Here is a 1,153,433-nt window from a genome sequence, read left to right as displayed (position 1 = left end):
CCCCCAGGTTCACAAACGTGTAATTGAAAGCTAATATTTAATACAAATTCTGTGTATCTGTTCTTTTTGGTTTTATTTAGCTCTCTGATTGCAGCGTCAGCATTAGCATCCCATTTCGAGCTCACCATACTCCGTAGCAGTAACGTGTAAAGCAAAGTGAAGAGTAATTTGCACGTTCTTTTGCTTGAGTTATCATTGTTTGAGGTCCATGTTTATCAATAACTGTAACTGGGGCCAAAATTGATGGTTAAAATGATAAACTGTAATAAGATTGGTTACTGAGACATATTTCTGTTGTCTTTTTTTCAAACAGCTACATCTTGACTTTCTGGGATTGTCATGGATTCCAGTTACCAACTGACGGTTTTTTTAACCGTCAGCTACAGATATATGTCAGTGGTTAGATTACAGCGATGCTTTTTGGGGATGATCGACACAGGCCCATATGCCTGCACGCCATACCAGCGATAAGGAGCAACTTCATATCTTTTGTAGTGGCCTAGCGGAAGTTCATGGCAAAGTCTTCACAGTGCGTCCAATCCGTTTTTAAATCCAAAAGGAATATGCGTAACTCACGATGAACTTATGTGGATCGAGAAAGAAGAAAATAATTACCTATTTGCTTGCATGTGTAAGTCTCCGGATGTTCTCGGAGCTTTTATTGTGAAATAAAAGTACTTTACAAAGGATCTATGTGATCACTGCACTGCCCATAACTGCGACGGCTGACATTCTGACGCCAGTTACGGCACGGTGCAGTGATCATATAGATCACTGTGCCCGCTTCCCCGCCTGCGTTTTCCTTCCTACCCCTCACCCCCAACCCCCAACGTACCTTTCACGGTGGCACACTTATGGGTGTGCCGCCTGGACCCTTCTATCCCTGCGGCATCAGCTCCTCCCACTAACGTGGGTTAGAGCTAACGCTGCAGGGTGCTTTTCTTTTTTTTTTCTTTTGTGTCCCCCGGTTACCAAAATTGTAAGTGGGGGACACCCCCACAACACCCGACTCCCGCTATGGCACCCAAGCATAGCAGGGGACACCCCCACAACCCCTGCTGTGCTTGGCCGCAGTAAATGTCGCCCTCATTTTGTGTGCTCCCAAAGTGGCAGTAACTGCGGGGGCGCACAAATGAGGGCGACATTTTTGTACGATTCCCTTTACAAATTGTATGATTTTGTATTTCCTTTAAAAGTATGGTTTATATTCAAAATTGGGACGTGCTGTGTTGTGAGATGATGTGTGTTGATATTCCGGGTTCTGCATCAAGTAACGTTATCACGTAGGTGATGATTGGGTGCGTTTTACTACGCTGTATAGTAATGTTCTGGAGATAGGTGGAGCATATCATTAGGTTTAGTGATGTTACATTCAGGGGCGGGGCATATGCATTATTGCCGCCAGGACAGTCCACCTTGGGCGATGCCGAAACGGATAAGATTATCACAAGATGGCCACGCCCTGCTGCCTGATTTCGCATGTGTAAAAAAGAGTAAAATTACGGTAAGGTGCATAGGAAATGTTTGTAAGATCGATCAATGTATGCTTAGAAGTACATGCCGAACACTTGGGAAAATAATATTTCTGAGTGTACTATTATTTTAATAGATCCATTTTTTGCTGCATTCGCTGCAGATGATTTTCTAAGGTCTGTTTCTGTATTATTTTTAATGTCTGTATGGTGTGTTTAAAACATTATTTTTGGGAAAGTACACATAAACTAATGGCTAATAATTTGTTTATATAGAGAAGTGTGGTGTCTTCCATTAGGAGGGCCTGTCTTACACCTGAGTGTACCACAGGGAGGAAGCATCATTGGCGCCCTTCACCGCAACAAAAAATGTCAACAACATAAGTTGGGTGCAGATGAGCACAGACCTCTTTATATAGTATTTTGGGGGCGTGATTCAGGGTGGGCTATGATTAGAATTAATAAACTAATTACACCTGCATGATCTTCTCTGCAGAATATTGCCATCTTACAATGCATTATTTACCAACATAAATATGTTATCCATTCTCTTGAAAACTGGTTGTAAAAAGAGGCATGTCAGTATGACTTCAATTGTACAGTTCACTGTACAAATGTGGATCTTGCACCAACTAACAGGCCGATTCATGGAATTAATATGCGCTGAAATTTTCGGCGCAAGCGTGCGAAAACGTGTGAAAACGTGCGAATCGCAGTGCCAGTGCGAAAATCGCAGCGAAACACGCGCACAGCGATTCATGGAAGTCCGTGCGCATGGAAATCCATGGATGTGCGCCAAAGTTCTGCTTGGCGCATGCTGACGCACACGTCTCCAAACAGCGTGCGCTAGACGCACAGCGAAATCGCACATAGCGCGGCACACACAACAAAAGTAGGAGGAACAGGGGGCGTGACACGCGGAATGGGGAACAACGCGTGAAAATTTGGGCGTCACGGGGAAAGTACAGGAAGCAAATGGGCGGAACGCCCACACGCACGTTCAAAACACGTATTCATGGAATCGAACGGGGCTAACGCATGCGCCAAAAAAAACCATGCTAATCCAGAAACACGTACGCCAGCAGGAAGCAGGCGTATGTGGACCCGCGCAGCATAAAAGTACGCACAAACAACAAACAAGCCCAGACGCCAGGATGAATATACCGTTCCTAGCAGCAGTGGTCGTGGGATACCGCAGGAGGAGGAGGAGGATAGTCAGGCCCAGAATTTTCACACCCAGAACCAGCCTTTTTGGGATGCCTGATGACCAGGTGTATGGGAGGTACAGGTTTCCACCTCACATAATACTCGACCTGGTGAGTGAGTGGGAGGATGACCTCACATCACCCACCCTGTGCTCCCAAGCACTCAGCCCCCTGGAGAAGGTCCTCAATGTACTGCACTTCTTGGCCACTGGATCATTTCAGCGGACTAGTGCTATAGTGGGGGGGGGTGTCACAGGCCACGCAGTCACGCTGCCTACACCAGGTCTTGGCCATCATGACTGCACGCCCATCAGTCCGCAGGCACATATACCTGCCCAGAACACCTGCAGAAAGGCAGGCTGCCGTCCAGGATTTCTACGGGCTGGCACAATTACCCAAAGTCCTGGGTGCCATTGATTGCACCCATGTGGCTCTACGTCCCCCCAGGGCATCAGAGCACATCTATAGAAACTGCAAGCACTGGCATTCCATCAATGTGCAGGTAGTATGTGATGCCAAGGGAATCATCACCTCAGTATATGCCAACTATCCAGGGTCCACCCACAACAGTTTTATTTACAGAATGTCAACCCTAAACTGGGACCTAGAAGCTGGGCGGCATGGCGATACATGGCTGCTCGGTGAGTATAAATGCCACAGCACATGCATGCATGTCACATACTGAGTAATGTCACAACCCCACTAATGATACCCATCACCACCTCCCCAGGGGACAGTGCCTACCCTCTGAGCACCCACATGATGACGCCAATTCGGAACCCCACAACGCCACCCGAGGTAAGATACAACACAGCCCACATTGCAACCCAGGGCATAGTGGAGCGCACATTCGGAGTGCTCAAGTCACGCTTTCGCTCCCTTGACCGTTCTGGCGGGCAGCTGTTATACGCTCCCCCAGTAGTGTGCAGGATCTTAGTGGCAGCATGTGTCCTGCACAATGTTGCAACACGCCGGGACCTGCCGGTGGACATGGTGGTGCCCCCATATCCCCAACCACATACACGCCCGCTGCGCATGGGAGGGGAAGGGCACGGGGTGAGGCAGCCTGTACGCAGCTGGTGGCTAATTACTTCACCTAAAATCACACCCCTGTGGAGTGCACACAGCCCTGGCACATACCAGCTGACAATCAATGATGATGATATAAGAGACAGTCAACTGTCACAACCATACCAGCCTGAGAGTGGTCACCTGGAAGTGTTACATTGTGTGCATCCCTACCTACACAAACACCACCAATGCTGTGTCATCAAAAGACACACTTCTATGCTGTTAAAATCATTAGCCCCTTGCAAAATACAACATGACAACAGTGCCATGTCACCCAACACCACCCCAGCACTGCCACCCAACACACCATGGCATGTCATGCTATGTGAGAGCAAACAAAGCAATCCCCAAAACCTGACACAAGTGTCACAGAGTACAGTGTCCCTAATGGAAACTGGCCACACACAATATGCTCCCAGTAATGTAGAACTAACAACACACATGACCAAATGTAATAATATAAATGTAAATGTAAATGTAAAATAAAAAAAAAATGTAAATAAATACTTACCTACAATACAATACAGCTACACAACCTCAAACATAGCAAAACCATGACAGTACTAAGTTAAAGTAGTGGTAGTTTTTCAGCCTGAATATGCCAGCACATTGACCCCTTCCAACTGTACAGTGTTGCTACCACGCAAATGTGTAAGTGCACTGCTTACAACATGAACTCCATCTCCAAAGTAGACGGCCTTGTGAAGACATGAGGAATGAACCTTCAAATTAGGAGGAAGACATGGATGCACAAGCACATATCAATACACCATGCAGTGTACAATACAACAAAAATATCCACTAGGAATGTATACACAGTATTGACTACAGACTGCCCACACAGCTCATGGGAGTCCAACGTCACTGTGTAATTCACTGTCACTTGGGCACACACTTTGCAAGCCCGTGGAAACGGGAAGCAGGAGGGGTGTGTGTCTCACGAACCCAAGCATCTAACCCAAACTCAGGACAAGCCTGCATGTGCCCAGCCGGAATACAGTGGATGCCCACGGGAGCCACACAAGGCAACACACTGTAAAAAATAATCAAAAATCAAAAATGGCCATGTGGGGGCCGGGGGAGGGGAGGCACCCAGGAGGTCCGAGGAGCCGGTGCACACCAACAGCCACCTGTGTGGATGTTGGGAAAAAAAAAACACCTCCATAGGCTCATGGCCTGCACGGCTATGCCATTGTTGGAGAACTGCTGCTGTCGCTCTCATCACCCTCTGCTGCTGCATCAGGAGGTGGTGGTGCTATGGGAGGCAGCCCACGCAAAGCCCTGGTATGGTCCTCCATGGCAGCAAGCATGCGGGTGTGGAAGGTCTCGTTCTGGAGGATTATAGTGCGGAGATCCCCATGCAGCACCTCACGTGATGCCCAGATCTCCTCCCGAGTTGCCTGCATCTCAGCTGAGAGCGAACGTGTGAGCTTCTCCAGCTGCTGTTCTGTCCTCAAGTTAGTGGAAGCCTCAAGGTCAACAAGAGTCTTCCTGAGGTGATGGAGTTGTACCCTCAGGGCTTCCCTGTGGCCCTGGGACTCTATTGACATCGATTGGCGTAGAGTCTCCAGTGCCGCCCGTCGGTCCCTGTTGGGCGCCAACATGTCTTCCCTGTGTGATTGGCAAATGGAGTCTGTTGCTTGCTGTAGTTGCTCCATCTGCCTTTCAGGGGGGACAATGGAAGTGGCCAACCTCTCCATTGCTTGAGCCATCATCTCAACTGATGCTGCCTGTTGGGTTGCCATACCGTACATGGATTGTTCCCATACGGTATTGCCTGGTGGCGTACGGCCACCGCGTCGGCAGGCACCACACCTGTTTGGGGCAAGGCGATCTGCGCCTTGCTATGCCGGAACTGCCTGAGGCTGCAGGACTGCATTCCCCCTCTGATCTGCTGGCCCAGGAACAGGATCAGATGTTGTGGAGTGTGACCCTGCATCCGTAACCGCCAAAGGCAGACTTACTAACACTGACATCCCCATAGAGGGTTCTACCCCCGGTGCAGGTGGGTTGGACAGAACAGAATCCCTGCCAGAAACACTTACCTGCGACGGCACATAGGTCTCATCATCCGAATCAGCACCTGAATAGAGTTCTGGGGAGGTGCACCCAGAGACACCCCTGGACAGAATGGTCTGCAGCAAGATTGGGTTCTCACCCACCACCACACCACATCCCCCACTGGTGCCCGGTCGTGCCTGAGATTCCTCCTGGATCTGCACCATCTCCTCAACCTCAACGGCATCAAGTGCGTCATCCCCTGCAAAAACATGAAAGACAAAAAATGGAAACAGGCATTTGCACCATAGCACACAAATAGGCCTGACAAGCTATAGAACCAGTACATGATTTACACATGTCCCACATGACTATAACCCTCCCATGCATGCACTGTCACTGAGTTGGAAGGGGAGGCAAAAGGCAGACACTGATGATACCAAGATGGAAGAGCAACACATTTGCGGCATGCTGGGTAGCACTGCCATCACACAATGGCCTGTGAGTGGCATGTCCAATACACATACATGACACATGCCATCACACAGATGGCATGTACCATAGCCATGGTACATTCCACAAGTACATCCAGATGTCAGTGAATGAGTACTGTCAGCCATCCATGTGAGATGGACATGATGAGATGAAAAATGCTACATAGTGTGACAAAATACGCATGTGCCACACACTGCAACACATCCAGTGTACACAAATACAGTGATTGTAGGCCGATGTACACATCAATGGTTGTGCACTTCAATATGACAGGAAACAACTATCATGTTCCACATTCAAAAAGTCCCCAAAAATGTATGTGATCAGGCCAATACTCAATCAGCCTGAATGGTCAAATCATTCACCTAACAAGGTAACACATGTGGGCCAATGTGGGGTTCATCAATGACAGAAGCATCTAACAAATGTGACAATACGGCTGAGGAATGCGTAGCAAAAGTGGGAGAATTGAAACAATCAGCCTGAATGAACACTGAAAAATACAAACAATGTTGTTGCAAGATGCCACTTCAAGGGCAACTGCCTTAATGTTATGCTAAATCACTACTGTGGGCAGAAGGGATACTGTCACGCCCAAATCCAAGGCCGCTGAATGTTTTGGATGAAGCACATGGGTGACCCATACCACTCAGGCACACACACCCTCACCTGGCACTCAATCAGAACCTGTCACCCAAACAATATACACATGCATTACACACACATGCATGGGCACTCACCGGACAATGCATCATAATCAGGTAGTGCTCCCACACCTTGGATCTGTTCCTCTGTGATGAAGGCCTCAGCAACAGACTCATGTTCAGTGAGTTTGTTGTCCTCTTGTGGAGACCCACTGCCAGTCACCAGAGTAGTGGCATGATTTGAGGCCAGCTTGTTCTTTGCTCTGCGTTTCAGGTCATTCCACCGCTTGTAGCAATCATCAGCTGTGCGCCTCACAAATCCAAGGACACTTATGCGGTCGGCGATAATCTGCCAGTGTGCCTTACGTTGACCAGTTGTGGTCTTGGACCCTGCAGTCACCAGCATTTCATGGCTATGTGCCGACACATAGGACACAAGTGCATCAAGTTCAGCGTCATTAAAGCAAGGCTGCCTTGACGTGCTGGAGTGTGTAGCCGTGTCTGGGGTCTCAGCCTGTCGTGCCAGAGCACCCTTCTTCCTCTTCTTTAAAGGTGGAGCACAGCCTGAGTGGCTTACACCGCTCTGGTCAGTAGGGGCAGAACCGCAGGTGGACTGGGTACTAGAAGCATGTAAAGGCAAAATGACCATAGGTCTTGATGCAGGCATTGGTTGCAGGGTAATGTTGGCAGGGGGAATGTCAGTGTGATGGACCTGGACTGACACTGTCCTGGCTGGGAGAGTCAGAGCTGGGGCAGATGGAGCTGCAGCTGCCCCTGCAGCCTCCCACCCTGCATACTTGGGGCAGCAGATGACATAGCTGCCCCAGATCCACGTGGCTTGGTGACAACAACTTGCACCGCCACACATGGCCTAGACTTGCTGACCTGGAAGTCAGCCTGGGAGTCATCCTGTGCCAGGTCAGGTGCCACAATGGGCTGGTTCAACAGGGGCTGAGCTGGGATGGTGTCAGCCACGTTTCCCTCAACCATGGGGGGGGCATGGGTGTCCCTGATTGTTCCTCCACACATGGGGTATAGGGGCACCCTGCAAATCCCAGCCACGTCCCCGACCGCGCCCACCATGCCCACCTTTTGAAGGTCGGCCACCTTTGCCTCCCTTACCGCTTGGTCCCCTCCCAACCATGGCACTGATGTTGTTGTGCGTATGGGAGTTGCAGTAAAATATTGTCTTGGGCAATTGGGGGTCAAAGGGGTAGGATACTAGATGTAATTCGTACCCTACTGCTCTAACAAGGCTGTCTGTGACCCCTGGGGGAAGATGACGGGTCAGGCAATGCACAGGCAGCCTAAAATCAAAAATTAACGTGCACGCAACCCCTCGTTGACCACGTGCGTGAAAAAATGAACCCGCACTACGCTGTGGCACCCAGAAACACAAAACTAAGCGTACACGTAATACACGCAGCCTACAATGACCTCTGAAGGGGAACGCGACACACGGGGCAAGCACAGTTGCTAAGTACGTGCGGAACTCACCGTCTGCCTGGAAAAAGAATGTGAAAAATACACACGTGTGCGCGTTGGCAACACCCCCGCCAAAAGAAGAATTATACGCTGTCTGAGGAGACAGGACAAAAGGAGAAGTGAACTCTGTTTGAGGAAACATGCCCAACAAAAACTCAGAAAAGAGCTGTCAGAGGTAACAGGGAGTACGAACTAGAAATGCTGTGAAGTAATCGCGTGTGAACCGACAAGAAGTACAGATTTCACCCCCTCGCGCTCCACGAAAAGCACGTACAAGGAAATGGTGTCGTACACGTAGCTTTTAAACCAGCCCACACGTACACATCAGATACGCGTGTATGCGGGCCCTTTCCTCCAATTACACGCGATGACACTCGGACGTGCAGTTTTTCCATGTGTGCTCTGTCATCACGTGCTATGAGGGAAACGGCTGCGTGCGTAATATAACTTACGCGCTTACGCGCTAAGGGCCTTTGGTCCAATGAAATCGCATACGTGTGCTGACGCGCTTACGCGCTAAGGGCCTTTCCTTGAATTACACGCTGACGTGCAATTTTTTCACATGCCAAATCACTCCGTATCAAGCTGGCCACGCGTACACACACGGAAGACCACGCTCCTGCCCTGAAGGCCATTTTCCTGCCCCCCAGAGCCCTGAGCACGCTCCCACCTGCCATCTGCTGCTGCCTGACTGTCTGCTGCCCACGTGCCCTGCTATTTGGTGCCTGCACATCAGCCATCTGCAGGGGTCCAGTTGCTGTGACCACCCCTGCTGGAACAGAAGACTCCCGACTCCACAGCCCAGCCCCAGGACCCAGTTTCCCACCCACTCCTGCTTCTGGGGTTGCCATGTCGGGCACATCTCCATCTGGCACCACTGGCAACCCCCAGCCAGAGAGGCAGAGGGCCACCAGCTTCACTGCCACCGAAGTTGGTGTCCTGGTGGAGCATTTCCTGGGGCATTATGATGCTCTCTTTGGAACATCACGCGCCAACAAGGAAGGACGGGAGAGGATCTGGGACGACGTAGTGGTTGCCATCAACGCGGAGGGGGTGGCAACCCGCGACATCAACCACGTCAAGAAGCGCTGGGAGGACTTCAGGTCCAGGACCCTCCACAAGGCCCGGCGCCTCGCGGAGGGGGGCCGGGCACGCATGAGTAACATCCAGATGAGGGTCCTGGAACGCATAGGCCCAACGCTCCACGCCCAGATCCTTCAGAGGCAGACCCGTCTGGAGTTGAGCGGTAAGTGGCTGTGTGAGACAGGGCATGTTGCAGTGTGCTGGTAGTCTGATGCTTGCCTGTATGTGTGACATAGGCCATGTATGGATGTGTGTGTGCAGGGACATCATGGTCATGCATGTGAGACCAGTTATGTGTGAACCACATGGTTGGTGCATGTGTTTTAATGCAACATGGGGAGCTCTATGCGGAATGCACACATGAAAGCATGGCTGTCTCTGTTCCTGGACATGGAGGGGGGGTAAGGAATGGGTGCTGATGTCATGTACATGTATGGTGCACATGTGTGTGTGTTTGCCTGAGAAGTGTGTGTGTGACTTTGAAACGCCATGGATGCATGTGACTTTGAAGGCAACATCTTGGTTTACAGGGGCGCTTCTACATGGATGTTGATGTTGATTGCAGGTGCCGGGACTGTTTCTGCATGTGTGTTGTGTGCATTCACCCATGTGTTGTGGAATGACAGGATGGAAGTCACATTTGACAGTGCCACTCATGTGTTATTGCTTCCTGTCTAGGGTATTTTGTACTGTACCCTGCTGCTTGTGTTCTATGTCTCCCTCTACGCAGCGTCAAGTGAAGAAGAGGGCGGAGACGGTGCTGTAGAGCCAAGCGGCGGGGATGCCTCCACTGGGCGGCGACGCAAGGCCCAGCCACCCTGCCAGGAATTACCATCATCCGGGAGCGAGGGGGCTGGTGCTGCGTCTGCCACAACGGCTGTGCAGAAGGGCCGGGTGAGCCCCCTTCCAATGGCGGAAGACGGTGTGGAGACATCTAGGTTGGTGATCTCCACAGAGGAGGAGGAGCCCACTACTGAGCCGCACATGGGGCCTGGTGGGGGTAGTACCACTGGTGCAAGTGGTGCAGTCCAGGGCCAGGAGGCAGCACAGGTCACCGCGGAGGGGCCTGTGCATGTCGCTGTCCCTGACCCTGTGACTGCACCACCATGCACCAGCAGGGAGGCCCCGTCCCAGGCCGGTCCGCAGGTAGGGGAGAGTGCCATGTCATCTGCCTCTCCACTACCTGCGGACGAGGGGTCCCACGAACGTATGGGCTCCGTCCTGGTTGGTGTCGTGTTGCGCACGCATGTCATTCGTGATGTTGTGTGTTCTTCCTGGGTGGAGAATGCATGCCATCATGGAGAGCAGCGTCGTGACGTGGGACTGCTGGGAGGGGCCCTGGTTGGTGGGTTCCTACATGTGTTACGCACTCTGGTGGACCTCTCCTCCTGTGGAGACTATGCGCCAGTCGTTCTCCACACCGTCTTCCGGCCCAGATTCCAACAGGGCCCCCTGTGGACCTGTCCTGACCAACACAGCCAGCTTGGTGGAGGTCACATCCCTGCCAAAGTCGGGAGTCGGCGGCCCAGCAGGGGTGGACACCACAACTGGAGACCAGCTGATGGAGGATGTGCAGGCACCATCAGGCACGGCACATGGACAGCAGGAGCAGGCTCTAGGTTGGAGCAATGATGGCTCGGGGCCATCAACATCAGAGGGGCAGACATCGTCCAGAGGGCAGGAGGACCCAGGAATGGGAGTGTCTTCCGTGTGGCACTGGTTGGGCCAGCAGATAGGTGCAGAGCGGCGGCGGGCGGCAGAGGCGCTGCTCACCATGGTCAGGGTGGAGTTCCCAATGCGTCGGGCTTTGAGGCGGGCAGAGTGCCTCGAGGCAACTCGCATGGAGTTGGAACAGGCCATGAGTGCCTCCCTGCGAGGCCTTGGGGCCAGGACAGTGGCCCGCCTCTGGCAAATAGACATGGAGTTCGATGATGCCCTGGCCCGGGACACCACAGAGTGAGCCGCTGGACTTGCCCGCCGCCATTGTATATAGATAGATAGTGTTAGGTTTCCTTTAGTTTTTTCTTTATTTTGGTTGCGCTTGGACAATGCACCACGTTTTTGTATATAGGTTTTTATTAGGTAGTATTTTTGATAGGTTTCATTTCATCAGTTGGGCTCATGGACCCTGGATTGTTCATCTGTACATAGTTCATCATTGGATTATTCTCTTTTTTTTATTTTCACCATGGAGCAATGGTTTTCACTTTCTTGTTTCCCTTGGATTTGCTTTGTTGGACTGTGACTTTGGACACCATTTCTTTTGGATTTCTTTGGATTATGATTTCTTGTTTTTTATTCTTTTACGGACATGCAGCTTTTCTTTTATTATTCCCATTGTTGTGTGTTGGATTTTAATTACATTCATGTTGTGTTTAATACATTTTTTTCTTCATACTTCGATGTGTGGTATTATCTCATTGGTTTCCTGCATGTCATGATATGGGTTTTCACATTCACTTGCACCCATTGTGTGTGTGTGACGGACATGTGTTCATTTACATACTTGCCATTGGGGTTGTATCATGTAATTGCCTTTTCTATGTGGGTGGATGCAATACTTGGTTGGGTCTTTTGGCTGGGGAGGCTGGCCATAAGGGCCATGATTGAGGATCGTCATGACCTGGGGGCAGGGGACATGAGTGGGGGCCTGCTGGCAGGTGCCCTGCACTGCTGGGGGGTGGGGGTGCAAGGGAACATTAGTGGGGGCCTGCTGGCAGGTGCCCTGCACTGCTGGGGGGTGGGGGTGCAGGGGGACATGAGTGGGACATGCATGGGGGCCTGCTGGCAGGTGCCCCACACTGCTGAGGGGTGGGGGTGCAGGGGGACATGAGTGGGACATGAGTGGGGCCTGCTGGCAGGTGCCCTGCACTGCTGGGGGGTGGGGCTGCAAGGGGACATGAGTGGGGGCCTGCTGGCAGGTGCCCTGCACTGCTGGGGGTGGGAGTGCAGGGGGACATGAGTTGGGGCCTGCTGGCAGGTGCCTTGCACTGCTGGGGGGTGAGGGTGCAGGGGGACATGAGTGGGACATGAATGGGGGCCTGCTGGCAGGTGCCCTGCACTGCTGGGGGGTGGGGGTGCAGGGGGACATGAGTGGGGGCCTGCTGGCAGGTGCCCTGAACTGCTGGGGGTGGGGGTGCAAGGGGACATGAGTGGGGGCCTGCTGGCAGGTGCCCTGCACTGCTGGGGGGTGGGGGTGCAGGGGGACATGAGTGGGGGGCTGCTGGCAGGTGCCCTGCACTGCTGGAGGGTGGGGGTGCAGGGGGACATGAGTGGGACATGAGTGGGGGCCTGCTGGCAGGTGCCCTGCACTGCTGGGGGTGGGGGTGCAAGTGGACATGAGTGGGGGCCTGCTGGCAGGTGCCCTGCACTACTGGGGGGTGGGAGTACAGGGGGACATGAGTGGGATATTAATGGGGGCCTGCTGGCAGGTGCCCTGCACTGCTGGATGGTGGGGATGCAGGTTGACATGAGTGGGACATGAGTGGGGGCCTGCTGGCAGGTGCCCTGCACTGCTGGGGGGTGGGGGTGCAAGGGAACATTAGTGATGGCCTGCTGGCAGGTGCCCTGCACTGCTGGGGGGTGAGGGTGCAGGGGGACCTGAGTGGGACATGAGTGGGGGTCTGCTGTCAGGTGCCCTGCACTGCTGGGGGGTGGGGGTGCAAGGGGACATGAGTGGGGGTCTGCTGGCAGGTGCCCTGCACTGCTGGGGCATGGGGGTGCAGGGGGACATGAGTGGGGGCCTGCTGGCAGGTGCCCTGCACTGCTGGGGGTGGGGGTGCAGGGGGACATGAGTGGGACATGAGTGGGGGCCTGCTGGCAGGTGCCCTGCACTGCTGGGGGTGGGGGTGCAGGGAGACATGAGTGGGACATGAGTGGGGGCCTGCTGGCATGTGCCCTGCACTGCTGGGGGTGGGTGTGCAGGGGGGCATGAGTGGGACATGAGTGGGGGCCTGCTGGCAGGTGCCCTGCACTGCTGGGGGGTGGGAGTGCAAGGGGACATGAGTGGGGGCCTGCTGGGAGGTGCCCTGCACTGCTGGGGGTTGGGGGTGCAGGGGGACATGAGTTGGTGATCAGTAGTGCAAGCTGACATGTGACTTGGCTGGGGGGCATGCCCATGGTGGATGGGCTGCCTGCGGGACATGACCAGGGGTGCAGGGTAGTCCCCTGTGGTGTGGGCTGCCTGTAGGGGCCATGGAGGGTGTAGAGGGAACACCTGGGAGGACCCACACTGCCAATTCACGTGTAGGATTCCCTGCGCACCCCCGAAATACACGTACCCTGCTGAAATCGCATGTGAGACTTCCCGCGAACCCCACTAATACACGTATCCCGCTCGCACAGGGCCTATCACGTGTGAAACTTCCTGCGAACCCCAGTAATACACGTACCCCACTTGCAGAGGGCCTATCGCGTGTGAAACTTCCCGCGAATCCCAGTAATACACATACCCCACTCGCACAGGGCCTATCGCGTGTGAAACTTCCCGTCAACCCCAGTAATACACGTACCCCACTCGCACAGGCCCTTTCGCGTGTGAAACTTCCCACGCACCCCCGAAATACACGTACCCTGCTGAAATCGCGTGTGAAACTTCCCGTGAACCCCAGTAATACATGTACCCCGCTTGCACAAGGACTATCGCATGTGAAACTTCCCGCAAACCCCATTAATACACGTACCCCACTCGCACTGGGCCTATCGCGTGTGAAACTTCCCGCGAACCCCAGTAATACACGTACCCCACTCGCACAGGTCCTTTTGCGTGTGAAACTTCCCGCGAACCCCAGTAATACACGTACCCCACTCCCACAGGCCCTTTTGCGTGTGAAACTTCCTGCGCACCCCCGAAATACACGTACCCTGCTGAAATCGCGTGTGAAACTTCCTGCGAACCCCAGTAATACACGTACCCCGCTCGCACAGGGCCTATCGCGTGTGAAACTTCCCGCGCACCCCCGAAATACACATACCCTGCTAAAATCACGTGTGAAACTTCCCGCGAACCCCAGTAATACACGTACCCCATTCGCACAAGGCCTATTGCGTGTGAAACTTCTCACGCACCCCCGAAATACACGTACTCTGCTGAAATCATGTGTGAAACTTCCCATGAACCCCAGTAATACACGTTCCCCGCTTGTCGTGCTAGTACAGGGTTAGCGCAGCCCTTTGCGCTGGATTGGGGATTATGATGGCTTTTCCCTGCGTGAGGGGCGTTCTTGGGGGCATAACTGGCGCTGCTGCAGGGTCGCTATGCCACTGTGCGCCACGGCTGGTTTTGGTAGCTAAAATCCATGAATACGCTGTGCGCGGAAATTGATTTTAGCGCACGCGGCTGGCGCAGAGATTCGCACGCACACCCCCGAAATACACATACCCTGCTAAAACCGCGTGTGAAACTTCCCGCGAACCCCAGTAATACACGTACCCCACTCGCACAAGGCCTATCGCGTGTGAAACTTCCTGCGCACCCCTGAAATACACGTACCCCACTCGCACAGGGCCTATCGCATGTGAAACTTCCCGCGAACCCCAGTAATACACGTACCCCACTCGCACAGCGTTCAACTTAACCATAACGTCCTTTTAAGAACGTTTTTTTTTTCACTGTATATATACATGTAGTTATGGTTAGGTTGGTGTTTCCATAGGAAGAGCACTTTTTGGGCGGCTTATAACTTCCCTCCCCCTGGACGAATCCTCACCAAACTCTGCTGATGGAGGATGTGCAGGCACCATCAGGGACCCAAAACTTTTTTTTCCCTCATAGACTGAATGGGAAAAAACTTTGCGCACGGCTACAGCTCGAACCGCTGGACGGATTTACACCAAATTTGCGGCAGGAGCGGCGGCCTGGTCCCAAAAGCGTGCTTTTGCAAATTTGGTGTAAATCGGTCCAGTAGTTTTTTAAAAATGACCAAAATGTAAGGCAAAAAATGTGTGATATCTGTGTTCGCTTCGCGGATGGACTTCCCTGTTCGCTCCGCGGACAGCACCCCGATTGGCCCAGCGGCTTGCGTCATGTCCGCGGACATGTGACGTGTTCGCTGATTGGACGGCGAGGGGCATGGAGCGCGTCAGATTTTCTGTGGCGCCCACCATCTTGTATTCGCCGTCGACCGCGTGCAGTGCTGTGAAACGTGGATAAAAAATTGTATTTAGTGCCCTGTGTTGGTGTGTAAGAGTGTTTGGGGAGGGCGGGGGAGTATGAGATAGGTTCAATGTTTTGTTTGTTTATGTGCTAGATGTTTTTGTTGCGTTCGATTTGTCCGCGGAGAACACGGCTGTTCTGACATTTTGTAAATAAATTAAATGGTGGGGTGTTTAGAGGACGGAGTATGTGTCATTTTTGTTCGCAAGGAAGGTAAAAATGAGCTATGAACACTCGCGGTGTTCTTAATTGTTCGTAAATACACAAACTGGGGGTGTACTCAGGACGCTGTCCGTATAGTAATCTGTCTAGTTGAATGTGTTCTAAGAACACTCGTGGTGTTCCGAAATGGTTGCAATTACACAAAATGGGGGTGTTCTGAGAATGTTATTTGTATTGTTCGTTGTCAGGGTGAAAGTGTTTTAAGACCACTCCTTTTGTCCGCTAATAGTACAATTTCCTATGGGCGTCAACCGACTTTTTGTCCACTAAAGAAACGATAAATCCGGCTGGTGTGTGCCGACATTATGTGATAATCTTATGACTGGCGCTATTGACCTGGCTGACTTGCTTTTGCGACACTAAATCATATCTCCCGCCCCTAAGCCTGATATTATCAAAGCATTCATATTCCCCACCTCTCTCCGTGACATTACAGGGTGCGTCATCAAACGCGCCCAGTCCTCTCCAGTCCTAAGTGACTTTACACAGAACCCGGAAGACAACACATATTATGTCACAACACAGCCGCCACAATTCGGAATATGAAACAGTGAAAAGCAAACAGCAAGATTGTACATTTTGTAAAGTACATTTATTTGACATCAAATGTTTAGAGAATATTCAGCAATTTGCATTTGTCTTTGTTGTCGATCCGCAAAAGTTCATGTTGAGGCACGCGATGTTCCTTTGCGGTACAGAAGGTGTTAGATCAGCTTACAACTCAGTGCGCCACAATTCGGAATATGAAACTGTGGTTTAAAAGTAAACAGCAGGATTGTACATTTGATAAAGTACATTTATTTCACATGAAATATTTAGTGAATATTCAGCGATTTGCCATTGTCTCTGCTGTCGATCAGCAAAAGTTTATTTGGAGCCACACGTTGTTCCTTTGCAGTAGATAGGCTGTTGGTTTATGATAAAAGCAGTAAATGGTCGCTCTGATAATCGGAAGGTTGCTCCAAAAACGAGCCATTAGACCACCCTATTGGTTGGTATGTTGTTTGTAGCCGCTAGTACTGCGTAAGGGCATATTGGTCCTTGGCGATTGTCCCATAAAATGGTGAGGGTCATGAAGTTGCATATATTGACCTGCACCTGGCAGTTGAAGACCCCATCCGCTGGAGTCTGTAAATAGTGACATAGGAAAAATGGGGCCACATACCTGTTTTAAAAAACATAAATTAGTCTCACCAGCCGATCTCCATTAAAAATCATCATTTTATTTATTAGGGCATGAAACTATTTGCTATCGAAGATAGTGCAACGGAGTATGTTAACAATAAAATAATAATATTTTCCCATTCATATAGCGCTAAGAACCGTGAGGTATCTAAGCGGTGCTTATTATTGACCAAGGTGTGTGGTGCTCGTTTATCGACCACGGAAGGATGAAAGGCTGAGTTTGGCCTTGCCGGGATTCGAACTTGCGTTAGCAAGCTGTGCACGGATGTCAAAGCGAGGGTTGTACTTGCTGTGCCATTTGACAGGCTACAGTGAAGTGGCACAGCGAGTAGAGCGCTTGACCGCCTAAAGACCGGTTAAATTATTTGTATTAACCCACCCTGTGTCGTCTGCCTTTTTCAGAGCCCTCTAAACAACAGGGGATCAATTTGGCGGTGATAGTGCGCGGTAGAAAACATTATGCCACTTTCAATGAACAAGTTCAACTTGAGCGGTCTTTAATGCTACGCTATTGTAATTATATTTGGTATAAAATAATCTAAAGTGTTACTTACAGTACAATTGCAATTTCCATTGTCTACGAGTGGTGCAGTCCCAAAATACGACTCCGCGTGTGCAACGATCTTTCGCATAGTGATATAATATATAAAAGTGGTTTTGTTTCATAAATTTCATCCTTATCTTCTCTTACGTTTTAGCAACACTCCTTCAAGAGAAGTCTTTCATCACAATCTCTGTCTGTCAAGGTCAAAACACAATACAACCTTATAGTCCGCTTCGTGAGCCTCTCCGGGGCCCGAGAAAAAAATGGAAGCAGCTGACCTTCACTGTGAAGGATCATAAATTCTTACTTTGCAACATTCTGTGTAAAGCCATATGTAGAAGTTGTTTTTTGCACACCATGTTTGTATATTTTTTGCGTGATATTAAAAAAAGTTTGTTTAAAGGACATTATGGTTTTAAGTACAGCTGAAAGACCCCTGAAAATCGCAGGTTATGGTAAGCTATGAAAAATAACTCGCGCCACCACCGTGCACTGTTAAGACTAACACCCAGGACATCAAAGATGACATTGCAAATGTCATTGATGAAATCACTGATGACATCACATGTGTATGTACTTTTCATGGAATTTGTGTACTAGGGATTTTTATTATAATGTTGCGAAAAAATTGTCAAGGATATTGCAATAAATATCATACCGTTATTAGTGCTTTGAACGATGCATTGATATAAATAGCATTGAATTATGGGATTCTATCTAGTATACTGAGCTACTAATGGAGAAACATAGCATTGTGTGCAGAGTACAAGATGAAAGTATAATATTTGTAATGTTAATATGTTGAATAATGAAATTGTCCTGAAATGTTCGAAAATTCACAAAATGGGGGTGTTCTGAGGACGTTATTCATATTGTGTGATTGCTTAGCTGTATGCAATGAGGGAATGGCACAGAGTGTAAAGTGGACGCCGTCCGCGGACACCGCGGCTGTTCGTGGACAGGGCGTGCTACATCCGGGTTTTTCCAGGAAATCGAACATGGAAAGAAGACTGTACGGATCAGCCAATCAGATGTCGAGGTTGTGGATTTGTGTTGAAAGAGACTGTGTGTGGTGAAGATGGTAGAAGTGGAGAAAGTCAGGGTGTTGGTGCTTGGAGATATGTTTGTGCATGGTTTACAGCAGTACGCTGAATGCAGGCATGTTGCAACGAACTTTGATGTGAAAGGAGTGGAGGTGGTGTGGAGCACTGTGCCTGATTGCAATGTACGGGGAATTGTACAAGTTTGTGAGGATATGGCCACGATGAACAGTCCGCATGTAGTAGTTTTGCACTATGGTGCTTTCCATTTGGGCAACGTCAGTGCCCCTACTTTGTTGGCTGATTTGGAACGCTTCGTTCAAGCCGTAATGAAGATCCTTCCAAATGCGAAAATAATTTTTTCTGGATTACTACCTAGGGCAATATGGGACAATAGTTCAGTTTTTTGTCCATAGCAAAACTTTGCTAGGTGTGTCATCAACCGAGGCATGTGTGCCTTCATGCTTAGAGCTGGTATGTTCTTCTGTAACAATGAGAATATTGATGCCAGTAATGCTGTTAATTTTAAAGAAGATGGCATTTCTTTATCTTTTACGGGAAATGCCTTTCTATTTTGGAATGTAAAGGTTGCTTTGGAGAAGGTTATGTAAAGATTTTAGTAAAGCAAGAAAAAAAACAAGAAAAAAAATACAAAATAACAGGTGTCTGTCAAGCATCTGTAAAAAAAAAAAAACAACGGCTCTTTTCAGAGCCAACTTCAAAGGGGAAATGGGGCACAATATTTAAATTTACATTCACCACGCTCAGATTTTCGATGTGTCCGTGGACATGGTGGTAGTCCGCGGACATGAAAATCACTACGAGGGGGTTAGTATGTTCTATGCTACATGTATATGAAGTCAGGGATATTATGGTTAAGTTGTGCTACTAAAAACCTATGAAATTCAGTGAAAAAACTTTGTTAAAGGGACGTTATGGTTAAGTTGCACTACTAAAAAGCTATGAAATTCAGTAAAAAAGCTTTGTTAAAGGGACGTTATGGTTAAGCTGCGCTACTAAAAACCTATGAAATTCAGTGAAAAAACTTTGTTAAAGGGACGTTATGGTTCAAAGTAAAACCGAAAAACCCCTGAAATTCGGCAGTTATGGTAAGATAAGCAACCATAACTCGCGCCGCCACCGTGCACTGCTTACACTAATACCCAGGACATCAAAGATGACATCACAAATGTCATTGATGACATCACTGATGACATCACATGTGTATTTACCTTTCATGAAAAGTCTGTACAAGGGATTCTTAGTGTAATATTAATAAAAAAAAAGTGTCAAAGATTATTGGAATAAATATCAAGTGCTAATCAGTGCATTAAGCTATGCATTGATATAAATAGCATTCTATTATTAACTTCAATCCAGTATACTAAGGTACTCATGTAGAAACATAGGCATTCTGTGCAGCATACATGATGGAGGTGCAATATTCATAAGCTTGCCATGTTGAATATTGAAATGATAACTGTTTTCATATTAGAGTTTTTCGTACAGTGAAACTTGTGATAAGTAGGTAATAAAACCCACTTACTACATAATTGCATTATTATACACAAATCACAAAGAGACAACACCACATACAAATATGAATATGTACAAGGGAATTGAAGTAGGAAAAAGAAACAGCAATAGTAGCAGAAAGTGTTCATAACCTAACTGATTACCTTTATGGAGAGAAATGATTGCTCTGTTTCAAAGCTGTTAATTACCCTATCTATATATATCACATGATGTGTCTGGACCCTAAGGAAAATAGTGTGAGTACAACATATAAAAATATGAGCATATACAGGGAAAGTACAGTAATAAAAAACATCAAAAGTATCAGAAAGTGCTGATAAATCTACTGATAATTTTAATGCACAAAAAGGATTGCTGTCTTTCAAGGTTGTGACTTCTCCTATGTATATGTTTCATATGATATGACTGGACCATAAGGGAATTATTCTAAGAACATACTTGAAGGATAAGTCTACGAATATAGTAATTTACAATTTTTAGTTCCTGACTGTTACTGAATAAAATCATGTGGCCTAGATATGTCAGGAAAGGAAAAAAAGGGAGAGCCAGCCACGTGATGTCATCAGTGATGTCATCAATGACATTTGTGATGTCATCTTTGATGTCCTGGGTGTTAGTGTTAGCAGTGCACGGTGGCAGCGCGAGTTATGGTTGCTTATCTTACCATAACTGCCGAATTTCAGGGGTTTTTCGGTTTTACTTTGAACCATAACGTCCCTTTAACAATTTTTTTTCACTGAATATATATATATACAAGTATATATCTTTTTCTGGTTAAATTCCAAATCACATAATGCAATGTTAATGGTTTGTTGTATCCTATTTTGTTTGCTATGTTGTCGTGATTAATTTGTACGTAATGTTGACATATCTAATTCAGCCTTGAAAACAACCAGAGGGGTTGAAACAGGTGTTGGCTGATCAGAAACTAAAGAATAAGTACATCTATAAACATCTGAATTGATGCAGTGATATATTCTTGATATGAGTGGACTTCTTACAAATTTAGGGGGTCTTAGAGCGCGATATACCCTCCCAACCCAGTAACTTTAGTTCTGTGATGGCAATTGAATTTTGCAAAATTCGGTATAGTATTAGCGAGAACAACCACCTTTTAAATCTTCATGAATTATAAAAAGTTGCTTTCCTGGGCTTCTGGATTGGAAATAGTGCTGTGCTATTACATGAAATGTGTGCTTTAACTGTTAAACAATCACATTTAAAGCTTTACAAACAGCAGCAAGGATTGTGTTGTTAATTCACAACGCATCTGTTGCTGTGGAAACAAAATGGTGGCACGCAAAAAGACGCCGGGAGGTCCTTTACTCTAGCCTTGGAGTGCGTTGCCGCTTTTCTTTACTCGCAGGTACAATGTGGAGGAGGGGGGAGGAGATGATGCTGAATCGGTTAAGGATAGGTCATGTGGGGCTGAATGTCTGTCTATTTCGAATAGGGAAGCGTGAATCAAGGGACTGTGCGGTGTGTGGGGTGCCTGAAACGGTGGGACATTTTTTGATTAGGTGTGAGAGACATGTTGCAGAGAGAGAATTGATGAGGGTTCGGTTGACTGCGTTGGGTGTGGCTGAGCTGAGCGGGAGGGCTTTGCTGGGAGGTGATGGGGAGAGAGGCAGGAGGAGGAGTAGTGTGATGTTGGATTTTGTGAGGCAGACGGGGAGGTGGGAGGAGTTGTGAGTTTAAATAGAGCTAAATAATAATTAGTGGGTACGGTGCACATCATCCAATAGGATGGGGAAGCGCCTGCGTGGGTCCGCCCACGCCTCCGATAATTAAGAAGAAAGATGCACGTTCTCGCGCCACTGGGCCAGCGGTATTGCCTTGCGCAGTTAGATAAATGTACGGCTGCATGCTGCAGTTGCGTTGGGGCCCAAATTTAATGTTTCGCAATGTTTTTGGAGGGCTGAGAAAGTAAAATTAAGTTTGGAAGAGGCACTTTGCATAGATTTACTTCACAATCCAGCGCCGGAGATTACGCTTGCTACAAAGTTCAGAGTGCTCTGAGCCGCAATTGCCAACCAATCAAGCAAATCCATTCACTTTCTCTGTATTAATCCAGCCCTTGTTACTTCGCAGTTTCCATCTGCTTGTATTCACTCGATAATACTTCTTCGGAAACGTCTGGAGTTGAAGGATTTCTCTTAGATATGGTTGAGGTTTGTTGCTTGAATGAACGTCTACTCGGTGGGCTGCCGTTCAGTGTAATTCCATCCGATGCTCGTTGCCACTGAAGAATCTCCACAAAAATGTAATTGAAGTAGACGATTTTATTGAGATCAAGGTTTAGCCTACTTCCGCAGCACTATTATAACTGTTTTTTCTCTCTGCATCTTTCCCTTAGCATTCCATGTTCTCTGTTCCATATTCCACACAGGGCTGGTGGAGGTATGAACAAAGAACAGAGAATTCTACAAAGTGCCGATGCACACTGTCCTAGTTTCCTGTCTTCTGAATGCAGGTATGCAAAGCAGGGCATTTCCTTGCTGTGGTGCCTGGTTAGAGCAGTGAGATTAGAGGGTAAATTGGTGTAAAGTACCTGTATGCATGCCGTGGATTCGGTTAGCGTTTTTAAGTTTAATTGCAGTGGTGAAAGGTGTCTGCATGTGTATGCTGGTAGCAGCCAGGCAGAGGAGCATAACTGAAACTGCTATGATGGCAGGTCTGCATATGTGCATTGCTTGGTGCCAGGTGTGCATTAGTATTTAACTAAACCACTATGGGTGAGTGCATCCATTGACTCATTCAATGTTATTTATTTGTTCTGTGTTTTGCTGTTTATCACTTATGTTCTTTTGATGAGATGTGGTTAAAGTGTTGGTATTGTATCTAACTTCTCCCCGTGAGACACCACCCTCGTAGTTTGCGCATTAATATTTGTGCATCAGTCCTGGTCATTAGGTTTCGAGGCTGCAGCCAGGCATGACCATAGACTGATTATTTTCACTGGGATAGCGTTTGCGGTTTTACTCCATGTCAATCTTCACTCATTCCCTCATTCCCTCAAGCCATGCGATGTTCAATCTGTGTAATCACCAGCACTTGGTGGGTGAGTGGAGGAGGTTGGTGTGTGTTAGGTGTTTATTTATCTGTACTGCTGTGTGTTCCACATAGGTTTGTGCATGAGCCCTGTATGTGTGTGGACTGTGTTGTTCCTAGTTATGTGGCTCCTGTTTCCATGGCATCTAGTCTGCATTGCATGCGGTGGCAGTCTGCACCTGTGTGTGGTTGTCTAGTTGTATTCATCGTCCGCTGGGGGAGGCCTTGATCTCGTGAACTGCAATGGTGCTCTGGTCTCTAGGTGGTTGTAGTGTCCCCTGTGGCCACTCTAATCCCGGGTTCCTCAGTGACACATATGCAGGTTCGCTCTGGCAGTGTTAGGGTTTCACCTATGCTGCTATATGGACCAGTTGCTGGGATAGGCGCTTGTCTGTGTATTTGCCAATGCAGGTTGATGTGTAGCCTTTTGTTTCTTCTGTCCTCCTCCATGCCTGTCTGAGTGTTAGTGTGTGTGTGGGTTTGTGTGTGTGGTTGCTGATGTCAAAGGTGTTTGATGTCTCTGGATTATTCCCTCTAGTAAGGTTCCACTTTTGGCAGTTGAAGTCAACCCATCTGGGCAGGGGCTGGGGGGAGGGTCCACAGCCCACATAACATTTGCACAACAAGTAATTAATAAAAAGAGTAACCTAAAAACGTTATTGATAGCTTCAGCGAATGTCTGTTGTAAGCATCTTATTTCATGTTTGTAAATGGCTGTCCCAAAGACAGCCCTTTACAAACATGAAATAATCTGTCCCCCAAGTCTTGTCACAAAGACTGCACGTACACCGTCTGTATTTTGAATTATTTTAGGTCCAGGAATAGTAAATAAATGTTGCTTAGCAGTTTGATTTTCTCTTGATATGAAAATTGCACACGCTGCCTTTTCCCTGTTATGACGTCGAAATCCATTCCGTTTTTACTAGTAACAATATGATGCACTTAAGAGAAAAGAAAATAATATCGTATTGAAAACACAACTATTGCTTATAATATAAATACTGGACAGCAAATATTGTTCCTTTTTAGTATTAATGAGGGTATTTCACTAGATACGCGGGTGGGCATGCAGACACATTCCATGTGCATGTAAAGAGAATGTAAGTATAAATGTTAGAATACAGGACATGCAACATAGCACACGTGTTCAGCTATGCGCCTCTGTGTGATGGGCATCGGCTGAAGGACTTTGGGCCTCATGTCCGCATCATCTCAGCATACGATTTTCAGTTGGTCCAATAATAGTTATCAAAACGTGTCTTTTAAAAACAAAAAAAAACCTGGACGCATGTGCATTGTAACCTTTCTTTGCAGAACTGTGCGTCAGGAATAAAATATACAAATTAAAAATAGGAGGCAAAGACAGAAAATCTGCAGGGACCTGTACACACAAGATACCACAAACATGGTGACAAAGGAAGAAGGGGAACAGTATTTTAAAATGTTTGTGCAGCTCTAGATAGCAGTGTTTGCATACATTGACGACAGTTGAGCTCTTCGGCGTGAGCACAGAACACACCCGCGCGTGACTGGGGCAGCGTTCCAGACAATGGCGTGGCATGCGTACATTGTGCAGTGCGGGTTTTGTATCTTGGTCCGCGACTCCGTCGTGTGTAACAAGTTTTTTTGTCCGGCATGTATTTAACAGTGGGTGTAAGAGTTGCGCCCACCACGCAGTGACTCTTTTTGGTGGTTGCCCACTGTGGAAAGGGTAGGGGATCAGCTGTCCCCACCCCCTGAACTATTCATCATCGCTAATTGAGAAGGGGAGGCCCGGAATGCTAGGAATGTGGCCTGTGCCGGCCACTCCCCCATTCTCCTCACCAGAGCAGCCGCAGCATCTGTTGTTGACTCTGAGTTGATATGCCCCTAATCCGGAAAAGACCACATGTATGTGGGTCACCTCTTACTCTCTGACCCTCTTCTTGCCTCCAAGGTAGACAAGGGACGTTTTCAAAAAACTTAAGGAAGTGGAAGTGGAAGTGAAAGGTCTTTATTTTCTCCTTTTGCACATTTTCCAATAATATGCCCATACCGGACGTCATTTTCAAAATGTTTCTCTTTTTGCAGTAAGGGAATTAATTCGCCTGCGTCGTGTCATAAATTCCATTTCAAAACCAAGACCCAGACACATATATTCCCACAACCCAATTGCGAGCCTAATCCCGCCGCGCCCCGCATGGGCATGCTGCCGGAAACTAAAGCGATCATATGATTGCGCGGGCATGCTGCCGGAAACTAAAGCGATCATCAGATTACATGGGAATGCTGCCGGAAACTGAAGTGATTATCCGATTGCATGGGCATGCTGCCGTAGTGGTCATCAGATTACATGGGCATACTGCCGCACACTAAAGCACTAATCCGATTGCATGGGCATGCTGCCGGAAACTAAATAAATCTTCCAATTGCATGGGCATGCTGCCGGAAACTGAAGTGATCATCCGATTGCATGGGCATGCTGCCGTAGTGATCATCAGATTACATGGGCATGCTGCCAGACACTGAAGTGATCATCCAATTGCATGGGCATGCTGCCGTAGTGATCACATTACATGGGCATGCTGCCGCGCACTAAACCACTAATCTGATTGCATGGGCATGCTGCCGGAAACTAAATCAATCTTCCGCTTACGTGGGCACGCTGCTGGAAACAAAAGCGATCATCCGATTGCAAGGGCATGCTGCGGCACCCTAAAGCGATCATCAGATTGCATGGGCATGATGCCACGCACTAAAGGAATCATCAGATTGCATGGCATGGTGTTAGGACAGATTTCTTAATTGTGGGTAATTTTCCTTCCATGTGGCAACCCCTAAACTTTTTTGCTGTTGTTTTCACCAGGATCTAGACTTTGCCAGAGAAGTGCAGCCTTCTGATCGCTACCCTGATTGGTCTGGCTTGTCCAGAGGTTACCCTGTTCCAAGAAATTGGGCTGGCCTTCTGAACCTCTGCCCCTCCCGGACAGAGTTCAGAAATCCGTCTTAACAAATTGGTGTACAGCGGTGGGATACGACTGAAGGTATCCAGTGTTGCGCACGAGCGAAGGCATTTCAAGTTATTCCTACCAGGACACGTAGTGAATTGTCGTAGTATAACTTTAAAAAGGCCATAGTCCTATCTAACAGTATGGAAACAAATACCTTGTTGACTTTAAATGCTTCTAAATCTGAAACATTGAAAAAGATGTGTGCGGATAGAGGTGTTTCCTCTCAAGGCACCAAATTGGATATGATCCAAAGAATCGTGGCGTGGCAAGAAGCACAGCTTGACGCTATAACTTCTGAGGACAGTGCGGAAGGAGGTGGGGCTGCTCTCACTGGTAGAACCGACGGTTCTGCCGCTGCACTGGTCCACCGCGACCACGAGGACAGGGAGGATGAAATGTCTAATGTTTCCTCTGCCAGTGTTGATGGGGAGGCCATTCTTGAATTCAAGAAGCAAGAGCTGCTGTTTAGGCAGAAAGAGCTTGATTTCAACATGGCCAAACTAAAAATCGAACAGGCCGAAAAACAGAAAGACAGGGATCACCAGTTGGAACTGGCCAAGCTTCAGGTTGCAAATGGGTCCAAGGGTCCCGGACATGGGTATGGGGCCTCCTCTCATCCACGGTTTCCGAAAGATCTGCTCAGTGTGTATGAGGAAAGGAATGACATTATGGACTGGCTGAATGCGTTTGAGTATGCAGGTGAAGTTCAACAAGTTGACAATGCTGATAAGATTGCCTGGTTACTCAGCAGACTGTCCCATTCTGGCTGTAGTGCCATTATGGAAATGTCGAAGGCTGAGCGAGCTGATTTCGCAATGTTAAAGCAAACTCTCATTTTAAAATTTGGAAAGACTCCTGCCCAATATTTAAAATGATTCAGAGAGTACAAGATAAAAAAGAAGGTTGTGCTTGGGTATCTTATGTAACCGAATCCTTAAAAAACTTGACTGGCTGGGTCGAAGGTTATAAGGTTTCTACCTTTTAAGGCATGATAAATCTTGTCATGCTGGAACACATTTTTGCATCTTCTTCCCCGGAGCTTAAGCAGCATTTGGCTGATTCGAAGGAGATAGATCCTCAGAAGCTGGCCATTGCAGCAGACTTGTGGGTGTCACATCGAGTGTCCCATAAGGACAAAACTCATCCTGGTAAGCAGGAGGAAGGGAAAAAGACCAAAGATAAGGAGGCTGGAGAATCTGATAAATCTTCTTCTCAAAAGGGCAACAAAAAGAAAAATAAGGGTAAGACACAAGAGAACTCACAGGGTAGTGGAGGTCAGCCTCCGAACAGAACTCTGGTTACAATAAGCCTCCCTATGTAAACAGACCCAATGGATCTTGTTTTGCTTGTGGAGCAACTGACCACATGAAGGGGGATCCCCGGTGTAAGGTTAAACCTTTGGCGGTCTACTCCGCTGGCCTTCTCCTCCTACGAGGAAGAAGAGATTACAAGAGCATCCTTCTCCTCCGACTCCTTCCCCAGCAGGATAGAAGCTGAGGTAGTTTTAGTTTCCCTGGGTTCCTGGGAGCCTAAAGTCGTAGAGGCTTATGCTTGGATTCCAGATAATACCAAGCACTACTTTAAAGACAGTGTGCTGGTCAATGGAGTAGATACTCCAGCTCTTAGGGATAGTGGGTGCAGTCGAACTGTAGTGGATTCTACCTTGGTAGACTCAGAGGAAGTTGCCAGAGCTACTCTGATGCCCACTAAATTGGCTGACGGCCCACCTCGCATGTTTCCAGTAATACCTGTAAATCTTACTTTGAATGGTACAGCAGTCAGGATTCCAGTGAGCATTCAGAGAAACGTCCCAGGAAAGGTCTCGTTAGGCAATGATCTCAGAGCTTAGGGCTCGTAGGAGACACTGCCGACAGACCCTGCACACTGTCTCAAACACAGGCAGCATTGGCCAAGACAAATATGCCGCCCCAGCCGAAGGGGAAACCCAAGGCGAAAGGAGTAAGAAAGTCAAGACGAGGGAAAGAGAACATTCCCCCGAGCTCGACTACCACTGCGGTGGAGGAAGTTGGTCAATCGTCCGGGCCTGACGAGGAGGCGGCGATGCCTGAAGTATTTGACCTCAACGACCATCCGGAACTAAAAGACTTGTTAGTAGAAGGTGGTCCTGACAGGGAAGAATTCAGTAAAGGCCAACGTGAGTGCCCATCTCTGGAAGGCCTAAGGAGACAGGCCTGCTCCCAGCTTGAAGGTGAACCTCCTGGGATGCATCGGATTTATTGGGAAGGTGGACTCCTGTATAGTGAGCCCACAGAGTCTACAGAAGGAGACCATAGGAGGTTGGTGGTTCCCCTTGCTGTAAGACCCTTCCTCCTGCAGCTGGCGCATGAAGTGCCCCTTGCTGGTCACCTTGGTATTAAGAGGACCAAGCAAAGATTATCCATGCACTTCTACTGGCCCAAGATGGGAGTGCAAGTAGAAAGTCACTGCAGGAGTTGTGCCTCCTGCCAGTTATCTGGTAAGGTTGGCTCGACAATCCAAGCTCCATTGGTACCACTCCCAGTTGTGGGAGTACCATTCGAAAGGGTAGGGATCGACATTGTTGGTCCCCTTGACCCGCAAACATCCTCAGGCAATAGGTTTATCCTGGTGCTGGTCGACCATGCAACCAGATATCCTGAGGCCATCCCATTGAAAACTGTAACTGCCAAGTCAGTTGCAAAAGCGTTACTTGGCATATTTACTAGGGTTGGCTTCCCTAAAGAAGTTGTGTCGGATCATGGCAGCAACTTTATGTCGAAGTATATGCAGGCTATTTGGAAAGAATGTGGGGTCACCTACAAGTTCTCTTCTGCCTAACACCCCCAGACCAATGGTCTGGTGGAACGTTTCAACAGAACGTTAAAAAGCATGATTGGGGCTCTGGAAGAACCTCAGAGAAGGAAAAGGGATCTTCTTTTACCATGCTTAGTGTTTGCCTACCGAGAGGTACCACAGGAGGGTGTTGGCTTCAGCCCCTTCGAACTTCTGTTCGGTCATCCTGTATGGGGACCCTTAGCCATAGTCAAAGAGGGCTGGGAGATGCCTACTCCCCCTGTTACTACCAACGTAGTAGATTATGTGCTGGGGCTAAGAAAACGGATGGTACTTCTGATGGGCTTGGCTAGTGATAAATTGAAGGCAGGACAAGCGCTGGTGAAACATTGGTACGACCAGAAAGCTTCCCTCATCAATTTTACACCTGGTCAGCAAGTCCTGATCATGATTCCCATAAGGCCTCGAGCTTTACAGGACAAATGGTCAGGCCCTTACACAGTGGTGGAGCCCCTGGGTGAGGTTAACTATTTAGTGGACCTTGGAAGGCCTGGACAGGCTCCAAAAGTGTTCCACGTAAATAGGCTGAAGGCTTTCGTCCCAAGAGTCGAAATTGCAGCACTGCTACTGGCTTCAGATGTTGAGGAAGAGGAGTCTGAACCTCTCCCCGACCTGTTCCAAAGCGGTCCTTCAGATAGCTCCATTGAGGGTGTCCTAGTGGCCCCTCACCTGACTTCTAATCAGCAGGCTGAGGTGAAAAGTTTTCTTAGGCAGTTTTCCCCCCTGTTTTCACAGTCGCCTGGTTTGACACCTTGGTGCAAACATAACATAGACACAGGAGACAGTATACCTACCAAAAGTAGGGGATACAGGATGTCAGACAAAGTACGGTCTTACATTAAGACCGAGGACAACAAGATGTTAGACCTTGGGGTGATTGAACCCTCTAGTAATCCTTGGTCCAGCCCTGTGGTTTTGGTTCCAAAGGCAGGCACTTCTGAATTGAGGTTCTGCATGGATTACAGGGCTCTGAATGCTGTCACCAAGACAGATGCACACCCCTTGCCTCGAACAGATGAGCTGGTGGATACTTTGGGTGCCTCCAAGTACCTCAGCACGTTTGACCTCACTGCTGGCTATTGGCAAATAGCTTTAGCAGAACATGCCAAGGAGAAGACAGCGTTTTCTACTCCAGACGGCCTTTACCAATTCAGGGTAATGCCGGTCGGGTTAAAAAATGCACCTGCCACTTTCCAGAGGCTTGTGAATCATGTGTTGAATGGGTTGGACGAATTCTGTCTTGCATATCTGGACGATATAGCAGTCTTCAGTGCCACCTGGGAAGACCATGTGAAACACTGCGGGATTGTGCTCCAGGCTCTTCAGAAAGCACACTTGACCATAAAGGCTAGTAAATGCCAGATTGGACAAGGCTCAGTGGTTTACCTTGGACATGAAGTAGGTGGAGGGAGGATACAGCTTCTTCCCAGTAAAGTACAAGCAGTACAAGACTGGCCTACCCCCACTACACAGACCCAAGTGAGAGCCTTCTTAGGACTCACGGGGTATTACTGCAACTTTGTGGCAGACTATGGCACCATAGCTGCCCCTCTGACTGCCCTCACCACTCCGAAGAAACCCAAGAAGGTAACTTGGACCGACGAGTGGGAGAAGGCATTCAACGGCTTAAAAGAATCCTTGTGCCAGGCCCCTGTCCTCAGGGCCCCTGATTATCAAAGACCTTTTATTGTGCAGACGGACGCCTCTGACACTGGGATAGGAGCTGTACTATCACAAGTAGATGAGAAGGGTAAGGAACACCCTATTGGTTTTATTAGTCGCCAGCTTAAGGACAGAGAGCTCAGATGGTCCACAGTGGAGAAAGAATGTTTCTCTGTTGTGTGGGCCCTACGGAAGCTGAGGCCCTACCTCTATGGGACCCACTTCACTGTGCAAACTGACCATAAGCCCTTAAAGTGGCTAATGAACATGAAGGGAGAGAATCCAAAGTTGCTTAGGTGGTCCATAAGTCTACAAGGCTTCGACTTCACTATTGAGCATAGGCCAGGTGTCCAACATAGCAATGCTGATGGGTTGTCCAGAATGTTTAACCGACCTGAACAAGAGACTCATCCAGGGGTGGATTAGTTCCCCCTGTCCATAGTCTGGGAGGGGCGAGTGTTAGGAAAGATTTCTTAATTGTGGGTAATTTTCCTTCCATGTGGCAACCCCTAAACATTTTTTGATGTTGTTTTCACCAGGATCTAGACTTTGCCAGAGAAGTGCAGCCTTCTGCCGCACTCCTCTGGGCTTTCGCTCCATTCTTACGGGGAAACTGACATGCCCTTAAGACAGTCAGTACCGGGAAACGTTGTTTTCCGTAGTTTCTTTATCATGTTGCAGCTTTCGTGCAACATGACACAAGAGGGCACTGTAAGCTAGGTTACTGCTCTCTTGGGTCTCTAGTCTTCTACAGGCCCTAGATACTCTTTTTGGATTGTAAATGATCGGTGCAAGTGAATCACGGATGGGACTGGTGGCAGCAATCGTTTCTTGTGTTTTTGAGATCCTTTTGGCGTTTTAAGCGCATTTCTCGCGCTTAGCCCAAAATGGTGGCCTGGCTCCCAAAATGGCCAGACCACGAGGCTCTTTGTCCTGTCCGCTGACCATCTTGCCCCCTTCACCTTCCCCAGGTCGAGCCGACCCAGGGCCTTCCTTATTTGGGCATGTACTTTCCCACGAAACACAGATGCTTTCGCGGGCTTCTACAGGCCTTGTGTGTGCCTCCAGGATGTGGGCTGGGATGTCTGGTCCCAATACACATCCTGGGTGCCAGAGAGTCTAGTGTGGTATGAATTCCTGGGACCACCATGGTCCGTGATAGGTCCACGTATGGTGTGAGTGTTTTGTGAGCAGATCTCCCATTGGGTCCTCTCCGTTCTGGCGCAAAGGGAACCGTGGATAAGAGGAGGCTGGAAACACCACTACCATGTCGATCTCCTGAGTTCCTACGAACAAAGGAATACAGGAGCCAAGTATCCTGCAACCACGAGGCTGAACCGAGGAATCGCTGGTGACCCGCTGAAGGACTGCTCCTCTGCACTGCTGTCGCTTTGTGAAACCCTTTCTACCTCGGATCGAACGAGAAGGCCTGTACTGGTACTTCGACCCTTGGAATAGTGGGAACAACTATTCTCGGCATCTTCACCATCTCCTGCACGTAAGCCTTCGGAAGTGTCTCTGGACCATCCCACAGACTGACCAGCCTACCCAGGAGTCTTGCTCCGTAACCGCCGTCAGGTTGTGTTGTATTACGAGTCCTTGTCACTCTCACACGATTCGTACACTTGGCATTCCCAGGTCTGAAATGAGGAGTGTACATTTGGCTGGAATAAACACGGCCGCTCCGTTGCCCTGCTGTGGTAACAAACTGTGTGGGTTCACTGCGTTTGGGACGTCCCCAACTCAACTTCTGCTGCTGCGGAATCTACACGATGACGAGACGTCCCCTGCTCCTATCTGAACCTGCCAGTACTGAAACGGACGCGGAGAAGCCTGGGTCTTCTTGCATCGGGGCCGGTGAGTAGCATCGCTAGGAACTGGTCGCCCTCCTGCAGGAGCCCATAGCTTTTCCCCGCTGTGTCTAACAGCACGCCTTTCCATACTCACGCTCTGCTTCTGCCCACAGGAGAGGCTGCACTTGAGTCACGGAGCTCTGTTCATCTTCATTTGTTCACCGAACTAAACTGCCTGATTCCCTCGAAGAGACTCCCCTTTTTGCCCGTTGACACCAGCGTGTGCAGGTACTTTTGAGCACAAGGCTCCACTCTTCGTAGGGCTTGGACTTCCTTTTAGTTAGGTGCCTCTGAAGGCGGACTGGGTCTAATTATTATTCGCACTGCCTGTTTTCCTCCCCATCTAGGTGGTCTACACATTTCGTGCGTCTAACTCGTTAGACTCGTTTTTATTTGTATATATATTGTATTGGTTTGGTATGTGTTGGTTTACTGGAGTTTTATTGTGATTTCTCGCTACGGTCAATGTTCTTGTAATAAATGTGTATATATTTTTAATATAACACCTGTTTGGAGTAATTTGTAAGCGTCCTTGCTGTGTGTGCTCATTGCGGGCTTTCAGTCACCCTCACCCCCCTTGAGACCTAGTCTTGACCGCCGCGATCGCTACCCTGATTGGTCTGGCTTGTCCAGAGGTTACCCTGTTCCAAGAAATTGGGCTGGCCTTCTGAACCTCTGCCCCTCCCGGACAGAGTTCAGAAATCCGCCTTAACACATGGGCATACTGCAAGAAGGCTAAACAGCAAAAATACGTACATTCAAAGATTGACATGTAGTCTCCTACAACGCAAAAATACACGTCTTATAAAATATCCAAATCTCAAAGTAGGAGATTTCAGAACTAATTTTACATTAAATGTAAATTGCATGCAGAAGACCACCAATGTTAGCACTTACTTGCTGTCCCCTGCATACAATTTTACACATTCACATGGTAGGGGGGGAAGCAGAGAGTAAAAGTCTGTTTCATTAAAAAGTAAATGCTCCCTGGAACTACGCTTTGCAGCACGCATTTATTTTCTAATGGATTCCTATAGAATGTGCATGGTATTGACCAGGTGCAAAACGGAGGCAGAATCCATTTGTTGCACACCTGCATAAAATCTCATACAGGCGTTTAACAAAGCACCAGTTGGGGTGGACAGGCCAACGGGAACGGCAGGCTCCTGCACCATTCAGAGAATGGGCTCTGGGGGGGCCCCCCTTAGTGCCGACACCCCTCATTGGGTCACGGCGGGTGTAGGGGGAGCATGGCTCCGCCCCGGGAAGGGTTGGTGACCTCATCACTGGGCGCAGGCGACAGCCGGGGAGCCTATAAAAGAGGCCATCGCACATGGGTTTGGTCCTTTGCGTCCTGCCTCCTGTTTTGCTGCAGTCGTTGCTGTGGTTCCAGTGGAGGAGTTCGAGGTCGGTGTTCCGGGTTTTCCAGCGCCAGCAGAATTCGGTTCCAGTCGGAAAAAAGCAAAGGTACATGTTACAATCGTCCGTCCTGCTCCCTCCTGCAATCGCCCTGCTTCACTGCACACTCAGGAACACTCCGAAATGAACACACGGAAGACCAGAGGTAGAAGGGTATTTTTTGAATATAATGAAAGCATGCATCCAAACCGCCTGGGTGGACTGCTCTGCTCCCCCAGGCCGGCAACATCCTTATATACAGTATGGTGGCTATTCCATTCCTAAACAACATCACTCATGTCAAAGGGGATGCCTGCGGCATGCATCCGGGCCCATGTATGGAGTGTAGCAATCAGAACGCAAGTGATAAAAGTGTTTAAATTCTTATAATGGCCTGTTTTCCTGAGCACAGGGCAATGTGGCCTTGGGTTCTGGTTACAGCTTGTTAGGTCCTGTGCTGTCTGTGTACATTCTAATAATATTATTATCATTATTATTATTCTCTCAGCAATGGTTTTCCATCCCTGGAGGCATGACGGTCACGCATTCCACAGTCACAGTCACCTTGCCGGTGCCAGATCCCATCTCATTCTACACAGGGGCCTCTGAGAAAATAGAAAAAACACATAATTAGATCATGTAACATACGCCCACTTTTCTTTTTCATCTCTTTCATTTTTACAAGTGTTGCCTAATATTTTGCATTTCTACATTTTCCATACCCTTCCTAGCTATACATTTTATAATAGCAATGGTGCAATATATACACAGTAATAGTATTACAAAGATCATGATGCCTGCTGCAATTTTGTGTCCAAGTTCTCCCATAGGCCCCGTTAGCCATGCCCACCAATCAATTGATCCACTGCCATTCAAAGCTATCTGTTTGTATATCTTTGCCTGTTGTTTTATTATTGCAATGTCTTTTGTTATGATGCCATCTTCTTCCAAATATACACAGCAAGAATTGTTAAAAGTAGCGCATACGCCTCCTTTGTGTGCTAAAAGTAAATCTAAAGCCATCCTATTTTGCATAGCAGTTGCCCCTATGCTATGTATCTCTTTTTGTATGTGCCCTAATGCATCTGCTGTAGCATTGGCAAACAGTTCTTATGAGGCAGATATGTTCACTATCGCCCTTTCTAGTTCAGATATTCCCAGTGATGGGATCAATATTCTTACAAATTGGTGGAACCATGTGTTACGTACCACCAGTGGGTTCTCCCTCTTGTCCCTTTTTGTCCTGTGTACCCCTTTTTTAAATACCAAAATGGTCACATTTGGTCGCAAATGCCCTATGGTGCAGACCCCCTCCCATTGTCTTGGCAATGTTTTTTATAGGCCCGCCCTCCGCATAGCCAATACACCCCTGGTGTGTATAGGTGCATTTGGTAGCTATTTCCATTATATAGTAACCCGTTGTATATTGCCAGGCCCACAAAGTAGCTTGTTTCATTTCTACCCCCTGTGTCCTTACACCTACAATCATTTTGTCTTATGATGCGTCCCCTTGTATCCACTATATTCCCGTGTATGTCATATATGGTTACATTTTGCTCTCTGCGCCCATCCTCATCATAACACGTGCATATTACTCATTTAAATCCATATTTGTAACTTTCTCTTGTGTCTATCGTGATTGTCATGGCACAGTGTCGTATCTTCCTACCGCATAGTCCTGTGGTTTTGCTCCTCCCCCACCCCCTGATTTAATGCAAAATGGTGCAAACAGTGATTCTTGGAACGTAAATGAAGGTACAGCCCGCCCTGTTTCATCCTTTCTAGTCCCTGCCCTTACATCCCCCACCCATTTTCCCATAGTAAATGGTTCTGCCACCAGCGGTGTCCCTTGTTGTGCATGCGTAGGGAACTGTGAACATAACCAGCAATTGGATATGGTGAAAGTATCCCCCACCGCCTGGGTGATGTTGATGAAGCCATTCATATCCCATTTTGCAGTGGTGATCAACAGTAGTGAGAGCATGAGCCATATGCACAGGCGCATCTGGAAGACAAAAATAGACATATATTTATCCCGATACCTCTGTAGTACCTTTTTTGGTATGTACTTTCTGTACTTTTCTCACACCCTCCTTTCTGCCCCTGTCGTGCACATTTCTTTCCATGTGTTCCCTTCCTTTTTCACTCTTTTCAGTTGACTGAGGTGTCTCATAACTAGACTTTCACCATCCCATTGGTCAATACAGTATACAACGTTACTTATCCTGTCTGTTACAGTGTATGGTCCTTTCCATTTAGGTTGACTTTTTGCAATTCTACCCTCATTACGTAACATCACAGTGTCCCCTATGTGTAGTATCATCCCCTTTCTTGTTTTGTTGTGTTTTCTTGCTGTTGCAATGTCTGTTTGTGCCCGTGTTTCTATTGTCATTTTGTGGATGGCCTGTAATCTATTTACCAAAGCTGATTTGTAATCTGCATCTAAAACTTCATAATCTTTGGGTGCCCCCGTTGTCAGTGGCAGCAATAACTTCTCTGTGCTAGGCATGCTTCTTCCGAACAGTATTTCATAGGGCGAGTACCCGGTAGCTGAGTGTTGTCTTGATCGTATTCCGTGTAGTACGAATGGAAGCAGTAAGTCCCACTGTGATCCTTCTTCATCCATTATTTTGAACAGTTCCTTTTTCATTTCCATATTAAGTCTCTCCACCATTCCCGCACTCTCCGGCCGATAAGGAATGTGACATTTTTGTTCTATTCGTAGTTTGGCACACTATGTTCTTGTTAGTTCAGCAGAGAAGTGCCTGCCATTGTCTGATGTCATTTTTGATGGGATGCCAAACCTTGCTATTATGTCCTGCAGTAGGATGTCTACCGTTGTTTTTGCAGAGCAGTTTCTTGTTGGGAATGCCTCTGGCCATCTACTCAATGTGTCAATGATCACCAGTATGTATCTGTGTCCTCTTGCTGTTCTTGGTAGTGGACCCACGTAGTCTAGATGGATATGTTGCCATGCTTCTGTACTTCGGTGCTCGTGTTGGAGTAGTCCCATCTTCTCTTTTCCTCTTCTGTCTCTTTTCCAGCAGGTCACGCAGTTTGACACATTCGTTCACCAATCTTCCCTTATCGTTGGCCACCAGGCCATTGCTGTCAATCTCCGTAACCCATTCTCCCCTCTCTCGTGTGTCCAGTAGCGGTGGTCCCATTGCAAGACATCTTTCCTCAGGATGGTGGGCAGTATTATTACCCATTGTCCATGCTGTTTGTACCACCACGTGCTGTCCTTTCTTCGTACAAAATCTGATTCTTTATTTGCATTGATGAATTCCATGAGTGCATCCTCTTCCTCCTGTAAGTCTGACAGATGTTTCTCCCTTCCTTGCTGTTCCTTTGTCTTTCCCCTGCGTAGTGTTATTTTCAGTGGTCCCTCCCCCGCTTCTGCATACCAATCCTCCTCCTCTGTCTGTGGTTCTGGGGGTGGTGGCATCGGCCATTCTTCTTCCAATCCTTCTCCTTGCTTTGTTCTTTGGGCCCGTTCCTGTTCTTGCAGGGGAGCCATAGGGGGGTACCGGTGTACGAGAGTATTCTTTTATTGCCAATTTTGCTGTTGTGTCTGCCCTGTTGTTTCCTTCAGCCCATCATCCTTTTGTCTTGTGAGCTTTTGTTTTGATGATCCATATTCTATTGTACTGTCCCGATAATTCATCAATGTCTTCCCATTCCTGCTCGAATTTTATAGCTGAACCATCGGTCCCTCGATAATGTTGGTCTCTCCACCATTGCAAGTATATGGTGAGCCCTTTAAACATGTCCACCACCACTGTTGTGGCAACTTCCTGTGGTATTTTCTGCATTGCCCTAAGTGCCAGTACTACCGCTTGGAGCTCGCCGTACTGTGCGCTTTCTCCTTCAAACACCATTGAGTTGTGCTGCCACTGATCATTTTGCTTGTACACTACCACTGCTGCAGCATGTAGCTTGTTATTTACATATGTAGAGCTCCCATCACAATAGAATGTGGGACCATCAATATCTTTATCTGCTGCACATGCCCTGAATATGTTGTGTAACATGTTCACCGTTTCTGCCCTGCATTCATGTGGCTCGTCTACCTGTATACCATCTACTAGTATGTACTTCTCTCCTCCTTCCTCAAAGTGTAGTGTGATTGTAGTTAATAATGCAATCCATTTACCTATCCTCTGTGTACTGACATTCCCTTGATACATTTTGGAGGATGATAACATCTGTAGAGGTTTGTGGTTTGTTTTAATGATGCATGTAGCCCCTCCCGTTATGTATCTAAATTTGTTGATTGCCCAGTATAGTGTGCATAGCTGTCTCTCGCATCTGGAGTATTTCAATTCTGTTATTTTGTAGTTCAATGAATTACATGCCACCAGTTGATGCGTATCCCCATATCTTTGTGTCAATATGGCGGCCTGTGTACTTTCTGATATGATTGGCCATATGTAAAAGGGCATGTCTGGATTTGGGCTTACTAACGATGGTGCCCCGTTCCATAAATTCTTCAATTTGTGAAAGGCCTCAGTGTGTTCTTCAGTCCAATCAAACCTATCGGATCGTAATAGGTCGTATAGTATTTTAGTGTGTTCTGCAAATAGGGGGGTAAAGTTCCTTGAGAATCCCAAGATCCCTATTGCTCGGTGTAGTGCAGTGTGATCCGTTGGGAAGGGCAATGAGTTAATCAGTTGCAGTCTGTCCCTGCATATGCTTTTTCCTTTTCCTGATATTGTTACCCCTAGAAATTGTACCTCTGTTTGGCACATTTGTGCTTTGCCACCATTCAGTTTGAGTCCCCCTTTTTGTAGTGCCACTAGCACCACCCCTAGATGTGTCCTATGTAGTTCTTCTGTCTTGCTACACACCAATACGTCATCTACATATTGGATGACATTTTTCATGCATGTTAAGCCCTGCATTATTCGTTTCATGGCAGCATGGAATATTGTGGGGCTGTCTCTGAGTCCTTGTGCTAACACATTCCAAACATACACCACCCCTTCAACCGTGAATGCTGTTAGTTCCTGTGAATCCTCATGTAATGGGAGAGAGTAGAATCCGTTAGAGATATCTAAGACACTGAAGACCCTCAAGCCTGGCTGTATTTTTGGCATCATTTCCGGAAATGAGGCAACTAACTGTGGTCTGGACTGTAGATGTTTGTTGATTATGCGGTAGTGAATTGTTAAATGGAATGAGTCATCAGGTTTCTTCACTGCCCATACCGGTGATACAAATGGTACCCACCCTGTATGTTCTGTAATGGCCCCCCTCTCCTGTAGGGCCCTTAGCATATCATGTATTTGTTCTGTCGCCTCAGGGGGAATTCCATAGGGTTTTACATATCGTGGGATGCTTGTTAGTTTTAATACTACATTATCCTGCGTCATCCCAAACTCTAGTCTGTGTTTTGCCCATAGGTCTGGAAACATCTCCTCCCACTCTGTTAGGATGCCATTTGTGTGTGTGAGGATATGTGTGTCACCCTTCGTTATTGCTGTGACAACCGCCATTGGTATCACTTGTACTGTGCCTGTTGTACCTTGAAGGCAGAGGCATAGATTTGCTAAGTCCATCACCGCCCACCTTTTCAAAAATGTGTCAATTCCCAAAATATCCTCCCCCCCCCTGTGGCGCGTGGCTGCTTGTCCATATCCACCCCGTTTAAGCAGATCTTTAGTTCCTTTACCGGGGAAGTAATTATAGTGTCGCCCAGTCCCTGCATTTCTGTCAATTTCAAACATTTGGTGTCTATAAATTCACCCTTACTCAGAGTTAGTGCCGCCCCACTATCTACCAATATGGTCGCACTGTGTGTGACTCCACCAGCGGAGAAAGAATCTTCTACTGTTATGCGGCTCCATCTATCTTGGCTTAGGGGTATCACTGCGGCCTCCAACTCTGCTGGTTTGTCTCTGTCCTAGTTCCCGCTGGGGTTTGTCACAGCAGCCACTGGCATTGCCCTTCTACTTGTCACTTGCTCTCTCAATGTCTGCGCTTTCTCCTTTATGTCATTTATCTCCTGTTGTTGCTCCAGATATGTGACCCCGGGTTGTATTACCCCTTCTGCATTTTGGTACAATTTAGCCCCTGTCTTTCTATCGTACAACACCTTGCCCGCTGTACCTCTCCTGCGTCCTCTGCCTCCTCTACCCCTGCCCTGAAAGAATGTGGAATCCTTGCTATATCTTTCAGCATCATAAGTAATATTACTCACTGGTGTCAGTGTTTCCCACTCCTGCTCCTCCATGTACTTGCCCTCTGCCCACTCTTTACATTCTCTTACAGGAATAATTTTTCGTACCGCTAGCCATGTATCATCTGCTGCATTCAACACATATTCCCATCCTTGACATGTTTTGAGCCTTTCTTCAACATCCAATTTCCCTCCCACCACCCTTGTAATCTCATCTGGCAGCAATTGCCAAATGGTCATCTTTTCTTCCGCCCCAAGTCCCTCATTAATGTCTGTGTTAACATATCCGCAAAGTCGGACGGGCTCTGGTCCCTTCCAATCTTTACTACCTGCATTAGCTTTGGGAGCGCCAGTATCCTGTGGTGTTTTTTCATTAGTGCCATAATGGGTTCTATGCGCACCCTCCATCTTGTGCCTGCCCCTTTATCCAAATCTTCTAGTAAATTCCTATCATCCATATCAGAAAATCCCGGAATTATTAATCGAGATGGGTTGCATACTGCCTTTAGTATCATAATTACTTTTCCCCTAGCCAATCTGTGTGCATCCAAAGTTTTGTATGTGGAATGAAGTGCGCTAAATAGTTCCATCGGGCCAGCCCCTCCATACCGTGGTATTTCTTTTAGGAGTGCTAACAATTTCATAATGTTCCGTTGTCCTGCCTTGGTGGAGTTCCTGTGACTCCCGTGTACCCTCAGCTCTTTTCAGGTCCTGTTCGATTCGTATCCCCATTTCCGTGTCATTGCGCGCAATTTTGTGCACAACATCCCATTTACCTATAGCCTCTTTCACCCTATCCCACACTACTTTCGTCATATTATTGTAGTTTATATTATCCAAATCTAAGTCAACCCGTAATTCGTCCACCGTTGGTGTATCATCCACTTCTGTTTTTGTGAAATTTCCCCCAGTTGGCAGTGATATTGGGGCCATTTGAACTGTTTTATTATATGCGGGGGGACTTACATTTTCCTCCGGTTGCGTAGTTTTTACAGGCAACACCGGATAGGTCCAATCATCTTTGTCTGGGTGCTGTTGTTTGTATACCTCAAATGCATTATGTGCATCTCTAGCTCCTCTTGGCAATCAGTAAGCTGCTGTCTAATATCTTCACACTCTTGTGCCTTTAGCACAATAGTAGACGACATCTGCATACAGTGAGTATTTGCCATTTGCCGTGCGTACGTGAGGTCATCTCTCATGTTGCACAGCAGTACATATTGTCGTGTAACCTCTTCATTTTCCCCTTTAGTAATGCGATACATCTTCCAGAGACATGTCACAATGACATGTGTCTTATTTTTGCAATAATATTTCTTGCCTGTGGTGTACAGTAACTCATCAATTAAATCCTCCACTGTTTTTGGAGGCCTGTCAATATTCGACCACATGCATATCCCCTTCTTTTTTCTTAAAAAGTCCTCAATAACCTCTTGAGCCTCCTCTTCCCGCCTGGTCAGTGGACTGGCGTCCGCCATCTGGCTTATTTTTCTGTCCCTATTTCACCCTACCACAGCAAGCTTCCGACCCTGCACAGTGCTTGATGTCAATACAGCTTTGACACTGCACCTGTAGCGTGCTCTGACTGTACCACAAGCCCTACTTTAACATGCTCTGACTAAAACTGTGGCTCTGTTGCTGCCCTTTGACCCTGTACCAACAAAAAAATTGTACTCTGAGGCAACTGACCCTACCAGACAGACAGTAGGCGGTACCTCTACGTATGTCTCAGAGAGCCCAGGCCTCCGAAGTCAGTCTCCCTTGCAACAATAATTAATCAATTTGTAGTGCTACTTTGCACAAAAAAAAAAAATGACAAATACATTGGTACAGCGAAAAACACTCTTTTTACTTACCGTATTTGATGTTGCCTCCGCGACTGTGCCAGTGATAGGTGAGAAAGAGAGCTCCCGGGTTTCGGCACCAAATGTTACACTCGTCCCTCCTGCTTCCTCCTGCAATCGCCCTGCTTCACTGCACACTTAGCAACACTCCGAAATGAACACACGGGAGACCAGAGGTAGAAGGGTATTTGCATATAATGAAAGTATGTATCCAAACCGCCTGGGTGGACTGCTCTGCTCCCCCATGCCGGCAACATCCTTATATACAGTTCAGGTGGCTATTCCATTCCTAAGCAACATTACTCATGTCAAAGGGGATGCCTGCGGCCTGCATCTGGGCCCATGTATGGAGTGTAGCAATCAGAACACAAGCGATAAAAGTGTTCAAGTTCTTATAATGGCCTGTTTTCCTGAGCACAGGGCAATGTGGCCTTGGGTTCTGGTTACAGCTTGTTAGGTCCTGTGCGGTCTGTGTACATTCTCTCAGCAATGGTTTTCCATCCCTGGAGGCATGACGGTCACGCATTCCACAGTCACAGTGACCTTGCCGGTGCCAGATCCCATCTCCTTCTACGCAGGGGCATCCGAGAAAATAGGAAAAACACATAATTAGATCATGTAACAGTACAGGGTTGTGAGGGTCGAGCATACAGTAAAACGGGGCTGCGGATCTGTTAGTGAGAGCGTCTGGGAACATGTGGTGGTGGGCAATGGCTCTCGTCGGAAATGCGGCGTCAGCTCGAGTTGTTACATTAAGGGCCTCCGCGCCAACCTGGAATGTTTATGGAGGGTAAGGTATGCTTTCTGCGGACGCACCACCGTAGTTTGTGCTAGAAACAGCAAGCTCCAAAATGCAACGGAAAGTACTGGGGCCGGGTGAAGAACAATGTGTTTATTGGCTGGGTGGTTGGGGGCTGCTGGGCAGAGTTGCTGTAAGGCCCTGAGTGGGGGGCATGGGGTATCGGGGGGACAACTTAATTTAAATAGCTGGCTTTGTGCAATCAAAGGTTGGAGTCAAGTGCTTGCCATGTTATGAAAGTGGCGGTAGTCAGGGTAGCGCAATGAGTGCAATACCTGTTGGTCGGGGAACACTTGACGCTAAAGGGCAGGGAGGGCAATAAAGTGGCAGCCGGGCTGGAGGAGGGCTGGTGGCTTGACGATTTGCATGCACATTACAGGATGTGTCGGATACAAAGCGCGCTTTGAAGGCACAAATCATGGTGCAGTGTGCGAGGGTACTTTGATAGGGCGCACAGTGGTCGTAGCGAAATTGGATTACAGGGAAGGGTAGTAATTGAGGGATAGCGTGGGTGGATTTGGGTTAATTGTAGGAGTCCGGCCGTCATTGGGTTGTCGGGACCTGCATGGAACAGGCTCGGTAGTGAAATAATCTGAAAACAGTGTCTCCTTGCAAGTTTATAATTGGTTTGTAGGGGTCTGGATGGACACATTAATGTTAGGCCGCATACAAGTAGGCACATTAGTTAGTATACGGTATACATGCATGCTCAGGGACATGGGTAGCCTGCTGTTGGTGCGAGTGGAACGAAGAGTGTAAGGTGCGGCGGAGCGCGGTAAATGGGGAAGGGCACTGTTTAGGATGTAATGCACTCTGGAATTGTAGTCAGCCGGGGTAACTAGCAGTTCGGGTGCTTGCTTGGCGCAGCATGCGGCAAGCAGGAGATAGGCGCCAACGGGCACAGACTGGTGTAATACAGTGATTTTAAGAATGCCCTGCATGTTTCAGTTTACTCCAGTGGGGCAGCACTGCTATTACAGTTATATTTTAGGGATATGATGGGTTTGGATTGAGGGGGGGCATAGGTTTTATGGCATGTGCATTATTCTGGGGCCGTGCATGTTTGGAAGATTTCCCATTGCGCAATAAGCGGTAAGGGTTCTAATGAGTGGGTCTGTAGGGATTTTGGCTTTAAAATGTATTTAACATCGTGTCAAGGCGTAGAGTTGAAATAACATGGCATTGAGTGGAATGCATGAGGTTTTGTATTGAATGTCCTTAATCGAGTGGCGAGGCATAGAGTCGCACCAAGAATAAGGGGTTTTGACCGGCAGCACAGTTGATTTTTGGTGGGAAGGGGGCGGTGTGTAAAACTGGTGCATTCACCTTGTGGGACGCGTAATTGGGCATGTACTGGTGGGGGGGTGGAAAAGATGCAGTTTGTTTCCTTGAGAGGTTTTACGCGCAATTGGGCATGTACTGGTGGGGGTGCCGAAATGATGGCGGTTGTTGCCTTGAGAGGGTTTACGCGCAATCGGGCAGGTGCTGGTGGGGGGGGGCTGAAAAGATGGCGTTGTTGCCTTGAAAGGGTTACGTTACACACAAAATGTTAATTTGGCGGGGAGGAGCAGGCAAACTCCGATACCTGAATTACGACCATAACCATTATTCTAGAATGGAAAGGTTAAGCGGTGCGTTCATGGCATCCGAGGGACTCTATGCATTAAAAAGGCCAAGTGCGTAGGGGCAAAGATTGCAAGATTTTGAGGCCCACATGGCAGGTTTTGGAACAAAGGGATACTGAAGCACATTATGAATGCGGGGTCTAATTACACGTAGAAGGGGTTTCAAATTAAATCGGACAGAATAAGATGTTTTGTTTCAGGGGGAGCAGGATGAGACTCAGATGAGTTTGGATTGCTCAGGTCATCTGGGGCTGCCACTGGGGCACATATAGGAGATGTTTGGGACTCAGGGTTCCACCGCGCGTGGTTATGGATGGGATGAATTATGGAAGGTGTGTAAGGAAGCCTACAGTTGCGTTGCTGTGGGCGCGCGTTTCAATTCAGTGCTTCAGGCATGGGTGCTGGCAGCACTACATTGGCCCTTTGTCTTGTTTTGGGGGGGGGTTGCGTGGCTGGAAGGTGGATGGGTGAAGGCACTAGAGCGGGGCTTGCTTTCTGTGGGGGCTTGCGTGCAGGAAATGTGGATGGGTACGAAGGCACTAACACAGGGCTGGCCACAATTTCTCTGGCGTTGGGTTTGTCCGATCAATTACATTTAAGCTATTGGGCTGTTGGCCCGTGAATTTGTGAGGTTTCATTGTATTTACGGCACGTGCTGCAAACAGTATTTGTTTATGTATCTGAAAGGGGTATTTCATAAAAGCATCTTGTTGGGGTTTGTACGATCATCAATACTTTGCGGTTGCGGCGGTAGGGGACCCGTGCAATGTGGTGGCTGGCGTACGGGCTAATGTTGCAAGAAGGCTAACTAGGCCAGTGCAGCCTGAATGGGGGGTGGGGAGGTGGCCGGGGAACCAATGGAGCAGGGCAGGTATGGTGTTGGCTTTGAGGCACAGTTTTGGGGCGGGTGCAGGTGAGCTAATTGTTAAGGTTTGTTTGTTTGTTTTATTTATTTATAAAGCGCACCAAACCCAGGGGCAACAGGGCGCAAGATATAAGGATACGTTCAGCTTAGTTACATAGTACAAAGATACATAGGAAAAGATACAGATACAGTGTAAATAACAGAATCAGCTAAATACTAGTACTAGTACTAGATCACGGTACAGCACAGAGAAAGTGTTCAATGTGGACTAACACATAGAAAGCAAATCAATATACAGTGGAATATGCAATGAAGAGGAATATATACAGTTAAGTGGCTGGTTATCAGGATAATTACTTGTCGTTTTCTTTCAGCCAGTCGGTCATGTTCTGTCTAAATTTGGAGAATGATTGGTATTCTCTAAGGCCAGGAGGCAGGGAATTCCACAGTTGGGCGGCCTTGGCTGGGAAGCTATGTCCACCAATGGTGGAGAGTTTGAAGTGCGGTACTAGGAGGCAATTGGAGTTGGCTGATCTAGTCAGTCAAAGAGTAGTTTTTCTACTAATCCTGTCAGTGAGGTATGGCGGTGCTCTGTTATTAAGGCAATTGTAGGTAAGGGATGCACTCAAGATGTGTTCATTTCTATTAATCTTGAGTGCTGCTCTCAGGGCATTATTCTGAAGTACCTGTAATTTTTGGATAATCTGTTCGCACCAATGTAGAGCGTATTACAATAATCCAATTTGGAGAGTATGAGGGCTCTTGCAAGAATTAGGGAGCTATGAGTGGAGAGGAATTGTTTGCTTGCTCTAATTAATTTGCACGTATATGCTGTGGCAGAGGCTAGGGAGGTGACTTGTTTAGTGAAGTTCAAGGTGGCGTCTATGTAGAAACCTAAGGTCTTCACTTCCTTAGCTACTTTTATGTCATTACCATCAATGGTGAATTTGGCATAATCTGGGCTTAATTTAGATAGGTGAGCCGTTGTGCCTAAAATGATGAGCTCAGTTTTGTCATCGTTCAGGCATAGTCCATGGGTAGCCATCCATGCCTGAATGATGCCATAAATTCTATTCACCAAAGCCAGATCTGCGACGTAATCTCCGGTAGGAGGATTTGGGTATTGTCTGCATAATTTGTGTAGGCGATACCCAAATGGTCCATTTTGTCGAAGAGGGGCTTGGCAAATACATTGTAGAGTGTTGGTGACACACAGGAACCCTGGGGTACACCACAGGCTATAGGGATGGGGTCTGCTGATGCCGCAGGTGAGAAGACTCTCATAGTCCTGTTGCTCAAGAATGACTCAATCCATGTTATAGCCTCCTTAGAGAAGTGTGCTGCAGAGTCTAGGTGGCTACATAGGACTTTATGGTCAACCAAGTCAAATGCAGCGCAGAAGTCTAGTAGGAGGAGGAGGGCTAATTGTCCCTTATCTCTGAGTTCATCTATTTGGGCCTTAAGATCAATCAGGGCTGTCTCCGTCCCATGTTGGGGGCGGAGACTGGATTGGCAAGAACCTAGTAGGAGGTTAGATTCCAAGAAGGTCTGTATTTGAATGTAGGCCACTTTATCTAGAATTTTTAAGAGAAATGGCACAGTTGTGATGGGTCTGTAGTTTGTGGGTATGGTAGGGTCAAGGGTTTGCTTTTTGAGTAGTGGGAGTACCCAAGATTCTTTCAGATTATTTGGGACAGTACCAGTTGTGAATGAGGAATTAATAAGTCTGGTTATGAAAGGCGCAAGATCTCTCACTGCATCCTTAATAAGTTGTGCAGGGTATTGGTCACCTTTGCAGTTGGATGGTTTTAGTCCCAATATGACCTTCTCCACCTCAATGATAGAGACTTTTGTGAAACTGAAGTGTACTTCTTGTATGCCCTGCGGAAGTGGTACTATACTGGGAGTAGTTCGAGGTGCAAGTGAGGCTTTCTTGTGGGCAATTTTGGTTTGTAGGTTAGAAACTTTGTTAGTTAATGCGTGCTGGATGGTGGAGCACCACGTTTTATCTTTGGTACAATTTTCTTGTGGTACGATAGGTGTTTCCAGTTTTTTTAGAATAGTGAACACTAGATCGTATAGTAATGCTAGATTTGGATTGTGATATTCTGTTGTTATACGTCTCCTGTTTGGCTAGGAGAATATCTTTCTTATATTGGGTTGAGATATTCGTAAGGTTTAGTTTATTTTCTGCTGAAGGTGAGAGTCTGCATGAAGTTTCAAGTTTTCTTTTTAGTAGTCTGAGGTTTTTTAAGTGAGGGGTGAACCAGGTGTTGAGATGTTTTTTTCGGTTTACTCTTCCTTAGTTTGAGAGGTGCAATATTATCAAGGGCCGTGTTCATGACTTTGTTGTAATGTTCAACTAGAGAGTTAGAGTCCAAGTTGTCCGGTAGGGAGTTAATATTGGGTAATATTGTGGCAATTTGTCAACTGTCATGTTTTTTTTGTTCCTCGTGAGGGTGGGTGGGGCAGGCGGGGAGGTCTGAGCTTTGTCTAGTTTAGTTGCCAATGTGAATGCTAGAAGATAATGGTCAGTCCAGATCTGGGGAGCAATGGACGTGATAGTAACAATTGCGCTCTGCAATCCAGTCGAGGGTTCGACCTTTGTCATGTGTGGGTAGGTTCACTTTCTGAGTGAAACCAAATTCTTTCAAAGTGGTGGCGATGGCGATAGAATATGTATCCTTGACATTGTTATAACCTAAGTTAAAACCACCTAGCACTAGGGTTTGGGAAGTGTTTTTCAGGTTATTGGATAGGGCCGTAAATATGTCTTCTGGGAAGGTTCCGAAAGGACCTGGTGGTCTATAGATGTTAAAGATATTCAGAGTTTGGGAGTTGGCAATGGGTACTTTGACCGTGAGGCACTTGCAAGATTTCATAGTAGGTGTTGTAACTATTCTCATATATAGGTTAGTTTTGGCAATAATAGCTATTCCTCCACCTCGAGAGATGTCTATCTGCTCGCAGGATGGTGTAATTATTAGGGACTGCCAGAGAAAGGGCGGGGCCTGCAGCATCATGTAACCAAGATTCTGAGATGGCCTGGAAATCAAGGTTATTTGATAGGATAGTGTAAGATATTTCAGTTGCATGTTCGACTGAAGACCTTGCATTTATAATAGCTCCTTTAAGATCCGGTGGGTGGCTTTCTGATGTATGTGGAGAGATGGCACTAGGAATGTCTATAGTCGTCCGCCTAGGAGGGTTAGGTTTGGGCCTTTTGTGATTGGTGCAGTTTGTAGTAGGCTCTGTAGCTACTTTGTGAGTTAGGCACTTTTTTAGATATTTTAGTTACTCTACTTTTTTTGCTGGTGGTTCATTCAATTTAGATACATTTGTGCGCAGTCTTAGATTTCTATCAGCGGTGCTGCATGGAACCTGTATGATAGAATGTTCTTGTTGCAGGCTAGTTTTGTGTGCAGTAGTGTCTATCATTTTGGGGCAGGTATGAGTGTTAAGGGACGTTGTACAAATGGACATAATAATGTGAGTGTTAGTGAGCAGGCTACTGACCTGTGATGCTAAGATGATGGAGAGGGCAATGTGAATCGTTAACCACACTGTCTTGGATAAGGCACCTGTTAGGAGTTTAAAGGGACAGTGAGGGTGCATAATGACAAAGGATGTGAATAGTCCTGGATAGGCACGAAGGCTGAACGTGGGCAGATTCAGAGGCGGGCGCAGTGGAGGGCAGAATAAAGCATGCAGGTACAAGTGTACACAGTCCGTAGAGCTAATTATCGTCACTAAGGGCACAGTTAGTGAGGTTAGCGTAGGTCTAGGCTAGTGCAACAAGGCACAACAACTAATATGAGGCTAGACTAATAAAGTGGGGCACATCAGAGAGTGTGAGGGCAGGCAGATACAGTAGGGTCCAACAGTTCACATAGGCTAGGCTGTTACAATGTGGCACCAACCGAGCTAATACAGTAGGTTATAGCCAATAACATGGGGCCAGGCTATTACATTAAAGGCATATCAACACCCAGGGAGCAGGTTATTCTCGTGGGGCACAGCGACTAACCTAGGTAGGGCTAGTGCAGTAGGACTAGTATGAAGCAGGGCTAATACCCTAGCAGCAACAGTAGTAGGGCATAGCAACTAACATGAGGCAGGGCTAGTGTAGTACCAGCAACAGTAATGAGGCTCAGCGACTTGCAACAGGCAAGACACAGCAACTGGTATGAGGCAAGGCTAATATAATAGCAACAGCAGAAGTAGGGCATAGCAGCAAGCATGAGGCAGGGCTAGTATAGTAGTAACAACAGCATTGAGGCAAAACGACTAGCAACAGTTATGGCACAGCGATTAGCCGGATTGAAGGCTGGTGCAGTGGGAGTAGTGTGAGGCAGGGCTAATACAATAATAACAACAGTAGTGCGGCACAGCTGCAGCATGAGGCAGGGCTAGTACAGTATGTCACAGCGGCTAACATAGGGCTAGATAGGTACATAGGGGCCGTTGTAATCATGGCTGAGGCAATATGCGCATACATACAGTAGGCAGTATTAAGGGTTCGCAGTCTCAAATGTTGTTAGTGGATGTGCTTACCGAGTCCCCACGTTGATGTTGAGAGTGGCAGCAGCAAGCGGATGTTGCGCTACATGAGTGGTAGTCCTTTAGGGTAACGGGCTGCCGGATGGGCAAGGGCAAGGTGTAGGACTCATGGCCCTAGTCACGTAAGGCACTAGACAGGCGCACGACAGGCTATGTGCCTTAGCAGGAGTGCCTTCGCTGGTGGGCCGGCGTTCGCCTGCCAGCTGCGGAAAGGCTCCTTAGAAGGGTAGATTACCCAATCACGTTGCTTGGCTAAACAAAGGAGGAAGTTAGGCAGCAGATTGGAGTGTAAGACACGGAACAGTAATTTTGAAATACCATAACCTCATGGTAGGCGATGGCGGTGCACACCAAAATGCAAATTAAATTGCGACATCTTCGTTTTGGGCCAAAGTGGAATCTCGTAAGGGCTACGAGCGCACATAAGGATAATTGTGCAGTCGGATTACAGATTGCGCAGTGTCCGTTGAAAAGAGCTGTAATTCTGAAATGAGCAGCTGATTAAGCTCCAAGGCCTACCCTTGGGCTGGATGTTGCCCCCAGGACTTCTCCGAGGCATCGGAGACTGCTCCTGCAGTGTAGGAGGGCTCCTGCACCTACAAAGGCATCCGATCTATGGTCTTGCCTTGCCCCTATCTAGGTGTAGGGGCAAGGCAAGGGGGTGCGTATTTTATTGTTGGACCATGTGTTGGGGGTTAATTTTCGAGGGAGTATGGGACGATGGAGGGCAAGGGCCTAAATTGGGGCAATACTCGATCCGTTCACATGTTGTAGGGAAGGGGGGGTAGGGGATGTGGTGGTGAAGGAATCCTTTCTTGACGTATTTTTCACAAGTCTACCAGGTCGAGTAAAGTGATGCTGCATGCTCATCACCACGTTTTCACAAAACAGGGGACCTTACGTGGGGCGGTCCCAGGTTGCCCCGTTGGTAGGGATTGGTGTGCTGGGTGGGCGATTGGGAGGGGAGGGGTGATTAACATGGCGGTAATACGCTACATACACGGCTTCCAGGAACTATAATGGAACTGGCAGGCGTGCCTTCCGGTGTCATTTCTGGAGTGGAGGTTAGGATCGTGAATCCCAACTATTGCATGGAAGTGCATATTAATGTAAGACTGACTGGTATCGGTAGGTGTGCGGCTTTGCAGGACTGTAAACAGTGGAAGGGATTAGGGTCAGGTAACATGCACAGGGGCGACCCCCCTCCCACTGCAGCACTTCCAACATGCACAAGTATGAACCGAAGTGTGGTCGGTTCAACATCAGTCAGGAGAAGATTTGAATGGATGCACCTTGGTACTAATGAAGCGATTGGCCGTTTTATGCTAATGCGTATGCGGGCATGCACGGATGCTTTTAAGGCTTAAGAAACAATTGTGACATGTCGTGGATACTTAGTTGTCCCCGTTTTGCTTTAGAGTGGAAGGACACATCGTGGCATCGCACATTGAGGGTTGTTGCTAGGGTTTATGGAGCTAACACTACACTTACATGCAAGTATCCTCGAATCCCATGGTTCATCAGGCACAATCACATTCAGGTTTTAGCATTTACACTTGGGGACTCCCCTTTTCAAATCATTGGAAGGTGCGTGGTGGACTGATGCAATGAATCCCAGCCTGGAGTCGGAATATGGTGGGACGAGGGGTTAGGTCGGGGTCAGGGGCATGTGGAGGCATGCCTCACCGCACAGTTGATTTGAAAAGTCTTTGGCGTCGGGCTGACATAGTGCACTTGTCTGCGGTTGGGGCGGGGTAAGGTTAGCAGGTTTAAAGGAGGCGCTGGAGGGAGTGGGTTGAAAATAGATGGGTTTGAGGGTCAGAACAGGGGGGAGAGGGAGTGCAGGAAGGAAGAAATATCATGGGCAACGCAGTCCAATCTTGGATATGGTGGGAACACATAGAGGTTTGAGTGTTGAGCCCAGCATTACACGACACACCTAAATACGGCTGAATAACTGTCAACCTGCAATACCCAGCATGCCCCCTCAGACCGTACACCTCCTCGCCCCGGAACCCTGCAAGACTCACCCATACCCCTTATAAATGTGGCTGACCCGGCCCAGGAGCATTGCGGCAAGGCAAGCACCCAAGGCTAAACATTTCTTACATTTTAGACCTCTCCATGCCCCTTCCTTTTGTGACATCGAAAACCCCAAAGCGTCAAGTCTCACTTTGCAAACCGCAGGTGTAAAATTGTTTGAACAAAAACCCACGCCCATGGGTATTACAACAACTATAGTGCATGCATCTTCTTTGATTGCCCCGCCAAATCCACCCCCCACCATGCCCCAAACAGTATCTGATTTGCCGATCGGTGAAAGTTTTCCCCCATTCCGCATAGTGGACGAACCAACCTGGCCTCGAATCACAGGCAATGTGCACTAACTGAGTATTAACAGCTCAACCTTTAAGGGCACCCATCCCTTTACTTTCCCTCGCTACTATATCATATTACAATACTAAGTGAGCCATAGGAATTATTTTCAGAGGAAGTTATCATTCCATCTATCATTATCATCGCTTCTATTGTACTCTTTGAAATGCCTCTATGAGAGTTGGAAAGGTGTCAAATGGCACCAGTGAGGTTTCCGGTATGCTTAGCATCAAATCACAGAGCATTTCGGGAGTATGAGTTCAAGGGAAACATGCCCGCCTTGGAAGCAAAACGACATGGAGCAACACAGGCGCAATCCACGGGTCTGACTTTAGAAACTACTGGGTACTAGTGGGTCATTAGCGCACTGAAACAGATACGGCAGCAATCAGGCAACGCCTAAACGGAATGGGGCTGGGCATGCTATGGTTAAGGTAGGGTGCGCAGGCTGGATCCCCCTCTCCCTCTTACAGGGGAGGGGTGCTCCGGCTGGCGTAACAAGGTGGGGCAAAGGGGGAGTTCAAGGAAGAGGCTGGAATCAGCACAGAGATGCAGTGGGCTGGAAAGGGCAGGGGTCGAGGGGACCAGTTAGGTTCCTGTATGCTTAGCTTTAAATCACAAAGCATTTCATGACTACGTGTTCAGGGGCAACACATCTGCCTTGGAAGCAAAACAACACGGGGCAACACAGGCGCGACCCGCGGGTCTAGGTTTTCGAAACTTCTGGGTACTAGTGCAGCATTAGCGCATTAAAACCAACTGCCAAAACATCATAAAGCCAGGTCACAGAGCAGTGGGGGAGTGGGATGGTCTTTGAGGAACTAAGTGCTGGCAGGGAGGCGGAACGCAAGCAAAAGGTAAGGTATTTTACCAGCAAAATGTAATCAGAGGTAAGGGTAGAGCTATTTTGAAAAATAGGGGGGGAAAAACGAGAACAGATGACTTCACTGGAAGGTGCGTCCTTCAGACTTGTTATTATAGCGGTTCACAAACAGTTATGTCAAACGGAATTGGGCTGGGCAAGCTATGTCTGAGGTAGGGTGCGCAGGCTGGTTCCCCCTCCCCCTCTGGCAGGGGAGGGGTGCTCTGGCTGGTGTAACAAGGAGGGGCAAATATGGGGTTCAAGGAAGAAGCTGGAACACATGGGGAGGAATACAGAAGGAAGCGTTGGGTTCCCGGTAAGATATTGAAAAGGGGAAGAGGTTCAATACGTGTAAAGGGATGTAAAAATGGAGAGCAAAGTAAAATAAATTTAAATGGAAGGGAACTAAGTTTACTTTGGTTAGAAATTACACCCAGTTGACGGGGCCGGGGGACTTGGGGCTCATGGGGAGGTAGTAGTGCGTGGGGGGGGAAAACTGATGGAATAATGGAAAAGGAAATAGGTTTAACTAAAATAAAAGAAATTACACAATTGCTTAACAAGCAAGGGCCCACCTGGAAGGGATCACAATGGCTGGGCAAGGCCCAACACGCCCCCCCATCAGAGGGGGGGGGCTCCTACAAAAGGAGCCACACGGTCAAGGTAAGACCTCACTCCAGCATGCCACTGTCTGGACAGTTGGCCCTCCTGTCAGGGAGCACAGACACGATGGAGCAGAGTCGACAAGGAAAGCTGTCATGCAAGGGTGACGGTCAGGGACAGGGATCCCCAGCACAAACCATCACGCCACCAGTGGAGTCAGGAGGGCAAGCTTGTCTGTTGCAAACGGAATGAATGGGGGCAGAAGAACAGTGTTTGGAGTATAGCAGGGTTTCTATACAGCACAAGGCGACCAGGTGCCTGAGGGGGAACTCACTGCCGCCAGTTGCCCGCAGTGAGTCTTGGCGGAGGCACTGGTCGCAGTGATGGGTTTCGGTCAGAAACACCCAGCGGATGTTACACGATGTTCCTGTTAGAAAGTACTGGCGGATACCACAATAGAACTGCACAACCATCAGTTTATTATGAACGGTGCCCAGGAGTATTAGACTCAGGGGAGGCCAATGTTAAAGGGGAGGGTTAGGGGGCTTGCAATATCTTCCAACTCCAACGTGGGTGGGGGGAAAATGAGAAGTGCATTGATGGAAAAGAAAAAGGAGAGTAACAACGAATACAATGAGGGGAGGGGAAGGAACAAAATGATTTAGAGTAAACGGGGCTCTGGCAAATAGGGGGTAAAAGTGGGGGGGTGGCAACCTAGGACGAGGGGTTGGCTAGTGGGAGGCAGGAAGAGAACTGGGTCATTTTCAAGTGGCAAGCTTAGGGAGAACGCAGGGTAATGCCTGGGAGGGGGGTCCATGGCATATGGTGGGAAGAGGCCTAAGAGGAACAAGGGGGGGAGCTGGGGACGACCTTTTTAGGATATGGGAAGTAGGATGGGGAAGGAATGCTTGGGCTCTGGGGAAGGTAGCTTTAGATGGGGCTCGTGAGAACCGGAGGGCGTAAAGGGGAAGGAGGGGCCTCTGGGGGATGGGACAGCTAAGGCGGTGGGAGCTAGGCAGCCCAGGGTCTCGACGGAAGGGGGGGAATCCATGGCATGACAGGCTAAGGGAAGATCATTGGGGGGAGGTAAAGTTGGCAAGGAATAGAGAGTCCTCCAAAGAGAAGAAAGGGGAAGGGGGGAAGAAGGGGAATTCAGGGAAAAAGGGAAGCATGACGGGGGAAAAGATAAGTGGACGCATCCTAAGAAAGGAGCCAATGCAAACAAGTGACAATGAAATGGAAAGAAATCGAGACGCATCCTAAAAAAGGAGCCAAAGCGGAAGGTCACAAGGAAAAGGAAATGGAAAGAAATGCACTTAAATAGAAATGGGAAAAGAAAATGAAAAGAATGAAAAAGGAAAAAAGGAAAAAAAATAAAATGGCCAAAGGGTAGAGAGGGATGGCTAAGGAGGGACAGGGCCCTCGATGGGTCCTCAAGGACCGGAAGCGGCAGGGGGTGGGGGCTAGGTTGCTACTGCTCAGTGCAGAATCCTGAGGGAGCAGCGAAACGGAACACCTGTAACATAACTCCTAACTTTATGTATGTTAATAAAGTTTGCTGTGGCAATTTTTCTCCCACTCAGTCAACTGGCCATGCCTCTCATTGGTTGCAGGGGGGGTGGCTCAAAGGGAGGAGGGTAGCGGGTAAGGAATAAGGATAAGGGGGGGTGTGCAAGATGCTTATGTAGATGTGCCCCGACTGAGACTGTCGGCGCTACGGCAGGCTCCTGCGCCATTTGGAGAATGGGCTTCGGCGGCGGCCCCCCTTAGTGCCGACACCCCTCATTGGGGCACAGCGGGTGTGGGGTGGTGGGGCCACGGCCAAGCATGGCTCCGCCCAGGGGAGGCGGTGGGTGATCTTATCATGGGGGGCAAGCGACAGCCGGGGAGCCTATAAAAGAGGCCCTCACACGTGGGTTTGGTCCCTTGCTTCCTGCCTCCTGTTTTGTTGCCCTCCCACCGACCCTTTCATTTGTGTTTTAGTTTCTCTTTCAGACACGCCCAGCGGATGTTACATGGTGTTCCCGTTAGAAAGTACTGGCGGATACCACCAGGGAACTGCACAGCCATCAGTTTATTATGAACGGTGCCCAGGAGTATTAGTCTCAGGGGAGGCCCATGTTAAAGGGGAGGGTTAGGGGGCTTGGAAGAGCTTCCAACTCCAACATGGGTGGGGGAAAATGGGAAGTGCATTGATGGAAAAGGAAAAGGAGAGTAACAACGAATACAACAAGGGGAGGGGAAGGAACAAAATGATTTAGAGTAAATGGGGCTCTGGCAAATAGGAGGGAAAAGTGGGGGGAAGGGGAACCTGGGACGAGGGGTCAGCTAGCGGGAGGCAGGAAGAGAACTGGGGCATTTACAAGTGACAAGCTTAGGGAGAACGCAGGGTAATGCCTGGGAGGGGGGTCCATGGCATACGGTGGGAAGAGGCCTAAGAGGAACAAGGGGGGGGAGCTGGGGAGGACCTTTTTAGGGTATGGGGAGTAGGATGGGGAAGGAATGCTTGGGGTCTGAGCAAGGTAGCTTTAGATGGGGCTCGTGAGAACCGAGGGAGTGAAGGGGAAGGAGGGGCCTCTGGGGGATGGGACAGCTAAGGCGGTGGGAGCTAGGGCAGCCCGGGGTCTCGACAGAAGAGGGTGAAGGAATGCATGGCATGACAGGCTAAGGGAAGATCATTGGGGGGAGGTGAAGTTGGCAAGGAATAGAGAGTCCCCCAAAGGGAAGAAATGGGGAGGGGGGAAGAAGGGGAATTCAGGGGAAACGGGAAGCATGACGGGGGAAAAGATAAGTGGACGCATCCTAAGAAAGGAGCCAATGCGAGCAAGTGACAATGAAATGGAAAGAAATCGAGACACATCCTAAAAAAGGAGCCAAAGCGGAAAGTCACAAGGAAACGGAAATGGAAAGAAATACACTTAAATAGAAATGGGAAAAGAAAATGAAAAGAATGAAAAATGAAAAAAGGAAATAAAATAAAATGGCCAAAGGGTAGAGAAGGACAGCTAAGGAGGGACGGGGCCCTCGACGGGTCCTCAAGGACCGGAAGGGGCGGGGGTGTTGGGTGCTAGGCTGCTACTGCTCAACGCAGAATCCTGAGGGAGCAGAGAAATGGAACACCTGTAAGATAACTCCTGACTTTATGTATGTTAATAAAGTTTGCTGTGGCAATTTTTCTCCCACTCAGTCAACTCGTCATGCCTCTCATTGGTTGCAGAGGGTGTGGGGGGGGGTGGCTCCAAGTGAGGAGGGTAGCGGATAAGGAATAAGGATAAGGGGGGGTGTGTGAGCTGCTTATGTAGACGTGCCCCGACTGAGACTGTCGGCGCTAAGCCTGGAGATTTCCTGGGGCGCCTCTGCACCATGGACCTTTTTCTGAGAGCATGCAGAATTTGTTTAATTGCTTTATGCTGCACACACAATTAAGTTGGCTATTTTTGTTTTCACGTTGTCATATGTTGCCACTTTGAAAGAAGGTCCTCTTTTGGTTATCTACTCCCACTAAACAAACGGACGAGATCAACACGGAAGACCCTTATCTCCGCTTGGGCCCCTCTTCTGACCTGTCACTGCTGCCAAAGGGGTCACTTTGTTGAATGGAGGCGGGAAAGCATTGCACGTCGCTTTTCCTCCTCCATTTCACATGCCGACCCATTGCAAATGTGGCCGAAAAGGTGTTTATGTGCCGGAATAAGACCCAGATTGGGACATCACCAAATTGGCAAAATTCGCAAAAGGGTGCAGTGTGGCCTGCATGCCAAACCCCCAAAGGTCAGTGAGTGAGGGGACCAGTAGACTTAAAATGTAAGAGCTACGGGTTAAATTGCACATATTTTAGTGTCGTGTGAACAGCAGGTGCACGTGCAAAATGAACTTTCACCTGCTTTGGCCCTCTCTTGCACATGGGTGTAATTTTAGGGGGGGACAGGGGTGTATGTCCTCCCTAACTTTCATGGCACACCATTTTGTCCCCATTCATTTGGCTGGGGCACCTTTTCTTCAGATGTCATGTCCCCCCCAACATTTTCGGCAAAGTTACTCTACTGCTCTTGCATGCCACATTACGCAATACAGTGGCACTCATATAAATACACTACGCTGATGTATGCAGCACACTTGGTGCATTAAAAAGTGCCACACCTTCTATGTAATCGTCTAGTTAAAATTCCCACTACTCTACATCAACATATTTCAAAACGCAATTCATATTGAACATTTTACCTTTGTAATAGTTTCATCATTGTTTATTTACATCTGATATACTCAAGTTAAATTGTTTTCCTATGCCTACAATGTTGAGACAACAAATCCCAATGGTGCTAATTCCCTAGTCAAGATTTGTTTATCTTAACAGTGTGATTTTTTTTAAGAATCATGGTCAGGTTTGTAACACACTTGAGCCCAGCCGACCCACTAAGAATTCAGGATTTGGTATGATTTATAACAGGCAAAAGTTGCGCATTCACCCAGATACGAAAGACACTTGAAAATGATGTTCACAACGAAATGGGCATAGTTTACTACAGCAGGGGACTCTGTTTAAGTTTCAAATCAATCACCATAAGCAGGCGACCAGGCCTGGGTTGTTTAAATTCCCACATCTGATATGGGGTGTGTGGGCATATATGAAGTTTGAATAGTGGCATGTACCATTCAGCCTTTCATCCTTCTGAGGTGGATTCATTAAGTATCATCCGTTTAGTAATGATACAACCACTGGTAAAGCACTTAAAAGTGGAAGGAGTCTGGCATGAAGCATTATGTTGAAACTTTATGACAGTGGCGGTACAGTGATAATGGTGCCGGTAGTGATGCGGGCCCCGTTATGAGTCCTGCTCGCGGGGGCTGCTCTGCACGCCTGATCAGACCAGGCGTGCAGAGTGGCACCCGTGGGCAGAACTGGATGGTAGCAACGGTACTGTTATGAACGTTATTGCTGCTACTATCCTCCCCATTCCCATGGAGCCCTATGGGGGCTCAAATGGGAATGCGGACATACCGGCTCCGGGTCCCACGCAAGGGGAATTACTTGGCCCGCCAAGGTTGGAATGGCCCAGTAATTCCCCTTTCGCTGGACCCGGGGCCGGACCCGAGTTTGGGGGTAGCCATGCTCTTGTTAAGGGCATGGCTACCTCCAAACTTGTAATGAGGCCCATTGTCTCACTCTGTATTTGTTACCACCACATATCCGTTCTTACACATCAAATGCTGCACATTTACATAAATATTTATTCACTTTCAAACCTGATATCCTACACGTATATCCCGGTGCTACTTAGTTGTGTTCGCCAATCTTTTTAAGACAACTGAAGTTTTGTAAATACGTGTAAAGTTACGTTTTTCTGGGCATGCACCATTTCCCCATTCAGGCTGCACCTTGACACATCCACACCTTTTACAAGCACCATGGAATATCAGCTTTTGTTGGCTATCCTTGGAGTAAGTTAAAAGGTAGCCTATTTTCCCTCTAACCCTCTTCCTGTTTTCCCTGCTCATGCCCCCCTGCCCACCCTGACCCCTTATTAGGCCATGGTCCTGGGTTGAGAACCTCTCGGTGTAGTCTCTGTTTTCATGCCCGGCGCGGCATTCCTTCAGGCTGCGGAGCATATCAGTAACGGCTGGCAGTGTTGTGAGTATTCGCTCGTAGGCACTCACAGTGCTTTCATTGAATTTAATATCTTGCCGCCTTGCGGCCTATGTGCAGAGTATCCTGTTTAATATTTTTTAATATCTTGCTGTGTACTTGATTGCATATTGCTACCTCACGGCCTATGTGCAGAGTATCCTGTTTAATATCTTGCTATGTACTTGATTACATCTTGCCACCTCACGTCCTGAGTGCAGAGTATTCTGTTCAGTATCTTGCTGTGTACTTGATTACTTCTTGCCATCTCACAGCCTGTGTGCAGAGTAGCCTTGTTAATATCCTGCTGTGTACTTAGATTACCATATTGCTGCCTTGGCTTTGCAGACTTGCCCTTTGCAGTTACATCTGCACTGTACTTCCTGATTTTAATCTTCCTTGTGGTGCATGCACAGTTTAGCCTCTTGCATTCATCCTGCATTGTTCATCTTGAATTAACACATAGCTTCCTCGTGGCATGCTGCTGGTAGCCTTTTTCCCTCTAACCCTCTTCTTGTTTTCCCCGCTCCTCCCCCATACCCATCCGACCCCTGATTGGGCCCTAGGCCTTATTTAACCATACCACATAGGGCCGCCCATGCAGCCCCCTCCAGTGAAGGTCCCCGAGGCAAAGTACAGCTCCCTCAGTAGCAGTTCCAGACAATGTTTGCCGGTGTTTGCTGTGTAAGCATGCAGCGCAGCTGTCAACCAGCATTAGACTGACAAGGCATTAAAGGTGCCGACAGGTGAACAGCCATTACTGCACCCAATTTAACTGTTCCTTCTCTCTTATTACTCCAATTAGCTGTTATTGCAGTCTGCTGCATGTTGCCGTTATATGTTATCCATATCGGGCATTAGGTGAAGTGTCGCAGTTACACATTTATGCATTTTCTCTCTTCTAGAAAAATCAAATCTGTGTGTTTTAGTATTTGCTGCTGTGGGTGAAAATTAGGCTTTTTTTCCCCTCTTCTAGAAAAGTCAAATCTGTGTGTTTTTGCACATGCTGCTATGTTTGAAAATTAGGTTTTTTTCCCTCTTCTGGAAAAGTCGAAACTGTGTGTTCTTGCATTTGCTGCTGTGTTTGAAAATTAGGATTTTTTCCTTGTTCTAGAAAAGTTGAATCTGTGTTTTTGCATATGCTGCTGTGTTTGAAAATTAGGCTTTTCCCTCTATCCCCTTTCTAGAATCTTTTCCCTCTATCCAGAAATCTCTCTTCTAGGGGTTTTGCTTTCTGCTGAATGCTGAAGCCTACTCCTTTCCCCTCTATTTTGGTCACTTGATTCTAGATTTCTGCATTGCTGAGTGTTGTAGTTTGGTGTCATGAACTACAGTTTCTCCCTCTCTCCCTCTCCCCCCTCCTTTCTCTCCACACTCTCCCTTCATGGTGCTTTCAATCTCCCCTATCTTCTCTAACTGCTATTCTATCACCTATCCTATCTCTCCCTCGAAGTCTGAAAGGAAAAAGTTAAAGAAGGATGTCCTTGTCTCTATTTCAGGCCTGCCCATCTCTGGCACCTATGCCAATGCTTCTACAAGTCAGACTGTCACAGACATCCTCTTTGTTGTTCCCTCTCCAGACCTTTGGATTTCCCACATCTCCGTTCTCTTCCCTTTCTCTTCGTCTCTCATTAACAGCGGCACCCATTGGGAAGTACTCTTGGCACATTTCCTTTCCTCTAGGGCCATCGTTAATGTTTACCAGAATGGCACTGCCATGGTCCAAGAATCTCAGCCCAGCCTCCTCCTTCTTGACAGATGTCTTCCTTCTCTCATCAACTTCCTCCCTTCTTCTGCCACTCCTCTGCCACCCCTCTACCACCATCGACGGGTGTACCACATTCCTCAGAAGACCTTCAAAAGAGGCAACCAGCTTTACTTAACTACCCTCAACTCTCACTCTGTTATCAAACACTCCTCTGGTATCTGTCACCTCCTTGAAGACCACGACCTCGACGTCCTTGACCTCACTGAGGCGTGGTTCAATGCCAGCTCTGTTATGAAGTTTGACACGCTCTTCACTGAGGGCGACAAGATCCTCTCTAAGCTCAGGCCTAACTGGTCCAGGAGCGAAGTGGCCCTGATCTTCCCTGAATGGGTCCCTGCTTCTATCATACCCACTCAGTCCTACTCCTCCTTTGAATGCCTTGTCTGCAGGCTTGCTGTCTCTACTATCCTCTCGCTGACTCTGGCCACCATCTACAGACCCCCTGGCCCGGTGTCCGTCTTCATCTCAGAGTGGTCTGACCTCACCTCTTCTCTCCCGGCCTCCACCTCCAAGCTTCTCCTCCTCAGAAACTTCAATATTCCCCTCAATTCTCCTGATATGGCTTCTGGATGCTTTCGTAACCTCTGTCACTCTTTTTCCCTCTCCATTCTTCCCTCTGGTACGACGCACTCAGCTGCACACACTTTGGATTCTCTCATCTTTGCAGAAACCCCCATCTCCAACCCTCTCACTTCTCCCTCACCTGATCGGATCATGCTCTCCTGTCCTCTCACCTGGACCTCCTGGGTCCCTCGGCTAAGCCCTCCGGCACTGTCAGTATCCTTTTCAGTTCTTTGACTTAGGAAGCAGTGTCAGCTGCTGCTTTTGACACCACCTTCATTCCCCCTCCAACTCCTGCCACTGACTCTCACTCTAACACAGCCCTTATTAAGCTTCATCTCCCCATCTCCAACACTCTGGACACCATTGCCCCTGTCATAAGGATTCGAATGAAGCCTGCCACCAAGTGCAGGGGGAAGTGGAGGGCTTTGGGCTCATCCTCTGACAAAATTGACTGTCACCTGCACCAAAGGCAATACAGACTTTCTGTCCTCTCCAAGAAGAGGGTCCATATCCAAGTCTGTGTCTCTGCGGCCTCTAAAAACATGATCAGACTCTTTAACATCTGCAAGGAGCAGGCCAATCCTAGTGCAGTCTGCACCTCTCCTGTTCCCTCCCAGGAACTTTGCACAGCTCTGGCCTCTCATTTCACCACTAAAATTCAGGATACCCTGTCCTCACTTTCCTCTTGGTCTTCCCCTACCTTTCTCAGGCTCCCTTTGGCCGACTTGTCCTCTCCTCTTCCTTTTTCCTCCTTCTCTCTGACATCACCTGACGATGTCTCTAGACAAGTCCGATCTATGAAAGTGTCATCCAAACAGGTGCTCCCCTGCTCCTCCAGAAACATCAAGCACTACATTGCCACCCTTGCTCCATCCTTGACTGATTTCTGCAGTCACTCTTTTGCCACTTGAGCTTTCCCTTCTCTCCTCATGCACTCCCTTGTGCACCCCCTCCTAAAAAAGCCTTCTGCTTACCCTACATTCCCGGCAACTGTCACCCGATTTCTATCACTCCTTCCATGGTCAAACTCCTGGAAAAGCTTGTCATCTCCCAGTTTACCCTCCACACTGAATCTGTTGGCTGCCTCCATGACCATCAGTTTGGCTTCAGAGCCACCCACATATGGAAACCACTCTCATGAACACCCCTGAAGATCTTCTCGCTAACCTAGATTCCAGCTCTCACTCTGTATGCATCCTCCTTGACCTTTCCTCTGCTTTTGACATGGTAAATCACGCCTCCCTGATCAACCGACTCCGTGTGAACCTGGGCATCAGGTCCTGGTATCACTGACCTCCTTCCCCCTGGACCGTCCTTCCCAGGTCCAACTTGGGTCCTTTCCCTCCACCACCTTTCTCTTCACATGCTCAATCCTCTCACCCTGGCTCTTCAATGTCTATCGGGCTCCTTTGCCACACTTGATCTCCACCTTCTCTTCTAACATTCAGTGTTATGCAGATGAAACTCAGCTCTCTTTCAAACTTCCCTCATCCTCCTCTCCTCCCTTGCTCATTCCTGACGGTCTATCCGTGATTCAGGATTGGTGCACCTTCAAAGATCTTTGTCTTAATGCCAGTAAAACAGAGATCCTACCTATTGGGACCCCTGCTCCCACTTTCCCTCTCTTACTCTGGCCGCCCTCCATGGGTCCTCTACACTCGCCTTCCTGTGAGGCATAAAACCTTGGTATCATCTTCGACTCCACTCTCTTCTTCTCTCCTCACATCGTGGACCTTGCCAAATAGGCCCACTTCCAACTGCACCTCCTTAGAAGTATTCTACTTTTTCTCACTTTCCCCCAGAAGCTCACTGTCTCCAAAGCCCTGGTTCTCTCCAGGCTTGACTACTACAACATCCTTTTTCTCAATCTGCCTACCTCTACCCTTCGCCCCCTGAAATTAATCCAGAACAGGACTGTGAGACTTATCCTAGGCCTCAAGTCCAGGGACTGCAGCTCTCCAGCCCTAAGATCTATCCACTGGCTCCTGGTTGCTACAAGGATAAAGTGCAAGCCACTCTGAATCATTCACATGGCTCTCTTGGGCCTGGGACCCCGTTACATACAACTTTCTCTCCTTAAATCCCGCCATGCTAGAGCCCTTCGCTATTCTAATTTCTGCACTCTGCAGATCAGACACTTTTCCAAGCAGAGAGTGGGGGGTAGTTCTCAATACTCTGGAGGTGCCTCCCTCTGGAATGGCCTCCGTGCCCCTCTCAGACTTGAGCCGGATCTCCTTAAATTCTGGAAACTTCTCCAGACCCTCATTTTTCTTCCTCCTTCACTCTCCCACTCCCCTGCTAATGTCCCCTTCTGCCTCTTGACTGGCAGCTTGGTTCCTTCAGAGTCTTATAGGGCACCAGACCCCTCTCGTTCAGTCTACCCTTGCACTTGGTTTCCCTCAACACCCCCACCTAAACTTGCTTTCAAGCCCCATCCCCCTGCACTAGCTTGACTGGACCTGCACCCTTGAGCCCTTCCAGCCCCTCTCCTCACACTTAGCTCATGGACCTCCTTTCCCCTGCACTCTCTGCATTTCCCTGGCTCTGTCCACCTTGCCTCCCCTGACACCCGCCTACCCACAGGCCCTTCCCCCCTGTGTAGCACTTCCCTCCTCCCCCCTGCATTTCTCATTACTGCACTTGCACAATCTGAATGCCATGAGGCCTAGTAGGATTGCTTTTGTCTTGTTATCCCTGCCCCCCCCTTTGCCTTGTGTATAGGCGCAATATACATACCCAAAAAATATATTTAAAAAAATGCAATATACTCAACTGTGCATAAATAGCTTACCCATAAAATGTGCCTATAGGAAAGTTGTAAATCCTTTGTGACTCACTTGTACTTCCTTTTTTCAAATGGGAGGAGTTACACCATGTAAGTCACTACTTGAATGTGAATTGTCTGCATATAGAACAAAATTCAAGGGTTACATTATTTTATATCAGTAGGATTTGTAGTGTGAACCGCGGCCATTTAAATGCTCGCCATACATGTGATATAATACACTCTCATCTGCCTGTGCTTTATCGAAGGAACATATTTTTTACCCCCACCTACACATAGTTGCCCGCCGTGTTTTGAGTCATAAGCAGTTGTGTGAGTCTAATTAAGAGAGTGTCCTTCAATCTCGATCAGTGATAGCAAGGCCGAAAGAGAGTTCTGGTTGAATAAGTCAAATATTATTTGGGGATCCATATAACTTCTGTACTCTGACAGCTTTCGCAATTGGTTAAATGGACGAGTTAACATTTCCCAGTACATTTCTAAAACCACATTGCACAACTGTCAGTACTGTGTCTGAGGTCTCCCAATCTTGAAGACTTGCAAGAAGAAATGTTCCCATAATATTAGCAGGTACACACAGCGTGCAGGTTTATCTCAATAAATGCAAATACTCTTACTTGCTCCAGGTGTTACTGCTTCCAGGTCCATCTTAACAGTTCTGGGGCCTGAGGTGCATACAGCCCTGCCCCCTGCATCCCTGAAGCCTATGACCTCCTCCCAGACCCCCTAAAACCCATGTCACCCCCCTTCGAAATTCATATCGACTCCCAATCTGTAAAGTGAAGGGATTACATACCTCGAGTTAAATTCAACTGCAACCTGTCTAGGCTTTAAATGGATTATCTAGTTGTTAATAAAATATAAACATTACACATCCCTGTGACCTTTTTCCGCAGGAGGATTCTATATTGAAGACATGTATTAAATAAATGATAACCTAACAGTTCAACCTGATCATTTGTTTCTGTATGAACGTGTCCAAAGTAAATGCCCTTGGAAAAACATGACATGACTAGGCAGCGGAGAAAGCAGAAAGGCATGTTACACACATCAACATTCACTTTGCATTTCAGGACATGCCCACACAGCAGACATACAAATTCAAATAATCATACAAATAATAAAATGAGTATCACCCAGTGAGTATTTGCGTTCTACTGCTCAAGGCTGATGTCTCTGACACTATGCCAAGATTAAACTATTCTTTTCATATATGCAAAATCATTAATTATATCCAACAATTCTAACTATTGAACCATTCCAGACATAATGCTTAACAGAGCCACATCATTCAATCTGGCTTCAATCATAAAGGTAAAACAAGGCCAGATAAGAAATATATAACACCTTTGCCATTTGTGGTAACGTGGAATGAGGGAAGGCTATGCCCTTAAGAGGGGTGTGAAGGTGAACCAGTAGTGACCCAAACAACACAGGATCACAGTTTAAAACAAAGGTAATGTCAAATGAAGGGTGTATACAAACATATAAACGTTAAACACTGCACCTTCACTAGAATCAATAGAAAATACTGTATACAAACCCACTCCCAAAGGAAGAACAGAGGAGATGTAAGAAAGAAACCAGCGCTCTGAGTATGGTTCCAGGGGTTGTAGGTGAATTACTAGCCACAAAAAGGATATGTCGAAGTTGAAAAAAGGTGTAATCATGACCTAACCAGTCTCTAGAACCCAAGTGGGCCGAGGGGCAGTTCAGGGTCAATAGTACCAGGAATCCGTTCTTGGAGGGAGCCGAGTAGGCTGATAATGCGGTTGCTATGTGCGGCAGAAGGGGTGCTCGAATGTTACAGGTCAGGGCGGTCGCAGGATTGCTTCATAGTTGAACCAGGCCGAGTCAGGTTTTAGCCACTGGGAGGGGTCGATCAGTGACGGTCCAGCGGTTCAAGTCGGCGGTATATGCTCAAAGTTGTGACTTTGGGGGCGTTGATGCACAGGTCGATGAGGTGGCTGTTTGAGGGCTAGATGGGAATAACCATGGTTGTAACCCCAGGTCAGAGTCGGCATGTGACACAGAAGTGATTCAGATCCGGTCCTGGCATGGAGCATTTGGTTGGAGGACAGGATGGCTCCATTAGGCGTCTGCTCTCCCAACTTCAGGAGATTCTGGTGCAGAGATGGAAGGTTGTGGTCCACCGCAAAGGTTCCTGATGTGCTCTGGGAGTGGGTAGGGAGCAGATATTCACTCCACCAAGGACACTTCTTCTTAACCTCAGGAGAGCTTTGGAAAGCACAACCTTCCCAAAGGAAGTCCAGTACGTGTTTCTCAGGTGAATGTTCGTGTCTTCAGTATATCCGAGTGGATCTCAGAGAATCTAAAGAAGGAGTGGAAGAGCCCCTATTTTAAAGGCAAAAGTCCCCAGGTGATTGGGCTAAAGCTAGCTTTATTTAGTGGTCCAATCCCAGTTCTTGAATAGAGTGGACTTTGCCTATCTGATATCACACACAAAGTGCTTTACTCGAGAGGAAGTGGAGGGTACAGGAAAGAGAAAGCAAGACAAAGGGAAACAAGATGGTGGGACTCTCCTTCCATTGACCAGGGCCTCTTGCCTACTCCAATCCCGCCACCTTCCCTTCCTACTAACAACAAAGGCTTTTAGCGATGCAGCACCTGGTGAGAGGCTACTCCATTTGAATGGGTGTGCTCCTTTGATGCCCATGCCCAGAACAGCTGCCTCTGGCAGAGGATGTTACCTGTCCTCCCAAAGAGATAAAAGAAGAGACCCGTATCCCCAGGTCCCTTTCCTGCTATTTTGCAGTCTCCACCCAGCTGTCCAGAATGCACATCACCTTCCAGCGCAGACCTAACTCACAGGAGCGGACACATGTGCAATATTAATCGGGATGTGGCAGCTATCATCATAAGTAGTACCATGAACCATGCCCAAACTCATCCATAGATTTATTTAGAGTTTACTCTGCCACCAGTATGGGTTACTCATGATCATTGTAGATTTGGAAAGGGGGGCATATCTTAAATGATGCCCCTGTGCAGAAAAAAACCTGGCTATCTTTGCGGCTCTCGAGTGGGCATCTTGTGACCTTTGACTCTGCTCTACACCATGAGCAGAGCAGGTGTTGCGGTCACGCTACTGATACAGCAGGGCACAAGTACACTCTGCTTTTGGCACATGGAGTTGAAAAGGGGAATCTGTTTGGCAGATCCCCTTTTGAAGATGGAATTATGTATTATTAAAAATCAAAAAAGCAAGGGCTTTTCACCCTTGCCAGGTGGCAACTCTTAACACTGTGTACATTATAAAATGTGACATACATCCTGCTCAGGAATTGATAAGAAAAACAGTACATGCATCTAAAGGGGAACCATAATATGAAAAATAAGTCTCTGAGAAAGCATGAAGCAAAGTAAAGAAGAAATAAAGTGCGCAATTATAAGGGGGCTTTGAGAAATGCTAACATTACTTTCCATTGCGCATTTTGCATCAACCAGTAGATCGGTGACACTTAGAAATGTAGCAGTTATAGTTTATCTTGCAGTGCTGCTCTTGCTATAAAAAAATATTGGTGTGAGGAAAAGCACACACCACCACTAACTAGACCTGCACCATAATGATGCTTTTTTAGTTTACATAACTAGTTATTTGTATTGCAGGTATGTTGTTTAGTAGCACAGTAAGTGCTCCTATCAATACCACGTATACACACAAATATGAACTCCACCACACAAACAGAGATTTCTGCAACAAATGCTTGACTCACTCAGCTATCTTCTTCACCATGGTGGAACTCAAACGTACCAATATTCATTTCAACTTTGATTATTGCATTTTATTAAAATATTTGATATAATTGCAAAAACTGGGCATTTAGAGGTTCTGTTGATCCAATCTGGACTTGGTTGCAATACCTCATCAGCACATTATGCATTATAATGATGTGCTTAAGTCTTTAAAAAAAGTGTATCAACTCCTTTGCCAGGTAGACAGGTGGGGGCCACGCCCACAGATCAACATCTCAGTGCACGCCGAGAAATATATCACACTTGTCATGCCTGTAAACACTCTCATTTTGTTGACAGCCATCACCTTAGCTATGAGCTGATTGAGATTTAGGAGGTGCCAATGGCTCTAGAGTGTAGATGCTAGCCCTGCACCAAAGATGATCTGTAAAAGGTGTGCTGCAAAGCGCACACTCACAGAGAAGTAAGCATGTCAGTGTTTTTTGTTTTTCAAATTGATTGGGGGTTATTCCCAGGTTGGAGGTAATGGAAAAACGATGCCGGTAAAGCATTACCTTCGGCCTATTCTGACCTGGTACACTGCTATTAGCGGTACCGTAACTAACGGTACCTCTAATAGCGGCATGGGCGCGGGCACGTGGCCTATCATACCGGCAATACTGGCATGTCGTAAATCTGAGGAAATGAAAAGGTAGGCGGCCAAGCAAATACCGGCATCATGAAGGCGCTAATAGGCGACACCGGCATTCCGGTAATACCGGCATCGCGAACCAACCGTAACATGCTATGTGCAGTGTTCCCAACTGCCACAGGTGCACACAGTCAGCACATGTGGAGGTAATGGAGTCTGGCCCAGTACAAAAGGAGCACACCCACACACCACATCCCCTCCCACACCAAGATGATTCCAATAGTTGTAGCAATACTGGAGCTGGAGGACATTCTTGCATTGCCACACCAGCAACAACAACAACAGCCGGCACCACAGACGAGACGCAGCAGGAGAAGGAGGGTGAGACAGGCCCAGCATGCCCCACCAGTGCAGCCAGCGTTACCACATAGGCAGCCCCCAATCCCTTGCATCAGAGCCAGTCCTTTCAACCTAATCCTTGAGCAGATCCACACCCTGTACCATCTGGATCGGGTCACCATCACCACCATCGTGGACATGATACACAATGACATTGTCAGCCTCATTGAAATACGTACCACCATCCCCCCTCTACTGAAGGCAGTGTCTGTGCTCCACTTCCTTGCCACAGGCACCTACCAGCACACAGTGGGGCACGTGCATGGCATATCACAACCCTTATTTTCTTGCGTTCTGAACCAAGTGCTGGATGCCCTCCTCAAGCACACAAAGGACTACATGTCCCTACCACGGACTCACCAGGAGATTTTTGATACAAAAGTTGGCTTCCATGCACTGGCAGGCATGCCAAATTGTGTAGGTGCCCTCGACTGCACCCACATGGAGTTGGTGGTCCCGCATGCCATGGAGGTGGTGTACCGCAACCGCAAGCAATACCACTCCATCAATGTGCAGATGGTATGCAACGCCAGCAAGATCATCACACATTGTTGTGCCCGATATCCTGGATCAACTCATGACTCTATGGTCCTGCGGAACTCCACGCTACCACGCTTCATGGAGCGACATGCTGGATGACTTGCCTGGCTGCTTGGTACGTTTCATGACTGGCACGTGGAATTGAAATGGGGGGAGAGATGCACACATCACCATGCTGTCAATGTTGATGTGACTGCACGATGTGCTCATCACCGAACACTGTTCCCCAAAGCATTACAAATGGTACATGACACCCAAATCCCATAGGAATGAAGTAAGGTTGACACCTATCACTACATGACTATCAGTAAACCACCCCACATCCCACAACACGTGCACCACTCATCAGCGGACCTCACCCTCCGTAACGCCATCCAGCAACATGCAGTGCATATGCACTATGTTGCTATCTCCAGCAAATCACCACACAGGACAAGCATCCCTGGGAGTGCATTGAACTGAACCAACAAGGGAATCCACTGTCTGTCACAGGGCTGCCACACCCACAGGAATGCTGCATGTCACTATGTGAAAAATCAGCGCTGAATGCCTAATATTGCACAGACTACTGCTAACGCTCCCTGTAAGTAAATCTCACAGAACACAACACATCACAAATTTGACACAAACACAGCTGTATGCGTACACGATGCATGTTCAACAAGACGGCAGAGCACACCATGTATCATCTTGAAGATGATGCAACCCACACCATTAGTCCATGGCACAGGACACATTGAGGGCCTGAAAATGGCGTGCATACAATCAGGGACATGTGCATACGACCAACGATAATCTGCAGGCATGTGTGACTAGTACAGCTGTCCATCATGATTTGACTGACATGTACTTTTTGTTGCATCCCATGCAGGTGACAGTGGCTATCCCTTGAAGCTGTGGCTCCTCACCCTCTGTCCCAAACCCACAGAACAGGACTACAATTATTCCCACACCCGTACCCCTGTGGTCATTGAGCAGATCTTTGGCCTGTTGAAGGCACGATTTTGCTGCCTTTGCCTTTGCCGGTTGGGTGGGGCACTCCTCTACAGGCATGAGAAGGTGGCCAAGATCATCATGGCATGTGTCATGCTGCACAATATGTGTATCCGCCGGAACGTGCCCCCGCCCCCTAACATTGAACTGCTACCACCTGGTGATGATGAAGGGGATGAAGAAGATGTGGCTGGACATCATCGCAATGCTGATGCACAGGAGGGACGTGCTGTGCGTCGGTCAGTGATTGCACAATATTTCTGGGTGTGGGGGTACATGTACACTATGCACTGTATATGAATAACTGACACATGCGCAATGATGAATACCCACTCAAGTATTTCTTTGAACACAACGGGTGTATTGAATTTTACAATGATAACTAAAGTGCACTAACCCACCACCACCCTCACCCGCCTCACACTCCCCACACAACTCCCCCACACACCCTCAACCCCCTGCCCCTCCCCCACAACTCCCCCACACACCCTCACCCCCCTCCCCCCACAACTCCCCCACACACCCTCACCCCCCTCCCCCCACAACTCCCCCACACATGTCCCAACAAGTGTCTAATGCCTTCATCAGGCTGGCCAGTCTACTTTTTTGCACTCCCTGGACCTAGTGGCGGCATGTCCGGCCGGCGCAGGGTACACAATGACCTGCGGAGTGGGCTGGTCTGGGTTGAGCTTGATGAGGATGGTGTGGCCGCCTGCTCAAACTGGGTTTCCGGACATTCTGCCTCATTGGCATCGGCAATCCGGCTAAGGACCTGCCGCAGGGCGGATACCTCCTCGCACAGTCGGATAGTATTGTCTGCAATAATCTTGCCCAGGGAGGCGGTGTTGTCAGTAATTGTATTGCCCAGAGAGGTGATGATTTCTCGCCACTTCTGCCTTGCCTGGGCATTGTCTTCCACAAACTGATGCACATGGTCAGTCAGCTCCTCATGGCGCTGCGGCCCTGCCGGTACACCTGTGGAGATGGAGGGTGCTTGTGTGTCATGGTGGACCTGGATGGGACCACTACGGGACTCATTGATCCTTGGGATAACTCCCCCCCAGACTGCTCCGGGGTGGTTGCGTGGTCTGACTCCAGAAATGTGATCAGGGGGGATGGTGCAGGACTTGGTGTGCAGGGATGTTCCGAGGTTCGTCCTCCACAGGCACCCACACCTCTTCCTGTTACGCCTCCTCAGCCAGGGGTGCTGTGGTTGCCACCTCCCCAACCGAATTGGACTCTGCCAATTGTGGAGCCTCAGCTGTCTCGTGTCTCAGCTGTCTCGTGTGGCAGTGCGACAGGTGTTGGCGCTTCACTCTCAACGGCACTTGGCAGCACCGGTGCCCTGGCAACTTGAGGTAGTTTGATTGGTGGTGCACGGCGGGCCTTTGGTCGGCCCTTTGAGGAGGAAGGCCTGTTGGCCTCATCCCGGGCCCTCTTGCGGGGTGTGGTTTGCTGTGGGGGTGAGTCCTGCACATCGCTGTCATGGTCTGAGCCTGTGGGGGTCGAAGAGAGGGACGGCATGAGTGATGGTTTGATAGGCAGCATGCATACATTTGTACAATTGATCATCTACACAATCGAGGGTAATAGGCATTTGAGTTTGGATGATCACATTGCTTGCTACATGGATGGGTGATGCAGGCATATGTCGGGGTCCCTCATGTTGGGGCAGACGTATGGTATGTGACAAACATATTTGTTGGGACCTGCATGCAGTGTGACTTATGCCATTTGCATCTTTGTGTGGTATGTGTCAAGTACGGCATTGACTTCCTGCAGGCAACTGCTTGTATCAGTGCTGCGTCCGACAAATTTGCTGGGGATGTGTGTGTTGGGCCATGGCTTGCCTTTTAGGACAGACATATTGGTGGACTTTCATCAGACTCTGCATTACATTTTTTTTATTAGGACACTCACCTCCATCCGCCGATGTTGTGGCGCCACTCTCCATGTCTCCGACACCTTCTATGCCCTCCATGCCAATCAGGCTAGCACAGATGTCCTCCCATCGGGCCAGCTCTATGGGGGAGCAAGCTCCTCCATCAGTTGCAGTTGCCTGGCTCCTGTTGGCAGAGAGTATGTTGCGTACTCGCAGCCACAACTCGTCCCACTGCTTCCTGCAGTCTTTTATTGTGCGTGGGGTGTTCCCGACTGCGCTTACTTTCTGCGCCACAAGTGCCCAGATCTCTTTCTTGTGGATAATGGCCTCCCTCTTCATGCTCTGGGAAAACACGATGTCAGCATGTTCCTGCAGGGTCTCAGCTAGCATGGCCAGCTCATCTTCATTGAAGCGCTCCCTGCGCTGGTGGGAGGCGCCTTTATTAACAGCCTTTGACATTGTTGTATGGTAGAGTATGATATTTCACCAACAGCAGTATCATACAGGTCTTGGCTGCTGAGTATGGCAATGGATTGTGTTTTTAAAGATGGCCGCTGTGCTCCTTCCCGTTCCTGTGCAATGACGCTACTTACGGTTCCGCTTATTTACGGTGACTGTTATTAGCGATCACCGCTAATACCGATGACAGCTATTAGTGGTGGCCGCTAATGCCGCATTGGTTAATGCCGGTAGTGCAATCTGCGCTATACATGATGCTGTTAAGGGCCTTTTTGGGGCCTTTTGCGGCATTGGCGGTAATGCCCTTACCGGCATGGCGCAAAGCACGTGCCCGCGATGTCGTAATATCCCTCTGTTAGCGTACTCCTGACTACACGGACACGCTATTTGCGCCATGCCGGTAAGGACAGTTACTTACCTCCAACCTCGGAATGACCCCCATAGGCTCGAGGGAAGTTACTCCAGCCAATAATTAATGCGAATCAAATGTGCCATGGCTTAGAACAAGCCCGGTATCTGATTGAGATAGCATTTTCACAGCCTGTGTGCAGTACAAGGCACTATACAAACAATAAGAAAACAAAGACATGGTTCAAATCTTAAAGCATGTTGTGAGGAACCTATACTAGACCCTTATACTCAAAAAACAGTTGCTTAACTATTGGCTCGAGGATTGATTATTGCAATGTCCTCTTTGCAGGCACCTTCACCAAAAACATCCATAATTGTAATTGTAATTGTTTATTTGTACAGAGCTTACACACAAGTGGAGTGCTTCAAAGCACTTCAAGGCGTGAAGGGAACAAGGGAATACAGTAATAATACTTGGGCCTTGAAATTTCTGAATGATCTAAACAGAAAAACTAGCATACTAGGCTTGGCGGCATTTCTACTAGTGCAAGTGCATGAATTGTAAAGTTTCGACCAAGCTCGGGAGGGGGGACAGAAAAAAATGAGGGGGGGCAGGACAGGCAAACTTACTTGTCCTAGTACATTTAGGTCATGCATGCATAAAGACAGAGATGCACGGAAGAGGGAGTGTGGGGGAACAACAAACGCGTTCAGTCCGACAGAGAATTGACCCCAAGTGATTCAAAACAATGCCTTGAATATCCCTAAAAGAGAACACATCTCTATAGCGAGAAGAGAGGCCCATTGGCTGTTCATCAAAAACAACCTCACCTTCAAGACCTTATCCATCACCACCAAATGCTTATCCAACAGAGGGCCTCCTTACCTCTCTCAGAAACTAGCCAAAGCTCACTCAAAGAGACCCACCAGGACACCATACACTGACTGCTTACTCCTTCCCAAAGTGAAACGATCAAAAGCCGGCGGTTCCAGCTTCCCCTACCTAGCAGCCAAACAATGGAATTCCCAGCAGAAAAACATACTGGGTATTTCAAAGAGCGCTAAAAATGCAGCTGTTCTCCTAATCTGTAACATTTCCTGGGCTTTGCTGTTGTGACCCTAAAGTATTGTATGTGAAAGGCAACACAAATAACATGCACCTGTAACAGTGCCTCAATGCCTCTGGACTGTTTGCGCTCTTTATAAATGAAATACATAAATAAATAAATACTCAGTTGCTTTCAGAATTGTTGCCCTCTTGGGATATACAGTCCTGCTTTCATACACCATACACTTATTTACGGATCCTGTGGATAGAGGAGCCCCCTCACTATGTGCCCCGCAGAATCAAGGGCTCAGGGGGAACTTCCGTGCCAGAAATACTTCCACTAAAGTGGGGACTTGCCAATGCCCTCCTCAGGCTCCCTCCCCCAATGTGACAGCATTTCTTCCTCAGACAAACATTTAAAGAAAAAATCTATGAGTCATGTTATTTCGGCACTTTAAACTAACCTGGAGCTTATGTAATCAGGGGTTTCAATGCTCAGCTAAACAGTATTTAATGTATCTGCCTCTGAAAGGATGAAAGGCTGTGTCTGCCCTGATGGGGTTTAGAAACTGTGCCCTGCAGGTTATAGAGCTCAGCACCCCATTACATTTTTCTTTAACTTTGTGTATATTTTCTGTACACTGAGCAGGTTATTACAAATCCAACATACTGTAAAAGGTGAACTGTTACTGCCCGCCTCCCATATCCTGCTGGATAAAAGCTGATATTTGAGATAGATGGTGGTAGGGCTCATTCAAACATGCGCCTCCGCAGGCATAACAATCTGGCTCTGGAGCTAAAAAGGCCAAATTAGAGAATCCTAGAAGTGATGGGATGATATTAGTACATTGCAGCACAGCAACAGATGACTACTGTTTCACATCACATTCCACACAATTGTACTTTTAGACACAGGAGATGCAGAGATTGGTTCAGGATAACACTGTGCTAATCAGGTATTTAAGTTATGATTTAAATTGAGGTGCCTGCGTACTAAGCTCAGTAATGTGGACACTAGGCCACACATGCCAATTTCCCAGCACTGGGGCATGGCCACAGAAGCTAGAAGGGCTATGGAAATAATAACCTAAAATAGATCACATGAGGACCTCCCACCCTGCCAGGCTACCCTGCCTTGCGAGGCTGGGACATTTATTCCCCTCTGACTGGCACCACTATTGTGATGGCCCTGCATGGTCGATGAATTCCCCATTTGATGACCATTCATCTCCCTTGCTTCAAGTCTCGAGGAGGGGTGACTCGAGGAACAGCTCCTCAGGCTCCTGGCTGGTGGTCCTTCTGTGGCAGGCAGCTGTAGGCAGCAAAGTGACAGTGGTGATTGTGGAGGGCAGAAAAACGGTAACAGTGACTTGCTACACCATGCACAGTGGGAGTGCAGGGGCAGAGCAGCTGCCTCAGGCAAGCTGCTGCAGTGTGCCACCCATACAGGAGGAGGGGAAGCATCTGTTAAAAGGCCGGCAGGAATCAGGATAGAAGCCAGGACCTGCTGCCTTTCAAAGCGTGGGCCCTCAAGCTGCTTGGCTCTGTGGCTCACACAGTTGCACTCTCTCACCTTTGCATCCATCACCACACCCAGCAGTCAAGGAAGGCATAGAGAACAGTGACAAATGATTGACTCACTGCAAGGCGGGGCAACACAATCACCTCCATGTCAATCATCATTACTGTTTTTTAGTTTGGTCTATAAGGTGATACTTTAGCGCCACCTATAAGCCAAACTATTGCAGTAGAGTACAGATAGGTAGAAATGGCAGATGCAAAGGTTGTAGGTGTTGTTTGGTTATTTGCTCACCCATTGACAGGCCATGGCCATGTCAATCCCTATGGACATTACACCCAATTCCTGCCCCCCCAGCCAACACACCTCCTCCTGTGAACTCTTCCAGCTCTCTTGAATCAAGCCTTACCATCACACTTTGCACTCGAAACACCTGTAAGTGTTTTCTTTAAGCAGTCTTCTGAGAGTTTATGACTTATTTGGATTTGTAAAAACACTACTGGTGTATCAAAACTGTCAAGCAGGTCTGCCTTCATCCACTCGATTTATAAGCACTATGCATACCCTTCACTGAAACCCTGTTAAGAAAAGGCATTGGCAAAGCAAATAGCTTTGGCTTGTGTATCAGTATTAGGCATTTGTTAGGCACTGCTATTATATGCCCAGGTACTCACACCATGTTGCACCTGCTACCATCAGTGGCCAGTAATACCACTACGCAGTGTCTGGCAAGTGCCTTTCCCATGCCTACAAAAAGCCCAATCTGTTGGCATTGCCAATGCTTGTTTATTGTGTGTTAAATGTGCTTGAGAGCCTGCACACACCCAAAGCATATGTTCTTTTCAGTGTCTAAATGATGTCAATGAGAGAAAGAAATAAAGAATGCCAAAGGTTTTTCGGCCTTGTGACTTGGCTACACACTATGAAGTGCCACCCCGCCCCAAGAAGTGCCGCGCCCCAATGTTAGGCAGCAGGTCAGCCCCCCAGGGATTGGGGGCCAGAGCATGTGACCCATTTGTCCACTCCCAAAAACGCCTTTGACGGTTACCTCCCATATGTGGTAACCTTTAAGTGAAGAGAACTGCTTTTATTACATTACCCATTAATGGTCCCCAGAGTTCGGGGTTGGGCATTGAATGCTAAGACGATCATCCTTGGAGTTATCTTTGTCTAGGCTATTAGTCAACAGATCCCTAGTAGCATATAGTCACCCAACAAGTGTAATCCACTCTGCTGGTGAAACAGACACTTTGGTCTCATCAAGTGCATGGCTTTTCACACTTCTTGCAATCGGACCAGAAGAACCTAATGTAATTTTTCTGCTACCTCGAGTAGAAATTCACATGCATGCTGCTTAACATGTTCCTTGTGATATCTAATGGATGATTTGTAGGCCTCATGTTCCCGTTGTTTTAATTCCTGAGGACATTTAGAATTGTTTGCCATGTATTCAATAGTTTTTTCTTTTTCTCTTTAAAAGGCTCAACAACCTACCTCTAACTGCCATGTGGTCTACTTTATTGCAGACTAGTAGTTTTGATTCAGGTTTGTAGCATTTTGGGAAGAATGCTGAACAAAATAAAATAATAATACAGTTTTTACTTTTTACATTCCGAGGATGGAGTTAAGGGATTACCGGCGCCTGTAAGGGCACCGATGGCGGTAATCCCTTACCTCCGTATTCCGAGTTCCCTTTGCGGGTCCCTCTTTACCTCCTGCTTTTAGCAGGAGTAAATTACGGGACCCGCAAAGTGACCTTGGAGTAAATTACGGCACCGTAATTTACGGTGCCGTAATTACCTCCTTCCCCATTCCCATTGAGCCCTATGGGGGCAGAAATGGGGATGGGGAAGGGCTATGGTGAATGGGGAATTACCGGTCCATCCAACCTTGGAATGGACCGGTAATTACTCCATTCACCATGCCGGTATTCCATGGAGTAAATAGCTCCATGGTTGCCAACCATGGAGCTATTTACTCCATGGTGTAGTCCTAACTCGGAATGAGGGCCATTGTCTACACCATGGGCCTCATTAGGACCCAGGCGGTAAGGGGTTTACGGCGGCGTAAACAGCGCCGACCCTTACCGCCTGATTCCGAGGTCCCTTAGCGCCATGGAGGTTTTAACACCTGCTTTTAGCAGGTGTTAAAATCCATGGCGCTAAGGGACCATGTTGTTAATTATGCCACCGTAATTTACGGTGGCGTAATTAACGCCTTCCCCACTCCCATTATGCCCTATGGGGCAAAAATGGGAATGGGGAAGGGTAAATGGGTTAATGGGGACTTACCGCCCCGCCAACCTCGGAATGGGGCGGTAAGTCCGCCAACCACCATGGTGTAAACGTAGTTTACGCCATGGCGTAAAGGTACGGCCCAGGCGGTAACTTACCGCCTGGGTCGTAATGAGGCCCCATGTATGGAACCTACCCACATGCCAAATTTCAGCTTTGTAGAATGTTGGGAAGTATGCATGAACATTTTGAACAGAGACACACACATATCCAAGCATTGCAGGCCACTTAAAAAAATAAGCTTAAAAAACAAAATTTGAAAAATGTATATTTTATACTTTTTACATTGTTTACTCCATGGAACCTACCCACATGCCAAGTTTCAGGTTTGTAGCATGTTGGGAAGTATTCTGAACATTTTGAACAGACACACACACACATATCCAAGCATTGTAGACCTCTTTAAAAAGAACTAACAGACAAATCTATATTTTATATTTTTTTACATTGTCTACACCAGGGGTGCACGACTGATTTTGACAGAGGGCCGAAAGTACCTTACATGATGGCTATAGTGGGCCGAAAAGTAGATGTGGTTGGGGCGGTAGGTGCAGCGGGAGTGGCGTGGCGGGAGGCTTTTTCAACCCCCAATTTTTATTAAACACATGGAAAAAGAATACCTTTTTGAGATGTAACGATTTTTATTTGTATTTCAAACTTACATTTTGTACTACACATTTTCCATTGTTATCATTTATTTCTATTTAGCTGTTGCATATCATCTGTTTAATTAAATATATTTTATTGACACTTGATTGGAAATTCTGTTATTTTGGACTGCTATACTTTGCTGTTTGGGTTGCCCAAGAGGAGTATGGCCTTCATTGTGTCAGGTTTCCACAAAAAGTAAAGGATGTACATCTCTTAACTGCCTGTTTTAGCTTTATTATTGGATTCACCCTTGGAGTGCGACAATATGCCCCATGGCCCCACCCCTCAACTAAACACTATGCCCCATGGCGCCGACCCCTCAACCAAACGCCATGCCCCATGGTGCCCACCCCTCAACCAAACACTATGCCCCATGACACCCACCCCTCAAGCAAACACTATGCCCCTTGGCGCCCACCCCTCAACCAAACACTATGCCCCATGGTGCCCACCCCTCAACCAAACACCATGGTCCCCACTCCCCAACCAAACACTATGCCCCATGGCTCCCACCCCTCAACCAAACACTATGCCCCATGGTGCCCACCCCTCAACCAAACACTATGGCCCATGGTGTCCATCCCTCAACCAAACACTATGCCCCATGGCCCCCACTCCCCAACCAAGCACTATGCCCAATGATCCCCACCCCACCCCAACCAAACACTATGCCCCATGACCCCCACCCCAACCAAACACTATGCCCCATGACACCCACCCCTCAAGCAATCACTATGCCCCAGGACCCACAACCCCCAACCAAACACTATGCCCCATGGCCCCCACCCCTCAACCAAACACTATGACCCATGGCTCCCACCCCTCAACCAAACCCTATGCCCCATGGCCCATGACACCCATACCCCAACCAAACACTATGCTCCATGGCCCCCACCTCCCAACAAACACTATGCCCATGCCAAGCATGCATCATGCATACATACTCATACAGACCCCAACCCCCCGACCCCTGCATACAGACCAACCAGCATAATCATGTACCCATACAGACCCAAATCCCCCACCCTCAACTCAGCATAGACACTTGCAAGCATACACCATGCACCCATACAAACCTGAGCACCCCAACCCCCAACTCAGCACACAAATTCACACGCATACACCATGCACCGATACAGACGCGAGCCCCAACCCCCAACTCAGCACACGAACTCACAAGCATACATCGATACACTATGCACCCATACAGACCCCAACTCCCCCACCCCCACCCCTGCATACAGACTAACAAGCATACACCATGCACCCATACAGACCCCACCCCCCAACTCACCATACAAACTCTCAAGCATACACCATGCACCCATACAAGCCCAAGCCCCCAACCCCCAACTCAGCACACAAACTCACAAGCAAACACCACGCACCCATACAGATCCGAACCCCCCACCCCCAACTCAGCACACAAACTCATAAGTATACACCAATACACTATGCATCTATACAGACCTCAACCTCCCCACCCCCACCCCTCCATACATACTAACAAGCATACACCATGCACCCATACAGACCCCCTCCCCCCAACCCCAACTCACCAAACAAACTCACAAGCATGCACCCATACAGACATGGACCCCCCACCCCCAACTCAACATACAAACTCACAAGCATGCACCCATACAGACCTGAACCCCCCCACCCCCGCATCTAACGCATACACTGAACGTGCACACAACAACAAACATTCAGGCAGACCCGGCACCCCTCTCCCCCCAGCATCTCAACATACACTGCACTTGCACACAAACACATTCAGGCAGACCCGATACCCCCCTCCGCATCTCGACATACACTGCACTTGTACACAAACACATTCAGGCAGACCCGACACACACCCCACCCCCGCATCTCAACATACACTGAATGTGCAAACAACAACAAACATTCAGGCAGACCCGACACTCACCCCACCCCTGCATCTCAATATACACTGAACTTGCCCACAAAAACAAACATTCAGGCAGACCGACGCACACCCCACACCCGCATCTCAACATACACTGAACGTGCACACAACAGCAAACATTCAGGCAGACCCGACACCCCTACCTCTCCCCCAGCATCTCAACATACACTGCACTTGCACACAAACACATTCAGGCAGACCCGACACACACCCCCATTAGCAACTCAACATACACTGCACTTGCACACAAACACATTCAGGCAGACCCGACACATACCCCACACCAGCATCTCAACATACAAGCAGGACAAAGACCTGACACACACACACACACATCCCCCCCAAAAAATCTGTACTTACCGGACGTGCTGGATGGCAGGCTAGCTGGAATGCTGGCGAGGTCTGGTACTACGGCTGGCGTGGCAAGGCAGAAATGCCTTCCTGCATCAAGCCTTATTGACCGCGCCAGCCGTAGTGCAGCACACACGCACTACGTGGCTCGTAGGAGCTACGTGGTGCGTGTGCCCTGAGCCAATGAGGGCCAGTGTTTTGTCCTGCCTGGAAGACAACAAAGACTTTTCCTAAAGGAGGGCGGCCGATGCTGCTTGCGGGCCGCCCTCCATTAGGAAAGTCTTTGTTGCTGGCGCGCGGACAAAACAGCATGGCAGGCCGCAACTGGCCCGCGGGCCATAGCTTGTGCACCCATGGTCTACACCATGGAACCTACCTACATGCCAAATTTCAGGATTGTAGCATGTTGGGAAGTATGCTGAATATTTCGTACAAACACACATGTCCACAAATGTCTGTTTTATTACAGGGTTTACAGTAGCGGCCCTGTAGTTATGATTAAGTTGTGCAACCCACAGGAAGACCACATTTTGGCTGGCTTATAACTTCGCTCCTTCTTGATGAACCCTCACAAAACTTTGCGATAAAAGTATATGGGCCCATCAGATTGATCCTGTGACGTTTGGTGAGGTTTCCTGCTGGGCGGGGGGGGGCAATGTTATATGGGGTATCCCAAAACGTTTGGTTTTTCCCATACAAGCAATGCACAAAAAAGAATCCTCACACCTGCAGCCCAAACCGCTGGACGTATTTCCGTCAAATTTATGGCGTGTGTGGTGGCTTGATCCGAAAGTGTGATTTTGTAAATTTGGTGTAAATCTATCCAGTGTTTTTTTAAAATGACCAAAAAGAAGTAAAAAAATTATGCTATCTGGGCTCGGTCCGCATACCCACTTCCCTATTCGGTCAGCGGACAGGCCTCTGATTGGCCAAGAGGGCAGGATGATGTCCGCAACATCGGATGCGACCACTGATTGGATAGTGAAGAGCGTGAGGTGTGTCCGATTTTTGGAAATGCACGCCATGCTGGATCCGTGGACAGTTGCAGCGACCGCAGACAGCGTGATGGGGATAAGGTCTGTAAAACACATTTTGGATTATTTGGTGGTGTAAAGAGGTGCTGGGAAGTGTGGAGGAGTGGAAAAAGATGATATGGGGCTATTTCTGTAGGTTGAAACATGTTGGGCTGGTGTGGTATGGACAGCGCAGTAGTTCGCAGACAGCGCCATGGACGCGCATCTTGGAATAGACATTTGGAGTTATTTGATGGCTGAAATAGGGCCTAGAAATGGCAGGGAAGTGAAATGCAGGCACTGTGGAGCTGTTTTTATAGGTACAAAAAGGCTTTGAAAATACGGTCGAGCCCGTGGTCAATTTCATTGTCCACAGACATCATTTTGATTGCAGGGGACAAGGGTGAGTTTTATGAGTTGACGGTGGATGGTACATACTTGTCATATAGTTAATTGTATTGTGGTGGTGGAGGGCAGTGGCCAGATTCTGGGGGGCATGGCTGCATGCCATGGCCCCAAGAATATGTGCACTGGGCACAACCACCACAGTCTTAATATGTGTATAGTAATTAATCGGTAATGTAGTAGGAGTATGGCCAGCATCACCATAGTAGTAATTTGTGTATAGTAATTATAGGTAATGTAGAGGGAGTACAACGTGTTGGTAATATGGAGGAATGATGTAATTGAACTCTATATGTTACTTATGATTGTAGTACAATTGAGGATAGTGCTCATAGAATATGGATTTGATTATAATTGCTGTGGTTACTTAGTTTTGTATCATTGTGAAGCTGGAATCTCTGGTTTATTTTCTGTGGAAGAAAACAGTACATTTGGTCAAGCAGGATAGTTGAAAAGCTGTAGTTGTATACAATTTTACATATACTTTTATTTTTTAGACCCTCATAAACGGTACATTGTAAGTACTATGTTTGGTACAACATTAGTGTATGACACACTGCTGTTGTTTTGACATTAAATAATCATTGGGTCATTGGGAAAAAACAATTACATTTATGTGATTTTAAGGGTGATAGTATGTTTGTTTGAAGTATGTTGTGGTTAAGGGAACATATGAAGTAGTTAGATGCCTGTTGGCGTATTCTAACTACATTAGAGATCAGAAGATGTTTTGTCGTATAAGAATTGAGATGGCACATTTGACGTGTTTTGGAATGAAGGGTGTTTTTCAAGTAGATACCTGCTGGCGTATTCTAACTAGATTGACTTTCAAAAGTACTATTGTAGTACTATGGATGTAGTTATATGCCCGCTGGCGTATTTTAACTATTAATTCTTCTATTGTTTAGTGAGTAAATTTAGATTGAAGGAATAGTAATTAGGCATTTGTTAAATGTGCTGATAATCTATGTTTTGGAGTAGCAGAGGTATTGTTACATTCAAACCAACCACTGCTTTTTTGACATATGCAGTGTAGTGCCCTGAAGTGGTTGTGTCACCAGTGTGGTATACTATACCTACTGTTATGAAGGTTTTCTTTACAAGAGATACGTGGCCTTTTGTGAAGCCTGTAAGCTTACAGTTATGTTTAGTTCCATCTGCATTGAACCTTAGAAGCGTTGGTATGACGTTGGCTATGTGGGTTTATTTGTATGGTGGAACAATTGCAAAAAGGACATAATATGCCATGAATTGCATTCTGCAGAAGGTGGTGAAATGGACTGGATTCAGCATTTGGTATGGATACATATACAAATCGTTCATTAAGGATGTGGTCTTGTGAAACATGGTTGCAGAGAGTGCATGTATGTTTCCTTGTGTATGAAATCTGGAAAATGTCATTTATAGGGATGTTTTTGGTTGCCTGTATTTGTAGTAGGCACATTAAGAATTCTTGTGGATCTTCCTGTGTGTTTATGGTACATTTCTACCATTCCTGCACAGTAGTCAAATTCCTGCCTTGTACCTGAGATACTGTAAGTGTTGTCAGGATTATTTGTGGCCTTTCTGTGAAGGACGAGTATTTGCAAACACAACTGGTCCGAGCCATTTAAGTAAATGCTGTGAACAATTGGTGGCAATTGAAAGAACATTCATTGTCATATTAGCATAACAATTCACTTCAGTTGTGTTCCTGAATTTAAACGGACCAGAGTGTTCTGTTTGTGGGTCATTTGATGGGCCTACAGATCTTTCTGGATAAGTGAGATGTGTGTCTTTCCTTTCTGATGGACATGCAGTTGACTTTGTACTAGACAGTTTTGTGATTGTATTGTTTGTTGTAGAAGGAATTGGTCATTATTTTTTAGCAGTATTTTTTTGGAGATCTGCTATAGCTTCTGTTTGTATTACTTGTCTTTTAATGGGTTCTTTTTTTGAGGTACAGGGCACATATCTAGATGGGGGGTTTATAGTGCCATAGCCTGTTGTATTCCAGGAGGCAAGAAATGTCAGCATTGACTTTGTTAGCTTCAAATTTAACTAGGAATAGACCATTGAGTGTACGCAGATGTGAACGTGCTACGTAACTCATATCTTCTTTAAAGACTGTGCTGCAATGTCAATCAATGTTTAATCTAGAGTTAGACCTTGTGATTTGTGAATAGTGACAACATATGCAAGAGATAGAGAAAATTGCTCTCTGTGTACGTACATGTCTTTGAAAAGAAGGAAACATGCTATTGTGCAGCCAATCTTGTTAACTTCTGCAAGTTTGTCAAAGTGGATATTGACAAACTGAATATTGTTGTCATGTGGATATGTTTAGAAGCCAACAACTGTACCAATTTCTCCATTGGCTAAACCTTGTTCTACGTCAATGTTACGTTTTAGAATTACTGTGCAGTTCAGACACAAAGTCAATATTTTCTACAATCCAACTGTGATACATTTTTCTAAGTTATTTAGTCGTGCTGTTACTTGTTAACACATAGGAAGTGTCATGCTGGGAACATCCAGTTTGTCCATGGAGCTGATATGCAGTATTGGTTGCATTTCTTTTTTCAACATTGTCATGTTGAATTGACAACAGCTTGCAAGGGTTGGCATTAAGGACATACATTTAAGATTGTTTTCAGGTATTTGTGCCATGACATCAGGAGCAGATGTGTTTCATCCATATAACTCACAGATTAGTCTACTATTTAAGATGGATTTTGCATCTTTAGTAAGCACATCAGTTCTAATGCTTTTTTAAATGTTGGCATGTGTGAGATCTGCAGACTGACACATCTTTTGAGTTAGTTCTCTGTAGTGAAATTGTTGCCAGAGATTTACATTTCCAATGCTGCTGAGGGAATTGTGGCATTGTTTGTGTCCTAATGTTTTGAAAATAGGTTGACCTTTCACTGGTGTTAACTGTTGGAGGTCTCAGAAAACAATAACATGTTTTCCTCCAAACAGTTCTTCGTAGTTGGTTTTAATGACTTCTTGCATTATGAGATTAATTAAACCCAACATGAGGTTGAAAACCATGCTTACTTCATCTATCAGGAGCACTTTCATTTGTTTTAGAATTCTGCGTACTTCAGTAGCGTTTTCTGCTGATAATTTGTAGTATTCTAATTTGTTTTGGTGTTCTACAGGGAGAAGTAGTAGTCTGTGTAAAGTTACACCTCCCATGTTGTAGGCAGCTAAACCTGTGGGGGCTGTTACTGCAGGTGAAAGGTTTTTGTTTGATAAGTTTTGAAGAAATGTGCTGATTATTTTAATTAAGAATGTTTTACCAGGACCAGCTTCACCACTTGCATACAGGAGCAGATGTTTATAATTTTTACAGCTACAGGCTTTAGTATCATGTTTAAAAACATGTTCAATTTCTTGAATGACTTCTAGATAAATGGTGAGTAGCTCATCATTTAGCTCTGTTTCCAGCACTGACAAGTCTGCCTCAGATTGTTTATATCGATACATGGGACTTCATTATGAGTTTGGAGGTACCCCCAAACCAGGTACCGGGTCCGAGTCCCTCAAAAGGAGACTTACCGGGCCATTCTGACCTTGGAGGGCCCGGTAATTCCCTTTTGCAGGACCCGGACCCGGTACATCCCCATTGCCATTTGAGACCCCATAGGGCTCAATGTGAATGGGGTGGATGCTAACAACAGGCCCATTAATGACAGGCTCGTTGTTAGCATCCTGGTCTGCTAGCAGGTCCCGCTAAGGACTCCTGGTCTGACCAGATGTCCTTAGCGAGACCGGCTGCAGACCTTGTAATAGGGCAGCCCAGAATGAATGGTGACGGTCCCTTACCGGCACCGTTCATCCGTGGCTGCCTCCCTCGTAATGAGGACCATGATATTTTCTACCTCAGTCATGGCTATTTCTGGGTGGTTCTCGAAGTGGTTCTTGGCTTCATGTAAGGGAAGGTTGACTGCCCTCAAGAGTGTCTTTGTTCAGCTGAGCTTCAATTTCGTCTTCTTCTTGGCGTTCATTGTCCAACATTTGTTTGTATTGTTTGAAATTGTATTTGTTTTACTGCTTTGATTTGCTTTGAATGCAGCTTAAATGAATCATAATCATCTTACAATTCCTTTCCTTTTCTCTAAGATTTAAGAAATTGGAGTTCGGTCATGTAATACAGTTCTCTATGTTGTGGAGATTTAAATGACAACTTTATATGATTAATTAGACTTGGTTTGGTGAGTTTCACTAGGCTTCCTTCACAAGTGGAGACTGACTATTTTCCAGCTGTCTCATTTGGTGTGACATTGTTTTTGTAGGTGTAGTTTTGGGCAATGTTGAATAGACACATGTTTTCCAAAGTAGTACTTCTGTTTGGGCAGTATGTGTCAATTGAATTGTTTTCTAAAATGTCCTAGCTGTTGGGATCATTTGTGGCTATGTTTTCTCTCTCTTGGTACGATTGTAGTACTCCTTTTGGGGATGAAGCTGGTCCAAGGTTCATCCAGACAATGGGCCTCATTACGAGGTATGCCGGTAGCCATGCCGCTATTGGCGGCATGGCTGCCAGCAAAACCGCATCCGTGTCCGTGTCCTCGGAATGAGGACATACCGGACCATTCTGAGTTCGGATGGCCCGGTAATTCCTCACTCGAGGACACGGACACGGTTCATCCCCATTCCCATTTCAGCCCTTATAGGGCTGAATGGGAATGGGAGAGGGATTAAACAACAGGCCATTACGAAATGGCCCGTTGTTTGCTCCCTCTTCCCCTCGCGGGACCCGTTATGCATGCCTGGTATTCCCAGGCGTGCTTTACCTGTCCCGCGAGGGGACCTCGTAATGTGGCGGAACGGGTTGAACGGCGCCGCAGCCTTTTACGGCGCCGTTTAACCCATTCCGCCAGGGTCGTAATGAGGCCCAATGTGTTCAGATTTGCCATACAAGGTAGTACCTGTAATATGGTCTGCAGCTTCCTAGCACCCACATTATCTATGTGAGAGCATTTTTATTCTGAAGCTGAACAATTTCTGTGATAGTGTTTTGTCAGATGATATGTCATCCCAGAGGTCTTTTAGCTTTGATTTCTCAGCTTTGGTGACTGGCTGTGACATACCTTGTCACTGCAGTGGAATTGTCTACAATGTATTGTATGTCTATGTTTGCATTCCACAAATGGGCAATGATTGCATTGTAATCATTGATGTGTTGGAAGCTTTGTTTCTTTTAATGCTGCATGTGTTTTTGAGGGATTTGCCTTTTATGCTGTGTCTAACAGAAGACATCAAGCTATATACTTGCCCTTTTTTGCAAACTGGTCTATGGAAGCCAAAGCAACATTTGGTATTGCATTTGGCTTTGTTTTTATATCTGCATCGGCAGTATTTGCCACATTTATGTTTTTGGATTCATAACACTTGTATAATGTAGGTCACTATCGGCAGTTTCTGAAGGGATGTCACAGGTAATGTGTTTTTCAATAAACCGTAAAACAGTGGCGTCACCATCCTGGCCAAATTCTGGAACATCTTTTATCCACAAAAGCATATGGATGTGTGGTTGTCCTATGGATTGATATTCTTTTCTCCAAATGAAGTGTTGCACTTCTCCAAGCAGGAGAGTAGTTGTATTGCAGATAAAATGCAGCATGGCAATGAAGCAATGGTGAAAGTACCTTGATACAAGACAAGAGAACACAGTTATCCTGGTGTTTCTATATCTGCTCCATCTTTATTTTGGTTTGCAGTACATAAGAAGTCGTGCAATCATCCCCTGCATACTCTGCACAACTTAAAGTAACAAACCATGTGGGTGAGCTCAGGTTCCTTAGCATACAGCGTACATCATCATGATGTCAGAACTAGCATTCTTTTGTACCATGCTTGTTTGACAAGAGATTAGTGATACTTGACTACAAAACTTTAGCTTTGTCTTTTATTTTTTTAAGCAGTTGGGCAGCAGATATGTTTAAAAAGTTAGAGCCTGTTTTTAAAATGTGTGCAATTCCATATCATAGAGTTGCTAGTTCACTTTCAAAGAGGAGGTGGAAAATGTATTCAGCATTTTGTCTGAATCTGGGGCCTCAGAATACATTCTTAACAAGCGATATTCTGATGGACTGATTTGCGTGGACCTTTCATCATATCTTCCTCCTTTTGCTGTAGGAGTAGAGGAAAAGAACGTGCTTCTACACTTTTTTTCCCATATGCTCATGGGGATCCTTTGGCTTGATGCATTTGATATTATTCTTATGCAACATCAATTCTGTCTTTCAAGTGTAGTGGCTGAACTGTATTCTGGGATAGAATTATGGCTGCAGTAACAGGATCTACACATTCAAATTGACCAGTTGCTGGTGATTCTTGAATAACTTGGCTGATTTATCTTAAGTTTTCTTTCCTCTATGTTTATATCTTTGTAGTATTCATTGTTTTCATTTACATATTGTAGGGTTTGTCTAACTTTGTTTAAGTTGACTAGTTGTTGCCACATTTTTTTGTCTTTTGTTGGCACAGCATTAAGTGGTACAATCAAGGGTTGATCAATTGGCAATTGTACTCCTAGAACATTTTCTTTTAGGTCTAATGGTAAATATACTACTTTGCCACAGATGCCCTTTAGTAACTCAAACAGAGGTAATTTGGCTGATTTCAGTTGAAGGCGTATTCTAGCTTGAAATGGGTGCACTGTTTGTATTATAATGATCTAGTAAAAGTTAAGCTGTTGGAGAGTTTTCGGAAGTGGGAATATTTCTAAGTTATTAGTGATACCCTGTATTGGCATTTGCTTATTGTCAAGCTTTGTGTTGCAGTACCTGAAAACTGTTGACGGGTTATTTATTTTGAATTCAATTTCTGCTGTTAGATATAAAGCCAATTGGAGCCATTGGGATTCTTCATTGTCTTCGGTTTTGTAGTCTAGATCTACTATTTTTGTGCTTTTTTTATAAAACTTTCTGCGACAACAGACACATATTTGGTCTGGTATTTCAGCAGATGTGTTTTGAAACTTAGCTACTTTTTTTAATGTATTAATTAGGACGTGTTTATGAGGTTTTTGGTAATGTATTCTAAATGTACTGAGTTTTCTAAGTCACTTTCAGTTCCAAAGTACTTACGTTGGATGTGCTATATTTTGCGAAGCAGATCTTTGGCAGTTCCATGTAGGAGAATGTTATTTAAATTGTGCAGTTGTAGGGCAGGACATTTTGCTTAGTATAGTCGATGCACAAGATTCTGTATAATAAAATGGTGTGTCGCTAAAATTCTTATATGGCGGGAAGTGCTTTTGAAAATAGTTCCTAAACTGCAGGCTGATGAATGTCTTAACAGACCAGTTTGTCAGCGCACTGAACACAAGTCAATGGTTTGGAAAGTTTTCATTTTACTTTTGTCTTTTAGTTCACACATTGAGTTGCATGTTCATTTGTACACTGGACTGTTTGTTTGGGTGAAAGGAGCATTTGGTTCAAAGTTTGTTGGGGACTTTTTTTCTATAAGGGTTTCTTTTTCCATAATGGTGTGTTTCACCATTTCACACCCTCGACCATTATTGTCTATGGCAATTGTTGATGTTGTTCTTGTTTATAAGCTTCGTCATTGAAGTATGGTTCTGTGCTTCCTGTGTGAATCCATTCACCAACACAGAAGTTTGAAATGGTCTCTATATTGACAGTGCGCGTGTTTAGAAGTACTTTTTGTAATTTATTGATTCATTTAGTTAGTGGTTTCATTTTGTTTAAAATCAATATAAACAATTTTCTCTTCATTAGAAAAGTGCTGTCAATTAGAGCTTGCAGGATTAGTCTGCTGCAGTAGTTTTAAAGGGTAGATTGTGACTTTTCAGCTGTTTTTATAAGATTGTGAAGAACACTACGGTAGAACATTTTCTGTAACATCATTATTTTGGATTGTTTTACCGTGACTTTGTTAACAATGGTCGATAGAGAGTTAGATTAATTAGTAGGTCTGCTTTTCTTTGTACATCATATTTTAATTTTTGTTTTAACAAGATGGGTCGTACCTTCTTTAGTGATGGCTGGTTTAGTTTTGTTGATTGAGGTTACTAGCTCTTTTAATGTTTTCTATACATTGCTTTAGAGGTGGATGAGTATATGGTGTAGTTTTAGTGTTATCTGCTCTATGTTTTCTTTCTTTTCTACTGAGTTGCTGTTCAGTAGGCATTTTGTTGTGCCTGTTGGCAGAAGAGAAGGTGTGCGAGCAGTGTGTCTGGTGGAGAACTGGTGGGCAGACCGCTGTGCTCTTGCTCCTTTTGCTTCGTGAGGACTGTGTTTCCAGTCCGCTTTCTACAGCAACGGAAAAATGTCCAGCTTCTATCTACAAAAACACCACGCATGCGCGGAGCGCTGCGCGGTGTTCGAGCAGTGTGTCTGGTGTCCGTAGACGGGAGTAGCGTTAAGCGGGTCATACCCCCTTTTGGCTTCTCCCCTTGTGCAGTGAATTTACAACAGTACTGTCCAAATCACTTAACTCAAACACGCCCGAGTATAGCCTGCCCAGGTCATCTACAAAAATAAACACAGCGTCCCACAGCCTCGTACTTCGGGCTTAGCTTCTCTCTAATTTTCCGGACTTGCCACTTCCAATATGGCGCTGCCTACTCCATCCGAGGCAACCCTTGAGAAACGGTGGCTTCGTAGCGACACTCTCTCAAATTAACTTGGGGGTGAAAGTCTCTTGTTGGCTGTACCCCTGATTGCTTTGGCTAATGACTCGGAAATGAGCCCGACTGTGGCGAATCCACCTAAGATGACGGCGGCTCAAAAATCCTCATTGACAACAAAACGCCATCAAACAACTACATCATTCTGTACTCAATCAGGTGGCGAAGATAAAATGGGACAAGCATCGGGGTGTGGAGTGGATATATCGGTCCAGGGGGGAATTCCGCCCCACGCGGATGCCTGGCAGGCGGATGGTGAGGGCGACGGTAAGAGCAAAAGTCAAAACCAAATGGCCGTCACGGAAGAAGAGTGAGTGATCGATCAAATAGATCCACAGACCCCCATATGTTCCACCGTATTGACGAGTGGTCTCTTGCCCGAGGCGGTCGGAGGATGGCCTCGTCAGGAACCTCAACGGCAGGGGTCTGAAAACATGTCTCTCGCTTCAGAAGACTCCCGGTTACATCGACCTCAAAACCCCCTGACTGTGGAAAACGGGGTGGAAAATAAAATTGGAGATACCGAGAATCAGGTACCTCCATGAATAAATGCCCAAACGACTGTACTCATTCACAGAAGCACCAATCCACATAGTGGAAACCAAATACTACTTTCTCCATCAAACCGGCCTCTAAGATTCGCCTGTAGCATCTCTTTGGCCTCGGACCAAGAAGATTTATCTATCATTTACGATCTTAGGATCTCGGATGAGGAAGCGTTCGAAGCTTGTTCGTCAAAAAAAGAAAGACCCCTGGACCAACCTCCAGCTCCCCTGCGGATGGTGAATCAGACCCAGAAACCTGAAGACTTGGCGAATGTGACCACCCCTAAAGATAAAAACCCAATCTTGGCAATGGCTTCCCTAAAGGCTCAGGGAAACTGTAAACAAGTTGAAAACAAGCCCGCCGTCCCTGCAACAATGGAGCCAAACACAAAAGGACCAACAAAAATATAGTCGACTCCAAATAAAATATACACGAAAAAACAAAGAAAATTGGGACCCAAAAACCAAGGGAGTGCAAAGTGACTTTCAACTCCCCTAATATCGTCCTTCCTTAAAGAATACTTTTTGAACCAACACAAAAGGAAGCCGCATCATGATTCGGAACTTTCTGACGCGGAGATCTTGGAGGCGGTACAAGACCCCTTGCCTGCAAGCAAAGCCAGAACGACCAATCAAAGTTTTTCAAGGCCGGACCCAAAACCAAAGGCCTAGACCAAAAGGAAATGATTGTTGAAAAATTGACAAGCACAACCTTTGTGCAGAGCTGCCTCCTCAGCTGCCAGCTCCTTCAAGCCCTCATAGCAGCAGTGAGAGGCCTCCTAGGTTAGAAGCAAAGGAAACATTAGCGGCTCCCCGGACTCATGGGGTAGCTAGTCTTCCTTTGCCAAACACTCCATTAGAAGTACGGTGTTCGCCAAAACAGGCAGCGGGACAAATGGAAGATAGACACGCATGGACTAAAGCCCATATACCAGAACCCCCGCAAGGCCGTAAAGCAGAGGAAGATCTTTGTGCACAAGATCTATTACTGTCCACAGATAGAAGAAGTACGGACAGAGTCTCTGTCCATACTGGTGACAAGGGTTTCCACACGCCGGTCTCTAGTCGAAAACTTAGTGAAATATCAGCGCCGGCTCAGAAGGACTCCCCCAGCAAAAAAATAGATCTGCTGCAAATAATGTCATCATTTACAATCGCCTTAAACCCCTTTGCTAAGCTCTACGAATCCATCAACGAAACTCTCAAAGATAACACCTCCATGTCATTGGCAATGCTGGCTAAATTGACCTTCATTGAAGGCTTTATAACAGCTCTGGACAGAAAAAGCACGTTATTCCAGGCGACTATGGAGAAAACAATTGCCAAATTGGAAGCCCAACTTTATGGAAAAGCATAACTCTGCTCAAATTCCATTACCTTCAATCTCTATTGGCTCACAGACTGGTGAAGGGCCTATCCATAAGGACTTGGCACCCATTTTTGGAATGAAACCATCATGGAACCCATCTGTAATATCTGAATCGAGGACCAAAAAAGAGCGAACATAGCAGGTGTTGCAAAAAACGAAACCAACTCAAACTCAACAAGCTAAAAACGCATTGATACTTGAACCAAAGAAAATTGAAGAAAAGTCATCCCACCCACTGCTGCTTTTAGGTTCCGGAACAAAAGGAAAGAAGCATGAAGAGATTAAAGTAAGGAAAACTGAACACTCTCAAATTATTCCATCTGCTAAACCAGATCATCAGCTTCTGCCTACATCTCCAAAAACGATTGAGGAATTTCAAGAAAATAGTGACCTAATGAACCTCTCCCAGCACCACGATAATTTAGAAGATTCTCAAATCATGGCTATATCACCCCAACCAGAAGCCAAATCTGCTCTAGCAGCTGTAGCAAAAACTACTTATCGAATGACTCTGAAGAAGTGGAGGATGATAAAGAAGCTCCCATACAAAGGCGCCAAAGAACCGAGGCTGTTGAGGACCAAACGGAACCCAAAACTAATCACAAAGTGAGCCTTAGAGATCAAAGACAAAATAAGGCGATGATCTCAGAAAAACAAACTGAACAACGTGAGATCGCCCGAAGGTCCACGAAGCATGCAGAAAACTCATGGGCATCAAAAGGATCCAAGGAACTTGATGAAAAACTCGCAGGAACTACAGTTTATAAAATTGAACAAACGTCATCTAAAGAAGAGTACATGGTCCTAAATAGAAAAATGGTTCTCAAAACCGCAGCAAAATTAAGAATTTACAACATCTGACAACAAATGATGTCAAGTTGGTGGAACCTTATCACCGGGACCATAGAGCAAAAGCATTCATTCATATAAAAAACGAAGCCCTTGCAGAAATCACCACAGAAGTTTCCAAAGATTTACATAAATTAGGATTTAACTTGTTCTCAGTATCCAAACAGGCAAGAAAGCAACCAGAAAAAGAAATTCGGAAGAGGGCTTCTCCGGCAAGGGCCCATTACATTTCAAGAACTGAAGCATTGTATAATCAAAATCGCAGGCAAGACTCCTCGAGGAGCAAAATTATCAAGCATCAGTTGCCAAGCAATGGCCACGAACACACCGATTGGAGAAAAGAAGACAATAGGTTTGAATCCTCATCAAAATGGGAAAACACCAGTCAGACCCCGCATCACCGAAACAACTACAAAACCATGCAGACTCCAACAGACAGAAACAACCCTATAGACAAATGGTAAGACTCCATGAAAAATCAAATGTGTCAGCAAAAGCGAAAAGTCTTAGAGGTGCTATGGAAGTGGTTGGCGGACACGTTTGGTCGATCCCACAAGAAATAGCAATGAACAAGAAGTCCTTTAGAGCTTCCGACGTCTACAGTGAAATTGACCCTTAAATCGCCCAATAAAGAACTAGTTATGGCATCGTGGAACACTAGAGGCTTCAATCATCTGACTCACCCGAGCGACATAAACTTAGGGAGTTTCGATATCCTGTGTTTACAGGAAACCTGGCTAACAGACCCCCCGACATTAGATGAATTTACAATAGAAATTTCTCCAGCCTGTAGATCACTATTGGGAAAACCATCTTTGGGCCTTTTAACGGCTATTCGCACAGGCTCAGGGATTACGCCGAAAACTAAAATCGTTGAAGCATATGGTATGCTCGGAACCCTGACTTCATGGCAGCGTTATGACCCTGGGCAAGCTGCATGGATCACTTCAGACCGTGCGATAATAAACCTATACTGGAATGCGGAGAGAACATCATCAAACATGTTTTGTAGCACAGTGGCTGAAGCCATCGACACCATCACCGCAGACTTTGACATTGATAATCTCATAGTTTGCGGTGACTTAAATGCTAAATGCAAAACTCCTGTAATATCTGAAAAACCACTATCGACCCACTCTCTGGCAGACAAAAGAGGTTCTGCATGGTCTAAGTTGATGAAATCAAGAAACCTTTTCAATGCAGCCACGTTAAAAGACTACGAACCCCAGATCCCTACGTGGGAAAGAGATAAATCCTCTGCTACTTGGACTATATCTTTGTAACTGAAGGTCTGATTCCCTTTGTTTCATCTTTCAAAGTTGTGAAAACTCTGGAAAGCGATCATAATCTGCTACAATTAGCTTGGGGAGCACATGTACCGGAAAGGCCCATATACGCTTCGGAAGTAGAGCCAAATAAACAACAATCCTGATTGCGCCTCACGGCTGAGAACATCAGAGCCATAAATGACAGGTTGAGTATGGATCCTCAGTTCAGAACAACTAGCCCAGTTGCTAAAAGACTAGATTACACACCCCTACTGTCGCCCCACAGGGTTGTCTTCCCAGGAACAAAGGGTAAGAAACCCGCACATAACGTGAAGTAAGAAATTTGAAAAACTTCGCAATAAGGCACCAAACAGCAAAGGCATGGTCCGAATACCAAAAGGGTCCAATCCACTATAAATCGCGGATAAAACATCACGCAGCAAGTTTGTATCAGAAGGACGCAGAAGCCATGCAGAAGTCCCTCACCTCAAAAAATACAAGAGACTTTTGGAATTTATTAAAAACTACCAACGGGCAAAGAGCACCCTCTATCGCAAATGCAGTCTCGGAACAAAACTGGACGTTGTACTTCAGCGCCCCTTTTCAGCCACCACCTACATCCGCAGATAGGAAAATCCAGCAGTCAGATGATCATTGGATCCCGCTGACCGACGTGGAAGATATCTTGAGAGTAATAACACAACTAAAAACCTCAAGAGCCCCGGGACCTGTTGGTCTGTCCAACATTGACATAAAAAAAACATCCGGAAGAATAGGCCGCAGTCATAAGGGAAATCTTTATTTACTGCCACAAAACCAAACAGATCCCGGCATCCTGGACGGAGGCAGTACTGGTCCCAATTTTTAAAAAAGGATCTAGGGAAAATGCGTCCAACTATAGACCTATTGCACTGTTGGATATTTTGGGGAAAATATTTGCGACTTTGCTACTCATGCATTTTCAGAAGTGGGCAAGAGCCTCTCCTGCAACTGATATTTTCCAGACGGGTTTCCAGAAGGGTACAGGAACGACGATAAACATCTTTATTCTAAACATCATCAAAGCAAGGGTGAAATCAGGTGCCCCTAAAGTTCATTTGGCCCTGGCCGGTTTATCAAAGGCTTTTGATATGGTGGATCGCGAGAAACTCTGGGAAAAATGGAGAACCTGGAACTGCCCGACCCCTATTTTGGATCCAATTATGGCCTTACACACTCAAACTTCCATGCGGCTTCACCTGAGCCAGCAAGGCCACCTGTCAAACAAAATTCACACCAACCGTGGGGTTAAGCAAGGTTGCCCCCTGGCCCCGGCTCTGTTCATTGCCTTTATAGGCGACTTCTCCAGTACACCGAAGAAAAAATACGCTCATTTCTGCCAAAAGTGGGATTGTGAAAAGTACCCAGGCTATTGTACGCAGACGACCTGATCCTGATGGACCAGACAAAAATAGGTCTACAGCGGCAATTATCAAATCTCTCTGCCTATATGAAAGAAAATAACTTCAACACTCAGAAAACAAAAATTTTGCTTTTTACCAAATCGATAGTCGACCCCATCGGCCTGGTTTCTGGAAAACAACAAGTTGGAAGTGGTCAATGAATATAAATATCTTGGGGTGTGGATAGACAATTCCCTGAGAGAAAACACCACTACGGAGGCTTTGCGGGATAAAACAAGAAACCTGACAGCCCAATTAAAAGCTGTTGATAGAAAATTTGGAAAGTTCTCATGGACACCAGCTTTGAATTTTTATAAGTCAAAAATAGTCCCTGCTCTAGCTTATGGAATGTGCGCAAATCTAAACCTTCCAGAAGAACTATTGCAAAAATTGGAAGGTTTTGTGTGGAAGACGGTATTGGGCCTCCCTAACTCAGCCCCCATGGCGGCGATCCGACGGGACCTTGGTCTTACATCCCTTGCCTCAACAGTGGAGCAAGGGGCACTTCAACTCTTTAGAAAAATTGTTTCGCCAGACGCCCTCCCCATCTTTCAGGTGGTAGCAGAAGAAATCCAAAGAGGAGGGTGTAAACCTCTAACTGTTTGGGTCAAGAAACGGAAAGATAAACTGGAAGAGATAGCCTGCACGGAAGAGCTTCTAATCTCAAATCCTGGCAAAGTGAAAGAAAAAATAGTACAGCAAGACTGGATCTTGACAAATGAAAAAATTCTGTCACATAAACTATTGAAAGATCTCCCGTCTGGACACAATAAACCAAAAACCCCACTGAAATATTGCGAAAAATTCCCTGAAAAAGCTTTGAGAAAAATGTTCATGTGAGCTCGGTTAAATACCATACATACAAGGGAAATTTTGTCTATTAGATCAAAATCTACAATAGCCTCATGTCGACTATGTGAGAATCCTGCCCAACTTGAAAACTGTGAGACACCTTCTGCCGTCCTGCCCTGCGCTGTCTTCAGAAAGAGATGCGTACTTGGCACCGCTAGTATCCCATCCATCTGTATTAAGTGAAGAGACGGGCTGGTGTCGGCTTATTTCTGGCGACTCTGCTAGATGGTCTAGGGCCGCAGCCAAACTTTTGGACATTGCTTTAAAAAAAGCAATCCTGGGAAGCCTCAAATGTCAAATGGTCATAGATCAGTCTGATGACGATAGCGGAGAAACTGACTTTTGACTTTTGAATGAGAGAAACCGAGAGTGGTGTCCCAAGTAGCCTCATCAGAACCTTTCAGTAAGAACGCTAAAAGTCTTTTGTAAAAATCTTTTATTGATTAAATGCAAATAAAAAAAATAAAAAAAGAGAAGGTTTGCATTGGAAAGTTGTGCAATGTATATCCATGTATGGTGCATGGGTGTGTGGGTGTGAATGTAGAGGTGAATAAAGTGCTGTTTGATTGTGGGTGTGATGGTGTTGGGTTAGTGAGTAAGGCAGGGGTGGTGTGATGGAATCTGTAGCGTGATTGTGCTGTTTTAAGCAACAGAGTGGGTGTTGCAATGGTGGTGTGCAGATGGGAATGGTAAGAGTGCGAATGGTGGAATATAGTGAGCTAGAGTGAAAAAAATGTTGGTTTGAAAGGAGTAGTCTGGGGTAATATATAGTAGAACTGTGCTGCTGTAATTACATACATATGCATAGGACATTAATGTACTTACTTTGTTGGATGCAAAGGGTATTTGTTTTTCGGTTTTTGATTTCAGTGATGTGATTCTTTTCCTGTAATTGTAAAAGAAAGTTAGTGGGGATTTGTGGGAATGGCTAAGTAAGCAAGGTTCATATTTACAAAGGAAGAAGGCGTGCTGGGGAAAAACAGGTAATACAATTGGTGGATGGTGAGAAAGTGGTTGCTTTTAGGAGCAGTTTCATGGAAATTAAGAAATGCGTATGTGCATTTATAGAAGCTCTATAATGTTTTGTAAAAGAGAAGACAAGTTGATGGATTTGATTTGTAGTACACTTTTAAATGGCAGTTGGTGTGTGGAAGTTTAATATGTTTGGAGTATTTGCATATTTGCCAACATGATGCATTAAAATCTGTAGGTGTTTATGTAGTCCTAGATTTTTGTTTGTGTTCTGGGACTTTTAGTTTCACTTTTCCCATTGTGAAAGTTGGCGTACAAGTCACAGAATGGCATGGACAGGGGACTGTGGGGATTAGCCAATCAGGTTTGCTGTGTGTGGTGTGCAGGAAGCAAGGGTAGTAGGAGTTTTGTTTGCAGGAGTTGTGAGAGCTATGAGAATGGCTATGGCTATGTGTTTGAGAAGACAGACTGTGTGGATTCTGGCGGACTCTTCAATTCATTCATAATGAAGCTGTTTCCTGTTGCTCCGATTATTTCTTTGGAAATGAATCAGAGGCGAACATGGAGGTGTCCAACAACATTTTTCAGTCCACAAATTGAAGAATCAAGGCAGCTTGTCTACAAAGCCATATATGCTGCCGGAATGCCATCTTTTGAGAATTATAATATAAATTCTGATGGTGCAAATTATCTTTTTCAATAAGGATTTTACTTCACAAATGTCAGAAATGCAATTTTTCTTTACAATTTTATGAATGCATTATAAAAGCAAAACAAGGGAAAAAAGGTGTGTGTTAACAACCTTTAAAAAAGGTTCTTTTCAGAGCCACCACTAAAGATTAAATAATTAAAATTTTGTCTAACCCCCCCCCCCCGCGCCACCCCGCCTGGATTGCGAGGACACAAGAGTTTCCGTCATGATCTCTGCTTCCAAAAGGTCAGGGTTTTCCCAACTCCCTGGGAAGCAGATCCATAACCCAGGTTCCGAGTGCCAACCAGTCCCAATTGGGACCTTTTGGACCCAGTCCTGGCGCCAGTGGCACCAGGCTCATAAATATGCCCAGTCCCAGCGCTGGAAGCGCCGGGCTCATAATGCTTGGGTGGACTTTCCTGCAGCAGACCATGCTGCTTACTTGCCTGCCAGTTGAGCCTCTGATCCTCTTCTGTTTGGAACTACTTTTCCTGTTGGGTGGGGCAGGAGCCACTCCCTAGATTCAGAACACTGGAACTCTTCTGGAAAGCAGGAACTCTTTTCTTACCTAGGCGTGGCTGTGGAAGGAGACACATAAGCACTACAGGAGGCTATTTAAACCACACCCGATGGATGAATCTTGCTTTGCGTTATTCTGCATCCTCTGCAGCAGAACGCTCATCGTGTCTTCTGCATCTGATCCTGGGCCTAAGGAAAAAGGCTTACCATCCTGAATCCAGTCTTCAGCAACACCTATAAAGACAAGAAAGAACAGGTTAGCATTACGGTCTTCAGTGACAGCTCTTCACTTACCTGGTCCATCGGCTGTCACCAACGCCTCGCGCTGCATTCCGGCATCTGAAAGACAAAGGCTTACCTACTCTTCGTGCGCTCCGGAGGTCTTCACACTGCATTCCGGCATCTGAAAGACAAAAGCTTACCAACTCTTCGCACGCTCCGGAGGCCTTCGGCGCTGCATCCCGCATCTGAAAGACAAAACAAGGTGCGTTTAAAGAAATTGGGGAACTTTAATACTCACGTGCCATTACTCCTTTCCACATCTAACCCAGTGGGTATTCCGGCACCCTGCAGCCGCTCCGAACTTGTACCTGCAAAATAAAAAGACAGTTAGAGCGCATCGTGAAGCAGGCAACAAGCGCTTACTTACGTGCTTCCAGGCGCTTCTATTCATCACACGGGCTCCATCTTCAACTCACTTCAGTCCGTCATCCGCCATCGCCGGAACCCTGCAAAACAAGAGACATCATTACTAAAGACTTTAAAGACATAAGAATTACTCGAAACTTACCGTTCGTGCAGTAAACGACGGACAGCAGTCCTCTGAAGTCAAGGCATGCTCCCCTTATCCAGTGAAGAAACTGGTTACAGCACCCTGCCCCGAGGCAGATGGAGAGCACAGCGTTCACTTACCTAAGGTGAGAGCGTTAACCTTTGGGGTTCTACAGGAGAAGAGAAAGGGAAGAAGAGAGAGACATTCAATAACCCAGTTCCTTAATCCCATATTTTCTATCTGCAGACATCTTACCCTTCGAGTCAGACATACAGTGCACAGAGGTCCAGCCCAAAGAGCCAGCCGTGTGTTACACATCACCTTTGAAGATACGGTATACGCCCAGTCAAGACCGGCGCCTCTATGGGAATCAGGTGAGCGTTACAGTTTCCATCTGATTGTAAAACAATCAGTCCTCACTTAACCAGTGAGTGACTGGCAGCCAGGTGAAAGAACCACAGCATGGTTGCAGGCCATGGGACATGTCTGGCGGTGGTATTTTGGATCTTTGAGATTTGATCATATCCCAAATGATTGAATCCCCTTTTAATGCATTTTGTACCCGTGCATCATCCCCCACATTCTTCCCTTTTTTATATGCATAACCCCAACCCGCCATCTCAATGTTTGTGGTAAAAAATTGTTAACAGAATTCAGGTAAAATAGGATTTGATCAGTTGGGTTGAGACCGAAGTGGCTGGTTGTGGCATTTTAGGAGTTGCAGCGTGTAGCAGGTTAACGGGATGTCTTCTAGCAGTCCTCATGTCAGCTCCACATATTGAGAAGTGCACCTCCATTTCTAGTGTATGTGTGTCTGGTGAATGGGTGCATGAAGGGCTGCATGCTATATATGTGCATGTTGGTTATATGTGCATTTAGCAACACTGTGTCTGGTGATATGGGTGAATAGTATGGTGTCTGTGATAGGGGTATTTGTGGTAAGTGCACAGAGACACTTGTGTGTTTGTGTGTGCCATGTGTGCATGAAGTTCTGTTTGAATGTTGACTTTGCATGTCTTGGCTGGGACACTATCCTTAGTGTTAGACTATCATGAGTACCCGGGTAGGTTGTATTTTGTTGGTGGCATGTGGGGTATATATTGATGGTTGTGTCTGCCCTTGTTTGGTTTCCTCAATGGATAGTTGAAGGCTGTCCTACATGAACACTCCTTGCATCACACTGGAGGCTGTGCGACACCATTCAGGGTTTTTTAGTGTAGTTTGGACATAGGCTGTCTATGCCGGCATGCCTGGGATCTGTACCTCCCCGACAGGTGCACCCTAGTACAGTTGATGGGTGACCTGTGGTTCCATGCTTGTCGCAATGCTGTGGCTTGGAGTTTACATCTGTATTGTTTGATTTCATGTGTGTAGGATCTGTGTCCCATGCTTGTTGATGTGTATGGCTGAGCTGATGCTTGTGTGGTGTGATGTTGATATGATTTTGTGTGATTTGCAAGAAAGAGATTTGTAGTGTCTGGATGAATGTTGTACTTCCACCTGGCCATTTATGAATGCTGATAAAGTGCTGAGTGAGTTACAGCTCAGGGCAATGTTGATGAATGTTTGAAGTGTGAGTGTTCTTAATATGTCAGTTGGGGGTGTAAACTGGGGTGCGTCTCGATAGCTGATGGGTGGCATATCTAGTATTTGGCTTAGATATTACAGGGCCTGCGGAAGAGGGCCTGTCATTATGGTTAAGTTGCTCAACCCATAGGAAGAACACTTTTTGGGTGGTTTATAACTTTGCCCCTGGACGAATCCTCGTGTTACTTTGCAGAATAAGTGTATCGCTCCACCAGAATGATCCTGTGAAGTTTGGTGAGGTTTCATCAAGGGGGGCAAAGTTATGGGGGGTCCCAAAATGTGTGGTGTTTCCCATAGACACAATGGAAAATAAATGTTGCTCTTGCCTACAGCCCAAACTGCTGGACAGATTTTCACCAGATTTGTGGCAGAAGTGTTGGCTTTGTCCCGAAAGCGTGTTTTTGTACACGTGGTGTAAATCAGTCTCCAGTTGTTTTTTTTTAAAAAATGACCACAAAGCAGGTAAAAACGAATTCATGATATCTGGGTTCGATCCATAGACTCACTTCCCTGTTCGGTCTGCGGATGGTTCTCCGATTGGCCGGCAGGGTGCCGTGAGGTCCACGGATGTTGGACGCACCTGCTGATTGGATGGTGAAAAGTGCGAGGTCCGTCAGATTTTTGGAAATGCCCCCCATGTTGGATTTGAGGACTGCGCCTATTGTCTGCGGACATCATGGTGAGGGCAAAGTCTGGAAAACACATTTGGGGTTATTTGGTGGTGGAAAGAGAGGGTGGGAAGGGTGGGGGAGTAGTAAAAAGATGATATGTGGCTATTTTTGTAGGTTGAAAAAGGTTGGGCAGGTGTCATAACGTCCGCGGACACCGCAGTAGTTTGTGGTCAGCGCTGTGAACAGACAGCCTGGAAAAGACATTTGAGGTTATTTGATGGCTGAAAGAGGGTACAGAAATGGTAGGAAAGTGGAATGAAGGTAATGTGGAGCTGTTTTATAGGTGAAAAAAGGGTTCTCAAAATTTCAGCGAATCCACAGCCATTATTTTGATTGCAGGGGTTCAGGGTGAGTTTTATTATTTGACGGTGTATGGTACGTACTTGTCATACAGTTAATTGTATTCTGGTGGTTGAGGCTAGTGACCAGATTCTGGGAGGCATGGCCGCAGGCCATGGCCCCAAGAATATGTGCACTGGGCACAACCATCACAGTATTGATATGAGTATAGCAATTATAGGTAATGTAGTAGGATTATGGCCAGATTCACCATCGTAGTAATATGTGTATAGTAATTATAGGTAATGCATTCGGAGTAATGTTTGTAATATGGAGGAATAATGCAATCGAACTGTATATAGTACTTATGATTGTAGTACAACTGAGAATAGTGCTCATAGAATATGTATTTGATAATAATTGCTGTGGTTACTTAGTCTTGTAGCGCTATGAAGGTGTGGAAAAAACAGTACAATCTGTTAAGCAGGATAGTTTAAAAGCAGTATTTGTATACAATTTTACATATGCATTTTTTAGACCCTCATAAACAGTACAATTTTAAGTACTTTGTTTGGTACAACATTAACATTAAATAATCATTGGGTCATTGGGGGAAATAAATCTGTACTGGTTTTAAAAGAAACAGATGCGAATAACAAGGGGGAGGTCCTGGGAGACTCTCTGCCAGACATGAGTCCTGGTTACACAAGCCTTACCCAGAGTCTTTCGCTCACTATCTTTCCCAGAGAAGAAATATCCCAAACATATCAGTCTTTGTGCTGCCGTGGGGCAGTCCAGCACCGAAATGCTAGGCAATTCTCCTCTGAACAAGAGTACCAACAGCAACCCAAGGCACGTGTTTCAGTCTGGTTGAACCTCATCAATAGGCTGTAGCTGTGCCTCTCTAAGAATAGTGAGCAAGGGGTCGACGTCTGGATTCCCCTAGTAACTAAGGGTGAGACCCAAAGTTACTTGAAATATGCAAATAACAAGGACAATGAAAATGAAAAGAAAAAACAGTTAGGTGAGTGTAAGGGTGATAGTATGCTTTTTTGAAGAATGTTGTGATTAAGGGAATGCTTGAAGTACTTAGATACCTATTGGCGTATTCTAACTACATTAGAGGTTAGAAGATTTTTTGTCATATAAGAATTGAGATGGCATATTTCAAGAGTTTTGGAACAAATGGTATTTTTCAGGTAGTTAGATACCTGTTGGTGTATTCTAACTAGATTTCAAAAGTATTCTTGTAGTGTTATGGTTGCAGTTAAATCCCTGCGGCGTATTATAAATGTTATTTGAGCTATAGTTTAGTGACTACATTTGGGTGGAAGGAATATTAAGTAAGCATTTGTTAAGTTTGCTGGTAACCTATGTTTTGGAGTAACGGAGGCATCATTACATTTAAACAAACCACTTTTTTTTTACATGCAGTGCCCTGAAGTGGTTGTGGCACCATTGTGGTATACTATACCTACTGTTGTGAAAGTTTTCTTTCCAAAAGATACTTTGTTGTGTGTGAAGCCTGTAAGCTTACCGTTATTTTTGGTACCATCTGCGTTGTACCTCAGAAGCCTTAGTATGACATATTGGCTATGTGAGTTTATTTGTATGATAGAACAATTGTCTGAATTGCAAAAAGGGCCTAATATGCCATTATTTGGATTTTTCAGAAGCTGGTGAAATGCAATGGATTCAGAATTTGGTAAGATACATATACACATCGTTCATTAGGGATGGGGTCTTGTGAAACATGGTTGCAGAGAGTGCATGTATGTTTCTACATGTATGAAATTTGGAATATTTCATTTTTAGGGATGTTTTTGGTTTCCAGTACTTGCAGTAAGTACATTAGGAATTCTTGTGGATCTTCTTGTGTGTTTATGGTAAACGTTACCATTCCTGCACAATATTCCAATTGTTGCTTTATACCTGAGATACTGTAGTGTTGTCGGGTTTGTTTGTGACATTTCTATGAAGGACGAGCATTTGCAAACACAAGTGGTCTGAGTCGTTTAAATAAACGTTGTGAACAATTGAAAGAGAAGATTCATTGTTACGTTAGCATAACAGTTTGCTCAATTTGTGTTACTGAATTTAAATTGACCAGAGTGTTTTGTTTGTGGATCTCAAAACACAGGTACTGTCCATACGTGGTACTTTATAAATGAAAACACTGCTGTACATTTTACAAGGTAGTTCAAATAAAAAAATAAAAATGATTGCCTTCATTCCAGTAATTTATGTTTGTATTTGTTACACAGGTGGTGCAGGTTTGTGGCATATCCCGCGTTTACATGGTGGATTCATGGAAGACTGGGATTTTGCATCCGAAGAGTAATATATGCTTGTGTGGTTCGAGCCATTATTGATGAATTCTCCAGTGGCAGTGGACAATACCGTTGATTGATGCAGCCAGTATCTCAACTGCAGAAGTATAATTTGCAGTGTCATTGATATCCACTGTAACAAACTAAATACAATTATTAATAATAATTCAAACTAAACAGGTTTGAGAAAGTTTTGTAAGTGCACTACACATTCAAACATATAAGAGTATTGTTACATATTGGTGTGTAATAACACGTGCATTGGCCTATGGCGCTCACCTCATCTTCATATACCCCCCTCCAGTATCAATGGGAGTTAGCACCTGTGATTGTGCGCTCGCAAGGGGGCCGGGTGGATGGGGCCGATCAAGGTTCCAGTACACCATCTGCATCTCAAAGACATCTTACGCACTGTGACTATTGTCCAAATGGCCACTGCAGTCCCGGTGTATCCAGGCTCCTCTTTGAAGACAATGTTCCTGCATGACCATGTGTCCCTTGAACATTGCCCCGGGCCTATCGTGCTTGCCCCATCATCATCCCCCCTGTCTTCTTTTTTACCTAGAAGCTCAATGTCTGTAGAGCTCTGGTACTTATTGCAACAGCCTCTTCCTTAATCTACCCACTTTCACTCTAGGCCCCCTCTAGCTAATTCGAAATGAGGCTGTAAGACTTATCATTGGCCTCAAGAACAGGGACCACATATCTCACCGTGGCTCTTCAACCTTTACATGGCACCTTTAGTGCACCTAATCTCGACATTCTTTTCTAACGTTCAGTGTTATGCGGATGACAGTCAGCTCTCCTTCAAGCTGTGTGCTGCATTCTCTCCTCTCTCGCTTATTCCTGACAGTGTATCTGCAATTCAGGAATGATGTGCCTCCAACAATGTCTGCCTCAATGCCAGCAATACGTAGATCATTCTTATTGGATCCTGCCACTGCTTTCACTGTTTCCCTCCGCCTGTCCTTTTTGGGTCTTGTACCTGTGCCTTGCGGTGAGGAAAAAAACCCTGGTGTCATCTTTGACTCCACGCTCTTCTTCTGTCCTCACATTACGAATACTTTAAGAAGTCCCTCTACCAGCTGCACCTACTGAGAGGTATTGTTGCTTTTGTCACTTCCCCCAAAGCTCAGTGTCTCAAGAGCCCTCGTTCTCTCTAGGCTGGCCTATTGTAACAGCCTCTTTCTAAATCTTCCTGCCTTTACTCTTCAACCTTCGCAACCTATCCAGAACAGGACTGCAAGACTGATCCTTGGCCTTAAGCCAAGAGATCATATATCTCCAGTCCTGAAATCTCTACACTGGCTCCAATTGGTAGCTGCAAGGATCAAGTTCAAGACCCTCTGCATTGTTCACAATGTTTTCTGGGGCCAGGGCTAGACTACATGCAACTTTATCTTCCTACGTATTTTCTTCTTTAGCCCTTCGCTCATCCACCTCCAACTCTCTAAGGGTAAGATGTGTCTCTAGGTAGAGAGTGTGGGGGGTTAGATTTCTCTCCTCGGCTGGTGACTCCCTCTGGAACAGCTTCCCTGCCTCTCTCAAACTTGAGCCGGAACACCTTGGGTTCTGGAAGCAATTGAAGACTTTCATTTATGCTTCTGCTTTCTCTCTCTTCCCTGCTGATGTTCTCGTTCTGCTGCACTAACTGGTTACCTGGCCACCCTCTAAACCTTATGTGGACCAGGTTCCCTCATGACCAGTAGCCCCATGCACTGCCTCTGCGCCCACCACGTACTATGGACGGTAGCTGCAACCCCATTGTAGCATGCTTATTTGCACTTAGTTAGAGCCGGCCACCCCTGCGTTACTTACTGGAGGTTCCTTATTGCACTCTTCTTTTCTATTGACCTGGTACTTCGCCTCTCATTTACCCTTGCACTTGCATGGTATGAATGACATAAGGCCTAGTAAGATCATTTGTTCTGTTTCCTTTGTTTTTCCCTTCCGTATCTTGTCATGCCTAGAAACACTGGTGTACAGGCGCGTTATAAATTACTTATCATATCTTATGATTGTTGTTTTGTTCTCTGGCCCCCCCCCACCCTTTTTGGTCTTGTGGCGGCATACACATTTTGTTTTGGGTGTAGGCGCTTTACAAATAGCCAAGAAATAAATAAATAAAGTAAATGAAGTCTGGAAACGCTTGAAAGTAGTTACCATGATAAGTGGCTGCTGATTGCAATAGACCAACTTGTGGGATATATTGACCCACTCAGCGGTGCTTTACCACATTACTTGCATTTGTGCAAGCCACAGCAAAATGTCTTTGCTGGCTCCTGTGCGCACCAGTATCTCAAAACTACGTTTTTAACAACCAAAAGGATTTCTGCATCATCCTGCAACCCACATTTTAGGCAGGGTGAAACAGGGGACACACTGCAGGAGCGTGCAAGTGTGTTCTGAGACTTACATATGGAATCTAGTGAAGGCAGCACTGCATTGCTGCAAAAGTCAGACATTCCCCTTCAAAAGGAAACCTTTTTCACCCTTTCAAAATGCTGTGTTATGCTATTTCCATCCATTCCTCATGAAACTAATATGATTGAAAAGGCCCTGCAATGCCCAGTAGAAGTCCTTGTGCCCCTGTAAAAGAGGGCATAATTCCTGAATTAAAGGCCGAATCAAAGTAGCTTGGAAAGAAATCAACACAGATCTTTATTTTTACTAACACATCAATGCACGTTTATTTTCTTTACAATGTAGCAAACATCAGCTGTCTTCAAAAGAACTTAAGCTATCGGAGCCTGGTCAGTTTCATATACAAGTGTTCAGAAAAAACTCATTAATTCAAAGAAAAATTACTTTAGCTGCAAGGACATTGTGGAAATCTGAGTGAGCTGTCCAAAACCGAATTTAGGAAAGAAATGTCAGCTTACACCACGTGTGAAAATAGGCTGCTTGCAAAAAAAGGAAAACCGAATGCGTGTGTTTTAAAACAGTACACTGGTAAATAAAAGTTTTACTTGTCTTTAGAAATATAAAGGGGTTTGTTTCTGGGGAGAATATATCACATGTGTTATTTGATGTAACAGGCTTATTTAATTCTGGATTTAAGATCAAAAGGGAAAGATGTTGAACCCAGGGTGGCTTGAGTTACCAAGTTGAAAAACAGGTTTTCTGCCAAAAGGGCTAGCTCTCCCAGCAGATCCTGTCAACCCACTGATAATTATAGGGTGGAGCAGACTTTTCGTGTTGGAAACCTAGGACAATGCAGTTCTCAGGGAAGGAAGCCAGAGGTGTGAAAGACACTAAAACTTCAATCAGGCTGAAGGAACCCCCCATCCTGCTTGAAAGGAAATGCCAGTTGGTGTCAGCTGGAAAGAAAAAAAAATGACAGTGACTCTCATTTGTTCTAAAGACTATTCCATAAGGAAACTTTAAAGACTTTTAACTCAGCAACCAACATTGGTAACAATGTAGAATTTTCCCAGTGTAAAAGTAAATTTGTGGCCTTTCGTTTAAAACCTGGTAGAATGTAATGACACCAAGGGGACAGAAATGGTGATATATGTGGAATTAGAAGAAAAGCATCCATGTTGCAAATGTAAAATGTTGTACATATCTTCCTTATGACAATCCCCACTCATGTGTAAAGTTATAGAATTTGGCAAAATGTTAAACCCAGTGAAAAGTGCGAAAAACTGGTAGAGGAACGAAACTAGGCTTCACATCTTTAATAATTTTGTCTTGTAAAATCCTATGTCTCAATCTGGTAGCCTTGCCTGAATGCCCTAGTGTAGAGTAAAATTGTACTTGTCAAAAATGATTGCTTTGCCTTTTTCGCGCCTTCATTTTCTCAAAAACGCACCTCAATGGATCTTGCATAGCTCACTCAAATTACCAGCTAGAGACCTCATTTTACTTCCATATTGTACTTATGAACCGCATCACGATTTACAATATTTCACCCATTTGTATTAAAAACGGTTTTGGTAAATTTAGGCAAGAATGGCAAAAGTTTGCTAATTTTACAACGTGTCATTTTGATTATAAACTGTTTTCAATCTTCCATTCCATTTCGAATTGCATGCTTTTGCTCAATCCATTGCTTGTGATTACTAGTATCTTTCCAGTGTCGCTCCAGTAAAGAATTGTTTTTGTTTCAAGAGTTTTATACACATTCATGCATTTATTCATCCATTTCCGAGTGTCATTTTAGCATTGCCAGGGTTTCAGATCCGTTTTACTTGTAACCGTAACGCCCCTCTATCCTCTTTTGATTATTACAGTGTACTCACACTAAGAAAAGCTTTTTTTCATATCTCTGCCTCAAATTAGGGCAGCTCCAGAACGAAACTGCATATTTTGGTGGGATTCAGGACCTGTAAGTGGCTCACACATATGTGGAGGTAACCCACACATTATGGAGCGGGGACCAGAGAATATTCATAAGTCACCTTTCATACAGTTCGATCAGGACTGCATGACACCAGCTCCCCTCTGCCATGGCAGTGGTGAAGCTTGCCATGACAGTCCAACAATAGCATTATCAGGAGCACGTTCATCCCTCAGAAAATAGTATTTGCTTTAATGCTGTATATGCATCACCACCAACTCAATCCCAGCTTGCTTGACTTGCTTTATTAGACTGTGCATGTATGCATTTGGCATAGCTACTCGCATGCCAAGTTGCCACCATATGGTAACGATCATTTATCGGCCATTGATATTTTGGTTGTGCCATTGATTATAATTTGTAATCAGTTACCAGACAGGTAACTAGCAACTGCATGCATCAGGTTTGCCAAATTAACTGTGTATTTCAGAAGAACAATTAGAACACATTGGTCGTCATATTAAAGCGAATTGAGCGATTGCAAAGGGGGCAAACTACATCCTATCGCTGCTACTTGCACCATCTTTTTCTAGACTAACCGAAGGCAGAAGGCCCTCGCCATATACCGTTTTTTTTTGTAAAAAAAGGAATGGCTTTCCACCTACTTCAAGTTTACTATATGCAATGCGCCCTATTCAACAAGCATTTTCTATGAGCAGCTCTGACGTAAATCAGGAGTAAGAACTTATTCAGGAATGAATAAGCCCCCCGAGGTGTTCCTCAAGGGTAAATCAGAGGTTGCTTACGAATCATTCACACAGGTTGGTAGGGGACTGTATCTGTGTGAGGCAGTACATGGAGAGGTACTAATCAGTACTTTGCATGTTATGCTTGCTGGAATTAGGGCATGTTATCTTTCCCCTTAGCGGACTCAAAATCACTTCGCACAGTAACTTTTGCGTTAATGTCAATGGTTAAATGAAGTGCTAATTTATGTAGAAACGCGTCGTCGATACTGTGGAAGCTAACTTTACACGTAGATAAAAAATGTGCAAGCAGGATTTGGCAATGAGAAAAGATACATTTAAGCTTTTTTGTTGTTGTTGAGTATACATCTTCACACCGAAAAGGCAGTGCGTTGGAATGCGTTGGCGTGTAGCCAGCAACTGCATTCCTTGGTTCTGTTCGCAGTGCCTTCCTCTTCGCATCGTGCAGTCATGAAACTGTTGTTTGTAATATCCTTTCATTGACTTCCTGTTAGTTCTACAGCACAGTCACAATGCTAGCACGTTAAGCAGTTCTATTTAAAGAAACTACTCCCAACTGACCTCTGGTGGTCAGAGGAGGGGACACACTCTCATGTGTGCAAATGAAACGAGTGAGCTGCATGTTAAGACAGTTGTAATCACTTAACAAAATATTCAATTGCATGTAATTGTATTTAAAAATCGGGTTGTCTGTAATAGGATGTGGCATATTTTGTATTTTTAAGTGTGCAATCAAAATCAGAAATTAATCTCACAGCTAAATAGATATTTGAGAGATTTATTTCTAGGAATCAGGTATTTTAATGTGCAGTTGGGCAGGAATAAGCAGCAGCAATATATATTTCGAGCATCTCTCCCAGTCGATAATAAGTGAACTTTGGGAAAGTAATTGTGCCTCTTAAGTTCCATGGCTCAGGCGTGTACAGCACAATCTGTTCTAAATCAATATATCGACTTCTCACGCGGACTCTCTGTAAATATTTGATCAAATGATATAGGTCTGACCTGTTGCGGTCCTATCTAAAGGATAGCTGCTGAGAGGAGCAAACCTTTGAACAGATTCCATGAAGCAATGTCCTGCTTTCAGGGCCCTCTGTCTTACCTCTTTTGGTCCCCATATGCTGAACATTGGATGGTAGTCGCACAACGTAGGTTCAACTGTGGGCCTGAACTCTACCACTCCCAAGTGGAATCTTAAAAGACCTCATCAACAGACTAATTGCTGCAGTTTCCTAAAGGGAGTTGCGTCTTTGACACACTTTCTTTTCTTTTTTCCTGTATGCGTGGCTTAGTAAACCGTTTTTAATTACTGTTTTTCAAGCAATTGGTATTGGAGAATGTTGCCCATCCGTGAGGTTCATCCTTACCTCTAGTGACCAACAGTGTTCCCCGCCATTAGTGAAATACCCAGAAAGCTTTAGCCACATCATATGAATTAGTCCCGTCTTTTCAAGCCTCTATCTAATTTTATTTTTGGGACTTTTGAAATGTGACACAGAGCATATTACATGTTTTCTTGAGATAACGCGTTTTATTATTTTTTGTGTGATTGTTGGTGTTCACGTTTTATGATGGAAGCACACTATTAGATGCATGCACCCTCTTATCCTGATTTTTCAGTGGCATGCGGATAGACGCTCTCTCCCCTTTATTGACTGAAGGATAGTCAAATGAGTAAGGTTATCTGATATGTTTAGTTTATCATTAAATTACTTGATTCCAAGGGGACGATATCACCACGATTAGCTATTGGGTGTTATGTCACATATAAGAAAGACAACACTGGTAGTGACTTGAATAAAAGAACACTTACGATTAGTGTGAATGTGTCAACCTTGCAAGCTTTAGAAATGTGTTTCTCTAGGGGTAGCTTCTCATAACTAGCGCAGTTTAACACTAGGCTCTTGTGCGGCAAAGTCGAACGTCAAAGCAGGTTCGTTGTGCGGCAACGTTCAATGAATAAGTAGGTTCGGCGTGTCCATCCTGCCCAGATCACTAGCTGATTCATCGCGGTCCCCGGCCTCATAGACGTGATACGCCCAGGTGCCATCGTGATTGAATCACCGGGACCTACAAGTTCCTTTCAGAGGAAAGTGACTACTCCATTCTGCACTTCCCCTACACTTGGATCACTTGGATTGAAGTTTCAAGTTTAGCAACCCATCACGCAGGAAATTCCCTATCTGGACGCTGGCAACTTATATGACGGCGGCTCCAGTTAACTATATGAGAAACAACGACGGGTCTCTTACTGTTTGTGTTAAGAAAGCTATTTTGTTATCTCCTGATGAAGACGTTACAAAAACAACAGTAAGACGTCGAAATCGGTAGAGAAAACTAGGGATGAGGCCGCTTTTGAAGAACTCTGGGGCCCACCCCGATTGCTGACCACTTATAGAACTCTCTGTGGCCATGTATTTTGTTTTGCACAAACATTTTTGAATTGTTGATGAATTCTTTGGTATAATACAGACAAATAGGTTTTTGTCTTGTATTTTTTATTTTGTACCTATTGATGTTTGGTATGAGTGGATTGATGTTTGAAGAATGTATGTGGATGAATGTTCGAATGATGTCATAGTATGAATTGTATGAAATTATTGTGATTTAAAAAAAAACTTTTTTCCTGCTATGTACAATTATTGTCTGAGCTCCGATTCAATCATGATTTAATTCACATAATAAAAAAGATATCAAGTATAATAAAATTCTTGATACTGTATTTTTGAAATTGTAGCCTCTAGATTTTCTTTCCGAGATCAATTGCTATACTAATACCCTAACCTAGAGTGTGGGGTTCCCTGTGTCTTTCAGAAACACATGTAAGAAAAATAACTAGTCACTTGAATAAAAGAACACTTACGATTAGTGTGCATGTGTCAGCCTTGCAAGCTTTAGAAATGTGTCTCTCTAGGGGTAGCTTCTCATAACTAGCGCAGTTTAACACTAGCACCTAAAAAAGGTGCAGCCGATCCACAAACTGCATCCGAATGTGAGCATCTTAGATGCCTTTTTTCAAACCCTTTGTGCAAATCAGATAATTTCAGCACAATTTTAAGCACCTTCCAAATTCACAAATGGGATGAACTTTAAAATGCTCAAAAAACTAAGACATCCACCTGTGCCTTTTTGAAACAGCCGGGGGGGGGGGGGCATATTGAATAATAGAGTCTATCCTGAGGCTGTCATACTTTCTTTTAAGTGTGACTGCAGTGGTTTAAACCGCTGCTGTCTCACTTGCATATCTATCCCTCGAACAGGGATAGAAATGTTTTTTCTTTTTCTTGCATTTCACATTGACAGTCCTTTTTAAAGGTCTGTTTCCACGAAATGCGCTTCCATCAACCAAGTGGTTGCTAGATTACAGTTATACATTACACTAATGTAAGCAAAGGGGCTGTCCCGTGTATCTTTTGAACTGCTTTCCAGCCCCATTGAAGTGCGCAGATCACCTTTGAGAATAGATGACCTGCACATTTCTGAAATTAATGCAAATAAAAAAGAGCATCCTCTGTGCTTTTTTTTAAATTTGCATTCATTTTTGAGATTGTGTCCACATGCAAATAAAGGGCAGTAATAATTCTTTCCACCGTTATGTGCCCCTGGAAATGTGCTCATGTTATCCTGTGTCCACCTCAATGAACTGTTCTAACGTCTAGACCAGTCAGGATTAGGGGTGAAATTCAATGTAAGAATTGGTAAATTCTGGGCACATTTCACCCAGTTATTTGGATTATGTACTCCTCTTTTTCCCTAAAGCATTTTTTGAAAGTGAGTAAAATATCTTCCTCTACATAGCTATAGGATAACCCAGTGCCCATCACAGGGGGTCTGGACACCCCTGACTCTCAGTGGAAGGACATTGCAGGTGCAGGGCTTTCTCGACCATCATCTCTCGATTACCTCATCTCCTTCATATTTATTTATTCATTGATTTGTATTACACCGGTAGCTCGCAAGCTTCGGGCTCAGAGACATGTACACGCTAAGACAACATGAGAACATGAATGGCACACTACAATGGACGACTACTGAGTGGAGAGGGGGGTCACTAGTTGACTTTAGTTGAAAATATTGGTTTTCAGTGATTTGTGAAAATGCAAATAGTTTGTTTGCATCCCTATGTGTGCAGGGAGATTGTTCCATAGGCCAGCGACTATGACAGGGAAAGATTTTTCCGCTCCATTTTTGCGCTTGTGGTTGGCTACCGCGATCATGCCTTGATCAGCAGATCTTAAGCTTTCTGTTGAGCACATGTAGGAATAGTTTGGATTTTAGGTAAGCCGGTGCCTTTCCAAAGATGCATCTATCCACCAACATCAGAGCCTTGAATTAGACCATTTCTTCATAGATTACACTTTGAGGGCAACAGCTGAACCGTGTTAGGCCTCAGAGTTCCTTTAGATGATGGAGGCTCCACCGTCTCAAAGGGGAAAGGTACCTATGTTGCCTGCTTTACTGGAACTCTTTACCAACCCACTCCAGTCTCAACATTAGCTTTTCCATCTCACCAAATAAAAAAAATACACATCCCTATTAGGTCCCTTTTACTTAACAGACCTTTTTATGGCAGATTCATTGGTGCTGGCAGCGATGAAGAAAGGTCACGAGTCCCATCAAGTTCTTTATTTTCAGTGCACCACAGAGTGACAGTAAGAAGATGGACTACCTATGAGAGAAGGTCATCCAGCAGTAGAGCTCTCCTGACCAGATACAAGAGGCCAGCATAGGACATGGTAGAGGGCTTCAAGCAATATATTCCATCAAAAAGGAAGCAAAACCACTAGATTTGATGGCACTGGGGCAGGTGGCTTCATACCATATAATCTGAGCTGCAGCAGAGCCTGAGAACCCCGTGTTGAGAGACACCTGCCATGCAATATTGATGAGGCATGATAAATAAATTCGATTGTTTTGAGTCAGTGCACGCAACAAAACAATATTAGGCTTACCCTTCTCACTTCTCTATGCGATCACAGGCAGGTGAAAAACCTCAAATGATGTGGACTGCAATGGAGACATCGGAGGCCGCAGGACTGGAGAAATTGACCTTAAAAAACTTCCCCAGCAGGTTCAGACCATACAGAAAAAGTAGCGGGACTAACCACTGGCTTTAAACCTTGGAACCATATCACATCAGCTCTTCCCTTCTGACATTAGCTCCCAGTCAAAACAAGCATCTGTTTCAAAGTCCTCCACCTTATGCAGGGAGCCCATCGTACTAAGGGCCCAGGTTATCTTAGGCGCAAGACCAACACATAGCTACAATTTCCGGAAGAAAAGGTTAGGTGGCAAGACTCTGGATACATCAGGAGCTTTCTTCTGAAAGGAGCTTCCTGTTGTCCTCACATAGTCTGAGAACCACCATAAGTTACATAAAATAAACTCAACCATTTTCTTTTCATTTTGCCTTGATCCCTAAACTCTATTCACTTGGATTATTATCCTTTTCCATTCTGAATTGAGCTGATTTCTTTAATGGCACTGTAGTTGTATTCACCTTTTCTGTGCCCCTTGGACTGTATGCCTGTACATTGCCTTTCTATTGGTTGGCATGTACTCCCTCTACACTTGCCCCCACCCTTATTGCTCTTATTCTTCTCCCGTTCCCTGACACTTAACTAATCTGAATGTGTACACCTCCCATGAAAGATCAGCTTTCCCTCTTTAACTTCCCTTTGCTTTGGAGGCGATAGAAAGTGACTGTTCTAGAGGTTGGCACCTCATAAAACTCAAAAACATAAAATGAAGGAATAAGTGAATCCCACTCAGGATACCTAATGTGTGATTTCAAAAGACAGGCATTAAGATCTGCAGTGTACAATATGCTATTTTAATAATTAAACAGCCTGTTAAAACATACACTGCAACATCCCAGACACTCAACCTAACTACAGATACAGCTAATATGTACATACAACTCACAAGCTAAGAAACTGACTCTCAGTACTTGATACATTGCAATACACACACTAAAACAGATGTTAACAGATACAGCTAATATGTACGTACAACTCACAAGCTAAGAAACTGACTCTCAGTACTTGATACATTGCAATACACACACTAAAACAGATGTTAACAGATACAGCTAATATGTACATACAACTCACAAGCTAAGAAACTGACTCTCAGTACTTGATACATTGCAATACACACACTAAAACAGATGTTAACAAAGCAACCACTATGATAAAAGAAAAGTACCATCACTCTAAATCAATTCTGGTGAGTTACAATGGAACATACTATTAGTATTTCAAAAGGTACACACAAAACATGGTAAATATTGACAAGCAGACTCTGCCAATTAAAATGTGCAAACAACTCCTCCCAGTCAATGTTAAACCAATACGTGTCTCAAATCTTTAAGGACTATGATACATTTAGGTTTAACTCAAATTCTACGGTATTCTTCATTCCACTTATCAAAAGAAGCTTTAAAGGAAAGGATCTCATTTCAAAAGTAAAAATAAAATTCACACACATGAAATACATACAATGTAACTTACCTTCTCAGAAGCATACAATCAATTAAAATAATAGTTTTTGCTACACACAGAGTTCGTCCTTGGACTAAAAAAGATACACAAATAAAAAAGGAAAGTAGTCTGCACAAACGTAAAACACACTGCAACCCAACAAATTGTAATGTCATAATACCAAAACCAGCTAAATCAATATAGTTACACTTAAAACAGAAAGCAAGTTACCATTAAAAGGCATTCTCCCTATTTCTATCGAAACAGTCAATTCGTATTCACTGCTGCTAAATAATGCCTTACACCCACTTTCATTTTCTGTTCACGTATGTCTACAAAAATCCACACTCAAAAACACAATATCATCAAAACAGAAAACATCAAGTGCCTTAATTTCATAAAGCAGTGACAAATACCGTAGTGCTCATTTTTAACAAGAGCGGAAATTGCCCAGAGGGGGCCACTTATGTTTGCACTTACGTGCAAACAGGTCCCCTATGGGCAGTTGTCGTCATTTGCGCTGTGCATTGCAAAAGAGAAGTGTAAAGTGACGTTGGATACATCTTTAAACCTTGCTTTTGCACTGCGCAGGGCAAAATGAGTAAACGCTGCCTGCCATTTACACATGGTAGGCAAGGTTTGCTATGATTTTCTATGTAAAATGCCTGCTTTTTGCTGGTGTACATAGGAAATCCTTGATTTTATGCCAGCATGAAAATGATAAACTGGCCTGAAACCAAGTTGTTTTTGAAAGCAGAAGGGAGGCAGAAACGTAAGGCCTGTTCCATCCCAGACCTCAGCTTTCAAAAACAACTAAAATGCCACAGAGTGGGCATTCAGACAGGCTTAACAACTTTACGCCTGTCTTTTGTACCTTGACTTACACTCCGGGAACTTCCAAAATGAGCCTCATTACTACAAATCACCAAACGTCCGACCCACTCCACGGCATGTTGTATAAACTACATATACTTACCTCATTTGTAAAATAACACACACACACATACATACCAACAAACCAATACACAATCAATGAGAAATATGATATGCATGTAGGTATAACCTTGGGGCTCCAAGCAAATGTCTTTACATAAATCACAGACAAAGTATAATGTAGTCATTAAGCAATGTTACAATCAGTAAATATTGTAAATGCCAATACAATAAACATAACATAAAGGAAACTATTGTTTCACCGTAACTCATCCTCACAATTGATGAGAAAAAAACATAACATAACATAATATCAATATATCCTTACAATTTTTTTATTTTTTATTTATTTATAGTGTAATTGGTTGGTAAAAACCTTAAACACCTATACAAATTCATTACAAATACATTAGATTTTATATCATATAACATATATAAAATACAATACAATATGGATCAATCTAAAACAATTTAATACAAGTCTTATGCAAATTCATCCTATAGATCAATCCCATACAAATAAACCAACCCTAAAACATTAAAAGCATTAAAGACATTCAAACACAAAGCGAAGCAATGATGCATATAAGCCTCTTGCCTAGCTAATGGTCTGAAAATGTGCCAATTGTATTTGTCAATATAAACATAATTGATTAAGCCTCCATGATCTTTGCAAAATTAAAATTAAAGAATGTTTGCTCAAGCTGAGAAAGTAAAAATAGAGTAAATGAGATATGAGGTAAAATTACACCCTAATATACTATATGAGACATGGAATACGATATCTATTTAAAAGTAAAGGGAGCCAACAACATGTTTACTCTGGAGTAGCTGTTACTACCTCCCATTTCTTGATAATCTCCTTGCATATAAAGTAGGCCGCACCGACATACATATGAGAAGAAGCCATTTAAATACTAGACCAAAACTGACCTCTTACTACCATCCTTGTATCGCATATCAGATCCTTATAACCTCTATAATATAACTCTGATAATTTATCACAGTTCGTCTGCAAGTGTCTAGTAGTTTCCACCTTGTCTTGGCATAACCTGCAGACTCTTTTCTCTCTTGGTATGCCTGTCCAGCCTCCCACATACTCAAGACATGACAGAAGATTGAATCTAAATAACATGATGAACCTAGACAATTGCACATTTGCAACTTTAAGTAGATAGCTTCAGGGTTTGGAGGCTTCTAATCCTTATAAGCTATATTCTATAAATGGTTTCTTATTTCCCAGAGAATCCAGGTTTTTGCACATATCCCACTGTGTTGCTTTTCTTTTCAAAATTTTAAAAAGATGGGCTGTTTCAACAATTTCTCTAGGAAGATTGAAATTAATATCTTTTAGGAATCTTATTGAAGTGTTTAATAGATCTTTCATAAAGCTGTTATTATTATTCATCTTAGTCATACAGCTTCCAACCAATTTCAACAAACTATCTTCCTTTAGTGATACCATTCTTAATTGATTGATTGATATTTTATTTCTATCGCGCTCGTACACAAGTGCTTCAGAGTGCGACAAGGCAAGAGAGGGGAACAGGGGAGAACAACACAGCGATCTTAATAGGCCCAGTGACATTGAGAACGTGCAAGTGCATGAGAGAGGGGGGGAGGGGAAAAGTGCATGGAAGGTGGAGAGGTGGAAAGTGCGAAGCAGAGGAGAAACAGATAAATAACAATAAATAAATAATAAAGGCAACAAACAGTGGTAATGCAGCCAGCAATTTGCAAGTGCTAGGTTTAAGGCAGCAGACAGGGTAGGTCTGATAAGTGCAGGAAGAAAAAAAGGGGGGCTGTATGGGTACAGATACAGACCCCAGTGCAAGGGGTGGCCCGGAGGCAGTGCGGGAGGGTGGCAGGGTGAGCAGATACCTGGGCCCAAAAGACAGAGGGTGGCCAGGTGCACGGTGCCAAGAGAGAACAGATCATCAGGGGAGAGGGGGTGCGAAGGCAGAAGAAAACAGGAAGGTCTTGAGGTGCTTCGGGAACCGGAGATGGTTCGCCTCAAGTTTTAGAGTGGCAGGGAGGCTGTTCCAGAGGGAGGCCCCAGCCGAAGACAGAGATCTACCCCCAGCTCGTTTCTTAGAAAAACGACTGACCCTGAGTGAGTTGGAGGTAGAGGAGCGAAGAGCTCGAGAGGGGAGGTATTTGCGGAGGGATAGCTGAAGGTATTTTGGACCCAGGCCTCAGAAAGCCTTGTGGACAATGCAGAGGGTTTTGAATTTAATCCTTGCATCCACTGGGAGCCAGTGGAGAGATTTCAGAGCTGGAGAGATACAATCCCAGGGCTTGAGGCCAAGGAAAAGTCTCGCAGTCCTGTTCTGGATTAGTTGCAGAGGGCGGAGAGTAGAGGCAGGTAGATTTAGAAAGAGGCTGTTACAATAGTCCAAGCTAGAGAGAACCAGAGTTTGAGATACCATGAGCTTCTGGGGGAAGGAGAGGAAAGGCAGAGTACCTCTGAGGAGGTGCAGTCGGAAATTTGACTTTTTAGAGACCTCAGAGATGTGGGCGGAGAAGGAAAGGGTGGAGTCAAAGATGACCCCGAGGTTCTTAGCCTCGCAGGTGGTGGTAGGAGGAGGGCCAAGGTAGGCCGGCCAGAGAGTGAGGGGAAAGGATGGTGAAGGTGTGCCGATGAGGAGGATCTCTGTCTTGCTGGCATTCAGACAAAGATCATTGGCGGCACACCAATCTTGGATAGCAGTTGAGGCAGCTTGAAAATGAGTTGAGTGTCGTCAGCGTAGCACTGGCAATTTGAGCAGAAAATGGCAATGCAGTGGGCGAGAATTGCCAGGTATTGGTTAAAAAGCCAGGGCGTGAGGTTAGACCCCTACACCACAGGTAGAGAGGAAGATAGATGAAAGGAAGGACCCAAGTTGGACCTGGGAGGGCCAATCTGAGAGGAAAGAGGTCAGCCATGCCAGAGCCTGATCAGTGATACCCAGGTTTTCACAGAGACGGTTGAGCAGGATGGTATGGTTGACCGTGTCGAAGGCAGAAGAGAGATCGAGGAGGATGAGGACAGATGGAATGTTAGAGTCAAGGTTGGTGAGCAGATCTTCACGGATGTTTGGGAGAGCAGTTTCCATGCTTCTGGCAGCTCTGAAGCCAGATTGGTGGTCATGGAGACAGCCAACAGAATTGGAATGAAGGTTAGCTGAGAGATCGCCAACTTTTCCAGGGGTTTGCCAAGAAAGGGAGTAATGGAAATTGGGCGATAGTTAGCTGGACAAGAAGGATTAGCTGTGGGTTTCTTGAGAAGAGGATGCACAAAGGAGTGCTTATTCTTATATTCTTATATAAAGCTTGCAACAATTAATCTTCCATAATGTAGTAAGGGAAGTAAGGCCCAATTCACATCTAATAGCGGCGATAGGGGTCGATCTGGGTAATCTCAGTGCAGGTCTCCACAATTTCCCTTCAATTCTGTCCAGATCCACCAGAAATCTAGATGTTAGAGATTCCAGGGCATACAGAGCTCCCAGAACAATGCAGCTCTTATAAATGTCCAGTAAGCCTTCAACTGAATCTCCTCTCTTAGTTGCAATATACGCTCTGATCACGTTCCATTTCTTAGAGACTTTATTTACGATCATCTCATGATAATATTTGAGGGTAGGTTTTTCACAAATTGGCATGCCCAGATATGGGTATACCTCTACTATTTCAATGACTTGTGTATCAATTTTCCATTGGTATTTCAGCTTCTTACACCTCCCATTACTTCCCCCAAAGATCATTATTTTAGTTTTCTCTGCATTTATTTTTAAGTTGTTTTCTACAGAGTACTGTGGAAGTTCGTCTAGTGACCTCTGTTGACCAACCAGAGTCCTGTCCATCAACACAGTATCGTCTGCATAAAACAACCAACTAATGTGACACCCCTCAATCCTTGGAGAGTTATTATCAAATCTTTCCCCCATATCTGCTACATGTAAGTTATACAGCATAGGAGAGTCGGCACATCCTTGTTTTAAACCCAGATTAGTTGATATAGGTAAGGATCTAGTGATGCCTTTGTTCAGGTAGATAGTAACTGATGTCTCTCTCTACATTTCCCTCAAGAGGTGCAATAGCAGTGGATTCATTTTCTAGGCAACTAACTTACTCCATAGCCTATTCCTAATAACACAATCAAAAGCTCTGGAGAAATCTATAAAGCAAACAAAGGGCCTTAAATCTTTATTTTTTCTTGTTTCTCCAATTATACAATTCAGAGCTATCATGTTATCTAGGGTACTCAAACCTGCTCTGAAACTTGTTTGGTAGGGTGATAAGAGGTTATTGTCTTTGATCCATCTATTAATGATAATGAGTAAAAGTGAACAGAAGATCTTACAGCTGGAGTCAGCCATCACAAGTAATCGATAGTTGTTAGGGCAATTTCAATTTCCTTTTTTAAAAATGGGAATGAATAAAGCTTCTCGCCAGCTAGCAGGAACTTTTCCACTTTTCCAAATTTGGGTGAACAAATGTAACAATATCTCAGCCCATTTCAAGGGATTTCTCTTAATAACTATGTTAGCTAGTTTATCCGGGCCAGGGGCCCTTGATGCTTTCATCTTGATAATAATTACCAAGATGTCATGCAAATTGAACGGAAAGATTCTGTCCTCTCCTGACAAACCCATTTCTTGCCTAACAACCAGCAAAATTTCTACAAAATACAGATAAAAATATACTTAATCCATATATCCAATGCTATGGTGCTAACATTGGAATCAATTTCCTCCGTAAGATATTGCCTATAGAGATACCAAAACGTTTTCGAGTCATGTGTGCGACATAAGGACAGAATCATTTTCCAATTTACATTTTGTATATAACTCTTATGCGCCCTGCTCCAATTTTTATGTTTGGTGCGCAAGTTTCTAATAGCCAACATTTTTTCTGTCTTATGGATATCCAAATCTTTTTTAAGTTTATTTATATCCTTCTTCAGTAACATTTTCTTTTCCTGGATCAAACAGTCATAAAGATTCTCGTGTCCCTTTGATTTATTTCCCTTTAATTTCGAAAGTGTAATTCTACTATTTGTCTTCATCACCACGGTTAGCAGATCTCCAATCACCTTAAGGCCATTTAGAGTTAACCCCTGTCCAGCTATAGGTAAGTAATCAAACAGCTCATCAAATTTATTGAGATTCTTTTCCGTCCAGCATATCAGATTAGCAGCCCCATTGATTTGAATATTCAAACCTTCGCCTGCATAACCCTCTCTTACCATATGTCCTTTAAAAAGACATTTTAGCACACTACGATCACTTAAGAGAGTAGGGACAAGCTCAAACCTTTTCATTCTACTTTCCAACCCCTGTTCTATGAACATGTAGTCAAGTCTGTAGCTCACAGATCCATTACTCCATGTATTATGTTTGACAACACTCTCAGTTGGCTCTACAAAATTTAAATCCCAATTCTGAAGTAAATTCAGCCAAATTCAGCCAAGCCAAGCAATGCCCTAATTCATTTCTGGTGATGATTTAATGCCCACACCCGTATTGCCAATCGCTGTAGGAGGGATAATCTCATAATGTCCAAATATTCAGCCCAATCCTCCATTTTTTCCCAGGCCACATCGCAATACCAATTTAGATCTCCCACTAACATTAGATGCCCATTGGGAGATTCTTCACTCCAGCCATTAATAATGTCTCTAAGGATCTTTTCTATTGCCTCAAAATCTCCCCCTCCTGGCCTAGAATACGCATTAATCAGTAGGAGGTCTTTGCCTGACAATATTTTTTTTTATAATAGCACACAATACCCAATTAGAGGAATCAGATTTGTCATATTTTCTGATATTAAAGAGGGATTTCACCCCAATACAGAGGCCCCCCATAGGTCTCCCCTGTCCCCAGCTATTGCCGGTTTCAACAAAATATTATTACCATCCATTAACATGGTTCCCAGGACCCATGTTTCTTGGAGTGCAAATATTTTGCTGCTTTTTAATAGTAACATACTTTCTTCATGTAAAATAGAGCGTGAGCCTCTGCTATTCCATGAGATTACCGTAATTGTAGATTGCTCTTCTCAATTTTCCAGTCTATAGTTTTTATCAGGAGTCCATATTATTGATTTAGTTGGTTTTCCTAGGCCTGAAATTAATTGGGTCTTATAATCCATCAAGCGTTGTCTATTATTACTAGGTATTTCTAATTTGTTACACAAGACAATTTCATAGTCATTGTTCCAAATCTCTCCTGAATATTCTCTGAGCAGTTCAACAATTACAGCTGTGCCAAATTGAACAATTGTCCAATTTTTCCAACTCCCCAACTTGGGTAAAATGACTCTTTCTATATCTGAGGATTTTATACTATACAGGTGTGGTATTTTTCCTAAACATTCCAACAGCCATTGTCTATTAAGATAAGGGCTATCTTCTGTAGGATTTTTTTCAATAATTTTTATGCTTTTGCCTCTGTTTCTTACCAATGACTGTCTGTCCCTGCTCACTTCCGCGATAGACAGCTCATTGCTCCTACTATTTTTACTCTTGGCTACACTTTCCGTTTCCATATTATAAATATCCCTATCTGTATGTTTAAGGCTGACCCTTTCCGGGTTCACTGGGATATCTAAAAATCTCACTGTCGATTCTATTTTTTCTACCAAGGGGTTATTATCAGGTGGAACACTATTTTATTTTTTATTGTCCAAAATGTTATCCTTTAATTGAGCATCTATAATCTCAATAATGGATATTTCATTATTACCTTTCGGCTAGTTTTTCAGAACTTTTTCTTTCAGTGTATTTCTATTTACGATACTATCTCTCACCACACTCTTTTAATTGAATTCAAACCTATTTGCAATTTCTATACATTCTATATCATTGAGTGTGGTTTCTGCTAAAGCTAGGCTATTATTTCTGATATCATCTTTCTTTTTGGCTTTGCCTGATTTACAATAGTTGTTTTTAGGACCTTTCCTATAATTTCTTTTGCGATGCAGTCTGCGTCTGTGGCCTTGAGACTGTCCTATCGGTGTCTCATTAATTATTTCTTCCACATTCCCACTTGCTTAAACAAACTCTTTATCAATATTATCTGGGTTAGCTGCAGTGGTTTGGCTCAATTCAACTATTTCCTCATTTACCAGCCTGGTGCAGACACCTAACAGTATGTCTACTGTAACAATAAGTGAATCAATTTTCCCCCTCATTTTAATAATATTGTCCTCTGCTATCTCCGACTCATTCCAGGCGTCACTTATAACATCTTCAGTCAAAGAAACAGTATCCTCCTGTGCTAGTTTTTCTAGATCAGGTGTCATGGATAGATTAGTGGCAATAATATTATTAATACTACTGGTTACTTCAGTGCTTTTCACTAACTGTGAGGGTAAAGAGCCTACTTGGAGGCCCATAGAGTGACAGTGGAAATCATGGCAAAGATTAAGTAAAGAGTTATTGTCAATCATTGAACTATTCCCAGGCATAGGAATAATATTTCCTGGAAAAATCATTCACCAAATCTACTTTTGTCAAAAAATATGACATTTTTGGCTGCTCGGAGGCAGTATATTCCTTATTACACTTAACTTTCTGTCAAGGCCAAAATGTGAGCTTTAGAAACAAGAGACTTAGAATTATCTATAGCACCCTTCTTCTTTACATTTTTGTTCGACCTCAATTTAGCGGCCATCTTCTAGTAGAAAGATGGCTAGATTTAATATGTTAATATAACAAGGATGCTGATTTCACAAAATCAAAATTAGAGAAAAAAAGGCAAGTAATATTTGGTATATTAAAACATCTATTAAGAAGACAGTATTCAACAAGATTGCGTCAATTAAAAAGGAGGTGTCTAATATCATACAATAAGAAACACAATCAAGGTTTAAATCTCTACAATAAAATAAGGTCACTTGTTAGGATCACGGGTAAGTCAAAAGGTCGAGAGAAAACTTGGCAGCCCCCGCTGTAACCACAGACTATTTAAAATAAATGAAATTGTCAGATGACAGATGCATAAGTAAGTTAGATGCTAAATGTAGCTTTTAACCACATAGGCAAAAAATGTTCACAGGGCGAGGAACGCCCGAAAGCTAAAGGAGCTGCCAGAGTCTGTCTCCCCTTCCCTGCACAATGTCAATAACTATGTGAGAGGATGATTTACCATTGTGAAACTCCTTCTATCATCCACGTCGTTATAATGAGTGGGATCTCAGCCACTTTCATGTATTTGCCGCATGTAATGGTAATTCTGCTGTCCAAAGGGAGGGGCGATATCAGACACCAGGCAGAAGTGTAGAAACGCTAATGCCCCCACACCCAACAGCACAACAGCTAGATCGTGCCCTTTACACCTCATGGGCGTAACGCCACAAGGCTGTTGTTGTCCTTCTCTTATGCCGCACTTCCTGGGTGGGCGTGTCCTCGCGGCAAGGACTGTGAAGCTTCACTCAATTCACCAGTTAATTTCAGCAATGTTCTGTATCAGCTACAAGCAATAGAACCCGCTTGGCTTTAAACACCCAGGGGTGTCGCGTCCTTCTCTTATGCTGCAATTCCTGGGTGGGCGTGTCCTTGTGGCGAAGACCGAGAAGCTTCTCTCAATTCACCAGTTAATTTCAGCAATGCTCTGTATCAGCTGCGAGCAATAGAACACGCTTGGCTTTAATCCCCCAGGGGTGTTTGCGTCTTTCTCTTATGCCGCACTTCCTGGGTGGGCATGGCGGCAAAGACCGTAAAGCTTCTCTCAATTCACCAGTTAATTTCAGCAATGCTCTGTATCAGCTGCGAGCAATAGAACATGCTTGCCTTTAATCACGCAGGGGTGTAGCCGTCCTTCTCTTATGCCACACTTCATGGGTGGGCGTGTCCTTGCAGCAACGACTGTGAAGCTTCTCTCAATTCACCAGTTAATTTCAGCAATGCTCCGTATCAGCCTCTCTTTACAATGGCCACTAACAACATACATTACAAACAGAAACTGCATTCTAAAAACACACAGCATTACTATTTAAATAAATAAGAAAAATGTACGTGTTATATTAAATAACTTCACCACAAAAGCCACACCTCTGACTAAAACCTTCACTTCACAGCAAACAACTAACATTAACATTGCACGTACAAACACGCCCATATATAACATCATTACACAAACGGAACAGGAAATATTATTAACACATCAACACATTCACATTTTAATAACGATAAAAAAAATGGGAGAGGTATGGTTCCTGCAATTCTGATTTTATGTAATGTAAGTAATGTATTGTAAATGGTCATTAGTGGGACAGTGGGAGAGGCAGATGTGTGATGGGTGCAGGTTGGAAATACCCAATTCTGTGTGCCAATCTGCTTTCTAAGGGTATGCCAGATAAATCTGAGAGTATGTTATTCACAGGGAAGAACCCAAGATCTGATGGACTATAGCACTTAGGATCCAGTTAGCCGTTGATGTGGGAGAGTGTGATAAGGCTAACAAGGAAAGCTTAGTTGTGGTTTGGATTAGTGATGATGTGCCAAAGGGGGGGTTAGTGTGTGTACTGTGATGTGCTAGTAGATCTTGGCGATAAGTTGGTTAGTTGTGAGGAAAGCCTTACAAGGCAAAACAACCTACAACCCGCTACTCCTACCCCTGCTATTTGTAGACAGGTCCCATTTCTTTACCTCACAATTTCATCTGTCAATCTCCTTTTCGCTCTAACAGTCTCTGTCTCAATTAGATAATTGTATCACAGGAGGAGCAAAAACAAGCATCTGTGAGTTGGCAGATGAGGGAAAGGAGCATTCTGGAAACTCTGGGCATTACCACAAGCTACCTGCTAAAAGTTATGGGAGGCAGGAACGATTGGATCAGAGGAAGGGCTGCTTGAAATTGAGGGCCGCACGCAGCCATTTTACCTTCCTTAGTAAGCTGGTTGGCAGGTTAAGAGATGACCCAATTCTCGCTCTAACATGTTCAAACGCTGTGCTTGGTACACTGCTGGGACTTTTGCTCATCTAGGGAGGGGCCTGTCAAGGGCAGCAAAGGCGTTTGGCAGGCTTTTGCCAGGGATTGATTTGGGCAGTGGGTAGAATCCTTGCTAGTTTCTCCCTGCTAGCCTACAACTCTTTTCGCACATACTCAAATGAATATTTCCCCCACTCTAAATGAACACAACTCACCAGGATTTGACGTGGCCCCAGGACTTTGAATGTGATACCTACTATTATCATTACTGTTATTATTATTTGCATATGCTATTATGCCAAGTTTAGTGTTAATGTAGGATTTATTTCATGCCATGTTTAGTGTTTAATCATGAATTCAATCTTAATGGTGGCATTCCCATCTTTACAGACTTCAACACTTTATAGATAATACCTTAAACCTTTTTTTTTTACAAAGCAAACAATCCCTGCTGATAAGAATACAGGTGCAATAGCTACTCACTTGTTTTGCTAGCATGAGGATAACGACACATATGCTCAAAATGCCTGTGGGAAAAAGGTGTAGCAAATTAAAATCTGGGGTAACATTTTTATATATTCATGCATTATAATCTATTCTTACCACATCGGAGTAAGACACATTTAGGAGTGGGGAGCTCCTGATTTTCACATACCTGCATTTCTATAGAAATTAAATATTCATTGCTTTCTGGTTCATGCACTAGAACATATCAGTCACGTGCTGCCCGCAAGCTTCAGGGCATCTTTGCATGCCCTGACTCATCTAGATAATGCCAAATAAGAAAAATGAGATAAAAGCATTAATTCAAATATAAATACCTGTGTATGTTCTAAGATAACTACTTTCAAGAATGCTAGTTTTCTCTGATACAGCAAAGCCAAAGACACATTGGTATTTAATTATCTTGATCTAAATATGTTTACTCTGTTAAAATATACATTTGGAAACTAAGCCTGGGTTAATATATTTGAAACAAATTCGAAATGTCCTGAATAGTGTGTGTTTCAGTAGAACTGAGCACTCCCAAACTTTAACTCCCAAACTTTAACCGGGCATTCACGCAAAGAGTTTGAGTGTGTTCAGGCTGAAGTGCCATAAATAGGGCATGCCCAGTTCAGGCAGATGGTGTAGTCAATTAACAGAATTTCTTTGAGGCCCACAATTAAACAAGGCTCCAGTAGAGGGCGAGGTATGTAAAATACGTGATGTTTCTCTGTTTTAAAATTATGTAATGTAATGTAATTATGTATATATCTTCTAGGCGTACAATTAATTGTTTAGAAGTGATTGGTTTACTCAACATGTTTTCACATCTTATGATTACTCCTGCATACTCTGTTTATTATAAACAAAAGGATTGTTTCACATCAATTGACAGGTAGACACTATTTTACCAACATAAGAAAGGAGGAAGGATAGAAGAGATATGAGTGGATTACCCTGAACGGTGCGGATGCGACTATTATGGGCAAGCCAGCATGATGAGTGTTGTTATGTGGGCATATTGCCTACAGTGATGAATCCTGTATAGACATGTTTTCTACAGTGGCATGGCTATATCTAAGGGCATTATGGGCAAGCCAACATGATGAGTTTTCTTTTATAGTGACCTACTAGCCTATATTAGTGCAGCTACTATGGACACATTTCCTTACACCCGTATGGGAATTTTTGCTGCAGTTTCACGCAACTGCAACAGTCTTTATGTGGACTACATTGTTGTAGTTAGTGTGGACATGTTTCCATAAAGTGGCAATTCATATACTACTTTGGCCACTAATGGCATGATTACTGTTATATGGTCATACTGTCCTACATTTGTGCAGCCAATATGGCCATGTTTCTGTATACTGGCATGTTTTTTTTATTTGAATTATGGGAAAATCAAACAGGAGTAGGTTCTGATGTAGAGATACTGGCATATATTGGCACAGCCACTATGGACATGTTTATTTACAGTTTCATTACTGCCATAAAGGGCAAACCAAACATGGGCATGCTCTTACTTGGGAAAACTGGGACATATTGGTGCAGCTAGCCTCGACATGTTTGGGCAAAGTCAGCATGAACATGTTTTCTCACACTTGTAGAGATCTGGCATATTTGGTGGTGAAAAGCAATGGAAATTGCTCCTGTGCACTGTTGGTGACTGGACATCTATTTAATTTATTCATGTGTTATGCTGCCTGTGAATTCCCTCCCTCTTTCTTTTCAATCTCTGACCTCACTCTCTCTTTTTAAAACTTGTTTAAAAAAGCCTTTGCTTGCTAATTGATTCATTAACATATCTTAGTGTTGTGCCATTTTACCTTTGTTAAGCACTTAGATGTGAAGCGGCTGTATAAATAAACACAAATACAAATAAATACCCTACAAAAGTGATTGTTAGCTATTGGGCTTTTAACACAGTTTTCACAGGACGTGTGCTGTAAAATGAATGTATCATTTTAACCCAATATTTTGAAAATGTTCTCAGTGAGAGAACACTGATTTAACCTCTTGTTTTGTGGGGGTGCCCTTGCTTCACTCAAGTGTACATGCAGATGTATGGGATATGTATACGGCACTCAAATAAAAATAAATCACCAGCCGCCACCAGTTAAATTGTTGCATTGTCACAAATACCATCCGACAAAAACGTACCAAAATGTACCAATGAAATGATTTCAATGTACAAACACATTTTCTTGAATTTAGCATAAAAAAAAATTGGCTACAGAAGCCACCATCAATCACTATATGCCAAAGACTGCCAAAGACTTCCATGCATGCCATTTGTGAAGTTTTATATAAATTAATATAAAAATACAGTTTTTGGTGTGTTGGATTGTCTCTATCTTTAATATGTAAACATCTTTAATAGGACATAGGTTACACTTTATTTTCAGTGGTTGCTGTTAAAGGTACTTTAAAAATGGGTACAACCAAATAATTTAGAACACAACAGCATGTAAGGAGGTAGATGGCTACTGTACTGGAAAACTAGGGGATTATCCCATAGGCAAGTGCATTTGTAATAATAACCCATTGCATCCAGTGTTGTCCCATAGACAGATGCAACTATAATAATACTAATAGCTTGCTGTACCCTTTGTATCAAATGCTGATCTAGGTCTCCCTCTCTCTCATTCTGTCATTTGTTCTCTGTCATTCTCTCTCTCTACACCCTCTTTCCCTCTCTGTCTCTCCCTGTCTCATTCTATGTCTCGATCTCTCTTTCTGTGTGAGAGATGTGCATTGTCAGGCATGTGTTTGCTAGTGCCACATGGCGAAAATAAATAACACAGAAACTCAGATATCTTGAAAGGGGCGTGCTTTGATTTTTATGGTTAAAAGTAGAAACAGAGCAGGGGCAGCAGATGAATACACTGAGCTGGAGACCAGACTGATATTTGGACATGGGTGGTCTCATTGGGATGTGCCTATTGGGATGTGCCGTGATTCTGACAGAGCTTTAAGGGGCCAGAAGAATAAGCTGGGGGACCTAAAACTATTTGAATTTTCAATTTTTTGTTAAGCATTAGTGATTGTGCATACTGCAAGAAATGTAATCCAGCAGCACTACCAAAACAACAGTGGTCTGCAAGCAAAAGTAAAGATTGCTTTGATGCTCACATAAGAAACAGATCATTGGTTTTAATCTGATCATGACCCTTTCAAAGAAGGATCAACATTTTGGCGACAAAATGTTGTATCTTCTCTCAAAGCAAATCTATTTGTTAAGGAAATGTTTTAATTGAACTAACATTCTAAATCAGCTCCTTTTAATATTGTACTGTTTTTATTTGAAATGGTCACTACGAGGATGTGTAGTATTCTTGCCTTACTGAGCACAGCACATTATCAGAAGCTAGACTAACCAAAAAGAAATACATTCTGATAAATGTCTATCATTCCAAGATGAACACTCCACTACAATCCTTTTGTACTCTTTCAAAATACTCCCAAGAGTATGGGGACGGGGACAAATAGCACCAATGAGGGCTTATTGTTGCATTGCATGAAATTAAAGAGAATGTTGCGAATGTAAGAAAGACCAGGGGTCTGAATATTTGACAACTCTGTCTAAGACTGTTAGGGAGATTTATCATGTTTATGCTTCATTCCCTCTCCTAGTGAGACCCTTTGAACTTTTTGCTGGATTTCTGGACCCTTTTCTTTCTATCCTGAATGAGGTGAGCCTTTTTCCCCTCATTCATCCTTATATGCTCTGGCCTTTGGAACTATCTTCTCTGTGTTGTACCTCTACTTTGGAGTCTGCTTTCCTCCAAATGTCTGTAAAGGCATCTGTGTTTACCTTTTGCAGCGCACAGCACCCTATGTGCAGTGTGACTGGGAACCCTTTGGGTTCTCCTTTGAGATTCTTTCTTTATCCTTAAGAACTACTGTTCTGAAGGAGAGAGGGATACTTTGTATCTCTCCTAAAACTGTATCCTATGATATATTAGCACACACCACCTTATCTGGAGTCCTAGGGGTATACATAGTATCCCCCGTCTCACTGCTCCTTTGAGTTTTTAGTCACAGTGACAAACCTATCGTTATGGCTGATGTCAGTTGACGTTTTCTACCACTATTGTGCTATTTTATACAGCAGATCGTATTCACAGTCTCGGTTGTGCACACTAGGGTTACCTATGTTCTAACATGGCGGCTCCTTACCTTTTTGGCCATTTCTCGTGTGGTTTTCCTTTGTTAGCCCTTCTTCTACCATTCTGGGAGGGGGAGGTCTGTGTATGTGTTTGCCTTTGGTGGGAACCCTTGGTTGCCCCAGCCTAGGCTCCAGTGTGTCTGAGCAGGCAGGAAGTGGGTGAGGGGTTATTCATTCCTCTGCCCTTTGTCTGCCAGAGTGCCTGAATGGAACCCGTTCCCACAGGGGGGCTGGCTGTCCTGATTGGACAGCCACCTGCCCTTTCTTTCTGTAAAATTCTGCGAGAGTTTGCAGAGGAGTATGTGGGAAAACAGAATAAGAGGTGAGGTTCCAGAGGTGAAAGGTAAGTCAACCACTGGAACAGAAGAAACAAAGCTGAAGATGATCAGAGACACCTGTAGACCCTTCCAATCACTGTGAAGTGACCACTGTTGTCCTGACTCCATTTGCTAATCAACTGAGGAGCTCCGAAGACGACGACTCCTTCTCTTTGGCTGGTGTAAATTGAGCCATCTCCCGAGGTGCTCTGCCTTTCCAGAGCTGCAGACCGCGAATACCAGGAGAACGCTGACCCATTTGCAGTGCAATGTCTTTGCAAAGCCAAATCTGTCCAACACTTTGGTGAGCTCTAGTTGGACCTCCAGAGGCATGCTCCCACTCATCTAAGTCCCCTCACCAGAGTGGAGGACTTCAGAATCAAAGAAGATCTTCTGGGCAAATATTGTCCTTTGTTGGTGCAGAGAAAAAGGTGCCAAAACTGCAGACTGACCAAGGAGACTGAAGACATTCATACCAAGGGTCCTCTTTTGAGACTGCTGCTGAGACATCAAATTCAGAGTCCTTCCTTTCTTCACCAGACCGAGGACTCAGGAGACCGGGTCTGTCGCTGCTGCACAGAGGAGAATCCAGCTACATGTATTTCTTCTAACCAAAAGTACTGTGGGGTGAAAGGTATAACTTACCTTGAACCAAAGAAGTTGCACCAGAGTGACTGCAGTGCTTGAAGAGGTGTCCAGGATGTGCACTCTACCTCTGATCCAAGCATACCAGCTTGTGTCCCTTTAGTGAGTATTGCTAACTTGTGTTATATCTTTAAATTATATCTTTAAGTAATCCTATCCTAAAGACTGCATGGTAGTACCAATAATACAGTAGAACTGTCATTAGTGTCAAACTCTGTAACTAATGTAATCGCAAGCAACTACTAAGTAATCACCTTTGAAAAGTATTATTAAGAATTCTTATGTGTTTTGGTTAGTGAAATAAGTATGAATCTACCTCCATTGTGTAAATAATAATAAATGTATATTTTTATATAACATTTACCGTGTAAGAGTTTTTTTGGACTATTGTACTTACTGGGTTCAGTGTACTTACCTACAGCTCACATCTTCCTCTTATGATAAGCCTGACTGCTCTGCCATTCTTCCAAGATCCTTTGAGTAGTACAGACTTATACAAAGAGTTGGGGACCTGTATGCCAAGGGATAGTTTTATGAACTCTTACCTCACATGGACTTTAGGAAAACTCCCCTAACACAGACAAAAGGGCTGCAGGCTTGAATCACTAAGTATAATATGCAAACTGGGCTCGCTGCTCATTTCATTTTTCACAATACTCACCTTTACATAAAGTATTTGTAGCCATTAATCATATATACTCAGTAGAAAGCCTTAGGATTTACATGTGGGAAGGGCCGTCCTTCGTCACGTTTCTGAGATGCAGAGGGGCACAATTGAGTATGCTTTTAGAACAATGGGGGAGAGGAGATCTAGTGATCAGTGTGTATGCCCCATCCTCAATGCACATAAATACTTACAGAATTATATACACATAGTATCAGGTTTTTATAACTCGCTTTATGTCAGATATCACCTGCTTCTAAGCAATGTAATAATAACTGTTATTGTTATCCAAAAGCATTTTTCTTATGGGCGTGGAAACCTTTGTGGAACAGTGACCACTACCATGGTGTCAGCCCCTTGCAGGGAATTTCAATGATTCATGGTGAGGCCTGGTGTTAGGTGTAGGAACCCCAATCTACCCAGGAATTCCTCACCTAGCACGAATAATCCAGTGAACCCAATTTTATTTTTGGAGTGCTTGTTTGCAGGCATAGCGTAGATATAGTTTGAATGCTGTCATGAAAAAATCTTGTGACTTTCATTACAGTGGATTCCTGTGGACATTTACACAATGGAGAATAAAATGTGAGAGTAAAGATGGTTTTGCCTATTTCATTTACCAGGGCTCACAAAAGCACAGATGTTCTGACGATGTTGGTCCCCTGAATGTAAATTGCACTTTTTGCAAAATGACCTCTGTGACAAAATGATTTCTGCCCTGTAGGAGTACCACGATGAGTAGTGACTAAACTGCACACTCAGCTCTCACACGTCTACAAAACAAGAGTCATCCCAATCCTAAAGGTAAAACAGACACAGTTAAGACATATACCTCTTTCGCCTTTTGTAGTAACTTGGGCTGAGGGCAGGTAATATTCTCAAGAGGGTTGAGAATGTGATTCAGTAGCAGCCCAAACGACAAAGTATAACAGTGCAAAGTAAAGGTAATTTCCAATCAAGGTTCTATAAATATATATATACTTTAAATTCAATGAAAAAACTTTGTTAAAGGGACGTTATGGTTAAGTTGCAATAATAAAAACCTATGAAATTCAATGAAAAAACTTTGTTAAAGGGACCTTATGGTTACAAGTAAAACCGAAAAAACCTCAGAAATTCACGAGTTATGGTAAGCTAAGCAACCATAACTCGCGCCACCACTGTGCACTGCTAAAACCTGATGTCTCCGGGTTTAAGCATGTTATAAATAAATAAATAAATAACGAGGACTCCGGACCATTATCTTTCATTGCAGCCCCTGCAATGGGGGATAAAGGCCTGTAGCAACCCTGGTTCCCAAAGTGGGAAGCCGGGGTGCTAAAAAATAGATTTCTCTTCATACAGTAGGAAGGAAGGACAATCCTTTTCCAAGATGGCCACCATGGAAAGAGAAGGCAGGGCGGGGCTCCATACAGAGCCCCTCTTCCCTTTCTATGGCAGCCTGCAGCCTGTAGATCCCTATTACCATATTACCACAAGCACATTTTTTTCCCTGGACATGGCCACTTTAACACCATTTTACGTCCCTCGCGGTCTTGGCCAGTAGCCAGATTGTGCGCGTCACAACCTTATACCCATGGCCACAGGCTATACCTCAGTCACCAAAGGTATATGACTATTTTTTGTACTTCCATTATGACACTTGTCAAAAAATAAAACACGGGTACATTTGCAAAACTATGCTTTAATGTCCTTGCCAATGCTCCTCACGAGTTTGCTCGAAATTCGCCCATGTTTTAGTTTTTCAAAAGTGTCAAAATGTATGTACATACAATAGTCAAATAACTTATCCCCCACTTGACAAAATCCATTCAGTCTTTACACAATGATTGAAGGTTGGGTCTATAATCTTTCTCAAACGTTTTGTCCACATTCGTCAAATAGCAACAAATTCATAAGCCATCTAAAAATGTTGAGACCCCCCTCTAATTTCACCCCCTCTCGAGAAAACTCGAGAAAACCCACCAAACTTTAGAAAACCATTTACAGCTAGATCCAAAATAATTTTGCCAAATGTTTTGCAGATTCGTCAAATGACACCACATTTATATGCATTTACAATATTTTGGGACCCCCCTCTAATTTTGCCCCCTCTTGACAGAATCCCACAAAACCTTGCAAAACCATTCAGGATTAGGTCTAGAATAGAACTGAGAAATTACATGCAGTTTCATTGAGTGACGCTAAAGTTATAAGCCATCCAAAAATTGCTTTTCCCCAACCCTGTCATGCAGAAATAGGTACAGGACATCTTAGGTGTCTGCGGACATCACATGACTGCCCCAGGACATCTGGAGTGCTTGCTGACTGTCAGGGTGAAATAACCCGTTTTTGGCTTCTTATGGCCATATCTCATCCCATCCTCACCCCCGCCTCCTCCCCAGAGTTTGTTTGTTGAGTTTGACAAGTGCCATGTTGCTTTTTTTTAAAAACTTTGTTGAGTTGTCCGTGGACCCCAAAAAGTCTGTGAATGAAACATGGCGGGCATTTCACTGAAACTTCATTTAAGAGGTAGCGGGGGACACCCCGCAACCCACGATGGCATTATAGTAAACAAGGGTGCGCTGGACACCCCTGCGGCCCTTGTTCACGATAATGACACCAAACAGGGATTTATTCAAAATGTTTGGATGTAGCCATTTTCATACAGCTGATTTTTGAATAATCTCCCATACTTTTTTTTATTCGAACAAATATACGGATTCCGAAAAAAAGGATCAAAGTTGGCCTCCCTTGTGCCCAAGATGGACCTAGGCAGCAGTTATCAATGAATCAATAATACCTTTTTACTGGGCTTGGAGGTTCCATGAAACTGTTTGGGTGGTTCAAAGCAGTCTCTAATGTTTCAGTCTCTTTGTTCTTGACAGGGAGCAGATGTCGATCTGGGGTGGAACTGAAGCTTGTTGCAGTCTGAAGCAACTTGGAGTGTGGATTGTCAGGGCAACAAGGGACAGTTGGACAGCTGGTTCGATGGTGAAGATGCAGGTGACTGGATGTATAGTTCGAGTTGGGTGGCTCAGTGTGGCGTTTGATGAGGCCAGAAGGCTGGTTCAACTGTTGATGAAGACTGGCAACTAAGATGCTGGTGGTTTGAAAATCAGCTCAAATGTGGCAGTTGCGAAGATGGGCTTCATGTTCAAGCTGAGGTATTGACGCACTGAGCTAGCATGGTATGGAGGCGCACTAGTTCATGTGCACAAGACAGCAGCTCGAAAGACTGGTCGAGTGCCAAAGGCTGCAGGGTACTGTCAGTTCAAACAGAGTTGAACACTCTTTCTCACTGCTCACAGTGGTTTGATGGTGATACCACAGGGATCCTGGCTGTCCTGGCTCTCAGGTGCTGTGGGCCACACTTCAGGGTGTCAGGGTCTAGTGTAGTACTTTTTCTTCTGCTCCCATACAAGGAAATCTGGTACACACTTTCAGGTCTCGCCACAATGAGGTCCTGGGCAGCAGTGTGATTGGCAGAGATGCAGGTCTTGCTCTCACCCCCAATGTTCCCTGGAGATGGGTAGGGAGCAGAGCTTGCCTCTCCTTTGGATGCTCAGTCTTCACCTCACTAGCTTAGGGATTTGTAAAGTTTACTCTCCCAACAGAAGTTCAAAGAATTATTCCTAAGGTGTTTATTCAAGAGTGAATCAATGAAGGAGTGGGAGACTACCGCTTTTATAGGCAAAAACCCACAGTTGATTGGAAAAAAACAATCCTGCTTTAAGAGGTCGAATCCCTGTCCTTGAGACATGTGGTCTTTGCCCTCTGACATCATATACAAAGTGCTTTGTGCTAAAGGAAGAGAAGGGAACAGGAAGGAGAGAGAGAGATATGGAGAGAAACAAGATGGTGGAATCCATCCTCCAATATACTGAGCTCCCTCTGTCAACACTAACTCTGCCCTCTTCCCTTGTCAATAACATCAAAGGCCCTTTTGGTACGAAGCACCCTGATGCCTGTTTCCCAAGACTGCTCTGGCTGGGAGACTGTCCTGCTAGAGAGAGGTGTTACCGGACCTCACAAACGATCAACTGAGAGGCCCAACCATTCAGTCTGTTGTCTGCACGTGTCATGGAACAGGCTGTCTGAACAGACTTCACACAATCCTTCCACAGCTCACAGTGGTGACACATGTATGATATCAATCTAATGTGGCTTCTTATAGTAACGTGAATTACTAGCCACCATTTCCAAACTCAGGTATGGTTTTATGTTTAAAGACTGAACTGCCACCATAATAGGAATTCCTCATGACTATGTTTTTGGAACACAAGTGTAGACAATAAATGCAGCTTTTGTGATAAAATGAGTTGGCTATCACAGCAGCTGGCAAAAGGGCACCAGTGACCCCTGGACATGCTCTGTGCCACTGGAGAGCAGGCCCTGCAGATCAGGATACTGCTTTAGCAGGACGCAGGTGGACATGCTGCTTTTGTGATGGAGCTTACTAAAGGGGGATCTGGTTAGCAGATCATCATTTCTCAGATGTATTTAATGAATTCATATGAATCAATTATTCAAGGCCTTCTCGACCCTTGCCAGATGGCAATCCTTCACAACCCCTTATATGCTTTACTTCTTATATCTGCCAAAAATTAGAAACGTTCACAAATGAGCTACAATCTGGTGTTAAATCCTATATTTATAAATGGCCGTTCTTGTTCAAATCACTTTTGGAGTTTAAGAAAACAGTCTACAATACTTTACAGTGTCAACAGTGGGCCTTCAAGTACAGCATGCGTTTAGGGGTTGGAATTCAATTTAAACTCCCTGATAGAGGTAGGGCTTCTGTGAGATTCAAATGCCCAAGGCTTCTAGCATATGTTGTCACTATAATTTAAATCATATGCACGGCATTAAAAACTACAGCCACAGTATCTGCGATTGATGGATGGGTGCCCGACAAACAATATTTGGCAATTAATTCCAATTCATCTGAACCATTAGATTGACAGAACATAAGAATACAAAGGGGTGATCGGATCATGTATTCAGTCCGTTTTATTTACCCAAGTACTTCATATAAATGACACTCTTCTGCCCAAGTTTATAGTCTTTTAAAGAATGTATCATTCCCAACTAGCCTCAATTGCCCACCCTTTCTTAAAAATGCATTCTGAAACAAACCTGGACTTCTGTTTGTACTTGCAGACATCAACATGTGTTACTTGATTTTTATTGGGAAAGGACATTAATTCATCTGGGCATAGCCATTTCATTCATATTCAGCCCTAGGTTAAAATACATCTTTCATGGGCATTGCCAGATCTTGGGCCAACCATCCTACAGACATGGATCGGGTGGGGCTCTCTAACCCGAATAAAGGTTTTCTCTACATAATCTAAATCCTTAATCATCAACAAGGTGCGAAAGATTCCATCGCTTTGTCGCCGTCTGTTTGTTTTCAGTTTTGACGTTCTCTCTATGTGCTCCTTTCAAAACGGACCCTTTGAGTGCTTTAAAGAGGGAAACACGTGTTCTAAAAAAAGGTGCCATTATGTTGGCCATATGACACAATTCTGGGGTGGAGGCAGAGATCTATCTGCCAAACCCCTGAAAGTCACGAGGACCCCATGCTACCATTGTGTCCTTTCACAACGAATCACCAGTGAAGATAAGCACTGGCAAATCAGTTTGGGCTTTTTTGTAGGTGTGGGATGAGCATTTGCTAGGTACTGTAGAGGTACTAGTAGCTACATACAGCTGCAATTAAGTCATTAACTAGCCATAGACTGCTAAGAAAAACACTGACACACTAAAGTTTGATGTTAATACTTGATAGAGTGAGCTCAAAGGGATAAAGAGTGGGTGGGAATGGCCACAGGGATAAGCATGGCCATGGACAGTCAATGGGTGGGTAAAAAACCAAACAAAGCCCACAATCTGTGTCCCTCCTCACATGTCATATCTCCCCCCTACCTGTACTGTGCTTTTATTTTAATTGTTTATTTATAATGCGCTTAATACTTGAGCTCTGTTTCTAAGCGCAGATTCGGCATTCAAACATCTGTTGCTCTGCATGGTCTTGCTTGCCAGACCAGCACGTTGCCCCAGTGCTATCCTCCGTTGCAAAAGTTGCGACCTACAGGCAAATTAATGGGTGTTTTTTTATTGTGACATACACTTCACATATTAGCAGACAGCAGCTGCTGCCGTAATCCACCACCAGTCTCATTGTATTTTTGTTTAATTCCATATTCTGCTTTGATCTTGCATCTCGCATTTATGCACACTCACACAGCGCATGCTAAACAAGGACTGCAGGTCTGTTTTCGACCAGGACTCCACATTTCAAAGGTCACCCAGGCCTGCCATCCAGACGGGAATGCCAGGAAAACAGACCTCTTAAAACCTGCACCGGAGAAATGACACACATCCTCTGCCGCACGTGCGACTAATCTAGCCACACGCTGCTACTCTGACATGTGGGCCAGCCGAGATTATCATGCATCTATTGCGCAGGGTAATTGTAGATGTCAGCTCTTAACAACACCCAGGAACATTTGTTCCCTTTTGTGCTTGACGTAAGAAGCAGGTTTCTGCTAAATTATTTATATCTGGCGAGGGCAGCCTGGAGTGTGCAGTAGCTGAGTTTTGCTCGAGAGAATGCGCGCGGTTTTGTGAAATCTGATCGCTCTTCTCTGCTGGGCCGTGGCAGGGCCTTTTGTTTGAGCAACACCCACAGCAGCAGGAGTTAATGCAAATGGAGGCAGACACTTAAGTGATTCATTCAAAAGATCGGTGGTTTTGGAGCACACAAAAAGGAATGATTGCTGGGCTCGAGGCCCTTTCTGACAGGGACTGAAAGATGGATTTAAATATTTGGTGCTGAACTCTTAATCAGAACAAGAAGGTATTGAAGCACAGAGCCAGTCCGTGGGCGCCGGAGGGAGGGGGCATGGAGAATATCTCTGCCGTTTAATTGGGATTATGCAACAGCCTGGGTTTACATCTAGACAACATCTCTTCATCAGGGGGTCAATATTTTACCGTATTTCCTCGAAATTTCTAGAAGCAATCCAAAAATGCATTGTATAAATGTGCTTGCCTCAAATTCACGGACATAACTGAAAGTCTATCAGTATACTATGTACGTACATACGTAAATAAAGTACCACAGATATTCTCAGGTACCTTCAAAGGACCTCCGGTGCAGTTGGCACCAATGTGATAGAAAGAATGGTGGACGAAGATATCCAAACTAGGTGAGGGGCCCACTGCTCCTATGAATACAGAATATACATTTTAATGAAATTAGAAATGACATCCAAGTTCCATGTATATTTAGGTGGGAAACAGGGAGATCAGGGAACTAGCTGCCTCACCTATCCTCCTCCTGGCTTTCCTTGATGTACTATAAAGGGAGAGATAAGAATGGGGCCTCTTATTGTGGTATTGTGCAGGTAATCAATGGACGGACGACATGCACAAAATGTGGCGCCAAAGTTATAAACCATCCAAAAACTGCTTTTCACTGACCCTGTATGAGATTTATGAGATATTCGCGAACATCACTGGAAGGTCCCTGAACATCTGACATGTTTGCGGACATCAGAGAAGAAAAACACCACATTTTTGGCTTTGTATGGCCATATTCCATTGCATCCTCATCACCCCTAAACTCCACAGACATTTGTTTGACAAGTGCAATGTTGTGTTTTTTAATATGTTTTTACTGTGATGTCTGCAGACTACTGGTGCTGTTCCCGAATACAACATGGCGGCCGTTTCAAAGGATTTGACGCACCTCACGTTTTTAACTGACCAATCAGCAGGCGCGTACAATGTCCACGGATGTCACACAGCTCTCTGATTGGTCCAGAGGCTTCAGCGGACCCCGAATCAGGAAGTGAGTCCGGGGACCGGACCCAGATATCACTAATCTTTTTGGCAAGTTTAAAAAAAAAAACGACTGGACGGATTTACAACAAAAGCACGCTTTCGGGACCAGGCCACCACTCCTGGCGCAAATTTGGTGAAAATATGCGTTATCACCACATCACTAACTACATTACAACAGTAACCAGCATTAAGGGTGGCCTTCAGCCGAGGTCAGTGTGCATGGCCAAATTTATTTTAACACATTAATGGTTACTAATCACAGCCTTCAGTCATGTCAAAGGCCAAAGGCTTCACCCATGTGCACTGTATATTTTTAAAAACACTAACAGGCCACCAACCATAGACTTCGGCCTTCGCCAGTGGCTACAGCTTTCAGCTGTGTCTACTGTATATTATATACAGTAATCAGCCACCAGCCATGGGCTTTAGCACAATACTGGACAGTGTCCACAATCTCTTGCTGTGCCCATTACATATTCGAATATATAAATGGGCCACTAGCCATGGCCTTTGACCATGAGCAGTCTGTAGATCTTTTAGCCATGTCCACTGTATATTTTAAAATACTAACATGCCATAACCGATGGACCTCGGACGTGCCCACTGTGTATTATAAAACGCTAACTAGCCACTAGCCATGTCCTTCAACACAATACTAGCCAGTGGCCACGGGCTGTGGCCTAGCCAACTGCATATTCTAACATATAAATGGGTACTAGCTTTGGCTTTTAGCTATGGCCAGTGACTACCGCTTTCAATGTTGCCCACTGTATATTTTTTTTATTTTAAAACTGTGACAGGCCAGTAGGCATGGCTTTTAACCGTGAACATTGGTATTTTGCAAAACTGACATAAATATATTGCCAGAAAAAAAGTAACTGGGTTAAATCGGGGTTTTTTCATGTATTTTGTGGAGATCCGGACTCCAGAGGCTGCAGCACCGGGGTTATTATGCACTATACTGGAGAGCCATAATTATGGTTTTTCCCACCCCCCCTATCAAGGGTAAGATGTGTGTTTTCGGAGGGGAGCTGTAGGGATTTGGTATTATCCTGCATCCTAATGGAACCTTTGGTCAGTGTATTGATTGACAATGGAGTGTTAAGGGTTAGAATGTTTATGTGTGACTGGGGTTCTATGTGGTCAGTTGGGAGATGTAAGCCTACCTGGGAGGATGCAGGTGTATGTTGCCCTGAACCCAGATGTACCTGACATTATATGACCATCATAATGTACTGGAACTAAATAAAGAAGTTACTGGAACTTCACCTGAGGTCATGGTCATCTGTGGGGAACAAGGAGTTCTACATTGGCGAGACGAGGATGCTGGCTGTGCTGGGGGGACAGCATTGAAGATGGCACATACACCTCCCCCCAACCCAAGAAGAAGACCTCCCAGGTAGGGCGAGCGCTTGAAACTGTTGGCGCAGAAGGGCCCAGCGCATGGAGCTCAGGGGCAGAAAGTAAGGGGCTGCGCCAGAGCCAGGGGCCAGCTGGCCTGTCACTAGAAGGACAGGTCAGGGAAAGAGGAAAGCAAGAGACTGAGGAGGGGCTGAGGGCCCAGAGACTGATTGCTTAAGGGGTCTGGGACCACTAGCTGCAGCATGGAGGGCTTGGTGCCCATGGCAGTAGCAATTTGAAGAGGCCTGGGGTCTAGTTACGCCTGGAAATTATGAGGAAGCCATGCTGGGCAGCTGAGGGATATAGCCAAGGCAGTAGCAACAGGAGAGGCTTGGTGCCTAAACTGCGCCGGGAAAAGAAACAATGAGGAGTGATGTTGTACAGCTTGAGGCCTGGAGTTGGGGCAGCAGCAATAGAAGAGGTTGGGAACCTAAGCTGCGCCTATATGTTAAATAGAAGATTGGTGGCGAATGTGAAAAGCGCCTGGAGCAGAGGAGGGTCCTGGGGGGCCATTCCAGCATTTGAGGGGGCTTGGAGCCCATACCTGCACCTAAGAGACTTGTAGCCCTTGGCTGCACCTTAGGGGCTTAGAGCCCATGTGCAGAGATGAAAGAATATTGCCCAAGACAACATGTGTAGTGCCTGGAGGGGCAAGGGCCCATTTGCAGCAGAACAAAGGGGGGGTCTGGGAATCTCTCTACCAGCACGAACACAGCCCAATGACCTGTTCTTGGGTGAATAACCCCTGGGAGAGACTCGACCAAGTCTTTAGCTCACTGTCCCTTTCACAGAGAAGAAATTTCCCCGCATATCAGCCTTTGTCCTGCCCAGGGGCAGTCCAGCGCCGAAATGCTAGGCAATTCTCCTCTGAACAAGAGTACCATCAGTAACCCCATACACGTGTTTCAGCCTTGTTGGGCATCATCAGTGAGGTGAAACTGGTGCCTCTCTAAGAACAGTGAGCAAGGGGTCCACGTCTGGATCGCCCTGTTAACTTAGGGTGAAACCCAAAGTTAATTAATGCAAAACAAAGGGGGGGTCTGGGAATCTCTCTACCAGCACGAACACAGCCCAATGACCTGTTCTTGGGTGAATAACCCCTGGGAGAGACTCGACCAAGTCTTTAGCTCACTGTCCCTTTCACAGAGAAGAAATTTCCCCGCATATCACCCTTTGTCCTGCCCAGGGGCAGTCCAGCGCCGAAATGCTAGGCAATTCTCCTCTGAACAAGAGTACCATCAGTAACCCCATACACGTGTTTCAGCCTTGTTGGGCATCATCAGTGAGGTGAAACTGGTGCCTCTCTAAGAACAGTGAGCAAGGGGTCCACGTCTGGATCGCCCTGTTAATTTAGGGTGAAACCCAAAGTTAATTAATGCAAAACAAAGGGGCGGTCTGGGAATCTCTCTACCAGCACGAACACAGCCCAATGACCTGTTCTTGGGTGAATAACCCCTGGGAGAGACTCGACCAAGTCTTTAGCTCACTGTCCCTTTCACAGAGAAGAAATTTCCCCGCATATCAGCCTTTGTCCTGCCCAGGGGCAGTCCAGCGCCGAAATGCTAGGCAATTCTCCTCTAAACAAGAGTACCATCAGTAACCCCATACACGTGTTTCAGCCTTGTTGGGCATCATCAGTGAGGTGAAACTGGTGCCTCTCTAAGAACAGTGAGCAAGGGGTCCACGTCTGGATCGCCCTGTTAACTTAGGGTGAAACCCAAAGTTAATTAATGCAAAACAAAGGGGGGGTCTGGGAATCTCTCTACCAGCACGAACACAGCCCAATGACCTGTTCTTGGGTGAATAACCCCTGGGAGAGACTCGACCAAGTCTTTAGCTCACTGTCCCTTTCACAGAGAAGAAATTTTCACCCATTTGCAGCAGCGCTAAGGAGGTGCCTGTAGGAGCTATCACTTATATGAGGTGATGAGGATCTTTGAGGGCATGTTGTCAGTAGTTCCTGAGGGGCTTGGAGCCTACTTAAGAACTGAGAGATGCGGTAGGAGGCAAAGGGAGTACAATTTTTATAGCAGGCGGCTGGCAGAAATGAAAAGCAGCATTATGAACATACCAGGAAAGGAACGCTTCGGGAGGTGATATTTACAAAAGGAAGTGTGGCAGATGGATTGGTAAATCCATTTCTGTTGCGGGCGGCTGCATTTCCGCCCGTTGGAATTTTTTTTTCAAAAAGCTTAAGTTGTGAATGATCTTAATTGCCGGAATGAATAACAGAGGTACTTTTAAGTTAAGAGATGATGCTTTCACAAGCATAAGTAAAGGAGGCAATTTGGTCTTGCCTTCATTGAATTGGTTAAGTAGTTATAATTAGTTATTAATTCAGAATCTGTTGTCATGTGAGACCTGAATGGCATTTGGACAGCGTGAGTGCATGAGAGCGTGAACCTGTATGTTGTCAGGTGTAGTTTCTTGTGGGATAGGTTGTCCTGTAATAGGGGTACTTCATGGAAGTTGTTGAAGCTTAAGAGCAGAGAACAAAGTTTATAGTTTTTAGATTGGATTTAGGTCTCAAGGGTGTTTGTAATTAGTCAACCAAGGGATTAAGTGATCCAAATGTGAGGTTTTATTAAGTAGGTTAAAATTGCATATTAGTAGGAAGAGATTGAGATATGCGTAGTTATAGTGTTTTCTGAAATGCTATTTGGTATTTATGTTGTAGGAACATTGGTATGAGAGGTATCTTGCAAGTGGTAGTTAGCATGTTTGATAGGTGTGCACGGATGGTGTGTAAAAGTCGTGGCCTCTGTTACCTCTGTCAACAAATACTTGGTAATGTTATGATGCAAAGGCAAAAAATTGTGGTACGGTCATGTTTAACTAACACGCTTTTCCTTCCACAGATGGACATTTAATGAAATATAGGTTGCATTGACAACATTGCTAGAATTTGGTATGTGGAATCTGAAGTATAGTTATGTGCACTAATGTTTTATTTCCACATGTGGGACTTTTGTAATGCAGATGTATTAAGACCTTTAATGCTAAAGTTTAGAGTGCTAAGTGTCAAACAAAGTTTTTGTTTGGTTGTTTGGTTTAGAAACCATTCAGAGTTTCATGATGATACAGCAAAGACTATAGTAGAGGCATGGATGTTAGTTTGATGCTGGTTATGAATGAAGTGTGGTTTTCCCTAATAGGAGCTGTATTGTATTTAGGAATACTTTCAACATGGGCAATTTAGGGGTAATGGTGTCACAAGAAGTGAAGTAGTTACCCGGGTATCTGGGATACTCAGTCTAGTTGGAGGTGGTGTGTATTTAGGTACATACCGGTTTGCATTGTTGGGTGTGAGGGAGATGTGTGTGTGTTCTTTTGTGGGACGATGAAGTCAAGTTTAGGAAGAGAGGTGTGGGTGCCTCTATTTGTAAAAGTTTTAGTAAGGATGTTTGAGCAGTTGGGTGCCTTTTCCTCACTTGGTAGAAAGAGGAAAGGGGCATTGATTGTAATTGTGTCCCACGGCTGTGTGGACTATTTTGGAATATGTAATGAGACTAGCAGAATGTTCTCAGTTAGGAGTGATGAGGCAAGTGCATTGAACGTGGGGTTGTTTGTGTGCGTGTTGTTATTAGCCATTATGGTTAAGTTATATACTTGTGTTTTTATGTCCCTAAGGAAGGGAGATATGTAGGGATTTGGTATTATCCTGCATCCTAATGGAACCTTTGGTCAGTGTATTGATTGACAATGGAGTGTTAAGGGTTAGAATGTTTATGTGTGACTGGGGTTCTATGTGGTCAGTTGGGAGATGTAAGCCTACCTGGGAGGATGCAGGTGTATGTTGCCCTGAACCCAGATGTACCTGACATTATATGACCATCATAATGTACTGGAACTAAATAAAGAAGTTACTGGAACTTCACCTGAGGTCATGGTCATCTGTGGGGAACAAGGAGTTCTACAGGAGCCTTTTCCTGGTCATCTGAATTGTTCAAATGGTTTCACTACAGCTACCACAATTCCTAGAGACTGCAACAGCAATTATATTGGATTCACCTGAACAGAAAGGCAACTCAGCCTCCCTGAAGAGTATTGGCGACACAAAAGCACTAGGAGGAGAACAGCAGTGCAAGAAGGGATTTAACCCTGTGAACATTTTGGCAGCAATTGGGATTTTACCCTGTGAATGTACTGGACACTTTGGGATTTACCCAGTAACTTTTTTTCAGGTAATATATTGGCTAGGAACTGGAGTGCCCGCCTCGCCCCTTCTTGTTTTTTCTTTTATTGATGTAATCTGTTATATACAATGTAATTAGTGTTGTCACCAGTGATGTCATCAATGATGTCATTTGTAATGTTATCAATGTTCTCCTACAGGATGTAATTAGTGACGTCATCAGTGATGTGATCTGTGATATCATCATTGTGGTCTTAGGGTGCGCAAAAGGGGGCGAGAAGTTAACGTGGCTTTAGCTGAATTTCAGGGGTTTTGTTGCGTTAACTTCTCACCTTAACGTCCCTTTAAAGTGTTTTCCTTGAATTGCAAAGGTTTTGTTATTCCATAATATTTCAAGAATGCTTCCAGACCACTAGCATGGTCTTCGGCCATGGCCGGTGGGCATGGACACTCTATATTTTAAAACACTTGTAAACCATCATTCAAAGACATTCATCAATCACAATCTGATTTGTCCTGTCTTGGCAGTTGCACTGTTATGTATAAAAGGATTTTGAGAGCTGTCTTTAAACAATGCGCAGTGAGATTACATTATTTGCTATTGACCACACACTTTGGTTAATCAGCGTGCTCCAAGCCCCTTGTTTTATGGCCAGTCTCTTGGTGACTCTTGTGATACATCGCACAACCCCAACTAACCACATTTAAGCAGCATGGAAACGGGAAAGAAATGATGGGCTGCAAGAATAACATAAGCCCAGGTACTTTCTGCTCCCATAGTGAAAATAAAAAGCTGGCACCCATGAATATACGCAGAGTAAGTGAACATATATCTTAAAGTGAAATATACAAATGTATTTCATTTGACCTTCCCCTTAGAAGAACGTGCCCAAAACAAAATAGCATTGGACTTTTAACAAAAGTAATGAACACCAGAAAAATAACCCGAGAGAGGAAATGTTCCAATAAATATGCCAGCAAAGTATAAAAGGTGGTCACCTTTTAATCCCAGTAATCTGCCTGAAATATTCCCTGATAAACAAAATCCCAATATGAAACAAGTGCTTGTCTTGTGGTTAAGTGTCTGCACTGGGAACGTGACAACCTCAGTGAAATCCTGCTAGCCAAATACTTAAGCAAGCTTGCCAACCTCAAAAAAAACAGGTGTTGCATCCACCCTATGAAAAAAAAACGTTCCTCTCTTCACCCACATGTGTTCTTTACTTGTGCCTTGAAAAGCAGCCACAATCAGTGGAGAATAACTGCACCAGCATCCAGGATTACAAACTCTCTTGTCACATCATGGGCAAATACTCATGCCCTCTCATCATTCCACCTCCTCACACTCATGTCTGGCTTTCAACAATACTCTGCTTTATAAAGATAACTTGAAAAGTACACATTCCATAGTGTCACTCAAATATATAAATCCTTGCTGTAGTATGTTAGGCAAAAAATTCCCCCTCCCCTCTTGACTGGCAGACTACAAATCCCATAATGCAAGTCAGCAAAAGGCAACACAATTGACTCTGAATGCAATACTTTCAAGGACTAACAGTAGTACAGTTACAAAAAAAGAAAAACGGATGCCCTGTGTTTTCCTAGTGTGCTATGAGATATTTAAAACAAAGAAAGCACACAGTACCATACTGTGGACTGTCTCCCATCCATGTTGTAACCGGGACCAACACTGCTTAGCCTAAAAGTGAGGAAGGTACTGGCCCCCCAGGCCATGTTGTTCTAAGTGGTCTTGTAAAGTGAGCTCACTTGTTAGGCAACACGGCCTGAGGGGGCTGTACTTTCCTCATTTTGAAGCTAAGCAGGAATTGTCCATGTTACTGCATAGATGGGAGACCTGGATGGCAATCGTGCCACTGATTTTTCACCCCCGACGTCACGATAGCTGTACAAATATCTATTTTTTTCTAAACTGTAACCACAGGTACTGAACTACACATACCCTCGGCTATACGTAGTCCTTTATAGATGTGAATATCTGAAAAATGGCTAAAACAATGCTTTCTTGCCCCCCCAGGCCCTCACTAAGTGCCCCTCTCATCTGTGCCAGCTCACCGCACCACCAGATGGTCTCCGCACCTCCCTTGCCCTCTCCCTTACATCCGCAGCACATGCTGTTTCTGTGACACAGTTTGCATTGAGATGTCGGCTATTCGTGGCTATAGCCGAGGCTACAGAAAGCTTTGTGTTACAAACTCAATCTCTAGACCCCCTCCAACTCCCACATGTTCTGCAGTTTTATCCTTTTGATTTCAGAAGTTTCACTGTGCACATGAGAGAAGTGTGGCTAATGTGAAAGTAAGTGTTAATAAATATTAATAGATTTAAAGGTTTATTTGATATGATATGATATAGCATTTGTAATGCAGCTATACGCAAGTGTTTTAAGGCGCGACGAAGCAAGGAAGGGGGAACAGAGAGAGGACACAGCCAACGATCTTACTAGGCAAAGTGCCATTGAGATCGCGCAAGTGCAGGGGAGGTGGAGGGGAAAAGTGACAGGGGAAAGTGGATGGGGCAGTGCTCTACATCGGATCAAAACAATAACAAGAAGTGCAGCCAGCAGGTGGAAGAGGCAAGGGTAAGTGCAGACAGCAGGTGTCCAAAAGTGCAGTAAGGGGGACTGTAGGGTTACAGATACAGACCCAAGTGCAAGGGTTGCCGGGAGGCAGTGCAGGTGTGCAACTGGGCGGGTAGGGACCTGGGCCCGAAATCATAGGATAGCCAGGTGACCAATGCAGTATCAGACAGGAAATTAGTAGGGGAGAGGAAGAGAGAAGGCAGAAGCAAAGAGGAAGGTCTTGAGGTGCTTCCGAAACCAGAGATGGTTCTCCTCGAGTTTCAGAGAGGCAGGGAGGCTGTTCCAGAGAGAGGCCCCAGCCAAAGAAAGAGATCTACCACCAACTCGTTGCTCTGAGAAGCGACTGACCTTGAGGGAGTTGGAGGTGGAGGAGCAAAGAGCTCGAGTAGGAAGGTATTTATGAAGAGAGAGTTTGAGATATTGAGGACCCAGGCCCCAGTATGCGTTGCGGACAATGTAGAGGGTATTGAACTCAATCCTTGCAGCCACTGGGAACCAATGCAGAGATTTCAGTGCTGGATAGATATGATCCTTGGGTTTGAGGCCAAGGACAAGTCTCCCAGTCCTGTTCTGGAAGAGTTGCAGAGGGCAGAGAGTAGAAGCAGGCAGATTTAGAAAGAAGCTGTTGAAGTAGTCCAGTCTAGAGAGAACCAGAGCTCTAGAGACAGTGAGCTTCTGGGGGTATGAGAGGGAAGCAAGAATACCTCTGAAGAGGTGCAGTTGGTAGTTTTACTTCTTAGAGACATCAGAGATGTGAGGATAAAAGGACAGTGTGGAGTCGAAGATGACCCAGATGTTCTTAACCTCACAGGTGGGGGCAGGAAGAGGTCCAAGGGAGGCTGGCCAGAGAGTGACAGGAAAGGAGGGTGCAGGTGTGCCGATGAGGAGAATCTCTCTCTTACTGGCATTAAGGCAGAGATCATTGGTGACACACCACTACTGGATAGCAGACAGACAGTCAGAGATGAGAGAAGGAGAAGAGGTGGCTGAGGGGAGTCTGAAAACGAGCTTAGTGTCATCCGCATAGCACTGAAAGTTGGAGCAGAGAGCAGCCATGCGGTGGGTGAGAAGTGCCAGGTATTGGCGAGGGGAGAGGTCAGACCCCTGGGGAACACGACAGGTAGAGGGTGAGATAGAGGAAAGGAAGGACCCAAGTTAGACCGAGAGGACCGAGAGGAACGAGGTCAGTCAGGCCAGGGCCTGATCAGTGATACCCACGTCATGACAGTTATGATGGAGCAGGATGGCATAGTTGACCATGTCAAAAGCAGAAGAGAGATCGAATATATGGATCCACAAAGGGTACCTGGTATAGGTCTATGGTCCTCCAGGTGAATATACACAATAGTAATCAAAAATTGACCAATAGACAATGATGACAGGATTCCATATGTATATAGTCAAACGTTTCTACCAAAACAAAATTCATTTCATTATAATAGTTCATCAGCTTGATCACAGACCCAACTCATACTTTTTTCCTATTCAGCTTGCTTTCATAACTCATACATACCATACTCATACCCAAAAATGATATATTGGCATAGATATCTAATATAACCTAAACCAACATCTATAACACATTTCCTAATTTTCAACCATATATTTCACAGATGTATCCCACTATACACATGTAGGGGATGATTGTTTGTCGACACGTGTTTTGATTGTATTTTGTGGTTGCAGGGTGTCTTGCCCTAGTCGTTCAGCCAACCTTCCTTGGGATGGAGGATAACAGATGAGTGTCATTTTCCTCTATGATAAATGCGGTGAGCCCTGTGATCTAGGACAAAAGTTCCAGTGGTAACGCCATTCAGATGGATGTGATCTCCACCCAATTCTATCTCATGTACACAGTACACGGCACCCTTGCTGTAGTGTCGAATGGTGTGGTCGTGTGGGTACCAAACCAGCAATTCACTTGCTAAAGGTTCGCATAGTGTCTGGACTTCGTGTTGGAGAAGAGATTAAATAATCTTCTCACTGGCATGCGCCGGCGTCCTTTTAGTTCGTATGGACACGTTGTTTATCATATCCCATTCCTTTCTTTTACATACATCTAGAATGAATCCAACTTCGTCTCCAGTACCGGCACCATTGAATCTCCTCTGACAATCTGATGAACTATTATAATGAAATGAAATGAATATTTTGTATTGGTATAAACTTTTGACTATGTACATATGGAATCCTGTCATCAATGTGTATTGGTCAATTTTTGATTACTATAGAAAAGAGATCGAGTAAGATGAGGACAGAGGGGAGATTAGAATCAAGGGTAGAGAGCAGGTCTTCACAAATGTTTAGGAGAGCAGTTTCTGTGCTTCTGGCTGCTCTGAAGGAGGACTGATGGTCATAGAGACAACCAACAGATTCAGTGTGAAGATTAAACTGGGAGATGGCCAGCTTTTCCAGGAGGTTGCCCAGGAACAGAGGGATGGAGATCTGATGATAGTTAGCTGGGCAGGAGGGGTCAGCTGGGGGTTTCTTGAGAAGAGGGTTCACAAGAGAGTGCTTTAGGGAGGAAGGGAATGCTCCAGTGGTGAAGAAGTAGTTGCAGAAGTCAGTCAGGGCAGGAGCGAGGGTGTCAATGTGGTCCTTGATGGTTTTGGAAAAACAGGGAAGATCCTGTTTTGACGAGACTTTCATAGATCAGACTTGTCAGGGGAGAACAGAGGAAAGGAAGAGAAAGAGGGAGGAGAGGTGGCAACAGGGGGGCTGGATGTAGAGGAGAGAGTAGAGGGAGGAGGAGGAGAGGGCGAAAGGGTGGACAGGATGTCCTGTGTTTTAGAGATGAAATGAGAAGCCAGGGCCATGTAGAGGGAGTGGGAGGGGACAGGAAAGGTATAGGCTGCAGCAGACTTGGGCAGGTCCTTGCAGATTTTAAAGAGTTCGATGAGATGTTAGATGCCGCAGAGACACAGGCTTGGATGTGGGCTCTCTTCTTAGTACAGACAGAGAGCCGGTATTGCCTTTGGAGCCATTTATATTGTTGTGTGTGTTAGTCATATTAACCACTGCTATTAGGTGGTCATTATGATTTTGTTCATCTCTTCTGATTGTGTGGCAATTATTGAATGTATTTTTTAAGTTTTACAAATATGGACTTATACAATAATATTTGTCAATCGATGGCATTTATATGCAGGCATTTTGTTTTTGTATTCATATTAGTGAGATTGAAGGTTTATCACATCATATTTCTTGTAAGTTTAATGCAATTCCAGGTATGCTGTACTTTTCAGTCTTTTGCGTGTTTTGTGAGGTAATTGAATTGACGGCGGTTTGCAAGTTCATTTTAGTAATTTTTGCATTTTGGTATTTTATTGTTGCTGTATTGTTCGTATCATCCCAGTGGACTTTCACTAGATGTTATACAGTTAACTACTGTGAAAGGTCAACCCATATTCAAAACATGTGGTACTGTTGGAGATGGAGCAGCATATTTGTTGACTGTTCATGAAAAGCCTCCTTTGTGACCTTTCTAGCATTTCTGATTATTCTTTGAATGAAGTGTTAAAGTGCTGCAGGTGTTTTAAGACTCTGGCTGTTGGTGGCAGCATGTTCTATGTGTGGGCGTCGGTTTTGTACAACCACCCTTCACAGCTGCAGTAAAGAGGGAGGACGACATGTACGTCAACAAAGGCTGCAGTCAAGTATGGGGCAGACCATCTCGAAAAATTTGAAGGCCCACGTCTTAGTGTCTTTTTGGACATGGTGCATTGGACTTTCTCCATTTCTTTTTTGCAACAAATGATGTAAAAACATTTTTTAAAGTACTAATGTTTCTACCTGTTTAATTGTTTTCTATTGCATGTTCTCCAAGTTTAATTTTCTCACCCTATTCTTTCTTGTTCGCCAGGTCTACTTTATCTATGCCATCCTTTCTTTTTCTGTATGTTTACTTAAAGTACCCCATTCTCTTTTGTTTTCAAAGTTTATTTAACCTACCCCATTCACTCTATTGTAATTCCTTAGCATGATGTCCCTTGTTTGTTCTTACCCTGTTTAAATATGTCTGTTCATTGATTGTAGTAGTAGTTTTTATATTTGTTTGTGTCTCTTTTGTATTAGTAATGGCAATGTACATTATGTATTGAGAGAGTCATTTCTCAATGGGCTAGTGTGGCATGTCCTGGGAGAAGCAATTGTGGCATAGCCAACACATTACTCTCACAACTGAAACATTGGGAGCAGAAACGTTGGAACAGGTGGAATTGACAATGCCGCAGATGTTGAGGGTTAATTCACTGTTGGTGGCCTTCCATTGAAACTGGATGTTTCCAATCTTTGAAATTGAACATTTGAAGATCCACTTCTTATTGTCTTTTTGCAGAAGGTGCATAGGAGTTTCTCCATTTTTTTAGACAGTGTTTTATTATCTTTAAATATATCCAACAAGTTCTCAAACTGTTTGACGGTTTGTTTGAAGGACCCCTCTGTAAAAACTTTCCACAGAATTGGTCCTTCACCCGGTAATATTGTCAACTGTTAGTAATAATGTTTTGTGTACCTTGCATTTTTAATTTACTTACCCTACCTCATCTGTTCTATTGCAATTACCTAGTACAATTTCCCCTGTTTATTCTTACTCAGTTTATATATTGCTATTCTATTCCTTGTTCTCCAAGTTTACTTATCCCATCATATTCTGTCTTGTTCTCTAATATTACATAACCTTCTTCATCATCTGTCCTGCAACCACCCAGTATAATGTTGTTTGTTGATTCTCACTCAGTTTATATGTATCTGTTTGTTTATTGTAGTGGTATTTTCTTATACGTTTATATATTATTGTATGGGTTTTTGTAATCCAAGTTGGATATTTTTTTCCCTATGACCCAATGATTAGTATGTGCAAAGAGATAGTGTATGTGATGCACTGCATACAAGATGTAACAACTTGTGTTTTAAATTGTGTTTCTTTTTATTCAGATAGAAGTATATTATTATTTTTTTATACAAAGATCTATAACCGTGGCTATGGTGTAGCCCAACGGGTTGCTGAATATTGGAGGCGCGGTTAACCACAGCAACAACTGAGGAGGGTCATAGCAGTCGGTACGTTGGACCATACCTGTGGCTGTAGGCCCCAATGTGCAACAAGTGTGCTGTGTGTACCAGTAAGAGTCATTTCTAAGAATGATCTATTATGCATATATTTGTAAAAAATCTATGTGACTTACCCCCCAAAGTTTCATATTGTACCTGCGGTTAGAAAAAAAGTCAATAAACTCTAGCCTTGGCTATGAGTGATGAGTTATTATGTACTTCACATAACTCTTTTTATGTACTATTCTTCCTGACTCTTTTGTTATTCATATTCTATTCTCAGTTTTTTTAAACAAAACACAATCCTATAGCCGTAGCTAAAATAAATAGGATGCCATTGGTATATTCATGATCGCATCTAGGAATATCAACAACTGCGGGTGTTTGTCCATGGCTATCCCAAACTCCATGTGCTGGGTGGTTAACCCCTGTGAAGCCGCGGCTGTGGAAAGGTTTTGAAAAAGACTTTTCATGTGGGCGGTATTGAGTGTAGTGTTTGTAAACAGTTATGTAACATTTGAAATACTTTGTATTCATTAATGATACACATAAGAGTACACATACTTGAAAAAAAAATAAACATGGAAACAAAATTTGTTGAAAACGGATTTATTTGGGGAGATGTGGTTGTGGGTTTTCTTTTTCTTTTAGTTGGAACACATGATACATCTACATTTGACCAATTATGTGGATTTTTATTGTACATGATTTGTCTTAAATCACTGTCCTTTTTCATTGATTGTACTTCTTTTTAAATATTAATTAATGGTTGTTTTAATTCTGTTAATTAATCCATTATTAGCTTTGTGGGTATTGTTTTGTGCTGCTTCTTGCTTGATTCTTCTTGATACCTGAATTACTTGTTCATCTGTTTGAAAATATTTGAAATATTTTGAAACAATTGAAGATATAATAAACTTTAAAAATATTTGTCGTGGTTGCTTAGACATTTGATAGTAGGTAGATAAATCATATCTGTTTGGTGACTGATATTTGTTCCTTAAAATATTATTGAAAGTCTCATTTTACATAAATATAAAGAATGGACTTACAAAATTGTGAATGTGGTGTTCTTTCTTCTGGTTCATTTTCTTCAGCGTCTTCTTTTTTAATTTCTTCCTCTGTAGGATAATTGTCCTCCGGAAATGTAGTTTTTCATTATAGTGTGTTAGACAGAAATACTGGTTGTCACTTCAGATATTAGAATTAGCAATGAAGGAAGAATAAATGAGAGAGAATGTGGAATGTTTGTTTTTATTTTCTGATTGGTTGTTCATTGTCTGCATCATGGGTTGCTGTCAAAGAGATGTCAATTGCCTCAGATGCTGTTGAATTGTTGAACCTATCAGAGAATGTATTCTATTGAGTGGTGTTTATATATGCCAATGCAACTGTACATTATATTGTATCATTGTATTAAGAACTTTTCTACATAGTACATTGTTATTGCTTGTTAGTGAGGTGTAGTTTTATGAGATTGTGCTGTTTTGGTGTATATTGATTGTTTGATTGAATATTTTAAACATGCAGTCAGTTTCAGAAGGAGAGGATTTTCTTTGTTCAGAATACTGTGGAGAATTTGAGAATTTTGACAATGGGGTTCATAGTGATGTTGATAACATAGGTGATGTGTTTTCTAAGCATTGGCTGACAAAGTGTTTTTGGTTCTATAACATTATTTTAGAAGGAGTGTTTGAAATTAGAGGTTTATGCTAAAATTGTGGAGAAATATTTTTGACAGGGAGCACAGGTAACAATGAAACAGTGCTCCATGTCAAAAATATTGATAATTTCTCTTCAGGAAAATTAATTAATCATCTAAAGAAAGAGCACAAGAGGTGAAGGTCATTTCTCTGATTGAAAATATATCTTTTTGTTATATATTGGTAAAATAACCAAAAGTCTCTTTTAAGAGCCACCCAGAGAACTTTTAAAGTATTTTGAAAGGAAAATACATTTGATGCCTTTTTAAAAAAATAGCTGCGGTTGGGACAGCAGCCAATGAAATGTCGTGCCCTGTCAGATGGATTATAGCCGCGGGCACCATTAAGCTAATGGGACGTTGTGCATTTTTGGCTGGTGTAGCTGCATCTACGACTATCACCTTAGCCGCGGTTTGGCGATTCCAATTTCTGTGCATTGATCATGTTGTTTCATTCATTTTACACTACACAATTTTACATGTGTTCCTGATTCTATGCCCTCATATGTACCTTTATGTTGTTTGAATTGTTACACCTTGTCAATATGGATTTTTGAATGTGTACAAATGTTACGGGTAGCCAAGGCTACTGGTGGTTAATTCGATCCGTGGCTATGAACACTCCAATCGTACATTGTTAGTTTTTGGCAGGCTTTGTTAGAGCGGGCATGAACCTGCTCATTGTACACGCAGTTATAGCTGTATGTATTTTGGTGCAGTGATCATATTATTTCATTTATGTTTTAGGAAAGATTTTTACATGTGTTTCTGTTTGAATGTTCGCACATCAAGGCATGTGTGATTTAAATTTGAAACCTTTGCTATATGTGTTTTCCTGCCGAATTTATAAAACGTACGTGTACCCGTGTCTATTGGAGGGTCTTTGCCTTGTAACCAGGGTTATAGCTGAGGTTATGTAATTAGTCAAATTAAGAAAAAAATCATTTTATTTAATTGTGTTTGTTCATGTTCTACAAAGTATTCTTTGAAAAATTGTGTTGGGATTATTGATTGGTATAGGTTGTAATAGAAAATGTGTTGGGAATTTTACTTGTTTGCTTTGTACCATCCTCTTTTTGTGCTATTGATTTCTGAAAACTATAAAAGTGACCTTTTTGTGAACTTTTGAAATTCTAATTACACATATTCTCTGTTTGGCTATTGTGAAGATACATACATTATTTGGAGCAGCTGAAGGTGAGTGATTGTGTGTTTTTCTATATTTTATTAATTGTTTTATTTCTAAGATAAATTAAGTGTGTTTCGGTGTCTGATTTGGCCAAGTTTATAAGTATTTTTTGGCAAGTAGGGCTTTCCATATGTTAGTTCAGTGTTTTAGGAGAGTGAAGCAGTTTCACATTTTATACTATGGTTATGTGTGACAAAAATATATTTGCAATTAAAGGTTGTTTCTCACTGACACTGGGAGTTGTGATGTGAATGCGGGTACATAATAAACCCTAATCTCAACCAAACAGCATAACTCTACCATTGACAAATATTTCAGCTGTGTATACACTTTGTAGTTGGATATTAAGGTGTTTTCTGTGACGCTATATTGGTGATTTTGTACTGTGTTAGAATTGTGGAAGTGTTTGAATGTGCCTTTAAATATGAGTTGTTTTATGAGGCAGTGCACCTGACAAATGCTAACTTGGTTACAATTTTTGACAATGTTATTTTGCTTATTTGTGGAGCTTTGTGGATTCTGCTAGCTCACTGGGAAATGTAATTTGAACTGGTAATTTTGGAGTGAACATTTCTTCTCTTGAGAAGTGGTTTGGGAATTGTACTGTGAAGTTATTGCTAGAGTATGCCAGGTATCATTAAAGTATTTTGGCATTTCAGGCAAAATACACCAGGTAAATAGTTGCTGAGAAATTTTGAAGCAAAGCTAAGAAGGTGAATTCATAGTGGCTAAGTGGGTAGGGTCTTATAGTTCAGCTTTTATACAGTTATGTATCAAATGTGTTTGACTCTTTCTATATAGGTATGAGCTTGCAAATGACATGGTTTATGCATATATTTCTCTTAATATGTGCATGCTTTATCATGAATCGTTAGGTTATGGAAGAAATGCGTACTGTGGCATATCAGATTAGCTGGTTTTTCATTTAGACTTATCATTCAAAAAATGTACTGTGCCAACCACAGATATATCACAACCCAACAAATGTAATGCCTACCTGGTGAAATTCGACTTTTCTCATCTTATTTACCCTATGTGAGCTGCTGAATAGCATCCCAAATTACTCAAGCACTTACAGGAGACGTCTACATGGGGCATTCTTTCATACTGCAGTATTTTCATTCACATCTAATTGTTGGTAGTAATTTAGCAATAATAATCAACAACCATATTTGGCAGTTTCACAATTTGCTTGGAAATGGTGTCCTTTGGGGGGCAGGAACCTATTTGGGTGTCATGCTATGTAATCTCATATGTTGTTACACAGTGCACTGACATAGGGAGATGTAAAATTAATAGGGGTGCATAGTAATGTATATAATTGAACAAGCAGCATACCTCTACCCTTGAAAATATTGCTGCTGTGTTTGTGCTTTGAAGTTGGATTGCAAGCTCTTTACTATGATCCCATACTTGTAACTACTTTTGTGTTGAATTTGTGGATGATTTTGAATGTGGCCTTAAATATGACAAGTCCTATGATGAGTGCAGATAATAAATGCTAACTTTGTTTTTATGTTGGCAAATGTTCTTTTTTTTATTTGTGTTAATTCCTGGATTCTGCCATGTTACAGAGAATGTTAATTTCAAAAGTTTCCAGTGAATATTTCTTCTCTTTAGAAGTGTTTTGGGAATTGTACTCTGAAGTTATGGTTGCAGTATGTAGGGTATTACTGAAGAAATGTTCAGTGAACATGTTCATGGAGCAAGGGTATTATTGATGAGGTTCACTTGGGTAGCTATCTGGAGCTGCCCAGGGCATTTGGCCATTCAAACCACAGTGAGAGTGGGGATGAGCAGCGGAAAGAGGACATACATGCTGGTATCTATTGTAGACTACCAATAGTAATTATTATTTTGTAGGTGAAAAGCAGGATAGCGGGTCAAGCGATTGGCCGTATGATGCTTGAATAGGTGGAAACAGGTGAGGTGCTTGACTTTGCATGTTCTTTGATGAGGACACCTAAGGAAGACTGATTAAATGGTTGGTGGGAGAAGCAAGGGTGTGGCAGGACCCAGTTATGTGATCATCAGTATACTCAATGCTGTGTTCCTGGAGATGGCCTACAGTTCTTAAGTAGAGGATTGTAAGGCGTAAGAACTGCAGTTGGGTGGAGCAACTAAGTGGCAGTGTATTATTTTGCAGCTCTCTTCTCTTATCACCTTCCTCATGAATTGAGGACACACCAGAGATGCATGAATGGTAGGTTGGTACATCAAAGCAAATATGTGTAACAGATTATCGTGGCACACCTTTATGAAAGTGAATTAAGAACTTATTAAATGTTATGGCATGTTTATTGTGCTCAGGTATAAAATGGCCACTTTGCACCTGTATTTTATACTGATCCATTAATGTAGAGAGAGATCAAATGCTCTACTTTCACATTTCTGGTGAAGGAATGTCTTTTGTCTAGTAGGCTGTGTGAGAAACCTGAAACTGTCTCCCTAGCTAGTCTGCAGGGATCTGTCATCCAGTTGGCCAGGACATGGCCATTGCTATTGGATCCAGTTCCTGGGGGTGGACCAGTGAGCGAGGATCATCTGGATGGGGATCAAGTTTCTGATCATGCATCTAACCTCGGAGTGTCTCCTATACCAATATTCCTTGGTTCCTCTCATTGTAGCAAGAATAATGGTGAGTTTTCCTTTTAAAACTTCATTTATTTTCTCTCACCTGTTGCAGCATCTCACATGCAGAAAGATTTTGAAATCTAGTTCCGGTCTGAAGTGTTTGAGCAACAGCATAACATAATGTTGAAAATTCACTTTCATACAATATATGAAAAATATATTCAACATTGGTGCAGAATCGGGAATCTTCAGAATACATTATTGTGCAATGAAATTCGGAAGAAGAGATTCAAACCTCCTGATCATTTAATCTGCCTCCTGTACTGGTTGGAAAAAACATATGGAAAAAACAAACTTCTAATGTCTTTTCCCAGACACTTATTGGTGAGCCTTTCATTGTTTTCATTTGATACAATTCTAAACTGTCACCCATGACTTCAGGTGAGTGTAGAGGATGAATAATGTGATGGTCATACACATTATTCCCTTCTGCATCAGACAGACGTTGGAACTGACCTGCACTGCTTTTGTTTATTGACTCAACATCAAGCATAGACAAGTCTGCTACAGTCAGACTGCTTTTATATAAATCATTGTGCTGCAATAGAAACACCAATGCATGTTTCACCTTTCCAATATACCTTGTACCACCCTCAAGTTTTTACAAATCTTTGGAGAAGTATGAAACCAACATCTAGATATGTGGTTAAGTGTTTTTTGCAAAAGAAAAAATAGAATAATTTAAAAAAGTTTTTACTATGAAAAGAAAATTGTTCATTTTCGTGTTGAATAAACTTATGAAATTACTTAAGGTGACTACACCATTCTATACAAATATAGAAAGAGTTCCTGTAGTTACACATGAAAACATTTGTGACATGTTTGGTGGAGAGTGGAATATAAAATTAATGAAGAGCAAAAAGAAGTTTATTATAAAGTTAAAGATAGGTTCTTGCATTGTTTACAGCATGACAAGCATGAATGTTCTTGTGTGGAATGCAAACATGCATTGTTGTATGTTAGTGGACAAGCAGGAAGAGGTAAATCTTTTTAATTCATGCAATAAGAGCTATGATCCATAATGTAACTGATTGCCCTTTGTCATATATTGTAACTGCTCCAACAGGTTTAGCAGCATTTAATGTAGGAGGTGTTACTTTATATCGACTGTTGATGCTACCAATGGAGCATGACAACCAAACTAGAGTATGGAAAACTTGTATCAAGTGCAGCACAAGAAGTAGGAAAAATTCCTAGAAAATTAAATATTAGATTGTAGATGAAGTAAGTATGGTGTCTAACTTGATGCTAGCTTTCATTCACTTGCAAATACAAGATCTTTTGAAAACTGACTACAACATTTTGGGGGTAATTTATAGAATTCAGCGCACAAGTGGCGCACGCGGCTGGTGCACAGTGTGCGCGTGCGACAATCTGCACCAGCCGCGTGCGCCAAAATCCATTTCTGCGCACAGCGTATTCATGGATTTTAACATCCATTACCAGCTGTGGCGCAGAGTGGTGCAGCGACCCTGCAGCAGCGCCAGTTACGCCCCCAAACCCTCTCCATGCGCCATGTACAGCGCACAAATTCCGTACATGGCGCACAGGCCAGTGGACCAGCATACAGGCCCCCAACCACGAAAACACCTGTAAAACTCCCCGCGCACCCCTCCGAATACACGTACCCCACTGCACGGGGAGAATCACACGCGATTGGCCCTGTGCGAGTGGGGTACGTGTATTACTGGGGGTCGCGGGAAGTTTCACACGCGATTGGCCCTGTGTGAGCGGGCTACATGTATTACTGGGGTTCGTGGGAAGTTTCACACGCGAATGGCCCTGTGCGAGCGGGGTACGTGTATTACTGGGGTTCACAGGGAGTTTCACATGCGATTGGCCCTGTGCAAGTGGGGTACGTGTATTACTGGGGTTCATGGGGAGTTTCACATGCGATTGGCCCTGTGCGAGCGGGGTACGTGTATTACTGGGGTTCATGGGGAGTTTCACATGCGATTTCGCTGTCAGAGCGGGGTACGTGTATCCAGTGGGGTGCGCGGGGAGTCCCACACATGAATTGGCAGTGTGGGTCCTCCCAGGTGTGCCCTCTACACCCTCCACGGCCCCTGCAGGCAGCCCACACCACAGGGGACTACCCAGCACACCTGGCCATGTCCTGCATCCAGTCATTCCACCATGGGCATGCCCCCCAACCAGCCCACATGTCACCTTGCACTAGTGATCACCAACTCATGTCCCCCAGCACCCCCACCCCCCAGCAGTAAGGGGCACTTGCCAGCAGGCCCCGACACATGTCCCCCAGAATCCCAACCCCCCAGCAGTGAGGCTCAGGCCCCGACTCATGTCCCCAGCACCCCCACCCACCCAGCATTGACGGGCACCTGCAAGCATGCCCTTACTCATGTCCCCCAGCACCCCCACCCACCCAGCAGTGAGGGGCACCTGCAAGCAGGCCCCGACTCATGTCCCCCAGAACCCCCACCCCCCCAGCAGTGAGGCTCAGGCCCCAACTCATGTCCCCCCAACATGTCATCATGAGCCACATTCATGGGCCTCATGGCCTCCCAAATCCCACCGCACGCCACCCCTGTGCAAAGACCCAACCAAGTATCCCATCTCCCCCACATTGAAATGCCCATTACATGATACAACCCAAATGGCAAGAATGTACATCAACACATGTCTGTCACACACGCACAATGGGTGCTGGTGATTGTGAAAACTTACACCGTGACATGCATGAACCCAATGAGAGAATACTACACATCAAAGTAATAAAGCAAAATGTATTGAACACAAAAAGAATGTAATCAAATGAAAACATGAAAATGTTTGAAAAAAAGATGAAATGCATCATGTCCAAAACAAAAAGAAAAACACGAAGTGTGAATCCAAATAAATCGAAATGAAAATGTGTCCAAAGTCTCCGGCCACCAAATCAAATCCAAAGGAAACGGAAACAGGAATATCCATTGCTCCATGGTGAGAAAAATAATAATAGATAAATCCACTGTTCAACTATATACAAAGAAGTAATCCAGGACCATGAGCCCAACAAATGAAATGAAACCTAGCAAAAAAAACTACCTAATAAAGAACTATATACAAAAAGGCGGGGCATAGTCCAAGCGCCCCAAATGAATGAAAAAGATAAAGGAAACCTAAAACTACAAACTATATACAATGGCGGCGGGCTAGTCCGACAGCTCACTTCCCGATTTCCTGGGCCAGGGCATCATCGAACTCCTGCTCGATGTCCTGGAGGCGGTCCTCTTCCATGGCCCCAAGGGTTCGCAGGGACGATGCCATGTTGGACTCCAACTCCCTGCGAATGGCCTCGAGGCACTCGGCACGCCTCAGTGCCCTCCGCATGGAGTTCTCTGACCTGACAATCGTGAGCCGTGCATCTTCTGCCCGCCGCCGTTCCGCATCTATACACCGGCCCAACCGCAGCCACACAGAAGACACACCCATTCCAGGGTTCTCCTACCTCTGGCCGATGCCTGCCCCTCTGATGTCGGTGGCCCCGAGCCATCATTGCTCCCACCTACAGCCTGCTGCTGCTGCTGCTGTCCATGTGCCCTGTCCGATGATGTCTGCACATCCTCCATCAGCTGGTCTCCAGTTGTTGTGGTGTCCACCCCTGCTGGACCACCGACTCCCGACTGTGGCAGGGATGGGATCTCCATCAAGCTGGCTGTGTTGGTCAGGCCAGGTCCCAGGGGGCCCTGGTGGAATCTGGGCCGGAAGACGGCAGGGAGAATGACTGCCGCATAGTCTCCACAGAGGAGGAGAGGTCCGCCAGAGTGCGCGACACATGTAGGAACCCACCGACCAGGGCCCCTCCCAACAGTGCCACGTCATGACGCTGCTGTTCGTGATGGCGTGCGTGCTCCGCTCAGGAAGCCACACACAACATCACGAATGTCATGCGTGCGCAACGTGACACCAACCAGGACGGAGCGCATACGGTCGTGGGACCCATCTTCCGCAGGTAGTGGAGAGGCAGATGATGTGGCACTCTCCCCTACCTGCAGACGGGCCTGGGATGGGGCATCCCTGCTGGTGCATGGTGGTGCAGTCACATGGTCAAGGACAGCGACATGCACAGGCCCCTCCACGGTGACCTGTGCTGCCTCCTGACCCTGGCCCTGGACTCCACCACTTGCACTGGTGGTACTACCCCCACCAGGCCCCATGTGCGGCTCAGTAGCGGGCTCCTCCTCCTCTGTGAAGACCACCAACCTGGATGTCTCCACACTGTCTTCCGCCATTGTAAGCCCCTGTGGGGGCTCACCCGGCCCTTCCACTACAGCCGTAGTGGCAGACGCGGCACCAGTCCGATCGCTCCCAGATGATGGCAATTCCTAGGAGGGTGGCTGGGCCTTGCTTGCCGCCCGGTGGAGGCATCCCCGCCGCTTGGCTCCACAGCGCCGTCTCCGCCCTCTTCTTCACTGCATAGAGGGAGACATAGAACACAAGCATCAGGGTACAGTACAATATTCCCCTAGACAGGAAGCAATAACACATGAGTGGCTCTGTCAAATGCCACTTCCATCCTGTCCCCCCACAACACATGGGTGAATGCACGCAACACACATGCAGAAACAGGCGCAGCGCCTGCAATCAACATCAGCATCCATGTACAATGGCCTCTTTTAACCAAAATGTTGCCTTCAAACTCACATGCATCATGGCTCACACTGATCCCATGCCCACACATCACCGGAGGGTCATGCATCATGGCTTGTACACTACAGACACAGTGGATAGACACAGTGGATACAACGGTGACCGCACTGCATGAGTGAATCTACACATCATCACGGACATGTGTCATGCATCCATGGCGTTTCAAAGTCACACACACACTTCTCAGACACACACACACATGTGCACCATACATGTAAATGAGAGCAGCACCCATCCCTCACCCCCCCTCCATGTCCAAGAACAGAGACTGTCATGCATTCATGTGTGCATTCCCCATACAGCTCCCCATGTTGCACTGGAACACATGCACCATCCATGTGGTTCACACATTACTGGTCTCACATGCATGACCATGATGTCCCTGCACACACACATCCATACATGGCCTATGGCACACATACAGGCAAGTATCAGACTACCAGCACACTGCAACATGCCCTGTCTCACACAGCAATGCTTGGCCACTTACCGCTCAACTCCAGACGGTTCTGCCTCAAAAGGATCTGGGAGTGGAGCGCTGGGCCTACGCGTTCCAGGACCCTCTTTTGGATGTTGCTCATGCTGACCCGGCCCCCCTCCGTGAGGCGCCGGGCCTTGTAGAGGGTCCTGGACCTGAATTCCTCCCAGCGCTTCCGGACGTGCTTGATGTCATGGGTGCCAACCCCTCCGCGTTAATGGCAACCACTGCGTCCTCCCAGATCCTCTCCCGTCCTTCCTTGTTGGCGCGTGATGTTCCGAAGAGGGCATCATAATGCCCCAGGACATGCTCCACCAGGACACCAACTTCCTTCTCACTGAAGCTAGTGGCCCTCTGCCTCTCTGGCTGGGGGTCGCCAGTGGCTCTCAGATGGTGTTTGCCCCGACATGGCGACCCCCGAGGCAGGCGTGGGTGGGCAACTGGGTCCTGGGGCTGGGCTGTGGAGCGATGGTATCCCAGTTGGGAGTCTTCTGTTCCAGCAGGGGTGGGCACAGCAACTGGACCACTGCAGATGGCTGATGAGGCACCAAATAGCAGGGCACGTGGGCAGCAGGCAGACAGCAGCAGATGGCTGGTGGAAGCGTGCTCGGGGCTCTTGGGGGCAGGAAAATGGACTTTTGGGCAGGAGCGTGGTCTTCCGTGTGTTTTCGCGTGGCCAGCGTGATACGGAGTGATTTGGCACTTGAAAAAAGTGCACGTCAGCGTGAAATCTGAGGAAAGGCGATTACTTCACAACGTTTCCAGTTCATACTCCCTGTTTCCTCAGACTGCGTTCTTTTCTTCTTTTGGTGGGGGTGTTGCCAACGCGCACACGCGCGTCTTTTTCACGTTCTTTTTCCAGGCAGACGGTTGAGACGCGCACATATTTTCCAACTGTGGTTGCCCCTAATTTTAATAATTTTAAAAACTTTGTGGAAGATCATTTTAAACAAAAGACCACATACCTGTCCCCCCTCACCATATCCCAGTCAATTATCCCCAAACCCTCTCCATGAACCAGAACGTTTTGATGAGAATTCCATCCCTTGTTCACCTCATACAAATCCTGTTGAAACCCCTAATTCTCCTATTTTTGTTTCAGTTTCTGCCTCACCTTCTCTGTCATAAATTAATCATACACGTTAAATAAAGTTACATTTTTATATTGTGTTCCAATTCATTTCATGTTTTTTTTTTAAAAAAAAGCAATTTAGGTGTCCGCGGACAGCGCGGGTGTCTGGAATGTTCGTGAAGAAACGAAAATGGAGGTGTCCTGAAGAACACTATACCTGTCAGTACTGTTCGCTAGCAAGTTGAAACTGTTCTAAGAACACTCGCGGTGTCCACAAATGTTCATAAATAAACAAAATGGGGGTGTCCTGAGAACGGTATGACTGTCCGTTTTGTTCGTAGGCAGGTTGAAACTGTTCTAAGAACACATCATATGCCCTATAATGTTCGTAAATAAACGACATAGGGGTGTCCTTAGAACACTAAACCTCTCCGCAATGTTTGCATGAAAGTTGATACTGTTCTAAGAACACACGCGGTGTCCTGAAATGTTCATAAATAAACAAAATAGGGGTATCCTGAGAATGGTATGCCTGTCCGTTTTGTTCGGAGGCAGATTGAAACTGTTCTAAGAACACATCATGTGCCCTATAATGTTCGTAAATAAATGACATAGGGGTGACCTTAGAACACTAAACCTCTCCGCAATGTTTGCATGCCCATCCGTATTGTTCGCAACCAAGTTGAAACTGTTCTAAGAACACATGTGGTGTCCTCAAATGTGCGTAAATACACAAAATTGAGGTGTCCTGAGAATGCTATGTCTGTCCGTATTGTTCGCAAGCAAGTTGAAACTGTTCTAAGAACAAACGCCTGTCCATAACTGTTTGTTCGACGTGTGACACACTTTTAATTACTTCAGGACCCAAACAGTGTCCGTAGAACATCAATGCACATGCGCAACCCAATGTCCGTGCCTTTGGTGTCCTGCGGACACGCTGATCGTGTGTTCTGAATGCGGACACTGTTCGTGTCCCCGAGCAATTTAAAAGTACATTTTCAAGTAATCCACAATATTTTTCAATAAAAACTCACCATAGCAAAATTCCCACATACTAATCTTGAGTTTCTACGTACTTTTTAAAACTTTTTGAACCTTTTGTTTGTGTTCGATCTGTCCACGGACAGCGCGCATGTCCGTGAGCCGCGTAAAGGCACCCCTATAAAAGACCACGCCCTAGAGCTTATTCTCATTGTGTTTCTGGCTATTCTACAGAGCACAGCAAATTTTACTGCCACCTGCAGATTTCCATCTTGAACCTGATGGCATCCACTGCTGCCACCTGGTGCTGCATCTGCCTCAGCATCACCCCCACCCCCTCCACCACCACCACCACCACCTCCCCAAGGGCCTGAAGAGGTTCAACAGGAGTGAGGATGAAGAGGAGAAAGAAGAGGATGACGAGGATGAGGTAGATGAACTCCCTACTACCCGCACTCGGCTTGAGTCTTGGATGTGGCGGTTATTTACCATTCGTGGGAATGGTCCAAAGGCTCGTGCAAACCAAGTCTCCTGCAACGAGTGCGAAATGGTACTCAGTCGCGGGAGGCTTGGTTCGTACAGTTTTGGGACCACTACCATGAAGCAACATCTAAGGTCATTTCACACTGGGGCCATTTGCAGGGTTGTACCTTGCGAGGAGCATAGCAGGTTGACTTTCTCTACTTCATCCTCCGTTTCTGATCCTGTCACCACAATGAACACTCCTGTGGGACAGCGTATTCCTCAAGCTGCCTCACAGGCCATACACAATGCTGATGACATTTACCTTTCGAGGGTCACAGCCGTGTGTATGTACTGCGACGCAGTATTCTGCAGGGGGGAGCGACTTTGCAGCGCTTTTGAGGCTATCGTCTCAGAGCACGAGAAGATCTGCTCACTACCCAAATAAAACCCACTCCAAATCTTCCTCTCTCAGCGCGCCCTTTCTTATCCCCGTGGTTGGTGTCCCCCCTCTACCCTTGTTTCCCCTCCTCTACTAGTGTATCTTGTATAAAAAAACAAAAAAAAATAAAACAACAAAAATCAAAAAAAATAAGGCTCTTTTCAGAGCCGCATTCCACAGTTAAAAAAATAGAAGTGAAAATAAATGAAGCAGGTCCCTTTGGATTTTTTAGATGTCCGCGGACAGTCCGCGAACATCTAAAATTTTGGGGTGCTACCCTATCATAACCATAGACATTTTCTCTGGGAGGAAGTGGTGGCTCTGAAAAGAGCCTTTTGGTGGTGTTTGAAAAATTATAAATACTCAACACCTACTACAAAATGGATGCTGTAATTCTAAAAAAGGTCGCAATGCATTTTGTATATTTCTCAGAAAAATCTGATTGCCATCATAAGTTAGATGGACTCCATCTCTGCGAAAAATATATGTACTACGAAACATAATATTTTCATTGTGAAAAGAGGACATGCCAAAATCTCTTAGAAAGGCACAAACAGCCTTATTGACATTACGCCTTGCTTTCTCCATTTGTGGACCAAATGAAGAAGAACAAAGCCATATTTGTCTCTGTGCAATCCGTGAAAAAATTACTTGGGAATTTGGAAACATGTCCATGACCTTCCCAAGTCCTTCTATCATTGCAAATTGCAAAGAAATTCCAGACACATGTCCTAAACTGTTCCCTCCACAATGAATTATAATTATATCTGGATGTTGCTCTGTCTCCAAAGTAGAAGAGAGAGGTAGCAAGTCCAACCACTTCATTCCACGTACTCCATGCCAGTGTATTTCCACATGTGGAAATCCAAGATCTACAGCTACTTCACAGCAGCTTTCTGCATGCACCTTCAACCAATGTATCCACGAATCTCCCAAAATCCAAACAATCTGTTTTCTGAAAAACACAGCCATAGCTATCTGTTCTTCTCTCAGCAAAAAGAGTATCTGAGAAACTCTCTACTGGCACAACACACCCACTAAACTTTCCTGACCAATCCCTTTCTATGCTCATTCTAATTTGTATGGCTTCCCAACCCAACAATTCCCGGATGTAACACCTGATGTTCGCGAACTACCGCCATGTCTACGGACATATCGTAACATGGACAGCCCTTCTACCATTTCCACTTCAGTCTCTGTGCCATTCCTTCATTGGATGTAGCTAAGAAGCCATATGACCATCTACCAATCACATAGAAGACCTCTACGTCTAACTGCATCATCATAGATCAGCAGTGCAAATGTACTGTGAATCTCTCTTGAGTACAAGTGTCATTTCATTGGAAAGCACCTTCTACAAGAAATACTGTACAAGTCTCCAAGATTTCTACTTGTAGCTCCATGCCTATCCATATGCATGAACACAAACTACAGGTATGCATATTTTCTGTAAAGTACATGTACAATTCTTCTAGTTTCATATAACCAGATTAACTGACTATTACCTTGTATAATCTGTAAAATGAACTTACTGTCTTTTTTTCCATCTCCTAAAAACAACTGTCACTTACAAACCTTTATACTATTTAATTTCTTTTTACACACACATATTCAAATCATGTTGTAGTAGCATTTTTTAAATAAAATATATAGACTGCATATAATCAAACAAAATTGCATGCACACACTATGTTCAAATCTCAAACAACAATATTTGTACAATAACACAAACATTTATTTATTTATTTATGTATTTATTTATTTATTTATTTACTTACTTATATTTATATAGGGCAAGCAGTCCATGACATAGAGGCACTATTACTTGTAAGAGCTTAGTTACAGAAATAGTGGTATTCACTGGTACATTATGAATTTCACAAGACATAGTAAAGATATTTTGTGTGCTACAGTTAGTCATTGCAATACAGTTTATTCATTAAGAACATAGGATATGTATTCAACTGGTGGGATGTGTCTTATGTGAATAAGATAGTTTTAAAGGTTTTGAGGAAGGTGCTGAGGATGTCAATTAAAAAAATCAATGTCTAAATTAAAAACAGTGCTATATACAAACAAAATTATTAATTTGTTTCTTTTACAATTGCAGTGAAGACCATTCTCCTGAAAAGAAGCAGCCGAATTTGATGTACAAAGAACAACTAAGAAGTAACCTGCTCATTTTAGAAAGAAAGTAAGTTGCATACCAGCATAATATTTGTATTATTACTCAAACACACTATAAGGTTAATTCATGCTATTTCTGTGCCTAAAAATCGAGATTGTGCATCATTCTGTCCAAAAATCCCAATTTCTTAAACAGCGATTTACAGTCAGAATGGCCCACGAATTCCTATTTTTCGACACACAAATTACCCAACTCAGCCGATAGAATTTTGATGTTATAGAACAAACAACTATTTTAATTGTATAGCATTAGATTTACTATTTGTACTTCTCCACACCCTTAGCTTACTTTTTTCTGTCATGTGAACCCTAGTTTAGTAACACATTAATTCAAGAATACCCACCCCTACTAGTTGTAGTTGCCCAATGAACAATCACACACCATTACATACATCTTTATCATCTTACTCAAACACTCGTGCACACAGCACACATACATTGCAGAACACCCCAACCCATACCTTCTATATTTTTTTCAACAGACCCTAAAAAATGCCTACCAAAAATCAAGTCCGTAGAAAGCAACGCAGAAGCAGAGCAAATGAAAATAAAAGTGTCCAACATAAGCATCCATCTCTAGCAGAACTTGTAAAAAAAGTTGAAACAAAACAGCTAATACAGTCATTTAGTGAAACAAAAGAAGTTTCAAGTATAGAAACGTTGCCTCCTCTATCAAAATGTAAAACAAACCAGAAAACAATTAACAAAAAATCAGCTATCACTACAGATAAAACTGCTTCTATAAATCTTGATATAGAAAGTAAGCATACAAAGAAAAGTATTTTAGCCAAAATGTTCCGTCACAGAGTCCTTCAAAATCTTATAGAAACAGGTGAGAAGCCAGGTTCAACCCTTAAAACCTATCGTAGGAAATTAATTTTAGAAGCGTTGATAGTGCAATTCTTCTCAAAAGAAAGTTATTTATTTTAGTGTTAAACAAAATGAAACCACTGACAAAACTAATGACTAAATTACAAAAAAGACTTCTCAATAAACGAAATGTCAACAGAAAGAACTTTTTAAGCATCTGCGGAGGTGAATGGAGTCACACTACAAGCACAGAACCATACTTTAATGAAGAAGCATGCAAACAAAAGCAAACAAATACAATTGCCATACATAGCAGTGGTCGAGTTTATGAAAAAGTTAATAATACCATAATGGAACAAGAAGTACTGCTTACAAAAATATGCCCTGAAAACTTAGAATTACCTCTCAATTCAACTGAATCAGAACGTCTAGTGTACAAATGGCCATGCACGTCAACGTGTACCATTCACAAAAAAATGTTCAAGTCTTTACGCCAATACCTCAATCAATATGTGAAAGGCAAAGACAAAATCAAAATTAAACTACTGCAAAATATGGATACCTGTCCAGTGCGCAAGAACACAGGACTACAAGGACATTCATTGGCCTGCATTACAGGACCTATTTGCAAAACCACCTTCCATGATATTAAAAGGATATCAACACATCATTCAACTATAAGAAATTTAGTCTATAAACTGTACTATGCTAAAGGTCCTGCTTTAGCACTAGCCAATTTAAATAACATTATTCTACATGGTACAGCAAAAGACCTACTTGAAGAAATCGACTATATCCAGAAAAAATATTTTGGAAGTGAGAGCCACTTACAAAATGGAATAGCTTTAAACCAAATTAGCAACAATTCTACGCATGGCAACCTTTTACTAAACACATACAAAAAAGAAATACTAAAATTTAAAAGTACATCAGCTGAAGTACCAAATCATGTGTGTGTATGTTGCCGCATAACTTTTTATAAAAGTAACACAAAAACTGTAGACCTATCGTACAAAATAGAAGACAATGAAGATTCTAAATGGTTTGAATTAGCTCTCTACCTTATAGCAGAAAACAAATACGAAATAACTGACCACTTAATACTTTGCAGTTACTGCACTACAAAACGTGACAACAACCAAATTCCTTCACGTGCTATCACAAATAATTTGGAATTATATCCACTACCAAAACCCCTACAACAACTTAATTTATATGAGAGCATCATAATTCAAACAGTACACCCATTTCAAGCAATAATACGCCTTCAACCAAAAACAGCAAAATTACCTCCCTCTGAATTATTGAAAGGTATTCGTGGAAAAGTAGTGTATTTACCATTAGATCTAAAAGAAAATGTGCACACTCTAGGAGTGCAACGTCCAATGCAGCAATCTTTAATTATCTTGGTAAATGGAGTACCTACAAAAGACAAAAAAATATGGCAACAGCCGTTAGATTTATATAAAATTAGACAAGCCTTGCAATATCTTAAAGACAATAATGAATACTACAAAGAAATTAATATTGAAGAAAACTTGAAGGATACATCTGAAATAATTCAGGAGACACAAGAAGCTGGTCATTTTGAGCTCCTAGATCCTCCTACAATATCAAATACTTTAGAGCATTATACAATTCATCCATTGCACTCTAATGACACCATAGAAGATGCACTAGAAACATACCAAATGCGTCAAACAAAAGGATCACCAATCAGCATATGGGAAAAAAGTATAGAAGCACGTGCTTTTCCTCTACTCTTTCCTACTGGCAAAGGAGGAAGGTACGATGATAGACCTATTCAAATATCAGAATCAGAATACTGCTCAGTACGAATGTGTTCTGAAGATCCCAGATTTAGACAAAATGTGGAATACATATTCCACCTACTCTTTGAAAGTGAACTACCAACTTTATGTTACAGAGTTGAACACACATTAAAATCAGGATCCCACTTTCAAAATATGTCAGCTACACAATTATTACAAAAAGTGCAACAAAAAGATGAGGTTTTACAATCAAATATTACAAATCTATTAGCAAATATGCGTGGTACTAAAGAGTACTGGTTTCAACGTCATGGAGATGTACGTTGTATGATCAGAAACCTTGGCCCACCCACTTGGTTTGTTACATTACGTTGTGCAGAATATGCATGGGAAGATTTACATGATTTCCTACGCATATCAAACAAAAACAAAACAAACATAGATATACTAACACCTGGAGAACTTTGTTCTCTGGATCCTGTTAATGTTTCAAGATATTTTCACCATCGCTTCATTGCTATGCTACACTTTATTTGTAATAAAACTGTTCCTCCCCTTGGAAAAGTGCAACACTTCTTTTGGAGAAAAGAATACCAAGCCAGAGGAGCACCACATATCCACATGCTTTTATGGATTAAAGATGCTCCTAAATTTGGTCAAGACAGTGATGCCACTGTTTTACAGTTTATTGAAAAATATGACACTTGTGAAATTCCATCAGAATCCACAAATAGTGATCTTCATGCACAAATTTTACAATTTCAAAGACACAAATGTGGCCAATATTCTCCTCGCAAATACAAAAACAAAGGGAAATACTACACCAAATGCCACTTTGGTTTCCCTAGACCGGTTACAAATACAGGGCAAGTGAACAACCTCATGTCTTCAGTTAGACATAGGGCCTCATTACGACCCCGGCGCTAAACCATGGTGCTTTTCGCACCATGGTCCATGCCGGGGTCTGCCATGGTGAATGGCGGAATTACCGCCCCATTCCAAGGTTGGCGGGGCGGTAATTCCCCATTCACCATGGGCCCTTCCCCATTCCCATTTTTGCCCCATAGGGCTCAATGGGAATGGGGAAGGAGCTAAGTACGGTGCCGCAAATTGCGGCACCGTACTTAGCACCAAGGTCCCTTTGCGGCACCCTACTTTAATGCCTGCTAAAAGCAGGCGTTAAGGTCGGGTCCCGCAAAGGGAACTCGTAATGAGGCGTTAAGGGTTTAACGGCGCCAACGCCTTTTACGGCGCCATTAAACCCTTAACGCCAGGGTCGTAATGAGGCCCATAGTGTTAAAGGTAAGTCACCTAAAAATACATATTACATAAAAATAACAGAAGAAGAAAAATATATCAATGATTACAATGCAATCATTGCCCACTTATGGAATGCAAACATAGATGTGTAGTACATTGCAGACAATTCCACTGCAGTTACACGATATGTTACAGCATACTTAACCAAAGCAGAAAAAACAGAGCTCCCAGACCTCTGGAATGACCTGTCATCAGACAAAACAGTGTCTCAGAAATTATACAGCTTGGGCATCAAAATGCTCTCCCATAGAGAATGTGGCTCCTATGAAGCAGCTGATCGTTTAACTGGTACTGCATTGTATGGTAAATCTGAAAATATAGTATGGCTAAGTCTTGGTCCTGCTAAATCTAGAAAAAGAGTTATAAAATCATACGAAGATATAGAAACAATAGCCAAACATGATCCCAACAGCCAAGACATTTTAAAAAACAATTTATTGGACACATAATACCCAAGCAGAAGTAATACTTTGGAAACCATGTGTCTATACCACATGGCCCAAAACTTCACATACAAAAATAATATTAAACCTGATGAAAAAAAGGTAAATACAGAGTGACAAACTGTGAAGGCAGCTTAGTAAAACTCACCAAACCAAATTTAATTAATCATATCAAATTGTCATTAAAGACTCCTCAACATAAAGAACTATATTACATGTCCCTGCTACAACTCTTTAAACCATGGAGAAAAGAAGAAGAAATACTAAATAACTATGACTCATAAGAAGACGCTTTCAAAGCAAATGAAAGCACTTTAACTGATGTAAACTTTACACAGTACAAAACAATGTTGCACAATGAACAGCAACACAAAGAAGAACTGCAGGCCCACCTAGATAAGGATACTCCTGACAGTAGTCAACCTTCTGTAACTGGAAGCCAAGAACCACTGGGAGAACCACTAATAACAAATGAGGCAGAATTAGCTATGACAGAAGTAGAAAACACCATGTGTCAGTATGAAGATAAGGAAGACTTAACTATACTACAATCAAAACTAAACAATGAGCAATGTAGCATTTTCAAGAAGTAATAAAAGAAATTGCACATGGTGTACAACATGAAAACAAAGAATGCACCTGCCAAAATTACAAACCTATACTACTATACGTCAGTGGTGAAGCTGGTTCAGGTAAAACATTCCTAATCAAAATCATCAGTAAGTTCCTTCAACAAATGACAAACAACAAACTGTCAGCTGTTGTCACTGCCCCCACAGGTTTAGCTGCCTACAACATATGCGTTGTCACTTTACACCGATTACTACTCCTGCCAGTAGAACACCAAAACAAATTAGACTATTACAAACTTTCTACAGAAGCTGCAATGGAACTACATGGAGTATTAAAACAAATGAAAATGCAACTAAGAGATGAAGTGAGCATGGTGTCCAACCTAAGGTTGGCTTTGATTCACCTCAGATTGCAAGAAGTACTCAAAACAAACTACAAAGAGCTCTTTGAAGGAAAACAAATTATTGTTTTCAGAGATCTTCTTCAATTGACACCAGTAAAAGGTGAGCCTATTTTTAAAACATTAGGACACAAACTCTGCCGTAAAACTGTTGGCAGCATTGGAAATGTCAACCTTTGGCAACATTTCCAATACAGAGAATTAACAGAAAACATGCATCAATCTGCAGATCTCACTTATGCCAACATCTTAAAAAGTATTAGAGTTGGTATACTATCTAAAGAAGCACAAGCAATATTGAAAACCTGGCACATTAATGCACTTTATGGCGATAATGCATGTGCAACAGATGTTATGGAACAATTAGCCCCTAAAAATGTCAATTGTATGGCCTTAATGCCAACTCTTGCAAGCTGTTTCAAATTCAATGAAATAATGTTAAATAAAGAAATGCAACCAATAATGGAAATTAGCGCCACAGACAAACTAGATGTACATGGTATGACACTACCCATGTGTGAGCAAGCCACAACAAGACAAAATAGTTTAGAAAATTCAATCTCCAACACAGCTTGGTTGAAAAAGATATTAAAATTATCCTTAAATTGCAGAGTAATGCTAAAACGTAACATTGACGTGGACCAAGGACTAGTTAATGGAGCACTGGGTACAGTTGTTGGATTTCAAACATGCCCACGTGACAACAAAATTCAGTTTGTCAATATTCTCTTTGACAAACTTTCAGAAGGAAAAAGGATAGGATGCTCAACAGCTCGATTCCTTCTCTTCAAAGACATGTATGTACGCAGAGAACAATTTTCTCTAACTCTTGCATACGCATTCACCATTCATAAATCACAAGGTCTTACCCTAGACAAAGCAATGATAGACATTGGTAACACAGTCTTTAAAGAAGACATGAGCTACGTAGCACTATCACGCTTACATACACTTGACGGTCTATTTCTAATCAACTTTGATGCAAGTAGAGTAAACGCTGATAATCCTTGCATTTTAGAATACAATGGACTTCCCTCACTATACACCCCCCATCTAAACACATATTCTGTTCCACAAAAAGTAACACATTATAAAAGAAAAATAAATCAAACAGAAAAGCAACAGGATGTCACTGCAAATCCTCCAAAGAGAGTAAAAGAAAGTAATACTTCATCAAGTGCCACAAGCAAAAAAGAATCAATTAGGGAAAGTAAACCAGGTACTTCTTCAAAGAAGGAAGACACACTCCAAAAAAAGCAGTCAGATACAGAACTCAGACATGAGTTGGACATGAGTGGGGGCCTGGTGGAGGCTGCCCCTGCACTGCTGGGGGGTGGGGGTGATGGTAGACATGAGTGGGGGCCTGGTGGAGGCTGCCCCTGGATGCTGGGGGGTGGGGGTGGTGGGAGACATGAGTGGGGGCCTGGTGGAGGCTGCCCCTGCACTGCTGGGGGGTGGGGGTGATGGTAGACATGAGTGGGGGCCTGGTGGAGGGTGCTCATGGATGCTGGAGGGTGGGGGTGCAGGGGGACATGAGTGGGGGCCTGGTGGAGGCTGCCCCTGCACTGCTGGGGGGTGGGGGTGATGGTAGACATGAGTGGGGGCCTGGTGGAGGGTGCCCCTGGATGCTGGGGGGTGGGGGTGGTGGTAGACATGAGTGGGGGCCTGGTGGAGGGTGCCCCTGGTGTCTGGGGGGTGGGGGTGGTGGTAGACATGAGTGGGGGCCTGGTGGAGTCTGCCCCTGCACTGCTGGGCGGTGGGGTTGATGGTAGACATGAGTGAGGGCCTGGTGGAGGGTGCCCCTGGATGCTGGGGGGTGGGGGTGGTGGTAGACATGAGTGGGGGCCTGGTGGAGGGTGCCCCTGGATGCTGGGGGGTGGGGGTGGTGGGAGACATGAGTGGGGGCCTGGTGGAGGCTGCCCCTGCACTGCTGGGGGGTGGGGTGATGGTAGACATGAGTGGGGGCCTGGTGGAGGGTGCCCCTGACTGCTGGGGGGTGGGGGTGGTGGGGGACATGGGTGGGGGCCTGGTGGATGCTGCCCCTGCACTGCTGGGGGGTGGGGGTGATGGTAGACATGAGTGGGGGCCTGGTGGAGGGTGCCCCTGGATGCTGGGGGGTGGGGGTGGTGGTAGACATGAGTGGGGGCATGGTGGAGGCTGCCCCTGCACTGCTGGGGGGTGGGGGTGGTGAGAGACATGAGTGGAGCCTGGTGGAGGGTGCCCCTGGTGGCTGGGGGGTGGGAGTGGTGGTAGACATGAGAGGGGGCCTGGTGGAGGCTGCCCCTGCACTGCTGGGGGGTGGGGGTGATGGTAGACATGAGTGGGGGCCTGGTGGAGGGTGCCCCGGATGCTGGGCGGTGGGGGTGGTGGTAGACATGTGTGGGGGCCTGGTGGAGGGTGCCCCTGGATGCTGGGGGGTGGGGGTGCAGGGGGACATGAGTGGGGGCCTGGTGGAGGCTGCCCCTGCACTGCTGGGGGGTGGTGGTGGTGGGAGACATGAGTGGGGGCCTGGTGGAGGCTGCCCCTGCACTGCTGGGGGGTGGGGGTGATGGTAGACATGAGTGGGGGCCTGGTGGAGGGTGCCCCTGGATGCTGGGGGGTGGGCGTGGTGGGAGACATGAGTGGGGGCCTGGTGGAGGGTGCCCCTGCACTGCTGGGGGGTGGGGGTGCAGGGGGACATGAGTGGGGGCCTGGTGGAGGCTGCCCCTGGATGCTGGGGGGTGGGGGTGCAGGAAAACATGAGTGGGGGCCTGGTGGAGGCTGCCCCTGCACTGCTGGGGGGTGGGGGTGCAGGGAGACATGAGTTGGACATGAGTGGGGGCCTGGTGGAGGCTAACCCTGCACTGCTGGGGGGTGGGGGTGGTGGTAGACATGAGTGGGGGCCTGGTGGAGGGTGCCCCTGGATGCTGGGGGGTGGGGGTGCAGGGGGACATGAGGTGGACATGAGTGGGGGCCTGGTGGAGGGTGCCCCTGGATGCTGGTGGGTGGGGATGGTGGGAGACATGAGTGGGGGCCTGGTGGAGACTGCCCCTGCACTGCTGGGGGGTGGGGGTGCAGGTGGACATGAGTGGGGGCCCGGTGGAGGTTGCCCCTGGATGCTGGGGGGTGGGGGTGCAGGAAAACATGAGTGGGGGCCTGGTGGAGGCTGCCCCTGCACTGCTGGGGGGTGGGGGTGCAGGGAGACATGTGTTGGACATGAGTGGGGGCCTGGTGGAGGCTAACCCTGCACTGCTGGGGGGTGGGGGTGGTGGTAGACATGAGTGGGGGCCTGGTGGAGGGTGCCCCTGGATGCTGGGGGGTCGGGGTGGTGGTAGACATGAGTGGGGGCCTGGTGGAAGCTGCCCCTGCACTGCTGGGGGGTGGGGATGGTGGGAGACATGTGAGGGGGCCTGGTGGAGGGTGCCCTGCCCTGCTGGGGGGTGGGGGTGGTGGTAGACATGAGTGGGGGCCTGGTGGAGGGTGCCCCTGGATGCTGGGGGGTGGGTGTGGTGGGAGACATGAGTGGGGGCCTGGTGGAGGGTGCCCCTGCACTGCTGGGGGGTGGGGGTGCAGGAGGACATGAGGGGGGCCTGGTGGAGGCTGCCCCTGGATGCTGGGGGGTGGGGGTGCAAGAAAACATGAGTGGGGGCCTGGTGGAGGCTGCCCCTGCACTGCTGGGGGGTGGGGGTGCAGGGAGACATGAGTTGGACATGAGTGGGGGCCTGGTGGAGGCTAGCCCTGCACTGCTGGGGGGTGGGGATGGTGGTAGACATGAGTGGGGGCCTGGTGGAGGGTGCCCCTGGATGCTGGGGGGTGGGGGTGCAGGGGGACATCAGGTGGACATGAGTGGGGGCCTGGTGGAGGGTGCCCCTGGATGCTGGTGGGTGGGGGTGGTGGGAGACATGAGTGGGGGCCTGGTGGAGACTGCCCCTGCACTGCTGGGGGGTGGGGGTGCAGGTGGACATGAGTGGGGGCCCGGTGGAGGCTGCCCCTGGATGCTGGGGGGTGGGGGTGCAAGAAAACATGAGTGGGGGCCTGGTGGAGGCTGCCCCTGCACTGCTGGGCGGTGGGGGTGCAGGGAGACATGAGTTGGACATGAGTGGGTGCCTGGTGGAGGCTAACCCTGCACTGCTGGGGGGTGGGGGTGGTGGTAGACATGAGTGGGGGCCTGGTGGAGGGTGCCCCTGGATGCTGGGGGGTCGGGGTGGTGGTAGACATGAGTGGGGGCCTGGTGGAAGCTGCCCCTGCACTGCTGGGTGGTGGGGGTGGCTGGAGACATGTGAGGGGGCCTGGTGGAGGGTGCCCTGCCCTGCTGGGGGGTGGGGGTGGTGGTAGACATGAGTGGGGGCCTGGTGGAGGGTGCCCTGCACTGCTGGGGGGTGGGGGTGGTGGGAGACATGTGTGGGGGCCTGGTGGAGGGTGTCCTGCACTGCTGGGGGGTGGGGGTGGTGGGAGACATGTGTGGGGGCCTGGTGGAGGGTGGCCCTGCACTGCTGGGGGTGGCGGTGGTGGTAGACATGAGTGGGGGCCTGGTGGAGGGTGCCCTGCACTGCTGGGGGGTGGGGATGGTGGGAGACATGTGATGTGTGGGGGCCTGGTGGAGGGTGCCCTGCACTGCTGGGGGGTAGGGGTGGTGGGAGACATGTGTGGGGGCCTGGTGAAGGGTGCCCCTGCACTGCTGGGTGGTGGGGGTGGTGGTAGACATGAGTGGGGGCCTGGTGGAGGGTGCCCTGCACTGCTGGGTGGTGGGGGTGGTGGGAGACATGTGTGTGGGCCTGGTGGAGGGTGCCCCTGGATGCTGGGGGGTGGGGGTGCTGGGAGACATGTGTTGGTGATCAGTAGTGCAAGGTGACATGTGGGTTGGCTGGTGGGCATGGCCATGGTGGATGGGTTGCCTGTGGGACATGAGCAGGGGTGCAGGGTAGTCCCCTGTGGTGTGGGCTGCCTGCAGGGGCCGTGGAGGGTGTAGAGGGAAAACCTGGGAGGACCCACACGGCCAAATCACGTGTAGCATTCCCCGGCACCACCGAAATACACTTACCCTGCTGAAATCGCATGTGAATCTTCCCGCGCACCTCGGAATACACGTACCCAGGCCAATCGCGTGTGGAACTTCCCGCGCACCCGAAGTACACGTACCCAGGACAATCGCGTGTGGAACTTCCCGCGCATCCCGAAGTACACATACCCAGGCCAATCGCGTGTGGAACTTCCCACGCACCCCGAAGTACATGTACCCAGGCCAATCGCGTGTGGAACTTCCCGCGCACCAGAAACACACGTACCCAGGCTAATCGCGTGTGGAACTTCCCGCGCACCCCGTAGTACACGTACCCAGGCTAATCGTGTGTGGAACTTCCGGCGCACCCCGAAGTACACGTACCCAGGCCAATCGCGTGTGGAACTTCCCACGCACCCCGAAGTACACGTACCCAGGCCAATCGCATGTGGAACTTCCCGCGCACCCCGAAACACACGTACCCAGGCTAATCGCGTGTGGTACTTCCCGTGCACCCCGTAGTACACGTACCCAGGCTAATCGCGTGTGGAACTTCCCGCGCACCCCGAAGTACACGTACCCAGGCCAATCGCGTGTGGAACTTCCCGCGTACCCAGGAACACACGCACACGCTATTTTTCACACAGCGGGTGTCCGTGTTTGTCGGTACCCCTTTGCACCTCATTTGTCCTAGAGGGCCACTGTATGGACCATTCATCATGGCTGTACATGGGTGCTTTTTGTTAGCGCACATTTTGACGCACATTTTGTTCAGGCGCAGGGGCGCTACCACCTGCTTTCTTGTGGCGTACTTGTTTGGCCCTGTGCGCGTCTTTGACCGTGCGCTGGTTTGCCCTATTCGATTCCATGAATACGGGTTGTAGGCGAGTGTGTGGGCGTTCCGCCCACTTGCCTCCTGTACTTCCCCCATGACGCCCATATTTTCACGCGTTGTTCCCCATTCCGAGTGTTACGCCCCGTGTTACGCCTACTTTTGTGATGTACGCCGCTCTATGTGCGATTTCGCAGTGGCCGTGGCGCACGCTGTTGGATGACCTGTGCGCCGGCGGCGTGGCGCACATTTTCAGCGCACATCCAATGTTTTTCTCGCGCACGGACTTCCATGAATCGGTGTGCGCTGGTTTCCCTGCGATTTTCGCACTTGCACTGCGATTTTTGCACTTTTACTGCAAATCGCACGTTTTGGCACCTCTGCGCGGGAATTTTCGCCGCACATTAATTCCATGAAACGACCCCCATGTGTTTTCCTGCAAAGAGCTCTTCATAGTTTGTTTTGAGTACTTCTTGTAATCTGAGGTGAATCAAAGCCAACATTAGGTTGGACACCATGCTCACTTCATCTATTAGTAGCATTTTCATTTGTTTCAATACTCTGCGTAGTTCCATTGCAGCTTCTGCAGAAAGTTTGCAATAATCTAATTTGTTTTGGTGTTCTACTGGCAGGAGTAGTAATCGGTGTAAAGTGACACCACCTAGGTTGTCGGCAGCTAAACCTGTGGGGGCAGTGACAACAGCTGACAGTTTGTTGTTTGTCAATTGTTGAAGGAACTTACTGATGATTTTGATTAGGAATATTTTGCCAGAACCAGCTTCACCACTGACATACAATAGTATAGGTTTGTAATTTTGACAGGTGCATTCTTTGTTTTCATGTTGTACACCACGTGCAATTTCTTTTGTTACTTCTTGAAAAATGCTACGTTGCTCATTGTTTAGCTTTGATTATAGTATAGTTAAGTCTTCTTTTTCTTCATACTGACTCTTGGTGTTTTCTACTTCTATCATAGCTATTTCTGCCTCATTGTTTATTAGTGGGTCTCCCAGTGGTTCTTGGCTTCCTGTGATAGAAGGTTGACTACTGTCAGGAGTGTCCTTATCTAGTTGGGCCTGGAGTTCTTCTTCGTGTTGCTGTTCATTGTGCAATATTGTTTTGTACTGTGCAAAGTTTACATCAGTTATACTGTTTTCATTTGCTTTGAAAGCGTCTTCATATGAGTCATAGTTATCTAGTATTTCTTCTTCTTTTCTCCATGGTTTAAAGAGGTGTAGCAGGGACATGTAATATACTTCTTTATGTTGAGGAGTCTTTAATGAGAATTTGATATGATTAATTCAATTTGGTTTGGTGAGTTTTACTAAGCTGCCTTCACAGTTTGTCACTTTGTATTTACGGTTTTGTTCATCAGGTTTTATATTATTTTTGTATGTGTAGTTTTGGGCTATGTGGTATAGGCTCATGGTTTCCAAAGTGGTACTCCTGTTTGGGTAGTATGTGTCCAATAAATTGTTTTTTAAAATGTCTTGGCTGTTGGGATGTTGTTTGGCTATTGTTTCTATATCTTCGTATGATTTTAGAACTCTTTTTCTAGATTTAGCTGGACCAAGTCTTAGCCATACTATATTTGCAGATTTACCATACAATGCAGTACCAGTTAATCGATCAGCTGCTTCATAGGATCCACATTCTCTATGGGACAGCATTTTTATGCCCAAGCTGTATAATTTCTGAGACACTGTTTTGTCTGATGACAGGTCATTCCAGAGGTCTTGGAGCTCTGTCTTTTCTGATTTGGTTAAGTATGCTGTGACATATCGTGCAACTGCAGTAGAATTGTCTGCAATGTACTGCACGTCTATGTTTGCATTCCATAAGTGGGCAATGATTGCATTGTAATCATTGATATATTTTTCTTCTTCTTTTCTTTTTATGCAATATGTATTTGTAGGTGACTTACCTTTAACACTATGTCCAACTGATACATGAGGTTGTTCACTTGACCTGTATTTGTAACTGGTCTATGGAAACCAAATCGGCATTTGGTGTAGTATTTCCCTTTGTTTTTGTATTTGCGACGACAATATTTGCCACATTTGTGTCTTTGGAATTGTAAAACTTTTGCATGAAGATCACTATTTGCGGATTCTGATGGAATTTCACAAGTGACATATTTTTTAATAAACTATAAAACAGTGGCATCACTGTCTTGACCAAATTTAGGAGCATCTTTAATCCATAAAAGCATGTGGACATGTGGTGCTCCTCTGGCTTGGTATTCTTTTCTCCAAAAAAAGTGTTGCACTTCTCCAAGGGGAGGAACAGTTTTGTTACAAATAAAATGTAGCATAGCAATGAAGCGATGGTGAAAATATCTTGAAACATTAACAGGATCCTGTGAACAAAGTTCTCCAGGTGTTAGTATATCTATGTTTGTTTTGTTTTCGTTTGATATGTGTAGGAAAGCATGTAAATCTTCCCATGCATATTCTGCACAACTGAATGTAACAAACCAAGTGGGTGGGCCAAGGTTTCTGATCATACAACATACATCTCCATGACGTCGAAACCAGTACTCTTTAGTACCACGCATATTTGCTAATAGATTTGTAAGATTTTCTTGTAAAACCTCATCTTTTTGTTGAACTTTTTGTAATAATTGTGTAGCTGTCATATTTTGAAAGTGTGATCCTGATTTTAATATGTGTGCAACTCTGTAACATAAAGTTGCTAGTTCACTTTCAAAGAGTAGGTGGAATATGTATTCCACATTTTGTCGAAATCTGGGATCTTCAGAATACATTCGTAATGAGCGATATTCGTATGCTGATATTTGAATAGGTCTATCATCGTATCTTCCTCCTTTGCCAGTAGGAAAGAGTGGAGGAAAAGCATGTGCTTCTATACTTTTTTCCAATATGCTGATTGGTGATCCTTTTGTTTGACACATTTGGTACGTTTCCAGTGCATCTTCTATGGTGTCATTAGAGTGCAATGGATGAATTGTATAATGGTCTAAAGTGTTTGATATTGTTGCAGGATCTAGGAGCTCAAATTGACCAGCTTCTTGTGTCTCTTGAATTATTTCAGTTGTATCTTTCAAGTTTTCTTCAATATTAATTTCTTTGTAATATTCATTATTCTCTTTAAGATATTGCAGGGATGCTCTAACTTTATGTAAATTTACCAGTTGTTGCCAAATTTTTTTGTCTTTTGTAGGTACTCCATTTACCAAGATAATTAAAGATTGCTGCATTGGACGTTGCACTCCTAGAGTGTGCACATTTTCTTTTAGATCTAATGGTAAATACACTACTTTTCCACGAATACCTTTTACTAATTCAGATGGAGGTAATTTTGCAGTTTTTGGTTGAAGGCATATTATTGCTTGAAATGGGTGCACTGTTTGAATTATGATGCTCTCATATAAATTAAGTTGTTGAAGGGGTTTTGGTAGTGGATATAATTCCAAGTTATTTGTGATAGCACGTGAAGGAGTTTGGTTGCTGTCAAGTTTTGTAGTGCAGTAACTGCAAAGTATTATGGGGTCAGTTATTTCGTATTTGTTTTCTGCTATAAGGCAGAGAGCTAATTCAAACCATTTAGAATCTTCATTGTCTTCTATTTTGTATGATAGGTCTACAGTTTTTGTGTTACTTTTATAAAAAGTTCTGCGGCAACATACACACATGTGGTTTGGTACTTCAGCTGAAGTACTTTCAAATTTTAGTATTTCTTTTTTGTATGTGTGTAGTGAAAGGTTGCCATGTGCAGATTTGTTTCGAAGTTGGTTTACAGCTAATTCATCTTGTAAGCGGGTTTCACTTCCAAAATATTTTGTCTGGATATAGTCGATTTCTTCTAGTAGGTCTTTTGCTGTACCATGTAGAAGAATGTCACTTAAATTGGCTAGTGCTAAAGCAGGACTTTTAGCATAGTACAGTTTATAAACTAGATTTCTTATACTTGCATGATGTGTTGATATCCTTTTGATATCATGGAAGGGTGTTTTGCAAGTAGGTCCTGTAATGCAGGCCAATGAATGTCCTTGTAGTCCTGTGTACTTGCGTACTGGACAAGCATCCATATTTTGCAGTGGTTTAATTTTGATTTTGTCTTTGCTTTTCACATATTGATTGAGGAATTGGCGTAAAGACTTGAACATTTTTTGGGAATGTTACACATTGACGTGCATGGCCATTTGTACACTAGATGTTCTGATTTAGTTGAATGGAGGAGTAAATCTACGCTTTCAGGGCATATTTCTGTAAGGAGTACATCTTGTTCCATTATGGTATTATTAACTTTTTCATAACCTCGACCACTACTATGTATGGCAATTGTATTTGTTTGCTTTTGTTTGTAGGCTTCTTCATTAAAGTATGGTTCTGTGCTTGTAGTGTGACTCCATTCACCTCCACAGATATTTAAGAAGTTATTTCTGTTGACATTTCGTTTATTGAGAAGTCTTTTTTGTAATTTAGTTATTAGTTTTGTTAGTGGTTTCATTCTGTTTAACACTAAAATAAATAACTTTCTTTTGAGAAGAAGTGCACAGTCTATCAACGCTTCTAAGATTACTTTCCTACGATAGGTTTGAAGTGTTGAACCCGGTTTCTCTCCTGTTTTTATAAGATTTTGAAGGACTTTGTGACGGAACATTTTGGCTAAAATACTTTTCTTGGTATGCTTACTTTGTACTATATCAAGATTTATAGAAGAAGTTTTATTTGTAGTGATAGTTGATTTTCTGTTAATTGTTTTAGGGTTGTTTTACTTTTTGATAGAGGAGGCAAAGTTTTTGTACTACTAACTTCTTCTGTTTCACTACATGACTGTATTAGCTGTTGTGGTTCAACTTTTTTTTACAAATTCTGCTGTAGATGGATGTTTATGTTAGAGACTTTTCTTTTCATTTGCTCTACTTCTGCGTTCCTTTCTACAGAGTTGCTTTTTGGTAGGCATGCTTTAGGGTCTGTTGAAAAAAATACAGAAGGTATGGGTTGGGGTGTTCTGCAATGCATGTGTGTTGTGTTCATGAGTGTTTGAGTGAGATTATAAAGATGTATGTAATGGTGTGTGATTGTGCATTGGGAAGTACAACTACTAGGGTTGGGTATTCTTGAATTAATGTGTTAATAAACTGGGATTCAGATGACAGAAAAAAGTAAGCCAGTGGTGTGGAGAAGTATAAATAGTATATCTAAAGCTATACAATTAAAACAGTTGTTTCTTCTACAACATCTAAATTCTACTGGCTGAGTTGGGTAATTTGTGTGGTGAAAAGTAGGAATTTGTGGGCCATTCTGCCAGTAAATCACTGTTTAAGACGGGAGGATTTTTGGTCAGAATGTTGCAGAATCTCTATTTTTAGGCACAGAAGTAGCATGAATTAACATTAGAGTGTGTTTGAGTAATAATTCAAATATTATGGTAACAATCTACTTACTTTTTTTCTAAAATGAGCAGTTTGCTTCTTAGTTGTTCTTTGTAATTCAAATTAGGCTGCTTATTTTCAGGAGAATGGTCTTCACTGCAATTGTAAAAGAAAGAAATTAGTAATTCGGTTTGTATATAGCACTGTTTTTAATTTAGACATAGATTTTTTAAATTGAAATGCTCAGCGCCTTCCTCAAAACCATTAAAACTATCTTATGACTAACTGTAGGAAAGAAAATATCTTTACTATGGCTTGTCAAAATCATAATGTACCACTGTATACCACTATTCCTGTAACTAAGCTTTTCCACATAATAGTGAGTCCATGTGATAGCCTGCTTTTCCACGTAACAGGGAGTCAATGTCATAGCCTGCTTGTCCTATATAAATGTAAGTAATTATATAAACTAAAAAAATTAAAACCAAGTATGTGTTTGTACAAATATTATTCTTTGAGATTTGATGATAGAGTGTGCATGTAATTTTGTTTGATCATATGTAGTCTATATATTTTATTTCAAAAATGTTAGTTTAACATTATTTGCGTGTGTGTATGTGTACGAAGAAATTAAACGGTATAAAGGTTTGTAAGTCACAGTTCATTTTAGGAGAATGAAAAAATGATCGTAGATTCTTTTTACAGATTATACAAGGTAAAAGTCGGTTAGAAAATGTGTTCATGTACTGTATAGAAAATATACATACCTGTAGTTTGTGTTCATGCATATGGATATGGACGAAGCTGCAAGTAGAAATCTTGGAGACTTGTCTAGTATTTCTCGTAGATCGTGCTTGCCAATGGTATGAGACTTGTAGTCCGAGAGATTCACCGTACATTTGCAGTGCTGATCTATGATGATGCAGTTACATGTAGAGGTCTTGGATTTGATTGGTGGATGGTCATGTGATTTTTTAGCTACATCCAATGAGGGAATGGCACAGAGAGGGAAGTGGAAATGGTAGAAGAGCTGTCCATGTTACGATATGTCTGCGGACATGGCGGTAGTTCTAGGACACCGCGTATTACATCCAGGGAATTTGGGGTGGGGAGGCATGCAATTGAGATTGAATGTAGCAAGGGATTGGTCAGTAAAGTTTAGGGAGTGTGTTGTGCTGGGAGAGGTTTTCTCAGATATTCTTTTTGCTGAGAGAAGAACAGATAGCTATGGCTGAGTGTTTTAAAAAACAGATTGTCTGGATTTTGGGAGACTCGTGGATACATTGGTTGAAGGTGCATGCAGAAAGCTGTGGAGTATCTATAGATCTTGGATTCCCACATGTGGAAGTGCACTGGCATGGAGTCCGTGGAATGAAGTGGCTGGACTTGCTACCTCTCTGTGCAACTTTGAAGATAGAGGAACATCCAGACATAATTGTAATTCATTGTGGAGGGAACAGTTTAGGACATGTGTCTGGAATTTCTTTGCAATTTGCAATGAAAGAAGGACTTCAGAAGATCGTGGACATGTTTCCAAACTCCAAAGTAATTTTTTCACGGATTGCGCAGAGACAAATGTGGCTTTGTTCTTTCTCATGTGGTCCACAAATGGAGAAAGCAAGGCTTAATGTCAATAAGGCTGTTTGTGCCTTCCTAAGAGATTTTGGCATGTCCTCTTTTCACAATGAAAATATTATGATTCGTAGTACATACATTTTTCGCAGAGATGGTGTCCATCTTACCTATGCTGGCAATCAGATTTTTCTGAGAAATGTACAAAATGCATTGCAACCTTTTTTTAGAAATGCAGCATGCATTTCGAAGTAGGTGTTAAGTATTTATAATTTTTGACATACAAACACCTCCCAAAGGCTCTTTTCAGAGTCACCTCTTCCTCCCAGAGAAAAATGCAATGGTTACAATAGGGTAGCATACCAATTTTTTTTATGTTTGCGAACTGTCCGCAGACTTTCAAGAAATAGAAAGGGTCCTGCGTTATTTATCTTTACTTCTGTTTTTTATCTCTGAAAAGAGCCTTATTTTTTTTTTATTTTTGTTATTTTGTATTTTTTGGGTTTCTTACACACAACACACTAGGAGAGGAGGGGAAAGGAGGGTAAAGGGGGGGACACCAACCACAAGGATAAGAAAGGGCGAGCTGAGAGAGGAAAATGTAGAGTGGGTTTTATTTGGGTAGTGAGCAGGTCTTCTCGTGCTCTGAGACAATAGTCTCAAAAGTACTGCGAAGTCGCTCCCCCCTGCAGAGTATTGTGTCACAGTACATACATACAACTGTGACCCTCGAAAGGTAAGGGTCATCAGAATTCTGTATGGCCTGTGAGGACGCTGTCCCAGAGAGGTGTTCCTTGTGGTGACAGGATCAGAAACGGAGGATGAAGTAGAGGCAATCAACCTACTACGCTATTGGCAAGGTACAACCTGGCGAATGGCCCCAGTGTGGAATGAGTTCAGGTGTCGCTTCATGGTCGTAGTCCCAAAGCTATACGAACCATGCCTCCCGCGACTGAGTACCATTTTGCACTCATTGCAGGTGACACGGTTCGCACAAGCCTTAGGACCATTCCCATGAACGGTAAACAACTGCCACACCCAAGAATCACGTCGAGGGCGGGTAGTAGGGTTTTCCTCTACCTCATTCTCGTCATCCTCTTCTTCCTCCTCTGTATCCTCACTCCTGTTCCCCTCTTCAGGCCCTTGGGAAGGTGGTAGTGGTGCAGGGGGTGGGGGTGGTGCTGAGGCAGATACAGCACCAGGTGGCAGCAGTGGAGCCACAGAATCCATCAGGTTGAAGATGGAAATCTGCAGGTTGCAGCAAAAATCTCTGTGCTCTGTAGAATAGCCAGAAACACAATGAGAATGAGCTCTAGGGCGTGGTCTTTTATAGGGGTGCTTGTGTGCGGTTCGCGGACATGCGCCCCATCCGCAAGACAGATCGAACACCAAAAAAGGTTCAAAAAGTCACAAAAACTATGTGGAAATTTAGGATTAGTATGTGGGATTTGCGGTATGTTGAGTTTTTAATGAGAAATATTGTGGATTACTTGGAAATGTAGTTTTAAAGTGTGCAGGGACACGAACAGTGTCCGCATTCAGAACATGCGATCAGCGTGGGCGCAGTCACATGATTGTTTCATGAGCATGTTCGCTAAGGTAGCAGCCGTCCACAGGACACCCAATGTACGGACATTTTTTTGCGCATGCGTGTTGATGTTCTACGGATAGTGTTCGGGTCCTGAACTAATTAAAAGTGAGTCACACGTAAAACGAACAGTTACGGACAGCCGTTTGTTCTTAGCACAGTTTAATTTACTTGTGCACAATACGGACAGACATAGCATCTCAAGCACACCTCCATTTCCGTTTATTTACGAACAATTCAGGACACCACGAGTGTTCTTAGAACAGTTTCAACTTGCTAGCGAACACTACGAACAGGCATAGTGTTCTTAAGGACACCTCCATTTTCGTTTATTTACGAACATTTCAGGACACTACGAGTGTTCTTAGAACATTTTCAACTTGCATGAGAACATTACGGACAGATTTTGGGGCCGATTCATGGAACAAACGTGTGCCGAAAATCCATGCGCAAGCAGGCGCAAGGTAGCGCAAGCGCGAGAAACGCAGCGCACGCGCACGTGTGCGATTCAAGGAAGACGCTGCGCATGTTTCCCGCTGTCCGTGCGCCCAATCCAGCCATGGCGCACGCAGGCATACACGGCATGCGCTACACGCACAGCAAAAGCACACATAGCGCGGCGCACACAACCAGAGTGGGCGGAACAGTGGGCGTAACACGCGAAATGGGGAATAACGCGTGAAAAAGAAGGCGTAACTGGGGAAGTACTGCAGGGAACTACACGGAACGCCCACACTCACGCGAACAACCCGTATTCATGGATCCGAATACGGGAAACCCGCGCACGGCAAAAGACGCACACAGGCGTCAAGCGTCCGCCACACGAAGGCAGGCGGAAGCGTCCCCGCGCACAGTATAAAAGTGCGCGCAAACAACAAACACGTATATACAGCTACGATGAATGCCCCATTTGTCGCAGCACTGATCGTGGGACACCGCAGGAGGAGGAGAATAGCCAGGGCACGCATTTTCGCACCACGGACAAGCCTTTTTCGGATGCCTGACGACCAGGTCTATGGCAGGTATAGGTTTCCACCCCACATCATCCTAGACCTGGTCAGGGAGTGGGAAGATGACCTTACATCCCCCACCCTTTGCTCCCAAGCATTGAGCCCCTTGGAGAAGCAGCTCAAAGTCCTGCATTTTTTGGCCACTGGGTCATTTCAGCGGACTACTGCCATAGTGGGGGGGTCTCACAGGCCACGCAGTCATGCTGCCTACACCAGGTACTGGCAATCATGACAGCGCGCCCCTCAGTCCGCAGGCACATATACATGCTCAGAACACCCACAGAAAGGCAGGCCGTTGTCCTGGATTTTTTCAGGGTGGCACACTTCCCCAAAGTGCTCGGTGCCATAGATTGCACCCATGTGGCCCTACATCCACCTAGGGCCACTGAGCACATCTACCAAAACCGCAAGCACTGGCATTCCATCAATGTACAGGTGGTATGTGATGCAAAGGGAATCATCACTTCTGTCTATGCAAACTACCCTGGCTCCACCCATGACAGTTTCATATACAGAATGTCCGCCCTGAGCCGGGCCCTGGAAGCTGGGCAGCATGGCGACACATGGCTCCTAGGTGAGTACAAATGCCCTTGCACATGCATGCATGTCACACACACACACACAAATAAACGAACCCCAATAATCACAACCATTTACACCTCCCCAGGGGACAGTGCCTACCCTCTGAGCAACCACATGATGACGCCAATCCGGAACCCCACCACACCACCCCAGGTAAGATACAACGCCGCCCATATTGCAACCAGGGCCATAGTGGAGCGCAGATTCGGAGTGCTCAAGTCACGTTTCCGCTCCCTTGACCACTCTGGCGGGCAGCTACTCTATGCACCACCAGTAGTGTGCAGGATCATTGTGGCAGCATGTGTCCTGCACAATGTTGCAACACGGCAGGGCGTCCCGGTGGACATGGTGGTGCCCCCACATCCCCAACCACAGGCACAGGCGCTGCCCATGGGAGGGGACAGGGCACGTGGCGAGGAAGCCCGGACCCAGCTTGTGGTCACATTTTTCACCTAAACTCCCACCCCTGCGGAGTGCACACAGGCCTGGCACATACCAGGTGACAATCGATGATGACAAAGAGACAGTCAACTGTCACAACCCTACCACCCTGAGATAGTTGCCATGGAAGTGCCACATTGTCTGCATCCCTAGCTACTTAAACACAAGCTATCCTGTGTGACCAAAAGGCACACACATGACATGACATGATATGGCCTATACACAAGTATTTCAAGGTGCGATGAGGCAGGGAGGGGGGAACAAGGGAAGACAGACAACGGTACTACTAGGCCAGGTGTCATTTAGATTGTGCAAGTGCAGGGGTAGGGGGAAGGGAAAAGTGCAAGGGGAAGTGGAGGGGGGGAGTGCAGTACAGGGTAAGTAGACCAAAAAACAAATACATAGGCCAGCTGGTGGCAACTGCAAAGGTAAGTGCAGACAAGTGCTGGGAAGGGGGGCTGTAGGGATAGAGAGACAATACCGCAGTGCAGGGGTTGCCAGGGAGGCAGTGCAAGTGGAGAGTGGCTGGGCCAGGGACCGAGGTCGGTGAGAGTGGCCCAGTTGAAGATCCAGTGCAGTTCCAGTGAAGAATTTTGCAAGGGAGAGGCAGAGAGAAAGCAGAAGCAAAGAGGAAGGTCTTGAGGTGCTTCCCGAACCGGAGATGGTTCTCCTCAAGTTCCAGTGAGGCAGGAAGGCTGTTCCAGAGGGAGGGCCCTGCCGCGGAGAGAGATCTACCCCCAGCTAGTTGCTTTGAGAAGCGGATGATCCTGACATGCAAGGTGTGAATCACACACACCTGCAAAACAGGCCATGGCCATCACTGTTATGTCACTCAAACCCTCCCAAACCACAACATGACATGGCAAGCAATACCCATACACCAACACAGTAACAATAAGGTACACATTGCCATGTCCAAAATGTACAGTGGCATCAGACAATGATGCCTGACCTGGAATCAGAAGAAATGACTGACCAACAACCTCCCACCCAAAATAAGTCATTTCCAAATGCATTACAAGAGTTGTAGACGTAACATAACAATGAATGCCTGTCTACATACACATTGTGCATTGCAAAATCAACACTGCAGCTTCTGTGTGCTGTGTCCTACTCCTGCAACACACTGCTCAGCGCACAGCACAGTGAACAGCCATTGTGTGTGATGCACACCCTGAGCATCATATCTAAGCGACAGACCACATCAAAAAGCAAATTAGGCACGTACAGGATCCATAATTGGTCACAGAACATGTGCTGCAGGGACACAGTGGGCACCAGAAGGCAAACAGTGTACACGTGGATATGCAAGGGTGGTAGTACATGTAGTGCATCAGAGTGCAAGTATGTGGGTCAGCAAGGACATGCACTCAACATATGCATGTGCAATCAAGTGACCATCCGTGTTCTCTACACATCACATGTGAACATTCACCATGTGTACACACCAGCATGTCAAACCACAACTATCCCCTCGCACCTGAAAGGTAAACACAACACATGAACAGGCATTGATCAGCAGAACACAACATGTACATAGGATACCACCATTACAATGTCAGGGTTCCCATCACACTGCAGGGCAAGGCAACTATCAACAACAACCCCCCCCTCCCTCACAAATGACCATGACCCACTGAACAACTGCACCTGTGTCATGGAGCCTTCAACCCTCAATTCCACCTGGCCACAGGATCACCTTTACCCTTCGTCACCATCTCCCACCTTGTGTGTAAAAAGGTGCCTGCAGCCTCAGAATCCACACTCATTTCCAAAATCACAAAATCCAAGGCATAAAAACGAACCCGAACACCCTCCAGTAGATGACTTGACGTAGCAGTACCTCACAAAGGCCAAGTACTACCACAATGATGCAACAACCAAGGTAGCACAGTAAAACAATGTCACAACAGGATGTGAACCATGTGTGTTACATAACATAGAATGATGCACCATGAACGGATGTGTACCGTCACAGGTCCCGTGTACAGGCGCGGGAGTGTCACGAAACAACCACCCCACCGTGTCCCGGGTGCCTGGAAGGTCAAACTCACACAGGCCCCTGAGACCCTGGTGGGGAAGGAGGTTCAGGGATATGCAGTCGGGACAGGTGTTGGCACACTGGATAACTGGAATGAGTGGCAGGAGAGGGGAGGAGGAATGACACATGAAAGTAGGGAATGCACGAAAATGTACTACCTGCATGAACACATACACAATCCAAACAAACTTGGACATCAGTGTCATGGCCTTCTGTAGTCCAGGCTTAGGAGTGGCACGAATCAACCACTCCCTTCAGGGTTTTGGCGCCTGCAAGTTTGGGGCTTCCACAGGCATCCGCAACCCCAGCGGGGAAAGAGGGTTAGGGAACATTGCTTGGATAGGTACGGGAAGTAGGAACACCGGGTAGAGGGTACAGGGTTCAAAATTGCATAGGATTCCGGGTGATTAGGGGGAAGAAAACATACAAAATTGAATTACACATACATCCATGCATTAGTGCACCCCCAGCAAGCCTATGCAGAGCAGTTTGAAAGAAAAACAAGACACTTAGCTCTGGTTTTGAGTGCTGGCCTCCTGCCTGCGCACTCACAGGTCCGGTTACAGGCGCACTGCAATGCTGCAAAGAGAGCCACAGTCAACAACCTGTACGTGCCAATCACACAAAAACACACCACCAAACATGTCCCATAGCAAAAAACTACTCTACAATGAGACAATCTGGTGTAGCTGCTACGTACCCATATATAACATTACCCCTGTGATGGGTCATACACAGTTAATGCAGTAAGTCAGCCGCCAGTGGGTGCGTGGCAAATGGAACACCAATGTGTCACAATTCACACAACATGTAATGTTCCCTGGGTAAGCAGACATACCCATATAGCAAGCCATGACTTCAGAGCAAGTTGTGTACCACCATGACCGAAACAAAGTTGGCAGTGCATTTATCATAATGTACATGGAAATGAAATGCACTGCACCCGAGTATGTCCCTTGCTGTATGTCCCTGTGAGCTGCCCCTTTCCATGTCTCGGAAGGTTACATGGTTGATACAAGTGCCTTGATGGATCTTGGTGTACCGGAGGGTATGTGCCACTGCCCCTGCAGGTGTCCCAGACAACCTTACAATCAACAGCCATCAGTCCACTAACACATCTGAGCTGCACTGTGTGCTTCAACACCAATATTTGTCCAAGCTCACCCTCAGTGCTGTGACTAAGCCTGCATGTTCAACTCGCCTGGTGCAAGCTTTGCTGTGTTGTGGCCCCCCTGTGCTGCTCACCTTGCCTGGAGTTCCTTGGAACACATCAGCAGTTCTAGGATGTAGGTCTGCAATCCCTGTGCCTCTGCTTGTGCACACAAGTGCATGTGGGCACCAACAAACGTGTCCAGAATTCCGTCGTCCAATGGGCCATGTCTGCTGGCAAAGGTGCTCTGGAGGCTCATCCCCCTGCAGGAAGGGCATGAAACACATGATTAATGCTTCAAAGTCATCTGTGTGCGTCTCTTCAGGCATCTCATTACTTGACCATGTCAGAGAGTCACATCATAAATCACACCATCAGTCCGTCTTTCACATCCAAAGTGTGGAACACTATCTACAGCATGAATTGCAACAAGCACGTGTACAGTAAAGATAAGAAACATACTACACAATGCATAGCATTGAATGTACACATTAATCATGAAACACCCCATCTAAAAAAAGCTGAACAGTGGACAATAACACCAAAATCATCCCCACTAGGGGTGTAAACACAAGTCACACAGCACCAGACATGCCACAGATATGACAGTCCAAAGCCCTTGTGTAAAAGTTTGTGACACCGAACCATCTTTGCGAGCCCATGGATAAGGGAGGCAGGAGTGGCATATATGAGTCAAGGACCCCAAGCAGCAAACACATACACAAGACAAGCCTGAAGGGCCCAGCTGGAACAGACAGTGGATGCCTTCAAAAGCCACAAAGCACCGCACCGTCACATGAAAGCACAATAGACAAGCAATTTTAAACTATATTAACTAATTACACTAACTATGGAAAACCTACATTACATAAATAAACTATCAAACAGAAACTTAACTAACTAAACTAAAAGAAAAATCAAAAATGGCCACATACGACCCGGGGGGGAGGGGAGGCACCCAGGAGGATGGAGGTACAGGGTGCTGCTCAACATCCACATGCGATGATGCTGAGCCAAAAAAAAACCCTCCATGGGCTCAACGCCTGCACAGCCCGACCTATGTGGGAGATAGATGGTCGTCCGAGTCTGGCTCATCCTGTAAAGGAGGATGTGGCACAGTAGCCTGGCCACGCCTAGCCACAGCTTGCCCCTCGTCGGCAGCAAGTCTGCCGGACGGGTGAGCCTGGTTCTGTGTGGCGATGTGACGTAGGTCTGCATGCAGAACCTCACATGATACACGTGCTTCCTCTTGCAAGGTAGCACGTGTAACACGGAGTTCCTCCTGCAAGGCCTGGCTGGACAACCGCTGCACCTCCCGGCAAGCCTGTAGCTTAGCCGAGATGGTACGCTCAAGCTGTGCAAACCTCTCCTCTGCCTGCTGCCTCTGGGACATCATAAGGACACCCAGAGTGGATCTGAGGGAAGCATACTCCTCCCTCAGGGCATCCATGTGCGCCTCTGTGTGAGCAGCAATTGCTTGACGCAGAGACGACATTTCGACCTGGCGTGCCCTGTCTGAGGCCGCCATGCCCAGCCTGAGCGAGGGGGCCCTGGACCGTGCCGCCTGCTGCTGGAGAAGCACCTGCCTAGCAGGGGGGAGCACAGATCGGGCCACACGCTCCATGCTCTCAGCGATGTTCTCCATTGCTGCCCCCTGCCGTTCTGAATTGGCAATCATGTCTTGCTCCCACTCTGTATACTGTGGTTGCGCGCGGCGACCGCGTTGCCGGGCTTGACCCCTGCGGGACCCAAGGACCGGGGGTCCTCACTGTGTTGGCACTGCCCGCGGCTGCACGACTACATGCCCCCGTCGACGTGATGTCCCAGGCACATCAGTGACTGGTGTGGAGGGTGACCCTGCGTCCCGATCCACCACGGGCCGAGGAACCAAGACTGTCTGATCCCTCAGTGCAGGTGTCGCAGACAGAGGAGTGTCCACATCAGAATCACTCACCCCTGACACATGGACTTGATGCTCATCCAACTCAACATGGACGTCAGAGTCGTCATCAAGGCTGGACTCATAGGCAGCCAGAGACAAGATGGACTGTAGCACTTGGGGATTTTCGTGGCCTACCACCCCACAACCCCCACTAGTGCCGGGTTGATGTAGTGGTAACAACCCTGTGTCTGGCATGACAACACCATCCTCCGCCTCCATTGCGTCATCACCTGAAAAATAGAGAGAAAAAAGGTCACTACACATGTCAGAAGCACACAACACACACACACACCGACAGCAAACGCATCAGGCAGACATGTGACACACAACATATAACCTGGCATGCATGCTGGGTCAACTTTGAATTACAAGGACTCCATGGTGTGTGCCAGGAAATGTGAAGGCAGTGCAATGTCAAATTCAGACATCACGTGCATTGTGCATTCAATGTGTACCATATCTAGAAGCCAAGCACCCCTCCACCCCAGTACCAAAGCAGGGATGCCTAGCATGGTATCAAAAGGCTGCCCATACACCTGTGTATTGAAAGGCAGTGTTGACTGGCATCAACAGCTTAATGTGATTCAAGTGACAACACTGCAAATGATGCTGGGACAGTAAGCAGGACACATGATGAAAACTCTGGATTCCGCCCATGTGTGAAGAAGACACAACAACAGTTGGACTGAGTCATTGGCCATTGAACAGGCTGAGGCCTGTTAGCCACACAGATTGTCAGACCCTAAACATGTGTGAAACGCAGGACTGAGCCACAGTTGACATGGGAAGGCTGATGAGATGGCAGGCAATGTATGTAACCAAGGACTTGTATTACAGTGATCACCCAGTCAAGGACACATAGGGGCATGTGTGCGATGCACATGGAGCATGAATGGGCACTCATGTCCGTGCGGGACTTCAGACCTATGCACAGTACAAGTGAGATACCCTGCATCAAGTACTAAGGCTGTACCACACGGCATATGTCTGGCAGATTCCACGCTGGAAGTTAGCATCTACACAGGACGCATGAACAAGAAAGTACACATTGGCAAGATTGAAGAACACCAGTGCAAAGGTGGAACTGGGGTGCAGAGTGGCGGAGGAGGGGCAAGGGAGCATGCCTACATGGAGTCCCCGAATGCAGGCAGAGGAGACATGCATGACGGAAGCATTGCATTACTTACACATCAGAACCATGTACACGTCACATGTACTGGCAATCATGCACAACACATCCCACAAGTGAAACACACACGTCCTCAACAAACACGCATCAACACTCACTGGACTGGGCATCAAAGTCCAGCATCTCTCCCACTCCTTCGACCAATTCAGGTGGTATGAACTCCGCAACGAGTGCCTCATGCGGAGTGAGCTCTTCCTCCTCTGATGCAGGCCCACCGCCAGTCACCAGAGTCAAGTTGTAATTAGAGGCACGCTTAGCCTTACTGCTGCGTTTGATGTCATTCCAACGCTTTTTGCACTCTTGCGCCGTGCGCACCTCATGGCCGAATGAACTGACATGTTCCGCAACATGCTTCCAGTGGGTGTCACGTTGGGCAGCCGTAGTCTGACTATTGGCACCCACTAGCATGTCACGGCTGTGGCCCCGCAAGTAGTCCACGAGGAAGTCCAGTTCCTGCTTGCAGAAAGGCTTCTTCCTCGACGTGCAGGAGTTCGTGGATGTGTGTGGGGTCCCAGCCTGTGCTGCAGGTGCAACCTTCCTCCTCTTGGACTGTGGCGCAGACCCTGGCTGGCTAATGCCGCCCTGACCAATATGGCCAGTGGGTTCGGTGGATTGAGCCAAGGGAGTGGCAGGTGGAGGGATGACCAAAGGCCTGACTTGTGTCAGTGGCAGCTGGGTGCCCACTAATGGACCCTGCGCAGCAACATCAGCTGTGGCAGGGCCATTGACCGCAACGGTCCTGGTTGGCAGACTCACAACCGGGGTGCTGTTGGGTGCATCTGCCCCTGCACTTGCCAACACCCGGCTGTTCGGGGCAGCAGATGACATGACTGCCCAGGGACACGTGTCTTGGTCTGAGCAGCCTGGCCTGCCCCTATGGTTTCCCTCCTGGTCTGTTGGAGATCTACAAAGGGCTCCTCAAGTGCCAACGCAGCCTGCGCTGGCAGACCTTGAGCCTGGGTGGCGGTGTCCACAGCTGCACCTGCAGCTACCACTACCCTTGGGCTCGTGGCAGTCGATGGAACGGACTGCCGGGTCACACGGGTGCCAGTGCCAGATGCAGAAGCTGCATCCCCTGGAACCACAGGGGGTGGTGGCATGACTGCACCGACACATGGCACAACATTGTGCTCAAGTGGCGCACCCCTGCCTCTTCCCCCTCTGTGGCCGCCCTGGACACCCTGGAGTCCCCCTACTCCCTGGTCACCATGGCCACGTCCCCGACCACGCCCGCCACGAGGAGGACGCCCAGCTGAGGCGCCCCTCACCTTTGGTGGCCTCCCAACCATGGCACAGATGTAGTAGTGCCGGCACAGATGGAGTGGTGCCAATGGGAGGTGTACACCACAATTGACCTGGGCAATTGGGGTGAAGAGTGTGGGAAGCAAGATGTTAACAGCCCCCCTGCACCTGCAAGGCTGTATGTGACCCCGGTGATGTAGTGACGGGTCACGCAATGCTCAGGCACCCCAAAACTGCAGTAAAACCGTGCACGCAACCCTGCAGCCTACGTGCGTGGATTCAACCTCCCGCAGTATGCGGTGGCACCCAGTAACATGAATAACGCGTACGCGTGGGACGCGCAGGCTACTATGACATCGAAAATGGGTGCGATACACAGGGGCACCTGCAGTGGGAAAAAGAGCATGTGCGAATCACCGTCTGACAAGTGCGATGCAGAAAAACACGCGTAGCCAATACCCCCGCCAAAAGAAGAGATACGTCCTTGATAGCTGTGAAGTTGTGATGGCGTGCGAAACAACAGGAAGTAGCAACACACGTCGGTCTCCACGAAAGGCACGTACAGCGAACTGCTGGGCCCGCTCACCTTTAACCCGTGCTGAGGGAAACTCCTGCACGCGTCACGTCACTTACGCGCATGGGCCCTTTCCTCGGATTACACGCGGACGTGCAGTTTTTGACGTGCGCTGAAATGCCCATGCACGCCTGTGCGCGTCACGTCACAGGGGCGCTTGCGCTTGAGGGGCCTTCTGTCCAATGAAATTGCGTATGCGTGCAGACGCGCTTACGCGCTAAGAGCCTTTCCTCGAATTACACGCTGACGTGCAGAATTTTCACGTGCCAAATCACTCCGTATTAAGCTGGCCACGCGTAAGCACACGGAAGACCACGCTCCTGCCCAGAAGGCTGAATAACTGCCCCCCAGAGCCCCGAGCACGCTCCCACCTGCCATCTGCTGCTGCCTGACTGCCTGCTGCCCACGTGCCCTGCCATTTGCTGCCTGCATATCAGCCATGGGTGCTGTTGCTGTGACCACCCCTGCTGGAACCGAAGACTCCCGACTGGGATTCCATCGCTCCACAGCCCAGCCCCAGGACCCAGTTGCCCACCCACTCCTGCCTCTGGGGTTGTCATGTCGGGCACTGCAACATCTGGCACGACTGACAACCCCCGGCCAGAGAGGCAGAGGGGCACCAGCTTCAGTGCCAGGGAAGTTGGTGTCCTGGTGGAGCAAGTCCTGGGGCAGTATGATGCCCTCTTCGGAAGTTCCCGCACCGACAAGGAAGGACGGACTCGGATCTGGACTGACATCGTGACTGCCATCAACGCGGAGGGGGTGGCAGTCCGCGACTTACAACATGTCAAGAAGCGCTGGGAGGACTTCAGGTCCAGGACCCTGAACAAGGCCCGGCGCCTCTTGAATGCAGCGGATGCTAAGGGGCACCGGGGCCACTTGTCGGAAGATCAGATGAGGGTCCTGGAACGCATATCCCCAGCGCTCCACGTCCAGGTCCTTGAGAGGCAGACCCGTCTGGAGTCGAGCGGTAAGTGTACATGCATCATGATTGTGAGCTGTGCGTGTGGTGATGTTTCAGTAGTATGCAGGTTGCACATCTGTTTGCATGGGGTCCAGTATGGGTGGGGGTGTACAGGGCCGTGAGGCTAACACATGCGAGGACTGTAATGTGTGAGACATGGATGGTGCTTGTGTGTGTAGGCTTGCATGCCAAATGCAGTTGTGTGGGCAAACATGTTTGGATGTATGTGTATGTAAGTAGACATGTTTGTGATGTCACGCATGTATGTTGTTTTCAGCTGCATGTATCAGCACTGTGTACATGTGCATTTGTGTGTATTTGACTAGGGTGCAACAGTGATGCAACATGGATGCACTCGACAGCGGGATGTGGAAGCCTGATTGGCAGATGTGACATGGATGCCCATCTGAACACTGCGACACTTGGCAGAGGTGTACACATGCATGCAAGTGTGGTGGTGTGTGTACATGTGTAGTGCACTTCCTGTGTTGTTGATGTCTGGCTCAGCTTTGCCTGCTCATGCTGTTGTATGTGTATGGATGGTGCTGCTTGTTGCGAAATGGCTGTGGTATGGCTCATTTGTGCGAGTTGAAATGACATGTGTGTTGGGGATTGTGATGGCATGTCTGAGGTTTGCCAATGCCACTCATGTACAACTGTCATGTGTGTATGTGCCCATTGTACAGTGCCATGATGCGATGCCTGTGTTTTATTTCTCCCTGTATGCAGCGTCAACTGATGAAGAGGGCGGAGAAGGTGCTGTGGAGCACAGCGGCGGGGATCCCACCGCCAGCCGGAGACACAAGGCCCGGCTCCCCTCCCATGTTGTGATCTCGTCGGGGAGTGAGGAGTCCGGTGCCGCGTCCCAGGCCGCAGCTGCCGGGGGGAGGTCCAAGAGGCGGAGGTTGGAGTTGGACTACTCGGCAGCAGAAGGGGCAGCTGGGACCCCACAGGGCCCAACGGGGGAAGATGGCACAGAGTCATCCAGGTTGGTGGGGGGTTTGGTGGTGGAGGAGGCCGTGCAAGCACCAGAGACGGGGTCTGGAGGTGGGGATCCCACTGGTGCTAGTGGTGCAGTGCAGGACCAGGGACAGGAGGCAGCACAGGCCGCCGCGGAGGTGCCTGTGTGCAATCCTGTCCCTGATCCTGTCCCTGCCTCATCTTGCACCAGCAGGGATGCCTACGTCCAGACCCGTTTTCAGGCAGGGGATGAGCTCACGTCAACTGGCCTTCCTCTGCCTGCGGACATGGCTATCCGGGTCCGGGTTGAGCCTGTCCTGTCTGGTGTGGCGTTGCGTCAACGGGCCATGCGAGGTGACCTGCAGTCTTTTCATGAGGAGACTGCACGCCATCTCGAATGGCTCGTTGACCGCGTCGGCCTGCTGGGACAGGTCACCCGGGCCGGATTCCTCCGTCTGATGGGGCTTGCTACGACCCCCTCCTCAACTGGACCCCCTACGCGCCAGTCGTCCTCCATGCCATCTTCCCACCCATCAGTCACCTGGGTGCCCTGTGGAGCTGCCTCTGACGGTGCGGCCAGGCTGGTGGAGGAGGCATCCCTGCCACAGTCGGGAGTCGGACGTCCAGCAGGGGTGTCCACATCTACGACTGCACCCCAGCCGGCGGAGGATGTGCAGGCAGCAGGAGGCAGTGCACGGGCAGAGGCACAGCAGCAGCAGCAACATGGTGGGAGCCATGAAGGCTCGGGGCCTTCAACATCGGAGGGGTAGGCATCGGCCGGAGGGCAGGAGGACCCAGGACAGAGAGTGTCTTCCGTGTGGCAGCGGTTGGGCCACGCCATAGATGCGGAGCGGCAGCGGGCGGAAGAGGCACGGCTCACAATGGTCAGGGCGGAGAACTCCATGCGGAGGGCCCTGAGGCGGGCCGAGTGCCTCGAGGCAATCCGCAGGGGTTTGGAGGTGGATACGTCGACGGCCCTGCAGACCCTCGGGGCCATGGAGGAGGACTGCCTCCGGGACATTGAGGAGGAGTTCGATGATGCCCCGGCCCGGGAAATCCACAAGTGAGCCGTGAAACTAGCCCGCTGCCCTTGTACATAGTTATGTAGGTAGTGTTAGGTTTCATTTTTGTTTTGATTTTATTTGGACCTTTCGGACATTGGCCACATTTTTGTATATAGTTTATTTTATTAGTTAGTGTAGTTAGATAGGTTTCCTTTCTTTTGTTGGGATAATGGACCCTGGCTTGTTCCCATGTACATAGTTCACTGTTGGATTGTATTTTTTTTTCACATTTTAACCATGGAGCAATGGCTTTCTTTTTTATTTCCTATTGGATTTTGTTTTGTGGACATTGGGCCTCATTAGGACCCAGGCGGTAAGGGGTTTACGGTAAGGGGTTTACGGCGGCGTAAACAGCGCCGACCCTTACCGCCTGATTCCGAGGTCCCTTAGCGCCATGGAGGATTTAACACCTGCTTTTAGCAGGTGTTAAAATCCATGGCGCTAAGGGACCTTGTTGTTAATTACGCCACCGTAAATTAAGGCCTTCCCCACTCCCATTATGCCCAATGGGGCAAAAATGGGAATTGGGAAGGGTAAATGGGGAATGGGGACTTACCGCCCCGCCAACCTCGGAATGGGGCGGTATGTCCGCCAACCACCATGGCGTAAACGTAGTTTACGTCATGGTGGTAAAGGTACGACCCAGGCGGTAACTTACCGCCTGGGTCGTAATGAGGCCCATTGACTTTGGACATAATTACTTTGGAATTTTATTTTTGGTGCTTCTTTTAATTTTTGTACATTCACATTTCTGTTTCTTCATTTTTGATTCTATTTATGTTTCCTTTAATACATATTTTTTTTGGTGAACTTCAATGGTTGGTATCTCATTGGTTTCATGCATTTCATGATATGTGTTTTGAGATTCACTGACACCCATTGGGTGTATGTGAGGAAAATGTGTTTGTTTCGGAACTTGCAATTGGTGTTCTGTGATATAATTGCAAATTATGAGTGGGTGGATGCAATACTCGGGTGGGTGTTTTGCATTTGGAGGCTGACCATAGGGACCAGGGATCTAGATTGTGATGACATGTTGGCTGGGGAACATGAGTTGCACATGGGGGGGGGGGGCTGCTGGCAGGTGCCCCACAGTGCTGGGGGGCGGGGGTGGTGGGGAACATGAGTTGGACATGGGTGGGGGCCTGCTGGCAGGTGCCCCACAGTGCTGGGGGGTGGTGGGAGACATGGGTGGGGGCCTGGTGGAGGCTGCCCCTGGTGGCTGGGGGTGGGGGTGCTGGGAGACATGGGTGGGGGCCGGGTGGTGGGTGCCCCTGCACTGCTGGGGGGTGGGGGTGCTGGGAGACATGGGTGGGGGCCTGGTGGAGGCTGCCCCTGGTGGCTGGGGGGTGGAGGTGCTGGGAGACATGGGTGGGGGCCTGGTGAATGCTGCCCCTGGGGGGTGGAGGGTGGGGGTGCTGAGAGACATGGGTGGGGGCCTGGTGGTGGGTGCCCCTGGTGGCTGGGGGGTGGGGGTGCTGGGAGACATGGGTGGGGGCCTGGTGGTGGGTGCCCCTGGTGGCTGGGGGGTGGGGGTGCTGGGAGACATGGGTGGGGGCCTGGTGGTGGGTGCCCCTGCACTGCTGGGGGGTGGGGGTGCTGGGAGACATGGGTGGGGGCCTGGTGGAGGCTGCCCCTGGTGGCTGGGGGGTGGGGGTGCTGGGAGACATGGGTGGGGGCCTGGTGGAGGCTGCCCCTGGGGCGTGGGGGGTGGGGGTGCTGGAAGACATGGGTAGGGGCCTGGTGGTGGGTGCCCCTGGTGGCTGGGGGGTGGGGGTGCTGGGAGACATGGGTGGGGGCCTGGTGGTGGGTGCCCCTGCACTGCTGGGGGGTGGTAGGTAGGGAGACATGGGTGGGGGCCTGGTGGAGGCTGCCCCTGGTGGCTGGGGGGTGGGGGTGCTGGGAGACATGGGTGGGGGCCTGGTGGTGGGTGCCCCTGCACTGCTGGGGGGTGGGGGTGCTGGGAGACATGGGTGGGGGCCTGGTGGAGGCTGCCCCTGGTGGCTGGGGGGTGGGGGTGCTGGGAGACATGGGTGGGGGCCTGGTGAATGCTGCCCCTGGGGGGTGGGGGGTGGGGGTGCTGGGAGACATGGGTGGGGGCCTGGTGGTGGGTGCCCCTGGTGGCTGGGGGGTGGGGGTGCAGGGAGACGTGGGTGGGGGCCTGGTGGTGGGTGCCCCTGGTGGCTGGGGGGTGGGGGTGCTGGGAGATATGGGTGGGGGCCTGGTGGTGGGTGCCCCTGCACTGCTGGGGGGTGGGGGTGCTGGGAGACATGGGTGGGGGCCTGGTGGAGTCTGCCCCTGGTGGCTGGGGGGTGGGGGTGCTGGGAGACATGGGTGGGGGCCTGGTGGAGGCTGCCCCTGGGGGGTGGGGGGTGGGGGTGCTGGGAGACGTGGGTGGGGGCCTGGTGAATGCTGCCCCTGGGGGGTGGGGGGTGGGGGTGCTGGGAGACATGGGTGGGGGCCTGGTGGTGGGTGCCCCTGGTGGCTGGGGGGTGGGGGTGCAGGGAGACGTGGGTGGGGGCCTGGTGGTGGGTGCCCCTGGTGGCTGGGGGGTGGGGGTGCTGGGAGATATGGGTGGGGGCCTGGTGGTGGGTGCCCCTGCACTGCTGGGGGGTGGGGGTGCTGGGAGACATGGGTGGGGGCCTGGTGGAGTCTGCCCCTGGTGGCTGGGGGGTGGGGGTGCTGGGAGACATGGGTGGGGGCCTGGTGGAGGCTGCCCCTGGGGGGTGGGGGATGGGGGTGCTGGGAAACATGGGTGGGGGCCTGGTGGTGGGTGCCCCTGGTGGCTGGGGGGTGGGGGTGCTGGGAGACATGGGTGGGGGCCTGGAGATGGGTGCCCCTGCACTGCTGGGGGGTGGGAGGTAGGGAGACATGGGTGGGGGCCTGGTGGAGGCTGCCCCTGGTGGCTGGGGGGTGGGGGTGCTGGGAGACATGGGTGGGGGCCTGGTGGAGGCTGCCCCTGCACTGCTGGGGGGTGGGGGTGCTGGGAGACATGGGTGGGGGCCTGGTGGAGTCTTCCCCTGGGGGGTGGGGGGTGGGGGTGCTGGGAGACATGGGTGGGGGCCTGGTGGTGGGTGCCCCTGGTGGCTGGGGGGTGGGGGTGCTGGGAGACATGGGTGGGGGCCTGGTGATGGGTGCCCCTGCACTGCTGCGGGGTGGGGGGGAGACATGGGTGGGGGACTGGTGGAGGTTGCCCCTGGTGGCTGGGGGGTGGGGGTACTGGGAGACATGGGTGGGGGCCTGGTGGAGGCTGCCCCGGCACTGCTGGGGGGTGGGGGTGGTGGGAGACATGGGTGGGGGCCTGGTGGAGGCTGCCCCTGGTGCCTGGGGGGTTGGGGTGCTGGAAGACATGGGTGGGGGCCTGCTGGCAGGTGCCCCACAGTGCTGGGGGTGGGGGTGGTGGGGAACATGAGTTGGACATGGGTGGGGGCCTGCTGGCAGGTGCCCCACAGTGCTGGGGGGTGGGGGTGGTGGGGAACATGAGTTGGACATGGGTGGGGGCCTGCTGGCAGGTGCCCCACAGTGCTGGGGGGTGGGGGTGGTGAGGAACATGAGTTGGACATGTGTGGGGGCCTGCTGGCAGGTGCCCCACAGTGCTGGGGGGTGGGGGTGGTGGGGAACATGAGCTGGACATGGGGGGGGCCTGCTGGCAGGTGCCCCACAGTGCTGGGGGGTGGGGGTGGTGGGGAACATGAGTTGGACATGGGTGGGGGCCTGCTGGCAGGTGCCCCACAGTGCTGGGGGTGGGGGTGGTGGGAGACATGGGTGGGGGCCTGGTGGAGGCTGCCCCTGGTGACTGGGGGGTGGGGGTGGTGGGAGACATGGGTGGGGGCCTGGTGGAGGCTGCCCCTGGTGGCTGGGGGGTGGGGCTGCTGGGAGACATGGGTGGGGGCCTGCTGGCAGGTGCCCCACAGTGCTGGGGGGTGGGGGTGGTGGGAGACATGGGTGGGGGCCTGGTGGAGGCTGCCCCTGCACTACTGGGGGGTGGGGGTGGTGGGAGACATGGGTGGGGGCCTGGTGGTGGGTGCCCCTGCACTGCTGGGGGGTGGGGGTGCTGGGAGACATGGGTGGGGGCCTGGTGGAGGCTGCCCCTGCACTGCTGGGGGTGGGGGTGGTGGGAGACATGGGTGGGGGCCTGGTGGAGGCTGCCCCTGGTGGCTGGGGGGTGGGGGTGGTGGGGAACATGAGTTGGACATGGGTGGGGGCCTGCTGGCAGGTGCCCCACAGTGCTGGGGGGTGGGGGTGGTGGGAGACATGGGTGGGGGCCTGGTGGAGGCTGCCCCTGGTGACTGGGGGGTGGGGGTGGTGGGAGACATGGGTGGGGGCCTGGTGGAGGCTGCCCCTAGTGGCTGGGGGGTGGGGGTGCTGGGAGACATGGGTGGGGGCCTGGTGGAGGCTGCCCCTGCACTGCTGGGGGGTGGGGGTGGTGGGAGACATGGGTGGGGGCCTGGTGGTGGGTGCCCCTGGTGGCTGGGGGGTGGGGGTGCTGGGAGACATGGGTGGGGGCCTGGTGGAGGCTGCTCCTGCACTGCTGGGAGGTGGGGGTGGTGGGAGACATGGGTGGGGGCCTGGTGGAGGCTGCCCCTGGTGGCTGGGGGGTGGGGGTGGTGGGAGACATGGGTGGGGGCCTGGTGGAGGCTGCGCCTGGTGGCTGGGGGGTGGGTGTGCTGGGAGACATGGGTGGGGGCCTGGTGGAGGCTGCCCCTGCACTGCTGGGGGGTGGGGTGGTGGGAGACATGGGTGGGGGCCTGGTGGAGGCTGCCCCTGGTGGCTGGGGGGTGGGGGTGCTGGGAGACATGGGTGGGGGCCTGATGGAGGCTGCCCCTGCACTGCTGGGGGGTGGGGGTGGTGGGAGACATGGGTGGGGGCCTGGTGGAGGCTGCCCCTGGTGGCTGGGGGGTGGGGGTGCTGGGAGACATGGGTGGGGGCCTGGTGGTGGTTGCCCCTGGTGGCTGGGGGTTGGGGGTGCTGGGAGACATGGGTGGGGGCCTGGTGGTGGGTGCCCCTGCACTGCTGGGGGGTGGGGCTGGTGGGAGACATGGGTGGGGGCCTGGTGGAGGCTGCCCCTGGTGGCTGGGGGGTGGGGGTGCTGGGAGACATGGGTGGGGGCCTGCTGGCAGGTGCCGCACAGTGCTGGGGGGTGGGGGTGGTGGGGAACATGAGTTGGACATGGGTGGGGGCCTGCTGGCAGGTGCCCCACAGTGCTGGGGGGTGGGGGTGGTGGGGAACATGAGTTGGACATGGGTGGGGGCCTGCTGGCAGGTGCCCCACAGTGCTGGGGGGTGGGGGTGGTGGGGAACATGAGTTGGACATGGGTGGGGGCCTGCTGGCAGGTGCCCCACAGTGCTGGGGGGCGGGGGTGGTGGTGAACATGAGTTGGACATGGGTGGGGGCCAGCTGGCAGGTGCCCCACAGTGCTGGGGGATGGGGGTGGTGGGGAACATGAGTTGGACATGGGTGGGGGCCTGCTGGCAGGTGCCCCACAGTGCTGGGGGGTGGGGGTGGTGGGGAACATGAGTTGGACATGGGTGGGGGCCTGCTGGCAGGTGCCCCACAGTGCTGGGGGGTGGGGGTGGTGGGAGACATGGGTGGGGGCCTGGTGGAGGCTGCCCCTGGTGACTGGGGAGTGGGGGTGGTGGGAGACATGGGTGGGGGCCTGGTGGAGGCTGCCCCTGGTGGCTGGGGGGTGGGGGTGCTGGGAGACATGGGTGGGGGCCTGCTGGCAGGTGCCCCACAGTGCTGGGGGGTGGGGGTGGTGGGAGACATGGGTGGGGGCCTGGTGGAGGCTGCCCCTGCACTGCTGGGGGCTGGGGGTGGTGGGAGACATGGGTGGGGGCCTGGTGGTGGGTGCCCCTGCACTGCTGGGGGTTGGGGGTGCTGGGAGACATGGGTGGGGGCCTGGTGGAGGCTGCCCCTGGTGACTGGGGGGTGGGGGTGGTGGGAGACATGGGTGGGGGCCTGGTGGAGGCTGCCCCTGGTGGCTTGGGGGTGGGGGTGCTGGGAGACATGGGAGGGGGCCTGGTGGAGGCTGCCCCTGCACTGCTGGGGGGTGGGGGTGGTGGGAGACATGGGTGGGGGCCTGGTGGTGGGTACCCCTGGTGGCTGGGGGGTGGGGGTGCTGGGAGACATGGGTGGGGGCCTGGTGGAGGCTGCTCCTGCACTGCTGGGGGGTGGGGGTGGTGGGAGACATGGGTGGGGGCCTGGTGGAGGCTGCCCCTGGTGGCTGGGGGCTGGGGGTGGTGGGAGACATGGGTGGGGGCTTGGTGGAGGCTGCTCCTGGTGGCTGGGGGGTGGGGGTGCTGGGAGACATGGGTGGGGGCCTGCTGGCAGGTGCCCCACAGTGCTGGGGGTGGGGGTGGTGGGGAACATGAGTTGGACATGGGTGGGGGCCTGCTGGCAGGTGCCCCACAGTGCTGGGGGGTGGGGGTGGTGGGGAACATGAGTTGGACATGGGTGGGGGCCTGCTGGCAGGTGCCCCACAGTGCTGGGGGGTGGGGGTGGTGGGGAGCATGAGTTGGACATGGGTGGGGGCCTGCTGGCAGGTGCCCCACAGTGCTGGGGGGTGGGGGTGGTGGGGAACATGAGCTGGACATGGGGGGGCCTGCTGGCAGGTGCCCCACAGTGCTGGGGGGTGGGGGTGGTGGGGAACATGAGTTGGACATGGGTGGGGGCCTGCTGGCAGGTGCCCCACAGTGCTGGGGGGTGGGGGTAGTGGGAGACATGGGTGGGGGCCTGGTGGAGGCTGCCCCTGGTGACTGGGGGGTGGGGGTGGTGGGAGACATGGATGGGGGCCTGGTGGAGGCTGCCCCTGGTGGCTGGGGGGTGGGGGTGCTGAGAGACATGGGTGGGGGCCTGCTGGCAGGTGCCCCACAGTGCTGGGGGGTGGGGGTGGTGGGAGACATGGGTGGGGGCCTGGTGGAGGCTGCCCCTGCACTACTGGGGGTGGGGGTGGTGGGAGATATGGGTGGGGGCCTGGTGGTGGGTGCCCCTGCACTGCTGGGGGGTGGGGGTGGTGGGAGACATGGGTGGGGGCCTGATGGAGGCTGCCCCTGGTGGCTGGGGGGTGGGGGTAGTGGGGAACATGAGTTGGACATTGGTGGGGGCCTGCTGGCAGGTGCCCCACAGTGCTGGGGGGTGGGGGTGGTGGTAGACATGGGTGGGGGCCTGGTGGAGGCTGCCCCTGGTGACTGGGGGGTGGGGGTGGTGGGAGACATGGGTGGGGGCCTGGTGGAGGCTGCCCCTGGTGGCTGGGGGGTGGGGGTGCTGGGAGACATGGGTGGGGGCCTGGTGGAGGCTGCCTCTGCACTGCTGGGGGGTGGGGGTGGTGGGAGACATGGGTGGGGGCCTGGTGGTGGGTGCCCCTGGTGGCTGGGGGGTGGGGGTGCTGGGAGACATGGGTGGGGGCCTGGTGGAGGCTGCTCCTGCACTGCTGGGAGGTGGGGGTGGTGGGAGACATGGGTGGGGGCCTGGTGGAGGCTGCCCCTGGTGGCTGGGGGGTGGGGGTGCTGGGAGACATGGGTGGGGGCCTGATGGAGGCTGCCCCTGCACTGCTGGGGGGTGGGGGTGGAGGGAGACATGGGTGGGGGCCTGGTGGAGGCTGCCCCTGGTGGCTGGGGGGTGGGGGTGCTGGGAGACATGGGTGGGGGCCTGGCGGTGGTTGCCCCTGGTGGCTGGGGGGTGGGGGTGCTGGGAGACATGGGTGGGGGCCTGGTGGTGGGTGCCCCTGCACTGCTGGGGGGTGGGGGTGGTGGGAGACATGGGTGGGGGCCTGGTGGAGGCTGCCCCTGGTGGCTGGGGGATGGGGGTGCTGGGAGACATGGGTGGGGGCCTGCTGGCAGGTGCCGCACAGTGCTGGGGGGTGGGGGTGGTGGGGAACATGAGTTGGACATGGGTGGAGGCCTGCTGGCAGGTGCCCCACAGCGCTGGGGGGTGGGGGTGGTGGGGAACATGAGTTGGACATGGGTGGGGGCCTGCTGGCAGGTGCCCCACAGTGCTGGGGGTTGGGGGTGGTGGGGAACATGAGTTGGACATGGGTGGGGGCCTGCTGGCAGGTGCCCCACAGTGCTGGGGGTGGGGGTGGTGGGAAACATGAGTTGGACATGGGTGGGGGCCTGCTGGCAGGTGCCCCACAGTGCTGGGGGGTGGGGGTGGTGGGGAACATGAGTTGGACATGGGTGGGGGCCTGCTGGCAGGTGCCCCACAGTGCTGGGGGGTGGGGGTGGTGGGGAACATGAGTTGGACACGGGTGGGGGCCTGCTGGCAGGTGCCCCACAGTGCTGGGGGGTGGGGGTGGTGGGAGACATGGGTGGGGGCCTGGTGGAGGCTGCCCCTGGTGACTGGGGGGTGGGGGTGGTGGGAGACATGGGTGGGGGCCTGGTGGAGGCTGCCCCTGGTGGCTGGGGGGTGGGGGTGCTGGGAGACATGGGTGGGGGCCTGGTGGAGGCTGCCCCTGCACTGCTGGGGGGTGGGGGTGGTGGGAGACATGGGTGGGGGCCTGGTGGTGGGTGCCCCTGCACTTCTGGGGGGTGGGGGTGCTGGGAGACATGGGTGGGGGCCTGGTGGAGGCTGCCCCTGCACTGATGGGGGGTGGGGGTGGTGGGAGACAATGGTGGGGGCCTGGTGGAGGCTGCCCCTGGTGGCTGGGGGGTGGGGGTGCTGGGAGACATGGGTGGGGGCCTGGTGGAGGCTGCCCCTGCACTGCTGGGGGGTGGGGGTGGTGGGAGACATGGGTGGGGGCCTGGTGGTGGGTGCCCCTGGTGGCTGGGGGGTGGGGGTGCTGGGAGACATGGGTGGGGGCCTGGTGGAGGCTGCTCCTGCACTGCTGGGGGTGGGGGTGGTGGGAGATATGGGTGGGGGCCTGGTGGAGGCTGCCCCTGGTGGCTGTGGGTGCAGGGGGACATGCATTGGTGGGCAGTAGTGCAAGTTGACATGTGGGTTGGCTGGTGGGCATGGCCATGGTGGATGGGGTGCCTGCAGGACATGTGTTGGGTAGGCCCCTGTGGTGTGAGCCACCTGCAGGGGCCGTGGAGGGTGTAGAGGGAACACCTGGGAGTACCCACACGTGCAATTCACGTGTGCTGCTCCCCGCGCACCCCTGTAATACACGTACCCTGATGAAATCGCGTGTGAAACTTTCTGCGCACCCCTGTAATACACGTACCCTGATGGAATTGCGTGTGGAACTTCCCGCGCATCCCTGGAATACACGTACCCTGCTGATGTTGCGTGGGATACTTCCCCCGCACCCCGAAATACACGTACCCTGATGAGATCGCGTGTGTGACTTCCCGCAAACCCCCGAAATACACGTACCCCGCTCAATCGCGTGTGTAACTTCCCGCGCACCCCCGAAATACACGTACCCCGCTCAATCGCGTGTGTAACTTCCCGCGCACCCCCGAAATACACGTACCCCGCTCAATCGCGTGTGTAACTTCCCGCGCACCCCCGAAATACACGTACCCCGCTCAATCGCGTGTGTAACTTCCCGCGCACCCCCGAAATACACGTACCTCGCTCAATCGCGTGTGTAACTTCCCGCGCACCCCCGAAATACATGTACCCCACTCAATTGCGTATTTAACTTCCCGCGCACCCCCGAAATACACGTACCCCGCTCAATCGCGTGTGTAACTTCCCGCGCACCCCCGAAATACACGTACCCCGCTCAATCGCATGTGTAACTTCCTGCGTGCCCCCGAAATACACGTACCCCGCTCGATCGCGTGTGTTGCTTCCCGCGCAGCCCCGCAATACACGTGCCCCGCTCGCACAGGCCCAATTGCTGTATGTTGCCACTTTTGTGATGCGCTGGGACTCTTCCGCCTGCCTTCGTGTGGCGGACATGTTTCAGCTTGTGCGTGTCTTTGGCTGTTCGTGGCTTTGCCCTATTCGATTCCATGAATACGTGTGGTTCGAGTGCGTGTGGGCGTTCCGTCTGCTTCCCTGCAGTACATCCCCAGTTACGCCCTTATTTTCGCGCGTTGTTCCCCATTCCGCGCGTTATGCCCCGTGTCCCGCCCACTTTCTGGTGTATGCGCCGAGGTTGTGCGCTTTCACTGTGCGCGTCGCGAACGCCTTTCGGGATGTTGCAGTGACTTGTGCGCCATGCATGGGTTTGGCGCACATCCCGAGGTGAACACGCGCAGGGACTTCCATGAATCGCACGCGTGCGCGTGCGCCTGTTTCTTTCCGCTTGCGCCTGCTTGCGCCTGCTTGCGCCTGCTTGCGCGAAGATTTTCGGCGCACGTTTGTTCCATGAATCGGCCCCCTTGAATCTTCATTGTCTTCTATTTTGTATGTTAGGTCTACAGTTTTTGTGTTACTTTTATAAAAGGTTCTGCAGCAACATACACACACATGGTTTGGTACTTCCGCAGGTGTACTTTTAAATTTCAGCATTTCTTTTTTGTATGTGTGTAGTAGAAGGTTGCCTGCATAGAATTGTTGCTAATTTGTTTTAAAGCTATTTCATTCTGTAAGTGGCTTTCACTTCCAAAATATTTTTTCCGGATTTAGTCGATTTCTTCAAGTAGGTCTTTTGCTGTACCATGTAGAAGAATGTTATTTAAATTGGCTAGTACTAAAGCAGGACTATTAGCATAGTACAGTTTATAGACTAGATTTCTTATAGTTGAATGATGTGTTGATATCATTTTGATATGATGGAAGGTGGTTTTGCAAGTAGGTCCTGAAATGCAGGCCAATGAATGTCCTTGTAGTCCTGTGTTCTTGCGAACTGGACAGGTATCCATATTTTGCAGTAGTTTAATTTTGATTTTGTCTTTGCCTTTCACATACTGATTGAGGAATTGGCGTAAAGACTTGAAAGATTTTTTGGGTTGTTACACATTGACGTGCATGGCCATTTGTATACTACACATTCTGATTCAGTTGAATGGAGAGGCAGTTCTAAGTTTTCTGGGGATATTTTTGTAAGCAGTATTTCTTGTTCCATTATGGTATTATTAACTTTTTCATAACCTCGTCCACTGCTATGTATGGCAATTGTATTTGTTTGGTTTTGTTTGTATGGTTCTTCATTAAAATATGGTTCTGTGCTTGTAGTGTGACTCCTCTCATCACAGATATATAAGAAGTTATTTCTGTTGACATTTCGTTTATTGAGAAGTCTTTTTAGTAATTTAGTCATTAGTTTTGTTAGTGGTTTCATTTTGTTTAACACTAAAATAAATAACTTTCTTTTGAGAAGGATTGCACTGTCTATCAAATCTTCTAAGATTAATTTCCTACGGTAGGTTTTAAGGGTTGTGCCTGATTTCGCTCCTGTTTTTATAAGATCTTGAAGGATTCTGTGGTGGAACATTTTTGCTAAAATCCTTTTTTTGGAATGCTTACTTGGCACTATATCAAGATTTATAGGAGCAGTTTTATCAGTAGTGGTAGCTGAATTCTTGTTAATTGTTTTCTGTTTCGTTTTACATTTTGATAGAAGAGTCAAAGTTTCTGTACTTGTAGCTTGTTTTGTTTCGCTAAATGACTGTATTAGCTGTTTTGTTTGAACTTTTTTTACAAATTCTGCTAGAGATGGATGTTTATTTTGGACACTTCTATTTTCATTTGCTCTACTTCTGCGTTGCTTTTTACAGACTTGATTTTTGGTAGGCTGTGTGCATGAGTGTCTAAGTATGATAATAAAGATGTATGTGATGGTGTGTGATTGTGCATTGGGCAACTACAACTAGTTGGGATGGGTATTCTTGAATTTATGTGCTACTAAACTTGGGTTCAGATGACAGTAGAAAGTAAGCTAGTGGTGTGGAGAATTAAAAATAGTAAATCTAATGGTATACAATTAAAACAGTTGTTTGTTCTATAATATCACAATTCTAGGGGCTGAGTTGTGTCATTTGTGCGCCGAAAAATGGGAATTTGTGTGCCATTCTGCCTGTAAATCTCTGTTTAACAAATGGGGATTTGTGGACAGAATGGTGCACAATCTCTGTTTTAGGCGCAGAAATATCATGAATTAACCTTTCAGTATGTTTGAATAATAGTACAAATATTATGGTAGTATTTAACTTAATTTTATTGTGGAATAAGTAGGTTTCTTCTTAGTTGTTGTTTGTACTTCAAATTCTGCTGCTGCTTTTCAGGAGAGTGGTCTTCACTGCAATTGTAAAGGAAACAAATTAGGAATTTTGTTTGTATATAGCACTGATGTTAATTTAGACATTGATTTGTTTTTGTACAAGTGTGTGTGCATGCAATTTTGTTTGACTATGTGAACTCTTTATATTCTACTTTAAATATGTTAGTTCAACATGCTTTGCACATGTGTGTGCAAAATGAAATTAAATAGCATATAGGTTTGGAAGTGACAGTTGATTATAGGAGATGGGAAAAATGACAGTAAGTTCATTTTATAGGTTATACAAGCCAAAAGTCAGTTAATCTGTTTATATGAATGTATAAGAATTGTACAGTTACTATACAGAAAATATGCATATGGATATGCATGCAGCTGCAAGTAAAAATCTTGGGGACTTGTACAGTATTTCTTGTAAAAGGTGCTTTCCAATGATATGACACTTGTACTCAAAGTGATTAACAGTACATTTCAAGTGCTGATCTATGATGATGCAGTTAGATGTAGAGGTCTTGAATGTGATTGGCGGATGGTCGTGTGACTGCTTAGCTATATCCAATGAGAGAATGGAACAGAAAGTGAAATGGAAATGATAGAAGGACTGTCCATGTTACGATATGTCCACGGACATGCCGGTAGTCAGCGGACATCGCATGTTACATCCGGGGATTTTGGGGTGGGGAGGCATGTAAATGAGAATGAGCAGAGCAAGGGATTGGTTAGTAAAGTTAAGTGGGTGTGTTGTGCAGGAGAGAGTTTGTCTGATACTCTTTTTCCTGAGAGAAGAACAGATAGCTATAGCTGTGTGTTTCAGAAAACAGATTGTTTGGGTTTTGGGAGACTTGTGGATACATTGGTTGAAGGTGCATGCAGAACGCTGTGGAGTAGCTGTAGATCTTGGATTCCCAAATGTGGAAGTGCACTGGCATGGAGTACGTGGAATGAAGTGGTTGGACTTGCTACCTCTCTGTGCTACTTTGGAGACAGAGCATCATCCAGACACAATTGTAATTCATTGTGGAGGGAACAGTTTAGGACATGTGTCTGGAATTTCTTTGCAATTTGCAATGAAAGAAGGACTTGGGAAGGTCATGGACATGTTTCCAAATTCTCAAGTAATTTTTTCACGGATTGCGCAGAGACAAATGTGGCTGCGTTCTTCTTCATTTGGTCCACAAATGGAGAAAGCAAGGCGCAACGTCAATAAGGCTGTTTGTGCTTTTCTAAGAGATGTTGGCATGTCCTCTTTTCACAATGAAAATATTATGTTTCATAGCACATACATTTTTCGCAGAGATGGAGTCCATCTTAATTATGCTGGCAATCAGATTTTTCTGAGAAATGTACAAAATGCATTGCAACCTTTTTTGGAATGACAGCATCCATTTTGAAGTAGGTGTTCAGCATTTCAAGTTTTTTAAACACAAACAAACACCACCAAAAGGCTCATTTCAGAGCCACCACTTCCTCCCAGACAGAACTGCAATGGTTATGATAGGGCAGCACCCCAAAATTTTAGATGTTCGCGGACTGTCCGCAGACTTCTAAAAAATACACAAGGCCCTGCTTAATTTATTTTCACTTCTATTTTTAAACTGTGAAAGGTGGGTCTGAAAAGAGCCTTTTTTTATTTTTGTTTTTTTATATTTTTTGTTTTTTTTTTACACACGACACACTAGGAGAGGAGGGAAAAGGAGGATAAGGGGGGGACACCAACCACGGGGATAAGAAAGGGCGGGTGGAGAGAGGAACATGTAGAGTGGGCCTTACTTACGTAGTGAGCAGGTCTTCTCGTGCTCTGAGACCAGAGTCTCAAAAGCACTTCGAAGTATCTCCCCCCTGCAGAGTACTGCATCACAGTACATACACACAACTGTGACCCTCAAAAGGTAAGGGTCATCAGCATTGTGAATGGCCTGTGAGGCAGCTGGAGAAATACGCTGTCCCACAGGATTGTTCCTTGTGGTGACCGGATCGGAAACAGAGGATGTAGTAGAGGAAGTCAACCTACTACGCTCCTCGCAAGGTACAACGGCCCCCGCGTGGAATGACTTTAGGTGTCGCTTCATAGTAGTCGTACCAAAGCTGTACAAACCAGGCCTCCCGCGACTCAGTACCATTTTGCACTGGTTGCAGGTGACTTGGTTCTCATGCGCCTTAGGTACGTTACCATGAATGGTAAAAATACGCCACACCCAAGACTCACTGCGAGTGCTGGTAGTAGGGACTTCCACTACCTCATTCTCGTCATCCTCTTCATCCTCCTCTGCATCCTCACTCCTGTTCCCCTCTTCAGGCCCTTGGGGAGGTGGTGGTGATGGAGGGGGTGGGGGTGGTGCTGAGGCAAAAGTAGCACCAGGTGGCAGTAGTGCAGCCATGGATGCCATCAGGTTTCAGATGAAAATCTGGAAAGTTGGCAGCAAAATGCACTGTGTTCTGTAAGCCAGAAACACAATGAGGATGAGCTCTAGGGTGTGGCCTTTTATAGGGGTGCTTGTGCGCAGTTCGCAGATACCCGCGCTGTCCGCGGACAGATCGAACACCAAATAAAGGTTCAAAAAGTCCCAAAAAGTATGTAGAAACTCAGGATTACTGTCTGGGACTTGTGCTATGGTGATTTATTATTGAAATATATTGTGGATGAAAAGGTAGTTTTAAATTGTTCGGGGACACGAACAGTGTCCGCAGTCAGAACACACGCTCAGCGTGGGTGCGGTCACATGATAGCTTCGCGAACATGTCCGCGATGGGAACCGGTGTCCGCAGGACACCAAATGCACGTGAACTGTTTTGCGCATGCGCGTTGGTGTTCTACGGACACTGTTCGGGTCCTGAAACTAATTAAAAGTGCGACACAAGCGAAACGAACAGTTACGAACAGGCGTTTGTTCTTAGAATAGTTTCAATCCGCTTGCGAACAATACGGACAGGCATAGCGTCCTCAGGACACCCCCATTTTGTTTATTTACGAACATGTCAGGACACCGCGTGTGTTCTTAGAATAGTTTCAACTCGCTTGCGAACAATACGGACAGCGTCCTCAGGACACCCCATTTTGATTATTTACAAACATTTCAGGATATTGCTTGTGTTCTTAGAACAGTTTCAACTCGCCTGTGAACAATACGGACAGCGTCCTCAGCTCACCCCCATTTTGTTTATTTATGAACATTTCAGGATATTGCCTGTGTTCGTAGAACAGTTTCAACTCGCATGCGAACAATACGGACAGCGTCCTCAGGACACCCCCATTTTGTTTATTTACAAACATTCCGGAACACTTGATGTGTTCTTAGAACAGTTTCAATCTGCCTACGAACAGCACGGACAGGTCTAGTGTCCTCAGGACACCCCTATTTTGTGTATTTATGAACTTTTCAGGACACTGCTTGTGTTACTTTGATTACGGACATCTCGGACACCGAATGTGTTCTTAGAACAGATTGGACTTGTTTGCGAACATTACAGACAGGCATAATGTTCTTAGAACATCTCCATTTTGGTTAATTGTGGACATCCCTGACATCTCGTGTGTTCTTAGAACAGTTTCAACTTGCTAGCGAACAGTACGGACAGGTATAATGTTCTTACGACACCTCCATTTTCGTTACTTCATGGACATTCCGAGCACCCGCGCTGTCCGCGGACATCTGAACTGCTTTTTTATAAAAAAAACAAGAAATGAATTAGGACACAATATAATAATTTTACTTTATTATATATGGATGTTACATTTATGACAGAGAAGGTGAAGCAGAAACTGAGACAAACACATGAGAATTGGGGGTGTCAAGAGGATTCATATGAGGTGAAGAAGGGATGGAAGTCTCATCAAAATGTTTTGGTTCATGGAGAGGGTTTGGGGATAATTGACTGGGATATGGTGAGGGGGGACAGGTACATGTGGGACAATGGTATCTAGTTTATTGTTTCAAGTGATCCTCCACAAACCTTTTAAATTGTTGAAATGTGCCATGAGTAGGTCCATTTTTTCTTCCATGTGCTGGAGAGTCTTATCCAATATTTCTTTTTGTTTACTATTTTCAATGTTTGTATGGTCTGTCCAAAAAAATGTATATGTTAAATGTATATACAATAATATTTATTAATTGGTTTATAAAGTAAAGTGTCTACCATTAGGTTCACTATCTTCAGACATTTTCTCACATGGGAAATGCTCCTCCAGCCACTCCAGATTACTAGACATTTATGTGAGAAAAAAATATAATATCACTTTTTTTGTATCTAATACAGAAAGTTTAGAAATATATGAGTAAAATGCAGTACACTTACTAGCTTCTGGTAAGGTGTGTTCTTACTGGTCTGTAGATCTGTTGTTGCTCTTAGTTGTGGAGTTTCTGTGAGGTAATCATGTTGGAAGCCTATCTTTCTTCTTTTGGTATATTCAATTTTAGAACATATTGTATTTAAATGAATGGTTAATGTGTTATATATATGGGTTACACTTCTTATGTATTACTACATATAATGTGTATATGTGCTGGTTTGTACAATGTTCATATGTTATAATATAACAATTAAACATTTGAATTTGTACAATGTTCATATGTTATAATATAACAATTAAACATACCCCCCAGACTTTTTGGGTAGTGTTGCTGTTGTCCACATATATCCGCGGACATTAGAAGAGTTCACGGACATCAAATTCAGTAGAGGGGGTTCAGTATGTTCCATGTTACATGTACATAAAGTCAGAGATATTATTGTTAAATTGTGCTACTAAAAACCTATGAAATTCAGTAAAAAGAACTTTGTTAAAGGTACGTTATGGTTAAGTTGCGCTACTAAATACCTATGAAATTCAGTAAAAAAATGTTGTTAATTGTTAACTGTGCATTTAGTTTTTCATGCAGAGCCTCCACAAGGGATTGTCATCATAATATTGGCAGAAAAGTATCAGAGATCATTGAAGAATTATCACATGCCAAATAGTTAATTAAGCAATGCATTGTTAAAAAATTCCATTGCATTACTGAGATCTTTCAGTACATGAACGCACTCATGAAGAAATGTAGGCATTGCCTGCCGCATGCGCTATCGAGGTGCAATATTCAAAATCTTCCCATGTTGGATACTAAATTGATAAATGCTTCCATTACAGAATTTTTCATACTGTGAAGCATAAGTATCTACGAATTCTTCCCTTATTGCATAATTGTACTATTACACACAAAACATAAAGAGACCACAATGCATACAAATAGAAGCATATACAGGGAAAGTAAAGTAAGCAAAACAAACTGCAGTATTACCAGAAAGTGTTCATAACCGAACTAACTAACTTCATGCACAGAAAAGATTCTTGTGTTTCAAGATTCCTTCTTCTCCTATGTATATGTATCATATGATGTAAGTGTACCCTAAGGAAAGTATTGTAAGAACATATGAGAAGGGTAAGGACTACAAATATAGCACTTTTTACTTCTTTCATTCCTGACTGACAGTGAAGAAAGCCACCTGGTTTAGATATGTCAGTGAACAAAAAAAGAGGGGGCTAGACATGTGATGTCACAACACAACAAATACAATTTACCAGAAAGTAAGTAAACTTCATTTTTTTAATATATTACTCTACTTTTTGGGTGAGGTACAGTATAACTAATATATTTTTATTTTTCACACAGAAATGTGCAGTACTTTTGAGTGGCTGGTAGAACATTTTCTACATGAGGAAATGTCTGAAGATAGTGATAATAATGGTAGACACTTGTCTATACAAGGAAATTAATACTCATTACATAATGTGTACTTAACATATATATGTTTATTTTTTACAGACCATACAAAGATTGAAAATGTGACTCCATAAGACACAATTGAAAAGACTCCCGAACGCATTGAAAATAAAGTAGACATTCTGAAGGAAAATTTCAATAGTTTGAAACTGTTAGTAGACGACCACATCAAAGAAAAAATTAAGTACCATTGCCCCACCTGTACCTGTGCCCCCTCTCCATGTCTCAGTGAACTATCCCCAAACCGTGAACAACAAAATAAACGTTTTAATTAGATTTCCATCCCTTCATCCCTCCCATCCATCCTCTCCAAACCCCTAATTCCCATGTTTTTGTACCAGTTTCTGCTTCCCCCTCTCTTTCATAATTTGTGTATATGTATATAAATAAAAAAATGTTATGTTTCTTGTAATGAAATTCTTTATATTATTTTTTTTAAAAAGCAGTTAAAATGTCAGCAGACAGCTCGCCTGTCTGGCCTGTCCGTAATTAACAAAATGTGGAAGTCCTAAGGACACTACACCTCTCCGTACCATTCGCAACCAAGATGGAACTGTTCTTAGAACACAACAGCTGTCCGGGGAGTCTGTAAATAAACAAAATGGAGGTGTCCTAAGGACACTATACTTGTCTGTACCGTTCGCAACCAAGATGGGACTGTCCGTAGAACATGCGCGGGGTCCGGGATGTCCGTAGTCAAACAAAATGGAGGTGTCCTAAGGACACTATACCTGGCCGTACAGTCTGCAGAACATCTATGCACATGCGCACCATACCCATAAGTCCTGCGAACATCGCGCCTCTCCATAACTGTCTATCTCACTTGTGTCACACTTTTAATTAGTTTCAGGAACCGAACATTGTCCGTAGAAATCCTGCGCACATGCGAACGACTGCTCCTGCGCATTTGCTGTCCTGCAGACACCCGTTCCCTTCGCGGACGTGTTCCCGACATTATCATGTGACCGCACCCACGCTGAGCGTGTGTAACATTTTAAAATAACTTATTCAGACAATCCAAATTATTTTACAGTAAAAGATCACCATTTCACATGTCCCAGAAAATGGCCCTGGCTTTCCACATATTTTTTCTAACTTTTTGAACGCTGCTGGGGGGGTGGGGGTGGTGGGTGACATGGGTGGGGGCCTGGTGGAGGCTGCCCCTGGTGGCTGGGGGGTGGGGGTGGTGGGAGGCATGGGTGGGGGCCTGGTGGTGGGTGCCCCTGCACTGCTGGGGGGTGGAGGGGGTGGGAGACATGGGTGGGGGCCTGGTGGAGGCTGCCCCTGGTGGCTGGGGGGTGGGGGTGGTGGGGAACATGAGTTGGACATGGGTGGGGGCCTGGTGGAGGCTGCCCCTGCACTGCTGAGGGGGTGGGGGTGGGGGGAGACATGGGTGGGGGCCTGGTGGAGGCTGCCCCTGGTGGCTGGGGGGTGGGAGTGCTGGGAGACATGGGTGGGGGCCTGGTGGAGGCTGCCCCTGCACTGCTGAGGGGGTGGGGTGGGGGGAGACATGGGTGGGGGCCTGGTGGATGCTGCCCCTGGTGGCTGGGGGGTGGGGGTGCTGGGAGACATGGGTGGGGGCCTGGTGGAGGCTGCCCCTGCACTGCTGGGGGGTGGGGGTGCTGGGAGACATGGGTGGGGGCCTGGTGGTGGGTGCCCCACAGTGCTGGGGGGTGGGGGTGGTGGGGAACATGAGTTGGACATGGGTGGGGGCCTGCTGGCAGGTGCCCCACAGTGCTGGGGGGTGGGGGTGGTGGGAGACATGGGTGGGGGCCTGCTGGCAGGTGCCCCACAGTGCTGGGGGGTGGGGGTGGTGGGGAACATGAGTTGGACATGGGTGGGGGCCTGCTGGCAAGTGCCCCACAGTGCTGGGGGGTGGGGGTGGTGGGAGACATGGGTGGGGGCCTGCTGGCAGGTGCCCCACAGTGCTGGGGGGTGGGGGTGGTGGGGAACATGAGTTGGACATGGGTGGGGGCCTGCTGGCAGGTGCCCCACAGTGCTGGGGGGTGGGGGTGGTGGGGAACATGAGTTGGACATTGGTGGGGGCCTGCTGGCAGGTGCCCCACAGTGCTGGGGGGTGGGGGCGGTGGGAGACATGGGTGGGGGCCTGCTGGCAGGTGCCCCACAGTGCTGGGGGGTGGGGGTGGTGGGGAACATGAGTTGGACATGGGTGGGGGCCTGCTGGCAGGTGCCCCACAGTGCTGGGGGGTGGGGGTGGTGGGGAACATGAGTTGCACATGGGTGGGGGCCTGCTGGCAGGTGCCCCACAGTGCTGGGGGGTGGGGGTGGTGGGAGACATGGGTGGGGGCCTGGTGGAGGCTGCCCCTGGTGGCTGGGGGGTGGGGGAGGTGGGGAACATGAGTTGGACATGGGTGGGGGCCTGCTGGCAGGTGCCCCACAGTACTGGGGGTGGGGGTGGTGAGAGACATAGGTGGGGTCCTGGTGGAGGCTGCCCCTAGTGGCTGGGGGGTGGGGGTGCTGGGAGACATGGGTGGGGGCCTGGTGGAGGCTGCCCCTGCACTGCTGGGGGGGTGGGGGTGGTGGGAGACATGGGTGGGGGCCTGGTGGAGACTGCCCCTGGTGGCTGGGGGTGGGGGTGGTGGGAGACATGGGTGGGGGCCTGGTGGTGGGTGCCCCTGCACTGCTGGGGGGTGGGGGGTGGGAGACATGGGGGGGCTGGTGGAGGCTGCCTCTGGTGGCTGGGGGGTGGGGGCGCTGGGGAACATGAGTTGGACATGGGTGGGGGCCTGCTGGCAGGTACCCCACAGTGCTGGGGGGTGGGGGTGGTGGGAGACATGGGTGGGGGCCTGGTGGAGGCTGCCCCTGGTGGCTGGGGGGTGGGGGTGCTGGGAGACATGGGTAGGGGCCTGGTGGAGGCTGCCCCTGCACTGCTGGGGGGGTGGGGGTGGTGGGAGACATGTGTGGGGGCCTGGTGGAGGCTGCCCCTGGTGGCTGGGGGGTGGGGGTGGTGGGAGACATGGGTGGGGGCCTGGTGGTGGGTGCCCCTGCACTGCTGGGGGGTGGGGGGTGGGAGACATGGGTGGGGGCCTGGTGGAGGCTGCCCCTGGAGGCTGGGGGGTGGGGGTGGTGGGGAACATGAGTTGGACATGGGTGGGGGCCTGCTGGCAGGTGCCCCACAGTGCTGGGGGGTGGGGGTGGTGGGAGACATGTATGGGGGCCTGGTGGAGGCTGCCCCTGGTGGCTGGGGGGTGGGGGTGGTGGGGAACATGAGTTGGACATGGGTGGGGGCCTGCTGGCAGGTGCCCCACAGTGCTGGGGGGTGGGGTGGTGGGAGACATGGGTGGGGGCCTGGTGGAGGCTGCCCCTGGTGGCTGGGGGATGGGGGTGCTGGGAGACATGGGTGGGGGCCTGGTGGAGGCTGCCCCTGCACTGCGGGGGGGGGGGGTGGGGGTGGTGGGAGACATGGGTGGGGGCCTGGTGGAGGCTGCCCCTGGTGGCTGGGGGGTGGGGGTGGGGGTGGTGGGAGACATGGGTGGGGGCCTGGTGGTGGGTGCCCCTGCACTGCTGGGGGGCGGGGGGGTGGTCGACATGGGTGGGGGCCTGGTGGAGGCTGCCCCTGGTGGCTGGGGGTGGTGGGGAACATGAGTTGGACATGGGTGGGGGCCTGCTGGCAGGTGCCCCACAGTGCTGGGGGGTGGGGGTGGTGGGAGACATGGGTGGGGGCCTGGTGGAGGCTGCCCCTGGTGGCTGGGGCGTGGGGGTGCTGGGAGACATGGGTGGGGGCCTGGTGGAGGCTGCCCCTGCACTGCTGGGGGGGTGGGGGTGGTGGGAGACATGGGTGGGGGCCTGGTGGAGGCTGCCCCTGGTGGCTGGGGGGTGGGGGTGCTGGGAGACAAGGGTGGGGGCCTGGTGGAGGCTGCCCCTGCACTGCTGGGGGGTGGGGGTGCTGGGAGACATGGGTGGGGGCCTGGTGGAGGCTGCCCCACAGTGCAGGGGGGGTGGGGGTGGTGGGAGACATGGGTGGGGGCCTGGTGGAGGCTGCCCCTGGTGGCTGGGGGGTGGGGGTGGTGGGAGACATGGGTGGGGGCCTGGTGGAGGCTGCCCCTGGTGGCTGGGGGGTGGGGGTGCTGGGAGACATGGGTGGGGGCCTGGTAGAGGCTGCCCCTGGTGGCTGGGGGGTGGGGGTGCTGGGAGACATGGGTGGGGGCCTGGTGGAGGCTGCCCCTGCACTGCTGGGGGGTGGGGGTGCTGGGAGACATGGGTGGGGGCCTGGTGGAGGGTGCCCCTGGTGGCTGGGGGTGCAGGGGGACATGCGTTGGTGGGCAGTAGTGCAAGTTGACATGTGGGTTGGCTGGAGGTCATAGCCATGGTGGATGGTGTGCCTGCAGGACATGTGCAGGGTAGGCCCCTGTGGTGTGAGACACCTGCAGGGGCCGTGGAGGGTGTAGAGGGAACACCTGGGAGGACCCACACGTGCAATTCACGTGTGGTGCTCCCCGTGCACCCCTGTAATACACGTACCCTGATGGAATCGCGTGTGGAACTTCCCGCGCACCCCTGAAATGTGCGTACCCTGCTCGCACGGGCCCAATCGCGTGTGGAACTTCCCGCGCACCCCTGGAATACACGTACCCTGATGGAATCGCGTGTGGAACTTCCCGCGCACCCCTGGAATACACGTACCCTGCTGATGTCGCGTGTGAAACTTCCCCCGCACCACGAAATACACGTACCCTGATGAGATCGCGTGTGGAACTTCCTGCGCACCCCTGAAATACACGTGCCCTGCTGATGTCGCGTGTGAAACTTCCCCCGCACCCCAAAATACACGTACCATGATGAAATCCCGTGTGGAATTTCCCGCGCACCCCTGAAATACACGTACCCTGCTGAAATCGTATGTGGCACTTCCCGCGCTCCCCTGAGATACGCGTACCCCCAATCGCGTGTGGAAATTCCCACGCACCCCTGAAATACACGTACCCTACTGAAATCGTGTGTGGCACTTCCCGCGCACCCCTGAGATACGCGTAACCTGCTCGCACGGGCCCAATCGCGTGTGGAAATTCCCGCGCACCCCTGAAATACACGTACCCTGCTGAAATCGCGTGTGGCACTTCCCACGCACCCCTGAGATACGCGTACCCTTCGGAAATCGCGTGTGGAACTTCCCGCGCACCCCTGAAATACGCGTACCCTGCTCGCACGGGGCCAATCGCGTGAGGTACTTCCCGCGCACCCCAGTGATACACGTAGCCCGCTTGCCGTGCTGGTACAGGGTTAGCGCAGCCCTTTGCGCTGGATTGGGTATATTGATGGCTTTTCCCTGCGCAAGAGGCGTTCTTGGGGGCGTAACTGGCACTGCTGCAGGGTCGCTGCGCCACTGTGCGCCACGGCTGGTTTTGGTGGCTGGAATCCATGAATACGCTGTGCGCGGAAATGGATTTTAGCGCACGCAGCTGGCGCAGGGATTCGCACGCGCACACTGTGCGCCAGCCGCGTGCGCCACTTGTGGGCTGAATTCTATGAATTACCCCCTAGATGGTTTGAATTAGCTCTATACCTTATAGCAGAAAACAAATACAAAATAACTGACCCCTTAATACTTTGCAGTTACTGCACTACAAAACTTGACAAAAACCAAACTCCTTCACATGCTATCACAAATAATTTGGAATTTTTCCACTACCAAAACCCCTATAACAACTCAATTTATATGAGAGCATCATAATTCAAACAGTGCACTCCTTTCAAGCAATAATACGCCTTCAACCAAAAACAGCAACATTACCTCCCTCTGAATTAGTGAAAGGCATTTGTGGAAAAGTAGTGTATTTACCATTAGATCTAAAACAAAATGTGCACACTCTGACAGTGCAACGTCCAATGGAGCAATCTTTAATTATCTTAGTAAATGGTATACCTACAAAAGACAAAAAAAATTGGCACCAACTGGTAGATTTACAGAAAGTTAGACAAGCCTTGCAATATCTAAAAGACAATAATGAATACTACAAAGAAATTAATATTGCAGAAAACTGGAAAGAAACCACTGAAATAATTCAAGAGTCACCAGAAGCTGGTTAATTTGAGCTTCTAGATCCTGCTACAGTATCCAATACTTTAGACCATTATACAATTCATCCATTGCACTCTAATGACACCGTAGAAGATGCACTAGAAACGTACCAAATGCGACAAACAAAAGGATAACCAATCAGCATACGGGAAAAAAGTATAGAAGCACATGCTTTTCCTCTACTCTTTCCTACTGGCAAAGGAGGATGGTACAATGATAGACCTATTCAAATAACAGCATCAGAATACCGCTTGTTACGGATGTATTCTGAAGATCCCAGATTTAGACAAAATGTGGAATACTTATTCCACCTACTCTTTAAAAGTAAACTAGCAACTCTGTTGCACACACATTAAAATCAGGAACCCACTTTCAAAATATGTCAGCTACACAATTATTACAAAAAATGCCACAAAAAGATGAGGTTTTACAATCAAGTATTACAAATCTATTAGCAAACGTGTGGTACTAAAGAGTACTGGTTCCGACGTCATGGAGATGTACGTTGTATGATAAGAAACTTTGGCCCACCTACTTGGTTTGTTACTTTAAGTTGTGCAGAATATGCATGGGAAGATTTACATGATTTCCTACGCATATCAAACAAAAACAAAACAAACATAGATATACTAACACCTGGAGAACTTTGTTCTCTAGATCCTGTTAATGTTTCGAGATATTTTCACCATCGCTTCATTGCTATGCTACACTTTATTTGTAATAAAACTGTTCCTCCCCTCAGAGAAGTGCAACACTTCTTTTGGAGAAAAGAATACCAAGCCAGAGGAGCACCACATATCCACATGCTTTTATGAATTAAAGATGCTCCTAAATTTGGTCAAGACAATGATGCCACTGTGTTACAGTTTATTTAAAAATATGTCACTTGTGAAATTCCATCGGAAGCAACAAATAGTGATCTGCATGCACAAATTTTACAATTTCGAAGACAAAAAAGTGGCAAATATTGTCGTCGCAAATACAAAAACAAAGGGAAATACTACACCAAATGCCGCTTTGGTTTCCCTAGACCAGTTACAAAAACAGGTCAAGTAAACAACTTCATGTCTTCAGTTAGACATAGTGTTAAAGGTAAATCACCTAAAAATACATATTACATAAAAAGAACAGATGAAGAAAAATATATCAATGATCACAATGCAATCATTGCCCACTTATGGAATGCAAACATAGATGTGCAGTATTGCAGACAATTCCACTGCAGTTGCACGAAATGTTACAGCATACTTAACCAAAGCAGAAAAAACAGAGCTCCAAGACCTCTGGAATGACTTGTCATCAGACAAAACACTGTCTCAGAAATGATACAGCTTGGGCCTAAAAATGCTCTCCCATGGAGAATGTGGCTCCTATGAAGCAGCAGATCATTTAACCGGTACTGCTTTGTATGGAAAAGCTGAAAATATAGTATGGCTAAGTCTTGGTCCTGCAAAATCTAGAAAAAGAGTACTGAAATCATACGGTGATATAGAAACAATAGCCAAACATGATCCCAACAGCCAAGACATTATAAAAAACAATTTTCTGGACACATACTACCCAAACAGAAGTACCACTTTAGAAACCATGTGTCTATACCACATAGCCCAAAACTTCACATACAAAAATAATATAAAACCTGATGAAAAAATAGGTAGATACAGAGTATCAAATTGTGAAGGCAGCTTAGTAAAACTCACCAAACCAAATTTAATTAATCATATCAAATTGTCACTAAAAACTCCTCAACAGAAAGAACTATATTACATGTCCCTGCTACAACTCTTTAAACCATGGAGAAAAGAAGAAGAAATACTAGATAACTATGACTCCTACGAAGACGCTTTCAAAGCAAATGAAAGCACTATAACTGATGTAAACGTTACACAGTACAAAACAATGTTGCACAATGAACAGCAACATGAAGAAGAACTCCAGGCCCAACTAGATAAGGACACTCCTGACAGTAGTCAACCTTCTGTAACAGGAAGCCAAGAACCACTGGGAGAGCCACTAATCACAAATGAGGCAGAATTAGCTATGAACGAAGTAGAAAATACCATGTGTCAGTATGAAGATAAAGAAGACTGATCTATACTACAATCAAAACTAAACAATGAGCAACGTAGCATTTTTCAAGAAGTAACAAAAGAAATTGCACATGGTGTACAGCATGAAAACAAAGAATGCACCTGCCAAAATTACAAACCTATACTACTGTACGTCAGTGGTGAAGCTGGTTCTGTCAAAACATTCTTAATCAAAATCATCAGTCAATTCCTTCAACGATTGACAAACAACAAACTGTCAGCTTTTGTCACTGCCCCCACAGGTTTAGCTGCCTACAACATAGGCGGTGTCACTTTACACCGATTACTACTCCTGCCAGTAGAACACCAAAACAAATTAGACTATTACAAACTTTCTACAGAAGCTGCAATGGAACTACACAGAGTATTAACACAAATGAAAATGCTACTAATAGATGAAGTGAGCATGGTCTCCAACCTAATGTTGGCTTTGATTCACCTCAGATGACAAGAAGTACTCAAAAGAAACTACGAAGAGCTCTTTGGAGGAAAACACATTATTGTTGTCGGAGATCTTCTTCAATTGACACCAGTGAAAGGTGAGCCTGTTTTTAAAACCTTAGGACACAAACTCTGCCGTAAAACTGTTGGCAGCATAGGAAATGTCAACCTTTGGCAACATTTCCAATACAGAGAATTAACAGAAAACATGCGGCAATCTGCAGATCTCACTTATGCCAACATCTTAAAAAGTATTAGAGGTGGTATACTATCTCAAGAAGCACAAGCAATATTGAAACCCGGCACATTAATGCACTTTATGGCGATAATGCATGTGCTACGGATGTTATGGAACAATTAGCTCACAAAAATGTCAATTGTATGGCCTTATTGCCAACTCTTGCAAGCTGTTTCAAATTCAATGAAACAATGTTAAAAAAAGAAATGCAACCAATAATTAAAATGAATGCCACAGACAAACTAGACATATATGGTATGACACTACCCATTTGTGAACAAGCCACAACCAGACTAAATAGTTTAGAGAATTCAATCTCCAACACAGCTGGATTGGAAAAAATATTAAAATTATCCTTAAATTGCAGAGTAATGCTTAAACGTAACCTTGACGTGGATCAAGGACTAGTTAATGGAGCACTGGGTGCAGTTGTTGGCTTTCAAACATACCCACGTGACAACAACATTGAGTTTGTCAATATTCTCTTTGACAAACTTTCAGAAGTGAAAAGGATAGGACGCTCAACAGCTCGATTCCTACTCTTCAAAGACATTTATGTACGCAGAGTACAATTTTCTCTAACTCTTGCATACGCAGTCACCATTCATAAATCACAAGGTCTTATCCTAGACAAAGCATTGATAAACATTGGTAACTGTCATGATTCCTGCCCCTCATGTCCCCAGCCCTCCAAGATGTCAGGCTGGAGCCAAGCCACAATCACCTACTTGGCCCTCAAGGGCCTCTCCATCCCTCCAAAGACCCACTTGGAGTCAGACTTGGCGCTTGTGGCAACAGACTCACTCACTTCCATAGGATAACATTGGGGATTGGATTTGTAGTGCATTGATGGGGACAAGATGAATGCCCCCACATATTTCGGTTCCCAGAACTGCATGTGCAGTCTAGTCTTTTGGGTGTGGTTCAGCCCAGAAACACCTGGGATACCCAGAGACTATTTAACCCACGCCCAGGCTGAGAAACATGCTTTGTGTTTTCTTCACCTGCAGCGTGACACTCACCGTGTTCGGATCAGTCTCCAATAGGCCTGCACCTTTCTTCTGCGCTCAGCTCCTGCAAGAACAAGAACACCGTTAGGAACAGCCTTACCTTGCGGCGCTTCTGCCCATAATTCATCGCTTCTTCTGTTCTGCGGGCATCTTCGGCGGTGTCATTCCATCCCGGCACGTCGCTTCCTAAGGAAGAGGGAAAAGAACAGAAAAAAGGCATTAGTAAGCATTCAGCAAATCTTCGCTTATTTTTAAAGACTGTACGAGCTTCAAACGCTTACCTGAATCCCAGCCGCTCTGGGGGAACTCTGTCTCCGGAACTTCTCATCCATCTGCAAGAGGGAAAAGACACTCCAAGTTAACGTGGAAACATCTAGAGATGCCGCATACCGCGCTTACTCACCACATTTCTTCTTCATAACCGGCATCCACGCTGAAAACGTCACGGCACCTAAAAGACACAGAAAAAGAACTCAGTTCAATACAAATACGAAAGGGTTGCATCGCGCATCACGCTCTCACTCACCATCAGCGCTACTCATCTCAGCAGCACATCGCCATCCCCGGACGCCGGCCATCATCTAAGGAAGGAAAGGAACGAAGTTAGAGAACTGTTCAAAAGACTCATTATACTTACCTGTCGGACTCTTGCCAGTGAAGTAACTAGGCAGCAACGAGCCCACATCAATCAACACGCCCCTGTGCTGAAAGCAGGACGGAGAGCACACTTTCCAAGAAAACAAGTTGAGCTGTGGATCAAAGGTAAGGGTTGTACCCCGGGAAGAAGGGGTTCAAGCACACAGAGACAATTGGGAGTTAAACTCTACCAATCCTGTGTTTCAGGCCCAGACTCCAGTCTAGTAGACTCCAGGGAAGGGTTTGAGGACGCAAGAGGTCAGACAGGCTGAGTGACGTCCCCGTGGATACCAGGTGAGCGTTACAGTAACACAGTCTTTAAAGAAGGTATGAGCTATGTAGCACTATCACGCTTACGCACACTTAACGGTCTATTTCTAATCAAATTTGATGCAAGTAAAGTAATCGCTAATATTCCTTGCATTTTAGAATACAATAGACTTCGTTCACTATACACTCCCCATCTAAAAACATATCCTGTTCCACAAAAAGTAAAATGTTCTAAAAGAAAACGAAATCAAACAAAAATGCAAAAGGATGTAACTGCAAATCCTCCAAAGAGAGTAAAAAAAAACCGAATACTTCATCAAATACCACAAACAAAAAAGAAACTATTAGGGAAAGTAAACCAGGTACTTCTTCAAAAAAGGAAGACAAACTCAAAAAAAAGCACTCAGATACAGAACCACCTGGTCCATTTATCAAATGTAATTGGTGTAAGTTGCTACGCAAATGTAGCAATACATATTCTATTTCAATTACCACCAATTGTTGACAACATTTACTTACACAGTACAGCCCAATTGTGTTTGCAAATGTTAGTACTTCATAGAAACGCAACAAACAATCTTGACAACACGCATAGTGTTTATGGAATAAGACAACAATTGGACTACTGTGCTGGAATGGTGAAATTCACTATAAACTCACAGGAAGATCCACAAGAATTTCTAATGTACTTACTACAAGTACTGGAAAACAAAAACATACCTATAAATGAAATCTACCAGATTTTATACATGTGGAAACATACATGCACTCTCTGCAACAATGTGACACAAGAACAAATCCCCAATGAGCGCTTTGTGTATATATCAATACCTAATTGTGAATCCGTTCCATTTCAGCAACTTGTACAAAATGCAAACCACGGTAGATTATGTTCCACCTGCAATTCAGATAATCGCTCCACGTTAGTAATACAAACACATAGTAAATACGTAATACTAATGCTTCTACGTTACAATGCAGATGGTACCAAAAACAACTGCAAGCTGACTGGATTCACACATGGTCAAATATCACTTGGTAGGAAAACCTTCACAACAATAGGTATCATCTACCACGCAGGAGCCACAACCAACTCAGGAGACTACACTGCATATATAAAAAAGAAATGTGGATGGTTTGAATGTAATGATAGTACAATTACTCTAAAGCAGAGATTACCAGCAAATCTTACAAACGCTTATTTAATGTTCTTAAAACCAGAATTTGATAACTAAACTGTACTTAAACCTTAAGTACACTTGTAGTAAAAAAATATAAACTGTCACAATATTCCAAAAGCTACCTAACTGCCCAAAGATGCTACAACAACTAAACAGATAAATTAGGACTACTCAAATAAATCATAAAATAGACAGTTAGAATACGCCAATTGGTATCTAACTGTCCCAAAATTTAGAAATATTCAAACAGATAAATCAATACCACGAAATTGTATCAAAAAATAAACAGTTAGAATACGCCTACTGGTATCTAACTTCTCAAAAACTGTACAATATCCAAACAAATACCTAATATCTTACTGCTCCCAAAAACTGGAACAATCCAATGTATAAAGCATTAGCCAGAAACAACAAGTAAACACTGAAAACAAACAAACAAATAAACTGTAGCATAACAGAAAAAGTTTTTTTTTTAATCCAACATGGATTTTTTTTCTCCCACAGACCCAATGATTTTAGCAACAAACACAGAAACTGAGCAAATTGCACAGTACTATCGTTTGTCATCGACTAAATATGAGGGTAAAAAAAAAAAGAAAAAATGTTGATTGTACAATGTAATAACTCTTTATAAAATACTAATACTAACATGCTATTTTCTTTTATCACAGAAATGAACAAGAAAAACATGGACTCCCGTTACTAAACCAAATAGTAAGTATAACATCATAAATACAACCATCGCAGCATATCACACCCATACTGGCTTAAAACATTGTTCCTTATAAATTTGTTTTTGACCCAAAGTTATAAGCCACTCTCAGTGTGATATGCTGCGGTGCTTCTGGCCAGGGCATACACTCTTGGGTGCATGGCATATGACTGTGATATGCTGCAGAGCTTCTGGCCAGGGCATAGATTCTTGGGTGCATGGCATATGACTATGTCACACCCATAGATTCAAGCATTGCAACCATTTTAATGTCCACGGACACAAGGAAGGTCCTAGAACACATTCAACTTGCCAGAGGACAATACGGACAGCGTCCTCAGGACACCCCCATTTTCTTTGTGTACGAACATTTCTGGACACCACCGACTGTTCTTAGAACACTTTCAGCTTCCCAACGAACAATACAGACAAAGTCTCCAGGACACCCCCTGGGAACATTCCAACACCCCACAAGTGTTCTTAGCCACTATGAGTGTGATATGCTGCTATACTTGTGGCCAGGGCATAGACTCTTGGGTGCATGACATATGACTGTGATATGCTATGATACTTCTAGCCAGGGAATAGACTCTTGGGTGCATGGCATATGACTGTGATATGCAGCCGCGGTTGTGGCCAGGCCATAGAGTGTTGGGTACATGGCCAAATGCCATGCACCTAACATTCTATACCCTGGCAACAACCACCGCAGCATATCACACCCATAGATTCAAGCATTGCAACCATTTTAATGTCCTCGGACACAAGGAAGGTCCTAGAACACATTCAACTTGACAGAGGACAATACGGACAGCGTCCTCAAGACACCCCCATTTTCTTTGTGTACGTAAACACTGCGAGTGTTCTTAGAACACTTTCAGCTTGCCAACGAACAATACACACAACGTCTCCAGGACACCCCCTGCTAACATTCTAAGACCCCACAAGTGTTCTTAGAACACTTTCAACTTGACACCGAATCCATTCTGTTTATTTACGAACATTCCAGAACAGCCGTGTTGTCCGCAGACAAATCGAACACAACAAAGGCGTCTAGCACATAAAAAAAATACAACATTGAACCTATCTCATACTCCCCCACCTTCCCCAAACACTCTTACACACCAACACACGCCACTAAATACAATTTTTAATTCAAGTTTCACCGCACTGTCCGAGGTCGGCAGCGAATGCAAGATGGCGCGCGCGACAGAAAATCTGATGCGCATCACACCGCCCAATCAGCTAACACATCGCATGTCCGCGGACATGATGCAAGCCCATGGGCCAATCGGGGTGCTGTCCGCGGAGCGAACAGGGAAGTCCGTCCGCGAAGCGAACACAGATATCACTAATTTTTTTGCCTTACATTTTGGTCATTTTTAAAAAAAACTACTGGACGGATTTACACCAAATTTGCAAAAGCACGCATTCTGGACCAGGCCGCCGCTCCAGCCGCAAATTTGGTGTAAATCCGTCCAGTGGTTCGGGCTGTAGCCGTGCGCAAAGTTTTTTCCCATTATGTCTATAGGAAAAAACAAACGTTTTGGGACCCCCCCTATAACTTTGCCCCCCCGGACCAAACCTCTCCAAACTTTGCAAAAAAATTCAGAGTGGGCCATATACTTTTTTTGCAAAGTTTGGTGAGGATTCGTCCAGAGGGAGCGAAGTTATAAGCCACCCAAAAAGTGCTCTTCCTATGGAAACACCAACTTAACCATAACTACCGCGTCCATGTAATATATATATTATATATATAAGTTGGTGTTTCCATATATATATATATATATATATATATATATATATATATATATATATATATATATATATATAAAGAAAAACAAGGAAAATAAACTGCACTCTGTGCGACAAAATAATCTCCACTGTGAAGAGTTAAAAAAGATGAAAAACTCTGACTCCACTCGTAATAAAGTACGCGGTTTTTATTATTAAAAAAACCATATTGTCAAGCAATAGGTCAGTCCCAAAAAAATCAACAGAGGCAGGGCGCAATGGAACAAATCCTGCTAGACACAGCGCTTTTCGCGCACCGCTCAGCACTTGTTCACATGTGAGGCATCAAAGCAGACATCAGTAATAAAAGGAACAACAGTTGTCCTACTGCCATGTCCACTATTGTCAACAACATTAAGGAGGTGCAGAAAAACCAGCAGACATCTTGGAATGTGGAACAACAGAACAGATACAATACCAATAAAACTTACAATGTAGAGTTTACATGCAGGCATTTAAGAGCTCTATTTCAAAAATATTCAATATAATGTGAAGATAATTATGTTATTAGCACTTCATTCACCAGCTAAAAGGCCACATATATATGGTTCCATTTGCCCCACTTTAAAACCGTAAATATTCATAAAACGGAATTTGAGTTGATATAGATTTTCCAAAGACGTCAAAAACATTTGGTTAAATTCGAAGAAAAGTAGTTCCAAAAAATGAAGTGCATGTAAACCACATCATCTTTAAATTGGCAACATAGGTAATAAAAATAAGGCATAATGTATCAGTGCAAGCCAGAATGCGATCTTTCAAAATAAGATACATATGTGTTCCCACAATTGTTTGGGTGGGCTTAGAGCAAACATAGTAATGTGAAATGTAGTGCAAATATTGTTCTTGACAAGCATAACACAAAATTTTATACTTGAGACCAAAGCAATAAAGTGCATAATGTAAACGTACTAGCAGCATATATGGTAATGTGTAACAATTATAAAGCATGAGTGCAAGCATTGCTGTCAACAGAACACCTAATGTTATTTAGAACTCGAGAGCAAAGTAATAAAGTGCATAGAGCAAGGCCAATGTTGTTCCAAACGTGAGAACAACACAATAACGTGCATAGTGCAGATTTGCTAGCAGCATGCATAGTAGTATAACAAGAAGCATCAGTGCAAGATTAATATTATTCCATGTAGAGCTTTCTTGCACAATGTGCATAGTACATCCTCCGTCTTTTTTTTTAAACAGTTTTCTTTCACCTTGAAGTATTGCCAACTGTCTGCGTCGGTCTTCATTCCAGTTGCTTTCTTCCTGGGTGGCGATGGATTGGGGACCCAAGTGACAATCGGGGTCATTACGAGTTTGGAGGTAGCCATGGCGCTATTAGCGCCATGGCTGCCTCCAAACCCGGGTCCGGTTCCGGTCTGGCTGAATGGGAATTTACCGGGTCATTCTGAGTTTGGAGGACCCAGTAAGTCCCCATTCAGTAAACCATTCCCCATTCCCATTTGAGCCCCCATAGGGCTCAATGTGAATGGGGAAGGCGCTAATAACAGGCCTGCAAATTGCGGGCCTGTTATTAGCTCCAAGGTCCCTTAACGGGACCCGCAGAGAACGGCTGGTCAGACCAGCCATTCCTGCTGGGACCTGCTAAGGGACCTCGGAATAGGGCGGTAAGGGTTTACTGGCACCGGCATCCTTACCGGTGCCCGTAAATCCTTACCGCCCAACTCGGAATGACCCCCATCGTCATCACTACTGCTACTATCATGGATGGACATGTTGGAATGTCCAACGATGGAGGAATATGTAAAACAATAAAAATGACAACACTAAAAAGTCAAGACCTCAAAAAATGAAAAAGTAAAAAAAAGAAAAAAACAAACAAAAAATAGACAATCTGAACAAATCACAAGACAAGGAAAAAGAAGATTAGGTGAGAAGTCGGTAAAAAGGAAGAAGGATTAAATGGTTAAAGTGCCAAAAGTTCTTACAGCTACATGGATAACATTTCATTAACAATCACTGATAGCAATGATCAATATAAATTTATTTGTTTGTGTGTGGGGTGATTATTCGTAGCTACACCCCACCCACATGTGCTGATTGGACACTACCTCATACGGCGGAGGTGTAGCCACAGCAATACATCACAACCTGTGACTGGACCTTTCATTGATGCTGATAGGAGTCACGTGTAGGCGTGGAGCTGCAGCGTGTGATATGATAGGCTGGTGCATCAGGCACGCAGATGCAAAACTGCGTTGAAGGTGCTTGACGTTCTATTGGGTCATTTCGCACATGCGGATTTCATCAAATGGCATGGATGTAGCCAAGTAAATAAATTGCAACATGTGATCAAATCGTTAACACGGAAGTCATGTAGATGCACGGAGATGCAGTGCATGATATGATGGGGTAATTTCATAGGCGCAGATGGCATGGGTGTAGTCGTGTGAATATATTGCAATGTACCATTGGCACATTCGCTGACATGGCTAGAAGGGTACTGCAGCCCATAATGTGAATGGCTGTTAAAAACAGGTGTGTACTCAGCTAGGAACCTAGAATGGACTAATCTTTCCCTCACATTCCCTCACATTCCTTCACTTCTTCAATCCAAAGATTGGCTGTCTCTTAACACATCCCATGGCCATGACCTACTTTTTAACCAGTTTCTTGATTTTGTTGGTATGCTTGTCAAACGTGGTGACACAGACCACAGTCAGTCTTGATCACTCCTTTCTGTTTGAACATTCAGCAAAGCTTCTCAATTTGTATACCTCGCTCTCTTAGCCGCCCACTATTTTACGTGGGCAGCCTCTATCAAAGATTCTGTTTGCTAAATCATTAGCCGGATTCTCAAAGTCTACCTTAAAAGTGCAATTGCACCTAAGGCGCAAAAACTGTCCATAGGGCAAATTAGCACTAAGTGCCTTTGGATGTTGGCTTGAGTAAAGAAGCAGCGAGTTGGGGTCTCTGCTCTTTTGAAACAAGTTAGCATACATCCCCCACCCCCATTGTGATGAGCAATTAGGAGAGCTAGAAACGGGGGCAACTCTCTATCTGAATGACAAGTGAATATTACATTTGAGCTGAGTTGATTTAACCAGCTACACATACTTGTAATACACCATTTGTACTGGTCCAGATGAAAAATATATCGTCTATGTAACACATCCAATAAGTCACCATGGACGTATATGGATTATTTTTTATATATATTTCAATCCTCAAAATGGGATATATAAATGTTCTCAAGGCTAGGAGTGAAGGCCACCCCCCATGGTGGTCCCTTTCTTTTGTAGGTACAGGTCATTACCGAATGCAAAGAAATTATTGCACAGAGTGACTTGTAGTAGCAACACAATAAAATAAGTTGGTACTGAATGGGGAGATGGTCTAGCATCCAACAGGTGCCCACCAGCCATGAGTGATAACAACATCAAAGATGACTCCAGGAAGACAGAAAGACACAACCAAACTTATAAGAAGGGCAAGGAGGGGAAGCCAATGAGCTGAAAATGGTCCTGTCAAGCAAACAATGGTTGGGATGACCTAGGACAGCCCAGACAAACATCATAGGTCAGGTAGTAGTGTCCCACCATCCTTCTGGATAAGATCAGCTTCATTCGCCAAGGAAATACTCAGTGGGCCTATAATACCATCTGTTGGGTTCTATTCATTACAGCCTATCAAAGCCTTTTCTATTCAAAGTGTCTCATTCATTCCATTCATGCCGTTCCTGAAAATGTCCCCGGAGGAGCTGTTGCACCATCAAGTGGAAGAAAGGTCAGAGGTCACACCTATCTGCCTTCAATAACACCAAAATGTGCCAGGATGATCATAACCTGAAGATCCCACGTAAATGACCCTGGCATTCTATGGACTAGTAACCCAGCACCCAATAATGGTACTGCAAGGTACTGTGAGGTTGTCAACCCCACAGCTAATTTTCCAGTGACCACAGCACCTCCATTTTCTGATTGACACCCATTGACAGATGTACCCATTGAAGCTTCACCCACAGAAACGCCACCCTATCTACTTGGTATCCACACCCCTATAAACCCTTTTCCTGCTTGCCCGCATGTCATGGTTGTTCCCGATGATAGCACCAATTCTGGGCCTCTCCCAACGCTTCTTAGAAAGAGGAGCACTGGTAGTCCATTGACTGACAATCCATTCCATGCCATAACCCTGGAGAATGATCAGGTCACCCTTGGTATTTGCTGGCATTCCTCTGGTTAAATGGTATGGTTGGCGTTATTTTAATAGTACCAAGAATGGTATTAGAAAGTCGACTATGATAGCTCAGATAAAACGGCACCTCTGACTTTTACTCTGAGGTTCACTATACTGACCTTTGTGCTATACTGACCATGCACACTTCAAAGGTGATTTCACCCAGCACTTAAAGGACAAGAATAAAGAATTATTGAAATTGCTATGCCAAAATCCCTATGAGTGTTTACATCCCCATACTTCTACTCCACCCGCTAGTCAGGTAAGGGCTGCTTACATCCATCTTGGCCTAACAAACGAAAACCGTTGCAAACACATGATATGCACACGCCATGTAGACCTCCCTTGGAGGAATCTAGACTCACTTCAGAATGTATAGCATGCCTTTATTTACTCTATATTTTCATTTATTTATCTGCAAATAATAAAACACAAAAATCAAATTCTTCATTTCAGTCTATTCATGGCATTAATCTGCATGACAATAAACTGCGGTGGGGTAGATGTGCAGGGAAATTAACATCTGTTTTATCAATTGGCAATATGAAACTGGGTTTAAGAATGGGTAAGTGCCAGAAAATCATATTGATAAGAGTACAGTATTCCTATTCAAGCAAAAGGCTTTGATACACAAATAATAACCTGCTTTAAGGCGACATGCATACCTTGCTATTATTCAAGCTACTATACTCTAGGGCTCACAAACAACTCTTCAATACTGGTAGACCAACATGACTGTCAAGATGTTATCCGTTGTGGACCCACCATTGGCACAGACAACACATGTCTTCTTTACTTAGTCTTTATTGATGGATTAAGAACATGTAATAATCTGCTATCATTGATTGAGGGGCCAGTAAGCTTAATTTCCACACAAGGAGAAACCGTAGTAAAGTGGTTCGTTCTGTCATCTTCAAGTGGGGAGGTTGGGTTTGGAGTGCACTATACCCAGGCTTCCTTCACTTCTCCCATTCTTTCTGGGGACTTGGCCCACTCTCCTCATTACCACGCCTCAAGGTAATTCTTTCACTCATTTTGGGCTCTGCCTCATCCGATTGGGACCTACTGCTGCCCCCATGCGTTATTTTTTCTCTCCCTTCTGGTCTGGAGTTTGCTCCGGTACTGCCCTCTGTCATTCTACTCGTAAGTCCTCTGCTGATATCCCAACCTCAACTTCCTCTTACCCCTAACCGTCATCAGCACTCTGCCTTGCCAGCAACACCCTATGACTGCCTTCCAAACTCCTTATTCCTCTCACCTGATAACCCCTCCAACTATGTCCCACCCGCCACTTCTGAGGTTCTCCCAACCTCATCCTTCCTCTCACTTCGTATGTCGACTAACTTCCCCCCTCTAGCTCCACACCCCTCTTCCTCCTCCTCCACCACACTCCACTCTTCCAGTTTACTTCTTCAACTTTTGCTGTCTTTTCAGCAGTCAAACTCCTGCTCTATTCACTTGCTGTCCTTCCTTTGCATTAACAGGCTCTGCCAAAGTTGTGAGCAATTTTACAATCCCTGAACCGCTGCTGGGTGGACTGTTCTCAACTGTACCTGTGCTGGCAAGATAGAGTAGGTATGGTCTAAGGACTTGGTTGCATGTTTTTCAGTATTTTTCAGTGTGTCTTAGGTCCATGGAATTGACCGCCAGGGGCTCTTCTCCTTTCTTCACTCCCTGCATGCGTATTCTGGCCACAAAATACTTTTTTGAAAAGGCCCGTTTCCACGTTTCTCCTGGGTTGCGGTTGCTTATCGTCTAGTTTTCAATATCATGTGGCAGAGTGTTACCATGTTTGCGCATAATCAACCTTAGAGTCTGGATCATGTGACAAGCTGTGGGAGTACAGTGGGATACCACAAGGGAACTCCTGTACGTCTTCTCTGAGGTCACAATCCAGACACGTAAGGTGGTCCCGACCCCTTAGGCCACCGTGGGTTTGGACATTTATGCCAAGTGAGTCACCGTTTTCACAATGCACACTTAAACTCTGCAACTCCATATATCTGTAAGACACAAAGAGGTAAAAGGCTAGACCTTTGCAGAAGGCTAAGGGTAGATTCCCCACACTATCAGTCGAGTATCCCAAGTCTACATTAACAAATAGACCATATGGTGACCCATCACGCACAACAAGAAGCCAGACAGTGGCAGAGGGAATTAAAAACTGTTTGTAGAGAGGGATTGGCCAAGCTTCTGAGTTGTTTCATGTCAGCTGAACCCAGCCCAAAATTTAAAAAAGACATTTCAAGAAAAAAGAATATGCAGAGTTCTTCAAACTAACCAAGCCTTGGCACACCAAGTGAATCACTCATATTATAATGCACTAAGCAAGGTATCTTGACCTGTTTGTGGAGCAGCATAGGTATGGCCCTGGGTTTCAGTTGATCTAATTGTTGGTAATTATATTACTGTTTATTAGTATTTTGTAGAAAAACAAAATCGTCATTATATGTCAAAGATTGCAGACCTCTATTTGATAGTTAGCAGTACTGGCCACTTGATAGATGTAAATAATACCTCCAGGTCCCAAGTCAAGGAACCGAACTGCTGGGCCAACCATGCTGCAGGACTCCATGAATGGGGATTTACATCATCACTCTGGCACCCATAATCGGACCGGGTGCTGGAAACGGTACCTACATTTGCTGGTATCCTCGCTGCTCTACTGCCAGGATACCGACAAGGTCAGCCTGAGGCCCTTTGTCTGGTTTTGGTTTTGTTGTTTGCCGGCATACAAATAAAAGCAACACATGCTACACATAAGAGATTTGGATTAAAAAGTGCAGCTTTTTGGAGTAGTGAACTAAAATATACATTGAATATGACGGGCACAAATTCATAGGGCCTCATTACGACATTGGAGGTAGCCATGCCGCTATTTGCAGCATGGCTACCCCCATTCCGGGTACCGAGTCCGGCTTCCTTGAATGGGGAGATACCAGGCCATTCCGACCTTGGAGGGCGTGGTATTTCCCCATTCAGGCAACCCAGACCCGGTACATACCCATTCCCATTCGAGCCCCATAGGGCTCAATGGGAATGGGGAGGATGCAAACAATGGGCCCGTTAATAATGGGCCTGTTGTTTGCATCCTGGTCTGTTCGCGGGACCCGCCAGGGGCAGCAGGTTTTACCAGGCGTCCTTACTGGGTCCCATGAGCAAACCTCGTAATGAGGCGGTAGGGGGTTAACGGGGCCAGCAGCTCTACCGGCCCTGTTAACCCCCTACCGCCAGGGTCATAATGAGGCCCATAGAGTTTTAATCACCGAAGAGATTAACCCTGTCACAAAACAGAATCTCACTGCCCACCAAGCCGTGAGTCCACATTGCCTACGGTATTTTTTTTCATTCTTCAATAAGTAAACAAAAGAAAGAATATAAAATAAGAAACGGAAGGACAACTCAAAAATATGCTGGAGGAGTTAGTATTCAAACTCAGCTCTCGCACCTTCTTGTAGGCCATTGCTCGTATCACTTCACAACCAATCCTTGACGTCACCATGTGCCCTCCAATACAAAGACTGGCTCATATTGGATGGCATGGTCGCTGCTTTGGGTGACTTGGGCAGAGAAATTATACATGGTAAACTGGCACACTTGATAAGTATCTGTAAGGCTACACAAAGCAGTGCAACAAACATCCCCTTCTGGGCACTTTCTGCCATTGCTTTCCTCTTTGTTTATATTCATCCCTTCACCCAACACATAACTTTTTGGTTCCTTTTCCGAAATGGTCAGGGCAGAGATAACCCAAAGCGGAAGGAGCATTATTGTGTGTGCTCCAGCATCCTGCAAGTCTTGATGTGGCTATGTATCTTTGGAGCCTCACTCAGGAAACCATATACTGCAACACCCTGGGGAGAACACATCCACAGTATTGGAAAATAAAGTACATGAAAGAAGGAGCATGTACTGAGTCAGTGAGGCGAAATAGTCTCTAATGTTTCAGAGCAAGACAGAGCCTGTTTCAGTTTTGTATACATATTGGGCCTCATTATAAGTATGCCGGTCTCGAAACAACGGTGCACTGTTGTTACCGGACCGGCATACTCTGAGTTCTATGAGTGGGTGCCTTTCAGCCCACCAGGTCTGACCTGGCGGGCGGAACGGCACCCGGTCGCAGACCTTGACGTATGCACCGGCACCATTCATGAATGGTGCTGGTACATCCATCCTCCCCATTCCCATTGAGTCCAATGGGACTCGAAAGGGGAGTCATTTTTTCTGGCGCCCGGCAATGGAGAATTACCGGGACTGCCGGGGCTGTAATGCCTCAGTAAGTCCCCATTGCAGGCGCCAGAAAAAAATAACTCTGACGGCCGGGCGGCTACCGCCGGAGTCATAATGAGGCCCATTGTATCTGAGTTTCTTCTCGTGTGCTGTAGCGAATAAGCATTTTACTCGTTCCTAATCATTGATTTAATGATTCCACCCAGAGTATCAGCCCAGCCCAGAGCAGTTGTTACAGTTGCATTTCCCTTTATTTGTGCTTAACTTGGATGTCGGCATAAGATAATAGATGCCCTGCTCCAAAAGGGTGGTGAGAGGACGTGTGGCAGCTAAAGTCCATCCTGTTGTGAGATCACAGGAATAGGTTAGCAATGGTGTCATCTTCCATGCTCAACTGGCTGTGTGATGGAACTTGAGGACAGGCAGGTCAGTGACTGGGCTTTTCTGAAGATCTTTTTCTCTCTGTAGATGGTGTGTGCAGAATCACTTTCAAGATAATACCATGCAATCTGTCTAACCGTTCTGCCTCCTTAGTCTTGTCTTTCCCCTCTGCATTAGGTGTGATTGGTAACCAGGACAGTGTTCCTTTTTGAAAATTACAACAACGCCTTATTCTGACTCCTGAAGCTCATTTCTCCCAACTGAGCTTTATGGTTCAGTGGTAACCAGGACACTGTCCATTTCTGCTACTATAACCATGCATTATTGTGACATTGCAGGCTATGCTCTATCATCTGAGAAGTCAATAAAAGAAACTGGGCGCCCATGTGAAGCTGTGGATGTAGAAGAGGGGGACTTTTAGGATGTCCTAGTAATGGACACAAGACTACTGTTGCACTAAAACAGTTTAACAGAATGGTCTTTGGCAGGAAATGTCCTCCCTGCACCTTAACCACAATGATGCTGCCACCTCACTCCTCTAAGAAATCTGGACTGCCTTGACTTTGCCTCCTCCAGAACTATGGGTTAGTTCCCTCCTTATGGACTCACTCCTGCCGCCTTTGACTATCACTGTTCTTTCTGCTTGTTACTCCCATGTTGTCATCCTGATGCATAGTGCTTCCTAAAACCCTTTACTAACATCTGATTCCAAGACTGAAAAGTCAAATATTGCTGTTTTTACTTTGTTCTAAAAAGTCAAATCTTGCTGTTTTTGTTTTGTGCTAAAAAGACAAATCTTGCTGTTTTTGCTTTGTGCTAAAAAGTCAAATCTTGCTGTTTTTGCTTTGCTCTAAAAAGTCATATCTTGCTGTTTTTGCTTTGTTCTAAAATGTCAAATCTTGCTGCTCCTTGCAAAATTCTCTGCATTTTGCTTGTATACTGTTTCTTCTCTGTAACTAGCCAGCCCAGTGACCTCACCACTCTCTTTTGTCCCACACCTACCTGCCTTAGGCCCCCCAGTATCTCCATCCTCTTGTCGCTTCCACCCCAATGGCGCTTTCTGTTTCTCCTATCTTTTCCAACTGCTTCTCCATTGACTATCCTTCCCTTCTCACTAAGTCTGGTAGGAAGAAGTTCAAAAAGGATATCTTGGCCTCTAACCCTAGTCTTCCTATCGCCGTCACCTACTCCGATGCTTCCGCCAGACAGACCCTCACCGACATCCTCTTTGTCGTTCCTTCGCCAGATCTATGGACTCCTCATTTTTTTTTTTAAATGTATTTTATTGGCATTTGTACAAATACATATGCTTGGGTAGTCAACAAATAATAACATAACAAACAATCAAACAGTTAACCAACACAGTCTTCGTAGTGTGATATATTGTTCTTGACAATGTAGGTGAGGAGGGGGGCCGGTATCCAGCATTTCAAAAGTCACAAAGGGTTGAGTTTCAGGGGTTGTCATTCCTGGGATAATTCACAGTCAAATCGCTGATAGGGGTGTGTTCTCAGGGGGGTTTATGGTCCACGGCGTACTGTATGTCGTGCAGCAGGGCCTTCCGTGATTCTAGGGTGTTGTTGGCATTATTGCTGCCTGAGTTGGTTCCATCTTGCCAGGCTCTGATCTCAGCTTCTGTCCATCTTTCCAGGTCTTTAAGCCATCATTCATGTCTCGGGTCCCCTGGTGATTTCCATGCCATCGCTATGGATCTTTTTGCAAGAATACAGGCTAAGTCCATTAGTTTGACAAGGTGCTTGTATGTGCTCAGTCTGGGATGAGCTCCCAATAAGCATTCCTTTGGGCGCCATTCATATCTTGTTATCCCTGTATTTGTGCAGGTGCTTTTCACCATGGACCAGAATTTCGCCGTTTTGATGCAAGTCCAGAACATGTGGATCATGTCAGCATTGTCATTTCCGCACCAGGGGCACTCCGGAGATGCTTGTTTATTGAGGTGGCAACTCTTAGTGCGGTCATGTACGTTCTATATAAATCATTTAGTTGGACTTGTTTGAATCTAGTGTTACTTGACACCACTTTGGGGTTTAGCAGTATTAGCTCCCATTCACTATCGGATAGTGTGATTTCCAATTCGGTTTCCCATTTTTGCCTCAGCGAGGCGCTTTTCAGATTGGATCTGTCGCTCAGTTTGTTGTATAAGCAGGAGACCGGTTTCCAGCCGTCTGCTAGGTCATACATTTCTTGGAGGAGGGGATCTGGAGCGTGTCCTTCTGGCCAGACAGTCCATTGTGTTCTGGCCGTCTTCTTAAGGCGGTGGTACCACAGAAATTGGCCACTCGTGATTCCTTCATTAGCTTCTAGCGATTCAAGTTCTCTGAATATGCCTTCTTCGAACATGTCCCCCATGTGTAAATTCTGTCTCTTTCCCATTTTTTGGCTGTCACAAAGTCAGTCTGGGTTTTGCAGGCGTCCACCAGGATGGGAGTATTGGGATTGTAGGGGTGTTTCAGTTGTCGGATGAAGCCAGTTCTAGCCCATATCTGCCTGCCCAGGGTAACAATCATGGGGAATTTGGCTGATTGCTTCATCGGATTCCAAAGTATTTCTTTGGGGAATAGCTTGGAGGTTGCTTGTTGCAGTAGTCCAGCTTTGGCAGACAGGTCGAGTTGTGTAGCTAGATAGTACCTTTGGAGGTCTGGTAGTTGTATCCCTCCTTCCTTGTACGGGAGCGTAAGCGTGGGTAAGGAGAGCCTGTGTCTGAATGACCCCCATATGAAGTCCTTGATTAAAGATTCCAGTTTTCTGAAGAAAGGAGGTCTGATGTAATAGCAGACGTTCACGAAGTAGTATAAAAATCGGGGGAGAACTATCATTTTGACTATTGCTGCTCTGCCCATCACTGCGAGCGGTAGCTTTGACCAAAGGTTCATGGATTTGCAAAGGCCTCTTACTGCTTTTTCTGTGTTATATTCATGCTTGAGTGCAGGGGTGTGACTCACATGGACTCCTAGGTACCTGAACCTCTCCAGTTGCCATTGTATCCCGACGTCTGGTAAATCAGACTTGTCCAAGTTCCTGAGTCTAGCCAGTGGGAACGCACAAGATTTTAGCTTGCTGAATGTTATACCGGAGTATCGAGCGTAATTATCTAGGATGTCTAATGCAACTTGTGCATTAAGCGGAGGGTCTTTCAGGTACAGGAGAACGTCGTCCACGTACAAGGATATTATGAAGTGATCACTGCCCAACCTGATGCCCGCGTTGAAGTGCTGTTTCCTGAAGTAGGCGGCTACTGGTTCCAGGCCTAGAATGTATAACATCGAGGACAGCGGGCATCCCTGCCTAGTGCCCCACTGTATCGCCCAAGCTTTGGACACCGTTCCTCCGGTCTTCACTCTCGCTACCGGTGACTTGTACAACACCTCGACCCATCTCACAAAGCCCTCGCCAAAGCCGAACTCCCTTAACACCTCGAACAGCCATTCCCAGTAGATGGAATCAAAGGCTTTTATGGCATCTAGCGATAGCACCGCTAGATCTTCGTCTCTATCATAGGTCTCTGCCATGATGTGCTGGACTCTCCTCAGGTTTGCCGTGGTATTGCGTCCTGGAACAAAACCGTTCTGGTCCTCATGAATCAGGGTTCCCACCACCCTCGCCAGCCTCTTGGCCAGGATCGTGGTCAGGATCTTGCAGTCGTAGTTTAGCATTGCAATTGGGTGGTATGAGTCACAGTTGTTACTAGGTTTGTTGGGCTTAAATATAGGGATGATAATTGTTTCTTTCATGGAGTTTGGTAGGATTCCATTTTCGTATACCTCCATATACACCTCATGTAGTATCGGGGTGAGGGTCACTTCATATGCTTTATAAAAGTCTGGCGGAAGCCGTCACTCCCGGGGCCTTGCATGTAGCTAGTGATCTGATCGCCTCCGTCACGTCTTCTGCAGTGATTTCCGCGTCCAATAGCTCTCTTTTGTCTTCCGTCAATCTTGGGAGCTCAATCTCCTCCAGGGTAGCTCTTATGTCCTCCACCTGTGTTTTAGTGTCATGTGCGTACTGTTTAGAGTAGAAATCCGCAAATGCGCAGTTGATATCCTGTTGCGTCCTGTGGGTTGTCCCCCTTTCATCTGTTATCTCAGTTGGGAGGTGTCTTGGGAACTCGCGTTTACATAGCCAGGCCAACATTCTACCAGGCTTGTCTGTGTCTTTGGGCCTCATTCCGAGTACGGCGCTAACCAATGGCGCTATTAACGCCTTGGTTGACGCCGTACCCGGACCGGCAGCGCCTTGGTGGATGGCGGAATTACCGCCCCATTCCAAGGTTGGCGGGGCGGTAATTCCCCAATCCCCATTTACCCTTCCCCATTCCCATTCTTGCCCCATAGGGCATAATGGGAGTGGGGAAGGCGTCAATTACGCCACCGTAAATTACGGTGGCGTAATTTACATCAAGGTCCCTTAGCGCCATGGTTTTTAACACCTGCTAAAAGCAGGTGTTAAAACCACCATGGCGCAAAGGGAACTCGGAGTATGGCGGTAAGGGATTACCGCCACCGCTCTCGTTAGCGGTGGCCGCTATCCCTTACCGCCATGCTCGGAATGAGGCCCTTTGTGTGCCTTAGCTATGTAAGTCGTGTAGTCGAATTTAGACAGTCTATTCCAGGCAGAAAGACATTTCTCCCGGGTTCTTTTTAGTTCTGTCTCAGTGTCCGGTGTGGCGTCGATTTCGGACTCCAGGTGTGTAATCTTGTTTTCCAGATCCTCCAGTTCTGATTTCAGATGTCTATGGATGCCACCTGCTCCGCATATGACCTCTCCCCGTGTCACTACTTTCATGGCTTCCCATAGCGTGCTCCAACTTGTCACTGAGCCTTTGTTGATGTCTAGGTAGTCTCCCAGCTTGGTACCAAGTTCCTCCTTAAATGCATGGTCAGTGAGTGCTGCTGGTGACATTCTCCACAACGGGATCGGTGGTCTGGGTCCTCTGAGTGTGCATTGCATAACCAGCGGAGAGTGGTCTGATATAGTTCTGCCTAGATACATTGTGGATTCCACCTGTTGAGCCAGTTCACGGTCTATGAGCAAATAGTCAATCCTCGTGTGGACCTTGTGTGGGGCCGAGTAATAGGAATAGCTCCTCTCGGTGCGGTGTTGTTCCCTCCAGATGTCCACTATGTCACGTTGTTCTATTGTGGTGTTTAGCACATTGGTTGCGGTGTTATTTAGGTGGCGGAGGGGTCCGATCTGTCCATAACTCAGTTACTGATACAATTGAAATCGCCTCCCCATATAAATGCTCCCTCTCTACAGAGAATCATTTTGGTACTTAACATTTTGAGGTGTGAAGGTATTCTGTGTTGTGGTAAGTATGAGTTTACCAGGCATACTGTAGTGCTTTCGATAGTTCCCCACATTATTAGGTATCTGCCCTCTTTATCGGCTTCGTAGTCCAGTAGCTGGAAGGGCACGGTCGAGTTTACCCACGTGAATACTCCTCTGGGAAGTTGGAGTAAGGTGCCCCTCTTCCGGTCCCTCCCCATCTCTCGGATAGTTTAGCTGTGGATTCTTACCGTGAAATGGGTCTCTTGAAGCATTGCTATCGAGACCCTTTTCCTGTGCAGGTAAGAGTGGATCCAATTCCTTCTCAGATATGTGCCCATTCCCCTCACATTCCACGTCAACACCCTGAGTTGGAATGCCATTGCATTGGTACTTTTGTCTTTTCATTCTGGTCACCCCAGATTTCATGGGGTGGCCACTGCCTCAGGTGGTAAGGTTCTTTGCCTGGGTTCCGGCGTTCTCTCATCTCCGGTTCCCGAGGCCTTCTGGTCCCGTGCCACTCTCTCCTTGGTGTTTTAAAGACTGTGGCCCTCATTACGACCCTGGCGGAAATCGCGGTGCTAAAAGCACCGCGGAGCACGGCGGAAAGCTGCCGATAGCGCCATGGAGGTTGGCGGATTTTCCGCCCCATGCCGACCTTGGCGGGGCGGTAAATCCCCAATCCCCATTTTACCCTTCCCCATTCCCATTTTTGCCCCATAGGGTATAATGGGAGTGGGGAAGGCGTTAATTGCGCCACCGCAAAATACGGTGGCGTAATTAACATCAAGGTCCCGTAGCGCCATGGATTTCTCCGCCCGGAAAAACCAGGCGGAAAACGTTCCATGGCGCTACGGGAAATCGTAGTAGGGCGGACGGGTCCGCCGCGATTAACGCTGGCGTAAACCCACTCCGCCAGGGTCGTAATGAGGGCCTGTGTAATTAACAGAATGGTTAACAAAACTTAAACTGGTGCGCCCAGCAACTACATGTTCCTTCTGGTGCTCAGGCACTCTCGTACCGTCTGGACCCATCCGGGTGTCAGGCACGAGTGAGGTCGGTCAGGCAACTGGCCTGTCCTGAACTGTTCATGGGGGTAGGACTCTGTGCCTGGCGTGGGCCAAGCGAGGGCCGCATCTATGTAGCTAACTGTTGTGTGGTTTACCTTCTCGGTCTTTATTTGCCTTATGCCTGCGTTGGCTTTGTGAGTCATGGATCCTTCCATGTCTCAAGCACCGACAAAGGTGATTCTTCAGCTTTTCGTGGGTTTGGTGTCTTTGCCTTCCGCTAGGTTGTTGTCTTCCAGCCACATGTTGGCGGTTGCTGGGGATTCCAAAAAAAATCGCCCTGCCCTTGTAGATCACCTTCAGTCTGGAGGGGTATAACAGCATATATTTCAGATTCAGTTGCCTGAGCCGAGCTTTAATCGGCACAAATGAGTTCCTCTCTCGCTGGACCTTCTGGGTGTAATCGGGGTAGATGGCTATTTTGGAGTTCCCACGTTCAATGGGTCCCTCTTCTTTAGAGTGCAGCAGGATGGTTTCTCTGTCCTGGAAATGGAGTATTTTAGCGATTATAGGGTGAGGATGTGAGCCTGGTGAGGGTCATTTTTGTAGGGATCTATGCGCCCTCTCGACCGAGAATCCTTGTGTTAGCCTTTCAGCACCAACCTCTTGCTGTTTCAAGGACTCTATGTAGGCGGTCGGGTTCGAGCCTTCGCTTCCTTCCGGGACCCCAAGTATTCTGACGTTGCTACGTCTGGCCCGGCTCTCGGCCTCCCCGGCTTTGGCCTCAAGTACGGCCACCTTTCTTTCCAGATCCACCACCTTAGCTTTCAATTCCGTTGCGTCGTCTGACATTTCTTTTATGGTTGTCTTGGCAGTCGTCACTCTTTCGGTTAAGTTGTGGGCATCCTGGTGCATGAGTTGAATTTTGGATTTAAACTCCCCGATTCTGGATCCCTCTTCCCTCTCAGATCGACCCTCCCAGGTCCAACTTGGGTCCTTCCTTTCATTTATCTTCCTCTCTACCTGTGGTGTTCCCCGGGGGTCTAACCTCTCGCCCTGGCTTTTCAACCAATACCTGGCAACTCTCGCCCACTGCATTGCCACTTTCTGCTAAAATTTCCAGTGCTACGCTGATGACACTCTCATTTTCAGGCTGCCCTCTGCCACCTCCTCTCCCTCTCTCATCTCTGATTGCCTAACTGCCATTCAAGATTGGTATGCCGCCAATGATCTTTGTCTGAATGCCAGCAAGACGGAGATCCTCCTCAGTGGCACACCTTCACCATCCTTTCCCCTCACTCTCTGGCCGGCCTCCCTTGGCCCTCCTCAAACCCCCACCTGCAAGGCTAAGAACCTTGGGGTCATCTTTGACTCCACCCTTTCCTTCTCCGTCCACATCTCCGAGATCTCTAAAAACTCAAATTTCCTACTGCGCCTCCTCAGAGGTACTCTGCCTTTCCTCTCCTTCCCCTACAAGCTCATGGTACCCCAAGCTCTGGTTCTCTCTAGCTTGAACTATTGTAACAGCCTCTTTCTAAATCTACCTGCTTCTACTCTCTGCCCTCTGCAACTAATCCAGAACAGGACTGCAAGGCTTGTCCTTGGCCTCAAGCCCTGGGATTGTATCTCTCCAGCTCTGAAATCTCTCCATTGGCTCCCAGTGGATGCAAGGATTACATTCAAAATCCTCTGCATTGTCCACAAGGCTTTCTGGGGCCTGGGTCCAAAATACCTTCAGCTATCCCTCTGTAAATACCTTCCCTCTCGAGCTCTTTGCTCCTGCAACTCCAACTCCCTCAGGGTCAGTCGTTTTTCAAAGAAACGAGCTGGGGTAGATCTCTGTCTTCGGCTGGGTCCTCCCTCTGGAACAGCCTCCCTGCCACTCTAAAACTTCAGGAGAACCATCTCCGGTTCCGGAAGCACCTCAAGACCTTCTTCTTTTCTTCTGCCTTCGCTCCCCTTCTCCCCTGCTGATCTGTTCTCTCTTGGCACCGTGCACCTGGCCACCCTCTGTCCACTGGGTCCAGATACCTGCTCACCCTGCCACCCTCCTGCACTGCCTCCGGGCCACCCCTTGCACTGGGGTCTGTATCTGTACCCATACAGCCCCCCCTTTTTATTCCTGCACTTATCAGACCTACCCTGTCTGCTGCTTTAAACCTAGCACTTGCAAATTGCTGGCTGCACTGCCACTGTTTGTTGCCTTTATTATTTATTTATTGTTATTTATCTGTTTCTCCTCTGCTTCGCACTTTCCACTTCTCCCCCCTTCCATGCACTTTTCCCCTCCCCCTCTCCCATGCACTTGCGCGTTCTCAATGTCACTGGGCCTAGTAAGATCGCTGTTTTGTTCTCCCCTGTTCCCCTCCCTTGCGGCGCTCTGAAACACTTGTGTACGAGCGCGATAGAAATAAATATCAATATCAATATCTTTCAAGATAAACCTGCCCTTAAGCATCCAGTCAACGTACACATCTGGGGCAGCATCACAAAAAAGGACCTAGGATCCCCGATGTATTTTAACAGTATATTGGACAGATGTTTCCTTATAGAGAACATAATAATGCATGGGATGATGCTGTTGTTGTGGCAGCATTACCGGAGGCCACCTGACAATTCCGAAATGTACAGAACAATTATTCAACTGCAGCAGCCTACTGGAGGATCAGGGGATCATTTGTATCCAAACTCTTCCAGATACTCTGGACCTAAATCCGATAAAATTAATCTGACCATCACCAGCATGCAATATAATGCTTTACACCAAGAGTCACATCCACATCTGCTGAGGATCTAAAGTTACAAGTCAGAAGGTCAATTACATACATGACTGCAAGATAACTAGAATGGGCATGCTACTATTTGCTAGGCTGAGCTTGGAAGGAAAAAGAGGCAATACAGGAAGTGGGTGAGGAGCTTCAACATACTTTTTAGGGAGCATGATGGGTGAAAGAAAGAGTTTAGCGACTGGATAGTAAAGTATGTACCATATGAAATGCCATGTTGCATGATGCTATCAAGAGCTCCCAGATTTCTCTGAGCTTCCTTCTCTAGTCCGAGGCTGTCGAAGTGTTGGGCCTCTGTAAAGAAAAATATACATAAACTCAAAAATCATTGGATTAAGTTAAATAATAACTAGGGATAGATTAGTGGCTGTAAAGTACCGTAGTTACCAAGTACAGTGACACACATGCTTTTATTCTATGCCAATTTCATGGCCTTAGAAGGCCTTTCTAAAGGCTGCTGTGTTATCGAGCTCCTGTTCTGGAAATGACCATACAAGTTGTGGGGGATGAAATCTGAGTTTCTATGATAGGGTGTAAGTCTTGTTGAATGTCCTTTCTTACATGCCGGGCAAATAGTAAAGGTCCGCAAACTGCTGAATGGCAGAATATTGTATAGGCTTTTATGTTCTTCAAGAAACAATTGTAGGCTAACTTTGGCAATCTTCTAACATTACGCACTCTCTTGATACCCCACGGATGTGAAGTGCGAAGTGAGCTGCAAAAATGTGGGGATTGGGGTGGGAATGAAGCGCAGCATGCACCCAGAGTGTGCAAAGGAGTGTGCATAGTCCCGTTCATAATCACTTACTAGTTTACAAAAATGGATACTTCCTGAGAAGGGACTAAGGTCCTCACCACTAGTTTCCCCATTACACGCTGGTCTCGGGAGGATAGCTCAGCGGCAACGTGCTCGCCTTGGAAGCAAGATGACACGGAGCAACACAGTTTCGATCCCTGGGTCCGCGCTTCGAAACATCTGGGTATTAAGCGCGTTATAAATAACCTATGATATCATATTGCTGGTGGGTTACCAGATAACTCGCCTTCTGTGTTGCGCTGCCTTGTCATGCTTTCAAGACAAACGCGCTGCCCCTGAGCTATCCACCCTAGCCCTGCCATTACCGGCGCCCGATATCCTGGTGTTACCGGGATATTAAGGGTGTCGGCAACTGTGGTAAATTCCCATTCCATGGAGTCATAAGACTCCATGGCATGGGAACTACTGAATCACCAGCATCATTTTTAACAGTGCTGGTGATTCATTCATTTTTCTGCCAGTAGCGGCCTGAACTCCTGGCAGGTCAGGCCTGCCGGTAGTTCAGTGCCTCTACCAGCAAACTCAAAGTGAGCCAGTCTGGTAAAAATGCTGGTTTGCCCCTGATGAGGGCCTAGGTGTTGATAAACAGAAAGGTCAGATGTTGACAGTGGATGTTTATTGCGATATATAAAGTTCTGCATTCGATTAATTTATATACCTATATAGTAAAACAATGCATAACTTTATATCCCTGCATACGTTGGTCCTTCTCGAACATTTTAGGACCTTTTTCAGGGTCGAAGGACATGTGTCAGTGGCACAAGCCAATGGGCCTCATTACGAGTATGGCTACCCCCATACCGGGTACCGGGTCCGGGTTCCAGGAATAGGGAATTACCGGGCCATGTCCACTTTGGCGGGCCCGGTAATTCCCATTCTCAGGCCCCGGGCCCGGTACATCTCCATTCCCATTTGAGCCCCCATAGGTCTCAATGAGAATGGGGAGGATGCTAATAACGGGCCTGTTAATGACGGGCTCATTGTTAGCATCCTGGTCTGCTTGCAGGAACCGCTTAGGATGCCTGGTTTTACCAGACGTCCTTAGTGGCACCCGCCAGCAGACCTCGTAATGGGGCGGTAGAGGGATAACTAGGCCGGCAGCTCTATCGGTGCCGTTATCCCTCTACTGCATTCCTCGTAATGAGGTCCAATGTGTTTTAATCTATAAAACAATCGGAGGACACATTAAGGTAAGAATTATTCATAGGGGTATTAATAATGATATAAGTCAAGTGAAAAAAGAAAGGGCGAGAATGAGACTCACCAGTGTCTCCACTCTTACCTTTTAATTTGGTCAGATGAACAAGCATTGGACTTATTTTAAGTGCTTTCTTTATACAAGGGACAGACCTATGAAAACAGCTAAACGGTAGCTAATGACCTTCATTACTGGAATGTCAAGCTCATTCTAAAAGATATAGGGCCTCATTACACGGTAAGCGGTAGGGGGCTAACGGGGCCGGTAGAGCTGCCGGCCCTGTTAATCCCCTACCACCTCATCACGAGATCTCCTCGTGGGACGCGATAAGGACGCCTGGTAAAACCAGGCATCCTTAGCGGGTCCCGCGAGCAGACCAGGATGCAAACAACGGGCCTGTCATTAATGGGCCCGTTGTTTGCATCCTCCCCATTCCCATTCAGCCCTGTGGGGGCTCAAATGGGAATGGGGATGTACCGGGTCTGGGTTCCCTGAATGGGGAAATACCAGGCCCGCCAAGGTCGGAATGGCCCGGTATTTCCCCATTCAGGGAACCCAGACCCGGTACCCGGTATGGGGGTAGCCATGCCGCAAATAACGGCATGGCTACCTCCATTGTCGTAAGGAGGCGCATAGACACAATGGAAGACTGCACTGACATCATATTTTAAGATGCTGGCAGTTCCTCATTACATGGTGTGGAGACTTAAAGCATAGAACTATTTTCACAGGAGGGGAACATTATGAGGTTTACCGAATGGAAAAATCGCCATTTTCACACTTATTTGTTACCATTGTGTAAAAACATGAATAAAACAGTATATCAAATGCTTAAAAAAATTGCAAATGAAAAATGGAAATACGAATACACTCATCATTATCGTTGTTTTTTATTCTTTGATGAGCTAACTTGTAAAGTGAAATAGCCAGTGAAAGTTCTGTAGTAAAAAAATCCAAAGCTAAGCAGAAATAAAACAGCTGCAGAAAGAAAGAGTGACAAAAGCCTGATCTTGGAAATGTGTGATATACATATAGTCCGATCTGTGTCTGCATGCTGCACTCCTATAAAGCATAGGTGAATGGAACAGCATCTCCATTAAGAATAAACAGTGTGTGGGATTTACAATATAAATAAAGAAAAGTCAAGTGTCTTTGTGCGGGAAGAGAACACGCCATTTTGCATGCAGGTCAGGCCTGGAGGACGTGCATCCGTCCAGTAAGCCCTACGTTGATTTCTATTTGTCAGCAAGGGGTTGCCATAGTGAAGGGCATATTTTTTTTTAACTGGTCTAAATGCTAGCATGTGTGCAAAAGAGACACAAACAGATTAAATGAACATCAGATAATGTTGACAAAAGTCAGAACTAGATATAATTTCACAAAGGACATTTATAATGATGTGTCCAGAGCCTTTCATCCTGAAGTCACAATTTCAAAAATAATGATACATGACACATTGGGGACAACACATCGAAGGATGAAGACTAACCACATCACATGTGACAACTTTTAGAATAAATACATTAGGTTAATGTAAGACAGTAACATTGCAAAACACAAAGTATATTCCCTATCAGTGATCATGTCTCAGAATCAAATTGATAAAGTAAATATGCCTGCAAATATACATGTGCATTCAAAGGTGTCACACATTTAAGAAAGACTGGAGACATATTTTAACACACGTAGAAGGTACATGTAATATGCTGTGTTTTTATTGCTTAAGCATTTGCAAGCAATACACAACTACTGTATGTCCTCATTTAATCCAGTAATGTGGCTATTAGTTTTAAACTGTAGTCAATTCTAAACACTGCAATCTGTCCTTAACCCCATATCAACTATCTAAAGCAGCGAGAATAGACCAACGTAGTTGATCTTCATTAGGTTTGTCCCTTAATGTTCTTTGTCAATGGCACAACTAAGTTATGTGTTCAGATACAAGTGTGATGTTCATTGATTTGTGTCTTATGCTGTTGGTCTTCCCAATGTAGAATGTATTGCTGGGACAAAAACTATGTATATTGCATGTGCTGTATTACATTTGGTATACTTTATGTAGTTTCCACGTATTGGTTGAGTTCCAAATCAAGCTTTGTGTTGGCTGTGGTACATTTACAGAGTGTACAATTACCACATAGATGGAGTGTCATGTTGAAATGATGGTTTTGTGTTTTTAAACTGTAGCAAGGGAAGTATCAGAATGTACCAACTGATCACTTAGGTGTCTATCTATTTTGAAGACAATTTAAGGTTTTTCCAATTTTGCAGGTCCCTTTCCCATGCTATTCCAATATTTTAGAATATTGTTCTCAATCTTTTAGGACATCTTTGTAAAGGCATTCACACAGACAAGGCCATTGTGCGTGGATTGATGCTGCTGGTGTTCTAACATAATTTATCTATTGTTATCCCATGCTTCATTGTCAGACTTTTTGATTAAGGTTAAAGGATACACTTTCCATCTCACTTTGTATTATATAATGTTTGCTTCTTACAGATAATCATTCAACTTAGCTTTCTTTCTATGTAGCCTCAAACATTGTCCATAGTCTAAATTCTCTTTAAGAGAAGACACTAACATTACCATTATTCCTCTCCTTTCCCCTTTACAGTGTAGACCTACCTAGGGAGAGGGGAAGACTTTCACTGAAGATCCAGGTCACTACTGTTTGAGGGAACAACTTTAATGATAAAACAGACTCCAAACAACATGAATCCCTCTTACTTTGATGGATTGCTCCATTCGCCTACATTGGATACACTTGGATATCCCCCGGGGTATAAGTTTTTCCAGCGTGGAAGATGGCCTATATAAACCTGCAGAAAGGGATAATCATAATGTTGGACTTTCTACGAGGCACTGTGAAGGCCTCTGATGCACTAAATGTTGGATCTTCAGGCAGGTATCATGGTTACGAGCTGTACAGCATGGGCTAGGCTGCTGAGAAGGAGATTCTCAGAGTGTGAAGGTAGGTATGGCAGGTAGGCGGTGAAAGGAAGAGACAAGAGTGGCGGAGCATGGTAGAGCAAGGGGACTGGAAGTGGTCTGAATCCTGAATAATCAAGGGAAGAAGGTTCTAAGAAGCCCTAAAAAGACCAGATACCATGAATATCATGGGCAAGCATGGCTATGCTATTGTTTTATTTATTTATTTCGTTATATTGCACCATTGCCCGTAGGCATCAGGCGCAACTGCCTGCACATGATTATAAGAGGGCCGCCCAAACATAAGAAGCACTTCCAACTTCCTGTGACTAATTTTAACCACTGGCTACCATCTTGGAATGTTGTAACACTCCAAAGGTTCCTGAAGGAAACTGTCATTCAAAAACACAGTAATAACTAGTAAATTGATCTCTGTGGCACTTATGATGCCAGAGAATATTAATTGAGGATCCAAGGTCTTAAGCCACTGCACACGTGATTCACCTATTCCATGTGCCTTCCCAGCACAAACCATAGACTTAGGCACTACAGCAATACTATGTTCCTAATGGTACATCAAACCAAAATGGCAAGGGAACCCCTAATGTTAGACTATGCTTTCTTGCTTTCAGGCATGCCCTGCTAGTCTGCCAGTGCTGTCACCAAATAACCCCGAAGGGTGGTATGTTCCAATATGCAGCTGCTCTAAGTCTGCCAATCAGCCTGACCATGGTCATCCTGTCTTTTAACGCAAAAATCATGTATGTCCACTAGCACTATTGTAGTCTCTTATTGATAAACTGTCAATTCATTGATTTTCTGATGAAATATGCCTTTTGCTTCAGCTCCCCCCCCCCAAACCACTGCGGTGAAATCCACAAAACATCCATTAGGGAGGTGATTGACAACCACAAAGTGATTGGGTTAGGGCTGGAGCAATGTGATGATTGCTTTCATTGGGCACCAAATGGAAGGTGCTGGCCATATGTGTGGACATTCATAATAACAGTCAGCATCAGAGATGTAGGGGTAAAGTCTCTGATGCCTGGACCCACAAGATGCATAACGCTTTCTAGATAACCAAATACTAAGCGCTCATTACTTTAGAGCTATTACTAAATTCGATGCCAGAGGTGGATTAAAGACTACAGAGAAAGTGCTGCTTTGCTATATACACAGTCAGAGGTGATAGAATGAATGGGTGGGGTACATGGATGGCAGGGAAATGTGGGGGATTGGGCCAGGATAACAAGATGTAAAAAGTGTGTGCCACCTCCTAAGTGACGCTCCACGGAAGTAATAATGCACAAACATGGTATGTGAATGAATGTTTTAGCAGTTGCAGTATGTGGTAGGGTGCATTGTAACATGCCAAGGGCACAAAAGTCTGATGCACAGCTTTTCTGTAAGAGCAGTCAGTGATAAGAGAATTAAAACACAGGGTGCATGGGTGTTGGAGGGATGTTCGGCATGGGATAGGATAACCAGAGTCACAAAGTGGGTTGTCCTCTCAGTCACTATTTAATTATGTAATGAAGTGTGAGGATGGTGCTAATTTTGTTAGAGACAGGGTATGCAGGGTCTATAGCATAATACGACTAGTGCAAAATAAAGTGTGAATGTACTGGTTTATTGTAAGGGCATTAAAAGGTTAGAACATTAAAGTGCAGGGTGCATGGGTGGCCGGTGGTTGTGGGGTAATATACAGAATAAGAGTAGTGAATGTGCTGATGGGGGTGGGGTGTCGGGGGTAGGCCAGGATTGCAAAAGACAAAAAGTTGCTGTGGTCACCTACGCCATGCTAAAACTAATATGCAGAAGAGCAGTGCTGAATGTGCTGGTTAGGGTGGGGTGTAGTGGGTGTAACATGACAAGGGCAAAACAAGTGCAGGGTGACCAGGGTGCTGGAAAGATGCCCCACGACCACCAGCCTTAGCACAAGTGACACATCTGTTCAAAGTACTGTAATGAAGCTGATACAAACACCCACAAAGTATTGTCCCCAAATATATCTTTTTTCTCTGCACTTGCCAACCTTTTCGACCACCACTTCCATTGCTCTACACATGATGGGAGTTGAAGTTTCAATCGTATTGTGACCTTCTGGTAGAAACCTCAAACACTGCGTTCCTGGCACCACAGGCACACAGTATATACATGCAGAATGTACAGTTTGTGTTCTAATGTGTACTAAAGGAATGTATGTGTAGTACACACCAATCTGCCTCATGCACTTTGGGATGTGTATTGCTCCATCGGTAAAAAGAGAAATACATCTGTGAGAATCTATATGTCATAGAAATATGTGTATCAGGTAATATTATCCCCACCCATAATATCGCCATATGTATGGTCGTGGTGTAAAGCCATAGGCGATATTATTAGTGGGGATAATTTATGGGGTTATTGGGACCGGGGGGGGGGGGGGAGGTGTCCCCCTTTCCATTAAAAACATTACAGGGGTTTTTGGGGGTGCCCCCCACAGGTTCCATGGTTTAATATCTCTGCAGAAATATGCCAATATTCTTGTATGGTGACATTTTGCGGGGATATTAACACATGGAACCGAAATATGAAAGAATAAACACACTAAAACCACTAATAGTAATATTTACCAAAAAGCTGCCTGGGATATATAAAAGTTAAAAAAAATAATAAACAATTAAAATTAGGGGATAAACTAAAACAAATAGGTAGTAAATAAATAACATATGTGTTAAATGTAATGTTTTAATGAACATATTTAAAATAAAAATCATGGAGAATAGCAAAACCTGTTGATTTAGGGATCACCCAGATGATGACATGCACACCAGTTTTGAACGGTAGTCTCCAATCTATCACGCGCACCAGTTGGGCATTAAGCCCCCACTGACCTCAGTTACAGAGGATGAGCAAATGTTTGAACACCTATGAGCTTGAAATGATGCCTACATCACACTCTATTTCTTGCCACTTGTTTGTCACCCGGGCCATGGCATGAAGAGGCTGGTGCTTCTGCCCCTTTTGAATGGCATGGAGCCATCTAGTGATGAAATTATAAACAGTGTCTTGGAAGGCTGTGTCTGGTATGTAATACAATTAAATTGTAACCAAAATAGTGCTGATATGTGTGTGTGAGATGGATGATTCAGCCGATAGAAAATTTCGCTCTCAAGTAATGTAGCTGACTTTGGACTCTTGTGACAAGCCAATTGGTCCTTCTAATATGTCATGGGGGGCTTTGTCAAATTTAGCCCACTCTTTCATTTGGGAAACAGATGTAAAAATAAAAATCCGCAAAATATCACATTCACAAGGTTTCCAGGCAGCCAGCAGATGGAAGGTTGGATCCTCACAAAAATATTTTTAAGGGTAAGCAGTATCAGAACAAAATAAGACTTGCCAACGTTTACTTGTATAAGTTAACAACACATAGAAACATAAGGGTGAGGTCTTATAATGCGTTTTTGATGTGTCCTGGTCACCACCCTTGTTAGCAACTGATTGCAGTCTACAATCACTGGTTGTATCAATATCGTGGTCCAATACACCTATGTGGACCAACTAAGAGATAAAAAGCCTAAGTATGGCTTGGTATGCTCTTGGAAACAGGGATGGTATGTGACTGGGTAGACAGTGCTTATAAAGTTAAAGCTGACCAATGGGGAAAATAATTTCCCTCATTCGTATATTATTTGCAAGCATGGAACAAATGCACAAAACAATAACAAGTGGACTAAAACATTAGCAATAGCAATATTTTAAAAGGTATGCAGATGGTGTGATTAAATGACTATTGCTCTGCCAGAGTACAGGGATGAGTAGTGGTGGAAATGCCTACTCAGCCCCACATTACTACCAAACCAGCAGTGATCACAATCACAAACGTCAAACAGGCACAGCCCGAAAGGTATACCTTCTTTGCCTCTTTTCGTAAGGTGGGCTGAGCGAAGGCTAACTCCAGGAGTGATGCGAGCTGATAACAATAGCGACCCAAACAGCAAGAGTGCAAAGACTCCAAAATGAAAGAATGTCCAATCAAGATTCTAGAAAAACGAGTGGCTTTTAATTAAACAATAAAAATGCAATCAAATAGCTAGAAAACACTAGACAATTCTACTCCTGTAAAAGAAAATGCTCATCTTGTGTAAGGGTGATGTGGGTAGATGAGCAGAGGTGTTCAGGCATTCAGATTGAGCAACAACACCAATGTTCAATGTTTTTGAAGAAAAAGGTACAGAAGGGAGGCTTAAAAGTCAATTTAGCCCCAAAAAGTGGTCTGGGTAAACGGCCTCTTCCCAGGAACTGATTTCTTAGTGTGTGTGATTGACAACATTGTGTTAATATAGCGGTGAATTAGCTTTGAGATGCTGCACTTTGTGAATTGAGTCGTTGCGTGAGATGATGCATGACAGTGGGCCCCAATAGTTGAAGTAAGTAGTCAAGTCAAGTCAAAATGATGCTTCCACTGAGTTGATGCAAAGTACAAAACACTTGCTTCTAATGTGGTGAGTTGGCAGTCGAACTGGGTTGTGGTGATGCTGATAATGCTGTTAGTCGGATGCTTCTGCAGTGGCTAGACGGCACTTGATTCACAGCAGCAGGGCTCTCCACTGGTGTATGACGGCTCGAAGAAGCAGGAAAGCAGCTGGATGTTTGTGGAGTGCCAAAAACAACACTGCAATCCTGTTTTGGTTCGAAGTTCATTGACCAAAGATATCTCAAGGTGGTGAAGCAGAATTTCACCTGCTCTTGCCCCGAACCAGATGCTCCAGTGCAAGGTGTGTCCTTCTGTTGTGCACTCCCACTCAAGGGAGGGGTCTGGCATCTACTGTGCGCCCTTCATATCCAGGGAACAGGATCTTGGCGCCATTGCAGATAGAGGGATTCCTTGGTCCGGCAGAAGACACACCCACTGTTCCCTGGGGATGGTTTGAGGATAGAGCTCTACTCTGCTTTGAATGTCTTCTGTCTTCACCTATTTGGCACATAACCTTGAAGTAGTGTGGAGGGTCAGAAGAGGGAGACAGACTAGATTTTTCCATTTTATGCTGGAATTTATTCAAATAAGAAAATGCCTCACCTTCCGTAATCTATGGATTTCCCTACCTAACACAACTAACTAGGGTGCTTGTCTGTCAGTAATGAAGTTTGAAAGTAGTAGTCTGTTCTCTGTCCACATCTTTGTTATTCTAAACCTAGCACTAATATCAAACAACTAAATTCCAGGAGAATGACGCCCTTCTCCTTGGGCTGCTTTCTCTGGAGGCGTTCTTCAATATAGAATCTTGAGATATTTCCTGGCTATCATTTGAATAAGTTCCTTTAGTACCATTCAGGGTTTTCACTCCTCTTGCCTCTCTTCTCTTGAATATTCATAGTCCAGTTTAAATGTGTTGTGTTTCCTTGAGATATTTCCTCTTTGGGATTCTCACATAGCCTTGATAATCTCTTTTTGATCAACAACCAACTTGTATCTTGAATATTATAAGTATGTGTACTCTTCTCGGCATTATTACTCCTCTTATTACCTAACATATCACTGGGGCAAGTGTGATGAACACAGTAATGGTCCTCACTCTTCTGGTTAAACTGTTTCTCAATGGGATGAGTATGATGGACCCAGTAATGTTTCTCGCTCTTCTGGTTACTTGTTTTTTCACTGGGACGAGTATGATTGTCCTTGTAGTGATTCTTGCTCTTCTGGTTACTTGGAATTTCACTGGGACGAGTATGATTGAGCCAGTAGTGATTCTTGCTCTTCTGGTTACTTTGGTTTTCATTGGGATGAGTATGATTAACCCAGTGATGATCCCCGCTCTTCAGGTTACTTAGGATTTTACTGAGACGGGTATGAGTGTAGTGTTTATTATACTCGCTACCCTCCCTGGTTCTCCCGGTCCTGCCGTTACCTTTGTGGTGTTGTGACTATGCCATTGGGTCAGTAGGTCCCCTCTTTGGGTCTTCTCTGTCGGTCAGGACAGCCACTTCTGTTGTTGCTTTCTCTCTCTCTGACACTGTGCGGTGTTGGTTTGCCACTTCACGGTTGGGAAACTGTTTCCCTGTTTCTTCTCGTCTCTTTCCAGGTCTGGATATTTCTTTCCAGAGAGCAGTACTTGCTTGCTTTACTCTCTCGAGTGGTTTGGTTTCCCGGTGCAACTCGGGCACCCCTGCGTCCAGGTTTCCTCTGTGGATAGGAAAACACACCTTCTCACTTCTCTTCTCTCTCTACTGCCAGCGCGGCTTTGAACTTCCCGTATTTCTCTTCTCCTGGCGTCTCCACCTCCAATACTTATGACGCTCTGCTGGGGCTTCCACTGCATGACACTGTAGTGCTTCTTTTGTGTTGGACTGATATTCATTATTATTCCATTGGTTTTCTTTGTCACAGTAGCACATATACCTTGGGTTGCTGAGGTATTTGGGCAGGAAGTTCCTCATCCGAACGGGAGTCCTTGTCACCGGGGGGAATCTCTCCCGGTAACGTCCTGCTTGCCCATAGACTAGAGTGTAGTGTTCTCACCTGCCTAGCCTCACAGAGAAAGGCTCCCCATGGGGAGAAGTGACAGAATCCCGTGATTTGTCACAGTAGCCAGTACTTTAAATAGAGATCCAGTGAATCCTGCATCTCCTTGTAGAAGTCCAAAGATGAATCAAATAATATGGGAGGGCCCTCTCCTTTTAAAGCAAAATGTCACAGGGGACTGGTCCAAAGCAAGCCTGCTCTAGAGGGTCCAATCCTTTTTGTTGTAAAAAGTGCCGTTTACCATATGACATTACACACAGGGTTCCTTACCTGCAGGAAATGACAGGGACAGGAAAATGGAAGAGAGCTCTATAAGAAACCAAGATAGTGGGTTCCTTCTCTCAGCTCACCTCCCCTTTCTGTCTACTCTATCTCTACCTCCCCCCCAGCCTGCTGCTGACTTCAATGGGGCTCCAGTGGTCAGCGACCTAGTGTGAAAGTGGCTTTGGTATGTCAGTGCTGCCTTTGAGCTTCCGGTTCCCAGGAGACTTTCTGGGGGAAGTTCATATGCCATGTGCGAAGGTGTTATCCTTGTTTGCAGAAGACTCGAAGAGGCAGCATCCTGGCCATTGGTCCACATGGCTGCAGCGGAAACAGTGTGACCAGACACTAATCCACATCAGCCTTGTCATACCTTCACCCTTCTCACAACGCTGACACTAAAGGGTCGATTCATGGAGCAAACGTGCGCCGAAAATCCCAGCGCAAGCAGGCGCAAGGTGGCGAAAGCGTGAGAAACCCAGTGCACGCGCACGCGTGTGATTCAAGGAAGATGCTGTGCGTGTTTACCGCTGTCCGTGCACCAAATCCTGCCATGGCGCACGCGGGCACACACAGCGTGCGCTACGTGCACAGCAAAAGCGCACATAGCGCGGCGCACACAACCAAAGTGGGCGGAAGAGTGGGCATAACACGCGGAATGGGGAATAACGCGTGAAAAAGAAGGCGTAACTGGGGAAGTACTGCAGGGAACTACACGGAACGCCCACACGCACGCGAACAACCCATATTCATGGATTCGAATACGGGAAACCCGCGCACGGCAAAAGACGCACACAGGCGTCAACGCGTCCGCCACACGAAGGCAGGCGGAAGCGTCCCCGTGCACAGTATAAAAGTGCGCGCAAACAACAAACACGTATATACAGCTACGATGAATGCCTCATTTGTCACAGCACTGATCGTGGGACACCGCAGGAGGAGGAGAATAGCCAGGGCACGCATTTTCGCACCACGGACAAGCCTTTTTGGGATGCCTGATGACCAGGTCTACGGCAGGTATAGGTTTCCACCCCATATCATCCTAGACCTGGTCAGGGAGTGGGAAGATGACCTTACATCCCCCACCCTTTCCTCCCAAGCATTGAGCCCCTTGGAGAAGGTACTCAATGTTCTGCATTTCTTGGCCACTGGGTCATTCCAGCGGACTACTGCCATAGTGGGGGGGTCTCACAGGCCACGCAGTCACGCTGCCTACACCAAGTACTGGCAATCATGACAACGCACCCCTCAGTCCGCAGGCACATATACATGCCCAGAACACCCGCAGAAAGGCAGGCCGTTGTCCTGGATTTTTACAGGGTGGCACACTTCCTCAAAGTGCTTGGTGCCATAGATTGCACCCATGTGGCCCTACGTCCACCTAGGGCCACTGAGCACATCTACCGAAACCGCAAGCACTGGCATTCCATCCATGTACAGGTGGTATGCGATGCAAAGGGAATCATCACCTCTGTCTATGCAAACTACCCTGGCTCCACCCATGACAGTTTCATATACAGAATGTCCGCCCTGAGCCGGGCCCTGGAAGCTGGGCAGCATGGCGAAACATGGCTCCTAGGTGAGTACAAAGGCCCTTGCACATGCATGCATGTCACACACACACACACACAAATACACAAACCCCAATAATCACGACCATTTACACCTCCCCAGGGGACAGTGCCTACCCTCTGAGCAACCACATGATGACGCCAATCCGGAACCCCACCACACCACCCCAGTTAAGATACAACGCCGCCCATATTGCAACCAGGGCCATAGCGGAGCTCACATTCGGAGTGCTCAAGTCACGTTTCCGCTCCCTTGACCGCTCTTGCGGGCAGCTACTCTATGCACCCCCAGTAGTGTGCAGGATCATTGTGGCAGCATGTGTCCGGCACAATGTTGCAACACGGCAGGGCATACCGGTGGACATGGTGGTGCCCCCACATCCCCAACCACAGGCACAGGCGCTGCCCATGGGAGGGGACAGGGCACGTGGCGAGGAAGCCCGGACCCAGCTTGTGGCCACATTTTTCACCTAAACTCCCACCCCTGCGGAGTGCACACAGGCCTGGCACATACCAGGTGACAATCGATGATGACAAAGAGACAGTCAACTGTCACAACCCTACCACCCTGAGATAGTTGCCATGGAAGTGCCACATTGTCTGCATCCCTAGCTACTTAAACACAAGCTATCCTGTGTGACCAAAAGGCACACATATGACATGACATGATATGGCATTTGTAAGGTGCCTATACACAAGTATTTCAAGGTGCGACGAGGCAGGAAGGGGGGAACAAGGGAAGACAGACAACGATACTGCTAGGCCAGGTGTCATTTAGATTGTGCAAGTGCAGGGGTAGGGGGAAGGGAAAAGCGCAAGGGGAAGGGGAGGGGGGGAGTGCAGTACAGGGTAAGTAGACTAAAAAACAAATAAATAGGCCAGCTGGTGGCAACTGCAAAGGTAAGTGCAGACAATTGCTGGGAAGGGGGGGCTGTAGGGATAGAGAGACAGTCCCGCAGTGCAAGGCTTGCCAGGGAGGCAGTGCAAGTGGAGAGTGGCTGGGCCAGGGACCGAGGTCAGTGAGAGTGGCCCAGTTGCAGACCCAGTGCAGTTCCAGTGAAGAATTTTGAAAGGGAGAGAGAAAGCAGAAGCAAAGAGGAAGATCTTGAGGTGCTTCCGGAACCGGAGATGGTTCTCCTCAAGTTCCAGTGAGGCAGGAAGGCTGTTCCAGAGGGAGGCCCCTGCCGCGGAGAGAGAGCTAGTTGCTTTGAGAAGCGGATGACCCTGACATGCAAGGTGTGAATCACACACACCTGCAAAACAGGCCATGACCATCACTGTTATGTCACTCAAACCCTCCCAAACCACAACATGACATGGCAAGCAATACCCATACACCAACACAGTACCAATAAGGTACACATTGCCATGTCAAAAATGTACAGTGGCATCAGACAATGAAGCCTGACATGGAATAGATGAAATGACTGACCAACAACCTCCCACCCAAAATAAGTAATTCCCAAATGCATTACAAAAGTTGTAGACGTAACATAACAATGAATGCCTGTCTACATGCACATTGTGCATTGCAAAATCAACACTGCAGCTTCTGTGTGCTGTGTCCAACTCCTGCAACACACTGCTCAGTGCACAGCACAGTGAACAGCCATTGCGTGTGATGCACAACCTGAGCATCACATCTAAGCGACAGACCACATCAAAAAGCAAATTAGGCATGTACAGGATCCATAATTGGTCACAGAACATGTGCTGCAGGGACACAGTGGGCACCAGAAGGCAAACAGAGTGTACACGTTGATATGCAAGGGTGGTTGTACATGTAGTGCATCATAGTGCAAGTGTGTGGGTCAGTAAGGACATGCACTCAACATATGCATGTGTAATCAAGTGACCATCAGTGTCCTCTACACATCACATGTGAACATTCACCATGTGTACATCCCAGCATGTCAAACCACAACTATCCCCTCACACCTGAAAGGTAAAGACAACACATGAACAGGCATTGATCAGCAGAACACAACATGTACATAGGATACCACAATTACAATGTCAGGGTTCCCATAACACTGCAGGGCAAGGCAACTATCAACAACAAACCACCCCCCCCTTCCTCACAAATGACCATGACCCACTGAACAACTGCACCTAGGTCATGGAGCCTTCAACCCTCAATTTCACCTGGCCACAGGATCACCCTTCCCCTTCGTCACCATCTCCCACCTTGTGTGTAAAAAGGTGCCTGCACCCTCAGAGTCCACCCTCATTTGCAAAATCACAAAATCCAAGCCAGAAAAACGAACCAGAACACCCTTCAGTAGATGACTTGACGTAGCAGTACCTCACAAAGGCCAAGTACTACCACAATGATGTAACAACCAAGGTAGCAAAGTAAAACAATGTCACAACAGGATGTGAACCATGTGTGGTGCATAACATAGAATGATGCACCATGAACGGATGTGTACTGTCACAGGTCCCGTGTACAGGCGCAGGAGTGGCAGGAAACAACCACCCCCACCGTGTCCCGGGTGCCTGCAAGGTCAAACTCACACAGGCCTCTGAGACCCTGGTGGGGAAGGAGGGTCAGGGATATGCAGTCGGGACAGGTGTTGGCACACTGGATAACTGGAATGAGTGGCAGGAGAGGGGAGGAGGAATGACACATGAAAGTAGCGAATGCACAAAAATGTACTACCTGCATGAACACATACACAATCCAAACAAACTTGGACATCATTGTCATGGCCTTCTGTAGTCCAGGCTTAGGAGTGGCACGAACCAACCACCTCCTCTAGGGTTTTGGCGCCTGCAAGTTTGGGGCTTACACAGGCATCCACAACCCCAGCGGGGAAAGAGGGTTAGGGAACGTTGCTTGGATAGGTACGGGAAGCAGGAACACCGGGTAGAGGGTACAGGTTTTAAAATTGGATAGGACTCCGGGTGATTAGGGGAAAACAAACATACCAAATTGAATTACACATTCATCCATGCTTTAGTGCACCCCCCAGCAAGCCTATGCAGAGCAGTTTGAAAGAAAAACAACAAGACACTTAGCTCTGGTTTTGAGTGCTGGCCTCCTGCCTGCGCACTCTCAGGTCTGGTTACAGGAGCACTGCAATGCTGGAAAGAGAGCCACAGTTAATAATCTGTCCGTGCCAATTACACAAAAACACACCACCAAACATGCCCCATAGCAACAAACTACTCTACAAACAGACAATCTGGTGTAGATGCTTCGTACCCATATATAACATGACCCCTGTGATGGGTCATACACAGTCAATGCAATAAGTCAGCCGCCGGTGGGTGCGTGGCAAATGGAACACCAATGTGTCACAATTCACACAACATGCAATGTTCCCTGGGTAAGCAGACAGGCCCATATATCAAGGCATGACTTCAGAACAAGTTGTGTTCCACCATGACCGAAACAAAGTAGGCAGTGCATGTATCAAAATGTACATGGAAATGAAATGCACTGCACCCGAGTATGTCCCTTGCTGTATGTCCCTGTGAGCAGCCCCTTTCCATGTCTCGGAAGGCTACATGGTTGATACAAGTGCCTCAATGTACCTTGGTGTACCGGAGGGTATGTGCCACTGCCCCTGCAGGTGTCCCAGACAACCTTACAATCAACAGCCATCAGTCCACCAACACATCTGAGCTGCATTGTGTGCTTCAACACCAATATTCGTCCAAGCTCACCCTCAGTGCTGTAACTAAGCCTGCATGTGCAACTCGCCTGGTGCAAGCTTTGCTGTGTTGTGGCCCCCCTGTGCTGCTCACCTTGCCTGGAGTTCCTTGGAACACGTCAGCAGTTCTAGGATGTAGGTCTGCAATCCCTGTGCCTCTGCTTGTGCACACATGTGCATGTGGACACCAACAAACGTGTCCAGAATTCAGATGTCCAGTGGGCCATGTCTGCTGGCAAAGGTGCTCTGGAGGCTCATCCCCCTGCAGAAAGGGCATGATACACATGATTAATGCTTTAAAGTCATCTGTGTGTGTCTCTTCAGGCATCTCATTACTGGACCATGTCAGAGACTTACATCAGAAATCACACCATCAGTCCGTCTTTCACATCCAAAGTATGGAACACACTATCTACGGCATGAATTACAAAAAGCACGTGTACAGTAAAGATAAGAAACATACTACACAATGTATAGCAATGAATGTACACATTAATCATGAAAAACCCCATCTAGCAAAAGCTGAACAGTGGACAATAACACCGCAATCATCCCCACTAGGGGTGTCAACGCAAGTCACACAGCACCAGACATGCCACAGATATGACAGTCCAAAGCCCTTGTGTAATAGGATGTCACACCGAACCATCCTTGCGAGCCCATGGATAAGGGAGGCAGGAGTGGCACATGTGAGTCAAGGACCCCAGGCAGCAAACACATACACAAGACAAGCCTGAAGGGCCCAGCTGGAACAGACAGTGGATGCCTTCAAAAGCCACAAAGCACCGCACCGTCACATGAAAAAAAAATAGACAACCAATTTTAAACTATATTAACTAATTACACTAACTATGAAAAACCTACATTACCTAATTAAACTAACTATCAAACAGAAACTAAACTAACTAAACTAAAAGAAAAATCAAAAATGGCCACAACAGACCTGGGGGAGGGGAGGCACCCAGGAGGGGGAGGTACAGGGTGCTGCTCAACACCCACATGTGATGATGCTGAGCCAAAAAAAAACCTCCATGGGCTCAACGCCTGAACAGCCCGACCTATGTGGGAGATAGATGGTCGTCCGAGTCTGGCTCATCCTGCAAAGGAGGACGTGGCACAGTAGCCTGGCCACGCCTAGCCGCACCTTGTCCCTCGTCGGCAGCAAGTCTGCCGGATGGGTAAGCCTGGTTCTGTGTGGCGATGTGACGTAGGTCTGCATGCAGAACCTCACATGATACACGTGCTTCCGCTTGCAAGGTAGCACGTGTAACACGGAGTTCCTCCTGCAAGGCCTGGTTGGACAACCACTGCACCTCCCGGCAAGCCTGTAGCTCAGCCGAGATGGTAAGCTCAAGCTGTGCAAACCTCTCCTCTGCCCGCTGCCTCTGGGACATCATAAGGACACCCAGAGTGGATTTGAGGGAAGCATATTCCTCCCTCAGGGCATCCATGTGCGCCTCTGCGTGAGCAGCAATTGCTTGACGCAGAGATGACATTTCAGCCTGGCGTGCCCTGTCTGAGGCCGCCATGCCCAGCCTGAGCGAGCCGGCCGTGGACCGTGCCGCCTGCTGCTGGAGAAGCACCTGCCTAGCAGGGGGGAGCACAGATCGGGCCACACGCTCCATGCTCTCAGCGATGTTCTCCATTGCTGCCACCTGCCGTTCTGAATTGGCAGTCATGTCTTGCTCCCACTCAGTATACTGCGGTTGCGCGCGGCCACCGCGTTGCCGGGCTTGACCCCTGCGGGACCCAAGGACTGGGGGTCCTCGCTGTGTTGGCACCGCCCGCGGCTGCATGACTACATGCCCCCGTAGACGTGATGTCCCAGGCACATCAGTGACTGGTGTGGAGGGTGACCCTGCGTCCCGATCCACCACGGGCGGAGGGACCAAGACTGTCTGATCCCTCAGTGCAGGTGTCGCGGACAGAGGAGTGTCCACATCAGGATCACTCACCCGTGACACATGGACTTGATGCTCATCCAACTCAACATGGACGTCAGAGTCGTCATCAAGGCTGGACTCATAGGCATCCAGAGACAAGATGGACTGTAGCACTTGGGGGTTTTCGTGGCCTACCACCCCACGACCCCCACTTGTGCCGGGTTGATGTAGTGGTAACAACCCTGTGTCAGGCATGACAACACCATCCTCCGCCTCCATTGCGTCATCACCTGAAAAATAGAGAGAAAAAAGGTCACTACACATGTCAGAAGCACACAACACACACACACACCGACAAAAAACACATCAGGCAGACATGTGACACACAACATATAACCTGGCATGCATGCTGGGTCAACTTTGAATTGCTTCTGTGATCAGACCTGTTGAAAGGTGGCAGTTTCCATGGAAGTGGGTCTATGCAGTGCAGAAAATGTGTACGCCAATCACTACCTACATGTACAAGTACTTCATGGTGTGTGTCAGGAAATGTGAAGGCAGTGCAAGGTCAAATTCAGGCATCACGTGCATTGTGCATTCAATGTGTACCATATCTAGAAGCCAAGCACCCCTCCACCCCAGTACAAAAGCAGGGATGCCTCGCATGGTAACAAAAGGCTGACCATACACCTGTGTATTGACAGGCAGTGTTGACTGGCATCAACAGCTTAATGTGATTCAAGTGACAACACTGCAAATGATGATGGGACAGTAAGCAGGACACATGATGAAAACTCTGGAGGCCGCCCACGTGTGAAGAAGACACAACAACAGTTGGACAGAGTCATTGGCCATTGAACAGGCTGAGGCCCGTGAGCCACACAGATTGTCAGACCCTAAACATGTGTGTAACGCAGTACTGAGCCACAGTTGACATGGGAAGGCTGATGAGATGCCATGCAATGTATGTCACCCAGGACTTGTATTACAGTGATCATCCAGTCAAGGACACACAGGGGCATGAGTGCAATGCACATGGAGCATGAATGGGCACACATGTCACTGTGGGACATCTGACCTATGCACAATACAAGTGAGATACCCTGCATCAAGTACCAAGGCTGTACCACATGGCATATGTCTGGCAGATTGTACGCTGGAAGTTAGCATCTACACAGGACGCATGAACAGGAAAGTACACATTGGCAAGATTGAAGCAGACCAGTGCAAAGGTGGAACTGGGGTGCAGAGTGGCGGAGGAGGGGCAAGATAGCATGCCTACATGGAGTCCCCGCATGCAGGCAGAGGAGACATGCACGTCAGTCATGCAATAACATTGTGCCTGGGCTGAGAGGAAGGTCACTCCACGCCACATGCAGAAGGGCCAGTGAGCTGGAACATGGACCGGAGGGGCATACTTGTAACCAGCATGTCAGTAGGGTGCAATAGTGGTGATGCGGACAGTCCCATTCTGCTCCACATGTCCACCATCCAGCAGAGCAGACATGAATCACGGAAGCATTGCATTACTTACACATCAGAACCATGTACACGTCACATGTAGTGGCAATCATGCACAACACATCCCACAAGTGAAACACACACGTCCTCAACAAACATGCATCAACACTCACTGGACTGGGCATCAAAGTCCAGCATCTCTCCCACTCCTTCGACCAATTCAGGTGGTATGAACTCCGCAAAGAGTGCCTCATGCGGAGTGAGCTCTTTCTCCTCTGGTGCAGGCCCACCGCCAGTCACCGGAGTCAAGTTGTAATTAGAGGCACACTTACCCTTAGTGCTGTGTTTGATGTCATTCCAACACTTTTTGCACTCTTGCGCCGTGCGCACCTCATGGCCGAATGAACTGACATGTTCCGCAACATGCTTCCAGTGGGTGTCACGTTGGGCAGCCATAGTCTGACTATTGGCACCCACTAGCATGTCACGGCTGTGGCCCCGCACGTAGCCCACGAGGAAGTCCAGTTCCTGCTTGCAGAAAGGCTTCTTCCTCGACGTGCAGGAGGTCGTGGCTGTGTGTGGGGTCCCAGCCTGTGCTGCAGGTGCAACCTTCCTCCTCTTGGACTGTGGCGCAGACCCTGGCTGGCTAATGCCACCCTGACCAATATGGCCAGTGGGTTCAGTGGATTGAGCCAAGGGAGTGGCAGGTGGAGGGATGACCAAAGGCCTGACTTGTGTCAGTGGCATCTGGGTGCCCTCTAATGGACCCTGCGCAGCAACATCAGCTGTGGCAGGGTCATTAACCGCAACGGTCCTGTTTGGCAGACTCACAACCGGGGTGTTGTTGGGTGTATCTGCCCCTGCACTTGCCAACACCCGGCTGTTCGGGGCAGCAGATGACATAACTGCCCAAGAGACACGTGTCTTGGTCTGAGCAGCCCTGCCTGCCCCTATGGTTTCCCTCCTGGCCTGTTGGAAATCTACCAAGGGCTCCTCAAGTGCCAACGCAGCCTGCGCTGGCAGACCCTGAGCCTGGGTGGCGGTGTCCACAGCTGCACCTGCAGCTACCACTACCCTTGGGCCCGTGGCAGTCGATGGAATGAACTGCCGGGTCACACGGGCGCCAGTGCCAGATGCAGAAGCTGCATCCCCCGGAACCACAGGTGGTGGTGGCATGACTGCACCGACACATGGCACAACATTGTGCTCAAGTGGCGCACCCCTACCTCTTCCCCCTCTGTGGCCGCCCTGGACACCCTGGAGTCCCCCTACTCCCTGGTCACCACGGTCACATCCCCGACCACGCCCGACACGAGGAGTACGCCCAGCTGAGGCGCCCCTCACCTTTGGTGTCCTCCCAACCATGGCACATATGTGGTAGTGCCGGCACAGATGGAGTAGTGCCAATGTGTAACGCTCCCCTGATTCCCACGGAGGCGCCGACCCGCTCTGGACTGCTACAACTTCTTCCACGGTAAAGTGTAGTGCTTGGAAGATGGACTTGACTGGACACCCAAACCTCGTCTGTCTGGCCCGTAGAATAATCCTTCTTAATTGCTGTATGGACGAGCTCTCCATCCTGCTTCTGATGCAGGGGTGCGTAGATTTCCAGTTACTTCACTGGATCTCGGATTTGGCGAGGGTTCGATGTCTGCTTGCCTTTACCAAAATGCTGCCGTAAGTATATAGTTCAAAAGATCAAGTCTTATTTGTCCCTTGGCCTTTGTTTAATTTTCAGGGACTAGGTGAGGAATCCGTGTGGAGGAATGGATTCGCCGAGGTAAGCTCAGGTGAGTATTTTTAATGAAGGTGTGCCGTAGTGGTTTGGTCCGACACCTTAATGAGTGTGTCTTATTTCCCCATAGGGGCCGGGGTACGGAAAAGCCAGAAATGCCACTCCGAAAAGGGAACTGAGGTCCCAACAAAATTCAGGTAAGACTTAAGGTGAGTAATCTGTCCTTTTGCAATTAGTTCGTTGCTCACCTCGTTTTGTCCTTTTTCTCCTTAGGTCTTGAATGCGACCGATGTCGCCTATGGGCGCTGAAAAGATTGCCGGCGCCACGTGAAGGTAAGTGGAAGCGGCGCGGCAGTGTGAGAAGCGGAGCGCTTCTAACTATTGTCTTTCTTTTCCGTAGGTGCTGGGATGCAGCCGATGTCGCCTATGACCGCTGAAGAGCTAGACAGCGCCACGTGAAGGTAAGTGGAAGCGGCGCTGCAGCGAGCGATGAGATGCATTTCTAACCCTTGACTTTCTTTTGCAGGATCGACGGAGTGAAGAATCCGGATGCTGGATGAAGGTAGGTAATGTCCTAATGCTTGCCTTTCTCTCCTTGCAGGTGTTCCAGGTGCTGGTGGGCGTGGCAGGAGCCAGGATGCAGGAGCCGACTCGGTGAGCGTCCTGCTGCCGATGCAGAATAACGCGAAGCACGTGTGGCCATCCGGGCGTGGTTTAAATAGCCTTGGAAGAGCTTCAGGTGAGTGTTCTTCCACTGGCCCCACCCGAGTAAGAAAAGAGTTCCTGAAAGAAAATAGTTCCTCCCCAGCCTTAGTTGGCTTGGAGCTTCAGACACCATGGTCTGCCTCGGGTGAGTATGCAGCATGGTCTGCCTCAGGTTGTGGAAACAGAAAAATCGATATGAGGCCGGGAAGCCCAAAGGAAACACACCAACACAGGTTACAAAGAACATACAAAGCGCTTTATTCAAAAGATACAACAATTACCAAAAGTCAATTGACAAACGGATAGCTATTCGGCCCTCAGAGTAACAGAACGAACTATCAACGGTAGTTCGCCGTGTTAGTGTGAGAGACCGTACATTGGGATACTCAGGTTTTTATACTTTTTATCCAGCTCTGGCCAACCCCCTCGAGGGTTAACTATTCTTAGAACCAGGCCTAGAGTTCGTTGCCAGGTCAATCCCATAATGTATGCATTTCGATCGGTTTCGCTGATACAGTTGTTCATTTACACATAGGTCAGGGATAGGACAAGGTCTCAGTTCGCGACCCCAACAAGTGGCCTGCAGGCATATTACTTATTCATGTGTGTGGAGGTCACAACGGCCAGAATCCCACTCGAAATGTCATTCGGCCTCCATTTTGTTGTTCAGGGTGACTTCCACACTACAAGAGAACCTAAAATGGCGGCTAAATCCAAGATTGCGATTTACACAATACATTAAGGTCAAGACCTTGCCGCGGAATCTATTTACACGATGTTTTTAGACAACTTGGCGTAGGCCAACATAAATTCAAACAATGCGATAGGAGGTATAATATTATTTCGATTTCGACAGACCCTCCTTTTGGCCTATGCCAAGTGCTAAACATCATTCCTAATACTTTTGAAAATAACTCCATGTGTTATCATCCATAGATTCCGCATCATTGTCTGTAATGTCTATAGCCATAAGGTCGTTCATAAAAACCTCTTGTAACATGAATTCTTTAGATGCTGTATCTGGGGTATATATTTTATGCTCTATTGCGCTCACTGCTTGAGCACAACACCCCCCCTATCATTCCACACATTCTTGGGAGGCATTGAAAACAGCAACAAAGGAATAACAGAATCCCTAAAATAACCATAATAACGGAAAGCACCTTCCAACCCCAAGATCGCAAAGAATCCCAGAACCAAGTACTAAGGTTCCAGTCTCCTACAGGGATATGGACTTCAGAACTGAGAGTATGCAAGTTCTGAATTGCTTTAAAAATTGTTGGCGAGGAGTCTGGTACGAAAACACAACAAGCGGACCCAAATAATTTGCATACTCCACCTCGTTCTGACAAAATGACATCTAATGCCATCCGATTTTGAAGTGCTACCAATCTTATTGCCTTTTGCTCTAAGGTCATATTGTAGAGTATGTCTGTGGTCCGGTTGATCGTTCTCTCCAGTACCCTTGCTAATCCCCTAATGTTCTCTGAGTTTGTTATTTGTCCCCAAAAGGGCACAACTGATTTAGCTATGTCCCCCAATACTTGGCCAGGGGTATCTCCGTTGTCGTCTCGCCGCGGGCGAGCCTTAGAAATCTCTAATGTACTTGCTACAAATACCCCGGGTAACAATATTCCTAAATAACAGGTTCCCTGCCAAACCTTGGGCAACCAGGGAAATGCTAAATTACCACAAACAAAATAAACAGGCCCCCCTACATACAGAGGCCTGTTTTCCCCAGTCAAATATACAATGTTTTTACAAGCTTCAAAATCTCCCATTGGCCTAGTGCCATTTCTCTGTACACAGAAGGGAACTCAGTCAGCACTATGATTTATAGAATAAGAAGGAGGTACAGCGTCCTTATTGCCTATCGGAGCCATTTTAAAGGAAATCAGAGTTTGAAAAGGAAGAGATAGTTTGTCAGACGGCCTAATAGAAGCGACGTTAGGTTTACTTCTATTTGCGAAAAGCGAGCATCCCAGGGGAGTCAATTCACGTTTCTCGAAATCATTTAAATTAGTTCCATCAAAGTTCCCTGAGATGCTATCATTCCATCGGCCAAAGAATAGTGCTCTAAGAGAGGCATAGCAAGCAGTCGTTAAAGGTAGAGGATGTATATACCATCCCTGTCCCTTGTTCCCATGTTGCGGTAAATGAGTACAAATCCAACAATTACTCTTATTAAAAATGGCATGAGTAGCATTCATTACTATCATCAGAGTGTTATTATGATACTTCTGTCTATGTTGGGAGTTTCTAGGGGACAAAGTGTGAAGGTGTACAGAGGGAGTCAAAACAGTTGGTACAATCTTGGTCGGTAATAAAGGTTTCAGAGGATAGATTTCTTCGAAATACCAAAGTCCTACAGCAGCAGTTGCAAAAATAACAATAATCATTATCAAAACACAACAGTACGTTTTCGGGGCCCAGGCACATTGTTCATTGTTCGATTTGGTCACCCCCTTATTTACAAGTCCAGTGCGGGGAGCAGCGGTGAAGGTGGCAGGCATCGTAGTTTCTCAATCGACGGCCCCAATGTTCGTTGCTGGCGACACAACGGTTGCGTGATTTCTTAGTCCTTCCCAACCCTAGCCAGCAGAATCCCTTTTTTGTTCAACAAACAAACTTTCTCATAACAAGACAATTTTCCAATCACTTCCTTTTTCCAGATGCACGAAACTCGTGCCGTAGTTCTATTTCCTTGGTCGAAGGTTGTACCTGATGGTACCCAAAATTGTCTGGTCCGGAAACAAAGTATCGTCACTTCCTGAGGGAAGCGACGTGTCGGTGGCGACGGAAGTCGCAGAGCTCGAAACAGTGTTTTCCGGAAGTGATTTTTCAAGAGAGTGCGGAGACGAAATGGACTGTTCCCCAAGCTCCTCAGGCTCAGAGAACTTCTCCGACGTACTCACAGCGCTGTTTGCTACTCCAAGATCAGAGACTGTAGCATCAGCGAGGGGTTCAGCTTCTTCTGTAACCTGTGGCGTCGGGTGAGGAAGTTTCTTGACGTGCGTCGCGTGAATCCAGTTCTTCTTTCCAGCCACCCGCACTGCTGTCCTGGTGACCAACAACACCTGATGGGGTCCCCGCCAGCGAGGCGCGAGACAGGAAGACCTCTCGTAGGCCTTCACGAGGACCCAACTTCCAGGCTGTATATCGTGTCCTGGGCCCGTGAACCGTACAGGTAAAGCAGAATACACCTGGTGATAAATGAAATACAGGTTTTTAGTTAACTGGTTACAGTAGTCTACAAGCAATACATTTTCCACCTCCCTCAGGGCTTTTGGTTTCGGGAGACCCCAAATGTTAGCAGGTCTCCCCATTACTACTTCGAATGGAGAAAGCCCAGTTCTAGTCTGAGGTGTGGTACGCATAGCTAATAACACAATAGGCAAAGCATCTGGCCATTTTAGTTTGGTATCAGCACATGTTTTTGCAAGTTTATTCTTTAAAATACCGTTGTGTCTTTCCACCAACCCAGCACTTTGAGGATGCCTAGCTGAATGAAATCGTTTCTCAATACATAGGGCTGCACATATTTGCAAAATTACTGCTGCGATAAAGTGAGGACCATTATCCAGCCAAATTATCCTCGGGAGCCCAAATCGAGGAAAGAATTCTTTTACCATAATCTTTGCAGTGGTCATGGCGGTAGCATCTTTGACGGGGAAAGCCTCGACCCATTTACTGAAGGCACAAATAATTACAAGAACATATTTTAGATTATTACATCGTTCCATCTCAATAAAATCAAAGTGGATGACCTCAAAGGGGACAGAAGGGGGCCCAAAGCTTCCCCTTGGAGTCACTGTCCCCTTACCCACATTGTGTGTAGGCAGATCATACAGTTCTGGACGTGCCTCTTTGCAGTTTCCAGAATCTTGTCATTTACCCAAACCTGTTCTAACATTTTCGTGATCTGCTGGGCACACACATGCGTAGGACCGTGTGCCATCGTAACCATTGCCAATACATAAGAATCAGGAAGCAACCATTTGCCTTCGGATGTATCCACCCAACACCCTTCGTCATCCAGTTTCCCCATTCCTTCAGCCCACTTTTTAGATTCCTCTATCGTGGCATCAGTTTGAATATCTCGCACAGACCCAATACCTTCATCCATTATGCAAGCATCTCTCATTTCCCTCGAGGCATACATGTCCGTGCTAAGGTCTGTGGCCATTTGTCTGGCTATCAAATCCACAAAAGCATTCCCTTTGCCCACATCATCTATGACCTTGCGATGTGCTGCACATTTCATGATCGCTAACTGTTTAGGGAGTGAGAGTGCCGGAAGTAATTGCACTATCAAGGGGCCATGCTGGATCTTGGTCCCATGTGAGGTCAGGAACCCTCTTTCTGACCAAAGCTTTCCAAAGTTGTGAGCCACCCCAAATGCGTACTGACTATCAGTATATATATTTACTCTTCGCCCTTGGGAAAGTTCACAAGCACGGGTCAACGCTATAATCTCTGTGGCCTGCGCGACAACTTTGCTCAATGTAGTAACTGCATAAGCAGCTGTAGATGTACCATTCGAAAGTTTGAAGCAGGAGCCATCACAAAACAGCTCCCCTTCTGCATTGTCCAAAGGAGTATCTATGAGATCTATCCTGCCCTTCGTTTCTTGTTCAGTGGTATACAGGCAGTCGTGTAATTCTTCGTCACCGCAAACAGTGTTTTGCGGGAAAGGTAAGAGTTCAGCCGGATTAAGAACACAGCACCTCTTAATTTGAATATGAGGGGCAAACAGAATTAGTTCATACCTTGTTAACCGTGCAGAGGTGAGGTGTTGCGTTTGGGTTTTGTTCAATAGAATATCAACAGAGTGAGGTACCATCAAAATCAAATCATGGCCTAGGACCATTCCCTCACTCTGTTTTACAGACGCGGTAGCAGCAAAGACAGCGCGCAAACATCTTGGCAAAGCGCATGCGACAGGATCAAGGGCGGAGGAGTAGTAGCCGCAAGGCCTATTCTTCCCTCCGTGTTCCTGTGTTAACACAGCCAAAGCACATCCATCACGTTCATGCACAAACAACACAAAGGCCTTGTCATAATTTGGATACCCAGAACCGGTGCCGAACATAGCGCGGTTTTGAGAAGCTCAAATGATCGTTGATGTTCCGATTCCCATGGCAGTGGCAGAGAAATGCCCTTCTTCGTCAAAGCCAACATCGGTTTTATCACTAGTGCGAAATTCGGGATCCACAACCTACAGTAAGAAGCCATACCTATCAGGGCTCTGACTTCCTTCTGTGTATTTGGAACAGACATGCCAGAAATGTGTTTTATTCTTTCAGGTGTCAGTCTTCTCCCCTCCTTTGACAGGAGGTAGCCTAGATAGGCAACCTCCTGACAACAATATTGACATTTTTTAAGCGAAGCTTTGTGACCATTTTTAGCTAAATGAACAAGCAACAGTACAGTGCCTTCTTTACAGGCATTCTCAGAGTCTGCAGCCAAAAGCAAATCGTCAACATATTGAAGCAGCGTGCAAGTAGGTGGCAATTCAAGGGTGTCAAGCTGCTCTTTCAAAGCTCTACTATAAATACTGGGACTTTCAGTATACCCTTGAGGTGCCCTTGTAAATGTAAATGAGCGTCCCCCCAAGGTGAACGCAAACAGATATCTGCTTTCTTTATGTATAGGGATACTAAAGAAAGCGTTTTTTAAATCCACAACGCTGAAGTGCGTAGCCGTAGCAGGGATAATTGTTAATATCGTCGTCACATCAGGCACAATTGGAAATTGTGGGGCGACCAGTTGGTTAATAGCACGAAGATCAATTATAAACCGGTATGGAATTGCATTGTCGCCTTTCTTATATACGGGTAAGATCGGACTGTTACACAAACTACCTGTAATCTCCTCGATCACCCCACGATGTACAAAATCGGAGACAATGCATTTCAAAGCACGTTCGCCTTCGACTGATATTTTATACTGCGGGATGCGTGGCAGTTTCACCCCATGTTTCAGAACTATTTTAATAGGCTCAATCTGTAACACTCCCACATCATTGTCGTCCACCGCCCACAAACATTCCGGGACAATGCTGAACTCGGGAGGTAAAGGTCGAATCAAGAACTGAGAATTAGGAAGTTGCTGTGGTGAAACCGTTAGCCGTACTCCATCCGAAGAACAATGAATTACTGCGTTCAATTTCTTTAACATATTCAACCCCAGCAAATTCTCTCCACAGTTCGAAGTGAGAAGAAAAGGACAATGGTCCGTGAAGGGACCCAAAGAAACGGATACCGGTGCAGAAACCGGACAGACAGTTGGTACACCAGAAAACCCTACGGAAACATTTGTTTGCCCTGACAGTGGGATGTTTGGAACCCGAGAATGATCAATGGAGCACTTCTGTGCTCCAGTGTCAATCAAAAACTGGTGTTTCCTATTCCCTACTAATAATTCAACGTAGGGGCCTTTCTGATTAACAGGAATAGGTAAAGGTTCCAAACCCTGCTTCGGGCAATCCTAATGAAATAGAGCCTCATCAGAAGGAAGCTCTTCAGAAAGGTAGGCAGCAGAAGGGTGATCAAATATGTTCCTCGAGTCCATACTCGAGGTCTGATTTTCCCATGAAAAAGGTTGCTGTGGATCTTGTAAGAGCTGACCTCTATCAGGCCCCCTGCTCCAGGGCGGCCCCTAGGTCGTCTACCCATACCCCCAAACGCACTGCTTGACCTCTGGCGAAGGACAGGGCACTGTGCTCGCCAATGACCTTCCTGGCGGCAATAAGCACATTGATTAATATTCACAGGACTGAAAGGAGCATTTCCTTTTGGGACGTACTGACCTCTAGTCTGCATCGTACCTCCTCTGGGGTTTCTAACAATTTGCTGTAATAATACTTTGGTTTTCAAATCTCCCTTTCTCTTTTCAATTTTTTCCTTCTCATTATTAACACGGTTCTCATAATACTGAGCCATGTGCAAAACCTCAGATTGAGACTTTGCCTGCCAAGCGCTCTCAGAGGACATAATCTGTGACTGGATGTCAGGTAACAATCCACGTACAAATTTGTCCACGAACAACCTTTTCCCCGATTCTGTACCTAAATCCTGTCCACTGAAGTCAGAAAATACCTGCTCGAATCTATTAAAAAATTCGGTGGCGCCTTCAGTTTTCCCTTGGACACAGGCCGTAAGCTTGTCCCAAATAATCCTTTTCTCTTGAGTTATAGTTTTTAGTTTAGCAACAATTCTATCAGGTAAAGTAAGTATTACCTGTGGTGGTTTCTCACCAGCTGGTCTTTCTCCATCAATTCTAATCATATTAGCCCACGTATCTCCCAACCCCGGCACATCGTCTATTGTCCGAACCTGTTTCCATACATCAACGGGTAGGAGTACAGGAAATAACAAGTCAATGTCACTCAAGGTGAACACAGAGGACTGTAAAACGGACTCTATTTCTTGGTAAAACCCTGTTGGGTTTTTCCTAATATCGGGAACTGATTGTCTAATTGTGTTCACTTCCTGTCGTGAAAACGGGACGTGAACAAATTGCGATACATAACGTGCAGGGATATCCACAGCGGGGGCACCAGTCCCAGGGTTGGCGGGGATCTCAACTTTTGAGACAAAGGTCGGAAGGACCTCTCTCATAGGCAACTGAGATATAGGTACCTCCGGCCGCTTACTAAGCAATATAGCCAGGTCGAGCGCTAAGGCAGCTGTAGAAGTGTCGGGCAAAAAAGCCCTTTTACAAATCCCCAATAATTCTATGGGGCAACTAACCCTCTTCCTTACACATTCCTCTTGCAGGTGCTGTACCATCACCTGAATTACCTTTTTTGCATTTCTACTGTATACTGACTATACGTGTCATACACTTCGTCTGGCGGTATCGATGAATCCGAGATCCATCGAACCGCATCTTTGGTACAAATTCGTACTTCTGTACATATATTCTATCATCTTCGTCATCCTCATCTCGCGATTTTTCAAAATCTTTCCTAAACTCAAACAATTTTTCAACATGTCCATATACCTTCTGCTCTGTGTCCCTTGAAAGTGCCAAAGCATTCATATCTCTCACTCCTTGTGGAAGATCCGAATTTTGTAATCTACCCCACATCACACACAAATGAGTCCCCAAACCTTCGATAAAAACATTTTTCTTGGGAAAACTATTCAAATTAGATAATGTGGAAAAAACATTAACTTGATCACCTTTCTCCATGCAATGCTTAGCCCATGCAAACAATTCCTGTTTCTTATCTGTAGAAACAGTACTACGAGTCACAATCTTTGATCCTGCACCTGGATCGACTTCAGTCAGTACGGGGCCACTCGGGAGCAGAGGTATAGGTAAATTTAATAATGGTGCAACTATCGGTGCAGAGGGAAGGGGCGGTGCGACAGGCGGAGGAACAACAACCAAAGGACTAGGAACAATAGGTTGTATAGGGGGAACAGGAATAACAACAGGAGCAACAGCAGGAATGGGCAGAGCGCCCAAAATAGGAGCATACGGAGGTGGCGCTGAAGCATCAGGCCTGCGTTCATTTAATAACTTCTCAATAAATTCCTCAGAAACATGGAAATCTTTAGAGGGGTACATTTTCTGGATCCCGAGTGAAAAGGCTCTATCCATATTTTTAACTGATTCTGACCGCTTTTCTTTATCATATAATAATGCTTTTTCAGCGTTTGTTTTATGACGACGTGCATGTTTATCCCTACTTTTAAGCTGCTGTAATGCTTCTTTCTTCCAATTCTGTAACACATCAAAGGCTGCTGGTCTAGCCTTTTTCTTTAACAAGATCGATTCTAAGTATTCAATACGGGGGATCTCAAAACTACCGTTGATTGGCCACTGAAATTCGGAGGCATGTCTGGTCTGTCTGTGCCAAATATCATTAAATACTATACTTCCAATACCATACTTACAGTACATAGTACACGCTGGCGACCCCTCCTGTGGTGCCGGGCTGCTAAATTCCAAGGATTGTCGATCGCTGCGGAACAGAGCCCTAAAGCAGCTAGACAATTTCCCAGGCATTTCACAAAAAATTGGTGTTACCTGGTTCAATATTTGTGTCTGCAGATACAATACGCCAAATTCAAATTGTCAGGGTTAAATTAAGAGCCGGGTCACGACTGCACCTGACCAAACCTAAGGAGGACCGTACGGTTTACCAAAGAACTTACCTAACGAATTTTACCTTGTGTTTGGTGGTTTCGGCAAATCTGCCCGCCTCAAAATTGGACCCTCGTCAAGATGCCGTGTCAGACCACACGACTATCGTCCAAGGATCGGATCGTGCAGCGCTGCCGAGGTATCGCGTCTCGATCGGTCAGGCCCACAGAATCACACCGTCCGATCCCGGTTCGATAGTCTGCGTCAACCTTCAATGATCCGGCATCAATCTTGAGGGTCCCTATTCGGGCGCCAACTGTGGAAACAGAAAAATTGATATGAGGCCGGGAAGCCCAAAGGAAACACACCAACACAGGTTACAAAGAACATACAAAGCGCTTTATTCAAAAGATACAACAATTACCAAAAGTCAATTGACAAACGGATAGCTATTCGGCCCTCAGCGGTATCAACGGTAGTTCGCCGTGTTAGTGTGAGAGACCGTACATTGGGATACTCAGGTTTTTATACTTTTTATCCAGCTCTGGCCAACCCCCTCGCGGGTTAAACATTCTTAGAACGAGGCCTAGAGTTCGTTGCCAGGTCAATCCCATAATGTATGCATTTCGATCAGTTTCGCTGATACAGTTGTTCATTTACACATAGGTCAGGGATAGGACAAGGTCTCAGTTCGCGACCCCAACAAGTGGCCTGCAGGCATATTACTTATTCATGTGTGCGGAGGTCACAACAGCCAGAATCCCACTCGAAATGTCATTCAGCCTCCATTTTGTTGTTCAGGGTGACTTCCACACTACAAGAGAACCTAAAATGGCGGCTAAATCCAAGATGGCGATTTACACAATACATTAAGGTCAAGACCTTGCCGCGGAATCTATTTACACGATGTTTTTAGACAACTTGGCGTAGGCCAACATACATTCAAACAATGCGATAGGAGGTATAATATTATTTCGATTTCGACAAGGTGAGTTCACCCAAGCATTACCATATGTTCTGCCATGATGAGCCTGGCGCCTATGGTGCCAGGACAGATGCCTTTTATGAGCCTGGCACCAGGACAAGGTCCAAAGAGCCCCTATAGCGGTTTGCTGGATCCTATTTGGTGAGTATGAAGTCTGCTTCCGGGGACGCTGGGCCTGACCTGGCTCCTCGGGAGCAGGCATCATGACACAATGGGAGGTGTACACCACAATTGACCTGGGCAATTGGGGTGAAGGGGGTGGGAAGCAAGATGTTAACAGCCCCCCTGCACCTGCAAGGCTGTATGTGACCCCGGTGATGTAGTGACGGGTCACGCAACGCTCAGGCACCCCAAAACTGCAGTAAAACCGTGCACGCAACCCTGCAGCCTACGTGCGTGGAATCAAACTCCCGCAGTACGCGGTGGCACCCAGTAACACGAATAACGTGTACGCGTGGGACACGCAGGCTACTATGACATTGAAAATGGGTGCGATACAAAGGGGCACCCGCAGTGGGAAAAATAGCGTGTGCGACTCACCGTCTGACTAGCGCGATGCAGAAAAACACGCGTAGCCAATAACCTCGCCAAAAGAAGAGATACGTCTTTGATAGCTGTGAAGTTGTGATGGCGCACGAAACAACAGGAAGCAGCAACACACGTCGGTCTCCACGAAAGGAACGTACAGCGAACTGCTGGCCCCGCTCACCTTTAACCCATGCTGAGGGAAAGGCCCACGCGCGTCACGTCACTTACGCGCATGGGCCCTTTCCTCGGATTTCACGCGGACGTGCAGTTTTTCACACGCGCCTAAACGCCCATGCACGCCTGCGCGCGTCACGTCACAGAGGCGCTTGCGCTTGAAGGGCCTTCTGTCCAATGAAATTGCGTATGCGTGCAGACGCGCTTACGCGCTAAGGGCCTTTCCTCGAACTACACGCCGACGTGCAGAATTTTCACGTGCCAAATCACTCCGTATCAAGCTGGCCACGCGTAAGCACACGGAAGACCACGCTCCTGCCCAGTAGGCCGAATTACTGCCCCCCAGAGCCCCGAGCACGCTCCCACCTGCCATCTGCTGCTGCCTGACTGCCTGCTGCCCACGTGCCCTGCCATTTGCTGCCTGCACATCAGCCAGGGGTGCTGTTGCTGTGACCACCCCTGCTGGAACTGAAGACTCCCGACTGGGATTCCATCGCTCCACAGCTCAGCCCCAGGACCCAGTTGCCCACCCACTCCTGCCTCTGGGGTTGTCATGTCAGGCACTGCAACATCTGGCATCACTGACAACCCCCGGCCAGAGAGGCAGAGGGGCACCAGCTTCACTGCCACCGAAGTTGGTGTCCTGGTGGAGCAAGTCCTGGGGCAGTATGATGCCCTCTTCGGAAGTTCCCGCGCCAACAAGGAAGGACGGACTCGGATCTGGACGGACATCGTGCCTGCCATCAATGCGGAGGGGGTGGCAGTCCGCGACTTCCAACATGTCAAGAAGCGCTGGGAGGACTTCAGGTCCAGGACCCTCAACAAGGCCCGGCGCCTCTTGAAGGCAGCGGATGCTAAGGGGCGCCGGGACCACTTGTCGGAAGATCAGATGAGGGTCCTGGAACGCATATCCCCAGCGCTCCACGTCCAGGTCCTTAAGAGGCAGACCCGTCTGGAGTCGAGCGGTAAGTGTACATGCATCCTGAGTGTAAGCTGTGCGTGTGGTGATGTGCCAGTAGTGTGCAGGTTGCACATCTCTTTGTATGGGGCCGAGTATGGGTGGGGGTGTACAGGGCCGTGAGGCTAACACATGCGAGGGCTGTCATGTGTGAGACATGGATGGTGCTTGTGTGTGTAGGCTTGCATGCCAAATGCAGTTGTGTGGGCACACATGTTTGGATGAATGTGTATGTAAGTAGGCATGTTCGTGATATCACACATGTTTGTTGTTTTCAGCTGCATGTATCAGCACTGTGTACATGTGCATGTGTGTGTATTTGACAAGGGTGCAACAGTGATGCAACATGGATGCATGTGACAGCGGGATGTGGAAGCCTGGTTGGCAGATGTGACATGGATGCTCATCTGAACACTGCGACAGTTGGCAGAGGTGTACACATGCATGCAAGTGTGGTGGTGTGCGTGCATGTGTAGTGCACTCCCTGTGTTGCATGTGATGTCTGGCTCACCTTTGCCTGCTCATGCTGTTGTATGTGTATGGATGGTGCTGGCAGTTGTGATATGGCTGTGGTATGGCTCATGTGTGCAAGTTGACTGAGGTTTGCCAATGCCACCCATGTACAACTGTCATGTGTGTATGTGTCCATTGTACAGTGCCCTGATGCCTGTGTTTTATTTCTCCCTGTCTGCAGCGTCAACTGATGAAGAGGGCGGAGAATATGCTGTGGAGCACAGCGGCGGGGATCGCACCACCAGCCAGAGACGCAAGGCCCGGCTCCCCTCCCAGGTTGTGATCTCGTCGGGGAGTGAGGAGTCCGGTGCCGCGTCCCAGGCCGCAGCTGCCGGGGGGAGGTCCAAGAGGCGGAGGTTGGAGTTGGACTCCTCGGCAGCAGAAGGGGCAGCTGGGACCCCACAGGGCCTAACGGGGGAAGATGGCACGGAGTCATCCAGGTGGGTGGAGGGTTTGGTGGAGGAGGAGGCCGTGCAAGCAACAGAGACGGGGTCTGGAGGTGGGGATTCCACTGGTGCTAGTGATGCAGTGCAGGACCAGGGACAGGAGGCAGCACAGGCCGCCGCGGAGGTGCCTGTGTGCAATCCTGTCCCTGATCCTGTCACTGCATCATCTTGCACCAGCAGGGATGCCTACGTCCAGACCCGTTTTCAGGCAGGGGATGAGCTCACAACAACTGGCCTTCCTCTACCTGCGGACGTGGCTATCCGGGTCCGGGTTGAGCCTGTCCTGACTGGTGTGGCGTTGCGTCAACGGGCCATGCGAGGTGACCTGCAGTCTTTTCATGAGGAGACTGCACGTCATCTCGAATGGCTCGTTGACTGCGTCGGCCTACTGGGACAGGTCACCCATGCCCGATTCCTCCATTTGATGGGGCTTGCTACGACCCCCTCCTCAACTGAACCCCCTATGCGCCAGTCGTCCTCCATGCCATCTTCCCACCCATTAGTCACCTGGGTGCCCTGTGGAGCTGCTTCTGACGGTGCGGCCAGGCTGGTGGAGGAGGCATCCCTGCCACAGTCGGGAGTCGGACGTCCAGCAGGGGTGGCCACATCAACGACTGCACCCCAGCCAGCGGAGGATGTGCAGGCAGCAGGAGGCAGTGCACGGGCAGAGGCACAGCAGCAGCAGCTACCTGGTGGGAGCCATGATGGCTCGGGGCCTTCGACATCGGAGGGGCAGGCATCGGCCGGAGGGCAGGAGGACCCAGGATGTGAAGTGTCTTCCATGTGGCAGCGGTTGGGCCACGCCATAGATGCGGAGCGGCAGCGGGCGGAAGAGGCACGGCTCACTATGGTCCGGGCGGAGAACTCCATGCGGAGGGCCCTGAGGCGGGCCGAGTGCCTCAAGGCAATGCGCAGGGGGTTGGAGGTGGACATGTCGACGGCCCTGCGGACCCTCAGGGCCATGGAGGAGGACCGCCTCCGGGACATTGAGCAGGAGTTCGATGATGCCCTGGCCCGGGACATCCAAAAGTGAGCCGTCGGACTAGCCCGCTGCCCTTGTAAATAGTTCTGTAGTTAGTGTTAGGTTTCCTTTGGTTTTGCAAGGTGACATGTGGCTTGGCTGGGGGGCATGCCCATGGTGGATGGGCTGCCTGCGGGACATGAGCAGGGGTGCAGGGTAGTCCCCCGTGGTGTGGGCTGCCTGCAGGGGCCGTGGAGGTTGTAGAGCGAACACCTGGGAGGACCCCCACGGCCAATTCACGTGTAGTACTCCACGGAGCCCCTGAAATACACGTACCCTGCTGAAATCGCGTGTGAAACTTCCCACGCACCCCGAAATACACGTACACAGGACATTTGCGTGTGGAACTTCCCGCGCACCCCTGGAATACACGTACCCTGCTGAAATCGCGTGTGAAAATTCCCGCGCACCCCTGAAATACACGTACCCTGCTGAAATCGCGTGTGTAACTTACCGCGCACCCCGAAATACACGTACCCAGGACATCTGCGTGTGGAACTTCCCGCGCACCCCTGAAATACACGTACACTGCTGAAATTGCGTGTGAAACTTCCCGCGCACCCCGAAATACACTTACACAGGACATTCGCGTGTGGAACTTCCCGCGCATCCCTGATATACACGTACCCTGATGGAATCGCGTGTGGAACTTTCCGCGCACCCCTGAAATACACGTACCCTGCTGAATTCACGTGTGTAACTTCCCGCGCACCCCGAAATACACATACCCAGGACATTCGCGTGTGGAACTTCCCGCGCACCCCTGGAATACACGTACCCAGCTGAAATCGCGTGTGAAACTTCCCGCGCACCCCTGATATACACGTACCTTGATGGAATCGCGTGTGGAACTTCCCGCGCACCCCTGAAATACACGTACCCTGATGGAATCGCGTGTGAAACTTCCCGCGCACCCCTGAAATACGCGTACCCTGCTGAATTTGCGTGTGAAACTTCCCGCGCACCCCAGTAATACACGTACCCTGCTCGCACAGGGCCAATCGTGTGTGAAACTTCCCGCGAACCCCAGTAATACACGTACCCAGCTGAAATCACGTGAGAAACTTCCCGCGCACCCCAGTGATACACGTACCCCGCTTGCCGTGCTGGTACAGGGTTAGCGCAGCCCTTTGCGCTGGATTGGGGATTTTGATGGCTTTTCCCTGCGCAAGGGGCGTTCTTGGGGGCGTAACTGGCGCTGCTGCAGGCTCGCTGCGCCACTGTGCGCCACGGCTGGTTTTGGTGGCTGGAATCCATGAATACGCTGTGCGCGGAAATGTATTTTAGCACACGCGGCTGGCGCAGGGATTCGCACGCGCACACTGTGCGCCAGCCGCGTGTACCACTTGTGCGCTGAATTCAATGAATTACCCCCTAATTGTTACCAAATTCCTGTGGCTTTATAATTGCGTGATTCTAGCAGCGGTGTGCAGTCATAAAGTCGAATCAATCAAGTCGAATGACAAAAATGTCGAAAATAAAATGTCGAATAAAATAATTTCGAATTTCGTTTTTTTTAATTTATATGTCTTTTTTGGGTCCTGCGAGTAAAAAAAAAAAGGGTAAAACAAACAAAAAAAACATTTCATTTCGAATAAAAAATTTAGTAAAAAAGAAATTCAAAATTATTTTTTTTCGACATTTTATTTTCGACTTTATGACTTTATGACTTTCGACTTTTTTACATTCAACTTTATGACTATAAACCACTAGCAGCTACTATGGAAACCTAGGCATGGTTTATTTTACAGATTAACTGAAACCAGACTGAGTAGATTACATGATTATTATAATTAAATTCAGTGGTGTAGATAATTAAAAGCCACCTCTGCATACAGGAATTTTATGTCATAGCAGCTGTCAGGACTGCATATGTGACCTTGAACTTGCTCCATGTCACTCCAGAGCTGGTTCTGTAGATGTCAGGAAGTTGGTTACAACAAGGGCACGTGTGTTCATTATAATTTTCGCATGGAGCTTTATTAAAGGAGAATCTGTTTAGCAGACCTTCCTTTCAGAAACATAATTATCGGCATCATTTTACTATTGAAAATCAAATAAGCTTGGGCTATTTTGCCCTCATCAGATGGCATTCTGTCACAGATAATCAATGCTATAGAGGTATTTCCTGTCTTTAGAGCGATATATTTTAGTCTGTGAACCATAGATCATTCTAGGTTTTCAGCATTTTATGAATGACACTTCACAGCCTACAATATCGTACTCCAGTTTATAATAATCCATTTAGATTATATTTTGAAATGATGTGATGGACATGCATCAGTATGAATAGTAGCTCCCTTGAGACGATAGGTCAAGGTAAGTGTGGTATTCAAGTGAGAGAAAGGGAAGAATTAACATTTCAGAAATTGAAAACCACTTACTGCTGAAAACTGGTAGCACAAGTGTCAAATATAATCAAAAAGGTTTCTCTTGGAAACAGATGTTTCTAATGTTGCACTAGGGGTAGAATTGTCTCAGATAAGATCTGATGGCCTAATGCTTTTAGTTGTTCATTATTATACATTTTTAAATCCGGCTGAGTACATTTTATTTGACCAATATAAATTTGAAATTAGAAGCTTGTTATCACTGGAGACAATATAAAGAGAAACCTTAATTGTCATTGACAGTCATACTGCTTACTTCAATCGAGTGTATTTTAAGACAATGAATCATGTAAGAATATTTACCCCAAACTGAAGCCTTGCCAAAGACAGTGGGGCTCATTATGAGTTTCCCCTTTATCCCGCTGGTAATTCTGGTGGGATAACGGGGAACTACCATACCGTCTCCACCACCCGATATCCCAGTATTACCGGGATATTACGGGTGCCGGAGATGCCGGTAGATCACAGCCCCTACCAGCAGACTTGTAGTTTGCTGGTCCGGAAAGTTGCCGTTGTATGTTATTGCCGGCACCTTATTTCCAGACCAGCAAACATGTAATGAGCTCCGGTGTCCCTTTACTGAATTCTGATAGCACTATGGGTTCAAGCTCATGCCATCATGGAAATTAATTGCATGGAAAAGACACATGAAGCTGTTAATTTATTATGGAAGGGGAAAAGTACCTGATGATTATGCATATCCTTTTAGAGCTCTGCTTAAGACACGGCTACCACAATGAAATCCTTGCATTTTCATACCACAATCACTTCTACAACAAATTAACTCACAATTACAAAGATTAACAGATTAACTGGTATCCCTCAAAATGCTATTCACAAATTGGTAACAGAGACAGTTATCTAAAATCAAAACAAAAAAAAAATGTTTGTGGTGAGGGCATCAAATATATTAGGAAAACAACTTGCCTTTTAGTGTTTTACAGGTTTCAACCTGCAATTATGTTCAGCTTTCTTTAGGACTGACATGCGCGGACCAACCTTACTATTCTCAGTTTATGACGTATCTGTGTGAAGTGTGGTCTTTCCTTCACCTCAGCTGTTTTGTTTTCGCCACACCATGCTAGAAAAGTGGAACAGACAATGTATTGCTCCTTGCGTTTTATATGTACCCAATTGTACAGTAGTTCCAAAATAGTAATCACGTGATTCACTGCAGATGGGCCATATGGTGCTCATTTCAATAATGCACCAGACTACTGGCCGTCCTAATGTGGTGTCCCCATTCTCACATCAAGTCAGGGCAAATTTCATGCTACGGATGGGGGACAGAGACAAAAAGAAGAGAACAATTACTGGGTTTAGAGATAATATTGACAGGATGTAAAAAACGGCGGGGAGATAAACCCACAATTGTTATTATTTCCCTACAGAATGGAGCAGCACATCTTCTCCCACAATACCAATTAAAAGCTGGCACATGTGTAATAAATGCCATTTGTTAGTGATGCAATGGCTGGGCATCATCTGCAGGTGCATATGTTGTGATGTGGGTGACCGTATCGCAATGCCCATCCGCTATCTTGAATGTAACCCAGAAGAAGATTGTTCCCAAAGAATTTGTTTAGTCTCTAGCCCCAAGTAGGATGATTCATGAAGAACAGGAGGAACTGAAACTATACATGAATACTCAGTATAAATAAAGGCATCTTCATATTTCCTACAGTGATCTATCGGTGCCCAGGTAATCTAGACCAGGGATTATGTGTAGATCTAATATAACATCTCCTTTTTGACTCAATCTCTTTGCATACCAAAAACACAACCAGCACATAACTGTGGCACTAAGCACTGTATCGTGGCACTATGTGTCAACAAGACACAGCTCTACCTTTACCATTTAATTCCAGCACAAGGTTTGGTTTCCTTAAGTAATACAGTTAATGGAAACTGTTAATCCAATTCTGCCAGGTGGTGTAGCAGGCCTTTTAAAGTAAAGAGTAGCCAGTGACCATATAGCTCAAAAGTTAAGAGTTGACAAACCCCATCTAGAGTATGGAGGCCCACTCGATTTATCTTGCCTTTTTAGGGCAGATGATAACACCCCCATAAGGGCTATTGCCAGAAGTCAAACTCAGTTCTATAACATGCCACTTGTGCTGTTTGTCTGAAGGCATGTCATTGCTCATACATGCCAATCCTTGCCACTGCTGGTGGTTTCAAATGCAAACCTTGCTTGTGGCAGTGGATTGGACCATACGTTCAGCATATGGAATTTCTGTCTGATGGATATCTTGATCTTATTATCCAGCCAGAAATGTGTAAGCAGAATGTTTAATGTGTTTCCACTTTCCTTGGTATGTGTTTGTAGGGTAATCTCTAAAGGGATGTTCTGAATACGTTTTCATGCCCTCTTCACCAATATGTCAATCTCATACTGGTGTAGCCTGCTGTCTAGATCTCTTTAAGTCGAGCCTCAAGCCCTACATGTTAATTAGTGAAGGGCTCTAAGCTGCTACTCTACCCCCTAACTACCCTGCTCACCCTACTGTATTGCTAAACAACTGCTTTTACAGTTCCTTAAAAAAATATAGCTAACAAATACACTAAATCTATTCAAATACATATATGTCACATGTATTCATGCAAATACTGGCTCATGACTTATATGGACACTATATTTATGTATGTCTCCTCACAAAATGTCCCCTTTTAGATGGACCATTAATCCTGCACCATGTGGCTTCCCTGCACCAAAATAAATATTGAAGCGTTGGAAAGGCACCCGGAAAGGTGCCTGCCTCTGCCGTGTGTATTCTTGCTCTGTGATCAGCACTTCTAGTAGAAGTGTTTCACCTACCAACTATATAAATACAAAATAAAAATACAACTATAGTAAGTACACTTTGGATCACTATGCAAACACGGTCTAAAAGTACCATTTTAATTTTACCACACATTTGAACACTTTGCTTACCATTATTTGTTTTTGTGTCATATTAATATACGTAATGTAAACTCTATTCATTTTGGGCAATAGTTAATCTTTTGTACATTTTGTGTTGTTTCCTTAATCTTTACTCAACCTTAAAGATGCTGACAAAGTGAATGCTCGAGTGGTAATAAGCCTATGGTTAACATATACTGTGTAATCACTAGCAAAGACTTTAACATGCAACAGTAAAACCCAAATAAAAGATATACAATCATTATCAACAGATTAAAGTGGTCCTCCAACTAAACCTTCAGCAAGTCCATCCATAGTCAGCTATCTGCTTGAGACAACAATCCTCTTCAAGGCCCTCTGCATTATCCACAAAGGCCTCCGTGATCATGTAGTGGCAGCCATCAAAAGCAAAATCTTACTTAACAACTAGAGATCTCATATCCAGAAATGACATGATAACATACATTTGGAGATTCTGCAGAGAATGACAAGGAGGATCTACTATGGTGGCTATACTTCTGGAAACCACTCAGAAGGGCAATCCAGACATTATAGAACTACTTGAAATTCAGGAAAAATCTAAAAGACTGCCTTTTCAATGCATATCTGTGGTGAAATTACATCCACACAGGAGTATATTGATGAATGGTGGCTAAACCACCGACTCAGCCCTCACACTACAAAATGTGAGTGATCCCAATCATATAGGTGAGACAAATATCAGGTAAGAGATTTTTGTGGTAATATGTGCAGAGGGTAGGTAATATTCTTAAGCAGGGTGTGGAAGTGAACTAGCAGCAACCCAAACAGCAAAGTACAAAAGTGCAAAATAAAGGAGTGTCCAACCAAGGTTCCAGAAATATATATATTGTAATTAAACACACCCTATGCAACAATAACTAAATAGATAAACACAACACAAACCAACCCCGGTGGAAAGAATAGGAAAAAGAAAGAGAAATACAGTACACTGGCAATGAGACCAGGACAAAAGGCAATCAAATGCCACAATCTTCATAAAAACACAATTAATGTGCACAAAAGAGATTACAAGGTGACCTAACCAATCTCTAGTGTTCACAGTTGGACCAGGACGGCAATTAGAACTCAATAATACCTTCTCTGTGTTCTTGGCAGCTCAACAGCATCGGACCAGGTTTCTTGGTGCTGTGCAAGCAGTTGAAGAATCAGAGAGTGTCAAAGGCAGCACCAAAGGGTCCTGTTTGCTCAAATTTACCGAACAGGCTTGAAATCTTTCTCAAAGTTGTTTTATGACAGAGGACAGGGGTCCAGACTGCTCTGACTTCCTGGTTGCTGTGAGCCCATAACCAAGGGCTCAGGGACAATATAGTTCCCTGTTATCGTGCTTCCAAGCATGAGGAAGACTGGCGAATAACTGCAAGCTCCTTTCACCTCAAATGATGGACTGGATAGCGATGTAGTTGGCAGAGAGGCATGTCTTCATCCAGTAGCAGGTCACCCCAATGTGCTCTGGGGATGTTAGGGAGCAGATCTTGCCTCTTCCTTGGATCACCTGACTTCCTTCACCTAACAACTGGGGGACGTTGGAAAGGATTGCTCTCCCAGCAGGGTCCAACAAATTCTTCTAGAAGGGTGACATCCAGAGATGAATTAAAGAAGGACTGGGAGTTCTCCTCGTTTATAGGCAAATGTAGGCAGGTGATTCAACAAAAGCAAGACTGTTGTGGTCTTTGCCTTCTGATATCCTATCCAGGGTGCTTTGTGCTAAAGGAAGTGGAAGAGACAGGAAGGAAAGAGAGAAACAAAATGCTGTAGCCCTCTTCTAACTGTGCGGAGCTCCCTCTCTCTGCATTAACCCCGCCAACTAATCAGCCCCATAGCAACAAAAACCCTTTTGTATGTAACACCTTGTATATGATGTGGCATCTGATGCTGGTTCCCCCTCACAACTCCAGCTGAGGGGCTGTCTCCCTGTAGAGAGGTATTACCTGACCTCACAAAGGATCAACAAGAGAAAAGTCTAGCCATTCAGTGTCTTACCCTGCTAGTAGAACGACTGAAGTGACTTGGCTATCACAGGAGCTGTCAAAGGGGAAACAGTGACATCTGAACCTACTCTCCAGCACTGCAGAGCAGGTGCTGCAGATCAGGAGACTAGTGCAGCAGGACACAGGTGTATGTTACACTTTTGGCATAGAACTTATGTTACAGGGGCCTAGCAAGCCACGCTGTCTAAGATGCATCATTTTATTGGTGAATTAAACACTTTAAAAAAAACAGGGCTTCCACAGCCTTGCCCGATGGCAATTCCTGCCAGCCTATAGTGGACATCAATGATATACCATTCTATCCATGTACCTACCTGCATGAATTATCCCACATGACCTGAATAAATAATGCTTTGCACTGAACCAATGTTTCGTACAACAATAGCGCAGTACAATATAATTGGGGCACATCTTTGATCTTACAGATTACACCAGGCACTATCTTTCCACGTAGATCAATAGACAACTGTAAAGGTTTCTAGTTGGAATAGCTCAACACACCAAAAACTGCATAGCACCCTTGGAGCATGTCAAATTCAATCCATGAGAAGAGAGCTCACGATGAATCCAGGCATATAAAACCCAGATGCCTTTCTCCATCCCATTCCAAGCTTGGCAGCATCTCTCCATTACCCATCACTGGACGCCCTCTAATGGTGAGTTTGGTCCCTCTATGGTGTCGAACTTCTTTGCCTCAAGAGAGACTACTGTGCCACGCCAACTTTATCATCCGTCAACTGGATACCCCTTCACAAATATGTTGCCTTCTAATCCCTCTGTGTCTCATATCATTCCTTTCATCATGCTTGCATCTAGACTTTTGAACCATCTTCCCCTTCAGATAAAGAACACCAGAGATCACCTATCCTTCCATTAATTCTTGAGGATCCCAATCTTCTGGCAAAATTGGCCCCACTGGGCTCTGCTCTCATCATTTGCAAACATCACCTCAGCAGTACATTTTACTGCATACACATTTTTCCAAGATAATGAACACATTATTTTATACTTTCTAATGTTTTCAAAGAACGCACTATGTCTGAATAAAAGCAACAATATGACCATTTAATGCCACAAGCACCCATGAAATATGTGGGACACAGGAGTCAAAGGATTTCCAAATGTACCCTTTTCAATGTTTAATGCACTTTGTAATGTATGCAAAATCACAATGCGGGGATACGGTTCAGAACAAAAGTAGCTACATAGAGCAATAGTGATGAAGACTAACAGCATGTAGCAGTTTGTATAATCACTGAATTATAAATTCAGATAATCTTTCAGAAATATGTGTTTTAGACAATGCCATCTATACAATCTACATACAACAAATATAACATTAAAATAACAAAATAAAATACATTTGATTTCATTTCATCTCCAAATATACTGATACAAACATATGCACTCAAAACCAGACAATAAAATCAACAGATACAGTTTTGGAATACCTAAATACACTTCCAAATAATAACCCAACTCAAAACATGACAAATCAAAGCCATCAATACAATTTACAGCATTGACCATGGTTTTGTAATATTCAATTTCATAGTTCTCCATCGTATTATCTTTCTGTAACTTTTCATCCTCTTTCATGCCCAATAAGGATACTTCATTATTGCACATTTTAATTGCCTGGATAAAGTAGGAAGACATCATTTTAAAACATCAGAAAGAATGTTTATTTTTAAGACTGAGACCAACAAGGTCCTGTATATGTATTGGTACAAGCGGCATTGAATATGAAATGATGCAATATTTCATCTGTATCATGCTCACATATGTACATTGGAGAAAACAGATTAGATTTTTTACAAATACCATCCATTTGTCACCGGTGAACTATGTTTCAGGCATTAGGTGGTAATTGATTTGTCCAGTCTAAGTATGTCATTTAGTGGGATTTGATAAAACACTGTTTTCGGATTACTCCATGCACATACGTGCACATACGTGGAAAATTAAGGGCATAGGTCTAGCTATTTTCCTATTCTATATATTCCCAATACCCATCTTGAATTCTGGATAGGAAAGGCCATTAGTAGTCTCAACAGATAGATTTTTAGAATTTAGCTTCCAATCGAAACCTTTTTGCTACAATCATAATCATAGTTAAAAGATAAGAAAAAGAAAGAAAGAAAGAAAGAAAGAAAGAAAGAAAGAAAGAAAGAAAGAAAGAAAGAAAGAAAGAAAGAAAGAAAGAAAGAAAAGAAAAAACCAAAGGAGCTTCCAACTCCAAACTTTCTTATATAATTCTAGAATAAAACAGACTTCAATTCATCCTCAGAGTCCGTCCAATCATGACTGAAATATTTCCTTTAGGAAGGCGAACAAGGCCAGAGTTAGGGAGATTCTTTTCCCCTGTTTCAGAGTATTCCACCACTCACTAGCTGTTGTCGTGCGTGAATCAGTTATGAACATTTTAATCAATCTAATTCTAACAGGCATTAGAAATGGACATTGTCAAGATTAAATGGTACAGAGAATCAAAATGCTGATTACAAAATCTACATGTAAAATATCGATCCTTCGGTGGCTTCCTAAGTTCTGTTACTTCCTTCGTAGGAAACAGGTTAAATCAGAATCACATGAACTCAGTCCATAGATGTGGAGAAGAAAATTCACATACGATGGAAACGAGCCTCGCCTCCTATGGTCCCAGAATCTCCTTCCGCAAGTCTTAAATTTGTTAATCTGGTCCTGGGTAATGATCCAATATTGATCGTATAGCTTTTGTTTCACGTAGGTTGGATTATCTATTAAAGTCACTTCTGATAGAGCGATACTGTCAAGGATCGCAATCCATGTATTTTTCCATTCTATTAGAGTTCTCTCACGACCTTCTCCCATGGCTGTTTGGGGAATTACAAAGCCTCCTTCACTCAGCGGAATCAGACACTTACAGTAGAAGGATAGAGCCTTTCAAAGAGTTACTGCGTACAATGATGTTAAACCCAACTCCTTCCGGATCAAGTCAATGGGGAGTGATTTAGGCAGGCAAAGAACTTTCCTCTAGAAGAGACCATCACATTTTGGCCACACTGACCATGTCAAAGAAAGTGATGTTTCGGAACCGTAAGTTAATATAAGCATGACCTTCAATTTGTAAAACTCAATTACGGAAATTAGCGAAAATCTGCAGTGACGCTGTTTGATCAGGTTCGCCTTTGCTCTGCAAGGTAAGGTCTTTGTAGGAGGCATTTATACTGTCATTTAAGCACAGGCCTGGGTACAGCATAGATGTTATCTACGGTATTCTTTCTCCCTTTAGGTACCAGGCCCTTAAGCGCGATCTGCTTCCTCTGTTCTTTCCCAAAATCAAGAATATTGATTTGTTTGCATTTATCTTGAGCGCGTTAGCCTCCACGATGGTCCCCAGGGCGTAAAGTTGGTGCTGTAGACCTATTTTGTCCAACAGCAGCAAATCGTCCTTGTATAGAAGCCTGCTCAGTGCCACTCTGGCTAGACAGGGGGGAAAGCACCTTGCATCAACAAATACTTTTTCAGTGTCCGATATGTATAAGTTAAAGATGGCTGGCGCCAATCTATAGACTTGTTTAAGGCCCTTAGCTGTTGGGATTTCCTTAGCTGTTGGGATTTCCTCTGTCAATGAACCCCGATTGTCTCGTCTTACTCTAAACAAGGTTGCAGAGTGTAGTGCTTCCAGTGCTTCTCTTAAGTCTTGTGGGCATCCCCAAGCCTTCAACTTTAACCATATAATTGTTCTGTCTACAGAGCCGAAGGCCTGTGCCAGGTCTTTTGAAGCTATAAAAACTGAAGTATTCTTTTTAAGTTTAACCCTGCACTTGAGAAGATTCACAAGAAAGAGTTTTAGGGCAGTACCTATCCCTCTCACGAAGCCTGCCTGCCAGATGTCAAAGTGGTTGGTAGCTGTTCTCCATTTGTTCAGATCTTCTAGTAGTAGTGCAGCTAAGATCTTTCCCACAATGTCCTGAAGGGCAATAGGTCTGTAATTGGCAGAGTTGGACCTATCACCCTTCTTAAAAATTGGCACAACAATGGATCGTGTCCAAGATGGCGGAATGGTCTCAGTGGTCCTAATTGTCTCAAAGAGGTCCTTCATAATGGAAGCCCACTGCTCTGGATCTTTTTTGAGCATAACGTTCGTAAGACCATCGGGCCCTGCAGCTCTTGAATTATTTGACTTTGCAATCAGGTCAATGATGTCGCTCTTCACAAATTGGAAATACCAGGTGGTATGTTGTGCCTCCATTGACCTCTCCACCAAATTGTAGTTGTTTGCAAATAGTGAGCTGTAATAGTTCTCCCATACTCTTGCTGAGAGTGAATTGGATAACATTGATTGTTGTGGAGCTGTCAGACCATTGAATATTTTCCACATGTCGGCCGTGCTTTTGGTGGCTACTAGGTTCAACATTGACTCACCATCAATTGGAAGAAGCAGATATTTATGGTGCTTGAGCCAATTTTTGTAACATTGTTTGCCTTCTCTTGCGGCTTCCGTAGAGTGCCCTACGTCAAGTATGTATTTAATTTTCTTTTCCTGGTTGCCACTTCCAGTTCAGTGTCGGGCTGTGAATACTTTGTTCATACCCATTGGACATTTGTCACTAAAGGCCATTAGAACCAAAAGATAGTGGAGAATTGATAGTTTTCTCAAATCAACTTCTTTATTTACAAAGCCTCTAAATGCATTAGATAAGGCCATAACTACTACTTATTCTTGGTGGGTTTCCTCCTGGTGCCATTAGGGTCTTCTACCTGGGCCTCTGGAACCACAGTCCAAGACCTTCCACTGAGCTTCAAGATGTTATGGTCACTGAATTTAGTCTCGATCACCTCTAAGTTTTCCAATTTTTCATGGAGTTGGTCCGATACAAATATATAGTCAATGATTTTTGAGCTTTTGCCTCATTTCCATGTTGTCGAAGGGGGAATATCTCCCATTTTGTGACCATTAATGGGGTGATGTTTCTCCTGTTAATTCCTCCCTCCACCAGAGTCCTCTTTCTATACTTGGAGTCACATCCCGGGGCGGGTCTTTTATTAGCTCTGTGTCCTTGTTAAAGCAATCAATATTAAAATCTCCACAAATCATGACATCAAGGTTACACCAGGTTGTCCTTGCTTCGTCTATCTGATTCATGACAGATGAAATTAACTTTTTTGACATCACCGATAAAGGATTCCAATATAAATTGTATATCAGCAGGGTCCAACCTCATGGGTCCCTACAGCTTTCCTCCTTGACATTATAAACTGGGTTAAGGTGGTCATGTTTACTGATGAAACGACCATATAGCTGCTGGTTCTCTTGATTGCAGTTAACAGCCCAGCTGTCGGTTTCCCTGAGACTCCTTATGTGCAGGGTTAATATGTATTTGGAAGCCTTCGAGAGAGGTGCGAAAAACCCCTGGTGTTCCAGCAACAAAAGTCGTTCCCTTACAGTCCTTCTCCTTCAAGTGCTTTGAACATTATGAGCTTGAGGCCAAGCATTTGGTAGCCAGCTCCAATCTTCATCTTCTAATTGGTTGGTTACTTGCACCAATGGGATCGGGTGTTCCCTTTTTCCACCTACATTCTCAATCACAATGCAAAGTGTGAGTGATTCTTTTGGCCCCGGGTGTCCTACATAAATAGATTTCTCAGGCAAATCTTTTTTTGTCCTGTTTCTGGGCCTATTTCGCCCATGTGTCATCAACTGTCATTGCCTGTTCTTTTCAGGCTCAGGAGCATGTGGTGACAACTTTTCTTCCAACTGTACTTCCTTCAACACAAACCCCATCGGGTGTAGTTTATGCCCTTCATTCAGTAGGAGGCGCTTTACCTCTTTTGACGAGAAGTAAATCCCCACCCTGTTGTACCGTTGCTCCTCCGGGAACTCAATTGGGTGGAGATCCTTTGAGCAAATTGCTCTTAAAGCTGGGATGCTGTTTATGAGGCGCATAACGTTTCCTTGATTCAAAATGAGTTTATCATTGATCATTAGTACCCTCTCCAGTGACATTCTGAACGTTTTGCCAGATCCTGTTGTTTCCATTGACTTTGGCGTTTTCAGCAGCTGTTTCTTCTTCTTTGCCTCTAATGTAGACTGTAGAACCTCAGTACTTTGTGGTCCTGTTAGCTATTTTCTGCGTTGCTCTAGTGTCTTATATTCAACCCTTGAAATATCCTGTCTTTTCTCCTACATTTTGTCTGAATAAACTTCTCAATGAATTTTCTTTTGTTTGACCCACATTTTACCATAATTCAATTGTTCCATTAATCCTGGTCAGACAAAGGTTTTTTCTACTAAGCTTTCGCCATCAAGTTCTTCCTCAGGACTGGTGGCCACTTCATCCTCATCCGAGATCTCCCCATTGAGAAATCTTCCTCCGAAGAGCTATCTGGTTCCTGAGGCCCCTGACCCTCTCTGTTGCCATACGCGTTTGTTGGATGAAATAACCCCATATCGCCATCTTCGGAATAGGTTGTTTTGAGGGGCATTCCTGTGCTTTGATGGGTGCTTCAGTTTATGTTGGAGATATGATTACTGATGCCATCACATTCTGATTAGTTTGCGTTTGAACTTTAAGCCATGCTGTCCTTCTTTTCTCTTTTTCAACAATTATCGGGTCTATTATGCGCCTCAGAATATTGGCAATTTTCTCTGTGTTTTTATCTAAATTACCCTGCAGTGCAGTAATGAACCCCTCTACGAACAACATCTTTGTGTGTAACATCGCTATCATGGTAGTTTGGTCTTTAAGTTGGTTGCTTTGATTTTCAATTAACTTCATAAAGGGGGCCATTGTAAGGGCAAAGGTTGCAATCATTCCTGCATCAATTGTCAGTTTGGGGGTTGCCTGGACTTCCTCCTAGGAAGCTGCCAGATCCACTAACAAGTCCCCGTCTGACAAGACTTGCTCTGTGGATTTTTTTGTATCTTCAATCCCGGAGTATAGTCGAGGGCGCTTATTACTTTTCTCTATCCAATTCGAATCAGAGGCCTTATTTACTTCTACATATTTGCTTGCAGGCCATGCAACCAGCAGGTGTCTTTTTCGCTTCACATATGTATGGCAGTGCTGTTTAATGGCTGCCATGGAGGGATACTATCCTCTGATGATTCCAGCCCACTAACCCTGGCCAAAGCCAAGGAGAGTTACCTGACTTGATTTAATCTTGAGCCTCCCTCCTTCATTAGCTCATCTCCATCTAGTCCAGCTGGATTAAGGCTCTGGGTCATCTTACTGGACCCTGGGACGTTATTTACAATTTGGCCTTGCACGTCTGAGTCATCCTTTGGGGTGACGTTGCTTCTCTCTGCACTTGCACTAACTTCTGCGTTAGCGCTCTTCCTGGTATAGAAGAAACTCTGCGTACCCTTTAGGGGCGAGGGGCTAATACCCTTGGGCTTCCATAGTGCCATATCCTTTTTTCTGCAGGTTCTTATTAGTATCCCCTCTATTGGGTTGATTTCCAAATGTATATATCTCTGGTGCTTCTTCTGTTCTATCTCTGCACCCGGATGTAACAGGAATTTCGATAACTTTCTAAATATAATCTCAGACACTGCTATCGTGGTTTGGTGTAAGTATTGAAGACTCTGAACACTTCTTCCTAGATCCTAGTTCAGGGGCCGGTAGGCCAGTAGTGTGTCCTTTACACTGCCTCCAGTAGCCGGTCTTGGTTAGAAGGTGTTGTTAATACCTCAATTTGTTCCTCTCCAGATTCCATAATATTACATGAGGAGCTAGCTTTTGCACCAATTTCTACTATCGGAAAGAGCGGACATCCGCTAAATGGGGCTGGGAGATGTGAGGTAATAGTGATCGTATCCGACAAATCGGCCTTGGTACATACAATTTCCAAAGCCATAATGTCTTTCTGTGAGTATCCCATTATCAAGATTTGCCCGGAGAGTAATTTAGTGATGTGGATCAAAGGGACGATTCCCCGCAATCTCCACAGCTTTTTCACTCACTTGCTAAACCTTCCGATATTGCCTTAAGATCTATCCCTTCCAAGCAGAAGTTATTCCAATATAATTTTGTTTGTCCCCTCCCGTCCTGTGGCACTGCTAACAGTCCCGCATGTCTCACAGGCGGTTCCAATATAAAGTAGACAGCTAGAATGGGCTGCAAATATATCCAATAGAAAGGAGCTAATAATTCCCTGCTCCCCTGCGGTCTGCCGTGGACTGCAGTGGACGGCATCAATTATGCCCCACTTTGCGTGCGCTTCACAGAGCGCACAAGGTTTTGATGTTTTGGACCAGCAGGGGGGTGGAGCATGTCTAGCTCAACAGAGCATCCCCTTAAAGATGCTGGCACAGGCATAATCCGGTGTTAAATTTCTGTACCTTGCCTTGCAAACAGAGTGGATTTCTCTCAAAATATGTTATCTCCAGTCATGCTGCTTTCAAAGAATTATTTATTATTTTTACACGAGTTTGCTGCAAATCCACCATGTTTTATTTTTTGAAAAGTGGCAAAATGTACGTGCATAAAATAGTTGTATAACTTAGCCCCCACTTGACAGAATCTGTTCAGACTTTGCCCAAACATTCAAGGTTGGGTCTATAATCTTTCCGAAAACCTTTGTCCACATTTGTCACACGGCAACAAAGTTTTAAGCCATCTAAAAAAGTTGAGACACCCCTCTAATTTTGCCCCCTCTTGACAAAATCCCACCAAGCTTTGCCAAACATTCATATCTAGGTCTAAAAGTTTGCAGACGTTTGGGCAGATTGGTCAAATGGCACCACATTTATAAGTCTTTAAAATATTTGGTTTTTAACGGAAGAAGCGCAATCATGCAGAAAATGTGGTTCCGTTTCACGAATCTTCACAAACATTTGCTAAAAGCTTTTAGATCCAGATTTTAATGACTAATTAGTTGTTGCAGAGCCGACAGTCTTAGTAGCACTACAGAGCTATATATTGATGTTTTATCAGCTCCCAAATAAGTATGCAGTTCTGCTTTCAAACGTTATACGGTTTGATGTCTCAAAATGTTCTAAGCATTTTATTAATATATTATGAATCACTTTCAAAGCAATGTGCATAATGCAGAGAGCAGCATGCGGCCAGGAATCAGAATTTATTTAAAAGAAACTCTCCATCTACAAACTCGCCAGAACCCAAAGATCCTGTAGAGACATCTGACTAGAACTCAAACAATACACAAAGAAAAAAACGGGTGGATCAGCATTCTCATGCGTAGATGAAATTCTATGGAACTCCCTTCCCAAGGAAATCCGCAACATGGAGGACCAAACAAAATTCAGAAAACTTCTTAAAACCTGGCTCTTCAGAGCCAAACAAAATGACATCAACTGAACAGTGCCTGCACACCTCTTAACAGACCTACTACTGGAAAAAGAAGCAGCCCAAAATAATAAAGGGATAGGTATAGGGATAGGAGGGATAGGACTGGATAAAAAGAGACCTAAGCAGATGCTCTCCCTAGCCCCCAAAGAGGAACTACCAAGGAACAGGAGAAGCTGGGAGGCCTGTTACGATTAGAGCATGGAAGAAAGCTCAAGGGAAAATGGGGGAGGGACATTTCAGGAAAGAGGGACTCCCAGCCTACTCAAACCCAACTAAGAACCACCAAATGAACAGGATTAATGAACCTGACTCTCCCCAATGGATAATAGACAACGACCAAAGGATATCGAGGAAGACGATTAAACATTCCCTGCTGATCCAGCTCAGGCCAATGAATGCACCACCCAGCCAGAATTAGGGTTGGTACTATGATATGAGACAGCCTAACGAACCCTGGAGATGCTTAGGAACCACAAGCGATGAGCCAAGTCCAGAAAACATAACTAGGGGGAGACAAAGATCACACATACCACAGGTGACATAGAGAGATTAATCTTATAGGGAGGAAAGTTTATGCACTTAGATGGATTTCCAGGGTGGGAACCGCGATGCATTGGGAAGGATATCAGGGTTAGTGAATCCTGCACATTTAGGCAGATTTCAGACGTAGGAACTGTGATACACTGAGATGGCACTCAAGACAGGGGGAAGTGAGAAGCACTCAAATGGATTCCCAGGGTGGAAGGTGTGATGCACCTGGATGGACCTCAGCAATACGAAATGAACTTGAGGATGCAGGATGCAACACATTTGGATGGAGTTCCAAGAGCGTGGGGGGTATGCGAAACAAATTGGATTGATAGCCAGGGTGGGGGGAGTCATCCACTGGGGTGAACTCTTGGGGTGAGGGGTGGTGTACCAGGATGAGTGCTGAGGATGGAAGATGTGGAGAATTTAGGTAGACTTAAGGGGTGGGAGTTGTTGATCGCTTGAATGGATTTCAAGGAATTTTGTCAACAATTGTTACTAACAAACTCACTCGTCTGCATAAACCTCACAAACTCTGAACTTGACACAACCAGACCTCTACAGTATCACAAGCCACACCTACTTTACAACAGCAAATGATGGCCAACCCCCGAAAATCGCCCCTATGCTGAGTGAACGGTGTCTCTGAACCGAAGCTGCCAACAGCACATCACAGCTCTCTCGCTCTTTTTCTGCTCAGTCATACTAAACACCCATCTAGCATTACAGATCTGCGTGAGTGCCTGGAGACTATGCAAGTGGCATCGGTGCGTGATATAAAAACCTTTAAAATTAATATTAACATATATGCATAATGCTTTTCTAAATGTGATGTACTTTTTCCATTCTATGGACATCACTCATCTTCTCTCTCCTTAAGACATGATAGAAGATGGCGTTTCTTTGTTGATTATTTGAATAACACAAATGCTGAATTCTCTTGACTGATACATTGTTAATCCTGTTTATGGATATATTACTGTTCTGCTTTGTTCAAACGTTTTTTTTTCTTTCATTATTCCCCCTTTATCTTTCATTATTACCTCTTTTTTTATTATTTCTTATACTCAACTAGTCCGATGATTTATACTAATGTGATTCCTAGTTAATATGTTATAAATCTCGTATAGTTAATGAATTTCACCTTATAGCCATGTCTTACTCATTATTGTGAAAATGTATCAATATGAGCTTTTATGCTTTGTTCCACTTTGGATGTTTCACATGTTTCATGTATACTCAGACTGTAAAAACTTATTCTGTATTAAATAAAACCTTTAAACTAAAGAAAAATGTGATGTACTTTTAAGGTTTCTGCTGAAAAAAGTGCTATGATGATGATTACAAACAAATCCTATTAACAAATAATCTATAGTGGTGCCCATCAAAAAGTGTGCAAGTGTCATAGAATTCAAGATATTTATTTCTTGCTCAATTCAGAACAATATCATTGGAAGTCAAATACCTCAAAACTAAACAAATCAAGTATCAGGAAAACCAACTCTGCCTGCCTACATATGGTTCACTCAGTGAATAACTCTTTCTGCAGTGTATTACCCACTGTGAGCTACTTCAGTGCTTATTTTAAATACCTTGTCCAAACCCAAACTCAAAACTAACAAATGAACAAGAAAATAGATGAAAAAGAAAAAAAAAGACAGTAAGTGAATCACTATTACTACCAGTGTATATGTTTCTTCTTCAATGTAAGATACATTTGGTAAACATTTATAGTGGATAGCAACACCACATTCTCAGACTAAATCCATCAATTTCTATTAATTGAATGAATGTATCTGAATAAAGCCACATTTCAAATCAATCCTACCTGTGAGTTTCTCATTCTTCTTTGGAAAGGTTGATTATGGCTTTCACGCTGCGGTGGGGGTCGGGGGGAAGGCACGGTCTTGGCTCGGGCTTTGCGCCGAAACCGGTTATGTCCACTCCCTCCCACCGAGGCATGAACACCCTGGGGTTCATACCAGGTGCGAATGGCTTACTTTTATCCCCTAGGGAGATTTGTGCTGCTTGCATAGCCAATCTCCCTAGGGGAAAAGAAAATTATTTTTTTTTTAAAGATAGCTGCCACCATAGGGAAAAGGCACTAAGTTCCTTTTCCATTTCTCCGGCGACGGCGGGAGCGGGAGGTGCGGGGGACCAGAACTCAAAGCTCCGATGCCACAGGTAAGTGTGGAGGGAGGGAGTGTTTTTGCTTGGTTTGGTGGGGTTGGAGAGGCAACAGGGAGATGCTCCCTGTTGCCTTCCCACATAAAAAAAAGAAAAATGACATCACCCAGGGACGGTACTTGGGTGGCTGAAACAGCAGGCAAGAAAGGATATTTTCGCCCTCTGTTCCAGCCACCTCATTAGCCAATGGCCCTTCCCGGGATGCAAATGTAATATCTTCAATGTTAATATTATTTAATGAGTAATCTTCCTTTTCAATGTATCCATCAATCCTTCCTTCTGTTAATTCCAATTGTATTTTATTGAAAGTATAAACAGTGTATTGATTGTAATACAGTTATCATTATTAGTTTTTATCCCCCTAGGTTTACACAAAATAGAATTACAATGGGCCTCATTATAAGTCTGGCGGTAAGGTAACAACGGTGCCGGTAGCGCTTCCGGCACCACCGTTGCTACCGTATTGCCATATTACGAGCTGTGCTCGCTGCTGTCTCACTGCCTGCCAGGTCAGAACTGGCGGGCTGACAGGCACCCGCGAGCACAGCAAGTCGGATGCACCGGCACCGTTGTAAACGGTGCCGGTGCATCCGACATCCGCATTCCCATTGAGCCATATGGGGCTCAAATGGGAATGGGGATGTACTGGACACAGCACCCGCGAAAGGGCAATTAACGGGTCCGGCTGGGCCGGAATAGGACGGTAATTGCCCATTCGTGGGTGCCGGACCCGGATGCGAGTTTGGAGGTAGCCTTGCCGGTTTTACAGTCAATGCTACCTCCAACCTCGTAAAGAGGCCCATTGTCTTACTTTCCTTGAGTTAGTACTTAATTCTAGGACATGAATTAAACAGTACAATGGCAACACTTTGGGAGTGATGATGTGAACGATGCCCTGCCCAAGCGTATAATCCCTATGCCCAGCATATCATCCCACTAACTGGGCAAATGATAATACCTGATATGTGATATCTCTCATTCTCAATTCCATCATGTGGTGTATTGCATCATCATTCGCTGTTTGTCACCACACCACTCCCTTTTTCTCCCTCTCTGACCCTCAATCTTAAAAAATCTTTAAAAAAATAAACCAACAGTGTCCTATCTGTAGATTCTACGGTTTAATCCTGACTTCCCCCACCCCAAATATCCCTTACCACTTCTTCTCTGTCCCATCATTTAGACTGTTTTGGGGAGAAAATGTTGGGATTCACATTGTACTTTAAGGATTGGGTGGAAAGTACTTTAGAAAGGATCAACAGCCGGAATGCTTGAGAGTTAGCATTGTCCAAATAAACCACAACATTCCCATGCCTCATAAGGGTCCAGGTAACATATACCTTTCTTCACTATTTTGTGAGGGGATGCAAGGATGGGGGCTGACTGCATATATGGATTAATAAGGCACAGCAGTAGCCATTAAGACATCTATCCCTAGGGATTAACAATGGACATGGGGATATGGATGTATTGATAAAACAATGCTATACACCCCCCCTCCCCCTTTAATTGATTAATTTAATGGAACATAGAGATTAGGAGAAAGTGTTTGCTGCCTGGGGATTAGAATAATTGTTATGCATTCCTCCTAGCTGTCATAACATTTGTTCTCCTCCTTTGCACACCTGTTTCCAAACCTGCTTTTCCTGTTGGTATGTGAGTTGCTCGAAGGTGTCAGAAACCTGAGGCGGGAGAGTGGTGTAATTCCTATTTACCATGAAATATCATTAAAGTTGATTTGTGCTTTTTAGTGGCTGGATTTGATGGGTTGCCACCAGATTAATCAATCATGTTGACAATTGGTACAATTTCCTGAGAACTTAAACACTGCTGAAAACTGATTAAATGTTCCAAAATAATGGTATTTTTTTGCACTTATCTCGGATCTCAATCATTTCGAAGCATCTGTCCATGTACCTTGTACCTGAGTGAGTAAATGGGTGTGCCTCAGATACGTCCAATTGTTTAGGGATTTTAAAATGATATATTGCATGTCAACATTATAAGCGCAGAACATATTCATTGCTAGGCCCTTGAGTTCATAATTCAGGACTAATTATAACTTTCCTTGTATGATTCATAATTGCTAGGAAGGTGTGGCTGCCAGGAAAATAAATAAGCACTGAAAACAATGGCTTAATATTTCAAACATGTCCAAATACCTGCAAACTGCACTGCCCTCATTAGAATATAAAACTTGATTAATGTGTTGGATGTCCTGAATCATTGATTTCTCTTTTGCAGATTCATCACAGCAGAATTCTCTTGCCTCCCATTTTAGGAATGCTAATCATCTAGGTGTTGGGCATTGTTAACAAATACTTTATTCCCTAAATATCTTACCCTCCTACTATGATATCTGTTTTTTTTCAGAACCACTATTTGTGTAGGCCTCTGGGAAGAATCCAATCCGAGTGGACCTGCAATGGTTAACAATTCAGAATTCAACACTCTCTTGGTAACAGTGACAAGCAATTAGACGGAGACTAAATACAATATGTATTTATGAGCACATATGCATTGTTACATATACCAGTAGGTAGGTTCAAGCTATATATACACATATGCATTCACAGGTTAATGTCCAGAAGGGGATACATGCCACACTAATAATCAAAATGGGGACTTCCTGGCGGATAGGATGGCTGACACCGAAACCATCCAGGAACCTGAGGTCTCCAATGTTGTGGTCGTGGGACCTGATCTTGAAGATGCAGATCTGCTTTGTACAGTGGAAATGGTCGAGGTGACCCAGGCAGCATCCATGCGTAGGATTATGAGAGTGTGCCCTCAGAAAACTATTGGAGCTGCTGGAACCGTAGAGGGATTGAAAAAAACTGTGAAAATCACCAGTTTCCTTCCATCATGTGAGGTTTCTAACTTGAAGGCGGACGCCTTAAATTCTGAAATGGTTTTAGAACTGATGGCCTCTTTGCGTTGTCATGGCTCCAAAACAATTGGAACTATAGTGACGCTTTGCAATCACCACCGCGTAGTTGTGACTTTTTGTTTGAGACCAGACTTTCTATACTTCACCTACCCACTAGGGGTAGCCAAGAGGGGCTTGAGCCTCCTTTGGTTCTCATGGGGGATTGTTTCCGGGTGGTCAACCTCCTCATACGTTTACAGTAAATGTAAGGGATATTCATGAGACTTCTATGTCTTTTTCTATAATTACCTCCACTCCTGTGCTCAATGATGTTAACATGATTGATTCTATGGAGCCTGTTGAAGGAGGAACGAATTAGTTCCCCAATGGTAGCAATATCAGATTAGCAATTATGCGCCCAGATGCCTTTGGGCCAGGCGCGCTATACAAATAAAGAAATAAGAATATAAATATCAGCTGCTTCTCAGCTGAAATGTTTAGTATCCTTGAAAAATGTCTTACAGTATTGGTAGAAAAGTGTGGTGACATGGAGGATAAGCTGCTTGGGCAATATTGATATCAAAACTGATGCCTGCACACAGCCTATGGAAATATATCTGGCGCATACAGACACCCTTGCTGATTTAACTAACAAGCATGTGCTGCTGGTACAGGGGACTAAGGACGACACTGTAGGTAATGTTGTTATTCTAGAAAATGTCCCTGTTGCCTTAAACACCACTGGTGGATCTGTTCTAACAAATGTTAGGCATAAGAGGAAGCCAAAAAGGTAACTAGACAGGCAGTTATGTAAGTGAATAACAAAAGAGCAAACAATAGAATTGCCACTGTGAAATGACTAATGTATTGGACCGGCACACAGTAGAGCCTTCAATGGGGGTAGTCAGCACAGCTGTTGATGATGGTGGCAGGGTTGTCATCCCTATGAATTCTACTAGGGCTAAGAATAAAAGGGTCAACAAGATAAGACAATTGTGGTATTGAACCCATTAAAAACTGCATGGCTAATACATCATTTGATATAGAGGAGGGAAGACGGTGAGTACATAGTTTTATCCCCAATTAAGAGAAGAAACACAAATAATGCAGGCACTAAAATTGACGCCTCAAGAAGCAAAGTTAACCCTCGACTTGTTGTAGAGGGGAATTGTAAGCGATTTGGAAGGCAAAAAAATAAGGAGTTGGGAGATAGGGTTTGCAGTGCTGAAGCTAGATGTGCTGGAGGTTTATCGACTGTGTTAACCTTTAGGTAAATGCCAATAAAAGTAGCTTAGGTGCACAAAAAACAAGAAGGTATGTAGCTTCTTTTTTACTGGTGACACATTGTAATTGATCTAGGTTATTGGACTTGCTACACAGTATTATTCCACTTGGTTGTCTTAGGAGTGGTGATATACTTACAGATCAGACAAGACACCAATTATGCCACTTCTTTTATCTACTTTAGGGTGCAAAACATCATAGAATACATTTTATAGTATGTGGTTCCTTTGATTAAACTTGCCTACGATTTCTCCGTGATAGAGTTGGAGTCCCGTAATACATACCTGGCCAAGACCCCTTTATTTGTTTAAATGACGATAATTCGGCAGTGCTGCATATTCTGACACGACATCGTGGAAGAGAGAATAGGCAAAACCATGTTACCCTACTGGTACGACCATTTAATCTGTCTTAACGGTGCCTGCAGTGTGCCTAATTTTGCAGGATGGCGTAGGTAAGCATTGGGGAACTGGTGTAGCAAGTAAACAGAAGATGACACGGGGAGTGGCTTCTTAACCTGATTCAGCAGAAACTGTCACCTTGTTCCTGGTTCACCATTCCTGTTTTTATCTTGGAATACTAGGGGGCATAAGCATCCAACTGAACAGGATGGGTTATTGAAAGCGATATAGGTTTACAATTATTGCTCTCCAGGAGACCTGGCTTACCTCACCACTCACGATCGATGGTTGGCATACCATTTCTAAACAGGCTACACAAGGATCCAAGGGTAGGCCTAAAGGTGGATTAACATTTGGGGTCAAGAATCCTTTCCACAAATCACAACTGAGATGTAATTGTAACTATATCTTGGCCGGCGAACTAACTATACCCAACGTAGGTGACACAGGGTTGGGGAGAGTTTGAACTCATCATTATTAATGTGTATGGCCCTCCTTACCATGTTTTACATCTAGAAATACTTAGGGAATTACAAGTACTGCTTTGTAATCTTGGAGATCGGGCATTGATCATTTTGTGCAGGGACTTCAATGGTAGAGTGCCTAGAGATCACTCTCATCAAGGATACGATCTTGATCAATGCTCAACTCCATGTACTCCTAGCAGGTTGAATCGTACCTGTAGTCGTGTAATGGGCTGGGCTAACTTGATCTATTCTTCAGGACTGACTATGGGCAATAGTTACTGCCCTATCTGATAATCCAGCCCAGTATACTTGGATCTCTAACAAAAGTGCCAGCATTATTGACCACATTTCTGTTACCAAGCATGCCCCATTGATTGAGGATATGTGTATTGCATCTCGGCATGAAAGTGATAATTTCCCCCTCATAGTTAACCATGCTTTGAATGGTTCTGCCATTAGACAGGAGTCCCAAGGGACATTAGGTATAAACACTCTGTTGAATTGTGTCACTTGGAATTCTAATAACATACAACTTGCTAATGAGGTTGTAGATGGTCTCTTTAAAAGCTGTTTTGCTGAGTGTGAGAGTGTTGATGAATTGGGGCAGAACAAGGAATTGCTACTCTGGGTATTCAGAAATTTGAGGCCCACATCGAGAGGATTCGATCTTGTATTTTGACCAATGCTAGAAGTTGTTCTTGGAATCGGGTGGGTTTGCCCAATACTACACATCGACATCCGTTCTATATAGTTCTTAGGACAAAAAAAGGCTATTGAGGGCTGCTGTGCATAAGACGGCTGTACTTAATCTGGAGTCAGTCCAGCATGCCATAATTATTAAGACATTGAGGGTAGACCATCACCTTTGGCTAAATAGGCATCAGACAACTGTGGAATGTACTAAGTGGATGGAGTTTGGTGTTTATTGCTATTACTAATAATCATAGGTCTTCTGGAAGATTGTCTATGGTGCTGCGAACCGCAGTAGAGATGTCTGCAGTGTATCTAATGTGATTGGAAAAAGCATATGGAAACCACATTTGGAGGTCCACTTGGACTATATGATTTGGCTGAGACATCACCACCCTCCCATTGGGCCTCATTACAAGGTGGGCAGTAAGGGATTACCGGCACCAGTAAGGGCAGCGGTGCCAGTAATCCCTTACCACCCTACTACGAGTTCCCTTTGCGGGTCCTCCCTTAACGCCTGGATTTTCCAGGCGTTAAGGACGGACCCGCAAAAGGACTCTGGAGCTAATAACGGTACCGCAATTTGAGGTACTGTTATTAACGCCTTCCCCATTCCCATTGAGCCCTATGGGGGCTCAAATGGGAATGGGGAAGTGCCCTGGTGAATGGGCAATTACCGGTCTCACCAACCTTGGAATGGACCGGTAATTGCTCCATTCACCAGGGCGGAGTCGGAACGAGTTTGGAGGCAGCCATGGCGCTAATAGCACCATGGCTACCTCCAACCTCGTAATGAGGCCCATTCTGTTTATATGGAGGGCTACTCTGACATTCTGAAAATTGTTTGCTTCTAGAGCACCAGTTCCAGCCAACATTTGCAACATCTTGATTGAGGCAGACACAACTGCATGGGCTGGTGCACTACATTGCTTATTCAGGTGGATCAGTATTACCCAGCATCTAAAGTCTTCTTGGATGGACACTCATATTGTCCCCGTTACAAGAAAGGCTGCCGAAAAGATCCTTGTAGTTTTCGTCTATTAGCCATGCTGGATGCCTCGGCTAAAATCTTTGCAAGGGTCCTGCTCGATGAGCTAAACGTATGGATGAAGGAGAAAAATAACAGGGTGCTATAATAAGATGGTCTAACACACACTTAAGCAAGGATGCATTCTTGCACCCACACTCTTTGACCTTTACTTGGCGGTCCTGGGAGACGGTTTAAATAAATCCTGATGTAATATCGCCTAAATTGGGTGACGACAGCAATCAGTGGCTAGCTTATGCCGACGACCTAGCTTTACTAGATCTTACTCCTTCGTCCCTGCAGCTCTCTCTAAACCTTGTGCACTCTTATGCCCAATTGAATTCACTCACGAAGGCAAGTCAGAAGCTAAGTAAGTGGGAAACAGTTTGGCAGTTCGCCTGTCGGTGAAGGGGAGTAAAGGAAGGCGTGAGGAGTAAGTGGCATCTCGAATTTTTCTTCCCGTTATTATTTATTCTTTGCATAGTCTGGCTTAGCATACAGAAACAATGAATGCTTGAAATGGCCACGAATTTGCTGTTACCGGCTTCTTTGGGTGAAAGTGAAGGAGCTGTCTGTTCATTTGATTCCCAGCAGGTTGGGGGAAATAACCCAACTCGTTCCTCTGACTTCAGTTTAAACCCTCAAGCCCCGTCCATCGGGCAAAATGGCGGGTTATGAACACTTTTGAAACTCATGAGGAAATGGCTGGTTTACTAGATCACCAGGTGGATAATCCAGTTATGACTGACGTATATGGTGTACAATCACCTCCACTATATACTGATTTGGAGGGGGATAGTGTTGACACAGTCATATCTGTTACATCACACGCTTCCACACCCGAGTCAAAACAACTTAACCATCTTTTAACATCTCTGTCACACACCAATGTTGTAAACAGCCTGAGTGCAGAGAAACCGCGTATTGCCTTACATTACATTCTTTTATCGTTTGTTTCCATATACGAAGGAATAAAACTGGAGGTGCAAATGCACATAATTGCACTATGAACAATACAGAGGAAACTCGACTTTGCAAAAAATGCAGCTGAACTAAAAGCATATTTCTTGCACAAACACCAGCAGCAGTATTCTTGCATATCATATCTTTCGCAAGCCATTCATATGTTACAAAATACTGCAGATTTGTCCCAAAAGCAAGGCAAAGCAGTCCATCATCCATCAAACTCACCGGCAATACCGACCCCACCCCTGGTAGTGGTTGCTATTCCAGCCCCGGGGGCCTTTGCATTAAAAGGCAACACAAAAGCGTAATAACATTGAAAATCCCATGATATTATATAGTATGATATATGGCATTTATAACGCGCCTAAACACAAGTGTTTCAAGGCGCAATGAGGCAAGGGAGGGGGACAAAGGGAAGACAGAGCCAACGATCTTACTAGGCCAAGTGACATTGAGATTGCGCAAGTGTAGGAGAGAGGGGTGGGGAAAAGTGCAAGGGGAAAGGGTAGGGGGCAGTGCAGTACATGGGATCAAACAATACCAAGAAGTGCGGCAAGTGCAAGGTTAAGTGCAGAGAGCAGGTGTCCAAAGTGCAGGTAGGGGGACTGTAAGGTTATAGATACAGACCCAAGAGCAAGGGCTCCTGGGGGGGCAGTGCAGGTGTCCACCTGGGGCGGAAGGGGACCTGGGCCCAAGATCAAAGGGTAGCCAGGAGACCAGTACAGTTTCAGCCAGGAATTCAGCAGTGGAGAGGAAGAGAGAAGGCAGAAGCAAAGAGGAAAGTCTTAAGGTGCTTCCGGAACTGGAGATGGTTCTCCTCAAGTTTCAGAGAGGCAGGGAGGCTGTTCCTGAGGGAGGCCCCAGCAGAAGAAAGAGAACTGTAAACTCCTGAATAACAACAAAAGGTTGTCTAGAAAATGTTTGCAAAGTGTTACGATCCAGGATTCAATCGCAAAATGAAACCGAACCCCCCAAAAGTATCAGTTGATGTGTAAAAATCTCCTGTTAAGGTGATAATTGATAGCTTTTTGGAGGGTGAGGACGGCACAGAAAACGATGACCTGAATGGATGTCAGAGAGTAATAACACCACAAAAAGGGGCGAAAGTGTATGCAGTAATGACAACTACTGCCATCCAATGCAAACCATCTTCACGTGGTTGTTATGAAAAGTGAAGCGGGTATTGCAGCTCACAGAATATGTGCATTAGTGCAAACTGATGCAGTGGCCCCGGTTGCAGCAAGCGCCTACATCATCTCTGATACACGGACTGATACACTGACTTTTCCTATACACTCGAATGGTATCCAACACATTAAAGAGGCTAACTTGTATGCTAATAGGGCAGATCACTCTCCCTCAGTGCCTGGTATGGAGACAGGGAGTTTGGTGAAGAAATACAGCGTGGCGGTCATGGTAGGCTCGAACGTTAAGTGCTCACTGGCTCTGCCTCACCCAGAAGTAAATCTAGATCATGACTCCAACAAATATTTTTTAAACGCCTTGCTGCACGCTTTACCTGTGACTCAGGTGTTGGAGCAAAAAGACACTTGGTTATTGAATAAATCTAACGTGTTTAGCATTCTTAGGAGTGCTTCTGGCTTTAATAATAACGAGGTGGGCGTGTTCAACTCAAGTTTGACCAGCCGTATTGGCCCTACGTTTGGGAAGTTGGACAGGCATCCTTGTGCATCAGCTTCATCTTCCTGCACGTTAATCATGGAAAGCACTTTTATGGATGATGCATGTTTAGTCCTCAATGGAACTGCCACACTCACTGTGTTTTCGGAGATTCCGAATTTGTATGCAATTAATTCCAAGGACATTGAGCGAGTTGAGTTCAGCCATCCAGTTTGAAGAAACATTGTTACTAGTCATGTTGATTTGAATATGGTGGCTGAGGCTATAAAGCGCGAGATACCGCTCTTGAGACCATTAGGATTCACAGTGACAGAGTTCATACCACCTATTGTACAGAAGGGCTGTGAACTAGATGGACAGTGGTGCCCGGCTAGGGGAAATTAAACCTTGGTAACCTTTTCTAATAAGGCAACAAATGAAAGGGTGATACATTTCACCCCAGTATGAATGGTTATTTTACGTGCTTTTAGGTGGCTCAGAAGGGCGGAGTTGGGCCCCTAATGTTAGGGCTCAGGACTTTAATTAATTCTGGATCTTCAATCACAGAGGTGAATGAGCTAGAATCTCAGATTGGGGCATTGGCAGTGGAGTATGAAATAACGGTTGTTGGGGGGATTTTACAGAATTTTATTAATCAGCATTTACTGGCATTAGGGTTTCCAGGCAATAGACACGTTTTTGGCAAAACTAAGATCTTGCGTTGAAGGTTGGTTGAACAGGAGGGATTTTGGTCACATGTTCATAGTGGGAGATTTGAACTCTTACTGTACAGTGTCTGAATATGACAGCATTGAGACATCTATTGTTTTGTTTGATGATCATTCCACGAAGAAGACTCGTAATGGGGTCAAATGGCTTACTTGTATGAATTCCCTGGGTTTGCTTAAAGTAAATGGGGCCGTTAAAGGGGACGTCTCCGAAGATTACACCTGGTTCAGGGGGTAAGTGAAGTCCACCATGGATTACATTGTTTGGGATGAGGAGGTGTTCACTAAATGTTGTGAGCTAAGGGTGGAGTCTACTTTGTGGGGTTACTATTTGTTGTTGCCTTGCTCACTGGATCTGCAGGTTGAGGACTCAGAAAGAGTGTATGCTCATAAAGTTGCCATGAACTTTGGTGGTAACAGAATTGTTTGGAACACCGGTTCAATTAATAGATTTAATGACAGGATGAAATATGTTTTAGATTCTTCAAACTTTCAACATAAAATAGGTCTGTTTACTGTCAACAACAATGACCAAGTGTTGACCTCAAACTTGGCTGAGGTAGTAGGTGCAACCTGCATGAAGCAAAGTGCTGGCCGAATGGATACACTCAATACTCATGCTCATGACCTGGGTATTGTGGAGAAGAAGAAAGAAATGAGAGCAGCAATTAGGTTTGTTGGAAAGCTTGGCACCACTAGTATAGTAGAAAAGAAGGACATTGCAAGGATCACTTTAAAATCCAGGAGTTGGTTTAAGGGACAAAGATCCAGAGTTCATCAGCAGGAAGTAGAACTGATGCTTGATAGTCTTAAGACCAAAATTGTAGTTACATTTTGAAATTTGGTTAACACCTTGAAGCATTTATTTAAGGGTGTGCAGGTGAATGCGGTCCCAGCGTCTGTATGGGTTTCTAATTATGAATCCCTATATTCAAATGATAAAACAGACTTCACTCTGCAGACGATCTTTGATAATATCTATGGGGCTAGTCAACCAAGGGCACCCGGTCCTAATAACTTATCTAACAAATGTTTTAAGGGAAACCCTCTCGGTTGGCAACCATTTTATCTCTCCTCCTTTTAGATATAGAAAAAAGGCTGCTACCCCTCTTCATGGAGAATTTCCCATATAATACCTATGTACAAGCGTGGCCCTCGCTCAGACACCAACAATTACTGACCTATATCCATCCCTGATACAGACATTAAAATATTCACAACAGTTCTTTTAAAACATCTTGAGCTGTGGGCGGTGAAGACGGGTTGTCTGAGCAAATGGCAAACCGGGTTTAGAAAATCTCACAGGACCACTCTCAATGGCTTCGTATTCAAGTATTGTCAAGAACTTGTTAACTTCGGATACTTTGAATCCATTCACGTGGCAATGATTAACTTCAGCTCTGCATTTTACTTAGTTAGGAGAAACCTTTTATGGTTGAAGTTATATAACTGGGGAATACTGATTGAGCCTTTATAGCTCATCATACGGTTATTTGTCTCAACGGTTGCAGTTCAGGTTAAACAAGGGGCTTTGTCTAAACAGATTCCTTTTAAGAATGGATTAAGAAAGGGGTGCATGCTAACCCCCTGTCTATTTAATCGGTATGTTTCAGATGTGGGCGAAGCAATTGGGAATGCCACTTTTATTTTGCCTAAAATCAGTAATTTAAGGCCAACTTGGTTGGCTTATGCCAATGACTTCTTGTCGTTGGAATGTACGGCAGTTAGATTGCAGTGCCTGCTCACTGCTTTTGAAGGTTATGCTAACTGCTCATTTCTTAAAAATTAATGTTTCTAAAAAGAAATACTGACCTTCACAGCAAAGAGAACGACAGTTAGAGGAACTTGGGCAATGGGAGGATTCCCCTTGGAGAAAGTTCCAGTCCTGATATATCTGGGCTTTTACATTTCAGGTGCCCCGAACAAGGTTAACACGTTTAGCTATTTTAGACATCGGACTGAACCATTAGGTTCCCCGGTGACTTACATTAAAAATAGATTTTGTAAGTATTCCCTTTTCCCACTTATTAAGTATTATGTTAGTCCTGTTCTTCCAAAATTAACCTATGGGATTGAAATGTATCCAGCATGAGTCTTTCAAATTTTGGAAAGAATGGAAAGCAGTGCTGTGCCTATGGCTGCAATTTTATTAGAGATTGATCTGAGTAGTATTATCTCTTTATGTAGGTGGAAAGCCTTGTTGTTTTTCTATAAACTGTTTGTGCCTTGCTCAAACTTGCTTTATGCAGAATTGAATCAAATTATGAAGGATATTGGAGTTTCTTGTGATTACATCCTGAAGGAAATTGGTCTCTCGAGAGTGGAAAGAAAGACATTTTGCAATTTGACTGGTGTTCTATAACAGATAGGTTTCATAATCAGAAGAGTATACAACATCTGTCACATGAACATAAATGTTTAGTGTCTCTCGCTCCGTAGAGTTTGTTTCCTTGTTCTAGGATTAGACGGGACTTCCCAAGATTCCACTAGAATCAAATTACAACTCAGTGGTCCCGAGAAGACACAAGGAAATCAATTCCAACCTAATCAGCTGTCACTTCTGTGGAGTTGAAGGGGTCAATAGAATCGTTGGGGCATGTAATTATGCATTGTTAGACTCTAAGCTCTAAACGCATGGTTTATTTTGCAAAATTCTGTGAAAAGAGATGTACAGCCGATAATGAGTCATTTTGGAAAAGTTGCTTGAGCACACTTGCAATAGCCATTGTGGGCTTTGTACATTCCCTGGGTTTGTACAACGAAGATAGTGGCCAAACAGTAAACTTTGATCCGTGTTGAGAATTAATTTTGATAATAACTGTGTTCGTTTTATGGTTTTTAATGTTTGTATGGGATTGTATTGTAATTTTGTATGTTGTAATATTGTTAAGATTGAACAATGTTTTAGCCAATAAACAATGGGAAAAAAGTAATCACTTACAATTAACATTAATAAAACCAAAATAATGTTGTTTTGTGCAAAACACAAGAAGGTACCTCATTGGAAGTTGATATTGAATCAAGAAGGCATAGAATTGGTACAATCCTATAATTAGCAAGGAATCCACTCTTGATTCTAAATTGGATGGGTCAAGCTGCATCTGGATCAGATGCAGCTCAAAACAGCAAAGGTTGCGGGAGCTATTACATCTTTTTCATGTAATGGTGCTGGGTATTCGGGTTGGGTTGTTTATCAGATTGTATCTCTTTAAGATGCTTCCCATAATCCTGTATAGTGTGGAAATGTGGGCCCCATAGAGAATCCCTTCTCTCGTCAAGTTAGAGCAGAGCACTGTGCGAAGGCTGATGAGATTACCTCACAGTACTCTTGCTGAGTTTATTCTTTTAGAATGTAGTGTCAGGGGCATTCTTGTTAAAGTATACTTGAGTTTTTTCACTACCTACTAGAAACTTATGAATGCCACTGAGGGTACATTGCTATAGCTCTTTGGAGATGCTCTTGAGATTTGGAAAAACTTAATGCGCACCGTCGTTTATCTAAAATACAGGACATTACTGAGTTTTGGGTTAAACAAGTTTATCATTTATATGCAATGTTCCTTTTGTTTTGCTGCTTTATAGAAATGACTAGCAAAATGTGTCCGTACTATGTACGGGTTCTGTAGACAGGCACAATAACACTCTCATCAATTGTTGAAAACCAACGATTTTGTAGGTTGCTGTTCGGAGTCGCTTATCGCTTGACATGATTTGCACTTTGAAGTAAACTGCACTGAGAATGGGCTTGTGTGGCTGGCTGACATACCCAGGAGCAGACGTGGAGTGGAGGTGAGAATTGGCATGCTGCAGCACACTAGGACCTTCTCTGCGCTCTCCCCCACCTGTCGCCTAAACCTGCCACGATGCAGTGCATTGTGGTGCATTTTGGTGCACAAATCTCAGAAATGGTGCATACTTGTGCCTTGAAACATGGTTTTCAGGGTCCCATAGGGACCTTTGAGTTTTGTTCCTCACGTTGAGATGCTTAAAATGAGCTTTGTCCGGTCCTTCTACGACTGCATTGATGTTGCGTCGATTTCAGGCAACTGTCACATATGTGAAGGGGCTGAAATCTGGTCAAAGGGGTAGGGTGACCAAATGTGATGTAGCCAGTAATGTTTGGAGGGTCATAACAGGTAACTATGCAAAATTTGGTGCTTATTGGTGAGCCGAATGGAATTGTATAAGGAAAAAGCCAATAGATGTTCTACTTTATCTATAGAGAGATAGAGATAGATATTCCATCAAGAATTACCCAAAAAGACTGTCTAAAAAATCTTGTATGGTAAATATGTTCGAATTTCAGCTGTACGAAAATCATCCACAGCCGAAAAATACAAACATATTTAACATACGCTGCAAATGTAACGAACAAGAGAAGCAAGGGTTGCGGGGGTGTCCCCCACACGGCTATTCACTACAATGGCATCAGAGTTTCCGGGGGTGTCCCCTGCTTACCGATGAATAAAGTAAAAAAGAAAAAAAGGACCCTGTGGCTCTGCTTCCCGTCCACGTCAGTGGAAGGAATAAGTGTTGCAGGAGAGAAGACGATTTGCGGTTGAACAAGGATACCCTTGTTCAACGTCCAACAGGAGACGGAGGGCAGCTTGCACGAGTGCTGCGCATTAAACAGTGTATGTGGGTGAAGGGATAGGTGGGCAACAGGGTTTGTAGAGGTGTCCCCAAGATATGAATATGGGGATAGGGGGCATACAGGCAATATATATGTTTGCGGCAGAAATTACCGTATTAAAATGCATATTTTCGGTCAAAACGGTTACAGTAATTTCTGCCGTGAATATATTCGCCACGGTTAATCAACCCAAATTCATTCCATCATACAGTCAAACATAACTTTTTGCAACACTGCCTTCATTCAATTATTCGTACTTCACTAATGAACCGAACAACCCCAACACATTTCACTCTCAAGACAGCCTCTTCAGGTGGATTGATATTGACATCAGAACTCTTAATACTGATCACACAAACATATTTCACTGTAGAGTGTGCGGCATCAAATTATCAGAAAATAAAGCTGCATTCAATGGGCTTTAAACTAAATATGAAGGATCAAACCCATAATTACTTGAAACAATTTCCATGGTAAAAGGCTGACGAGAAACCGTAATGGCCTGCTGGTTTGTGCTAATGTGGATGCCTAGTCGTGCAATGTTAGAGTGTTCGTGTCTAGAATACATACATAGTATTGGCATAGGAAAGAATAACATTTTTTAAAAAACAAAAAAAAAAAATGTGGGGGTTGCAGGGGTGTCCCCCGCATGTTTCATGCAATAATGTCGCCACAAAAAACAGCAATTTTTCGGCGATATTTTTGCATGGCGAGATTTTTGTGGCAACATTATTACATGGAACCTGAAAGACAGAGTATGATTGGTGGGATCCTCTCCTACAGAAGTGAGCGATTGCGGCTACTAGCTAAGCTGATTGACCTTTATAGAAGAAACAACCTCGAACCGGATCGCAAGGGTCCCAACGTGCCTGGAAGCAGATATTAGCTATGAGCCAATAGGCAGATGCTTAAATAGACCGCACTTGGTATGAATTGTATGAACAAGAACTGATGAAAACATGGCAGAAACGCATGAACTGTCATACACAAGAAACACGCCGCCACAGGACAAAGACTGGAAAATGGGCCGATCCTTGCAACAATTGGTTAACATAATCCAGGAGGAGCGATGCAGAGGCATATGCTTGACAACATTGATACATCATTGATTATCCCATGGCTAGGAATCAGGAATCTTCTACCCATTACCCAACAGTAAACCATATTTGTGACACTAGGCACAGCAGATGTTACGTGCTGCCACCCTAAAGATCAAAGATGGACAACAGTAAGGGTGGTGACCAAATTCCTGCAGGATGCACTAATGAAAAAAGAAAAAAAAGTTTGAGTACACCCCACCAGAGTTTTACTGGCTGATACCACCCTTGAATGATGCATTCAGCAATCACCAAATGCAACAAAAATGAATACTGAGTCACAGGAATAGATGCACCCCAGCTGGCTGGAACCGAAAAGACTGCCAGTGAAATCCGGGGCAAGGACCTAGAGATGGTAACAAAAAGCCTGATTCCAACTGGCTTTGCCATTAGTAAGCTCCTAAGGAGACAGTGGCGGAGAGACAAATACCTTCATTAACATTCGAACAGCATGTGCGGAACAATATCCCTCAAAAACTGACAAAGGACAATGCTAATCCTTGCATCCCCCTCTCCAGTCCTACTTATGTTGCAGGTTCATCGTTTCTATTTACTTACTTAAGGTCCCAGTGGCCGAACATATTTTAATAAACTAAAGTAAAATACACAACTCAAACACTCACAAATCAGGAAAGCGCAATATACTCTAGTCCGATTTCTTCCAATCTATGAGGCAGATTAAAGGGAGCGAACCAAAGCTTCCTCAATATGACACTTAGTTCCACTTCCAGGTCGGCAGAGGTGACAATTCGTTCTCGTTCTTCCTGCTCCAGGATTTTTCAAACTGTGATATGGCTCGGAAATAGAAGTTTAGATAAAACCAAAAGAGAGCTGTGAGGTGTGCCAGGCAAATCGCTGAACCTGCAACAACGGTGCGATTAATGCTGTCTCTGGCTTGAGGTGGCAGGAATCGGGCAAACGTTCAGGCTGTGGTAGCTGCATGCTAGTTTATAGAAGACCTAAAATTAAAAAAATATATAATTCACTAACAGTTACTTGCTGTGCTCGCATTGGTACATGAAGGCAGACTCCCCCATGGGAGACAGTGAAATGGAGGAATTTGGTTTTGCTATTTATCTCCTGCCGTAGGGGAGGAGTAAAACACAATTTGCCACACGTGTCTTTCCTAGTGAGGGTGACCCCCATTGTTTAGGACTGGGAGGAGGAAGAGAATGTGATAAGGCTAGCCCAAGAGACTCCCAGATCGGTTCCCATCCCAAGCCGAGTCTCACACACGAACAGCCCACTCTTTGGAACACTCAAACCTACACGAATGCAGAAACAGCCGCAGTCCTACAGCGTGTTCAGAAGCTGAACAAAATGGTAAATATGTCTTGCAATTTAAACACATGTTCTTGTTATAGTGAGTATTATGACCAATAGAAAGAGAATAGTGCAAATTACAATACTCAAGTATTGTGTGTGTGTGTGTGTGTGTGTGCGTATGTGCGTGTGTGCGTGTGTGTGTATATATATAAATGGTAACATCGGAATGGTTTACACTCGTGGAATCAGAGGCAACCATGTTGGCCAAATGGTGGAGGCTGGGGAATCAAATTGCCAATATATTAAAAATTAGTGATTTGCTTTGTAATCAAAGGGCGGATAATTGAAAAAAAAAAACACCCTGCTCGTAGTCTCAGTAAGTTGAGCTGAAATAGTTTCTTGCCGAGTCTCTAGCTGTTTAATGATAAGAGGTCAGAATATTGCTATATGAAAAAGATAATCTGGCACAATAGTGAATGAATAGAAATGGAACAATCCCAAAATGTGAATTATGGGGCAAGTATGGTATTATAATTCAAATACATAGAATTTATGATTATGAACAGGGACAAGCCTGGGCTTGAAATGTTTGCAATACGAACAAAATCTGACAAATAATAGTCATAGGGCCTCATTCTGAGTTGTGCGGTAAGGGATACCGGGCACCGGTAAGGAGACCGGTGCCGGTAAACCCTTACCGCCCAATTCCGAGGTCCCTTAGCGGGAACCGCAAAGGACGTGTGGTCTGACCACATGTCCTTAGCGGGTCCCGCTAAGGGACCAGGGCGCTAATTACGGGCCCGCTATTTGCGGGCCCGTAATCAGTGCCTTCCCCATTCCCATTGAGCCCTATGGGGGCTCAAATGGGAATGGGGAATAGTTGGTTGAATGGGGACTTACCGGGTCCTCCAGGGTCGGAATGACCCGGTAAATCCTCATTCAACCAGACCGGACCCGGACCCAGTATTGGAGCTAATAGCGCCATGGATGCCTCCAATCTCGGAATGAGGCCCATAGAATCAGTCTGGCAATTGCGATCAAGGATGAATGAATTTCTAACGAAAATGCTGCCAGTTGACCATCCATAGTCCAACTCACAAAGTGGCCAAGCAAGTTCTTCCCGTGTTGAGTAGTGTTTCCAACTTTCAGTTGGAATGACTGTTCGCAATACTGCCCAAAATACCTCTGTCCACGCTACTCCATCTTCTTACACTGCTTTTCCAATACATAGACCACATGCAAAATTCTCTCTGCATCTCTGATTTGTGCATAATACAAACACAAGGTATATTTAAAAGCCAGCCGTATATGGGTAATTTGATTCAATATTGTATGCAATAAAATAGTTATTTTCATTTCCCTTTGTCTTTATTTTGACTGCATGAACACATTTCCACCACTTGGTGTGGCTCTCGTGCCTGTGTGCCTTTGCCATTGCAAGTGGCGGATCTCACATAATGATGTTGGGCCTCAATATGAGTCCGGCGGTAACCCTGCCGCTGCACCCGGCCGGGTCAGACCTGTTGGGTACAGTGGCTCTGGCAGGCAGACTTGTAATTTACCGGTCTGGAAACAACGGTGCCGGTAGGCTTAACTGCACCATTATTTCTGTACAGGCAAACATATAATGAGGCTCTTTACCTTTGTTTCAATCCAAAACAAGCCAGTTCCCCGTCTCCTTTCTAGGTAGGGCTGGCACATCGTGCTTATTGGTTAAGGTAGGATAACATTTATTATGAGGTTGACATTGAGGGTTGAACTTGGTATTTTCAAATACCAAGTTTTTAACACTTGCCTGATTATGGGGCACACTGAGCCTTTTAAACAAAATACCTTATGCAGTAAGTAACACAGCATGATGAGGGTAAATCCCTTTTTAAAATGTCTCCAGTTGTGTGTGAAGAAACACCATCCGCCTCGGCGTGTAACCCTAAACCTTTTAGATTTTTGCTACTGAAAATTAGGATAGTTTTTCTCTCGACAAAGTGACCTCTGCTAATCAGCACTCAATTGCTAAATACTCCATGACGTAAAAGTATAGCAAATGTGTTTTCCGAGCAGGCCCCTGTGTACCGACATGCCTCAAACTGCCATGTGGCTTGGCAACATGGCAGCCCCAGAGTAACATGTACATTTCTGAAACAGCTTCCTGGAATCCAAACTATTCCAACATCCGTGGGCTGCCTTTAACAGTGGGCACCCATGGTTGAAATCATATATAACTGTTTATCGCTGGAGCCTGGGCAGCTTGGTTAAATATGAATATACAGCTATATCCATCTGCCATAGTAGAATATGAGGGAATACAGTGACCTATGAATTGAACACTTGTTAAAGCTTTTGTGTATCATTGTCAGGTGCTGAGGTTCACACACATGTATTTGCTGGGACCAAAACTGAGGTTTTCCTTTGATCTCTGCTGGGAAAATGTGACACTTTCCTAGAGGAACAAAACATACCCTCAGAGAGTAGGGTGGGAGTCAGTGCTTCAAACGCTCTGCCAGCACAATGGGGAAGTAGCACAAGGGGGCTGCAGCCTTTTTGATCTGACAGACATGAGAGGGGGGTAGTAGTTGTTAGTTGTAATGCTTAAGTGAGGATCTGTCCCAAGGGCAGGGGTACTTCCATCTTGGAAAGGTTCAGGTACCACTCCTTCCTGTGACCCCCCCAAATTCATTCAGTCAAGGCACTCTGTGAGCTGACACCAGAAGGCAAAGACTCTTGATACAGCAGCTGAGATTGGCCACTTACAAAAGGCTTGACATGGACCAATCTGCTGTGGCAAAATAACAATGTAAGGTGGTGAGACCCTAACCCCTTCCTGAATCATATTTGAACTCAAGAACAAGAAGTGTTTCACTGGAACCTTATTGGGGTATCTGCCCAACTTCCCCTGCAATTTGGATTAAGATAAGGCTTTGCAAGGCAGGAACAATACCTCCTGTATAGCCACTTCAGGGAAACATTTGGGATGACCTGCATCTGAAAAACCCTCCCTTTTGGTACCCAGGATAACACTCGTCACTGAAAGTAGCTCATGTGCAAGTGTACTCTGGCAATTTACTGAGTTGGAAGGGCAGAGGAAGCACTTTTCTTTCCTCTGAGAGTCTGGGTAAGGGCCCACAGCTATCCAAAATCAGAAGAAGCAGTATCGGGGTCTGTTCACACTTTGAACCACTTCTGAGATGACCCATCCACCCAGCGTCCCCAACTCAGCACTTTACTTTACTTACTTTATTTATATAGCACAGACCTTGGACCCTAAGGCATGAGGGTGCTGAGAAACAAAAAAAGCTCACAGGTTAGAAATTAATTCAGAACGAATGTGGATGTGGAGAACTAAAGAAAGGAGCGAAATCATGCAAACAACCATGGTTTAAATTTTTGCTTAAATGGTTCAAGCTTATTCTGAGGTCAAGTGGGAAATCGTTCCATGCCTTGGGGGCAGTGATAGAGAAAGCTCCTTTTCCTGTCTTCCTGGTTCTACATCTCGGGATTGTTAATCATTTTTGATTATTAGATTTGAGATACCTACTCACAACCTTATCCTCAATGAGAACCTGTAAGCAACTCGGCATAATGCCAAGAGTGCATTTGAAAGTAAGCACTAGGAGGCGATATCGTATTCGAGCCTCCACCGGGAGTCAATGCAAAGCTCTTCTAGCCTCTGAAACATGGTAACGTCTAGCGAGGCCCATGATCACCCTCACGGCACCATTTTGAATTACTTGTAATCTGTTTGTATCTGCTTTACTAAGAGCAGCTAAGAGACTAGAACAATAATCCAGTTTGGCACCAATTATCGCTCTTGCTATAGTCTGTGAATTGGCCTGTGTAATCAGAGATCAGAGGTAAGCAAAAACTTTGATGTAATATGCTGCCCCTGAGACTAAGCGCCCTACGTGGGCCTTCATAGTAAAACACTGGTCGAATGTAACACCCAATGTTTTACTTTATTAAGAGGGGTATCGCGATGTCCCCTAGTTGGAAGACATCATAGATGGGACCTAGTTTGGAAAGCATAGGTTGTGAGCCAACGATTAATAGTTCCGTTTTAAACCTATTCAGAGCCAGGTCATTCCATAACATAATGAATGCATAGACCATGTTCAATTCCTCTTCGTCCGATTCATGGGAACCCACCAAGGGGACAACACACGGTGTATCGTCAGCGTAACTGCTAAATAAAATCCCTTCCTGATCCAACAATGCGAAGAATGGAGCCACAAAGATGTTGGACAGGCATGGCGATATTCAGGCCCCTGAGGGATCCTGTATTCCACTGGCACTGAGATAGCCTCGGCCACATCAGAACATACTCGGCTTTCTCTATTATTAAGAAAGAATGAGACCCAGCATGTAGCAGCTGGGGAGAAGTTGGCCTCTTCTTCTAACCTGGCGACCAATGTTACATGGTCTACCAGGTCGAACACGGCCGATAAGTACAAAAGCATGAGCATGGATGGAAGACCTTTGTCCATTCCGTCTAGCAGCCTAGATTTCAATTCCAGTAAGGCAGTCTTGGTGCCATATCCTACTCTAAATCCGGATTGTAGACTGTTCAATACGGGGTATGCATTTAAGTGTTGGGCGATTCGCCCATGCGTCACTCGGTCAAGAATTTTAAGAAGGAAAGGCGTATTTGTAATAGGCATATAGTTTAATGTCTCATCCATAGGTAAACCCATTTTTTTTAAAGAATTGGAGTAACCCAGGGTAGTTTGATATCAGCTGGAACGTGATCCTCAAATAGCGAGGCAATTACGAATCTACAAATTGATGCAAGTAAGGTCGAGGGCAGGTTTTTATGATCACGGCCGAACAAGGGTCGCTTTTGCATCTGGTAGTTTTAAGATGCGTCACCACCTCCAACAATTCATCCACAGTAATAGGGGAAAAGTTGAACTGTTGGATGGAGGCGCATCTTTTATAGCGCTCGGTGCAATGCTTGCTCTCATCTAACGAGCAGGCCATTTTATTTCTCGCAAGATATCATCCTTGATGCCCTTCAATTTATTAACCAAGGCATCTTGTATACTCTGGCACCAAGCCCTATCCTTCACAACAGATCCAGCATCAGGAGGGGCGGTGGATTCCTTCTCTTTCAGTAATTTAAACAGTTCTTTTACCTCAGATTTGGCATTTACAATCCTATCATTAAAGCATTATTTTTGCGTCCAAAATAGCCAGTTTCAACACTGAGCAACACTCTTGCTGAGCCTTTATAGCCCGGCAGAGACCCAGGCACAGGATTCGTTTTCCATTCATAGAAGAGTTTCCTCATTTTAGATGTTTGCTTTTGCAAGCCAGGGGAATACCAAGGTTTACTTTTTACCTCCAGCCGAATTCTTTTGTGTTTCACCGGGGCTAATTTATTAGCGATGTCGTGAAAATTGGAGATCAAGGTTTTAGACATCCCTTCTACTGGATTCTCAGGTCAAAAATGTATATTAGGACTCAACAGAGGTTCAATTCTGGTTGCATAATTAGTCTAGAGCTTCTACCAGTAATATTTGGGGTAATCAGCCTGGATAACAAAGTGTACAAATGAATGGTCAGACAAGGGACAGAGAGAAACCTGGAGACTTTTCGTAATAACGGCAGAGATCCAATCGACCGCATGACCCAAGATGTGTGTAGGTAGCCAGTTTCTCTGTTCCAAGCCTATGTTAGCCAAGGCCATCTCCAACTCAACGCCCTTGGAATTTTCCTTGTTGCCTAACCAAAAATTAAAATCACCCAACAATAGGAAACTAGAATGGGGTTTGAGGAAAGGCAATAGATGGTTGTCCAAAGCCGACGTAAAGTCTTCAAACAGGGAGGAGGTCTACAAATAAGAAGAAAATTTAAGGTAGCTTTTGCGTTAAGACCTATTTTTACCTGTAAGGATTCAATACCGTTCATTATAGTTCCCATTTTTCCCCACACAACTAAATCAGTGACTCACACCCTAAAATGTGCCTGAAATAAACATTTATTAAGTCTAGCAATTATTGTATAGAATTACAGAAAGACAAATTATTTGTTATCCTATTCTTTCTTATTTATGGTCACTGCTGTAAGTGTTACACTTGTGGAACCCCCTCTTTTTTTAAGAGGCCTGAGCAAGAAAGCTATCCACTCCAGAAACAAAGATCCACACGACACTGGCCACAGCCCAGGAGCTTACATATAAAAAAAAGAAAAAAAGAAAATGACGTCCCTGACTGCTCTTCAATCCAACATCAGCCTAGTCCTGAAAGCATCCTGACTGCCGGTTCAATGCCATAAAGCTGTGTAAATCCAAAGCTGCCTATACCAATGTTTGCCAACAAAAAATCTACATCAATAGGTAATCTTGTTAGCAGTCGCAAGTTAAAAACGGAAGAATCCCAAACAGAAAACATCACTGCACTCTGGGGAATGGACCCTATCAAGGAACACTACCCATGCGGAAGCTATGGAGTGTGCAAAATGACTACAAAAACAAAGAAGTAGACATAGGCATCAGCAAAAATTGGTTGTAAAAGAATTTTTCTAACTGGAATACAGACCACGTAGTGTATATGATCAAATGTCCCTGTGGACTTATATACATAGGAAAAACCAACAGAAAGATCAAAATGTGTATAATAGAGCACAGGAGTTGTTTAAAGAATAAAGTACTCCAGGCACGATGGTTAAGCACTTCATGGAAAGAAATCATGGCCATGAAGAATTAAGCTGGACAGTACTATTAGCGGTCAAAGGAAAACATCAAATTGCAAGAAACAACAAGCTTTTTGAAAAAGAAGTATTTATATACAAGACAAAAAGCGGCACTAAAGGGCTGAACGAGGCCATAGAAGAGCACAATATAAAAGCTGACTGAAGGGATCCTGGGAGTAACTACTCCACCCTTACCTTTCTCTTACAGGTAGAGATTTAGGAATAAGTGTACCACAATCAATATATCATTCAGGATAATTTTACATCGAAAGATGGCTATTTACAAACAGATCTAGTACCAGAGAAGTAGATATATAATCAATTCCAGCAATTGATTTTTCATCTGAATACTAATTAATTAGAAGTTACATTATTTAGACGCAAATACAGAGTGAAATTCCTAGAGACCTATACTAATATGTAAACATGGAGGTGTCCATTTATACAGTACAATCATCGTACTAAGCTGAGTCTCAGGCACATACAATCGTGAATTCAGCATTTGATCCTACATCTGACCAATAGACGTGAAAATAGCGTATAGGTTGTATATGGGAATAGAAATCACAATAATGAATTAATATGGACTATTTAATTCTAGGCCTTAGACTTCTATTTTAGGTGCAACATAACTAGAAGGAGAGGTATAGAATTATGTAGATCATACCTACAAAAACTGAAATGATAATTAAACCGGGAGTCATACTGAACGTAACTCTTAGGGGTAAAATGCTGTACACTTATTATCAGAGGTCTGAAACAAATAACATCTGATGCTGATTAAAGATTTCATTTGTTACAGCGAGATACATGATCTGCATAATTAGAGATGCATCATTCTAAAATGGAGGACCTATTCAGCAAATAACTCACTTTACCCGCGTTCACGGACATGAAAGGTGTCCGTTACAAATACCATAGAGTTCAACCAGTCCTATACGAACACTACCAATTACTCCTGCTCGTGATAGCTACACACTGGTCAAAGTACTAACTTTTCTGCGTATCAAGACCCTGAAATTGATCGAGATCCTCGAGGAAATCAGATAAAAGACAACCTGAAGGTAAACAAGTGCTTTGAAATACATGAGCCATATACAACTAGTCAACGTATGTTTTGTAGATAATAGCAAATAAGCTTTATTTTTAACAATCAGAGGGACTATGATGTTTAAAACAGTTGGTTATAAGCTAACTGTAATCAATATGAATGTGAGGCATCTAATATAATTCATCACTATGTCACCAGCCTGCTATAAAAGTAGCAGCGTCACTGCACAAAGAGTGACATATTTACAGTATAGAATTTTTAATGACCCCTACAGATACGACGGGAACAGCGAGAACACTAATTTCCCTCCACAGAAATCAAAGCTACCTATTCCCTCTGAAGGACACAAACCATAATAAGAGTGACACAATGCACCATTTATGGACTTTTAAAAACCATAGAAAGGTAAGTGACCTACTGCACTAAAGGGTATTACTGGAAAGAGGGACTAAAAAAGTTGGGTCATAATGGGCGACCGGTCTGAATACAGAATTATCGTATCTGTTTAAGATGTTACTGTTGGATCGAACTAATTGAAAGTCATCCAGCAAAGTTATCATATAATTATCTGGATTCCTTCTTTATGACTGTACCCACCTGCTATATCAGGTAATAATATATCTGATATTAGCTTATAGTCAACCAAGACTTACAATAGTAAATAGAGCAGTTTTAGCTCACACTATTATGTGTTTCCTTTTATCAACAGTTCAAAGGAACCAATGCTTAAATATCACCTGAAAGGGAAGAGAAAACAGGATGTTTGCTATAGTCATTGTGACCACAAAACTTTCTCCTGATGAATGTTCCTTAGTCTTATAGTGAACAGAAACATGTTGAGCCTTACCCTGTATAATTAATTGCACAGGAAATTGAAGAAATGTGTTCTTAATACTCGTTACTTCTGTTGAGAATTAGAGTTCTCTTTTCTTTTTTTCATCTATTTTTCTATTAAATTTTATATTTCCCTAAATTCTGTCAATAAGAAGAAAAATAAGTCACAGACTATTTGTATAGTTGTTATATGTGTTCATATATGAATTTTTCATGACTGTTGTTTTTAGACATTTTTTATAATAAAATTGAAGAATTTTTTGGAATTAGAGCATGATTTTTGTTGAACTGTTGATCAATCTATCTACCTTTACAATTGTTTAATATTATCAATACCCGAAAAAAGGTAGGGATATCACTATTTATATAGTGAGAATCGGGCTTCTCCCTACAATTTAGAGCGATAAAGCCCCCCTTCTCAACCTGCTTCTTTAAAGACACATCCTTTCAACATTGCCACTGTGCCAATCTTGTGCCTAAACACCTCTGCTCATCTACACAGAGTGCCCTTTCACAAATGTTTGTATTCTTTATGTTCTTTTCACAGGTGTGGGTTTCCTTAGTGTTTGTTAGTGTTTTTTGATTAGGTGTTTGCATTTTATAGTTTGATTAAAAGTCTATATTTTTAAAGAACCATTTCTGGACCTTTGTACTTAGGTTGTTTGGCTTCATACTAGTATCAACTCACACCCCTCCTGTATAGCCTTGCTGTGCATGAACTACCACAAAAGGCAAAGGAGATATGCCTGTCGGGTTGTGTCTGTTTCACCTTTATGACTGGGGTCACTTTTGCTTTGATAGTAGCATAAGTCATTTTGTCATTTGTACTCCCGCAGAACAGAACACAATCCTTTTGTCACATTGTATTTGCCAGGAGTCATGTTGAATCATTGTTTTCCTGCTGTGCCTTTCACGTTGCAGTTTTTGACTGCTATTTTTATTTATTATACTGCATTTGTGTCCTTAAGCTTAAACGAGTGCCTTCAGGGCAAGTCACCTAGTCCCTCCTGTTATTCACTTTTCGTACTGACTTCTCTGTTCTGCTTCTGGAAAAATCAACATAATTTATATTTTTTTAAAAAATGCCTCACATGTCCACCTCAATCCAAGATGAGGTAAAAATTGCAAAAACATCCCAGAATAAAAATAAAAATGCTGTAGTTAACGGGTGCACAAGCGCATCCCTTCAGGATCGGCAAAATACATGCTTCATAGGAAATACCAACGGGGATTAAAATGTGGACATCTCCGTTGCCCGCATCCTCACTGCTTTTCATGGTATTGAAAAGAAGGGTCATCTATTGCAGTTTTCTGCATTATTAAAAACTGTGCACTATGATCCACCAAGGTACACAATACATTTCATTCTCAAATCAATGCATGCAAACCTGCATCTCTTATTGATAAATTATTGAATTCATAATAATGACACAGATTCCCAGTTTCATCGCGTATGGTAACGTTAATTACCACATACAGCAATTCTTTAAAATACGTTCAGAGAAGGGTGTTGCTAGGTTCAAACAGGGGTGTTGCTAGGTCTGGAAAAGATACGTGGCTACGCTAGTGTCGGGTGACCGGGGCTAGCTAGCATTTTGGTTGTAGACCCTGAGCTTTTATCTGAGGCAACAACCAAAAGACCGAGGGCAATATCCCCCTAGGCCCCCCTAGCAATGCCTCTGCCTTTAGACCTCATCACTCATGCATCCACTACTTCTCATTTGCATGTGTCTCCTTTCTATTAATATATGGTGCAGCTCAAAAAGGATCTCAATTAATAACGACAATATGTTACTTGACCTCTGCCACAGGAAGTTCAACAATATACAGAGTCTTCATAGCTGCCAAGCAGCCCTGTTTCACCTTCAGAGAATCCTTCATATCCCCTTTGCATTCTGGGACTTGACTGGTGTTTCTCGATTTACAAATTATGGCCGAGAGTCCCAATGTGCAAACTTAAAACCAGGACTAGTTAATGTGTAATCTTTGACATTGGGCTACTTTCCAGCCACGTGGGTTGGTGTTGTTGAGGCTTGTGAAAGCCGGAGGCCAAGGTTCTAAAAAAATAAATCTTGAAAATAGGACTAGTCTCCATGACGATAGTTGCTAAGGAATAGACTAGCTTTAAAAGTGATGATCTTTCATCCCAGTGAAAAGAAACACCCCTCCAAAGAGAACCTTCAAAAGAAAAGAAAACTGTTTTTTATTCATTTATTTCCATAATCTTTATTTCGACAAACAAGTCATAAAAGCCCACATAACGTTGCACATCATAAAATGCATAAAATAACATAAGATACATAAAACACATATTCCAATATATTAAAATGAAGTGCACACTCAAGTTTCAATATTGGTTGTTATCACAGTCCTTGCTGTTGCCTCATGCGTATCCTCCAAACCCAGTTCAGGTATTAGGTGGTGGCACACTCTGCCGGAATATCAGCTGCATTTAGGCAAACTGCCATCGGCCATTCCATGGATCTGCTCCCACGCCCGCGGAAGAGCGGTTTAAAAAGTACCTCCTCAGGGGCAATGTCTCAGGGCACAGCATCACCAAGTGCCTCAAGTCCTCCATACCATTCCTACAGAGCATACAGGTAGATGAGGCATCACTGTCCCAGCTATGCATCAACTCGGCAGTAGGCAAAGTCCCAATATAAAATTTCACATACAGAGACCTTTCAAATCTGAGTTTAATATAATCCAGGTAAGGCTCATACCCCTCCTCAGTCTAAATTGCAAGGTAGCATGCTAAGGATTCAGAGGATGTAGCTTTAGCCGAAGTATCCCGCTTTGTTTAAGCTAATCCAGTGGCTTTGACTCTGGTTTTACAGTGTGTAGTAATAGCATGCAGGTCACTACAATAGTCTCCAATACCCAGATCCGTCAAACACCTCTTTACATGGGCTGCCCACTTCAAATTCATGGCCCCTTGCTGGGATAACACATCCTGCAGTGCTTCTCTATATTTAAGAAGGTTTTTATTGGACCACAACCAAACCCAGTAAAGAACCAGGCGCAATTGACGAACAGACTATTCCCTGCATGCCCGTCTCGGGCCGCAGATTGGCAATCCCAATAAATTCTTCACATTTATTTATTGAGCATTTGTTAGGTGTTTCCAGGTGCCACAAGGCAAAGTGGGGAGACAACAAGGGGAATACAAAACAGTGGCACAACAGTAAATGTACAATCATGGTCTTACTAGGCATTGTGGCATTCAGACATGCAAGTGCAGAGAAGAGGAGTGCAGGAGATAGGGATGGGTGGAGGGGGGGCAGGGACAAATGCTGGCGGGGCCCAGGATGGTAGTCCCAAGTGCAGCCAAGGGTGGGGAAGGACTTCAGGCTAAGTGCTAGGGTGGGCAAGACCCATGGGTGGGATGCACAGCCACCAGGCAGGGCGCCCACAGGGAGCAGTGCAGTGGGGCGGTGCTGGTGTCGACTGGCATGAGGATCAGGCCACCAGTCTCAGCTGTGATTAGCAAGGAAGGGGAAAGAGGTAGAGAAAAGCAGAGTTTTTATACTTTTCCGGAACTTAAGGGAGGTGGTGTCACAGGGAGGCACCAGACAAAGAGAGAGACCTGACCCCCACACTCTGCTTGGAGAAGCGTTTGACAATCGGAGAGTTAGAGTTAGAGGAGCGAACAGCTCTAGCAGGAGAGTATTTAGAGAGGTAAAGCTGAAGATAGTGTGGTCATAGGCCCCAGGAAGCCTTGTGGATGATGCAGAGGTTCTTGAATTTGATCCTCATAGACAGTGGGAGCCAGTGGAGAGATTTTAGGGATGGAGAGATAAGTTCCCTGGGCTTGAGGCCAAGGATAGATCTTGCAGCCCTATTCTGGATTAACTGAAGGGGGTGTAGGGAGGAAAGGGGGTGATTGAGGAGGGAGCTGTTGCAGTAGTCCAGCTTAGAGAGGACCAGATCTCTGGAGACATTGAGCTTCTGGGGAACGTGAGGAAAGGGACACTGTCTCTGAGGAGGTGAATCTGGAAGTGGGACATACATTGATGAGACATACATTGACATAGAAGAAGACACATAATACATATTTTGAAGGAGCCTGAACTGCTATGTATGCCTGTAGCACTGGATGGAAAGTGGATCTTGAGTTCAGTGTGGAAATCCATCAATAGAAAATGTAATTCTTATTTAATAAGGGGTTCAATTACACAGGTGAAGGTTGCAATTTTGGGTTTAAAATAAGCTATAACCATTTATACTAAGGTGTACGAAGATAGATCCTCACTGCACATGCAATAGGGTTCAAGGCACGCTCCCACTTCTAATTTCTGTTAATTATGGACAAAGCAATAGGGAGCCTTTCATGCCCCATGGCCATTTTATCAGCCTGCATCACTGGGAGTGGCCTTGCATCAGTGTTTCACTGGTCTGTGGTCATAGGTATCAGCATTGGCAAAGTTGCCGTGCAGGTATGATATATCATTCTGAGGGATAGTGTCTTTGAGTGTGCAGTTGTGGCTGGCATGTGCTTTGTTGGCTCACAGCTGGATCTGTTTTACGGTTCTAAGATTTCTGATCTGTTTTTACAACATTGTCTACTCTAAAGGTAGATAGTGGTGTTGGAGATATAAAAAAGGGATCCTGTCAGGTAGAAATTTGCAACCCAATTCTTCCAGTTATTCTTCATCTTGGTTGTTGCATTTCTATACTATTCATGTCACTGATAAACTGGTCCTATGTTGTTGAGGGTTTTGCATCATGGATTTATTTAGGTGTCTCATAGCTCAATGCAAGCAATTGGATAAGCGCTACAAATCATCAGAACAATGGAAAGGCAAATGGGAAGAAAGAAAGGAGTTCCAGGGAAGTATATAAGGAGGAGGGCAGTTGGACACTAAAATGCATGCGATGAAAGAAGAGTCTCGAGGGATAGACAGAAGAGACAGTAATTGTCTTGCCTCCTGATTTTATCTCTAGGTAATTGGCTCACCTCAGGCCACTTACCTCAGCATTTGGCACAGAGGCAGCACAGTGGCACAGCATCCTCACTCAGTTGCTGTGCACCAAGCAGGTCAGGCGACCAAGCAGGCTCCTCGATTCTGATAGGGTCTAACTGTTAAATAACAAATCATTTAGAAATTGATCATGTTAACTTAAAACACTCTGAGATTTAATTATTCAGAGTTTTGCAGAATGGGATTTATTATTCATGGGGCTGTACAATGCGTGCACCATTTCTATAAAAAGATAATGTCTGTGCATTGTGCTAAATTTGTTTTAGTCTGGTGGTATTAAATCATTTATTTATTTATTTATTTATTGAACATTTATATGGTGCTTATACATCAAAAAGTGTTTCCAGGTGCCACAAGATGAAAAAAGAGGGGAGGGGAGGGGTTGACAGAGGAATAAATAACAGTAAGCGATGCTACTAGGACATGTGACATTTGGAGGGTGCAAGTACAATATTAGGAATTGCAGGAAGAGGGGGCGAGGGAGAAGTGCCGGAGAGAGAGGGGGCCAGTGGGATGGGCCATTCCAAGGAAGTCCAAGGAAGGACCAGACTCGAGTGATCATTGACACAGTACTGCTTCATTTGTCTCCATCTTTTGGTTTGGTCAGTAATTTAGAGGTCTGGATTGAGGGCATCTCAAAGAAGCTCTGGCCCTCAGACCGTAATACGTATTGGGAACATATGGTAATGAGGATGAAGGTTAATCAGCTAAATGGGGAGGATGCTAATAATAGTTTGGATGTGATGTCTTGCTGTCTAGTCTTATCTTGATTTCTACTGTGTCACTCTTACCATGTTCGACAAGTTACCCCTGTCCTTGCTGATGCTCCTCGCGCAGGTTTGTCATCATTCAGAACAGCATTTTAGGCTGTAGCCGCAAGCAGAATATTTCTTCCCATTTCTTTCCATTCAAACGTAGGGATCGCTTTCCCCAATAATCAAATCAGAGTACACGATTATCAAGTAATTGCAGGGCGGAAGCATAGGTAGATTACTGCGCTTCATCTAGTAGTTTAAACAGATTACCCTGCTGCTGGTGATGGGGTTCTTTTTTGAAGGTGCCCTTCCTTCTTCAAGTGCTAGGTTTCGAATAGGATAGTGAGCCCTGTTCACCTCAGCACTGGGTTATTCAATAAGTAACTGTTGTCGTAATGAAGCAGTCTTCAAAACTATTTTGGATGGTATATTTATTGTTAGAAGTCAGCCGACACGTAATTTGACTCTCTAGAATCTTTCTCAAAGCATGTGGATTGTGGAAATGAGCCTGACATCCAATCCCAATATCTTTATTTTTATTTATTTATTTATTTTATATGCTCATAGAGCACCAACAGCCCACAAGTATCAGGGCGCTTAAACATGGAGCATGAAACAGGGACACGACTCGGACAGCTTAGTGGTCAGGCTCAAAAACGTTCAAGGAGGTTTTATTTGAACAAATGCGTTTTGAGGTGCTTCCTAAAGGTTCTATGATTTGATTCCGAACGCAAGGAGTCCGGCAGCCTATTACAATGCTAGGCCGCCATAATTGGGAAGGCTCTGCCAGCACCACAAGGGCACCTAAATCCTTCCTGCCCTGAGCTTCTGACCTCAAATGCTGATTGGGTGTGTATCTTACAAACTTTTTCTTAAGGTAAGCCAGGGCCGAATCATACAAGCATCTATGCACTAACGTCAGCGATTTGAAGAGAATCCTCCCTTCCACCCTGAGCCAGTGCAGGGCTCTCCTTCCACCCAAAACGTGATCTCTCTTTTTAATTACTTGAATGATGTGTACCCTGTTATTCTGCATGATCTGGCATCTCCCTAATCCCTTCTTGGAGGCCCAGAGCAGAAATGAGTTGCTGTAGTCTAAACGGGATAAAATAATGTCCCTCGCAATGATGGCGGAATTGTTCTCACTTAGAAGTGGGCGGATGGCTCTCAGAAGCCGTAGGTAGTAAGAATTATTTTTATGTCAATAATTCACCTGAGCCTCATCCCCCAGGGACGCCTCCATCATCATCTCTAGGGTTTTAATCGGAGCTTTAATGCATGTGTCTTTGATGTAGAACGACTCATATTCTACTCCTATCTTAGATCATGCTTAGCAAGAGCCGAAAGTCATCAGCTCTGTCTTTTTACTATTCAGGCACATCCAATTGCCATCCATCAATTTTTCTATGATGCCATATACCTCCGAGATCTTTGCATTGTCTGCTAGGTAATTTCCCTCCAGCTCCAGCACCAGCTGGGTATCGTCAGTGTAATTGGTTAAAAATATGCAGACGCTTTGTAGTATCTCGCACAGACATTTCATGTAAAGATTAAAAAGTAGAGGGGACAGACTGGCACCGAGTGGGACCCCAGAACTTATATGTGCGGCCTTGGAAAACTTATCCCCCAATAAACATTTGCTTTGTGGTCTCCCAGGAATGATGTCAACCTGCCTCTTTGTCCACTGTAATAATTGGTGGTCAACCAAATCAAAGGCTGCATGTCCAAAAGCATTAAAAGGCCTGTTTTGCCCTTGTCAAGAATGGTTACAATTCTGCAAATCTAACTTAGCCGTCTCCGTGCTGTGTGCTGCACGGAAACCTGACTGCTGCTCATGGAGAATGTCATTAGCTTCAACGTGTGCTTGAAGTTGGTTAGTTGCTATCTTGTCCATTTTAAGGATAAAGTTCGAGTTACTAATTAGACGCAAGTTACCCGGGTTCTTAGCCAGGGATGTGATGGTAATTTCCTTAATGCATTGGGGTATTTTACCATCTTGAAATGAGGCGTTGACTATTTTTGTCAGAACTGGGACAAACAGTTCCTTGTTATCTAAGATTACTTTAGGTGGGATTATATTTTCAGAGCATGAGGAGGGTCTCATATTTGCCAGTATTTTAACCAACTCATCTTCTGAGATCGGGTGAAAGTTAAAACTTGCCTGTTCACTCTGTCTCGATTCTGCAACTATGGTGGGTGAAACCTTGTTAGATGCTTCTCTGGTCTTGATGATGACATCCCTGGCTTTCTGGATTTCATCCATGAAAGCCCTTTGCACTAGTTCGCAATCCTCCTCCTATGGAACAAAAAAGGGGGAGGCACAGCCTTTGGTTTTTCTACAGAGTTAAGGATGCTGAAGAGTTTACTCATGGAGTTAGGAGCAGCTTCTATATGTTCATTGTAGTAATTAGATTTTGCTTCTCTAATGCTCCTTCTGTATTTCGCATTAATACAGCTCCAGAGTTCTTTATTGGCAGCCGACAGATCTTTTTACCACTTCCTTTTCAGGCTTCTTTTTTCAATCTTCAGTTTACGAAGCTCACTATGAAATCATTTATTTTGATTATTTTGATTATTGTTTTTCCTGACCAGTTTAGTTTTGAAGGGTAAATACTGATCCACCAGGTCTAGGATTTGGTCAGAATATTGCTTAAGCATTCTTTCTTAGGAATCACCACTTTAAAGATTTTTGACAATCTTTTTTAGGCACGGTTCCAGCTGGGCAGGCCCTAAGTTTGACCCACTATAGTCGCAAATAAGGGTGGTTAATGATTTGAAGGGGTGTCCCGGTGACCACGTGGGCACCTGGTTCAGCGTTCTTGGTAATTATCTGCTGATTAACATTGTCTCAGAGTCTATTCAGCGATAGTCACAGCGATCTGTTGATGCAATCCTGTGCAGCATTTCGGGCTGTAGCCACGGACAGAATTTTAACCACAGGCAGAATTTATTTTCCCATTGAAACCTATCCCCATTTTACATACTGATGTCCTACATCCAAGAACTATCTCTATCCCTGCTGCATTCCTATCTGTCAATTTTCTTTAAACTAACTAGTATAGCAAGTCGACTGTACGCCCTTGCATTTTCGTAATCAGCACTGCCTGTATATTCCTTCCTGTCTGTTTATTCTTAAGGTGCGTAGAACATTCCCTCCTTGGGTGTTTCCAAGTTGGGTTTCATTTTTGCATACATGTAATGACAGCAATTAACTGCATACCTGCATCAGGGAATGTCTGGATAATGCTTGGCACACCAACTAGCCATAAATCTGATGGTGTCACTCTTCTGCTGTCCAAACATTTTGGGTTTTTGTTCTTTCTGTTGTGGACATCTTTTTCTCTTGATTGCACTTGGGGGGACTAATACCACTGTTTACAATGGATGACCTCACACCACAGCAGAGGTACAAGGGAAAAAGCACCACCAACTGTACTTAACACATGCATAATAAAGAGCAGCCTGCAATATCCGTATAGAAGTCTGCTAAACGTGTTCTTATCACAGGCTAGTTGTGACATCACAACTGACCTCTACTAAGAAAAGGGCATCACAACTGTTCTGTTATTACCCATTATGCCTCATTTGTGATGTTAGAACACTTGCTGCTTGAACCAGCAGATAGCAAAATTTAGGCTGTCACTGCAGCGCGTAATTAAAGCTGTGACAAACTTTTTCCATTTCTTGCATGTGAAATAGTTTTCTGTGTCACTTTATAGCCATTAATGGACAAGGATATATTTATGGTAGAATGTTTCATTTGTGCACACATTAAACACGTTTTTGGATGCATTTTATTAGCATTGCTAAATCTGTTTTTCAGCAACACAGCTGCACAGGTGCTTTTTAAAAATCCTACATTGATTGTATGGATCAGCAAATGGAATATCTCTTACATTAGATCAAGCAAAATTCCACGAATTGAAGGGGATGACAGTGTGTGGACATCTATTAAAACAAAGAAATACCCCCCTTCCATACGTGAAAAGGATGTTGCAAGTCACCTCAGCGTTCTGGCACTTTATAAAGGAACTTAGCCTTTACCCTTGTTGCTCCATTTGGTCAAGGAACGCCCCAGTGACTTGCAATAGCCTTACAACTTAGGGTAGGCGTTAATGAATCCCATATAATACAGGTAGCAGAGGAGTTGTTTGTTACATATAGCACAACCTGCTTCTCAGAGTGGTCAGTGGAAGGTGGGACAGCAAGGGCTGCAGCTGACTCTCATGAGGGTTAGTTTCTGTCAGAACCTTTTCAGAGGAATCGTAGAGAATTGGTTAACTGTGAGGTCACAACTAGAGGAATATAATATAATCAGTCAGTTGTAATCGTTTTCCAAGTTGTGATATCACAAACAGAGGATTCCAACTATATTCTAGTCTATAAAATATGTATTATGTTTGTCTGGGTAGTGTATTGGAGTTTTTGGAAGTTAGGAAATGTTGCAACCGCATCATCAGAATTCTGGGCACCGGACCTGTGGTGGCTATCACTTGAAACAAACACCACTTTTAAATATGTAATCACAGTTTCCTTTATGGTCAAAACTGGCCCCAAAACCACCAGCTTTGGAAATTAGTTAGAAATACATGTTTTCTCACGAAGCACATTGTCAACATCATACAACAGATGTAGAAATATGGTACCTCAGGTAGTGCCGGTGACACGCAGTAGCATTGATACGCCCCATGCAACCTATGACTCAGCCACTAATAACAATTAAGAACACCAAAGTACACCTACCATATCAAATATAGCGGACCACACCTACGTACCCCACAATGTATAGCACCAGCACCATTTTTGGGGTATTTATCGATTTTGGAGTTAAATACAGAAAATTGCATCAACACAGTCAGTAAATAAGAGCACAAGGATGTGCACCCACAGCATGCAATGATAACCCATTTAGCCAACTTTGTATCTTGACATTATGCAACAACATCCACGTCACCATCAGAATTGAGGTGCAAAACTAACATCCTGCCGTATCCCGTATCAAGTCGACAGGAGTTTTTCGGCAGGTACTGCCTGATATCACACGCCGCAGGTGTTTTTTCTTCCCACACACAACTTGTTGTCAAGTATTTCGTCTGGTTTAAGGTGATGTGGTTTGGTGGAGGGGCAGGGACAGGCAGTGCTTAATTTGTAAAAAAATAAGTGCCAGTGCCTAAAAAATATTGGCCCCATAATGCCGGGCACGGCGCCGTCCTCAGCGCAAGCTCGCCGGCCGCGCCATTTCAGTTCTAGACCTACCTAGATCGGCCCACCACCAGCCCATCACACTGCTGCTGCTCCATGTTACATGTTTGGCGCTGCAGCAATTGTTGGCACAGGCTAGTAGTAAATACGCAACTAAGACATGCTCCTCCTGTAACTGCGCCTCGATGCCCCCGGGCTGTGTGAGCACTTTAAAAATGCAAATAAATAAAAAAGCATTCTGGTTCAGTCACTGTTGCACTGTATTTGTCTGTACCCCACCTGCCCCATCTGACAGTCTGTTAAAGTACACCATGGGCCTCATTACACGGAAGGCGGTAGAGGATTACCGGCACCGGTAAGGGCACCGGTGCCGGTAATCCCCACCACCCTACTACGAGGTCCCTCAGCGGGTCCTGTCCTTAACGTGTGGTCAGACCACACGTTAAGGACAGGACCTGCTGAGGGACTTCAGTGCAAATAACGGTACCGCAAATTGCGGTACCGTTATTTGCTCCTTCCCCATTGAGCCCTATGGGGGCTCAAATAGGAATGGGGAATGGTTCATGGAATGGGGTCTTACCGGTCCCGCAAAGGTCGAGTAGGCCGTTAAGTCCCTATTCCGGGAACCCGGCCTCCGACGGCGGTAAGGGGGTAGCCATGGCGCTAATAGCACCATGGCTACCGCCTTCCGTGTAATGAGGCCCCAAGTACTGTTAATCAGTTACCTCCAGGAAGAGCACCCTCCCCTCAGCCCGTTCTTCCGTCACCTCATCCAGGTGTTTTGTGTAATCAATTTACTCTCAAGCTCTTATCAGTCATCACATCTCATAAATGCATCCCCCTTCACCCTTTCTTCAAGCATGAGCATGGTGTTGTATAAATTGGAAAAAATAAGTTCAGCAAGACATTGTTGTGAAATCAATGGCCTGTGCTACTTCTGCTTTAGGGCCTCTTTCCACTTTAACACATATTAAAAAAACTAAATATGTTTTGTCACCCAATATTCAGGAGCCAGAGGAGAATGCATATTCGGATATCTCCTTCCCAATGACATGTTCTTGACATACTTCACTAAACTGCGGGGTGTAACAGACACCAACCTCCCTATCTGAGGATTCCTATCTGAGGATTGCATGTTCTCTCATTCGGAGCACATGCTCGGAGCTCGGAGCGTATTGTACCCAGATTAAGGGGCCACATCTGGTGTATAAACCGCACATCAGGATAGAAAACCTGCGCTGGAATTATGTAAAAAAATGACAGCAAAAGACGGTTGAGAATTATACACGAATACTCAACTAGTGCTTTTATTTATGACAACAGATTAGTGGGCACGTGCACCATGTTTATCCCCATCTAGTTTCCATGTGTGTATCTTTAAGCCTGAAATGGCATTTTCAGAAGTTCATCTTTGCATGGGCTTTTCTCGCGAAGTGCAGCCGGTTCGGTTTCGGCCCAATACGTGCACCGTTCCGGGTCCTCTCGCTGAAGCTCGTTTGTGAACTAATGAGGCTGATAACATTAACAGGAAGAATGGAAACACACAGGCAAAAATTCACAGTTCATGTTTCGCTTAGATGAATGCTATCTAGGGTTGGACTGGGGCATACAATTGTTTCGAGTCGGGCTTGGCACCAATGAAAAAGTGGCCAAAGTTGAAAACGACAATTCATTCCTTTTGTGACAGACACTAGTGGGACCACGCTGCTGACCGTGCCCCGCCCGGTCCTGGGCTTTGCCCTGCCTTGCCTCAATCACTTAGGCTACCTTCCGTGGGGCCACCACCGCCACGCTGAGCCTGATGATGACAAAAATAGGTGCATGTCGCAGCGGCCCCACAGAAGGTAAGATTTTAAAAGAAAAAAACATATATTTGGGTGGCTGGGGCCCATCACTTTCGAAAGTGATGGGTCACATAGCTGCTACTCAAAATAAGTTATTTCTTTTAAAACCTACCTTCCGTGGGGCGGGGCCCCAGCCACCGGCCCCACGGACGATCAGGTTTTCAAAGAAAAGTGTAAAAAACACTTTTGGGCACAATCCACGGGCCCAGCCGCCCGCGGCATAGTCATCCGACTCTGTCTGTGGCAGCCGGCAGCCCCTGGTCACAGAAATTGGCCTGGGTCTGGCACCGACTGCAGTCAGCAGCACACTGCACACAAGTCACACAGACAGAAGCCCGGGCGCGGATGGGCCCCTACTGGGGTCCTGACTCCTGGGCAGTCAGGACATCACCAGGGGACTGTGCGACCGCCTGTGCCCCGACCTGGGCCTTCCTTGTCTGATCACTTGACTGTGACAGGCTCAGGCTTCACCGCACGCAACAACAAGTGATTTACCTGCTTTGCCGGCTGGGACTTGGTCTCCTGTCATGGCCTCAGGGTGGGGGGGGGGCCGGGGGCGCACACCAGCACCCGCACAAATAAAAAAGCAGGCAGAGGGGGCCCCAGGAAACAACTAGGCCGCACCACGCAGTGCAGCAGGGCAGGCTCTCTCTCTCTCTCACAAGTCAGGACCGAACACGCCACGCCTCGACACCTTCACTTCACAGTAACTTGTGAAATGAAGGTGGCGCCGCGCTGCCTCCTGTGGCAACAACAACACGTCACCATGTAATTTCACTGGCTCAGAAGAACAGCCAATGAAAACTGCACATTCTGTGTTACTATACAGAATGTATCAAACACTGCATAGTAACAACAGAATGGTAGTTTTCATTGGCTGTTGTTTGTAACAGTTTGTTGTTCATTGCTATTGCTCGCCCCCACCAGACCCAGCCAGCCATGGCCTGCAACCTGAAAGCACGAGAGAGATCGAGATCAGAATGACAAATCCCAATGATTTATAATCGAAGCAAAGCGAAGTGGAAGAAGAAACAAAGCAATTGCACGTGCGCTGGCCCTGCATGAGTTCCGGTGCCCAAAAAAGAGTGCCAGTGTTGGGCACCGGCAACCACCCCCACAAATTAAGCACTAGGGACAGGCCTGGAGGGGTGGTATGCTTCATTACAGCAGATTGTCTCTTACGTTATTCTCCGACATATCTTTCAGGAGGCAGGTGTGGGCTGCTGCTGCTATGGGCCGGCACAATATTTCATGTACCTTGGTGAATGCAAAGCTGATTATTACGCCGACACCAGGCCCTGTCCTGATATTATAACTGCACTTTAATGTTCTTATTGTGATTAGATTCTGAGACAATGCAGATACATAGGACCCATACAATATAACAACTCTATTACCTGTCAACAGCACTGCCTCAGCTACCGTATTTCTATGCCTGTTATATTATCTTGTAAATGTGATCGTAATATCATGAGACTATAGACCGTTCCAACACTTTTCGGAATCTGGAAGAGGTCCTGATAGTTTCCAGGACATAAAGGAAACCGTCATCATAAAGCCAAACGCGCTGTTTGTTTCAATTCAAAGGTTATCCTCAACATCCGTGATCTGCTGAAAAATGTCTCAAAAGGAAACAAACCCTATCAATACACAGGCATACAGAGCCTGTCAATTGCTGTTCAAGTTGGTGTATAGTTTTCAAAGTGGCATATCAAAACACAGAGGCCCTCATTACGACCCTGGCGGAAATTGAAAAACGATGGCGGAAATGCAATACCGCCATCGAATAGCGCTCGGTGCGACTATGACCCGTCACCGCAAAGTACGAAGCCATTAGCGACACCGTAGTGAACGCCAACGCTAACTGCACCAAGCACGCGCGCGCGCGCCATGCCAAACCGCAAACACCACCATGGTGCAACGGTACGCCAATTCCGACCCTAGCGGACATGCACCTAACGCCATCAGGCATGGCGTAATGTACCATTCCGCCATGGCGAGAAGTACGGCATCGCGAATCAACCGTAAACGGCCCCACTGAGTGCCTGTACACCGCTCCCTGCCCACAAAGTACAACTCCCCGTAGGTGCAATGAAGCCACAATGCAACCATTGAAATGTACAAGTCACCCATGCATGCCAACGAACAAAAGAAACACAACAGGGGCCAATGGGAGCTGCAGGGCACAGATGGCACGAATACAGAAGCCATCCCAATGGACATGACCACAGTCCCCCACCAAGAAACGCACGCAAACACAGGCACCTGTGACCAGCAATATTCCGAAAATCACATCATTCCACCAGTCCACCTGGCTGACCGGCATCTGTCACACAAAACCCAATCCCCCGCCCCTGAGCATGACAACATTCAAACTGTCATATTGGCAGCCCCCATCCCTGACCTCACTGGGCTTCGTAGGCAAACGCGGCCAGTACAGTACCACGCAACTAAACCCCGAAGCCGGAACCCGATGCAGATTTCCTCACAATACATCGCCCCCCAAATTGGCATATGCCACATCACTTGCAAAGAAAAACGCTACACGGGCCAAATCCGAATAGAAATTTAATGCACATCAAAATCACCAAGCCCATACAGCCATCAGGCCATGAACTCCAAAACACCAATCACCATTGTGGGCTGCTTCCGCAAGAAATGACCAGCCACTACCTGTGTGTCGCCCTGTTCCCCCATGGTACACAGAGCCACAATCACGTACGAAAAGGCAACATGGAAGCGCACAGAACCGCAGGCCCGTCCCAATGGGGAGGCACTAGTCCAGCTGAAAGGCCGAAATGTTGCTCCGAGCCACCAGTACTGCGTAAGGGCATGTGGCCCATTGGCGATCGTCCCATAAGATCATAATGCTGCTCCACTGATTAACACGAAGCAGCAGGTGTCGGGAGTAAAATCCATCTGCAGGAGTGGCATACAGATGGCAGTGGCAAAAGGGGAGGAGATACCTGTCAACCAAAAGAAAAGAAAAAGAACAGAATGGCCATCAGAACTACATTCCAACTACTCACTTCAATGATCACACGAAATCCACAGCCATATGCATGCTAGCCCAACCAAAAGGATCATCACCACCCCAAAACCACTTGCGACTCATAACCATCTATATCGAGGTGCAAACACCATCACAAACGAGTGTACCTGTGCATGCGTCTGTCAAAACAGATTCCATCAGATGGGAATGTTAACGTGCATGGACACAAGTGTCTGAGGGCGCCTCGAGACAGGGAGGGCTCAACAAGGCCAGATGGACGATGGTCCCACAATGGCAGCCCTGCATCACATAGCGTAGGGGAGGCGGATAGATCCCAAGAAGCCCTGTACATGGCAAACTCTGTATCAAATCACCTGCCCATGCATCCATCCATCATTCCCTCATCCGGGATCAAAATGCCTGAATAATTACTCACATAACATTAGAAACATCCATTGAGTCCGTGCGTTATGCAGCCTGCTAAATCCACAGTGCCCCAGCCCGTAATTCCAGTGTTGTGAAGTAACATGTTCTTGGGAACGGACGGCCTCATCGCCCACGTAGCTATTGCGCATCCCAAACTATTCATATCAATCATTGCTCCCTCGCCATGGGCCCTGTCTCAAGGACATAGAACAATAGAACGTTACATTTGCAGTCAGACCTGTGGGCATCTCCTCGCCGCTAGCTGGAAACCGAAAGCGCCGCCCCTCGAATTCCTCATTTGCAACATCACGTCGAAAAGGCATCTGTGGCCGTTTGAAATCACTAATTATTCCATCGAGTGCGGCTGTGTGTGAAAATGGCAACTGCCTTCACCCACGAATGGGACGCCCCGCCCGTCGTTGAACCTCGGTGCAGTGATGCATGAGGGTCCACCGTTACTCGAGTACTACGTTCCACTGACCCCTCACAAGTCAGTTCGCGACTGCACAGATAGTATGTGAAACAATGGGACCACAGCAGAATGAACATATCAACCAATCTTACACGGCCATCGGGTACAAATACATGATTGCAATAGCAAGATACAATTCCCCGAATTGCAGCGTTGTGCGCGGGACGTGCTCGGCCAAAGGGGAGAGCAGTTTGCACAGGTGGAATCAATCACCACAGGTGGAGGCCATACAGCCTGAAAACACATAAATTGCACATCCAGTCTCCTCCCACAACCACACCGAAATGCTACCGGCAGGACTCGCGATGTTGGCCCTGGGGGACCTGATAGCACTGCAAGCGCTCCGACTCCAAGAAGAAGACGAACACCAACTACAACCAGCCGCACAGAGGAGACGCAGGAGGAGGAGGAGGCCAAGGCAGGGCCAGCAAGGGCTGCCAGCACAGCCACTACCACCACGCAGGCAGCCCGCAATCCCACGCCTCCGAGCACATCCGTTCAACCTCACTGATGAGCAGATCCACACCCTCTACCGTCTGGACCGGGACACCATAACCGCCATTGTGGACATGACACAGGCTGACCTTGTCAGCATGATAGATAGCCCAACCGCCATCCCACCCCTACTGAAGGTGGTGTCTGTACTCCACTTCCTGGCCACAGGCACCTACCAGCACACAGTCGGACAGTTGCATGGCATTTCTCAGCCACTGTTCTCACGGACACTATTGCAAGTGCTCGATGCCCTCCTGAAGCACGCAGACGACTACATCTCTCTACCACGCTCGGAGCAGGAAATAACCAACACAAAAGTGGGATTCCATGCACTTGCCGGCATACCGGGTTGCATTGGTGCCATCGACTGCACCCATGTTGAATTGGTCGTCCCACATGCCATGGAGGCCCAGTACCGCAACCGAAAACAATTTCATTCCCTGAATGTACAGATGGTGTGTGACTCCAACAGGATCATTACACATTGTTGTGCCCGATTCCCTGGATCAACCCATGATTCGATGGTCTTGAGGAACTCTACAATACCACGCTACATGGAGCGACACGCAGGGAACAGATCCTGGCTACTCGGTGAGTCTCATGACATGCATGATGATGTGGGGTATGTGAATTGGCATTGACCTGCCAGGAAGGGGGGTGGGGGGTGTGCGTACGTATCAATGGCATTCCACATCATACGTTTCTCGTCCACATACAGGTGATGCTGGATATCCACTGAAGAGATGGCTCCTCACACCAGTCCGGAACCCACGGGACCAGCATGAGGAGGACTACAACCATGCCCACTCACGTACCCGTGTAGTCATTGAACAGGCATTCGGCCTACTGAAGACCCGTTTCCGCTGCCTCAGCAGGTCTGGCGGGGCACTCCTGTACCGCCATGAGAAGGTTGCAAAGATGGTGATGGCATGTGTCATGCTCCACAACATGTGCGTACATAGAAATGTGCCCATGCCCCCTGACGCAGAACTGCAAGCACCTGATGATGGTCATGATGAGGGTGGGGATGTGGCAGCACCTCATGGAGTCTGCGAGGCACCGGAGGCCCGTGACATTCGTCAGCATCTCATTGATGTATGCTTCTAGCACTCACGCCTGGTGGCTGATACATGGACACGGGACTCGTGGCGCTGCGTGTGTCTGGGACATGCACAATATGGACTGTACGCCTATGATGGCCTAGTACACAAAGATCAATGTCCACACTTCTCATTGGTTGATCGTGCACTTTTTATGGCATATGTGATATCATGTTGAACACCCTATCGACCCGCCACCCAAGTGAGCCCAACACACCCCCTCCACCCTCCTACCTCCCCCCCGAACACCAGTGTCCAAAGATGCTCATTGTAAGTGGGCTGTCGCTATTGCATGCCCCCTCTGCGGGTATCAGGGGCACCCCTGCCTGTGGAGCGCAGGTTCCTCCCAGATCTACGTTGGGGGCTGCCCTGGACGGAACTTGCAACGGATGATGTGTCTGCCTGCTCACGTCCATGCATGTCCCTAAGGGTTTGCGAGAGCTCAGTGAGCACACGGCGCACTGCGGCAAGTTCGGCACATACGTCTTTGGACGTCGCATGCAGTTCCCCCCTCAGGCTCTCGGTGCTTCTCTCAATTTGTGCCCTTAGCGTCTCTGTACCTCTCTCCATTTCTGCCCTAAGTGTCTCAGTTGATGTTTCTATGTCTGCCTTAGTGCCCCCACATTCATCGGCATGGTCCTTGAGGAGTGTGGCCAGTTGCTGCTGTTGTTCGATCAACTGGTCGAGGGACTGTTGCCTCTGCTGGGCCATGGCCATTTGCGGGGGTGTCACAGAGGGGCTGTTGTCCTCATGTTGCCTTGCCACAGGGCTTGTGGGGGATGGCCAGTCGTCGTCTGGTGGGTGCCCCTGCGTGGTATCCTCATGTTGTACGGGATGGAACAGACAGGGGGATTGGGACTGGTCATGGATGGATCTGACTTCGGCATCCCCGTTTTCTGTGTCCGAGCATGCTGCCATCAATGGGGTGTCACCTATGGTGCTGCTGCCACCAGAGGCAGTGCCTTCTGTGGCATCCATTGGGGGGACCTGTGGTGGTGGTGGTGTGGGCATGCTGGCTGCTGGGGTGCCTGTTGATGTTCCCTCCTCTGTGCTGCCACCTGATTTGTGCTGCTGCCGTGTCTTGATGCGTGCAGCTGAGGTGGAGGGTCTCTGGCCGTTGGTCTTGGCCCTCTTTGCAGGTGTGCTGGTAGGGGTGTCCTGTAGCTCGTCGTTTGGATCGGACCCTGTGGTGGAGTAAAGGAGGGCGAGGGTTATTGATGGGTCTGTGGGAATTGGAATGGCATTGTATCACATGCATTGGGGTGGTACCTGAGGGTGATTTGGGTCGGGGCCTTGGAGGTGCTTTGATTTGTGTGTGGAGTGAGGGTGCAGTTGTCTGGCAGCCTGCAGTTAGGGTGTGCCTGCTGCACGTGTAGTGCGTGTATTAGGGGTTTTTAATTATTTATGTATTTATTGTGGGTTTTAACGTGCGCTTGCAGGCCGATGTGTGTGGACGTTCTCCTGGACATGTGTTTCTGTTGCACTATGTGGACGCATGGTACTTCACATGGATGGACTGTGTGGATTTGGCATTGTTTTATCTGGCCCACCTACCTGAATCTTCGGATGTCTGCACTCCTTTCTCCATCCCTCCGACTCCCTCTATACTCTCCATTCCGATGGTGGAGGCACAGATTTCTTCCCAGGGGGTCAACTTGATGGGTGATTCAGGACCTCCCCCGGTGGCTGTGGCAATGTTGCGGTTGGCAGAGAGTATGCTGCGGACGCGTATCCGCAGGTCGTCCCATCGCTTGCGGCATTGCTGTGGGGTGCGGGGTGCGGTCCCCACCGCACTTACCTGCTGTGCCACCAGAGCCCATATGGCCTTCTTGTTTGCAAGTGCCGTTCTGGTCATTTGCGTGGAGAAGACGACGGCAGCATTCTCCTGGAGGGTCTCTGTTAGCACGGTGAGTTCCTCACGGGAGAAGTGGACCTGCCGCTTGCGGTCGCACGCTTTCTTCGCTACTTTTCCCATTTTTCTTGGTTTCGCTAGGGTGGTTGACGGGTTGGGGTGTGTTTCAGGGTAGTGATTTTAGTGGTTGTGTGGTTTTAGTGTATTTATAGGTGTACGCCGGGATGTTTCCCGTTCCGGGCCCATGTTTTAACTTCGGTTTCCGTATATTTCCGGCCACCGTACTTTCCGGTAGGCGCACACTGCGGTGACCGCTAAGAGGGGTGGCGGTATTGCACCTAGGGCGCCGTACGGCGGCGGTGTGGGCCGTTTTGGGGTCATTTCCGCCATCACGGACTTTGCACTTCCGCCATGCCGTGGTGCTCGTGCCCGATGGGTCGGAATGGGCCGCACTTTGCTCCTTCGTGCAATGGCGGAAACGCTATTTACGCTGTGGCGCTCCGGTCAGTCGCTTTCCGCCAGGGTCGTAATGAGGGCCAGAGAGACAAATGGACAGAAAACATTCTAACTCCCTCACTCTCATACAAGATGTCCTTATTATTTGCTGGTGCGCCTCCTGTCTATTAGTGGAAAGATTAAAAAAGACCAACAATTTATTGTCTTGTAATTTCTAAGGTCAAGAATACATGATTTTACAATTTTCACAGTGATGCTTTCTTATGATGAAAACAGCCAAATCATTAAGCCTTATAATGCTTAAACAAAAACGATAGCGATAGAACACCCAGTAAGTATTTACGGCAATGGGCAACTTTATTATCCTATACTCTAAATGTATATGCCTGGTTTAAAAAGAACAGGCTAAAATTAATTAGGTTACTGTGAAGAGGAAGCCAGAGGGATGACCAGTATATTAATTATGCCTCCCTACTGGTGTTACATGGTCTGTGGCAGGAGTGTCCCAGCCATCACTATGTATATGTCTACCGGTTTAATAATGATACCACCTTATTCAGGACTTTCTTCATTAAAAAGTGAGGCTTCTACACATACAATGGTGTTTCTTATTTAGACAAAGCTCTTCTATATCAATATAAAGTTTGAAAAATCTCAGCTTCAATTGTTTTGGTAAGAAATGTTTTTGAACCCTAGAATCAAAAATCAAAAGAAATTGTATCACTTCTCTTTCTTAACGAATAACGCCCAATTTTGTTTTCATCCAAATACATTTACACTAAAGTTCATATACATTTTGATATATTACTCACAGGTGCGGATCTTCGTGGTACCCAATTGTTTGTTGCGAGAATGGTGAAGTTTATTTCAACAGATTTCCTCAAATGTGAACAACCTGAAATAACAGCCACAACATTTAGCAGTATATCTCGTGTACTGTCATCACAGGCTTATGAAGGCCCATACTGGCTGTACAAAATCACTGAGTGCTTATCTCTATATTCGATACTAGGGACTAGCACCCTGTTGGTTCATGGCTGCTGCCCAGTCTAGTGAATTAGCTCGAGAGTGAATCTATATTACGTGAGTTAGTGTTGGCATAAAGGGACAGTTCTTTCTATTAATGAATAAACCAACAAACTTTGCAGCATGTTGCTACGAGCAGCCTTTTACCTGGCTCTGGAGATACACACGCATCTCACAGCTTATGTCAAGTTGTGCTCATTTGCTAACCAATGTATTTAGCGATGGCTCTGAGGAGTTTCACTCGCATGCGTTCAAAATTCGTAAAACATTTTTATTTGAGGACTCACACACTGTGCATAAATCAAGCGCCAGTGTGCCGCGGCTCTCATCTTGTTGTTTTCGTGGTCTGATTTAGGCATCCATCCACTCTTTATAATGTGATGCATTCAAAACAATTCACCTGTTTATGTCTCAGTGAGTGTTCAGAGCCTCACTTGCTTCCATAATGAAATCGGAAAGCTTAAGCTAACAATAACATGGATTTGTACAATATTTATTTATTTTATTTTTTTGTAAATGGCTGGGACGAAGCCCGTAGGCATTGAAGCACTTGGACAAAAAACAAACACAAAACAATAAGGATTAGATACCAGACGGCTGACATTCCTTAGTGAAAGAAGATGGTCTTCAGTCTATGCTTGAAAGCTGATAGGGATGAGCAGGATCGAAGGTCTGGTGGTAAGGCGTTCCACAGACAAGGTCCTGCTGTGGAGAAGCATCATGTTAAGACTAGAGACAGTTTGGTCTTTGGAGTCTGCAAAAGGCATGGTTTTTGGACCTCGGAGTACACCTAAAGGGAATCCAGGAGAGCCTATCAGAGAGGTAAGCTGGGTTATTGCTGTAAAGGCAGGAATGAGTGATACATAATGTCCTGAATGTGATCTGCTTACCAATAGGTATTCAATGTAGGTATCTCCTTGGCACCATAACAGGAGTCCCTCGACCTCTCAAACTGCATTGTTTAGCACCACTTGTAGATCTAGTTCACCTTTCCCTCTACCCTGGAGTACCAGTAGTCCAGCCAACCTCCTATAATGGCACGGGCTAAGGTGGCACAGGTGCATGTGTCAAGAAAGGGTCTAATATGCGCCAAGAGCTTGATGCAATAGAATGTGCTTGACACAAGGCTACTGAGGTGATCTTTCATAGTAAGTTCTTGGTCCAGAAACACTCCAAGAGTATAAACCTTGTGAATAGTAGCCATTGAGCATTCTGCAGTTTGGACAAAACAATAGGCATCATCCAATTTACGAAGTTTGGGTGCAGTGCTGACAACCATAATCTATGTGTTTCCATTAGTAAGTGCCAACCCATTGCACTTTATCCATGAGTGTATGTAATCATAGGTGGTATTGATGGTCAGTGTGTCTTTAGTATGGTTGCCATAGAGTGGAATAAGACACTGAGTATCATCTGCTGGTTGGCATATATTGTGCCTTTAGCATCGAGCAGCTCAAAGAGAGGTAGAATGAAGAGATTGAAAAAAGTAGGTTAAATACAAGACCCCTGTGGCCCCCCACATGAAAGCACATATCATTCTGCCATAGCATCTTCATGAAAGACTATGGAAGTCCTGTTTGTCAGGACGGAATGAATCCATGAAGATGCGTTGCATGAAAATGAGACAGAGTCCTGAAGATTTGCTGCTAAAGTGCTATGATCTACCAAATCAAAAGATGCAGTTAGATCCAAGAGCATCAGGAGCGAGATGTCTGCTTTATCACAGTTTTGCAGGTTGTTCGTTTTCAGGTCCAAAAGGGTGCACTCCATACTGTGAGTGCTTCTGTAGCCTGACTGTTTAGGACCTAAGATGATATATAGGGCTACAAAAACTCTTGGATTTGGCAGTTAGCAGTTTTGTCGAATATCTTTAAAAGAAATAGCGAATTTGTAATAGGGTGATGGTTGGCCGGGAGGTCAGGATCCCACGAATTCTTCTTCAAGAGTGGAGAAATCCATGCCTGTTTTATATCATAGGGAACGTAGTTCTCTTGAAAAGAGGCATTTACACATTTGGCTTAAGAGGAACAAGGAATGTAGCACAGTATTTAACAATAATCACCGGGCAGACATCACCCCTACAGTTGTTAGGTATTGTTTTCTCAATAGTATGCAGCATCTCTGCTTCTTTCACCTCTCTGAATTAAAATTGTGTTATTGAGATTATGAGACTGACACTTTTACTTTTGGGAGGAGGTTTGTCAATTTTTTGTACCATCGCATTCTGGATTGAGGTGCATCAATTTACATATTTAGCCACTGTGGTATCAATAGGGTGAGGGTCTTCCAGTTCTCTGAAGATTTTAAATAGTTCCCTTCAGTCAGATGTTGCCTCCTTGGTTCTTTTGTCATATGAAGATTTTTTGGCTGCACAAACATCGGTTTTATATTCCTTAGCAGCAATTCCGTAGCTTGTTTTGTCCTCCAAGAATAAGGACTTTTTCGTATACCTATAGTGCTTTGTTTTTCTGATGTTTAAGTTTCAAAATTTATTTCGAGAAACACACTTTTGAAGGTAGTGATCCCATCAACCTACTTTTCTATGGCGCTACATTACTTACTGCTGAGGACATTGTGCCATGGAAGATGGCGGCTAGCTCAGTGGCTAAGTTGTAGTATCTCAGATTGTACAAAATGGGGGTAAAGAATGGCAACATACAGGCAGGGGTAGATTTCCACAAATTGCAGCATGTTATTTTTGATGGCGGACATCTGGGTTTCTTTAGGGGTCCTTTCCAGGGTAGCTGGAATTAAACTATGTTTACACCATGGTGGATGGCGGATTTACCGCCCCATTCCAAGGTGAGTGGGGCGGTAAATCCCCATTTCCCATTTTCCCTTCCCCATTCCCATTTTTGCCCCATAGGGCATAATGGGAGTGGGGAAGGCGCTAATTACGCCACCGTAAATTACGGTGGCATAATTAGCATCATGGCAGGTTAGCGCCATGGATTTTAACGGCTGCTAAAAGCAGCCGTTAAAATCAGAATCAGGCGTTAAGGGTTAACGACGGCGTTAACCCTTAACGCCTGTATCGTAATGAGGCCCCTAGTGTTGAGAAGGCAGAATTTTAGAATATCTTCGAGTGTGTGGCTAACGCGATCTTGGAGCAGTAAATGACTTCTTAAAGTGTACCATTTATGTATGAAATGAAATCATTAAATTATAGTATGTAAAATGTGTTCCCATCAGTCCTAAATGAATGATCTAAATAGAAGTGTAATGAACTAAATCTGATTATTGGGCACAGTTGTTATTGCTCATATTTACAGTAGTGCAATAGTACATTAGTACAGACATAGTGTTCAGTGCTTGGGATAGGCAAACATACTTGCACAGTAGCTCCAAAGAGATACCAGGACACTGGTATGTCTTCTGTCTCAGCACCTGTTGGACTTACCAAGATCCTGTGTCGCATCAGGATGCCATATTAGGATATGATATTGGAACCATTTCCAGAGCCCGCAGTTAACTGGGTTCCAAAGGATGGCTATCCGATTATAAAGCAGTTAATGTTTGCCACATTATCGACTCATTCAGCCATTTTTGGTCTGTCTTAAGCTGGAAAATCCAAATTTATAGGGGAGTCACAAAATCTGTGGTTTTTCCCATAAATGCAATGGAAATAAATGTTGCTCACGCCTACAGCCCAAACCGATGGACTGCTTTTCACCAAATTTGTGGCAGGAGCAGCAGCTTGGTCTCGAACGCGTGCTTTTGTAAATTTGGTGTAAATTGATCCAGCAGTTTTTTTGAAAAACAAAAATAACCAAAAAGTTGGTAAAAAATATTTGTAATATCTGGGTTCGGTCCGCGGACTCATTTCCCTGTTTGGTCCGTGGACGGACCTGAAATTGGTCATGGGGCTGATGTGAGGTCTGTGGACATAAGACGCACCCACTGATTGGATGGTGAAGAGCGTGAGGTACATCATATTTTTGCAAACGCCCGCAATGTTGCGTCTGTGGACAGTCAGCAGTGTCTGCTGACAGCGCCATGGGAGAAAGTCTGGACAACACATTTTGGTTTATTTAGTGGTGGTAAGATGGGCTGAGAAGGGTGGGGGAGTGGAAAAAAGATTATATGCAGCTATTTTTGTAGGTGGAGCAGGGCATGCAGGTGGCGAAGCTGTTCACGGATACTGTGGTAGTTTGCAAACTGTGCCGTAAATGGACAGCCTGGAAAATACATTTGGGGGCTGGAAGAGGGCATAGAAATGATAGGGAAGTGGAAGGAAGGTAATGTGGAGCTGTTTTTATAGGCAATAAAGCGTTTGGAAATGCTGCTGAGTCCGCAGTCAATTTTGGTGGCCGAGGACATCATTTCAATTGCAGCGGGTCAGGGTGAGTTTTATTAGTTGCCAGTTTATGGTAAGTACTTGTTATATAATTCATTGTATTGTGGTGGCTGAGGCAAGTGGCCATATTCTGGGCGCCATGGCTGCAGCAAAGAATATGGGCACTGGGCACAACCACCACAGTAGTAATATGTGTACAGTAAATATAGGTAATGTAGTAGGAGTATGGGCAGAATCACCATAGTATTAATATATGTATAATAATTATAGGCAATGTAGTGGGGGTACAAAGTCTTTGTAATATGGAATAATTATATGATTGAACTGTATATGGTACTTATGATTGTAGTACAATTGAGGATAGTGCTCATAGCATATATATTTGCTTATAATTGCTTTGATTACTTAGTTTTATAGCATTATGCAGCTGGAATTTCTGGTTTATTTTCTGTGGAAAAAAACAGTACAATTTGTTAAGCAGGATAGTTCAAAAGATGTCATTGGATACAATTTTACTTATACATTTTGTTTTAGACCCTCGTAAACAGTACATTCTAAGTGCTATGTTTGGTACAAAATTAGTGTATGACACACTGATGCTGTTTTGACATTAAATAATCATTGAGGCATTGGGAAAAATATCTGTACTGGATTAAAAAAACGATTACAGTTTGAATTCTGCAGAAGCTGGTGAAATAGAATGGATTCATAATTTGGTATGGATACATATACAAATCATCCACTAGTAATGTGGTCTTGTGAAACATGGTTGCAGAGAGTGCATTAATGTTTCCACATGTATGAAATCTGGAATATTTAATTTATAGGGATGTTTTTGGTTTCCAGAACTTGCAGTAAGTACATTCAAAATTCTTGTGGATCTTTCTCCGTGTTTATGATAAATGTTACCATTCCTGCATAGTAGTCCAATTCTTGCCTTATACCTGAGACACTGTAAGTGTTGTCAGGATAATTTTTGAAATTTTTGTGAAGGACGATCATTTGCAAACACAACTGAGCTGAGCCGTTTAAGTCAATGTTGTGAACAATTGGTGGCAATTGAAAGAGAAGAATCATTGTCACATTAGCATAACAATTTACTACAGTTGTGTTGCTGAATTTAAATGGACCAGAGTGTTCTTTTTGTGGATTGTTGGATGGGCCTGCAGATCTTTCTGGAAGAGACATTAGTGTCTGTTTTTTCTGATGGATGTACAGTTGACTTCTTACTAGAAATTATTGTGGTTGTATTCTTTGATGCATAAGGAGTTGGTTGTTGTTATTTGAACTGTATTGTTGGGAGATCTGCATTAGCTTCTGTTAGTATTACTTGTCTTTTGAAAGGTTTATTTTTCTGGGGTACGGGGTATATATCTAGATGGTGGGTGTATAGTGCCCATAGCCTGTTGTATTCCAGGATGCAAGGAATGTCAGCATTGACTTTGTTTACATGAAAGTTAACTAGGAATAGTCCATTGTGTGTATGCAGATGTGAAAGTGCTACGAAACTCATACCTTCTTTAAAGACTGTTCCCCCAATGCCAATCAATGCTTGATCTAGGGTTAGACCTTGTGAGGGATAGAGAAAGATTGTCAACGTGGAGGTTGATAAAATGAATGTTGTTGTCATGTGGATATGTTTGGAAGCCAACAACTGTACCAATTGCTTCATTGACTAAACCTTGTTCTACGTCAAGGTTCTGTTTTAGAATTACTCTGCAGTTTAGACACAACGTCAATATTTTCTCCACTCCAGCTGTGTTGAAGATACATTTTTTTAAGCTATTTAGTCATGCTGTGCTTGTTGACACATAGGAAGTATCATGCCGTGCACTTCTAGTTTGCCTGTGGAGCTGATATGCAGTATTGGTCGCATTTCTCAGCATTGTCTCATTGAATTGACGACAGCTTGCAAGGGTTGGTAATAAGGACATACATTTTAGATTTTGTTGAGTTAATTATTCCATGACATCAGAAGCAGATGTGTTCCTCTATATAGCTCAATGATTTGCATCTTTAGTAAGCAGAACAGTTCTAATGCTTTTTAAAATGATAGCATATGTGAGGTCTGCATACTGGTGCATGTTTTGAGCTAGTTCTCTGTAGTGGAAATGTTGCCAGATATTTATATTTCTAATGCTGCCGAGGGTATTGCAGCATTGTTTGTGTCTGAATGTTTTGAACATAGGTTGACCTTTCACTGGTGTTAACTGTAGGAGGTCTCTGAAAACAATAACATGTGTTCCTCCAAATAGTAGGTTTTTCGGAATTCTTGCATTCTGTATTGAATTAAAGCCAACATGAGGTTGGATACCATGTTTAATGCATTTATCAGGAACACTTTCATTTATTTTAGAATTCTGCGTACTTCAGTAGCAGCTTCTGCTGATAATGTGTGGTATTCTAATTTGTTTTGATGTTCTACGGGAGGAGTAGTAGTCAGTGTAAAGTTAAACCTCCTATGTTGCAGGCAGTGAACCTGTGGCGTGTGTTACTACAGCTGAAATGTTGTTAGGTAAGTTTTGTAGAAAATTGCTGATTATTTTTTATTAAGAATGTTTTACCAGAACCAGCTCACAACTTACATACAGGAGGACAGGTTTTAGTTTCATGTTTAAAACCATGTTCAATTTCTTTAGTGACTTCTAGATAAATGAGTTGTTCAACATTTAGCTGTGATTCTAGCACTGACAAGTCTTTCTCGGATTGTTTATATAGATACATGGTATTTTCTACCTCAGTCATGGTTATTTCAGCTTCAATTAGAATGAATGGTTCTCCAAGTGGTTCTTGGCTTCCTGTAAGGGAAGGGTAACTGCCTTCAGGAGTGTCTTTGTCTAGTTAAGCCTCAATTTCTTCCTCTTGGTGGCGTTTATTGTCCAAAATGTGTTTGTATTGTTTGAAATTGTGATTTGTTATATTGCTTTCATTTGCTTTGAATGCAGCTTCAAATTAGTCATAGTCACCTAATAATTATTTTACTTTCATAGCAGTGACCTGGATTTCTCCCAACAGGGACTCGATCTCAAGGAGATCCCCCTGGATGGCTCTGGTTTTGGCCAGCTGATTGGCTAGGTCATTTCCAGTTTTGGCTGGTCCCTCTATTTTGGAATGATCCTTGATCTTCTTCCAATAGATGGTCATCCCAGTAGAAGTGAACAGATGATCAATATCTTGGATAAGCATGCCTCTGGTTTTCCAATAAACCAGGTGCTCCACGAACCCGTTCCGGACATAATCTGGATCAGTGATTATGACCAGTTTGTGGAGTTGATGTTGGACGGCAGTGAAGATGGCCTGATGAACTGCCACCAACTCTGCCACTTGACTACTATGGGGACCGATTTTGTACCCAGCGGAGGGTTCCGGGGCATCATTCACCCAGGCATTCCCAACGCCGGCCACCAGTTCCTTTTCCCCATTGTTGTCAACATGGTAGGAGCACCGTCCACATATACTGTGGCCATTCCCTCACACTTGTCTTCTTCATAGACTTTGTGGGGAATTCAGTTACGCCTCCATGTTGTCCTGGGTTTTAAGACTTTCTTCCTCGAGACAGTTTTCTCTGGAACAATCATGCAAGTCAGCCAGACCTTGCGCGAGGGGACTCTTCTTGTTTTTGCCATATCTGACCTCCACAGGAAAGCCTTGCATTGACAGAATCCAGGAAGTAATTCTGGAAATACTCACATTTCCGACACGGATTCTGTCACTTTGGAGGTATTGCAAAGGCTAGAATGGAGTCTTCACTATGATGTGTTCCCCCTGGATGAACGGGTGGTAATTTTTTCAATGCCCACACCGTTGGCAGGAGTGCCTTCTTACAATCGTTAAAATGTTCCTCCACAGAGGATAAAGTCTTGCTTGTATAGGAGATGACTTTATTGAACTTGTCATGCTTTTGATATAATACTGCTGTAAAGCATGTGTTCGAGAGCCATGTCTCCAAGAAGAATTCCTTGTTTTTGACAGGGTAAGCTAGACAAGGTGCTTGTGAGAGGCTTCTTTTGAGTTGCTTTACTGCCTCTGCTTGTTCTGGACCCCACTCCCACTTGACCCCCCCATTCAATAGATGGATCAGGGGTCTTGTGATCCCTGCGTAATCCTCAATGAACTTCCTACTGTAATTAGTCAGTCCAAGGAGGCTTCTTAGCTCACGCAGAGCTGCAGGGTCTTTCAGTTTTAGGAGTGCTTCCACTTTCTTCTCCTGGAGACAGAGACCCTCAGGAGTTATCTCATGCCCCAAGAAGTTGACACGGGTTCTGCACCACTGTGCCTTTTGGAAGGATACTTTTGCTCTGGCAACCCTCAACTGTGTCAGAACATAACGGATTTCCGCTATGTGTTGCTCCACAGTTGAGATTTTTATCAGGACATCATCCACACAGGCCAGGTTACAACTTTCACCCAAGCCGGGCATGGTCTTATGTAGGAAGATGTTGAATTAGTTGCCGGAGTTGAAGTATCTGAAGGGAGTCTGGGTCCAGGTGTAATGCTGCCCCCCGAAGGTAAAGGCCAGCTTTCATTGGTCTCCCTACTGACAGGCATGGTCCAGTACCCATTGGTCAGGTCAATGGCAGTGTATACCTTTGACCACTGGATCTGGGCCAGCTGCTGGTCAATGTAGGGGAGAGGCCATCGGGACATGTGGACCAATTTATTCAGCTCCCTCAGGTCAGCACACAGTCTCCACTGGCCATTCGGTTTTAAAATCCCCAGCACCGGATTATTAAAGGTGCTGTGGACTGGACAAATTATCCCACAGGACTCAAGGTTTTTGATGATTTCTGTCAGGAACGACATGGATGCGAGAGGCAAGCGGTATTGCTTCACCAACACTGGAGTCATTCCAGGGTCCGTGGAAATTGTTGTATGGATTTTGGTGCGACCACATACGAGTCCACCGCAAAGAGATTTTGAAAATCTAAGAAAACCTGTTTCAACTTTTTCTTTTTCTCTAGAGTCTCACAGGCATCAGCTAGGTTGACCCGTTCTTCAACCATCTGCCTGAAGCCTGGAAAGACTTCCGGTTTTGCTATCTCAGCAGCCTCCTCCATCTGGGTGGAGAGATCCCTGGTTAGAGTCTTGACCTGGACAGAGGGTTTCAGGTAGGAGAGACAGTCATTGTGGACCTGGACGATCACCTCCTCCTGCCTGATGTCACAGGTTAGCTCTTCCTCACCGTAAGGGCAGGAAGAGTACACCAGGAAATTCCCCCCTTGCCGGGTGAAGGTCCTGTCTGGTTGTATGTCATTGTCACTATCACTGTCAAAACAGTAATTGGGGATTGGTCCTGTCAGTTCATTACCTAGATCCATGGAAAAATGTTGGCCATCAACCGCCATTCCAATAATGGTGCCTGCGCCCAGAGTGATGCTCCTAAGGTCGCTGTTATCCATCAATGTTTAATGGTGTTAGGTTAAATCCTAACCCCTGCTGTTGGAGATGGGCATTGAGCTGTACATATGCGTCTGGATTTTTCAGTTTCTGTCCTCTTTTAATTTTTAATTCAAGTGGGAATAATCGTGTCCGTCCTGGGATGGTGACCTCCTCTCCAATTTGAACTTCAACTGCATACGGCAGCAATTGTGCTGACCGAAATGCTTTTTCAGAATCATCAAAGTCCATGGGATTGCCCCCTAATCGGCACCAGGCTTTGTAATTGATCAGATCCAAATTAATGTCAAAACGATTGAGAATGTCATTGCCTAAATAAAATGCACCAGGGACATCTCGCACAGTTATGTACTTTGCTTTTGTTTCCTATAGAAATTATGAGCATACACCTGCTAGACAGGAGATGTTTGGAATTGGGAGTTTCCAGGCCCATTTCCCACTTATCGATCAATTTAAATGTGCGAATGGCTGGATCTTTTGGAGCTTTCGGAACATGGCTTTGCTGATGAAGCTCTTACCGTTGTTCACGCACACTCAGGCGAGAACAGATTCCTTCCCCTCATTTAACTGAATAGGGATGAACAACTGTTCTTTAATTTTCTCAAATTTTCTGAATGTCATCTAAACTTTGAGCTGGTTTCTCATCGCTTTTGACTATAGAATTGGGATTTTCAGATAGTGAATTAGTATAGAATTTCAAAGAATTGATTTTCAGGAATGGAGAGGAGTTCCCATCACCAGTTTGTTGTCCTACAGCAATTACTGTCACGTATTTGATTGTCTGGAAATGAAACTCAAAATGATCAGGTTTTTGTTCAACCATGTGGCTTGTGTCATTAAAACTATCATGGTTGACACTCTGTTCAATATTGTTGGCCTGTTAGTTTGAGTCCAGAGGACCTTGTTGACACAGTTTAATTGGGGGGATAACCTGCGCAGGATGTCATTCCTTAGTAGAAAGGGTGTGGCCTCTGGAGTCACGACTATGACCGGGTGTTTCAATTTGTGTCACCCAATTTTTATTTCCAAATCCGCAGTCCCCTGGACAGGAATTTCATTCCCATCAAAGTTCTGGAGTTGTCCAGAAAGAGAGGTGAGAGGGATCTGGTATCTTTCCCCCTTTCCTGAATTGAGCTGCTCAAAGGACCTTTTTAACAGAAGAGTGGCTTGGGGTCCAGTGTCCACCAGTGCTGAAAATGTACATTGCCATTGTACTTGGACCGGGGCATAATATCTACCCTCTTTCTCCTCCAAAGGTAATGTGCATTTTGGGCAAGCTGGGTGGTCGATTTTGTTATTTTTTTACTCTGACACAGGTATAGTTTTGGCATAATTCTGTGTCGCATATTTTGGGAGTTTTGAGATCCCCCTTTTTCTGATTCTGAGCTGCCCCTTCCTTTTTGGAGGCAGTCATCAGAATTGGTTGGGGAGGTTTGGGGCCCTTCTGTTACTATTGAGTTTCCTCAGTGCTCATTCTGGGGTCCAAGGATGGGCGATTCTGACTCTGCACATCCACCCAGTCTTCATTTGAATCCCTTGGCACCCATTTTTCTTTGGGAGGAGTCCCCCCGTCCCTGAAGGAGATTATCTTTTTCCCAGAATCCTCTAAAGATTCTTCCACTTCAAATTGGAAGACACTAACTTCCTCCACAAAATGGGCCTTTTTGAGTTCTTTATTTCTCCTACCCACCCTCTGTTCCTTGGGTTTCTGATTTTCGGGGGCAGTAGATTTTTGTTCCTGTTCCTGGGTGTCCAGGGGCTTTTCACGAGTGAGGAAGGAAGCTTCCTCTAGGGCTTTACACCCACCCCGTGCCTCCTCCTCTGGAACCGGTGAGTTGTCAGCGTTCTCCCCCGTCATTGTTCTGGGGTGCCAAACCCTTGGTTTGTGGGGTTCTGAGCCACCATGTTCATCTGAGGGTTCTATTGAGCCCTCAACATGCGACCTAGATCCTGGGTTAGGTTCTGGACCTGGAGCTCCAGTTGGGACACCCGTTCCGGCTGGTCCGGGGTTTGCTGTTCCAATCTAGGTGGATCACGGGAAGGGTAACTATCCCTTCTCCCGTAATACCCTGGATATTGTGAGTTTTGGTAACCCTCCTCACCTCTCTCGGATTGGGCTGTCTGGTTTCCTGAAAGTGGGGAATGAACAGAGGGTTGTCCTGCAGGTTGGGGTTTTGTGGGTACCGGGGAACGAAACTTAACCCAGCATTTGGGGGATTACTGCCCTCCTTGGGGAAGTTAAGAGGGAAGTTTCCCAGGGCGGTACTTACCTGATTGGATCCCCCCTGCGGCTGGGGGAAACCATACATACCCCAAGATTGGTCGGTTGCCCTTGTATCTGGGACTGATATAATCAGAGAGTTAGGGATCCCATTAGTGGGATTACCTCCCTGACTGCCACCTGTTTGTGATTGGCCTGAAGGCCTTCTGGATCTCTGATTTTGCTGATTTTGTGTAGTTGCATTTTTAGGCCCCCCCGACTCTAGGTCTAAAATGCAGGCAACCTTCACCGATGCTGCTTTAGCAGCAGCAGGGACGTTGGCTGGTTTGGGGATTTTGTTCAGATTTTTATTTTCTGCAGGTTTTTGGACCTCATAAATGCGTGTCTCCTGCTCTATGACCCTCATGGGGCCTGATCTTCCCTGCAGTGCAGATTGTAGGTCGCTTTGCGAGCCTCTTGGGGTTTCTGTGGGCGGAAAAGTGTTTCAAGATGGCCACCCTGTAGGTGGACCATCTTGAATGGTTCTGGTCCTGCGGTCCCACAAAGAAGCTGGAGTACTCAGGGGAGAAGGTCCATTTTACATACTCTACGCAGTTCTGCTTGTCTTTCATATGAAAAGTGTCCATCATCTGCTCGCAGAGTTCCAAGTGTTCCCAAACAGAATATTTTGTGTTTTTGTGGTATGGGGATGTGAAACTTCTAATGGCCTTGATATGCTCATGGGGTCTTTTTTCATAACTCTCTTGAGTCTATTTGCCTTCTTTGGCTTAGTCACCCGAGTCCACTCACCCTCCGACTCAGAGGCGCTATTACTTGAGGTCCCCATATGATCATCTAGGCACTCCCTGATTCTGTAAGCTTGAGAGGGGCTTGCAGAATGGAGGGGCCTAGATTCTCTATTCCTGTGGTGCTTAGGAGAGTAGTCTGCTGACTCTTCCCTGCTCCCAGTGTTGGCAGAGTATCCCCCCCACTGCCCTAATTGGGTATAGGTCTTCAGGATGCTCTCTTCGTTCCTCATTTCATTTGGTTTTCCATCAAATTGAACCAACTGGTTCCTTGGAAAGTAGTATTTCTGTGGATCTAATTCCCTGACACTCCCCTCATAGGAGACATCCTTGTTAGAGACATAAGCCTTAATGTTTGAATATCTATACAGGGACGCCCGTCCATCAATTTCTTGGGGGCACTGATCTCTCAGTTCAATCATTCTAGGTCTATTAAATTCTGATGGCCTCATGGTTTCCGGCTCATGTGAACCAGCGGCCATGAAGTCAGCAGTACACAAAGTGTTAAATGGGTTTGAGTCCCTTAGTACAGAGGTCCTTATGCTATGATCAGGGGTTGCCCTGTCCCTCTCTACCTGTTCAGGGTTCCTGCAGTTAGGATTAAATCTAGCACCATCTTTCTCCAACCCTGTTACTTTCTAATTCTCAGGCCCTACTTCTTGATAGCAACCAAAGATCTAATCCTTTTGCTCAGCTATCAAGGCTTTACTGGCCTCCATGACCCGCTCTTGTGCTGCCACTTGTTTGTGGAGCCCATCATTCTTTTCACTGAGGACCTCTTTGTCTCTCTGCTCTTCCTGTATGGTTTGAGAATAATGAGACAATTTCTTTTGCAGGAGACTCACCTCCTGAGTTTGTGCATGTTTGGTCTGGGTGTTCTCTTCCAGAGCACCTTTTACCTGTCTGGTGTGCTCCAGTAGATTCCCATACTCTTGTTTTGAGTTCATTTAGTTTCTGGAGGGTTAACTCACTTCCCTGTAACTCTATTTTCAATTTGCTTACTTCCTGGCATAGGGCGTCTTTCTCCTGATTTAGGGTGCCTCTCTTTTTCAGCCAGGTCATCCCTTTGTTGCTTGATGGTATTTAATTTTTGGCACTCTTGATCAAATTCTGCTTGAGAGTGGCGGTCTCTCATAATTAATTTATTATTTTCCTCTTTCAACCCTTCTACCTGGCCTTGCAACATGGTTATTTGTCCTGAGCAGATCCTGTTATAGGTTAATTGTTGAGTGAGCTTCCAGGGAGTCAACCTTTTCCTGACACTCTAGTCTAACTGCTTCTAATTGTGCCTCTTGGTCTACATTATTCGGTTGTTGGAGGACAAAGTCCTCTTTTAATTTTATGATGTAATTTCCAAATTCTACTTCCAACTCTTGGCTCGTTTGTAATTTTTGTTCGGCTAATTTTAGTTCAGCCTTGATTTGATTTAATAGTTCATATTGATTCTGCGCTAGAGTTTCATTTTCCTCATGCCTTTCCCGCATCACCCCCATGTGGAGACACATGTAGGCCGTGATTCTGGCAATTTGAATTTGTTCCTCTTTAATTTTTGGGGTCATATATAATTCACACAAAGCTTGGTGTAATAACCACCGTCCTGCCATGTATCCAGGTTCATGGCGGTGACCTGTTGTGCTGTTTACTGTAGCCAGACTTTTTCATCCTGTTCTGGCCATTCACCTCTGACCAACAGCTTGTGCAGAAGGTGTTCCCTAGCCATATTGATCTCTACTACGGTCATTTTGGACATGTTCTCTCTCCTCCAATGGGCAAAGTTAATGTGCATTTTGGGCAAGCTGGGGGGTCATTATTTTATTTTTTGACTCCGACACAGGGGTAGTTTATGCATAATTCTGTGTTGGAGATTGGGGATCTGAAAGAAAAATGTTACATTCGGATATTTTGGGAGTTCTGAGATCCCCTTTTTCTGATTCTGAGCTGCCCCTTCCTTTTTGGAGGCAGTCATCAGAATTGGTTGGTGAGGTTTGGGGCCCTTCTGTTACTATTGAGTTTCCTCAATGCTCATTCTGGGGTCCAAGGATGGGCGATTCTGACTCCCAACATCCACCCAGTCTTCATTTGAATCCTTTGGCACCCATTTTTCTTTGGGAGGAGTCCCCCCGTCCCTGAAGGAGATCTTTTTCCCAGAATCCTCTAAGGATTCTTCCCCTTCAAATTGGAGGACACTAACTTCCTCCACAAAATGGGCCTTTTTGAGTTCTTTATTTCTCCTACCCACCCTCTGTTCCTTGGGTTGCAGATTTTCAGGGGCAGGAGATTTTTGTTCTGGTTCCTGGGTGTCCAGGGGCTTTTCACGAGTGAGGAAGGAAGCTTCCTCTAGGGCTTTAAACTTCCCCCGTGCCTCCTCCTCTGAAACCGGTGAGTTGTCAGGGTTCTCCCCGCCATTGTTCTGGGGTGCCAGACACTTGGTTTGTGGGGTTCTGAGCTCCCATGTTCATCTGAGGGTTATGTTGAGCCCTCAACATGCGACCCAGATCCTGGGTTAGGTTCTGCACTTGGCGCTCCAGTTGGGAAACCCGTTCTGGCTGGTACGGGGGTCTCTGTTCCAATCTAGGTAGATCACGGGAAGGGTAACTATCCCTTCTCCCATAGTATCCTGGATATTGTGAGTTTTGGTAACCCTCCAGCCTTGGCCTCCCCTCTCCCGGATTGGGTTGTCTGGTTTCCTGAAAGCGGGGAGTGAACAGAGGGTTGTCCTGCAGGTTGGGGTTTTGTGGGTACCAGGGAAAGAAATTTAACCCAGCATTTGGGGGATTACTGCTCTTGTGGGGCAAGTTAGGAGGGAAGTTTCCCGTGGTGGTAACTACTTGATTGGATCCCCCCCAGGGGCTGGGGGAAACCATACATACCCCAAGATTGGTTGGTTGCCCTTGTATCTGGGACTGATACAATCGGGGAGTTAGGGATCCCATTTGCGGGATTACCCCCTTGACTGCCACCTGTTTGTGATTGGCCTGAAGGCCTTCTGGGTCTCTGATTTTGCTGTTTTTGTGTAGGTACATTTTTAGCCCCCCCCCCATCTCTAGGTCTAAAATGGTGGCAACCTTCACCTCCGCCACCTTAGCAGCAGCAGGGACGTTGGCTGGTTTGGGGATTTTGTTCAGATTTTATTTTCTGCAGGTTTATGGACCTCATAAATGCGTGTCGCCTGCTCTATGACCCAGTCCAGAGATCTGTTGTCATGGAAATCCCTCACCAGCTGGGTCATGATATACTTGGGGAGTGCATGAAAGAATGTGGTTATAAACTCTCTGATATCTGTGCGCACCCGCAAACGGCGGCCATGAAATCAGCAGTGCACAAAGTGTTAAATGGGTTTGAGTCCCATATTACAGAGGTCCTTATGCTATGATCAGGGGTTGCCCTGTCCCTCTCTACCTGTCCAGAGTTCCTGCAGTTAGGATTAAATCTAGCACCCTCTTTCTCCAACCATGCTAGTTTCTCCTTCTCAGGCCCTACTTCTTGATAGTAAGCAAAGATTGTAGCCTTTTGCTCAGCTATCAAGGCTTTACTGGCCTCTATGACCCGCTCTTGCACTGCCACTTATTTGTGGAGCCCATTATTCTTTTCATTGAGGGCCTCATTGTCTCTCTGCACTTCCTGTATGGTTTGAGAATAATGAGACAATTTCTGTTGCAGGAGACTCCCCTCCTGAGTTTGTGTATCTTTGGTCTGGGTGTTCTCTTCCAGAGCACCTTTTACCAGTCTGGTGTGCTCCAGTAGATCCCCATACTCTGTTTTGAGTTCATTTAGTTTCTGGAGGGCTAACTCCCTTCCCTGTAACTCTATTTTCAATGTGCTTACTTCCTGGCATAAGGCGTCCTGATTTAGGGTGCCTCTCTGTTCAGCCAGGTCATCCCTTGGTTGATGGTATTTAATGTTTGGCACGCTTGATCGAATTCTACTTGAGAGTGGAGGTATTTCATAATTAATTTATTATTTTCCTCTTTCAACCCTTCAACCTGGTCTTGCAACATGGTTATTTGTCCTGAGCAGACCCTGTTATAGGTTAATTGTTGAGTCAGCTTCAGTTGACTCTCTTCCAGGGAGCCAACCTTTTCCCGACACTCTAGTCTTACTGCGTCTAATTGGGCCTCTTGGTATACTAAGTTATCTTTTAATTTTATGATGTAATTTCCGGATTCTACTTCCAGCTCTTGGCTCTTTTCTAATTTTAGCCTGGATTTGATTTAATAGTTGAGATTGATTCTGCACTAGAGTTTCATTTTCCTCATGCCTTTCTGGCAAGTTTAATTTTCTCCTCTTTAATTTTTGGGGTCATAAATAATTCACTCAAAGCTTGGTATAATGGGCCCCCGTCCTGCCATGCATCCAGGTTCATGGCGGTGACCTGTTGTGTTATTTCTTGTAGCCAGACCTTCTCATCCTGTTCTGGCCATTCACCTCTGATAAACAGCTTGTGCAGAAGCTGCTCCCTAGCCATATTGATCTCTACTACGGTCATTTTGGACATGTTCTTTCTTTATCAATTTATTTATTTATGTAAGGGTAACCTGTATTTGATTGCTTTCTGTCTATTGTGGGGTTGATTTAGCTTTCATTTTTAGACACAGGCCTGGTACCTAGAGTATTTGTTTTTGGGGGGCGCTTGTATCGTGTAACCCAGTATTCCAACCACACAAAGTAGCACTACCCTGCAGGTTAATCTGCTGTGTTAGATTGCACGGATGGTAACCAAACTCACTCCCTGACTCCAGCCCCCAAATTTGTTAAGGATTTCAATCAGGCGACCCACATCTTGGTCTCGGCCTAGTATGCAGCGCACAACTGAAATGCCTATCTCTTTATATTATATAGATTCAATATTTAGATGGTACACCACTCATATCACACACCCTTTTCAAATACCATGGGTCACAATGGACCATGAACCAGGCTGGTTGGTACAATACAATATTTAAATACAATATTTATTTATTTATTTTAAAATTCAAAAGAAATCATACACTTTTTAATAAGGGGGAAGGAATAACCAATGGGGTGATAATTACAATGAGAATGTGAGCAATGCCCTGGGTTTAACCTTCTAGTGGAACAGATACACAGCACAGCAGAATAGGAACACTTTTTGCTTTAGGAATGATTGCACCCAAGTTAGGATTTCTCCCTGCAATGTTCCCTCAACCCACAAATAATCAATTCTGAGTGGACAAACAGAAGCAGCAGGTAATCAGGAATAGGAAACAGGAAACATAATTCAAATCTGACCTTCCCTCTCCAAATAAGAGAGAAAACTGATTTTAAACCCCTTGCAATGAAACGACACTTGGAAATGGACAATTAAATAATCAATGTGTGTTAAAAACCTTAAAGCAAATATAATTCCTCACTAAAGCAACAATGCAAAGACACTAATAATCATAAAGAATGGACTTCCAAGAGCATACATTTCGAAACTGAGTGAAAGATTTAAAACCGGTTGCAGTCAAATGACACGTGTAAAAGTTGCATTTTTCAATGCCCGCCTGAAATTACCCAAACAGATTTTTAATAAAAACAGGTGAAATACACTGATTTGGATTGGGGTATAGAGGTATATCCCAGGGATATTCTTGAAGTGAAAATAGGTCTCTAGCTATGAAACTGAGTGAGTTATGCAAGATATAAAAAGGTGCGTTTTGAGTAAAATGAATCCGTGAAATAGGAAAGGAAATCAGTTGTGACAAGAACAGTTTTACTTTAAACTAGAGTATTCAGGCTAGCTCATCAAAGAGGGACACAGTAAGATCCAGGGTTGATTTGCGATTTCAACCCTGTCACCCCAGCGCCCAACCCTGGCGGAAACCAGTCTGATCACTCGAAATAGGACTAAAGGTTTAGGATTACACAAGACAGAATTAGTAAAGAGATGGCGCTAGCACTAGAAATCAAGGGTGGGGTTGCACAGATAATTCTCACAGTTTTAACAAGTTATCAGGGTAAGGATAGGATGACTTAGAGAGTGCAATATGGACCATGGCAAGACAAGGTATACTATGGATTTCAATGGGGTGGTCATTTATACTCACAGTCGACCTTTTAGTTTTGGGATTTTTGGACTGTCAATAGGTTCTGGTCACCACACAGCGGCGTGCCTGGCAAACATCTGGGAAGTTCTGGTCATCGGATGGCACTAAACTGGAATGGCAATTCTGCTCACTGGATACTAAAGATCAGCTGGATGGCAGGATGGAAGCGGGCATGCAGTTAGTGGGCAGCAAGCCAGGCTGGTTCAAGATGAAAAAGGTACCACTGCTTTCCCCTTTTTAATGGGAGATTAGTAGATTTTCAGATTTGAGGCCCTGCTCGGAATAGGATCAGCACTGCTCGGGTTTTGCAGAGGGCCCTGGAGTAGGGTCACCAATGCTTTGGCCATTTAGTTGGAATCTGGAATCTGGATGATGAATGGAACAGGAACGCAGCACAGAAACATCAGGAAGAGTGTGTATAGAGTCTTGTCAGGGACTCTTATTTATAATGCACAGTGACATAATGTAATGTTCACTACAAACCGTTTCCGGCAATTCATCAGTCTTCAGGCATTGCAACATAGAAAGCGTAGAGTCTCCTACCTGGTAATAGATGAATGACCAAATCGTAGCTCCAAAGGAGTTCCAGGTTTCACAAGAAAGGATGGAAAGATATATCCCAGTAGAACATAGGAATCCCCCTGGCATCTCCTTCGGAGCCCAGTTAAGTACTTGGCGACCGTGGGAAAACCAGGGAAACCCTCATGGGGGAGAAAACCCTATGAAGAGCTGCTGGGGAGCGTTGGTAAAGGTGAGGCAGACAGGAGGAAACTGAAGGACCTCGGGTTCCGATTATAACGTTATGTGTTGGTTAAATGCTGGAGAGGTATAAGGGTGAAAACACAAGGTTCAATTCAAAGATGAGAAAACAACACAATAAGGAATGATGGTGAGATTAGGAAAACAGAATTACCATTCAAACATCTAGACAGGGAGTTTAGTAGTTGAGGAACCCTGAGAACCGAGTCCGTTCAAGAACTATTCCTTTGTATGAAACGGGAAGTTCTGGAAGCAACATATAAAGAATTTAAGAATCAAAGAAGGTCGGATGGCAAGGGTCGGAGTGTATGAGTGTATGAGAAAGAAATCTACCTTCAAGGGGAGCACGAAATAAAGTCGATATTAGCCGCGTACTGTGGGGGCGTGGCTTAATGGTTACCAATACGATACCCTCGATCCGATCGTATTCCGGATTCTAAGAATGAACAGATGCATCAATAGGAAGAAAACATGGTACGGATAGAAGAAAGGAGGAAACAATGAGATGTAAAGACTGAACTAGCTATACTCACTGAGCGTCCGTATACTCCTATGAGAGTAGCAACGCACCGGTATCCAGGACTTCCCGGCTGATATGCCGAAGAGAGATCGACTTCCGCATCCTGCGTGGCTCGAGGCAGGGAAACAACTAGACCGTCGCTAGGGCTGCCGCGGCCATTAACCGGTGTGGCCATCTTGGAATAGGTAGAAGAGGAATGATTCGTCCTCACGAACATTACACATAATCAAATTATATGGCTGGGGCAGGCTTAACTAAACACACCTCTAATAACTAGATTGGACAAGGGTGATAGTCTCTGCCTCGCTCTCAGCTGGTTGGATTTCCAGAAAATGTTGTAAGATTTATGATGTGAGTTTAACAATGTCCAAAACCTCCCACAATTACTTTACTTAAAATCAATGTTTGCCCTAAATGGCACCTTCATACAGTGGAAACATCTAAACACTTACATAAGCAGGTTATATATTTTATGCAGCACGTGGCAGTCCAATCCTCCAGTTTGTGAGACCTTGTTTCACCCTTCTACCAGTTTGTTGCGCTTTTCAATGGGATTTATATCACCCAAAATTCTAAAACATTATACATGGGTGTGGATTACCATAAGGGATGTACGTATACAAATTCACATTTGCAGCATGGATGCTTTTCTTGTAATCTGCAATACTTTGCCATTTCTGTCCCCAAAGTGTCAGTGAATTCTACCATGTCTTCAATGAAAGCCCATAAAATCATATTTAAACTATAACATTTTTTTTGATGTGTAAAGTTTAATTTACTTAAACTAAATCACATTAAATAAATTAAAGATAACATTTTCACATTTTTACAAAGTCTTGCTGCAGAGATAAACGTCTTTAAAGTTTATTTATGAAATGGTCTCTGGAAGCAAATGGCAATCCTTTGTCACTGGACCATTTTTTTTCTCTCTTTTCTCTCTTCAGTGGCCACCAACTGTCACTTCCTCCAGAGCAAGGTGGGGGTTACAGCTGGATTGAAGGTTTATTGCCCCCTTCCCCTCTACACACTTCCTGGCCCTGGGAGTGCCATTGTAAGTGGGTTCAGTCCAGCATAAATTCTTTCCAACCTAGTAATTATCAGTGGTGTGTTAGTCTCTGCTGAGAGTTTATGGTGTGGCTCGTTCCTAGGGGGAAGCTTTAACTCTGCCAACCGTTGACAGCTTGCAAATCCAGCCAAGGTGGTTTGAAACCTTTATTTTCTGATATTTGGTTCTGAATTAAAACAAGCCTGCAGAATAAAATACCCCATGTATGTATTTTCACCAGCCACAAATTCCTACACATTGCTCGGTAATGGCAGGCTCTCATTCAACAGTTTACTTTTAAACGGGCATTTTTCTCCTTTAGTTTTGCAAAACCCATTTTTTACACCTGGTGCACAGCTGGCATTTCCTTTTACATTCGTTTTTGCATCTCCATCAGATTCCCACTCTGTCCTACAGCCATGGTTATTTTCCTGAGTGCAGGGGTTTTGTCTGAAGTACAGATGCGTTGAATCTGACATGGCTCACATAGCTGGAGTCTCTTTTGAAGCACTGAGCTTTGATATATTTGTAAAGAAATTAACGCGTTTTCCCGTGAGGGTAAAGTGAAGCTCCTTGTTGATTTTTCTCAAAGTTGGTTTGACGGGGCTTGTCATTCAGAATTCATACCTGGTTGTGCTGAGGCACAATGAGATATACTGGGCATGGCAGGGCCTTATTGATCACAGTGGTTTAAGAAAGAACAGATGAAATTAGCGGCAAAGCAGCATTTTTTAAAGGCGAAAAAGTTCCCTTTCCAATGGGGATTTTGGGGTTTTCTGCAAATCAGTGCTGCCTTTTCACTTTCTTCCTTTTGTATATGTCAGACCACACTGGCACACTCTTTCAGTGTGTCCCCTTGTTCCATCCTGCCCAATGTATGCTTTTTGTTGCTGCAAAACGCAATTTTGAGGCTGTGGCGCTCACAGGAGCCAGCGCAGCCATTTTGCTGTTCCTGTGCAAATGCACCTTGGTGATGTGGGGAACTACTGTTGAGTGGGTCAATATATCCCACAGCCACCACCGGACCAGGAGAATCTGGGTGCGGAGAGGATCTTGTAGCCATCAGGGTAGAGAGTGTCAAAGCTCATGATGGAGCTAACCGTGAACCATGTCTCAGTAAGACCAAGGACATCAAGGTCTAGTTCTTCAAAGAGGTGGCAGATGTCAGAGCAGTGTTTGACAGCAGAGCAAGAGTTGATTGAGAGTGGCAATATGAAGAAGGTTGCCAGCCTTAAAGACCTTTCGGGGAGGGGTACAGCTCAGAGTACGCCTTGCGGAGGAGAAAGAGCCTTAGGAGGGACAGAGGAGGAGGAGAGAGAGGGCAAGGTAGCTAAGGGGGAGAGGAGGGGACAGCAGGAGATGAGAGGAAATTGATGAGGCGAGGGAAGCGCCTGTCAAAGAGGAGGATATTGGCCTGAGGGCTTTGGACCATGACAGTTCCATTAAGGTAGACATTAACGATGACTTTAGAGGAGTCGAATTTAGCCATGGGCAGCAAGCTATGGCAGTGAAATATGGAGTCATACCAAATGCACGATCCAACACATTGTTTTGAGAAAGGTTCTTGGTCTGGTGCCCAGTATGCTGGGTGGGCATTGCAGCATGAGTTCTGAGTAAGTAGCATTAAGGTTTTAGTATGACACAAACTTTAGAATTCTTTTTAATAATATTTACTCTTAGTTCTGATAATCCAAATGTCACTAATGCAATACGTGAAATATAGCCTCTATTACCATATGTTAAATAGCCATGGTACCAAAAGAGTGTTGCTCTGGTAATTAATTTGGGCTTAGACTTTATGCAGCTCTGTAACCATGCAATAACTAAGATGGACCTGAAAAAAAGCTAAAGTGTTATACTACAATTACTCCCATGGGGTGCCGTGATGAATAAGCCTCGGCCTCGCACATAGGCGTGAGTAGGGGTAAAATGGCCCACTCAGCCCTCATACTTCTGCAAACCAAACACAACACAATCATAAAGGTAAAACGGAGATAATCAAGAGATACCTCCTTTGCCATTTGTGGTAACCCGTACCGAGGGAAGGCTATTCTCTTAAGGGGGGTGTGAAGGTGAAACAGTAGTGACCCAAACAACACAATATCACAGTCAGAAATAAAGGTACTGTCCAATCAAGACTCTAAAATAATATAAACACTTAAATAAAATGTATCATCTGCAAGTAGCATGAAAAGATATTACTATACAAAAACCCAACCCAAAGGAAAGAACAGAAAAGATGCAACCGACTAGAGAAAGTAGCACTCTGAGTGTAATTCCTGGAGTGCTAGGTACAGTACTACCATAAAAAGGACATTTGGTTGAATACAGCAGCAATCATGACCTAACCAGTCTCTATGGTCCCAGTGGACCTTGGAGGGTGTTCAGTGTCACAGTACCTGGATTTTGTTCTTGGTGGGTGGACGCAACAGACTTGGCTGAATGATGATGTGAGCTGATCAGGCTCAATTCAGGCACACATGACAGTGGAGACCCGGGCAGCAACCAGGCATTGAGTTGAGTCGAATGCAGGTGCTCTGCGTGGTTGAAGGGTGGTGGTTCAATGATGCAGATCGAGGCAGTCCCAAGAAAGGTTCACATTTGGCCAAGTCTGGCTTTGGCTGCTGGAAGAGGTCGATGAGTGATGCTCCAGCGGTTTGAGTCAGCAGGCGACAGTCGTTGAAGTGGTGATTGAGGATGCATCAATGAGGCGGCAGTTCTCAGGCTAGCTGGGCCGAGCCATGATTGTAACCCCTAGGTACAGTCGGTGAGTGAACCTTCAGAGATACGGTTTGGGTTCTGGCATTGAGAAGATGCTTCAGGCCTAGCAAGTGACGTGCTTCTCAAGGGCATGATGCAGTGTCAAGCTAGTTTATATGCAATGTAATATTTCGGCTGGTTGGAGGAACGCAAACAACATCACCTTCCCTATTGTTCAGGATGCTGGGAACACGGAGTGACCAGTTTGGTGCGGTCAAACAGGGAGCTACATCTGGTCTGGCTCTACGGTTGCTGTGAGGTCTTCCAAAAGGACTCAAGAACAGAATACTACAGTCCAGGGTTTACTCTTCTGCCACAGAAGATCTGTTGCAGAATGTTTGGTCCTGGTCGACAGCACATTTTACTCCTGATCTTCCTTGGTACTGGTTAGGGAACAGATCTTTCTTCTGTCTTGGAAGGCTCCTTCTTCCCCTCGGCTGAAGACTTTGGACAGTGCAACTATCCCAAAGGAAGTCCAGGGGAGAAAAATTCAGAACGTCTCTTCGGCTTTAAAACATCCTTGGGGAACCGAGGGAATTCTGTTGAAGCAGTGCAAGACTTCTTCTTTTAAGGGTACACGTCCTCAGGTGATTGTTGTAAAACTAGCCGGATCCAGGAGACCAATCTCTGCTCCTGGAAGGAGTGGACTTTTCCCTGTTGATCTTGCACCCAAAGTGCTTTGCTCCAGTTGAAGTGGAGGAGAAAGGAAAGGGAAAGAGAGACAATGAGAAACAAGATGGAAGGCTTCTTCCAATGTCCCTAGCACACTTGCCTATCCCACTACTGCCCCTTCCCTCCTACTGGCAACAAAGACCTTTGGATTAGTAGGACCCTGGTTTGAGGCTAAACCTCCTGAATGAGTGTGCTCCATTGACACCTGGGCCCATGTCAGCTGCTGACTATTCAGGGGGGCAGGGGGTTACTAGCCCTCACAAATAGAATCTAAGAGAGGCTGGTTCCTCAGAGTTTCTTCATTACTGTGTGGCAGTATCGGCCTGTCTGACCGGAATACACATTCCCTTCCACAGCAGAGCTGACTTGCAGTAACTGACACATGTGCAATATTAACTGGGACGTGGTGGCCATGATCATAGGTATAGCCATGCACTATGCCTGAGCTCATTCTTAGAGATTACCACCAGCAGCATACTCAAGATCATCATAGTTTGGGTACAAGGAACATATCTTAAATGTTGCCCCTGTTCTGGAGTGATTTTGCCGCTGATGCAGTGGTCAAGTGGACATCTTGTGACCTTTGAACCTACTCTGCGCCACAAGCAGAGCGGCTGCTATGGATCAGGCTACTGATGCAGCAGAGCACAAGTGCACTATGAGTTTGACTTGGAGTTGTAACCAAAGGGGATCTGGTTTGCAGATTATCCCTTTGGAGAAGGAATTCCCTGCATTGTTATGTACTAAAAAATAAAAAAAGCCAGGGCTTTGCTCCCTTGCCAGACGGCAATTCCTCACAGTTATATTTTAATTTGAGCACACTAAGATTTATTGTAGAATCATGCTGTACTGCTATTGTAGAAAGTGACATAAACACAGGAGGATCATTTTAATGATAAGAATGCATGTCTTACCGTTGAAAGGTCATTTGAGTTGGCTTGGAAATATTAGGTTGTGTACCTGTGGATCAGGAGCCAATGGAAACCTATTGCATTTTATGTTGATTTTTACCCTTTTCATGCAACTCAGGAGACGGCGGCTGAGGAGCTATTTTATTTGTTACAACGGGAGGACCAAAACGGAGGCAATGTCTTTCCTAATGAATTGCAACTATATCGACTTTATAGTAGATATATGTAACTATTTTAATGCAGCCTTAACAGATATGGAAGACAGTTTTAACCATTTTCTGGAAATGTCTATTTTAATTGTGATGTATTATACTATATGTTTTTGTTAATGGTGAACGCTGAATAAAATTGAATTGTCTGTCGAAATAAAATTACCTCCGTTTAAACAATTCCAGAGTGACCTCTTTGCATTTTTTATTCAATGGAAAATATCTATTGATGAACAGATCAGCCCGACATTGCTTATGAGTTTGGAAGCGCCACTATTTCAGGTTTCATCTAAATTCAATGCATCAGTGACAACTGCGCGCTTTCTTAATTGACATTGCTAAATGAAGACTTGAAGACATTTCTGACACTTGAGCTATCAGCTAAAAGCTATATTCGAAACCAAAAAGTCCGGTACAGTTCATACCAGAATCGAGAACACCACCACTGGACCCTGAAAAAGAAAGGATTTTTTTTCTACCAGAGTTGTTTGCCTCATGTATTCTGGGAATCAACATGCCCATCCTTTGCTTTAGTTTAATCATGACTTTTGTCGGTTAATTGAATTAATCATTTATGGCACCTCTTTCCTCTAAATTGGCAGATTGTAATGTAAATACACCTACGGATTTCCTGTCTGTTGTCGTGATTCCTAGTGCACAAGTAGCAGTATACAGATTACAAGTCACAGGTACCTGAGGATAGGGGCGGGTGTTATCCTGTGGGATACCTACATTACAAGCCACAAGTAAGCACCTTGTGCAACTACCATTGAGCACATGGGTTTAATGGGGAATCGGATAGAGGTTATTTGTGCATGACTTAAAGTCGCCCACATATCACTCATCCTTTCGCAGAACAAGTGCTTTTGTTTTTTCAACAGTTGGGAGCTACTTCCTGACATACTGGCAGGACTATTGGTACTCTTTATCAAGCATGGTAGTTCGATTCGAGGTAAGTGAGGCATGGGGTGCAGGCTTAAGATGGCAGCTCTGTACCCAAGCAGATGGTGGGACATGTGATGGCAGTCTGATGACATATACCCCTCCACACTGTATAGTCCTGGCTTTTCTGACAGAATAGCCGAAGGCACCAGACCAGTTGAGCACAGGTGGACAGATGAGCAGCAACATGTTTATTATTCCCCCATGGAAAACTGAGCAGCCATATCAAACATAAGATATCGGGAACATGTGCCTCTCTGCCAGTGGTCCTGGAAAATGGCCATTCCACGTTGTGAGCAGGAAGGTGCACGTGTTGGTCAAGGGAAGCCTTTGTAGAGACCACAAGTTTAATTGAGTTGCCCTGGAGATAAGCAAACAATGCTTGACGGACTTAAGAAGCACAGGATTACCTGAGTGTGGCTCCATGTTCAGCGGTCTCCGACAGGGTGCCTGGCCAGCCCACTGTCAACGTCGAAGTTAAAGAGGTCAACCAGGACTGCTTGCTGAGAGTCCCAGCGTGGCACCAAGGGGGTAAGCGGTAAGTGCCAGGCACTGGTGGAAAGTCATAATTATGAAGTTGGACCTTCCTAGAGGCCAAAGAGTGATAAAAAGTAGGTAGATGAATACTAGAGCGAAGCAGAGAGCTGCTGCACTCAGACGGCCCTTCCCTCTCCAGATACACGTTAGCATAGGAGTCAATCCCATCAAAAATCAGGAAAAATCATAATGCGTGAAGCAAGCATACCCAAATACTCTTTAAGATAGTGAATGACTTAGTGACACCCTAATAGTGTTACATGATTGTGTGGCTAGAGTTGAAGATGGCACATACAAGTCCTGAAAGTGAAGCCATTAGTTCTCCAATTCCAGGTAGACATCAAAAGACCACTTTGACTAATGATCCTAGCGAGCTGGGTAGGATAGTTCACCCCCACCCTTGTGACCCTCATAAATGACAGACTATTATGACAAATCACAAAAATCAGTTGGTAAGCACTATGTTAGAAATGTGGAAATACAGACTTAGGCAATAGGGGACTGTTTGGTGATAGTGGAGTGAAGCGACCTGTCGTGGAGAATGATGAGTTATAGGCAGTGGCAGAGTAGAATCAGCAGTGCACGGCCCTGCAACAAAGCAAGCAAGGAATCACGCAAGTTATGCAACAACCATTACCCATCTGAACTGCACAATCCAAATATTAGTTAGAATTCAGACCAGATTGGGGAATTGCACTGACAAAACCAAGGAGGTGCAAGGAAGGTTTCATGAATGAAGTTGATTGACTGAATACATTGGTACAGAAGGTGGGACTGGAATCAGTGACATCAGTGATGTCATCAATATATATATATATATTCAAACGAAAAAAGAGGAAAGAATAAACCGTACTCTCTGCGGTCAATCAAGAGACCAAGGTCAAATAACAGACAAAAATAGTACAGCTCGGAAAAAGGATAAAGGTCTAACATATTTTTAATTTAACAAAAATGACCAAAATGGACACAAAAATACAAAGAAAACACACATTATGGCTGGGAGCAGGGACAAAAACAGAGACAGGACGCCTGTACACGCGACCCTAACACAACGCGTTTCACACTCAACTGAGTGCTTGTTCACGTGAAAAGAAGAAGGACTGGAGCAGTTTTATACTTTGGCAAAAGAATTCCTTTCATTATTTCCCTGGAACAGCATGGGTACCTACATAAACAGGGAAGGCGGCGGCCATATTGGAATGGAATGGCTAGAAATAAGCAAAGTAGGGCCGTAGGTCGCCTCAGGTGAGGAAGCACAAAATGCAACAATAGTACGAAAGGCCAAAATGACCAAAAATTGTGGCTGAGGCGCGCCTTCCATGAAATGCATGGCCATGGTTCCAGGGTACCACTAAATAAAAGTAAAACAATAGTACATGCATTACATCAATGATACAAAAACACAGTCAAAAAGGTAAAAACCACAACCCTAATGAATAAAACCATTATCTAAAGTGAAAAATGGAAGTAAACATACAATCTGACAACCACACTGAAGGGATGATGGCATTAGTCTGAAGCATCATGAAACCTGGGTATACATATCCAATGCTGATGAATCAAGCATGATGTTAAAATCAATGTTAGCAGCCAATTTGTGTGCAAAAATGCAATGCAAAGTTGACAATAGCAACATGCATAAACAAGATAAATAGCAGCATTCGGGCAGATTGAATAAAGTGCAAGTGCATATAATAATAGCAGCATAATTATACAGCGCGAGTGCGCTGGCATGAGGTAGTAATGTGCAAGTCTAAAACAATGCAAAAGACAGCAAAATGGCCCTGTTAAAAAAAGTAATAAAGTGCAAGTGCAAGCATACTATAGTGCAAATATGCCGGGTCATTATTGCAAAGTCAAAAATCGCAACAGTTGCAAAGTATCTACATCATTAAAAAGAGCAATCACGGCCTCAGGAGATGTAAAATGCAAAAGCCGGAATGAATGCAAGGAACACATATCAAGTCACACAATGTATTGGCTGTCCAGAAAAGAAAAAGGTGATGTAAAAGATGCCCAGAACCATAAACCCAACATGGGTGGTGGAAAGAAGAGAATAGCTAATATTAACCACAATATGTTAATACAGGAATATAATGGAGGGAGGGGAACGACTGTGAGACTGCATCAAGAAAAAGGTGGAACCACAAGAAATATATATACAGGAATATATCCTCTATACAGGAAATATAATACAGATTAATGTCCTTAATGCTAAAAAGATGCACGCTCGGACTCATCTAGATTCCGCAACCAATTCATACTTGCAGTATCATGCTCGCATCACCCCATCATGGTACGGTTGGACATAAAGCTAACACATGAATATTCACTGCAAATACTTTGCAACCAGCAAACCTTCTTCTAACTAGAACCCTTCCTAAAATGGTTTCTTGGTATGTAAATAAATGTAGAATGGTAAAGGAGTGTTTCTTGCTTAATGCACCTTTGATTTGCCCTGCATCAAAGACTCCTCATTGAATCTTGTAAAGACCTGGCAATTCAGGCTAGATGGCCACCTGTAGCCTGGCATTTCCGGTGAACTGAACTCAAAAGAGGTCAGCTGGTCCTACCATCTGCTTATCTCATGTCTTTTGCTGGTTCAACTTACATCTTCCAAAAATCGGGTTTGTCCATCATTGATATTTCTGTATTTTGTGGTTATATGTTTTTGAATGTACCTTCCCAACTGAAAGAACTTAAATGCATTGAGAAACATACAAGAACGTCTAATGTTTGTTTCAGTCTAAGAATTGCAATATTAAGCTGTCCTTATATGCATTTGCACATCTTCACATGGGAAGTCAAGGATTCTGTATTTAATACATTAATAAATATAGTGTAATATATAGGTATCATGTCACTTCCAACATAAACTAAATGTGTATTAGTATTTGGGTTTTATACAGCAGAAACATAGATAGGGAGCAACAGAGCTCAATAGACGTCTTTGAGCATAACATATGAGGTAAGTAGGTTCGCTATGTGACATGCAATATACCATCCTAAATCTCCCAGAATAATACGCTGACTCCAACTAAGAGTATTTTCAAAGATGTCACCCGGATGTTACAGCATAGTAGATGCTAAACAACGCGTGGGCCATTGCAGACATTTGAAACACAATGAAAAGATCTTGCGTGACTTTTAATAGAACATGTCAGGCCTACTCCAAGAGGTGTTGATATTGATCAAGCCCTGATAAAACTTAATCAAAGATGGATTTATTGTTTAGACAGTGTCGAAAAGGGTCTCAATATATTTATAGATAAGATACTGTACCATCAGTGATCATTTGTAAATTACCTTTGGATGTTGCTGGGAACTAAGTATATCAGATATGTAGTAACATTTTATACCCATAATGCATGTGCAGGGATTACTGTTTGTGGAAGTGCTCAATATACACATGAAAGGGAATAGTTTAAACATCACATAACATAACATCACAAAATTGTGAACACGGTGAGCCTCATTACGAGTATGGCTGTGTGGTAAAAAACAGTGCTAATGCGGTGCTAACAGATTTACCACTGCATTACCAACATTACCACTGCATTACTGCCAGGTTAACACACCGCCAAATGACAAGTTTGGAGGTAAGGTAGAGGAAACCCCTCAAAGTTGAATGCTGGAGGTAATTCCTCCACCTTACTGCCCATAAACAGGCAAATTGGTGGTATTTTAGCAGGTCGTAATACCGCAGAAATCCCAAAGGAGTCCTATGGACTACAATTAATGTGGACTAACTCGACCTACTACTACGTGTGATCCTGTGGTAATACCACCAGTGCTAATACTGCCGGACCAAGTGGTGGCAACAGTAATAACATTTGGAGGTATCTCAGTGATATTACTGCAGAAATACTATCAAACTCGTAATCAGGCTGTATCATTGTTGAAAAACTAACTGTACTTTGTATCTCTTTGTATCTCACACACATAAAACATGTTGAGCAACATGTTGAGCAAACTCATATATAACAGTTCATTCTAAAAACCTTTCCAGTATGTGGGGTTAATACTCAGTTACTTTGAGAACTATCTATTGCGCTGCTTCTGACAAATAGGTTCAGCCTGCTTGTTACAAAGATTTTTATCAAGGGGAAAAACAGAAAAAAGCCAATCCCCATCTATCCGTAACAGAAATAAAGTGACATACAAATGGACTGGTCACACAAATGAAGAGAGCAGTAAATGTGGAACGAGAACTTTGTTGTTACAATGTCCACTTGGAAAAATGGGGGGGGACTAGGGACAGATGTATGCGCTAGTCTATTTGTTGACACATGTTTCGACCTTTTAAATGAGATACACTTTTTCCTTGCGATCTCACACAGCTGATGCAAAGGCCTTCTTCAGGATGGTACCTTTTTTTCAAAAAAGGAGCTCAATCTTGGGAACCCCAACAGTTGACAGCAACTCTTAATGTTAGTGCCCAGTGTGTCTAGGGATTATGTTTCAAAGCTGCTCTCTATTCAGCAGTAGATTTGAGGAGACAGATTCCTCTAGATGCTTGGGGCTTGACTCCCCATCTCCTTCTGGTGCGTCACTTTAGATGTGCATGTTTGTTTCAAGGATTTACTCCTCCGATGTTTTCAGCCTTTCAGAAACGTTATTGAGAGGTTTTGTGGTATCAAATGCTCTACCATTTCAATGAATTATCTTGTAACATATTAAATTATATGATTGGAACATAAAAATGAATACCTTGTCACTGGATCAGTGCAGATGATTAATATTGATGTCCCACAGTAATGTGGTACAAAGATAATATATTAATCATTTTTACATAAAAAATCATTGCAGTGTAATGCTAGTACTTTAATGTAATTGTATGTATATTGTATGGCGTTGATGTCATTTTGACCTATGCACTGCCTTTCATAATGCTTGTTTGCTTTTTTTGTGATGTATTGTTGCATATGCATAATGGTAAGGCAATTCCATTCAAAGATGGCACTGGCCATACACAATTAAGCATTTTTTTATCTTTAATGGTATTCAGGTTTATCACAGCGTAGTGTACCAGCATACTCTACAATCGTCGTCCGGTGCACAAGTTGATATTAGATATGAAGGAGGTCCTTCAGTGGCTGTTCTTTCTCAATCCTGATAATCTGCGCAAACTCAAAGTACCGCAGCCGGCAGTTTGTTACGCTTCGTGGGTGGGTGTCCTGCTAAGCAAGATTTTGTTTGGTGAGTGTCTTCTTGATAAAATAGTAACCTAACGCACGAGCGCAGCCATGGTGACACACAATGAGATACAATTGCGGCTACACTCACTGACTAAATTAAATTCAGATCTAGTTTCAGTTCACTTTAAGGATGTATACATGATGGGAGCCTAACTGGATGATATCCTTATGTCCATGGTTATGGTTAGTTGTTGCTGTTTCCAAAATATGCACCCCCATATCAACTAGGCTGATTTAAGGGGGGCTTTAAAACATGTAAATGTAAGAAATAAGCAATAATAATAAGCACACTTCATACCTTTCTTTAGGCAATGATGGAGTCTTGGGTGGATGCATTTTGGAAGTAATATGACAGTGAGTTCTCATTGAGGCAATTAAGTTTTAATCTTGGGAGTTCTGAGCCTATACCACCATTGATGTTGACATTATATTGTTCTTTGACAGTGAGATGTTTTCTACATGGGAATTAATTGACTGGTATTGAACACTCCTGGCCGAACAACCGGATAGCATTGCACAAATAAGTTTGCACAGGGTTGAAACACAGTGGGCCTCATTATGAGTATGCCTGTCCAGTAACAATGGTGCTGGTAAAGTACTGGCAGCGTTGTTACCGCACCAGGATACTCCGAGTTCTGCGGGCGGGGGCCTGACCTGGTCTGACCTGGTGGCCGGAACGGCACCCGCTTGCAGAGTTTGCCTGAAGCACCGGAACCATTATCAACTTCCGTCCTCCCCCTTCCCATTGACTCCTATGGGACTCGAATGGGAATGGGGAGAAATTTTTACCAGCGCCTGGCTTTAGGGAATTACCATGACCGCCGGGGCTGTAATGTCCCAGTTATTCCCCAAAGCCAGGCGCCGGTAAAAACACCACTCCGGCGGCAGCCGTGTCATTTTTACCGGCACGGCTACCGCCGGGGTTGTAATGAGGCACAGTTTGGTAACAATTTTTCTGAAGAAACAAGACGTGCAATGTCTCTTTGTTCAGCAAAATTAAGAATCGGTTGAAAAACAATTTGTGCGATCTGAGTAATATCATTGTTTTACTGAAGCCTGATGATGTGTCATGCTGCTATCCCCTGTAATGATTTGTTTTGTTGCATTTAGAGTTTTTCATAAATGTATGTGAATAAAAATAGCTTTAATTAATTTTTTGGGGTTGTGCAGACTTCAATGATTGCGACATAGAACATTGTGATTGACCTTGTGGTATGCATGGCTAGTAGTCTTGACAATATTGTTTATTACATATTAGGAACTTGGTGGTCAGACATAACTACCAGCCACCTCAGTTGTGTACATTAAAGCTGTTTTGTCCAATGTTAATGATTGATTTGCTTCATTTCTTTATGGCACTGTACATTTTACCTGCAATGAAAAATGTACCTGCTGGAAAATGCCCAAGCCTGTATTTTCCATAACTAAGAATTTCGGCCCAGCTCCCTCCCAACTTCAACACTGGTGGTACATTTTATTCTGATACCATGTGTGGTGCACAGTGCATAGAAAAATCAACATATGCTAAACATTTTCACCCATCTATACCACTTAGCTTCTCACCTCACTCAAAATGGAAAAATCATACTGATACGCTCTCTGACCAGAAACATTGATCTCATCACGTGCCCTATTCTGCTCATTAATATTATCACATGTTGGCCACTTCTCACATTCACTAACACAGAACTATATTTTATCGCTTCTTAAGAAACTCTCATGAATTCTGTCCCTGCAAACTGCCTAATTAAACCTCATCTTTCAAATTCCTTGAATGCTTTCCATATGACCATCTCTTGGCATTTGAACATGCTGAAGAGGATCGAAGGTGATGTATGGCACCTAATTAAATTCTGGCATCAAATTATAAAAAAAGGAATGCCTACTAAAAAAAGAAAATCAAAATGCTTCGCCCTTCCAAGTGTATTCAAACAAGATTTATTTGGTAAAAAATCCCAATGCCTCAACTGGACACTCTAAATCCTCCACTTCTTGACACTGTTGACCACCTGTTTGGGAGACTCTCGCTCCTGTCACTATCATCTCTGGAATCTCTTTTTTATTCTGAAATTGCTCTTGTTCTGTCTCCTGGCATCATCTCCAGTACTCATATTTTCCCTTTAACATTGCACAATTGTCCATAGGCCTTGTCATAATCCTGAGATGTGACATCCCTATGTCTGCTGTCAGATGTTTCCTAAAGTTTCATTTGTCCCTTATTGGCCCTATCCTAGACTCTGCCTATCATTCCTATTAGGGGAGTGTACCAAACATTAATTTGCAATCTTTTTTCTGTGAATTTCTGAAAGGGTCTGAGTTAGTCTCGGCATCTGTTTGGATTGAAGAGTTCAGAGGTTGTTGATTCAAGATGATATATGCAAGCCATCGGGATTGCCATTGGATTTGGAGGGGCCTGGTGTGAAAGTGAAGCAAATGGGAGCCGTGGCTTCCTGAACGTGAAGGGCCTCAACTCCCACACTAAAACCTCTCTACTGGGCAGGGAGCTGAAAAATGGCAACCTTGATCCACTCCTAGTGCATGGCAACCTTGATCCACTCCTAGTGCAGGAGACCCGCACAGTCCTGGGTGAAGAAAGACGAATCTCGGGGGCCTATATCTGACAGACAATTTGGGCCTTGGGGCCAGCTAAGAAGGGGGGAGTGGGGATTATATTGAGCTGGAGGCTCAGACTCACAGATACAGTGGCCTGGGGTCGGACCGACGGGAGGGTACTAGTGGTCTCTGGGACTCTAGACAACACAAAAATAACCCTGGCCTCGGTATATAGCCATGATACAGGCCAAATGCAGTTCCTGGGGGAAGCCATGAAGGAGATTATGGACAGAGCGGAAGGCCTCCTCATCATAGGGGGGACTTCAACATGTGGGCGGACAGGATGATGGATCACAGTGGTGGGCATACCCCAGGGGCAGTAGAGGGGAGAGTGCAAGTAACGGCTTCGCTGACCACATGTGGAACCAGGGGTTAGTAGATGTCTGGATTGACACCAACCCAACAGAGAAGGGTTACACTTTTTATTCCCCGGTTCATGGCTCCAGACCGAGGATCGATTACTTCTTTCTAGAACAGAGACACTTCGGTAGGGTGTACTCTTGCATACACGTCCCAATCAGCTGGTCAGAACACAATCTGGTGGAGCTAAAGATGACCATCTCGGGGTTGAAAGCCAAAGAGTCGCTCTGGTGATGCAATGATCTCTCCTCAAGGAAACTGTCTTTGTGGAGGAAATGAAGGAGGCCATTGAGGAATTCTTCCAAATTAATGATACGGGGGAGGTTGAAAGAGGAATGGTCTGGGGTGCTGCAAAGGCAACCTGAAGGGGCCTACTCATTAGGGAAGGGACTGAAGAGAAGACGATTATGTCCTTGCTGGTGGCAAATCTTAGGAGAAAAATCTACCTTTTAGAAAGGGCAGAGGGCAAACAGGCAGGGCAGAGAGAGGAAGACCTCGGAGTGGCTAGAGGTAAGCACCAGGAACTAAATGACATAGAGATGGGGAGGTTCCTTGACAGCCTTCAGTACCTGAAGCAAAGGTGCTACAAAAAGGGGGACAAGGCAGACGCCATGCTGGCTGTTAAACTCAGAGGCCAGAGAGCTGAGAGCTGGGTGGCTGGGATTCAAGGGGAGGGCGGGCAAAGCTCACGCATGCATGTGAGACAATGTGGATTTTGCAGCATAATACGAAAAACTCTATAGGAAGGAGGGAACCTTAGTCAAGGCTCAGCTTGGAAAATATCTGGCAATAGTCCCACTCCCAAAACTCAGGGAGGGGGAGAGTTTGATCCTAGACAGACCAATTACACATGAGGAAGTCCTTAGCACGATATCAGGACTAAAGTTGGGGAAGGCACCCGGTGAAGATGGATACACGGCTGGGTTTTACAAGGCATTTGCTGGACTACTCGCACGACACTTAGCAGCCCTATTCACCGGCATTATGACCACAGGGAGGGCTCCCCCGTCATTTGGGAGGGTGCTGATCACCGTCATCCTTAAGGATGGCAAAGACCACACAGACTGTAAATCGTACCGGCCAATCTCCCTGGTCAATGTTGACGCAAAACTATTCACAATGATATTGGCCATGAGAATGGAGGGCCTTATGCCAAAACGTATTCAATCTGACCAGGTGAGGTTCATCCGAGGGAGGAAGGTGTACCTCATAGGACACCATGCAACAGTCTATACAGACCACAAGCAGCTCGTCCCAATATTCAAAGGCTCGGCACCACATCCACTGGCAAGGCTAGATCAGTGGATGCTCCAATTACAACCATTTGCCATTGAGGTGGTCTACTAAGCAGGTGGACCCAATCCAGCTGACTACCTCTCACAACAACCGCAGACAGCTACCCAAGCAGAACAAGAGGTGGCCCAGGAGACAGATGAACATGTTTGTCATGTGGTCACATGCACCTGCCTGAAACGCCTGAAGTTGAAAGAAATTCAGAGTGAAACAGAACAAGACCTGTGCCTACACCGAGCGGTGGAGTCAATCAGATCGAGAGACTGGAAGAACTTCCTAGCAGCAGCAGCCCACCGGATACCGACTGCCCAGGAATTGTTACATAACCTATTCAGAGTGCGGAATGAGCTATCCACCTCCCCAGTAGGGAATGTCTTCAAAAGACCCTGCATCATTCTGCCAGCATCCCTGAAAGAAGGTGCGCTCCAACTAGCTCACGAAGGCCACCAAGGCATTTCCAAAACACAAGCTTTCCTTACGTCGCGTGTGTCTATACATGTAGCAAAAGGTGATGACCCACATGGGGTTTTGGTTACATGTGTTAATATCCCCGCTAAAATATCGCGATACAAAAATATTGCCATAATTTTGCAGCAATATTGGGGCATGGACCCTGTGAGGGACACCCCCGCAACCCCAGCATTATTTTTAAATGTGCGGGGGACACCCCTGCTCCCACAAATCATCCCCCCAAAAATATTGCCTATGGCATTCTAGACAACCATTTACAGCAATATTTTTGGTGGGGATAATATGTAGGTATACCGGGGTCTTCTCCTATGTGCCAGCCATCTCAACGGCAAAGCCCGCCAGAACCCCGCACACAGTCAGATGAGGTGGTAACGTAATTAGGGTAACTTCTGTTCAATAGCAAATGAGGCGTTCTACACATGTGTGGTGGAGCTGTAGTGCTCCCTCCTCGATGCCCCAATCTGTCTGAATGAGCAGGAAGGTCCAGGAGCGAACCCTACTCACATTTAGACCTGCAGTTATTCCAGCCTGACTCCCCAATGTCCCACACAAGGCTGAGGAAGTAAAGCTTTGCCGGCATGACTCATTGGGCATACTCACGGGAGAACAGAAACTGTAAAAGGGAATCACAGCCAGCAGTGGATGAGTAATCTGTTTTTTCAATGGGCTTGCTTGGCTGGTTCACAATGGGTGGTGGGTCGAGAACTGTGAGATAACCATACTTTAATCCCTTAAGTGATTAATGACCTGCTTGCATGTACAATATGTCAAATCCCTGTTTGAAGTTTCTCATGTAAATAGGGGAGGGGTATGGTATTGGGGAAAGGTGGTAGAGGCGTGATGACGAGGAACGTCATCATGCAGAGTGGAGAGTAAAGAGTCGGGAAGCCTGGAAAATGGGATTGCCGAGTGACCCTCGAAACCTGGTGTATGTGTGTTTTATTTCACTAGCTGAGCCGCATGACCTTACCGTGCACCCAGTAGGCATATCATGTTCTCCTGGGTGAATCATGTATGTGATCTACCTAATCACCGCCACCACCCTTCCATGTAGGTGGACATTGCCAACTGATGTGAAGTAAGGGGGCTACCTACACACATGCCTGGCAAACAGAAACCTCAATTTATTTGACCAAAGCCACAGAGCCTGCTAGGGACTGAATACCAATGGTAACACATTTGATATGCTTAGTGTGGCTTTGCACGCTGTAGGCTACAATGCTCCGCACACTTCATCATTCCCTTCTACCACAAATCCTCCTGCCAGACATTTACACCAACTTGAATTTTCAGACGTGCTGATGTGATGAGCAATCGATGCAAGGCTAAAATCGGGTTCGTAGTATTTCATGTCACAAATATCAGCCTTTGTAATGTTGTAAGTGCTTTGGTTCCTTTTTCCCGTAAGTTTAAATTTAGTAACCAATGACTAATCTTCCGGTAATGCTGCATGCAATCTCAAGAACGTGACATTTCTCCTGGGAGTACAAATGATTTGACTGAACAATTGAAAGACCAAACTCACCGTCCCTTTCCTACATCTTTCACATTTCTTAGTCGTGTGTGCAGGTGAGAAATTGTGATTTCAAATCCTTCCTTTTCCTGACCACACTGTAGCACTGAATGAGGTGTCTTCTGTGGCTGGATCATGCTACACGCTTCTCCTTTATAATTGTCATATAAGTGCAGCAAGTGCCACCATCACCACACTCTCTACAAGGTACCTTTTATAGTGACCCTATCTAACACTGCTCTTTACTCAGGGAAACCACTGTGGTGCACTGCACAGGGCACTAGCATAATGCTTAAAGGATACCACCACTTTTCCATCAGTTGCATTTCTGTGGCATTATGATGGTAGCAAAAGTGCAGCACTTACATGACACCACCAGTTTTGCCCTAAGATTCATTTGTGTTGCACGCTGTAGGCAACACTAGTGTCCACTTAAATACCACCACCACTTCCCCTTTCACGCACCCTTTGTGGCACTATGCAGATGTCAGCACCCAAATAACTAGGATGGTGCGTGAACGTCAGATAATTATTGTGGAGCTGATTGGCTCACCCTTCAATTACCCATGCACAAACAAAAGGAAATTAAATGAACTCTTCAAAACCCTACAACCTTAGGTGACAATGTCATGTATTGATCGGGTTAATTTGGGGGCTTTTTGAAAACCTGCACCAAGTAAGTAGCTTACCTACTACGTTCTCTCACTTAAAATCATGGGAGCCTTCTAAGCCTGTAGCTACACTCTTAACAATACAGGACAGTACTACAGTCAGGCTGTCAGTCACTCCTTGCAGATGCCACTGGTCGCCAGGATCTACATTGGCGCTTATCTCAAGGTTCTCTCCCTCTTGAAGGTCTAACCTGTGACCAAAATGCCATACACATGCAGAAAATACAAACTGATCTATTTTTTGCCTGGATGAGGCTCAGTCCTCAAATATGGAAAGGGAACTCCAGGGGTTTTGCAAGGGAAACACCTAAGTCTGGGATATAATGATTGCTTTTTACCAGAGCCACTGTACACATCAAGATACTGTCACTAACTCCTTCTCTGGGCTTCCCTCATATCCCCAACATTCAAAGGTCTCTGAAACGCTTCCTTACTATTAGCTCACATAGGCACCACTCCTTGTTGCATCATTAATTGTAGTACCCCTGGCTCCTGCTGTGAAGAATGGGACACTGCAGTAAACATCAGCTGGCCAATGTGACACTGATGTCCCTACTCAAGAAAGGAAAGACAATTCATCATCTGATCTCCAGAAGCAGCTCCCAGGCGAAATCGCATGCATACACAAACAAAGGCTGCTACTAACCACAATTTTAGCATGGGGTTAGAATAGTGTTCCCCACTTTATCAGGCTCAAGGAATTAAGTTCCCCGTCCCCAGGCATATCACTTGCTCCCTCAGGGGAGAGAGGTAGTTTCCCTGTGTAAGGCCTTGTTTCTCTTGACACGCCATCTCTGAAAATAATTCACTCTAGAATGACTGCTTTGTGATCTGAACATGTGCTTGTGCAAAATAAGACACTGTAAACCGCAATGCTCAAATGGTGTGAATTCGGGAGTAGAAATCATGAACAGGAGACTATCGGGAATATTGTTTAGATGAAAGATGAGCCTCTTTGCATGCATTCCATGAGCCAGCATCATGAAACACCTGCATCATTTGTTCAGAAGCATGGTTCATGCGCCACCTCAAGAATCATGCCAAAGATCATATAGAAATCTCCTGTCAGTACGGTGGCACCTTCAGAGAATGACAGACATGTGACTAGCAATGTGCACATGTTTGCATTCATATGGGACATCTATTGTTGCCAGTATCAAGGGTAGATCAAAAAAGTGTCCCTGTAAGGAGAAGATATTTGCCTAAGATCCTACACAATGCCCAGAAAGACATGTTCCTACTCAATGTAATGAGAAAGAATTGAGAATTGATTGGATCATAACTTAGAAAACCATTCCAAGAAGATGGGTTCCTTGAATGCCGGCAAGGTCTAGGCGTTCATCCTGTAGCATGCACAGCATGTTTTGGGTTTTAAGGCCCTGAGCACCAAACGTGGCCACCTAACCATTAGTTAAAATAGACGGCCTAGGGGTATGTTTGGATGAGGATTGTTGTGTTATTGGTTTTTGTGCAGTGCACAGCTTCTAGTTTCATGGTCTTTAGTACTTGCAAGAAAAAGAGTTTGGAAGAGAGGTAGACGTGCATGACTGGTTTGCCGTTGTGTGGATGCATGCAGAACAGAAGGAACTGGCTCTGTGCGTTAAGTACACCTTTTGGTGTTTTGGAATGTGGGCCATTGGGATATGTCTTGAATCTACTATAACTTGGGTGTGCATATTTTGAATTTTGATGATGTCAGCTGTGATATGTTTGAGCATCATAGGTGAAAATGTATATCATACACGTACCAGGCCGGGATGATAGCTAGGGGGCAGCACATTTGTCTTGAATGCAAGACAGTGCATAGCAACACAGGTTCGAAATTCGGGCTTGCGCTTAGGAACTGGTCCCTGGTAGTTATAAAAGAACAATTATAATTACCTGTCAAATGTCCCAATTCATCATGTGTTGAACCTATCTTCACTCTTTTCCCATCCCCATCAGATTGGTAAGCATAGTTTGCCTTTCATCGAAGACTGCGAGACTACCAATGTAGTAAAAAAGGCATGGGCAATAACATATGCACCACAGAGTCCCTCCCCCAGAAAACAGCATTGCACAAGCAGAGACAAAGCTAGAGTTTTTCCACTGGGACCACACCCACGTTCCCCTATAAATGAGAACAAATGAATAGCTTCCCAACATATTGGCTGTCTACATACCGTGTGGAACAAGTAAAATAAACAAGGCAATATAACAAGATGGCGGAGTACAACTATTGAGGTTGTGAAAGAAGACTCCTCAACTGTTGTCAACTGGTCCCTTCTACAAGAAAACTCACAGATATGCTTAAAGCTTGCATGCACTAGCCATGAAACCTAAACACTTTAGTTGTGCTCCTGTGTTTAGCCCTTTTCATCCGCTGGCAGGCATTCTTTGGACGTGTCTTTCACCCAGATTGCGTACAATACAGAATCTGCACAGGGACCTCAAAACGTGTGAACATGTGCATTTTATACCCCCATGTACAATGCAGTATAAAGTGAAATGTCCACCAGAATTGCTTGTCTTTGCTGCAAAGTTGTTTAGTGAACTTGCAGAAGGACTATTGTGTATGGAGCATTGCCATAGTCAAGTACTCAAACAGATGCACAATCTGTAGAAGATAATAGAGCCAAGGTTGCATGCAATTTTCAAGTAAGTTTCTTTGGTCGAGTAGGGGTGGCACTTCAATGTGAAATCCTGCAAGGCAAGTCCTTACTCGTATGGGGGCTCACCCTGTTTACACAGTTCCCAATATTCCCATCAGAAGGAACCAAATTGTATGATGGTGATACAGTACTTCCATGCCCCCAATAAGGCTTTTAAGTCTATGGCTGCTGCACCAGAGTTGTTTTTCCAGTCTTCCAATTATTCTGCCGCTCCAGCAAAGGGCTCTCTGGTGGCCTGTAGAGATTGTTTGTCTTTAGTGCCTATGATTAGGCGTGACCAGAGGCCTCTTACCTTCATCTGGATTGAGGCTGTGAAAACAGACCTCTGGTCATCAGTCACTCACGTCAAAACTCACCCTAGGCTGTGTCTCAGCACTAAAAGACAGGCATGCCTAGGTTTATGTGCTCATCAACATGACTAAACATATAAAGTCAGGAATTGTATAGTTGTTAGATTCAGAGAGCTATCACTCTGACACATCGCTCTGAATTATACACTTGACACAGGAGTTATCATGTTAATGCATTTAATATGACCCCCTATCTTCTGGGGTTTCTTATTCTCATTAAACAATCTAAAGCCAATGCAGATATAACATAACATAACATAACATAACATAACACTTATGAACAAGATTGCCATGTGGGTAAAGAGCATGTTTGAATGTGCAAATAATAGAACAAGTGGTGTTTTTGGTTTAAACACATGGGTAACCTATACCCCTCATTAAGCAACGCTACACTATACCATATGCCATCAGTCTCAATACACCCAGCAAGCACCCACCTGTCACTAACGTTTAGATCGGAGTGTGCTTCAAATGAAACAGCTCCTTCTGGGGTTGATGAGTTCTGCTTAGCGGGGACTGGCTGTATTGCCCGTATGCTGCTGCTTCTGCTCTGGCTTGACATGGACTGGCAAGTCTGCTGGGCTCCCTTCTCTTCATCATCCTTGTGTTCGGCATATAACTACCAAGTAACATGGCAGCCCTGAACATGTGGGTTCGTCATATCCGCTGTTTGGAACAGTGAGGGAGATAGAGTATCACTTTGTTCGTTTGAGGTAGAACTCCTATGTGAAACTACATTAGATGGGTTTTTGCAACCCAAAGTGAGATCTCTGTACACATTTAGTAAATGCCTTTACTGTACTCTATGACATTTGTGAAGTTCAGCAACATTGCAGCATTGTAAGGCTATCTTAGTCGACTGTCTGTTATCAAGGGACATCTTTCTTACTTGTTACTTATTTTTTTCCTGTGTTCCCTATGGACTTTGACTTTGCAAATTTGAAAGATGCTTCTTTTGACATTTGTCAATTTCCTGTTCTTGAATCCTTATCAGATAACACTTAACCGTGTGAGGTTAAAATGCTGCTATAATGGTGTAAAGTGAAACAGGCTGCTAGCTGACATTTGTTGTTGGTCAATCTGCCAGTGCAGGAAACGCACCATTTCCTGGACGTTGGCTGATCTTGCAGCGCTTATGAACACTTGTTCCTCAAGTGTCGCACAAGTGTCGCACACAGTATATGCATCATTAAATTCTATGTAAAAAGTGTGGTTTATGTTTAAAGAACCCCTTTCATGACTACAGGCCATATGAGATATGAAAATCTGTCTTAAAATAGTATTTAAATTAGTTCATATCAGCTTTATTTACATCTATTCCTTCTCATTGCCCTGAACTGCATGTTCCAATTTGTCTACCGGTTTGCCCAGTGCCTTTATGTCCCACTTAATTGCATATATCGATGTATTCACTTGTGGAAGCCTGTATCCCATGGGTAATCTTCTGCATCAGCTCTGATCTTAGTTCATCCAAGCAGCTCAGCAAGACAAAGTAGGTGAATGGTGGCAGGTACATTGTCATTATTTGTACCTGGCTGGAGCTCAATGAGAGGTGAATCAGTAGCCTTGTTTATTTAGTTATTGTTCATTTATAACATGCTTAATACCGACGAGTGGTTTCTAAGCACGGGATCGGGATTTGAACCTGTGTTGTGCCATGTTCTCTTGCTTCCAAGACAAATGCATTGCACCTGAGCTATCCTGCCTTTTTTTTGGCATTGAATGGATGGAGAGAAGGCCGCTGGGTGTAGACACATGCCGATATACCAAGTCACACAAAGAATGGGCATGTTTCGATGGCTCACCATACTCATTGCCTGTGCCCCTCCCATCAAATTAGGAGTGAAGCTATAAAGGTCTTTGTAAAGTAGATGTATTAGAAGGAGGATAGTGCCATAATCCAGGGAGGATAAAGGCTGTGCAAAGTGGGGACCTCCCCTTACTTGCCAGGTAGTGGGAAACAGCAGAATACACATAATCCACGAGAGAAACATGGATGTGCCAACCAGGCTTATGCGGACCTCTAATGGGCAACTCCAGCAACCCCCAAAGTAATACCAACTTCTCTGATGCCCCACCGGATTCCACAGCCCCCACAATAGTGCCGTAACTAGGCAGAGCAAGATGAAAGAGAGTCACCTTTGCCACAAAGATTTTACTCATTTTGTCATTTCCTGCTGCGTCAGCCCATTCCTGTAACTGCTTCTTATTCTGAACCAGTAGGAAATCAAAAGCCTGACAGTAGGCCTTTGCACGGAACCATGGCCCTTGTTCACATGAACACAGTATCACTGGAGCACCCAGGAGTAGAGAACAGGGGATGACCCCAAGAACCTCAGCCTCTTAGTTCTTCCCCATCAACACTTTCTTGTTGGGCATGCAAGGAAGCAGAGGGGGCTCATCAGAGACAACATGTGCTGATTTGGGACATAGATCTGCATATGTAATGTGGGAGATTCCCCTACTTCGCCTCCTGCACTTTCAATGTATTTGGGTGATTATGAGTGCCAGGGGACAATTAAGTGGTCTCAAGCAAATAGGAGATTCCAGTTTAGGCAACCGTCTTGGAATGTGGCTGGCCAGGCCTTCCATTTTTCTATTTCAAAAAGAAATCAGCTTAAATTGAGCATGTTTCATATTTCTGGTGCATTCATTAAAAGGTGCTATAATTCAGAGGAGGGTCACCAAACTTCTAAATCATGGAAATGCTTTGTAAAGTGTGCTGAGATTACAGAAGCCCATATCTACTTTTTAGAGCACCAATTAATTAGAGGTTGGGGTACATTATGTAGTATTATAGGCAATATATAAACTCAAATAGGCAATACATAAACTAAAATGTATATAGCGCTTTGGATTAAGGCGCTATATAAATTACACATCATTATCATTATCATTATCATAAACTATCCCTTGGGTATTCTTTAACATTATATTGCTTCTCCAATCTCATTCTGCCAAACTCCTATCATGTTGTGTACACTTGTGTACAGACGCGTTATAAAACACTTATCATATCATAACACGTTCCCACTTTATTTGCGTACACATTTCTTTCCCACCTTCTCAAACTAAATAATGAATTATTTCAATGTAATCAATGTAATTAAATATATGAAGGACTTCAACTAAATAACCCTGCACCTTTTGCATTTTCATTTACTCTACGCCCTCCAGTTACTGTTCAACAAATTGTTGTCCTCCCATGTGAGCAACACCTTTGGGCTAAATGGGATCTCCCTACACCCGTGAAATTCTGGGCCATGCCTGAAGAGAAAAGCAGTCGATGTACGGAGTTTGTATCTGCTTAATGACTTTCCATTTGCTATCAGCAGTGCTATTCTTAGGCGTGAATTGTCAGGCCGTTAGCACCACAAAGGGGCATTTGCAACTGAAAGCAGAGGTGTACTGGCCTATAGGGAACTCTGGAGATTTCCTGATAGGTCCTTGAACTATGCATGGGTCACTTTTGTGCAGGTACCCTGATATTCTGCTCCTCTTACCTTCTCCCCATCCACATCATCCCCTACCTTCCATCTCTCATCCTCTCCCACATGAATTTGAAGTAAAAAATGTGTTATGAAGCTTCCAGCGTGTTATTACTCACAATAAACAAAACTTTATATGTTCGTTTTTCTGCTAATTCTAACTACTTTTTAAGATTTATATAGGGGGAAATATGCATCAGAATTCAACATTTGGATTGCACTTGTCGAAATGTTTTTGGTGTGAGGAGACCCTTCAAACTCTACCTAAAGGGGATAGTCTTTCCTTGCTACATTGCTGGCATAGTGTAAAATGGGCCACAATAAAAAGCATTTACAGGACCAATTTTGGTTCAAAGTGCACCCTTGAGTGAGAGACGCCTGTGGTGCTCCAGTTGCCGTCTGCTTCTCAGGCAATTGAAGTTTGTACAATAAATAAATATCACTAATAAAGATTAGTTCATACCCATGGCAAACACTACCTTGACATATACAAAAAATAGTTTTTAATCTGGATATTAAATGTTCTTAAGAACATGTATTACAGAACAGCAAGCTCAATGTTTGTGACTAAGCATCTCTATATCAGGTGTCATTTTAAAACAATTTCTTTTTATAGTGGGAATTTTGTTTATTTCGAGATAGCATAAAAAGAATATGCATAATGTATACATAAATCTTTTAAGTATTCTTATTCTGCCGCGCCATATTTTCATTAATTTGAATGGCAGAAAGGGCCATGGAATAGAGTTACATTTCCCACCACCCCCATACTCTGTCATACAATGGCACAAGTATTTAAGCAAGCATAACATTTTCATGCTGGCACACATTCTTTGATTTACTATGGAATGTGCCTTCTTTTTAAACCAGCTAAGAATGTGTGGATTAGAAAGGGATCCCTTGCAAACATTGCCTGCTATACATAAATGGAAAGTGTCATTTACTCAATTTGCACTACAAAGTTAAAAAAAACAAAGTGGTACAGGCGATCATGCCTGTATTTACATCTTTGATTTGCACTTCATAATGTAAATGACTAAAATTGCATACCTCTTTGCTTATAAGGGCACATGTAACAGGTCCCCTGCATGCAATTCACACTTATAAGTAAAATGATCCTGTGTATTTCTTAAATGTCTGAAAGCATAATAGATTTTTCCAGCTAACGTTTTGCACTCTAGGACTTGTAGTTTTACATTCAGGATGTGAGAAATAAAAGTACAATGATACTGTTTTGGCTTAACATATTTCTATACGAATTTACATATTGTCAGTTTGCTTTACGATTGGATTTGAGTGTTTTTCAAGCAAACTCTATAAGACTGTATTGCAGTAGTGCTTGCAAGTTAGAACTTAAATAGTTGTACCTAGTGAGGCTCAGAATTTATGTGGTGAAATACCTAATTTGTAGATGGGGTTGAAATCCTTGAACCCCATCTGCTTTAACAAAGTGTGCACTCTCACTGTGTCTTAACAGCAGAACGTCTGGTGCTTAGAAGTGAATAAGCTCACACTATTTGAAAAAAAAGACTGCCTTACAATCGGGTAGATTTTAGGGAAAAATTGCGTCTTCTTGTGTTTCTCCATTAGTGGACCCCGGATCCGCCACTTGAAATTGTGCTATTGTTGCTCTGACCCTACCTCACTTCCCATATCCCTTGATTTGACAGTCAGAAAAATAGTCTGACCAGTCAGTCACTGCACAAGAGATTGTACCGCAGCAGACTGACATTAATTTCCTGCTCTGTTGCTGCCAGTCACTGAAGTTGCCTGTGCTTTTCAGAGCTCTGCCTCAAATGAGCATGAATGAAAACCTTTGCTATGCCCAGTTATGCTATGTTATTGAGTTTTTCATAGCACACTTTTTCCCTTTATTCACACTTTTGTGGAGATTCAGTGTAAGCAGTGGGCTAGGGCAGTAACACTGGTAAGGTGAAGGATGCTTTGTAGGAATTTTGATGTGTGTAGCTATGAAAAGGTAAAGCTGTCTGTAGCAAGTTTGCTTTAGCTCTTTTATGACTTGTCTAGAATGGTGGTTTAATTTGTACTCCAGGTTGTTAATGTAAATTGTTTCTATGGTTGACGGTGGTATCTGTCAGAACTGTATGTAAGGAGTGTGGTGAGCTGTGTTGATGCAATTGTGCTGGATTAGCATGCTCTTTATGGAAATATAGTGTAGACATTTCTCTTCAGGTGGTGTACGTTCCATTGTGTAACCTATGTTGCTTTGCTGGTGGGGTCGTGTGTCGAGAAGTGTTGCTGGGCTAGGGGATGCAACTCAGTAGACACTATGCCATGACACAAATTCAGGGACCATATTATCTAGTCAGTAACCAGGGAAATCCCTTCTGTCTATCCACTGACACCTCAAAGACACTGCAACTATAGCATCAGTCCATCCTACATGGGATAAATGTGCAATAGAGCTCGAAATGCAAGGCACACATTGACTTATGTCCTGCAGGAGTATAAGGCTGAGTAGATGCTAAAGCGCCTACTGAGCTCTCGCACTTCTACAAACCAAGAGATAACACAATCATAAAGGTAAAATAGGCAGTTAAGAGATAAAACTCCTTCACCTTTTGTGGCAACGTAGGACGAGGGAAGACCATACTCTCAAGAGGAATGTGAATGAGAAATAGTAGCAACTCAAACAGCAAAGCATCATGCTCCAAAATAAAGGAATTTCCAACCAAGGGCTTATAAAAATGTATATACTTTCATTAGACACACCATATGCAACAATAACTAAATAGAAACACTACAGAAAACCCACCCCTGTAGAAAGAACTCAAAATATGCAAGATAGCAAAGATGCAGCACTCTGGGTAATGACATCCTGGCTGGGGGAATACCCATAACTCTTCCACAGCTGAAATGGGCTCACAGGGCTGAGATATCATTTTGATGTGGCATGGATAGTTATGAGAGATGCTTGCCACCATACCTTAAACTCAGGTATGGCTTAAATGTACAGTTTAACAAGGCACCAGGATCGCAGTCTCATAAATATGTAGTTTTTTCGGAACAGGGGTGCATGTCTTAAAGGCAGCTCCTGCACTGCAGAGACTTTATCTGTCACTGCACCTGTCAAGAGGGCTCCCCTGTCCCCTGAACCTGCTCTGTGCCACTGGAAAGCAGGCACTGCAGATCATGGTGCTGGCCCAGCAAGGAACCGGTGAACACTATGCTTTCAGCATGAAACTTGGGAAAGGAGGATGTAATTCGCAGATTACCCTTCCTGAGATGGAATACCATTTTATGAATGAATAAAAATCAAAAAAGCAAGGACTTCTGCACCCTTGTCAGATGGCAATTCCTCACAATGCACCATGAACTACCGACTGATAATCCAACCCGGCATCAAACCACAACCACAGCAATAGCATGCTGGCAGGTACCATCAAAATGTGCATTTTGCATTTAAACACATCATGTTTTTGGACATTGTCAATTGACACAATTGACATAAGGGGCCTGATTCATGGAAGTGTTTTATAATAGCGCAATCCTATAGGAAACATTCCATGAATCAGGCCCTAAATTGCACCATTGGCTGTAATTTGATGCTAGTTCCCAAATACATTCCTTTGGGACAACTGGAATGGGGCACCATACAAGTAAGTTTGCCGACCACACATTCTTTGAAGGTAGCCCATGCCCTGCCATTTGACGGGTTAGCCCCTGTCTCCCAAAGTTTTGGTCTAGTGAGCATTATTAGGCAGTTATAAAACATGGCAGTCTGCAATACAAGTATAAAAGCCTGCATATTTGTTATTACAGTTTAGTTGTAACATTACTATGTGGGATTTATTGACCCACTCTGCAATACTATGCGGCCTCACTCTGCTATCTATGGTGCGAGAAACAGTAAAATGGCGGTAAAACCCTTGTTCGTGCCAAAACCTCCAAAATCACGTTTTAAACACACATAAAGATGACTGCACAACCTGCCACCCATGGTGCATGTGTGGTGGAACAGAGCACATGATGCAGGAAAAAGTGCCAGTGGGCTCCATGAGCAGCGGGAGCAGCAGTGCTTTACAAGTGGAACTCCAGAATTTGCCTGTAAATGACATTTATTTTGCTGCTGAAACTTCAAAATGCCTGTACAAAACACTTTCCAACACTCAGACTCTTGCTTGGTACTAAAATACATTTAATCTAATGAAGCACTGTGAATTTACAAGGTCCTGAAATGTTAAGAGCAAAGCATTCTCTCAGCAAAACTGGATTGCCTGTGAATGGCAATTCCTGTCAAAAATCTTTGTGCAGCCACACTGGGCTACCTGTGTGTGACAGCCCCTGTCAAATGGGCTCTCCTGATTAAACTTTAAAGTTGTCTAAAACTAAAGATCTGCCAGATTAGCAAATATAAAAGGATTGTTGCTGAAAGGAAGACGGATCTCAGTTGTTTTGATCCCACAGGTTTAAATCTAAGAATGTAATTTATCTATGTCATCTGATGCAACAAGTTTGTTTTAGGCTGACTGGGCCTGCAAGAGGTTGAAAAACAGGTTTCCAACCAAGGGCAGGGCATTCCTCTCAGCCTCAGCAGATGCTCACTGACACATGATAATTGTGGGGTAGGCCAGACTTTTGTCTGCAGCAAAGGACTGAACAATGGCAGATTCTCCAGGCCAGGAAATGGACGTGTGAAAAGGTTGTAAACTAGGCTTGCAGAAGGAAATCCCAAAGCGGGGGGCTGCTCCTTGCCTCCAGAGACAGACAAAAGGCGGACCATTTGCTGCCAAGAATATGTAATGAACATTTTTAGAGACTTATGACTCGCTATCAGAAGTGGTGAAAATTATAAAAAGGGCAGAGTTGTTAATTTAATTTTTGGCTCTACATTTCAAAACGTGGTGGAACTGTGTAGCATATTCTGAACAGGAATGCAATCTATGTGGTTTTATTGGAACTGTATTTATGCTAGAATTGTTAAACTTTGCACACACATTCCTATGGAAATTTGGAGAAAGTTTGGAAAATGTTTTCAGGGGGAAATGGACAAAATGCTGCAGAAAGGCGAAACAAAGTCCCACAGCTGTGGGATTTTGATGAAGAAATACTCCATAAAATATGTAATCTTTGTATATGATTTTCATAGAGGTTACAAATGTATAAATATGTATTTAGGACAAAATTCGATTGTGATACTAGTGGCTAGGGGAGGTTTCTAAGGATTTTAAAAACCAAACCATAAACTTGACATCATATTACTTTTGATCTATTCACTCGGATGCAGGGAGGAGATGAGGCTCTGATCCAATCCCATTTCACAGGGGCAAGTTTAGTTAAGCCGGCCCATACACCCATTTTTGTGATGTCATTTGAAAGGATAAATAGACACATTTGACAACACATAGACACTCGATACTTCTGATTCCAGAAGTGCACTTTGATCCAGCATTCAACATCCAGCCTTCAGCATCCTTCCAGATCCAGATCCCAATGACCACGTCAAGCAATAGCTTAACCATTTTCAGCTAGGCCACAATCCTCAACTAATCCTTACAACCCAGTGAATCGCTATGGTGTAGGGAAGCATCCTGAAACTATCTGGCTTGCTGCCATAATGCTTGCCTGATGAACTCGCTATCCCGCTGATCTGAAATATCCAGAAACAAGAAGGGCAGATCCCGTGCAGTTCCGGTGACCGGCCTAGCTGATCCTAGCTGATGTGTTGTCTTTCCTTGATAGACCCGATCCATTGACCAGAATCTTGACGGATGGTATTTCATTCAGAATATTGAATTTATAGACAAAAATAAATAAGGGTTTCATTGGCGCACTACATGTTGGGCAAGACTTGGGTGTGTGCCTTATTGAAATCCCTTTACAGCTACTAATTTATAAAAAGTTGCTTGTGATGTCACAATATGTGCTGCTTGAGCCAGCAGTGAGCAGAATTCAAGCTGTCACTGTGGCACTTAATTGAAGATGTAGATAACATTTCAGATTCCCATCTTCTGAAGTAGCTTTCTGAGACACATTACAGCTATTAATTGGTAACAAACTGTTTATGGTAGTATGTTTATTCTGAGTACCATTTTAGATTAATGCAGGTGAAATTAAGAATCCATCAAAATGTTATTATTTATTTTAAACCACAAAATGGAAATATTTATTTCTGACTGATAGGATTGGACCATTATTTTTAAATGGGTTAGTCTCCTTTCCACAGACCCTTTGCCAGCGTCATAATGAAAGGCCTCATCTCCAATAAGTTCAGCCTCCAAAGTGGTACTAGATAAGGCTGCCCTTTGTTGCTCTTATTATTTATTGTAGTAATGGAGCCCCTGGCTATTATGTTGAGGAAAAATGAAGAAATTCAAAGAATTGGATATGGGGAAGATTCTGGAAAAATGTGGCTATATGAAGATTATCTTTTGGCAGTACTGCAAACCCCTGAAGAATGCATGGATTCTCTAATGAATGTGATTGAAACAGTCTTGAAAATCTGAAAATCTCTGGATATTAAATTTAGTTGAGCAAATCTGAGATAATGCCAGTTTCGCCATTCTGTATGAGATACTTGTTTGAAGAATGGGAACTCACTTGGTGTCCTTGCAGGAGGAACTATTTTGGGATCTGGTCACTGATAGGATGTGGATAAATTTCAAGATACTGTTGCTGAGGATTAAATTAGATGTCGAGAGGTGGGCTAGCTTGAAATTCTTTTTATGGGGCAAGGTCGACAGCATAAAAATGAATATGGCTCCTGGTTCAACAACGTCATTTCCATGCTCCCTCTTCAGCCATCAAAAGGTCTCTTTAAGAATATTGATACTATGATACAGAGATTCCGATGGGATGGCAAACCACAGAGGATAGCACTCTGGAAGCTACAACTACCAATTTACCTACGGTGGTTGAATGTCCCCAATTACTCAAACTACTATTTGGAATTCTCTGTGTGACACATATATAGACTGAGAAGGCCAGACATTGATATATGGACACAGGTTGGATAGAATCAAACATCACATTTGGAGCCCAGTGCCTTCTTAATCTGCAAGTCCAGGATTAGGTTTAAGATGAACCCTATGATAGAATTCCTACAAAGAGGCTGGAAGTCTATATCCCGTGCATGTGGTGCTGACCCTTATGTTTCATTGAAAGAATTGTTTGCAAGAACCCCTGGATTCAAAACTCAAGGGAAACATATATTTTGCATTATTAGCATCTTGGCAGGCTTTGCTAAGCTAAGGACCTACTTGAAGATGGGAATTGGATTCCTTATGACTAACAATGTAAACAAGATGACCAGCGAGGCTGCACCTATACAGAATATTAATGGAAAGCATTGGGGGTGCATCTTATCTACCCCTGGACTCATGTGGAAACCTTTATGGCTGGTGCGCATCCAGCAGCTCCACTCTATAGATTCTATAGACTCTATAGACTTTTGGAGGTAACAAATGTGAAGAGTGTGTGAATGCTGTCATTGTGTGCCCAGGAAATTGGAAAAGATCTGAGACCTCAAGGTTTGATATGGTGCAGTCGCAATATCCGATTGACATTCCTGGACTGGAACCTTAGGGGCAGTCAAATAAAAAGTCTGCAATAAAATGATTGGGCACCTGACAGGTACAGGAGAGCCACAGGGACGCTGAGTCACTTTATCTGGTCGTGTCAAAAAAACAAAAGATTTTGGAAAGAAGCATCTGAAAGAATAAATAAACCTTGTTCTATGAAGTGAAATACCTATGGAGGCCTACCTATTCATCCTGGGCTATGATAAATGTAAACATGACTTGTCCAAAGCGAGCAGGGCATGGATGTTCAGAAGAGGCAGGTTAGCAAGGAAAATCATACCACTTGCCTGAAAATCCCCCAGTATCTGAATATTGATGACTGGATCCATTCGATGCTGACTTGTCAACAGTTGGGAGGGTCATTATCAAGAGGGGGGGGATAACTCAGATGTGTTTCAAGAGATTTGGGGGCCATTCACTCCATTAGATCAGTACACTTAATTGTGGACCCTGCATACTCCATGCTACGACATAACTCGCAATCACTTAAAAAGCAATCTTATTTTAATTTTCTTGAATAGTGTTGAAGGAGAGGTGATCTTTTCCACCCCCTTACCATTCCCACACTGGATAAATCCCACGTATGCTAAAGGGGGGAGACGCCCCCCACTCTCCTGTGCGTATTATGTACTAATCACCTTCTAACAACTAACAATGACTAACACGTAACCAAGCCTTATTGAAGCCCAAAGACTCCATTTTGTGACACACCAGATGCAATCTTTTACTAGGCCTGAAAATTATCTCTAGAAACCTGTCTCTTCCCTGCCCAGTGCATTGCATAAACAGCCCAGGCCACGCCCACCTCCTGCCAGCTCCGCACAAGCCCTGTTACACAGAAGTCCAGCCATTCATTGTTGCTACAGTTAGTAACGCCCAGGGAGAAGATGAGCTCACTGCACTGTGTGAGACCGGAGCAGGCCCAGCCCAATAACACATCAATCTCCACTAATCAGCCTATGCTCCCTCGGCCCCCTGCCCTGCCAGGCCACTGTCCACTGGGCCCATGCCTTACTGCTTCTCTTGATATAGATACACATCTGACCCCTCACAGTGACCAGATGAGGACAACCGCCATAGCCCTAATCCCATGCACCAATATATCCTCTACAAAAAACAACACGTCTATCCATATCATGAGGCAACAGGTAGATCAAAACCCCCAACACAGGCACCTGGGTCTGGGGCACGATGTTTATTGGTGCCTGGGTCCAGTGGGTAGAATGCCCATATAACCTGTCAGTGAACTCTGAAAGCACCCCCATTCATGTCAAACTTTTATGCTTGCCATTTGTCTCATGCCCTCAGATCCTGTTATTGTAGATTAGACAGTTAGGAATGTAGCACTTTGCCGACACAACCTTCACCCCACGGAGATGAGCCCAGCTGACCCACATGCTGCGGGATCGACAACCAAGCAACAGCCAATCCAACGTGGACACCCCGTATGGATACAAAATCTACCATTGTTTCTCACCAATTGTATTGCAGAGTTGTGTACCTATAGTGTGGCGTCAGTAGTGACGCGATTCTGACTTATAATGTGCTGCCCACGTAATGTTTGGCAGAACGCTCTCCGGGCAGCTGAATTCTCTGTGTGCACAATTTATCTTGTATAAACCTGTTTCACTTGCAGTCTATCTCCTGGTCTCATTCCCTAGTGGGTGCATCCTTTATTTGGTCCTTTTTGTATGACGTGTTAGAGAGTGGCTGCCTTCAATAGCCAGATGATTTTTGCACACCACAGACCTGGCGCTCCTGTCAGCCCCTCCCTTGTCTTTACTCTGGGGACTACCACTACTAGTTATGTTATAAACCTTTTGTTGTTGTGTGCTTTTAGAGTCTGATTCCATGCAAATATTTTCACTTTGTACGTTTATGCCATGTGCCACTGCTTGTAACTGTTTACTGACAATTTTAATGTATTCTATGATGAAATAACAAACTTTTCAATGTAAAAAAAGGTTTTATGAACCATTTTATTAAACTGCTTCAATTGCTTTTCTGAAACCCATTACAAGATGCTAAATTGATCATATGAACTCATAACTGGAAGATCTCTTATGTTAGATTACTCAAGAGGCCATGTATTAAATGGTTGACCATGTGTGGCCATCTATTATAAGGAATAAAATATGCCTGACTGTACGTAAAAAGGATATTCAAAATCACCTTGGAGTTTTGTGACCTTACGAAGGAACTCGGCCTTCGGCCTCATTCCCCTATTTGTGCACAGAACTCATCAGTGACTTGTAATATCTTTTAAACGTACAATAGGCAATTACCAGGTCCGCCCGCGTTGTAATACCCTGGTAATTTTCCATTCCAGGGCGCTGGTAAAAAAAACGACTCCAGCGGCAGCCGTGCCTGTAATACAGGCACGGCTACCGCCAGGGTCGTAATGAGGCCCATTATGGTAGTAAGCCTATTTAGTGCCGTGCTGGAGCTAAATGCATGAGAGTTGCCAATAACTGTCATGTTACCACATGTTTGAAACTACACACATTTTAACTATAGGTATTTTAACAAATGCGTTCATGTATTTTGAACATATTACAAACTGTGTTTTGGTGAGTTTTTTCCCCGTCCAAAATTGATTCTACATTTATTCAAGGGGTGTTGCTAGGTCTGGAGAAGATCCAGGGCTACACTAATGTCGGGATTGTCGTGACTCGGGGCTGGCTAGCCTTTTGGTTGTAGACCCTGAGTTTCTATCCGGGGCTAAAACCAAAAGACCCAGGGCTATATCCCCCTCTGCCCAACCCCTTGCAATACCCCTGATTATTCTATGTACATGTGGATCTTGCATGAACGCGAGCATAAGACCAAGTAACGTATGGGGATGCTAGTGTGACCATGTTTTGCAATTCTGAATAAATGGCCCTCACTGGGGGTCACCTTGGAGTTTGGTGACCGTATAAAGGCACACAGCCTCCAGCCATGCTCCTCTATTTGGTCACAGAAGTCCTTAGTTTATCATGATAATGTATTGTATCTCTTATATAATTTGTACTTACCTGCAGCTGCTTAAGATGAATATAGAGGCTTCTTTTATACACATCTGGAGAATTGCCCGGTTTCTGTAGCTAACTGCTATACAGCTACTTCTGATAACACTGAGGACATGATTTACAAAAATGTTTTAACATGGGAAAGTCACAATGAAAACATTTTTCTAAATCAGGCCCTTCATGTTATTTGGTGCCAGATCCCTGACTGCTCTCAAGTAAACAGCCCACCTTTTAGCCTCACTAGGATGTTGCGTTAACTTCAAGTGGGAGCATTAGCAGATGATATTTAAAAAAATATATGATTGTCCTGTTGGATTGATCGCTTGCCACTAATATAAAATGGCGACCCTGTGGGAATCGCTCCACACTGTGCTTTGGCACGCAGAGAAGTTACGCAGGCAGTACATGATGCTACATTTATTAGGGGGCTGAGGCTTGACAGAGGGTCCCGCATCCTGAGAGGGGTGAAAATCAGCGGTGCGGTTGATCAGCCTATCAAACGAACACAAAGTAACACTCTAAACTCCGTCTTATCACACACTAAGGCAAGAACTAGGAGGAGTGACTTAGCTGTGGCATCAGCAGCAAAGAAAGAGTAGTTGGTGTTAGAGAAAGGGACATTTATGGAACTGGCTCTATGCCCATTGGCTACAATGGGGGCATGACCTGTCCTCCATTTTGGATTGGGATGTTTTATATTGAATTGGTGGAACTGTGATGAGTTATTTGTTCAAAAAAGTGTTTACAAAGTTTTTTCTTCTTTGCTGCTGTGATGTCAGAGTAAAGATTGTTATGCATAATATTCGCCTCCTTGTCTTTAACAGAATCTAAATCCCCATCTCACGCTAGTGTGGGGGATTTTGTATTGTTCACCAATCAGTCAAAAGCAGTTTTGGACAGACATGTGGGCAATTAACACGTAGTCTTTAGAATTTGCAACTAACAATTGTACTCCTTTTTTAATATACATCTTCACAAATGTGTTGAAATAAATGTATTAAAAACATTCTTATGGAATGATACTCAACATTAGAAAACATTCCAATCTTTTTCTCTCATAAAATTCAGTTAGAAAATCACATTTTCTGGTAACTGAAACAAAAATAACAAAGTGTTGTCACAATGCCTTAAAGACATATGACAGTGTGCGTCACGCAGAGTATTATTTTAAGATGGAAGAATATGGAACCCCCAGTATTCTCTTGCAACTGCATTTTCCTTGCTATGCCCTTTTAAATTTAGGTGCATTTTAAATGGTGTGTTCTTTGAAATCTAGGTGCATTCTCCCTGTTGTGTTCTTTCAAATCTAGGTGCATTCTCCTTGCTGCGTTCTTTCAAATCTAGGTGCATTTTCCGTGCTGTGCTCTTTGAAATGTAGGTGTGGCCTTTGAGATCTAGATGCTTTTTCCCTGCTGTGTTCTTTAAATCTAGGTTCATTTTCCCTACTGTGTTCTTGTAAATCTAGGTGCATTCTCCCTGCTGTGTTCTTTTAAATCTTGGTATGCGTTTTAACTTCTAGGAGCATCTTCCCCTGCTGTGTTCCTTTAAATCTAGGTATGTGCTTTAAATTCTAGGTGCATCTTCCCCTTCTGTGTTCCTTTAGATATAAGTGTCTTTACTCTTAGTGTGCTCCTTAAAACCCTATGTACTTTTTCCAAATATGGTGAGTTTGATTCTATTGTGCTATTTTAATATAGGTGTGGTCATAAGGTGCGTTTATCTTCACTTGCTGTGTTCTTTTGAATCCAGGTGCATTTCACCTGAAGTGACCTTTAATTTCTAGGTACTCTTTCCAAATACTCTGCTTTCCCCTACAATATTCTTTAAACGTAGGTACATCTTTCCCCTAGTGCGTTGTTTAAATCTTGGTGCATTTCCCCTGCTCTGTTTTTTAAATCTAGCTATATTCCCTCTTCCTTAGAGTCCTCCAGCTCTTTTGCTATATTTTGGGGCTTTGAACTATTCATTTTCAATGTGTTTTACTTTTATGTTCTTTGGTTATGGAGTTTTAATACAACTCCATAGGCATCATCTTTTTCTATGTGTCACACAGCACCTTCAGTGCAGTGGCACAGGGTTGTCTTTCAGACTTACCAAGGTTTAAATACCTTTTCTGGGACTGACTACCGTCTTCCAGAGTCTGTAAAGTTAAATTGACTTTGCTAGCATCTTTAAATTTACTGACCCAGCACACCCTTTCTTTCTATAGAGTGCTGGAGGGGTTGCCTAAGAGAGTCAAAGCACTCATGTAACAGTAAAATATTACCCTTTCCTAGTTTAAATGGCTGGTGGCAGTGGTTTAGATCAAACTACCATGATTTTTCCCAACTGCTAAAAACGGGTCAGTCATGTTTTTCAATATGGCGCCCCAGACCTATCTGTAAAAACAGACTCTGGTCATCTTTTTTCGCCATTTCTTTTAGGAAAGGTCCTTCTTGTGTTTGTCTCTGCGCGCCAGACCAGGTTTGGTCCCTTTGTTGGCCTTTGGTGGGCTTCAGTGCTGAAGCCCTCCTCTGGCGCCAGCGTATCTGGGGTGGACAGGATGTGAAGGAGGTGCCCTGAAACTCCATGTGCTTGGTCTCCTCGGAGACCAATCACTCTGGCGTGATTGTCCGACTGGCTCTCTGGCAAGGACAGCCACCCTGCTGTGTGAGTGACAGCCAGGCTGGAATGAATGGGGGAAAACAGTTTAAAAGCAGGTCTCTGGGACTTGGAAAGCAGAGTTGAGCACTGGAACGAAAGAACCGAAGAGGAGAGGAAGGAAGAAGACTGCTGCAACTCCTGGACGACTGTTGAAGCCCTGCTGCAGGTCCGAATTGCCTGAAACTCCGACGACAGAGAAGCCCTTCAAGGTTTACTTCTTCCCTTGAGCTTGGTGGGAACAACCAACTTGCAAGTCACCTGGACACCGTCCTATTCTGGTCGAATTTTCATCAGAGTGCTGTTGAAAACCGGATAGCCAGAGGGAAGGAAACCAGCTCGTGGACTTTAAGGCACACGGTCTGGAAATCTTTTCGGCCATCGAGAAAGTGCATGAAACTTTCCTCAACTGCGAAGGCTTGTCCTTCCCTTAAAATTCGTCAAACTTTTCACCTAGCCCAATCTTTTTAAAATCAGTGGCAAAGACTTAACCATTATATACCAGAACTGTGCTATCCTATACAAGAGACTCTGAACCATTGACTTTGGCCCAGGCCTATTGAGAAGAATTGCTGGTTGTATTTAACTGAAACCCTTTGCCCTGCCCATGAATGTATTTGGGCTGTCTATTCTTATAACCTTGTCTTTACCCTCCTTTTTTAAGTATATGAAGTGCCATTTTGCTCCCACTTCATTTTGGAGCTAAACTTGTTCATTTACTTACCGGTTGGATTTTTGTGGTGTATTAGTGTGTGATATTGAGCTGCTTATGCTTGAGTAATGTTTTCTAACTGAGTAAATAAATGTATATTCTTTTACCAAGAGACCTTGAGTAAGTTTATATTTGAATCACTGTATTTGTTGGTACTTTGTGTAACTTGTTCTACTGCTCATTTAAACTCTTGAGATACGTCTGACTACTCACCCATTGCTACCACTTTACTGTGCAGTACAGGCTTGTACCAAAGGTGAAATTGTGCTTACACTTGTAGTTCTAATTGCCTGTAGTGGTCCCTAAGGGTACTGCAGGTGATTCTGCCTAACATCCCCCCTGCTCCTTCGTTATTTCAGGTGCATCTTCTGACCTGCGTGAGCTTTCAATCGGGGTGCATCTTACCCAGAAGACAAACAGCATGCCTCACACAGCCAAAATGAGGGCAGCGCGCTGCCACTCCAGAAAGCCTATAGATACCCAACCCAGCCAAACCTCACCCTCTCCCTTGTCTAGCTCAACCCCCATCCTTACAGGCAGCCCTTTCCGCTCTCTCCTACACCCCTAATTAAACGCTCCATCACCCCCCATTTCCAACTGCCCCTTTCTCCCACCCAACCTCAACGCAGATCTTGCTCCTCCCAAGACAGAGCAGCACGCCGGTGTGCTAGAGTTGAAAACATCATCCCCTCCAGGCTTTCCCCCACCTCACCTGCCCAGCTCCTCCAACCCATCCACTCCCACTCCCCTACCAATTAGCCACAGTTCCCTCATCCCACATCTCCCGTATGTCCTCCCCCTCACCCATCCAGCTCACAATTCCCATCGCTAAGTGCAGCAAGGGTCGCCCTGGCCAACACTCTGATCTCAACAGCCCCCCCCCACTTGCTCCCACACCATGTGGGCCACACAAAAGACACAAAAGATCCATGCACTCAGCCGACTCAGGCCCCATCTCACATCACCCATGCTCCAACCCAGATTTCAATCCTTGCCCCCTCTTTACAGCTCCCAAATCTCCCCTCCCACCCCAACCCTGTCCTAGTTATATTCCCCTCCTTCCTTTACCCAAGATGTCCACCTACCCCGCCATACCCTCCACTGGCTACTCCATCCTTTCCCCGACTTCCACCACTCTCTCCAACCCTCCTTCGCCTACAACAATACACCCTGCGACATTTGGAAGATCAGGCCTTCCAGCTCAATTTTCATCTCCAGCAACACACACCCGACACCCACTGCTGCCAGGAACACCTCCGCTCCCCCAAAATCAAACCCGCTCTCTTGCATTCTCATCAATGACAGGTCGGTCTCTAAAAACAAATTTAACATCTTTGACTTTATCTAAGATGAAAACCCAGACATCCTCTTCCTCACAGAGACCTCGTTTGCAGACGACGTTGAACCTATTGCACACAAGGCATTCCTCCTTGGATATAACCTGATTGTCAAGTATAGACCCAGAAGAGGTATGGGGATAGCCAACCTACATAAACACCAGATTGCAGTCCTACTAAAGGACACCTTAGCGTGCAGCACAAATTATGAATCCCTACCTTTAAAATTCCAACTCTCTCCCGCTTCCTCCCACAGCTTTCTAATCATATACAGACCCCCTGGCTACAACAGGAACTTTGCAGACTCTTTCAGTGATGCTCTATCAACTACATTCAACCAACAACCCATGATCCCCATACTACGATATTTCAACATGTGGGTTGACTCCCCCGCAAACCCTATGACCCGCTCCCTTATAGATAACCTACAAGCTATCCATCTGACACAACTCATTTTACTCCCCATTCATACTGCAGGCCACATCCTCGATGTGGTTTTCAGCACCACAAACATCATATCCAATCTCCCTCCTTGCCCCCTAATCTGGACAGATCACTCAGCAATCTTATTCTCCCTGCCAGCCTCACCCCTGCCCCTTCCCAGGTTCATGTCTCGCCTTCGCCAACCTCTGTCCCCTTAACCCCACTCTGGAATAAAGTCATCATCACCCCAGATCTAGCCAATTCCCTCCTCAACTCACTCCCAGTACTCTCTCCAGGAAGTTCCTCCCTCCATTAAATTCTTTGATCACTGGCTCTCCAGCGCCCCCACACATCAACTCCGTATCCAGAACATGCTTCTTCCCCCTATACATCCTCAGGCAAATCTTCCAATAACTCACCTACCTGCACTGAATGTCTGCCATCCTCACTGTCATCCTCTGCCACTTCGATTATGCAAACAGCCTTTATCTAGGCTCACCAGCTTTCCAACTTAGGATACTACAAAGAATCCAAAATGCTGCTGCCCGTTTCCCCATTGGCCTCCCACCTAGAGAACTCCTCAGCCCTGCATTCAGACTCCTACACTGGCTTCTGATTGGTCAACTGACTACCTATAAAAACATTGTGCTCACTGTGCCATACACAACACTGACCCCGAATTTCTCCAGGATAAACTGACCAGGACCATCAGATCCGGCGCAGAAACTTCTTCTTGTTATCCCCCATTGTAACTCCACCAGATTGGAAGGATCCTCCTTCTCCATCCAAGCTCCCACTATCTGGAACTCTCTCCCTCTCCACATTTGCTGCATTGACAATCACCTCACAGTCAGAAAGGCCCTGAAAATATGGCTATTCCCTTCCTCTTCCTGAATCCCCTCCCTCTGCATCAACCTTGACTGTCCTCGCACACAAGCACCACCCAGACTCACCAGAACACCAGCAATTGACTCTGTACATAAAGATAAACTCTTATGGATCCACCAACCTTTACTATTTGGTGGCTAATAATGGCGACTTCCAAAATGGAACGGCCTAAAAACAAAATGATGAGCTCATTAGATAGCTTGTCATTGATGTGGGTGTGTCTAAAGATACGTGCTTAAAATGCATCACTTTCTATATGTTTTGAATGGCACTCAAAAAGATTCATCTTCCAGAACTACCATCTCACATCCCAGCCTGTAAGAGAACCACAATACGGTTCTTAAAATGTAATAGCTTATCATTGGTGTCAGCTTGTTGGGCAGGGCCCAAGTAACTAAGAATAGCCCAAAAGTATAGTGTGCATGTAGGCAATTACTGTGAGGGGAGACTGGGATGCGTCTACTCGTACTTTTAAATGCTCCTATTGGGCCCGCACATGATTAGCCCTCTGGCTCCAGCAAGGCACTGCAACACAATGCACTGCTGACTGCTGACGTGCTACTGAATACAAACATTTCGGATGTTAAAGCCATGCTTTCTACCTGTGGTACTGAGTACCACAGGTACCTTTTCATTAATAGATAGTATTTTTCTTTCTTTTTCGGGTCACTATCTATGTTTGTGGTGTTTTGGGACCTGGTAAGAGACAAAAATAAATAGGAAATGCTGAGTCCTCCATGGCTCTCGGCCGACTCTATAGGGAAGAGACAGTACTAATTTTCAGATCTTTAATTGGCATGTGCATTTTTATTTTATTTGTTTCACTCAGATATAAACAGGGAAGAGAATACGCAATCTCGAAAGGCGAATTAGCTGCAAGAGTATACTGGGAATTCCATCTTCTTCCATCTTAAAGGAATACACTTACATGACGTACACAGTCATATGTCTCTAAGCCAGTGTGGCGACATATTTTTATTTTCGTTTCAGTTACCAGAAAATGTGATTGTCTAAGTGCACTTAATCATTATACACATATACTTTTTGTGAACTCAGGAGGAAAAGATTGTGATACTAGGAATGTTTTCTAACGTTGAGTAGTATTCCATGAGATTTTTCTTAAAGGATAGTTCCGGGACTTTTTTTTTATTGTTCCTATGGTTCGGCCATGTGTTTTTAAGCATAAATCGGTAGATCGTAGAAAACTTTCCTATGGACCTTACCCGACTTTTCGTCCATTAACGCACTCGAAAACATCCGCCATTTTATGATAATCCTCTCACTTGCTGCATCGCCCTGGCTCACCTGCTTTTTCGGCACTAAATCAAATCCCCCGCCCCTGAGCCTGACATCAGCAGACGCGTACCGCCCATTTCCCGTTTCGTGTCAACAATCGCTGCGCCTCAGCTAATGAAGTGTCGCCATGGAAATGGCAGGACGCCTCTTTCCTCAATAAGTATAAACAGACCGTTTCACAACACACAGCAGCAGATTTTCGAATCCATTCCTCTCTCTGTGTTACTTTGAGTATTCTGTGACTCGTTTCTGTGCTCTGGTCAGCTACCTTCGTTGATTGTAGCCCGTGTGAACAGATACCAGTACCACCGCTATAAATTATTTTACTTTCTTTACCACATAATGGCTACAATAATGCCGTATATGTACGAGCCCGAGTACACCGAGGAAGAACTACTGGAAAGGCAAGCACGCGAAAACGATGGGGATTCGGACGGCAGTTGGGAGGACCAGTCAACGGATGAAGAGCCTGGACCATGTCGCATGGACGGCGTCTCCACCTGGTGCACGTGCAATCGGTGCGAGCTAATGCCAACTGAGGAGGAGAACTGCTGCTGCCGAGAAAACTCGGGATGCCTGGCCTACATTTCGGAAGGCGAGCAAAGTCTGCAGGAAGGCGAGCAAAGTCCGCAATGCATCACCGAGCTGCCAGAGTTCAGGGAAGCCTGCCTCTCACGGACCGTGTTGAGGATGATGATGGTGCTTATGCACGAACTTCGCGGCACTGTTCGTCCGCGTAATCCGAGTAACGAGTAAGTATACTCTGGTTGTGATGTCAGTGATGCCACTACTATGTCATGGTCGTCTCCCACATATAAAATTACATCTACATATCATTCGAATGCATGTAAATTGGTTCCATATTGTGCATTTTCTAGATAGAATTTTTTTCAAAGCAGAATGACATTTTTTACCTGAATCGATAGTGATAAAGTTTTGTCATTTTAATACAGTTTGCATCTTTCATTTTCACAGGTGGTACAGGCTGGTGGCCTATCGTTGCTTCACTTGGTGGCTTCACGGGAGGCTCGGACACCGCGTTCGGAGAGTAATACCTGCCTGTGCGGTACTTGCCATTAGACAACATTTCCCCAGCGACAGTTTACAATACCGCGGATTTTCCCTGGATGTGCTGCAACCGCAAATTTACAATGTGTAATGTTTATTATTTATGTTCAATTGAAATTAAGATCCAAAATAAAACCCAATATATATTTTAACAATGGTTGTTTTGATTTGTCCAAGCGTTGGCAATAAAAGGAAGGCTGTTGTATTTTATTGATACAAAACATGGTTATAGGTAAATATGGTTGATCATAATAAATCATCCTTTTGGTCACCGGGTACAGAGATGACCCCCTCTGGCCCGTGCCGCCTTGCCACCACAGGCCAGCCTGCTGCTGACTAACTGCCTAGGCATCCAGGGTCTCCAGGGTGAACTGCACCCATATATTCTCCTGGGAGGGTGAGGTATTTATAAACTCACCCCCCTGCCTTCCATGTACTAGATCCTGCAGCCAGCCTCTTACATGCAGTTAGATGGCCTCTCCTTGGTGAGGCCCTGCGGCAAACGAGTCTTGTCTGCACGACCACCGCCCCAATCCACCCCCCGCCCTATCAAAGGCAGTTCGCACCGGGGTACTTGTGCAGGCAACTGGAGCAGTCAGGGAGCGATAAAGGCCAAGAGGTGCCAAAGACCATGTACACTTCAAAGTGGTCTATAGAGCATGGGTTGTTGTTCCCATGTCTACCTCCAGACCCCGTGTCTCCTGCCAAGCATCCCCCCTCACGCTGGACGGCCCCCTGCAATCCACATAAGTGTGTCTCCATTCACGAGTCTTCCTGTGTCTTGTCTGCACGACCACCGCCCCAATCCACCCCCCGCCCTATCAAAGGCAGTTCGCACCGGGGTACTTGTGCAGGCAACTGGAGCAGTCAGGGAGCGATAAAGGCCAAGAGGTGCCAAAGACCATGTACACTTCAAAGTGGTCTATAGAGCATGGGTTGTTGTTCCCATGTCTACCTCCAGACCCCGTGTCTCCTGCCAAGCATCCCCCCTCACGCTGGACGGCCCCCTGCAATCCACATAATGCCACGATATATACACGTCATTCATTCACAAACACACCCCTGTTTCGAATTCTTTATAACCCACTTCATATTTCTAATGAGCACTTCTTTGCGCTTTGCTAGTCAACCCGTGAAGGTGCTGGTTATCTGCTCTTCGTCTCTGTGAACTTCCGTGACCACTTCGAGGAAACTCGTCAGATTGCAACCTGTGAACTGCTCCATGTTCTACGACAAGAAACTACTCTGATCCCTGCATCTAACTGTTTGTTCGTCAAGGTAAGGCCATGTACCATAATCATTTTGCGTCCAATTTCTTTTCGTTCAAGACAGTACATGCAAGGAACTAGTCACATGTTCTGAGTTTACATTGGTATTCATAGAGAATTGTTGATCTTTTCTTTTCAGAACTTTCCACAATGCCTGCCTGTTCCATTGGCGGTTTTCCTTCGAAGACCCATAATAAATCAGAAGGTACTATAATGCATGTTTTCCCTAAGACAATAGATCAGATAAGAGAATGGGTCCGATATTGCGGATATCCACCGCCTGAGCTTGAAAGTAGAGTCCTAGAGGTCTTTGCGGACAAGAGGGGTGATCGATACCGCATCTGCAGCAGGCACTTTACCTCTGACATGTACTCCACATCATTGCTAATAAAGAAGAACACACCGCGAGCGAGGCGAAAATTGCTCTCAACCGCTATTCCCACTCTATTCGTCCACATCCCTACACTGGTGAGTCAAGTTTACGTATTTATCTCTTGGCCTTGCGGTAGTGTGTAGCATTAGCTAACAATAATTTCCCCATTTATGTATCCACTCAATATGTAGGCGGAAGATTCTCCATCCGTGTCATTATTGCAGTCATCAGCCACTTCAAGCGCCTATCGGGTAATCTTACTTGGCTATTCTGCCACTGACTTGTTTTAGGCATGTAAATCAAGAGTTTTAATTTATCGTGTAATTATGTTACCTAATGGTACACCCTTGTACTCGTCCTCTAGTCTTTGTTTTCAGTTATAATTATTGTTATCCATAATAACGCAAGTACTGTCTTTCAGGGAGATGCTGAGGAGTCCAACGTATTGACGACTACCGTTGATGTCACTCAGATGCTCGAGGTACGTTTCAGGACAGTTCTGTCGCCCTCCTATGTGTCTTCTTTTTTCAATTTTGTGTTCATTACTAATGAAAGTCCTATGTTTCAGGGAGTCGATGGAGCATTAGTCCAAGAAGAAGGGGGAGCATGCAGTTACGGGTCGGCGCAACAGCTTGCAGAAGTGTGCACCGCAGTTACATCGTCCCTTGATGTTCTTATGCATTTCGAGGTATGGATACTGACAGTTCGATCAAGCGAAATCATATGACGTGATTACATCCGCTATACTTCCTTCTTTATTAACGCTAGTACTATGTTTCAGGGAGATGACGGAGCTTCTTCTACAAGAACATCACCCCTAGTAGTTGATGCAGATCTCTGGGTGGTGACACTTCCAACGATCAAGCAAATCGAATCATATTTACATATCCATTATTTATTTTAGACAACTGATCATTTGTGCAGGTCTATTTAGATGAGCCGTTCACGCCTGCACAAAGTTTCTGTTCTTTTTATCAAAATAGAAAACCATACTAATGCAATTACTGTGTTTCAGGGAGTCACTGAAGCATCATCTTCAATAATATCATCAATGGAAGTCTATGAGGAGCCCGAGGTATGGATCTTGACAGTTCCATCTAACTAGATCAACAATGCGTGAATAATTGTCGTTTGAATGTTCTACACAAAGCGTTCATTCGTGTTTTGCTATTGAGATGTACGTGGGTATTGGTCCCCAAGTACATTTTGTGTTTTCAATATTATTATACATACTAATGAAAGTTCTATGTTTCAGGGAGTCGATGGAGCGTCAGTGCGTGATGGATGTGCTTATCATGAAAATGTAGTCGTTGCAGCGCAAGAGGAAGTGGAGACATGCACACACGAGTCGGAGCAACAGCGTCCTGATGTTGAAGTTCGAGGCAAGAAAGTTTCAAAGAAAAGAAAGCAAAAGAAGGTTAGTGTCCTGGTCACTATATTATGTTGTTTTTCACTGTTAATAGTTCAATACTGTAAGTTGTGTTTAAACTGAACATCCCTTTTCCAATCTGTCCTCTAGTTGCGAGTGGGTGTACGAACTAGATCTACACAGACAGTGAAGCGAACGAGAGATGTTGCTTGTCAAACCTTTTGGCAGGGACTTGAGACTGGAGATGCATCGTGCCAATGGGAAGAATATGAAGTGATTGACAACGGAGCTATACCACCACCAGCCATTGATAGTGAATGTCCTCCTGGTAGTTCGGATGCAGTTGTAGATAAATTCACAGAATCCACACCCGCAAAAACTAAGACCGCGAGAAAGTTGAAGAAATTGTCCTATTCACCCATTGCCGGAGAAGGAACAGATGTTGCAATGGAAGAGAATGAAGTGGACTACAATGAAACACCTTCAATATCACTGAACATAGCGGAAGACGATATCAGAGATTCTACATTTCATGTGAGTGACATGTCCTCAACGTTACAGGCCGAACCAGCTGGGATGCAGAGTGACACTATAAGGAAAGAGGCCAAATTCATTGTATTCGATAGTTGTTTGATTGATATTATTATTCGGTTGAAATGTGGGCATTCGGTAGGTGGGGAAGTATGTGGGGAGCCATTGATTAATGTGACTCGTGCAATTCGAGGCACTAACCTTAAAATACATGCCACCTGTACAAAATATCATCCTTTCTCATGGTCTGCACAACCCATGCTGGGACAACTGCCAGCAGGCAATCTACTTTGTGCAGCGGCTGCACTTTTTAGTGGTTCAAGTTTTAAAAAATTAGAGTCTTTCTTTCAGTTTGTGGGAATCCGTTTCATTGCGAAAACTCAGTTCTACAAATACCAAACCGATTATCTATTTCCAGCCATTAGCGAAGCTTGGAGAATGGAAAAAATGTCTATTGATAGTACATTCGCGGGCAAACGGTTCAGGCTAGCCGGTGATGGACAGTGCGACAGCCCAGGATTTTCAGCCAAGCACTGCACCTACCACTTTCAGGACATGGAAAGTAAGAAAATTGTGAGTTCGGTGGTTGTGCAGGTGTCACAAAGTACATCCTCAGTGGCCATGGAGAAAGTTGGCTTTGTAACATCATTGCAAGAACTACAATCGCGGGGAATGGTGATCGACCTGATAGCCACGGACAGACACGTTTCAATTGCCAAGACAATGAGAGAAGAGTACAAAAATATAAATCACCAATTTGACGTTTGGCATCTTGCAAAAACAATCAATAAAAAAATGTCTGCTGCAGGTAAAAAAAAAAAAACGCAAGGTATTTCACAGTGGTCCAAGTCAATCAGCAACCATCTTTGGTGGAGCTCAAAAACATGTGGAGGGTCGTTGGAAATTCTACTGGAAAAATGGCGGTCAGTAATGCCACACTGCACAAACGTTCACCGTTGGAACACAAACCAACATTTCCACAATTGTGAACATGGCCATTTGTCCACAGAGGAGGCACGGAAGAAGAAGTGGTTGATTCCTTCATCACCCACTCACAAAGCCATTGAAAAGATTGTATTTGATAAAACTATAACAAGAGATTTGAGGGGACTCACGGAATTCTGCCACACAGGAGATTTGGAGGTGTTCCACAATATGTGCCTAAAGTACAGGCCAAAACGATTGCATTTTGGCATGGAGGGCATGATAAATCGGACTCTTCTAGCGGTCTTGGCACATAACCATAACGTTGGACGTCAACAAAGTAGGACGACCGGAACTTTAGGGACGCTTCGCTACAATAAGGCCTTCACTAAAAGAAGTAAACAATGGGTGATCAAACCAGTGTTTGAGGATATGCAATATGAGTTTATTGAGAGACTTATTGTTGACGTCCTAGATAGGCACATAAATGGAGTTGTGAACGAACCTGTGCAGGTGACAACTGCATTGCCACCCAACATTGCCTCTGTTCCATGTCCACCTAAAGAAGAGCTCATTGAGAAATACACATCACGGTTTAAATGATTGTAATTTGATTGTCTGTTCTCTCGAGTCTCCTCATGTCGCAGGCCCATTGAATATGTTTATATATCCAACCTTGTTCATTTGCGCATTAAATTAAACCAAACAGTAATATAAATTATTTTTCCAAAAATATAGAATGTCTCCGTATTTATGGTTCTGTGGGGCAGCAAAGCAAGCAGACAAAATGCAAAGATGGAGTGTAAATTTCAAGTCCTGTAAAACGGCCTTACACTGAATGTAGCTAACTAGGAATGTGTGTTCGTTCAAAGTGAAGGTCAGCTGCTTTGATTTTTTCTCGAGTGCCAGAATGGCCCACGACTCAGTATAAGGTTCTATTGTTATTTGACCTTGACAGGCCGGGACCACGTAAGAAACGATAATGAATATAATTTCAGAAACGAAAGCCATTTCATGTTCGTTCATTAGAAGAAATAAAACGTCGGCATAGAAGGAGTGGTATTTCGGGGCTGCCCTACGCACAGACACAATGGAAAATGCAAATATAATGTAAGTAACTCTTTAGATGAGTTTATACCGCAATTTAATTACTATACAGTAGCTTTAAATACGGGTTAAGTTGTACTTGTTCATTCTATGTGGCATATTGTTTTGTACCGCGCACTATCTTGGGGAGAACCGTCTCCTTTTACGGAAGCACCTCCAAACCTTCCTCTTTGCTTCTGCTTTCTCTCTCCCTCTCCCCTGCTACAACTTGTCCACTGTCTGCGACCTCGGTCCTGGGCCCTTCCACTCTCCACCTGCACTCCCTGTCAACCCCTGCACTGGGGGACTGTCTCAGTATCCTACAGCCCCCCTTGACGTATAAAACCCAGTTGCACTGTCCTAGCTATGAAATAATTTCCAGACCTAATATATAAAATGAATAATTTTAATAAAGATCTGATGGTGAGACTAATTTCCTTTTTTTATGTTTTTCAAATAGATACATCGTCCATTATTGTCTGTGTCACGAGTACCAGACACCGGCGGATGGCTTTTTCAACCGCCAGCTGCTTCTCCGCGTGAACAACGTTAGCACCCTGACCATTTTGTGGGACGATCGCCAAGTACAAGTATGCCCTTACGCGGTACTAGCGGCTAGATGCAACATACAGACCGTTGTGGTGCCCTAGTGCCTCGTTGTTGGAATAGCCATGCGATTATCAGTGCGACCGAAGAGCTTATTTTATCGTAAACCAACACCCTGTCTACTGCACACGAACATTGCTTGCCTCAAGACGAAATATTTTGGATCGAGAGCAAATAAAAATGCAAATCGCTGAATATTCTCAAAACATTTGATGTCAAATAAATGTACTTTGCCAAATGTACAATCTTGCCATTTGCTTTTAAACCACTGTTTCATATTCCGAATTGTGGCGCTGTATTGTGAGATGATCTAAGACCCTGTGTACAGCAAAGGAACATCGTGTGCCTCGAAACGAACTTTTTGGAACGTGAGCAAATAAAAATGCTAATCGCTGAATATTCTCAAAACATTTGATGTCAAATAAATGTACTTTGCCAAATGTACAATCTTGCCGTTTGCTTTTAAACCACTGTTTCATATTCCGAATTGTGGCGCTGTATTGTGAGATGATCTAAGACCCTGTGTACAGCAAAGGAACATCGTGTGCCTCGAAACGAACTTTTTGGAACGTGAGCAAATAAAAATGCTAATCGCTGAATATTCTCAAAACATTTGATGTCAAATAAATGTACTTTACCAAATTTACAATCTTGCGGTTTAATTTAAAAGCACAGTTTCATATTCCCAATTGTGGCGCGCTGTGTTGTTTGAGCTCATCTGTGTTGATTTCCTGGTTCTGTGTGGAGTCGCGTAGAAGACGCCTGGGCGCGTTTGCCTACGCAGCTCAGTCACGTCACGGATAGAGGCGGGGAATATGAATGTTTTGATCAAGTCTGTTTCAGGGGCGGGGGATTTGATTTAGTGCCGCAAAAGCAGGTGAGCCAGGGCGATGCGGCAAGTGAGAGGATTATCATAAAATGGCGGTTGTTTTCGAGTGCGTTAATGGACGAAAAGTCGGGTAAGGTCCATAGGAAAGTTTTCTACGATCTACCGATTTATGCTTAAAAACACATGGCCGAACCATAGGAACAATAAAAAAAAAGTCCCGGAACTATCCTTTAATACATGTTTTTCAATAAAGTTATGAAGATTGATATAAAGGAGAGTAAAACTGTATGTTGCAAATTCCAGAATTTTACTTTGGGAGGGTTGGTCTCTATAAGAGTGCCCGTACATTTATTTGCAGTTTGAAGAACTCTTTGGCAGTTGTATTATTGTCCCTGTTGCCATGGGCTTGTCCGGAGCACCTGAAATTAGCATTCAGTTTAAACTACTTTACTTATAATTCAAAACAATATTGATAAACTAATAACTCCTGTAGTGCGTCCCCACAATTTGTTCTTTCTATATCCGAGCAATCGGGCAATGCCATAATGGCCGGCCTAAGATGCTAATTTTGTGACCCGTTTTGCTATAAACATATACTTTCAAATGCTAAATTTGCAACACATTTTACCAAAAATCTCCTCCTCGGGTTGCGATACTGGAAAGAATTGCAATTTGCAACTGCTGGAAACATTCTGTTGGTTCCGGAGCCAATCTCATAGCCAATTCCCGACCTTAGTCAAAGGAGAGTCCCTTTGCTGAAAACAAACTAGGAACCGAGTTTCACCCCACAGCAATTGTGAATTTGAGGAGTTTTTTGATTTCTAGGAACATATTCTCAAATCATTGGATGCAAATCACCACATAACACAACACAACATTTAACATATCAAACGATATAACACTGCATGATATAATATACACTAACAGCACAAAACATAAGAATGCATAAAATAACATAACATAACAGAAACAACCCAACATCACGAAACATGAAGTAGTATAACACAACATAACCAAACGTTACATAACACAAATACATTGCACAATGTAACAGAATATAAAAGTATACCACATAGCTCAAAAACATTTTATAACAAAACACAGCGCAACTTAATAAAATTCAGTCTTACATCGCATTCCACAACTTAGTCAACCATTGACTAATTTAACAAAACAACCTAACATCTCATAACACCACACCACACCACACAACAAAACGTCACTATAAATGTGCACTGCATAATAATGTCTCATACTACAACACTAGACTAGATAATACAAAATAACACAATGAGACATTGCACAACAAAGCATAACCTTTGACCCCAGGCGAACTGCGCATGTATTCGTGACTCTGCAATGTTCCTCTTCCGGCACCGAAGAGTGAAAACGGAAGCTGTGACAATGCCCGGGAAATTGCGTAGTAAACGACTTGTATACTCGTTTATGGAGGGCACATATTTATTAAAATCACAGAGAACATACAGCACACATTCCAATATGTTTGACTCGTAGGCCAACGCTCATTGCAAAATGTCATTTTCCAAGCAGTTGTAAGGGTCGGATAAATATAAAAATATGTTCATAACGATAGAAGGCGGTTAATGTGACAATTAGACACGACTCTAAAAAGCTTTCAGGTTTCCATTAGAAAAAATACAGTCACAATTAGATCAAAAAGTCCAACTGAAAAAAACTAAAACATTATAGTATAGCCGACCACATAAAAACAAGTGTACATTTGTTTGGAAAGAAAACTGAATTAGTGGAAAGGTAGTTGCTTGCGCCGCCTGGTGGTTCTTTGCCTCCACGACAGCATTCTTTTATTAACACAATTGCTGCGCCAAGGCAAACACATACAGTTCACATTTGGAATCATGGAAACCCTTTAATCTTTGAGCAACTCTCTAGCCAAACCTCCAATCACCGATTTGCTGACATCACAGTTAAAGGAAATTACAGCAGGAAGGCAAACCGCATCCGGGTTTCCTTTTTGTAATGAAATATCAACATAGAGCAAGGTGCGATTTAAAGGGCCAGCTAGCCTGGCTAACTGTTCATTCGGATAAACAGGTTCCCTAAAAAAAAACAGCTCATTCAATTAAGGGTTAATTTTCTAATCCCGTTATTCAAATGCCATTTTTTGTGTGCATTCTCTTACCCTTAATTTACTCTCAATAGACAGTTATAATTTGCCTTCTACCCGCGTTGCTGAATATTATGAAAACTTAAATATTGCTTCATAGAGATTTCTATTATTTAATCGATCTTGTACTGACCTATTCTGTACATTATAGAGCATAAATATACAATAGCATTTACCCACGCCTGGTTGTTTAAAGACAGTTGTAAAGTGTGTTTTACAGTCTAGGATAGTGCGCCAGGCGGCTGCTGCCCGAGCCTCCTCGCTGATCTTCTTACTTGGCTTTTTCGGCAGGTAGAATAGAGACTGGGTCGGTTTGCGACTCTGCATCACACGTCCGTTTTGGTCCCTGGAAAGAAAGAAACACAAACATATGCTTAGTGTTATGACTCAATGCTTTTAGTGGGATGCTTGCTAAATCGAGGCGGCGGTGCTTAGCGTGGCCTAAAGGAGGGACACGTGGCGTGGGGAAGGGCCACCTGCCCCAAGAAATACATCATGAGCATAGCTGCCAAGTGGCTCCACGTCATGTGTGATGCTTTGAGACAGTCCTGGTTTTTTACTTTGCATGCTGGGACGTGTGGGCCTGTGCATTTAATGGGAAATGCACAACTACAAGTACCAGCATGCAGTGGGACTGGCTCAAGATGTCATATGTGACCTGAGGCTACTTGGGCGCTATGCAGGAGACCCCGTAAACATGTATTTTGGGTCACTCAGTATTTTCGCGGGTGTTGTTGTTTGCATCTAATCTGCATTTGTGTAAATAATTTGCTCTCTATAGATAACCCACTCCCTCGCTCAGCATGTAAAGAATTCAATCAGTGAGTAAATCAATATAATTCTGTAAATAAATCATGCAGGCTGCACCGAGGCCAGCTTATTAACTGTGATTGAGTGGCCATTTACAGTTTCAGCTCCCCTGCTGACTGGTTTTCTTTGTTTTGCTGTGCATAACCAATGCATCTGTCCCTTGATAATCTCCACCCAATCAGATTTAAGTCTCAGGCTGGGGCTGATGGGATGTTCTGGAAGGAGGCATCAGTATTCACAAACTAAAGACTCTGTAGCTTTGAATGAACGTGCTGACTAATGTCAGTCCTCTTTCCAATGGGTTAACTTATCACTAATATCTTGTACCCTTATTTCAGGTCTTTGGTGTGGGGGAGGGAATATGCTTGGGGAATAACAAAGTTCAAGGTGGGGGTGCATTATTTATTAATTCATTTATTTATTGGGCATTTATAAGGCGCTTATACAACAAGACAGTGTTTCAAAGCATCACACGGCAAAAGTGAAAGGGAGCAAGGGAACAAGTAATCAATAAAAAGACAAATAATACATCATAAAACAACAGTGGTTCTTCTAGGCCTTGTGACATTCGGAGCGTGCAGAGAAAGATAAGGGATAGGGGAGGTAAAGAGTAATTGCTGGAGGTTCACCCAGGGGGAAGTGCTAAAGGTGCCAGTTGTAGAGGCAACAGGTAAGTGCAAGTGCTGAGATGTCACAAGTGAAGGGGGAGGTCAAACACCCATCAGCTAAGCGCAGGCCTGAGACAAACACCCAGGCATGTGTAGGCCATTGGACAGTGCACGGGGGAGGGGAATGGGAAGATGGCCAGACCTGATTGGGCTCTTGAGGGACCAGGCTGCCAATCTCAGTGGCTGTAGGGATGGTTGGGATGGGAGGGAGAGAGGGAAGGAGAAAGAGAAGAGAAAAGTCTTGAGTTGTTTGCAGAACTTGAGCAGATCCAATTCAAGATGGAGAGAGGGAGGGAGACTGTTCCAGAGACTGGGGCCAGCCGAGGAGAGCAATCTGCCCCTAGCTCTCTACTTGGAGAAGCTTTTGACCAGCAAAGAGTTGGTGCAAGAGTATCGAAGGGATATTGAAGGAGACTATTTATTAAGAGAGAGCTACAGATAGCACGGCCCCAGACGCCAGACAGCCTTATGAGTGATGCAGAGGGTCTTGAATTTGATCCTTGCAGCAACCGGGAGCCAATGGAGAGATATTAGGGCTGGAGAGATACGGTCACTTGGCTTGAGGGCCAGAATAAATTTCGCAGCCATATTCTGGATCCGTTGAAGAGGGTGGAGGGAAGAAAGAGGTAGCTTAAGGAAGAGGCTGTTGCAGTAGTACAGTCAGGAGAGGACCAGGACTCTAGAGACATTGAGCTTCTTGGGAAAGGGGAGGAAAGTGTAAATACCTCTGAGGAGGTAAAGCTGAAAGTAGGACTTCTTGGCAAGATCCAAGATGTGAGGAGTTAAGGAGAGAGAGGAGTCCAAGATGACCCAGAAGTTTCTGGCTTCAGTGGAGGGAGAAGGGGGGAGAACCCATAGAAGGTGCCAGAGTGCTGTGGGGAAACAGGGAACAAGTGTTCCGATAGGAGGACTCTCAGTCTTACTGGCAATAACACAGTGATCATTGGAGGTGCACCATGATGGGATAGCATAGAGGAAGTCAGGGATGATAGAGGAGGAAGAAGAAGAGGAAGAGGGGAGCTTGAAGAAGAGTTTAGTGTCATCTGTGTAACACTGGAAGTGAGGAGAGAAGGCAGAGATCAGGTGAGCAAGAGGAGCGAGGTAGATGTTGAAGTGCCAAGGCGAGATGAAAGAGCCCTGGGGAACACCACAAGCTGAGAGAGAGGTGGAGGAGGAGAAAGAGCCCAGGATCACCTGGGAGGGGCGGTCAGTGAGGAAGGAAGTCAACCAATCCAGTGCCCGGTCTGATATACCAAGGGTAGAGTGGTAAACCGTGTCAAAGACGGAAGAGAGGTAAAGGAGAATGAGGACAGCGGTAGAGTTAGAGTCAAGATTTGCGAGCAGTTCTTCACAGGTGTTCCGGAGAGCAGTTTGTGTGTCTGTGGATGCTCGGAATCCAGATTGATTGTCATGTAAACAACCAACAAGCTCAGTGTGTTGGGTCAGGTGGGGGAGGACCAACTTCTCCAGAGGGTTTGCCAAGGAAGGGTGTAGTAGAGATAGGGCGATAGTTAGCTGAACATGATGGGCCGGCAGAAGGCTTTTTTAGAAAGGGGTGCACAAGGGAGTGCTTGAGAGAGGAAGGGAAAGAGCCGGAGGCTAGAGAGTGGTTGCAGAAGTCAGCAAGAGCCAGTTTAAGGGAGGAGATATTGTCCTTGACGGTTGTGGACGAACAGGGAGATACCTGTTTGGATGTGACCGGCATAGAGCGGACTACTCTAGTGAGCTCATCCGTTGTGATAGGACAGAAGGAGGAGAGAGTGGGAGAGAGACCAAGGGAGGCAGGAGGTCATGGAGGGGCATGGAGGCGGGGGAGGAAGGAAGAGACAGAGATCAGAATGTCCTGAGTTTTAGAGGTAAATTGGGTGGCCAGTGTAGTACAGTGGGCCTGAGAAGGAGGAGGCGAAGTAGAGACTACAGATGGATTGGCTAGTTCCTTGCAGATTTTTAAGAGGTCAGCTGCGTTGTTAGTGTCTCCAGAGATGCGGGCCTGGATGTGGACCCGCTTTTTGGAGTGGATGGAGCGGTTGCACGCTCAATGATAAACCAAAGCAAATCAGCCATTGGAGTTTGCATTAAGAAGCATCTCCATTATAATCTATGCAGCACGCTGCTGGGGGGCAGGGCAGGGGGTTCTCAGAATATTTTGAATGGACGCCCAAAAGCCCCCCTGCACCTTCAGCTTGTCCTGTAATGACCCATGAGAAAGGAGAAGGTGAAAATTAGCATGAATCTACGTTACTTTGCTGGTTTGCATAAAATCATTGAGCATTTTGCGAACATAAGAATGACCACACATGTTCATATGACAAATATGTCTGTGACAGTGATTCAACCTTGCAACCCTTCTGAGCGCATAATGCACACTGGCCTCGCTGCTTATTTGAGTAAAACAACAGTAAAATGACACCAAACCACAAGCCATATACATTCTTTTAGACACCCTCAGACCTTTGAGAGTGAGGCATTGGCAGCCCTGCTCTAGCAGAAGCTGGCTTCTTGTTTCTCTGCACATATTCCTGTCACAGCATTTTAATAACTCAACCCGCCCCTACCGTTGTAAACTAGTGCACATCTCCCGGTGCACGTTCTAAGGCTCTTGATGTGTGTTCAGTTGAAATGGTGCCCAGTGCTTATTCATGGGGGACTGGTGAGCCCCAGCAGCAGCACCCCAGATAAGGGATAGGTTTTGGAGACTCTGCCTTAGCTTCCCCTGGCTCACGTACAACCCTGGACTTACTGTTGACTTACCAGTGAGACTGAAATGCGCCTGACACTTTCTGCTCAGCTGCCCCTATACTGCACTGAACATGATTTTCAGTTACTTGAACATCAAAATGGCTGCGGCACACTCACAAGACTCATCATGCCCCAGAGGCACTATCCTCATATGACAACAGAGCCTCAAATGGCCAGTTGCTGCCCATCTTACACTATTTGGAGCCTCACAAGCCAGGTGTAGTCATCATGTGCAAGGTACAGCATCACAGTTTCAGGTGCTGACAGCATAGGCCTGACAATACACAAGGGGTGCGGTTTGCTTAGCAATAATTAGCAGGCTATGCCCAAGCATTATATGGTAACACGAAAAGGAGGTGGGCAGGCAAACCCCTAAAAGAAATTGTACTCAACCGAGCATATATAATCTTTGTGAGTGATCTTGTATGTCTCAAGGGGTGAGGGGAGATGAGATCACTGCTCCCTTATCACACTTGTTGAAATTGCTATTAACCTGCTGTGTATTCTACAAATATCAGTACAGGTGCCTGGACTTGTCATCAAGCAGCAATTTAGTAAGTCAAAAAAGGATAGAGAAGGTTCTGGCTGTCTCTGTCTCTATTTGGTACTATCCCATGTCAGATCTGGTGTGCTGCCTGTCTAATAGTGGATAGAATAAGAAGAGAGCAATTCATTATTCTTTTAACTCAATTTTTCTTTCATTCATTAGTGCTTGATTGGCACGTGGTCGAGACCTTGTTGTGTTGGGAAACTAATTGTGGTGAGAATCGGGGGTGGGGGGGTAACGCAGATCAAAACCCATGCTTCAAAGAAAGTTTAGAAATATGGGGTAAAGACAATTACCGAACAGTATAAAGCCAAACATACCGCTTTATTAGCCATTACTAAAGGTGAAAGAGCCCAAATTAAAAAGGTGCCTCAGGTTACAAGACTAAAACTATTCTGTTGTGAGGACTATACTATGGGGGTAAATACTAGAATTTCATAGTCTCCCTCTGGTTTGAATGTGGTATGCGGCAGACACCTTACTGCCGAATCCACATATCTATCAACCGGTTTTGGTGGTCTAAGTAGTTAATGCCTCCTTCTTCAGGACTGTCTTCATAGTGAGCTTGCAAGGTAAATCTGCTTTTAAATCATGGCTACAATTATGACAGCATAGGACCACGACTGCAGCTTCATCAGTCCAAATACAAAGTCTTGCCAGATTAATATGCCTTATGTAAGGTGCAGCCTCACAGGCTCAATAGTGGCCACCATTTGCCAAGTGCAGCCTCCTATTTCCAAGTACTCTGTTCATATAACAGTTATAGCCTCCCAAGCCAGATAGAGTCATCAAAGGCTAAGCACAATCCCACATGCAGCATTAACGCTTAAATGTGTGTCACAAAGTCAACGTTTATGTGACATTGCATCCGGTGACACAATTGAAAACAAAATGATGTCATTTCATGGGATGTTACTTTTTCTGTCACCTCTGCTCCCTGGCAATTGTGATGAATTGCTGTCCTTGCAAAATTCTGTTGGCTAGAACATGTGGTCCAGTTGAAGGTGTCACATGTGACATTTGGGATGGGGGCTTACACGATTGCTGCATCTAAGCAGCGAATACTAGCATGCTATACCAGGTAACGCATCATAAACCAGGCATAGCCATCATATGCAAGGTACAGTCTGAATGACCATGCAGTTATATGTCCAGTGCAGCCACAAATGCCCTTGTAATGCATCTAATGCCAGGAAATGCTTTGTAAGCCAGGCTCAGACCTCATTTACAAAGTACAGTTTCACTGCCTCAAGTGCTGCAATCATGTGCCAAGTTCATTCTCAAAAGCCTATTCACTACCATCCTGTGTCAGGCAAGGATTCATATGGCAGGTTTTGTCCCCATAAAGGTATGTCTTTAGAGGATCTGTTGGAGGCTGCTCCAAAAAGAAACTGCCTTTTTTAGGCCACCTTGGAACGGCCTACAATGTGCAGGTTTCTGCTGCCATCAGGGTGTTTCACCCCCTGCCCAACGTAGGGGATATATCTGAACTCATGCCCCCACCCTGCCACATGCCACATCCAGTTCTGCCTATGTGTGGGAGGAGTGGAGTGAGATTGGGATCCTTCAGTGGTTTCACACCCCCACTCATTTCCCAACCTGACCCGCTCCAAAGCGAACAGGTCTGCCCCAGATCTGCCCATCACCCCTTCATGCACTGAACTGCTCCCTCGTGACACTCTGCTCCTGGTAGGCGGTCTTCTGTGGGCAGGCAGCTTTTCCTGGACAGTCGCTTTAAGAAGTGGCCCAGGAAATGTGGTTGGAAGACCGCATACAAGATTTCCTATGCACAGTGCAGTTTTACAAGATCAGGTGTTGCCATCATATCCACATGCAGACTCAAGCACCTGATACACATCCATGCCAACACAACCACATGTCTCACATGGCAGGTAATGTCACCATTTAAAAGAGTCTACTAGTCCAATAACTTCAGAAATTCGAGTTCACACACAGGCCCAGGGGTCGGAGCACCACCAACACACAATTACTATTATATGCAAAAAAACGGGGTACAGATCAGCATAAATCATAATTTACTGAGCAGTGATTCTAGGTAAAGGCTCTGGGCCTCAATTCGTTACCACCACATCTTTGGCAGTAACAGAATTAGCTCTGTTTTTCCTGCACTGCCAAATTGTATGTTATTGTGGATTTGCTGCCGGTGGAATTACCATGCAGTAAATACACTCATTTGTGGAGGAGAAGTGGCAGGTTCACCTCCAGCTTGTTGTTAGAGGTAAATCCTACAATTATACCTCTGAAAATCAGTCAATTAACCAAACAGTAATTGCAACGCTGATAAATATGCCAAAAATCCCCATGAAGCTCAATGAACTCCAGAAATGGGAATTGCACTGCACTACCACAACTTGTAATCCCATGCTTACTCCACGGAACCAAGTGACGGTGACAGTAATTCAGTTTGGCAGTAATTCAGCAGACTGTAAATGTGCACTGCCAATACACAAACCAAAACTGTTAGCATTTTAAATGCTTGATTTAACATGATTTAATGCATGAAAAAAAAAATCAAGCAACTGAAGACATTTTTATTAAACCAATAGCCCTTTACAGCTTCAATTAAGCTGTTACCTCTCTACAGACTGCTTAGAAATAACTCTGGTGCAGGCCAATATTTGTTGTTACTACTTAATAGAGCTGGCTCAAACAGATCCCAGGAGGATGTGTATTAGGCAGGAAGGAGCAGGTAGTGGGCAAGAACAGCAGTTCTTGTAGGGATTATCATGGTCATTGGCAGTCAATGGATGGGTAAATACCAAAAAACACCCAAAAGCCGTGTGCCCCACATGCCAACAAACTCCTAGCTGTACTCCCATACAATAGTTTCAACTTATAGGAAGTGATTAAATGCCACCTAATAGACAAAACAAAACATTATCCATGCATTGTTATATTGATTTAAAGCTGCAGGAAATTATGTATATTTTACTAACATACCAGACCAGGCTTCTTAATATGACAAGCTATCCACCCTGAGTTGGAAGTCACATGGCTGCAATTCATTCGTTACCAGAGACTCGATGACCGCTCTGAGCAACTACGAATTTGTATTATTGCAAGAGACTTGGTTGACTGTTTGCCCAGTGATTGATAGGTTTACTTTGAATATTAAACTGGCATAAAAAAAGTCCACGTGGGCGACCAATAGGAGGTTTATTAATAGCTATAATGATCAGTAAAGGTCACTCCCTGCGTAGTTGGAAATGTCTCTCAGAAGCGGTGTTAGCCACCGAAATTGTTGTCGGCAATGACAATAACATCTCACATATTTTGTTACTAAACATTTATTTAAATTCTATTTGATCAGATATAGACTCATTATTAGATGAAATCGAAAATATATTGATAAAGTGTCAATCGCGCTATATTGACAGTCCAGTTATTGTAAGAGATCACTTTGACAGTGAATGTAATCTGAACGAGGTTAATATGGATATATTCAAAGAAGGCAATGCCGCTTTTGTTCCACAACGTGGTTGTGTGAGGAAAAGGAGCACATATGGCAGATTATGGTTGACCTTTATCTTGAGAGGGGATTTTGGGGGTTTCTACAAATTAATCTTTTATTTGATGGTCAATGGGAAAAGGTTTTGAGTTGGCATAATTTAGTAGCAGTATCTACAATTGTCTATCTGTTCACTAGGAACATAGATATTGGGCAGGCTTTCATGTTCGAGATAGTTAAAAAGAAAATGGAGTGACCATGCAATGTTACTTTTAACACTCAGTATGGCAGGTAACATGTTAGTCGAAACAGTGGGCCCACAACATCTGGTGGTGAAGGGGAAATACATCACAATTCGTCAATTTGGCAGTACTGGTAAAGCAAATTGCAGATTGAGAAGATGGTGGGATACTCTAGCCAATGAGGGTAGAGAAACAATTACCAATCGAAAAACATTTCAATTTTAATTACCTAAATTGGGCATTCCTCTGATTAAACAAATGAAACCTCTTTGCGCTCCCTTCATCCCGGGCCACAGGAACCAGTTTGATAAAGATATCAATGAGAAAAAAAAGTGAGCTGCAGAGATCGATTAAACTGTTGACTAAAACCTCAGTACGATTAAATAGGGCTGAAACAATAAAATAAATAAAAATGGTGAGACATATCTATCAGACAAGGCTTAAGTCCTACAGGATCCAACAATATACCAATAAAAATCAATGTTTATAGAAGAAACTTGTAACTAAAGACACTAGCTAAATCTGGAGAATTCTGAGCGATTCCAGCAAGTCTCAATCGACGATTTAGTCCTGTTGTGTGTCAGAGGATCTTATCTCACTGGAAAATTTAGAGAAAGCTTGGATCAACCAGCAAACTCTGAAATCAATGCACTGAAAGCACACAGTTGGAGGATCTCATTTGTTATAACAGACATCGAGCTGGTAATCGAAAAACTGAACAACTCTAGAGCCAGTGGGCCTGATGGAGTTGTAAACAGAATACATAAACATGATCCTGAACAATGGGCAGATATCTTATTCAAACTTTTCTCGCACATTGCTGAGGGAGAATACTGTCCTAGCTCCTGGCAGAAAGCCCTACTGGTTCCTATATTCAAAAGTGGCGATAGAGCGGATCCATGTAGGTATCACCCATTTGCTTTGATTGACTCTGCACCAAAAATCTTTGCCAATTTGATTTTAAAAGATCTATCTCTGCGGGCTGAGTCTACTAAGTGACTTAGTCCATAACAAACAGTGACTTAGTCCATAATTAGTTAGAAACAATGGGGTAACATTATGCATTTTACAGCACTTTCTTTGTAAAATTTGGTAGTAATCCATACAGTTTGCAATTGGTTTTGTATGGATGCACATGGGAAATCCCAATAGTTGCAAATCACAAACCGTGCACAGGAACATTCCGCTAGGTTCCAAAGTGAGACACTTCCCCAGAAGACATCTTGAGGATCTGAGGGAGAGCCCTGTGAAATCCCTTGCCAATGTTGCACTGTACTGGAAATATTGATGTGCATTTTTTAGATTTAGAAGGGGTGCAGATTTTGAACTTTGCTGACGATAAATCCACTGAGTGGAAGAGGCAAATGTTCATGGGGTGTCTGAAATACCTACCCTACACCCTCCTAATCCTTCCGTCGCTGGACCCGGCGGTAGGAGGGATGCCTCAGAAAAAAAGTCTATTTCCACCACTGTCAGTTCGCTAAAGCAATAGTTTTGGCTTATTGGTGGCACACCTAATAACCCAAACAAAAAGAATGCCATGCAGTGGCGCAACACCATTGAGCAGATCGGGCTCTAGCCCCTTCCTGAAATGTTGGGCTTTGTTGACTCGACCTGTCTCCGTGGGCGGCACCCGCTCCTGTCCACTTTGAGGCAAAAGGCCTCTTTTGATGTGTCGCCAGCCCGTAGCACTCGTTAAGGAGCAGCATCAGCAAACATGCAGAGCACAAAAACCTATCCATGCGATATCAACAGACTCACTTTGATAAAGCCAAAATCTTAACTTCTGGTCTCAGCTTTTAGATGGCCCACCTCCACAGAGATTAGCATAGCACTATGAAAGTAAACAGCCTCTGAATTGGGGTAAAAGGTATGACTAGCGGCCAAAGGGAAGGTGAAATAGCTTTTCAGCTTCCTAGCTGGGCTCAGGGAATTCAGAGGGAAATGGGAGCAGGGCTGGCTAAAGATGTGTCAGGGCTGGTGGGGTCCCATTTCTTTTTGATGTTTGGGGCACCCCTTACTGATTGGAACAATGGTCCAAGGCACCTGTGGAGTGCTTAAATCAATAATTAAGTCAAAACAATGCAGTAAGGAGGATCAAAGCTGCAGATTATCAGTAGGTTTCTGTGTCATAAGACTGCCAACATGGAGGCAGCTACTTGGGGGCCCATTTCAACTGTAAAAGGAGAAAGGCCCAGATGCCATCCCTCAGCGGGGAGATCCAAAGTGCAATGGGTTTATTGGCCCCACAATCTGCTTTCAAAACGGTCATCCAGCCCCTGCTGGGTTGACCGACAGAGCCGTGGTCAGACCGAACAGGACACAAACGTTAAATGGTGCCTTGGCTTCGATGTTAACAAAGGCCCTGCAATAACTAACATAAAACATTATACTGTTAGCACCTGCATTCATATGCATACATTTCGTGATGTGGGGTTAGCACTTGCATGCTAGGGGAGTGATTAGAAGGGAAGTGGTGACATGAGACATCTCATTCTCACAGCAGTCCTTAAGTGTGACGTTTCAGAAATGAAGGCGAGAGGTAGCTGCTTGTAACATTGAAGCTTCACCAGAATAGTCTAATTCGAATATGGAAAGATGTTAGAAGTTTGCCCTTCCCTCACAGCCTCTGATGTTAGCGCCTCTCCCAACATTTGAAGTGTTAGTCACCACCCGCCACATCCCACAACACCCCCTCACATTTCAGCCTAGGTGCACCTCTGATGCCATGAACCCACCCCTTAATGAAGTGGCCCCCAGAGTGGCTAAATGTAGGGGTGGGGCTGAACACACATTCACATAAAACACTTTCACCCATGCATTCATCCACCAGTTACACAACTCCATACATACATGCATGCATACATAAAACCAAACACAGCATTGACACAAACACCAACATGCACGCATGCATTCATACATACACATATACATATTGATTTAATTTAAATACACATATATACACATTTAATTTAAAATTAAAAAAAACACTTTCCTTACCTCCATTCACCCTTTAAAAGCATCCACGCAGCCGACACATAGACACGTAGACATGCTGCCTGACAGGAGAGAACTCCTCTCCCATCAGTCAGCGTGGTCACGCTGAGCAACGGAAACACATTGACTGACAGGAGAGGAGTCCTCTCTTGTCATTCAGCATGTCCACGTTGTCAGCTGAATAACGGGAGGCAGCAGAGCTCACTTCTGAGCCCTGCTGTCTCCCATTATTTTGCTCTTTGTTGCAGAGCCAAACGGCTTCAGAACAAACAGTAAAATCATTGCAGGGGCAGAGAGCAGACAGCACAGTCCCCCGTGTGAATAAAGGACACGGGAGAACGTGCTGCCTTCTTATTAGGAGAGGAGGCCGCAAGGCCCTCCGCAAGCGCGAGGCCCGGGGAAGTTTGCCCCCCCTGTACCCCTCTCGTGACGGCCCTGCCAGCAGCACACATGGCTTAGAGTCACTTGCACGCTCTGTTAGACGAGCAGGTGATTCATTAAATGGTGAATATAGGGGTCGAAGCATAGAACGCAAAAAACTGGAAACATTACCACAGTATTTGTTGAGATTTCCCGCTGCTAGGTCTCGAAATATATTTCTACGTTTTTAGATGTAATACTCTACTAACTGGGGAAATCCTCACAAGTGGTGCTGGTCTCAATTCCCATCCTCGTTCCTGCAGATTCAGTGAAAGTGATGACCAGGCTGAATCATAGACACATTTACTAGCGTTGTGTACAGGCACTTTAAATAACCAATCTTTGCACTTTAGTTCGTTTGTAAGACCAATTGACATGTTGTCAGCGGACTACATCTGGAATTGTCTGTCTGCAGGCTGTAGTACTGATCTGATGAAAATACTTAGAACCTGCACTGCACTTTTAATGAATGCAATTTTGCACATACTGTTTTCCCGGTTTGCTTGCTTAAACCTTTTTTTTTCTCTACTGTTTGTGATGACTGATTATTTAAGTTCAGGTTATACATAAGCTTTCGTATTATGCAAAGGTTTTAATGCATTTTTTGTTGCAATATATTGTGAAAGGTTTATTGTAAACCAAAACACAATTAATAAAAAATATGTAGAATTTTGAAATGATGGGTCTCTTTGGATTACCACATTGTATGTCTGAAAGCTATTGCACCTATCATCCCAATAGACTCCAAAACTTTTAGGGTTTTGCTGAAGTGATAGGGGTGAGATTCTATGCATAACTCCCTCCAGCCTCCTCCATCCTTAGCTGCTGGAATATATTATGTAATTACAACAATGCCACACGCCATGCAATTCATCACCACTGATCTCAAATTAAAATATCTGGAGAAGTCAGCCTCCCAATATCTGGACGTTTTTAAGCAACATGTTGCCTTCTTCAATGGAGAATATCTAATGATTTTGAACCTCTTTCCATGTTGTGTGTGCTTTTTTCTGCCAGGCAAGGCTTTGGATGTCTTTGACTCCAGTAATGACCCCCCCCCCCCCACCACACCTCGTGGCAGGTACCAATCGTTAAAGCCGAAAGTGACTTTAAGGCTATATGGGCCTAATTCATGGAACGTTTAGCATGGTCCAAAGTGACTTTGCACTGCCAACGAACACGTTGAACTGGGCCTGATTCACAGAGCGTTACAAAGTGTATTATTTTGGCAGAGCAAAGTCGCTTCGCACTACAAAAGTACTCTTTTCACCACTCTAAATCAGCCTAATTCACACTGCACTGCATTTTGTGTGAATTAGGCCCATTTAGCACAGTGCAAAGAGTACTTTTGCAGTGCAAAGTGACATTGCGCCGCAAAAGTACACCTTGCACCTCCCTGTGAATTGGGCCCAGTTCAACGCGTTTGTTGGCAGTGCAAAGACATTTAGTACTGTGCTAAACGTTCCATGAATTAGGCTCTGTGGCTCAATTTTATACTTAATTGGCAGTTTTTTGCATTTCATGTATGTCGGTGAGGCTATCATCAGTGAAAGGCTGTTCTTTTCTCAGTGATGTACTTCCTTCACAATGTCAGCACATGCAGTCAATGAAATGAATGCAAACAAACTGGTTACATTGATGTGTAGATTTGTAGAACACAAAAGCACTTCCTGTGTTAATTTTTATCCTTTAATGTACACTGGTGAAAAAGACAGCTGATTAACAAAATTAGACTTTGGTTTTTAATTCAGCCAATCAAATAACACAAGTGAGATTCTGCACTACAGGTTTGTATTTCATCTTTAAAGAGAAAGCATGGTGGCATATTCCACAGCGTCATGAGAAGAGTAATCAAAGCAACGTCATCTGATAACTTATATACCTCTCATCTGCTGTGCGCCCAATTTATAGTTTTGGCTATAAGGTGGCGCTGAAAGCGCTACCTTTAAAGCTGAAACTATTGCCATTAAAATAAGAGCTTTAACATAGCGGCTTGAAATCAGGGCTTTGAATGTAGGTTTGTAATGCTTTTCAATGCAGATGACATATGAGGATGGGTTTATGTAGTTTGGCTATGTGTCCCACCCATTTAACGAGCATTGCTAATTGAAATTTATACGATTTTCCTCCCATTCCCACCCATTTTTCCTCCAACCACACCTCTTTATGCACTTTTTGGTTGAATTTGTATTGTGTGGTGAATTTGTGAGCCATTTTGACTTCCAAAATGGCAGCCGCCATCTGTTAGTGTTATTTACACGTTATTTGACTTGATTGATGCTTTAAAATATATTTACTGCAGCTTTCAATTTATGTTACGCTTTTCACAGTATTTTTTATTAAAAATAAACAAGGAAGTGTATTAGTTACATTTTGATTTAAAATGGCTCTGAACATGCACATCTAGTGATTTGTGGTGACTGGTATAGTGTTGTTGATGTAAGGAGCACCTGATTGGCTGTCCAAATAGTGATGTGATTGGATGTGCTTGTGTGTTTGTTTGTACAGGTTTTTTTTGTCCAATTTTCCAATTACTTTAATATAGTGACATCTTTACCCACTGTGGGGAGAACTTTTTTCACCCCATGCGGGACACAGGGGATTTATGCATTCTAACTTCATCCTATTTACAGGGACATGGGCAAGGTGAAATTATGCCCAGCCCTTTTTTTCTGATTTTTTTCTATCGATCAGATTAATTCATTATGTATATGTGTTCCCAATAAACACAGAAGGATTAACACATTGTTAACAACCACACAACCATAGAACCCTTGCTAGTTTATTATTTCCGGCTACATGGGTGAGCACATTTTTCCTTTTTAGACATTAGAACTTTCCCTGTAACAAGCAGCATTAGCGAGCTAGTGATCCTTACGTGGTATGGCGATCACATGATCATGGCCATGCAGGTACTCACGCAGCTTCATTTCTCTGCATATATTACAACAATCACTACAATGAGCCTCCTGCGGAAGAAAATAACCCATAAATGACATTCTAAGTCTGTACTGCACAGTGACCCATTCATTAGCATAAAGACACAGCAGTCATCTAGCCACTTCCTTCCCTAACCAATCAAAAATGAAGATAGCGTTAAATCGCATAATGCTGCTGATTTTGTATGTCTAGTTGACAGTGACAATGTTTATTAGAAAACATTGAGGAGATGATTTGTTTAATTGGGTTGCGCTTAGTTTCAGCAATAGGACAAACACATACCATGGGTGCCACGATAAACACATACATGTAATAACAACATGCCTTGCTTCATGTGCACTGTAGACGGTAGAGCGAGGTATTTCTTTGTGAGAAAATCAAATGGTAAAATTGAGTTCAAGAGGCGTTTTTGGAAACAGAATATTCTGCCAGTTTAGACAAATTCCTTTCGATATTTGTGGAATCGACAAGGACAGCGAGTCATTACTGCAAATATATAAAAATGGTCTGTTTACTAGCCCAAACAATGTATATTTGTACATGTTTCAGAAACTCATCCTCCTCACTTTATTTGTTACCCTCTCACTTGTACCTTTTCCCACACATATTTCCTCTTGCTCATCATCGCCACCCTTGATCAATGGCTTCCTCTGTTACTCTATTCCCCATCTCACTCTATTGCACACCTGCACCCCTTATCACATCCTCCTTTCAAACATTGCACTCTCCTCTTTGGACCATGGTGCCTATAAATGCATAATGCAAAGAAAAGTAAACGCCAAAACTATTGGCATTGCCAATGCTTGTTTATCTTGGCGTGGGCACCCATTAGTACCAAAGCCGTTTTGTAAAATGGAGGCAGTGTGGGTCACTTGGGAATGCATAGAATATAATCATGATGAGGAATCCTAGTCAAATACATAATACTAACCACCAAGCAAATACTCACCTAGCTATGTTATACAATTAAAATCCTCACCTTGAGAAACATGACAGCTGTGGTAGTCGTGTGACTATCTTGTGGAGACTACAATAAAATCATGCCCTTTAGTCAAACAAACCATAGCATGTCAGTGATGGGCTCTTTGATACATCTTATGATGATACGTCAATTTCCTCTAAATCAGCCTTCCTCTTAAATCCATTACTCTCTTGCAGAGTTTACACAAGTTAGGTATATTTCATCTGCCCACCAGCATAGGAAACTAGAGATATTTGATTTAAGTTTAAATATTGTACCTGCGCACATCCCAATATGTGACAGCTCTGGAGATATTCCGTTTTCTATGTTCCAAGAATGTAACATTTGTCTTAGGGTCACAAACGATTCCTCGTGTGATGAGTAGGTCTGGATGTCATTTTGTAAGTCTGGCCCACAGAAATGGAAAGATCTTTTGCAAAAATGTGTCCCTACTGTGAGAACGGGACATGTTTTTGGGCACTGACACGCCTCTGACAAACTCGCGGTAGGCTTCGGATCTCATGTGATTATTTATAGTCCAAAGCGAAGCAGCAGATCTCTTGGTGAGTAACTTGTCTAGCCAAAAAGGGCCTTAAGAGGTGATTTGTGAAGTAAGTATGCATGTGTGCAGCCAATCAGAGGCCACACATCTCCTTAGGAATATCATCCCTCTATCTATGTCAGTGTCCACTTCCCATTCCTTTGTGGGTTTTGATTGGCTGTGACAAAAGAAGTAACACCGGACAGACGTACATTTGGATAGTGTTTATTTTTTTTTAGAGAGTTTTGGAGTAGTGTTTGGTTTTTGTTGGTTTTTTTTGTAGTGTTGTGTTACTCACTGTCTTTTGAATACATTGTTCTGCTCTGCTTTGTGAAAGTGCTTTTTCAGTGTTTATTAACGTCTTTTGTTAGTTTACCATTATAAAAAACAATGCAGCTTTTTTTCTTTGACACCTTTCTGCATTTCTGTCCATTTATACAATTTAAAAAGGGAATATTTGGGATAACCTGCTTACTGGACAATGCCTAGTTGAGATGAGGTCACTAGTACACAGGAACCTACTCACTGGAGGTGACAGAACCCTGCAAGCGCTCTCTAGAAACGTTGCTGTTTGAGAAGTTAAGAAGAAAGTGCTGACCTTGCCAGTGGAGACCCTAGATGGGGCCCCCGACATGCAAATTTTATGCACTAGCTCCAGACCCTGTTTTTTTTAGCTTTGATACATTTTTGGACTGGCTAGTCCGCTTAGAGACTTTTTTGAGTCGCTGCAAGCAACTTAGCCTGCCTTCTACAGTCACTGCTTTTTTGATCTTCTGTTTTGACATTGAAAGCTGATTAGACCCATCCTCGACCTGTGCTCAAACGTTTTCAAGCTGATTGCCTTTGATAAAACGTGTCATGGGGTCATTTTTCAAGCTGACTGCTGATTCAAAGCGCTGACTCAACTCAACCTGGTTTCTTCATCTAATTTGAGCAGATCACAGCTAAAGGACTGCACTCATCATTGAACCATCCCAGAGCTTACTCAGCATCTCGACACTCCTAATCTAGTGGGAATCACTGACTCAAAACATCTTGATGTCAACACAACCCACGTAAACAGCTAGAAGCCTGGCTCAATGCTGTTGAGACCAAGAGAAAGTACGTAAAGGTATCGGAAGTTGTTCTGTCTCCAATGACTTCCTTAAAGGACTCTAGTGAATTGTAATGCCTGCTTTGTACCATTCTTAAAGACATCTTCAGTAACTTAGACATTGCCAGTGAAATCATTGCCTTTGCACCCCTTTCATAAAAACCAGATTGTCCCTGTTTTCCAGAGACTGCATGCTTTGTGATCTCCATTACATGTGTGGGCCATTCGTGTTTTTATGGGTTCTTTGTATTTCAAGTATAATTGAAGTACCCTATTTTTACAGAACTTTGGTTGGACATTCTTTTATTTTGGTGCCCCATTGCTATTGTTGATAGGATTAATTTTGTGCATTCTCACATGGCTTCTCAAGTGTATAGCTTGCCATCTGTCTGCAGTACTTTAAGTGATGACGGTGGTATACTTGTAAGGCTGTGCCTGCTTCACCTTACAATTGAGATCACTGCTTGTTTAGGGGTAGTGTAAAGCTGAGAAGGAGTTGTATCTATTACTCATGCCTGTACTCCTGCAGAGCAGTAGTTATTTGTCATACTAGGGGCATCACATTGCCACTACAGACACCACATAATGGCATCAATATGGGCACTGGTGCTTTGTCTGTGGAAGGTGGTGTTTGTGGCGGGTGAGCACGACGGATTTGTGAGTTGCAAAGTTGGCAACTTTGTCAGGAGTTGGAAGACAGGTTTCCAAAGAACACAGACCAATATATTGTGATATTCCAGTTTACTGAGTACAAGGAAATTAAAGGGGGGGTCTTTGATTTATGAGAAGGTGGAATTGGGTGGCTTTAATGGTAGACAGCTTGCAAGAGAATGCCATACAGCTGTAGAAGTAGGCATCAGGGTTGCAGGCACAGAGAGAAGGAATGGTGATATCCAAGAAGTAGATTGGAAAGGATATTGTGGTGGAAGCAGTATAAGAGGGCAAGTACATGCATTTAACATAAATGGAGTTAAGCCAGTTTTGGGCAAATAACAGTAAGGGCTGTGCTTATAATGAAAGGATGCAAATCAAAAGAGGTGATGGCTGTAAGGTTTAGAATTAATCTTAACCTCTGGCATTGCTCTGGGCAACCTTCCAGACCATTGTTCATTGCCTGCCAAGCCATTACATAAGGGGAAAGACCATATGCAAATCTGGCTTGGGCCCCACCCCAAAAAAGGAACAGTCCAGCCCAAACTGCTTGGTCACATCGCTTCTGACCAAGACCACATGTTTCAGCCTCGTTGGGCATCATCAGTGAAGAATAACGTGAGTCTCTAGGCCAAGCAGGCACGGGAACCACATCTGGACATACCCGCCCACTTGGGGTGACTAAAGCAGAACAAAAGAGGTGAAGGCTGGAAGGTTTAGAATTAATCTTAACCTCTGGCATTGCTCTGGGCAACCCTCCAGACCATCGTTCTTTGCATGCAAAGTCATTACAAAAGGGGAAAGATGATATGCAAATTAGGCCTGCTCCCACCCCAAAAGGGCAGCCCAGCCCAAACTATCTGGCCACATCCATTCACCAGGAGACCACAAGGATGAACAATGGGTCAGGAAATGCAGTTGCAATCAGTGAATATGTGGTCTGAAAAGGTGAATTATTAGATTGTTAAACAAGGAAATGAAATAGAAGGAGTGGTAATGACCGCCATGAGCATCCTGTCCAGGGGATGTCCACTAATTGAGGGGTAGCTTGACCCTGTCAGACAGTAGTATAGTGAGAACGCCTGACTGGCCATATAGGAGAGCCAGGAGTGTGTGGCCCCAGTGGTCCTCAATTGTTAGATGTATGGCATGAACAACTCTCAAAGGCGTTAGATTGGTCCCCTGGATGAGGATGCTTGATGGATGACTGAGATGACTGTAACTGGTGCAATGAAGATGACATACTGGTGAGGCACTGCCAGTGGAGTGCTTTTTTGTAGGGGATTTTCAATGGTGTTTTGTGTTTAGGTACAGGGTAATCCTCTAAAAAACAGGGGGGCTGCCTGTTTATTTGACCACTTCCGATGGGACTTTTCTGAAAAAACTAATCCAATCCATGTAATGTTTAACTTTTCCAGCACGCAGTGAAATAGTAATGAGTAGAATGCAGGCAACATCGCCATTACTCTTCACTATTCCACTGCGTTTGTGGAAAAGTGCAATTGCCTCCAGTAGGTAATGATTGCAGGAGGCATTTGTAATGGATTCCTATGGAATACACATGCTTTTACCAGGTGGTTATTTCAGTTGGATTCTACAGGAATCCATTGGCTTTCCGCCAGCATGAAAATACAGGCTAGGGGAGAACAAAGTGAATATGACAGAGAGTTCTGGAACCTCAGACAGACAAGTCAAGTCTGCTCTCCAACTCCTCCTGGCAAATCAATGGCTGTAATATTAGGCTTCCACTTATTTACTGATGCAAGACTTAGAAAAGTACCACTGTGAGTAACAACGTGTGTACATGACGGTCTACAATGGTGAGATTCAGTTGTGCACAGTTCCTCTACAACAGTGGATTTCCCAGCAGCAAGGCACACACCTGAGACCAAGTACCTCCAGAATGCAGAGAGTTGAGCTAAAGAAGTGACTACACACTAGGACTGAACATTTCACTTTAGATGCATACAAACTATTTGTATCTAAGTGGTGTTACTAGACATATGGCGAAAGGCACAGCTCACGACTTGAGCGCTTGCCTCAATCATGGGACAATACTGCACTTACGGACGTCAAGCCTGTCAGGGGCGAATCAGCAATTCATCATTCCAAGATTAAAGAATTCAGTACCTTTGAAATGTGCTATTATATCTATTTTTTATAGAACTTAGAAATTGAAGCAATCTGACATGAAACACCACATAACACAGGTTATCATTATTATTAGTACCTGGCGAGAGTCAAGCAGAATGCAACACGCATTCTGATTGGCTCTCGCCGGGTCCTTACCCAGCCGAGAATCCTTCGATTCTCAGCCGGGACTTTAGCTGCCTTGTCCTCGGTGGGGGGGCGTGGCAGCCCCTCAGCCAATGAGGAGGCTCGAAGCGGGGCCATCCCCGCTCCGAGCCTCCCCACGGCTGAGAGACTGCCTCTGCCCCCCGCTGGGGACTCGGGTAAGCTTTTTTTTTTCCCCCTTCCCTCCCTCCTCCCTAGCCCACCCCACTTACCTTCTTGCTCCTGCGTCCCTGGTGGGGGACGATGGCAGCCTCCAGCAGTGTGGAGACTTCGCGCCTCCACACAGCTGGAGGCTTCCATCGTTCTCTGGCAGGGAGGAAGGTACGTTTTTTTTTTTTTTTTTTCTTCCCCTCCCTCCCTCCCAACCCCACTTACCTTCTGCTTCTTTTTTTTCGGACGCTTGTGTTCCCAGCGCGTCCGCTCCCGAAGGCCGCCATGGAAAGAGAAAACGGACTCCCGTTTTCCCTTTCCTGGCGGCCATTTTCTTGGTCGTTTTTTTTTTTTTCTGTCCCGAAACGCCGCAGCGTTTGGGACAGAAAAAAATGCTTTTAGTGCCCCGGTCACGCACATAATGTGGGCCGGGGTACTAATAGCAATATAACCCTCGCGGCGGGGGCATTACCGACTCAGGTAATGCCCCAGGGCCTGCGTTAAATGGGTCGGTAATGCCCCCGCCGCTCGGGTTATATTGCTTAATTACTGCATGGATTATCCAGTACCATACATTACTAAGATTGACTTCTCGACATAAGCCTGGGGGTATAAAAGTATAACGGTCTTCATAGGGAGGATGGCCTCATGGTTGAGTTGCAATATGAGTGCTTAATATAGAGACTACAGCCACAACATGGATGCTCAGGTGTCTGGATGTCCTCTACCGAGGCAAAACAAACTTTGATTTTCGCTGTGGGTGAAACAATTCCCATACCGAGAGAAGCGAAGGAGTCGTATCCACCACCAGGACCAAACAACACATTTTCAATCTCTTAACAGCAGGAATTGGAAAAAAGCCATACACATCTCAGCAACAGTCATCCAACCTGCTGAGCTGTCTTTGCAGCATTCTGCTTTAAAATTGCCTACTTCTCCCAGGACTCCTCTCCCTGCAAACAAGGTTGGCAGATAACCCACCTGCCCCGAATCCAAGCTGAGGTGGCAATAAGGCAGCCTTCACACTTTGAAGTGAGCAGCACTTGCTCATTTTGCAAGATGCATGCTAACACTTTACTGAGCCTGGGCCCAGTAGGAGAGGAGCCAGAAGCCCTACCAGTCACCAGTGATTTTGAAGAGCAGGACACTGAACTGGAACTACTTTTTCATTGTGTTTGGTGGTAGAATCTCCACTGGGGCCAAATGACACTCCTGCCCCCGTTGTTTAAGGAGAACATAGGCACGTGCCCTCTCCACCCGAATGTACTTGTTGCCTATGCTTAGGGGCATCCGGGAGGGTAGAGACCTCTTTCTCACTAAGTCATGACACCTTGAGAATTAAAGCTCCACTAGATAGCATTGCTCTCAGCAAGCCACATTGAACAGGAGAGATTGCCAGTCTGTGTCTTGAGAGACAATGTGGATTCATGTTCTGGTCTGGCTGAAGACATTGGCGCTCTTTGAAGACAGACACAATGCAAAAGGGTAGAACACAAGATAAAGTCGACTAAGCCCATAACCAATCAAACACGCTACCAATGAAGTGTGTGCGAACAGTTGCAGCTCTTGCTTTGATTGCTGTGTTATGTGGCCCCGTCTGTCTCTTTCTCTGTGCGCACTTTTAGTGGAAGTCAGAAGCTCCTGTGCCCCAAGACTTTCTCTCCCTAATGACTTCTGGAAGACCAAGGGCCACTGTCCTAACAAAGATGAACTGGAGCCACAGGGAAGTTCCTCAGCTTAGTCCATTATTAAGTTACATCTTTAGGTGACAACTATATAAATATAGGACCCACCGGTGCCCACCATCCAGGTAACTATCCCCAACGTTCCTGGGTGGCACATTCCACACATGACCTCACATGTTCTGACATCACACTCACATGCATGCATACAAACATGCGCAGGCTGAGGAAAGGAGGTAACTGGATATCACAGCAGCACAAGAAATGACGAGTCGTGCCAATCTTCTCTGCACACTGCGGCAGGACTTGCTCAGTTTGCTCAACCTCTCACTCATGCCGAACTCCACCATTTGCTTGCTCACCTCAACCCTCGCACAACTCTCCTTGCTTGTTGATTATCTTCCTCTTTCTTTCACCCCTATTATTTCCCAGACTCCTGTCCTTCTGCGCTGTTTTCCCTCAGCTTTGTTATAGTTCGATGCAGGGTGACTTGATGTCCCAGATTTCCTGAGACCGTGCCGGAATGTAAACATCTGTCCCACAATCCCTAAACTTCTTATCCTGCGTTTCAACCCACTCATGTTTTTGGTTGGAAAATAGGCTATCCTGAGCAGTTTGTGTCTCAGGATGAGAACGCTTATTTAGGTTTTAGAGCATCGGATATTATCAACAATTGTAAATCAAGATGATCCCCATTTAATAGGGGTGCCTGTTGTCACCCCCGCTGTTTGCCCTGTGGATCGATACTTTTCCTAGGTTGGTAGATGTTTCTCCTGGTATGGTGACAATGGAACATTCCATTGTGTGATGCATGCACAATATAGTGGATTGTATCTCTAGTCAACTCATCTCTCTTCCACACTTAATTGCAATAGCCTTCTGGCTGTAAACTAAGTACAACAAAAAGCCACGACTTTGCCTAAATGCTCCAGATTACGGTGTTTCGATAATGACAGAAGTAATATAGCTGAGGGTTACGCTATGCTCTGATGTTGAGTTCATAGGTAGTATTTACTTTGGGAAGATTCTCAATCAATTTAAAGTTTTATTAAAATGAGGGGTCTTTTCACGTTATTAGGCCTTCCTGGACTAACCAAGTCAAAATGCTACACCCCATAAAATCCTCTATTTGTTTAGGGTGCACCGTACATTTCTTTGCAAAACAGAACTTTCACAATTAAATACACCAATTTCGACATTTGTCTGGATTGGAAAAGTTCCATTCAGATTTTTTGCAAAGTTCAGCAATTATAGACCAGTGGTGGATCTTTTCGTACCTATTTCGAATATTACAATGGGACACTACCAGTAAACAGTTTAACGAGGTTAATCTTTGAGTGCCGGAGTTCGAAAGCTATGCTTTTGTTACCCAGTGTGGGTGTATGCCAGGGGGGGCACGAAATACAGACATGCAAGCTATTCCAAGAGGTAAGTTATGAGAGCTTAAGCATATTCTTTCGGGAATTTGGCCTGATGTGCCGGGTGTTTCAGGTTCGACCCTACTATCGGGCAACCAGGGGGTGCCTGCGATGTTCGCAGGCAAAGCACCTCAACCCAGCTGGTTGTCTGATACCTTTTTCATTAAGGTAGGATTTTATTTGATTTTGAGCAGCTGATAGGAAGATATGGGTTGAATAGCAATATGTTTTTCGGGTATCTTCGACCAAACAACTCTCTGAACAAAATCGAAATTGGAGGGCCAGCATCCATACTGGATTTAGTGTTTAAACAATAGATAACTGGGCAGGGCGTGATCTCAACATATTAATCTCAACTTTTAAAAGTCCCTTTCAGAGCCTCGGCTTGGACACCGAATGACTGGACTTTATCATTCCTGGCTAGACAGCTTCTGTGTTCCTTCTACAGAGATGGTCTTTTGCTGTGTTTTCTAGTTAGTTATTATTGTACATGGTGTGTTTGATTAAAGGGTATATTTGTATAGAACGTTGATTGAACATTCCTTTATTTTGGACTCTTATACTTTGCTTTTTGGGTTGCTAATGAACCTCATTCAGACCCCTATTGAGAGTATAGCCTTCCCTCGACCCACGTTACCACAAAAGGCAAAGGGGTTTGGTCTCTTGACAGTGCCTGTTTTACCTTTGGCTCTTGGTTTGTACAAGCGTGCGGTCTGAGGTGCAAAAGCTCGACATGCAGCCAAAATGGACAGCAGTGCTTCATAGTGACCTGTGTTAAATCCTGGCAGTCCAATGATATCCCAGGACTTTATCAGCCTTCCCAATGGCATCTCTCCATGTACATTTTGTTTCAATATTTTGCCCTACTAGGTGACACTTTATGCACCAAAAATAAGACACACAGGTTGCCATTCTCCTGAAGAAAATGTGCTCTGTTTTCAGTTGCCCGCTTTCCGTTCAGCTTCTAATTTGAGGCATAGTTTGGGGGATTGAACAATGCATATTTGTAGTGCAGACCCCAGGAAGTGTATTCCTATCCACTTGGCAGTTTCCTTTTACCTGAGGGTTTTATATCTGACGGGAAATTATACCTTGTTTGTACTTATGGAGGTTTGCAGAGTGACAGGTCTGATATGACAGGATAAGGTTATACATTACCCCAAGTACATTACCCCAAGTGTTGCATTCTATGCCCAAGGGCAAAGCACCTCAGGCCAACCATGTAAATAAGTCCTCAGAGTCCTACAGAGGTCCCCCAAGAACCATGGCACCTGAAAGGTTAAACGACAAAAGGATGCAGACTATCCGATCAGAGGACGAATGTCAATAAGGGATGAGCTATTCAAAAGGAAAAAGTTAATCTTGAATACTTTAAATGATATGAAATCAATGTGAAATGAACATACAATGCCTTTGAAAAAAGCTCCAAATGACTGCCTTTTCTCTAGCCTCTTGGGGCTGTTCCTCGGGCTGCCGCCACCGTTCTGAAGCACGCTACTCTCGGGGGCCTGCTGCGGTGCCGAGGAAAGAGCGTCTTGGCTGTCTTTGGTTTCCGGTTTGTTGGCCTTCTGCTTGCTCTGCTCGACCGCCGCCTTCTTCTCTTTTGAAGCATCTTTGATCTTTTGGGCAGCGGGTTGGGCTTCCACTGCAGCCGGGGCAACAGCTTTTTCTGGTGGTTTTGCAGCAGCACCGTCTGTGGAATCTAATGTCTAAAGCAAGTTAAGACCACTGTTAATTAATTTCCATACAAAAATAAACCTTAAGAAAATGTAACTTAAATAAAACAATGATATAGTTTGGAGTGGAAAAAAAGAAAATCCAAGATGCAGTAAGCACCGCGGATGCTGTCTCTGGGTGGGTTTGAAAAGATGGGCTAACAAGTTCAGTGGTTGCAGAACTTGCTCTCACTCAATGACATCCTAATCTCGAGGAATGATCCACAAGTTAACTTTCAAGTCATTCGGGCCATATGTGATATAGTGTGGGCTTAGATCCAAGTGGCAGCCTGGGGCTGCAAAAATGCAAAAAAGCAATTAAGGGTTGATGCAAAAAGAGAAATCAGCACTTACACGCACTTTCAACGTGAAATTTAAACAGCAGTTAACACATTGCAAGACCCTTGCAAATTGATTCTACCGGCTCACATTGGGATGTTTCTCCAAGGATTATGGATATATAAGTACGCTGCATTTCTATTTTCGATTGTGAATCGGGCGCATTTTACTCATGCGAAAATTACGCATCTCTAGTGGGTGCAAAAGCTGCTCTGCTCTTGTGGATCAGATCTTTGTTGTGGGGGTACATAAAAAGGCCTAATACAGAGAGGAATTTAATTGCAACAGAGTTAATCAGGTGCGAAAGGGAGAGGCATGGGCTATTTAATTGGGGCAGTAGTAGACACACTCACATTACCTATTCACAATTTGAGACACAGGGAGATCACATGTTTTTCCTAAAATCACAAAAAAATGTGGTCACATGCCAAAGCCAGTATTAGAATCCTGCCTACAGGCTTCCATGTCAGCAACTTTGTGTTTTTCTATGAAGTGACATGGAATGCTAAGGCTGAATCAGGGCTGTTGGTAGGTCTGGAAAAGATTTGGGGCTACTCTAATGTAGGGGACTGCCGGGATTCTGGGCTAGCTAGCCTTTTGGTTGTTGCCCCTGAACTTCTATTCAGGGCTACAACCAAAAACCCGGGGCTATAGTCCCCTCAGCCCTCCCCAGCAACGCCTCTGGGCTGAATCCTGAATTAGTGCTACAGTAGCAGCAGTTCGACCATCAGCGCAGTTGTGCTACTGGTGAATGCTCCTCCTGTCTTTCCTTATAACATACCCTAATGTCTTAGTTCTGAATGAGAAGAGTACCAGGGAAACTATTGGAAGTGCCATAGATGTACTTGCTTACTTTCATCCTGCTATCGGTCTCCAGCATCTTGCCTTCCATCCTCAATTACAACAGTGAGAGCATCCAACAAACTAACTGAAGCAGAATAATACTGTGTGAGAGGGCAGTCATCTGACATAGACCGTCCCCTCTGCAACAACAAATGCATGCACACACTCTTCATAATCCAAACAGCATCCCAACAAAGAGTCAACATCATGGCGGGGACACTGCATGGTTACCCAGATATCCAGCTTCTCACAGAAGCAGAGGCTATGGGGGTCATTACGAGTATGCCGGTCCAGATATAAGGTGCCGGTAACAACATGTACCAGCACCTTTTCCAGACCGGCAAGCAGTCCTGACCTGCCAGTAGTTCAAGCCGCTCCCGGCAGAAAATTCACTGAAGCTTTGTTAACGGTGCTGATGCTTCAGTGGTTCCCATCCATGGGAATGCAAATTTACTGTTACCCCGCCGCCCGTAATATCCCGGTAATACCGGTATATCAGGATTCAGAAATGGTAAACTGAGATTGCTGGTAAAACACCGGTAGTACCGGCAACTTACCTGCAATCTCGTTATGCCCCTCTATGTGTCCTATCCTTATACTCGGCTATCAACTCTTTGTTGCCCAAGCCAGCCTGCTAGAGCTGGGGCAACTCTCTGAAAAACAAGCCAAACATGACTGAAACAGCAGCGAAATGACCAGTTCCTGCCACAAGTCAATAATAAATGAGAAGCAGTGGGCAACCAGGACCACTACACTTCAGGCCTGCAGCCCGCCCCCGGTCTGCTATCTGCCAGTGAGTAACTTTTCTCCTCTGTAGAGCAGCCTTGTCACCAGTTACCACTATGCCCATTTTGGTCCGCCAAGTGGGATCTGCACCTGTTTGCCCAGAAGTGGCTCTACCCTCTCCATTCCAGAACGCCACTGTGCTGTGCCAGAGGGGCCACGAGACACCATATGCCACCATGCCCTATAGCCCTAACACATGAGAAACTTCCATATACAAATGCAGTTTACAAGTCACAGTACCACAATTAGAAATTAACTTCTAGCATTTTATAATAGTGACCGACAGCTTGTATTTGAAACGTATTACATGTCTGACTTTAAGTGGACACTTTTACACAGCTATATCAAAAGTAATTGTGGAGAGATGATGCTTAAGCTTCTCCTCAACAAGTCAATACATCATGCTACTTCACTCACATTCTTTCTCAGCTTACTCCTTCTTTACACGCATTCACCTAGCAAGGATCAGACCATTGCTCTGCAGAGCTCATTAGAGGTTTGCTCTGAGATTTGGGATTCTTTCCCTCAAAAATAGGGGTAGCCTCTATCCAACACCAGGGGTTGGATCCGAGTCCATAGGGACACCTCTGATCTTGCAACAGATGGCAGAGCTCCTTTTGGCAACAACAAGTTGCGGGAAATAAGGTATGTAAGGGGATTATACAGCTGACAATTTGAGTTGGCGTTGCAATTCTACTAAAAATCAGGATCCGTTGGGCCTGATTCGCAGAGCCTTGTTCAATGGGATACCATCATTATAAAATGTTTCCAGGAAACAGGCCCGTTGTATTTCCAGCGAGAGCCCCTTTGTTTAGTCTAACAGCTTGAATTTGGTCCAACCCTAGAATGAGGGTTGACTGTGAAAACCCATTCTGTAGCCCACAATATTTGGAGAAATGTGAGGATCAAGGCCCCTACTGGAATCCTAATACCTTTTCTAAAGAGTTATTATAATAATTGGAGCTGCCACCAGTACATGGATCTCCTGATTGCTTTCTGACTTGTCCTGACACATTGTGCCTCACTGCTGTCACACATCTCATAAAATAATCAAGTGCCTGAAAGTCCTCTTGTTACAGAGATGAATAACTCAGGTGCCAGGGCCCTCAAACCTTGAGGGGGAACAATAATTTCCAGATACCGTGTGATAGACCACTAAGGTGGATCCATGGCAGGGCTCGGAGAAGCCCTGTCTCACTGCTTCAAGGTGGAGTATGAGAAACACAGGAGGCGTGCTACATGGGCTTGGTAAGTGGTCATTGTAATGAATTGACATGTGTCTGAAAAATAAGTAAGTCTGCTGCCCTGACCAAGAAATCCCCAGTCATCCAGTTGGTGAAAGAATATCTCTGTTGGACTAACCTGGATCTAGGACTCACTGCAAATCCTGAGTTCCCTTAGTTATGAACCAGCCAAGGAGTGATCCTCGTGCGCCCCTTTGCGTCCAGTAGTCTTCTCCCACTCTGAGAATTCTCTTTACATCAGAATTTTGCAAGATCTGCATTTTGGGGAACTCACAGCTTTCTCAGGCACCCCCTGAACTCGCACCTGCTCTACCCGTGTATGCAGTTCAGTCAAAGGTTAAGCAGGGCAGGCTGCCATGTCTAGACAAGGACAGCATGTCCTCCAGCTTGTCAACACACCCTGCCCTTCGAGACAATTACTTACTTTCTTCAGTTACCATACTTTTAGCCCCATTTCACCTTATTCACTATTGACAGGTGCACCTCCACTCTGTTCTGCAACTCATTGATAAGATTCAGAAATATTTCTAATCCCATTAAAGGACTGTCACTTCAAGTGCAGTTTATACATTTCCACCTCAGTTCCGAAGGTCAAAATGTAAAAATAAAATAGAAATTCCCATGCAAAGCATAAGCATTTCTGTTTTGGGCAGATCAATGAATCCAGTTTTTATTTTGACATTTGGAAGCATTGCACTTTCTACCTTCACCTGGCCTGTGACCGTGAAGGTCACGCACAGGGGGGAGAGTCATACATCCCCCTGGGTGACTTCCGAATGTGAACCTGCCTGGAGAACATTCTTGTGAATCAGCACACCCATGGAATGCACGTTTGGTCCACTTACGTGTGCACACTGCATATTTAAAAAGACACACACTGTTGAGAATCATTGAGCACTTGTAGGGGCAAGCTCAGAATTAGTACAGTAAGCCTTTCACCAATTTTCTGGCTGGCTATACACAAGTTAAATACTAGTTTCTAGATCCGTTTGTCAGCAGGAGCTTTGTCAAATAGTTGAGTTAATGGCTTGGAGGATTATAGCACAATTCTGATGATCTTCAAATGTATTTGATTAGAACAATTGTGTTTAAAGCAGCAGAATGATGTATTACTGCTGGATTTGCAAAGGTAAATGTGCTTGACATCACAGTTCACACATAAGGCTCAGCATAATCGCCATGATTAATTCAAGTTCTAGGGAAAATCTGCTACAGCTACACCAGGAATCAGGACAACATCAAGCTTGGTAAACAACTAGACCATGTGATCAATTAGATGCACCTTAGGTATGGTAACGAGATAACAACATTACACTGCTAAGTGGGGGACATCCAAATGGCTGCCCACCAGCAGGAAACACCATGATGTAGCAGAACTAGTGATGCTTTGAAACAAGAATTGCAGTGGCACATGTATTCATTGTAATTCTGTCTGAAAGCTCCATCATTCCATACTTTTGGATGAATACAGTAAGCAGGCCAAATGAAGGACCACAGAGAGCATATTCAATTAATGTGACTTGTTTTAACTGCTGAGTGATGCTCTCAATTCAGCATTCCCTGCAATTCTTCAGAAGGTAATGCCTGGTCGTTATCGTTTCTTGACTATGCAAAGCGGTCTACATTCGTTCTTAGATAAAGATGATGTCAATGTACAAATAACTTTTTTCACAAGTAGAATAGGAAACACAGGTCAGAGAGTGTACAGCCCATCACCAGTAGATGAATAAATCTGAGCACTTACTGGCTGACTGGGGTCTTTCTCGTTAATCTCCACGGAATTGGTATTACCTCCATCTCCAATGACTGACTAAAATAACAAAGGATTACTTTTTCAGCTGCACCCTTTCAAATTCAAACGTCACACATATGTAAATTGGAACTACAATACATGCTGGTAGAAGAACAGAAACATTGGCATGATGGTTTGAAATAGCAGCTTTTCAGAATAGGTTAAGGGGTCAAATAAGGGGCTCCATCACTCGTGACAAATGAAACAATAGGAAGACATCTGTAAAATAATTCAGCTGCGATTGTAACCCTTCCATTAAATGTCAAATACTGTGAAGTGAAATCCGTTCTAGTTTGCCAATGTGATAAATAGAACGCACAATTCCACAACAAACACTGCTGTAGACAGAGGGGATACAGGGAGGCTGTGCCCACACCGGTGCTCTTGGTATGGTATGGTATTGTTAATTTATATAGCGCCTACACACAGGCAAGTGTTTTAAATCGCTCAAGGAGGGTGGGAACAAGGGGAAAAACAAACAGGCTCAGAGCCCTTGAAATTCGGAGACGATAATAGTCTGCACAGGCAGAGTAAGTGCGTAAACAATACATTGAACACTTTGGGAGACAGAAAATAGGCCTGATGGTGATTCTGCAGTTTTAACAGTGCAATTTAAGGGTGAGCACGAGAGAGAACAGACAGACGGTCTTCAGGCGCGGTGTGTATGGATCTTGCTAGTGCACAGAGGGTCGCAGGGAGGGGGAGGTCAAGTGCACCCGGTCGATTGAGACTGGGGTAAGTGCAGAGAGAGCCACTCTCTTGGATTAATTTCTCAAGTGCATTGAGTGTGGGTGTGGTGTAGGTCACTGGGGCAAGTGCGAGAGAAGACTGGAGGGGGTGCCGGGGACCTCAATGTCCCGGTGTGCACCCTTGGCTCCTGCTGATCTGGGGCTGTTTGACATGGTTTCACACGGTTGAGCGTTAGCCACTTTCTGATAAAAACATAATAATCAGTTCTTGTACCATACATGTGCTGCTTGCTGCAGCGTAGATGTGATTGATTGGCAACCTAGGTGTGTTTCTAGGGCAGATCCCAAGTTTTACTCCCACTGTCTGCACACGACTGATTCCTACCTCACCTGTACTGAGAGAACTCTGAAGCTACAGATCCCTGCATGTAAAGGTACATCTATAAACATGCCTGATTGTGTACTTTCAATGTTATACAATGTGTGTTTGTGTGTATGTGTACGTGAGAGTTTGAATAAGTATGCATATGTGTGAGTGAGCCTGTGTGCATACATCCATGTTCATAGTTTATGTTTGTGTGTGTGTGCATGATTGAATCTGTGTGCAAGTGTAATGTGTGCATGTATTTGTGTGGAGCAATGCAGCTGCATCCGCACCAGCATCAATACATTTACTTACAGTGGCAATTCATAGTGTGTATGCAATATCATGAAAGAGATTTACAATTCGGATGCTAACTTATATTGTGGGTGCAGCATCATGAGTACTGTACAGTAAATGTGATGGCAAATATTGTGGGATTCATTAAAGTGATTAACAGTGGGAATTGTGGTGTATATCATGAGTGCAGGTTCATGAATGTGATTTATATTGGCAATGCTAGTGTATGCTATTGACACAGCTTCATTAAAGTACTTTACAGTGAAAATGGTGGCATATATTTTTGATATATCTTCCCTCAAGTGATTTACATTAGCAATGCTGGCATATACTGTGCAAAGGAAATCAAATAGATTTAAAGTATAAATTAGGGTATGTATTACATCTGCAGCTTCACGAAAGACATTTACTTTGGTAAAGCTTGACTGTATTGTGGACACAGGCATCATGAAATGTTGTTCGCTTGTGTGTACTGTCAGGTTCTTACTCATGGCCATTGAGAGTCCCTCTTTCCTTTCAGCTGCATATCGTAACAACACAGTGATCTGAGGCGTACTGACACTTTTTCTTTAAAAAAATTAATCCAACACAGGCTAGATCTTAACATATTCTTGTGAAACATACAAACACCATTTGCGCAAAGGCTAACATTGCAGTTGCATTAGATACCCTGATCTTCCATACATGTATTATATTCATAAGTGTCTTTCTAAACTGCACAATTGAGATAACCGAGCACAGCACAGTGGTGTAAGCTTTCATGTTCATTTCAACCTTTACTCTATGTTTAAAATGCCTAGATGCAAAAGCACATTATACTTAAAGCTCAGTAAATACACACAAATGCTAGTAACAGTTACATTGCCGTAGTTAAGTATTTTCATTAGGATACATTTCCAACAAGTGAAAATCACAAGGTTACAGAGGCAGTTCATTAAAGAACTTGAGCTCAGTATTTAACACAGAAGTTTTTTAAACGGTCAGCCAGATAAGAACTCTGTAATAGCGAAAACATGCAAGAGACATGTTTAGGTTGTTATGCCTTTAACATTCGGTCCTATCATTTGAAAGAAAATGGCCACGCCGGGTATATTTAAACAAACCACATATCTACGTCTTCAATTCCCAAGCCCAAAATAAACCACATAAAATACACTTAGAAGGTTAGATGACCTCAGACCAAACGTGTTGAGAGTGCTACATTGTGGACATTAAGGGTTAGTGGACGTAGCTAAGATTTCATTATTATCTGCCAACACAAAGTGCACTGCAATTCGAGCATCACTGATATCAAAGTGAATTCAAATGTTTGGACATTTGTGTTTGAATTTATGATAAGCATACCTTGGGAAATATGAAAAAGAAGTCTGTTACATGCAACAGCAAGTCACTGCAACAAGGCCCCTTCCATTTAGGCTTGTCTGATCCCACTACTTCATAAACTGAACCTGATTCAATGTTGGACATGGAAAATATGCACTCGGGAACCCAGCTCATGTCTGGGAGTTAGGAGTGGGTGGCTGGAGAGATGGTTGCAGGGCTAGGGGCATGGCCGGCAAGTGACAGGCTTACAAAAAGTGTAAAAACACTAGACTAATATAAAAAGACCTTGCAATATATAAATCATTGTACTAAAATGCTAAGCAAAAAGAGAAGAATTGTGTCTTTTTTACATTATAAACTGATGGCTACAAGTTCCAACTTGTAAAGGAACCTGAACTACAAGAAGTCCCCTGTGGGGTTTGCAACTGCATTTTTATGACTTAGAGAAATAGTGAAAGAAAATATATGTTATGATCACCTGTTTGTAGATATTGTTTTAGAGAGCATGAAGCTTTATGCACTGCTTCCCATTTCTAGTACCATAGAACACTGAGAATGTCCAATTCACAAAATCCAACGGCGGGCAGCAATGTGTCCAACATTCTCAGCACAAAACAGCACAGGGCATGCCCAAATTGCATGCATTGGGCTTGATCTAAGATAGTGGCCTCCCTATAGCGAGCCACATGCCTTAATCACTTTCATTTGTGCTACCACTGGATTGTTTTTCGAATTCACTTGCGTTGATCCAATGCAAGGGAAGATGCAAATGAGGCAGGGATGGTTTCCTACAATGTCAGATTTATTTTCACCCTATACAGTGGCACTTACACAGAGCAATATCGTTATGTACTTATGACATTTCTACTCCTGGAAGTTCAGAAAGAGAGAAACATCTTCACATATTTTTCGAATATTCCAAAATCTGTGGGTCATTTCCAACATCGACCAGTGATTTGTTTTTTGCTATTCAGAGATCTCTGGTATGTGCATAGCTAGTTCCATGAAATTGGTGTTGATGAATAATAAAAGGAATTGACACAAGATTGCAGAATTGTTCTTCCATCCAGTAGTTCACAATACCATCCTAGCTGTATATGATTGTGCTAAGTGTAGTGCATGTGTATCTGAGGGTTGAGGGACAATGCATAGGCTATAGCATGGGACCCACCAGATTCTTTGGACTACAACTCCAAGGAACTCTAATCCTTCATTACTTCTTTTAGGGCTGATGGGAGTTCTAGTTCAAAACAGTTGGAGAGACAAAGGTGTCCGACCCCTAGGCTACAGCATTCTACGGAACCTGGATAGGTGCTTCCCAAGGTAGCTCATTCAGCTCAAGAGAAATTCTTCAATTGATACTGCAAGGGCAAGTTGGATAAAAAAAAGAACATCTGAACATTTCTGTGAAGACTAACTTGGTATGGTAAGAACGTAGACACCCACACGAAAATAATGTTTTCCTGTTTGAAATCTAGACTCTATAAATATGCAAGGTGTTGTTGGATTATTTAGGCACAACCACCTTGAAACATTTATAACTGGTTGGCTTAGACGTGATACACTAGGCAATGGCCATTGCTTGTACTTCCTCCTCAGAAGGAAGACCTATAGGTTTTCAACAAATTACAGTGTGGCTGTTACATGCACCTTCATCAGGTCCCCCTCAAACCGAGCCATTGGGACCGAACAGGAGAGGGACAGATGAATGAATTACACAAAACATGAGCTCAATAGCATCTGAGCGACAGTCCCTTATGATCACCTGCCCCATGCAATCAAAGAAAACAAAACGTATCCAGTTAAGCACAGTGTTAATGGAGCTCATCACATTTTCTAGTATCTATCTTTTGTAAATGACGTTGGGTGCCACGAGTCTAAGTGCACCCGCGCAGCTGTCCCACCAGACCTGCAGACAGATCACACCCATCCAGGATGGCAATAATGCTGGGGAAGCATGTCGAACCCTTGAGGGGTGGGAAAAACAAATAGTCTGTTACCTACTAGGAGCTTTTGGCTTGCGTTAAGGGGCACTGGAAGACGACAAAGGTGGACCTGCAAAACGTGCTAACATCCTGATATTAACCTTGAACATGGAGGGCATTAGTTGACCTGGTCTACTTCACTGCCATGGAGAAGACTATTAAATGCATAATATGAAAGCTCTTCGATCGAGGAACCTTGGATGTGTTCCGGTCTGGAATCTGAATGCTGTTTACTTGACACCCCTGAAGCTCCTGTAGGAAGAATGTAGGCCCCGCATTTCAAACATCCAGGCTCTGCATTTTAACATCCACATTTTAGTGAGGGTTTGAATTTTAACTAGGGCTAATGGTGTGAGACTCATCGATGGACTCAAGGGTATGAGTCTCTGGCTGAATCTAAATAGATGCCAATGCACAGAACACATGCTAGAAAATGATCACTTTGCTTCATGATGCTATTGTAATGGGATGAGTTCACTAGAAAATAAAACTAACATAAAACTAACATACTAATGTACCCAAACCCATTCAACATGTAAATCCCATAATAACAGGTAGTGCAAATAAATCCATTGTATACACTGGATGCAGGTTAATGGAAACTCACTATGCTCTGCAAATGGAAAACTTTAAACGTGCAGGATTGAAGCTGCGCTGTGTTGTAAGATGTGGAATGTGAAGATCCGTTCTGCTAAAGACAGTGCATTGTCTTGAGGTAGGAAGCGCAAGAGAGCTGTAACAAGTTCTCTTCAGCAATGCAGTTTGTGTTTTGGGTAAAGACAGAGGAAATCACATGCTGTCTTAGTGAGATGATCTTGTCAAGGGGAGGTTTTTTTTGAGTGACAATGTTTTGCAAAACAGTTTGAGGCAGAGAGGGCTGGGTCATTCTTTCACTCACTGACAAAGGAGGCAGAAGTACTGGAAGGAAGAGAGGGATGTTTCCTGGGCAGACTGAGTCTTCAGGGCTGACAGTATCTTTCTCCTGGGTTGACTGTCATCATAAGAGCCGCAGTCTTGAGCAACCTTATCTCTAATTGATCCCGGGTCACTGCCAAGCTGAGTCGGGGAAGATCGCCAACAGACCTAGGTAATTATGCTGTTAATTGAGGGGCATGTGAAGTGGACGTTTGATAATATGTAACATAGGTCAAATAATTCAGTTCATTTTTAGGTGCTTCACTAGTAAAAATAATTTAACGTGCATGTAAAACTGTATTTATATTTCTCAATTTTTTTTGCAAAGTCAAGGGCAGCAACAGGCAGAGCTCTGCACTTTATTGAAGATAAAATCTTGTTTATGTTGTGAATTACAACCTGGGCGCCTATGTCATTCTGTGTAACTTGCATAGTTCTAGTTTATGATAAAGAACAATAATTCAAAAAGGTAATTAAGTTTCAGTGTACTTCTTCTGCATTCAGTCTCATTGATTTGGTATGCATAGGAAGATAGAAAGTGTGGTAAGAAATCTCAAAGAAAAGTTAGTCACAGAAAATAGTTTTACCAAGAGAGGCTGAGTGAATGTTTTGTATTTCATTTGCATGTTTAATATACTCTGAAACACAGCCAAAAGGGCATAAGAGTGATATTGTAGATAACATATCACAGGAGACTATGAGCCAATGATTCAGAGTGTACTAAGTCCAGTATTTGTTTACTGTTAGTAACCCTGGTGAAATAATTATTAGGCATTAGTACCCGGCATGCGTGGCGCACCGGCAATACAGCGTGGTGATTGGCTCATTTGCGAGCCATACCACATGGTATTCCCTTGTACAACGTGCGTGCCACGCACTCTGTTCCCAGCGAGGGCCGTGGCAACCATCCACCAATGAGGAGGCTCGAAATGGGGCAATCCCCGCTCCGAGCCTCCCCATGGCTGGAGGCTGCCTTCGTCCCGTGCTGGGGAATCAGGTAAGACTTTTTTTTTTGCCTCCCTCCTCCCACCTCCCTGCCCACCCCACTTACCTTCTATCCCTTGATCTCCAGCGGCGGATGATGGAAGCCTCCAGGCGTGTGGAGACTCAGAGTGGGGCCATCCCTGCTACGAGCCTCCACACGGCTGGAGGCTTCCATCGACCCCCACCGGAGCCGCAGTACTTTTTTTCTTTTTTATTTCCCCTTCCCCCCTCCTGACCCCACTTACCTTCTTTTTCTTCTTTTCTTGGAGCGAACACGCTGGAAAAACTTCTGTTCCCAGCACGTTCGCTCCCGATGGCCGCCATGGAAAGGGAAAAAAGACTACGTTTTCCCTTTCCCGCGGCCATTCTTTTTCAACTTTTTTTTTTTCTGTTTCGCGTGATAAAACAGAAAAAAAATGCCATTAGTACCCCAGTCTAATGGGCCGGGGTACTAATGGCTATAAGACCCACGGCGGCGGGCCAATACCGCCCACGGTAATACCCCCGGGGCTTCGTTAAGGCGCTCGCTAAGCTCGGGCCTGTAACTACAGACCAGGGGGCATTACCTGGGGTGGTATTGGTCCGCCGCCGAGGGTCTTATAGCCATTAGTACCCCGAGATACGAAATATAACCAAAAACAATCTCCAACACTCCTGAGATCTAGGTGCATTTCCTGCTATTTTACAGGGGTAATGCTCCCCATAAGGCTTTGTCCAGAGCAGAATGGCATTCCTTCATTTGCTTTTGGTACCTGATGAGACTGTCTCTCGAGTTTATTACTCGGGGAGAGACATAAGCTTTCTGGTTAGACCATTGAGAAAGTTACCTTGCAATGACATTTCTAATGCTCTTTCTTGGGTATCCACCTTTTACACCTCGGCCTAATCAATGAAAGCCATCTCAAATAATTCCCAACCCATTGCAATGCCAATCGCTAAACTCACACCTATCAGTTTCAAAGGATAACTCATTGCAATTTCACATAAATGGGGGGGGAAGAATCATAGCCATGTTTCAAAAATGAGTAAATAATGAACGGCAGGGCATTTCATCAAGCAAAAGGGAAGTATGATAAAAAGTGAAGGGGAGTGTGATGTCAGTAGGGAAACTGGGGGAAAATGGAGTTTACCTTCATTTGCAATATAAATAAGTGTACAATAAATGCAAAAGGGGGAAAACTAAAGTTCGATTAGATGGGCTGAGATGCAATTGGCAGTTGGCTTGCAGTGAGAAGGCTGCAATGAGTTGGGACGGAGATAAGCTGACTTGCAATGGGATGGCTGCAATGGGTTTGCTTGCAATGGGATCCATCTCGTGATCACTGTCTACGTTTCTACAGGATGCTGTCACAAAAAGAAGAAAGACACCCATATGAGAACCTAGAGCCAGAGAGTTTTTTCTGGTTACATAAAATGATAAACTAAATTTGTTTAACCATATTCCGTCCATGCTGTGACACTGGCTAGTGCTTCCACCATAGGACCATGATAAACCTACCCAATCTGCAAGGAAAAAAAGTCGGTGCTTGAATGAGAACATTATATAATTCACAAATGTAGCCCCCCCAACTCTGACTTACTTATTTTGTGATTAGTATTGCTAGTAGTGTTTAAACAAGTACAGCTAATTACCTTTGACAAGTCAATTGTTATTAGAACATGAAAATCGATATTGGCCTCCTCTCAACCAATCATAATGTTCAGAGTACAGTTAATCAATCAATCCGTCAACCAGTCAATACATTGTTTATCCTGGATATATTGCAATCCATGAAACACACAAGTAAATGTTAAAAACATGAACATCCAATAGAACAATCATACATAACAATTAATAAATACATCAGTTCTGCACACAATCATACAATAAAAACATTTAGCATAATTCTTCTATTGCTGGAAAAGAAGCCAGTTTAAAACCACTGGTTGCATCTCTAATTGATAGTACTAGTAAGAAAGCAGATAGCTGCCTATAGCCTGATTCATTTAAGAATTCATACAGGTAAAGTCTCCTAAGTTCTTATAAATGGGCAAAAAATGACAAGGTGAGCCAGACACTCAAAGGTGCCCCAGGCACCGATAGCGCAAATAGTAGACTGTCCGATATATCTGCTACTAACTCCTTTGAACTGGATTGCACTAAACTGTGCTTTAGACAGTAGGGACCTTTGGTAGGTGTCCTCCCTCATACTAAACCAATGTCCAAGAATCACTGTCTTAAGTGCTGAAGTAGTGGTGGCACTGAGGCTGGGCGATTATCAAAACAAGAACCCAAATCCATAGATCCAAAGGTTCTTTTAATATGAGTGAACTACTCGATTGTATGGTCGTTTCCAATGAAAGAATGTGTTTCAATAAAAGTTTAGCTAAGAAATTGGCATCAAAACACCAAATAGAGTACCAGAAAATAACAGGTTTGTGCCTGACGATGTCAGAAATAAAGGCCATGCCTGTCTCAAAATGGGTGGTTTAGGCTGCAGTCGATATGGGCACCCTCAAGAGACAAGAACGAAAAAGAATTTCCTTTGATTGAATTCCAGTAAGCTTTCCTGTGCCCCATAGTTCACTCCAGTAGGAGTGCACACTGACCCCAAGGGCTTTGTAGGCTGGTAGCATGTGTGACCCTGAGTAATTGTTTAGATTTTTTGTGAATTTGAAAAGACACCCCGTAGCCAGCTTCATTCTTGATCTGCTGGCATCAATGTTATTCTTCCATGGTAAGAAGACTATTGAATATGATCCCCAAATATTCAAAGAGCTTACAAAAAGACAGCTTATAGTACCCTAGAGACACCATTGGATAACATTGTCTGACATTCGAGAAACTGATAAGAAAGGATTTTTCTTTGTTGACTTTAAGTCCCAGGTGGGTAATGCAATTTACATAGATTTTTCCCATTGTCTGCAGGGACTTGGGTCTCCTCGCTAGAAGTGCAGCAACATCAGCATACCCCAAGGCGGGGAACTTTCTGCCCTCACAGTGTGGAACATCAGTTCCCAATTGCTCCAAACACAGGGGAAGATGGTTGACATACAGGTTAAAAAGCAATGGGGCCAGCAGGTACCGCTGATGGACTCCCTTATAAACCCCTAGGCTATCGCTAACCTCCCTGCTTCTACCATAGCAGATGCACACTCTGAAGTCTGCTGGTAGAGATTACAGGAATCGCAACAAAGGGCGAGGGACCCCTGTAGTGTCCAGGGAACTACAGAGGAGTCTCCTTTCTAAGTGGTCAAAAGCAGAGCTCAAATCCATAAAGACTACGTGGTCAGGAATCCTCCTAATGGTAATGTACTTGAACAAAATCAAGTAAAGATTAACGGACTGATTGACTTTCTCCATGCCCTTTCTAAAAGCCAACTGTGATCAGATAAAATACAGCTATGGCAGACCCATACCTCTAACCTCGTCATGATGATGCCTGAGAAAGTTTTCAAAGTTCCGTCCAGAAGAGTGATTGACCGGTAAGAGCTCTGGAGTCATTTGTTTCCCTTTTTATAAATGAGGAAAATAGTGCCAATTTTCCAGTTTACAGAGAAAGAACTTGTTCGCAACATTGCTTTGAAAGCCTAAGTAAGGAGTAGTGCCCATAGCTGTCGGCATGAGCGAAAGAGATGATTTGGCACGCCGTCCTCCCTGGCAGCTTTGAGACATTTTTGGCAGCGGTTAACCAAATCTACTTCCCTCACTGTAAATAATTCCAGAAGTCTACTGTCAGGGTCAGCGGGCATGGCCCTACTGTCACCATTCCCTACACAATAAAGTCATGAATAGTGATCTTCCCAGTCCTGTGCAGTTATACAGGCTTCCAAATCTCACATTTAGCCTAATTGTCACTTGGAGCTTTCTTAGATGTGACCAGACTGTAAACATTGCAGTGGGGTTTAGACACCGAATGTCCCCATAACTGCCCCTCACAAAGAATATAGTGGCACTACTAGTCAGTCTACACCCTCTAGGTCACTCGGACATTCAAATGTTTTAGATAAAGTGATGGTTTCCCCCACGCCAGGTGCCATTGGGATTACTGCAGGCGAGTGTCTATGGAGAATTAGGCCAAATGCCATGAGATTCATGTCAGAAGAGTTACAGGTGGGGGGTAACACAGAGTATTGTTCTCCTGGTTTTTAGAAAAAGACCAGGGGGACCATATTGATCTCAGATGGTCCCAAGCAGAAATGTGTTACCCTCCATAGGAGATCAGAGACCTTGGACTGATGGCTTAGGGTGATGTTAACATAGTCAGTAAAGATGGATGTCCTATTCTTGCCAATTCACAATGGATGCAATATCAGCATCAAAATGTCCCTGCCTATATAAACCGCAGAGCCACCAATATGTTTCACTAAGTAAACCATTTTATTTATCAGGGAGATGGCATCCTCCTCCATGTTGTGCTTCAGCTTGGGGACATTAGTTAGTACCATGACCTGAGGGGTCGCTTGAGGAGATAATTTCAAAGTAAACCCTTCATTTTTGCAGATGTTGGTATGGTGTTGCCAAGAACAGGGCTCTTGGAACTGAGGACCATGCCCATCACTTGGCCTATGGGGAACCCCACTCCTAATACCCTCAGGGCCTGTCAGCAGTCTAGCACCATAGTTAGTAGTGGATGGTCTGGTCAGATCAATCAGATTACGAGATAAAGAAGCTTCTCTACCAAGGACTCCCTTCTTAATGGCATCCCCTTTGGGGCTACCCTTCCTTTGGTCTACCCTCGTCCCACTGTTTGTATGGTAGTGATCTTTGGAGCAGTTTCCCTCACAATGGTGGACCCAGTAAGGCACCTGTTCTTAGAGGAAGTGCTTATCTCTTCATGTGGGGCCCTGCCTGCCAGATTCACAGAGGTTCCAGCGGTCGGAAAGACATATATAGTGGAATTACCTTTTGTTTTTCCACAACTAGAGCTCTAAGGATCACTCTTGGGATTAGAGAGTTTGCTAAATCTATCTATTTTTTAACATAGTGGACAGTGTCAGTCTATCGATCTTAGATTTAAACCTTGTAAGGCTCTTGTGGATATTAAGTACCTGGTTTTCCATGATCACCAGCCGTTTTCAAAAGGCATATTCGGGGTGTGTTTACTTCAAGTTAGACATGTCTTTGGGGGAGATGTTGGTTGGATTGCCCACACCCTGCAAGTATGATGGCATATCGCCCCCTTTTCTAACCTGAGACAAGAATCAGTGGCTTCTCCAGTGCCACATATCCTAGCAATAACCAGTGTTGGAGGAGTCGTAGTACTGACAACATCACTCAGTCTTAGAACAGACTCCAGGTCATCTGGAATTGTGTATAAACTCCCCTTTGCGGCTGATGGATATCTCTGCCAGTAGGACCTTCTCATTGAAGACCACCACTGCCTTTTTAAGAAAGGATTCTAAAGAACCTGGGCCATTAGTCTTTGGGGTTTTAGCTTGTTACTGGTACTGCCCGTATCCAGTTTAGATATTTTCTTCACTGATAACCCCATATTGATCCATGCAACCTCACAGACCTTGCATTTAGCTATGGGAAAATGGTGACACTGAGGGTATCAGAGTCCACAGGGATAATCTCAGTAACTGGAAAAAGGCACTGATAGAAAGAGATATACAGACATATACAGAAATAAATGGCGTCAGAGTATTGTCTACACCCACTCGGACATGGCTTTGTAAAGTACAAAGACACCTTGTTACAGACATTCCTTGTTACAGGAATGTCTGTAACAAGGTGTAAAGTGCAAGTGCAAAGTGCGTTAAGTTCTGTTGAGTTCTGTAGTAGTGCAGAATAGCAAAGATATCAGGTATAAAGTGCATAAAGCAGAGTATAAAATACAGGTGCTATAGTTCACCAATTTAAGCCTGCTAAACTGGTGCAGAATAACGTAGAAATTAGCAGCATACACGAATTGATAAATATGTATAGCGCGGATGTATAAACACAGTGCTAAAATCAGTTAACTAAACACTGGTGAACACTGTTCCTGTGGTGAGGAATGCCACGACAGCTGAATAGGCAGTCAGATTCTTTCCTCCCCACTTTTCCAATAGGGTTAACATTCAAGCGGGGACGATGGGGGTTCCAGTAAAGTGACCCATAGAGGAAGAAAACCATAGGTTAGGATAGTTCATATGGACCCCACGAGTAACGTATTTGCTGGCGCTGCAGTGAAGAACGTCCTGACAGCTCGAGTGGCCACCAGAGTCTGTCTCGCGCCTTCACTCACAGGCCCAGCTAGTCCAGCAGTCCAGCAGAATAGAACATGCACTGTAGTTAGGAACGCCCCGAAAGCTCGAGGGGCCACCAGAGTCTGTCCATCCCTCACTCACAGGCCCAGCTACTCCGGAAATTCAACAGTCCAGTAGGATCAAACAGGGAGTAAGACTGGGAGTAGATCCAGGAAGAGGTAACCAATCACATGCAGTTATGTACTGCGCAGCGCCAGAGTCTTGCCGTCAGCGATTACGTTAGAATGTGAAATGTTGCAATCTCCTACCTGCAGCCAGGGATCAGCAAGCAAGACTGTGGGCAGGCAGGGCTGTTGAGAGTGCCAAAGAAAAGCTTTATCCACCAGAAAACTTCTGTGAAGCACTCGGGGGCCCAAAAAGTCAAGGAACGCCTTGGCCCCTGGACCAGCAGTGGGGAGGGGGTGTTTTAATATGCCGTCCCCAATCCTACAGCGTTGACCAAACAGCCACAACAGCCAAACCACTTCGTACACCTAAAAGCTGTTGAGGAGCTGTAGGCAGCTATGGATGGCTGAGCGCAGGTTGGTAACAGCAGTAGTCCAAAGCGACAGCCTCCAAGAAAAAAGAAGAAGGAAAAGCGGTTGGGAGTTACCAGGTCTCATCTCTCTCAAGTTGGCAGAGTTCAGGACAGAGGGCACAGCAGGGAAGAGCCGGAAACAGCATGAGCTGCTGCCCTGCTCCGCTCCTGGGTTTAGATGAGTGCGTGAGCGTGTCAGCAGAGCCCCCCTTAATCTTCCTCGTCCCACTGCACACAGCGGGAAATAGCCCGTGCCGCTGTCCGCACCGCTCAGCTCCTGGGTGTCGATGAGGGTGTGAGTGTGGCAGAAGATACCTTCCTCCCCTTCCTCTTCTCGCTGCACACAGTGGGAAACAGCCTGCACCCGAGGTCCGAACCGCTTCTGGGTGTAGATGAGGGTGTGAGTGTGGCAGCAGATACCTTCCTCCCCTTCCTCTTCTCGCTGCACACAGTGGGAAACAGCCTGCACCCGAGGTCCGAACCGCTTCTGGGTGTAGATGAGGGTGTGAGTGTGGCAGCAGATACCTTCCTCCCCTTCCTCTTCTCGCTGCACACAGTGGGAAACAGCCTGCACCCGAGGTCCGAACCGCTTCTGGGTGTAGATGAGGGTGTGAGTGTGGCAGCAGATACCTTCCTCCCCTTCCTCTTCTCGCTGCACACAGTAGGAAACAGCCTGCACCCGAGGTCCGAACCGCTTCTGGGTGTAGATGAGAGCGTGAGCACCGGTGCAGAACCCCTCCTCCTCTTCCTCTTCTCGTTGCTCACAGCTAGTGCAGTCAATACCTAGTGGTATTGAGTGCATTCGGAACATTCTGATTTCAAAAGTGGATCGGGAAGTAATCATTCAACTTCCAAGCAAGACGTCTTTTAACAAGACACTTCCGCTCTAACAGAACCTTTTTTTCACTGCTGAAACATGGGACAATTATTTAATTTTCTTATAGAGAGATTTTCTTAACATATGAAGACAAGCTTGTTATTTAAATGCTACAAAATAAAACCAAACGTAATTTACCAACATAATTTCTTGATTTACTTTGTCATTGTTAACCTGACGTTTTTTACTTCAGCGCCAAAGCTCCAAACCATGCATTGCTACTACCATTATGTGCTAACACCCTTATTTAAAGTGCCGCTTGAGAAAACGTGTGCTTGCATATTTGATCTTGCTTCACTTAAAACACCCTTTTTTATTATAAACCTATTATTGACTGGCTGAGAGACGTGGCCGCGATTTAAATGAGAATTGGAAGGCTGGCATGCACCAAGTGAACGGTTGTAGGTAACCGCCACCATTGTCTAAATATGCCGTAACCATTTTACACTGTCATGGAATTGAAAAAATAGGAAATAAAGAATTGAAAATGTATTGTTTACTTTGTATCATTTCGAATCACTTTGGGTTAAATGAAAGTACTTCAGATTGTTTATGTTAGATTATTGATTTCACTGCATCATCTGGGTTTGAATCAGCCATTGTGGGATATCATGCATGTATTGCAGTGCAAAGGCAACACATGTCATGCCTAGCTTCTTAAATTTCACATGACAGCAGGCACGAGAGAAAAATATACTCAACTGTACATGTGAAGTGAGAAAACAATATGTCTTATTATGGACCCTGCCAGTTTGATAAAAAATGTGTCAGTACTAACATATATCGGCACTTTACTGGACCGGCAAAGTACAAGTATGCCGCTGGGGGTAACCTGACTCACCTCCAGCCCAGACCTGGAGGTAACGCAGGCTCCCACCAGAATAAAACAGCCGTTATTCTCGGAACTGGCATTGCCAGTGCTGAGAATAACGGCAAATCCACCCATGGAGTCCATGGACTGGGGTTTTACCGGTAGTTCCACCGTCTGTAATATCCCGGTATTGCCAGGATATCAGGCAGCAGAAATGTTTGGTATTCTGTGAATTTCGTTTTGGTCCGCCTGGTGGAACGTGTGCTTTTGGTGCTCTCTGGACCTACCTGGACCTTCCTGCACTGCGAGCATTTTTAAAGCTCTTGCAGGACCCCGAGCGCTGGACTCTGAACGCTGCCCAGAGGAGGAGGGAGCAGTGCTAGTCACGTGGAACATCACGTGACCCATTACTGCTTCAAAGCACCCTCCCATCCGTCCGAGCAGCGTATTCTGTGAATTTCGTTTTGGTCCGCCTGGTGGAACGTGTGCTTTTGGTGCTCTCTGGACCTACCTGGACCTTCCTGCACTGCGAGCATTTTTAAAGCTCTTGCAGGACCCCGAGCGCTGGACTCTGAGCGCTGCCCAGAGGAGGAGGGAGCAGTGCTAGTCACGTGGAACATCACGTGACCCATTACTGCTTCAAAGCACCCTCCCATCCGCCCGAGCGGCGTATTCTGTGAATTTCGTTTTGGTCCGCCTGGTGGAACGTGTGCTTTTGGTGCTCTCTGGACCTACCTGGACCTTCCTGCACTGCAAGCATTTTTAAAGCTCTTGCAGGACCCCGAGCGCTGGACTCTGAGCGCTGCCCAGAGGAGGAGGGAGCAGTGCTAGTCACGTGGAACATCACGTGACCCATTACTGCTTCAAAGCACTCTCCCATCCACCCTTGCGGCGATAAGCCCGGCGGTGGCAATGCCGCTAACTGTGCTGTTGTGCGGCTGTTTGGTGCTGAGGCGCAAGTGTTGGATTTGGTAAAGATCGAGTCTGTCAGTGAAGATCCCTATGAACACAATACGGACTGCTGTTATTTAGTAAGCCTGTCATTGGATCCATGGACTTAGTGTAAAAAGTCATTCAAGGAATATTGGTTTTAGCGCAATTGCGCCTGTTATTGAAATTATTGTTCGGTTGTAGACTTTTTTGTATATATCAGTAATTACAGGTGGCTGGAATATGCAAGCAAGATTCCCTACGTTGACAATGGGGATGCCTCCAGTTATGCATCTTGGATGTCATAAGGGTCCTCTTAACACTTTGTTAACTAAGCCCAAACAACATTCAAATAATAAAATTGTCCCTTTTCGCTGTTCGACTCCAGTCGGTGTTCGTGGTCGAAACAGCATGAAAGCTGGTCCTAGAAGGCCGCCACTGCCTGATATTAGGTATTCTGTAAAGAAAAACTTGCAATTTCTGCTCTTATTGATATAAGAGCTCCCGCCAATTCACAAGTGTGCTCTACTCCTGGTCCTGACCTAAAGGGTGTGCTTTGCCTGCCTTCCTCAAAAAAAGTGACTTCCACAGATGGCGCTTGCTTAGTGCACACTAGTATCACACCCTGTGAAAGCTCCTCATCTCGAGTATCTTTATCCGACAGAATGATACTTCATAACCTACCACTGACAGCTCCTGTTGGAGCAAAGGCTGTTTCGCCTACCTGTGTGACCAATGATGCTGTAGTGGTCAATTTAGATATGGATCCCTCGAGACTCTCTCAACAATTGCTACCTGAGAGAGCCATGTTGAACTTGTCGCAGTCTCCTGTTATGTTTTCCGATCATAATTCCGAGTGTTCGGAAATTGAAGACTCGTATCATGCACCGACTCCACGTCGAATTCCTATGCCAGTAGTAGCAACTGGTAAAGTGGAGGCGGTAGTGGATCCGGGAAATTTGGTGGCACTTACACTATCGGCAATGCATGTTTCCCTACAATCTCTGTCCAGACTCTTTGATTCAGTAATCTCAAAGATGGGTGATCACTCGTGTAAACTAGATCAAATTCTAACATGGCAAGAGAGTGCTTCCATGCTTTTACAGCAAAAAAAAAAAAACTCATCCTTTGCCTTAACTGACATCAGTGATAAACCGGTAGTCACTAAAGTATCTTTAGGTACTCAAACCATCTTTTGAAGCACTTTCAGTACTTTGGGTAAATAATGTTGCCACGTCTGTGGCAAATTTACCTACATCGTCAGCAATGCCTTGTATTGCAGGTATTATTGTGGATTCCATGGTTCAGGCAAATTTGAGTCCAGCAGAACCAATGGTTTCCATACCCTGTACCAGTGCTAAAGGTGCCCCAAGTGTGCCTTATACCATCTTTACCCCTAAAATACTTATGACTGGTGCGAAATCCATTCAAACTCCCCAGTGCAAAAAATCCAAAAACCTCCCAGCCGCTAAGAAAAATGGCACAGCCCAAACAAAGAGCTTTCTCCACCGTGTTGCTCTATCCAAAAAAAGTGCGCTCATTGCATCATCTGCAGTTGCAAAAAAATACCATCAAATGGCCTTGATACGCACTCCCGTCTCTACACTACAAGAATTAAATACCATGCCTGCGTACGCCCCACTTGATGCATTGGCTGAACTGGCAGAAGGCCTGGACTGTCAAGCCGAGGCTGCCACTCTCATGCCCATACCCATGCCTAGAGCTGATGATGCCTCAAGCAGTCTAGCTGCGGGCCTGCCTTTGGATTTCCATCGACAGGAGATTCGTCGTGCTGTTGATGCGTATATGTCTGGCCAGATTGGTATGGCACAAAACATCGCCACTCAAACTGAGGCTCTGTCATCTAAGCACCCCTTAAGTGCAAACAATCCATCTTTACCTAATACTGGTTTGAGTTTAACTAAAGCAGTTACCCCCATAGTTTGCCCATTGGTGTCAGGTGCAAAACTGATGCCACAAACTGAATTACGGGGTACTACCAGTGCTGTTGGACGGTCACTCTTGGCTGAAATTGCCCCTGAACTTCTTGAATTGCTACAGGCTGTTTGCCAAAAAGAGTCCAAGCCCAGTGTGGTGCCTGCAATGGCTCTAATAAATAGGGGCTCAGAGCCTGCTGCCCACAAGCCTGCAACTAAGCCTATGGCGAAGCGTCCTGCTAATTTTAGCTTATTGTTCAGTTGTAGGCCTTAGCCGAGCCCTCAATATGTCCTAAATCGTAACTCCATTCTGAGCATTTTTTCTGATGTGCCATCTCTAGAAGATATTAGCTCTTACGACTTGGCTCTGGTTGACCTTTGTACCACTTCGAAAACGAATGTTGTGCGAATTTGGATGGATTCACGTATCGTCCAGAACGCTATTTGGGCGGCTCAAAAACAATTGCATGATTTAGGATTTGAGGTCTCATTGGAAGTTACTGACCTAGGCGCTCCAAATCAGCAGCAATTAGTCCCCCTTGTCAACCATAAAAATCATGTTTATGAGCTGCGAGGTGAAAGATCTTGTCAGATTCCTCTAAAACAGCATTAGCTAGGTCAAGCTGCTGAGCTATGTAATTTTTCCACTATTAGTTGGAATACGAGGGGTCACTCTAAGCTCTTGAATAATGATTTTAGTTCTCTAGCTAACTATAGGCTAGTTTTACTTCAGGAAACTTGGTTGACCACTGATCCCATTTGGGACTCTCATGATGTGATCTCTCTAGCGGCCAAAAAAGGTTTGAGTGGCAGACCATTTGGTGGGCTTCTAACTGCAATACAGGCAGATAATAACGCTAGTATCTATCCTTGGGCCTCACCCAATGCCTTTATTCAATTGACAAGACTTAAATTATCCACAACATTATATGCCATTATTAACCTTTACTGGAATCCAGTGGGGATTACGGTTGAATGCTTCTTGAAGGCCTTAAATGATATGCTGAACGTAATCCTATTGGATGGATCGGCTCAAAAACTGTTTATTGCAGGAGACTTTAATCTGGATTGCATTAATTCAACTAAACAAAGTAATTCCATTCGTATAAAACAATGGGAACAATTTAGTAAACATCACAATCTCACAAGGCTGAACGGAGCTTTCCATTCCGACATCCCTCCATCCTCAACATGGTCCCGGGGCTCATCGGCATCTATCATTGATTATATGTATACGAATGTGTCCCTGTTCCATGATGTTGTGGATTTCAAAATTGTGCATTCAGAGCTGAGTGATCACAAACAACTTACAGCTGTCTGGCGATATAGAAGCAGTTGTAATATGCATAGAGACAGAATGTTGCAAAGTCAATTTTGTGTTAACAATGCTGGTAATAGACTGCGATGGACTGAGAAGTCAGTTGAGGCTTTTCATTTCTATTTGACACAGGCAGTAGCTGCTACAGCCCTCACTGCTGACTCCCCAAATGTTTGCTACTCTGATATGCTACAAGTGTTTCGGTCTCAAGTCCCTAGTTTCTCATCAAAACATTCTATCTGTGTTCAATTTTCGCACGTCTTTGATATAGAAATTAGAGATCGCAAGCGCCTATTCAGACAACAGAAGAGAAATGTACTGAATCTTCCAGCTAATATTCGCCATAAACTTCTTTCCAACCTTAAAACAAAGTATAGAAATTGGGTGAAGGCAAGGCGTGCGAAGCTTTACCACACTGATAGTCAGCTACTTTTGGCTGCTGTCCAATGTAAGAATATCTCTAAAACCTGGTCTTATCTTAATCAAGTAACTTCTGGCTCTCAAGCAATAATCCAAGCAAATGAAGTCTCAGAGCATGCCTGGATTGCTTATTTCTCTAATCTTTACAAACTGCCTGTTAATGACGCATTTCTAGACAGTTCTCATTCTATTCCTAGATTCCATTTAGAATTTGATCTTGAAGATATTCTTTTGTATATCAAGAAAGCGAGCAATTCAGGCGCGTGTGGTCCAGATGGTTTGTCCAATAAGATGTTCAAAGCCTATCCACAAGTGTGGAGCCGTATCCTGTTCACCATCTTTAGACTCATCTTGAAGTCTCAAAAATTACTGTCGTCCTGCACTCATTCTATTATTGTCCCTATTTATAAAAAAGGAGATAGGAAAGAGCCGTGCAGTTATCGACCTATTGCACTGTTAGATGCGCCAGGAAAAATCTTTTCTCGACTGATTTTAAGAGACTTCAAGAAGTGGATTTCGCAGGTCCATCTTAATGACCCATTTCAATCAGGCTTTGTGACTGGCCTAGGTACCATCCCTAATATCATCACGCTACAAATGCTCCTTTCTGATCACGCAGCCCAAAAGCAGACCCTGTATATAGCTTTTGTAGATTTCCAGGTTGCGTTTGACTCAATTGATCGATCACTATTTCAGCATAAGCTGATCAAGCATAATTGTCCATCCTCTCTATTATCTTTAATCATTCTACTACACTCCAATACTACCATGCAGGTTCGACTTAATTTGAGTGGTGATCTGACCTCGAAATTTCAAACATTTAGAGGGCTGAAACAAGGTTGTATTTTGGCGTCATCCATTTTTAACTTTTTCATTTACGACTTGGGCGTAACTCTGAGTCAAATTGTGAGTGACTCACCTCGATTAGGCCGGCATAATGTTCCTTATTTGTTTTATGCCGATGATTTGATTCTTTTTTCAAAAACCCATACTGGTCTTCAGAAACTTTTTCATGGCCTTGAAACATACGTAGATACGAACCATTTGACAATTAATACTAATAAAACCCAAATAATGGTTTGTAAAAGGCATGAAAAGTGTTAAGTTAAAACTTTTTGTTGGCGATTACACAATGTTCCATTAGAACAGGTAGCCAACTATAAGTATTTGGGCACTCTTATAGTGGATACTTTACCAAGCATTGACCCTGACATAGAGATCCAGGGCAAATTACGGTCCTTAATTGCGCAAGCAAAGATACTTATGGCCAAATTTGGCAAATTTACGTGTAAACATATTCTCACCTTCTTTCTTCAGAAGGTGATGCCAATCTTGACCTATGGGTCTGAGGCTCGCAGTCCTAAACCTGTGGAGTGGTGGGATAGAATTGAATCCTTGTTTTGGAAACAAGTACTACATTTGCCCGCTTGCACACCTTTACCATTGATTCGATTTGAATTGGGATCACTCTCAATGTTCTCATTTGTAATTTGGAAATATTGTGCCTTTTTCCGTAAATGTCTATTGTCTTTAGAGCGATCAGACATTTTGGGAAAGGTGGCCTATCATCTTTTAGAACAAAATCAGGCTTTTTCAAAACAATGGTGTATTTTTACTATGAATGCAATGTCTGATGCCTCAGTTGATTTAAAGTTACTTTTGAACAATGAAGCTCGTGCCAAAATGAAAGTCCAGCAACATGATTGGATTCTGACCCAAAATAAATGTCTCAATTACAAGGATTTTGATCGAGCGCTATTTGGGCACAAACAATGTAGAACAATGTCTGACTATTTGGCCAAATTTCCTTGTTCAAAGACTCGTCAGAAGTTTCTCCGTTTTCGGTTGAACCTTTGGCCGACATTAGATGTTCAGGCTCGCAGAAACCAAATTATGCAATCAGAAAATGTATGTCGCTTTTGTAAGAATGTTGACAAAAAAGAAACATTGGAGCATTGTTTAGTGTTTTGTACAAATGTAACCACTATTCGCCAAAAATGCTTTGGAAATTTTTTTGAAGAACAAAACGCACATATTAATAAGAACTTGTGGCATTGTATCTTTTCATCAACTGCCTTAAGGACCAAAATAGCAATTGTACGATTTTTGGATGAAATATTTAGTGTATACCCATAGTTAGCGTAATTGAGTTAAACTAAATTTGAATTTTAACTGTAGTGAATGAACAAACTGCAAATTTGCTTTTATGAATTGTAGTGTTTTGATATTGTGATATCTCTTGATATTTGAAAGGTTGATTTTATTAACCATAGAAATAAAAAAAATAAAAAAAAACGTTTGGTGCATTTGCCGGTATCCAGGCTGAGTTTCTGCGAGGATACCGGCAGACTCGGAATCAGGCCCAATGTGCTGTATCGCTATGCATGTGCATTCATAAACAAAATTCACGTCCATGCATAATGTGACAAGCTAAGTGCTTTGATTGAGGATTGCGTAATTGAATGGTGCATTACTTATGGATCAATTGGCTGACAGGGATACTTTATTTGGGAATCATTGGTACCTTCATTGCAGAAGATACCAATCACCTTTCAACCAACTTCTTTTGGATTCAGAAATGGCTCTCTAAATCACCTGACTGTAAACATTATTTAGATAACACGAGATGAAATAGTCACAAATAAACATGACCTTTCAGACGGCTGATTTTTTCAGGCAGCAGATGATGTTTTAAATCACCTTAATGTGACAATTTTTTAGATAATGCGTAGGAGGAGTCAGTGATGAAGTGACAGATTTATGTATCCCTACACAAATGTTAGAAAAATGTCCCAAGCCCACAAATATATTAACACCAATAGACTCAAGTGTAATGCAAGGGTATGGGAAGGACCGCTGCTACTATTTTAGATATAGCATGACACTGATTCCCTTTGTAGCTGCTAACCAAGCTTAGACACATATCCCCAAATTACCTATGAATCCCTACAGGATCACCACCAAATTCAGGCGAATCTACGGGAGCATGCAGTAGAATTGTGACACACACATTTCTCTCATGAGTTCTGATTTGATCAGGAAGCCTGTAGATGAAAATTGGACATTGTGCAAGCATTTGGCCCAGAGCGGCATGACAACGTCAGGTTCGGGTATTCTCGCGTGGATTCGGTTAAGTTTCTAAGGCAGAAAACGAGTTCAGAAGCATATGGAGAGAACCAATGACTTCCTGTTTCATTTGCGGGTTGAGCATGACTGCAGGAAGGAGAGATAGGCTGATCCACACCAGACAGAAAGATTCTCCTAATTGGAGAGAGAAATGGAGAGGCGGAGTTCCTGAACAGTCTCGTGCTGAGGCACACAGACAATCTGCTTCCTCCAGCACATGCTGCTACTGCAAACGTTGTGGGTGGGATAAGTGGGGTGCTTATGATTGTGCTGCATGTAATGGTAGTATTGGTGGTGACACAGAGATAGTAAATGTGCTGGATCACGTGGCATAGCAAGCACCAAATGGGTCAAAAGGAGACACAAGTCCAAGTGAGGATTCAAGGAGGTTCCAGGGGTCCCTCAGAAGGAATAGAGACCAGGGAGACATGACCCCCCTTTTCCAGAGCTTGCAATCACTTTAAGGGGCCTGATGGAGTTTTAGAAGAAGAGCCGGAATCCATGGAGTGCCCCTTGTAGCTGAGGTCAAAGACTGTTAGGAGAGGGAAGATCTCTGCTAATCACTTACTGTTTAAGAAAGCCCACCTGAAGCACCTGCTGTTCTAGCACCAGGATGTGTGCAAAACAAACCGTAATGGGTGGGAGGTTCAGAATTAGTCTTAACCTCTGACGCAGATCTGGACAACCTTCATGATGTTGTGGGATGTTTTTACCTATGCATCCAAGCCCTACCATAAAACTGTGCAGAACTGGCATGGAAAACATCATGATGCCCAGAACTCCCAAAAGAGTGCACAGGGAAAACATGAAGAATAGGCTGCCACCCATTTTTGCCTATGTTGTGAGCACAGGAGGGCACCGCCTAAAACCACAATTGGGCTACACACACAGTAGCCTGAAACCATTGGGAATGGCAATGCTGATTGCCAAAAGCAACCCAGAATTGTGGGGAATTCATTTTCTTAATAACAAAAATGGATGCAGTACCGGTGCTCACCATATCAGAAAGCCAGCGTTTTAAAACCACCAGACTTTTGTGTAAAACTGAACAAATGAACCGAAACCAGGCCAAGGAAAGACTTGCTAAAAGGTGGATACAATGTAAAACTATATTCTGAAATGACTTGAAGGAAGTCATTATTTAATGTATATATAAAAAATAGCTGCATGTAAATTGGATTTGAATGTAGAAAACTGGGAACTAAAGTGACATTTAGAAGAATTCTGCCTGACAACTACCCCCGACAGGAGAAACCTCCTCAGCCACTCTTCCCAGGCCTGGCTGCATCCTGCTGGCCCCACCAAAAGGAGGTCACATGGCCCTGTTGACTGAAAGGGGAGTGGCAGATGGGGACTACAGGGAACTGAACAATGGGCCTTCTTTGGCTCAGGCAAATGTTATATTGGGGGGGCCGTAAAGTGGCTTTCTCTTGGGGGAAACTGGGAGGGGCAGTGCCTCTGCTAGCAGCTGAGCTTGGGGGAAGTGGATAAACCAGTTATTCCACCCTGTGATGTGGGAAGCCACACCCCTTTTTGACCAGAGCATAATTTTAAAAAGATAGATAACGCATAGTGCGGACTGGTCAAAATTATATAATTAATACCATTATTCTTGTGATTTTTCTGTGCACGTTTTAAGAGGCGTTAGGACCCTGTGGTGTATTCTGGGGGTTTGCTAGCGGAAAATGGGGTCTTACTCCAAATGTCTGCATGTTAAAAATATGACACTTTATCATCTGAAACCCATATCCTTGGTGCACATTTGTGTAAAATCTGGAAAGGTTTAGAGGTCTGGATGAAAAGGGGAGAATTCTGTCATCAGTGGACACGACATCGTACAAAGACAGGGATCGGATGGTTTGGTGCTACAGAAAATATGTTAACTGGACCTATAATATGAGAAAAATGGTACATAGATAAATATGTATTTGGATCAGAAATAGATTTGTGTGCAATTTGACAAGGGGAGGTTCCTCTGACCATAAAACCTACAGCATCACTCTGACACTCCATTTCTTTCCCCCAATCAAAGGAGAGAGGAGGAACTGGTCAATGACAAGTAGAGAGGGGCAGGCTCAGTTATGCCACGCACACACCCACTTCCAAAACACATAGAAAGAGACTGCTGGGACAGGTAGAGACATTCAATTCCATTTTCTGCGGGATGCTCTGCCGGGAGACTCCAGACTTCACATCCATCAATCTTCAAAGACCAGAACTTTACTTCAGAACTTAAAGCAAGGGCCTAAACCCACAAACTGAGAACTCTTCTCAGCAGGCCTCAGCATCCTTAAAGTCATTTGCAAACTATTCCACAGCCGGGCGAGCTGTCTGAATTATTTTGCCAAGAACAATTGCCAGAGACCAGACCAGAGATCCAGAGAACCACAGGCCTCTGTATCCAGAGAGCTGACCCAGACCGCTGTAAGCAGAACCAGAGACCCAGACCGATGTGAGCAGAACCGGTGCCTGATTGACCCGCCGTATCCAGAGAGGCTAGACCAGCAGAGCAGAGCTGACCCAGACGTTGTGAGCAGAACCGCCCAGTCCAGTCCAGTTGACCAGATCCGTGACGAGGCCCATTCATTTCAAAATTAGGAGTGAGTATCCGCCAGAACTGTGCAGAACCCAACCTCTTAGTTAAAATAATCTAATCCAAACTATTTTAACCTAATTAGAACAGCCTCCTAGAAATCGTGTCATCTGTCATATGTAAAGCTGCACAACTGTCACCTGTCAATTCTGAAGCTGCAAGCTGTCACCTGTCATTTTTAGTTTTACTTAAATCCGAAAATCTACCTTTATTAAATCGTCCGTATCTCTTGAACCGTTTGGGCTAGGAACGAAATGTATTTTCATTTTAAAGCTGTGATTCTAGGCTTTCCAACGAACCTAGAACCGACTTCCTACTCCTTATACTTTTACCGCAATCGCGATTCACGCACTCGCAAAATTTACCACGATTTGCGATTTGGCTCAATTTCTCCACTTGTCAAAATAGCAGCTCCATTCTTTCCTTTGTTAAAATCCGTTTGCAACCTGGTAATAACTCAGAGAGCATTGCTAAAGTGAGCCTGAACTAATACCAACAAGCATCTCTCACTCACCCTGAATATCTAGAGGGAATTAAAAGCATTTTTAGCACATTTCTCACTTCATTGTCATCACATTCAAAGCATTTTTGGGCCTGTGTTTCAAACCTCTACCTGTTTTCCTATAAGCTTGCTGGGGGGGAACTGCATTTCGTATTGCATTTTGTTGGGATTCTTGAAGACTGTGTGCTCTCCTTCCATTTCTTACATTGCATAGGGAGGGGAGTGAATTGTCAAGGAAAAGTGATTACATTGTCTTTTGTCGAAGCCATATCAAGTTATTTTCTGTACTGCATTTCATTCATCATTGCGTTTCCTTGAACCATATAAAGCATTCTTTCCCACCTTATTCTTCTGTTCCTATTCATAAGTTACCTCTTGCTGACTACTGCTCATATTCACAAGTGTAATATCCATTATCAATTTATTTATAGAAGTGTGATATATATATATATATATATATATTGTTTAAATTTTCAAATAAACCTTTTAATTTGCAAAACAAACCTACTTCTTGGCTCAGTGGGGTCAGGGAGATTCTAAGAGGGGGGTGTTATACAAGGGTTGTCATCCAGAGTACTGAACTGGACATAAAAATACATCAATAAGGGTTTTCCTCAGCATCCCAGACTAGGCATTGACTTAGCTGTAGTGTTGATTGAATATCGCTTACAGAAGTGTGGGCTCGGAGCCGGGATATTCTGGGTTAGATTTACCACTTGTGCAGACTAATACAGTGTGCCAACTGACCAGATACACATATCCGGTTAGATCACCATGCTGTTTTACACTGTGAAGCACCCCTCTAAGGAAACGGTCTGTTTTGCAAAATAAAATACAAACTTCTGTAAGTCAGGAAGGAACTCAAATTCCAGAATGACGACCTTGGTAGATATGAAAATAGCCAGAGAGCACTTCTTACATAAGCTATTTGTGAGAGGCGAGTGGACTCATCAGGACCAAATGGTCTAGTTGCAGGCAATCGCGCAACCGGTCACTGAAACAGGGTCAGATAAATGGAGAGATCAGGGTCCATTACATGTGGCCCTGAGTGAATTATATATGGCTCCTAAAGCTAAAGATGAACACGACAAGATGGTTAGGATAGCGGCATATTTGTATCTATATATGGGAGCCATGCAGGACAAATGTGCTGAAGGCCAAGATCTGGCAAGTAGGCAACAGATGGCGTTAGAAAAGGCCCAATCTGACCTGGTCTCTTCTGAGCAGAGGCTGCAGAGGAGCCAGGAGTCAGAAAACGATAGTAGGCAGTATATCATTAAAATAAAAGAGGACATGGATATACTGCAACAGGAAAAGATAGACCAGGATACCAGAATTCTGGCTTTGCAGAAGGAGCACCAAGACAGTTTGGACTCCTTTTTGCAGAGCCAGAAAAAGCTGGAGCAACAGATCAATTTCAACAGGGCATGCACAGAGCAAGTAGCAACCCTGCAAATCCAACTAGACAGAGAGAAAGAGGAAAGCAATACATTGATTTTGAAAGACCTGGATACCCAGGCAGAGTTTGATGAAGAACGCCAGAAAGCTGGTGCCTTTCAAAGGCAGAGGGACGACCTGGCGTCACAAATGCAGGCTCTTGGTCAGGAAAGGGATACCTTAGGCCAGGAAGTCTGCCATTTAAAAATTGAAGAAAATCACTTGGCCCTCGAGGGGCTGGGTGACCTCCAAAAAGAGCATCAAGGCTTGCTAGATCACACCAGGAGGGTGGAGGAGGCTCTGGCAAGAAAGGAGCAGGCCAGTAGGGATGGGACTGAGGAGGTAACCCTCCTGCAGCAGAGACTGGCCCAGTACTCCAGGACCAATCAGGAGGCACAGAGAGAAAATGAGGCTCTCTGTCAGCACAATGATAGGCTCCAGCAACAGGTAGCGATGCAGAAGAGACTGATAGAGTCTAGTAAGGCCTTAACTGAGGAACTGAAAGCGCAGGCTCTTGCATTGCAACAGGGAACAGGGGCGGATAGAGATGAGGTTCGCTGGGAAAGAGAAACTCCTGAGCATAACCTCAGGAGCCCTAGTGCCAGAGGCCTTCACCTCTACCAGTCCCTGGACTCTGTCACCCCCATGTTCCCTGGCGCACATGAGCACGGGCCACAGGGATGGCAGATTACTATCCAGCTAAAAGTATGGGGCTCATAGGCCAGTACCACCCAGGAATGGAGGGGCAGGCATCCGGGTATGGGCACCCAAGCACAGTGCAATTTAGTGGGGAACCCTAGGAGAGTAGGCCCACTAAGGGCATCCTGAAAACCTCTGCCCAGTTAGGTCAGTGGGGGGGATACCCAGCAAATCCTGGTGGCAAGGAGGGATCTGAAGACTCCTCTGAGCATCACAGGACACAGGAGACCAGGTCCTCACATTCTGCCAGCCATTCCCAGGCTCGCAGAATCCGGGAAAACCAGGAAGATCAGACGGGCACCTCTGGGAGCAGCGCTTCTGAGTCGGAGGATGAATGGACCAGGGTTACCCGAACCAAAAAGGCCAATAAGGCAAAAAGGGCCTTGCTTAAGGACCCATTGAAACAAATAAAGGCAATAAGGAATGTCATCTCGCCTTATCATAAGAACGCCAAGTATTCTGTTTGGGAACACTTGGAGCTCTATGAGCAAATGATGGAGACTTTCCATTTGAAGGACAGCCAAAGCTGTATTCAATATGTAAAGTGGACCTTCTCACCAGAATACTCCAGTTTCTTTGCAGGGCTGGAGGATCCAAACCATTCAAGGTGGACCACATACAGGGCGGCCATCTTGAAACATTTTTCTGTGCACAGAAATCCTCAAGAGGCTCGCAAGGCAGCCTACAATTTGCAATGCGGGGAGGATCAGGCCCCACAAGAGTTTGTGCAAGAATTAAAGCGTGCTTTTGCGCAGACCACCAGAAGGGTGCGCACGGATAGCAGAGAATTTATCAATACGTTTTTCCATGCCTTACCCAAATACATAATGACTCAGCTCGTGAGAGATTTTCATGAGAAAAGATCTTTAGACTGGGTCATTGAACAGGCTACCCGGATCTATGAGGTGCAGAAGCCCATCGAAAATAAAAATAATGCGCCGAAAAACCCCAAAACCAACAGCACCCCTGCTGCTGCCAAGGTGGCAGAGGTAAAGGTTGCCCCCGTTTGATTTGGAGATGGGGGGCCTAAAAACCTGCCTGCACCAAATAATTCACAGCCCAGAAGGCCCTCGGGCCAGTCACAGACAGGGAGTCGAGGAGGTAGTCCCACAAATGGGGTCCCCCGCTCCCCTGACTTGTAAGTCCCTGCTACAAGGGAAACCGACCAATCCTGGGTTATGTGTGGACTCCTCCAGCCCAAGGGGGGGATCCAGCCAAGCTCCTGACCCGGGGAACTTCCCTCCTAACTTCCCCCAGGAGGGCAGAAATTCACCAAATCCTGGGCAGAACTTTTTCCCCAGGTATCCACCCAATTTCCAGCCCCAAAATCATCCATCCTTCCTTCCCCAATTCCCTGAGCCCAGACAACCTAATCCGGGAGAGGGGAGGCCAAGGGTGGAGGGGTACCAAAATCTTCCCAACCAGGGGTACTACCAGAGAAGGGATAGCTACCCTTCCCGGGATCAGCCCAGGGGAGAAAATAGAGCCCCGTATCAGCCTGAGTGGGTTTCACAACTTGAGCGCCAAGTCCAAAATATGGCACGTGATCTGGGTCACATACTGAGGGCTCAACAGAACCCTCAGATGAGCATGCCGCCGCAGAATGCCCCAAACTCTGGACCTGGTGCTCCAGAACAATGACGGGGGCAGCACCCCGATAACCCACCGGTTCCCAGGGAGGAGGCACAAGGGGAAGGGGGGTGTAAAGCCTTGGAGGAAGCTTCCTTCCCAACTTGTAAACAGCCCCTGGAAAACCAGGACCCGGAAACAAAATCTCCTGGCCCTGAAAGCCTGCCTCCCAAGGAGCAGAGGGGGGGTAGGAGAAACAAAGGACCCAAACAGACCCACTTTGTGGAGGAGGTACAGGTCTTCCAATTTGAGGGAGAGGGATCCTCAGAAGATCCTGGGAAAAGGATCTTCTCCTTCAGAGATGGGGGAACTCCTCCCAAGGAAAAATGGGTCCCAAGGGATGCCAATTCAGACTGGGGAGATATGGAGACCGAGCTACCGCCGCCCATCATCTCATCCCAGAACCCACAATACCGAAATCCCCTGGTTCAAACCCATCCTGGTGACTGCCTCCAAAAAGGGGGGGGGGGCAGCCCAGAACCGGAACCAGGGGAACCCACAATGGCTCTGATCTCCAGTTGCCAACTTTTTCTTTCAGATTCCCCAGGCTCTTCACAGAATTCTGCCCAAATCTCTTTGCTAGCAATGTCCAAAACCAGATAATTAGCCCACCAGTTGTCCAAAAATGTGCATTATCTGTGCCCCCTTGAGGAGAAGGAGGGAAGATACTATGCCCCAGTACAAGTACTGGGGAAGGGTACAATTTTGGCACTGGTGGACAGTGGATCCCAAGCTACCCTTCTGTCCAAAAGGGCCTTTTAACTAAATGCAGGAAGGGGGGAGAATTACCGTATTCCTCTCACCTCTCTTCCTGGACAACTGCAGAACTTTGACGGAAAGAAAATTCCTGTCGAGGGGACTGCAGATTTGGACATCAAAATTGGGCGACACAAGGTGAAACACCCGGTCATAGTAGAGACTCCAGAGGGCACCCCTTGTTTACTAGGGAATGACCTCCTGAGAAGGTTGTCACCGCTAATAGATTGCGTAAACAAGGTCCTCTGGACCCAGACTGGCCGACCAATAAAACTAAAACAGAGTGTCAACCATGTTAGTTTAAACGGCACCTGCCACATGGTTGAACAAAAATCTGACCAAGTAGAATTTCACTTCCAGAACAACCAGATTCCAGACGTGACAGTAATAGCAGTAGGACAACAGACTGGTGATGGGGGGTCCTCTCTATTTCTGAAAATCAGCCTTCCTTCCAGTTTAAGGTGGTATTCCACACTGGAAGGAAACACTCTGAAATTCTTTACTAATCCACAATCAGAAACTCCCACTCCTATAGTCCAGGAAGATGTGAAATCAGCTCAGAGCCTGGCTGATATTCAGAAAATTGGAGAGCAGTTGTTCATCCCTATTCAGTTAAATGATGGGAAGGACTCTGTTCTCGCTTGAGTGTGTGTGAACAATGGTAAGAGCTTCATCAGCGAAGCCATGTTCCGCCAACTCCCAAAAGATCCAGCCATTCCCACATTCAAACTGCTAGACAAATGGGAAATGGACCTGGAAGCACCTAATTCCAAACATCTCCTGCCAAGCAGGTGTATGCTCAAAATCTCCATTGGCAACAAGAGCATAGTCCATAATTGTTGGGTCGTGCGAGACGTCACTGCCGCCTTTTACTTAGGCAGTGACATTCTCAATCACTTTGCCATTAGTTTGGACCTAATAAACTTCAAAGCTTGGTCTCGATTAGCGGATAATCCCATGGGCTTTGATGATTCAGAAAAAGCATTTAGGTCATCTCAATTGCTACCTTATGGAGTTGAAATTCAGATTAAAGAGGAAGTCACCATCCCAGAAAGGACCCGACAATTCTCCCTGGAAGTGAAAGTTAAAAGAGGACAAAAGTTGAAAAATCCTGGTGCTTATATTCATCTAAATGCTTCTCTCCAACAGCAAGGGTTAGGGGTAAACCCAACACCATTAGTCAACATAGAACATGACACCATTCCAATAGAGGTGGATAACAGCGACTTAAAGAGTATTACTCTAGCCGCAGGCACCATTATTGGAATGGCGGTTGATGACCGACATTTCTCCATTGATTTAGGAAATGAACTGACAGTGACAGTGAGGACAATGCAACACCAGAGAGGATTTTCACCAGGCATGGGGGGAACTTCCTGGTGTACACTTCTTGCCCTTATGGTAAGGAAGATGTGACTTGTGACTTCAGGAGGGATGAGGTGATTTTCCAGGTCCATGAGGGCTGCCTTTGCCACCTGAAGCCTCCAGTCCAAATCAGCACTCTGACCAGGGACTTCTCCACCCAGCTGGAGAAGGCCGCTGAGATAGCCAAACCAGAAGTCTTTCCAGGCTTCAGGCAGAAGGAGGAAGAGAGAGTCAACCTAGCTGATGCCTGTGTGACTCTGGAACAGAAGCAAAAGTTGAAACAAGTTTTCTTGGATTTCCAAGATCTCTTTGCGGTAGACTCATATGACTGTGGTCGCACCGACATCCACACTACAACAATTCCCACGGACCCTGGAATGAGTCCAGTGTTTGTGAAGCAATATCGTTTGCATCTCGCATCCATGGAGTCCCTTACTGAAATAATTAAGAACCTTGAGTCCCGGGGAATAATCCGTCCAGTACACAGCACCTTCAATAATCCGGTGCTGGGAATATTGAAGCCAAACGGCCAGTGGAGACTCTGCGCCGACCTTAGGGAGCTCAACAAACGGGTCCACACTTCCCGATGGCCTCTGCCCTACATTGACCAAGGGCTGGCCCAGATTCAGGGGTCACAGGTATTCACAGCAATAGACCTGACCAATGGATACTGGACCGTGCCTGTCAGTAGGGAGGACCAATACAAACTGGCTTTTACCTTTGGGGGCCAGCAATACACATGGACCCGGACTTCCTTCGGATACCTCAACTCCGACAACGAATTCAACATTTTCCTACATAAGGCCATGCCCGACCTGGGTGCGAGGGGTAACCTGGCTTATGTAGATGATGTCCTCATCAAAAGTTCATCTGTGGAGAAACACATAGCGGAGATCCGTTATGTTCTGACGCAGTTCAGGGCCGCCGGAGCAAAACTTTCCTTTCAGAAAGCACAGTGGTGTAGAACCCATGTTAATTTCTTGGGGCATGAGATTACTCCTCAGGGTCTCTGTCCCCAGGAAAAGAAAGTGGAAGCACTTCAGAAACTGAAAGACCCCACGACTCTGCAGGAACTAAGGAGCCTCCTTGGACTGACTAATTACAGCAGAAAGTTCATTGAAGGCTACGCAGAGATCACTAGACCCCTGATTCATCTCTTGAAGGGGGGGTCAAGTGGGAATGGGGTCCAGAACAATCCGAGCCAGTAAGACAACTCAAAAGAAGCCTCTCACAAGCGCCTTGCCTAGCTTACCCTGTCAGAAACAAGGAGTTCTTCCTGGAGACAGGGTTCTCTAATACGTGCTTGACGGCAGTATTATACCAAAAGCATGACAAGGTCAATAAAGTAATCTCCTATGCGAGCAAAACTTTATCCTCTGTGGAGGAAAAATTCAATGATTGTGAGAAGGCACTCCTGGCAACGGTGTGAGCATTGAAGAATTACCGCCCGTTTATCCAGGGGGAACACATCATAGAGGAGACTCCACACCAGCCTCTGCGATATCGCCAAAGTGACAGAATCCGGGCCGGAAATGTGAGTAATTCCCAAATTACTTCCTGGATTCTGTCAATGCAAGGCTTTCCTGTGGAGGTCAGATATGGCCAAAACAAGAAGAGTCCCCTCGCGCAAGGTCTGGCTGACTTGCATGATTGTGCCAGAGAAAACTGTCTCGAGGACGAAAGTCTAAAAATCAAGGACAATATGGAGGCATACCTCAATTCCCCACACAAAGTCTTTGAAGAGGACAAGTGTGAGGGAATGCCCACTGTCTATGTGGATGGATGCTCTTACCATGTTGACAACAACGGGGAGAAAGAACTGGTGGCCGGCGTAGGGAACGCATGGGTGAATGAGTCCCCAGAACCCTCTGCTGGATACAAAATTGGTCCCCGAAGTAGTCGGGTGGCAGAGTTGATGGCTGTGCATCAGGCCATCCTCACTGCCGTCCAACATCAACTCCACGAACTAGTCATAATCACAGATTCGGATTATGTACAGAACGGGTTCGTGGAGCACCTGGTTAATTGAAAAACCAGAGGCATGTTATGTGCTAATAACAAACCCTTGAAACATGGGAAGTTAATCCAAAACATTGATGATCTGGTCACATCGAATGGGATGACCATCTACTGGAAAAAGATCAAGGGTCATTCCAAAGTAGAGGGACCAGACAAAACTGGAAATGACTTAGCTGATCAGCTGGCCAAAACCGGGGCCATCCAAGGGGATCTAATAGAAATAGAGTCCCTGTTGGGGGAAATCCAGGTCACTGCTATCACTAGGTCCCAGACAAATGCTCACAATGATCTTTCAACTGCCCAATGGAGTAAGGAGACCCCTGATGCCTATTTAATCACAGCTCAGAAGGGGGATCCAATAATTGGTAAGTTTTACCAACACATTGAGGACCCTGAGAACTTTCCCCTGACGGATACCGATTACATTGGGAAAGAGGACCTAAGAGTGTTGATGAAATGTCCAAAAAGGTTCCGAATCCAAGACGGTTTGTTGGTAAGGAAATCCCAAGCTGACCATGATCAGTGGGTGGTCCCTACCTCATTCCGAAGCCTGATGTTAAGTCACGCCCATGATGCGGCCACCGCCGGTCATAGGGGCTTTCACACAACACTGGAAATCTTAAGAAAGGTTGCACACTGGCCACACATGGGGCAGGACCTCGACAAATACTTGAAGGGGTGGCTTGTGTGTGCTCAATTTCAGCCATCATCCCTCACACACCGTGCGCCTCTCCAAAAGAGGGGGATGACACTGCCATGGTCAGATTTTCAAATCGACTTTGTAGGCCCTGTAATTCGCTCGTCTAGAGGAAACAAGTACATGTTGACCGTTACATGTTTGTTTACCAAGTGGGTGGAATGTCTCCCAGCCCCAAACTGCAAGGCAGAAACAGCAGCTGCCCTGATGATTAACCACATCTTTTCCCGTTTTGGTCTACCTCAAAGGATTGAGTCAGACAGGGGTAGCCACTTCACCAGTGAAGTAATGACAAAGATGTGGGAGATACTGGGGGTCAAAAGAAAGCTACACATTGCTTACCGACCAGCTTCTTCTGGAGCAGTGTAGAGATACAACTGAACCATTGTGAGCATCTTAAAAAAGTTTGTGGCAGTTTCTGGGCCAAGTTGGGATATCCGATTACCTCTGGTCCTAATGGCCATCAGATCTACCCCTTCATCTGCAACTAAAATGTCACCATTTGAGTTGATGACCGGACGCAAGATGGTGCTTCCCCAGCATTTGCTCTACAGGACCCGAGCGCAGACACTGATAAATGCCTCCACAACTCATGAGTATGTGGATAATTTAAGGAAACACCTTCAACATGCTTTTGCCTATGCTCAGCGGAATCTAGAAAGATCAGCCGAGAGCATGAAGACCCACTATGATTTGAAAACTACCCGAAAGGAATATAAGGTGGGTGATTGGGTCTATCTATACAATTTCCAAAGGAACCAGGCCAAACAGCGAAAATTCTTGCCTACATGGAAGGGACCGTTTGAAATTATAGACAAGATCTCCCCTGTTGCCTACAAAATCCGCATCCCCAAAGGTAATTTGGCGGAAGGGGAAGATAAGTGGGTCCATATTAATCAGCTGAAGTGTTGCCATCGCAGGCACACTCTGCAGCAACTGGAGGAGTCCTCTGCAATACCAGAGGGGGCCGCTCCAGAGTAATTCAGTTCCAACCCTAAAATATCCCATATATAGTCTCTAAAATATTATGACGCTTGTAAGCCACGGTCTCTGAATTATATCTGGTTTTTAAAAATTGGAATGCTATGTCTATATGTCTATTAAAGTATAAAATGTATATGCCACCCCACTATATCAATGGTGGGGAAGAAATGTCTACAAATAGGTATTGCCGCTTTCCTTGGTCATCCTAGGAGAAAGAAAACCTGGAGACTGGCCAAGGAGGACGATCTGGAGACCGGGGGCAAAGATCCGAGGGGCCCGGGGTACCGCCCAATATTCCCATCAGGACCGGCGAGGAGAACCAATCGATCCGACTGGAGGGAGGAAAAGATGTTGAACTGTGCCATCCATGGAATTGGAAGAAGAGGAGGCGAACATCCCAGATCTTGCGAGTTCCATCAGTGAAAGGAAAGAATGGCCATCACAAGAGGGGGGGCTTGTGGGATGTTTTTACCCATGCATCCAAGCCCTACCATAAAACTGTGCCGTACTGGCATAGAAAACATCATGATGGCCAGAATTCCCAAGAGAGTGCACAGGGAAAACATGAAGAATAGGCGGCCACCCATTTTTGCCTATGTTGTGAGCACAGGAGGGCACCGCCTAAAACCACCATTGGGCTACACACACAGTAGCCTGAAACCATTGGGAATGGCAATGCTGATTGCCAAAAGCAACTCAGAATTGTGGGGAATTCATTTTCTTAATAACAAAAATGGATGCAGTACCGGTGCTCACCATATCAGAAAGCCAGTGTTTTAAAACCACCAGACTTTTGTGTAAAACTGAACAAATGAACCGAAACCAGGCCAAGGAAAGACTTGCTAAGAGGTGGATACAATGTAAAACTATATTCTGAAATGACTTGAAGGAAGTAATTATTTAATGTATATATAAAAAATAGCTGCATGTAAGTTGGATTTGAATGTAGAAAACTGGGAACTAAAGTGACATTTAGCTGATTTCTGCCTGACAACTACCCCCGCCAGGAGAAACCTGCTCAGCCACTCTTCCCAGGCCTGGCTGCATCCTGCTGGCCCCACCAAAAGGAGGTCACATGGCCCTGTTGATTGAAAGGGGAGTGGCAGCTGGGGACTACAGGGAACTGAACAATGGGCCTTCTTTGGCTCAGGCAAATGTTATAGTGGGGGGGCCGTAAAGTGGCTTCCTCTTGGGGGAAACTGGGAGGGGCAGTGCCTCTGCTAGCAGCTGAGCTTGGGGGAAGTGGATAAACCAGTTATTCCACCCTGTGATGTGGGAAGCCACACCCCTTTTTGACCAGAGCATAATTTTAAAAAGATAGATAACACATAGTGCGGACTGGTCAAAATTATATAATTAATACCATTATTCTTGTGATTTTTCTGTGCATGTTTTAAGAGGCGTTAGGACCCTGTGGTGTATTCTGGGGGGTTGCTAGCGGAAAATGGGGTCTTACTCCAAATGTCTGCATGTTAAAAATCTGACACTTTATCATCTGAAACCCATATCCCTGGTGCACATTTGTGTAAAATCTGGAAAGGTTTAGAGGTCGTTATCTGGATGAAAAGGGGAGAATTCAGTCATCAGTGGACACAACATCGTACAAAGACAGGGATTGGATGGTTTGGTGCTACAGAAAATATGTTAACTGGACCTATAATATGAGAAAAATGGTACATAGATAAATATGTATTTGGATCAGAAATAGAGTTGTGTGCAATTTGACAAGGGGATGTTCCTCTGACCATAAAACCTACAGCATCACTCTGACACTCCATTTCTTTCCCCCAATCAAGGAGAGAGGAGGAACTGGCCAATGACAAGTAGAGAGGGGCAGGCTCAGTTATGCCACGCACACACCCACTTCCAAAACACATAAAAAGAGACTGCTGGGACAGGTAGAGACATTCAATTCCATTTTCTGCGGGACGCTCTGCCGGGAGACTCCAGACTTCATATCCATCAATCTTCAAAGGCCAGAACTTTACTTCAGAACTTAAAGCAAGGGCCTAAACCCACAAACTGAGAACTCTTCTCAGCAGGCCTCAGCATCCTTAAAGTCATTTGCAAACTATTCCACAGCCGGGCGAGCTGTCTGAATTCTTTTGCCAAGAACAATTGCCAGAGACCAGACCAGAGATCCAGAGAACCACAGGCCGCTGTATCCAGAGAGCTGACCCAGACCGCTGTGAGCAGAACCAGAGACCCAGACCGCTGTGATCAGAACCAGTACCTGATTGACCCGCCGTATCCAGAGAGGCTAGACCAGCAGAGCAGAGCTGGCCCAGACGCTGTGAGCAGAACCGCCCAGTCCAGTTGACCAGATCCGTGACGAGGCCCATTCATTTCAAAATTAGGAGTGAGTATCCGCCAGAACTGTGCAGAACCCAATCTCTTAGTTGAAATAATCTAATCCAAACTATTTTAACCTAATTAGAACAGCCTCCTAGAAATCGTGTCATCTGTCATATGTAAAGCTGCACAACTGTCACCTGTCAATTCTGAAGCTGCAAGCTGTCACCTGTCATTTTGAGTTTTACTTAAATCCAAAAATCTACCTTTATTAAATCGTCCGTATCTCTTGGACCGTTTGGGCTAGGAATGAAATGTAACTTTCATTTTAAAGCTGTGATTCTAGGCTTTCCAACGAACCTAGACTTCCTACTCCTTATACTTTTACCGCAATCGCGATTCACGCACTCGCAAAATTTACCACGATTTGCGATTTGGCTCAATTTCTCCACTTGTCAAAATAGCAGCTCCATTCTTTCCTTTGTTAAAATCCGTTTGCAACCTGGTAATAACTCAGAGAGCATTGCTAAAGTGAGCCTGAGCTAATACCAACAAGCATCTCTCACTCACCCTGAATATCTAGAGGGAATTAAAAGCATTTTTAGCACATTTATCACTTCATTGTCATCACATTCAAAGCATTTTTGGGCCTGTGTTTCAAACCTCTACCTGTTTTCCTCTAAGCTTGCTGGGGGGAACTGCATTTCGTATTGCATTTTGTTGGGATTCTTGAAGACTGTGTGCTCTCCTTCCATTTCTTACATTGCATAGGGGGGGGAGTGAATTGTCAAGGAAAAGTGATTACATTGTCTTTTGTCGAAGCCATATCAAGTTATTTTCTGTACTGCATTTCATTCATCATTGCGTTTCCTTGAACCATATAAAGCATTCTTTCCCACCTTATTCTTCTGTTCCTATTCATAGGTTACCTCTTGCTGATTACTGCTCATATTCACAAGTGTAATATCCATTATAAATTTATTTATAGAAGTGTGATATATATATATATATATATATTGTTTAAATTTCAAATAAACCTTTTAATTTGCAAAACAAACCTACTTCTTGGCTCAGTGGGGTCAGGGGGATTCTAAGAGGGGGGTGTTATACAAGGGTTGTCATCCAGAGTACTGAACTGGACATAAAAATACATCAATAAGGGTTTTCCTAAGCATCCCAGACTAGGCATTGACTTAGCTGTAGTGTTGATTGAATATCGCTTACAATGTGCTCCCAGAGCTCAAAAGACAATGCATGCTCATGGCCTTTTCCTGTTCGAGCCCCGCAAGGAATGGGTGGGGTAGTCGTTGATTAGGCTGAGATATTAGTAGGAGTGAAGGGAGGAGAGCAAGGTGTCTGTTGCCGAAGTGTTGTTGCATGCAGACTGGAAGAATCTGGTCTCTTCCTGTATGTAAGCTTGGGGAGGATGAGGTCTGGTGGGACCTCACTTAGGGTTAGCTTGTGATGCACATGCTTAGTATCAAGCATGAGCTTATGTGGCGACCCAGTCAGGTTTATGTGTGGATCTCAACTGCTTTGAGATTTTGGTCAAGGGTGTTTGTCATGGAAAGTTGCACTGGTGTACAGGTGTGTCTTAAATGACTCATCATATCATTTCATATTTGGTGGTGTGGATGATTGTGCAGTTGTTTTCTTCACCAACAGGTCAGGATCAAATCCAGCTGAATGCTAGAATCTATTGTAAAGTCGACCGTTGGTTCAACATTCACCAATTATCTTGGAAACCAGAGAAAAGGTGGCTCATCCCTGGGGGGTGCCATTCACTGGCACAGTGATTGGGGTGTTTGTAGAGAAGGGAATGTGGCGATGCAAACACCATACCTGAGCACCCAGTGGTTTCACCATTTTACTATGAACTAAGCAAATGACATTGAGACTTTATATGGCCTAGTGGATTTTGTTGACCCAGGTTATAGTATGTTATCCTGATGTTTTGGCCGCTGATTTATGTTATCACCTTCACTGTGAGTCATTTATTTACCTGCAGGATTTTGTTAAATGAATTAATCAATTTGGCATCATTTTGTGTGTAATCATTCAGAATAACTACTCTTTGGTGCTTACAGAAATGGAGGAACCCGCTTTGTAGTTTATGAATCTAATTACTGTCCTGTAGAAGATGGGAGAGGCCCTGTAATAGCTATCTGGTGGTCCATTAAAATATATAGACTCCAATATGTGCAGTTATATGTTATCATTCAGTTTTTATGTCATTGTCCTCTCTTAATTCATTGTGTTGATTTCATGGTTGGCATTGAAATTTCATTTCCCACAGCAAATGTTTAATTTTGTAACTAACGATGCGTGTGGTTGTTGAAATAGTGTCACAACAAATCTATGCAATACATTTACTTCTCAGAAATGCATGCTTAGTGTCTTTTGGGTGGGTAGGTCAGAATAACATTCTTTCCGAACTGATTTTTCTGGATATGTTGCTAGTAACGTTTGCATGTAATGTGGTATATATTATTTTGTTTATTATTTTATCCTGAGCAAATAGACCAGAGAAAAGACAAAACCCTTAATGACGGGTGTGGCACCATTAGCAACACACATGTGTTTATCATCATTTGGACCCATGCAGACATATTCCCTTTCAAAGATGGAAGGTGAGAAGAGGACATGCTGGTGAACTGCCACCAGAGCAGAGAGGAGGGGGCAGAGCATTGCAAGAAGAGGTGGAGGACGTGGTCAAAGAGCACGATTGAGATAAGGCAAAGAAAGTGTCAGAGGCTAAAGGTTGGACCAACATGAAGAGTGAAGCTGCATCAAAGAGGGACATCAGAAGAATAATCACCACATCAAAAGGGAGCTTATGATCAAATGTTGGGAGTATGGAATGCTACAAGATCAATGCATATGGCAAGTAAACAAAACAGTCAGTGTGGCATATCTCTTCCTGAATGGAAATGTCTTCTAGTTTGGAATGTTTCCTCAAAATCTTTCTGAGCGCCTACCTGGTGGTGCTCACACACGTTGGGTACACAAGGGGCAATGTGTGGGTCATTGGTGGGCCTCCAGCTCTGTTAACTCTCAGTCCAGGCCTGAAGTCGGTTGAGGCTATTACTCTTACAAGAGAGGACTCAGCGGCCACTGAGGTGACTATGGAGTTAGCACTAGATTCATTGATCTCAGGGTTGCTTACAAACGTAGAGGAGACCACTGAGATGGCAGACAGGGAAGCTTCAGAACTAAAGGGCCCACCAGAGTTGGAGGAGTTGTCTTCAGCTGGAAGCCCAGGTCAGATGGAATTTTACCAGGCACAGAGGGACTGTCCCACTCTAGCGAGTCAGTTTAGTCAGACAGAGGAGCAGGTGCAGGGTAGAGTTCCTGAACCACTCCTAAAGCAGCAAAGCAAAAACCCTGACCTACTCCAAAACCAGTAACTGGTGCAAGGTGAAGGCCCTGGCCAGTTCAAAGACAAAGAGTCCAAGAATTCTGGGGCAGGGCACATCGAGGAGTTGGTCGTTCACTCAAGCAACAGGAGTTTCCTACTGGACCTTGCTCCTAAAAAACCTGATGGCCACCCATGTGGATTCAGAGAAGGTATCTGTGCCCTCAGTCCAGTCCTGGCTAGGTACTGACAGGACAGTAGAAGTATACCAGACCCCTATAAACCCACTACCTGTGGTTGGGTGGTCGTGTGAGAAAGATAATAACTTCTCTCAGGTGGGATCCCCCCAAGATGTCATAACTGACAGGGGACCCCATATCATCTCTGTGGCTGTGCAGATACCACAGAACAGAAGCCTCGGCAGGCCTCTGCCTGCCAAACCATTTTCTTGTGCTGGAAAGCTGGCTTAAGCAGGGCCCCAGTTCTACAACTCCCAGGCTATGGGCAGGGATATAAAAGCCAGACAGGCACCTGTAAAATTGGAGTTGGAGTGGACTTAGTGCAGCTGAGCCTAGATATTGCTGATCGGCCCATTACCTGTATTCACAGGTTGCTGGTGGGATTAGAGAAAAACTGGCCCATGGTTGAGAAGAATCCAGAGCTTGGACATTGGGACATCGCTCTACCGAGAGTTAAAATGGACATTCTGCTTGGGTCTGTACCTCAACATGCTTTTGCAGATTACAATCAGTTATTTTCTCGATTTGAGGATGAGCCTGGACCTTAGAAGGATGAGCCTTAACTTTTCTGGCTGTGGGGCATGTGATGAATAGCACCTGGCAAGGGTGTGAAAGCCCTGGCTCTTTTGATTATTATTAAATTAATAAAATGAGGCAGGTAATTCCATCTTTCAAAGGGAAATCTGCTGATCAGATTCCCCGTTCAAAAGCTCCATGCCAAAAGCATACTGTGTACCTGTATTCTGCTGCATCAGTACCCTGATTTGCAGCAATTACCAAACCAGTGACACAAAGCATGTTCAGAGGTCCCCGGTGCCATTTGACAGTGGTAGTGGCAGCCAAGTCTCTGCAGCACAGGGACTGCATTTAGGATATGTACCCCTGTTCCAAAACCCTATAATTATGTGTCTACCTCCTGGTGGCAGAATAATCTTCAAATATAAACCATGCCCGCGTTAGGGTATGCTGGATGGTGTTGTCATAATTATGACAGCCACATCCATTTTGACATCACAGATGCGTCAGTTTCTGTGAGCCAAGCTCAGCTGTGGACGGTGATGTGTATTTGGGCCAGATGTGTTGAGCTAGACAGGACAGGAATAGGAATGGCAAGACTCTTATTTTGATCTCTTTGTGAGGGCAGACAACACCCTCCACCAGGGACAGGTGCACAGCAGGCAGCTGCCCAGGGGCCAGGCACCATTCATAGGGAGTAGCCTCACACCAGGGTGCTGCATTTGTAAAGGCCTTTGTTTATTTATTTATTCATTTTTGTAAAGCGTGCAACAGCCTGTAGGCATCATGGCGCTGGTTACATAGAGTTGGCAGACTTAGTTACAAGACAGAAGCATTATGCAATTTTTACATTTGATAATTTTCAGTATGTTACAAGAATTTACACAGTTACATTTATAATTCGGGCGGTGGTGGAAGACATATGGAGGAATGAGGCAGAGTAATGGTAGGTGCAGTTAAAAAGGAAGGTTTTCAGATTATTTCGGAAGGCAGAGAGGGAGGTTTTAGCTCTGAGGGTAGTAGGAAGCGAGTTCTAGAGTTTAGGAGCAATGTACTGGGAGCCTATTCCGTCTGTTTTAGACCTGTTGATGTGGGGGTTATGAGTTGATTGGTGTAGCAAGTTCTTTTCGGTCGAGATGAAGTGGTTCTGGATAAGGTTTTTGATAGGTAAGATGGGGCAGTCAAGTTGAGGCATTTGTGGGTGATGGTGAGGGTTTTAAAAGTAATGCAGTCTTTGACAGGGAGCCAGTGAGCTGCCCGTCTGGTTTGTGTGATGTGGTTCCTTCTGGGGATGCTAAGGGCTGATCTTAGGGCATTGTTTTGGGTGATTTGGAGTCTGTTTAGGTTTTTCATGGAAGTACCTGCTAAGAGGGCATTGCAATAGTCTAGCTTAGCGCCTATGGTTGCTCTGGCTATAGAGAGACGATTAGGCTTGGTGAGATAAGGTTTTATGGCATTGATGAGCTTGGTGCTGTGCGCGGACAAAGAAGCAATGGCATTGACATGGCTGTTCATTGATAAGGTGGCATCAATGTGGACACCTAAAGTCTTGACGGACGAGGAAACGGGAATGATTGAGTTATCAATGTTGAAGTTGGTGTAAAGGGGGTCTAGATTGGCTTGCGTGGCTTTTTGGCCTAGGATTAGGATCTCTGTCATATCCCCATTGAGGCATAGGCCGTTAGCCGCCATCCCGGCTTGGATTGTGGCGTAGATTTGGCATAGGGCCTTGGCATCTTGGTCTGGTCATATGATCCGGATAGTGGTAGGAGTACTTGGGTTTTTATATGCTATTCCGAGTGCATCAAGCATATCAAGCATATCGTAGAGGGGCTTCATGAATAGGTTATACAAAGTAGGGGCTGTGCATGAGCCTTGCGGGACTGCACAGTGGATAGTAGTGGGGGCCGCATTCGCAGTGTTTGAGAATACCTTCATTGCTCTACCCTCAAGGGAAGAGGTAATCCAGGAGGCTGCTTGTTTGGAGAAATGGGCAACTTGTGTGAGGTGGGCAGTAAGAGTCTTGTGATCAACAACATCGAAGGCTGCCGAGAGGCCTAGGAGGAGGAGGAGGGCAGGCTTGCCTTTATCCATAATTTGAGTGATTTGGTTTATTAAGTCTAGAAGGGCAGTTTCCGTGCCGTGCCCTTTGCGGAATCCAGATTGTCTTTACCTAGGATAGAATTTGTTTCCAGGTATAGTTGAATCTGGTGGTCAGTCAAAATGTCTAAAATAAAATGTAGAAGGACAATAATGTCGAAAAATAAATGTAGAAAAAAAATGTTGAATTCCCTTTTTTTAATTATATACTTATTTTGGGGCCCGGGAATAAAAAAAAAATAGGTAAAAAAAAACAAAGAAAAAAAAGGAGGGTTGGGGGGAACCCCCCCATTTCGAATAAAAAACGTCATAAAATAAAATTCGATTTTTTTTTTCTACATTTATTTTTCTACATTTTGACTTTCTACATTTTGTCTTTCTACATTATCACTATAAACTGTTGAATCTGGCTATGGACTGCCTTGTCCAGTGTTTCTAGAAGGAAAGGGACGGTGGTTATGGGCTGATAATTGTTTGGCTGGGCAGGGTCTAAAGTAGGTTTTTTCAGGAGGGGACGTACCTAAGCTTCTTTGAGACTGTTGGGAACAATGCCTGATTTAATAGAGGTGTTAATGAATGCCGTTAGGTTTGTTCCGTTTGTTCCTATTGAGAAAGGGATGGTGCAAAGCTAGGATAGACAGAGAGGGGTTTGCACAGTTTTTGGAGGGGTCCACCATTTTGTTTCTCTCTTCCTCTCTTTCTCTTTCCTGTCCCCTCCAATTCCTTTGAAGCAAAGCACTTTGGGTGTGACATCATATGGACAAAGTCCACTAATTTTGAAAGCAGGGATTGGACCCCTAAAGCAGGCTAGTTTTTCCAATCAACTGGGGACTTTTGCTATAAAAGAAGGGGTCTCCCACCACTTCTTGGAATCATCTGGACTCATCTTGAACTATCCTGAAGTTTTAATTGCACCCTGCTGAGAGAGCAGTCCTTCGGTTGTGAGGTGAAGGCAGGTGTTGCAAGGCAGAGACATGCTCTGTCCCCTTACTAACCTCAGTGAATATTGGGGTGATCTGCTGCAGGAACAGGACCTCGCTTTCTGCCAACCATGGCAGTACCCAGAACTGCAACATGTTGGAGGGCCTCTGAAGTTGTGTGCCAGCCTGCCGCATGTTTGGGAGCACAAGTAAAAGGACCCATCTTGTCCGTGAGTCCCCGGTGTAGGACCCAAAGCATCATAAGAAGTGACCTGCATGTTGGTGTAAGACCGTCTCTCTGCCAGCTACAGCAGTACCCAGGACCGCACCATTTTGAGGGACACCTACAGTTGTGTGCCAGCCTCCACCGAGTTTGGGAGCATGAGAAAAAGACTCATCTTGTCCCTGATAACTTGTATTGGGACTCTTAGCACCCTGAGAACCAAGACAGCCTGGACCCTAAAATTGTTTGCCATTGAATTGCTTGGAGCATGTTTCAAGAACTGTTCAGCACATATGAACCAGCAGGACCCTCTGTTGCTGCATTTTACTCCCTTCTGATCTTCGCACAGTGCCAAGAAGTCTGGTTCGGTGCTGCCAAACCACCAAGTACTGTAAAAAAAAGGTACTATTGACTGCTAACTGCCCCTCAGTCCATTTTCGGGCCCTATAGACTGGTTAGGTCACTTTGAGCCCTTTTTGCTCTCAATTACATATCCTTTTTCAAGAACATTGCTGCTTTTGCTTGCCTTTAACCACTGATTCATTACCCAGAGTACTGCATCTGCTATTGTTGTCTATTCTGTGCTCTTTCCTCAGGATGGGTTTTGTCTAGTGTTTTTCTAATTAGCTATTAGCATACATGCTGTATTTAATTAAAGTGTATATATGTTTTTAGAACGTGGATTGGACATTCCTTTATTTTGGACTGTTATACTTCACTGTTTGGGTTGCTACTGAACCACATTCACACCCTTCTTAAGAGAATAGCCATCCCTCGGTCCATGTTAACAAAAAAGGCAAAGGAGGTATAACTCTTATACGTGCCTGTTTTACCTTTCTGATTGTATTGGCTCTTGGTTTGTAGAAGTGTGATGGCTGAGTGGTTGTTTTGGTCTTTACTGATGTGTGTACTCCTGTAGGGCAGAAGTCAATTTGTCAGTGTTAAGGAAAAAAGACTGGGACCTGACCACTCTCACGTACGTACTCTTCCCATACCCTTTCACTTCCCTGCTAGCTATTTCGAAGGTTAGCACACTTGACATTACCGGAAGGTAAAGCCTTCACACTGTGCTGTATGAGTGCCTTGCAATTGGCACCTGGATGTAATAAGGTGATGATCGCAGAACACTGGACTGCCCTGTATTAAATAAGGGCAATGATAGAGGGCAGACGGATGGACCAAACATCCAGTGCAAGGCGGAGTCTTAGAGAGATGGCAGATGAAGAGGAGGCTGCCTTGCATCAACAGTGGGTGCCCTGATGTAGGGAATGGGAGTCTCTGCGATATTAATCAATATTAATGCACATTGCAAGTAAAACAAACAGAGTCAGTGTGGCTGAATGGAGCAGCAAGGACAAACCAAAAAGGAGTGTCCAACCTTCATGCACAGATAATAGCCGATTGGCCTAGGTTACCAGCAGGTAAAGTCACATTTGAACCTTCTGGGTTGGCTAGTCACTTTTAGCTGGGTGATAATAAAATATGGAGTATGAATTCTACTTTCTAAATTGACAAGACTTTGCAAGCTGCTAATAAACGACACAGACATAGGAAATGAATAGCAATTGTTATCTTGGGCACAGATAAATTAACATTGAGATATTTTGTCTGACCATTTTTGTATGCATAAGAGTTAATTTCCCTATTATTTCTGGACCATCGTATATTATAGACCCAAACCTGTGTTTTTGCTTTCTATCTTTGCCCTAGATCAGGGCTATTGTGCAAGCTATCCTTGAAGGACAATAGTGTTATTATATTTATAAATCTAAGCCAAAGATGCTGTACCCATAATTCTTGTCCCACAACAGCGATTTCTTACCTAAAGACAATAGTGCACATCCTATGAGTTTCCGTAACTAAGTGCTTGTTGATCCACAAAAAACACGTCACATTGGCAAGGAGGATACTCCAAGCTTGTGTCATCCCCATGACTCATGTGTGACTGAGTGATTTATGGAGCGGGAACAGCTGAGGATGAGCTTCGTAGCTATGTTCTGCCTCTAAGCAACAGTCTCTTCTGGTAGGTGCTTCAGCAGAGCAAGAGAAGAACCTCAGACCTTCACTACCAGTCGAAGGGCCTGCAATGTCAAATGCGGGCTACTTTAATTGCGATGTCAAATGCGGGCTACTTTAATTGCGATGTCAAATGCGGGCTACTTTGATTGCTCCACTCATAAGAGAAGGATCTTCTGTTCAGAATTGTTTCTTTCATCTATTGTGTGAGATTGCAAAATAGGGAATATTCCCCAACCCTTTCTCCTGCCTGCGTTTCTTTCAGTTGGCACAATTGCATTCCACTACATCAAGCCCACCTCACTTACAGTCCCAGGTTGAATGAGGTTTCTAACATTGTGGGACAGCGTCCCCTTATCACCACCCTCTACAATATGATTTCCGCCACTCACATGATTTTCCTATAGATGTATGTTAATCACGGGAAGCCTTGCCTTCTTCCCTACACAGCCATCCAACATTGAACATGTCTGCCTTTGTATCCTTTGGTGCATGAAGACTGGACATACATAAAGTTGGGTTCAGTAAAATATATATATAAAGCATGGTTGGTCCCATTAGAGAGGGAAAATCACCCAATAGGTTGCATGCACGTGTGAAATATTAGCAACATCGCCCATCTAATCTGTACTTCCCTCTTAATAGTAGATAAGCTTATGAGGACATTCCACCGTCTTTTGTGTGCACAACTGGTGACGATTTACTGAAATATACAGTTGCATTTATGTCAAGCTTCAAATGTACTTTCCTTTCCTGATTGTGGCATTGATGTCTTACCAGTTGCTTGAAAAACGTCATCAGCTTGGGCTTGGGGGGCTTGCTTTCTTCTCCTTTGGATTTCCTGGCCTTGTCATCAGCTTCTTGGCTTTTGGTGTCATCTTTACTGGGAGCTGATGCTTGTACGGACACTTCTACTTTTACTGCCTCCATTTCCGGCTCGGCTGCATTCTGGTTTGTTTTAAAATAGGGTTGTCAGTCAAATATTTGTAGGAATATTTCATTGCACTGATACATGTGCCTATACATTTCAACACACTCTTGAAAACTTATTGATGTTTTTACCTGCAGAGCGCTCACTGCATGACTTACTTGCTTCTTGAAATATGTGTATTTATTAGCACCAGCGACAGTGACAGTAATAATGCTAACAAAGAGGCAAACAGGTGCATGTGGAAGAGCATATCATGGCAGGGTCATTTCTGACCATGATTATTTCTTTGAATTTGACAGTTGCGGTTTAAATCGCGGCTGTCACACTTGCACTTCCAATGGGGATGGAAATTTTTTTTGTGTGGTTAATTTCACAGTCTCTGTGAAATGCGCAAACAGCACCCACGTGGTTGCTGGGAGTCTGTCATGCATTCTAACACTAATGTATGCCACTGTCCAGCCCTTCCTGAAATGCGCAGGTCCCCTTTGAGAAGAAGGTCCTCTGCACGTTTCAGCAATTAGCGCAATTGGACAAAAGTGCATCCACTTTGCTTTTTTCATTTGCGTTCATTTTTTAGACTCTGCCCATAATATTTATGGACTATACGTGAGCATAGACAATATGGTTAGATCAATATGCAAAACAGTCACAATATATGTAGGTGTGTAAATAAGTTGAAATAGGAATGGGCATAAATACAATTTAAAAAAATTAAACCAGTGGGAATGTTTATTTTGAAAGAGAGTTAAGGTTTCTACCTTCAAAAAGGTATACAAACATTGGGAATGTCACCTTTAAGGTAGAAACACTCAGTTGAAATTAAGTATTTCTCTACTATATATAAAGCCACCACACAAAATTAAACCTCAACTCACAATATACCACTACTTCACCACAATCACTTTAAATATTAAGTAATTAATTTTTATTTTGGTAGGCCTTAACAAATTCCGAATCATTCAAATATGATTGGTCCAAAACAGGACGGTAAGAAAGACTAAGGGAATGAAACCACATGACCAGATAATGCTTGCACTCAAATTCCTTATACTGGGACCCAATAGATGATCGGATCCCTCTTCAAGTTCTCTGTATATTATATACAGGCTCCACTTACATACTGTCACCCAGATACAGGCGGCCTGTCCGGTCCCATGGTATTAGCGCAGGACAAATGCAATACATTATAATACAATAATGAACAGCACAGTTTGCTCTGTCCCTTCAGCCAGGGACGTCATTTCACCAAAATGCCAGGGGTAGCAGAAGTGACATCGCATGGCCCTTGACCTCTGATGTCATTTGGCCCCCACCCTGAGGTGACATCACAGGAAGCGATGGAACACAACCGTTTACTCCTTGACAAAACAGGAAGTGGCATCACATAGCATTGTTTCTAAGTACACTATGAAAAATATGTTACCATATCACTGGAACGTGATATATATTTCATACAAGAATGGATCACCATATGTATCGCCAGAAAAAAAACATGCCATAACTGCAACTTGCGAACAGCAAAATACATAGTCCGAAATTGATGCTTATTCTACTCTAAATGCTTTTTGGAGGATTTTGTCTGCAGTATGAATTTGAGGTGTTTAAGAACAGGCAAAATCAGGGACTCACCCCCTGAAGTGTGCCTGAAAAAACCTTTAATAATGAGTCTAGCAAATATTGTGTATAATTCCAGAAAGAAACATTATTTGTTATTCCTATTCTTCCTCATTTAGGGTGACTACTCAAAGTGTTACACTTGTGGAACCCCTGTTCTTTTTAAGAAGCCTGATCAAGAAAGCCATCCACTCTCGAAACAAAGAGGCACATGGTATTGGCCAGAAACCAGGAGCTTCAATTTGTAAAAAGAAAAAAGGGGAGAAGGTTTAGGGGTAGCAAGGAAGACCACAGGGGTAGCAAGGGAGACCTCAGGGGTCACACGTGCAACCCCTGGTGACCCCTAAATGACATCCCTGCCTTCAGCACTTTGGAAACAACTACCCACATATGAGGAGTCAAGGCATAAGATGTATTTTCCATTGAAATTTGGCATATGGATTGGATGGCACAGGGATTTGCTCAACCTTCCTTCCTCTGCTTCCGTAGTCCGCTTTAGTTACTCCGCCATTAGTTGTCCTGTAAAATGTCTGCCAGTGTAGAAATGTTTGGGATGAACGTTCTACAATAGCCAACCAGTCTCAGGAAGGTTTGTGTTCTTTCTTGGTCTTGGGGTTTAGGAAGGCTTGCAGTGCTTCCACTTTTCCTTTGTGGAGTTGCACGCTTCATTTCATTAGCTTGAATCCTGGGCACCTCACCAAGGAAATGGTTAGATGACATTTTCTGTGATTGGCCTGAAGACTGGACCTGGTAGACTCTGGCAAACTTGGTCGAGATGACACATGTGCAAAGCCCAGGTTTGTATATACGACACTATCATTTAAGTAGGCTGCCACAATATCATAATGGGGCTGTAGGATCATGTTCATGACTCTTTGTGATGTGGCTGGGGCAATAAAGGTAAACTGCTGTATTCCGGTAGGTGCAGAAAAGTCTGTCTTGGCTTAGTCTTTTGGTGCTGGGTGTTCTACCAATAGCTCTAGGTAAGTTATAATGTCAATAGATATTGGGCAGGTCTGATGCATTCAATAATTTAATCAATGCAAGACATTGCTTAGGTTCCAAATTTAGAGATCTTGGTTACTTTTTGGAATTCTGTGCAAAACCTTCAGCTTTAGTCTGATTTCTCCATGAGAACAGTTGGTGATGGCCATTGGCTCTGGAAAGGTTTTATTACACCTAGGTCTAATATCCTCTTTACCTCCTCTCGGAAGGCTTTGTGCCGGGCCGTTGCCTGGCGTCTTCATTCAATGCACAAAGCCTTAAGTCGTGACTAGTTTTTTTTTTAATGGAAAGTCTTGGAAGTGATGTAGGCAGTTTTGCAAATCATATTCTTAAGATGATTTCAGCCTTTTCAAAATCATTTGAATAAGTCACTCAGTAAAAAAAGTAAAAAGTACATCCTGGGTCGATTCCGCTGGGGCCTTTGTTTGTGCTTTGTATTTGTTTGTGCTTTGTATGCTTTCAGTTAGTTCACATGGTAAACTTGCATTGGCTTTCGACACTCTTCCTGTTTAACCCAACAACTGAGACCCTTCAGCACTTTATTAACTTTGTAACGTGCATGCAACTTGGCTAGAAGTTTGTTTTCAGATTCTGGTAAGGGGACTAGGACCCTATTGACCACATTTCTTCTTTGTACAGACACCTGTCTCTTGTAAAATATTTTTGCTTCTTTTGGGCTTCCTGTAGATGTCGTCTAATTTAGGAACATACCAGCTGAATATGGGCTTGAGTATCATGCACAAAACTGAAATATTGGGCCTCATTACACGGTACCGCCTTACTACGAGGTCCCTTTGCGGGTTGGGGAATTTAACGCCTGCTTTTTGCAGGTGTTAAAAACCAACCCGCAAAGGGACCAGTGGAGCTAATTACGGTACCGCAATTTGCGGTACCGTAATTAGCGCCTTCCCCATTCCCATAGAGCCCTATGGGGCAAAAATGGGAATGGGGAAGGGCAATGGTGGAAGGGGGAATTACTGCCCCGCCAACCTTGGAATAGGGCGGTAATTCCCCTTGCCACCAAGCCGGTGTCGGTATTTTACCGGCATGAACCATGGCGCTATTAGCGCCATGGTTTACCGCCTACCGTGTAATGAGGCCCATTGTGTCCCCTGTCCCGCTGATTATTTGAGTCTTCTCTAAGCATGGACAAGTTATCCCAGGGTTCTTTGATATCTACCAGTTCAAACTGGGAGAAGTACCTGGAAGCTTAAGGGCTCTTCCATGCGTTGAAGAGGGCCCATGGCATAATTCTGTCTGAAGTGTGAGCACCCTTGTTGATAAGCTTACACAGAACATTCTTAAGGGTTTAATCAAATCTTTCCACTAAGCCATCTGTTTGAGGATGATAAATGCAAGTGCATAGGGTGACTATATGGAGGAGTTTATTTGGGTCAGACATGAGTCTTGGCATGGAAACCCCAGCTGGGAGAAATAGTTTTAGATGTTTTAGGATGTGTAGCATAGTTTTGCTTCAGATCAGAAAGGCATCAGGATATCTGGTGGCATAAACCACAATGACAAGGATAGACTTATTTCCATTCTTGGAGGAGCTGAGTGTTGCCATGATATTCATCCCAATCATAGAGAAGGGGATGTTAATGAATGAATGATGTTTTAAAGGGTCTCAATCCATATAGTTGTGACTGGTGTTGTGGCAGATTAGACAGGTTTTACAGCACTGCTAAATGTGTCGATACATTCCAGCCCAAAATAAATTAACTAATACATGTTCCTGTCTCTTGGCTATCTCCTGGTGACCTGCGGCAATGTGCCAGATCTAACACTGCCATGCTAAACATATGGCACTGTCTACTGAAGCCTCACTCCTTGGATATTATATCCTCAAAGGTGGTCCAAAGTGAGGAATTGTTTCTTTGCATTGCTGTAAATTCTGATCTGAGGGGTAGGGGCCATTGACCCCATAATGGGATCAAGCTAACTAAGCCCCACTCAACATGTTAAGAGAATGTGATGTATGTTCTTATTTCAGGATTTTAGCTCAAAATTGGTGGCACAAAGCTACTATTTTCCACTTTCAGTTGGAATGAGAAAACTGGATCACCTTGATCTTGCCCCAATGCTCACATTCTATTGTCCCTTCTCTTAAACATGTGTTATTCTTTAGGGCAAACCTGGTCTTGGCTGCTACCCTCAAAAGGATCCAGAGTGAAACTGTACTCTTATCCCTGCAAGCACAAGCATAAAGAACCTGAGAGGGTCATACATATTCACTGTGCTGTGGAGGTCAAAGCCGAACACTCCTGTGGTGACTTGGAGGTCAGTCAGGCCAACCTCTTCTCTACATTAAGGGTTGCATTGGGAAGCGATAGGCAGGCGTCTCTTCAGGCCTCTATGGATCCTCTTCTGAAACCCACTACCATGAAGACTCCATGGAGGATTCGAAACTCATCAAGTTTATTCTGGACGATATACACAGATGGACTACTCAAACGTGGTCAGAATGGCAAACAAAAATGATGGCTTCAAAGGTTTCCTCAAAATCTCATTGGGCCTCCTGGATAAAAGGTTGCTCCATTGGGTGGTTTCTGCGTCACAGGTGAGCCTTCTGAGGGAGCCTACAGGCAGGGCAGCTTCTCTCAGGTATTGTAGGAGTCTCTGTTGAGGTTCCTGGGTCTCTTGCAGGAAGACATTCAGTATCTCTCAGAGGTAAGGTGGACTAGGAGGATGCCTAAGCACCTGCTGGACATTTAGATAATTTCCCTGCCTTAGGGACTTGATCCAGATGTCACCCAACCACATCTTGCTCTCCCATTGGCTGATTTACTATCTACTTGTGGCTCAGGGCCAGACACTCTAGCTTGCTGTATCCCTTGAGCTTTCCCTTGACTAAGCTCCCTGATTTTCCATCAGGTGCTTGTTCGTCTTCCCACTCATTTCAGACAGCACATCGATTTGCATTCTTTTACTCTGACAAGCAAAGTCCCTTCATCTCCAGGGATCTTCCCCTCCTACTCTTTACTGTGTCTAGAACTTTTCTCCCTCTCACTCTCTCTCTGCTCTCTTCCTTGATGATTACCTCCCCAACTTCTTCTGATCTCTTCTCCCCTCATTGTTCTTCAACTCCTCCAACCTTGTCTCCTTAGTCTACCCCTGCACTTCCAACCTCTACTTTCTCTCCTCCTCGTGCTCAATGTTTACCTCCTCCAACCTACCTTCTCGTCCCTCTTCCTGCTCCTCTAATTCACTCTGCTCTTGTACCTCTCCCGAGGCCCACTACACTGTTTGGGAGCAGACCAGGGGTCGTGGTAGATGCCTTGTTGTCCTTGGAGCCCAGTAACAAAGAGATGTGAAGCCACGTGAAGCACAGCTGCATGTCGGGCCACTGCCGGAGGAAGGGAGCAAAAGAACTATGGAATTCTGGGTATAGTGGGATTATTTGCACTATGTGTTGAGGCAGAGCCAGTAAAGAAGAAGAAAGTTGCAAGGGTTCCTGACGTGGAGGCTGGAAGCCTCATACAGTAAGTACTGGGGCAAGGAAGATGGATGCAGCAGAAAAGCACTCCTCCTGAAGAATGCTTCACTCCTATTGGTGAGCTTCCATCAACATTTCAGTGTTATTCCTATGCAGAAAGTAAGCTATAGTATTGGGCTTTCTCGATCACAAGAGCCATTGCAATCAAAGGTTTATTCGTTTGAAAACGATATGTGCTTTTTTGAGTAAGCTCAACTGCAGAATACAACGACTGTTTGTACATTAACTGGAGCCCCCACAGCAACCCTGTTGGAAAAAAAGTTCTTTTAGTTAGGTTGCTTGACCTCAGCCTATCGAGAGGAAGCTACGGGTTTTAAGAAGCAACACATTCATCTACTTCTAACAGGAGAGTGATTCATATCTTAACATGTTATCCATGGTGCACCCCTATTCCCCTGAATACTCTCCTGGGCACACACTGCACCTGAAAGATGAAGACATGTCTTTGCAGGGCTGGACCCAGGTCTGCCAGTACCATGTGTGCAATATTTGGCCCCCCGCCTTATCCCCCAATGTTCTTTAGACTACAAATAAAAACCAGAATGCAACGAAGGAAATACGTATAGTACACCGTGGGAATGGGAATAGTTGCTCATGTTCTCACCCCTTCCTCTGGTGCGCGGGGGTCAAAGTTTGCAGAGTGCTGCTGCATTTGAATAGACACAACAATCTACAATCTGTAGTGTGTTTAGGGCCGTGCCAGGCGTGGCGTGATTCTTGAATAGGCGCTGGTGCCGCGCCTCTGTCCCTCACTGTCATACAAAGTGTCAGTCAAAGGGCCTCATTCCGAGTATGGCGGTAAGGGATAGCGGCCACCGGTAACGAGACCGGTGGCGGTGATCCCTTACCGCCATACTCCGAGTTCCCTTTGCGCCCTCGCCCTTAACGCCTGCTTTGAGCAGGTGTTAAAGTCGAGGGCGCAAAGGGGCCTCCAAGCCAATAACGGTCACCGTAATGAACGGTCACCGTTATTTGCATCTTCCCCATTCCCTTTGAGCCCTATGGGGGCTCATTTGGGAATGGGGAAGAGCCTTGGTGAATGGGGAATTACCGCCCCGCCAACCTTGGAATGGGGCGGTAATTCCGCCATCCACCAAGGCGCTGCTGGTCCGGGTACGGCGTCAACCAAGGCGTTAATAGCGCCATTGGTTAGCGCCGTACTCGGAATGAGGCCCAATGACTTTCTGTTAGTAAGTGACTCACTAATAGAAAGTCATTGACTGACACTTTACATGACGCGTTAGATTTGTGTGAGCTGGCGGCACCCTTTATCTGCAGCGCCCCTGTGCCACTGCACCACTTGATCACCCCTTGAGCCAGCTCTGGTAGGCAGTCAATGCCTTTGCAATGGAAGGGGGATAACTGCAAATGCGTTGATTGCCCGTTCTGCCAATAACATGGCACACAAATCAAACACATGTCTAAATTAGCTAATATCATTTAGGTTTGAGGGCCAGTCTGCAATACCTACCTGCTATGTAACCTGGGGCCATTTTTGCGAGCAACAAATAAATCAAACATTCTATTGCCACATTTTAGGTTTTTGGGGTTTGTTAACATAGGCATTTCCAAAGATATAGATTTTTGTTCTGCAGAGTTTGGAATAGGTTTGCCTTGTTAAGTAAAACTATCCAACCACAATATAACCATTTTCAAAATGTAGATTTATAGTGCTTAGTTAATATATTACCCTTATCGTCATACACCGTTCATATCACTCTAACTTCACCCATAGCCTCCTTACCGTCCTCAGTTCTCTTTAATAGTGATATTTATTTTGTTCAGCACTTGCTATTGTTTGCTTCCATAGTTTGTAAATAACTTATGTTACCATGATCACTGCCAGTTGTACTCAATGTATCGACTGTAGAAGAATAAACGTCAGGGACACCCCTGTCAGAATCAAAACGTATGCGTGCATGATGGACATGTATCGAGATAGTTCCTTATATGGCCCTACAAGATGTAACTACTTATCTGACAGTGTTAAATGTTTTCTCTCTTATCACGCAAAAGTAATCTGAATGAGCACTATACAACGTTCGTTGACACTTAATAATGTTAACCATGCTGGCTCAGACTTCAACACTCATTTAATAGAATTTGGGCATGATTTACAAAAGGTTTAGCGCAGAGTAAAGTTTCTTTGCACTGCAAAAGTACACTTTGCGCCACGTAGGACCTAATTCACAAAAAAAGAGCTAAGTCGCTAGCGCGAGCAAGATCATTGCGTGGAACAAATGTACTGTGCTGGGAGCCAATTCATGGAATGAAAAAACGGCCAGAAGCTTGCAGTGCACAGAAAAATGTGTAGCACTCGCCAGGCCCCCAACTACAGGCCCCCATTGCAAATAGAAGATAGTACTGTCAAGCAACTTTTGCGAAGGGCCCATGGGAAATAAGTAGTCAAGGATTGCTTACCAGTAATCACCATTAATTCCACACCTCTCCTGCGACTGACAAGTCCTTGTCCCAGTACCAACATTAATCTGTACCCACAGCCCCCTACATTAAGGCAGCACACACAAGTCTGCCCTCTCCCAGTACCCCCACTAATCTGTGCCCCCAAATCTGCTTCACTCTACGCCCACTTCTCTCCCATACAGTACTTGCCCCAACAAGGGGCCACATAACAATAATGCACCCCAAATACACATCACCCCAACTCCCACTCTTACTCTTTCAGCTGTTGGCAGGCAAGTGTTGTAGCCAAATTACATGCGAGGGTATGCGGACTACTTAGGTGGACTGGGGATTCATCATGGACCTCTGCAAGCAAGATGGTTCAATAGATATACAGTCAGACATTTCACATTTCATCCAACTCCTGGAGTCAGTACTGTGCACCGAAAGAATTAAAGTGGGCATTGGGTCGAGCTGTACTTCTGGTGCATTATTGTGATGTCACACCTTGTTAGAGCAAGCACTGTGTTGGATAGGAGTGAGTGTAGAGTGATGCGGATTTGGGGATGCAGATTAGTGGGGGTACTGGGATGAGTGTGGACGTGCGGTTGCTGCCTTGATGTAGGGTGCAGATTAGTGGGGATACTGGGGCAAGGGCAGACTTTTATGGGTGCTGCCTTCATGTAGGGGGTTGGTGTGCATATTACTGTGGGTTACTGGGGCAAGGGCGGACTTGTGGGTGCAGCCTTAATGTAGGGGGTTGGGGCACAGATTAGGGTGGGTACTCGGACGAGGGCAGACTTGTGGTGCTTCCTTTATGTAGGGGACTGGGTGCAGATTAGTGGGGGTTTTGGAAGGAGGACCAGCATACCCCCTAATTGCTCATTCTTGATTCACAGAAATTTGAAGTACCACACTTAAATAGTTCTAATACTTCTTTTTGTGATTTGTGACATATATACACATTTGTTAGCTTGTGTATAATGCAGAACACCAGATTATACAAATGTAGCAATATAGATTGCCAGACAAAACATAGCAAGTTAAATTCCTTGCCCGTAGGTACATGTAGTCAACACGACATAAAATCTACTGTCGATACACAAACACGGCAGGAGTCAAATCAGGTAAACAGTTACAGTGGATACAGATAATGAACAACAAATGTATACAGTGAAAACATTTATGTCACTATGGTTCAGAAGTCAATGTCTACACCAAGGTGTTTCGGCCTTTTGCAGTGGCTATGTTCTAGCCATGCTCGCTCTTATGGGGGCCTTTGTCAGGACAGGGAAGACTCTAGCGTCTAGGTGTTCGTAGAATGCTGTGAAGATGAATGAGGCACAGTGAGAGGGGTGCTAGTGAACATAATTAACAAGAAAAGTGACTGAATCACAGTGTGTGCCCAGTATCTGGTGGGCACAGCTTATCTTGTGGGCGGGTATTGGAGCCACAGGTGGGAGAGTGTGGGTCCAAGGACCTGAGATGTCTCTTGATGTGAAGGTTACTGGATGCCTATTGGGATAGAGAGGGAGGGCTTAGTGTGTCCCTGATCTATCATAGCAAACACTCTGCATGAGGCGCAATAAAAACAACACACTTACCTTATTCGAGTGAGCGTGTGTGCGCCGCGGGATTGAATGTACTTGTAAAGCTGCTGCTACAGCGGGGCCTAATGTATGTGACCTAAAAGAATGTACATGGTTACCACTGGCCTATGCTGGTTCTAATGACCCGTTCATTTGTATGTGACGATTAGATAGCCCTCCTAGGCAGAATAGGGTCATCACCAGGAGCCCTTGCTTCAATTATTAGGTACTAGGAGGAGGTCTTGTCGGCTGCAGGAGGGGTTGTAGTAATGGTGATTACTTTTAAGTAATCCTTGATTACTTATTTCTTACGGGCGCAGCGCAAAAGTTGTTCGACAACGCTATGTTCTTTTTGCCATGGGTCCGTGATGTGGGCATGCAAGGCGCTACTAATTTTTCATTACGTTTCAAATTTCTGCGCACTTTTGATTCCATGAATTGGCTCCCAGCATACTACATTTGTTCCACCCAATTTTCTTGCTCGCACTAACTACTTAGCACAGACTTCGAGTTAAAAAATAAACAAATTGGCACATTTAGTATATTGTACAGTGCACTTTACTCCACATTAAACGTTTTGTAAATTAGGCCCTTTGTCTTAAATTGCAATGCTGTTATCCAAAAATATAAGTTGATGACTGTATACCGATTTCTGCAGTCATGTTTTGACCCACTGAGATATCCTGCTAGCTATCTTTCTTGGTTATTCACTTTCTTCAACAGCAACTACCAACATTCTGTGGCCACTAGATGGCACTGCTTCCTCTCTGTCTGCTTGATCTGTAGCACAGACCTTTCAGAGAAAGTGTGTATATATAGGTAGGTATGCATATTATTCATTTGGTATCAAAGCACTCACTGTGACATCTGGTTGAATATTGACATACTTAATATCACCCTATTTCGACAGCGCTTTGGATAAAAGCACTATATAAACTGTCTAATTAAATAAATATGTGTATTTGAACAACTATAGAATTATGAGAGCTAGAGGTCACTCCACCAGGATTTTCTAGCTCTCCACCTGGATTCCTGTCTGTGATATGCATTTTACACATATATCTAGCCCACTGGGCTAGCTTACCAGTTCGCATTGCAGTGCAGACCTGAACAATCGATCTTGAGCTTGTTTATCGCATGCTAAATAAGAATGTCGAAGTGAAAACAATGTAATCTGAATGTGCTTGGCGGGGTTTGTGTTGTTAGAAGCAAATATGAGAGCATTCATTACAAACTAATACTTGCCCTAGGCCTCAATGGGATGGTCTCAGAGCAAACCTTCATCACCCAACAGAACACGTGTTTTTCTCTGTAGACTTCAGAGGGTAACACAATTGGTTCATGCTCCTTGACTTTACAAAATCCTACAACACCCTCCAAAAATGTTCCCTACAGGGAATTAGGTGGAATCCCCATTCACAGTTAATGTTTTTTACACTCCCAAAAATTGTCCATCTCAATTGACATCAATGGTATCCTCGCACAAAATACATCTTCATCACTATTCAAAAAAGTGTGCATATCCATTCACTTCCTTAGACTCTCCATCAAAGCAAATGTCAAACACCATTTGAAACAATAGTGAGGATCCATCAACTTTAATGGAACAATGTTGCAAAAACAATTCTTCAACACCCATTAACACATAGCAGGCTGCTGCATTAACTGTGCTCTTATGATCGCCAGAAGATGGACTTGCTTAGAGACATTTTAATTTCTACAGATCTGGCAGTTAACCTATTACCAAGCGCCCATATTTTTAAGTTTTGGTTTATAAGTAATGCAGCATTACAGTCGATTTTCTACAAAAACTAATGCTATGAGAGGGGAGGATCACTTCCGGAGATGGATACAGATCCAAAAGTGCCATTAACATTTGCTTTAATTCCATTAATTTTAATTCCATTAATTAATTTCCTGACCTTTCCACATTCATGTGTTCCTACTAATAGTCTTTCTTTTATTTCTATGCACCTGGGCAGAGTTTACAATAAATGTCTATCAGCACTTTTAAAATGATCTTTGGCTCCACACAGAAATTGTGAGGTATTTTAAAAAATATATAATAAATGTCTGGAGAACTGTGGCTCCTCCCCTTCAAGAAACCTGAAATAGTTGTTCGTTATTGGTTGTGGATTGTGCAGGTGTGCATATATATATATTTGTTCTTATATTTCAATTTGGACGTGCACAATTCAAAATGAATATTTATCAGCCATCCTAAGACTTCTTCCTGGAGAATGTGCTGCCCTCAGACGCTTGTTTCTGCGACCAATGTGGTGAAAGGATGTAATGCCAGAGAGAGAGGCCACCTGGGCAGGGAAGGAGGCAAGATGCAGTGCATGTGGCGCGGGCAATGTATACATTGTCCTAAAGTGACTCCTCCATAGGACCTGAACAGCAGCATATGTGGCGTCTTTGCATCGAGGTTAGCAGTGTGTGCCCTGGTGTGCCTTCCTCGCTGTTATGTCTGTGTCCCATCTCTCCCTTCCATCATGTGGCTTTTCTCTGTGCCCTGCAGCCTGTTTTCTCAGTGCCTTACTGTGCACTGTTACAGTATGTCTCTCTGCACTGCTGCTATATAACATGTCTCCACGCCCTATTCTGTGGCCAGTCTGTTACCCTGTAGAATCCACTGTCTGCAAGCTGCTCGCTCCAATGTGAATGTGCCTGGTTCCGGTGCCTGTCAGTCTAGTTTGCTTTGTGAATTATCTGGATACCCCATTAAGTATTCCTCTGTGTTCGCTGTATCTGTGACGTGGTGCTACCCCTGTCACTTTGTACTGCTCTCCATCATTTCTCTGTGCACTGCTCGTTTTACTGCTCTTTGCTCAGCCCTCACTCATGTCCTGTTTGGTTTACCCTGCTCTGTGGCCTGTGATAGAAACCTATTTCTGCACCTTGCTTTGCATGTCAAACGTGCTACTCCTTATCCCACCCTCTCTACATTATCTGTGCAATGCTGGACTCTCTACTCCATCTCTTTGCTGCTATGTGTACTTTCTCTTTGCTCTATTTTACTGCAGAGTTGAGCCCTTACTGAGTGTCCTGCCGGAGGTTTGTACCATAGGTATTTGCTTCCCTGGGCCCTATGTACTAGCCTTTCTCTTTGGTGCTCTATGTCAGATCTCCCTTTTATTCTATACCTTCCATTGTAATACACCTCCCTGGTGTTGTCTGCCCAAAGACTCTTTGGGGCTCATTTTAGAGTCCCCAGTCATTTGGTAATGGGACCCATTACGGTCACACTTGAAAGTTCACAGGTCCCTGCTGCCAGATTTTCATCATTTGCTCGGAGTGCCAAAGGTAAGCGTGCAAGCTTGTATGCTACTTTTTGTCCTCCTTTTGTACTACGCCATACAAATTGAGTAAACGTCACCTGCAATGTGCGCATGACAGGCAGCGTGTACAATGGATCCCTATGTAGGCCACCTGCTTTTTTCTACTCCAAGGTATGTACCACCCTGTATTCCATCTAGCTGTAATGGTGAGACCACTCTGCAGTTTCCTATTAATCAAGTGGTGTGCTGTGTACTGCCCCCCGCCCACCCCTCTCATATTTTACATGAAAAGCTGGATGTTTCGTTTGTGGAGGGGTAACCAGTACCATTACTCAGCTATGTGGATGATGCGGTTTTAGGTGAGCAAGCCCCATTTGTTCTGTGGTGGTTATTGATAAGTATTGTACATGCAGGGCCGTAGTGGATTTAGTAATACGTTGCCACATTGTAATTGCTGGTGCAAGAAAACATGTTAATTATGCTTTTACACTGAATGGTGGAAAGATACGGAGGGTCAACCAATTTAATTTGTTGGTTGTGACTTCTCTGAAAAGGTTAGGGGTTTTAACCATGCTGAAAATGTTTGCTTTTTCAAAAAACAAGCATATGCTGAAATTCTCCAGATGTGCAGTAGTTTGGGCACTCGTCTTGTTGAAAGTATTTTGTGCATTTATCATGCCAAATCTTGTGCCATTGTTTCCTATGGCACTGAATTGTGGGGGTGGGGGTGCCCCCAATCTCCCTATGTGGCAGAAGATAATTGTTTGATTCTTTTTATTGTTTCCTAAATCCGCACCTCATTTTGCAGTCCATAATGTACTGAATTAGGGGCAAATCTCGGACGGGAAAAGTATAAGATTGGTTAAGTTTTGTTTTGTGACTGTGCATCTAGAATTCCATGGTTTCACTACAGTAGAAACTGAAATCAAAGAAAATTGCTTACAACCACAAATGATCCAGAAAAGTGAGCGAGGATGCTGCAAGACAATACTGCATTATTTGTCTGTGTCCAGAGAGCCCATACAGATCCGACAAATCAATATCAGACTGCATCTTGCCTTCTCCTCCTCTGGAGTAATCAGTCAGTATCCGCTGTGGATATGAGCCTGATACTTTTTACTTGATGGATAAGTTGTGATTTTATTCATAAAGCGAAATTGTATTGTTACTGATTTTTTAACAAGCTTGTGTTATTATATACCTGAGATGTTTGTATTACACAAATGTATTTATTATTGTGTTACTGCTATCCACTTATTAGTTTTTTCATTTAACCAAAATACTGTTCCTCAACGAAATTCCTCAAAACATTTCTATAAATAAGTCTGGTGTAACTATCAGATCTATTCCTCCGAACATAAAATAATGCATAGGGGTGATTAAATATGTCCCCTTCTCGGTATGGATGATGTCAATGTAGGTTATATCTAAACTATATGACACAAACCTGCCTTCTGCCTCCAACACATGGGGCCTCATTCCGAGTACGGCGCTAACCAATGGCGCTATTAACGCCTTGGTTGACGCCGTACCCGGACCGGCAGCGCCTTGGTGGTTGGCGGAATTACCGCCCCATTCCAAGGTTGGCGGGGCGGTAATTCCCCAATCCCCATTTACCCTTCCCCATTCCCATTCTTGCCCCATAGGGCATAATGGGAGTGGGGAAGGCGTCAATTACGCCACCGTAAATTACGGTGGCGTAATTTACATCAAGGTCCCTTAGCGCCATGGTATTTAACGCCTGCTAAAAGCAGGTGTTAAAAGCACCATGGCGCTAAGGGAACTCGGAGTATGGCGGTAAGGGATTACCGCCACCGCTCTCGTTAGCGGTGGCCGCTATCCCTTACCGCCATACTCGGAATGAGGCCCATGGCCTTTACCCACTGAGTACCTCTCTTTGCTGTTTCACCACCAGCTAACATACTATGAGCACACCGCCCCACCCAGACCCCTTTGCTGACTCACAGCCATTCATCTATTGAATTGTCCTTATCATCTGAACACGACCCCCTTTATTTCGCCACTTACACTTACTTTGTCATACATTCCTTTCAATAGCATTTTCTTTGTCATACATTTACCTTGTCATGCCTTTCTTTCTCTGCATCTTCACATTGTGAAGCTAGTGATAGATGTGGTTATGCATAGTTTAAGGTTAGGTTTGAGGGTCAAGGGTTGGCAGGGGAAGAATAAGAGGTAGAAAAGAAGGTTGGTGCAGAGGGTCTCTGCATGCAATGACAAAGTAAAGCCTGGCGAAGGGTACATAAACAAAGTGAATGCCTGACGAAGTAAATGTGGTAAAGTAAATGACAGCGAAGTGAATGCTGGCAGAAAAAGACATACATTATACACATCTCAAGCACTTCTAGCTTTAAAAAAGTGCACACCATTCACCCTCAACCTGCCTCATAGCACCACCCCACCTCACCACCACACACAGAGTGACAACCCCAAGGGCACCAACACATCTAGAAAAACAACCATACATTCTAGACTGATCACATAGAATATGAAGGTCAACTTCCCTAACCCAGCCCATCACTAACATCCAGGCATCATGGCAGGTGTCTGAAAACCTGGTAACACAATGCTATGAAGCCGGACACTCCAACCACGCACACGTTCTGAGTAACTAACACACTGGATACAAATACCTTGTAGAACTGCCACACAACACCACCCTAAGGTGCAATTGCAGTCTGCAAAGCCCAACTACCCAATGGAACACCAACACTGAAAGCCCAGATAGCACAGAAACTATTTCAAAGATTGAGCCAACAAAACATGCTCACCTAATACATTAGAATGTTGCACTACCCGCTCACTGGGGAACACATTCATACACATTCATTGCGTTGTCATCTAATACCGCATTTCTGTCATTTGGGAGGTTTTAGAGACCATGAAGATCCATATCAGAACAACCTAGACACCTAGCAGCTCAGTAGGCATTAAAAAATATGACCGTCCTAAGCCAACAAGACATTTATTTATTTTATGGTTTTTTTATAACACGTCTAATACCCAGGGTCGGACTGGGACAAGAAATAGGCCCGGACACCCAAAAAAAAGTGGCCCACCCCTCGCCTCAGAAAAGTGGCCCACCCCTCACTTCAAAAAAAGTGGCCCTCAAACCATCATCTGTGAATCACGTAAATTCGCGACTTTACAGAAAATGCTACTTATGGAGGGTTCATGTGTCTGTTGCATGTTGTTATGTTTTGTGTAAATGCTTGAGAAAGTGATAACATTCCTTTTGTTTTTGTTTAAAAAAAAAAACATCATCACATAGTAAAATACTAATGTTGCAGAACCAGACTCAAATCATGTCTACTCGTTGCCACCAGTAATGAAAATAGTTGTATTTAATAATGATGACACAATAACAACACAACTCATAAAAACTTTGCATACAGTTCTGTGACAGGGTCCACCGCTCCTGGAAATCCTGCTTCCAGCTTCATGAAAATCCTGGAAATCACTCAATCAAGAGTTCCTGCAACAATGCACTTTTATGTGCAACCAGGTCGATTATGTCCGGATTTTGCAATTGGACAAGCACATTCCGCTCCACAGACATGAGCATAAAGACTTTGCCAATTCTGGGGATTACATTATGTAGTCGACCCGGCTTTAGGTGTGCAGGTATGTGTGTTTTCCATCCAATCAAGTATGTGCATCCTTAACATGCAGCCCGAGGCGCGAACCTAACCTAACCTAACCTGCCTAGGCTGTCACAGTAGGGAGGGCAGAGAGCATACACACGGGTGCACCTTCAGGAAAGGGGTTCCATGGACATGAGCAGCTCTGTACACAGGGGCCCTAGCAGCAAAGGGATCCCACACACATCATGTGCAGCTCTGCACACAGGGGCCCTAGCAGCAAAGGGGTCCCAGACACATGTGCAGCTCTGCACACAGGGGCCCTAGCAGCAAAGAGGTCCCGTGGACATGAGCAGCACTGTACACAGGGGCCCTAGCAGCAAAGGGGTCCCAGACACATGTGCAGCTCTGCACACAGGGGCCCTAGCAGCAAAGAGGTCCCGTGGACATGAGCAGCACTGTACACAGGGGCCCTAGCAGCAAAGGGGTCCCACACACATGTGCAGCTCTGCACACAGGGGCCCTAGCAGCAAAGAGGAAACAGATAACGGGTCGGATGAATGCTGCAGAGGTGGAGGGAAGAGAAGGCCCGCACCCATACTACCATTGATCCATCCCCTCGGGCCTCGGTGGGCTGAGAAGACACAACCACCCCCCCTAACCCCATACCTGGGAAGAGACTTTGGGTCCACCATTACTGAAGCAGGGGCATCGACAGCGCATCACACATTCGGCGTGCTGCATAGCAGGGAACGATAATGCACATGCCCGCGTGAGCAACACGGGGGCAACACTGAGTACATAGCACCCTGCACGCTGAGCTGACAAATAACGCACAGTCTGCACAGACTCCTGGACGCAATGAATAATGCCGCCATACCCCGGTGCTCCCCCGAGAATAAATTCACAGAGCACGACCGCTAGCCTGCCCTTATGGAAGCAGAGTAAGACCTTCAGCGGAGGGGGACACCCTACCATAAAGACAGGTGACATGCTCTTAAGCAGGGGGAGAGGAGCGAGCACATATAGCAAGAGACGCTGTGCTTTAACAAACCTGCACACTGCGAAGCAGCGCGTATATAGTTCATTATAAAGACAGGCCACACGAGGAAACACAGCTGCAAGAACTGTATCTACATAACACTGCAGGCTGGAAAGCACCCGGGGTGAACAATAGGCTTCCCGGCTCGCAAAGAACCCAAAGCGGATGCAGGATCTCTCAGCACATAAGGGCGCATGGCAAGCAAAAGAACATACAAGGGGTGCAGGGCCCGAACGTCGCTCGCACAGAGGAAGCACATGGTGCCCAATTCTATGCAGACGTGCCCCCCTTAACGCCTGGGTCCACGACAGCATGCACACAGTGTAGCACCGCCGGACGCACGGCAGATTGCACGCCGGGCAGAAATACACTGCAACTTCCCTCGGACACAACAGCAATTACGGCCCTCTCCGCCCCTCCAGGAGTATTCTTGGCGACCGCAAAAACTACAGATCTTCCCTGTGGAAGCACCGTAAGATCTTCAATCCGGAGGACGCTCCATGGTGAGCATAAGTGGCAAGTACTCTAACCCTGCAACAAAGTGGGTACATAGGGGGGGACACATCTGCACCTCAACAAGACTACCCTATAGGAAACTGCATTTTAGTTACATTTTAAAGCAAGCCACAAGATGAAACGCAGTACTACAGACTCACTGAACATATGGTTCGCATAATACAGCTAGCAGGACAAGCTGGGAAACAGCTGGCTGCCCTGCTGCAAGGAATCATAGAGAGGACTACAAGGTCTCCCAATACAGGACTGCACCCAGTACATAAGATACCACGCAGACTACGCTTACCCTGATTACAGATCACGCAGAATAAACAAAGCCACCAGCAAAAAGTACTTGAGAAGGGATCACAAACCTGCGAGATAATGTGGAACACACCAGAACCCTGTACAATGCCTAAAGGGGCTCCCTCCAAAAAGAGTGGGGCTCAGACACATGTGCAGCTCTGCCGGGGCTCAAATATTTTCTTAACATACAAACATACACGCCCATGCGGCCCATCATGCCACGTCCGGATGGGCAGCGCCAGCGGCCCAGCGCCCTGCCCACCCGGGCTCAGATTCAGAATTTAGTTCCAGGCCAGCCTCAGGGCTGAGCCTGAGAGCTGGATGTGAATCATGATGCCAAGCTCCTTCCTGGGGGGGGTTCCATTACAGCGCGAGCCGTCAACTATGCTCTGTTGTTGTATGATTCTTCTTACCTGTTTGTTGTCCAATATCCAGGCTCAGCTGTCTCTTCGTCTTGGTCTGGCTGGACTGGACTTCTTCGGGCCGGGGCCGCCTGCTGCACTGTCTGCGGTGTGGTGTGCGCGGTGGGGACCGGGGTCCTTGCTGGCTGCCTGCCTGCTACAGACTGCAGTGCAGACTCTGTGGTGTCGTGTCGTGCTGTCTGCCGCTGCCGTGGGTGTGTGTGTCCGACTCCCGAGTCCGACTCCAAAATCATCATGCCCAGGATGGGTCAAACGGCCCAACTATATCCTAGAGCACACTCAGTCACGTGGACCAGACGCCAGTCCTGGCGACACGGAGTCTGTGAGCGGCCCAACCCCAGGCACAAGTTGCGTTTGAACTTTGGAAAGTGCAACAAATGTGTTGTTGTTACTTCCTAAAGTTGAAAGCAACAACTGCCGGCCCAGCCTGCTTATTATTATTCATAGGCTTAGCAAGTTATCACACACAAGGAACAAAGGAACGAAGCACGCCCCCCTCCCTCGCCACTTACCAAGCCCGGCGGGCGGCGAGCACGGAGCACCAGGCACTGGGGGGCGGGCACACTACAAAGTGGCTGCAGACAGTGCACGGGCGGCCGCCGCCACGGCGGCCCCATATATGCATTCAAATTAGTTATTATTGATGCATGCATGCTGCATGCAAATGAAATCATCAAAGCAAGGTAACAAGAACGTGTATGTGTTGTTACCTTGCTTTGATGAATAATTTTATGCTGCACAGACACACTCAGTAGCGCGGCCCGCCCCGCCCGCAACGCCGGAGGCAGGCAGGCAGCGCGGCTCGCGGCTGCGCGAGCGGCACCCACACAGCCTTGGCTGTTGGCAGCGACGAACAAGTTGTTACATTACAAAAAATTGCCCAGTTTGTGTTTGACCAGGCCCGGGCCGCGCCACTGACAGTTACATTAAAAAGAAAAAATGGCATTGGCCCAGCTTGGGCGGGTGATGGTGGCCCGGTCTGCCTGCCGCAGCACTTGCTCTGTGGCTCAGCTGCCTGCAGCAGAGCCACGCCGGCGCCGCGCGGCGCTGCACGTTACAACAAAAAAACGGCCCTGGGTGGCTTGAAGGAAAACCGGCCCACACTGTGCTCAAAGTCCATCGGCCACGGGCCGATGGACCGATACGGCCAGTCCGACCCTGCTAATACCACACCTGAGTTCAGTTTCTAAGTGCAGATTCGGGATCCGAATCTCTGTTGGTCTGCTTCTTGCTTCCAAGACCAGCGCGTTGCCCCTGTGCTATCGTCCATTCAGACATTTTTACCACTAAACAATGTTTGAGAAATACAGTCATCCAAATGAAAAAAGGTACAGTGAAATCCAGCTGTCACGGATGCCACCACAAAGCATGTCCTCCTTTAGCTAGCAAGAAATATCCAACAAGAAAGCCATGGTGTCAGGGAATCTACTAGCTTTCTCCTCCCTCTGCAGGTATCTCAGTGGGAAACCTATTTTAGCAGATACCCTTTCTGTCCACCCAGAGAGCTGCCAGCATAAAGTGGTCACACAAGTTGTGAACATTGGGTTTTACGAATGCCATCTAACATAACATATCAGAGCATTACATAAAATACTGTAATGTAACATAACAAAACAAGTCTTTTAGGGAGGCCATTTCTATGTGGAGTTGCAGCAGCTGCTTAAGCCTTTTTCTGAAACCAACATGCCCCTTGTTTACTGATTACAAACTGTGTTGTATCCTGCGAGTGATATCCACGTGGTTACTAGATGATATATCATCTTTATATAGAAAACCATGATTTCACAAATATTCTCTGTCGGGTAGAGTGAACGTTTCCCTGTTGTCCTTGATCGAAATGTTATTTTGTTTGTTTCTGCTAGTGAGCTTAGCCTTATATTTGCATTGCTAACCTGCATCTGTGATGTGCATGTAAACATACATCTTGTCATGCACCTTAAGGCTAATCTCATCTGTGTTAAATGTGCAATATTTGCTAAATTATTCCCTCCCAGGGTGCTTTATCTTAAAATGACTTTCTCTCTTATTAATTACTGTTCACCCCTCCTTCATGGTCTCCCTGCCTTTGATCTCTCCTGTCATCAATCCATCATGATCTTGCCCATTCGTCTTCATGTTCATCTTCGTCTCCTCTCTCAAATGCCACCACACCTTTCCGGCCCTGGTTTCTCTTTATTGTCTCCCTTTTCCCAACTGACTCCCATTTCACCATGTGTGCATTGTTCATCCATGTGCCTTCCATCTGGCCACACCTTATCTTTCTTCTTCTGTCACTCCCCAGTCTCCTTCTTGACCAAGTAATTTTTTGCCTCAGTTCTTCTTGCCACTTGTGAATGCGTTGGTGTGGAAAAAGAACTCTGCTTGGCACTGCTTTAGGGGTTCACCCTCTTTTAATTACTCCTTAACGTTACAGAAGTGTTGCAGCTCTGAACAGTTGCTGCATTGTCCTATATGGCATTCTTTGGGTCGTCCTAGTATGCTTCTCTCTGGGTTTCTAGTCCTTTCCCAGGTCTTTCTTCCCCTCCTTCTCTCCCAGGGATACTTTCCTTTAGTGAGCCCACATATATGTTTCCTCAGTGAACTCCTCTTCTGACGGTTCTCTTGCAAAGTGAGCAGAGAAAGAGAGAGCCACGCATTTGTGATTGGGCTCCTCTATTTATATAACCCCTCTCCTTAACATTGGCTGGTTCCCTTCTCCCCTTCCTACTTTCCCTGATTGTCCTTCCTCCTTCTACTCTCCATCTCTTTGCCCCGCATAGCAGTGGCTCTACCGCCTCCTCTCCCATGGGAACTTCCCCTCCCGCTGGCTGCCCACAATGTTGGAGTTTCTGTGAAGGATCACGTCCCCCGAATTTGTCCGCCAGAGGCACCCGCCCCCTCTGCTATGTGAAGGGTGTGTGTAGGGTCCTGGGGTGGGTGGTTTCACAGTTAGTCCTCCTGGGGCCAGCCCATTGTTGTGTGGGTTGCCACTGTGTGGCCAGTCGGGCCTCGTGGCTGCCATGGTGCAAGCTGCGCTGGGCATCAGGGGGGTGCTGTAGTGTTGCAGGCCATCGCAGTTTGGGTCACCCAGTCCTTCCCATTCCGGGCCCTGGCTCTCTTGTTCCTCACACCACCCGTTTCCCTCCTTATGCATAATCTCACTTTTCTCTTTCACCTTCCTCGCTCAAAACTGTTTTTGGTTCTATCAAAACATGTGCAACTTTTTGTTCTTTACTCAAATCTTTTCTACTCACCTCTCATATCAGTGATTATTGACTCTTTTTTGTTTCAAACATTTTTCTTATTTATCTCATTTCTTAAGCAAAATGTTTATAATCATGCGAAGCACCTTAGCAATGGCACTCACATGTATTAATGAATATGCCAAGAAAATAAATAATTGCACTGAGTAGTTTGCACAAGTTAGAAAAGGTTATGCATAGTTGCCAGTAGAATAGCGTATATTGAGCATTGAAAGTATCTATTAATCTATGAGAAATATGATTATGGAGAAACTTCTGAAACAGCGCAGGTGGGCAAGGACAAGTAGCCATAAAGTAATTTGATGTATGTTTGTTGCAGAAGAACTTGCTAAATGTATTATTAAAGCAATAGGCCACTCGGAGGGAGTGGTAATGCCCCTGGGCCTTTCACCCAGGCCTTAACAAAGGCCACGGGCATTACCTGAAGTGGAAATGCCCCCCCCTGCAAGGGGCCTATTGCTATTAGTACCCCGGCCAGTAAGACTGGGGTACTAAGAGTATTTTTTATGTTCCGAAATGCTCTGTTTCGGAGCAGAAAAAAAATGTCAAAAAAATGGCTGCCGGGGAAGGGAAAACGATCCATGGCGACCATTCAGAAAATATTGAAAAATGTAAACAAATAAAATGGTCGTCATGGAAAGGAAGAAGGGATTACATCTAGTACCTTCTTCCTATCCATGACGGCCTGTGGAGGATCGGGAGTGAATGCGCTGGGGACAGAAGTGCTCCCAGCGCGTCCGCTCCCGAAATGCACAAAAAAGAAAGTAAGTGGGGTTGAGAGGGCTGGGAAGATTCTTTGGATTGGGGGCAGGTGGAGGGAACAACACTTACCTCGATTATCGGCGGGGTGGCTCGGAGTGGGGATTACCCCGTTCCGAGCCTCCTCATTGGCTGAGTGGCTGCCACACCCCGCCCACCGGAAACAGAAAGGAAGGAACGTTGTGGGGGCGAGGGATTCCCGGTCGGGTAATGCCCTGGGGAGGGCCAATGAGATCTCATGTTACAATCTCATTATCCCCCGCCGGGTACTAATTGGATAAAAAGCAGATCTGATATCTGGCAAGAAAGAAATGAATGGAAGCTCTATTGTGAGATACGATTTTTTTCTGGATGAAGTATCATCGTGAAAATCCATAGAGAGGGCTCTGGATGCATGGAGAGCAAGATAGTAGCACTGAGATGCTGGTTTTCATCTGAAGGTGGGTAAGGACATTCTGTGTGAGCAAAAATGTACTAAGACAATGAGTATAGACGTGTATGTCTAAGACTAGCTCTTCCCATCATGCAGATACGGATTTAATACATAGATCATTATCTACAAAATATAACACAGTGAACACCTCGATCTCAGGTGATTCCCTGGAATGCAGTACTTTAGTTTAATTCATTCATTAAACAAAATCAGGGCAGGTTTTGTTGGCAAACAAAAGTAGAAATAACTTTCCACCTACTATCCAGAAATACAGGTTTTATTGGAGCGAGCATGTTCTGTACTGAAGAGCTCGCATATCCTCCTCATTCGTGGCTCACAATCAAAGGACCTATTCTTTAAAATGGTGATTTTCCTCCACTTTCCTCCTCAATCTTTAATGTGTAGTTGTACAATGAGAGCATTTTGTTGGGCAAGAAAAAAACACAAGGTGAAAGCACTGTTCAACTCGAGGAAGACATGGTTATTGGATGTGAACATAGATATGTCGTTTTTATTATTGTTAAACCTGATAGCACAAAGATTAGCACGCCAGACTTAGCGTGCATTCTCCTGCCAGAAAAGCATTTCTAAGTTTCACCTTACAGCAGGGTGTATGCTCTGTATACATTTCTTTTAATTGTTTTCTTCTTTACACATTGCTTCGTATGGAGGGGCTTTTTGTAATATGGCTTGGGTTGTAGTTATTTTCACACTTGCCTAATTGTCAATTTGCTTGCAGCTGATACTTTAAAAAGTCAACATTATCAGCCAGAGTTGTACTTTCATTGTATTAATATTGAAATTAAGAAAATATACATCACATATCAGAGCACGTAACCTAAGCATAAAGATATCCACAGGGTACTTTTATTTTTTTTTTTTTATTTGAAATTTTACTCAATACAAAAAAAAAGAACTGAGTTTTATCCAAAACTTCCTCGTGCTTGCTTTTCCTTCATTAGGGAATGTCTTCACGCACAAACCCCCCATCTTCTCGTAGTCGGGGTAAATCTTGTAGACACGCCCCGGGGATTTGCGTCTTTTTCTAATTCCCTATGCTGGTTCAATTCTTTGGACTGTTTGCTCTGAGGCCACAGGTAAATAGATTTTTTTCATAGCTAAGTCTATTAGCTTCGCCATGGCCACCGTCCAATTCGTTTTTCGCCTGAGATCAGTCTATTCCACCAGTCGTCGGGCTCCAGAATCCAAGCGTTGGCGAGCAGAGGTCGGAGGTAGCTTTTTCTATTTTCCATGGTTGTCGGACAGTCCATCACTAGATGTTTCAGAGATGGATTACCCCGTTCCGAGCCTCCTCATTGGCTGAGTGGCTGCCACACCCCCTCCCCTGCCGGAAACAGAAAGGAAGGAACGTTGTGGGGGCGAGGGATTCCCGGTTGGGTAATGCCCTGGGGAGGGCCAATGAGATCTCATGTTACAATCTCATTATCCCCCGCCGGGTACTAATTGGATAAAAAGCAGATCTGATATCTGGCAAGAAAGAACTGAATGGAAGCTCTATTGTGAGATAGGATTTTCTTTCTGGATGAAGTATCATCGTGAAAATCCATGGAGAGGGCTCTGGATGCATGGAGAGCAAGATAGTAGCACTGAGACGCTGGTGTTCATCTGAAGGTGGGTAAGGACATTCTGTGTGAGCGAAAAAGTACTGAGACAATGAGTGAATGGTTTGCAAAATTTAAATAGACATGGACTCCATCCATCCGAATCCTCAGTGAACATTGGAGACTGGATCCTCCTGGAGGGGGCATGGTACACCACTCCACAGAGAAGCCTCGGTGCTCGGAAACTACTATGGTGGTGATTTGGCACAGTATAAAAGGACATACATAAGATAACACAACATTAAGAATTCATGGTTGTTGCTAGCTCTTCAAATATTTTAGGAAAAAAGTGCCATTGGCAGGATAGGTTCGATTTCAGAATTAAGTTTTTATGTAATGGTTTCTGGAATTAAAGCATTTTACAGCCTGATGTTTGAAACAAAAAACAAAAAAACAAGTACCCTGTGCAAAGAGAGAGAGCAAAAATCTGAAAGGGTAAAACAAAAGAGCACTAAAGAGGAGATAAGAGTGTTCAAGCTGGAGCAAATGGACACGGAAGAAGGATATTTGATCCTCAATAGACCGACAGTTTTGAACATAACAAAGAAAATGAAAACATTAAAAAAAATCAGAACGGAAGACCTTAAGCTAGAAGAGCCATATCACAGGGAAAAGAGGGCAAAGGCCTATCTACATCTTAAATCAGTGGGAATTGAACACATCGACCAACAGGCCTATGATGAAATTGAATCTTTGGGCTTCTGCCTGACGGAGTTAACCAGGATAAGGGATAAAAGGCCCCCCTCAAAGGAAAAGGCAGGAAGTCCTAAACTACTAAAACACTATAAATCTAAGATGGAAGAGCCATATGGTCAAAACCGCTGGAATTACGCCAAGTAGCGGGACGCAGCCCGAAAAGACCACTGCGACTTCAGATGGGAAGGAGTCTAAAAGAGAGATAGCAGCGGGAGGGGGGAAAGAAACCCACGACGCAAGTTGGTCCCGAAACACTAGGGAGAACCGGGACAGGGACCATGGACATACATCGGACTCCCCGAGCGGAGACACAGGGGAAGAGCTAAGGAGAAGTGATGAAAAGAAAAGAGCCCAGGCAAACAGCGAGGGGGTTGTATCGACTGAACGCAAAACAGGCCAGTGGAAATGGTTAATGCAAAGTTGGAACAAAAACACAGGAAAATGGCAACGACCAGGGTCACCCAGCATCTGTGAGAAAAATGACAGCATTGGCGCTGAGAGGCCCGAAAATGAATATTTCAGCTTGGGGTCGTGGAACACAAGAGGCCACGTACATTTGACAAAAGTCGGAGAGGTAGATTTGGGCCTCTACGACATAATATGTCTGCAAGAAACGTGGTTGGTGGATAAGCCGGCTTTTGATGGCTACACTGTGGAAATCTCATTGGCGGTGAAAGGTCTGCTAGGAAGACCATGGTCCGGTCTCCTTGTGGCTATCAAAACAGGACAATGGCTATGGGAACCAAAAAAATGGAAAGAGGCATACGAACTGCTGGTGGTTCTGACGTCATGGAGACAGTCGAATGATAGGAAGCAAGACTCCCACCCAAAGTCCCTAGCAATAGTAAACTGCTATTGGAACCCGCAACGGATGTCCACAAAAATGTTCTGTGCTAACATGAGCGCCACGATCGACCAGCTGTATGAGGAATTCGGGAGGATTGAAATCATAATTTGCGGCAATTTCAATGCAAAATGCATGGATCCGGAGACCACAGAGCCGGGAATCGAGCAGGGGAGGGGGATAAAAGAAGCAGCTGGAGAAAGAGGAAAGGCGTGGAATGAAGTCATCAGAGTGAGGAACATACAAAAAACAGCCTCCCTCTTCCCTTCGCAATCAAACCTCCCAACGAACGTGGGAACGAAATTCCTCAAAAGGGACCCTGGACTACATTTTTATTTCAGAGGGACTTACAAGTGACATGAGGAGCTTTGAGGTCATAAAAACTCAACAAAGCAACCACAATTTACTAACTTGCACATGGCAAGGAAGCAGACCAAGCAAAGAATCTTATGAAATAGCTATCGAACTAATGCCCAAAGAACACGACTCAGGATAACTGAAGCTGACATCGCGAAAATCAAACGAGCTTGGGGCCAAAAAGTGAACAATAACCAGGCGAATAATATCGAAGACAGGCCAAACTACCTACCGCTGTTACTGGCTTTTCGAAAGCAGGCGACAAAAAACACCAGTAAACCAGTAGCTGCAAGACACGCATTTGACAAAACATTGGTCGATAAAAGAAAAGTGGTACGAAGATGGAAAAGAATAGCCAAAAAAACGAATGCTCAGGAAGACTGGGAGAAACAGAAGCAGGAAACGAAAGGGTACAAACATTGGCGAAAACAGCACAGAGCACGCCAATACCAAAATGACGCGGAGGAGATGATGGGCAAATTGCAATCAAAAAAATCCAGTGAGTTCTGGGGATTAATAAAAGCAATGACCAGCACACCAAGCTCCGTGCAGAATAAAGCTGTGCCTGAAGCAAGCTGGATACGGTACCTAACCACAGAATTTAAGAGCCCGGACAGAGCTGTGGATATGGAGAATCAATGGTCCAACACACCATGGATAGATGTATCCATTCCAGCTGATATTGAAAGGACAATCAACAAATTGATAACATCCACAGCCCCGGGCCCGGATGGCCTAACAAACGGGGACCTCAAACGGTGCCCGAAGGAATGGTCGGAAGTGATCAGTAAGATCTTCGAGGAGTGCGGCAGGAAAAAAATGATCCTGAAAACTTGGCTGAATGCGGTCATAGTTCCAATTTACAAGAAAGGAGCCCGAAGTGAGCCACAAATTTACAGACCTATCGCCCTATTGGATATATTAGGGAAGATTTTTGCAATGCACTTGCTCTCACATTTCCGAATCTGGGAACAAAACGGCCCATCGAAAGACTTCCTGCAAAGGGGCTTCCAAAAAAATGGCAGCACCATGATCAACATTCTATTTTGAACATCTTGAAAGCCAAAGTAAAGGAAGGGGCGCCTAAGATCTTTCTGGCTTTTGTGGACCTATCAAAGGCTTTTGACAGGATAGACCGGAACAAGCTATGGTGTAAACTTCGAACTTGGAATTGCCCGGAAGAGGTGATGGACCCAATAAAAGCTCTTCATGCCGAGACAAAAATCAGGGTGAAATTAAACCAACAGGGCACCCTATCCGAGGAGATTGAGGTAACCAGAGGCGTTAAGCAGGGGTGCCCATTGGCCCCGGCCTTATTCATAGCGTTCCTGGGAGATTACCAGCACTCAGAAAGTAAAATAAGAGCATTCCCGCCTAAAATCGGAAAAACAGAGATTCCACGCCTGCTGTATGCTGATGACGTGATCCTGATCGATCAAACGAAAGTGGGGCTTCAACGGAAACTAGCCAATTTTGTAAATTACATCAGTGAAAACAACCTGGAGATAAATAAATCGAAAACAAAGATCTTGGTTATAGAAAAAGGCCCAAGTCAAACGAAAAAAAATCAGTCATTGTTTCTCGAGAACAGCAAAATAGAAACCGTCAAGAGCATCAAATAGTTGGGCGTTTTGATGGATAGTTCCGGAACGGACAGCGCATGGCAAAGTCAACTGTGGGAGAAAGCTAAGCGTCTGACCGCACAAACAAGAGCAGTGGACAGGAAGTACGGAACATTTTCGTTAACCCCGGCGATAACCTTTTATAAAACAAAGGTAGTGCCATCGTTAGTCTATGGAACGGAGTCTTCATTGTACATACCGCGCCAGCTATGGACAAAATTGGAGGGGTACGTATAGAAAATGCTGTTAGGTCTTCCGAAATCGACAGCCATACCGGCGATCAGGAGAGAATTGGACCTGGTATCCTTAGCGTCAATGGTGGATCAAAGCGCAATGAGACTATTCAGAAAAATAATCATGTCTGACACTCTACGCACCTATGACATCCTGAGAGAAGAAATCGAAGCAGGAAAATGCACAGCCTTAAACAAATGGGCTAAGGCTAGAAATGACGACCTAACACAGATAGCCTGCTCAGAAAAAGATCTGAGGGAAAACCCAGACCGAATTGAACAAAAAATGGAAGAGTGGGATTGGATCACTACAGTGGAAAAAGCAGCTGGAAATAAACTTCTATCCCATTTACCTCCCACTTTCAACAGTCTGAAAAAACCACAAAATTACTGTGTAAAATTCCCAGACACAAAAATGAGAATCTTGTTTCTGAAAGCCAGATTAAATCTGCTACCAACACGGGAGATCATAGCGATCTGCGACCCTAAGTGTCTCAAGTCGTGTCGCCTGTGTGGAAACCAAGCAGTGACAGAATCTCTGAAACATCTAGTGATGGACTGTCCGACAACCATGGAAAATCGAAAAACCTACCTCCGACCTCTGCTCGCCAACGCTTGGATCCTGGAGCCTGACGACTGGTGGAATAGACTGATCTCAGGCGAAAAAACGAATTGGACGGTGGCCATGGCGAAGCTAATAGACTTAGCTATGAAAAAAATCTATTTACCTGTGGCCTCAGAGCAAACAGTCCAAAGAATTGAACCAGCATAGGGAATTAGAAAAAGACGCGAATCCCTGGGGCGTGTCTACAAGATTTACCCCGACTACGAGAAGATGGGGGGGTTCTGCGTGAAGACGTTCCCTAATGAAGAAAAAGCAAGTGCGAGGAAGTTTTGGATAAAACTCAGTTCTTTTTTTTGTATTGAGTAAAATTTCAAATAATTTTTTTTTTAAAAAAAAAAATAAAAGTACCCTGTGCATTTCTTTATGCTTAGGCTACGTGCTCTGATATGTTATGTATATTTTCTTAATTTCAATATTAATACAATGAAAGTACAACTCTGGCTGATAATGTTGACTTTTTAAAGTATCAGCTGCAAGCAAATTGACAATTAGGCAAGTGTGAAAATAACTACAACCCAAGCCATATTACAAAAAGCCCCTCCATGCGAAGCAATGTGTAAAGAAGAAAACAATTAAAAGAAATGTATACAGAGCATACACCCTGCTGTAAGGTGAAACTTAGAAATGCTTTTCTGGCAGGAGAATGCACGCTAAGTCTGGCGTGCTAATCTTTGTGCTATCAGGTTTAACACCAATAAAAACGACATATCTATGTTCACATCCAATAACCATGTCTTCCTCGAGTTGAACAGTGCTTTCACCTTGTGTTTTTTTTTTGCCCAACAAAATGCTCTCATTGTACAACCACACATTAAAGATGGAGGAGGAAAGCGGAGGAAAATCACCATTTTAAAGAATAGGTCCTTTGATTGTGAGCCACGAATGAGGAGGATATGCGAGCCTTTCAGTACAGAACATGCTCGCTCCAATAAAACCTGTATTTCTGGATAGTAGGTGGAAAGTTATTTCTACTTTTGTTTGCCAACAAAACCTGCCCTGATTGTGTTTAATGAATTAATTAAACTAAAGTACTTCATTCCAGGGAATCACCTGAGATCGAGGTGTTCACTGTTTTATTTTGTAGATAATGATCTATGTATTAAATCCGTATCTGCATGATGGGAAGAGCTAGTCTTAGACATACATGTCTATACTCAATGTCTGATTGATCCTGGAACATCTGTAAATATTATGGAATTTAAAGGGGATTACTACCTGTAATGCTCTTCTAAAGTCTGTGTTAAGTGTTCACATGGAGCTCCATTAGGCTACCATTGACCGTTTCGCCATAACAAAGCAGTGACCCCACTTCGGCACTTCAAGACTTTTTCTCCCTCCTCATGTCCTTCCAAAATCCTACACCCTTCCTCTTTCAGCATCCCTGCATCCAGTTTCCTCCACCTATCGCTAAGAAACTGAATTCCAGTCAATGAGGTTTGACCACCAAACACATGCTTCAACACCCGGAGACTTGAGGCACCACGAAAAGGGAGAAGACATCTTTTTCTTAAGGATGTGTTTTGGTAGGTGTTTTTCATGCTGGTGCTGGGGAGAGCTTTCCACATGGGGTCATTATGGGGGTCATTGTGTTAGGGGTAGAGTTGCAAACGTAAGGCGTAATGACAGGACCACGCTGTTTCTGCCTTATTTCACCCACTGACGATTTTCAGTGCATTTGAAGGAAGAGTGAGGTCACAAAACGGATTTAGCAATTCTACCAAGCATCATTCTTACTTGAAATGTCTCCTGGTTGTACACTTGAATGACATTATCATTTGGGGCGTAAAACAAATGTATTCCTGTGGAATCTGCCTGCATTTACAACCTGCTAAAAGCAGGTGGATTCCTTATGAATCCCTTCTAAATTTCGTCTGCAAATCTTCATTTACAGGCAGTATTTACAGTTTTTACAAAAGAGTAAAACGAAAGAGAAAAGATGATTTTGCCTGCTTTAACTCTGTTTGGTAACGTTGAACATTGTATGCAGGGGCCACAACTGCATGTACTTGATAGGGTTGGTGGCCCACTGTGTGCATATAAAACGTTTTAACAAATGGCCCCCTATGTTTGTGGTAGGGAAAACTCTCTGACCATTTCTTACTCCAGTCAACATTTTCAAGTCCTATCTGGGGCAAATGACATAGGATTTCAGTCACTCCACAAACGCCTGATAAATGGGTAAAAAATGCTGCTCTTAGACAGCTCTGCTGGGCACAGCTTTTAAGAAAGGTAGTAAAAGACCTGAGACGGCTCCTTATCTGCTCCCTGAAAGCAAAGGAATCAGGAATGGGGCCGCATTTATAAAAAACATTGTGTGATGCAAAGTGACGTTGCGCCGTAAAACTACACTTTGCGCCATGCAAAACCCCAATTACTGATTGACAAATTGGACTTTACGCTGCCCCTTCCCACCTTGAGGTGTGCAGGAGCGCTTTGCGGGCAACCTAGAGCAACGCTGGGGAAGGGCCAGCGCAAAGAACTAAATAGGGGACAGAACATGCAAAAACCCCATTAAAGGAGGAAATTAAGAAGAACATGGGCATCGTGAGGGGGTACCTTGCACACAACATACATGTCCCATTACGCGCTAAGGAAACCCTAATCAAAGAATCTTTGTGCAATTGTCTGGAGTATAAAGGAGAACTCACATCTCCCGATCTTACCAAAACACGTTACATGTCGCTAAGCACAAAGCGGAATGAATGCTCACGTATAAAAGCACACTGCAACCCCAATGAACAGACGATGGCCACAATGCCGGACCCTGCATTGCTAGAACTGATACTATTATATAGAAGGAGAAGGAGGAGGTTGAGAAGGAGGCCCACAATATTCCATCCACAAACAACTTTATTTGGGATACCAGACGAGGAGGTGCATGGAAAATACAGATTCCTTCCCCATGTCATCCTAGATCTGGTCAGGGAGTGGGAGAATGCCCATGTATCACCCACCATGTGCTCACAGGCTGTGCCATCTCTATCAGCCCTCCATTTCCTGCCCACAAGATAATTCCAGCTCACCACAGCCATTGTGGGGGTATATCACAGCCCACACAATCAAGTTGCCTCTGCCAGGTCCTGTGCTGCATCCTTGCACACAGAGGCATTGCTAGGCAGGTGAGGGATGGGTGGCTATAGCCCTTTGTCTTTTGGTTGTAACGCTGGATAGAAGCTCAAGGGCTCCAACCAAAAGGCTAGCTATCCCCCTAGTCCCAAAGGTCCTGACATTAGTGAAGCCTCAGACATTTTCTGACCTAGCAACACCCCTGCTTGCACATGTGCATTGGCACATTCACATGCCATGCACACTGCAGGCAAGGCAGAGAGTGTGCCAGGAAATCTATGCATTTGCACACTTTCCCTGGGAACTGGGAGCCATCGACTGCACCCATGTAGTGCTCCAACCCCCTGAGACATTGAGAACATATTCTGAAAGAGGAAACATTAGCATTCCAGCAATGTGCAGGTGATTTGTGATGCCAAGGGACTCATCATGCATGTCAATGCCAATTAACCAGAAAGCACACATGACAGCTACATCTTCTGCCATTCCCCCATATAACAGGCCCTTGCAACGGAAACCTTTGGAAACACCTGCCTGGTGCATGAGTATCAACTTTCCCGTGCACGCAAGCAGTCAAATGACACACAGAAACGCAACAAATGACAATACATGCAATTAACAATGATTTACTCCTTTGTAGAGGACAGCGCCTACCCGCTGTCAATATTCCTGTTGGCACCCATCATGAATCCAGCCACCCCAGTTGAGGTGTACTATTACACAGTAAACATAGCCACTAGGGGCAGAGTGGAGCACACATTTAGAGTGCTCAAGTCAAGCTTCCGCTCCGTTGGCCACTCAGGTGGGGTATTGCTATATGCACCCCCTGTAGTATGCTAAATCATTGTGGTATGCTGTGCCCTGCATAATATTGCCACACGCCATGGCATTGCAGTGGAGATGCAGGAGGGCTTTCACCCTCATCATCAGGCAAAACTCATTCCTTTAGCAGTCCAATGGGATCAGGTCAGGACACATTTAACCAGGTAGTGCAAACCTCCTTCACAACATGAATACCAACCTCTGTGGAACACACACAGTAAAGCCACATCCCTAATGGCCTTCAATGATGCAATCAGGCCAATGCAGCTTGTCCATAACAACACCCTGGGAATGCACCTCTTGGACTGCTAAACTGTGTGTGCCCCACACCACGAAAAGTACAATGCTACACCATTGACATCCATCAAATGAAGTACACACACCACTGCTTTAGGAATTTCAAGTGGAATGAAAGCTTCCCACGCCACAGGCCCAAAATGCAAGATATGGTGAATCCAGCCCCTGGCTCAATGCCCCCATGCCATGTGCCCCACTGAGTGGCATGCATCAAGTGCAAAAAAGGGCATACCGACTGCCATTATGATAATGTGTCCCTCCAAACCATTGTCGCTGTTCCTGCCCACATCCACCCTCCATTGGCCAAAATGCAAAACATAGTGTAGCCAGACCCTAGCACAATGTCCCCATACCAAGTGCCCCCTGAGTTGCATGCATCAAATAAACTACCTTGAGATCTCATTGCCCTTTCTTCTATTCACACTTCTTATGATTCTGCCCTTTCTGCTACTAAGAAATTGTATTTTTCTAACCGTATTGTTTTCTATTCACCTCACCCTGGAAGGCTTTTTCAGTTTCTTAATTGCATTCTCCCCCCTATTTCCTCCACTCTCTCACCTTCTGCACCTTCTGATTTTGCACATTTCTTCATCACTAAGGTTGTACTTTTGCAATTGTCGTGATCTGCTACTCATAATCCTCTGCTACTCATAATGCTCCTTTCTTTCGCTTTCTAGTTCCTCTTTTTTATCCTCATTTTCTACTATATATGAATCCGACACTCCCCACTTTCTTGCACATGCTCATCCAACCGCCCCTTCTTGAGCCCATTACTTCTTCTCTTATCGCTAAACTGTTTCCATCTCTTTTAGCTTATTTTACTACATTAATAAATCCCTATCCTTCTTCTGCTATATTTCTTGCTGACTTTAAAGCAGCCATTATTCTTCTACTTTTGAAAAATCCTTTCCTGGACACGGCTGCACCTTCTAACTATCATTCAATTTCCCTTCTTCCTTATCTTGGAGTGAGTGGTTTATACTCAAGTTTCTTCTTATCTCGACCTGCACTCTCTCCTTCCACCTTCTCAATCTGGTTTTCGCCCTTTCCATTCCACATAAACTGTGCTTCTTTTGGTTTCTAATTCTTTTTTACCCTCTAGACATGCTAAGCTCTCTTCTATTCTTATTCTCCTTGAGTTCTCTGCAGCTTTTGACACGGTTGGCCACTGCCCTTTACTGTCGACTCTACACTCACTTGGGTTTTCTGGCACTGCTTCATCATGGTTTCGGATTTATCTGATCCTTAATTCTCTGTTTCCTGGGGAGGATCTAACTCCCCTTTTTTCCTTTGACTCATGGGGTTCCTCAGGGCTGTGTTTTAGGCCCTCTTCGTTTCTCTCTTTAAACTGCACCTCTTTCCTCTACTGTCTCCTCTTTTAGGTTGTTCATTGGCACAGTGGGGCAGCCACAGCCCCTGCAATGTAGGGGTGTGGGCTGCCACCACATGTCCTGGAAGTTAGGGGGGAACCCTCGGACATAAAAAAGAAATAGTCAGAGTGAATTCAAAAAGATACTATTTCTATTTAACATGCATGCATTTTCTTGCAATGTGGGTGACTTCCATGCATTGGATTTTTGGATTGGTGTTACTCTACAAAACAATTGCAAACACTCTGGCTTTTAGCCAATTTTTCTCAGAAAGTGTGCTGTGTAATGCATTACAACACATATTTTTATCTCCTAGTGCCTTGCGTTGCATTCCCCTGCGGCAGCATAATCATTGTGTGTATTGTTCAGGTGCGACATGTGATTTCTTGCTAAGCTTCTGGGGTCCTCCTATTCATGGCTCACAGGGAGGCCACCAAATGGTGTGCTACGCCACTGGGGTTGTCAGATGACATGAACTGTTTATTTCCTTTTCATATTTTTCTGATTCTCTACACTCTGCTATTTCTGAATGTCTATCAGTGAACCAAGACAGGATGTAATCTCGTTTTGTCCACTTAAATGTCGCCAATACAGAAATTATTTTCTTCCCAACCTGTACGCCCCACCTTTTCCCCCATTTTTCGTAGTTTCCCATCTGTCTTCCTTTTTACTCTACCACCGTTAACTTAGACATCATTTTTAATTCCCTGCTTTCTTTCACATCACATATTTCAAGTATTGCACGATCTTGCTGTTTTCAACTTCTTAATTTTAGAAAAGCGTGCTCTTCCCTTATTGTTAATGACACTGATATGCTGATTACTACTCTTAGTTTCTCTCATCTTGATCATTGTTCTTCTCTTCTTCTTGGTCTTCTTGCTTCTCACCACCCCCCACGTTTTATCAATAACTCTGCTGTCTGCACTCTCTGTACTATTTCCCCTCGTTCTTCTATAACCCCTGCACTCATTTCTGTTCAGTGTTTTCTTTTTTAAACTGGCTTGCAATTTTGTTTCCTCTGTATGACCTTCAAATGTGTACCTGGTCTTGCTCCTGGTTATTTATGTTCCCTGGTATCTATGTGTACCCGCCCTCATATTCTACGTTCACAATCACAGCTTCTTCTCTCTGTTCCTAAATCCCCATGTGCCCAGTCTCGTTTTCGTTCTTTCTGTCTTCTTGCCACTATGTTCTGGAACCCTTTACCATTGAATATTTGGTCCATTTCGTATCCTCTGTTCGGTACTACTCTAAAAAAAACATTTTCTATCTAAAATGTCTCCGTTTTGGATCTAAATCTGCTTTTGGACAAATGTTTGTATCGTTTTAAATCTGTATATAAGGAGCTTTGGCGAAAGTGCCTTATAAATCAAAAAATAAAATACAAATGAAAAAAGGGCTCACCTGACTGACAACGTGATGAAGTGTCCCTCCTCACGATTGCTGCTGGTCATGCCCACCTCCACTCCCCAATGCCCAAAATATAAAACATAGCGTAGCCCCTGTTAGGCAGAATTCTGTGCAGTGCACTTAGGGACCACTACACACAATTAAGACTACAAGTGGTACTACAAGTTCACCTTTGGTACAAGCCTGTACTACTATGTTCAAGTGGTAGCAGTGGCAGAGCAGCCACGCTTATCTCAAGAGTATATGAGCAGTAGCAGAGATTACACAAAGGACCACAATTACTGTGACTCAAGCAAACACTGACTCTAGGTTTCAAGTAAAAAATATAAGTACATTTATTTTTAAACCATTTGTTATAAAACACAACACACGTAAAATACACTACACACATCCAATTCCACTTGTGCCAGTAAATTCAAGGTACGTACATTAGGATTTGACAGACCGGTGTTGGGATACTAACGCGTACCCGCAAATAGAAATGCTCACGAAGTTAAAACACACTTTTTACTTAAGAATTTAAAAGAAGGGAAAAGTGAATAAAAATCAAAGGCAATACTTTTTCAACGCAAGGAGACTCGAGGACAAGTTCAAAGATACAGATTAAAGTCAATAGGGCTGCGCCAGTGTCAATGGAACAGATGCTCAGTTGCCGAGGATCACACGTTGAACAGTTCGAGATTCGAAATGCCAAGAGTTCGTAAAGATTGTCAAATGGAAGGAAAAGTTATAAGGAGGAGGGAAGAAAGAACAAATCTTCGTGGAGGAAAAGGGTTCCCCCGATTCCGGCTGGTCAGACAGAGAGAAAGACCAAGTGTGAACAGTACCTTATTCCGTTGGAGAAAAGCTGGTGCCACGGCAGTTGTTCCTGGTAGTTCCTGCAGACTCACGGTTCCTGTGGCTTCAGTTGTCGGGACAAGAAGGGGGACGTCTGGAGCGATCTGCTCTACCCAGGGATGAGGCCAGCAGCAGAGAGAAAGACAACGATGAATAAAAGTTGCGCTCCTTTAAATCAGGAGAAAGCTCTTCTGATGGCTATCCGGACCACTGCAGCACAGCAGTGATTTCGACCCAGGAGAGGATTCTCTGTCTGAAGAAAAGGTGAGCTGGTTGATCCCACCAGGCTCAGGGGAAGAAGACTCCGGAGTGGATCTTCTCTTAGTCGTTGAAGGGGTAGATAGCTCAGGACTGCAGCAGAGCTTCAACGGGACTCATGGTTGCAGCAGACCTCTTCTTCTCTGCTTCTCTTTGGTTCCTTGTAGTTCCAAAGGCGACTCTGCCTTCTAGCTCAAGAGTCCTGCCTTTTATGCCAAAATCCCCCATTCACACAGCCTGGCTGTCAATCACTCAGCAGGGGGTTTGTCCAGCCCAGACAACCACCTCAGCCAATCAATACAAAGTGCGACTGGGGTCTCCAAGGAGACCCTGTGCAGGGGGTGACTACACCCCTCCCTCACATTCAGCCTACCTAGACATCCAGACGCAAAAGGAGGGCTTCTGGTTAGAAGCCCGCCAAAGGTTGGCAAACAAAGGAGGCAAACCTGGTTTGCCATGCAAAGAAAGACCCAAGAAGGATGTTAACAAAAAGAAATGGCGATTAAACCCAACCGGAGCCGAAATAAAAAGTATTTAATATATATATATATTATAATTTAATATAACCGCGGTAGGAAAATTAGGGTAGATACCACTGCCACCAGCCAAGTTTTAATGTTAAGGGAGCAAAACAATGCTCCATGAGGTACAGATAAAAAGGGCTAAGGATTAACCCTTTCCAATACTCCATTTAAGATGGGGTGTACTGCATCTGTGGTTAAATGACTATGTAAAGTTAATGGCAACTTTACCCTTTTCTGGGGGACGGTAGTCAGCCCCAGAAATGGAGTCGGTGGGAAGTCGAAATGACAACCCTGTGTCACTGCACTGAAGGTGGTGTGTAACACACAAAAGTGTGGGGCTACTGAAGTGGTGTACTCCAGAGTCCACAATCACAAAACAGATGAATTACACATGGCAAAACACAGGTAAGAGTGGGGGCAAAGCTCACACTCTTACCAAGTCGAAAAAATAAACTCCAGAAATCCAGCAAAGCTGCTGAGGGACTCACTAGGTAAGGGAAATTAGCCGTAGAATGTGAATTCTCGAAAACAGCCCCCTTCGCACAATGTCTCACATGCCATGTGCCCCGCTGAGTGGTATGCATCAAGTGCAAAAAGGGCTCACCTTACTGCCATCATGATGGTGTGTCCATCCACCATTGCTGCTAGCGTTGCCCACCTCCACACACCACTGCTATGTAAGTGCTCCTGCAATGGGGAAAATCAACCGCTGCCTCCTACCAACTTACACATGCATGTCTCTGATACCCTCAACATATCCTCCATTGAAACATGAAGATGCCCTCCAGAAATACCAGAAAGCAAATTAGCCAACCACAGGATACACAAACCTAAATAAAAAAGTATGGTAACACACCCCTCTCCATCAACAGCATTTGAACATATAAATGGGTACACATCAGGAATATTACACATGACAAATGAAGAGATTCCATCCCCTGACACCTGCACCTCACAAACAATGCACTGCATACTACACAGATCACCTATATGCATACATGTCAAATGGATCATCCATTCATATGGATTGTTACAGTCAGGTTTTTTGTATGCACATGCAACATGATCAGGGGGGAACTGGGAAGGCAAAGAGGCCATGGCAATGATAGGCAAACAGTACACATATCACACTTCTACTACAAGGCCAACCCTATTGCCATGAGAAAATGTTGAAACGCCACACAAAAGAGGCACAGGTTGCAGAATCCTACTGTGAAAGAAACAGAGTTCCCAAAAGACTAGTCCATAACTGATCATGGAGTGGCTACCCGACATGACACATATATGGAGAGGGAATGCAATGCTGGCATGAGAAGTAGGGCAAATGAAATGCCACATGAAAAATTAAGTCACTGCATCAGCTCACACCAAAAACATGTGCACAGGAACATCCTGAGGAGAGTGATTCCAAGCAGCAAGTCACAGATCTGCAACCTGTAACCCAAAGCACATGCATAGCTGATCAAGGAGACATGCACACACTCATTTATGTAGGACAACTCACTCGTTTAGTGACACTGACCATCACCCAAACATCAACATACATGCACAACCAACATGTGCCACATCATGCCACAATTGGGATGCATATGTCACCAGCCATAAAAATGAATGACAGTGCACAACCTTACCTGATGGTACAGCTGTGGTGCTGTGAATCCCTCATCAACTCCACCTAACACTGGACCTCCACATTTGTGCTAGGAGAGCCAGTATCCAGCTCAGGAAATGTGGACTTGGGTGCAAATATTGTGCTGGGGGGGGTCCTCTCAAGGAGTGTGGGCACTAATTGAGGCAAGACACCTGAAATAACACTGGACATTTGTTTGGACCAGCTAAAGGAGTGTGTCCGACAGACTCCACGTATACGCATCAATTTATAATAAAATGTTCACCTGTGTGTGGAAGGCTGTAGCAGTTGACTCCACTGACCATGTCCTGTCCCACAGTTAGAAATTGTGCCCACTACCATGAGAAGTTGACTCACTTCCCACATCAGCACAATGGACCTGCCATGATGACACAAACACAAATAATACAGTCCACTCTGGACGAGGGTAAACAACAAATACAGTCCACCTTGGATGGAGGTAAAAAACAAACACAGTCCACCTGATGGGGATAAAAAAGTACCCAAAAAGAAACATGTCCAGCCTGGAAAGGGCAGGGGATCTAAAATAAAGATAGAAAAACTACATACTGCCTCTACGGGCTCACGGATACCAGGGTGCACAAAGAAGGTGTGGTGACAAGAGAAGTGGTGTATGTGGGGACATGGGCAATGGCACCACCTGTGTGGTTTAACTGTATGACCCATCCTGTAGTGGATCCTGGGTTAGTGCACTCTGACCATGCAATGCTAAAGCCTGGTCCTCATTGGCTGCGTGTTACGTTCACCTTGTCTCTATGGGGACGTTAGGGCACGGTTGCAGCCCTCCCTGGTACTGGCTCCCCTTGGTCAGGCTTCTTCCCCTGCTCTTGTGTTGTGGACTGCGCTGGTTGTTGGCACTGCCCCTGCGAGAATATGAGAGGCTGTGAGAATGCTGTGATATTACTGTGATACCCCTCAAACCCTTCTTCCCAGAATGTGGTGAGCATGCGCCGACCCATATAGTCTCATCTGTTTAATTACGATGGCGAGCTCTCTGTCCTGCTTCTCACTGCAGGGGCGCTTTAGCTAGACCGAGTTTCTTCAGTGGTCCATGTGCATGGCAGCCCAGACCGGCTGTGGCAGAACCACTCCAAAGGTAAGTATCCTTTCAATAATGATTATTGTCCGTATTCTTTTGGAATGTCTTTCCTTGATTATTGTCTGTATCTTTTTGTAATGTATTTCCTTTTCCCCAATAGGTGATATGAGACCCAGCGGTAGTTGCGGTGCAAGAAGCGAGCCCCAATGGAAGAAAAGGGAGTTCACGATGTCCCAATAGGTGGTAAGTTTGGTTTTAAGGTCAAGCGTGAGGATTGGTCTAAGCACAACCTTAGCGTAATGTCTTAATCGCTTTTCTAATCTTGTTTTGTCTTTTTCTCTTGCAGGGATTGTCTGGTGATGTCGGACTGGAATGCGCTATCCGAAGATCTGCCGGCGGGTGAAGGATGCCTGAATCCGCAATGATGCTGGCCGAAAATGGACTCCCAAATAAGTTTTGTGGCTGCGAGCACGAATCAGGTAAGATTGCGCTCTCACTGTGGTTGCTGCTGGAATCAGGTAAGGATGCGCTCTGACTGCGGTTGCTGCTGGGATCAGGTAAGGATGCGCTCCGACTGTGGTTACTGCTGGAATCAGGTAAGGATGCGCTCTGACAGCGGTTACTGCTGGAATCAGGTAAGGATGCACTCTGACTGCGGTTGCTGCTGGAATCAGGTAAGGGTGCACTTCAGGCGGCGGTGAGCGTTACGCTGCTATAAGCAGACTAACGCAAAGCGCTTGCATGCGGGTGGGGCAGGCTTAAATACCCTGATCCCGGCCACGCCCATTTGTTCTGACTCGTGGCCACACCCTGCCACTCCTAGAGGATGTTGCATGTGCAGCCCAATTCACTCCTATGGCCACGCCCGACCTGGGGGTGCGTGGAGGCCCTTGCAGGGGAAAAAACAGCACGTGCACCAGAACAAAAGTGTGCAGAGCACACTTACTCATGAGCCTGGCGCCAAAGGCGCCAGAACTGGGTCCAACTGGACCTTTTATGTAGTGGAGCTTGTGGTTCTTGCTGAGTGGCCATGACACTACGGCCACTTGTGAGGGGGATGTGTGCATGAGGCCCCACATAGCTTTGTGCATGCCACAAGTGGCCAAAGAGTCATCATGCATTCTGACCCTTGACGTCTCCAACTGCATGTTGAGAGATCGTCTCAAGGAATCCATCTCTTGGCAGAGGTTGTCCCTTGTGGCAAACATTTCATTATGCAGAGATTGCCTAAAGGAATGTGTGTCTTGACGGCAGGACTCCCTTAAGGCGAACATCTCCGCCTGCAGGCATTTACTCTGGGATACTGCATCTTGACATTGGAATTCCCTTGAGGCCAACATCTTCACATGCAGTGTTTCCTTTATGGTGTCCCACTCCTACATCAGTTGGTCCCTTGAGAACAATAACTCATCATGCAGGGACTGTCTCAAAGCCAAACCATCACAAATAACCTGCCTCAGTTGTTGCATGTCCTCTCTCCTTTCCCGGCACAATAGGCGGTGTTCGGCAGTGGGTGCAGCATTTGAAGACATTGTATTCTCTGCCAGGCAATGGATGTCCCTGGCCATCTCCTGCAGGACCTCGCCCCGTTGGGCACTTATACACAGCAACTGCTCCTCCCACTCTGAGTGTCCAGCAGGAACACATCCACTGCGTGTGCAGGACCTACCAAGCCGGGATGCTGAACCTCAGGCCAGTCACAGTGAGTGCACTGTCATTGGCTGGTAGTCTACAACCTTCTGACTGACACCAGCCTCCTCTCCTGGCTCTATGATGGGCAAAGGCAACCTTGCAGACACTGAAGCCACCTTTGATGTAGGGCTTCTCACTGCCAGGGCAGGTCTCCAACGTCTCCTCCTCCAACTCAGTAGACTCAAGCTTCTCAAGTAGCTCAGTGGAATCTGGACTACAAAGTGGTGTACCCTCCACCATGTCCCTCAGTGTGCCCTTCACATCAGGTTTGGCGGCAGCATCTGAAGAGTCGGCAGGCCTGCTGATGATGGACTGCAACACAAGGGGATTCTCACCATGCACAGCACCCGGGCTGCACTGGTGGATGGTTGTGCCTCATCCGCCTCCTCTTAGACCTCCTCATCCACTGTATCCACACCTGAAAAATGTAAGGCAACAATATTCATAGGCCTACCCATCTGGTTGCACATATACATGTGAATCAAAATGCATTCAGACACAATGGATCACATCACACATTGACACTGGACACTATGAAATGTAAAAGTCACAGCTGACTGACATTCAATGCTCTGTACAATCATGCTGGTGCATGTCAGGTCCTGCAACAAGCCACGGATTGAGGGATTAGGCATACATACATACATACATATAGACATGTATGAGAGTGGAAGGCCTAACAGTAGACAGACAGATGTATGTGCATCATTTCTGAGCCCCTCTCTACGTCAACCATGCCTACTTGCTGCATGTGGATATGTCACATTAAGTCCTGCTGACCACACCTGCTTTGGGCATTAGCGCTTGCCAAACTCCCCATCACCCCTTTTACCACATTGCCCAAGGCCAAATTTGTGGTTACACATGCTCCCATGCATTGCAACAATGTCTGAGGAGAGTGCAACATCGACATGAACTGTGTGCACTTGCATGACCACTGAACAATTGACAGTTCAAATGTGGAATGAACATCACTTAAGCATCAATTGGACAACCACTGCAACTCCTGCCTGGGACATACCATCATGCAAATTTGCACTGACATTATCGCTCATCAATGTCCACTGGCTGCCAGGTGTCATTCTATGTGAGTCCGAATTTGGGTTAACAAAGCACTATCAACAAGCATGAGACTGTGAGCATGTCAGTGACATGTGTCTGGCAGGCCATTGCCACATATAGGTGTATTGTAGTTGTTAAAGGTAAGGTGTGCTGTAAGATTGATGTCAACCACACACAGAGGTCAAACACCCATATTGTAGGATGTACAATATATGATGGAAGTGGCCATGCAAGCCTCACTGTAGCACACATGGATGGTCGCATGTACCCTGTACATCTATACCACAACGTTTGACAGCATATCATGTGAAGACAGAGGCATTCATGACATATACACATAGCACCTACCTGATGAGACTGCACAGGTGCCCATGCCTCCCATGCCAATTACCTGCTCACTGCTGATGAGTCCACTTACGATCCTCTTCAAATGGAGTCATCTCTTCCACGTGTGGTTATCCACCTCCAGTAGCCTGGGCAGAGGAGACATTGCTGCCGAGCTTCTCCTTGGGACGACGCATGAGGTCCACCATCTTCTTGTGGACCTCTTCCACAGTGCACCTTTCCACACCACAGGCATTAATCTGGTCTGTGATCATCTGTCACATCCTCCATTGGAAGAATACTGCCAGCCCAAGTGTACAGGTCGTCATGGTGTTCACTGACATAATCAGTGAGGATTGCCAGTTCCAAATCTGTAAAGCTCGTCTTGGTGGCACCTTCTCCTTTGCCTGTGCCTCTTCATGGGTTGCTGCCTGTTCCTGCTCTTTAGACTGGCCCCTCATGCCCCTAGTGAGGCCCTTGGTGGAACAAGGGCACCTGTAGGCTCACCACCACGTTGAGCAGGTGGGCACTTTTTCTGCCCTCTTCCCCATCCTCATCCCCTCTCCGGAGACCTCGATGTCATGGTGCATGTGGGGTTCACAGCTAGGTACCAACTGATCTTGGCGCAAATTCAGCGATGCACCCCCATAAATGTCTCTGTCAGGAAATGTGCGTTGCACCCCCGAAATGTCTCTGCCTCCACACATGTCAGGAAGTGCACATTGCAACCCCCAAATATGGCTGCCACCGATCAAGCTAGGGAATGCATGTTATAAACAGATTTACACACATTGCACGTAAACACAATGTGTGCATCTTGTAAGTTGCGCTCATAGGGTCTTTCTCATGTATTACTGGAGACACCTGTCCCTTGATCTAGCTCCTGCCTCCTGACATATCTTGCCTCCTCCAACCTCATTTAGCCTCCAAACCTCAACATCTCCTGCTGCCTGGTAGTGTGTCACTGGCTACTGGCCACTATCACTGCGTTAGAGTGCCTGCTATTCCCATACAGCCTTTTCATTTGTGCCACTCCGGTGAAGCTCTGTGGCAACCTCAGCTGCCATCTAAGGACTTCCACCTCTATACCACCACCACAGCTTAACAGTGCACATAGTCAGGGATCAGCTTCATCTCACCAGCCTCAGGGGCACCATGTACACAACATCCACTTCATGCATGGGGGGGTGAAGTCCGTAGAGTGGACCACTCGAAGAAGCGCTGAGATGACCTTAGGATATGGAGCCAGGCAAAGGCGGTCCTTGAGGCAGGTGCCACCATTGAGGTGCACTGTGCGGCCCGCCACCCGTGTCACCCCTTCCCCTACAGGGCCTAGAGAGGGTGAACCCAGAGGTCCATGCCCTCATCCTTGACCTGCTGGTGAGTTCTCACAGGGCAAACATAGCCACATATGTTTTTTGTCCTGCATGGGTATGCATGAATTGGACTAGTTCATTCTTTTGACTATCCAGATCTACATTGGGACGTGTCAGGCCATTGAATGTGGGGGCATCCATGGTATGTTATCATGCCCTTTGTTTGTGTTAAGTGCAAGAGCATTGTTGCTTGATCGACAGGTATGGGTGCATGTATGTGTTTCTGGCTTTCACGTTGGACTGTCAGGGTTGAATGTTGGTACATGTGGTTGGGTGGAGATGTGCCTATTATGAACACGTGTCTAGGTGCATTTTCCATGACCCTGCTTGCAGGATACATTTGGGATACATTGGGCCACTGATTCATTGTGTTTGTGATGTGAAATGAGTTGTTGTCATGTGTATGTGGGCCAACATCAATGTGCTATGTTCACATGTGCATGTCTTACCATTTTGATTTGTCCTTTTGCCTTCAGTTGTGAGACTGGAATATGATTTTCAATCATTGGCCTGTATGATTGAGGCAGTTGCTTATTGCCTGATGCTGACAGCATGCAACTGCTACTTTTGTTGTGAGAACACATCCATTGGAACTTATGACTGTTTCCAATGTTCTTTGTTCATTTTTCCACAGTTCCAGCGGCAAGAGAAGGAGGGTACCAGCTGTGCTGTGGAGCTTCAACCCAAAGATGAGGCCTCCAGATGTAGACGCTGACCCCGGACACGCTCTTGTGAAGGTGCTGCGCCTGGGGGAGTGTCCCATACATCTTCCAATGCTGCTGAGGAGGAGTCCCAGGATTGCAGCATTGTGGTGGACAGCTTGGCAGCTATAGGACAGGGTGGTGATGACATTGCCACACAGTGGCCGCAAGCCATGGAGACCTCATTGGAGGTTTCTGGGTTGATGGGGGAGGAGATGGAGAGAAGGCCATTGCAAACCTGGCCATGGTGTCAGGAGGGGAAACCGGGGGGATGAACAGGCTGCAGACCTGGCGCTGAGACAGGAGGCTGTGGATTCCACCATGGAGGGTCAGCACAACGTCCTGTCCGAGGTCTATCTGCTGCAGCAATGCCTACCTTCAGTGAAGCCTCCACCTAGAGAAAGCCCACACTTCTGGCCGATGTGCCATCCAGGATGCAGATCTGCCACTGCTGATGGATGGCTTGGGGCGGCCGACATCTATGCGTGATGCTGTGCAAGCAACTCATGATATGCTTGTAGAGCATCATGGGCAGATGGGCCCCCTCATGTCCCAACCGACAACAGCACTGCTTTCCAGTGAGCACTTGGACAGGCCACTGCAATGGCGCCTTCCTCCTCCTCGTCATCTGTGCCCCAGTCATCCTCAACTGAGGCCTCCATTGCAGCTACCACCATGGCCTCTTGTGCCGCTGTCCTGCCCAGTCTGGATGTGCTGATGTCCCTGGTAGAGATGGATGTCCATAATGTGGCAGATGAGGTGGTCACTGAGCCTGCCCAGGAGCATACCAGGGAACAGGCTGTTGAGGAAGAGCAGACACTTGATGGTAGTGTAGGTGGTGCACTCCCCCGATGCAGACTATTATCCAGTCGGAGGGCAATGTGCTTCAGCCACATTGCCACGCAGCAGGAGTTGTTACTGAGGAGGCAAATCCTTGCAGGCATTGCGAGCAGGAGGAGGCAAGGGAGCACATGCATGGTGCAAATGAGGCAGGAGGCACTTTGACATGTACAGGCACTGGTGTCCTCCCATGTGCACTTTGTGAGGCAGCAGGAGGAGATGAGGCAGTGGTCACAAAATGTCGCAATAGACAGAGCCAGGGCCAAGGTCGAGGTGAGGGTTTCACAAGCACAGACTGTGATCCTGGAGGATTCTTGCATGGCAGCAGAGGAGATTGGGTGTCGGGTAAGAGAGGCCCTGTGAGCGCTCTGGGAAACCGAGGCGTGCCTACAGGAGGCCGATGTTGATGTAGAGCTGGTTTTGGTACAGGCTTTGTCAGACATTTCCATGTACTGGCCCGCTGTCTGATATATATAGTTCTTTAGTTGTAGGTTTCCTTTTGTTTATGTTTTTGTTTTGAATGCATATTATTTGTAAATGCCTTTTGTACGTAGTTGTTGATTAATACATTTCTATTTTAACATTCACTACCACTGTTTGCCATCTCTTTGTGCTTTTGCGCTTCTTTGTCCATGCGCACCTTTTCTTTAAACCTCCAAGTAAGTATGTCTTGTGGCTTTCAAATAGGGTTAGGGCACACTCTGTGGTTCATATTAGTACTGGACTATTTGCTTTGGGACTGCGTGCATGCTTCAGGTGAGTGTGATGATTGGATTGATACCTTCATGGCCAATGTATGTTGTGGACGATTGTAGATGTGGGGAGATTACATGTTTGTAGTTGCACATGTTTGATGTATTGCACATTTCTTGCTTAACTACTTCCGTTTTATTCAATACAGGAATGTTGGTAATTTCTGTACATGGTGTGCATGGGTGTGTCAACCAAGTATTCTGTGGTTGGCATGGCACTTCGTAAATGCTTTCATGGGTGTTGAATCATGGTAGGGGTTGTTTGCGGTTGGCATGGTGGCATTTCTGTGACTGATGTGGACATGTGTTTTGCCAGTAGAGAAGGGAGCATCACACGGGTATGGGTAGCAAACTATGGTTGACCGATGCCACTTATGCTGCAGGGTCTTTGCCAGCTTGCTTTCGGTGTGTCAGTGGTAGTAGAGCATGATTAGAATTGTGTGTCTACTGGTGGCGATGTGGGTATACATTTTGTGATGGCAAATATTATTCAGAATATGTTTTGGGTCTCTTGTGGTTGGTACACATTTGTTTAGGTGTCTGGCCAGATGTTCTCCAGTGCAGGGATAATTGAGGAATCTGGAGACAGCTCATTCACCTCTGGCCATTCAATTCTCCAAATTGACAAGTCATCTAGATAGTGTTCCTTTATTCTACCATAGCAGTTCAGGTGGCCCTTTGGCACTTGCTTATCCAAGTGGATGTGCTTAAAATTCCACAACAGGTATGGCTTATTGGTATTGCGGATGAGGAGGAGGCATCTTGTCTCTGATTTACTGGGCAACACACCTCACATGTGGACTATGTCGCCTGTACATCAAGGGAGCAAAGTGTACCTGCAGCTACAATATGGTTGGCCGAAGTTGTGCAGCTAGCTGAGTGTGATCCAAGGGGACACCACAGAAGAGCTGACTGTCCTGGATACACCAGCACTGCTTCCAAGGGATCATGTTGGAGGGGGATACCTGCCAGGTGTGGTTCATGGAAGACACAGGCAATCTGAGTTGAGGAAGGTAAGTTCTTGGCAGTGAACTGGGCAATGGGTGTTGAGGTGCAGACTAGTCACTGTACTGGGTCAATGGCAGACTTGGGGGTGCTGCCTTAATGTGGGGTGTTGAGACGCAGAGTAGTCGGGATGATGAGATGAGGGTGTAGTTGTGCGTGCTGCTGTAATGTGGGGTGTTGAGACAAAGATTAGTTGGGGTACGTGGGTGCCAACTTAATGTACATTGTTGGGGGTCTGATTAGTCGAGGTACGTGGGTGCTGCCTTAATGTACGTGGCTGGGGCACAAATTAGTCAGGGTATGTGGGTGCGGCCTTAATGTATATGGCTGGGGTGCAGATTAGTTGAGCTACTGGGACGAGGTGGACTTGTGGGTGCTGCTTTAATGTGGAGTGTTAAGGCCACAATTAGTTGGGGTACGGCGGTGCCACCTTAATCTATGAGGCTGGGGTGCAGATTAGTAGGGGTACATTCGTGCCACCTTAATGTACGTGTCTGGGGTGCTGATTAGTTGGGGTATGTGGGTGCTGCCTTAGGTTAGGGGGTCAGGGTGCAGTTTAGTGGGGCTGATGGGACGACGAGTTGTGGGTCACCGGAGTGGAGTGGGAGTAATGGTGATTGCTGGTAAGTAATCCCTGATTACTTTTGTACATGGGTCCGGCGCAAAGGTTGTTCAACACCGCTACTCTACAAAACAATTGCAAACACTCTGGCTTTTAGCCAATTTTTCTCAGAAAGTGTGCTGTGTAATGCATTACAACACATATTTTTATCTCCTAGTGCCTTGCGTTGCATTCCCCTGCGGCAGCATAATCATTGTGTGTATTGTTCAGGTGCGACCTGTGATTTCTTGCTGAGCTTCTGGGGTCCTCCTAATCATGGCTCGCAGGGAGGCCACCAAATGGTGTGCTACGCCACTGGGGTTGTCAGATGACATGAACTGTTTATTTCCTTTTCATATTTTTCTGATTCTCTACACTCTGCTATTTCTGAATGTCTATCAGTGAACCAAGACAGGATGTATTCTTGTTTTGTCCACTTAAATGTCGCCAATACAGAAATTATTTTCTTCCCAACCTGTACGCCCCACCTTTTCCCCCATTTTTCGTAGTTTCCCATCTGTCTTCCTTTTTACTCTACCACCGTTACCTTAGACATCTTTTTTAATTCCCTGCTTTCTTTCACATCACATATTTCAAGTATTGCACGATCTTGCTGTTTTCAACTTCTTAATTTTAGAAAAGCGTGCTCTTCCCTTATTGTTAATGACACTGATATGCTGATTACTACTCTTAGTTTCTCTCATCTTGACCATTGTTCTTCTCTTCTTCTTGGTCTTCTTGCTTCTCACCACCCCCCACGTTTTATCAATAACTCTGCTGTCTGCACTCTCTGTACTATTTCCCCTCGTTCTTCTATAACCCCTGCACTCATTTCTGTTCAGTGTTTTCTTTTTTAAACTGGCTTGCAATTTTGTTTCCTCTGTATGACCTTCAAATGTGTACCTGGTCTTGCTCCTGGTTATTTATGTTCCCTGGTATCTATGTGTACCCGCCCTCATATTCTACGTTCACAATCACAGCTTCTTCTCTCTGTTCCTAAATCCCCATGTGCCCAGTCTCGTTTTCGTTCTTTCTGTCTTCTTGCCACTATGTTCTGGAACCCTTTACCATTGAATATTTGGTCCATTTCGTATCCTCTGTTCGGTACTACTCTAAAAAAAACATTTTCTATCTAAAATGTCTCCGTTTTGGATCTAAATCTGCTTTTGGACAAATGTTTGTATCGTTTTAAATCTGTATATAAGGCGCTTTGGCGAAAGTGCCTTATAAATCAAAAAATAAAATACAAATGAAAAAAGGGCTCACCTGACTGACAACGTGATGAAGTGTCCCTCCTCACGATTGCTGCTGGTCATGCCCACCTCCACTCCCCAATGCCCAAAATATAAAACATAGCGTAGCCCCTGTTAGGCAGAATTCTGTGCAGTGCACTTAGGGACCACTACACACAATTAAGACTACAAGTGGTACTACAAGTTCACCTTTGGTACAAGCCTGTACTACTATGTTCAAGTGGTAGCAGTGGCAGAGCAGCCACGCTTATCTCAAGAGTATATGAGCAGTAGCAGAGATTACACAAAGGACCACAATTACTGTGACTCAAGCAAACACTGACTCTAGGTTTCAAGTAAAAAATATAAGTACATTTATTTTTAAACCATCTGTTATAAAACACAACACACGTAAAATACACTACACACATCCAATTCCACTTGTGCCAGTAAATTCAAGGTACGTACATTATGATTTGACAGACCGGTGTTGGGATACTAACGCGTACCCGCAAATAGAAATGCTCACGAAGTTAAAACACACTTTTTACTTAAGAATTTAAAAGAAGGGAAAAGTGAATAAAAATCAAAGGCAATACTTTTTCAACGCAAGGAGACTCGAGGAAAAGTTCAAAGATACAGATTAAAGTCAATAGGGCTGCGCCAGTGTCAATGGAACAGATGCTCAGTTGCTGAGGATCACACGTTGAACAGTTCGAGATTCGAAATGCCAAGAGTTCGTAAAGATTGTCAAATGGAAGGAAAAGTTATAAGGAGGAGGGAAGAAAGAACAAATCTTCGTGGAGGAAAAGGGTTCCCCCCGATTCCGGCTGGTCAGACAGAGAGAAAGACCAAGTGTGCACAGTACCTTATTCCGTTGGAGAAAAGCTGGTGCCACGGCAGTTGTTCCTGGTAGTTCCTGCAGACTCACGGTTCCTGTGGCTTCAGTTGTGGGGACAAGAAGGGGGACGTCTGGAGCGATCTGCTCTACCCAGGGATGAGGCCAGCAGCAGAGAGAAAGACAACGATTAATAAAAGTTGCGCTCCTTTAAATCAGGAGAAAGCTCTTCTGATGGCTATCCGGACCACTGCAGCACAGCAATGATTTCGACCCAGGAGAGGATTCTCTGTCTGAAGAAAAGGTGAGCTGGTTGATCCCACCAGGCTCAGGGGAAGAAGACTCCGGAGTGGATCTTCTCTTAGTCGTTGAAGGGGTAGATAGCTCAGGACTGCAGCAGAGCTTCAACGGGACTCATGGTTGCAGCAGACCTCTTCTTCTCTGCTTCTCTTTGGTTCCTTGTAGTTCCAAAGGCGACTCTGCCTTCTAGCTCAAGAGTCCTGCCTTTTATGCCAAAATCCCCCATTCACACAGCCTGGCTGTCAATCACTCAGCAGGGGGGTTGTCCAGCCCAGACAACCACCTCAGCCAATCAATACAAAGTGCGACTGGGGTCTCCAAGGAGACCCTGTGCAGGGGGTGACTACACCCCTCCCTCACATTCAGCCTACCTAGACATCCAGACGCAAAAGGAGGGCTTCTGGTCAGAAGCCCGCCAAAGGTCGGCAAACAAAGGAGGCAAACCTGGTTTGCCATGCAAAGAAAGACCCAAGAAGGATGTTAACAAAAAGAAATGTCGATTAAACCCAACCGGAGCCGAAATAAAAAGTATTTAATATATATATATATTATAATTTAATATAACCGCGGTAGGAAAATTAGGGTAGATACCACTGCCACCAGCCAAGTTTTAATGTTAAGGGAGCAAAACAATGCTCCATGAGGTACAGATAAAAAGGGCTAAGGATTAACCCTTTCCAATACTCCATTTAAGATGGGGTGTACTGCATCTGTGGTTAAATGACTATGTAAAGTTAATGGCAACTTTACCCTTTTCTGGGGGACGGTAGTCAGCCCCAGAAATGGAGTCGGTGGGAAGTCGAAATGACAACCCTGTGTCACTGCACTGAAGGTGGTGTGTAACACACAAAAGTGTGGGGCTACTGAAGTGGTGTACTCCAGAGTCCACAATCACAAAACAGATGAATTACACATGGCAAAACACAGGTAAGAGTGGGGGCAAAGCTCACACTCTTACCAAGTCGAAAAAATAAACTCCAGAAATCCAGCAAAGCTGCTGAGGGACTCACTAGGTAAGCGAAATTAGCCATAGAATGTGAATTCTCGAAAACAGCCCCCTTCGCACAATGTCTCACATGCCATGTGCCCCGCTGAGTGGTATGCATCAAGTGCAAAAAGGGCTCACCTTACTGCCATCATGATGGTGTGTCCATCCACCATTGCTGCTAGCGTTGCCCACCTCCACACACCACTGCTATGTAAGTGCTCCTGCAATGGGGAAAATCAACCGCTGCCTCCTACCAACTTACACATGCATGTCTCTGATACCCTCAACATATCCTCCATTGAAACATGAAGATGCCCTCCAGAAATACCAGAAAGCAAATTAGCCAACCACAGGATACACAAACCTAAATAAAAAAGTATGGTAACACACCCCTCTCCATCAACAGCATTTGAACATATAAATGGGTACACATCAGGAATATTACACATGACAAATGAAGAGATTCCATCCCCCGACACCTGCACCTCACAAACAATGCACTGCATACTACACAGATCACCTATATGCATACATGTCAAATGGATCATCCATTCATATGGATTGTTACAGTCAGGTTTTTTGTATGCACATGCAACATGATCAGGGGGGAACTGGGAAGGCAAAGAGGCCATGGCAATGATAGGCAAACAGTACACATATCACACTTCTACTACAAGGCCAACCCTATTGCCATGAGAAAATGTTGAAACGCCACACAAAAGAGGCACAGGTTGCAGAATCCTACTGTGAAAGAAACAGAGTTCCCAATAGACTAGTCCATAACTGATCATGGAGTGGCTACCCGACATGACACATATATGGAGAGGGAATGCAATGCTGGCATGAGAAGTAGGGCAAATGAAATGCCACATGAAAAATTAAGTCACTGCATCAGCTCACACCAAAAACATGTGCACAGGAACATCCTGAGGAGAGTGATTCCAAGCAGCAAGTCACAGATGTGCAACCTGTAACCCAAAGCACATGCATAGCTGATCAAGGAGACATGCACACACTCATTTATGTAGGACAACTCACTCGTTTAGTGACACTGACCATCACCCAAACATCAACATACATGCACAACCAACATGTGCCACATCATGCCACAATTGGGATGCATATGTCACCAGCCATAAAAATGAATGACAGTGCACAACCTTACCTGATGGTACAGCTGTGGTGCTGTGAATCCCTCATCAACTCCACCTAACACTGGACCTCCACATTTGTGCTAGGAGAGCCAGTATCCAGCTCAGGAAATGTGGACTTGGGTGCAAATATTGTGCTGGGGGGGTCCTCTCAAGGAGTGTGGGCACTAATTGAGGCAAGACACCTGAAATAACACTGGACATTTGTTTGGACCAGCTAAAGGAGTGTGTCCGACAGACTCCACGTATACGCATCAATTTATAATAAAATGTTCACCTGTGTGTGGAAGGCTGTAGCAATTGACTCCACTGACCATGTCCTGTCCCACAGTTAGAAATTGTGCCCACTACCATGAGAAGTTGACTCACTTCCCACATCAGCACAATGGACCTGCCATGATGACACAAACACAAATAATACAGTCCACTCTGGACGAGGGTAAACAACAAATACAGGCCACCTTGGATGGAGGTAAAAAACAAGCACAGTCCACCTGATGGGGATAAAAAAGTACCCAAAAAGAAACATGTCCAGCCTGGAAAGGGCAGGGGATCTAAAATAAAGATAGAAAAACTACATACTGCCTCTACGGGCTCACGGATACCAGGGTGCACGAAGAAGGTGTGGTGACAAGAGGAGTGGTGTATGTGGGGACATGGGCAATGGCACCACCTGTGTGGTTTAACTGTATGACCCATCCTGTAGTGGATCCTGGGTTGGTGCACTCTGACCATGCAATGCTAAAGCCTGGTCCTCATTGGCTGCGTGTTACGCTCACCTTGTCTCTATGGGGACGTTAGGGCACGGTTGCAGCCCTCCCTGGTACTGGCTCCCCTTGGTCAGGCTTCTTCCCCTGCTCTTGTGTTGTGGACTGCGCTGGTTGTTGGCACTGCCCCTGCGAGAATATGAGAGGCTGTGAGAATGCTGTGATATTACTGTGATACCCCTCAAACCCTTCTTCCCAGAATGTGGTGAGCATGCGCCGACCCATATAGTCTCATCTGTTTAATTACAATGGCGAGCTCTCTGTCCTGCTTCTCACTGCAGGGGCGCTTTAGCTAGACCGAGTTTCTTCAGTGGTCCATGTGCATGGCAGCCCAGACCGGCTGTGGCAGAACCACTCCAAAGGTAAGTATCCTTTCAATAATGATTATTGTCCGTATTCTTTTGGAATGTCTTTCCTTGATTATTGTCTGTATCTTTTTGTAATGTATTTCCTTTTCCCCAATAGGTGATATGAGACCCAGCGGTAGTTGCGGTGCAAGAAGCAAGCCCCAATGGAAGAAAAGGGAGTTCACGATGTCCCAATAGGTGGTAAGTTTGGTTTTAAGGTCAAGCGTGAGGATTGGTCTAAGCACGACCTTAGCGTAATGTCTTAATCGCTTTTCTAATCTTGTTTTGTCTTTTTCTCTTGCAGGGATTGTCTGGTGATGTCGGACTGGAATGCGCTATCCGAAGATCTGCCGGCGGGTGAAGGATGCCTGAATCTGCAATGATGCTGGCCGAAAATGGACTCCCAAATAAGTTTTGTGGCTGCGAGCACGAATCAGGTAAGATTGCGCTCTCACTGTGGTTGCTGCTGGAATCAGGTAAGGATGCGCTCTGACTGCGGTTGCTGCTGGGATCAGGTAAGGATGCGCTCCGACTGTGGTTACTGCTGGAATCAGGTAAGGATGCGCTCTGACAGCGGTTACTGCTGGAATCAGGTAAGGATGCACTCTGACTGCGGTTGCTGCTGGAATCAGGTAAGGATGCACTTCAGGCGGCAGTGAGCGTTACGCTGCTATAAGCAGACTAACGCAAAGCGCTTGCATGCGGGTGGGGCAGGCTTAAATACCCTGATCCCGGCCACGCCCATTTGTTCTGACTCGTGGCCACACCCTGCCACTCCTAGAGGATGTTGCATGTGCAGCCCAATTCACTCCTATGGCCACGCCCGACCTGGGGGTGCGTGGAGGCCCTTGCAGGGGAAAAAACAGCACGTGCACCAGAACAAAAGTGTGCAGAGCACACTTACTCATGAGCCTGGCGCCAAAGGCGCCAGAACTGGGTCCAACTGGACCTTTTATGTAGTGGAGCTTGTGGTTCTTGCTGAGTGGCCATGACACTACGGCCACTTGTGAGGGGGATGTGTGCATGAGGCCCCACATAGCTTTGTGCATGCCACAAGTGGCCAAAGAGTCATCATGCATTCTGACCCTTGACGTCTCCAACTGCATGTTGAGAGATCGTCTCAAGGAATCCATCTCTTGGCAGAGGTTGTCCCTTGTGGCAAACATTTCATTATGCAGAGATTGCCTAAAGGAATGTGTGTCTTGACGGCAGGACTCCCTTAAGGCGAACATCTCCGCCTGCAGGCATTTACTCTGGGATAATGCATCTTGACATTGGAATTCCCTTGAGGCCAACATCTTCACATGCAGTGTTTCCTTTATGGTGTCCCACTCCTACATCAGTTGGTCCCTTGAGAACAATAACTCATCATGCAGGGACTGTCTCAAAGCCAAACCATCACAAATAACCTGCCTCAGTTGTTGCATGTCCTCTCTCCTTTCCCGGCACAATAGGCGGTGTTCGGCAGTGGGTGCAGCATTTGAAGACATTGCATTCTCTGCCAGGCAATGGATGTCCCTGGCCATCTCCTGCAGGACCTCGCCCCGTTGGGCACTTGTACACAGCAACTGCTCCTCCCACTCTGAGTGTCCAGCAGGAACACATCCACTGCGTGTGCAGGACCTACCAAGCCGGGATGCTGAACCTCAGGCCAGTCACAGTGAGTGCACTGTCATTGGCTGGTAGTCTACAACCTTCTGACTGACACCAGCCTCCTCTCCTGGCTCTATGATGGGCAAAGGCAACCTTGCAGACACTGAAGCCACCTTTGATGTAGGGCTTCTCACTGCCAGGGTAGGTCTCCAACGTCTCCTCCTCCAACTCAGTAGACTCAAGCTTCTCAAGTAGCTCAGTGGAATCTGGACTACAAAGTGGTGTACCCTCCACCATGTCCGTCAGTATGCCCTTCACATCAGGTTTGGCGGCAGCATCTGAAGAGTCGGCAGGCCTGCTGATGATGGACTGCAACACAAGGGGATTCTCACCATGCACAGCACCCGGGCTGCACTGGTGGATGGTTGTGCCTCATCCGCCTCCTCTTAGACCTCCTCATCCACTGTATCCACACCTGAAAAATGTAAGGCAACAATATTCATAGGCCTACCCATCTGGTTGCACATATACATGTGAATCAAAATGCATTCAGACACAATGGATCACATCACACATTGACACTGGACACTATGAAATGTAAAAGTCACAGCTGACTGACATTCAATGCTCTGTACAATCATGCTGGTGCATGTCAGGTCCTGCAACAAGCCACGGATTGAGGGATTAGGCATACATACATACATACATATAGACATGTATGAGAGTGGAAGGCCTAACAGTAGACAGACAGATGTATGTGCATCATTTCTGAGCCCCTCTCTACGTCAACCATGCCTACTTGCTGCATGTGGATATGTCACATTAAGTCCTGCTGACCACACCTGCTTTGGGCATTAGCGCTTGCCAAACTCCCCATCACCCCTTTTACCACATTGCCCAAGGCCAAATTTGTGGTTACACATGCTCCCATGCATTGCAACAATGTCTGAGGAGAGTGCAACATCGACATGAACTGTGTGCACTTGCATGACCACTGAACAATTGACAGTTCAAATGTGGAATGAACATCACTTAAGCATCAATTGGACAACCACTGCAACTCCTGCCTGGGACATACCATCATGCAAATTTGCACTGACATTATCGCTCATCAATGTCCACTGGCTGCCAGGTGTCATTCTATGTGAGTCCGAATTTGAGTTAACAAAGCACTATCAACAAGCATGAGACTGTGAGCATGTCAGTGACATGTGTCTGGCAGGCCATTGCCACATATAGGTGTATTGTAGTTGTTAAAGGTAAGGTGTGCTGTAAGATTGATGTCAACCACACACAGAGGTCAAACACCCATATTGTAGGATGTACAATATATGATGGAAGTGGCCATGCAAGCCTCACTGTAGCACACATGGATGGTCGCATGTACCCTGGACATCTATACCACAACGTTTGACAGCATATCATGTGAAGACAGAGGCATTCATGACATATACACATAGCACCTACCTGATGAGACTGCACAGGTGCCCATGCCTCCCATGCCAATTACCTGCTCACTGCTGATGAGTCCACTTACGATCCTCTTCAAATGGAGTCATCTCTTCCACGTGTGTTTATCCACCTCCAGTAGCCTGGGCAGAGGAGACATTGCTGCCGAGCTTCTCCTTGGGACGACGCATGAGGTCCACCATCTTCTTGTGGACCTCTTCCACAGTGCACCTTTCCACACCACAGGCATTAATCTGGTCTGTGACCATCTGTCACATCCTCCATTGGAAGAATACTGCCAGCCCAAGTGTACAGGTCGTCATGGTGTTCACTGACATAATCAGTGAGGATTGCCAGTTCCAAATCTGTAAAGCTCGTCTTGGTGGCACCTTCTCCTTTGCCTGTGCCTCTTCATGGGTTGCTGCCTGTTCCTGCTCTTTAGACTGGCCCCTCATGCCCCTAGTGAGGCCCTTGGTGGAACAAGGGCACCTTTAGGCTCACCACCACGTTGAGCAGGTGGGCACTTTTTCTGCCCTCTTCCCCATCCTCATCCCCTCTCCGGAGACCTCGATGTCATGGTGCATGTGGGGTTCACAGCTAGGTACCAACTGATCTTGGCGCAAATTCAGCGATGCACCCCCATAAATGTCTCTGTCAGGAAATGTGCGTTGCACCCCCGAAATGTCTCTGCCTCCACACATGTCAGGAAGTGCACATTGCAACCCCCAAATATGGCTGCCACCGATCAAGCTAGGGAATGCATGTTATAAACAGATTTACACACATTGCACGTAAACACAATGTGTGCATCTTGTAAGTTGCGCTCATAGGGTCTTTCTCATGTATTACTGGAGACACCTGTCCCTTGATCTAGCTCCTGCCTCCTGACATATCTTGCCTCCTCCAACCTCATTTAGCCTCCAAACCTCAACATCTCCTGCTGCCTGGTAGTGTGTCACTGGCTACTGGCCACTATCACTGCGTTAGAGTGCCTGCTATTCCCATACAGCCTTTTCATTTGTGCCACTCCGGTGAAGCTCTGTGGCAACCTCAGCTGCCATCTAAGGACTTCCACCTCTATACCACCACCACAGCTTAACAGTGCACATAGTCAGGGATCACCTTCATCTCACCAGCCTCAGGGGCACCATGTACACAACATCCACTTCATGCACGGGGGGGTGAAGTCCGTAGAGTGGACCACTCGAAGAAGCGCTGAGATGACCTTAGGATATGGAGCCAGGCAAAGGCGGTCCTTGAGGCAGGTGCCACCATTGAGGTGCACTGTGCGGCCCGCCACCCGTGTCACCCCTTCCCCTACAGGGCCTAGAGAGGGTGAACCCAGAGGTCCATGCCCTCATCCTTGACCTGCTGGTGAGTTCTCACAGGGCAAACATAGCCACATATGTTTTTTGTCCTGCATGGGTATGCATGAATTGGACTAGTTCATTCTTTTGACTATCCAGATCTACATTGGGACGTGTCAGGCCATTGAATGTGGGGGCATCCATGGTATGTTATCATGCCATTTGTTTGTGTTAAGTGCAAGAGCATTGTTGCTTGATCGACAGGTATGGGTGCATGTATGTGTTTCTGGCTTTCACGTTGGACTGACAGGGTTGAATGTTGGTACATGTGGTTGGGTGGAGATGTGCCTATTATGAACACATGTGTCTAGGTGCATTTTCCATGACCCTGCTTGCAGGATACATTTGGGATACATTGGGCCACTGATTCATTGTGTTTGTGATGTGAAATGAGTTGTTGTCATGTGTATGTGGGCCAACATCAATGTGCTATGTTCACATGTGCATGTCTTACCATTTTGATTTGTCCTTTTGCCTTCAGTTGTGAGACTGGAATATGATTTTCAATCATTGGCCTGTATGATTGAGGCAGTTGCTTATTGCCTGATGCTGACAGCATGCAACTGCTACTTTTGTTGTGAGAACACATCCATTGGAACTTATGACTGTTTCCAATGTTCTTTGTTCATTTTTCCACAGTTCCAGCGGCAAGAGAAGGAGGGTACCAGCTGTGCTGTGGAGCTTCAACCCAAAGATGAGGCCTCCAGATGTAGACGCTGACCCCGGACACGCTCTTGTGAAGGTGCTGCGCCTGGGGGAGTGTCCCATACATCTTCCAATGCTGCTGAGGAGGAGTCCCAGGATTGCAGCATTGTGGTGGACAGCTTGGCAGCTATAGGACAGGGTGGTGATGACATTGCCACACAGTGGCCGCAAGCCATGGAGACCTCATTGGAGGTTTCTGGGTTGATGGGGGAGGAGATGGAGAGAAGGCCATTGCAAACCTGGCCATGGTGTCAGGAGGGGAAACCGGGGGGATGAACAGGCTGCAGACCTGGCGCTGAGACAGGAGGCTGTGGATTCCACCATGGAGGGTCAGCACAACGTCCTGTCCGAGGTCTATCTGCTGCAGCAATGCCTACCTTCAGTGAAGCCTCCACCTAGAGAAAGCCCACACTTCTGGCCGATGTGCCATCCAGGATGCAGATCTGCCACTGCTGATGGATGGCTTGAGGCGGCCGACATCTATGCGTGATGCTGTGCAAGCAACTCATGATATGCTTGTAGAGCATCATGGGCAGATGGGCCCCCTCATGTCCCAACCAACAACAGCACTGCTTTCCAGTGAGCACTTGGACAGGCCACTGCAATGGCGCCTTCCTCCTCCTCGTCATCTGTGTCCCAGTCATCCTCAACTGAGGCCTCCATTGCAGCTACCACCATGGCCTCTTGTGCCGCTGTCCTGCCCAGTCTGGATGTGCTGATGTCCCTGGTAGAGATGGATGTCCATAATGTGGCAGATGAGGTGGTCACTGAGCTTGCCCAGGAGCATACCAGGGAACAGGCTGTTGAGGAAGAGCAGACACTTGATGGTAGTGTAGGTGGTGCACTCCCCCGATGCAGACTATTATCCAGTCGGAGGGCAATGTGCTTCAGCCACATTGCCACGCAGCAGGAGTTGTTACTGAGGAGGCAAATCCTGGCAGGCATTGCGAGCAGGAGGAGGCAAGGGAGCACATGCATGGTGCAAATGAGGCAGGAGGCACTTTGACATGTACAGGCACTGGTGTCCTCCCATGTGCACTTTGTGAGGCAGCAGGAGGAGATGAGGCAGTGGTCACAAAATGTCGCAATAGACAGAGCCAGGGCCAAGGTCGAGGTGAGGGTTTCACAAGCACAGACTGTGATCCTGGAGGATTCTTGCATGGCAGCAGAGGAGATTGGGTGTTGGGTAAGAGAGGCCCTGTGAGCGCTCTGGGAAACCGAGGCGTGCCTACAGGAGGCCGATGTTGATGTAGAGCTGGTTTTGGTACAGGCTTTGTCAGACATTTCCATGTACTGGCCCGCTGTCTGATATATATAGTTCTTTAGTTGTAGGTTTCCTTTTGTTTATGTTTTTGTTTTGAATGCATATTATTTGTAAATGCCTTTTGTACGTAGTTGTTGATTAATACATTTCTATTTTAACATTCACTACCACTGTTTGCCATCTCTTTGTGCTTTTGCGCTTCTTTGTCCATGCGCACCTTTTCTTTAAACCTCCAAGTAAGTATGTCCTGTGGCTTTCAAATAGGGTTAGGGCACACTCTGTGGTTCATATTAGTACTGGACTATTTGCTTTGGGACTGCGTGCATGCTTCAGGTGAGTGTGATGATTGGATTGATACCTTCATGGCCAATGTATGTTGTGGACGATTGTAGATGTGGGGAGATTACATGTTTGTAGTTGCACATGTTTGATGTATTGCACATTTCTTGCTTGACTACTTCCGTTTTATTCAATACAGGAATGTTGGTAATTTCTGTACATGGTGTGCATGGGTGTGTCAACCATGTATTCTGTGGTTGGCATGGCACTTCGTAAATGCTTTCATGGGTGTTGAATCATGGTAGGGGTTGTTTGCGGTTGGCATGGTGGCATTTCTGTGACTGATGTGGACATGTGTTTTGCCAGTAGAGAAGGGAGCATCACACGGGTATGGGTAGCAAACTATGGTTGACCGATGCCACTTATGCTGCAGGGTCTTTGCCAGTTTGCTTTCGGTGTGTCAGTGGTAGTAGAGCATGATTAGAATTGTGTGTCTACTGGTGGCGATGTGGGTATACATTTTGTGATGGCAAATATTATTCAGAATATGTTTTGGGTCTCTTGTGGTTGGTACACATTTGTTTAGGTGTCTGGCCAGATGTTCTCCAGTGCAGGGATAATTGAGGAATCTGGAGACAGCTCATTCACCTCTGGCCATTCAATTCTCCAAATTGACAAGTCATCTAGATAGTGTTCCTTTATTCTACCATAGCAGTTCAGGTGGCCCTTTGGCACTTGCTTATCCAAGTGGATGTGCATAAAATTCCACAACAGGTATGGCTTATTGGTATTGCGGATGAGGAGGAGGCATCTTGTCTCTGATTTACTGGGCAACACACCTCACATGTGGACTATGTCGCCTGTACATCAAGGGAGCAAAGTGTACCTGCAGCTACAATATGGTTGGCCGAAGTTGTGCAGCTAGCTGAGTGTGATCCAAGGGGACACCACAGAAGAGCTGACTGTCCTGGATACACCAGCACTGCTTCCAAGGGATCATGTTGGAGGGGGATACCTGCCAGGTGTGGTTCATGGAAGACACACGCAATCTGAGTTGAGGAAGGTAAGTTCTTGGCAGTGAACTGGGCAATGGGTGTTGAGGTGCAGACTAGTCACGGTACTGGGTCAATGGCAGACTTGGGGGTGCTGCCTTAATGTGGGGTGTTGAGACGCAGAGTAGTCGGGATGATGAGATGAGGGTGTAGTTGTGCGTGCTGCTGTAATGTGGGGTGTTGAGACAAAGATTAGTTGGGGTACGTGGGTGCCAACTTAATGTACATTGTTGGGGGTCTGATTAGTCGAGGTACGTGGGTGCTGCCTTAATGTACGTGGCTGGGGCACAAATTAGTCAGGGTATGTGGGTGTGGCCTTAATGTATATGGCTGGGGTGCAGATTAGTTGAGCTACTGGGACGAGGTGGACTTGTGGGTGCTGCTTTAATGTGGAGTGTTAAGGCCACAATTAGTTGGGGTACGGCGGTGCCACCTTAATCTATGAGGCTGGGGTGCAGATTAGTAGGGGTACATTCGTGCCACCTTAATGTACGTGTCTGGGGTGCTGATTAGTTGGGGTATGTGGGTGCTGCCTTAGGTTAGGGGGTCAGGGTGCAGTTTAGTGGGGCTGATGGGACGACGAGTTGTGGGTCACCGGAGTGGAGTGGGAGTAATGGTGATTGCTGGTAAGTAATCCCTGATTACTTTTGTACATGGGTCCGGCGCAAAGGTTGTTCAACACCGCTATGTTCTGTTTGGAATGGGGGTGCGTTGAGGGTGCTCTGGGAGCTACTCGTTATTCTTTATGATGCAAGTTTCTGTGCACATTTGATTCCATGAATTGGCTCCCAGCGCCATTCTTCTCTGACATAACATATCACATGACATACCATACACATGCACACACTTGTGCCTTATTACGACTAGATTGAAGAATGAGGTGCTAGCAAATGAAATGTCTGATTCACTTCAGTAATGTGTGTAATCATATTAGCCCACTGATTTAGTTTTTCATAAAGTATCAAATGTGCAATGAAACATTGTACTCACCTTCACTTCTAATTTATATCAGGTAGTAGATTAGCTCAGACGCCAGTAGCCACTAGCAGTGTTGCCTCGAATATTTGCTCTCGGCAACGTTGGGATTTTGCATGCCCTAAGCCACATATTTTATTGTCAAGTGGTTTTTGTATCTTCTTTTAGAGTTTCTGTTTAGGACAGCGTGAGTTGTTTATTTGTTTTGCTCTCAGGAGTCCAGAAGCAAAAGAGTACTTGCCACTATTGGGAAGATTGGTGAAGTTAGCAAGAAGTGTCAGCCGGAAGTACTGGACAAAATGTGATGTCCGTTTCATATTGCTCTGTCTCTGTCAGTGCGGCTGACAAGTCACACCCGGGGAGCGTTTAGAGGCCGGCGGTGGCGGTTTTTAAGAGCAGTGTATCGTATCGCACATGTTTTCAAATATATTTGCTAAAGGACCATGCTGAAGCATTAGTGAAGGAGAGCTCTTCAAATATCCCAATGTTTGCTGGTCTACCCTATCCCCCATGGGTGTTGCTCTTCTGCATCAAATACATTAATATGCTAATTACAAAGGTGTTTATTATAAAAATAACCAGCTGCACTTTTATGCCTCTGGAAAAAGGGTGGCATCATACATTTTTTAGAAGGCTAAATAACCTATGCTCTAACTGCGGTTCCATAATTTGCATTTGCATCTCCCATCAGAATCCCTATGCCAGAGCGGTTACCCCGAATTGCAGCCGGCATATGCCATGGTGCTTCCACTTTATGGCCGGAGTAGCCAGTGTCGTCTGAGATGCTACTCAAATGTTACATGGTGGTGTTTGGTTATCTCAAATGCCTGCTATTCCAATCCCCCTGCTTTGCTCAGTCATACAGTCACCTGCTACGTTATGCCCAAGATGCTTCTGAAATGTCCACCTGGTGCAAATCATGAATGACTAATGGGGCTGCTCAATTAATCCCCCTGATCCAGCTCATTTGTTTCCCTTACGCTGGTCAGTGATGATCGCTGGTACCGCCCAGTCATGAATGTTTGCATTGATCAGTTGCCCCACATTCTTCTTGATTATGCACAGGTGCTCTGCTCAATGATGCCTGTGATGCCATTCGCTATTGCCCTGTTGCCGCTATACAGTTTGCTCATGGTGCTTGTCAATTTGCCTCTGCTGCAACTGTGTTAAGCCTTGGAGCTGCCCTTGGTTATGCCCTGTGAATGCTCAAATATGCCCGAAATGCTGCTCGATTTTAATGTATGCTGCTGGTACTCCTCAAGCACGGCCTTGGTGCAGTCATTTCATTCCCATTGTGCTCAACAAACAGGTCATTGGATCTGCTGGCGCTGTGCACTCTTTCATGATGATATTGCTCAAGTAGGCCTCTGGCACTGTCCGAATGGGCTGTGGGGCTTCTCAGTTTTGTTTTGCGCTGCCTATTAAATAGGAGCTTGGAGCTTGTGGCCCTCCACTCTTCTCCGCTCTCAGCACAAATAAGCAGCTGGTGTTGGTCCGAGTTTTCATGCGATACTTAAGCAATATGCCCCGAGCGGGGGGGGGCATTACCGACTCAGGTAATGCCCCGGGGCCCATAGTTATAAGCCCCGAGCGAAGCGAGGGCCTTAATGAAGGCCCCGGGGCATTACCAGAGTCAGTAATGCCCCCGCTGCGAGGGGCATATAGCTATTAGTACCCTGGCCCGAAAAAACTGCGTGACTGGGGCACTAAAAGCTTTATTTTTTTCCCAAAACGCTGCAGTGTTTCGTGAAAAAAAAGACATCAAAGAAAATGGCCTCCATCGAAAAGTGAAAACAGAGTCCGTTTTCCTGTTCCATGGCAGCCATCGGGAGCGGACATGTTGGAAACAGAAGCGTTTCCAGCACGTCCGCTCCTGAAAAAAAAGAAGGTAAGTGGGGTTGGGAGGGCGGAAGGGAGGGAAAAAAAAAAAAACATACCTGGGTCCCCGGCGAGGGACGACGGAAGTCTCCAGCCTTGTGGAGGCTCGGAGCGGGGATGGCCCTGCTCCGAGTCTTCACACGGCTGGAGCCTTTCATCGTCCCCAGCCGGGGACCAAGGCATAGAAGGTAAGTGGGGTGGGGAGGGCAGGGAGGTGGGAGGAGGGAGGTAAGGAAAAAAAAGGCCTTACCTCTGTCCCCGGCAGGGGGCAAAGGTAGCCTCTCAGCCTTGGGGAGGCTCGGAGCGGGGATGGCCCCGCTTCGAGCATCCTCGTTGGCTGAGGGGCTGCCGCTGGGGACAAAGGCCATGGAATCCTGACGGAGGGATTCCCGGCCTGGTAACAACTCGGCGAGGGCCAATCAGCATGGCTCTTTCATTCTGATTGCGGCCTCGCCGGGTACTAATGCTAAATATACCTCACAGGCCCAGTGTTCCACAGACTCATGAACATTCCTCGGTGACCATGTTGATCATAAAATAGTCCCTCCGAGCTCTCCATACCCCACCCCAACATAGGCTCAAAATGTACACCAAACGCAGCTGCTCATATTGTGGCCAGTTGCTGTTCAAATATGTGTCCGATTTGCCAAAGACCCCATCAAATATTACAATGGCACTGCTCAAATGTGTCTTCTGGTGCTTCTTAAACGGGCCCTTTATGCTGTTCAGAAAGTCCTGATGCGCGTCAATGGTACTTCATGCCATCACAAATGCTCATGGCTCAGTCTTTTACCCAGAGAAGGCTCGCAGTAGGGACACACCAGGCTGACCGATTCTGCTCCAAAATGCTAGTGCTGCCCTCAAAAAGTTCTCTACTATCCCCCATGCACCTGCTAAGGTAGGCCCTCGCTGCTGCCCAACCTCTCTTCAAAAAGCCCAATGTAGTGCTCACGTGTTTGCTTGGATGTTGATTAAAGAAGGTTTTGGTGCGTCTCATGTTTGCCTCCTAAAATAGGGCTGTGAGGCTGCTCAGTTCTGCCTAGTGTGGAAGACCTCTTGCATGGTGAACTGCAGCTCTGCCCGTGTTCCACCCCCTCACGCAGCCCTCATGCGTGCTACAGTTTTGCACGGTTGCAATGCTCAACAGGGCCATGGTTCTGCCCTACTTCTTTAAACAGTCCCCTGGTGCTGCTCAGTTTTGCCACATTACGTTACTCGAATAGGCCATTAGAGCCGCATTCCTGACGCTATTTGCTCTATAATCTCCTTCCCTTGTGGTTTCCTTTATGGAGCCAGCCTCAAGGACGGGAGCAGGGATAACTATAGGAGACCTAGTGAGGGGCCATTACAACCCCATCACAGGAGTGTGGGTTGGCCTGGGGGTGCAGGTCATCAGCCTGTGGGAGCCTGGCTGCCACAAACACAGCAATTTCATTTAAACTGATGGAGGCATTCATTAAACGTATGGAGTGAAATGTCTTTTTAACTTTACTGAAAATGAAAAAGACCCATTTAGAAAGGCCGCTCTGACAATGCTCAGAGCGGTCTTTCTAAATCTTAACTGACACGCCGCTGCCGCACACAAGTGCGCGCAGCGGCTGACAGGTGGGCTGGGCCGGCCAGGGGAAAACGGTTGTGAGGTGTTTGTTTGCGTGCCTGTGTGTATGTTGTGTGGTAGTGTTTGTAGTGGGGAGGGCCTGGGGAGAAGGTGTGTGTGTGTATTTGTATGTGAGACGGGGTTCGGGAAGGGGCATAGGTTAAATGGAGGTCAGGGGTGAACCCCCGGATTTCAAATGGATGAGGGGTGGGGAGTGATGAATTTCGAATATTAAAGGTCACGCCAAATCTGTCTTTCTTGTGTGCAGCCTTTAATATTCGAGATTATCACACAGAACCGGTAAAGGCAGGCTTCATCCCACCTTGCTTTCCAGTGGTTGCAAAAGACCAAGGATGTCTAGCTGTAACAAGTACCCAAACCTGAAAAGAACACTGGTGCAGGAGCACTAAACCACACATAGAACCTACAGGGCATTCTCACAATAAAAAGAGACAATTTCTCTTGCATATATACACGTGTTGGGAATTTTGCAATGGTGATGTCTACCATGATTTTCTTTGGGACACTAAAGAAGTTACAACAAAATATAAAATGTGTGGAATTGCACAAATAAGTCAATCACAATGTATGTTAAGTGTTTTTCTGATGTTTTGGTGTTTTGCTTATTTTGCTAACTCAAAATAAGGTGACATAATAATAATAAAATACAAAAAAAAACATGCAGCATATTTAGAGATTAAGATAGCAAGTTCACAATTAATTAATTCTAATAGGCATTGCCCACCACTACATCTTAAGAAAAGCATTTCAGACATCGTCACTAGACGAGGGGGAGTATCCAGAGAACTGTTTCATATTGCAATGAGACCTGTGATCAGGTGCTGTGTCCCCATACTGATATACGTGTACCAGAGAAGCACTGATCCATCAGCAGAAGGCCTCATGTGTAGAGCTGGCAATGCTAGCAATAGATGTGCACAGCACCAATTGGTACCAATTTAAATACATACAAGTGATACAAGGAGCAGGCAGACCCTTCCATTCATGGCACCTCACTGTGCATCACAGATTAAACAGTCAAGAGACTCAGGGCCTGATTCACAGAAGCATTTCATAATAGCACAATCCAATAATTAGAATACGCTCTGTGAATCAGGCCCTCAGTCCTGGGCTTTGTAGAGGCAAATGAAGAGCCAGCGCTGGCTACTCATCTTGGAGACCAAGCTGACATGAGTGGGGAGTGGCGGTTTTAGAGAGCTCGGTCTTGGCCAGGCAGAAAATGCAACTTCAGACTGAGTTACTGGGGATTGTACCACTGCAGCAGTTGCTGCCAGAGATCCCTACCAGAAACTCCTCATCCCGGAGGGAGAACTCTCTGCTTCAGTGCCACTAGAGCATATGTCCCCAGACATTACATCTGCTGACTGTAAACTGAAAATAGTCATGGATGTAGTAGAGACACATCTTTCCATCAGGTGTTTGGCATACCACCAGCATTGCAACTATGACAGCAGAACAAGAACATTTTAACATTCTACGGTCTCTCAAAATGTACAAACGCATTTTGTGGAGAAAAGAGTGCAGGGGCCTTTAAGGGGAAGACATGTGATTGTGAGGGCACGTGGGAGCGGGGCGGAAGGTGAGGGACAGGAAAAAGAAAGTTAGTTAATCGAGCAAGATCAATAAAGAAGGTTGAACTGCAACTCGACTCCGTGTAATCTGTGGCGCAACCTGGCTCACGCAAGCCACGCGAGCCACATATACACAAACAACATCCACAGGTAAAGTTAATGCCAATTATAGCTTTCATTGCTAATTGTGAAGATCTGTCGATGTCCCCAAGCCACTTTTCAAGCAGGGCCACTTGCATCTTCATCTACAGCATCGAGGACCACCTAAATAGTAGGGGCAGAGATAGCAAACAGGACATAGTGGGAGGTAATTCCAATTACAATCAAGGTGGCTTACAGGAATAAATCCCATCAAAGTTCACAGAGAGAGGGCGGAATCTACCACATGTAGAGATCTCTACATCAGGTAGTGTACTCCCTTCTTCATGCAAAATCATGAACGACGCAAGGAAGGATGAGGGAATGTGTGAGGATGTAAGAACGGTGCTCGAGGACTAACCACTTCGGCTAGTATAATGAAAGATATTCAAATATGGCAGTCACATAAAGCCACTTTCCTTGGACACACAAATATTCCTTTAATCGGTGCACTGTACTAGCAAGTGTAGTCAAATACCCTTTTTCCCTTTCTTTATATCTTTCAAAATTAAATGGTGTCCAGCCCTTTGTCCTTCAGTTATTAACCCTTACTCAGATTTACACAGTTCAGGTAGCTCCAGGTTGTGGTCAAGAGATTCGGAAGCATTTAAATGGGACAACACTCCAATAGGACTGACTGCGATTGGCACTTGACAGTGAAGCAACACTACCCATTGTTCATACTACGAGCTGTCCAGAGAGAGAGCAACCCACCAGAATATAAGGGAGGCAGAGATACTGAAGAGGGACATATGTTAAAAAACATATTTTACATTCTAGGAGACCAAATGAACCAAGAAAGAAAGAGTTGCTCATACCTAGCATCTCAATGCATGTACATTACTGGTCTAACCGTTCCAGATTGCTTTAATATTAAAAGAAATGGAGGATGAAAACTCAAATTCTGATTCTGACTATTAAAGAACTGGAAGGGTTAACCGCCATCAAGTATATGAAAATTATATTCTAAAAGTATTTAATTCATGTTTAGAATGGCATTTCAGATTAGAAATCCTATGTGCTCATTGTCGTTGCTTTCAGATGTATGGAAGAAGCCCTCACCAATCATCTTCATCTAGAACATTGGTAGAGTGCTATGACCACACCTTGCCATCGCAGCCTATGAGCATGGGTGATCTTTCATTCTCTAGTGAGTTGGGCATTAACAAGATTACAGCAGTTTACAGCACACATGCTGCAACTCCAGAACATGAAACAACCTCTAGAACAGATTAGCATGGAGGATTTCCCACGAGAACCTACAAAACTGAAGATTTTAAAGTAACCAACATATCTGTGTGCAAAAAGTGCACAAGACAAAGACTGGATGACCTTTCAGTGACTCACAGCAGATATGGCAGGCCAGTGCTTCAAAGTGAAGAGGTCTGGTAAACCCTTACATGTGGTTTAAACATTTTCTAAGTCTGTTTTCATTACAAAATTGTGTTTTGGTATCAGTCTAGATAATGGGTTGTTTGAAAGGATACCACCTTACACTTTGGTGCCTTTTGTGCATCAGCGATTCCTGGTGTGTATCTGCTAACCAGACACTGGGAGTATGCCAGTGAGTATGAGTAGTTGAGCCGTAACAGCGGAGGCGACGGGACAATAAAAAATCTGCTGTGCACATCTGTTAATTGGACTAACGGTGTAGCACCAGATACAGCCACAGCTTTCCGTTATCCGTGGGACAAACAAGACAAGAGTGAACACATAGAGTCGACACTGTGTACCTTTTCTCTTCACTACTAGATGCCAACCGGAGACACCTGCACGCACAGCGGGTGGTGATGACGATCTGATTAAAGCTATGATTATACAGGACCAAGAGTGATCTGCCCCTTGGAGGACCATTAGAGTCCCATTCCACACACAGAGTGAGGAAACGTACTTGGCCCGTTTTCCATTCTGTCTGCGTGTTGAACCACTAAAATTGACCAACTAGACAGGGAAGAAATCAGTGACCCACTCCCTTGTTGACGTTTTGGTACAAGACACAAGCCCTCAGAAGTTTCGCCCTTCTTTATCTACGTGGTGAAAGCGACCTATTTAGGTGTGAATTTTCTACCTCTCGCTGGATTTAAGCCAAGTCTATTGCCACAGCAGGAAAGAGCTGTCTGTAACCCCCCTGAGTCAAACCCCCACTCGACAATCATTGTGTTTGGCTGGGCTCCCCACTTTTCGAACTGAATTTTTAAACTAGAGGATTATTTTGTTGTTTATGTAGCCTTTCTGTTGTCAAATATTATAACTTTTGTGAATAGTTTTTAGGTAAAAGTGCATGCCCCTGATGAATTTCCATGTACTTGTGTGTGTTGAGAATGAGTGAGGAATGAAACATGTTGGTCGAATGGGAATGAAGTAATGTGTGATTTAGTGGTTAGTTGACAATTTTATGTTTTGATGTGGTCAACATTATATTACCATAGCTTGACCGCAGACAGTGATTTACCATTTATCTCTGTGTATAAACCTTCCTTGTCTTGGTTTATATATACTATCTATCCCTGAGTGCTTCTTTTTTCCTTTTTTCCTTACTTTATTGCATGGTATTCCATCTTGAGGAATTGTAGCAATTTTTGAAGGTGCATTTGACATATTGTTGATTGTTAATGAAGTATAATAATAAAATGTATTTGATATAATTCTGTTTTTTTAGTACAATTTAGTGGTTGGTTTAATTTGTCCAATACACTAGGGTGCTTTGCAATTAGTATTGAGGGTTGTAGTAACTCCCTCTGTTGGCCAATAACAGCGAGAGGACGATTCCCCACCTGCGATAAGACACTGCTTACCAAATTCTGGTGTATGTATTTTTTAGGGTTGCCTATGCTAGGGGGTCTTTTTGGTTGAGCAGTATAAATATTTCCCCTTTCCTCCTTTTTTTTAGAACGGTACAAGCGGAGAGGCAGCATTCATCTCTCTATGGCAGCCAATGCCAAGGGTGATTCATTGGTGTTAAGTTAAGGTTGGCATTTCAACTAAGTGACAATGGGGTGAATCCAACATGTTATCCTGAATGTGCAAAGGCCCGATCGGAAACACAAAAGACATCTAGTTTCACAGGAAACAAAATGTTTTAGAAAGGATAGTGGATGCCTCAGGGAAACCCATGCAGTCAAAAAAGTTCAATTTTTTTTTTTGACGAATATGGGATACACTGACTATTTGTGTGGTACTCAACAAATAATGATGCATGGCGTGCCAAATACATATTGCTAACAAGTTCTAGGACGATTCATGCTATTGATGATCTAAGAAGGAGACTGGTGACATAAAAAGACTCAACTAACCTCTCAATCTGCACAGTCTACGGTCCGATCATGCCATGTTGAATTTGTTGATGTTGGAATCAATCCATTGGTGGAGCCGCTTTCTAATGTGTATGGACTTCAATATCCTGTGAGTGTCTAAATTTGTCCCTAAATACCCTAATCCTAAAGCATCTATGCTCAGGGTTAGAGAGGATCCAGACAAATCATGATCAGTTAGTGTATGGAATATTCATGATATAATGACCATAGTATCCATAAATGGTATACCTTCTATATTATACCTCGTGCATAGTATTGATAGATCAATGTGATTCTTATTGCACAGATATTGGTCGCCATAGTCCTGCTTTTGTATTTTGTATTTTATTGAATTTATGTATAGCACGTTCACAAAAGCACAGAACATTGAGTAAAAAGCTCTACATAACAAATTGAAATTTTGAGTAAACAATCATACATTACTATAGTGAGTGTACGTGATTTTTCAAAGTAATACGGATAAAAGTAAAGAAGGAGCAGAGCAAATAAAGAGAGGGAGGGAATGCTAGAATTTAGCAGCGAGTACTGAGAAATGGTAAAAATGGTACGGTGCACAAGGGGTTTGGAAACAGAGAGAGGGTAAAGATGTTCAGAGCGAAGGAAATATGTGGGGTATAGAAAGAGATAAGAGAAGCGAGATAGGAAAGAGTGAGACTGTGAAGTCATTATATATTATACAAAGAAAAGTAAATAGAACTTGATTCTAAAGGGATTCCGAGTAAAGATCAGTAAAATAGAGGCACGAGCAGAGAGGGATAATATAAGACGAATGGAGGAATTAAAGACAGAATGGAGGGCAGCAAGATGGGGTCTGGGGCGGCCACAGAGAAGGGAGAAGGAGTAGTCTGGTCAGTAGAAGACAAGGGTGAAGATAAGAAGGTTAGTAGCATGGGGGTACAAGAATAAACAGGCAAGATGAATGTTATATAGGTGTTAGCGACAGCTGCGGGAAGAAATGGAAACATTTGTAAAGAAAGAGAGTGAGGAATCAAATGAGTACATATGGTACGATAGTGAGAGTACATGATTTTTCAAAGCGAAACAGAATAGATGAAAAGCCGAGGGACATACCACATATTTCCAGCAGTGGTGGAGCGGCTATTTATAACCCTGAGCACCTGGACAGAATCAACTCAGTAGACACTGTTACAGATTTTTCATCATCTGATTTTCCATCTGACCTATTATTGTCTGAGGAGTTAAGTATTACTTCAGGTGAGCAAAACTCCAGTGAAAGGGGTACAGAGGGTGGAAATGGAGAGGCCTTAATCACAATGACCTCAGATACTCCAACTTCTAACAAGTATGCACCAATGAGTCCTGTTATCACCCTCACCCCCCATTGATATTCCCCCCGCTATGGACAGTAATGAACCAGAGTCTGCGGCAGTGCTTGAGTGCATAGGTCACAATCCCACATCCATCCCACCACCAGAGTGGACACTTGGGGTAGGGGGTATCCAGGAAAAGCCAGAGGATAGACCACAGGGACAATGAGACCTCAACTCTATGGGGGCCCAACCCAGATTCGAAGATGTTGGCATCACTCCCACCACCCCCAGCCTTGAACAATTTAGTTGTACCCATGACACTAACAGAGCCTGAGGATGTGGAGGGTAAATGGTGCCCTGCCCCAGACGACACCCTCAACATTAATCCTTCCCATAACCATAGTCCTGAAAAGAAAAGATCTAGTTATGTGAACTGAGAGAAGCCCACTGCTGAGTTTCAGCTCCCCAACCCCTCCATGTTTCCTCACACTATCTGGCCCACACATCAGGCACACTGCTGTTCCAGCTGTCGAGGGGGCACCTATGGTCTGTGTATGTAAATGCAGTCTCATCCTGTCCGAGTTAGTAGATCTAAAAAAAAGCTGCTCCTGGCCATTATAGAAGCCCTTTGGGAGAGGGGGGAGTCACGTGGTTTGAGGGTGCACCACTGGGCATGGCAGGTGCTACTGGGGTTAACCAACCACCTAGGGAGGTAGCCCACGGTCAATCGGATGCCCTCAAAAACACAAACACAAAGAGCATCAGCACAACGAGGCTAGGGGCCATCTGTGCCAATAGAGGAAACACTCGTCCTAATAAGGCCTTGGACAACCAGGCCCTTACCCATTCCGGCTGCCCTGTGCCCGTTACAAGACCATGGAACCAAGTTGCACAATTGCTGCAGCAGCCCACACCCTGGTGGATAGACTATACATCCTGTAACAACCCAAAGAATGATAAACCAACTGGTAGGTTATGTTATACAGCACAAAATGAGGCCTGTCGTTGGAAATGTAGACCATGGCTTGGGGAATTCATGATCAACAGTAATGATATGATGTGGCATTTATAACGTGCCTATAGACAAGTGTTTCAAGGCACGACTAGGCAAGAGATGGCGAAGAAAGGGAAGACAGAGACAACGATCTTACTAGACCAAGTGACATTGAGATTGTGCAAGTGCAGGGGAGGGGGTAGAGGAAAAGTATGAGGGGAAAGCGGAGGGAGTAGTGCCGTAAATGGGATCAGCAGTAAAACATTTAAAAAATGTGCGGCCAAAGTGCAAAGGGTAAGTGCAGACATCAAGTGTCCAAGTAAGGTGAGGGGGGACCAAAGAAGGGCACAGTATACCTGCACAATGTCACAATACTGTCCCCAAACCCATTGGAACAATCCTAAACTGTCCTAGACTGTACCACCCTGGGGAGAGTGCCTGTGACTTTCTTCAAATTGAATTTAGGGATCGGAGTGAGGCCAATGGGACCTTAGGCATCACATGCCAAACTTTTAACAGCACGATTGTAATTAGTCCTTATATTCATAATAACACTGCTCACCCATCTGAAACCAGGCCTCAGCATTCTGTGCTATCGGGCGCTAATGCAACACCACAGGGGAAAAGAATCTTGGGCAACTGTAATTAATGGGCACGAAGGCAAGCTGTGGCACTCTCTGTCTAATGCAAATGCTATATCATATAATGGAAGGCTGTTGATTATTTTATTGTAATTCTGTTGCAGTTTATGATATGATATGATAGGTTAGTTATAACGCACTTAATACCCAGGGGTTGCTAAGCGCCGACCCGGGGATCGAACCTGTGTTGCTCCGTGTCGTCTTGTTTCCAAGGTGAGCATGTTGCCCCTGAGCTATCCTCCCGAGCCTATTTGTATGTACTCGTTTGTACTTTTATGGCCCTGAGGCCAAAATAAAGTTAATTACTGACTGACTGAAAAGAACTAGCAGCGCTGGGCCAGCCAAGCTGCGAAGATAGCTCAGGGGCAATGCGTTTGTCTTGGAGACAATACAGAGGAACACAGGTGAGAATCTCAATACCTTCATTAGACCTGGTCTCCTGTATTAAGTGCATCATGAAAAAGAATGAATTAATACATTGTAGGCAACACCAAGAATTTGAGCTGTAGAGGAAAAGGGAGACTAGCAGGTGGGAAATAAATACCCGAAGGGTAGGCAGAGAGAGATAGAGTGGGAGAGGAAAGAAGAGAAGTTCACTTTTGGCTGGGTTTAAGTGCAGGAAGTGGGTGTGGATCCATTGTTTAATGGCAGAAAGGCATGCCAAGACATGAATGTGCAGAAAGAAAAGAATAGTTGGCTGTCATCAGCATAGCAATGGACGGGAGGAATAAAAGAGGATACAAATTGAGAGGGAGGGATTGTTTAGAGGGAAATAAGGAGAGGGCTAAGAACCGAACCCAGTGGGTCACCAAATTGGAGAGGGTGGGTATCCGTAGTAGGGTCAGCCCAAGAGACCAAAAAGGAGCGATTTGAAAGGTATGAAGTGAACCAATTAAAGACAGTGTCAGAAAGACCAATTGGGGCGACGGAAGACAGAAGAGTGGTGTGATCAACAATATCAACAGATCAAGAAGGATGAAGACAGAGAAATGCTTATTGTTTTCAGCAGAATTAAGAAATGTAGTGACATGGAGAAGGGCAGTTTCTGTAGAATGGGCTGGACGGAAACCAAATTGTAAGGGGAGAGTAAAGAGTGCAGGGTAGATAGGGAGAAGCCTAGGCATAGATAATCCATCCCATCAATTTTGAGGGATAAGGAAGATGAGAAATTGGTCAGCAGTGAAAGCAGGAGATTGGGTCAGGAGAAGGATTTTTGAGAATGGGGATGATAGTAGCATGTTTAAAGCAGGAAGGAACAATGGTTGAGCAAAGCAAAAGGTTAAAGAATAAAGTATACTAAGGAATAGGTAAGGATAGACCAAAGGTATAAGGGAGGATGGGAGATGCTCGTGGGGTGGGTATGGCACAGGTAGGTAGCAGTTTCAGAGTTAGAGAGTAAGTGAAAAGAGGAGAGAGTATGAAGAGCAAGTGCAAGGGCCGCCAAAGAAGAAAGAATTTGATTAAAGGTTGAGAAGGGAGACTGAGCAGAAGATCATCAGCCATGATATCTTATTATAGTTTACCCCTTTCTTTAGAAATACTCTTATATAACAATATTAACAATATTTGTATGCCCCATTATTGGACATATAATCATGCATGCTCTAGTAACTACATATGTTAGCATTTCTATGATCAGAGGACTCAACCTTTCATAGAAACACATCAAAGCTATGCTTTTCCAGAACTCATCTGGGAGTCATTGAAATCACATATCAGTGGGGAAATGACAAATTGTATCATCTTTCTGCCCTTTATCTTTGCTCACGCTGTATGTAGTACTCGTAAACTACATTACCAAGCACTCCCTAGGGCTCTTAAGGATCTCGGCTGCGCATCAGCGTCGGTGCGTTGGAGAAGGCGCCGGTTGGTGCAATATATTAAGAGGAGCTTTGACTGCCAGCCTCAGTTAGGTTTCGCCATTGTGTTCCTGTTGTGATGAAACACTGCTGCTTTATTGCTACCATTTGTCGCGTTTGCTGTAAGATCTTGAAAGGTGTGAACGTTTGATTTGTATTGCTTTTGTGCGTGTTTGCAAAATTGAAAAACGTCTCGGTTCGAAATTTGCATTCATTGCTAATAATTACAAATCGTCAGAGCTTGAATTGTGCTTGCAACCTTTATGTGAATATCTGATTACTGCCATGCAATTTAGTAACTACTAGAGTGTGTTTGTGCATTCTGACCGTTACCTTTGCTCACGCTGTAGTCCCCACAAACTACATTCTCCAGCACTTCCCAGGGCTCTTAAGGCCCTCGGAGGCGCGTAAGCGCCAGCGATTTGGACCAGGCTCCGGGTTGTGAAATATATGAAGAGGAGCTTTGACTGGCAGCCTCATTTGGGTTTCTCCATTGTGTGCCTGTTTTGATGAAAGACTGCTACTTTATTCTATTTGCCATGTTTGCTGTTAGATCCTGAAACGTATAAAAGTTTGATTTTGTATTGATTTTGTGTGTGTTTGCAAATCTGAAAAACTTCTAAGTTCGAAATGTGCATTCATTTCAAATAATTAATAATCGTCAGAGCTTGAATTGTGCTTGCAACCTTTTATGTGAATATCCAATTACTGCACGCAATTTAGTAACTACTAGAGCGTGTTTGCGCATTCTACCCTTTGCTTTTGTTCATGCTGTAATCCTTGCAAACTATGTTCCCCAGCATTCCCCAGGGCTCGCGAGGCCCTCGGCGGGACGTAATCATCAGCGCTTTGGAGGAGGCGCCTGTTTGTGCCGGTTCATGTCCGGGAGTGCCGGTAGTTACTCCCCCGTTGTCTCTAGGATCTGTTTGGTTGCCTTTCTTGTGCTAAGTTCTGCTCTAGCTGTGTGATAGGATCGTGACTCACCTTAATAATCTATGTTCTGTCCTGCGTGCATGCAAACCAAATGTACCTTATGACGGCAAAAGCTATCACAATAAACGACTAAGTATTCTAGCACGATACTCCAATGGTGATTGTGCTGGCATTGCATAGTCTCCCGGTGTTCTCTAACACTGAAGACCGTTTTAATTCCGTGCCTCTGGGCCACTACACTTTGTTCAACATTACTGCACTACAGCTCACACCCTTCAACTGGGCAACCTCTCTGCACTTAACCCAGGGCCCGCTGGACCGGACTCCTTGTTCCTCTCACTCTCCCCGCGCCCCTGCACCTCCGTATGTACATATGCAAGACCTAAATGTATTAGGACCAGTTAGTTTGTCTGTCTTTCCCCCCAGCCACTTTTTCCGTCCGCCCCTCCTGAGCTTGGTCCCAACTGTACCATTTTGTGCACTTGCACTAAGAGAAATGTCATCAGGCCTAGTATTTTTTCTGTTTAGATCATTCGGAATCTTCAAGGCCTTGGAAGGATTTCTGTATTCCCTTGTTACCTTCCCGCCTTGAAGCACTTTGAAGCACTTCACCTGTGTATAAGGGCGATATAAATAAACAACAAATAAATAATGTATTTCCCCCATGTAATTGACAATAGTGCCAAGACCATTCTCATAACAATGCAGATTGTACCGACATGCCCCATTACACTGACCATACAAGGAAACAGGCATATACATCACATCATCCTGAAGAAAGTAGTTTGGGGGATAGTAACACCACCACCAAGGTCTGTCAGTCTATTCCTGTTCGGGACCTCAATACTGCTCCCTTACATGCTTCCTTGTCTCTGTTTAAAATGGCACATCTTAACACACGTTCCCTAGTTCAGCACGGGTGGAGGTTGAAGATTATTTGGGAACCTCTGATATAGATATATTGGGCATCAGTGACACACGGTTGCATGATGCCGCCAATATGGCAACGTCCTCACCTCTTCCATCGAACCATATATAATATCTTATGTACTGATGGTCTAGATCAGAGAGGGGTAGTAGTCACTCTTATCAAGGAATACCTAGATTACCAATCTTGAAACACTCAGGCATTGACGGCTGTGAAAGTTTGTTTATAAAAGTCAAGGCAAATACCAATACATCCTTCATTATAGGTATCATCTAAGGATCTCCAAAAGACATACCTTTGTTTGAAGTGCAATTTTTGGCTCTTATGAATAACTTAACTAAACCTAAATCTCCCATTAATATTTGAGGAGCGATTTCAATTACTGGGCAGGTGACAGAATAAATAAAGTGGCTAATTCCCTTCTTACTGCACTAGATACCATTAAATAAACTCAATGGATTAAAGAACATACACATAGTGATGGCCATATCATTGACTGGGTTCTTACCCACCAGCTTAAAGTTCCTGACCCAGCTTGTTCATGCTGTCCATGGTCAGATCATTGCATAGTTAACTTCACCATTTGTCTTCCGGATGCTCCTGCATGCCTGGACAGACAGACCAGCATTGTGAAAACATGTCGCAACTTTCGGAATGCTACCCCTTACTAGTTTGTTGCACTACTCAAACTGAAACGTCTTCCCTATGATTTTTTCATCACATCCCTGGTTTCTCACCTATCATCTGCTATCTCCTCAGTAACTGAGGTGCTAGCCCCAGAGGAAATCAAAGTCATTAAGCCTCATTTAATGATAATGTCCTCAGAACTCTTGAAACAGACATTATAGAGAGAATGGCGGAAGAATCCATCACCTCAAACGCTAGCCAACTACAGAAATGCAGTAAAGAACTACAAACCTGTTATTGTAGAAGAAAAATCCAAACATTTCAATACAAGAATATGTAATGCCAAATCAAGAGCACGCGAACAGTTTAAAGTGCTCAGGGAGGTGGAGGGGAAGAAAACTGACACCTACAGCATCAAGCATGATGCCGCCTGGTGTCTGAAGATTCAGGATTTTCTAATAAAATTCCTGGTCATCAAGAAGCCATACGAACAAAACAACAACTCAGCTCCAATAATGCTATTAAAGAAAACTGACATTCGCTGCTACTACTAGCAGCCCATTAACAGCTGAGTTCCACTTTAAACAATGCTCTGAGACAGAAATCATTGAGCTGGTTAACAACTTGAAAACTACATCCTGCTGGGACGATATATGACCTGTAGACATTATTAAAGAATCTATTGTATTCTTAAATCCCTGGATTACCAGGATGGTCAATTTATCATTCATTGAAGGTGTGGTTCCATCGTTTCTCAAGAAGGTATGGATTTCCCCACTGTTGAACAAGAGATTGCTTGATCCCACCATAGCCAAACATTACCACCCAATTATGAATGTCCTGTTTCTGCTGAAGATCCTGGACAAAGTGGCCTACTACCAACTCCTGGAAAAAACAACATCCTAGGTACCCATCAGTCTGGATTCAGGGCACGGCACGGGATGGAAACAGCTCTCCTGGAACTTAAGACCACCTTGTCTAGCATAGTTGAAAAAGGTCAACCAGCTCTGTTGAAGGTTTTGGATCTCTTGGCAGCCTTCGCCCTGGTCGACCATTCTATTGTTGTTAACAGACTAAAGTGCTTGGTGGGCTGTTCCAATGAGGCATCGGACTGGATTGCATCCTTCCTTGGGCCAAGGGTCTCAAGAGTAGCAGTGGAGGATGTCCAATCATCTCCAAGTTTCATCAATGCTGGAGTGCCACAGGGCTGCTGCATTTCACCTTCACTCTTCAACATTTACCTAAGACCTCTGCTAGACTTGTTAGACCACCTGGCCATCTGATACACCAACTATGTGGATGATACTTATGTAGTTTTTGAGCTAACCGGCAACTATGCCCAGGATTCTGAAATTCTTAACAGCACGTTTTCAGCAATACAGTCTCGGAAGTTATCCAATTCCTTTGCTCTAAACGATGACAGGACGGGGCTCCTGGCTGTGGCATCCGGCCAGCGACTTGCTCAACTGGCTGCCTCATATAAAAGCTTCAGCATTGCTAATAATCAAGTTGCGGTCTCAGATTGTGTTAAGACACTGGGCATCCACTTGGGCGGAGAGCTGAACATGAAGGCCCATGTATCCCATACCCGCCCTTCCTGTGGTTACATGGTTAGGCTTTTAAACCAAATCAGACCTTTTCTCACTCTCCAAAAAAGAAGTATCCTTGCATCTGCCTTAGTGAACTCAAGGCTCGATTATTGTAACAGCCTTCTGGCAGGGACGACACAGGCCAATCTTCAATCCCTGCATATGGCCCAGAATGGTGCAGTGTGTGCAGTTTTTGGGTTGTGTAGACAGGATCATGTTACAAACTCCAGAAGGGCCCTTCGTCAAAGACAGGATTGTACACAAGGACTTATCACTAACCTACAAGTGCTGGACATCCACTGCATCTCTGTATCTGACAAAACAACTGATCACTGATCTCCCCTCATGATCTCTTCGGTCCAGTGATGGCTATAAACTCAAACAGCCTTGGTTTAGACTCACAACGTTTGGTGGTATCAGCTTCCCAGTCCAGGCCCCTAGAGAATGGAATATGCTCCCACTAACAATGAGAGCTGCCAATCCTCTCTCCACCTTCAAGAAGGTGGTCAAAACATATTTCTTCAATCAGTAACGGATAACCGATTACGTCCTGCATTCTTATTTAAGTTTGTTTTGTCTTGTTTCAGGGTATCTGTGTGCCCTGACGACTATGGGCATGTGGCACGGAATAAGAAATAAAATAAATAAATACATACTCAAGTGAAAAGATCTGATGATAAACTAGAGCACCAATAGCACCAACATCAATAGCATTACGTGACCTTGAAATCCAGGAAGCATCAAACGTGAGTTGAGAGTCACAAACAAGTTCCTCACTTTGGACAAGGTCATTTCAACCGAAGGTGCACATATAGATCAGACAGAAAGCATGATTGCAATATCTCACTCAGTAGTACAGTCATCCAATCAGTAAATCTCTCATTCACTCGCTCATTCCCACACTCACTCACCTTCTTATTGAATTAAGCAATCAAAAGCATCAGAAAGAGTTCTCCACATGATCGTGAGTGGAAATATGTGTGCCAGGAGAGCATAGGGGATTGAAACAGGATGCAGTGATTCTCAAAACAGATGTATATGTGGAGGTCTGGGCATGCAAAAGGGCATATGTGGATGGGCTGGGTAAAAATATGCACAAGGTGGGGAGAGACACTGGCATACAAATAGAAAATGAGAACTGAGGAGGGTTCTGTGCATGAGACAAAGTGGCACTGACATCACAGCACACAGATCAGTACTGAGGAGGGATGCTTCATGCATGGGAACAGTGTTGGTGTCCACTTGTGCTGTATGTTTAACACCTGTCAATATTCAGTCTATACATTGGACCATCATATGGAAAGATGTTGCTTTGAGAGGGCTATTCAATTCACAAAAGAAGTTATCATGATTAACTCTTAAATACGGCTGATTTAATAGTTAAGGTGTACACTAGAAGTCACTTTGTATTTACTTTACTTATCTTGTAAGTCTGGGGTACGTAATAGATAGAGTCACGTCCTCTACAGGAGTAAGTACAGGGCAAATCAAAGTTACTCATACTATCTTTCCGTGAATTGACCCCAACTTTCCAAAAGCGTGACAGGCCTTTGAGAACGTGTGTGCATACAGTAATTTATTTGTATAGGTTAGGTATGTTATCAAAACCCATGCAACTTTGTAATAATTAGCCCAGAATGTTTAAAATTAAATATGTGTCTTCTAACATATGCCCCGAGGCCAATAATTCTAATAGCAATATTTACATCTGGAAGTGTTCATTTTGACTTTATATATCCTGCTGAGAGTCTGCTCAAACAAAATATCGTATCACTCAACATCAATAATTGTTTTATTCAGGAACTGTAATTAAATGAATGTCAAATGTCAAATGTGACTGTATTTATTACAAATGGTCTTCCTGACTAACCCTTGGGGTCCAAATTACCTTCTTTTCATCCAGTTACTCTCCCAAAGCTTGAATCAGGACTATGTGCTCCATTGAGGAAGTATATCAGCTGTCCCTTGTACAGATTTCGTTGATTAGCACAGGACGTTCTTCTAAGGTACTTTCTGAATTCATTCGTGAAAGGTTTGGAGTGGAGGGTGTGATGCTGGAAATGCATCAGAGGGACAGGGCCTCCGTATCCTTGTTCTTTACTTCTTTTTATTGTGTGTTCTGTCGTGTTTTCTGCACATGAGTTCATGTGGGACTCCTGGCAGTGCAGCTCTCTCCTTTGGTTTGGTGTACAGACCCATGGGATACCCTTATGGCACCCATGGGTAGGGGTACAACCTTGTGCCCCCAGTGTATGTTTTTGGGCACCTGTGTGGTGGCAGCTCCATGCTGAATTTGACAGGTGCTGTGAATATCCTCCATTTTGGCATACCCAGGCCCTGGCATTGGAATCAGTTGATTCCTGATATAAGATGGCCCCTGTGTCCTCTTGCTTTCTATTGCCTGTTACCTTGTTTTCCCAAAGTCCTGAGAAGCCCTGACTCTGTCCCTTCTTCCTGACTGGATGTTGGGTGGAAGTTCCATATATGGTGTGTTGTGAAGTCCAGGCCAGACTGGCTGGAGCCTTCCCAGGGACATTAGGTTGTGGATACACCCTGTGGGTGGGACCTGGGTGAATGGAGTGTGTGGCGAATATGCATTCTGTGTTGTGGATGTCTAGTATCTGGTGTTTGACGCAATGACTGAGAAAGCCCTGCCCAAAACTGGTATGAATGCAGTGTGGAGTGTTGAATGGCTGGGTACTTGTCCCAATACACATACATTGTTGTGAGTGTCTGCAGAGAAGTGAATGGCCTGAATGCTCTATGCACCTGATTGGATGCCTGCCTGCATGAATGCCCTTCTGACCGATTGGTTGCCTGAGTGTGACCCGTCAGAATGAATGGGAGATCAACTAGTATATCTGGGGCCTCTCACCGCTAGAATTTGTGTTCAGAAGCTGAAGAGAAACTGGAGTTGAAATTGAAGCTTAACCTTGAAGCCCTACTGGAAGAAAAATCTTGCTGTTGCTCTACTTCATCAATCTGAAAGCTGCTGTGTCTCCAAGGACTGACCCAGAGAGGACCTGGTAAGGCGCCCTCTTCCAGAGCTACAAGGGACCATCGTGCACCAGCTGATCTTTGACAAAGCTCCCTGGTAAACAGGCCTACGACAGGCTGCCGACCGGGGACGGGGACTGCCGTGGAATCCCAAAGAGAAGCGCCCGGATTGTTGTCTGCCACCGTCGATGACCGATATCGCCGACTGGAGCCGTCGTGCTCCCGTTGCCTAAGAACTTTTAATTTACGGATGCGCTCATCCGCACCGCAGCCCGCCTTATACTGCCGGAGAAGGCCAGGCCGTCGACACACCGAGGAGCATCTGCCGGTGGGTTTCCTGCCACCCAAAGACCACAGAGACGCCGACGACTCGACGCCCTTGCTGGGCCACAGTTCTTCAAACTCTTTGTGGTCCAGAACTATCGACATCGAGGTGCCCCGCACGCCTCTTCGTTGCAGGACGTTTACGCTTCCCCGTCGATGAGCACCGCTAGGAACGAAACTACCACTTCACCACCGTAGTTCACTTTGTTCATCGCCGGAAGTTCGACGACCCGTGGCTCCTGTCTTAAAGGGAGTGCACTCAAGAAGGGCCGTCGATTTCCCGACGAGAAACTCTACAACACCAGGTACCTTGGGGTTGCTGAACTATTGGAAAGATTCTTGTGAACAATATATGGACTGCGCTTGTGATATATCTTTATTGTACAGGTTGCCCAGGTGGGGGGATCTCCACACAGAACTGTGTCTAACGGTAGAGGCCAGTATTCTGCCTATTGTTCTCATCATCTTGCTTTCCTCCTATATCTATTGTTGGTTTCTTCTGCAAACTGATTTGTGTGTCATTTAACCGTACAGTTGATGCACTTTAATGTGATCTAATAGTGATAGTGGTACCACGTAGAACTGTATATTTGCCATTGTAGATAACCGAGCACAAAGTGAGTTATCATGATATTGTACATAACCTTGAACATTAATTATATAAATACTGTGTTTTAACTAATACAGTGAGTGGAAATTCCTTTGTGGGTGCTTGGGGATTACACTGTACTTAGGAACCAGCCTGCATCACCTCCTGAGAAGCTAGGCCTTGATTGCTCGTCCATTGCTACCACAATAGAGAATCTTGGCTGGGGTCCTCTGTGCCTCTCCTCTACCATATAGAGAGCAGAAGTACAGACACCCCCCTCCAGTCTTTACAGAGGGGTCGCTGCACTGCCCATACATCCCATGGAGGACACTGAACATTTCGGAATACTGCCATGCACCTACATGCACAAAATTGATGAGTTGCCATTGTGTGAGTCTATCAGGAAGACCCACTGACTCTCAACTGCAGGGAGATTGCAGGGCTGCCAACTCAGACAGGGAGGAGCCTTAGTCAGAAAACATAAATACAGATAGCGGGATATGGTAGGTCTTCCAAAGGAGAAAATCAGGACTGAGGAAGATAAGAAAACATTTTTTTTAAGGAAGTGAACGTGACCAAGGTCTGGTTTAATGATAGTGACATGGCCCAATTGTCTTATCTCCTACAAAACTGCTACGTTAAAATGTAAAAGTTGAGAACAAAAAAGTGTGATCCAATGAGTGTGAATTCACCCCTTATTTTTGAAATAGGATCCATTCCATGCTCCTACCACTCACTTAAGCAGGAAGTGGCGATCAGCAAGATTATTATTCCACAAATAGGGAAACAGGCAGCATAAGTAATGCAGGAGTAGAAGAAGCATTTTGCCTATTATAAGCCTAGTAGAAACACGCCTTCCAATGGAAAGAAATACTAAGGGAAAACAGCCTCATAGCAGCAATATTGCGGGAGTAGAAGAATCATTTTGCCTATTCTAAGCCCAGTAGAAACACACCGTCCAATGGAAAGAAATACTGAGGGAAAACAGCCTCATAGCAGCAATAATGAAGGAGTAGAAGAAGCATTTTGCTTATCATTCTAAGACCAGTAGAAACACGCAGTCCAATGGAAATAAATACTGAGGGAAAACAGCCTCATAGCAGCAATAATGCGGGAGTAGAAGAAGCATTTTGCCTATGCTAAGCCCAGTAGAAACACACAGTCCAATGGAAATAAATACTGAGGGAAAACAGCCTCATAGCAGCAATAATGCGGGAGTAGAAGAAGCATTTTGCCTATTCTAAGCCCAGTAGAAACATGCTGTCCAATGGAAAGAAATACTGAGGGAAAACAGCCTCATAGCAGCAATAATGCGGGAGTAGAAGAAGCATTTTGCCTATTCTAAGCCCAGTAGAAACATGCTGTCCAATGGAAAGAAATACTGAGGGAAAACAGCCTCAAAGCAGCAATAGTGAATTATTTATTAGTAGCAGTCAGCACAACTGGATCATGCTGCTGAGAGTAGGGCCGGGTCTGTGTGAAGGGCAACTACAGCGTTCATGCATTAGCCCACAAAATCAGGAGCAAAGAGATTAGCTATAGGTTTGCATGCCTGTAGGTATGTCTGTACAGTAAAAGCTTGCTCACCGGCAGTGCGAGATGTCAGTTAATAGAGCATTCCCGTTTTATCTACGGATATTATACCTGTGGAGCAATGGGGCGCTATACAACCATGTAACAAGGATACAGGATACAGCAATGGGGACAATATAGACAAAACTAGGGAGAGACTACAGATAGAGGATCCGGGTTAAGGAGGGAAAAGATGCCCCAGTCGAGATTGGCAGGTTCTACAGCAGAGTTTCCGTCAGTGGCATAGTCAAGGTGTGGCATGAAGGAATAGGCCTGCTTTCATTTACCCTGGAACCAACCAAACCCACCCCTCTGCCTTAAGGTTAATCATAGGGATAGAATAGTTACAGTTGTTAAATCTAGTAAGGTGTACGGTACAGCACTGTTTTTGTTTCATGAGAGCCAATCGCATTGCAGATTGGCTCAACCCGCTCTACATGAGAAGACATTCAGTCCATTTTTGGTTTTGTTTCATTTTTAATGGACAAGTACAACCAACGAAATGCTAAATGAAAAGCATTTTATTCCACCTGCTACTTTTTCCTTGCAAGCATCTCTGCCGGTGGACCTCATCAGAGGCCATCCGTGCTCTGGGGGGCGACCTCTACTGCGGGGGAGGAGGGGTGAAGGGGTCTCTACTGCACCAGTGGGCATGGGGCAGGAATCTATACAGAGGGACTTATCGATGGAAGCACTATTACATTGTCTGGTAATAGGCGACTATGAAAGGCAGCCTTATTTGTCAAGAGAGGCAGTCTGCAACCCTAATTTATATAAAAAGTTAAAGATAAAAAATGTGAGAAAAGTCTTTTTATTCCATCAAGCAATTTCCGGAGCAATAAATAATGAGACAAAAGCTTAGGTTGAAGCCTACTTTAAAGGATAATCTGCAGACATAATTTATAGAAAAAAAGTGAACAATACAAGTCTGGACACCATTATTACCTCATAAATGAAAAACCGTAATAAACAAAGCAGAAATAGGAATATTTTGCAATTGAAAATAAGCATAGGCTGACACCTAAAACCCAGGAAGTTTTCAAAGCTGCAGCGGCTGCACGCAGGTCGTGCATCTGACCGAGGAGGAAATACGCCAGCTAAACTCCTCATGACTAGTGGCACCAAGGCACAGGTTCTATCAAGTTCATTTGGGATGGTATGTAATTCATGGGTTGGCCATCAATGGTGGCGAACACAGTACACAAAGGATTATGGAATAACCCAGAAACACAGGCTGCAGATGAAAAAAGTGTGCATGTCAGAAGGCAAAGTCATCAATGCTCACTGTGAGGACTCCACCTTTTAATTGTAGAAGTATTGAGCGAGGGAGCTCATAAAACAGCTCATGGTGCGCAAGCCAGGTCCTGGAGGCATGCAATCCAGTCCGGTTTTCGGTATTACCAAAATGAATATTCATGATATACATTTGCATGCAATTCATCCAAATGGGGAATTATTTACATGTCCAGCCGGTAGGTGTGTAGGCCTGAAGACAGAATTTGTTGATGGGATATCAAGAAGTTTCAGACTTGCTACACCGTCTATGTCCTCACCAACATAATGAAGACACCAATGTCTCTAAAGCAGTACCTGAAAATGTAACCTATCATACAAATGTGTGGCTGCAATGCGTTTGATATTTAGTCTCCAAAACCTCAAGGTCAATTTTAATAAAATGGTTCGTTTTTTGTTAAATATATTTTTTCATAAGCCTACGATGGCAACATTAGCTTTTTTCCATTTATCTTCATTAATCCAGCTTAAAATATTTCTTTGTTAAAATTTGAATGCAGGATTTTAATTGAGAATAGTAATTTCATGTGCTGCCCCCACCATGACAGTTCTCTCTGATCAGCTTACATAAACCATCAATTTCCCATTAAATGCTCAAAAAGTAATCACTTTGAGACCAAGCCAGCACTGAGGCACAAAATGGCGGCGACCCGGCATGCTCGCTAGAATTTCTCGACAAACACAAAACATTTGTGGATCGTATTACCGCCCTGACAGCCATAATCTAAATGATGCTCATCCAAAATGAAATTACCTAGGTGATAGAGATTGTTTACTTGATAGGAAAAGTAGATAATTGCTCACTTGAGAAAATTGCCAGGCCTATCTTTTATAAGATGTGCAAACAAATGAGGAGCTGGAGATATCCATTTGTCTGCCCTAGAAGGGATACAGACTTAATGAGGCACATATATTCTATGTGACCCTGTGTCTCTTGTGAGTTGATAAGCAAAGACTGAAAATGTATTTTTAACTTTTCCAATTATGTTATTTTGAACGGTGGAGCTGTCTTCAGTGCTAAATTTCCCTGGGAGCTATGTTTACGAAGAATTGCATTTCCTAACCGGGCGGCAAGACAACAGAAGCAGACAGGTACATTGCAAACCCATTCTTAGCAGTAGGGCACTAAGACCCTCATCATCTTTAATCTTTTTAAAACCCATCCGCTAATATCTTCCATCTACGACAACTTGTTTGTTCGGAGATACAGTTTCCCATCATTACCTTACCTACTTTAACACATAGTTAAAATTCTCCCACAAAGATTGGCCATTCCTTTTCAAAGAAAACAAAACCTTCCAAAGAAAGTGCAGGTGTTCGTGGTTACAGCATTGCTATAAAGCTCTTTCTGCAAGTCCGAAGAGGCAGGCGCCTTTTCATTGCCCTTAGTTTCGATATATGGAATACGTCAATTCGCATAGTGCTTGCCGCAGGAAAGCAGCGAATCCCTTCTGAGCTGTACCCATCTTGGGATGGCAGAACATGCACTTGCCCGTGGTGCCACCCGAGGGAAGCACGCCAGTTCGATGGTAGGAACTTGTCTAAATGTTATGCCCTTTTCCAGTTGGAGACTTTGGGACAGTGCTGGACTGGAGATTTCCTGATGGGCATCCGTACCGTGGGCTCCTTTCTGAGAGAGCTCGGAATATTTTATATTACTGTATGCAGCAAACACAATTAAGATGCTATGTTTGCTGGCACAGTGTAATATGGGGCCACTTTGCAAAAGCAATCATAGTCCACTCCTGCTTTGGGAGGACGAAGAGGTCCCACTGGACATCTCAAATTCAATCCAAGACTCTCTGAAGCAGAGCCAGACAACAAGCCCAGGCCTTCATAGCAATTCCCTGAACGCTACAACTCTGAGATCCCCTTTTGGGAGCCTCCATGAGGTGTTAATGGCTGCTGCGGCCATTAATGCTGTAAGTACCGAGCAGGATCTGGTTATCTGTTGAGTAGCACACAGTAACAACGTAAACAATGTCAGGAAGAAATGACTTGAAGACAAAGCGTGGGCCAACAGGAGGCCACATCCTGAATGGAGGGACCCTCACTCACTGCCAGTGAGGGACACAGGAGAACCTGTGTGGACGGTAGAGCAGAGAGAGAACGTAGCAAAGCAGGGAAGGCAGGTGTTTACTGACGGATTGAGTTCAGTGGTTTCTGATTGCCCAGCAGGAATGCCAAGGGCGGAAGTGAGCGCCCACTTGGGTACCATTATCATCCCCTCAATAAAAGTATGGAGGAGGGGCCACGCTGCACACCATTGTAGAACGGCAGGTGCGACCTTGGTATTTCAGGGTGTGTGTGGAGAACGTGCACCCGTGCAGCAGATGTTCTGCAATTCCCTCATCGTGGGAAAATGTAGTGGTTGCAGAGTGGATCTTCCTGCACTTTATGGCAGGACAATGGATCTCCATTCAAACCCAAAGATCTCTTTTTCATTACAATTCATTTAAAGCATACATGTTTTGCCATTCATTTTCAAATCAGGGCAGGGGTCAAGTCGTAAATATTAAAGTGGGGGACTCATCAACAAACGCAATGGGATATGATGTCGCCAGAAATTAGCAGATCAATGTGAAAAATGCACGTTTCATTAAATTGGCTTTGCATAACCACCCACATTTCACAGGACAAATGTCATTTGCCCTTCATAAAATTAACACACACACAAAACCAAGAGAGGGTTTTTGCTTCTAATGGTGTTTTGAAAACGTTAAAAGGTGTGCATGTTTTAAACTCCAAGAAGCAATGCAAATGTTTTCCCTGGAACTTGCAGTACCGAAATGGGACATTTCACCTTTAGTTGTTTGATATTTTTCATCAGGTTATATAGTGAAGTGGTGAAGTGTCCAGCTTGTAAATCTTAGACTGCTGTTCGATCCCTGAGGACTGCTTTAATTCATAAATTCAAAGAGGACATTCATGTTTCTCAGTTTAGCTGGGGGGGGTTGAGTCCACCCTCTGAAAAAAGTGGGTGGACTCCGTCCACCCGCGTGTACCCTCGATTTGACCCCTGAATGAGGGGCAGGAAGTATATAGAGATTAGAACCATGGCACTGTCTTAAGGTTTTGCTCTAAACACAGCACTGTCCAGGTAAATACAATGTGTTTTTGGTCTGCTGCAATCTAGAATGGTTCGGTTCAGCTGTAGATTTAAAAATTTAAATAAGATGTTAGACTGTTTAATCTTTAACTTACATTTTCAGTTGGTTCGCTCACTTGCGGTTCTTCTTTGATGGACTAGAGGGAGAATAAATGAAATATCAAGTGAGTCCAGGGTTGATTCTCATGAGCACAATATTTTGTGGCAGCTTCTACTCCAGTGAGTCTGTCTGTTCCAAATGTATAAGTGTACCAACAATATTTAACAAGCAAGAATGAAAAAGGAGGCTATTACCCGACAGACGAATTAGAGAGTAAAATGCTTACAAAGCATGCTTTGAAAAGTGAAGCTGTCAAAAGGCATTAATTAAAAGAGAGCATGGCCATACATAGAGATAGGAGGCCACCACCAGAGAGTAGGCATCACCATAAAAGGGATAGAACAGGGCATTAGTAGAGCTAGGACATGGCCATGAACTGAGAGACTGCATGGCCAGTGATAGAGATAACACATGTCCAAAAGCAGGGAGAAGATGCTACCATCGCTAGAGAGCGGACAGTGCTATGAAACACCTAGGAGATTGCTTTTAATAGAGACAGCACATGGCTATCAATAGTGTAAGGACATGTCCAGTAACAGAAAAAAAGGGCATGGCCATTAACAGAGATAGGATCTATCAATAGAGGAAACGCCTGGCCACCAATGGAGAGAGGACCACTCCTCTTGAATCTGTGTACAAAGCAAAGACAAAGCAAAGACCCAACAGAGAACAAAAGGCAAAGATTGAAGGCCAAAAGAGAAAGAATTGATTTGAAACTAAATTTGTTGGCACAGTAAGGAAATCAGTAGAAGAAAAGGAAAGCAATGCATGCATATTGTCAGACTAATCAATGTATTTAAAAAAAGCAGGTGTTATCGATTTATCACTATGAAACATCTACTAATAAACCAGAGGAAATCCTAGTCCGGGCATATTAGATCATATCTTTAATGCTGACCTCCATAACTAAATTCAGACCCCAGCTTGGGGTTATGAGGCATTTTGTTGCAGTAACACATGCCCCCTATAATTTGGTACATGTGCTACTCAGAACCATGACCTACGGTTAATATACACCGATGCTCGAGGCACAACACATCTAATAAACAACAGCCACCGACTTATTATGGTAGGGTGTAAATGCAACAAAAGTGATGTTACAGCAAACCGGCCTATGCTTGGCCTCGTTGGATAAGTACCTGTTGAAAGAAGGACCTGCCCCAGACACTATGGACTATGAGGACATCGGGGCAGCAGCTGTTTTATATGGTTTCATCTTGCCTTTCTGGGTAATTCTGATGGGTGTGTTAGTGTCAAGTGATAATCAGTTGTCTCATGCCTGGGCGCTAACTCTTTCTTTCTCAGCTAAATGTGCTAATCTCAGGCTTGAGGTCCACGTTGAGTAGAAAGTGTTCCTGAATACGGCATAACTAAGATGAAGTCTGAAAAATATTCCCATTGGGTTCTTATCTGTTCTTTAGATAATCCTCTCACATATTCCAGAATAAGAAGGTCATAGGTATTCAGCAGATGTTAAGGCTTTTCTGTCCAAATTAACTTGAAGAGAATAAGTGGCATCTGGAGAATAGCCTATTGAGTAGCAAGCAGAGCAGATGCCCCTGTTGCAGATGGGCAACACTGATGATGTAAGAGAGGAGGCAGCAGAGGGACTGAGGAAGGCACATCTGGTGATACAAGTGATTTTGAAGAAGAAAGGTCAAAGTTTAAAAAGAAGGTGAATAGATTGCTTTAGAAATATATTCTGCAGCAACTTGCACAACTATTGAAAATACTCATTGGTTGACAGCCAATGGTGATATCATTTATTTAACTGTAAAGGCATGTTCTCCAGTTCACCAGTAGGTCCTTTGGTGCTATGGAGAAAGAATGAGAATGTGAAATGCCAGAAGCAAGCAGCAGATATTTAAACAGTAACAAGCACAGGTAAGAAAATGATAACCAAGGATCAAAGTAAGAAACATCCAGTCGGACAAGCAACAGAAAAACATAGGAGTGATTGTCTGTATGTGCAAATTAGCAGGAGGCTTACAAAGAGTGCAGACCACTGTAGCTGACACTCACGGAGGGCAAGATGATGACACTAGTTAGATTGAAATCTCACATCTGGAATCTGGCATCAGAGTGTGCCTAATCATGCCTCCTGGTAGCTACTAGATGGAATTGGCAATGGCGGTGATGTAATTAACTGCCAGAAGATGCCTGGAGATGTTGATGGCCGACATGACCGGGTTGAGAGATGTAGTCCAGGCATTGTTGGGTGTACAGGAAGTGATGACAAACATGGCATCAAACCCCCAATTCTAGAGGTGGCAGCTGACAGGGGGTAGGTGGTCATTGTAGGTTTGCCTCCACGACAAACCTCAGTGATTCCTCAACAAGACAGTTCCTCTTCCAACCCCCCTTACTGCATCCATCACAATCCTGAAAATGTTCACATCCCATTGCTCATTGCCCACTAGACAAGTACTTGGAACTGCTCTGAGTCTCAATGACATCATGTCTGAACTTGGTCTCACAAGTTGTCTCACAGCATATTCAGGCAGACTTCATCCGCTGAGTGCTATACAGTCTCCCCAGCCAAAGCTCAATGCTTGGCATCAGTGTTGGTGACTCTTGCTCTTTCTCCCAGAATTCTCTTCTTCCCATTCAATGAGGAGGTCATCAATCATGGTTAAGCTCTCTCTTTGCCATGCATGAGGAGACTATCCATTTACATATCAGTCTGATCCTGTCAACAAGGGCAGCCCACACAGAACTGCCTTTCAAATGAGGCAGAAGATATGTCTGTGGCTGCTTATGGTACTTTTGCTCAGAGGACATTTGCCTGGCATTCTGTGCAGAACTGTTCTATGGGCAAGATCAGACCGATTTTACAATACATAGGGCCTCATTACGAGTCCGACGGTAACCGTGCCTGAAATTCCGGCAGGTTACCGCCGGACTCGTATTAACATTCCACCTTCGTGATTCCCGGAATTACCGAGGAGGAATTCGGTAAATCCACATTCCCATTGAGTCCAATAGGACTCAATGGGAATGGGGAAGTGGAAACACCACATCCACCTGCAGGCGGCTGGTGTTAAACCCGCCAGGTCAGACCTGGCGGGAATGACACCTCCCGCCTGCAAAACTCGAGATCACCCGGTCCGGAAACAACAGTGTTGGCGGGTTTATGGCCACCGTTATTTCCAGACCGGGTGACTCGTAATGAGGCCCATAGTATCTTCAGGTATGGCCTCGGGGGCTACAACGTGACTGTGGTCCTACTAAGTGATTTCGAGCCTGAAGAATGTGCTATTTTAGCTTCTGACTGTTCTCAGTTGAGTATTTCTCACATTGTTCGTTCATTTTGAATCAATTGGGGTTTTATCTTAAGTGACTAGTGCAATCTAAATGTGGGTGCTTGCTTTTTATGCCTCGAGAAGCAGATGCGCATTAGCTGAATCTCTTTGATGTTGCACAAGGAAGAAGAAAATGCTGAAACGTTCCTGGCTTGCTGTTGGTACTTTTCTTCAGAGGATTTCTCCCGGGAATTGCAGGCTGAACGGGCCTCCTAGGCATATACTAATGTATATTTTGAACGTGTGTATTTTTCCGCTATAGAAATGGATGGGGAACTATTTAGAGGGCTACAAAGGGTTCTAGCTCAGGTAAACTTTCACAAGGAATCTAATGGCATGGTTTAAAGTTGCTGGAATGGCGCCCCTAGTCCATGAAGACTTTGTAGTTGATTAAATTGCAACCCTGCAGGATGAAATTAGAACTGATACTCATTTTGCTTAACAAATGGCAATAGCTATTTTCCTTAACAAACCACCATAAAAAAAAAATCTGCAAATGCGCCAAACTTTAGTACAAGTCATCTGGGAAAATGAATACAGGAAGATCTGGGAAATTAGTCTTATTGACTTTCAAAAATGACAAAAAAGCCTATTATGCAACCATCATGCCACCCAAGAGACAATTCGCTTTTGGAAAGTCATCTGATGCTCGGCATAAGGAGGCAGCCAAGGGCAACAGAGAACAGTTGAACAACACCATCAAAGATCTCAAGCACAAGCAAGCAGACAGACATCACTGAGATAGCAAGAAACACAAGGACAGAGACAAGCCAGATAACATGCTGTCATCTGATGCTCGGCGTAAAGAGGCAGACAGGGCAGCAGTGGAAAACCACACTAACATTTTGGTTACTTTCTAGCCCGGACAACACCGGGTATATCTGCCAGTAAGACTATAATGCAAAAGGAGATACTTTCTTGCTAGGGCACAGATTGTTATCTATGGCTTCAATGGGATGCCAGTAGCATCTATTTTCCTCTATGAATGTTGTATCCTCTTATTTTGATGTCAATGCCGAAGAATATGGCATGCATGATCAGCAGACATGACCATGCATGATGGCAGAGAAGTATGCCAGTTATTTTCCTTTCCATTTTTCAGTTTCTGAGTGCTCAGGTAGGAGGGAATATGGTATTTTGTAATGGTTCTCTCATGACCTCACTCTGTATGCCCTTCAATGCTGGTCCACTGGGAGAGTGCAGGTGGTGGACAATGAATGTAAGGGGATCATACACCACAAAGAATTATAGATGGGTAGCTTCCAACGGTTCTATGTCATTTCATCGACACCCATTTTTACGACAGGTGTTTTATGTGGAGTTTTTGCAGAAAAACTCGTCATTTATAAAAATATATTTTCGGGGGATTCCCCCTCCAAGCCCCCAATCCCCTATCTATTTTAGCTTATTCCCGACCCCCCCACCCCTTTATATACTCTTCCCCACCCCCACAACATTTTCTAAAAGTTTTTTGGGCAAACACCCAGCGTAAAAAACACCCATCATAAAAATGGGTGTCGACGAAAGGATGTTGTACCCTTTCAACAACAGCAGCGCTCTGCAACTGCGGCTCTCCAAATGTTTTGGACTACAACTTCCATGATAACTCCCCATTGCCTATGCTGAAAAGGGCTGATGGGAGTCATAGTCCAAAACAACTGGAGTACCAAAGGTTGCAGACCCCTGAACAACGATATGTATTCCAGCTTGGAGTGCTGACTGACATCATAGTGCAACTCCGACCTTGCATTGGATATCTTTCAGATGTCACTCAATGGAATGCATCCATGTAGTGGATAGCTATCCATCTATAATTCTACATATGATATAATATGATATGGCATTTATAACGCACCTATATACAAGTGTTTAGGTTGTAGTAGGTTAGTGCCAACAGAGCAGACTGTTTGACCTTTAGTTCAAGCTCAGTGGAGCATTTCCCACATTGTTTGCCAGTACACGTCATTGCCATGTTTCGGAATCACACTTAGATTGAATCCGTGTTCCTTTTCACCACTGTAAATGATACTATTTCTGGCCTCAGTCCGGAAATTCTGTGGTTATTTCTTGACAAATATATGAAGCACAGTTTTGACAGCTGTGGAGAGCCACTGCATAATTCAGTAACCTATGGCATCTGTGTTCCTTCTGTGCCTCAGAGCTCATGGGTTTTCTTCACGTGGTGAGCTGTGTGCATCAGAAGGCACAATTATCGTCACCTATTTAAATAGTTAAAGGTGCTGAAGATACAAGTCTGTGAAGACATATTTTGGCATTACAGACTTTTATTATGAGCATATCACTAATCAAAAATACACCGATAGATACGTTTGTGAAGAAGTGCTCAAATACTGTAGGTATGATAATTTGTGGGTACAGAATAGTATTAGTATATGGAAATATAACCAGAAGCAACATAATATTTGCTAAAAACACATAAGTGAAAATGTTTGAACAACTGTAAATTACATGGAGTGGAACACCAATGTGTGCACTTACATGCACTGCACTCATCCATGCAAAGTGCAAACAATGCATGTTAAACCAGGTGGATCAGTGTTCATACGCATTTCTAACAGTGTAAAGATCTGCAAATGCCTCCCAGCAAGTGTTCCTGGAGGGAGGCATTTACAATGGGTTCCGATGGAAACTTTCTGCTTTTAGGAGAAGATAAAAGCTGAACAGATCACTTTGAAGGTTTTCAGATACTCTTTTCTCTTCTAAATAGCACAATCAATGGTGGGAAAATCATCGATCCACTCTTGATATCAAGTGCCATGGTTAACGTCCATTATGCAGCATCATCCTCTCAGCCAGCATTGTGCTCCTTAAAAATATCCGTTTTTGCCAGATCTGTAAGGGTATCTAAGGTTTTAGCGGTCTCCAAAAATACATGGCACCATGGTATATCTCTCAAAGAAAAAGGTTTCTCTTCTATGAAAGTAGAAACTCCTGAGACTGATGGCACAACCAAATCGGGTGGAAAAATCTGCCCGCTGTTCTTTCACCCAATCTACAATATCTTCGACTTGGAATTGGGAGAGATGAGGTTCTGTTATTGTATAACATTTATAATAGACCTGTGGGGGATAGTACGCTAGGCATAGTGAATTGTCTCCACAGGTTAACTGAACTCCAAAATCTGGTCATATTGGTCACAGGCGATTTTAATCTGCAATTTGAGCCTTTGAGTCAGATTGTAGGCATATGGGAGGATCAAGGTGAGGTGTGGGATATCCCTAATGTTAAGGCCGACCCTCTGGATAGAAGCCATTGGTTTGCATTAGATACAGCCCAGATTTTGTACGATCTGAGGGCTTGTAACGGTATATTCGGTACAGACCAAGTAGCAAAATAAATTTAAGTCGGTCCCAACGGACACTCTGTAATCGACTATGCTTTGATAACAGGAAAGGACTGGCAAGGGTAAAGGATTTTGGGGTGATCTGTAGACCCAGCAGCGATCACTGTTCCTTGACTTTGCTGATCACCTTGAATTCAAAATGGGAAAAGTCTGTAGATTGTAGACCATACTGTAGGAAACAAGATATTGTCCTAACAGGGAATGCCCATAAGGCGGTAAGGTGGGCGAAGGTGACCGAGCAGGTGTATACAACGTGATCTGTACAGTGCAATTGAGGATAGCATGGATAACATCAGAAACCCAAGAATTGAGGACGCTGTCATTTTAGCGGAATTCAAGATACTTAAGGATAAATTGGTAGCCGTTCTTTACTCGCTCCAGCCAGCGAGTAAAGAAAAGAGCGGCTGTTGCCAATAGTTGGTACGATTCTCAATGCTGGGAAGCTAGAAAGAAATTAGTGGCCTGCGCTAAAGATAGATCAAAGTCAACCAAGTCTGAGCTTCCATTGTTAAGATTATCTTATAAGAAGCTCATCATTGGAAAAAAAGCGTGAATTTTCTGCTGAGTACAGGACAATATTGCATAAAGCGTGCTCAGAAGAAGACTGTATTACCTTGGGAAAATTAATATTGTGTAAAGCTCAGGGAAAAGATGATTTGCTTGTCTGTCACATTTTGTTTGCAGACTCGTGGTCCCATTTTCACACCCGTTACCAAATGCAGGATACTCAACTCTCTGATGAGGTCCAAACATCAGTCAGGCAAGAGCAGTGATGTGAAGGGATTACGTTTCGCTTACTTGAGGTGGAAGAGGCGATCAATGCTCAAAAACATGGGAAAGCAGCAGGACCAGACTTTGTCCCAGTAGATTTTTTTTTAAACAGGACATCAAAGTTTGGTCTATACTCCTACACCTATTATTTAATGCAATAGCCCAAACTGGAAGAATACCAATTTCTTGGCAAAGTGCGATATTAGTTCCATTGTGCAAAAAGGGGGGAGGGACTCGCCAATGAATTAGCACCTGATTTCTTTATTGGATTCAACTGGGAAAACTTTGCTGATTAGGATACAAGAATGGGTAGATAACAATAGTGTTATTACCAATTTGCAGGCTGGTTCCAAGAAGAATAAATGTTCATGGATCAACGCTTTATCTTGTTTCTGCTTATTGAGAACTATATCAAGCTCCTAATGGTCAAAATGTATGTACTGTTTTTAGATCTTAGAATTGCCTTCAATAGTGTATCAAGGCCAGTCCTTTGGGAGAATCTGCATAGAAGAAACTGTCCCACTGAACTGATTGTGTTATTGTGCAAATCGTATTCTGAGAACTTTGCAGTGGTGAGATACGGTCTGGGGGGAAGTGACACTCTCACTTCCTGTCACCAAAGGAGTGATACAGGGTTGTGTGATCGTGCCCCTCCCATTCTGTCTCTATGTTCAGGCATAATCGATGCAATTGTGGTTGTCAGGTCTGCCCCAGGCTGGGAACAGAGAAGTTTCCCACACCCTTCTATGCGGATGACACTATGGCAGTGGTCTTCAAACTTTTTTGGCCTGCGCCCCCCCCCTGAGCAAAATTTGGGCATGCCGGGCCCCCCCAAAAATGCCAAATGGACAGTATGTACAATCGGCTATGAACTATTTTGCGCTGTCACCGCACCCTACTCCCAGTGTAGTCCCTGGGCTCCCCCACCTGCTCCCATCACAGTCGCTGGGCTCCCTCATCCCACTTCTACCCAGTACCTGGGCTCTCTCCACCCCATCACAGACCCTGGGCTCCCCCCACCCTGTTCCCAACACAGTCTGAGGGCCAGTGGGAGGTGGTGAATTTTTTAAGTGGAGGGGAATAAATATTTCCCACTAAAATGGCATAGCAACCGAGCGCAGCCAGGGAGCCCAAACCAATCAAGTGAGGATCGGGGGGTTTTCCACCGTGAATTCTTTTTAAAATAATGGTTTCAAATGTTGCATTTTTTAGGGGGAAAGCATGTTATTTTTGACTTGACATCTATGATAGATAAAGGAAATCAGCTCAACAGACCAAAACAAACACACACACCTTCACATAGCAATCACTATAATTCATACGAGCACCCATCACCATACACTCACTCATAACACAAGCATACATGTATCCGTACACTATTTAAATAAAAAAATAAATGAACATAAACATACCTTCTGCAGGGACCTGCGCTTGGGTGCTGAAATGCCCCACTCCAGGTTGCTCTGTCTGTATGTGCGAGGAGCTGCAGGAGCACCCCCTCGCACATACATACATGCAGTGCCCCAGCAAGCATTTCCAATGAGCTATGTAAGGCTGGCAAAGCAAAACGCCCCCAGCCTTGCATAGCTCAGTGAGCATGTGCGGCTGGGGTACTGTGCTGTCAAAGGGAAACAATGTTTCCCTTTGACAGTTCAGCCAGCCCAGGAACACTCCCTCAGCTGGAAAAATCAGCTGAGGGAGTACTCAGTGTTTCACTGGGCTGGCTCCTCCATAATGGGTGCGTGGGTCACTGGGTTGACGAGCCCATTATGGATGAGCTGCCAGGTTCGGACTGGCCTATAGGTTATTAGGGCAACGCCCGTACCAAAAACGCAAAATGCTAGTGTAGGCTAGTCAAAATGGGTCACTCTTTTTGGCCAATGTGGGCCAGTTTTGTTCTTCACTATGCAGCTAGTAGTTTTGACCATTGTTGCTGAATAAATATTCTTTAATATCACAATTTGCTTACATTTTAACAAAAAACCCCCCCTTGAGTACTATTCAAACATTCTGTGCCTAAAAAAAATAATATCCATTTGCAACTGTGGGACACTTTTTCATTGGTGCCTGAGCTGTTTTATGGTCCAGTCTGACCATGTGAGCCACCCCTGCCATATCCTGCAAACTAGAAAAAATAATTTGAAAAAACCCATTTTTTTTATTATTTTTTTTTTTACACATTTCATACTGGGATCTGGCGCCCCCCGAGGGAGGCGGCCGCGCCCCCCTTGCGGGGAGCGCCCCACAGTTTGAAGACCTCTGCACTATGGTGCTGGCCACTAGCCCTCAGGGTTTGAGAAATTCAATACAATCTTTTAATCCAAGTCTGAGGAACTGCACCTGGAAATTAATATGGAAAAAACAAAGACCATGGTCTTTACCCCAAAATCTGCAAAACAATGCCCCCTCGAATCGAAACGGGGAATGGATTACTTAAACAGGTTTGCCATTTTGATCCGTTTCCAGGAGAACGGAGAGTGGGCATCCCAGATCGAGAGGTCTTCCATAATTTTGAATAAACACTGCAGTGCAGTAAAATCTATGTTTTATACAATGCAGAGCAGAGCTGTGTCACCTGCCCTGCAGTTACACAGATCACAGTCTATTCCGGCATCAACATATGGGTCTGAGTTATGGGTTTACAGTAACACTAGAGCTCTGGATGGTATTGAAGCTAAGTTCCTGAAAAATCTTTTGTCACTCCCTTTGAACGCCCCCTCAGCTTCGGTGTGATTGGAGGTGGATATGACCCTTCTCAGTGATATTATCTCTTTAAAACCAGTTTTATATTGGTTTAGACTGTGGTATTCTGAGGGTCTTGAATTTCAGAAAAAGTGTCTGATTGAACTGTTGTCACTTGAGGGGGAAAGAAGCCTCAAGTGGGTATGCCACGGAAAAGAAATGTTGATGTCTTTGGGAAAATTGAATTTGCGGGAATCCCAGCTGGAGGTAAATCCCCAAGTTTGTATCTCAACCGAAGAGAGGATGAAGGTGCTGTCAAGGAGTACTTTGGTTGAAGCTGCAAGCATTTTGCAAATGGGCGCAGATTTTCTGTTGCCCAAACCAGTGGCAGGATTTGAGAGTTACTTGGATCAGCTCTGCCCACTGTGCAAGAGGAGTCTGTATCTACGTTTCAGGGTGGGTGTACTACCACTAACCCCCATCCTAAAGCATTGGAATTTGTGTGACAGCGATAGTAGCCCACTTTGCCGGATGTCTACTGAAACAACAATACATTTTCTCTTATTATGCCCTCAGGCCCTCAAGTATAGGTGCTTATATATGTGTCTGATGTTTAGAGGAGAGGGCTAGTGATTGACTAGGGAGGCTGTGAGCTATTGCAAAATTACAACTTCCCCATGTGGTATTTGCCACCTCCCATTACATTTTTAGTAGTTGGTACCTGAGGGCTCATAAATGCACTTTAACAAAGGAACACTGAAGTACATGTTAATTACCTGCTCTGTTTAGTAATTGTGTTCAAATGTGCTTAACCGCCCAATAGCGTCCCTCGCTGCTACCAGGCAGGTTGTATGTTATTTTTTTATGATTAATAGGCAAGATTAGCCCTTTTCTTCTAGCTGTTTGTTTTGATATGGAGTTGTATTTTTACTGATTTTATAAGGTCTCTGTATTTATATTTATGATTGAAACTGATGTCTTAATCCGCACCATGAATTGTCTGTTTTCATGATTATTTATGAATTTGCTTTTATGACTTCATGTCGAAATAAAGTATTTTGATTTATACATCTCTAAACATACACACCTATTTAGTGATTCTTTTTTAAAAGATATTAAATAGCTTTTTATAGTGAATCTTAATTTGCAAAGTTAATTTATTTTTAAATAGCACCAATTCAGAAAAGACATTCATTGTGAGTAACACTCACTTACTTCTAAGTCAGTATTAAGTTGGAGATACTTAAAATAACCTTTAAAAATAGCCCTTAAGTTTAAACTAAAAAGGTTACCTTGAACTTTGTCACCTTTGAGACATGCACATGGTTAAGGAATCTGTAGTGATACATTTTGAATGTAGCTAAGTCAGCATACATGGGCCGCATCTCCAAGGGGACAATTAGGCAGAAAACCATTTACTTTGATGTCTTTTTGAAGTAATGACCATTTGCATCGAACTAGCCATTTGGCAGGAAGACATTCATAGGTTGAGAGCCTTTGTGTATTTTCATGTGAAAGGAAATAAAAGTGAATATTACTTCTAATGTGATAATAATTTCGAAATAACATCCCAACTTGTTGATTTTATGATTAGGCTGGGTGCCACCTGAATTAAATTAAAAGCAAAAAAGATATGTTTTTGGAGCAACAATGTCATATTTTGATAAAAATGAATCTGCACTGAAGACCTTTGGCATGTCTTCAATCGCCAGGATGGCAATTGATGTATGTGCCAAATTGGTAAATAGAATATAGATGGCTTTTGAGAAGACAACATTTAGACATTGATATTTGTTTCCAAATTTCAAATATACCACTGCAGAAAGAAATCATATGATGCATTCTCAAAAAATGCAATGAACAACCAGTTTCAACCAATCAACTCAAATGCGGCTGTACACATTCTCACAAAAACAAAAACACTGACATGGGGGCTAGGGAATAAACAATATAGGGTAAGTTTATGTTTCAATTATTTGTAAAGAAAAGTACATATATCTCTATCTTGCAACATTGTGGCACTCTTGCCACCTCATTGCTCACGCCACCTATCAATTAATTGTATTATTTTTTTTGTTTTTCGTTGATAAAGAACAACCCTGGCCCTGAGGTAGTGTGGCACTGTACAAATGTACAAATATACACTGTACAAATGAAGCATATACAAAATAAGATTTAACACACTCAATAAAAGTACACCATATTAAAATCATAGAGAAAAATGTAATCATAAATCAATATCATACAGAATAAGCAATATAAAATAAATGGGTTTCCAGAGCTTTCCTGAAATCAAGTAGGGTAGGGAGAGTATAGATTTGGATATTAAGAAAATGGCCAGCTTGTGGAGAAGATGACCAGAAGGCCTTAGGTGAGTAGTATTCGTAAACACGTGGATATTTAGCACTTCCAATCAACCATGAACTACCGGAAAAACTCAGCTTCTCTGCCAGGTCAGGTAGTTGGCCTAGCACCGCAGCACTATGAGTGACGGTGCAAATATTAAACAGTGAACGTAAGTGAATTGGAAGCCAATGATGAGAGACCAATGCAGGACTTACATGTTCAAACTTCCACATGCCCTTAATTAATAGAGTATCAGATTTGTGAACTGTACTCAGGTGGTTTAGGGTAGAAGCTGGCAACTCCAATAATACAGCATTTCCACCATGCAAGCAAGAATTAACTAATGTTTGCAGTGGAGAAGCCGGAAGAAGGAATGAAGGATTACCTTTATGAAGCAGGGACAACAGAAGGAAACAAGACTGAGCAAGACATGAAATATGAACCTTAAATTTCTGTTTAGTGTTGATGCTAACTCTTAAAAGATTTGATAAAAGACAGCAACAAGTAAGTGATCCTTGAAGAGGAAAGTGAAGAAAACCAATCGGAAAAAAAAGCTGTAGAAAAAGAAGAAAAATAAATCATAAGAAACCTCGTCTTTGAGGGAGTCAGTTTAATAGAAAGAGCAGACATATAGTCTTCAATAGCACCAAACAGTCCCTAAGGTGAGGAATGATAGTCGTGGATGAAACCTTGAGATAGAGCTGGACATGGTCAGCTAATCCAGAATAGGGCTGCAAGACATACCCTTGGCCTCAAGCCCAGGGACTGTATCTCTCCAGCCCTGAAATCTCTCCACTGACTCCCGGTGGCCGCGAGGATCAAATTCAAGACAATATGCATCATCCACAAGGCTTGGAATCATGCTATCTCCAACTTTCCCTTCCTAAATACTTGCTAGAGCCCTCTGCTCCTGTAACTCCAACTATCTACTGGTCACATGCTTCTCCAAGCAGAGAGTGGGGGGCAGATTTCTCTCTTTGGCTGGTACCTCTCTTTGGAGCAGCCTCCCTTCCCCTCTCAGACTTGAGCCGGACCTCCATAATTTCCATAAACTTCTAAAAATGTAGCTTTTCTCTACCTCTTTCCCTCTTCTCCTTCCTTGATAATTACCCCACTGCCACTGAGACTGGCAGCCTGGTACCTCATGAATCTCACAGATTACCAGGCCCTCTACCCAGTAAACACCAGCACCCTCCCACCCCCTCAGCACTGCCCTTGGAGGCCCCCTGCCTGGCAGCTGCGCATCCCATCTTGTGATTTCTCTGCCCTAGCACTTAGCCAGTGGCCCCATCCCTGGCTCCCCTTGGCACTTCCCTCCCGAGCCCCCACCAGCACTTGCCCATACCTTCCCATACCTTCCCCACCCTTCTTCCCCTTTCTTCGCTGCACTTGCACGTCCAAATGCCACAAGGCCTAGTAGGACCACAGTTGTATATTTACTGTTTTTTGCCACTGTTATTTACTCCCCTTGTTCCCGTCCCACTCTTGCTTTGCGGCACCTGGAAACACAATTCTGTTATATGGGTGCCTAACAAATGCTCAATAAATAAATAAAATCAACAAATAAATAAATATGTTTAGTGTACTGTAGGACCTCAACATCCATCCCTGACATCAGATCTAACAGATTTTCCATGCCGATTTTAAACAACATGGGCAAATGTCTGAGCCCTGGGAAAGGCAGCAGCATGGCGGTAGGAGGTCCAACCTGGAGGAACGCACCTGCACAGATTGTGTGCAGTGTGAAAAAATGGAAGAATACCACGTACGAAAAAAAACATTACAATCCATACAAGTGGAATAGATGTTAATCAGAACCTCATGGTTAACCATATCAAACGCATCTGAGAGATCAAGAAGAACCATGAAACAGGTGCCAACAGTATCAAGCATGCCAAAGGTGTCATCTATCATCTGAAGTGTAGCTGTCGCCATTATCCACCAATACCGGAAGCCGAATTGCTAGATCCGGAGAAGTGAATGAGTGGAGAAATGTTGATAAAGTTGATTTGTTGCACACCTCTGCAGGAGATATCCCAGAAAAGGCAGGTCTGTGATGGGTTGATAAGTCTAAGGGGTCAGAACCAGATTTCTTTAGCAATAGGAGGACTTCAGAGAATCCATGAATGTGCCCAGTTAAAAAGAGCTATTTATCATGGGAAGTCATTACGGGCATATTACGCCTGGAATAGATTTCATAAGGTTAGCTGGAAGGGGATACTCAGCATGAGAGGTAGCATTCATAGAAGAGGGCGTAGATAACAAATGTATTTCAGGAGTCATAAAGAAGTCACGACTAGTAAACACATGAGAATTAGCAGGAGGAATTGGTTCCATGTCATTTCATCACCAGAATTTTCAAAGCCTGGCATTTCAAAGTGTAAATGTTCACCCAATCTTTTTTACATTTATTTTTTTTGGGGGGTCGGCGAACCCCCCCTCTGTCACCTATTTTACCTATTCCCTAACCCCCCAAACCCTTATCTGCCCTTTCCCACCCGCCACCCTAAAAGAGTTGATCAACATTAGTGCACGTTGAAGTGGCAGGATTTGAAAAATCCGGCGATGAAAGGACTTTGTACGGAGGAATTAACTCAAGAGAATTTAGTAGCTTTGAATTTATGATAGTTTGAATATGCTTGACTTACCCAATAAAGAAGGTGTTAAAATCATTACTTTGAGAGGAATATCACAAATGCAAATCACACATGAATTATGGAGCACAGTTAGCAAAATGTCAGTTGAGTTTTTACACTAGCACTTCTCAGAATACTGAATAAGATGTTTTTGTGTTTTTAACTTGAAGGAATACCAAGGAGCTGAGGGAAATTATTTAGGTTTAACTAACCAAAGAGGATCCAGGTTGTTGGCAATCGATGAAGTAAGAGCAAAAGACTTTACATAAGAGGCAAGAGAGAAAACAGAATTAGAGGAAGGAAATGAACAAGATTCAAATAATACATTGTGTGAAATCTTCTTAAAAGAACAAACTAGCAAAGATAGGCTGACCAGAAAAAAGTAACAAGAGAAAATTGAAGATACAGTGAACAAGACTGCAAAATGGTAATTCTGTGGATCTTTACATTCATTATACATCCATCTGTCCATCCATGTGTCTATCCACCCAGTTCAACTGACCGACCTAACCCCATATCCATCATCAACCCATCCCATCGATTGATCGATCCATCCATTGATCCATCCATCCATATATCTGTACACTGAGCCCAACTGACCAACATAACCCAAAATCCAGGTATCTATTTATCTATCTATCTATCTATCTATCTATCTATCTATCTATCTATCTATCTATCTATCTATCTATCTATCTAGCCATCCATCGGTTTATGCAGCCCAACTCACTTCATTTCAATGGTAGTCAGTTTTCTGACCAAATCGACTGATAGTGAACAAATAGGTAGCAACTGGCAAGTAAAAAACGAAATCCTGCATGATTTCATGGATACAGCTAATTTGAAAGCCTTTCTAAATTGCCAGATGTTAGAGGCGAGAGTGCACCATAAGGTTTATGATATTTTGACACAAAAGTTGAATGGGATCCGGCTTGCTTGCAGTGTTTGCATTACACCATGGTGTTTGTAACCAGTTCTAATGCATTCGTTGGTTATTAAATGTGTGCTGTCCTTCAGTTCTCATGTGATAACATCGCAAGAATATATAGACCAAAAAGCATTTCAAGTTGAAGATTATGAAATGCCACATTCTAAACCTTAGTCAATAAAGAATAATGGTATTAAGCGTTTCTCTGCTTCTTCCTTCTGACTCTTATCACTTTAACCCTTTTCATCAATCTTCTAAGTGTTGTAGTAATTGGTGTATTTATTATCCAATGTAATAGTGCTCAATTCATTCACTTTGGAAGGATGCAAGGTTGCATTGGCTCTGTTGGGATTCAAATCTGTACAGTGCAAATTGAACACTGATATCCTGTGCAAGCTTTTAGCTCTCCGAGCTATCTTATCAGTTTAATGGGACTCAATTAATGACTCTCAAAAGGATGAAGGACTGTGACAGCACATCCACAGTTAGAACCCGGGATTGCAGATTGCGCCTGGACCAGGGAAACAAGCACTTAACTCCCAGAGCTTTCCAACTCGTGTGATAAGGATACAAGCTTTTCGTGTGGGTGTTAATAAGGCATTTTTGCAATGTGCAAATGCTGTTTGTACATCTGCAAAACTGTGTTTCTGTATTTATTTATTTATGTATCATTTCATTTAAAAAGCACACTAAACCCAGAGGCATTGAGGCACTGGTTACAGGAGTTACAGCAGCAGGTGAAAACAAGATAAATCAAAGTCTTTTCGATGTGAGTCTTTAGGAGAATTCTTTAGGAGATGAGTCCCCCTATGATCATCTCAAGGGCAAATAGCAGAGTCTTGAGATACTTGCAGAAGGTTCAATAAGACTGTTCCACACTTAATGACAGTGGTAAAGCATTCCAGTTCCTAGTGCCAATGACCAGGAAGCTCAGCCCCACCTCCCCTTCCCAATCTCTGTAGTTTAAATCTTGGGGAGATAAAGCAGTGCATGTTGGACTGTGCTTTTGTAAGCTTTTTTGAGAGGTATCTTGGGGCTATGTTCAAGAGGCATTTGTGAGTGATGGTTAGTGTTTTGAAAAGAATACACTGGTGAAACGGAAGCCAATGTGCACTTCTTCTGGTGGCAGAGATATGCTCTCATCTCGGGATGTTCAGAGCAGCCCTAAGTGCATTGTTCTGTTTGACCTGTAGCTTGCTAATGTTTCGAGCAGAAGTACCTTCAAATAAGGCTTTGCAATAATCCAGTCTGGAGCCAATGAGTGCATGTGCAATGGTGATGCCACTGTCGGGTAAGAAAGGGTCTGCAAGCATTAATTAATGTGCTGGTGTAAACTGCAGAAGATGTGATGGCGCTGACCTGCTTATTTAGAGACAGAGTAGAGTCTAGGTAGACACCTAGGGGCTTGACATCACCTGAGACTGGGATGGTGATTCCGTCGATGACAAATGATTTGTAGACTCCATCAAGTTTGCTTAGTAAGGTTTGCGAGCTGACCAAGAGGATTTCAGTCTTGTCATCCTTGAGGCATAGCATGTGGGATGATATATGTGCCTGGATGATTTGGTGGTCTTACTACAGTGTGTTTGAGACAGTAGTGCAATATTCAGTGATGGGCAGGAGTAGTTGTGTATCATCAGCGTAGTTTGTGTATGATATGCCTCGGTCGTCTAGGAGGTCAAAAAGGGGGTTGGTAAAGGTATTTTACAGGGTGGGTTACATGCATGAACCTTGGGAACACCACAGGTGGCAGGGGCTGGAGGGGCCAAAGCGGTGTGTGAGAAAACTCTTATGGATCTGTTGGTCAGAAAGAGGAGCTCAAGGCGATAGCTTCAGTGCAGAAGTGAGCTGCCAAATAGAGGTGTTAACACAGGATTTGAAGGTGAACGAGATCAAAGGCACCATATAATTCCAGCAAGAGGAGGAGGCATACCTTGCCAGTATCTTTGAATTCATCCAATTGATTTTTTGAGACTAGTAAATCTGTTTATTGCTGTGGCCTGGACGAAACCTGGACTGGGGCAGACCTAAGGGGTTGTTGGATTCAAGGTACGACTGGTTCTGAAGGTATGCTGCGTGATCCAGGATTTTGAGGAGGAATGGGATGGTGGTGATAGGGTGGTAGTTCATAGGGATGGTCGGGTCTAGAGTAGTTTTCTTTAGCAACAGTAGGACCCATGCATCCTTTAGGTCGGTTGGCACTGACCCAGAGGTGAACAAGGCATTCATAAGTATGGAGATGATGGATGCAGGCTCTTCTGCGCAGTCCTAAATGACTGTGGCTGTGCAGACATCCCCTTGGCATCTGGAAAGTTTAGGACCTTTGATGATCTGGATGACCTCAGTTTCTGAGACCAGTTTAAAGTGGAGTAGCAAAAATGTTTGAGGAATAGCCTGGGGCTTTGCAGCAGTAGAAGCTAGGGGGCAGCTGTTCAGTGTTTTTTTCTTCTGAAGCTAGGTTATTTTATCTAGCAGGGCATTTTGTATGTTGCTGCCTTTGGTGAAGTTAGTTCAAGGGGGTACGGGCCGTTTCTAATGCCTGTAAGATTGCAAAGAGTTCCTGATAGCTAGAAACTGCTTTAGCAAGTCTTGTGTTATAGGGGTGCTTTTTGCTAGAAGTATCGAATGGTCATAGTCCTTTTTACTAGGGAGGCGAGGAGGCCTTTGTTGGACACAAAATGGCTATTTCTCCGGGTGGTTCAGCCACTTGTTTTTTCGCACTGGGTTCTTTGAGTTCAGGAGTGAACCAGGTATTGAGATGTGCAATAGGTTTAGGTTTGTGTTGGGCCATGGGGGTCACCATGTTGATGGCCAACGTAAGGGATTGATTGTAGTTTTCTACCAGTTTAGAAGGGTCACTGATAGGAATCTGTGGGTTGGTGGGCTTGCTCAGCAGAGGCAAATTGTGGGTAGTAGTTATGTTATGGGAGTTCTTTGCAAAGCTCCACCTAACTGATGATTAACTACAGATGTGCATGGTCAATATTCATTTTAAGGTGTTTTTCAGTAGACTCCATTTATTTTTTTGGAGCTGGACTGATCAATGTGGTGGTCAAGATTAAAACTCTGATCTGTTTATAAACTTAGCCTGTAGACTCATGTCCCAAATGTCCTCATTTCTTAGGGCCTCCATTGGTCCTTTTGAAAATGAAACATTTTAAAATCATGGGTTTCCTACATAGGACATGTTTGTAGAAGTGAGCCTCTATATACAGTTTCTTATAATGTATAATGCCATTGCACTTTCTACGCTAATCCAACAAGCTGGAATAATCAGCAAACACCCAGTTTACGTGGCATACACTGATTTCATTGTCGCGTTCAACATTGTAGACCACAATAGGCTTTGGGGAACACACAAAAATAACCCCCCGCACCTGGGCTTCTAAAGATGATTATTTTTCAACATTTCTCTTGGATATTAATGGACAAAGGCCTTAATCAAGGCTGTACGCTGGCACCCATCTTGTTTAACCTATACCTATCTGAGCTGGATAAAGTCATGGGCTCCACTGTAGCAACTTGCCCGAAATTGTGGACGACATCAATTCTGTGGTTGGGATATGCAGACAATCTCACTATCCTAGATTACAATCATCCTTGAATAAACTGAAAACATATGTTGATGACAATTCCCTTTTCATAAACAGCTCCAAAACTAAAATCATGATCTTGATACTCAGAGAAGGCAGAGAAATAATAGGAGATGGGTGATGGATGGGAATACATTCGAGGTGGTGCCCTCTTACAAGTACCTGGGCTTGTAACTAGACAGTAAGTTAAGTGGCACCACTCATTTGGACCACGTTAGATTAAGGACTAATGTGACCATGGGAGGTATTTGTTCCTTTGCACAGAAGGGTGGGGGGTTCTCCTCTGCATACTGGTCCGGTTGTACCAGGCCAAACTGGCATCTCTTGCACCTTATGGTGCTGACATTTGGTCACTTTCAATTATAGATGGGATGGGTAAACAAGAAGGGCATATATTGAGGAGCCTCTTACGCCTTCCCCAACGTACTACAATTGCTATGGTACTTCTGGAGTATAACATGATGCCCATCCAATGCAGAATTTATCTGAGTTGCCTAACCCTGATGTGTAAGCTGACCAAAGCTTCGGCTGATTCCGTTCTGGCCTTGATATTTGATGTCTATAAGACTAGAGCCATTCTGATGCCATCTAGTAACTTGGATAAAATCTGTATGATGCTGACACATGCCTAAAATTGGCTCGGGGGAATTCGCTAGTTTCACCGCTTCATTACTTTGAGCAAACTATAAAAGCCATTGTGGTTAGATATGGCCAAGAGCAGCCTCTAATGAATTTGTGAACAAAAAACTCTGCTACAGAGTTTGTGGCCTACATCATGACAAGGAAAGACACTCCCACATACATTTAACAATTTGTGGGTAACTATTTGGTGTGGGATTATCTCAAACTAAAATGTAACACCACTAGAACAAGGGAAATTGAGGGGGCCTGGAATCAGGTACCAAGGACCAGAAGGCAATGTCGTCTTTGCGGTGAGGGGGAACTGGAAACTGTAAGGCATCTGTTTTGCAAATATGCCTCACTGTCATCTTTAAGGGTCGCGCTCTACGCTCAGCGGGGTTGAAGGTAACCTTACCATGATCTTTGCTATGAAGGGAGTTCATGAGTGGAAATAATCATGCTTGCATTATTTTTCTCACCCTCCTATGGAGGGAAATTGCTATCATTTTTAAAATGTTAAACTGAGGGGATGAATTATGAGGCATGTGCCTAATCCTCACTTTTATTGTATCTTGTATTTATTATATCCAGGAAGGTTTTGTACTGTTATTCTGTACGTGAAAAGTTTAATAAACTATAACGAATTAAAAACATAAGTAAACATAGGTGCTATGTAGTAAATATACAGCTGTTTGCGCCTTTAGGTAGGACACTCTTGGCCATCTGGCTCTCCATTGAAACACAAGTTCCTAGATCCAAAAGGTACTTTGAGTGACATTCTAACATTCCCCATTTGCCTCGGAATTGCAGCATGCTAAGGGCAATTGGAAATTAGCATTGTTAGCAGTTTTGGGCAGCAGCTCAACGTTCCCTGTGTCATTAACAAGCAGTGGGATGCCATAAAGTTGAAATCAAAGGCACTGATTCACAATGAATGTACTCTTACTTACCTTTAACTTAAACCTTAGGAGCGTTAGTCGATTCACAAAACCTTACTGCAAGTCAGAAGTACATCAGAGTTACTTATAGTAACTTCTTTTTTAAATTAATAGAAAACTCAATGTTTTCGGACAATGTAAGTCAGAGTTACTCAAAGTAGCTTTTATGAATTGGCCTCAAAATGTTATTTCGCTGCATTTTGGTTCCAATTGCATCAGACTGGGTTGGCACCAGTTATTAAAATGCATACTGTTTAGTCATCAGTAGTTCAACTTGAAAATAAAAAAAAATAAATGTTCTTCAACATCACCAAGTTATTTTCTATTTTCTGGTGGTCTCTGTTATTAGCACACATATGGACATATCATTTTACATTTGTACCAAATGCTTAATCATCTTGCAGCCAGGCAGGAAATCGATCTCAGTCCACCTAATGCCCTTCTGTATGGCCGGCACCCCGCAGCCTCAGCTGCAAAGGATTCCAATTGGGCGTCACATACCAGACCATGATTCTTGCCCTTAGCCTAGGATGTAGCGCTCAATTAGAATACCTTTTCTTTATTTTCTACGAATTCGGATTGAGCTGGCACCCAACCCGTCTCACACCCCCTTTTACAAATACCTTGGGTCACAATGGACCATGAACCAGGCTGGTGGGTGGAAAATACAATATTTATTTATTTTAAATTCAAAGAAAATCACACACTTTTAATATTGGCCAGCAATCAACAATGGGTTGATAATTACAATGTAAAATGATGAGATACACTTGGTTGACATTCTACTATAACATATCCAAAGCACAGATGAATGAGAGCAATTTTACTGTTCAGGTAGATAGCACCCGAGTTAAGGTTCCCCCCTGCAATCCTCCCTCAAACCCCTATTAATCTAAATCTGAGTGGATAGAAAGGAGCAGCAAAGAGTCAGGGATACTAGACAGCATTAGAATCTGACCTTCCCCCATGAAATGAGAGGCAATATCGGATTTCAAAACCTTTGCAATTGCATCAAATGACACTCAGAATTACTAAATATTTAACTTAATGTGCGGTTGAATGAATGCGATAAATATGAGTTCTAACAGAATCAGGGATGTACGAACACTAGCAACTACAAGGCAAGGTATCAAAAAGGGCATACAGTTCAAAAAGCAACTTTGAAGTGACAACACAGTGCAGCCCAAAATCCCACACATAGAATTTGCATGTTCTTCTTTTTACAGGTTTAAATTTCAAACGGTTTGAAAAACGGGTGAAATAGACAAAATTGGAATGTGTTTTTTATGCTGCGTGATAGATACACATCACAGGGATCATATGAAAGTGAAAGAGTGACTCTAGCTAAATGACTGGATGAGATTTTCAAGGTGAAAGGAAATTCGGTTTTAAAAAATAAAAGCAGTTAAAAGAGAAAATAGGTTTAAAAAGGAAAGGACAAGTTTCACTTAAACTAGATTTAGTGGCTAGATATTTAAAGAAAGACACGGTACCCTCCAAGGGTAGTTTGCAAGGTTAACCTTTTCACCCCGCGTTCAGCTCTATGTGGAAATTAATTAAATTATTCAAAATATGACTAAAGACTTATTCAAGACAGAAATGCGTGAAAGAATGGAGCAAAGGCTTGGAGATCAAGGACAGGATGCACAGAGAATTCGAACAGTTTTAAACAAGTTATCGGGGTATTGATGGGATTACTTAGAGAGTGGAACAAAGACAAGGTATCAAGATAGGGTATACTATGTGTTGCTATAGGATAGGGAAATACTCACAATCAGCGCTTGAGTTTGGGATTTGGGACAGCCAACCGGGTTTCTGGACTCAAAGGATCTGGTCACTGCAACTGACTCTCCTGGCAGAAAACAGCTGGGCAAAGGTCTGGTCATGGCACAGCGGCACCTCAGCTGGATGGAGCGGGTAGCAGGGCAAGCAGGCGGCACTGGAGAATCCCAAAGCGGGTTCAGCCACCTTTCCCCTTTCTCCCTGAATTTAGTTGGATTTTGTTATGGGGTTTTGTTTTGCAGTGTAGTTCTTCCTGGATAGGAGAGCCTGAACCAACTATCCCTTTCCTGGCAGTGGAGTCTGTAATCTGCAGGGTGGATCTGGATTGTCGGGATACGCAGCTGCTGGAAATTTCAGAAGAGTGTGTCCTTTGTCTCTGTGAACCTCTATCTTTTATAAAGTGGGTGACATCACAGGATGTATTGTTGGGCAGACCTAAGCTAGACCTACCCCTAAGAATCGAGTAGGTCAGCCTATGTCATGTCACCTCCTCCTTATAGGCAGATTGAACTGAAGGAGGGGACTGAGTTTTATGGGGTTTGTTTTATGAGGTACAGATCCATCCCACATTCATTTTTGCAAAAATCAGTTTCGGCCATACATCGCAGATTTTTACAGTTGTGGCATTTTTTCAAATCACATAGGCAAATGACATATTTCACACAGAGCATAACATTCCCACTCCGAAGTTTGTATGACCTTGTTTCGTCCTTTTAATAATCTTTTGCGATTTTTGGTGGGAGATATTTCACCTACAATTCTATAACTTCATACATGTATACCTATTATCACAAAGCATTTTTGCATTAATTTTTAACGTTCCACAATGTACACATTTCCCATGCTTCACATTCTTCTGCCACTAGCGTCCCATACCTGCCAGGGAAAGCCACACTATCTTGTTTTAAAGCCACAAACATTGCATTTAAACTGTTAACATTTTGCATTCCTGTGTTTCCTGGTTACAGAAATAACAGTCTTAAAGTTTATTAATTAAAATAGTCTTTTGAGCAAGATGGCGAGCATTGTCGCCCAAATAAGGGCATAATTTCCAAGGCTGCTCTGGAGTTGGCTGTGAAGCCCCCCAGTTGAAGTTGAGGGGAGGTGTTATTTGCAATTTCACACTTAAGTGTCCTGGAACTCTATTGTAACAGGCTCAAGCCCAGACACAAAGTCTGATAAACGTGTGAGATACTTCCCCTTGGTCCATTCATAGTTCTCAAGGGGCTGGCCCTTTGGGGGAAGACACATCCTATCCCTAGAAAGCAAATGTCCTTTGAAGCCAGGGCAGGGAACCTGTTTTGCTAGTTCCCCAGTACAGCAAATGCATTTTAGTTTTTTGTTTTTGTTTTTCCTAAGCCAAAAAGCAAGGCTGTTGGAATTAAACATATTAGATTTCAAACAACCCCCCCCCCCACACCTCACATTACTACGCAAGGACAGGGCCTTAACTCCGGATTTCACTTTTAAACAGCATTTTCTTTGTTTGCATAAAGCAACCATTTTTACACATGGTTAATGTTCCTTTTGCTGGTAAATTGCAGCCCTAGTCAATTTCTCATACACAGCAATCTGTTCAAGGCAAAGGTCCACTGACACTAACATAGCACAGAGAAATCGGGCTTCTTGTTGAAGAGTTCAGCCGTGATATTTTGTTGCAAAGTACAGCATTTTTCCATAAGGCTGAATGTAAAGTTCTTGGTGATTTCACAGATCTTGCCTGACACAGCCTGTTATACAATGAGGAATGCCCCTTTTTCTTTGTTGGAGCACAACCTGAATATGGCTGGGCATAGCTGGGTCTCACTGGATCAGAACTGTGTATTGTTGGGCAGATGAAAAAGAGCATCAGGCTCCATCATTTTAAGGCAAACTATTTCCTTTTTCATTTGGAAATTTTGAGCTAGCAGCGCTGCTTTTCAACTCTCTGCAGCCATCATTTTTGTAGCTGCTTAACGCAGTTTTGATGCAAGGGAATGGCACACTGCAGAGCCAGCACAACCACTCTGCTTGTAATTGCAGAAGTGCGGATTGGTGATGGAGATGGAGGGGAATTCTGCTGGGTGGGTAAATGTACCCCACACAACCATCCACACCACCCTTTATGGGAACGGTCACGTCATACAGCCTCTTAGTTTTTGTTCAGGGACAGAGGAAGATATTTACCTCTCACTTCAGTTGTATTCTGGACCCCTTATAGTTATCTAATAATCGTGTTACCGCATACTGGTTCTGGGGGGAGGGGATATACTCCTTCCACATTCTTGCTCGGTAAACTGCACCTTAGATTACCCTTTGAGGATAGAACACCAAATAGATCCATGCTGCCATATCTACTTCAAGGTCATTTACCCTGTGCAAATGCCCACTATCGCAGGAAGGCACAGCTTTAAGAAACAGCCTTCAGTATTATCCAGAAATCCCTATAGTGTATTCCTACTTTTTTACTTATTTTAATCAAATGAAAACATATAGGATTTTTTTTTTTATTCACTGGTTACAAAAGGCACATTTTTTAAAAATGTTTGACAGGCCACTGCTTAGTTGCTGGTAAAATAACACTACCCAAAACTATGTAGCATAATGGTTTGGCTTAATCCAAAAATACTTTATCTAGACCCCTCAGATTTATGAATAAGGACAGTTTTAAAACTACCTTTCCTGATCCATACCACTGGGCCACATATTCATGTGGGGTTTTCCAGAGGCTATATCCCTGTAACTGTTTATTGTGTACATACTCCATGTGTCAGATTCACTCGATAAATGCACAACATCCTTCAAGTTATATGCAGACAATCTTCAGTTATTGTACAAAACCAACACTAGCTTAAACACAAACAAAAACACCAATGACTGTCCAGCAGCAATCCCAAATTCGATGAGCAGAAAGCAACTCTGTTTTTGTGATGGAGGAAAAGCAATACTCCACAGCGTGCGTAATAATCTAACTGTAGAGCAACCCACCAAATGGTCAGGCATACTTGGCCCAGCAGAAGCAAATGCAAATCTGGGGTTTATGTTTGACAATACCCTCTCTTTCAACCTTCAAGTGACGACGATGAACAACCAAAATGATCCTCCCTTTCTAACCATTAACTAGAAAATCAAACTAAATCATGCCCTAACTCTTTCCCTTAAAACCTACTGTGAAGTGTGACAGCCGTATACTGATTTGCACTACACAAAAATAGAACCGGAATAGAACCAGAAAAAGTGGCCCTTGCCATTGTTCAACAGATTCAAATTGTGAAGATCTACTCGTGCATTGTGATCCACTGATGCCCTAAAAAATGACCATGCATTTTTAGAAATAAAATACTCCACCAACAGATCCTGGAGGAATAGAGACAATGCCTCTTGAACAACCACACAAAAGACAAAAAAAGATCACATGCAGGAACTATGCACCACATGATTCTAGAGCTCACTGGAAAGATCTTTAACCTTAAAAAATAGTGTGGTAATGGAAATGAGAATTTCACTGGTATACGCCACACCCCCAACTGGCCCCTCTATTCCCCATCACGATTACGAATGAAAGTGTAAGCTGAGGAAGGTGCATTAGGTCGCTAACAAAACATTAAGAGCCATGTAGTTGCTGTTAAGAGTAGAATAGATAGTGTGACACAGGCAGGGTGGCAGATAATGCACAGAGGTAGGGTAAATGGTGGCATCACACAGCCAAAGTACACGTAACAGACATGCAGAAAGACCTAGACACGAAGAACACACAGACATGAAAAATACTCAAAAACATGCATGAAGAACACTTGCATGTAGACACGAAGAACCCATGTATGAAGACACAAAGAGCATTAACATGTAAGAGACAAAGTTTCACAGCATGGTTGAGAATCAACCGAAGTACTGCCATTTTAGACTAAACCCAACAAAGCGCCACAAGTGGACACTGCGAGAAAGCACACACACATTCAGACAGCAGAAAATGTCAATAAAGAAATGAAATTACGTCCTGAAAAGTGGTCCTCTACCACGCGACTAAAACAATGGCTATTAGTTTCAATTGGAAGCAATGAGAACTATACATATCCTTGAATGCCAGGTGCAAGTAGTTACTGTGCCAATTGATCACATAACAAATGAATATACAGCGCCCCAAGTGGACACTGCGAGAAAGCACACACACATTCAGACAGCAGAAAATGTCAATAAAGAAATGAAATGACGTCCTGAAAAGTGGTCCTCTACCACTTGACTAAAACAATGGCCATTTATGCCAGAGCCAATTAGAAACAAGACTGACAGTGAAAAGCCAGGCCTGGGAAAGAGATGGGAGTATCTTCTTTAATTAGAATACAGTGGTACACCCATTTCTCCTTCCTCGCCATGTAACTTGGCACCGCTTGAATGTGGGCAAGGCCGATGAGGTAAGACCTGTCCAATCACCTCGTGTTCCTCTTATCGACTAGCATATTATAATGCCAACCAATGAGATGTTAAGTAGAAATGTCTCATTGTAGAAGGTTGAACTTAGGAGAAGCCACAAATTATAGAAGAACTAATTATAATGAGGTGAGCTGATAGATAACCATACAGGCTATACTCTGCCGTACAATCCAGGACTAGGATAGAAGTTTTATGATAACAGCTAAGTGTGACATCATTTATGACACATTTTGAATGCAAAAAGTTGTTGTTTCTGGTGCCATTTTCAGATGTTATTCATACGCTCTCTCAGCTGCCATTTGTTTTTTAATAAAGCTAGGATTTCTCATGCGCCTGGAGTTACTCTGATTATTGAATTATCTCTTGTATTGGTACATTGTGGGCCTATTTTAACAATAGTCTGCACCAAAGACAGTGGATATTCTAGCAACCCTAGTGATCCACCACAACAAGCACTTCCATGTGCACATAATAGCACTACTTAATTGCCAGCCTCACCATTAGACACTGTTATCTTTCCCTTTTGTATACGTGATGATGTAACTCATGTCATCTTGTACCTATGTAAGCTCTCTGAAGTCAGCCATATTGAATGTGGCTCTCTTACAAAGCATAACAAATAAAAAATGAATTGAAAATGCAGAACACGTCCAGGACACAGATTAAAGTCTTAGTTTCACCTTTAAAGACTTGATTTACACTTGGTGTTTATCAGAAACCACCATGTGCTGATATATTTCATCTATAAATAAGCAAAGTGTTTCGTTTTTGTACAATGCTGAGGCACAACCTTACTTGTCTAGCAACTGGGTTACTGACTGTGCTGCCTGTGCAAATACTGCCTCTGTGCCATGCAAACAATGGGAGATTAGGAAATGGATCTTGTTTGCGGGACTAACAGCACTTTAATGCTCCGACTGAGCTTTTAAACTATTTTGCTTCACATTTTAATTATTCCTATTATTATTAGGGTATTTATTGAGCGTGAAACAACAGATCTCTTTGCAGGTCATAGTTGGAAGCTCACAGTGAGGGAAACAGACCGCAATGGATCAATACAAGGTAGTGGCAAGCTAACAATGGGGAGATGTACAGCGGGCAGGTCAGCAGCAAGGGATTTAGAAGCAACTCTGTTGTAGTTGATTTACCAGTCCCAGGGTAGGGGGAGAAGTAAAGGGGGCATGGACCTATGTGTTAAGGAAGAGTTATTCCTTTAGGAGGAGGGTTTTGAGCTCATCCCTGCAACGTAGAAGCAAGGGGGCCAATCTGGAGTTGGTATGGTAGAAGTTTCAGAGTCCGGCGGCATAGGCAAAGAATGTTTGTCTGCTGTTTTTTTCCTTCCTGTACTGGAAGAATTCAAGCCTGCACCTGTTTTTGCATCTAGTGGATTGAAGGCTTCTGTAGATGCTGAGCGGCTTAGGGAGCTAGCTGGGCACTGATGGGTGACTGCCTTGTAAATGATACAGCAGTATATCAAGGTGATACATGATGGCAGTGGAAGACAATGCAGTTTGATGAGGGTTGTAGTGATGCGGTTGATTTTACAGATTCCTTTGATGATCCCTGCTTCAGCATGTATGACGCATCTCAGGTTTGCCAGGGTGTTTGCCGAAAGGCCTCTTAACAGGCCAAGGTTTGGACAACAGATCTGAAGCTGCTGGGATGAAGGGTGTGATTTTCCACAGGAGCAAAAGTTGCTACCAAGCATTTTGTATCTTCCTTTCTAATGTGCTCATTGAAGGCGAGATGTCTGTTGATGTAAAACCCAAGGGACTTTGTGCAGGTAGTCATCGTAGGATGAATCCCTTGATGTTCATACCAGAGGGTCAAGTATGGATGTCAGGGTGTTCAGCGCTGTTGATCAGCAGTAGGAATTTGGTCTTGGAGGAATAGAGTTTCAGTTAAGCACTGAACATTCACTACTGGATCAATGTGAGGCAAGCCTTGAGCCTGTGGATGTCTTTGAGGAGTATATCTTGAGTTAGAGCTGCATGTCATTTGCTTATTGCGGGAGTTAGATGTTGTGGGGAGCCAGTCGAGTTCCGAGCAGTTCCATGTAAAACTGGAAGATTAATGGGGAGAGAATGGGTCCTGACAGAACTCCACAGGTGATGGGTATAGTTGGTGGTCTGGAGGAATCCATTTGGCTGAATTGGTGGTAGTTAGCAAGGTACGATTTGAACCAGTTGAGGATGGTTTAGCTGATACCCATGCAGCAATGTACCATGTCCTTGAGTATTTGGGGGTCTACTGTGTGGAATGCAGCTGGGAGGTCAAGGAGAACCAAGGATGCACAGATGGCTATCACCAAGGTTGTAGAGGCATCATCAATCACCTTCATGACAGCCATTTCCAGGCTTCATCTGGGTCTAAAGGCAGACTGGAAAAGACTGAAGGAGGCCGTAGGTGTTAATGTGATGGAGAAGTTAGGGGTCTACTGCTTTCTCAAGAATTTTACCTGGGAAGAAGGGTGATGGTCAGTAGTTGCTATTCAGGGTCCAGTGCTGGTGTCTTAGGAATTGGAAGGATTTTTCCTATCTTGATCTTCAAGGGGAGGGTGCTTTGAGTGAGGTTGCTGTTGATGATGGCCAGGTAAGGGCAGAGTGCTTCAGTTATACGGGTCTTGAATATGGAAACAGGAAGGATGCTATCCGCATATGCTGTTGCCTTGAGGAATGCTAGGGTGGTAGTCAGGTCTTCCTTGGTGAGTGCCTTGAAAGTTGTCCAGGTAATGGTGGTTTTGCAAAATGGCATGTGTGATGGGCTGTCAGTTGTGGTGTTGGTGGCTATGTGTTTGTGGAAAAAGATTATCTTGTTGATGAAGAAAGAGTTGATGGTCGTATGAGAGGGTCAGGGAGAGTGGTGATGAAATGCTTGATGGCTTTGAACAGGGCTCCAATTTTTTTTTTTTGGCCTGGGCTATGGATTTTTGGTAGTAGTTGGCCTCAGCAGTCTTGATCAGTTATTTGCACATAGCTTGGAGTTCCTTGAGCATTGTGAGTTTGGATGCACTTCAGGAATGTCACCCACCTTTTCTTGTTTTCTGATGGCTCTTTTGTTGAGGTTTAGTTCTTGAGTGTAGATTTGTCCCATTATCAATAATCCATGGGCTCCAATTCACATAGCAGCTTCGCCCCTTCAGATGCATTTTCACCTGTAGGATGCACATACTGCAGTTGCAATATTCACATGTTGAAGCTGCCACAGACCGTGACTAACAAAACAGTGAAAAATGCCTTTTTAATTCAATTACAATTACGTTATAATCAGGAGAGGGGTGTCCCTCCAGCCACACCCACTTTGCATAACCAACATAGGTTTATCTGGAGCAGTGTAAATCAGTGGGCAATTAAAAGGACCCGACTACACAGTCAAATAGAGCAAATTACTTCACAAAGACATCTAGCAATGGATCATGTAACAATTAGCCCATGTTCAAACATGGTGTAAATCAGGTTTGGAATCTGGCAAATACTCAGGAACAAGGGTCATTTTTATATGTGAACATTTGCAAGTGGTTCACATATCTTACAATGTTCCATCGCTTTGAGCTAAAAGTGCTAAAACATATTTATTTTTTTATTTCCCATTTAAGTTGAAGCTGCAGGCATTTGCACCTAGTGATTTGCTCGTTTGTAATCTGTTTCCTTTGCCTGTGCAAGGTTTTGGAGTCACAAGTTGTGGTTTGCATACGCTCCCAGTCATTCATTGCGTCTGCTCCTGGTATTTTGTCATGTAAAAGAGCGAGCAGCAAGTCAGCCATACATCCTTTGTCCATAGCTCATGAAAGCAAGGAATCAAGAAAAAAAAGGAAAAGAAATGACAGCTTGAAATATCAATCATCAAACAAATCACCTGGGATATTGTCAAGTGACATAAGAAAACATATCTGTATGATAAAAGCGTTTTCTTTATGAATGTCCTTTTCAGGGCACTGAACGGAATGTCAAGAAAGGGAATGGGGAGAAAATGAAAGCTTGGGTGGAAGGAAGAGTAGAAGAGGTTTGATGGATGCATGCATGTGTTGATTTCATGTAGTCACATTCAAATGTTTTAAAATCACATTTGCTGCAGAGACAGTTGTTATTCTTTTTCATACATATCTAGCTGATAGTCATGTAATGTAATGTCATTTAACGTGGTCTTGTATAGCACAATATATAACATTTTACCATTCTCAAACTGAAAGAGAAGGAGGAGCTGTTATGAGGGTGCATGGGGTAGGTGAATGCAGAAGGGGTTACCAGGTTTTGTGTGGCAAGATGGTGGGAGAGGTATAGAGTTTGGATGGTGTTAGTGTGTATAGGTGGTATTAGCTGGTGGGCACATGCAATGTGTGACTAGGTAGGTATTTCATGTGTGCAGCATAAGGAGACAAGTACAATGATGATCGGTTTAGTGAGGGGCATAATCAATGCATAGTATATAGCAAGGAATAATAACTTGTCATTGCAAGGTATAGAAGGCATTTAAAAGCATTTAAAGAAATTACAAGGCATGACAAGTTCTAACAAGGCATACCATGCCCATCTGCACACACCCTTACTACTGACTTTTTCAGGCAATTCTTTTTTCTCTGTCACACTTTGCTACTGCAAACATTGCCTCTATCTTTCATTTTCTCTTTCTCGTTCTCTTTTTTAAAACCTTTCTTCTCTCTCTCTAATTATCTCCAATAGATACATGTACACTGTGTACAACAAGTATCAAGGAATAGTACGTGATGGGAGGTGCCTTCCTCTGGATTCCACTCATTACCTCAAGAGAAGACCTAAGAGTTCTGGAAGACATGAACGTTTTGGTTCAGAGAAATAGCTGTGAAACATATGAAGTACACAGTCACAGAGGATGGACACCATGAGCAGGCCATATCGTGTGTCCACAGATTGGAATTGGGGTATCAAGAAGGGTCACAGTCATACTGTGGAAACATCTTTCACCTAGAAGTGGTTGTCAGTTGCTGCTGATAGTTCCAATTGTCAGCAGTGTTAAGAAATGTTCTACCATCTGGCCTCTTGGAGGCTTTGGTGGGATTACCATGATTAGCCAAACACCCAGTAGTTTCAAAGCATATTTGACTGTCTCTGCATATTAATTTGATGGTAGAAGCTCTGACATCATACAATTTAGTTTATACGAATACATCATAAGAGCTCTATGGATCAGAGAAGAAAGGACTATTGAGTCGGTATTGTAACCCAAAACAATGTCCTTTAGCTGGATATTTTTCAGTTCACATACTCAAAATCATGCCTGTTTTACAGCATTTAGTTGTATACCACGTTTTTCTTTCAATAATGTGCTATTACCCACTACTGGTCTCTTTAATTCAGGCTTTCTTCAATGTTATTCTAGTGATAGTTTTTCTCAGTTTTTGTTAATGTCAAGACTACCTTCTCTGAATTTCTTTCTTCAGAAGGACATACCATGCTCTTGGAATCAGGAGGGATTTACGGCAAAAGTATATATAATCTGATCGAAAGAAGAGCAGAACTAGTGATAGAGTTTTGTCTGTCTTGTGACTTTCACTCTCACTGCGTGTCAATAACATTTTGGATCTGTTAAGTACCTTGCAAGACACCATCCTCTTCTAAAATTCCTAACCTGATATTTGGCCTTCCTGTTCATGCCCTTTATTTTGGCTCTTTCTCTGATGATGGAATTCAATTCATAATTGGATACTTCTAGTTTGTTTAACGTCTCTATTCCCAGTAGCAGCACATGTTTTCTCTATGAATTAACCTAGTTTTCTCTTGCCTCACCATTCAATCTTTGGAACATTGGGCCTCATTACAAGTTTGGCGGTAGCCTTTCTCGTAAAACCGGCAGGCTGCCGCCAAACTTGGAATTTTTTGCGGTGCCCGCAAATGGGCAATTACTGGGTCATTACGGCCCTGCCGGACCCAGTAATTGCCGATTTGCAGGTGCCGGAAAAAAGATGCTCCCCATTCCCATTCGGCCCTATAGGGCCGAATGGGAATGGGGAGGTCGGATGCACCGGCACCGTCTATAACGGTGCTGGTGAATCCAAAATGCTGTGCTCGCGGGTGCCTTTCTGCCCGCCAGGTCCGACCTGGGGGGCAGAAAGGCCCCCACGAGCACAACTCGTAATTTGCCAGTCCGGGAACTACGGTATCAGCATGCTGACCGGTACCGTAGTTCCCGGACCGGCAAACTTATAATGAGGCCCATTGTCTTACTGAGATGGCCCAGTGCAACATATCAAAATGGCCATGTGTGTCAACCTTGTTTTGTGGAAATTCACCAACTCAACGTAGCACTGTGGAAACCACGTTGAGACCAAAAAGTTAAACTGAAATGGTGTAGTTCCAGCAATCAGGCAGGCATGATTGCTTGCACTGGTGATATGACCTGCAGGGAACTCAGGACGCTTAAAGGTGGGCATCTGCACCACGGGACTCTTGTGTGTGGGTGCCCTTCTTCATTGTTTCTTGTAACCTCTCTCTCATGCACCCCACCCGCTTCCAACCAACTTTCATCATTTCCTATACCCCATTGAAGCAATCCATTAGTTATAAAGCTTACAGTATGTTATTTCCCAACCTTACAATTGTTACATGTCCATTTTGTGTCATGTTTCACTACTTTTTAATCAGTGTATTTGATTTAAAATTCACTATTCTGTCCCATCTTTTCAAAACATTCTTGTGGGGGATAACTCCTCAAACCCTGCTTAACGGGATTGTGTTTGCTTCCACATTATACTATGGGACCACTTTGGAAAAACATGTCCATGGCCACCTTTTGGTTCCCAGTCCAGCCCTGATACCTGGCCATCTCCAAACTCAATTTTACCACACTTTGGGACCCTTAACCTGATGGCCAATTTTCTGCGAAAGTCCAGATGTCCAGCTAGGATGAGGTTGGAAATTAGGTAGTCTTTCTTCACCCTCCGATGTCAAATTCCCTTCCCAAACCATGCTTTAAACAGGGTTCAGCAAGATGAAGAGAGACTACCAAAATATATCTACCTCTAATAATCAGCACTTGAATACATTCAATAAATCCAATCTTCACCTTTCTCTTCACGTGCCATCTCCTTATGAATATAAAGATGTACAGATACACCAATGCCCTTTGCATTCTATTGATCTAAATTATAGGCAAGGCTAATTCTGTAGAAATGGTCTCCCTTGAAAAGGAAGGCTTTTAGATGAGAGTCTACATGTAGTCCCTCTGTGGTATACTCATTCAGTGCACTGATGCTGAAGCATGCTTCTCAGACTCGTGGATGGCCTTCAGCTGACATGCTCCATGCAGTTCTAGATAACATGAAACTCTGTTGTGGTTATTTCCAGACAAGCTGAATTCCCATCAAGTAATTCACACCATTAGGAACTACCGGAAAAACATGCCCATCAAATGAATTAGTTATCATACAAATTTACCACAGTTGTTAAACACAAACGTACACTGCAGCTTTATATGGCCTTAACATTCCTTGGTTATGTATTGTTTGTTTCTTTGCTTATTTATTTATAAAGCGCTCCAATCCTGGAGGTATCTGGGCGCATGTAAGAGATCATTACCAAATTCTCATTTTGTCCAATATAATCAGTGAAGGCTTTTAATATAATCAACAACCTCAACATATTTTCAAGTTTATTCAATGAAAGGGATAGCAACCTGGACTCCTTATCACAGACTTTATGATTTTCTTGTGCAGCCCATGTGCCATCCATTGCCTGATAAAAAGGCATAGATCACCTTATGCCAGAAAAATTCAGTGTAAACCCCTTTACCATTCTATGCATAGCTCTATCACAAATATGACCAGTCCCTCAAATTTCTATAAATAGACCAATCTTGTCATTTTATCCAGTGGCCTAGATAATACTATCACATCCTGGGTAATTGCATTTGGGAATACACCTACCAATAGTGCATGGCGAGCCATAGAACAAATATCCCAAAAAACGATGCCAATTGATCAACACTACTAGTTCAACCTTTCCCATATTCTGTCATTACTTTACAGCTTTTGACAGAATTTACTATAGAATCCCAAATATAATTATATCATCTCCTGGATTGCTATGGTCTGATTGTGATGCTTCTTGAGTGACTGCACATAATTAGCGCATATATATAAGGCCAAATCCAATTTGGTTCCAATAATTTAATGACAACAGATTAACTGTAAGTGGTCCCATAACAGAACTACAAGAGTTTGCTGCTAAGTACAAGTGAAAAGCAACATGCACAACTACGTGTCTGTCATAATTCATGGTCACCCTCACTGGCAAAAGAATACAGTAATTCACGAAACTGGCAAACCAGTTGAAGGAGCAGACTGAGCTTCACGCTTGGTATCCGTTACATTTACTCATTAAAGTATATAGCACGCTACCTTCAAAATACAAGTTACTACAAATAAAGGAATTGATAATTCATAGAGCTAACTGGGGTATCACTAACCCAATACAATTGTGGCACAGAGTTTCTGGTAAAAATAGTTGTTATAGAAGAAAATGTTAGTGAAAAGAAAACAGATATGCTGCATCCTGAAGAAGACCTTATTTAAAAATAAGAATGGCTGAAATACTGTTGATACTAACATTCTGCCTTATGCTATGATGATGGAGTCCCAAAGCTGTCATGTGCACTTTGGAAACAATCAGTTGTTCAGAATGAAGGCACTAATGGGCGGACCTAGCTCAAGAGCAGCGCAGCGCTGTACAGGGTGTTGGTGTCCAGCGTTTTGGCTGGCATCTTTTAACAGTAGCATAGTACTGTGAGTTGTGGTCTGTGTGTCAGACTGTGCATCCACAGGGTTTAGTCTGTGGTCAGGAGCTGTTAAAAAAGCCATGTTTTGAGAGATTTGCGAAATAGTGAATTATGGGGGCATTCCTGATCAATACTGGGATCAAGTACCAGAGGGTTGGTGCATGACAAGAGAAGGATTGTTTGGGGATCATTTCTTTGGGGACCAGTTGTGATTCAGGCCGGTTGGTCAATTTGCTGTGCAAGAAGCGTGTGCCACCAGATATGTGGAGCTTAGCCAAAGGTACACTAGTGTGCTATTTGTGACTGCTTTGTAGATGATAAATGCATTCTTCAACAGTGTCTTGGCATGGAGAGGAAGCCATTGCATTTTGCGTAGAATAAGGTGATTTGGTCAGCTTTCCACGTGCCAGTAATAAGGTGTGCTGTGGCATTGGGGATTGATTTTAGTAGAGTTAAGTGAATCATTGGGAGCCCCGCTACGTGGGCATTTACCCTATCAACGTGCAAGACGACAAGGGCCTGCACATTGGCCTAGAACTCGTGCGCCGGGATGAAGGGTTTGATTGTGAAGCTTAAGGATTTTTCTGAATCTGAGAGACGAGGATCAAACCATTGTCAGGAACTGATAAGCACACATTCGGTCTTGGAGGGGTTACATTTGAGGTTGGCAATTGCCATAGAAGAGTGGATGATGGCTAGGTAATCACGTAGAGGCAACTAATGTCCATTTGGCTGCTTACTCTCATGTACAACTGAGTGTCATCCACACATTGATGGGATGGCTAAATCGGGCTCTTTGAGGAGTGTGCCCAGTGACTGCAAATAAAGGTTAATGTATATTAGTTTTCACCTGCCAGTAGCATTGGTTTAGCCTTGCTGGAAACTACCACCCATCACAGATCTCTAGTCAACTCTAAAACACATTTCCTGTGTAAATGTTCTGTGGCTACCTTCTCTGCCAGTAGTCACACCAACAATGGTATTACAATACCAATGAAGTCAGGCAAAGCACTAACAAATTTAAAATCTGTTCTGAACCCCTTTTAATTTGGATGGTGTTTCGGGGAAGACAAAGGGTGACGCTGATGAACAACCATAACTGCTGGGGTCAGGAGTATTAAAAGGAATTGTGGAGTGAGAGAAGAGGAGGGCAGGCTCCTTTGCCCATGTATTTGCAGTCCAAAAAACATTAATTATGACATATATAAAGACTACTTTTCAAACATTTTAACCGGCTCTACGTATCCTCCCTAAATACAACAAATATTTATGAGACAGATTTTGCCCTATACTTTCATGCTTCGCACCACTGAATTAGTGCTCATCACAATAACCCAATTGGCCCTCTATTGAATGAAGAAACCAGGTAGTTGCTGTTACCTACTGAATCATGGTTTATAAAATACTACAAACAATATGTTCCCAAGGACAGCAAGAGAAAGAAGAAAATCATGATTATTCTAGAGCCACACAAATGCGTTGGGAAACATCGATTCAACCACTCATGTGGTCTACTCTGCGCTCATGAATGAACGCAACATAATCACCCTCTACATTTAATGCAAGTAGAAATGCTAATAGAAATTCCCTATAATGCATTGAAGTACATCTATGGGTTTAGTCCGCCATTTACATCTAGTTGACCCGCTGTATTGCCGGAGTGATAAGAGGCCCCAAATAGCTTGGAAGGAGCAGAGTCAGTGATGTCTCTAGGGTAGGGCCAGTGCGGGGGTCACCTGCCACCCATACAAAATATTGTGCCCCCTATTGTGCCCCCCACCTCTAGATGGCATGTGTGAGCTTGGGTTTCTGTGCAGGCTGCCTCTCTATGGAGCAAGCCAGCACAGAACAGAAGGGGAACACACTTCTGACCGACGCCTCAAGACCGGCATCATGAGTGGTTGGGCCAGCGCTGCCCACCAATGCTCAAAGTGGCTTGTTCGGGAAGGAGTGTTTGGATGTTGCCATGGCTTGGATGATGTGGGGCTTCTTTTTTGGGGAGTGGGAGACATGGGCCAGGTATGGGGTTTCAGTTCTGGATGTTGGGGCGCAGGATGCCAAGTACAGGTTTTGCAATCTTGATGTGGCAGGGCAGGTTGCCAGGTATATAGATTGTGCTCTGGGTGTTGGGTGGGAATGCTAGATATGAGGCTCGTCATCTTGAGGGTTGGTTGCAGGATGCTCGGTTCAGAGCTTGTGTTCAGTGTGGTGTGGCCCAGATACCAAGTATAGGGCTTGTGCTCTGACTGGTGGGAGCCAGCGTGCTAGGTATGGAGCTTGTGCTCTGGGTGGGGGCAGGTTGGCAGGTATGGGTCTTCTGCTGTGGGTGTTGGGGGCAAGATGCCAGGTATTGGGCTTGCAATGTTGGCAGTGGGGGGCAGGATGCCAGGTATAGGGATAGTGCTCTGGGTGGTGAGGGCAGGATGTCAGCTATGGAGCTTGTGCTCTGGGTAGTGGGGGTTGGATGCCAGGTATGGAGCATACACTTTGGGTGGTAAGGGAGCAGAATGATAGGCGGGTATCTTGGTGTTGGGGGGCCGAATGACAGTATAGGGTGTGTGCCCTGAATGGGAGGGGGCGGGATGCTAGGTATAGGGCTTGTCCTCTGGGTGTTTGGAGCCATATGACAGGTATGGGGCTTGCAATCTTGATGGTGGGTGGCAGGATACCAGTTATAGAGCTTGTGTTCTGGGTGACAGGGTGCTAGGTATGGGGCCTGACACTGTTACCACCCAATCCACCCCACCAGATCAGGTGTTATTGCCAGTAGCATCACAGGTTTCCAGTCCGGAAACCCGGGGTGCTGATAGCAATGTATTTCTTTTGAATGAACTGGACGCCTCGCATGGCCCTGTTAAGTCAAACAAAATACTGGCTTAAAATGGCTGCCATGGAAGCATCAGAAGTATTAGAATATTAAAAAATGTTGCCAGAATTTCTTGCAATCGCCTTTTGTTAATTGAACTTTCCTCAAACATTGTGCATTTGAAATCACCATTTTTATCTCCCCTGGGTCTGCTTGGGATACTTCGCACACATCAATTTGGGAAAGGCACTGGGCCTCATTACGAGTATGGAGAGGGCCAGTGCCGCTTTTAGCATGGCTACCCCCATACCGGGTATCGGGTCCGGGTTCCCGAAATAGGGAATTATCGGGCCATGCCGACTTTGGCGGGCCTGGTAATTCCCTATTTCGGGAACCCGGACGTGGTACATCCCCATTTCAGCCCCATAGGGCTCAATGGGAATGGGGAGGATGCTAACAACGGGCCCGTTAATGACGGGCCCGTTGTTAGCATCCTGGTCTGCTAGCGGGTCCCGCTAAGGATGCCAGGTTTTACCAGCCGTCCTTAGCGGGACCCGCGGGCAGACCTCGTAATGTGGCGGTATAGGGATAACGGCACCGGCAGCTCTACCGGCGCCGTTAATCCTCTACCACTTGGGTCCTAATGAGGCCCATTCACATCACCTATTTATAAGTTCCCACCACCCACTTTTGCCAATGGTCCTTTCTGTGCCCTCCCCTAAATTTGATTCCTGTAGATGCCACTGACCAGAGTCCAAAACAGGGTACGCTTGCTGAAGTGGACTCTTCTGATATGATATGATATGATATGATATGATATGGTATTTGTAACGCGCCTATACACAAGTGTTTCAAGGCGCGACGAGGCAGGGAGGGAGGGAAACAAGGGGAAGACAGACAAACGATCCTACTAGGCCAGGTGTCATTCAGATCGGGCAAGTGCAGAGGTAAGGGGAAAAGGAGAAAGTGCAGGGGGGGAGGTGGGGGGAAAAGTGCAGTACACGGTAAGTAGCGTAATAAAATAATAAATAATAAATAAAAGGGCCAGCTGGTGGCAAGTGCGAGGTAAGTGCAGAGCAAGTGCTAGGAAGGGGGCTGTAGGGATACAGTGACAGTCCCACAGTGCAGGGGGAGCCAGGGAGGCAGTGCAAGTGGAGAGTGGCTGGGCCCTGGACCGAGGTCGCTGAGAGTGGCCAAGATGCAGGTTTAGTGCAGAATTTCAGTGGGGAGTTAAGCAGGTTTAGCAGGGGAGAGGGAGAGAGAAGGCAGAAGCGAAGAGGAAGGTTTTGAGCTGCTTCCGGAACCGGAGATGGTTCTCCTCAAGTTTCAGGGAGGCAGGAAGGCTGTTCCAGAGGGAGGCCCCTGCTGCGGAGAGAGATCTGCCCCCAGCTCGTTGCTTCGAGAAGCGGCTGACCATGAGGGAGTTGGAGACGGATGAGCGAAGGGCTCGTGAAGGAAGATATTTAGGAAGAGAGAGTTGAAGGTATTTAGGCCCCAGGCCCCAGAAGGCCTTGTGGACAATGCAGAGGGTTTTGAACTTAATCCTCGCAGCCACTGGGAGCCAGTGAAGAGATTTCAGTCCTGGAGAGATACGGTCCCTGGGCTTGAGGCCAAGGACAAGTCTCGCAGTTCTGTTCTGGATAAGTTGCAGAGGGCGGAGAGTGGAGGCAGGCAGATTAAGATAGAGGCTGTTACAGTAATCCAGCCTTGAGAGAACCAGGGCTCGGGAGACAGTGAGCTTCTGGGGGAAGGAGAGGAAGGGAAGAATACCTCTGCTTGTACTAGTTACTTTTAGGATTTGCTACTGCCTCTGCCTCCAAGGAAAATACAGCCCCTAGATTTCCACTCTGGGTTCACTAGGAAAACTACACTAGTTCTGATTTGCTTCCAATATTGCCAGGGTTCTGGTAGCTTTGCAATAAAAACTATTCATTAAAGAATATCCCAAATGATATGCCTTAGACGGTTAAGTCTACCTTCAAGTGCCCAATCACGCCTCGTTTTCAGCAAAACTAAATATAAATAATTCCCAATTAAAGTTCAAGTATGCAAGCTTCTCTTTTGTGGGCACAAATGAGCAGTTAATTTTTCTAGAAACTGTACTCAGAAGCAAGCATTATTTATGCGAAAGGCGCCATCTTAAACACATAATGTATTTTTTGGTAAATGTGGGGAGTACTATGAAAGCATGAATGCCCACAGAATCCTGGGCTTGGCCCGTTCTAAAAGCCCCCCATTCATTTCGCCTCCCCCCTCTGGAGCAGAAACAAGGAGCACAACAAGGCCTGTGTAATTTTTCGCATAGCAAGTTGATGACACGGCGCTCACTGCACGTGGCACCCCCGCACTGTGTAGAACAAAGAGGGCAAGAAACAACAGCCACTTGCTCGTAATCCACATGTGGCGTTCATGGGTCACTGCAGATGTCGCACAAAGGACCGGGTTGTCTCCTGTGCGCGCCCTTCTGATTGGCTAGCGTCAGTAGACTGAATCTGCGACATAACTGAATGTGAGCTGACAGAATTATCTGACAAGAGACCGAGGAGTTTAGACGGATATTGCCATGGGGAAAGGGCTGCACGCATTTGGCAGACTTATTCCAGATATTGTTTTTTGCATCTGCCAATTTAGCTCATAGTTTTCTTGCCGGAATGCATTCCTGAGTAATTGAAGTAATGAGAATGCCAAACAGCTCACAGCGCGGCACGGCCATTATCACCCTCCCAAAGCCTTTCTCACAGAACTGCCGCCCACAATCACCTGCCAAATTCCACTCATATATTTATCGATTGATTTATTAGTGGGGTTGTTTTTTTTGGGTGGGTGCGGGGGGGGGGGCAGCGCCTGACACTAGAAAATAGGTTTGCAGGGACTTGATAAGTGATGAGTCTTAAAGAGCCTGGAGGTCAAGTGTAATTTATTGAACATAGACCGTAAGATGTGATAACATGCGATAATATGACATTAGATAGCTCAGCGGCAACGTGCTCGCCTTGGAAGCAAGACGACACAGGGCAACACAGGTTCGATCCCTGCGTCTGCGCTTTCAACAACCTCTGGGTATTAAGTGCGTTATAACTAATAACCTATCGTATCATTTAACATAAATACTATGCACGCTAAACAGTGTGTTGCAGTAAGTACATTAATGGTGCTCAGTGTGACATCTTTCTTGGTATTAGTCCTTCATTATTTCACTAAGGTTTGTAACAATCCCTACTCACAGTGACACTCTCAATTTGATACTTTTCAATACTTTAGTCCAGCAAAGAAACATTTCTGCATTTCAAAGTTGCACAGAATCTGAACTATGCTAATGGTCAGTGCCTCTGGTCATATCTAAAATGCCCATCTGCCTAGCATCAATGCCTCTGCAGGGCAAGGCCTGAATCTCTTTCCGTGGCAAACAAGACCCGCAAAGGAACATTCTCCTAACACGTGAAAGCCTGCTGATGAACAATAATTGTGATTATGTTGTACATTAAAAATGTCTGTGCTTAATGTGGCTGCTTGACTTTCCTTTCCGCAGCAAGGAAATGGTATGCAGGTGTGTGCGCCAAATTCAGCAGACATGTAGAACTGCGCTAAAGTGCCTGCTACCCAGCCCCAAAGGCAGAGTCACTCTTTCGTCTACTGGAAGCATTGTGTCCACACAATGCCGCCACACCAGCAGGGTGGTGGGAGGCCATTTAAGGGCAACCACTGGGTTTGGGTGTGGCAGCTTCTACGGAATTCTAACTGGATTCCTCCCACCTAAGATAGTTTGCTCCAAGTCAGGAAGATTGTGATTAGGTTTAATTTAGGTCAAGGGTTATCACTCCCAGAGAAGGCAGTGACCATGCACTAGGTGCCCGCTCCCTGTACTGGAAGAGTAAGAAAAGTACCCAAGGCACAGCCAAGGGACATTGGTAGAAGGCCATAAGCATCTGTATTTATTTAAGAACAGGATGTCATTTCAAACAGAACAGACTTGCAAAGTTGGCAAAAACAGAAGGCAGAGGCATTCTTAGTGTAAGGTGCCCTTACATAAGAGCATTGTTGCAGTGAATGACGTATGATGGGCGATGAGGTGGCAGGAATCAAGGGCATGATTCACAGAGCCTATTCCTATGTGATTGCACCATTAGAAAACACTTCTGTGAATCAGACCCCACATTTTCATACCAGGGACAGGGACTGGAGGATATAACAGTATTGTTAATCAGTGTTGAGAGCCTGAGGCCAACATTTCTTTATTCACATTGGCATATTTGCAACTACTTGAAAACGCGAGGATAACAACTCCAAGCGCTGGGAGGGCCTGAAGGGGCAGCTATTGCTCATTGGGGAGACTTTAAAACAGCAAAACAGGTAAGGATAGAACCCTTTGAAAAAACTGGACATTGTTCTAGGCTGTCTTTAAGGACTACCGGCCAGTACATACCAGCCATTTCCTTTATGTGGGCAAGGGTTTCTAATATAGACATTGGGAAGATGTGAAAAAATGAAGGAGGGCGAGGCACGCACTCCAGGTCCTGGTCAATTAAACCTGTTGCAAAAAGTATATATCTGGGTTGTGCCCCACTTAAGAGAATCATAAAGATGGTTCTCTCCCCTCCCCCAAACTTGGGAAGGGCTTGTGCTTTTGGAGGGGTGTCGGTCCCTGGTCACCTGAACTGAAAAAACGTTTTCACTACAGCTACCAGAATCCTTTGAGTCTAATCAGTAACACCTGTTAGTGAAACACAGCCTCCCTGATGATTATTTGAGTTAAGAAAGCGCTTGGAGGAGAACCACTACAGACAACAGAACTGCAGCTGATGGGATCTAACCCTGTTAATACTGAGCAACTGAATTGCAGCAAAAGGGATCTAACCCCGTTAATACTTGTTCATCTTTCGGATTTGCAGCAGATGGGATTTAACCCTGGTGAATACTTGTCCATTTTGGAATTTAACCCAGATATACATTTTTTGCAATAGGTTTAATTGACCAGGACCTGGAGTGCACGCCTCGCCCGCCTTCATTTATTTAGACATTGGGAAGATGTACACACTGAAAGGCAGGGGGAGGAATATAACAGAAAGGTCTGCAGAGTTCATATTTTTTTTGCATACGCTTTGGGGTTGTCCCATTGAGAACCTGGAATAGTTTCAGATAGGCTGGTGCCAGATGGGCATATATTCATATTTGACCAGATTTAACCGGGCAGCTTGCACTCTATAATATAGGTGGATACTATCATTCAGTACAGTCAGTATGCAAGAACCAAATATACTCCAATATGCGCTGATAATGATTGGAAGTTTCATAGTAAAGAACAGACCTTTTTCCAGAAGAGCCTTGTTCGCGGTGTGGACTCTTTTGCCGCTTTCTCCTTGGCGTCATCTTTCTGAATCTCTGGTGTTTTTGTCACTTGTTGCTGCTGCTGCTGGTTGCCAGCGGACTCAGAGCTTTTAGTGTCCTGTTTTGTGATTTGGGCCGGTGATGCCTTCTCTGATTTTACTGTAACAGACACTGCCACCGGCTCTTGAGCGAGCTGCAACAAGACATGCAGCCTTTTAGAGAGGTGAATGGTAAAGAGCTCAGTGACAATAAAGCGCATTGCACAGTTACATGTTCAGAAATGGTTGTTTACTATGTCATGTTTACTCTATTAGGAGTTGTCTTGTTGACTGTGAGCACAATCACAAAGTAACACCCGCAGGATCACTCACGGCATGGATACTTCAAGGCCTTGGGAATAAGGGTTGCTGAGCACCCTGGGTCCGATCCCTGTTGCAGAGCTTAGAAGCTGGAAGAGTCTGGTATTAAGCACAAAATAAACCAACACTAAATAACTAAGCCTGCCTTATGTGCAACGTTGTTAATGATAGAAGACCCGCAGTATCTGCTGCCTTCTCATTGGTCATTTGCACTATGCAGTGAGGACTTTTACTTATCAACATTCAGGAGAGGGCTATGTTCGGACAGCATAGGTGAATATCGCTTTCTGTTTGTGTTCAAAATATCTATAGCTGCCATAGACTAACCGTGAAACACTGATCCGTTCTCCCTCAAGATCACATATTTGTGTGCTGTTATTTGCATACATGTAAAAGAACAAGTTGGATTTGCTTTAGGGTGCTTAACATAAAACTGGCATAGGCTTGGGCAAATTACATATATATTACATTATGAATAGAATTTCAGTTAGAGGTTAAGGGAACAGCATGACTCTACATAGAAGCCCGGTGCAAACTTCGATTTGTGTTGTAAAAAGTCACACACTGTGAGCAAAGGCAAGGTAAAGACTACCCATTCAATCAACAAGCTGCTTTCTTGGGAGTGTGAGAGGGCTCTAGGGTGTCATCTATCTGAAGGACCCGGGTCATGGGTTTGTGTTGCATCATCTGTACTGGGTTTTCCCTGAGCATGTCTCTTTTCATGATTCTTTTGGACATTTTGGGGTTTTGTACTTGTCTTTTTTCCTGGGTGATCGTGTTGCAGAAGGTTTGTCTCTGTGGTTTAAGAGATTCATTGACAGAGCCTTTGGTTTTAGAGTTGGCGTGTTCTATTGTCATGGTGCAAGTAGACCTTAGCATTCTAGTTGATAGTAAAGAGGGCATTTTTTCCAGAACATTTTCTGCGTAGTACAAAGAGTTTTATTTCTTTGATGCACTTCTCAATAGAGAGCCATTCCAGGTTTTCTTTAGCACTGGGCATACCTGGCTGGCTTTATTTAGACTAAGCATCACAGTGACTGCACTATTTTGTAACATTTGAAGTTGTTTCGTAAGATGTTTGAGAAGGCCAATATGTAGTGTGTTGCAGTAATCCAGTTTGCTTACTATAAGTGTCTGGACTTATTCAGCTTTGTGATCTGTGACTAGAAGTGGGTCTTGATGGCGTGGAGTTGGTGGTGTGTGTTTTTTATTAGTGTTTTGAGTTGCTGTTGGAAGTCAGGTGTTGTTGAATATGAAGTCTAAGTTTCTTGCTATCTCTGAAGAACTGGGTAAAGGTCCCCTGTTTTCTGATTGAATGAAGGTTATTTCCAGCTTGCGGTTGTTGCCCAAGTTCAGAATCGTGTTTTTTCCAACATTGAAGCATTTCTTATCCACCACCATAATGATAAGAAGGAAGAATGTAAAATGAAGGTGGAGACAAAATGCAGGATTTGTCCCTTGAGTTAGTAAGGACTACACAAAGTAGAAGAAACTAGTCAGAAGCACTGATGGTCTCATGCCAAGCTACAGGCTTCGTTGAAAGCATGATTCCTGACTCACCAAACTGTATAGTGTTTTTATAATAATCTCCTGTACACTGGCCCTTTATCTGCTGCATTAGGTGGTCCTTTATGGAGACATAAAACAGAAACAGGATTATTTTGGCAGCATTAGCTGGATCTGTGGCGCTCAGTGTACTATTGTTTACGCTAGTAGGATTGTCCAACTCCAGGCCTCGAGAGACATAATCCTGACAGGTTTTCAGGATATCCCTCATTAATGTTCATGGGACAAAATGTGCATACATTTAGAATCATTGTATGCAAATGTATCTCATGAATATTAATGAGCGGTATCCTGAAAAAGCGACATGTTTCCGGCCCTCGAGGCCTGTAGTTGGACAACCCTCCACTACAGTGATCTAGACTGGACTTTTGCTGACAGGTTCAAATTTCAGCAAGTCCACTCTGCCCTTCTTTCCTAATCCGTTGATAAACTAAATTTTATTCAGTTGGGTAGCATTAAACAACTGTCCATCATGCACATTTTTGAATTCAAATAAAATCTCATTTGGGCCCAAGAGTTAAATCACCTAGTACTTGTAGTTTTTCACTGAATCGGCTGTGAAAGACCAGCCAGAAGAAAGGCATTCATTTATTTTATAAGTGTGTCTGTATAGGGTTGGAGCTTTCGACACAGCAAATGGCAAAATCCATTCAGGTTTTCTGGAAATCCATAAATTAATACATATGAGAACAGTCCATGTGTAAAAATGTGTCTATTTATTAAGTCACTCTGAAAACCCGACACAGATCCTTATCCACCTTCACTTGAGGCCATGTCCAAAGAGTCACAATTAAGTAATTCAATCAGAACATAGCGGTATCAACCAAATATCCTAGATCACAGCGAACCCTATCCCAGATTTACTGTGTATAATTGTCCTGGAAATGACTGAGTCGCATTATGACTAATATTCACCTCCGAGCTGCATATTTGGAGGTCTTCTGGACGGGAGATCATATTTGATAAAGATGTATGTCAGACCTGCGAGGAAAATTACATTTCTTGGTGGGAACACTTATGCATGAATGATGAAGTTGTTTCTTTACAAGCCCGGTTATCCCATATTCCCCATACTGTAATTCCACAGGATGAGGACTACCCTGATGATGCAATGGTCCTGTTATTCCAAACACCAGTATGTTAATACGCTTTTCCAGACAGCGGATACACATTACACCTGGTGTTCAGGCTTTATTCACAATAACAAACTCTTAAACACCCCATTGGAGCACTGGATGGAAAAATGGATGTTAGATTTAAAGTCACTGGTTTAGCGGGGGCCCTTACACAAGGGCTAGGGGGGCTTGGCCCAGCCCTCCCCCATGAAGGTGAAGGCTGGGCCGGGGCTGCAAGTGGCTCGGAGTGGTTGATGGAGGCACTCCGCCTCCAGCTTCCTCGCCCCGCGTCAAACAGGAACCAGGAAACTCACCCAGCTTCCTGGTTCCTGTTTGCATGCAGCGTGGAGGAGCCAGAGGGCTGGAGTGACAGGGCAGACTGATGCATTAGTGGGAAACAGGTAAGACAGCTTTTTTATATGTATAAAGTGTAATATGTGTATGTTGCGTGTTTGAACTGCATGGCGAATTAATGTATATGGTATGGGTCAGTGATTGGTGGGAGAATGAGTATGGATGTGATAGTGTGTGTTTGAATGTTATGCTATTAAAATATATAGAGTGCACGTACAGCTGAAGGTAACATGGCACTAGTAGACAGGAACAGCAGAGGGAGGGGAAACTCAGAACTGGTGAGTTGTAAGTCCATGCTTAAAGGGGAGATAGATTTCCAAGGCATGCAGAGTGAAATGCACAGGGTTCCAAAGTTGTCTTGCTACCACAGAAAAAGAGTTCCCACCTCTGTGCATATATCTAAAACGAGGGACTAACACAAGCCTTCCTTCAGACGAAGGAAGGGGCCAAGAGGGACCAGTGCGGTGTAGAACATGGTGCACAAGGCACAGGGCCTAAAAATGAGCAAGTTTAGCAATGGAAATCCAATGCGACTGGGATAGAACTGGAGTGATATGCACCATTCTAGGGGAAGCGGTTGCAAGTCTTGGTGCAGCGTTCTGTAGGAAAATCTGATACCAGGTTTGGCCCAGGTTAAGAGAATTACAGTAATCGATGGAGGAAACAGCGAGAGAGGCAACCAAAGGAGAGTGGAAGTGAGAAGGCACAAAGGGTAGGACTGAAGAATTGTCAACTGAAGATGACCTTTCTGACAGATTGATTTGGAGTTCCGTCGAGAGAAAAGATGAGATCTTCAGTCCAAGATCTCTTACCACAGGAATCGCAGAGGGTAAAGTGCCAAGAGAAGGGGGCCTGAATGTGGGAGTCCAAAGCAAGGTCTCCTCTGAGGAACCCATAACGAGAACCTCTATTTTGTCACCATTGAATTTCAACCAATTTACGCTCATCCATTACCCAACTGATTGAAGAAAAGATCTAAGTTTTGGTGCAGTTTCAGAAGAAGAATGATTGAGACAGAAGAGCATTTGAGTAGGCTACGACCCCAAAGGAGGAAATATGTTTGGTGAGGGTTTGGATAAACACATTAAATAGCACCAGAGAAACAGCAGAGACCTGGGGAACACCGCAAGAAAGGGTGACAGGTAGTGAGCGAAAAGGGGGGAGAGAAAGAGGTTGAGAACATCCTTTGAAGGAAAGACCAGAACCAATAAAGACCGACACCCCATATACTGGATCCAGTGAGGTGATCAAGAAGAACCGTGTTGAAGCCGGTGGAGAGATCCAACAGACTGAGACCTCCCACAACACTTTGATGATGTACTGATATAAGGTAATCGAGCACAGAGACCAACACACTCTCAGCCCTCTCCCCGGGCAGAAGCCGGACTGTGAGGGGTCGGAAAAAGAGGTTGGTTCAAGACAAGAAGTAAGAAAGGGGCCAACCAAGGATTCTAGGAGTTTCATCAAGAGAGGGAGATGGAAAATAGGCCAACAGTTAGCAGTTACAGAAGGATCCAAGGAAGACATTTACAAAAGGGGCAACACAAGTGTATGCTTAAGTGAGGATGGGATATAGCCTGTAGCAAAAGAGGCATTAACCTCATGAGTGAGATTTCTTTAATCAAAGTCAACAGAAGTGATTCAAAGGAGAAGCTGATTTAAGTCTTGAAATTGCCGAGGCAACTTCGTCCTGGGAAACTTAGAGGAAAGATGACCACATGAGAGAAGAACAGTGAGTAAAGAGGGAATGAGAAAAAGACATAGGCTCATTCCTGAGGCAATGTGATCATGAATCTTATTCATTTTCTCAATGAAGAATGTAGAGAGTGAGTCACACAAGGACTGGGAAGGGATGATAGATTTGGTGGAGATAGAGGACATAGAGTCAATGGCTCTGAAGAGTTTGCTGGGTTTATTCAGTGATGCCTCCACTAAATTAGAGAAGTAGGCACATTTAGCATTGGCCATTGCTGAATGATAGGCTAGAGAAGAACGCTGAAAAGCGATTTTAGCCTTAGGGCAGTAGCATTGGCACCATTTGCGCTCTTCTTGCCTGCATAGTAACCAAAATGTCCGCAAGGAGTCACTGAACCAGGATTCCAAAGCACAGGCCCTGCTGGTGCGAAGTTTAATGGCGCTAACTGATCAGCCAGTGTAACAAAAACTTGAGAGACAGTCTCAAGGTCAGATGAGGCAGCATTGGCACAAAGATCAAGAAACTGTGAGGAGATTTCAGTCTGAGGGACAGACTGTCAGATCCTACTGCAGAACAGGAGAGGTTTATCCATCCTAGGAGAGGCACTATACTCCCATGTGAAGGGAACAATATAGTGGCCCGACCAGGTGATAGGCAGGACTGGGTATACTACAGTACCAATAATAGGGGCAAATATGAGATGGGGTGTGTTGCCACAGCAGTGGGTAGGTCCAGAGACCAACTGTGGCAAGGAAAGGTCATCCATAGCAGCTAAACATGTTTAGGTTTGGGAATCAGTAATATCACCCAGTTTAAGATTGAAGTTGCTGACAATGCCGAAATTGAAAAAGATGGAGCTGCAGATCATCAGCAAGCTCACAGAAAGAATCAGATAAGCTGATGTCCGAGCCTGGAGGTTGGTAGACAATAATGAGATGCAGAGTGAATCATCCAGTGTGTTCTGGATGGGTAGGTGCCTGTGCGGACCATGCAGTGTCAGTGAATGTGAGAGAAGATGTATGTGTGAGTGACTGGTGGGTGAATTAATATGAATGTGATTTTGTGTGTGTGTGTGTATGTTATGGGTGGGTGCATGTGTGGAGAATGATGCAGTGTGAGTGGATGTGAGAGAAGGTTTATGGGTGAGTGACTGGTGGGTGAATGAGTATGAATGTGATTGTGTGTTTGTGTGTATGTTCTGGGTAGGTGTGCGCCTGTGTGGAGTATGCCGTGTGAGTGGATGTGAGAGAAGGTTTATGGGTGAGTGACTGGTGGTTGAATGGGTATGAATGTGATTATGTGGGTGTTTGAATGTTCTGGGTGGGTGGTTGCCCATGTGGAAAAGATGCAGATGAATAGGTGCCCGTGTGGAGAATCCAGTGTGATTGAATGTGAGTGCATGTGTATGGGTGATTGACTGGTGGGTCCAATGGGTATGAATATGATTATGTTGGTGTTTTAATGTTCTGGGTGGGTGGGTGCCATAGTGGAGATGCAGTGCGAGTGGATGTGATAGAAGGTTATGGAAGAGTGACTGGTGGGTAAATGGGTATAAATGTGATTATGTGGGGCTTTGAAAGTTCTGGGTGGTGGGTGCTTGTGTGGAGAATGCAGTCTGAGTGGAAGTGAGATCAGATGTATGGGTGTATGACTGGAGGGGAAAAGAGCATGATTAAGATTGTGTGTGTGTGTTTTGTGATTGCTCTGTGTGGGTGTGTGCCTGTGTGGAGAATGCAGTGTGAGTGGATGTAAGAGAAGGTTATGGAAGAGTGGCTGGTGGGTAAATGGGTATGAATCTGATTATGTGGGTGTTTATAAGTTCTGGGTGGGTGGGTGCTTGTGTGGAGAATGCAGAGTGAGTGGAAGTGAGAGCAGATGTATGGGTAAGTGACTGGTGGGTGAATGAATATGAATTTGATTGTGTATGTGTGTGTGTATGTTCTAGGTGGGTGGGTGCCTGTGTGGAGAATGCAGTATGAGTGGATGTGAGAGAACCTGTATGGGTGAGTGACTGGTGGGTGAATGGGTATGAATGTAATTATGCTGGTGTTTGAATGTTCCGGGCGGGTGGGTGCCTATGCAGAGAATGCATTGTGAGTAAATGTGGGAGAAAGCATATTGGGTGAGTGAATGGTTATGAATGTGATTGTGTGTGTGAGTGTGAACGCTCTGGAAGGAGAGGGCAGTTTGAATGAATGTGAGATAATATGTATGGGTGAGTGACTGTTGGGTGAATATGGATGAATTTGATTATGCGTATGTGCAAGGCTTTGGGAGGCCAGGGATCACTACAGTATTTATGACATTTCCTTAAGTGACATGGCATGTTTTAATGGCATTTCCGGGCAAAGCCAACTTCATGTGTGTTATTACGTGTCTAGACTGGCATTTAGGTGCAGCCAGTCTAGCTATTGCTTATTGTGGCATGACATTTTATTTTCTAGACATCTATCATAAAGCAGGCATGAAAAGTGTTATTAGATGGCTAGCTAGCATGTTGGTGAGCCAATCTAGCCATTTCTTAATGTGGCATGATATTTATTTCTGAGTTTCTTTGATAAAGCAAGCAGGATGAGCGATATTTCATTTCTAGCCTGGCATTTTGGTGTAGCCAGCCTATCTATTTTTTACTGTGGCATGACGATTTTTTACTAAACATTTTTGATAACGCAAGTGTGATAAGTGTTCTTACACGTCTAGATTGGCCTACTTTGGAACCAGTTTGGACATGTTTTCTTAGTGTGGCATGACACTTTTAATGGTCTATCCAATAGGCGTGTGGGGGTACTGGTATATATTAGTAGATCCAGCTTTGACATGATTTGTTTTATAGTATCAATTCTGTTTTATGCAAAAGGTTAACATGAGTATGTTCTTATATGTAAATCCTGCATATATTGGTGGAGCCAGCATGAAAATGTATGGGCACAGCCAGCATGAAAACGTGTCTTTGAAAGTGGTATATTTTGCAGGGAAAGAAACGACAATGCATTGGGAAATGCTCCTGTGCACTTTGGTGACTTGAATCTATTGGATTTTTTGATGAGTTACCCCACAAAACTGATTGCAAACTGTCTGGCCCGTTCCTCAATTTTTCATATAAAGTGTGCTGAATAATACACCCTTTTTACTGATTATTCAAATTGGTCACCCCTCACATAATTGTCACAAATATTTACGCCTCCAATAAAATAACTCACCAGCCACCACTGGTGGCTGATATATTTGGGGGCCCTCTTCTTCCTATGCTAGGTGAAACATTTAAGCTTTGATTAAAAATCATACATCTTTTACCTGGAGCAGTGCGTGCCTCTGCAGCGGCTTGATCATCATGGACATTGCGCACACGTGGTGGTCCAGACAAACCCAAAGTGTGACATGCCCCAAGCTTTAAGGATCTGGGGGGGGTCCTCATAATGGGTTGCAGGGGGTCCCCAAAGTTTGTGCTACACCACTGATTACAGTTAGATTTTTAAAAAAAACAATGGACTAGTTTCTGTCTTGAAATGTCTCTCTATGTCCCACACTATGTGTTATTCACTATAGATATCTGCATCAATTATAATATAACCCTGTAAAATTACATAGAATAGGCATCACCAAGCCTGATAATTGCTGTAGATGTGAACACGCCTTGGTGATTTGTCTTCCTCTTGCTTTGTCTTGAGTACCAGTTGAAGCATATTGGTCAGATATAACAAAAGCTCTGAGTCCAGAAGTGGAAGAAGCCATACTTCTCTCCCCCGAGGATTCCTACTATCACTGCTTACTGAAAGAAACTTGCTTAATTAAATTGTTCGGGTTGGCATTGCTTATTGCGCGCAGACAGATTGCAACAAAATGAATGTTTAGACATGCCCGTATACATAAAGATTGGTTTAATTATATGATATAGCCTTGTAGACTGAGGGAGGGGTCGTTATCATGTGATAATGACCCCCGCCAAGTTATGGCATAGGTTAAGCAGAGGGCCATACTTTGGGGAAGAGTCATTATCTCAAGTGATAAAAAGTCTTCACTGCCTCCCGGTTGCTTCACAGATTAAATTCAAATCCCTCTGTATCATTCTTAAGGCTGTCTGGGGCCCGGGACCACACTATCTGCAATTCTCTCTTACTAAATATTCCCCCTCTTCTGGCACCAACCCATTGTGTGCAAAGCGTTTTCCTAAACAATGGGCAGTAGGTCTATTGCTTTCCTCAGCAGCCTCCCCCTCCCTCTTCGTCTTGAGCATAAGCTCCTCAATACTTTCGTCTTTATCTCCTCCTTCCCCCTCTCTTCTCTGCTAATCTCACAGTTACTTGTTTGGTGTTCAAGGCCCTTATGCATCCTCGGGCCCTGACCTATCACATCGAATCTCCCCCAGCTTCTGTCTATCCTCAGCACTTGCCTCGGCTCACCCTCCACCCTGGAGGCTAGCACTTAATTGTCATTGCACTCCACCTGATGCTCACCCATGAGCACCCCAGCACCTACCCCATTCTCCCTCCCTTCTGCACGTGTACGTTGTGAACACTCACAAGGTATAGTAGGTCCGCCCGCCCCACTGTATTTAATATTTTTATGCATTTTAATTGTTTCTCATCCCCTTGTCCCCTCCCTGTTGCCCTGTGAGCGCTCTGAAACAGAATGCATTTTATTTAGTTTTTATTTATTTGTATAGCACACAAAATAACATAGCTATTACAGAAGTGGGTAGGTTACTAAGTTACAATCATGAAAGACATAACATATCTGTTGTATACAGTTCGTTTGGTTACAAAGGATATGAGTACGCATGAGTAAAGAAAAAAAACAGCCAGGTTTTGAGGACTTTGCAAAGTTTAGTCAAACAGCGAGGTATTGAGTGCTTTGTGGAATGCAAGGTGGGACGGTTACTTTCTGAGGGTAAGTGGCATGGAATTCCGTTGTCTGGCAGTAATGAAAGGGAAGCTAGCACCACTTGCTTTGCCACGTTTGACTCTCGGGATTATGTGTTGGTGGGAGTACAGTGTTCTAATGGGTCTGGACAAGCCCACTTTGACTACTTTCGAGGAAAGGTCAAGGGGGATGTGTGAGTGATGCACTTGTGAGCAATAGCGAGAGTTTTAAATAAGACACGTTCTTTGATGGGAAGCCAGTTGGCTTCCCCGTCTAGCTGCAAATATGTGTTCTCCTTTGGGAATGTTAAGAGCAGCTCGAAGTCTATTGTTTTGGATTATTTGGAGTTTCATTAGGTTTTTAGAAGAAGTACCAGCAAAGAGGACGTTGCAATAGTCCAGTCTTGAAACTATTATTGCTCTGGCAATTGAGAGGCAGTTCTCAGTGGATAGAGATGGTTTGCCTGCATTAATCATCTTAGTGGAGTAAGCCACTGAGGAAGCGATAGCGTTGACTTGACGTGACATGGCGAGCATAGCATCCAGGTAGACTCCTAAGGTCTTGACAGAGGAGGAGACAGGGATCTGTATGTTGTCAATTGTGGGTGTATTGGCTGTTGAGACTTTTTGGGGGTTTCCTGGGGACGTACTAGGAGGATTTCCATCTTGTCGCCATTGAGGCAGAGACAATTGGCTGCCATACAGGCCTGAATAGTGGAGTAGGCTGTGTTAAGGGCCTTGGCATCTGTTTCGTAGTTACCAGAGAGTGGGAGGAGGACTTGGGTGTCATCAGCATACTTGGTGTAAGCTATGCCAATGGAGTCTAAGATGTCAAATAGAGGCTTAGTGAAAATGTTATAGAGAGTGGAAGCTATACAGGAATCCTGCGGCACTCCAAAGTGGATGGTAGCGGGGGCTGCACAAGACTGATCTGAGGACACTCACGTGGCTCTTCCTTCCAAGAATAGGTGATCCAAGCTGTGGCTTTGGGTGAGAAGTGAGCTGTGTAGTTGAGGTGATGACACAGAATTTTGTGGTGCACTAGGTCAAATGCAGCAGATACGTCCAGGAGGAGGATTAAGGATGCCTTGCCTGCATCCTTAATCTCATCTAATTGATTTTTTTTAGATCAAGCAGAGACGATTCTGTCCCAAGACCAGGGCATAAGCCGGATAGTCATAGACCAAGGATGCAGTTGGTTTCAAGGAAGTGTTGAACCTGAGTGGAAGCTGCTTTAAAAGGAAGGGCACTGTTTTTATGGGCCTGTAGTTGCTGGGGGAGGCTGGGTCAAGTGAGATTATGTTTAGAAGTGGCCATATCCAGGCTTCCTTGAGGCAAGGGGGAACCAGTCCTGAGGCAAAGGAGGCATTCCTGAATCCAGTGAGAAACGGCACCAGTGTGACAGCAGTCTTTGATGATCATGGCTGGCCAATCATCATTTTGAAATTAGATGGTTTGAGATGTTTCAGGAGGGGGAGGTCCTGGGAGGAGAGGTTAGTGGTGGGTGTAGCTGGGGGTGTGATCAGTGTGTTCTGGTTCGTTAGGATTCTGCTGTGCAGTAGGACAAGTTTATTAAGCATGGCAGTTTGTATATTTGAGCACCACAATTTGTCTTTGGAGATTACTTGCGTAGTAGTAGCTGCTGATTCTAGTTCCCTGAAAATGGCAAAGATCTCCTTAGATCCAGATTTTGCATTGGCAATCTTGGTATTGAAAGAGGCGGTTTTGGCTAGGATGATGGCCTTTTTTTATTGGCCAGCTATTTTGTTAAATTCTAGTTTTCTGCATTCTAGTTAAGTTAAGCATTTTAATTAGAACTTGGTTGAACTGGAACCGGATTAACATGAGCATGCATTAGGTGTCATGATAAAAGTACACGGTTTATCTGTAAGAAAGTGAAATAATTTTCCAGTGCGTCTCTTTCTCTTTCTTGTGTTAAATAGCATGTTTCAGAAAAAGGGTCCTCCCAGATGGAAAGTGGCTTTTGAAGACAGAAGGTTCAGAATGCAGTCAAAACCAGTAGTTATTGAAGGCATTGTAAACATTCTGATTGCCTGAGAGGAAGCAATAACGATTTCCATGTGCTAATAAATATATAGCATAGTTCTCAAATAGCATTAGCCTACTATTTCCCACCTTTAGGTGTTTTTTATAACAGACCGGGCATAGTTTGATTATGTATTGTTAATTGCAATAGAGATGGGGTTTCTGTTTATGCTGTTTTTCGTGTTTATCCTTCATGCACTAACATGATTTGTTTGTTATATCTTTATGATTTATTTCCTATTGATTATCTGTGTTATAATTTATGATTGCAGAAAGTTATACACCAATAAAAATGATATCACTCTCACTGGAAAAAATAAAGTAATTCAAATCAATTCGCACTAAAAGGTTTGATGTGTTAATGTATGAATGGGCAAATGACATGAACTGTCCCATCCTTCACGCCCTTGGCATTCGATAGGAAAAGCTAAGGGAAACAAGTTGGTACATGCCCAATGTATCAGAAATAGAAAGAGGATTTGCATGTCAGGAAACAGTAGACTTTACTCTATCCAGGCTCAAGTGCTATTTTCTTTCACATACTCACGTTTGCAGCTGTCGATTGATGTGTTTCCTTTGTGGACTGCAGGGAAAAGAAGCACAAAAAACATGTTAATTCCTCCTCGAACAAGAAATAGGCTTTCCAAACATTACATATGTTTCCCTTTTGCAGGCACAGTTTGGGTAAGGAAGTTTGTTACTTTTAAGTCCTTGCTTTGTTATATTAAACACAGAAATCATGCAAGGCCGCTTTGTGCTGCGCATTCATTGACCTTTCTGATATGCTTGTTGTTTGCAAAACAATGCCTTTTCTTAGATGTTAAATTACTTTTGCAGTTTTCTGTAAAATGTGCAACTGCCAAGGTTTGCACTGGAATGGGATATGCGCAGACATTTTTGACTGGTGGTTTGAAAGGAAACAACTTTGTGTGTGAAAGACAGATTTTTGACAAGCAATATAAATGATATATTTGCAAATTGCATACAAAATATATATTTATTTTATTTTCTCTGTAAGGAAAATGTATTTGGATGTGTACACTGAAAAAAACCTTTTTTGATTCTAGATATAAAAACTATTTTCTGGAAAAGTGAATATCTACCATAGACAATGCCCAGTGTAGGGATTGGCACCACAATATGCAAAAACATTTGTGAAAACAGCAGAAACCTGATGGATTTCACCTCTTCATATTTTTGCATTACGTTGTGAATCTATGGGCAATTTCAAATGGGAACCTTTTGTTTCTGAAATTGAATTGAACGCAATACCTCTTGAGTTTCAATTATCCAGTTGCATTGAAAAGTGCATGCATTGAAATGTGGCAATTGACCTTATTCCAGATTAAAATTCAGGGGTCTGCAAACTGTGGCTCACTAGTTGTTTTGGACTATGATGCCCACCTTTCACTATCCTGGATATGGCTGATGGGAGTTGTAGTCTGAAACACCAGGAGAGCTTTTTTTTTACTAGTTTTAGAATCTCATAACTAATAACCATCCCATGTCTAGCTGTCATGAGGCATTGAAAGGGTTTACGATGGACTAACACCGCACCAAGATTTGTGAAGGTCTAGTACTCTTCTGAACCACAATTGGTGTTGGTCACCTTTTTATGCTGGACATGGTGTGCTAATGTCTTATTACAAAACCATCTTTATGACGGTGCTAAGTAATGACTTGTAAGTTATGGTGGTGTTCATCTATCATGGTGGATAGCTCACCAGTTAAGTGCTTCCCTCAGACATAGGACCAAGTTTGAATCCCATGCTAAAGCTACCATTGCCCTGCATCCTTCCGAAGTGGATACATTGAGTACCATTACATTGGGTAATGATACCACTTGTTATGGAAGTGTTTTGAAGTGTGGGAATCTGGTCTTTATCACGGCAAAGGTGCTGTACTGGTGACGCTACTTTGTGCACAGAAATCTGCAGAATAACTATTATGACCTGCAAGCTTTCTGTGAGCTGGCTGTTACAAGAACAAAACTGCTTTTTCATAGTGAATAATCCACATAAGGGGCCTGATCATGAGTTGAGCAGTATCCCGGCGTTAATACCACCGGGATACCGACGTTTGTTATTTGTGTTAGTACCACCTGGTCTGGTGCTATTAGTGACGGATCATGGGTTGGGTGATAATGGGAAATTTCCATCCCCCATTGGGCCAAATTGACCGAATGGGGCATTTTCGGCGTAATGCTAATACCGCCGCCGGTAATTGCACCAGAAACGAGTCATTCAATGGGATTTTAACATCCAGAAAAAAGCCAGAGGTAACACAACCCATTTAACGCCCAACTCATCATCAGGCTAGCCCTTAAATGTGGCACTATTAGCATCACCGCTGCGTTTAAAGGCTACCGCCCAACTCGTGATCATGTCCAGTTTGTTGGATATTTACAAAAATATATAGTGTGCAAAGCAGACTACTACTTATCTTTTTATAAACTACTTTTCACAAATCATGAATTGAGATGCTGGTCGGTGCATTGTCTTAGCATGCTCGCTAAGTGCTAGTGCGGGTATCCGTTCTGGAAGTGGGAGACCTGTGGGATGACACTTCCATGGCACATTGTTTGATCTTATGTACATTAGAACAATCCTGAGTTTATCATCAGCTCGGCAAATGTTAAAGGCATCTCTCTGTTTAGTCGATCCTAAACCTGGATATTTAAGCTTCCATTGGATTTAGGGGAGAGCTTTGCCAAATGTAAATGATTTGCTATGAAAGCATTCATGCATGATGTAAAATACTTTCTTCCTGCTTATTGTACTGTAATGATGCCTCTTATACCTCTTGTGTGCTTGAGTTACATTTATGGTCAGGCATCTTAATTAAACCATTTGGAATGATAGCTTCTACAACGTATAGGACGACTGATCTGGGTTCTTTCTTGTCAGGGCAACCAATGATTGTTGTAGTGATCAAGTGATCAAGTAAAATGCACATCTTCGGTTGGGTGTCATGAAATAAACACCCACCAAGCCATACATGTTTTATTGTGAGGACACATTTGTGTTTCATAATGAATTATGTTGCAGGATTGCTAATTGTAGATCCAGCACACCAATCAAAGCTTTTTCGGCACAGTCATGCATTGTGTGCACGAGGATCCGGGTGCCTTGAAATGAGTTGTTTTGCATGTTTGGCGCTATGCAACTCATCAGTAAAATAAAATGTGAAAATGAATCAGACAAATATTCACTTTCTTAGAGTCCCTGATTTGATGCCACCCCACACTGCCCCGCTTTACCTCGGAAATACTTTTTGTGATGTAGCACAAGCATGACACATTTCGGGCACACACACTGTACTTGCATGCAGTGATCGATGCGCCGTTGTCTTTTAGAACATGGCCGACCTTGGTCTCGCCAGGTTGTGAAGCTCGCGAGCTTGGAATTTCTGCTAGAAAGGGACGAATGGAACTTTCCATAAATAGACACTATTATATGGCTAACTTCCCACACTGCATATTTTGTGCAAAAGTGCTATTTGTTATTATCCGGGGCTCTGCAAGCTGCGGCTCGCCAGATGTTTTGACAGCGACTCACATTATCCTGCACCATTGACCATGCTTTCTAGTGCTGAAACGAGTTGCAGTCCAAACCACAAGGGGCGCCAGAGGTGAAGATCCTTGAAATCAAGTTGTAAGCTGTTACTACTGTTGAATGCTCTTTCTGCAGGTAACTCATTCAGTTGCACTGCGAGCTTCTGCGTGATCATTATTTGCTGCGTGCATGTCATTCTTTACTAAAGAGACAGTATTTAGACAGCGTGAAAGAATGCTATAAGAATAAACACCAATGTAGCATTTCACTGTCTTAACTATTCAGGATATTTCCACTGGGTGCCATGCAGACTGCCCGAGGTTAAGCCAGCCTCAGGTGAGTTCATTCTCTGTCGAGGTTCTGGAATAGTTAAGAGGATGTGGCACAGGCTTGGTTGTTGGTCCAGATCCAGGCAGTGAGGGAGCCATTGTTCTATTTCCGTCATGCGTACAGCGGGTGTGTTCTTGGGAGTCTAAATCATCTTGTTTGTTAAGGGACGAGTGAGCAAGACTTAACTGTACACACAAGAGGGAAGCCCAGACACCTAAACACAAATGGAGCATAAAGTGAAATGAATGGTGCCTCCTTCGCACAATGCTTGCAGGGTTGCAGAACCAATTATGACCTATGAATGATTGCAATGCAACAATGTGATTGTGTTTTGTGAATGTAAGTGAATTATTTTACGTGTGTGGGTCTGTGTTACGCAACTTTAATGAGGGGCTCAGTCCTTAGTGTGCTCCATTGTGCATACAGGCAATAGAAGTTGTGAGGTCTCCGATCTTTCTAACATGCTGAGTATATGCAACCACTGTGCAAGATAGTGATTTGTGTATTCATGTATTCTATTAGAAAGTAACATGTTTCTACAACGATCACATGATTTCCAAAACAATATTGGAATTAAATGGTAATAGGATTTAAATTAGTATTGCTGAGGATGAAAGTGTGAATTCGGTTAGAAATGAAGATGTTAAGCACTGATGACAAATGGATACAACATAGCTCCTCATTTGGTTATTCGAGGCACTATGAATTACTTTTTCTTTCAAGCATACATTTCAAAGGGATCATCACAATGACAGTGATCGATTTAATATGAATCACGCCCATTGATGCTAATTTTAAGGAAAGATTGAACAACATCAAAGCAAAGTTCCAGATTTGCTGCTTCCTCTTTTTTGTAACTTGCCCAACACACTTCACCCCACTTGAGTAGTCCAACAAACATGTCCAGGCCCCAAGCTTGTTTCAGTGATGCAAGCTCTAAACTAAGAGGAATCAAGCTTTAAACCTCAAATGTGAATCCTGCAACCTTTTGACAATTTAGTATCCCACAAGGAGTGTGGTTTCAATTCTGCTTCTCAACATAACTGTGCAGATTCGTTCGATGTATTTTGGACAGAGATCGCAGAAGAAGACATGCAAGCAGAACCTGATTAATATCTCTACCCTTCCAAGAGAAAGCAAGGACATTGACATTTCCCTCCCGGCAATGACCTGGGGCCTCTTCATGAGTTTGGCAGTATTGTGGCTGTACATCTGCTGAAATGCTGCCAAACAGAATTACCATTACTGTTTCTTGATCCCGCGGATCTACCACAGGATTACAAGTGGTGGTAGTTTGGTGTAAATCCCCATTTGGAGTCCATAGGGTTTTTGGCGAAATTACCACAGGTGGTGGTAATTTCATCAGCTGTAATTCTGCCGCTTTTGCTGTTTTTGGTGGTAAGGTGGCCAACTTACCTCTAGCATTTCGCTGGAGAAGAATCCTCCACCTCACCACCACACCTATGGTATGGCAATGCGATAATGTGGCCTTAATGTGGCGGTAACAGAATTCCTGCTGCATTGCTGCAGTTTTTACTGCACTGCTGTACTCAGAATGAGGCCTGTAGTATTAGTCCTACCGTATTGTTGCTGAAAGTGGAAGATGCGAACGACGGCTTTATTAAGGGGTGTGTTAGCTGTACTATTCACCACACAGGATGGGGGTGCGGAAACTGAGATTATTAGAATGAAGCCTCATTTTAGGCTGTTGATGGTATGGGATATTAGCACAGTGTGATCAGATATCAATGAAATCTGGGAGATAGGGGGCCTGTGCAACAAATGTTCTATTTTATGGGGGAATGAAAGAGAAACAGGGAAAACAAGAGGGAGAGGAGAGAAAAGGGTGACAGAAAAGGCGGAATGGTTTGAGAGCGAGAGAGCGACTGAGAGATCAAGCAAGAGAGGAAAAGACACCACATCTGAATCTGCCATTGCTTATTCAGTATGAATAGTTATATGCACCTGAGTGTAGCCAGATCATGTGCAAACGCCCTGTTAGGCATGCAGAGGCAATCATGTTCACCAGCTAGAGATGCTGGATTGATAATGAACGCTCTGATAATGAAATCCTAGCAGTTGATGGAAACCAGAATATACTATAATGCTTCACCAGTTGTGAGTCTTTGTTAAAGGCATTCAACATATTGCAGTACAGTGTCTGCACATGCCTGTTAGAGAAATCAATCTCTCCCTGCAGTGGACAGTGATTTTTGCTCTAAATGTCCAGCCATACATTTTTACTCAATAACTTTGTCAAGTGTCCACTAGGTAGAAGGACAACACATGTGAAAACCTGATAGAGCAATGAATGAACTGCCTAGATGTCTCTGGATTGCAAGCCAAACAGCAACACCATCATGCCAGGGCGTGGGCATTATGCCAGGGCGCGGGCAAAACAGAAAATAGGAAAGCAGTTTGTTTACAATATAACTATGAAATTGGATTAACACAGGGCATTGGACGTGCTCTACCTGTAATATTAGCACTGTTCCACACCACCAATTTACAAGTAAGCTAAGAGTCCCTAATAGCAGTCCCAGGGTATGAAGGATATCAACTGGGTTAGCAACTGTGCATTTGGCTAGAGACAACATTTGTCGTCAATTGGTGTCTTCTATGATAGGAGAGGGTTGAGGACCAAAATGCTAACAATATCTGTCCCGTTTCTTAAACTCACTTATCAAGGACCAAACAGGTGGCCTGGAAGCTTTGGAATGCTTCTGCATGTGGCAGGCAATAAGACCTGCACTCATTTCCCCGACCAGATGATGAAATTGAAATTGATTTAAAAAAAATGTGTAGAATTGTTGAGGCTGTAGAGACTTTCATTCAATGCAGCCACACACAAACAAATACCTTTTTTATGTAATATATATAGTTCAGCTTCCCAGAGTTCTTGGATGGAGAGAAATGGCAGAGCGGAACTAACTGCTTGATAGACAAGAGAGGGTCAAGGAGCTATCCCGTCAAATTAAAACACAATGTATAACTTGTACCAGATGGTAGTGGAGTGACAGTGAAATTAATTCTGGATGCATGAGGAGAGATGTAACAGTGGCAAGAAGGGCTGATATAACCCCCGAACAAATCACTGGTGTGTCCTCACATATGGCATTGTACACATTTCTAGTGCCCAGATCTCAAAAGGATAACGTGAGTTAAATACCGTCTATTTGAGGGCTACAAGAGAGAGTGGTGCAACCTCTGCACCAGAAATTGAATGTAGAGAAAATAACTTAAATCAGAAAACAGTGATGATTAGAAAGAGAGGGAATCTACTTAGAAACAGTATGGGGCACTCATATTTCTAGAAGAAACAGCAATACGAAAAGACATGTCAAGGCGATTTTAAGGAGCAACGTAGCATCATTTCTGCGAAAAGGCAGTCATTTCATGGCTTCTCCTTCAGCAAGACGGCTACGGCTCAATTGTTAACAATGATCACACATAAATCAAAGGCAAAGGGGAGTGATTGCAGTGTAGGAGACCACAAGGGCTGAAGACTAACTAAGTCATTCATCAGGGGTCTCTAAATATTTTGGGATACAACCCCCATGATTCCTCACAATTGAAGACACTGGGCCTCATTCCGAGTACGGCGCTAACCAATGGCGCTATTAACGCCTTGGTTGACGCCGTACCCGGACAGGCAGCGCCTTGGTGGATGGCGGAATTACCGCCCCATTCCAAGGTTGGCGGGGCGGTAATTCCCCATTCACCAAGGCTCTTCCCCATTCCCAAATGAGCCCCCATAGGGCTCAATGGGAATGGGGAAGATGCAAATAACGGTGACCGTTCATTATGGTCACCGTTATTGGCTTGGAGGCCCCTTTGAGCCCTCGACTTTAACACCTGCTCAAAGCAGGCGTTAAGGGCGAGGGGGCAAAGGGAACTCGGAGTATGGCGGTAAGGGATTACCGGCACCGGTCTCGTTACCGGTGGCCGCTATCCCTTACCGCCATACTCGGAATGTGGCCCACTGTCTAGAGCTGATGGGAGATGTAGTCCAAAACGCCTGGTGCCCTAAAGCTTGCAGACCCGCAGATCTACATTGCTAACTCTGACTCGGTAATGAGAACACCCGTTAAGCATGTTGCACCAATTCTGGTGAAAATCTCTGTCAGCGTCCTTTTGTGAAAATGGCACTTGCATGCAGTGGATCAGTGATGTTACCACCTAGATGCTGTTTGGTCCCTTACATTTGAACTATTACAAAAGGGTGTGCAACAGTGAAGAGTCAAATCAGAAAAACGTGCCTTTACTCTTAAGATGCACTCTCTGTTTTGTGAAAGTAGTAAATGTTGCCGGCGAGTACTGGTTTGTAGACAACATTTACAATGGATTCCTATGGAATCTGCGTGCTTTTATCGGGTTCTAAACACAGGTTGTTTCATGGAAATTTTTACTTTAACGTCTAAAGTCGACAAAGGCATGCCCAGGAGAAATGTTAATTACATTATGTCCCCATTCTACAAGTTTAAATGGCAGTAAAATGCATGAGAGGGCAAAAGCAAGGTTTACATGGCTAACACCTTGCTTTTATGGCATACGTTTGCACGCCAGGGCTCGTTAAATGACCCCCTTTTTAAATATGGGTCCACTTATTCAGGCCCCTCTGCAGGCATTCACAAATATGAGGCGTTGGATATATTTAGATGTCATATACATTTGTCCAGCAGAATATTGGGTAGCAGTAAAGATAATAATCCTGTTGATTGGGGATTTTTTTTTAAGCTGGCCTTTCGTGTACATTTCTTGTACATTTCTCCCTTTAGTATTGCAGTGAAATAACAAAGGAGTGCTTAGTCTACTGTTGCCCAAAAGTCTATTAGCCACAATGTATCAAAATGGTAAGGTTTAGTAAATGTTAGGATACAATGACTGAGATGAAATTATTTTGTAAACTGTATTACTCGGATTAGTGGCATACTTTAAAAAACAAGCTCACAGATGGCATGTCATCGAAAACACTGTTGAACTCTGTATAGATTTGGAAGCACTGATTAATTGGCCTGATCGTGAATTAAGAAACTTCTCCATGCGACTTAGTTGAAGTTCCTAAATGACCACAGCCTATATTTTTGCAATCATCGATCCAGTGTTTTTTAATAACATTGTCCATCTGCTGCTAGTCTGGCTTTGGTCCACCATGGAGCCATCATACAGACCTTGTGCCTAAACAGTCTGCTTAATGTACCCTTTTTTGTTTTGGGACTTTCTTGAGTCTTTCTCATGGATTCCGTAGCCTCGGGTTCTGTCTTCTGTGGCGAAGCAGGTTGCCCACCTTTGGTCTTTTCCAATTTTGAAGATTTTTTTGTAAAACCAATTTTTGTTGGTTTCTTACAAGCTCCATTTTCTTTTTTCTTCATTGGATATAGTAAGACATACATGTTAGACAGTGTGTAAAATTCAATATTACACCAGAAACCAATCATCACTTGTCATTCCATTGATCAGATTATACAATTTCCAATCTTTCCCTCTGGTTTATCACGAGGAATTAGAGACTTTGTTTCCTTATGCAAAAGTTCAGAACAATTATGTCAAAATAAATAATAGCAAAATTAGATTCCTTTTTCTACATTCATTACATGGGTCGAACGGGCAACATCTACTCATTAGATTTTCACCATGATACACTTTGAAAAACATGATTCAGTATGATTGTTTAGAACATGCACAAGTTCAATCGGGGGTCTTCAATGGATGAAGCGGGGGTGTAACCCTTTCGGAATGGTGGACATCACAATCAATATTCATGCGTACTGGCTTACACAGATGCTTTGAAATATCCTTGTGTGTAGGTCAGACCGGCCCGATCTATCAAGCTAGTCTGACCTACACTCAGGGATATTTTAAAACATGTGTATGAGCCATTAAGCATGTTTTTTGTGTTATTCAAACAGCTTAGTGTGCAAACAAATACAGTTTAACATTATGTAAAAATGCACTCCTGCTGCCATGATGTAACAAGCCTACCAGATACTCCAAGTCTACGAAGGGAAGGACATGAGTCACTGCTGAGATGTTATTTCAAAATGTGAAATAGCTACAGTAGGACATTTTGTAAAGGCACACATTGGGAGATTCATGTGAAGCCCCCAGAAAAGTCAACTTGATAATGTATTCAATTGAAATGAATGAGATATTGACAAGGACAAACAGTATTATTTACACAATTTACTATTATTTTTGAAGATTTTCAGGAAATACTTCTCTCTCTTTCTCTCTCTCCCTCTCCCTCTTTCTCGCTCGCTCTTGCTGTCTCTCTCTTTTTTGTGGCTTAAACCATTACGACGGATTTGGCATCTTTATAAGCAGTGAGCCAATGTAGGACGGGAACCCAGACATATCCCAGGTTTCCTGGTCCCTATGCGCTAAAGGCGGATAAAGCCTTGGATCACTGCCGTGCGCACATATCTGCATGGTGGTGATAGGTTATTGGATTGACAATGGAGGTTGTCATGAAATGACATGATAGCCACCATTACTCTGGATCCTTCTGGTGCCTGCCACCTAACAGACTTCACACTCAAAAGGTTACAGAGAACACACTTGCCTCAATGCCCACATTTCAATCAGGATGCAGGTGGAAACACATGCACATCCCTGCAAAGAGCAGATAAACACTTAGAGTGGATTGCTCGCTCACATTCCCAGTCAGTGCAGGTATTCCCTATGAATATAGCACACGTGTGGTAAAACAAACAGAGAATTGGTCTCTGTATCTTTTGCCACTTCTTTGCAATTGGGCTGGCTCTTCAACATGAGCGCATTAAAGCAAAGGCAGAGATATTGGAACTGTACAACAAATATTAATTCAAAGTATAAAATGGATGTGAGGTTGACACAGTTCCCCTTTCATGACCACGGAAAAATTAGTCGATGGAGATCACACAAAGATGTGGCATTAAAATAACAGATGTTATCATACTAATATCACCATGTTTGCAATATGTGTATTATTGTTTCATTCTTTTTCTCCAATACTTATTTTACTTAGAGGCGCTGGTGTCTTTCGGTTACCATCTCTTTTGCTTTCAGAGAAGTTCCAGTGTTGTCAAAGATTAGAAACTTTCCACATAGACTGCTACTTCTTACGACAATTACAATGTATCCTTTCATAAATTTCTTTCATAGAATGAATACTGTGATGCCTGAAATGCCTTTTGGAGGGACAAGGCCTCCTATTCCTGGTCCAAACACTTCTCTGTTTGTATTTTCTCTATGCTGTCTGCCCCCAAGTTCCAGCCTGGACCTCTGGCAGTGCAGCTCTTCATGTTTTCCTTTTGGGGAACAACACCCATGGGGTACCGTTATGGCCCCCATGGGTGGGGGTGCACACTTGTAACCCTTATGTGTGTCTCCCACAGAGCAGGGTACGGGCTGGTGGCAGCTACGTGCTAACTTTGGCAGTGGCTCTGAGTGTCCTCTATTTTTGAGACACCCAAGCCCTGCCAAAGGAATCAATGGATTACTGAAGAAAAGGCGAGATGGCCACTGTGTCCTTTTCCTCCTGACTGGCCATTGGGTGGAAAGACCCTATATGGCTCTGGGGCTACCTCCTGTCAGACTGGAGCATTCCTAGGCGCTGTGCGTTGGTACAACCTTGGGGTGAGACCTGTATGACTGGAGTCTATAGTTAACTCACATTCTGTGTTGTGGGTGTGTAGTTTCTGTGTGTGACACAATGCCCGAGACAGCCCTGACTGAAACTGACATGAATGCACTGTAATGTGCTGAAAGGGTGGGTGCTTACCCCAATCCACATTCTTTGTTATGGGTGTCTAGGTGGAGTGTATGGCCTGAATGCCTGTGAGCCCTGATTGGCTGCCTGCCTGCATGCCCTTCTGCATAATTGGTTGACTGAGCCTGGCCCAGCCAGAGTGAATGGGGAACAAATGTGTATATCTAGGGTCTCTGCTCTCCCCAATTTGTTCAGAAGCTGAAGTTGAAACCAAAGCTGATCCATGCAGTCCAGCTGGAGGAAGAAGATTGTGGTGAATATTCTTGATCATAAATAATCCAAAAGCTTCTGTGCCACTCCAAGGACTGATCCAAGAGAGGACCTGCATAGGAGACCTCTCCCTGAGCTATGAGGGATCATCATGCAACCTGCTGCTCTTCATCAGAGGTACCCAGGAAGCAAGTCCTGTGTGCCTGCCATCTGAAGAAGGGGTCTTCGTGAATCCAGAAGAAGAGTGCCTAGACATCCTGAGTCAAAGAAGTCCCTTGGTGTCAATCAGGGTCCCCAGGAGTGTTTGTGACTGCTGGAAGCCCGTTGCAATTTAGCCCCCTGAAGAGGGGGTACCCTGACATAGTGGTGCTTGACACCCAGAGCTGAAAAAGTTCCAAACTGCTGAAGAATACTTCAAGAGATATCCTTGCTATCAGCACTGACCACTTGTTCCCACCAGAAATGATCCAGGGTTGCTGAGTGCAGAGGATGGTCTGTCGGTGGGTTTCCCACCACCAGAATCCAGAAAAGATGTCCCAAGGGTACCCACTTGGTGAGGGTCCATGGTCCACTCCAGTGGGCCAGTCCAGGTTGATATAAGCCATCCAGTCATCTGTGCTGTGGCAGCAGCACTAATTGAACCGAAAGGTGGAAAATCGCGATATTCCGAAACCCGACACCAAAAGTGACCTCTACATCCGTTGCCGCCAGAAGTCCTTGATGGTCCCCAGAGATCTTGCTCTCATCTGCCAAGCCCTTTAGGAGCCCACAGCAAGTTTCATCTTCACAGGACTCCTACAATCAGAGAAATTGTTGACCAACAGAGAGCAACGCGAAGCGTAAAACTGCTGCACTTCAGAGAGACATTGGTTCCATTTTTCTTCTTGGACTCAGCATCCCAGTGGCTCATTCTTCCAAGGGGTTCCACCCTAAAAGGGAATCATCCAGTGAAACTGAGAAACTCTACCACTTTGCTTGCCAAGGCACCAAAGGTACGGTGACAAGGAAGAACAGCTTCCACCCTGAGGAGTCGTCCAGAGGTCTCAGATTCGTCCTGAATCCTGTTCTCCTGTGGCCTCTCAGGTACTTTGGGGTGGTAGGACCTTTAAAAAGAAAGTAGAGGGATAGTGAAGATTTTTGGACTGGGCTGTAAACGACAAGACAAGTTACTCCCTAACCTTTCCATTACAGCTTGCCTTGGTGCTGGGATCCTCAGACAGAATTGTGTATCTAGTCTAAGGAAAGCATTCTGCCACTGTCCACAACTAACGTGCCTTTCTTCCATAATCTATGCTGTTACACCTCACTTAAGAACCCACATGCCTATTTGAAACTGTCTGCAGTTGGTGCATTTATTACTGAAAGTATTGTGTGGTACCACATAAAGACACACACACACACACACACACACACACACACACACACACACACACACACACACACACACACACACACGTATATATATAACTGAAATATTACTGAACCTTATTTTATATAAAGAAGCTGTCTTTTCACCTGACATAGTGTGTGGACATTCCTTTGTGGGGGCTTGGGTACTCACTGTACTTAAGAACTTGCCTGCTTCATCTCCTGAGTGCTTAAACCTTGATTGCTCGTACACGCTACCATATAGAGAACCTTGGCTGGGGTGTTCTGTACCTTTGTCCCAACCATATAGAGGCCAGAAGTACAGATACCTCCCTCCATTCTTTACAAATACAATGACACTTTCTGAATTCTGGAAGTAAACCGTGTCTGGTATTTGGCATCTCTGCCTATATCATTTGAGTGTGTAACGACCACTATCGAATGATGATGCTTTGGCACACATATTGTAAAAGAACTCTACTTTCTGCTTTGGATCAAATTGCACTTGATGCTGCACAGCGCATGATTGAACCCACTTACTCTTCTACTTAACAGCTCACTCACTCACATACTGACTCAATGACACTCACTCACTCACTCGGACCATTGAAACACACATTGCTTGCCGCGGGACCAATGATTTTATGATTGTTCTTTCTTTCTAATTTATTTTGGAACAAAGATCTATGTAAAATTTCGAGTCAAATGCCTTTGACAATTAATATATAAACAGGTTTTCTACTGGCAGCATGGGTTCACCCCTGGGTATGAGACGGTCAAACATATGAATATACTGAGAGCAACTATTTACTCGACAAAGGCAGGGAGCAGCCTTTGGCTGTACTCCTTTTTGATGCTGAGAATGCAATTTACTGGACGTCGTGGAGGTTCCTGTGGTGTGTTATGCAGTATTTTTGCATTACAGTCAACTTTATTAAATCATGTATGGCTTATACATGAAACCCAACTAAAAAGGGTTGGATCTCAGAACATTTTCTGACAGCTGTTGCATTATAAGGGTTTTTCACTGTTACTGCATCTCACCCCAGGTCTATCAATTGTCTAGCCATGCAGGTATTATTCCCTTGAGTAGCGACAAAGTTGTAGGGAGATTGGCAGCATCTGAAATAATATTGCTGCATGTACTGGCCAACCACAAACCACTATATAGATAAATATGGATGATTAAATATCACATTCTCTAGCACTGGAATATATATTCACTGAAAAATCCTTATTTAAAGTGCAGTTAGGTTGAGCAGATTTAACGCAACAAAACACTTGAAATTCAGAGGATGTGGGATGTAATGACCAGCTTAACTCAGCGTGTTCCCATTGATGTCCCCCATAATGCCATGTCCCCCATAATGCCATGTCCCCTATAATGCCATGTCATTGTGAATCCCTTCTCTTATAATATGTATGTGCACATGGGCTTTGCAACGGGAGCAGGCTGAGTTAACCTGGCCAAGACTTCCCACATCTGCGGAATTTAAAGGAATTTTGTTGTGTTAATTATGCTCAACTTAACTGCACCTTAACTAAAGTATTTCCAGTGAATTTTAAGGGTTTTGTTATATCGTTGTTTTTTTACGGGCCATGTCGTGTCCACTGCACATGTTACCCTAATATGTTTCATTTGGACACATGTCTTTTGGCCTCACTAGACAGGGCCTGTACAATTTAAAACACTACCAGGCCCTATCCACGGCCTTCGGCTGAGTCCACTGCACATGTTCCCCCAAATGTTTCTTTTCAATCCACTGGGTTTCCACAGCCTTGTGCCGTGGCCACTATGCATGTCTTTCGGGCCTACTAGCCAGGGCATTTGGCCGTGACCAGTGAGCGCAGCCTTTGGCTGTGCCCACCCTGTATGTTAAAACATTACTAAGGCACTAGCCATGGCCTTCAGCTTTAGGCACTGTACATGTTCCTCCAATATGTTTTTTTAGACCCAGTGGGTGGCCACAGCCTTTGGCCGTGCCCACTATACATGTCTGTTGGGCCCACAGCATATTTTAAAACACTTCCGGCCCACTCAGCATGGCCTCTGGCTATGTCCACTTTCCATATTGCACCATTTGGTTCCTTAAAGTAACCCAGTAGCTATAGCCTTCGGCCACACCCATTACCCCCACCTCAGTGTAGCTGTAAAATTCCATCACTCTCTCTTTTTTTAAAGCACTTTTTTTCCCATAACCAAGTTTATATCAGCAATGTACTACAAATAACCACGGCTTTCCGTAGGTACCCACAAATATACACTGTTATCTGGAAAAAAAGCACACAAATTCCAAAACTCTTCCCTGCCCTCCCAGGCACTTACCTTGTTCCCCCCACTCCCCTCAAGTCCTTGTTCCCTCCCGAGCCCTTTCCTATTCCCCCAACACTCCTCATTTTGTGTGGCATACTTTCATTCCCAATCGTTTTTTCTATTATAACTGCGGTTATCCAGCAGAATAACCACGGTTATGCAAATACGCTTGAGCCCTCAACTTGGTCCCCAGGCCCCCGCCCCAACTCCCCAATTTTACATGGTATCCTCTTTAACCTTCTTAAGAAATATATAGATAGCATTAAGAAGTGGGACCCCAGGTCGCTATCATGTAGCATTGTAAAAACAATCATGCTACAGTGTTTCATATATCTTTTCCATTCAGTCCTTGTACACATCCCTACCTCCTTTTCGCCAATTTTTCTCAGAAATGTTGTATTTCATTTGGGGAAATAAGTGCCTGTGCCTGGAATTTTCTACATCATAAATGACCACTGAACGAGAGTGGGGATTGGCTGTACTTGAGTCCCAAATGTACAATTGGGCTTTGTTAAAACAATGATAGATGCTTTCATTGATGCTTTCACCACTTAGCAAGCCCCGCCCACCTGGTGCCTTCCTGTTTTCCGCTCCTTTTTCCTACTTAAGGAGCCCTCCAGCCTCTTTTCCTTTGCAGTTGGGGAGCAGGTGCAAGTGGATCTAGGTCACCTGGCCTAAGCTCCGCCCACCTGGTGCCTTCCTGCCTGCCGCTCTCTTTCACCACTTAGCAAGCCCAGCCCACCTGGTGCATTCCTGTTTGCCGCTCTTTTTCACCACTTAGCAAGCCCCGCCCACCTGGTGCCTTCCTGTTTTCTGCTCTTTTTCACCACTTAGCAATCCCCGCCCACCTGGTGCCTTCCTGTTTGCTGCTCCTTTTTCCTACTTAACGAGCCCTCCAGCCTCTTTTCCTTTTCAGATGGGGAGCAGGTGCAAGTGGATCTAGGTCACCTGGCCTAAGCCCCGCCCACCTGGTACCTTCCTGCCTGCCGCTCTTTTTCACCACTTAGCAAGTCCTGCCCACCTGGTGCCTTCCTGTTTGCCGCTCTTTTTCCTTACTTAAGGAGCCCTCCAGCCTCTTTTCCTTTGCAGATGGGAAGCAGGTGCAAGTGGATCTAGGTCACCTGGCCTAAGCCTAAGCCCACCTGGTGCCTTCTTGTTTGCTGATCTTTTCCACCACTTCGCAAGCCCCGCCCACATGGTGCCTTCCTGTTTTAAACTATTTTTCACCACTTAGCAAGCACCACCCACCTTCTTAGCCCTGCCTCTTCCTTCCTGCTCCTAACTATTAGACCAAGGGCGTCTCTCGCCCGGGCTTCCTAAGCGAAGGGCAGACGATAAAAAGGGGAATTTCTGTTTGGACCTGTTCGGACCAGGAGGACCAGGCCCCGACCCCCTGCTCAGACAGCAGGTAGGCATGCACCAACATGTGTTACTCCCTCTGGTCCCCCGTGATGTTCCCTTGTGCCCCCCCATTCTCGCACACAGGTGTTGCCTGTTTTGCTTGATTCTTCTACCCTGCTCCCCCCTCACCCCGCTCAAGCCTACTTCTGCAGGAGTCTGTCCTGATACATTCTGGTTTCACCATGACCGTCTTGTGGACAATTCTGGATTTGACTTTTATGGACGTCATTCATTCATGGTGCGTCACCCTTTCTCAACTCTCATGCTGAACTTCTTTTGCATCTTGTACTCATGGTGGCCCTGAATCATGCTGTTCCCATCTTCATCTTGTATCCTGGCTTGCAACATTATGTGTTACTAGTGACTTCTGCAATTGGATTCACTCTCCTCTCTTGCTTCTCCACTCTTTTGACTGCTAACTCTATGTTCTCTCCTCCCCTTACTTTCTTCTATGCACTTACTCTACCAGAATTGTCCCTGGACCTAGTATGATAGCAACCTCGTCTGTCTCCTCTTCCCTCCCCTTACTGGTTTTTTCCTCCTCAACCCCCTCCAGCACTATCTGAAATGTCGTCAGGCCTAATATGATAGTCGCTTGTTTTGTTCCTCCCCTACCTTTCTGCACCCCTCTCCCTCACCTCTTTTTTTTTTCTGGCTCTACCAGAAATGTTGTCAAACCTAGTACTGTAGTTGCCTGTCTGTTTCCATTTCTTTCCCACTCTCCCCCTCCCTTCCTTATCTATGTTTTAGCTCTTGCACTATCTGAAATGTCCTCAGGCCGAGTATGATAGTTAATTTCACATCCTTACTGTTCATGGCCTGTAAGAATGTCATTGTTTTTTCCCTTGTTCCCGCCCTTGCCTTGAAGCGCTTTGAAACACATTGTGTATAGGCGCTATATAAATAAACTATCATATCAGATCATATCATATCATGGATACCTGTTTGCTGCATTGCAACATTCCTTTAATTTGAGGTATTACACTTTCTAGTTACCCTTTCAGGTGTATCATTCCTGCCTATAAAAAATAAATATTGAACTGAAGACACCCTGTGCTCCCTATGAGGTGTAGGGCCAAAACAATAATATGTCTCTGATTCCAATGCTTAATTTAAACAACATATTAATGGAGGAAGTACAACTTTCCGGTTATCTTTGATGTTTCAGCTTGTAAAAATTGAAATCATACCACTTTACAATCACTGTGGAAATTCATTTACACAAAGTAGATTAAAATGTGTCTACACAATGGCGTACATGAATAGCACATTAGGGATTATGTCCTCTGCTTGAGTATTCTTTCATGAATTATAGATGCTTCTTCACCCATACAATTCAGCATTTCAGTTATTCATTTTTCAGTATGAAAGTTTTTTCTTCGTATACACTGATAAGCTATTGGGACCAATGCCACACCAATAACTATAAAGAGACATTTGATAGAATCAAGACGACATTCATCACGTCCAGAGGCAATGAATGGGATGAGGTCAGGGGGCAATGAAACTAGAAAACCCATGATGCAGGTATGTAGCAAGAGGAGGACGAGATACACACATAAATTCTATTCCTGCTTACTAAAATGACAGCTCAAGCACTTCAAATCCTTCCTCAGTTTCCATCACATTAACTTTTCAGGAGTATACTAAGGTTGGAATATTATATGATAATGTTGTACCTAGTTGCCATGAATGCAGTATGCATATACCAAATTGTATTCTGAATCCTTCTGACATTTACATTACTCTCCACCTTCTGGTCCCTTTTGCACTGTATGATTTAGATTGATTACGTTTGGTGAAAAATGTTGTATCCTGAGTGCTGTTTAACATACAGACAATTCTATGGCATGGCAGCAAAGCTTTCTATTTTGGAAATCAACCTTTATTTCAACTCCACAGCAGAAAGTACAAAATAAACTTCAATCCTCAGCATGCCCCCTCACCCTCCTCCTGTCACCAATCCATGCTAGTTTCCTCCTATAAAGGCCTTTTCAGCCGCAATCCATCCTCTTGTCTTACTGTTTTATTGGATAGTTAACTGGCTTTTGTTGTTTCTATTTACTCATGTAACTATGGGGCTTACCTGGTGATTTACAAAGTTGGTGTGTGATTGGCAAACCTTAGTACTGCTGTGTGTCCTGTAGGGGCTAACGGCTCGTGTTAGCGAGGGCTCGCCACCAAGAGAACTGACTCTGGTGGAGGTTTGTTCCAGTCAGAGCTCTGCAGTCTCTTCAGAGGCAAGACAATTTAGAAGAAAAAAAACTAGCGTGTGTACGCGTGGGTCGGAAGCTGCAGCTAAATCCTGCATTTCACATGGAAAATGTGTTTCTAACTTGGTGTGAGAGGGTGTGTTTTTTCCCAACACTGTATCACATCCCAGGGGGAGTGGGACCCAATTTGGAACTCTTGTCAGAAGCTGGGTCGGGGAGAGCCCATTGCAAACAAAGAGATATGGCAGAACCATTTTGTGTCCTTTGGTGTCCTTAGTGAATTCATCCTTATCCCATTTCTGAGTCTCTTCAAACTTTCCTCCCACAGGCTTTGTCCTCTAGGGATTACAAATCAGCCAATTCTAATATAATCCTAATGACTAAGGAAGGTGACATGCACTCTAGGCCAACTAAAGCCCCATCCAAGAAGGAACACTCTTAGCAGGTGGCCTCTTGCTGTGATTTTCCTCAGCCGGGGGGCACCAGAGCTGGGATGGCACTGGTAACATCCATGGTTGAGTTGATTCAAGCTTTGCCTAGTCCCTATTTCCTGCAGGAGGCCCAGAAACAGGCAGCAAGAGCCAGGCTTGCTCTGCTTCCATTTCAGACGGACCCTGGCTTGGGTTACACTCCTTGATTTGCTGGTGGATGTATTGGGTAATGGGGATAGTGGGGATCCTGAAGTGGGCAGTCCTGATCCACTTGGCTCAGGCAGTGTCCTGGGACAAGTGGATCACCCACTATTTTGCCATTCCTCACTCCCGGAAATGGGTTCCTTGTCAGATGGCTCGGAATTATGTGTTGGCCTTTCTTAGATTTAAAATTGACCCTCTAGCCAGAACTAAAATGAGGGCATTATGCTCGAGGACATCTTTATCTCTAGAAATGGCTTCTACACCAATTCTGTATCCAAATATTGTTAAATTGTTTTCTAAATATGACAGGGACATTTCTAAATGGGTTGATAGGACTTGTAAATCATGCCAGGACAAGCTCTTAAATACACTGGGTCGGTTGGTGAAAATACTGTATTTGACCGAAGGGGCTAATGCCTCAGCCATGGAACTGGATCCTGTGAAGTCATGTTCGAAGGAAAATCCTTTACCAATATGGCCACCATGGAAAGGGAAGGTGGGGAATCCATGCAGAGTCCCTCTTCCTTTTCCACGGTGGCCATTCTGCACATAGAGGAAGGTGCGGCCGCAGCGGCGAGTGCTGCCGCAGCAGCAACCGAGTAAGTTGAGGTTGGGAGGATTAAAATATGTTAAAAATATAAAAAGGGGACGGGGCGGGGGGAAGATGGCGGCGGAGGAGACGGCCGTCAGATGTCTTGGAACCCGGGCTTACACTGGTGGTTCAAGGCCGTGTTCCTATCCACCTGATTGGCTGTCTCCCCCATCCGTGTGCTAATGGCATACTCAGCATTGTAGAGAAACATGTTGATTCTGTTGACATCACAATTTACAGGATTGTGCAGTCTCCTTGGGGAGAGTCTCTGCCACTCCAGGTATGGTACAATCTTCCTGCACAATTAGAAAACCAATTGTGGGCCATATGTACACTCACAAATGTTTTTTGTTGGGGTGGGAATGGGAATTGCCTCTCCCCTGGAAGTAGATACTTTGAAAGAAAGTTATATGCCTTTTTTAGTGGTGAGAAACCAAACATTATCTGTAGAATTCTTTCTAGAGGTATCCACACAATAGCTGGCAATCACCGTTCTGCATCCATGAGGGAAAATCAGCAGCATAATCCCTGGGCTGATAGGGTCTTCTATTCTGATAGGCTAAAGGGCCACAGACGTAAAAGAAAACATATAAAATCCATCTGCAATATCATGAATCCTACCCTACACTTTTAAACTGTAAGTACCAATGAAGGATAGCAATACGTAATGTATATAGATTATATGATTCTAAGTTGTGTTCTTTATCCAAGTTTGGATTTTAACTGTTGGATATTTCCCTTCAGAAAGAACTTGAGCAACACGGATTATGGCTGCTTGGCTAGCGTTTATTTCACATTAATCAATTAATATACCTTAGGTTTCCTCGTCAAAGAGTATCCACTAAATAGGTGGGTGGCCTACCCTTAATATCTGCCTTGAAAAAAAACTGGAATAAATAATTAACACATGCTGTATGCAATCAACCCACCAGGAGCAGAATCAATTTTGAATGAGGATGAGTACACATGGGAGGCTTGTCTGCCCATCTACCAAGCTAACGAGTAGCATGTGCAGAAATTAATATTTTAGTTTTTATTTTCATTTGTAGCATTTAAAATGTGCAGGCTTGGTCTTAGAGACACACAAGACAATGGAAGAAAGAGGAGGCAGGGGATGTTCAAGGGTTGTTACGAATCCCTGGACATGAGGTCAAACCAGCGAGCAAAGAGTGAGTCAATAATAGAATGGATCATCATTTTTAGTCAAAAGAGAGTATCTCCATACATTGGAGTGAAAAACAACCAAAGAGGTATGGAGGGGGGAAATACTGTTGCATCACCACACAGCACCAATACCAGTGTTAAGGGGGAGGAAGGATGGCAGGAGTATGCAAAGAGGTCCAATATAAGAAGTAGACAATAAAGCTAACAGCATTCAATTGTATGGTAATGGGAGTAACTACAGGAGAAGGGCAGATGCATTTGAATGAGAGAATTCAGACTGCGATGCATACACTATTCTAATGGACCACAAAGAGAACATGCAAAGACGACTATTATCTTTCCTCACAGCATTCAGCCATCATTGTTGAATAATATCTTGTTTTGCAGGGACCTTGAAATGCAGCTGAGTATTGCCAGCATATTGGTGAATCATAAATTCATATCTCTGGTCAGGTCACTCAATGGCTCCATGTATTTCTTGAACAGTTTATGCACTAGAGAAGAAATTGTGCTGTGGATTTTGTTGTGCTTTGAAAATCTTCGAGGAATGAGGTGAACCATTGAAAAATAAATGTCCAATGACAGAAGAAGACATCCTGGTATAGTGGATGATCGAAGGCTGCAGTGAGGTCCTCCCATGGCATGAGTAGACAGGATTATCCATTGTAGAACATGTGGAATACATAATCCATCACTTGCAGAGGAGAAATTGTGTCTAGGATTTTGTTGTTCTGATAAATATTGGAGGAATGAGGTCAAGAAATAAATTATCAATGACAAAGGAGGATGTCAAGGTATTGTGACACATCAAATGGTCCATCACATTGAAGACTGCCATGAGGTCCAATGGCATGTGTAGATTGCATTATCCATTGTAAAACATTTGGAATACATTATCCACCACTTGGAGAGAAAAATAGCTTTCAAACATATTACTGAATAGGGGTTGGACTGGTGCTCCATGGTTGCTTATTTCTAGTGATAATCAAATTCTGTTGCATGAGCACCCAGCTTGGTTTGGTTTCTGGTTGAAAGTAATGAATGAATATTGGGTGGACATTATTTTGATCAGGAAGTTTCTACTGAAGATCATTTCATTAGAGTAGTGACATGTGTCATTTTTACCATCTTTGGGGATTCTTCCTCAGATAAGAATAAGTTGATCAAATTCAGGCATCTACAGAGGCTTGATTAATCAATAAGTAAAAGTGACGTCAGGTGATTTCTAGTTTGAGAGCATTACTGGCAGCTTACTTGAATTTTGAACTTGTCTCCATTGATGATGGTGGGTGCACAGTTGACAGAGGTTTTGAGTTTAGTTATATTGACTATTTCTTCAAATAATCTGCACACTCAATGCCATCTCAGTCAAGTGAGGGGTTGTGTTGTGGGATTGAGCTTGAATACAAGACATATACATTCTCTTTGCACGTAAGACATATTGCCTCAAAAGATTTGTAATTCTGTTTTTTTTCCTTCATCAATTTGGGTTTTGAGATGCTGAACTTTGATATTGCTAATGTTTTTTCTATAAGAAATTCTCACTCAATCTTCTTTCAGAATGCCACAGACATGTCCTCTCTGCATTTAGAACTTTGATGGATCGTTTTTATGAATTATTTGTACAGACTATGTCTTACTGTTTGTACCTTAGCAATCTTGCAGGAATTTATGCTAATTTTTGAGTGTTTGGGTTTGTTTCATTTCTTTGTACACCTCATAGATTCATCAGATGATGTTGGATATGATTTTTTGATGGTAGGAAGCAATGAAAGGCATTGGTATCCTCAAGAACACCCAATGGAGTAGTCATGATGAGAGTAACAGGTTGAATTTGGTCATGTCTAGGTTTTTATTCTGTTTCTCATCCAAACAGTTTTGAGGCTTTGATCAGAGCAGTCAAAAATAATGGAATCTTCAGTTTAAAATGTGTCTCCGTTTGAAATAATAAGATTGATTGTTTTCCATCTGTCATGAATGCCAAAAGAAGGGATACCTGTATGTCCGAACTTCCATCCCATTGTATATACAAATCAAAGAGTGGTGTGCCAGTTGAATGCTGGTCTTGTAGAATTACTTTGAATTAAAAAATACCTTAAGGATCCCTGTTAATAGATATGGAGAAAGGAAGCTCTAGAAAAACATAATTAAATTAAATAGGCAAACAAACAAATCAGTAGACCGTGATGCATTATTTCAACTGTGCCCTCTCTAGGCATCTGCATAGCTCCAGCAGTTGGCTGGTTTGTGAGTCTGGAAGCGGCTTTACTACAATGGACCATTTCGAGACTGCCCACTGCATTTTATGAATGCCAAAAGTCAGATCTGGATCTCACTTCTTTTTTCAGTCTATATAGAAATCATGGTCAAGTCTGCTTGAATTTTCCAAATAGTTGTATCATTGAAAATAGGAAAAAATAGTGTTTCTGTGACATGAAAATATCTGGAAAAACATAACTACAATGGATCCTTGAAGTTTTTTAAACTATCAACTTGAACTTGCTCTTTCTCCTTTTCGCTATACGGTTTATTTTCCTTGTATGTCATGTGTGCACATGTTTGAATGTATTACAAATTACATGAATTATGTATGTGAGACTGATTTATTTGAAACACCAAAATATTTGTGGCATTCGTAAATGATAAGTTTGCCAATTATATTATTTTACAAGATATATGTATTATTTACTCTGTCAGAACAGGACAACATTGGCCAGCACAGTGTTTTTTTCTACATGTTAAAGGCCTTACAAAGAATGGAAAGATTATGCAATAAAGTGACACTTTAGTTCTTTTTGATGTTCCCACTGAACCAGCACTACAAAGAAGAGCTAGTACACTCTAAAATGTCTAAGTAATAGATCTAGCAGAATAACACCATTTTAGGAGATAGTCCTTCTTCTGTGTAGACAGAAAAATAAATAGTTCCTTCCACTATGTATATCTTATAGGCATATCACATGCTACTATGACTATATTATGGTGATACCAAATCCTATTTTGAAAAAGTATAATTTTAGTCATGCTCATTGATATTATTGGCTACTGGATTTAAACCAATAGCATCCACAATAGAAGTGTTTGTGCTGGGGCCTGGGCACTTAATTAATTCATTATCATAACTCCTTTTCTTCCCAACTTGTGCAGAAGGCAGAGATGGAGGGAAGGAGTTGCCATTGTTTCTATTGAACTGATCAAAACATGCAAATCAGTGAAAACAAAATATATGGTTCTGTAGAGCTTCTGTACGTGGTTTGTTTTGTTTATGGGCATTGTGGCTTTCCATCTCTCTCTCTCTCTCTCTCTCGCTCTCTCTCTCTCTCTCTCTCTCTCTCTCTCTCGCTCTCTCTTTCTCTCTCTCTATTTCACTTTCTCTCCCTCTCTCTCACACACACACCCACACACACACAGACACACACACACACAGACTGACCTTCTCAAATGCAATCTCACTGGTTTTACAAGTAATATATACAGAAGAAAGCTATTCCTCATCTCAATTGTTGGACTGTAAGGGAATGGGAAACTTGTGAAAATAATAGAAGCAAGATGAATTACTGAACTAGTGTTAAAAAAGTTATAACGGAAAAGGTTTGTGATATTCTTAGTGTAGGTTACTTAAAAATAAACAGAAATGTTGTAATTTAAGAGGTCATTAACACAATAATAATAATTAAAGATATATCATGCACATTACAGACATTTCATTGTTTTTCCTTCATGCAGTTTTACTGGTGGTAGCTTTCTGGCATTGGTTTAGAGGTCAGCCCGGTCGATAACAGATAACCTTATACAAAGGGGGACCTTCTTGTGCTGGGGGCTGGACAACCCTATGAATTTTGAGAATTTTTATTGCGTTTTATTCCAAAGCACTGTACATAACACGCTTACAGTAAAATAAAATGAAAGTTGAAAACTATACAAAGTTTACATCAAGAATGCAAGAAATGGTTCTTAAGATAAATTCAAAATAATGAATAAGAAGTGATTGAATGAAGGGAAAGAGCAAGTGTGTTCCAGTGAAGAGGAGCAAAAAAGAGAACTAACAAAATCGAGATTGGGCACATGGAAGGTGTGGAACAGATAATGGAAATTGTGACTGAGAGCAAAGAGAGTGTGAGGGAAGATAACAAGAGATAAGAGATAAAAGATGAGAAGACACAAGACCAGAGAGATTTGAAAACCATACAGAGGAATTTCAATTTGAGATGGGAATGAAAAGACAACCTTCAAAGTGCGGATAAAGATAAAGAAACAGAATCACGAGACATAAATAAGCATAATAGGTGAATGGATGCATTAAAAAACAGACTTTAGTGGGACTAAGCGTGAAGGAGAAATTCCAAAGAGTGTAGAAGAACAGTAGAACAAGCGTGAAAAGCTAAGAGAGGAAATTAGAAGTTTATGAGCTTGAAACGGAAGAAAAGACCAACATTTTCAAATATTAATAAGATGGAAACATCAAGAGTGTGAAAATATCATGAATGGAAGGTAGAAAGGAATAAAAAGACACAATAAAGCTGGATATAATCAGCATAAAAGTGACAAGATATCCCGAAAGACGTAATAACAGCATCAAGAGAAGTATAGATAGTATAGAATGTAAAGAGAGAGAAAAGAAAAGGTCCTCAAAGAGAGCCTTGATGAACACCATGCAAAAGAGTCCCAGCCCAGGATACTAAGTACGTATGGTTAGATATTTAAGAATGGATCCAATATAGAACAAAGCCAGAAAAGCCAAAAGAAGAAAGATAAGTCAAGAGTAAAGTATGCAGATAAGAGCAATAGAATTAGAAGAGACAAATGTTTAGAGTAGAACCCTGAGAGGAGTGAATCACAAACAGAAAGGAGAGCAGTTTCTGTAGATTGTAGAGGTCAGAATCCAGACTGAAAGCTAAGAACAATGATATGATATGGCCTTTATAACGTACCTGTACACAAGTGTTTCTAGGCGCGACAAGACAAGGAGGAGAAACAAAGGGTGGACAAAACATCAATCTTACTAGGCCTTGTGTCATTCAGATCGCGCAAGTGCATGGAAGGGAGAGGAGAGAAGTGCCAGAGGGGGATGAAGAAGTGCAAAAAGGGAGGGGAGAGGGAGAAGTGCAGGTAACAGAGTGCAGCCAATGGGTGGCTAAGTGCCGGTTATCAGAGGGTGCATCCAGTGGGTGGCTAATAGGTGCAGAGAGAGGGTGGACTGTAGGCTTACAGATACAAACCACACTTGCAAGGGGGGCCAAGAGGCAGTGAAGGTGCAACTGGACAGAGGGTGGTCAGGTGACCAGGTGCGTGGAACAGATGGGTCATCAGCAGGGCAGAGGAACAGAGAAAGCTGAAGCAACGAGGAAGGTCTTGAGTTGCTTCCGGAACCGAAGATGGTTCTGCTCAAGCTTGAGAGAGGCAGGGAGGTTGTTCCAGAGGGAGGCCCCAGCCGAAGAAAGAGATCTGCCCTCAACTCTCTGCTTGGAATTGTGACTGACCCTCAGAGAGTTGGAGGTAGATGAGTGGAGAGCTTGAGAAGGGAGATACTTAGGAAGAGAGAGTTGGAGGTAGTGCAGACCCAGGCCCCAATTAGCCTAGTGAAAATGCAGAGGGTCTTAATCCTTGCCGCCACTGGGAGCCAATGAAGAGATTTCAGAGCTGGAGAGATACGATCCCTGGGCTTGAAGCCAAGGACATGTCTTGCACTTCTGTTCTGGATAAGTTGTAGAGGACAGAGCGCAGAGGCAGGAAGATTTAGAAAGAGGCTCTTGCAGCAGTCCAGCCTCCAGCCTTGAGAGGACCAGAGCTCTGGAGACAGTGAGTTTCTGGGGGGAAAGTGAGGAATGTAAGAAGACCTCTAAGGAGGTGCAGCTGATAGTTTGACTTCTTTGAGATGTCAGAAATGTGAGGCGAGAAGGAGAAGGTGGAGTAAAAGAGGACCCCAAGTTTCTTAGCCTCACAGGTAGGAGAAGGAAGAGGAGCCAGAGAGAGAGAGGAAAGGAGGGAGTTGAAAGTTGGATCAGAGAGTAGCTATCTGGTGGGCAAGAGGAGCCAGGTTTTTGTTGCACAGCCAGAGAGAGAGGTTAGACCCCTGGCGAACACCACAGGTAGAGAGCAAGATAGAAGAGTTGGACCTATAGAGTTTTCAGTAACAAAGGAGGATATCTGAGAATAAACAAGAATAAACAAGACACTGAAGTAGATTGGAAAGATAGGGAAGAAGAGAAATTGGTCAGAAATTCAAAGGAAGAGAAGGGTCCAAGGAAGGTTTCTTTAAAATCAGAAGAATAGAGTAATGTTTAAATAAGAAAGCAAAATTCAAAGTCATGAGAGAAATTTTAAAAAGACAAAGAGGGATAGACCTGAGGTTGAAGGGATCGGATCAAAGGGAGAAGCTGTGGGATAAGCATGTGCTTATAAAGAAGAAGTATTAGTTAGAGATCATAGAAAAGGAGGAGATTAACAAAGCAGAAGAGGATATTGAGGAGGAGGAAGGAGAAGGAACAATGGCCGCTTGAAGTGTGGGCACATTTGAATAAAAGTAAGAAGCAAAATCAGAAGCAGTTAAAGTAGAGTTAAGAGAACAATCAGGGGAAAGCAGAGAGAGAAGATGAGAAAGTATTTGAAACAAGCACATAGGATGAGAGGATTGGGAATGAAGAAGATCAGAATAGAGCGCACGTTCATCTGAGAGAGGAGCATCATCATATAGAGCATGATAAGAAGAAAAAGACAAATGATCTGAATCAGAGAGTGGTTTACGCCACCAGTGCTCAAAGCGACGAAGAGCTTGCCGCATTTATTGAAGATGAGAAGTAAGCCAAGTTTGAGGAGGTTTCTGAGAAGGCAAAAAGGAAGCTGTATTTTCAACATTGCAAAGATGTATGGCAAAAGTCAAGATAGCCTCTCTCTAAGAGGCTTAGTTAGGGGTCTAATATAGTATTTTTATTAAAACAGCAGCAAAGTAAAAAAGAAAAAAACAGCTAATAAAAATGTTTAAATCTACTCTCAAATGTTGATAGACTTTGCTTTCACACACTGAATTGGGTAATATGAAGCCAGAGTTAAACCTTTGTTACTCTGGGTTTGAACATGAATACCATTTGACCTCTTACTCTATAGATGGCCGTCAATGAGCTTTAGATGTTGAGAAGCTGATAGGGCATGAACCGAAGGAGGCCCTCAGAAAAAATGTGTTGTCTTGCCTATGTTCGAGGACTGGGCCATAAGAACTTCAGACCTTAAGAGCTTAAGTAGGGTTGGAATAGACAGCTGGTGCTCCCAGAAAAATAGAGACTGTGTTCTTGTGGGGGTGTGGTGGCAGTAATCTCCCACATTGTTTGATCATTCTTAAAGATCGTTCCAATGGCTCTTCCAAATTGAAATTGGTACTTGATCTGTCTAGGATTTACGTTACTTCAGGAACTTTATCTGTGAACTTATTTTTATGCTTCACGATTGCTGTAAAGACCATCTTTTTTTTCTCCTATTAGCGTCATCTGATTTTCGGTTCTCTTTTTTGTTATGTGTTTTGTTACGTATCATGTTTAGTGTTTTCTTTGTTGGTTATCGGTGCTCTGAGGCCTCTGATTGAGGTTAGCAATATATTAAAAACAAACAAAAAAATAAAAATATGGGCCCTGGTATGCCACTGATTCAAGCGTATAAATGAACTGATAGAACTGATGTTTGGGTTGTTAGGGATGTGCTGGACGATAAATATATAGATTACCATGATGATTGCTGTGATATATCTACTCCAAATATGTCAGAGATTTTGGATAATGAGCAAGGGAACTTGTTACTATATCTCTCTCTACTGTGATCTAAAAATATAGAGAGGCTTTAAATGGTGGAATACGACCAATAACAAATAAAACCATCAAGATTGTTCTTCTTATTCCCAAATACAATGTATTTGACAACATTGTAAGAATCATATGATCTGGGAAAATAATATCTCTAAATAATATCTCTACCAACTAAAAGGCACGATATAAATGAATCAACAAAAAACTTAAATGTTCATGTTTTCTAGCACACTTTAAATAGATGTTTACACATAAATAGTTGGTTACAAATGTCAATTATTACCGGAAAGGGCTGTGAGTTCTACATTAATTATCTATATAATGACCCAAACATTGGCAGAGTAACGCTTTTCCCTATTCAAGGAAATAATGGTTAAATTATCAGATCTTAATCCTGGCAAGTCTTAAATTACACTGAAACTATGAAATCTTCAGAAATGTGACGTCCAGATGAACTTCAAATGACATTGATAATTATTCCACCATTTATGCTGTAAAGTCAATGCCAGTTGTTAATTTCTTCTTTTAAATCCATCCCAGATAGTTGGACAAGGACTATTAGTATTCACCACTTTTTTAAATCAGGAGTCAGACGTTTCTCCCAAAAAGTGTAGAATGATATCCTTGCAATACTCTGCTATGAAAGGTTTTACTAACAAAGTAGTGAACCTTTTATTAGATTAGTTTAAAATTAATAAAATCACCCCATTTTCCAAACAGGTTTTATTATCAGAAAATCAACAATTGATACTATGGCAGTCTTCAATCATGTAATTAGTAAAAAAATATGTTAAAACAAAAAATGCTTCTGTACTGTTTCTTTTTGGATTTCTCAAATGCATTTTTATAAAGTAAAAAATGGCCTTTGGAGAAAACTGTAAAATGTGGGCTTTCCAGGTATCCCTTTTAGTGGAAATAAAAGGAAATTCTTATTTGAGGAGTAGATGAACCTCAGTGGATAGCTTACCAGATAAAATACTGATCAAACACTGTCTAAAACAAGGATGTTTGTTAGCGGGCTTTCTTTATGGCCTTTACACAGCTGATTTAGGATATTACACACAATAAGAAAACCATATCAGGACCAGACAAATAGAATCTGTGTGTTGTTGTAATATTTACAGGACACTTCAATGATTAAACTCAATACTCCAATATTAATAGCTCATTCATCAGAACATACTGTGTCAAAAACCTCCACAATCATCTGTATGGTCCTTTCTAAAAAAATAAAAGAAATGCACCGTCTATGTATGCATATTCCTTTGCAGAAACACTATAAAATATTATAAGAATCTCAAAGAGGAGTTACTATGTACACAATCATAAACACAGCATCACATAAAAAATCTTTCAATAAAAAAATATGGGCAATAGCAAAATAAGTTCTATTCCTTTAGAGAGTGTACACTTAGTTAATTGCATCATTACCACCTCATGACTCTACGTCTATTTCTCCTTTCGGTGGTAAACATCCACTCAGGTATACCCTTACTGTATCATGGAAGTATAACCTACACTACCCTAAAATGTAAATGAAATGATGATACAATGTGATTTTTGGCCTTTTGGGAACTGAGTGTATGCCACTAGCCGACCAGTAAGTAGTTAGCAGCAGGTCTTCATAGGGATGAACAAGTTACTTATCTTACCTGGTAACCTTCTTTTGATGGGATGTTCCTCCGACGTATTCCACATCTTTGACAGTAATTACCACATCTGTGCTGCTTCGGAATTTTTTTTTGGCGTAGGCGTCCCGCATCGATGACGTCAATACGCTGTCCCTCGAGGGCCTCCGTCGATGGTCGACGTCACCGGATGTTATATCTAGGACGCACAACACCCGTAGCCTCAGTTGTAGTTTTTTCCCCAGAACGTGTGGCACCAATCTCCTGCCAGTATTACTACAGAAAGCCTTGCGGAAATGTAAGCTGCAATCGCATAAGAAATTCTGTAGCGGGGCAGGTAGGTAGTGTACGATGTGGAATACGTCAGAGGAACATCCCATCAGAAGAACGTTACCAGGTAAGATAAGTAACTTGTTCTTCGAAGGGATTGTGTCCTCTGACGTATTCCACATCTTTGACAGACTCCTAAAGCAGTACCAACGTATGGAGGCGGGAAAAGAATTTACAAATGCATCAATAAGATTGCAGAATAGAGGGCTGCCTTACCAAAGGCCAAATCCTGCCCATGGATAGAGTCCAAAGAATAATGTTTCACAAAAGTATGGACAGAGGCCCATGTGGCTGCTTCGCAAATATTGCGAATCGGAACACCCCTCTGTAGTGCAGTGGAGGCAGCCATACCCCTAGTAGAATGAGCCCATAAGCCTACTGGAGGGTCCTTTCCCGCCAAACGGTAACACTCAGAGATCGTCAAAATGATCCATCTAGATAAGGTCTGCTTGGAAACAGCCTGACCTAGACGTCTTCCAGCATAAACAATAAAGAGCTGATCGTCCACTCTGACCCGGGACATCCGTGAGAGATAGAAACTCAAAGCTATCCTAGAGTCCAACCTGTGGAGCCTCTCCTCTTGCTTACCAGAATGTGGAGTAGGATAGAATGCTGCAAGAATTACCTTCTGGCTCAGATGGAATTCCAACACAACCTTCGGAAGAAAGGAAGGCCGCACCCTAAGGACAACCCTGTCCTTATGGACCACAGTGAAGGGTGGTTTGGCTGAAAGTGCCTGCAACTCACTCACTCTGCGTGCCGAAGTAACCGCAACTAAAAATACAGTTTTAAAGGACAACAGTCGCAACGGACAAGAAAGTAAGGGCTCAATCAGAGCTCCCATTAGGAACTTTAAAACCAAATTCAAATCCCATCCCGGCACCTGGAAAGGCAACGGTGGAAACACATTAGTTAGCCTTTTCAGAAACTGAGATATCAAAGGGATTTTAAAATAAGAACATTCCTCAGACGAGCACTTAAATATGGACAGCGCCGCCAGGTAACCCTTAATGGTACCCACTTGCAGGCCCTTGTGGGCTAATGAAAGCAAAAAGACAAAACCAAAGGAATGGAACATTGGAAACGATCCACATTCTGTACTCTGCAGCAGTCGCAGAACTTTCTCCAACGGCAACGAGACAGAGTTTTCATTGTGGGCCTTCTGGCCGAAAGCAACACCTCCATCACGTCCTCGGGGAGGTCCCAATCCTTGTACCTCAAAGTTTCAGATGCCAAGCGTGAAGGCTGAGGGACTTGACCTCTGGATGGAGAACCCAACCCCACTCCTGTGAGAGTAGATTGTCTCGGTAGGGAAGGTGACGTGGAGGGCAGATGGACATGTTGGGAAGGTCCGGGTACCACGCTCTCCTGGCCCATGCCGGAGCAATGAGGATCATCCTGGAACCGAACCTCCGTATCCTCTGCGACACCTGCGGAATGACGGGGACTGGAGGAAATGCGTACAGCAGTGGGAAGGACCACTTCCAGCGAGCAGAATCTTTTGCACTTCCGGTTGACACTTTGCGGTTCCCCAAAGGGTGAAGATCTCCAACAGAACTTCCTGAGCCAGCTCCCACTTGTCAGAGACCATGCTCTGCCTGCTCAGAGCAAACGCCATCACGTTTTCGTCTCCGGCCAGATGAACTGCGGAGATCGAAATGTCCTGCTGCATCGCCTCCCTGCACAACGGGAGTGACCCTGCCCCCCCCTTTTTGTTGAGGTAGTGCATGGCCACTGCATTGTCCGTCATAATCAGGACATTCTTCCCCCACACAGACGGCAGAAAAGCCGTCAGGGCAAGCCTGACAGCCCGCAGCTCTAACAGATTGATGTGGAGTCTGACTCCGACAGAGACCAACGGCCGCTGATCGTCAACTCGTTGGCATGAGCTCCCCAACCCATCAGGGATGCGTCCGTCATGATCATTATCTCCGCCCACGGTTGTCAAAACAGAGCACCCTTCATCAGGTTGCCTTTTACGGCCCAAAACAGAAGATCCTGTGCGACCGACGGCGGAATCTGTACGGGATCCGACATCTTGCCGGAGAACTGCGACCACTGCATCTTGAGAGCCCACTGCAGAGATCTCATCCGCAGCCTGGCCTCTGGCACCAGGAAAATGCAGGATGCCATGAGGCCGAGCAACTTCAAGAACTCGAACGCCGGGAGACTCTGGCCACGTTGAAATTTGTCCATCATCTGTAGAATGTGATGAGCCCTCACCTGGGGAGGCGAACACAACCCGAGGGATGTGTCGAGCACTGCTCCAATGTACTGGAGCCGCTGGGTAGGTGTCACATGGGACTTCTTTAAATTGAGGGAGAAGCCCAGCTTGTGAAGGGAGTGGCAGGAAACGGACAGATGATCCAGGGCTTGCTCAGGAGAACGCGCCCTGATCAATCAATCGTCCCGGTAGGGGTAGACGTGAATCCCCCCTTTCCTGAGATATGCTGACACCACCAACATCAGCTTGGTGAAGACCCTCTGGTGGAGGTCAGTCCGAATGGCAGGACCCGAAACTGTGTGCTTTGGATGAATCTGCACATGAAAGTAAGCATTCTTGAGGTCTAGAGACACCAACCAATCTTGCAGTTGAAGGGCCTGGTGGACTTGAGAAAGAGTTACCATCTTGAATTTGTCCTTCCTGAGGAGGAGACAGTAGCCATGGGTTATGATCTCCAGAACCCACACATCTGAAGTAATGGCACGCCATTCTCCAAGATGCTGCGCCAGTCTGCCCCCAACCCGCGAACCATGGGACATGGCCTCAAGACCGAGCGGACAGGGCTGCTGCAGTGCCTGATGGCAAAGAGGCAACTGCCCGAGTGGCTTTGGCACCTCGAGTACCTTGCTTTCCACCTCTGGTACTCCTACAGTGGCCCCTTTGACTGGAAGCTCCTCTCGATCTACCAAAGGAAGAGTAGTACCAAAAGGAACCTCCCCTCCATTGCTGTCCCCTAGGATGAAAAGGCAGAGGTTGTCGTACTGCAGCACTCAAGGACTACGAGTGTGCCCGACAGGTCTGACCCTGCCGGCTGCAGCAGCCATGGCAAGCAGACTCTTCACAGGAGCACCGGCACCATTTGTAATGGTGTCGGTGCTCCTGTGTCCCCACTCCCATGGGAATTGGATTAACAGATATACCGGTGCCTGACTTCCCGGCCGCTGGCCTTGTAATGAGCTGGTGGCACCGGGAGGTCAGGCGCCAGTAGATTATTACGGGTCCAGCAACAACCGCTGGTAGCACCGGCAGGGTTACCGCCAGACCCGTAATGAGGCCCATGGTTTATTTTAATTTCTTTGTTTCAGCCTAAAATAAGGACTGGATTGTCAATTCCCTTTCCTCTTTTCTTCCCATTGAAAATGGCCTGTGTGAATATGAAATGACTTTGATGGATCGTTTTTATGAATTATTTGCACAGACTACATCTTGCTGTTTGTACCTTAGCAATCTTGCAGTAATGTATGCTAATTTGCACATGCACTACTTTAGCTTGAGTTTATATTATACGTCATGGAGCACGCTGCACTTCTTTGAAGGAAACCATAACAAATGAAGACAGGATCCTATTACTATTCCACAATTTCTTGGATTGTGCTTGACTCACTATTTGGCAGTGCTCACATCTCTTCATGTTCATGTACTTTACAATTGATTGCATATAAGACATGTGACATCCCAATTGGTCAGTTATATTGTTATTCTCTACTTTCGATATCAGTGAACTCTCACTAACAGAATGTTAGGCACAGGAGCGATGCCTGTCAACCATGCTATCCCAACCTCTGTCCATAGAAAAGCTGCCTCGACTTTTTAACTCACAGCCAGCTGTACATTAACCAAAAGACAGTCCATTTAAAGGCAGCAACATTTTCCTTACTTCTAGGCACTTACTAGCTTCTTCAAAAAGAGAATATTAATTAACATGTTGGTAGTCTCGAGAATAAGTTATCCCAATCAATCAAGTTCTTCCTAAGGATATCATAAGTCCCACTGCAGATCCATGCCTTTGTAAAGCAGAGTAGAGGGGCAGTACTTCTTGCTTTAATGTATATTAAATTAAACGTAATTACAACACTTTCCCAACACTCTGAAGTATACAGAGTGTTGGGAAGGGTAAGCAGACTGGGAGCAGACTGAAGGTAAGCATAGTTGGGCTTCTGTGCTGATTCTTCTTCTCCAGCTATCCTGCAAGCACAGGGGATCTCTCCTCCGTACCATGAGGACAGGGGAACCCCCCTCACCAGCAGGCTGAAGATAAACCCAGTTGACCTTAGCACCCCTGCAGCAGCATCGCATTGCATAATTCAGGCGCTACATATTTCATATTTTAAAAAAAACATTTTTCCAACAAGAAAATGTTATTAGTTAAATGCCTATTGCAGCTTTCTACCACTGGTGTGTGTGCCGGTGAACTTTTCCATCCATTGCTCCCAGCAGTGACCCATCCATTTCAACATGGCCACCTCTGGATTGCAGGGTCAGGACAGCCTGCCTTGCTCTGTGATGGCGCGCATTGATTGCGCCCCCTCTGCCATCTAAAGCCCAATCAGGAGAGCCGGCAGGTGTAGCCGGCCTGTCACCGAAGGCCAGATCCAAAGGCCCTGTTTGGACCTGTCTGGGTCTGGCAGGGCATGGGTGGGCCCCCAAACCCTTGCTTCCTTACATGCCACAATGCAACATCCTGCAAATCAACCTGCGCCCCCTGGAACTTGGTCTGAGTCATCTGCACACTTCTTTCTGCTCCTCACGTGAGTGATGACTAATCATCTATATACTGGTCTTGCTATCACCTATTCTCTAACTGTTCCTATCCTCTCCTGATCACACCCTTAGCATTCCTTCTTACTCATCACATTCTGTGTTCCCACATTGGGAAAAAATGTTAGCTGTACTGTGCTTTACATCTGCATCTTTGTGTGCACTGGATTCTCTTTGACCCATTTTAAAATCGCAACTTGGTGGTTTGCTTTTCATCTGCATCCCTATTTGCACTTCATTCCCTTTGACCCATTTTAAAATCACATCTTGGAAGTTTGCTTTACATCTGCATCCCTGTGTCGAGTGCACTGCATTCATTGTACTCTATTTCAAAAATCGTATCTAGACGGTTTGCTTTACATTTGCATCCCTGTGTGGTGTGCACTGCATTCAGTGTAATTTGGTTTAAAACTCGTATCTAGGTGGTTTGCTTTACATTTGCATCTCTCTGTCATGTACACTGCATTCATTGTACTCTATTTTAAAATAGTATCTAGGTATTGGCTTTACATCTGCATCCCTGTGTTGTGTGCACTGCATTCACTTTGACCCACTTTAAAACAAAATTGTATCCTGTAGCAACCTATTGCCTTGCATTCTGCCCCTTAACTACTAGGCCTTTGAGTACAGCCAGGATTGTGCAGTGCAGCCTCCCTCTTCTTACTCTGCTTTCTCTCGTCTTTCTTCTGCCACTGATATGGTACTCTCCTTCTCCCCTATCTTCTCTACCTGCTACTCTATCACCTATAATCCTTCTGTCACGAAATCTGGAAGGAAAAAGCAGATAAAAGACATTCTGAGTGCAAACCCAGGCCTTCCCATCACAGAAACCTATCTGAGCCCATCTTCCAGAGAGGTCTTCACTGATATCCTCTTCTCTGTCCCCTCACTAGATCTATGGACTTCCCCATCTCATCTCTAATCTCTCCCGCTTCACATCCTCTCGCATTAATGGTGGCAAAAAGTGGGAAGTCTTCTTGGCTGGCTTCCCATCTTAACATTGATTTGTTAATGTCTATTACACAAGAACTGCACAAGCACCATCTTGGTCCAGTGTCCTCAACCCAACCTCCTTCTCTTTGACCGGATTCTGCCATCACTCATAAACTTCCTTCCTTCTCCTGCCTCTCCCCCTACCACTCCCCCTACCACTATCTCTAGCCCTCCCCCCTACTCCACCTCAGAAAACCTTCAAAGGCAGAGAAGCTCTCCACCTGACGATTCTTAACGCCCGCTCACCTAACATACACTCTGCTGACATCTGCCCCCCTTCTTGAAGAAACTGACTGCAATGACAGCTCAGTTACTGCCTTCTCCCCGGCGGCTTCAGAATAATTTCCAAGCCTCGACACCACCGTGCTTGCGGTGAGATTGCACTAATCTTCGCTGAGTGAGTTCCCTCTTCCATCTTATCCACCCAGATCATCTCCTAATTTGAAAGCCTGGTATGCAAGTTGGTCATCTCTCTGTCCACAACACTGACCATTGCTACCATCTACCGGTCTTCAGGCGCCTCCACTCTGTTCCTCACTGAATGGACAGATTTCTGCTCTTCCTTACCTACAACCACCTCCAATCTCCTCCTCTTGGGTGGCTTCAACATCTAATTAGACTCCACTGTCACAGCATCCACTCTTTTCATTGACCTCTGTACCTCTTTATCCCTCACCATTCTACCTTGTGGCCCAACTCACTCAGCTGGACACACTCCAGATGCCCTCTTCCACTCGGACCTTTCTCTCTCCCCCCCATGGTTATCCCTCTCTCTTGGTCAGACCATTCTCTCCTCTCCTCTGACCTGGGTCCCTTTGGCCCCCCATCACAAAAGCCCTGCCAACCTCGTTTACGAACATCCATCCGATGAAGTGAGTGTGAGCTGCTGCCTTCACTTCCACCTCCATCTCCCTTGCCACCTATCTGAAATTCTTCCACCGACTCTGCTCTCAGCAACCTCCAGTTGGCCATCACGAATACTCTTGACATTCTTGCCCCAGTCATGAGGATCCGCCTTAAGCATAACACTTGGTACAACTCTGAACTTGCAGCCCTGATACGAAAGTGCCGAGCGGCGGAACGGTAGTAGCACTCTCTGAAAAACTGGCCTGTCACCTGCTCCAAAAGAAATACAGACTCTCCCTCCGTGCCAAGAAAAGGGCTCAGATTCAGGCACGGGTATCTGGTGCTTCCAATAACATGGCTGAACTTTTCAAAATCTGCAGGGAACTTGCCCCCCCTTCCGCAGTCTCCTCTGCCACTGTTCCTTCACCTCTGCAATGCACTAGCCACACAATGTTCCACCAAAACTCAGGATATCCTGAACACCCTTGATAGACCCCCTGCCAACCCCCCCCCACAACCCTGTGCGTCCTTTGGGCTCTAACCCTTCAACCCTCTCCTCCTTCCCCCGTGTCACACCGGAAGAAGTCACCAGAGATGTCTGCTCCATGAAGGTCTCTTCCAAACAGGTTTCCCTGTGCTCATTCAGAACCATAAAGGACAACATGTGCTCTCTTGCTCTTGCACTTGCTGTTTCTGCAACCACTCTTTTTCTACTGGATCTTTCCCCTCTTCCCTCAAGCATTCCCTTGCGCACCCCCTACTGAAAAAAACTTGCGCAGACCTTACCTGTCCAGCCAACTACCACCCTATTTCCATCACCCAGTGTTAGGCAGAATTGCATGCAGTACCCTCTGGGACCACCACATACAATTAGGACTACAGGTGTAAGCAAAAACCAACCTTTGGTATAAGTCTGTACTACACAGTTTGTGGTAGCGAGCTGAGCAGCCAGGCTTATCTCAAGATGGAATGTGAGCAGTACAAGGATGTTACACAGAGGTCTTAAAATCACAATGGTTTAAGTAGGCACTTACACTCAAGATTTCAGGGTAAAACACTTATTAATGTATTACCAGGTCATTTAGAAAACATTCACTAGAAGGAGGCAACTTAATATTATACATTAATACACTTCAATACCAAACCAATACGTTTCTGGGTAAATTAGGCTCCCCTGAAATAGGAGCAAAATAGCATTTCAGTTACTTTGAATGGGAGTAAAAAGACACAAGTTAATATAATAGATCACAAATAATTTCTTAGGAAGTGCAAATAGTTTCAGTTCACTAGGCCAAAGCCAATGGACTAGTGTCTTGGATAGGACAGAGCAGTTCTTTTAATAAACAGTAAAGTATTTGCCAATGTTCTCAGAAGTAGTGTGTACGAAAAAAGAATCATATGTTGGGTCACAAGTTGATTAGGCCAGCAAGGTGGGAAAGTTTCACAAACTTTCACTGCGAGAGGAAGTACTCTCAATCAGGTTGGTACAGTACCTTAGTATGAAGAAAAAGATGCAGCTGAAGACGTTGGTTCCTGGCAGTTCCTGCAGATCTCACTGTTCCTGAGCCTCAGTCGTGGGGACAAGAGCGAGGACGTTGGGGGACTCCTGCACTGTACGGGACAGGTCAAACAAACTGGCAAAATGGATGAACTTTGGTTCGAGTAGCTGTCATCAAGCACACAAGCTTGTGTCCTTCCCCCTGGTAAATCCTAACCAGCTCTGAGAATGGTATCCAGGAGGCTTACGAGTTGATTGGTCCGACCAACTCAAAGGAAGAAGTCATCCTTGAAGGGACTTCTCTGTCGAGATGAACTTGGCAATTCAGACCTGCAGCAGGGCTTCACCGGGAAAACCAATGGTCCAGGAGTTGCAGCAGCCGTCCTCTTCCAGCTCGTCTTCGGTTCTTTTGTTCCAGTGGTCGACTCTACTTTCCAGTCCAAGAGACTCGCCTTTTAAACAGTTGTCTCCCTTTCATTCCAGCCTAGCTGCCACTCACCCAGCAAGGTGGCTGTCCTTGCTGGACAGTCAGCCAGCCAATAACGCCAGAGTGCATTTGAGTCTCCTAGGAGTTTCCGGCACCTCCCTCACTTCCTGCCCATCCCAGACACTCAGATGCCAGAGGCGGTTTCATTTCTGAAGCCCCCCAAAAGCATAGAAACAAAGGGACCAAACCCAGTTTGGCGCAGAGAGACAAACTCTACAAGGACCTTTCCAAAAATAAATGGTGAAAAAATAAGACCGGGACCCGTTTAAACAAAGGGGCTTAAGGCGCCATCTTGAAAAACATGGCTCCCGCAATTTTTTGCTACCGGTGTTCGCGGTCAGGAAAAATCATGGTAGTTCATTGTTAACCCACTGCCACCAACCATTTCGATGGGAAAGAGTAGCATTTGACTGCTACATGAGTTTCTAGACATAGAGAATACTAGGCAACCCCTTCAGCACTCTATTGAATATAGTGTGTGCTGGGTCTAGGAATTTAAAAAGACTAGTAAAGTCAATTTAACCTTACATTCTCTGGGAAACAGTAGTTTATCCCAGAGAAGGTGTTTAAACCTTTGGGCAGTGTAAAAAGACATCCATGTGCTATTACACTGAGGGTCCTGTGTAACACACATGAAAGGATGCCTATGGAGTTATCTTAAAACTCCATAATCAAAGAACACAAGAGCAAAACACACATCAAAATACATAAAAGAGTGGGAAGAAAGGCTCACACTCTTTCCAGGTAAAAAAGATCAAGTCCTGATAATCCAGGAAAGTTGCTGGGGGTCTCTAAGGTGAAGGGAATTAGCACATTTATGAGAATTCTCCATAACATTCTTCCTCCCCAGACTAAGGAACAGGAAGATTTAATCCACCCCTGGATGAATCTCCTTACTCCAGTCGGTCAAACATTCTGGAGAGACCATCAGCATTTTGGTGATTACACCCTGACCTGTGTTCAATGGTAAAATCAAACCCCTGTAGGCTGATTGAACATTTTAACAATTTAGGATTTTCCCCCTTCATCTGCATTAACCATCTCAAGGGTTGGTGGTCAGTCTGAATCACAAAAGTGGATCCATACAAGTATGGTCTAAACTTCTTCAGTGACCACACAATAGCAAAACATTATCTTTCAATGGTTGCCTACCTTGTTTCTGGTTCCTCAAGCTTTCTGCTGATGAAGAAGATGGGGTGCTCCCTACCTTTCTCATCCAGCCGACTCAGAACTGCACCTATATCTGGATTGGAAGCATCTGTTTGCTCAATTAAGGTTTGGCTGTAGTCAGGAGCTCTTAAGACTGGATCTTGACAAAGAGCTTTCTTAAGTCCTTCAAATGCTTTGTTGCACTCCTCATTCCACCTGAACTTCTTAGGAAATTCTGGTGAGGAGACTACATTCAAGGGAGAACCTATGGACCCATAGTTCTCTATGAAGTTCCTATAATACCCAGTAAGACCTAAGAAGGCTCTCACTTGGGTTTGAATAGCAGGGATGGCCCATTCTTGTACAGCTTGTACTTTGCTAGGCAATGGCCTTATGTCACCTCCTCCTACCTCATGTCCAAGGTAGACCACTTTGCTCTGACCAATTTGACATTTACTTGCTTTATGGTCAGATGGTCCTGCTCAAGAGCCTGCAAAACATATCCTAAGTGGTCAACATGTTCTTTCCAAGTAGGGCTGAACACTGCAATGTCATGCAAGTATGCCATGCAGAAGTCCTCCATCCCATTCAGAACGTGATTAACCATCCTTTCGAATGTTGAAGGTGCATTCTTTAATCCAAAAGGCATTATTTTAAACTGGTAGAGGCCTGCTGGGGTTGAAAGTGCAGTTGTCTCCTTGGCATGGTCTGTCAGGGCTATTTGCCAATAGCATGATGTTAGGTCAAATGTACTGAGGTTCTTGGCTGAACCAGGTTTGTCCACCAGCTCATCTGTCCTAGGTAAAGGATGGGCATCAGTTTTAGTGATTGCATTTAGAGCTCTATAGTCCACATATAATCTCAACTCCTTGGATCCTGCCTTTGGCACCAGTACAACTGGACTAGACCATGGACTGGTAGAGGGTTCTATTACCCCGAGATCAAGCATCTTGTTGACTTCTTCCTTTATGTGGGTTCTTACTTGATCTGACATCCTGTAACCTCTGCTTGTAACAGGTAAACAGGTCACCAGTCAGAATATCATGCTGGCCCCAGGGGGTCAAGCCTGGTAATAGTGAAAACAGGGAGGCAAATTGATTTAACAAAAACTTGCACTCCTGTTGTTCCAGTGTCAGATTAGAAGAGAGATTAACTCCTTCTATTTTCTCATCTAAAGGTTGTCCCCTGAAGACATCAGGTAGAGGTCCACTCTCTTCCTCCTCTTGAGCTGAAGTTAGAAGCAAAGCTCTTACTTCTGGTCTTGAGACATAGGCTATTAGACAGTTGGTGTGAAAGACCCTGGGGGCCTCTTTACGATTGCCTAAGTCCACCAGATAATTGACGTCTCCAAGTTTTCCCACAGCCTTGAAAGGTCCAATCCATTTGTCCTGTAAGGACCTCTGCCTTGTAGGGACCATAACTAAAACATGCTGGTCTTGAGTAAACTCACCCATGTTGGGCTTCTGGTCATGCCAATGCTTCACCAGAGCCTGACCTGCTTTTAAGTTATCCAATGCTTCTTTTTATCATGTGTAAAACTCCTCCGGAGACACAAAACATAGTCAGTGACTCTCACTGGCTTGGGAGAAGTAGCTCTCTCCAACCCCTCCTTAATTAGGGCCAATGGACCTCTAACTGGATGACCCTAGAGAAGTTCAAAGGGACTAAATCCAACTCCCTCCTGAGAGACTTCTCTATTAGCAAAGAGAAGGCATGGCAGTAGAAGGTCCGACTTTCTCCTAAGGGGTTCCTCTAAAGCACCTATCATGCTCTTCATAGTATGGTTAAACCTCTCTACTAACCCATTCTTCTGGGGATGGTAGGCAGTTGAGAACTTGTAAGTCACTCCACAGTTTTTCCACAAGGCCTGCATGTAGTGGGACACGAAATTGGATCCCCTGTCAGAGTTGAGTTCCTTAGGAAAACCTACCCTGGTAAAAATACCAAGTAGGGCCTTAGCCACAGCATGAGCTGTTACAGTCCTCATAGGTATAGCTTTGGGATACCTAGTAGCATGGTCTACTACAACCAATATAAATCAATTGCTTGAAAAGGTTGGAGGGTCTAAGGTACCAACAATGTCGATTCCTATCACAAAAGGGACTCCCACCACTGGGAAAGGCACAAAAGGTGCCACATTGTTGGTTCCATTCTTGCCAGATGTCTGACAAGTGTGGCAGCTCCTACAGAATTTATCTACATCAGACCCAAACTTAGGCCAGTAGAAATACAGAGAAAGCTTTTTCTAGGTCTTCTTGAAGCTCAAATGACCAGCCAAAGGAATCTTGTGGGATACCTGTAGGAACTAGTGTCTTGTCTCTAGAGGCACTACAAGTATTCTGTAGTCCCCTGGGATAGACTCAGTTGGTTTACTGTAGAAGAGACCATCTTCCCAGTACAACCTATGCTTCCCTGGCTCTTGCCCGTCAGCTGGGTAGCTGCCTGTTGGTGAAAACCTTCAAGAGTAGGGCACTCTCGTTGACCTCTGCTGAAGTCTGCCCTAAAGGGGCCACCTTCTGCCAGTAAAGACTGCAGCTCAGGATGGTCTTTAGGATCCAGATCTCCAACAGGGGTAAGGTCTTCTTCCAGCTTTGAATCTTGAGCAGCTGATTCAACCTTTCCTGGTTGTTCCTCACACTCAGCCTCAGCTGCAGGAGCAGTCACAGGTGTGACCTTGGACAGCCCTCTCAGGGATGTCTTTGTGCGTAGCACAGGCGTGCTTTCTGGCTTTTTCTTTGAGACCTTAGGTTTCCCTTTTGGCTCATTCTTCTTAGAAATAGCAGTCAGTAATTACTGTGGACTGGGTGTTATAGATTCCTCTGTAACATCCACTATAGAGTCAGTTAAGGTACTCTCTCTGCTCTTCCTTGTCTGCCCCTGTTTCCTTTTACTGGAAGGCCTGGGGATGCTTGATACAACTCCAAGAGTTTCTAAGTCATTCCCCAACAGGACTCTCTCAGGCACCTCACTTTGTACACAAACAGGTATCTTGACAGTCATGTTGTTGCACTGGATGAGAGCTGGTAGTCTAGGAAGCATGTGGACAGGGCCCCCAGCAAGCTTAGTGAGGCCTTTGGGTGCCTTAGCAACATCCTCAGGTTTGAAAAAAGATTAATCCACCACTGTAATGCTGGCCCCAGTGCCTCTAATGGCAGGGGTTTCCTGACCATTCACGAGTACACTGTCCTTGTAATATTCTTTTGTGTTATCTGGAATTGAATTATAGACATCTAAATTCTGCTGTTCCCACAGACCCAGGACACGAAAGAAACACTGGCAGAGACTCCAATGGGGTCTTGAGCCCGTAATTGAAAGTTTCCACTTGCCATTTGTACTTATCCCTCTGGGGAAAAGGCTAAGAAGACAGTGTGGACCCCTGACGGTTTAACCTTTCATCTGGGATCCCCTTTCACATTGTCAGTAGACCCACAAGCATAACATTTTCCAAATATTTTGACAAATGGGGGTTTCTGCTGACCACCCTCTGGTTTGGCACCAGAGGTTTCACTAGCCTGATTCGGTTTCCCTTGTGGCTTACCCCTTTTCTGTTTGGGGCCCTCTTTTGGATTGGAGGTACTAGAATTCTATTTGCCATCTTTCTTTTGCTGCTTCCCATCATCCTTCTTCTGAGTTGCCCTAGAATCCTTGTGAGTAGCCACGTTGGCAACCCACAAGTCAGCAGCCTTTGCTAACATCTTTGGATCAATTTCCTTAGAGTCAGCCAAGTGCTGTCTCAGCTCAGGAGAGCAGGCATCAAACATAGATTCTAATAAACATATATTTCACATTCCTTCAACAAAAGTGTTAACTCTGTAACCCTTTATCCAACCATCTAAGTTTTGAAAACATTCACACACCCAGGTAGCCCAAGAGGTACCATCATGCTTTTTGAGGGTCCTAAATCTCTTAAGGCACTGGGAAGGAGTTTTCGCAAATCTAGCTATCAAAGATAGCTTCACATTTTCATACTCCAAACTTTCAAGTTCACCCACCTCCATTGAAGCATCAGTTGCAACCTGGGGGAGCATAGACAAAAGCCAAGGAATCAACTGATTCCCTGTGAAACCCTGAATCCCATAGTTATATTCAAAAGCAGCCAGTCAATCCAAAATATCAAGTCTTACCCCATGCATACTGACAGCTTCTTTAGGCATGTGAGGCATCTTAGGACTGGAAGACCTAGAAGACTCTGGAATAGAACAATTTTCAAGAGACAATGGGCCTCATTACGTGGTAGGAGGTAACCATGGTGCTATTAGCACCATGGCTACCCCCTCACCGCATTCCGGGTCCGGGTTCCCGAAATAGGGACTTACCGGGTCATTCCAACCTTGGAGGACCCGGTAAGTTCCCATTCCAGGAACCATTATCCATTCCCATTCGAGGCCCCATAGGGCTGAATGGGAATGGGGATGGAGCTAATAATGGTACCGCAATTTGCGGTACCGTTATTAGCTGTGAAGTCCCTTAACGGGTCCCGTCCTTAAAACCTGGTAAAACCAGGCATTAAGGAAGGGACCCACTAAGGGACCTCAGAATAGGGTGGTAAGTGATTACCGGCACCGGTGCCTTTACCGGTGCCGGTAATCCCTTACCACCTACCGTATAATGAGGCCCAATTTCTTCATTTCAAGAGCATGATGCATTTCCATTTCTCTGAGTTTGATTTCTTGATGTTTACTTTCAGTTTGCATTTGGAGCCTTTTGAACTCTAACTCAAGTCTCATTTTTTCAAGATGGACACATTCTAGACTCAGTACTGAACCTGGTAGGGTCCCTGTGGCTATAGCTTGAGGGCCTAAAGCAGGTAGAGGTGCAGTGGGGCTCACATCCTGAGACTCCTCTGACTCTTCTAGCTCATCAATAACATCAGAGTTAGACTCTGAATCATTACCATCCTCATCAAAACTATCCACATTTGCTCTGGAGGTAGGGGCTATAGCTCTACCCCTCAGTCTTTGATGATTCAACAATTTCTCAATCAATTCAAGTGTCCTGCCTTTGCCAGAGAGAGACCTGACCTTACACATATCTTTCAGTTGATCTACTGTTAGAATGATCAGGGCTTCCTGTTTGAAGTTATCCATATTTGGCATTTATATAACAAATGCTTTTCTAGTGGGGCTTAGCCTTGTGAAGGCTATTTGAACAAAAGAGCAGCACTCTCAATGTAACAACTATACTTTATCCTCACTGCTTGCCACCAGTGTTAGGCAGAAATGCACGCAGTACCCTCTGGACCTCCACATATAATTAGGACTACAGGTGTAAGCAAACACCAAGCTTTGGTATAAGTCTGTACTACACAGTTTGTGGTAGCGAGCTGAGCAGCCAGGCTTATCTCAAGAGGGAATGTTAGCAGTACAAGGATGTTACACAGAGGTCTTACAATCATAATGGTTCAAGTAGACACTAACACTCAAGGTTTCTTGGTAACACACGTATTAATTTATTGCAAAGTCATTTAGAAAACATTCACTAGAAGGAGGCAACTTAATATTATACAAAAATACACTTCAATACCAAACCAATATGTTTCTGAGTAAATTAGGCTCCCCTGAAATAGGAGCAAAATGGCATTTCAATTACTGTGAATGGGAGTAAAAGGGCACAAGTTAATAGACTAGATCACAAATACTTTCTTAGACAGTGCAAATAGTTTCGGTTCACTAGAGGACTCGATTCAGTTCAATAGGCATAGGCCAAAGTCAATGGACTAGTGTTTTTGATAGGAAATAGCAGTTCTTGTAGTAAACAGGAAAGTCTTTGCCAATGTTCTCAGAAGTAGTTTGTACGAAAAAGAATCATATGTTGCTTCAGAAAGTGATTAGGCCTGCAAATTGGGAAAGTTTCAGGAACTTTCACTGCGAGAGGTAAGTTCTCTCAATCAGGTGCAAGATGCAGCTGAAGACGTTGATTCCTGGCAGTTCCTGCAGATCTCACTGTTCCTGAGCCTCAGTCGTGGGGACAAGAGGGAGGACGTCGGGGGACTCCTGCACTGCACGGGGACGGGTCAAACAAGCTGGCAAAATGGAAGATCTTCGGTTCGAGTAGCTGTCGTCAAGCACACAAGCTGGTGTCCTTCCCCCTGGTTAATCCTAACCAGCTCCGAGAATGGTATCCATGTGGCTTACGAGTTGATTGGTCTCACCAACTCAAAGGAAGAAGTCGTCCTTGAAGGGGCTTCTCTGTCGAGATGATCTTGGCAATTCGGACCTGCAGCAGGGGGTTCACCGGGCAAACCAACGGTCCATGAGTTGCAGCAGCCGTCCTCTTCCAGCTCGTCTTCGGTTCTTTCGTTCCAGTGGTCAACTATGCTTTCCAGTCCAAGATACTCGCCTTTTAAACAGTTTTCTCCCTTTCATTCCAGCTTAGCTGCCACTCCCCCAGAAGGGTGGCTGTCCTTGCCAGACAGTCAACCAGCCAATCACACCAGAGTGCATATGGGGCTACTAGGAGACTAAGCACAGGGAGTTTCGGGCACCTACCTCACTTGCCCACGCCAGACACTCAGACGCCAGAGGCGGTCTTCAGTCCTGAAGCGCCCCAAAGGCATTGAAACCAAGGGACCAAACCTAGTTTGGCGTGCAGAGACAAACTCGAGAAGGACTTTCCAAAAATAAATGGCCAAAAAAGAAGACCGGTACCCGTTTAAACAAAGGGGCTTAAGGCGCCACCTTGAAAAACATGGCTCAAGACTTTCCTCTTTTCCTCTTCTTCCCTTTGTTTCTCTTCTGCTAATCTCACAGTCACTGTGATTGGTGTACAGGGCCCTTGTGCATCTTCCGGACCCTAACCTCCCACATCCAATTTTCCTGCTTCTGTCACTCAGCACTTGCCTCAGCACAACCCTCCCCCCTGGAGGCTTTGCACTTCTCCACCTTTCGCGGCGCCAAGCCGTGTAGAACTTCCCATACCCTGCACTTCACCTCTGACTCTCCCAAGAGCACGGAAACCCCAGCAACTTCCCCCATTGCCCTCTTCCTTGCTGCACTTGCACATTCTGAATACTCACAAGCCATAGTAGGTTTGTTCGTTTTTTTCACAAACTGCATATTATATTCCTTTGTTTTCTACTGTATTTCTCTCGCATGTTCCCGCCTGTTGCCCTGTGGGCACTTTGTAACAGTATGTACTTCCTGTATAAGTGCCTAACAAGCAAAAAATAAATGAAATACATAAATGCATATCATTTACTACACCAGGTAAATTAACATTAGTCACCCCACATAATTGAAATGCAAAGATATTTTTAAAACTCACTGACAACACTGATCCCCCTGACTCTGTATATCATTCAAAAGTGAAATGGCTGTGCCACTAAAAAGTAGTAAATAGAACTTTGAAGCTAGAAACATAATGCATCCGAGAAATCCTAGCAGGTACAAAGAAGATTGGCAGTCAATATGCGTGCTGGGTTTGGCTGGCTTTCAAACCTCCTTGGGAAAGTAAACAGATTAACAGGATATGCAGATCCTTCCCGAAGCAAAGCTACACAAAGGATCATGTGCTCCTTCCACAGCTCATTTACGATTGTTTCTGTGTTTTTATCAGATGCCTCAAAAGTACTTTAGAGGAGCAGGGCTGGGAACTATACAACTCCACAATGCCAATAGCCGGAGGCAACGGAGCTCTTCTGCACAGTAGAATAGAAACGTGCACTTCCACTCACTGTGCCTCAAGCTGTAATTAACCATCTTATTGCAAACTAAAACCCTTTGATTTTTCTGTTTTCTCGTATTCAATATGTTTAAGTTTTTAACATTTGGGGTCATTATGACCCTGGCGGTAGCCATGCCGTTAAAAACATTCCAGCCTTGGCAGTCCCGGCAAATCCCCATTGCTGGGTGCCTGTATTTATTACTCCCCATTCCCATTTGAGTCCCATTGGACTCAATGGGAATGGGGAGGCCGGATGCACCGGCACCATTCGCGAATGGCGCCGGTGCATCCGACATGGTCTGCTCGCAGGTGGCGGAAAGGCAGCCACAAGCAGAACTTGTAGTTTGCCAGTCCGGTAACAACAGCGCACCGTTGTTACCAGACTGGAAAACTTGTAATGAGGCCCATTGTCTCCCCATGAGCCAGTCGGATAATGGAGTGCAACGCCCAGTTGAGAGAAAACTTTGCTTGAAGGTTAGTATTGCATTTACGGTTCTACATGCTTCCATTGTTGTAAGTTTGATGGAGGTAAGTTTGGCTGAGTTACTCTGATTGTGAAATTGGTCACCTTTATTTATTTTTTGTTTTGTTATGTGGGGTTGCCCATGCCCCGCCCACCCCCACATGTTTACGCTCCTGCCCCATATATATATGTGCAACTGCCAATAACTGAGTCAATCAAAATTGACACCTTCATAATTAAAACGATTTAACCACTGTAGACCTTACTTACAAAGACCAGGAAGAGTGATCTGTTTGCAATTGCATGGCACAGTTTGTACAGAATTACCTCACTACACTGATTGCTCAGTTACTAACTCGAAATTATCATTGTTGTGCGGTCTTAGTTTTGTAACTTGTAGCTTGTGCTATTTTCATTTTTGGCATCATATCTTTGTGTCATTAAACAACTATTAAAGTATCTTAGCTGCCTTTCATACAACAAATGTAAATAAAAATAGCTACTTCCCTTCTGTCAGCAGTTCCTTAGTAGTGCAACAATTGGTATAGTAGGCCCCTGCAGCCCACAGTGGAGGGGCCGCGTGTCCAGTGGGGCCCCTCAGCACTCTGTTTGTAGAAAGAAAACTTATATTTCTTTCTAAAGTCAGAGTGCAGAAAATCTGCCTTAAAAAATAAAAGCGTAAAAAAGGTGGGGCCCGGAACAATGTCTCCCTATACTGGGATTTAAATCAACAACAAAAAAAGCGCCCATAGGAGCCACTTCACAACTCATTATTACTGGCTATTCCACAAATATACCTTGCATCCCATCCTATCTCCAAACCTACCTTACATTTATTTTCAGGGGCAACCCAAACACTCATGCAAAAATAAATGTTATTCAATTTCAATTTCAATTTCAATAAATGGTATCCTGGCTGTAATTGCGCCGCGTTACTGCCCAATGCTATTAGAGTTACCGCAATTAGGTCTGACGTAATTTGCGCCGGATCCCGAATTGCAGTGGGGAGATAAATCCCAGTTCCCATTGGGTTCATTGGACGCAATGGGGGTTTCTCAGCACTATTAATGCTGGTGCAATTAGCCCTCCATTAATTGCATCGGAAATGGGCGTAAAATGGAGATTTTTTACCTCAAGCAAAAAGCTGGTGGTAAAACTCACATTTTTCATCCAACTCAAGATTGGATGGAGCGGTAAATGCGACGCTAACAGGATTGCCACAGTATTTTACTGCTCCGCCCAACTCGTGATGTCCCCCTATATGTTCACTAACCATAAAGAAAATTTTGACTGAAAAGTTGTTGTGATGGGCTTAGTAAACTGCGCCTCAATTTTCTCTAATCCAATACAACTTAGTTTCGGTGAATTTCCACTACATAGAACACAGGGGATTTTCTGAACTCTGCGCCATGTACCTCAAACCTGACTGTTTCAATGTAACATTGTCATTTCCACCATCTACATCGGTCAAGCCTAGTTGGCACCCACAAAAAGTCAACAAAGAAAAGTGATTGACTATATGTTTCCTGTCTCAGATGTAGGCGAATGTGAATGCAATTTACTGTGACCATTACTGCCACAGCTTGTTGCTGCAACTTAATGGAACTGATTTACAGTGTCCATTACTGGCATGGATTGTGGCTGCAGCTTCATGAAAGTGATTCACAGTGACCATAATGGCATAGATTTTCACTGCAGATTTATAAAAGTGCTTGAAAATAGGGACCACACTGGGAGGGATTATGCCCACAGCTTTGTTTCCCTGTGTGTGCAAGTCTGTTGCACTAATAGATGTGAGGAGTCAATGCCCCAGCACTAAAAACACTTAACTTCCACCTCTGACTGTGATTCATTTAAAGTGTCTACTCAGGAGCCGACCACTCTACTGGTAAAAAAGGCTTCCCCCACCACTGACATGCACATAACATTACTGGACAAACAGAGAGGTGGCTGGTACATTTGGCACCAGGGGTCAAGCACCACCCACTTGTTTCTATGATCCAAACACATACTTATTTCTTTCACTTAGTCCTGTGTCCCACGTTGTGATGCTGGAAATGCATTGGAGGGACAGAGCCTCCATATCCCAGTCCGGTACTCCCTTATCATGTGTGTTCTGTGTTGTTTTCTGCATAGGAGTCCATGTGGGACTCCAGGCAGTACAGCTCTTCCTCTTTTTGGTTGTGGTGAACTGAGACCCGTGGCATATCCTTATGGCACCAATGGGTGGGGGTACAACCCTGTACCCCTAGTGTATGCTTATGGGCACCTGTGTGTGGCCCACAGAGCAGTGAATGGGCTGGTGGCAGCTCCATGTTGAATTTGATAGGTGCTCTGAGTATCCTCCATTTGGGATACCCAGACCCTGCCATAGGAATCAGTGGACCTGTTACCCTTGTTTTCCCAAAGTCCTCGGAAGTCCTGACTCTGTCCCTTCCCCTGACTGGCTGTTGAGAGGAAGAACCATATATGGTATTGTGGAGAAGTCCAGGCCAGACTGGCTGGAGCCTTCCCAGTGACTGTATGTTGTGGGTACGCCCTTGGGGTGGGACCTGGGTGAATGGAGTGTGTGACCAATATGCATTCCATGTTATGGGTGTCTGGTAGCTGTGTGTGTGACACAAAGAATGAGACCGCCCTGCCCGAAACTGACATGAATATGCAGTGTGGTGTGCTGAAAGGCTGGGTGCTTGCCCCAATCCACATTCCTTGTTGTGAGTTTCTGGGTGGAAGTAAATGGCCTGAATGCACTGTGGGCCTGGTTGGCTGCCTGCATGCATAAATGCCCTTCTGAATGATTGGCTACCTGGGTTTGGCTCAGCAGTGTGAATGAGAGACATAACTGTATATCTGGGGATCTCTCACTTACCAGAATTGTTCATAAGTTGAAGTTGAAACTTGAAGCTGTTTATCCTTGAAGCCCAGCTGGAAGAAGAAGAATTGCTGCTGCTTTCCCTCGACCCAATCCGAAAGCTGTCAAGTCTGTTGAGGACTGATCCAAGAGAGGACCTGGCTAGGAGACCTCTCCCTGAGCTACAACGGAACATTGTGCAGAAATTTGATCTTCATTGAGGCACCCTGGAAGCCAGTCCCGAAAGACTGTCGACCGGAGACGGGGTCCGCCGAAAAATCTCAAGAAAAGCACCCGGACATCGAGCCCTTCGAAGTCCATTGCCGTCGACCAGGGTTTGGAGGATTTCCATAACCACTGGAAGCCAGTCGAGTTGTGGTGCCCAGAAGCGGGGACAGATTGACACTGTGCTGCTCGATGACAGGAGCCGCAACACTCCACCTTTTGCCTAAGAACATTTAAACCAAGGACTCCCTTGCCATCACTGTCAACCGCTTTGGCCCGCCGGAGAAAGTCAAGGTCATCGACGAACCAAGGAGAATCCACCAGTGGGTTTACCGCCACCTGAAGTCCACAAAGACGCTGACAAGTGAAGATCCAAAGTCCAGCAGTGGTTGGGTCCCGATCGCTGACGCTGACATCCAACTCCAACCCTCGACGCCCGCTGGAGGAGGAGGAAGAGAATAGCCGAGGCATGGCATGCACCCATCCCCAGGGTCAGACCCTCACCGTGGACCCTCACTGACACCCAGTTGGTGACCCTGTACCTCCTCAATAGGGAGACCCTTACTGTGCTGCTCAGTACAATACATGAGGACAGAGGGAGCAGGACAAACATCCATAAACCTGTGCCCCCACTACTCAAGCTAGTGTCAGTATCACAGCTCCTAGGTACTGGCACCTTCCAGCACACAGCCCTCTTTCTGTGCAGTTCTTGTACAGTTGCTGGATGCCCGCCTGCGGCAGGTGCAAAACCACATTGCACTGCCCACCACCCCAACCCAGGTCAATGCCATAAAGGCAAAGATCTACGCCGTAGACCAATTGCCTAACATGATTGCATCCCTGGACTGTACTCCTGCTGCGTTGGTGGTCCTCCAGGCCAGGAAGCAGTGTATCAAAATCACAAGCACTCCCACTCCCTCAAAGTGCTTGTGACCTGTGCCCCCAACCTCATCATCACCCACTGCTGTGCCCGCTATCCAGGTTCCACCCACGAATTCATGGTCCTATGGAACAGCGCACTTTCAGGATACATGGAGAGGCACAGATGACAACAGACCTGGATAGTGGGTGAGTAAAACTGCGAGCAGGTCTGTACTGTGGAGCACCTGGCAAAATCGTGGGGTTTTGGGGATGTGAATAATGCACAGAGCATGGCATGACAAAAAATGCAAAACCATTACCCGGCCAGCTCCTGCACTAATGACAGAGTAGAGCATGCACATGTTGAACTCACCTGGACAGACATGCAGATGAACATATACAGCAGCAATTAATTCCACACACACGACTACAGGTACCACAATGCATCTTGCATAATCCAAAGTAATAACAGAGTGCCACATTGCAGCACACAACAGTAGCACTGCCAGTGCCACACCCATGCACCTATGTACACCCACACTACAATGCTGACGCACTGCCCCCAGAAGCATAGGGAAGGCCGATAGGCAACCCAGCAAACCACATGCACGAGAGCAATACGCAGCCAAAAGACAGCCACCAGGTACACAAGTCACTGATAGAAACATCACCAAACATCTGCTGCAATGTAACAGGGTGAATGTGATGCCAAAACAATTCATGATACCAGTGACACAGCATGCACAGACATTGTATGGGGGGAACATACATGGGGAGACACGAGTCTGCACTGAGCACACATTAGGACTCCTGAAGGCATGTTTTCGCTGCCTAGATTGTACAGGCGGAGGCCTTATGAATGCTCCAGAGAAAGTAGGAAAGATAGTGCTTGGGTGTGCCATGCTACACAACATCTACATAAGGAGGAATGTACCCCTACACTGTGATGTGGACTTTCAACCCCAGATGATGATGACGAAGTGCCTGTGACAGGGGCCACAGCAGGCAACATCGGAAATTACATGAGGGATGGGAGACTGGCTCGCCAGGCACTGATTGACAATTTCTTTTTAGTAATTTCCCTGTCACAAGACATGCACCACTGTGTGACTGTCATTTCTGTAAATAAACTCCACAATGGCACAATCAGGAATGTTCTTACATTGATGCAGTTCAACTGTTTTATTCTAACTATGTGTCCTGACTATCCCCTCGGCACCAAACCCCCAGCACACTATCCCCCAGCCACCAACTCCCCAGCACACTATCCCCCTTCCTCCCTCCCGCCACCAACTCAAAGCACACTATCCTATCCCCTCGCTCCGCTCCCGCCACCAACTCCCCAGCCCAGTATCCCTCCTCCTCCCTCCCACCACCAACTCCCCAGCATGGCCCCTCAGGGCAATAAGTGTCTCGATGTTGCCTACAACTGGGGACTCTTTCCACCCTGCCAGCCCCCAGTGATTTTGGGTGCAGATGGCAATGGGACTGTCTCCTAGGTGTGCTCTGCTGTGACTACTCTGTGTGAATTGGAGAACTTGAAGGGATGGAGCCTGGCCGCAGAAGCTGTTGACGTGTCAATTTGTTTCCCTGGTGGATTGCCTCAGCGAGTGTCAAGACACCTTCTGACATCTCCCTGACCCTCTGCCACATACTGTCAGGGCGGTCGTACATGCAGCTGCTTCCGCCCAGCTCCTTGCCATGTTACGCACAATCCTGCGGGCTACCCCTTGCAGGCAGTCACGGATTGCCTGCAGGTGTTTGGTGTGTGTATGACCTATTGTCTCCATCTCCCTCTGTCTGGGCTCCATCTCTTCCAGCCTCTGCAGCACAGTGCTGCTTGGTGGTGTGTGCTGTATGGGAGAGGGACTGTCAACTGGGCTGAAATCAGGAAGCCATAAGAGGGTGTGTCAATGTCCAGCTCAGGTGTCTGAGCACACCATCTGCACCAAGGGCTGCCTTGTGTATGTGGACACTGGCAGCGTGGAGGGCTCTTCGGGGTCTGTGGACACTAGTGGCATGGAGTGCCCTTCAGGGTCTTTGGATGCTGGCGGCATGGAAGGATCTCCGGGGTCTGTGGCCCTTCTGTATGTGGTGACATCGGGCTGATGTCCCCCTGTCTATCCACAGCCACCCTGTCAGCAGGTGTGGTCTCAGTGTTTGAGCCTCCAGCTACAGAAGTGGGTGGAGTGTGCCGTGCACTAGTCCTGGTGGCCTGTGGAGTGGATGTTTTGCTTGGCCATGCTGTGTTGCAGTGTCTCACAGTGGGACATCCACCTCAGCGTATTCTGACTGGGCATTTGCGGGGTGGTTGTGGTGGCAGACCTTGAGGGACTGGATGTGCCGCTCCCAGATGGGTCTGCATCCTCCTCTTCATCTGATGCCTCTGGAAATGCATGAGTGCCTGTAGGGGACCTAGTAAATGTGGTTCCGCCATGTGTGTTGGCATGCAAGACACATTTGCAATGGTTCAAAGTGGGACCCCACACATATGGGCAAATGGGTATGGTTGGTCAGGGGAGATTGCATGTGGGCCAAGCATCATGGGGATGCTTATAGCAATAGGTGTGTGACACATGGCCAGTTGGTTTTTGGCTGGTGTGTGGGGAGGGCAGCGTGTCCATGCTGGGGCAGCTGATGTATGGCAATTATGCTTGTGGTCCTTCATGCCTCCGCATCCCCTCCCTGGGTGGCACTCACATGGCAGGGGTGGAGGTCAGTGGTCGAAGCGTATGAAAAGAAGTAGTGGAACTATGTTGCCTGCTGGCCTGCACTCACTCCCCACAAACCCCATCACCATGTCCCCTCCCACACACAATGCACACCCCCAAAAACTTGCACCTGCTGTTTAAGGGAACGTTCAGTGCAGTGCACTGAAAGTGAAAGATTAAACTTCTTCCTACACTTTTATTTTAAAACAAAACCTGTGGGATGTAGTGACGCGCTCCGCTATGCTATGCAGCATCACCCTGCCAGCTATGGTGAAAGAAACAGCAACAATGGCGAAAAAACCCTTGTGTGTGCCAAATACTGCGAAAAACCTACAAAAAACGTGTGCTTCAGCACACAAAACAAAGGATACATAACCTACCACCCATGATGCATGTGCGGGGAAATAGAGTACACCCTGCAGAAAAGGTGCCAGTGGGCTCCATGACCAACAAACAGAGTGCAGAGAGGAAAGCAGCACTTTGCAAGTGAAACCCCAAAATGTGCTTACACATGACATTTGATTTGTTGCTAAAAACTCCTAAATGCCGATACACAACACTTCTCCACATTCACAATCTTGCCTGGTGCTAAAATAATGTATCAAATGAAGCATTGTAAAAAGTCTGAACACTGGCAGCATCTATGCCAAAATCTGGGTGCAGTACCCGGGGCTATCTGAATGACAGCTGTCAGAGGAGTACTGAGGAAACTTTAAAATGACCTAAAACTAAAAAGTCTGCTGGATTAGCAAACATAAAGAGGATTGTTGCCAGAAAGGAATACAGATTTTAGTTGTGTTTTTCCCACAGATTTTAAGGCCAGGAAAGAAATGTATTTATGGTTGATGTAAAAAATATGGTTTTTGCTGGGTTTAAAAAGTTAATTAGCCAGGCTGAAGCTGCAAGAACTGGAAAAGCAGGTTTTTCTCCCAGAAGGAGGGCCTTCCTGTCAGCAGAAACTCACTGGGAGGTGCTAATTGCTTTTTATCGCAGGAATGAACAATGGACATCCTCCAACCCAGGATATTGAAGGTGTGAAAGGTCGTAAAACTGCTGCAGCGCAGGAAACTCCTGGCTGACAGAAGAAAATTCCAAAGGAGGGAGCTACCACATGCTTCAAGGAGTAACAGATACTGACCATTTGGGGTTAATAGGATATGTAATGGACATTTTTAGAAGGTGTATAACTTACTATCAGAAGGGGTGAAAAATCTGAAAATGGCAGATTAATTAACCTACATTTTTGCACTACCTTTGAAAACTTAGTACAGCCGTGTAGCTTATTCTGAACAGGAATAGCAATACATGTTGGTTTAAGGGGACTGTATTTCAGCTAGAATAGTGAAACTTTATACACACATTCCCATGGTAAATGTGCATATTTGTGGAAATGTACAGAAATATTGGAACATGTTCTCATAACAAAATTGACAAAATTGTGCAGAAAGTCGAAACCAAGTCTCAGAGCTGTAGAATTTTGATGAGCAGATATTCCATAAAATATGCAATCTGTGTATGTGATTTTTATAGAGGGTGCACATGTGTAAATATGTATTTTGCCAAAATTAGACTTTGTGTTCCAGTGGCTAGGGGTGGATTCTCAGCATCATAAAATGATACCATAAAGATGACACTCTGTTTAACTCCTCCTATCAAGGCAGACAGTAGACTCTGATCCAATCACCTTTCACAGGGGCAAACTTAGCTAAACCGGCCCACACACCCCCTTTGTGATGTCATTTTAGAGGATAAATAGAGACAGCTGACAAAACATAGGGACTCACAGATCCACTCACTTTCCTGATTCCGGCGAAGCACTCTGATCCAGCATCCTACATGCAGCTTTAATATTCTTCCAGATCCAGATGCCAAATCTTTTGCCAGCAATAGAGACTATTGATTTCCAGCAAGGCCCAAATACTCAAATGTATTCTCTCTACCCAGTAAAGTGCTGGGTGATGTGAGAAGGCCTTTTGAACCAGTAACCTGAAATTCTCTGGCTTGCCACCACTAGGCTTGCCTAAGGAACTCCCATCCAGCTGATTAAAATACCCACAGACTAGGAGGGCAGATCCTGTGCAAATCTGGCGACCGGCATAGCTGTTCCAGTACTGTGCCTGATGTGCTGTTGATCCTAGACCAGACCCAATCCTATGACCAGAGCTTACAATCCCATTTAGAAACGTATCCTTTGAGTATTAATAGGAAGAACTGTGGCCCATAGTATATTTACTTTGTCTTATACCTATTTCCAACCCATCCTATCTTTCATCCAGAACCAGTATTGTGAGAACCATCTTTGCACTGACCCTTTTCTCACCTGAAGAAGTCGAGTTTCCTTAACAGGCGGCTCACGTTGATCAAGTGACAGTAAAATCCCTGTGTGGTATTCGCTTTATCATAGTCATCCTCTAGTGTAAGCAAACCCATTTATCATTTTCAAAAGTGCATTTCTGTTTTCCATTCTCATGCCTATCTCACAAAAATGACCTTTTCTAAAACCTCTATAACTCCCTCAGTGTTTAGATAGAAACAAAATTTCAACTCCTACTTGTACCTAACATCCATAACTATCCATAGAAACCAAAACCCACATTTTAAATACATAAATAAATATTTACCTTTGCAAACTAGCCTGATTCCTGGTTCAGTGTGACTGGGGGGGGGGTCTCAGGAGAAGGGTGTGATATGACTGGTATATCGTTCAGAATATTGAATTTATAGATAAAAACAAATAAGGGTTTCAGTTGTGCACTACATGCTGGGCTTTGACTTGGGTGTGTGCCGGATTGAAATCAATTACAACTTGGGGGCTCGTCGCGAGATCCTGAATTAGACATTCCACTCGTGACAGTCTAACACAGAGCGCTAGCTGATGGGGTACATACACCTTGTTGGGTTACCATACTGTGCTACACTGTAAAAACACCCCTCGAAAGAAATACTCAAAGGAGTTGGGCCTGTTTGCAAAAGTGAAGTAACCCTGAAATAAGCCAGAAGGAAATTAATATTTCCGGAATGGCGACCCCAGTGGAAATCAATATTGCAAGGGAACACTTACTGCACAAATTGTTTGTCTGGGGTGAATGGCTAGAACAGGACGAACAGATATGGCTGCAGGGAACGAAACAAGAAGTCACTGAAACCAACCTTAATATCTGGCAGGACAATGGGCCATTACATCAAGCACTCAGTGAGCTGTACATGACCCCTAAAATGAAAGAGGAGCAATGCAAAATTGGCAAAATACCAGCCTACCTGTACCTCCACATAGGAGTCATACAGGAAAAATACGCAGACCATGTAGACTTCACAAAGAGGCAAGGGGAAGCAATGCAGAAAATCCAGAGCAATCTGGACTCTGCAGAGCAAAGGCTCCAGGTTAGCCAAGAATCTGAAACAGAGGATAGGCAGTATGCCACCAAACTGCAAGAAGAACTGACGCTCTTACTGCAAAAGAATGCAGAGCAAGACGCCCAGGTATTGACACTGCAAAAAGAGTGTCAAGATAGGTTGTATTCTCTACAACAGAGCCAACGAAAGCTGGAGCAGAAATTAAATTATAATAGAGCCTGCGCAGGGCAGATAATTGCCCTAGAAAGTCAGATTGATGAACTAAAGGAGGAAAATAAAATGAGCAGAGGAGAACTCTATGTCAAGAGAGGGGCGCCTTAGGCCAGGAAGTGAGCCAGTTAAAAACCAGGATAGAAGAAAGAAAGCTGGCCCTCCTGGAGCTTAGTGGAGTCAAAAACGATTATGGAAAGCTGTTAGAGCACACCAGGTGGGTGGAGGAGACTCTGGCAAAGAATAATCAGACCAGTAAGGACCAAACTCAGAAGGTGAGTCTCCTGCATCAAAAAATGGCACAATACTCCCAATTCAGGCAGGAAGCACAGAGAGACAATGAAGAACAACTCATAGAGACCAGTAAGGCCTTAATAGAGGAGCAAAAAGGTCAGATATCGGCATGTCATCAGGAAATAGGGGCTGAAAAAGATGAGGTAAGATGGGAGAGAGAAACCCCTGAGCATAACCTCAGGAACCCTGGTATCAGGGACTTTAATTCCTTCAATTCCATGGACTCTGCCACCCCCATGTCCACTGGCCCATATGAACCAAGGGTCACAGGGATGGTAGACTTCAACACAATGGGAAATATGGGACTGATAGATCAACGCCTCCCAGAAATGGATGGGCGGGCATCTATGTACAGGTTCCCAAATATTAGGGCCAGCCTCTCTGATCAGGGAGAGTCCAGTGAGGGGAGAATCAGAGAACTGGATCCTCAGAAATATCACCTACCTATAGATCAGTCAGTAAAATTTGGTGGGGAATTCAATGAAAATAGGCCCACTAAGAGCAACTTAAAAACCTCTTCTCAGCTAGGACAGCGGGGGCAGTACTCAGCCACTCCTGGGAGCAAAGGAGAGTCAGAAGACTCTTCTGAGCACCACAGACCACAAGAGACTAGGCCCCCATGTTCTGCCAGCCAATCCAAAGCTCGCAGAATCAGGGAGAGCTTAGAGGAACAGACAGCCACCTCAGGTAGCAGTGCCTCTGAGTCAGAGGATGAGTGGACCAGGGTGACCAAAACTAAAAAGGCCAACAAAGTTAAGAGAGCTTTACTGAAAGATCCCCTACAGCAAATCAAGGCTATTAGGAGCGTCATCACGTCCTACCATGAAAATGCCAAATATTCAGTTTGGGAGCACCTCAAATTGTTTGAGCAAATGATGGAGACTTTCCACCTGAAGGACAGCCAAAGCTGTATTTAGTATGTCAAGTGAAATTTTTCACCTGAGTACTCCAGCTTCTTTGCGGGGCTGGAGGATCAGAACCACTTAAGGTGGTTGACATATAGGGCAGCCATCTTTTTCAATCCATAGAAACCCTTAAGAGGCCCGCAAGGCAACCTATAACCTGCAATGTGGGGAAGACCAGGCCCCACAAGACTTTGTCCAAGAACTGAAACATGCCTTTGCACAGACCGCCAGAAGGGTGCGCACAGACAGCAGGGAGTTCATCAATACCTTCTTTCATGCACTTCCTAAATACATTATGACCCAGCTGGTGAGGGACTTTCATGAGAAAAGATCACTAGACTGGGTCATTGAACAAGCAACGCGCATCTACGAAGTGCAGATGCCACTAGAATGTAAAAGTGCTAACAAAAGCCCAAAAGCAACCAACACCGCTGCTGCTGCTAAGGTGGCAGAGGTTAAGGTTGGCCCCATTTTAGATATGGAAATGTGGGGGTCCTAAAAACCTTCCTGTGCAGAATCCTACTAACCCAAGACCAAGAAGGCCCTCGTGCCAATCCCAAACAGGGAGTCAGGGAGGTAATCCCACAAATGGGACCCCTAACTCCCCTGACTACATCAGCCCCCGGTACAAGGGCAACAGACCCATCCTGGGCTATGGGGGGATCCAACCAGGCTGCTGCCAACCCAGGAAATATCCCTCCTCACTTTCCCCAGGAGGGCAGTAATCCCCCAAATGCCGGGCTGACTTTCTTTCCCTGGTACCTGCCAAACACCAACCCCCAAAACAACCCTTCTTTCTTTCCCCACTTTCCTGAGCCCAGACAGCCCAATCCGGGAGAGGGGAGGCCAAGGGTGGAGGGGTACCAAAACTATCCTAACCAGGGGTATTATGGGAGAAGGGACAGTTACCCTTCCTGTGATCAACTAAGGGTAGACCAGAGGACCCCATACCAGCCAGAGCGGGTGTCCCAACTGGAGCACCAGGTCCAGAACTTGGCACAGGATCTGGGTCCCATGCTGAGGGCTCAACAGAACCCTCAGATGAGCATGGTGGCTCAGAACTCCTCAAATCAAGGGTCTGGTGCTCCAGAACAATGACGGGAGGAGAACCCCGACAACCCACCGGTTCCCAGGGAGGAGGCACAAGGGGAAGGGGGGTGTAAAGCCTTAGAGGAAGCTTCCTTCCCCACTTGTGAGAAGCCCCTGGAAACCCACGAACTGGAACCAGAATCTCCTACGCCCGAAAGTCTGCAACCTAAGGAACAGAGGGCGGGTAGGAGAAATAAAGAGCCTAAAAAGGCCCATTTTGTGGAGGAGGTGCAAATCTTCCAATTTGAAGGAGAGGGGTCCTCAGAGGATTCTGGGAAAATGATCTTCTCCTTCAGGGATGGGGGAACTCCTCCCAAAGAAAAATGGGTCCCAAGAGATCCTGATCAAGACTGGGTAGAAGTGGGGACCAAGTTAAAACCGCCCATCATCAAACCACAGAATGACCAGCAAGAAAATCCCCTCGTTCAAACCAATTCTGGTGAATTCCTCCAAAAGGGGGGGGGGGCAGCCCACAATCAGAACCAGGGGAGCCCAAAACTCCCCACATATTCAACTATCCTGTTTTCTTTGCAGATCCCCAAGTTCACACCCAGGGTCATGCCTAAACCTATTCTGGGGACTGCCTCCCAAAAGGGGGGACAGCCCTGAAGTAGAAAGGGAGGAGCCTGAGACGCCTCAAATCACTGAGTATGAAACTGTGTGCTCAGATACCCAAACTATCCCACTCTATTCTGGGGACCGCCTCCTAGAAGGGGGGGAGAAACCCAGAACCAGCCCAAGAGGAACCCCAAACCTCACCAACCACTTCTATTGAGTGCCTCCAAAAGAGGGGTGGGGGCAGCCTGGAATCAGAACCAGGGGAGCCCAAAACTTCCCCCATATCCAATTGCCACCTTTTTCTTACAGGTTCCCAAGATCCCAAACAAAATCCTGCCCAAATCACCCCTTTGTCAGAATCCAAAGCAAAGAAATTAACCCACCAATTGGCCAAAATAATTGCATTATCTTTGCCCCCTATAGGAGAAGGAGTGAAGATGTTATGTCCCGGTCCAAATCCAAGCCACCCTTCTGTCAAAAAGGGCCTTTGATCAGCTGAATTTGGGAAGGGGGAGAAATACCAAATCCCTCTGACCCCTCTTACTGAACAACTTCAGAACTTCGATGGGAATGAAATTCCTGTCGAGGGGACTGCGGATTTAGACATTAAAATTGGGTGACACAAGGTGAAGCACCCGGTCATAGTTGTGGCTCCAGAGCGCACACAATGTTTACTAGGGAATGACATCCTGCGTAGATTGTCTCCCCTCATAGATTGTGTAAACAAGGTCCTCTGGACCCAGACTAACCGACCAATAAAATTAAAACATAGTGTCAACCATGTTATTTTAAATGGCACATGCCACATGGTTGAACACAAACCTGACCAAATTGAATTACATTTCCAGAATAACCGAATTCCAGACGTGACAGTAATTGCAGTAGGACAACAAACTAGTGATGGGGAGTCCTCTCTATTTCTGAAAATCAACCTTCATCCCAGTCTAAGGTGGCATTCCACACTGGAAGGGAACACTCTGAAATTCTATTCAAATTCACAATCAGAAAATCCCACTCCTATAGTCCAAAATGATGAGAAATCAGCTCAGAGCTTGGCTGATATTCAGAAAATTGGAGAGCAGTTATTCATCCCTATTCAGTTAAATGAAGGGAAGGACTGTGTTCTCGCCCGAGTATGTGTGAACAGCAGGAAGAGCTTCATCAGCGAGGCCATTTTCCCCAAACTCCCAAAAGATCCAGCCATTCCCACATTTAAATTGGTAGACAAATGGGAAATGGACCCGGAAACACCCAATTCCAAACATCTCCTGCCTAGCAGGTGTATGCTCAAAATTTCCATATTCAACAAGAGCATAGTCCATAATTGTTGGGTCGTGCGAGATGTCCCTGCTGCATTTTATTTAGGCAATGACATTCTCAACGCTTTGCCATTAGTTTGGACCTAATAAACTTCAAAGCCTGGTCCCGATTAGCGGATTAGCGGATAATTCCATGGACTTTGATGACCCAGAGAAAGCATTTCAGTCAGCTCAACTGCTGCCATATGCAGTTGAAATTCAGATTGGAGAGGAAGTCACCATCCCACAACGGACCCGACAATTGTCATTGGAAGCAAAGATTAAAAGAGGACAGAAACTGAAAAATCCTGATGCCTATGTTCATCTCAATGCTCATTTCCAACAGCAAGGGTTGGGGTAAACCCAACACCACTAGTCAACATAGAACACAGCACAATTCCGTTAGAGGTGGATAACAGTGACCTAAAGAGTATCACTCTGGGCGCAGGCACCATTATTGGAATGCGGTTGATGACCGACATTTTTCCATAGATTTAGGTAACAAACTGATAGGACCGATCCCCAATGACTGTTTTGACAGTGATAGCGACAATGACACAACACCAGACAGGATCTTCACCCACCATGGTGGGAATTTCCTGGTGTACTCTTCCTGCTCTTATGGTAAGGAAGATGTGACCTGTGACTTCAGGAGGGATAGGGTGATCTTTCACGTCCACCAGGGCTGCCTTCCCCACCTGAAGCCATCAGTCCAAGTCAGTACTTTGACCAGGGACTTCTCCACCCAGCTGGAGGAGGCCGCTGAGATAGCCAAACCAGAAGTCTTTCCGGGCTTCAGGCAGATGGTTGAAGAGAGAGTCGACCTAGCTGATGCCTGTGAGACTCCGGAGCAAAAGCAAAAATTGAAACAAGTTTTCTTAGATTTTCAAGATCTCTTCGCGGTGGACTCATATGACTGTGGTCGCACCGACATCTGCACAACAATTCCCACAGACCCTGGCATGACTCCAGTGTTTGTGAAGCAATTTCGCTTGCCTCTTGCATCAATGGAGTCCCTTACTGAAATAATTAAGAACCTTGAGTCCCGTGGGATAATTCGTCCAGTCCACAGCACCTTCAATAATCCGGTGCTGTGGATTTTGAAACCAAACGACCAGTGGAGACTCTGTGCTGACCCATGGGATCTCAACAAATGGGTCCATACTTCCTGATGGCCTCTTCCTACATTGACCAGGGGCTGGCCCAGATCCAGGGGTCAAAGGTATACACTGCCATTGACCTGACCAATGGGTTCTGGACTGTACCTGTCAGTAGGGAGGACCAATACAAGCTGGCTTTTACCTTCGGGGGCAGCAGTACACTTGGACCCAGACTCCCTTCGGATACATCAACTCCGGCAATGAATTAAAAATCTTTCTGCACAAGGCCATGCCCGACTTGGGCGAAAGGGTTAACCTGGCCTATGTAGATGATGTTCTAATCAAAAGCTCAACTGTGGAGGAACACATAGTGGAGATCTGTTATGTTCTGACACAGTTGAGGGCTGCCGGAGCAAAACTCTCTTTCCAAAAGGCACATTGGTGCAGGACCCGTGTCAATTTCTTGGGGCATGAGATAATTCCTGAGGGTCTCTGTCCCCAGGAAAAGAAAGTAGAAGCACTCCAGAAAATAAAAGACCCCACAACACTGCAGGAACTAAGGAGCCTCCTTGGACTAACTAATTACAGCAGAAAGTTCATTGAGGATTATGAAGAGATCACAAGATCCCTTATCCATCTTTTGAAGGGGGGGTTCAAGTGGGAGTGGGGTCTAGAACACGCTGAGGCAGTAAGACAACTCAAAAGAAGCCTCTCACAAGCACCTTGCCTAGCTTGCCCTGTCAAAAACAAGAAGTTCTTCTTGGAGAAAGGGTTTCCAAATATATGGTTGACTGGAGTATTATATCAAAAGCATGACAAGGTCAATAAAGTAATATCCTATGCGAGTAAGACTTTATCCGCTGTGGAGGATAAATTCAATGATTGTGAGAAGGCACTCCTGGCAACGTTGTGGGGATTGAAGAATTACCGCCTGTTTATCCACACATCGTAGTGGAGACTCCACACCAACCTTTGCAATATCGTCAAAGTGACAGAATCCAGGCCGGAAATTTGAATAATTCCCAAATCACTTCCTGGATTCTATCAATGCAAAGCTTTCCTGTGGAGGTCAGATATGGCCAAAACAAGAAGAGTCCCCTCGCGCAAGGTCTGGCTGACTTGCATGATTGAGCCAGAGAAAACTGTCTCGAGGACGAAAGTCTTAAAATCAAGGACAACATTGAGGCATACCTTAATTCCCCACACAAAGTCTATGAAGAGGACAAGTGTGAGGGAATGCCCACTGTCTATGTGGATGGGTGCTCCTACCATGTTGACAACAACGGGGAAAAGGAACTTGTGGCCAGCGTGGGGAATGCATGGGTGAATGATGCCCCAGAACCCTCCGCTGGGTACAAAATCGGTCCCCGAAGTAGTCAAGTGGCAGAGCTGATGGCTGTGCATCAAGCCATCCTCACTGCTGTCCAACAACAACTCCACAAACTGGTCATAATCACTGATTCAGACTATGTACAGAACGGGTTTGTGGAGCACCTGGTTAATTGGAAAACCAGAGGCATGCTATGTGCTAATAATAAACACTTAAAACATGGAAGATTACTACAGAATATCGATGATCTGGTCACCTCGAGTGGGATGACCATCTACTGGAAAAAGATTAAGGGTCATTCTAAAGTAGAGGGACCAGACAAAACTGGAAATGACCTAGCTGATCAGCTGGTCAGAACCGGAACCATCCCAGGGGATTTACTTGAGATCGAGTTCCTGTTGGGGGAAATCCAGGTCACTGCTATCACTAGGTCCCAGACAAATGCTCATAATGATCTCTCTACTGCACAATAGAGTAAGGAGACCCCAGATGCTGATTTGATTACAGTTCAAAAAGGGGATCCAATAATTGGTAAGTTTTATCAACACATTGAGGACCCTGAGAACTTTCCCCTGACGGATACCAATTACAATGGGAAAGAGGACCTCAGAGTGTTGATGAAATGTCCAGAAATGTTCCGAATCCAAGACAGTTTGTTGGTATGGAGATCCATATCTGGCCATGATCAGTGGGTGGTCCCTACCTCATTCCGAAGCCTGATGCTAAGTCACGGCCATGATGCGGCCACAGCCGGTCATCGGGGGTTTCATACGACATTCAAAATCTTGCAAGAGGTTGCATACTGGCCACACATGGGGCAGGACCTCGACCAATACTTGAAGGGGTGTCTTGTGTGTGCACAATTTCAGCCAACATCACTCACACACCGTGCTCCCCTCCAAAAGAGGGGGAGGACAGTGCCTTGGTCAGATTTGCAAGTCGATTATATTGGGCCCGTGATTCACTCCTCTAGAGGGAACAAGTACATGTTGACTGTAATATGCTTGTTCACTAAATGGGTTGAATGTCTCCCGGCCCCAAATTGCAAGGCAGAAACAGCAGCTGCCCTGATGATCAATCACATCTTCTCGTGTTTTGGACTACCACAAAGGATTGAGTCAGACTGAGGTAGCCACTTCACCAGTGAAGTGATGACAAAGATGTGAGAGATACTTGGGGTCAAAAGGAAACTACACATTGCCTACCGCAAGTCCTCTAGTGGTGGAGTTGAGAGGTACAATAAAACTATTGTGAGCATATTAAAAAAGTAAGTGGCAGATTCTGGGCCAAGTTGGGACATTCGATTACCCCTTGTCCTGATAGCCATCAGATCTACCCATTCTTCTGCAACAAAAATGTCTCCATTTGAGCTGATAACTGGACGAAGGATGGTGCTACCCCAGCATCTGCTCTACAGACCCCAAGAGCAGACCTTGATAAATACCTCCACAACCCATGAGTATGTTGAGAATCTGAGAAAACACCTTCAACATGCTTTTGCCTATGCTCAGAGGAATCTAGAGAGATCTGCGGACAGTATGAAGACCCACTATGATCTCAAGACAACTAAAAAGGAATACCAAGTAGGAGACCGGGTATACTTGTACAATTTCCAAAGGAACCAAACCAAACAGCGCAAATTCCTCTCAAATTGGCGGGCCCTTTTGAAATTGTGGACAGAATCTCACCAGCCACCTACAGAATCCGCATCCCCAGGGGCAGTTTGGCAGAAGGGGAAGACAAGTGGATCCACATAACCCAGCTGAAGAGTTGCCATCCCAGGCATATTTTTTGGCAAATAGAGGAGCCAACCGGAAACCCAGAGGGGGAAAATCCGGACACATAGAAGAATCACTAAATGTTCACAGTGTAGGTGCAAGAAGAGTGTTAAGACCAGTAGTAAACATAGATGGGGAATTTTGCCAATTATAACCAATGCAAGTGTCTGTCCCACTGCTGACATCCCCAGATGACGTGTGGACACAGTAGTGGGAAGATATCCATAACCATGCTCTGTTCTATCTTCTAGCATCTGGACTAAGAATCATCCAAAGGACTACCAAGGAGGACCACTCAGGGACCGGGAGGAAAGACCCAAGGAGCCTGCAGTGCTGCTCCATACTCCCAACCAGAACCAGCAATACTCCTGACCAGAACCAGCGAGGAGAGCGGGTCGCCTCCAGCACTGACGGCAGAAGCAGCTGAATTTCTCCACATGGACAAAAGAAAAGAACATCCCACTCTCCCAACTTCCCCTTGACGGGAGGTCAAAATCAGGTCGGGAGGGGGGCTCTGTGGGTTGTATTGACCCACTCTGCTATGCTATGCAGCATCACCCTGCCAGTTATGGTGAAAGAAACAGCAACAATGGCGGCAAAACACTTGTGCGTGCCAAATACTGCCAAAAACCTACAAACAAACTGTGTGCTTCAGCACACAAAAAGAGGGATGCATAACCTTCCACCCATGATGCATGTGTGGGGAAATATAGTACACCCTGTAGAAAAGGTGCCAGTGGGCTCCATGACCAACAAACAGAGTGCAGAGAGAGAAGCAGCACTTTGTAAATCACTTTGCAAGTGAAACCCTTAAATGTGCTTACACATGACATTTGATTTGTTGCTAAAAACTCCTAAATGTCGATACACAACACTTCTCCACATTCAAAATCTTGCCTGGTGCTAAAATTCATGTATCAAATGAAGCATTGTGAAACATACAAAGTCTGAAAACTGACAGCAACTATGCCAAAATCTGAATAACAGCTGTCAGAGGAGTACTGAGGAATCTTTAAAATGACCTAAAACGAAAAAGTCTGCTGGATTAGCAAACATAAACAGGATTGTTGCCAAAAAGGAATACAGATTTTAGCTGTGTTTTTCCCACACTTCCCGCTACCCCTGGCACTTTGGTCAAAATGACATCCCTGCCTACTACTGGTATGTTAAAAGCAATTCACTCTGACTTGGTAATAACTAATGTGTGAAAATTGGTAATCAGGCATAATAGTGCAACTCACAGTTCTAATTAGCGTCTTCATAGTGAGTTTTACCTATCAAGACTGTGCTTTTGCAGAGCCAAACCAGTTTTGTTGTGGGAGGGGTCTTCATTAGTTTCTTTTAAGCAGGAGTCTCTTCTTCTTTGAATTTCGCTGGGGGAGGTATAATCCCTGAATTTAACAAGAGACTAGTTGTGTGATGTTTTTATGTGGAGACAGATTATTTCATCCTCATGGAAGCGTCTTCCAGTAGGCCTTTTAAAAGCTGAAGGTATACGGGCTGGGGCAGAACAAGTTCTGCTGTTAACGCAGGTGTGAGTAGTCTATGATGTGCCAAAAAAAATGAACAGCATTGGCATCAGGGATGTTGCTAGGTCTGGCAAAGATCTGGGGCTACACTATTGTCTGGACCGTCGGGATGACTCGGGGCTAGCTAGCCTTTTGGTTGTAGCCCCTGAGATTCTATATGGGGCTACAACCAAAAGACCCAGGGATCTACCCTCTTAGACCCCTCCCTAGCAACGCCTCTGATTGGCATAGCATGTTTCCAGCATGCTTTTCAGATAGTATATATTTCCAATCTGGAAATAAGCCCTGAATTTTGAGAATGCAGCCGGCTAAGGCATTTGACATTTGCCTCATCGGCTGTGATGAAATAAATAGAGAGGCTGTTCAATTCATGGGCTTTACCATTGCACCTTTAAGGACTCAAACCCTTAGTACTTAGGGTCAAGGATGCTACATTATAATGCTAGGTTGTGGACCTCCATCTCTGAACACACTTGTTATGTTTGCCCCAAAATGTGTTGTAAGAAAGATCCTTTTAAAAGGACTGAAGAGAAGGCCTCAAAACGGTCTGCCTTTTCCCTAACCAGTCACCAGAACAATTGTGATGTAAGGCACTGTTTTTGTTAAGACATGTCTCTGTCCTACTGCTGGAGACCAGGTGCCTGGGAAACCTTAATATCACTAGTGGGTAGATGTGCATTCTAGTTCCAATAGTCATGAGAGAAGGGTTATGTTCCCACTCCAACCCAAGAGGTTGGAGAGGGAGTCAAGATAGAAATCTCCAGGAAGCCGTGATTTATTGACTCTATACACTCTGCCTGAAACTCAAAAAGAGATGCAAGATATTATTAACCAAATTGGTTTGCAGTCATAAGGATACATAGCGGAATTATGCAAAAAGAAATTCCATCCTCTTTAGGTGCCATTCTGTGCCAAGACACTTTGGGCCTCATTACAACATTGGAGGTAGCCATGCCGCTATTTGCGGCATGGCTACCCCCATTCCGGGTACCGGGTCCGGGTTCCCTGAATGGGGAAATACCGGGCCATTCCGACCTTGAAGGGCCTGGTATTTCCCCATTCAGGGAACCCGGACCCGGTACATCCCCATTCCCATTTCAGCCCCCGTAGGGCTCAATGGGAATGGGGATGATGCTAACAACGGGCCCGTTAATGAAGGGCCCGTTGTTAGCATTCTGGTCTCCTCAGGCGTCCTTACCTGGTCCCGCGAGCAAACCTCATAATGAGGCGGTAGGGGGTTAACAGGGCGGCAGCTCTACCGGCCCCGTTAACCCACTACCGCCTTCGTTGTAATGAGGCCCTTTGCCTAAGTTGTATCTCATTGCTCCCATCGGGCCTTCTATTTTTAACTTTATCTTAGGGCTTATATTGTTTTCCTACCTTTTTTTTTTAACTGTGCGTGTTGCTTAAAAAACACATAACACCACTTTTGGACGCAAGCTTTGCATGTAGCTAAGCTACTGCGAGACCAAAAATCCAATTGGAAAATATAGCTACAGAATTGGAAAAAAAGTTTCTTTACGTTGCCCGTTAAAGCGGAAGGCAGGAGATCATTTTTCTGAAAAATGTGTCCAAATGGATTCCTTCTGATAATTCGTAGCTTCAAGAGGAACCAAACCCTAATCCAACTGTTCTCTGGTGGTGCACAGAGAATCTAAACTCTTTCCTTCCTAATCCTACTTGTTCTTAGGATCTATGTCCACAAGTTGCGCGCTGAAGAACAACGTTGCAGAAGGCCATCAATTCTTTGCTGCACCTCTGCAAGTTTACTCTCAGCTTTCATGACCCTTCTCCTGACCATGATTGGAAGATCCCCACCTCCCATCCGTGCCCCATTCTCCCCAGCAACCCACAACATTCCCTCTCCTATTCGTGCCACTTATCCAGCTCTGGCCTGCACTGCTCCTACATCCAGAGGCTGCCGTGAGAAGCGTGATGCGCTATTGTGCCGCAGCCCATGCATGATGCTCTTTTGTTTGTTGGGCTTCTCTCAGGCGGCTTACGGCCCACACAAGTCTCATTGATGGGTGCTTTACAGAATAGTAGCTACATTGTACTGGTGGATAAATGTAGGGTGTATGAAACATTTGTTCTTGTTACTTTGACTATGTTCCAATATTTTAGCATTAATTGAACCACCTGTGCCTAATTATCTCATACTGGGAAGACCACATCCATTTACAAATGGTAGAACACCCAAAGTATCCCATCTACTGATTCTAGGAGTCTTTCTATCTGTGTTGACTTGTAGTGCTTGAAGCCAAAATGCACCAGGAGTCTGTTGTGTAATAGAGATATGGAAAGCAAGCCAGGGGGAACACAAGCTAGGATACAAAATAGAGGACTTTTTTTATTTACCTGACTGTTAGGGATAGTGGTCGGCAGGGAAAAGTTTGCAAAACTAAAACCAATACACTTGCCTTTGGACCCTGTTCATTTTCAAGATTGTATCGTTGGGGAGTGGGGGTTGGGGAGCCATAGTAATGCCTAAGCTGGGAATTACAATGCAGTGCAATGGTGTTGTGAGAAAATGTCATCCGGCAAGGGTGTAGAAGCCCTGGCATTTTTTATTTGAATTATTTTATTAAAATGATGCCTATAATTCCATCTCAGAGAGTGATCTACTAAGCAGATCCCCCCTTTATAAGTTCTGTGCCAAAAGTATAGTGACTTATACCCTGTTGCACCACTCTCCGGATCTGCAGCAACTGCTCTCCAGTAGCACAGAGCATGTTCAGAGGTCACAGGTGCGCTCTTGACAGCTGCTTTGACAGCCAAGTTACTGCAGCATATAATCTGCATTTAAAGTCTGCACTTTTGTTCAAACACCACATAGTCATGAGGAATAACTATTTTGGTGGCAGCTTAATCTTTAAACTTATATCATACTGAGTTTAGGATATGATGGATTATAATTCACATAACTATAAGAAGCCACATGTGATTTATATCATCCATGTGTCAGCACTGTTAGCGCGGCTCACCTCTAAAAGGGTTATGTGCATTCTGTTCAGACAGTCTGGCCCTGCCAGCCTGGAGGGCAAGATACTGAAAAACTGTGCCTCTCCTTTGATCCTTTGTGAGGTCTGGTAACACTACTTCTGAGCAGGGTAACCTCCCAGCAGCAGCTGTCTTGGGAAACAGGAATCAAAGGGCACACCCAACACAAACAGACTAGCTCCACACTAGGTTGTTGCATGCAAAAAGGCTTTTCATGCTATGGGTCTGAGAATGGGGCAGGGTAAGTGTAGACCAAGGGGGCTCAGCGCAAGTGGAAAAGGATTCCACCATCTTGTTTCTCTCTGTGCCGCTCATTTTTGGCCTCTCCAAATCCTTTAGCACAAAGCACTTTGGGTATGATGCAAGAAGACAAAGACCACTTGCCTCAAGGACATGGACTTTTGTCTACAAAAGAAAGGGTCTCATACTCTCTTGGACCATCCAGGCATAAGGAAGAATTCCTGTGAACCTTGTTTTGGAGAGTTGACTTTCCAAAGCCCTCCACCGGTGAAATGAAGATTGTGTGTCCAGTACAGAGAGAATCTTGCTCCCTATCCATTCCCAGGGCACATTAGGGGTGAACTGCTGCTGGAGCAAGACCTGCCTCTCGGACAGCTACACAGGTTCCCAGAACATCCCTGGAGGTGAGGGACTCTTGCAGGTGTTGGCCAGTCTACCCCGTGTTTAGGAGAACAAGGGCCTGTTGTGTTCCTGAACCCCTGGATGGGGACTCAGAGCAAAGTGAGAGCCAAACCCTCCAGGATCTCTGTGTTTTTGCAATCAAACCACTTTGAGATGTGTTATGAACCTGTGGGTGGCTACGTGATCACATTGACACCCCTCTTGAGCGTATAGCCTTCCTTCCCCCCATGATACCACAAAAAGGAAATTAGTTATATCTCTTAAATGTGCCGTTTGACCTTTATGATTGGGGTGACTCTTGATTTGTAAAAGTGTGAGGTCCTAGTAGAAGGTTTAGCCACTACTCCTCTTTTTACTCCTGCGAGGCAGAACTAATTTCATCACAAGTGTACCAAGCATTATGGATCAAAACATAATGATTACTTAGTTTGGCATTGGTGTCAGTATGTAGCATTCTGCAGATAGGGTTCAGGGCTCTCAAGGTCTGTCATGAGACCTGATGTTGGGGGAAACTATGATCTGGCAGGCCGGTGCATGAGAGCTTCCCAGAAGGTTTGTCAGAAATACTGTCTTTGATCTAGGCAGGCTATTGAGAGGGAAGATCAGCTGTGTTTTGAGTCTACATGGGTGAAAAGTGATTATGACATGTTTGTGGCAGGGATCTTGGCCCTGTCAGATGGTGAGACCACACAAAGGTCAGATGCGATGACCAGTCACCCAGGAAGGAACTGCTGGCAGTTGAACCAACTACAGGCCTGCTTGAGTACAGTGGTATGAGCCTGATCACACTTTAAATATGTAGTGTTTTGCTGAAGGGGTAGGGAAAATAATTGGTGTGTACTTCTTTCTACATTTTAGTGCTAGAAGCCCACACCTTTTGCAGGTCTTGCCAAATAGATTCCTTACAGTAGCAGTCACTCGCAGTGAAAAAGGCAATTTTTTCACTACTGCATTAGTTAGGTTCTGGGGCCTAACTCACAATAGGAAATGGATATTAAAATACAAGATGTGCTATGCAATTATTTGCACCAGCACGAAATTGAAAATTGTAAATTGCTTTAAATCCGCAAAAAATCATATCTCGCATTAAGGCAGAGGTTCATCTTGCATGTGTCACAACCTGTGTATCTACAATACATATAGGTCAGAAAATCAAAATGCCTTTTTAAACTATCTTCATACATTTGAATAAAAATAAAAGTGCATTTTCATGCAGCAGTACTATACTCTTGCCAAAGACATGTTGTCCTTACTGGATCCAGTTTCAATTAAAGGTTTCTGCTTTGCATTTGCCTGCTGCAAGCATAGTTTGGGGTTAACTTTCAATTTTCAATTTTGAAAAGAAAGAGCTGTGCTTTTCTTAGAATAGTTCATATCTGGGTTACATTTTCCACTCGAGAATTGGGCCTATTGTGGTTTTCTGAAGGAGAAAAGGCAAGGCAGAGATATCTGTTGGCACCTGCTTGCCCCACTACATTCCCAGCAGAGCTTCTATGTCGTAATCAAAGAATGGGAAGAGAGATTCCTTCCGCCAGTATCGTGCCAGTTATTACCAAGTACCCACATGTAGCATCAAACAGTACTGTTCTCCACTTTAAAGACTAATGTTTTACTTTCAGGCCAACATGACTGGTGACCGATTTTGTATTCAGGATGGACAACCAGCATATGCTGATGTCACAGACCTACACCATGTCTCCTACATGTAGAAGATTGGATCGGCTTGCCGTCCTGGCAAGAGATCTTGACTTCATGCCATTTACCACCACATCAACAAACTCTTATTGGTAGAAGATGGGGAGGACCTATTGGATCCAAGCCACCCACCTGACAACACAGCACAAACAGGAAATCACACAGCGAGTCAAGCATCACCTTAACAATCCTAGACTCACAGAGGATGAAGAGGGCTGCATGTTCCGGAAGCATCAACCAGGAGTTCACATCTCATCTACCCACTGACAAAAACCATTACATTCTTACAGTTATAAGATGGGGTACCTGAACACCTGCTTGAGAGCATCAAACAGGAATTACACACTGTGGCAAATTGACTTCTGCACTGCAGAAGGGTGTCTAGTCAAAGGATCGAATATAAAGGGTCGACAGGTCAAAGGATTGACACCAAAGGGTCGACAAGTCAAAGGATCGAATGTTTATTTTATTTTTCACTTTTTTTGGGGGGAAAAAAAGTGGTTTTTAGCAAAAAAAAGGGTGGTTTGGGGGGAACCCCCACAAACCCCCCCCCCCCAAAAAAAAATGTTAAAAAAAAAAATTGATCCTTTGACCTGTCGACCCTTTGGTGTCGATCCTTTGACATGTCGACCCTTTTACTGTGGATCCTTGGACCTACAACCCTGAAGAAGTACAAGAATGACCTCTCATACTTCTACAAACCAAGAACCAACACAATCATAAAGGTAAAACAGGCACAGTTAAGAGATATACATCCTTCGCCTTTTTCGGTAACATGGGCAGAGGGAAGACTGTACTCTCAAGCGGGGTATGTATGTGGTCCATTAGCAACCCACACAGCGATGTATAATAGTCCAAAATAAAGTAATGTCCAAACAAGGTTCTATAAATATATATATAAATACTTTAATCAAACACATCATATACAGTATTAACTAACTATAAAACACTACAAAAAACACCCCTCTAGAAAGAACACAGACTATGCGAAAATAGCAGATACAGCACGGTGGGTAACGAGACAGGTGGAGAAAAGGCAATTAAAGGCCACAATGTTCTTGGGCGTGGAAAAGATAAAAATGACCTAACCAGTCTCTAGGGCCCAAAAATCTACCAAGCGGGTATTTAGCAGTCAATAGTACTCTTTTTTGGTTTTTGGGCGTCTGGCAGCAGTGAATCATACTTGTTGGTGCTCTCCAAACAATTGGAAGAACGGGATAGTGCAAAAGTCTACACTGGAGGGTCCAGGTGGTTCAAATGTGTTGAAAGGTTCTCGAAACATGTCTCAAAGCAGTTAAATGGTTAGAAACACTAGGCTCCAAGCTGTCATGGCACTCAGGATGCTGTGAGAACCCACTCAGGGGTTCAGGGGCAAGATGAGTTCTTTTCTCATGCCCCCAAACACACATCACAGTGGTCCTTCAACGTGGTGTGGCACTGGACACAGCAGTGGCTGCCAGAGAGACAGGTCTTGCTCCAGTAGAGTTCACCCTCAATTGTCCTTTGGGATGGTTAGGGGACAGAGTTTGTCTCTGCCTTGGAACACCTACATTCATCTCATAACTGGATGGCTCTACAAAGAACTGCTCTCCAAACAGGGTCCAAACGAAAACTTCTTCAAGGAATTGAAGTCCAAAGGATGATTTAAAGAAGTGATGGAAGACCCCCTTTTTTAAAGAAATCCCACAGATGATTGGACCAAAGCTAGCCCGCCTTAGTGGTACAATCTCTGCTCTTGGAATGAGTGGATCTTGCCCTTCTGATTTCGCACCCGAAGTGCTTTGCTCTAGAGGAAGTGGAGGGGACAGGAAGGATAGAAGCAGAGAAAACCAAGATGGTGGAAGTCTTCCCCCACTGTACAGAGATGTTCTGTCTACACTATCCCCGCCCCTTCTCAGTTGGTTCAAAGGTCTTTAGAAATGCAGCACTCACTTTAAATGGGTGTGCTCCTTTGATGATGCCTGGGCTCAGGACAGCTGCCTGTTGTGTGGCTGTCTTTGGAGTTGGGTGTTAAATACCCCGACAAAGAGATCAAAGAAGAGGCAGGGCCAGTCAGGTTCCAGTCCTGTTACTTTTGCAGGAAAAGCCTGTCTGGCCAGTATGCAAACCACCTTCCAGAGCTGAAATGACTAAAAGGAGCTGCCACATGTGTGATATCAATTTGGATGTGGCTGCAATAATTATAAGTACTTTGTAACTGTAGGCTTAGCTTATCTTGAGAGTTTACCCTGCCACCAGCTTGGCCTACTTATAATCATCATTGTTTTTGCACAGCAGTGCATATCTTAAATGCAGTCCCTGCGCTGCAGAGAATTGGCTGTCATTGCAGATGTCAAATGGACACATGCGGCCTCTGAACCTGCTCTGTGCCACTGGTAGTGCAGGTGCTGCAAATCAGGATACTGATGAAGCAGGCCACAGATACACACAATGCTTTTGGCATGGAGCTTATGAAAGGGAAATTTGATCAGCAGATTAACCTTTCAGAGATGGAATTACCCCCATCCTTGTATTAATTAATACAAACCATAAAGGAAGGGCTTTCACACACTTGACAGATGACAATTCATCACACGACCCCGAGCCAAAAAGGTTGAGAACTACCCTTCTAAGGGTCAGGATCATCCTCAAGGCGATAAAATAACCAGTTGCCATCTGCACTAGCATGTTGAGGTCTACTCTTAGGCAGCAAGTCCATTTTAACTCTCTGTAGAGAGATGTTCCAGTGCCTGGGTTTTTTTTAAATTTTAAAAGAAATTGAATGATGGTACAGGAAATTGTGTGGGGCTAATCTGCACACATTTTCCTATGCTCACCGCATGACATACACATATACCCGGGTACTAGGGTGGACACAGCCTACAGGCGCCGTCCCCCTTGTCATATTTAGTAGGGATATGGCAGCCAAGAGTACATCAAGGCATTTCAGAAGGGGGAGGATAAAACCTTCATCCTGCCATGGCCAGCCTAATTAACTAACAAAGGCTCCATGGATCCGACCTGTCCTTTGTTAGCTCTGCTGGTGGCATCTTTTCATACTAATCAGAGTTAATTCAAACACGCACAGATGGGTCCTGGTTGCAGGACTAACGAAAGAGGCAGGAAACCTAAAAAACCTTTGATATGCATCTGTGTCAACCTGAAGCCAGCTCCCGCCTCGTAGTATCAAGGGCATCAAACTGTCATGTCTGGGACAGCTGTTTACAGTAGTCAACCCTGCAGGGGGTCCCCATTCAGAAGGTATGAGAATGTGGTTTGCAGAGGTCAGAAAGTCTGGTTTTGCTACAGCTTCAAGGGAGACCTGCTGCTTTAATCAGGAACCACAGAAAGCTCAATCAAACAGAGAGACCCTTTGATCCACAACAGACAGGAAGATGGGTGGAACTTAGCATTACATGTTTTCACACCTTTACCTTTTCTGTTGCAAAGCACTCGGTTTATGACCTCAGGCATACAGGAGATTGTTGGTGGGGACCCAAGATTGGTTCATAAAGGAAGGCTTAGCCTACACCAATCACTGTGGCCCATTTGGCTTTAAAAGAGGGATGATCCCCTCTTTTGAGGAGATCATCTGAAGACTTTGCAAGGAGTAACAAGAAGAACTCAGCATTGGACCCTGGCTGAAGGTACAGTCTGCCTTACATCTTGCGCCAGTGAAGGAAGGCCTGGACCGCCAAGAGGGAAGCAAAACATCTCCCAGGGAACAGGTGGAGATTCCGAATCCAGATGACCCTCCAGCAGCTCCAGAACTGGTACCCAGCCAGCACACAGCATGCCCTGGCTGTGGAGTGAGCTTCCTAGGTGGGAAGTGCCAGAGAGTTGCTGAACCAAACCAAGCACAAGGCAGCTGCCCACAACACTCTCCTTAGCTTTGGGCCATCCTCCTTAAAGGACACACAAGCCCAGTGAAGTAGCTAGGAGGAGTGCATCAACAAGCATCGACTGATGTCTGCCTTAAAGGACATTTCCGAGCAATTCAAGACGTTCGAGCTGCAACCAACCACTGACTGCTGTTACACGGCAGTCAATAATGCCGTCCGAGATACCTCGACCAGTGCTTCAGACCCACCGACGAGCACTGAGACAACAATTCCTGATCTGAGCCACCATGTAGGCCAGCCTGCAGCCGTCCATCCAGCCTCGCTCGCTGAACTGCTTGCCGCCTGATACTCACAGCTGTCTCCCATCTTGGACTCTGTCACAGAAGCTGCTAAGCAACCTGAAACCGACTCTATACTGTTGAGCACCAAGAACCTCTACAAGCACAAGGTACATTGTGGTTCTGTCCCCCTGGTCCTTCTCCAAAGGCCCCTAGTGACATTTTACAACCCATTGCTCCCTTTGTGTTGAAACCAAGTATCCTTGAACGATTGTGATTAATTAGCATACCGACTAGCCTCCTGTCAGCATCCAGAGTGCATCCCTTTTCCTTCTTTGAAACTGTCTGTTCTCTGCATTCCTTTACAGGGTGGTTTGCATTTTGTAGTCTGCTAGAACTGTCTTTTGTGATAATAATAAAGTAGATATTTGTATACAACCTTGACTGGACAGTCCCTTTTATCATTGGGTAATAATTGTATTTTCTCTGAGTTGCAACTAACCAATGATCCACAACCTTGCAGGGATAAGCCTGCTGTTCCAGCCACATTCCTAAAATTGGACAAGGAGATTTATAATTGACTTGTGTTTCCAATCTGTTCATATCCCTTCTGGTGTACTAGAGGTGTGGGGCTGATTGATGGTTTAGAAACTATTCATCCCTGGACCACTGGTGCCCCTGAAGTTGATTTGTCACAATGCCCAATCTCTGGACTCTTCTCAACCATGGATCAGTCTTTCTATAACCCCATGCTCATCCATGAAGGCATGTAATGGCCTAATTAGTGACATCGCACTGAGTCCACTCCAATTCAAGTTGTACAGGTGCCTGTCTGGTTTTTAATTCCCTGTCCATAGTCCTGGAGTTCTAGAAATGGGGCCCTGCTAAAGCCAGCTTTCACACGCTGGAAAGTGGTTTGGCAGGCAGAGACTGGCTAAGGTTCCTGCAGTGTCTACACAGCCACAGAGATGTCATGGGGTCCCATGTAAGTTATGATATCTTGGCGTGATCCCACCTGAGAGAAGCTATTTATCCTCTCACAAGACCACCAAACCACAGAGAGTATACAGATGTCTGGGGTTCCACCCCTGTCCTGTCACTATCTAGGCAGGACTAGACTGAGCACACAGCTTCCATTTCTGAATCCATACAGGGATTGCAGAATTACACTGACAAGCTTTTCATATATCCCAGTAACATCTAAGTGACCAGCAGGTTGCCAGGAACAAAGTCAAATAGGAACGTCCTGGGGACTGGATGAACAACCAACCCCTGGCTGTGCCTTGCTCTGCACCAGAATTCATGGGATTCTTATCTTTGGACTGGCCAGGGCTTTCATCTTTCACTGGTTCCTGGTTCTGGACTAACTGAGGTCTTCCGCTCTGCACCTGTTACCTGTTCCCCCTTTTAGGAGTAGCTTAGCACCTCCGCCCTTCACCTGCTTCTCTGTTTGCCTCAACAGACTCACCAGAGTGGGACTGTCCCTCCATTCCTGGCATAAGTCAACCTGACCTAGGTCTCCAGCTGAAGACAACTTCTCCAGCTTCTGGTCTGCAACTACCCTGTCTGCAACCTCAGGTATCTCATTTATGCCCCTAGGTAAACCTGGGATCACTGAATCTGTTGTTAACTTCATAGTCACCTCAGTCATTCGCAAGAGTGGGAGCCTTGGGGACTTTAGGTTTGGACTGGGAGCTATCATTGAAACCGGTCTCTTGTACTTTGCAGCAGGAGGAAACCTCCTGTGCTGCTGTTCGAGCTTGTACTCTAAGTACTGCCTATACGATGGGCCTCATTACGGGTCCGACGGTAATCCAGCCGGTGCTAACGGCGGGTTGCCACTAGACCCGTAAACATTTACCACCGCCTGACTTCCCGGTGGCACCGGCTCATTACGAGTCCGGCAGCTGGGAAGTCAGGCGCTGGTCATTTTGTTCATCCCCATGCCCATAGAGAATGGGGACATGGAAGCACCAGCACCATTGTTAACGGTGCTTCCCTGACGGGTTTCCTTACCATGATCGCTGTGCCCGGCAGGGTCAGATCTGTTGGGCACAGCGGCTCTGACAGGCAAACCCATAGTTTGACGTTCCAGAAATAAGGGTGCTGTCAGCTTCCCAGCACCCTTATTTCTGGACCGTCAAACTTGACATGAGGCCATATGTCTAGGTCAGGGAGGTAATTACCTAACAAACACCCAACTGGAATGGAGTCCTTGACTGCAACAAGATGCAAGGTGGTGTTACCCCCCCACCAACTAAGCTCGACCATTGCCAATGGAGAGTAAGCCAGACCATCCAACCCTTTACCTTTTGGTTTAGCCCTGGAATGTACTGCCCTTAAATCACCCATTGTCACCTGACAGATGTAATATTTGTAGATGTATCACGCAAAGCAGAGACGTTTCCCCATAAATGGACACTCTGTCCAGAAATATCCAACTATTGCATGGCAATTTATCACACACATACTCTTACATTGAACTAAGGAAATCGAAATCGACTGAAGATGGGTTGGGTCTTTACTTATCTAACCCCTCAACAATGACAACGCCCCTCAGGAAAAAACAGGCCTACTCTGTGTCACACCAACTGGCCAGAACATGTGCTTGCTAACCACAATCCGTAAGTATTGAATTAAGCAGTAGAGTCTCCATCAGATGGAAATGGCAGCCATGATGTGTCTGGAAAACGGACTTGAACATTTTGTGAGAAGCAAGGGCCGTTAAGGAGGGCTCAGGGAACTGAATGGACAGCTCAGCCCTCTGTTGGGAGATCTAACGATTTTAGCACTCAATAGCATCTCCCAGAAGAGAGCAGGTTGGAAAAAGGATTGGACAAAGAAAATGTGCTTTGTAAATATGGTAACTTGTGAACCTTGGCTGTAAGAGAGGCACACAGAGAGTCGCCCCCAGAAGCCATAGACCACCCCAGAGAGGCCTTCTAGACAACCAGGCTGAGTTGCGAACGAGGAGGTAAGCGGGGAAGGAGTGGAAGGAACAACATGAACCAACAGAGTGTGTTCAGTAAGGCTAAGGCTGGGCATGAGGGGACCAACAGAGGACGCTGCTAATGTCTAAGCTGCAGGAAGGACACAATTCCAAGCAATCTCAGAGATAATTTCCTGGAATTCTGCCATCTTGATTAGCTGCGCCATCAGCAATTCTTTGAAAATGGTGCTAAGTGGTTAACTGACAACAAAACAAACTTAACTGATAGGTTATGTGGAAGGTCCATAGATAGCCAACAGCCCCATCGGGACTACGGATAGCCCTGACTTCACTGGCCTCCTACGGGTAGGAAATGGTGATGGCCTATATGTAGCTGACTGTCCTGCCTGGCAGTACCGAATATACATCTCTCCAATGCACATACATTAAAAAATAAACCCAGCCAGGTAGAAGGCGGGAAAGGCCTGTAGGCACTCTACACCCCCCTGCTCTGACCTCCAGCTCACCAACCCCATAGACCTATAACATGACATCCTAACCATCATTGACACGAGGTCACGTAAATGGCAAGGAAATGGCAAGGATTCATTTTATGAATTGTACATAAAATAATATTCACTGAGTTCATTCATCTCTGGGTAAAGAACATCTCATTATTGTGTGCCATATGTCAACTGTCTCCCAAATATATAACGCGTTACAGCTTTGCAAAACTCCCTTCAGTTTAGTCTTGTGTCACAAGAGGACCATCTAGTGCATTTCCTTTGGAGAGCACGCCCTTCATTCCTCAAGAACCTTGCTGGGAGTGTCATTGTAAATATTAATACATTTGCACGTGTCACCTCTGTTAACAGCCTCTTCAGTAGGAAGCCACATTAACAGAGTACGCCCTCAGTACAGCATCACCTTCAAGTTCAGTAGTTCCACAGTGGACTACCAATGTGCTCTTTTAAGCTATTTAAGCTATTAAGATCCCAGTGAGTCTCCCACTGAGTGCTGTGGCAGCCCAGTATACTGGCTCTTACTAAGTATTCCCCTTGGTACTGTCCCCACTGGCACTGTATGGGGATAGTCAGTACAATTTTTTCTAGGTACAGTTCTTGCTATCGTGTGGACGTTTTCCATATCATACCTGTTCACATAAAATCACTTTGGTGGTAGTGGAATGGAATGCGATTATTGTTATTATCTACTCCCATGTACTGCACTGTCCCTGCCCCCCCTTCCCACGCATTACACCATTGTATATTACTGTACTTATTCCACTGTATATCACCTCCACATTGTTAAATATTCCTGTACCCTTATCACCTCTTGTCTGGACCTAGCTCCAGCCCTGCTCATTCTTGCTTATTGTATACTGCATTATGACCATGCACATGTACCTGTATATATTTTGTTTATTGCAGAATGTACTATGATTATGTAGATGTACCTGTAACAAAGTTGAGCATATTCTTGTCTTGTGCGCCCTGATGCTCCAGGGCTTGGCGCGCCCTACAAATAATAAACTAAACTAAACTAAACTAAACTATTTGTGCAATCTGAAATGACACCTGGCCTAGTATTTTCATTGTCTGTCCTCCCTTTGTCCACCCCTTGCCTCATCGCGCTTTGAAAGACTTGTGTATAGGCGCGTTATAAATGCCATATCATATCATATCATATCATTGCGTGAGAGAAACAAAAAAGTGTACCTTGTCCCATACATATTTAGGATTAAAGGCACGTGCGAGTTCAGACCTGACAGCAACTTATGCTCAGAGGCGCCATCTTAGATTTGCATTGGAATTTAACGAACTTCTGGAGCACAGAGGGGATTTGAATATTATGCACTCCCCTGCTTACTTGCCCCATTGACTGACGAACATTGAAGCCCAATTGAAAACATGCCCTGATTCATTTCTTACATATATTATGAATATGATTAATTCATTTGTTTTATTTATTTAATTTGATGTATGCCCACACCCAAGGGTATCACAACACTTGTACAGAGTACATGGTTACAGACAAAAACAAATGATCAACATGGTAAATTGTATGTTTATACATATTTGTTGAAAAGCCAGGTATTTAAGAGCTTTTTGGAGGCAGTAATACGGAAGCCAGTGCCCCCTGCTCGCTTACGGTTGATTCTGGGTGTAAGCAAGGCAAGGCTGGATTAACAGTGCAGGGCATGAGTCACGGATTAAGCTGAAATACGTGGGATTGAGTAGGGGGGATTCTTGTGCAGACATTAGTGGGTGACAGCCAGTGTTTTAAATTCAATTTGTTCTTTTGTAGGTAGCCAATTAATTTCCCTTCTTGTTGTTGAGATATGGGCCAAGAGATTTAGGGCCCAGGGCTGCTCTGAGGGCCTTGTTTTGCAAGGGTTGCAGTTTTGCACGGTTTTTTGCAGAGTTCCCAGAGAATAACACATTGCAACAGTCGAGCTTACTGCCAATAATGGCTTCTGCATGAGTCATTCAGTTTTGTGGGGAAAAAATGCGGTGTGCGAAGCAGTGTGTCTGGTGAGAGTGGTGAGGACAGACCGCTGCATGAATTCTCCTGCTTTCCACATTGAAACTGTGTTTTGGACCTTCCCTCTGCAGTCCTATCTCTACCTCTACTGTTTCCAGAAGGACATCCTACAAATACACTGCGCAGGTGCGGAGCACGGCGCGGTGTGCGAAGCAGTATGTCTGTTGAGAGCGGTGAGGATAGACCGCTGCGTGAATTCTCCTGCTTTCCACATTGAAACTGTGTTTTGGACCTCCCCTCTGCAGTCCAATCTCTACCTCTACTGTTTCCAGAAGGACTTCCTACAAATACACCGCGCAGGCGCGGAGCGCGGCGCGGTGTGCGAAACAGTGTTTCTGGTGAGAGCGGTGAGGACAGACCGCTGCGTGAATTCTCCTGCTTTCCACATTGAAACTGTGTTTTGGACCTCCCCTCTGCAGTCCTATCTCTACCTCTACTGTTTCCAGAAGGACTTCCTACAAATATACCGCGCAGGCGCAGAGCGCGGCACGGTGTGCGAAGCAGTGTGTCTGGTGTCCGGCGGCCGCCAGCTAAAGGTAAAGAGGTCCCCCTTGTATAAGAGTGGCCTTCGCATCGTGTGTCCATCCAAATCACACAACTCCTAGTTCCAATCTGCTGCCATGGCACCACTATCACCGACTGACGACGATCTAAGTCGCCGTCTTCAGAGCAGCAAACTGACACACGAGCTGAGCTCCCAACAAGACTCTTAAGACCCCAGAGAAACCAAGTCAGAGAAAAACTGGAAAACGGCAAGGGGAAACCCTGTTACAGAAGTGGCATCCTGTGGTGAGAGCGCTCCAGGCCCTCCTCTCCCCTCCCCGCTGATTCTCGTAAACTCTCCATCGCCCCCGAGTGAGGCACCGCACCTCCTAAATCCACGAACATCGGTGGGCGTGGCCGTGGCAGCAGTGGTGATGCTCGAAGAGAGGGATGAGAGGGCGGGCGGCGAGGGTGTACACTCCGCTGCCTCGCCTAATCGGGAGGTGGGAAACTCTCAGAAACCCCCGCTAAAAGAACTTACCTTTGAACAATCTTCGACGCGATCGCAGGGATCTGTGCCACACTCTGCTCCCGGCAGTCTGACCATTTCGACGAGGGAGTCCATGCCGCTGACGGTCGGAGGACGGTCTCGGCTGGGCCCAGAACGGCCAGGCGCGGCTCGCACATTATCCCCTGTGGCAACGAGCGAAATGCTCCACCGGCACCCAATAGGCGCACTGCGCTTCCACGCTACAACTGGGAGAAAGCAGCCTGACAACACTGCGGCGAAGCCATCGGTCACAGCCGGGATGGGCGCGATGAGTACAGCCCAAGTTCACCAATCAACAAAATTGTTAAGAAACCTCCAAAGGCGACCAAAACAAAGCTTAATGAAGAAACAAAAAATCGCCCAAATAAATATTGCTTCCTATGACTCATGGGACACTGAAAACGAGGAGCAAACACTCTCCTCCGATGACTCAGTATTTGAAATGTCCCAGGAGTCGGGCACCGCAGACCAGAGGACCTCATTGGTGCGGTCCAACAACCAAGACCTAAATAGAGCAGAATTGCCCCTAGAGAAGGCTAAAGAGCCTTCACAAGCCACACTTGGCGTTGCAGGCGAAATCGAACATCGGCCAGTCAACGAACCATCGGAATCGACTCAAGAAGGCAACGACAACTTATCTGAAATCATGAGCAGGGCCGAAAAAAGCTTGCATACAAAAGTATTACCAAAGCCACGTCTGTTGCTAGAAAAACCACTATCAAAGAAGCAGAGGAAAACAACACTGAAAAACCAGGGGGGCTTAAAATGTCTGCCCGCCCCCCTAATATCTGCGTCCTTAAAAGAGTACTTTATAATTCAACATAAGAGAAAATTAGACCAGGATCCAGAGCTGTCTGACGCGGAAATTTTAGAGGCGATTGCAGAGCCACCTCAGAGGACTAAAGCACGAAAAACAGACCTGATTTTGCCAATTTCAAAGGAAACCGATGCCCCGCAAGCACAACAAGACCCACTTTGGGACCAAAATGTGGTGGCTAAAAATAAAACCAATCAACCTGACTCTGAGACACATGGCCAACTGCCCCAGCAAGACAAAAGTCTCCTAGAAGGCAATAACATCGACTCAGCAAAAGACACCTGCAACATCACGCCTCCTACGCCCAGCGCGACTATGGGTTCCCTAGAACCCCTGGCAAGAGAAAGGTCCAAAATTGATACAACGAATGGCCAGGTCGAAGATCACTATGCATGGACGTGGCCCCACATTGTGAGCAAGCCTGGGAGACCCTCGAGCGAACCGCCATACAACATCCAAGGCGAAACACCATCTACAGTAAGAAGATCCTCAGAGAGAACCCACCAAAGCTCACCTAACAAAGCTACAAAAACCCCAACCAAATCACAACGACCAAGTGAAACATCAAGCTTCACAGAAAAAGAATCTCCCTCAAAAAAGAAAACTGACCTGCTGTCCATCATGTCGGCATTTACAATTGCCTTAAACCCATTTGGGAAATTGTATGAAGCCATTCACGAGGCTCTTACAAATAACACAGCCATGATAAGCAATATGAAAGACAAATTGTTCTACATTGAGGGCTATCTAACCGCTGTAGACCAGAACTCTAAATCTAGAGAGTCTATACTCGGAGAAAAAATAGTCAAACTGACTGAGGAGATCCTTAAAACCAGAACGTATCAGGCCCAAAATCCGAAATCCGCCCCCTCAAAGTCAACTCAGACGGATGAGCATGAGAAGGAAACGGACTTGGCCCCAATTTTCGCCAAAACGGGAAATAAACCTGCCACGCTCGCATCAGCGGACCTAGCAACCCAACAGTCAAAAACCGGTCCCAAAAGAAGGGCGAAAAACCTCCAAAATTCTATCCTATGTAAACAAACAAAGCCCAAAGAACCAAACTCCCAACTGAGTTCCAACACCAAAGAACAAACAGCACCAAAACAACATACAAATAGTAGAGCGACACCATCCAACGCGCAGGAAAAGGAGAGTCAAGCCGTGGTTCTAATAATAAGTGACGCCCAAGACACGTCCTCGGACCTAATGGACATCTCTCAGCACCTGGAAGATGAAACGGTAGCCACCACTTTGATCACAAACACAGCGATCGCCCAAAAAGACCCCATAGTCTCCTCAAATGAGCAATAAACAAGGCCCGCTATGGCCGAAACTGGGCGCCCAGCCAGAGAGTCGGCGGCAGCAAGAAAAGGGCGTGCTCAAACTCCCTAAGCACAGCCCTAGAAGCCACAAAGAAACTAAATGAAATTGAAGAGGACCGACCAAAGAGAGAACGAGAATAGAGACCAGATCAAAAGCCACGACATCCGAGACCCAGAGCGTACTCATTTAAGAACTACACAAGAACACGGGAGGCAGAAACAAGAAAAAACTCGAAATTGGCAGACTCAGTGCTCTTTAAATTAGAGCAAACGTCAGCTAAAGACAGCTACCTGGTCCTCGAAGAACAGTTCTAAGACTATTAGGGAAAACTGAAAACCTCCGACATATAACATCTGACTACCTCACCTTAATTGTGCCTTATCATCGTGAATATAGAGCTAAAGCATATCTTCATATCAGAAGCAAGGCGACAAGTACAATCACTCCAGAAATAACAAAAGATCTCCAGCGCTTAGGACTCAAAATTCAACTGCTCGCGAAACCAAAAATAGACCCGGGACTCAGAGAGAGAGAGAGAAAAGAGAGCATTCGGAGAGCCGACATGACAGGACTCCCCCGTCCACCAACCTCAGAAGGCCTGAGAGGAGAGCAGAGAAGGAGGGCATAAAAGTCGACTCAGAATACTCAAACAAACGGAACCGGAGAACCTCAGCACTTAGTACTAGTAAATACAGGTGCGATGAGAGACAACACAAGAACCCCCACTCAGAACAATGGTTGACCCCGGTAATAAGAGAAGCCAAAGAAGTATCTGCCTCAAAACCATGGAGATGGTTTACAGACACCTTCTCCCGACAACAACAAAAATAGCAACGACCAGCGGGTCCCTCTGAAGTTAGAAAGATAATCACAACTCCATTGACCCAGTGCCACAACAGCGCCCTAAAAATGGCATTGTGGAATACCAGCGGACACCGCCACCTAACCAGAACAAACGACCTAAACTTGGCCGCCTTTGACTTGATCTGTCTACAGGAAACCTGGCAAACGACCAAACCATCCCTAGATGGATACGAAATTGAAATATCTCGGGCAACCAGAAGTAACGCTGCTCGTCCCTCAGCGGGCATACTAACCGCCGTCCGCGTGGGCTCAGCACTCACCTCAAAGGGAACACTCACAGCGAGCTATGGAAAATTGGCGTCACTAGCTACCTGGCTGCACTACAATCATGCCCAAGACGCCTGGGAAAACACCGACCTGGCAATATTAAATCTATATTGGAATCCAGAAAGAACAACAACCGACGATTTCTGTAATTCAATAGCCGAGAGCATTGACGAAATAACGATGGACAGGGAAGTCCAAAATATCATAATCTGTGGCGACTTGAACGCAAAGTGTAAGGTTGACCTATCGAAGAGTGCAGTACAAATGGCCACATTCCAGGACGACGAAAGGGGCCGTGCGTGGGGAAACCTAATGAAATCGAGAAAATTCTACAACGCGGCGGAGCTAGGTGACTGTGGCCCCCAAATTCCAACATGGGAAAGGATTGAATCCTCGGCCACATTAGATTACATATTTATCTCGGAAAGCCTGATTACTTACTTCGTGGACTTTAGAGTAAAGAAAACAACAGAAAGCGACCACAATCTGCTTCAGATGACATGGAACGGAGCCTCGCTGGAAAGACCAGAGTATCTACCAGGCGTGGAGACAAATAAACAACAAAATCGTCTCCGGCTCACCGCATCAGACATCACAGCTTTCCGGGAAAACCTAAAAAGGACCCCCGACCGGGAGCCTGGTGAGCCAACAAGACCTGAATATACATCCCTACTGGTAGCCCACAAAGTGTCCTTCAATGGGGAAACCACGAATTCAGGTTCCATATACCCACATATTTAATAACACAGTGGCTGAAAAACGACGAGAAGTAAAAAAAGGCAAAAGATTGGCAGTAAAAATGAAAACGTCCGCCCATGACACCTTAGTGAGATCTTACAAATTGTGGCTAAAGACACAACGACAAATGTTGTACCAAAACGATGCTGAAGCCATGTTATGCACTCTCGCCTCAAGAAATACAAGAGACCTCTGGTCACTACTAAAAACTGCCAATGGCCAGACCGTACCATTGATTTCAAACTCAGTAACTGAACAAAGCTGGATACAGCACTTTACAGATCTATACCAGGCCCCTCTAACCCGGGAGCCACAGACTCTGCTGCCGAACACAAACCAATGGATCAACTTGACTGACGTGCAAGACATCTCTAGAATAATTACCAACTTAAAAGCATCGAGAGCTCCAGGCCCGGACGGGCTGTCAAACCTAGATTTTAAAGAACACCCGATAGAATGGGCCTATGCCATCAGTGAACTATTTAAGCAATGTCAAATCCAGAGGCAGATTCCAGAAACGTGGACAGAGGCAGTCCTAGTCCCAATTTTCAAGAAAGGAAACAAAAGTGCACCGTCAAACTCCAGACCAATAGTGCTCCTTGATATCATCGGCAAGATCTTTGCGTCACTCTTGTTGCCTCATTTCAAGAACTGGGCTAGAAATTCTCCCTCGGCAGACATCTTTCAGACAGGTTTCCAGAAAGGGGCAGGAACAACAATAAACCTCCTGATTCTGAAAATCATAAAAGCGAAAGTAAATAGTGGAGCGCCTAAGGTCTTCTTGGCGATGGTGGACCTATCCCAAGCGTTCGATATGATAGACCTGAACCGACTTTGGTTGAAGCTAATAGCGTGGAACTGCCCAGGTCCGGTTCTTGAGCACATAATAGCCCTTCACACCTCAACATAGCTACGGGTCCGCTCTTGGACCAGATCCAAACCAATCGTGGGGTCAAACAAGGATGTCCACTGGCGCCAGCGCTATTTATAGCATTCATCAGAGACTTCCAAGATATTTTCCACCTATCTTTTCCACCGAAAGTAGGAGCTCAGCAGATATCAAGACTGTGGTACGCCGACGATCTGGTCCTTTTGGACCAGACACCGATAGGCCTAAAAAGACAATTGACAAACCTAGCAAGGTACATGGAAAGCAACAACTTAACAGTAAATATATCAAAAACCAAAATCCTAATATGGACCAAGGCGCCGAGGAAAGAACAAACCAACAACTTCTGGACCATGGAAAATTCAGAAATCGAGCAAGTAAATGAAAATAAATACTTGGGAATCCAGCTCGACAACTCTTTAAAAGAGAACTCCCAACAAAAAATACTATGGGACAAAATGAGAAATTTAACTGCACAAGCTCGTTCAATAGACTGAACGTTTGGAAAGTTCTCGTGGACCCCTACAATCCAGTTCTATAAATCAAAAGTGGTACCTGACGTAACCTATGGGATGGCGGCAAACTTGTCTTTGGAAGAAGAACTATGGACTCAGCTGGAAGGTCTATACTGGAAATCAGTACTGGGTTTGGCAAAAGCAGCACCGATGCCAGCGATTAGAAGAGATCTGGGCTTGTCATCACAAGCGGTGGCGGTAACCCAGAGGGCCACACAGCTGTATCGAAAAATCCTGATCCCTGACTCACCTCCAATTTTTCAGGTGGTCGCTTCCGAGATCAGCAAGAGATCCTGTAAACCACTAGTGGAGTGGGTCGCAAAAATTCAAGCGAAATTAGAAGAGGTAGCGTGTGACGAAGAAACGCTAATTCACAACCCAGGGCGAGTAAAGATCAAATTGGAGCAGCAAGACTGGATAAACTCAATCGAAAAAAGCCAGTACTACAATTCGCTAAAACACCTACCGACAACGCACAACCGGTTGAAAGTCCCACCAAAATACTGCGAGAGATTCCCGGAAAAAGAGTTAAGGAAAAGCTTCATGCGGGCTCGTCTAAATTTACTTCCTGCAAGAGAAATCCTTTTCATCAGAGCTCTTGCACCGACCGAAGACTGTCGTTTCTGCGCTATCCAAAACGAAGTGGAACCAATCCGCCACCTCCTCATATCCTGTGCAGGTCTAACAAAGGAAAGGCACGCCTTTTTGACACCACTGAGCGACCAGTCTGCGAGCCTCGACGAAGAAAATTGTTGGTGTAGAATGATAGCAGGAGTCTCGGCCAGATGGTCTAGGGCTGCGGCCAAATTTCTTGAAGTGGCACTCAAAAAAGTCACTGTTGTCCAAAGTGAAACGTTAAGCACACCCCAAATCCACCAAAACACACTAACACCAACACTTTAAATTCTTTTCTCATCTGACAGTGGTGTCGCTACGTAGCGGGCTAAGGATCTAAACGGAAATCAGCAACCTTTTGCTAAAACCTTTGAGGTTGTAAACAAAAAAAATATATATATACATTTCCTACTCAAGTAAATGAGTTTAGCCGTGTAGACGTGTTGGAGGAGCCTAGGCAATTGATATCTTGGGATATATTTAGCTCAGCATTAAGATAGACCCTCAGAGTCTTAATGTGCTTTGAGATCTGGATGATGTTTCCGTCGACAGGAAAGGAAGAGTATGAAAGAGCCAGGGAGCTTAGATGGCGAGCAGAACCCACAATGAGGAGCTTGGTCTTATCATCATTAAGACAGAGGTTGTGGGCCGCAATCCAGTTTTGAATGGCACTGAAGGTTTGGATGATCAACGTCACCTCTTGTGCATAGGATCCTGATATTGGAAGAAGGACCTGAGTGTCATCGGCAAAGTTGGAGTAGGGAATACCCTGTGCACTAAGCTTGTCTAATAGTGGCTTGCTGTAGGTGTTTATAGTAGGTGGGGGGATGCACAAGACCTGAGGAACACCAAAGGGAACTGGTATGGTGTCAGCAGCAAAGTTGCCTATGAAGACCCTAGATGTGCGCTTGCTCAAGAATGACTTTATACTTTGAGTTGCCTGCTCTGAGAAATTGAAGTTAGTACGGAGATGTTGGCAGAGAATGTCCTGGTCAACGAGGTCAGATGCTGTTGATAGGTCAAGTAAGAGCAGGATGGCGACTTTGCCAGAGTCCCAGACGCTGTCAAGTTAGATTTTGAGATACAAGAGTGCTGTTTCAGTGCTGTGGTTGGGTCTGAAACCCTATTGTCTTGATCCAAGAAGCTGATGTTGTTCAATGTAGGTATGAATTTGGGAATGAGCAACACGGTCTAAGATTTTGAGTAGGAAGGGGACAGCGGTAATGGGGTGGTAGTTGCTGGGAAGAGTGGGGTAAAGCGAGGGTGGTATGTTGCTGGAGGGGAAAGATGCGTTAATGAAGTTGGCTATAGCAGGTGCTAAGGTGGCTGAACAGAGTTTGACAATGTGGGCAGGACAGGCATCCCCTTCACAATTGGATGGCTTGATGTGCTGGATGGTGTTGGTAACATCCGCAGGGTTCACCTGGGAGAGCTGTAAGGGAGGAGGATGGGGGGGGGTTGGAGCAGGCAGGGACAGGAGTGTGCGCGAGGGGTTTGTCTAGGAGTTGGAGTTTCTTGGATTTGATTTTGATTTTGAGTGAGTTGATTTTTATCAGATAGGGCTGTTTGAATGGTAGAACACCAAGCTTTGTCAATTTAGACAAGGGAAGTGGTAGAGGAGGGATTTTCAATTCTTTGAGGATGGCAAAGAGTACATTTGCACTGGAGTTGGCTTCAGTAATCCTGGGGTTGAAGGAGTTGGCTTTAGTAGTTATAAGGGTGCTTTTGCATGTTTTGGAAGCTGTGATGTAAGAAGCGAGGTTTGAGGGTGTGGGAGTTTGCCTCCATGCGTGTTTCAAAGCTCGCTTGCACTTGCTCAGAAAAGTGAGTTTGCCAAAATACCAACTTGTGTCCCATCTGCCTGGTTTGGGTGTACAAGGATGGGGGGGGTTGGAGCAGGCAGGGACAGGAGTGTGCGCGAGGGGTTTGGCTAGGAGTTGGAGTTTCTTGGATTTGATTTTGATTTTGAGTGAGTTGATTTTTATCAGATAGGGCTGTTTGAATGGTAGAACATCAAGCTTTGTCAATTTAGACAAGGGAAGTGGTAGAGGAGGGATTTTCAATTCTTTGAGGATGGCAAAGAGTACATTTGCACTGGAGTTGGCTTCAGTAATCCTGGGGTTGAAGGAGTTGGCTTTAGTAGTTATAAGGGTGCTTTTGCATGTTTTGGAAGCTGTGATGTAAGAAGCGAGGTTTGAGGGTGTGGGAGTTTGCCTCCATGCGTGTTTCAAAGCTCGCTTGCACTTGCTCAGAGAAGTGAGTTTGTCAAAATACCAACTTGTGTCCCATCTGCCTGGTTTGGGTGTACAAGGTTTGAGGGGGGGCATGTTGATTGATAGTAAGCGTGAGGGCGTTGAGGATCAGAGTGGCATGTTCTTGTCAGTCGTCAGTGGGGATGAGTGTATGCAGACTAGATTAGACAAGGTATCTGATAGAATGGCTTCAGTGAGCCTGCAGGTGTTGCAGATGAGAGTGGTAAGCGGTGTAATGGCTTGGGTGTGAGGCGTGCGAGTGTCAGACAGTTGGAATTCAATGAGCGATGTGGACATTATTTAAAGATATTTACTGATCGGAACGCGAGAGCCTAGTGCGGTCAAACACTGAATTGCGGAGCATTTATATAACATTAGTTGGACGCAGTATTTTTGATTTCTGTGTATTTGAGCATGGGTACCGAAATGGGTATTTAATCTCAAGAGGGTAGACGATTTTGCTCAGATATGTCACACACAAAAATGAAGAAGTAAAAAGCAACTACTCACGTTTTCCTCTGGTTCCTTTTTTTGTTCCTCTTCTGGTTTGGATGGAGTCTTGTTAGGTGAAACCTTGAGTATAAGAAAAAAACAAAACAAACCCAGGAATACATCATCAGCCCCCAACATGTTTTACTAAATCACTTTATGTACTATGAATAAAGGAGACAAAACAAAGAAACATGGTCATGGCTTACGCATTATATCGCATAGACAAAATTAAGTCTGTTCAATAAGCGACTTTTGCATTTTAAAAATAATCAAATTTGGCTGATTTCTGGCAAGGTCGATGAAGTTATTTGGCAAAACAAGGGCAGTCAATGAAAGCAAATAAGGTCAGTGTAACCAGATGTAGCATTGTGCGTTCTGATATGGTAGCAACAATTCTCTGAACCCCTTCTTAAAATAAAACAATGTGTTATTATTTGAACAAGAAGGCTTCGAAAAGGTGACAGAAGACACTTGTGTAGCGACATCTGATGGACCCATCACTGAAAACTAAAGGGACACACTGAAAACTAGACAGCATGGAACTGGTGCACAGTAAGTTGAGAATGCAGGCTTCAAACTCTAGCTCTAAGCTTTCTGTTCAATCGTGCTCAACATGCACCGCCTTCCATTCAGCGGGCATGAACAAACATTGCACTTTTGAAGCCCGAAGGAATGGAGCATTGCTTTGTTTTAAAAAATAAATGTTTCCATATTAATTGTTCTCCATCATCCAATGTACCATTATAGGAGAACATGCTTGCTTGATATTAACTGGCCCATGGCTTTCGATTGCAACCTCAAGTTAAAATAATGGAACGACTCCCACACGCCCATGAAAAAACAGGGCAGTGCTAGGGGTAAATACTGGGAGTTAATGGGGGGCATGGGATGAGCTCCCCATAAAAATACTTTTTTGGTGGATCAGCGTGGATCCCATTTGAAACCCTTGCTCAGAAACAAGTGTCTTCTATATTCAGGAAAACTTTACACTTTCGTCAACTTTCAGACATTCCAATGCTGAAAGGTGTCCACTTTCTCTGTCTAGTAGTAACAAGGTAGTCATGGGGCGAAGCTCCTAGAATTCGGAGTTCTGTCTGAATTACACACGATTCCCCGCAACCTCCACTGTACTGGAAAACGTTCTGAATACCCATCTACCCGAGGACTAAAGTGCAAAGGGATCCCAATGTTAAGTTGTGCATTTAAACTTGTGTCCAGCACACAACACTCAACAACAGAAGCGAAGCTCAAAGAGCTCCCTTAACCAGAACTTTTTAAGCTCAATGCAACTTTTCCATAGACGACCATCTTGTCTCCTCTGCGTCCATATCATGCTAGGCTTTCCTGGAGATGGAATCTTACCAGTGTCTTGAAGAAGCTCATGACTGGATGCTCCACTGGTGGCGTGGCCGGCTTGGTGCTTCCTTGGCTCTCCTCGGGGTCTTGGAAATCCTCTGCGAAGCTGACACTGGCGGGGCTCGACAGGGTCACGGTGTTTTGGTTGCAATCGGCTACGTCCTGCAAAGGGATACAAACAGTCGGTCCTTGTTGGGCTGAGGAATGCAGAAAGTAGCAGTTCTGCTCTGCATTTGCATCACTCTGCTCTCATACGCCAATTCCAGCCATACTTCGGCCTACAGAGCTGGAACAATCGGGCGCTTATGAATCCGTGTTATCTTTCCCGGGCCCTAATATATGCAGCTTGTGCGACTTCAGTAACATTTTGTTCTCAGCTGCTGAACACAACACATCCATTAAACGTGCATGCAACATGCGAAACAATCCCTCTTTCTCTGAGCGTTGCAAAACAGTTGCAGTCGATAACACACAGCAGTGTCATCTGGGAGCTCAATGCCTGTTTATTCCCGCACAAAGGAGGCTTCTGCTTTGGGAAAAAAGATGGATTCATCAGTATAATGCACATAGAAAGCAAACTGCCTTCCTTCTCTAGCTAGAAAGGCTTCATTACCCATTACCCAGAAATCTGCGCGGAAATGAGGTTCGGGCCAGTGCTTTATATAATGGTTACAGGGCCTGATTTGTGCAAAGTGGCTTTGCACTGCCAACAAACACTGCAGAAAATACACTTTGCAGTGCTCTGGAAATCACTTTGCACTGGAAAAGTGCTCTTTGCACTGCGCTAAATGGGCCCAATTTGCGGCGAGAAGAGAACTTTTTCAGTGCAAAGTTTTCTGTGAATCAGGGTGTTTGTTGGCAGCGCAGAGTCACTTTGCTCCAATACAAAGTCACTTTGCACCACGCCAAAAACTCTGTAAATCAGGCCCACCATGTTATTGCTTACATTTTGCACCAACAGCTTCAGATGTCCTTTCATATTACATGGGGGAGTTAGAAAGAATATTCCGTATTAACACACATTTAAGAACCTCATGGCCCACTTCCTTTTTGACATTTGTGTGTTATGATTTTATTTGAATGCTTTGCCAGCTGACATTCCAAACATGTCTGGCATTATGGATTTATGAACGCTTTATACAATGCCAATCGTTCCCCATTGCATGAATCTTAAAGGCATCTTAGTATTGACTGTCAAATGCAACAATGGCACAGGAGGCACTGGGCCTCATTACGAGTTTGGAGGTAGCCATGCCATTTTTACCGGCATGGCTACCCCCAAACCCGAGTCCTGAAAAATGGGAATGGTGGGGCCATTCTGACATTTGCGGGCCCGGTAATTCCCATTTTCGGGATCCGGACCCGATACGTCCCCATTCCCATTTGAGTCCCTATAGGGCTCAATGGGAATGGGGAGGATGCTAACAACGGTCCCGTTAATGACGGGACCGTTGTTATCATCCTGGTCTGCTCGCGGGTGCCGCTCTGGACGTCTGGCCTGACCAGGCGTCCAGAGTGGCACCCGCGAGCAAGCTTGTAATGTTGCAGTGAGGCAACAACGGCGCCGGTAGCACTACCGGCGCCGTTGTTGCCTCACTGCAACACTTGTAATGAGGCCCACTGTCTTGTAAGGAAGGAGGTTTCTTACTAATGTATCTAGATGAAAATGTCTGGTCGCTTTTCAGAGATCTACATTTGAAATTACAGTGTTCATAGTTATAACTACCTGTGCCTTTACTATGTATGTAATCTAGCGCTGTGATACCTCTGGGTTCGGGCGCGTATAACAAATGGAATAAATAAATATAAAATAGCATAGCTATGTTAAATATCTATTTCCAGGCCTAAACTCGAAATTTGAAATTCAACTTACAGATGTCTGAAGCCTCCTGGAATGTGTTGCGTAATACAAGACACGAGCTGTATTTTTGGTCTGAGAGAGATAACACACGCCTTTGCGGAAAAGAGGCATTTGGGTGTTTCACTATCTCTTTGTGGACAAGTATATCACTTTAACTAAAGGCCCACAATTGTCTGATGTGTGTCACATCTTTAGGTAGCCTGGACGCATGAACTGCCAAAGGTAATTAATGGCCAGTATACATGAGCATGTTGGGTAGAGGTACCAGATGTTGCAAACCAACAACTGGAACCATTTTCCTAAGTTAAACATAGAAAAGGGACATCATAGGCAGAGCCCTGAAATATGACATATCTGAATGGCCACGCCCACAGACGAAGGAGTATTTCAGAGCTTTGTTCACTTCAGCAATTTCTTGTGTGCTGTGTATCACCGTTCTCTGTCGTTTAGGGGTATTGCAATACTTATTGACTAGTCTAAGCCTTTTCGGGGAGATTTTGCTTCTGCGGAGTACAGGAATGCACTGTCGGTGGTGAGCCCAGACTGGAACACTAACGGGACACCTGGTGTACACACGTCACTTTTATTCCATTCTCTCCATGAACACGCCCTTGCTTTGCATCAGCACCTGTTCATGTTATACGTTGCCGCTGCGCTGAGAGTTAACCCCTGAACTGAACAGGGCTTTGCTAAGAATCTCGCTTCCCAGGCTTTCCCTATATCTGGGGCATCTGGCGGTTTTGCAGAAGCTTATTCGGTCAGAAACCAGGACTGCCCCCTCCTATAGCGGTAGATCTGGGCACCCCCTAGTGTTAGGTGTATAGGTTCTGTCATAGTAGTCATAGTAGGTGCATTGGGCAATGTACTTATAGACTGTCCTTTTGGAATGCACGTTCATTATTGTGGGGAGCCGGAATAACCAACAGTAAGGCCGCGATTCAAAGGCCTTCATATTTTCAAGAACAAAATTAAAAGGTAACATTTGAAAAACAAAGCCTCTTTGTACATGTTTTGAAGCTCTTGGGACCAGCTCCAGATGATGTAGCCGCCGCCCCCAAGCTGAAGCCACACCCACCAGAAACCTGCACGAGCGGTCTTTCTTCCTGATGCACAGATGTGTGGACATTCTAACTGGCGTGCCTTTGCTATGGTTCTCTCCTATTCTCCACATTCGCCTCCACTCACACAGCATAAAATGGATGCCTCCACATTTTTTTTTAAAACACGTGTAAAGCCATGACCTAGGATCCTCTTTACGGTCTAGCATCTTGTAAAAACATTCACAATCTTGCAATGATATGATATATTTATTAAATAAGCTTTTGTAGAGCATGACCCAAGCCCTGCAGGGTGTCAGAGTGCTTTACTCGGAAGTGAGCTCAATTCTGGTGGATTGACACAACCAATTCAACATCAATATAACAGATGAGTGACAGACACGGCTAAAGAAAAGATTAATCTGTACAACCAACTGGCGGCAACTAAAAACTCAAAAGCAATAGCAAACGCCATCAGTTTCGGCTTTTATGTAGTCATGGGATCCACTTTTCCCATGCACCTTCTACACACTGCCATAATGGTGCTATCAGGCCATATGATGCCAACATTAGTAAAAGGGTCCTAGTACCTTGGCATATTACAGCCGTCCCTGGCAAATGCCTAGTGTGTGCCTATACATGAATCAAAACGGTTAGCTTTGTGAATATCAGGAATTCAGTGCAAGAAACCGATGCAAGGACACACATACTGATTAAATCAAATAGTAAAGGCACACTTGGTTCAGAAAGTTTAATTATATCAGAAGCTAGTTTAGCTACAATTAAGCCACTTCCTTTCAGAAGGTTCCTCAGAAAGTAGAGGGTTTGTTTAAAGAGATCACGGGGAAGTATCTTTGGAGAGGGGGGTCAGGTAGTGGGTGGGAATACCCATAAGGACTATCATGGCCAGGGGCGGTCAATGGGTGGGTAGAAAACAAAGAACAGCCACAGTCTGTGTTCCTCTGCATATTTCATCTCTCTTCTATCTTCACTTCCAGTGACAATAGTTTTGGCTTATGGGCAGCACTTTCAGGACCGAGCAGAACATTCTATGCTACATGATCGTTAACGCAATGGGGGGCCACTAGGATAACAGTTACCAGATTGCAACACAAATACATGTTCTCCTTTCCGGGTTTCAGGAAAGTCAGTTTGGCACGTATCATAGAGGCAGGTAGCGGGTCAAGGTGAGTTAGTATCCGCTGAGAGCAGCATTGTTGGCTAAGAGGTATCTAGCCAGTGGGTTGGGGGTGGGAGCATTAGGAAATCCTGTAGGGGAAAGGAAGCAACAGACATGACTAGTAGAGCACGTCCTTTTATATGTCAGAAGGGGCACACGTATGTTGCAGTAACATGAGTTTACGTCTTGTAATGTTATATTATCAGCATTCTATAGGAAGTCATGATTCAGAACGTGTCACAGAGGTATTACAATAGATTAGGTCAAATAGAAAAGTATTGCAGAAGATAAGCACTGTCACGTGCAAAGGTTTCCCACAAAGACGACTACATAGGAGTGTTTTAGTGCATTCCCAAAAAGGAGTATGAGCCGAATCCCCCTGAGATATTCTAGAAGCTTTTTCCATCATCGTCCAGTCTTTTTACAGAAACATTTTCATGGATTTTTTTTCTTTTACTGCACATTTTTGGCCACATTTATCATGAAAAATCTAAATGGTTGGTGTGGGTGGGACAATTTTTGAGGGGAAGCGAATAGAGTGCAAGGGGCAGTGCTGGAAAAAAAATATATTAAAAAACTGTGGTTAAGAAAGTGGTCAGTAAAAACACATAACAATGTTCTATCATTTTGATTGGTGCCATGGAAAGAAGACTAAGCATAGGCGCCAGCTCTTCACCACAGGGCCTGCCCACTCAGTTACCATTGGACTATAGTATGGGCTACGCCTTCATTCATGAGCATACTCCTGTTAGTGCACTCTCAGTAACATGAAGAAAATGCACTCATACCAAGGTTTCAGGTGGAGATGGTAATACTGCTTGGGCAACAGCCAACTAATAGCGCTTGTAAATTGAGTGGCTGAAGGCAGACCTGGTTAAGACATTTGTATTACACCAATAGCACATTACACGCTCCAATTACGTCATTAACTTCTAGAAGACTGCTTTGTAAAAACACTGTCAGGCACTTTGAGTGTAAAGTCTGATGGTTAGACTTGATTAAAGCAAGTTCATAGAGTTCCCATGAGGAGCTATTTTAGGCGGGGGTGGGTCAGGAACTGGGTGGGAATGGCCTTATTGATTGGCATTCAGGTGCTACGCAGTGGTTTTAATTGTCCAGCGTCCACTTCCTTTGCCCATTCTTAGAAGAGGGGGGGCCTTCAAAGATCAAGAGTCAGAGAACAGCCATTGCTCTTGTATATGGTCGTAGCCATCGTTAGGTTATATTTCCTTGGATAGCACCTGCCTCCTTATGTCCACAAATGTCTTCTCGATGGTAGACAGAGCTTAGTAAATTCTTGAGCAGTAAGGCATGACCGTCTGTAAAACGGATCTGCGAACAACCAACACTTCGTGCTTTCTAAGTAAGGTATTCTAGGTTTATAGTATCATGGAAACATAAGCAGAATTACTTCAAACCAATTCCAAAAGTAAGCTTGCCATAATATGTCGATAAAGCAAATCCCAAGCAGCTCCATTGATGTTTAACGCGCAGCCGCTATATACAAGGAAGCAGCTTCTAGGGCCGTGTAGAATTATACGGATATCTAAATGTACACAAGCTGCGAAGCCGGCAGGGTGAAACACCTAGTTGTTTATTTCTGTCCCTATTTGTCCACCTCGAATTCAATAAAACACAATAACTGAAGTTCGAAGGAGTCGGCATTCATTACGGATCCCAGTGGAGGAGAGCCGCCAGTTTATGACTGCTCGCAGTCTTGGTTTACATATCTAAATGTATGTATGCATCGGTTTTATTCCTGAGAGGCAGTTGTATTTTAATTTTAGGAACATTTGACTTTGTATGTATGTACAAAAGTATGTATTAACACATTTACATGATGCACTCCACCCACAAAGGGCCTCTTGGTGCTAAACTGTAATGTTTTAATAGAATTGCAAACGCCGTCCTGTAGTTGCAGCTAAGCACCAGAAATTAGCTGCAAGCAGAGCATGTGCACGTTTCGGGGACACATTCTACAACCGACTTCAAAGCATTCGAAGGACCATATTCTGGTGTGTTTGTGCAATTACATTTCCTGTGGAAACACACATCTAAAGTGAGTTTGAGTACCATGTCACATTAGTGAAACGGCTCATTCGTGTTCAACTACACTCCATGGGCTCTATTACAGAAACAATGCCACTGGCGGTAAACCACCGTTCCGTGGACATTGTTCCTCCACATTGCAATGCCACTGGCGGTAAACCACCGTTCCGTGGACATTGTTCCTCCACATTGCAATGCCACTGGCGGTAAACCACCGTTCCGTGGACATTACTGCTCCACATTGCAATGCCACTGGCGGTAAACCACCGTTCCGTGGACATTACTGCTCCACATTGCAATGCCACTGGCGGTAAACCACCGTTCCGTGGACATTGTTCCTCCACATTGCAATACTGTCAAGGGTTTTGCAATTACAGGCTACCTGGAATGTAGTTATGCCGGCATTATTTTTCAATGGCTGGAACGTAATACTTCATGTAGTAACATAGAGCAGGTGGTTTTCGTCATTTTTAACTTATTTTTTTCTGTAGAAAAGGATGTTTACCTTTTTATTTTCGGTTGAGTACATTTTTGGAGAGGTGTTTTCACTGTATACACTGGAAACAAGACTGATGGCATATTCAACAAGTATGTGGCAATGTCAACAGATTGGGCTCTTGTGTAGGCATGAGTAGGGCCGTTGCCACAACTGCCGTAGTGTTATTAACTGGTCATTGATGGTAGAAGGTGCAAAATGGTGTGAGTGCCTAAGCATCTTATAGTAGTTCCTGGCATATACCTAATACTCATACACAAGCCAAAACTGTTGGCTTTGGCAATGCTTGTTTTTAACAGCACTTCAGTGAATGGCACACATAGCGCTTATAGATTGAGTGGATGAGGCAGACCTGTGTAAGACATTTTTTATTACACACTAGCAGAAGACTGCTTTGTAAAAACGCTGGCAGGCACTTCGTGTGCAAAGTCTGATGGTAAGGCTTGATTAAAGCGAGCTCAAAGAATTCTCATGAGTAGGTGTTTTGGACGGGTCGGGTCGGGTCAGGTACTGGGTGGCAATGCCCAACGTGATTAGCAAAGCCATGGGCAGTTAATGGATGGATAAATAACCAAACAACACCTACAATATTTATGTCCGACGTCATATGCCATTTCTGCCTATCTGCACTCTAGTGCAATAGTTGTGGTTTATAGGTGGCACAGGTGTTCATACAATTGGCAGCGTTTACCCCTGGTGACACCCAAAAGAGTTAATACTGCTACTTGTAGGAAGGCAGATGATTGGGTCGTTACATTTTCAGGGTCTGCCATGTTTTCCTTAAACCCCAAACCTCCCTTCAGTGAGCGCATGCAAATACAGCCATAGGGCAGTTGTATTTTGTTTTTTCCCATAATGAGGGATGCTTGCGGATAACACATTCATAACTAGTTTATTTTTACCACTGGTTCAACACCCCTAGCAGTATTTTCTAATGGTGGTATTTACCACCAGTGATAACCTGGCACAGTGGATTTTAGTAATAGACTGTATTTTCCTAGTTTGTAATGGGAATTATATCAAGCTGTGCGTTCTATAATATAACACCTTTTATTTTCTGCACTTCTACTAATCTTCAGCCAAATCATTTGGCATAAAGTATTCTTCTAGTAGCTTGAGATGTTTCAGCTGCTGGCCCCCCTCAAACCCTTCACCCCGTCAATCCCCCCCACCCCCTCCGGATCTTTTCATATTCTTGTAAATTCGGACATTTTCAAGGTAGTTGTACTTTCAGCATTATTGTATAATATATTCAGAAGCATTTTAAACTTTTTTTGTTACCCAACCCCTCCCATCAGAAACAACTGCAAAATGAACGACCTTGAGCCAAGAATCCCAGCGTAAAACAGTTTTGAATTGAAGTCGCCTCAAATCTCAAAGTCGCCCATTTTCCAGGTTACTCTTAACTGTGCCACTTCCTGCAAGGTGCCATTATCAATCTCACTGTGCTTTTCATGATGCCATCAAACAAATAACCTTTGTGTATAGTTAGCAACGCACTAACCCAAGGCATTGGCTAAGTGAATTCATTATTAGGAAGATAACAAATAAATGGGCCTTTAAAAACAACAAATAAAGTCAATACTTACAAATAAATCTTAGTTGTCGACAAACGTACCTTTTGGAAGAGTGCACCGAGCTCGCTGTCGTTTCTGGTAGCATGAGTTTCCAGGCTAAACCCTCAGCCACGGGCTTCCGTAGGGCATTCCTGATCACTCCTGCAACAGCTGCCACGTTGGAAGGTTCCCGGAGCAGTGGAGCAAGTGGCGGTTCTGATGTCTTTAAAGCAGTGTCGTGATGTGTATTGACATAGTGCCAGCATATCCCAGTGCTCTTCGCCTCCCATTGGCTACTGTACCTCTGCCTGCTGTTTGCTCATGCACAACTCAAGACGAGCGCAGGACACCAATGCCATCAGCTACCTCACCGGGGGGGGATGCGGGGAGAGCAAACAGCATTGTGTTATGGAGCTCTTTTTATTGTTTGCGCCTTTTCTGTATCTCTTCAGGGAATGGAATTTAATCACATGCAGGAATGCAGTGGCACATTGCAACAGGTTTATTGTGTATGGAGGTGCTGAAATTCACTTCAATGGAGCGATTCATCAAAAAGGTTATGATGCACAGGCCTTCACTGGTATCTTGGCACTAAGACAACGATATACCGATAACCACCACCGCTAGGGAAAGAGCCGCCGCTCCCCCACTCTTCTTAAACTTGAGATCCCGGGCCCTTCCAATATTTTTCTGCTATCTGCGCAATTTCGGGGGGGGGGGGGGGGTAGCTCAGCGGCAACATGCTCGCAACATGCTCGCCTTGGAAACAAGACGAAACAAAGCAACACAGGTTCGATCCCGGGTCCGCGCTTAGAAACCTCTGAGTATTAAGCGCGTTATAAGTCCGCAACTAAGACATATTCCTGTAACAGCGCCTCCATGCCCCGGGCTGTGTGAGCGCTTTAAAAATGCAAATAAATAAATAAATAAAAATAAAAAATTCGTGGCTTGCCATAACATGGAACGACTGCCCATCAGAACAGATTTTTTTGGGAGTGGAATCTTTAAAAGATCAGATGAAATCCTGAGGATTTAAGATGGTCTCTATGTCCAATTTCATGAATGCTCTTGCAGCGCCATTGTACAGGTTCACTAGCTCAAGTAGATCGAATTTGGGAAGTCTCATGTAAAGGCATTACAGTAAGGTAGCCTCATTGAAGTTAAACTCTTGGTTGGGCAATGGAAACAAAATTCAGCACATTGGTGAGAAGATTGGGCAAGCAGAGTGATTTGTGCGACAGAGGGGATCTCGGAGGCAGGAGTAGTGGAGTGCAGATGAGGTTTGGAAGGGTACGGGAGTTGTCCCTGTTTGAAATCTATAACTTCACAGTGGGAAGTAAGTGAGTGATATTGGAGTAGTGACGAGTTTTACAGGTGATACAGGCGGGGGTGGCTTCAATTGCACCATTAAATCAATAAAATGACTACTGATCGGCCTATTCATCTGAAAGCTACTACTTAAGGGTGTCCCTCCTTCATCTTACGCTTACGTGGTATTGCAGACTTAGGGCAGGCCGTGTCCTCGGGTGTGACCTGATGTCAATAGTAACCCAAACCACTTAAGTGCAATGGTCCCAAAATAAAAAAAAATATCCTGTCAAGGTACAGACCGTTGACATTTAATAATGGCTATTAGTACCCGTTTTTCTTTTTACTCTCACAAAGAAATTGATTGGTTTGTTTGCAAGCCTTACCTGACGGTAAGCCAGTTCACTATTTTGCGCTACCCTTGCACTGTTTTTCAGGCCACCATGGAAAGGGAGAAGGGAGCACAAGTAGTCGCTTCTCCCTGTTCCATCGTGGGCATTTGAAAAACATGTTTTCAACGTACTTCAATGGCTGCCATGGAAAGGGAGAAGGGACTTCACGTAGGCCATTTTCTTTATTTACTATGGCTGCCATGGAAAAAGAAAATGAACTATGTTTTCCCGTCCTTGACGGCCATTTTTTAAACTTTTTTTTTTCCAGCTGCCAAACACAATGCGTCTCGCAGTTGAAAAAAATTCCCACCATTAGTACCCTGGTCTAACAAGCCGGGTTACTAATGGCAATAAGCCCCTCCACTGCGGGCAATTACCACATAAGTTAATGCCCCCGGGGCCTTCATTAAAACTCTTGCTACGCTTGGGCCTGTAACTATGGGCCCTGGGGGCATTACCTTATGCAGTAATGGCCCGTAGTCTCGGGGCTTTTTGCCTTAGAAAGTACATACTTTCAAGGCACAAAAGAGTATATTTCAGAATTGCTACAGGGATATAGATGGTGAGGGGTGAGAAGGTGGGCAGGAAGAAGAGTGTTGAAGGGAGGGTAGGATTGGAAATGAATAAAGTGCAGTTTACTGAAGAGGTAACATGCTGTGGGGTCTTAAAGTGCACATCAGGTAAGTGCTATTGTGGTAAAAGGGAGGCAGTATGGGGTGCATAAGTGCTTACATAAATGAAAAAGGGGTGTCCGGATGAAGGAGGGATTGGGGTCATGCAGGTGAAGTGTTAGGTGTATGAAGGTTGAAGCAGTTGGTTTGTCAGGTTTGTGATTGAAGGTTGGCACTGTACCAGTCTGTGGAGAGGTTTTTGAAGGTGTTGAATTTGACTTCTTGTGAGATGTAGTCTGGTAGTTTGTTCCTTATGTTTGGGCATTGGAAGAGAAAGATTTGCCTATCAATTTTTTGTGCTGAAACCTGCAAGTGCTAATGAAGTCTTATTTGATTACCACTGGTATCTGCGTTGGATAGTAAACTTAAGGAATGACTGGTGACATGTGGGGCTTATCATCCTGGGTCTCCTACAAAACGTATTGACCATCTTGATTTATATCCAGACAGTTACTTAAACCCAAATAAGACTTGATCTTGAGGTAAACTTGACAGGCAAAATACCACCCAGAAGGGGAGTGAGACAGGGTTGTGTAGTTGCCCCTTGTCTTTTTAATATTTATCTATATGACCTTGGAGACACTTTAGAGGATTGCTGAATGGGATCTCCCCACTTGGGTGATTCTTGGTTGAAATGGTTGGCTCGTGCTGAAGACATGCTCATTTTCGATCACACTCAGATTGGTCTGTAGAGGATGTTATCAGCACTCAAAAATACTCGTTTATGAACAATTTATAGATGAACAAGGGGAAAACTAAGATCATGCGTTTCTCTACTACCAAGGCTACTATAGGATATACATGGTTTCTAGATAAAACGTTCCTCATTTATACTGATCACTATATGTATTTAGGTACAATTATTTACAGAAAAATGAATAAAGGGTTGGTTATTGTTGATCTGAGATCAAAAGTCGATAGCTACATGCCCAAAATGAAAATGATCATCAGTAAATACAGAAGGTACTCACTGCCCCTGTGATTTAGTATTATTAAATGAAGGTGGGGCCTAAAATTATTTATGGCCTAGAACCTTTTTCCCCTTGCAATGGGAAATGAGCGACTCAATTGAAGCAAGAATTGGCACAAAGTTCTTTGCCTACCCAAATTGCGTTCCATTGACTGTGTTGCGCTTTGAGTTAGATCTTTTGTCATACAGTCTAGAATGTCCTGAAATGTACCATCTTTGTAAAGGAAAATAATATCCCCTTTGCTGGGCACTCTTTTCTGTAACTTACAAAGGCTACTGCTTGAGAATAGTTGTTACTTTCTCACAAGTTGGGCTGCTAGATTCTCCTAGTTGCTCCAGGAGCTAGATTGTAATCCAAAACATCGAATTAACTCCCCCCCCCCTTATCGTGAAAAGGTATATTTCTGACTTTGATTTATTTGAAACCTGTTCTGCACTTAAGGGTTATAAAGTATATAAGGACATGGCGCAGGAGCAAAACAACCTGATATCATCCCTACTTGTTTAAGCAAGTTTTCAAATGCAAAACTAAGACCTCTACTCATGGGATTCCACCTGAACTTGTTACCTTCAATGGAAATACTTAACATTCGTAATGACTTGCCTGTCAAGTATTTGTCGAGTTTGTATGAAAGACACTAACAAGGAGACCTTGAGACACCTAATTATGAGTTGTCCCTCGATAGGTGACATTTGCAATTGTTTTTAGGGAGGTTTGCGCCAGATAGGTTCCGAAATTAGAACAGACTCCTTATGGTATGCTGCCTGGATCATCTGTAGCCTTGACTATTAGACTATTGAGACTAATGCATTTCTTGAGTTAAGTCGACTGGTAAGAACATAATTGTTTGGATGGTTTGCTGGATCTGTAAGAATTCCCAATTAGCCTTGGAGATATTGCACTATATGTGTTGGAGGCATTTTTATTGAAATTATAGGACAGTACTTTTTTTGGGAAAATTTAGTTTTATTGAAACATTTAGGTTATGACATTGGAAAAGCAATCATACATCTGCTAGAGTAAATTCAAAATGCATACACAACCTTTATTCCCTAGAGTCCCCCCCCTCCCTCTCCCACGCCATGGGTCATAGAGCAACGAACATAGTAAGGGTCCGACACAGTAAGACAAAATGTAGTATAGGTAGTAGGCAGTTCTTATGTGAACGCTCGGAACACAGGGCCCAAGCACCCGGGCCATACCGCCCTCCTCGTGGGGCTCGCCCGGTCCTCGAGGGCGGCACTCAATGGGGCCGGTCCTCAAACCCAGGCTGTAGCTCCAGAATGATCCTCCAGGCTCAATTTACTGACCCATATTTGCCAAAGAAGGGTAGACACAGACCCTCGATGCTGGTCTTGGATTCATCAATCAAGTGGGTAAGGAACTCCATATCATATATGGCGCGCAATTTGATCACCCAGTCCTTCTCCCCTGGTGGTTGGGAGGCCTTCCACCTCTGTGCCCAGTATCACTTGGCCGCCACCAGCATGACCTGTAACATGTGGTCGTGTGCCACTTTCGGGCCTCATTCCACCTCAATACCAAACAAAACCAACCATGGAGACAGAGTTCTATCAATGCCATCAACTTTCTTTATCCAGGCTAGGACCTCATTCCAATAGGTTTGTGCCACCCGACATTTCCACCACATGTGTGCATAGTCGCCCCGTTCGGTGTGGCACTTCCAACAATGTGGGTCATACCCCTTCCGAATTCTGGCTATTCTCTGGGGTGGGTAGTGCCATCTATGGATTACTTTCAGGGCCTGATGACGATACTGGGGCACAGCAGGACAGCACTTTTTAATGTTATCTATGATGAATTAGAAATAATTATGTTATCTAATTTTGTGTATTTGTTTCGTACTTTTTTGTAATTTCTAATTTTTATGTGTGAAAGGTTTGTTGAAATAAAAGCAAGTCACAAATGAAAAAAAAAGAAAAAAAAGTAAAGTGGATAGTGTTGTAGGTAATGTTTAGCATTTTGAGTTCTGTTTTAGTTTAACCCAAACCCCTCTATGTACTAGAAAATAACCTGAACCAATTTTATAATAGTATTTCGTATAATCAATTTACAAAATTATATGAAGACTTGCAGGAGGCATGTGACGTAGAATCTATTGAGGGATTCTTGTTTAGTGCCCCCATTTTCCATGGGTAATGTAGAAGACATTTACACCACACGTCTTAGAGCTACTAAAAACGTGTGGTTCTTAATAAGTTAGAGCGAATTATACCTTACTTTCTACTACAATGGAACAAAATTCTACAATTTTTGAGCATTTTGTAAATCTTGGTTTCAGCCTGAAAAAACAGAATACTCGTGGCAAATATGTCACTAAAGCACAATTAACTAACTCATCAAGTCTGAACTCTCTCTTCACTGCATGGCAAGCGTGGATGCCCGGTTATTGAGAACTATCGTACTTAGCGGCAGGCAGCTACCGGCCCTATATTTGGAGCTATGCCAAATTCATAGTCTTCCTAGATTGATGCAAATAGCTACTTTGCTTTGTACCATACCAATATTAGAACCGGCCCTAAAAGAGAATAGGAGATTTCATAACACTTAAAACACACACCATGGGCCTCATTACGACCCAGGCGGTAAGGGGTTTACGGCGCCGTAAACAGCGCCGACCCTTACCGCCTGAGTACGAGGTCCCTTAGCGTCATGGCGGATTTAACACCTGCTTTTAGCAGGTGTTAAAATCCATGGCGCTAAGGGACCATGCAGTTAATTACGCCACTGTAATTTACGGTGGCGTAATTAACGCCTTCCCCACTCCATTATTCCCTATGGGGCAAAAATGGGAATGGGGAAGGGTAAATGGGGATTGGGGACTTACGGCCCCGCCAAGGTCGGAATGGGGCGGTAAGTCCGCCAACCACCATGGCGTAAACGTAGTTTACGCCATGGTGGTAAAGTCACGGCCCAGGCGGTAACTTACCGCCTGGGTCGAAATGAGGCCCCATGCCTAAACTCAGAAAGATCCTTGTAGGACTTCTCCAAATAGTAAATTGGCACTAGAGATCCCACAATGAACCTAATATGATTTTAGAGAGGATTACCTTGAAACCCTGCAACTACTATGGCATAAATGTGAACTACATTACTTCATTTTAGAACAGGCATTCTCCAATTGGCAATGCTTTGAATCTCAAGCAGCGGATTGCCATTGTTGGAAAGTTAGAGTCAAAACTCCGTATCATGTTTTATTTTTAGCCCAGAGTATCCACAAAGCCTGCCTGGGTGCAAGGCCTTAAGTCACAATATAAAACATGGTTAGATGCCCGCAAGTGTACATCCCTGCTGACAAATGCAGTTTCGAACTATATACTTCACACTTGGAAAAGAAGGAAGACAAGCTTCAACATCCCGTTCTAGAAACTGTCCTGCTCTGGTGATACTTGGTCTTTCCTTAATTACGTCATTGTCTTCGTAGCCTTCCCATATATACGTATTTTACATGTTATTAATAGGTTATGCTGTGCATGCAAAGATATCTAAATGTATTAACATGGGTTTGGAGGCGAGAGGAACGTCTTTAAATCTGTAATAAGGTGTGTTACCATGTATTTAGATACATCTGAAGGGATTCATCACAATCAGATTTTTTAGCAGTAAGGCATTTTTGTAAATTAGGTTGTAAAATGATGGCTGCCTTACTTGACAGGTTCATATATTTCCTTTTAATTGTAAATCCTCATTCAATCACACCCACAGTGTGTGGCATTGTTCTGTTACTCTATAGATACCACAGATTGGGCCTCATTACATGGTAGGCGGTGAGCCATGGCGCTATTAGCGCCATGGCTCATGCCGGTAAAATACCGGCACCGCCTTGGCGGAAAGGGGATTTACCGCCCCATTCCAAGGTTGGAGGGGCGGTAAATCCCCTTTCCGCCATTGCCCTTCCCCATTCCCATTTCTGCCCCATAGGGCTCTATGGAAATGGGGAAGGCGCTAATTACGGCACCGCAATTTTGCGGTGCCGTAATTAGCTCCGAGGTCCCTTAGTGGGTTGGATTTTAACGCCTGCAAGAAGTAGGCGTTAAATCCTCCAACCTGGAAAGGGACCTGGTAGTACGGCGGTAAGGGTTAACGGTCACCGTTGCCATTAACGGTGACCGTTAACCCTTACCGCCGTCCGTGTAATGAGGCCCATTGTGTTTTCTAATGCTTTCATGAAGATTGTAGATTGTTGATACTTAGGGCCCGATTCATGGACTTTTTTGCAGGGTTCAAAGTTACTTTGCACTGCCACACAAACACAAACCCTGATTCATGGAACTGTACAAAGTGTATTTTTGCACGGCAAAGTCAGTGCAAAGACTTGACTATGCACTGTATTTGCTCTGCAAAAATACACTTTGCACAGTTCCATGAATCAGGGTTAATTTTGGCAGTGCAAAGTCACTTTTCTGCAGTGCAAGTTCACTTTGAACCGTGCAAAGAATTCCATGAATCAGGGCCTAGTATCCTGTTTAGTTTTGTGTTTTATGTCCAAAATAGAAACATCTAATAAAAGACACAAGTACCCCACATTGAGGCTTATACTCCAATGTGTGTACCACCTTGTTCGAGAAATCTTACCTGTCCAAGGATTGTCTGCTAGTTCTGGAGATCATTTGATGGGTTTATGGGCCAAAGTGTCCCATCTTCATCTTGTATCGAGACTTGCAACATTATGTGTTACTAATGACTTCTGCTATTGTATACGCTCTCCCCTCTTGCTTCTCCACTCTTTTTGACTGCTTACTCTCTGTTCTGTCCTCCCCTCTCCCTTTTCCCATCTCCTCCCCTCCTCCCCTTACTTTCTTCTATGCACTTACTCTATCAGAATTGTCCCTGGACCTAGTATGATAGCAACCTCGTCTGTCGCTCCCCCATCCCCTTACTGTTCCCCCCCTCCCTCCAGCACTATCTGAAATGTTGTCAGGCCTAGTACGATAGTCGCTTGTTTTGTTCCTCTCCTCCCTCCCTGCACCCCTCTCCCTCACCTTTTGTTTTCCTCCGGCTCTACCAGAAATGTCGTCAGGCCTAGTACTGTAGTCGCCTGTCTGTTTCCATTTTCTTCCCACTCTCCCGCTCCCTTCCTTATCCATGTCTTGGCACTTGCACTATCTGAAATGTCGTCAGGCCGAGTACGATAGTTAATTTCACATACTTACTGTTCATGGCCTGTATGAATGTCATTGTATTTTCCCTTGTTCCCTCCCTTGCCTTGAAGCGCTTTGAAACACATTGTGTGTAGGCGCTATATAAATAAATTATCATATCATATCATATCATATCATATCCTATCATAATAGGTATGTATGTCTATGTCTAGTTCACTACTCTCAAAAGTTGAGATTTCATGCTCAGACTAGCCTGTATCTAGCGGAATTTCCAGCACTGACACAATGCTTGTAGACAAGTGAATAATCAAAATTAATGCTTAGCTCAACCTACAGGTATTGTTAATTTGTGTACTGAACTGTTACATCATCTATAAGGCTGTTACCCTGAAGTCCCCAAGCTACGTCACTGAGAAACTTAGCAGCTCCAGACAATTGCGATCCACCAGAAGAAAGGATATGTGCAGACTTGAACTTTGCCATTGCAGGAAGGAAATCACCAGAAGACAGGCCATCTCTGTCCACACCGCAAGACTCTGGAACCTCCACCCCATCAACAACACACTTGCCACATCGCTTCTACAATTCAGGAAAGAGCTCAAGACCTTCTCAGAGCTCAGGGCCTTCCTCTTCAAGAAATGGATCCTCCCTAACACATAGGTCCAAGCACCCTCCACTCCCACCCCTACCTGAGACTCAGTGATTTACTCCTCCCTGTTTCCTCCCCTAGTTGCTTGTAGATCCGTTGCTGACAATTTCCCGCCTTTCCCTGTTAACTTCCTTCTCCCCCTTTCTCTGCTTCCCTCACTGTGTTCTTCCCCATATAATTGTAAAGTGCTCCGTTGCTTCCTGAAGCTATGTTTGTGCTCAATAAATACCCTAAAATAATAATACTATTAATAATAATAATAATAATAATAATAATAATAATAATAATAATAATAATAATAATAATAATAAGCTAAATGTCCATTGTATAACAAAGTAAGGCTGAAGTCTCCGTTTTCCGGAGCTCAATGGACACGTAACTCGCAAGCAGGAAAAGTGCCAACATTCTGATACTGATTTACCCAGGAGAAGCCTAGAAATAACTCAGAGGAAAAAGTATAATTAAATGGGCTACAGTTGAGACAAGGTGAAGGACCTGACACTGCCAAGAGGGGATTGGGACACTTCTCATCCTGAGGCAGGAAGTCTACCATGGTGTTTGCCAGAGACAGTCCTGCCACAGAGGCGAGGTGTTGTTGTTGGGAAGGCCCCTACCACTGTCTCTTCTTCCTGTGCCTGGCTAAGTGAGGGAAGTAGCACTTCTTCTTGATGCATAACTGTTGTCCGGGAATCTGGTCAGTCTATTAGTGTTGTGTTCTCTTCTTGTTCATCAACAATTTTTAGAGGATTTGGGTGTCATCTGCGTAGTTGTAGCATGTGAAGTTGTGTATTTTGATGAGTTGATTAGTGACGTCATGCAGATGTTGAAGAGGAGTGGGGATAGCGAGGATCCAGGTGGTACTCCACAGGTGGTGTCCTGCGGTGCTGACTTGCACTTGCCACCAGCTGGCCACACCTTTTACTTATTGCCCTATTTATTCTATTTATTTTTTGGTTGATCCCATGTAATGGACTGCCCCTCCCCTTCCGCCCTCCCCTCTGCACTTTTCCCCTTCCCCTCCACTTGCGCAATCCCAATGTCACCAGGCCTAGTAAGATCATTGTCTGTCTTCACTCTGTTCCCCCTCCCTTGCCTCGTCGCGCCTTGAAACACTTGTGTATAGGCGCGTTATAAATGCCATATCATATCATATCATATATCATGTCATATCATATCATACTGTTTCCGTTCTTTCAGACAAGAAAGATTTAATCCAGAGCAGCTCAGTGTCAGTGATCCCTATTCCTTCCAGACTCTTGGGTGTTGTGGCTGACTGCATTGGTCTTAAGGTCATCCCATAAAGAGAGAAGTGCTGTCTCCGTCCCTCTCATGGATCTGAAGCCATCTTGTGCCTTGTCCAATAGTTGGTGATTTTCTACATGTACTAGTGTTTGTTCATAGACATTTCTCGAATAGTTTTGCTGGATAAGGAATATTTGAGATCGGTCTGTAGTTTGAAGGTTTTCCACATTGCCCGTTGTATCTTTGAGGAGTGGTTTGATGTATGCAGATTTGAATACTCACGGTACTCTCACCATTTAGAGTGACAGGTTGAAGAGGTTTGGGTAGCATTCCAATGGTATGCCCTGTGTAACGATTGATTTATAGATGTCAGGTGGGCGGGGGTCCATTGGGGAGCCTGCCTTGTTGCTTTATTTCACCAAGATGAGGAGTTTTTCTCTTGATATTTGGGAGAAGCTTTTCAGCCTGTTCAGATTTCATGAGATGGGTGGGGGATGGTGCACTGTCTGCTTGATTGGTCTACTTTCTATGATCATGTGTATGTCAGTGATTTTATTCTTAAAATGATCTGCAAGATCATTGCATAGTATCTGTGAAAGTACTGGTGTGTTATGGCATCAAGGAGGATTTCTCATCTTGTTTATGCTGCTGAATAGTTCTTTCTGAGTGTTGGTTGACTTTGTGATCCGGTCATCGTAATATTTCTTTTTGGCTTTAAGAGTTCCCTTTTTGTATGCTCGGATTTGTTTTTCACAAATTATTCTTTTTGCTTCGTCGTAGTTTTTCCTGCATTTTTGTTCTAGTTTCTGGTTTGTTTTTTTCATTGTATCGAGGTGGGGCATATACCATCTTGCCACTGTTTTCTTTCGTGATGGGATGAGGGTTGTTTTTCTTCTATGTTACTGCTTTTGGCGGTATTCCAGTTTCTTTTCCAGATTGGCGGAACATTTGGGGCTTTTTGGATGCTTTCGATGGTATCTGGATTACGAACGGTATAATGAGGTGGTCGCTACATAGTATTTGTATCGTTGGCGCAGTTCAGATCGTTTTTTTGTTGGGGAAGATTGCGTTCTTCAAACCATTTGTTGAAGTCCCCGAGGATTATCAGGTGATCATGTTTGATGGCCAGGTTTGTGATGGCATCTATGAAGGTGTCTATGAAGGTATCGTCCTAGGTCGGTGGTCAATAGATGAGTATGAATGTTAGGTTTGTTTGTGGATCCAGTGTCAGGTGAAGGATGAGGGATTCGCAGTTCTGGATGTTCAGCGTGTCAGCTGTTTTTATTTTCTGGTGTTCTTTGTCGGCTATTATAAGTCCCCATTTTCTTCTTTCTTTTCTATTTATTGGTGTGCATTTGAAGTTGTCGGGTAGGCAGCTCTGTAGTGTGACTTTGCAGTTGTTTTCTAGCCAGGTGTCTGTGATGAATAGGATGTCAATTCCACTGTCATAGAGTAGATCATAGATCTCTGTAGTGTGTTTGGACCTCGATCTTGCGTTGATTAGATTGCAGTGTATTTTATTTCTCTATAGTGCCTTGTTTTGTTCTTGCTTTCATCTTTTTGTGGTGTTGTTTGCTGTGTTTCTTCATTATTTTCAGGATGTAGTGTGTGTTCTGTGGGGTCTGCTTTTGTCATTGAGTATATCGGCTAGGTTTCGTATTGGGTCCATGACTTCTTCTGGCTCCTCGTCTGTATCTCGTTCCCATCATTGTAAGTCCCCTTGAGTTTTGGTGATGTATGGAGTGAGGTGTTATTTCCCATCTTTCTCCTTCCACATGTTTCTGCCCTTTTCCTGCGCAGTCCCGGTATCCTACTGGCGTGTCTAGCATTTCTGGTGGTCGTAAGTTGGTCTGGCAGTGGTCTGTTGCGATGTATGGCGTGAGGTATAATGATTTTTGTCTTGTTTTAGAGTTTGTTCTATATCCTGTCACTCTTATTGGTGTGTGCTCCACTGCTGTGTTGGTATTTTGTTGGCGAGGTGGTCTGGTGTGGTTTAATTTCGCTTCTCATTTCTCCTAGTTTTCTCTCACATCATCCTGTTCTGTGGCATGGCATATTCTGTTATCTTTAAGTGTTCTAGTTTTTGAAATTTGTGCTATTGTGTTTAAGTCACAGGGGCCCTTGGTTTGTCTAGTTTTTGTTGGGCTTGTTGTGGTCTTTTTGTTTGTTTAGTTTTTAGGGTCCCCTTATTAGTCATGGTTTTCCAGGTGGCTTTGGTTGTCTGTGGTTATTGTTGGGTGCCGGGTCAAGGGGGGAATGTGTGGGGTCTCATGGCTTGCAGGTTGGGTTGAGGGAGGGGTCCAAATGGGGCAAAGCTGGGAGAAGGTTCCTGAGTGCACGCTTTGGTGGCCTTACCCTTTGGGCTCCTTGCAAAGTCAAAACTCTTTCGATTATTAGACCGCCGGCAGATTATGACTACCTTTCGCCTTTTCTGTTAGCATCCACCTAAAAATCCATAGATACGAAGCACAGTGGTGGAGCACCTAGAATTGGGGCCCCTTACTAGCCTGTGTTTACTTGAAAGGTGTTCTCAAGATGTGTGAGATATGTTTAAAACTATGCTTGTGTTTGCATGACTGCATATCAGCATGCTCCTAAGTGGTTAAAGTTGTAACGAGGGCATTTCTCCATTTAGCATGCAAAACACTGATTTTTTGAGGATTTTAACACATAACAATGAAAATAAAAATGAATTCCCTAACACAATCCCGTCTATATTTTCGTCATTATGTGTTAACATTTGTTGAAAAGAATCCTATGTTATGGGTTCTGCAGTGTTTGTGTTTGATGTTTTGTAACAATACCAGAGATTATAATTACACCATCTGCAGACATCATTTTACCCAAATCCCTCAACCCCCTGAAGACTAGCAGCCTAGGAGCATCAGCTTACTGTTTATCAATTTCCAAAATAAGGGAATTAACATGCAAAGAAAACAGTAAGGAAGCCATCAGCACCCCTGCCTGCCTAACACCAATCTCGACTTGAAAGCTCCTAGAGATGTTTAAATCTATTGAGATTAAATATAACACCTGCAACACATTGGCCCTCATTCCGAGTATGGGGGTAAGTACAGTCCCATACCGGAATGCCGGTAATAGTGTGTCCGAGCTGGCAGTAGCCCGCTAAAAGCGCACTCTTACAAGTTCGCGGGCACAAGCTTTGCGCCATGCCGGTAAGGGACCTAGCGCCATGACGCAAAAGGGCCTGAAAAACCCCCTACCGGCATGAATCGCACCGTAGACAACACTACCGCCATAGAGCAATGCGGCACTAGCGGTGACTGTAAATAGCAGTCACCGTTATTTACGGTCACCGTTAAATTGCGGAACTGGAAATAGCGTCATCAAACAGGAACGGGAATGAGCACGGCGGCCATCTTTAAAAACACAATCCATTGCCATCCTCACCACACAGGACCCCTAGCACACTGGTGACCGACCGCAAAGTTCCTACAACCACCCAGGAATGCCCAAAGCACCAAAGAAGGGAGCTGCCCGCCTCCGAAAGGAGCGGTTCAGCCCAGATGAGCTGCAAATGCTTGTAGATACCCTACACGAGCATGTTGGGACTGTTTTTAGCAGCAACATGCTGAGGGAGGCGGTGCAGAAGAAAAAATAAATCTGGGCACTAGTATGCCAGAAGGTGAGCATAGTGGGCAACACCCCCTGCACCGTAAAGGATTGCTGAAAAAGGTGGGATGACATGCGGCTGAGGGTGCGGAGCATCCTTTCTGCGAACAGAAACACGGCCTTGGAGACTGGAAGAGGCCCAAGTTTGCCAATAAAACTCATGCCATGGGAGGAGACATGTGTGGCCATGATAGGGGCCGAATGCATTGAAGGGGTCGGAGAAATGGAGTGTGGCACGACGTCATCTGCTGAATGAGGTGAGTGTCCAAAGTAAATACTGCTAAGGCAAATGTCACGAAAGTCACTGCTAACGTCTCGCCAAAGAGTCACGCCATGGTCGGCCACACACACCCCCCCTGTAAATCATGCCGAAGCAAGTGAGACCAAAGCCAGTGCCAGGTGCAAGGCCGTAACGTACATGACATATACCACACAAAGTTGCTCATTCCATGAGGCACACAGGGTAGTTGATGTAAACAATGTGCAGGTTAGACAGCACAGCACCTGGCCAACATGAGTGACACCGACATATGCATGCATTTACCACCCATGTATGGAATTACGTGCCGTTCCCTACACAAATGCCGATTACCCACAATTGTCTGAATGTGCTATCATAGCCATGTATGAATTCTGGCTATCCAAACATCACTCATGCCGTCCCTCTCTTCCACTCCCACAGGCAGTGAGCATGACAGGGAGGAGCAGGAGAGCAACCGTCCCAGCACATCCAGGGGCCAAGGCAGAGGCTGCGGTCTCCCAGAGACAAAGACAACACTTGGACGTACACCACCAGCAGCAGCAAGGCCCGTTGAGGGTGCACCACCCCCACCCCTCCCTGCACTGCCTGCAGACACCTGCCCAACGCAACGGTCCGAGGAGTCCAGTGTGGCTGGGGAGGTGGCAGCCACAGCCCCCCTCAAACTTGTGGACAGCCCCAATGACATCTGGGGAACAACTGAGGACGACACTGTGGAAGTCGTACCAAAACCCCTGAAGACTTCTCAAACCCCCAGGTATCCTTCAGTGACTCTGGTGAGAACGACACACTGGAGCAGTCTGGCCAAGGACAGACACAGGGACATGGCAGTCCTGTGTACAGTCCCGTTGAGGAAGCGCCGGTAGGACATGTCAGCTCGACCCCCAGCAGGGCCACTGCTTCATCCACCGATGCACAGTGGGCTGACCAGCTCACTGCCCTGATAACAGAATTTTTGCAGGACTATCGCCAGGCCAGGCAGGAGTGGCATGCTGATTTGAGGGCACTGGGCCAGTCCATTACAGAAAACACTAAACGCCTCTGCAAGGTGCTCGGCCACATAGCCGATGCTTTGGAGGCTGCTCATCCTGGCCAACAGCCTCAGCATGAGGACACACCACCGTCCACCAGCAACTCCACCCAGACCAGCCCGCTCCGTCGGTCGCTCCGTGTGCAGCGCCGACGGGACATGCTACGCCCTGGCTCCGGGAGCGCAGAGTGACTATACTGGCAGCCACATGTGGGCTACGTGGACCCTATGGGACCAGTGTGGGGGAGTTTTGGGGGGAGGGGGTGAGGGTGTGTGGGGGAGTTGTGGGGTGAGACGGAGGGGGGTGAGAGTGTGTGGGGGAGTTGTGGAGGGAGGTGGAGGGGAGTTGAGGGTGTGTGGGGGAGTTGTGGGGATAGGGGGAGGGTGGTGGAGGATTTGTTTTTCACGTTGATATTTTCACTTTTAATGCACCGGTTGTGTTACAAAAAAATAACCAGAGTGGACATTCATCATTGCGCATGTGTCTTTTAATCTTGCACACTGCATAGTGTACATGTATCCCCACACCCAGTGCCCTACGTCCTAACATTATGTCACCCTCTGCTGACTTATGTGTCAGAAATTTTGTGCAATCAATGACTGCCGCACGGCATGTCCCTCCTGTGCATCGACACTGTGATGATGTCCTACCACATCTTCCTCCTCCCCTTCATCATCATCAGGTGGTAGCAGTTCCATGTCAGGGGGCAGGGGCACGTTCCGACGGATGCACATATTGTGCAGCATTACACATGCCATGGTGAACTTGGTCACCTTCTCATGGCTGTAGAGGAGTGCCTCACCCGACCGGCTGAGGGAGCGAAATCGTGCCTTCAACAGGCCAAAGGTCTGCTCTATCACCACACGTGTACGGGTATGGGAACGATTGTAGTACTCCTCATGCCTGTTCTGTGGGTTTTGGACAGAGGTCATGAGCCACGACTTCAAGGGATAGCCGCGATCACCTGCATGAGACTGGAATGAAGGTAAGTGTTCGCACATTCATGTAGGACAACTGTACTAGTCTCACATGGTAGCAGGTAATTTGTGCCCACACACACATGTCCCTAGATGCATTGACCCCATTTCTGGCCCCGCTATGTGTTCTGTGCAATGGACTAATGGTGTGGGTTGCATCTTCAATATGGGTCATGGTGTGCACTGACATCTTGTTGCACGTGCATCGTATATGCATACAGCAGTGTTGGTGTAAAATCAGTGATGAGTAGTGTTCTGTGGAATTTGGTAGTAGGGAGTGTTGGCTGTAGTCAGTTCTATATTCGGCATTCTGCACTGATCAGTTCCATGGTGACATGTAGCACTCCTATGGATGTGCCGAACCAGTGACACACTGTGGTATCCCTGGTCGACTCAGTTCAATGCACGGCCAGGGATAACTGTCCTGTGTGGTGATATGCTGGAGACAGCAACATAGTGCATATGCAGTGCATAATGCAGGATGACCTTACGGTGTGTGAGGGCCGGTGATGAGTGGTGCATGTGTTGTGGGATGTGGGCTGGTTACCTGTTAGTCATGTAGTGATAGGTGTCGGCCTTACTTCATCACTATGGGATTTGGTTGTCATGTACCATTTTAGTTGCTTTGGGGCACAGTGTTCTGTGATATGTACATCATGCACTGACATAAACATTCCCACCCAGGTGGAGTATGCATCCCCCCATTCCTACCCAGGTGGAGTATGCAACCCCCCAACCCCATTCCCACCCAGGTGGAGTATGCATCCTCCCCATTCCCACCCAGGTGGAGTATGCATCCCCCCATTCCCACCCAGGTGGAGTATGCACCCCCCCATTCCCACCCATGTGGAGTATGCATCCGACCATTCCCACCCAGTTGGAGTATGCATCCCCCCCATTCCCACCCAGGTGGAGTATGCAACCCCCATTCCCACTGTAGGGGAGCAATGGCCGCAAGGCCCTCCTCACCTACAGCTTCCTCCCCAGGCGGGGACCATGACTCGGTGGGCGCCCCCTCATGCCACCCGGGCCCAGGTGGAGGAGGGTTCACCCGCCGACGACATTGCCCACACGCACCCTGTCTTTGCATTTACCGAAAATTAAGTTAGGCCTAGACGCCATCTTGCACAGCAAACATGGTGTGAGTTCAGCACACTGTAACGAGGCCCCCACCTTTGGAGGGCCTTTCATGCATCTCTGCCGCCTCAGCAGCCCTGGCAGATCCGCTGCGAGAGCGTTCCCATGAGAAAGTCGGAGATGAGCTAAACCCGAGATGCCAACACGGCAACATTATATTAGTAACAATGTGATATTGCACCCCGTATGACCCGGACCGCAAGGCCGGGGCAACGGGGAAAAAAGCTGAAGCATCACTATCTGAAGAAGGTAGAAAATAATTCAAGTATTGGTATTAATGAACTACCTCTGTTTAAAATGTGAATGAACCATAAAAATGTAACGTTATATGATATCCCTCCAGGTCTGGACTAATGCTGCTATAACCACGGAGAAAGATGTTGACCAAACGTGTAACCTCTATCTGTAAAAGTGTTTTTCAATAGTATGTAGAAACTTGAACTTATATATGTTTTTAATTCACCCAAAGCGGCGAGCATCAATCTCTGTAGGCCATAACCTAGATATCCCTCGTATAACGTCTAATGTACATACAATACGCACACAATGTAGTGAATATAATGTTAGGTAATGAAAAGATACTGGAACCGACTGTATTAAAGAAATGTGTAACGAAATTGAAGTATATATATATATGTGTCTAAATAACGTCAAAATAAGGCAGAACAGTATAGAACTTCTGCATTTACTGATCAGCAACGCACGAGGAAAATACCTTTGTGGATATATGCAAGGCCATTCCCTCTCCCACCCCACCAAGCCTGCCAGATAAAAAAGCTAAGACTTGTGCCGCGCTCCCTCACCTCCCCCAACCAAGCTGGCGTTACTTCAGAGAGTCAGAGGCCCCGGCGCCGCAACCAAGGCCACAGCCCGCCACCTGTGTTATTTACAGCACGGTAATAAACCCACGGATGAACCCACTGATCTACCCGCACCCTCTCATAAATCCCACGAACCCCCCAAGAATCCTGACCCCGTGTAAGGACGACCCCCATCATTGGGACAAGACACAGAGACCCATCTATATAATAACTTCTAACGCAGCAGACAGACATGTATCATTCGGCCCAGGCCCCAGAGCCCCGTCCCGCGACCTAAAATACCGGTCCATAGGACACAGGTAAATCTCACCCCAACCGACAACCACCAGACCTCTCACGAGGTGCATTCCTCATGTGTTGTGTTTATTTTATAAGATAAGCTGCTGAAGCGATTTATTAACGAACTTAAATGTCATTTTCTGAATAACTGCAGTGTGCATGGCCTAGGGCAAATGAGACAGGAAAGGTATTCGTCATTGTCACAGGCTGCCCCAGCACATCAACACCGCACGGATGACCTCAAGCCGGCCTGCCAGGCCCAACCCAACCCACGAGGCTGACCAGTGACGTCGTCCCGCCAGGACCAACCCCGCTGCAGCAACACCTATAGTTAGTCGACGCCACCCAATCCCAATTGACTTGTGCCCCCTATAGTGTTTAGGTGGTGATGACGTTTTTTGTATTAGAAATACGCCTGCCTTTGCTATTGTCAGGCAGAGCGCTCTCGTAGGTTGCAGAGTTCTTTGCATGCCTTATTCTTGGATAAACTCCCACTTACGCTCACCCGCACTCTGTCTTGGCCTTATTCCCACTACGGGAGAGTCCCTTATTGTCTCTCATTGCGGGGAGGATCGTGCTGAATTGGGGGCGCTTCCCTTCAGTGGTGACCCCGATAGCGTGATATCTCCAAACTATTTTTCCTAACTCCTTCTTAACGACCCCCTTGTGGCACGAGAATCTCCGGTCGAGAAGGGATACGCACGGTGAGCCGTCTCCGGGAGGCCGCCCGCCAACGGCGACCGGCACAATAAGAAGTGCGCACTCAATGAGAAAGGGTACGGGATCCCGATTGGAAAAAAATCCCCTTTGAGTGCCGCTCGCCGGAGCCAGGGGCTGACCGTTGAGTTACCGGTAACGCCGCCTGGACGGACCCAGTTTCGGAGAGTATCGGTTCAAGACGGGCACGTGAGTACCGAGTGCGAGTGATCGTCAAGGGGAAAAGAAGGGGAATTGGGAATAAAAGAACGGGGAAAGGTAGAGGGGGAGAATTGCGGAGGTCTACTAAAGACGGGTCTTGAAACTTTCTTTATTCTTTCTTTGCATATGGCCATTAGGAGTAAGAAATAAGTGACGTGGTAGAAGTGACGGAAACCTAGCTCCGAAAGGGGGTGGAAGGCGGCGCCGCATAGTGCTATCTAGACTAGTACTGGGAATATATGAAGAAGTGAGAAATAAGTTATTGGTGTCTAGCAAAAGGAGACACCGGGAATATTTTTTAGTGATTGTGCTCTCTCTCTCTATTTCTTCTTTTTCCATTTCCACGGGGTAGGGGGCGAAAATGAGAAGGGTATAAAGAAGTTAGAACGTCTTAAAAAGTGGGGACTCAGTAGTGGCACGTACAGACGTGAACATAGTAACCTTAGCAGGAAAACAGGGACAGCTGGCTAGGGAGGAAAGGGAGGAGAAAGACAAAAGTGTGAGTGGAAAGCATTGTGAAAGGTGCGCGCACCGTACGAGTGTTGGAGACGAACGGGTGGCCGCGAGGTGGTGCCAGAGAGTGTGGCCATAACCATTACCTGATCAATTGCAAGTGAGATCACATAAGAGTGCCTGGGAATGGGAAGGAGATGAGATATGGTGAGTGAGAAGAGATTTGTGCAGTGAATAACAGTGGGTGATAATTTTGAAAGGTCCGCTCTTGTCTGTGCCATAAAGGTATACATACGCATATTTACACCTAATAAAAAGTAACGAAGGCGAACGCGGTAGCGTTAGCGATTTAAAGGATGGGGGCTGAAACTCCCTTGTCACACATTTGTAAGAGCTTGCCGGGATATGCTGAACGCATAAATAAATATCATGATCAATGGTTAACAGAATTGAAAGGGGAGGGGTTGCCCCAGATTTGGCCAGAAGGAGGGTCTTTTGACAAAAGCGTTCTTGATATGGTATGTACATGTATTCGCCTCAAGTATAAGGGAAAACAATGGCAGAATAGGAAGGAGATATTAGATCTTTGGAGATTGTTTGAGGAAGTACCCCCACCCAAAACTCCAGCTCCAAATATTGATTTACCTTCCACCACAGACAATCCACTAATGATCCCGCGAGAGGAAAAAGAACAGTTAAGTACAGAACAGCCTGCGGAAGTGGTTATGTTGTACCCAATATTACCTAAACCAGCCCCTGCAGCAGGATATAGCGACCCGATTTATGTGCCTCCCCCTTCGACCAGCACGCCACAAAGACCAACTGCACCCCCACCATACGAAAACACCAGAGAGCGCGCTCAGGGAGGCACACAGAGGGTGGATATAGAGAAGTTAACGAGTGACTTAGAGTCGAGGCTTACAGTGGCAAGAGATGAACTCTCAAGAATAAAAGACATATGTGAACGCACAGCATGCGCCCCCACACAATCTGGACGCACGTCTAGAGCGTCGAGCGAAAATAGACAAATTGAGGAGGGATGGAAAAAGGGGGAAATACTGTTCAGAATTGAGGAAGAACCGACCAGAATAATAGAAGTGGGGACAGCAGAAGGAAGTGTTGGTGACGTCTCACGAGAGAGAGGGATCAGAGAGGATTTGTTATGTGATGTCAGAGGAGGGGGGGATGAGAGTGATAGATTGAGCATGGCAGTAGGAGGAGAAGGCGAGGAGCTAGATGGTGCATGTTCACTGGGGACTATAGAAGATGAATGGATGGGACGACTAAGAAATAGGGTGGGGAAGATGGCGTCATTAGAGTCAGCAGTGACTAAGGAAAAGGAAGCTGCAACGGCAAAAGGGAAATTACAACTCCCATTACTCCACCGGGGGGGGTGGGAGGCCAAACTATATACCGTGGGCTCAGATGGACAAGGCTAATTTAATGAAATTACTACCACAGCTGTCAGGAGGGGCAAGCAAGTGGATATATGCATTTGAGAAACATACCGCTGGTATACCGCTGGCAGTAGGCGATGTGAAAAGCCTACTAGTGTCCGCAGTAGGGGATCAGGCGGACAGAGTGTGGGCTAAAGCGGGTTTTCCAGCTGTAACTTTAGAGTGTGATCGCCATGATGGGGCTTCTTTTAACACCGTGCGAGCAAGGGTGTGGGACGCACTGCGGGAAACCTTCCCAGATACCCCTGATTTGCAGTCAGTAATGCAATGTACTATGAATGACGGGGAGGACGCTATGGATTACATTCTCCGGGTGCAGGAGATGTGGAGAGCGGAAACGGGTACGCCCTGGCACCAATCCACGTCTCTATTTTACTTCATCATTAAGAGAGGGCTCCCAAAGGAAGTGCAAAAGGCACTAGATAAAATAGCAGGTGTTGAGGCAAAAGGCTGGCCGGAGATCCAAAGCATAATAGTACACCATTGTAAACGGATCAAAGAAAGAGAGAGGGAAGTAGCACAGAAAAGGTTTGCGGATGAGGCGAAGTTGGTGCAATCAAAATTGGTGAAGGTCGCAGCAGCGGTAGCGGGACTCCCACTCATACGGGAGGGAGAGGAAGGAGAGGAGGGGCAAATAGCAATACAAGGAAGAATAGCAGCGAATTGGGCAGGACAAGGGCAACGACAGTGGACAGAGCAGGAGCAGAACGGAGGTCCAACGTGGCAAGAGTGGGCCCCAAGAGGAGGAAGAGGTGGGTACAGGGGTCGAAGAGGAGGACAAGGGTACGGAGGAATGGGAGGAAATGGGTGGCAGGGTCCCAGAGGCCCACAGGGGAGCTGTTGGAATTGTGGGAGATGGGGGCATTACTCAAGAGAATGTAGGAGCAGACAAAACAACGGTTTCCAAGAGATAGAACAGTACGGACACCCCCATCCAGGAAGCCCCTACGGCCTCCCCATGGGACAATACCAGCAACCAGACAATGTAGTACAAAGGAGTAACGCACAACTACACGGACATCAGTACCGAACACAGACCAGCCCACAAAATAATGACAATGTGCACTACACGCCTGGTAACACTTTCGCCACAGTAGCTAATGGGGCACCCGCCCCCGCACCTTACAGTGGAGTGTCAGTGGTTTCGGGGAACATTTTCGATCAAGGGGGGGCAATGAGACACCCCGCATAGGACAGCCCACAGAGAGCACTTGCGTGTCCAGTACTGTCTACGACCCACAATGCATCAGAGGAACCATTGATAGGAGCGCAGATAGGAGACAAGCAATTCATATTCATGGTGGATTCGGGAGCGGAGAAATCATGCATTAGAGAGGGCCGGTTCCCGTTATCTAATAGAACGTTAGAGACGCAGGGGTTCTCTGGGGCTGTAATTGAAGTTCCTTACACAGAGGTATTGGATGTGACAGTGGGGGGTAAAACAGTGAAAGCACCCTTACTGTACTATGAAAACTCTCCCATCAACTTACTAGGGAGAGATCTCTTGAGCAAACTAAACATGACAATATCATTCACAGGGAGCGGTATCGTATGTTCAACGCCAGGCATATGCCCCCTCCGTATATTAGCAGTAATACACGGCCACACAATCATGAAAGAGATCAGAGGGGTACCAAGAAATGAGGAGATGTTTGTTGAAGGTATGAGAACATTGGCTCTCATAGTACCAGAACTAAAAAGGGTGGAGTGGAGGATCCCAGCAGAATTCCTTTTTCGTCCCATAGCAAGCCCTGACACTGCTCTTGGGACAGTACTATCGTTGGATTTGCATGCAATACATGTATCAGCAAACAGAATATGTGTGATTGGTATTGACATGGAAGGGTGTGAGTGGCGGACAGTATTGTGTACAAATGCAAATATTCCACTGAGAGAGCTCTCGGACGAGGAGCTATTTTCTGACACTGAGGGAGATGGTGAAGTAGTGATGGAACTGGCAATGCCCTGTGACATTGTAGTTACAGCCAGGCAAACTAAGGTTGAACTAATGGCGGTAGTAGGAGCACCGCACACATTTTTTGATGAAGACATGAGTTCAGTACCCACTAACTTATGGACTAATGGCCCCCACGATGTAGGGTTGCTGCACGAAGTTCAGCCTGTGGTGATAAAAGTAAAACAGGGAGCAATACTACCCCGGGTGAAACAATATCCACTGTCGCGAGAAGCAGAAGAAGGGATCAGAGAGACAATAGATGCACTGCTAGCACAGGGTATAATAGTGCCCTCAAACTCCCCATGCAACACATGCATTTACCCAATCAAAAAGGCGAAGGGGGGTTCATGGAGGATGATACAAGATTTACGCCCACTGAACGATGTGGTAATGAAGGAGTTCCCTTTAGTCCCGAACCCGGCGACAATACTGTGCAACATTCCAAAAATAGCATCACACTTCACAGTAATTGACTTAAAAAATGCATTTTTTTCGATTCCCTTAGCAGAAGAGAGCAGGTACTTGACAGCATTTACATTGGGAGGAAGGAGGTTCGAACACTGCAGACTACCACAAGGATATTGCGAGAGCCCAAGCATATTTAACAGGGTACTACATGAAGATCTGGGGAATTTGTCTGTAGAAAGCACAGTGATTCAGTACGTTGATGATTTATTGGTTTGTGCACAGACTGAGGAAGAGTGCAGACAGGACTCGATAACACTGTTGACATTATTGGCCAATAAAGGGTACAAGGTGGACAAGGGGAAGTTACAATACTGTCTGACAGAGGTCCTATACTTGGGTCAGTTGATATCAAAGGATGGCAAGCGAATTATACCAGACAGGGCACAGGCGATTAGAGCAACTGGGGAGCCCAAAACAGTAAAAGAGATGCAGAAATTTCTGGGTATGTGTAACTATTGCCGAGCATGGATATTGGACTATGCGGCGTACACAAGGCCCTTGCTACAGGCACTGAAAGAAGCACAACAAGAACACAAACACATAGAATGGACAGAGGTGATGAACACAGCATTTAACTCACTAAAAGAGCTGATATCAAGCGCTCCAGTACTAGCAAATCCAGATTATGGGCGCGAATTCTTTTTATTTTCACACTGCAAAGGAACACTGATGACAGCGGTACTGACACAGAAAACATCTTTAGGGCACAAACCACTTGCTTACTATAGCGGCACCCTAGACGCAGTAATGCAAGGTCATTTCGCGTGCGAGCAATCCCTAGCTGCAGCCGCATTCGCAATTGAAAAAAGTGCCACGATAGTGATGGGCTGCCCGGTGACACTGTTTGTGGAACACTCACTTTTTGCAATATTAGAGCGAACAAAGAGCACATTGACAACACAACGCGCCACAGCATATGAGATAATACTGTCCAGCGCTAACATCCATATAGTAAGATGTAAAACAGTGAACCCAGCCACATTCATCACAGAGGCATGCACCGTAGAGGACATGGAAAACCACAACTGCGCCACGTACACAGGTGACGAAAGTAAGGATCCAGTGATTTTTGAAAATGCCCTGACCGAGGGTGAGGTGTATTTTGTGGACGGGTCAGCATCAATAGACATGGAGACAGGAGAAAAGCATGTGGGTATGGCAGTGGTACGATTAGAGGAAGATGAATATGAGATACTAGTACAACACCGCCTCCCATCACACTATTCAGCGCAAGCAGCAGAACTAATAGCGCTAATAGAAGCATTGCATGCCGCCAAGGGGTGCGCAGTGACCATATATACAGACTCAGCATACATGACAACAACAGTTCACGGTGGGTTGGCCCGGTGGGGGCGGAGAGGGTTCCGACGAGCAGACGGAACGCCAGTCCAGCATGCAGAATTATTGAAAGAACTGATTGAGGCCCTGCAAGACCCCACGGCAGTGGCCATCGTAAAATGTCAAGCTCATACCGCAAATACAGATTTTATATCTTTGGGGAACGCGGCAGCAGACGCCGCTGCCAAAGCAGCTTCATATCTACAAAAAGGTGAAATAGGAGAGTACATGTTGCACCACACAGCAAGCCAAGAAGTCCCCACAGGATACAACATGATGTCCACACAGGAGATAATAGAGCTGCAAGAGGGAGCTAGTGCAGAGGAAAAATTGCTGTGGAGTAAGAGAGGATGCAGCAAATCACCGACTGATTTATTGTGGCGACAAGACAGTTCAGGAAAAGTGGTAATGCCAATTACGCTGTTAGAAATAGCATTTCAACAACTACACTTTCCTGCACACAACACAAGGAAACACATAATGGCAGAGATACAAGAAGATTGGTTTGCACCCTGCCTCCAGGAACACGTCACAAGGTTAGCCCTAGAATGCACGACATGTCAAATTTACAACTCAGGTATGACATTGCGTACACTAAGGGGTACGATACCAAAACCAAGTGGCCCATTCAGAGAGCTCCACATTGATTATGTAGACATGGGAGAAAGGTGTAACGGGGCTCGATACATGATTGTGGTTGTATGTCCATTTTCGAGGTGGGTGGAGGCAGGACCATGTGCCCGCCCTGACGCGAAGGGCGCCGCGAAGTTCCTAGTGCGGGAAGTGTTTCCGCGCTGGGGAATTTGCGACGTTATTCGCTCAGATAACGGGACACATTTTGTTAATGAATTATTTAAAGAAGTGACTACATTATTGGGAATAAAGCACAAATTATGTTCGATTTATCATCCTCAAAGTAATGGCGTCGTGGAAAAGATAAATGGCCTGTTAAAAAGCAGATTATCAAAACTTTGTTTTTCCCTTAAAAAGACTTGGATGTACTGCCTGCCTTTGGCCTTGTTTGAACTACGAAACCAGCCAAGTAAGGATCACCATTTGTCCCCGCACGAGATCGTCACGGGAAGAAGAATGCATACAGCGCATTCGCCTCTCCGTGAGCGTTCTGATGCACACAGAAGCGCAGCTATATTGGGGGAGGAGTTCACAGAATATCTGCGAAAACTGACACGGGCAGCGCGCGTAATTGCAAAGCAACTAGCCCCCCCCTCGACAAGAGAGGAGGGAAACGCGACTGAACCAAACAGGTTGCCTGAAAAACCACTACAGCTAATGCCTGGTGACCTTATATATGTTAGAAGTTTTGTGCGGAGGTGGAACGCACCACGTTTCCATGGCCCCTATGAGGTAGTGTTTTGCACGCCTACAGCAGTAAAGGTTAAGGGCCTGCGATATTGGGTGCATTTGACAGATGTACGTAAAGCTTACAGCGCTGCGGAGAGTGAGGTGCAGGACGAGGCACAGGCAACAGCGGACGATGAAGTTGTGCGGAATGAATGATTGGAATATTGTGTGCATTATGAGATGAACAGCGAACACAATTAGCGCGCAACAAATGTCCTGGACTAAAACATGTACATATGTATATGGAAATTTTCTTTTTATTACAATTTTTGAAAGTTTTGCGTGGGGTTCTTTTTTCCTCTCCTGTGCTCTTTAAGAAGTTTTTTTTATTATTGTTGTTTTTAAACTGTCATGTTTTTTATTATTTATATATATATATAGTAATGTACGAATAATGATGCTTGAAAGGCTACCTTGTCTGTCAACACACCCCCTCCCTCACCCAACCCTATATTTTATCACCGAAACGTTACAACGTGGAAATGTTTACATGTTTGTATTTAATAAACTCTTGTGTCTCAAACAGGATTTATCATGGCATCGAATGGGCAGCCTGCAACTAATAGATATGTTAGATTTAGAGAAATGTTAGTGGCTAGATTAACATATTCATTTGAATGTGGTTTATCAATGTGTGCTATCGTGTTCTTCATCTCAATGTTTTGTCTGGTATTACACTGGGTTATAGCGTTCATCTCTACCGAGATGAACGAGGGGGGAGGGGGGAACAACACCACCCTTGCCCCTGGAACGAAAACAATTCCGACTGTAGGTATCAAAGAAGGTGATTTCTTGATCTGGGATGGATCACACTTTGTGTGGGGTTACTATACTACACCACCCACTGCTGTCCTGTCACAATCAAGAACCAAAAATTTAAACAATGACACAATGTCCCAACCTGGAACATACAACAACCGCACGATCCCTCCCGCCCCAATTTCAAACAACGATCTCTTGTTTATTAAGGAGGATGGAAAAGTGATTATGATGACAGAACACAAGTCCCTATATGAAGAATTAGAAAATGGGGGTGGGAGGGAGGAAGGGGGGCCTGGTTCTTCACCTACTATAACGAGAAGGTACAGAAGAAGGGAGAAAAGTAGGCGGAGAAGAGAGACTGGTGGAAGAGGGTATGATGAGTATTATGGGCTAGGGTTAGACAAAATGGAAGACCCACGACACCCTCACCAAGCAAATAAATGGTATGCAGATATGAGCACAACAGCCAAACAGACAACCAATGAGAGCTGTTATGTCTGCTCACTTATCCCCCATGCATCAGGCACACCTAAAGTATTGTTGCCACGAGAATTGCCCATTGTGGATGCCCAATGTCTCCTTCATCTCACGCTGTGTAGAATAAAGAACACTTTCCAAGCACACGATGTCTCTTTCAGAATGCTACAGAACAACAAAACGTGCTATTCGCAAGCGTCTGGAGTGATCTGTCTTAAAGAACCTTTCTTTGCAATACAAGGGACACTGTTTTCCGAAAACAAATGGAAAGACGAAGAAGTGCTGTGCAAGGCAGAAGCACTGAAAGGTGTCCAACCGGACAAGTTGCGGTGGATGGAAAGAACGTGCTTGCCAATATGGAAAGAACACATCCCTAAACTAACATGGGTAACAGCGATGGAGAAACCCTTCAAGCTACAAAGTGAAATACAAAACGAACTATGTTTCAAGGGAGAAGGAAAAATGGCAATGGGAACGAACAAGAACTGTAACAAAACTCTCACCATCCCAGATATGAAAAAAGGGACAGCAGCACTAATGGACACCTACTGGGTATGCGGAAACAAGGCGTACCTGCATCTTCACCAATCATGGAGTGGTAGCTGCTCAATGGCCACTTTGCACTCAACACTAATGGTGATTCCAGAAAGCCATATTGACAGAAGTAACATGATGAAAGAAGGCTTGAACCAGAATGCAGCTTCTCCAACTACACAAGCGCACCTTTATGTCCTGTCCTCCGGAGGGAGGGGAGAAGAGCTCTCAAGGAACAAGCGAGCCTCGAACTACATATCACAAGCATCATCTGATTTATTGGCACAGATCCCAGACAGGTATCGCCTGTTCAGCTCCGTGGAAACATTCTTTGCTTCGCTAGTATCAAGTGTCCAAGCAAGAGCAAATGCAAAATGGCTCCAGATCACACGGTGGGAACTGATCCAGTTGGCCAATGACACTGAAGAAGGGTTTAACATAATAAAGGTGGAACTACGAGCTCTGCGATTAATGACCATGCAGAACAGGTATGTTCTAGACCTGTTAACAGCAATCGATGGAGGTGTTTGCCGAAAAATAGGAAGTGCGTGCTGCACGTTCGTACCTTCCGAAGATGCAGAAAATGGGTCCCTGTCCCACGTTATTGAAGCAGTACATAACCTGGGCGAGAAGATGAAAATGGAAGGCGGAGCTGAGGATAGCTCGTGGTTCGACAATATCTTTTCTTGGGTTCCCTCATGGCTTGGAGTGACAATGAAGTTCCTGATACCAATAGTGGTGATCATTCTCGTAATGTTCTGCCTGTGCCAGGTGGGCCTCCGATGTTGTGCTAATGCAGTTCCTAACGGCGCAATGATGATGGTGACAATGGGCAACTCCGGTGGCACAATTAAAGCAACACAAGAAGTACATGTGCAGACAGGAGCAGACAACACCCCCAGGTATCAGTTAGTGCCTATGTGCCGTGATAAGTACATAGTAGATAAACTATGGCACACCACTATCAAAGAACCACGAGACGTAGAATTGGAATGGTATGAGGAGGTCTGGGTAGATCTGGAAGAAACTGGCGACTGTATATATTTAACATGTACACCAGACGAGTATGCTAGGAGAGGTGAGAGCTTAAGGGGGGTGTGCAGAGCATGGATGCCTATAAAAGGAACCCCTGCATGGGATGGTGCAGTGTTAGAGGAACAAGAATGTAGAAGATTGGAAGAGCTAAAGAAATTCGTTACTTTAAGTAACGAAAGGGGGGAAATGTAGGGGAGCAATGGCCGCAAGGCCCTCCTCACCTACAGCTTCCTCCCCAGGCGGGGACCATGACTCGGTGGGCGCCCCCTCATGCCACCCGGGCCCAGGTGGAGGAGGGTTCACCCGCCGACGACATTGCCCACACGCACCCTGTCTTTGCATTTACCGAAAATTAAGTTAGGCCTAGACGCCATCTTGCACAGCAAACATGGTGTGAGTTCAGCACACTGTAACGAGGCCCCCACCTTTGGAGGGCCTTTCATGCATCTCTGCCGCCTCAGCAGCCCTGGCAGATCCGCTGCGAGAGCGTTCCCATGAGAAAGTCGGAGATGAGCTAAACCCGAGATGCCAACACGGCAACATTATATTAGTAACAATGTGATATTGCACCCCGTATGACCCGGACCGCAAGGCCGGGGCAACGGGGAAAAAAGCTGAAGCATCACTATCTGAAGAAGGTAGAAAATAATTCAAGTATTGGTATTAATGAACTACCTCTGTTTAAAATGTGAATGAACCATAAAAATGTAACGTTATATGATATCCCTCCAGGTCTGGACTAATGCTGCTATAACCACGGAGAAAGATGTTGACCAAACGTGTAACCTCTATCTGTAAAAGTGTTTTTCAATAGTATGTAGAAACTTGAACTTATATATGTTTTTAATTCACCCAAAGCGGCGAGCATCAATCTCTGTAGGCCATAACCTAGATATCCCTCGTATAACGTCTAATGTACATACAATACGCACACAATGTAGTGAATATAATGTTAGGTAATGAAAAGATACTGGAACCGACTGTATTAAAGAAATGTGTAACGAAATTGAAGTATATATATATATGTGTCTAAATAACGTCAAAATAAGGCAGAACAGTATAGAACTTCTGCATTTACTGATCAGCAACGCACGAGGAAAATACCTTTGTGGATATATGCAAGGCCATTCCCTCTCCCACCCCACCAAGCCTGCCAGATAAAAAAGCTAAGACTTGTGCCGCGCTCCCTCACCTCCCCCAACCAAGCTGGCGTTACTTCAGAGAGTCAGAGGCCCCGGCGCCGCAACCAAGGCCACAGCCCGCCACCTGTGTTATTTACAGCACGGTAATAAACCCACGGATGAACCCACTGATCTACCCGCACCCTCTCATAAATCCCACGAACCCCCCAAGAATCCTGACCCCGTGTAAGGACGACCCCCATCATTGGGACAAGACACAGAGACCCATCTATATAATAACTTCTAACGCAGCAGACAGACATGTATCATTCGGCCCAGGCCCCAGAGCCCCGTCCCGCGACCTAAAATACCGGTCCATAGGACACAGGTAAATCTCACCCCAACCGACAACCACCAGACCTCTCACGAGGTGCATTCCTCATGTGTTGTGTTTATTTTATAAGATAAGCTGCTGAAGCGATTTATTAACGAACTTAAATGTCATTTTCTGAATAACTGCAGTGTGCATGGCCTAGGGCAAATGAGACAGGAAAGGTATTCGTCATTGTCACAGGCTGCCCCAGCACATCAACACCGCACGGATGACCTCAAGCCGGCCTGCCAGGCCCAACCCAACCCACGAGGCTGACCAGTGACGTCGTCCCGCCAGGACCAACCCCGCTGCAGCAACACCTATAGTTAGTCGACGCCACCCAATCCCAATTGACTTGTGCCCCCTATAGTGTTTAGGTGGTGATGACGTTTTTTGTATTAGAAATACGCCTGCCTTTGCTATTGTCAGGCAGAGCGCTCTCGTAGGTTGCAGAGTTCTTTGCATGCCTTATTCTTGGATAAACTCCCACTTACGCTCACCCGCACTCTGTCTTGGCCTTATTCCCACTACGGGAGAGTCCCTTATTGTCTCTCATTGCGGGGAGGATCGTGCTGAATTGGGGGCGCTTCCCTTCACCACCCAGGTGGAGTATGCATCCCCCCCATTCCCACCCAGGTGGAGTATGCTTCCCCCCATTCCCACCTAGGTGGAGTTTGCATCCCCCCCATTCCCACCCAGGTGGAGTATGCAACCCCCCATTCCCACCCAGGTGGAGTATGCATCCCCCCCATTCCCACCCAGGTGGAGTATGCTTCCCCCCATTCCCACCTAAGTGGAGTATGCATCCCCCCCATTCCCACCCAGATGGAGTATGCACCCCCACCCCATTCCCACCCAGGTGGAGTATGCAGCCACCCAACCCCAATGCACTGCCATGGCCCAGTCAGGCAACTCTCCAAGCAGCCAGGCACGTCGTCCAGCATGTCGCTCCATGCAGCGTGGTAGCATGGAGTTCCGCAGTACCAAAGAGTCATGAGTTGATCCTGGAAATCGGGCACAGTGTGATGATCTTGCTGGCGTTACATACCATCTGCACATTGATGGAGTGGTATTGCTTGCGGTTGCGATACACCAACTCCATGGCATGCGGGACCACCAACTCCACGTGGGTGCAGTCGAGGGCACCTACACAATTTGGCATGCCTGCCAGAGCATGGAAGGCAACTTTTGTATTGAATATCTCCTGGGGAGTCCGTGGTAGGGATATGTAGTCCCTTGTGTTCTTGAGGAGGTTATCCAGCACTTGGTTCAGTATCCGGGAAAATAAGGGTTGTGTTATGCCGTGCATGTGCCCCACTGTGTGCTGGTAGGTGCCTGTGGCAAGGATGTGGAGCACAGACACTACCTTCAGTAGAGGGGGGATGGCAGTGCATATTTCTATGAGGCTCACTATGTCGTTGTGTATCAGGTCCACTATGGTGGTGATGGTGTCACGGTCAAGCCGGTGCAGGGTGTGGATCTGCCCAGGTGTTAGGTTGAAGGGGGTGGCTCTGATGTGAGGGATTGGGGGCTGCCGGCGTGGTAACGGTGGCTGCACTGGTGGGGCAAGCTGGGCCTGTCTCACCCTCCTTCTCCTCCTGCATCTCCTCTGTGGTAGCGGCTGTTGTTGTTGTTGAGGCATTGCAAGCAGGGCCTCCAGCTCCAGTAATGCTACTACTATTGGTATCATCTTGGTGTGGGAGGGGGTGTGGTGTGTCGGGTGTGCTCCTTCTGTACTGGCCCTGACTCCATTGCCTCCACCTGTGATGATTGTGTGCACCTGTGGCTCTTGGAAACATTGCTCAGGGTTCTTAACGCCTGGTCGGCGATGCCGGTATTAACACCATGCCGGTAAGCACTTTTCCGGCCTTCAGGAGGCCGTTATTTGCATGTGCGCATCACTTGTGATCTTATCCTGTTTATGGCATGGTGTGGCGCGTGCGTGCGCCCTGACCGCTATTTAAGGCATTGTACTTTACGGTGCCGTAAATAGCAGTCTGGTTGGTCAGAATTGCCCCTAGCGGTAAGCGATGCCGGTAATCCTTTTCCGGCATCGTTTTTCCCTTACCTCCAACCTCTGAATGACCCCCATTACATTTCTGGAACAATAAATAAAGGCAGAATGCTTGATTGATGGTACTGCCCCTGGATCAAAGCCCTTCTTGTAGGTTTGATAGTGTGTCGCCATCAGAAACTTAATTTTGAAGACGGTTCAAGAGAAAATGGGTATGCATTTTGGCAGGAAGATGGAATGATAGTTTTACGCCTCCATGTGATTTCCTGTCTTGAAAATTTGACTAATCCCTGCTTCCTTCGACCTATTAGGATATTCATGTTGCTCATTTAGTTTGTTCAATAATGTGTTTAAAAAAGGCACACGAATCAGTGTTTCACTGCAAAATGGTCTCACTGGGATAGTATCAGGGATGGGAGCATTGCCTCCACTTTTAGACTAATTAGCCTGCAATACTTCAGAGGCAGAGAAAGCCAAAGGAAGGGCATCCATTGTAAGGATTTCACCCTACATTTTCCCTGGCTCAGTAATATCACAAGCTTTCTCTCTCTTATATAAGGACTGTGAGTACCATTTCTCATTAGATTCATTAGATTTTCTAGAATCCGGGGGTTTATGCCCCACCACTTCTCATTATTCCGCATCTGCCTTTCTTCATTTGAGTTTTTAGCAAAATACACTCTCCTTGGATTCTCACACTTCATCTCCTAGTCTTCTTTATTCCTTTTAATGTACACATGTGTACACTACCTTCCCACTTAATTATATTCTATTTGCTGCAGTTATCACCAACTTTCATGTCCAGCAGGTGCCCAGATATTGAATGCCTACACTATTTATTAAACCCAGATTTTTTGATAGGAGTAGATTTTTAAAAGTCCTCTTTGACATTGTAACACATAAATGAACAATTCATATATGGGCGTCATAGACATAAATAGGATGGACATTTAATGAGAAAAAACTCCAAATGTAAACAGAAAATGGCGGTTTGAGGGTCCGATTTGGAAAGAAATGAATTCTACTTCGCTCTCTTCCTCATGCCAGCTGCAGGATGGTGGTCTTGTCCCTGGAAGATGTCTTCATGCCAGTACCCTGAGAAACCGCAGAGGTGGTGACCCCCATGATTGATATATTTTTGATAATTTGAATACACTCTTTCTTTTCCGCACCGTTCACTGCTGTTATAGACTGGTGAATTCAAACTTCTCTGTCCTTCTCACTGCTCCTGGCCCGCTCCTGACCTTGGGTTTCCCCAAGCGCGCATGCGTGTAGGAAGTATCTCACAGAGGTTTCTCTCTAACTCATGTGTACAGGTTTCCTGCATGCAGTGCTGTACTGGTTTCATACCTTTTTTTGCTAAGAGTTTCCCCACCTGATAGCACACAGAAGCCATACACTGCAATTTACCAGTCTCAGTGTCCTCTTCGTGTGAGACTACATAGATACGCCACCAAGTCCATGAGATTAATGTATGTTTAACATGGGTGATGCAAAGCCAGGTGTCAAGAGTGGATGAGCCCACGACGGCATGCATTTTTATATTTTTTCTGATGGCTATGCCTAGATTTGCCACACCTGCTGAATACTCCTGCTCCATGACTGATCACTGATCGGAATATGCAGCTGGAGAGACCATTCAATCATTTTTGTTGCCCGAGGGATTAGCCTACCACAGGACCAGTGTTTTGTTTCTAAAAACATCTTCCAGGATCCAAATCCTCCTTGATGCATTAGCATATTTCTGTTCTGTGTATCTTCATTAACATCGAGGGTCCAGATTACAGAAACGTTTGCACCGGTGCAAGTGCAAAATTGCACGATATTAGATCTAGGGCAACGTTTGCCCTATTTAAAAAAAACACTGGGACACATTTAGGGCCAGATTACAGAAACTTTGCACCGGTGCAAGTGCAAAGTTGCACGTTATTAGCTCTAGGGCAATGTTTGCCCTATTTTTAAATACACTGGGATGCATTAGAAAACTATTGCACCATGACAAGTGCAGTTTGACATATTAAAAGCACTAGGGCAAACATTGCCATGGTGCAAACAAGATACATTATTGATGCATTTTTGCATCATGGCAAAGTTTGCCCTAGTGCTAATACCATTCCGTATTGTGGAGTTGTTGGTTCGCGATTGGTTGTCCCCTGCGCACCTTGTGTTATGCTCATATTTTTGCCTGCTGCCCAGTACATGGTTTGTCCGGGAACCAACTCCAAGGTTCCTGAGTAATTGATGCTTGGTGGGGTGACAAACCTTAGTTGAGTGTGGGCGCTGGCTGGATCTGTGTATGTTGGTACTTGAGCTAGCTATCGGTCGTCTAATAATAGTCCAGTCTTTAGGTTTGTAGACATGGCGTTTTATTGGTGTACATTATCAAAACCAGTCAGTGTGGCATTGTGAGCCAAAAAAGTGAAACAAAACAGCCGACGCGCGTTTCAACCTAAGTCTTTCTCAAGGCAGGGGTGTTATATCGGAAGGCTCGAGTTGGAGCTGTTGGTTTTTCACCCGCGCTAGGATGTCAGGAAATTGGCTGAGTAGCCTGATCTTTTGCCGGGATCGGCGAGGCACACCAGCTCACTATCCAGCAGGACTGCAGCTGGAGCGCCTCGCCCTAGTGCTTTTAATATGCCAAACTGTCCTTGTCATGGTGCAGTAGTTTTCTAGTGTGTGCCAGTGTTTTAAAAAATTGGGCAAACTTTGCCCTGGTGCTAATAGCGTGCAACTTTGCCCTTGCATTGGCGCAAAGTTTCTGTAATCTGGCCCATGAAATCTATTGCACCTCGATAAGTGCAGTTTGGCATATTGAAAGCACCAGGGCAAACATTGACCTAGTGCAAAAAAGATACTTTTCTGATGCAAACTTTGCCCTGGTGCAAAAATGCAGTGAAAATACATATTTTTTGCACTACAGCAATTTTTGCCCTGTTCGTTTTCATATGTCAAACTGTATTTGTCATGATGCAATAGTTTTCTAATGTGTCCCATTGTTTTAAAAATAGAGCAAACTTTGCCCTAGTGCTAATACCATGCAACTTTGCACTTGCACCGGTGAAATGTTTCTGTAACGTGTCCGCATGGGCCTCATTACAGAAACTTTGCACCGTTGCAAGTGCAAAGTTGCATGGTATTAGCACTAGGGCAAAGTTTGCAATTTTTTTAAAAGAAACACTGGAACATATTAGAAAACCTTTGCACTGTGACAAGTGCAGTTTAGCATGTTAAAAGCACAAGGGCAAACATTGCGCTTGTGCACAAAAGATACATTTTCAATGCATTTTTGCAACAGGGCAATCTTTGCCCTTGTGCTAATACGGATCGATATTAGCACTGGGGCAAACTTTGCCCTGCGGCAAACATGCATTTAAAATGGATAATTTTGCACTAGAGCAATTTCTCCCCTGCTGCTTATCTCGTGACAAATTGTACTAATCATGTTGCAAAGGTTTTCGAATATGTCCAGGTGTTTTTAAAAGTAGGGCACACTTTGCCCTAGGGCTAATACTGTGCAGGCGTGCACTTGCACCGGTGTAATGTTTCTGTAATCTGGCCGTAGGAGGGTTTCTAAGTGGTTTTGGAGAGGACTACAGGTGGCTTTCCTGATAAACTAATCATGCATTATCAGGTATTTGAGTAGTTAGAGATCTAATTTATTTTATTTTAGATATGATAACAATAATTAGATATGATGACGCTTTATTTTTCCCTTCCTCGTATATCTATTGTGTGCCAGTGAGGAATTGCCATCAGGCAAAGGTGTTCAAGCCCTGTTTTTTTAGCATTTTTATTAACTACCATAGTGTACACCTGTGCCTTGCTGTATCAGTATGCTGATCTGCAGTGCCTGCTCTGTAGAGGCACAGAGCAGTTTCAGGGTTCACAGGTGCCCAAACTGACAGCCGAGGTGATAGCAAAGTCACTTCAGGACAGAGGCTGTATTTAAAATCTGCACCTCTGATCCAAAACTACATCATTTTGATAAATGATCATCTGGGTGGCAGTTTAATCTTTAAACATAAGCCATACCGAGCTTGGGAAAGGGTGGCGGGTATTTCACAAAATTATTAAAGCCACACCTGAACTGTATTTTGCATATGCCAGCCCTGTGATCCCAGGCCAGCCTTGGACAGGCTGTGTGTATTCTCCATAGACTGGCTACAACAAGCATGACAGGAGTCATTGAGGGTTGGTTCTTGTTTCATCCTTTGTGAGGTTGGACAACGCCTCTCTCTAGCAAGACAGACCCTTATCAAGAGATGTCCTGGGAAACAGGAATCAAAGGGCATGCCCTAAACAAAGGGACAAGCCTCACATTATGTTATTGCATACCAAAGGGCCATTGATGCTATGGAGGCTGGATTAGTGAAATCAAATGGAACTCAACACATTTTGGGACAGATTCCAACATCTGGTTTCTCTCTGTACCTCTTCTTTCTTCCTGTCTCCTATACTTCCTTTAGCACCGAGCACTTGGGTATGCTGTATCCAGGCAAAGACAAGTTGTCGCAAGAATAGGGATTGGATGCCTAAAAGCAGGTTTGCTTTTTTCCAATCCTATGGGGACTTTGTCTGTAAAAGAGGGGTCGCCCACCCCTTCTTTGATTGAGTTTGGACCTTCCAGGACACAAGAATAATTCATTTGGACCTCTTTTGGGAGAGCAGACCTTTCCAAAATCTTCAGCCACTGAGGAGAAGAAGGAGTGATTGAAGGCAGAGACATGCTCTGCTCCCTACCCATATCCATACCCAAGGCACATTGGGAGCAAAATGCTGCTGAAGAAAGACCTGCGGCTCTGCCAGCTACACCGGTACCCAGGACCTCACTGGAGGTGAAAGACCCCTGCAGGTGTTTTCCAACCTATCCCAGGTTGGGAAAAAAAATCAAAGGACTCATCTTGTCCTTTAGCCGCATGATTGTGACTCACAGCAAGAGAATAAGCCAATCAGCTCGTTTCCTGTATTTCTACCCAGCTGAAACACATCGAAACATTGCCAACCAAGTTTGAAAGCATTTGAGCCAGTTCACTGCTGCAACCTGCCAGATGAGCATGTTGTTGCCTTGGCTCAAACCAGAAGCTCACAGCTGTCAAAGAATTCTAACTTCTGGGTCTTGACCAAGTGCATTGAGTCACCAGCAACTTCATCTTTGACCTGAATGTAAACATCGAACTGACCCTGGTGGCCCCATAGACCCACTTCATTAGAACACCATCGGACTGCAACAAGCTTCACTTCGAACCTGGCTCGATGCTTGCACCCTGTCTTGATCACCTTGACTCGCTGCATCCAAATCTGATTCTAACCACCACACAACAATACGAAGCCTGGTTCGACACTGCCAAACCACCAATAACTGATTACAGGTACGTTTGTTTTGAAGCCCCCAACCAGCCAGCTCTATTCGTCTGGACCCTAGAGGCTGGATAAGTCCCTTTTTGCATCCTTTTCATCACGGTGTATATCCTTTTGAAACTTGTGGTGGTGTATTGCCTTTTTCCTCATGCTAAGTACCAGAGTGCTTGCATGTTTACATTCTGCATTTCTTCGTCTTCCTTTACAGGGGTGGGTTTTTGTTAATGATTTCTAGTAAAGTGTTTATAGCATATTGGTGTGTTTTATTAAAATATGTACATTTTATTTGAAGTTTGATTGGTCATTTCTTTATTTTTTACTTTTGTACTATTACTGTTTGGGTTGCTTTTGCCTCACATTCACAGCACCCTTGAGAGTATAAGATTATAGGCTGCCCTCGGCCCACATTAGCACAAAAGGCAAATGAGGTGTCACTGTTATTTTGTAGAAGTGTGAGGGCTGAGAAGGTGGCTTAGTCACCACTCATCCTTGCATTCCTGTAGGTAGTAGTCCCTTAGTCACAGTGCCCCATAGCATGTCTGTGAATGACGTTTTTAATTCAAGTCAAAAATATTCTGCGAATCTGGAAGCACGGTTCAGGCACTTGCTAGTTATCTGCAATTTTATTTATTCAGAGAGAAGGGCTTCGTGAATAGGACTGCTGGGATTTGCAGGTCTTAGATGTATTTTAGTAAATTGGCCTTTCTGAAAGACGGATTGGGGGCACATAGTGTAGTCTCTGATTTAACAAAAATATAGTCACTTCGGGAAGCCAGATCTGTATCTAATTAAATAAAATTAATATTTCATTTCATTTAATGCAGCCCATCTGGTATTTTTCCATTGAGGTTTTCAGCACGTTTTCAGTACCCTCCATGGTAAAGGTCATAGTTATATGTTTATACTTTTTACATTTTTGATCTCTAAACGTTATTTCTCCCACTGAACTACTGGGATCTTGTTCTAGTTCTATTGATAAATGAGCAAGACATGAGTATGCATGAAGGTTCTGACTATAGTAACAGTGTACTGCAAAGATACTCGATCACACAGCAGCATCCATATTATTTGTATCCTTATTTATGTTTGGTACATTCCATAAACTCTATATACTTACACTACGTATACATTGCATATTATATTGAGATCTAGTTCTCTCTCTCTCTCTCTCTCTCTCTCTCTCTCTCTCTCTCTCTCTCTCTCTCTCTCTTTACTGCTTGTCTCACCCTATCTCTCTTTCCTGTCTCAGTCTGTCCTTCTGTCTCTTTCAATATCTGTCTCTCTCTCGCTCTCGTTCTATCTGTTGGTGGAAATCACATTGTAAGCTGTACTCTCCTTACATCCGTCTGTTTTGACTGGGATGTTCTTATTGTCTCTCCCTGTCAGTGCAGTTTGTGTGCCTCTTCATCTCTGTCTCAGCGTGGATTGTCGCTCTCTCTCTTAGCTGCCTAAATGTACTAGACTGCAACATTGTTCTATAGCTTGAAATAAAGCTTTCTGTTCATGACAGCAACCAGTGGAGAAATGTATTTCGAATAGAGACAAGAAGGGATATAAATAGAAAAGGAACGCCATCTAATTGTACTAAACCTCACTTGCAGATCACCAAAATAGGCGTGGTTTTCATGTATTTGATTAGGTAGATTGGTCATGTAAGCAAACCTACATAATTAAGTTTGAATGTTTTATGAAAGGTATTAGTAATGAATTACAGCACTCTTGGTTGGAGGTGAATATCATAGTTTTTGTTATGGTTACTGTATATCTTGAGTGGCGCCCAAATCTCTTGCCTAAATTAGCATTAATATCTAGTGCAGTTGTGGGATCTAGAGGACATATGGCTATAACATCCACACATAATAATACTTTGACGTCTTTTCGGAATAGAGGGGATACCAGTAAAATTAATTAATGTACACAAGATGTGCCATATATATTTCAAATAATAAAGGCAGCATACAATATCCCTGGCACTGCTTTCATGGCTCCAATGACCTATAATCGTATTATTCCTACCCTATGGTTACATTAAAGAGTTTTTACCCAAGATGGCAATCTACATCAAAGCCCATTTTAAGTAAAGGTTCTCAAAGAATGGGCTATGAAAGCCTTGTCTGCATTTAGAAACATAATTGCAAGATCAGATTGATTGGTTTCAGCCACACTGTGTAGTGATGTAAGACTATGCACGCGTTCAGTATTGATTGCCTCTTGAGATGAGGCCCTGCTGGCATAATGCTAAAAACCTTTCTTTAACCAATTGACCAAATGTTTGGGAAATATTTGCCTCTATTATTTAGAAGGGCAATTGAATAAGAAGAATGTAGCTCATTATAAGATTTCTGTTTTTGGAACTATTGCAATATTACCTTGATCCCGGGATGCTTAGAATGTCGCAGTGCTCATTCATTGTTTCCTTCAGTACAGCTAGTAGGATAGCCACCAGCTGAGCAGAAAAGATGTTATGAAACTCAGAGGCACTGCCATTTCAAACAATTGCGTTGTCATCCTTAGATAAGGACTGTATGATGCATATCAACTCCTTAATAAGGAGTTCTAGCTCCAAATCCCTAGCCCACTCAGATAATCATGGAGGTGGAGCACTTTCTAACTGTTAAGTCTTATCAGAAAGGGGTCTTACTTCCTCAGAATACAGTTCTGCTTAGTATTCGCAAAAGCGTCAGTGACTGTTTTGGTTTCCCTCAGTGAGTGACAGATGTGGTGTCTATTTTCCCAATTCTCATGTTGACATGTGCTCTTGAATTTGGCATTTCATTTTATACCCAATTTTTCAAATTTTTGTAATCCTTTTTTGTAACAGAGAGATAGGCTTTAAATCAATGATGGTGGTCATTCTGTTTCAAAAAATAAAAAAATTAAATATATATATATACATATTCAATGAAAAAACTTTGTTAAAGGGACGTTATGGTAAAGTTGCACTAATAAAAACCTATGAAATTAAGTAAAAATATGTTGTTAAAGGGACGTTATGGTTCCAAGTAAAACCGAAAAACCCCTGAAATTTGCCAGTTAAGGTAAGATAAGCAACCATAACTCGCGCCACCACCGTTCATTGCTAAGACTAACACCCAGGACATCAAAGATGAAATCACAAATTGTCATTTTTTTTCCGATTCACTCTATGGGAAAAAATCAATTTTGGGACCCCCTTATAACTTTGCCCCCCCTGCACCAAACCTCACTAAACTTTGCAAATAAATTCAAAGTAGGCCATATACTTTTTTTGCAAAGTTTGGTGAGAATTCATCCAGGGAGAGCGAAGTTATAAGCCACACAAAAAGTGCTCTTGGGATTAGCAATTTAACCATAACTACACAGCCACTACCGTGGGCCATGTAATATATATATATATATATATATATTCACCGAAAAAACCTAGTTAAAGGGACGTTATGGTTAAGTTGGACTAATAAAAACCTATGAAATTCAAAGAAAAAATGTTAAACGGACGTCACGGTTCCAAGTAAAAACGAAAAAGCCCTGAAATTCACCAGTTATGGTAAGCTAAGCAACCATAACTCGCGCCACCACCGTGCACTGCTAAGACTAACACCCAGGACATCAAAGGTGACATCACAAATGTCATTGATGACATCACTGATGACATCACATATCTGGGCCACTTCTTTTTGTTTATTGACATATATAGGCCAGGTGGTTTTGTTCACTATCAGTCAGAATAATAAAATTGAAAAAGGTGCTATATATCTAGACGTTAACCTTGTTATATGTTCTTTGACTACTTTCCTTAGGGTTTGGTCTCAGCTCATGGTGCACATACATGGGGAAATGAGCAGGCCTCAAACACACAATTCATTTATATACATGAAGATAAACTTTAATGTCATTAACATTTTCTGATGATGCAGTTTCTTTCTTCTTTACTTTAGTTTCCCTGTATGTGCCTCTGACTTGTATGCATTGTGGTTCTTCATATGTATTGTTTGTTCCAGCCCAAGTGCTGTAAGTCTTGAATTGTTAGCTAGTTATTACATGTTTAACATTACTCAAAACTCTGATACGTTACCATTCATTATCGCACTATCCAAAATTCCAAGATTATAAATAGTGTACTTCTATGGTGCATGCTGCAGTCATTGCATGTGTTTATATATGATTAGGTTTCTGTATTAACGACAACACTCCAATACAATGATATTAGATGAGTACATTCTTTAATAGATTTTAGTTTGTGATAGTTATCACGATCACCCCTGACATCTTGTTACCAACAATATAAACAAATCACCTTGTAGGGACTTTTCATCAAAATATATTTCACATGTGTTGTCATCAGGGATGTCATCAATGACATTTGTGATGTCATCTTTGATGTCCTGGGTGTTAGTCTTAGCAGTGCACGGTGGTGGCATGAGTTATGGTTGCTTAGCTTACCATAACTGGCGAATTTCAGGGGGTTTTCGGTTTTACTTGGAACCACAACATCCGTTTCACGTTGTTTTTTCTTTGAATTTCATAGGTTTTTATAAGTCCAACTTAACCATAACGTCCCTTTAACAAAGTTTAAAGTTTTTTCATTGAATTTCATAGGTTTATACCAGTGCATGCTATTTTCCTACAACTTACTAATATCATACTTAGCCAATATAGCAATATTTGAGTCCAATTTCCAACGTTTCACCTTAAAGCTCTGCCATTTCACACCATCTGGAGTAATTATTAACACTGCTATACACTTCTTGCAACTATTTCAACTAGTTTTTTGGCGCCACTTAATGGAACTGCATGAAATGTTGCACGTATATTTCTGACCTGATTCTGAGTGAGTTTGCAAAGATTGGTGGGATTCTGTCATGAGAGGGTAAAATTAGAGGGGCTCCCTAAATAATGTAAAGGCTTATAAATGAGGTGCCATTTGATGAATCTCCACTTAATTTGGGAAAGTGATAATACATTTAGATATAAATGTTTTTCCGAGGTTTGGTGGGATTTTGTCAAGAGGGGGCAAACATAGAAGGCCATTAGCACCCTAGGTTCCCAAAGCTTGAACCGGGGTGCTAAAAAAGAGGATTTTTCTTCCTACACCGGGACGCCTTTGGTGTCCCGGTGTAGGAAGGAAAATCCTTTTCCAAGATGGCCATCATGGAAAGGGAAGGCGAGGGCTCCATACAGGGCCCCTCTTCGCTTTCCATGCCAGCCCTATGACTATATTACCACAAGCACATTTTTCTTCCCTTTCAAATCTATCCTAATTTCGAATAACTTTACCACAAAGCCAGACCCAGGTGGACATGGCCACTTTAATCCTATGTTTTGTCCCTCGTGGTCATGACCAGTAGCCAGATTGTCAGGATCATGACCTTATTCCATGACCCGGACAATCTGCCCATGGCCAAAGGCTACACTTCAGCCACTAAAGGTATACCACTATCTTTTGTACAAATCTTACCATATGTTCTTAAAGTACGTTCCATAGGGTTTAGTCTTAGCTAATAGTGCACATATATGGGGAAATGAGCAGGCCTCAAACACAATTCATTTGTATATATGAAGATGAACTTTAATGTTATTAACGTTTTCTGATGCTGCTGTTTCTTTCTTCCTTACTTTAGTTTCCCTGTATGTGCCTCTGATTTGTATGCATTGTGGTTTTTCATATGTACTAGCACAAATGTAGTAAGTCTTGAATTGTTAGCTAGTTATTGCATGTTTAACATTACTCAAAACTTGCATAAGGTAGCATTCATTATTGTGCTTTCCAAAATTGTACTTCTATGGTGCATGCTGCAGCCATTGCCTATGTTTATATATGACTAGGTTTCCACATTAACAACACAACCCCTAACATTTTATTACCAACATTACAAACACAACCCCTTCTAGGGACTTTTCATCAAAATTAATTTCACAAGTGATGGCATCAGTGATTTCATCAATGACATTTGTGATGTCATATTTAATGTCCTGGGTGTTAGTCTTAGCCATGCATGGTGATGGCATGAGTTATGGTTGCTTAGCTTACCATACCTGGTGAATTTTTGAGGTTTTTTGGTTTTACTTGTAAACATAACATCCCTTTAACCCTGTTTTTTCAATGAATTTCATAGGTTTTTATTAAAGCAACTTAACCATAATGTCCCTTTAACAAAGTTTTTTCATTGATTACATGGCCACGGTAGTGGCCATGTAGTTATGGTTAAGTTGGTGTTTCCACAGGAAGAGCACTTTTTGGGCGGCTTATAACTTCGCTCCTCCTGGACGAATCCTCACCAAACTTTGCAGTATATGGCCCGCTCTGAATTTTTTTGCGAAGTTTGGTGAGGATTCGTCCAGGGGGGGAAAAGTTATAGAGGGGGTCCCAACATTTTTTTTCTTCCCATAGACTGAATGGGAAAAAACTTTGCGCACGGCTACAGCCCGAACCGCTGGATGGATTTACACCAAATTTGTGGCAGGAGCGGCGGCCTGGTCCCGAAAGCGTGGTTTTGCAAATTTGGTGTAAATCCGTCCAGTAGTTAAAAAATGACCAAAATGTAAGGCAAAAAAATTAGTGATATCTGTGTCGGACTTCCCTGTTCGCTCCGCGGACAGCACCCCGATTGGCCCATGGCCTTGCGTCATGTCCGCGGACATGTGACGTGTTCGCTGAATGGACGGCGAGGGGCGTGGAGCGCGTCAGATTTTCTGTGGCGCCAGCCATCTTGTATTCGCCGTCGACCGCGTACAGCGCGGTGAAACGTGGATAAAAAATTGTATTTAGTGCCCTGTGTTGGTGTGTAAGAGTGTTTGGGGAGGGTGGGGGGGAGTATGAGATAGGTTCAATGTTTTGTTTTTTTATGTGCTAGACGTTTTTGTCGCGTTCGAATTGTCTGCGGAGAACACGGCTGTTCTGACATTTTGTAAATAAACTAAATGGTGGGGTGTTTAGAGGACGGAGTATGTGTCATTTTTGTTCACAAGGAAGGTAAAAATGAGCTATGAAAACTCGCGGTGTACTTAATTGTTCGTAAATACACAAACTGGCGGTGTCCTCAGGACGCTGTCCGTATTGTAATCTGTCTAGTTGAATGTGTTCTAAGAACACTCGCGGTGTCCCGAAATGGTTGCAATTACACAAAATGGGGGTGTTCTGAGAACGTTGTTTGTATTGTTCGTTGTCAGGGTGAAAGTGTTTTAAGACCACTCCTTTTGTCCGCTAATAGTACAATTTCCTATGGGCGTCAACCGACTTTTTGTCCACTAAAGAAACGATAAATCCGGCTGGTGTGCGCCGACATTATGTGATAATCCTATGACTGGCGCTATTGACCTGGCTGACTTGCATTTGCGACACTAAATCATATCTCCCGCCCCTAAGCCTGATATTATCAAAGCCTTCATATTCCCCGCCTCTCTCCGTGGCGTTACAGGGTGCGTCATCAAATGCGCCCAGACCTCTCAAGTCCTAAGTGACTTTACACAGAACCCGGAAGACAACACATATTATGTCACAACACAGCGTGCCACAATTCGGAAAATGAAACAGTGATTTAAAAGCAAACAGCAAGATTGTAAATTTTGTAAAGTACATTTATTTGACATCAAATGTTTAGAGAATATTCAGCAATTTGCATTTGTCCTTGTTGTCGACCCGCAAAAGTTCAGGTTGAGGCACGCGATGTTCCTTTGCGGTACAGAGGGTGTTAGTTCAGCTTACAACTCAGTGCGCCACAATTCGGAATATGAAACTGTGGTTTAAAAGTAAACAGCAGGATTGTACATTTGGTAAAGTACATTTATTTCACATGAAATGTTTAGTGAATATTCAGCGATTTGCTATTGTCTCTGCTGTCGATCAGCAAAAGTTTATTTGGAGCCACGCGTTGTTCCTTTGCGGTAGATAGGCTGTTGGTTTATGATAAAAGCAGTAAATGGTCGCTCTGATAATCGGAAGGTTGCTCCAAAAACGAGCCATTAGACCACCCTATTGGTTGGTATGTTGTTTGTAGCCGCTAGTACTGCGTAAGGGCATATTGGTCCTTGGCGATTGTCCCATAAAATGATGAGGGTCATGAAGTTGCATATTTGGACCTGCACCTGGCAGTTGAAGACCCCATCTGCTGGAGTCTGTAAATCGTGACATAGGCAAAATGGGGCCACCTGTTTTAAAAAACATAAATTAGTCTTACCAGCCGATCTTCATTAAAAATCATCATTTTATTTATTAGGGCGTGAAACTATTTGCTATCGAAGATAGTGCAACGGAGTATGTTAATAAAAAAATAATAATATTTTCCCATTCATATAGCGCTAAGAATTGTGAGGTATCTAAGCGGTGCTTATTATTAACCACGGTTTGTGGTGCTCATTTATCGACCATGGAAGGATGAAAGGCTGAGTTTGGCCTTGCCGGGATTCGAACTTGCGTTAGCAAGCTGTGCACGAATGTCAAAGCGAGCGTTGTACTCTCTGTGCCATTTGACAGGCTACAGTGACGTGGCACAGCGAGTAGAGCACTTGACCGCCTATAGACCGGTTAAATTATTTGTATTAACCCACCCTGTGTCGTCTGCCTTTTTCAGAGCCCTCCAAACAACAGGGGATCAATTCGGCGGTGATAGTGCGCGTTAGATAACATTATGCCACTTTCAACGAACAAGTTCAACTTGAGCGGTCTTTAATGCTACGCTATTGTAATTATATTTGGTATAAAATAATCTAAAGGGTTACTTACTGTACAATTGCAATTTCCATTGTCTACGAGTGGTGCAGTCCCAAAATACGACTGTGCGTGTGCCAACGATCTTTCGGATAGTGATATAATATATAAAAGTGGTTTCGTTTCATAAATTTCATCCTTATCTTCTCTTACGTTTTAGCAACACTCCTTCAAGAGAAGTCTTTCATCACAATCTCTGTCTGTCAAGGTTAAAACACAATACAACCTTATAGTCCGCTTTGTGAGCCTCTCCAGGGCCCGAGAAAAAAATGGAAGCAGCTGACCTTCACTGTGAACGAGCATAAATTCTTACTTTGCAACATTCTGTGTAAAGCCATGTGTAGAAGTTGGTTTTTGTACGCCATGTTTGTATATTTTTTGCGTGAAATTAAAAAAGTTTGTTTAAAGGACGTTATGGTTTTAAGTACAGCCGAAAGACCCCTGAAAATCGCAAGTTATGGTAAGCTATGAAAAATAACTTGCGCAACCACCGTGCACTGCTAAGACTAACACCCAGGACATCAAAGATGACATCGCAAATGTCATTGATGAAATCACTGATGACATCACATGTGTATGTACTTTTCATGGAATTTGTGTACTAGGGATTTTTATTATAATGTTGCGAAAAAAGTGTCAAGGATATTGCAATAAATATCATACCGTTATTAGTGCTTTGAACGATGCATTGATATAAATAGCATTGTACTATGGGATTCTATCTAGTATACTGAGCTACTAATGGAGAAACATAGCATTGTGTGCAGAGTACAAGATGAAAGTATAATATTTGTAATGTTAATATGTTGAATAATGAAATGATAATTGTCCTGAAATGTTCGAAAATTCACAAAATGGGGGTGTTCGGAGGACGTTATTCGTTTTGTGTGATTGCTTAGCTGTATGCAATGAGGGAATGGCACAGAGAGTAAAGTGGACGCCGTCCGCTGACACCGCGGCTGTTCGTGGACAGGGCGTGCTACATCCAGGTTTTTCCAGGAAATCCAACATGGAAAGAAGACTGTACGGATCAGCCAATCAGATGTCGAGGTTGTGGATTTGTGTTGAAAGAGACTGTGTGTGGTGAAGATGGCAGAAGTGGAGAAAGTCAGGGTGTTGGTGCTCGGAGATATGTTTGTGCGTGGTTTACAGCAGTACGCTGAATGCAGGCATGTTGCAAAGAACTTTGATGTGAAAGGAGTGGAGGTGGTGTGGAGCACTGTCCTGATTGCAATGTAAAGGGAATTGTACAAGTTTGTGAGGATATGGCCACGATGAACAGTCTGCATGTGGTAGTTTTGCACTATGGTGCTTTCCATTTGGGCAACGTCAGTGCCCCTACTTTGTTGGCTGATTTGGAACGCTTGGTTCAAGCCGTAATGAAGATCCTTCCAAATGCGAAAGTAATTTTTTCTGGATTACTACCTAGGGCAATATGGGACAATAGTTCAGTTTTTTGTCCTCAGCAAAACATTGCTAGGTGCGTCATCAACCGAGGCATGTGTGCCTTCATGCTTAGAGCTGGTATGTTCGTCTGTAACAATGAGAATATTGATGCCAGTAATGCTGTTAATTTTAAAGAAGATGGCATTTCTTTATCTTTTACGGGAAATGCCTTTCTATTTTGGAATGTAAGGGTTGCATTGGAGAAGGTCATGTAAAGATTTTAGGCATAAAGTAAGAAAAAAAAAAAGAAAAAAAATACAAAATAACAGGTGTCTGTCAAGCATCTGTAAAAAAAACGGTTCTTTTCAGAGCCATCTTCAAAGGGGAAATGGGGCACAATATTTAAATTTTCATTCAACACGCTCAGATTTTCGATATGTCCACGGACATGGCGGTAGTCCGCGGACATGAAAATCACTACAAGGGGGTTAGTATGTTCTATGTTACATGTATATGAAGTCAGGGATATTCTGGTTAAGTTGTGCTACTAAAAACCTATGAATATCAGTGAAAAAACTTTGTTAAAGGGACGTTATGGTTAAGGTGCGCTACTAAAAACCTATGAAATTCGGTGAAAAAACTTAGTTAAAGGGACGTTAAAGTTCAATGACATTTGTGATGTCATCTTTGATGTCCTGGGTGTTAGTGTTAGCGCTGCACGGTGGCGCGTGTTATGGTTGCTTATCTTACCATAACTTACGAATTTCAGGGTTTTTTCGGTTTTACTTTGAACCATAACGTCCCTTTAACTAAGTTTTTTCACTGAATATAGATGTAGGTAATATACTCAGCAATAGACTTATTTTATCTTAAAACCAAATGAGATAAAAGACAGACATACGATATTGTACAATGTGATAAAACACATCGAAACTGCAATACACATAATAACCATGCACATAAAAAAAAGAAATATAAGAATCTTTAAAGGGGTGGGGGGAGTAAAATGCCCAATACCATAACCTCGAATTAACAATAATACTTAGTAGCCCGTCAAATCTTTAAGAACATCCTGTACAAATAGCCACAGCTTAGTGAAATGATAGATCACATTAAAATCATGTCCAGCCATATAACGGTCCCAGATAAAATATACATTATCATGGGTCAACTCAATAGGTCCGTAAACCTTGTACATTTTGGTACGAGCATCATGCAAGCTATTACAATAAAGTAAATAAAGTAAAAGTTGTTTGGAGGTCCCTAGCACCTTTCCCCCACACAACCTACATTCACGATCCTGTCTAGGTATTTTCAGACAAGCTCCCATAATCTCATAGGAAATAACCAAATTGAATTTTACTTTTAAATATTGCCAAATGACAGAATTTTCAGGGAATGAGAAGATGTATGCTCAGTAAGCTGGAACTTCGGTCACAACTGCATTTTAATAACCACTCGTTGATTTGTACGCAAGATCCACCACATTTTGCTCCCTATCAAAACTGTTAAAATATGTTCTGGTGGTTAACTTGCATTGCGTATAATTTAAATAAATAACATTCACAGGCACGTAAGGTCCCATAAAATCAACAAATTGAAAATATGTGAACGTACAGAATCTTCAAAATATGGGGTATGAGAGTGATAACATCTATAGACAACATGTAATAGGGACTCAGCAGTTGAATGATAGTATCTTCATTAGAAATGAAGTCGCCTAGCAAATATAATAGTGCTAATCTTAGATATGTTAATTTCCAAATAAACATATTCAATAGGGGTACAGATTGAAAGTATAAGTAAAAGTTTCAAGGGTTTCCTTTCGATAGTGTCTAAAGCATTTTTATGGTACACTGCCCACATTTCAACCCTGTAAGTAATCATTGGAAGTGTTTTCGTTTGATCTACCTTAAGATTGCTACCTATAGAATATCCCCCATGCTGGTAGGAGCAATTCCTGAGAGCACCCACCTGCTGCAGAACTTGCATCTTTACACTTTGCAGTTGAGAGTGCCAATTCAACCTATGGTCGATGGCAATAGCAAGATATTTACACTCAGGAACTATTTTAAGGGCAGTTCCATCCAAGATCCATTTGAATCCCTTGATTGTATGCTTAGTTGGATGGAAAGCCATTATCTTACTTTTACTGATGTTAATTTTCAGCCTGTTCTGTGCTGAATATTTAGACAGCTGATTAAACTGCCACTGTAAGCCAAGTGGGGTGAGGTCCATAATGACCAAATCGCCTGCATAGCCCAACCACTGCAGATAATCCCCCCAACTCTGGTAGGGCAGGTTCTTTCAATGGCCAGGGCAGCGTACAGGTCCACCAAATATAAAATAAATACAATGGGCCAAAATTCAGCCCTGCTTCAATCATGAGTATGTAGCCAGTCTGTGATGGTGCCTTGCTGGTTAATTCGAATCTTGGCATGGGTGATAGTATGGAGAGCGATAATCATGAGCAACAGCCCAGAGGGTATATACCATCCCTGTAGCATAGCCCGCACATTTTATTTCTTACCAATGTATCAAAAGCTGTGCTGAAATCTATTTATGCAACATGCACAGTTTGCTTATATATGTGCCAAGCAGATTCAACAACGGAAACTAATGTCAGCATATTATCTAACGTGCTATGTTCTTTTTTGATGCCAGTTTGATATTTAGGCATAATGGCAGACTGGTAAATCCCAGCATTTAGTTCACATAGCAGAACACAAGCAAATATTTTTGCTGGCGCATTCAACATGGCTAAGACTCAGTAATTAATGTGATTATCATGATGACCCATTTCATAAACAAGTACAATGGGGTTCATTACAAATCTGGTGGGAAACCCTGCCGGTGCTACCGGTGGGTTGCTGCCAGACTCATCAAATGTTAAGGGTGCCTGACTTCCCGGTACCACTAGGAGGTTCCAAGTCAGGCAGCCCAGGAAGTCAGGCTCTGGTAAAATGTAAGTCCCCATTCCCAGAGTCCCATTGGACTCTGTGGGAGTGGGGACTCGGTAGCACCAGCACCGTTGCAAACAGTGCCGGCTCTTCCTTGACGAGTCTGCCTACTGCAGCAACTGCACCTTGCAGGCTCAGACTTGTTGGGCACAGCGGCTCCAGCAGGCAGACTCCTAATTTGCCGGTCCGGAAACAAGGGTGCCGGTCAGCTGACCGGCACACTTGTTTCTGGACCGGCAAACATGTAATGAGGCCCAATGTAGCTGTCGGTCTAAGATGACGGTAATACACCAGTGTGACTAATCATATGAACAAGCCTATGTAAGGCTTCCGGCCCAGACAGCAGTATTCATCTTTAATAATAAATTACATATACCTTCACGCATCTTCTCAGCTGCAGGAGCAAGGGACAGACGACTTTCAGACTGGACCAAATCTTCCATCTCAGCATTTTCCTGGTAGCATGGATATTCTTATTGCATCTCTGAATGATCAACATCAGAATGCAGAGGCATCTGCCCTTGTCTGATAGTTCTATTGACAGAGGCCTGTTTAAATATAGCAACAAGAACCTCTTCATACTTTTTTAATAAAAGTGACCGCGCCGTAGTCAATGCTAATAGTGGACACCAACCATTTATGTGAATCAACCCATGCAGACAGCATCTGCAAAGCAACATGGTTAGCCATGTCAAGATGTTGTGCATTCCAACTAATACGATTAATAGCAGTATTAAAACAAATCGACCCTACATTATTAGGGCAGACAAGGGTGTTCATCCTGTATTCTGGGAAAATTCAGAATGCCTTCTTGTTAAAAAGGCATGATCTATTTTCGACTGTTTATGTTATTATTTTCAAGAAATTGAAATTGAGTGTCATTGTCCTCTTTGTTTTGGGTAATAACATAAGAAAGTAACCACACCATATACATATTGAAACATACCCAAAATAATATTGACCTTAGATGCCTCAATGTTAATTTTGAAATAAGATTCTATTTATTGTAAACAAATATCACTCTAAGGTCCACCTACCAACCTTTAGCCACACACCCATGTTAAGCAGAATTACTCTAAACAGAAAGTGATCTCAAAGAGTGATTGTGGGAATTCTATTTTTAGAATTGGACAACATTTCACTGCTACCAACGCGAGAGATAAATTTGAGAATAATTAACATGGCAATGAGAGGAAAAAAAGAGCATTCGAAACTTATATAGCACGTTCACCCACATGTTGGTGCTAATAAAGGATGCGTTTTGCTACACAACACAATTGTTGTTATTATTTACTGATGTGTGTAACTTACAGTGCATATCACTGAGAAGACCGGTTTCAGGGTCTAAGGGGACAATTGAGAGATCTTGCTATAAGTTTTAATGGCATTTATGATTGATTGGTTTGCATGTTGAGCGCCCCTGCAACCAACAAGCAGCCCCAAAGTACATCAAATTAGACAAATATCACACAAAAACAACAACATGGAAAACATGGAGTCACAGTCGAAAAAGCAATTACACTATCAGGAGCTCCAGCAGGAAATACAAAAAAAACAATCCCTATAACGATTAAACCATTACAAATACTTGTGCAACTGTGGCAAAGAGAAGAAACAGGCGAAACCAGCTTGTCGCTACTGATCTTTTGTAGAACACACGGCCATTTAGGGCTTTCCTAAACTGCAGCGTTTACCGGGGGTCATGGGGAAGGTTCTAACCATGGAATGAGAGAATTCAGTAATCGATCATCGAATCATGCTTGTCAGACAAAGCAAAGTAGGTTGATGGATGCTGGATCTGAAGTGATGTGAGAAACGTGTTGGTATATCTTTGTAAGACCTGTCCTTCAAGTTTATTGTCTTCACTCACCTTATGACTGCACCCGTCACCTCCTCACTCACTCACTCACTCACTCACTCACTCACTCACTCACTCACTCACTCACTCACTCACTCACTCACTCACTCACATGTAAGGTTTAGAATTGCATTATTTGTGCAGGTCAACTAGGGTAAATGATAGTCTTTATGGTGTGTGATATAACTGAGTACAAATTAAACATTCCCCAAGATTCTGCAGAAAGATATTTCATGAAGAGTATAGTATAGTGTAGATTTGTAGAGTATTTGGGAGGGGGAGTAGCAGCATCTCATACTGTTTTAAAACAAAGGCAAGTACTGTAGATATCTTATCATTGACATAAATATATTGAACCAAGGTAGACTACAGGGAATTAACAATAATGCATTGGCAGACACTCAGTAGAGCTTTAGGGATAGACTCAGAACACAGATCAAGCCCTAAATGAAGACATGTAATAAATATGCCATTACATGGGTCCTGAACACAACACAATCAACAGTATACCTGGCATTCATTGATCTCTAGACAGCATTCGTCTCAGTTAATTGTACTAAGCATTGAATAATTTTAGCTTCAATGGGAATGCCATCTAGTTTTCTGAACATATTGGTAAGTATCCATTAAGAAAAATGACACAGTCTGATATAGGCAAAGGAGTGGAATGTACTAATATCATCCCAGTAAATAGGAGTGGATGACAAGGCACTGTCCTTGCCCCTCTATGCATGTACTCTCTAAAGCAGACACAATAGTTGTATAAGCATGGACACATAATGAAGATTCTACTTTAGCAATAAGGCCTAATGGGCAGGGGCATTAACGGGTCAGGTAATGCTTCAGGGCAGAGATACAGACAGGCACACGGAGAGGGCCTTAGCTATATCCTGGGAGCACCGAACCAGGCAATGCCCTTGTGTGAGGAATTCGACCATCCGCAAGGTGGGTAGTGCTCTTTTGGATTTTTTGAAATTTTAAAAGAAATGTAATGATGGTAGATTAACCTCCGGAAGATGTGAAGGGGTAATCCATAATCCGCACACATTTTCCTATGCTCCACGCATGACATATACATATACTTGTGGACTCTCGGTGGACACAGCCTACAGGTGTACCCCACTGTCATATTCATTTGGGAAATGACAGACAAGAATACATCAAGGCATTTAAGAAGGAGGAGGGCCAAACCTTCCTCCTGCCATGGGCAGCCTAATTAACTAACAAAGGTTGCATGGATCTGCCCTGTCCTTTTGTTGGCTCTGCTGGTGGCAGGTTTATATACTAATCAGAGTTAATTCAAACAGGCCCATGTGGTGAGCCTGGTCACAGGGCTAACAAAAGAGTCAAGAAACCCCAACGCTTTTATATGCATCTGTGAAGCCAGCTCTCACCTCTTAGTATCAAGGGCAGTGACCTGTCATGTCTGGGACAGTTGTTTACATTAGTCATCCCCGCAGGGGGACCCCAATCAGAAGGTATGAGTATGTGGTATGATGGCGACCGAACGTCTGGTCTCACCACAGCTTCAAGGGAGACCTGCCACTTTAATCAGAATCACAGAGAGCTTAATTATCCAGTGATACCCTTTGATCCACAACAGACAGGAAGATACTTAGTATTATATGTTTTCACTCCTTTTTCTATTGCAAAGCACTCTGGTTATGACTTTACACATGCAGGAGATTGTTGGTGGGGACTCAAGATTGGCTCATTAAGATAGGCTTAGCCTCCACCAATCGTTGTGGCCATTTGGCTTAAAAAGATGGTTGAGCACCTCTTTTGGCAGATCACCTGAATACTTTGCAAGGAGTAACAATAGAAATCATTTGGACTCGGACTGAAGGTGCAGTCTGCCTTACAGCTTCCGCCAGCGAAGAAAGGCCATAATTTCCAAAGAGGGAAGCAAGATCCCTCCCCTAAACATCTCCTAGGGAACAGAGGGAGATACTTAATCCAGAGGACCCTCCAGCAGCTCCAGCACCGGTACCCAGCCAGCACACAACATGCCTTGCTAGGCTCTGCAGCAAAATTCCTAGGTGACAAGTGCCAGAAATTCTCTGAACCAACCCAAGGACAAGGCAGTTGCCTGCAACCCTCTCCTCAGCTTTGGGCCATCCTCCTTAAAGGACAACACAATCCCAGTGAAGTTAGGAGGAGTGCATCGACAAGCATCTGCCAGCGTTGTTCATTAAAGGACATTTTCAAGCCAGTCAAGCCTCTTGAGCTGCAACTGACTGCACCACTGATTGTTGTCACACTGCAGTCGCTAACATCATCTGAGATGCCTCAACCAGTGCTTCAGACCCACCAACCAGCACTGAGACAATTATTCGTGAGCCTGAGCCGCTGTGTAGGACAGCCTGCAGCTGTCCGCCCAGCCTCGCTCAATGAACTGCCTGCCGCCTGATAGCCGTAGCTGTCTCCCATCTTGAACTCTGTCACAGGAGCTGCAAGCGCCCTGAAAATGACTCAACACTGTCGAGCATCTAGAACTTCTACAAGCACAAGATACATTGCGGTTCTAACCCCCTGATCTCCAAAGACCTCTAGTGACATTTTATGACCCATTGCTCCCTTTGTGCTGAAACCAAGTATCCTTGAACTATTGGGATTGATTAATTTACTGACTGCCCTCCTCTCCGTATCCAGAGTGCATCCCTTTTCCTTCTTTGAAACTGTCTGTCTTCTGCATTCCTTTATAGGGTGGGTTGCATTTTGTAGTCTGCTAGAACTGTCTGTTGTGATGATAATAATAAAGTAGATATTTGTATCCAACCTTGACTGGACAGTCTCTTTTATCATTTGGTAATAATTGTGTTTTCGCTGTGTTGCAACTAACCAACGATCCACAACCTTGCAGAGATAAGAATGCTGTTCCGTCCACGCTACCATGAAACAGAGAACTGGAAATCCAATTACTCAAACTCGAGGACAAGGGGGTAAGGGAGAGGTGTGGGATGGAAGTAGGAGGGCGGCAGATCCACTTTTGTTAGTACAATGCTGTCCAGAACAGTGGAATAGATTCTGTAGCTGTCTTGTTTTAATTGAAATGACCTGAAGAGAGGTCAACTGTTCGTATTCCTTTTCATGTGTCAATCTTTAATCATTCCCGTAGGTCACAGAAAGTAGGAGATACTTAGAGTTCAAAAAATGAAAAAGCCTAAAAACAGGCAAAAATAAAAGGGCCGTGGGGTCGTGGGGTAAGGACAGCCTCTTTTAAAAAATGCACACTCTTTTCATCTGGGTGTGCGCAGGAGCAGTTGTTGTATCACAATATCTTTTTCCTTGTATTAGAGATATTTCATATGGGTCATGAGAGCCCTCATGACCTCTAGGGTCGACCGTTTTCAATGGAATGCAGAGTTGAAGCCATCTTACTCAGGACCGTGATTCCATGTAAAGGATGAATCCAAAAAGTTCAGAATGTCTGAACTGGGTCAGGCAACTCCTGCAGGGATACAGAAGGTGGGGAGGGGAAGACAGGAGGGGAAACCAATCAAAAGTACAGGAAGGACAGGGGCTGAAAGAATCTGGCCTTTAAAAAGAAAAGAAGGGGAGGACATTCTTAAACCTTCTACAAGAGTATGAGAATAGAGAATTACTTATGCCAAGTCATGTGGTTAACTATAAATGCAGGGGAGTAGAGGTGCCTGAACACCGGTTACCAAGGCTCATCATCAGAGGTGGGTGGAGGGGTGGGCTAGGGGAGTGTAGGGACCCCGATCCCTTCGTGGGTGCATGCTGGGTGGCTCAAAACATTTTCAAAAAAACCCACACAGTTACCTCTATACACATATAGTGTGCTGTGGGAGGTCTGTTCCATTGATGGCGGCAACGCTAGAAAAGACAACAATATGTCTAAAAATAAATAAATCAGATGGCATTCGTGGCGTGCTGCATGGAGGGGCAGTGAAGAAAAAGTGTCATTACCCGATGGACGTTGCTGCTGCATCTACGAGCGAAACATCTGCTCTGTTGGTGTGTACGGCTCTAAATGAACGTGATCGTGAAAAAAGGCTGATCGCCTATAGAATCAGATCTGCAGTGCACGCCCGCCTAGCGTCGGGATGACGTAGGCGGGCGTCAAGGCAACGTCTGCAGGGAGCGGTGTGGGCCCGCATCTGCACAGCGTGCCTGATCGCCGCTCGAGTGGATGGAAAAACACGTGCGAGCAGCTGTTGACACGGGAGCTTGTGATGTTAATAACAAACAGCTGATCAGGGGATATGGGTGTCCGATGGGTGGCCGGACCCGTATGGGATGGCAAAAAGGCCAAACAGGGGGAAGAAATGATCCAAAAAGGGGGAGTTGTGTGGGAAGGGGGGAGGGGGTGGGGGGCAGCGGTCAGAAGGTGAAAGGCAATGCCAGGGCGGCTCACTGTGGGTAATCCAACAAAGGGAGAAGGGAGCTAGCATGTCAGGCTCGGAGGCATAGCAGAGGGGGCAGGGGGGGCAAACCCCAATGGTGGGAGCCCAAAAAAAGGGCAGGCAATATACTCATAGGAAAGAGACTGAAGAAGGGAGGAGGGCAAAAACTGGCATCCGGGGGACCTAAGATAGCACAGCTAAGTCATGCCACTGGATATTTTCATTTAGGCCTTTGGAACACATGTTTACTCTAAAGATCCACTGCTGTTCCCTTCTGAATAGGATGTTGTTAAAGTTGCCCCTTCTCGCAGTTGGTGTGACCCTTTCTATAATGGTCCATTTGAAAGAGTCTGCAGTGTGTTCTTCAGCTGCAAAATGTTGGACTAGGGGGGCTGTGAGCTTGTTAGTATGTATGCATGAACGATGTTCGATCATGCGTGTACGGACTGTCCTAGTTGTCATGCCTACATATCTAAGATTGCAGGGGCATGTAATCATATAGGTGACTCCTCTGGAATTGCAGTTGGTCAATGTCATCTGCCTCCACGGTGTCTGCCATCCTATGTCTATCTCAGTGGTTTGCAATGTCTGAGGTCACAAGGAGCAGTTGCCACAAGGTACCCCAGCCTACACCACACAGTCCAGACTTCTACAAAAACAACTGGCAGACAGGGGTTATCCACAAAAAAACATTAAAGATACCTACAAACGAGCTAAAAACATCCCTAGGTCTGTCACCTTGAAACAAAACATCAAACCAGCTAGCACTACAGGGCTCACAGCAGTATTCAGCTACTCGCCTCTTCTTAACAAAATCAAAAAAGAAGTGAGGAGACTATGGCCGATCTTGAACACAGGGAACACCACCATACCTGTCCCGCGTTTTGCTCTCAAAAGACGATCCAACCTGAGAGACAAAGTAGTGAAAACATTGACACACAGTGTACCGACTACAGGATCCAGCCAGCGGACCCTGTGGAACACAGCACCAGCCACAGGGAATGTACCTTGTGGCAACTGCTCCATGTGTCCTCAGACATCGCGAACCACTGAGATAGACATAGGATGGCAGACACCGTGGAGGCAGATGACATTGACCAACTGCAATTCCAAAGTAGTCATCTACATGATTACATGCCCCTGCAATCTTAGATATATAGGTGTGACAACTAGGACAGTCCGTACACGCATGATCGAACATCGTTCATGCATACGTACTAACAAGCTCACAGCCCCCCTAGTCCAACATTTTGCAGCTGAAGGACACACTGCAGACTCTTTCAAATGGACCATTATAGAAAGGGTCACACCATCTGCGAGAGGGGGCAACTTTAACAACATCCTATTCAGAAGGGAACAGCAGTGGATCTTTAGACTAAACACGTGTCCCAAAGGCCTAAATGAAAATATCCAGTGGCATGACTTAGCTGTGCTATCTTAGATCCCCCGGATGCCAGTTTTTGCCCTCCTTCCTTCTTCAGTCTCTCTCCTATGAGTATATTGCCTGCCCTTTTTTTGGGCTCCCACTATTGGGGTTTACCCCCCTCTGCCCCCCTCTGCCGTGCCTCTGGGTCTGACATGCTATCTCCCCTCTCCCTTTGTTGGATTACCCACAGTGAGCCGCCCTGGCATTGCCTTTCCCCTTCTGACCGCTCCCCCCATCCTCTCCCCCTTCCCCCCCTCCCACACAACCCCCGCCCCCCTTTTTGGGTCATTGCTGCTCCTTGTTTGGCCTTTTTTCCATCCCATATGGGTCCGGCCACCCATCGGACACCCATATCCCCTGATCAGCTGTTTGTTATTAACATCACAAGATCCCGTGTCAACAGCTGCTCGCACGTGTTTTTCCATCCTCTCGAGAGGCGATCGGGCACGCTGTGTGGATGCGGGCCCACACCGCTCCCTGCCGACGTTGCCTTGACACCCGCCTACGTCATCCCGACGCTAGGCGGGCGCGTCCTGCAGATCTGTTTCTATCTGCAGATCTGTTTCTATAGGCGAATGGCCTTTTTTCACGATCGCGTTCATTTAGAGCCGTACACACCGACAGAGCAGACGTTTCACTCTTAGATGCAGCAGCAACGTCCATCAGGTAATGACACTTTCTTCACTGCCCCTCCATGCAGCACTCCATGGATGCTATCTGCTTTATTTATTTTTAGACATATTCTTGTCTTTTCTAGCGTTGCCTGCCATCAATGGAACAGACCTCCCACAGCACACTATATGTGTATAGAGGTAACTGTGTGGTTTTTTTTTTAATGTTTTGAGCCACCCAGCATGCACCCACAAAGGGAACGGGGTCCCTACACTCCCCTAGCCCACCCCTCCACCCACCTCTGATGATGAGTCTTGGTCACCGGTGTTCAGGCACCTATACTCCCCTGCATTTATAGTTAACCACTTGACTTGGTATAAGTAATTCTCTATTCTCATACTCTTGTAGAATGTTTAAGAATGTCCTCCCCTTCTTTTTAAAGGCCAGATTCTTTCAGCCCCTGTCCTTCCTGTACTTTTCATTGGTTTCCCCTCCTGTCTTCCCCTCCCCACCTTCTGTATCCCTGCAGGAGTTGCCTGACCCAGTTCAGACATTCTGAACTTTTTGGATTCATCCTTTACATGGAATCACGGTCCTGAGGAAGATGGCTTCAACTCTGCATTCCATTGAAAACGGTCGACCCTAGAGGTCATGAGAGCCCCACATCAAATATCTCTAGTACAAGGAAAAAGATATTGTGATACAACAACTGCTCCTGCGCACACCCAGATGAAAAGAGTGTGCATTTTTTAGACGAGGCTGTCCTTAGCCCACGACCCCACAGCCTTTTTATTTTTGCCTGTTTTTAGGCTTTTTCATTTTTTGAACTCTAAGTATCTCCTACTTTCTGTGACCTACGGGAATGATTAAAGATTGACACATGAAAAGGAATACGAACAGTTGACCGGTCTTCAGGTCATTTCAATTAAAACAAGACATCTACAGAATCTAATCCACTGTTCTGGACAGCATTGTACTAACAAAAGTGGATCTGCCGCCCTCCCTACTTCCATCCCACACCTCTCCCTTACACCCTTGCCCTTGAGTTTGAGTAATTGGATTTCCAGTTCTCTGTTTCATTGAAACTAATGAATCACTCTTTTCCTATAAAACCGTTGTTTTTGTGTTATTACGCCTATCCTGTTAACGGTTCAAAGGAAATCAACGGCTTGCCCGTGCCCTTTTGCTTACAACAGTTAACCCTGTTTGTTGTTATTCCATCCACGTTACCACAATTGGACAAGCACGTTTATAATTTGCTTGTGTTTCCAATCTATTCAGATCCCTTCTAGTCTACTAGAGGTGTGGGGCTGATTGATGGTTTAGAAACCAATATTTATCCCCGACCACTGGTGAACCAGAAGTTGATTCATCACATCCTGCAAGGAGGGGTTTATTGCTATTAGAAACTATACATAGTTCCTTCTCCCTTTTGCTGTCGGCCATTGTTGTGATGAGAGAAGCACCAGTAACGCTTAGTGTTCCTGGCACCAGCAATTGATGACAAAGCTGCAGGTAAGTGGGGTGAGAGTGAGGGTGGGGGAGAGGGGTTGAGGGAGGTAGACATTGGGGGAAGGGGCGTGGGGGAGCATTTACCTGCTGTCCCGCTGGGGAAGATGGTCTCCTGCTTCTGAGGAGGCTCGGAATGTGTGCTTTACCATGATATAGAACCCCAGTACTGAGCTTCCTGATTGACTGGGAGGTCGCCTGACCCCTTCCCACTGGGCACTGACACATTATACATGAAACAAATAGCTCTCACCATAGATATAAATATTCAAGTCGACTAATTTACTTCTGGGTCCATCCAACGATGCACATTCGATCCAAATAGTAATAGTATAGCCCAATTTACTGTCTTTGATTATCTTAGAATACAGTTTGCTGAAAACCTGAGAGCAGGTGCCCATATTAACAAGAAGGTGGCATGATTGGTCAATCTTTAAAGAGGGACTTTCAGGATTACTGAACATTTCCCCGTACAGACTGTTGACATGATGTTAAGAATGCATCAAGCTAAGGTCCAGTCTGTAATCTTTTATGCTGCTGGAATCTAGGTATTCTGTTGAGAGCAAATGTTTCCGTAAAGACAGTACAGTGTCATTGTGCATCTAATCCAGGATTAACAAGTGTTATCCCCTTGGTAGTTGGACAATTTAGCTGGAAGCCATAGAGCTCTGCATAGGGGCACAACTGGGGTTTACTGGCTGGGTGCAGAGTCTCAGAGATGAGTGCAATAGAGATGGGGTGCTGGGGAGAACAGGCGGGTAACGACTGGCAAGATGTCTGTGAACACCAGGGTCTCCGGGTCCTTTCAGAAGTGTAGGAAGGAGGGGTCCAGTGGATGAATGGGGTAGGCAGCGTGAGGGAACAGGGGTGTAGGGTGGCTGATGTGTGCATCCATTCACAATTCCATGCAACACCACACCACAATGAAAATTAAAAAAAAAATATGAAGGAATATCATAGAAGAAAATGGACAGGGCGAGTTGTCATTTTTTGTCAAGTTTGCAATTTATAAGAATGATGAATGTCCACGTGCCCCCAGCAATATGGATGTTACTGGGCATTCCACAAGTCTATGACAAGAGGGCACTGAGATGCTGCCAAGACATGCCCAGTTGAATCATGCTTTAGTGAAATGGTTTGGCACATTCTGTATCTTTTCTATGAAATCGATTCAACGACTCTGCCCTGTCATGAATTACTTTGTTTGTTTCTGCGATTCCGAGGACTGAATGGTCTTTTGTTTCAAAAGGAAGCCATCAGCTACACGCAAAATGTTCCATTTATTCTGAAAACAAAATCAAAAAGGGAACATTGCCGAAGTTTCATGACTTTCATTGCAATGTTTCACATTCTCAGTTTATGTGGATGCAAAAAGAAAGCAATGCAACAAGAAGTGGAGAAAGGAATACTTCAATGTATTTTAAGCCAGTGCGTAGTGAGAAGCATGAAAAGTAGAGAGCAGACTCCAGAGTAGGAAGATAGATGCAGGTACCACGAGCAACCATGTTTCTGGATGGAAGGGAGTAAGGGCATAGGGTTGTAAAAGGGAAGAAACCTATCCCAACCCCCTATGCTCTTTAGGGTAATGCGAGCCCCGTCAGGAGACCTCTAATAACCCTGGGGCATGGGGCGACTTAAGGGTCCCCACATGATCACAATATTATACGCAATATAGAGCATTGGAGAAAGTGCATGCATATAAGAAGATGCCATTTTGTAGCTATGGAACAGGCATAGGGCTTGTATGGCCATGAGTACTCAGTGCATCACATCTGATGAGGAAATCTGAATAGTCCCAAGCGCTGATGAGAGAGGCCCACGCTGCTGCTAGCTAACACAGAATACCTCCTTTGTTCTAAAACTGTTGCAAATATGCTTGTTCTAAGAAAGAATGTGCCCCACAAGGCCACAAGCCAGTCCTGGGTGCCTTGGTGTAGGTGTTATCATAAATAGGCCAAAGCAAGCCTCTGACTCCCACCCAGCCAACCATAGGTTATAGCCCCTGCCTCTGCCCCAGTCCTAAAACTCTTGAATTCCAAGATACCGGTTGACTTCTGACCACCGACCATAAACCAAGCAACCCTATAAGATCTAAGAACATGGTCATCCCACCTTCCCTTCATAAGGACATGATGTGTAATTGGAGGTACAGGAAGGGGTAAGTTATAGTTTAAAAGCACGGGTGGAAGCCTTGGATCCCAGAGACACGGGATGAGTGAAATGTGTAAGTGTGGGTTAGTGTGACCTCGAGACTCCCGCAATGCCAGTCTTTTGGAGATGTCAGGTGCAATGTATAATGATTGAGTAGCACTATTTTCAAATGTAGTTAATTGCACCTTTGGCCTTTCTTTCCTGGAGACGATGCTCGAAGACAGACTGGCTGGTCTGAGATCAATGGCCTGGCATCCCCCATGGAGCAGGCCGCCCATCTATAGGGTCGCACACACCAGCCGCGCAGGTTTTTACCATATGTAATGATGTCACTGCTGATGTAGTGCCCCCTTTTATGTTTCTGCTTGTACCCTTCTTTCTCAGAACATTCCTTGGCAGCAGAGTTCTTTGCTGGCACACCTATTCTTGAAGAAATAAAACTTGCTATCCTTGCAAGAGTTTCTTGGGCCTTTTCCCTAGCAGGTCGTATTTCTTCTGGTGTGAGCATTTATGGGTGTGCCTTGATTTATTATGATAGGCCCAAGTATACCAATAAAGAGGAAATCTCAATAAACGGAGAAACTTCCCGTGCACGATAAAACCCCGCTTTATTCAGATGCGAGCGGCCGGTAGAGTGTACAAAAGACAATCTCAAAATGGCGTTATGAACAACAAGGTTTTAAGTTAGAAAAACATCACAGCTGATGTCATGGTTAGTAATTATCATAAAAACGTCTATTTGCTTATTCAATTGGTTAGTGGCATAAAGAAGATATAGGGTCTCATTACGAGTCTGGGGGTAACTGCGGCGGTAAAACCGCCTGGTTACGGCCGGACTCGTATTACCATTCCGCCTCCGTGACTCCCGGAAATACCAGGGCATTACGACCCTGGTGTCCTGGGAATCCCGGAGGCGGAATGGTGTAAATCCCCATTCCCATTGAGTCCGATAGGACTCAATGGGAATGGGGAAGTGGAAACACCGGCACCATCTCGTGATGGTGCTGGTGTTTCCACGTCTGCCTGCAGGCGGGAGGTGTTCAACCCACCAGGTCAGACCTGGCGGGAAGATCACCTCCCGCCTGCAGCACTCGGGATCGGGCGGTCCGGAATTAACAGTGGCAACGGGTTTACCGCCACTGTTAATTCCGGACCGCCAGACCTGTAATGAGGCCCATAGTTATCTATGAGTACAAAGTATTGGTACTTTCTCAACTAATAACTCCTCCTAGGTTCATCCTTCTAAAAATGATATATTTCAATATAATTTGCCATTGGTTGGTACTCTACTACACTAATCGATAAGGTGAAGAAGGTTCTGATTGGTTAATTATTTGTTCATCGATCCTTGAGCTCTGTTATGCAGTGCCAAGGTATGTGGTGGGGAAGGAGGGATGGGCAAACTGCTGTGAGCCGGCCTTGAAAGTTACTTCCATCTCATGCTGAGGTTCTCTCTCCCAGACACTTGTGTGACCTTAGCGTCTCATCTCCTTTCCTAGATACACTGTGAGCCTAACAGGTGCGCTATCTAATTAATAATGGAATATATGGTCACTGTTGTGACCACATAATGATATACCGCTGTGCTAAAACCATTTTCGCCCACTTATTGGATTTTCTCCTGTACTGATGTGTGTGTGCCATTCTTCAGTGGCCACTTGGGGCGCTATGTGTTAATTAGTTATGGGGTTATTTGGCACCGCAGCGACTTGCACCTGACATTCAAAGATATTTCTGTTTTCTCGCTGCTACCAATAGAAACAAATTAACATAATAATTGCATGCTGTGCCCTGGGAAACGTCATCTAGTGTGGTTTCACCTTTTAGCCAGAACTCTCCTTCGCAAATTGACCTTGGTGCTTGGGCTGCTGTCTGAGCATCATTGTAAGGCTTGGCATTTTGTATAAAGCTTCCCTATTTCAGAATTGAGGCACTGCAGGGTTTGGTCTGATTAATGGTGGTACTTCTGCTCTTTTCTACGCCATGTCAGTGTTCTTCGTGTCTTGCATGACGCTATTCATTATTCCCTGCCTGTGTATGAAGTATCCTCTCCTTACCTCGCCGTCTCTATACTACTTGTGTAACTCTGTCTGGATATTCTGCAACCTTTCCCTACTTATGTAAATGCACACTACTTCTCACCCTACTTGTGTCACACAAACATTTCTATTTTTGATGGTGGCTGCGTGACCATTAGTGTTTTACTGAACGTTGCTTAGCTTGTACTTTCGTTCATGCTCAGTAATGGGTGGGGCATGGCCAGACCTGGTTCAACTCTCATCTGCACCATTACACTGTAAGGAAGCAGATAGGGATAATAAGAAGCATATATGTTGGAACCTAAGCAAACTACTAACACTCTTCTGCTAAAGCTGCCACAATAAAGCCATGTACAGTGTACAGATAGATTTCTGTTTCAATATGATTGGACTGTACTACCAATATGTGTGTGAAGAAAAATGTAAATGCACTGAGAAATGCAGCAACATATCACGTAAAAAGCTGAAACTTTGACTGCCCAAATTTCCCTGTGAATTGTCAAGTGTGAGGGAGAGCAAGGGTTAGCAAAAGGACAACAATTATCGCAGATTGGATAGACTTTGCCCTACAGCCTGGGATGCTGAATCTAGTTTTCACAGTTTGCCTTTTTTCTATTTCCATGATTTACAAGTTTTGTTTCTGCTGCTAACCGGATGAAATGTATCCTAAATCAGTTGCCATAAAGTTCTGCCACAAGGGAATATATCGATTATATTTCCTTCTCATTAACCTTTCTTTTCCATGTGTGAGCATGCACTTTCTATCAGTTATTAGTGACATTGTATTGCTTTTAACAAGAAGGTAATGCTTAACGAAGTGGAAACTGGACCGTTCCTGTAGTTAAGGCAACTTTTTATTCTGTGTAGATCTCTTCAAGCAGATAAACATAATCTGATGCCATGCTGTCTTGCTGGATGGATAGACGACTTGATGAGTGTGCCTGTGAATGGATGGATATATATTTGGATGGATGGATATAATATTGACTGGATAGAGGCATGGTTGGGTGAGTTTTAGTTGATGTATAGGTGGGTGAATGGCCTGAAGTGTGGGTCCCAGGAATGACCCTCCTTGCCCCCAGGAACATGACAGCCCGAAGAGTCAAGAATGCACAATGTAACTCACTGGTTGGACAGCCCCCAGGAGGACCAGTGACATCCACATATGCAAATAGATATTCACTCAGACAACCATTCAAAACGTATCCAGTAAACGTCTTCATGGATACAGGTGCCACTACACTGATCATGGATCCAAATGCCTTATTGGATCAGATTGACTGAATACTGAATATTCATTACGCTGACGTTAATAGTGACACCACCACGTAGCAACGTAAATCATGAGGCAAACTCGCACCTATGCACGAAGTTACACGGACACACACATGCACACACAAAGAACATGCTTACACAGTTCTGTAGATAGAGGACAGATACATATAGATACTGTGGAAAGCCTTTCTTATTTCTTCTTATTAGCCAAATGCAGAAACACAAACTGCAAGGATAAGAAGAGATGCAGAGCAAGCTTGCAGACACTTATTACAACTAACCATATGGAACTACAGGGTCATATAAGGAGCCTGGAAGAGCCACATTCTACTAACCCATAAGAAATGTAGCATGTTATAGATATATAGAATTCATAGTATAACTGTAGTGAGGTTACATGAGGCCACGGCCTTGGGACGAGAGGTGAAGAAAAGCAGAATTAGACTGCACGAAGCAGCAGAGCAGGACTTTCAGCCAAGGTCTGCGATAAGCAGAACATTCCTGGGCCTCTGAGACAAGAAGCCATCTGCAAAATACTAGCATAAATCCCCACAAATTGCAGACCAAAGAGCTTGATTTTGCGGCCCTCAACCACGTAGTTCGGCCCAGTCAGACAATGGTCATCCACCCATGGTGGGAAGATGAGCAGTTCCCAGTGGCACAGACATGATGTGATGGATTCTTTAACAACGTTGCAACTCTAAAGGCGCTCTGAAAGGCATAGTGGTAATACTAACAGCTACACTGGTAACACATAGGGCCTCATTACAAAGTAGGCGGTAAGGGTTTACCGGTACCGGTATTTTACCGGTACCGGTAAACCCTTACCGCCTTACTGCGAGGTCCCTTTGCGGGTTGGGGAATTTAACACCTGCTTTTTGCAGGCATTAAAAACCAACCCGCAAAGGGACCAGGGAGCTAATTACGGTACCGCAATTTGCGGTACCGTAATTAGCACCTTCCCCATTCCCATAGAGCCTTATGGGGCAAAAAAGGGAATGGGGAAGGGCAATGGGGGAAGGGGGAATTACCGTCCCACCAACCTTGGAATAGGGCGGTAAATCCCCTTTCCACCAAGGTGGTGCCAGTATTTTACCGGCATGGACCAAGGTGCTAATAGCGCCTTGGTCCACCGCCATCTGTGTAATGAGGCCCATAGTCTTTCTCATCACCTTGAGAAAGTGCACTGAACGCTGAGAACAGAGCTGGGTTCCAGGCCTGGGGAGATCCCCTTCAGCCAATCAGGGAACACAAGTCCAGGGGCGGATGGCAGAGGGCAAGGGCCAATGGTAATCTTGTGACCCTGCAACAATGTAATAGATAGTTTCTGGTGAAGGGCAGGCAAGCCACCTGACATGTGAGGACCAATAGAGTAACATCTATAGGTCCCATGTATAGGCATCACCACCCCAACTATCCAATCCTGTACCCTTGTAGGTTTTTGGGGACAAGCCCCATGTTGTGATGCAATAAGTGAACAAAATGGCCCTGCACGGTCTGAGGAGCTGTGGTTTCCAGAGGTTTTTGTTGGGCCTTTGTTGAGCGAACGGTGAGCTTGTAGTGTGAACCCAAGTCCCTCTGGTATACCTAAGCCAAGAAGTTGAACATGCCAACTACCAAAGACCAAAGTAAAACACCTGAAGTAGAATGGGCATGACAAAAGTGCTGGTGTGTTTATAAACCTGCAGTCAGGACTTGCTAGGTTGGTCCCTGTGGACATGTCCCGATCGATCTTTAAGTGGCAATCGCCAGAGCGACCGCCACACCAGAGGTGTAGCATTGTATTCTCTTCTGACTCAGGGTGTGTGCTCAATATGTTCTCCTCCTAGATGTCCTGGCACATATAGGGTAATGGCACCTGTGGAAAGGATCCCCATGCGCAGACTGCTCAATAGCAGTGAGATAAAATCCCCCCAACCAGCAATGAATTCAGGCAGAGTCATTCCAGTGTCCCGACAGAGGCAGGAAGGGCAGCATTGAACTACACAAATGGGGCTCATGTTCTAAGCCCCAAGGCCAGACTGCAAAAGTAAGTCATAATGTCTTTGTTATAATGAACAATAGAGGTTGATGTTTCAATGTCATACCCCATCTTGAGGAGGCCAGGGAGACATCCTTTAATTAAATCCACAGTCTCACATGCATAACAGTAAACCATTGTCGTAGGGACTTTTGCATTCTGAATAATCTCACGATAGTCGATGCCGCTCGATTGCAACTCACGAAGCTGGGGGATGGACTTTAACAGTTGCAATTTGCCAGTCTATTTAATCAGTCGTCACCCAATGTGAATAGATTGCTTATTATAAACTTATTGCTGGAATCTTCCATCAAAGCACTGTTTTTTGACGCAATTGTAGTGACGACAGCAGAAGTGCCGATATGGACAGGCCCGGAGTGGATCAACCTTCCACCTCATTCATAAGGTCATCCTCCCGTACATACAGAGTCATCGAAGATCTTATCATGTGTGTCTTCTCTAATCTTTCCTCAGCCAACTTGCTAGCAGGCAATTTTCCTTATTTGCTCTTTTTTATTATCCTTTTCGCCTTCTTCCTGTCCTTTTTTTATATTCCTTTTGGACTGCCTGCTTCCCCTTTTAACTCTGTAAGAGCATTTTGAGTCGCACCCTGGTCCGATCTTGGGATGGATAACCTTTTTAAACAGCGTCTCTCCTTTCCTGTCAGGAAGCTGCTGCCTGAACTACCGTTATCTTCATCCAGGCCATTCTGCTCATTTGCCAGAAGGTCGTCATCGGCCCATTTGTCACACGATGGTATAGTGAAGGGCCCTTCTTCATTCACCCCTACGCGTGACCCCCCTGGCCCCACTCATCCCGGATTCCAGCTACCGATGACGGAGCAGAGTGCCTATCAACAGTTCTTTCCTCGTTAATAGCATCGTGTGAATTCTCAATCCTTATTAACGAGGCACCTTGCATGCAGATATTCTCAAGTATCCGGTTGCATAATTCCAACAATATTTTAAGGGTGAACTGTAACCTATCCTTGTTACATTATCTATGGGGGCTCAGTCTGTCTTTGCTCAGTCTATCCGCAAACATCACGAGGCTTTCAGATAGGCAGTGGCTGCGAGAGACTGGGGCCTGCTCAGGTCCACCTCCGGCACTGCTTGAGTTGTGTTATTTATTTATTTTTTGAAGGGAATAAGAAAATTCGAATAGGGAATTATTATCAATCGCCAAGGACTTTGAGCGATTTGATCTTTTTTATTTGTTCCACGTCACATTGTCACCATCAATATTGGTGTTCACTTCATGGTGAGGCTCACTTTCAAAATAGTTTGTAATGTTGTCCTATGTGACTCGTAATGGAGAGTTGCACGTTCTCCACAGGCTATTGACCCTTGCTTTAACCATCCTTGTACCGCCACTGTTAGTAATATCCTGTCCCCTTTCGTCTGTCTAGAGTGCAGATTATAACTGCCCATCATTCCTCTCTCTTTCCTACAATGTGGCATGGCAAGGGCAAAAATGAAGATCACAATAAGACCAGTGGCAGATTTAAGGCAAAGGGCCCAGTGGGCAGCACCTGACACAGGGCTCTAGGTGGGCTGGTCGTGGAGCCGGAGTTTTGGTTGGGTGGAGTTAATTCTTGTCACAAAAGCACAATGGCAAACTTAAGGGACAAAAGCTATTTTTTATTAAGTTGTCTTTATTACAATTACCTAGGGGTCTGAGTAACTGGAAACAGCTGGGCCTCCTCAGCAGGCTTTGCTGTCAATGCTAAATATTCTAAACCGAGAGAACATATGCGTCCTTGTAGGGAAAAAGTGATGTCATTCTGTTTGTGCGGGCTTCGCTGCCGCCATGCTTTGCAAAACGGCAGAATTGCATAGTGTTAAGCTTTTGCTGCACGGGTTGGAGAGTGATAACCTCAGATCTGTATAAGGGTGTACTAGTATGGAATTACAGAGCCCTTTACAATAGTTTGTATCTGCTTGTACTTTAGATGCAAAACAGTGTGTTACAGCCATTATAACCAATCGAGTAATTGGATGACCCTATTTTCCTGTAACCACTGATTTCCTTACAGAAGAGGGGTGTCCTTAATCCCACAATAAGAATCCCTAAAACTCTGCCTTTCAAGTGAATGTAGTGTGTGCAAAACTAATTTGGACAGTGTTAAAAAACAAACATGAAGATAATTGATGTTTGTGACAACAGTGTGATGAGCTGCTTTTGATCGCTGCAGGACCAGATGCTGTATCTATAAGTGTACTAAATTTTTTTTTTCCGAAAGATGATAGAATTCTGTGACACTCCCCAACCACACCACACCCCTATGTGCCTGATTTACAAAACGTTTCCAATGGGATTTTTCCATTGAAAAGGGCTTTTGTAAATCAGGCCACATGGCGCCTTCTAGGATAGGGCTGTGCTCTGTAAACTTCCTAAATAAGGGAAAAGTAAAAAAAAAAAAAGCAACACAGAACAAAGTGCTGATGTGGATTCTCGTAAATATTTAAAAACCTTCACATTGTAGCATGTATTTTGAATGAGATACTCATATTTGTATATAACAAAGCCTTAACGCTGTGAGGACTAACATGTGAAACACGCCACAATAACTGCATTTATTTTACATCAGTAACCAAACCCCTCTTCATTGCACACCAGCCTTGTTTGGCTTTGTTTGTACTGTGAAAACGATCACATAAAAAGCCTGACATGTTCCCTCGGGGCTGCGAGCTGACAAACAGTGTTAAGATCCACACTGAGCCACAAGGCGATGGCACGTGCGCTACCTGGCAGCAGTCAGGGCAAAGCGAGCAGCGAACTTGCCGCTGCAAAGCAGGCCCATCACAGCAGAAAGGGCCATGTGCTGTGTGGAAGGGGCGGGGCCTAGCACAGGGGCCCGGTGGCCATTTGTCTGCTTGGCGACCCTTAAATCTGCCTCTGAATAAGACTTGCTTAAGCAACAATTCATTTACGTTTCGGCTTTCATAAATTACTCTGCTCTGTTCTTCAGGCACTGTCTCTCGAAACTACAGCCTGATGCCAATAGCCAGCAAGACTGTCGGATGGCACCACATTTGCCCAATGCACACGCCTCCAGGCACAACGTGTGTTGCCCAATGTGCAGCCCAGGATAATGAATGGCAGAGAACTCCACAGAATCACAGAATCAGGACTCTCTGTAGGACCACCCACACAAACGTGCAATGCTAGGTGTTTAAGCCTCTAGGCGCCAAGTTGATTGTCGAATGTGCAGCCCAGAATAATCATTGGCGGAGAACTCCACAAACACAATAGCAGAACCCTTTGCAGTACTGCCCCACACTTGCTCTGCAAAAGCGTTCAGTCAAATGTGCGACGCTTTATCAATGATTATTAGGAGGAAGTGCAATTTGGAATGGGTCTTAGATTTTTGAGGTCCTTGGGATCTAGGTTTTATTTTTTTAATGGGGGTGATTTCAACGGTCTTGATGCAGTAGGCACTTTTCCATCCGGAATGATGCATTAGCGAACCTGGTTAAGAAGTGTGCAAATAGTTCTCTTTGAGAAATAATTTAGGCCTCCATGCACCAAGTTGATTGCCGAATGTGCAGCTGACACTTTTTATTTGTATTTGTTTATTTTGTTGTTTACAGCGCAGACGTAGCTGGAGAGCAGGGGAGCGTTGTACAGAGAATAATCAATGGTGAAGAACTCAGAAAAACAATAGCAGGATTTTCTGTAGCACTGCTCCTCACTTACTCTGCACTTGGCCAACGCGCGCCTCAAGATGTAGAAGCAAGTAGTTAGCCATTTACAGCTTACTTTATACTCCTTCGCATTTTACTCCCCTCCGGAAACAGTGAAGGAACACAACGCTGGGACTTAACATTGTCATTGTGTATTTTTACTCTTACTTCAAATGACACATGCGTTTTTTCCTTCATAAGATTTCATGCAGGTGGACACGGAATGGATTTTCATGGAATCCACCCGTTTTAAGCATCTGCTAAAAGCAGGCACATTCCATAGCATTTCCATTTTCCCAAAACACTGAGAATAAGGCACTCTCGCCTGTTTCACCCTGTCCTTTTGCACTGTATTTTGTAAAGGTTGAACATTCCATGCACGGGACTCAGCAGCACCTAAGTGCTAAAGTTGGGGGTCCCCACCACGCAATTATTACTTTTTAGAAAATAACTCCGACTATGGGCCTCATTACACGGATGGCGGTAAGGATTTACCGGTACCGGTATTTTACCGGTACCGGTAAATCCTTACCGCCTTACTACGAGGTCCCTTTGCGGGTTGGGGAATTTAACGCATGCTTTTTGCAGGTGTTAAAAACCAACCCGCAAAGGGACCCAGGGAGCTAATTACGGTACCGCAATTTGCGGTGCCGTAATTAGCGCCTTCCCCATTCCCATTATGCCCTATGGGGCAAAAATGGGAATGGGGAAGGGCAATGGTGGAAGGGGGAATTACCGCCCCACCAACCTTGGAATGGGGCGGTAATTCCCCTTTCCGCCAAGGCGGTGCCGGTTTTTTACCGGCATGAACCATGGCGCTAATAGCGCCATGGTTCTCCGCCATCCGTATAATGAGGCCCTATGTCTTCTTTCTGCAAGATAGCCCTCAAACACCTGCTCTACCAAGGCATTTCCAGGGTAACGGTGGAGGGATGTACCAGCAACCATCATCGGTGCTTCTATCAGAAATCCAAGATACAATTTACAAATCAGAGCACACATGCAATGCAATATTCCAAGAAACCCTCTCTGCATTTGACAGAGCAGTTTGGAGACAACAGAGCCCTGGTGAACTACAGATGCAGTACATATGTGATGAGTATTGTGGGATTCCACGCAACAACTCATCAGCAGGCATCCACTTCCTTTCACTGTCAGCACGTATATTCCACCTACATGTAATCATTGAGCCCCAATGGTGCACCCTAATTCGTGAACCACTTTGAAGAAATCTTCTTCTAACTCTCAACTTTCTTGTTGCACATCTCACCAGTCTCCAAGACCATGCCATGCATAAACCGGACATGGCCACAAAATTAATTCACGTTTGATAGTAGACATTCTGAGCCCAAGCTTTGCCTCACCAAATGCCAGATATCATAGATCACAAACATACCTAGATGTACACTGGCATTCTTAGCCTGCTTTCTCCTCCACTTCTACTCATTTCCCATTCCAACCCAATCCTACCCCATCCCGTCTTTTGAAGGGACCTAAGCACCAATAGGCCATGGCAATCGCAAACACGTCATAATATATAATACCAAATCACTTAACAAAGTGGGAGGTCACAGTGTGGAGTGTGCTGTGACTTTTCAGGCACAGCCTCTGGCCATGCACTGTCATTGTTAGTAGACGGTCCTTCTTGAGAAATATGGCCCTGCGAGTATCCTTTTACAGGATTTGGGACGGTTGATATCGCTGGCAAGCCAGAGCTCAGCTAGAACATGAGTGGGAGAATTTGCAAGCAGGTTCAAGCATCAGAAAGACTGATTCAGCTGTAAAAGTACCGGTCGCATATTCTGTGCAGCCTGACATGGGTCTAACTAGGCTCATTCCTGCCATCCTTTCAGCTGCACCACCCTGCAAAGATGCTACCATATCTTATCAACCAGCACGCATGTTTACACTGTGTGAAGTAATGTGAGTGCTTAGGCAAGACAATGAGTACCCTCTTTCAAAGTGTTCACCTCACACCATCCACAAAGGAAATCGGTTCTCTTTTCGGGATCCAAATCCTAATTCTAATTTGGATTTCCAGAGCAATGGTCTACCTCTCAGAACAAATCGCTTGACATGTTGGTATTCATAATAAATCATGGAGAATACACCTTCACTAGCAAGGTTCTGCATGTGAAAAAAAGACAAGGAGCTTCGGATCGGTCCATAGCATGGGTGCGCTTTTCTCTGATTTGAATGACCAGCATCAGGGCGCTGGGAACATTAACTCGAAAGACAGTCTATAAATCACAGTACAAAGTTTAAGAGTACAGCAGGGCGTAAGGGGCCGGAACGTGGAGGGGAGTAAAATTATTTATTTGAAGAGGTGAGTCTTTAGGGTTTTTTGAAAGAATTTCAAGTTACTGTTTTCTGACAGTGAGATGGGGAGGAGATTCCATGATTTAGTGGCTTTGACATTAAAGGATTTTCCCAAGCCTTTTTTTCGCGTTTGTATCTGGGACATCTGATGAGACCTTTCCCAGCCGATCGCAGGGCCCTGAGCGTCTCGTACTCTAGCATGCGTTTTTTTAGATATTGTGGGGCGTAGCCATATATGCACTTGTAGGATAACAACAGGGTCTTAAAAAGAATCCTGTCGCGCACAGCCGGCCAGTGTAGATTTTTTCTGTGCTGTGTGATATGTTTGTGATGCCGAAGTTTATTTACTCTGCGCACTGCACTGTTTAGTGTTACCTGGCATTTGTTTAGATTTGTTTCTGAGGCTCCTGCCAGCAGGGAATTGCAATAGTCCAGCCTCGATAATATTATGTCGTGGGCAATAGTGGCTGCATTTTTCTGTGACACATAGGGTCAAATGTTTTTTAGAAGTTGGAGTGAATAGTTGCAACTTTTTATCATTTGGTTCACATGTGCACCAGTTTCTAGTGATGCCTCCAGGTGATTCCCAAGGGTGTTTACCTTTTTTGGACCAGTATGTCATTGGTTCCAATTTGGAATTTGGCATAATCATCATTTAATTTGGATCGGGAGGCATGGGAGCCAAAGAGTGGGACGGGTATGCCCAGACGTGGGTCCCATGACTGCTGGGCCTAGAGACCCAAGCTAATCCTCACTGATGAGCCCCAACAAGGGGTAAACATGTTTGGGGATGCTTGTGGTCTCGTGCAGAAGGGATGTGGCCTAGCAGTTCGGGCTGGACTGCCCCTTTTGGGGTGGGGCCAAGCCTGATTTGCATATGGTCTTTCCCCTTCTGTAATGGCTTGGCAGGCAAAGAACGGTGGTCTGGAGGGTTGCCCAGAGCATTGCCAGTGGTTAAGATTCATTCTAAACCTTCCAGCCATCACCTCTTTGTTTTTGCTTTGTCACCCCGAGTGGGACGGGTATGCCCAGACGTGGGTCCTGTGCCTGCTGGGACTAGAGACCCAAACTACTCCTCACTGATGAGCCCCAACAAGGGCGAAACATGTTTGGGGATGCTTGTGGTCTCGTGCAGAAGGGATGTGGCATAGCAGTTCGGGCTGGACTGCCCCTTTTGGGGTGGGGCCAAGCCTGATTTGCATATGGTCTTTCCCCTTCTGTAATGGCTTGGCAGGCGAAGAACGGTGGTCTGGAGGGTTGCCCAGAGCATTGCCAATGTTTAAGATTCATTCTAAACCTTCCAGCCATCACCTCTTTGTTTTTGCTTTGTCACCCCGAGTGGGACGGGTATGCCCAGACATGGGTCCAGTGCCTGCTGGGCCTAGAGACCCAAGCTACTCCTCACTGATGAGACCCAACAAGGGCGAAACATGTTTGGGGATGCTTGTGGTCTCGTGCAGAAGGGATGTGGCCTAGCAGTTCGGGCTGGACTGCCCCTTTTGGGGTGGGGCCAAGCCTGATTTGCATATGGTCTTTCCCCTTCTGTAATGGCTTGGCAGGCGAAAAACGGTGGTCTGGAGGGTTGCCCAGAGCATTGCCAGTGGTTAAGATTCATTCTAAACCTTCCAGCCATCACCTCTTTGTTTTTGCTTTGTCACCCCGAGTGGGACGGGTATGCCCAGACATGGGTCCCGTGCCTGCTGGGCCTAGAGACCCAAGCTACTCCTCACTGATGAGCCCCAACAAGGGCGAAACATGTTTGGGGATGCTTGTGGTCTCGTGCAGAAGGGATGTGGCCTAGCAGTTCGGGCTGGACTGCCCCTTTTGGGGTGGGGCCAAGCCTGATTTGCATATGGTCTTTCCCCTTCTGTAATGGCTTGGCAGGCGAAGAACGGTGGTCTGGAGGGTTGCCCAGAGCATTGCCAGTGGTTAAGATTAATTCTAAACCTTCCAGCCATCGCCTCTTTGTTTTTGCTTTGTCACCCCGAGTGGGACGGGTATGCCCAGACGTGGGTCCCGTGCCTGCTGGGCCTAGAGACCCAAGCTACTCCTCACTGATGAGCCCCAACAAGGGCAAAACATGTTTGGGGATGCTTGTGGTCTCGTGCAAAAGGGATGTGGCCTAGCAGTTCGGGCTGGACTGGCCCTTTTGGGGTGGGGCCAAGCCTGATTTGCATATGGTCTTTCCCCTTCTGTAATGGCTTGGCAGGCGAAGAACGGTGGTCTGGAGGGTTGCCCAGAGCATTGCCAGTGGTTAAGATTCATTCTAAACCTTCCAGCCATTACCTCTTTCTTTTTGCTGGGAGCCAAAGATCACAAGCTCTGTTTTTTCACCATTTATATATAGCCAGTGGTTGGCCATCCATTTTTCAATGAGGTGATATATGGTGGTTAGCGTGGCTGCATCCCTTGTGTAGTCACCTGTGATTTTGATGATCAGTTGCGTATCATCTGCGTAATTTGAGAAGAATACGCCCATATTGTCCAATAGGTCACAGAGAGCTCTAATTTAGAGATTGAAAAATAGCGGGATAAACATGCCCCCTCTGGACCCCCACAACAGATCAGTGATTTAGGGGAGCTTGCTTCTCCCCAGTGAATGCAAGCTTCCCTATTGGAGAGAAAGCAGGGAAACCATTTAAGGGCTTGGGCTGAGCATTGGTATGGTTGTCTGAGAGTATCCTTAAGAATACCATGGTCTACGAAATCAAAGGTGGCAGAAAAGTCCGAAGGGCCAACATACCCGGTTTGCCTTATTCGATTAGCTGTAGCATGTGGGACTGAAGATCTAATAGTGTGGTCTTGGTACTGTAATTAGGTCTAAAGCCTAATTGCTTGGGGTGTAAAATGTTTTTTGTTTTGATGTATGTTTGATATTGTTTGTATGCTGCTTTATCAATGATTATTAGGAGGAAGTGCAATTTGGAATGGGTCTTAGATTTTTGAGGTCCTTGGGATCTAGGTTTTATTTTTTTAATGGGGGTGATTTCAACGGTCTTGATGCAGTATGCACTTTTCCATCCGGAATGATGCATTAGCGAACCTGGTTAAGAACTGTGCAAATAGTTCTCTTTGAGAAATAATTATTTTGGAGGGGACGATGTTTTCAGAACAGGCAGTTGGATTCATAGTTTGGAGGATGTTAATCATAGTGCTTGTTTCAAGCTTGGTGAACATGAAGGTTTGGTTTGTCTCATCAATTGTTTGATATTTTTTCGGGTCTGGGCTGATGTCTTTTGACTTGTTATAAGACAGTATCACCTGCATTTTAGATCTAGCCTTGATGATTTTCTCATTCAAGGCAGTTTGGACTTTGATCGTATCTTCAATGGTCGGTGAAAAAGGTATTTGGAGAGTGTTAGGTTTTTCAAGTGATTTGACGATCTCGAAGAGCTTTCTAGAGCTGTTTGGTGCTTTTTCTATTTCCACATTAAAGAAGTTTCTTTTTACTTCTATTACCTTAGTCTTTTATCAGCTTGTTTCTATGCATCTTTATTCAGCACAGTTTGATTTTTGATCCAATGGGAATCAAGTCTGCCTTTTTCCTTTTTTATTTCTTTTAATTCCTCATTAAACCACTTCTGATCGGGATGGGTTTTCACATACCCTTCTATTTTTCACGGGAGCCAACCGGTTCATCTACATTGAGAAGTGTTCTTGGTATTTTTTTACGAGACTGCTGAATCATCGTCTGAGGTGTCTTTCAAGATTGTATTTAAGCAGGTTGTGAGCTCTGAATGGTCTACTTTCTTATAGTTCCTGCAACTGATGGATTTGGCAGGGTTCTCAATTGTTTTTAGGTACGTGCGGAAGCTGTAAGGCCCATTCTATAGAATGATGGTCAAACCAAATACAGGGGAGAGTCTGGTTTTCTAGGATAATAAGTTTGTGAGTACAAATCCAGTCAAGGATGTGGTTTTTATCATTGGTGGGGGTGTTATTTTCTGACTGTATATTTAAAATTATTAAGGTCCTTTTCATTCTTATTGCCTTTCCACCTGTTAAAGTTGCCTAGAAGGAATGTGGCCCTGTTAGTACCTTCCAGGGTTCTAAAGAAGTTAACGAGTTCATCATTGAAGTTGGGCATGTGGTTGGGTGGTTTATAGACAATCACAATGTTAATGCTGCTGGTGGGGTTCGGTTTCCATTTGGCTAGGAGTATCTCGCATTTGTGACAGCCAACTGGGGCCGAAAAAAAGGCCTAGTTCGGTTCTAGCAATTATGGCTACCGCTCCCCCCCCACCCAATGACTGAGTCTCGATTCTTGCAGAGAATAGAACATCCAGGTGGAACTGCAGTGCTAACTGCAGGTCCATTAGCATTATGTAGCCAGGTTTCAGTCAAGCATAGTATGTCAAGCTCTTTCTCTATAATCATATCATGGATATTGATTGTGTGGTTGTTAAGAGACCATGCTTTTAGGAGGGCCATTTTTAACATGCAGGGCGTCATTGTTTGAGCTGATGGCTGTTTGTCAATCTTTTGAGTATCAGATAGGGGCTTTGAATTTGCGGTGTTTTCTGTTTGAAATGTTATTTGAGGGCTCCACTAGTGGGATGGTTCTAGTATGGGTTCTTCAATTGTAGTTGGGTGTCTTGTCTGTGTAGTTGCGGCAGGATGGTCAGTCGTGGCACCCTGTTCCATTTTGGAATTTTTTAGTTGGATTATGAGCACAATCCGGTTGGCTCAGAGGGCAGCTAGAGAAAGGGATTCTCCTTTTAGGAAGCCCATGATGGTTTGGGTGGGCATGAACAGTAGCTAGATCCGAAAAGTGCAGGGGAAGAAAGGGGAGATTTACCTGCAGCATGAAAGGGACTGGTCGCCGAAATGCAGCTGACATTGAGGACCGGTGAAGACCGGCTTGGCCCAGAAGCGCCGGCGCTAAAGTGTCTTACGTTTCTATTAGAGCTGAGCCAGGGAATGTGGGATATGTAGTGCCAAGTCAAAGTGGTCTTTCTGTTAGAAGGCAAATCCTGTTTTACCAAACAAAGTAATTTCTCACAATTGCACAGCACACACAGAAGTGCTACCCAATATTACAATGCCCCTAGTTGTCAGAGAAACACAATATAGATCTATGTGCGCAAGCTAACAAGCGGCTGCTTTAAGAATTCACAGCCTGCAAGTGCAATGTAATGAAGAGTAAGTCTTGGCAACTTAAAGATGTGATGCAAAAGTCAACGTTAGACAGGAAGTGAAATCTTAACTACATTCTAAACAGTTACGCAGGCTAATAATGTTTTTGAAAGAATACAGAAACAAATCTGTTAGCGTTTTACCTAATTTAACAATACAATCCTCTGAGGAGTCAGCAGGTCCTGAAAGCTTATATGGAGGCCGGCGGGACCGGCAAAGACCGTCTTGGCTCAGAAGCGCCGGCGCTGCAGCACCTGACGTTTCTATAAGAGCTGAGCCTGGGAATATGGGATATGTAGTCGCAAGTCAAAGTGGTCTTTCTGTTAGAAGGCAAAGACAGTTTCACCAAACAAAGCAAGTTCTCGCAGTAGCACAGCACACAAAGAAGTGCTACCCAATATTACAATGCCCCTAGTTGTCAGAGAGAAACAATGTAAATCTATGTGCGTGAGCTAACAAGCGTCTGCTTTGAAAATTCACAGCCTGCAAGTGCAACAAAACGAATAGTAAGTCTTGGCAGTTTAAAGATGTGATGCAAAAGTCAACGTTAGATAGTAAGTCAAATCTTAACCAGATTCTAAATAGTTACGCAGGCTAATAATCTTGTTGAAAGAATACAGAAACAAATCTATCAGCATTTTACCTAATTTACCAATACAATCCCCTGAGGAGTCAGCAGGTAACGAAAGCTTATATGGAGGCCGGAGGAACAGGCAAAGACCGGCTTGGCCCAGAACTGCTGGCACTGAAGCGCCTGATGTTTCTATAAGAGCTGAGCGGGAATGTGGGAAATTCCTGTCAAAGTGAGTGGGAGGAACATACCCGAATGGGTTCATTGGTCTATTAATATGTGCTGAAGGAGACATTTTACTCAGTCCCACTGAATGGGGCCCCAGCAGGGGTAATTCAGGGTGGGGAAGAGACCTATGTAATACGTTTGTCAGATAACTGAAAAAAGAATTACAAATGAAATAAGAATAAACCAAAAAAATAGAAACCCACAAGCAAAGGATAGTGAGGGAAAGGTCACAGGCCCGTTCTCAAATCCCCACAGTGTTTCCTCAGAGGCTGACACTCGTCTGGAAGTTGGGTGGTCTACCCACTATGCTGTAGTGTTTACTTTCCCCCATTCAAGGGAAAGGTTGGGTTGCATAGGTTCACAGAGGATGAGAGTAGATAAGAGCAAATTAAGTTGTATGTGATTGGAGAGGCCAAGACTCTGCCATAACCTGAACTGCAAATCTTTAATTATTTATTTACCAGAGGTGAATTAACTTTCTCCCAAGTGACCCAATTTATGGTATTCATGTATTTATGTACCAAATACGAACTGGCTGGTTTACCAGGAATTCAACTGCAAATCTTTAATTATTTATTCACCAGAGGTGAACTAACTTTCTCCCAAGCGACCCCATTTATTATATTCACTTATTTATGGGTTGTCTATTTGCACATGTGTGCGGTAACATGTAAATATCCCATGCTCAGGACTCCTACAGGTTGCTGCCCACCCCTCTTTTCAGACACATTAGTTAGAAATACTTTTTGGAGGCACTGCTGAGATTCCAGGAGGGCATTCACCCACAATGGAAGCAGGAAAACTGTGTTATACATTTAGGGGGTGACTATACACAGAGGAAAAGATGGCACATGAGTATGTGTTAGACTGGATACAAGCCGAAGGGCTCAGTCCAGAGGTTTGTTTCATGGTAGGCGAGGTTCCTTTCCACATTACCACAGATGAAGTGTTATCCATGACTGGTACCTTGGAACCCATTCCGGCTAAAGTGAAAAGTGTGGGACATATACCTGGTCAAGATACCAAATGTTATATGCTATGTTATGGTGGAGTTTCTCTCACAGGTAAAACTTTGGCCACAGAAATCCAAGGCGGGGAACCTGTTATTACCTGCCCTGTCTGAGGCTTAGACGCTTGGCCGGGAATACCTTCGCGTCCAGAAACCACCACTCCCACTAAAGAGCCCATCATCCTCGCCACTGCAGTAGCTGTAGCAGTTAAAGTGACCATGGAGCGACAATGCCTGTCACCGTTATTTTGTGAACATTGGGCCTACACCCACCTAAGACTCTTTTCAGGAGAAAAGCCAGTACCTAAAGGAGAAGAGGGGTATGAATTCTGGGCAGATCTCACTCAGCTCATGCTGCACAACTGGAAAGTATCCAACCAAGAAAAGAGGACATGAGTAATAGAGGCATTGAGAGGACCTGCACTACAGACAGTACAGTCCCTTCGAACACTGAGTCCGGATCCAACTTCTCTGCAAGTGATGAGCGTGCTGGAAGGAGCGTTTGGCTCTACTGAACCGGGGAGGACCTAATGATGAGATGTCATGCTACCTCTCTCAAACAGGGGGAGAAATTGTCTGATTACCTGGTGAGGATTGAAAAGATTATAAGCCTGCACACCCTGGGGGAGGAGTAGAGACTTCCCAACTGAACAGGTGCTGTTTGAAACAGATATGCAGAGGGGCCAAAGAAGCTGCCATACCTATTCTGCAACTGAGACTGCGTGAGAAACTGGACACACCTCCCCTTATGAAGAACTATTAAGGTCAATTAGGGCTCTGGAAGAAGAAGCGGGTGATATCAATGCCCAGAGCCACCCTGTTCAAGGCAAGAGCCCAGCACGCCACCTCCCAGCAAAAACAGATTGAAGAACTGCAACAACTGGTAAAGAAAATACAGGTCCAGCTGCTAAGCAGAGACAGTCCGAAAGTCAATCAGCAGCGAGGCAGAGAAGTGTTTCTTCCCTCTCATGACCGAGAACATCAGATGTTTTGACGAGCTCAGAAGCCTTGAAAATATGATACCCAATCATCTGCACCCTTACCACCATGGAGATTTTGCCATTTAAGTGGGTATTATTGACACTCAACTCGTCTGTGCGATCAAGACCATGACTACGCCCGAGTAGCTGCTCGATTTGTGGCCTTGAAACCAACTCCAGCCTGAGCATTGTTGGGAAACACCCTGGAGGTTGTACTGGAGGGGCAGCTAGAACCTCAACCTCAGGAGTAAGCTCCACTGCAAGAAACGCTTGCATCTCCACAAGGACACTAAGCTCTGACGTGCCAGCTACCAAGTATCCAAACAAGGCTCAGGAGGGCCAAACAGCTGACCACCTCCATTTAGTTTGGGAGCTCTGCAACACCAAGAAGACACTACCAGCAACCTGAACCTGACTACAAGCTAGTCTTCATCGAGGCATTCCCACTGGCCTCACAGGGCCCACCATGACCATCCACATTGACCTGGAAGGGAGGAGGACCACTGCATTGCTGGACAGTGATTCCCAAGTCACCATTGTCTATGAGCTGTAGTATCGCCAACATATGACCCATCTACCCGTGGAGCCCTTGGAGGGCTCAGACCTGATCGGGTAGGAGGTGCAGCCTGCCGATATCTGGGGTATATTTGTGTGAATATCCATTTAAGTCAGGAAGTAGCCAGAGCGAACACCACCTTGACCATCTTGGCTCTCGTGTGCACCGTGAGGAACCTAAACCCAGAAGTACCTTTAGTGATGGGCACCAACTCGGCTCTGTTTGGTACCCTAGCCAAGATGTGTATGGAAATGGCTGGTCCACAGTTTGCACAATCTCTGAAGATGCACCCAGCTTTCCAACAGGCATACCTCAGGAAAAGCCTGGAGAAGACTGATCAAACGGATGAGCCAGTGGAAGATGTGACCACTGCCAACCACGGGCAAGCTGACATATTGCCTGGTCAGACGGTGATGGTGCCTGGCCAGGTACGCATCCAAGGACACACTCGTTACCGGTGACTGGTGATGGAGGCACCTGAGGATGAAGAACTGCCAGGAGGTCTGATGGTGCAACACACCCTGATCAGTGACACCGGCCAGGGGCTGAAGAGCATTAGAGTACCCATCACCAATATCACAGACAAGACTGTGCTCCTACCAGCGGGACTGAGAATTGAACCGTTTCAGCTTGCTGACTCCGTGGTCCAGGCAGCAGGCACCCAAAGCATATGTCATCCCTTGGCTGTGAGACAGATACATTTTTGGGAGTCACCATTGTCAGAACGTGAAAAGGATCATCTACGAGACCAGCTATCACGTCGAGCAGATGTGTTTTCAATCAGTGACTGGGATTTGGGTGAAGCTACGGATGCAAAGCATCACATGTCTGAACAATGTCACCCCCTTTCGAGAGAGATCAAGAAGGCTGGCATCGGCTGATGTGGAATATGTTCGGCGTCATCTGGAAGAATTATTGCAGGTAGGTATAATCCAGCAGTCAAGAAGCCCTTATGCTTCACCCATCGTAGTGGCACGAAAGAAGAACAATTAACTGCTGTTGTGCATTGACTTCTGATGGGTAAATAACAGAACAGTGCCAGATCAGTATACCACCCCCTGAGTGGATGAGGCTCTTGACTGTCTCGTTGGAAGCAAGTGGTTCTCTGTGTTAGACCTACAGAGTGGGTACTATCAGATTCTCATGTTACCCGAAGACAAGGAAAAGACAGCTTTCATCTGCCCCTTGGGATTTTACCAATTTACCTGAATGCCCCAAGGGATATCGGGAGCACCAGCCACATTCCAACATATGATGGAGAAAACAGTGGGGGACATGAACCTACTTGAGGTACTAGTTTACTTGGATGATATAATTGTGTTTGGAAGGACCCTAGAAGAACACCATCAGAGAATGGGGAAAGTTTTGATCATCTCCTGCAGCAGGGGCTAAAAGTATCTTTAGAAAAATGCCCGTTTTGCTGGACCAGTGTATCGTATATTGGCCATGTGGTGTCACCCGAAGGAGTGCAGGTTGATCCCGCCAAGATGGAAGCCCTGGAGTCTTGGCCCTATCCCCAAAATATATGAGAAATGAGAAGCTTCCTGGGTTTCTGAAACTATTACTGCAGGTTTGTGCCCAGATTCACAGCAATTGGCAGACCACTCACTGACTTTCCAAGGGCTATCCTGAGCCACGGAAGACAGCAAATAGAAATGAAACTCAGTACAGGGCTTGATACCATCCCAAAGAGGACTTTGGTCTACGATAGAATGCGGAATGCAAACACGTCTTTACTCATCTAAAAAGGACCCTTAATGAAGCGCCTTTATTGGCATACGCAGACCCCCAACTGCCGTATATTCTACATGTGGATGCCAGGTCTAACAGGCTAGGGGCTGTACTCTACCAAGAACAGCAGGGAACGATCAGACCTGTGGCATTTGCCAGCCGTCAACTAAGCCCCTCTGAAATGAGCTACCCCACTCACAAGATGGAATTCTTGGCACTGAAGTGGGCAGTGACTGAAAAACTGCATGACTGCCTGTACGGAGCAACCTTCACTGTAAGGACAGATAACAATCCTCTCACATACATCCTCAGGTCTGCTAAATTGGATGCTACTGGCCCTAGATGGTTGGCTGCTTTGTCCATGTATAACTTCCAGTTGGAGTAACGCCCTGGAGTCAATAACATAAATGCTGATGCACTGTCTCACAGACCCCACTCCTAGGACAGTTTGGAATCCATCCCTATTGAAATGGCTTCTCTGGCCATTATGAAAGCCTTATAGAGGAAAGGAACTGGTCAGCCAGGGTAACCCACGCGTTTCACCAACTGCCTAGGGGGGACTGCCCAGGGGGTCCACGTAAGCTATTTTGACACAACCAGTCTAATGGCTCCTGAACTCTCACACATGAACCAGGCGGACCTGAGACAGAAATAATTACAAGATCTAGAACTAGGCGAAGTGCAACAGAGCAAAGAGAATCGCATGACAGTGCCACCAGACCACAGAAATATGCCTAATTAACAGATATATCAGAAAGAGTGGAGATCACTAGTGATGAAGGGAGGAGTACTCTACAAGGAGAGTCAAATCCAAGGGCGTCAAATACACCGGCTGGTACTACCATGGTCATTATGTCCACTGGCGCAGCACGCCCTCCATGACCAACATGAAAACCTGGGGAGTGAGAGAACCTTAGAGTTGGTAAGAAGTCGATTTGACTGGCCATGCCTGGGCCCAGAAGAAGAAGAATGTTGTCAAACTTGTGCCTGATGCATCGCCCAAAAAACTCTCAGCCATCCTGCCACAAAACTCCAACATCTACAGAGCTCTGGACCCATGGACTTAGTTTGTGTGGACTTCCTGAACCTTGAAATAGAAAATAACGGGATTTAGAACATCCTAGAAGCAACCGGCCATTTTACCGGATATGCACCAAGCATATCCCACCAGAGATCAGAAAGCGACCACCATAGCCAAAGTTCTCTGGGACAAATTCTTTCTGCATTATGGCTGGCCTGCTTGCGATTCCGGTCAAGGGTGAGATTTTCAATCCAAACTCATTAAAGAACTCATGCAGATGATTGGGGTAAAGAAAACCAGGACATCACCCTATCACCTACAAGGGGATATCAAAGCGGAACGCTTCAACCGCATCTTGCTGGGTATGCTGTGGACACTTAGCACCAAAGAGAAGCTCAAGTGGAGCCATCATGTGTCTACTCTGGTGCACACCTACAACTGCACAAGGAATGACAGCACTGGGTTCACACCCTACCAGCTGATGTTCGGGAGAGATGCTCGCCGACCCATAGACTTGAGTTTTGGGGTATCCTCTGATGGAACCAATGCAGAGAACTATTGCAAGTATGTGAGAAACCTTCAAGACCAGTTGGCGCAAGCTTTCCAGCTGCACAAGCCTGCAGCTGAACAGAGTGTGCAACAAAACAAGAGGAGATATGATGAAAAAGTCTGGTTCCACAAATTTCAACCCAGTGATCGTGTTCTCAACCGGAGTTTAGGAAGAAGAGGTCGAAACAAGCTGGGAGACAGCTGGGAATCTCAGCCATACCTTGTGGAGAAACAGGTGACAGGGCTGCCTGTGTACAGATTGAGAAGGGAAGGCACCCAGATGGATGTGAAGACTCTCTACTGGAATAACATTCTACCCACAGGGATGGTGTGGAAATGGACACAATGGGCCTCATTACGAGTCCGGCAGTAACCGAGGCGGTAAACCTGCCTGGTTACCGCCGGACTCATATTACCATTCCGCCTCCGTGATTCTCGGAATTACTGGGGCATTACAACCCCGGGTTCCCGGGAATCACAGAGGCGGAATGGTGTTAATCCCCTTTCCCATTGAGTCCTATAGGACTCAATGGGAATGGGGATCATGGAAACACCGGCAGCATCTCGTAATGCTGCAGGTGTTTGCTCGTCCACCAGAAGGCGGGCGGTGTTAAACCCGCCAGGTCAAACCTCCCGCCTGCATGAGTCAGGATCAGGCGGTCCGGAAACAACGGTGGCGGCGGGTTACCGCCACCGTTATTTCCTGACCGCCTGATTTGTAATGAGGCCCAATGTTTGCCCAAGTTCCTCTTTCGCCCAGTAAGAGGATTACCCGAAATCATCAACCGGAGCCACCCCGTGGGGAAGTGTTATGCTCCAAGGGACCAAATGCTGTACCATCTGTAGCCTCCAGTTCAAATGAGAAAGAGAATTATAAAGATGCAGACCTGCCAACCCCAACAGCAGCTCACAGGCCCTCAGACATTCAGGCCTGTCAACAAGAAGAGGAAGGAGATGGAGACTCTGAAAGTTTAGACATTGCCTACTGGAGTGAAAGGGAGGATTCAACCCAGGGTCCCTCCGGACTGTTGGAGAACAGGAGAGAGGTATCGGCTTGGATATCCCTCCAGCAACAATAGACCACCAAGAAGCAGCCTCTGAAGCCCATTCGGAAGCCTATGGGGAGCTCTGTCGATCTCAATGAGAGGTCAGACCAGTCCAAATGTTGAGCTATGATGCTCCTGGAACCCAAACTAAGACTATCAGGAAGGGATTTACTGTTAAAGCTACTACATGTACAGATTAAACTGTTTGTAAACCAATTTGTTATGCTCAGCAATGGTGCACTGGTCTGTTGTTATGGGATGGAAAATATCAGTTTGTGTTGTCTGCCGGGCATTTAAAGCCTTAGGGACAAGGGTTTTAAAGGAGGAGGGGGTGAGCGTAAACCTGCATTTCATGTTGGTTAGTGTGTAAACAGGCCCTGGGTTCATGTTTTGCTTTGAAAGGCACTCTCCAGCTTACCGTAGCTTTCTTCTAGTAAGAGAAGTACCAGGGGCTTTGGTATGCTCCGTTAACAGGGGGAGCAAGCGCATGGCTGAGGTGTTTTCACCTCTATTCCTGTCAGATGGCCCCTTCGGTTCAGCAACTGGTGTGCAGGGTGTATTTTGATAAAGGGTGCCCCAGCAGTGGTGCGCTAGGAGAAGCTCCCGGGGAACCAGAGAGGGCAGCGAGGCTCTCTTGTGCTTGAAGGGACGTCCCCTGAGGCCGTCCTCGCTTTGGGCTGGCCTGTTTCTCTCCCCAACCCTGGGTCGAGAGTGTGTTTTCACTCGGAGCCAGGGAGTAAGGTCGGGCAGTGTATTCTTTGCTGCCGGCGCTGCTGTGTAAAACAGAGCTGGAGCGCTTGCACGATAATCCGCGTGTACTGGCTTTGAGGTAGGAGGGAGAAAGTGAGGGGAGGAACGTACATTTATGAACTGTGTGGCGGATTACCTTTCGCCTGCGCCACACAGACGTGCTTGGTAAAGTGTGAAATTCCTGACAAAGTGAAGGGGAGAAAGATATATTTACAACCTGTGTGGCGAAATACTTTTCACCTGTGCCGCACAGACGTGTTTGGTAAAGTGTGAAATACCTGTCAAAGTGAGGGGAGGAACGTACATTTATGAACTATGTGGCGGAATAGTCCTCGCCGGCCTTGCACAGACGTGCTTGGTGAAGTGTGAAATTCCAGTCAAAGTGAGGGGGAGGAACGTACCTGAATGGTCCCTCAATACGTGCTGAAGGAGAACATTTACTCAGTCCTACTGAACGGGGCTCCAGCAGGGGTAGTTCAGGGTGGGGAAGAGACCTATGTGATAACTTTGTCAGATAACTAAAAAAAGAATGACAAAATATAATAAGAATAGACCAAAAAAAGAGAAACCCACAAGCAATGGATAGTGAGGGGAAGGGTCACAGGCGCGTTCCCAAATCCCCACAGTGTTTCCGCAAAGGCTGACATGCATCTGGAAGTTGGGGGTCTTCCCACTATGGTGTAGTGTTTACTTTCCTCCATTCAAGGGAAAGGTTGGGGTGCATATTTTCACAGAGGACAAGAGTAGATCAGAGCAAATTAAGTTATATACAATCGGAGAGGCCAGGACTCTGCCATAACCTGAACTGCAAATCTTGAATTATGTATTTACCATAGGTGAATTAACTTGTTCCCAAGTGACCCAATGTATGGTATTCACTTATCTATGTACCAAATGTGAACTGACTGTTTTACCAGGAATTTAACTGCACATCTTTAATTATTTATTTACCAGGGGTGAATTAACTTGCTCCCAAGTGCCCCAATTTATGGTATGCACTTATTTATGTACCAAATGTGAACTGACTGGTTTACCAGGAATTCAACTGCAAATCTTTAATTATTTATTTGCCAGAGGTGAATTAACTTGCTCCCAAGTGACCCAATTTATGGTATTCACTTATTTATGTACCAAATGTGAACTGACTGGTTTACCAGGAATTCAACTGCAAATATTTAATTATTTATTTACCAGCAGTGAATTAATTTGCTCCCAGGTGACCCTATCCATGATACTCATGTATTTATGTACCAAATTTGAACTGACTCTCTCACTGAGGACCGTTGATGTTATGTAATGATTTTTATACCAAGGTTTTAATTGCACAATTTCTGCCTTATAAAGAAGGCTGTCAAGCTGGTCAAATTAGTATAGTCTATGACTGTTTATTTGACCATGGTCCACAGTAATCAGAGTTAGCCACCAGGACTAACTGGTCCATAGAAGAGGTATTTCACTCCTACAGAGTATACTGCCTACGCTGAGGGCAGACAAGATCATCATAGAAGAGACCACTCATCGCTCACTGGGTTGTCATTTTGCACATGTGTGCTATAAGGTGTAAAATTCCCATCCTCAGGACCCCCACAAGTTGCTGCCCACCTCTCTTTTCAGACACATTAGGGAGAAACACCTTACACTTGCTCCAGAAACACCTACACATCATTTTCTCATGAGCTATTAACTCGATAACTGAAAAATGCAGATCAAACAATGTCATTTTCATTCAAAATGGCAGAATGTGGTGTTTATTTACTCATAGAGGTACACAGGTGTGCGCCTGGCAACAAAACAAAAAAAATAGGGCGATTATATGAGCTTGGTCATCTGTATGCGTCTAAGTCATAATCATATGCACAATCTTTGATCTACAGTTTTGTTAGCCAGACCCCGTTCTTTAGAATCTCACATTGTAAGTATACGGTTTGTTGCTAAATTTACAGTTCACTTGTGATTCTCTACAGGGCTGTTTACCGCTCATGTGTCCGATCCTTCCTTCCAGGTCTGCTTAATAGCTCTATGGGTGTACATTTTTTAAATCTGAATTCACATATGCAATAAGTAAACCTCCAATTGAAATGGGATAAATTATACACACGGAGATTATAACATAGGGCGAACAGAATTGTAAAATGTTTTGTATTTGTTGTACCATTAAAGACCTCACACTGGTTATAATAATGTGGCTCTCAATTGAGCATGCAATCAAAAATGTTTTCGCAAGGCAAGATCATTTGGATGGATAGTCAATGCGCTTTATCTTTTTCCCTGAAGAAGCTTCTTTAGAGTGAAAAACATTTTGGAAAATTGCACAACTGAGCATCGATTGTGACAAGTTATAAATAAAACACAAAGTGTTGTAGTAAAGTGTTCGGTATGTCTGCCTACTTGGAGGACCTGGAGCAGTATTTGTGAACTATGGAAACTTGCTACTATATTTCAGTGGTTCCTTTAAGCAAGATATCTCTGCTGTAGTATTTAAACCCCAGTGTGCACAAATCGTGCGTCGGAAGTGGTGTAGCAAAGTGATCAGTGTGTTTGCATGCTCGTAGGATCTGGAACCGTATTTGTGAACTTCGGAAATGTGCTACTTTATTGTAGTGGTACCTTTAAGCAACATAACTCTGCTGGCCTATTTAAACACCAGCGCACACAAAGTGCATGCACCAAGTGTGGTAGCACAGTGTTCAATGTTCAGAGTGCAAAGTAGTTATCTGCGTGGCACCACTGCTTTGAGGTACGTTTTACAGGCTAGTTGGTCCATATTTGTTGCCATAAGGGGCGTATTGCGTGTGTAAAATGTATTCACTATGACGCTTAAATTGCACTCCTATGCAGCAAAAAAGAGTAAACATAGACCATCTACCCCAGATTCTCACACTTCACTACTCTCTGTTATCCCGCTTGACAAAGATGTCAGTTCTGTTAACTCTAATGCACTATGAATGATAACAAACAAAGGAGTGAAGTATGGGTCCGAACAATTAAATATTGCCAGGTATTTTGCTATGTCGGGCAGCAAGAGTAAGGAAAGTACCCTGAAGCTTCCTGGAGTGTAAGAATCAATGCAAGCTGTCACTGATGACGTAACCTTGGAGGTGGAAAATAGCTTGCTTCTTAATCTATGTTACAAATTGTGGTGTGGGTCTATGGGAATCCCTCCTTCTTTAACTAAAACAGATCATAGCAAATTAGACCCATGTGAAAATATAATTGGTACCAACTTGTCTGTTACACCGCACTTAGAGCGTATTGCTGCTGATATTACCATTTCAAGTTGTGATAATGATTTGCTTGATAGCTCCTTTTTGACACAAATCAATACCCCCAACTTCGATTCCACATAGGACTCCATTACAGCTACACTAGTGGGACTTGGTATTTGTTCTGCCTTAATGAAAGAACACAGAGAACTTATTATGGTTGTGGCTAAAATTGTCAACATAATTCTGGACAATAGTGATAATGTTCATGTTACATCAACTGTGGATTCTCCTTGCTTTCCAATGGATGAGTCTAACAGTGATTTGCAAAATGATCTTCCAGCAAAGGAGGGTGGGAATACTTTTTCTATCACTATCAGTAATACTTTGAGTATGCAACCAACAACTCCGATCCCATTGGACGACTGTGAGATCTCTGTCACTTATGGGAGATGTAAGAGAGCCCGCAGAAAGCAAAATAATCAGAGATGGGCTAATAAAATAGACCACAACAACATTAATCAGAAACAGAGTAAAACGAAATCAAATAAAACAATGGGGGTTCATTGGCAATGACGAACTGTGAAGACATTATATGTATCAGTACGATATCTAACTGCGATCTTCAATTGAAAACTCCTCAACCAACAAATGCTATTGATAAACCATCATATGTCCCACAGCTAAGAGGACCTATGGACCAAAGGCTTAAATTGAGTTCTAACTCACGGGGTTGGGTGTCATGAAGGGGATGGGGCTGCTAGCAGGACTTAAATTATGTAATTCCAGTAGCCATAACTACTAGTGTTGAGACACAGCCAAGAGGAACAACACCTAACTGTTCCAGCGACAAGACCAATTCACAAGATATTCGATCCAATGTGAATTTAATAGCTTGTATAGATGTTAGTGGATCACCTCCTTTGACTGTCAATAAAGTGACGTCCTTGACTAACGGTGGTGATTGGAATTTGGGGAAGGATATTGGAACGATGGGACTGTCTGAACATAGGTTCAGTACTAATCAGATTGGCTCAGAAGTTAATACCCATGAGGCACCCTGGAAAGCCCATAGTTGGTCATTAAATAAAGATCAACATTTAGGAAAATCCATACAAATTGTGGCAATATTTATCACAAGAAATAGTTCCTTCGTGAATCGCCATGGGCTGTTGGATTTATTACACTATGTAATGCAATTGAGGGGCATTTATTCTTTCATCGGTCATTGCTTCTGTTGAATTACCTGACTTATTGTAGAATGTGTTCCCCCCATAATTGCAGAACTGGTGATTTTATCGGCAGCGCCTCTACTAAAACTAGGCTTTGATTTCATAATATGCAAAAAGTGTGTACATGAAAGAAATAATTATAACTCAAAGGGCCTCATTACGGGTTTGGCGGTAGTCATGCCGCTATTGGCGGCATGGCTGCCTCCAAAACCGGGTCCGGGTTCCCTGAATGGGGAATTACCGGGCTATTCCGAGTTTGGAGGGCCCGGTAATTCCTCCCTCAGGGAACCCGGGCATGGACCTTCCCCATTCCCATTCGAGCCAACATAGGGCTCAATGGGAATGGGAGAGGGAGCTAACAACGGGCCGATTACGACCGGCCCGTTGTTAGCTCCGTGGTGCCCTCGCGGGACCCAGTAACGATGCCTGGTTTTACCAGGCGTCTTTACCGGGTCCCGCGAGGGGACCTCGTAATCAGGCGGAATGGGAATAACGAGTCCGCACCCATTAGCGGATCCCGTTAACCCATTCCGCCTGACTCGTAATGAGGCCCAAAGTCTCTTAACTTCGCTATGACCAATAATCGTAGTTTTGCTACTAAAAAATGTACTTTGTTACATGACCGTATTGATACCAGTCTGGGCAAAGGTACGAACAAGGTTGTCAAAGTCCGGTCTACTGAAAGCATGAGATAAAATTATGAATGATATCTGGAACAAGCTGGATGTACAGCTATGATTTCTTGGAATACAATAGGTCATCGTTCTTTTCTTAATTTTGAGGGAAGGGCTAATATAACTGATTGTGATATTTTTGCTATTCATGAGACATGCCTTTTTAGCAATTTTGTTATAGATGGCTTTAATATTATTCATTGGTTTGAAAGATCAACTGGTCTTGGCCGGCCTTCCAATGTTTTGGGGTATCTCCCTTTTTGTTCTTTGTGCCTGTATTACTGGACTGGAACATTTGGGAAAGATAGTAATTATTAACATATATGACCCTCCAGGAGGGATAAACACTGTTACCATAATGAAACAGAAACATATTGATTTTAACCCATGTTATCACTGAACAGCCATAGACATGGAAGGATGGTATCTTGAAGATGCTTTGAGGGATGAGACCTCACTTGCTGGTAATACAATGAAACATCAAGAGGGCATTTTACAAAGCGAAAATGGGAAGAACATCTTTGTAATGCTAAATGGGCGTATAATTTCTGAACCCTTTGTTTCTTGATGCTGGAAATAATTGGGACATCTTATACAATGCTAATGTAGATTATATAATTACTGGTATTTGCATAAGGAAACATGTACAAAAGTTACTTCAGATACAAACTACTCTCAGTGATCATAATATCTTGAAATTGAAATTCCACCCACATCTGCTGCTGGTGAGAGGGCAGGAACCCTCTTTCATCTGGACCAGTGCCCCGACGTCCGACGATCGAGCCGTCCCCACTCAGCAAATTCGTCAGGGGTACATGGCCCTCGCGTGACCCGGTGAAGTAGGCGTGTGAGCCCTACCTTTCCTGCAGCATTTACTAGCTGCTCATAACGACCTGCTTTAGAGTCGCTCTATGAAGCCCCATCACTGAATTCGCCAGAACTTCCACCCTGATCTCCACAACAGTATCACTTTGTGCACAGAACGGCACACTACAAAATGGCCTCTCTACTCTGGGCACTCCACTAGTTTCCTCATCGTCTGCTGCTCCATCACTTCCCGATTGGTCCAATGCCAGCCAATAAGTGATTGGCCCCATGCCGGTAGGCAGAAGCCGGCATGCATCAGAAGGGCCTCTCCAAAAGGGCATGTCTGTGCCTGTCCATGTCAGACGTGCCGCCAGGCGCACATCTTCGATCTACAACTGTGAGTAGTTTGTAACTGGGTATATTTGATCCACTCCATTTGAGGTCATCTCTCGTTGTAACCTCGACACCCACTCTGACTTTGAATGGTTTCAACCTGAACCATCTATATTGAGCAATTGACTGCAGTGGCTACCTATACCCCACCCCTAACAAGCCCCATACCAGGCACGCCAAAATGACTTTATAATTGAACTTTGTACTTGGCCCCCGACATTCGACCCGTTCTGCATCTTGACATGATGCCAATAGAATGCTCGCTGCACTGCAAAATTATCTCGTATTGTCACTGCGCTTGGCCTAGTCTGCACCATGTTGTAATAGTTTGTATTTTGAAACGGGCCAGTCTGCACCATGCTGTAATGTACCATACTTTGAAACGGCACCCTGTGCTCTGCATATGTCTAGCCTGCACTTAGCATTGTTAGTTAACTATTAAAACTGCTAACGTTACTTGCATCATCGGAGGCCTATTACCGGCGACGCTCTATAACTAACAGTAACATTAGATCATCTTCAAGTGAATGCAACGTGCTAATTTAAAACTATCATCTAGCGGTCTCATGCTTCTGCCAACCCGTTCATACTATCAATATGGAATGCATAATACTGGTTTGATCTTATACTTGCCCTGTATTCTATCCACAACTTACCGTGATCCTTTGCCATAATCGCTGATGCGAACTGCATGCTGTTAGACTAACTTCAACCATAAATTGAGTGTACTGCTATAACACACCCTTATCTTACTGGAAATTGACAATGGCAGTAGAATTTCATCAGAAATGTGTACTGAAGCTCCCGAAATCCTGATGTACATTCTGTAATATTATTGTCTTATGTATTAATACGAACTGTACACTGATAGATTACTATTATCTGCGGCATTGTGTAAGGCATCTCACAGCTAGGTGTCTCTGTTGACTGGTGTGTACTAACATATGTATATCCTCCCCCTTATCGATCATCTAAACATGCTAGGTCTCGTAATCGTTATCATGTTTCCATTCTGCATTGACGAAGACTGCCTACCATGTACAGGAAACTACTTCCTCACACTGGCTAACGGCCTCTCTAGAATTGGTTGCTACCGGCACCACCCTATCCCTTGTCCCACTCCATTCCTTCCCCCTACTCCACCATTCCCACTCACTCAGAACCATAACAATCCTCACTGCCCTACCAAGAGGGCCAACTACTTAGAGCCCACCCCCATCACCCCAACGACAACTAGAGAACACAGAGATGCCTCTGCTGCCTATCATATTCTGGGTCACAGAAGGCTGTGTAGTCTAAGAGCATATACTAATCAGATCCCTCGAACTAGCAATGTATCGTCAGCTCTGCAAAAGCAACAGAAACCTAACTCACTTCCCAACTTTAAATATCACAACACTCCACCTATACGCTTAGGTAAACAACCCCTCCATCCTCAAGGCTCACCAGACCTGACCACTATCACTGCATCGCCTACAGAGCCATTACCTAATCTCAAATGTGCTCTCATTAATGCTCGCTTTCTCAGAACCCAAACTATTGAGATCCACTACCTAATCACTGAACATAATTTAGACCTACTAATAGTCACAGAGGCCTGGCTGCACCAAGAGTCTGGCCCTTTATTAGAAATTGCTATCCCTCCAGGCTATACGATTATTCGGGACAGATAGAACTAATGGACAAAGAGGCGGCGTGGCTATAATAGCCAAAATTGACATACAAATCAGGGCATGCCTGTTTGAAGAAATAGAAGGGTATGAATTCCTCCTAGATAAACTCTCCTCCAACCCTAAAACAACAACTCATTTCTTGGTCATTTACAGATCACATAGTATTAACACCCAGCTGGACTTAGATATCCCTCTCCTATTAGCTCCTTACATCAAACCTAATACCAGATGCGTTATCCTTGGCGACATCAACTTAGGCTTCAATGATAAGAAGGATCTTAAAGCAGAAGCCTTCCATGCTGCTCTCAAAAACATGAACTTTACCCAAGAAGTGAAGGTACCCACCCATAACAAGGGTAGAATACTGTACTGAGTACTCACGATTAACACCCAAGTAACTATCGAGTCAATCCCACCCCTAGGCTGGACCGACCACCATTGTATCAACCTTACTTTCATCAACAACGAAAGAAGTGCCCCTAAGACCACAATAATATACACGTTCGAAACAAGAAACATAAGAAAGCTCACAGCTGACAACTTATCCCCCTCTCTCAACGAAGCTGTTGCCTCCCATACTGTTGTAAGTGAAAACCATATGCTGATATTTGCCGTGAGTGCCTTACCACCACTATTGATGCAGTAGCACCCATTACTATTAAAACACGACTGGCTGACAAAAGAACAAGCTTTTGGGTCAATGACGAGCTAGTCGCGCTTAGGCATACCAAATGATCCCTTGAACATATCCGCAAAAAAACTCCCACAATTTACTCACCCCTTGCATTCACAGCTGCCAACAAAATATACAAAGCAGCAATCATAACCCATAAAGCCAATGCATGTAACACACGTATCAATAATGCCACCTCGAATACTAAGGAGCTTTGTAACATACTCAGAGAATTGGAAAACCCGACCCCAACCACCACACAGGCCAACGCCAGTAAAGAGTGGAGTACCTCTATCCAAAATGCGTTAGCTTCTAAAATTGAACTACTACAAAAGAAGATTCTCACTAAAAGAAAAATCCTAGCGGATAAAAATACCCCTGATTCCTCTATCAGCTCAACCAATATCAATGCTAATACAGTATTCCACTTCATGCCATTGTCTCAAGACCTAGTGTTAGACACTATCTCTAAACTCAAAGCATCTAAATGTAAAGGGGATAACTTCCCAGCACACTTAATCAAATTATGTGCCCTTACTCCCACACCTATCATTACTAACTTCGTAAATGCCTCGTTCATCACGAACAGGGTTCCAGCCAGTATAAAAGAAGCTTGGGTGACACCACTTCTGAAAAAAACATTATTGGATTCAACAGTCCCCAATAATTACCATCTCATAACTACGGTACCTTTCCTGCTCAAGATCATAGACAAGATAGCGTATACCCAAATTCAAGCCCATCTAGAACAAAACCAGCACTTGGGTGCTAGACAATTGGGATTTAGGCATAACCATAGCACCGAAACGGCACTCCTTGACCTAAAAAACCAAATGGAAAACATTAGGGATACAGGCAAACTTTGTATACTTCTGTTGTTAGACCTATCGGCAGCATTCGAGCTAGTGGACCATGACAAATTATGTGCCACCCTAGCAAATGACTTCAGCTTTTCAAAAGATGCCACCCTCTGGGTTAAATCCTTTCTAGCTGAGTGCACGTCTAGAGTATCCATTTGAAAAGAGGTTGCTGATCCCATCCCAATCCCCATTGGGATACCCCAAGGGTCCTGCCTCTCGCCCACTCTATGCAATGCGTATACCAAGCTGCTGTTCGTGGTGAGGGACGCTATGGGTGTCATCTACACCAACTTTGCAGATGACACTCAGATCCTCACACTGATCACAGGGTACTATGACCATGACACTTTGATCATCAATAAAATATATGCAATAATACAATACTGGATGGCATGAACAGAGATTCTCATTGTGGGCTCCCAACCCAAAATCAAAGCTCTCCATCCTGATTATACATCAATCAACATTGATGGCACTCTGATTCCAGTTTCAAAACAGGTAAAAATTCTAGGAGTCTATCTTGACACTAGCCTAACCATGACAAAACATGTAAAAGCCCTATCCTCATCCATCTCCTACACCTCCAAACTACTTGTTCTAATTCGCCAGATTCTTATGCCTACAATCTGCATTACCTTAGCCAGGGCACTGATATTATCAAAGTTGGATTACTGAAACATTTTCCTCTGAGGTACCTCTAATGCCAATGTAGGCAAATTACAACTGATGCAAATAAAAGCGCTACGAGAGCCATAGGGCTAAAAAGTCTGATCACATTTCTAATAGCTGAAGGGAGACCCAATGGCTATCCATCAAGGCTAGAATTATCTTCAAATCATTGTGTATCACTCATAAATGTCTCACCAAGAATACACCTACCTACATTAACAATTCCATAAGTAAAAAAGAATCCACCAGTACACTCAGACCTAATGAAAATTCACTCCTCGTGGTCCCACGTTACAAAAGCTCCAGAGCGGGTGGAAGCAGCTTCCCAGTCATGGCCCCGAATCACTAGAACTCCCTACCTTCTAACATCAAACAGGTAGACTCTTTCCAGAGCTTCAGAAAACTACTAAAAAATTGGTTGTTTGACCAATTTTAGTAATAGGATACTTAGATATCTATTGTCAGTCATCTTCCACCTAGCCATAAACCATCACTTAAATCTGTATATATGTAATCTGATCAATGTAATTAAACTAATACTTTTCTTGTTTTTTCTGATTGTAACTGTATGATATTTGTGTGTACTTGAAATGCGCTTGAAATATAACTAAGATGTCTGTAACTACGCAGTGATACCTCAGGGTCTGGGCATAAAACAAATGCAATAAATAAACAAATAAATAAAAATAAGTGCCAAGAATAGACTTTGTAATTCTATTACGAATCTCGAGGTTTCCCTTGGTGGAAATAGGATTAGGTGGACAGATCCTCGCATTGATACATTTAAACAGCTTCTTGGCACATGCCATCTTGTTATTGATGATTCAAACCAAATGGAAAACATGAACATTTTATTAATTTTAAACAACTTATTAGAACATGCTATGAAGTCAAAGGTCATCTTGTCTAATGTGAAACAACATGATAATGTTTATGATATGATTATACAAGAAAGGAAGAAAATATATAGAGGTGAAATGCTACAAATACAAAGATCTGCTTCCCTGTACTGGATAGACAAAAATAGGATTATTTTCGACTATCAGGACAAAACACAAAAATTGCCTTCATTCATACAAGCATGATGTAGGAAATGCCAATTGGAGGGTGCTATTTCATATATTTAGATCTAATGATAGCAAAACATTTTGGTACCTATGTACACAGTGGGTCTCATCACACATTAGGCGGCCGTGGAATCAACGGTGCCGGTAAGGGACCAGCACCATTCCTTCCGGGCCGCCTCATTACGAGGGCTGCAGCGGGTTCTGCTCAGGACGCCTGGCCAGACCAGGCGTCCTTAGCGGGACCCTCTAGCAGACCACGATGCTAACAATGGGCCCGTCATTAACGGGCCCGTTGTTAGCATCCTCCTCATTCCCATTGAGCCCTATGTGGGCTCAAATGGGAATGGGGATGTACTGGGTCCGAGTCCCGAGAATGGGAATTACCAGGCCAGCCAAAGTCGGCATGGCCCAGTAATTCCCTATTCCTGGAACCCGGACCCGGTACCCAGTATGGGGGTAGCCATGCCGTTAATAGCGGCATGGCTACCTCCATACTCGTAATGAAGCCCAGTATCTCTCTGAGAATGAGCCTAAAGTGACTAATCCAATAGATGCAGCCTCTTGGGAGACATATATTAGTAACGTTTATTTACAGAGATGACGTACCAAACCCCAGGGGCAGTTTACCAGGATGTAGTTACAGATAAACTTCCCATTTGACTTCGAATATGTTATAAAGTTCATTGCCAAATTGAAACTGATTCTACTGAAATTCAATTGAAATTGATTATACTTGTTGGGCCCCGATATTACTAAGACTGTTCATGTCAATCTGGGAGGAGGGCAACATACCAGATAGTTGGTGTAAGTCACTATTTGTACCTGTGTTCAAGAGGGGTGATAAATCAGAACCAGCTAATTAACATTTGCTGGCATTGATTGACGCGTGTTCCATAGTTGTGTCTACATTATAGTTAATTAAGATCAATAGCTAAGGAACTGAAAATACATTATTACCTCACCAGCAAACAGGTTTTAGATCTGGTTTTAGCACTTCAGATAATATTTTAACATTAATTAGTCCTATTTTGAGCACAGGGTTGACTCAGGGAGAAAATTATACCTATGCTATGTGGATTGCAATGCTGCATTCGATAGTGGAGACAGTGTAAGGCTCGGAGAAAAATTGCAGAATTGGGATATTGGCCCATATGTGTTGCATTTCATTAGATCTATCATACTGATACTATGGTCACAGTCAGCCTTAACTCTGAGGGTGTGCTGACGGGACATATCAATACGAACAGAAGTTTAAGGCCAGGCTACGTCTTGGCCGTGGTCTTATTTAATATCTATGTGGCCGATATGGATGCAGCATTAAAAAGCATTTGGAACTTTCCACCTAAGATTGTGATGGAAGAGATAGGTTGGCTAACATATGCTGGTGGTACTGTTATCCTAGATTGAAGCCCTATTGGTTTACATCAATCTTTTATACAATTTTACTACAAAGAATAGTATGAATATTAATTTAAGTAAAACTAAGGTGATGGTGGTTGGAGCCACAAAACAAAGTAAACACAAGTTTTCTTGGAACATTAATGGTGTTCTTTTAGAGGTAGTGTCCTCCTTTTCCTAAATTGGTAAGCCTATTTTTAATAATCCTACCAAAACATCTTATGTGAAAGCACTGTAAACACAAGTTTTGATGGAACATTAATGGTGTTCTTTTAGACGTAGTGTCCTCCTTTTCCTAAATTGGTAAGCCTATTTTTAATAATCCTACCAAAACATCTTATGCAAAAGCACTGATGAGAAGGCTATTAAGTAAATGGAACATTATTAAAGTGTTTTTTCGTGAGGTGGGGAGCCATTTAGTGGAAGATTTTTTGCAAATGTACCAGATGAGCATTATCCCAAGTATGGTTGTGAGGTGCTCCGGGAGAAATATGTCCAATGGTTAGAGAAATTAAAGGGTACATTGTGGAGACCGGTATTAAGACTCCCACATTCATTCCCTATTCAACCTATTGGATGTGAATTGGGTTACACGTTTCTTAACACATTATTGAAAATCCAGCAATGCAAGTTATATGTTAAATTCAAGACCACACAGTTAACTGTAGACTCACTGATGAGTTTGATTGCTAGATACTACCAGAGTAATAGTTGTAATCCCTTTTTGAACAACATTGTATCACCTTCAGAAGCTTTTCTACAGAATCTGTGTTAGATTCCTCCGTTTGAGCAACAGGAATCAATGACAAGTTTATTTTTAAAACTTAAAATTGAAGCAAGAGATTGGGATAGATCATTAAACGTCAAACAGCTTAACTTGAAAAAGCATTATAAACAATATGTCACACAGGAATTTTTCCGTGGGAACCCTTGTGACTACCTTACGGCATATTGTAGTCATGATCTTAAACGTTTTGTAAAATACCTGAGATTTAATATTCTTCCTTGTATACTCATGTCTGGGCTGGCATTCCTTTTGATGAAAGGAATTATCATTAATGCAAGCTTGAAATATAAACCTTAAGACATTTAATCATGGATGCCCTACCTTGCCCCAGTAATACAAAACCGATTGACATGTTCTGATCCAGTCATTTATCAAATAAGGGTAGCTCATGTATCGTCATTTAGTTATGCGTCCCTTTCCCCATCCATTGATTCCTCTCCGATGAGCCCTTTTGGTTCAACCTGTGAGTTTTATGCTTCTTCACCATCTCTTTTTCTGTCTCTAACTCTCTCTCCATTATCTCTAAACGTTCATCTGCACACCCTTCATTATATGTCTTGGGATGATACAATTTACAAAATACTGACTGTTAGCAAGGAATCTTACTCGATAATGTATTGCTAGTGACGTTTTCCATTTCATCGCATTTTTGCTTTACTGAATTCATTTGCTAATAAACAAACCTGAACACAAAACAGTAGCTGAATGCTATCTTTATTGGTGTTGCTCTATTAATTTTCAACGTGAACAGGTTTCTGTGAATCCTTGGGCTTTCGACCTAGTGGTGTAGGTCATCTTCGTCACATCCAAGATTTTTTTTTACATAATTGTTAACTGCTTAATCTGTTTCCATTTCTAATATACCAATCAGACTGAGATAGATCACTCTCTTCTTATCTTCCATTCTTTATAACCCATGCCCCTATTTATTTATTTATTTATTGCTTTTCTTGTAAAGTGCTGCATGCCACAGTTGGCCTTACAGCGCTGGAGCAAGAAGCAAAAAGTAAGGGCCACCAGAAAGGGAGGTTATAGGGGTAATAGGAATATTTTAAGGGTATTTCTATTTTTAGTAAGGTTGAGTTGCAGGTGCAGAGTGATGGGTCGAGAATTCCAACATGAACACTTGAGGATGCTGATAGAGTGTAGAGTTCATCAAGAGAAGTGTCGGGTAAACTCTGTGCTGAGAAAGATCGGACCAGATCCATGGAGCCATGCGCTGTAATTATTTCATTTTTCTTGGCTAGATCCTTTAATGTGACACATTACCTATCAAACCATGCCATGCAGCACTGTATGTAATCACACATCTGCTTCAACTCATTACAGACATTGGAAATGGTGTTCCCTTTTGTTTGTTCTCTAAGAGTTCAAAGTCTTCTAAATTAATTTTAATCATATTTGCCTAGATTTTTCTTGGAATTATTAAATATAGGTTCTGCTCAACAGTCATTTTCTATTTAAATGGAGGTGTTTGTCAGAAGGTTTCTAGGCCTCAATTTCTCTGGAGGTGAATGGTGTAATATGTGGTTGCTCACAAAGGGGCCTAGATCGTATGGAAGCAAACTTGAGGATAGACTCTTAACATGACTTTCTCTTTATCTAAAGGATTAGCATCTCTGGCCTTTTCCCTCCTCTGTGAGGTTTTGAACTAATCTAAGATGTTGATCCAGTCCACCAACGTTGCACCAGTAAATAAGCTGCTCCTCAACTTGTGTGTTTATTCTCTTGTATCCCAGCTTCTAAGAGGACATTATTGTTTGATCTGTCTAGCTCAGCTCTTGCATATAAACCTCAAAGCTCAGATGCCAGTTCATTCATATTAGTGAGCTATTCCTCTAAAAGCATTATCATTTTCTCAAGGTAAAGTTTAACCACTGCACAGACAGCCTTCTGGAAGTTGAATTGTAAATCCTTCTTGTCCTCCCTCCCACATCCTGCATGGGATAATCTGCCTATTTTCAGAAGACACAGTGAACTATCTATCATGCACTGCATTTGGTTCAATGTATACATATCAATTTTCTATCTGTTATGCAAAATAATTAATCCCAGACTGGAAATGTTGGTGAAGATCCGATAAACGTCATTATGAAAGGTGGAGAGTGCAGCGAAAACCGATAGACGAAATTGAACCATGTACGAAACAGCTCAGGCACAAAGCGTTGACTCGATTTCTGTTGGGGGAGTCTGGGGTTATTTAATCCAGTAGTTTTGTAAATATTTGACGGAGAAGGGGGTGCCCCTTCTCCCAAAACGATAGCGATATCTCCCATGGTGCATTGCAGCAGAGAGGCTGATAGGATTTTCAGAAATTAAAAAGCTGCAATTTATCCCCGAAATTCTATTGCTAACCTTTGACTTGTTGGATGGATTTGGATTACATTTTAAAAACAAAACATTTGTCAAGGCCTCTCCCTCCCCCGAAACTGGTAATTTGGGAACAATACGTTATAAAAGGAAAATTCTATTAAGAAAACAAAACACAACAGTTCCACAGTTTTCAGCCCATTTATTTTCCCATAGAGTAAAAGTGCTGTTTTAAACAGCTGTAGCGTGCAAACCGCTGGGCAGATTAAGACCAGATAAGATAGAAGTTGGGCGCAAAGCGTTGATTTACAGTTATTGACTGGTTTGGCGGTCAATCCATCCAGTAGTTTTTACATATTTCACATAAAAGAGTGTGCCCCCTGCTCCTTAAAACCTTAATGTTGGCATTGGTGCTTTTTACATCAGAGAGACAATAACCTTTGACTTTTTGGATGGATTGGGATGACATTTATTTTCCAAACTAAACTGGACATTTTGGGAATGATTCGTTAGAACTTGAATAAATTATTAAGAAAACATTAAAACCCTGTCTGCAGCCTACTCACATTATTTTTCCCATAGAGAAAAAGTGCAGGTCTTGAACAATCCTAGCGTGAAAACCACTTGCTGGATTTGGCCCAAATAAGAACGAATTTGGGCACAAAGCATTGACTTAATTTCCTTGACTCGTATAGGGTAAATCCATCCAGTAGTTTTAAAGATATTCGATGGAGAACGGGGGGGCCCCTTGCACCTTAAAACCTTTACATCGATATTGGTTCTTTGAGAGAGGCTAATAACTTTTGACTTGCTGGATGGGTTTGGATGAAATGTTCTGAATGAAGGGATTGTCAAGTCCCCCAGGAAAATGTGGGAAAACATTTAAAAAAATATATAAAATGTTATTAAGAATAGTGTGAATAGTGTATAGTGGCCGCAGCATGTATAGTGGCCAACGCCAAAGGTTGTGGCCACTAGTGTGTCCAAAAGAAACATATTGGGGAAACATGTACAGTGGACATGGCCGAAGGCCAAGTTAAGTGTCCCAGTAGTGTTTTAAAATATACAGTGGGCATGGCTGAAGGACGTGGACAGTGACCCGTTAAAAGAAATGATGGTATTACAAAACCCTTGAAATTCACTAAAAAAACACAAATTAAAGTTCAGTTAAGTTGACCAGATGTAACACAACAAAACCCTTGAAATTCAGTGGATGTGGGAAGTCATGACAAGCTTAACTCAGCGCATTTCCATTGATGTCCCCCAACATGCCATTTTTTATGTCATTGTGAATCTCTTCTCTTATAATATGTATATGCTCATGGGCTTTGCAACAGCAGGACGCCAAGTTAAGCTTTACATCTGGTCAACTTAACTGCACTTTTAACTAAAGATTTTTCAGTGAATGTTACTATTATTGATACTTAACATTGCCATTTTTGTGAGATTAATATATTGACAATGCCTTTAAGATAAAGAATATGGGGCGTGGTCAAAGCAGATGGCATTTTGGGTGATGTACTGGTTAGGTGCTCAAGCACTCGCAACTCAGAGAACAGCTGTCTCAGAGATACACCACATAGGTGTGTTATTGGTTTTCACTGCTAATTACTAGCAGCTTTAGGTTTCTCTCTGCAAGATTTACTGCTTCATGTGTTGCTGCCTCTTCAATTCTCTTTATTTTTAGATGTATTACTTATTTTCCAGTCACAGCGAATACAGGACACGGAGGATAATGAAGATAAGGAAGCACAACCCGCTTGAGGCACATAGTCCACTTCTCGAAGAAAGACTGCAGCCAAATATTGATTCCTTCTTTGCTGAGCTACGAAACATAATCTTGCAGCCCCTTGTATTATTGGCAAGCTTTATAGCTCTTGGAGCTCTATGAGGAGCAATATCTCATTGTATCCGTGCTACCCCCAGCTTGGATTGTATCTGGGCTATGGATACCTTGCGTTCAATTCTATGTATATTGAATGAATTTCATGATATGTGCCTTGAGGTCACCATCCAGAAAACGGCATGAAAACCCACAATGTTGGAACACATTGCGGTGTTGTGAGAAAGGAACTATCGGGCACCTAAAAGTACAGTAGTGTAATTGTCTATAGAAGTCTCAATGAGAAAGACATTCTTGCATTGCCCCTCTCGAGGCATTTCTGCTTGCTGAAAATATGGGTACTGCGATGTGAAAAGTTTATCAGCACTGCTGAAAAATTCTGCAAATGTCCATTGCAAGTAGAGCAACTGTGTTGGCAAGCGCTCCACTTTTGCAGTAAGTATATGCCTGCTATGCTGAGGAGTGCTGGCACTAGTTTATAAGTATAGCATACCTACAGAGAAACTTTCTACCTTCTCAGTCTTACAAGTGTGTAGTGAAACTGCTCTTGTGGGTAAGAGGAGACCTAAACTCCCATAGCCATGTATTTCTTTCTGTTCTACTGGGATTACCAACATAGTAAGTAATTGCTTCATATACAGACTTACAAAACACATCTTCATACTAAATGTTGGTACATTTCATCCAAAGTACCAAAGGGGTTAAACATAGCAGTATAAGTGGTTTTTACTGAATGTTTCGTTGCCCTACGCTTCTTTGTGTTATGTAGCTTACATATGTGATTTGGTTTTCACTATCAAACAACAATAGAACAACGCAGAAGTACTGGTGACAAGCAATGCTGGTAAGACAACCCTTTAATTTGTGTTACCTCCGATATTAGGTGCAATCCTTTTCCTAGTTTGACCCACTCCACTTTATCACCATGCAACTAAACAGAGTGGTCCAAACTAACTTCCATTTTAAACTTCTCAGTAAAATCCTCCCATGACTTCAGGCTAATTACAAGACTGGACTCATTGGAGCATTAGTTATATCCTGAATTGACTTTTGCAGTACTGTGAACATGGCACACACACACTGATCTGCAGAATCTCTCGAGGGTCAGGGAACAGAAAACTAGTATGTGCCTAAGTCCTACTGATATAGATCACATTTCTACTCCCCTGACAAGTAGAATTACTAATGAATAACATGTCAGAATGTTCTCTGTTAATAATAATTAGAATAATCCAAGAGGCACATTCTCCCCTTTTGTGAATAGTTCACCATGGATGCAGACATCATCGCTGACTCCATGATCAAGACTATTTTGGCTCTGTTTCACCAATGCCTCCCTCACTCACAGTTTTGACAAACTATTGACTCATCACACAACTTCCTTTCAACGGAAAAATCATCAATAAAGCAGTCGCCTCTCAGCTGCATTAAAAGATCACCAAACAGAACTTGCTAAAGCACTATCAATCTGGATTCTAACAAAGACACAGAACAGAGAACTTCCCCTTAGAGGCCCTTGAGAAAGCTGTCTTCATCTTGGTTAAAGGAGACCCTGTCTATTGGTTGTGCTTAACCTGTTAACCATCTTTTATACTAAGGAATACAAATCCCTTCTCGACATACTAACCACCCATATGGGATTTAACAACTCAGTTCTACAATGCTTCCTCATCCCCTTAATCGACTGACACTAGCTCATGAAGATGCCCAACAAGAGATCCCAACACCTCCCTATAAGCTTCTGAGTTCCACAACGGTTGATCTGATACGCAGTTTACCTTGAGCCTCTATATGGAATCACTGGAAAAAACCCTCACTAAATGTGTCTTTCAGCTCTACCTAAAAGTCAATTCCATGAACGAAATCCATCAACTAAAACGTGCCCTCTCATTCATTCAAGCATGGATGATGAACATTAACTGAACCCCATAAAAACATAATTCGTCCTCTCCTGGGGTTCTACCAAGCATGCCTGAATGCAGATCTGGCTGAAGAAAATTAAAACATGTTGGCCAATATCTTGATTGTTTTCCAACCCCATAAACAATCATATGAAGCATTACTATGTCTCTACTTCAGTGGTTGTCAAGTAACTTTAGTGTATTATGTTATTACCATGTCACCATGCACTGAATATTCTAATATATATAATTACCAATTCTAAACTAATAACTATGGCAAAATGAGACGTACAGTGTTAGAGAATATGGAAACAACAGAGCTATTTATCCTTGTAGTGTATGTATTGTATGTTAATTTATAGAGCGTGGCAAAGACCCAAAGGCATCGAGGCACTGAAGCAGTGAGCTGCCAGAGAGGGAGGCAAGAACAGCGTACTCAGAACAGGCATGTTTTCAGCTGCCTACGAAAGACGGTTAAAGTCTGAGGACTCCTAACATGTGGTGGGAGCTCATTCCACAGTGTGGGAGCCAGCACTGAAAAAGATCTGCCACCCATTCGGGTGCGCAGGAAGCGGGGAATAGTCAGCAAGAGGTGGTCAGTCGAGCAAAGGTTTCTCTTAGATTGATAGAGAGCCAGCCTTGACTGAAGGAACAAGGCCCCTGTGGCATGGATGGCCCAATGAACAATGCAAACCATTTTAAACTCTGCCCGAGACTTAACTGGGAGCCAATGAAGACGTTGCAGAAGGTCTCGAGAGTGAGCAAGTCTAGGGGCACTCAAGGCCAGCCTGGCTGCTGCATTTTTCTAGAATTTGGAGTTGCTGGAGTAAAACTGCCGGCTGACCCAGGTAGATGCCATTGCAATAGTCAAACATCATTGACCAAACACGAGGTCATATTCTAGCCGGGCTCAGGAGACTCCTGATCTAAGTCGCCAATTGACTAAATCAGAGACTACTCTGTGTTCATTTAATGTGTTCTCACAACATTCTGATTACCTCATGAGTTGTCTTTATGCATGTGTGTCCATTTAATTTGCTCTCATGTTGCTCTGATCACCTTATTACTTGGTTTTCACATGTTGCAGTGCATGGATGCCCTGAAATGAATATATTGCTGTTCGAGTACACAACTTTGCACTGCATTGATTATCCCCATAAAAAAGTTAAACATTCAACGTATCAGCTAAATAATAAAAAGCTGTATTTCTACAAGTTGAATATCTATGTGTTTTTCACAAATAGCCTGCTGAAGGGATGAAATGCTAAATGTCCCATCTAGATGTGTGCTTTTACAAGGGTTCAAATAATACTTGCATGTAAATTATTTTGCAAATATTTAAACTCTATAGGGTAGGACTACCACCCTGTTACAGTGTTATCATAGCCCTTTTAGTACTCCCCAATCCTGGGTAGCCCCTCTTTGTCCACATTGCAATAGTCAGTGGCACCCATAGTGGTGGCGGTGACAATTTTACTCCAAGCATTACTCAGGATGAATGGAAGCACCTTCATCAGTACCCTAGGTTTAGCAAAGCCGCTGCGCATCCCGCAGAGATGATATGATATCATATGATATTTTATTTACATCATGCTCGTACACAGGTATTTCAGAGCATGACCAGGAAAAGGGAGGGGAACGGGGGAGAAAACAAAAACAACGATTTTACTAGACCCAGTGATATTGAGAATGCACAAGTGCTTTAGGGAAGGGAAAAGGGGGAAAGTGCATGGGAGAGGGGAAAAATTGTAACATGCAGAGCATAGGAGATGACAAGATAAATAATAAGTAAATAAATAAATAAATAAATAAATAAATAAATAAATAAGGTGATCCAAAACAGTAGTAGTGCAGTCTGTGAGTGGCCGAGTGCAAGGTTAGTCAGATAGGGAGTATCTGATAAGTGCAGAAAAAGAGTGGGGGGCCTGTATGGGCACAGATACAGGCCCAAGTGAAAGGGGTGGCCAGGAGACAGCGGAGGAGGTTGGCAGGGTGAGCAGGTAACCTGGGCCCGAAGGGCAAAGGGTGGCCAGGTGCAGCAGTGCTGAGAGATAAAGCAGGGGAGAAGAGGGGCAAAGGCAGAGGGGAAGAGGAAGGTCTTGAGGAGCTTCCGGAAACATAGATGGTTCTCCTCAAGTTTCAAGGTGTCAGGGAGGCAGTTCCAGAGGGAGGCCCCCGCCGAAGACAGAGAACTACCACCGGCTCGTTTCTTTGAAAAACAACTCTCCCTGGGGGATTTAGAAGTAGAGGAGTGAAGGGCTCTAGAAGGGAGGTATTTACAGAGGGATAGTTGAAGGTAATTTGGACCCAGGTGACAGAAAGCCTTGTGGACAATGCAAAGGGTTTTACATTTAATCCTTGCAGCCAAAGGGAGCCAATGAAGGGATATCAGAGCTGGAGAGATACGATCCCAGGGCTTGAAGCCAAGGACAAGTCTTGCAGTCCTGTTCTAGATTAGTTGTAAATGGTGGAGAGTGGAGGCAGGTAGATTTAGAAAGAGACTCTTACAGTAGTCCAACCTAGAGACAATTAGAGCTTCGGAGACAAGGAGCTTCGGAGGGAAGGAGAGGAACAGAAGAGTGTCTTTAAGGAGGTGCAGTAAAAAGTTTTACTTTTTGGAGCCGTCAGAGAAAAAAGGAAAGTGTGGAGTCAAAGATGACCCCGTGGTTCTTAGCTTCGCAGGTATGGGCAGGAGGAGGGCCAAGGGAGGCCAGCCAGAGAGTGAGGGGAAAGGGTGCAAGGGGTGTGCCGATGAGGAGGATCTCAGTCTGGTTGGCATTTAAAAAGATATCATTGGCGGCACACCAATTTTGAATGTGATTAGTCAGTCAGAGATGAGGGATGGAGAGGAGGTGGCTGAAGGAAGCCTGAAATGATTTGGGTATCATCAGCATAGTACTGGAAATTGAGCAGAAAGTGGAAATGCAGTAGGCGAGAGTTGCCAGGTATTGGTTGAAAAGCCAGGGCGGCAGGTTAGACCCCTGGGGAACACCACAGGTAGAGAGGGAGATAGAGTATAGCAAGGTCCCAAGTTGTACCTGGGAGGGTCGATCAGAGAGAAAAGAGGTCAGCCAGGCCAGAGCCTGATCGGTGATACCCAAGTTGTCTCGGAGACGATTGATCAGGGTGGTATGGTTGACCGTGTCAAAAGCAGAGGAGAGATCAACTAGGATGAGGACAGAGGGAATGTTAGAGTCATGGTTGGAGAGCCGGGTTTCTCAGATGATCAGGAGAGCAGTTTCAGTACTTCTGGCGGTTCTGAAGCCAGATTGGTGGTCATGGAGAGAGCCAACCGAGTCAGAATGAAGGTTAAGCTGAGAGATGGCAAGCTTTTCCAGGAGCTTGCCCAAAAAGGGAGTAATGGAGATTGGGTGATAGTTAGCTGGACAAGAGGGATAAGCTGTGGGTTTCTTGAGGAGAGGATGCACAAGGGAGTGCTTCAGAGGGGAGGGTAAAGATCCAGAGGCAAAGGAGAGGTTGCAGAAATCGGCAAGGGCCGGAGCAAGGGTATGAATGTGGTCCTTAATGGTTTTGAAGGAGCAGGGATGGACCTATCTTGATGAGGCTTTCATAGATCGGACTCATCTAGAGACCTCATCAGGGGAGAAAAAAGGAAAGACAGAGAAAGAGGGAGGGAGGTAGCTGAGGGTGGGTCAACAAGCAGAGAAGGAGTGGGGAGAGGAGTGGGAGAGGAGGAAAGTGTGGAAAAGATGTCCTGGGTGTTAGAGATAAAGTGTGAGGCAAGGTCATTGCAAAGAGCCTGAGAGGCGAGAGGAGGGGTGGATACTGCAGCCGGGTTGGCCAACTCCTTGCAGATTTGAAAGAGTTCAGCCGAGTTGTAAGATGCCACAGAGACATGGGCTTGAATATGGACTTGGTTCTTGGTGCGTACAGAGAGACGGTATTGCCGTTGGAGTAGGCGGCAGGCCAGTTTGGCAGAGGATGAGCAAGAGGCCCTCTATTTCCTCTTGGCCACCCTCCACTTACGTTTAAGTGTAGCTATGTCAGAGTCATACCAAGAATTGCACTTGACTTTGGGCTTCAAAAGGATCCTCATGACAGGGGCAAGAGCATCAAGAGTAGCAAAAATAGAGGAGTAGAGGAGAGGCAGGGCTGTGTCAGGGTGTGAGTCAGCCTGGAGTGGTGGAGGGGGTAAGAAGGTGGCAATGAAAGCCTCGACTGACACATGCTTCATGGGCCGGATGTCCGAGAAGGTGGGTGGCAGTCTTGGGGTAGGCTTGGCTTGAGGGGAGGAGATGGGAAGATGAGAGGAGAGGAGGCAGTGTTCGCTCTAGGAAAGGAAAGAGGAGTGGTGAGGGGTGTAGATAGAGGGAGGCCAGAGGAGATCAAGACATCAAGGTTGTGGGCAGCAGAATGAGTCGAGCCGGAGGGGAGGATAGAAAGGGAGAGTGAATTGCAGAGGTCGTGAAAGAGCTCAGCTGAGGAACAGGGAGAATCAAGATGGATGTTCAGGTCACCAAAGAGGAGGAGTTGAGAGGTATAGCCAGGAGGGCGGAGGAGAGGTCTGCCCACTCAGAGAGGAAAGAGGTGAATTGACCAGGGGGCCGGTAGAGAGTAGTAACTGTGAGGGAGTGGCTAAGAGAGAGACAGAGCCTACAGACAAGGCATTCGAAAGAGGAGTAAGCCTGAGTGGGGATGATAGGGGCAGGAATCCACACAGGGAAGATCAGTGCTACACACCCTCCAGGCAGGGTGGATCTGGGGGCGGAGAGGATCTTGTAGCCATCAGGGAGGAGAGTGTCAAAGCTTGTGACAGAGCTTGCCGTGAACCATGTCTCAGTAAGATCGAGGACACCGAGGTCAAGTTCTTCAAGGAGGTGACAAATGTCAGAGGAGTGTTTGACAGCAGAGTGAGGATTGAGGATGGCAAGATGAAGAAGGATGCCAGCCTTAAAGACATTCCAGGGAGGGGTACATATCAGAGGAGGAAGGAGAAAAGGACAAGGTAGCTGAGGGAGGGGAGTAGGGGACAGCAGGAGATGACAGGAAGTTGAGATCTGTGTCTCTCTGGAGCATAATCTTGATACCCAGGCTTTCCACTACACTGGCAGGTTGGGGACAAGGCCCAAGGGAAGTAGGCCAGTAGTCTGGAGTCCAGCAAGTGGTTGACTTTCCGATGACAAGTATTTCTGACTTGTCACCATTAGGTTTTAACCAATTGTCAGACATCCATTGGCAAACAGCAGCGAGACAGTCTTTCAGAAGGGTAGGAGGACTATTAGTCGGAGCATTGAGACGAAAAAAAGATTTGTGTATCACCTGCATTCATGTAGAAATGAACACCAAAACTGTCAATCATTTGAGCCAGGGCAGTCATGTATAAGTTAAAAAGCAGAGGGGCGAGTGCCGATCCCTGGGGGACTCCACAGTCAACCACCGTGCACAAGGAAGTAAAAGGGGGAAGAGACACAACATGGGTGTGACCTGATAAGAAAGAGGATAACCATTTCAAAGGTATTCCTGAAACACCGGCTTCGAGAACACACTAAAGCAGTCTTGGGTGATCAACGGTGTGGAAGGCCGCAGAGAGATCGAGTATGATGAGAGCACTCGTCTCCCCGCGGTCAGATGCCAGTGCAATGTCGTCATTGAGAGCCTACTGATTCAGTCCCCAGCCCAGGGTGGAAACCCGCCTGGAAGGGGTGAAGAATTTCATTAACCTCAAAATGAATAGAAAGCTGGGGAGTGACAATGGCTTTCAACAGATTAGACAGAGCAGGAAGGAGAGATAAAGTTTTTGGCCATCTCAGGATGTAAATGGGGCTTCTTCAGCAGCAGGGAGACAACTGCATGCCTCAGAGGGGGGCATGAATCAGGTACTGCATTAGAATTGAAGTAATGGGAGTCTGATTCAGCACCGGATCCTGTAAAATATGCAAAGGAATCAGGTCCATAGGAGAGGCCGATTTGAGTTTGAGAAGTGCCTCAGCAACCACACTATCTGAGATGGGGGCAAACTGAAACATGTTGGAACAATCAGCAGCCAGAGGATAAGGAGAAACCATGGTCTTGGCCGTGATGCTTCTCTCAGCTTCTCTCAGCAGAGATGTTATCTCTAATTGTGCACATTTTATTTTGGAAGAATGCGGTTATAAAATCTCATCGAGTTTGAGAGCGTGAGGCTACAGTGGTAGGATGGACCGGGGTAGTAAGTTCCTTGGCCACTAGAAAAAGCTCCTTAGAAGAGCATGGAGTGTAATGCTGTGATTTAGCAGATTTAACTGCCTTTTGATAATGGTCCTTATTAATGAATCCCTGTTGCACAGTGGTGGTTTTCAAAGTTTCCTATTAACCAATTTCTGTGGTGCAGGGTCTTCAAACATGTTGTATTTATCATCAGCAATAGGGTGAAAGAATATAAACAAACATCCCAAGTCTATGGCTGTATTTATCTGGAAGTTATAGGGGATTATCCTATTACCAGCAACAGCCCTGATTACACAAAATGAGCATTTCCGGTAAGTTCATTTTCCTTACATATCAAAATATTGTGTTCTGTATTGCCCCCTCTTCTCATCTCTTTCAGCCATAATGTCAATGTCGGTACAACATAGGACAACCAGTGCATAACTATCAACCATTTGGGGAATTTGCACTGTAGCAATTTAAATGTATGCTTACGTTTGGTTTACCTCAATCCAGGAACTTAACCCAAAAGACACACTTGTGGGGATGCAGACTTTGTATTGTTGTCACCTTCTCAAACGTAGTATTTGCTCTAGATCAGAAGATTGCTGAACAGGCACATACTAAATGATAAAATTGGCTTAGACTGCATAACATTTCGGATATTATGTTGAGCAGTCAGTGTCCACTTAATTTTTCATAAAATGGGTAAAATACGTTCGACGTAAGATATTGTATACCTTTGAATTTTGCATTGTGAGAAATGGCATTAAACTGAGATTACACTGAATTCCACTAATGCCTTCCTTATGCCCTTATGTCTCATTCCCATGTTGTTTCACCTGTATGCTCAGGTTGACCTGCATCTTCGTACATGTTCTAAAATATACACTATACATCTCTCTGTCTTGTGCATATCTCTGAGCAGAGGGCAGCGGATTCAGTTGATTCCTCTGGGAAGACTGATCAGCATTTGTGGGAGGACCTTGATAAACTAGCAAATTGAAGAAGGCTGCCTTATGATATCCCATATTTTGTAATCATTTCTCCAAATCTAAAGAAGTCATTGGGCCTCATTACGACCCTGGCGCTAAGTGTTTAACGGCGCCGTAAAAGGCTGCGGCACCATTAAACACTTAGCGCCTTACTACGAGGTCCCTATGCGGGACCCGACCTTAACGGCTGGTCTACACCAGCCGTTACATTAGGGACCCGCAAAGGGACTATGGTGCTAAGTACGGTACCGCAATTTGCGGTACCGTACTTAGCGCCTTCCCCATTCCCATTGAGCCCTATGGGCGAAAATGGGAATGTGGAAGGGCCATGGTTCAATGGGGAATTACCACTCCGCCAAACTTGGAATGGGGTGGTAATTCCCCATTGAACCATGGCGGACCCGTTACAACACCGGCACCAACCGTGGCGCTAATAGCGCCATGGTTTAGCGCCGGTGTTGTAATGAGGGCCATTGCCTCATCACAAGTCTGGCGGTAAACCTTAAATGCGGTGGTAGCGCTATTACCGCCGCATTTAAGGGCTTGGCAGATTTTCCCCCAGTTCTGATCTGGGGCAAATCCGCCGTGATTTTGCCAATTTTTGGTGCTATTACCGCCAGCGCTAATACCGCTGATGGTAATAGTGAGAAAATTCCCCACTGGGCCCAATGGGGAATGGGGAATTCCTGAATGGGCCCAATGGGTAATGGGAACCAACCGTTCTGCCAAACCCATGATCCGGCGTTAATAGCGCCGGGAGGTTTGGCGGTAGGGCTAATAACCCCAGCAGTAAAACATCTGGGGTTACCGCCCAGCTCGTGATGAGGCCCAGTCCATCTCTCATCCTACTCTGGACCAAGCTCTCAATCTGCAACTTCATATGCTTTCATAAAATGCAGGAACGTTCTAAATGGGTACTGCTTGGCATATGGCATTTTACACCGTAATACTTTAAACACACTCGTCCAAACTCTCCTGCCTAAAGTAAGAAGATACTGTGGTACATACCCATAGAAATGTGTGGTCATCACTAAGTAATTCCAATCTCAGCAAACATCCTGCATGTTCATCAGCTGTTTTTAGATATTGATATCTTTATCTAACCACCCTGCAATGAACTGTAGCTGTAGTAAGTAAATAATTATGCCTTGAAATCTGTAAACCCTTCTACTCCATCTCCAGAGGGGGCTCTAAATGTGAAGGAAATTAAACTTGGTAGCTTTTCCCCTCAGATCGGGTCTGGTGCTATGTTCCACAGTATAATCATTGACAGTGATGTTTTGTTCATGACCCACATCACAGGGTAAACCCAGACACCTTTATAAAAGCTGTCTCGTGTTCACCAAATTAAGCCCTTTACCCAATACCACAAACTTCAGAACCATTATCCAATTCCTCGTCCTTTATCAGATGGATAGGGCAACACGTCCATTGATGAACTGTCCACACAGAAAGCTACCCACCATGCAGCAGTGTGCTTCATCACAGGACTGAGGGATATGTCCAAATCATACTGAAATCACACAAGCCTTAAGAGAGCAAATACGTGTTGCCAACCATACAACACAGACACAATGACCTATAGCATGTATACAGCTGTAACAGCCAAAGCTCCATTCTACCTAGCTGAGACCCGTCATTTCTGGGGGACTCTGTAGCCACAGAAGCCACAAGATTGGTACACTAATATCTAAGAAAAGAACCATAAAACACGTTGTTGCCTGCTACTCAACGAAACTTTAGAATACCCTACTGATGCGCAGCAGATTTGCCTCGTCAGGAAGCAGCTGAAACCCCTATTCTCCAAGAAACCCCCACCTCCCATTCACGCTTCTATCCTTCTCCCCGCCTCTGTCTTTCCCTCTTTGAATTCTCTTTTTCCTTTTGTATCAAAAGTGCTCCATTAGAAAAAAGCTCCCTTAAGTTTTCTCTTGGTTTGAGCTATATACATTACATATATACACACAAACATACATATAAACATGTGTGCTTTATGTTCATAACCCACACAGCAGAAGGACCTGAATGCCTTCAGAGAATGGCCCTTCAGTTCAAGTCAACAAGGACACTTAGATCCAGCGATAAGTCAAAATCAAATAAAATTAAGATGATTGGAGGGTGAAGAAAAATACATTGGGCTTCATTATGACTCCGGCGGTAGCCGCGCCAGTTAACCGCTACGGCTGCTGCCGGAGTCATTTTGTTTCCAGTGCCCAGGAATGGGCAATTACCGGGGCATTACAGCCCCAGTGGACCCGGTAAATGCCCATTCTGGCACCGGAACACAATGCTCCCCATTCCCATTTGAGCCCCATAGGGTTCAATGGGAATGGGGAAGTCGGATGCACCACACCATTCGTGAATGGTGCTGATGCATCCGACATGGTCTGCTCGCGGGTGCCGGTCCGCCTGCCAGGTCAGACCTGGCGAGCGAAAAAGCCACCCGCGAGCAGTCCTCGTAGTTTGCCGGTCCAGTAACAACAGTACCGGCAAGCTTACCAGTACCATTGTTCCCGGACCGGCAACCTCATAATGAGGCCCATGAAGGGCCTTAACTCTGGAATCCTTGGGGCCCAACCAGAGGGAAGTACCCCACTCTCCAATACTGCAAGTAATCACTGAAGATAGCATTGTTCAAGAAGACCTTCCCAATTGCATCCTATTTACCTTTTATACTGTCCTTAATAGGATCGTGAAACACTATGGTCTCCATCAATAGCTTCCTCTAATTCTGAAAGTGCTTTGGCAGAATGGACCATGGAGGGGAACATCTATATTCTCTCCACTAAATTCAGATGATTGCCAACATGCTTGATTAAGTCCTGGTAATTTATTAATCTCGTAAAATAGACAAAACCTGAAAACCTATGGTTCTCCATTAATAGATTTCTGCGGGTATCGCAAACTTTAACAGGGTAGGCAACCGTGAGAAACAGAACAAAGCATTGTGTGCAATCAAAATCATGGATTTTTCGCCATTCTTGATTTCCTCTTAGGTTTCTCAGATTATATTATCCCATCATATGATCAACTTCATGTGTTGCGATTGTACTCTGATTGCATTTGCACACTATAGATACATACACAAGGACAACATCTGCCATCGGATATTCCGAAAAATATCCAGCTTTGAAATCAATGACAACAACATACCACTGTTGATGCAATTGTCCACATAAATTATATACCTGTGCTGGTGGGGCATTGCTCTGCAACCCCGAAGATGCGTTCACCACAATCACTGGATCCTGTTCTGCCACAGTCAGAATCTCTTGGGAATCTTCTCCAGGGGATTTACTCTTCTCCTTCGCCTTCTCAGGTTTGAATAATTTGTCAAATAAGCTAATTTCCTTGGGTTTGGGCTGTGTAATTTCTGCTTCTGATGGCGGTGCGGTGGACACTTCGATTTCACTTAGTGTTACACTGTTGGGAACTTGCACTTGGGTTTTATTTGAGCTTTCATTCACCTCGACTACTTCCGGAAGTGGGATTTTTTCACTTGGGGCATTGTTCACTGGAGGATTTTGCGAGCTGATATCCAGCTTCAGTGACGCATCTGTTGCATTCGTAGCTTGTGTTGCTGTACGCCCTGATACAGGCCGAGAAAGTGACATTCTGAAACGCGACCGAGCGGGTGGCGCATCAGGCTTGGCTTCCGTCCCAAGATCTGTTCCGCTTTCATCAGAAATGGAGCTGATCTCCATTGCCTTTTGAGTAGAAATACTAACATTATTCTGCTGGTTGCTGGTTCTGGCGTCAACTGCAAGAATAAGAAAGTTTGTGTAACAAATTACTTTTAAACAATTAATGAAGCCAATCATTTCACATAAGGGCAGCTTTAATAAAAACAAGTATGGCAAAGTTATAGTTTTCGTGTTTTCATTTGTTTATTGTATTTTACATTTATAAGCAAGATTGAAGTACATACTTGGGCTCCACTTAGCCAGTAATTCCAAATATGTCTGCAAATGATCCATTATTATAGACTTGATTGTCTAAGATACTCTTAAAATGCTATTACAAAATTACACGTGTTGGCAGTATCATGGTTGTCACTAGCATCTACGATGTGATTGATTGAAACTCGTGATATAGAGTTTTGTATTTTGTCTAATTCTGAAAGAGCATTTTGACAGTATCTGAGACAATCAAGTCTATAATGATGGATATATGTTAATACATAACTTGAAACTATGTCAATTATAGGTCGGTTATCTAATGATTGCAAATAAGTAAAGGTGCACAGTTGGGTGTGTTGCTTTAGAAAATTGGTAAGGTGGTCCTACAGGGGGAACAGATATTCCCAGTGCAGCCATTAACTGAAGCTAAGGAAAACCAGCAACAGTATTGGTTAAAGTTGTGTTAAAGGTTTCTTTAAAATGTGTAGCGCAAGGTGGATCATATTAGGGACCTGAGTTTTCCTTAATGTCTGCAAATGAGTGCTTGTAGACCAACACATTAGTAATAGAAATGATTAAACGATTTATCTTCACTGCAGTGTGAAAAAGTCACTTTATTATCTGTATTGCTAATGTTATATGTCAGCAAACAGTATGATTGGCAATTTAATGGTAAGCATGGTGATGAGTTTAAGGCTGAACTAGAGTGGTCGGGTCGGGCAGAGCTAAACTGGAAGGGAGAGGGGGTACGCTAAGGTGGCTGCAATAGACAATATGGAGCATTGGGAAGGATTAGCTAGGATTAGTGGGTAGGAGGAGGTGAGCTAGGTTGTCTGGGTTTTTCGGTATAGGCAGGGGTGAGGTCGGGTGGGTGTTGGGTGGGTAGGTAGGGGTGAGGTAGAGAAGCTGTAGATAGAGTGGGGTGGGTAGTGTAGGGTACAGTATGCGAGGTGGAGATGGGTTAGAGTAGAATGGGGTAAGGTGTACTTGCGTGTGGTGGAGGGGACATGGAAGGGTGGGTTGTTGTATTGATGAGTGGGGGTAAAATGGTGAGGTTGTTGTATTGATGAGTGGGGTAAAATGGTGAGATGGGGTGGGTGGGGTAGAGAGGGGTGAGGAAGGGTGGAGTTAAATATGCGTATGGGAGGTTGTGTGGGGAAGAGAGGGGTATATACTGGTGCATGGGTGGAGGTAGAGACGGGTATGGAAGGGAGGGTGGTGCAAGTAGACAGAAGTATGGAAGGGTTTTTGTGTAGGGTAGAGAGGGGTGTGAAAGGATGGGTGTGTGGTGGTAGGGAGCGGTGTGGAAAGGTGGGTGGGCTGGGGGAGAAAAAATATGCAACAGTGAGTGGTGGGATTAGAAAGGGCATTAAAGAGTCACTGGGTGAGTGGGGTTAGATTGGGGTGAGGAAAGGTGGGTGGGGTAGAGGATGAAGAAGGGTGTGTGGGGTAGAGGAGCATGATGAATATGTAGTGGAGGATGAGGAATGGTGTGTAGGTGCGGGTACAGGGGGATGAGAAAGGGTGCATGTGTGAGGTAGTTGATAGGGGTGAGAATTGGTGGGTGGATGAAGTAAAATGGATGAGGAATGGTGTATTGGAGGTGGTAAAGAGGGTGAGGAATGGCTTGTAATGTTGCCCATTGAAGAGCGTGTGGGATAGAGATGGGTTGAGGAAGGTTAGGTGGGTGAGTGAGGGGTGGATGGTGTGGAAGGGTAGGGATAGAGAGGTAGTGGTAGTAGTAGTGGTAATAGTAGTAGTAGTTGTGTGTTATCTGTATAGTGCCTTTCACCATTTGTATGGTCACAATGCGCTATAGGTTGAAGGCCCCCAAGGGACCGGGTATGGGAAGACATTTGAGGACGTGCTAGTATGCCTGTGTGTATATTGCCCATTGCTTAAGATACAAGGGTTGGGCAAGTCTGTGCTAGCCATCCATGTTTAACTGGCATGTGGATGGGTGGTGATAAGTCGTTTAGAGGGGGTAGGTGAGATCGGGTTATAAGTTGTGCGCATCTACGTATCAGATTTGTGTCATGAATGGTACTAGCATTCTTACGGTAGAGGTTTTGTGCGAAGTGCTGAATGATGACAGATGCGTACGGGTCTGCGGCCATGCATTTGGCTAGTTTCCCTATGTTTAGTTTAGTTTAGTTTGTTTATTTGTATAGCGCAGCCAAACCCTGGGGTAACTGGGCGCTTTAACTTTAAAGAGCAACATAGGTTACAGAAAGTTGCACATATGATAGACAGCAGATTATGATACAGGTATGGAAAGTAACAGGTTAAATACGTTGTCTAAGTTATAAGCAGTGGACCAGAATTAGTATGATGGCTAAACTCTAAAACATTTTGTTGTAATGTAGGGTTAAATTCTACATGCTGCTAGGATCAGTGTAAAGGTTACCATCAACATTCTTCTAGATTCAGTATCTGGCTATATTCCACATTCTTCAAGATTCCAAGCTTAGCTAACATTCTTCATTTTGCCTATGTTCAGTATCCGTGCTAGATTATAAAATTAGCTTTGATTCCAAGAAGGACTATTCTGCGTTCACCTAATTCAGTGGAATGGTTACATTCTGAGTTCACCTGCAACTAGTAAAGTGACTGAATTCTACAAGGATCTGGAATGAAGTGATGGCTACTTTAAATGGGTGTCTAGAATCAATAGATTGGCTGTATTCTTTATTCACCTGGATTCGAGCCTGGCTGCATTCTGCAATCTGCAAAGACCTGGGAAATGTGATGGCTAGTTTGCACAGGTACCTAGAAGCGATTGAAGCATTCTTCATCCACCTGCATATGGTCACCTTGCCACATGCCACCACTGACGAGGAGAGTTAGGGCGTTGTGTCTTATCTGGCTGTTGCTGTCGATTGGTTTTGATTCCTAGATGGGGTTTTCCACGGGAGAAGGGGCAAGCTGTGGATGGGAGTTGAACCTGAGAGACTCCCCCATCTCCTTGCTGGTCGCCCAGGCAGCAGGGTCCTGGTTGAGCCATCAAGAGAGTGTGTTCTTTGGTCACAAAACTCAACTTAGGCAAAGAACAGGAGGGAGGGGGAAACTCAGGTTGCAGATGGGAAAAGCCACATTTTCAGGGTTTTCCTGAAGGCGAGGTGGTCCTCTTGGAGGCAGAGGTTGAAAGGGAGGGAATTCCAGATTGTGGGTGCTTGAACAGAAAAAAGATGATCCTCCCTCCAAGCCTTGTGAAATTGAATGGGGGACCTCCAAGAGGTGTGCAGAGCCAAATCTGAGAATTATGTTGGGTTGGTAGCGAGAGAGTTTGTTTTGGAGGAATTCAGGGCCTTTTTTGTGGAGGGCACGGTGGGTGATGCACATGCTTTAAAAGTGGCCATTTGGCTGATTGGGAGCCAGTGGAGCACACTGCGTGCAGGGAATATGTGTGCTCTTGGGAAGAGGGCATGGAGGAACTTTGCTGCAAAGTGTTGGATCCGTTGGAGCTTCATGAGCTTGGAGGCAGGGGCGCCTAAGTAGGGGGAGTTAGCGCTATCTAGCTAAGGATGATGGCTAGGATTGGAGAGATTCTGTGAGGGTCGAAGAGATAGGGGAAGATTTGCTTTTGAATGCAGAGGTGATAGTGGCAAGAACTGGTGACAGCACTGATGTGGGGAGAGAGAGTCAGGTCCGAGCTCAGGGTGCATCCCAGGTTCTTTACTGAGGTGGATACTGAGGGAAGGGTGCCTAAGGAGGGGTGGTTTGGGGGACGAGTGCTGTCTTGTCACAAATCACGATTTCGGTCTTGCCCGGATTGAGGCAAAGGTTCTTGGCTGTCATCCAGTGGTCGATTTCTGTGAGACAGGAGGCAAGGACTGGGTGCAGGAAGCTTGGGTAGTTGGGAATATTGACAATGATCTGCGTATACTCGGCGTAATTGTAGCAGGTGAGGTTGCGCTAGTGGATGAGCATGGGAGGAAGCTTAGGTAGAGGTTGAGGAGAGGGGCAGTGGTATGCTCCTTGAGGGACCCCATGAGAGACAGGGCAAGAGGGGAGGAGACGGGAAGGGAAGGGAGGGCAGTGATTTGTGAGCAGTTAGAGAGGGAATAGGGAAGAGGAGATCCATCTTAAAGTAGAATCCATGATGCCTAGGGATTGGAGTCTGTCAATGAGGGTGGCTTGGTTGATTGTGTCAAATGCTGCTGAGAGATGAGGGTAGCACATACCTCTGATTCTGCTGTTCATTTCATGTCATCTCAAATAGAGACAAGGGAGGATTCGGTTCCATGGACTAGTATGAAGCCAGATTGGGCAAGGTCAAGGAGGCCATGGGAGTCTGTGTAAAGAGTGAGTTGGGTGTATGCTGTGCAATTTAAGAGTTTGGCAATGAAGCAGTTGTTGCAGATTGGGCGGTAGTTAGATGGGAGGAGGGGGGTCAAGGTTGGGCATTTTGAGTAAAGTTTTGACATGAGAGGTTTTCAAAGTTCCTGGTTAAATGCCAGATGTTAGAAAAAGGTGACTTAATGATCTAGCAATGCTGCCTGTGCAAGTGGAGGAGAGGATGGTTTTTGGGAGCAAAGGGGGGAAGGGATCTCCAGGGGATCCTGAGGGGCAGCTACTTGGTGGTGTGGAATGGTAGGTGAGAGGAGTTAGGGTGATGAGGAATGTTGGGAGGGTTAGAGAGGGGTGAGAAACAGTGGGATAGAGAAAGGGTGAGAAAGGGTGGTTGTGGAAAGAGATGATGAAGTGTGGGTGGGGCAGATGGGTGAGGAAGGGTGGGTGCAGAATGGTGAACAATTTAGAAGGGGGTAGAGAAGGCAGTTTAGAAGTAGAGTGGAGAATCAGGTGTGGACAGGTGCCGGGTTAAAGGGGAGTTGGGTTTGTGGAGTGGGGCAGGGAAGGGTAGTTTGGGGATGGGGATAGTTGGGGCAAGGTGTAGAGTGCAGGCATGGCTAGAGTGCAGTCAAGGAGTTAGAACACAATATGTTAGAGTATGAGGTTGAGAGTTGGGCTGGAAGCTACAGATGTGTGGACGGTTAAGTGGTGAGATAGGGTGGTGTGGTGCTGAGGAGTGGTGAGTGGGGTGCAAGGTTAATGGTGTGGTTGAACGGGGTGGATTGACAGAGTGGGATTGGAGTGATGATGTGGAGTTCTGTGGTGGTGTGGAGTGTTGTGGAAGTTTGATGTGGAGGGGGTGATGCTGTTTAGTGGTGGGAAGTGGCAGTATGGAGGTGTGGAATGGGTGTGTGGGGGAGTTGGCATGGCATTGTAAAGCTGTGGAGAGGTGGTGAGGAAAAGTGGAGCAGTGGTGTGGAGTGGTGTGGTGTTGTGGAGTAGGGTGTGGCTGTGTATATTGCTGGTGTGCAGTGATGGTCTCTTTGTATGAGGTAGTGGTGGTGTGGAGTGATGGTGGGGTATTGATGGAGTGAGGCAGAGTGGTGGTGAAGTGATCAGTGGTTTGACATTGTGTTGTACAGTAATGCTGTTTAATGGTGTCATAGTCATGTGGAGTGGTTTGTTGCTGTGGAGTGATGTGTAGCTGTGGAGTTGTGGTAGTATTGTGTGGTATGTTGCTGTGGAATTGTTGAGGTATGGAATGGTGATGTATTTCGAGTGGTGAACTATGGGTAGGTAGGTGGTGGAGGGGTGTGTGAGTGTAGAGAGGGTGTGTGGATGTATGGAGAGGTGGTATTGTGGTGTGGAGGCATGAGGCTGTGGGGTAGTGCTGTGGAAGGTGTAGTGGTGGTGTAGTGGTGTAGGGTGTGCTGGAGTAGTAGTGTGTAGTGATGGGGTAATGCATAGGCATGGTGGTTTGAATTGGTGTGGAGTTTGCCATATGCATCAGTCAGCCCTGAACAGGCTTCAGCATGCCGAAAAAAGGAGTCATCTGGGCTCGACAATTTGCATAACATTAAAGAGCATTGGTCGAGCACAAGAATTATTATAACATTTAATATTTGAATGAATTAATTATATTTTATTTGTATTGTGCTCGTACACAGGTGTTTCAGAGCACGACAAGGCAAGGGAGGGGAACAAGGGATAACAAAAACAACGACCTTACTAGGCCCATTAACACTGAGAATGCACAAGTGCATGGGAGGGGAAGGAAGAAGGGGAAAGTGCAGAGCAAGGAGAAAATAAATAAAACATAAATAAGAGCAACACACACAGTGGTAGTGCAACCAGCAAGTGTCAAGTACTAGGTCTGAGGCAGCAGACAAGGTGTGCCAGATAAGTGCAGAAAAACAGGTGGGTGGACTGTAGGGTTACAGATACAGACCACAGTGCGAGGGATTGGCAGGAGGCAATGCGGGTGGGTGGCAGGGTGAGCATGCATTTGGGCCCTGAGGGTGACCAGGTGCAAGATGCCGAGACAGAGCAGATCAGCAAGGGAGAGGAGGAGAGAAGGCAGAAGCAAAGAGGAAGGTCTTGAGGTGCTTTCAGAGATGGTTCTCCTCAAGTTTAAGAGTGGTAGGGAGGCTGTACCAAAGGGAGGCCCCAGCCGAAGACAGAGATCTACCCCCTACTCGTTTCTTAGTAAAACAAATGACCCTGAGGGAGTTAGAGGTGGAGGAGCGAAGGACTCAGGAGGGAAGGTATTTACGGAGGGAGAGCTGCAGATATTTTGGGCCCAGGCCCCAGAAAGCCTTGTGGACAATGCAAAGGGTCTTGAAGTTAATCTTTGCAGCCACTTGGAGCCAATTGAGAGATTTCAGGGTGGAGAGATACGATCCCAGGGCTTGAGGCCAAGGACAGGTCTCGCAGTTCCTGTTCTGGAAAGCTGCAAAGGGCAGAGAGTAGAAGCAGGTAGATTTAGAAAGAGGCTGTTGCAATAGTCCAACATAGAGAGAACCAGGGCTCGAGAGACAGTGAGCTTTTGGGGGAAGGAGAGGAAAGGGAGAATAACTTTGAGGAGGTGCAGTAGGAAGTTAGATTTTTTTAAGACATCGGAGATGTGGGCAGAGAAGGAAAACATGGAGTCAAAGGTGACCATGAGGTTCTTAGCCTCACAGGTGGGGGTAGGAGGAGGGCCAAGGGAGGCCAGACAAAGAGTGACAGGAAAGCAGGGTGAAGGTGTACCGATGAAGAGGCTCTCTGTCAGTATTGGCGGCACACCAATACCGAATGGCAGATAGGCAGTCAGAGATGAGAGAAGGAGAAGAGGTGGCCGATCGAAGCCTGAAAATGAGTTGTCATCCGCATAGCACTGGAAATTGGAGCAGAAAATGGCATTGCGGTGGGCAAGAGTTGCCAGATATTGGTTGACAAGCCAGGGTAAGAAGTTAGATCCCTGGGGAATACCACAGATAGAAAGGGAGATAGATGACAGGAAGGACCCAAGTTGGACCTGGGATGGTCGATTAGAGAGGAGAGAGGTCAGCCATGCGAAATCCTGATCTGTGATACCCGGGTTGTCACAGAGTTTGTTGAGCTTGAGGGTCTGGTTGACCGTGTCGAAGTCAGAGGGGATGTTAAAGTCAGGGTTGGAGAGCAGGTCTTCATGCATGTTTAGGAGAGCAGTTTCTGTGCTTCTGGCCGCTCTAAAGCCAGACTGATGGTCATCTTTCAATCAGCTGTCCCCTCTGGTGGTGGTATGGTATGCCGTTGCATTGTAGGCGAGTACTGGTCTCCGTCCCACTGTCTAACAGCATCCTGTATTACAAGGGATGTCGGAAGATGAGTCATCATCAGCCTGTTCAATGTGGCTGACTCTCATCATCTAACCCCTGGTCCTCATCCTCCTACCTATGGCTTTAAGCTGCTGCCTGGCGCCTACTGCATCAGTCATTGTCAAATATTGTGTTGAAATCCTTTTGAGTATCTATCATAATGCGTGGGACGTATGTGATGAGTGGTGTGCTTGCGATGAAGGGTAGCAACTCCTAAAGTGCATTTGCTCACTTTTAGAAGGCACTTGGTCCTGTTTGTGTTAAGAGCAAAAGTTATCACACATTTGGTGGTGCAGGTCAGGTGCCCAACGTTTGTGAATGAGCTTTTTGGTGCATTTATGCATACTTTGTTTGGACATTCCACTGTAGCATTGCCTATATGGCTGAATCCCATGCTTTCCTCCCCCTCTAAACATATTTGTGGTCATTTTTTTTCTGATGTGGTAGATTGCTGAGCTGTACACCTCTGAGAATCAGACACATCTATGTATTGCATATTTATTCCACATTTCTTGTTCATCTCAGATTTGCACACAGGGGTGGACTGGGAACTAAAAGAGGCCCTGGAAATGATTACTGGGGACCAAAGGAGGCCCTGGAAATAATGTTCAAAGTGGCCCCATATGACACATTTTCAGCAAGCCCAATGCTTTTTCCTATGAGAACATTTGGAAATACCACACAAAAGAGGCCCAGGGTGCAGAGACCCACCCGGAAATCTCCAGAGCTCCCCATAGGCCAGTCTCCCCCGGTTTGCACAAACAAAATAGTTTTCAGATTTTGACCCCTGTGGAATTTGATGTGTTTTATCCCATTGCCTTTACGATTATAACCTTCATCCTTTTCACTATTTTCATTTGTAATATGATATGCTGAATATATTCGTTCTTTTATATGAACTTTGTGGTTTTCATTTTTCCCTGTTCCTTTTTTTTTCGTTTCTTACCTCCCAATAGTTTTCTCCTTTATCTCTCTGCTTTTTTCCCTTAAGCCCACCCCCCTTTTCTTCTTTCTAGTTTGCACTATTGATCTCATTGGATCTTTGATTCTGTCTGCACACATATTTCTTTACGTGTTTTTATGAGGTGTGTTTTTCTGGTTCTTTAGTTTCATGGTTTTTACTTTCTCTTGGGTTTATAATCTGTTTTTCATTCTCCCTCTTTTGGATTTCCTTTTAGGTGAAGATGTTACTTATTGTTTTACATGTTATATCTCACCTATAGCTCTTGTGATTCTAGTGTGTGTGCTTTATATTAATTGTTTGGCCACGTGTGTTTAATGAATTATTTGACAGACCTTCATTTGCAAGAATCTGAAGGTAATGACACTAGTCCGTTGTCAGTTTCATCTTTTTGGATCTCCAACCTATCCTGATTTCACGATTTGCAAAACAATCTCAAAATTGTCAACGTATGGCCATGCCGCAAAATCCATGAAACAGCGAAATTCAAAGCAAGAGAGAAACTTGCCTCACCCTATCTTATTTTGTCTTTTCACCTGCTCTTCTCAGCTGTTGAGAGGAGATTCCAATGTGCATTCCCATTGCTCCCATTGGTTGTGTGCATGATGCACAATTTCTTATTGGGTCAGCAGATCCAGAGAGTGTCTGCAGTCGACTGATCATGCTGCGATGGACTTCAATAAAATGTAGTGTTTTCTCCCCCAAACCTGCACTCCGCTGGAGGACATGTTGTCTGCTGATGCTTCAGGCACCCAGACTACTAGCTGATAGTAAGGAAGGCATGTTTCTACCTTTTCATTTGATCTCTTCCTTTGCCCACCCCCACTCTCTTTTCCACTTCCCAATGATCCTCTCTGAGCATGCCCATGTGCCTCTCCCTACATTATCCTTTCTTGAGTTCCTCCATGCTCCCAATTATGCCTCATGACTTATTATGCCCCATGCCGTTGTGTTGTACTCCCCAGCTCTGATCCGGTCTTGATCTCTCCCAAACTGTCTTGTGCCCACTCTCGCCCTGTCAGTCCTTTTTTGTGCGTCTCGCAATTCCTGACCCTTTTTTGTGCTCCTCCAGCTCCCTCCACTTTTTGGTGCCCAGGACTGTGTTTTATTTGGCTCCTGCCCAAACCCTCTGCATATGTTGTGCTTTTCCCTGTCCATGTGCTGAAATGACTACTGCGCTGCAGAAAAGCAAGAATGAATAGAAGCTAAAACACCTACTCAGCCCTCACACTTCTTAAAACCAACAAGGATCCCAATCAGGGACAGCCAAGAGATTTATCTCCTCCTTTTGTGGTACTGTGGGCCAAGGGACAGCTATTGGAGTATTAATGTGGGACGCCAGCAACCCAAACATCAATACTAGAACAGTTCCAAAACAAAAGAATGTTCAACCAAGGTTCTGTAAAAATATATTTATGTTTCAATTAAGCTAATTAGGCAAATCAATCATACAACTATTGAAGCGACTATAAAACTGCATATCTGTAAAAGGAGACAGAAAATGAAGAACAAGAAAGTGTATGCGCTCTGCATACTTTTAGAGGGATTAAAAAAGACAAGAATGGCAATAATGTCACTCAAAAGATATGTTCTTCAGGATAAAGGTACCAAAATGAATCAAGAGGACAGGCACTCCCAAAAGTACCTAATTCGAGTTCTTAGGCAGTTCAATGAGGTCCAACGGGATGTGACGCATGCAGGTTAAACTGGGTTTGAATGCGGTGAGTCGTGTTGGTCCAAGGTGGCGATCTAGCATGGAGTCAGATTGAAGTAGTATCTATGAGTGGTTCGAAGGTGGGATTCAAGCAAAGTAGTTTGGAGGGCTCAGCAAGTTCGGTTCAGAGATCGAGACGGTTGGAGAGGTTGTGAACGACTGTTTTGAGTCGACAAGTGAGGCATTGCTTCCAGCAGTTTGAGTCAAGGTCTGGTTATGGTTCGAAGCTGTGATCCCGATGGTCTGATATGCTGCTCAAAGAGGCAGTGATTCAAAGTGGTCTTCAGGTGTGAACTGGTGGTTCAAGACCATCAGGTGATTTGCTCTACTTAGCACAATGCAGTGTCTAACTGGTTCAGTGAATACAGCAAAAGCAGTTCGAAGAAAGTTTGATGAAGTGGCAAATGCAGCCCCACAGGTCGCGGTTGTACGAATGCGGTTTACTCATGTTTGGCAATGGTTTGAAGTGGCAAAATGCAAGAAATCAACTGCTTTGCTTTCTGGTGATGTAAGTCCCAATCCAGAGGTTCAGGCACAAGATAAGTCCTTGTTTCATCAACTCCAACCAGGGTGGAGGCTGGCACCTCCAGTGAGTAGCATGGGTACCAGTGCATCAGGCAGAAAGTCAGGTCTTGCTCCAACAGCAGTGCACCCCTATTGTGGGATGGGTAGGGAGGAGAGCCTGCCTGTGCCTTGGAACAACACTTGTCCACCTCTGGCAGCAGACCAGATTAATTTTTCCTGATGTCCTTGAAGGTCCCAAAGAGAATTAAGGAAGGAGTGGGAGGTCCTTTCCTTAGAAAGGTAAATAGTCAAAGGAGATTGGATGAAAGCAAGCATGTTTAAAGGGTCCATTCCCTATCCTAGAGACACGTGACCCTTGCCTTCGGATGTCATACCCAGAGTGCTTCTTTCCAAAGGAAGTTGAGGGGACAGGAAGGAAACAAAATCCCACAGAAATTCAAGATGGAGGAATCCTTCCGGAAGCCCCCTTGTGCACTCTCACTAGCCTAAATCTGCCCCTCTCTTGGCATGCTGCTTTGAAGACTTCAGGATGTGCCACCCCCTATTTGGAAGCAGAAAAATGATAAAGAAGTGTGTGTTTGTAGCAAGGTTCTCAGGAAATCTTCTTGCGAGGGCTACTGGGCCTGGCATGGAGGAGTTACCCATCCTCCCAGAGAGTCAAAACAGGGAGGCATCCTGCCATTGCCTCATCCACTGGAATGTATAGAGCCAGGCTGCCTTGAATCCACATAATCTCCCATAGCTGGTGTGAGCATGCAGGTATTATACTAATATGAATCCGATTTGGTGTGGCTTTAATCATACTGTTTCGATTAGTCATCATACTGAAATAAGTATGGTTTATTCTCACAGTTTAACGTGCCACTAGACTGATAGATCCAGGATTATGATATTTTACAGCAGAGGTGCTGAAGCCTCTGCCTGCAGGAATCTTGTGCTCCACCAGCTGTCGAGACCTTGGAACCTGCTAAGTGCCACCTGAGAGCAAGTGCTGCAGCTCTGTCATGAGACTGGTGAATGGGGGCACATATGAACACTACGCATTTGGCATGGAGTTTTACCAAAGGGTGTTCTGGCTAGCAGACCACACTTTCTGATATGGACTTAGTAGCATCATTTCATTATTTAAGACAGAAATCCCAAAATTCAGGGTTCCTACACCCTTGACACATGTAATTTCCTGATAGCTCCCAATCCTGTTTTCTGCTCCTCCATCCCAGATCTGGTTCTGTGCTCCCACAGCCCCTGATCTTGTTTTGTGTTTCCCAGATCCCCCAACCATTTCTATGCCCCACCTGGTTTTAATTTCCCTTATCCTCTAACCGTGTTATGCGCCTCTCCCAGCCCTGACTATGTTCTGTGCTCACCCAGACCCTCTATAGTGTTTTGTGTTCCCCCAGTACCCAATCCTGCTTCATGTTCACCCTGCCCCAATCCTGTTTTGTGCATATCCCCAACCACTCCTGGCCCACTGAGGCTTCTCTTGTGTTGTGCTCCGCCAACCCCCACCGATTCTTCTCCTGTGGTGTTCTCCCCCTGACCCACTGAACTCATCTTGTGGTAAGCTTCTCCCACAGCCTGTCTGGAACTGCCTGGTGGTTATTCCTCACCAGCCAATCGGTCCTGTTTAGTGTCCATCCCTACCTTCGGCCATGTTGTGTGCTCCCCCGGCCAACCAAACCTGTTTGTGGTTCCCCAGCATCTCTGCAGCTCTTTATTTTGCAACCTCTCACTCCCAGGGGCCGCGATTTTTGGTGGAAGATACTCTCTGCAGGTCCCCGTATTGTGCACCTGAGCTCTTTATTGTGCAGTGCCCCCCCCCCCACTCTTCCAGACCCTGCATTGTGCAATCCCCCTAATCCCCGAGGCCCTGCAGTGTGAACCCCCAAGGCCATGCATTGTGCAACTCCCTTATCTCCCGCGCCCCATGCATTGTGTGTCATAGTGTACTCTATGCACTGTAAATGGTAGACATTTGGTGGTTTATATAGCAGTTCATGGTGGATTCTAAACATTGTACTTGATGTCAATTTGCTGATTCATATAGCTCCTTATTCTGGATGCCTCACGTTTCTAAGCACTGCAAATTGGTGTCCTAATCTAGTGATTTGATTCCTCATTTTATAAGTACTGTAAATTGGTTTCTTATTCTGGTGATTTATATAGTGCTTCTTTAGTGCTTCATATAGTGATTTCTCCAGCTTCTAAGCACTGTAAATGTATGTCCTAATCAAGTGGTTTATTTAGTATTTCAAGCTAGATGACTCAGCTTCCAAACCTCATAAATTTGTGTCATGATGAGGGGATTTACACAGCACGTTATGTTAGATTTCTAAAAGCTTCTAAACATTGTAACTTGCTGTCATAATCTTGTTTATATAGAGCTTCTTGCTGGATTCCTCAGCTTCTCCATAGTATATCTTGCTCTTCATGATGGATTACTTGGGTGTCTAAGCACTGTAAACTGGTAGTTTGTAAATTGGTAGTTTAATCTGGTGATGCATACTAAATAAAGCACCGGAGTATAACATCAGTTTACATTGTGTTCATGCTCAATTCATACAGCTTTTAAGTGCAGGAATTGGTGTCACTGTTATTCACTCACTCTCTGTTTATCGACCTTGAGAGCATGAAGGGCTGAGCTGCTCACTTCCCTGTGCCCCAATGTCCACAGTTATCTGCTAATTGTCCCGAACACTCGTTTGTGGCCCCAATTTCTGCCTTCGTATGCCATTTGCAGCCTCAGAACACTTCTGAAATGCCCAGCAATGGTACAAAGGGAGTCCCCCGGTGTAGCAACTGGTATCCTTGGTGACAACGAGTGAGTCTCTGAGGGAGGGGTGCAGGATTTGGGGTTGAGGCATCAGTAGTACAGTGTACAGTCCTCTAAACTATAATAGCTATCTATTTCTTGGGCCAGATAACAGTACAAAATGATAGATTGTGGGCCTCATTACACGGACGGCGGTAAGGGTTAACGGTCACTGTTAATGGTACCAGTGACCGTTAACCCTTACCGCCTTACTACGAGGTCCCTTTGCGGGTTGGAGACTTTAACGCCCGTTTTTTGCAGGTGTTTAAAACCAACCCGCAAATGGACCAGGGTGCTAATTACGGTACCACAATTTGCGGCACCGTAATTAGCGCCTTCCCCATTCCCATAGAGCCCTATGGGGCAAAAATGGGAATGGGGAAGGGCAATGGGGGAAAGGGGAATTACCTCCCCGTCAACCTTGGACTAGGGCGGTAATTCCCCTTTCCACCAAGGTGGTGCCGGTATTTTACCAGCATGGACCAAGGTGCTAATAGCACCTTGGTCCTCCGCCTACCGTGTAATGAGGCCCTATGTGTTAAAAAAAAAATCCCCGAATAATGCTGCAAAAAATGCAATAGCGTGCCTTGAAATGTTCTTTGTTGTGCCGCAAAATGTTATGCTTATTGCACAATGTATTGCACAAGGGTCTGCCTTTTGATGCACTTTTATTGTACATGAAGGGTTCTCTGCATTGTATTATAGAGTCCCATTCCCTGACATAGGGCCGCATTATGAGTCCGGCCGTAGCCATGCTGGTAATTTACCGGCACCCGGCAATGGGGACTTACCGGGGCATTACAGCCCCAGCAGACCCGGTAAATTCCCATTGCCGGGTGCCAGTAATTATTACTCCCCATTCCCATTTGAGTCCCATTGGACTCAATTGGTCTGCTGACGGATGCCGGCACGCATGCCGGGTCAGACCTGCCGGCGGAAAGGCACCCGCGAACAGAACTCGTAGTTTGGCGGTCCAGTAACAACAGTACCGGCAAGCTTACCGGTACCATTGTTACCGGACTGGCAAGCTTGTAATGAGGACCATAGATGTAGCCATTTTTTGTTTTGACCTTTTGATCCACCAAAGTAACTTCCAATTAAAAGAATAATGTGCAAATCCGTGCTGCTGCTGTTGTGCTCGTATGCACATTGCATGTCCGAGTGCCTTGCCTTTCACGCTATAGGGGTTTACCTGGTTCCTGCGAGTTCCAGCAGCAGGTACTGACACTTGCTGTTCTCAACATGCGGCTGGGTTCTTCTGGAGCCAATTGGACATGTTGGCATGAACTTGTTACAACTGTAGTGTCAGTGAGAATGAATTAGTTTGAATTTGAGAGGTGACTCATCTGTCCTGTCACAGCAGATGAGTGATCTATTATGAATATTGTGCTTACTGCAAACTTTCTTTAGCTCGTTAGCGCTTGTAATTAGTGAAAGAGTTTGAGAGATTTTTTTACTGGTATATTTTCCTGGTATACCCCTTCCCTTTTCCCTGTGGGTGCTTTGAAACAGCATGTACTTGCAAGATGCATAAGCGAATGACAAGCGAACAGTAAATAAAGAAATACATGTTTTCTGTATTTCAAGGAATAGGACCATAAGGATCCTTTCTTTTTACATTGAAATGGGCAATGCACATACAGACGTTTGGAAGGCATTTGTTATTTGCTCAGTGCTGCACAGACACACGGTGCTTACTAGGAAAGGGGATGCCCAGACGCCAATACTGAATATCTTTAGGATCAACACTTTGGGCCTCATTACGAGTATGGAGGCAGCCATGCCCTTAATAAGGGCATGGCTGCTTCCATACCGGGTTCCAGTACCGAGTTCCTCCACTGAGGACTTACCGGGCTATTCCAACCTTGGAGGACCCGGTAAGTCCTCACTGGAAAAACCCATCCCCATTCCCATTTGAGCCCCCATTGGGCTACCTATACCTGTATCCTACTAACTCTGTGTCATCCAAGATCAACATTATCAGCTGAAGAGCGAATTATAAGACTTCTTTACCTCACCTTAACTTACCTTCAGTCATACAGGTGCCACAAACAGGAAACAATGAGCTGTGACACGTTGCATGGCAGAGGTCGAAAGAATAGAATGAAAAGGTTCAACATCAATGGGTTGGTCGGATGGATGCTCAGTATTGGACCTCGCAGAGCATCTTACCCAAATTCCTCTGCAACTGTTATCCGTATTATGACAACCTGAAATGTAACGGTGGGTTGGCGTCCTTCAAATAGGGGGTCACTTTATAGATTTGATTCTGCTCTTTTGACTAAACTTGTGACAAGACATGCCTGCTGCCTACATTTCAAAAATCCCTGGCCCTACATTCACATTCACATTGAACTGCACCTATTCATATCACAACCCTATATAAAGTACTTCGTGTCAGACTCATCCCACTTCTAAGCTCTGCAAAAATAGCTCTTTTTATTAACTAATAATTTAATGGCCCTTAATGTATGGACCTCGGAAAGGTGAAAGGCTGAGTCGATTGACATTTGCACAGTGCTGATTTTCCTCAAGGCAGAGATGAGTGCTTATCTCCGAAGATATCTACCCAGATGCACTCCATGCTCAGAAGCATGGGGTGGCAGCCCCTTTCCATGCTGATTATGACTTCTTTGGTGGGCTGCACCTGTAGCAACGGCAGACCACCAAACTGTGTCCCGTCATCTTTCAAGCCATGTCATTCCCGAGAGAGCCTTTGCGTGCTTGCCTTGACGCCAATTATAAACTGATGATTCAATTAGCAGCTTGCCCAAAGATGATATTCAAAACAATCGGGTTTGCAGGGGTACATTACTGAGCATCATGCAGTAAAAATCAGCCAGGGCCAGTTTCCCAAAACGTTTGTCATGAGATGAAAAGGAACAGGCCAATTCGTAATGCGCCATTTCACATGCATTTTTGCAGTGTGACAGCTGCAGTTTAAACCGTGGCTGTCACACTTGCAGTCCCACCCAGAAAAATGTTAAATGTTAAAAGTATTTGTACCGTGCACCGACACCAACGGAATTGGTCCTCAGGCGCTCTGGCGGATCTGTAATTGATAAGGTGGGATCGGTTAGTAAGGTGAAGAGGGAGTAGGATAGTAAGAGGAGTGGTGTTCTGTTGGCAGCTTCAGCTCGGTATACACCAGATGCTGAGCTTTGGTGCGGGTATTGGATCGGTGTCAGTCTGCGTGTGCTGTTGCTCCGGCTTATGTGTTATTGCAATGTTGTGAAGTGCGTGCGGGTTGTTGTGCGAGCGATGTTGTGCGAGCGATGGTTGTGTGAGTTTTTTGAGTGAGATAAGTATGCAGAGTTTGAGCTTATATTGGTTAGTGGGTTATCTGATCTTTAGCATGCTAACATTCACTGTTCTATCCAAGTGTGGACATGCTAATATTCACAATTCTATCTAAGTCTGTAGCTGCTGATATTCACAGTTCTATCCAAGTGTGGACATGTTAATATTCACAATTCTATCTAAGTCTGTACCTGCTGATATTCACAGTTCTATCCAAGTCTGGACTTGCTAATATTCACAATTCTATCTGAGTTTGGACATGCTAACATTCACAATTCCATCCAAGTCTGGACATGCCAGCATTCCCAATATTATCTAAGTGTGGACATGCTAATAGTCACAATTCTATCTAAGTCTGGACATGCTAGTATTCACAATTCTCTCTAAGTCTGGACATGCTAATATTCAAAGTCCTATCTAGATGTGACGCAGGCTAATATTCACAGTTCTATCTAAGTCGGACATGCTAACATTCACAATTCCATCCAAGTCCGAACATGCCAACATTCATAATTCTATCCAAGTTTGGACATGCCAATATTCAAAGTCCTATCCAGATGCGACGCAGGCCAACATTCACAACTCTATCCAAGTCTGGACATGCCAGCATTCACAATACTATCTAAGTGTGGACATGCTAATATTCACAATTCTATCTAAGTCTGGACGTGCTAGTATTCACAAATCTCCCTAAGTGTGGACAAGCTAATATTCACAGTTCTATCTAAGTGTGGACATGCCAACATTCAAAGTCCCATCTAGGCGCGACGTAGGCTAATAATCACAATTCTAAGTGTGGACATGCTAATATTGAAATTTCATCTAAGTGCAGCGCTTGTTGAACTTGACAGGCAAGTTAGTATGTAATGCAAGGCAACTTTGACAATCCTATCATGAATAAGTTCAGTCTGGTGGTCACAAAACATTCTGGGTGTGCCTGGCGTGAGTCTATGGCAGTTTGTTAATGGGAGGTAAGATAGAGTGGCAGGGGTTTTCTGGAGTAGAGTGATTGCTCCACTCCCCACCCATGCCACACACACAGTTGTTGTTGGTGTCTGTTGACTGCTGGCTTCACTGGCTTCCCCTGCAGACACCTGCAGACACATCTTGGAGCCGCCAATGTCGGGGCCACCCTTGGCCTTGGGGCCCTTAGCCGAAGGGGGCTGCCGGGCAGGGGGCTGCCCTGGAGTGTTCCTTATGGCCACGCAGAGCACCAATCCGGTCTTGGTGGTGGTCCCAAAACAGATGAAATGATAACATTTGGGCCCGCACAGGGGTCTGGGGGCACAACACTCACCAGGGCCTGCAGGCGCATGATGGCGGCCTTGTGTGCAGTGCGGCTCTGTAGGCCTGGCTGCTTTCTGAAAATGACCAATCACAGAGGGAGGGTGGGTTGGAAGGCGGGAGGGGAGAACCCAGTAAATGGAAAGTGGGTTGCGAACAAGGGCTGCACACGGGCTTGGCGGGGTCCCAAAACAGATGGAATTATAATGTTTGGGCCCGCACAGGGGTCTGGGGGCACAACACTCACCGGGGGCTGCAGGGGCATGATGGCGGCATCGCGTGCAGTGCGGGTCTGTAGGCCCGGCTGCTTTCTCAAAATGACCAATCACGGAGGGTGGGCGGGTTGGCAGGCGGGAGGGGAGAACCCAGGAAATGGAAAGTGGGTTGCAAACAAGGGCTGCACACAGGCTTGGCGGGGTCCCAAAACAGATGGAATTATAACGTTTGGGCCCGCACAGGAGTCTGGGGCACAACACTCACCGGGGGCTGCAGGCGCATGTTGGAGACGTCACGTGCAGTGCGGGTCTGTAGGCCCAGTTGCTTTTGCAAAATGGGCAATCACGGAGGGAGGGTGGGTTGGGAGGCGGGAGGGGAGAACCCAGGAAATGGAAAGTGGGTTGCGAACAAGGGCTGCACACGGGCTTGGTGGGGTCCCAAAACAGATGGAATTATAACGTTTGGGCCCGCACAGGGGTCTGGGGGCACAACACTCACCGGGGGCTGCAGGCACATGATGGCGGCATCGCGTGCAGTGCGGGTCTGTAGGCCCGGCTGCTTTCTCAAAATGTCCAATCACGGAGCGAGGGTGGGTAGGGAGGCGGGAGGGGAGAACCCAGGAAAAGGAAAGTGGGTTGCAAACAAGGGCTGCACACGGGCCTGGCAGGGTCCCAAAACAGATGGAATTATAACGTTTGGGCCTGCACAGGGGTCTGGGGGCACAACACTCACCGGGGGCTGCAGGCACATGATGGCGGCGTTGTGTGCAGTGCGGGTCTGTAGGCCAGGCTGCTTTCTCAAAATGACCAATCATAGAGGGAGGGTGGGTTGGGAGGTAGGAGGGGAGAAGCCAGGAAATGGAAAGTGGGTTGGAAACAAGGGCTGCACACGGGCCTGGCAGGGTCCCAAAACAGATGGAATTATAACGTTTGGGCCCGCACAGGGGTCTGGGGGCACAACACTCACCGGGGGCTGCAGGCGCATGATGGCGGTGTCGCGTGCAGTGTGAGTCTGTAGGCCCGGCTGCTTTCTCAAAATGACCAATCACAGAGGGAGGGTGGGTTGGGAGGCGGGAGGGGAGAACCCAGGAAATGGAAAGTGGGTTGCGAACAAGGGATGCACACGGGCCTGGCAGGGTCCCAAAACAGATGGAATTATAACATTTGGGCCCGCACAGGGGTCTGGGGCCACAACACTCACCGGGGGCTGCAGGCGCATGATGGCGGCGTCGCGTGCAGTGTGGGTCTGTAGGCCCGGCTGCTTTCTCAAAATGACCAATCACGGAGGGAGGGTGGGTTGGGAGGCGGGAGGGGAGAAGCCAGGAAATGGAAAGTGGGTTGCAAACAAGGGCTGCACACGGGCCTGGCAGGGTCCCAAAACAGATGCCATTATAACGTTTGGGCCCGCACAGGGTTCTGGGGGCACAACACTCACCGGGGTCTGCAGGCGCATGATGGCGGCGTCGCATGCAGTACAGGTCTGTAGGCCCGGCTGCTTTCTCAAAATGACCAATCACGGAGGGAGGGTGGGTTGGGAGGCGGGAGGGGAGAACACAGGAAATGGAAAGTGGATTGTGAACAAGGGCTGCACACGGGCCTGGCGGGGTCCCAAAACAGATGGAATTATAACATTTGGGCCCGCACAGGGGTCTGGGGGCACAACACTCACCGGGGGCTGCAGGCGCATGATGGCGGCGTCGCGTGCAGTGCGGGTCTGTAGGCCCGGCTGCTTTCTCAAAATGACCAATCACGGAGGGAACGTGGGTTGGGAGGCGGGAGGGGAGAACCCAGTAAATGGAAAGTGGGTTGCGAACAAGGGCTGCACACCGGCCTAGCAGGGTCCCAAAACAGATGGAATTATAATGTTTGGGCCCACACAGGGGTCTGGGGGCACAACACTCACCGGGGGCTGCAGGCGCATGATGGAACAGGGATGGAAATGCTTTCTTTGGTGAGATTGCACAGTGACAGGGGACTGGCCAGCACATCTTTTGAGCTGCTGAAAAGCCCCCAAGAAATGCACAGGTCACCTTTGAGAACCACGCCACCTGCGCATTCTCTGTGAACGCCACCTGCACATTCTCTGTGCGCCATTTATTTGCACCGCTCTCTGAATAGCTGGCTCTCTGCGTTTTGCAGTGGTGCTATGAATGCAGTTTACAAAGCACCAATCGCTAGACGAAGGCATGCAGGCACAAGCAGACAACAAACTAGAATTGTTTTTATGTTGGCCCAGAAACACGTAGTCAAAAAGAAATGTACATTGCCATTCGTCAGGCAAATGTGTGCTCCAAAAAAATACTATTCAAATAATTAATTTACAATCATGTGTATGACAACAAGTAACCAATTGCAATTTTGTACCAGTTACACTATGGTGACATTGGGCCCGATTCATTGATTTTTTTTTGCACGGTTCGTAGTGACTTTGCACTGCTGAAAAGTGACTTTGCACTGCCGACACAAACCCTGATTCATGGAGCTGTGCAAAGTGTATTTTTGCAGTGTAAGGTCAGTGCAAAGTCATATTATTCTGCAAAAACGACTTTGTACTGACTGCACTTTGTGTTTCTGTGTACCTTATTATGCTAATCTAAAATTCATTATTCTCTAAGCCTAAGGTTGAAGGGGGTATGCTTGCAGTTTCCAGGTTCTCCTGCAGGAAATATTCTTTATTTGACTAGCATTGGTGCCACTTATACGGGCGCCTGAGGCTTGAATATGTTCATATATGAGCACCCACAAATTGGAACTGGAATGAGTGCTTGCCAGGATGATAAAACGAAAGTAAGATGTGTGACTCCCACCCCAAAGCTCCCCCAGTGAAAGTGTCTGATGCTGCCTTTTCCTACTGAACAATAGTGTGAGTACCTGGCAATCTGATGGTGATAACTGCCAGTGTTCTCAATACCGCAGGTCTTGGTGGCAATACCTATTAACAGCTTGAGTACCTGCACTTCTGATGGTAACACGTGGCAGTGATGGGAGCACCTGGCCTTTTGATTCCAATATATGTCATATCACGTGAGTACCAGTCAACATCATGGCCACTTGATGACACATTGCCTCAGTACTTGGTAATACGGTTTGTCAAGACCTGATAACAGACTACTCATTGCCTACACTACTGCTTTTGTCAAGGCTTGATGATATTGGCGGCAATAGAGGGCTGTATCAGAACTCACCTGTGTTTGATTCGAGATGACATATGTCTTTGCTTACGTGTGCATTGTTTTTCAGTTATGGCGCTTGTCTATTTACACACGTGATGAGCATGCCACCCGAGGATGGACAGAATGGCTCTGCAAAAGCCCAATGGCCAACAGCACTTCCCCTGTGTGTCCCCTGGAAAGGGCCTGAGAGTGATCGACCTCCACCTGCTGAGACACCTTCAAACTTTGTGCTCGAGTCAATTTCATGATGATGAGACGTGGGCTGAAATGATAGACACTAAGGTCATGAATCCTAAACCCTAACTCATTTGTGAGACATGGGGCTTATTACAGAAGCAAAGACCTAGGGTCCCTAATAGCAATGACGAGGATCGCACCCAGCAATTCTGCATACCGGAAAGAGAGATTTAGCTCCCTACGAAAAATGCAGGCAATTAAGAGTTTGGAATGAAAAGGTGAAATGTTTTCTTCACAGCATCCATACACTGTTGTGGAATGTGACCTGGATGTCTTTCCTCAATCAATACTCCCTAAGCAGCTGGAATGACCTGCTGACACTTGTATCAACTTACAAGCAGGGTCGGTCGGACTGGGACAAGAAATAGGCCCGGACACCCAAAAAAAAGTGGCCCATCCCTCGCCTCAAAAAAGTGGCCCACCCCTCGCCTCACGACCCTTGACCTCTGATGGCATCAACGGAAGTGATGTCATTTGACCCTGCCCCAAAGTGACATCACAGGAAGCGATGAAACACGACCTTTCACCCCTTGACAAAACAGGAAGTGGCATCAAATAGCATTGTTCCTAAGTACACTACGAAAAATATGGAAAAATATGGTTTTGAAAAGGAAAAAAAAACGTTTTTCAAAATTATTATTCTTTTTTTTTTTCAAAACAGGCCCAGGCATGGGCAGAAACCGGCCCCCACTCCCCGAGGGGCCAATCCGACCCTGCTTACAAAGGCACATTGAGTTGGCCAGCATCACTCATCTAACAACAAAAATGGCAAAGCACAAACTCTCGTGCATTTTTGACATACTATCATCTGAGTATTTTTTTTCGGTGACGTGGCTCCAGCGCAGCACAGACAGTATGAAGGCTCTGTTCAGATTTTGACTAATGCACAATGGTCTACTCACCGCGGTCCCTTTGTGGTAACCAAAAATGGAAGCATATGTGCATATGATGGCCGTGATTGGACTGAGGTTTACAAGATCCTGCAGTAACGAGGGCATTTAGGCAGCACATTGGTAAGTGGGACAAGAAGCTGATTGATCTGAGTTTCTCTGTTACAGTCTATGGATCCGATTCATGGAATTTTTGCAAACTCCAGTCAAAGTCAGCGCATAGTCATTTTTGCAGCACAAAACGACTTTGTCCGAACTTTGTACAGCAAAAATACACTTTGCACAGTTCCATGAACCAGGGTTTTTGTCGGCAGTGCAAAGTCACGTTTCAGGAGTGCAAATTGACTTTGAACCGGGCAAATATTTCATGAATCGGGTCCTTTGTGTCTGTTGCATTTCTATATCCTAATGTTAGATACACTATGGTGGCCCTCGTAATGTATTTCCCAAAGGTCAACTGATTTAATTGTGGGCAATGTTGGGGTGGGCCACTTGGTCATCTGTTGCTCCTCCCACAACATATGCCTTTGATTCCCTTATGGGTGGGTGAGATCTTGCGTGCTGCACGTTATGACGGCATGATCGAGTTGGCACTGTGTGGTGTAAGGCTCTCCTGCTGGCCATGCAGGAATGCTGTTAGAATGTTGATGCGAGTGAGTGACTGACAACTCGAGGGTGTTGATGAGTGCTTGGAGTGTGAATGTTATACATGTGTTAGTTGTGGGCCTGAGCGGGAGTGCATGAGTATAGTTGGTTGATGCTCTCTCTATTAATATAGTCATGAGTAACTCGAACCTTAAAACCTTAAGTAACTCAATGTATGCACAAAAAATGGTACCTGGACTTTCCTACAAGCGGCTCCCAGCTGATTTGTGTCTGGTGTATCATTGACGGCGGGCTCATTTGACTCTTGCAAATCAATTACTTTTAAGGCTATTTTATGGAAGAGCCATGGTCCTTGGGGCCAACTTATGTTTAACCTTAACAAGTTAAGTCTTTTCACAGGAAATGGAGTGCATGCAGGGAAATTCGAGAAACAAAAAGGTCGGTAGGCGTGGAATGACTTTTACTCCCGAAAGATGGGAAGGAAAGGGCGCTGTGACACTGGTGCACAGGACCCTGCATGCGCATGTGCCCTCTTCTCTCACTGCGATGGCACAGGTAGAGCAAGATGGACACAGGGAGGCAGTTTCACAATAGCATGGCAACTAAACAGACAGTTCTGACACAGATGTGTGGAAACTGATGAATGGTTCTGTAACATTCCACTGCCCATAAAAGAATATTTGTTCTCTTTAATTAAGTCATTAACTCCAGCCAAGTCACTGTCGCCAAAAAATTCAAAGTTAACTCTGTCAACATAAATCATTATAAAGCAATTGAAAGAAAATGAAATGAAAAGTCATGACACATAGCCCCACCGTGGCTACATTGGTAATGGTAAAGCCATGACATTTTAAACACAACTTGCTTTTAAGATACCAACTAATTATGAGTTGTGATCACATGGGATATTTACCATTATGGCACAAAGAAAAATACTGCATAGTGTAATAACCCACATTTAGCCCCGCCCCTACCCTCCCTGACAATTCTGTCTATACTCTCCGTCCTCTACAACTCATCCAGAACAGCACTGTGAGACTTGGCCTTGGCCTCAAGCCCATGGATCCTATCTCTCCAGCCCTGAAGTCTCTCCATTGGCTCCCAGGATCAAGTTCAAGACCCTTTGCATTGTTCACAAGGCCTTCTGGGGCCTGGCACCGCAATACCTCCAACTCACTCTTTGGAAATATCTTCCTACTCAAACTCTTCGCTCCTCCACCTCCAACCTCTTGAGGGTCAGGCACTTCTCCAAGCAACAGGTCGGGGGCAGATCTCTCTCTTCTGCTGGTGCCCCCCTCTGGAACAGCCTCCCTGCCCCTCTGAAACTTGAGCAGAACCATCTCAGGTTCCGGAAGCATCTCAAGACTTACCTCTTTGCTTCTGCCTTCTCTCTTCTGCTTCCCTGCTGATCACCTGTCTGATACTGCACTGGTAACCTGGCTACCCTCTGAACTTCAGACCCAGGTCCCTGCCTGCCCAGTTGGACACCTGTTATAACAAGGGGGGTTGTCCTACCCTCTATAGATTTTAGGGGTGCGCAGTGTGGATTCAGTGCACACTGGTTTTAGACCCTTATGGGTGCCTGTGTAGTTTGGGCAACCGTTGGAGGAAAATGCATGCTTGCTGCTGTCAAACAGATATCTCTAATACAGTAATCATGTACAAAATTCCAATTCTTTTATACAAAATTTGCAGCTTTTTATCAATTTAGCTGATGCTTATTTTCTTTGTGCAAAGCATGTTAGTAGATTTTTTAAATATGACAATCTATAATGTCCATTGTGGAACACAGACGCATAGTTAAACATTCATCAATGTAAAAGTCAAATGCATGGTAAATACAGCATTCATTTGTACATTTTAACTGGCAGTTTGTTAGTGAGAAAAAATGTTTCATGCCAATGAGTGTAGAAAACACAGGATAAAAGTTCAGATGGAGGAGACGTTGGAAATCAGTCTCCTATGCCCGGCTAAAGTCTGACCTCATATTTACACACCTGAACTGCCTCCTGGCAACCCTTGTACTTGGGTCTGTATCTGCACCTCACCAGGTGTTGCCAGCAACCATTGCCGGTCATGACTTGTAATTTCTGTTCAGCATTTCAGTGGCTTCGGACCCTCATTACAACCATGAGAGATGGAGCATTATAGGATGATGTCTTCCCTGGAGAATGCACCTGGGGGCCTTCTGGAACTCTAAATGCACCCCAGCACTCACCTTTTACCAACTCCCCTCTTCTTTAGCATCCCTAGCTCCTTTTCCCCATTACCCAACTCTTCCCTATTTCTGAGCCCTCTCTTACCTTGCCCTTTCTCCTGGGATGCCCTTCCCCTGCTCCCACCCCCCTGCTTTCTTCGTGTCCTTTGCTCTACTCAGGAATGCACACAGAGTGGATCCAGAGGGAAATCTCCTGAGAAAAGCAGAACCATGTCAGGCGCTACTCAGAGGACTTGGCTCCAGCTGAATGAAGAACATGTCCATTTTGTCGCGATTAGGCAGGGTATCACATTAAGCTTCAATATAATGGGCCTGATTCCCAAAGATGTATGCGTGATCAAATCGGGAGACTCACAGAAGAACCCACTACCTTGTGCCTGATTCACAAAGCCAGATTCGGAGATGCCTGGGGAATCTTAAGATTCACATGCGAAGGACACACATGAAACTGCGCTCAAGGGCATGTCACAGATGCCCTGGACATCGAGCAATGTCCTCCATTGCGGGACTTTGTGGATCAGTTATTATGTAGTTGTAAGTCTAAGTTGCTGACAGGCATGTCCCGGCTAATGTGCAAACCTTTGGGAATCAGGCCCAATAAACAGTGTCTGCTTGATTATCCGGCATTAATGGGCACTAAATGGTGCAACATGCCAGATACACACATGTCCATTAAACAGTGCCACAGAGCTGGAGGACGGAGCAGAAAGGGCAGATAATAAAGCTGTGCGGCCTTTATTATCTGGCATCTCGCTTAGGGCTTAAACAAAATATCTGGCATTTCCTTAATATCTGGCATTTCCTTTTACAGTCAATAGAAAATGATGGTGAATAGATTGTTCCCGTTAATTATCAGATAACACATATCCTGCTTTAATTAAAGCTGCCACAAGTTAATAAAAACAATAGACTTGCAGTACCTTCAAGGAAATTGAAAGCAACAGTTTTTGCAATCTCCCTTGTTTGACTGTGAATCAGTCTGTAATGCTTGGCACTAGTTCCCTTAAAATGAGTTGAAATTGATGGCGAGATTTGTGTGTTACTTGAGAGGTCAGTCAGTTTCTGCATCACTGTTGTACTAGAGAGCGGTGCGATACATCATGTTTAATGCAATCATGTTTAATGCACATTGTTTAGTCAATGTCGGTGTTAGTAATGGGCCTCCGTGGCACTCTATGTGCCTAGCAGGAATGCACAGTTCCCTTCTAAATCTGATACGTCTGTGAGTCACAGATTGCCCATTTGCCATGCGGTTACTTAACAGGGAGCCTTGATGCACCGTGGCTGGGCAGGGACTGGAGAGATTTTCCAGTCGTTTTCATTTGTTGTCTGGTGTCCAGAAATCATTTAATTTTCATGATCTGCTTTCCTAAAGGGCGGAAGAGGTGCTTAACACGATTTTGGCGAGTTTAAAAGCACTGACATCTCTCCATTGGCTCCCAGTAGCTGCAAGGATCAAGTTCAAGACCCTTTGCATTGTCCACAAGGCCTTCCGGGGCCTGGGACAAAAATAGCTCTAGCTTTCTTTTCTGAAGTATCTTCCTACTTTCTTCGCTCCTCCACCTCCAACTCCTTGAGGGTCAGTCGCTTTTCCAAGCAAAGAACTGGGGGCAGATCTCTCTCTCCGGCTGGTGCCTCCATCTGGGACAGCCTCCCGGCCTCTCTGAAACTAGAGCAGAACCATCTCTGGTTCCAGAAGCGCCTCAAGACGTTCCTCTTTGCTTCTGGCATTTCTTTTCCTCTTCCCTGATGATCTCCTGTCTGACACTGCACTGGCTGCCTGGCAACCCTCTGAACCACGGGCCCAGGTACCTGCCCGCCCAGTTGAGCACCTGCACTGTCTCCTGGCAACCCTGCACTTGGGGCTGTATCTGCAACCCTACAGTCCCCCTACCTGCACTAACACTTGCTGTCTGCACTTAACCCCTGCACTGCCACCTGCTGGCCGCACTTCTTGTTTTTTTTTTCTTTCTGATATTTTGATCCTATGTCCTGCACTTGCTCCTACTCCCCTACCCCCAGCACTTTGCCTCTTTCCTCTCCCCTGCACTTGCGCTATCTCCATGTCACTGGGCCCAGTAAGATCATTGTCTTGTCCCCCCTTGTACCCCTCCCCGCCACGTCGCGCCTTGAAACACTTGTCTATAGGCGCACTATAAATAAATTATATCATATCATAAATGTATTCACCCATTTTACTTCATGTTGCTCCTTTAGCACAGCATTGTTGCATGGTGGCAACCTTGGTGGGAAATTGATCAGGTGGTGGTGACGTCGGCCTTGGGCTGATGGCCAACTAGTTGAAAGTTGGCCACCATGGGTGAGAGGGGGAGCTCGGCTGTATTCATTTCGAACATGGGTTACTATTAAAGAATCTTAGTGCTGGTTTAGGGCAACCCCCTCAGCAACAGGATAGTTCTGAGGGGCATGAACAAAAGGAGTGGGCTGTGTCTCTTTTCCATTCTCCCACTACTACCTGCCAGGCGCTGGCCTCGGTGCCATCCTCTTCCTGCTCTCGAATGGCATCTGCACGTGGCAGGCTTTGCTATTGGTGGGTGTAAAGGAACGTGAAGATCTAGGGCGTGTCCCAGCCATGGGGGGTCTGTTGGTCTGGTCCCCTGCTCTGCCCTCCTTCCGGCTTTGATGAAAGCTCTGATATAATTCTCTAGGTCCACAGAATGTCATCGGCGTGGGAAAGTGCCCTTCTCCAGTATTCAGCAGAGAGCTGCGCGTATGCAGAGAGTGGCAGCGACACAGACGGAAGGAGCAGCGGTGACCGCACAGGGAGGAGCAAGAGTACGCTCCCTGTTCACCATATTGAAATGCTGGCTGTCCTACTGTGTACCCATGCTGGGCCCCTCACATTGGAGAATTCCAATGACCTCAGGGTAGGCATGGTCCCTTTCTGCAAAGGTCTTTCTCCAATGCCCTGTAATGCCTATGCCAGCCAAGCCCATTGACTTAAGCACAATAACATCAGCATAGGTGGCAACAGGCATTAGCCCAAGTGGTACACAGGAGGGGCCCAATACATGTTTAAAAAGAAATACAGTTAGCCTAGTTCAAGAACTGTGGGATGCGCTTAGTCCTTTACCATACACACCACGTTGGCTCATATTGTATGTAATTCATGTGACTTTCACAAATGACCAATAGTTGTGGCCTGTGCGCATATTTGGGCACTACACACCAGGCCCATTATATTTAAGCTTAATGTGAAACCCCGTCTAATCTCGGCAATGTTCACAGGTTCTTTGTTCAGCTGGAGCCAAGTCCTCTGAGTAGCGCCTGCCATGGTTCTCCTTTTCTCGGGAGATGTCCCTCTGGATCCACTCTGCGTCATGCCGAAGTAGGACAAAGGGCAAGGGCGACCCTAAATGACGTCGCTGTGCACATGGCTGTCTGATGTTGTAGCAGCCCAGAGATTCCGCACACGTTTCCCATGTACATTATATTTATTTTCACCCGGGATATTTGCTTTGGAATAGAGGTGTTTCAACGGAGTTAAACCAAAATAAACAGGACGAATCACTCATCTGACCAGGGAACACCCACAGTACACAGGGAGGTATTTACAGAGCAACCTACATGCTGTCAGTGTGTAAAAATGCAGTGCCCCGCCTAACACTTTGTGGCTTTCCCATACAACAAAGCAGCGTTGGAAACAAAGCGTAAACCGCGAGCTGAAAGCAGCTCATATCACCCAGAAGGATGCCGGGCCGTAGGAACACACCCTGGATTATATGCAACGGCTAATTTCGCTTGTTTCTTCGTTGGGGCATACCTACCTGCAATGGAACAGAACGCCAGCCCTGTCCCGTGGTCAAATAATGTGCGGGTCATTTTTGAACTAGTGCTCTTTGTAAAGTAGGGACGGCCAGTGTATGCACTTACCTGCAGGTTCAATTTCTATTGCAGGCACTACAGAGCGCACACCATGCATGCACATCCAAGCTGACCAGGGTTTGCATGCAATGTTTGCACTTCTGCAAGTGCAGTTGCCTGACGCCATCATGTGCGCATGGCGGGAGGCATTTACTTCTATGGAATCCTATGCACTACCCCCAGCATCACAATTCATATGCTGGCTGTAATGCATTACTTGCTGGCGGGTGGCTTTCATGGGACAGGTGGCCATCTCCATTTTCGCCCACGACCCAGCTTCTCCTGCCTAAAACTGTGAAACTCCCCAGAGGGCAAGAATAAATAAATAAACAAATAAATAAATAGATAAATAAGGAGCTGTACAATCAGGCGTGGCATTTTACACCTGGTTACACACATCATATTGTGCACTGGGGATTGGAAAATCAGGCTCTCTGTGAATTAACAGAACACAAGTAATGTTTTTTAAGATCTTTAATAAGAGTTCTGACAACTATTTTTAATTAAGATTAAGAGCAAAATTCTCTCAAATACAAAATAATGCTTGACATTGAAATCTGCTCTGTTGTTGGTGATGTTATTGCTGGTAGACAATGCATTACTGTCTGAGGCTATTGCATTACCACCTGTAGGTCTCTGCACAAAATAGGAGTCTTAATGAAGGCCCCATTACCTGGGTAGATTGGACGGATCACGCTATTCTATCTTTCTCTGCGCCCCCATGTGTGCGCAGCTCACCCAGGGGTGGACTGGGAACCAAAAGAGGCTCTGGAAATAATTTTCAAAGTGGCCCCAAATTACATATTTTCAGCATGCCCAATCCCTTTACCATGATAACATTTGGAAAGACCACACAAAAGAGGCCCAGGGTGCAGAGGCCTACCGGGAAATCTCCAGAGTTGTCCATCCACCCATGAGCTCACCCTAATTGGAGAAAGAGCGAGTAATCAATTTCAGAGACAAACGCAAACTGAATGCAAGGATGTTAAGTCCGATCTTTGCAAGTACAGCACAACTCACAGACTTATTAAATCTTTCAGGCACAGCGAGAATTGTTGACTCCTTTACTCCCGCTATAACTCAGATTATCAATAAAACTTCAACCTTAAAAAAGAAAATAGTCAAAAATAAACAAGTTATTAAAATCTGGTCCACAGATGAACTTGCTCCTCTAAAGCTTGACATCCGATGCATTGAGCAATAAGTGGAGGAGAAATCGAAATCTAAATCTAGAAATGCCCTTCTGAAAGCCACAAAGTATTTTTGAAAGTGAAAATTAAGCAAGCAGCAAACTCCTCTAAAGAACATAAAAACCCCCTATTTCGGAATCCAGCCCTAATTTGCTCGCTGATTCATGGTGTAACGAAATGCAACTATATTTCAAATCTAACATGAAGGGCATTTGTGATAATATCTCAAAGTCAACAAAAGAGAGGGCCGCCGCCAGTATCATTATATTTGAAAAAGGAAATTTCAGTAGGTGGAGTCCTGCTGTATATTATGCATGAGGAACACTATCTTAGCAGAAGTCATTGGTTCCTCATACGAGTATTTGTGAGGATATTTAATTTTTAAGGATCTTTCTGCTGAAGACACAAAGCCGCTTATGTAGCACTCAACCCTACAAACGGCGCTGAGGACCATTTCAAACACCAGGAAATAAAAAATTGTGTTGACACCCTGTTCCCCCTGGTGACACACATCATTCATTCCCACTTCAGAACATCAATCATTCCAGATAGTCTAAAACAGGTACACCTCTACTGAAGAAACCCACCTTAGATACCAATGAATTTGCTAAAAATAGGCCTTTTTTAAATGGGCCATTCCTGCTTAACATTCTGGATAAAGCTGCACAATGATAGCTTTAGGAACATTTGGAAATTAAACAATTCCTGGGGGGAAGGCAGTCAGGTATTTGTCCATTTCGAAGCACAGAAATGGCCCTTCTGGATGTTAAGCGCACTCTCTTGAAAATCCCAGATGTTGGGCATATGGGCACGCTGATGCTCTTAGACCTGTCAGAAGCCTTTGATACCCTCACTCATAAATTATCGTTATAACAGTTGAGGGTCACGGTGGCAGTTTCAGATGAGCTGGCCACCTGGTTCGAATCTTTGTTTTCTAATAGACATTCTAGAGTTGGGTCAAGTCCTGTATGTCAGCGCTTGAGGTGGTGGATGCAGTGTGCGAAAAGGGTCATGAATGTCCCAAAAGGGTCATGTATGTCTCCTTTGTTTTTAACCATTTATGCAAACCTCTACATGATTTGTTAATTAATCTTGGGGTGAGGTTTCAGAACTATGCTGACGAAACCCTGATTATTTGCCAATTCAAGGGGAAACTGGATATGAAATTGACTTTATTCAGTCCATCTTTCAAAATGTCGTGCTTTGGTTGGGGTCAAATAGGTTAGGGTTTAATCATTTGATCCCACCTTCACATATGACTTGGAAACAGCTCCTGGTTTCTGTTAACCTTGTACCAGAAAACTGTTCAGTTCAGATTCTAGAGAGAGCAAAATCTTTTGGGATAATTATGTCTCTTTCCTGTCCATGGCTACACATATTTGCAGTCTGATTAGTGCAACTCATTGTAATCTTATGATTCAGAGAAACCTTCAGCCATTTTTATCAGAGTTCACCCTCGCTGATTGGAGCAAAGCTAGATTACTGTAATTACCTCTTCACACGAGCTACTAATCACATTATTCATCGCCTACAGATCCTTCAGAGTTAGGCTGCTCACATTGCTACTAACAGCAAAAGGAGAGACCAAATGTCTGCTATTTAAAGTATATTTGAGCAGAAGGTTTGCGTGGCATCTACCTAGGAGGTCACTAAGATCGTCATCATGCCACCTTTTGTCGGTCCCAAGAGTTCTTAGATCAATGGCCTTTGGTAAATCTCATACGGTCATTGTGGCCAGGCTTTGGAGCAGTCTACCTTTAGACTTTAGGAACATGTCTAATCTCTTGAAATTCAGAACAAATCAGAAAACCTTTCTGTTTGACTCCTGCTGCAAGTAAAAGGTAATCTACAATCCAACCACATGCCCCTGCTGTCTGATGGCTGCACTGAGCATCCTTGAGGCACATCCATGGTAGATGTGCCTCAAGATCGCCCACCTAAATGAATGACATAATACAATTTTTTTTAAACAACACTTTCAAATATGATTTCTTAAATTGGTGTTAATTGCAAACAGCATTAAGAACAGCTCTTGTCAAGTCTTAGCATGGCAGTTGCAGCACTGAGAAGCGTGTGATCTGTTATGTCACATAACACTCAAGTAAGAATGGAACAGTATTTATTTCTCTAGGGCTCCTATCCTGTACCTGAAACTCATATAGGTCATGGTGAACAGGACCGTTACACCATCAGTGGGCACTTAAATCACTGGGAGGACATATGGCCCGCCAGAAAATGACAAATATGTATCTGCACAGCCTGATTTTTGCTACCAGCAGTAATTCTACACCGCCAGAAGTAATACTGAATAACTTGCCCTTTTTACCCGGTTGAGAGGTGAAATGATGGAGGAGTAATTGCACACTTTCTCAGTTTTGTAATGGAGCCCTAATAATTATTTGCTTCCATACCATTGCTATTATTGTCCACTTCCTGTTTAATATTTATGCCTTGATGTCAAGTGGGTTACTCTAATCGCTCAGGGCAAAAAAATGATCCTCATTCAGACCATCTTTTTGCCCCCTGGTGGGCATGACAGATATTGGGCTTCATTAGGAGTTTGGCTAAGGGGTAAAAAAGTGGCAGCAATTACATTAATGCCAATTTTTTTTGCCGGTAATGAAATTACTGCCATTTTTACTGCAACTCCAAATTCATTGTTTGACCTTGAAGTTGCGGATCTACCTCCAGCCCTGTTTTGGAGGTAAATCCTCCACTTTGAGGCAAAACATGTGTTGAATTACCGCTCATGCTAATTCCACCAAAATTTACATGGAGTTCTGTGGACTTAAAAAATTGCCATTTAGTAGTAGTAGTAAAAAACATTTGCTAAGCACAAGCCATTATCAGTAATAAAATGCTTTCACAGCGCTATAACACATGTACACACTAATGCACAAAAGAAAAAAAAGGTCTGGGAGCCCCTCTACCGAGAACGGACATGGCAAAATAACCTGGTCTATGGGAAGGTGCCCACTCAGGAGCATCTACAACCAGGTTTTAGCACCCTGTACCATTCACAGAGGAGAAATATCCATTTGCATATCAGTCTTTGTCCCACCCACAAGGGCAGTGTAGCACTGAAATGCAAGGCAAACCTCCTCAGAAGAAGAGAACTACATACTAATGCAAACACAATAACAGCTTTAGTCTACATACCAAGATAGGAGAGAAACAAGAAATACATTTACACCGTCCTTTAACTATTTGTGATCCTGTGGTAAGCCAACGGGACCGAGTGGCGGTAAGGGTAATCGATTATGGTGGTAACTCAGTGGATTTACAGCCAATTTCCACCACATTCATGATGAGGCCCATCGTGTGCTAACAGATAAGCTTTGTTTCAGAAAGACCTGAGAAGGGCACTTCTTTGAATTAAAATTTGTATCCAGGAAGGAACAGAAAGTGCATTTCGATTGTTCACTGTTAAGAAGAACATTGTTCAGAGGGCATAATCACTCACGTTCTGAGTATGCCAGTACTCCAAAACAGTAACGTCGAATTGGGTTGTGAAACTAAAGAAATAATATGTAAATAATCTGCAATAAAATGCATTATATGCAAATATACCTAACACAATTTCATTATGGATTTTCAGGAAATGTAACTGGATTTTACTATGGGGCGCTCCCAACCCAAGCATGGTTCTTCCCTGTACCAGGAAGCAGAGGATGGGAATGAGCTAACTTCCTAAAGTTACAACTTTTGAAGAATTAGCCATAGGCTGCAGTTTCAGATTGGACTTCGACTTGAGCTCGACATATGGAATTAATTCGCTACTCCTGCAAATAACTCAAGAGACATTTGTGAATGTTTTTTGTGATTTAAGTCTAAATTATAAAGAAGGAGAGGGGCGAATGCTAGTTCGAGCTGCCCAAGATGGCCACGTGTTAATCAGCCCAAGATGACCACGTGTTCATCAGCTCTGTTTCCATCTGCACAACATTGAGCATTATGGTTTGAAGAGCCGCCTTCCTGGAAGAGAAGCACCAGAGCACCCTCAAAGTGTCTGCGTGAGCAAAGAGGGAGCCAACTCTGTAGAGCAACAATGGATTTTCAGGAGAGTGGATCCCTGATCGCACAGAACAGAGAAGACTGGAGATAGCAGGGCGATGGGGGCAGAGATCAGGGCGGCTGCGGGGGCACCCCTGAGCCGAACCGGGGGTTGGCCATGGACACTGCCTAGCTGCAGCAGAGGGTGCACTGAATGAACGAGATAACTCTGGAGATGTAGCAGTGGGTGCAGAATACATGGTTTCCGGGCCAGGCAGACTATGCAGTGCTCGCGTGGACGTCTTGACAGACCGAGGAGGGGCCTATGCTGAAGGTAGAGTGGTCGTAGTAACCAGCAAGAGCTTAGCGCCGGCATTAAGGGAAGCGACAGCAGGGGAAGACGTGAAGCGGAAAGACGCAGGGAGCAAAAACCACACAAGGGCGAATGCGGCGTAGTGAGAGGTGAGTCAAATTGAGTCTAGGCTCACAGGCACCCCACTGGTGGTAGCTCCAGGAGGTATTGACACCATTTTGTGACTGCTGTGGCAGTCCTCGGAAAGGAGGAGGGGAGCTTAGCAACAGACTGGAGGCTGCATCAAGTACACTGGAGACCAGGGAAGGAAAAAATAAGGGACAGGGCATCCAAGAAACAGTACAGACAGACAGACAAAATGGAGGGTAAGGAAGAGATTGCCCACACGCCAGCCCCACTTGTCTGCCATGTGGAGTGGGTAGCAGAGAGTGAAACCATCTGGCCACCAAAGGAGATGTGACAAGCATACTACGAGAGATTAAGGCACTGCAGTCGGACAACAAGGCCTATATAGCTGACCTGAGAGGTTGATTGGAGGTTATGTAGGAAACATTTGAAGATCTGGATAACAATCAACTCAACAGGACATGGCGGCCATGAGATAGGATGCCAGGTGCCAGGTTGATTGAGTTAGATGTGAAGGAGGTGGACATGTTCTTAAAGGTGGACAATTTGGAAAACAGGCAAAGGAGAAATAATCCACAGATACTTGGCCTGATGGAACTGAAGTGAGAATCAGTGAAGGATCTAGTAAAAAAGGTGAAAGAGATGGTTGATGCCCTGTGCTTGGAAGAGGGGGGAAAAGACATACACATCTGTTTAGTCCCATGCTCACCAGATGGAGAGAATGTCGCCAATGTATGCAATGACTCATGGCAATGGGAGTAAGATAACAGAGGGTCTACCCTTTGCATTGATATTTGAATTTGGGCTGGAGGACTTCTGAATAACAATGGAAAAGAGGTGGCAACTGAGCTTGAACAGCTCTCCAACAATGCCACAGAAGAGGAGATAGTGGGGGGCGGTGGTGCTTTTCATAGAGAACGAGAACCCCCACGTGGTCCCACATCATGGAGGAAAGTACTGGGGGCAGGACATTACTCTGACCAGGCATGCCTTGCACTCAGAAGAGATCGGGGGAAACCTATCTTGAGAACCTTTGCCAGTAGGGCTTCTACACGTCTGGCATTCACCTCAAAATAGGCATAGACATGCCTGCCAAGAAAAGGTGATATTGAGACCCGGGGAGGGAACAGGGAGTAGATCCCAGTGGCCCAGACTTGGATGGGCGTCTCAGGTTTATCATGTTTTGAAGGGTTTTTGTTTTTTGGGAATTATAATGGGGTAGGAGGTAGGGGGGTTCAAGGTGCGGAGACTCACCAGGATGTTTATGATGAAGTCAGAAAAAAAGAGGTCAGGTTGTGGACGTAATGCAGTGTTTGAAAGTGAGACGAGGGGGGTGAATTAATGTTGCAGGATAGGCACGCAGGCTGGCAGAGGGACAATTCACCTGCCAGGTGAGAGTCTGAATTCTAATAAACACTCTTTGCTTGAAGGGAAGACTACGGTGCCTCATGAATTTGGAGATTTTGCATCAGAATCTCCCCTGCCTTTAAATGAGGAGACTGTTTCAGAATAAAATATCCCCTCTTCTGGGAGTCAATCTGTATTAGGATACATTTTTCCGCTTAAAAAGCGGACTCGATGACAGAACAAACCACCCCCTTGTGCAGGAATAACCCCCTCTCATTAGGAGTACAATCTTTGTATTAAAACATCTTTTCTCCCTTGATGATAGAGACTCTATTTCAGTATAATCTCTTCTCCCATGTAGATTGAAATTACTGTTTCACAATAATCTTCTCCTGCGATGGGGATTGTCTGTATCAAGAAACCCTATTCCCCTTGCAGGGGGAGACTATCAGTCTGAATACAATACTCCCATTGAAGTTGGAAACTATGTATTGCAATACACATTGCCTCTAGAGTACAGCTGGGATTATGTATCAGAATGAACTCTACCACTTATAGAGGAGAACATACATTACACTTACATGTTTGCTTTCTTACGAGAATACCCTTATTTCTGAGTAGCAAAAACCCCCAAGCTTAGGGGAAGCTTGTTGTTTAGTTTGAGTTGTGAGGAAACCAAATATTGTATCCCAATTTTTACAGCACATTTGGCAAAAATTCCCCAGTTTTTCCATCACCATTCCATTATTTGAACCATACTGCAACCGCGTATCATATGGTGAATGGATACTTGAGCATCCAATTTGCAGATACATTTATTTCGGTTTACATTGACTCCCACTCATGCTTGTGACAATGTGATGTTTTGATAAAGTTACCATAATACCATTTGTTACTGGGGACTCAATATTCCAGTGCTGGGCTTTGATTTTACTACAGCACATTTCAATCATGTCAAGTGTTCCAAGAAACCAACCCCCAGAATGCAGTTGATCGCAAAATGAAAACCAAGGACTGGAGCATATGTTCTCTGATGACATGGAGTCATCTGCTAACTTTATGTGTATCGTCTACCATCTTCTACCCTGGTACTACTAGTACTATGGTGCATTTTCTTTTTCTCCTTGCTCTAACGTTTTTTCATGTGGTTGGTGCCGCTTTTTTTTTTTTACCGTGAACGTTTTACTGGGTCAGACAATGCCATCCCCTCTGTGGGACTACTATCACCAGACTGTTTGCTGCCCCTCAGCTGATGTAAGGCTGATGTCTTATCTTCACTCGGCGCACAGCAATGGCCTATTCGCACAGCTTCCGTAAGCAACTGTCCCGCCCCAGAGCAGAACAAGGCAAAGCCCCCAAGGACACCACGCTGGTTTTAGATGTGTGGAATCAATGTAGCACCCCCAAAAATAGTAATTATGCTACACCTGCGCAACATATAAAACATGTATTTTTAGGGCCCGATTAATGGAATTATTTGCACGGTATATCGGGACATTAGGCCTCATTGCCAGGAGGGCGGTAAGGGGTTAACGGTGCCGTTAAAGGTGCCAGAGCCGTTAACCCGTTACCGCCCTATTACGAGGTCTGCTTGCGGGACCCGTTAAGGACGCCGGGTTGTTAGCATGCTCCCCATTCCCATTGAGCCCTATGGGGGCTCAAATGGGAATGGGGATGTACCAGGTCCAGGTTCCCTGAATGGGGAAATACCGGGCCTTCCAAGGTTGGCATGGCCCGGTACTTCCCCATTCAAGGAACCCGGACCCGGTACCCGAAATGGAGGTAGCCATGCCACAAATAGCAGCATGGTTACCTACATTGTCGTAATGCGGCCCATTGAGCGCCAAACAGAGCTAGCAACTGTGATTTTCGATTCATGGAATCAACTGCGCAGGATTTTTTTTCGTACTGTGCAGGGACTTTGCGCAGGCTTGGGAGTTGTCTGTGAGCGGCCAAGTGCCTTGTGCGAGACTCCTCGCAGAGCATGGCCATGGCCTATGCATAGACCGGAGTTGGGGGCGGAACACGCAAAATGGGGAAGAACAAGGGAAAATGTGGCCATTATGAGGGATGGCCCGCAGGCAGTCCATCGCACGCCCACTATTGCGTGGAACAATACGTAATCATGGATCTGACCGTGCAACTTCTCGGCAGGGAAATGGCCATGCAATGCACTCAAACTATCTGTCACCTGAAGGCAGGAATACAGCGGTTTATAGTGATAATTTCGACAACAAAAATGTCGAAAGTCAAAATTTCGAAAAAAAAATGTCGAAAAAAAATATGTCGACTTTTTTTTTCAATGCATTTATTTTTTGAAATGGGGGGTTCCCCCCAACCCCCCTTTTTTAATTTTTTTTTTTAATTTTTACCTTTTTTTTAACTCCCGAACCCCTAAAATAAATATATAATTAAAAAAAACGAAAGTCGACATTTTTATTTTCGACATTTTTTTGTCGACATTTTTGTCTGTCGACATTTTTTTTCTCGAAATTATGACTGCCCACCGCATACAGACACTTGCGCATAGGAATCTCCATGCAGAGGTAAGATCGGGCATCAGATTTAGGGGTGCATGCATGAAATTGGGGTTCCGATTGCACTTGGGGGTGGCCCGTTAGCAACGTAGCGGGGTGCAAGACCCATTTATGGGGGTTCACAAGCATTTGTACTGTAAAATGATGATTTTTATGATAGGTGACACGCATGTTGAGGGGGTGCTGGGAATAGTTACAGGGGACCCAAGCACCCCCACTGTGGTGCTTGCCTGGTTGGGCGTACGCAGGCTGTTTTTCCGGGATGCATTGCTACACACATTAGGAGTGCGCATAGGTCTGCTTCCATGGCTGGAATGGCTCTGCGTGTGCGAGTGTCGTGGGCGTTCCGCCCGCGACTTGCACATGGGGTTACTTTGTGTGGACAATTCCACGAATACGCATGGCACACATATTTTCTTAGGCGCAACAGGCTGTACAGGTTCTTTCTTGGCCCGCAGGCTTTGTGGAATCTATGCACACATTTCCATGAATCGGGCCCTTAATCTAGGAGTTGCTTTATGTAGCCTACTTTCTAGTAATATTAGTGTTGCAAAGAGTATTTCTAAGTAGCAGAGTGCTGCTCAAACATATGCACATTCAGAGTTTCAGCATTTGCAGAGAAGGAGGGAACAGTGCCACGTATTGTATCAAAATTCCTTCCGAATCAGGTACAAGTGCTTTTTAAAAAAACATGGGCACGGGACCGATCAAAATGGGAAAGCTAGAAGTCCTGCCTAGAGGTCTTGATGGAGTTCTTATAGCAAGAATGCATTTTTAATAACGGGCCACAGTGAGATATTTTACATCACATTCTTTAGACTAAATTGCGCAGGAAGACCTAGGATGTGCAGGCAGTTCTAAAAGCATGTGATATCCCAATACTTAAGGTACCAGGATTGGTAGTGCAGGTACAAAGAAGAGTACAGAAAAGCACAGCAATCCCTGTGGTCCCTTCTATCAGTGACGCCTGTAGAAAAGCATTACTAGGGCGCACCAATGGAAAAGAATACTGTCTGTGTGTTTGCATACACATGTGTTTAGAATTCATGTGTCATTAACTTTACTAAAATATGAATTATTTTTCCTTTCTGTGAGGGAATCATGATCCAAAAGTAATGCTGCTGTAATAGCTAAAAGTTTACAGTGTGAACTAGATACATGTCTAGCATTATAGTTACCTATGGAACAGTGCTATGAACTATTAAGACATGTATGAGTGGGGCTTTCTCTATGGCACACTTTGAAGCAAATCACCTCTGGGTCATCACAGGTTTGGGAGTTAATTAACATAAGGTGCAGTCTGGTCAAGTGATCTGCTCAGCATCTCACAATCTGTCATGTGTGTGGGTGGGTTTTAAGGCCTAGTTTTCTGGTTCCACGGTTTACAATTTAAACAGCAGCATAGCCTGTGGGCATCATTTAGAGTTTGGAGATAACAGTAACACGTGCTCTATTTGGAAACACTCTGGGCCTGATTCACAGAAGCGTTTTAAAATAATAATAATGTATTTGTTTTATAGCGCTACACACCCATAGGTCTCAGAGCGCTGAAACATCAGAAGACATTATTATCACACATAGTGGTACTCAATTTATCGACCTCAGAAGGATGAAAGGCTGATTTGACCGTGCCGGGATTCGAACCTGCCACACCAGGCTAGGCACAGATATCAGGGGTGAGTGCTTAGCACAATGTGTTATTTGACCATCAAAATGGCATAATCTCATTGAAAAAGCCTCTGCAAGTCAGGCCCGAATGTGTAACCAATCTGCTGGATTCCATAGTGAATAGCGCATGCAAAATCACTGCAAGCAGCAATGCCAAATGCAATACATGCAGTAAAGGAGAGATACCACCCTCTATAAATACCCGATATGATAAGTGTGAAATAGCACATCCGGTAAACATTGGATCATTCAGAGTCCCGTTACTGCCACAATTAGCACCAGAAACACCACTGATTTTCATCCAGTCAAGAGCATATTCAAATGAGTGCTAGATGCAGTTTAAACAGATTGCGGTGGCACCAGACAGCCCTCAAAGCATTCAAATCCCAACCCAAACATCATACGATGCATAGCAAAACCATACAGCAACACATTGCCCTTTGACTTCGCATTGGAGAGCTGATCATTACCCTTGACAGTCTAAGACAAGCTGCTTCCACGCAATAGGGGGGGTCACAGTGGCAAAGAGAAGAAAGAGGAAACCACACATCCCTACAGAAAGACAATCCCCATGGGCACGCGCACAGAGCTACATTCTGAAGTGATGTTGCCTGGAGAGGAACACTATTCAGGGAGTGCCGCACCGAGTAAAGGGGGATGTTGAAAGCTACTTAGACCCAAGTACAGCCATACGCCCACTTCTGAAGTTGGGGGCAATCCTATATGTCTTTGCCGCAGGCACATTGCAGATCTCAGTAGTCATGCTGCATGGCATGCTACAACCAAATTTTCAAACCTACTTACACAGGTAATACATGCCATTCTTCTTCAGGCTTCTGCACACATCATACTGCGGACCACCATGGAAGCTATCAATGCAATCCAAGGACATTCCTATGGCTGCCCATTTTCCTAATACCACGAGGTACCCTGGATTGTACCCATGACCCGTGGCATCACCACATGCCTGAGAGAAGGTGTTTCAGAATCACAAGATACATCAATATCACACAACACCCATAGATGGTAACAGACCTGGCTTATACGTATATGTCTGTATCAGTGAGAGTAACATAGGAAGAAAATATGCATGCATGTAGAATACGTGTAAGATGAGAAGAATCGGAAATAAAGTGCATAGGAAGTACATGGGGAATATTGCAAAGATGGGGGCATAGCAAAAACAGGTGGTATGCATGGGAGGACGTGGCTTAATACCAGTGGGGTGAAGTAGAGGTTGGTTTTATTCCCCATCACACATAGTTCCTATGCAATTGTCAACAAAGGCTTCAACATTCCCTGTCACAGACAATGTGAGATATAGTTCTTCAGAAAATGTGCTGACTTGTTCATTTGCTTCCACAATCAAAGGTGTTGCAGCCTCGAAGTTGAAATACCATTGCTGCCGTGGTGCAAGTCACGATATTTCAACCCACAAAGCCTATTAGAGAGGTAGTATAATGAAGTGCACATCTGTACGAGGTGCACAATTGAGAAAGCCTTTTGACTTCTGAAAGCAAGCTTCTGTTGCCTGCAGCACAATGACGAGGCCTTGATGTGCGCGTCTGCAAATGTTGGCAATATTTTCTTTCTTTACTCCATGTTGCAAAACCTGTCCCTAAGGAGACATCTTCCTGAGCCTACAGAAGAGGGCCGCCAGCCTGACAGGGATGAAGAAGTGGATGTCTTCGTGAAACAGCCACAACAGGAAGAAGAGGCTGATCAGATAGCAGGACAGGAATTAGTGGGCAATTGCTTCCAAAATCCAGATTGAATGTCATATTGCCAATGAGATGGTGTGGAGGAGCAGTTATACGCTTTCTTGCCAGTTCCCGGCCCCTCACCAACATCATATTGATGGGGTAATTCCCAGGTATGCCAGGGGTCTTCTTGGGGTCTGTCTGACTCCCAAGCAGCCAACACCCTTCCCCAGTATTAACAGAGGACTCAGCCAATGCCAAGTTAGTACTGTGGTTTATTACAAAAAAAATAACAGGGGTCATACAAGACAACCAAGATTCTCCAGTACATCTCAACTTTACAATGCATGCGTGATATGGCGTTATCACCTGGGCCCTTCCCCCGAAAACCTATCCCTGTTGCCGATTGGATGCTGAGAGTGGTAACCCATATAGACATACACTACAGAAGTTATTCTACTGGTCCTCGCATGTCGGGTGGTGGACCTGTCCCATCCCCAAGAAACTATATATTACATTGTTGCAGAGTAGTAGGCTTACCATTGGCGCTTGCCCCTTGCCATACACCCCTGAATTTATATCTTGTGATTGGCTGGAGCTGGTCTCCCCAGGCCTGGGACCCAGTTCGGTTCTCGGCCCTCTGTGCACCTCTTCAAGGTGATGTGAAACGACAATGTTCTGAATTGTATCTGGCAGTGTACCGCATTTGCCTATGAGAGTGCGTCTCCACATTGCAACACTTGTTTCACTCTTCGTCTGGGTTGCTGGCATCGGCTTTCCTTCCCACCAGGCTTGTAGACTACAGAAGCAAGCTCTTGGGTCTGCATTTATGAGGATTTATTCAATTTGTCTGCAGCTGGTCCCTTGTCATCTAGAGTTTGGAATGTGACCGTTTATCTCTGAACTTGGCTGTGAGCTTGCTTTGCGCTCCGTGCAGCCTGAGCCAGCTCCTCTCATCTTGCGTTCTGTGGCTTGAGGCCTTCTGTCATTTTCCATAGACTTATAATATGATTTCTACATGCTCTTACTGTGCTATGTAACTTATAAGTTAGTTCTACGTGGTCCCATCAGGCTCCATATATACTCCTGTAGTCCCATAGGATTATTCACCATAAGCATCTGCAAGCTTGCTCAGGATCTCCTGTGTCTTGCGTTTCTGCGTTACTGCATTTGGCTAGTGAGAAAAATAATAAAGCTTTGAAAGTATGTATATGTATCTATCCTCTAACTATAGAACAGTGTAAGCATGTTCTTTGTGTATGCGAATGTGTGTTCATGTAATGCGGTGCAGGGCTGTGAGGGTGCTTCATGACTAACGTTGCTATGTTGTGGTGTCACTAATGGCCTCAGCATTGTGGCTTCTTGGTGCTTAATTGAGGCAGTCCATTAGGGTATTTCCATCCACAATCTCTGTTGAGTCCCCTTTTTCTGAAAGGATATGTACTGGATTAGTCTGAATTGCTGACTGAGGGGATACATTTCTGTGTACGTGTCAGCCAGTGGTGTACTTGAGGCTTGTCTAAAAAAGGATGAGTAGCTTTGAGTGTTTCTGGCCTGTCGGCCTGTCATGTTTCTGGAGGCAAGAGGGTCATCCCTGGGACCCACTCTTCCTTATTGATTGGAACAGGCAAAGAAAAGCCATAGATGGGACCCCCTGCATTGTTCTGATACCGCATTGAGTACATGAGAGACATTATGCACTCAGACGGCCATACAGAATGTACCCTCGCACTGAAAGTGTGGAAGGATGTCGCATGGAAGAAAGCTACATTGAAGGATGTCACTTGCCAAGATGCCAGAATGCATCAATGAATATTATGAACGGACGTTACAGTGAAATCTGACGAGGTCAAAGTGGTGTCATGAAGAATATGTATGAACTTATGTTGAAACAATATGAAAATATTAAGTAATAATGTAACTGAAGCACTGAGAGTAACATGAACCTAAAGCTAAAGTAATCATAGATCCAAAGAAGATGAAGTAACTTACTGACCAATAACTGTAAATACGAAGTAATGTAAGGTAGAAAGACAACATATAGCAGCTGGCTATAGTGGAATTTATAACATGGCAAGGACAGCCATATTAGGAAAATGGATGACGGATCACGTTGAATTTAACTAAGCTACCTCAGAGACAGACTGAGGCAGTAAGAATCAGGAGACGCGAAAAAACAGCGCCATGAGCAGACCTAATGATGAGCCAAGGTTGCCCGAGAGCGAAGATGCTATTTTGGGGGATAAGCGCAAAGGACACAGGGAGTACATGTATACGCTCTGAATGTGGGACATTCTTTATAAATGAAGGGAGATGAAATCATCTGTGAGAGACAAACTGCTGGTCAATTAAAAGTGTATAAAGTTCCTATGAGATAGAGTGAGCAAGTCTGTAGAGGCCAACAGGAGCAAAAGCCCCTGCATAATTAAATCAAATAGTAGTAAATAGAAGGCTGAAATGGACAAATTCATGGTCTTTTCACATGTGACTCAGAAGTCAAAAACAAAGGCTATTCATTAGAACCTTAAGCTAGGATAGTGGTGTTCTCACATTCCCTTGAAGGTTCAAGGACAGTAAGCAGCAACAAGGTCAACTACAAAAAGAAGACTTTGGCTGATGGCCTACCAAAGACAGATGATAGACTAATTGGGAAAATGGGGAGTAGTCTAACGGGATTGAAATACCTAGGTTTCGTTTCTCATACGTGCTGCTAAGAAGCTAAGAGTCAATGTTGGAACGGAATGCCAACCAATCAGTGGGGTTGGGAGACAACCTAACATACAATGTTGCAGCAGCCAATCCACTGATGTTTTGTCCACTATAATCAGTACTAAATGTTCAAAGTGTGCCCTACAGACAAGGGGTAGCCAATGAAGCACTGTTACTTATATGTTCTATAAGTAGATATGTTCCGTTTACCAATCCTTTCCCTTGATAGGTTTTGTATTTTGCCAGGTAGAATGGTGTCATACACTATGGGGTATAAGGCCTTCATGTAATCAAACTTGGTTGTGAGTGTGCAAGCATCAGTCTGATGTCTGCCAGTTGCCCTGCTTTATTAAACTCAGAATAAAGTAGTACTTTGCCATACTCTGAGTCCGTCAAATTATTTCGCCTAAGATCTATTACTGTAATTCCATCCAGCACAAACAACGCTTCAAGGTGTTAGAGCTGTAGGAGTCGACGGGGGCTCTGAATGGCTGGGGGGCTTTGAGTTGCAGGGGTTTATTAGCTTAGCATGCACATGTAGTTTTAGTATGGGCTTTATACAGAAGTACAAAAATACAAATATATGCAAGGCAAAGGTTCAGAAATGCAGAGCATATTTTAAATGTGTTTCATTTCAGGATAATATTCTATTTGACTGAATTTGCACCAAACTTAATAACTAATATACATTAACAAACTAACTTAATCCAACCCCAGTAACATATCCCAGGTCCTTAACATTGGGTGCAAATTAGTGTATATGGAATAACCTGAATCCAAATTCGAAATGCACAAGGCTCTGTTTCAATAGAAAATAAAAATGCAAGCTAGATTCAGGCCGGCTGATGAATATATGGAATTCTGCTCTAGTGAAAAGAACAATTGTGAAAGCGAAAGGAAGAGATGTAACACTTGTTCAGCAGGACAGTTATTTGCAATGGGGAAAAACACTGAGCAGATCGGGTGATGTGGGTGGCTCTAGTAGCAAAATATTTTCTTTGAGTGGCAGCAAGAGGTAATATAAGGCCTTGAGTGGGTGTAGCTGGGGCATACATAAAGAAACATCCAGAGAGAGACATCCAGAGACACCTTCAAATGCTGGGCTGAGGCGAACTTGCAGGACGGACTGGGACAGTGTGCTGATGGCTGTTTGATGGGCTTATCTGCGCGAGTGTTTATTTACGCGACCCCGGGTTCTCTGCCAAGTTGCGACAGAAGTATACCCACCAGATCTAGGTAACTATACAGTTTTAAATTCAGGTGCGAGAAATGTGCCTGGAAATACTTACAAGTTCTATAATAGCAATAGATTGTTGTTTCTGTTTAACAGTATTCATTATTGTCCATGTTACGTGGGTTCCATTTATACATTGAGCTTTGTTAGATGACAGGCTCCTATCTGCTAACAATTAGAGGTTAGAGGTTGCCTGCCAAGTGAAATGTATCATCCTAAAGGCTATTTTATGTGTGTGAACACTCTGATGAAATGCGTTTTTGTCATGTCCAAGTGACTTGTATCGCATAATGCAACTGTCTGAACAGCTTTGAATTTTAACTTTCTATAAAAAAAAAATCAAAACATTTCACAACGAATTGGGTTTGTGCACTTATTATGTGTCTGCATTTTTATTAGCACATAGACTGAGGTCCAACAGGTGTTAGGCTTATTTTACCATAGGTGGTAATTCGCAATGCCACATGTGGTAAGATCTGAAATAGATTGTTTTCTGTGAAGTGAGTATTTAGGAGTGCCAGACACAGGTGTGTGTATACAATTATTTGTTTATGATATGATCCAAATGTTTGACATTTCAGCCACCAGGGCATACGGTGGCATTGTACACAAAATGCGGTGAGTGTGAAAATATTAGTTACCCCACCGAGTGTACCAAGTCAGGTAACTTATGCAGTGAAGTGCCCTGGTAAAAAGAACAGTTGGTAGTTTTTATTCTGAAGTTAGTCTCAAATGTAAAATTAAACACCCCAACAAATTACCATAAGAGACACCACCACCATAAAACACCACAAAATTAGGTGTAACCCCAGAAAATATTCCACATATTTGGTGTGTTGGCCATTGGGAACTTTGAAACAGTTACTGGGCGCGACATTGCATTATAGGCATAGCCATACTGTGAATTTATTAAGCAAATTAGTGCTGTGAAGTGGTGTAGTACTGTGTGCTGATTTGACTCAACATATCCCAAATTGAGGCTGAGTTTTCTGATCTGGGAAACTATCTTGAGACAAAGCTTTTTGACATTGCAGTTCGGTGTTCAGAAAATGTGCAATATGGAAGAATAGGATTTGCACAGAATTAGAGAAAGAGCCACTTGAAAACATCTTTGAGGAAGGGAGCATTGTGCAGGTATGCTTCGTGAGACTGTTTAGAGTCCCAGATCACAAGGAAGAGAAACATTCCATTATCAGATTATGTGCAAGTTATGCTTTGTGTTACACAGATATTTAAAAATGCAGGGAAATGACACTGAGATGATTATCAAGTTACAATGTAGCTTGGATAATGCATATGATCAAGTGCATCAACTAAAAGCATAATTAGAACAGGGCACAGACGTGCAATCCAAATGTAGCAAGGTGGCTACTCAATTGCCTCAGAAGGAAAAACAATTTAATGAGAGTGAGCAAGATGTAATACACTTAAAAGGGATTTTAGATGCAATAAGAAAGGACAAAGATGCTGCCATTTCAGAGATGCAAACCCTTAAAGAGGATAACATGGAAAAGACAAGGAGTTTCACCCTGTAGAACAGGAGAAAGTCAAATTAATGGAAGAGAACAACAAGAAGGACAGGGCAATTAATCAATGAAAGGAACAAATAAGTGAGTTGCAAACAATAATTTGTAAGATCAGGGATGAAAATTCTGATCTCTGTCATGAGGCAGAGCGACTTCATGGACAGTGCTAGAATCTAGAACAGCAAATATTTAGTCTAAAATCTCAGGAACGGCGACAAGGCACTACCTTCAATGGAATTGAAATGAATCGCAGCTCTGTCCAAGGGAACAATGTAGCAGCAGCTGTTCCTGTGGCCAGACCTTGTTATAGCCCAGTTGTGCGGTATGAATAACCAGCGAATGGCCAAAATCATCCCTGCCCACAAGAGAACAGAAATGAGCAACAAAGTGACACACCCCAAATTCACCATGTAGTCCTATCAAATGCTGCTTAAACCATTAAAAAAGGGAGGGGATTGTTGCATGGAAGACCACTTAGAAACAGTTCATGATATATTTAAAGCCCTCCAGATACCTAGGAAACAATATAGACTATTTTCACCTAACACTTGATTCAGCAGCTACTAGTGTGATTCGGGGTCTCAATGAACAGGACAATTTCTCATGGGTGGACTTTGAGAAAGAGGTAGACATACATTTTTACCTTATCAATTGATACACAAGCCAAAAAAGCAGTGTATACAATGACTACAAAGCCAGAAATGTCCCCTCGCCAGTTCCTCCAAGGTCTGACATGGCGGGCGGAACGGCACCCGCTCGCAGACCTCAACGGATGCATCGGCACTATTCATGAATGGTCCCGGTGCATCCGACCTCCCCATTCCCATTTGAGTCCAATGGGACTCAAATGGGAATGGGGAGTAATTATTACCGCCACCTGACAAAGGGGAATTACCGGGTCCCCCAGGGCTAGGTGCCGGTAAATTCATGACTCCGGCGTAAGCCGTGCCAACCGCCAGAGTCAGAATGAGGCCCATTGTCTTACCAGCATATATACCAATTGTACGCCTGAAAGTGTATGTTCACTTTGTTTATGAAACGTAATGGGTAGAGATGCTGTATGCCATATGTGTGTGTGTCTTGGATATACATAACTCCTGCCATTTGCCTGCCCTCTTGAACCTTTGGGTTCTTTTCGAGACATGTGTGGGGAGTTTAGTGTGTAGAGGGAAGAGAACAAAGTTGATGGTCCTAAAATTGTAGTGTATCCACATATTTAAAAATATCTGTTTATGAGTGTTTTTCAAGGTGATATAAGAGGGTGGTAGTCGCTTCATGCTGTATATCTGAGGCATCTCGCTGGGCTGGGCAAATATTTTTAGGGGGCCATTGGTGTGTTGATCAGTATGCGTTATGAAGGTGAATGGAGGATGGGCAGTTTAAGTGGATACTTGCTATACTTTAAGGGTACAGTAGCATGAGGCAGATCCTAGGTGATAGTAATGAAAGATCTGTGCAAGATGCTAGAGTAGAGGAATATGGGCACCACAGACCACATATCAGAAAGAATGTCATACAGAAATCCATCACACAGATGGCCATGCTCTACAGCATACTTTACCTAAATACAGCCTCATTACAAGTATGGCGGTAAGGCAACAACGTGCTGATATTGCTACCGGCACCGTTGCTACTGTACCACCATACTAGGAGTCCTGGTGGCCGTACTGGCACCCATGAGCAGAACATGATGGTAGCACCGGTACCGTTATTAACAGTACCAGTGCTACCACCCTCCCCATTCCCATTGAGCCCTATGGGGCTCAAATGAGAATGGGGATGTACCGGGCCCGGCACCCGCGAAAGGGCAATTACTGGGTCCAGCTGGGCCGGAATAGCCCGGTAATTGCCCATTCACGGGTGACGGACCCGGATGCACTCTGAATGTCACATTTTGACATATTAATTTTGTTTGTCAGATTGTGGAATGTTTTTTGTTTTGAATCATGAAGATAAATGTTTTTTTCTTTTGGTTATGATATGTTCACTATGGAATACATGACCACAAAAGTGATGGGTGGAAGGTTTCGAATGAATCTAAATCACTGGCAATTGCTCTGGGCCAACCTTCCACACCACCGTTTTTTAGCCCGTCTGCGCCATTGCAAAAGGGGACCAGCCATGTGCAAATCAGTCAGCAGCTGCCACCACCGAAGGTAGCAGCCCAGCCTGAACTGCTAGGCCAGGTCCCCTCTGCACAGAAAACCAAGCAACCCCAGACATGTTTCAGCATTGTTGGACCTCCTCAGTGAGGTGCAGCCTGGTTCCCTGTGGTGCAGCGAGCAAAGGACCCACGTCTGGGCATACCCTCTCTCACAAGGAGAAACAAACTGACCACAAAAGTGATGGGTGGAAGGTTTCGAATGAATCTAAACCACTGGCAATTGCTCTGGCCAACCTTCCACACCACCGTTTTTTAGCCCGTCTGCGCCATTGCAAAAGGGGACCAGCCATGTGCAAATCAGTCAGCAGCTGCCGCCACCGAAGGTAGCAGCCCAGCCCAAACTGCTAGGCCAGGCCCCCTCTGCACAGAAAACCAAGCAACGCCAGACATGTTTCGGCCTTGTTGGACCTCCTCAGTGAGGTGCAGCCTGGTTCCCTGTGGCGCAGCCAGCAAGGGACCCATGTCTGGGCATACCCTCTCTCACAAGGAGAAACAAACTGACCATAAAAGTGATGGGTAGAAGGTTTCGAATGAATCTAAACCACTGGCAATTGCTCTGGACCAACCTTCCACACCACCGTTTTTTAGCCCGTCTGCGCCATTGCAAAAGGGGACCAGCCATGTGCAAATCAGTCAGCAGCTGCCGCCACCGAAAGTAGCAGCCCAGCCCGAAATGCTAGGCCAGGTCCCCTCTGCACAGAAAACCAAGCAACCCCAGACATGCTTCGGCCTTGTTGCACCTCCTCAGTGAGGTGCAGCATTGTTCCCTGTGGCGCAGCGAGCAAAGGACCCACGTCTGGGCATACCCTCTCTCACAAGGAGAAACAAACTGACCACAAAAATGATGCGTGGAAGGTTTCGAATGAATCTAAACCACTGGCAATTGCTCTGGGTCAACCTTCCACACCACCGTTTTTTAGCCAGTCTGCGTCATTGCAAAAGGGGATCAGCCACGTGCAAATCAGTCAGCAGCTACCGCCACCGAAGGTAGCAGCCCAGCCCGAACTGCTAGGCCAGGTCCCCTCTGCACAGAAAACCAAGCAACCCCAGACATGTTTCGGCCTTGTTGGACCTCCTCAGTGAGGTGCAGCCTGGTTCCCTGTGGCGCAGCGAGTAAGGGACCCACGTCTAGGGATACCCTCTCTCACAAGGAGAAACAAACTGACCACAAAAGTGATGGGTGGAAGATTTCGAATGAATCTAAACCACTGGCAATTGCTCTGGGCCAACCTTCCACACCACCGTTTTTTAGCTGGTCTGCGCCATTGCAAAAGGGGACCAGCCATGTGCAAATCAGTCATCAGCTGCCGCCACCGAAGGTAGCAGCCCAGCCTAAACTGCTAGGCCAGGTCCCCTCTGCACAGAAAACCAAGCAACCCCAGACATGTTTTCGCCTTGTTGGACCTCCTCAGTGAGGTGCAGCCTGGTTCCCTGCCAGTGCAATTGCCAATGGAGGAGGTCCAACAAGGCCGAAACATGTCTGGGGTTGCTTGGTTTTCTGTGCAGCGGGGACTTGTCCTAGCAGTTCGGCCTGGGCTGCTACCTTCGGTGGCGGCAGCTGCTGACTGATTTGCACATGGATGGTCCCCTTTTGCAATGGTGCAGATGGACTGAAAAACGGTGGTGTGGAAGGTTGCCCAGAGCAATTACCAGTGGTTTAGATTCATTCAAAACCTTCCACCCATCACTTTTGTTTTCAGTTTGTTTCTCCTTGTGAGAGAGGGTATGCCCAGACGTGGGTCCCTTGCTCGCTGCGCCACAGGGAACCAGGCTGCACCTCACTGAGGAGGTCCAAAAAGGCCAAAACATGTCTGGGGTTGCTTGGTTTCTGTGCAGAGGGGACCTGGCCTAGCAGTTCGGGCTGGGCTGCTACCTTCAGTGGCGGCAGCTGCTGACTGATTTGCACATGGCTGGTCCCCTTTTGCAATGGCGCAGACGGGCTAAAGAACGGTGGTGTGGAAGGTTGCCCAGAGCAATTGCCAGTGGTTTAGATTCATTCGAAACCTTCCACCCATCACTTTTGTGGTCAGTTTGTTTCTCCTTGTGAGAGAGGGTATGCCCAGATGTGGGTCCCTTGCTCGCTGCGCCACAGGGAACCAGGCTGCACCTCACTGAGGAGGTCCAACAAGGTCGAAACATGTCTGGGGTTGCTTGGTTTTCTGTGCAGAGGGGACCTGGCCTAGCAGTTCGGGCTGGGCTGCTACCTTCGGTTGGCGGCAGCTGCTGACTGATTTGCACATGGCTGGTCCCCTTTTGCAATAGCACAGACGGGCTAAAAAACGGTGGTGTGGAAGGTTGCCCAGAGCAATTGCCAGTGGTTTAGATTCATTCGAAACCTTCCACCCATCACTTTTGTGGTCAGTTTGTTTCTCCTTGTGAGAGAGGGTATGCCCAGACGTGGGTCCCTTGCTCGCTGCGCCACAGAGAACCAGGCTGCACCTCACTGAGGAGGTCCAACAAGGCTGAAACATGTATGGGGATGCTTGGTTTCTGTGCAGAGGGGACCTGGCCTAGCAGTTCGGGCTGGGTGGCTACCTTCAGTGGCGGCAGCTGCTGACTGATTTGCACATGGCTGGTCCCCTTTTGCAATGGCGCAGACGGGCTAAAGAACGGTGGTGTGGAAGGTTGCCCAGAGCAATTGCCAGTGGTTTAGATTCATTCGAAACCTTCCACCCATCACTTTTGTGGTCAGTTTGTTTCTCCTTGTGAGAGAGGGTATGCCCAGACGTGGGTCCCTTGCTCGCTGCGCCACAGGGAACCAGGCTGCACCTCACTGAGGAGGTCCAACAAGGCCGAAACATGTCTGGGGTTGCTTGGTTTTCTGTGCAGAGAGGACCTGGCCTAGCAGTTCGGGCTGGGCTGCTACCTTCGGTGGCGGCAGCTGCTGACTGATTTGCACATGGCTGGTCCCCTTTTGCAATGGCGCAGACGGGCTAAAAAACGGTGGTGTGGAAAGTTGCCCAGAGCAATTGCCAGTGGTTTAGATTCATTCGAAACCTTCCACCCATCACTTTTGTGGTCAGTTTGTTTCTCCTTGTGAGAGAGGGTATGCCCAGACGTGGGTCCCTTGCTCGCTGCGCCACAGGGAACCAGGCTGCACCTCACTGAGGAGGTCCAACAAGGCCGAAACATGTCTGGGGTTGCTTGGTTTTCTGTGCAAAGGGGACCTGTCCTAGCAGTTCGGGCTGGGCTGCTACCTTCGGTGGCGGAAGCTGCTGACTGATTTGCACATGGCTGGTCTCCTTTTGCAATAGCACAGACGGGCTAAAAACGGTGGTGTGGAAGGTTGCCCAGAGCAATTGCCAGTGGTTTAGATTCATTCGAAACCTTCCACCCATCACTTTTGTGGTCAGTTTGTTTCTCCTTGTGAGAGAGGGTATGCCCAGACGTGGGTCCCTTGCTCGCTGCGCCACAGGGAACCAGGCTGCACCTCACTGAGGAGGTCCAACAAGGCCGAAACATCTCTGGGGTTGCTTGGTTTTTTGTGCAGAGGGGTCCTGGCCTAGCAGTTCGGGCTGGGCTGCTACCTTCGGTGGCGGCAGCTGCTGACTGATTTGCACATGGCTGGTCCCCTTTTGCAATGGCGCAGACGGGCTAAAAAACGGTGGTGTGGAAGGTTGCCCAGAGCAATTGCCAGTGGTTTAGATTCATTCGAAACCTTCCACCCATCACTTTTGTAGTCAGTTTGTTTCTCCTTGTGAGAGAGGGTATGCCCAGACGGGGGTCCGATGCTCGCTGCGCCACAGGGAACCAGGCTGCACCTCACTGAGGAGGTCCAACAAGGCCGAAACATGTCTGGGGTTGCTTGGTTTTCTGTGCAGAGGGGACCTGGCCTAGCAGTTCGGCTGGGCTGCTACCTTCGGTGGCGGCAGCTGCTGACTGATTTGCACATGGCTGGTCCCCTTTTGCAATGACACAGACAGGCTAAAAAACGGTGGTGTGGAAGGTTGCCCAGAGCAATTGCCAGTGGTTTAGATTCATTCGAAACCTTCCACCCATCACTTTTGTGGTCAGTTTGTTTCTCCTTGTGAGAGAGGGTATGCCCAGACGTGGGTCCCTTGCTCACTGCGCCACAGGGAACCAGGCTACACCTCACTGAGGAGGTCCAACAAGGCCGAAACATGTATGGGGTTGCTTGGTTTTCTGTGCAAAGGGGACCTGGCCTAGCATTTCAGGCTGGGCTGATACCTTTGGTGGCGGCAGCTGCTGACTGATTTGCACATGGCTGGTCCCCTTTTACAATGGCGCAGACGGGCTAAAAAACGGGGGTGTGGAAGGTTGCCCAGAGCAATTGCCAGTGGTTTAGATTCATTCGAAACCTTCCACCCATCACTTTTGTGGTCAGTTTGTTACTTCTTGTGAGAGAGGGTATGCCCAGACGTGGGTCCCTTGCTCGCTGCGCCACAGGGAACCAGGCTGCACCTCACTGAGGAGGTCCAACAAGGTCGAAACATGTCTGGGGTTGCTTGGTTTTCTGTGCAGAGGGGACCTGGCCTAGCAGTTCGGGCTGGCCTGCTACCTTCGGTGGCGGCAGCTGCTGACTGATTTGCACATGGCTGGTCCCCTTTTGCAAGGGTGCAGACGGGCTAAAAAATGGTGGTGTGGACGGTTGCCCAGAGCAATTTCCAGTGGTTTAGATTCATTCGAAACCTTCCACCCATCACTTATGTGTGCAGTTTGTATCTCCTTGTGAGAGAGGGTATGCCCAGACGTGGGTCCCTTGCTCGCTGCGCCACAGGGGACCAGGCTGCACCTCACTGAGGAGGTCCAACAAGGCCGAAACATGTCTGGGGTTGCTTGGTTTTCTGTGCAGAGGGGACCTGGCCTAGCAGTTCGGGCTGGGCTGCTACCTTCGGTGGCGGCAGCTGCTGACTGATTTGCACATGTCTGGTCCCCTTTTGCAATGGCGCAAACAGGCTAAAAAACGGTGGTGTGGAAGGTTGCCCAGAGCAATTGCCAGTGGTTTAGATTCATTCGAAACCTTCCACCCATCACTTTTGTGGTCAGTTTGTTTCTCCTTGTGAGAGAGGGTATGACCAGACGTGGGTCCCTTGCTTGCTGCGCCACAGGGAACCAGGCTGCACCTCACTGAGGAGGTCCAACAAGGCCGAAACATGTCTGCGGATGCTTGGTTTTCTGTGCAGAGGGGACCTGGCCTAGCAGTTCGGGATGGGCTGCTACCTTCGGTTGGCGGCCGCTGCAGACTGATTTGCACATGGCTGTTCCCCTTTTGCAATAGCACAGACGGGCTAACAAACGGTGGTGTGGAAGTTTGCCCAGAGCAATTGCCAGTGGTTTAGATTCATTCGAAACCTTCCACCCATCACTTTTGTGGTCAGTTTGTTTCTCCTTGTGAGAGAGGGTATGCCCAGACGTGGGTCCCTTGCTCGCTGCGCCACAGGGAACCAGGCTGAACCTCACTGAGGAGGTCCAACAAGGCCGAAACATTTATGGGGTTGCTTGGTTTCTGTGCAGAGGGGACCTGGCCTAGCAGTTCGGGCTGGGCGGCTACCTTCAGTGGCGGCAGCTGCTGACTGATTTGCACATGGCTGGTCCCCTTTTGCAATGGCGCAGACAGGCTAAAAAACGGTGGTGTGGAAGGTTGCCCAGAGCAATTGCCAGTGGTTTAGATTCATTCGAAACCTTCCACCCATCACTTTTGTGGTCAGTTTGTTTCTCCTTGTGAGAGAGGGTATGCCCAGACGTGGGTCCCTTGCTTGCTGCGCCACAGGGAACCAGGCTGCACCTCACTGAGGAGGTCCAACAAGGCCGAAACATGTCTGGGGTTGCTTGGTTTTCTGTGCAGAGAGGACCTGGCCTAGCAGTTCGGGCTGGGCTGCTACCTTCGGTGGCGGCAGCTGCTGACTGATTTGCACATGGCTGGTCCCCTTTTGCAATGGCGCAGACGGGCTAAAAAACAGTGGTGTGGAAAGTTGCCCAGAGCAATTGCCAGTGGTTTAGATTCATTCGAAACCTTCCACCCATCACTTTTGTGGTCAGTTTGTTTCTCCTTGTGAGAGAGGGTATGCCCAGACGTGGGTCCCTTGCTCGCTGCGCCACAGGGAACCAGGCTGCACCTCACTGAGGAGGTCCAACAAGGCCGAAACATGTCTGGGGTTGCTTGGTTTTCTGTGCAGAGGGGACCTGGCCTAGCAGTTCGGGCTGGGATGCTACCTTCGGTGGCGGCAGCTGCTGACTGATTTGCACATAGCTGGTCCCCTTTTGCAATGGCACAGACGGGCTAAAAAACGGTGGTGTGGAAGGTTGCCCAGAGCAATTGCCAGTGGTTTAGATTCATTCGAAACCTTCCACCCATCACTTTTGTGGTCAGTTTGTTTCTCCTTGTGAGAGAGGGTATGCCAGACGTGGGTCCCTTGCTCACTGCGCCACAGGGAACCAGGCTGCACCTCACTGAGGAGGTCCAACAAGGCCAAAACATGTCTGGGGTTGCTTGGTTTTCTGTGCCAAGGGGACCTGGCATAGCAGTTCAGGCTGGGCTGCTACCTTCGGTGGCGGCAGCTGCTGACTGATTTGCACATGGCTGGTCCCCTTTTACAATGGCGCAGACGGGCTAAAAAACGGGGGGGGTGGAAGGTTGCCCAGAGCAATTGCCAGTGGTTTAGATTCATTCGAAACCTTCCACCCATTACTTTTTTGGTCAGTTTGTATCTCCTTGTGAGAGAGGGTGTGCCCAGACGTGGGTCCCTTGCTCGCTGCGCCACAGGGAACCAGGCTGCACCTCACTGAGGAGGTCCAACAAGGCCGAAACATCTCTGGGGTTGCTTGGTTTTCTGTGCAGAGGGGACCTGGCCTAGCAGTTCGGGCTGGGCTGCTACCTTCGGTGGCGGCAGCTGCTGGCTGATTTGAACATGGCTGGTCCCCTTTTGCAATGGCGCAGACGGGCTAAAAAACAGTGGTGTGGTAGGTTGCCCAGATCAATTGCCAGTGGTTTAGATTCATTCGAAACCTTCCACCCATCACTTTTGTGGTCAGTTTGTTTCTCCTTGTGAGAGAGGGTATGCCCAGACGTGAGTCCCTTGCTCGCTGCGCCACAGGGAACCAGACTGCACCTCACTGAGGAGGTCCAACAAGGCCGAAACATGTCTGGGGTTGCTTGGTTTTTTGTGCAGAGGGGACCTGGCCTAGAAGTTCGGGCTGGGCTGCTACCTTCGGTGGCGGCAGCTGCTGACTGATTTGCACATGGCTGGTCCCCTTTTGCAATGGCGCAGACGGGCTAAAAACGGTGGTGTGGAAGGTTGCCCAGAGCAATTGCCAGTGGTTTAGATTCATTCAAAACCTTCCACCCATCACTTTTGTGGTCAGTTTGTTTCTCCTTGTGAGAGAGGGTATGCCCAGACGTGGGTCCCATGCTCGCTGCGCCACAGGGAACCAGGCTGCACCTCACTGAGGAGGTCCAACAAGGCCAAAACATGTCTGGGGTTGCTTGGTTTTCTGTGCAGAGGGGACCTGGCCTAGCAGTTCGGGCTGGGCTGCTACCTTCGGTGGCGGCAGCTGCTGACTGATTTGCACATGGCTGGTCCCCTTTTGCAATGGCGCAGACGGGCTAAAAAACGGTGGTGTGGAAGGTTGCCCAGAGCAATTGCCAGTGGTTTAGATTCATTCAAACCTTCCACCCAACACTTTTGTGGTCAGTTTGTTTCTCCTTGTGAGAGAGGGTATGCCCAGACGTGGGTCCCTTGCTCACTGCGCCACAGGGAACCAGACTGCACCTCACTGAGGAGGTCCAACAAGGCCGAAACATGTCTGGGGTTGCTTGGTTTTCTGTGCCAAGGGGACCTGGCCTAGCAGTTCAGGCTGGGCTGCTACCTTCGGTGGCGGCAGCTGCTGACTGATTTGCACATGGCTGGTCCCCTTTTACAATGGCGCAGACGGGCTAAAAAACGGGGGGGGGTGGAAGGTTGCCCAGAGCAATTGCCAGTGGTTTAGATTCATTCGAAACCTTCCACCCATCACTTTTGTGGTCAGTTTGTATCTCCTTGTGAGAGAGGGTATGCCCAGACGTGGGTCCCTTGCTCGCTGCGCCACAGGGAACCAGGCTGCACCTCACTGAGGAGGTCCAACAAGGCCGAAACATCTCTGGGGTTGCTTGGTTTTCTGTGCAGAGGGGACCTGGCCTAGCAGTCCGGGCTGGGCTGCTACCTTCGGTGGCGGCAGCTGCTGACTGATTTGCACATGGCTGGTCTCCTTTTGCAATGGCGCAGAGAGGCTAAAAAATGGTGGTGTGGAAGGTTGCCCAGAGCAAATGCCAGTGGTTTAGATTCATTTGAAACCTTCCACCCATCACTTTTGTGGTCAGTTTGTTTCTCCTTGTGAGAGAGGGTATGCCCAGACGTGGGTCCCATGCTCGCTGCGCCACAGGGAACCAGGCTGCACCTCACTGAGGAGGTCCAACAAGGCCAAAACATGTCTGGGGTTGCTTGGTTTTCTGTGCAGAGGGGACCTGGCCTAGCAGTTCGGGCTGGGCTGCTACCTTCGGTGGCGGCAGCTGCTGACTGATTTGCACATGGCTGGTCCCCTTTTGCAATGGCGCAGACGGGCTAAAAAACGGTGGTGTGGAAGGTTGCCCAGAGCAATTGCCAGTGGTTTAGATTCATTCAAACCTTCCACCCATCACTTTTGTGGTCAGTTTGTTTCTCCTTGTGAGAGAGGGTATTCCCAGACGTGGGTCCCTTGCTCACTGCGCCACAGGATACCAGACTGCACCTCACTGAGGAGGTCCAACAAGGCCGAAACATGTCTGGGGTTGCTTGGTTTTCTGTGCCAAGGGGACCTGGCCTAGCAGTTCAGGCTGGGCTGCTAACTTCGGTGGCGGCAGCTGCTGACTGATTTGCACATGGCTGGTCCCCTTTTACAATGGCGCAGACGGGGTAAAAAACGGGGGGGGGTGGAAGGTTGCCCAGAGCAATTGCCAGTGGTTTAGATTCATTCGAAACCTTCCACCCATCACTTTTGTGGTCAGTTTGTATCTCCTTGTGAGAGAGGGTATGCCCAGACGTGGGTCCCTTGCTCGCTGCGCCAAGGGGGCCAGGCGGCACCTCACTGAGGAGGTCCAACAAGGCCGAAACATCTCTGGGGTTGCTTGGTTTTCTGTGCAGAGGGGACCTGGCCTAGCAGTCCGGGCTGGGCTGCTACCTTCGGTGGCGGCAGCTTTTGACTGATTTGCACATGGCTGGTCCCCGTTTGCAATGGCGCAGAGAGGCTAAAAAATGGTGGTGTGGAAGGTTGCCCAGAACAAATGCCAGTGGTTTAGATTCATTTGAAACCTTCCACCCATCACTTTTGTGGTCAGTTTGTTTCTCCTTGTGAGAGAGGGTATGCCCAGACGTGGGTCCCATGCTCGCTGCGCCACAGGGAACCAGGCTGCACCTCACTGAGGGGGTCCAACAAGGCCAAAACATGTCTGGGGTTGCTTGGTTTTCTGTGCAGAGGGGACCTGGCCTAGCAGTTCGGGCTGGGCTGCTACCTTCGGTGGCGGCAGCTGCTGACTGATTTGCACATGGCTGGTCCCCTTTTGCAATGGCGCAGACGGGCTAAAAAACAGTGGTGTGGAAAGTTGCCCAGAGCAATTGCCAGTGGTTTAGATTCATTCGAAACCTTCCACCCATCACTTTTGTGGTCAGTTTGTTTCTCCTTGTGAGAGAGGGTATGCCCAGACGTGGGTCCCTTGCTCGCTGCGCCACAGGGAACTAGGCTGCACCTCACTGAGGAGGTCCAACAAGGCCGAAACATGTCTGGGGTTGCTTGGTTTTCTGTGCAGAGGGGACCTGGCCTAGCAGTTCGGGCTGGGATGCTACCTTCGGTGGCGGCAGCTGCTGACTGATTTGCACATGGCTGGTCCCCTTTTGCAATGGCACAGACGGGCTAAAAAACGGTGGTGTGGAAGGTTGCCCAGAGCAATTGCCAGTGGTTTAGATTCATTCGAAACCTTCCACCCATCACTTTTGTGGTCAGTTTGTTTCTCCTTGTGAGAGAGGGTATGCCAGACGTGGGTCCCTTGCTCACTGCGCCACAGGGAACCAGGCTGCACCTCACTGAGGAGGTCCAACAAGGCCAAAACATGTCTGGGGTTGCTTGGTTTTCTGTGCCAAGGGGACCTGGCATAGCAGTTCAGGCTGGGCTGCTACCTTCGGTGGCGGCAGCTGCTGACTGATTTGCACATGGCTGGTCCCCTTTTACAATGGCGCAGACGGGCTAAAAAACGGGGGGGGGTGGAAGGTTGCCCAGAGCAATTGCCAGTGGTTTAGATTCATTCGAAACCTTCCACCCATTACTTTTTTGGTCAGTTTGTATCTCCTTGTGAGAGAGGGTGTGCCCAGACGTGGGTCCCTTGCTCGCTGCGCCACAGGGAACCAGGCTGCACCTCACTGAGGAGGTCCAACAAGGCCGAAACATCTCTGGGGTTGCTTGGTTTTCTGTGCAGAGGGGACCTGGCCTAGCAGTCCGGGCTGGGCTGCTACCTTCGGTGGCGGCAGCTGCTGACTGATTTGCACATGGCTGGTCCCCTTTTGCAATGGCGCAGACAGGCTAAAAAACGGTGGTGTGGAAGGTTGCCCAGAGCAATTGCCAGTGGTTTAGATTCATTTGAAACCTTCCACCCATCACTTTTGTGGTCAGTTTGTTTCTCCTTGTGAGAGAGGGTATGCCCAGACGTGGGTCCCTTGCTTGCTGCGCCACAGGGAACCAGGCTGCACCTCACTGAGGAGGTCCAACAAGGCCAAAACATGTCTGGGGTTGCTTGGTTTTCTGTGCAGAGGGGACCTGGCCTAGCAGTTCGGGCTGGGCTGCTACCTTCGGTGGCGGCAGCTGCTGACTGATTTGAACATGGCTGGTCCCCTTTTGCAATGGCGCAGACGGGCTAAAAAACGGTGGTGTGGTAGGTTGCCCAGATCAATTGCCAGTGGTTTAGATTCATTCGAAACCTTCCACCCATCACTTTTGTGGTCAGTTTGTTTCTCCTTGTGAGAGAGGGTATGCCCAGACGTGAGTCCCTTGCTCGCTGCGCCACAGGGAACCAGACTGCACCTCACTGAGGAGGTCCAACAAGGCCGAAACATGTCTGGGGTTGCTTGGTTTTTTGTGCAGAGGGGACCTGGCCTAGCAGTTCGGGCTGGGCTGCTACCTTCGGTGGCGGCAGCTGCTGACTTGTTTGCACATGGCTGGTCCCCTTTTGCAATGGCGCAGACGGGCTAAAAAACGGTGGTGTGGAAGGTTGCCCAGAGCAATTGCCAGTGGTTTAGATTCATTCAAAACCTTCCACCCATCACTTTTGTGGTCAGTTTGTTTCTCCTTGTGAGAGAGGGTATGCCCAGACGTGGGTCCCATGCTCACTGCGCCACAGGGAACCAGGCTGCACCTCACTGAGGAGGTCCAACAAGGCCAAAACATGTCTGGGGTTGCTTGGTTTTCTGTGCAGAGGGGACCTGGCCTAGCAGTTCGGGCTGGGCTGCTACCTTCGGTGGCGGCAGCTGCTGACTGATTTGCACATGGCTGGTCCCCTTTTGCAATGGCGCAGACGGGCTAAAAAACGGTGGTGTGGAAGGTTGCCCAGAGCAATTGCCAGTGGTTTAGATTCATTCAAACCTTCCACCCAACACTTTTGTGGTCAGTTTGTTTCTCCTTGTGAGAGAGGGTATGCCCAGACGTGGGTCCCTTGCTCACTGCGCCACAGGGAACCAGACTGCACCTCACTGAGGAGGTCCAACAAGGCCGAAACATGTCTGGAGTTGCTTGGTTTTCTGTGCCAAGGGGACCTGGCCTAGCAGTTCAGGCTGGGCTGCTACCTTCGGTGGCGGCAGCTGCTGACTGATTTGCACATGGCTGGTCCCCTTTTACAATGGCGCAGACGGGCTAAAAAACGGGGGGGGTGGAAGGTTGCCCAGAGCAATTGTCAGTGGTTTAGATTCATTCGAAACCTTCCACCCATCACTTTTGTGGTCAGTTTGTATCTCCTTGTGAGAGAGGGTATGCCCAGTCGTGGGTCCCTTGCTCGCTGCGCCACAGGGAACCAGGCTGCACCTCACTGAGGAGGTCCAACAAGGCCGAAACATCTCTGGGGTTGCTTGGTTTTCTGTGCAGAGGGGACCTGGCCTAGCAGTCCGGGCTGCTACCTTCGGTGGCGGCAGCTGCTGACTGATTTGCACATGGCTGGTCTCCTTTTGCAATGGCGCAGAGAGGCTAAAAAATGGTGGTGTGGAAGGTTGCCCAGAGCAAATGCCAGTGGTTTAGATTCATTTGAAACCTTCCACCCATCACTTTTGTGGTCAGTTTGTTTCTCCTTGTGAGAGAGGGTATGCCCAGACGTGGGTCCCATGCTCGCTGCGCCACAGGGAACCAGGCTGCACCTCACTGAGGAGGTCCAACAAGGCCAAAACATGTCTGGGGTTGCTTGGTTTTCTGTGCAGAGGGGACCTGGCCTAGCAGTTCGGGCTGGGCTGCTACCTTCGGTGGCGGCAGCTGCTGACTGATTTGCACATGGCTGGTCCCCTTTTGCAATGGCGCAGACGGGCTAAAAAACGGTGGTGTGGAAGGTTGCCCAGAGCAATTGCCAGTGGTTTAGATTCATTCAAACCTTCCACCCATCACTTTTGTGGTCAGTTTGTTTCTCCTTGTGAGAGAGTGTATGCCCAGACGTGGGTCCCTTGCTCACTGCGCCACAGGGAACCAGACTGCACCTCACTGAGGAGGTCCAACAAGGCCGAAACATGTCTGGGGTTGCTTGGTTTTCTGTGCCAAGGGGACCTGGCCTAGCAGTTCAGGCTGGGCTGCTACCTTCGGTGGCGGCAGCTGCTGACTGATTTGCACATGGCTGGTCCCCTTTTACAATGGCGCAGACGGGCTAAAAAACGGGGGGGGGTGGAAGGTTCCCCAGAGCAATTGCCAGTGGTTTAGATTCATTCGAAACCTTCCACCCATCACTTTTGTGGTCAGTTTGTATCTCCTTGTGAGAGAGGGTATGCCCAGACGTGGGTCCCTTGCTCGCTGCGCCACAGGGAACCAGGCTGCACCTCACTGAGGAGGTCCAACAAGGCCGAAACATCTCTGGGGTTGCTTGGTTTTCTGTGCAGAGGGGACCTGGCCTAGCAGTCCGGGCTGGGCTGCTACCTTCGGTGACGGCAGCTTTTGACTGATTTGCACATGGCTGGTCCCTGTTTGCAATGGCGCAGAGAGGCTAAAAAATGGTGGTGTGGAAGGTTGCCCAGAGCAAATGCCAGTGGTTTAGATTCATTTGAAACCTTCCACCCATCACTTTTGTGGTCAGTTTGTTTCTCCTTGTGAGAGAGGGTATGCCCAGCAGTGGGTCCCTTGCTTGCTGCGCCACAGGGAACCAGGCTGCACCTCACTGAGGAGGTCCAACAAGGCCAAAACATGTCTGGGGTTGCTTGGTTTTCTGTGCAGAGGGGACCTGGCCTAGCAGTTCGGGCTGGGCTGCTACCTTCGGTGGCGGCAGCTGCTGACTGATTTGAACATGGCTGGTCCCCTTTTGCAATTTCGCAGACGGGCAAAAAAACGGTGGTGTGGTAGGTTGCCCAGAGCAATTGCCAGTGGTTTAGATTCATTCGAAACCTTCCACCCATCACTTTTGTGGTCAGTTTGTTTCTCCTTGTGAGAGAGGGTATGCCCAGACGTGGGTCCCTTGCTCGCTGCGCCACAGGGAACCAGACTGCACCTCACTGAGGAGGTCCAACAAGGCTGAAACATGTCTGGGGTTGCTTGGTTTTCTGTGCAGAGGGGACCTGGCCTAGCAGTTCGGGCTGGGCTGCTACCTTCGGTGGCGGCAGCTGCTGACTGATTTGCACATGGCTGGTCCCCTTTTGCAATGGTGCAGACGGGCTAAAAAACGGTGGTGTGGAAGGTTGCCCAGAGCAATTGCCAGTGGTTTAGATTCATTCAAACCTTCCACCCATCACTTTTGTGGTCAGTTTGTTTCTCCTTGTGAGAGAGGGTATGCCCAGACGTGGGTCCCTTGCTCACTGCGCCACAGGGAACCAGGCTGCACCTCACTGAGGAGGTCCAACAAGGCCGAAACATGTCTGGGGTTGCTTGGTTTTCTGTGCAGAGGGGACCTGGCCTTGCAGTTCGGGCTGGGCTGCTACCTTCGGTGGCGGCAGCTGCTGACTGATTTGAACATGGCTGGTCCCCTTTTGCAATGGTGCAGATGGGCTAAAAAACAGTGGTGTGGTAGGTTGCCCAGAGGAATTGCCAGTGGTTTAGATTCATTCGAAACGTTCCACCCATCACTTTTGTGGTCAGTTTGTTTCTCCTTGTGAGAGAGGGTATGCCCAGACGTGGTTCCCTTGCTCGCTGCGCCACAGGGAACCAGGCTGCACCTCACTGAGGAGGTCCAACAAGGCCGAAACATGTCTTGGGTTGCTTGGCTTTCTGTGGAGAGGGGACCTGGCCTAGCAGTTCGGGCTGGCCTGCTACCTTCGGTGGCGGCAGCTGCTGACTGATTTGCACATGGCTGGTCCCCTTTTGCAATGGTGCAGACGGGCTAAAAAACGGTGGTGTGGAAGGTTGCCCAGAGCAATTGCCAGTGGTTTAGATTCATTCGAAACCTTCCACCCATCACTTTTGTGGTCAGTTTGTTTCTCTTTGTGAGAGAGGGTATGCCCAGACGTGGGTCCCTTGCTCGCTGCGCCACAGGGAACCAGGCTGCACCTCACTGAGGAGGTCCAACAAGGCTGAAACATGTCTGGGGTTGCTTGGTTTTCTGTGCAGAGGGGACCTGGCCTAGCAGTTCGGGCTGGCCTGCTACCTTTGGTGGCGGCAGCTGCTGACTGATTTGCACATGACTGGTCCCCTTTTGCAATGGTGCAGACGGGCTAAAAAACGGTGATGTGGAAGGTTGCCCAGAGCAATTGCCAGTGGTTTAGATTCATTTGAAACCTTCCACCCATCACTTTTGTGGTCAGTTTGTTTCTCCTTGTGAGAGAGGGTATGCCCAGACGTGGGTCCCTTGCTCGCTGCGCCACAGGGAACCAGACTGCACCTCACAAAGGCCAAAACATGTCTGGGGTTGCTTGGTTTTTTGTGCAGAGGGGACCTGGCCTGGCAGTTCGGGCTGGGCTGCTACCTTTGGTGGCGGCAGCTACTGACTGATTTGCACATGGCTGGTCCCCTTTTGCAATGGCGCAGACGGGCTAAAAAACGGTGGTGTGGAAGGTTGCCCAGAGCAATTGCCAGTGGTTTAGATTCATTCGAAACCTTCCACCCATCACTTTTGTGGTCAGTTTGTTTCTCCTTGTGAGAGAGGGTATGCCCAGACGTGGGTCCCATGCTCGCTGCGCCACAGGGAACCAGGCTGCACCTCACTGAGGAGGTCCAACAAGGCCGAAACATGTCTGGGGGTGCTTGGTTTTCTGTGCAGAGGGGACCTGGCCTAGCAGTTCGGGCTGGGCTGCTACCTTCGGTGGCGGCAGCTGCTGACTGATTTGCACATGGCTGGTCCCCTTTTGCAATGGCGCAGACAGGCTAAAAAACAGTGGTGTGGAAGGTTGCCCAGAGCAATTGCCAGTGGTTTAGATTCATTCAAAACCTTCCACCCATCACTTTTGTGGTCAGTTTGTTTCTCCTTGTGAGAGAGGGTATGCCCAGACGTGGGTCCCTTGCTGGCTGCGCCACAGGGAACCAGGCTGCACCTCACTGAGGAGGTCCAACAAGGCCGAAACATGTCTGGGGTTGCTTGGCTTTCTGTGCAGAGGGGACCTGGCCTAGCAGTTCTGGCTGGGCCGCTACCTTTGGTGGCGGCAGCTGCTGACTGATTTGCACCTGGCTGGTCCCCTTTTGCAATGGCGCAGAAGGGGTAAAAAACGGTGGTGTGGAAGGTTGCCCAGAGCAATTGCCAGTGGTTTAGATTCATTCGAAACCTTCCATCCATCACTTTTGTGGTCAGTTTGTTTCTCCGGTATGCCCAGACGTGGGTCCCTTGCTCGCTGCGCCACAGGGAACCAGGCTGCACCTCACTGAGGTGGTCCAACAAGGCCGAAACATGTCTGGGGTTGCTTGGTTTTCTGTGCAGAGGGGACCTGGCCTAGCAGTTCGGGCTGGCCTGCTACCTTCGGTGGCGGCAGCTGCTGACTGATTTGCACATGGCTGGTCCCCTTTTGCAATGGCGCAGACGGGCTAAAAAACGGTGGTGTGGAAGGTTGCCCAGCGCAATTGCCAGTGGTTTAGATTCATTCGAAACCTTCCACCCATCACTTTTGTGGTCAGTTTGTTTCTCATTGTGAGAGAGGGTATGCCCAGACGTGGGTTCCTTGCTCGCTGCGCCACAGGGAACCAGGCTGCACCTCACTGAAGAGGTCCAACAAGGCCGAAACATGTCTGGGGTTGCTTGGTTTTCTGTGCAGAGGGGACCTGGCCTAGCAGTTCGGGCTGGCCTGCTACCTTCGGTGGCGGCAGCTGCTGACTGATTTGCACATGGCTGGTCCCCTTTTGCAATGGCGCAGACGGGCTAAAAAACGGTGGTGTGGAAGGTTGCCCAGAGCAATTGCCAGTGGTTTAGATTCCTTCGAAACCTTCCACCCATCACTTTTGTGTTCACTATGGAATACATCACAGACATCTATGTTGAGCACTGAATATTTTTGTATTAATGTTCTCTAATTTTATTTACATGAATTAAAAAGCACATGTTATTGAAAATGTTTTCTCTCTCCAACCAGCTCAATTATTCTAGGACGTTTATAAACAATTCTATTAGATGATTGATGCAACCTTAAGGTAAACTTTAAAGCAATAATTAAGTGACCTCCCCGAAATTGCTTTTTCCGTTGAGACAATAGGGTGGGATACATCTTTATGTATATAGCAAGTTTAGAGGTAGCCTAGCCGGTAAAACTGGCAGGGTATCCTCCAACCTCGTAACGAGGCCCATTGAATATAACCGACTCCAGATAACGCCACATTGTGCATGGCTACATAAACACACCAAACTAAGGGCCTCTTCACAAGTAAAGCAGAATTTCTGATTTATCCATCATTATCCTTTACTGTTAATGCCACAAAATCAAGTTGGAGCTGGGGGGAAATCATCTAGATTCAAATGTTATGTTATTCCCCATTACGGAGGCCCATGGGACTTCATTGGGATGTGAGGAATTACTGGCAGTGGCAATTATGCAGGTGGTTATTACTCCATTATTTGGAGGTAAATTAGATGTAATTCCATCACCTTCCCCAAAAAATCTCTAATATGGCAGTGTGGTAAAAGCGGCAGTAATTCTGTGACTGCCCCTTTCTTACTGATATTCCCATATTGAGGGCCCACATCTCCTACATTGATTGGGACGTTGTAATGAAAATAATGCTTGAACAACAACTATGATATAAGTGCCTATTTATAGCAATATGATATTGCATTCGGATACCCTTTCACTGTTTTCCTGGACCACATGCAGATATGAAATAGGGCAGCCACACTATGCCAGGCTTATTTGCAGAATTGCGTTTTAGTGTTACGTGCCTTGAATAGTTTAGTGATGGCATAGCAGATGACTGCCTGTTGATTACAAACCCCAAAACGTCAGTTTTAAAAAATGCATATATTTGACCGAACCATATTGGCAATTGTGTTCCATTGTTTGAATATGTGGCAAATGTTTCATATGTCATTATTGCAGACTTGCTTCAATATTCATCAGGAAATATGTGCATGGAACTGCATCACATAAAGAAGTACATATCTGACAAGATGTGGAAAAGCTGCACACTAGACATGTGCATGGCCTCATAGCAGGAGTGCATTAGCTACATAATGGTGGTTTGTCTGTCAATTTCTCATTAACTAGAATTTGACAGATCACAGTTGGTGGCTCATATAATGAGGGTTCAGCCAATTCTCCTGGAGAATTGTAATCAATGTGTGAGGAACTGATATGGCTACATCAGAGTGGTGTGACTGAAGTACACATTACTGCCACTGACATTCACAAGTGCTGCTCCTGCATGTACACAGGTCAATATGCAAATGCACATGATACTATGTATGTATTTGTATTTTCATATTTGTTTTGGCGTTTTTAATAGTGCAAACCGAGATAGGAAGCAAAGGAGTGCTGCACATACTGGTGGGGGGTAACATATGAGGTAAATTGGGGGATTTCAACATATGGCATGGCATTTTATGGCCATAAAGGTTGGATGCAATGCTGGAATGCAAGAAGTTTAGGAGGGACATAGCTAATGATGGAAGAGTAAGGTCTTAAGTTCCTTCCTGAACTGCAAGAGCTTTGGTGGAGTATGGATTGCCGCCAGGGTGGTGTTAGAGCTGGAATGTGCCTTTGTAGAGAAAGCCTTTTTCCTATTCGTCACACACCAGTTTTGTCTCAAGCCTAGTAGTACTCTAGATCTTGTAGGCACAGGGCCCACATGAACTACAGAGATTGGCAGATAGCTAGGCAGGTGTGTGAGCAGTAGTTGCCTTATTGGTAATCCCAGCAGTTTGAAAGAGTAATCTGGATTGGATGTTAAGGCAGTGCAGTTCCCTTAGAATAGGAGAAATGTGGCTGATTTTCTTGTTTCCCTTCATGTGTCATGCCAGGGTGTGTTGGACAGCACTAATTCGGATCTTGTGTGTCGCCAGAACACCGGTGAATACGGGAATCCCCCCATAGATGTGGGAGATTACCAGGTCCTGGATTGTGGTTCTGAAGTACTTGGGTTTTATCTTTTTAGATGAGGGTTAGATGATTTGTCCTTTTTTAGCATACTGCGAGAAGGAAAAGTGCTGTCTACAGTGAATGTGAGTGATTTGGCAGGCAGAGCCAGGTGAGGTGTGAAGCCGTAATGGTGAATGCTTTTCAGTTATCCCTGAATAGTTTCCTGCTTAGATGGGTGACCGAGAAGGATGAATTCTTTCTTAGAGGGATGTGCTTCAGGTATGTGCTTGTTATCTAGGCCTGGATGGAGGTGAAGCAACGGGAGGTGTGAGATGTCCTGGTGACCACTGACATTTAGGTATAATTGGGTAATACACACGTATTGGTGGAGTGACATGTCAGATTCATTGAAAAGTGATCCCCAATTGATTTAAGTATAGATTAAAAATCACTGGGGATAGTATTGAACCATGTGCATGCATGTGAGCAGGCAGTGGGCTAACTGGAAGCTGTCTATATGGGCTGCTTGGTGCCTATCTGAGACGTAAGATGCAAACCAATTTATGAACTGTGCCATAGACGCCAATTCTGTTCACAAGTAGGTCAGTCAGTGGTGGGTGGTTGACTGTGACAATTTTGTATTTGTTTTTGTATTTATTTAATAACAGGATGACATTTTGACCAAAATGACTTACAAAGTAGGCAATAACAAAGATTAGAGACAGTCCTAGTGTATGGTGACTTAACATAAGAGCATTGTGTTATTGAATGACGCATACCGGGTGGTGAAGTGGTAATTATTGGAACAAAAACTAGGACATGGACTGGAGGATATTACAACATTTCTAATATTTATAGCCTGATGCCGGTATTTACATACTTACAAATTATATACAGAGTAGTCTAAGGGAAGAATGCAGGAGAGATGGTTTAGGTGCTCAGTTTGGATAGGGGGTGGAGGAGTTTGCGGCAGGCTAGCCATTGCTAACAGGTGGAGTGTAAACCTACTTCTGAAGAGTTCCACTGAAGAGATGCCTTTCATGGCCACAGACAAAGCATCTAGTGCAATGATTAAAGTAGGGAAAAGAGGTGAAAGTGGGAGGAGGCACAGGGCGAGCGGACTGATGGGTTGTTCAGAGTCAAGGATTGGGGAGTTTGAGCATGAGCGGCAAGCAAGATGCTTTCATTGAGATAGTGGTGGGGGCATGGATGGATTTAAAGAAGCAGGAATTTAAAAATAGAGCTTTTTGGCCTGCACAGCTATCCAGCATGGTGATGGTAAGTAGAGGTAGGGAAGGATCTGGGTGAAATGGGTGTATGTTGCAAAGTTGAGGACTTTGTTGAGGCAAGCACAGGAGTATAGAGGAGCTATGCTCATGAAGTAACCCAGTGTGCTAAGCAGAAGATTAGGATAAGGGGTTTAGTTGTGTTGTGCATGAGGTGCAGGTAGATTCCTCTAATGCTTATGTGTTTGATTTTGGTTGCAGTGGCATCAGGCCTGACAAACTGTTTGAGTTTAATTTTTGCTGTCAAATAAAGCTCCAAGGTTGTGAGCCATGGGTGATGGGGTACGTAGGACTTGAGAAAGACATAAGATAGGAGAGGGTGGGATTGGAGACAGGGAGTAAGATGACTTGCCATCCAGTGGTGTGTTGGCGAGGCAGTTATCTATGCATTCAGAGAGTGCATGGATGAAGGAGAGGAAGGAGAAACATATGTGGGTATTGTCAGAAAACTGATGATAGTTAAAGCTAAAGGATTAATTGAGTTTTCCGAAGTTGGAGGTATATATGCTGAAGAGGACTGGACCAAGCACAGATCCATGAGGGATGCCAATGGGAAGGGATGTTGAGAAAGAGGTGCCACAAGATGGAAATGAATCAGTCAAAGAGATAGGAGGACACTCGGTTGAATACACTGGGCCTCATAAATGTAGCGGTCACGGAATGAACGGTGCTGGTAAGGCACCGGCACTGTTCATACCGGACCGCCGCATTACGTGTTCTGCTCGCGGGTTCCTGACAGCCCGCCCGGTCTTACCTGGTGGGCTGTGCGGCACCCGCGAGCAGAACTCGTGATTGCACTGGCACCGTTATCAATGGGGCAGAATGGAGACAGATGTCGATGTGAAGGGCTTCCAGGGAGCAGTGCCAAGGAAGGGTATCCAGGTGTTGGTGATACACAAGAGTTTAGAGTGATGGGAATCAAAATGATTTGTGAGAAAGTTGCTTTTATGCTATTAGAATGGGTATTCTAGAGAGCCAGGGTGAGGTCAATCGGGGGAGAAGAGGTAATGTAAGTAGTTGTGGCAGTAGATGAAGGGAAGCAAGTAGTGTAGATTAGGTTAGAGTGGGCTGGATGGGTGAGATATCAATGACCTGAGTATCATTTGGAAGGTGAGTGAATAATGTGGATGGGCAGACTGGGGAAGAGGAGCTGGGGGATTGGAGGGAAGAGAGTGTTTGTGCAGAGGCCATGGAAACAAGTCGGTAAAATAATAGTAAGGAGGAGGAGTAGGACAGGCAGAGGCATGGTATGCAAGGAGTAGGCGAGTAGTGATGGGGAGGGTGTAGGAGTGACAACAGGGCCAATGAGACCAAGAAATGCAGTTAAGGAAATCACATATTCCAAGGTGACCAAGAAATGGAATTGTTGACTTCATAGGTTTGTAGGCCACATGGCCAGGGACACTCTTCTGAGCCTGGTGGAAAAAGCACAGCGTGTCACGAATGGCCACATGGCCAGGGACACTCCTCTGAGCCTGGCGGAAGAGCACAGCGTGTCACGAATGGCCACATGGCCAGGGACACTCCTCTGAGCCTGGCGGAAAAAGCACAGCGTGTCACGAATGGCCACATGGCCAGGGACACTCCTCTGAGCCTGGCGGAAGAGCACAGCGTGTCACAAATGGCCACATGGCCAGGGACACTCCTCTGAGCCTGGCGGAAGAGCACAGCGTGTCACGAATGGCCACATGACCAGGGACACTCCTCTGAGCCTGGCGGAAGAGCACAGCGTGTCACGAATGGCCACATGGCCAGGGACACTCCTCTGAGCCTGGCGGAAGAGCACAGCATGTCACGAATGGCCACATGGCCAGGGACACTCCAGGGACACTCCTCTGAGCCTGGCGGAAGAGCACATGGCCATGGACACTGCTCTGAGCCTGGTGGAAGAGCACAGCATGTCACGAATGGGCACATGGCCAGGGACACTCCTCTGAGCCTGGTAGAGGAGCACAGCGTGTCTTTAATGTGCTTTGAGAAAGCATTGGTGCTATCTTGTTAGAAGGCCTGTGAACCACTGAGGCACTGGGTGAAGTAGTTTCTAACTGCTATACTTCCTCACTGCAGAGAGAAAATAATACACCAGAACAGGACACTCCAGATCATTCTAATTCGGCACCCTCAGCTGGGGCTAATGCCTAGATATTTTCCTGAGTGGTGGGAATATCCAGAGACCTCTGAGCATTTTTCAGTGGCCCCTCATTTTGTGTCAGACCACTGCTTTGGAGTTGTGCTTTGTAGTTAAACACACAGTTATATCAATTCTATAGTTCCTAATTTGGCTGATTATTTGTTGCTTCTGACAGTCCATCTCTAATGGTGCGCTATCACTTGTATTACGTGTTGCTTAAGGGTATGCCTTCCACTCCTACAGTTTCTGCTTGTGTGAATATCAATGTTGCTGTCAAAATGTGACTGTGACCACGTCTTTCACACGCGAAGATGGAATTCGTGTTTGCTCCGTTTCCTTGGTGATTTCAACAGTACTAGAATGGTCATTCCCATTACCAACGTGGGAATTTCTAGGTAAGAAAACTATACTTTAACTCTAAAACCTATATCTTTTTTCCATACATACCCGTTTGCACTTCGTCATTCATGCACATTAAACGTTCCTCTTGAGACCAGGCAGTAATATTGTTAGAGTTTATTCCTGTCAAAGTGCTCTTCTGGTCCCATTGATCTGCACATAACCGTTAAGATGCGTGCGTAGGAGGAGAGTGCAGGCTCACACATGCCTGTTGTATTCTATTTTTTCTGTTAAGGGCATTTGCTCGTTTTTATGGAATAAAAGTGACATGGTGCCTTAGAGTTCTGTATGTTACTGGTGTTGCTACCCAGATTGTGCCCCTTTTATTGTTTTTCTTTCATGTCCTTGCTTTGCAGATTTTTTCTGCTGGACACCTGGAAGAAATCAGCCAATCTCATTGCTGGTAATATACGCCCACAGTTCACTCCACATTCGGTTCTACAGGCAGATGGACATATGGGTCAATAGCTACTGCTTGCAGTATGGACATTGCGTTTTTATTTTTTAATGGGTCTTACTGCCTTGGCTCAGGGTTGAACTTTCTTGTTTTATGCTATATGTTTTATGTTTAATATGTTATCTTGTGTACTTTGTTTGTCTTGCATGCGCCATCATGCCTAAGGGTCAATTGTGCGCGATATAAATAAACAAATTAAATTAAATTAAATTAAATAAATACATGGATTTGCAATCAGTGGCAACAAGATCATTAGGATTAAGGGAGAAGCAAACATGAACATTTGCATGTTACCGAAACTATTGATCACTGGACGACAATCACTTGGCAAAATATATTCCAGGAAATTATCTGTGAACCAAATGTGCATCCTGTGGTGGTGCCAGGACCAGATACACTGACTGTAGATTTGACTCTTAGAGTTACAGCATAGGGTGCCTTAATAATGGAGAGACACAGCCCATGTTAAACTGCTCCCTTCTGTATAATCTGTGTTGTTAGCAGACGGTGTATACTTAAATTCTCACTTTTGGAGCATATGTGGACTACGGACATCACAATGGGTTTAAATGGCAATTTGGGGCTAAGTGGGTCTCTTAAACTCAGATGTGGGAGCGTTTGCTACCGGTTTTGCTGCATTTTGCTGCATTTAAGCACAGACCGGAAGTTGAGAAGCCTGAGGTGTGTTATGCCTAGATCAAGTTTCAGAGCTACGGGGCTTGAGAGAATACATTCTCAACGAAAGAGCAGAGGACAAGAACGAGGAGGAAGGAGATGAGGTGACTGCACGTGGATGTATTTTATAATATGATCTGGAAACGTCCATGGGGCTCCAACTGCTACAACTGCTCAGGCTGTTCTTCATGTCCCCCACCCACTGTGACAATGGGATAAGTGTTATCCATCTGGCGCATCCTAATACCCCTAAAATTGTTGAACAAGACATTAGTCAGTTGGACAAGAGTGCAGACAGATAGCTTTAGAGTGAAGTATATTTCTCATTTAAAGCAGGAGGGCAACTAATGTCAAGAAAGACAGAGATGGTAGAGCTGGAGTGAGTGTCCAAGGAAAACAAGAGGCTGTAGGAGGAACATATGTAATGTGTCAATTCTCATCTACAAACCAAACAAATGACTGAAAACACTTCTTTGAATTGCCATGAGCGCATAAGCAGGTGAAAATGAGGAGATGAAGGCAATACAAATGATGGTGAGAGTTCTTTACGATTGTCCCAGTCACTTCCCTCACACTCTTTTCACAACTATCCTGATGACTCAGAGGGAATGATGTACACACAACCTCATTGCACATAGAATACTAGAATTATCATGGAATCCAGAGAGTACTGCAGGAGAGGGAGACATGTCCGGAGCTGTCTGAAGCTGTGCTGTGCTTGAGCCTGTTCTGGCACTGTCAGATGTGACCCGGCTGCAGTCAGAGATGCTTGGAAGTCATAGCAAGAATATCATGCAGAGGAAGTTGCACAAACTCCTGATGGGTTTTCAGCTCCAGTGCCCGCACTGAATGTGCATACCCACTCTTCGCATCGGGTTACCGAGCACCAATTGAAGCCCCCCCACAACATCATACTCCATAAGTCATATGACGGAATGCCAATATTGATCTCTGGCCTTTTGGTCTCCCTGGTCTGATCTCTGGCTTTGTGGTCCTTCTTGGTCTAAACCTCCATACCATGTCAGGAAAAAGACACAATCCCAAAATAATACCATGTCACTAGAGACTGGAGCAGTTGACCGAGTCTTGGCGATAGACTTGGTTCAAGAATCGTAAAGAAAATAAAGTGGCACGATATGAGTGGCTAACAAAAATGTGTCCCCAAAAAGAAGCAGATAAGAGGAACAGGGTAGAATACGCACATGCAGCCAATGCAGTGCAGTCCATGTACAACATCAAAACACAGTGCCATAACACCTCTTTTATTTATTTGATGTGTTCCTTTAGGAGAGCCAATTATAAAGTAAGAAAACAGGAAAGATCACAATACAGTTAAAATAAACATTAACTATGAGAAATTCAAAAAAAAATTACAGAACCAATTAACTCAGTGGAAAGCCAGAAATAATGACATTCAAGAGAATTTTGTATTTTGCAGGAATTTATTGGAAAAGTAATTTAAATAAGTACGTTTTTAATATTTGTATGAAATCTAATAAGGATGACCCCGTTCAAAAAGCAACAGGAATAGAGTTCCACAGCCATGGGAAAAAGCAGAGGAGGCCTGGCTTGATCGTTTTGCGGGATTAAACCTCCAGTCATCAAGCCTTTTGATATCCTTGCTATGCGTGGCTCTGCAGCTGCCAACTAGTATCAGTTTCTCAGTCTGGTACGCCGAGTACCCAGGAACAGTACCATGAAATGTATGCAATGTAATATTAACTGAATACAAAAACCCAGAAGTAAGCAGTAGCTGAAATAAAGTAGGGGTTTGTTATCAAAGTTACGTGCAACTACCAGCAACCAGCATACGTTGTGTATAACAGATTTTAATGGGGCCAAGGGCGAATCAAAAATGCAAAAAATAAGAATAAAAAGAAATTCGAACGACTGTAAAAAGAGAATTCCATCTGTCCATAGTCGAAATCACCAGTGCCTGAACTACCATTTGAAACTCTGATGAAGGTTTATACTTTATCCACGTCATAGATAGTCGTAAAAAACAAGACTGGATTTGTATTGAGATGCAAGGAAGAATTGTAAACAAAAATCAAAAGTACATCATAACGGACAAACAAAAGAAATGTTGGTGACATTCCCAAAGATGGTAGGAGGAAAGCCATATTTAAGTATTTAAGCATCTAAAATGTAAAACAAAATGTAAAAGGAAGGTGAAACCATCAACAAAACTACTGTTTTTGAAGGATGTAATTTAAGAAAATGATTTGGCATTTAGTTCTCTATGTAACCAAGATATTCTCTTAGGGGATGAATACTGGTTGAGGGTGATAAATGTATTTATAGTTGAATGTCATCAGCACACTGGTGGCCGGAGACATACATCCCTTCAACCAATTTCCACAGTGGCTCATCTAAATGTTAAATAATGTATGCAACAGTATTTACCCTGCTGCAAGACACATTGCATAGGAGTGGGGCTTGACCTTGAGGGACCCACCCAGACTAACTGTGAGCAGGCTACAGAAAAGATTGAAACCTTTCAGAATTTGACCACCAATTCCATTACATAAGAATACCTATCACTGGGCACTCTGTACCCGTGGAACAAAATGTTGAAGCCTATTAGTGATGTCTGAGGGCATTTTCTATTTAATTTGTGAAGCATCCACCCCTGATTTGAAGCGCTGAGACAGAGAAAGAGGCTTTAGGGTTCACATAACTCACTGAAAAAGCTCTTTTGGTCATTTCACTTCAAATTTAGTTTGGGATATAAGCTGCTTTTGTTGCATAGTCGTTGGATGGATAGTCATTTCGAACATGCTACAGAATGTCTTTGGTAGAAGAATCCATTGTATATCACCATTTGTGTTCTATTTTTCAAATTTCCTTTTGTGTCCCCTCAAAGCATGAGAAAACCAGGAAATGACATTTTGTTGGTAATTAATTGCATTTTAAGAGGCACTATATCATCTACAATCAGGGTGGCAATCTCATAACATTTTGCAAATAATTAATGAGCATCAAAAACTGTATGAATAAAATAAAGTGAATAAACACTTGAACAAAAAGTTTGCACATAAAGGTATTCCAGCCGCATGATATTTCATAGATTTCAGAATCTAAAAACTGCTCCATCTATACACTTGTCCCGGCGATAATCCTACCTGAAGATAGTGTGTAGGAGTGAAAATTGGCTCAAGTGCACTATGAAATGCTTCTATGCATTCAAATTTTGAAAATAATGTCATTCAGATAAACTCTGCCTTCAAGAGTCTAACATGGTTTCTATGGTAAAGCAGTCCACACTCAGCCATCAGCAAAGGGGAGCTGATATGTTCTGGTTTATATCTCAGGCTAATCGTGAACGAGGATAGGCTAAAATACAATAGAGATCTCACTGGAACTTGTGTTTCCATAGATAACTATCTATCTTGATTACTCCAAAACTGATGTAACACAATGTTCAATCTATGCCCCCAAAATAGATTTACATATTTTTAGGCTACATTATACCTGGAACTCTGTAAATTTAAAAGCTTAGGTATAGTTATGGTTTTGCACTTCATCATATTCTAATTGCTCTAAGTGCACTACATCTACTAAACAGCACAGAGCATGTCAGCAAATTACTATACTTGATATGTTAGATATTTGGTGTGCAGATCACTCGACCAATAAGGGGCCTAACCTCTTTCCTCTTCAAATCTGTATTTGTGTAGGTCACTTTCTTATGTCAAAAAACCTACGTGAGCACAGTTTAATTGTGACACTCCTGAAGATTCTTCAGAGCTTTCAGGACTTGTTTAGGCCTAATTAGGCCTCATTATTTCTTGAAAATGATGCTCATGTGCATTGCACCTCTGATAAAACCATCCTCTGTTATTGGAATTTGACTTCTAGATTCTAAACTTCATCTCCCAGTTTTTAAAGGTGACTGTAGTTATGATCAGATCTTGGTGGTTTGGGATGCATCCAGATTGCCTGTGCTAGTTGTTCATTAAGGAAATATAAGAAGAAGAAAAGTAAAGTAAATTGTTCTATGTCTGAGCTGCAAACTCTTCAAGACATCCATGTACAGTATCTGTGCAATCAAAATCATGATACATATTTACGCTTCATGTAATTTCAGATGCTACAGGACTTTGTCTCGCTTAATCTCAAAAATTCCTCTGTGAAGAATTGAAGGGCATACAGATAGAGAGCCAATGAGGTTGGCAGAAAGTAGGTATGACATTGGCACCATCATGCACGGGTCTCCAGGCAAGCTCCAAGATCTCACACATTTGACAAGCATATGGAGCGCTGATTACTCACCATATTGACATTCTTAGCACCTTGTTGATGCTTATGTACAACTAGACAATGCAAAATCAATTTCAACTTCACTTGATATTGCTCTGTAACTTTAGGGCTTTGAAGATCTTAGATTAAATTTGGTTTTCTAGTGCGAGATGGCGATTGCAAACAATTAACGTCATGGTGGCACACAATCGATAGACTTTTGATTCTTAAACTATTTTGTGCCATCGCATGCCCATTCTTTTGTCCTCTAGGTCTACCTCTCAGACTCATCTTCATGTGTGGGTGCTAAGTGGGCTTACATCAAAGGCAAACAATCTTGCATACATTAACACAATGGGCTGAGAACCCACCCTCTCCTCCTTGATCCATTAGTCCTTCTCTCTTCATCACCTGTCCATCGCAAAGATACACATCAAGAAACAAGAATAGGTTTTGCTTTAATACATACCCAAATCAGACTTTTGGAAACTGACAGGTTGTGCATTTTGGAGAGTAGCAGGTCCATTTTGAACACATACTTGTTCAGAAAGAATCTAAAATGGAAAAATATGTAAGATCATGTAGTATATTCCATTTCTTAAATAAGAGAAACATTGAAATGCGAATTATATGACATGATAATCCACATCCTGACTTAATACCTAAAATAAATATACAACCAGCTTGTTCGATTAATCATATGCATATGTAGCACTTCTCTCTCTGCACTCCCTTTCTCTCTGTCTCTGTTACCACCAGTATCTCTCTTTCTTATTACAAGTCTGTGTTTCTTCATCTCTCTTTGTTAGAGAGTCACTTTGTCAGTTATGCTCTCCCAGTGCTCTCTCACTGTCAGTGCGGTCTAGTAAGCTCTCTTATTGTGTGAATGAAGTCGGGTTCACTCTCTCCCTTTACTTCTTGCTCTGTTACTGTGATCTGGCAGGCTCTGAAACACTGCAGCCCGGTAGACATGAATGCTCTCTGCTAGTGTGGTTTGTTCTTCTCTCCATTCCCACCTCTCTCAGTTGCCCTCTTTCTCTCGCTCTCTCTCCGTCACTCTCTCATCTGATTTTCTCTCTCCCTCCCTCCCTATTTGTTCCTCTCTCAATATTGCTACATCTCCATCTCTCTCTCCCTCTAGTTCTCTGCTGCATGTCTCCCTGTGGGTGTCTATATTGCTCTCTCGCTCTCTCCCTCTATCTCTCTTTCTCTCTCTGTGTCTCTCTCTTTTTCTCTCTTTCACCTTGTTTCTTTCTTTTTCTCCCTCTAGCTCTCCAACTATCTCTCCCCTGTGTATGTCTCTTTATATTTCTCCCTCTCTTTCCCTCTCTCTCCAACTATCCATCCCTTTTTCTATCTCAACCGCTCTTTTCTCATCCCTTTTTCCTACTTCTGCTTTCTTTCTCTCCCCCTCTCTGCCTTCCTCTATTACCCCCAACCTCTCTGCACCTTCTCGCCATGGCGTCTTCTCTCTTTGTCCGTCCATCAAAATCCTTGCTGAGCTCTTTCTCTCCCACTCCTTCTCTATCTCTCCCTGTATGTTGCTCTGTGTATCTACTGCCAGATTCCGTTTCTCTCTCTGCTTTTCCCCGCTCTCTATTCTTCTCCCTACTCTCCATCTCCGTCATTTTCTTTATCTCTTTCTCCATCTCACACACTCCCTTATCTCCTCCTTTCTCGCTGTCTGTGATTTAAGTTTATGTTGTGACTTAGAGAGCCTCACTGATCTCCCACCTCCCTCGGTTGCTGAAGGTGTCCTGGGTTTGCAGGGAAGCAGGGGCTGAGTAGAAAACTGGGGCTGTAGAAGTCCAGAGAGCCTAATTATTTGTTGTGTGAGTTGTGGAGTAAGCAGCCTCACTGATTTTTCTTTCGAAAGGAGGGATCGGGAGTGAGAACAGGGACTGTCTTTGTATTTTGAACAGATTTTTAAATTTAAAAAACTGGGAAAGGCCCCTAACATAGAAGTAGGACTACAATGTGATAATGGCTTCCAACATGAAATTAACACTACACTTTAGCAGCATGTGGGAACCAACATAGCATATTCTCGTGTTCGTAATGAGATAACTTTCACAGAAAACACATAACTTGGAATACTAATCAAGGTGACCTAAATACAAAAAAATGTGTATTTTCCCAACTGCAAATCATGCCATTAAAGTGTCATTGCATAGAATTGAAGTCAGAATATGCTAGTGCATGATACATTCACCCTGTTATTCTGTGATATGTGCATGCAGAGAGCCACATGGAGCAGTGATCTGTAGTGGCAGTACTTATCAGGGTTCTATGTGGGGGATGGGTGGTTTTTGAAGATTCCCTTCAGTTGGTGCTCCCCGTTCCTCTCCAATAACATATTGATTTCTCATTGTTTGCTGTAGACACACCAACCATTGCTGAAAGCAGCACTATCAAAACAACACTGAGATTCTGAAGGAGCATTGTAGGGGTGCTGTGTTTTCTCCCATGGTGGGGATAATCCAATAATTGGATACATACATCGTCATCACATGTGTCCTGTAGGAATGTTGCCATCACACTGAGGTTGCATTTTCTATATGAAGGAAGGTGGGGCAGATGAAGAAACGCTCTACAGGTGGGATATTGGGTTCTGACTGACCTTTTCATGGAGTAGAAGACCAGGGTGCCTGATCAACAACTGCATTTGTTATTTTACATTGTTTTGTTATTTAGAAGTGTTTGTGTTAAATCTAACAGGTGCAACAGTTCAACAGAACTACCATCTAATCAGTGGCCAGCACACAATATTAAATCTTGCCTTTTGCTCGCAGAAAAAACACAGCATTGGTTTTCAGCTTGGTGTGACCCTTTCAAAGAATGAAGGATATTTTGTGAGACAAAACAGTAAATATTCTCCGCACAAGATGCTATTAAAAAGGTAACTATTTATTTGTACTATTATGGCTCTTCTTAAAATTGTACAATGTTCATTTTAATGAACATTTACCGTTAAAACTGGAGTCATAATAAGAAGGGTACACATATTTTACTTACGCTATTAAAACCTAGGGTAAGTATAGTAATTAATTTCTGATAGGTAGGTATTATTCCAAGATGAACAGCATGGTACAACCTATTGTACACTTTTGAACTATCCTTACGAAAAAGTCGAAGGCAACAAATAAACACAGTGTTGGTTCCTGGCTGCTTTGCATAAAAACAAAGAAAATATTGGGAGCATAAGAATGACTAAAGAACTTTGAGCCTCATTAAAAGTACAGTGGTGTGGAAAAAAATGGTGGTAATACCACTCCATTACTACCGCATTACACTGCCATACTACAGCTTTGGTGCTGAGGTGGAGGAAAAACCAAAATGTGGGAGGTAATTCTGCCACCTTACCATCCAAAATCAGCAAAATACACCAGAATTAACGCTACTGATAATTCTGCTGAAATTCCCATGGAGTATGGACTTCATAAATCGGGACTAACACCACCATATCCCCACTTGTAATCTGGTGGTAATTCTGACAGAACAAGTGCGGTAACAGTCATTTCAGATTGACCACCAGAATGCCGCCAACTTGTAATGAGGTTCTTTTTATTTGACAAATATGTCTGTGATTAAAGTCCTTTATGCTTGAATCACTAAGTACATTCAGCACACTGGACCATAGAGCCTCATTTTCACAGCCTCAGAATTTTAATGTGAGTATAAAATGGCTGCCACATCTGTCACCCCATTGAGGTCTCAGGGCTGTTTTGCATCTTATGTTTGGGATATGAGAAAAACCTCACTGGGCTGCATTAGGATCCTTGCAGAATTTTAGAAGAGAAGGGGATGAGAGGACCAACAAAAAAAATAGAAACATGTCTGGGTTTGATTGGGTTTCAGTGCAGAGAATACATGGCTAGCAGGGCTGAACTACCACAATTGGTGGCAGTACCAATGCTGATTTGCATTTGGCTGTTACCCTTCTGCAAAACTCAGGCACAGGCTCATCAGGAGTAGCATGGAAGGTTGCCTATCACCCATCATACTTTTTGGATGGATCAAGATGGACAGACAACATCACAGCCAGGCTCCTGCACTTGCCAACATACTGTCAATGATTTGGGACACACATACGCCGATAAATCACTCAGCAGACTATATAGGGCATACAATAGGGTGAAATTCATAGGAGGAACCTTTCATTGAGGTTGTGATCCATGTCCTCCCCCACACCTTTTGATGTCAGCGTAGAAAGCTGCTGGACAATAACAGGAATGCATTCAATATATGCAAGGCAAACTTTCTGTTATCAATCCATGAACACAAAATGTGGGCATCAATCATATTGAAAAGGACTGTATAATAGTTATACAGTTTTGTGTGCCATGATCCACAGGGATAACAAATAAAGAAACAAAATGATGCAGGAATGCAAGGATTATTTTACTGTAATTCAAGAGAAATGCTGGATAAAGGATCAGCTTGCAGAGTGAAGCGAATTGATATGCACAGTCAAGAGACATAGCTTAACATCTTTGGCATAGCAGGGATTGTGCATGTTGTGGTGGGTTTTCATTGGTTGGGAATTGCTAGCCCGAGGTCCAAGGTCAGCTGTAAGACGTTGAACCAGTTGATTTAGAAAGACTTTCCACGACTGTGAAACAAGATATCGGTTTAGGGACTTGTAAAAAACCTGGCAGAATACCAAGCCTCTTTGAGCAAGTTGGACTAATTCAAAATGGATTTGAACAACAGATACATATTTGGAGCGGTTCTACCTTGTGAGTGAGATATAAAATATAAACCACTTCATCTTGGTCCTTGATCTCTAAATCCTTATGCATGCATTTGATTCCTATCGACAAGCCTATGCCAGTAACATATCAGGTTGATCCCAAATTGTACACAATGGAAATCTCAGGATTGTCTCTGACATTTTCTGATGTTGCGGAATACACTATAATGTCTTGAGGACCATGTTCCTAACATCCATGTGTCCTTCAGGAAAACAACTGAAATAAAGTATTGGATTTCAAAAAGTTTGAACCGAGAACAAAATATCTCATTCTTATACAACTTCCGAATTGCTAAATGTGTCAAGCATCTCATTTGTATTAACCCACATTCAAACTATCTGCTCGCCACTTAATTACATACCTCCCCCATGAAAGATAATGTGATGTGTTGGTTCAGGGGATCACCTACATTCTCTAACACATATATGTTATTTTTTGCGATTCAAACAGAACCAACTGGATGTCATATACTGTGTATGCTTAGTAGACAGTCTGGTATTTAGTCATGTTTTTAATTTGAGCAGCAAAAGGCAGCACATTCATAATTAGTAACATAATTAGTTCCAGATGAAGAGAAGACTAGGCAGCAGCCTACAGTGAAAGAAGCAGGGGACTCTGCATTGCCTCTACAAAAAACAAATGACGCCATTTTGCTGGCCATAGATTTCTACCAAAATTTCATTTTGGTGAGACTGAAAAAAAATCATGGTACCAGTCATTCAACATTAATTCCTTGTGTATGAGAACAGCAGCAGTGTAAGATCTTTAGTGATTCCATTATATAGGTATCACAAAGGTGCATCCACTGATCTAACACCCCTGTGCATACAATCCCACCCTGCAATTCTAGGACAAGTAACAGGCTGTGTTTGGAGCTGAAATACTAATTTATTGAAATAAAACAGAACCAAACGTAGTCCCCAAACTGGGGAAGTAAAAAAGTAAAATATGTATATGTATGTTTAGAGAAACAACAAATGTCTGTCTGTACAAATCTCATTAAAATACAGTACATACATGCAGACACTCCATAAGTCAAATGCATATATTCCTAAATATTTCTAAACATCTAGTTCTAAATAGCGCAATACAATTTGCATTTCTTTGCTTTCCGGCCAGTGTGTTTTGTGAGGGTGTTTTGTAAGGGTGTTTTCCCACAGTGTGCCATCTGACAAAGCACTTTTTGATTGGTGGAATCTTCCCATTGGTTAATATAACAAGATAACATGCCTAAAAAATACAACCCTTTTTTCTTACTAGGTAAAAAGATTTCTGCAAATGGGAGCAATGGGTTCTGCACAATCTTGGGCTCATAATCTTTTTTCTGTCACAACTCCTCGTAGCAACATTACACATTGACGAAATATTGATTTGTAGATTCTGCAATCCTCACAAATGTAGAGACACCTGATGACTTATTTATATTTATACAATTATTATTAATTATCACAATATTGTGCTTGGTTTCTAATGGAGGAGACCCTCACAATGGCAGAGCCATTGTTCTTTTTCAACAATACTTCGTCATAATCATGTTTTGGCATATTAAATGTATTTCAAAGTGCTGAGTTTCCTTTCTTTCAAATTAAGGATGTTAAATCTCATGCTAGCATAATGAGTCATGTGAACATCTCTCAGAGTTCCCTTTGTAAAGCCTTTGTCATTGATTGTAGCTGATAGACGGTTATGTTTTTATTTGTCATCAATACTGAATATGATAGAGTCCAATGGGTAATTATGTGTCAAAGGTGATACCATCAATGCAATTGGTTGACATTGAAACACTGGGCCTTGAAAGCAGAGCTCCATGTCATGTTATCCATTTTTGTATCTCTTCAGAGGACCATAGATTTGGCTGTAATGGAATGTATTCCGCATATTTCTCTAAGAATATGTCCCTCAAGATAATCCCATCTGGGTGGGGCAATCCATTACTCTAAGACCTTGAGTATGGTAATCATTTGTAGTGCAGGACCAAATATTTCACTTTGATTCAAGATAACTAGGTCCATACATCTCTAGATTTCCAAGCTAATCTCCTGCGGTCTTAGATCTTCCGCCCATCAGCAAGGTTAATGCTGGATTAACAAATGTTTAGATGGTTGATGCGCTCACTGAAGAATTAATAGGACCAGCATTGTCAAATCCACCTTTGAAATTAGAACAGCAATATGGCAATGCAGCTTTAAACAGTAATGTATTCCATTTTTAAAGTCTTCCATATAACTATAACACATAATACATTTATAGTATGCCACTAATTACATTTATAAGTGCATCAAAGTATTTTCTGGTTTTGATTGCTTTATAAAATAATTACAGGTGAAAACCTTTAAATGCTTAACAATGCTATAGCATCAGAATTGGCATTGGTTAATTGGCTTTATCCCATTCTGCTTCCCATTATTTGTAGGGATTGAAGTTATATATTGATCAATCGAAGTGCTGCTCTTCCTTTTACAGATTCCATATCCCTTATCTGAGTGAAGCACATTGTTTCAGTGAGTAGGGTAGCATTTTTTGATCAAATATAAGTTTAATTTCAGGAAAGTAGCTTTCTGTATCCATTCTTGGGAGGTTAAAACTCAACAGGACTAAGTCATTGGGCTTTCTTGCATTTTTGCCTATGCAATTCCAATATTAATTCAAAGTGAGTAGGGAAATCAGCATAATTTCTCTGGTATTGTCTTTCAGGTGAGAAGGTAACTAACTGCATTGTACAGGCACACTGCTGGTAACTAATGAAAAACAAAACACTTGCACATGAAGCAAGGTACCCAGCACCTTTCGCTTTAGTTTCAGCCAATTTCCATTTCTCTTATTGTCCTCTGCATCAGTGTGACTTGCTCAGTGGAGGGAATCTGTCCCATATGTAACCCCATCCAGGAGTACAGGAGTTGCACAAATAATACCTATACTTCACTACCACCGTGGCCATCACTGCAGTCTGCTGCAGGACATGGACACAGTGGTGTGTGGTGAGGTGCTGAGGCTGTGGAGGAGTATAGAGGTTATCAGAATAAGCGAATGCCTAAATCAGCCAAAGTAGTCTGCCATTGCCCCTGTTCTGATTCCTTTGTGTTTGCCAAGTCAGTGTCTTTCATCTGTTTGCTATTTCTCCAAACTCTACTGAGAAGCAGGTAACATGTTAGCAAAGGTTCTTGTTGACTATGAAAAGGGAAGTGAACCAGTGGGGAAATAGAGCACAATAGAAGGGGTAGGTATTTGGAGGTCAACAGTAATAAAACAAACCATCTGTCCCCTTAACTCCATGGAAAATGAATGTGAAACATTAAAACTCTTTTATCTGTGTCTAAGTGATCTGTACTGACAGTATGTGGAAGCAAACTCTGCATACTTTAGTATTGCACCGTCTTGACCATCTTAGGCCATTTCTGAAGTGTCACAGCTGCATTATGAGTTCAAACCTTCACACAACTCTACCAGCTGAAAACATGATGGTGTCTCCACCAGCCCTGATGAGCAGTGATATCATGTTTCTACCCTCCATATTAAAAATTCTACTTCTCAATCCCTCATCATAAAACCTTACAGGGCTACAGCGGACAAAACATAGAGATAATGTTGTACAAAAGTGTCAGGGAAAGCACAAGAACAAAATAACTATTCTCCAGAGGACTTAAGAGAGACACACACAAGTAGTGAAAAGGAAAGCACACATCATCTCAATGTTGCACCTATGACCCCACTAACTTGGTTCCCATTCCCAAAGACACTGTAAAGACCAAGCCACACAAGAGAAGGCAATAGAGAACAATATGATACCTCTACAGAAGTTGGTAACACCCAAGTTATGCAATTTGTCAAGCACTCCCTTCCAACCAAGACGGAGCCAATTGGACAATCCAAAGTGTATGAATAATAGATACACACTTAGGGGGCAGGGCAATTTGTTGGAGAATCCTGGTGACAAAGAAACGCTGCAAAGATGCATGGAAATTTGTAATTAGTCTTTCTAGGAGCTGATACATTGTATACTAGAGGGAAATACGGAAAAGCATAGGGAGTATGCAAAATAGGGGCAATATATCCAAAGTGAAACCGCCCTCTGAATTTGCCAATAATCCTTCCTTGACTAATACAGTAGCCCTGATGGATTAATTTATATTAATTAAATGATGCATTGCATTCTGTCGCTGAAACGGAGTCCTTCTAATCGGAACCTCCCCCTTTCCTATTTCTCCATGCCATAAGCATTGTACCCTCAGGCCCTTTGCTGTGACAAGTCTTCTATCATCTCCAGTTACTGCTCTGATGTGAAAGCAGGCCAGGTTCAAAGGTCACATGTGCATTCCTGACAGCTGCTGGAAGGCCAAGGTCAGGCAGAGGAGGTTTTTTAATATTTCTGAACCTTTGATGAAAATATAATAATTGTGCACTCTTGTCAGGCTGGTGGCACATTTAACTATAACTATAAACCGTGTCTGGCTACTGAAGTGACACAATTATATATCCACAGCATGTAAATATCACACTAGTGTCAACTTGTTGAGAAGTGCTTCAGCTATGACAGCTCTGAGGAGGCTTATCTGTCTGGGCTAGCTGTCACTGCAACTGTCATGTGGGAAAATGCCTAAGAAGCTACTTCTTTGAACACCAGAGGGAAGCCTATCCCTTCCTCCCAGGGCACATGACACACTATCTAAGAGGTCTCTTGGCGACCAGTGCTTCAAAGGCTCACATAACAAAACCAGGCTCACAATTAGGTGATGATCTCTGTAGTCCATTTAAAGTAAGCCTACATGGAAGGAAGTTGGAGTTAGAGTAGCCAGAGGAGAAAACCATGCTGAAAGAGGGGTTTCTGCTAGGGCTCTGTACAACTTCCCATCCCTGTAACCTCCTGAATATAAAGGTTTCTAGGTATGATGTCAGAAGGCAAATGACATTGTTTACAGCAGCCTGGATTGGACCTCTGGCACCCGGCTTGCTGTGGACGAATCCACAGTAGCAGTTTACATTTTATAAGGGCAGTAGATCCTATCCTTACCTGATTCATATTTGGACTCTGAAAGAAGGATTCACATGGAACTCTTTTGGGGATACAATCTATTCTAAGGTTCTCTGCCATAGAGGTGAAGGAATAAGTGTCCATGCAGGTGAGAGCTAAGCCCCCTAACCATTCACAGGGCCCAGAGGAGGTGCCACCGATGTTGTACTAATGCCTTTCTGCTGGATGCACACTCAAATCAGGATCATGCTCACTTGATGTGACGGACCCTCTGTAGGTGACAGAGCACTTCCTGCAATGAAAGTGCAGAATTAATAACCCTGGATTGGGTCAGTCAAACCCAATCCAGGGTTAGAAACCCAGAAGAAGCTGGAATCCTGTTTTATCACCTCAAGACATAATTGGGTGAGTTTTAATGCTCTCAATGCACTCTGAGCTGCTACATGGCCTGCTGGGCTACTTGCGGCACTCTTCACATATTCAAACAGTTTACCTGTCTTTTGAGCCATCCAGCAGCTGGAGTTCTGAGCCGATGACTGACGTGAATACCTGTGTGCAACTGATTTGAATGAACTCAACCTGCTAAAAACCATAGAATCTCCCATCTTGAACACAAACTGAACCCTCAAGAAGCATTGTTTCACCACTGGTTCGGGCACTGCTTCAAACCACTGGAAGCCATTGACTCAACTGTCTCAAACTCCAACTCAACCCCCTCTTGAACCCACACATCAAACTGACTCAATGTCACTCACCAGTGGGACACCATGACTAAAATCACGATAAAAATGCGATTGCAGTAAAAACATCTAGAAGCCCAGCCCAATGCTGTTGAGTGCCAAAGACAAGAACTAAATGTATTTTGAAGTCGCCCCGTCTCAGAGCTCCACCTTAAAGGACCAACGTGCATTTAAACCACCACTTCTCTTCGTTTTTATAAATATACACTGGAACACTGACATTGCTGACATTGCTGACATTGCTGCTGTAATCTCCTGCCTGAACATCCCCCGTTTAGATCCAGAGTGCCCATTATTCTTAAAGTCGGTATTCTTTGTGTTGCCTTTATAGGGTTGTGTTTGTAGTATTTTTATTTAGTTGTGTGCAATTGTTGGTTTAATTAATTGTCATTTTGTTATTAGAACCTTGGTTGACCATCCCTTTATTTTGGGACCAATGTACTATGATTGTTCATGTTGCAAATGTACAACCTGCCGGGCTGGGCATGTTTTGCCTTTATGACTGGGATCACTGCTGGTTTAGTATTAGTGTGGGGATGAATAGGTGGTTTAGTGACTACTCATTCCTATACTCCGTTCTGAAAAAATATCTATCAATCTACAAGTAACCCCGGAGTTCAGTAATGATCTCACAAACAGGTATAATAATGCAAATACAATCTAAAATGTAATAGAAGACTAGCTTCCTCTGATGGAGATTTATTTATAAATACAGAAGGAACAATGCTCTTTTGATCACAAAAGAGCATACAATAGATAGCAAATCAGATTTGATGGTAAGCAGTGAGCTTCTTACAATGGGTTCAGTTTTAGGGACATTCTGACTAGGTTGTGGAGGGGAGTAAATGGAACAGTCACCGGGGACAATATATAAGTGTACATACATAGATTAAGGACAACCAACATTGGATATTTTTAAGCAGAGGCAGGCGGTACGACCAGCTGTGCTCGGGAAGTGACCATGATGGGGGAAGTGCTAGAATAGAGACAGAGGCGAGTTAGGGGTGAGGGAAAAATGTGAGCTGAAAGGCAGATGAGAGGTAGGTTAAGAGGGTAACCCAGAGGCAAGGAGGTAGGCTTTTAGTTTGGTTTTGAACAAATCCATGTGGACTGTTTCTCAGATGTACGGGGAAGAGAATGCCATGCAAGTGGAGCAAAAAGAGAGAAAGAGCAGAAGCAAGAGGAAGCATAAGGAGTGCAAGGGCCCACAAGGGGAGTTGAGGAGGCTAAGTATAGATTCTGAGAAGGCTTATCGAGTTCAATAGAGGAGGATAGGTACATTGGTGCCTTACCATGGATAGATCTGTGAACCAGGAGAAGGAATTTAAATATGGCTCTGTTTTGCATCATAAGCCATCCAGCCTAGTGATGACACAAGGAGGTAGGTGTGAAGTGAGGGTGTTCAAAGAGAGTCCTGGTAGCCAGGTTAATGATACTGTCGAGAGGACAGAAAGCATAGTTGGCGAGACCAAATAGGATGCTGGCACAGTAGTCCAGTTTAGAGAAGACAAGAGTGGTTAAGAGGTGCTTGACAGTGTTGAAAGGAAGGAGATGCCTGATGTTCCTAATATTTAGGAGGTTGAGGCGAGCTGCTGTTCTAGTTTTAGAGATGAAAGTAGAGAAGGCGTTAGAAGGATCATAGATGACGGCAAGTTTTCTAGCTGATAAAGAGTAGGGCAGAGTGTCAGGTGGGAACTGAATAGGCAGAGGAAGAGGTGATAGAGAGCTTTTGGCAAGGAAGTAGTGTACTTCTGTTTTGGTAGAGTTTAAAATCAGAGAGTCCAAAGCCATCCAATAGTTAATGGCAGAGAGACAGTTGGAAATTGTGATAGAGAGATAAGAGGAGAGTTCAGGAAAAGAGAACAATATTTGGGTGTCATCTGTGAAGAGTTGGTACAAGAACCCAAAGGAGGAGATTAGTACCCCAAGAGCAGACGTGTAGAGTGCAAAGAGGAGCAGACGCAAGGCAGAACCCTGTGGAACACCACTAGGTATTGGTTGAGAGGTGTTGTTTCTCCAGGAGACTGAGAATCGGCAAGGTGCAAGGTAGGATTCAATCCAGGCAAGGGCTTGATCATGAACCCCAATAAGAAAGAGAGTATTAAGGAGATCACACTGATCGAGAGTGTCAAAGGCAGCAGGCAGCTCAAGGAGAATTAGGATAGAGTGTAGGTCCGAGTGCAGAGGCGATGAAGTTGGACAAATTCACAAGAAAAGTTTCTGTGGAGTAACAGGAGTAGAAACCTGCTTGTAGGGGGTCTCTAATTTTGGTAATTTCTGCAGCAAAGTATTCAGCTAGGTCATTAGCTGTGAGTTTGGAGTTGATAGTCAGGAGTGAGTTTAGGGTGCCCTGTAGCCAGCAAGGATGGTTGGAGTGAGAGTCAATGAGGGTTAGGTAGAATTTCCATTTAGCTTGATCAAGAGACGACTTGAGAGAGTTCAAGGCAGAGAGGTAGAGTTGCAGGTCTTCATACGAGTGTGTATGCCTCCATTTGCGCAGCAACCGACACATGTCTGTGCAGAGTCAGCGTATGAATGGGGTGTCCCACGGTTAAGGATGTTTAGACTTAGGGGTGAAAGTAGGCAGTGGGAAATGGGAGGAGAATGAGTAACATAGTAGGGATTGGAAGCTGGAGAATGCAGTGTTGGTGGAAGAGGTGTCGGGTGTGAAGCAGGAGAGTGAGAACTGTAGGTCAGAGAGAGAGGGAGGGAATGGCAGAAGGTTTAATTTTCCTTTTAGTAATAGGGGAAGCAATTGATGAGGAAAGGTCAGAGCGTGGAAAGGAGATGGTGGTGGAAACAACTGAGTGATCAGATATGGATGGTATGACAGTACTTTTAGTGGCAGAGAGAGAGAGAGGTGGAGATGAACAAGAGATCCAAATCGTTAGCCCCCTGTGTGGGTAGGTAAGTTATGGATAGAGTGGAGAGCGTTGTGACTAAGAAAAGACTGAAGTTCATATTTGAAAGCCAAACAAGCGAAAAGTATCCACTTGTAATAAATAGTAACTAATAACAACAAAGCCATCCAAACAGAATTGCCATGAGAGGAACTCAATTGTATGATCAGGCTCTGTATCCAAGAAACAATGGAAAGGACATAAACCTCAATGATGACAGCCCAGCAAAGAGCTACAATTAAAGAAAATATCCTAAAGTTGAAACCTCATGATGGGGGTCGCCGCCACTTTAAATATGAATAGAATCTATTTGAAATATTATCATCAACAAAATAGAACAACGTGGCAGTTGAAATAAGCATCCTTCAAAGATGGTAGCAAAGGTAGTTAAGGGAATCATGGGGACAGAAGATTGGAAAGTGGAGGATATCCATGAATGAAAAAGGAAGAGGGTCTCTATCCTCACAAGATATGGCTCAAACTCCCAACTTCCTGCGACTCAATACGGACTGCAAAAAGCCAAAAGGAGCTTAATCCCAAATTAAGATCATTCTGAAACCACAATACACTGGGTTGAGGAAATGAAGTTGCATGTATTTCAGTGGTAAATCTGTTGAAATACCTCCAAATAATAGACTTACTGTTACCGACACTTAGTTTAGTGAAACTACCACTGGATTACAGCTAGCGGTATGGTGGCGTTAGTCCACATTTATAGATTTCAGCAGAATTACCGTTGGCGGTAATTCCACCAGTGTTAATTCTGTGGAAATGGGCTTATTTTGGCAGTAAGGTGGCAAAAGTAGCTCCATCATTTTTCTGGAAGTTTTCCCTCCACCCCACAGCCAAAACCATAGTTGGGTGGTCCGTTGATTCATCAGTATCTCTATTACTGCTGCATTACCGCAGATTTGACTTAGGGCCCATGTTTAATAGTGCAGCAAAGCCAGAGCTGTTGTAGTCCTTTGCAAAGAAAAATAAATATCTTCATCTCAGTATAACCGCACTCCTCACACTGCCCAGTACTTAGGTGTAAACTCATGCTGAAAGGTGGGAAGTCTTGTTGGAAAAAACAGCAGAAACGGTGCAGCGTACAGACCAACCCTACCAAACTTTTACTCATTCCGATCACTAGGTCATATTGTGCAGTGTATTGGTTTTATCTGATACTAATCTTTAGAATAGGTTCTCTAACATTTCTTTCCAGTTTCAGCAATTGCAGTAGAATTTGATATAACATTGATTCATTAGTAGGGTGGTATTATACACTTAGAAAGTAAGTGTGTCACAGAGAGTGACACGGCATTTCGGTGTGAAGTGCCAGAGGTGTCCCAAGGGGCAGATATACGAACTGAGGGGTTTAAGCAGGTGCCAATGGAAAAGTACGAACACGTGGCATAAGGAAAACGGCTAATCTGATTTTATTTGGAGGTTTCTAGAAGGTTCATGGCCAGATTATTGGCACAGCGAGCCATCTGTGTCGAGGACGGACTAGAATAACTTTCGACAAAGGGAGGTACAGAGGAGGGGTGCCTTCCTTCAGACATACTGGACAGCAGACTATTGTTTGAAAGGTCTTCTAAGTTTTGAATCAGTTATAGGGTCATGTTCTATTAAGGTGGAGGCCTAGTAGGTGGGGTAGGTCTTTGCGGGATTAGGCGGGTAGAGTGTACACTGTTGCTTGTCTTGAAAGGCAATACAACTGTCTCTGTCTTTTGCATCAACACTAAAACAATTTGTGTGGGCTCAGTTTCTCCAGCCTTCATCAATGTTTGCAACCTACCAAATCTGCACTGCCTTTGTGAGCTGCAAATGCTATGAGAATACCTGAATTACACTCTACTTCATGGATATGTGTGAACTTTCGTTGCCTGCTAAAAACTCCTCCATGAACAACTTAAGAATGGTTAACAAGGCAGATATAGGGGCTAGTCAAGTAGGACACATGTCCAGTGAGCTACAAGAAACCATCCCAACCTCAACCGTTACAAACAGTGGCTGCTGTGACCTGATGATATCACTTCCCCACTGAATTCCCCTTACAATTGACTATTTCTTTGATAAAGAAGAAAATGAGACGGACCCCAGACTGGACTATTGAGATCCCATCCATTTATGTGAAATGCAGTCATCCTGTATATTGTTTCTGGCCTATCCACCCAGTACAGCGCCAGATTCCCTTCTTTCTTTATTATGCCTCAAACGTATTAATATGTTTTATTTAGATGTTTGGACCAAACATCTAAATAAAACATATTAATACGTTTGCCATTTTTAGCTGAATACATAAATACAATAAAATAAGCACTCACGTAGCAGGTATATCTGGAGTTTGTCTAGTCCTTGTCAACCACAGTCTTGTGGCACCCCTTACTGTGCACATAAGGCAGTGCAGTCTTGTATTTTCTGAATCTATGTGGGTTTCTTCACAGGTGACCTGATCTCAGCAATGAGGAAGGAAAGAGCAAATACGCTGTGTCTCTCAATTGGAGATGGCATGGCACCCGTTCTCTTTTCATGTCTCATGGGCAGTGGGGCATGCTCTTTGCATGGAGAAGGAATGTTGGCAATGCAAGGCTAAGACCAGCATATCGCCTCGTCCCCATTTTATATGTGATAACAGCTGGTAATTGCTGGCTCTACCAACAATCATTCAAATCTAGAAATGTTAGGTATTGATTGGTACATGTACACTTTCTAAATTTACTACGATTTCAGCGATTTCAGACATTTAAAAGTCTGCAATATCCACTTTTAATATGTGCAATGCTATTGGTAAGTCTTTTATGGAACCATGCATTTAATACTGAGAGCTTTACTCTACTTGATGTTTTCGCAGCACTATCACACATTGGATGGGGTTGCATGAACAAGAAAGATGGTCGCTCTGTGAGGAACTCAGTGACTGGGCTCTTGTACTGCCTCACTCTGTTTGGGGAGACGGATGACTCTCTGCCCCAAGAATAGGGAGATTACTAATGTCTTTCTGCTCCATTGCTAATCCATCACTACTCGTTTTCCTGGAAGAGGGCAAGCGGAGACGTAGTAAACAGAGCCTACAGAACAATGGAAGCATTGGGGAAGTGGTCCAGGGGAGGAAAGAAGCCACATTTAGAGGATTCTCCAACCTCTCATTGGTGGACAATCATATTACCGCCGATAGATGAGTCTTCAGCACTAGGGCAGGGAGCAATTGCATCTCAGGTGGAGGTTGAACAGCACTATTTCGGGGGGGCTGGAAGAGGGCACATGTAAGGCAATGGGGGAAGACTCTAATGGCTGCAAGAGATTGTAGTAGGTTCTCTTCATACTTCAAGGGCCACTGGTAGTGGTAAGACGCATGTATACATTAAGAATCAAGAAAAAGATGATTGGTACGGCTGGTAATCCAGTATGAGTTTTTATCCCATGTGGTCCTTCTTGCCCAGGTAAAACATCATGGGGGGAAAAATAAAAGATAGATACCATAGGTATCACAGGGAATTTCAGAGCCCAAATAGAGAGGACACACCTGTAGGAGGATACATAGTTGGAGGACAAAAAGTACTCTTTATTTTATATTTATTTGGTCATTTGTAAAGTCTCACCTTAACACAGAATACTTCAGTGCATCATAAAGGAAGAGCAGGGTACGCAGAAAGGAGTGTGATTGGGCGGCTATGGGATGGAACTATCAAGGTGTTGATAAACCATATATTCAAAACCCTAGCTGATACAACAAATAGGCATACAGAGACAACAGGTGTTTGCTAGAAGAATAAAAGTACTATGTAAACACTCTATTTCTATCAACAATATGTTTAGATATATTGCAGTCAAAGTTAGTGTTTTGGTGTTGGACTGGCCGCAGAATTAATACATTTATTTATCCATCACTCCTAAGGCCTTCTTGAAGAACAAGGTTTATAGTAGTTTTCTAAATTTCATATGGTTTGGTTCTTGCCTCAATGTATGTGGCAGGGTGTTGCAAAGATCGGGCCTGTAAACATCTCTTTCCAGACATTTTCCGTTCAATTTTAGCTGGGGACAGGTGATAGATTTCAGAGTTTTTTGTGGAATATACTACTGGATGTAGTGTAGAACAGCTTACATTAAATGTGGGCTTCGCTGTCTAGCCAGCGCAGGTTTCTTCAGATATATTTCTTTAGACCAAAAAACATTTTAGCTGGCATGTTGCGGAATGCCTTAAACCATGTTAGCTCCAATTTAGGGAGACCCCGTAGGAATGTCATGTGTGGTCCAAAAAGAGTCAAAGCATGACATTAAGTAAAGATGTATCACACTTAATACAAATAACTCTTCTCTGGGGTAAAATCCAAACATACTGGGCCAGGACTGCCTTTTGTCAACACGTCAAGGGTCTCATTCTAACGTTCACAAGATATTGGGAAACCTCCTTGGAACTCACAATCTTGGGGCTGCGTTAGCCACACATTGATGGTGGGTTATGATCAACTTCGATCCTTCCTTCAGGTCCTTGTTAGCCCATAGTGTTTTCTCTTAGTTCCTAACTTACTCCTCAAGTCTTCTGACTATCACCTCCTAATATCTTCCTGCTGTCACCTCCTGACTACCTCCTCCTTTTACCTTCTGATGTCCCTCTCCTGAAATATACTGCAGTCTCTCTCCTACATCTCCCACTGCTACTTCTCCCACTTGACCCCAGCCTCCACCACTCTTTCCAGTCTTTTCCCCAAACCCCATACATCCTTTTCTCACACTAATTTTCCCTCAATAACTTCATCTCTCTTCCCTCCCTCCCTCTATCACTCCCAGCCTCACTACCTCCATCTGTCAGTCCTTCCCCCAATCCCTACATTCCTTCTTCCATCTCTTCATCCCTCCTTTGCTACCACAATCCTTCCATCCGTCCCATATCAATCCTCCATTCTTCTCTCCTCCCTCTGCATCCCTCATTCTTCCTTCAATCCATCCCTGCATGGCTCCATTCTGTGCTTCCCTTCCTCACACCCTCCATCCTCCCAACATCCTGCTAATTACATCGGTACATTCCTTCCCTCCTTCCATCCAGTCCTTCATCTCTCTGCCCTTGCCTGCATCATGCCTCCCCTCCTCCGCCCCATACCCTTACATGCATCTCTCCTGCCATCTTTCCTGCTTGCATCCATCCATCTTTCCATTTGTCCATCTCTCCATGCATCCCTCCACTGATCCTTACATCCCTCCTTCCATCCCTCTATCAGTTCTTTGATCCGCCATCCATTAGTCCATCTCTCCATCAAACCCTCAATCAACCATCACTCTCTCCATCCCCCATCGACCAACTATCTCTTCATCCCTCCAGTCCTCCATCCATCCATCCCTCATTGTCTCCATCCATCTTTCCCTCCCTTCATCCCTCATCATTCCCTCAACACATCACTACCTTTCTCCCTCCCTCCATTGCGTCATCCATCCCTCTATCCCTCTCTCTATCTCACCCTCCCTGAATACAGTCCTGCCTCACTGCATACATCCCTTCAATCCTCCCTCCCTCTTAGGTTAGATCGTGTTCACATCCCACACATGCCAAATTTCATGGATTTTGTTGCGAGGAATCAGTTCATCTTAACTTATATGGCTAATATGAAACTGTTTATATAGACGAATACCAACATTCTAATGCTAATAACATTTGAATATCTGGATAGATTTGGATGACATTTCCCAAGAAAGGTATTTGTCTCAGACCCATCCAAATCGTAATTTCTGGGATAAATCCACTAAAAAGGTGAAAAGTTATTGAGACATTAAGAATGTTCTTGAAATGCTGCTTCTGGCTTATTCCATTCATTCTCCCATTGAGAAAAAGTGCTTCTATTGAACACCTGTAGCAGGAGAATTGCTGGATGGATCTGAACCAATTAAGAAACAACGTGGCACAAAGCAATTTAGATGTGCCTTTTGGTTGTTCGGGGTAGCCGTCAAATAGATTTTTCAACTATTCGATGGAGAAGGGTGTTTCCCTGCTCCTGAAAAACGTTTATGTATCTCCAATGGTATTTTGTGGCAACACTCTTTTTCTATCAACAATATGTTTAGATATATTGCAGTCCAAGTTAGTGTTAGGCTTTTCAGAAATGAAAACCTGACATTTTTTGTTTTTTCTGAATACGAGCAATTCCTGCGGTAAGCCCAAGAGAAGCCAAAAACCTAATGTGCTCGAAATTATATTTGGATGAGTATAAGGGGTGGATTCATATCAGGCTAAATTTGGGGAAGGGCAAAGAGGACCACATGTTCAGTTATTGAGTTTGAGGTGGGTTTGGTAGCCAATTTGGGCAGAAGATTACAGGCTTGTCGGGGGAATCCAGCGGGAATTGTACACGATTCCTATGGTTAGGTCGCAAGACATACCTGGAAAAGAAAATACCTCACATTAACTGAAAAGTGAAAAAGAGTCATGGCAGATGGTCAGGGAGGAAAACACAACCCATATAATCAATTGCCTATGGACCACTGGGACTTGGTGATAGTCTTTTAAACTTGTACAGAGGTAGGATCAGAACTACAAGGCAGAGGGATATGGGTCCTTTTTAATAATTCGTGTAAATTGTACAGTGGACAAAGCTGAAGGCCATGGGCAGTGGACCATGATGATGCCGTATAAATCCTTCCTTAAAAAAATATTTAGGGCAACATGGGCAGTGGACTCTGCCAAAGGCCATGGCAACTGGTCATGGCAAAAGGTCATGCCTAGTGGGCGACTGACAAAGGCCCAAGGGAAGTAGACCGTGATCCTTCTCTCCATGGACTTAGGATATGACGTGTGGGATTTTGTTAGGTCTAGGGAGGGAGGTCTTGCCCTTGACTGGTAGCCAGTGGCCTTCTCTCTTTTAAAATCATTGGTAAAACATGTATAGTGGCCACAGCTGAAGGCCAAGGCTAATAGGCCCTGAAGAAACAATAGCATAGTATAACAAAACCCATGCAATACTTTAGTTAAGAGAGAGTCAAGATGATCTGATTTACTGCAAAAAAACTCGATGAACCCATACATTATATCAAAGAAGGGATTAAAAATGAGCAACAAAATGACAAGCATTGAAGTGATACAGAGGATATTTCCATTGCTGGCATTTGAATGCTACAGGCAAGTATCCTCCTTAACTGAAATATTATGCCATTGCGCTAGTGATTGTCTATGGAGCTTCAGGAAATAACTGCTTAATAACTCTTGAACCTTTGCATGAACAAATTGAAACAATGTCAGAGTAAGATGATAGAGATTCCACCAATGCATGGAACATTTCAGCATTATTCATGGCGGCTTCAATTTGAATTTTGTAAACCTTTGACTGTATGTTGAACAGCGTTCAACACATGGTCTTCACATAGGAAAAAAGAAAGTCGACCCAAATATCTTAAAAATTGTCCACATCGATTTTCCCAATTTTGGCATGCACCTAGATTTCATCATGAATTGTTGCACTGAAACACATTGAGATAGGAACTGTATGAGTTTCGCAGTTCGTACAGTATCAGGTAATATTATCCCCACCAAAAATATCGCCATATATATGGTCATCGGGAACGGCCATAGGTGATATTTTTGTTGGGGATAATATTAGGAGCGGGGGTTTCAAGGGTGTCTCCCGCTCCTTTTAAAATAATACACGGTTGCAGGGGGTACCCCGCAGGTTGCATGGATTAATATCGCTGCACAAATATGGCAATATTTTTGTATGCCAATATTTTTGCGGGATATTAACACATGGAACCGTTGGTACAGTATGCAATTTACGGCTGACTTTGTTGTTAGTTTTCAGGACATGTGATCAATGTGTATGATTCATACAAACTGTACAAAGAGGTGTATTACTTTCACAGGCCATTGATCACACAATTTACATCTCCTCAAAACTGACGTCAAAGTCAGGACTGATTTTGATGTCATTTTTCAGAGATGCAATGGATGTGTATGGATGTGTATGTTTCATCCGGCTGTACAAAGAGGGTTATGAGTTTCACAGTTCGTACATTACACAAATTTACTTCATCTGACAATGATTTTGAAGTAAGTTTTCAGGAGTTCAGGAGCAAATAAGTTTCACAGTTCATACAATACAGATTTTGCATCTTCAGAAAGCTCACAACAAATTCATGGCTGACTTCGATGTAAGTTTTCAGGAGTTGCAATTTGCATACAAATACAAACTGTACAAAACTTTTATGCCTCTTGTATGTATCGAAAAGTCACCTGAAAGTTAGAGTTCACTTTATTGCGAGCTTCATAGTTATAGGAAGCATAAATGCCTGAGAAGAATGAAGGCACATTTTATATACAAAGTCTACAGGTGCATGTGAATGATGAATACTAACACACATTTGAAAACTGACATAAAAGTCAGGACTAACTTTGATGTCAGTTTTCAGGAGATGTAAATTGCATTACATGTACACACTGTAAAACTACACACATGGTCGTATAACAGATGCTCCTATGCTACATGCTCCAATAACACACACTCTTGATATACACGCTCCTATGACACATGTTCTCCTATGACTTGCATTCCTTTGACACATGCTCCTAGGACACATACTACTATGACACACAGTCCTATGATGCACACTCCTACAACACACACTCCTACGACACTTCCTCCTATGACACATGGCCCTATGACACACTCTCCCACAACACACACTCCAATGACATATGCTCCAACGACGCATACATTTACTATGCATGCTCAGGTGCTTCTATGACACATGATCCTATGACATGTGCTCCTATGACACACACTTCTGCGATACATTCCTACAAATGACACACACTTCTATGATACTCACAAACGACAGATACTATTATGATGCACGCACTTACAACATACACTCATCATACAGTTTATTTTATTTTTTAATGCGCTCAAGAGCAGTGGAGTGTGAGCAGTGTGGGTAGCTGGCATTTGGGCTGGCATTTTTTAACAGTAGCGCTGTACTGTGAGGTCTGTGCATCGGTTGGAATTAGTCATTGGTAAGGTGTTGTTGAAAGAGAAATGTTTTGAGAGATTTGCAAAAATTGGAGAATTGTGCGGTCATTCCTACTTGACACCGGGATCGAGTTCCAGAGGGTGGGTGCATGACAAGAGAAGGATTGTTTATGGGTCTTCTCTTTGCGGATGAGTTATGATTCAAGCCATTCAGTTGATTTGCTGTGCGAGAAGTGTGTGCTACCAGATATGTGGAGGCTAGCTGCCAGGTATGCTGATGTACTACTCATGACTGCTTTGTAGATGATACACACAGTCTTGAACAGTATCCTGGCTTGGAGTGGAAGCCAATGTAGTTTGCATAGGATGGGGGTAATTTTGTCAAATTTTTATGTTCCCATAATAAGATGTGCTGCAGCGTGATGGACTGCTTTTAGGGGAGCCAAGTGAGCAGCTGGGAGCCCTATCAGGAGCGCATTTCCTATATCGATATGTGAGACCAAAAGGGCCAGAACTACAGTAAAGAGGTCCTCCGGCGGCATGAAGGGTTTGATTTTTCAAAGGGTAGAGATTCTCAGCCAGGCCATTTGGGCCTTTTTGGCTATGTATTTCTGGAAGGACAGATTGCTGTTAATGGTGAAGCCTAAAGATTTAGCTGAGTCTGAGAGTTGTGTACCAAATCCTTCTAGGCGCATATCATTGAGCCATTGTTGGATATATTGTTTTTTAGAAGACAGACCAATGACGGTGAATTCAGTTGTGGATGGGTTTAGTTTGAGGTAGGCAGTTGACATCCAGGACTGGATGATGGCTTGTTAATTGTGGAGATGAGTGATGACTTGTGCGCTATTTATTGTCATGTATAAATAACTGAGTATCGTCTGCGTATTGGTGAATGGCTATATTGGAATCTTTGAGAGGAGTGCCTAGACTCTAGGCCCTAGAGGCTCCACTTAGACTGCCTGCTGTTATGCTGTTACAACACTTGCTCTTGCTCTCTTTAATTGTAAACACATATATTGCCCAGAAGGACATGCCCCTGTACCTGGTTTTAAACGATTGTAAGGCGGCTTTTGATAATGTCGACCAAAGGTTGCTGTGGTCATCCTTGTCTGACCGTGACCTGTGCCCCAGTTTATTAACTCCATCAGGAAACTAACAATACTTCTACTGTCAGGGGGGGCCAAGTGGGAGAAATAACAGAGCCCTTTGTAGTCAGTAAGGAGGTTAGACAGGGATGTGTAATGGCTGCCTACTTAATTACACTATTTATCAACAGCATTGCCAAATCCCTCTTGCAAACATAGACTGATGTGCTATTGATAAATTCTGAATGCATGAGTGTACTAATGTTTGCTGATGATGCAGTTTTTCCCACCACAACTCTGCATGCATAAGGAAACATTTGGCTGATTTTGCAACATTAAGGTGCAATATGTACTTAATAATGAATGCAACAAAAACATAGATCATGGGATGTCATAGAATGAAGAAAAGAAAATAGCTTTTATGATTTTCTTGGTGTGTGGTTCAACAAAAACAGGAACTGGAGTTCCTATATACAGAAATGTACATTGACAATGACCAGACACACCGGGGCACTCTTGAACTTTTCAAAAGCATTATGGCACTCCATAATTTTTTCAGCCCTAGAAGTCTATAGGTCGCAAATACAATCAGCTATTTTGTATGCGACTGAAATCTGGGGGCAATGTGAGATATCAAAATTAAAGGTTTGTGAAAACAAATTTTAAAGTATAGCCGTTGATTTGGAATTGGGATAGGCTGGCATGGAATACCATGCACACTTGAAGCCACTTCTATTCTGAGTTAAGCTGTGGTCCAGCAAAGAATTGTACAAGGGTGCTTTGCTGGACAATCATGTTAAACCATGGGCATGGCTTTAGCACATCAAGAATCTTCTGATAAAGATCGGTTTAGGCTCCTTTTGGTACAACCGTGAATCATTGGTTAGGGCTGACTTAGGAAAGCTAAGTGTTTTTTACTGGGATTGGGCACTAACAGATTGGTTCAGTAAAAATGAGTGCAAGCGCTCCTTTAACATCTAGATTAAAACTAAACTGGTTCTAGTACTCGAGCAATTTATCTCCTGGATGAAACCAGTAGGTGCATGAAATATTTACGTTAAGCTACTTTTGGGAATATTACCCCTACATTTTAAAACCAGAAATTGGGCAACACCAGTTATTTTTGGTGCCCGATGTTTGGAGACCAAAGGGAGATGAATACCACTTCCTCTTTTTTGTACAGTTTTGAGCCAGCTCAGAAGAAGATGGCTTGTTGCAGCTCTAAAATCAAATAATATTAACACTATCTGAGGGGCTCTGGTATTTTATAAAACTCCCAAATGTTTGTCCAAAGGCTGTGTAATCTCAAGTAATTTACTCAGAGCTTGGAATTGCTGGAAAACAAATATTGTAAATGTTAAATAATGATATCACTTTTATTGTAGGTTATTAGAAGCTTTTACATGCAAGATCTGTTTTTAAAAGTATATCTCATGCCTATGAAGTTTGAAATGTATCACTTTGTTTTATAGTTGAATTTTATTGTGATATTGTATTATTTTTATCTGTAACTTATCTGTAACTTGCTTTTATGGTTTTTAAACTGAAATAATGTGTGCATTCATTCGTTCACTTGCACAGAATCAATATCCAGATTCTATACACAATTTACACATACATTTAGAATATGTACATTATGCACACTGAACATTTACACCTATGCAAAATGTACATGTACATTATGCACACTTTGACTTTGCTTTGAGTTTACAGGAGATGTAATAAATGTGAATCTTTGAAACAAAACTGTTCAAAGAGGTGTATGAGTTTTACAGATGTACATCACTCAATTTACATCTCCTGAAAACTCACATCAAAATCAGGGTTGAATTTAATGTCAGTGTTCAGGAGATGTGATGAACGTGCATCTGTCATGTGTACTGTATAAAGAGGTGTATGAGATTCATAGTTGGTACGTTACACAATTTACATATCTTAAAAACTCAAATCACAGTCAGACCTGACTTTTATAGAATACGTATAGGGGGCATATAGGACATGTTTTTTTTAATTAAGTTTATAGTGTAATTGGTTAATTAAAACCTTATAAACTTAGTAAAATCTTAGACCAAATACAATTACAATTCTTTAAAACCTATACACAATAATTCATTACATTTGAATTCATACACAATATGTCATTACAGTTTTCAATTCATAGTATACTTCAATAAAACCATCATCTTCATATTATAATCAAACACTATTAACATTCTCAATCAACAATTATTAAAACATTGAAATAAAATAAAATTCACAGTCAGCCTTAATTAATTAGCATCCTACTATATCTACCTCACTATTATTAAAACATTAATTTCATATGGTGTACCAGCAATACATTATCATTCCCCTCCCCAGCCAGGCTTCATTCTGACTCTCTTCCAGATATAGGGCCTCATCACGTGTTGGGCGGTAACGCTGGCACTAATAGCGCCAGCGTTATCTGCCCTACCGCCAAACCCACCGGCGCTATTAGCGCTGGATCACAGGTTTGGCGGATTTGGAAATCCCCATTCCCCATTGGGCTCAATGGGAAAATTTCACGCTCTTACCGCTGGCGGACTTCCCGCCGGCAGTGTGAGTGCGAAATTTCAGCGGATTTCCCCTCAGCCAAGAGCTGGGGGGAAATCAGCCGAACCCATGTTTTGGCGGACCCTTAAATCCGGCAGTAATAGCGCTACCGCCGGATTTAAGGGTTACCGCCAAACTCGTGATGAGGCCCATAGTCTGTTGCCTCTGTATAAACCAGGGTTTCAGCCATATATATCGTCAACCAAAACTGATCACTAGTTATCATTCTAAGGTGACTAACTATATCTTTATACCCCTTATAGTACCATTCCTGCAATTTATCGCAAGCAGTTAGTAAATGTCTAATGGTCTCGACCTCTCTACAACAATTTCTACAAATTATTTCGCCTCTCGGTACTCCAGACCAAGCCCTCACATATTCATTGGATGGTAAGATATTAAAACGCAAATGAATGATGAATCCGGCAAAGTCCTTGTTCATAATCTTCCCCAGATAAGTATGGGGGTGAGCCGGTTTAATCCCCTTTAGGACATACAAAGCATACCTTTTCTTACCTGACAATATTGTCAAATTTTCACTGTAGTCCCATTCAATTGCTTTCATTTTCAAACGCTTATACATATTTTTAATTTCTCCTACTTTGCTCGGAAGACTGACATTGATAATATCTAGAAAGGGGATAACTGCATTTTTCAAATTCTTCATGAAACTGTTCAGCTTATCCTTCTTTAGCAAGCATCTACCAATCACACTCATTAGTCCCTCTTCAGAACTATCCCATACCATAATTTTCACATATGGCTTACAACATCTTATCTTCCACAGAGTTGCAAGTGCAGTTAACTCCAATTTGCATCTCATGGCTTCAACAAGTGTAGCATTTGCTACCATCATCACTGGTCTCCACTATTTCCCCTCAATGATCCCCAAATTAGCAGTGTGTTTTTCCCCCACTGATTCTGATGCATATAGTGCCACCGGCACAATACAAATCTTACAGATTTCCAAAAAGCCTTCCATAGAATGATCCCCCTTTTTGCCCATATACAATCTCATTGTATTCCATTTTTTCATCACCTTAGATTCTCTCATTTCTTGATACAAATTTCGGGTGGTGGGGTTATTCATCATTGGCATTCCCAAATAAGGGTAGATCTTCACTACCTCAATTGTTTCTGTGTCAATTTTCCACTTAAATCCGTTCTTATCCCTATTACTTTTGTATCCCCCAAACTTATTGATCTTTGTTTTTCAACATTGATGCTCAAATTGTTATCTTTAGCATATACATGTACTGCATTTAACATTCTCTGGAATCCTATCGATGTTTTATCTAGGATAACAGTGTCATTCGCATACATTAACCAGCTAATGGCCAGCTCCCCCACTTTTGGTGGATTGTTGTTAATTCCTTCAAACCTTTCCCACCTACGGGCCACATATAGGACATGTGCATTTTATGACTTTATACCAAACAGCCATACACTATTTATGTACCATACACTCACATGACACTGATACACCACATACTCATGCACATTGCACCACATAGTCTAACGACACACTCTCTTATGACACGCTCCAATGACACATTCTCCCAGGACTCATGCTTCTAAAACACATGCTCCTACAAAACGCGCTCCTACAACATGTGCTTCTATGTCACACGCTCCTATGAAAAACATTATTATGACACACACTGTATTGACACATGTTCATATGACACATGCTCCTACGGCATGCTCTCCTAAAACGCACACTCCTACAGCATGCTTCCACCCATGACAGGCACTCCTATGACACATGCTCCTGTGGCACACACTGTATGGCATACACTGTAATGCACACAAACCCCTTTGAAACATGGCCCTATGACACACACACACTCCTATGACACAAGCTACGATGACTCACACGCATGTGAAACACACTCCTATAACACATACTCATACAACACACACTTTTACAACACATACTCCTATGACATATGCTACAACAGCACACACTCTTCGGACACATGCTCCTACAACACATGCTTCGATGACACCCGCTCCTATGACCCACACATTTTGCACACTCCTACCATGCAAGTTCTTACAACAGACACTCATGACACAATTACACCACGTGCTGATATGCTTATACAACACATGCTCAGAATCAATATACAGCTTACATGTACATTTAGAATGTGTGCATTACACACACTGAGAATCAACGTACAGCTTCTATACAAAATGTACATGTACATTTAGAAGATGTACATTTCAAACATCTACACTACTATACATATAAAAACTAGTGTGTCCATGTATTTAATGTAAAGCGCATTGCTCCTATCCCTTATGGTCATACGTTAATAAAGCCACAGAGCAAGCAATCCTACTACATTCAATTATAGTACATACATTCACATGCTATTCACCATACTCCCCATAAAACAGTGACATTATAAATAAAAAACCTTTTGTAATTAAGGTTAAACTTAGAAAAAGTAAAGTGTAGAAAGAGTAGCAATAACAATGTTATGGTAAGTCTACCAAAACAATGTTAAGTGTACAAAGAGTTGTAATAACAATGTTAAGGTACAGGCATTCACTGTATACCACTACAAATTTAGCTATGAAACCCAAAGTATAAACTCTCACTCCATAAGACTAGAAATCTATCCATATTCCTCACTTCAAGTTACATCAGTACCACAGGTGAAATGGTATTTCAGCATTAGGCTGAAGCAGTGCATGCCCACAAAGTATTTGAAAATCAGGCAAATTAGAGCACCAGGAAAATGAGAGATAACATTTTAAGACCTGAAAAATGTATTGGTATCTGCGAGCAAGTGCAGGAGCGGAACACAAACGAAATAAAAAATATAGAACAAAAACACAAGCAAACACATACATACACACACCATTCAGTCATACGCAGTAGGGTCGGAGTAAAAAAACAAAATGAGAAATATGCCATGCAATTAAATATATTCCACAAAACACACAAGATGATCTAACTTACCAAACACGCATTACTAAATCGTATGCAGACCAAAACACACACATAATAAGAGTTGAGAGACAAAACGAAATTTAAAAATGTTGGTTTTATGTTGCTATGGTTGATGCTAAAGTTAGTCTTATGCTTAATAATAGGTTACAGCTTAACAATGGCATTTGAAATGTGGACCCCATATTTGTTTTATTTATAGGGCATTTATAATGCACCTATACAGAAAAAGTGTGTTTCAAGGAGCAGTCTTGTATGGACTGACCACTCCCTCATATTATTCGACATCAACCAAAACAATCCTAACCCTAAACAGCGCCCCTACGCACCAGCCTGCCTGACTAGAAACAAGCGCAACATCACTGCAGAGACCCTCACACCACTGATCCTCCCCCTTCTAAACACACTCCCAGCTACCGCCGACCTTAACCTTCTAGTCAACACCTACAATGATGCCCTAACTAGCGCCATTGATGCCGTTGCCCCGCTAAAGCAACGCAAATGTAAGCCTATAGCTCACTTGAACCCTTGGTACACACCGGAACTCAAAACTCTTAGAAAAAAGAAAGCCAAGGTGGAAACCCTATGGAAAACTAACCCCTCTGCAGAAAACAAATCCAATCTCACGACCATTTCCTCCCACTATAAGAAAGAGATAATACACACTAAAAAAGAAGCCTATAATGTTAGAATAAATAATGCCCAATCTTCTGCTAAAGAACTCTTAGCCATCCTGAAGGAATTAGAAAATCCGAACCCTCCAACTGATACCTGCGTGAAGGACAAGCCATGGTGCACCAGCATCCAAAATTCTGTAGCTAACAAAATCACTGGTCTTCAAAACAAAATCGAATACAAAAGATTACAACTTTCAAATAGTAACGCCTTCATACCTAGCACACCCACCCCGACCAGCAATACTTCCGGCTTTACATTCAAACCGGTTACTATACCCGAAATTCAAAAAATCATAGCATCCCTTAAACCTTCTAATTGTAAAGGGGACAGCTGCCCCGCACAGACCATTAAAGATGCTGCGCGAGACCTAGCCCCCTTCATCTCCAAACTAGTAAACCTATCCTTCTCGCCCAATTCTGTACCTAATAACCTGAAACAGTCATGGGTTCTCCCTCTCCCAAAAAAACAATCTCTCGACCCGGCCATTCCCACCAACTACAGGCCTATCACCATGGTCCCCTTCCTGCTAAAAATCCTCGACAGAGTTGCCTACCTGCAAATCCAAGATTACTTGGAGTCCAATCAACTGCTAGGCCTGCGTCAATCTGGCTTTCGCCCTCAACGCGGAACGTAAACTGCCCTTGTTGACCTCAAAAGCCAGATTGATGACATCAAGGACAAAAACAAAGCAGCCATCCTACTCCTCCTAAACCTCTCAGCAGCCTTTGACTTGGATGACCACAAGATACTCTGCAACCATCTCTCTCCTGCTGCCTACTTCTCCCCCTCTGCTGTCACGTGGATACAATCCTTCCTAGCCAACAGAACCATGAGGGTTTTCTCATCTGTGGCCGCAGCCGACCCCATCCCCATCACTTGTGGTGTCCCACAAGGGTCCTGCGTCTCCACCACCCTCTATAACATCTTTACAAAGCCTCTCTTTGATAAACTGGACCATCTGGGTGTCACCTACACCAACTACGCAGACGACACCCAGATACTCCTCTGGCAACTACAACACTGACGCCACCAGGATTAACGAAATGTTCAGCATCATTCAGGCATGGATGGCCACACATGGCCTCTGCCTGAATGATGAGAAGACCGAACTCCTCCTAGTCGGGTCCCCCAATAATCTACAGAAACTCAGCCCCGATTATTCCAACTTCACCATAGATGGCAACATCATTCCAGTTGTGAATAATGTGAAAACTTTAGGCTTCTACCTTAACGCCAATACCAACCTCTCAAAACAAGTTAATATGACTGCCTCAGCCACCGCATACCGGGAAAACTAATCAGGGCCTGTAGACCTTTTCTATCTAAAAACAGTTGCCTCATTCTGGCGAGGGCACTCATACAATCGAAGCTTGACTACTGTAATAGCCTCTACCTTGGTGCCAACCAAGTCATAATCAGATCCTCCAAAATAATGCGCTGAGAGCAGCACTAAATAGTCCCAAGAGAGAGCACATCTCCCACACAAGAATACCTTGCAAATGGTTATCCATTGAACAAAATATTGACCTAAAAACCCTCTGCCTCACCTACAAAGCCTTAAACCACCTAGCCCCCCAGTACCTTACCAACAAACTCACTCTTAAACCAAACACAAGAATCACTAGATCATCCAATACTCTCAGCCTCATCGTGCCCAGATTCGCCGCCAAAAGAGCGGGGGGCTCGAGCTTCTCTGTCCTCGCCCCTCAACTCTGGAACACCCTGCCACTGAATATTAAACTGGCCAAATCCTTCCAATTGTTCAGAAAACTAGTCATTAGCTGGCTTCTGGAAAAGGCAATCCTCAGATAGACTAAGCTCAGTACTAACTGTATATATTGTACATACTTTTAAATGTTTCCTACTACCTGCCTATACATACCATATATGGCATATTTCCGCCACAATTGTATAACTGCTTTTATACTGCAACTTTGTAACTTGTCCTTAAGCGCCCATTTACCCCTGGGTCTGGAGCGCTATACTAAATGAAATAAACAAACAAACAAACAAACAAACAATAAAGACAAGGGAGCGGTGTTACAGGGGAGACCAAAAAATAACATTCCTACTAGGTCTTAAGATATTCGGATCGTGCAAGTGCTGTATCAAGAATGAAGGGGGGTTAATGTTGGGGCGGGACAGGGAAAGACGGACAAAAAAAACATTCCTACTAGGTCGTGAGACAATTCAGACTGTGCAAGCGCAGTAACAGGGAAGAGGGGGATAGGGTTAGGGGAAGGGGGAGAAGGGATGAACAGGGAAGAAGACAACAGTACATTTCCTACTAGGTTGTGAGACAATTCAGAGCATGCAAGTTCAGTAACAGAGATGAGGGGGGAGGGAGGAAGGGACAGGTGAAGGGATGAACAGGGAAGAAAACAAACTATAACATTCCTACTAGGTCATGAGACAATTCCAAGTATGCAAGTGCAGTAACCGAGATGGCGGGGGGGGTGAAGGGTTGAGCAGGGAAGAAAACAATCAATAACATTCGTACTAGATTGTGAGACAATTCAGAGCGTGCAAGTGCAATAACAAAAGGGGAGAGGGGGAAGAGGAAAGTGCAAGATGGGGCGGAAGGGTGATGATCAGGCGGGAGGGAAGAGAAGGGAACATTAAGTGCAAGTGAGCAAGTCCACTTGGACTTAGAGTAGAGGGTGCACAAGGTAGTGGTAGCGGAGAAGGAGCCAGTGGAAGGAGTGATCACAGAATCTGCTAAGGCTGGGGCAACGGAGGCTATGTTGTCCTTGAAAGTTCAGGAGGATCAAGGCAAAACCTGTTAGGATGAGACTCTCACAGAGCAGAGCCGTCCAGACACCTCGGCCAGGTGATGTGGGAGAGAGGTAGAGAGTAGGAGGGAAGAGGAGAGGGGGCCATGGGAGGTCTGAAGCGGGTGAGGTGAGAAGCAAAAAGCCAACTTCATCAAAGCAGTAATGCAACCCTCTAGATTCAAGTGTCCAGGATAAAGAAAAAGGCCTATGTTTCAACATACATCAGAACAAGCAAAAAAACCTAGATGTGAGATTTCTACATAGAGGGAAAAGGCCTAAGTATCAACATACATCAGAACAAGCAATAGCACCTAGATGCGAGAGATAGAGGGAAAAGGCCTAAGTGTCAACATACATCAGAACAAGCAAAAACAGCTGGATGTGAGATTCCTAGATAGCAGGAAAGGCTTATGTTTCAACATACATCATAACAAGCAAAAACACCTGGATGCGAGATTCCTATATAGGGCCTAAGGGTTGTATACGAATTGTTCGTTTTACAACTGCTCGAATGACAATTGACCTTTTCACATTGACCGAATTGTGAAGGTCAATTGTACCATATATGTGGGGGGAAACCCCCCACAACCCCTCACCCAACGCCAAATCCCCCAAAACCCATATATATATATATATATATATATATATATATATATATATATATATATATATATATATATATATATATATATATATATATATTCGGTCAATTGTGAAAAGGTCAATTCTGACCCTTTAAATTCGGTCAATTGTTTATTCGAACAATTGTAAACGAACAATTTGGGTAATACTGGCCTAAGTGCCCGAATGGACAACTAACAAACTTGGGTGTTGTGCAGCAACTAAAGCATTGGTATAAGGAGTAAAAAAAGAGATGTGGGACAGTTTAATAGGGAGCAGTAATACCTACACCTTTCTTACCTTGTCAGTCGCTGCTGGTTGACGGCTGTGCTGCATGCTCCACCGGCGAAGACAGGCAAACACAGTCTGGAGCTGCTACTGTAAGAGCTCCCTTTGCCACAGGGCCCTTAGCCGAGTGGGCTGCATGGGCAGAGGGCTGCCCTGTGAGAGGTCCTAAAAAGGGGTACTTTGGCCAAGCGAGGCAGAGGGAGGGCTGGGAGGAGGGAGGGACCTAATAAGCAAAAAGGAGCCTGGAATGGGGAGGAATCAGGAGAGACGGTTTGAGAAAGTGCTGCAGCAGAGAAAGAGAAGTAAAATGTTTGTAAAATAGTCAGGGGTGGAAGAGGCTACCCGGCTCACGATCGAGGGCACTAATGGGAATGCGTACCTCAGCGCAGGTGTGATGGGCACATTTCATAAACTTTAGGAATGCAATATATAGTGAAGTAGCAGAGTAGGTTCGCTTAAAGATGCTAGATAGCCCAGAATTATCATATATGTTGCTGATTGCTTACTTTGAGTATGCAAAAGAGCTTGATTGTAGTTTTGATTTAATTGGTTCCCAGCTACTGCGTGCATTGTTAAGCTCATGATATGCACCAGTGTGGATTTGCCTGGAGAGCTAATCAAATGCTAAGTTTTAGGGATTTAGAGTGATTGCCATGCTTGCAGAACAATGAGTCTAATAGAGTCGGTTGATATTTGAGGCTTGTCATCGGTTGAACAAATATGAAAAGCAATTGCGAAATTCCAGTGAATCATGGCAAATAATTTATGGTGATGACATTATTTTTGTCAATTATGAAATTATGGATTTTGTTCACACTGCTGTGCAATCAAGATGATCAACCATGTAATATATATAAATACACACACACACTCACCTGCCCGTTAGTGTGCTTGGCAGGGTAATGGTTGAAGGGATGTACAGCTCTACATTGCATAACCAGAAGGTAGTACATATTTGGGTGTTAAGGGCCAAATATCTCTTTTTGGTAAGAATCTCAACATATTAATGTCTCATTTCGTGGCAATGGATCTATTAAATGTATTGAAAAAATATATGTTTATTGTCATCAATATTTTCTTTATACCATAAAACACATTGTATATGTGTGGCTCACAAAGTCTATGTTTATGCTATGTCACATGATTTTCAGAACTCGGGATGAGTTAAACCAGAGCTGAACCCTTGGGGCTGTCTTGGCTCTAAGAGTCAATTGCAATCCAAGCTGGCAAATACACATACCTTGCCATCTGACACTCCACCCTCCAACATAAATCCCATAGCTGTCACCCTGCCACCTAAACCTAAACCCAAACCAAAAACCCAATACCTGACATCCTACTCCTTGCCCCACACAACACAAACCCATACATGATGCTGATGTCCTGCCTCCCTGCCCCCAGGACAGTAAACTGGGTGGATAGCTCAGGGGCAGTGTGTTTGTCTTGGAAGCAAGACAATGCATTGCAACATAGGTTTGAAGCCTGGTCTCGCGCTTAGAAACTGGTCTCCGGTATTAAGCGCCTTATAAAAGAACAATTACAATTATAACTGGCAACCCAATTATGGAAGATACGGCACAGTGAAATGAAACTATTTGCCCACAGTCACACGCTTTCAGTCAAATGGGATTTTAAGGAGCTAAAATAATGCTCTTTTTCAAAATGATGATTTGAAGGTACACCAATGACAATATAAACCAACCTAACACATATATAACACCTGTAGAGGAGGTCCCAGAAATGGCCTGCACTCCAGCCACCCATTTTGAGATACCAGGAACATACTCACCGAGATATGTGACGTATGAGGAGCAAATAAACCAACAGAGAGCAGCACTAGGGCTTTGCCCAGTGCCCATCAGAAGAGCAATACCTGTTGAAGTGCCTATAACCAGACAACCATGGGCAGCACAGCACCCGTTGAGACAACCGTACAAGCAGCTGACACGAAATGAAGACTACTTACAAACTGTCCCCGAAGAGACTCAAAGGGCCTTGATGGAAGGCGAGTGGTGATGACACAAGGGCCCAGACAGACATACTAATTAACCAAACGACAGGCAAAGGATGACATGTAAAGACAAAATACAAGGAATAATTATGTAATGGACTTAGAAGAAGAAGAAACGATGTTGCAACACAAAGAACGTAACAATGAAAGAAAGATGAAAATATAATACTAGCTAACGCCTGTAAATAGGCTTGGAACGCAAGAAGCTAAGAAAACAGTACGCTTGCTAAGCTTAGTAGAAGAATAGGGCGGCAAGCGCCAACTATATATCTACCTCAATGAAGCACATTATACAAGTGCAACTCCATTTTACAAAAGCAGAATTAAGCCCATGCTGCTAGGGGTCAAACAGGCTAAGATTCATATTCCAGCTAAAGCTCGAAAGACCGGCGGAATCGAAACTGAGCAAGAAGCAGCTCATGTCTGGGAATTCGAGGTCAACCTAAGGAAGGGAGGAGAGCAGCAACTTCGAAGAATCGAAACTTAAGAGCATAGCAGCGTGCCCTGTGAAGGTCGAGATAAGGAGGCCCAGGCAGGTGGCAAGGCCGAAGGGGAATCAAATACGCAAAAAGAAGGCAAATGAAGAAGATCCACTGTGAACTAACATGTGACCAGCCAAGCGCGAAGAGGCACCAACGTCTGATGTCACCCAGAACCACAGGATGCCATAACTTTTCCTGATAAGAAGCTTCAGTTTTGAGGCCAACCTCAGCCAACTAATTGACACATAGCCCTAAAGTACTGATTGATGGAAGGGAGGCAGGGTGAAATGTGGGGCACACCGCATCTGGGTGAACATTCTGCATGCTGCTAATTAAAGTGGAGATTTATGCCTAGGGCTGTAACCTACCCAATCACAATGGACCAAATAATTTAGGGTCCTATAGCTAGTAGAACCAATGAGACGTCGTACTTGTAGTGACGTCTATCACGAGTGATGTAGAGGGTTGGGCATAAACGCCTACCCGATAAGAATTACCCAATCCTCACATTATGTTACCATATACAGATATAGCACCTATACCCTTTATATATTTTTTTATATATAGTTACCTTTTCCGACCAATAGAAATGATGACAAACTTTGGGTGTAACACGTTAACAATGACGAAAATTCCCTATAACTATTGCTCTCTGAATGAAGATTTTGGAGAGTTGAAGCGAGACGGGCGATCGCATCACTGCTGATTTACATTGTTTCCCCGTTTTTTGAACTTGTCATTAAACGGACTTCCCTTTGCCAAACCATTGAGTTGTCCTTATTGACTGGTGCTGGAGTAAGAGAGTCCTGGACCCGATCCTCCTCAAGGTGCAGCTATCTCATCTTAAAGTACTTGAGGGTGACCTCTGATCCCATGGGCCCATCAGAGTTCGCTCCACACCCTCCTGTACACACCTTATCTTAGACAGGAATTGTGATTATAGCTTATTTTCACTATCCTGATTGAAACTCTTCAAATGCCAGAATGCAAAATAACATTGGCTTGAGCAACCCCCTGCGATTTGCAACTGTACTTTAAAGGCTTAAACACACAAGTACAAAGGTTTGTGTGAAAAGGTCTTCTACTTGCAGTCATTGTGTCACATAGACGTGGAACTATTTTATGCATGGCTTCCTATGGGTTCAAACCCTGGAAGAGCTATCCTCAGTCTTTTAGCAGGCACAAGTAGGAGTAACAGGCAGCAACCATATATCCTGGATGGGGAGAGATTGAGGATAAAAACGAAAGGGCTGCGTGGCAAGTGGTAAGCCTCATATCTAGGCAAGAATGCCCTTAACCCAATACCAGTGCAACTTCCTATTCGCAAACTGGCTAGCACTTCGAGACCTCATGGCCACTGCGTATAGCACAGGGGTGATCACAAGTAATTGACCTTGCAGGCTCCTTATACAGTAAAGTAAATTATCCCTGGTTAACCCTCTTGCCCACCAAACAGCATAGCACATCAACTCTTTCACTTTTCCGTTAGTGGAGAAACATTGCTCTGTTGTGACTTTTGGGGGTAGGAATAGTACCACACATAGATGGATTTTTGGGAACTTTAATGTGCCACACTTAGATCGATTGTTAGGGGTAGAAAATGCACCACACTTAGATGAAGCATTAGGGGTAGGAAATGTACCACACCTAGATGAATTGTTGGAAACGTTAATGTGTCACACTTAGATGGATTGTTGGCGGTAGGAAATGTATCTCTCTTAGATGACTGTTGGGGGGAGGACATGTACCATAATGTGTCATACTTAGATGGATTGTTGGCGGTAGGATATGTATCTCACTTAGATGGACTGTTGGGGGGAGGACATGTACCATTAATGTGTCACACTTAGATGGATTGCTGGGGGTAGGAGGTGTGTCACACTTAGATAGGTTGTTGAGGGTAGGAAATGTACCACACTTAAATGGACTGTTGGGGGTAGGAAAAGTACCACACCTTGATGGATTGTTGGGAATATTAATGTGGAATACTTCGATGGATTGTTGGGGGTAGGAAATGTACCACACTTAGATAGAATGTTGGGGTAGGCAATAAGCCACACTTATACAGATTGTTGGGGGTTGGAAATGTACCACACCTAGATGGATTTTTGGGAACATTAATGTGTCACACTTAGATGGATTTTTGGGGGTAGGAAATGTAACACACTTGGATGGATTGTTGGGGGTGGGGAATGTATTGCTACTAACTAACCATAATAAAAGAACCCACCATTCAGCATACTCACCCTCAAACTCTGAACTAAACACAACCATACCTCTACTGCAGCACAAACCGTGTGCACTTCATAACACCCAAACAGACCTCAACACCAAATGACTGCTACCGACCAAAAACGCACCAACACTTAATGACCGGTTTCTCACAACTGAAGCTGCCAACAGCACATCAAACCTCTCTTGCTCTTCTCCCTCTCAACCCCACTAACAAACCCCAAAGCCCTCCCATTGCAGATCTGCCAGAGTACCAAGGGACCACGCAAGTGGCGACAGTGCACGGTACAAGATTCGTTAGCATAACAAAATATAACGTAAGTAAGAGAGCAATAAGCAAGTTAAGGAATACTTCAGCCTGTGGTGTGCACATTATTAGTGATCAATATTGGTATTATCTTTGGAGCAAACACTGTAGTTTAATACACTATATTTAAGTGTGGCTTTTTGTGTACTGCATATTTAGCAGATCCCAATTGTGGCAGTCAATTGAAATATGGTCAATTTAGGTAGAGTGGTTGGCCCGGTATGCCATAGTTTGGTCAAATGTGGAAGCCAGGTTTTTTGGTAGCGCAGATGGAAATTTTGTAGGTTTCAGAGCACAGATGCTCCCTTTGCGTCTTTAGTTTTGTACCAACATAACATTCTTGTCAGCAAAGTGTGCAAGTAGACAATAGAATGCAGCTCTTTTAACTATCACTAGATGGCAGTCTCACTTTTTTTATTTACCCTTTGAATTAATTGAAGTTGAGGTGTTGGGTTCTTCTTTCATATAGGCACCCGAGCTAAGCCAAGCATTTGTCTCTCACCAGGTTTGTGCCGGGTCTGTCTCCTCCACCTCTATTTTAAAAACCTTCTGTTGCTGTTTATTTATTGTCCAGTGCTTCTGAATGTTGAAATATGTTGTTTAATTATTGGCTAGTCAATAATGTTGTTTCTGTTCTTACTGCTCCAGTGTTATCCTGAACACTGGTAACAAAGATGTGTGCCCATTTCAATTTCACAGTCTGCTTTTGAATAAAACATGTTTTTTAATGAAGTGATATCCTTTGAGAGAAACTGACTTCTTCTTACCAATAAAGGTGATGGATCAACTTCTCTAAAACTAATTTATTAAAACTATTTAGGTCTTAGTATGAGTATATTTGTAATGTACTAAACTTAATGAAAAACAAATAAAGCTATTGTCTATAAACAAACATGGCACTTGTAAAGGTTATAATATACCGTATTCTGTGTGCCAGTGTTTGAATTGACATTCGTGGAGACCAGGATGACGAGTGGGTACCTGGGGAAGGAATGCTTCTACTAGGCACTCGAAATAGAGGGCTAATTGAGCCAATATCCCTGGTTTGGCTTTTGCAAAGGAACCGTTGTTCAGAACCAATTCACACTAGCAATGGTCAATTAATGAGTATTATAGCCCTGATGAATTGCAGATTCACCGGTTGGGATCCCTATGGCTGTTTACTTAGGACATTTTCCTCACATGAGCATGATGCCCTTGGCAAATTGTACCTGTTAAGCAGGTATATGCTTTGCCTGATTCCAAAATCTTTTCAAGCAAATGTCATTTTATGCACATTTTGCATATGTTACGTTTCTACATGCTTGTGAATGTGCAACTATGTGTATTCTGCACACCAGCACAAGTGTGTGCGCTTGCACATTTTGATCCAAATATATTTTCTTATTGAATCATGGAGTGTTCATGAACAATCTACCTGGCTAAAGATGTACGAGACAATCAGCTGTGTGAACACTTATTCACTGCTAGTTAAAAGTGCACACAAACAACATCGTTCAGCATTGGCAGCCATGCTGCGGCCGCCCAAAACACTTTCAATCGCACGCTGTGAAAGAGTGTGAATTTAATGGCGTGGGATTTGGATGTTTAGAAAGGTTTTATTGGTTTCTAAAATCGCCGTCCCATAAATGTGTAAGATGCGTACTCTGAGTTTGTCTTCTGCAGTCTTTTCGACTGCGTCATCAATTGCTTGTAGTTGATAGTCAGTTCAGGTAAAATGAGCCTTGTGGTTTCAAGAAACATGATTTATTTGTTATGAATTTAGCTGGAGAAAACAAACTCAGAGTGTGTATCTTACACAATTATGGGCAGGCGCTTTTAGAAACCAAGAACACTGTGGTATGTCTATTAGTATTTGAGAGACGAAGAGAAGTGTCTCCATTGCTTGGATTCACTGCAACACCCCACCTCATACCACTAGCCACTAGCCACTACCGCATTGATCAGGGCTTCTTTCTTCCCCACACACTTTGAAACATGTTTTGGGGGTTACACTGCATTTTCAGAGTCAGCTGACTAACACCATGTAGCAGGGAGATACTACACACACCCAGTAAGTGTACCTCCAACTCACACACCCGTCTGGGAGAAGTGTGGTAGCCCAGGCTTATTAGACTCAGACAGTAAAGCCTCCATCATGCATTAGGCCCACAATCGCCACAACCTCATTGGGCACCACACAGTGGTTCAATTTGCTGAAATGGCGTGCCTGTGCCTTTCATAATCTCGAGTGTATCATAATTACAGGCAGATATCTTAATTAGGAATCCAACAATTAACTTAAGAAATGTGACTATCATATGAGTTAACACAAACCCTTTAATCTAAAATATGTTCAGAGTTTTGGAAGTCATGTGTATCAGATTACAGAAACTCTAAACATTGATGCCACGTGTCAGTTTTCGTCCAGGAATTATTAGGTGCCGGCGAGTACCTCTATTCATATCAAACGTTCTGAAGACAAATCAAAATGGACGCCATCAGGATACCTCATAATTGTCTGTGTTGACGCCATTTTCTTGATCTTCTGATTTTTCGTGGACACTTTCTACGTTCCCCATCTTCGGTGTGCTGTGGAGAGAAAACAATTACCATTACAGCTCAAGCTGACGGGGATTCCTGTCAAGTGAGAGGAAAGCAAAAGTCAATCTTCATCACCCTCGCCCCCAACAGAACTATGAAGATGAATAACCTGTGCTAAGCCTGACATCAGTGGCTGTCACTTGCTTATTGAGACTCATCCCTGTTGCTTTGCTGTCACTATACTAACAGGAGAAAGACATGTTTTATTGTATTAGTGCAGGGCAGCTCATTTAAAAATACGTCTTGATCTTCACTCTAATGTACATTTGACATATTAATGCAGAGCAAATAAGGTACATGGACATTCTTTTACACCTGTATCGTTGGAATTATGTTATAGTTTAATGGATTTTTGCAGTGCTCTGTTATGCACCACTGTTCAAAATGTCTATTAAACTGCTTTCTAAACGACAAGGCAAAAGACCAAATAAATAATATATAGGTGCACTCTTTTAGTCATCTAAATATACTTCGGTAATAAAATAAGTCAAAATAGAGCAGAATTTGTTATCAAATGTCAAGATCTAAAAACTACTTGAATACGTGTAGCTTCGAGGCGTTGGATTTGATGCATGCTTTTCTCCAGTGAAAACATACGTATCTTCTTTCTGTGACCTCTGCAAAAAGGTTAATTCTGCACGCTTGAAGCAACTTCTCCTTCTGACCTTCATAGGTTATGCGACCAGAAAACAATGGGACCTTGCTTCTTCTACCCTGCTTAGGAGATGTGGGAATATATGTTCCACTCTCTGAATGCCAGCTCGACTTCCACCTGTCTTTGTAGGACAATACTTACAAACTAATCAGCAGTGTTCAGTCTGTGATGCTTTGGGCCGCGTAGGAATACGCCCCTCTACTGTACGCCACGCAGGTTTATTTGTGTTGCTCTCTCCCATATGCTGAAACTGCAGGTGCTGTACTACAACATGATATGATTGGTCATTTATAAAGCACTTAATACCCTGAGGTATCTAAGTGCGGACCCGGGGATCGAACCTGTTGTGATCTTTGTCATCTTGCTTCCAAGACGAGCACTTTGCCCCTGAGCTATCCTCCAGAGACATTGCATTACTCCATACGAGATGTAGATGATATGTGAATTCATGTTTGGGAAGCAAGCGCATGCCAGAGTTTGAAGCCCTATTGCTTGAACACATTCAGTAAGATTGGTGTAGGGCCCCATATATAATACTCATTTGGCACAAGATAAAAGTTGGATCCAACTGGAGCAGAGTTGGAATTTCGCACAGGAATATCACTAGTGGAATCATTCATTGTTGTGTTAGCCAATGGCCTTGGCACTTCTCTTTCTGTGAAGTGTGTGTCAGTCTGCTGCACGTTGTTATATTCTTCATGGATCCCAGCCTAATATACACTTGATATCTGTGATTTGCAGTCAATGGTTTAGGGCTGGCCATAGGATTGAATTTGTAGCTGCATTTTCTTATTTTCATTGATAAGTATTTTGGCTTTAACCCAATCCACATGCATAGGTTTTAGCCAGTAAAATGTAATAAAAGAGGCAGATGAGGTTGACACTTGGTTAGCCTAATTGTTTGACACCCAGGTCATTTAGATCAAAGCCACCAGCCATGTGACTACTGGTACAACTTCCCAGTGACTCTCCGGAATTATTGTACCTCATTAATGATGAATACTCATTCCCCATTCCACCAGCCTTCATGCACTCTCTGTGGCTGCCCAGCCCTATATATATAACACACCTCACTTCCTTCCTCATTTGTCACCCCGTTTGCTTTTGAGTCCCTTCACGCTCGCAACTTTACTTAAATTCCACACATGACTCCCTTTGATCCTCACAGCTACTCTCATCACCTTCTCCACCCACACTGGCTCACTGTACAGGGAATCACCCTTCCACTGCACAACCCTTTTTTTATCCTCACCCAACACCAAAATCCAAACTTCTACACACCTTCCTTTCATTTCCACGACACATATATTTCTCTTTATTCTGATTCACTCTTCTTATCACACCATCCACATCGACCTCAGTTGCTTTTGCCCGCTCCAGCCATGGAGGACATATTTTGGTATTTCCCTTCCTATCTCTCATCATTTCAAAGGAACTCACACCAGTCACTGCATGTGGCAACCTCCTGAAGGTACATATCCTCTCCTTCACTGCTTCCTTTCTATTGACACCTAATAATCTTATCACATCCATAATACTCCTATTTAACCTCTTTACAGCCCCGTTTCTCTCTGGATGATACAGTCCTTTTGTGCACTCTTCCACATTTTCTCAAAGATGCATTCATCATCACTTTCCCACAAATTGACTTCCATTTTCAGTAACAATACTACAATGGTACCCTTTCCTCCTAAAAATGTGCTCCAAAAATGAATTCACTGTTTTCGCATCTGCTTCCCTCACAATCTCAAACTCGATTTGCCTCGACAATAAATCCTCCAAAAAAATAAGAAATGTACAGTGGCTAAAACTGACATCCATCAGCCCCAATATATCCATGGCTAACTCATCCCATACACATTTTGGTACATCTGGCTTTTTTCAGGGGTTGGACCAATGACTTTACCCCCTACCCTGCCTTCTCGTACTCTATGCAACTATCCAATCATCTTTCAATTACCCTATCAAAACCCAGTCACCAATAGTCTAGTCTCAAAACAACTTTAGTCCTGGTAATTCCTATATGACCCACATGGGGAATATCCACTAATCTAGTCCTTAACCCTCTCGGCACCACAACTCTACCCACCCATACAACATTCCTCTGTTAACATTCAACTCATCTCTAACCTCCAACTCATCTCTAACCTCCATATACCCTCTTGTTTCTCCCATCAGTCTCCACTTTTGCTCCCATCCTGACTCCACTTCTGCATAATATTTCCGTATCTTCATGGCTTGTTCTCACTCAACACGACTGATCACACCATTGTGAGTCAGATATACTTGCTCCATACATTCCACTTTCTCATCGTCTTCTTTTCAACCCAATCGTGATAAATGATCAGCCAAGACATTTGTGTGACCCGGTATCACTTCTATTTTAAAGGCATGACTTTGCATCCATGCCACCTTCTGGAAACTCTCCTAGATACTTGACCCAACCCTTTTGATTCAAAAAATCGCTTTCAGTGGTCTATGACATATTCTTAAAACAAACTCAGACCCCAACACAAAGTTTAAAAATGTTTCCACTGCCCAATGGAATGCCAATGATTCAATTTCAAACACTAAACAGTGCTTCTATGGTCTGCGTGAAACCTTTAATGCATGTGTAATCACCCGCTACTCACCATGCCTAATCATTAGCATCAACACTGCTCTAATACCAGCCTCACTCTCGTCCACCGTTGTCATTGACCTCCTACATGTCAAACATTTTTGCCATGTCTATCTTCTTCTTAATCTTACAAAATTAAAAATAAAATTCTCATTGGCTATTCCATACAAATTCTTCCCCCTTCCTCAACAATCTCCTCTTTTCACATAATTTGTCAACACATTTTGTACACATTTTTGATAGAATTCAATCATACCTAATACCTAAAAATGAGTGGAATTCCCCTTTTGTCTGTGTGTCTCTGTGTTACTGATACTCTCAACCATATTGTTCTTAGGTTTCACACCTTCAACAGAAATCTTGTAGACTAAATACTCTACTGACTCCTTCCTGAATACACACTTCCTTTTTCAAAGTCATTCCCCTTTCCTCCAAGATGTCCAAACCCCCCTCGAATATCATGTCATGACCATCCAACATCTCATCACATATCAATATATCATCTTGGAAGCAGTGCACCGCTCTTATTCCACTGAATCATTTGTGCATAACCTTTTGAAATGACAGATGAAGCTGAAACTAATTCAAAAGGCATCCTTCAGAATTTAAATAAACCTTCATGTGACAAAAAAGCTGTCATCTTCCTCAACTGGAGTTCAAGTTCCACTTGGTGGTAAGCAGAAGCTAGATCTAATTTCGCATATACCTTACCCTTACCTATCATAGATGACATCTCAAACATATTTGACAAAGGGTGCCTTTCGACCACAACACATTTGTTAAATTCTCTAAGGTCAACAAAATGATGCATCACACCACTCTGCTTTTTTGACAACTTACAATAGCCTGTTGTTTATATGGTAGGTGTTACAACAGTAATTGCAGTTTTGCAACTCCAGAAATAACAGATTGAGCTTGTATTTATCTAAATGATACTTGTAGCATTACATTGTTAGTTACCTCTGACATCACATTAACCTGTGCATCATCTTTGCATGCAGATTTCACATTGAATCCACACACGGCCAACACCTTAGGCCACCTACATAACAACCACGTCACCCCAGCCAATAATATCAACCCCCTCTCATCACAGACAAACTACACATCCGCCCTGAAAGGAGGCCTCATCAATCCAAGGTCACTTTCAGCCCACATACTGGATATCAATGACCTCATAACATCCAACGACCTAGACTTCCTGGCCATTATGGAGACTTGGCTCCACTCCGCATCAGGTCCCCTCCTATCTCTGGCCATTCCAGACCAATACACCATCATCAGGCAAGACAGAACATCCTCCAAGGGTGGTGGTGTCGCTATTATCGCTAAGTCCTCCCCAGGCATCAGACAGGCCCCCAGCCAAACCCTCCCTTCGACTGAACACCTAGCCTTCAAATTACCGTTGTCACCCACACAGACCATCTCAGCCCACATGATCTTCAGACCCCTTGGCCCACTCTCCTCTTTCGAAGAAGACCTATCACTGCTGCTAATAAACAAGGCTTAATCAAGCACACAAACCCGCCTCCTTGGATACTTTATCTTAGGGCTTCATGACATTAACGACAAAAATGCATCAGAGATCAGCAACAGAATAATTGATCTAGGCCTCACTCAAAGGCTCTCACAATCCACACACTCCAAAGGGTGACAATTAGACTGGATCGTTGATTGCAACTGCAACATTTCTATCATGTCTAACCACCCGCTCGTATGGACAGACCACAATGCCTTCCTCTTCTCCATTGCAAGAGATACCCCTACCATGAGAAATCCACAACCCCCACCAAGACTAGCAAGAAACACACTAAACATAACAGCCTCAAACTTACTACCACTTCTACAACCGCTCCTACAGACAAACCCAGCCTTCGAGTTTAATGAAGACCCATTGCACCTGGTAAACCTCTACAACACTACCATGCTAAATGCCATCAATAAAATAGCACCTCAAAAACTTTGCAAAGCCAAACCTCACACCCACCTTAATACCTGGTTCTCCCCACAATTGAGAACTCTGTGGAAAATCAAAAGAGCAGCCAAATCCAGCGGAGAAATACCCCATCACCTCTTAATAAAGAAAACTTCATATCAGCCTCTACCACCTACAAATCTGACATTTTCTTAGCCAAATCAGACTCCTATAACAAATGTATCCAAAACGTTAAATCTAACACCAGAGAACTGTTTAACATTCTCAAAGAATTAGAATCACCCACACGTCCTCCTAGAACTTGTCTGAAGGACGCCACTTGGTGTCAGAACATCCAAAATGCTTTATCTGACAAAATTGAGCTTTTACAAAGAAAGATCGAAACTAAAAAAGCCAATATAATAAATAACCTGCCTGCTACCACTACAACTATACCACCCTCTGCCCATATCAACACTTTCAAATTTACCTCACTTAGCATCTTAGAAGTAGAAGAAATAATACTAAGTCTCAAACCGTCCAGATGCATGGGTGACATGGGCCCAGCACCTATCATAAAAGAAACAGTGAAGGAGATTACCCCGTTTATTACTGCTTATCACCTCCCTTATCAATGCTTCCTTCAAATTCAATACCATCCCCACAAAACTCAAGGACACGTGGATCATGCCACTCCTCACAAACCCATGCCTAGACCCCAATAATCCATCTAACTACAGACCCATCACCACCGTACCTTTCCTTTTGAAGATCATAGACAGAGCAGCCTATTTGCAGATCCAACACCAACTTGAAAGTAATAATCTGCCAGGGCTACATCAATCCGGATTCCGACCCAGACATGGAACCGAAACAGCCCTAATAGATCTAGTAACCGAAATCGAAAACATCAAGGACTCAAACTTGCCATTCTTCTCTTACTAGATCTATCAGCGGAGTTTGACTTGGTCGACCATAAAATCCTCTGTAATCATCTCTCCTCAGCAGCCCACTTCTCCAACAAAGCGATCACTTGGATCTAGTCATTTCTGAACAACAGAGCAACCAGAGTGTTCGCACCCTCTGCCTCTGCACCCCCCTCAACTGTCAAATGCAGAGTTCCACAAGGCTAGTGCATCTCCCCCACACTCTACAACATATTCACAAAACCTCTTTTTGACAAACTCGACCAACTAGGCATCTCTTATACTAACTACGTTGATGACACGCAAATCCTCATACACATCAGAGGCAACCACGACACAGACTCACAATGACTCAATGACATGTATCTTATCATCCAAGCCTGGATGGCACAACACGGGCTCTGCCTCAACGATGACAAGACTGAGCTTCTCCTTGTGGGAACCCAAACCAGACTCAACAAACTTCACAACAAATTTGACACCTTCAATATTGACGGCAACATCATCAAATTATCCAAAGACTTCAAAACTCTAGGTATGTACATTGATTCCTCCATCTCTCTTGGCAAGCAAATTAACACTACTCCCTCTACAGCTAAACGCATGCAGACCTTTCCTGACGACTGTACATTGCATCATCCTGGCCAGGGTGCTCGTACTAACCAAGCTAGACTACTGCAATGCTCTTTACCTAGGCACTAGTCAGCACAATCTAAGTAAATACAGATCTAGCAAAATAATTCACTAAGAGCAGCCACCAACTTCCCTAGAAAGCTACACATCTCAGAGTTGAGACACAGTGTTCACTGGCTCTCAATCAACCAAAGAATTATGTTCAAAACTCTCTCCCTCATACACAAATGTATACATAATCAAGCACCCAAATACCTCTGCGACAAATTCAGACTCCAACCGTCTTTAAGACAAAAGAGATCTTCCAACTACAACTATCTCATCATACCAAAGGTAAAACTGCAAAAGGAAGGGGGAAAAGGCTTCCCAATCCTAGCAGCCAAAACTTGGAATGCACTACCTCCTAACATCATGTTAGAACTCTCCATCCACAAATTCCGCCGTGAGGCCAAATCCTGGCTCTGTCAGAACGAAAACTAACCCAACTCATCAACAATCTCCAAACACTGCTTAGCTATAAATGCCCTGGTTTCTAATTCTCTATACTGTATATACCTACTGCTGTTTACTATATATGCCTGAAAACTGCGTGTACTATCTGTAACACCTGTCAATCTAGGCTTGTAAACTATGTTATGTACTATGCCTGTAATTGTAAATATGCACCTTATATGTACCCAAGAAATGTGCCCAGTTGCCTCAGGGCTTGGTGCGCTATATAAATAAAATGCAATACAATACAATGCACTGAGCTACTTTGCAGGCTTAGAAAAATCATTTGAGATATAAGTGGAGGCAACAAATGGGGCAAAAGGGAACATTGGGGACAAATATTAATACAACTGTCAAATATCTCTGCATTTTGTACATAAACCAGGGCATCCTGGCCTCTTAAAATGATATGGTTGATGTGTTGTTACATAGATCGTTTACATGGCATAACAAATCCTCCCAACAGAAGAGACTGCAAGGTGGAGCATATGGACATTTAGAAAGTTAATTGTCTAGTGAGACTAATGATAGAGGAATATGTTTTATAAATGCGCCCTAACACCAGGATGTATCTCACGTGACTGTAATAAAAAATCCAAATTACAAAAGATATATAGGGAGTGACACATTTGGGAAATATAACAATATTACAGCAAGAAATAACTACCTGCCCTCAATTGCATCAGCTACATGTGAACTTGATAGTAGGGAGATAAGAGAATATATATATATATATATATATATACACATATGTATATTCAGTGAAAAAACTTTGTTAAAGGGACGTTATGGTTCCAAGTAAAACCGAAAAACCCTTGAAATTCACCAGTTATGGTAAGCTAAGCAACCATAACTCGCGCCACCACCGTGCACTGCTAAGACTAACACCCAGGACATCAAAGATGACATCACAAATGTCATTGATGACATCACTGATGACATCACATGTCTGGCTCACTATTTTCTCTTTTGCTGACATATCTAGGCCACATGGTTTTCTTCAGTAACAGTCAGAAACTAAGAATTTTATTTTATTTGTAGGCATATCCTTCTAGTAGGTTCTTACAGTAATTCCCTTAGAGTACAGTCACATCATATGAAACATATACATATGGGAAAACACAAGCTTGAAAGACAGCAATCCTTTTTGTGCATAAGGATAATCACTAGACTTATGAGCACTTTCTGATAGTTCTGTTGTTTTTTTTATGGCTGTACTTTCCCTGTATATGGTCATATTTGTATAGATTGTACTCACACTACTTTCCTTAGGGTCCAATCACATCAAGTGATACATATACATAGGGTAAATAGCAGCTTTGAAACAGAGCAATCATTTATTTGCATGAAACTAATCAGTTAAGTTATGAATTGTTTCTGCTACTACTTGTGCTTTTTTGCTAACTTCACTTTCCCTGTATATACCCATATTGGTATGTGTTCTTGTGTCTTTGTGTTTTGTCTATAGTAATGCAATTATGTAATACATGGGTTTTATCAGCTACTTATTAAATATTTCACAGTACACAAAAATCTATTAAGAAAACGATTATCATTTCATTATTCAACATATTAACATTACGAATATCATACCTTCATCTTGTACGCTGCACACAATGTAATGTTTCTGTATGAGTAGCTTAGTATACTAGATAGAACCCCATAATAGGATGCTATTTATATCAATGCATCGTTCAATGCACTTATTAGGGTATATTTCTTGCAATGATTCTTGACACTTTTTTCGCAACATAATAAGAATCCCTTCTACACATATTTCATGAGAAGTACATACACATGTGATGTCATCAGTGATGTCATCAATGACATTTGTGATGTCATCTTTGATGTCCTGGGTGTTAGTCTTAGCAGTGCACGGTGGTGGCGCGAGTTATGGTAGCTTAGCTTACCATAACTGGCGAATTTCAAGGGTTTTTCGGTTTTACTTGGAACCATAATGTCCCTTTAACAAAGTTTTTTCACTGAATTTCATAGGTTTTTAGTAGCGCAACTTAACCATAACGTCCCCTTAACAAAGTTTTTTTCACTGAATTTCATAGGTTTTTAGTAGCGCAACTTAACCATAACGTCCCTTTAACAAAGTTTTTTTCACTGAATTTCATAGTTTTTTAGTAGCACAACTTAACAATAATGACTTTGACTTTATATACATGTCATATGGAACTGACTAGATCTCTTCTTATGAACTTGATGTCCGCAAACTTATTTAATGTTCGCGGACATGTTCGGAGAACAGTACCACTACCTAAAAACTGTGGGGGGGGGGGTGGTGGGGTATGTTTGATTGTTATATCATAATATAGGAACATTTAACAAATTCAAAAAGCAGCACACAAACACATTATATATAGTAATACATAAGAAATGTAACCCATATATGTAACACACTAACCATTCATTTAAATACAATATGTTCTGAAATGGAATATACCACAAGAAGATAAATTGGCTTCCAACATAATTACCTCACAGACACAACAGAACTGAGAACAAGACCAGACCCACTGAATACATAGGACTTATCTTACCAGAAATAGTAAGTGTACTTCATTTTACTCATATATTTCTAAACTTTCTGTATTAGATTAAAAAATATATTATCTTTTTTTTTTTTCCTCACAGAAATGTCTAGTACTCTGGAATGGCTAGAGGACAATTTCCCACATGAAGAAATGTCACAAGATAGTGAAACTAATGGTAAACACTTTTTAATATAAACCATTTATTTATTATTTTTTATATACATTTAACATATATATTATTTTTTTGTACAGAGCATACCAAAATAGAAAAAACTTCAGAAAACCCTGTTATGGATAACAGTCTTCACAATATAGAAGAAAAAATGGATGTATTGTTGGCTAATTTTAATAATTTAAAAACTTTTGTAGAAAATCATTTCAAACCAAAAACCTCGTAACATTGCCCCACATGTACTTGTCCCTCCTCACCATATCCCAGTCAATTATCCCCAAACCCTCTCCATAATCCAAAACATTTTGATGAGACTTCCATCCCTTCTTCACCTAATACCAATCATGTTGAAACCCCAAATTCTCCTGTTTTTGTTTCTGTTTCTGCCTCACCTTCTCTGTCATAAATTATTAATATATGTTAAATCAAGTTTAATTTTTATATTGTATTGTGAATAGTTTCCGTTTTCTTTTTTTTAAAACAATAAAAGTGTCCGCGGGCAGTGCGAGTGTTCTGAAATGTTCGTACATAAACGAAAATGGAGGTGTCCTGAAGAACACCACACCTGTTCGTAGTGTTCACTAGCAAGTTGAAACTGTTCTAAGAACACACGTGGTGTCCTGAAATGTTCGTAAAGAAACAAAAATTAAAGTGTTCTAAAGAACACTATATCTGTCCGTAATGTTCACTATCAACTTAAAACTGTACTAAGAACACAATTGGTGTCCTGAAATGTTCGTAAATAAACGAAAATGATGTGTCCTGAACAACAGTACAACTGTTCGTAGTGTTCGCTAGCAACATGAAACTGTACTAAGAACACACGCGGTGTCCTGAATTGTTCGTAAACAAACAATAATTAAAGTGTTCAAAAGAACAATATACCTGTCCGGTACTGTTCGCTAGCAAGTTCAAACTGTTCTAAGAACGCTATTGGTGTCCTGAAATGTTCGTACGTAAACGAAAATGGAGGTGTCCTGAAGAACACTATACCTGTTCGTAGTGTTCGCTACCCAATTGAAACTGTTCTGAGAACACAATTGGTGTCCAGAAATGTTCGTAAATAAACGAAAATGATGTGTCCTGAACAACAGTACAACTGTTCGTAGTGTTCGCTAGCAACATAAAACTGTACTAAGAACACACGCAGTGTCCTGAATTGTTCGTAAACAAACAATAATTAAAGTGTTCAAAAGAACAATATACCTGTCCGGTACTGTTCGCTAGCAAGTTCAAACTGTTCTAAGAACGCTATTGGTGTCCTGAAATGTTCGTACGTAAACGAAAATGGAGGTGTCCTGAAGAACACTATACCTGTTCGTAGTGTTCGCTACCCAATTGAAACTGTTCTAAGAACACAATTGGTGTCCTGAAATGTTCGTACATAAACGAAATTACACGTGTCCTGAAGAACACTATATCTGTCCTTACTGTTTGCTACCAAGTTTAAACTGTTCTAAGAACACACGCGGTGTCCTGAAATGTTCGTTTCACGTGTGACGCACTTTTAATTACTTCAGAACCCGAACAGTGTCCGTAGGACATCAATGCGCGTGCGCTAACCAATCTCCGTGCACTTGGTGTCCTGCGGACAGGCGCTTCCTTCGCGGACTAGTTCACGAACGGATCATATGACCGCGCCCACGCTCATCGTGTGTCCTGAAATGCCGACACTGTTCGTGTCCCCGAACAATTTAAAAGTACATTTTCAGTTAATCCATAATATTTTTCAATAAAATCTTGAGTTTCTATATACCTTTTGAAACTTTCCGATCCTTTTTTTGTGTTCGATCTGTCTGCGGACAGTGCGCATGTCCACGAACCGCGCACAAGCACCCCTATAAAAGACCACGCCCAAGAGCTTATTGCCATTGTGTTTCTGGCTATTCTTCAGAACACAGTGATTTTTGCTGCCACCTGCAGACTACACCATCATCGAGATGCCATCCTTGGCTGCTGAACTGCCACTTGGTGCTGCACCTGCTTCAGCAATACACCCCCACCCCCTCCACCACCACCACCTCCCCAAAGGCCTGAAGAGGGGAACAGGAGTGAGGATGCGGAGGAGGAAGAAGAGGATGATGAGAATGAGGTAGAGGAAAACCCTACTACCCGCACTAGGCGTGAGTCTTGGGTTTGGCGGTTATTTACTATTCATGGTAATGTTCCTAAGGCTCGTGCGAACCGTGTTACCTGCAATTAGTGCAAAATGATACTCAGTCGCGGGAAGCACGGTAAGTACAGCTTTGGGACCACTACTATGAAGCGACACCTGAGGTCATTTCACTCTGGGGCTATTCGCAGGGTTGTACCTTGCGAAGAATGTAGCAGGTTGATTTCCTCTACTTCATCATCTGTTTCTGATCCTGTCACCACAAGGACCACCTCTGTGGGACAGCATCTTCCTAAAGCTGTCTCACAGGCCATACAGAATGCTGATGACCCTTACCTTTCGAGGGTCACAGTTGTATGTATGTACTGTGACACAGTACTCTGCAGGGGGGAGCGACTTCGGAGTGCTTTTGAGACTATCGTCTCAGAGCACGAGAAGACCTGCTCACTACCCAAATAAAACCCACTCTACATCTTCCTCTCTCAGCTCACCCTTTCTTATCCCTGTAGTTGGTGTCCCCCCCTTTACTCTCCTTTACCCTCCTCTCCTAGTGTGTCGTGTCTGAAAAACCAAAAAAAATACAAAATTACAAAAATCAAAAAAAAATAAGGCTCTTTTCAGAGCCGCCTTTCCCAGTTAAAAAATAGAAATGAAAATAAATGAGGCAGGGCTCTTTGTATTTTTTCAAAGTCCGCGGACAGTTCGCGAACATTAAAAAAATTGGGTTGCTACTCCATCACAAACATTGTAATTTTCTCTGGAAAGAAGTGGTGGCTCTGAAAAGAGCCTTTGGGTGGTGTTTGTAAGTCAAAAATTGTAAATGCTTAACATCTACTTCAAAATCGTTGTTGTAATTCCAGAAAAGGTCGCAATGCATTTTGTACATTTCTCAAAACAATCTGATTGCCAGCATAAGTAAGATCGACTCCATCTCTGCAAAAAATGTATGTACTACAAAACATAATATTTTCATTGTGAAAAGAAGACATGCCAACATCTCTTAGAAAGGCACAAACAGCCTTATTAACATTGCGCCTTGCTTTTTCCATTTGTGGACCAAATGAAGAAGAACAAAGCCACATTTGTCTCTGCGCAATCCGTGAAAATATCACTTGAGAATTAGGAAACATGTCCATAACCTTCCTAAGTCCTTCTTTCATAGCAAATTGCAAAAAAATTCCAGTGACATGTCCTAAACTGTTCCCTCCACAATGAATTACAATTATGTCTGGATGTTGCTCTGTCTCCAAAGTAGCACAGAGAGGTAGCAGGTCCAACCACTTCATTCCACATACTCCATGCCAGTGTACTTCCACATGTGGAAATCCAAGATCTACAGCTACTCCACAGCTTTCTGCATGCACCTTCAACCAATGTATCCACAAATCTCCTAAAATCCAAAACAATCTGTTTTCTGAAACACACAGCCATAGCTATCTTTTGTTCTCTCAGCAAAAAGAGTATCTGAGAAAATCTCTCCTGGCACAACACACCCACCAAACTTTCCTGACCAATCCCTTTCAGTGCTTATTCTCATTTGCATGACTTCTGAACCCAAAAATCCCCGGATGTAACTCCCGATGTCCGCGAACTACCGCCATGTCCGCGGACATATCGTAACATGAACAGCCCTTCTACCATTTCCACTATACTCTCTCTGCCCTTCCCTCATTGGATGTACCTCAAAAATTACATGACCATGCACCAATCACATTCAAGACCTCTAGATCTAACTGCATCATCATAGATCAGCATTGCAAATGTACTCTGAATCTCTCTGAGTACAAGTGTCATTTAATTGGCAAGCAGCATCTACCAGAAATACTGTACAATTCTTCAAGATTTCTACCTGCAGCTCCATGCATATCCATATGCATGAACACAAACTTCAGGTATGCATATTTTCTGTATAGTAGATGAACACATTTTCAAACAGACTTTTACCTTGTAAAATCTGTAAAAAGAATTACCTGTTAATTTAAAAAAAAAGTAAGTAAAATATCACCATAATATTTGTATTATTAATAAAATATACTATAACGTTAATACGAGCTATTTCGGTTTCTAAAAATAGAGATTTAGTACCATTTTGTCCAAAAATATCCATGTCTTAAACAGCGATTTACAGCCAGAATGGCCCACAAATTTCTATTTTTGGACACACAAATTACCCAACTGAACCACTACAATTTTCATATTATAGAACAAACAACTGTTTTAATTGTATACATTAGATTTACTATTTGTACTTTTCCACACCACTAGCTTACTTTTTTTTTGTCATCTGAACCCCAGTTTAGTAACACATAAATTCAAGATTACCTATCCCTACTAGTTTTAGTTCCCAATGCACAATCACACACCCTTACATACATCTTTATCATCTTACTCAAACACTCATGCACACAGCACACATACATTCCAGAACACCCCAACCCATATCTTCTTTATTTTTTTCAACAGACCCTAAAGAATGCCTACCAAAAGTCAAGTCCGTAGAAAGCAACGCAAAAGTAGAGCAAATGAAAATAAAGGTGTCCAACATAAGCATCCATCTCTAGCAGAATTTGTAAAAAAAGTTGAAACAAAACAGCTAATACAATCATTTGGTGAAACACAAGAAGTTTCAAGTACAACAACTTCGCTTCCTCTATCAAAATGTAAAACAAACCAAAAAACAATTAACAGAAAATCAGCTATCAGTACAGATAAAACTACTTCTTCAAATTTTAATATAGTGCAAAGTAAGCATACCAAGAAAAGTATTTTAGCCAAAATATACCGTCACAAAGTCCATCCAAATCTTATAAAAACAGGAGAGAAATCAGGTTCAAAGCTTAAAATCTATCGTAGGAAATTAATCTTAGAAGCATTGATGGACAGTGCAATTCTTCTCAAAAGAAATGTATTTATTTTACTGTTAAACAAAATGAAACCACTAACAAAACTAATAACTAAATTACAAAAAAGACTTCTCAATAAGCGAAATATCAACAGAAAGAACTTCTTAAGTATCAGCAGAGGTGAATGGAATCACACTACAAGCACAGAACCATATTTTAATGAAGAAGCGTACAAACAAAAGCAAACAAATACAATTGCCATACATAGCAGTGGTCGAGGTTATGAAAAAGTGAATAATGCCATAATGGAACAAGAAGTACTTCTTACAAAAATATGCCCTGAAAACTTATTACCCCTCCATTCAACTGAATCAGAACGTCTAGTGTACAAATGGCCATGCACGTCAATGTGTAACATTCCCAAACAATGTTTCAAATCTTTACGCCAATTCCTCAATAAATATGTAAAAAGCAAAGACAAAATCAAAATTAAATTACTGCAAAATATAGATACCTGTCCAGTGCGCAAGTACACAGGACTACAAGGACATTCATTGGCCTGCATTACAGGACCTACTTGTAAAACCACTTTCCATGATATCAAAAGGATATCAACACATCATTCAACTATAAGAAATGTAGTCTATGAACTGTACTATGCTAAAAGTCCTGCTTTAGCACTAGCAAAGTTAAATAACATCCTTCTACATGGTACAGCAAAAGACCTACTTGAAGAAATTCACTATATCCAGAAAAAATATTTTGGAAGTGAAAGTCATTTACAGAATGAAATAGCTTTAAACCAATTAAGCAACAATTCTACACATGGCAACCTTTTGCTAAACACATACAAAAAAGAAATACTAAAATTTAAAAGTACATCAGCTGAAGTACCAAACCATGTACTAATTATTATTATTATTATTATTATTATTATTATTATTATTATTATTATTATTATTATGTATGTGTATGTTGTCATAGAATTTTTTATAAAAGTAACACAAAAACTGTGGACCTATCATACAAAATAGAAGACAATGAAGATTCTAAATGGTTTGAATTAGCTCTCTACCTTGTAGCAGAAAACAAATATGAAATAACTGAGTCCTTAATACTTTGCAGTTATTGCACTACAAAACTTGACAACAACCAAACTCCTTCACATTCTATCACAAATAATTTGGAATTATACCCAGTACCAAAACCTCTACAACAACTTAATTTATATGAGAGCATCATAATTCAAACAGTACACCCATTTCAAGCAATAATACGCCTTCAACCAAAAACAGCAAAATTACCTCCCTCTGAATTGGTAAAAGGCATTCGTGGAAAAGTAGTTTATTTACCATTAAATCTAAAAGAAAATGTGCATACTCTAGGAGTGCAACGTCCAATGCAGCAATCTTTAATTATATTAGTAAATGGAGTACCTACAAAAAACAAAAAAATATGGCAACAACTGGTAGATTTATATAAAGTTAGACAAGCCTTCCAATATCTTAAAGAGAATAATGAATATTACAAAGAAATTAATATTGAAGAAAACTTGAAAGATACAACTGAAATAATTCAAGAAACACAAGAAGCTGGTCAATTTGAGCTACTAGATCCTGCTAGAATATCAAATACTTTGGACGATTATACAATTCATCCTTTGCACTGTAATGGCACCGTACAAGATGTACTGGAAACTTACCAAATGCGTCAAACAAAAGGATCGCCAATCAGTATATGGGAAAAAAGTATAGAAGCACGTGCTTTTCTTCTACTCTTTCCTACTGTCAAAGGAGGAAGGTATGATGATAGACCTATTCAAATATCAGCTTCAGAATACCGCTCATTACGGATGTATTCTGAAGATCCCAGATTTAGACAAAATGTGGAATACATATTCCACCTACTCTTTGAAAGTGAACTAGCAACTTTATGTTACGGAGTTGCACACATATTAAAATCAGGATCACACTTTCAAAATATGACAGCTACACAATTATTAGAGAAAGTGCAACAAAAGGATGAGGTTTTACAATCAAATATTACAAATCTATTAGCAAATATGCGTGGTACTAAAGAGTACTGGTTTCGACGTCATGGAGATGTACGTTGTATGATCAGAAACCTTGGCCCACCCACTTGGTTTGTTACATTAAGTTGTGCAGAATATGCATGGGAAGATTTACATGATTTCCTACGCATGTCAAATAAAAACAAAACAAACATAGATATTCTAACACCTGGAGAACTTTGTTCTTTGGATCCTGTTAATGTTTCAAGATATTTTCACCATCGCTTCATTGCTATACTACATTTTATTTGTAATAAAACTGTTCCTCCCCTTGGAGAAGTGCAACACTTCTTTTGGAGAAAAGAATACCAAGCCAGAGGAGCACCACATATCCACATGCTTTTATGGATTAAAGATGCTCCTAAATTTGGTCAAGACAGTGATGCCACAGTTTTACAGTTTATTGAAAAATATGTCACTTGTGAAATTCCATCAGAAGCCACAAATAGTGATCTTCATGCACAAATTTTACAATTTCAAAGACACAAATGTGGAAAATATTGTTGTCGCAAATACAAAAACAAAGGCAAATACTACACCAAATGCTGCTTTGGTTTCCCTAGACCAGTTACAAATACAGGTCAAGTAAACAACCTCACGTCTTCAGTTAGACATAGTGTTCAAGGTAAGTCACCTAAAAATACATATTACATAAAAAGAAAAGAAGAAGAAAAATATATCAATGATTATAATGCAATCATTGCCCACTTATGGAATGCAAACATAGATGTGCAGTACATTGCAGACAATTCTACTGCAGTTGCTCGATATGTCACAGCATACTTAACTAAAGCAGAAAATACAGAGCTCCAAGACCTCTGGAATGACCTGTCATCAGATAAAACAGTATCTCAGAAATTATACAGCTTGGGCATAAAAATGCTCACCCGTAGAGAATGTGGATCTTATGAAGCAGCTGATCTTTTAACTGGTACTTCATTGTATGGTAAATCTGAAAATATAGTATGGCTAAGTCTTGGTCCAGCTAAATCTAGAAAAAGAGTTCTAAAATCATATGAAGATATAGAAACAATAGCCAAACATGATCCCAACAGCCAAGACATTTTAAAAAACAATTTATTGGACACATACTACCCAAACAGAAGTAATACTTTGGAAAACACGTGTCTATACCAAATAGCCCAAAACTACACATACAAAAATAATATGAAACCTGATGAAAAAAAAGGTAAGTATAGAGTGACAGACTGTGAAGGCAGCTTAGTTAAACTCACTAAACCAAATGTAATTAATCATATCAAATTGTCATTGAAGACTCCTCAACATAAAGAAGTATATTACATGTCCCTGCTACAACTCTTCAAACCATGGAGAAAAGAATAACAATTACTAGATAACTATGACTCATATGAGGATGCTTTCAAAGCAAATGAAAGCACTATAACTGATGTAAACTTTACACAGTACAAAACAATGTTGCACAATGAACAGCAACATGAAGAAGAACTCCAAGCCCAACTAGATAAGGATACTCCTGACAGTAGTCGACCTTCTGTAACAGGAAGCCAAGAACCACTGGGAGAACCACTAATAACAAATGAGGCAGAATTAGCTATGATAGAAGTAGAAAACACCATGTGTCAGTATGAAGATAAGGAAGACTTAGCTATACTACAATCAAAACTAAACAATGAGCAAAGTAGCATTTTTCAAGAAGTAACAAAACAAATTGCACATGGTGTAAAACATGAAAATAAAGAATGTTCCTGCCATAATTATAAACCTATACTATTGTACGTCAGTGGTGAAGCTGGTTCTGGCAAAACATTCCTAATCAAAATCATTAGTAAGTTCCTTCAACAATTGACAAACAACAAACTGTCAGCTGTTGTCACTGCCCCCACAGGTTTAGCTGCCTACAACATAGGTGGTGTTACATTACACCGATTACTACTATTACCAGTAGAACACCAGAACAAATTAGACTATTACAAACTTTCTGCAGAAGCTGCAATGGAATTACGCAGAGTATTGAAACAAATGAAAATGCTACTAATAGATGAAGTGAGCATGGTCTCCAACCTGATGTTAGCTTTGATTCACCTCAGATTACAAGAAGTACTCAAAACAGACTATGAAGCGCTCTTTGCAGGAAAACACATTATTGTTTTTGGAGATCTGCTTCAATTAACACCAGTAAAAGGTGAACCTATTTTTAAAACATTAGGGCCAAACTCTGCCGTAAAACTGTTGGCACCATTGGAAATGTCAACCTTTGGCAACATTTCCAATACAGAGAATTAACAGAAAACGTGCGCCAATCTGCAGATCTAACTTATGCCAACATTTTTAAAAGTTTGAGAGTTGGTATACTTTCTAAAGAAGCAGAAGCAACATTGAAAACCCGGCACATTAATGCACTTTATGGCGATAATGCATGTGCTACAGATGTTATGGAACAATTAGCCCACAAAAATGTCAATTGTATGGCCTTAATGCCAACTCTTGCAAGCTGTCTCAAATTCAATGAAATAATGTTAAGTAAAGAAATGCAACCAATAATGGAAATTAGCGCCACAGAAAAACTATATGTACATTGTATGACACTACCCATGTGTGACCAAGCCACAACAAGACTAAATAATTTAGAAAAATCAATCTCAAACACAGCAGGCTTAGAAAAGATGTTAAAATTATCCTTAAATTGCAGAGTAATGCTTAAACGTAACCTTGACGTGGACCAAGGACTAGTTAATGGAGCACTGGGTACAGTTGTTGGCTTTCAAACATACCCACGTGAAAACAAAATTCAGTTTGTCAATATACTCTTTGACAAACTTTCAGAAGGAAAACGGATAGGACGCTCAACAGCTAGATTCCTTCTCTTCAAAGATATGTATGTACGTAGAGAACAATTTTCTCTAACTCTTGCATACGCAGTCACGATTCATAAATCACAACGTCTTACCCTAGACAAAGCAATGATAGATATTGGTAACACAGTCTTTAAAGAAGGCATGAGCTACGTAGCACTATCACGCTTACGTACACTTGACGGTCTATTTCTAATCAACTTTGATGCAAGTAAAGTAAACGCTGATATTCCTTGCATTTTAGAATATAATAGACTTCGCTCACTATACACTCCCCATCTAAACACATATTCTGTTCCACAAAAACTAAAACGTTGTAAAAGAAAACTAAATCAAACAGAAATGCAACAGGACGTCACTGCAAATCCTCCAAAGAGAGTAAAAGAAACTAATACTTCATCAAGTACCACAAACAAAAAAGAATCAATTAGAGAAAGTAAACCAGGTACTTCTTTAAAGAAGGAAGACAAACTCCAAAAAAAGCAGTTAGATACAGAACTACCTGGACCATTTAAATTCTCAAATATAGTTGGTGTAAGTTGCTATGCAAATGTAGGAATGAATATTCTATTTCAATTACCACCAATTGTTGACAACATTTACTTACACTTTAGAGACCCATTGTGTATGCAAATGTTAGTACTTCATAGAAACGCAAAAAACAATCCTGACAACACATATAGTGTTTATGGAATAAGACAAGAATTGGACTACTGTGCTGGAATGGTGAAATTCACTATAAACTCACAGGAAGATCCACAAGAATTTTTAATGTACTTACTACAAGTACTGGAAAACAAAAACATACCTACAAAGGAAATCTTCCAGATTTCATACATGTGGAAACATACATGCACTCTGTGCAGCAATGTCACACAAGAAGAAATTCCCAATGAACGCTTCATATATATATAAATACCAAATTGTGAATCCATTCCATTTCAGCAACTTGTACAAAATGCAAACCATGGTAGATTATGCTCTACCTGCAATTCAGATAATCGCTCCACGTTAGTAATACAAACACATAGTAAATACGTAATACTAATGCTTCTACGTTACAATGCAGATGGTACCAAAAACAACTGCAAGCTGACTGGATTCACACATAGTCAAATATCACTTGGTAAGAAAACCTTCACAACAATAGGTATAATCTACCACGCAGGAGCTACAACCAATTCAGGGCACTACACGGCATATATAAAAAAGAAATGTGGATGGTTTGAATGTAATGATAGTACCATTACTCTAAAGCAGAGATTACCAGCAAATCTTACAAACGCTTATTTGATGTTCTTAAAACCAAAATTTGATAAATAAACTGTATTTAAACCTTTAAGTAAATTTGTGTTAAAAAAATATAAACTGTTAGAATACTCCAAAAGCTATCTAACTGCACAAAGATTCTACAACAACTAATCAGATAAATGAATACCACTAAATTAGACCAAAAAATACACAGTTAGAATACGCCAATTGGTATCTAACTGTCCCAAAATTAAAAATTTGTGTTAAAATAATATAAACTGTTAGAATACTCCAAAAGCTATCTAACAGCTCAAAGATTCTACAACAACTAATCAGATAAATGAATACCACTAAATTAGGCCAAAAAATACACAGTTAGAATACGCCAATTGGTATCTAACTGTCCCAAAATTTAACAATATCCAAATAGATAAATCAAAACCACTAAAATATATTAAAAAAAATCGACAGTTAGAATATGCCAATTGGTATTTAACTGCTCCAAAATTTTATAATATCAAAACAAATGAAGAATCTGTTACTGCTCCAAAAAAAATACAACAAAGCAAAGTATAAAGCATTAGCCAGAAACAACAAGTGAACACTGAAAACAAACAAACAAATAAACTGTAGCATAACAGAAAAAGGGTTTTTTTTTAATCCAACATGGATTTTTTTTCACCCACAGACCCAATGATTTTAGCAACAAATACAGAAACCGAGCAAATTGCACAGTACTCTGATTTGTACTCTACTAAATATGAGGGTCGAAAAAAATAAAAAAAAGTATATTGCTTATACAATGTAATAAGTCATTACAAAATACTAATACTAACATGCTATTTTCTTTTATCACAGAAATGAAGAAGAAAAACATGGACTCCCATTACTAGACCAAACAGTAAGTATACAATAATAAGGACAACCATAGCAGCATATCACATCCATAGTATCTAATACCTTTGTTCCTTATACATTTGTTTTTCACCCAAAGTTATAAGCAAATATGAATGTGATATGCTGCGGTGGTTGTTGCCAGGGCATAGAGGCTTGGATGCGTCCTCAAATGGCCATGCACCCAAGACTCTATGCCCTGGCAACAACCACCGCAGCATATCACATCCATAGAGTCAAACATTTCAACTATGATCTATGGGAAACTTTTAATGTCAGCGAACAATGTGAGTGTTCTAAGAACACTTTGAACTTGCCAGCGAACAATACGGACACCGTTTTCAGGACACCCCCTACGAACATTTCAGAACAACGCGATAGTTCTTAGAACACTTTCAACTTAACAACGAACAATACGGACAGCGTCCTAAGGACACCCCCTACGAACATTCCAGGACACCGGGAGTGTTCTCAAAAACGTCTTCAGAACACCCCATTTTGTTTATTTGCGAACATTTCAGGACACCGTGGGTGTTCTTAGAACATATTCAACTTGACAGAGAACAATACGGACAGCGTCCTCAGGACACCCCCTACGAATACTCCCCGGACACCGCGAGTGTTCTTAGAAGCGTCTTCAGAACACCACCAACTTGTTTATTTGCGAACATTTCAGGACACCGCAAGTGTTCTTAGGACACATTCAACTTGACAGAGAACAATACGGACAGCGTCCTCAGGACACCCCCAACGAACATTCCAGGCCACCGGGAGTGTTCTTAGAAGCTTCTTCAGAACACCACCATCTTGTTTATTTGCGAACATTTCAGGACACTGCGAGTGTTCTTAGGACACATTCAACTTGACAGAGAACAATACGGACAGAGTCCTCAGGACACCCCCTACGAACACTCCACGGACACTGCGAGTGTTCTTAGAAGTGTCTTCAGAACACCACCATCTTGTTTATTTGCGAACATTTCAGGACACCGCGAGTGTTCTTAGGACACATTCAACTTGACAGAGAACAATATGGACAGCGTCCTCAGGACACCCCCTACGAACATTCCAGGACACCGGGAGTGTTCTTAGAAGCTTCTTCAGAACACCACCATCTTGTTTATTTGCGAACATTTCAGGACACTACGAGTGTTCTTAGGACACATTCAACTTGACAGAGAACAATACGGACAGCGTCCTCAGGACACCCCCTACGAACACTCCCCAGACACCGCAAGTATTCTTAGAAGCGTCTTCAGAACACCACCATCTTGTTTATTTGCGAACATTTCAGGACACCGCAAGTGTTCTTAGGACACATTCAACTTGACAGAGAACAATACGGACAGCGTCCTCAGGACACCCCCTACGAACACTCCCCAGACACAGCGAGTGTTCTTAGAAGCGTCTTCAGAACACCCCCATTTTGTTTATTTGCGACCATTTCAGGACACCGCGGGTGTTCTTAGAACACATTCAACTTGACAGAGAACAATACGGACAGCGTCCTCAGGACACCCCCAACGAACATTCCAGGACACCGGGAGTGTTCTTAGAAGCTTCTTCAGAACACCACCATCTTGTTTATTTGCGAACATTTCAGGACACTACGAGTGTTCTTAGGACACATTCAACTTGACAGAGAACAATACGGACAGCGTCCTCAGGACACCCCCTACGAACACTCCCCAGACACCGCAAGTATTCTTAGAAGCGTCTTCAGAACACCACCATCTTGTTTATTTGCGAACATTTCAGGACACCGCAAGTGTTCTTAGGACACATTCAACTTGACAGAGAACAATACGGACAGCGTCCTCAGGACACCCCCTACGAACACTCCCCAGACACAGCGAGTGTTCTTAGAAGCGTCTTCAGAACACCCCCATTTTGTTTATTTGCGACCATTTCAGGACACCGCGGGTGTTCTTAGAACACATTCAACTTGACAGAGAACAATACGGACAGCGTCCTCAGGACACCCCCAACGAACATTCCAGGACACCGGGAGTGTTCTTAGAAGCGTCTTCAGAACACCACCATCTTGTTTATTTGCGAACATTTCAGGACACCGCGAGTGTTCTTAGGACACATTCAACTTGACAGAGAACAATACGGACAGCGTCCTCAGGACACCCCCTACGAACACTCCCCGGACACGCGAGTGTTCTTAGAAGCGTCTTCAGAACACCCCCATTTTCTTTATTTGGGAACATTTCAGGACACCGCGAGTGTTCTTAGGACACATTCAACTTGACAGAGAACAATACGGACAGCGTCCTCAGGACACCCCCTACGAACACTCCCCTTACTATTGTAATATATATCATGGGACACTTAAATGCTTGTCTTGGACATTTCTAAAATGTGGAAAACAAAGTCTAGTAAGTGGATGAAACACAAGAAATGGTTATAATTAATATATCTAGCCATTTGGACACAACAATGTCTGCAAAAGTAACTTTAAGAAGACCAGGCATGTCATTAGGAAAGAGGCAGAGAGCAAGGGCTCATTAAGATTGTCAACCATGTAGAAATAAATGATTATAATGGAGGGGATGTGATTATCTAATTTAGAGTTCTTTAACAGCTGGCTTTACAGATGTTATGGCCTACAATTTCCTATAAGCCCTAGCCAGCAACATCAGTGGTGAGGGATCATAGGATTTGTAGGCCAAACATCTGGACAAACACAGATTGCAGATCACTGCTCCAATTTGTTCCGATCTTAACCTCCTGCCTACACTGCTATTTTCATCAATTGTTGACAAAGTCTATTAAAATAAACATCCTGCAATGAAACACAATATATTTTTGTGGCATAACAATCTTTAGAATTCTTCTTTTTATGTTCATTGTTGTATTGTGATGTCTGAGGAATATTATGCCCAGATAGAAATTGTCCCAATTGCAATGATGGCAGCTATATTTAAATATGAACGACAGATGCAAAAGGGATCTCTACCTCATTGGCCCCATTATCTTTGATCTCATTAGAAAATATAGCCCCAATATTCTTAGGTATGATTTCCAAATGTTAAATGTGTTTTTACTGCATACAAGTTGTATAGTGCACCACTGCTACTGTGGCTTGGGAGCTGTAAACATTTCTAATAAAGGAATTTGAAATAAAAACCTGTCTTCCATTGCACCCATGCACCAGGTTTGAGTAATATCTCATGAATGCACAGTTTAGGTATAATGATCACACTGTTCAGTTGAAGTGCTGTAGCGTTTTCCAGGTGAGCTTGCAATAACAATTGGATGCTCCTGAATGCACAGGAGCTGGTCAGGTGGGAGCTTGGACGGTGGTGGAGCAGTATGATTGCTTTCACTGCTGAAGTCTTGCCAGAATCCAATTTGAGCATCTTTTCTCCTGAAGAACATTCAGAAGCTTTGGTTTAAAGGATATTGTGAGGAATTGCCATCTGGTAATGGTGTCGAAGCCTGGGAGTTTTTCTTTTTTGTTACATATACATAATAAAACAATTCCAGGTAATTCCAACTCTTGAGGGGTGGTCTGCTGAACAGACCCCCTTTTCAGAAAACAGCATGAGAAATGTATTCTGTACACTTGTGCCCTGCTGCATCAGTCTATGTGATCTGCAGCCCCTGCCCTAAGCACAGCACAGTTTCAAAGGTCACAGGTGCCCTGTTTGACAGCTGCTATGACAGCAATGAGGCTGCATTTAAATCTGAACCTCTCATCCAAAACCATAATAATGGTGATAAACTACTGGCTGGTTGCAGGGTAATCTTGAAATATGTATGCCCATCTGGGTTTTGTTATGGTGTCCGGTAGTTCACATAATTGTCAAAGTAACATCTAATCATGGACATTATGTCTCTGTTCTCTCCAGAATGCCTGTTTCTGCTGCAGCCAGCAGGACAATAGGCAGAGGGAGTTGTCTATCCTTTATGAGGTTATGTAAAACCTCTCCACAGCCCTGGAAGCTCTCAGCAAGGGAGCCATTGGAAACAAGCATGAAAGTAGGACACCGTGAGCGAAAGCGTCAGCCTCACATTGGGAGCGTTACCTACCAAAGTACTTCAAAGGGCTTTTGAAGTTTCAGGCTTGGGAAGAGAGCAGGATTAGACAGGCAGACAGAGCACTATGGAAAAGTGGAAGGGTTCCTACATCTTTGTTTTCTGTGGGCTTCCTTCCTGTCACCTCCACTTTCTGCACAGCAAAGCACTTTGGGAATGGCACAAGAAGGTAAATGTTACTTGTCTTAATAGGGAGATGACCCCCTCAAAGCAGCTTTGCTTTTACCCAATCCACTGTGGCCTGTAGCCTTCATGAGGAATGCCACCCCCCACTCCTTCTTTGATTCATTTTGAACCTTAAAGGACAACAGGAAGAATTCATGTGGCCTCTGATGGACAACCAGTCCTTTTGAAGACCCTCTGTCACATGTAAAGAGAGGTGTCCAAGGCAGAGGCAAGCTCACCTCCCTACCCATCCTCAGCTCACATTGGGGGTGACTTCGCTGAGGACCAAGACCTGCCAATTTGCTAGCAAAACCCTGTAGGCTGGGAGAGCAGGGACTGAACAGGTCTAATATTTTCCTGGAGCGCCCTGCAGTGGATTTCAAAGCATCCACAGAAGCCAAAACTGCCAAATCCCCAATGTTCATCACTCAAACCAACTGTGAAGTAATACCAACCATGTTCAACACTTTCAAACTGCCAGGATCCATGTCCCTGATCCAAAATGTATATCCTTCGAACAACAGACTGCCACCTATATGGCTCAGGCACCACACACAGTGTGGATGACTTCAATCTGCTGCATTTTCAAATAAAGCATCAAACCACCAGGACTTTGTACCAGATCTGAACTGTTTGGCAAAGTCACATCCCTTATTCACCCGAACCAGCTGTAGTCACCAGTTACAACCAAGTTAGATCGTCGAACCGCTCCTGGTGATCCATCGGCCTGCATCGCTTGACATCGACTATATATAGCAAGAGGCCCACTTCAAACCCAACTTGATGCTGACTTGCCACCTGGGATCTATGTCGCTCACCACCTTTGAACCCAGTTCGGCCGGCAAGCATTGCATATTGAAGCCTGATTCAATCCTGTGGAACCATGACATGTGAGACACAGCAGGCGGTTGAGCCACCACTCATCCTTGTACTCCTTTCGTCACGCATTGGGAATTTGACAAGCGTAGTCATTCACTGTATGCATGGTGGAGGACACACACACATGTAGATATCTGATTATCTGACAAATTACATGAGGCTAGTGGGAATACATTGGGGTCAGCAAAACTAATTAGAAAGAATAAAGGGAGAAGGGAGGTACAGAATGAGCAAAACAGGATTGGATAGGCCCATATGCATAATAAAGTGGAAAGACAGCAATTTGGTTTAAAAAAAAAACTGATAGTTGCTAGTTTGGTCTGTTTGGCAATAGGAGCAGTCGCCATTATTGCATGCAAATTTGAATGAAGTGAAATAAAAATGCTTAGAATTAAAATAATGAGTTAAGTTGCCTTCAATAGAAACGATAATCCTATAAAATAAAAACAAATGCCCAGAAATGTGTCCAAAAACTATAAAACAATGCTGGCATTATTATTGGTTACATATAGAAGATGACCAGAAGCTATGAAATCGTGTCAGCCAAAATCTAGGATCTACGTTACCAGATTTTTACCACTGATATGTGAAATGTGCTACGGCAAGCTTTGCAAGTAAACATCACGATATTCAGTTGTGGCTCCTGATACTTGCCTATTGCCCAACACCCCCTATGATCGTGCAAGAAAATACATTATTTTAATGTTCAAGGTCAATAAAAAGAACACACTGTACTTTCACTCCACTCAACTTGCAACAATTATGCATAGGACACAGTTATAAATCCTGCTCATAATGTTTATCTGTGTCACAGTTAACCGTTAACACAATAGTAACAAAAACGTCTCAGGAAGCATAGATATTGTGATAACTCAGCCACATTTTTAAGGTTCATTGCAAAAAACTGGGCCAGGGCCTCTGGCTCTGAATATTAAAATCCAGCCATTGGGCGTTGCAATACCTAAGGATGTTTCAAGTGCTACACGCCTCATGGCGCGGCCAATCTAGCCAGTGGTCCCCTTTCAAAGAACTTGTTTTGACTGAATTGTGAATTCTAGGCTGTTACTCGAGGGAGGATAGCACAGGGGCAACATGCGCGTCTTGGAAGCAAGATGACACGGACCAACAGATGTTCGTTCCCCGCGGAAGTGAAAAGTGTGCACGGTATTGGCACTAGGGCAACGTTTGCCCTATTTCTAAAAACACTTGCAAATATTAGAAAAGGATTGCACCATGACAAGCACATTTTGGCATGTTGTAAGCAGTAGGGCAAAAATTGCCCTGGTGCAAAAAAGATACATTTTCATTGTATTTTTGCACCAGGGCAAAGTTTGCCCTAGTGCTAATATGGAATGGTATTAGCACTGGGGAAAACTTTGCACCAATGGAAAAATGCATCAGAAATGTATATTGTGTGCACTAGGGCAATTGTTTTCTTACTGCTTATGACATGCTAAAATGCACTTGTCATGGTGCAATGGTTTTCGAATATTTGCAAGTGTTTTTAGAAATAGGGCAAATTTTGCCCTAGTGCTAATACCGTGCAAACTTTGCACCTGCACCAGTGCAAAGTTTCTGTAATCTGGCAGCTGGTGTTCATTGTCTCTGAAAGTTATTTTAATCGCAGTTCATCTGCTTCGAGCAAGTCTTCATTTAAGAAAATACATCAGAGTCTAGATTCAGGGTAGCCCAGGAGCAAAAAGGGGATGCGGGTGAATCTGAAAGTCTGTGAAACTACAGGTTGCCCATCCGAAAAGAACTGAAAGCGAAGGTTTGAATTAAGATCTACTGTAGATTGCCACGGGGCACAGGCATTTCAGCAGGGTGCTTGCGGATCAGTGTGGAAGACCATAGTTGGCATCAGTGGGCGGGTAGAAGTGGGATGGGCAACGAAGATGGAACAAAACAGCGTAGGAAAGCAAGGAATCTGAAGAATGCCAGTGGAATGTCTTCTGAGGAACTGGACATGTGCATGTGATCGGAAGGCGGAGGGAGTGGTGTGGATTCCATGAGTTGAGCAAGCCGTGTGTGAAAAATAGATGACACGGGTAGGGGGGGCAGGGGTTTGTGCTCTACAAGGTTTGTGACTTGTTTCAAGAGAAGACACTTGTTATCAGAAACATAAAACAGAGACGGAGGCATTGGTGACCACCTTTAAAAGATATTCATTTGCAAGGAGTAATCTCACTGGAATTGTGGCTCTTGTTTAACGAAAGCATCTTTCAAACTACGACATGTTCATGTCTCTGATAAACAGCTTGGATTTCATTCCTAGCAAAAGCAGATAATGAGGGAGTCCTTGAACCTGAGCGTATGAATGGCCCATCCCCCCTTCCATGGGATGAGACTTTTCAGGATGAAAGAGTAAAAGCTGCATTCTGTAATTTATGTTGCACAGGTTAGTGGGTAACAAAGAAAAGCACTGCCACCCAGATGTACATGTGTCCGTGAGTTCTCTCACACATGTAACTTGATATGCATTTCAGGTGTCAGTCCAGTTCAGTTAAACATGGCACCTGTTACCAATAGGTGGTCAAATACTGCAAAGTTCATTCTTTTGTCCAGTCCTGAGCAATAGAACTAAGACTATGAGTATCTGTGTTCCAAAGAAAGGTGTGATTTGTGATACCCACTGATTTTGAAAGTCTGCATCACTGATGTACATATTTCCATGCATGTGACAGTTCACTGGGCCTTATTCCATTCATTGCTGTGCTTCACTCAATGTCAATGAGCGTCGGCATGGGTATCATACACCTGAATGCACGTGCGGTTCACACTTAAAATGGGTTTACTCAGAATTCTTGAATTTGAAGGATTATTGTGTGCATATTTTGGTAAAATTATAGTTATTTAGGGATCTGCCTTAGGGTTGCTAATTATTGACATCCGGTAATGTCCATCAAATCACCTAATTTGTTTGTGTCACACAATATGAGTGTTTAAAACGGCCTATCCTTCTGTGTGGGTGCCTCTTATTACCGCTACATTGGACCCCGGAAGGTCATACATCTCAGAATGCAGCACTTGATTTCAGTATTAGGCTATGACTGACTATGCAGTTGTTGTGAACAACTACGACATTGGCCGCTCCTTATGCTCACCATTTGGGGGTCAGGTGTGCATGGATCCCATCCCTATAAGACTATTGTTATATTGTCTAGATCTGCGAACCTAAAAAGTGATCCAACAGATTCAATGGATACAGACCTCGGTAGAAATGTACTAGGTAATGAAGGAACTCCATTCCGTAGAAAACGTGCAGCTGAAACTGCCGATAATAGCTGTGCAACCTGGTCCATACTATATGTTTTTATTTATTGTGCCTTTGTAATGCACTTATACATCAAGTAAATTGTGTTTCAAAGCGCCCACAGGGCAAACATGGGGAGGACATGGGAATGAAAGGCAAATATAACAATGAAAGAGAGATGCAGTCCATCTGGGCCTTGTGAGCATTCAGAACGTGGCAACGCATCAGACCAGTTAAACCCAGACTGATCAGACCTGGCAATCCTACGGAGAAATATCCACAGTTAAAGTGCTAGGGCTCACACACTGCCAGAAATAAGCCAAAACATAAATGCAGTATATACAATGTCCCCAAATCTCTGGTCGTATACCCTGAAAGGCATTCTGGAATAAAATCTTGATTTGGCTAAAAACAAAAATTGGGGCTACCACCTGAGACCTGCCCCACCTGAGAATTCAAGTCACAGAGCGGAAAACCCATATTGAATATCTTAATGTTGGAATCAGGAGTAAATATCTTTTTTTTTTCTGACTGGCAACAGAAAGTATGTAGCCCCAATACTGTCATCTGGCCTGGTCTGATAGTTGACTTGTAAAGCGCAACTCATCGTCTTGGAGGAGGCATCAAGCTACTAACAACATCAAACATCTGATCTACCATTTGTTGAGATATATATTTTCCTTCCATTATTGATTATTTAAAAACTAGAGGTTCAATGGATAGCAGTAGTAATTTTTAATCTAACATGTTAACAGATATGTCTTCTGCTATAAGGCCTTTTCAGGCTGTCATGTCTTCCATGCACCCACTTTGCAGCACAGAACTCTACAATGACAGCTTGGTTGCACAGGTCTTTACTGTGCTGAAAAGCACTGTCGTGGAATGGAGGTAGGTCAGGGGTTGAGGGTTAGATAAGGGGTGGCAAAAGGGTGGTGGGAGAGGGCCAGGGATGAGGTGGGGTAGGAAGGAAGCAGAAGTGATGAGATAAAGGTATGGGAAGGAACAGACACAAGAAAGGAGGGGCAAGGGAAGCCAAGAAATCCAGTGAATGGGGAGGGTTCAAGGAGAGGCAACGGTTGGTCAAGGGGGGATACCCCTCAAAAAACCTCTTCTTAGCCACCCGTTTCACCCATTGCCTCTCCTCCAACCCACCCCACTCAATGGCTTTCACCTCAAAAAAAGGGGTTACCATGAGGGGGATGAATGGATTGTCTCTCCTTCGAACAAAGGGAGTAAGTTGGGGAACACAGGAAACGTTATCAGACGTTCATAAAACCATGCATAACCAGATTGTGTGTCTAGAAGGCTTTCTGCTATCTGGACCTGTATTTCCATTTTATATTTATTTGCTGGTCTCATGCTTTGTTATCACTGGGTCTTAAGCACCTTGCTAAATGTCGATACAGTAAACAATCCATAAATAGGGAGTTCCAAATGGCTATATTCAGAAGGCCTTCAGTATTCAACCCGTCCCTTGCCCCAATTCCAGGATGGACATTGCCCTATCAACGGCAGATTAAACTTTGCAATGCCTGTGACTTCCGAGGTCTGATAGGAAAGAAGCTAATCTGATGAACTCCCCCACTTGCCCTCTGTTAGTGGGGTCACACCCCTTTAGGTGTCTTTGTATCTATTAAATGTCTTGAGAGACACTTCCACCAGAAATGCAGTGCACAGGTCAACTTTACACAAGCCGGCGGCAGCGCCTTTGTAGGGTGACTTTACAAGGCTTCTTGGTAGGATGGCTGAGAGTGAGACATGAGACAGCTGATGAGTGGGTAGAACATACTACGTGGTAGGGGGATTTTTTTTACAGTTGGGCTCACATAAATGAGGCATACAGTTAGGCACTGAGGCAGTATTTAGAAGAGGTATAATTACATGTGTACAGTTGATGTGCTTCAGGTAGGGTGCAGAAGAGAGTCAGGGTGGTTAGGGGCGCTCCTCACAGGTGAGTAAGTGGAGATTAAGCCAGGTCTTGAATCCTTGTGCAGCAGGGATTGCTTTGATAGCCCGGGTGAGCAAGTGCAACGATTGGGTGGCAGTAGAGCAAAGCAGAAAGTTACACAGGGTGGACGGTGGCCAGACAGATTGTTAAGAGTATAAGAGCATAGAGTTGAGAGATAGAGCATAGAGGGATCCAGCTAGCAAGGTAGTGGGACACCCTTGTTCGTACCATGCGTGTTTTCTATTTTGTTTATTTTTGTTTATTGTTTTTAGTTTGAAAATATCAAACTTTTACAATACAATACATGTGTGTTTTCTATTGTGGAACCATTAAGATGGGTCTCTGAAACCTGCTATTTCTAGCTCGAACTTGAAATATTGTTACTAAAAATGTATAGTTTTCTTGTGAAGAAATAGACTAAGGCAAGCTCCTTGAATGTTGGAGGTGCAAAGGGATCAGTAGGTTACCAGGACAGTTTGACAACATAAAGGACTGGTGTACACTGAATAAGGGACTTTGCAGTCAAGTGAGATAGAGAAAAGAGAGCCAGGATGAGGGAGGAGGAGAAAAGAAGGAAGGCAGGAAACATAGGAGGGTGGACAGAGTCTCCCATATTGTGTTGATCTTGCAGGAAAAGTAAAAAGTAAAGTTGCATGTGGAGACACCAGAGGACAAGGAGCAGAGCTTATGGGGGCAAGCATGGCCTGGGTGATCATGGACAACTTGTGAGGGTCAGAGAACAGAGAGGTTATATGATTGATGTACTAATAATATTTGACAGAGCTGAGAGGTGCAACAGGGCAAGAAGCAAATCCTTTGAATTGAATTGAAGCAGAGAGTGACCTTTGTGCCTGCAGCGCATGTGGAGACGCATGGTTGCCCTAAAATGTTGGGAAGCTGGGAGGATGCATGCTTTCGGTGGGTGCCGATGTGGGTGAATGGGCATGCTGTCCAGTTCACTCTGTTGGGCCTAAGACATGTTTTTCTGGTTAAGGTGTCAGGAATGTCCTTTTGGAGAGACTCAATAAGTAAATACAACTCAGAGAAGAAATGATTGAGGGAGCCAGGCCCACCATAGATGAGAATGCTACTGAGAGTGGTAGTAGCAAAATGTTGACTCTATATGAGGTGTTCAAAGGGGGAAGGAGAGAAGTTGCAGGTATGCAGACGGGGAGATAGTGTGTCCTTTCTACTCAACAGATCAACTCCACCAGGTTTTTTTGTTCAGATTCAGTCGAGCAGAGTGGTAGAATGTGACAAAATATATATGGACTACCATAGTTTCAGTGTGTTGGGGGGAATCCATGATTCACTGATTACAATCCCAGCAAAATTATGATGACAGGAGTAAAATTCATCAGTGAGGAATTATGTTTTGCTATAGATGGATTGGGCATTTCAGAGACCCAGTGTGAGGTTGATAGAAGAGGGAGGTGGGGGGCGGGGGGCAGAGGTGTCTATAGGGCAAGCTAAGTGGGATATTGTGTAAAGCGCTCTATAAATAAATAAATCAATATGAGGTTGGAGTGGGTAGGGTGAGATTGGGAACACTGACATTGGTGTCTTTTAGTAGATTGAAAGCGGATGAGGATGGAACGGGGAAGGGGTGGAGAAGGAGGTGAAATGATGGTAACATTTTTTAAAGTCAAGTAGAATAAGGGGGAGGAAGTGATAAATCGGAACAAAGATTTGGATGAAAATTAGCATGGTGAATCAACAGTGGTGTATAGTTTGAAGAGGGGAGGGTTGCAAAGGACATCGCAGTGATGCTTACAGTGTTGGAATTGTGTGGCAAAGTTATGGATACTAGTCCCTACAGGCCTGAAAAGATTTTAGCAGATGATTCCCATATCCAATAGTGCACTTAAAAGTTGCAATTGTTACCCCCTTTAATCGACCAAAGAAGGATGAAAGGCTTATTCATGATTCATACTTGTGATTGGCAGACTTTCATCATTTGAGAGGAAAGCGCACAGTTATCCACCAGTTATCCACCAGTTATCCACCATGACATAGTCAATGAGCCCATTAAAATAAATGCCACTCAGTAGCTGTGACAAAATGACTACTGCACTGCAGGAATACCAGGATGAGTCGTGGACACAATTTGTACTCAACACCACACTACTACTAAACCAACAGGGATCCCATTCATAAAGGGGAAACAGGCGCAATGACAGGTATACCTCTTTTACCTCTCATGGTAATGAGGGCCGAGGGTATCAGTGTGGGTGTAAGCTAGCAAAGAAGCAACCAAACAGCACTAGTACTGTAGTACAACAATAAAGGAAATAACCAATGAAGCTTCTACATACAATTTGAGACTTTAAACAAGATAGAAGTACAAAGACACTAATCAAAACACAATAACCCCCTGACAAAAGAAGGAACATAATATGCAGACTTTCCAATGAAAGAGGGCACTCTGGTTCTGAAGTCAGGAGTAGACAGGCAATAGTCCCTGCATCAATGTTCACTTCAAAGTGTTTGTCTCAAAAAAGTAAGGTGTAGGGTTTTAAATTGTCACTAGGACACTGAAAACCAGGCGCAGCAGAGAGATGGAACCACTAACAGTACCTTTATATTCTTCTTGGGTGGCTCAACAGCATCGAGAAGGGCTTCTTAACACGTTAAAATGGGCCAAAACAGCATTGAGATGGTCAAGTTAAGTCAGATCCTCCAAAAGGATTGAATCAGAGACAAGAAGGTTGGATCTGTTAGACAAGGTTCATCGATGCCATGCAGTTCTGCAGTGGGGATGGCCTCAAAGATGATTGCACTTCAGTTAAGAGTTCGTCGAGTTAGTGGCTCGACAGCTTGAAACCAATCATAGACGCATTGAGTGTCAAAAGCCACTCAACGTGTCCTGCTGTGGTGCTAAAATGACTTCAAAGCAGTCGAGCCAGCCCAAACACTGAGGTGGGAAACACAGCCCAGAGTTGTTCCTGGTTGCTGGAGGACCCCATGCAGGCTCTCTGTGGACAAATTGAGTTCTTTTTCGGCCCTTGCAACAATGAAATTACACCAAACGATTTAGGCCTTTATGATTTTATAGTCCCATAGAACACCTTATCGAAGCAGATATCATTTATATTACTTTATTAATCTGTCAATAGGCTTTGGGTACACAATTAAAGATACATTGAACCAGGGTTGCACATGATTAAAAGCAGCCCCTGTCTGGTGGAACCTTAGGTTCCAGCAGGATGTTCACACAAATGGACATAATACTCCAGACTACAAGGCAGTTGCAGACCAAGCAGTACATGTTTGCAATATAGTTTTCAGCACATGGCGTTATAAAAGTGAGGTCTAATTAACATATCTCAAGTTCTCAAACATATTTAAAAGCATCATTTTGTATTAAAAATGAAAAAAGCTCATCATAGTCTACCCTCACAGATGGCATTCTGTCACCTTAGTGTAGAGAGAGAAGTTGGAAAATAGAACTGAAGACAACATGTAAAGTTTTTGCCAAAAAAAAGATGAACCAACCTTCCAAAAGTACAAAACCTAGAGTCTAAGTAGTGAATGGTCCCACGCTCACATTGATCTCTTTTTCTTAAATACAACTAAGTTGGTGTAATTTGACACTTGCATTAATTTATAGTCATGGGCTGTTTGTTGAGCATTTCCACTCCGCAGAAACAGAAGTTGCATATAATAATCTGTATGATGTCTGTGACCAGGGTTGTTTTGTTATCATTGACATCACTGACTTAGTGTCTTCAGTATGGACGTTGGATATTACAGAGTGGCCATGATCACTTCTGCAATGTATAGCATGTGAGTGGGCACCGCTATACTTTGTCTAAATGTTCATATACACTTGTATTAAAAATTGGGGGGTGCATATCATTAAAGAGTTCCCCAGCAGAAGACACTCTATGAACTATCTGAGACAAGACCTAGGTGCCAAGCCACCAGTGGGCATAGTACACATAATAACCACCTGGTTTATACCATTAATGCAAAGGTCAATGTGAACTGAAACATTTATTTTATGAAACTCAAATGACACAACTCCACAATTATAATGAAAAATGACCAATTTAATATCTCATAGTGGCAGATGCCAATGGCCAATGCATTTCGGGCCAGTAGGCCCTTCATCAGGGCAATATGCTTGAAAGCAGACCATCAATGAATAGCATCAATACTGGTGAAAAAATGAGCCGCGTTCCTCTAAAGTGAGGAAAGGTATCCAACTTGAAACTGTGCCGATAACACTGAGTTATCACTATAACCATGGAGGAAAGAAGCTTCCTTCTTTCCAACACCCTGTATTAAGTGGCATGACCTTCCACTGGCATTGCTACTTCTTAAGGGACGCATGCCTATGAAAGGTCGAAGCACCTACATTTAATGGCGGATACTGCACTCTGTGGACTCTGGCATACCGTATGAGGATGGCTTATGCTACAATGTGACTTGCAGTCTATGCACAGTAAATGGCGCACCCACCAACAACAAGAAAAGGCAGCAAACAGTTCTGAATGTTTTGCATATGATATTTCACATGCATCCTCAAATGCTCCAATAATGCCATCTGATCACTGGCATAGTTGATACATGTAATGTAGATTGCTGCCACCATATGCCATGTGCATCCTCAAATGCTGCAATAATACCATCTGTTCACTGGCATTGTTAGTCTGGCTCTTTTCCCAGTTGCTGCAATTTTTCCACCATACTTAAGGAGCCCACCAGCCTCTTTTCCTTTGCAGATGGGGAGCAGGTGCAAGTGGATCTAGGTCACCTGGCCTATGCCCCACCCACCTGGCTCCTTCCAGGTTGCCACTCTTTTTCCCCACTTAGCAAGCCTCGCCCACCTGGTGCCTTCCTGGTTGCCTCTCTTATCCCCTACTTAAGGAGCCCTCCAGCCTGTTTTCCTATGCAGGTGGGGAGCAGGTGCAAGTGGATCTAGGTCACCTCGCCTAAGCCCCACCCACCTGGCACCCTCCAGGTTGCTGCTTTTTCCCCACTTATCAAGCCTTGCCCACCTGGTGTCTTCCCGGTTGCGGCAATTTTTCCATATTTAAGGAGCCCACCAGCTTCTTTTCCATTGCAGATGGGGAGCAGATGCAAGTGGATCTAGGTCACCTGGCCTAGGCCCCGCCTACCTGTTGCCTTCCAGGTTGCTGTTGTTTTTCCCCACTTAGCAAGCCCCAACCACCTGGTGCCTTCCTGGTTTCCGCTCTTTTTTCCTACTTAAGGAGTCCTCCAGCCTCTTTTCCTTGCAGATGGGGAGCAGGTGCATGTGGATCTAGTTCACCTGGCCTAGGCCCCACCCGCCTGGCACCGTTCAAGTTGCCGCTCTTTTTCCACACTTAGCAAACCCTGTCCACCTGGTGCCTTACTCGTTGCTGCTCTTTTTCCCTACTTAAGGAGCCCTCCAGCCTCTTTTCCTTCGCAGATGGGGAGCAGGTGCAAGTGGCTCTAGGCCACCTGGCCTAGGCCCCGCCCACCTTGCAACTTCCACGTTGCTGCTCTTTTTCCCCATTTAGCAAGCCCCGCCCACCTGGTGACTTCATGGTTGCCCCACTTTTACTTACTTAAGGAGCCCTCCAGCCTCTTTTCTTTGCAGATGGGGAGCAGGTGCAAGTGGATCTAGGCCACCTGGCCTCAGCCCACCCACCTGGTGCCTTCCAGATTGCTGCTCCTTTTTCCCACTTAGCAAGCCCCGCCCACCTAGTGCCTTCCAGGTTGCCGCTCTTTTACCTACTTAAGGAGCCCTCCAGCCTCTTTTCCTTGCAGATGGGGAGCAGGTGCAAGTCGATCTAGGTCACCTGGCCTAAGTCCCGCCTACCTGTCACCTTCCAGGTTGCTGCTCTTTTTCCCCACTCAGCAAGCCCCACCCATCTGGTGCCTTTCTGGTTGCCGCTCTTTTTGCCTACTTAAGGATCCCTCCAGCCTCTTTTCCTTGCAGTTGAAAAGCAGGTGCAAGTTGATCTATGTCACCTGGTTTAAGCACCACTCACCTCCTTATTGCTGCCTCTTCCTTCCTGCTCCTAACTCTTAGATAAAGGGAGTTGCTCACCCGGGCGTCCGAAGCTAAGGGCTGATGAAGAAAAGGGCAATTCCTGTTTGGACCAGGAGGACCCAGGGCCAGACCCCTTGCTCAGACAGCAGGTAAGCTTGCACCAACATGTGTTTATTCCCTCTGTCTCCACAGGCCATCGCAACCCTCTCTGGTCCCCCTGTGATGTTCCCTTGTGACCCCCTCCCTTCTCCTCACAGGTGTTGCCTGTTTTACTTGATCCTTCTGCCCTGCTCTGCCCCCTAATCCCGCTCCAGCCTACTTCTGCAGGAGTCTGTCCTGATACATTCTGGTTTCACCATCACCGTCTTGTGGCCAATGCTGGATTTAACTTTTATGGACGTCATTGATTCACAGTGCGTCACCCTTTCTCAACTCTCGTGCTGGACTTCCTTTGCATCTTGTACTCATGGTGGCCCCGAATTATGCTGTTCCCATCTTCATCTTGCATCCTGGCTTGCAACATTATGTGTTACTACTGACTTCTGCAATTGTATTTGCCCTCCCCTCTTGCTTCTCCACTCTTTTTGACTGTTTACCCTCTGTTCTCTCCTCCTCTCCCTTTCTCCCTTTTCCTATCTCCTCCCCTCCTTCTCTTACTTTCTTCTATGCACTTACTCTAACAGAATTGTCCATGGACCTAGTATGATAGCAACCTCATCTGTTTCCCCCCTCACCCTTGCTCATTCCCGCTCCCCTCCAGCACTATTTGACATGTCGTCAGTCCTAGTACAGTAGTTGCTTGTTTTGTTCCTCCCCTCCCTTTCTGCACCCCTCTCACTCACCTTTTTGTTATTCTCCAGCTATACCAGAAATGTTGTCAGGCCTAGTACTGTAGTCGCATGTCTGTTTCTATTTCCTTCCCACTTTCCCCGCCCCTTCCTTATCTATGTCTTAGCTCTTGCACTATCTGAAATGTTGTAAGGCTGAGTACGATAGTTAATTTCACATCCTTACTGTTCATGGCCTGTAAGAATGTCATTGTATTGTCCCTTGTTCCCTCCCTTGCCTTGAAGTGCTTTGAAACACATTGTGTATAGGCGCTATATAAATACACTATCATATCATAGTTGATAAACGCCATGCACGACTTCTGCCACCATATGCCACGTGCATCCTCATATGCTACAATAATGCCATCTGTTCACTGGCATAGTTGGTAAATGTCATGCGTGATTGCTGCCACGATATGCCATGTGCAGTCTCAAATGTTAAAGTAATGTGCTATATAAAACTTTGTATTAGATAAATCAGTACTTAAGTAATCAAGTAATGAATACTTGAGTACGCAAGTGCCCCCTTTTCAAAGGAAGTCTAGCATTGTGTTTTTGCACGACAGTACCTTGACTGCAACCTTTGATGAAAATCACATTTTAAATCTGCGTTTAAATATTCTGTATGCACGTATCAGTGTTTTACCACAGTAAGTCAGAGAAAGAAACAAAAATGTCTTATCTCGCACCAACCAGCCAACTCAACTGTATCTGTTTGCTTCACTATCTGTGTATTCGTATTTGAAAAGTGTGAAGGTTTGCAATGACACAGTACACTTCACAGCAGCCCCAAGGCAGCAACTGGTTTACGCTATATACAAGGAAACGCAAGGGAAGTAATGGACCCCGAGTGTGGAGAAAAAGAGGGCCTGATGGTGGGGCGAAGAGTGGGGCGCTATATATATCCACACATACAACTTGACAGCAATTTAGACAATCTACAAAAAACCCTATGCGAGCAGCTCCAGCCCATAGAGATCATTTGAAAGTCGTTTTGCTGGATCTCGTTGCTGACATATAGGTTCCTATTCGACAATCAGGCAGCTTATACAATTGGCGGAAAATCAATAGCCCCATTTTCTGCTCCATCAAAAAGAGATTTTGTGTAAAATGCAGCATTAATGTTTTGTTTGCCACTGAACTACGGAGTACACATACTTTCATAACATCAAATGTGTGTCTACCCAAAATGTTTTTGCTGTTTATATACGTAATACAAATATGTGCACAAAATGCATTTCATCAGAAATATATTGTTATACCTATATGTTGTCTTCTATTCGGCTAAATGGTCATCTAATTAAATGCTTATTAAAAATAAGCCTTTAATGTTACCTGTTGCATGCTATGTATGCCATGTAAGCACAACAACATAGTATAAACACCACTGGGAACCTGCTACGGTGCATTTTCTGAGCAGCATCTCAGAAACGAATTGCAGTCGTACTGGCACAATAGCATGGTTGTTTCTCGAGCAGGTATGATACTGTAGGCCATGGTTAGAGAAATTATAAGATATGGCTGCAACTCAACAATGATCCTGGCAGCCTTCCAGGCATTAGACAGTGGAGGTATTTGGGAGTATCATCAACGGCTAATCTACTACATTGATAACCTGAAAAAAGTGCAGGCATGAGTTTTGGAAATGTAGAAGGTTAAGACCTTTATGTATTCTGGCGACTTGATAATGCAATTGTACCCTCACGATTTACAAAGCATTGGCTTTTCTAATGCTTGTTTCCACATGGTCGGTTCCATGTAGAGGGATTCAAGTTAACACCTTTCTCTAATGGAGGCATAGATCATATTTGCATGAGGGCTGTGTGAAGACATACATTGTTGCTTTGTTTAAATGAAAGTCTACATTTCATATGTAATGATTTTAGCACTAATGATCTCTCTGTAGAACACTTTTCAACTTCCTCTCACTTCCTTTCTTTTCTCCTGAAATTCCTTTGTTAGCAAAATAACACTAGGGAACATAACCTGGCTTGTCTATAAAGTAGATGCCCTCATTGACTTAGGATAGTTCCTAGTGTCAGGAAGTGTTTAAGTGAGTCAATGTAAGTGTCTCACCATTACATTCTAAATTAATATTTTCCAAAATGTTCAAACTTTAGATGCTCGATCGTTTCACCACAAATTCAAAGTCAGCTCTGTCTAGACTACAATATGTGGGGACGGAATACAATATGTGGGGATGGATTGAGAGTACACTGTGCAGGACCAATAACAAGATCCTCCCCTCTCTTCTCTCCTCCCTCTCCCCTGTCACACCTGATGAGACCTCTAGACTAGTCCGGTCTATGAAAGCCTCCTCCACGCAGGTACCTCTACCCCTCCAAAACCATCAAGCACAACATTGACACTCTCGCCAACCTCTGCAACCTCTCTTTCACCACTGGAGTTTCCCCTCTCCCCTCAAACACTCTCTTGTGCACCCTTTGCTATAAAAACACTCTTGCAACCTGTCTATTCCAGCAAACTATCGCCCAATCTCCATCACCCCTTTCTTGGAAAAACTCCTGGAGAAGCTGGCTATAACCCAACTTACCCTCCACACTGAATGTGTTGGTTGTCTCCATGACCATCAGACTGGCTTTAGAGCATCCAGAGGCACTGAAACTGCTCTTCTGAATACCTGTGAAGAGATTCTCCCAAATCTTGATGCTAACTCTCCCACTGCCGTCATTCTTCTTGACCTCTCTTCTGCTTTGGATACATTAAACCTCAACATCCTGATCACCCGTCTCTGGAGGCTCACCACCTCGAGAGCCCTGGTTCTCTCTAGGCTGCACTATTGCAACAGCCTCTTTCTCAGTCTTCCTACTTCTACTCTTCGTCCTCTACAACTCATCCAGAACAGAACCACAAGACTTATCCTTGGCCTTGAACACAGGGACCGCATCTCTTCTCCGGTGCTGAAATCACTCCATTGGCTCCTCCAACTCTCTGCAGGTGAGTTATTTTCACAGAGATTTGGGGTAGATCTTTATCCTCTGCAGGTGCCTCCCTCACTGCCTCTCTCCGTCTTGAGCTGGAGCACCTTAAAATCCAGAAACTCGTCAAGACCTTTCTCTTCTCTTCCCCCTTTTCTCCCCCCCCCCTTGCTAACCTCTGCTCGTTCTCTCTCCACCGTCCTTCCTCCTCCATAACTCTGTTCAATTTTTGCTGACTGGTTTCCTGGTTCACCTCCAGAGCCTTATAGGTCCCAGCCCCCGCACCAGTCTTTGCACTTGCCTCCGGGCCACTGCACTGTTTTCAGCATTACTGCACTTTCAGCTTAAGCTCCATGAGTGAGGCAACCTCTCTGCACTTAACCCAGGGCTTTGTTGGACTGGATGCTTTTGGTCTCCTCCTCTCCCCTCTTCCCTACAACCTACGTCTGTACGTATGCATGACCAAAATGTACTAGGAATAGTAATGTTCGTCTGTCCTGCCCCCACCCCTTTTATTTCTTCTTCTGTCCCCCTCCCTAGCTTCCTCGCAACTGTAACACTTCATGCACTTGCACTAAGGGAAATGTGTTCAGGCCTAGTACGCTAGTTTTTCTATTTATATTCATTTTGAAATGTCAAAGCCTAAGAATGATTACTGTATTTCCTTGTTCCACTCCTGCCTTGATGCGCTTTGAAGCACTCCAACTGTGTATAAGCGCTATATAAATAAACGATTACAATCACAATTACAAATGCTTACCCTTTCACGTGAGTTGACATGCAGTTCAATTGTTTTCTATTATGTTTGTGGATAAGTATTGCCATAAGTATTGCTGATATTGGCAATTAGATGGGAACGCGTGGGCAAGCTGGGGAATTGCATATTCCATCACAAATGCCTACCTTAGTAGCATGGTGTCAGGAATCAGAATGCAGAGGTGAGAGATTCCACAACATACAGCATCCCCAGAAAGATAGTGTCATTCTCACTTCAAAAAGTGATTATATGTCCTGGTATAAATCATCCACTTATACAGCAGGTCATTCCCTGGTGAGAGACCGCCTAATTAAGAAGATCTATTGTGGAGGGCTGAACAAAAACAGCAAAGTTGCCCCCATGTGCCTGATGCAAGTTTAACCAAACTCTCTTAGCACTATGAGAAGATAGGCGGCCTTGTGTAGCAATGTATACATTCCGTTCCAGCACATCAGCACTAGATGTGTATGTGGTCCTAGAAAATAGGTCTAGGGGGAAAACCTATGCATACTAAAACTATGGAGAAAATATATGGGGACCTCAACGTGAACACAAGGCAGGGTATAGTGTCAGAACTCAGAAGAGTTGTGAAACAAGACTCACCTCAAAGGATTCCAGCAGTTCTTCTGAGTGATAACTGCACACCACGGATCTACCCTCATACCCAGATGCATCCAGTTCACATATACTTCTATTGTGGTTTCATACGTATGATGGCCCGTCCTTGTGAAGGGCCTTGTACACCTGCGCCCGTATGCCTCCGGGCCTTTTTGGTTGTTCATAACAAATAATAATAATATGCAAGGCAGGGTGACTAGAATTTGATGCTGGAGCACACAAGGAGCCAATGGAGTTGGGAGAGTGCTGGGGAAGCGTGGTTGTGTGGCATCGGGTTATCAACCAATCCTGGTTCTTTTTTCTGCATTTTGTGTCAGGTTTGCTCTATCTATCTGATGAAGGCTAATACAGAGATAATAGGCATAGTTGAGTCTGGGTGGGATCATTACCCGGTGAAGAGAGGTCTTGTGGGGAGCAGAAATGCAGGAGGCAGTGTTGAAAGCCATCCGTGAATTGAAATTGCATGATTTGATTTAATGAGAGTAAGTAAATGAGTTATTGAGTGTATGAGTGAGATTGTTTATTAAGCGCTCCCTGCTCACTGAACTTCCTCTTGGCGATGTGTATCACTATGTCTTTCAGATAAATAGCCTACGATTAGTGGCTGAAGGGGTGGGACTTGAGGAGTGAGCAGAAATGAAGATGATTGTGTTCTTGCCTCGGGTGCTGTGGACGTCTTTTCCAGTAGTGGGGCCACACACACTGTATCTCCTGACACCATGGGTAGAATAAGAGAAATGTGGTATAACCTGGAGGGCTTTTCCAGTAGAACATATTGTGTGGGAGAGATTTTTTCTGATCAGAGAGAGTGGGCCAAATTGTTGGTGCATTGATGAATAAGACAAACTATCTTGAAAACAATTATACTTGCCACTGGCAGCGAGTGAAGAGAAATGCAAGTGGCAGAGACGTGCAATCTTTTTGCCAGGCCAGGAGAGAGAATAATTGCTGAATTCTGGATTATCTGCAACTAGTGAATGAGTTAGCCAAAATGCTGCAGTAAAACGAGTTGGCGTGATCCAGCTACAAACTGACTAGGGTTCTGGCAAGGGTGGCTATCATGGATTTGAGCTAGCATTTGTTTGTTTGTTTGTCTATTTATTTATAATGCGCTGCCAACCCAGGGGTAACTGTGCGCAGTATGGAAGCATCATTCCTAAATGTGTAAGTTGGTCAATGTAAGTATGCTTCAGTTTCAAGATTTAGGGTGTAGGGGACATGGTTGGGTTGACCAGCGATAAACCAAGTTTTCTAACAAACCTAGAATGGGATGAGAAACTGTTTATAAAAGCTGGCAGAGGGGGAAATTAGCCACAATATTTAGTCAGTTTAGCGGTATCAATACAGATAAACTCAACTTCTTACTAATTACACCACAGTCAGCTTGTAGAGATCCCGTTCCAGATGGCTGTCATGCACTTCCTAAACTTCATGATTCTTTGTAATGTAATGAGTGATACGAATGTAGACCTCATCAATTATCTCCTTCAGACTGGTCTGATGATTTAAATTTAGTGATTAGAAACAGGATGAACTGTCCTTGTGGAACAACATGGGTAGTTTTTGAATGTGACAATATGAAAGGCTCGAAATGAACTAGGTGGGCTCTGTCCGGAAGGAAGGACTGGAACTTCTCGCAAGTGTGAGTGAATTTCTGCACCTAACAATGAAATATTACCCATTGGTCCAACATGTTAAATGGCCCAGATGGATCTAGGATGTAGAGCATGGTGGCATTCCCATTGTCAGCTGCTTACAGTGTTTTGTCCCACATGGATCAGAGTGCAGTGTCTGTTCTATGACCAGAGCAGAAGCTTCATGGAACAGAGTTTAGGAGTCAGTGGCTGATGAACTCTTGTAGCTGGTGTGTGCCCAAGGATTACAGTAATTCGGAAACCATTGGTAGTTTTGATATTGGTCTGTAGTTAGAAGACAAGCAGAAGCCATGGAAAGGGATTTATGTTGTGTGCTTGCATCAGTCAAGGAATATACTTTCTTGAAGGAATCTGCAAAGAATTCTAGAGGAAGGTTTGTAAAGATATCTGGGCAAGCCTCTGCTATTAATCAATGTAATGGGGTCTACTAACACTCACAAGGGTTTAATAATGGATTAAATGAAAATGTTCTCCAAAACTCCCAGGCGGTGCAGTGGTGATGCTTACGCCTGTTATGATACCCACAGGTCAGTTGCTGTGAGTGACTCCTTATAAAGAACAATTCAAAATGTTTCTAATCTTGTAGTATATGGGTTAGGTAGAGATACATATCTTACAGGTAATGCAGAAACAATAATTACTTTAGTGAAAGAAGTTTTTGATGTGACCAAATAAACATAATATGGATTTTATTTAGTTGTTATCTTCTTTGGCCATGATACATGTTTTGGGTTTTAAGAACAATTTTTCAAATCCATTTCATTATATATTCCAAACAAACAAGATAATCACACCAAAAAAGACAGAGAAAACATGCACATTATTCGGCTCATATGTGTGTAGATAAATATCGTGAAACATGTATTTCTAAAGAAGGAATTGAATACATGACGATCAGTCTTGTTTACTTGAATACAGACTTACGCGGAATACTTCTACACTATTTGAGGGTCAATGGGCAAGTACCCACTTAGGAAGTAAATACATGTGAGGAAATATTACAAAGAATAATTTGATAATAAATAAAATCAATAAAATATGTAAATTATATTTTTCCATTTAAATGTTAAAAGAAGGTTTTATCCTCAACATCACTCTTGGCATGAGCAAGCACTTAAGCTTTATATGAGCCTAATAATGTTCTTTCTCAGTGTCATTATATTTTTGGGATGATGTGAATAACAATAGCTTTGAGAAAGCGTTAAAAAATATGTGATGCGTGTAGGCCAAAAGAAAATGAAAATAAAAGTTTATATTATTTGGTCATTACAAAATCTTCTCTGATTGTACTAATTGTTGTTTGCACACAATCTATATGGTATCTACAATCTACAATTATTAAGGGTGTTGTGTCAGTAAACACAAATACTTTGACATAAGATTTTGCAACATCAGTTCAGGCGCTGGAATGTGTGAATCTTCCAAAGCATTTAATCTTCTTAGAGCTATGAGATTATACATGCTACTGAACATTTCCTTACTTTTGTTAGGGCTTGCTTGGGATAGAGCATGTCTGTGTCAACATTTTCTAACAGGCAGTATCCTTACCACGCAGCCCTTTGATTGCATGGCTGAATAGGCACATCTGGAAGAGTGAATGTCTTTTAATGTGAACTTCCTGGAACCCATCATGCCTGATTGGCTGGCTGTGCTTGGTTCTCCAGGTGCAGTCCCTGTGAGGAGCAGGAGTGGGACCTCAGCAGGCTAACTGACTTGAGCAGGCTAATTTGGCTGCAAAATGTGAGCTTATTCTCAAAGAGGATGCCTAGTTTGCAAATTAAATGGATTGAGCAAATAAAGACTGTTGGTTTGCAGGGGTGGGCTGGTTCGAGGAGATAAAGGGATGTTGGGTATGATGGACCAAGGATAAGGGTTTCCTATGTGTTCACATTATGGGCGTGTTTGCAAAAGCATGTCCAACTTTCAATTGCATTGAGGAAGAAGGGCTGGGTGATGATGCAAGATGCTTTGCAGCAGTGGGTGAGAGGGAGTTTTGTTGGGCTCTGAATACTAGATGCACAACATTATAGGCAGATGAATCCAAGAATATCTGCAGGTGGCCTCAAGCAGGGCAGAAAAGAAGGAGGGCTGGTGGGGAAATGAGGGTTACTGCATAGTCCTGGGAAATAGGATATGGACAGGAGAGGAAGGAATGTAGGCAGGCAAGAGCAGAGACCATGTATCAGTACCAGATGTGAAGACGATTGATGGGGGTAGATTGATCAATGACTGTAATGGCTGCAGAAATATCTAAAAGAATATGTAGCACAGATTCATCTGCAGCAAGTTCCTTGAGGATATTCTTACTGATGTCCAGATGACCTCATTCCGTATTCTGAGGCTCTAATGGAGAAGATCAAGCCAAGGTTTAACTGCTACTGGAAACCATCTGGTAAATTAAATGAAGGAAGGAGAGTGGGGGAATGGGCAACAAAGAACTTTCAGGATGTGAGATGCTGTTGTACTGATCAAACTGGAGTGGTGAGGAAGGAGAAGTAGGTGGGTTTGCTTGAATATGCTGCAGGTGGGGAATCATCCAAAAGAGTCACTAAAGCTGAAATGGATTCTGGGGCTAAGGGGCAACACATTATGGCTAATCCTACAGTCATTAATATATTAAAAGAAGATAATTAGAAACAATTAAAACTGACAAACAACACTGAGGACAATCAACACATGCTCTCACTCATTTAATTTCGAATTTTAGTCTGTCTGAGATTCACTGAAAATTCTACACATTATAGATAAGGACATCCATACCTGACCTTAGTTAATATTAGCTTCTAGAAGGGTTTCACAAATCAGGCCCTCTGGCTCACTAAAGATAAAGATAAGAGCGCTGCTCTCCCCTTTAAGCGTTCTTAATATTCTCTTTTCGACTTGAAGTCCATATACATTTAGAGGAAAAATGTGTCTTGCAGTGGAATGTTTGATAGTGTTGGGCCAGGAATGATAAAGTATCTAAACTGAAGAGTGTTGTCATGAATCTGAGAACATAAAATACAGCAAGAACACCTCATCCCAAGACCAGACATGTTTGGCATGGGTAGTATAGCTCAGTGGCAACATGCTCCTCTTGGAAGCAAAACCACGCAGAGCAACACAGGTTCGAATTGGGCTTAGAAACGTCTTGGTATTAAGTGTGTTATAAAAAGATATTATGTTTGTAGACCACCAGTGGGCTGCCAACAGTTTATGACTAAGTCTTTAAAGAATGGGCAATTAAGCATGTCATTAAATTAGGCGCCCATAAACAATTGTTCATAATGTTGCATTTTTGGAAATTATTTATTTTCAATTATTCATAGGTAAATTAACAAGCACAATATTACATTCAGTCCATTTAACTCACACAGTAAAAACAACAAATAAGCATTAAGTAAAACTATGTACATTGGCCCTAAATAAATACAGATCGCATCCCCTCACCCAAACCCCCACCCCACATCATCTACAAATCAAACAGAGACTAGTACAAGTTTATACATTTCCCCATACCTTTCCATAAAGAAATATTTCCTTTCTCTCCTATAGATCGGCTTCTCCATGTCAGCCAGTTTATGCATTTCATCAAACCATCCTTCTATATTCGGTGAAACCCTTCATTTCCAGCCTAACAGGATCATTTTCTTTCCCGTGAAAGGCCCTCGAAATAGCCATTTCTTTTGAAAAGTGGTTAATTCTCCAATTAAATCATCCCCACCCAAAATCAGTGTTTTAAAATCATAGTACATTTTCTCCACTAGTACCTTCTCACATATTGCACAAATATCCACCCAAAAATCATGCACCCTCACACAATCCCACATCATGTGCTCCAGTGTTCCAACCTGATGTACACAGCCTCAACAATCACTGGTGTCAGAAAGACCTCTCTTACACAGTCTCTCTGTAGTCCAATAGACCCTGTTCAAAATTTTGATTTGCCAAGATCTTTCACCCAGACTTATTGACAAAGTTTGACATTTTGGCACATTCTCATCCACAGCACTGGCGAAATTTGACAATCAATTCTCAAGCTCCTTTCTTCCTGTATCTGTACATTCTCCTTGTATTCGGCAACAATCTGTTTATAAATCCTACTAGCCAAACCTCCTTCACCCTTTTTGGATTTAGCAGTAAAAAAGTCAGGTCTTAGTCCATTTTCTACATCCATCTTACCTAGGGCTTTTCTCAACCTCCGGTAGTCCGCCATAGAAAAGCCAAGAATTTGCATTTATAGTTCTGTGTTGCTCTCCTGTTTGTGTGTGAACTGTTTTTCAGTGTCAGAGAATGCAGATCTAGTCCATACTTCCTAAAATTGGTCAGCCAAAGCTTAGGGGTAGTGAGGGCAAATCAAAAGTTATGCCCATTCAATACATGGCCTCTTAACTGAGCTTACAGGCAATAATACCAATGTGTGTTGGTAGTGATTGAGCTTCATTTCAAGAAGGATTTGTTTATACCTTAAATGTGAATGGGCCTCATTACGCCCCAGGCGTTAACCATGGCGCTATTAGCGCCATGGTTGACGCCGGTACCTTACCGATTCCGCCATGGTGAATGGCGTAATTACCGCCCCATTCCAAGATTGGCGGTGCGGTAATTCCCCATTCACCATTGGCCCTTCCCCATTCTCATTTTTGCCCCCATAGGGCTCAATGGAAATGGGGAAGGCGGTAATTACGGTACCGCAAATTGCGGTACCGTAATTACCTCCAAGGTCCCTTTGCGGGTCCCGTCCTTAACGGCTGGTAAGACCAGCCATTAAGGGAGGACCCACAAAGGGACCTTGGAATTGGGTGGTAAGGGATTACCGGCAGCAGGGCCCTTACCGGTACCGGTAATCCCTTACCGCCCGGGTCGTAATGAGGCCCAATATGTTACATGGTTTTAAAAGATGAACAACCGGGAATACGGTCAGCCAGTGGATAATTCTGAAGATCAAGACATGGGTTATGCACTTCAATGATAGATTAAACCATTCTACAACACAGCAAGCACTGACATCCATCAGGCTTTGGCTGATATATGTCAAATACAACCAAAAATGCTTCAATATAATTTATGGCCATGTTAAAAGGATAGCAACATTTTTCACACCATTGGTAGTGATACCATCATTAAAATACCTACAACCCGGGTCACATGTCAAACAAAAAATGTTAGCAAATTAATGCTACCCTGACAAGACTTTGACATCTGGGTCTCTTTCCATTACACTGCCAGCAGAAAAAAACTATTGCAACAAAGGAACCTATAGAATGCTGACAATTCAGCAAATGACAAAGCCAGAAACATTCAAAAGTAGGGGATTGTGGCACAACACAGATGCCTAGCCAGGATTATCCAACACGTGGGGCCTGAAGCTAATGCAGGTTTGCCCACCACAGCCACATTAACATCTGTATTTACAGATTTTGGGTGGGCCTCGACCGCTCAGGCCGTAGCCTGTCTACGCCTCTGGTACACCATTTAATGGATTTGTATTAATACACAATCACCGTCTACCATTATCTAGGACAACATATTTTGGTCAACTAGGCTACACATATGAGCCAAAAGCTAAAATCATATCTGCTCAAAACCCAATCTGTACAGCTGCACCCAGGCATCAAGATCTGAACAAGTTTGAAGGTGTGACTTAGAACGGTGACTAATAGGAATGTCACCCAACTGGATTTCAAAGACGCCCATGATAATGATCTTCGAAGCCTCACCCTTGAAACACTCTTTCAATTCACTATTATGATACAGTCACACACATCTACTAATCCTTTTGGGTTTAGATGGCAGGTTAGTAGCTACCCAGCTCAACATGACTCACTCTTGATCCCTGTACGAATACAGACATTAATTCTGATCTTAAATCATTAACTATATCACAGATTGTATTGGGCATTTCATTTCACTCAGGTATATTCTGATTCTTTCCATGCTTCAGTGAGATTTTCTCTGCCTGCCTACAAAACTGTCCCTGCAACTGGGTTCTCTGCATGGTGTTGGGGAGGAGGTGGTCTTGTCCCACCCCTCTCGCTATTCCCGCGATGAATAGATCAGGTGTAGGCCAAGGGGCGAGAGACCCCCACGGCATGTCGTCTTATGATATAACACAGAGATTTACACACATAATGCAGCTTACATCCCGACGACAGACACCATTTTGTATTAGAGCAGATGCCATCTTTTTACTAGGCCCAAAAATCATCCCTATGTAAACTCAGCTCTCCCTTCCCCAGCATCTTGCACAGAGAGCCCCAGACATCGCCTCTCCCTGCCAGCTCCACGCAAGCCTTGTTCTCACAGAAGTCCATCCATTTATTGTTGCAATTCTCCAGTATCACCTCCACAGTATGTGCTCACTGTCGAGCGTTAGATCAGAGCAGGCCTGAGCACAAGTTCCATCCCTCTCCCATGAACTGCCCATGCCCTCTCAACCCCTAGCCCCGCCAGGCCCGGCCCACCAGTCCTCAACCCCTCACTATCTTTCATGACAATACCCCTCTGACCCCCTCATATTGACCATTCGAGAACACCCACCATAAACGTAATCCCTTACAGCAGTAACTTGTCCCAATTCCAACACATGTCTGTCCGTATCATGAGGCATCAGGGAACATAAATAATAGATCAAACCCCCAGGGGGAGACGCCTGGGAGCAGGACCCCGGTACCAATAAAGCCCTGAATGTAGTGGTTGGTATGCCAGTATATTAGCCCACCCACCTTTTCCAAATAGCCCCTTGAAGCAAGGATTCTATGTTTGCCATTATTCTCATATTATCAGTTTCTATTGTTTAGCTTAGACAGTTAGGCATGTGTTCATTTGCCCTGACCTTCCCCGTGAAGATAAGTCCAGCTGACCACATGCACCATGATCGACTGAGAAGCAGCAACCAATGGAGCCCAGGCATCCCATATGGAGCTGGGTTTAGTATATGTCTTCAGCCAACCCACTGTGCCACTGTGTTACCTATACATGATGTCATGCATGACGCTTGGTGCCTTTTTAATGTGCTGCCCGTGTATCTTTTGGCAAAGCGCTCTCGGGCATCAGAGTTCTTTGCTTGCATACTTTATTGTATATAAAGTTTGTTATCCTTGCAACTTATCTCTTGGTCTCCTTCCCTGACGGGGTGTGTTATCATTATTTTGGTCTATTGTGGATTTGCGTGTTTGGGTGCTCACCTTCAATGGGTGCAGTCTGGAGCTGTGATCTCCAGTTATTTCAAATCCAGACTAATCCTCCTGTCTGGTTGTTACAGTGGGTTTAGAGAGTGTGAGGGAGAGAGAAAGTGGGAGAAAGACAGAAAGAGAAGGGGAAAGAGAATGACAAAGAGAAAAAGAAAGAGAAAAAGAAAGAGAAAGAAGGAGAGACTGAGAGACCTATGGTTTGGGAGCTTTCACCTGTTGTCACCTGCTGTCAAATTATAGTTCTTTTGGAGATGGAAGAGCTGACTCAAATAAGATTTAAAGCAAGTTTCAATTGGCTTGACAGATTAAAGCAATTTTGGATCTGAAAATCAAAATATGTTCAAAGAGCTGAACCCTGATTGAATGGCACAAACTGAAGCGAGCCCAGTCCATGTCTCACCAGTCATAGTTACAGTACGAGGATTGCTGTCGGAAGCGGCTGTAGTCACTTTCTCTTGCAGCTGCAGTGCGGCTTGGCGGCTGGATTAAGGACAGCCATCACGTTTCTAGGTTCTTTCCTTCAACCTGGAAGCGATCGATCTGCATCTCTGAAGAGGCAGCTGAGAACTATTAAAGATCCCTGAAGGCAATGATGTTAAGTGGGCTAAGGAGTCTGTTGATCACAGGAAGGGATATTTGGAGAGGGTTGGGTCATGGCATACTACATTGTGGGATACCAGTCCTTTAAGCGACATTCTTTCAGTCTGGATCAGATTTGCCAGTCTGTTTTTGCTTCGATTCACGCTAGCTGTTCCCTGCCTTTGTGGTTGTAACTTACCTAGTGTTTGTACTATGCCCATTACTAGAGAGTTTGCCATAAAAATTAAGTCCTGTCCGTTAAGTGAAACTGGCCTCCAAGCTAATATGGTTGAAAGGGAAGGCCCTCCTACATGCGTAGCTGTGGGCAATAATCGTGTAAAGGAGGTTATGGCTAGGAGTGACCTAAGAAGACAGCTTCTCTGCAAAAAGAGCTGGTAATCAAGGGAGCAAGAGGGGGGTGCTGTTTTGGATGCTCCAGGGAACAAAATCAGTGGAGCCGGAAGCAGTCACCACTCAGAAGGATCTTGTTGGTTTATTTGATGAAGGCTCGTGTCCGAGTCAACCCGGTACCTCTGCCCAAATGCCATCGGCCTTGAGGGAGGTGTTGCATTTCCCATCTAAAAGCATGGATGGTGTGATTGTTGAGACTATGACGCAGTTATGTCCTGAAAATAAGGAGTCTAGAGGAAGTGTAAACTGGCATTATATTAAAGACAACATCATCTATGATTTGGGTCAATGTAAAACCTATCAGGATTTTGGCAACTGGGTGGATTCCTTTGACGAGATTATCACACATGCCCTCTTGAACAAGATTGATAATGCTTGCCAATGTGATTTGAGAGAGCCAGAGGTCAATAGAATGGATATAGCGTGTCAAACCTATATGTCTATGAGTACTAGTGAGGAAAACTCAGTAAATGAGATCAAAGCATCTGAGTCCAATAGCAAGTCCTATGACATGGGCTCTACACTGGTAGAAGTGGTGAGAGGGGTCTTTGTACCCCCACATAAGACTAGAAAGCGGGCAAATCTTTCACCAAGAATGGCTATGGCTTCTCATGGTAGGGATATTCGCTTCATGAAATCGAGAATGCCTGATCGGATGTCTCTCACAAAGATCACCAACGTTGAAATGGCATAGAGAATGAAAACCAGAGAGGTGCTCAGGAACAAGGTTTTGTTTTGGCTTGATTCTAAAGTTGGTCCTGGCTGCGTAAGAGGACAGAATTTTAGACTTTTGCAAAGGATACATATTAAAGAATGGTGCACTGGTACCAACACTGACTGTATTGTTTGAGGCTGGTCAGAGCAGCCTTCCTTCATTTTTTAGCCTATGCAATAACCTGGTCAATGTATCATTTACTTCTAATTTGAATAATTGTGTTTAATTAGTCCCAGTCAATAGTTATCTGGTATCCTTTAATGCAGATCTAAGATCGTGTTGTTTGAATGAATGGTTTCTTTCAAATAATTCACTCCTGATTATGAGGCCCTTTTGTGTTATCTGTTGAATGTTTTTGCCTGCGCTTCTATGCCTAAGGGCTTTGCTCCAGCGCGATATAATAAATAAAAGAGTACCTGTTTGCTCGAGGTGGCCTGAACTGATCAGAATTTGTTTTACTCTTCCCTGTGATTTATTTTGATTTTTATTTCGTTTTTATTTCTGTGATCTCACTCTGATACAAGGAATTCTCTTTCAATTCAAATCAATTAAACGTGATTCAGATCATTTATGTGCCTATCGTTCTAACTGGCTGAAACCAGTTTTGACGACAAGAGTTCAAATCAAGCATTGTAAAGGTTGACTCAAATAATATCAGATAATATCATGATGTTGTTCTAAAAAGAGCCAGCTGTGTTTTCCTGATTAAAACCAAATATTATGTGGAGGATATGAAACACAATTACAATTGAGCACAGGGACAGGCAACTTGTGTCGCTCAAGATGTTTTGGACTACTACTGGTTTGGTTGTTAATCTTTGACTGTGCAGGCTAGGGCTGATGGGAGTTGTAGTCCAAAACACCTGACAAGCCAAAGGTTTCCGTGCTATGACTTAAATGCTATCCCACCCATCTGAGCTTCAGTTACACAGTGTCAGATAGTTTTGTAATGCTTAAATACTTGTCCTGAGGATGAAAAACATGCAGGCAAAGGTGAGATGTTTTTATCAGGTAGTATGGAAGTGTAAAAGGCAGTGCATCATGCTTTAGATTGCTATTCAAATATATTCAGGGACTAGTTTGAATTTAGTTTTGGATAGAGAAAGCTATTGGCCACACGATGACAGTTGGGTATACTGTGTCAGACCCTGCCAGAACAGACCCCATGATGTGGCGTTTTGTGTATTCGCTTTGAATATTTGTAACATTTTTCTCACTCGCTATTTTATTTGCTTAGCACTAGAGGGGAGTGCACCTATGTCACTCCTTTGGCAAATATGGAGTATTCAAGTCGTCTACCGGGCGCCTACAATTAGCGATCTTAGTAACCAAAAAGGCTGACATCTTTGAATAATTACAATTCTTTGTAGGTGCATCGCAAGCCCATCAAATGTGTCCAGGACACAATGTGCCTGTGTGTTTGCTGGCAAGCACAAGGATTCGGTAACATCCGGCCCTTGCTTTTCTTGTTACATGTTCAACTAGTTTATGTGTTTCCATTATCTAACTGAAAATAAGGAAGCAGTGACTGAAGCATCCTATTTTGAATGCTTATGTATTTTTTTCACTGTTCATTATTCATTATTTATTTATTTGCAAAGAGCTTTTTGAACCAAGTAGCACTGCACTGAAATGGCCGGGAGGATAGCTCAGGGACAATGCGTTGTTGTGGAAGCACGACAATGTAAAGAGTCACAGGTTCAAATCCCAGTCCTGTTCTTAGAGACGGAGAGACGGGTCTCCGATATTAAGCGTGTAATAAAACAGTAGTTCATGGTATGCACGTCAATCAAGCGGACGACTGACAAGATAGCTCAGCGAGTTAAGTGCTTTTTTTTACAGAAATCTGTCTTCAACCTGCATGACACAGCTGATATGAAAGAACGTGATACGGGTACTAACATAATAAAGTGAAAAGAGAAAGGTTATGGATTGCATGCAAATGATGAGTTTTTGGTTTGAAATACACATAGCGAGAATAAAAAAGATAGTGAATAGGCCAAATCCCACTTATTCAGCCGAACTCCAGAGAACATACATTTTAGGGCACTGAGTGTTGGACTAAATCCTCAAACCTCTGAGACATTTGAATTACATTTGATAAAATTGCAGCCTCCCAGACCTTTTTGTAAACAATAGCACTCATTTAAGTAGCCTCAGAAGGATTAATGGTTGCATTATGGATGCTTGACCTGTCAGTGAGTCCATCCCACTCCTACCAACCTGTCATAGTTAGCCTGTCATGAACTTACATACAAATAGTACTCATATAAGTGGCCGCAGATGGATTTATGCTTGTCTCAGGTGTATTTGAAGTGAGACTGACTCTGTCCCAGACCACCAAGCCTATCGAAGCTACAGGTTTGCCTTGAATGCTTCCTTTTGCAATATTACCCACAAGGCTGGGACTTTTTAAAGTGGCTCCATAATAATGACAGGCTGCAGAATAGATCATTGAAGTGTATGACTCTTCTCAGTCTGTACAGGATGCCCGAGAGGAACTGGCTTGCTATGAACTTTCCCCAAAATAGTAATCCCCCTAAATGGCTGGTATTAATGCAGAAATGTGAATGGCAGTTCTGTGTATGGCTGACATGTGAAAGTTCCTGCTCTAGTAAAGAAAATATTTGTAAAGGTACAAGTCTGCCATGAAGTCTCCATGAGTGTAATGTTACAAGCTGTCAGGATCTGATTCTACCTCCCCTTTCTCCTCACCTGACTCTCCTGAGGTGGATTCTTGACGGCCGGTTTCTGTCTTCTGGAGTCTCTTTTTAATCCTTGCACCCTTGCCCTTGGGTGCTCGAACCTTCTTTTCGTGCAGGTAAGGTCTAGCCCCTCCGGAGGCCACCTTGACAGAGGCAAAGACCTGTCCTAGGGGAACTCCAGGGGGCCAGCCTCCAATCTAGGGAAAAAGCACGAGGCAGAAAAAACCCTAGTTCATAGATGGTCTTGATGATGGGTCAAAGAGATGGCACAGATGCTCAGCAGCTCTTGTTGTGGATCCAGAGAGGTGAAATACAATCCAATGGTAAACTAGATAAACTTCACAGAGGTGAGCGAAGACTGGGGGTACAGAATCACGTAAGAAGGAAGCTGCCGAGCTGGCAATGGACGAAAGGCAGCAGAAAAGAATAGTGAACACGGTGCGAAGAACTGGCACTGCGTTCAAAAGGCAGGAAGTTGAACCAAAACTGCTGGCTGATAGGAAGGCGCTCTAAGCAAAGGAAAGTATTGTTGACAGTACAGAGCAACAGCGACAAGGTAGAATGTGAAAGTAAACTGGAGAGGCAAAAGTAGGAAAACGGAAACAAGAAAAAAGGATAGATAGATAAGAGAGGAAAGGAAACGAGCGTAGTACAGGCTTGCTACGGGAGGGCTGTAGAAGGAGCAGGAAGCACAGAACTAAGATACGGGTAAGCAACACTCGGAGCGTTGAATGAAACAGCAACAGATACAACGCGCCAAGCAGGGGGGCGGAGACTGCCTTTAAAGGCACAGCGCCATGTTGGATGAGGACTAGAAAGATCCTCGGTGTCGGAACTTCCATCGACTCCAGCATTTCCAATCCTGGTTCCTGACAGTATACCTCCTTCCTCTCGGGGGACCCCCAGGCTTGCCCGGGTGGAGACTATGGAACATCCTGAGAAGTCTGGGTGCGTGGATGTGGCTAACTGGTTCCCAGGACCTTTCTTCCACTGGATAGCCCTTCCAGTGTACCAGGTATTGGAGTCTGCCCTTGCGGTATCTGGAATCCACCAGGTAAGCCACTTCGTATTCCTCCGGAACACATCGTACTTGGGCGCGACCCTTGTGGATGGGTCTAAGGAATGGATCTTCCTTATACTCCTTAAGCAAGGATATGTGAAAAACCGGATGAACTCTCTTGAGGTAGTCCGGAAGTCGGAGCCTGTAGGCTACCGGATTGATTTGTTGAAGGATAGAAAACGGCCCAAGAAATCGAGGGGAAAACTTCCCAGCATGAACCCATCTAGGTAGGAATTTGGTTGACAACCAGACCAGTTGTCCCACACCCCAGTTGGGATTAGATCCCCGGTTCTTATCTGCCCATCTCTTTTGAGTCTGAAGACTGGCCTGGTGTGCCTTCTTGGCAAGACCATGTATTTCATGTATTTCCTGCAAGATACCGTCCAAGGCAGGGATCTTTGTGGCTGGAGAACTAAGGCCCGGTAGATGTTGAGGATGATACCCATATGTGCACAAAAAGGGGCCCATTTGGATAGAGGTATGCAGAGTGTTATTGTATGCAAACTCTGCTTGCGAGAGGAAATGGTACCACCTCTCCTGCTGTGGACTGCAGAAGCACCGCAAGTATTGTTCTAGGCTGGCATTCAGCCTTTCTGTCTGCCCGTTACTCTGAGGGTGGTAACCCGAGGAAAGAGCGCTGTGGATTCCCAAAGTCTGACACAGTGAAGTCCAGAATTTGGACGTAAACTGAGGTCCCCTGTCCGATACTATAGTCCGGGGTAATCCATGTAGTCGGACAATGTCTCGAAGAAAGACCTCAGCGGTCTCAGAGGCGGATGGTATCTGCCTGAATGCAGAAAAGTGGGCCAGCTTGCTGAAGGAGTCTATTGTGACCATGATTACTGTCATGTTGTTAGAAGGAGGGAGATCAACAATGAAGTCTGTAGACATGTGTTCCCATGGTCGTGATGGTAAGGAATGCTGCTGCAAGAGACCGAGTGGTCTGCCAGTGCGGTATTTATTAGAAGCACATATAGAGCATGAAGTGACATACTGGTGCACATCCTTTCTTAACCTTGGCCACCAAAAACCTCGTTGCAGCAATTCATAGGTCTTTCGGATACCGGGATGTCCTGTCAAGGGAGACTCATGACACCAGGAAAGAATGAGTTTCTGCAGACCTTTAGTGGGAATGAATAGTGCGTCTTCATGGTAGTACAACCCATCATTACCTAAGCGGACCGAAGAAGGGAGTTCTGTGCAAGCCTGATATTGAGGTATCAGGTCTTGGAGGAAGGAGACAGTAGTTGCTAAAACCTTAAGATTTGGGAAAATACGGTCATGCCCTTCGTAATTCCCTGAGCTGTCCCCGATGCTTCGTGACAAGGCATCCGCCTTCTTATTTTCAGAACCGGGAATGTAGGTTAACACAAAATCAAATTGCAAAAAGAAATAAGCCCACCGGGCATGTCGGGCATTGGTACACTCCATTTGTTGGAGAACCCGAAGGTTACGATGGTCAGTTCTGATCACAAAACTATGGGTAGCGCCTTGTAGGAGATGTCGCCATTCTTGACAGGCTAATTTGATGGCCAACAGCTCTCTTTCAAGAACAGAGTAGTTGCATTCGCTGCTGGTGAGGGTCTTAGAAAAGTATGCCACTGGGTGTTCATAATCATCTGCGGCCTTCTGCAATAGGATAGCACCTATCGCTCCTATCGACGCATCAGTCTCCAAAATGAAAGGCTTGGTTTGGTCTGGTTGTACCAGAACTGGAGCAGAAGAAAAACCCTCCTTAAGGGTTAGAATAGCCCTCCGTTGTTCCTCTCCGAAGGCAAACTTGACACCCTTCTTTAGCAGGGAGGTAAGAGGAAGCACCAGGTTGGAGAAGTTGGGAATGAACCTCCTGTAAAAATTGGCTAACCCTAAGAAGCTCTGTAGCTCCTTGACGGTGGCTGGTTCTCTCCATTCCCTGATGGCCTTAATCTTACCTGGATCCATCTCTATGCCTCTTCCTGACAAAAGGAATCCTAGGTAGGATACTGAGGTGGTTTCGAATTGGCACTTCTCCGGTTTAACTAATAGCTGGTGTTCTTGAAGACGTTGCAGTACTCTCTTAACCAGTACCCTATGCTCTGGTAATGTCTGGGAGAATACCAGGATGTCGTCCAAGTACACTACAACCGATACGAACAACATGTCCGCAAATACCTTGTCCATGTATCTTTGAAAAATGGCTGGGGCATTGACAAGGCCAAACGGCATCACCCTGTACTCGAAAAGTCCAAATGGGGTGCGAAACGCTGTCTTCCATTCGTCCCCTTTTCTTATCCTTAGGAGGTGGTAAGCGCCCCTTAAATCCAGTTTGGTGAAGTAAATAGCCCCCTGTACTGCCTCCAGTATATCTCGGATCAAAGGCATGGGATACCTGTCCCGAATCGTCACCTTGTTTAAACCTCTATAGTCTATGCATGGACGTAATTCTGCACTATCCTTCTTCGGAATAAAGAACAAGGAGGCACCACAAGCAGATCTGGACTCTTGGATAAGCCCGTTTGGAAGATTGGAGTCTAGGTAATTCCGTAGAGCTCTTCTTTCAGGGAGAGACAAGGGATACATCCGTCCAAACGGAACTACAGCATCCGGAAGTAAGTCGATACCACAGTCTTCTGCCCTGTGAGGAGGTAACTCACGTGGTTGGATGTCTAAAAACACCTCCGAATACTCTTGGTAATGTGTTGGAATCAAAGCGATGATAGCCGGACTTAGAGCAGGACCCAACCTCCCTCCATGGTGAGTCAAGCCGATAGACTGGTTCATACAAGTGGACTTACAAAAGTGCGAATTAAAGCTCACTCTATTGTCCTTCCAGTGGATCTGAGGATTGTGTCGTCTTAACCAAGGGATACCTATGACCAATGGAAAGTGCGCAGCTCGGATCTGATCGAACACCAAATATTCAGAATGGTGACTCAATTCCATCTTCAGGGGTATAGTCTCTTTAGTAATAGGTCCGGAGGACAAAGGCCTCCCATCCACACCTTCTACAGGTATGGGAGTTGTCTTTGGTCTAGTGGACACCTGATGTTCCTTAGCCCAATTGGAGTCCATAAAGATTCCGGCTGCTCCGCAATCTAACATAGCAAGAACTTCGGTGGGACTCGAGTCAGATAGCCACAATTTGACTCGGAACACCATCAGACTGTTCTCCTCGGGGTTATTCATGGTTTTTGAGGAGTTGCAAGGGTACTTGGCAATTCCCCCGAGACTTCCCTTGCGGCAGATCGGGGGCTGTAGTTTTCCTTCCGCCTAGGAGGAACTTCCGGACAGTTTCTTAGGAAATGTTTGGAGGAACCACAGTACATGCACAATCCGGCTTCTCTTCTTCGTCTGCGTTCCTCAGGTGTGAGAGGCCCTCGGGTGGCTCCTATTTGCATAGGTTCTTCAGGAGTGAGGTTTGACCTGGAGGTGGGAGAAGGAGCAGGTAGACCGACAGTCTGAGGGGTACCTCTGATTCGTCTTCTTTCTTGTCTCCGTTCAGATAAACGGAATTCGACCTGTAGAGATAGAGTCATCAATCCCTGGCAGGACACCGGTCGAGCTACACGAGCTAACTCATCCTTGATTTCATCGTGTAGCCCTCTTCGGAATATTGTTTGTTGGGAAGAGTCCGGCCAATCTGCCTTAGCCGCCAATCTCTGTAAGCGGGATATGTAGGTCTGGACGTCTGTGTTCCCTTGTGTGACATCCAATATAGCTTCCAGTGAAGAGTAGAATACTTCTGGTCTGTCAAACTTATCCTTAAAGGCTTCCACAAAACGATCATAATCGTTCAGGGAGGGGTCATTTCTGGCTACCAGGGGAGTAGCCCAAGCCAGAGCGTTGCCAATGAGGTTGGCAATAATAAATCCGACTCTGGACTTGGCGGTTTCATAGGCATGGGTGCGAAAGGCAAAATAAACATTGCAGGCGTCGAGGAAGTCCTTTAATCCCCCGGGGTGACCATCGTACTTGCCAAAAGAAAGGGGCATAGCGGGTAGATCCCCGCGGTCGTCACGGTGTAAGACCACCTGTTGTCTGAGGGCGATATTCTCAGTCCTCAGCGCTTGGACTTCTGCAGTTAGGTTCTGCATAGCTGCCACTAGTTCTTGGTATTGTTCCAAGGAGGCCATGGTATTGCTCGGGCGTTGTATTCTGTCAGGATCTGATTCTACCTCCCCTTTCTCCTCACCTGACTCTCCTGAGGTGGATTCTTGACGGCCGGTTTCTGTCTTCTGGAGTCTCTTTTTAATCCTTGCACCCTTGCCCTTGGGTGCTCGAACCTTCTTTTCGTGCAGGTAAGGTCTAGCCCCTCCGGAGGCCACCTTGACAGAGGCAAAGACCTGTCCTAGGGGAACCCCAGGGGGCCAGCCTCCAATCTAGGGAAAAAGCACGAGGCAGAAAAAACCCTAGTTCATAGATGGTCTTGATGATGGATCGAAGAGATGGCACAGATGCTCAGCAGCTCTTGTTGTGGATCCAGAGAGGTGAAATACAATCCAATGGTAAACTAGATAAACTTCGCAGAGGTGAGCGAAGACTGGGGGTACAGAATCACGTAAGAAGGGAGCTGTCGAGCTGGCAATGGACGAAAGGCAGCAGAAAAGAATAGTGAACACGGTGCGAAGAACTGGCACTGCGTTCAAAAGGCAGGAAGTTGAACCAAAACTGCTGGCTGATAGGAAGGCGCTCTAAGCAAACGAAAGTATTGTTGACAGTAGAGAGCAACAGCGACAAGGTAGAATGTGAAAGTAAACTGGAGAGGCAAAAGTAGGAAAACGGAAACAAGAAAAAAGGATAGATAGATAAGAGAGGAAAGGAAACGAGCGTAGTACAGGCTTGCTACGGGAGGGCTGTAGAAGGAGCAGGAAGCACGGAACTAAGATACGGGTAAGCAACACTCGGAGCGTTGAATGAAACAGCAACAGATACAACGCGCCGAGCAGGGGGGCGGAGACTGCCTTTAAAGGCACAGCGCCATGTTGGATGAGGACTAGAAAGATCCTCGGTGTCGGAACTTTCATCGACTCCAGCATTTCCAATCCTGGTTCCTGACACAAGCTTTGTTGGTACTCATTTATGTGACTTGAGAAAGATGTTGCATGCTTGTCACCGCGCACCTTTGTTCGACCCCTTCGGAGCATTCAGCAATGTAGGTCCGCCCATTGTAATATTATCCACGTGTCATAATTATGGTTTCTCCATGGTTTCGCCATGTAAGTTGGACTCCAGTGGTTAGTACTGAGTTTGCTCCTCTGGGATTCACAAGATCTGGAGACACCAGAAGTCTCAAAGCAGCAACAGAAGAAAAGTAACACCTCTGACAGAATGCTAAGTGGAAGGATCAGGAGACTGAAGGAGTGACACTCCAATAGGGATCAGCAACTAATGGATCAGCATCTGATCGGGAGACTGAAGGAGTCGTACTGCAATAGGGATCAGCATCTATTGGATCAGCATCTGATCGGGAGACTGAAGGAGTGGTACTCCAATAGGGATCAGCATCTGGTCAGGAGACTAGCAGGCCCAGCTGGAAGGTGAGGAGGATGACAGTGGAAGCACTGTGGCCCCTTGGCTGACTGAGGTTGGCCATCTGTGGGTGAAATGCAGACCCCAGAAGAGGCCATCAGGAAAACCTAGTATGATAGTCTCACGTCAAGATAAGCAAAAACAGTCCTCAAATACACCACAGACCCTTTTGAGACTGGGAGTTATCCACTGGTAACACAATACCGTCTTAGCTCAAATCGAAGAGAACACTCCACACATCAAACAAGTTAGTTACCGCTCAGAAGGAAAGTACGGCCACATGTACAAGAATTAGGGTTCTGGCCCTGTCCATGTATGTGTGGAGAAACACCACTGTAGCACTACTGTAGGAAAAGCCATACACCATAACCCATAAGCCTTGGTTCGTGAACTCCGGATTCAGAACATAGACCATGTCAATATGATGGTGAGTCAGGACCCAAAATCTCCACTTGCAGCACTTTGGCAAAAATTCCATCAACAAGATGATAAGGAAAATGTCAGATATGTTGGACTCCAGTCCGTGAACATTGGAAACCAGATACATTTGTAAATCCTGCACTGTCTTTGTGGGACTCAATATAGAGCACAAAACGAATGTCTTGCTTTGACAATTGTCTCGCTTTCTAGACTATTGATGACATATCAACATTGATATTATCAGAACTTTCAAGAAGACTCAATGAAAACCACCGACCTGGTTTGGACCAATTGTTGTCAATTTGATTTCTAGAATGCTAATTGCTCAATAGGTTATAACAATAGTTGACACATGTCAGGAAACCCAGTAAAACCACAATAATAACAGGGGATATACCACATGCTCTGTCGTTACCTCTTCCTCGTGCTTGAGAGCCACTATATCGACCTTTAAAGTTTAGATGTCTATATCAAGATTTTCTCCACTGTTACTTGATTTCTGACCCTGCTACTTATGGAATCTCACTAATCCTGAGACCACCTTTTCTAGATATAACACCATCCCTTTATATAGGGGCCAACTTCAATTGAATCGTGGACCTTCATTAGAATTAAGCATAACATGAGTTATGGTCATTTAAGCATCAATTTTAACCCAACATCTCACTTGTAGTACCCTTTCTTTGTTTTCATAATTCGTCATTCTAATTTTCATACGCCTAGCATCTCAATTGTTCACATCAGTGATACATTGCATTCCAGGACTATACACACCGCATCTGACGCCATTCCCACTATAAATACAGGATTATACAAAATGGCATCCAGAAGAACACTTGGTACACCGGCAGAACAAGAGGTCTTGGTTGACCACATCCTACTATTTATTTCTGTAGGTAAAAATACCCATCTTAACTTTCAGATAAACCTTCCAACAGGTCAAGGTAAAATATCTTTTTGTCCACAAAGCAACAATCCAAATATATACATTTTCGCTTCAGACTTATGCAATATAGAAGAATTATAAAAGACATCACCTTTCTGGATACTTGTGCATTACTAACACAGATTGCTGAATTGCGAGTAGCCATCAGCATTTTACCAAGTACAACGATCACACCTCTATAGCTAGGGATTAACACCACCCCACATTTTCGTCATCATTTTGTTTTATTGATTTACAGAAACAACACTTTGAGGGAACCCTAAGCAAATACTACCCACATCAATCATTACACTCTTATTGAAGTATTGCAAGCAATATGATTAATTAATGCTTCCTTATGTTATCTACTTCTTCTTTTTTCCTCCTCTCCCCATGACCAAATAATTCACACTTGAATGTTTGCTTTAATGTTGTTGCACATGAATATCACTGTTTCCCTTTAATAATGGATTCATCTAACCAACATATTTTAAAATCATTCCTTCTGCACCAGCCTTGAAAAAGACCCAAGTGAATCCAAACACGGGTTGGCTTTTTTGGTATAATTAATAAATAATTATCTGCACCATATATGGAAACAAAGACTTTAAATTATGGTCTGTAATCATTACAACTCGCTTCATATGTGAGCCCCAATGAATAGTACTATATGATTCATGACACACAGTAGGGCCTTTCTACCCTACATTGGTATATGTTGTATGAGTTACATTGTTCTTTTATGTATGCACAATCGAGTCAAACTAAATATTGATAAGTAGGTTTTCGAGTGACGTGGGGCACTGCCACACTGTAACCTTGACACTTTCAGCATACACAACTATAATCCATCACTGTTTGGTGCAGTAGCAACAGCGTTTGAGTGCCCCCTTTCTCTTTGTCACAATACTGGAAAGGCCTTTCTGAACAATTACATTCTTAATGCTTTTCTAAATTTCAGGGAATTGGGTCAAATATCACTGCAAGGTTCTTGGCTTTTGACATTGGACTTGAGGCCAGGCTAAGATCAATGGCTGATATCTACAGAATTTCGGGATCTTGGGCATGGCCACAGACTAGGATCTCTATCTTCCCGGGTTTATGAAAACTGGCTTTTGGACAGATTTAGATAAGAGATAGGGAAGTGCTGACGTTTTAAATATTGGTCAGTAAGGCAGCATCTAGGAGGATTCTTGATTGTGTGTCATCCATGTACATAAGGAAGGCCTTGTGGAAGTGGTGGGTGACAACAGGTGTGCTGAACAGTCAAGGGGAACATAACATCCCCAGTGGCACTCCACAAGGCAATGTGAAAGAGTTGGAAGTGAAATGTTCCATTTTAGAGTGCCTACGTGAGGCAGATAAGTTATTCCATGTTCACCAGATAGAGTAATGAACAATGCCCTATGCTGCTTTGAGAAGTAGGTATGTTTGTCACACAATGGCTATATTCAAAATTTAAAAGCGTACCTTGTTTGGTGTCAAGCGGTAAGAAGCTCGTCTGTTTATGTTTCAATCAATTTGGCCTTAAGGAGGTAGGGTCCTCATTCAAGTGGGGGTGATCACTATTATTTTGAGGGAAGAAGGGATGGTCATTCTTGAAAGGCACGCATTGCATATGGATGTGATGGTGGTACTGTGACAGGCTACGGGGAATATGGCTTGTTGCAAAAAGCTGGTATTTGCTTTAGTCTGTGAGGACATGATTTTTTGATGGTGCTGAAACTATCTTACAAGGAAAGTGGTGTGGAAGATTGAAAGGACACGCTTTCTTTGCGTGCTTGATTTGTCGTGAGGTATTGACAACACATTGTCAAAACAGAGCTACTGATGCATTCTACTTTGGATAAGAAGAGGCCTGCCATGTTGTCTGCTAGGACTTTGGTAGCATTCATTGCATGCATGGGTCGTATTGAGTTTATTACCAGCTTGTAGATAAGAAATAGTTCTTTTAGTTTATTCACTGCTATGCCAATTACTGGTGGACAAAGGAAGCCTTTTTCCAGTTAAATGTGTCTTTGATTTCTAGCATGTTGGTTACCTTTAATTTTGTCTACCATGCTCACCCTTCCTGTTTCATCAGTGCTAGTTGTCAGTCGAACCATTTATTCGTGGCCATGAAAGAAGGTTTTGTTTGTTTGAACAGGAACAGGGCTAAGGTGTTCACGTTTTCAATGATCGCAATGTGGAGGTTTGTATGCGTTATTTCTGTGTCATGTGTGTGGGAGCAGTCATCTGGATTGAAGGGGAATAGATTAACAAAGATCCCTGGGAGACATTGTATACAATATGAATGTGATAGGACCAGTTTGCCTTGGTTAGGGAGTGATCTTTCCAACACAGTGGAATATGACTTGCATCACGCTCTATTGCTTCCCAAAGCTAGGTCCATGCTAGGTCCATGCTAGGTCCATGCTAATAAAAATAAAAATAATAGTAATAATAATAATAATAATAGTAATAATAATAATAATAATAATAACAGCAATAATGATCCTAGTGTCAGAGATAGCATAGTTTTGAGAAAGCAGGATGTCCAGTCTGTGGCAATGGAAATTGCTTAGGCCATCAAACACTTGTACAAACAGTGAGCTTTCGCAAGCTAACATATCCAGAAGATCTTGCACTGCTCTGTCATCTTTTACATTCACCCATGTTTTAAGATCGCCCATTAACAGGATTCTTTTCTGTGATATTTGCTGATTTTGCCGTAACTTACCTGCTCTCTGGAAAAAAATAAGTGTCAAGGCCCAGGAGTTGGTAAGCCTTGATATTTAGCATGCAGGGGTTGGTAGTAGAGCAGGCTCTCAGTGCTAGCTGTAGAAAATATTTCAAGTTAGCACTGTCCATATTGCTGCATTTGAGGTTGCTGCAGTAAATCCATGCGTTATCGCCACCCTTCTTTTTCAGGCAGTTTCACTTGGATCTTAGAGTTCTTGGGAGTTAGTGTGCCATTGAGTGAGGTGTAGACTTCTTCTGAGAACCAGGTTTATTTTAAGGCCAGCCATGCTATGTTTTGTGATTCAATTGTGTGTTTACAGTTGTAGCATTCTTGTTGGCTGAGTGTGCATTAATGGGTTTAGGACGATTTTCCCGAAAACAAATGGTCGCAATGACCATTTGTTCTAAAAATGCTACCACCAATGGTTCAAACACCAAAAGTTCGAACCTTTGGTGGTAGCATTGTAAAAAAAAAAAACATGGGAGCTGCAGGGCTTTCCCCCGCATCACCGGGCTTGCTATACTTCATGGTATAGTGAGCGGGGGCTGTGGGGTATACCCCCGCAGCCTTCCATTAAAAAAATAAATAAAAGAAACGGACCCTGCAGAGACGGTTCCCGATCACTGAAGTTAAAGTGAACTGGCGCTGCAGGGTACCAGCGTGAAGATGAAGGTAAGTGGGGTTTGTTTTTGTTGGGGGTGTGGATGGGGGTGTGCTGAGGATGTGGTGGGGGGTGTTATGGGTGTGCTGTGGGTGTGCTCTGTGTGTGAGAATGTATGTGTGTTCACATGAGAAAGGTGCAAACATTTGGTAGGTCGCACCTTTCTCATGCCATTAATGCCCTTGAATGGGAGATTGTTTAAGTTGAAGATTGGGATATTGGAATACAGTGATGCTTCCAGCACTGATGTGTCCTGACTGTTTTGGGGGGACTTGAAGGACTGGAGGGTTACAGGCACAGGAATTGTTGAGAAAGAGTGGGAATTAGGTGGAAGACCACTGAATGGAATAGGGCAGCCCTGGCTGTGTGTTGTCTTTTAAGAGATGCCTAGATCTGTTAAGGGTCTTTCATAAAGACTCTGTGACTGCCGTTAATAATGTAGTGTAAGGTATTGCAATGCACATTGTGTCTCTTAGTTACACACATTTATTTTGGAGTGGGTGATAAATACCACAGTTGTTCTTTTTCAGAACAGATAGTTTGTTTGGGTGTTCATCTAGGATGTGGTTTTACACATTCTTTTTACTATGTTTACTAACTACCAAGCTGGAAAACACAATCAAAAGACATAAACATTGGTTTCAGTGTTAGCATTCTTCCCTACTCAGTTGTGTTCAGTCTGTAGGGCTGAGGTACTCATCATATAAAAACTGGTGATGAGGGGAGTTAATAACAGTAGTTGGGTATCAGAGGAAGTGTTCAGGTGAGGATAATCCTGTAAATGAGAGAGTCGGGGCAAGAGGAGCAGGATGGAAGTAGGATGATGGGGGTGCAAGGTGCTGGTTGATCTGATGTACAGGTCGTGGTTACCCTAATGAGGATAACTGAAAGGGAGAAGGGCAATGTGCAACTGATCATTGATGACCCAATAGCGGTGTCTGCCAAGACATAACGGGAGCTCTTAGTTGCTAGTCGAGACGTACAACAGAACTACAGATGCCCAGAAAATGGGGATTGGGTTGGATATGAAGGTAACCTGGGGCTAAGAAAGAGTATTGTGAACATATATATATATATATATATACATATATATATATATATATATATCACATGGTGTAGGTAGGGCTCACAGTGGGGATGTGTGGGATGAAGCAAACTATCATAGGCACTGCAGGCATAGGAACCACTCTGTTTCCTACTTTTCCTCTGCTGGTGTTTTTGCCTATGACCACTTCACTAAAATCACCAGAATATGGGACACTATGTCCAACCTTCTATCTCTCCAAACCCCACCCATAATCTCCCCTTCTTCCAACTTCCTCACACCCTCAAACCATCCTGCTCTTGTACAGCCTTTCTTAAACCACCTCCTCAAAAACATCTGAACAGAGTCTATTATGATAGTCACTGAAACAAGTACTGCCGAAGTACAGTTGCAGGAAGAGACATTGGGCCCCATGCTCTTCTACACATGTTCTAAATCTCTGGATTTGGAACGAATTGCGGTGTCTATGTGTCTTTGCCTACCCATAATGCTTCTTTTACTTCATCAGACTATTGGATGAGGAAGAACAGAATCCCTTATTATTTTAATAACTTGCTTTTCCTTATGCAATAGCATGTTTAAAGAGCAGCAAGTTGTAAAAGAGGTCCTCATTAAATAAGTGGATGTCATGCTCTTAAATGGATCAACTCTCATGATTTGGAAGGAACTCATGAAAAACAGAAATGTTCTACTGAGCTGGAGGCATCCTCTACTGCCATTAATATATTAGATTCACCCAGAATTGTAAATAAAGTTCCAGACTCTGTATTTTTATCTTACAATGAGGACCAACAATCAACGAATCAACCAAGAAGGACACTAGAAAGAAACGTCTCTGAAATAATAGAAACCTTGCTGCTAAAGCGAGGTACAGGAATGATGATCATGAGTCAACTAATAAAAGCCCTCCCATTTCAACTCACTCATTGCCGGTAACATTTTGTAAGAACTTGGAATGGCAAGAAACACAGAGTGGCTTTGAATTGGTTCCTGTATGTTGTTTTAGGGAAATGGGCAAAGATATGTCAGACAAAACGTCACCTGGCTCATTAAAAGCTAGGCTACTTAAGAAACCATCATTCTCCTCTACAGCTAGTGCACATGTTGACTCTAATGTGCAATTTGTTCTGCAATCTGTTTCAAGTCTTGACCAGGGCAAGGCTTTGAAAGGGCCCATATTTCCTGATAGTAGTCAGTTAGCTGACTCTTGTGTATGTAAGGCTTTTTAAACTACGGATCATTTATTTGACAATTTGAAAAACATTAATCATATATGGAAAAAATGAATATTTCTGATATTTACACTGCATCATGTATCTCTTTTTAAATCATACTAATGTGCTGGAACTGATTCATTGTTTACCACGATTGAAAAGAATTACATCCAATGACATTGCCCCTGTGAGCACAGGTTTATTTATTTTCTCCAATTATTACAGAATTGGTTATTGCTTATTCTTCGAGGTTTTCAGAATTGGGCTATACGTTTAAGAAACATGTGGCGGCCAGCTTTTTAAAACATCCCGTTGCAGAGGAGATTTAAATTCTCCTCTTTGGAAATAGACGTTTTGGGCCAAAATAATTGTTATTGCTCTAAATACTACTGTTAACTCTTCTGTGGGAAACGGAAATCAGCAGCATGTAGAAGGAGATATGGATAGTGTTTCATGATCTGTATTGCTAAATTTTGAACAACCTGTTGTTGGATCTTGGAATACAAGAGGTTTTTACTCGAAATACCTATGGTCAATTATATTTGCTTATGCCTGATTTTTCTGGTGTTGGAAGAAACATGGCTGATGCATTCGTTTTCTATTGATGGCTACCATATTATTCAGAGGCCTGCCTGCCACAATTTGTTGGGCAGCCCCTATGGTGGTCTGATGATAGGAGCTAAAAATCAGCAAAATTTAATAGAGCATATGCCCACTTGCCGCAGTCAATACATTTTATCTGTCGCAGAAACTATTGAACTGGAGCAAGGGGAACAAAACATATGAATTATTAATGTTTATAACCCTCGGGAAACATCCAACCCCCTCTTATTATTTTGACAATTGAAGGTATTTTAAATGAATGTTTGTGTAATAATTCATATTGTCTTTATACAGTTATGAGTGACTTGAATTATCAAAGAGTTCCCACATAAGCAAGGGGAGAGACCTCAGGTCCTCTTTTGATCAAAAACCTATATGGAGTTACAGCTATAGATTATGAGTGTGAGAATGCTATAGATATATTCAACTTTTGGTCGGGATTTATTATTACCCACTGTTTACTGCAGATATATAAACAGAACAACGATGATTGTCATCCTAGTTACAACTGGTCCAATGGGGTCTCTTCTTCATGAATAAATATTTTTTTGAATCCTGAGGGTCTATATAAGTACTTTTAGGACTTTCAATTGATCCCTATAATGCTAGTGACCATGTCGTGATGAAGCTTATTCTCCAACTCAAATGTAAGGAAAATTCTTCTTCCCTTGATGGTAACTACATTATCAATTGGGTCGGTAATAGAATGAATTGGTCTGAATATAATGCGAAAAAGTTTAATAACCAGATTTGTCATAGTCTTTTTGAAGGGGATATTGTGAAACCTTTTGACATAAACGATTACGTTATAGCTGTTGAAGAGTCCAAAGAATGTGGAAAAGCTTGTGAAAAATAATATTTTCTTAATGTTCCTTGAAATGGAAAAATGTTCGATAACATTATCGCTGGTAAAAAAAACATATAAAGGACATAAAAACTGCTGTTTCAACTTTTGCAGATCCATCTAAGAAAGAAAAAAGTCATATTTGGACTTTAAACCCGATATACAAATTTGGTTAGAATGCACAAAGCATTTACAGCTTCAGCGCTATGGTGTTTTATGTCTAATGCATGATGTTATTCGGATTCATGGAGATTTTGGAATATATACAAAGCCTTTTCCCAATCCGCAATTGCTAAGAAAGAAGTACATCCGATTGCAGAAAATCTTTGAATCAAACATGTTGTTAATATATATAATGATCCTATGGTAAAGAACAACCCAGCTGGGAACTATGAAACTATAAGTGATCAAAAATATTCTGTCCTTGAAGTTATTTAGTGTATGATAAATAAGCTTAAACTATCTAGGGTCCCCAGCCCAGATGGTACAGCTAATATTATTATGGTAAAAGAGCCTAATAATTGAGCTTATATCATATATAGGATATTCTGTCTGATTATAGCCACTGGATTAGTTCCAGATAGTTGGAAATTATTAATACTGATACCAATTTACAAAAAAAGGATCCAGAGTGATTCCTTCTAAATATCGCTTATTTGCAGTGGTTGATTCCAGCTCAAAGTTATTTTCACAACTACTGATGGAAAAAATAAACATCTGGATAAATTACCTAAATATTCTAAAATATGAACAATTAGGTTTTATAAAAGAAGTAGGTACCCTCTCAAACCTATCGACCTTAATATATCTTATATATGTTCTATGCTGGGAAATAAAGGCAGTGCCCTCTCTATATTCTTTAATGACTACATGGCTGCCTTCAACACAGTCAATCAAATGATATTGTGGAGAAAATTGAAGAGCTAGGTGCTACATCCGTTAATACTGTACTTTATTAAAGAACTATATACTGATAAATCTATTCAAATGAGAGTTGATCAAGAGGGTCTTTTGAGTAGTAGGATCAAGATAAATCATGGTTTGAAAAAGGGATGCTCCCTGGCACAGATTCTCTTTAACCTATATATGGCAGATCTTGAGGAGGAATTAAGTTGGACACTTTGTATACAGATCAATCTTGGGCACTTTTATGTTCTGGCAATAGTTTGGTTTTAAATTTCACCATGTATTATAATTGGCAAGGAAGTATTAACCCCTGTGCCAAGGACGAATATGCTTGTCCTTTTTGCATAGACATGCATAATAGCCTGGCACTTAATGGGCAATTATCATTTTTAACAAGAAGGTGGTTTTAATAATCCTTATCTTTGATGTACTATATTAATTATCTAATGTTTCAATGTATCAAATGTATCTATTGTATCTATATTATGATAATTATTTAAGATTGTTGTAATATGAATTGTGTTGGATTTAATGTGTTCTATGTAGTGTTATAAGGTTTAATTAAACATAACACTTTAATAAGCTGAAATCAGACCACAAGATTTCAAGAGAAATCTAACGATTCTGTGGGTGGAATATAGCCCCTCAATGCCAGAAATAAAGAGGCCAGAGTGATTTGTGAAATCCCATTGAAGTATAAAGCCAGCACAGAAATGGTGATATCAGTCATGAGGCCTTTTGAACTAAAGACAGGCCTAAATATAAAAGGAAAGAAAGTGGGCTTGAATCTCAAAAGTGCGAAGATATGAGCAACACATTTCAGCAAGAAAAAGAAGGGTGTGTGGCTGAAAATGCTGGTTTACTAAATCCATGGAGAGTTTCACTTTTACTTAAAGAGACAGATAGCAGTGTGTTCATTATCTTCAATGTAAAACCAGATTGTGCTCCAGCCATCTCAAGTGAAACCAAGCTTATTGCAATTATAAGAAATAAAAGACATTCCATTTTCTCATCCAAATGACAGTATGCAAAGATAAGTGATCACTAGACTTTCAGAGTTTGAACATGGTTTTCTCATATAACTGCCCTATGCAAATTGACAATGCAGAAGTGATATTCACATAGTTTGCAACTGTGAGATTAAATAAGTGCATTACACATGGATATAAGGCCCAGGTGCCATATAAAATGTCATGTAAAATGTATTGTGTGTGAGTTTAAAAGCCATTGCTTGCAGAATTCTACATCCAGCTGGTCATTTCTTCTAAAGATGAAACTTAACCCCCATACTTTTCATCTGCTGATCTTGGAGCGGGATGACTGGTTGTCAACTATCAATCAGAGCCATTGTTTAAATATTTGGAAAAAAATACATTGCCTAGATATAACCTCAGTGGAAACAGATAAGGTCATGCCTGTTCTTTCAGCAGAAGAGACCTTGAGGTCACACTTCCCATAAAATGTCTATTAGAGTTGCAGCCAGGGCCATTACAGGCCATGAGGGAGAGGCAAAGATAAACATGAGCCAGGCTCTGGCTGATCACATGCTCAAGAGAAAATGAAACTGAAAGCGAATAAAGAAAAATATTTGATTTTAGTTGTTTGAAAAATACATATTATTACACAAAGGGGGCAGCGTATATGCCACAGTGGTCATTCCAGACTTTTATTAAAGGTGACAGTAACCTGCTTTGTACCATGCTAAAACGATTATTGTGTGATAAACATAACTAATGTTATTAAAGAAAATTTGGGCCTTCCCTTAATTATAAGAGATTTGAAAGTTGATGTGAGTGTGAAGAATACAATTAACTATGAAGTAGCATATTTTTCACTGATACGGCTCCTGAGTAAATTAAGAAAAAACATATCTCTGCATAGGAAGATCGTGCCGACTTCAGACTAGCATCATCTGATTTGCCTTGCAATGTAGTTCTTAAAAATATATCCATACATGGAAAGATTGGAAAAATTAGGGTACTTTCCATGTTGGAAGATTTTCAGTTTTGAACATGTCAAGCCCACATGTCAGTTTGGGATGATGAAGCTTTTTCCTCTCACAGCTTTCCCAACTCATACCCCTCATCTCCTTGTTCTATTAGCACACAGGGGGAGGTGGGTAGAGAAAACTAACCAATCCCTTTTGCGCGAATCACAACAACTTTGCGATGTCAGTTGCCCTATAAGTAAACCAGTTTGCATCAGAACTGGGGTTTTTCCACTTATTCCAGGAGATAACCTGCTGCTGAACTCTTGCAAGAAACATCCAAGCAGAGAGGCCCCAAATCTGGCACTGGAGACAGGGACCAGGAGTTATAGAATCTGACTGGGACCCCTTGGAGGAACCAGAGAGTACTATCCTGGACTGACACCCTTTCTGTCCTAGATGTGACCTGCTGTTCCCGGATGACCATGACAAGGCCTCTCCTGTAAGTAAAACTATCCTAAAAGCCATCGATTGTGTATGCCCTACATTTTCAAGCATTGGTTTAGTTATTTCTCTATAGCAAAATATCCTGTTTGTCTGTGTAGATCCTTAGCATATTTTAATTAAAGTAAATCAATGAATTCCCCTATAGAAATCACGGGATGTGTTTTGTTGGCATTTGAAACTAACAGGCTCTTCACAGTGTGTTTTGAGCAGGTACCTAATGATTTGCCGAAAGTATTAATTCCAAATCCCTGTTTCCACTTGAGTGTTCAGGGTGCAAAAAATTAAAGCCCTGCCTGTTCTTTTTAGGTGTGGCAAAACAAATGTTCCCATTGTTTTTCTTTTCCTCATATTGCATCTGTGCTAATAAGTAGAACATGTTTTCGCCTTTAATCCCTTTCCCAAACAGTGCATTTTTATCAGAACCCCAAACCAATGTTCCCATTGTGTTCTGACTCTCTGCCACTGGCCTTCAATTCAGAGAGGTCAAGGAGGGTGGGGGTTGTTTGGAGAAAAAGTATTATAACCAAATCAGCAATCACTGTGTGTCTTGAATTGTTCTTTTTTCTGTATTGGTGGGTGATTTGAAAAGAAAGCTGCAGGAAATTGTGATTGCATATATCAGTATTATCTCTGTGTTGGTGCCATTACGGAAGTCAGTTTTGTTCTTGTGTTGCCACGACATTGGTGGATGATGTTAATCTGTTTGTCAAATTTTGTTTAAATAAATTAATAAATCTATATTCTTACTACACGCCGGCCTGGTTCCTAGTCCATTGTGGCACCAGGTATTTGTTGGGGTTGGGTGCGAGATGGGTTGGAGGCCTTACCAAAGTGAACCTTAACAAACTAATAGTGCTTTATTGTGCACCACATTCATTGGGGGGAAAGGAACTTCCTGAGCTGAGTATGTATAACCTACAAATCAGTCTCAAATGCTACACCAACATACTTGCTGGCTAAACTCCCCAGCTCTGGAGGTTCTCACAGCTCAAGAAGCAAAACTATGAAAAGTTTGAGGTGAGAGCTAGTTAGCAAAGGGAAGACTTGCAAGCAGTCCTTCTGCTGTCACGTCGGGACATCTGGAACTCAATCCCGGTAGAGGCTTGAAATGCACCTACTATCATCCAGTTCTGCAAAACACAAAAAATGTGGCTCTTTCAACAATACCTGCCAGAGGAATAAAAAGCCCTCTCTCCACCAATAGGACTGCGCTACTGTATGAAATGCAAAGCCAAATTCTGGCAAAATTCCTCTTGGAAACCGCTCTGCTGCTCTTCAGCTAGGTTCACATGATAAACAATAAAATAAATTAAACAAATAGTCCCAAACATCTGCAGCGCAAAAGGTTTCAGACTCCTGTGTAACATTTAGAACCCCCCAGAATATAGCTGAAGTGATTTTCAAATGTTTCTGCACAAATAAGTACATATTGCAGCGCACATATGAGCATTTTGCAGCATTCATGCTTAATTAAATAGTTACATGTAGCTACTACATTTACAGAATTCCATTTCTAATGTCCTTATTGAGTCTCCAGATTGAAAACAATCTCTCATAAAGGGAGTTCCTTCATTAAATTAATTTGTGGAGTGTGGGGTCACTGCTGCTGCAGTCACTGAATATCAGAAATTGACATGAAATTGTCAATCACACCATCTATGATAAGTGACAGATGGGTGAAATACTATATTTGACACCATTTTACCAACATTTCGAAAAATGTGCGCCACATATAAATGTACCTAATGTTATACTTCTTTGTTCCAAGCCCATACAATTATGCAATACCACCTGAGAAAATGAAATCAAGGAAATTAGAAAATGGAAAAATCGGCAAATAAATGGACAGATACTTTACCGCCAGTAGGAATGAGATTCTTGCTCTGATTATTTCACTCTAGAATGTCTACCAGCAAACTGGAGCATTAAAGGATCATGGGAATAGTGAGTCGATATGACTTCTGGTTATTACTAAGGATGCCCCCACATGTCCTAAGGCCCACTTTGCTGCACTGGCCATGATACCTAAGAAACTCATGGACTGTCAGCAAAGACCACAGAGGACTGATGATCTGTGTCTAAATCTCATATAGGCATTTCTGAAAATGTTTTAGTAAAATATGTTAGGAAAAAGATTTGGGTTAAATGACAGAAGATTGTGCATTAAAAGGAGAATGGAATTTCAAGGGTAAGACAGAACCTGATATGATATGATATGGCATTTGTAACGCGCCTATACACAAGTGTTTCAAGGCGCAACGAGGCAGGGAGGGGGGAACAAGGGGAGACAGACAGCGATCCTACTAGGCCAGGTGTCATTCAGACCGAGCAAGTGCATGGGTGGGGGGACAGGAAAAGTGCAAGGGGGAAGGGAGAGGGGAAAGTGCAATACAGGGTTAGTAATGAAAGGGAGCCAGCTAGTGGCAAGTGCAAGATAAGTGCAGAACAAGTGCTGGCAGGGGGCTGTAGGAATACATAGACAGTCCTGCAGTGCAGGGGTAGCAAGGAAGGCAGTGCAGGGCAGAGTGGCTAGGCCAAGGATCAGGGTTAGTGAGTGGCCCAGTTGCTGATTCAGTACAGTATCAGTGGTTTAGCAGGGGAGAGGGGGAGAGAAAGCAGAAGCAAAGAGGAAGGTTTTGAGGTGCTTCCGGAACCGGAGATGGTTTTCCTCAAATTTCAGGGAGGCAGGAAGGCTGTTCCAGAGGGAGGCCCCTGCTGCGGAGAGAGATCTCCCCCCAACTCGTTGCTTGGAGAAGCGGCTGACCCTGAGGGAGTTGGAGGCGGAAGAGCGAAGTGCTCGAGAAGGAAGATATTTAGGAAGGGAGAGTTGAAGGTATTTTGGCCCCAGGCCCCAGAAGGCCTTGTGGACTATGCAGAGGGTTTTGAACTTAATCCTCGGAGCCAGAGGGAGCCAGTGTAGCGCTTTCAGTCCTGGAGAGATACGGTCCCTGGGCTTGAGGCCAAGGACAAGTCTCGCAGTCCTGTTCTGGATAAGTTGCAGAGGGCGGAGAGTAGAGGCAGGCAGATTTAGATAGAGGCTGTTACAGTAGTCCAGCTTCGAGAGAACCAGGGCTCTGGAGACAGTGAGCTTCTGGGGGAAGGAGAGGAAAGGAAGGATACCTCTGAGGAGGTGCAGCTGGTAGTGTGACTTCTTAGAAACGTCAGAAATGTGAGGAGAGAAGGAGAGTGTGGAGTCGAAGATGACCCCAAGGTTTTTTGCCTTGCAGGTAGGAACAGGAGGAGGGCCAAGAGAGGCCGGCCAGAGAGCTGCAGGGAAGGAGGGAGTGGGTGTGCCGATGAGTAGAATCTCAGTCTTACTGGCATTAAGGCAGAGGTCGTTGGTGGCACACCATTCCTGGATAGCGGAGAGACAGTCAGAGATGAGGGAAGGAGAAGAGGAGGCCGAGGGTAGCCTGAAAATGAGCTGGGTATCATCCGCATAGCACTGAAAGTTGGGGCAGAGAGCAGCGATGCGGTGGGCGAGAAGTGCCAGATACTGGTTAAACAGCCAGGGGGAGAGATTAGAACCCTGGGGGACACCACAGGTAGAGAAAAAGATATCAGACAGGAAAGACCCCAGTTGGACCTGGGAGGGTTCGATTAGAGAGGAAAGAGGTCAGCCAAGCCAGAGCCAGACCAGTGATACCCAGGTTATCACGGAGACGGTTGAGCAGGATGGTATGGTTGAGTATCAAAGGAAGAAGAGAGGTCAAGTAAAATGAGAACACATGGGATATTAGAGTCAAGGTTTGAGAGCAGGTCCTCACGGATGTTCAGGAGAGCAGTTTCCGTGCCTCTGGCAGCTCTGAAGCCAGACTGATGGTCGTGAAGGCTACCAACAGATTCAGCATGGAGATTAAGCTGGGAGACGGCAAGTTTCTCCAGGAGCTTGCCCAGGAGTGCTTGAGAGGGGATGGGAAGACTCCAGAGGCGAGGGAGTGATTGCAGAAGTCAGCAAGGGCAGGAGCCAAGGAGTCGATGTGGTCCTTAATAGTTTTGGAGGAGCAGGGGTGGACCTGTGCTGACGAGACTTTCATAGATCGGACTTGTCTCAAAACCTCATCGGCGGAAAAAAGGGGAAAGACAGAGAAGGAGAGAGGAGGGGTGGCTGCAGAAGGGCCAGAGGATGGGCAGGGAATAGAGAGGGGGAGGTGATGGGAGGAGATTGAGGACAGGATGTCCTGAGTTTTAGAAATGAAGTGAGAGGCCAGTGCCGTACAGAGGGCCTGGGAGGGGACAGGAGAGGTATAGACTGCAGCAGGGTTGGCCAGCTCCTTGCAGATTTTAAAGAGTTCAGCCGAATTGTTAGATGCCGCAGTGATGCGGGCTTGGATAAGGGCTCTCTTCTTGGTGAGAACGGAGAGCCGGTATTGCCTTTGGAGCAGGCGACAGGCCAGTTTGTCAGAGGATGAACATGAAGCGCGCCATTTCCTCTCTGCCACCCTGCACAAGCGTTTAAGGGTGACTAGATCCGAGTCATACCAGGAGTTACATTTGGCTTTGGGCTTCAGGGGGATTCTCATGACAGGGGCAAGGATATCAAGAGTATCAGATATAGCAGAGTAGAGAGTGGAGAGGGCTGTGTCAGGGTGGGAGTCAGCCGAGGGGGGAAGAGGGGTCGAGAAGGTGGCAGCGAAAGCCTCAACTGACACACGCTTCATGGGTCGAATGACCGAGAAGGAAGATGGCAGTGATGAGGGTGGCTTTGCCTGTGGGGTAGGGAGGGTGAGGTGGGAGGAGAGGAGAAAGTGATCACTGCAGGAGAGAGGAGTGGAGAAAGGGACAGAGAGGGGAAGGTCACAAGAGATCAGGGCATCAAGAGTGTGCCCAGCGGAATGGGTTGGCCCAGACGGGAGAATAGAGAGCGAGAGAGAGTCGCAGAGGTCACGAAAGAGTCCAGAGAGGGGACAGGATGCATCCAGGTGGATGTTGAAGTCTCCAAGAAAGAGGAGTTGAGTGGTTGAGGACAGGAGTGAGGAAGAGAGGTCCGCCCACTCGGAGAGGAAGGAGGAAAATTGACCAGGTGGCCGATAGATAATAGCCACGGTAAGGGAATGGCTAGGAGAGAGGGAGAGTTGGCAGACAAGACTTTCAAAAGAGGAGTATGTCTGCGTGGGAATAGCAGTGGCAGGAATCCACTCAGGGAAGATAAGGGCCACACCCCCCCCAGCACGGTTGGGCCTGGGAACGGAGAGGATCTTGTAGCCATCGGGTAGGAGTGTGTCAAAGCTGGTGACAGAGCTGGCCGTGAACCATGTCTCAGTGAGACCGAATACGTCAAGGTCCAGTTCCTCAAGAAGGCGGCAGATATCAGAGGACTGTTTGACGGCAGAGCGAGAGTTAAGAGTGGCAATGTGGAGAAGGTTGCCATCTTTGAAGGACTTCCGGGGAGGGGTACAGATCAGAGGTACGCCCTGCGGAGGAGAAGAAGGAGCACGGGAGGGGGCAGGGAGGGAGGGTAGAGGCAAGGTAGCCGAGGACAGAGGAGGGGGGACAGAAGGAGAGGAAAGGAAGTTGATGAGGCGCGGGAAGCGTCTATCAAAGAGGAGAAGGTTGGCCTGAGGGCGTTGGACCAAGACGGTCCCATTAGCGTAGACATTAATGATGGCCTTAGAGGAGTGGAAGGAGGCCAAGAGGACGTCCCAGCGGGTGCCACCATTAATGGGAGAAGAGGAGAAAGGAGAGAGAACAGAGACCATATGAAGGGTCCATAGGTCAGGTGAATGCACGAAAAAGAGGATGTCAGTGAGAGTTTCCTTAGAGGAAGCACTGGATAGGTGTCCGCGATAGGGAGGCCTGGGTTGGAGACCAGGATGTCCTTTTTAAACTTTCTCCTACCAGATTTAGTGAGGAGAGCAGGATAGTCAATGGAGAAGCAGTTGGAGAAGATGGGAGAGATAGAGAGCACCATAGAGTAGGCGAGAGAGGAGACAGGTGGAGGTACAGGAGGAGGACAGTAGCAGAGAATAGGCAGATAATGGAGCGGGTGGTAGGCAGATTGCGTAATAGAACACGATGAAGACACACAGGCTTAGAGTTAACACAAGGACAGTTATGTGTGAGAATCCTGGAAAGGGGAAAAAAGGCCTAGGTTTCACAAGCAATTTTAAATACTGAGACAGTGCATATTTTGAATCTTAGCACCCGAACACTTATTATCAGAATCGCTATGATTATAGCCAGCTGCATTTATGCATCAAGAAACGGGTACTCATACACTATGTTCAGTCATAAATCATTGTAAAACTATTACTACAGTTCCAGAAGCACTGTTGCGCCGGTCTCTATAGGGTTAAGGATGAATGGCCTCAGGTGGTCATTTGATATATTTGTACGCTAATCTACGCTCTTCTACAGATGCCAGAGTGTGATGATGCCAGTGCCAATAGTAATGCCAATCAGTCTTTCACCCCAACAGGCTTTTACCAGGCAAAAGGTCCACTAATTTTAGGGAACGATCTGATGTGGCTATACCTAAATGATGCTTGTTGTCAACTCGGTGTTGCCCAACGAAAGATCGGTTCTATTTCTTAGTTCAAGGACATGTTTACTATATTAGATCTGAAAATTGTTTTTTGAGATGACTCATATGGCTAATTTCTTAGCAGCCCACTACTGGTGTAGAATTGATGATTTACTTTCAGGTGAAATAGTACTTCTATCGTATTTGGAACACAAGTGATACAAATCTCATTGATTATATGGACCTTGCACTCACCCCGAATACCATTCAGGTTTTTCTGTGCACCTACACTCATGATTGTTGTCAGGCCAGATGGTAGTGCCAAACTATGGTTCTCTTCACAACGTTATTTAAGTCATATTGTCAAGGGCCTGGCAATCGAATGATCAAACTGACATCCTGATGACCCAGGATACCAGAGATGAGGCTGGTAAAGACTATGGAGAGTACAGTGTTGGTTCATATTATGGGTCTTAAAGTACGGGTTACTTTTTTCTCTATTTTGTGTCTTTGCAAATAGGGTCTAGGAACTAACCCTAGAGCAGCACCTCTTGTACAGCCACCTACCATACATAGTAGTTTGGCTCTTTAACATTCAGATTCTGTGTTTTCCTGGACATTGTGATGGACAGTCTAAGATGTAAGAAATGTCAGGGTCCTGCTTCCTGTGAGTGGACACTGAGTGATGAATCATATCAAGCCACACAACGTTACATAAATATTAAATAACAACGGAAATGTACCTTAACTCTGTTGCTTCAAAGTTGGATATAGCTCCTAATGAGAGCCTACAGTATGACCAGACACTAGGCCCTTCCTGGCACAAGTCTCTCAACAAAGCTGTCCCCTAGTCCCTGCCTAGTACCTCGAAGCCAAAGAACCACTATATGACTGGTTGTGTTAAATATTGTGCATAGTTGTGTTGAGTCCTAAAGACTCATCTAAAGGAAAGAAAATGTGAAGGAGAAACAGTCGATATATGATCTCTACAATAGTTAAAGGTTTAAATCTCAAGCTATGTGAGAGGAGACTCAGGAACCTAAAGATATATACACATTGCAGTGAGGGTCTTCATCAGAAGGTATGGAGCACTCACCACTATCTATCTGGTGGGTCCATCTTGAAACTGGGGCCGATCTTTGACCACATTTCTCCTTGCCCATGTGTTCACTCCATTAAAAGAGATGGTGATTTGTTCTATTACCCTAACAGCGGGTGACCACTTCATCGCCACAAATAATTAATGCTGATAGAAAGAGCAGCTGATCATAATCTACTGTTCCCAAAAGAGGGTGTCAGGTGTTATACCACTGCACCCATTCTGACATCCAGAAAGTGTGGTAGAAATATTTTGGTGCAGAACAAGCTTTCAGAGACTCCAAAAGGCAACTTATATTTACGAAAACCTTCATCAAGCACAGCTGACAATGTAGAAGTGAGAAAACCATCTGCTGCTCACCCCTCATTTTATTCAACAAAGAAGATCAGTGTATTCCCAGGAAACACTGAGAACCCGAAAAAACATCCAAGACGTGCTATCACATGCATACCAGGCATGTATAATGAAGACAGTTCTACTAGACTAAAAGGACACGTCATCAAGAACTGGGAAGTCAGGAAACACACTTTGATGTCGGCAGCTGTCAAGTAAAGGGCTGTAACACTTGGTGTCACTTAAAGTGGGTTTGAAGGGTTAGTACTTGGGTCCAGAGCATGCGTCGTGTTGTGTAGCTGCCTAGGCCTGACCCTAGAGTGATCGCCAGGGAAATGGTATCACATCAACAGATGAAAGAAGACACACAGCGAGAACATGGACAGCCAGATTATTTACAAATGTAAATCATATTTTAGCTATGCGGCACTGCATTTTAGCACCAGCAGGAACATGAAATGTGCATGTGAACATGGTATGGCTTAGAGGTGTTTTCTGGTCTATTTAACAAAAATAATACAACCCATGTTGCAATTGTTTCTTTCTATGCAGGAGGCTGCCCCTTTCTCTAATCTTCTCATATCCTACTTTTCACAAGAGAGTATTTAAACGATTACTGATTAGGAAGCAGGTGGGTGCAGGAACGTAGACAAGGTGTGACAGGAACGGCAAGGCCCATCTACATCGCCCCAGGGCACGACCCGCCATTATAGCCGCAGCTCAGCTGTGCTCAGATCTTTTTCTGACACCTGGTGGTATATTTGTGTTTGTTTGACATGCAAAAAAAATGGCTCACCTTTTTATGGAACTGTAAATCTATCTTATCTTAACAATAACTCGATCCGTGCGTCAAAAATGGCTAAGCCATGCGACTTCATCAGACAGTCTCTTCTGGAGCATCGGCTGAATTAACACTACAAGCCATTGCGCAGGATATCACATGTGTCCCAGGCCAGGTGTTACAATAATCAACACATCTTGTGTTTTATATTCTCCTCATGTTAAATTCTGGTACTTGCAGTACAGTTGATATTGACCATATTGGAATGGAAAGTGACATGTGCTGACTATTCCAGTGCACACAGAGTGAAACTATATACACTGAGAGCTCTGTTTTAGGATACTTTTATGACATGAGATTGCAAGGAGTGAAGTTGTTGGCTGAATAGGGTTTTCCGTGAGTGGAAGCAAAGTCTAAAAGCTTCCTATAGTGACCCTGTAATTTGGGAAATATTAAAGATTCTTCCCTTCGCCTTATCATGAGGGCCGGGTAACCCAGAAACCACTATGTCAATAGTATTTCATGCTTGAAGAGCCAGCAATAGATACCCAGGAAGTTGCTGTTTTTTGCACACGGCTAGCCAGGCCTTGCTCTAGACATGTACGGTCTGGAAACAGCCAGGAGGTCCCACCTAGATGTTAACTTGATTGCAGTAGGACAGATCCATCCTCAACCACTATAGTTTTGATGAAAAGAACTCAGGTATTGGATTTCTTTTGTATGCTGCAAGGGCATGCAAATGGCTCTTGAGGATTGCCTTCCCTGATTGGGAAGAGGGTTGCAGGTTAGCCAGTCACTGATTAAGCTAAAAGGCTCAAAATGAGAGCCACCCTTCTCGATTACTGTCTATCCTGACTGCATCTAAAGTATGATTATTTGAATAGTTCCTATTGATAATAAATGGTGAGTCCTTCCGTTTCTTAGGGCAGATCCGCCGCGACCGTGTGACTGCTTCCCTATTGCCCTCTCTTCAGCTCCATGTTGGTACAGTAGTAAAACCCACTGGGATAAAAGGGGCCATTTAAGAAATGGTCCATTCTATGCATATTTTACATTCATGCAGTCAGGACCGGAAGCCAGAAGACTGTTGGTGGTTCACTCATAGACATGTAATGTCAGGCCCATTTCTAAGTTAATTAACCAATCAATCAGGTACAGTTGGAGTTTATCCACAAAAGTGGTTATATCAAACCCCCAAATACTATAAGAACATCGATCCAAACAAGCATATTCTAATACCAATTATGCACGAGAGAAATATAGAGACCGAGGGAGATCAGAGGGTTTGGAATGCAATCTGCTGTCAGTCACCCAGGAAAAGATCAATGTTCTGGGAGAGTGACAGTGCTTATCAGCAGGCATCCCCTGGAATAGGGAGTGCAAATAGACTGATACTTCTAGGTATGGGGGGGACTATTGATTGTATTAGTGGAGCAGGGCTAACCCTTAAAGACTTTGTGTGAGCACATAGTATAGAAATAACAAAGAAACACTAAGAACAAAGAGGTTTTATGTTGAAAATGGCTGAATCCCCAGTGACTCACAATCCCTCTGCAATTTGGCGCTCCAACCCACAATATCTCGACCTTAACACATTTGCGCAGTGACTCACAATCCCTCTGCAATTTGGCGCTCCAACCCATAATATTTCGACCTTAACACATTTGCGCTGTAGCCTCCAGGCTCGCCAAATAAAGATTGCCACAAGAAAGGTCACTTCTCTGCATACAGTGCTAGATGTCCATACCTGGGCTTCCGGATCCTGTCAATTTCTAAGTCATCCATTGATCTAGTCTTAGAGTCGGGCGGCACTCGTGATGGCTGGGATCTCAATGCTGCCTAATTCCCAACTGGAGGAAATTTCTTTCACATCTCTCTGCCGGCTCACTTTTTGAAACCAAAGCATAGCAAGACCATTGTTAATACAAGTGTCTGCTGCTCAAATCACCAGTGGAGCATGAGGACATCACTTCCAGTGGAGCATGAGGACAGCACTGCCAGTGGAATACTCTCTTAACACTTGCCTGGGACACAACATTGAATTCAAGTGGAACATATCTTGTTTGGCACAATTCTTGTAAATTCTGTACAGGTATTTTGGGGAGATTTTTAGCTGATGGAACCTCTGATACTTTGCTGGGGAGTTTCCTCCACATTGCCATCAGAACTTGGAGGATTCACCGCAGTCAGAATTAGCGCCTGCAGTAAATGCTCAAAATCCTCAATGGAGTTCTACGGATTCTATGGATGGGGATTAACAATGTTAATCCACAACTCTCAGGCTGTCAGATGTATTGTGATTACAATGGACAGTAATAGCATTTGATACCGCCCTACTCATAACGAAGCCCAGTGAGCCTTCAAGTGTGACCTTCATTTATCGGACGCCAGTGCGCAAATGCCAGTGTTGCTGTGCTGTGATTATCCTCTTTTAGACAGACAATACGTTTAGCAGCATTATTTTGGACTCTTCAAAGTTCCAGTAAGTATTTTTTTTCATAAATCCTTTGTATGCCCTTTTTTTAAAAGGGTTTACACCGCTTATCAGAATCTCAACTAGTCGAATCGGGGTCAATTCACCAGGTTCTACCGAACAGCAGCGCAGCTCAAATTGTACATGGTTGGCATTCGCCCATGGCTAATGTTTGTGATGGGTGCAGGTTTGTTTCTGGATGAGGCAATTGTCAGGGGATACAAGTGCTGCATGGAACAGGGACTGGGATAAGGCAGCAGAGCAGGCTAAGTACAGGAGCTACAGAGGATGTTACAAGGAGTTGGGATGGGGAGGGTCTTAATAATTAGATGAAAGGGAACATGGGGGAAGAAACCCCAAACAAAAATGCCATAAAATCATGTGATCCTGGGGGCTACAAGGGGGATAATGGGTCACGTGGGATCCCGCCATTAAAGAAGGGAGGTATACGGTCGGCCGTGGGGTGCGCAAGGAGCTGAATAGCAGAATTTGATTTGGTGATAGGCATGCAGATTTATCATTTGGGAGCGAGAAACAGACAAGAGGAGTCTCACTGCAACCCAATGATGAGTGGGAGTTCGGCTGAGACTCACAGAACCTTGCAAAAGTCTAATACGATTGTAAAAACTAATGACATTTTGTGGGAAGAAGAACCCACCTCGCCGCCCCGAGCATGCACAGGGGATGAAAGCTAAGGTGTACAGCAGACTTTATTCCCACTGTGAAGATCTTTTCATTAATGACTAGAATACAAAGGTTGCCTGCTTTGGGGTTTGGCTTTGGAGGAGGGCACAGAAAGTGTAACTAGTCACATGGGATGGTATATGGCTTCAATTAGCCAAAAAGTACTATCTTGGTTTTGTTACCATTTAGAGAAAGGCAGTTCATCTTCTTCCAATGGTGGGCATGTAGCACAATGCCTCCCAATGCCTCTTGGAGTTTTATGTAGATCTGGGTATTATCAGCATACCTGTGATAGCTGTTGAAGGGTTTTTCCAGTATCCTACTTAGTGGGATATGTAGAAATGTAAACATACTGGCAAAATAGCTGATTCAGGATAGTGCACTGTGTGAGTGTTAGATACTGTTATGATGGGAAGAAGCCAGCAGACAGTCGGAGAGAGAGGAAAGAAAAGTCAGAAAAGGAGAGTAATCTGCATACAAATGATAAGAGAAACCATATGATGCAATGATATAGGAGAGCAGGATGGTATGAAGAGAAAAGGGAGGTGTCCAGGGACAGAGGTAAACAGGCTTTAAGAGTGACACAGGGGGTAATAGCGCAATTTCAGAGGTAAGAATGAAACCAATTGAGTATTGTGTTTTGGGGACCTAGGTGTGAGAGAGGGAAAAGACGGACCAAGTGATGAACAGCGTTGAATCAAGTAACATCAAAAGAGAGGGTTGTTTAGAATAACAAGCAGAAAGAAGAGAGTGTGTGACATATGGAACCTCTGTCTAAATTGAATGATAAGGATGGAAACCAGATTGATGAGGGGGCAATAGAGAATACTGATTCAGATAAGCAGAGACTTGAACATAGACAATTTGTTCTAGACGTTTTGAGATAAACGCAAGAAGAGAGTTAAGGGGATAATTATATGGGAGAAAGGGATCAAGTGTAGGTTTATAAGAATTTGAAGCAGTATTTGAAGCATCTGCTTGCAGTTGCTAGGAAAGGTAGCAGAGGATAGTGAGTTGTTACAGAGACTGGTTAAATAGGAGGGAAGAAAGGGTAGACTTTGGGGATAAGCGCAGAAACGATAGGATCAGAAGGTGCAGAAGTTCACTAGAAAATAGTAGACCATTTATGCAGTTTGTGACACACCAAGTGGCCAGAGTGTGCTGAGACTTTTGTGGCAGTTTGGAAGGGTGTGATGGGGGATGACAAACTGAATGTGGCTAGGATCATGCGTATCTGAGTTTCCTAAAAGGGAATAAACTCAAAGAAATGAGGCAGATGGCAAGAGGACCTGTGCCACCATGACAAAGTGGCTAACCAATTTAGCAATAAGGAAAGAAAATGCCTGGCATAAATATTGGATTTTAAGTGGAGTTTTGTAGGAGCTTTTGGGGAGTTTCATATTCCTGACCAGGGCTTTACGTGGTGTTTTTCAACAGACTTGGTAGGTATTTCGGGTGACTGCCCACATGATGTCTGAATGGAATCTAGTGAAGTGCTACACTGTTCATTGCATAGGTTTGCACTCTAATATTGCCTGTAAATTGGAAATGAAATGGCCATCCTGTGCCCCAATACCATCTTCAGTGTTACCTTTCCTATTAAATATAAGGTACGGAATCTGAGAGTTATCTGGAATGTGGATTATCTACTCATGGGTCCACTGGCCGGTGCTGTAATTAAAGCAGCTAACATTCTTCCTTCCATCCCTCAGGGAATCCCAGTTAGTGGTAAGCACCATCGTCCACTGCATGCAGGATGCCTAAAATGCCTTTTATGGGCATGGGCCTCCCTGCATACTAACAAAAGGGTCTGCAAAAGTCAAATTCGCTGAAGGCAGGCTCGCCTCCAGACTGCGGGAAAGCAAGTTGATCACCAGAGACCTAAAAATCATTCAATGAATCCCTGCAAAATCTATGCTTCTAAATCATGTGCTTCACTTATATGTCTGGACAGAAGACCCCCCTGTCCCTCTCTGACTTCTAGGAAAAGGTCATATCCCATTACTCAAAAATATCCCTATGGTCAGAGACAGCCAACTGGTTGACCGTCCCCGAAGCTAGATGGAAATCACTGCCATGGTTCTCTGTCTGTGGGGCAGCCTTCTAGGTTACCTGAGAGAGTTAAACAGCTCACTGCTCAAAACCTTTGTGTTCCAGCACCCCACCATGAACTCAGTCGCATATGGGACCGAAATGCACTGGTAGAGTACTTAGATTAAATTTCTTTTTGCAGAGTGTGATACAAATCAAACAAAAATAGCATCACACATATTAGTTTAATAGTTTGTATAGTGTATGGGATTTCTTGTATAATAGTACTTATTTTAAAAGACATTGGGCCTCATTACGACCCAGGCGGTAAGTTACCGCCTGGGCCGTGACTTTACCACCATGGCGTAAACTACGTTTACGCCATGGTGGTTGGCGGACTTACCGCCCCATTCCGACCTTGGCGGGGCGGTAAGTCCCCAATCCCCATTTACCCTTCCCCATTCCCATTTTTGCCCCATAGGGCATAATGTGAGTGGGGAAGGCGTTAATTACGCCACCGTAAATTACGGTGGCGTAATTAACTCCATGGTCCCTTAGCGCCATGGATTTTAACACCTGCTAAAAGCAGGTGTTAAATCCGCCATGGCGCTAAGGGACCTCGTACTCAGGCGGTAAGGGTCGGCGCTGTTTACGCCGGCGTAAACCCCTTACCGCCTGAGTCGTAATGAGGCCCATTAACCAATATGACTAATAAAAAATACTCTTTTTAGTTCTACTTCTTGTGCAAGTTGATGTTCTGGATTTAACTTCCAAAATGGCCATGATACTGAACAATCGGTAGTCCTATTTCTAGTCAAACCTATTTTTTCTCATTGATGGTGGTAGGAAGATGGCTGCAGGAAAGGACTTTTAACATCCTCACTGTCTCTCCAGTATAGTTGAACAAAGACCGGTATTGAGGGCACTCTTGGCTAAGGATCCCATCAAGCTGTTGTTATTTCTCCTCTGGGTGGGCAGGCATATCAGTCACCACGAGGAGCGCTAGTCCCTTCAGTGACTTTGCTGGATTTGTAATTTCCATCATTTGCTCTCTGGGCATAGTGATCTAGAGGCTGATCTGATTGTTGCACAGAGAGAAATATGGAGACCGAGGGAGATCAGAGGGTTTGGAATGCAATCTGCTGTCAGTCACCCAGGAAAAGATCAATGTTCTGGGAGAGTGACAGTGCTTATCAGCAGACATCCCCTGGAATCGGGAGTGCAAATAGACTGATACTTCTAGGTATGGGGGGGACTATTGATTGTATTAGTGGAGCAGGGCTAACCCTTAAAGACTTTGTGTGAGCACATGAAGATTACTTGTGTGGCGCCCCTTCTGGTTCTACCCAAATATATGTTTGTGGGGAGTATTGCCACATTAAGGATGCAGGATATACGCAGTGGTACCTGCCTCAGTGAGGTGACACTGGCAAGCAGTTAAACACTGACTGGAACTCCCTTCAAGGCTATATTTTTCTCCTTCATTAGTGACCCTCCCAATAATGCCCACATCTCTCTAATGGCAGCAACAGAGCCTGCACTATCTGAGTGGCTGATAATGGCTTTCAAGAAGTATAATGTGTTAATCCATCACATACTGTTAGGGGCCCATAATCAGGGCCACGTGCCCCACAGTTTGATATATACCTTCACGGCAGTGCAACTGTGTGTCACCTGCTATGGAAGGGAAACGTGAGAAAGATGAGAAGAATGACTATATTGACACGGGGCAAAAAATAATCCAATTTACTGAGCTCAAAATGCAATACTTATCCTCTGCCGGATGCACACAATAATGGGCAAGCATAATGCCTTGTGACATGAAGTAATGTCCTTGCTTCAAACCCCATGTAATCTTTACGCAGAGTGTGAATGCTATGCAGAAGCCCTGGGTGCATTTGAAATTACAGAGCAAAGAACATGTGGTTAAACCGACAGCATTTACCGGTGTGACTGATGTATGGGCAAGTGAAGCCCAAATCCTTATGCCTATTAAGGGGGCAGAGGGCACTCAACTCCCTACAGTGGCTCTAACAGGTATGGGAAACTTGACATAGAGGAATAGCCTCATAATATGTTGATGCAGATCCATGTGTGGTGTGGGGGAATGTGTGTGAGTGATCAGGATGGAGATGTGGGGGGATGTATGCATATAAGCAATATATGTGACGGGCAAAGGAGGTGTCTGCAGGGATGTGTGTGTATGAGACGGATCTCTGAGACCAATATGCGTGTGTGTGCGTGTGTGTGTGTGTGTGTGTGTGTGTGTAAGGAGGATGTGCATGAGGGGTGTGGTGTTTTCTAAGATGGCAAACATGAAATGGTGAACATGTTAACTATAGGGTTCATGATGTAGACAATGGACAATGGTCAGTTGCATGGAACAAGTTTGAAGGTATGCCACATTTGCTGTGACCTATTTCAAGTGGGGATCTGCAGGAGATCTACATTCTTCACATATGCAGTGCTACACACTTCCGTAGGGAAGGAACTCCATAAGGACATGCCATCCCTAGATCGACGGAGAAGAGGAACACATTGATGGAGTGGGCACAGTCAAACCACAAAAGGGTGTTGAAAAAGGAGGAAATGGCCAATGGCCACCAGTACATATGGAAACAGTGAAAGGTAACATTAAGGCCTTCAGGCGATGGACATATGCATCAGGAAGAACATCTACTCAATAGTATTGAAGAAGTTAACTTTGATTGTGAACAAATGGATCCTGGTCAAGTAGTCTCACACCTCTGTTTCCAGGGCAGATAGGTCCTAGGGATTTACATGGGAGGAGAAATGTAAATTTGTGCACTTCAGGTAAACATCAGGGCTCAGCTCAGTTATATATTGTACTGTGAGGAAGGCCTGACGTGCTTGAAGGGTGAACATGTGAAGAACAGCAACACAGTGATGCATCTATCTCACGGGCATGTTGGGTTATAAGTGAAGCGCAAGGCTAACATTATAGGGAGTGTGAAACACGTTTCATATTTTTAGAAGACAATGTGATACCAGTGGACACACTGTAGCCCAGGAGACAGACCCTGTCCTGGCTTCAACACCCCCACCCTTACTTGGTATGTTGCTTTTCCTATGAGAGAGGTTGCGTAATAACTCTTTGTCTGGCCTCCTGATCTGCCCATAAGACATTGTTGTTATTATTATTTTTATTGTTATTGATATTAGGTCCTTATTGAGAGCAGAGCTAGCTTCTGGAGCTGAGTGCTTTGCAGATCATAGGACGCAGGACACAGCAAGGGAAGCAGGTCCAAGGGATCAATACAATGGAGCCGGGAGCTAAGAATGGGGCAGGGTGAGGGAGGCTGTTTGGCAGCAAGGGAGTAACAAGAAACCAGAGGCAGAAGCAGAGGCGGGCAGACCAGCCAGCCTCATTTTAGGTGGGGAGAGGACGCAGTGTTTTCCTAGGTGTACCTTGCGGTATAGCTTTGCGAATCAAACATGTGTGAAGTGTGCTTTCTCATTTTCCAATGTACAAGGATGAAGGTGTTGTACACCTGTGCTACCACTAAAATAAATTGATACAACAATTTCAAGACAGGCAATGTCCTGGGCCTTTGTGGTAATGAGTACTCACTGCGTACACCCGATCTGGGCAATGTGTCAAGGCAGCCGTCAAATAAGTGGTTATAGAGGTGAACTTCCATGTTACTGCAAAGTCCTAATGCCCTCCTACTGCATCCCTTAGTTCATGAACATCAGCATCAGGGATTTTGTGGTTGAGGGGACAGGTCACAAAAGACATGGATTAGTAGATTACAATTAAGTGCAATGTTGTGCAACTCACTGCAGGCCAATAAGATCTAGGAAACAGTGGAAGGGTTGTACAACAACACACCACTGAATGAACAAGGCAGCGGAATCTGGACTTCATGATGACAAACGTCTGCTCAACGGCACTGTGAGTCTGGGTATGCTTTGCAATTTTACTTCTGCTGACCTCTGTCCACTGGTTTTACACCTTTTAAAATTATCTGCTGCGCCAGGGTGTAGACATAGGGGCTCTTTACAGTTTCCCTGCTCCAGAAACAATGACGGTAAAATTGTCGATATCTCTGGCACCAGCATTTTTACAGGACATTGGAAACACAAGTTTGCCAGTGGGGCCATGGATCTACCGCCTGCTGGAATATGAAGCCCTCAACAGCAAATAAATGCCTCAATTACCGGCACTGGTATTACGCCACTGGATATGGAGAGCTCAGCCACCAGGTACACTTTGGTGCTACTCGTGACTGCTTTGTAGATACATGCAGTCTTGAACAGTACACTGTCCTGGAGAAGAAGCCAAAATAGTTTGCGTACGACGAGGGAGATCTGTTCAAATTTCCAGGAAACTCTAATAAGGTGTGCTGCAGTGTGGAGGACTGTTTTTATAGGCGCCAAGTGAGCAGCTAGGAGCCCCATCAGGTGGGCATTTCCCCCATCGATGTGCGAGAACACAAGGGCCTGCATTATGGTCTGGAAGTCCTGCTGCAGGATGTAGTGTTTCATTTTTCAAAGGGTAGAAGGTGGAAGGTTAGAAGGTGAAAGGGTAGAGAATTGGAGACAAGCCTTATCGGCCTTTTCGGGTATGCGTTTCTGGGAACACAGGCTGCTGTTGGTGATGAAGCCTAAGGATTTTGAACATTGAAGAGGTTAAATTTGAGGTAGACACACAACATCCAGGACGGGATGATGGCTATGTAATTGTGGAAATGACTGCTGTTCCACTGGCTCTTTACTCTATTGTACAACTGACTATCATCCGCTTATTGATGGATGGCTAAATTGGGATCTTTGAGGTGTGCTGGCAGAGGCTCCATATAAAGGTTAAAGACGATCAGTGTAAGGCTGAAGCCTTGCCAGACTCTGCAGGAGTTTGGGGGTCTTTTAGAACACAATTTGTTCATTTGGATGGCCTGCCTGAGCAGTAGGCGCTGAACCAGTTCAGCTCAGTGCCAGTGAATCCCATCCTCTCGGTGAGGAGGGATAAGAAGATGTCATTTTCAACTGTGTCGGTTGCAGCCAAGAGGTCAAGGAGGATGAGGATGCATGCATCTCCCTTATCCCTGATATGGGGGGCATAGGCCAACACATGGATGGTGGCTGTCTTAATGCTACACTTGAGTGGATCCCTGATTGATAGTCATTTAAGTGGCATACTTGTTCGATTTTGTTGAGCAGTGGTGCAGCAACTACTTTTTTCCGGATTTTGCTGATAAGAAAGATGCTTCATAATGAGCTGCCAGCTGACCAGGTCATATGGGTGTACGGTTGGTTTTTCAAAAGAGGTCATATGAGACCAGACTTGAGCGTGTCCAGGAATGACCCTTAAGTGGGCGAGGCCTTGATAATGCTGTGGACTGCTTTGGAGTACTCTGATCACTGAGCCCATCAATTGTTTAATGATTGAGGTCTGGATGATATCCAGTCCGAGTAGCAGGGAAGTGTTTTACTACTTCAAAGAGGGCTTTGGTCCTGTTAGCGGCTGCCACAATGGTGCTGGAGTAGTAAGCAACTTTGGCCTTCATGATCAGATTCCTACAGTTGGCATAGAGAGACTAGAAGTTGATGACATTTCTAGTGTTATGGTTCTTGTGCCACTGTTTCTTTAGGGATCCGATTGAGTATTTGTTGGAGATGAGCTTGGGATGTACCAAAAGCTGGATAATTTTGTCTTAGCACAACTGTTTCTAAGTGGGGCATGAGTACCCGCTAGTTTCATAGCAGAGTTGTTGAATAATTGTAGGAAGACCAACCAAAGCATTCCTTGTGGCATGGAAGTCTCCAAAGTTTGCTTCTTGCTCACTGACCAGGGAGGTTTTGAATGAGTGGCACTGAGTCAGGGGCGTTTAGCAAGGGCAATAATGATGAAGTTCGCTGGGGTAGCTTGCTGGGACTGCCCTGGAAGCCTGGCTATCTGAACTCTTGCGACGGTGAGGATGGGCTGTGGATGGAGTAGATACATGGTGATGACATTTGGCAAGTGGTGTGTAGCAACCAAAGAGTCATGGTAAGGTCCTTCTCTTCATCTGTCCTTTTCTGAGGATGCCGATGATGAGGACGCATAAGGTGCACTACTGAAAAGGTGGTGGGCAGAGCAGCTGAGTGGCAGGGTCTGGCCGCATGACCAGCAGCTGTCTCAATACTATATTAACTATTGGTTATTCCTGTTCACTTATTTCAGTCATCAAGTTAGCTTGTCCACTTATTCCTGATAACTGTATCCAGCCTGCAGGATGCCGGTTTGAAACTTGGCATGAAGGACTCATCTCTTCATCCTTCCGAGGTTGAAACTTGAGTACCATTACAATGAGCAATAAAAACACCCGCCTTTACAGCAGTAGAAGCAGGATGACCAGACATGAAGCGCTATATAATAAATGTCAGCCTGCAATACCTGTATAAAAGCCTGTAAATAATTGTCTTACAACAAGCTAGTTGTGACATCACTGCTGTCCTGAAATAAGAACATGTCATCACATTAGTTCTGTAATCATTTATTCCACTTCACATGTGATGTCACAATTCCTGCTGCTAGAGCTGGCACAGAGCGGAGTTCCACCTGCCAAGACAGCATTTAATGCAAGTACAATCATGTCACATTCCTTTCTCGCAAAATAGCTTTCTGTGACAACTTACAGCTATAAACGGATAAGGAACTGCTGTTGGTTGAAATTTTGTGTTGGTCACTGCTCGGGGTTAATACTTCCGGGCAAGCATCTGCAGTTATTACTTATTTTAAAGCACAAAATTAAAAGTTTTTAGAAGCATTATGTTCAATTGCTTAAACATTTTTTCTGCACCACATTAGAAGGTATATTTTAAAAACTAAGTTGCCGTTGAGCTATCCTCCTGACGTCTTATATGTGCTTAGGGCTTTTCCAGTGATTTCTAGCACTGAGAGTTTTTGGGCAAGAATGCACCTGAACTTTTCTAATTTTCTTAAAGGAAACACGCTGTTCGTATCTAAAATGTCATATCGCTATATCGTTAACTCTTCCAGTTTCATAGTCTGTGGTTTAGGTTTAGTGATGGACATACGCCAAAAAAAATGTCAAGATACTACCAATTTAAAATCATAATGCAGGATCAGACTGTGGACTTTGGAAAGGATTTGCGCATAGGATGGACGCAGGACAGCCAGAGGGCTAGATTCATGGGAGTTTTAGAAAGTCACTTTGCACCGCGTAAAAAGTTCCATGAATCGAGCCCATAGTATCTGCAGAGGTGTAAACAACGACCGTGTCAATTCTTGGGTGAACAATGGATTTGTGTGCTTCCAGACTCATTAGAAACAAAGGTAACATTTCGGGGCATGACTGTAGAAGGTACTTTTGAGAAGAAGAGAAAAGTCCTGCATCTGATCGTACATTAAGTCTCCATCTGGATGCCCCTGTGCTGCCATGGTGACGAGCACATGTTGGAGAAATTACCATAGCCAATGACAGACAATCTGAGAGCAACCCAGGACAAGCTGCAACTGTGCATTGGTCATAAAAGGTTAGGTCGTTAGTCTTATTGCAATGAACCCCATCTCAAAGAGGTCTTCTCCGCTTTTGGGGGAAACACACTTCGGGGGTGCTGACGACTGGCGAATTTACTTACACTCTGGATTTTAGCATGGGCAATGAATGGAATACCAAAGGTTAACTTTTTAGCCAAGAAGTTGTGACTACAAAAGAGGTGATGGTACACATGTGTCACTTTCTTCACCAAGCCTCCAAGTGCCTTAGACACATCCTGGAGCACCAAGAGACCTGCCCCGAGCTTTACATCCCACTGTGAAAAAAAGATGCAGTAATAATGCATTAAGTGTAAGCTCTGCTTAGTGATTTCTACCTAAATACTAGTTTTTGCGCAATGTACACACAAGCACTGGCTTTGAGGTAATTCTGTACAAAGGGTGTGTCTCTGAAGCCTCGATGCCAAACTGCTGGCAGTCCCAATGATCCCCTTTACATATATAGTGGGTACATCCAACCAAAGCGTGCAATTGGTGTCATTGGCACGTTTCACAGCTGAGCAATGTGCACACACAATTTATCAGACACAGTGAAAGGGGTCAATTGGGATCTAGACACAATGAAATAGGATTCCCTCGTTAACACTGACGGATCACTCATCCTGCAAAGGCGTGACACAAGAGCCAGTTTAAGTAATACACTAATTAGAAATGGATTCTGAATTACTAAAGTGCTGTTACTCCTTTGTATAAGTAGTAGTAATGGCAAAGGTTTATTTCGGGAATATAAAACAAACCCATAAAAACAATAGCATGAACAACATAATTACAGATAGAAAAATAAGATCCAGGCAGTATTAAAACCATAAAAACATTGCAAAAATACAAAAAGAAAAGTTTTCAAGCAGATTTCAATAAAAAGTTCCTCACAGACAATGCATTCTTTAAGAATTACAATAAAGCCCAGGACACACAAACTGAATCTACCCATTAAATGTAATACAGAGGGAGAGGCCACCAGGGGGCGTGCTCATGACAGAAGCCTGAGTGCATAGTTCCTGTGTTGCTGGGTCGTTAGGTGTGATGAGCCCCCACCTAGACCGCAGCCCCAGGCGGACACCGGTGGCACCACTTGGGTGCGAATCCTTGAGGCACATTGCCCCAAAGTTTGAGCGAGTTTGGGCACTTTCCGACTGAGTTGTGGCTGACTGAAGTCAGCCACGAGAACATGAAAGTAACGTTCCCTGACATGGTGGTCCAACCCAGGAGAACATTGCAGCGGCAGGAGCAACATGAGGCATGCAAGTGGAGACCCATGCCACAGAGAGGTGCAGATTCAGCACCAGAGGGGAGGACAGGGGCTCGGAGGAGCTGCGAGTGCACGCCCAGCTGGCCCCATTGGTGAGGGACCTGCGACGGCAGTGCACCCACAGTAGGACAGTGTGGTGCAGCTAAGAGGAGATGCCCGCTTGGAGACCCACAGTAAGGATCAGCCCCTTGAGAGGTGTGACAGCAGTGAGGGGGCAGGGTGGTATTGGCTGGACCAGAAGGGAGCAGGACCCCTCACAGTGACAGAGGTACTGTCGGGAACATGGCTCTGCCCTGGCCTGGGTAGGTGCGGGCCCCCACGCTGCGGTCAGTGGCGTGTGCCTTCCTCCTGGATTGGTGAAAGTCCCCAATTAGAGATGACTGGCAAGCAAACACCAGGTGACAGCCTACTGGAGGAGTGGGGGGAGCTGCCACTGGGGAGCAGTGGACCTGGTGTGAGGGGCTCCATGTGAGGAGAAGCTGGCCTGTGTAGAAGCTCGGATAGAAGTGTGCTGACAGCTCGAACCTGGCCCTGTGCAAACACCTGCAGAAGGTGCCGGAAAAGGTTGTTGGGACTGATGGCTGATGGGAACCCGGCAAAACCGGAAGGCACAGAGGCACAATGTTGGACCGGAGTGTTTTGGGAAAGCAGGTGGCCAGCAACCCCCTCTGACTCCCTATGGGGTGGCACCCCCGCGGAAGAGTGGAGACTGGTGGGGATTCCTACTGGAAGGGCAAACCGTGGGCCCCCTTGACCCCTGACTGTGCCGACCCCAGACAAAAGGACTGCACATTCCCATGGACGGGAAATCGAAGTAAGGGCACTTCGAAGAAAGAGGTGAGGACCCCATATCCATGAAGATGGACATTGCCACTTTGCAGGGGAGATTAGGGGAATGAGGGCAGATAACGGAGGGAAAGCGGATCAGTACAATGTGCGGATAGACAAGAGGGACGAGAGACTCAAGGTGGTCGAAAACAACCAGACATCCCTGGAGACTCTGGAGATACAGATGGACATGAGAATGGCGGAACTGGAAAGGAGGGAAGGGGAAGTTGCCCTCAAAATGGATGATTTTGAGAATCGTGAAAGGAAGAACAACCTGTGATTCTTTCGAATACCAGAGAAAGAGGGCGAAACGGAAGCAGATCTGATAAGGACCGTGCATGAGGTCGTAAAAGTACTATTTGGGGATGATGCCATCAATGATCTGAAAATCGATAGAGTGCACAGAGCGTGAGGTGCAGGTAAGGTCCGCAAACCATCCTGTCACGCTTTCAAAACTACCACGACAAGCAGAAGATGCTGGGGAGAGCGGGAGGGGCAGCCGTGGTGGCACTGGGGAATGCAAAAATCACAATCTTCCAGGACTTCTCATCACTTATGCTGGCAAAGTGACAACAATGCATGCCCCTTACAAAGTGGCTGAACGAGAAGGGAGTGAGTTACAGGTGGGGATTCCCCTTCTCCATCTCATTTGAAGTGGACGAATATGGATACAAACTGGTCACAGAGGAGAATATTGCGCAGGGTCACTGGAGAATTGATGGGAGTGGAGTTGGGCCCAACGGCAGAAGGACCGAAAGGCCTCGAAGATAGAGAATGGTGCATAAAAAGCCCGAACGGGTTCAGGTTTCCTGGCTCAAAGATATTTAGGAAGTTGAACACTCCTCCGGCTGGGGCCTCTGGAACATGACATTACAACACCTCCTTGGGCACCTACACGTGTGTGTTTCAGATGCACACATTTTCTGGTCTGTTGGTAATGTAAGTGGGGTCAGGGTTAGAGTTTCACGGGACCGAGGATTCTGATGAGAGGATGGGCTAAGGAGGGGTTTGGAGGATTACATTTGATTGAGCAGGGTGACCTCTCCAGAGGGGACCCATCAAATGGGACGGGTGTCAGTTGGGGGGCAAAGGGGAGTTTTTGGGGGAGTTCAGGGGAATATAAGCTGTGGGGGCTCTTAATGTTGAGGAGCAAGGTGAGGCGACCCTGATGATCGGGTCCTATTGATGGTCCGGTGTTCATCCAGTGATGTTAACTGGAGTGGACCGGGTGCCACAGGGGGCCTATGGGGAGTGGAAGGGGAGAAGGGGGGAGGGGACGGGGATATGATCGGGAGAGGGGAGCACGAGTTTGTGATTTTTTGGCATGGGGGTAAATGCTGAGTATGGGATGCGATCTGTCCAGAGGATGGAACTTGATGTAAAGGAATGGTGGACCTGAATAGGGTTGAAAGGGATAATTGTCTCCGAATTTGCACACTAAATGTTAAAGGGCTGAATTCACCAACTAAAAGGTCCTTAGTGGCCAGGCTGTTTACTAGAATGGGGATGGAGGTGCTCTTCATTCTAGAAGCGAGGTTCACCAGGGCTGAGGAAAGGAAGATTCCATGCAGATTGATCGGTTAGACAATCGGGGCTTCTAGAATGCGAAGAAAGGGGGGGTGGGCATTCTGATACATAAGAGGCTAAAAATGTTGAGGGGAGGGTGATATTGCTGGTGGGTTTACTGGCGGAAGTCTGATTCACATTTGTGGTACTATATGCCCCCAACCAAGCGCAGCAGTTGCACTTCCTTAAACCCATGTTGGCAAAAGCCTTCAATGATGGAGCTGGACATTTGGTGGTGGGTGGAGATTTCAAATTGTGGGCGGACCTGCAGTGGGATAGGAGATCAATGGGGCAGACTGGAACGGTGGTTCCCTCATGGGCAGAGTGAGGCTTATAGGGTTGTTTGGATATGCATGGCCTACGGGATGTGTGGTGATTTTTCCACCCACAAGAGATGGGATTTACCTTCTACTCCCCGCCCCATGGGACGTATACCTGTATAGATTACCTTTGCTTCTCAAGAGACATCCTGGAGGTGGCCCGGGGCTCAGAGATCCACCTGGTTGCCTGGTCTGACCATGACATGGTATCCTTAGAACTGCTTGGAGCGACTTAGGCCCCAGCAACTCAACATGGAGAAGTAATGAATCCCTATGGAAGAATCAGGTGTTTCCAAGAGGAATTTGAGGAATTTGAGGGGGCGATAAGGGACTATTTCTTGCTGAATGATATTGGTGAGGTGGATCAGGGGATGATATGGGATGTGGGGAAGGCGACTTGGAGGGGCCTGCAGATTAGAGAGGGGGCATCCGAAGCGAGAGAGGATCCTACTGGAGAGTAGGCTGTGCGAGGAGTTTAGGGATCCGTAAAGAAGGATACAGGCAGCAGAGGAAGTAATGGGGGAACTGATAGAGGAGGTGAGAGGGAAAAAAGAGGAACTACGGCTGTTGGAGGTGAGCAGGATAACCCAGACTTTTCCATTTCTGAAGCAGACATTCTATGAAAAAGGCGACAAAGCACATGTTCTCCTGGTGGCAAGGCTACGTGGTCAGCGCACAGACAGATGGATAGCGGGGGTTGAGAGTCCAGGGGGCACACTGGAGACGTCTACAAGAGGAGTGGTTGAAACTTTTGCAGATTTTTATAAAGGCTTATACAGGTGGAAGACCACTTGGAGGGGGACACTGGAGGAGGTGTTCTACTATTACAGGAGATGAGGAACTGGGAAAGGTGCCAGGAGAAGAGGCGTATACCGCTGACTTCTACAAAATGTTTGCAGGCATCCTTGTTCCACACTTGGTCAAAGTATTCAACTATATACTGGATACTGCAAGGGCCCCAAAGACATTTCTGAGGGCTTTCATAACAGTGATACATAAAGAGGGTAGGGACACAAGAGTGTGTAGGTCATATCGCCCAATCTCACTCCTTAATGTGGATGGGAAAACAATCACCAGAGTCCTAGCCACAAGGCTCAACATGCATATGCCGAGACTGGCCCACTCTGATCAGGTGGGTTTCATAAGGGGGAGACAAGGGGCCGACACAATGCTCAAATCCTTGCACTTGATCACAAAAGCTTGCGGCAGAGGGGGTATCTGTGGATGTAGAAAAGGCATTTGACAGGGTGAACTGAGACTTTCTGAAGGCACTCTGGTCAAGTTTGGATTGGGATCAGGATTTTTAAGGGGTTTCATGTCTTTATACTCAGACCCAATGGTGTGTGTTGCTGCCAATGGGAATTTCTCACATTGGTTCGGACTGGGTCGGGGCACGAGGCAACGCTGCCCCCTCTTGCCACTACTCTTTGCCCTCTCACTGGAAACCTTAGCCCAGACACTACGGGACGGCCCTTGAGTAGAAGGGATTCACATGGGGGGTACAATCTGGGCTTATATGCAGATGGCATTTTGCTGCACCTCAGAAATCCAGGTACCTTGGTCCCTGTGGTGGTTGGGATAGTTGAGGAATATGTGGCACTTTCAGGCTTCCTAATCAATAGGGGAAAATCCATCATGTTTCCGTTGGGCCAGATGGAATCGAGCGACAGGTAGGGCCTACATACATTGGGTATGAGGGTAGAGGAGGAACCGTTGTGCTATTAGGTGTAAATGTTACAAGGGACATACAGGACTCATACTAAGCACACTTCCCATCACTCCTAGCGAAAATGTTCAAGGACTTGGTTAAATTGGGGAAATTGACAATTTCCTGGATGGGCCAGTTAAACACCATAAAAATGAACCTCCTCCTAAGAATCCCCTACTTAATTCAAATGCTCCTGATCCAAATACCCCCGACTAAGTTCTGAGAAATTAAGGGCCGTCTCCTGAAATTCCTGTGGCAGGGTAAGAAAGCGAGGGTTGCTTATGAGGTCTTGGCACTTCCAAATAAAAAGGGAGGAGTGGGATTCCCGGACATCTTCTGCTACTACAAGGTGACGCAGCTGAGGTTTCTGGTCCCGCACTTACAGGAACAGAGGGATTGTCAGTGAGTGGAGTTGGAGAGCTCTCATCTCAGACTATCAACTGTGAGAGAATGGATCTGGGTGCCGGAAGACAAACTTCTGAGGAGGATTAGGGAACACCCCATCCTAGCGGTCTTCTAGTATCTATGGCGGAAGGGACCAGAGATGAAAGGGATCACGACATGGCCCTCCCTTTTGAGTCATTTGTGGGCCCCGGGGGTAAGGGACCGCATCCCAAACCCAGAGAGGTTCCAGACTTGGTTTGATGCCAGTCTCACTATGATTGGTCAGTTATGGAGGACAGGTCATTTTATCTCACTGGTTGATTTGGAGGGGGAACTGGGAATAGGAAAAGTATATGTCTTTTCTTACTTGCATTTGAAGGGGGTTATCACAGCCGATGATTGAAAAGACAGGGTACAGAGGGACCTAACACCCTGGGGGAAGGTCTTGGACTCGAGAAGAGTCATAAAAGGGCTGATCGTGGCCTTATATGGGGCCTTGGTGGAGGCAGGCAGGGGAAGTATGGAGAAACTCCAGAGTAGGTGGGAAAAAGACTTGGGTGGGGGAGTGGACGAAGCATCGTAGAAGAGAATGTGCTGTAAGGTGTACAATACCTCTATCGCTTGACAATCAAATTGCTCCATAGGTGACAGTATGACCCAGTGCGCCTCTCTAGGATTTTCGCGGGGATGAGCCCTCTATGTTGGCATGAATGTGGGGAACAGGCAGATTGCTGGCATATGTGGTGGTGTGGTGTGGGGTGTGCCAAGGTTCAAATCTATTGGGATGGAGCCCTTGGGTGGATCAAAGAGGTGAAGGGGATCCCCAAACTGAAATAGAATAACAGTTATGAGTAAGGTTTTCCTCGGCTAGTATAATGTTGATTTTCTTGTTCATGCTCCTTGATGGGCCGTATTGTATTGCATTACACTGTAAAATCTCAATAAAGCCGAATTAAAAACATTTTTTTTAAAAAAGGTAACACTGAGCAGGATCATAACAGCGAAATCCCTGTCCCTGAAATACTGGTTTCAGCATGCGCTCTCTAATAGGCGAAAAAAGCTGGGCAAAACAATAAAAAATGTGCCAAGTCTTCTCTGGAAGCATCACAAAAATTACATGATTGGTTCTCATTCCCATTAGACCAGGCCGCCAGCACAGCTCTCACATGAATGCAATGAAACCAGGCCCTGGTGATAACAATACGCTGCAAATGATTCTGGACCCACCACAAATACTTCTGGAGACCTGGGCCCACAATAATGATTTGCTTCCTATTAGCAGGCTTTGTGGTCTCCGATGGCTCCCTTGCCTAAAAGGCACAGCATCTGTCATATAGAAACATTGAGCGTTATCCCCCATGTAGCCTTTACATGCCTAGACCAGACGATTTTCAAATGGGGGTCCCTAAGCACCAGATATCTGATCAGCTCACAGGTCAGAAAGGTTTTGATGTTCCCCCAAACTCTGATCCAGTGGCCTACATGCTGGGCTACAATAAAACCACTAACAAGCCTGCAGTCCAGTTCCTTGTACACAGCAAAGTTTGGAGCCAATTGAAGAAGCCCCAATTTTCTTTTAAAAAAAGGTGTTCTCTACCACCAGGATGGGTTCAATCTTACCATGTCCCCACAGCTCCATACCATGCCTAGCAATAGAGGTAGCTTTGCCATTGTAAACTTTGAGCAGCAGCTCGACCAGTTTTGTTTAATATATGGCCATAGCTCTGGCCAAGCCCCCAATAAAGAGTTTGAATCTTGCAGTCTGCTTATTGATATGGGCTTCAGCCCTAAAGTTCGATGAAAATCGGGCCACCAGGTAATCAAAGCTATCCACTCTGGGGATTAAAACAACCTTGCTATACATGGCCCAGAAGTAGGGTGGGGTAGGTCCAGTGAGTCCATAAATAAAGAATAATCATTAATAAAACACTGCAAGGCTCTTGGGGTGCGGGCCAGCAAGACTGTATCGTTTGCCTATGCTAGTCATGGCAAACACCTGTTGCCCAACCTAGGAGCATCCGGAGTAGATTTAAGTATATGGTCATATAGACTATTTACATGAAGACAAAAGAGCAGGGGGGCCAGCCCACAGCCCTGGCACATCCCGCGCTCCACCAGGAAAACTGGCATTGCGCCCTCCATATACCCCACTCCTCACACAGGCTACCGTTGACAGATGCAATTACTTACTCATGAGTTCTTACTCTTTTGTTGAATGCTAATTATACATCCATTAATGCATTGCTTTTGCCCATTGCAATAAAGTGCTACCCTGGTATCTTATAACACTCACGGAGTGGTGTTTAATGTTTTCCCCTCCGTTTTCCTCAGGTAAAGTGCACTGGCCACACATGGTGGCAGATAACTTTTGCCCCACAATTCTTTCTGAAATAGTAAATAAATACTGGGTCCCAGAAGAAGTGACTGCTTCCAGCCAAGGCACAACTGACGTCTTATGTTATATTATGTTATGTTAGTGGGATTTATACTGTGCACGCCTTTCATTTGCATGGTCTCCAGGCATTCAGGCGGATCTGAAAATAAGAGACTGCCTGGGTTTTGTGAGTGGGAGGAGGGGGAGAGCGCAAGAGCGCTTCTGCTGTGGAGTGGGTAGTTGCAGTTCAGAAAAGCATTGTCCTTGTGTGGATTTGGTTCTAGGGGGTAGTGGTTCGTGGGCGTGCAGGCGCTTGCATCAATATGGGTGGACGTGTGTGCCCGTGGTGCAAGCATGCATTGGCAGAGTTGATATTGTGTAGGTTATTGGAAGAGGTGTGGAGTTCTGCTTGTTCGCTGTCAGTGGGGGCGGGTGAGGGGGGGGGGCAGCCTGGGCAGATAAAGATGCCGTGTGTGTCCGTGGACACGTATTTGGTTGTAATTCAATAGATCACTTTCAGATGTAGATGCCAGGTGTGCTCTTACAGCCTGATAATCAGTAAGTCCATCAAAGGTACAATGTGCCTTTTATTAGTTTTGGAACTGCTCATGTGCTGGCCATAAATATGAAATTGACACTTGGTGCACTGGCCATTAAGTCGCTGATTGCATTACTTGTGCCTGACCTGAAGCCCTGCAGCTGAAGGACCCACAGCTGCAAGAGAACTTATTCATCCGGTTCTGCAAAGATAAACCTGTTTCCTAGTTCGCTCACCGCTGCCAAGGGAAAAGATCAAATAAAGGCAAACAGAGCTTGAACCTACAGTAAAGCGACGCTGACTGGACATGTGTTAAAAGAATATGCTTTACTGCACACAAAAAAACTCTCCATAACTCAGCGCTCAATAGTCAAGCAGCCACGCATTGTTTACCGAGAGCCTGACAAGGATTGTAATTGTCACAGCTGCACAATATCTACCCCCCCCACAAGCGCCGCACTCGTGTGTATGTCAAAAGAGCATGTCTAGCAGGTGTTGTTCAAGGAGTGTGCTTCCAGTAATGATTACCTGCACCGGAAGCCACCTGACAGTAAAGCCATCGTCGATCAACAGACAGTGGCAGCAGACATTTTAAATACTCCACCTGTTCGCAGGCACTGGAGTCTGGAGAAAGTTAAGTCTCCCAGTGTCCTTGCTGAGCACACCTCTGCCAATGACACACACAAAAGACTTGCTGCTTGGCTTGAACTGCAGCCTGGCAGGGACCTATGCTCTCTTACAAAGAAACAAGAAGCACCAGAGGGGAAAACAAAGTTGAAAGAATGTCTTCCCTTTGCAACATCAGAGCGTACAGGTTTTTCTTTTTTGCGAGCCTGCGAAAGCAGGTGGTTCTTTTCTGCATGCAAAAGGGTGGGGGACCAAGTGCACACACTGACTAATTCGGCACTGGATACTCAGTGTGTTAACAAAGGTTACTCACTAAAAGCAAACAATAACCGCCTTCGGTCAATTAAATTGGCAGAAATAAAATGTGTCACGGGGCACACAATAAGAAATTAAGCAATGTTAACCCTGCCTGCCAAACCCGCGATTTTTTTGCTCTGCCTCCACTCAGGTGGCACTTCCCTTTAAATGTTTGTGTTCCCATAACTGGAGAGGGCAAGCTTTCCTGCGAAACAAAACGTAGCTACGCTTTGGGTGACCAGATTTAAAAAGTAAAAAACCGGGATAGGGTATCTAACATAAAAGTAGGACTAACTCTTGAAAGTAGCTGTCAAGGCACTACACTCCAGTAGTGGTTGGAGGAGAAAGGGGTTTAAGTGTTACTGGTGGAATAAACACATATCATAATTAATGTATCACAAACTACCACTATCTTAATTTGTAAAATGCAGCATTTCTTCTGTGTGAGATTGAAGACCTACTACCAAAAACCAGGACCACTGCATTTACCAATTGAAAAATAATCTTGAGCAAGGGGGACAGAGCACCCAATTCCGGGACAGTCCCGACAAAACCGGATGCCTGGTCACCCCAGCTACGCTGCTTTATACAACGCAAGTATAGCTAGGAGAGGGCTTTCTGCGCCAATGTGTCCTGGGCCCCATCTTCAAAACCCCCTACCAACATGCCATGAATACTCAAGGCGAAGGAGGATGACATCCAGAATGAACTAGGTGGCATGGGCTGGCAGTCTCCCCAAATGATGATATTCAAAATTAAAGTTCCCTTCTACGCGCCAATCATGTGGAACAAGTCACCAACGCAGATGATCCTGCCCCTCACTTCAGGAAGGACCTGCGGACCCTACTCCTCAAAGAACATCTCGCCAATCACTGATCCCTCCACTCACCCCAATCTCCCCCCGCCCCCTCTGCAGTCCTCCCTCACTCGCTTTCCCTACCCCAGTGGTATTCAAACTAGCTTACGCCATGCCCCTTCAGCAACAATATTGCTGACGAGCCCCCCCGCCCTTTACCACCCCTACCAGAATCCACTTGTGCTTATATGTTCCCTGTACTCCCTTTCTAACTAGCCTCATGCCCCCAGGACACTCTTCTCGCCTCCCCCTTGCTGGGCAGCCCCACAGTTTGAAGACCACTGCCCTAAGCCTCCTGGCTCCTCCACCCTAGCTGTAACCCCCTGTGCGTGTCCCCTTTGCACCGTGCTGGCTTCCCAACTGGGTGTGAGCTGTATGCATCCCACGCACACCTACGAACAATGTGTATTAAAAAACATAAGGATTGTTCTGAACCTCTGGAATGGTTGGTGTACCCTGCAGCATACGGTTGCTCCATAACATTTAGGCCAGTCCACGTCCTTAGGCCATCCTGCAAACGCCTCATTCTGATTCCACGTGGCAAAAGGGGCACGCAAACATGTGCACTGGTGGAGCTATAGAGGTTGCTCGTGTTGTCGTGCCCTCTCCCCAAGATCTCGATGCACCCTGTAAAGTAGTAACATGAGACGTATCTGTGCCCCACGGGGGTCCCATTGCCAACTGCACACAGGAGAAAGACTACTGTGCCCACACACATTCAATTGGGTAACAGACCCCCCTGCAAGGTGTGTGGCTTCCCCATGTGTAGGCATCACACAGAGACAGCCAACTGCATAGCTTGCAATGGAAAGGAGACAGGAGTATAGGCATGTCTCTGCTGTGAGAGTTATCACAGCTGGAGGAGGGCGAGCTGAGTTAAAAACGACGGAAATCGTCTGAAATTTTGATATGATTCTGAAATCGTTAAGTCTCGCTGCAATTACTAGCTGTGGGGAATTGGGGTATAACGTTACACACGGTAGCGCACGCACACCTTAATCCGCCCACAGCCTTGCAGGAAGAGGTGCGATGCACACGCAGACACGTTCAGTGGGAAATGAAAGCCAGGCTTACCGTTGAGTTGCTGTGAGGTGGGAAGAGATAGCTCCGGCGACTGCGATCACCGGGAGGTGTGCTGGTGCGATGGCGAAGTCGAACAGTGCCCTTTCCCTGGCAGGTCTGCTTTCAGCGGACTTGGGAAGGAGTCGGAATACACTGCTGTACCTGCTGTCCGCTCAGGCTCTGGGTGTAGTTACCGAGCTCGGAGGGGTGGGGCCATCTGGACACAAACCGCAGCTCAACAGAAACATTTTCTCCTCTCGGTGCCTTAGCACTTATCAAAGCAATGAATGACGGCCTGGCACGAGCAACACGTTTCAATCCTCGCTCATTTGACCTAGTCTGCTTTCATATGCATGTATTCTGGAGCTTCACAAAGTGCCACACAGAAGAGCCGTCATAGCGCTAGGTGGGGAAATGGGAGAAAAGAGTAAGGACGGGGATAGGGGAAACAGGTAAGAAAATACAATGGGCAACATTAACAGCAGGCCAGCTGGCCGCATACACGAATGCAATGTTTTTGGTTGGTAGAAGGGTTATTTCTTTTACCTGAAAATACATTTCACCTTGTATTGACAAAATGTCTCTTGTTTAGAAAAGTAGAAAATGCGTCACTACAGTATGCACCTGTTAAATGTACTATGGCCATAAGTCCTGCCCTGCGGACAGTGTATCTGGGCCACGTGCTATTCAGTCATAGTACACAACCCTCTATCCTCATAGCACGGCTTGTATGTGTGGCCTGCAGTTAGTGCATTAGACACTTGGTGAATGGCATGGGACCATGTGCCCCAGGTAGCCCTTCCAACAAGGCAAGGCCTGCGTCTCTGCCCTATGCGCAGAGGGCTCACTCCTGAAACAGTGCTGCTGTTGGAGCCACAGCCCAGAAATGGGGTCTCTGAATGCAGAGAGTACTTTTTCTCACCCTAATTGATAAGCGCTATGCAACCAATTGCATAGCTCGATCCCCTGGGTCAATGGGCCCATTTGGCCTCAGATACGAAGATCGAGTGGGACCATTCTTTTCCAAAATAAAGGCATAGTTCACACCTCTGTGGCATTGCAGTGATCTCTCTGGTGCTGTGACAAGCCACAGGAGGCTAAAGTAAGCCATCACTAAAAACAGGTTCCACAAAACCACATGCAATTCCGGGGACCAAAGATTACTGCTAGACTCAACATTACAAACCTCACATCTATCAATCACATTCCTCAAAGTGAATTGAAATGTTGGGTCCATGGCGTTTCTTAGACCATACTGACAAGATATGTTTAATATTGAATGGGTGGTTACCAACCTAAGAAAGAACTTCAGGTTGGACAAGGAGCTATCTTGTGATCTAAATATAGTGTTCCCCCATCCCGTGGAATCTGTGCTACAGGTCATCACAAAATCCCTATAAGAGTTTGAATAGATTTGGTGTTTTGGGGATTCCACACAGAAAACATGTTTAGTGTTTTTGTTTAATGAAAACTAGGACAAAATATGATTGCATACCTCCCATGGTCGTTAAGTACTTGAAAACCCAAAATGTAATTGAAAAAAAGGGATGTCAAGGGTGGTTGGTTTTCAGTCTGGCAGCCTTCCTGGGCCCCCAGATCCTAACTCGGGTTCATGGCCTCTGCACTGTAAACTGTTTTTTTAACCAGTCACAAAACAACCCTTAGGGCCAAAGTCAAAGATAAGTCCTGCAGGGAGGTAGAAAGAAAAATACAGCCACAGGACACAAGGCTCTGCTCTCAGGGGTTTCGGGGGACTGTGTGTGTGTGTTCATATATGTATATTGAAAGCAAGCGTCCCCAAACAGCACGATCCTCCCCTCAATGAGAGACAATGAAGGACTCTCCCAAAATGGGAATAAGGCCAAGACAGAGTGCGGGTGAGCGTAAATGGGAGTTTATCAATTAGAATTGGGCATGCAAAGAACTCTGCAAACTCCGAGAGCGCTCTGTCTGACAATAGCAAAGACAGGCGTATATATTTACAAAAAAACGTCATCAAAACCTACATACTATAGGGGGCACAAGTTCATTGGGATTGGGTGGCGACGACTAACTATAGGTGCTGCTGCGGTGTGGTTGGTCTTGGCTGGAGGACGTCACTGGTCAACCTCGTGGGTTGGGCTGGGCCTGGCAGGTCGGCTTGAGTTCATCTGGGCGGTGTTGATGTGCTGAGGCGGCCTGTGGCAGAGATGAATGACTTTCCTGACTTGCTTGCCCTCTGCCATGCACCCCGCAGTCATTCAGTCATTTACAGTTCTATTCTTTTTAGTAAATCTTTCAATAGGTTAACGCAACACAGGAGGAATGCACCTTGTGAGGGGTCTGGAGATAATATATCGAGGCCTGGTTACTTGTGATCTGTTGACCGGGACCGTGGGTCGCGGGGCTAAGCTTCGGGGACTGGGGCGGGTGGTACAGGTCTTTCTGTCTTGTTAGAAGTGGTTATGGATGTTTCGCTGTGTGTTGTCAAAGTGTTGGGTGTCCTGATTGCACAGGGCCATAAGTCTGAGACAGTCCGGTGGGTTGTGGGGTTTACGAGGGGGGCGCTTGAGTTTAAACTAAGGTTTACTGCTGTGCTGTAAATAATGCAGGTGGCTGGCCGCGGCCTTGGGTGCTGTAGTGGGGCTACAAGTCTTTGAAGCGGCTCCAGTCGGGTCGGGGGAGGCGTGATAACGCAGAGCGGGGCTCTGTTCTCATGTCTTGGCAGCCTTCTGAGGGAGGGAGGGGGATACATCGAGACCTTGTACGCTTTCACAAAGGTATCTCCCTCATGTGTTGCCGAATATAAGTAAAGACATCGCAAACATTTGAATACTTTTCTATAATACTTATTTACGATCACTTCAAAACATGCATTTAACCTTTGCTGGGTGTGTTTCGATTATACCCAGTTCGAGCATCATATTTGTACATTATACTCTAGCAGCTACAGTGTTTCAGTTACATGCATATACATTCGCAGTAAATGAGGTAGTGGTTAGATCAGTGGAGTACATAGAAAACGACCCGCCACTGTACGTGACGGTGGTGGCATACGAGGGGCTCAGACATTCACACATGATACGTGCACTCTCGCGCATTCTCGACATGAATTCATAGTATAGTTGCATCCGCTTTCTCGCGTACTCTAGCAGCATTTAGTTTTATTTATGGCGTGAAACCATGTGAGGTAGGCTGCCCAGTGATACACGCAACGAACAGATCCCTGGAGCGTCCCTTTATCATTAGCATCCACCTGCAATGGTGCGAGCTTGCCATAGCTTATATCATGGGAGCATGCTCTCTCATTTTAATACATTCTACAGGCGTTTGTATTTTGTGGAAGAAAGAAATAATGCAAGAGGTCTTGACATTAATATATACATATATATAAAGACTGTCTGCCATCAGAGGACCATTTTACTGTTCTTCCCATTGTTCAGGCCTGTTGGCCGGGTCATGCTGATAGTGATGGTACACTGCGGGAGGTGAACAATGTTAGCGTATTGCGCTAGCTCATGTCCGTCTTGTTCGTGGGAACGTGCTCGCAGCGGATCTGCCAGGGTGCCAGGGTGCTGCGGCAACAGGGATGTTCTCCAAGGGTGGGGGCCGCGCTACAGTGCGCTGAGCTCACACCATCTTTACTGGGCAGAGAATGGTTTTTGGGCCTAACTAAATTTGTGTTGTGATCAATAGATGTGGGCATTCGATACGTGTGGGCAATGTCTCCAGTGGGTGAGCCCTCCACCACCTGGGCCCGGGTGGCATGAGGGAACGCCCAATGGGCCATAGCCCTCACCTGGGGAAGAAACGCAGGCGAGGGGGGTCTCTTGGACCAGTCCTCCCCTACATTTCCCCCCTTTCGTTACTTAAGTAACGAATTCTTTAACTCCTCTATCCTTCTACATTCAGCTTCGTCCATCACCGCCTCATCCCATGCAGGAGTTCCTTTGATAGGCATCCATGCTCTGCACACCCCCCTTAAACTCTCACCTCTCCTGGCGTATTCATCTGGAGTACACGTAAGATATATGCACCCACCATCTCCTTCCAAATCTACCCACACTTCCTCGTACCATTCTAGTATACGGGGCTCTTTGATGGTGGTGTGCCAAAGCTTATCTACAATATCCTTGTCGTGGTACATGGGCACCAGTTGGTACCTTGGTGTGTTGTCTACCCCTGTTTGTACTTGTGCTTCTTGCACCGTTTTTATTGTACCGTGTGAGTTGCCCATTGTCACCATCATCATTGCACCATTTGGTACTGCGTTAGCACAGACTCGAAGACCCACCTGGCATAGGCAGAAAATTAATAGGAGGAACACCACAGCTGGCATCAAAAATTTCATCGTTATTCCAAGCCATGAGGGGACCCAGGAGAAGAGGTTATCGAACCATGTACTATCTTTTGCTCCGCCTCCATCTTCATTTTTTCTCCTAGGTAGTGGACTGCTTCGATCACATGGGACAGGGAGCCGTTTTCTGCGTCTTCAGAAGGTACGAAAGTGCAACAGGCACTTCCTATTTTTCGGCAAACACCGCCGTCCATCGCCGTCAACAGGTCCAGGACATACCTGTTTTGCATGGTCATCAGTCGCAAGGCTCTTAGTTCGACCTTTATTATGTTAAAACCTTCTTCAGTGTCGTTCGCCAGCTGAATTAATTCCCAGCGGGTTATCTGGAGCCATTTTGCGTTAGCCCTTGCTTGGACACTTGATACGAGCGAGGCAAAAAATGTTTCTGCTGAGCTGAATAATCGATATTTGTCTGGGATCTGGGCCAATAGTTCTGACGATGCCTTTGATATATAGTTTGATGCTCGTCTGTTGCGGGTCAGCACCTCTTCCTTGCTTTCAGAAGACAGGACATACATTCGTGGTTCTGCAGTTGGTTGGCCCACACTCTGTTGTGTGCGTTCCTGTGTCCTTTTGCTTCCATCGATGTGGCTTTCTGGTATCACCATTAGAGCTGAGTGCAGAGTGGCCATTGAGCAGCTGCCACTCCACGACGGGGGGAGGTGTAGGTATGCCTGTTTTCCACATACCCAATACGTGTCCATAAGGGCCGCAGTTCCTTTTCTTAGGTCTGGGATAGTGAGGGTTTTGTTGCACTTCTTGTTCGTCCCCATGGATGTTCTCCCCTCTCCTTTGAAACATAGTTCATAGTCTATTTCATTCTGCAACTTGAAAGGCTTTTCGATGGGCGTGACCCAGGTTAGTTTTGAAATGTGTTCTCTCCATACAGGTGTGCATGTTTCTTCTATCCATTGCAATTTCTCCGGTGCCACACCCCTCAGTGCTTCAGCTTTACACATTACTTCTTCATTCTTCCATTTGTTATCCGAAAAAAGTGTCCCTTTGATTGCAAAAAATGGTTCTTTCAGACATACAACCCCTGACGGTTTTGGGTAGCACGTTTTCTCGTTCTGCAGCATTAGAAAAGTCACATCATGTGCCTGGAAGGTGTTCTTAATTCTGCACAACGTGAGATGAAGGAGACATTGGGCATCTATAATCGGCAACTCTTTGGGTAACAGCACTTTGGGTGTACCTGATGCGTGAGGGATGAGGGAGCAAACATAACAGCTCTCGTTTGTTGTTTGTTTAGCTGTGGCACTCATATCTGCATACCACTTATTTGTTTGGTGGGGGTGTCGTGGGTCTTCCATCTTATCTAGGCCTAGCCCATAGTACTCATCATACTTCCTCCTTCCTGTTTCCCTCTTCCGTCTATTGTTCTTATTCCTCATATTCTTCCCGATTCCCTGGGCAAGAGACAAAATAGACCCCCCTTCCTCATTCCCGCCCCCCTTCACCCAGTCATCATATAATATTTCATGTGTTTCTCTCATTCTTTGATTCTCTATGGCCGTGGGGGCAGGCTGGCTGGTGGGGGTATTATACAACCAGGATATGGCAGAGGGGTTTCGGTCGTTTAAACTGTGAGCATTGTAATTAGACATCTCAGGTGGGGACAGTGTGTTGTATTGTCTTTCACTTTTTGGCTTTCCATCATGTGAGATGACAACATTGGGTGATGTAGTATAGTAGCCCCACACAAGTTTAGTTCCATCCCATACCAAAAAATCACCTTCCCTTGTAGTTGCGTTGACACTTGCAGTTGTATTGGTCCCAATGGTTGCGTTGCTCCCTCCCCCCTCGTTCATCTCGATAGAGATGAACGCTATGAACCAGTATGTAACCAGACCAATTAATAATGTAAAAAACAATATAATGCACGCAGATAGTCCACATTCATACGAATATATACATTTCACAGTTAACCATTCTCTAATTCTAGTAAATTTATCCGTTGCAGGCCGCCCGTTAGATGCCATGGAAGCTCCTGTTTTAAGATATAAAAGTGCATTGAGTGCATACATGTAAACATTTTTGTTGGCACCATCAGTGCCAGTATACATATGACGGGGAATGGGAGCGGGTGGGGATACGGGGAGGGGTATTCACAGACAAGGGTGTATACAAGCTCATAATATATATATATATATACATTCGCACTCAACAAGATGAAAGTTAAAACAAAATTTATCAGTTGTGCATTTCTTAAAATTCACTACCAGCACATACACGCAAGTTCATGTTCAGTCATTCTGTTCAGTCGCAGCGTTTGCTGTTGTCTGTGCCTCCTCATCTACCTCCTCTTGTACGTTGCTATATGCCTTCCGTACATCGGTCAAATGCACCCAGTACCTTAACCCTTTGACCTTTACCGCTGTAGGCGTGCAAAATATCACTTCATATGGGCCATGGAATCGTGGTGCATTCCACCGACGTACAAAACTTCTGACATATATCCAGTCGCCGGGCATTAGCTGTAGTTGTTGCCCTGGCTCTGTGTCGGCGCCTGTTGCGTTTCCCTCTTCTCTAGTGAAGGGTGGGGACAATTGCTTTGCTATCACGCGCGCTGCCCTTGTTAATTTCTTTAAATAGTCTGTGAACTCATCTCCCAATATTGCGGCGCTTCTGTGAGCGTCTGAGTGTTCGCGCAGTGGTGAATGTGCTGTGTTCATCCGTCTCCCAGTCACGATCTCGTGCGGGGACAAATGGTGGTCTTTGCTCGGCTGGTTTCGCAACTCAAATAGCGCAAGCGGTAGGCAGTAAATCCAATTCTTTTTTAATGAGAAGCATAGTTTTGATAACCTGCCCTTCAACAGTCCGTTCATTTTTTCCACTACGCCATTACTTTGAGGATGATAAATTGAACATAATTTATGTTTTATTCCCAGCAATGTAGTCACTTCCTTAAAAAGCTCATTCACAAAATGAGTGCCATTGTCTGAGCGGATCACGTCACAAATTCCCCAGCGCGGGAATACTTCCCTTACTAGGAACTTGGCGGCGCTCTTGGCATCGGGTCGCGCGCAGGGTCCTGCTTCCACCCACCTTGAAAATGGGCACACGACCACAATCATGTACCGTGCACCATTACACCTTTCCCCCATGTCTGCGTAATCTATGTGTAGTTCCTTGAATGGGCCAATGGCTTTAGGGATTGTTCCCCGGAGAGTGCGTAATGTCATCCCTGAATTGTATATTTGGCATGTTGTACATTCCATTGCTAATCGAGACACGTGCTCCTGAAGACAGGGCACGAACCATTCTTCCTGTATTTCTGCTGCGATGTGTTGTTTGGTGTTATGTGCAGGGAAGTGTAGCTGTTGAAATGCAATCTCTAATAGCTGAATTGGCATTACCACCTTTCCCGAGTTATTTTGTCTCCACAGTAGGTCTGTTCCTGACTTGCTGCACCCTCGCTTTGTCCACAATAGTTTTTCCTCTGCACTGGCTCCTTCCTGTAATTCTATTATTTGTGGTATGGGCATGGCATTATATCCCTCTGTGGGCTCTTCGTTTGTTTTGTCCTTAATCATGTACTCACCTGTGTCATGTTTCTGAAAATAGGAAGCCTCCTTGGCGGCCGCGTCCGCTGCCGCGTTCCCTAAAGACACAACATCTGTGTTGGACGTATGTGCTTGGCACTTTACTATTGCTACTGCAGTGGGGTTTTGCAGGGCCTCAATTAACTCTTTTAACAATTCTGCATGCTGTACAGGTGTTCCATCTGCCCTCCTAAAGCCCCTCCGCCCCCATCTTGCTAGTCCTCCATGTACTGTTGTTGTCATGTAAGCTGAGTCTGTGTATATCGTCACTGCACACCCCTTTGCTGCATGTAGTGCTTCTATGAGTGCAATCAGTTCTGCTGCCTGCGCGGAGTAATGTGATGGGAGACGATATTGTACCAGTGTTTCATACTCACCGTCTTCTAACCTCACCACTGCCATGCCAACGTGTTTTTCTCCCGTGTCCGTGTCAATAGATGCGGACCCATCTACAAAGTACACTTCCCCTTCGCTTAGAGCGTTCTCACACACCACTGTCTCTTCCCCACTTCCTCCTGTGTAGGTTGCGCAATCGTGGTTCTGCATGTCTTCGAGTGTGCACGCCTCTGTGATGAATGTGGCGGGGTTCACTGTTTTGCATCGCACTATATGGATGTTGGCACTGGAACGTATAATCTCGTAGGCAGTTGCCCGCTGTGTGGTCAGTGTGCTTTTTGATCTCTCGAGTATGGCAAATAATGAATGTTCCACAAACAATGCCACAGAGCAGCCCATTACTATTGTGGCACTTTTCTCAATCGCGAACGCGGCTGCAGCGAGTGATTGTTCGCACGCGAAATGGCCCTGCATCACGGCATCTAAAGTGCCACTATAGTAGGCCAATGGCTTGTGTCCTAAAGATGTTTTTTGTGTCAGGACCGCTGTCATCAGTGTTTCCTTGCAGTGTGAGAATAGGTAAAACTCGCGTCCATAATCAGGGTTTGCGAGTACTGGGGCGCTTGAAATCAACTCTTTTAGTGTTTGGAAGGAGGAACTCATCTCTTCTGTCCACTCCATCTTCCCGTTCTCCTGTTGGGCCACTTTTAATGCTTGTAATAAGGGCCTGGTGTATGCCGCATAATCTAATATCCATGCTCGGCAATAATACACATTCCCAAAAATTTCTGCATCTCTTTTACTGTTGTGGGTTCTTGTACTGATCTTATGGCTTCTACCCTGTCTGGTATTATTCTTTTCCCATCTCTTGAAATCAGCTGCCCTAGGTACAGGACCTCTGTCAGACAGTACTGTAGCTTTCCCTTGCCCACTTTGTACCCCTTGTTGGCCAGCAAGGTCAACAATGTTACGGAATCTGCTCTGCATGTCACTTCGTTTCGTGCGCAGACCAGTAAATCGTCCACGTACTGAATAATGGTGCTCTCAACTGATAGGTTTCCTAGGTCTTCATGTAATACACGATTGAAGATGCTCGGGCTCTCGCAGTAACCCTGTGGTAATCTGCAATGCTCATACCTTTTACCCCCTAGTGTGAAGGCGGTAAGGTATCTACTCTCTTCAGCCAGGGGTATAGAGAAAAATGCGTTTTTTAAATCCACTACTGTGAAATGTGATGCCTCTTTCGGGATGCTGCATAGTATTGATGCGGGGTTTGGGACTAGAGGGAACTCCTTCTGAATTATATCATTGAGGGGGCGTAGGTCTTGTATCATCCTCCACGACCCCCCTTTTGCTTTTTTGATCGGATAAATGCAAGTGTTACATGGGGAGTTTGAAGGCACTATTATCCCTTGTGCTAGTAGGGCATTTATAGTCTCTTTTATCCCTTCTTCAGCTTCGCGAGACAGAGGATACTGTTTAACTCGTGGCAAAATTGCTCCTTGCTTTAGCTTTATTACCACAGGCTGTACCCCATGTAACAGTCCCACATCATGGGGGCCTGTCGTCCATAAGTTGTTTGGTACGAGCCTCATGTCGTCATCAAAAAATGACGGTGGTGCTCCTACCACTGTCATCAATTGGACGGGAGTCTCCCTGGCTTGTATTAAAATATCACAGGGCATCGCTATTTCCATCACTATTTCACCATCATCTTCTGAGTCTGAGAAGAGATCCTCATCTGTTACCTCTCGCAGGGCGATGTTGGCGTTTGTGCATAGCACTGTGCGCCACTCACACCCTTCCTCATCCACTCCGATCACAGCTATTCTTTTTGCTGACACTTGCACAGCGTGCAAATCTAACAATACCACTGACCCTGGTGCTGCGTTGGGGCATACTATGGGGCGGAAGAGGAACTCTGCCGGGATCCTCCAGTCCATGCTTCTCAGCTCGGGAATTATGAGGGCCAGAGTCTTCAGCCCTTTGATAAACATTTCCTCATTTTGTGGCAGTCCTCGTATTTCCTGCGTGGTTGTGTGGGCTTGCACTACCAACATTGCACGCAAGGGGCATATCCCGGGTGTGGAACACACTATCCCTCTCTCGGTAAATGATATGGTCATGTTGAGTTTGCTCAGGAGATCCCTCCCTAGCAAGTTAATTGGGGAATGTTCGTAATATAATAAGGGTGCCTTCACTGTCTTACCCCCCACTGTCACATCCAAAGCTTCTGTGTAAGGAACTTCAACTACAGCCCCAGAGAACCCCTGCGTCTCTAACTTCCTGTTAGATAACGGGAATCGGCCCTCTCTGATACATGATTTCTCCGCTCCCGAATCAACCATGAATATAAACTGCTTGTCTCCTATCTGCGCCCCTACCAATGGTTCCTCTGCTGCATTGTAGGTGGTGGATAGAACTGGACACGCAAGTGTTCTCTGTGGGCTGTCCTATGCGGGGTATCTTGTCGCCCCTCCCTCAGTAAAGACATTTCCGGAAACTACCGACATGCCGGTGTAAGGTGCTGGCGCGGGGGCCCCGTTTGCTGTTGTCGCGAAAGGGTTACCTGGCGTGTATTGCATACTGTCATTGTTTTGGGGGTGGTTCTGTGTCCTATACTGGTGTCCTTGTTGCTGGCCCGTGGTACCCTGGCCAGGGTTCCTTAGCTGCTGTTGTCCCATTGGGAGACCGTATGGGCTTCCCGGGTGTGGATGACCATAAGCCTCCCCCTCCTGGTACCCATTGTTTTGTCTACTTCTGCACTCCCTGGAGTAATGTCCCCATCTTCCACAGTTCCAGCAACTCCCTTGGGGGCCCCTGGGACCCTGCCATCCATTTCCTCCCATTCCTCCATACCCCTGTCCGCCTCCTCTCCGGCCCCTGTACCCACCTCGTCCCCCTCGAGGGGTCCACTCTTGCCACTGCGCGCTTCCACCTTGCTCTTGCTCAGTCCACTGCAGCTGCGCTGATCCTGCCCAATTAGTTGCCACCCTTCCTTGGAGTGCTATCAGCCCCTCCTCCTCCTCATCTCCCTCCCTACTGTGTGGGAGCGCGGCTACTGCTGCTGCAACCTTCACTAACTTTGACTGTACTAACTTCGCCTCGTCTGCCAATCTTTTCTGCGCCACCTCCTTCTCCCTCTCCTTTATTCGTTTACAATGATGTACTATTATGCTTTGAATTTCTGGCCATCCTTTTGCTTCAATACCTGCTATCTTGTCGAGCGCCTTCTGCACTTCCTTTGGGAGCCCTCTCTTTATAATAAAATAAAATAAAGATGTCGATTGATACCAGGGCGTGCCCGTTTCTGCTCTCCACATCTCTTGGACCCGGAAAATATAATCCATAGCCTCTTCCCCGTCATTCATTGTACACTGCATCACTGACTGCAAGTCCGGTGTGTCTGGGAATGTTTCGCGTAAGGCATCCCACACCCTGGCACGCACCGTGTTAAATGATGCCCCATCATGGCGGTCACAGTCTAGCGTTACTCCCGGGAAACCGGCCTTAACCCATACCCTTTCAGCCTGGTCACCTACCGCTGATATGAGTAGACTTTTCACATCTCCTATGGCTAGGGGTACCCCGGCAGTATGTTTCTCAAAGGCATATATCCACTTACTTGCCCCTCCTGACAACGGGGGCAATAGCTTTAATAAATTGGCTTTATCCATCTGTGCCCATGGGATATAGTTAGGTCTCCCTCCTCCCCTGTGTATCAACGGGAGCTGTAGCCTTCCTTTTGTCGTTCCGTCCGGACCCGTTTGAGCTATTGATGTCCCCAGTGATGCCATTTTTCCCACTCTGTTCCTTAGTCGGCCCGTCCACTCATCATCCAGGGTTCTCAGCGAACACGTACCTTCCTCTCCCTCGCTTCCCCCTCCTATTGCCATACTCAACCTGTCGCTTTCTTCTACCTCGTCCCTTATATCACACAGCAACTCCTCTCTAATTCCCCCCCGCCTTTCCTCACTTGCACCATCTCCCTCTCCGGGCCCTACTTCTATTATTCGCGTTGGTTCTTCCTCAATTCTGAACAGGATCTCGCCCTTTTTCCACCCCTCTTCGGGCTTTCTATTTTCACCTAGCGCTCTGGACGTACGCCCTGATCTAGGTGCATCTAGTGCTGTCTGTTCGCATATGTCTTTTATCCTAGAGAGCTCATCCTTTGCTATCGTCAGTCTTGATTCTAAATCATCTGTGAGCTTCTCTATATCTACCCTTTGTGCGCCTGCCTGGGCTCTCTCCCTCGTGCTCTCGTATGGCGGAGGTGCCGTGGGCCGGAGGGGTGTGGTATCTCTTGGGGGAGGTATGTAAATGGGATCACTGTACCCCTCTGCGGGCACAGGCTTCTTTATTATCGGGTACAAACTTATTACTTCTACTGGTGGCGCTACATTTGAGCCTTCTTTGACATCTTTTTGTATTAGCAGTGGATTGTCTGTGGTGGACGGGAGATCAGGATTTAGTGCTGGTGTCTTAGGCGGTGGTACCTCTTCAAATAACCTCCAGAGATCTAATATTTCCCTCCTATTTTGCAGCTGCTTTCCTTTGTATTTTAGATAAATGCATGTGGCCACTGTATCCAGGACACTTTTATCAAACGACCCTCCCTCGGGCCAAATCTGGGGTAACCCCTCCCCCTTTAGCTCGGTCACCCATTGGTCGTGATATTTTTTAATCCGCTCCACGTATCCCGGGAGATTCTTACAAATATGTGATAAGGGTGTTTCAGCCCCCATCTCTGTGCCCTCCTAGTGCTGATGTGCCTTGTGTGTTTGCAACTACAATGTAAGTGTCGTATCAATATTATTCTTTATATTTTACGTCACATGCACTGTTGGGTCCCTTTGGGCTCTCCCCCTCCCTATCTGCACAATACAAAACTGGCCGTACACAATGTCTATTCTGTTCTTTTTGAGGGGCACATACAAGAGCAACCCATCCTTTGGTTTGACAATGTCAGACTGGAAATCAAAAAGGTACTCACTCACTCCACTATATTGGCGTTGTCTAGAGAGAGAGAGGAAAAAAAAACTTTTATCCGGCCACACTTACCATGACCATTTAACTATTATGCACTTACAATCGCTCACACATTCACAGCAGCAAAATCTCTTCTAGCACATACGAGGTGCACACACCTCTTGGCACCATCCACCATTCAAGCTGCCCTCCCTGTCCTCCCTAGCCGGCTGTCCCTACTCGCCTTATTTCAGTATCTAGATACCCATATATATATATATATAGATATTAACCCGTTTTCCCCTCCTTCTAATAGGACTCTTTTTCTCTTACTCTCTCCCTAAGTCTGTGCTAATCACAGTTCTTTATTCTCCCCCCCCTACCCTTAAAGAAAAGGAAAAAAGTAATAGCGGTCACTAATGTACTCTCAGTGTCCCCTTTTGCTGAACACTTTTATTTTATACTCCACTTCTTCATATATTCCCAGTACTAGTTGAGATAGCACTATGCAGCGCCGCCTTCCACCCCCTTTCGGAGCTAGGTTCCCGTCACTTTTTATCTCTTATTCACCTCTTAATCCTAATGGCCATATGCAAAGAAAAAAGCAAGGAAAATTTAAGATGATCTTTAGTAGATCTGCGTACCCCCTCTTCGTTTCTTGTCCTACACTTCACTCCCCGCTCCCCTTAAGATCGCTCGCACTCAGTACTCACGTGCCCGTCTTGAACCGATACTCTCCGAAACTGGGTCCGTCCAGGCAGTGTCGCCGTCAGCTCAACGGTCAGCCCCGGCTCCGGCGAGCGGTACTCAAAGGGGATTTTTCAACCGGGATCCCGTACCACCTCTCTATTGAGTGCGCACTTCTTAGTGTACCGGTCGCCGTTGGCGGGCAGCCTCCCGGAGCCGGCTCACCGTGCGTATCCCTTTTCGACCGGAGATTCTCGTGCCAAACGGGGACGGTTAGAAGGAGTTTGGGAAGAAATAAATATCACGCTATCGGGGTCACCACTGAAAGCAAGCGTCCCCAAACAGCACGATCCTCCCCTCAATGAGAGACAATGAAGGACTCTCCCAAAATGGGAATAAGGCCAAGACAGAGTGCGGGTGAGCGTAAATGGGAGTTTATCAATTAGAATTGGGCATGCAAAGAACTCTGCAAACTCCGAGAGCGCTCTGTCTGACAATAGCAAAGACAGGCGTATATATTTACAAAAAAACGTCATCAAAACCTACATACTATAGGGGGCACAAGTTCATTGGGATTGGGTGGCGACGACTAACTATAGGTGCTGCTGCGGTGTGGTTGGTCTTGGCTGGAGGACGTCACTGGTCAACCTCGTGGGTTGGGCTGGGCCTGGCAGGTCGGCTTGAGTTCATCTGGGCGGTGTTGATGTGCTGAGGCGGCCTGTGGCAGAGATGAATGCCTTTCCTGACTTGCTTGCCCTCTGCCATGCACCCCGCAGTCATTCAGTCATTTACAGTTCTATTCTTTTTAGTAAATCTTTCAATAGGTTAACGCAACACAGGAGGAATGCACCTTGTGAGGGGTCTGGAGATAATATATCGAGGCCTGGTTACTTGTGATCTGTTGACCGGGACCGTGGGTCGCGGGGCTAAGCTTCGGGGACTGGGGCGGGTGGTACAGGTCTTTCTGTCTTGTTAGAAGTGGTTATGGATGTTTCGCTGTGTGTTGTCAAAGTGTTGGGTGTCCTGATTGCACAGGGCCATAAGTCTGAGACAGTCCGGTGGGTTGTGGGGTTTACGAGGGGGGCGCTTGAGTTTAAACTAAGGTTTACTGCTGTGCTGTAAATAATGCAGGTGGCTGGCCGCGGCCTTGGGTGCTGTAGTGGGGCTACAAGTCTTTGAAGCGGCTCCAGTCGGGTCGGGGGAGGCGTGATAACGCAGAGCGGGGCTCTGTTCTCATGTCTTGGCAGCCTTCTGAGGGAGGGAGGGGGATACATCGAGACCTTGTACGCTTTCACAAAGGTATCTCCCTCATGTGTTGCCGAATATAAGTAAAGACATCGCAAACATTTGAATACTTTTCTATAATACTTATTTACGATCACTTCAAAACATGCATTTAACCTTTGCTGGGTGTGTTTCGATTATACCCAGTTCGAGCATCATATTTGTACATTATACTCTAGCAGCTACAGTGTTTCAGTTACATGCATATACATTCGCAGTAAATGAGGTAGTGGTTAGATCAGTGGAGTACATAGAAAACGACCCGCCACTGTACGTGACGGTGGTGGCATACGAGGGGCTCAGACATTCACACATGATACGTGCACTCTCGCGCATTCTCGACATGAATTCATAGTATAGTTGCATCCGCTTTCTCGCGTACTCTAGCAGCATTTAGTTTTATTTATGGCGTGAAACCATGTGAGGTAGGCTGCCCAGTGATACACGCAACGAACAGATCCCTGGAGCGTCCCTTTATCATTAGCATCCACCTGCAATGGTGCGAGCTTGCCATAGCTTATATCATGGGAGCATGCTCTCTCATTTTAATACATTCTACAGGCGTTTGTATTTTGTGGAAGAAAGAAATAATGCAAGAGGTCTTGACATTAATATATACATATATATAAAGACTGTCTGCCATCAGAGGACCATTTTACTGTTCTTCCCATTGTTCAGGCCTGTTGGCCGGGTCATGCTGATAGTGATGGTACACTGCGGGAGGTGAACAATGTTAGCGTATTGCGCTAGCTCATGTCCGTCTTGTTCGTGGGAACGTGCTCGCAGCGGATCTGCCAGGGTGCCAGGGTGCTGCGGCAACAGGGATGTTCTCCAAGGGTGGGGGCCGCGCTACAGTGCGCTGAGCTCACACCATCTTTACTGGGCAGAGAATGGTTTTTGGGCCTAACTAAATTTGTGTTGTGATCAATAGATGTGGGCATTCGATACGTGTGGGCAATGTCTCCAGTGGGTGAGCCCTCCACCACCTGGGCCCGGGTGGCATGAGGGAACGCCCAATGGGCCATAGCCCTCACCTGGGGAAGAAACGCAGGCGAGGGGGGTCTCTTGGACCAGTCCTCCCCTACATTTCCCCCCTTTCGTTACTTAAGTAACGAATTCTTTAACTCCTCTATCCTTCTACATTCAGCTTCGTCCATCACCGCCTCATCCCATGCAGGAGTTCCTTTGATAGGCATCCATGCTCTGCACACCCCCCTTAAACTCTCACCTCTCCTGGCGTATTCATCTGGAGTACACGTAAGATATATGCACCCACCATCTCCTTCCAAATCTACCCACACTTCCTCGTACCATTCTAGTATACGGGGCTCTTTGATGGTGGTGTGCCAAAGCTTATCTACAATATCCTTGTCGTGGTACATGGGCACCAGTTGGTACCTTGGTGTGTTGTCTACCCCTGTTTGTACTTGTGCTTCTTGCACCGTTTTTATTGTACCGTGTGAGTTGCCCATTGTCACCATCATCATTGCACCATTTGGTACTGCGTTAGCACAGACTCGAAGACCCACCTGGCATAGGCAGAAAATTAATAGGAGGAACACCACAGCTGGCATCAAAAATTTCATCGTTATTCCAAGCCATGAGGGGACCCAGGAGAAGAGGTTATCGAACCATGTACTATCTTTTGCTCCGCCTCCATCTTCATTTTTTCTCCTAGGTAGTGGACTGCTTCGATCACATGGGACAGGGAGCCGTTTTCTGCGTCTTCAGAAGGTACGAAAGTGCAACAGGCACTTCCTATTTTTCGGCAAACACCGCCGTCCATCGCCGTCAACAGGTCCAGGACATACCTGTTTTGCATGGTCATCAGTCGCAAGGCTCTTAGTTCGACCTTTATTATGTTAAAACCTTCTTCAGTGTCGTTCGCCAGCTGAATTAATTCCCAGCGGGTTATCTGGAGCCATTTTGCGTTAGCCCTTGCTTGGACACTTGATACGAGCGAGGCAAAAAATGTTTCTGCTGAGCTGAATAATCGATATTTGTCTGGGATCTGGGCCAATAGTTCTGACGATGCCTTTGATATATAGTTTGATGCTCGTCTGTTGCGGGTCAGCACCTCTTCCTTGCTTTCAGAAGACAGGACATACATTCGTGGTTCTGCAGTTGGTTGGCCCACACTCTGTTGTGTGCGTTCCTGTGTCCTTTTGCTTCCATCGATGTGGCTTTCTGGTATCACCATTAGAGCTGAGTGCAGAGTGGCCATTGAGCAGCTGCCACTCCACGACGGGGGGAGGTGTAGGTATGCCTGTTTTCCACATACCCAATACGTGTCCATAAGGGCCGCAGTTCCTTTTCTTAGGTCTGGGATAGTGAGGGTTTTGTTGCACTTCTTGTTCGTCCCCATGGATGTTCTCCCCTCTCCTTTGAAACATAGTTCATAGTCTATTTCATTCTGCAACTTGAAAGGCTTTTCGATGGGCGTGACCCAGGTTAGTTTTGAAATGTGTTCTCTCCATACAGGTGTGCATGTTTCTTCTATCCATTGCAATTTCTCCGGTGCCACACCCCTCAGTGCTTCAGCTTTACACATTACTTCTTCATTCTTCCATTTGTTATCCGAAAAAAGTGTCCCTTTGATTGCAAAAAATGGTTCTTTCAGACATACAACCCCTGACGGTTTTGGGTAGCACGTTTTCTCGTTCTGCAGCATTAGAAAAGTCACATCATGTGCCTGGAAGGTGTTCTTAATTCTGCACAACGTGAGATGAAGGAGACATTGGGCATCTATAATCGGCAACTCTTTGGGTAACAGCACTTTGGGTGTACCTGATGCGTGAGGGATGAGGGAGCAAACATAACAGCTCTCGTTTGTTGTTTGTTTAGCTGTGGCACTCATATCTGCATACCACTTATTTGTTTGGTGGGGGTGTCGTGGGTCTTCCATCTTATCTAGGCCTAGCCCATAGTACTCATCATACTTCCTCCTTCCTGTTTCCCTCTTCCGTCTATTGTTCTTATTCCTCATATTCTTCCCGATTCCCTGGGCAAGAGACAAAATAGACCCCCCTTCCTCATTCCCGCCCCCCTTCACCCAGTCATCATATAATATTTCATGTGTTTCTCTCATTCTTTGATTCTCTATGGCCGTGGGGGCAGGCTGGCTGGTGGGGGTATTATACAACCAGGATATGGCAGAGGGGTTTCGGTCGTTTAAACTGTGAGCATTGTAATTAGACATCTCAGGTGGGGACAGTGTGTTGTATTGTCTTTCACTTTTTGGCTTTCCATCATGTGAGATGACAACATTGGGTGATGTAGTATAGTAGCCCCACACAAGTTTAGTTCCATCCCATACCAAAAAATCACCTTCCCTTGTAGTTGCGTTGACACTTGCAGTTGTATTGGTCCCAATGGTTGCGTTGCTCCCTCCCCCCTCGTTCATCTCGATAGAGATGAACGCTATGAACCAGTATGTAACCAGACCAATTAATAATGTAAAAAACAATATAATGCACGCAGATAGTCCACATTCATACGAATATATACATTTCACAGTTAACCATTCTCTAATTCTAGTAAATTTATCCGTTGCAGGCCGCCCGTTAGATGCCATGGAAGCTCCTGTTTTAAGATATAAAAGTGCATTGAGTGCATACATGTAAACATTTTTGTTGGCACCATCAGTGCCAGTATACATATGACGGGGAATGGGAGCGGGTGGGGATACGGGGAGGGGTATTCACAGACAAGGGTGTATACAAGCTCATAATATATATATATATATACATTCGCACTCAACAAGATGAAAGTTAAAACAAAATTTATCAGTTGTGCATTTCTTAAAATTCACTACCAGCACATACACGCAAGTTCATGTTCAGTCATTCTGTTCAGTCGCAGCGTTTGCTGTTGTCTGTGCCTCCTCATCTACCTCCTCTTGTACGTTGCTATATGCCTTCCGTACATCGGTCAAATGCACCCAGTACCTTAACCCTTTGACCTTTACCGCTGTAGGCGTGCAAAATATCACTTCATATGGGCCATGGAATCGTGGTGCATTCCACCGACGTACAAAACTTCTGACATATATCCAGTCGCCGGGCATTAGCTGTAGTTGTTGCCCTGGCTCTGTGTCGGCGCCTGTTGCGTTTCCCTCTTCTCTAGTGAAGGGTGGGGACAATTGCTTTGCTATCACGCGCGCTGCCCTTGTTAATTTCTTTAAATAGTCTGTGAACTCATCTCCCAATATTGCGGCGCTTCTGTGAGCGTCTGAGTGTTCGCGCAGTGGTGAATGTGCTGTGTTCATCCGTCTCCCAGTCACGATCTCGTGCGGGGACAAATGGTGGTCTTTGCTCGGCTGGTTTCGCAACTCAAATAGCGCAAGCGGTAGGCAGTAAATCCAATTCTTTTTTAATGAGAAGCATAGTTTTGATAACCTGCCCTTCAACAGTCCGTTCATTTTTTCCACTACGCCATTACTTTGAGGATGATAAATTGAACATAATTTATGTTTTATTCCCAGCAATGTAGTCACTTCCTTAAAAAGCTCATTCACAAAATGAGTGCCATTGTCTGAGCGGATCACGTCACAAATTCCCCAGCGCGGGAATACTTCCCTTACTAGGAACTTGGCGGCGCTCTTGGCATCGGGTCGCGCGCAGGGTCCTGCTTCCACCCACCTTGAAAATGGGCACACGACCACAATCATGTACCGTGCACCATTACACCTTTCCCCCATGTCTGCGTAATCTATGTGTAGTTCCTTGAATGGGCCAATGGCTTTAGGGATTGTTCCCCGGAGAGTGCGTAATGTCATCCCTGAATTGTATATTTGGCATGTTGTACATTCCATTGCTAATCGAGACACGTGCTCCTGAAGACAGGGCACGAACCATTCTTCCTGTATTTCTGCTGCGATGTGTTGTTTGGTGTTATGTGCAGGGAAGTGTAGCTGTTGAAATGCAATCTCTAATAGCTGAATTGGCATTACCACCTTTCCCGAGTTATTTTGTCTCCACAGTAGGTCTGTTCCTGACTTGCTGCACCCTCGCTTTGTCCACAATAGTTTTTCCTCTGCACTGGCTCCTTCCTGTAATTCTATTATTTGTGGTATGGGCATGGCATTATATCCCTCTGTGGGCTCTTCGTTTGTTTTGTCCTTAATCATGTACTCACCTGTGTCATGTTTCTGAAAATAGGAAGCCTCCTTGGCGGCCGCGTCCGCTGCCGCGTTCCCTAAAGACACAACATCTGTGTTGGACGTATGTGCTTGGCACTTTACTATTGCTACTGCAGTGGGGTTTTGCAGGGCCTCAATTAACTCTTTTAACAATTCTGCATGCTGTACAGGTGTTCCATCTGCCCTCCTAAAGCCCCTCCGCCCCCATCTTGCTAGTCCTCCATGTACTGTTGTTGTCATGTAAGCTGAGTCTGTGTATATCGTCACTGCACACCCCTTTGCTGCATGTAGTGCTTCTATGAGTGCAATCAGTTCTGCTGCCTGCGCGGAGTAATGTGATGGGAGACGATATTGTACCAGTGTTTCATACTCACCGTCTTCTAACCTCACCACTGCCATGCCAACGTGTTTTTCTCCCGTGTCCGTGTCAATAGATGCGGACCCATCTACAAAGTACACTTCCCCTTCGCTTAGAGCGTTCTCACACACCACTGTCTCTTCCCCACTTCCTCCTGTGTAGGTTGCGCAATCGTGGTTCTGCATGTCTTCGAGTGTGCACGCCTCTGTGATGAATGTGGCGGGGTTCACTGTTTTGCATCGCACTATATGGATGTTGGCACTGGAACGTATAATCTCGTAGGCAGTTGCCCGCTGTGTGGTCAGTGTGCTTTTTGATCTCTCGAGTATGGCAAATAATGAATGTTCCACAAACAATGCCACAGAGCAGCCCATTACTATTGTGGCACTTTTCTCAATCGCGAACGCGGCTGCAGCGAGTGATTGTTCGCACGCGAAATGGCCCTGCATCACGGCATCTAAAGTGCCACTATAGTAGGCCAATGGCTTGTGTCCTAAAGATGTTTTTTGTGTCAGGACCGCTGTCATCAGTGTTTCCTTGCAGTGTGAGAATAGGTAAAACTCGCGTCCATAATCAGGGTTTGCGAGTACTGGGGCGCTTGAAATCAACTCTTTTAGTGTTTGGAAGGAGGAACTCATCTCTTCTGTCCACTCCATCTTCCCGTTCTCCTGTTGGGCCACTTTTAATGCTTGTAATAAGGGCCTGGTGTATGCCGCATAATCTAATATCCATGCTCGGCAATAATACACATTCCCAAAAATTTCTGCATCTCTTTTACTGTTGTGGGTTCTTGTACTGATCTTATGGCTTCTACCCTGTCTGGTATTATTCTTTTCCCATCTCTTGAAATCAGCTGCCCTAGGTACAGGACCTCTGTCAGACAGTACTGTAGCTTTCCCTTGCCCACTTTGTACCCCTTGTTGGCCAGCAAGGTCAACAATGTTACGGAATCTGCTCTGCATGTCACTTCGTTTCGTGCGCAGACCAGTAAATCGTCCACGTACTGAATAATGGTGCTCTCAACTGATAGGTTTCCTAGGTCTTCATGTAATACACGATTGAAGATGCTCGGGCTCTCGCAGTAACCCTGTGGTAATCTGCAATGCTCATACCTTTTACCCCCTAGTGTGAAGGCGGTAAGGTATCTACTCTCTTCAGCCAGGGGTATAGAGAAAAATGCGTTTTTTAAATCCACTACTGTGAAATGTGATGCCTCTTTCGGGATGCTGCATAGTATTGATGCGGGGTTTGGGACTAGAGGGAACTCCTTCTGAATTATATCATTGAGGGGGCGTAGGTCTTGTATCATCCTCCACGACCCCCCTTTTGCTTTTTTGATCGGATAAATGCAAGTGTTACATGGGGAGTTTGAAGGCACTATTATCCCTTGTGCTAGTAGGGCATTTATAGTCTCTTTTATCCCTTCTTCAGCTTCGCGAGACAGAGGATACTGTTTAACTCGTGGCAAAATTGCTCCTTGCTTTAGCTTTATTACCACAGGCTGTACCCCATGTAACAGTCCCACATCATGGGGGCCTGTCGTCCATAAGTTGTTTGGTACGAGCCTCATGTCGTCATCAAAAAATGACGGTGGTGCTCCTACCACTGTCATCAATTGGACGGGAGTCTCCCTGGCTTGTATTAAAATATCACAGGGCATCGCTATTTCCATCACTATTTCACCATCATCTTCTGAGTCTGAGAAGAGATCCTCATCTGTTACCTCTCGCAGGGCGATGTTGGCGTTTGTGCATAGCACTGTGCGCCACTCACACCCTTCCTCATCCACTCCGATCACAGCTATTCTTTTTGCTGACACTTGCACAGCGTGCAAATCTAACAATACCACTGACCCTGGTGCTGCGTTGGGGCATACTATGGGGCGGAAGAGGAACTCTGCCGGGATCCTCCAGTCCATGCTTCTCAGCTCGGGAATTATGAGGGCCAGAGTCTTCAGCCCTTTGATAAACATTTCCTCATTTTGTGGCAGTCCTCGTATTTCCTGCGTGGTTGTGTGGGCTTGCACTACCAACATTGCACGCAAGGGGCATATCCCGGGTGTGGAACACACTATCCCTCTCTCGGTAAATGATATGGTCATGTTGAGTTTGCTCAGGAGATCCCTCCCTAGCAAGTTAATTGGGGAATGTTCGTAATATAATAAGGGTGCCTTCACTGTCTTACCCCCCACTGTCACATCCAAAGCTTCTGTGTAAGGAACTTCAACTACAGCCCCAGAGAACCCCTGCGTCTCTAACTTCCTGTTAGATAACGGGAATCGGCCCTCTCTGATACATGATTTCTCCGCTCCCGAATCAACCATGAATATAAACTGCTTGTCTCCTATCTGCGCCCCTACCAATGGTTCCTCTGCTGCATTGTAGGTGGTGGATAGAACTGGACACGCAAGTGTTCTCTGTGGGCTGTCCTATGCGGGGTATCTTGTCGCCCCTCCCTCAGTAAAGACATTTCCGGAAACTACCGACATGCCGGTGTAAGGTGCTGGCGCGGGGGCCCCGTTTGCTGTTGTCGCGAAAGGGTTACCTGGCGTGTATTGCATACTGTCATTGTTTTGGGGGTGGTTCTGTGTCCTATACTGGTGTCCTTGTTGCTGGCCCGTGGTACCCTGGCCAGGGTTCCTTAGCTGCTGTTGTCCCATTGGGAGACCGTATGGGCTTCCCGGGTGTGGATGACCATAAGCCTCCCCCTCCTGGTACCCATTGTTTTGTCTACTTCTGCACTCCCTGGAGTAATGTCCCCATCTTCCACAGTTCCAGCAACTCCCTTGGGGGCCCCTGGGACCCTGCCATCCATTTCCTCCCATTCCTCCATACCCCTGTCCGCCTCCTCTCCGGCCCCTGTACCCACCTCGTCCCCCTCGAGGGGTCCACTCTTGCCACTGCGCGCTTCCACCTTGCTCTTGCTCAGTCCACTGCAGCTGCGCTGATCCTGCCCAATTAGTTGCCACCCTTCCTTGGAGTGCTATCAGCCCCTCCTCCTCCTCATCTCCCTCCCTACTGTGTGGGAGCGCGGCTACTGCTGCTGCAACCTTCACTAACTTTGACTGTACTAACTTCGCCTCGTCTGCCAATCTTTTCTGCGCCACCTCCTTCTCCCTCTCCTTTATTCGTTTACAATGATGTACTATTATGCTTTGAATTTCTGGCCATCCTTTTGCTTCAATACCTGCTATCTTGTCGAGCGCCTTCTGCACTTCCTTTGGGAGCCCTCTCTTTATAATAAAATAAAATAAAGATGTCGATTGATACCAGGGCGTGCCCGTTTCTGCTCTCCACATCTCTTGGACCCGGAAAATATAATCCATAGCCTCTTCCCCGTCATTCATTGTACACTGCATCACTGACTGCAAGTCCGGTGTGTCTGGGAATGTTTCGCGTAAGGCATCCCACACCCTGGCACGCACCGTGTTAAATGATGCCCCATCATGGCGGTCACAGTCTAGCGTTACTCCCGGGAAACCGGCCTTAACCCATACCCTTTCAGCCTGGTCACCTACCGCTGATATGAGTAGACTTTTCACATCTCCTATGGCTAGGGGTACCCCGGCAGTATGTTTCTCAAAGGCATATATCCACTTACTTGCCCCTCCTGACAACGGGGGCAATAGCTTTAATAAATTGGCTTTATCCATCTGTGCCCATGGGATATAGTTAGGTCTCCCTCCTCCCCTGTGTATCAACGGGAGCTGTAGCCTTCCTTTTGTCGTTCCGTCCGGACCCGTTTGAGCTATTGATGTCCCCAGTGATGCCATTTTTCCCACTCTGTTCCTTAGTCGGCCCGTCCACTCATCATCCAGGGTTCTCAGCGAACACGTACCTTCCTCTCCCTCGCTTCCCCCTCCTATTGCCATACTCAACCTGTCGCTTTCTTCTACCTCGTCCCTTATATCACACAGCAACTCCTCTCTAATTCCCCCCCGCCTTTCCTCACTTGCACCATCTCCCTCTCCGGGCCCTACTTCTATTATTCGCGTTGGTTCTTCCTCAATTCTGAACAGGATCTCGCCCTTTTTCCACCCCTCTTCGGGCTTTCTATTTTCACCTAGCGCTCTGGACGTACGCCCTGATCTAGGTGCATCTAGTGCTGTCTGTTCGCATATGTCTTTTATCCTAGAGAGCTCATCCTTTGCTATCGTCAGTCTTGATTCTAAATCATCTGTGAGCTTCTCTATATCTACCCTTTGTGCGCCTGCCTGGGCTCTCTCCCTCGTGCTCTCGTATGGCGGAGGTGCCGTGGGCCGGAGGGGTGTGGTATCTCTTGGGGGAGGTATGTAAATGGGATCACTGTACCCCTCTGCGGGCACAGGCTTCTTTATTATCGGGTACAAACTTATTACTTCTACTGGTGGCGCTACATTTGAGCCTTCTTTGACATCTTTTTGTATTAGCAGTGGATTGTCTGTGGTGGACGGGAGATCAGGATTTAGTGCTGGTGTCTTAGGCGGTGGTACCTCTTCAAATAACCTCCAGAGATCTAATATTTCCCTCCTATTTTGCAGCTGCTTTCCTTTGTATTTTAGATAAATGCATGTGGCCACTGTATCCAGGACACTTTTATCAAACGACCCTCCCTCGGGCCAAATCTGGGGTAACCCCTCCCCCTTTAGCTCGGTCACCCATTGGTCGTGATATTTTTTAATCCGCTCCACGTATCCCGGGAGATTCTTACAAATATGTGATAAGGGTGTTTCAGCCCCCATCTCTGTGCCCTCCTAGTGCTGATGTGCCTTGTGTGTTTGCAACTACAATGTAAGTGTCGTATCAATATTATTCTTTATATTTTACGTCACATGCACTGTTGGGTCCCTTTGGGCTCTCCCCCTCCCTATCTGCACAATACAAAACTGGCCGTACACAATGTCTATTCTGTTCTTTTTGAGGGGCACATACAAGAGCAACCCATCCTTTGGTTTGACAATGTCAGACTGGAAATCAAAAAGGTACTCACTCACTCCACTATATTGGCGTTGTCTAGAGAGAGAGAGGAAAAAAAAACTTTTATCCGGCCACACTTACCATGACCATTTAACTATTATGCACTTACAATCGCTCACACATTCACAGCAGCAAAATCTCTTCTAGCACATACGAGGTGCACACACCTCTTGGCACCATCCACCATTCAAGCTGCCCTCCCTGTCCTCCCTAGCCGGCTGTCCCTACTCGCCTTATTTCAGTATCTAGATACCCATATATATATATATATAGATATTAACCCGTTTTCCCCTCCTTCTAATAGGACTCTTTTTCTCTTACTCTCTCCCTAAGTCTGTGCTAATCACAGTTCTTTATTCTCCCCCCCCTACCCTTAAAGAAAAGGAAAAAAGTAATAGCGGTCACTAATGTACTCTCAGTGTCCCCTTTTGCTGAACACTTTTATTTTATACTCCACTTCTTCATATATTCCCAGTACTAGTTGAGATAGCACTATGCAGCGCCGCCTTCCACCCCCTTTCGGAGCTAGGTTCCCGTCACTTTTTATCTCTTATTCACCTCTTAATCCTAATGGCCATATGCAAAGAAAAAAGCAAGGAAAATTTAAGATGATCTTTAGTAGATCTGCGTACCCCCTCTTCGTTTCTTGTCCTACACTTCACTCCCCGCTCCCCTTAAGATCGCTCGCACTCAGTACTCACGTGCCCGTCTTGAACCGATACTCTCCGAAACTGGGTCCGTCCAGGCAGTGTCGCCGTCAGCTCAACGGTCAGCCCCGGCTCCGGCGAGCGGTACTCAAAGGGGATTTTTCAACCGGGATCCCGTACCACCTCTCTATTGAGTGCGCACTTCTTAGTGTACCGGTCGCCGTTGGCGGGCAGCCTCCCGGAGCCGGCTCACCGTGCGTATCCCTTTTCGACCGGAGATTCTCGTGCCAAACGGGGACGGTTAGAAGGAGTTTGGGAAGAAATAAATATCACGCTATCGGGGTCACCACTGAAAGCAAGCGTCCCCAAACAGCACGATCCTCCCCTCAATGAGAGACAATGAAGGACTCTCCCAAAATGGGAATAAGGCCAAGACAGAGTGCGGGTGAGCGTAAATGGGAGTTTATCAATTAGAATTGGGCATGCAAAGAACTCTGCAAACTCCGAGAGCGCTCTGTCTGACAATAGCAAAGACAGGCGTATATATTTACAAAAAAACGTCATCAAAACCTACATACTATAGGGGGCACAAGTTCATTGGGATTGGGTGGCGACGACTAACTATAGGTGCTGCTGCGGTGTGGTTGGTCTTGGCTGGAGGACGTCACTGGTCAACCTCGTGGGTTGGGCTGGGCCTGGCAGGTCGGCTTGAGTTCATCTGGGCGGTGTTGATGTGCTGAGGCGGCCTGTGGCAGAGATGAATGACTTTCCTGACTTGCTTGCCCTCTGCCATGCACCCCGCAGTCATTCAGTCATTTACAGTTCTATTCTTTTTAGTAAATCTTTCAATAGGTTAACGCAACACAGGAGGAATGCACCTTGTGAGGGGTCTGGAGATAATATATCGAGGCCTGGTTACTTGTGATCTGTTGACCGGGACCGTGGGTCGCGGGGCTAAGCTTCGGGGACTGGGGCGGGTGGTACAGGTCTTTCTGTCTTGTTAGAAGTGGTTATGGATGTTTCGCTGTGTGTTGTCAAAGTGTTGGGTGTCCTGATTGCACAGGGCCATAAGTCTGAGACAGTCCGGTGGGTTGTGGGGTTTACGAGGGGGGCGCTTGAGTTTAAACTAAGGTTTACTGCTGTGCTGTAAATAATGCAGGTGGCTGGCCGCGGCCTTGGGTGCTGTAGTGGGGCTACAAGTCTTTGAAGCGGCTCCAGTCGGGTCGGGGGAGGCGTGATAACGCAGAGCGGGGCTCTGTTCTCATGTCTTGGCAGCCTTCTGAGGGAGGGAGGGGGATACATCGAGACCTTGTACGCTTTCACAAAGGTATCTCCCTCATGTGTTGCCGAATATAAGTAAAGACATCGCAAACATTTGAATACTTTTCTATAATACTTATTTACGATCACTTCAAAACATGCATTTAACCTTTGCTGGGTGTGTTTCGATTATACCCAGTTCGAGCATCATATTTGTACATTATACTCTAGCAGCTACAGTGTTTCAGTTACATGCATATACATTCGCAGTAAATGAGGTAGTGGTTAGATCAGTGGAGTACATAGAAAACGACCCGCCACTGTACGTGACGGTGGTGGCATACGAGGGGCTCAGACATTCACACATGATACGTGCACTCTCGCGCATTCTCGACATGAATTCATAGTATAGTTGCATCCGCTTTCTCGCGTACTCTAGCAGCATTTAGTTTTATTTATGGCGTGAAACCATGTGAGGTAGGCTGCCCAGTGATACACGCAACGAACAGATCCCTGGAGCGTCCCTTTATCATTAGCATCCACCTGCAATGGTGCGAGCTTGCCATAGCTTATATCATGGGAGCATGCTCTCTCATTTTAATACATTCTACAGGCGTTTGTATTTTGTGGAAGAAAGAAATAATGCAAGAGGTCTTGACATTAATATATACATATATATAAAGACTGTCTGCCATCAGAGGACCATTTTACTGTTCTTCCCATTGTTCAGGCCTGTTGGCCGGGTCATGCTGATAGTGATGGTACACTGCGGGAGGTGAACAATGTTAGCGTATTGCGCTAGCTCATGTCCGTCTTGTTCGTGGGAACGTGCTCGCAGCGGATCTGCCAGGGTGCCAGGGTGCTGCGGCAACAGGGATGTTCTCCAAGGGTGGGGGCCGCGCTACAGTGCGCTGAGCTCACACCATCTTTACTGGGCAGAGAATGGTTTTTGGGCCTAACTAAATTTGTGTTGTGATCAATAGATGTGGGCATTCGATACGTGTGGGCAATGTCTCCAGTGGGTGAGCCCTCCACCACCTGGGCCCGGGTGGCATGAGGGAACGCCCAATGGGCCATAGCCCTCACCTGGGGAAGAAACGCAGGCGAGGGGGGTCTCTTGGACCAGTCCTCCCCTACATTTCCCCCCTTTCGTTACTTAAGTAACGAATTCTTTAACTCCTCTATCCTTCTACATTCAGCTTCGTCCATCACCGCCTCATCCCATGCAGGAGTTCCTTTGATAGGCATCCATGCTCTGCACACCCCCCTTAAACTCTCACCTCTCCTGGCGTATTCATCTGGAGTACACGTAAGATATATGCACCCACCATCTCCTTCCAAATCTACCCACACTTCCTCGTACCATTCTAGTATACGGGGCTCTTTGATGGTGGTGTGCCAAAGCTTATCTACAATATCCTTGTCGTGGTACATGGGCACCAGTTGGTACCTTGGTGTGTTGTCTACCCCTGTTTGTACTTGTGCTTCTTGCACCGTTTTTATTGTACCGTGTGAGTTGCCCATTGTCACCATCATCATTGCACCATTTGGTACTGCGTTAGCACAGACTCGAAGACCCACCTGGCATAGGCAGAAAATTAATAGGAGGAACACCACAGCTGGCATCAAAAATTTCATCGTTATTCCAAGCCATGAGGGGACCCAGGAGAAGAGGTTATCGAACCATGTACTATCTTTTGCTCCGCCTCCATCTTCATTTTTTCTCCTAGGTAGTGGACTGCTTCGATCACATGGGACAGGGAGCCGTTTTCTGCGTCTTCAGAAGGTACGAAAGTGCAACAGGCACTTCCTATTTTTCGGCAAACACCGCCGTCCATCGCCGTCAACAGGTCCAGGACATACCTGTTTTGCATGGTCATCAGTCGCAAGGCTCTTAGTTCGACCTTTATTATGTTAAAACCTTCTTCAGTGTCGTTCGCCAGCTGAATTAATTCCCAGCGGGTTATCTGGAGCCATTTTGCGTTAGCCCTTGCTTGGACACTTGATACGAGCGAGGCAAAAAATGTTTCTGCTGAGCTGAATAATCGATATTTGTCTGGGATCTGGGCCAATAGTTCTGACGATGCCTTTGATATATAGTTTGATGCTCGTCTGTTGCGGGTCAGCACCTCTTCCTTGCTTTCAGAAGACAGGACATACATTCGTGGTTCTGCAGTTGGTTGGCCCACACTCTGTTGTGTGCGTTCCTGTGTCCTTTTGCTTCCATCGATGTGGCTTTCTGGTATCACCATTAGAGCTGAGTGCAGAGTGGCCATTGAGCAGCTGCCACTCCACGACGGGGGGAGGTGTAGGTATGCCTGTTTTCCACATACCCAATACGTGTCCATAAGGGCCGCAGTTCCTTTTCTTAGGTCTGGGATAGTGAGGGTTTTGTTGCACTTCTTGTTCGTCCCCATGGATGTTCTCCCCTCTCCTTTGAAACATAGTTCATAGTCTATTTCATTCTGCAACTTGAAAGGCTTTTCGATGGGCGTGACCCAGGTTAGTTTTGAAATGTGTTCTCTCCATACAGGTGTGCATGTTTCTTCTATCCATTGCAATTTCTCCGGTGCCACACCCCTCAGTGCTTCAGCTTTACACATTACTTCTTCATTCTTCCATTTGTTATCCGAAAAAAGTGTCCCTTTGATTGCAAAAAATGGTTCTTTCAGACATACAACCCCTGACGGTTTTGGGTAGCACGTTTTCTCGTTCTGCAGCATTAGAAAAGTCACATCATGTGCCTGGAAGGTGTTCTTAATTCTGCACAACGTGAGATGAAGGAGACATTGGGCATCTATAATCGGCAACTCTTTGGGTAACAGCACTTTGGGTGTACCTGATGCGTGAGGGATGAGGGAGCAAACATAACAGCTCTCGTTTGTTGTTTGTTTAGCTGTGGCACTCATATCTGCATACCACTTATTTGTTTGGTGGGGGTGTCGTGGGTCTTCCATCTTATCTAGGCCTAGCCCATAGTACTCATCATACTTCCTCCTTCCTGTTTCCCTCTTCCGTCTATTGTTCTTATTCCTCATATTCTTCCCGATTCCCTGGGCAAGAGACAAAATAGACCCCCCTTCCTCATTCCCGCCCCCCTTCACCCAGTCATCATATAATATTTCATGTGTTTCTCTCATTCTTTGATTCTCTATGGCCGTGGGGGCAGGCTGGCTGGTGGGGGTATTATACAACCAGGATATGGCAGAGGGGTTTCGGTCGTTTAAACTGTGAGCATTGTAATTAGACATCTCAGGTGGGGACAGTGTGTTGTATTGTCTTTCACTTTTTGGCTTTCCATCATGTGAGATGACAACATTGGGTGATGTAGTATAGTAGCCCCACACAAGTTTAGTTCCATCCCATACCAAAAAATCACCTTCCCTTGTAGTTGCGTTGACACTTGCAGTTGTATTGGTCCCAATGGTTGCGTTGCTCCCTCCCCCCTCGTTCATCTCGATAGAGATGAACGCTATGAACCAGTATGTAACCAGACCAATTAATAATGTAAAAAACAATATAATGCACGCAGATAGTCCACATTCATACGAATATATACATTTCACAGTTAACCATTCTCTAATTCTAGTAAATTTATCCGTTGCAGGCCGCCCGTTAGATGCCATGGAAGCTCCTGTTTTAAGATATAAAAGTGCATTGAGTGCATACATGTAAACATTTTTGTTGGCACCATCAGTGCCAGTATACATATGACGGGGAATGGGAGCGGGTGGGGATACGGGGAGGGGTATTCACAGACAAGGGTGTATACAAGCTCATAATATATATATATATATACATTCGCACTCAACAAGATGAAAGTTAAAACAAAATTTATCAGTTGTGCATTTCTTAAAATTCACTACCAGCACATACACGCAAGTTCATGTTCAGTCATTCTGTTCAGTCGCAGCGTTTGCTGTTGTCTGTGCCTCCTCATCTACCTCCTCTTGTACGTTGCTATATGCCTTCCGTACATCGGTCAAATGCACCCAGTACCTTAACCCTTTGACCTTTACCGCTGTAGGCGTGCAAAATATCACTTCATATGGGCCATGGAATCGTGGTGCATTCCACCGACGTACAAAACTTCTGACATATATCCAGTCGCCGGGCATTAGCTGTAGTTGTTGCCCTGGCTCTGTGTCGGCGCCTGTTGCGTTTCCCTCTTCTCTAGTGAAGGGTGGGGACAATTGCTTTGCTATCACGCGCGCTGCCCTTGTTAATTTCTTTAAATAGTCTGTGAACTCATCTCCCAATATTGCGGCGCTTCTGTGAGCGTCTGAGTGTTCGCGCAGTGGTGAATGTGCTGTGTTCATCCGTCTCCCAGTCACGATCTCGTGCGGGGACAAATGGTGGTCTTTGCTCGGCTGGTTTCGCAACTCAAATAGCGCAAGCGGTAGGCAGTAAATCCAATTCTTTTTTAATGAGAAGCATAGTTTTGATAACCTGCCCTTCAACAGTCCGTTCATTTTTTCCACTACGCCATTACTTTGAGGATGATAAATTGAACATAATTTATGTTTTATTCCCAGCAATGTAGTCACTTCCTTAAAAAGCTCATTCACAAAATGAGTGCCATTGTCTGAGCGGATCACGTCACAAATTCCCCAGCGCGGGAATACTTCCCTTACTAGGAACTTGGCGGCGCTCTTGGCATCGGGTCGCGCGCAGGGTCCTGCTTCCACCCACCTTGAAAATGGGCACACGACCACAATCATGTACCGTGCACCATTACACCTTTCCCCCATGTCTGCGTAATCTATGTGTAGTTCCTTGAATGGGCCAATGGCTTTAGGGATTGTTCCCCGGAGAGTGCGTAATGTCATCCCTGAATTGTATATTTGGCATGTTGTACATTCCATTGCTAATCGAGACACGTGCTCCTGAAGACAGGGCACGAACCATTCTTCCTGTATTTCTGCTGCGATGTGTTGTTTGGTGTTATGTGCAGGGAAGTGTAGCTGTTGAAATGCAATCTCTAATAGCTGAATTGGCATTACCACCTTTCCCGAGTTATTTTGTCTCCACAGTAGGTCTGTTCCTGACTTGCTGCACCCTCGCTTTGTCCACAATAGTTTTTCCTCTGCACTGGCTCCTTCCTGTAATTCTATTATTTGTGGTATGGGCATGGCATTATATCCCTCTGTGGGCTCTTCGTTTGTTTTGTCCTTAATCATGTACTCACCTGTGTCATGTTTCTGAAAATAGGAAGCCTCCTTGGCGGCCGCGTCCGCTGCCGCGTTCCCTAAAGACACAACATCTGTGTTGGACGTATGTGCTTGGCACTTTACTATTGCTACTGCAGTGGGGTTTTGCAGGGCCTCAATTAACTCTTTTAACAATTCTGCATGCTGTACAGGTGTTCCATCTGCCCTCCTAAAGCCCCTCCGCCCCCATCTTGCTAGTCCTCCATGTACTGTTGTTGTCATGTAAGCTGAGTCTGTGTATATCGTCACTGCACACCCCTTTGCTGCATGTAGTGCTTCTATGAGTGCAATCAGTTCTGCTGCCTGCGCGGAGTAATGTGATGGGAGACGATATTGTACCAGTGTTTCATACTCACCGTCTTCTAACCTCACCACTGCCATGCCAACGTGTTTTTCTCCCGTGTCCGTGTCAATAGATGCGGACCCATCTACAAAGTACACTTCCCCTTCGCTTAGAGCGTTCTCACACACCACTGTCTCTTCCCCACTTCCTCCTGTGTAGGTTGCGCAATCGTGGTTCTGCATGTCTTCGAGTGTGCACGCCTCTGTGATGAATGTGGCGGGGTTCACTGTTTTGCATCGCACTATATGGATGTTGGCACTGGAACGTATAATCTCGTAGGCAGTTGCCCGCTGTGTGGTCAGTGTGCTTTTTGATCTCTCGAGTATGGCAAATAATGAATGTTCCACAAACAATGCCACAGAGCAGCCCATTACTATTGTGGCACTTTTCTCAATCGCGAACGCGGCTGCAGCGAGTGATTGTTCGCACGCGAAATGGCCCTGCATCACGGCATCTAAAGTGCCACTATAGTAGGCCAATGGCTTGTGTCCTAAAGATGTTTTTTGTGTCAGGACCGCTGTCATCAGTGTTTCCTTGCAGTGTGAGAATAGGTAAAACTCGCGTCCATAATCAGGGTTTGCGAGTACTGGGGCGCTTGAAATCAACTCTTTTAGTGTTTGGAAGGAGGAACTCATCTCTTCTGTCCACTCCATCTTCCCGTTCTCCTGTTGGGCCACTTTTAATGCTTGTAATAAGGGCCTGGTGTATGCCGCATAATCTAATATCCATGCTCGGCAATAATACACATTCCCAAAAATTTCTGCATCTCTTTTACTGTTGTGGGTTCTTGTACTGATCTTATGGCTTCTACCCTGTCTGGTATTATTCTTTTCCCATCTCTTGAAATCAGCTGCCCTAGGTACAGGACCTCTGTCAGACAGTACTGTAGCTTTCCCTTGTCCACTTTGTACCCCTTGTTGGCCAGCAAGGTCAACAATGTTACGGAATCTGCTCTGCATGTCACTTCGTTTCGTGCGCAGACCAGTAAATCGTCCACGTACTGAATAATGGTGCTCTCAACTGATAGGTTTCCTAGGTCTTCATGTAATACACGATTGAAGATGCTCAGGCTCTCGCAGTAACCCTGTGGTAATCTGCAATGCTCATACCTTTTACCCCCTAGTGTGAAGGCGGTAAGGTATCTACTCTCTTCAGCCAGGGGTATAGAGAAAAATGCGTTTTTTAAATCCACTACTGTGAAATGTGATGCCTCTTTCGGGATGCTGCATAGTATTGATGCGGGGTTTGGGACTAGAGGGAACTCCTTCTGAATTATATCATTGAGGGGGCGTAGGTCTTGTATCATCCTCCACGACCCCCCTTTTGCTTTTTTGATCGGATAAATGCAAGTGTTACATGGGGAGTTTGAAGGCACTATTATCCCTTGTGCTAGTAGGGCATTTATAGTCTCTTTTATCCCTTCTTCAGCTTCGCGAGACAGAGGATACTGTTTAACTCGTGGCAAAATTGCTCCTTGCTTTAGCTTTATTACCACAGGCTGTACCCCATGTAACAGTCCCACATCATGGGGGCCTGTCGTCCATAAGTTGTTTGGTACGAGCCTCATGTCGTCATCAAAAAACGACGGTGGTGCTCCTACCACTGTCATCAATTGGACGGGAGTCTCCCTGGCTTGTATTAAAATATCACAGGGCATCGCTATTTCCATCACTATTTCACCATCATCTTCTGAGTCTGAGAAGAGATCCTCATCTGTTACCTCTCGCAGGGCGATGTTGGCGTTTGTGCATAGCACTGTGCGCCACTCACACCCTTCCTCATCCACTCCGATCACAGCTATTCTTTTTGCTGACACTTGCACAGCGTGCAAATCTAACGATACCACTGACCCTGGTGCTGCGTTGGGGCATACTATGGGGCGGAAGAGGAACTCTGCCGGGATCCTCCAGTCCATGCTTCTCAGCTCGGGAATTATGAGGGCCAGAGTCTTCAGCCCTTTGATAAACATTTCCTCATTTTGTGGCAGTCCTCGTATTTCCTGCGTGGTTGTGTGGGCTTGCACTACCAACATTGCACGCAAGGGGCATATCCCGGGTGTGGAACACACTATCCCTCTCTCGGTAAATGATATGGTCATGTTGAGTTTGCTCAGGAGATCCCTCCCTAGCAAGTTAATTGGGGAATGTTCGTAATATAATAAGGGTGCCTTCACTGTCTTACCCCCCACTGTCACATCCAAAGCTTCTGTGTAAGGAACTTCAACTACAGCCCCAGAGAACCCCTGCGTCTCTAACTTCCTGTTAGATAACGGGAATCGGCCCTCTCTGATACATGATTTCTCCGCTCCCGAATCAACCATGAATATAAACTGCTTGTCTCCTATCTGCGCCCCTACCAATGGTTCCTCTGCTGCATTGTAGGTGGTGGATAGAACTGGACACGCAAGTGTTCTCTGTGGGCTGTCCTATGCGGGGTATCTTGTCGCCCCTCCCTCAGTAAAGACATTTCCGGAAACTACCGACATGCCGGTGTAAGGTGCTGGCGCGGGGGCCCCGTTTGCTGTTGTCGCGAAAGGGTTACCTGGCGTGTATTGCATACTGTCATTGTTTTGGGGGTGGTTCTGTGTCCTATACTGGTGTCCTTGTTGCTGGCCCGTGGTACCCTGGCCAGGGTTCCTTAGCTGCTGTTGTCCCATTGGGAGACCGTATGGGCTTCCCGGGTGTGGATGACCATAAGCCTCCCCCTCCTGGTACCCATTGTTTTGTCTACTTCTGCACTCCCTGGAGTAATGTCCCCATCTTCCACAGTTCCAGCAACTCCCTTGGGGGCCCCTGGGACCCTGCCATCCATTTCCTCCCATTCCTCCATACCCCTGTCCGCCTCCTCTCCGGCCCCTGTACCCACCTCGTCCCCCTCGAGGGGTCCACTCTTGCCACTGCGCGCTTCCACCTTGCTCTTGCTCAGTCCACTGCAGCTGCGCTGATCCTGCCCAATTAGTTGCCACCCTTCCTTGGAGTGCTATCAGCCCCTCCTCCTCCTCATCTCCCTCCCTACTGTGTGGGAGCGCGGCTACTGCTGCTGCAACCTTCACTAACTTTGACTGTACTAACTTCGCCTCGTCTGCCAATCTTTTCTGCGCCACCTCCTTCTCCCTCTCCTTTATTCGTTTACAATGATGTACTATTATGCTTTGAATTTCTGGCCATCCTTTTGCTTCAATACCTGCTATCTTGTCGAGCGCCTTCTGCACTTCCTTTGGGAGCCCTCTCTTTATAATAAAATAAAATAAAGATGTCGATTGATACCAGGGCGTGCCCGTTTCTGCTCTCCACATCTCTTGGACCCGGAAAATATAATCCATAGCCTCTTCCCCGTCATTCATTGTACACTGCATCACTGACTGCAAGTCCGGTGTGTCTGGGAATGTTTCGCGTAAGGCATCCCACACCCTGGCACGCACCGTGTTAAATGATGCCCCATCATGGCGGTCACAGTCTAGCGTTACTCCCGGGAAACCGGCCTTAACCCATACCCTTTCAGCCTGGTCACCTACCGCTGATATGAGTAGACTTTTCACATCTCCTATGGCTAGGGGTACCCCGGCAGTATGTTTCTCAAAGGCATATATCCACTTACTTGCCCCTCCTGACAACGGGGGCAATAGCTTTAATAAATTGGCTTTATCCATCTGTGCCCATGGGATATAGTTAGGTCTCCCTCCTCCCCTGTGTATCAACGGGAGCTGTAGCCTTCCTTTTGTCGTTCCGTCCGGACCCGTTTGAGCTATTGATGTCCCCAGTGATGCCATTTTTCCCACTCTGTTCCTTAGTCGGCCCGTCCACTCATCATCCAGGGTTCTCAGCGAACACGTACCTTCCTCTCCCTCGCTTCCCCCTCCTATTGCCATACTCAACCTGTCGCTTTCTTCTACCTCGTCCCTTATATCACACAGCAACTCCTCTCTAATTCCCCCCCGCCTTTCCTCACTTGCACCATCTCCCTCTCCGGGCCCTACTTCTATTATTCGCGTTGGTTCTTCCTCAATTCTGAACAGGATCTCGCCCTTTTTCCACCCCTCTTCGGGCTTTCTATTTTCACCTAGCGCTCTGGACGTACGCCCTGATCTAGGTGCATCTAGTGCTGTCTGTTCGCATATGTCTTTTATCCTAGAGAGCTCATCCTTTGCTATCGTCAGTCTTGATTCTAAATCATCTGTGAGCTTCTCTATATCTACCCTTTGTGCGCCTGCCTGGGCTCTCTCCCTCGTGCTCTCGTATGGCGGAGGTGCCGTGGGCCGGAGGGGTGTGGTATCTCTTGGGGGAGGTATGTAAATGGGATCACTGTACCCCTCTGCGGGCACAGGCTTCTTTATTATCGGGTACAAACTTATTACTTCTACTGGTGGCGCTACATTTGAGCCTTCTTTGACATCTTTTTGTATTAGCAGTGGATTGTCTGTGGTGGACGGGAGATCAGGATTTAGTGCTGGTGTCTTAGGCGGTGGTACCTCTTCAAATAACCTCCAGAGATCTAATATTTCCCTCCTATTTTGCAGCTGCTTTCCTTTGTATTTTAGATAAATGCATGTGGCCACTGTATCCAGGACACTTTTATCAAACGACCCTCCCTCGGGCCAAATCTGGGGTAACCCCTCCCGCTTTAGCTCGGTCACCCATTGGTCGTGATATTTTTTAATCCGCTCCACGTATCCCGGGAGATTCTTACAAATATGTGATAAGGGTGTTTCAGCCCCCATCTCTGTGCCCTCCTAGTGCTGATGTGCCTTGTGTGTTTGCAACTACAATGTAAGTGTCGTATCAATATTATTCTTTATATTTTACGTCACATGCACTGTTGGGTCCCTTTGGGCTCTCCCCCTCCCTATCTGCACAATACAAAACTGGCCGTACACAATGTCTATTCTGTTCTTTTTGAGGGGCACATACAAGAGCAACCCATCCTTTGGTTTGACAATGTCAGACTGGAAATCAAAAAGGTACTCACTCACTCCACTATATTGGCATTGTCTAGAGAGAGAGAGGAAAAAAAAACTTTTATCCGGCCACACTTACCATGACCATTTAACTATTATGCACTTACAATCGCTCACACATTCACAGCAGCAAAATCTCTTCTAGCACATACGAGGTGCACACACCTCTTGGCACCATCCACCATTCAAGCTGCCCTCCCTGTCCTCCCTAGCCGGCTGTCCCTACTCGCCTTATTTCAGTATCTAGATACCCATATATATATATATATAGATATTAACCCGTTTTCCCCTCCTTCTAATAGGACTCTTTTTCTCTTACTCTCTCCCTAAGTCTGTGCTAATCACAGTTCTTTATTCTCCCCCCCCTACCCTTAAAGAAAAGGAAAAAAGTAATAGCGGTCACTAATGTACTCTCAGTGTCCCCTTTTGCTGAACACTTTTATTTTATACTCCACTTCTTCATATATTCCCAGTACTAGTTGAGATAGCACTATGCAGCGCCGCCTTCCACCCCCTTTCGGAGCTAGGTTCCCGTCACTTTTTATCTCTTATTCACCTCTTAATCCTAATGGCCATATGCAAAGAAAAAAGCAAGGAAAATTTAAGATGATCTTTAGTAGATCTGCGTACCCCCTCTTCGTTTCTTGTCCTACACTTCACTCCCCGCTCCCCTTAAGATCGCTCGCACTCAGTACTCACGTGCCCGTCTTGAACCGATACTCTCCGAAACTGGGTCCGTCCAGGCAGTGTCGCCGTCAGCTCAACGGTCAGCCCCGGCTCCGGCGAGCGGTACTCAAAGGGGATTTTTCAACCGGGATCCCGTACCACCTCTCTATTGAGTGCGCACTTCTTAGTGTACCGGTCGCCGTTGGCGGGCAGCCTCCCGGAGCCGGCTCACCGTGCGTATCCCTTTTCGACCGGAGATTCTCGTGCCAAACGGGGACGGTTAGAAGGAGTTTGGGAAGAAATAAATATCACGCTATCGGGGTCACCACTGAAAGCAAGCGTCCCCAAACAGCACGATCCTCCCCTCAATGAGAGACAATGAAGGACTCTCCCAAAATGGGAATAAGGCCAAGACAGAGTGCGGGTGAGCGTAAATGGGAGTTTATCAATTAGAATTGGGCATGCAAAGAACTCTGCAAACTCCGAGAGCGCTCTGTCTGACAATAGCAAAGACAGGCGTATATATTTACAAAAAAACGTCATCAAAACCTACATACTATAGGGGGCACAAGTTCATTGGGATTGGGTGGCGACGACTAACTATAGGTGCTGCTGCGGTGTGGTTGGTCTTGGCTGGAGGACGTCACTGGTCAACCTCGTGGGTTGGGCTGGGCCTGGCAGGTCGGCTTGAGTTCATCTGGGCGGTGTTGATGTGCTGAGGCGGCCTGTGGCAGAGATGAATGCCTTTCCTGACTTGCTTGCCCTCTGCCATGCACCCCGCAGTCATTCAGTCATTTACAGTTCTATTCTTTTTAGTAAATCTTTCAATAGGTTAACGCAACACAGGAGGAATGCACCTTGTGAGGGGTCTGGAGATAATATATCGAGGCCTGGTTACTTGTGATCTGTTGACCGGGACCGTGGGTCGCGGGGCTAAGCTTCGGGGACTGGGGCGGGTGGTACAGGTCTTTCTGTCTTGTTAGAAGTGGTTATGGATGTTTCGCTGTGTGTTGTCAAAGTGTTGGGTGTCCTGATTGCACAGGGCCATAAGTCTGAGACAGTCCGGTGGGTTGTGGGGTTTACGAGGGGGGCGCTTGAGTTTAAACTAAGGTTTACTGCTGTGCTGTAAATAATGCAGGTGGCTGGCCGCGGCCTTGGGTGCTGTAGTGGGGCTACAAGTCTTTGAAGCGGCTCCAGTCGGGTCGGGGGAGGCGTGATAACGCAGAGCGGGGCTCTGTTCTCATGTCTTGGCAGCCTTCTGAGGGAGGGAGGGGGATACATCGAGACCTTGTACGCTTTCACAAAGGTATCTCCCTCATGTGTTGCCGAATATAAGTAAAGACATCGCAAACATTTGAATACTTTTCTATAATACTTATTTACGATCACTTCAAAACATGCATTTAACCTTTGCTGGGTGTGTTTCGATTATACCCAGTTCGAGCATCATATTTGTACATTATACTCTAGCAGCTACAGTGTTTCAGTTACATGCATATACATTCGCAGTAAATGAGGTAGTGGTTAGATCAGTGGAGTACATAGAAAACGACCCGCCACTGTACGTGACGGTGGTGGCATACGAGGGGCTCAGACATTCACACATGATACGTGCACTCTCGCGCATTCTCAACATGAATTCATAGTATAGTTGCATCCGCTTTCTCGCGTACTCTAGCAGCATTTAGTTTTATTTATGGCGCGAAACCATGTGAGGTAGGCTGCCCAGTGATACACGCAACGAACAGATCCCTGGAGCGTCCCTTTATCATTAGCATCCACCTGCAATGGTGCAAGCTTGCCATAGCTTATATCATGGGAGCATACTCTCTCATTTTAATACATTCTACAGGCGTTTGTATTTTGTGGAAGAAAGAAATAATGCAAGAGGTCTTGACATTAATATATACATATATATAAAAACTCTCTGCCATCAGAGGACCATTTTACTGTTCTTCCCATTGTTCAGGCCTGTTGGCCGGGTCATGTTGATAGTGATGGTACACTGCGGGAGGTGAACTGTTACAATGTTAGCGTATTGCGCTAGCTCATGTCCGTCTTGTTCGTGGGAACGTGCTCGCAGCGGATCTGCCAGGGTGCTGCGGCAACAGGGATGTTCTCCAAGGGTGGGGGCCGCGCTACAGTGCGCTGAGCTCACACCATCTTTACTGGGCAGAGAATGGTTTTTGGGCCTAACTAAATTTGTGTTGTGATCAATAGATGTGGGCATTCGATACGTGTGGGCAATGTCTCCAGTGGGTGAGCCCTCCACCACCTGGGCCCGGGTGGCATGAGGGAACGCCCAATGGGCCATAGCCCTCACCTGGGGAAGAAACGCAGGCGAGGGGGGTCTCTTGGACCAGTCCTCCCCTACAATATACATAAGTAGAAAAAGTCCATTTGAGCCAAGTCACACATTCCACCACTCCACTTAGCAGCCATCGCTGGAAGTTCACCTCCAGTTCTGAGCGACAACAGCAAGGCATTGTGGGTATGCATATTAGCTCAAATGCAAACTTTTTTCTTTAGGAAATTGTCTTTGTCTAAGAGGGCAGTGCTACTTTATACATAGCTTAATCAACCCAAGACAGATATTTGCAAGGCTGCCAGGACAACTACATACCTGGTTTCACCCTTATTAGGAATCATCAGTGTAGTATAGTCCTGACAGCCTTGTGGTTGGAGGTGAACTTCCAGCAATGGCTACTAGGTGGCGTTGTGGAATGTGTGACTTTCCTACTTTCAAATTTGTGGGATATTTTGACCCACTCCAATGTGCCCCACTGCATCACTTTACAAATGAGGAAAATGGAGGCGCTGACTCCTGTGCGTGCCAAAATCTGCAAAACTGCGCTTGGGTCATAACCAAGGAAAGGCTGCACCCCAGCCACACACAGTCAAAGTGGGGGTGAAAACAGAGTTATCACTGCTGGAGCATGCCTGTGGGCTTTGCCACATTAAACATGGAACAAAGCAACAGAATTGGGCTAAAAACCGAAAATGCCTTTCAAATGTTAGCTGTTTTTGGCGCTAGATCAGTTTATTTCCATTAAATCACTGATATAAAAAGGGTACTACAAAGACTGCAAACAATCCCAGATCTCAAGGGAAGAAATAATGCTGAATCAAAAGTATATATACTGCAGAGGAAAATCTGATTTAAAGGACTAAGTTTAATGTGCTTTTTCAGGAATTAAGTGCAAAATTGCCTGTTTTGAAAGCATGTTTTTGTTTAAAGGTTTAATTCTTTCAGAATGATTAAGGATTGCTAATGTAAAAATCCACCGATAAACTGTGTTCATTGTATATGTTTTAATGAAAGATGCAGGTAACTTAAAGTTAAAACCAAGTCTTGAGTTAATTAACTATTACAATTCTGCTTTGATAGTCCTCATCTTGGGAAAGGGTGACACTTCAGGGTGACATTTCACTGCTGGTAGGAAGGCCTAATTGCTATGGGGAGGCCTTGCATACTCAGAACAAAGGCCCTCATTAGACATTCATCTTTGCTTCAGGCACAGACAATAGACAGCTTGGACATCTGTGTAGAATTGCTTCCTTGTGAATTAAGAACTTTGCAGGGGGAAATCTTAACCTAAACACTATCTTTTAACCCAGCCAAAACTGTTATTTTCTCTCTGTTTTATATTCTGTGTGCTTAAAAGTGAATTCAACTGCATTATGTACTTTCCTATTTGTATTGTGACCACATTGGTGATTGCTGCCCCATATATATTAAAACTTGTGTTTGATTTGAATTTTAAATAAATAAAAAACATTAGCCTTACCAACCAGCCTGATTCCTGGTCCATTGTGACCTGGGGGTATTTTGAGAAGGGGTGTGATATGAGTGGTATATCACTCAGAATATTGAACCTATAGACACAATAAATATTTCATTTGTGCACTGCATGCTAGACTGAGACCCGGGTGTATTGCCTGATTGAAATCCTTAACAGATTTGGGTGCTCATGCCGTGATTTTGAGTTCGAGTTACCACCCATGACAGTCTAACACAGCAGACTAACCTGCAGGGTAAAGACACCTTGTAAATACTCCAAAATCAGGCCTGTTTGTAAAGAAAAAGGAAATTCACCATAAAATAATTCATAAAGAAATTGATATTTCTAAAATGACAATCCCAGTAGAAATCAATAAGGCTAGGGAATACTTCCTGCACAATCTGTTTGCAGGGGTGAGTGGCCCCAACTGAATGAACAGGTCTGGCTGCAGGAAATCAAAGAACAGGTCACTGCTATGGACGTGGATAAATGGCAGGACAAGGGCCCATTACACCAAGCTCTTAGTGAACTGTACATGGCCCAAAAGTAAAAGAGGAGCAGAGTAAAATTGCCAAAATAGCTGCCTACCTATACCTCCACATAGGAGTAAGTGCAGGAAAAGCATGCATTAAACATGGGTCTGGCAAAGAATCAAGTGGAAACACTAGAAAGAATCCAGACTGATCATGACTCTACAGAGCAAAGGCTACTGAAGAGCCAAGAATTAGAGACAGAAGCTATGCAGTATTTGGCAAAACTAAAAGAAGATCTGGCTCTCCTACAGCAAGAGAAGGCAAGTCACCCAATTACAGACACTAAAAGAGGAGTGTCAGGAAAGGGCGGACTCTTTACATCAGAGTCAACAGAAACTGGTGCATCAATTAGATTATAACAGAGTCTGCGCAGAACGGAAAGTCACCTTATAAAACCACATAGAATCCTTGAAAGAGAAAAATAATAAATTAATTATTAAAGACATCCACTCTCAAGAGGAATTTGATGAGGAGCACCAGAAATCCAGTGCATTCAAAAAGCAAAGGGACGACCTGGCTGAACAGAGGGACACCCTAAGTATATATAAGAATATGAGAAGCTACTAGAGCACACCAGGCAGGTGGAGGATGCTCTGGAAAACAACACCCAGACCAATGATGATAAAACTCAGGAGGTGAGTCTGCTGCAGCAGAAATTGGCCCAGCATTTCCAAACCAGGCAGTAAGTGCAGAGAGACAATGTGGCTCTCTGTGAAAAGCATGATGTGCTCCACAAACAGATAGCCATGCAAGAACACATTATTGAGACCAGTAACACCCTGATAGAGGAACAAAAGATTCAGATTGTGACATATCACCAGGGAATAGGGGCTGAAAAAGAAGAGGTATAGAGGGATAGAGAAACCCCTGATCCCAACATCAGGACCCCTGTACTCAGGGACTCTAACCCATTCAATGTAATGAACTCTGCCACCTTCATGTCCACTGGCTCATATGAACCAAGGGCCATGGGGATGGTAGACTTCATTAGAATTGGTAAAATGGGGCCGCCTCCCAGAAATTGATGGGCGGGCGTCTCTGTACAGATCCTCAAATGTTAGGGCTAACCTCTTGAAGGTGAGAGCCCCCCCACTGGTCTTCTAGTGAACTACCTCCAGAATCAATAAAGGTACATCCCGGGAGGGAATACAACTGAGACCAAGTGAGAGTGATGTCAAAGGTTTTTATCTAAAATGAGGGCAAACAATCTACTCTGCTCACGCCGAGAGCGCCCTGCAGAAATCATGTTGCAAATTACTTTTATACAGAAAAATTATCATCGAGTTGTGGGAAGGCCTAGGGGGCACATGAATGGTCAGGATTGGTCACAACGAGGAGGCACCTATGGGTGCTATATGGTCGCTGAATGCTGATTGGTCCTTTGGTGGGTGGTGAGTTGACATCATGATGTGATGTGCCAGGTCAGGAGTTCATCTGGGCTCGTCTTGTCCAACCTCTGATGACTGGACACTTTTAATTACATTTTGCCCTTGTGGCCACACATTCCTATGCAGTTGCATACTTAATCACTTCAGTTGGCAATGAGTTGCACATGGGAAAACAAAGCATGAATTTCCAATATTGGACATCAATTCTGTTTTCATGAAAAGAAACACATAGACATATTTGGATACCGGGTTGGGTGCATTTCTTCATTATTGACAGGGGGAGGCAGGGGTATATGGTTACTTCGAATGGATTTCAGGAAACACATTTAATCTGTGGACATATCTTGTCTTCAAGGGCCTTTCTGATTGTATGTCTAACCAACATAACTCTACACTTGGACAGGGTATTCAGGAATGGGCGTAAGGTCCTCACCGACGTCTTTGGTTTCACATCTAATAGAAACTGTGGGGTTTAGTTATGATTACATACAGCAGGGTACTGCTTCATTTGTATCTAGCTACTTCTATATCTGAACTCAATATTCTATAACATTGTTCAAGCTTCATATGATTTCAGCCATGATCATTACACAGAGATGAGGGGGGTGGAGGAAGAAAAGGGATGACTGGCACATAATCAATACGACGTGAATAACTAAGTTTAATCAACAATTCACATGGCTCTGTCTCTAACGATATGTCAAGACATGCATTCTGCTTTATTAACAGCGAGGTAACATTGTGTGAGTTTGCATAAGTCTCTGATTTTTTTGCTTATCATAGGACTGCACGTTGATCGTGCAGGCAGTCGAATGTTATGAATCAGTATACATTCTAGTTTCGATAAAACGTACTATCATAAGAAACGTCTAACATCTACGTGTGTATATTTACATTGTTATGTTTTAGTGGTTCATTGAAGGTGTATTCCGAAAACGAGGAAGGGGCCTTCGTTCATGCACATGAGTAAGAAAGGAAAAATACATTTGTCACCTTAAAAGTCTCTTGTGTTGTTGACTCTGCTCTGGGGTACACAGGGATTAGGTGTCTGTTTCCCAGGTCTAAAGGGTGTGGGGCAGGTTTTACAGAGACAGATAGCCCTGGCCTTCCCCTCTTCGCCGTGAACTGCCTCAGAGTCGAGAGAGGGAGTTTAGACGGCAAGTGATACAATGCGGATATTGTTGCTTTTCTGCTGCCAGCCTTTCTCATGTGAACCAGGCAGTTACGCGGATGACAAGAGGGAGGTAGTGGGGGGAGCGCTGCACTGACTGTGTGCTTCCAAAGATGTTTGTAGGTTGGAGTAAAACCTGGGGATCCTTTTCGCCTATTTGCAAGATGGAGTCTGTGTAGTACAAAATGGAGTCTTTGGCTTAACTCTATAGTTTCATGTATAAGGATGTGGCAATGACCATGTGTGTGTGTGTTTGTACGAAAGGGGCAATGGTTCCTTGAGGTGTTCCAACATGAGTGCTCCAGGTTCGGGTCCCTGGACCTGAAGCAGGCTTGTATGGGCCCACCTGGGAAGCACCAGGGGGGCTTGAATGGCCCTTTCTCCCACTCATTTCCCCTTTTTCGTTACTAAAGTAACGAATACTGCAGCTGTCCCAGCCTTTTGCACTCTTCCTCCTCTGCCACTGCTTCGTCCCATGCTGGTGTTCCCTTTATTGGCATCCATGCCCGACATACTGCGCGCAGGCTATGTCCCCGCCTAGCATATTTATCTGGGGTGCAGCTTAGATACATACACCCTCCATCGCCCTCTAGATCCACCCATACCTCCTCATACCAACATAATTCACGGGGTTCTTTTACGGTTGTGTGGTATAAACTGTCAACTATATGCCCGGTGTTGTACGCTGCTGTCATTCTGTATTTGGGACCCGGGGCATCCCCCGTCTGCACTTCTGCCTCGTGTTTTATTTGTGCCACACCATTTGCACGTCTCATTGTCACCATCATTAGCGTGCCGTTTGGTACTGCATTTGCACAGCATTGAAGGCCTAATTGACACACACAGAATATTAGGAGTAGAAAAACAATGAGGGGCATAAGTACTTTCACAGTGATTCCAAGCCATGTAGGCACCCACGAAAACAGGTTGTCGAACCAGGCGCTGGTCTCAGTTTCTCCTTCACTCTTCATCCTCTCGCCAAGTTCATGTACGGCAGCAATCACGTGTGACAAGGAACCATTTTGCATTGTCATTAGCCGTAGGGCCCACAGTTCCACCTTAATGAAGTTAAATCCTTCTTCAGTGTCGTTGGCCAGCTGGATGATTTCCCACCTTGTGATCTGCAGCCACTTGGCGTTTGCTCTTGCCTGGATGCTGGGAATAAGTGATGCAAAAAATGTCTCCACTGGGCTGAATAATCTATACTTGTCTGGGGTCTCAGCCAAGAGTTCGGACAACTTTATGGAGATATAATTGGATGACCTTCTTTTCTTTCTGAAAGTGCCTTGCTCCTGTTCTTCATGCAGAACATCTGTGGGCTCCTTCTCAGCTGGTGTTGGGAGTGGCATTTCTTCTTGTATGGGCATTTCACGCGTCCTGTTGATATGGCTCTCGGGAATTACCATTCGTGTGGAGTGCAGTGTTGCCATGGAACATGTCCCTTTCCAGGATTGCGGAAGATGCAGGTAGGCCATGCTGCCGCAAACCCAGTATGTGTCCATTGGAGTGGCGGTGCCTTTCCTCATGTCGGGGATTACGAGCAACTTGCTGCAATGTTTGTTTTTCTGCATGTCCTTTTTCCCTTCTCCATTGAAGCACAGTTCATACGAGATGCTCTTTTGTAACTTAAAGCGCTTTTCGATGGTGCTGACCCATGTTAGTTTGCTGATATGCTCAATCCATGTGGGGTGCATGTTCTCTGTACCCATGTGAGTTTATCTTCTGAGAGGCCCCGGAGTGCTTCTGCTTTGCACAGTACTTCCTCCTTCTGCCATTTGTTGTCAACATGTAACGTGCCTTTAATCACCAGGAATGGTTCTTTTATGCACACTACTCCTTGTGGCCGGGAGTAGCATGTGCTACCATTTTGTAGCAGTTCAAAAGATACTGTGTGTGCCTGAAAAGTATTTTTATCTGGCACAGCATAAGATGTACAAGACATTGGGCCTCTGCAACTGGTATTTCTTCTGGTAACAACACTTTGGGGGTACCTGAGGCGTGGGGGATAAGAGAGCAGAGGTAGCAGCTCTCATTGGTGGTCTGCTCTGCTGTATGGCTCATATCGGCATACCATTTATTTGCCTATTTGGGGGTGTTGGTGGTTCTCAACAGTATCTAAGTCGAAACTGTATTCTTCTCACTCTCCTTCTCCCTCTGTTTCCCTTCTTCTCCTTTCCACCCTCTTCTCTTCCGCCCCCCCCCTTTGCTAACTTCTTACAACACTGTGGAAGTTGTCATTGTCTCTATGCATCATCTTCCTCTTATCATACCTATCTCTGATAGTTGAGTCAGGGTTTCTGATTGCTTCTTCTATTGCGATAGTAGTGGGATACGGATGGTTTAATACCCATGTCAATTCTGAGGGTGTCTTATCATTCATTGTGTATACATTGAAATGTGCATCCTTCACTATAGGGGGTGATGTTGGCTTGTGCAACTCGGCGACATTGTTTGTAATGTCGAAGTCATGCTCTGGGGTCCAATAGCCCCATGCCAGCCTTGCCCCATGCCAGATAAAGTGGGTCCCCTTCTCAATTGCTTTTATGCCGGCACCCCCTTACCAACATCAATGGAGATGTATACTATAGCCCAGTACAAGAATAGGCCGAATAACACTGTGAAAAATACCACAGCACACAAAAACAGCATGCATTCATACGAAATAGCTAGGCTGTAACTCTCTCCTCCTTCTATTCCTCTCTACACTATTGCTACTTGTGTTCGGAGGCTTGTCCATGCCTGGTGAGTTTCCTAATATACGAAATATAAGCATTTGTTACTCATGCATAACAATATATACATTACATATCAGTTGTTTTAAACTCCCAACATTAATGTTTTATGTCATTCCTGCTTATCATTTGAAGTATTCACACTTCTGGCCATGTCCGTCCATCGCTGCTCCCACAATGTTATGTTTGGGGAG

At 44.9% G+C, this 1,153,433-nt stretch overlaps 1 protein-coding gene across 10 annotated transcripts; it reads right to left on the bottom strand.

Annotated features, from left to right (window-relative positions):
- Positions 1-429,854: 429,854 nt before the first annotated feature.
- Positions 429,855-1,105,130, bottom strand: BCAS1 (brain enriched myelin associated protein 1). 10 transcript variants are annotated; one of them, XM_069651132.1, is made up of 14 exons: positions 1,104,957-1,105,126; positions 996,696-996,777; positions 956,360-956,444; positions 877,412-877,983; positions 751,428-751,583; positions 750,084-750,146; positions 665,169-665,363; positions 656,661-656,696; positions 644,099-644,311; positions 599,862-599,903; positions 508,746-508,916; positions 460,852-460,917; positions 455,587-455,889; positions 429,855-430,903 (listed from the first exon to the last, which is right to left on the bottom strand). In XM_069651132.1, the coding sequence occupies exons 2-14, from the start codon at positions 996,765-996,767 to the stop codon at positions 430,829-430,831; spliced, it is 2,049 nt and encodes a 682-aa protein (XP_069507233.1). In that variant the 5' UTR covers positions 996,768-996,777; positions 1,104,957-1,105,126; the 3' UTR covers positions 429,855-430,828. The 10 variants fall into 10 exon arrangements, with proteins under 10 accessions (XP_069507233.1, XP_069507238.1, XP_069507235.1 ...); XM_069651137.1 differs by lacking the exon at positions 665,169-665,363 and having other exon boundaries at positions 1,104,957-1,105,130; XM_069651134.1 differs by lacking the exon at positions 460,852-460,917.
- Positions 1,105,131-1,153,433: the final 48,303 nt, after the last annotated feature.

The sequence above is a fragment of the Ambystoma mexicanum genome, chromosome 3p (assembly GCF_040938575.1).
Source record: "Ambystoma mexicanum isolate Mex_15411 chromosome 3p, UKY_AmexF1_1, whole genome shotgun sequence".
Classification (NCBI taxonomy): domain Eukaryota; kingdom Metazoa; phylum Chordata; class Amphibia; order Caudata; family Ambystomatidae; genus Ambystoma; species Ambystoma mexicanum.
This window is presented reverse-complemented; position numbering and strand designations above follow the sequence as displayed.

Coding starts and splice junctions, on each gene's coding strand:
- BCAS1 (XM_069651132.1), bottom strand. CDS start 996,767: ATGGGGAACGTAGAAAGTGTCCACGAAAAATCAGAAGATCAAGAAAAT. Junction 956,445..996,695: donor TCAACACAGACAATTATGAG/GTATCCTGATGG, acceptor TTTCCATTTTAG/ATTCTTTCTGAACAAGTATG. Junction 751,584..877,411: donor GCAATGCCCCACCAGCACAG/GTATATAATTTA, acceptor ATCCCTTTGCAG/GACGTAGCCGATTGCAACCA.